The sequence below is a fragment of the Balaenoptera physalus genome (assembly GCF_965194825.1).
Source record: "Balaenoptera physalus genome assembly, chromosome: 7".
Classification (NCBI taxonomy): domain Eukaryota; kingdom Metazoa; phylum Chordata; class Mammalia; order Artiodactyla; family Balaenopteridae; genus Balaenoptera; species Balaenoptera physalus.
This window is the reverse complement of record NC_138886.1, coordinates 115,338,865-116,329,017: the sequence shown is the minus strand read 5'-3', so window position 1 is coordinate 116,329,017 and position 990,153 is coordinate 115,338,865. Positions and strand designations below refer to the sequence as shown.

General features: G+C 43.4%; 12 protein-coding genes, 5 long non-coding RNA genes and 4 pseudogenes across 38 annotated transcripts; 12 read left to right on the top strand and 9 right to left on the bottom strand.

Moving 5' to 3' along the window:
• The first annotated feature begins 95,584 nt into the window (after positions 1 to 95,584).
• ADAM29 (ADAM metallopeptidase domain 29) lies at positions 95,585 to 103,216 on the top strand. The gene has a single exon (XM_082468885.1). The coding sequence runs from the start codon at positions 100,070 to 100,072 to the stop codon at positions 102,284 to 102,286; it is 2,217 nt and encodes a 738-aa protein (XP_082325011.1). The 5' UTR covers positions 95,585 to 100,069; the 3' UTR covers positions 102,287 to 103,216.
• A 20,995-nt stretch (positions 103,217 to 124,211) lies between these two features.
• On the top strand, positions 124,212 to 133,264 carry LOC309664246 (disintegrin and metalloproteinase domain-containing protein 20 pseudogene; annotated as a pseudogene). The gene has a single exon. The product of its transcript is annotated as a disintegrin and metalloproteinase domain-containing protein 20 pseudogene (transcript).
• An 8,362-nt stretch (positions 133,265 to 141,626) lies between these two features.
• LOC309664083 (uncharacterized protein) lies at positions 141,627 to 266,624 on the top strand. 4 transcript variants are annotated; one of them, XR_014265570.1, is made up of 4 exons: positions 141,627 to 142,145; positions 153,065 to 153,177; positions 251,513 to 251,749; positions 261,429 to 266,624. XR_014265570.1 is itself a non-coding variant. In XM_082469086.1 (3 exons), exons 1-3 carry the CDS (start codon positions 141,998 to 142,000, stop codon positions 251,552 to 251,554), a joined length of 303 nt encoding a protein of 100 aa, XP_082325212.1. In that variant the 5' UTR covers positions 141,627 to 141,997; the 3' UTR covers positions 251,555 to 257,275. The 4 variants fall into 4 exon arrangements, 2 of the variants coding, with proteins under 2 accessions (XP_082325212.1, XP_082325213.1); XR_014265571.1 differs by lacking the exon at positions 261,429 to 266,624 and adding an exon at positions 251,894 to 257,275; XM_082469086.1 differs by lacking the exon at positions 261,429 to 266,624 and having other exon boundaries at positions 251,513 to 257,275.
• Positions 266,625 to 278,214: 11,590 nt separating this feature from the next.
• On the bottom strand, positions 278,215 to 299,631 carry DEFB135 (defensin beta 135). Its single transcript, XM_082469096.1, has 3 exons — positions 299,349 to 299,631; positions 284,827 to 286,110; positions 278,215 to 283,195 (listed from the first exon to the last, which is right to left on the bottom strand). The coding sequence occupies exons 2-3, from the start codon at positions 284,882 to 284,884 to the stop codon at positions 283,026 to 283,028; spliced, it is 228 nt and encodes a 75-aa protein (XP_082325222.1). The 5' UTR covers positions 284,885 to 286,110; positions 299,349 to 299,631; the 3' UTR covers positions 278,215 to 283,025.
• Positions 286,755 to 288,822, bottom strand: LOC309665241 (large ribosomal subunit protein uL22 pseudogene; annotated as a pseudogene). The gene has a single exon. The product of its transcript is annotated as a large ribosomal subunit protein uL22 pseudogene (transcript).
• Positions 299,632 to 300,086: 455 nt separating the features above from the next.
• Positions 300,087 to 319,149, top strand: LOC309664857. Its single transcript, XR_014266081.1, has 3 exons — positions 300,087 to 300,265; positions 313,782 to 313,938; positions 318,311 to 319,149. It is a non-coding gene; the product is annotated as an uncharacterized lncRNA (long non-coding RNA).
• Positions 301,888 to 303,607, top strand: LOC309664323 (polyadenylate-binding protein 4 pseudogene; annotated as a pseudogene). The gene is made up of 2 exons: positions 301,888 to 302,049; positions 302,165 to 303,607. The product of its transcript is annotated as a polyadenylate-binding protein 4 pseudogene (transcript).
• DEFB136 (defensin beta 136) lies at positions 303,718 to 309,157 on the top strand. Its single transcript, XM_082470762.1, has 2 exons — positions 303,718 to 307,366; positions 307,799 to 309,157. Exons 1-2 carry the CDS (start codon positions 307,312 to 307,314, stop codon positions 307,969 to 307,971), a joined length of 228 nt encoding a protein of 75 aa, XP_082326888.1. The 5' UTR covers positions 303,718 to 307,311; the 3' UTR covers positions 307,972 to 309,157.
• A 23,218-nt stretch (positions 319,150 to 342,367) lies between the features above and the next one.
• Positions 342,368 to 362,676, top strand: LOC309664108. Of its 2 annotated transcripts, XR_014265620.1 has the most exons (3): positions 342,370 to 342,652; positions 345,547 to 346,243; positions 360,402 to 362,676. It is a non-coding gene; the product is annotated as an uncharacterized lncRNA (long non-coding RNA). The 2 variants fall into 2 exon arrangements; XR_014265621.1 differs by lacking the exon at positions 360,402 to 362,676 and having other exon boundaries at positions 342,368 to 342,652; positions 345,547 to 352,263.
• A 6,827-nt stretch (positions 362,677 to 369,503) lies between these two features.
• CTSB (cathepsin B) lies at positions 369,504 to 389,322 on the top strand. 2 transcript variants are annotated; one of them, XR_014265552.1, is made up of 10 exons: positions 369,504 to 369,656; positions 380,815 to 380,965; positions 381,946 to 382,031; positions 382,961 to 383,075; positions 384,692 to 384,810; positions 385,557 to 385,642; positions 386,002 to 386,145; positions 386,522 to 386,638; positions 386,978 to 387,453; positions 387,760 to 387,890. XR_014265552.1 is itself a non-coding variant. In XM_082469016.1 (10 exons), exons 2-10 carry the CDS (start codon positions 380,840 to 380,842, stop codon positions 388,298 to 388,300), a joined length of 1,008 nt encoding a protein of 335 aa, XP_082325142.1. In that variant the 5' UTR covers positions 369,504 to 369,656; positions 380,815 to 380,839; the 3' UTR covers positions 388,301 to 389,322. The 2 variants fall into 2 exon arrangements, 1 of the variants encoding a protein (XP_082325142.1); XM_082469016.1 differs by lacking the exon at positions 386,978 to 387,453 and adding an exon at positions 388,215 to 389,322 and having other exon boundaries at positions 387,760 to 387,888.
• A 3,243-nt stretch (positions 389,323 to 392,565) lies between these two features.
• On the bottom strand, positions 392,566 to 428,461 carry FDFT1 (farnesyl-diphosphate farnesyltransferase 1). 4 transcript variants are annotated; one of them, XM_082468942.1, is made up of 8 exons: positions 428,270 to 428,461; positions 417,216 to 417,313; positions 416,225 to 416,408; positions 410,429 to 410,557; positions 406,495 to 406,686; positions 401,364 to 401,540; positions 400,094 to 400,246; positions 392,566 to 393,458 (listed from the first exon to the last, which is right to left on the bottom strand). In XM_082468942.1, exons 1-8 carry the CDS (start codon positions 428,366 to 428,368, stop codon positions 393,237 to 393,239), a joined length of 1,254 nt encoding a protein of 417 aa, XP_082325068.1. In that variant the 5' UTR covers positions 428,369 to 428,461; the 3' UTR covers positions 392,566 to 393,236. The 4 variants fall into 4 exon arrangements, with proteins under 4 accessions (XP_082325068.1, XP_082325067.1, XP_082325070.1 ...); XM_082468941.1 differs by lacking the exon at positions 428,270 to 428,461 and having other exon boundaries at positions 417,216 to 417,728; XM_082468944.1 differs by lacking the exons at positions 416,225 to 416,408; positions 417,216 to 417,313.
• A 108-nt stretch (positions 428,462 to 428,569) lies between these two features.
• On the top strand, positions 428,570 to 432,051 carry LOC309664135. The gene is made up of 2 exons (XR_014265646.1): positions 428,570 to 428,729; positions 431,693 to 432,051. It is a non-coding gene; the product is annotated as an uncharacterized lncRNA (long non-coding RNA).
• A 1,684-nt stretch (positions 432,052 to 433,735) lies between these two features.
• Positions 433,736 to 448,295, bottom strand: NEIL2 (nei like DNA glycosylase 2). The gene is given in 8 exon segments (XM_082469003.1): positions 433,736 to 433,840; positions 434,124 to 434,228; positions 434,487 to 434,785; positions 436,245 to 436,444; positions 440,463 to 440,509; positions 440,511 to 440,801; positions 446,118 to 446,257; positions 448,145 to 448,295. Coding segments are annotated over 7 exon segments (1,095 nt in total). The 5' UTR covers positions 446,256 to 446,257; positions 448,145 to 448,295; the 3' UTR covers positions 433,736 to 433,825.
• A 3,616-nt stretch (positions 448,296 to 451,911) lies between these two features.
• On the bottom strand, positions 451,912 to 795,538 carry GATA4 (GATA binding protein 4). 5 transcript variants are annotated; one of them, XM_082468982.1, is made up of 8 exons: positions 794,402 to 795,538; positions 535,989 to 537,806; positions 504,555 to 505,654; positions 468,928 to 469,097; positions 467,812 to 467,937; positions 461,255 to 461,342; positions 459,562 to 459,689; positions 451,912 to 458,485 (listed from the first exon to the last, which is right to left on the bottom strand). In XM_082468982.1, exons 3-8 carry the CDS (start codon positions 505,168 to 505,170, stop codon positions 458,303 to 458,305), a joined length of 1,311 nt encoding a protein of 436 aa, XP_082325108.1. In that variant the 5' UTR covers positions 505,171 to 505,654; positions 535,989 to 537,806; positions 794,402 to 795,538; the 3' UTR covers positions 451,912 to 458,302. The 5 variants fall into 5 exon arrangements, with proteins under 5 accessions (XP_082325108.1, XP_082325109.1, XP_082325110.1 ...); XM_082468983.1 differs by lacking the exons at positions 535,989 to 537,806; positions 794,402 to 795,538 and adding an exon at positions 520,858 to 520,899; XM_082468984.1 differs by lacking the exons at positions 535,989 to 537,806; positions 794,402 to 795,538 and adding an exon at positions 510,840 to 511,350.
• BLK (BLK proto-oncogene, Src family tyrosine kinase) lies at positions 644,357 to 721,141 on the bottom strand. Of its 3 annotated transcripts, none has more exons than XM_082469288.1 (13): positions 713,975 to 721,141; positions 663,624 to 663,732; positions 661,300 to 661,354; positions 659,731 to 659,824; positions 658,720 to 658,818; positions 657,588 to 657,691; positions 653,080 to 653,226; positions 652,486 to 652,638; positions 651,061 to 651,240; positions 649,853 to 649,929; positions 647,153 to 647,303; positions 645,880 to 646,011; positions 644,357 to 645,187 (listed from the first exon to the last, which is right to left on the bottom strand). In XM_082469288.1, exons 2-13 carry the CDS (start codon positions 663,729 to 663,731, stop codon positions 644,982 to 644,984), a joined length of 1,506 nt encoding a protein of 501 aa, XP_082325414.1. In that variant the 5' UTR covers position 663,732; positions 713,975 to 721,141; the 3' UTR covers positions 644,357 to 644,981. The 3 variants fall into 3 exon arrangements, with proteins under 3 accessions (XP_082325414.1, XP_082325416.1, XP_082325415.1); XM_082469289.1 differs by having other exon boundaries at positions 645,095 to 645,318; XM_082469290.1 differs by lacking the exon at positions 651,061 to 651,240.
• Positions 723,366 to 765,401, top strand: FAM167A (family with sequence similarity 167 member A). Of its 2 annotated transcripts, XR_014265680.1 has the most exons (5): positions 723,366 to 723,939; positions 729,691 to 729,790; positions 739,577 to 740,356; positions 755,602 to 763,645; positions 763,938 to 765,401. XR_014265680.1 is itself a non-coding variant. In XM_082469291.1 (4 exons), exons 3-4 carry the CDS (start codon positions 739,988 to 739,990, stop codon positions 755,863 to 755,865), a joined length of 633 nt encoding a protein of 210 aa, XP_082325417.1. In that variant the 5' UTR covers positions 723,366 to 723,939; positions 729,691 to 729,790; positions 739,577 to 739,987; the 3' UTR covers positions 755,866 to 765,401. The 2 variants fall into 2 exon arrangements, 1 of the variants encoding a protein (XP_082325417.1); XM_082469291.1 differs by having other exon boundaries at positions 755,602 to 765,401.
• LOC309664121 lies at positions 784,900 to 791,606 on the top strand. The gene is made up of 2 exons (XR_014265633.1): positions 784,900 to 791,290; positions 791,324 to 791,606. It is a non-coding gene; the product is annotated as an uncharacterized lncRNA (long non-coding RNA).
• LOC309664031 (L-threonine 3-dehydrogenase, mitochondrial) lies at positions 791,767 to 809,795 on the bottom strand. 2 transcript variants are annotated; one of them, XM_082468976.1, is made up of 10 exons: positions 809,549 to 809,636; positions 808,588 to 808,663; positions 800,632 to 800,829; positions 799,004 to 799,046; positions 798,289 to 798,359; positions 796,892 to 797,041; positions 796,624 to 796,796; positions 795,545 to 795,635; positions 792,849 to 793,118; positions 791,767 to 792,279 (listed from the first exon to the last, which is right to left on the bottom strand). In XM_082468976.1, exons 3-10 carry the CDS (start codon positions 800,813 to 800,815, stop codon positions 792,140 to 792,142), a joined length of 1,122 nt encoding a protein of 373 aa, XP_082325102.1. In that variant the 5' UTR covers positions 800,816 to 800,829; positions 808,588 to 808,663; positions 809,549 to 809,636; the 3' UTR covers positions 791,767 to 792,139. The 2 variants fall into 2 exon arrangements, with proteins under 2 accessions (XP_082325102.1, XP_082325101.1); XM_082468975.1 differs by lacking the exon at positions 808,588 to 808,663 and having other exon boundaries at positions 809,549 to 809,795.
• A 206-nt stretch (positions 809,796 to 810,001) lies between these two features.
• Positions 810,002 to 933,437, top strand: LOC309664095. Of its 2 annotated transcripts, none has more exons than XR_014265582.1 (4): positions 810,002 to 810,139; positions 811,751 to 811,886; positions 822,826 to 822,969; positions 930,988 to 933,437. It is a non-coding gene; the product is annotated as an uncharacterized lncRNA (long non-coding RNA). The 2 variants fall into 2 exon arrangements; XR_014265583.1 differs by lacking the exon at positions 930,988 to 933,437 and adding an exon at positions 919,035 to 920,446.
• MTMR9 (myotubularin related protein 9) lies at positions 905,362 to 980,919 on the bottom strand. The gene is made up of 10 exons (XM_082468928.1): positions 976,598 to 980,919; positions 963,556 to 963,664; positions 958,921 to 959,046; positions 940,275 to 940,448; positions 937,648 to 937,865; positions 936,594 to 936,755; positions 922,494 to 922,635; positions 920,454 to 920,674; positions 914,642 to 914,793; positions 905,362 to 907,259 (listed from the first exon to the last, which is right to left on the bottom strand). Exons 1-10 carry the CDS (start codon positions 976,777 to 976,779, stop codon positions 907,096 to 907,098), a joined length of 1,650 nt encoding a protein of 549 aa, XP_082325054.1. The 5' UTR covers positions 976,780 to 980,919; the 3' UTR covers positions 905,362 to 907,095.
• LOC309664080 (large ribosomal subunit protein P1 pseudogene) lies at positions 947,563 to 947,975 on the bottom strand (annotated as a pseudogene). The gene has a single exon. The product of its transcript is annotated as a large ribosomal subunit protein P1 pseudogene (transcript).
• Positions 980,920 to 990,153: the final 9,234 nt, after the last annotated feature.

The following is a 990,153-nucleotide window of genomic DNA, read 5'->3' as shown; positions in this document are numbered from 1 at the left end:
TGAGGGGACAACGCTACACACCCGTTTTTTCTTAGGCGTCTTCCATATCTTAACATTAAGTTCCAGGGAGAACGACAACTAGGTCATATAGTGCATCTTTTCCTCTGCCATCCAACTCTCTCCCTCCCCCACCCCTCCATAACCATTTATATAGGGACTTGCATTGGAAGACTGGAAAGGGAAAGTGAGTGTGCGCGTGTGTGAGAGAGAGATCGTGCACACGTTTCCATGCTTCTTCATGCACCTCAAAATAATGGAATTTTTAATCACTAAAACTTAGGCTATTAGATCTTTAAGTGGCTTTTATTTACTATCAACTAGGATCAAAATATTCACTCCTTGAATCATAAGCTTTTTCCCAAAACTCCCTCAGGTATTTATTCTGAAAGTCCTACTTTAATCTCTTACCTTTCTCAATGACTAAACTACATGTCAAGAATGTCTTTTCTTTCTCACAAACGTTTTTTTCTTAATTAAATCTAAGAGCAATTGACATTATCAATTATCCCATAATTCTCTGTTTAACTGGAAAAGTATGTCACTAATTTTTACCCTCCAAATGAGGGCACAGTGGAAAAAAAAAAATCTTTCTCTTTACTCTTTAGTAGACAAGCTTATTTATATTCAGTGTAAAAAAAGAAATTTTGGATTTATTTCCATACATTACTAAACCTGTCTCTTTTCACATTTGGTTTTCCGACTTAAATCACAAACTTCCAGAAGCCTCTTAAGGAATATCACTGATTCTGCCCATGAATGTTTCTATCTTGAGAAGTTTCATATAATTTTAATTAACGCTGTTTTTCAGTGAATCTTTTGAAAGCTTTCTAAGTGCAAATGCTTTTTAGTTGGTCATTCTTTGAATAGCAGTAATTGTTTTAAAAATCACACACAATCAAAAAACAAAACTTACTATATTTCAAGAAGACCTGGGTTCCTTGCCTTGCTTCATCACTATCTTTGTAAAAGTAATATATTTCTTAAAATACCTTTACTTAATATATCTTTAAAAAAATATATTTATTGAGGGAATTGAATGAAATGACCTCTGAGATTTATACTCTGGCCCAAAGGAGACAGCCAATGAATGTTTGTTTAAGTGAGCAAATCAGTGGATAATATTTAAAGCTCTGTGTTTACATTAATCTGGATAATTATGTTAGCTTAATTATATGTAATTAGCTTAAAAGGCAAGATAATTTTAGCTGTTTCATCTCATCATTAATACGAAAACATAGGAACGTTAGACTTTATCAAATTTATATAGTCAATCAGTTTATTGAATATAATGTCATATAAGAGGATGGCTGGAACCCCCATATTACTTGTTTTTCTTTTTCTTTTTTTTTTTTTTTTTGGCTGCGCCCTGTGGCATGAGGAATTTTAGTAGTTCCCCAACCGCAGAACAAACCTGTGCCCCTGCAGTGAAAGCACGGCGTCCTAACCACTGGACCGCCAGAGAATTCCCCCCATATTACTTGTTTTTCATAGCACCATGATTATTTCCTTCAAATTACTTATGGCAAGCTACCATTCCCCTCATTTGTTTGACTTTTCCACCAGAGTGAAATAATGGCTGTTATTTAGCATAGCACCTAGCATATAGTAGATACTCAATGTTTGTTGAATGCATCAGTGATCATACTAGAAATATGATTATTTTTAAATTAGTAAACGAATGAACTTGTTACAGTGCGTGGGGTACTAGATTAACTTTGATTAAATAATTAGAAATGAATCAAAGTGCGTTGTAGTGTCTTGTTTCTTTTAACATTTGATGATTAATTTCCCAGTGTTTCTTGTCTATGGATTTTTATATTGTTTATTCTTAATCTCTATAAAGTCAAAATAAATTTTATGCATCTACATATTGTGGTAGCCATTCTTGTAAATTTTACTCTTTGGAGAATAACTGTCCTGATTGTATGGGTAGGTGAATGAATGTGTTTTTGGAAAAAAAGACCATTTTATGGCTGATGAGCATCTGACTAGCATTCATGTAAAATTAAGCTGGATTCTGATATAGCCAAATCTCTGCTCTTCTTCTTCAGGCCTTTATTATTTCCTTCTTGTACTAACAGATTATTTTTCACATTGGACAAGACATGGCACTTCTGAGCTAAATGAGATATTAATCTTCCTCATATTTAATATTTTCCTTTTACAAGGAAGGAATTGTAGCCCAAAGTGGTTAAGTGATGGTTACTAACCTTCGTATTCAGCAAGTTGAAGATATCAAAACTGAATTTGGTGCTTCAGGTGCATTGTCCGGTATTTTGTACACTACCACAGAGCTATCTTTAATGGTGTATTTTCACTATTGTTTCAAGATATATGCATATTACCTAAGTTACAGAAAAGTAGATCAATTTCAATGTAAAGATAAAGTTTTTTTCATATGCTCAATTGTTACTACCAATGAGCTAAACATATATAATATTTTGTACATATTGCTAAAATGATTTGTTATTTAGTGAAAATTTTTACTTACTTTTTTGAAGTTAATGTAGTATCGGGTTAATAACTATTTACTGAGGGTCGATCAGATTCAGAAGCATTGGGTCATTCTAGCCATCTCATCAAAAGCTTGTGTATGAGTCAAAATGTCAGTTTTAAAACTTATAAAAAGCAATGTCACTTTTGGAATAATTAGAATAGTCACATCTTTGAATTAACACTCTGGGAAGACTGAAACAAAGCTTTAATTTAAAAATCAATCAGAAAGTCACGTGTTTAATACAAATTAGGTAGAGGAGAATTAATCCTATGGCAGTGATAGATATCATCACCAAGTATGTGTGCCTAGTGAATTTGTCTTTTGCATAGGGATCTACATACTGAACAGACTACAATAATAATGACATGTTAGCTGATCAGGTGACCCTCTTTTTTTGAAATAGTAGCAGAAATATCCAATGATTTATCTCCTTTTTTTTTTTTTTGTCCAGGCTACAAAATTTCTCACATGGATCTCAGCAACAGCCTCCTAATTTTTTCTCTTGCTTGCTCTCTTATTCCCTTTGATTAACCCTCCACTGTGAATATTAAGGGGTTTTTGTTTGTTCTTTGTTAGTTTTAGTATACCAAATGATGTCACTTCTATTCCTAAGACCCGTTCAATGCCTTTCCATTGCAACAAATTGAAATCCACATTCCTCTTCACAGCTGGCTCTAAATGATTTTCCACTGACAATCTCCTCAGCCTCATTTTTTCTAGTGTGCTTTTCCCCCATAATGCACCAGTCACATGAGCTGTTTCTTATCTCATGATTTCTCTACTTCAAACTTTCTTCCTCTGGGCTTCTTATGTCTAGTCTCTTTCAGCCATTAACTCACAGTATAAATCTCTCTCTTTCTCTCTCTTTCTTTCTTTCAACAAGATTTCCCCTAAACCTTTATATTAGGATTTATTTCCTTCAGAGATCAAACTAGAATTTGTTTGTCTTTGTTTGAATACTCCTGGAAGGCAGGGGAAATGTGCATCCTTATGCCTGGCACATGTCTGGCAGATGGTAAATGAGCAAGAAATATTTGTTGAATGAATGAACAAATGCAGAAACTTTCTCTGCTCTTTAGTTCTTTCTTTTCAAGATTCCATTCTTACTAATCTCTTTTAACCTATTCTTTCTTCATAAAATTGTTTAGATTATAGTGTTCTTTCCAGGCCAGATATATTCCTTAGCCATCTAAAAGTAATCTTTGAGTTTATATGTGGGTCTTCAGTTCACTCTGAGAGTGACTTATTTATAAATAAGATTAATATAATACACTCTATTATGGTATTTACTTTTTTAACTCTCAGACTATCTTTTCTCCGAATTGCAGTGATAATTTGCCATAATTCCCTAAATGACTTCGAATAGTGGGATATTTGAAGCGCTTAACTGACTGGATATTTTGTTGTTTCTCTGAATATTTGGTCTCAAGTAGGCACGACTTGTAAAAGTACTTCCAAATTATTTCCTTAAACAGTTTCTTCACCAACAAATATAAGCTTTATAATGTGCACCATCTTAGGAGCTTCCTGAGATACACATGTGAACGGGAAACAAATCTTGTCCTAGAGGAACTATAATACACATAGTGTGTAAGGTGTACGTGAATATTCATAGTATCACATAGAATGTAAGTATTGAAAGAAGCAAAGAGAAATGCGATGGCAATTCAAAAGCATTACTTCAAAATAGAAAGCATGAGTAGATTAGAAAATGTTGATAGAGTGCGGAATATTCAACAAAGCTTTGAAACCAGTTCATGGTTCATTTCTAGAATTTGAATGAGTGGAAACTATAGCAGAAAAACTTTGTAGGAGGGTAAAAAAAAATCTTCAAAAGCTTAGAAGCAGAAAAAAGTGGGGCGAATAGGATTTGAGTAATAATATTTGTGCAGTTAACTACTGTATTGGATATTTTACATCTTATCTTAATTTCTGCTCTCAAGATTCTAAGATATATATACTTCTGACCATGTTTTAATAATGAGGAAACTGAGTTCCCATGATTTTAAGAAGCTTTTCCAATATCACACTATTATTATTTTAAGGCAGAAATGACCTTCAAATTTTATCTAACTTCTGAACAATTTATACTGTTGGTATGAAAAAAGGGATGACTGAAGGAAAATAGTGGGAAATAAGTTTGAGGCATATCATGGAGGACTGTAAATACTGGGTCAAATAATGAACAAATTTAAAAATTGTTGCTAAGTTTTCTGGTTGGTTGACAACATGTAAATGTGGTTGTAATGTCAGGAGATACCTTCACCCACTTGTTAATACACCAACCAATAAAACCTCCATTTCATACTTGCACTCCTGAGGAGGTTTTCTCATCATGTAGATTTTTTTCATCACAGGCCTCTTATATAAATATAAGAAATATAAAAAGCTTTAAAACAAACAAAACCCAAAACACCACAACCTTAACTGATGTTCTTTTCATTTTTCACCTGAGATGAATTATGAGTATGATACTCGTTCTCAGTATCATATATGTGTCATGATATGCTAAATTGATTATGGCAGTCAACTACAGATTGGAGTATATTGCAATACGTTATTTTCAAAATGAGTAACAACACTACTTCCAAACAAATCCAATAGAATATTTTCTCCAAAACTCTGATTTAATTTGAAAGTGAAGAATATTCATATATATTGTTAAATATCCAGGTTAGAAAAAAACTGAAAATTTCAGCAATCCCTTAGCCTTATCATACTTTATACATTCATATTGATTATCACTAAAATAATATTATTTTCTTCATTCATAGGTCAGCCACAGGACATGTACTACTACTAAACTTTAATTACTTGTGATTTGAAGTCTAAATATTGCAATTCTATTATTGTTGGATAATACATAATAAGGCATATATCCATCTACACAGCTTTTGTCAGAAACAAAGTAAGAAGATAATTAGGGTGCATATACAATCATCAGAATATGTAATGATATGCTATAAAAATTAATAATTTACCTCTATAGAAACAATTATAATCCATGAATTGATACAACTAATAAATATTCTATGATTTTGACTATTAGTTTCTAATTTCTGAAAATGAACAAATTTATATGTATTTTACATGAAAATTATCACTCCCAACTTTCTCCAAAATTTCTTTTAAGATTTTCTTAATGATTTACTTTTAGTATTTTTGACAAACTAAAAAAAAAAGCCCATTCCCCAAATACCTAAAGTATGAAGAAAATACTTGTTTAAAAAACCTAAGTGGTAAGCTGAAATTGCATAGAAATCAGAGGCCCAAACTGATGAAAAATCAGGGAGCTAAAAAAGCAAGTGAGAACTAAAGCTGGAAAGATTCCAGTAGTAACCAGTTGATCCCTCTTGGACTGGAGTTTCAGTGTTTACCAGTTGCCCACTGAATTGGAGGCAAGGACTAGAACTCAAAGACCTAAAAGACTTGTTTTTTTTTAACCAGAAATCCCTGGAATTGATAACCACAAGAAGCAATTGAGAAAAACTATCCACATCCCAAAGGATTCTGAGAAGGAAACTTGTCTGTCCCAGGTTTAGCTTGGAATGGAGGAAAAAAATCTCATTGAAGAGTTATTTGCCAAAAACTAGCTCACACACAGTTTTGAGCCAGAATTAACACCACATGTGGCCACATAAATGCAAGTTACAAATGTGTATTTAATTGGTGCTGTCAATGTAATATCCTTAGAAAACTGGCAGAAACAACTATAGTTACTTCCTAGAGGAATATATCTTAGGACCAAGTCTGAAAGCATTTCCTTAGATAAAAGTTCAAAGAACATATGCTCAATATCAAAAAACAAAACACATGAATAGACAAGCACCATGAGTTATAGTCAACAAAGCAGTTAAAACAGAATTCCAAGTGCAAAGACTGTAGGCATTTGAATAAATGGCTACAGAATATAAAATAAGTGTGTTTAATATGTGAAAAGAACAAAAATATGACTAGGACTATAAAATTGGCCAGGTAGTTGTGAAAGATAGCCAAGAGAGTATCTAAAAGTAAAAATTATAATAGCTGAAGTTAAAAAAGCATTTGATAGCTGAAATAGTGGATTTAATATGGTGAAATGTAATTAGTGGGTTAGAAGATAGATCCAAAAATTTACACAGTATGAATCACGCTGAGTAAAAGATACTCAAAACAGGTTTAAAGACACAGTGAAGAGATTCATAATTTCTTACAAACATTAGATTTGTGTTCCCCCCAAAAGAAAGATGTGTAAATTAAATGGAGGGTAAGTAAAATATGAAGAAATAATAACTGGAAATTTTATCAGAATGATTAAACATGAATTCTCACACTATAGAAGTGCAAAGTGTCCCAGTAGGACAGGTGGAGAGAAAACTACAACTAAAGTCATCTTAATACTGTTAAAGAAAAAATATTCAATACCAATTGTTAAAGCACAGTAAGGAAGACTTTATTCAAGGGGGCGAGGGGACTATCACGATAGGTAGAGGACCGCTGAGATGGAATTCGGCAGTGGGGGAGAGAGATTAAACTCAGCTTCAAGTACAGCATGGGCAAGTGGCAATTTATAGCCAAGGAGCATGGTGGGGGTGGGTGGCTAGAATATTACTAAGAGGAAACAGGAGTAAGGGGAGATTCTGGCTAAACCAACCTAACAGGATTCTTGCTATGGGGCAGGCCAGCCCACCTTGGGGCTGGTGGAGGATGAGGAACTTGAGGAGATATCAATGGTCATCAGATATTGAAGCGGGGAGGGGATTCTGATTAAAATGACTTAGCAGAATTCTTGCTAAAATTGTACAATGCATAGATGAACACAGAAGCCAAAAGTCAGGCCAAGTTGGAAAAGAGTGCAGGGGAGGCTGAGAAAATTTTGGCAATACAACTATGTATTACTAAAGACAAATAGAAGGTCTCAAAATCCACTACAGAGAAAAGACAGATTATTTTTTAAAAATGAAAATAAAGACTAACAGCTATATATAGTTTATAAGAATCAGGAATAAGCTAAAGGCTATCTGGAAGGGTAAAACTAAAAGGAGGGGGGAAAGTACATCAGGTAACTCCTAACCAAAAAAAACCAAAGCTGGTGTAGCCCACTAATTTTAGACAAAATTAAAGGAAATTACTTATGTACAGAGAAAGAGGGTCTTTATATAATGAAAAAAGTTTCACCAAATAGATATGAAAACTGAATTTGTATGCACTTAATGAATAATACAGCTTCAAAACTGTAGAGCGAAAATAAAATAAAATAAAATCCACCACTATAAACTATAATGGGATAGTTTAATATACTATTCAGTAGCTGTTAGACCAACCTTACAAGAAAATCAGGATATGAATTTTGAAAAAATTCTTTTCAATGTTTTATATATAATATATATGTAATTAACAAATTCATTCTAATAAATAGTTATACGATATTACATCCCAACATTTTGTAATAAGCATTCTTTTTAGACATGCATTGAACATCTATAAAAATTGAACATAATAATGTGGGCTATAGATAAGTTTCAACTAATTTAAAGAAGTGGTATCATCTCAGAAAATGAACCCATGGCTGGAATTCAATAAAATTAAAAAGAATAAACATGCATTAAGAAACTTGTGGATACAAGCAATGATATAAATAATAATTAAAATTTAAAGATAATAAAAATACTACATATTAAAAGAAGATAAACCTGTGATTAATTAGAAATGTGTAGCCTTAAATGGTCATAAAATAAAGGCTGAAAATTAATAAGATACAACTTATGATGTTGGAATGAACAAATGAATGAATCTCATAAATGTAGAAGGAAAGAATAAGAAACGTAAGAACAAAAATAATTAAATGGAAAACAAATATGAAATAGATGAAAAGCAAGATGAAAGCAAAATGTTTTTGAATTTTATATTTTTCAAATTTAATAATAATATATTAGTCAAGTACTGGTAGGCAGAGTACTTCTTAAAAAATCAAGAAGAATAAAGACTGACAACCCAATAGAAAACAAATATGGAAAGATTTCAGGAATAGGAATTAAAAAAAAAAAATGAATTAGGTCATTTATAAAGTTAAAGATGTTGAACTTTATTTGTAGTTAAGGAATGCAAATTAAATGAGACACAATTTTAGAGCCAACAGATGGGCAAAGTTAAGTTTAATCATAATACCAATTGTCCCAAGATTGTGGATCAATGTAGAACTTATACAGTGTTAATGAAAATATACACGATATTATACCAATTAATCTAACGGTTGTGAGCACGTTGTGTATTTTGTTTGCAAAAGGAAATTGTCTATTCTCTCCTTTTAAATTAAAATTCTCTAAAAAATTAATTTGAGTGGCATATTTTGGAATATTTCTTTTTTAAAAATGTTTATTGGAGTACAGTTGATTTACAATGTTGTGTTAGTTTCTGCTGTACAGCAAAGTGAATCAAAGAATATTTCTTTTTTAAAGTCTATTTAGCTAAGAAGTTAGTAACTATCTTATTTAACAAAAAGTGACATTGTTTAAAATGATTCACTAATTCTTTTACTCTTGAGTCTTCAAACTAAAGCTTCTTTTCCTTTCTGTAATTTTCCCTGCCTTTCACTAAACTTAATTGAAATGTAGGCTATGAGTTGTTTTACTAGAGAGGGTCCCACTTGACACTGAAATAAAGTGATTAGACTTAAACAATGACAAGTTCTTAAGCCCATTAGTTACTTTTCTGCTTTAAAAAAAATGTATTGCAAAGGCAATATTTTATGCTTTATTGTTCACTCAAGTGAAAATGCAAATAAATTACGCAAAAGGTGGTTTACAGATAAGAGAGTTTGTAGTAGCAATAATGCCTTTGAGTGTTTTTATGAATGCTCATTTATTTTTCAGTTGGTAATATGTAGGATGAACATTTGAAATTTTAGTTTCTTATGATAATTGTTTCTTGGCTCTCATGATCCCCCCAGGTCTTTTGGACTAGAATCCTTTTATCATTCTATCTACCTGCAGAATTTTGTGTTGCAATATGCCTACCTTAACGGCATCTGAGGTCATCACCAATCTAGAGCTTAATTAATATATTCAGTAGAGTCTCAGGGATAGACAGTTGACTGAAATATGGCTGTTGTGGGTTGAACCATATCCCCTGAAAAGAGATATGTTTGAAGTCCTAACCCCCAGTACTTCAAAATGTGACCTTATTTGGAGATAGGGTCTTTATAGAGATGATCAAGTTAAAATGAATCATTCATTAGTTTGGGTTCTAATGCAATATGACTGGTGTCCTTATAGAAAGGAGAAATTTGGACACAGAGATAGACAGGCTTAGAGGGAAGATGATGTAAAGAGACACAGGGAGAAGATGACCATCTAACAATCCAAGAAGAGAGACCTGGAACCAATCTTTCTCTGTCAGCCTTCAGAAAAAACCAACTCCGCCAACACCTTGATTTTGGACTCTTACACTCCAGAACTGTAAGACTGTAAATTTCGGTTGTTTAAGCCACCCCATTTGTATTACACTTCTATGGTAGCCCTACCAAACTAATAATATGGCTCTCTACACCTTTTCTCCAAATTCCTGACTACCTGTCTTTTCCAAGTCAAATTGCTGTTGAAATTGATCTATATCTGGGAACAGGTGAAGGTTTAGGCTCGGAGGAGATCCTGATGGAGAGAACTGGTACAGACTCTTTCTTCCTTGGGATAGAGTAAAGTTAACCACAATCTTGGAAAAACCTGGCACAGAGATTCTTAGAGGAAATTTTGACGTTGATGGAAGTTTGTCCAATGAGTGTGACCTTAGGGACTATGGGGGAGCTGGACTAGGTCCTCTGCTCCTGAAGTTGAGAATAAGCTTGGAGACCTGGAAACAGGAAAACTTTAGCCTGCTACTCAGCGGGGGACCTGCAGCCCCTCTGCCCCACGCAGCTAGCTCAGTGTTGCAGAAACAAGCTCCACTTGTTTACTTCTACCGCCAGATCTAAGGGCTAATAAAGAAAATAACAAACCATCTAAGGGATTCCAACTGCCAGAGGGAGGAAGATCCAGTCAGTACAAACAGATTTCATGCCAGCAAAGTAGAGTTGCTGTGAGAGACAGAAAGCCACTTGAACAAACAAATAACACAAACACTTAAGGAAACTCAAGTGTATCCCAATCACTTGAGTTTGTTTTGAGGAACTATAACTGAATTAAACATTTTTAGGCTCGTTTTCTTGTCAGTTATTAACAGAGAGTTTTTCTCATTTTCTTCAAATTATGAAAAAAGTGTCGACATCAGCCAATCAAATTAGTTTTTGCCACATGTACAGTTTTGTCAGAATTTTGTTCCCTCATGTTTATTGGTGCTTGAAAATTTAATACTTACTATGTCACATAGAAAATTGCTGTTTGAAAATTTGTTACTGTGTCATATATATAATGTTTATGATATGAATTCTGTGGCTAAGAAACAATATGATATTTTATGGGTTTTATGGGTTACCATTAGAAATTTTGATTTTTTAATATTAACTTAGCCTCATTCTATGTAGTGTTTAGGAAAATGAAGAAGAGAGTTATAAGAGAATAAAACTTGTTAATTCCTGTGAGTTGTCCTTATTATTTTTGGAATTAATAAACAGCTATTATGTACTTAACTCTTTTGTCCTCAATATTTGAATTATTCTCAGAATATCATGCTTTTTGTCTTTATAATACCAATTTAAACATAAAAGTACTCTTATTTAAAGATGTTATAAAACATTTATCTTAATAAGATTATGTATATTATATATTTCCTTTTTGAAATAATTTTTCCTATTACTATATCATTTATGCTTTATTTTGGCATTCATAATTTTGCTTTTAGGCAAAGCATTTTATCATAATTTCATTACAAAAGATTTTCTCCAGATTATTATAGTTATTTTCCAGTTAATAATTTCTTGTTTTTTTCTATCTTAAAATAGAATTTTCCTATATGCTTAACTTCTTCAAACGTATTAACTAGTGTATTAGTTGAGAACTACTATAATATCAGAAGAATTATGAAAATTTGCTTTGCAAAACTTCAAATGAGTCCCAATCTCTTAAGTGTTCTGTTTTATACATAATATATGATCCGTTTAGGGGATAATGTGATTCATTACACTTATGCATAATTTTGTGCTCTTACTTATCTGAAACTATACTGATTTATTTTCCTATGAGCACAGTAGTTAGGTTGTAGCTGAGGGTTGCTTTTTTTTTCTTTTAAATTAGTCACCATGCTATACTTTATATCCCCAGGATTTATTTTATAATTGGAAGTTTGTATATTTTGACCCCCTTCACCCATTTCACCCACCCCCCAACCTCCACCTTTGGCAACCACCAACCTGTTCTCTGTATCTATGAGTTTTGTTTTGTTTTGTTTGTTTGTTTGTTTTTAGATTCCTAGAGAGATCATACAGTATTTGTCTTTCTTCTGTCCAACTTATTTCACTTAGCATAATGGCCTCAAGGTTCATCCATGTCATTTCAAATGGCAGAGTGTCCTTTTTATGGCTGAAAAACATTCTTTTGTATGTGTATGTATGTATTTTATATTATGTATGATATATTTGTATATATACATATATATATACATATATATAAAACATTTTCTTTACCGATTCATCCATCTATGTACAATTAGGTTGCTTCCATATCTTAGCTATTTGAAACCATGCTGCTATGAACATGTGGGTTGCAGATATCTCTTCAAAGTAGTGTTTTCATTTTCTTCAGATACTTACCCAGAAGTATAATTGCTGGATCATATGGTAGTTCTATTTTTAATTTCTTGAGGAACCTCCACACTGCTTTACATAGTGGCTGCACCAATTTATGTTCCCACCAACACTGCATGAGTTCCATTTTCCCACATCCTCACCACAACTTTTTATTTCTTGTCTTTTTGATGATAGCAATTCTAGCCTGTGTGAGGTGATACCTCATCGTGGTTCTGATTTGCAAATCTCTGGTGATTAGTGATGTTGAGCACCTTGTCATGTACTGGGGCTTGCTTTTTACTTCAAAACTGGAACAGTTGAAGCGTTAATAACTGTCACAAATTTATTTCGGAAAAGGAATTCTTCTTAATTGACAAACTTTAACACCCCCATCCATCTACCCACTTAATAGATTTAGGTATCCCTCCTCTATACTGTATGCTTATATCAATTATAGAATTTATCATATTTCAAATTTTTATTTACATGCTTGCTTCTTCAACTGAACTGGGAATTCCTTTAAGAATAATATTGTCTTTGGTCTACATCTCAGCCTTGAAACTTACTTACATACCTGACACAGAATATAGGCTAAACAAATGTTTAGAATGAATGAATGAGTAAAGTGTGTATTTTTATTAATAATTGATGTAGCATCTCTTTTGGTTAAGTTGGAATTTTTAGCCAGAGTGATCGATTTTCCCTCATTTAATAGTAACAGAACTAATAAATGGTCTACATATCAATTCAGCCTGTTTTCATACCAAAGGATATTTTTCATATTAAACAGATACTACTGAAACAGATGTTACTCAATTAGGTGCCCAAAACAAATGAAACAGAGCTCTGATGCCACATATACAAACAAAGGTTTCACAGTTGCAGTTTCAAATCTGTGGTCACGATGGTTAGTATTCTATTTGTGTGCAAAAAAATTTATTAGTCATTTTCTGGACATGTTTGAAATGCTAAGTATCTGAAATACTTAATATGCATTTTCCCTTTCTTATGCCCTGGAGGAAATTTGTGAGAAGTGTAAATATTTTAAAAGGATTAATTTTTAACACCTTGTAGATTTTTTATTATTTGCATTCTAGAAATATAATTTAATGTGAGAAAGATATTTATTTGCTGAGACACTGGAATTTTAAGGAAACTTCAAGACCAAAAAAGATTTTTAGCATTGGATATAACTGGCCTGAATTCAGGTCCCAGAATTGTCACTTAACCTCCTTGTTATTTTGGATGAAGTCCTTGTTCTAACTTAGCTTTAGTTACTTATTATAAAATTAAAGTTATAATATTTTATGTATTTTCCTTTCCTCTTCAGTTTCTCCAAATAAGTCTGACTTCTTTAGAATTTCTCTTGAAACTTCCATAATTATTAACTGAAAAGTTTGTAACTCTATATTCCTATTTGATTTTATCTACTTAAAAAACATTTTAATGTATAAAGATATTTCTATTTTATTAACTTTTAAAATAATAGCTTTGGGACTTCCCTGGCAGTCCAGTGGTTAAGACTTCACCTTCCAATGCAGCGGGTGCAGGTTCCATCACTGGTGGGGTGGCTAAGATGCCACATGCCTCGTGGCCAAAAAACCGAAACATAAAACAGGAGCAATACTGTAACAAACTCAATAAAGACTTTAAAAATGGTCCACATCAAAAAAATCTTTAAAAAAATAAAAAATAATAAAATAATAGCTTTATTGAAATATAATTTTCATTCACATTATACAAATTCACTCTTTAAAATTACACACCCTTTAAAATGCACATCCGTCCATGTGCATGTCAGTGGTTTTTAAGTTTATGCATATAACTATGCAACCATTCCCAGTATCCAATTTTAGAACATTTTAACCACTCAAAACAAAACAAAACAAAAACCCAAACCTATTAATAATCACTTCCCATTTTCCCGTCTTCTGGCCTTGGGAACCACGAATCTACTTTCTGTCTCCATAAACTGACCTATACTGGACATTTCATATAAATGGAATCATACAAGATGTGGGCTTTTGTGACTAATTACTTTCATTAGCATAATGTTTTTCAGATTTGTTGTAATACATTGACCCCGATATCCTAAATTAGTTTGATGTCTAGCAAACATAAGTACTTATGGTTCTGTTTTGTTTTTATCTAATAGACTATTTTTTTTAAACAGCTTTATGTTCACAGCAAACGTGAACAGAAGACACAGAGATTTTGCATTTTCCCCCTGCACCTATTCATGCATAGCCTCCCCATCATCAACATCCCCAGACTAGTACATTTGTTATAATTGATGAGCCCACATTTGAACATCATTATCACCCAAAGTCCATAGTTTACATTAAGGTTTACTCTTGGTGTACCACATTCTATGGGTTCGGACAAATGTATAAGGACATGTATCCACCATTATAGTATTATACAGAATAGCTTCACTGCCCTAAAAATCCTCTGGGCTCCACCTATTCATTCCTCCCTTCCTGCCTCCAAACCCCAGGCAATCACTGACCTCTAACTGTCTATAACTTTGCTTTTTCAAGAAGTTCATATGGATAGAATCATACAGTATGTACTTCTGACTGGCTTCTTTCACTTAGTAATATTCATTTAGGTTTCCTCCATGTCTTTTTTTTTTTAAGATTTTTTTTGATGTGGACCATTTTTTAAAGTCTTTATTGAATTTGTTACAATATTGCTTCTGTTTCATGTTTTGGTTTTTTGGCCATGAGGCATGTGGGATCTTAGCTCCCCAACCAGGGATCAAACCCACATCCCCCACATTGGAAGGCAAAGTCTTAGCCACTGAACTGACAGGGAAGTCCCCCTCCATGTCTTTTAATGGCTTGATAGCTTATTTCTTTTTAACACTGAATAATATTCCATTGCCTGGATATACCATAGTTTATCCATTCACCTACTGTTTCAATTCCATTTATTTCTTCTCCAATTTTTATTATTGCTTTTGTTTTGCTTACTGTGGATTTAATTTGCTCTTCTTTTTAGTTTGCTAAAGTGGAAGCTCAGAGTACTGATTTTAGATCTTTCTTCTTTTCTAATATATTCTTTCAGTGTTATAACTTTCCCTATAAACACCACTTTTGCTGCATCCCACAAATTCTGATAAACTGTGTTTTTATTTCCATTTAGTTCAAAATATTTTTAATTTCTCTTGAGATTTCTTTTTGACCTATGGGTCATTTAGAAGTATGTTGTTTATTCTTCATGTATCTTGGGATTTACCATTATCTTTCTGTTATTGATTTCTATTTTAATTCCATGGTGGTATGAGAAGAGATATGACTTCTATTATATGTTAAGGAGTGCTTTATGGCCCAAAATGTGGGCTATTTTGGGAATTGCTTGATGTGAACTTGAGAAAAATGTGTATTTTGCTGATGTTAGAGGAGACAGACTGTAGATGCCCATTATATGCAGTTGATTAATGGGGTTGTTAGTTCAGTTATGTCCTTACTGATTTTCTCCCTGCTGAATCTATTCATCTCTGATAGAGGTGTGTTGAAATCTCCAATTCTGATAGTGGATTCAGTTGCAGTAGTGGAACTGGTGTGAAAAGACTGTAGTAATGCCATGGTGAGGTGCGGGCGCGTTACACATTCCTATGCTTAGTTCTCAGTCTTTTAATAAGCTTATGCCCTCTGGGTGGTAAACTTAACCAATGCTTCTCAGTTGTTTCTTTTTTTCACCCCTTAGGCGGTACAAGATGGCTAGAATGGTCTGGAGTTGGGTATTCTCTTCCCTCAGGTCAGTTAGGCTCTGATAAAACCCAAGTAGTTTAAATTAGACTGTAGTTAAATGGTTTCTCCTGAGGACAAACCTTGTAAAGAAGAACAGAATGCTCTGGTGTCTTTAAAAAAGGCTTCTTTCCCATCTCCCTGCTGGAAGCATGAGAGGAATTTTCTCTGCTATTCACCCTGAGAACCTGGTAGAGCTCCAGGATGTAAAACTCACAGAAGTGTGTGACCCACTCCCATGATTTTGGGTCCTCTGGAGTTTTTTTTTTTTTTTTTTTTTTGCCTATAGGTGCTCAATTTTAGTAGATGGTCAACTTCAGTAGTAATTATGGAATTCCAATGAAAATAAAAAATGAAATATTATTGACCTCAAATATACTAGCAACAATTAACATCCTTAGCATTACTAAGCAGTGGCATTCATCACTTGTGAGAAAGAAAATTCAAATAATCATATAGAAGAACAATTTGGTAATATCTATCAAAACTAACTATGCATGTACAATTTGACCCCTGAATTAAGTCTACTAACTATACATCCTAGACAAACTCTAACACATGCAGGCAATGAGATGATATTCATTACAACACTATTTTAAGCCCCACAAAATAGAGAGAAAACTGGTGTCCATCAATAGGAAAATGAATTGTACTTTTTAAACAATAAAGTATTATACACAATGTTAAAAGTGTATGAACTGGAGCTCTATGTACGCTTGGAAATAATAAACAAACTTTTACACAAAGAAATAAGCTCTACCCCAGGATCTGGCCCTGCCAATCATCAGTTAGATAGATAGATAGATAGATAGATAGATAGATAGATAGATAGATAGATAGATAGAACATTCGGTCCAAAAGGTGCAGAATACACACTCCCTTCAAGTAACATGGAACATGCCCCAGGACAGACCACATACTAGACCACAAAACAAGTCTCATCAAATTTAAGAAAACTGAAATCATATCAAGCATGCCACCCAACCACAATACGAGACCAGAAATCAACTACTATGTTGTACACCTGAAACTAACATAATATTTTAAGTCAATTATATTTCAATAAAAAACAAGAATCAAGTAGCAGAAGAATATATGTAGTGTTACAAAATTTAAAGTCAAAAAAGAAAATAATCTGTTTAGTAATGCAGTTATATGAAATAAAAGTTTACATGGGAATGATAAATAAAAACTTGAGTACCATGATTACTTCTAGGTAGGGAAGGGATTAGATATTATAGGAGTGGAATACCAACCAAGGGGTCTTCAACTGTATTTTTTTTAACATCTTTATTGGAGTATAATTGCTTTACAATGGTGTCTTAGTTTCTGCTTTATAACAAAGTGAATCAGCTATACATATACATATATCCCCATATCTCCTCCCTCTTGCGTCTCCCTCCCACCCTCCCTATCCTATCCCTCTAGCTGGACACAAAGCACCGAGCTGATCTTCCTGTGCTATGCAGCTGCTTCCCACTAGCTATCTATTTTACATTTGGTAGACTATATGTGTCAATACAACGCTCTCACTTCATCCCAGCTTACCCTTCCCTCTCCCCGGGTCCTCAAGTTCATTCTCTACTTCTGCATCTTTATTCCTGTCCTGCCCCTAGGTTCTTCAGAACCATTGTGGGTTTTTTTAGATTCCATATATATGTGTTAGCATACAGTATTTGTTTTTCTCTTTCTGACATACTTCACTCTGTATGACAGTCTATAGGTCAATCCACCTCACTACAAATAATTCAATTTCATTTTTTTTATGGCTGAGTAATATTCCAATGTATATATGTGCTACATCTTCTTTATCCATTTATCTATCGATGGACACGTAGGTTGCTTCCATGTCCTGGCTATTGTAAATAGAACTGTGATGAACACTGTGGTACATGACTCTTTTTGAATTATGGTTTTCTCAGGGTATATGCCCAGTAGTGGGGTTGCTGGGTCATATGGTAGTTCTATTTTTACTTTTTTAAGGAACCTCCATACTGTTCTCCATAGTGGCTGTATCAATTTACATTCCCACCAACAGTGCAAGAGGGTTCCCTTTTCTCCACACCCTCTCCAGCATTTATTGTTTGTGGATTTTTTGATGATGGGCATTCTGACCAGTGTGAGGTGATACCTCACTGTAGTTTTAATTTGCATTCCTCTAATGATTAGTGATGTTGAGCATCCTTTCATGTGTTTGTTGGCAATCTGTATGTCTTCTTTGGAGAAATGTCTGTTTAGGTCTTCTGCTCATTTTTGGATTAGGTTTTTTGTTTTTTTGATATTGAGCTGCATGAGCTGCTTGTATATTTTGGAGATTAATCCTTTGTCAGTTGCTCCGTTTGCAAATATTTTCTCCCATTCTGACGGTTGTTTTTTCATCTTGCTTATGGTTTCCTTTACTGTGCAAAAGTTTTTAAGTTTCATTAGGTCCCATTTGTTTATTTTTGTTATTATTTCCATTTCTCTAGGAGGAGGGTCAAAAAGGATCTTGCTGTGATTTATGTCATAGAGTGTTCTGCCTATGTTTTCCTCTAAGAGTTTTATAGTGTCTGGCCTTACATTTAGGTCTTTAACCCATTTTAAGTTTATTTTTGTGTATGGTGTTAGGGAGTGTTCTAATTTCATTCTTTTACATGCAGCTTATCCAGTTTTCCCAGCACCATTTATTGAAGAGGCTGTCTTTTCACCGTTGTACATTCTTGCCTCCTTTATCAAAGATAAGGTGACCATATGTGCATGGGTTTATCTCTGGCTGGGTTTGGGGGCACTGGTTTGCCCTGTGACCTCACTTCTCTCTTATGAATTTAGGAAGAGTTGTTGATTTTTCACTTTGCTTACCTTTGTACTTGTTAGGATGAGTGGCAACTTCTGCTGGACCAGAAACCTGAAGTTTCTGATAGTTTTCAAGTATTTTAAAAGCCTGACCTGATCTTAATTTTTTGGGATTTTTCACAGCTTTGGGGAATTCTTGTCTTTTTTAATTACTGCATATTTTGGTCTGTAAAGAAGACTTTGCTTGAGACTAAATCATATTCATTTTAAGATGTAGGCATATTTAGGGCATTTCAAGAAGGCAGTAGGGTCTATGTACATGTATAAGTGAATACTAAGGGGGAAAACTTATTTTAAAGTAGAGTCAAGTCATGTAAATTCAATGATAAATTAGCCTCATTTCAGTTCCTCAGTATACTTAAATATACTTAACTCTCTCTTGCCTAAAGAATTTAAATTTGTTCTTGCCTCTAAATTGAATATTTACTCTCTGAATTATTAACTCTTCTTGTCCTTCATGGCTCAAGTTGAATAATCACCAAGGAAGACCTTCCTGACCAACCTATGTAAAGCAGGCACTATACCTATAACTTTCTATTACATCACCCATTTTATGTACCTCACAGGTGATGATTATTTATTTATTTATTTATTATTATTTTTTTAATTCTCTGTCTCTCCTTCCCGAAGGTAAGGTCCAAGAGGTAAATACCCTCCTTGACTTGAAATCTGCATTTCCTGTGTCCTAAGATGGAAGAAAGAGAGAATGAAAAAGAGAGACAGATAACAGAGAGAAGGGAAATAGGTGTTTTTCTATAATGTGGGATATGAAAATTTGAGAAGTCAGATCAGAGACAACATTTATGCTGATTGATGAAGACAAAGGTGAAAAATGGTAAATTTGGGAGTATTCCTGGCCTAGGCTGTGGGTCCTCAATATTATAAGTCATCAGTAGTTGGTGCAAACGTCAGCACCAAGGTCAGCTCCTCGGGCCAGACATTTGAATCTGTGCAGCAGCAGATGCAGTTGAGTCTCCAGTAGGTACTGGTAGCACAGTTGACATTTGGCGGATAGCAACAACTGAGATATGCAGTGAGCAAAAGAAGAAAGAGAAAGTGCTAAAATACATGCAGTAGTCATGGAGACAACTCACTTCTTGGAGCACTGGGTATGACACTTTCAGGAACCTCTCAAAATTATCTAAGAAGAAACTGGGGGAGGCTGGATTTCCTGAAGAATAAATAAGAACATGCAGTACCAGAGAAACTTTACTTTGAAGACTTGCTTTTAATCTTTTCGTATTGTCAAATGAGGTCTAAGAAATAAAGGTTTCCTTCTGCAAATAATTAATTTTATTTATTTGTCCCTTTGAGAAAGAAATCAGGACACCAAAAAAAAAAAAAATCACCACCTATCTCTAAGGATTTTCTGTACACAAGAGAATATAAAAATCTAAAACAAGTAATTGTTCTCTTTTTTTAGCCATATAAATTAGGGGAAAAATAGATATTAAGAATAATTAGTTTTTTTCGAGTGCCTTGAGTTCAAAGCCACGTTCTCTGCAACTTAATGTAGAAAAACATCATGACAAGTATTATTAACCCACTTTTCCAAATGTCTTCATATCCCAGTCATGCTATGTAAATTCCCTCTAGGGTAAAGCACATACAAACACTTTATTTGAGTGTCATCTTTTCTGTAGCACAAAGTGAAATTATAGCAACCCAGTATTGTCTATGAATGTGGGCATTTCTCTTGTCTCCACTCCTAAACAATAGACCACTGGTGGTTACTTAGGTTTTGTATGCCAGTTTTTCACAATTGTGAAAAAGGGTTTCAGCTTGGTCACAGAGTTTCACAAATAAATGTTGAGTAGATGCTACCTTGGTCATTGCTCTTAAATTTCTGTTCCTTACTTTGTGTAAATACCTGTGGTGAGTAAGGTTGTGAGTTTTCTTGTGCCTTACACTAATCTATATCATATAGAAGATATTCTTTCTTCCAATGACTTTAATATAGTTAATGTGATCTACCATTTCTCTACAGAGAATCACTTCAGCAATACTTGAAGATCATGCATTACCTTCAAGGCCTAGACTCACATGATGTTGAACCATAATTTTTCATCCAAGTCTTATACCTTGTACCTAGATAGCATTAAATTTTCATATTTTCTTAGAAGACCTAGGGGCTGACAAAACCTTAAAACAGTTTCAGGTAAAATTATGTTTTATGTTTATAGATGAAGCCTAAAATCAAATTTATTGTTAAATCTTGACATTTATCTAAGAGGAGATTCAATTTAGAAATAGCTAAAGGGTATTTCTGAAATTAGAGATGATATTTGAGGGTCAAAACAAAGAGGATACCTTTTATTTTTCAGTCATTTTCTTTTTCCCAATGTTGCTCTGGGTAAAACAGGTGCTTATTATAGTTATTGTTGGATTTTCTCCAATTTATGACATTATGTATTCTACATTCCTGTAAAACTGTCTGTGAGAATAGGGTTTTTATATCTAGAAAGTAAGAATGATATTTATAAATCTATAAGGCAGGACATATAAACTAGTATTTCTTGCTCAAAAAGATCTCATAAATTATATATAGCAGATACATAAATACTTATTTTCTTTCCTTTCAACTATGCTCACATTAAAACATGAATCTTTAGCCTTCTTTAATTTTTCCTCAAAATCTTTAGTATAAGATATTAATATATAAATGCTTTCAACTTTTAGAGCAAATATAGTAGCATAATATTATGCCTATGAGGATAAGACAGTATAAATATCAAAAGAAATAAATGAATTACTGTTTATGTGCATAGCCACATCTTTTAGGACAATAGACAGTCACTATAAATTTAAATAAGTGATCATGTCTCATATCAGAACTGTTTTAGCCTGAAGATTGTGATGTATTGTCATTTACAGTAACAACTGCTTCCTTAACAAACTGAAAGAAATGTTATATTTTTCCTCCTCAATCAACAGAAAGTCATGGATCCAAAAAGAAATATACACCACAAACTGGAAATCATGACCTGTATGCCATGTTCCTGGAGTTGGAAGTTTGGACAGATCATATTTTCACAGCAGGAGTGCTGTCTGTCTGAGAGTCCTTGGCTCAAGTGGAGGTTTCAACATACCCAATTCACAAACTACATGCATGGCAATTCTACAGCACTGCATGGCAGCAAGCCACGGTCTCCTTCCTCTTAATGGACCTTTACTGCTCAAAGTCTACCACTCCCAAGACCTGTGTTTGGGATAATTGTAGCTCCAAAATGTGTTCACACAAGCACTGGGCTTCAGTTATTGTACCTGAACTACACAGTAGGTGTCCTGACTGCTTGATGGACTTTTTGCCTGAACCTCTTTATCTTGGCTACCAGTGTCATGTCTTGTTAAAACAACAACTTGATCACAAACTTCAGACCAGTTGAATTTCTCAAACCACTTGAAATCCAGCCCTAATTCATGCACCCCTCTATAACAAATTTGACTAAATGCTTCCAGACTTTTACCCCACTCCCTGAGCCATGTCTTTTTCCAGAATTTTTTTTCATGTTTTCAGAGAACATTTATTAAATGTTCATGACACTTTGTTAAATAGAAAAATGTGAGTTACCAGACTGTGTGTTTGGACTAAATGTTTCTATTCCTCTCCCCACAACCAAAATTCATATGCTGAAGCTCTAGCTCCCCAGTGTGATGGTTTTGGAGGTGGGGCTTTGGGGAGGTAATTAGGTTTAGATGAAGTCGTGAGGATGGGGTCCCATGCTGGGATTAGCACCCTTATAAGAAGAGGAAGAAAGATCAGAACGCTCACATTGCACGACGTAAGGACACAGCAAGAAGGAAGCTATGTACTAGCCAGGAAGAGGGTCTTCGCCAGGAACTGAATTTGCCAACACCTTGATTTTGGACTTTTCAGCCTTCAGAACTGTGAGAAACAAATGTCTGTTGTTTAAACTACCTAGTCTGTGGTATTTTGTTACACTAACCCAAGCAGACTGACATAGTATGCCTACTGTGTTCCGATGTTCTTCCAGTATTTTTTTGCATGAATCTTCATCCAGGATGCCTACATTAGAACTCCCTTTGAATCCTAGTTGCTTAATCCACTGATGCCCTGTGTGACTGACTTTAAATTTTTTCTCTAGAAGGTTTTTAAAAATTAAGAAATCTCTACTTTTTAGGGTTTATTCCAAAGACACATGAACCTAGCTAATATAAAATTAGGACATTTGCATTATGGTGGGAAGCATCATAATCTTAACATATACTTGATAAGCTATTTTTAAAAAAGCAAACATTAATTGTGTGTGTACTATATTTCAGGCACTGAGTTAAAATTTCACATATCTTATCTCATGTAACTCTATCAAAAACCCATGAAGGAGTTGCCAGTATTATTTCCATAATATAGAAGAAGAAACCAAGACTTAGAGATGTTAAAAACAAGACAGCAGACCCAGAATGGAGTTGCTTATGCTAAACCTTATGTCACCAAGTTAAGACTTAACCTAATTACAGTTTCTGCTTCAATGGACTCTTAAAACCAGTCAATCAGAAATCACCTGATCAACACTAGTTAGTAGTTAGCCTGACAGACCCCTGCCAACCTCCAAAGGAAAGTACCCTTGCAATAACCAACCTGCTTTTTGCTTATTATAACTTCCTTGTTCCTGCTCCATTCTGCCCATAAAAGTCTTTCACTTTATACAGCTCCTTGGCCCCCCTTTCTATCAGCCAGATTAGATGCTGCCCCATTCAAGAATCACTGAATAAAGTCAATAAAATCTTTAAAATTTACTCAGCTGAATTTTTTTTAACAGAGAGATTATGTAACTTGTTTATGGCCAAACAGCGAGAGCAGATATGACTCATCCCTATGGCTGTATGACTCCAAAGGCTATGTTCTTACCTACATCTCACCAACATTAAGATTTAATGTTAATTAAATCTTACCCACCTCTGAATGGAAGGCTGAGGAAGATGATCTGATTTCTTGTTGCTTTAGACAGGGTATACTGCCTTACCTCTGAATATATTTTAGAGTCATGAAAGGTGTAATTGATTTTTCTGTTTTAAAATTATAGTCAATGTTTATAATAATCTATAGCTGGTTAGTCAGGCTATAAGAACTATGCTGCTAACAAATTTTCATTTCAAGTTGGTGTTTTGCTAGCCATTCACAGACACATTTAATTGGTTTCATGCAGCTCTGAGGATTAGTGTGAGTCCATCACCAAAAACAGAAAACAATAGCAAAAGCTGGTGTCCTAGAATATGATAGTAGTTCAAATGACTTCATGAATCAATTTTAATTTTATTTTAAATAATAAATAATTGAGTTTTAATAATATATAGCTAACCATTATGTTTACCGTGATAAAGTTTCAAGATAAATGATAGCACCTCAGTATAATCTACATATGATACATGGACATCATGAAATATTATCAATAAATTGAGAATATAAAGGTAAGAATATTTTCATGTTTTTGTAAATGATTTTTTGAACCTAAAAACCTTAAATCTAATTGGTTAGAAGTAGAATGCACCATTTCACCTACCAAGAGCCTTGAGAGAATTTCTTCACATTGGAAAGTCTGGGCCCACAAGAATCTAGCACCATCTCAGATGATTGTGTCCCCAGGATGTTTTCCTCTTCCTGGCACAGGAGAAGGAGACATGTTTACAAATTTAAATTTCCTTTATAAATGTAAATTTCCTTTACAAAAAGAAAAGTGTCTGGTCTGTTTTTAGAGCTTTTCCTGTGTCTGCTGTTCCTCTGTTGCCTTTAGCTCAAAATAATCCTTACGCCAAAGTGACATGTTTTAGGGTTCCATATTCTGGTCCCCTTCTCTGGTTAACCAGCAGGTAGTGTAAAACCTCAAACTGTTCACAGTTCTTGATGGTTTTGTCTATGGAGGGGGGCTGCTGAAAGAGGAAGGACAATGACCTCACACTCTGAGATCAGTGATATGATTACCTGGAATTCAGTAGGGAGTGTTGTCACCCACGTGTTGAATGGGGGGAGGACTAAGGGACAGCAGTGCCCTGCCTGTTAAAAAAAGTTTAGAGGCTGAGTGGTGAGAAATATGACTGAAAAAAACTGGTCAGATGGTGCCTTGATCATTTTCACTCTTATTTGGGTGAGCAGAGGAAGAGGTATTATCAGGAAGACGGGGTGGCCATCTCCACAGTCCCATATGAAAGGTAATGCCATTGTGGCTACTGGGCCAGGGAACTCCTAAGCTGAAATAATGTTGGCAATGAGGACCTTGCTCTACAGTATGGAAGTTTGCATGTACTGAAAGCATTAGAAGTTCATTCGGTTGAGTAGAAGGATGGAAGAGGTTGGAGAACTAAGATGGCGGAGTAGAAGGACGTGCTATCACTCCCTCTTGCGAGAACACCAGAATCACAACTAACTGCTGAACAATCATCGACAGGAAGACACTGGAACTCACCAAAAAAGATACCCCACATCCAAAGACAAAGGAGAAGCCACAATGAGACCGTAGGAGGGGTGCAATCACAATCAAATCAAATCCCATAACTGCTGGGTGGGTGACTCACAAACTGGAGAACATTTATACCACAGAAGTCCACCCACTGGAGTGAAGGTTCTGAGCCCCACGTCAGGCTTCCCAACCTGGGGATCCAGCAACAGGAGGAGGAATTCCTAGAGAGTCAGACTTTGAAGGCTACTGGGATTTGATTGCAGGACTCTAACAGGACTGGGGGAAACAGAAACTCCACTCTTGGAGGGCACACACAAAGTAGTGTGCGCATTGGGACCCAGGGGAAGGAGCAGTGACCCCAGGGGAGACGGAACCAGACCTACCTGCTAGTGTTGGAGGGTCTCCTACAGAGGTGGGGGATGGCTGTGGCTCACCCTGGGGACAAGGACACTGGCAGCAGAAGTTCTGAGAAGTACTCCTTGGGGAGAGCCCTCCCAGAATCTGCCATTAGCCCCACCAAAGAGCCCACGTAGGTTCTAGTGTTGGGTTGCCTCAGGCCAAACAACCAACAGGGAGGGAAAACAGCCCCACCCATCAGCAGACAAGCAGATTAAAGTTTTACTGAGCTCTACCCACCACAGCAACGCCCAGGTCTACCCACCACCAGTCACTCCCATCAGGAAACTTGTTCAAGCTTCTTAGATAGCCTCATCCACCAGAGGGCAGACAGCAGAAGCAAGAAGAACTACAATCCTGCAGCCTGTGGAACAAAAACCACATTCACAGAAAGATAGACAAGATGAAAAGGCAGAGGGCTATGTACCAGAAGAAGGAACAAGATAAAACCCCAGAAAAACAACTAAATGAAGTGGAGATAGGCAACCTTCCAGAAAAAGAATTCAGAATAATGATAGTGAAGATGATCCAGGACATTGGAAAAAGAATGGAGGCAAAGATCGAGAAGATGCAAGAAATCTTTAACAAAGACCTAGAAGAATTAAAGAACAAACAGAGATGAGCAATACAATAACTGAAATGAAAACTACACTAGAAGGTACCAATAGCAGAATAACTGAGGCAGAAGAACGGATAAGTGACCTGGAAGACAGAATGGTGGAATTCACTGCTGCAGAACAGAATAAAGAAAAAAGAATGAAAAGAAATGAAGCCAGCCTAAGAGACCTCTGGGACAACATTAAATGCAACAACATTCGCATTATAGGGGTCCCAGAAGGAGAAGAGAGAGAGAAAGGGCCCAAGAAAATATTTGAAGAGATTATAGTTGAAAACTTTCCTAACATGGGAAAGGAAATAGCCACCCAAGTCCAGGAGGCGCAGAGAGTCCCATACAGGATAAACCCAAGGAGAAACACACTGAGACAGATAGTAAACAAATTGACAAAAATTAAAGACAAAGAAAAATTATTGAAAGCAGCAAGGGAAAAACGACAAATAACATACAAGGGAACTCCCATAAGGTTAACAGCTGATTTCGCAGCAGAAACTCTACAAGCCAGAAGGGAGTGGAATGATATACTTAAAGTGATGAAAGGGAAGAACCTACAACCAAGATTACTCTACCCAGCAAGGATCTCATTCAGATTCGATGGAGAAATAAAAAGCTTTACAGACAAGCAAACGCTAAGAGAATTCAGCACCACCAAACCAGCTCTACAACAAATGCTAAAGGAACTTCTCTAAGTGAGAAACACAAGAGAAGAAAAGGACGTACAAAAACAAACCCAAAACAATTAAGAAAATGGTCATAGGAACATACATATAGATAATCACCTTAAACGTGAATGGATTAAATGCTCCAACCAAAAGACACAGGTTCGCTGAATGGATACAAAAACAAGACCCATATATATGCTATCTACAAGAGACCCACTTAAGACCTAGTGACACATACAGACTGAAAGTGAGGGGAAGGAAAAAGATATTCCATGCAAATGGAAATCAAAAGAAAGCTGGAGTAGCTATACTCATATAAGATAAAATAGACTTTAAAATAAAGAATGTTATAAGAGATAAGGAAGGACACTACATAATGATCAAGGGATCAATCCAAGAAAAGATATAACAATTATAAATATATATGCACCCAACATAGGAGCACCTCAATACATAAGGCAACTGCTAACAGCTATAAAAGAGGAAATCAACAGTAACATAATAATAGTGGGGGACTTTAACACCTCACTTTCACCAATGGACAGATCATCCAAACAGAAAATTAATAAGGAAACACAAGCTTTAAATGACACAATAGACCAGATAGATTTACAGGACATTCCATCCAAAAACAGCAGATTACACTTTCTTCTCAAGTGCGCACGGAACATTCTCCAGGATAGATCACATCTTGGGTCACAAATCAAGCCTCAGTAAATTTAAGAAAACTGAAATCATATCAAGCATCTTTTCTGACCACAACGCTATGAGACTAGAAATCAATTACAGGGAAAAAAACGTAAAAAACACAAACACATGGAGGCTAAACAATACGTTACTAAATAACCAAAAGATCACTGAAGAAATCAAAGAGGAAATCAAAAAATACCTAGAGACAAATGACAATGAAAACACGATGATCCAAAACCTATGGGATGCAGCAAAAGCAGTTCTAAGAGGGAAGTTTATAGCTATACAAGCCTACCTCAAGAAACAAGAAAAATTTCAAATAAACAATCTAACCTTACACCAAAAGGAACTAGAGAAAGAAGAACAAACAAAACCCAAAGTTAGCAGAAGGAAAGAAATCATAAAGATCAGAGCAGAAATAAATGAAATAGAAACAAAGAAAACAATAGCAAAGATCAATAAACCTAAAAGCTGGTTCTTTGAGAAGATAAACAAAATTGATAAGCCATTAGCCAGGCTCATCAAGAAAAAGAGGGAGAGGACTCAAATCAATAAAATTAGAAATGAAAAAGGAGAAGTTACAACAGACACCGCAGAAATACAAAGCATACTAAGAGACTACTACAAGCAACTCTATGCCAATAAAATGGACAACCTGGAAGAAACGGACAAATTCTTAGAAAGGTATAACCTTCCAAGACTGAACCAGGAAGAAATAGAAAATATGAACAGACCAATCACAAGTAATGAAATTGAAACTGTGATTAAAAATCTTCCAACAAACAGAAGTCCAGGACCAGATGGCTTCACAGGTGAATTCTATCAAACATTTAGAGAAGAGCTAACACCCATCCTTCTCAAACTCTTCCCAAAAACTGCAGAGGAAGGAACACTCCCAAACTCATTCTATGAGGCCACCATCACCCTGATACCAAAACCAGACAAAGATACTACAAAAAAAGAAAATTACAGACCAGTATCACTGATGAATATAGATGCAAAAATCCTCAACAAGATACTAGCAAACAGAATCCAACAATACATTAAAAGGATCATACACCATGATCAAGTGGGATTTATCCCAGGGATGCAAGGATTCTTCAATATACGCAAATCAATCAATGTGATACAACATATTAACAAACTGAAGAATAAAAACCATATGATCATTTCAATAGATGCAGGAAAAGCTTTTGACAAAATTCAACACCCATTTATGATAAAAACTCTCCAGAAAGTGGGCATAGAGGGAACCTACCTCAACATAATAAAGGCCATATACGACAAACCCACAGAAAACATCATTCTCAATGGTGAAAAACTGAAAGCATTTCCTCTAAGATCAGGAACGAGACAAGGATGTCCACTCTCACCACTATTATTCAACATAGTTCTGGAAGTCCTAGCCACGGCAATCAGAGAAGAAAAAGAAATAAAAGGAATACAAATTGGAAAAGAAGAAGTAAAACTGTCACTGTTTGCAGGTTACATGATACTATACATAGAGAATCCTGAAGATGCCACCAGAAAACTACTAGAGCTAATCAATGAATTTGGTAAAGTTGCAGGATACAAAATTAATGCACAGAAATCTCTTGCATTCCTATACACTAATGATGACAAATCTGAAAGAGAAATTAAGGAAACACTCCCATTTACCATTGCAACAAAAAGAATAAAATACCTAGGAATAAACCTACCTAGGGTGACAAAAGCCCTCCCTGTATGCAGAAAACTATAAGACACTGATGAAAGAAATTAAAGATGATACCAACAAATGGAGAGATATACCATGTTCTTGGATTGGAAGAATCAACATTGTGAAAATGAGTATACTCCCCAAAGCAATCTACAGATTCAATGCAATCCCTGTCAAATTACCAATGGCATTTTTTACGGAGCTAGAACAAATCATCTTAAAATTTGTATGGAGACACAAAAGACCCCGAATAGCCAAAGCAGTCTTGAGGGGAAAAAATGGAGCTGGAGGAATCAGACTCCCTGACTTCAGACTATACTACAAAGCTACAGTAATCAAGACAATATGGTACTGGCACAAAAACAGAAACATAGATCAATGGAACAAGATAGAAAGCCCAGAGATTAACCCATGCACCTATGGTCAACTAATCTATGACAAAGGAGGCAAAGATATACAATGGAGAAAAGACAGTCTCTTCAATAAGTGGTGCTGGGAAAACTGGACAGCTACCTGTAAAAGAATGAAATTAGAATACTCCCTAACACCATACACAAAAATAAACTCAAAATGGATTAGAGACCTAAATATAAGACTGGACACTATAAAACCCTTAGAGGAAAACATAGGCAGAACACTCTTTGACATAAATCACAGCAAGATCTTTTTTGATCCACCTCCTAGAGTAATGGAAATAAAAACAAAAATAAACAAATGGGACCTAATGAAACTTCAAAGCTTTTGCACAGCAAAGGAAACCATAAACAAGACGAAAAGACAACCCTCAGAATGGGAGAAAATATTTGCAAACGAATCAACGGACAAAGGATTAATCTCCAAAATATATAAACAGCTCATTCAGCTCAATATTAAAGAAACAAACACCCCAATCCAAAAATGGGCAGAAGACCTAAATAGACATTTCTCCAAAGAAGACATACAGACGGCCACGAAGCACATGAAAAGATGCTCAACATCACTAATTATTAGAGAAATGCAAATCAAAACTACAATGAGGTATCACCTCACTCCTGTTAGAATGGGCATCATCAGAAAATCTACAAACAACAAATGCTGGAGAGGGTGTGGAGAAAAGGGAACCCTCTTGCACTGTTGGTGGGAATGTAAATTGATACAGCCACTATGGAGAACAATATGGAGGTTCCTTAAAAAAGTAAAAATAGAATTACCATATGACCCAGCAATCCCACTACTGGGCATATACCCAGAGAAAACCGTAATTCAAAAAGACACATGCACCCGAATGTTCATTGCAGCACTATTTACAGCAGGCAGGTCATGGAAGCAACCTAAATGCCCATCAACAGACGAATGGATAAAGAAGTTGTGGTACATATATACAATGGAATATTACTCAGCCATAAAAAGGAACGAAATTGAGTCATTTGTTGAGAAGTGGATGGATCTAGAGACTGTCATACAGAGTGAAGTAAGTCAGAAAGAGAAAAACAAATATTGTATATTAACGCACGTATGTGGAACCTAGAAAAATGGTACAGATGAGCTCGTTTGCAGGGCAGAAGTTGAGACACAGATGTAGAGAACAGACATATGGACACCAAGGGGGGAAAACTGCGGTGGGGTGGGGATGGTGGTGTGCTGAATTGGACGATTGGGATTGACATGTGTACACTGATGTGTATAAAATTGATGCCTAATAAGAACCTGCAGTATAAAAAAACAAACAAACAGGGGCTTCCCTGGTGGCGCAGTGGTTAAGAATCTGCCCGCTAATGCAGGGGACATGGGTTCGAGCCCTGGTCTGGGAAGATCCCACATGCCGTGGAGCAACTGGGCCCGTGAGCCACAACTACTGAGCCTGCGCGTCTGGAGCCTGTGCTCCGCAGCAAGAGAGGCCGCGATAGTGAGAGGCCCGCGCACCGCGATGAAGAGTGGTCCCCGCTTGCCACAACTAGAGAAAGCCCTCGCACAGAAACGAAGACCCAACACAGCCATAAATAAATAAATAAATAAATAAAAAACAAACAAACAAACAAACAAAAAAAAAGTTCATTTGGTTGAGCCCTGAGTGATTGACAGCTGAAACTGAAAACAAATGTGCCATGCTTACCAATGTGAAGCTGTGTTCTCCTTCTTCCCCAACTGGACTCTCACCACCCTTCTATTCCAATTTCATCTGCTTTAAGGATAAGGAGGATTTGTGGTGGGGCCCAGGTCTCTGGTCCCAAGGAGGACCAAAGGCCATATACACTCTGAACTACGGGATGGAGAGGGTTTTAAAACTCTATTGGATCCGGCACCCAAAGTGCCAACCTTCTCGCTTCCATGGGGAGAGGAGGTGTCCAAATATAGCTAACGCAGTTAGGCTAGGGTTCATAGGGGTCACAGTAGGTGAGAGAAGTTTGGACCAACTCAATGTACTTTTTTTGGCTGCTTCTACATCTCATGTATAGTAGGAACTTGTATATTATATGCATGTACTTCCCATCCCAATAGTGTCAGGGGGTTCTCCTAGGAGTTGCTGTAGAAGAGTTGCTTCTACCTCTGGAGTACTGCAACCCTAGCTCTTTGAATTTCAGTGACTAATGATTTTGCGGATTGGAGCCTACTGTGGGTTGAATTGTATCCTCATAAAAAAATATGCTGATGTTCCAACTACCGATACTTGTGAATGTGATCTTATTTGGAAATAAGGTCTTTGCAGATATAATCACGTTAAGACGAGAGCACAGGGCATTCAGTTGGGCTTAATTAATACAATGTCTAGTGTCCTTGCAAGAAAAAATACATTTGGACAGACACATAGAAAGGGGACACCATGTGAAGGTATAAGACACACAGGGAAGAAGACCTTGTAATGATGGAGGCTGAGAGTGGAGTGAGTCAGCAGGAAGCCACGGAATGCCAAGTATTTCTGGAAGCTTCCAGAAGGTAGGAAGGGGCAAGGAAGCACCTTTCTCTAGAGACTTCAGGGGAAACATAGCCCTGCTGACACCTTGATTTTGGACTTCCAGCCTCCAGAGCTGTGAGGGAAGATATTCCTCTTGTTTTAAGCCACCTAGTTTGTGGTACTTTATGATAGTCCTAGGGAAGTAATACACAGGCTCTGGTTTCCACCTAGAGTGGCCAGTTTGGGCTTTGGATTCATCACCTGCCTGATGTGACTATCAGGAATAGATCCTTTGAAAAGCAGCTATGAGATTGGTACTGGGCTTTTGTCGAAGCTAAACTCCTAACTTACGGAGTCACTGTTGTTAGCGCCAAGTTCCTGTGCCGAATGCACAGCAAGGCCAACAAACCAAAACGTTGGAGTTTGGAGCAGAGAAAGGTTTATTGCAGTGCCAGGCAAGGAGACGGGTGGCTCAAAAATCAAACCCCCGAGCTCCCCAAAGGGTTTCAGAAAATCATTTTTAAAAGCCAGGTGAGGGAAGGGGGTCTCAGGGTACGTGGTCAGCTTGTGCACAAGTCTCTGATTGGCTGATGGTGAGGTAACAGAGTGGTATCACAGGGTTTAACATTATCAGTCCTTAGGCTCCTAGAGGCCTGGGGGCTATGTGCTCATGGTCATCAAGTAGTTAACACCTTCCATTTGGTGGGGGGTTTTCACATCTGTAAAACAACTCAGGAAATGTGCATCAAATACTATTATCTAGGTACTTCAGGGAGCAGCTAAAGCAGAGGATATGGGGAAGGGTTTGTCCTGGGAAGGCCCCATAGGGTCCTGCTTGGTTACACTGTGACTCTCCAGTCTGATATTCCCATTTTGGGGTGGTTCAACTCAGCCTTGATGATCAACAAGGTGGGAAGTAACTATCAAGCCTCACTTGTTAAGTAGAAGTGACACATTCAAGCATGCAGCCAGCCTTGCTCCAGTGGAATCTCTGCTTTATGTGAAAAGGTGGCAGCTGTCCCTTTGGGGTAAACATTATATCCCACTTTACAGCCTAAAGCAAAATTGCTAGCTCAGTGGGGCCTACCATTCACAAAAGTTTCCCTAAATGCCTGGTTCTGAATCACTATGGTATTGATAAATGGAATATTGCCTGCCGTATCAGTAAACAAAGGACGTCACAGTCATCAGCAATTGCAGCCCCAGCCTGAGGTGAGCTGGTGAGCCCTGAGGGAACTCAGGTAGGAAAGAATACCTGCCATCTAGCAGCCATCAGATTGCAGGCCCTCCCCACAGTGAGCCCTGAGGAAACTCAGGATGTGAAAACACAGGATACTGGCCTCAGAGAGCTGAGGTGCATATCAAAGGAATGATTTCAGTGAACCCAGACTCTTGCACCTTCCCATACACAGAAAAGCACTAAATTCCTTAACTTGACATATCTGGTTTTCTTAATTAACAATAATCTTTTGACGTTCACACTACCTGCCCTTTGTTGCAAAACTCCTACATATCCTGGCTCCCCCCACCCTCTCCTCCTTGGAGCAATTCTCTCAGGGTTACTTGAGATGCTGCCTCCTGAGCTTGAAGTCCTAAAAATTCCCACCAAATAAAACTTAACTCTCAACTTTTAGGTTGTGAATAATTTTTTAGTCGACAGTAGCCACTGGCATACTGGACTGTTCAACTTCAGCCCTAACTATGCAGAACCAAAAGCACTGGTGTCACTCCACTCAGCAGGCAGAAACAAAGGTTATTCTCATATCTCTGGCCAATACCCTCCTTAGTAAATTGTTCTCTATATTTTTTCTGGATTGTGAACTGTTGCAAGTGACCTAGCTGTTAGGCATGCCATTTTAAACATTGCAAGCTGGGAGATTAAAGACACCTTTCTTTGGGATTACAGGCTATAGAAACAAATTGCAGCTGCTGTTCAAACTCTCCAGTTTGCCCCTGTAAGTGTTCATGGTAAGGGCCTGTTTTCTAATACCAACTACAGTGAATAATGGGCTCATAGACAAGGTATCTGATGGACTTTTCACACTCCCTACTATCCACAAGCATCTGGTATTACTGAACTTCGGAATAAACTCTACAAAAATTGACTCAAAAAATTTTCTGAGTCTATATCCTTTCCTTCCTCTTGAAACACATGCTTTAGAAAACCACGTTAGTCAGTGACTTAGTCTCCAGAGATGCATCATTTCCTCTTGGGTGTTTCCTGGGCAATGATCAGGATGAAAGTGATGGGGGTTATATAGACCTGTTTTGAAAATTCAGGATTCTGCCCTGACCATTCCTGGGTATGCTGCTTCTATTCTCCCCCCTAGCAAGAACCTGGCCTTGTTTGTGTACCCTCTTGGTGGCAATCCAGTGAAAAGAGGACCTAGGTGATGCAAACTTAGTTCTGATTTAGCTACTTTGGTTATCTTATTGGATTAACATGGTCATAGAACATAATGAAATGATTACTTGCTTGAGTACACTGCTTGCCAAGTTCCTCTTTAGTGGCCAATGCGTGCACTTTTGGACGATACAGTGGGTTTCTTTAGGTTTCATAAAAATTCCCTTGTACCTCTTGTACCTGAGTTTTCCAGACAAAAGGTTTGGGTGTGAGTAGGGAATGGCTGGGTAAAAAAAAAAAAAAGATGCAGTTATAGGTACTGGAAAGGGATTTGTGTTGTAGCAGACAGCTACAGGGTGGCTCCCCAGGAACTCCGCCTCTTTATGTATGTGGTGACAGAAAGCTTAGCAAAGTTGTCTACCAATGTTAGCGGAAAGCAGAACTTGTAAGTGATGAACTTGTTTGTTTAGTGGAGGAGATTTCCAAGCAAAGTGGTAAATGTGCCACCTGGTTTCTTCCTTCTGTTTATAGTAAAACTACAAGTGAGAGAAATTGAGGGTAAACTGGTGAACAAAAAGGATCCAGGACTTGATGAATTTGGAAATCCTCACATGTTCAGATGGCAAAGGATGCTGCAGTTCAGGCATCACTTCTGAAATCTTGGCATAGGGAAAAAGCCAAGGATGTGACTACATAAACTTGCGCTAAAACTTCAGCAAAAAAGTATCTATTCTCACACAAAAAACCTTTGAAAAGATTAAGGGTGTGCCTCTTAGATCCTCTTAATCAAACCACAGGCCTTCAGGAGGCTTAAGGGCACTGATCCTTATCTGTCTCCACAGGAAGCTAAAACAGAGAAGGCATCAATTTGGAAAGATCTGTAGAGATGGATTTTGTCAAATGGAGTTAACTCCATTGAAGTCCAAGAAAGTCCTACAAAGTTTTTAAGAAGTTTATTTCAAAAAAAAAAAAAAAAAAAAAAAACCCACTGATCATTGGACTGAAAGGGGCAGAGAGAGTATAAGATGAAAGGAAGTTGTCAGATCTCCAAAATTCTGCTGGCAGGAAGCAGACTGATAAAATTATTCAGCTTGAGAAGTGTGCAACCTTCTATGCAAGAGGAGGAAATCAAAGAGTGGAGCTGAATGACAGGGAGGGTTAACCCCAGATTTTGAAAACTAATCAAGAAATGCAGAAACATTTGCCCAGCTGTATTTCAGAACTGCTGAACCACTGACCCCTTTGTACCTCCCAATGTCCCTCCTTTTTGACTGTTGATGCATAGCAGAATATGCCACCCCAAAACATGACTTTCTAGCGTAAGGATCATTTTGACCTGACTTTTTTGAAAAACTGCAGACACAGGAGAAACTCTGAAAACAGAGAGGTTACCCTTTACTAAAGGAAACCTACATTTATAAAAAAAATTCTACATTAGAAAGGGGTTCCCTACTAGGAATGAAACCGAGCAGGACCCTGTGGGGCTCCTGGGCATGGAAGCCTGTCCGTGTCCCCTGTTTCTTGTTTGTAGGGAACAGACTCCAGCCTCCATGACCTTCCCTGAGTTCCAAAGGGCAGATTCAAACAGTTGCTAATCAGGGAAGGGAGGGGATGCAGAGACAAGGGAGGAGAAGTCAAGAAAAAATAGTGCAGCCCTGGGGCAGGGTCCTGGTTCGCCTCAAGGGATACACATAACAATATCTTTGAGCTCATCTGCAGAACTAAAATCCCCACCAAATGGAAGATGTTAGCATTCTTCATTCCAGAGAAGACCACCTGAGGCCAGATTAAAGGAACAAGAGAAGCTCATCAGGAGACCACCTGAGGCCAGATTAAAGAAGTGCAGGCCCTGCACACACCCTAATCCTTATCAGCAACCCCACCCTTGAGCCATTGCTATAGAACTCCTCACCAAATCCCCCCTGGTTGGGACACACAATTTTTGAGGGCAGGAGCCCACTGTGTCCCCCTTTGCCTGACAGAGCAATAAAGTTATTCTTTTCTACTTCACCCAAAGCTTGGTCTCCAAGATTCAATTTGGTATCGGTGCACAGAGGCCGAGTTTTTGGCATCAGGAAGACAGCTATTATCAGAGGTAATTTTTTCACCTGAGAGACTTATCTGCAGGGCAGAGCAACCTTTGTTTATCAAACATTTTCTGCACTGGCCTTCCCTTGAACTTCCTCTCCCCTCCCCTTTTTCTTTCTTTTGTATTTAGCTGAAGATGATATTTAAGCTGGTGGCTTGGGCCAATTCAGGGGATTAGTTTTCCTGGGTATCTCCCATGTATACATGAAGTATATATGCTAGTAAAACTTCTATTTATTTTTTCTCTTGTTAATCTGTCTTTTATTATCGGGGAGGGATGTCTCAGAACTAAAAAGAGTAGAGAAAAAATTATTTTTTCTCTTTCACACAGTCTTTAGCTCTTATTCTATGTTATTCTCACCATTTTATATTGGTGTTCTGGATGTTGACAGCTTGTCTCTAGTTTTGCAGGTGCACGGATGGAGAAGAATTATGCCCTAGGAACAAAGAATTACCTCACATTACAACCAGGAGTCTCCTCTGCACCTGGACCTTATTTAGACGATGAGATTTTGCACTTTGGGTTTGGTGAATGAACAACAACCTTGAGGCATTGAATGTATGTTGCATGTAAGGAGGGACACAAATCACTGAGGGGCAGAAAACAGACTCTGGGAGCACAGACTACAGGATGACAGCTCATTCAATAATTCCTTCCTCTTGGTACATTCCCCTGTATAATGTTTTTCCATTGATCATGGGCATTGTGACAGCAAAGGTGATGTCATCCCATGATTATTTTACAACCTTATATGGCAAAGGTGATGAGATATCACTCCTGTGATTATACTGTGATATCCACATGTTGCTGGCCTTGAAGAAGAAGTGAGTTACTGTGTAGCAAGGAACAGTGGGTTTTTTTGTTTGTTTGTTTGGTTTTGGCCATGCCACAGCTCGTGGGATCTTAGTTCCCCAACCAGGGATTGAACCAGGGCCCCCTTCAGTGGAAGCATGGAATCTTAACCACTGGATCACCAGAAATTCCCAGGAACGGTGGTTTCAAGAGCTGTGGGTAACCTCTAGTTGCGGAGGTAGTCGCCAGTAAGAAACTAAAGTCCTAGTCCTACAGCCACAAAGAAATAAATTCTTCCAATTATTTGAGGGATCTTGGGTGCAGACTTTCCCTCAGTCAAGCCTCTGATAATACCACAGCCCTGACCAACACCTGAACTTCAGCTGATGAAACCCTGAGCAGAGGATCAGTTAAGCCATGCCCAGACTCCTGACCTACAGAAATTGTGAAATAATAAGTGGCAGTTGTTTTAAGCTGTTAAATTTGTAAAAATTTGTTATACAGCATAGAAACCTAATACAAGGGTGATGAAGGTAGGAAAGCCTCACCGTTTTGGGAAGGAACACCACAGACCCCAAGAGGGAGGGAGAAAAAAGGACATTATTTTTTTTTATCTTTCTGACAACCCAAGGAACTTTTCTTATGAAGAAAACTGCCCTGATATGCTCTGTGGTGGTTAATTGTATGTGTCAACCTGACTGGGTCAGGGGATGCTCAGACAGCTGGTAAGACATTACTCTTGGGTGTGTCTGTGAAAGTGTCTCTGGGAGAGATTACCATGTGAGCCAGTAGACTGAACAAAGGAGATGCCCTACACACGTGGGTGGGCACCATCCAATTGGATGAGCATCTGAGAAGAACAAAAGGGGGATGAAGAGCAAGTTCACTCTCCTTGCTTGTGCTGAGATACCCATCTTTTCCTCTCCTTGGACATCAGTACTCCTGGTTCTCAGGGGTTCAGGCCTTCAGACTTGGACAAAGGTGTCACCACTGGCTCCCCTGGTTCTCAGGCCTCCAGGCGTGGACTGGAACTAAACCCCTGGTTTTCCTGGGCTTCCAGCTTGGTGATGGCAGATTGTGGGACTTTGCAGCCTCCATAGTCATGTAAGCCAATTTCTCATAATAAATCTCTTCTTATGTATCTCTATATATCCAGTTGGTTCTGTTTCTTTAGAGAACCCTAACACTTGTTCTCACAGACTGTTGCTAGCATCTTAAATTTTATTGACTGCTGGGAATTCCCTGGCGGTCCGGTGGTTAGGACTCCAATCTTCCTCTGCAGGGGGCAGAGGTTCCATCCCTGGCCAGGGAACTAAGATCCTGCATGCAATGAAGCTCGAAAATTTTTATAGACTGCTAGGTCTACAAATCATCACCAGGTGACAAACACAATTTGATCATCAATCTCGTTGATAATTCTACTGAAACCGCAGAGGATGGCTCTAGACCCTTTACCTGCTCTGGGGTAAGTAATAGACTGTCCATCATTTCTGACTCAGGAATCTTGTGCCTTCTGTCTGTATCCATGAAGTTGTGGCAGTCTAACCTGTGAAGTTACAAGTAGGGAAAACTCTCAGACCTTTCATAGTTCTCAACAAGTTGATATATGTTACTTCTGGGCCAAGACAGAGGAGAAAATTGTATGCATGTTCTCTCCCCACCCCCCCCCCGCTTTTTTTTTTTACCTCTATTAGGCAGAAGAACGCAATGAAAGGAACTGTTTCTCTCAATCACTTCATGAAAGACAGCCCCCAGCATAAAAGGAAAAATTGGTTGTTCTGTTAGATAAGAGAGAAATGATTTTTTAGTATACTAACTCACTGAAATATTGGGATTTATTTGTGATAGTGGTGGGAGGTATGCATTAATTTGACGAAAAAATGACAGACTGACAAATGTGAGTGGCTGGACAGTACACACATGTGGACTCCTGAAAATACTTGTGGAAATCAGCACTGATGAGTGCTTAAGGCAGTCCATTTTAGTAGGCACCCGAAGGAGTGATTCTGTTTACTCATCTGCCAGGTTATATAAGCTGTAATGTCAAGGCCTAAAAGTTCCAAAGAGTAAAGGGTGTGGGGAGAGGAACCAAGAAAAGACAGGCTTGAGAACGATTTCTAAGAAAGAATTTTGGCATGGTTCCTGGTACTCTGAACTGGCTAGAAGCAAAAACCTTCCCAAGTCATAGGGAATTTTGTCGCCAAAGAAACCAAATCCCAGCATAGAAAGCCTTTGACATTTGTTCCTTAAACTGCCACCAGATCCCAAAACTTACCTAAGCAGAAAGCAGTCTGCCAAAGTTACCAGCATGGAGTATATAACTAACATTCACCCTACCTGTGACTCTACAGGAAAACGAAGAAGGAAAAACTGTGCAGAACACAGTCAAGGTTCATAGAGAACAAAGTTCTGGGTCATTAGTTTCCAAGAGCAGAATCGTGATCTAATCAAGTAAATTTTCCGCCTCTACCAGGGCAGGTCTTTGTGGTGCCTTCCCACAGGATTCCCTTCTCTGAATGTCCAGGTATTTTTTTCCATATAAGGGATCTCTTGTCCTTGCTCTGTAGCTGTACAGTGGATAGGTGAGGGGATAAGGGCATATGATTATACCTGACAGCAAGATGCTGGATTTTGAGCCCAGAGCAGACTGTCTGAGCCAAAATTTAGAAGCAGTCTCAGTACCTGAATCATCAAGTGGAAGAAAGAGCCACATGAATATATTTGTGAGAAATGCAGTTCTATTATGTTAAGCCACTGAAATTGGAGATTTATTTCTTACAGGACTAGTGCTACCCTAAGTTGGTGATTCTCAAACTTATTTTCATTTTCAGCCCATAGAAAGCTTTTTTTTAAGACTTTTTTTTCCTAATCACGGCCTCTGTATTAAATTTTAACACCATAGATATAATCTGTATCTGTTTACTTACTATATGTATATGTCACTGTGCTTTACAGAGTAAGATTCACCTCCTTCCCAACCCAGAACCAATTTTTGTCCCCTTGGGGGCACTGTTGCCCTGGTTGAGAACACATGCCATAAATGATAGTAAAATGTATGTGTCTCCTGTTCATCTCTCTCACCTCAAATTTCCCTCCTGTCCCTGCATACTGATCATTTATTTTAGCCTTTTTTCAATTCCTTGAACATACCAAGCTCTTCTGAACCTTAAGAACTTTTTTCCTTGCTTCTTTTTTTTCCCCTTGAAAACTCAATTTCAGGATGCACTGCTGCCTTCCTCTAATTTTTCATAATATTTCTTAGCATTTTCTTAAATGATACTTTTACAGAGAAACCTGCTTTAAAAGTGGTTCTCACATTTGTCTCTTAGTACTATTGTTTTCTTTAATACCACTTATGACAATTTATAATAATATATTTAACTGTTTTGATACTTAACATCTGTTTCACTCACTGAAAGACACTCCATATATACTCAGAACATAGTGTTGAAATAGATTTCTAAGCTCAAGATAGAGCTGCTCCTACCCGGGGTGCTGTGTCAGAAGACTGAAACGTAGGTAACTTTAGTGTCCCTGTAAATGCTCCCCTTGACTAGAAATGCAGTGCGTGTAACCAGGCAGCCGATCCCCAACTGCCAAAAATCTGTAATGATTTCCTGGTTTTAAATAAGGTCAGATATGCAACCCCAGCCAACCAACTTAAACCAAATACTCTCTTATTTCCTGATTGGCCTGCTAGCTTTTAAGGAAACCCCTGACCTCCTAGCCAATCAGGCCCTGTTTCTGCATACTACTTCCAACACTTTACAAAACTCACTCTTCCTAAATATCCAATGACAAATTTAAATTATGAAGGAGTGATCACAGTTCAGGCGTACAAAAATAGTCAGGCAGCCATTGAGGATCTGGTCTCAGACACACCTTTGCACCACTGAGAACTTGAACTTTCTCTGAACTGTACCACGTGCAAGGACACCACCAGCTGTATTCAGAACACCTGCCAGCTGCAACCTTGTGGTCTCAAGGTCTCCCCTTATAACTATGGAAGCTTTTCGGACCCCACCCAATTCTTTCTTATCCAGCATCCCCACTTCTTGCCAGATCCAATTATAATTCTTGGTAAACAACTCATGTAACTCTCTGTAACCTTGCAGTTTTTTGCCTTTATAAGCCTCTCCCATTTTGTAGTCCAAGGGAACACAATTCAAGTGCTTCTTGAATCTGTTTTTCCCATGCTGCAATCCTAACAACCCTCAAATAAACACCTTTTAATTTCAATCAGGTCTCCGTTTCTGAAATTTTGGTTAACATATCCCTTGGGACTGCTCCACTGCTTGTGAGGCACTGTACTCGCTCAATCCACGGGTTTTCCCTTGAATAAAGGACATCAAACTCATTATGAAACTGAGCAGGACCTTGTGGGGTCTTCCTGGGTACAAGCCCCTCTGTGACCTCCACTGCTTGTTTGGCTTTCCCTAAGTTCCAAAGGACAGACTCAAGCAATAAATGATTAGAGAAGTGGAAAAGGCAGAAATGAAGGAAAGCAGTCAAGTAAGAGAAGTAATAATAGCTTGAACAATAGTCACAGGATTCCTAGTTCCTCCTGAAGGGATATAAATAACAATCTGATGCATCTCTTTCAGTTGTTCTGTGAGACTAAGATCCTCACCCAGTGGAGGATGGTGACTACATGCAGACCACAAACATGTAGACCCCAGACTGGTTGGAACAAGAAAGTCAATGATTAATACTCTCTAAACATCACCCTGTTACCTCACCACCAACCAATCAGAAGAATGTCCATGAGCTGATCACACGTGCTGCAACCCTCACTCCAAATCCTTCCCTGAAAGCCATTTGGAAGTTCAGGTCTTTTGAGCATTAACTACCCATTCTCCTTGCTTGGTGCCCTGCAAATAAATGTTGTACTTTCCTTCACCACAACTGGTGTCAGTAGATTGGCTTTGCTGCCAAATCTGGACCCAGTTCTGTAACAATTTCTAAAAATTTTTTTTGTTATTTGACCATAGCTAATTAATATTGAAGAGTGGATATAAAAAAGTATAAGTGAAGAAACAAACGCAGGAAGGAAGGAGGGATAAGAGAAAGAAAAGAAATCGACAGCAGGTCAATTTCATTCTTATTTTTATAACCTTCTTCTTCCATTTTCTCTTTGTTCTCTGGAGTTCAAAGTTCATATCCTGAATAGGGGAGGAGAAATAATTTTCCCTCTGCCCTTCTGAGTTCTTGGCTGAGACCCCTTGTAATAAAAGACCGATTAACAGAGAAAAACAAACAGACGTTTATTAACATGTATAACTCATGAATACACAGGAGATACTCAGGGAAAGTGTATAAGTCCCTGAGATGGCCCAGGCCACCCACTTAAATACAGTCTTTAACTAAAGACAAAAGAAAGAAAGGTGTGTGTGTTTGGGGGCAGCTATGGGAGGTTACAAGGAAAAGCAAGGTAAACAAGGCTAACTGTTTGTTATGCAGTTAAGTCATTGCCTCTCCATTGATAAAGAGCTTCAGGTGTTATAGAGTTAATTCTTCTCCTGGTACAGAGAGGGAGACACCCTCAAAAATGGAGATTCCTTCATAAATATAAATTTCCCTTACAAAACGGCAACTTCTATTCTTGTTTTTAGAGCTTCTCTTGTGTCTGCAGTTTCTCAAACATGATAATCTAAAAATAATCCTTGTGCCCAAGAGGCATATTCTGGGGTGGAATATTCTGCTACCCTTCACAACTTATGGTGGTTTGTCGCTAATACTGCAAAAACATATGACGTTATGGGTCTAACAATAATCAATACATGCTGGACAGTTTCAACCACATAGTCATTTGATGTTTCACAATCAGACACTCAGCCTCCAACAAAGCCCCCAATCCAGAGGTTGTACACAAGTGGTACGCAGTTCCCTGCTAAATATGGGAAGGTCAGATTCCACAACCCTAGTGGTCTGTGCTGTGACTCTCTTATTAAATTATTCCAAAGATTCTATGCAATATTCTTTTCTATAGCAGGGGTCAGCATACTCTAGCCCATGGGCCAAATCTGACTCAGGGACTGTTTTTGTAATTAAAATTTTATTGGAACACAGCCATATCATTTATGTACTGTCTGTGGCTGCATCTGCACTACAACCATGGAGTAAAGTAGTTCTGGTACAATAACAGGGTTAAACAGCTGCACATCAGCAGAATTTAGTAGAGGCCACAGAGACTCAATGGCCCTCAAAGCCTAAAATATTTACCATCTGGCCATTTGCAGAAACAGTTTGTTGACTCCCACTCTATAACATCATCAAATCCGCTAGATCACATGACCCAAGTGGTAGAGCTCTTTGTACTGTAGCCCAGTGGTCCCCAACCTTTTTGGCACCAGGGACTGGTTTCATAGAAGACAATTTTTCCATGGACAGGGGTGGGGGTGGGGGGGGGATGGTTCAGGCAGTAATGCAAGTGATGGGGAGCGATGGGGAGTGGCAGATGAAGCTTTGCCTACTCGCCCGCTGCTCATCTCCTGCTGTGCGGCCTGGTTCCCCAACCCCTGGCACCAGTCCACAGCCTGGTGGTTGGGGACCCCTGCTGTTGCCTACATCTGATGCAGCACCTTCTGCTCTGGACCCCACTTGAAATTGGCAGCCTTCTAAGTCACCCTATAAATGAATTAGAGCAATATTCCTAAGTACGGTATACGCTCTTCCAAAAATCCAAAAATATCTACCAAGCACAGTGACTCTTTCTTAGTGGCAGAAAGTTCCAATGTCTTGGCATGTACCAGATCATCAGATCCTTCAAAAGTTTTACGAATGTGGCATAAAACTTCAAAAGTCTTATGAATGTGTCTCGCAAGCCCTCAACTTACCAAGTCATACAGAGTATTTACTACTTCTTGCTTACTAAGTGCTCAACAAAGAATCAGAGAGATGTCCCACAGAATGTTCAGATAATTGAGACCCCTTCAGACTACACTCTGACAGAATGCAGCAGAGTTAACACAGTCTAGAGCAGGATTGTTTTCTTTCCTGATGGGGAATGAAATGAAATGCAGATTATGTAGATGAATAGCTACTGTATTAATTTTCCATTGCTGCTATGACTAATTACCACAAACTTAGTGGCTTGAAACAACAGAAATTGTCATCTGTAGATCAGAAATCTGACACAGATGTCACTGAGCTGAGATTAAGATGTCAGGTGGAGGGCATTCCTTTCTGGAGGCATTACAGGAAATTCCTTTACCTTGTCTTTTCCAGTTTCTAGATTTTGCCCATTTTCCTTGGCACGTGGCTCCCCCCTTCCACATTTTAGATCCAGCAATGTTGGCCCAAGTTCTTCTCACTCTGCCATCTCTGTGATTCTGTCTTCATCTTTGCTCTTCTACTTTTAAGGACCCTTGCAATTACATTGGGTCACTCAGATAATCTCCCTATTTTAAGATCTGCTGCTTAGCAAACTTAACTCTCCTTTGCCAGGTAACCTAACATATTCACAGGTTCTGGGGACACAGACATCTTTGTGGGGTCCTTATTTTGTTTCCCACAGCTAAAAATCAAGGGCAGAAATAATACAATCCACATTTTATAGACGAGGAATGAGGTTAAGTAATTTTCCCCAGGTAAGACACTACAAGTAGTCCCCTACATACAAACGAGTTCCGTTCCTAGAACACATTCGTTAAGAACAATTTGTTAAGTCCAACAGTTAGCCTAGGTACCTAACTAACACAATCGGCTATATACTACTGTACTGTACTAGGTTTATAATACTTTTCACACAAATAACACATAAAAATCAAAGGCAAAAAATAAAACATTTTTAATCTTACAGTACAGTACCTTGAAAAGTACAGTAGTACAGTACAACAGCTGGCATACAGGGGCTGGCATCAAGTGAACAGGCAAGAAGAGTTACTGACTGGAGGAGGGAGGGGAGGTGGGAGATGGCAGAGTGAAGGATGGTCAGCAATAAAAGATGGAGGGCAGGCTGCAATTTCACTCACGCCTGACACTGAGGGCGCAGGTTCTGGTTCTTTGCTGGATTCAATGCTGTCTAACCTCTTGAAAAAAACAATCCAGTGATGTCTGGGTAGTAGCTCTTTTTTTCATGTTGAAGATGGAACGGTAGCACTGGATTGCATTCTGAACGGCTGCTGCAACCTTCGTGTACCATTCTTCTTTTTTTTTTTTTTTTTTTAGAAATTCACGTTCTTTTTTATTTATGACTGTGTTGAGTCTTCGTTTCTGTGCGAGGGCTTTCTCTAGTTGCGGCAAGTGGGGACCACTCTTCATCGCGGTGCGTGGGCCTCTCACCATCGCGGCCTCTCTTGTTGCGGAGCACAGGCTCCAGACGCGCAGGCTCAGCAATTGTGGCTCACAGGCCCAGTTGCTCCGTGGCATGTGGGATCTTCCCAGACCAGGGCTCGAACCCGTGTCCCCTGCATTGGCAGGCAGATTCTCAACCACTGCGCCACCAGGGAAGCCCTCGTGTACCATTCTATGTTCAGGTCCTGTGCCTCAAAAACTCACAGTGCCTCCTCAAATCAAGAAAATCCCTTGCCATTTCCTGCATCGTGAATCTCTTCGGTTCTTCAGTTACTTCTTCCTCCTCTTGTCTCTCTTCGTCCCTTCTCTGTGCACGTTTGCATCTTTGAAAATACACAACTTGAAAGTTCTTAAGTAGGGGACTTACTGTAATAGGTGCTTAATCTGGCATTAGGAACCAGGAAGATGGGCTCTAGAGATGGTACCCTCCCGCAGTTTGCTGGGCCTGATGTGAGAACCACACCCAACCTGCAAACCCCATTCCCACCATCCATGATGTACTTACCTTGTATACGTTTGAATCATCTGGTGAAAAACAAACAGCTGAGATAGGGACCTGGAATAAACAATGAGGGAAAATTATTATTTTTTGAAAAGATTTTTTTTAGTAACTTTTTAAAATCCCCCTCCTACTTTCCAGTTTGCACCTGCTTATCTGAGAATTAAAGAAATAGTCTACATTTTATTCATTGGAGGATACTTTAAATGGCTTAAATTCAAGCCCTTCATCAAATACATACTCCAGTATGTACTTTTACTTAAACAATTTCATCTCTTATTTCCCGATTTTTCCTCTTTTCTCACTGAAGTCAACAAAGCTGTTTATTTTCTCTGAACTTTACAAACCCATCTGTTCCTTCATGAATTATGTATTTCCTCTTGTGAATGTCTTCTCTCGCAATACCTCCTGTTCAATTCTACGCTGCCTGCCATTGCATCTATAAAAGCTCAGCTGTAGGAATTCTTATCTGAGACACAGCAAAACAAGTTATATATATATATGTTCTTCCTTATATCTATGTTTCTGCCTAGTTGTATTATAGAGAGGGAGGAATTTTTTTCCAAATTGTTTTGTTTTTAATATAACTTATTTGTTATATATACATATATACACTATATATAAACATATGTATGATAGATACACATGTTATATATACATAGCACAGATAAACATTGTATATAATATGCATATTATATATACATGTATATATTTATAATACACTCATATAATCACACACACAGATACACACAGTTTAACAACCTGTTCACAATATTTCTGAAAACGTAACAATCAGCTCTTGCAAGCCAAGATGAGCCTACCCAAGCACACCACTGATTCGACTACTCTGCTTCCAGTGAGTTGCTGCCACCTGGGGCCCAGATTCCCTGGGCACCTCCATTTGATAGAGATCAGAAATCCCTTTCCAAAAGCAAACCCTCTGTCCAGCATGCCCAGACTCTTAAGGATGGTGAGTAAAGTACTTTCTAAAGATAGTGATGCTTCATCCTACTTTGTTATCCTTGATGAAGTAAGAAAAATCTGCATAAAGTACATGTAGAGGATAATGAATTAGAAGCTATGAGAGAGACTCCATATATTTAATATTCAACATTTCTGAGCTTACAGGATACCTCAGGTATTTAATGTGATGTGGTCTGATTGAATTATTAGCTGGAAATTCAAAATTTTGCTTCTGTTTGTTTTATTTTGCAATGTCTTGCATCAGCATCTCACTTTCCAAAGGACAATTTATTTTATATAGCATGCTATTAGGGACAGATAAGTTAATTTTTCTCTGTCATATGTGTCATTTCTATTTTTAAAAAGCCACTGATATGGTCAAAAGTAGTGAACTATGTTTAAGACAACCTGGTTCTCCCACTGACTCGCTGTGTTACCTTAGCAAGTCACCTGAAGGAATATTACTCCAATTATCACCGGGCAGGAGATAAGACTTGAAATAACTCAGTATGAAAGTATGAAATTAGTTAAATAAATTTGTGAAATGTGTCATAGTTATTATATAGACAATAGTAAATGTACATTAAGAGAGATACTATAAAGAAAGGAAACATAATCATACCAAACCTGGTGGTACTAATCCAGTTTACCATTATTTTATACTCTCTCCTAAGTGCTATATATATACATAGATGGAGACGGTGACCTCAATCACATTAGCTGAACAATTTATAATCATTATATGCAAGTGACATAAAATATCAGCAAAAAATGAAATAAAAAAATGAGGATCTTACCTAGTTGTTTAATCTTCTTTATACCAAACATACAAATACTGTTAATATCTTTGCGTATGTCTATATTTTAAAGTTATCTCACATTTTGACAAAGTATAGAGACAAACATTGAGAGCTTTGCAAAATTACAGGCATTTGGGAGTTAAAATCATTTCTGAAAAGTGTTCCTATTATGTAACAATTGTTTGGCATCAACACTAAACCATACTCAATACAAAACAAAGATTTAATCATAGCTCAAGACTATAATCTTTATTAAAGTTCCACTAATGAGCAACTGCTAAGGCAATATTTCATTCCAAAAACAAGAAAGTTCTAGTTTCCAATTTAAATGCATTTAAATTAGCATGTAAATGTATCCTATAAACATGTATCAGGCTGAGATATTATTCAGTATGATCATTGTTGTGGTGATTATTATGTGCCATTTAGTGAACATTCACTGTGTACTTGGAGCCTTGCTAAATACAGTGCGTTTAATTCTGTGGATTTCTGATGACTTTTTTCCCATAGGAACACAGAATACATTATAACATCTCCCTTCAAGCATAACACATAGTGTTAAAAGGTTAAAGGAAACTGATGTATTTTTTATTTTTGTTTCTTAACAGTTTTGAATATTCAATGGAATTTAAGAACTCAGGAAAATTTAATATTTTAAAATTATAACTAATTGGCTGCCTGGCTTGCTATATTTCTTGTGAATTTTACGGATTTTATTCTGAGACTATATCTTTTTTAAAAACTGAAACATTTTAAATATTTTTTTTCTAGTTATTTGATTAGTATTCTCTGTATACAATGCAATTTCTGTTTTTATCTGATATATACTATTTATATTTTACTTTTTATATTGATATTTATTAAATATATATATATTATTTAATTTTAATTCAAATATATTTTTATTAATTTTGAAAAAAGCACACTACAATTATTATATAATGTTACTCTACAAAACACTACTGAATATCATAACTGGAACAGTATTTTGTGCATGCAAAATTGCTTTTTATTTTGATTAAATTACAGAATATTTTGGTTGGTGATCTTTCAGTGCTCTCCTTCAGTTACTTGGATATCAATGCATTTGTTTAGACAAAACCTCACTGAAGAGCTGAAACAACCACATTCAACCACTTCCCTTGTTCCTGTGAAAGTCTATTTAAAAAAAAATTGAGAAATAAACAGTCATCACAGAAATAATGTCACTGAATACCAAACACTGTTTAATATTAAATATTGTAGTTGGAAGTATATTAACTTGGACATTTCTTCAAAGTTAGGAACTTTGCTAATGTCAAATCATTTGACTGGAATCATTATCTTTCAAGGGTTTTGTTTAAAAAAGAAATCTTTCAGGGGCTTCCCTGGTGGCGCAGTGGTTGAGAGTCTGCCTGCCAATGCAGGGGACGTGGGCTCAAGCCCTGGTCTGGGAAGATCCCACATGCTGCGGAGCAACTGGGCCCGTGAGCCACAACTACTGAGCCTGCGCGTCTGGAGCCTGTGCTCCGCAACAAGAGAGGCCGCGATAGTGAGTGGCCCGCGCACCGTGATGAAGAGTGGCCCCCGCTTGCCACAACTAGAGAAAGCCCTTGCACAGAAACGAAGACCCAACACAGCTAAAAATAAATAAATTAATTAATAATAATAAAAAAAAAGGAATTCCTTTAAAAAAAAAAAATCTTTCAAAACCTAGCTGCTGTGAATCTTCTCAGTGAAACAGTGATCACATGGTTCATAAATAAAATATTTTGTGGTATGAGATGTTAGGCTAAAAATCCACAAATTCACCAAATAGCAACTCAGTAAGATACAGAATTGTGCTATACTTGATCATCTTGTAAGTAAAAATCATTTATCACTGCATTAGGGTGCATTTCTTTTTTTTATATATCAATGAAAATAAATAACACAAATGTATAGGAAAAGGCATTATATACTTTCATTAATAGCTGTTTTGCACTTTGATATATGAGTGATTTCCTATTATAAATTCATGGTGAATTCCACTCCAAGACAATTTACTGATAGTAAAATAAGAGTTTCCCAAAAGCTTTAGTGAAAATTTAAACATTAATAACGACAGAAGTGTTTATACTACAGTTTAAAAAGAAGGAATTTCTTTTATTAACACACAATTAGTTTTATAAACTTTGATAATAAATGTTTATTTTTAACAATTGCCATCTTCAATTAAGGGAACTGAAAAAATTAAGGTTAAAAATCTCTTCGAAACTTGCAAATAAGTAAAAAATAAACATATATAATTAAGTTTTAAATGATTCATGTGTAATTTGTAGCATTTATACTTTTGAAGATACTAAAGCTGAAAACAGCATAAGATTTTGGGAACCATCTTTACATTTCTATTATATATACATTTTCTGTAAATAGAACTTCTACCTGAAAGTGGATAAAACTCCACAAAATTGATATTATCAGGTGCTTCTTAAATATTATCTAGATAACTTCAATATGCATTTTTAGTTGAAATTTTTGAGATAATTGAAGATTCACATACAATTATAGAAAAATAAATGAGAAGATCCCATGTTACTTTACCAAGTCCTTCCCCCCACACCCTACCACCCCCTCCCCCTCCCCCAACCCCACGGTAACATTTTGCAGAACTGTGATGTAATATTACAACCAGGACGCTGACTTTGATACACATACCCATCTCATCCAGATTTTCACCAGTTTAGCTTTTACTCATTTGTGCAGGTGTGTGCACACGCGCACGCACTCGCATGCGTGTACTTAATTCCATGCAATTGTATCACATGTGTAAGTTATTGTATTCATACCACAGTCAAGATCCTTAACAGTTCCAGCATCACAAGCAACTTTTGTGTTGCCCGTTTATAATTAGACCCGATTCTCTTCCATTCCCAGTGGGCTACTCTTTCCCAACAGCATTTCAAAAATGTTATATAAATGGTGCCATACAGTATGTAAATTTTGTGGATTGGCTTCTTTCACTCAACATAATTTCCTGGAGAGTCATTTGAGTTGCTGTGTTGACACTATTTTTTGCTAAGTAGCATCCCCTGGAATGTGTGTATCAGATTTGTGCGAGGACTACTGAAGGGCATCTGGCTGACTCCAGTTTTTGGCTATTTATATATTACGCATTATAAAGCTGTGTTAAAAGATGAAATGAGGCATATTAAAAATATGAAGAGTTTATTTGAGCAAAAAATCAATTCAAATTGGGCAGTGCCAAACCAGAAGTGGTTAGGAGCATGCCACCAACAGGAGTTGGGAATGACTTAGAGGAAAATGTGGAAGCAAAGAAATTATTTAATTGGCTCTAGCTTAAAGCCTAGTTGGTTGTGATTGGTTGTCCTTAAGTTTTGATTCCGTAATCTTGAGGCATTTACAGGCTTAGATTTTGGTTTACTCACAAAAGCCACCAAGGCATTAGAGCCACCTCAGTTTAATGGCCTCCTTGTTTAATTAATTTAACAATTCTTCTTTTTTGGTCATTTTCTCATATATGAGAGATTGACCAAAAATTTGGTATTAGTGTCACTCTCAGTCACCATCAGGTTTAAGTTGTTCTATCGTGAACAAAACACATAATTAGTATTCCTGAAAAGAGTCTTATAAGGATAAAATCAAGATGTCAGCAGGGCTGTTTCCTTCTGGAGGCTCCAGGGCAGGACACTTGTCCTTGCCTCTTCCAGCTTCTAGAGGCTGCTGGTGCTTCCTTCCCCCATTGTCAAGCCAGCTGGGCAGCATTTTCTGTTCTCTCTGACCAACTGCTATTTTTTACAAGGACCCTTATGACTACATTGGACCCACCCAGATAATCCAGGCTGGTCTCCCAGTATCAAGATTCTTAAACACACCAGCAATCCTTTTTGCACTATAAAGTAACATTCACAGGTTTTCCATGGATTAGAATGTGGACATCTTCAGAGAGACATTATTCAGTCTATCCTAGTTATAATAGAGCTTCTTTCCTTCATTTATAGAATGTGAAGCAAAATGCCCTAGTAGTACATGAAAAAGCTGCAGACATTTGTTTTTTATTTAGCATCCTCTAACAAAGGGAAATGGTCTTTCTCCCTGCATATACTGACCTCCAAACAAAATTATTCAGTTTTTGAGAAGCAATTTACTTCAATTTTCACGTTGAACTCTGTTAGCTTCCCTTTTGTTCCTAATTTTTGATTAGTAGGTGGTAGCAATGAAAGCAGAATGGAGAAAGTGTGTGTGTGTCTGTGTGTGTGTGTTTGTGTGTGTGTAAAGGTCACACTCGTTTTTAGTCTTCTAGGATGTAAGCAGGAAATATACAGATATACCTTCAATGATAGATCACAGAAATAATGTTATTTGATATAATTCCTTGTAACTGTGTTCAGGTTCTAGATGACTGCTAGCACTATAGATTTATGAAGCTACAATTTTGTCATTTAGAAGTTGCTATAGACTGAATGTTTGTGTCTCTCCTAAATTCATGTATTTAAATCTTAACCCCCAGTGATATGGTGGTAGAGGCTTTGGGAGATGCCTAGGTCATGAGTGTGGAGCCTTCATGAATGGGATTAGGGCCCTTATAGAGAGATTCCAGAGAGCTCCCTTGCCCTTTCTGCCATGTGAGGGTGCAGAGAGAGGACAGCTGTCTGTGAACCAGGAATAGGGTCCTCACAGACACTAAATCTGCCAGCACCTTGATCTTGGAATTTCCAGCCTCCAGAACTGTGAGAAATAAATCTCCATTGTATTTAATAGTAGCCTCAGCTAAGACAGGAGGTGAAAATAATTGGGCAGACTATAGCGTGAGATAGCATTGACAATTTCATTACTATACTCTTTCACCTAATTTCTGCTCTGAACAATCTGACATGCATCTCTTGTTGACTCTTTTTATGTCCCCAAATATCAAGGTTAAATATCAAGTTTAAAGAAAGTGAAAGACTGCATAATCTATCATTCCTACTCCATGTAAAATATAACAATAGACTTGGTTCTTTTCACATGGCAATCAGATATATTTTATACATAGTCTTTATTAACATACCTGAAGAGATCAAAGAAATGTTTTCACATTAAAATTTGAAGAATAAAATTATGTTAACAGCTTTCTTTAGAAGTCCTTCTGATTTCAGACTACTTTTGCTCATCAGGTGCTCAGATATTCAATTCATGGGGTCTCCTTTATGTCAAATGAGGCACCCGTGTTTCTTGCCCCTCTCATGATTGTTCATTCTTCACACCCTCTCAGGATTGTTCATTCTTCACACTTGGGGTCATCATTGAAGCTGTTTTCTGGATCTACTCTAAGGATTCACTGTTGTTTTTTCCCCCCTATAATTTCCCCACAAAATGCTGTCTGATATTTTTTTTTTTCTTCCAATTTCTATAATCAATACTTTAGCCTGTTGAAACTGCTTCTTGACTGTGTTTCCTTCTTTCAGTATCAACTTCATTTACCAGTTTGATTACTCCTTCTGGACCTGTATAAGTTGTGAAGGCCTCTTCTAGCCTGTCATAAAGAGCTTTGATGTCAGTGTACGTAGATTTTCGTGCCTATTGTAGTAATCATACAGGTTTAGTTATAGTTCAATAGCAGTGGAATTTTTCAAAACCTCGACTAAATATCAAAGGATATAACAACTCACTACTAAGTTGTCTGTAGTCATCACATGTAAATATATAATAATAATGTAACGGGTGAAGTTACAACTTGATGTTTGGGGACTGACTGATGGATATGCTGCATTTCTGGTCAAGTGGGGCATTCACAGGGACATGAAAGTTATCTAAGTTTTGGTTTGCTGATGTGGTACCTCTGGCAGAGGTGGTTCCATCTTGGGCCTAGGAAGTTATTTCAGCAGATGCAAGCTAAATGCCACATTAATTACTGAAGGCTGCTTAAGGCAGAATTTTGTATTTGCAACTTAATTATAGTGCTGTGATTGATTTATTTTGACTAGTATAGTTGCAAAAATGTAGAGTTTATTTTGTAATGTTTTCTTATAAACTTGTATAGAGTGATTTTCTCATAAAAGTGGAGAAAATGTATTTCCTATGGATGGGAAATTTATTTAGAATTATGTAAGACTCAAAAACTTAACATAAAATAACGGCTTTAGGTAAATAATAACTGTACTTTCTTGTCATATGATAAAGCTCAGCTATTTCAAAGTATGTTTAAGAAATTATTCTTCATCAAAAATTCTTATAGATTAGAAAGCATAGCTGTAACACAGAACTCTTTTGAATTAGACCTTGTAAATAATTATTAATGGTGACAAAAATAAAATGATAAACTTGAAATGTTTTATATTTCTCTGCACATTTTGTAAGCTCATTTTACATTTTGAAAGTTTATTTATCTTTGCTTACACATGAAAATTATTATAAATGACATAAGTTATTACTCTGCAATACCTCATAAATTATTGAACAGCTACAATTAATAAATTAAAGGTAAGAATAAGAAAATTTTAAATAGATTATAATGTGTCAATAGATGCTACTCTTTCATATTATAAATTGATAATTATTTGATTTCAACACAGAAAACTGTAATTAACTTCTATTTATTTATTATTTTTTCATGGTGTAACTTATTTTATTAAAGTATAGGTGATGTACAGTATTATATGTTACAGATATACAATATAGTGATTCACAATTATTTATTTATGGCTGTGTTGGGTCTTAGTTTCTGTGCGAGGGCTTTCTCTAGTTGCGGCAAGTGGGGGCCACTCTTCATCGCGGTGCGAGGGCCTCTCACTATCGCAGCCTCTCGTTGTGGAGCACAGGCTCCAGACGCGCAGGCTCAGTAACTGTGGCTCACGGGCCTAGTTGCTCTGCAGCATGTGGGATCTTCCCAGACCAGGGCTTGAACCCATGTCCCCTGCATTAGCAGGTGGATTCTCAACCACTGCACCACCAGGGAAGCCCCGATTCACAATTTTTAAAAGTTATACTCTGTTTGTAGTTTTTATAAAATATTGGCTATACTCCCTGTGTTGTACAATATATCCTTATAGCTTATTTTATACATAATAGTTTGTACTTCTTATTCCCCTACCCCTGTATTTTTCTTCCCCCCTACCTCTCCCCACTGGTACCCACTAGTTCATTCTTTATATCTGTGAGTCTGTTTCTTTTCTGTTATATTCACTAGTTTGTTGCATCATTTAGATTCCACATATAAGTGATATCATAGAGTATTTGTCTTTCTCTGACTTGTTTCACTTAGCATAATACCCTCCAAGTCATCAATGTTGTTGCAAATGGCAAGATTTGATTCTTCTTTTATGGCTGAGTAATATTCCATTATATATATATATATATACACACACACACACACACACACACACACACACACACACCACATCTTCTTTATCCATTCATCTGTTGATGGACACTTAGGTTGCTTCCATATCTTGGCAACTGTAAACAATGCTATGAACAATGGGGTCCATGTACCTTTTTGAATTAGTGTTTTTGTATTCTTTCAATATATACCCAGGAGTGGAATTGGTGGGTTGTATGGTAGTTCTATTTTTAGTTTTCTGAGAAACCTCCATACTGTTTTCCACAGTGGCTTCACCAATTTACATTCCCACCAACAGTGCAAGAGGGTTCACTTTCCTCCACACCCTCTATAGCATTTATTGTTTGTAGATTTTTTGATAATGGCCATTCTGACCAGTGTGAGGTGAAACCTCATTGCAGTTTTGATTTCCATTTCTCTAATGATTAGTGATGTTGAGAATCCTTTCATGTGTTTGTTGGCAATCTGTATATCTTCTTTGGAGAAATGTCTGTTTAGGTCTTGTGCTCACTTTTGGACTGGATTGTTTGTTTGCTATTCAGCTGCATGAGCTGCTTGTAAATTTTGGAGATTAATCCTTTGTCAGTTGCTCCGTTTGCAAATATTTTCTCCCATTCTGAGGGTTGCGTTTTCATCTTGTTTGTGGTTTCCTTTGCTGTGCAAAAGCTTTTTAAGTTTCATTAGGTCCCCTATTGTTTATTTTTGTTTTTATTTCCATTTCTCTAGGAGGTGGGTCAAAAAGGATCTTGCTGTGATTTATGTCATAGTGTGTTCTACCTAAGTTTTCCTCTAAGAGTTTTATAGTGTCTGGCCTTACCTTTAGGTCTTTAATCCATTTTGAGTTTATTTTTGTGTATGGTGTTAGGAAGTATTCTAATTTCATTCTTTTACATGTCCAGTTTTCCCGGTACCACTTACTGAAGAGGCTGTCTTTTCTCCATTGTATACTCTTGCCTCCTTTATCAAAGATAAGGTGACCGGGCTTCCCTGGTGGCACAGTGGTTGAGAATCTGCCTGCCAATGCAGGGGACACGGGTTCGAGCCCTGGTCTTGGAAAATCCCACATGCCGTGGAGCAACTAGGCCCATGAGCCACAATTACTGAGCCTGCACATCTGGAGCCTGTGCTCCGCAACAAGAGAGTCCGCGATAATGAGAGGCCTGCGCACCGCGATGAAGAGTGGCCCCCGCTTGCCGCAACTGGAGAAAGCCCTCGCACAGAAACGAAGACCCAACACAGCCAAAAATAAATAAATAAATAAATAAAATTTAAAAAAAAAAAAAACATAAGGTGACCATATGTGAGTGGGTTTATCTCTGGGTTTTCCTTCCTGTTCCATTGATCTATATTTCTGTTTATGTGCCAGTACCATACTGTCTTGATTGCTGTACCTTTGTAGTATAGTCTGAGGTCAGGGAGCCTGATTTCACCTGTGCTGTTGTTTTTCTCAAGATTGTTTTGGCTCTTCGGGGTCTTTTGTGCTTCCAAACAAATTGTGGAATTTTTTGTTCCAGTTCTCTGAAAAATGCCATTGGTAGTTTGATAGGGTTTGCACTGAATCTGTAGATTGCTTTGGGTAGTACAGTCATTTTCACAATGTTGATTCTTCCAATCCAAGAACGTGGTGTATCTCTCCATCTGTTTGTATCATCTTTAATTTCTTTCATCAGTGTCTTAGTTTTCTTCATATAGGATTTTTGTCTCCTTTGGTAGGCTTATTCCTAGGTATTTTATTCTTTTTGTTGCAATGGTAAATGAGAGTGTTTCCTTAATTTTTCTTTCAGATTTTTCATCATTAGTGTACAGGAATGCAAGAGATTTCTGTGCATTAATTTTGTATCCTGCTACTTTACCAAATTCATTGATTAGCTTTAGTAGTTTTCTGGTGGCATCTTTAGGATTCTCTATGTATAGTATCATGTCATCTGCAAACAGTTTTCGTTCTTGTTTTCCAATTTGGATTCCTTTTATTTTTTTCTTCTCTGATTGCTGTGGCTAAAACTTCCAAAACTATGTTGAATAATAGTGGTGAGGGGCTTCCCTGGTGGCACAGTGGTTGAGAATCTGCCTGCCAATGCAGGGGACACGGGTTCGAGCCCTGGCCTGGGAGGATCCCACATGCCGCGGAGCAACTAAGCCCATGAGCCACAACTGCTAAGCCTGCGCGTCTGGAGCCTGTGCTCCACAACAAGAGAGGCTGTGATAGTGAGAGGCCCGCGCACTGCAATGAAGAGTGGCCCCCGCTCACCACAACTAGAGAGAGCCCTCGCACAGAAACAAAGACCCAACACAGCCAAAAATAAACAAATAAATAAATAAGTAAAATTTAAAAAAAAAAAAGGGATGAAAAGACTTTGCAAATATTTGGAGAAAAAAAAAGAAATAGTGGTGAGAGTGGGCAACCTTGTCTTGTTCCTGATCTTAGAGGAAATGGTTTCAGTTTTTCACCACTGAGAACGATGTTGTCTGTGGGTTTGTCATATATGGCCTTTATTATGTTGAGGTAGGTTCCCTCTATGCTTACTTTCTGGAGAGGTTTTATCATAAATGGGTGTTGAATATTGTCAAAAGCTTTTTCTGCATCTATTGAGATTATCATATGGTTTTTCTCCATCAATTGGTTAATATGGTGTATCACATTGAATGATTTGTGTATATTGAAGAATCCTTTCATTCCTGGGATAAACCCCACTTGATCATGGTGCATGATCCTTTTAATGTGCTGTTGGATTCTGTTTGCTAGTATTCTGTTGAGGATTTTTGCATCTATGTTCATCAGTGACATTGGGCTGTAGTTTTCTTTTCTGTGACATCTTTGTCTGGTTTTGGTATCAGGGTGATGGTGGCCTCGTAGAATGAGTTTGGGAGGGTTCCTCCCGCTGCTATATTTTGGAAGAGTTTGAGAAGGATAGGTGTTAGCTATTCTCTAAATGTTTGATAGAATTCGCCTGTGAAGCCATCTGGTCCTGGGCTTTGGTTTGTTGCAAGATTTTTAATCACAGTTTCAATTTCAGTGCTTGTGACTGGTCTGTTTATATCTTCTATTTCTTCCTGGTTCAGTCTAGGAAGGTTGTGCTTTTCTAAGAATTTGTCCATTTCTTCCAGGTTGCCCATTTTATTGCCATATAGTTGCTTGTAGTAATCTCTCATGATCCTTTTATTTCTGCAGTGTCAGTTGTTACTTCTTTTTCATTTCTAATTCTGTTGATTTGAGTCTTCTCCCTTTTTTTCTTGAGGACTCTGGCTAATGGTTTATCAATTTTGCTTATCTTCTCAAAGAACAAGCTTTTAGTTTTATTGATCTTGTTATTGTTTCCTTCATTTGTTTTTCATTTATTTCTGATCTGATCTTTATGATTTCTTTCCTTCTGCTAACTTTGGGGGTTTTTTATTCTTCTTTCTCTAATTGCTTTAGGTGTAAGGTTAGGTTGTTTATTTGAAATGTTTCTTGCTTCTTGAGGTAGGATTGTATTGCTATAAACTTCCCTCTTAGAACTGCTTTTGCTGTATCCCATAAGTTTTGTGTCATCGTGTTTTCATTGTCATTTGTTTCTAGGTATTTTTTGATTGATTTCTTCAGTGATCTCTGGGTTATTTAGTAGCGTATTGTTTAGCCTCCATGTGTTTGTATTTTTCACAGTTTTTTTTCCTGTAATTGATACCTAGTCTCATAGCGTTGTGGTCGGAAAAGATACCCAATACAATTTCAATTTTCTTAAATTTACCAAGGCTTGATTTGTGACCCAAGATATGGTCTACCTGGAGAATGTTCCATGAGCACTTGAGAAGAAAGTGTATTCTGTTGTTTTTGGATGGAATGTCTTACAAATTTCAATTAAGTCCATCTTGTTTAATGTGTCATTTAAAGTTTGTGTTTCCTTATTTATTTTCATTTTGGATGATCTCTCCATTGGTGAAAGTGGGGTGTTAAAGTCCCCTACTATGATTGTATTACTGTCGATTTCCCCTTTTATGGCTGTTAGCATTTGCCTTATGTACTGAGGTGCTCCTATGTTGAGTGCATAAATATTTAGCTGTTAAAACTTCTTCTTGGATTGATCCCTTTGATCATTATGTAGTGTTCTTTGTCTCTTCTAATAGTCTTTATTTTAAAGTCTGTTTTGTCTGATATGAGAATTGCTACTCCAGCTTTCTTTTGATTTCCATTTGCATGGAATATCTTTTTCCATCCCCTCACTTTCAGTCTGTATGTGTCCCTAGGTCTGAAGTGGGTCTCTTGTAGACTGCATATATATGGGTCTTGTTTTTGTATCCCTTCATCCAGTCTATGTCTTTTCGTTGGAGCATTTAATCCATTTACATTTAAGGTAATTATTGACATGTGTGTCCCTATTACCATTTTCTTAATTGTTTTGGGTTTGTTTTCATAGGTCTTTTCCTTTTCTTGTGTTCCCTGCCTAGAAAAGTTCCTTTAGCATTTGTTGTAAAGCTGGTTTCGTGGTGCTGAATTCTCTTAACTTTTGCTTGTCTGTAAAGGTTTTAATTTCTCTGTCGAATTTGAATGAGATCCTTGCTGGGCAGAGTAATCTTGGTTATAGGCTTTTCCCTTTCATCACTTTAAATATGTCCTGCCACTCCCTTCTGGGTTACAGAGTTTCTCCTGAAAGATCTGTTTACCTTATGGGGATTCCTTTGTATGTTATTTGTTGCTTTTCCCTTGCTGCTTTTAATATTTTTTCGTTGTATTTAATTTTTGATAATTTGATTAATATGTGCCTCGGCATGTTTCTTCTTGGATTTATTCTGTATGGGACTCTCTGCGCTTCCTGGACTTGATTGACTATTTCCTTTCCCATATTAGGGTAGTTTTCAACTATAATCTCTTCAAGTGTTTTCTCAGTCCCTTTGCTTTTCTCTTCTTCTGGGACCCCTATAATTTGAATGTTGGTGGGTTTAATGTTGTCCTAGAGGTCTCTGAGACTGCTCAACTCTTTTCATTCTTTTTTCTTTATTCTGCTCCCTGGCAGTTATTTCCGCCATTTTATTTTCTAGCTCACTTACCCATTCTTCTGCCTCAGCTATTGTGCTATTGATTCCTTCTAGAGTATTTTTAATTTCAGTTATTGTGTTGTTCATCACTGTTTGCTTTTTAGTTCTTCTAGATGTTTGTTAAATGTTTCTTGTATTTTCTCCATTCTGTTTCCAAGATTTGGGATCATCTTTACCATCATTACTCTGAACTCTTTTTCAGGTAGGTTGCCTATTTCGTGTTCATTTATTTGGTCTTGTAGGTTTTTACCTTACTCCTTTGTATGTAACATTTTTTTTTGTCATTTCATTTTTTTTATTGTTGTTGATGAATGGTGCTGTATTCCTGTCTTACTGGTTGTTTGGCCTGAGGTGTCCAGCATTGGAGTTTGCAGGCAGTTGGATAGAGCCAGGTCTTGGTGCTGAGATGAGGACCTCCAGGAGGCCTCACTCCGATTGATATTCCCTGGGGTCTGCGGTTCTTGGTTAGCCCAGCAGTTTGGACTCGGAGCCCCCACCACAGGAGCTCCGGCCCGACCCCCGGCCTGGGAACTAAGATCCCGCAAGCTGGTCGCTGGGGGTTCCACCAATCCCCTTAGGTGTCCATGGTCCCCCACCAGTGCCTGGTAGGTGTCCTAGTTGTGCGGAGACGCGAATTCTGCATCCTCCTAGTCCACCATCTTGACTCTGTGCCCTGTAAATAACTTTTATAATTTTATCTCTTATAACTACAAATGAAAAATCCTTTCTATAATGACTACTACAATCTTCATGGTAGCAAAATTTTGGCTAATTACTATGTTCATGAAATACTTATTGGGACCCTCTATTATAAGGACAAAAGTATTTTTATTACTTTAACATGTGTTCTTAACTGTAAATTTATAGTTTGATAATTATGAGTATTTTATACATATATATGTATAATAATTGCCAACATATTGACTTAATCACAAGTAATAGGTCAGTTTGGTACTGTCAAGTCATATTGGGGCTTATTCTTCTATACTCTCACTCATTCTTTGGGATCAAAGCCCTGTTCTCTGTTACCTAGGGGCTATGAGCTTTATTTCTCAGCTATCCATGTGGAGCTGTCAACATAGGAAAAAAGCGAAAGTTGTTGCATTAGATGATCTAAGGTCAATATCCAGAAAGTTGTTCTTAGAAAATCTACACTTGAAGATAAAAAAGATGAATAACCCATATAAGGCTGCCCTCCCTGGACACAACTGGGCACTCTTTGATTGATCGGGAAAGGTCTCAGGAACAGAGTCTTGGGCACTGTGTTCTGATTGATCTTCAACAGTAAACATACTCAGGACTTGCAGTTCCCTGACAGTAACCAGGTTTTTCTACTTCCGAGGCCTCTTAGGCCAGACCAGAGCCTTTTGTTACTGTTACATGCAACCCCGCTTCTCAGTTCTAATTCCATCCCCTCCTTCTCCACTTGAAGTCTTCTCTTTTGGATGCTCAAAAATGTTTTGAAAGTTAAAAAAAAAATCCAGATATTAATTGTTGCTGTAACAATCTTACTTCTCCATAAAGTTGACCTGTGAGAAATGATCTTGCTAAATACTAAACTTATGAATTAGCTGGTGAAAATCAGTCGAGAGGAAGAGACAGAGGTAGAGAATGTTAAATTGGGTCCTGGGAATTAATTGTTGGAGCTGCTACTAAGTAAGAGATGTACCCCTCAATGTAAGCCTCGCCATTCTGTTTGTGATGATCCTGGACGTTTATTTATTTATTTATTTATTTTGAGGGATTTCAATGTTTTGAATGTTTAGGATGACTTTCAGCTACAGGAAGGAGAGAAGAGGCATTTTTTTTGTATTTCAGGATAACAGTAACTGATCACTGATGCATTAATTGCATTGTGACAACAAAAATGTATTTTTATGGAGGCTTTTTACCATTCTTCCTGTAGGATAGACATTGGTGAATTTTTAACAAGAAAGAAATCCAGTATCTTTCATCTGGAATTTAAATGTGGATTTGTTAAAATTTAGTTGGATAACACATCATATGCAGGTAAATAAACCATACTGCTCATTATACTCAGTGTCACTCTGGGTCAAATATTATAGCAAGGAAGGGACTTTGTATAAACCCTATTTTTTAATATCATAGCCGTGTTAACTAAAATATTTGGCCTCTTAAACATTCCCCAGCTTCACAAACCAACACTGCACATGGTTTGTTGATTTAATAAAGGTGATCTCATGCACACACACACACAAACACACACACACACCCTTTCTGTTTCCCCTTGACTTTTTAGATAAGCCTGTGGGCTAGCTGAGTTTGAGAAATGAAATGACAGAACTTAGTTCCTCTGAGGACTTCTTACACTTCAAATTATTTAAGAAAAGGGAAATATAAACCTATTTGAATTACTGTGTTTAACCTGAGAATAACCCATAAAAAAGACCCAGATAGATATGTAGAAATTGACATATAGAGCTACAGATATTTATACATAGATAGGAATGTATATGTAAATAAAACCCACTGGTAGAATCAGTGGGAATATCTCTCAGTGTCTTGCCAACGACTTTAATCTGAAATGATGTTTTCCCCTCTGATATTATTAACATGAACTACTGAGGTTAGGATTTTAGTCAAACTCCGAGTTTTACAGTGTTATTAATTTTAAAAATTGACTTATTATATGGACTTGTAGTCTCATAAATAGAGCCATTGTTAACAAATTACCCACTACCAAATATGGAATGCAGAATTAAAGTATAAAATGATTATTTCTGGTTCCATCTAAACAAATTCATTGCTTTTGAAATTAGTGTTGAGTCATATAATTAATAAAAAAGCAAGTTCATTTTTTGATGTATAAGCAATCTTCATAAAAATTGATTACAATAATCATGCAAAAATGAAAATACGAGCTTAGAATTTAGCATTATTTTCTAATTTACTCTATGATTTATTATAATCTCCTAACTACTCTACACAGCTAGTGATCAGCTGACTTTCCAGAGAAAATGGCTTTGTTTAAGACACAGTACTGGAAAATACTTCAGATTCAACCAAAACGGTAGGAAAATTGCATAAAAACCAGCTGCTTCTGGGTTCTGATGTCTTCTCAGAGATGTGGAGAAATAGATAGTGTTTCCCCCTCCCTTATAGTAAGAAAAAACCTTGAAAAATGGAAATTAATAATTTTTTCAATTAGATAATAAAAATTTCAATGGAAAACATTTTAACTAAAATCAGGAATGTGAAAAGCACTCTCAGAGAGAAGCAGGATCCAGCAATTTGCTTAGTTGAGACATAAGATGCTGAGTGGCATATAAGCTTGTAAGAAGAATCAACCAGATTTTAACTAACTGCTCAAGTCTGAGGGTAGGTGAGCCTGAGAGAGACACAAGCAAATTAAGTTTGCACCCTTCTGCAAACTTCCCCTCCAGGAACCCCACAGGTACTCACAGGGAAGATTGGAAAAAACTCCTAAGAAAGTTTCCCTCCAGGTGCTGTCTGGGGAGTGAAACAGGATATACCAATATCCAAATACCAAATACCTAATGTCCACCCATCTCATCTTTCTTATCTGCCCTATGGAAACAAAGCATTAATATGCAAGGTCCTCAAAACCTGATGCCCGAGGACACAGATGGGAACCCACTATAGTTACAGAAAAACGAGGAGAAAATAAACCCTACCCCTTGTGAAAGGTGAACGCATACTAAGCCCAGCATTACCTCTGGAGAAGGGCCAGGATAACTCGTGAAGACCTCAGATCTGGGTCCCGCTGTTTATGGTACCTGCCTAGGACTGCAGCTTAAGGAGAACTTCAGAGAATGGACCTTCCTGCCCGCCCCCCTGCCCCAGCATCCAGCTACCATACTCACAAGATTTGAGTAAAAATAAAAGTGGAATATAGCTGAGAGAGAGGCAAGAGAGAGATCCTTTCTGGTGAGAAAAAGTGAAGAATAAAATGTGAAATTTCATATAGAAAAAGAGTAAAGCTAGAATTTGACAGTAAAACTGTATTAAATCCTGCTTAGCAAAGGCAGGAGACTGTCCTTGAAAAATCTTTCTTATAGACTCTTCCTTAACTCCTCAAATGTGTACACTTTGAACAGAAAGGGTACTGGAAAAATAGTTGCACCGTTTTTTTAGGTAAGACATAAAAGGAAAAAAAAAAAAAAGTGGGGCAATTAATGAAGTTTCTCCAAGGGGGAATTAAGTGACCAATTTCCTTTTATTTCAAGGGCCAATTTCTCTAAATACTAAAGAAAAATCTTGCAAATTTTTGACTGATAGGCCGTATGACATCTGTCATATTTCTTGAAACTCTTATCCAGCCTCTCACAGGGAATCAACAGCTATCATGTGCAAGGTACTTTCAATACCCTTCAAACACTTTGCCTGGCCCAGCTTGTCAACCTCAGACCTTCAAGAGAGAAAATTCTTTCCTCCTTTGTGACATCACACCCACTAACTAAATGGGGTGAGATGAAGGATTTACTTTAAAATAGATGCTCTCCTGATGGCCTATTCCTGGACATTCCTGAGGACTCCTTGATCATAATCAGGTCATAGATAATTTAAACATTGGTTTCCCTGTACTCTTAATAGAAATTAAATGTCTAAGGAATAATCATACTTCTGGGCATAAATTATGCTGATTTTCCAACATTATTTGAGCTGAACCTATCAGACTGAACTCTCCAAATATCTCCCCAGGTTTGGACCATACCCTCTAAAACCAGAACCAAAAGAAGTACTAAAATCAAAAAGATAAAAACCTAACAGAGAAATGAATCATTAAACCTTGTATCATTCTTTATAATACTTCTATTCTCTAAGTTAAAAAAGAAAAGGAAAAAATAATCCAAAGGACAGGGATATAGATCCGTTCAAAATCTCAGGAGTATAAATCTAATAATCATTTCCTACTTCCTTATAGTACCAAACCCAAATATTCTTTTATTTTGGTGCATATGTTATAGCTATAAATCTGTTTTCTGTTCTTTAACATCTTTTTTATTTAGTTATTTCTTTGCTCTCTCTTCGGAAAATCAATGAAGTCCTCAACCAAGACCTGAGTTACATTTCTTATATTTTTATCTCATATATTGATCATCTTTTTTGGACTCAAGTTCAGTTGAGCTCTAGAACTGACTCCATCTATCTATTTATTGTTTCTTCTCTAATAGGCTATACACTTCCTGAAGAGAAGTAAAAATTCTGTCAAAGTAAAGTGTATTCCTTGGGTCATAATTTATGTCGAGAAGGCAAATTTCTCAATTCTGAAAAATTGTAACAATTCAGAATTTTTCCTGGTTAGTAACCAACATACATTTATAATATCACAATGCCCATCGATTAGGAATCCAGGCACAGCTTAGATGGGCCCCCTGTCCAGGGTCTTACAAGCTGAAACCAAGGTATCGGCCACAATGCTGTTCTCATCTGGAGCTGGAAGGCCTCTTCCAAGCTCGTTAGGTTATTGATAGGATTTAGTTCCTTGTGGTTACAGCACTGATGTCCTCAGCTCTAGAGGTTGGCACCCTCCACTGGCAGCTTTCAACCTGGCTGTTTCTTTCTCTTTGAGGAGGAGCCTCTTGCTTTTATGGCTTTCACCTGATTAGGTCTGTCCCACCCAGAATAATGTCCCTTTTGAATCACTCAGTCAACTAATTAGGGATCTCAATTACACCTGTAAAATATTGTCCCCTTTGCCATATAACAAAATCTAGTCACACAAGTGCCATTTATCATGTTCACAGGCCCTACCTACATATAAGTGGAAAGGACTATACTAGGGTGTGAACATCAGGGAATCTGGGGGAGGGGCTATTTTAAGCATTCTGCCTACCACACCAATTTACAGGAATTGCTCCAATACTGCATGACTTAACCATGTCTTTGTTAACCAAATCTCTTACCTGGGAATTTAAACATGAATAGGCAGTTTGTGCTTTAAAAAATCAGCTCTTCAACAGCCTCTCACTATGGGCCTACCTTGTCATAAATTTTGCTTCCTATGTGTACATAAGAGATTTGGACAAGCCCTTGGTGTTCTGACTCAACTTTATGGAATCATCACAGATCAATACCAGGCAACTGTTTTTCTAGTATTAGACCAGTATCAAAGTCCTCCTCATTTAAAGCTGATTGCCAACATGGTGGAGACTTCTGCTAACATAATTTCTTTTAGGGTCTGTCTTAAAACTAATGGTTTAAGTTGCCAAACTTTGCCACCCACTGAAACAATGCAATATTTACCAGTAAGAAGGCTTATTTCCTATCAAATCATATTTCTTACTGCATTTCCATTCATCCTTGTAATACTTTAAATTCCACTTCTCTTCTTCCACAGAAGGGAAGTTCATGACTCCCTAATTGCTGTTTTTCAAATATCTAATAGATTTATCAAAACACTCCTAATAAGTTTATTAAAACATCCCTAGAAATCTAGATTTAATCTTGCTCTTCAGTCATCTCTTAATAACAGAGCCAGAAAATACCAGGCTGAATATATTATAACAGATCTCAACTCACCACTAGAATATGACTCCTTTCCAGAGGCAAAATCTGCCCAGACGACAGAACTTGTTGTGATCCCAATAGCTTCCTGGCTAAATAAAAAGAATAGGGTTTTATACATACACTAATAGTAGAAATACTTTGGGAAGAGTCTATTATTTCTGAAAGCTTTAGAGAAAAATAAAGGTGCTTAACCTAAGTAGGAACCCTAGTTTAGAATGGTCAGCATATTAGGGACATTTTAATAGCTATAATTTTTTTTAAGGAGTTGGCTATTTTCAAGATAGAAGCCCATTCAAAGAGAGATATCCAAGCAAAAGGAAATGACCTTGTCGATCATCGTGCCAAACAGGCAGTCATCACCAAGATCCCAAACCTCACAATACTAAAAGAGACCATGACTTTGGAGAAGTTCAAAGAGAATATTATTAAATACTATATGATGCCAGCCTTTGGTTCAGAATAAGAAAAAGCCATTTATTATGTGGAAATAACTCTTTCCACACTTAGAGTGGCTGCTTGTGGTCTCAGAGAAAATCTTGAAAAGTTTTACATGATATATATTACCCACATATCTAGGATAAATTGGCCACTGAACTCAATCAACGTTAGTGAGGAAACAAATTTCATTGCCTACTGTTAATGAGTGGTACCCAAAATTTAAAATACTTCTGGACAAACCCATGAGGGCGTTTTAATAAAAAATCGTTGGGTGTTCCCCAGCAACTGATATTGAGTTGGGAGTACAAAAGCCTACTGGCTATAATCCAAATTATTATCCAAAAAGTGAACAGGGATGTGTTACCTTGTTAAAGATGCCTGCCTTAAGGATAGTAGCTGAGGACATCACCCAGCATCCTTTTTAGCTCATCAATTTCCACTCTCAGAAAGACTTAGTTAAATGAATTCAAGAGTGAGATAATCTGGACCTGGATTTTAGGACCAAAATCCTAACCACCTAAGGGGAATTTTGGATTTTTCTTCTCTGCTCAAGCCTCATTTCATGCTTTACAAAACAACCAGAAATAGGATGAATCCTACATGCTATGGTTCAGAGGCTAGCCAAGGGCAACTAGACAAAGCCACCAACTCTTATCCAAAAATGTCACTCAACTGGACAGGTAGGTAGTAGTTGAGAATACAGCCACTTTAGATATAATAGTGGTTTTTGAGGGTGAATCTATGTGATTTGAGGAGAAAATGTTTGAATCCCTACAAATCTCTCTGGCATTTTTAATATTACTAAAATAATCTGAGAATGAATGAAATCCAGCAAGGAAGTACAGACGGTTCCCAATTTATGATGGTTTGACTTACGATTTTTTGACTTTACTATAGTGAGAAAGCCATATAAATTCAATGGAAACTGTATTTGAATTCTGAGGTTCGAACTTTTTTCAATAGTTGGTCTGATCCTCTCTTGTGATGCTGGGCAGTGGCAGCCACAGCTCCCCATCACCCACATGATCACGAGGGTAAACTAACCGAAACCTACTTACCACCATTCTCTACCCACACAACCATACTGTTTTTCACCCTCAGCGCAGAATTCAATAAATTACATGAGATATTCAGCAAATGGGCATTGTGTTAGATGGTTTTCCTCAATAGTCGGCTAATGTAAGTGTTCTGAGCATGTTTAAGGCAGGCTGGGCTAAGCTATGATGTTGGGTAGGTTAAGTCTGTTAAATGCATTTTTGACTTAAGATGTTTCCAATTCACAGTGGGTTTATCAGGACATAACCCCACTGTAAGCAAGGAAGATCTGTATTTCCTTTGAAGACAAGATTTATAGATGAGAATGCTCTGGAAAGAAACCTATTTTTTTAACAGTGGGGGTGATTACAAAGGTAAATATATAGCATTGCTCAAAATGAAATTGTGAAGAATGAGGTTACAATAAGACTACAAAAGGTGAAGAGCATATTTGATAATGTGATATCATTTTCAAACATAGGATATTTAACTCCCAGAAGCCACTTTAAAGAGAAACGGTTAATGGTCCTTAAAATTCACTTTTACATAGTGTTATATTGTTATAGTGTTATATTGTTATATATTGTTAACTGTAATACCTTTTTTTCATATTAATATATGTTATATGGTGCTTTTCCACAGAGTACTAAAAGATATCTACAGAGTGACATCAAAAGACAAAGTTACAAAAACTACTATTTATTATACGAACTACATACATGTTCCTGCAGGAGTAGTTGTTGCGGTGTTAGTAATTATTTATTAGAAACTAATGTAAGCCACAGAGCAACCAAGGCTCTCCCCAAGTGTTCCTTTGACTCATTCTCTAGCCTCAAATCTCCTAGACCCAGCACACACTTTGTACTGTCATACTCAAATACTTTCAATTTTCTATTCTTGATATTTTTTTTTATTAAGGCAAATTTTAGTTTATTTTATTTTTAAACGTTGTTATTTTTATTTTTCTAATCTACTTTAGTTTTGACTGCATTGGGTCTTCGTTGCTGCACATGGGCTTTCTCTAGTCGCAGCGAGTGGGGGCTACACTTCGTTGCGGTGCGCGGGCTTCTCATTGCGGTGGCTTCTCATTGTGGAGCATGAGCTCTAGGTGCGTGGGCTTCAGTAGTTGTGGCACACGGGCTCAGTAGTTGTGGCTCATGGGCTCTAGAGCACAGGCTCAGTAGTTGTGGCACACGGGCTTAGTTGCTCTGAGGCATGTGGGATCTTCCCGGACCAGGGCTCGAACCCGTGTCCCCTGCATTGACAGGTGGATTCTTAACCACTGCACCACCAGGGAAGCCCAAGGCAAATTTTATTATTTTTTAATTGAGGTATAGTCAATATAAAACATTAGTTTCAGGTATACAAAATAGTGATCTAACCCTGCAAAATGATCACTACAATAAAACTAGTTAACATTGGTCACCATACATAGCTGTAATTTTTTTTCTTGCGATAAGAACTTTTTTTTTTTTATCAATTTATTTATTTATTTATTTTTGGTTGTGTTGGGTCTCTGTTGCTCCGCGCGGGCTTTCACTAGTCGCGGCGAGCGGGGGCTACTCTTCGTTGTGGTGTGTGGGCTTCTCGTTGTGGTGGCTTCTCTTGTTGCGGAGCACGGGCTCTAGGTGCACGGGCTTCAGTAGTTGTGGTGCACGGGCTCAGTAGTTGTGGCTCGCAGGCTCTAGAGCACAGGCTCAGTAGTTGTGGCGCACGGGCTTAGTTGCTCTGTGGCATGTGGGATCCTCCTGGACCAGGGCTTGAACCCATGTCCCCTGCATTGGCAGGCGGATTCTTAACCACTGCGTCACCAGGGAAGTCCCGCAGTAAGAACTTTTAAGATCTATTCTCACCATCTTTCAAATATGCAATATGGTATTATTAACTATAGCAACAATGCTGTATATTACATCCCCATGATTTATTTATTTTGTAACTGGAAGTTTGAACCTTTTGACTCACTTCACCCATTTCATTCATCCCTCACCCCCTGCCTTTGGCAAACACCTATCGGTTGTCTTTATCTATGAGCTTTTTTTTTCTCTGTATTTTTGTTGTTATTTTACCTTCCACATGTAAGTAAAATCATATAGTGGTTATCTTTATCTGGCTGACAGTTCACTTAGCATACACACACACACACACACATCTTCTTTATTCGCATTTTCTTTATCCATTCATCCATCAATGAACAATTAGGTTATTTTCATTTCTTGGCTACTTTAAATAATGCTTCATGAACATGGGAGTGAATCTACTTTTTGAGTTAGTGTTTTCGTTTTCTTCAGAAGTGGAATTGCTGGATCATATGGTAGTTCTATTTTTTGTTTTTTGAGTAACCTCCAAACTATTTTCCAAAGCGGCTGGACCAATTTACATTCCCACCAACAATGCACAAGGGATCCCTTTTCTTCACATCCTCACCAACACTTGTTATTTCTTATCTTTTTGATAACAGCCACTGTAACAAGTGTGAGGTCATATCTCATTGCGGTTTTGATTTGCCTTTCCCCGATGATGAGTGATGTTGAGTACCTTTCCACGTGCCTGTTGGCCATTTGTTTGTCTTCTGTATGTATGTTTAGGAGCTACTCAGTCAGTTTTTAGGTTTTTTCCAGAGGATGTTGTTTCATATGTAGCTGTACATTCAGTGTGTCTGTCAGAGGAGGTGAGTTCAGCATCTTCTTGCATTGCTGTCTTGAACCCCATTGTGAAACTTTTTTATATGCTCTGTGCATGAAATTTTCTTCGAGCAGAAGCTTTTGATAAATTCAATTTCTTTGACAGATTAATAGCAATTGAGATTTTCTATGTAATCTTAAATTACTTCTGATAAATTATATGTTTTCAAGGAAATTATTCATTTCATGAAGTTATTCATAATATCCCTTTTATCCCTTTAATGTCTGTAGGGTCTGAAGTGATATCACCTGTTTCTTTCTTGAAATTGGTAATGTATGTTTTCTCTTTTATTTCTTGATTATTCTCACTAGGGGCGTATCATTTTTATTATTTTTTCCAAAGAAGAAAATTTGGCTTTGCTAATTTTCTGTTTCCTTGGTTTCTACTCTTTATTATTTCCTTCCTTCTGCCTGCTTTAGGTTTAATTTACTCTTTTTCTTCCCTGATTCTTTCTTATTAGAAATTTTCTAATAGCATTTTCTAGTGTTCTCTAATAGCATGTGTCTAATATTTCCTAATAATAGCATTGCTTTAGCTGCAAACTACATAATTTAGATGTTTTATTATTCATTACCATTCAGTTTGAAACAGCTTTTAAATTTCTCTTGAGATTTCTTTATTGACACATAGATTATATGGAAGTGTATTGCTCAGTTTGCAAATGTTAAAGGCTTTTCTAGATATCTTAGTATTAACTTCTAATTTGATTCTGTTATAGTAGATAACATACTTTGAACTATTTCAATATTTTGAAACTGATTGAGTCTCAGTTTATGGTCCTATGTATGGTATATCTTACTGAATGTTCCATGCACACCTGAAAAGAATGTGTGTTTTACACAGATAGGGCACAGTGTTCCATCAGTGTCAGATCAAGATGTTTGACAGGGTCATTCATATTTTCTGTCTTTACTGTTTCTGTGACTATCAACTTCTCATATAAAGTATGTTTTCAGACCACTACAGAGTTAAGCTAGAAATAGAAAATAAAATAGAAAATTAGCTGGGAAATTTCCAAATATCTGGAGATTTAAAAATTTGCCAATAGCTCAAAAAGATGAAAAAAAAAAAACTTAGGTTTAAGTGTAACAAAATATGTGCAGGATCTAAGTGTGAAAAACTACCAGACTCTGATTAAAAAAATCAAAGAACACCTATGTAAAAAGAGAAGTATTTCATGTTTATGGATTGAAAAAACTAAATATTATTAAAATGTCCATTCCTCCCAAATTGATCTGTACATTCAACACAATTACAGTTAAAAACCCAAGAAGTTATTTTGTAGATATTTATAAACAGATTCTAAAGTTTTAAAAAAAGGCCAAAGACTTAGAATAACCCACATAATTTTAAAGAACAACAAAGTTGGAGGACTATGCTATCTGGCTCACTATAAAGCTACAGTTAAAAAAAAAAAAAGCACATGGTATTGGTGAAAGAATGTGCACATTAATGAAACAAAATAGAGAGCCTAGAAACAAACCCACACAAATACAGTCTACTGATTTTTGTTGCGGTAATAAAGGCAAATCAATGGAGAAAGATCATCTTTTGACAAATGGTGTTGAGAACACTGAACATCCAAAGACACAAACCTTACAACTTCCATAAGTATTAACTCAAAATAGATCATAAACATACATATAAAACATGAAACTATAAAACTTCCAGAAGAAAACATAAGACAATGTCTGGATGCTTTGACAACAAATTTTTAGATATAACACCAATAGCATGATTCATAAAAGAATAAAAATGACATATTGGGTTTTATTACAATTAAAAATTCTGCTCTGTGGAAAACACAGTAAAGAGAATTTTAAAAGTTAGTCACAGATGGGAGAAATTATATACAAAACATATATCTGATAGAGGATTTGATCCAAATACAAATCACCCTAAAACCTCAAAAATAATAATGCAAACAACCAATTTAGAAATGGGAAAAGTATCTGAACAAACATTCTATCAGAGAAAATGTACAGATGGCAAATAAGCAGAGGAGGGGATTCTCAACATCATCTGTCATGAGGAAATTGTAAATTAAAACAATGAAATACTCCTACATACCTGTTAGAATGAGTAAAACCCAAAAAGCAGACAATGCAAATTGCTGGTAAGGACGCAGAACAAGAGGAACTCTCATTCATTACTGGTAGAAGCACAATGGTACAAACACTTTGGAAGACAGTTTGTAAGTTTCTTGCAAAATTAAACATAGTTTTACCATAAAATCCAACAATCATATTCCTCAGTATTTATGCAAGTAATTTGAAAACTTATGTTCGTACAAAAACCAGAACATGAATGTTTATAGCAGCTTTACTAACAATCACCAAAAACTGAAAGAAACCAAAATGACCTTCAATATGTGAATGAATAAACATACTGGTTTTATCAACACAAGAGACAGCATTCAGTAATAAAAAGAAATGAACTATGAAGCAACAAAAAGACATGGATGAACCTTGAGTACATACTACTACGTGAAAGAAAATCTGAAAAAGCTACCTAATATATGATTTCAGTTATATGACATTCTGGAAAAGGCAGTAAAAAGACAATAAAAGAACTAGTGGGTGTTAGGAATTTAGAGGAAGTGCATAATTCCCCATTCCTTAGATGTGGGCTGTGCAAAGTGACATCCTTCCAAAGAGTACAATATGAAAAAAGGGAAAAAAAGAGTAACTTTACAGTGTAGAAGGCGGACAAACACGAACAAGCTAGATGACCACCATCAACAGTGATATCAAGTTGATAGGAGGCACACTTGATACGATGTGATGAAATGGAACTTTACCTCTGTGGCCTTCCTTACAAAAACTTATAATCTCAATCTAATCATTTAAAAAAATCAGATAAGCCTCAATTGCGGGGTATTCTGCAAAACATCTGCCCAGTACTCCTCAAAACTGTCAAGGTCATCAAAAACAACAATGCCACAGCCAGAGGAACCTAAGAAGACATGATGTCTTATCATAACATGGTGTCCTAGATGGGGTCTTAGAACTAAAAACAGACATTAGGTAAAAATTAAGGAAATCTGAAATAAACATGGACCTTAATAATGTGTGAATATTGGTTCAACAGTGAAAAGTGTACCATTTAATGTAAAATGTTCCTTATGGGGAAAGAATCAGCATGAGCGTATATGGGAACTCTGTACTATATCTGCAGTTCTTCTGTAAATCTAAAACTGTTCTAAAAAGCCATTTATTTTTTAAAAATACTATTAAAATATCATGGCTGTCTTGCCCATTTCATATGTTCATGCCTCCAAGGCTAAGAAATATAGAATTAATTAAATGGATCTTTTGTTAAAGATGAGATGAAAGGAAATATTTCACAATGAGACACGGGAAATGACTTTAAACTATGCAGTTTTCCCTTTTAAAACTGTTCAACTCAAATGTTCTCAGAAAGATTTTGTTTTACATTATTAAATCTGAAAGAGTTTTCATACCTCTTGTACTTATGCCAAAATTAAGGAGCCAGGAAAAGTATCCATTTCAAAGGAAAAAGGAAGTGACTATCCAGTTTGTTATGCAAAATCCTGTGCTCCTGAAAAACTGAGAAGTGAACAAAACAGAAGATAAAATGTTAGAGGAAAATTGATGACAAAAATTACCTTAAAAGGCTTAGAAAAAGCTGGAAATTAATAGTGTGTATTTTCTGTTTTTCTTGCTTGCTGAAAAAGAAACAAAGTATTAAGGTGCAGATGTTTCTAAAGATACAGAATCACAGGATAGAAACGCTGCTTCAAACAGACACTCTTTAATGAAAATCAGCTTCCCTCCAAAATCCATTTGTTTAGAAAGTTATTTCCTGTTCAGTATAAAAGAAAGTATATTTCGTAGACAGAATTAACTAGAAACTTGTGAAATCATTTGTTGGTTTTATTTAAAAATAATAAAACTATTATTTATCAAACATTTAATATGGCAGACATTGTCCCTAATATTTAACCTGGGTTATCTCATTTAACCACCAAAACCATCCCAGAAGGTATACATTTCATTTCCATTTTACAAGAAAAGAAACCAACTCTATGAGAATTTAATCAACATATCTAGTAAGAATAAGTCCTGGTATTTGAACCTAGCAATAATGCTTCAGACTGATGCCCACTTTGTAACACTGTCTCCTAGTCATGGGTAAATAAGACTACTTAGCCTACAGAAGCTTTGCTTCAATCGAAAGAGGATATAAATTTGTAAATATTTATGCAAGCATATAAATCTATAAAGCAAATATTAACAGACCTAAAGGGAGAAAAGGACAGCAACACAAAAATAGTAGAGGACTTCAATACCCCACTTTTATCAATGGGTGGATTATCCAAACAGAAAATCAAAAAAGAAGCACTGGACTTATACGACACATTAGACCTATAGGCCAATATCCCTGATTAAGATAGATGTAAAAATCCTCAACAAAATATTTGCAAATTGAATTTGGCAATACATTAAATGGATCACACACCACGATCAAGTAGGATTTATTTCTGGGATGCAAGGATATTCAATATATACAAATTAATCAGTGTTTTACACCACATTAACAAAATGAAGGATAAAAATCATACGATCAACTTAATAGATGCAAAGAATCATTTGACAAAATTCAACATCTATGTATGATAAAAACTCTCAACAAATTGGGTATAGAAAGAACCCACTTCAACACAATAAAGGCCATATATGACAAGCCCACAGCTCTTATCACACTCAAGGGTAAAAAGCTGAAAACTAAAAGCATTTTCTCTAAGATCAGGAACAAGACAAGGATGTCCAGTCTTGCCACTTTCATTCAACATAGTACCTTCAAGTCTTAGTCGGAGCAATTAAGCAAGAAAAGAAATAAAAGGCATCTAAATAAGAAAGGAAAAAATAACACTATCATATTTGCAGATGATATATTATATGTAAAAAATCCTAAAGACTCCACCAAAAATTGTTAGAACTAATAAGTGAATTTGCAGGATACAGAATCAATACACAAAAATTTGTTGCATTTCTCTACACTAATAATTAACTATCAGAAAGAGAAATTAAGAAAATCTCATTTCCAATTACATCAAAAAGAATAAAATACCCAGGAATAAATTTAACAAAAGAGATGAAAGACCTGTACACTGAAAACTATAAAGATATTGATGAAAGAAACTGAAAAAGACAAAAAAGAAATAGGAAGGTATTTTATGCTTATGGATTGGAAAAATTAAATTGTTAAAATGTCCACACCACGCAAAGTGATCTATAGAGTTGATGCAATTCCAATAAAAATTCCAATGGCATTTTTCACAAAAATAGTACAAATCCTAAAATTTTTATGGAACCACAAAAGACACACAATAAGCAAAGCAATCTTGAGAAAAACAAAAAAGTTGGAGGCATCACACCTCCTGATTTAAACTATATTGCAAAGTCATAGTCATAGTTTTCAAGAACACAATGGGGAAAGAACAGTCTCTTTAATAATTGGTGTTGGAAAAACTGGACAGCCACATGCAAAAGAATGAAACTGGACCACTATCTTTTACCATACACAAAATCAACTCAAATTGGATTAAAGACTTGAATGTAAGACCTGAACCATCAAACTCCTTAAAGAAATCATAGAGGGTAAGCTCCTAGACATCAAGCTCGGCAATAACTTTTTGGATTTGACACCGAAAGGAAAGAAAATAAAAGCAAAAATAAATTAGCGGGACTGCATCAAACCAAAAAGTTTCTGTACATCAAAGGAAACCAACAAAATGAAAAGGCACCCTACCGAATGGGAGAATATATTTGCAAATCATATATCTGATAAGTGGTTAATATACAATATATATATAGAACTCATACAACTCAATTAAAAAAAACAACAAACAACCCAATTTAAAAATGAGCATGGGAACTGAATAGACATTTTTTCCAAAGAAGATATAAAAATGGCCAACACATACATGAAAATGTCCTCAACATCGGTAATCATTAGGCAGATACAAATCAAAACCACAATGAGATATCACCTCACATCTGTCAGAATGGCTATTATCAAAAACACAAGCAGTAACAAGTATTGGCAAAGATGTGGAGAAAAGGGGACCCTTGTATACTTTGGTAGGAATGTAAATTGGTATAGCCACTATGGAAAACAGCCTGAAGTTTCCTCAAAAAATTAAAAATAGAACTGCATAATCCAGTAATTCTACTATTGGGTATTTATTCAAAGAAAACAAAATCACTATATCAAAAAGATATCTTCACTCCCATGTTCACTACAGCATTATTTACAATAGCCAAGGCATGGAATAGTCTAAGTGTCCACTGATGGCTGAATGGATCAAGAAAATGGATGTGTGTGTGTGTGTGTGTGTGTGTATGTATCACACACACACATATATATATCACACAATGGAATATTTTTCAACCATAAAAAAGGAAGAAATCCTGCCACTTGTGACCACATGGATGAACCTTGAGGGCATTATGCTAAGTGAAGTAAGTTGAGAGAAAGGCAAATATTGTATGATCTCACCTATATGTGGAATCTAAACAAACAAATGGAACTCATAGATACTGAGACCGAACTGGTGGTTGCCAAAGTCAGGTGGTGGGGTGTGGGCAAACTAGATAAAGGCTGTCAAAAGTTACAAACCTCCAGTTATAAGATAAATAAGTCCTGGGGAGATAGTGTGCAGCATGGTAACCATGGTTAACAACACTGTATTGTATATTTGAAAGTTGCTAAGAGAATAGACCTTAAAACTTCTCAACACACGCACAGAACTTCTAAATATTTGTGGTGATGGATGTTAACTAGACTTGGAATCATTTCTCAGTATATATGTATATCGAATCATTATGTTGTATAACTGAAAGTAATGTAATATTAAATGTAAATTATATCTCAAATTTTAAAAACACTTTTACTAGTTATTAATAGGATTAAATTATGTCATTATTTATCTTGTTCAAGTTCTGAATATGAGGTATATATTTAGCTATGAAGTTTCGATCATGTAAAATATGAGTATATATAATTGTTTCCCATTAAAATATCAGTTTTTAAACTCAGAGAGTATTGATAATATGAGAATTCTAAATTATTTAATAATAATAGTGATAGCCATATTGATTGTAGTATTATAAAACTGTAAATGAGGATTTTTTTCATAGAGCAAATTGGGAAAACAGTATTAAGAACATAAGAGGGCTTCCCTGGTGGTGCAGTGGTTGAGAGTCTGCCTGCCAATGCAGGGGACACGGGTTCGAGCCCTGGTCTGGGAAGATCCCACGTGCCGCGGAGCAGCTAGGCCCGTGAGCCACAACTACTGAGCCTGCGCGTCTGGAGCCTGTGCTCTGCAACAAGAGAGGCCGCGATAGTGAGAGGCCTGCGCACCGCAATGAAGAGTGGCCCCCGCTTGCCGCAACTAGAGAAAGCCCTAGCACAGAAACGAAGACCCAACATAGCAATCAATCAATCAATCTTAAAAAAAAAAAAAGAACATAAGAGAAGAATGCACATCTACTCTTTACAGCATATAGTTCTACAGATTTTGCAAAATCCATAGTGCCATTCATCTGTGTAGACGAATGAACTACAGTAGTAGATTGAACTGTATATAGAACAGTTCAATCCCTCCAAAAATTCCTTCATGCTGTGACTTTCTGGTCAATTACTCCCCACACCCTCCAGCTCTTGACACCCACTGATATGTTTTCTATCCCTATATTTGTTGCCGTTTTTGGAATGTTACATAAAGAAAATCATATATTGTGTAGCTTTTGGGGTCTGGTTTCTCTCACCTAGAAAAATTCATTTAAGATTCATCCATGTTGTTGCATAAACATTCAGTGTTCATTTTCTCATTGCAAGCATGCTCCACAGTATATTTAACCTATTGAGGGCATCTGTACTGTTTCAGTTTTGGGTGACTAGATATAAAGCTAGTATAAACAAACATTCACATACAGATTTTTGCATGAACTTAAGTTTTCAATTCACTACAGCAAACACCCAAAAGTAGGGTGGCTGGGTTGATGGTAATTATATGTTTAGTTTCATAATGAACTGCCAAACTGTTTTCTAAAAGGGCTGTATTATTTTGTATCTCTACCAGCAGTGTATGAGTGTTCTACTTTTTCTGCATCCTTGCTAGCACTTGATATTTTTGATATTTTTTTAGTCATTCTAAGAAATGTGTTGCAGTGTCTCATTTTAACTTACTTTGCATTTAACTAATGAATAATGATACTGAGTATCTTCCATATGCATATTTACCATCTATATATCTTTTATGGTGGAATGTCTGCTGAAACATTTTGCCAATTTTATAATGGTTTTTGTTTTTTTACTGTTAAGTTTTAAGAGTTCTTGATATAAACCAGATACAAATCCTTTATCAAATACATTATTTGCAAATATTTTCTCACTCTGTGACGTGTCTTTTCATTCTCTTAACACAGATTTTTCCAGAGCAGATGTTTTTAATTTCATTTAGTTCCAATTTATTGTGTGTTTGGTTTTGTTTTACAATCATGCTTTTGTTGCTGTATCTAAAAACTGTTTTCTAACAACTCAATCAAAAATGGGCAGAAGACCTATAAATAGACATTTCTCCAAAGAGGACATACAGATGGTCAATAAGCACATGAAAAGATGCCCATCATCGCTAATCATTAGAGAAATGAAAATCAAAACTATAATGAGGTAATAACACCTCACACCGGTCAGAATGGCCATCATCAAAAAGTCTACAAATAAATGCTGGAGGGGGTGTGGAGAAAAGGGAACCCTTGTACACTGTTGGTAGGAATGTAAATTGATGCAGCCACTATGGAAAACAGTATGGAGGTTCCTCAAAAAACTAAAAATAGAGTTGCCATATGATCCAGTAATCCCACTCCTAGGCATATATCCAGACAAAACTATAATTTGAAAAGATCCATGCACCCCTATTTTCATAGCAGCGTTATTTATAATAGCCAAGACATGGATACAACCTAAACATCCATCGACAGATGAATGGATAAAGAAGATATGATACACACACACACACACACACACACACACACAGTGGAATATTACTCAGCCATAAAAAAAGAATGAAATAATGCCATTTGCAAGCAACATGGATGGACCTAGAGACTATCATACTAAGCGAAGTTAAGTCAGAAAGAGAAAGACAAAGACCATATGATATCATTTATATGTGGAATCTAAAATATGACACAAATGAACGTACCTATGAAACAGAAATAGACTCACAGAGAGAACAGACTTGTGGTTGCCAAGCGGGGTTGGGGGGGGAGTGAAGGACTGGGAGTTTGTAATTAGCATATGCAGACAATTATATACAGGATGGATAAACAACAAGCCCCTACTGTATAGCACAGGGAACTATATTCAATATCCTGTGATAACCATAATGGAAAAAATTATGAAAAAGAATATATATATATATATATATATATATATATATATATGTATGCATTATATAACTGAATCATTTACAGCAGAAATTAACATTGTAAATCAACTATACATCAATAAAATTTTTTAAATAAACTTTTCTAAATTCAAGGTCACACATATTTTCTTCTAGAAATTTAAAATTTTTACACTTTACATGTATGTCTGTTTATGTATATTACATTTTATTGGTTCTGTTTCTCTGGAGGACCCTGATTAATACAGTCGGCTTATCAACATTTACAAAATCTTGCTGGGATTCTGATTGAAATTGTGTTGAAATCTACACATCTAATTTGGGAGAAACTGAAACAACAATATTGAGAAATTATAAGCATGGTGTATCTATCTATTCATTACGTCTTCTTTGATTTCTTTCATCAGTGTTTTGTGCTTCCAGTTTGCAATTTTTTTTTTTCCTCATTTCAGGTAGAATACAAAACAAATTCTCCCTTCAGTCTCATGATTTGTGAACAAAAATTGATGAAAGCTCAGAGGATGACTCTCTCAGAAAGTAACTTTGCAATACTCCTGTGATTGTAAGAAGACAAATTTGACTAGACAAATCTAGTCCTCTCTGTGTGGGCTCAGACCTCTTCGGCAGTGGAAAGGAGCAGGTAAAGCAAACAAGCAGAGGGCAGCCAAAGTCATTAAAAACCACACCCACTAAGTGTGAGCTAACATTTGTTACTTGAGGGTTACTTCTAAATAGCATTATCAAGTAGGAGAAATAAAAATGTGAATCAACACATATTTGGCTTATTGACATGGGTCTAACCATACATATATAAGAAACAAAAGGCAAATATCAGTTTCAAGATATTGTTCAGAATTTTAATTCTCAGATTCAAACTTCTTTTTAATTCAAAATTCAAACTCCTCTATTGAATGTATCCTGTAGGCAAATTCTTCCCAAATTTAAACCTAGTTCCTTCCTTTCTCTTAGAGTCACATGAATATATACATATATATTTTTCTCACACCTAAGTCTCCAAATATCTTGTTGACTGATACATAAGTCTCCAAATATCTTGTTGACTGATAGATAACTTTTTATGGACAAAATATATGTTTATCCACATCTACTAATTCCTACATTGTATTTGCACCAACCAAAATTAACCAAGACCGCATACATATTTCGTTTTACACTGGGAATCCCTTAAAGTCTAAGGTTCCATATTTTGTCATTAATTGCAAGTTTGTCTCTATTTTAATTTAAAAATCTCTCATGGTTAGTACTCATCATCATTTATACATAATCTCTCTCTCTCTCTCAAAGTGAGTGAATATGCGTCTATGTGTGTTGGGGAGCGAGGAGAGGAGAGAGAGAGAAAATATTTTGGTGAATTAATGTGTTTTTCTCCATTTATATTGTATTTTATTTTTTCCACATTTCCTTTCACTGAGATGACAGCTATGTTGGCTTCAGCACCTAATGAGGAAAGAGTATAGTCAGAGAGTAAAGATGTAAAATTCTTAGCTTATAACTTCAAATGTTACAGTTCAGGGGTAAACTAAGTAAAGGTTTTTTTTTCCTAATGTTTTCATGACTCTCCTTTTCCTTTCTGAGGCTATTTAATATTTAATATGTTGATTTTAGCTCCTTGGCCTACCAATCTGCCTTGTCTGTTATAGGCTGTTCAATTTGTTTTATTTATTTATTTATTTTCTTGGCCGTGCCACGGGGCTTGTGGGATCTTAGTTCCCCACCCAGGGATGGAACCCGGGCCCTCGGTGGAGCCCTAACCACTGGACCGCCAGGGAATTCCATGGATTTTGAATGATATTAAGCAGAACTATTTTTCCCACCATTCTCTTCCCCTTTGTCTCAAGCTAAATGGAAATCTTCCAATGAGATGAAGGGAAAATTCTGAGGTGGAGACAAAAGGGTTAGATACTACTAAAACGTGAGAAAGGAGTTCCTCCATTACAAAATTAGCCAGAAAGCATGGAGCAATGGAAAAAAAAAACAAACAGGAATCAAGAATAGGTAAGACCTACGGTCCATTCATAACTGACAGTCCAGGGAAACTGAAAATCTCCCCAAATCCCCTAGGCTTAAGTGGATGGCCTTGGTGCAACCTCACAGTTAGATCCTATATGGTTTGAAGAAGAATCCAGAAAAGAAAGCACATCGGATCATAAAACTAGTGGCCAGACGGGGGTTGGTGGGTTACGTCAGGTGATATTAAGAGGGTCTCTGGCTGAGAATGAGGAGAATAGGAACCAGGAACCAGCAGTGCACAAAACACATTCACAGAACAAAGCCTTTGTTCCCTCCTCACTGTGCTTAGCCATCAGACAAGCCGCTTAGAATTGGGAGAAAGTTCCAGAGAAAAGGAAGGGGGCAAAATATTGAGTCCCCTGAGTGGAAATTTGAGATGAGAGAAAATAATGAAGTAGCTGAGTGTAATTTGAGTTGCCTACAATTATCTCTCTGACATGAGGGAGAAAAAGCCCTCGAGATATCAGTACAATTATAGAATATCAAGAAGTCGCATGCCTACCACACTATTCTTTAATGTCATAAATTAACTAATTTTAAAGTTCATCACCCTGTATTTCTCTTTATTATAATAGTGTTATGATGTAATTTACAAACATTAAGTTCAGCCTTTTAAAAAAGTGTAGGACACAGTGGTTTTGAATATATTCACAGAATTGTACAGCAGTCACCACTGTCCAACTACAGAATATATTTATGGCTCCCAAAGAAACCACATATCTATTACCAATCACTCACAATGGGAGTGTCCCTTCCTCTGGACACTGGCAACCACTTTCTGTCTATACACATATGCCTGTTATGGACATATAAATGGATTCATACAATATGTGGCCTTTTGTGTCTGGCTTCATTTACATATTTTAGCATGTTCATCCATATTTTAGCATGTTCCAGTATTTTATTTATTTTTATTACAAAAAAATATTCCTTTGTGTGGATATGCCACATTTTGTTTATCCATTTATCAGTCGATGGACATTTGGGTTGTTTCTACCATTTGGCTATTATGAATGATGCTATTAAAATTCATGTACAAGTTTTTATGTGGACATATACTTTCATTGTTCTTGAGTATATATATATCCAGGAGAAAATTGCTGGTTCATATGCTAATTCTATTGTTAATACTTTGAAGAACTCCCAAACTGTTTTCCTAAGTGACTGCACTGTTTGACATCCCACCAGCAATATATGAGTTCCATTTTCTCCTACCTTAACAATATTACTAACGTTCATCTCCTTTGTTATAGTCAACCTAGTGGATGTGAAGTGATATGTTACTGTGGTTTTGATTTTCATTCTTCTCATGGATAATTATATTCAGCATCTTTTCATATGCTTATTGAGCACTTTGTTGCTGTTGTTGAGAAACGTCTATTCAGATTCTTTGCATCTCTCTCTTTCAGTATGGTGATCCTCATTCCTTTGCCTTGACTGGCCTTGACCTGCTCAATGTGGAGTCTATTCCATTCTATTTCTCCTTATTGTGGGGCCTTTTCCTGGTAAGGAATTCTTTGTTCAATTTGAATTTATAAAGACCAGACTCCAGGGCCTTCGGACCCTACCATCAACAATTAGTATTTAGTTGCGAATTGGAGTGTGCAAGCTCTTCCCAGTTTCAAATTGGACCTGCTTCCATTTCCAATGAGAACCTGATGGCTTCTTTTAAGCTTCTCCTGGTCTCTGTACCATAAAATTCCCTTTTGTTTCCCTCTGCTGGCTTTTGCACAGATGTGAAGCAATACTACATAGGTCTTACAGTATTGATGATTTTTCCTACTCCGTTATATTGGGGAGGATGCATATGGGGCACTTTGTCACTTAGTTTTATTATATTCTTTATGGCTTTTAGATTTTGCTATCCTAGCTCCTCTGTTTTTACAGAGAGATTTGGAAGATTAAAAATTTATCCTCTGCCTCTACCATATTCCACGAATTTTCCATATTGAGCTGTATCCAAATGCCATATGAGAATAGTTGCAACTCCTCCATATTCTTATGTTTATAAGTGCACCTACACAATCCTTTGTGATTGTATGACCTGAAGATTTCATCCAGATTTTACTTTCATGGATTGAGATTTTGCTCATTTATAACGCCAGAGACTTTCAAATGATTTATGCCATATTTTTCTTAATCACTAATTATCTCTCTGGTAACCAGAGCACCTCTTTGAATAGTAATTTCAAAACTAACATGTAAGATAGTGTATTTCTGAAATGTTACATACTTCAGAAATCATCCTGTTAACTTGATTCATAAATGAATAAAATACTTGGTTCATAACATTTTCCTGTTAATATTCCCCACAGTTCTCAATTGACTTGGGAATATAAAATTCTAGAGAACACTAAAGTCAGTATTATTTTATTTCTTTTTATGTATTCCATCTTTTGCGGGGGACTGAAGGGACCTAGATTTTAAAGGAATATTTTAACCTTGGTAACTTAACATCTTTCTATACCAATACATCTTAAATGACTACAGATTATGGTGAAACCTACTTTTATGCATTTTCATGGGTCTTTTGTCAGCTCAGTGGAGTTTTATTTAATTATGTTTTTCATAGTTGCTCAGTTTCAGATGCATTCATTCTCAGAAATTTCTACTTAAAAATTTATTTTTAATCTCTATTTCTCCCATACTTACCATTTTCTTCTTTATATTTTTATTTTCATTTTTAAAATGTGCATTCCTATTGTCAAAACACTTACTTGGCTTTTTCCAGTGTAATTCCAACCGTTATTTCCACTGATGCAAAGACCCTTTCTTCCAAATAATGTCACATTCACAGGTTCCAGGGGTTAGGACATAGACACATCTTTGGGTGACACTACTCAAACCCACTACCAACAGTACTACTCTCTTCTTTGAACATAATACTCACAAATATACTTCTTTTCTGTCTTCTTTTTTAGAAGCATATCGTAAAATACTAAATCAATATCAGTACTAAAGTGGGTTAAGGAGAGACTTTATTTATCTACCCCAGAAGTCAGCTGTAACAAGGAACAGTCAAATGTTTTATCACTGTGGTTTGAATATTCTCAAAATAGGACAGGAAAGGAATCATCAAAAACTAGATTTTTTTTTCCTTTTGTATCTCAAGTATTGATTCTCTTCTAAGGCAGCACCTGTCAATGAGAATGTCTTTTTTATTTTTGTTTAAAAAATTTTAGAAAAAATATTTCCATATAAACTGTTGAGTGAAAATAAACAATAAAGGAAGCAGTATTTGGCAACTGTTTGTTAGATCTGAGAACTGTAAACACATAATCTTTCATATCAAGGTATGTTTGTCAGTGATGACTTCATGAAAAAAAGTAGTTTAAGGACTAAATATGGTTCAAATGAAATGTGTGATTTGACTCTTTTTAAAATAGATTTATTTAATTTATTTATTTATTTATTTTTTGGCTGCGTTGGGTCTTCATTGCTGTGCGCGGGCTTTCTCTAGTTGTGGCGAGTGAGGGCCACTCCTCGTTGTGGTGCACAGGCTTCTCATTGCAGTGGCTTCTCTTGTTGCAGAGCATGGGCTCTAGGAGCGCAAGCTCAGTAGTTGTGGCACGCAGGCTCAGTAGTTGTGGCTCAGAGGCTTAGTTGCTCCGCGGCATGTGGGATCTTCCCAGACCAGGGCTCGAACCCGTGTCTCCTGTGTTGGCAGGCGGATTCTTAACCACTGCGCCACCAGGGAAGCCCCTGATTTGACTCTTCATGGTGTATCATGGTACATGAAGCAAAATACTTCATGATACGTAAAAGAATGAAATTAGAACACTCCCTAACACCATACACAAAAATAAACTCAAAATGGGTTAAAGATCTAAATGTAAGGCCAGACACTATAAAACTCTTAGAGGAAAACATAGGCAGAACACTCTATGACATAAATCACAGTAAGATCCCTTTTGACCCACCTCTTAGACAAATGGAAATAAAAACAAAAATAAACAAATGGGACCTAATGAAACTTAAAAGCTTTTGCACAGCAAAGAAAACCATAAACAAGACGAAAAGACAACCCTCAGAATGGGAGAAAATATTTCCAAACGAAGCAACTGACGAAGGATTAATCAGCAAAATATACAAGCAGCTCATGCTGGTCAATATCAAAAACAAACAAACAAACAAACAAACAACCCAATCCAAAACTGGGCAGAAGACCTAAATAGACATTTCTCCAAAGAAGATAAACAGATTGCCAACCAACACATGAAAGGATGCTCAACATCACTAATCACTAGAGAAATGCAAATCAAAACTACAATGAGGTATCACCTCACACCAGTCAGAATGGCCATCATCAAAAAATCTACAAAGAATAAATGCTGGAGACGGTGTGGAGAAAAGGGAACCCTCTTGCACTGTTGGTGGGAATGTAAATTGATACAGCCACTACGGAGAACAGTATGGAAGTTCCTTAAAAAACTAAAAACAGAACTACCGTATGACCTAGCAATCCCACTACTGGGCATATACCCTGAAAAAACCATAATTCAAAAAGAGTCATGTACCGCAATGTTCACTACAGCACTATTTACAATAGCCAGGACATGGAAACAACCTAAGTGTCCATTGACAGATGAATGGATAAAGATGTGGCACATATATACAATGGAATATTACTCAGCCATAAGAAGAAACGAAACTGAGTTATTTGTAGTGAGGTGGATGGACCTAGAGACTGTCATACAGAGTGAAGTAAGGCAGAAAGAGAAAAACAAATACCGTACGCTAACACATATATATGGAATCTATAAAAAAGAAAAAGTTTCTGAAGAACCTAGGCGCACGGCAGGAGTAAAGACACATACATAGAGAACGGACTTGAGTACACGGGGAGGGGGAAGGGTAATCTGGGACGAAGTGAGAGAGTGACATGGACATATATATACACTACCAACTGTAAAACAGATAGCTCATGGGAAGCAGCTGCATAGCACAGGGAGATCAGCTGGGTGCTTTGTGACCACCTAGAGGGGTGGGATAGGGAGGGTGGGAGGGAGACGCAAGAGGGAGGGGATATGGGGATATATGTATATGTATAGCTGATTCACTTTGTTATACAGCAGCAACTAACACAACAATGTAAAGCAATTATACTCCAATAAAGATATTTTACAAAATGATGTTGGAAATGATGGTGCAGAGGAAACGATGCTGCAATGATTACGCAGACAGGGTTGATAGAGCTTCTAAAGGTGGGGGCAGGGTAATTTTTCTTTTTAAAACTTAACTACAAGGAGTTCTGTATCCCCCAAGCCATGAACCTTAGTATAGGGTGATATGAGAAGGAATAATAAGGGGAAGAAACTCAAGAGTTTCTTTTGTAGTTGTACAAAAGAATATGGTGAGGAAGAGCAGAATTATTTGTCTCAACTTTAAAGTTTATGCAATTTTTTTCAAATTTATATTAGCAGTTTATATGGCACCCACCTCTCTGAAGTAATAAATTATAAATACATAGAACTAGTGGTTCTATAAATAATTCTTCCTTGTATAGTGAAAATAAGGAAATTGGATATTATGGGAGGAAAGCGCTATTAACAAAGTCAGATTGGTGCAGAGAAGTTTAGGAACATTCCTGTTTGCTCGTTGTTGGATCACTGGCATCCACTGCAATGGATATGGCCAGAGTGGTCTCAGAGACTGGCTGACTCAGCATAAGCCAGGACTAGTTGAAAGAAGGACCCCATGGGAGACATCCCTAGGAGTGTAGAGGCAATGATCAGACAGATCCACAAGTCACTCAGTAGACCATCACATATTGATAGAGGAAGCCTCTTACATATTATTCATGAAGATTACAAGAAAGATTCTTATCAGGTTATACTGAGAAAATATTTAATTCCCTCAAAGATATACCTTTGTCACCTACATTCTTTCAGTATTTCCTTATTAAGATTTTGATAACGTGTGTCTTATAAATATGTGCTGTTCTCTAAAAGATCATGCCTCTCTCAAATACTTAGAAAAGATAAGGGCTAAAAGTTTCTATTTAGTGAGATTTCATATATGCCTCTTAAGTATTTTGACTATAAAATGAGGTGTGTTATCACTAGGGATATATATGTTTTGTACATGCATCAGGATTCTTTCTGAGTACTTAAAACTGCCTCCTCATTTGCTCACTTTTTTTAAGAGTTAAATGTGCTAACGCATCAGGAATGGTCCAATATATAAGGTTTAATTGGTGTGTACCAGCATTTTCAAAGTTCCTAGACTAGAATATGTGATACATAATTTCTCTTCAAATAAATAAAACAAAACTTAGAGGCCCAACAGACAAGTATAAACTCAAGAGCTAAAACAATACTAAATAATAGAATTCTTCTCAACTATGTGCTGGTCAGTAAAGACAAAATTCACACAATAATTAACACATTCTGTTGAACCTGGGTCAATACTGTATTTGGGAAAATTGACATTAAAAATCAATTAGGGGACTTCCCTGGTGGTCCAGTGGGTAAGATTCGGTGCTCCCAATGCAGGGGGCCTGGGTTCGATCCCTGGTCAGGGAACTAGATCCCACGTGCATGCTGCAACTAAGACCCGGCGCAGCCAAAAATAAATAAATAGTTTAGAAAAATAATAATAAAAAAATAAAAATCAATTAGGAAAAAGCAAATCTACTTAGCTTAATAGCACTGATTAAACTGATTTTTACACTCATTCTTCTAATTTGGCCTAGAACATAAAGAAATTTAATAGGTCTAATTTTTTTCTCATAATAGGCATAAATGTTCTCTTACTTTTTTACTCTGGTTTCCTGTCTAATATTCTGTTAATAAATTTACATAGCCATTTACTTAAGCCAGAGGAAGTGAAATGCTCAAGTTCAAATTTGCTCCATTAGGCACTGGTTTGACTGAGGTCAGGGGAAACTGAAAAATACCAATGAGGGAAATACTGCTACCTGGACTAATAAAATGGAAGGTCTAATGGAAAGACCCTAACCGATATCAAACCACTCATCCATTCTCAAAGCAACGCCCCTCTCTGCTCTACAGCTAGCCTCGCAAGGGTAGAGGAGCCATAAACAACTAATGTTGTTTTTGTGGATAACCTCAGGCAAGCTGCACAAGGCAGCCTGCTCAGGCCACTTGGATAACTGGCTGATAGTCAATATATCTATTATATTTACTCCCACATTTTTTCCATTACCATATTTCCTCTTCTAAATGATACTTTAATCTTTCTTTGCTGGCAACAGTCTCACAACTGTTCTCCCTCATAAAGGAAGCAAATTTGTGTGCAGATACGAAAGGACTCAGTTATTCTTTGACATGATAGAGTTACAGATGCTCGTTGATGGCCTGGATTTTTAGGAAAAAAGTTTTATAATAGAAGTGTACTTTTTTTCTGGCCCTTAAAGTATTTTAGTGTTCTACAATATGGCTGATGAGGAAATAGTCTGGAATCAGGAGAACCACATAAGCAGAAACAATGAAGTTAAAATGAGCCTAAGCACTTAGGGAGGGTATAGGATGAGGGTAAGGAAGCTTGTCTGACTTATTCGTGTTGAAGATAAATCAGAAATAAAGTTGTATAGAGATAGGGGAGTCAGCGTGGGAAAGAATTTGAAAGCCAGTTGTCATGGTCCATAGAAGTGAGAGATTCTTGTTGCTAAGCAGGTAAATCTAGAACTTAATAAAGTGAGAGAGAAAGGAAAGGGCATTTATGTTTTCCTTTGCCATATGAGGTATCATATACAGATACAGGCAGGACAAACCAAGTATGACTAACATCACAGGTAGAAAGTTTTGTGGAAACCATTAATTCTCTTGCTGGTAAGTCACTGAAGAAGTCTGACTATAAAGGAAAAGAAGTACTAAGTATTTATCATGCACACACACACACACACACAGAATTTTTTGTTGCCAAGTTTTCTGATCCTGATAAGAATACAGGCCTTTAATATTTTCTAGTCCATACTTTTATTTGATATTCATTAAATGGACTTTTTAATAGGCCTTTTTTCAAGTGAAATGAATTTTATTAATAAACAGATAATATATATATTTTATTGAAATGAAAAGTTCTTCAAATTTTTTAGTGCTTTACAATTTTCCAGTTTCACACACATGACTTCATATAATCCCATATTAACCCTTTTTCCCCCCTACCCTTACATTGCCCCTCCCCCTTCCCCTTCCCCACTGGTAACCACTAGTTTGTTCTCTATATCTGTGAGACTGGTGCTTTTTTGTTCACTAGTTTGTTTTATTTTTTTAGATTCCACATGTAAGTGAGATCATACAGTGTTTGTCTTTCTCTGTCTGACTTATTTCACTTAGCATAATACCCTGCAATTCTATCCATGTTGCTGCAAATGGCAAAATTTCATTCTTTTTTATGGCTGAGTAGTATTCCCTTGTGTGTGTGTGTATGGCTACACACACATATATCATATATGTCATATATATCATACATATGTCATATATATCATATATGTATGAGACACCTCTTCTTTGTCCATTCATCTGTTGATGGACACTTAGGTTGCTTCCATATCTTGGCAATTGTAAATAATGCTGCTATGAATATTGCTATGCATGTATCTCAGTTTGGGAAACTGAAATAGGCTATGAAAAAAATGAGAGAGGAAGTAGTAATTAGGGTGGATATCTATGTATTTGAAGGAGCTGTGGGAAGTTGGTACAAGATTTTTATCACCATGTATACGTGTAAGTCTCCATATTATTAGATAATATGGATTTTTATTGGCACCAGTTCACATTATTGATAAGAATTATTCCTTCAGATATTGTTATTTCTGGATCCTTAATATAATGCAATATAGACAAATTCTGCTAAAATACTTTTGGAGTCTGTTCTCTTACTATCTTTCCCCAGCCTGAGTTCTAAGAAATAAGTTCTAACAAATTTATCAAGACAAATATCAAATTCTTCATTAAACAAACGTAAAATGAAGAATTCTTGGTTTAGCAATGTAAACTAATTTGACTGAAAGGCAACATAATAAATAAAGGGAATGTAGATCTTCAGCCACAAGCCCTATGAGGAAGTGCAAAAAGTCAGATATTTGTAAGGACACTGTGCAAAAAAACAAAAACAAAAATGCATTGAAAGAAAAGGGGGATTTGTAATATCTATCATGAATTTATCTGTTAGTCTGGGGACTCATGACATAACACTACAATTCTGAGTCTGTTTCCCCTTTTTAAGCTTTGCCTAAACATAATGTTCTGTGTGTGTGTGTGTGTGTATGTGTGTTATTCCATCAGTGCTAGCCACTTTATTGCAGAAGAGGAGAAAGCAGGTGTCAGTTAAGACTGAGGATTTTAGCAAACAGTGGTTGAATTGGTGAAGTCTGGAGCTAGGCTACTTAGGGATGAAAGTAAAATCCAGTAGGTTAATGAGAAAAATAAGATTAAAAAAGATATTAAGATTTCTATGAATTTGCGAAATAAGTTCAGATGAAGAAACAAAGTCAAAAGCAATTAATCAGATGGTTCCTAGTTTTGTGGCTTGGAATTGTAGTTGACATTTGAAGCACTGGGGACCTAGCCTCTGGACTATATTGCATATGGGGATTCTGAAAATGGGAAGCTTTCACAACACAGAGCTTCACATTGTTGAGAGCCAAGTTTTAATAAAACCAGTAGGCACTGGGAGTTCTCCATGAAAAAGTGTGAACAGAAACACAATTGTTTATTTTAATGAAAAAAGGGTTCCAGAAATCATAGAAGAAATATTCCAGATGAATTTCTTATGTTAGCCATTCTAATAGGTGTATAGTGATAGCTCAGGTTGGTCTGAATTTGTTTCACTTCTGGCTAATTATATTGATGATATTTTCATGTTCTTATTGTCCATTGGTGTATTCTCTTTGGTAAAATGTTCATTCATGTCTTTTGACCATTTTTACATTGGATCGTTTATTTTTATTAATGTTGACTTTTGAGAGTTCTTTATATTTTACAAATAAAATTTCTTTATCAGGTATGTGATTTAAAAATATTTTCTCCTAGTGTGTAATCTCTCTTTTCATCCTCTTAACTGAATCTTTTGCCTAGGAAATTTTATTTTTTCTGGTTATCAACATTTATTTTTTATTTATCAACCTTTATGTTTTCTGGTTATCAATTATCAACCTTTCCTTTAATGGATTATGATTTTAGAGTCAAGTCTAGGAACTCTTTGCCTAGTCCTAACTCATGAAGATTTTGTCCTGTGTTTTGTTCTAAAAGTTTAAAAGTTTTATGTTTAATATTTAAATGTTTGATCCATTTTGAGATATTTTTGTTTAAGATGTGAGGTTTAGGATGTGGTTCATTTTATTTACCTGTGATGTTCAATTGTTCTGTTTTATAATTACTATTTCTCTGCTGAGACTTTCTAAACTTTCTATGTTTTCATTTGTTTCGAGAGATTGTAATTGCTTACTGAAGCATTTAAAAATTAATGGCTGCTTTAAAATTCTGGTCAGACAATTCCAACATATAATTCACGTCAATATTGGCATAAGTTAATCATAATTTCTCTCTCAAATCACGATTTACTATTTCTTGGTAAGACAAGAGATTTTAGATTATGTCAAGGTCATTTTGTTTGGCTAAGGATATTACTCAGAAAATGCCTAGGATAATCTTTTACATTTCATTTTATTTCATTTCATTTTTGTAAGGACATTTAATGTGATATCTACCCTTTTAACACATTTTAAAACGCACAATCCATTATGGTTAAGTACTGGTACAATACCATGCAGCAAATCTATAGAGCATATTGATCTTGCTTAACTGAAAGTGTATGTCCACTGATTAGTAAGTCTCCATTCTCCCCACCCCCAGCCCCTAACAATCACAGTTCCACTCTTTGTATTTTACGTACCTCATATAAGTGGAATCACACAGTATTTGTTTTTCTGTCACTGGCATATTTCACTTAGTATAATATCCTCAAGGTTCATCCATGTTGTTGCATATTTCAGAGTTTCCTTCATTTTTAAAGGCTGAATAGTATTCCATTGTATGTATATACCACATTTTCTTTATCCATTCATCTGTTGATAGACATTTTGGTTGTTTCCACATCTTGGCTATCGTGAATAATGCTACAATGAACATGGAGTGTTAGTATCTCTTCGAGATTCTGATTTCACTTCTTCGGAATAAATACCCCAAAGTGGGATTTATGGATAGTTTTATTTTTAATTTTTTGAGGAACCACCATACTGTCTTCCACAGTGACTCTATCATTTTGCATTCCCACCAAAGTGTGTGCAAAAACTCAATTTCTCCACTTCACTAACATTTATTGTCTTTTTTAAAATTATAGCCATTCTGACAGGTATGATGTGACATCTCTTTGTGGTTCTGATTTGCATTTACCCAGTTATTAGTGACATTGAACAACTTTTCATTATATGTTGGCCACTTGTATGTTTTCTTTGGAGAAATGTTTATTCAATCAGATTATTAGTGTTTTTGCTATTGAGTTGTAGGACTTACACATTTTGGAAATTAAACTCTTATATTTGGTTTGCAAATATTTTCTCCTGTTCTATAGATTGACTTCTCATCTTGTTGTTTCTTTTGCTGTGCAGAAACTTATTTGATGTAGTCCCATTTGTGTGTATTTGCTCCTGTTGCTGTGTTTTTGGTGTCATATCCATGAAATCATTACCAAGACCAATGTCAAAGATTTTCCTCTATGTTTTCTTCTAGAAGTTTTACAGTTTTAGATCTTACATTTAAGTGTTTAATCCATTTTGAGGTGATGTTTGTGTATGGTGTAAGATAATCCAATTTCATTCTTTTGCACATGGATAACCAGTTTTCACAACATCATTTGTTGAAGAGACTATCCTTTGTCCATTGTCTATTTCTGGTAACTTAGTCAAAGATCAGTTGACCATATATGTTTATATTTATTTCTGGGATCTCTATTCTGTTTCATTGATCTTCTGTCTGCCTTTATGCCAGTACCATACTGTTTTGATTACTATAGCTTTGTAATATATTTCAAAGTCAGAAAGTGTGATGCCTCTTGCTTTGTTCCTCATTCTCAAGATTGATTTGTCTATCCATGGTCTTTTGTGGTTCCATATTAATTTTAGAGTTGTTTTCTCAATTTCTGTAAAATTGCAATCGAGATTTTGATAGAGATTGCTTTGAATCTTTAGACTGTGAAAGGGAGTATGGACATTTTAACAATTTTTAGGTCTTCCAATTTATGGAATGATTTTCCATTTGATTATGTCATGTTTAATTTCATTCATATATGTTTTATAGTTTTCATTATGGGTCTTTCATCTCTTGAGTTAAATTTACTCTTAAGTATTTTTATTCTTTTTGTGCAATTACAAATGGGATTGCTTTCCTAATTTCCTTTCAGATAGTTTGTTTTTATTATATGGAAATGCAACTGATTTTCATATGTTGATTTTGTGTCTCAAGCCTTTACTGAATTCCTATATTATTTTTAACAGGTTTTTTTAAGTAGAATTTTTAGGGTTCTCTATGTATCAGATAATGTTGTTTACAAACAAAAGCCAATTTTTCTTCTTCCTTTCTGATTTGGAAGCCTTTTATTTCTTTTTCTTGCTTAATTGCTCTGGCTAAGACTTCTAGTACTATGTTAAATAGGGGTAGTGAGAATGGGCATTCTTGCTTTGCTGTTGATCTTAGAGGAAAAGCTTTCAGTCTTTTACAATTGAGTATAATATTAGCTTTGGGCTTTTCATATATAGCCTTTATTATGCTGAGATAATTTCCTTCTATTTCTAGTTTTTTGAGAATTTTTATCATGAAAGTGTGCTGAATTTGTCAAACATTTATTCTGCATCTTTTTATACGATCCTGTGATTTTTACCCTTAATTATGTCAATGTGGTGTATTAACTTAAGTAATATTCATGAGTTGAACCACCACTGTATCCCAGGGATAAATCCCATTTGGTCATGGTGTATGACCCTTTTCATGTGCTTTTGGATTTGATTTGCTACCACTTTGTAGTTGATTTTCGCATGTGTATTCATCAGGGAATCACCTATAGTTTTTTTGTCGTGTGGTGTCTTTCTTGGGTTGTGTTATCAGGTAATTCTGGCCTCATAAAATAAGTTTGGAAGTCTTCTCTCCTTAATTTTTTGGAAGGGTTTGAAAGGATTCATGTTTTTTAAATGTTTGGTAGAATTCTCTAGTGAAACTATCAATCTTGGACTTTTCTTTGTTGGAGGGTTTTTTTTTTTTTAAAGGTGGGGTGGCGGAGGGGGGAAGCCTTTTTTTAATTAATTTATTTTATTTTATTTTATTTTTGGCTGTGTTGGGTCTTCGTTTCTGTGTGTGGGCTTTCTCTAGCTGCGGCGAGCGGGGGCCACTCTTCATCGCGGCGCGCGGGCCTCTCTTGTTGCGGAGCACAGGCTCCAGATGCGCAGGCTCAGTAGTTGTGGCTCACAGGCCCAGTTGCTCCGCGGCATGTGGGATCTTCCCAGACCAGGGCTCGAACCTGTGTCCCCTGCATTGGCAGGCAGATTCTCAATCAGTGCACCAGCAGGGAAGCCCTGTTGGAGGGTTTTTGATTACTGCTTTGATATCCTCACTAGTTATAGGTAGATCAGACTTTGTATTTTTTCATGATTTAGTCTTAGAAGATTGTAGATTTCCAGGGATGTATCTACTTTTTCTAGTTAGTCCAGTTTGTTGGGGTATAGTTGTTCTTTAGTAGTTGCTTACAATCCTTTGCTTTTCTGATGTATCAGTTGTAACATCTTTTCTTTCATTTCTGATTTTATTTATTTGGGCTTTTTCTCTAAGTCTAGCTAAAGGTTTGTTAATTTTGTTTATCTTTTAAAAGAACCAGTGCTTTTATTGATCTCTTCTACTGTATTTTTAGTCTCTATTTCATTTATTTCCACTCTGATCTTTGTTATTTCTCTCTTTCTACTAGCTCTGGGCTTAGTTCGTTCTTCTCCAGTTCTTTTAGGTGGAATGTGAAGCTGTTTGAGATTTCTTCTTGTTTCATGAGGTAGGCATCTATCATGATAAACTTCCCTTCTAGTACTGCTTTTGCTGCATCCCATACGTTACAGTATGTGCATTTTCATTTTTGTCTCAAGGCATTTTTTAGTTTCTCTTTTGATTTCTTCTTTGATTCAATGTTGTTAATAGTATGATTTTAAATCTCAACCTATTTGTAAATTTTCCATTTTTCCCTTTGCCTTTGATTTCTAGTTTCATTTAATTGTAATCACAAAAGATACCTGGTAAGATTTCAATATCTTTAAGTTTGTTAAGATTTGTTTTGTAACTATGTGATCTATTTTGAAGAGACATCCATGTAATCTTGAAAAGAACTGTATTCTGCTGCTGTTGGGTGGGATATTATGTATACGTCTTTTAGATTGATTTGGTCTATAGTGCTATAAAATCCTTTATTTCCTTGTTGATATTCAGTCTAGATGTTCTATCCTTTGTTGAAAGTGGGGTATTGAAGTCTACTTTTATGGAATTGTTGTCTATTTCTCCCTTCAGTTCTGTCAATGTTTGCTTTATATATTTATATTGCTCTGATGTTGGGCGCATATATATATTTCTTATACTTTCCTGGTGGATTAATCCATTTATCATTATACAGTGTTATTCTTTATCTCTTTTGCCAGTTTTTGACCTAAAGTTTATTCTGTCTGATATAAGTCTAGTCATTTCTGCTCTTTTGGTTACCATTTATAGGGAATATCTTTTTCCAATCTTCACTTTTAGCCTATGTGTTTCCTTACATCTAAAGTGAGGATTTTTTCTAGACAACATATAATTGAGTCTTATTTTTTTACATCCATTCAGCCACTCTATGTCTTTTGACTGGAGAGTTTAATCCATTTATATTTAAAGTTATTACTGATAACGAATGATTTAATGTTGTCATTTTGTTCTTTGTTTTCTATTAATCTTTTTTGTTCTTTTGTATGTCTTTTTTCCTCTCTTGTTGCCTTCCATTGTGTTTTGTTGATTTTTTTTGTATTTTATATGCATTAATTCCTTTCTCTTCTTCTTTTGTGTAACTTCTATATTTTTTGTGGTTACCTTGGGGCTTACATAAAATATCAAAGTTAAGGTAGTCTATGTTAGGCTGATAACAACTTAAGTTCAATTGCATACAAAAACTCTACACTTTAACTTCTCCTTAGCTCACACTTTTTGTTGTTGTCACAACTTATATATCAATTTTTACTGTATATTCTTTAATATGTTTTTTAGTTTTAGTTATTTTTAATACTTTCATCATTGACTTTGACACTAAAATTAAAAGTAATTTACCCATCACAATTAAAGTTATAATGTATTCTGGTTTTGTCTATAGATGAGTTTACATTTATATGTTTATATAATATATATGTGTGTATATTTCATACTTTCTTACACTACCATGTTGCTATTTAGCATTCTTTCAACTTGAAAAAATCTCATTAGCACTTAGTGTCTTACAGTTTATCACAGTTTACAGTGATAAACTCCTTCAGCTTTTGTTTGTTTAGTGATGTCTTTATGTCTTCTTTAATTTTTGAAAGACTGTTTTGCCAGGTATAGCATTCTTAGTTGATAGTTTTTTTCTTTCAGCATTTTAACTACATCATCCCACTCTCTCCAGATTTGCAAGATTTCTGCTGAAAAATCTACTCAGTTTTATGGTGGTTCTTTTGTATGTGACATGTTGTTTTCTCTTGCCACTTTCAAAATTTCTTGTCTCTGACTTCACAGTTTTAATGAGTCTTTATCTGGGTTTCTTTGGATTCATCTCATTTGAGACATTTTGGGCTTTGTGCATGTGGATGCCCATTTCTTTCTTCAGATTTGGGAAATTTTCAGCCATTATATTTTTTTTGAATAAGCTATCTGGTCCTTTCTCTCTCTTGTTTTCTCTCTCTTTCTATGCCTTCCATCATGTGTATATTGGTCTTCTTGTCGGTGTCCTATAAGCCGCTTGCTTTCTTTATTCTTTTTTTCTTCTTTAACTGAATAATTATCAATGACCCATCTTTGAGTTGAGTGGTCCTTTCTTCTGCTTGATCTACTCTAACATTCTGGATTTAACTGGTGTCACTGGTCCATATTCAAATCTGGAGATGTGAGAAACAGAAGCCAATAGGCTGTGTCTCCTACGTCATTTGGTGAAGGAGTGGGATATATCAGGCTTTATGAATGATACTGCTATGTTTAATATAGGGTTCCATTCCCTGCCCTAGTGTTGAGTGGAGGTTGGGTCAAATTGTTGGGATTTTGTTGCTGCCTCTGAAGGCAGATCAGTTAGTTAGTTACCTAGATATTGAATCAGTGTTAGGCTGGCCTGCCAGGGCTTTTATATTGCCAATGTAGGTGGATTGAACAGTCCACCAGTGCACTGATTGTGGACTGTGTTTTGGGTTGGCCTACAAGTCTTTGAGGTTGCTGCTCTGGGTGAATCAATCCACATGTGTCTTGGCTCAAGAGCAGATGCTGGAGCACCTTACTGGTTCTCTGTTGAGCTTTTCCATTCTCTGTCATGTGGACAGAGAGAGAAAACTATTCTTGAGGCTTTTTGTTTGTTTGTTTTTGTCTATGCCTGCTGATGATTCTGTGTTAAAGACCTCTCCAGCACCCAATTTGGGATATATGAGAGCAATTAAATTAAAACCCAGGGAACTCACCTTGTTGCCATTCCTCAAGTCTAGAGGTCTCTAGCCAGTCTGTCTTTTGCTTTTTAGCTTTCAGAGGTTTTTTTTTTTTTTGTCTTCCACTTAATTATATCCAGAGTATTTAGTTGTATATAGATAAAATAAGCAGGGAAAACTGAGTCTATAACACTTTGTTCCAAAAACAAAATTGGCCACAGGTGTTGAATAATATTATACATTAAAATGTAGTCAAGTGTAAATACCTTTTGAGTAACACTCCAAGGCACAATAAAAGTCAAGTTGACCATTCTTTACTATATAAAGAATTAAGCTAGGCACTTTGGGGATACTAACACTTGTGAAAGACATAGATAACGCTCTTGAGTACTTCTAATATGACAAGTCTAGTGAGAAGAGTTATGTAAGAAAGATAAAACTAACATTTTGTTCTAGGGAGGTAATGATAAGTATTATAAAAGAGATTTTAAAATAACAGCAGAGTGTTATTGTTGTTGTTGCTTTTAGTATGTATCTTAGGTAATTGAGTAATTTATGACTTGTGGTTGAAAAAAACAGGTAGTATTACTTATACCAATTTAACGTGTGTAAATTAGGACAATCCCAGCAATCCAAGACATATGGTCACCTTACCCTTAAGATATTTTTTTAACTATTTATTGTGGAAATGTTTAACATATACATATATTTAGAGAATAGTATAATGAATCCTTAATTGCCCACCATCCAAGTTCAATAACTATGAATCTATGGCCGGTTTTCACTCTTCCATACTCCCCCAATGCCCCTCTGCCTTATCAATATTTAAAAGCAAATTCTGTGCAGTTTCTAGAGTCATCCCTTGATCAAAACACTAATCACTTTTGTTGTATGCCTTTCTCTTTCTCCCTATTAGGCCCTTTTCTAATCACCCCCAACCATATGTTATATTTTGTTTTACTTGTAGGGCTTATGCTTTAATGGTTCAACTCTGCCAGAAGACAAATACTTAATGATTAGCTCTGTACACTAAGCAGCTCAGAATAAGGAGCCAGACCATCTGTGACTCCCAACCCTGCCTGCCTTCTTCTCTGGACCAATACTGGTAGCTTCATAATGACTGTGATTAAAGCCCTGTTGTACATGAGGATCATACTCTTGCTACACCGGCTTGGGGTGTTTCTGTCTTTTTCAGGACACACCCGGGCTGAGCACCCCCAGTATCACAGTCCTCCAGAAGTGGTGATTCCCCTGAAGGTAACACACCCTGGCAGAAGCATGAAGCCTCCAGGCCAGCTCTCTTACAGCCTGCATTTTGGGGGCCAGAGACACGTTCTCCACATGAATATCAAGAAGCATTTGCTGTCCAGACACCTCCCAGTGTTCACCTACTCAGACCAGGGTGCTCTCCTGAAGGACCAGCCTTTTGTCCAGAATGACTGCTACTATCAGGGTTATGTGGAGGGGGACCCAGAATCCCTTGTTGCCCTCAGTACCTGTTCTGGTGGCTTTCGAGGATTATTACAGATAAATGATGTTGTTTATGAAATTAAGCCCATGATTTTCTCTACCAAATTTGAACACCTGGTATATAAAATGGACAGTGAGGAGACCCAATTCCCAAACATGAAATCTGGTTTTATGCAAGAAGAGGAAATTGTACACCAATTTGAGTTTCAAGAGGTTGGTAATTCTACTCTGAAACAAAGTCATTACGATGGCTGGTGGATCCATTCATTCTTTGTTGAAATTGCACTGGTGGTGGACAATACTCTATATAATCATTTTAAAAGGAATGTCTCAAAGTTGCAGGAGGATGTGTTTCTTATTGTAAATATAGTGGATTCCATTTATCAGGTAATGGGTATGAAGGTGTTATTGTTTGGTATGGAGATCTGGACTAAAAGAAACCAGGTTGAAGTGGATGCTGTAAGGAGGTCTCTGAGAGATTTTTGCCATTGGAAGGCTAATACCATTGATGCCCGCATGGCACATGATACTGTACATCTTTTTATAAATAAGACCTTGAGAGGATTAAGTGGTTTAGGCTATGTTGCAGGAATGTGTAGATCACACTTTAGTTGTGCAGTTGTTACTTTTGCAAACAAAACCTTGGCCATTATTGGAATTGCAGTAGCTCATCATATAGGTCATAATTTGGGTATGTTTCATGACACTGTATTGTGTGTGTGTTCTGCAGGTTATTATAGATGTATAATGCGTCATGACAACCCACCAATAGCCCAATTTAGCAATTGTAGTTATTCTTATTTTTGGGGATATTCTGTACAGCAGGCAAAATGTTTGCAGTACACTGTATACACAAAGGACATGTTTTCAAGGAAGCGCTGTGGAAATGGTGTTGTTGAAGAAGGAGAAGAGTGTGACTGTGGATCTTTTCAGCATTGTTCAAAAGATGCCTGTTGTCTGACAAACTGCAGTTTAAGCTTTGGGTCTACTTGTGCTTTTGGGCTTTGCTGCAAGGACTGCAAGTTCTTACCATCAGGAGAAATGTGTAGAAAGGAGGTCAATGAATGTGACCTTCCAGAGTGGTGCAATGGATCATCCCATATGTGCCCAGACGATGTATATGTAGAGCATGGAATACCCTGTAATGACAATGCCTACTGCTATGAAAAGAGATGTAATGACCGCAACGCACAGTGTAGGCAGATTTTCGGCCAAAAGGCAAAAAATGCAAACGACAGTTGCTACAAACAAGTAAACACTCAAGGTGACCGTTTTGGTAACTGTGGAGTCGAAGGCCCTACATATCTAAAATGCAGTATGTTGGACAGCTTGTGTGGGAGAATTCAGTGCGATAATGTGGCAGAAATTCCCCTTCTGACAGAGCATTCGACTGTGCATGGGACTCGCTTCAACAACGCCACCTGCTGGGGTACAGACTACCACATGGGGATGACCATACCTGATATTGGTGAAGTGAAAGATGGCACAGAGTGTGGCCCAGAACATGTCTGCATCGGAAGGAAGTGCGTCCATCTCTCTCGCTTGGATAGTAATTGTTCACCTAAGTTCTGTAACATGAGGGGGATCTGCAACAATAAACATCACTGTCATTGTAACTATAAGTGGGACCCTCCCAACTGCCTAAAACAAGGCAATGGAGGTAGTGTTGACAGTGGCCCACCCCCTAAGAGAAAGAGGATAAAGAAGATTTACCTGGCCCTACCATGTCTTATTTTGTTGTTAATTCTATTATGTTGTCTTCTTTTGCTCTGTATGAGGAAAAAACCTAAGGAAAAAAAGGAAGAAGTTCAGCCTCAACCTGAAAAACTCAAGCAAAAGACTCAGACTCAACATGGGAAATAAAAACAATTAGTACCCAAAAATGTATCTGAATAGATATGCATTAAAAAAGGTAACTCCTATAATGTTTCTACTTATTCTTTTTTATTTTAAACAATTAGAAGTTTTATTTTTCCTGAAATGTATTTCTTTATATTTTCTAGAAAAAGGCATGGTACCTGGGTGGTGTACCAGTTTTTAAGTTACTGCTTTTCAGTGCCAAAGCCCCTTCCCATTTTGTGCTCTGCATTATAGGAACAACACTGCTGCTGTATCAGCCCTCTTTCTACAGAGATCTGCAGTAGGGTGAATGCAAGGGGATTTGGAAATCTGGGAGATCTGCTTTCTGTATGTCAATCTTAATAACAAATTTTACACTGGCAATTACACTTAGTTTCAATATCCTTTTTAAAAAAAATTCAATCCAGACCAACCTCATTGTCAGTCTAAAAGATACCAGCATAGCTGTCTGGGTCTGAGCCCCAGGTCTTTGATCTCTCTACCAATGTCTCAGATCCTCTGCACCAGCTTAGCAGTACCTGCTGTAAGAGTTTTGAGTCTCATTTTTGAGATTCATGGGGCCGGCCCTACAGTTCTCCAGATTCAAGTAACCCTACTTCTTCCCTTTGCTCTTCAGCTCCATGAATGAAATCACCTTCTTGCAATTAGTATTTTATGGTTATTAACCAGTTACTAGCACAATGCCTCCCTTAACTTGCTGTGTTCTTTAGTAGCTGTTTACCCAATGCCTTATATTTAATTCCATCCCCCTAAAATCACTGATTTTTTTTTTCTGACTGAATTCTGTTACAGTACTCATCTTGCTATAATGAAGTACTTATTCATTAAGTACCATTCATTGGGAGTGAGGAAATATCAATTTTTTTTCTTTGTTTGATTGAGTTTTTCTTTACCACTGCCCTTAACCATCTTGGGAAAATTACTTAAATCTCCTGCGAGAGGCTCGGGAAGATGGCGGAAGAGTAAGACGCGGAGATCACCTTCCTTCCCACAGATACAGTAGAAATACATCTACACGTGGAACTGCTCCTACAGAACACCCACTGAACGCTGGCAGAAAACGTCCGACCTCCAAAAAGGCAAGAAACTCCCCCCGTACTTGGGTAGGGCAAAAGAAAAAAGAAATAACAGAGACAAAAGAATAGGGACGGCACCTGCACCAGTGGGAGGGAGCCGTGAAGGAGGAAAGATTTCCACGCACTAGGAAGCCCCTTCGCGGGCAGAGACTGCGGGTGGCAGAGGGGGGAAGCTTCGGAGCCACGGAGGAGAGCGCAGCCACAGGGGTGCGGAGGGCAAAGCGGAGAGGTTCCCGCACGGAGGAGCGGTGCCGACCAGCACTCTCCAGCCCGAGAGGCTTGTCTGCTCACCCGCCGGGGCGGGCGGGGCTGGGAGCTGAGGCTCGGGCTTCAGTCGGATCGCAGGGAGAGGACTGGGGTTGGCGGCGTGAAAACAGCCTGAAGGGGTTAGTGCACCACAGCTAGCCGAGAGGGAGTCCCGGAAAAAGTCTGCAGCTGCCGAAGAGGCAAGAGACTTTTTCTTCCCTCTTTGTTTCCTGGTGCGCGAGGAGAGGGGATTCAGAGCGCCGCCTAAACGAACTTCAGAGACGGGCGCGAGCCGCAGCTACCAGCGCGGATCCCACAGCAACAGGGGCGCAGAGGGAAAAACGGAGAGATTCCCGCACAGAGGATCAGCGCAGAGCAGCACTCAGCAACCCGAGAGGCTTGTCTGCTCCCCCGCCGGGGCGGGCGGGGCTGGGAGCTGAGGCTCGGCTTCGGTCGGATCGCAGGGAGAGGACTGAGGCTGGCGGCGTGAACACAGCCTGAAGGGATTAGCGCACAACAGCTAGCCGGGAGGGAGTCCGGGAAAAAGTCTGCAGCTGCCGAAGAGGCAAGAGACTTTTTCTTGCCTCTTTGTTTCGCGGCGCGCAAGGAGAGGGGATTCAGAGCGCCGCCTAAACGAACTCCAGAGAAGGGCACGAGCCGCGGCGATCAGCGCAGACCCCACAGCAACAGGGGCGCAGAGGAAAAAACGGAGAGACTCCCGCACAGAGGCTCGGCGCCGAGCAGCACTCACCAGCCCGAGAGGCTTGTCTGCTCGGCGGGCGGGGCTGGGAGCTGAGGCTCGGGCTTCGGTCGGATCGCAGGGAGAGGACTGGGGCTGGCGGCGTGAACACAGCCTGAAGGGGTTAGCGCACCACAGCTGGCTGGGAGGGAGACCGGGAAAAGGTCTGCAGCTGCCGAAGAGGCAAGAGACTTTTTCTTGCCTCTTTGTTTCGCTGAGCGCAAGGAGAGGGGATTCAGAGTGCCGCCTAAACGAACTCCAGAGAAAGGCGCGAGCCGCGGCGATCAGCACGGACCCCAGAGACGGGCGTGAGACGCTGGGGCTGCTGCTGCCGCCTCCAAAAAGCCTGTGTGTGAGCACAGGTCACTCTCCACATCGCCCCTCCCGGGAGCCTGTGCAGCCCGCCACTGCCAGGGTCCCGTGATCCGGGGACAAGTTCCCCGGGAGAACGCACTGCCCGCCTCAGGCTGGTGCAATGTCACACCGGCCTCGGCCGCCGCAGGCTCACCCCGCCTCCTCTGTACACCTCCCTCCCCGCGGCCTGAGTGAGCCAGAGCCCCCGAAGCAGCTGCTCCTTTAACCCTGTCCTGTCTGGGCGGGGAACAGACGCCCTCAGACGACCTACACGCAGAGGCGGGTCCAAATCCAAAGCTGAACCCCAGGAGCTGTGCGAACAGGGAAGATAAGGGGAAATCTCTCCCAGCAGCCTTAGAAGCAGCGGATTAAAACTCCACAAACAACTTGATGTGCCTGCATCTGTTGAATACCTGAATAGACAACGAATCATCCCAAATTCAGGAGGTGGACTTTGGGAGCAGGATATATTAATTTTTCCCCTTTTCCTTTTATTTGTGAGTGTATATGTATATGCTTCTGGGTGCGATTTTGTCTGTATAGCTTTGCTTTACAATAGCTTTATTTTACTTCACTATATTATAGCCTCTTTCCTTCTTTCTTTCTTTCTTTCTATTTTTTCTCCCTTTTACTCTGAGCTGTGTGGACGAAAGGCTCTTGGTGCTCCAGCCAGGCATCAGGGCCGTGCCTCTGAGGTGGGAGAGCCAACTTCAAGACACTGGTCCACAAAAGACCTCCCAGCTCCACGTAATACCAAATGGCAAAAATCTCTCAGAGATCTCCATCTCAACATCAAGACCCAGCTTCACTCAACGACCAGCAAGCTACAGTGCTGGACACCCTATGCCAAACAACTAGCAAGACAGGAACACAGCCCCATCCATTAGCAGAGAGGCTGCCTAAAATCATAATAAGGCCACAGACACCCCAAAATACACCACCAGACGTGGACGTGCCCACCAGAAAGACAAGATCCAACCTCATCCACCAGAGCTCAGGCACTAGTTCCCTCCACCAGGAAGCCTACACAACCCACTGAACCAACCTTAGCCACTGGGGACAGATACCAAAAACAACAGGAACTACGAACCTGCAGCCTGTGAAAAGAAGACCCCAAACACAGTAAGATAAGCAAAATGAGAAGACAGAAAAACACACAGCAGATGAAGGAGCAGGGTCAGAACATACCAGACTTAACAAATGAAGAGGAAATAGGTAGTCTACCTGAAAAAGAATTCAGAATAATGATAGTAAGGATGATCCAAAATCTTGGAAATAGAATAGACAAAATGCAAGAAACATTTAACAAGGACGTAGAAGAACTAAAGAGGAACCAAGCAATGATGAAAACCACAATAAATGAAATTAAAAATACTCTAGATGGGATCAATAGCAGAATAACTGAGGCAGAAGAAAGGATAAGTGACCTGGAAGATAAAATGGTGGAAATAACTACTGCAGAGCAGGATAAAGAAAAAAGAATGAAAAGAACTGAGGACAGTCTCAGAGACCTCTGGGACAACATTAAACGCACCAACATTCGAATTATAGGGGTCCCAGAAGAAGAAGAGAAAAAGAAAGGGACTGAGAAGATATTTGAAGAGATTATAGTTGAAAACTTCCCTAATATGGGAAAGGAAATAGTTAATCAAGTCCTGGAAGCACAGAGAGTCCCATACAGGATAAACCCAAGGAGAAACACACCAAGACACATATTAATCAAACTGTCAAAAATTAAATATAAGGAAAACATATTAAAGGCAGCAAGGGAAAAAAAACAAATAACACACAAGGGAATCCCCATAAGGTTAACATCTGATCTTTCAGCAGAAACTCTGCAAGCCAGAAGGGAGTGGCAGGATATACTTAAAGTGATGAAGGAGAAAAACCTACAACCAAGATTACACTACCCAGCAAGGATCTCATTCAGATTCGATGGAGAAATTAAAACCTTTACAGACAAGCAAAAGCTGAGAGAGTTCAGCACCACCAAACCAGCTTTACAACAAATGCTAAAGGAACTTCTCTAGGCAAGAAACACAAGAGAAGGAAAACACCTACAATAACAAACCCAAAACATTTAAGAAAATGGGAATAGGAACATACATATCGATAATTACCTTGAATGTAAATGGATTAAATGCTCCCACCAAAAGACACAGGCTGGCTGAATGGATACAAAAACAAGACCCATATATATGCTGTCAACAAGAGACCCACTTCAGACCTAGAGACACATATAGACTGAAAGTGAGGGGATGGAAAAAGATATTCCATGCAAATGGAAATCAAAAGAAAGCTGGAGTAGCAATTCTCATATTAGACAAAATAGACTTTAAAATAAAGACTATTACAAGAGACAAAGAAGGACACTATATAATGATCAAGGGATCGATCCAAGTGGAAGGTATAACAATTGTAAATATTTATGCACCCAACATAGGAGCACCTCAATACATAAGGCAAATACTAACAGCCATAAAAGGGGAAATCGACAGCAACACAATCATAGTAGGGGACTTTATTAATCTCCAAGATTTACAAGCAGCTCATGCAGCTCAATAACAAAAAAACGAACAACCCAATCCAAAAATGGGCCGAAGACCTAAATAGACATTTCTCCAAAGAAGATATACAGATGGCCTACAGACACATGAAAGAATGCTCAACATCATTAATCATTAGAGAAATGCAAATCAAAACTACAATGAGATATCATCTCACACCGGTCAGAATGGCCATCGTCAAAAAATCTAGAAACAATAAATGCTGGAGAGGGTGTGGAGGAAAGGGAACACTCTTGCACTGTTGGTGGGAATGTAAATTGATACAGCCACTATGGAGAACAGTATGGAGGTTCCTTAAAAAACTACAAATAGAACTACCATACGACCCAGCAATCCCACTACTGGGCATATACCCTGAGAAAACCATAGGTCAAAAAGAGTCATGTACCAAAATGTTCATTGCAGCTCTATTTACAATAGCCAGGACATGGAAGCAATCTAAATGTCCATCGACAGATGAATGGATAAAGAAGATGTGGCACATATATACAATGGAATATTACTCAACCATAAAAAGAAATGAAATGGAGGTATTTGTAATGAGGTGGATGGAGTTAGAGTCTGTCATACAGAGTGAAGTAAGTCAGAAAGAGAAAAACAAATACAGTATGCTAACACATATATACGGAATCTAAGGGAAAAAAAAAAAAAAAAAAGGCCATGAAGAACCTAGTGGCAAGACGGGAATAAAGACACAGACCTACTAGAGAATGGACTTGAGGATATGGGGAGGGGGTGGGGTGAGATGTGACAGGGTAAGAGAGTGTCATGGACATATATACACTACCAAATGTAAAATAGATAACTAGTGGGAAGCAGCCGCATAGCACAGGGAGATCAGCTGGGTGCTTTGTGACAACCTAGAGGGATGGGATGGGGAGGGTGGGAGAGAGGGAGATGCAAGAGGGAAGAGAAATGGGAACATATTGTATATGTATAACTGATTCACTTTGTTATAAAGCAGAAGCTAACACAACATTGTAAGGCAATTATACTTCAATAAAGATGTTAAAAAAAAAAAAAATCTCCTGCAAGTTTCCAACAAAATTTTAAAAAGTACAGAATGATAATAACAGTTGTCTCTAAATTTCTGGGTTTCTTTGGTTATAAAATAGGGTAAAAAAGATACTTTCAATTTTAGTTAGGTCTATGCACAGACAAGCAATTTTTCTGAAAACGTCAGCTATACAATGCCAAGAACATTTCTTAAAATTTTATTTTAGAAGTATCATAGAACTGTGGAGGAAATGAAGATTAGAAGACTTAAAAATTACAAGGAAGGGAAAACAATTTGAATTATCAGTACTTTTTCCCCTGGAACAAAAATCTTTGTCCCCTGTAACATGATGGTTTTGAATATAAATTAATGATCAAGCTTGGCCTACCCAGTTAGAATTCCTCTGTTGAAGAAAGAGAAACCTGAAAAACTCTTAGTGTGCAGAATAGACTAGATTGATAAATTAGGCACTTAAGGGCATCAAGTTCAAAATCAGTTTTTCCCACACAACTTTTGCTGAGTTTAGATCCATTTGCTGGGAAATAGGTTAAAGTCTTTAAAGACAAAGATATCTGCAATCTGTTGTAGTTAGGAAGCAAAGACCTAGTGGAAAGGAGTCTGCCTCAAGGACATGTAATGCCTTCTCTTTAAAACATCTGGCTGATTTTGGAGGCGCTTGGAATATAAGCTAGAGAACTTGGTTTTGAAGATTTGAGTATCAGAACATAGTCACCCATTACTTTCAGAGCTGAGAAAATAGAGGCTTATGGGCTCCCAATATAAAGTCCAGTAAGGTATATGTGTCTCACTAAAACTACACTATCTCTGACCAAACTCAATTCCTTATTGAATTAAAGTCATCAGTCACTCAGCCTAACTTCCAGACAGAGGGAAGATAGAAACTTCTCAAGTTGAAGGTAAGTCTACCTTGAACTCCTATGGTTCCTTATATAGAACATCTAGCATACAATAAAGCATTATCACATATATCAAAAGGAAGAAATTATGACCAATAATAAAGGGAAAACAACAACAACAAAGATAGTGAAAGAAAAGATAGAAGCCAGCTAAAAGATGATCCAAAGAGTGGAAAAGATGATAATGAACAAAAATTCCCTATGGCTAGTATTTTAGAGAAACTGGAAGAAAAATGAATAGACCATGTGAAAGAAGGTAGATTCATTTCACCAGAAAATTGGCATCTACGCGAACTTGTTAAATTCAGAAAATCAGTAAACAGTTTGAATTATAGACTGCATTGTATAATTAGCTAAATTAGTTAACTATAAGAAAAGTTAAAAAAAAAGTCAACGACTGACATAGAAAAAAAGCATTAAAATAGAGAAGTGATATGTGAAACACATCAATAAATCTGAAATCATTCAAATAGAGTATCATTTGAGGAAAAAGAGAATTGAATAGAAGTAATAAAAAACATATAATGGCTGAGAATTTCCCCAAAGTATGGAAACATATTATGCCACTGCTTTAAGAAAATCAATGAATTTCAAGCAGAATAAGCACATGGAAATACACACCTAACCATATCACAGTAAAACTGTTGAAAACCAGAGACACAGAAGTCTTAAGAGCAGCCAGAGATAAAATATCCATATCTTAAAAGAAATGACAATAAAAATAGATGGTTGATTTCAATAAAATAACTGAATGCAGAAGACACTGAAATAACACATTTACTCAATAAATTGTAATTGCCAAACTAGAATTCTTTAGCTTGTGAAGATAACATTCAGTAATGGAGAACAAAACTTTCCTTTGGCAAACAAATCATTGCCAGCAGGCCAGCACTCAAAGAAATATCATTTCTTTTTCAGTCAGGAGAAACATGATACCAGAAAGAAACATGAATGTGCAGGTGGGTGTGAAGTACACAAGAAACAGTAAATATGTGGGTAAACTAATTAAAATTAACTGTACAAGGATACTAGTAGTATCTTATGGATTGTAAATATATGCAGAACAAAATGCAAATATATTTGTCACAAAAGCTGGGAGGTATGTAAATAGAGATAAAAGGTCTACACTTCTAGCAATATTGGGAAGAGGTAAATTAATGATGTGGATTATACTATGTGATGTTGCAGATGCATGTTGCAAATCTAGGGTAATCATTAAAATAATAAGAGTATGTACATATAAGAAATTTATTGAAGGAACAAAAGGCATAATAAATGATATTTGTTTCTACAAGTATAGGCAATTGAGGAGAAACAAGCATAATGCAGACATGAAAATAAAAAAACCCTGGTAGATATAAAATCTATGTAAAATGGATTACATTAACTAAGTAGAAGGCTGACATATTTCAGAGTGAATAAAGTATAAAGTCTAGCATTATGCCATTGTTTATTAGAAACAATTTAAAAATAAAGACATGGAGAGTGTAAAAACTTAAAAGAATTTTCATGCACATATTAACCAAATTAAGTTAGTGTAATCTTTTTAATATCTGATGACAAAGACTTTAAGGCACAAAGCATTACTATAAATAAGGAGGAATATTTTGTAATGATAAAAGGCAAATCACTGGAAAATATGACAATCTTAAATGTATATGCATCCGCTAATATAACTTTAAATAGAGAGGGGAAAATATAGAAATAGACAAATCTACAATTACCAATAGGGATAATGTTAGCCCACTTCTCTCAGTAGTAACAGAGAGAATAGAAAATAAATCCTGCAGGATCAGGAGATTTTCAATACATAATTAACAAAGTTGATATAATAGGTATACAAAGCAAAGGGATAAAACCAAAAGTGGATAAATTCACTTTGGTTCATCTGCGTATGGACTACTACCAAAGTCTACCTTATGATGAGCCAAAGAGAAACCCCCAACAAATTTCACATGGTTTTAATTAAAAAGAGTATATTTTCTCTGGACCTTATATAATTAAGCTGGAAGTCAATAGCATTAAAGATAACTAGAAAAACTCCAACTGCCTGGTACAGTTCTGACTCTGATCCCACATCTGACACCAACTAAGATTCTGAACCCAATTTCAATGTGTGTTTGGGGGGGTTCCTTACACCACCAAGAAATTCTCCTACACCAGCTGGGTGTTCTACAATTCAACTCAATTCTAATACTACCTGGAGATAGTGTCAGATCTCAGAGGTTAAGGGCTCAGCCCAACATGACTGCTCTCCCCTCTTTCAGATAACAATCACAAGTCCAGGTTGTCACCTGTGCTTCTGACCAACAAGCTATAGGTTAGAGGTTCCAATGACCCCCTACTTAGGTTCAGTTAATTTGTCAGAACAGCCCACAGAACTCAGATAAACATTTTACTTACTAAATTACCAGCTTATTATAAAAGGATATAACTCAGGAACAGCCAGATGGAAGAAATGCACAGGGCAAGATATGTGGGAAGGGTGCAGAGCTTCCATGCCCTCTTCATGTGTACCTCTCTCCCTGCATCTCTACGTGTTCACCAACCCAGAAGCTCGTCAAACTTCACCCTTTTGGTGTTTTATGGAGGCTTCATTACTTAGACATGATTCATTAAATTATTAGCCATTGGTGATTGAACTCAATTTCCAGTCCCTCTTCCCTCCACGGAGGTAGGGGGCAAGAGAGGTTGAAAATTCCTACCCTCTAATCACATGGTTTGCTCCACTGGCAACCAGCATCCTTCCCTAGGTGGTTTCTAAAAGTCACCTCATTAATGGAACAAAGGACAACTTTACTGCTCTCATCACTTTAAAAATTCCAAGGGTTTTAGTAGCTCTGTGACAGAAACAAGGTTGAAGCTCAAATATATATGTCTTATTATAAACCACAATATCACAACTGGAAATAAAATATATATTTCTAAATAATCTATATGTCAAGGAGGAATCAAAACAGAAATTAAGAAATAATTTGAATTGAAACACAAATAACTATGATATATGTAAATTACATAATATTCAACTAAAGCAGTGTTTTAAGGAAAATGTATAGTCTCATATACCTATGTTTAAAAAAAAGAAAAGACTGAAGATGCATTGATTTAACTTTATATGTCATGAATTTAAGAAAATGAATAGCTCAAAACTCTATGAGACTTGGGGTAACTTAATTCTCAAACCCCACAAGGGCATTACACCCCCAAAATTTTCCTACTAATTTCTTTTATGAAAGTAGATATTGTAAAAAATAAATAAACAGTAACCTCAATTAAATAGAGTTGGGAGACCAGAAGGAAGAGTTCTCACACCCTGAATGATAGCAGAACTCAACAGGAAGAAGAAAGGTCCTTCTTCTTTCTTGGCAGCAACTCAGCTAATGAAACACCATGGGCTTTGTTTAGTATGGCCCACCCAACTTCCTTTTCCTATCTACAACAGAGTTCTCCTTCCCTGTTGTGTGGGAGCTTGCACATGGCTTGCCATGGTTGCAGACTCTGAGCTTCAATTCTTTGCTGATCCCAAATAAACCCAATTTAGCTACAGAAAAAACTGGCAGTATATTTGTTTCAGGTCAACAATATAATATTCTTAAAATGTTTGTAAAGAAAGTGAATTTCAGCATGTTTTGTAAACAATAATGCATCCTCATTATCAAATGGTTTATATTTTAAGTATTTCTAAATTATCAGAAGAGCAATCTCTGTAATTCACATTAACAGAGTACCTGAGAAAATCATATCTCAATAAACACAAAAATTATTTCACCAAAGTCTACATTTATTAATAAAATTGCTTGGTCTACCTGGAATAGAGGGGGATTTTCTTAATATAATCAAGTATATCTAGAAAAAAAAATGACCTAAAACGCCCTGCAAGAAACATCATACATAATGGTGAGCTGTATGAGACTTTCTAAGGATATTGATGAAGAGACAAAAATAGCACCCTGTTGCTACTTCTTATGAACATGTTACTAGATGTGTTAGACAGAATAAAATTAGAAATAAAAGAAATAACATGGTATAAGAATAAAGATGGAAGAAATAAAACTGCTGTTATTCACAAGTGACATTATACTATACCTAGAAAATATAAATTAATAGAATAACTAAGTTAATAGAGCAAGGTTGCTGATTACATGGTCAGTATTCCATGCTTATTATCTAACTACCAGTAACAAGCAGATAAAAATGAAATTGAAAATTCATTTCATTTGCATTAGTATCAAACATAACATTTTACAATATATAAATACATCAAATCATTATGTTATACACCTAAAACTAATGTATTATATATCAGTTATATCTCAATTAAAAAAAAAGAAAACCAGCTGAAACTTTGCCAACAGTATAAGCTGGTGGGAAAGACTTGGGTCTGCAAGGATTCCAATCATAAAAATAAATGACTTAGGCCTACATCCCACTCCTAAGATTGCTAAGAAAGCAGTAGTAGAGGAAATACTTCGGTAAGTAGAGAGAATGTAATTAGATCTTGATCTTTCTCATGGTGCTTGGATTCCTGGGCCCAATCAAAATGCCAATAGAATTTTTCACATAACTACAGTATCTAATTCTAAATTTTGTATGAAAACACAAAAGATCTCAAATAGCAAAAACCATCTTAAAAAAAAGAACAAAACTGGAGATATCACACCCCATGATTTTAAACTATACTACAAAACTACAGTAATCAAAACAGTATAGTACTGGCACAAAAACAGATACATAGATCAATGAAACAGAATACACAGCCCAGAAATGAATCCACGCTTATACAGGCAATTAATCTATGACAAAGGAGGCAAGAATATGCAATGGGGGAAAGACAGCCTCTTCAATAAATGGTGTTGGGAAGACCAGGAAGCTACATGCAGAAGAATCAAACTGGTAAAAGAATCACACCATATATAAAAATAAACTCAAAATGGATTAAAGACTTAAATGTAAGAACTGAAATCATAAAACTTCTAGAAGGAAACATAGGCAGTACACTCTTTGACACTGGTTTTAGAAATATTTTTTGGATCTGTCTCCTCAGGCAAGGGCAACTATTTCACTTAGTGTAATATCTTCAAGGTTTCACCATGTTGTAGCATGTGTCAGAATTTTATTCCTTTTAAAGTCTGAATAATTTTCTGTTTTATGTATACTCCACATTTTGTTTATCCATTCATCTTTTGATAGACATTTTTATTTTTCTACTTATTAGGGTTTTTTTTTAATCTAACAAATATTTAAAAGGAGATGTGAGGTAGTCAGCCAAAATGATCCCAGAGATTAAGTGAAAGATCAGGCATGAAAACATAAATATGAAAGTCCTGGCATAGGTCTTGATGACATCATATAGAAATAAAGTGTGGTCACAGGGACCAAGTTCAAGCCACCAGAAATACCTTCCCTGGTTCCTGATTTCACAGAAGAGAGACAAGATATTTGTGTGAATATTGACCAACAAAGACTGACCCAGTCCTTTAGGAGATTTTGCCTGTGTGGATACTTTGACTCTCAACCTAAGGAGTCAAATTTCTTGGGGATTGCTCTAGTCCTCATGCAGGGTTATTATTACACAAAAATGGTGTTTGCTGAGCCAAGAAATGGGAAGAACTGGTTGTATTTACTCTGTTTCTAAGAATAATTGTGGTTCCTGGGACATATCTGTCAGACCTGCTAGGAGCTAACATTAGGCAGCATCAACTCCTGGCCAAAAACAGAGTCCAATCCACCATGTATGGCCCAGCTGAATCCAGGTCCCCTCAGAAGCAAAGTAAATTTTAGAAATCAATAATATTAATGTCATTTTTGAGTACTTACTATGCACCAGGCACTCTATAACAGATCTAATTATCACAAGAGGCTTGTGAAATAGAGATACTGTCTGGCATATTGTAAGTACTCACTAAATACTACCTAGTAAGTAAAGAGAAAGAGGGAGAGGGAGAGGGAGAGAGAGGAAGAGAGGAACAGAGTGTGGTCAGCAGACAAGGGTGTCTTGTTAGGAATATTCAGGAACTTCAACATGAGATCAAGAAACAGCAATTATGTCCTGGCACTGGTGGGCACCATTTTGACATTCATCATCTACCCTGCTAGTACTGCTCACCCCACTCTGGTGTTCCCCTGCAGACTTGCCCACTCTGACCAGCATCTCTCCAAAGCAGCTGCCCCCCAGACACATCCAGTGGGCGGCCAAAGTGGCTCCTGCCCCACCACATCTGGTGGGTGGCCACAGATGGAACAGACACCGCCTCCAAAGAAATTCTTGCTTTGCACACACAACAGACAGCCTAGACCTGTCAAGTGTCTCTCCAAAGCAGCTCTTACCTTTCATACCTAGCAGGCAACCTTGCCAGAGACTGGGTCCCCTCCAAAGTGGCTCCCACCCCACCCAGGGCACCCAAATAAAAACCACCTTGAGACAAATGAAAATGGAAACCCAACCTTTCAAAATCTATGGGACACAGCAAAAGCATTTCTAAGAGGAAACTTTATAGCGATACAGACCTACCTCAAAAAATAAGAAAAACTGCAAGTAAACAATCTAACATTACACTTAAAGAAATTAGAAAAATAAAAACAAACGGAGCCCAAAGTTAGTAGAAGGAAGGAAATAATAAGGATCAGAGAAGAAGTAAAAGAATTAGATACTAAAAGAAAACAATAGAAAATATTAATGAAACTAAGAGCTGGTTGTTTATCTGAAAAGATTTTAAAAATTGACAAATCTCTAGCCAGACTCATAAAGAAAAAAAGAGAAAGGGCTCAAATAGTAAAATCAGAAATGAAGAGAAGTTATAACTGATACCACAGAAACACAAAGAATCATAAGGGACTGCTGCAAACAATTATACACCAACAAATTGGAAAACCTAAAAGAAATGGATAAATTTCTAGAAACATACAAGTTCCAAAACTGAATCAGGAAGAAATAGAAAATCTGAAGAGACCAATTACTAGTAATGAAAATGAATCAGTAATCAAAACAATCCCAACAAACAGAAGTCTAGGACCACATAACTTCACAGGTGAATTCTACCAAACATTTTAAGAAGTGTTAATACCTATACTTCTCAAATTATTCCAAAAAACTGAAGAGAAAGAAAATTTTTCAAACTCATTCTACAAGGCCAGCATCATCCTGATACCAAAACCAAAGATAATACGATATATATATATATATATCTCCAGTATTTTTGATGACATTGATGCAAAATTACTCATCCCAATATTAGCAAACAAAATTCAGCAATACACTAAAAGAATCGTACACCAAGATTAAAGTGGGATTTATTCCAGGGATGTAAGTATGGTTCAATACCTGCAAATCAATCATTGTGATATACCAGATTAACAAAACAAAGGTTAAAAATCATATGATCATCTCAATAGATTCCTGTGTGATACTATACACAGGAAACCCTAGAGACTCCACCAAAAAACTATTAGAACTAATAAACGAATTCAGTAAATTTGCAGAATACAAAATTAAGAGAGAGAAATCTGTTGCATTTCTATACACTGATAATGAACTAACAGAAAGAGGAATTAAGAAAACAAGCCCACTTACAATCGCATCAAAATGAATAAAATACAGAACCGATGTCAGTATCTTGGTGGCATGAGATGTTCCCATTGTCTCGCCCCTTCTATCCACAACGAGTAAAACATCTATAACTCAACAAAGGTACCTGTGCCCAACACACCAGGTCATGAGAAAATCCTGCACATCGTATATCTAAAGGTGGGTGAACTGGACCACCCAGAGGAGGTGGGACCATAGAACAATGGAGGTGGTGCTTGTAATCCCAGACCCCCAGCAACACTGGCTGAACTTGCAATCCCAGAGAGCTGGGCAGCTTCAGGGGAGGCAGCACACACCACACTGACCTCACAGCCAAAGTGGTAACTGCAGCCACGGGGAACTTGACAGCAGTGGCAGTGGAGCCTGCAACTTTGTCCCTCCAGTTGTGGAGGTGCCCATGACTCCACCCCCTCCTGCTTAGAGTGGCAAAGCCTGTGAACCTGACAACCCTGCTCATGGCTGAGACACCTGCAATACTGGCTCCCTCTCCTTCTCTTCCTCCCCTTGCAGTGTCAGAGTCTGTGACCCAGGAGACCCCAGACAAGGTGGAAAACACCCACCATCTTGGTGCCCCAGGCAGTGACACCTGTGACACCAGCAGCAGCGAGGCACCAATGACCTGGTATCACAAGCAGCAAGGAGGGCGCCAGGCAACACATCTGACAGAGGTGGTAGAGGGTAAAAGATGCCAATTCTAAAATATAACCAGAGGCAGCGCAGGTATGAGAAAATAAAAGCTTGTGCTATAGCACCACCTACCGGAAAACAAAAAAGGCATCCAATTACTAATCTGTTGAGTCAGTAGAATCAAGTTTAAAAAAACAGATACATTTAAGAAGAACATTGTTCACTACTTCAAATATGCTAGCACAAGAACAACTCATCAAGCACAATGAAGAACCCGTGGAACACAGTGTCACAAAAAGAAAATGACAGTTCTCCAGGAACCAAATTTAAACTCATAGAATATTGCGATCTGAGAGAGAATTCAAATAGCTGTCATGAAAAAAATCAAAGAGCTACAAGAAAACTCAGAAAGGCTGTTCAAGGAGAATATTAGTGAGCAGAAGTAATACTTTACTAAAGAGATTGAAACTCTAAAAGAGAACCAAACAGAAATTTGGGAGCTGAAGAATTCAATAAGTGAGATGAAGAATGCACTAGAAAACACTGGAAGTATTGCAGACCATATGGAAGAGAGAATTAGCGAGCTAAAAGATAGAAATCTAGAAATTATACAGGTAGTAGAGGAGAGAGAATTAAGATCCAAAAAAACATGAAGAAATTCTATGAGAACAATCCAACTCTATTAGAAAGGGCAACATTAGTATATGCAAGGAGAAGGGAGGGAGAAGGGGGCAGAGAGATTATTTAAAGAAGTAACAGGTGAGAACTTCCTAATCCTGGGGAAGAAACTAGATATACAAGTCCGTGAAGCTACAAAAACAACTAATTACCTCAATGCAAAAAGACCTTCTCCAAGACATATTAACAACAGTTAAAGTCAATGGCAAAGGCACATTATATGAAAAACTGTCAGTGACAAAGGAAAAAATTTAAAGACAGCCCAGAAAAAAAGGGTGGCAACCTACAAAGAAATCACCATTGGGCTATCAGCTGATTTCTCTGCAGAAACTCTATAGGCTGGGAGAGAGTGGGATGCCATGCTTAAAATATTGAAAGATAAAAGCTGTCAGCCAAGACTATCCAGCAAAGTTATTCAGATATGAAAGAGAAATAAAAGCTAAGGGAGTTTATCAACACTAGACCTGCCCTACAGAGAAAAATAATTGTTGAAAGGAGCTCTTCTACCTGAAAGGAAAAGGCAAAAGTACACAAAACTTTGAGTAAGGTGATAAATAGACAGAATTAGAAAATTGCAACTCTAACAAGTTATTAAACAATTATAGCACGAAGGCTAAAGGGTATAGACAGTAAAAATCACTACAGCTGCTTCAATTTGATAACAAACTCACAATATAAAAAGGAATAATTTGAGACAACAAAAACCCAAAAGGGGAGGTCAAAAAGGATGGAACTCATATAAGCAAATGAAGATAAAACACTATCATGACAGGAAGAGGACTATTTTATCTATGAGATATTTTACAGAAACCTCATGGTAACCACAAAATATAAATCTAGAGCAGAAGCACAAAATGTAAAAAAAAAAAAAAAAAAAGACAACACTGAGAAAAACATCATAGAAAACCACCAAACTAAAATGGCAGACAGAAACACGGGAAAAAATGGAGATACAGAGCAACCAGAAAAAAAACAAAAGATAAAATTGACAGTTCTAAACTGTCATTTATCAATAATCACCCTAAATGTAAGTGAACTGAATTCACCAATCAGAAGACAGAGTGGCTGAATGGATTAAAAAACAAGACCCAACTATATGCTGCCTGGAGGAGACTCATCTCAGTTCTATAGACAATCACAGGCTCAAAGTGAACAGGTGGAAGATTACTCCAAGCAAACAGCAACCAAAGGTAAATGGGTGTAGCCATGCTCATATCTGACAAAATAGGCTTTAAGCCAATAAAGGTAACAAGAGACAAAGATGGACATTATATAATGACAAAGGGGGAAATTCGTTAAGAAGGCATAACAGCTATTTTAATATATGTGCACTTAAGACAAGAGCAACAAAATATATAAAGCAATTATTAACAAACCTATAGGGAAAAATTGACAGCAACACAATAATAGTAGGGGACTTTAATACCCCACTTACATCAATGGATAGATCTTCCAGACAGAACGTCAACAAGGAAACAGCAGCCTTAAATGAAACATTAGATCAGATGGACATAATAAATTTGTATTGAACATTCCACCCCAATGCAGCAGAACGCACATTCTTCTCTCTCAAGGATAGACCATAAATTGGGACACAAAACAAGTCTCAATAAATTTAAGAAGATTGAAATCATATCAAGCATATTTTCCAATCACAATGGTATGAAACTAGAAATCAACTGCATGAAGAAAACTGGAAAAATAATAAATATGTGGAGACTGAAAAACGTGCTACTGAACAACTATTGGGTCAATGAAGAAATCAAAGGAGAAATTTTTTAAATACCTGAAAACAAATATAAAGGAAAATGTGATATAGCAAAATCCATGGGATGCAACAAAAGCAGTACTAAGAAGGAAGCTTAGAGCAATACAGAAAAACCGAGAAACAAGAAAAATCTCAAATAAATATTACAACCTTACACCTAAAGAAACTAGAAAAAGAACAAACAAAGCCCAAAGTCGGCAGAATAATAAAGTTCATAGTGGAAATAAATAAAATAGAAACTAAAAAGACAACAGAAAATATCAATGAAACTAAGAGCTGATTCTTTGAAAAGATAAACCAAGTTGACAAAACTTTAGCTAAACTCACTAAAAGGAGAGAAGGCACTGAGAAGTAAAATCAGAAACAAAAGAGAAGAAATAATAATGGATTCCACAGATATACAAAGGTTTATAAGAGAATATAATGAACAGCTGTAAGCCAACAGATTGGACATATGACTGGTGTCCTAACTAAATCATCATATGAAAACTGAATCATGCTGCCTCAAGGCAGGGAACTACCAGAAGCTAGGAGAGAAGCCTAGAATAGATCCTTCCCTAGTGGCTTCAGGAAGAATAAGACCCTGTGGACACTGACACTGGACTTCCAGTCTCCAGAACTGTCAGGCAATAAATTTCTGTTAAATCACTTTTTGCCTTCTTTGTTAGAACAGCCCTAGAAAACTAATAGAAAGATGAACAAAGTCATAGCCAAATTTGGTCGTTTAAAAAAGTAGCTGTGATGAAAGCCAGAGAGAAAGTGAAATTTTCCAGTATTGGAAATAGTACAGATATGGACGTCCTAAGGTGGAAAGGCAATAGAAAGACACCAGCAGACACCAGACTTACAGACGTTGCCAACCTTCTCTTTGTCCCATGCATAAACTCTCAAGGATAATAAATACCTAATCTTGCTTCCTTGGTTTACCCAGGCCAACTTGCTAATTACTGTTAACTTATGATATCAATTTTTAAATGCCAGCTAGTCAATTTACCTATTAAATTTATTCCCATGCTGTTCTTTACTCATTTCTTCCTCTAAATTTAGCTTGCCTTTTTTAATGACAAAGTTTCCACAAGAGATGAACTGTATGTGCACACATGCCTCTGAGTTATTCATTGACCTACAAAGAAATAACAGTATGATCAAAATTACTGAAACTAAAGTGCTTATACTGTATGTTGGGAGCTCAGGGGTTGCAGATAAGGAATACAGTCAGATTTATTCAGAGTGAAGAGTAATTAGAATTAAAGTTTGATGGAGATGGTGGAGCCACAGTGAGGAGAGACTTTAGCCAGTTGTCATGGTCTACAGAACTAGGAGAATCTTGTTGCTAAGCAGCTAGATCTAGAATTTAATCAAATTAGAGACAAAACAGAAAGGGGTTTAGATCTCTCTTTGTCATGTGAGCTCTGGAATAAAAACTTTGTTCACAGAAATAGGCAGTACAAACTCTATGAATATGGCTATAGCTAGAAAGGACCATGGGAATTACTAATTCATCTGGTAAGTCATTCAAAGAATTTAACTGTAAAGGACCCAAGCACTAGCATTTGTGTATGTCTGAAAACACACACACACACACACACACACACACCCCCCAAGAGTCTTTACCAAGTATTCAGATCTTGAGAGGGAACTATGACATTTATTATTTCATATTCTACTCTAATTTGCTTGGTTGAGAGCCACAAAGTTATGTTACTCATCTTCTGGATAACAGAAGAATTAAGCTATAAATGAAAGTGAGAAGCTATAAATGAAAGTGAGAAGGGACATGGTAATTAGGGTACAGAGATTGATGACTCTGATGAAACTGTAGGAAGATAAAAAGAATTTGTAAAAGATGATGTACAACAGTCTACTTGGCAGTCTCTGCACCATTGTACACTATAGCACGTTATTAATGATAACTTTATATTCTCTCAGGAGGTGTAGCCTCTGTAGTCATTGTAAAAATAACGTAATGGGGGTAAATGTAGTATTGCTTTAGTATTTTTTGGAGTTTGTTTTCCTATTACCTGCTTGCAAGCTGAGATCTTAGGAATAAATTCTGATGATATCATGCTGTTTCAGTTTACTCTCAACAGTACTCTATTATTCATAAATAATTCTTTTTTTTATCACAATAACAATTCATACTCCATAACAATTACCAAATATATATCAAGAGAGACATGGAGAGTAAATCCTTATATTAGGATTATACTAATAATCCTAAGAGGTATTGGCCTCAAAATGTTCATTTAGTGACCTTGCTGTCTTCTCCTGGGCTCTTAACATTTTGTGAAACAGTCCTCCCATTTAGTCCTAGAAAAGTACCCAAGTACCCTAGGAACTCAGGTCACTTTAATGGTGATGATAACGTTTGTCATGAAACAAGTCTCCCACCAAGTAACTGCAACAATAAAACAAACACAAAGTAACATACCAGATCCTGTGTTAAACATCACAAAACAGAGAATTATTGGAATTACAGTTGAAACTAACATTTTTGAAATTTAATAAAAACAACTTGAGAAAACAAAGATAATGTAGTTTTCAACTGAGGGCCCTATGCACTGATGAATAAATTTAGAATCAGAAAGTTAAGGAAAATGTGGACAACATAGCTCAAATTACTACAAGCATAGTATGTTGAAATAAAATATCTGTTCAGGACTTCATCCTTCATTCTAAAGTATCAGGCTGTCATCCCAATTGGTAGTTTCCTCCTTTTATGCATTCCCCTGCAAGTACTCAATTTATTTTCCCAGCAGTGTTGGCAGTTTGTTGTAGGAATGGAGAAAGCAAGCAAAAAGGGTTAATCTAGCTTGAGTTGAGGATTTTAGGTGACAGTGGTTGAAATGACGCAGTCTAGAACTAGCTGTGAAGGTTAAAAGTAAGATGAACAAAACCTAAAATGTGCGGGAAATTGCAGAAAGAATATTTAAGTCCTTTATTAACTTGAAGAGTAAATATATTAAGAATAATAGTTATGATTAAGTTTTACATGTAAGCATAAATGTAGTCATGGGTTCTAATAAGATAAAGTTTATGGTTAGAAGTGAATGGCTACACATTGTTGAAACTGAGTTCCAAAGGTAAAATAACCTGAGTGTTCTGTGGGTTGTCCACATACTTGCTTAAAACACGAAATGGCGAAAATTATCGCTGGAGAATAAATTAGTAAATCAGGTGCCCAGACTCTGAGGCTTCCACAGGATTGATTGGGAGTGGGTATAAGAGTGAAAAAGAAAGATAGTGGTGTAATGAGATGGCTACTTGTTTAGTGGACTGAAAAGTGGCTTAGGTAATCCAAGCAAATTGCAACCAGAGATCCAGTGTGTATGGCATATGGGAATTCTGAGAATGAAAATTTTCCTCTTTGCTGGGCTTCACATTGTTGACAGGTTTAAAAGAATTAAGTAGGAATAAGGATAGAAGTGTGAGGAGAGAGGAGGTTTTTGTTGCTTTCCATGAAAGTAAGATTCCAAAAGGGGAAGAAAAGTGATTCCAGAGAAAAGAGGTCAAGGTATATAGAACCAAGATTTTTTAAAAATTGAGCAGACATAGGTACATGGTCCAGGAGATGATAGGTCCTGAATCAGGCAATTATCACTTTTATATGACCTACTATGGAATCTGCATTTGGTCAGGGTGTTCTACATCCCTCAAAGGTGACTTCACTTTCTTCTGTTTTTTCAGTTTGTCCAGTTGTTCTTGATGTCATTGCCTTAAGCACTCTCTGTACTTCAGTGATTTGATGAAGACTGTGGATATTCATTAGATGAATAAAAATAGGCATTTTATATGTAAAATGTTGAATGCGATTTTACAAATACCTAATGTGTATCTTTGCCCCAACCACTATGTCCAAATTTGTACTCAGGACCATCAAATTATTTAAGCCTGTTTTACTCCTTTATGTTTCCTATGTGTGTAGAACAATGATTGCAGATTATGTGGTTTATTAATATGTTATTCAAGGAAGAATGTAACGCATCAGTGTTGGCAGACAGGCATTGTGCTAGCACCAATTTCTCATTTTCACAAATGTGTGATAATACGTTTGTATCATTCCCATAAAATTTTGTGTATATGTATTTTTCATATAGGATACGTTCTTTTTATGAAATAGGTACATGTGAAGGTTGAACTTGGGAGTTGGCTGCCTTACATCCTAAAAATGAGGGAACTTATATGTCTTCAACCTTGTAGGAAAATATAACCTTCCCCAACATTTTCCTCCCTTTTTTCTGTGATTGATTGATTTTCTCTGCCTTTATTTTGCCTTCAGTATATAGTCGCCCCTTGTTATCCATGGGGGACTGGTCCTAGGATCCCCCATGGATACCAAAATCCACAGATGCTCATGACCCTTATGTATAATGGTGTAGTATTTGCATATAAGCTACTACGCACATCCTCCCGTACACTCCAAATCATCTCCAGACTACTTATAACAACTACTACAAAGTAAATGCTATGTAGAGTTAGACATAGAATGTGAATGTTATCTAAATATTTGCCTGTGTGCAGCTAAAGTTTTGCTTTTCAGAGCTTTCTCTGAAAGCTCTGTGGATTTTTGATCCACAGTTAGTTTAATCTGGAGAAGTGGCACTTGTAGATACAGAGGGCCACTGTACTTCCATCTCTTAACTCTCACTTTCCCAGCTAGTTTGATTTCCTTCAATTTTATATTTCCAGATGATTTGAAAATGTTGTTCTTCTTAAGAGAATAATCAAATATAAACATATCTGAACAACACCTGTAACGATCCATGGTCTTCCCACCTCAAATATAAAATTGCCTATTGTTGAGTGAACATACTAATATATGTGTAAGACAATTGATACTTTGACCCTTGCAGTTGGACAGAATTAAATGAAAAAGGGAAACAGTAAGAAGCTAGGACAAGTAATAATTAGTTACATGAATGGGACAAAATTATGATATATGTGAGTATTTTTTAAATATCTCTCCTAAGTAATGTGTCTAAATAATTTACCACTGGAAATTGAAAAGAATCACTACAAAGTGGTAATTAATATGTATAAATGAAAACTCCCTCTCAAAACAGGATATATGTTCGCCTTTCCATTAAGAACCTTTTGTCTTACCTATTTCTATGGAAATGTCCACACATTTTCATATATTTAGAGAAAAGAACAATGTGTCCTTCATCTAGGTTCAACAAGTGTCACCCTAGGCCAATCACCATTCCTTTGGACACCCATGGTCTCTGTCTCACCAGTTCTTAAGAGCAAATGCAATGCAGTATACTCAGCCATGTCTTTAGCCAAACACTCATCCATTTTAACCCACGCCCTTCTCTTCCCCCTCTGTCTTGGTTTGCTCATGACTCCCAGCTCTGTCTCTGCTTTTTTTTGTTTTAGTGCTACGGCTCTGGCAGTGTGACTCTGACAGAAAACAGATTAAAGGTCAGTGCTGCATACAGTCAGCTTACAGGGATGAGACAGAACAGTGATGCGTCCTGCTCTACACACTTTTGCTCTCACCACTGGTTCCATATCGTGGCGCCATAATGGCCGTGGATAAGGCCTTGGTGCGTGTGAGGATCACTCTCCTGCTGCTCTGGTTTGGGGTGTTTCTGCTCCTTTCTGGATCATTCTATGTTGGGCACTCCCAACACCATGGTCCTCCAGAAGTGGTCATACCCTTGAGGATAACACACATTGGCAGAGGCATGAAGCCTCCTGGCTGGCTCTCTTACAGCCTGCGTTTTGGGGGCCAGAGACACGTTCTTCACATGAAGGTCAACAAGCTTTTGTTCTCTAAACACCTCCCAGTGTTCACCTACACAAACCAGTATGCTCTCCTGGAGGACAAGCCTTTTATCCAAAATGACTGCTACTATCAGGGTTACGTGGAGGGGGTCCCAGAATCCCTGGTTGCCCTCAGTACATGTTTGATGGGCTTACAAGGAATATTACAGATAAATAATGTTGTTTATGAAATCAAGCCCAAAAGTCTTTCTACCTCATTTGAACATCTGCTGTATCAGATGAAATATGGAGAGACAGAATTTCCACCCAGAAGATGTGGATTAACAGATGAAGAAATAGCACGACAACTGAAGTTTCAAGAAAGTGTTAATTACACTTTGAAGCAAAGTGGGTATGAAGGCTGGTGGACCCACAGGCGTTTCCTTGAACTGGCAGTGGTGGTAGACCACAATCGATATCTTCATCACCAAAGTAATACCTCAAATGTGCAGTATGAAGTATGCCTTGTTGTCAATGAAATAGGGAACTTTTTACAACTACTGGATGTTAATGTGGTTTTGACTGGAATCGAGATCTGGTCTAAAGAAAACCTCCTTCCAACAGAAAACATACGTAATCTCTTGCGAGAATTTTGTCAATGGAAGAAAAAGAGTTTTAATACTCGCTTGCCACATGATATTGCACATGTTTTTGTAAAGGAAAATTTTGGTACCCTACTTGGCTTAGCCTATGTTGGAACTGTATGTCAACAACGTTATAATTGTGGAGTTGATAGTTTTACAGATGATAAATTGTATGATTTTGCATATATTGTGTCACACGAGATTGGTCATAATCTGGGTATGCAACACGATGAAAACACATGTACGTGTGGGGCTAAAGCATGCATAATGTTTCCAAGTAAATCTCTGGCAACTCGATTCAGCAACTGCAGTTATGCTGCATATTGGAACACTGTTGCAAAAATAAAGTGTTTGCACATTTCACCAAATCCAGAGAATATCTTCACACAGACACGCTGTGGGAACAGTGTGGTTGATGAAGGAGAAGAGTGTGACTGTGGTTCCATGTATATGTGTGCAAAAGATCCCTGTTGTCAGCCAGACTGCACTCTGAGACTTGGGGCTACTTGTGCTTTTGGCCTTTGTTGCAAAAATTGTGACTTGATGCCAGCAGGTTACATGTGTAGAAAAGAAGAAAATGAATGTGATCTTCCAGAGTGGTGTAATGGGACATCCTATCAGTGTCCAGAAGATGTGTATATGCAGGATGGGACCCCTTGCACAGGTGGTTACTGCTATGAAAAGAGATGCAATAACCGCAATGAACAGTGTAGAAAAATTTTTGGCAAGGAGGCCAGGAGCACAAACGAGACTTGCTACAGGGAAGTGAATACCCGAGGTGACCGTTTTGGTAACTGTGGTCTCACAACCACTTCATATATACAATGCAGAATCCCAGATATCCTGTGTGGGAGGATTCAGTGTGAGAACGTGAGAGAAATTCCACTCCTGAGAGATCATTCTACTGTGCATTGGACTCACATCAATGGAGTCGACTGCTGGGGTACAGACTACCATCTTGGGATGACCATACCTGATATTGGTGAAGTGAAAGATGGTACAGAGTGTGGTACAGAACATATCTGCATCGGAAGGAAGTGTATTTTTAGGCCCAGTTTTGAAAGTGGTTGTTCACCTAAGATCTGCAATATGAACGGAGTCTGTAACAACAGACATCACTGCCACTGCAACTCCGAGTGGGACCCACCCAAATGCCTGGTAAAAGGTAGTGGAGGCAGTGTTGATAGTGGCCCACCCTCTGGCAAAAAGGAAGAAAACATGAAAGGCAAGAGTTACCTGCTGCTATTTTGCTTGAGTCCTTTTTTTGTTTTATTATTTTGTTTGTTGCTTTTGTTGTTTAAGAGACAAAAAAGATCAGCTAAGCAAAAAGGGAAAAGAGCTCAGACTTAACCTCAGTAAGAAGGGCAAAATGTTGAGATGTTACCTAAGGAAAATGTACAAAATGTTCTGATTTCACCTAAGGAAAAAGAGAAAAATGTTCCAACTCCATCTAAAAAGCCAAAATTTGTGATTTCAAAAAAAAATCCAAAACCTATGAAATTTCTCATGTTTTAAGTTTTAGTTTCCTGGTGGTAGACATGTTACAGCATGTGTCACAGATCACTGACAGAAAACCCCAGAGATATTATTCTGGATCATAAACATTACCAATTAAACAATCAGTAAAATATGTTAATTCCTAGAACACTTTTACTTTCCGTTATTTTAAGCAACTTAGTGGTTAATTTTTCTTGAAATTACTCTGTTTCCTGAGCAAAGGCACAGCTCATGAAGGTGTGTGTATGTGTGTGTGTGTGCACTTTTAATTTGCTATCTCTCAATTCTAAACATCCTCCCCCTTTGTACTTTGTCACACAGGGAATGGGAACCTACAAATCCCATTTCTTCTTTGCCAGTCCCCTTATTATTTGTTTCTGCTAACAGAAAGAACTAGAGGGAGACTAGATACATGGGAAATATTTTGTCGCTGTTCATGTCAGTGTTGCATCATTAACAGCTCTCACCATGACAAGAAAGTAAACCTCAGTCTGCATATTACTATATATACATACATACACTTTTGTCTTTACATACAATTGTATATTATATATACTCCCTAATGGACATTATTTTTCAGCCTCACAGATACTGGCACAGCTACCAAGCATCTTAACTTTCTTAGTTCTGAGTCCCAGGTCCTTGAGTGTTCTACCAAATCCCTGAGTCCGAGCCTGAGTCCTAGATCCATGGGACCTATTCAAAACCTGTAGGTTTATTAATGCCACCTCTTTCCTGCAAGCCCCAGCCCTAGGAGTAATAGCTACATCTTCATAACTCATGATTATCCTCATAGTGTGGGCTCCTCTCTTGTGACTGAACTCTGACTGATACAGTACTTAACTTGGCATAAAGGAGTCTGACATCAGAAGGTTTGAACTGTTCACACCACTGCCCTTACCATCTCGGGGATGTGATTTAAACTTAGAATTACTTTAAAATCAGAAAAGAGAGAACAATTATATGTGCCACTCAAATCCTTCATAATTTTTACTTATAATATGTATAAAGAATATACTTATAAGTCTCTTTAGGATATGCAAGTCATAGCAACCTTCTTTCCTCTGGAAAAAACCTAAACAATACTAATTATATTTTAAGAACCAAGTTTAGGGGCACCAGAGAATTAAGGTAACAATATACAGTAGAAGAACTAAAATTTCAGGCATCAAAATGAAATTCTGAAAACTGTGAACACCTGCCACCTATTTTTTCCCCTGAGTACTTACTGATGTTGCATTTGATTTAAGCATTAGGTTTGGCCCAGTGAAAGGACCTCTGCTGTTAGCTTTTGTTATTCTCTAAGTGGAAAAGAAGAATCTATAGGAAAGGGAAAATCCCACTAGGAAAGGCAAGTATTATATAAGGACTGAGGACCAACCACTTAAATATGCCAGTACATAGATTAAAAAACAAAATAATGTAAAAGCAACAATAACTAAAATAAACAGTCAAGGAATAAGCATGAAGATGTAAAATATGACATCAGAAACAAAATGTGGGAGAGGGGAGGAAAAAATATAGATCTTTAGAATGCATTTGAACTTAAATAACTACCAGCTTAAAACAAGTAGATATAATTATACACCAACATATATGAACCACATGGTAACCACAAATCAAAAACCTGTAACAGATATGCAAAAACTTTCTATTTACAGAAAGGAACACAAGCACAGTACTAAAGAAAATCATCAAACCACAAGGGAAGAAACAAAAAGAAGAAATGAACAGAGAAGAATTACAAAAACAAGTAATAAATGGAAACAAGTACATATCTCTCAATAATTATTTTACTTTACTTTTTATTGAAGTAGAGTTGATTGATTATATTAGTTTCAGTATACGGCATACAGATTCAGTGTTTTTGCAGATTATACTCCATTATAAGTTATTATAATGACTATAATGCCCTATGATATACAAAATATCCTTGTTGCTTATCTATTTTAGATATAGTAGTTTGTATCTCTTAATCCCCATACTCCTAATTTGTCCCTCCTCCTTTCCCTCTCCCCTTTGGTAACCACTAGTTTGTTTTGTATAACTGTGAGTCTGTTTCTCTTTTGCATATACATTCACTGGTATTATTTTTTAGATTCCATATATAAGTAATATCACACAGTATTTCTCTTTGTCTGACTTATTTCACTAAGCATAGCATTCTTGAGTCATTCAACATTGTTGCAAATGGCAGAACTTCATTCTTATTTATGGCTGAATAATATTCCATTATACATACATATACCACATCTTCTTTATCCATTTTTCTGTTGATGGGCACTTGGATTGTGTCCATGTCTTGTTTACTGTAAATAGTGTTGCTGTGAACATTGGGTGCATGTATCTTTTCAAATTAGTGTTTTCATTTCTTGCAGATATATACCCAGGTATGGAATTGCTGGATCATATGGTAGTTTTACTTCTAGATTTTGGAGGAACCTCCATACTGTTTTCCATAGGGGCTGCGCCAATTTATATCCCCACCAACACTGTCCAAGGGCTCCCTGTTTTCCACACCCTTGCCCACATTTTTTATCTCTGTTCTTTTTTTTTTTAAGTAATCTTATTTTATCTATCTATTTATTTATTGGCTGCGTTGGGTCTTCACTGCTGTGCGTGGGCTCTCTAGCTGTGGCAAGCAGGGGCTACTTTTCGTTGCAGTGCACAGGCCTCTCATTGCAGTGGCTTCTCTTGTTGCAGAGCACAGGCTCTAGGCATGCGGGCTTCAACAGTTGCAGCATGTGGGCTCAGCAGTTGTGGCTCTCGGGCTCTAGAGCGCAGGATCAGTAGTTGTGGTGCAGGGGCTTAGTTGCTCTGTGGCATGTGGGGTCTTCCCGGACCAGGGCTCGAACCCATGTCCCCTGTGTTGGCAGTCGGATTCTTAACCACTGCACCACCAGGGAAGTCCCAATCTGTGTTCTTATGATTATAGCCATTTTGACAGTTGTGAGGTGATATCTCATTGTGGTTTTGATTTGCATTTCTCTAATAATTAGTGACACTGGGCATCTTTTCATGTGCCTGTTAGCCATCTATATGTCTTCATTGGAAAAATGTCTATTCAGTCCTTTTGACCAGTTTTTAATCGAGTTCTTTGATTTGTTGACTTGTATGTGTTCTTTGTATACATTGGATATTAATCTCTTATCAGATGTATCATTAGAAACTATCTTCTCTCATTTAGTATGTAGCCTTTTCATTTTGTTGATAGGTTCCTTTTCGTGAAAAACTTTAAAGTTTGATGTAGTCCCTTTTTATTTTTTCCCCTCTCCTGAGGAGATATATGCAAGAAAATATTGCTAAGGTCCTCTGGTGCAGAGTGAGCTGGACCAGGGCTTTAGTTCAAATAAGGCAGGGAAGCACAGCAAGGCAATCAAGGGTACCCTTGCAAAAAAAAAACAAACAAACAAAGGGTAACCTGGCAGACACTAGGGAAGGAATCTCTCCACCCGGCCTGACAGTAACCCAGCACCCACATACTCCTCAGGAGTTGAGTCCAACTTTCTCAAGCCTGTCTGTCCCACTGGTTCTCCACATACCACAGAGCTTGTCTCCTATGTGTAAGACCCCAGTACTGGGAGGCCCAGTCTGTGGCTCAACCTGCTCACAACCTGGGGTGGGGGAAGCGGCGGGTAGTTCCCCCATGCAATCTCCCTTTTCCTCTCAGCCCACTGCTAGGCGCACAGATCCTATCCCTATTGCTTTTCCTCCCATCCTACACAATTACATGTATATCTTTTCTACAGCCTTATTTGTACAGTAGTCCTTCAGCCAATTTGCAGTAAGTTTCAGTGAGAATTGTTCCACATGTAGATGTCTTTTTGGTTTATTTGTGGCGGGAGTTGAGCTCCACATCCTTTTACTCCACCATCATTAATTGCTTTAAATGTCAATGGATCAGGTGGCAGAGTAGAAAGACCTCCTCTCATTGGCACACCAAAATTATAACTATTGGCAAAACAACTCTGGATGAAAGAAACCAGAACCTAACAAAAAAAAAAAAAACTTCTACAATTAAATATATAAAGAAGGAACCACAACAACATATATAAGAAGGGCAGAGTAGCCGGACAATCAAGTTCCATAGCCCCAGGTGGCCAACCCACAAACAGGAGAATAATTACAATTGCATAGGTTCTCCCCAAGGAGTGAGGGGTCTGAATCCCACATCAGGCTCCCTACCCCAGGCATCCTGTTCCAGGAAGAAAAGCCTCCACAACATTTGGCTTTGAAGGCCAGTAGGGCTCATCTCTGGGAGTGCCTGAGGACTGTGTGAAACAGAGACTCCATTCCTAAATGGTGCACACAGGTCCTCACACACTCTGGGACCCAGGGCAGAAGGAGTAATTTGAAAGGAGCCTGGGTCAAACCTACCTGCTGATCTTGGAGCGTCTCCCAAAGTGTCAGGACAACTGGAGCTCACCCTAGGCACACAGACATGAGTGGCATCCATTTTTGGATGGATGGAGCTCATTCTACAATGTGGACACCGGTACTGGTAAGTGCCATTCTGGAATGCCTCCTCTAGATTTATTAACCTCAGGACCCAGGCCCAGCAAAGCCCAAGAGCCTGTTGGCAACAGTGTTGGGATGCCTCAGGCAAAGCAACTAACTAGGTGGGGACACAACCCCACCCACCAGCAGACAGGCTGCCTAATACCCTCTATCCCACAGATGACCCTGATCAAGATCCTGTCCACTAAAGGGCCCAGGTGTCATCCCCACACACCAGTGTGCAGGCACTAGAACTGGGACACCAAGGGCACTGAAGCCAAACACCCAGGGACTCATCCCCAAACACAAGGGGCCAGGCACCAGCCCCAGAATCCCAGGCCCTGCCCAGCAGCAAGCCTTTCTTATCCTCAGAACCACCTTCACCCACAAGTGGGCAGACACCAACCCCAGGAAACCACAGCCTGGCAGCCTGTAGACCCAGCCTACCCACCAGCAAGCCAGCAACTGCTCTGGGACCTGCAAGGTGTGGGCCCTGCTCACCAGTGAGCCTGCCCTAACCTTGAGACCAGCCTTACCAACAAGCTGCCATACACCAGCCACAGGGCAAAGAAAACCAAAACACTAAATCAAGAAGATACGTACACCCCAATGTTCACAGCAGCCAAAGTAAATGTCCATCAACAGATGAATGCATAAAGAAGATACGGTATATATATACAATGGAATACCACTCTGCCATAAGAATGAAATTGTGCCATTTGGAACAACACGGTTGGACTTGGAGGATATTATGTTTAGTGAAATAAGTCAGACAGACAAAAACAAATGCTATGTTATCACTTATATTTAGAATCTAAAAAATACAACAAACCAGTGAATATAACAAAAAAGAAACAGACTGGAAGATACAGAGAACAAACTCATGGTTAAAAGTTGGAGAGAGAAGCAGGGAGGGGCAATATAGGAGTGGGTGATTAAGAAGTGCAAACTTTTATGTATAAAACGAATAATCTAGAAGGATATATTGTACAGCTCAGGGAACATAGCCAATATGTTGTAACAACTATAAATGGAGTATAATCTTTAAAAATTGTGAACCAGTATATTGTACACCTGAAACTTATGTAATACTGTAAATTAACAATAACTCAAAAAAAGTCAATGGACTAAATGCTCCAATCAACAGACACAGAGTAGCTGATTGGATTAAGAAAACCAAGACTTTCAATATGCTGCCTACAAGAGGCTCACTTCAGAGCTAAAGAAACACAGAGACTGAAAGTGAGGGCTTGGAAAAGATATTTTATCCAAACAGAAACAAGAAAGTGTGTGAAGCAATACTCACATCAGAAGAAATAGGCTTAAAAACAAAGCTTATAACAAAAGACAAAGAGAAATTATATAATCATAAAGGGATGAATACCAGAGGGATATTACACTGAATATATACACACCCAATACAGGAGTATCTAAAACAAATCCTAACTGAGATAAATGGAGAAGTCATAATAATACAATAACAGTAGGAGACTTTAACACTCCGCTAACATCAACGGACAGATCATCCAAACATAAAATCAGTAAGAAAACACTGGCCTTATATGACACAATAGATCAGTTGGACTTAATTGATATATACAGAACATTCCTTCTGCAAGCAACAGAAGTAAATGAAACAGAGACTTAAAAAAACAATATAAAGGGATCAGTGAAACTAAAAGCTGGTTCTTTGAAAAGATAAACAAAATTAATAAACCTCTGCCAGACTCATCAAGAAAAAAAGGGAGAGGGACAAATCAACAAAATCAGAAATGAAAAAGAATTTACAATCAACACCACAGAAATACGGAAGATTATAAGAGTCTACTATGAACAACTATACGCCCCCAAAACATACACAACCAGAAGAAAATTGACAAATTCCTAGAAAGGTATAACCTCCCAAGACTGAACCAGTAAGAAATAGAAAATATGAACAGACCAATTACCAATAATGAAACTGAATCAGTAATTTAAAAACTCCCAACAAACCAAAGTGCAGGACCAGTTGCCTTCACATGTGAATTCTACCAAACATTTACAGAACAGCTAACATTTATACTTCTAAAACTCTTCCAAAAAATTGCAGAGGAAGGAACACTTCCAAACTCATTCTATGAGGCCAGTATCACCCTGACACCAAAACCAAAGATATAACAAAAAAAAGAAAAATATAGGCCAACATCACTGATGATCATAGAAGCAAAAATCCTCAACAAAATATTAGCAAACCGGATCCAACAATACATTAAAAGGATCATACACTATGATCAAGTGGGATTTATCCCAGGGTTGCAAGAATTTTTCAATATCTACAAATTGACTAATATGAGCACCACATTAACAAAATGAAGAATAAAAACTATGTGATCATCACAATAGATGCAGAAAATGCTTCTGATAAAATTCAACATCCTCTTATGATTAAAAAAAACTTTCCAGAAACTGGACATAGAGGGAACATACCTCAAAATACTATAGGCCATATATGACAAAAACGCAGCTAACACATTCAACAGTGAAAAGCTGAAAGCATTTCTTCTAAGATCAGGAATAAGGCAAGGATGCTTGCTTGCTTGCTTGCTTATTGATTGACTGATTGATTGATTGATTGCTGTGTTGGGTCTTCATTGTTGTGCACGGGCTTTCTCTAGTTGTGGCGAGAGGGGGCTACTGTTCCTTGCAGTGTGCGGGCTTCTCACTGCAGTGGCTTCTATTGTTGCGGAGCACAGGCTCTAGGAACGTGGGCTTCAGCAGTCGTGGCTCGTGGACCCTAGGGCACAGGTTCAATAGCTGTGGTGCATGGGCTTAGCTGCTCCACAGCATGTGGGATCTTCCCAGACCAAAGATCAAACCCATGTCTCCTGCACTGACAGAGGGATTTTTAACCACTGCGCCACCAGGGAAGTCCCAAGATGCCCACTCTTGCCACTTTTTATTCAACATAGCTTTAGAAGTCCTAGCCACAGCAATCAGAGAAGAAAAAGAAATAAAAGAAATCCAAATTGGAAAGGAAGCAGTAACTGTCACAGTTTGCAGATTTCATGATATTGTACATAGAAAATTCTAAAGACACCACCAGAAAACTACTAGAGCTTGTCAATGAATCTGGTAAAGTTTCAGGATACAAAAATAATGTACAGAAATCTGCTGCATTATTACACACTAACAATAAACTGTAAGAAAGAGAAATCAAGGGAACAATCCCATTTACCATCACATCAAAAAGAAAAAAATACATAGGAATAAACATACTTGAGCTCCCATATGCTCCAGCAATCCCACTCCTGGACATATATCTGGAAAAGACTAAAACATTAATTTAAATAGATATATGCACCCCCAATGTTCATAGCAGCATTATTTACAACAGCCTAAAACCTGTACTTGGATAACTATAAGACACTGATGAAAGAAATGGAAGCCAATACAAACAGATGGAAAGATATATGGTGTCCCTGGACTGAAAGAATAGTACTGAATAGTATTGTTAAAATGACCATACATCCCAAGGCAATCTACAGATTCAACGCAATCCATATCAAAATACCAATGGTATTTTCACAGAACTTAGACAAATTTCAAAATTTGTAAGGAAACACAGAAGACCTCGATTAGCCTAACAATCTTTAGAAAGAAATTCAGAGCTGGAGGAATAACAACTCTAAGACTTCAGACTAGACTATGAAGCTACAGTAATCAAAACTGTATGGTACTGGCACAAAAAAAAACAGACACTGGAACAGAATAGAGGGTCCAGAAATAAATCCATGTACTTATGGACAATTAATCTATGACAAAGGATACAAGAATATACAATGGAGAAAAGACATTCTCTTTAATAAGTGGTGTGAGAAAAACTGAAGAGCTACATGTAAAAGAATGAAATGAGAATATTCTCTAACATCACATAAAAAATAAACTCAAAATGGATTAAAGACCTAAACATATGACTGGATACCATAAAACTCCTAGAGGAAAACAAGCAGAACACTCTTTTTGACATAAATCGTAGCAATATTTTTTTTTTGGATCTGTCTCCTAAAGCAAAGGAAATAAAAGCAAAAATAAACAAATGGGACTTAATTGAATTTAAAAGCTTTTGCAAAGCAAATGAATCCACTGACAAAATGAAAAGACAATCTACAGAATGGGAGAAAATATTTTCAAATGATATGACTGATAAGGGAGTAATATCCGAAATATAGAAACAATTCATACAACTGATCAGCAAAAAAAAAAAAAAACCAAACAACCCAATTAAAAAATGTGAAGAACTGAATAGATATCTTTTCCAACAGAACACTGTGACAGCCAACAGGCACATGAAAAGGTGTTCAACATCACTAATCATTAGGGAAATGCAAATCAAAACCACAATATGATATCACCACACACATGTCAGAATGACTATTATTAAAAAGAATACAAATAATAAATCATTGGTCAGGATGTGGAGAAAAGAGAACCCTCGTACACTGTTGGTGAGAATGTAAATTGGTGCAGCCACTGTGGAAAACAGTATGGAGACTTCTCAAAAAACTAACGAGGGCATTAAGAGGTACAAACTATCATGTATAAAACAAGCTACAAGTATACAATGTACAACACAGGGAATACAGCCATTATTTTATAATAACTAAAAATGGAGTATAACCTTTAAAAGTTGTGAATCACTATATTGTATACCTGTAACTTATATAATATTATATATCAACTATATCTCAAAAAATAAGTAAATAAAATTAAAAAGTAAATAAAATTAAAAAGTTTAAATGAATCTTCAAATATTTGTAAGAGTGGTAAAATATTTTTCTCCCAACTGGCTTGTTTTCATCACAAAAAAGATCACATTATGTGTTTCAAGCATGCAAATCTCAATCAATTTAGATAAGCAAGATAAACCAGAATTAAATGTCTCCATATAATTGTGAATTTATTCTGAGTGTAGTAGATTTCTATTACTGAATTTTTAAAGAAAAAGAAAAAAAGAGAACACACAACCCTCTGATAGTGTGAAAGAAATGACAAAACATTAAGAAAATTCTCATTATTAACATGCACATTAATTCTTGTTTGTCTTAAAAGTAAGGTGAATAACAAATGTACCCATACAGTGGGCTCTATGTGAAGCCCTTCATATAAATTTTTTCATTTAACTTTCACTATAGCCTCATGGGAAGGTAATTGTTTTCACCTTCTGCATGTAAGGAACCTAAGGTCTAAAGAGGTTTTACTCCTTCCTTAAAGTCATGCATTTACTAGGTGGGAGCTCTGATATAGCTGATTCCAAAGCCTAAGCATTTATTCATCACCTACTACTTTTCTAAATAAAGGACTGTAGCACTGGCCTCAAAATGCTAGGCTAAAAAAAAGTAAACCTAAGGGAAATTAGGGGGCAGGAAATAATAAAAAGAAACAAATATTAATGAAATGGAGGCTAAATAAACAGAATAGAAACGATCAACTGGATGGAAATATATTCATTTAAAAAAAAGCACAACAGGCCAACTTCCAGAAATATAGATGAAAAAGAAATAAAACCACCAGTAAAAATATGTCATGAAAAATTGTAATATTTTTATATATATAGTGTAGCATATATTTACAGCATTATAAATAAATGCTATGAACAAATTACTTAGATGGAATGTGTCACTTTAAGTAAAAATATAAATGAATAATATCAATTTGTAAAAGATAAAAATCTGACTGACAAAATGAAATTAATAATAGATGTATTATTTTCCCTATATTTTACCCAAAGAGTACATATACTCAGTTTACTTTTCTCCCCAATAGTAAACTGTTGAGCGTTGAACCTTAAGGAACAGATCATAATTATTAACATGCAGAAATTATTTTATAGGAAAAAACTAAAGGAAAAGGTATTCAACTAATATTATGGGTCTAGTAAAAATTTGGACAAGAACCAATACCAGAAAGAAAGACTGATTTGGCAGAGATTGATACAAAAATCATAAATAACAAGTATAACAAATACAGCAAAAATGAGGAAATAACATTTTAAGCAGGGGGAAATAACATTTTCATAAAGTATGGTTCATTTTTAAAAGGCGAGGGTAATTTAATACCAGAAAATATAATTTCTTACTGGATTAAAGGAAATAAAACATATGCTTATTCCAATACATGCAAAAAAATAATTAAATAACTTTTAAGCTCTATTGACAATGAAAAGAATTTCTTAGCCAAGTAGGAATAAAAGGAAACTTTCCTAACCTGATAATAAATATTGTTGAGAAACGTAAAACTGAACACTTTAAAATGAATTTTTCAGAGTTCACAGTGAAATTGGGAATAAAGCAATGTTGTTCTTTACCACCACTTAATATTAACTTTTTGTTTGAGGACCCAGACAAATTACATTGAGAAGTAAAAACTATGGAACTGGAAAACAAATATAAAAACTGCCATTAAATGTAGCTTACATGAATTTCTACATATACAATTCTAATATACAAATTCTAAAAGCTAAGAAGGAAATTTAGAAAATATAAAATATTATAAATAATAAAGGATTCTTACAAATCAATATAAATGACAACCTTAAATTGGTTTGTCATATATATTAAAAATCAATGAGTAGAGAAACAAGAACTCACGTTAGAGAGAAAGGTAAATGCTTATAACCACTTTGGAAAAGTATTTGGCAATATCTCAAAGCTGGACATATGCATATAAGCCATATATGCTAGTAATTCCAATCCTAGCTATATATCCATCCAAAATGTGTATTTATATTCTCCAAAAACATGCACGTGACTGTTCATGGCAACACTATCCATTACAGCCAAAAACAGTAAAAACTCAAATATGATCTATACAGATCTTCCTCAACTTACAATGGAGTTATGTCCTGATATACCTGTTGGAAGTTGAAAATATCATAAGCCCAAAGTGCATTTGATACACCTAACCAAATGAACATTATAGCTTAGCCTAGCCTACCTTAAAACGTGCTCAGAACACTCACATTAGCCTATAGTCAATCAAAATCATGTAACACAAAGCTTATTTTATAATAAAGTACTGACTATCTCATGTAATTTATTGAATGCAGTGCTGAAAGTGAAAAACAGAATGGCTGTCTGCGTACAGAATGGTGTAAGTGTATTGGTGCCTACCCTCATGATCACATACATGGCTGACTGGGAGCTGCAGCTCGTTGCCACAACATGAGAGAATATCTTACCATGTATCACTAGCCTGGGAAAAGATCAAAATTCAAAGTGCAGTTTCTACTGAATGTGTATTGCTCTCCCACCATTGTAAAGCTAAAAAACTGTTAGATTGAACCAATGGAAGTCCAGGACCATGCACCCCAACGTTCACAGCAACACTATTTACAACAGCCAGGACATGGAAGCAACCTAAATGTCCATCGACAGATGAATGGATAAAGAAGATGTGGTACATATATACACAATGGAAAACTACTCAGCTATAAAAAAGAATGAAATAATGCCATCTGCAGCCACGGGGATGGAACTAGAGATTACCATACTAAGTGAAGTCAGAAAGAGAACGACAAATACCGTATGATATCACTTACATGTGGAATCTAAAATATGGCACAAATGAACTTATTGCAGCTACAAACTACTATATATTAAATAGACAAGGTCCTACTGTATAGCTCAATATATATATCCAATATCCTGTAATAACCCATAATGAAAAAAAATTTTTTTAATGTATGTATAACTGATTCACTTTGCTGTACACCAGAAACTAACACAACATTGTAAATCAAATATACTTCAATTAAAAAAAAAAGTCAGGGACTGTATGTATAACAAATGATGTTAGAGTAGTTAATGTCCATACAGAAAAACAAAATATAAGAAAATTAGAATTCCATCTAAGCCATACATAAAATTAATTCCTGGTAGGTTAAAGACTTAAATTTGAGAGAGAAAAAAAGACTAAATCTTGGGGTTTTTTTTAAAAAAAAAAAGTGGGGGGGGGGCAGAATATCTGATGTCTTGGAGAATGGAAGCATTTCTTGAAAAAGATAAAGTAAAAAGTAAAGATGTATAAATTAGACTACATTAAATTAATGCATGTTCAACTAAAGACACTCTAAAATTAAAAGTTAGTCACGTGGGAAGCAGCCGCATAGCACAGGGACATCAGCTCGGTGCTTTGTGACCACCTAGAGGGGTGGGATACGTAGGGTGGGAGGGAGACCAAGAAGGAGGGGATATGGGGATATATGTATATGTATAGCTGATTCACTTTGTTATAAAGCAGCAACTAACACACCAGTGTAAAGCAATTATACTCCAATAAAGAAGTTTAAAAAAAAAAAAGCTTAGTCACAAAGTAGAACAAAATGTTTGCAAGAATTATGTTATTGAGACTATAAAAAGCATTCACATACATCAATAAAAAAGACACACAATCTAACAGAAAATCATCTCCAAGTTTTGGACAGAAATATGCAGAAAGAAAATTCTCACACACTGTTGCTGAAAGTTTGAACTGACACAACTATTTTGTAGAGTTATTTAGGAATAGCTACCAAAAGTAATAGTTTGCATTCACTTTGATCTGGCCATTTAAAGTATGTATAGTACATCAGATAAATTGTTGCACATGTGCATATAAAAAAAGAGTATTTATTATAGAATGTTTTAAAAAATTGGAAACGTTTTAATTGTCCATTACCTGGAAGGGAATATACACATTTTTGAATACTTATATAATGCAACTTTGGTAAATAAATTAGAGGTGCATGTAGCAGTAACGCTAAATGTCTGAAATTACAGCATTGTATGAAAACGCAAGTTGCCAATAATTTGTACAGTATTTTGTCATCTATACACAATTTGAAATACACAAGTCTATACTGTTTCTAAACACATACCAGTGTACCACGGAATAATATGACTCCAAGTCACTATCAAATTCTTAATATTAGTTACTTCTGAAAAGGCAGAACACAGTGTGATGCAGTGAAGTAAGGGAGTGTCAGGGTATAGTACTCTGGAAATTCAGCCATCTCTAACTTATGTTTGTGTTTAAAAACGTGAAGCAATGTGGTAAAATGTAGAAACTTCATGGAAATATAGGAGATGCATGTTTTATATACAATCTACATTTTCCGATAAATTAAAATGAATTCATCACTTTTTAAAGAAAGTATTCTACTGAGATTTCAAGTAATTATTTGACTCGGGTCAGAAGGAACATAAAATTGTGTTACTGAAAACAACTACAAAACAAGTAATTATACTTTGGGGTGATATCAGAACAATTTATTTGCATCAGTCCAGCTTCAGTTGTGAAATAGAAAAACTTCTCTACTACATTAAAAGGGAATATAGGAATACTAGGAATTGGTTGCTTACAAAATTCACAGGAAGGGCTAGAGAAAGAGAGTCTAATACTAGGAATTGGTTGCTTACAAAATACTAGGAATTGGTTGCTTACAAAATTCACAGGAAGGGCTAGAGAAAGAGAGTCTAAGCTTGAGTCTAAAGTGACTCACGGACCATAATCATGAAGCTGGGTGTAATAGGCAAGGCCCTCCTGAGAAACAGAACCAAGAGGAGATACAAATATGAGTGAACCAGAAAAGAAATAAACATACTCTAGAACTAGAGACAATAACAAATGGAATACCTAAACTTTTCGTTTTTTTGAGGTAGGCCTACCTTTGCAGTGGACGCGAAACAGCCGCTCTCCTCAGAACTCAGCCCGCGGTTTCCCACCGGAAGTTACACTTCCCGCTCTCAGGTTCTCGCGCTCTTTGACGGCAGAGCTCGCGGAATTGGTTACGTGAGTATGGAGAGCGAGAGGTCCCAAAATCTGCAGTCCGCAAACTGGAAAACCGAAGAACGAGCGGGAGAGCCCTTGGCTGGGGTAACTTCCGGTTGGGAATTCAGCCTGCTTGAGAACAGAGAAAAGCTGGTGTTTCAGTTCCACGACGAAGGTAGGACAGCCTCAAAAATAAAAATCAAATATCCGGGTCACTCATAATCTCACCTTGATAACCTGCGTTCTCAGTACCAGATTATAAAGTTCACCACCGCCAACTCGCCGTATCTCAAAGTAGGAGAGAAGAGAAAGGAGGAAAAAAGGAGAATGCTGCTTAATTTATAATATATACAAGGATACCTAACACGGGGAGATATGTATGTGTATTAGGCTGAAAGAAATTCCTTCCGTTTCCATTTCTTGTTCTGCGTTCTTCTTGCCCTCAGCCTACGTCTCTTGGCTGGGACCTCTACGTCATGGGGTGACTCGCTCAGAATTTTTTAAAAAGCCAGTTTTTGTCTGATGAAACAGTAGAATTTATGAATTTTACTGCATATTTATTCTTGAGTACACATCTTTTTATTATTTGGGGTGATAAAATGGGAAGATCATGTAAAGCATTTCTGCTGAACACTGAGGTATGATGGTTATCTTAAACAAACAAAGCACTCGTGTAATATTGAATTGCAAGCTGAACTAGCTACTCTTTACAGAATTCAGTTTTTACTCGGAAGAACAACAGACAAACAATGGTTTATTCAGTCCCAGTTATCTGGCGGGTATTTTCTTTTTAAAATGAACAAAGCCTATCACTTCAATGACAGCAACTGACAGTAATTTTTGCTAATGATAACGTTTGGGCTTTCAAATAAATATTAAAAGTTTGGAAAATTTGGAACCACCACATCTTCTAACACAATGGCTTCCCTGATGAGATTAGTTGTGAAATTAAAAAATGATTTTTTTCTCATTTTATTGAAATGTATCAAATGTGGAAGTTCGTTACTTAGTGGAATATTTTCCAAAGTGGTAAAATATCCATCCAAAATGCAAGATATGCCAATAAATTTTAATATAACAGGATAAAATGGTTATTGATATGCTTTCAGCTTCATTGACTGCAACTAACATTTAAGAAGCTACCAGTCGTTGAGTTTTGAAATAGTACTGGAGAAAAATATCTATAATTATCCAAAAATATTAAGATACTCCTCTCTTTTCCAAATGCATATTTCTGTGAGGCTAGATTTTGTTCATATACTTTAACCAATAAATCATATGGCAATAAATTAAATTCAACAGCAGATGCAAGAATCCATCCAGTGTCTCTTCTATTAAGCCAGACAATTAAAAATGTTACTTTTCTCATTTCATTTTTGCTTTGGAAAATATAATTGTTCTTCATGAAGTATATTAACATGTAATGGGTTTATTATTGTCATTTTAAATTAGCTAATACATATTTTTAATTCCTTAGTTTTAATTTTATTACAGTAAATATCAATATATATATGTAGCCCAGTGTTCTCAAATACATTAATTTTATATTATTTTTCAATATAACCTAAGAAATCTATCAGTAAGGATTAAATTCAGCTATTATAATTAATAGAGAGCTGAAAACAGTGGCTAAAACAAGATATAAGTTAAATTTCTCTTTCATGAAATATTGGGGATGTAAGCAATAGAGAGTTAGTATAAAGGACCCACAGTAGTTTTAAGACTGGCCGTACCAGGTCAAACTTATGGTATAGAACTTACTATCATTATGATCCGATATGGAGTTCCAGCTATTAATTTCTATTCCAAGCATCACCTTGAAAAAACGGGGAGAAAAACAGCGAACACTCATACCAGCTACCTTTTAAGAAAGTCAACCAAAAGCTATCACAGGTCACTTCCTCTTCAGTTTCATTGCCGGGATCTAGTTACATGGCCAGCCATAGGTGACTGCTTGGAGGCTGGAGAACTTAGAGTTCATTCTGGAAAGCCATATGTATACAACCTAGACATTCTGGGGATTAGTAATTTGAAAAGGATTCAAATTGCACGTTAAAACCCTTTTCTTTCCCTAATTTGCTACATGACCTTTTTCCTATTACTTAAACTTTCTGAAGCCCCTCCCCTCAGGTCCTCCTCTCAGGCCCTCCTCTCAGGCTCCCCTCTCAGGCTAATAATAGTACCTACCTACTGGTATTATCAGTATGATAATACTTGTAAACAGCTTGGAAAATTGTATAGCACGTTATATTCACTATTCAAGTATTGTTATACTTGAATATATGCAAGTTTTGTTATTACATACAAATAACATGTTTTAAGAATTTTAAATAGGATGGTGTTCTGGGAGTACTGCAGGATAACCGAGATGACTAAGATCCATGATATTCCTAACATATTTTCTTCTTATTGAAAAATCTGTTAAAACACATTCTAATGAATTTAGGAAAAAAAGAGAAAGAGAAAAATCTCCAGTTATGATTTGTAAGAGAAAGGACTTTGGGGAACAGACATATCCAATATAGAGTTTTTGCTGTGGACCGTAAGATGTAAAAAACCTCTGTTAATTTTTATGGATTATTTAATATAGTTGTGTTTGTCATTTAAAATAAAGCAAACACATTCAAAACCATTCTAGCCGATGGAATGAATAGGGCATCAGCATCCTGCATCTGGGAGTTCGACCTTCGTAAACTCTTAATCTGTAACCTATGTTTGAGCTAAGAGAGGAAACATGAGGGATTTAGAGATGCCAGAGTATTGCAGGTTGAGAGCATCTGCAGATCTATCATTAAGTTTTTGTACACAGATTAGCAGGCATATAGAGCTTAAATTTGTAAGGTTAAGCATAATGAAGTGAATAAGTTACTTTTGTTAAATTTCAGTCAGAAAACAACCTTTTGGAATGAGGTCACCAACATAAGCTTCATGGACACAATTTTTTTCCAGCTTTATTGAGGTATAATTGATAAATAGAAATTGTATATATTTAAGGTGTACAATGTGATGATTTGATATATATACATTGTGAAATGATTACCACAGTCAAGTTAATCAACACATCCATCACCTCACGTAGTTATCTTTATGTGTGTGTGTGTGTGTGTGTGTGTGTAGAGAACATTTAAGATCTACTCTCAGTGAATTTCAAGTATACAATACAGTATTATTAACTAAAGTCACCAAGTCACCATGCTGTACGTTAGATCGCCAGAGTTTGTTCATCTTATAACTGAAAGTTTATACCATTTGACCAATAACTCCCATTTCTCCTCACCCTCAAGCCCTGGATAACCACGATTCTGCTTCTGTGAGTTCAGTTTTTTTAGGAACCAGGCTGTGGTTCTTTCTGTGTCTAGCTTATTTCACTTATCATAATGTCCTCCAGTCCATCCATGTTATTGCAAACGACAGGATTTATTAATTCTGAATAATATTGCATTGTGTGTCTGTGTGTATAATCACATCATCTTTATCAATTCATCTGTCTGATTATAGTAGTACATTATGAGTAGGATTTAGATAAAAAGAGGAAAGAAATTCATCCCAGAAAATAAATATTATCAAAATCATAAGAGTAGACAATGTGTAGAATTTGTCCCCAAAGAAAATTTGAGTTGTGGAATAATTTGAAGTGATAAGGTATACAGTTGGGCTTTCAAATCTTGTATGACAAACTAGCGAGTTACGTGTGCCATTTACAGGCATCAGAATACTGTTAAAATTATTGAATATATGAGCAAGCAAGTTGCATGGTGTAAGCCATGTTTTCAGTGTATCATTCTAAAGCAATATGAAGCAGGAAATGGAGGATTTTTTCTAAAAAGGTTATAAGGACACAGAATAACAAAGTATGATGTGGACATGATCAGAAGTTAAGGGAATATTAGTTTCAGGGTAACTGCTACTGTCAGAAAATTTTGGAGACTATCCCTCAGGAGTAACAAAGTTTTCCCTGTTGTTTCAATGTTCTAACAGTGTAGTAGAGAGAATATATCACTAGTTTTAAAACCACTCATAGGGTAAAATTCTTTCTTTTTGTATTTATTTTTTAACACAGGTTGTCAGCCTATTCCCTTGGACCACTAAATCCAGAATGGAGATCAGAAATCTGTGTTAAATCCTCAGACAATGTTGGGGGTGGGGAGGGTTTGTTGTTGTTGTGTTGTTTTGTTTTGTTTTTAACCTTAGCCATGTATGAAATTGGCCTGATTAAATCATCCTTAAGTGTTCTTGCAACTCTTAATTTTAGTAAAAATATAAAGGCACTCTAAAAAATTATCAATTGAAAACTACAGTATTTTTCAATTTATTTCCAAGCGTGAATTTGCTATCTCCTAAAGCATAAATCACTAGTATCAAAATACCAAAACATAGATCTTTGTAACTGAGCTCATGGATGTATAAATCAGTGATTAATTATGAATTTGGTTGAAATATCATAACATAAAGTCAGTTTGTACACGTCCTAGGGGTACATCAAATCCTTTGCCAATCGGCTACGATTCATCCATAAGAAATTATGTAACTTGAAGGTTTTTCCCACACTATGTGTATTTAAATAACATATTTTGATTTGAGATTTAGCTTCTACTAAGAGAGCTAATATTATTTATTTCTTCACCTCAGAATCTGTCCTATTTATTGTTAAAAACCACCTGAAACATATTATCTATATGGTATCTTAATCTTGTCATGTTCCACACTTAAGTTATAATTAGTTTAAAAATGGACTTTAGTAAATCTGTAAAGTATTTTTATCTGACCAGCCTTGTTAATTTTGTCTATCCTTAGGTCATCTTGGAGTCTATTATAATTCATTTTTGTATAGGCTCAGTTCAACAAAGTAAATATACCGTTCATAGTTTCAAATAATTTAATATTCAACAATGTGCAAATAGGTTAAACTGCATATAAATGAGGGACAAGATCACTTTTTAAACTGAAACTTGAAAAAAATCTGAAATGAGAATATCACCATCAGTGCAATATGAATAAACATGTTTCATTCACTATTATGACTTTGTTCAATTAACATTTGTTTATTAGAGCCCAGGGTACCACATAGTGAGTTGTGGTTCAATAACAGACCACAAGAGAAATTAGAATAGAGAAGTTTATTACTCACAGGTCCTGAAGGAGGTTCAAGGCACTCCCCAAGAAGCCACCAGGTCAGGACAGAGAGCCAGACAGGACCTGGGAGATGTCCTAACGGGAGCCTAAGGGGAGCGCAAAGGGGTGAGGCTGTTGGGGAAGTCCTATTAAGAACTTATATTTGCTTGTGACTCTTCAGGCTGTTATCTGTGGTGTGGGCTTGCACGCACTTGTCAGTTTAAGGCCCCCTCAGACCACATGGCCAAACAAAATGGACGCTGAGGTGGCAATATTAAGGAGTAGCTTAGCTAAACTCTCGACATTCACTAACTACAGTTTTTAGACTTCAGTGTTGAGAGAGCTGAGCAGCAATTTCATGAGATCATTTTAATATCTTGTTCAGACAATATTATGAACATTGGCATTCAGTGAGATAGCCTGTCTTCTGACAGAACACCTCACAACAGGAATGCCTAATTTTGATGCTTGTATCAGCAGAATGAACATAATAATGATGTCACGTATCATTTGCAAATGACTTTACAAAGGACTTTTTAATGCATTACCTTTCATAATGAGCTAAAATGAAGAAACATTTTAAGGGCTTACTGAAATGTTATTTAATCATACTGGTTAATGAACAATATAAATTACAGAGCCAAGACAAGACATGGAAATCAGACTTTTAACATGTAACAGAATATAGGAAGGTAAGAAAATGTTAGATAAGTGGATTTGTTGGCTTTTTTTTGTTGAGGTCCTTTGTATACATGGCTACGAAGAGTGTACCAATGAGTTATCTTTGAACATAAAATCTGATATTGGTAGTAGCAGAGACTAAACACAAAGTTCTTTATGCAGATTGAAATATTATAACTGATAGAAAATATAAACTTCTAATTTTTTATTAAATATCAACCAAGTTAATTTAATTTCCTTAAGAGTCAGCAATGTCAAAGATTACAGACACTAAATACTTTACGTTCTGTAATAAAGTTTTAAATTTTCCCTTGATTCACTCCATCTACAAAGGTAGTTTTCCACGTTCTAACCTTAGTTTAAACAAAACAATCAGGCTATATAAATGATGCCAAGCGAAGGAAAAGTAGTCAAAACAAATCCCTAAGTGTTTAATTAGCATGCTGGCTTACTAACTCAAGAAAACACCAGATAACCTATTGGACTTCATTATACAAAGAACTCATTTAAGGAATCACTTCTGTAAGCTACCTGCTGAAGCTTATCCTAATTTTATGTCTGCACACATTGGTGATTGAAGAATAAGTCCTAAATAGCTTCAGATAGTAACTATTATAATATTATCAGTCCCTGTAAGGGGTGGGGAGGGGCGCTCATAATATTCAGATAACTGGGATCCTATTTCCCAGAGGTTTTTCCTCTAGAGTAATGAACAGTTTTCACACAGCTCACACAGCTTATGACACAAACTGCTTAGCTCAAACAACTTAGCAAGCCAATCTGAGCCGGTCTTAAGAAGACAGCTTGGTCCCAGAGGAGCCAGGTCAACGGCTTGTCTCGAGAGGGCAGCCCTGCCAAAGGGAAGGCCAAAGGCTGAAAACCTGGCAGTCTGATTTGAAGCAACCCCTTCCTGAAAAAATTGGGTCAAAGGCATTTTCAGCCAGCTTCAGTTGAAACAGTCTGATCTCAAGATCAGACCCAAGTGCCAAACGAGGACTTGCATACAGGTCTTGCATACAGGTTAACCAGACAAACCTGTAAATGGAATCCGAATACAGCCTGAGAGCTTTAAAAGCAAAGAAGGTGTGAGCTCTCAGATCCAGGAGAAAGATACACCTTCAAACTCCAGGATGGCAGGAAAAGCAGTGAGCAACAGTGGGTCAGTTTGGGGTACCGCACCTGTTTGTTCACTGTTGGGGGCCTTCTCTGGTTCCCATAAGGGCCACCAAAATGGTTACCTGAAACAAATAAGAGTGCCAGATATTTCCCCAGCAAACCTGGTTATACTGGGGATCAGCAGAGACTTGCAATTTGGGGTCTGCATCCATGGTGAACCACATGGAAGTCCCCACACAGCAAGGGAAGGAGAGCACTTTTATAGAGAGGAAAAGGAAGTTGGGAGAGCTATAGTTAACAAAGAGCCCACAGCTTTTCAGTCAGTCTTTGCCAGAAAAGGAGAGAAGTCTCTCTTCTTTCTTTTGGGCTTGGCTATACTGCAGGGCATGAGAGCTTCCGCTTCTGGTCTCTCAACTCTATTTAATTGAGGTTTCTGTTTATTAATTTTTTTATAGGTCTTTTATTCCAGAATTTTAAAAGTGCATATGCAGTAGGTTATTAGACATGTTGCTGGCCAGAAGTAAGAAGATCTTATTTATAAGCCCAGCTATACATAGTATCTCACAGTGCAGCACAGGACAAGCCTTCTACTGCTCTGATCTTTCATGCTCTCTACAATAAAATAGAGTTAATGATCTTTACGACACTGTCTTGTTCTTCTTCAGAATGATATAATATATAATGGTATATGCTAAGTAGGTGTGCCTATTTGTTGTAAAATGGCTGAAAAGGAACAAGTTAAGGAAAAACTAATCTTTAAAGTTTTTAACTATGGTCCCCAAATTGTACTGAATATACTATGAGGTTCTATCAAGATTCTTTCCTCATCAAGAGGCCACGCTTTGCCCCACATGGTCCTGCTATCTGGCCATGGGTAACTGGATCAAAATCCAAGGTAAACTCAAATAAAGTGAATCCTCTGAAAGTGAAACACATGGAGATTTTCGTAGACAATAAAGAAGCACAGAAGTAGACAGGCACGGAAATAGGATATAGTAAACAGAGCCGGTAACATTTCAACAAAGAGTCAGTAGTAAAATAAGGTGAATTCTATGATATCAGAGGCTAGACTGGGTTTCGATTCAAATTTTAGGATTCAAAAGGCAACTAAGTGAAATAAAATGGGTTCATTTCAAAAGAAACTTTTTGATTGGCACTGTTCAGAGTAGCAGAGAGTAATCCCTTTTCTATAACAGTGCTTTAGTGCTGGACTGAAAATTCACAAGTATACTCAAATCATGCATTTTCACCAAAACAAGTCAGTAGAAATAGTTTCAAATTAATTATTTAATTGTAATTATTTCTGCCCCCAGTGTTTCCCATTCCTGCAAACATGGGGAACCCATGCAATGGGAGACCTTATCAATTGACCTGGGACACTAAATGAAGACACATTTCTCAGAAATTCAGTTTTAATGACTTGTAAATCAATAAAACAGATTCCAAATTTCTCTTGACACCAGAAGAAATAATATAAGAATATAGGCCCGTGGTGTGCTTGTAATTTTAAACTAGTTTCTTTTCCAGAGCTACCTCTTAAGAAATAATTACATTCGGTAGCATTTTGTTTTCTTTTTTTGACAAAAACTGTTGTCAAGGACATTGGCAGCTACTGAAGATCTTTTTGTTTACAAACAGCTGGCGGTGCTTAAGTACCTCCTTTGCATAAATATGAAACTATCTTAACACGCTCGTACTGGAAGAGCACAGACATTTCTGAGCCTTTAAGTCCTCTCCTTCCCTACAATCTGTCTGAAAGAGCTGACTTTCAATGCAAGAATTCAGTCTAATCAAAATAATTGGGTTTCTGTTGCAGATGGGTAATTCTGCCTAGTAAAGAGTACACAAAGCAAAAGGCATTACTGAATGTAACACATCCCGAAGATCACAATAAGGAAGAAATAATTGTGATAATCATTTTTAAAGTACAATTAACCACATAAACTCAAACTTAGAAATGCTCTGGTTTGTGACAACAAAGAGAAGTCCCCAAATCAAATATTACTCCTGTATGTCCTTGTATATCAAGGATTTCTCATCATTATCAAACATCAAAATTTTCTGTTCTTATTTGCTATCCAGGAAGTGTAAGTACGTAGGTAACTTAGAAGCATTTATGAAATACAGAAATACGGAAAGTGTCTTACCACAGTGTATTTCTTTTGAATAAAGCATGACTTCTATAATAAAATAGTATTGTTTAATCCCTGATAACTTCCTACCTTTATATCATTCTCAATATTTACAAAAGCTGGAAAGATGAAGAACAGCTATAAAACACCTCTGCCCCGCTGGTGTAATAGATCCAAGGTGGAATTTCCCTCCCAATCAAATCAGAGCACAAATTTTTAATATAATCAACAGGTTTTCTTTTTGTTTCATATTTTTACTACAGATTTGCATTTTGTGAGTCCTTTCCCACTTTATGATTTTTGCCTGAATTTTTTAAATTTATGTATTTATTTTAAAGAAACTAATGCTCTGTTGAAGTAAAAGTTGTTTGGATCTTTTATTCATATAACTAATTGTTAAGCATATGAAGTTATACAATTCTTGTACGTCTCTCCTAGAACAGAAATAGTAAGCTACTAACTTCAAAAATCTCCATTTCTAATGAGATTCTCACTTTCATGCTGAATACCTTAGGCCTTTTGAGGTTTCACTGTAAACAAATTAAAATAACAAACAAATAGTCCACAATGGGACTTATATGTAATTTTGTGTTCATACATACGTTTACATCCTTATAGCGATGACTATTCAATGAATACATGAATGAACAAACTAGGTGAATACAAGTTTCCCACTGCGGTATGCTATGTGCCGTTCTAGACACAGTAAACAAAGTTTTCACCCAAAGGTTCTCTGAATTTGAATTTTGCTCTTTTCAGTTTTGGAGATAAGTTCTTTGCCATTCTTGTTTAAACATAGCTTTGACTTTCTAAAAGTATACAAAATATTTCAGAAATAAATTACATTTACTCGTAGCTGTTTCATGCTACAAGAATAGCTCTAATTATTTCTTCTCTGGTAGTTAAAAATCCTTTCAACAGCTGGCTGAGAAAAATCAAGTGCATCTTGATTTCAGTTTTTCACCTTGGTATCCATTTATGGATTACATTTCAAAAGAACGTGCTTAAATGAAGAAAAACCATGCCAGTGTCAAGATTTATTCTTTCAGCTGATAGTTAATTAAATAAAGTCAACATTCATGTATTTTCATCAGTGAGGAAGAAAAAACAATTAGAAAGCAGCCCCAGAGGAGAAGGCATGATCCTGTATACATCAGTGTCAGCTCTGCAATACTTAGTTGTTTAATGTCTGGTGAACATACACTTCTTCTGAACTTTAGTTCATCTGTAAAGAAAGTCAGGATGGACTGTATCTTCTGAAAAAACCCTCCTGGTTTAATACCGTGTATTTTAAGTCAGAAAATTGAAGAGCGTAAACCCAATTTGAACACTCTGAAAACATGTCATATAAAATGAGCCTGAACACCCAATCCACTGCAGATGATTCAATTTACATAATGTGGCAGGGAAACTTCTCGGTAACTCTGCAGGCATGGTCACGCATTGTTTGTTTACACATAGATCAAGGGTTTCCTGCTGCACTTTGAAGAAATGGAAGGAGGCAAGATTGCTGGTTATGAAATTCTGTAAGAACCTTCTATAAACCTTTCCTGATTCAACGTGCAGTGTTATACATAGCTAATGTAAAATCAATTTATGAAGTGTATGTTTAGCAATGTCCGGACAGGTAACTTAGGTGTCTGGGCTACAAGAATACATGCCTAACTTTAATGTCTTTCTGCTGACTTCTTGATCTCAGAGAAAAGATCTGACTTTCAATGTGTTTTTAAATTGTAGGTCTCTGAGACAGAGACCTCCTTCTCATACTCTGATCTTCCTCCAAGACTTTAGAATGTCAACCTGAAACAAATCATTCTGAGTTTTTAGAGGCAGTTAGCTGTCCACTAAAAATCCCCATGCTCCTTCTGCAGTGTAGAGCTATGTCTGCAAAATGACTGCTCAGCCCATCTGTATTTCCCAACTCCTCTTCCTGGGGAACTGTATTGTGGACACATAACTAATTCCGGCCAGTGCACTGTGAATGGAAGTTACACGTTACATCTCTAGGCTGACAGCATTTGCCTTGTCCATCCTCTCTTCTTCTATTTGCCAGCTGAGAGCAAAGGACTCCAGTGTCCCAGGAGGTGGCAGAATCACAAGAGAGAAAGCTGGCTTTCTGAATTACCAGATGGAAGGCAGATCTTACACATCCCAGAGGACTGTCACGTGAGTGAGAAATTAATTACTATTGTGTTAAGCCAAGGACAGGCAGGGTACTGGGTCTTTTTTTTTTTTTTTTTTAGCACTTAAGACTTCCTTGATTCAAACACTATAGGCAAAGACACTTGAGGATATACTTTTCATATTCATTAAAAAAAAAATTGATATTTATTTTCATTTGGTAAATAAGTTATCCTGTAGAGATCTTCCTTATATCTAACACTGAAGAATTTTAAAATACCAGCCCTGTGCCTCATATTGATATGTATTTACTCAATATTATACCTGTGGTTGTCTGCATTGCTTAATCTGTTATGTTCAGTGGTAAGCCATGACACTTTGGACAGAGATAACATGACACCTTGGACAGGAATAAAAGTAAATGAAAAATTCATGCTCCATTCCTGTTAAGGCTACCCTTTACTTTAGGCAGCCACTTTTCTCCCTCTTTTCAGCTCAATTACTTCCCTGATTCTGAGTGTGGTAGGAGGTATTCCTCGTGGAGTAGCTCTCGCTGAAGCAATCCTGCAGTATCTCTAGAAAATTTTCTGGTGAGGAGTGGGTGGGAAAAATCAGTGTTTATCAAAATGTGTACTCATTTTTTTATCTCATTCTCACATCTCAAAACAAGATACAAGTATTATATATGGCCAAGCACTGCAGAAAATGTTTGTCTAAATTTTGGTGTATATATATTTAAGAGACTTCCTCGGGGGCACTTTCCGGGTCATTACAACAGCAAAATCAACAACAACAAAAATCTCAGCTTTAAAATGATTTCCTTCAGTAACCTCTCCATTGTGATTCCAACCAGTTTAATGGTATGAAGTTATGCTTTTCACTCTTTTACAATGCTAGCATTGCACAGATGCTCCTTTCAGGTGGAAAGCACAGCTGTCTATTAACATTAACATTTCCTCCAAAAGTACAAAGATATACACTGCGGGAAAGCCTTTTACAAAATTATAAAAGAAGCTTCTTTTTTCCCCAAACTCTAGGATATATGAAGTTTCAACCTTAGCGACTATAAAACAGTAATTGCTTTATAATTGTTAGGATTTTCTTATAAACCAAGAAAGGATCAGATGAAATTTCAAGAATATGCATAAACCATTCCCTATAACAATACTTTAAGAATTGATTTGTATATGTGTTTAGTGACTTCAGTTTTCAAGACTCAGATGTCCAAGTAGAATACTAAATCCAAAAGCATAAATTTAGTTGCAATTCTTCTTGTGAGGATATTGCCAAAGGAAACAATTCTAAACTTAGATGCACTTGTACATACCATTAGATTGAATGGATCAACTTGTTTAACATTTTCTGAGTACTCCTGTGTGTAATTACTGTTTTGCGTGAAGAAGCAGAGACCCTTCCTGAAAATATGCAGCAACATTTAAGTATTGTATTAGAAGAAATACATACAGGAATAATGTTTGATGGGCCACTGGATATACTATATTTACTGAGTATCTATCCTGTAAATTCCATTCCCTCTGCACAAAATGTGTTTCCTTCATTTTCTCCTGCCTTATCAATGGTAGGTTTTGTACCAAAGCCTCTGATACTCATCTGTGAATTAATATTGAGACCCATCTGGTTCCTTCTGTGACAGTATTTCAGTTCCCACAATTTAGATCCACTTGCACACTCGACTCCACCTCATAATCTGGGGAAAACCTCATGGCTAGTCTGGGAAATGTAAAGGGAGGTACAGACTTTAAATTGGCTCAGTACTGTCAGCCCAGCGAGACTCATTCTTTATTGCTGTGTGTGAGCAAGCCATGACTCCTTCTACCAGATCTCACCGGACAATCTCGGCTTCTGCCCTTCTGTATGAGTCCTGTCTTCCATGGTTAGCGACGCGGTCTGACTGGGCTTAGGGTCCTACCCTATAAACTCTAGTTTCTACACATGGGACTTTGCCACATAATACCAAAATTTCTTAAATGCTTACCAACTACTGGGGTCTCAAACTTCATCTCCCTGGGAGTTAGGTGGCTGCAGCTCAGCAACCTATTTGAGAACACGAGAAAAGGTCAGGAGACTTGCAGAGAGCTGGCCCTGACACTCCTAGCCGGAGAACCAGCACCTGGACTGCCTATCCCCAAACATCTCGCACGTGAGGATTCACCCTGATGTGCGAATTGGCCATTCTACTGTGTCTGTTACTAACAGCCAGCTCTAGCCAGCTACTAGTAACACATACAGTCCAAGAACATCTTGCTTTCCTCTGAGAACTGACATTTTTCTCCCTTTTGATAATCAGAGCAAAGCACTTGACCTCTTGCTCTGGCTGCCAGAAATCTTAGTGCCAACTTTTGATAGTTAATCACAGCAACTGTGGTGCTCTTTATCATTGTTTCACATGTTCTCTTATGCACTCTTAACTGTTTTTCTCTTCCTATTTCTGTCTCTCTGAAAACTCTCTAAACTTATTTGAAAAGAGAAAAGACGTACGGATTTAATTTTTAATGGATTTATTTGCAGCTCTTCATAAGAATTATGTAAAATCCCCTAGATATGTAACCTGATCCTTTTTATGGTTGATCCTCTTACTGTTCTGGATGTCAGATGTCATTAATCATTAAACTAAGGAAACATTTTAAGCATGTATGCTTCACCAGGCCCCGGGCTAATGTCAGGGAGAGGGAAGTAAACGACAGTTATGGACCTACTGCTCATACAGTTTATAGGATCAAGTACACCTTACAAATAATTTGTTTTACTTTTATCAGTTAGAACAATTAAGTGAATATTTAAACCAAGATCTCACTCAAGTTTACTTTAAATTGATGCTGACTATTAAATACTTGAAAAATAAAAATGAAAGTTTTTTTTTTTCTGAAAACATCGGAAGGTAGAGCTCCCACTTGTATCATGATTTCTTCTTCTACCTTGATTTCAACTTTGGTCTCATGAATGCTAATGATTTGGGGTTAGCTTTCGTGAACTCGCATCTTTATTAATATTCAATGCCATATAACTCCAAAGATAAAAACTGGAAACTACTTACTGAAAGCATTTTAAGAGAACTGTCTGAGCTGGTGATCTACACAGAGACAGCATTCCCTGTGTACCTTGTTACTTGAAATGTACCCTGAAGTAGGAAGAATATACATGAAAGGGATGATTTGTTCTCCAGAGTAATGAAATGCTATTGTTTGAAAATGGGGCAGTAAATATAAACTAAATGAATGCACAAATAAAAATGCAGAGTGTTAAAAAAAAACTGCAGTTAATCCAGAACCCAAATAAACAGATAATGCAAAGAGCCAGAAGTTGGATCTTAACACTGTATAATGATAATGTTTTCAGTACACAGCAGAATACTCAGGTTTCTTTGGAGATACCAAACAAAGATTAAATTGGGCTCATTAGAGAGTTGTAATAAGCATTTCTTATAAAGTTTCAAAAGTCTATTTTTTGAAAGTTGGTAATTCATGTGATAAATACTTTTCAATAAACCAGAATATCAGTTCTGTAAGCTATCTCTATTTTTAAAGTTTACATTCACTGCAAGAACATTTACCTAAACATATCCTAGAAGATCCACTGTTTTCTTTTTAAGTGTAGCGAACACAGTCATTTCTAAATGGAGAAGGCAAATACCTTGCGTGAACACTTGTCCCCTTCAAGGGGGATCGGGCACATGTCCCACCACAGCTTCTTAGAAAGCCGCACGTCGTCTGGCCTTTTTGCCGCCTCTGCGTTTTGCTCAGTAGAAACAGGATCTGCTCAGTTGTTCCTAGATTGCTGAGGAATGTGCTTACACAAGTCTGGAGAAGAACAAAGCTTCTTGTGTGCCCTCTCAACTGGGGGTGAGCTAGCAGCCCTCAGTACTTTGATGCTTGAATAGGAAATTGCATATTAACTGATGGCAGGGGACATGTTCCATTCCTAGAAAAGAATAGAATATGCAAATCATCCTGTTTAGTGTAGTGTGGTGAAAAGAGCACAGGGCCGTGGAGATGACTGACCTTGTTTTTAGGGCCTGCTCTGTCGCAGAAAATTATGTGACCATCCATCAAATAGAAATGTCTCACCTACATTACAAAACTAGTGGAAAATGAGATGTGGTAAAGAGATGAGGACAGATCTTAAAGATGCAGATTCCTCTGTAAATACTAACTGACCACAGGGATCCCATGGAACCTCATCCTTCACACGACGACGATGGCTTAGAAAACCACACCTTCCAAATGAGTTTTCCCTCCTTCACCTACCTTCCCCTAGATAAATCCTCAAACTGATTTGCCTTGAAGGTTTAGACACATTCATTGTCTGACCCCTTTCTCTCAATGTTTCACAAACTCTCCCTTGTCTTTTCACCTGCCACTAATATATTCCAGATACTATAATGACCCAAGACATGCCCATTTAGTCAGAATATTGTAGATGCTGACTTCAATTCAGTTCCAGTTATTTCCCAATAATTTAATCATTATCTTTTGTCAGTATAAGAAAACTCTTTAGACTATAAGAACCTTCAGCTCCCAATTACTTACTGCCCCTTTATGCCTAAATAAGTGGTTGTCAACCAGGTTTCCTTTCTTAGTGATGGTTTAAGTTTTTTAAGATACATGGGCTCATAAGACTGAAAGGCTGGAAGACATCTATCTTTTACCTAAGTGTCAGTTCATCATTTTTAAGCAATATCATAATAGATATAATCAAAGATTTGACATGGAGACTTCCTGCCTGAGTTAATACTAATTAGTTTTCATATTTGAATACTGAGGAATGGGGTTCTCAGGGATTATATTTCGCCAAACACAGAAAAACAAACAATTGTTACTAACATCGATCCTTTAAACACTTCCACTCATTATCTCTTATTTTTCATTTAAACAAATTATATTGAATATATCTCAAAGTCTCAGAGCCTCAATAAGAAGGGTAGAAAAAATATTGTACAAAGATATCCAGAGAGTAATTGTCACATTGATGACCTCGGAAGAAGCCTACCTTGGGCTTTTCAGGGAACTTAGACCACTGCTTCCTGGGTCAAGGTGTCCTTTTAAAGGCAGACTGAGGCAGAGGAGTTCCTCTACTGCTTTAATTTCTTTCTGTCACTGCCTCTCCCATGGGGCAATCATGCTCCGCTCTCCTGACTGCTACAATTATATCTTTGAATGCTACCAGGTCTCACCTGAGGAATCAGTGTATCCTGGGAGCATTTCTCTACTAGGTACCCTGTTGGGACAGGAGGTAAGAAAAAGAAAAAGGAAAGGAGCTGGTTTACAAATGGTTCCCTTCACAGGAGATTAAGTTCAGATATAACCTGAAACGTGAAGATCTCAGTTTATTCAAACTGACAGACCTTCCACTGTAGCATTTTTGTATGCTAATAACTGGCCAAATTATCCTTATGAAAAACAAAGGAGCATTTCCACTTAGATAAGTCAAATCTGTTGTGTTTGTGAAATTTCCAGAGAGTTAATCATGCCTAGATTTAGCTATGCTCTTTTAAATAATGTATGCACAATAACATAAAATTAGCAGAAGGTGACAAATTCAGCCAGCAAATTGATGAACTCTACCCAGATGCTACATTTTGCATCAGATATTACTTTGAAGAAAACTAGGACAGAAATATTGAACCAGGAAATAATATTTTGCAGAAGATTATGTATGGAATAAAATCCATGTTGGATTACTTAAACCCAAACCACTTGTATTAGTACAATATTTATATTAGCACAATATTCAGTCAGGCAAAAGATTGTTGTGTCTAAACTGTCAGCTGTTTTGCAATGAAGTGTGGCCATATGTAAAAACATTGTTTGAGATTCCAAAACATTATTTCTCTCTTTTGCATCAAGTTCCAAATGCACCCTATCATCTGTGCATATGCTTGAGCATTCCTACCTCCCAATATGATCAATATCATCCCATCAAACCAAACTATGCCTTACATCTCATTTGTAGTACATTTGATAAAATATACTTTTATAATTCCAGTCTTCATATTATTTCATATTAACAAAAAAAAAAAGAACAGGAAAAAGAAATGATCTTTTCAAATGACTTACAGTCAAGAAAACATGCCCCTTTTACCAAGTGGAAAGTATAAACAAAGAAACCACACCCAATTTCATAACCTGTCAACAGCGCTGATACCTGCACCCATGCCTTTCTTCATACCTTGTGAACATTAATGGGTGAGGAATGTATAGAGTGAAGAATGTATAGAGTGTATAGAGTGAACATTAGCTCTCTGAGAACAAAATATATTTTAATAGCTATTGAAAGTAGAACAGGAAAAGTGAAGGAAATAGGTTATGCAGAAGAGATTAAATTTCATCAAATTTCTTGGTTATCACATGTAAATAACTAAATCCATTTTATGTAAATCAAAGTCCAATCTGAAATGTGCTTCTTTATCCATTCATCTGTCGATGGACACGTAGGATAAACAAGATGTGACACATATATACGATGGAATATTAGCCATAAAAAGAAATGAAATGGAGTTATTTGTAGTGAGGTGGATGAACAGAGTCTGTCATACAGAGTGAAGTCAGTCAGAAAGAGAAAAACAAATACTGTATGCTAACATATATGTGGAATTTTTTTAAAAAATGGTTCTGGGACTTCCCTGGTGGCACAGTGGTTAGGAATCTGCCTGCCAATGCAGGGGACGCAGGTTCGATCCCTAGTCTGGGATGATCCCACATGCCACGGAGCAACTAAGCCCGTGCGCCACAACTACTGAGCCTGCTCTCTAGAGCCCACGAGCCACAACTACTGAAGCCCACGCGCCTAGAGCCCGTGCTCCGCAACAAGAGGAGCCACCATAATGAGAAGCCTGCGCACCACAAGGAAGAGTAGCCCCCGCTCACCGCAACTAGAGAAAGCCCGCGTGCAGCAACAAAGACCTAATGCAGCCCAAAATAAATAAAATAAAATAAATAAATTTATTTTTAAAATGCTTCTGATAAACCTAGGGGCAGGACAGGAATAAAGACGCAGACATAGAGAACGGACTTGAGGACATGGGGTGGGGGGAAGGGTAAGTTGGGACGAAGTGAGAGAGTGGCATGGACATATATACACTACCAAATGTAAAACAGCTAGTGGGAAGCAGCCACGTAGCACAGGGAGATCAGCTCGGTGCTTTGTGATCACCTAGAGGGGTGGGATAGGGAGGGTGGGAGGGAGACGCAAGAGGGAGGGGATATGGGGATATATGTATACATATAGCTGATTCACTTTGTTATACAGCAGAAACTAATACAATATTGTAAAGCAATCATACTCGAATAAAGACGTTAAAAAAAAAAAATGAAACACGCTTCTCTCCCAGAGTCTACCATATATTGTCAAGTACATTCAAACACAGAGGAGATAACATGGTTTGATTCTTGGTGTACTCTATATCTGTAAAATCTAAGCAGCACATGAAATGTGGAAAATGTGCAGGGAAGATGTCATGATTGAATGCAGAGGCAATCACCTGGGCTTAGTACTCAAGTCCCTACTATGGAGAAAGTGGTTTTTTTTTTTTTTTTTTTTTTTTTGCACTTATTTAAAGGTTTAACGTGACTGGCAATTTTGAACTTTTTTAAGTCATGAGTAAATGCTTCTAGATTCCCTATCCCAGTGCATTTCATGGTAATATACTGGCATTCATTAATCCTGTGTTTTAAAATTTTCCTTTGTGCCTGTTTTTCTAAGGGTATAGGGATGCAGAGGGTAATTACAATTAAGGAAGTAGGCAAATTAATGTACTAAAATAATCAAAGGCCTCAATATTTTGTTATACATTTTCCATCTCAGAATCCCTTGAAAGCATTGTCCCTCCTTTCATTGTCAATAATAGTCATTTTATTTTCCACACTTTTCTATGAACTGCTGACAGATAAGTAAACCAAACAAGGTTTTTAAAATATTCTGAACTTCAGTTACTATTTCCCAATTCCAAGGTATGAAATGAAGTTCTTGCTTGAGGATCATGAATTTAATAACTTCAATGTACCCTAGAATGCCATCCAGGAAAAAAATTAAAGTGTGCATTGCATCCTGAAAGCCAAGGAGGGCCTCTCAATGCTCTAGATAAAGCCAAGTTCAATTTCCAAAATCCAAGTTAGTTAGGCTTGGTATAAGCATGCCAAACCTCTTAATCTTCACGATCTTTGGGGATTTTTTTTTGTTGATAAATAGAGAATTAGTGAGACAGTGTCTGAATTGCTACAAATCCTTTCTACAATTAAAAAAATAGCTAAAAGCAAATAGTATCAATGATAAAAGTGGGTCAGTGACGCTATTCTTGATCGTGAAGGACTATAAATAAATACTATTTTGAAAACATTTTCTCTCTATTGTGAAAGAAAATTGAATGTCTGTTTGCTGAAGTTAAAGCAATCTGAAATTCAATTTGTAGGCTATAGATCTGATTTAGTAGCATGTACACAAACACCTTTAGGCCAGGATAAAGATTTATTTCAGCGTGCGTCCAGCTAACTCGTTTTCTTTCCCTTGACAAATTGTAGTTTTGCACTGACTTTCTGAGAATAACTGGGATGCAAAAATTAGTGTTTATCTGGGTAGTGAATTGACTCTATCACTGAAAATAAATGGCCTACTTTTCTTGTTAAAGTCTTCACAGATCTATACAATAAAATATGTTTATAGGTCACTGAGTGGATGGTATCCCTGTGAAATCTCAGAGAGTTAAAAAAAAAAAGTGACTTTTCTCAAAATAAGTATTGAAGTTCAAAAGAGATACACATTTTTTTCTTTAATTGTTTTTAGAGTATATTTGATTTACAATGTTGTGTTAGTTTCTGCTGTACAGCAAAGTGAATCAGTTACACATATACATGTATCCACTCTTTTTTAGATTCTTTTCCAATATGGCATTACAGAGTACTGAGCAGAGGTCCCTGTGCTATGTAGCAGGTTCTTATTAGTTATCTATTTTATATAGAGTAGTGTGTATATGTCAATCCCAATTTCACAATTTATCCCTCCCTTTCCCTTTCCCTTTCCCTTTCTCCCCTGGTAACTATAAGTTTGTTTTCTACGTCTGTGACTCAACTTCTGTTTTATAAATAAGTTCATTCGTATTGTTTTTTAAGATTCCACATATGAGAGATATCATATAATGTTTGTCTTTCTCTGACTTACTTCATCCAGTATGACAATCTCTAGGTCCATCCATGTTGCTGCAAATGACATTATTTTCTTCTTTTTAACAGCTGAGTAATATTCCATTGTATGTATGTACCACATCTTCTTTATCCATTCATCTGTCATTGGACATTTAGGTTGCTTCCATGTTCTGGCTGTTGTAAATAGTGCTGCAGTGAACACTGGGGTGCACGGCTCTTTTTGAATTATGGTTTTATCTGGATATATGCCCAAGACTGGGATTGTAGGATCATATGGTAGCTCTATTTTTAGTTTTTTAAGGAACCTCCATACTGTTCTCCATAATGGTTGTACCAATTTACATTCCCAGCAACAGTGTAGGAGGGTTCCCTTTTTCCTACACCCTCTCCAGCACTTATTACTTGTAAACTTTTTGATGATGGCCATTCTGACTAATGTGAGGTAATACCTCATTGTAGTTTTGATTTGCATTTCTCTAATAATTAATGATGTTGAGAATCTTTTCATGTGCTTTTGGCCATCTGTATGTCTTCTTTGGAGAAACATCCAAAGACTTAGATCTTCCGCCCATTTTTTGATTGGGTTGTTTGTTTTTTTGACATTGAGCTGCATAAGCTGTTTATATATTTTGGAAATTAATCCCTTGTTGGTCGCTTCGTTTGCAGATACTTTCTCCCATTCTGTGGGTTGTCTTTTCATTTTATGGTTTCCTTTGCTGTGCAAAAGCTTTTAAGTTTAATTGGGTTCCATTTGTTTGTTTTTATTTTCATTACTCTAGGAGGTGGATCAAAAAAGATCTTGCTGCAATTTATGTCAGAGAGTGTTCTGCCTATGTTTTCCTCTAAGAGTTTTATAGTATCTGGCCTTACATTTAGGTTTTTAATCCATTTTCAGTTTATTTTTGTGTATGGTATTAGGGAGTGTTCTAATTTCATTCTTTTACATGTAGTTGCCCAGTTTTCCCAGCACCACTTATTGAAGACACTGTCTTTTCTCCATTGTATACTCTTGCCTCCTTTGTCATAGATTAGGTTGCCATAGGTACTTGGATATATCTCTGGACCTTCTATCCTGTTCCATTGATCTATATTTATTTCTGTGCCAATACTATGCTGTTTTGATTACTGTAGCTTTATAGTATAGTCCAAATTCAGGGAGCCTGATTCCTCCAGCTCTGTTTTTCTTTCTCAAGATTGCTTTGGCTGAGATACACATTTGAATGTCATTTTAAAACCAGAAATACATAGATATTATCAAAGGCCTCAATTTAGTTTTGTTTTCCATTAGAAATGGACAATCTTTTTTTTTTTATAACATCTTTATTGGAGTATAATTGCTTTATTCTTAAAAAATAAATTTATTTATTTTATTTTTGGCTGCATTGGGTCTTCGTTGCTGCGCACGGTAAGGACGGGCTACTCTTCGTTGCGGTGTGCGGGCTTCTCAGTGCAGTGGCGTCTCTTGTTGCGCAGCACAGGCTTTTAGGTGCACAGGCTTCAGTAGTTGTGGCTCGCGGGCTCTAGAGTGAAGGCTCAGTAGTTGTGGTGCACAGGCTTAATTGTTCCACGGCATGTGGGATCTTCCCAGACCAGGGCTTGAACCCGTGTCCCCTGCACTGGCAGGCGGATTCTTAAACCACTGCACCACCAGGGAAGCCCGACAATCTCTCTTTTAAACAAAAAATCAAACTGAGACACTGAAGCTTTATACAATGATAGACTTTAGTATTTTAATTTAGTGTGTGTTTGATTGTTTGCTTGTTTAATGTGGGAAATTGAAACCTGCTAGGAGAGGTCAGATGAGAAAGTCGATGTCACTGGGAGAGACTGAACAAAAGCTAAAGCAGTGATACCCCAGCACCAGAGGCTCACAGGAGAAACAAAGGAAGGTAAAGAGAGAGAGAAGGAAAGCAAAGCAAAGTCAATGAGGATGATTCAAATTAAACCTCTAGGTTTCTGCTCTATGAGAATTGTTCTAGCTGAAGTACACAGAAGGAAGCCAAATGCACTTACTGGTGACCCAGACACAAGGTTGAGTGTATTAAAAAACACATCAGGCAAAGTTGGGGTCTTTTTACTGTAACCTGATTTTTACCTACTGGCTGCAGCAGTTTTGGACAAGTTGCTCAAACTCTCTGAGCCTCAATGGCCTAATTTATAAAAAGGAGTGTATGTGGGTATAAAATTAGCCATCTGGAGGATGCCAACAGCATTGTTATTAGGCTTGTGTTAGAAAACGGAAAAAGAGCTAGCCAGTGTTACCTACTCTTATTAATGACATCAGCGGTTAAACTCCTCTCCTCTCTTTTCCTTCTTTGTTGGTGAGAAGCTTCTTCCGTTTCCTTTGGTTTCTGTTTGTCAGTTTACACCTCTCATAGGTGTGATGATCTCATGGTGACAGTATTCACTTTCTCTCCATTTTAGCCACCCATACTTAGAACGGACAGTCTTTCTAAAACTGTGGTCATGACTGTTGGCGTCAGAAATCACCCAGATGTGTGCTTTCAGTGGGTATTTATGTGGCCATCCCAAAACGACTGAATCTAAATCTCTGTGGGTGAGACTTAGAAATATGCTTTCATAACAAATCCTCGGATTATTTTAACTGCAGTTTGGAAACCACATTTCACTCTCTGACTTGTCCTTTGACCTATCTGACCTAATCCGACCTCATCACTTATCCTTTCTTCACTTTGAATGACTATTCATAATATATATCTTTTTCACCTTTTGCTGGCAATTTCAGCACATAGACTGCTCTTCACCCTTTTTCCAACCATCTCGTGAGAAATCTGACTCCTGGCCAGAGTAACTGTGTGTGATTTTTCAGGCCTGAACAGAGGCAATTACAGAGGCTTTCCTGACAGGCCTCACAGGGGAGAGCTGCCCTCCCCCACCAGGCTCCATGCATAGCCTGTGCACTGCAGGCTCTGGAGGGAGTGGCAGGCCTTCCTGGCTGGCCTTGCTCTTCTGCAGATCTGCATTCCTGGCCCAGTGCCTTCGTTTGAGGGCCGCTTTATTTGGGGCCTTCCACAGAGGCCGTACTTAGACACCTCTGTGAAAACCTCCTTACAGGGGAAAGTGGGGAAAACTTGAAGACACATCTCTGTATTCTAGCTCAGGGCTCAGGATTGCTAACTCTATCCCCTCTCTCTCCCCTAGGCCCCCAGGTTAAGAAAACCTCTGGAACCTTTTGTTTGAGGCTCCCTCAGCAATGAGGTGATCATTACTTTTGCGCTGACCCACCTGCCCTAAACCAGGGGCCCTCAAACATGGGAAAAAGGGAGCAGGGTGGGAGTTGGAGCTTTCTCCGGGTTAGCCTCTTGTGGACACTATCACAGTAAATGATTAAAGGCTTGACTGTTACTTTCATTTTTGGCTCATTTTTAATTGGCTGCTCTGACACCTGGCAGCTCATCTCTCTCTCCAGTTCAGCTGAGCTCCTGATACCACCATGCTCCAACTCTTTTGCAACTCTTCCCAAATCTGTTATTTAGTATTAGAGGACATCTGGGGAAAAACAAAACTTTAAAAAAGAATTAATCCTGGTGGAACCTAACTGTTTTTCTTCCCAGAGCCTACATGGGGCTGCTGACAGCTGCAGAAAAAGCACACCACTGTCCAGACCTTTGAAACTGCAACTTGATCAGCACCATCCTCAACCAGGCCATCAACATGGCCAGCAATCCTGCTACTTCCTCCTTAGTCCTGCTGTGTCAGCCGTCATCACCTGGTTTATATTTTCCACCATATCCAACTTCTAACTTCACTGTTGCCCCTGTGGGTCCCAGAAGATTCTGTGATTCACAGCTGATAAAGAAAATAGGAACCAAAGGATAAAAACTTCCTCAACTTCCTGCCTCCAATCTTAAAACCCATCTTTCCCACCTTCCCTTATTTACAGTGAAGTCTCCCTTCTATTTTCAACACGTAATACCTTTATCTGTGCTCTACTCATATTTCCCACCTTCTCAAGGACTTTATTATATTGATATTTCCCCCTCTTTCCTGCGTTGACAAACCTCTTGCACTCTGCAGGCTGCTTGACATTAACCTTTAAACATCCTCAGATTTCTTCCCACTTTAAAAATAAAAATAAAAAATAAGCAGCCCCATATCTCCCCCTAGCTAGAAGTAATTCCTTCAACTATTTGAAAATTCTAGCCTATAGATAGCTCTACTTTCTTGCTATTTAGTACTTGAAATGTAGCTGGTGCAACTGAGAAAGTAATTTTTTAAATATTATTTAATTTTGATTAATTTCTGCTTCAATTTAAACAGGCATAAGTGGCTAGTGGCTATCATATCAGACAGGCAGACCCAGATAAACACTGAAACTTACATTTCAAAGCTTATCATGACAGCATAACTAGTAATAACAGTAATATCTCAATATAAACAGAAGTTATCTTTTAAGACCTTAGTTATGATAGGAAACAGACATAAAATGAGAAATTGACAGTAACACAATAATAGTAGGGGACTTTAACACCCCACTTACATCAGTGGACAGATCATCCAGACAGAATATCAATAAGGAAACACTGGCCTTAAATAATACATTAGACCAAACAGACTTAATTGATTTTTATAGTGCATTCCACCCAAAAGCAGAAGAATACACGTTCTTTTCAAGTTCGCATGAACAGTCTCCAGGATAGATCACATGCTAGGCCACAAAACAAGCCTCAGTAAATTTAAGAAAATTTAAGTTATATCAAGCATCTTTTCCAACTACAATGCTATGAGAGTAGAAATCAACTAAAAGAAAAAAAAACTGCAAAAAACACAAACATGTGGAGGCTAAACCATATGCTACTAAACAACCAATGCATCACTGAAGAAATCAAAGAGGAAATCGAAAAATACCTAGAGACAAATGAAAACAAAAACACAATGATCCAAAACCTATGGGACACAGCAAAGGCAGTTCTAAGAGGGACGTGTATTGTGATATGAGCTTACCTTAGGAAACAAGAAAAATCTCAAGTAAACTATGTAACCTTACACCTAAAGCAACTAGAGAAAGAATAAACAAAACCCAAAGTCAGTAGAAGTAAAGATCAGAGCAGAGATAAATGAAATAGAGACTAAAAAAACGGTAGTAAAGATCAATGAAACTAAAACCTGGTTCCTTGAAGAAATAAACAAAATTGACAAACCTTTAGCCAGACTCATCAAGAAAAAAAGAGAGAGGGCCCAAATCAATAAAATCAGAAATGAAAAAGGAGAATTTACAATTGACACCACAGAAAAACAAAGGATCATAAGAGACTAATATGAGCAACTATATGCCAATAAGATGGACAACCTAGAAAAGATGGGCAAATTCTTAGAAAGATACTATCTCCCAAGACTGAACCAGGAGAAATAGAAAATATGAACAGACCACTTACCAGTACTGAAATTGAATCAGTAATTTAAAAACTCCCAACAAACAAAAGCTGGGACCAGATGGCTTCACAAGTGAATTCTACCAAGCATTTAGAGAAGAGGTAACACCTATCCTTCTGAAACTATTCCAGTTTAATTCATTTTTATGTCATTCTCTCCCACCTTCCAACTCTTGTCTCAACAATCTGTACAGAAAATAACTCCAGTATTTGCTCAATGACCCTAAGACTAGCAATGGCTATGTGATAATTAACAATAAGCATGAAATAATTTTAAAAAATCATAATCAGATATCTTACTAGGAAAATGGAATACGAATTGCATGAGCAAAGCTGATGCTGTGCTATTCATGAACTTGGGAAGAACAGTAATCCTGAGAAGAGCTGCCCTGAGATGCACTCAGCAGAGCAACTATTAACAAACTACACGTAAGCATTTTCCCACCATCAGACATGGAGGCCATTTTGTGAGCAGCACTAAGAAGCTCATTGAGAGTTCAGGGGTATTTTTCAGAACTGAGTTCACGCTATATCACAGCATATACTCTATATGAGGACCCTTGGGAAAAATTCCCTTCAGTGTAAGAACCAGACGTACTTCTGAAAAATTAGTTTGCTTTTCTTTTATGGACATTAAGTATTGTGTAAATGACCTTGTTTGCCCAGTTTTTTGTAAGAAATCCTGAAGCCAGTTTCTCAATTCACCATCAGCAGACATAGCTGCCCTGCATGTTTTATTTTTGTAATAAAAGCACATTATGGGGCTTCCCTGGTGGCGCAGTGGTTGAGAATCTGCCTGCCAATGCAGGGAACACGGGTTCGAGCCCTGGTCTGGGAAGATCCCACATGCCGCGAAGCAACTGGGCCCGTGAGCCACAATTACTGAACCTGCGCGTCTGGAACCTGTGCTCCGCAACAAGAGAGGCCGCGATAGTGAGAGGCCCGCGCACCGCGATGAAGAGTGGCCCCCGCTTGCCACAACTAGAGAAAGCCCTCACACAGAAACGAAGACCCAACACAGCCATAAATAAATTAAAATAAATAAATTTTAAAAAAGCAACACCACTTATAAAAAAAAAAAGCACATTATGGTTTTACCTTATTTTTTAACAAAAAAGAAAGATTGATTTTTTTCTTGATTTCCCCATTTCCTTGGTTAATTTTGGATGTCATAGTATCTCACTCTGCATAGTCTCTCAACACACAATCCAATTTAAACATACATATTTGTCTTCTCTTCTACTAGAGACCCATAGTTCATAATCCATTTACATTAATTAAATATTTCAGATAAATAAAATAAATCAATGATGCAGTTATTTTAACATTCTGTTGCACTAGAAAATATACAAACAGTAAAATAAATGAGTTCAACCCTGATAAAACTCTTATTGTGTTACTGCTAGTGCAAAAGCAAAACAGAAAATGCTACCCACCAGCATTTATGCATAAATATCATCTATTCATTAGGTAATTTATTTCTCCAAGTCCTTTGCCTAAATAAGTTAACTGAGCTCAGAAAACCGAATAGTTTGAGAAACAATTCAGGTGTATCTCTTAGGCATCAAATACCATACAAAACAAAACACGCTTAGGCTAAGCAAACCAAGAGCCAGAGGCAAGCTCTTGCGAATGAATTTCTCTCTGTGCCAAAGGAAGGAGAAGATTTTCTTTTAAGCACTGTGATGAGGGGAAAGGAGGGTAGTAAGACAAGCTTACACCTCCCCAAAGATTGTTCAACGTCAATGAGAATTATGCCATGCCTAGACAGTAATACTATCTCTATGCCTTCAATGCTTTCAAGTACTACAAAGCTGGAGAAAAATATTTACTAAAATAAAACATGAGAAATGAAAGATATTTGCTCAGTTGTGTGACGATTAAGTTACTCAACACATTGATGGTGACAATATGTATCTTGAATGTTGCACTTTTCCCACAATATATGGAAAAGTTTTAGGGAAGTCAATATTTATATAAATACTCTCTTCTGTGGAGTACCGCAGAGGAAAGGTAAGCAGGCATAGCTTTCCATGATCAAATTTTCCTTGTGTCTTCTCTTTTATTTCTAACAACTGCTGCTACCACCACCACCTTCCCACGAGGGCGATCTTTTTAACTAGATGTATGTAAATTCCATTTTTCCTTGGTTTAGCTAAGGAAGATTTAGCTAAGGAATTCTCTAAAAGATTCTTACTATTAAATTCAAGGAACATAATACAAGATGAAATAAAACAGAATTACAAAAATAATAAAACAAACAACAAACTTTAGAAGTCCAGAAACATAACTGTTGACAAAGAATCTATTTATTTTCATTCCATGATAAATAAAGTTCAAGCAAAATCAAAAAATGCTCTGGCATGCAGAAGTTTACAGGTTTATTTCCCTCCTGAAAATCTCTCCAGGGGTTTCACTCAGTACAGTCAAACTCCTTCATAGGTTTTTCATAAGCTGGCCCCAATACACCTTTCCAGCCTACCCCAACTGTGCCGTATTTGTGTGTCACTTTCCTTGCCTTACCAGCTGTTCCTTCCCTTGTGAGAAATCCCGACATCTACTCTCACCAGAAAAAATGTCAAGTCCATAGCACCTTATGTGAGATGCTTTCCTTGAAATTCCATGGCAGAGGTAACAGCTTTTTTATGTCACCACTTTTTGAATATAATTTCCATATTTATTTACCCCTCATTATAATGCATTTTCCTCAGTAGTTGCTTTGAAAATTGTCTGCCCTACCAAACTATAAGCTCATTATCCTACATATGAATTATCTTTCTATTCTCAGGAATTAATAACAAACTAGCTGATCCACTGTAACATGTCCTAAGTCTTTACTGAATTAGTAAAATTGAAATGTAGGATGCTTCAAATCCCAATACAATTTTTTTAAACTTACTAATATTTTCCTGCTCATCACAATCATGTACTATTGAGTTTTGTTCCTCTTCCACTTCTTTTTACCAATTTTATAAGGAAAATGTGTATTTCAATGATCATTAAAAGATAGGCACTGAATATAGCATATCATGCTATTTCAAAGTAATTCAGGTTAGGTATTTTTCACCTTGATGTTACTTTGATCTTAAAAAGCTAATAAAAGGCCATAATATCTGTAAATTGTATTTATTATAGAAAAGCAAAGGAGCAATATTATCTTATTTTTACTGGACACTACTTTTTTTTAAAAACCGAAAGGAATAATAATTAGCAAATGCTGATCTCAGCTTCATTTTATCTACACAGACTTCCATAAAAGTCATATAAAATTATAAAAATTTATATTTGATAATAGTTAAGATTGAAGACAATGTCATAGAAATAATTTTAAAATGTAATCATTGTATCTCTTCAGGGTTTGGGAAGTGAAGTTATAAAAAAGTATATAAAATATCATGTTAAAATGAAAATCATTTTAGATAACTACTACTCTTTTTTCAGATGAAATAATGAAATGAACTAAAAAATATACATTTTGTTCATCTAGAAATCAAGTTTCTCCCCACGTTCTATTTATTCCATTACTTTCTGAACAGCCTTATCTCAATTTCAGGAGTATAATTTATATTTTTAAAATGAAAATGCCATGAGAGAAAGCATTCATAAATTGTATACGAAACAATAAGAAAATATTTGTACAACATTTTCTACTTTGACAGATATGCAATATTTGAATATTGTCTCTATGCTATCTCTCTTTTTAACATAATCCAAGGATAACACTTTTTTTTTAAAATTTATTTTATTTATTTATTTATGGCTGTGTTGGGTCCTCGTTTCTGTGCCAGGGCTTTCTCTAGTTGTGGCAAGTGGGGGCCACTCTTCATCACGGTGCGTGGGCCTCTCACCACCGCAGCCTCACTTTGTTGCGGACCACAGGCTCCAGACACACAGGCTCAGTAACTGTGGCTCACAGGCCCAGCTGCTCTGCAGCATGTGGGATCTTCCCAGACCAGGACTCGAACCCGTGTCCCCTGCATTGGCAGGCAGACTCTCAACCACTGCGCCACCAGGGAAGCCAAGGATAACACTTTTAAGGTTAGAGCCATAATGCATCAGTTTTGATACTGAGAAAATAGCGAAGATCATATTGTAGTTTTATATTTTAAGTCGGTAGATCCCCCCAGTCCAATTCTCCTAAGCTGAGACTCAGCCAAATCCATGTTTAGATTATCCTTCCATTGCTTTAAGACGTAATAATGATAGCCTTGGACAATTTTTAGGCTGGCATTAAATCTTATAGTTGACCCTACTTACACCAATAAAAGTGGAGAGGAAGGTAAAACATAAAAAACTGAGCATCTTTAGCAGAGATGATTCTAGAGTTACTGATCAGTGTAAGTCTAATTACTTGCTGTGATACAAAACCACATGCAGTTTTCTGTCTACTTGGGACAACTGGATATCAATGACATCATCATTGATGGCTTTACCTTCCCACATAAATACTGTAAAATTTTAGGCATTCCAAAAATATTCAGTAGTTGCACCTTCCTCAATTCACACATTATTGACCTGGTAAACCTTTTTAGACAAGAGAAATTGTTTGTGTGCTCATTAACTATATATTCAGGCTGCACAGTTGAGTTAAGGGATACATTAACTATGAAGTAAACACTTTTGATCTTGCCCTTAAGGTGTCATAATAACTCTGCTGTACTAAATACCTAACCAGTTGTCTGCTCCCGCTTTATAATTTTGTCAATTGGCAGCACTGACCAGCATCGTTGCTGCAGTTGTTTTCTGATACGTTTTCAGCATAAAACTTTGTTCAGAATGAACATATTTCTACCAAGAAACCTGAAAATGTCTTGATCCACACTTCCTAAATGTCCAAAATGTGCATTGAAATTTTGATACACAAAGTTTCCCCCTCCATCCCCTAAAGCTTAAAAAATTAAATCACAAGAGAAAAACATGAGGGCTGATCCATTTTTTCACGTCAGGAGTCTCGTATTTATTCTATTTGCATGTTTGTTCATTTATTCAATAAATATTTATTGAGTTCCTGTTATGTACCAAACACTGGACTAGGTATCAGGGATATGGTGCTGAACTAAAAGCAAATGCCCTCCCCCTGTCCAGCTGAAGTTGCCATCTGATTAGACAGAGGTACTAAATCACTAATTCGTCAAACCAAATATACAATTTAAAATGATGGATATATTCTAAGAAGAAAAATAAATTAACAAAATAAAGAGGTATGGTTTAAATTTAGGGCTCAGGGAAAGTGTCACACATACAGGTAATTCCTACTCTTGTTGAGGGTCTCTATGTATACACACGCTGTGCACACACACATATGTGTGTGTGTTTTAAAATGTGTAGAGATCATATATATAAATATGTATATATATATAATATTTATGTACACACATAGATACTTTAACATAAGTAGGAGTTAGATGAGCAAAAGTGGAGAGAAGAGGGAGGAAGGAAGATACAATATGCAAGAGGCCTCGGGTCAGAAAGAATTGACAGAAGGCAGGTGTGGCTGCAGCACAGAAAGAGCCCACAGGAGGTAAGCCCAGGATGGAGTACAAGGCCAGATGATGCAGAGCCTTATTGGCTGTATTAGTGATTTTAAATTTTATACTAATGCGATGGGAAGGCTCTGAAGGGTCTTAAAATAGTAGAGCAGCAGGTTTCCTGTCACTGTAATGTATTAAATTATTAGGGTGGGCCTGGGAGGTAATTATGCAGGTGGGGAAACCAAGTATAAAATAGTAGAGACAAAACCTGCTGGTAGATGGCCAAGTTTTTTATACAGAAAGAGTGAATAGAAACGAGAACTTTTCGAGGTAAAGACAGGAAATTGTTATGGATTGGTGAGAGGTGAAAGAAAAGTTGCTGGCAAGAGCAAGTGGATGGGTGGATTTTTGAGGAAACACAATGGAGAAGGGAAAGATTTGTAGGGACACCGTGACGAGTTGAGTACATCCCTGTTTATTAATTTGAGATGCCTGTGAGCCGTCTCTTAGAGATGTCGAGGGGGAATTAAATGTCTAAGTCGAAAGTGCAAAAGAGAGGCTTGAGATTTACATGTGGGTTCTCCTGATGATGTTTAAAGTCAAGGAATAGATAAGATTGCCAAAGCTTAGAGTACTGATTGCAAGAGAAGACCCACTATCAACTATAAAGGAACCTAACATATAGAATAAGGGTTCTCATGCAAATCAAAACTACAATGAGATATCATCTCACACCGGTCAGAATGGCCATCGTCAAAAAATCTACAAACAATAAATGCTGGAGAGGGTGTGGAGAAAAGGGAACCCTCTTGCACTGTTGGTGGGAATGTAAATTGATGCAGCCACTATGGAGAACAGTATGGAGGTTCCTTAAAAAACTAAAAATAGAACTACTGTACGACCCAGCAATCCCACTACTGGGCATATACCCTGAGAAAACCATAATTCAAAAAGAGTCATGTACCAAAATGTTCACTGCAGCTCTATTTACAATAGCCAGCACATGGAAGCAACCTAAGTGTCCATCAACAGATGAATGGATAAAGAAGATGTGGTACATATATATAATGGAGTATTACTCAGCCATAAAAAGAAACAAAATTGAGTTATTTGTAGTGAGGTGGATGGACCTAGAGTCTGTCATACAGAGTGATGTAAGTCAGAAAGAGAAAAACAAATACCGTATGCTAACACATATATATGGAATCTAAAAAAAAAAAAAATGGTCATGAATAACCTAGTGGCAAGACGGGAATAAAGATGCAGACCTACTAGAGAATGGACTTGAGGATACGGGGAGGGGGAAGGGTAAGCTGTGACAAAGTGAGAGAGTGGCATGGACATACATACACTACCAAACGTAAAATAGATATCTAGTGGGAAGCAGCCGCATAGCACAGGGAGATCAGCTCCATGCTTTGTGACCACCTAGAACGGTGGGATAGGGAGGGAGACGCAAGAGGGAAGAGATATGGGGACATATGTATATGTATAACTGATTCACTTTGTTATAAAGCAGAAACTAACACACCATTGTAAAGCAATTATACTCCAATAAAGATGTTAAAAAAAAAAAAAAAGAATAAGGGCTCTCAGTTTTTTTGTGTAGAAAATTTCCCTGGGTATATGATAAAATACAGTCCACTCACAGAAAGTCTGGTCCAGTAGTTTTGGAATGGAACTCAGAAATATGCATTTTAAAAATATTCCTTATAATTCTGAGGTGGTTGTTTCATTTTAACAATTCTGAGGTAGTTGCTGCATTGTTTTCAGCTTGAAAAAAACAGGAGGTTAAAAAAAAAAAAAAAGGATCCTGCACAGTTCTATGTGGAATCTCTTATTTTCAGAAAATGAAAAACTAAAAGTCAGTATGCCTGAAGCATGGAGAAAAGTGACAAAAAAATAAGGTTGGAGAAACATGCAAGGACCAAATCGTGTTGGGTCTTGTAGGCTATAAAAAGAATTTGGGACTTTATCTTTAGGATCAGGGGTAAGCATAAAAGGCTTCAAACATAATTGATATGAGCAGATATATGTTTTAGAAAAAAATAACTGGTTGTAGAGATTGGTTTTCATGAAGAAGACTGAATGGAGGGTCCAGCTAATAGTTGCAGTTGTCTTGGTAATTAGAACTAGGATGGTGATGGTGTGAATGGAAAGAATATAGGTTTGAGGAAAATGTGGAAAGAAAAATGGCGAGCATTTACTGATGTATATGATATGAAAAGGGGTAAGAGTGAGGGAAATGTCAGGGTCAGTTCAACAAACCCAGTTTTGGCTTATCTACGTGTTTGGAAGATGGAACCCATCATGGTCACAGTAAATGCTGGAGGAGAAACTGGCTTTGGGGATGTCAGGTGGTGGAGGGAGGACCATGTGTGTTGTTTCTCACATGATGAGCTTGAATGAGACACCAAAAGAAGGATGTGAAATGGGCCCTACAGTGGAGATGCATAAATATATGAATGTGCAGATAGTAACTGAAGCTGTGGGTGTGTATATGACCATCTGTGAAGAAGAAACGGCAAAATAGGAACCACTCTCTGAAAAAGAAAGGATTCCTATGGTGTCACCATCAAGAAGAGCATTGCTTCCCTGATAAATACCTATTATAATTGACTTATTTGTTTAGGAAACAGGAAAGCATTAAAAAGGACAGCCATAGAAATCCTCAGTTATAACTAATGTATATGACAGCGATGTGAATTAATACTAGGAATTTTATCAGAATCATTCAAATCCAGCTACCTTTTTCTTAAGTAACATTAATTGACAAGGGAAAAGTTACAGTTTAAAAACTTTATTATTTTTCATCTATTTTAATGTCTATTTATCTGAAGTGCAAAACTTTATAAATCAGGTTTATATTGACCTCCCCCCAGATTACCATAAAACATTCTAAGTATATATTACATTTTATTACAGTTTGTCAACCCCTTAATGGTGGCTTGTGTGTCAGTTTATCTCCACAACTTGAATATAAATCTGTTGTACCAAGAGCCAGATTATTTGGTTCTTTGAATCTTTTTAAACACTTGGCTCAATTCCGATTATATAATATTCAGTAATTTTTATTAGTTTCTAAATAAAAACTATTAGAATTTTTAGTGCACTAAATGGAAAATGATGTGAGCTTCTCTTTTGACTTAATTTTATAAATTTAAGGAACCAACAGCCAAATTATCCCCTACTGTTAAAGAGAGATATCTCTACTGAAAAAGGGAGAAACATTTTATTGATATGAATACATTTAATTTTTATTAAATTTAATACATGACAGGCACCATGAATAATTACTAAGGAATTATACTCTTTAAGAAAAATGGAAAAGCCTTTCTTTACCTCTAGTTAGGAAAAAAAGAAAGTTAATCTCTCACAGCACACACACAAACGCAACCATACACACTATTTTAGGTTATGTGTTTCCTATTTGGGTTTTAAAACTATTGAGCAAATCACTGTATCTCTCAAGACACCAAGACAATAACCAAATTATGGGGTTTTTCAAGATCCTAGAACAGCTCACTCTTAATTCATTATTTGGAGCCTGTGAAGAATAAGGTAAAAATGCACAAATCAGAAATATAGAATTTTCTACCTCATAGGAATTCCAAGAACAAATGGCCATGGAAGAAGGGAAATAATTTTTTAAAAAAAGAAAGTTGGAAGAAAAAAGGGAAGGTAGATAGGAAAGAAGGATGGAATGAAGGAAGGATTGGAAGAGAAAGGGAAGGAGGGAGGGAGGGAAGAAGGGAGAAAGAGAAGGAAAGAAGGAAGGAAGCTGGACCCCTGTACCCCTCCCATAGTTCTCACCCTTCACAGAGAAGGTCACATCTACCACCTGCGCTGGTGCTTTGTAAACTCCAGCTGAGGAATGCAGTTCATATGTTGTTTCTTTTGGCTCGCTCCTTCCTGATAATTCACTATCCCTACTCCCTCAACCACTCTCTCCCATTTCAATGCTGGGTATTCAGAAGAGACAAGGAAAACAGAATTTCCAGGAAGCTATAGCTATGTCTGAGTCCCTTACTGCTGATGAAAGGGAGAGAACATAGTAACCAGGGGAGAGCTAACCTTTGTAAAGAAAACATGATAGAAAAATCCAGCCCCACAGTGTATGTGAAATGGTCCTTTTTATGTTTCCTCCACATTAGTTCTCTCCTAGAGCTGTAAAGTAGTATCTGGTGGCTCAGACTAGTTGAGAATTTCTAAGCACACCAGCTGCTTCTTAAGTTCTTCTAAGAAACCCCTAGGATAACATTAAGTTTAAAGCTCACAATTCCCTTGTGCACAGTAGCCAACAGTGCAGAGTTTCATCATCAGAGCCTGTTTGAACCTGTGGGAAAATCCATTAACGTGTGGAAAGAGCAATATATATTGACTACAAATTGACAGCGACCAAAGTTACAGCTTATAGAGATCAAGGGGAAAAAATCAGGTTTTTTTTAAGAAGGTTGGTGCCAGAAAAAAAAAAAAACCTAAAGAACATGTGTCTCCACATTCTCTTTTAAAGATAAGGAAAAGTATCAGGGAGATTAAGTGCCCGAGCTGAGTTGACAAGTTGAGACCACAACAGTGAAGAGCCTCCTGTGATTCTCAAGTTAATATGCTTTCCACTGTATCACACTTCTCCAAACCTAGTAATTTTTTACACATTATCATTGAGGAACTGCAGAAAAGACTATTGTCCTCTATCATCATCATCAATACTGTGTTAAATATGGGTTGAGAAAAAAATATTACAGAAAATATTTGTTAATTGCCTACTAGTTGCTAGATGCTGGGTTAGGCTTTTAGAGGTGGGATGGGTAGGAAGAGCATTAAAATCATCAGATAACAGCTTATTTGGGAGATGAGAATCTGATAGCTAGAGGATAAATAGTAATTCCAGAAGGTAAAGGGAAATCCCTAAGTGGACAGAAATCACTGCGTTTGGAATTGTCTTGAAGGACTTCATGGGCAGGTTGAGCTCTCTGTACTCTGGAAGGCTGGGGAAGATTTGGATAAGCAGTGGTATTTACATAAACATGGATTAATGAGTAAGAATGATACATGCAGAGACTTTTTTATTAAGCCTTCTAAGACCCTGACACTTGTGGATTTGTCCACATATATCAAATGACAATGTAGAGGTGAAACTTTTTAAATGTTATAGTTCTTATCTATATAAAAAACAAATAAAAACCAACAAAAGAGAGCAGAGGACATTTTTAGACTGGATAATATAAGAACTTGGTAGAATATTGCCTCAGAGAAAGAGAGAACCTTTTATGCAAAGGCATTGAGAAGCTTCTAGACAGTGTCACTGGGTATTCATATCAACCTGAGAAAGGATGTGTAGAGAAGAGGCCCTTCTATTCCCTCGATCTATTTAAGCAAACGACAGAGGAATTCTTTTGTACACTAGGAGAAAGGGCATTCTGGTGGCTTCAGAAATATGTGGGAAATAAGGGTTTTTTTCTCAAAATGACTGAAAACATTGCCTAAAGCAAAATAAAAATAAAAGTCAACTGGCTGCCCTGGTTTTACCCTTTGAAAGCAAATGAGCTCACAGTCTCTCTCTTGATCTCACTCCCTAGGTTCTGCTTTGTTCCTTCGCATTGCCCTTTCATTCTTTCTTCTTTTCTCATAAATTTATGTATTATGTAATAATGGAAATTGCATATTTAGAATGGTGCTACCATCAAGATAAATGCATCCAAATGCCAAAAAGAAAAAGAAACGAGAGAAGGAGAGAGTATAACACAATACAGCAGCGACAGCAGAGGCAGATAAATTTTTATATGCATATTTATATGCAGATAAATCTAAATGCATATTCCCATTCACCTACATTCGATTTGTGTGACTTGAGGCTAGTTAATTAATCTCATTGAGTTTTCTGCTCAACACAGGATGGTTACAAGAGGCCTCATGCAGTTCTGGGCTAGTACAGCAACAAAAAATTTTAATTCTTATTCTTGCCTCCTCACTAGAAATCAATAAATATTTCACATTTTTTCCTTTATGATAAAAAAGTAGATCCTTGTGAAATTTTGCTACATATTAGGTGCCAGTGAAAAGCTGTATTTTTAAACTAGTCCACTGACATCAAAAGAAGACATTTTCCCAGTGGATGAAACACGGTTAATTCTTTTCAATGTGTATAAGTTAGTTTTGAATCAATGACACTGTTTTCTGGGATCCTTATTTTTTTATTTTTAGAGAAGAATGAAAACATGCAGCTGTTTTAACATATGCACATAGGCACTTGAACTAAACTCACACATCTCACTGAATGTTAATGTGAATGTGAATATAAATGTGAATATTACAGAAAGCCGAGTTTAATTTTCCAAACATGCTTTGCCCAAGATACTCCTAAATTCAAAGCAATGTCTATGTCATATGACTTCACTCCGAGTAAAAATAAAACCCAGAGTAATAGTGTCAATATCACACAAAAATTTTTGAATAGTCTTGTGAACAATTTCAGTTTTGGAATAGTGAGTCCTCAGTATTATCTTTCATATGACAAATGTTCCGTTTTTGCGAGCTTTTAGAAAGTTTAGATATCATGGAATTTCACCACCAATAAAGAATATAAAGTGTCAATATCTCAGAGCTTTGTAGCTACTGGTATACTTTATATTCAGGATGATGGTCAAACCAGAAAGACCTGGGAAAAACAATTAAGTAGAAAGGAAAATCTGAAAAAGAAATGAGTCAAATATATATATATATATATATATATATATAGAAATATATATAGAGATATATAGATATATCACCATTCACTTTATCCAGGCAACCAAAAATAAATAAAACAGTAATAGTTTCTAATTGAACTATATTTTAGAGGAAACAAAGAAATTAACATTAAAATGGGAAACAACGATGCTGTAGGTTTGCTATTCTTTATCTGGATTCAGAGCTCCATGAATTGGATAAATGAAATTTTCTGATGAAATGAAATCAACCACATTTCTTGTTCGTCCTTAAACAAATTCTACCACAAAATTTTAAAATCTCATTGTGCTAACCCAAATGATACTTTGCTTTAAGCTCTAAGGTATTACATATCTTTCTAAAGTATTAACAACTGAATCTACAACTACATGAGAATAAAAACCAAATGACTCAATAAAATACAATATGTCAGAATAATAGTGTTTTTACAAAGTCCTTATTTCATTGTACTTGTATACACCCCAGAGGTAACATGCACAGAAGTGGCCTGTAATGTAAAAAGCAATGTAATGATATTAACCATCATTTAGCCTATGTGTTCTTTCTTTTTTATACTCCTTATTTTTCTTCTTCTCTTTCTTTTTTTCTTTCTCTCTCTCCCTTTCCTTATTCATTCGACACATATTGAATACCTACCTCCAGGCACAGAACAGGTGAGAAAGCTGTGCATTTTACCTTTAGAGATTTATTTCATCACTATACATATTTTCTACTACTGCAAGGCCTCTTTTGGACTTGTTTTCAAAGGTAGTTTATGAGCCTTACAAGGAAATGACAGTGGTAACTTGAGTTTGATCAAAATCTTATCCTCTAACATGATTCTATGTGTTTTTTGGATATTTCAAAAATTAAGATGCATCATTAAAGATCAGGCATTTTCCAACTTAGAAAATATGAAAGGTAATGTACAACAGATTCTGAATACAGTTCTATGTGAGTGATTCATGAAAACAGAAGTATAAATGTGTTGTTCAAATGACTGACGTTCTGCACTGAATAATTATACCTCAATGAATTATATCTTACGCCTTTGATGATCTATGCCTTTCTCAAAATGGAAGACAATATTAGCAGTAATTATGTAGCGATTTATTACCATGTTTCTTTTTTAATCAAGTATCTTCAAATTCACCCAAACTCCGCTCATTCAAGCTGGTGGCCACAGAAAGTCACCATTTTTCTTTGCTCTTCTTGATCTCGTCATCCTTCTTTTTACATATACTGTTCCTTGTTCCTAGACTGTATCTTTCCTGCCTTTCAATCAGAAGCAGTCCAGACTACGTGGGCCAGGGCAGGGGGAAGAGAAAAAGAGTAAAGCTTCAGAGCTGCTGCTTTTCTACTTTCTCACACCTGGTTCATTTCTCCAGGTATCTCAGCATATCCATCGCATAGACCTTTTCCTGTTATTCCATTTAGAATCCTCACCTCAGCCTCACAAACCACAACCTAGGCTGTGAAGACTCTTGAGTTGTGGTCCCCTCACTATGCTACAACTTTGCTATCTGCCTCATTCCCCCTCCTCCTAAAGCATTTATTGCTCTACTTGCCAACACCTTAAACCACGGACTTGAAGGGTTTCAGGACTACATTTTTGTTGTTATTTATCATTGTTGTTATTTTATCTTTAAAAAAATAGTTATTTTTCAGTTTTAACCTACAAACTGCTTTTAACAGTCACTCCTTCAAAAATGTCATTGAAATGACAAGGGTTTTTATAAAAATAAAATTAAGTCCAAACCAACATTGGAAGACCTGGAAAGCTGCAGTGCAGTTACAATACCACAAGGTTAGAAGCAGAGCTGAGAAAGAAGTGGGTCAAGGGGAGTCAAGTGGGCAAATAGACAGACTGTCATCAGCTACACTCCACATGCCCAAAGCCACACCCCCAGGGGATGACTGGCTCTGTCTTTCAGTTAGAATCGGAAGAAAAACTCTCTTGAGTGGGGTTTCTGCTGTAGAAGACTAGTAAGTTGGGCTTTGTGGAAAGATGGCCAAGTGACCATAAAACCTAGGATGACAATAAGAAATGGAAGATCCCTGCACGCCCTAAAGAAAGCCTTACCTCTTCTGCAACACCTGAAATCAGTAAGAAGATTTATGCTGTATAAAAGCAGAGAGGTAAAGGATATGAAAAAAGAACTCTACCAAAAAGTTGCCAATAAAAATAAGAGGGATACTTCAACAAGTAAACAAGAACATAATACTGCTATTACTATGACTACTCTTTAGTTTAAATTTACATATAGAATTTATTAGTGCCAGACATGGTACTAAGCATATTATAAGCATGAATTCATGTAATTATCACAACAATCACAGATATTGTCCCCATTTTATAGATAAGGAAAATGAGGTCTAGAAAATTCTAATAACTTCACCAATTTCTTATAACAAATACATGAAAGAGCCACAGTTTGAGCCACAGTTTTGCTGGCCTCTAGCGTATTTGTTTTTCATGAATAAGTCATTTCTACATTAATATCCGCAACTCAGCAGTTTCTAGACTCTAGAAGCTTATATAAGCAAACAACTCCCTTGCTAAATCTTGTTTTAAAAAACATTTCTGCTAGCTATCCAGAATTCTCATATGTGATCTAAGTCAGTGCCTGAGCCTGAACTTTATAAACTTCCTCCAATGACTCTCCTAATGGGGGCCCTGAAACCCGGCCTCAGGGACTGAACTCTCCCATCCTAAGGCAACCTACCATACTTGACAATATATGTGTATGCAACTTGATTTTTGAATAGGGTTTGATATTTTAATTTCCAGGTTGCCTTAGTCTGCTCAGGCTGTCATAACAAAATACCATAAACTGGGTAGCTTAAACAACAGAAATTAATTTTGTTGAAGTTCTGGAAGCTGGTAAGTTCAAGATCAAGATGTTGACCAATGCAGTTCCTGGTGAGAGCTCCTTTGCTACCTTGAGGACAGCCATCTCCCTAGTGTGCCCTCATATGGCAGTGGATTAGGGCACAGCCTATGACCTCATTTAAATTTATCACCTCCTCACAAGCCCTATCTCCAAACACAGTCACATTGGGCTTTAGAGCTTCAACATATGAATTTGGGGGGAACACATTCTGTCTATAACACAGACCCTATACAAATTAGAACAGACGAACAGAAATTCTCAAGAATAGCTATTAGTGTCAGCTCTAGCCTTGTTGACACTCTTGACTTTGGAGAAACACAACCGTAGGTGCAGTACCATGGCCATGACTGTGCTGCAGATTTGACTCTACTTCCCTGTCTCCCAATTCAAAATGGGAGGAAAGATCAAAAATATTTCAAGATAGAGTATACTCAAAATGTTCTTTTTTTTGAGATTCAGTGGAGTTCCTTGATTTTCTTTTTTTTACTTTCCCAAATAAATATAAATCCTTGGATCACAGGAAACCATTGTTTTTAGATATTTCTTAGAACTTTCTGACATTTTTCTTGCTCAATTAGTGATCCAATATGCATAATTATTTTTATACAAAAATGACTAAAACTTGCCCAAAAGTTTGAATTTAAGCAGTCGATATATAATTTTTTATCCATTTGTTAACTTGTTTACAAAATAATGTGTTTTACTAAATTCAACTAGTTTTGTTTTCTTTATTTTTTAATTCGCTTGCTTGTTTAACCACTGTGTGTGTGCAGACATAAAGACAGAAAAATCAAAAAGGGTAGAATAAAATCCATTTTAAATGCCCTAGAATTTTTCCAGAGCCTCTAAAGGATTTGAGTATAAGAGAGAAAAATTGTATTTGTATTGCTTGGAAGTAGCTGCAATGGCAAATTTAAGCAAAATAAGCCATTCTCTGTCTCTTCTCATTATGTGAAAGCAAAAGGAGTTGGGGAAAAAAAAGATGTATCTCATGGAGAAGAGTCTTCTCTTTTCTCCTCGTTATTTTAACAAGAATATCATTTTCTCATGGTGACTGTGAGAGCATGACCATGTGTTACCTACCACTTCTCATTATATATATATTTTTTTAAATTTATTTTTGGCCGTGTTGGGTCTTCGTTGCTGCGTGTGGGCTTTCTCTAGTTGCGGCGAGAGGGGGCTTAGTTGCTCTGTGGCATGTGGGATTTTCCTGGACCAGGGCTTGAACCCATGGTTCAAAAAAAACTATATAATGAAGCAGTATTTTATTTTTACATAAAGCATTTTTTCTTGCTCTCTACCTGCTCTTTTGCCAAAAAACATTTTCCCTCACTGAAAACTCACAGTATAGTGTTCATCCAGGAAAACAGCCTCAGCTATTTTTATACTTTATGACTGTGAATTCTCCAGGAAAACAGCCTCAGCTATTCTTATACTTTATGACTGTGAGTTCTATTTCACCAGGTTTGTTGTTGTTGTTGTTTTTTTGGCTGGATTGTGTCTTCGTTGCTACGCACGGGCTTTCTCTAGTTGTGGCGAGCGGGGGCTGCTCTTTGTTGTGGTGCTTGGGCTTCTCATTGTGGTGACTTCTCTTGTTGTGAAGCACTGGCTCTAGGCACGTGGGCTTCAGTAGCTGTGGCACGCAAGCTCAATAGTTGTGGCTGGTGGGCTCTAGAGCGCAGGCTCAGTAGTTGTGGTGCACGGGCTTAGTTGCTCCACGGCATGTGGGATCTTCCCAGACCAGGGCTCGAACCCGTGTCCCCTGCATTGGCAGGCGGATTCCTAACCACTGCACCACCAGGGAAGCCCTCACCAGGTTTGTTTTAATCTATTCAGACAATACATATTATTGTATAGGAATGGCAGGGAGGCCACCCAGAATAAAAACCATGTCATGTGGGAGCTTCAGCTCCCTCTGTAAACAACAAGCCATTTCACTGCCTTGGCTCTGGACTCACTGGTTTGTGGTCTGTACTCATGCTTGGTTTATTGCTTTGTTTCCCAGTTCATTCACTGCCCAGTCACTTGTTCTGTGCCTCAAAGTCTCAGTCCATTTATATGAGTGAATTGAAGGCCCACAGATCTGCTGTTGATTCCCTCTTGTGTATTTTCCATTTCAGTTATTGCATGCATCAGCTCTGATTGGTTCTTTTTAATATTTACTCTTTGTTGATGTTCTCACTGTGTTCCTCCATTGTTCTCCCAAGTTCAGTGAGCATCTTCATGACCATTGCTTTTAACTCTTTATCAGATAATTACTTATCTCCATTTTCTTAAGGTTTTTCCCTGGGGTTTTATTGTTCTTTCTTTGGCACAGATTCCTTTGTCTTCTCATTTTGTTTGACTTTCTGTGTCTGCTTCTATGAATTAGGCAATAGAGTTGCATCTCCCAGTCTTGAAGGCATGGCCTTGTGCAGGTGCACCCGTACGTAGACTGCATATGCCCAGTGGTTTGGGCAACAGGGCTGGAGCTGGAGCCTGACATAGGCCAGGACTTTTCTGGGGCCCGCCAGGGGCCACCACCTTGGCAGAAAGGCTGGAGCTAGAGCCAGCTGTGGGCCAGGGGGCATGCTAGGGTGGTCCTGGCAGGCTGGCTAGAATGCCAGGTTCTTTTCCATCTGCTGCCTCTGAGCTGGGACTCAGAGCAAGTGAGTTTGTGCATGAGGCCATACAAGTAAAGTCTCAATTTCCTATAGCTCTCTGGCTCTCTCCCTAAGCCCCACTTGTTTTCAAAGTCAATTATGGGGGCTCATCTTTCCAATGCTGGTCCCCATGGATGGGGGTACTCATTGTGGGGCTTGAACTCCTTGCTCCTTAGAAAAGACCTCCAAGTTTGTAATATCACCCCCTGCTTGTGAGTTACTTTGCCGTGGGTGTGGGTCCTGACTAGATCATGCCTCTGCCCCTCCTACACATCTAAATGTGGTTTTTTCTTTATATCCTTAATTGTAGAAGAGCTGTTATGCTAGTCTTCAGGTCATTCTCAGAGACAGCTGTTCTATATGTAGCTATAGTTTTGGTATGTCTGTGGGAGGAGGGGAGCTCAGAATCTTCCTACTCTGCCATCGTGATACCACCTTTCTTAGGATATACTTCTCATTAAGACCATCCAAGTTCAAAGATTTAAATTTCAAAAGAGAGAATGAAAAACATTGTCAAGGCATTGCTGCTTAGATTATAGAACTGTGCAGTCTAAACACTGGCGCCACTATGTTCTAGTCATAATGCACATCTACCCATGTGCCTTTTTACTGAACTTTAACATTTATAACAAGGAGCAGCTTCCAACATACACACACAAAAAAATCTATAGCAGGCAAACAAAGAGTTCAGTCCTACAAATCAATATTTGCATTCAGGCTCTACAGTATATGAAATTAAGTTCAACAAGACCAATTTCTTTCCAAAGTGATTCTTAAATGTTTAGTAATAATAACAGCTAATATTTGTTCAGCACTTCTAGGCAGACCTTAGAGATATTGCAGGTTCAGTTCCAGACCACCACAATAAAGTGAATGTCACAATAAAGCAGATCACACAAATTTTTTGGTTTCCCAGTACATATAAAAATTATGTTTACACTATACTGTAGTCTATTAAGTGTGCAATAGCATTATGTCTAAAAAATGCACATACCTTAATTTTAAAATGCTTTGTTGCTAAAAAGAAAAAACAAGTGCTAACCATCATCTGAGCCTTCAGTGAGTTGTAATTTTTTTTACAATAGTAATATCAAAGATTACTGATCACAGATCATCATAACAAATATAATAATAATGAAAAAGTTTGAAATACTGTGAGAATTACCAAAATGTGACAGAGACACAAAGTGAGCAAATGCTGTTGGAAAAATGACACCAATGGACTTGCTTGATGCAGGGTTGCCACAAACTTTCAATTTGTAAAAACTACAAAAAAAGAGTATCTGTGAAGCTCAATAAAACAAAGAACAATAAAATGAAGTATGGCTGTATTTTGTGCAGACATCATTCGAAGTACTTTAAATGTATTAAGATATTTAGTCCTTACAATAACTCTATGAGATAGGTACTTTCATCATCTATTTTTTATAGTTAGGAAAACGGAAAATGGAGAGAAGGAGAGGTAAGTAAATGTTCCCAGGACATGGGAGCCAATATTCAAATCCAGGCAATACGACACCAGAGTCTTGTGACTTCAAACACTAGACTGAGAGGCAAGAGAATGCCTTTCAAACCTCATTAGACTTCAGTAGAATGAAGTTCAAAACTGTCACAACAATTAAGAATCACCTGTTATTATGTAACCTTATTTACGCAAAAGGTAATAAAGCACAGAGTTGTCAGATGACACGGGACGTGTACTGTCATTTATAATAGTGCACATCAAGATCAGTGCATGCAAAACGCAGAGAGATTTGGCTTGCATTCGGTAGACAATTCATTTTTTTTAAAAATCAGTAATAACAATGCTACACTAAAGAGAAACATATGATGCTCCAGGTGACTCCCGTGCCATCCTTGTGAACACAAGGGACTCTCCTGAACCTGGACGAATGGCCCAGGGATTAAAGCCCAGGCCACATTTGCAGCAACATTGATGCAACTAGAGATGATCATACTAAGTGAAGTAAGTCAGAAACAGAAAGACAAATACCATATCACTTACATGTGGAATCTAAAATACGGCACAAATGAACCTACCTACAAGACAGAAACAGACTCGCAGACATAGAGAACAGACTTGTGGTTGTCAAGGTGGCGGGGGGAGGGAGAGGGATGGACTGGGAGTTTGGGGTTGGTAGATGCAAACTATTACATTTAGAATGGATAAACCACAAGGTCCTACTGTAGAGCACAGAGAACTATATTCAATGTGCTGTGATAAACCATAATGGAAAAGAATATTTTTTTAAAATGTATATATGTGTATAAGTGAGTCACTTTGCCGTGCAGCAGAGATAGGCACAACATTGTAAATCAACTATACTTCAATAAAAAAAAATTTTTTTAAAGCCCAGGCCATAAGCGGGAATCCATAGGATAGACAGAGGTTTTTAAGATTACCTGGGCAATAACTCTGTCCCCAAAGAAAAATAACCAGAACGACTACCCAGATACCTTCTCTTGGGGACCCTGAATGTGAGATACTTGAACAATTAAAAGTAGTTATTTGGTATGCAAGTGAAAGAAGAGTTATTTCAAGAAAGTTATTAGTTTCCTACCGCTGCTGTAACAAATTACCACAAACTTAGTGGTAAAACAACACATATCTATTATCTTACAGTTCTGGAGGGTCAGAAATCCAAAATGGGGTTCATTGGGCTAAAATCAAGGTGTTGACAGGACTGGTTCTTTCTGGAGGCTCTAGGGGGAGGATTTATAAATCCACGTGTATTAGGGTTCACTTACAGATACGTAATAATGGTTAGCCAGATGTTTAGGTGCTTCATGGCCCAGTCAAGTTGACACCCAAAATTAACCATCTTACCACATAAGCAGGAAAAAATGTTATCCCTAGCAAATTGTGGTGGAATTGTTAAGGGCAGAGGGTGATTCATGTTTCCCACCACTCTGGGAATAGCTACACGTGCACTCTGACTCATTTCATCAAAATACTTGTGAGAGGAAGAAGTTGTGGAAAGATCCAAGGACACAGAAAGCAGAAGCATCACTCCCTTTCACAAAGGTCTGCTGATGCAGCAAGTTCAGGTTAGGCACCGTATACGTCATTCTGTGTGCACTCATGCTCTATGTCACCATGTCCTTGATTACAGCAATAATGAACAATTGCCTGCTGCTCATCAGTGTTCTTTGCTAGGTGGCAGGAAATGCTGAGGACAGTTGCAATGTCTGTATTTTCATTATGGTTCCCCAGTGCCTGGTGTGTAATACTAGATGTTGAATAAGTTCAGTCAGAGGAAGGAAAATACAGTTAGGTTCGTTAAAATCAATTTAAACTGGTGAAAGAGCTAAACACAAGGAATTACCCCCACAAAAGTGTTTAGAAAAATAGAGTACCTTTGGTTAGAGACAGGCAAGTACCGGAATAGGTGATATTATAATAGATGGAATTATTATTTATATTAAGTTATATTTATATACAGTTTATTACTTATACAAACTTTATATTATTATAAACACAGGATGAAAGTACAAAACTAAAAAAGCTACGTGCTGAATTTTATCGGGTGCTTACAGATTGGTTTGAGCTGCCATCAAAACTAGTGGACCTATTGAGTTTTGTGAGCTCCTGTTGGGCTTTTGGTCTCCTAGTTTTCTCTTGATTACCATATCATTTTTAGACTAAGAAATACCTCCTGCTGAGGGGTTATTTTTATGATGCTGAGTACTAGAGTGGTCAGACTTGGGTCAGAAGAATTGGTAATTGCAAAACTCAAAGGCTGCTGAATTAGAAGGAATGATTATTAGAGTCAATCATTTTGTTTTATTTTTATATGCAGTTTCCGACCTTCAATTTGCCATTTTCACAAGGGTTCACCAGGAATGTTCCAGCCTTTGAGGGTTTGATTTGCTGGTTTGTGTTAACCTAAGGACTTAATCGACAGCCCTCCTAGAGGACAGCAGATTGTGGTGGGTGGATGAGCTTCATATCTGAGTATGTTCTGAAAAAATGTTTAGCTACTATGGAAAGTTCAAGTATGCAAATACAGAGGCTCCAACACATGTCCTGATTTGGAAGAGTTTAAGGAACTTTGAGGGACTTTAACCTGATCCACAATTGGGGTTCACCCTTGAATAGATGAGGTCTTAAAGAAAGTCATACTGTGGGATAGGAAAACCAGCTTGTGAGGAAAATATCCCGAAGGGTCATTATGAGTAATGACAAAGTAAGGAACCATGGAAACTAAGTTAGACTGACAAGCTTGGTCTGGTTCTTAGAGAGGAATAGGGGCGGGCTGTGCCTTGCTATCCCCCTAGCCAGACTCTGCCTCTCTCCCCAAATGTTGACGTTAATGGCAAGATGAGGTCTGTGGCATGGGTAAGGGCTTCCAAAACCTCTGCTATGAGAAGCTCCCTTGAAAGAAGAAGTTGTTCACCACTAGGTCAAGGAGAATCAGTAGAATAAAGTGAAGTCCTGGGGAGGGCCTGGAGTTTGGCTACAGTGCTGGCAGTGACTAAAATTAGCTCTATTTTCCAACATGTGTTGGTGATTGCAAAAGAACAAGAATGCAGATGCAAAGAAATGAAAATTGTTTACTTATACTTGCTATTCATTTTTCGTGTAGGCAAATCTAAATGTCAAAAATGGATATATGATCTTTATAGTGAAAGGGCCAGAAACCCTTACAAGATCAACCATAAGAAATAAATTAACACTGTAGTCATGGAAATACATGTAGCATTTTTGAAACTAAATATGTACATTTGACTCTAACAGTGAAACTAGGAGCTGTGTTGGGTTGTATCCACAAGAAGAACTTGTTAAAAAAATGTGATACAATTTTCTCTTCAGCATCAGCTGGGGACAGTCTTGGAGCATGAAGGTTATCAGAGAGGAAGAGCCCTCTCTAGCAATTATCCTCTGCCAAGCTGCTTCCACATTATTATTTTTTTTAACATCTTTATTGGAGTATAACTGCTTTACAATGTTGTGTTAGTTTCTGCTTTATAACAAAGTGAAAGTGAATCAGCTATACGTATACATATATCTCCATATACCCTCCCTCTTGTGTCTCCCTCTCACCCTCCCTATCCCACCCCTCTAGGTGGTCGCAAAGCACTGAGCTGATCTCCCTGGGCTACACTGCTGCTTCCCACTACCTATCTACTTTACATTTGGTAGTGTATATATGTCAATGTTACTCTCTCACTTTGTCCCAACTTACGCTACCCCCTCCCTGTGTCCTCAAGTCCATTCCCTACATCTGTGTCTTTATTCCTGTCCTGCCCCTAGGTTCATCAGAACCTTTTTTTTTTTTTTAGATTCCATATATATGTGTTAGCATACGGTATTTGTTTTTCTCTTTCTGACTTGCTTCACTCCTTATGACAGACTCTAGGTCCATCCACCTCACTACAAATAACTCTATTACATTTCTTTTTATGGCTGAGTAATATTCCATTGTATATATGTGCCACATCTTCTTTATCCATTCATCTGTCGATGGACACTTAGGTTGCTTACATGTCCTGGCTATTGTAAATAGAGCTGCAATGAACACTGTGGTACATGACTCTTTTTGAATTATGGTTTTCTCAGGGTATATGCCCAGGAGTGGGACTGCTGGGTCATATGGTAGTTCTATTTTTAGATTTTTAGGGAACCTCCATACTGTTCTTTATAGTGGCTGTATCAATTTACATTCCTACCAACAGTGCCAGAGGGTTCCCTTTTCTCCACACCCTCTCCAGCACTTATTGTTTGTAGATTTTTTGATGATGGCCATTCTGACCGGAGTGAGGTCATACCTCATTGTAGTTTTGATTTGTATTTCTCTAATAATTAGTGATGTTGAGCATCTTTTCATGTATTTGTTGGCAATCTGTATATCTTCTTTGGAGAAATGTCTATTTAGGTCTTCTGCCCATTCTTGGATTGGGTTGTTTGTTTTTTTGATATTGAGCTGCATGAGCTGCTTGTAAATTTTGGAGATTAATCCTTTGTCAGTTGCTTCATTTACAAATATTTTCTCCCATTCTGAGGGTTGTCTTATGGCCTTTTTTAAGGTTTCCTTTGCTGTGCAAAACCTTTTAAGTTTCATTAGGTCCCATTTGTTTATTTTTATTTCCATTTCTCTAGGAGGTGGGTCAAAAAGGATCTTGCTATGATTTATGTCATAGAGTGTTCTGCCTATGTTTTCCTCTAAGAGTTTTATAGTATCTGGCCTTACACTTAGGTCTTTAATCCATTTGGAGTTTACTTTTGGGTATGGTGTTAGGGAGTGTTCTAATTTCATTCTTTTACAAGTAGCTGTCCAGTTTTCCCAGCACCACTTATTGAATAGGCTGTCTTTACTCCATTGTATACTCTTGCCTACTTTATCAAAGATAAGGTGACCATAAGTGCATGGGTTTATCTCTGGGCTTTCTATCCCGTTCCATTGATCTATATTTCTGTTTTTGTGCCAGTACTATACTGTCTTGATTACTGTAGCCTTGTACTATAGTCTGAAGTCCGGGAGCCTGATTCTTCCAGCTCCGTTTTTCTTTCTCAAGATTGCTTTGGCTATTCAGGGTCTTTTGTGTTTCCATACAAATTGTGCAATTTTTTTGTTCTAGTTCTCTGAACAATGCCATTGGTAGTTTCATAGGGATTGCACTGAATCTGTAGATTGCTTTGGGTAGTATATTCATTTTCACAATGTTGAGTCTTCCAATCCAAGAACATGGTATATCTCTCCATCTGTTTGCATCATCTTTAATTTCTTTCATCAGTGTTTTATAGTTTTCTGAGTACAAGTCTTTTGCCTCCTTGGGCAGGTTTATACCTAGCTATTTTATTCTTTTTGTGGCAGTGGTAAATGGGAGTGTTTCCTTAATTTCTCTTTCAGATTTTTCATCATTAGTGTATAGGAATGCAAGAGACTTCTGAGCATTAATTTTGTATCCTGCTACTCTACCAAATTCACTGATGAGCTCTAATAGTTTTCTGGTAGCATCTTTAGGATTCTCTATGTATAGTATCATGTCATCTGCAGGAAGTGACAGTTTTAATTCTTCTTTTCCGATTTGGATTGCTTTTATTTCTTGTCCTTCTCTGACTGCTGTGGCTAAAACTTCCAAAACTTTGTTGAATAATAGCGGTGAGAGTGGGCAACCTTGCCTTGTTCCTGATCTTAGAGGAAATGGTTTCAGTTTTTCACCATTGAGAATGATGTTGGCTTGTCATATATGGCCTTTATTATGTTGAAGTAGGTTCCCTCTATGACTACTTTCTGAAGAGTGTTTATAATAAATCGGTGTTGAATTTTGTCAGAAGCTTTTTCTGCATCTATTGAGATGATCATATGGTTTTTATCCTTCAGTTTGTTAAAATGGTGTATCACATTGATTGATTTGTGTATATTGAAGAATCCTTGCATTCCTGGGATAAACCCCACTTGATCATGGTGTATGATCCTTTTAATGTGCTGTTGGATTCTGTTTGCTAGTATTTTGTTGAGAATTTTTGCATCTATGTTCATCAGAGATATTGGCCTGTAGTTTTCATTTTTCATGACATCTTTGTCTGGTTTTGGTATCAGGGTGATGGCGGCCTCGTAGAATGAGTTTGGGACTGTTGCTCCCTCTGCTATACTTTGGAAGAGTTTGAGAAGGATAGGTGTTAGCTCTTCTCTAAATGTTTGAAAGAATTTGCCTGTAAAGCCATCTGGTCCTGCGCTTTTGTTTGTTGGAAGATATTTAATCACAGTTTCAATTTCAGTGCTTGTGATTGGTCTGTTTATATTTTCTATTTCTTCCTGTTTCAGTCTCTGAAGGTGGTGCTTTTCTAAGAATTTGTCCATTTCTTCCAGGTTGTCCATTTTATTGGCATATAGTTGCTTGTAGTAATCTTTCATGATCCTTTGTATTTCTGCAGTATCAGTTGTTACTTCTCCTTTTTCATTTCTAATTCTGTTGATTTCAGTCTTCTCCCTTTTTTTCTTGATGAGTCTGGCTAATCATTTATCAATTTTGCTTATCTTCTCAAAGAACCAGCTTTTAGTTTTATCGATCTTTGCTATCGTTTCCTTCATTTCTTTTTATTTCTGAACTGATCTTTATGATTTCTTTTTTTCTGCTAACTTTGGGGTTCTTTTGTTCTTCTTTCTCTAATTGCTTTCTCTAATTCTCTAACCTTAATTGTAAGGTTAGGTTATTTGAGATGCTTCTTGTTTCTTGAGGTAAGATTGTATTGCTATAAACTTCCCTCTTAGAACTGCTTTTGCTGCATCCCATAGGTTTGAGGTCATCGTGTTTTCATTGTCATTTGCTTCTAGGTATTTTTTGATTTCCTCTTTGATTTCTTCAGTGATCTCTTGGTTATTAAGTAGTGTATTGTTTAGCCTCCATGTGTTCGTATTTTTTACAATTTTTTTCCCATAATTGCTATCTAGTCTCATAGTGCTGTGGTCAGAAAAGATACTTGATATGCTTTCAATTTTCTTAGATTTACCAAGGCTTGATTTGTGACCCAAGATATGATCTATCCTGGAGAATGTTCCATGAGCACTTGAGAAGAAAGTGTATTCTGTTTTCTTTGGATGGAATGTCCTATAAATAGCAATTAAGTCCATCTTGTTTAATGTGTCATTTAAAGCTTGTGTTTCCTTATTTATTTTCATTTTGGATGATCTGTCCATTGGTGAAAGTGGGGTGTTAAAGTCCCCTACTATTATTGTGTTACTGTTGATTTCCCCTCTCATGGCTGTTAGCATTTGCCTTATGTATTGAGGTGCTCCTATGTTGGGTGCATAAATATTTACAATTGTTATACCTTCTTGGATTGATCCCTTGATCATTATGTAGTGTCCTTCCTTGTCTCTTGTAATAATCTTTATTTTAAAGTCTATTTTGTCTGATATGAGAATTGCTACTCCAGCTTTCTTTTGATTTCCATTTGCATGGAATATCTTTTTCCATCCCCTCACTTTCAGTCTATATGTGTCCCTAGGTCTGAAGTGGGTCTCTTGTAGACAGCATATATACAGGTCTTGTTTTTGTATCCATTCAGCCAGTCTATGTCTTTTGGTGGGAGCATTTAATCCATTTACATTTAAGGTAATTATCGATATGTATGTTCCTATTACCATTTTCTTAATTGTTTTGGGTTTGTTTTTGTCGGTCTTTCCCTTCTCTTGTGTTTCCTGCCTAGAGAAGTTCCTTTAGCATTTGTTGTAAAGCTGGTTTGTTGGTGCTGAATTCTCTTGACTTTTGCTTATCTGTAAAGTTTTTAATTTCTCCATCGAATCTGAATGAGATCCTTGCTGGGCAGAGTAATCTTGGTTGTAGGTTTTTCCCTTTCATCACTTTAAATATGTCCTGACACTCCCCTCTGGCTTGCAGAGTTTCTGCTGAAAGATCAGCTGTTAACCTTATGGAGATTCCCTTGTATGTTATTTGCTGTTTTTCCCTTGCTGCTTTTAATATTTTTTCTTTGTATTTAATTTTTGATAGTTTGATTAATGTTTCTCAGCATGTTTCTCTTTGGGTTTATCCTGTATGGTACTCTCTGTGCTTCCTGGACTTGATTGACTATTTCCTTTCCCATGTTAGGGAAGTTTTCGACCATTATCGCTTCAAATATTTTCTCAGACCCTTTCTTTTTCTCTTCTTCTTCTGGGACCCCTATAATTGAAATGTTGGTGCGTTTAATGTTGTCCCAGAGCTCTCTGAGACTTTCCTCAGTTCTTTTCATGCTTTTTTGTTTATTCTGCTCCCTGTCAGTTATTTCCACCATTTTATTTTCTAGCTCACTTATCCATTCTTCTGCCTCAGTTATTCTGCTTTTGATTCCTTCTAGAGTATTTTTAATTTCAGTAGCTGTGTTGTTCATCACTGTTTGTTTGCACTTTAGTCTTCTAGAGCCTTGTTAAATGTTTCTTGTATTTACTCCATTCTGTTTCTGAGATCTGGATCATCTTTACTATCATTACTCTGAATTCTTTTTCAGGTAGGTTGCCTATTTCGTGTTCATTTATTTGGTCTTCTAGGTTTTTACCTTGCTCCTTCGTCTGTAAGATATTTTTTTCTTGTTTCATTCTTTTTTTTTTTTTTGATGGGTGGTGCTGTATTCCTGTCTTACTGGTTGTTTGGCTTGAGACATCCAGCACTGGAGTTTGCAGGCATTTGGATAGTGCCGGGTCTTGGTGCTGAGATGAGGACCTCTGGGAGGCCTCACTCCGATGAATATTCCCTGGGGTCTGAGGTTCTCTGTTAGTCCAGCGGTTTGGACTCAGAGCTCCCACCACTGAAGCTCAGGCCTGACCTCCAGTCTGGGAACCAAGATCCTGCAAGCTTTGTGGTGCTGTGAGAAAAAAAAATAAGAAAGATAGAAAAAAAAGGAGCAGTATGATATCAAAGAATAAAAAACAAAATAAAACTGGACAGATAAAAAATATATTGGGAAAAATAAAACTATAATTGAAACAGCCGGTCGCTGGGGTTTTCTCCCATCCCCTTAGGTGTTCGTGGTTCCCCACCGGTGCCTAGTAGGTGCCCTAGTTGTGCGGAGACACGAATTCCGTGTCCTCCTAGTACGCCATTTCCTGACTTTTACAAAACATGAAATAAAATAAAAGAACATTCCTTGAAGGAATCCAGACAATTACGTTTTACTATTTCCAATCTTCACAAGATAATTCCTAGACATGAAACGGTTTCTGGCAAACCAATGGAAAGTTTACAACTATATTACATTTCTTTTACAATGAGAAATCTTTGACAATGTTTTTCCTTACAGTGGACATTTTTTCTAAGAAAAAAATATACACGCATGATAAACCATCATTTTAACCACATTTCAATCCACTTACATCAAATTTAAGTAACTTTTGATTATTCCACTTTCCCCTACTAAATGGAAAATATCTATTCCTAGAGAGATTAGGAACATGCATATGTTAATTCTAACTTAATTCTCTATGCCTACACAATTCATTAATTCATGAATCCTGGATTTACTTGTGGCTTTAGTATGAAAAATAAAAAGTCATCTTATGAAGAAAAGACATAAGCAAGGTGCATTAATTTTTTTACTAACATCTTTACTTTTTAGTATAAATTCTGTTGAATTTTCGTTCTAGATATTCACTGAACCAGATTAAATATCTGCATACTGAATTGAGGCAGTAGTGAAAAAATAGTTGAGATATTTTTCTTTCTTTCTAAGAACTTTCAATATTTTTGTATACCAATATTTACTTTTCCACATATGCAAATGTAATTATTATTGCCAAAGTGTATTAATAACCACTATGTTTAAAACCGTATAAAACTGAAAATGAAAGGCAAAAAACAAGCATGCTTTTTTTTAATAGTACTTTTAGAGCTACTCTCTGGAATGCAAATATCAAATTTAGAATGCACCCTCACCTTGAAAAAAGAATAAATGAAAAGAAATGACGTGAATGAAATTCATGAAGTGAAAGTGAAAATGGACTTTGAGATTTTAGCAGTCAGATGTGTGTTTATAAAGATGATGTTCAGTGATCTGGAAGAGCCTGGCTAGAAGCTAATTCCCTGGGCTGCACTCACCTCTCCTCATCCTATCGAGAAGCAACTTAATAGGGTAAAGTTATTTGCCTTTTGAAGATGCAGAGAAAGAACTGTGTAAAGCAGCAAAGCAGTCTCACCAATGAATGAAATATTCAACTATATTAAAAAAATAAATTAAGTAGTACTTGTTAAAGTATACTTGGCAAGAATAGTCCCCTCAGGAGATGATGGACTGGATGGCACTGCTTAGAAAAGATGAATAATTGAGCTGAAAGAGACCTTTCTGACTTAACCATTCTAGAGGTGTAAACCTCTCCTCTGAAGAATATTTTGGAAGTCTCAAAGTTTAATATCAATTATTTGCAACAGACTGTTTGAGGTTTCAAAAAAGCAGGATTTTAGAATGGAAAGTTCTCTAGCACATAAATTTGGTGGAAAATCTATAAATTAATACCATAACTATAATTATAAATACATATAGCTATAAACATACATATAATTATTCCTATTTAATTATAGCAAAAAGTCAGGAAAATTATATGTGACTATGTTAATGACATCAGAAAAATACCAACTCTTGAAGAAAATTCAGTTGAAATGATGAAATGTAGATCTTTTTTACCATACATATTAAAAAGGCAAAACTCTTTAATAGCCAATTGTGGCAAAATAATGGTGAAAATATTCTTCTATATTTATTCTTTCACTTAGTATAAATAAATAGTATAAATAGACTTAACTGATTTTAGGTAGAGTCTCTTAAATTGCAAAATTCAACTGTACACAAAAATTGATGCGCATCATCAGCTTACAAAAAAAAAAAAAGCTATAATGCAAAGTGTCAGACAAGATCACTGTTCATACACCTGAGATACTCACTTATAAACCATAACAGAATACATACTTGCTTGATTTTTCTATCTTAATTAACCATATTGATTATATGTAATATTGCCCATGTACCAAGAGTTTAACTGAGTATTGGAGATTCAAAGAAAAATAAGACTCTCTTCTCACCCTTAAGAAACACAGTCAGACTGCTGGGTGGGAGACAAGATGGTGAGTAGAAGGAGCCGAGCTCACCTCCTCTCACAAAAACACCAAAATCACAACTAACTTCTAAACAACCATTGACAAAAAAGACTGGAACCTACCAAAAAAGACATTCTACATCCAAAGACAAAAAAGAAGCCACGGGCTTCCCTGGTGGCGCAGTGGTTGAGAATCTGCCTGCCAATGCAGGGGACACGGGTTCGAGCCCTGGTCTGGGAAGATCCCACATGCCGCGGAGCGACTAGGCCCGTGAGCCACAATTACTGAGCCTGCGCGTCTGGAGCCTGTGCTCCGCAACAAGAGAGGCCGCGACAGTGAGAGGCCCGCGCACCGCAATGAAGAGTGGCCCCCACTTGCCACAACTAGAGAAAGCCCTCGCACAGAAACGAAGACCCAACACAGCCAAAAATAAAATAAAATTAAATTTAAAAGCCATGGTTTAAAAAAAAAAAAAGAAGCCACAACGAGACGGAAGGAGGGGAATATTCATGATACAATCAAATCCCATACTTGCCAGGTGGGCAACCCACAAACTAGAAAATCATTATATCACAGAGTTTCTCCCACAAGAGAGTTCTAAGCACTACGTCAGGCTCCCCAGTCCTTGGGTCTGGCATTGCAAGGAGGAGCCCACAGAGCATTTGGTTTTAAAGGCCAGTGGACCTTGATCGCAGAACTCCACAAGACTGGGGAAACAAAAACTCTACTCTTGGAAGGTGCACACAAGGTCCTGGGCACACTAGGACCCAGGGAAAAAGCAGTGACTTCATAGGTGACTGGGCCAGACTTACCTGCTGGTCTTGGAGGGTCTCCTGGGGAGGTGGGAGGTGCCTGTGGCTCACTACAGAGACAACGACATTGGTGGCAGAGGTACTGGGGAGGACTCATTGCCGTGAGCTCTCCTGGAGGCTGTCATTTTGTCATCAAGACCTGGCCCCAACCAACAGCCTGTAGGCTCCAGTGCTGAGACTCCTCAGGCCAAAAAACCAACAGGGTAGGAACACAGCACCACCCATCAGCAGACAGGCTGCTTGAAGTCTTCCTGAGCCAACAGCCACTCTAAACACACCCCTTGACACAGCCCTGCCCTCCAGAGGGACAAGACCCAGCCTGACCCACCAGTAGGCAGGCACCAGTCCCTCCCATCAGGAAGCCTGCACAAGCCTCTTACACCAGTCTCACCCACGAGGGGAGCAGACACCAGAAAGCCTGGGGAATGGAGATCACAAAGACAAAAAGTTAGACAAAATGAGACGGCAGAAGAATATGTCCCAGATGCCAGAAAAAGATAATACCCCAGAAGAACAACTAAGTGAAGTACAGTTAGGCAATCTACCCAAAAAAGAATTCAGAGTAATGATAGTAAAGATGATCCAAGATCTCAGATAAAGAATGGAGGCACAGACTAAGAAGATACAAGAAATGTTTAACAAAGAGCTAGAAAATGTAAGGAACAAACAGAGCAGAACAATACAATAACTGAAATGAAAAATACACTAGAAGGAATCAATAGTAGAGTAACCAAGGCAGAAGAACAGATAAGTAAGCTGGAAGACAGAAAGGTGGAAATCACTACCATGGAACAGAACAAAGAAAAAAGAATGAAAAGAAATGAGGACAGTTTAAGACACCTCTGGGATAACATTAAATGCAGCAACATTCGCATAACAGGGGTCCCAGAATGAGAAGAGCAAAAGAAAGAGCCTGAGAAAATATTTGAAGATGTTATAGCTGAAAACTTCCCTAACATGAGAAAGGAAATAGTCACCCAAGTCCAGGAAGTGCAGAGAGTCCCATACAGGATAAACCCAAGGAGGAACACACCAAGATGCATATTAATCAAATTGACAAAAATTAATGAGAAAACATTAAAAGCAACAAGGGAAAAGCAGCAAATAACATAAAGAGGACTCCCCATAAGGTTATCAGCTGATTTTTCAGTGGAAACTCTGCAGGCCAGAGGAGAGTGGCATAATATATTTAAAGTGAGGAAAAGGAAAACCAAGAATACTCTACCCAGCAAGGCTCTCATTCAGATTTGATGGACTAATCAAAAGCTTTACAGACAAGCAAAAGCTAACAGAATTCAGCACCACAAACCAGCTTCACAACAAATACTAAAGGAACTTCTCTCGGCAGAAAAGAAAAGGCGAGAACTAGAAACAAGAAAATTACGAATGGGGAAGCTCATTAGTAAAGACAAACATACAGTAAAGGTAGAAAACTATCCACACACAAATATGATATCAAAACTAGCAATCATGAGAAGAGGAGAATACAAATTCAGGATATTGGAAGTGCATTTGAAGTTAAGAAACCAGCAATTTAAACCAATCTTGTATATATATAGACTGCAATATCAAAACCTCATGTTAACCACAAACCAAAATTCTACAATAGGTATACACACAAAAAAGAAAAAGGCATCCAAACACAACACTAAAGTTAGTCATCAAATCACAAGAGAAGAGAACAAAAGAGGAAGGGAAGAAAAAAAGACCTACAAAAACATATCAAAAACAATTAACAAAATGGCAATAAGAACATACATATTAATAATTACCTTAAATGTAAATGGATTAAATGCTCCAACCAAAAGACAGAGACTGGCTGAATGGTTACAAAAACAAGACCTGTATATATGCTGTCTACAAGAGACCCACTTCAGACCTAAGGACACTTAAAAACTGAAAGTGAGGGCATGGAAAAAGGTATTCCATGAAAATGGAAATCAAAAGAAACCTGGAGTAGCCATACTCATATCAGACAATAGAGACTTTAAAATAAAGTCTGTTACAAGAGACAAAGAAGGACACTACATAATGATCAAGGAATCAAACCAAGAGGAAGATATAACAATTGTAAATATATATGCAACAAACATAGGAGCACCTCAATATATAAGGGAAATGCAAACAGCCATAAAAGGAGAAAATGATAGTCACACAATAATAGTGCGGGACTTTAACACCCCACTTACATCAATGGAAAGATCATCCAGACAGAAAATCAGTAAGGGAACAGAGGCTTTAAATGACACATTAGAGCAGATGGACTTAATTGATATTTATAGAGCATTCCATCCAAAAGCAGCAGAATACACATTCTTTTAAAGTGCACGTGGAACATTCTCCAAGATAGGTCACATCCTAGGCCACAAAGCAAGCCCTGGTAAATTTAGCAACATTGAAATAGTATCAAGCATCTTTTCTGACCACAAGGCTTTGAGATTAGAAATCAAATACAAGAAAAAAAGACTGTAAAAAACACAAACACGTGGAGGCTAAACAATATGCTACTAAACAACCAATGGATCACTAAAGAAATCAAAAAGAAAATCAAAAAATACCTAGAGACAAATGAAAACGAAAACATGATGATCCAAAACCTATGGGATGCAGCAAAAGCAGTTCTAAGAGGGAAGTTTATAGCAATACAATCTTACCTCAGGAAACAAGAAAAATCTCAAATAAACAACCTAAACTTACACCCAAAGGAACTAGAGAAAGAAGAACAAACAAAACCCAAAGTTAGAAGAAGGAAAATAATATAAAGATCTGAGCAGAAATAACTGAAATAGAGACAAAGAAAACAATACAAAAAATCAATGAAGCTAAAAGCTGGTTCTTTGAAAATATAAACAAAATTGATAAGGGAGAGGGTTCACACCAATAAAATTGCAAATGAAAAGAAGAAGTTATAACTGACACCACAGATACACAAAGGATCATAAGAGACTATTACAAGCAACTATATGCCAATAAATTGGACAACCTTGAAAAAATGGACAAATTCTTAGAAAGGTACAATCTCCCAAGACTAAACCATGAATACATAGAAAATATGAACAGAACAATCACAAGTATTGAAATTGTGATTATAAAACTTCCAACAAACAAAAGTCCAGGAACAGATGGCTTCACAGAACAATTCTATCAAACATTTAAAGAAGAGTTAACAACTATCCTTCTGAAACTATTTCAAAATTGCAGAGGAAAGAACACTCCCAAACTCATTCTATGAGTCCACAAACACCCTAAGACCAAAACCAGACAAAGGTACCACAAAAAAAATTACAGGCCAATATCACTGATGAACACAGACGCAAAAATCCTCAACAAAATACTAGCAAATCAAATCCAACAATACAATAAAAGGATCATACACCATGGTCAAGTGGGATTTATCCCAGGGAGTTGAAGATTTTTCAATATCCTCAAATCAATCAGTGTGATGCACCACATTAACAAATTGGAGAATAAAAACCATATGATCATCTCAGTAGATGCAGAAAAAGCTTTTGACAAAATTCAACACCCATTTATGATAAAAACTCTCCAGAAATTGAGCACAGACGAAACATACCTCAACATATTAAAAACCATATATGACAAATGCACAGTTAACATCATACTCAATGGTGAAAAGCTGAAAGCATTTCCTCTAAGATCAGGAACAAGACAAGAATGTCCACTCTCACCACTTTTATTCAACATAGTTTTGGAAGTCCTAGCTGCAGCAATCAGAGTAGAAAAAGAAATAAAAGGAATCAAAATTAGAAAAGAAGTAAAACTGTCACTGTTTGCAGATGACATTATACTATACATAGAAAATCCTAAAGATGCTACCAGAAAACTACTAGAGCTCATCAATGATTTTGGGAAAGTTGCAGGATACAACTTTCTATACACTAGTTTCTATACACTTTCTGTACATTTCCATACACTAACAATGAAAGATCAGAAAGAGAAATTAAGCAAACAGTCCCATTTACCATCACATCAAAAAGAATAAAATTCCTTGGAATAAACCTACCAAAGTATGCAAAAGATCTGTACTCTGAAAACTATAAGACACTGATGAAAGAAATCGAAGATGACACAACCAGAAGTAAAGATATACCATGTTCTTGGATTGGAAGAACCAATATTGTCAAAATGACTATACTACCCAAGGTAATCTACAGATTCAGTGCAATCACTAACAAATTACCAATGGCATTTTTTGCAGATCTAGAACAAAAAAATCTTAAAATTTGTACGGAAACACATAAGACCCTGAATAGCCAAAGCAATCTTGAGAAAGAAAAACAGAGCTGGAGGAATCAGGCTACCTGATTTCAGACTATACTACAAAACTGCAGTAAACAAAACAGTATGGTACTGGCACAAAGACAGACTTATCAATCTGTGGAACAGGATATAAATCCCAGAAATAAACCCACACACCTATGGAAAATTAATCTATGATAAAGGAGACAAGAATACACAATAGAGAAAAGACACTATCTTCAATAGTGGTGCTGGGAAAACTGGACAGCCACATGTAAAAGAATGAAATTAGAACATTATGTATCATCATACACAAAAATAAACTCAAAATGGATTAAAGACATAAATGAAAGACCCAATTCTATTAAACTCCTAAAGGAAAACATAAGCAGGACAGTCTTTGACATAAATCGCAGCAATATCTTTTTGGATCCACATCCTAGAGTAATGAAAATAAAAACAAAAATAAATAAATGGTATCTAATTAAACTCAAATGCTTTTGCATAGCAAAGCAAACCATAAACAAAATGAAAAGACAACCCACAAATAATGGGAGACACTCTTTGCAAAGAATGTGACCAACAACGGATACAAACAACTCATGTAGCTCAAAAGCAAAAGAACAAACAACCCAATGAAAAAGTGGGCAGAAGATCTATTCATAAATAGACATTTCTCCAAAGAAGACATACAGATGGCCAAAAGGCACATGAAAAGATGCTCAACATCACTAATAATTAGAGAAATGCAAATCTAAACTACAATGAGGTATCACGTCACACGGGTCAGAATGGCCATCATCAAAATGTCTAGAAATAATAAATGGTGAAGACAGCGTGGAGAGAAGGAAACCCTCCTACACTGTTGGTGGGAATGTAAATTGGTACAACCACTATGGAGAACAGTACGGAAGTTACTTAAAATACTAAAAATAGAGCTACTATATGATCCAGCAATCCCACTCCTGGGCATATATCCAGAGAAAACCATAATTTGAAAAAATACATGCACCCCAGTGTTCATTGCAGCACTATTTACAACAGCCAAGACACAGAAGCAACCTCAGTGTCCAGTGACAGATGAATGGGTAAAGAAGATGTGGTACATATATAAAATGGAATATTACTCAGCCATAAAAAAGAATGAAATAATGCCATTTTCAGCAACATGGATGGATGGAGAGATTATCATACTAAGTGAAGTAAGTCAGACAGAGAAAGACAAACATCATATGATATCACTTATATGTGGAATCTAAAAAATGATACAAACTTCTGTAAACTTATTTACAAAACAGAAACAGACTCACAGAAAACAAACTTATGATTACCAAAGGGGAAAGGTAGGGGGAGGGATAAATTAGGAGGTTGGGATTAACATATACACACTACTATATATAAAATAGATAACCAGCAAGGACCTATTGTACAGCACAGGGAACTCTATTCAATACTCTGTAATAACCTATATGGGAAAAGAATGTGAAAAAGAATAGATATATGTATATGTATAACTGAATCACTTTGCTGTACACCTAAAATGAACACAACATTGTAAATCAACTATACTCCAATACAAAATAAAAATTAAATTAAAAAAACCCAAAAAACAGTCCAATAAGACAGGCCAAAAACAGACTTTGCTGTGCATTCTAATATCCATGATGATGATAACGGTGAGGGTGATGATAAAAACAATCACAAGCTGAAATGTAACAATACTCGAATCCTATTAGATTGGCAAAAATTAGAAAACAAAAGAATAGTACGTATTAAAGGGATATGGGGAAATGCAATCCAGTACATACTAAAATTAAGAAGTCGTAAACCCTATAATGCAGCAGTTCCACTCTCTATCCTCAAGATATTCTCACACAATCATGAGTTGCCAATACAAGACATTAATTAATTACAGCAGTGTTGTGAGAGTGGTAACTCTTGAGGTTCATCATAAAGAGAATGGATAAATAAAATATAGCAGACATGCCCTATGAAAAACTATGTAGCAGTTAGAATGATGGAATAGATGTACATGGATCTATCTTATAAGCACAGAGTTTAAAAAAGGCAAAACCAGAATGAAGTATGTAACACAATACTATTTATACAAAATAAAAAGACCCCAGAACATATGTTTTCCAAGAATACATAAATATTCAATATTTCACTTATTCACTCATTCTTTAATTTAATAAATATTTATTAAATTTCTATTCTGCATATTAGTTGCTGGGAATATACTGATGATCAAGAACAGACACAATGTACACCTTCCTGGATTTGAATCTAGTAGGGTGTTATGAGCTGAATTTTGTCCCCCCAATAGTTATATGCTGAAATCCTAACCCCAGTACCTCAGAATGTGACTGTATTTGGAGGTAGGGCTTTTAAAGATGTGAATACGTTAAAATGAAGCCATTATGGTGGGCCCTAACATAATCTGACTGGTGTCTTTATAAGAATAGGAAATTTGAACACAAAAGAGAAACACCAGGGGTGTGCATACCCACAAAAGGACAACAATGTGAAGAGGCAGCAAGAGATAAGACAAATGCAAGCTAAGGAGAGGGTCTAGGTAGTATCTCAGACATTTTAAAAATTTTTAGTAATTTTTTTATGTTTCCTGTATCATATGCAATATGGAGAACTAGACAATCCGGTTTACAAAAAAAAAGGGGGGGCAGAACTTGCATTAACAAACTCTCCCAGAAAAAAACAATTAAAAACTCCAGGATGCTGATATACTAAAAGAAAATTGCTTGAAAGTATCAGATAAAGAACAAAAGTGGGCAAAAACAGGAAATTTGACACTGGAGGGATCTGTACTGGATAAGATTAGTATTTACCCTTGGTCACTCCTCAGGGCATTCAAAGAGAATGATGCAGTCTTACTGGCTTAAGGAAACAGAGAATGAATAACCAGCTGGAAATTAAGGAATACTTAGAGCAGGAACAAACAATCTAATTTAAAAATGGGAAGGGGACCTGAATAAACATTTTTCCAGAGAAGACATGAAAAGATGCTCGATGTCATCAGAGAGAAATGCAAATCATCAGAGAAATGCAAATCAAAACCACAGTGAGATACCACCTCACACCTGTCAGAATGGTTATCACCAAAAAGACAAATAGCAAGTGATGGCAAAGATGTGAAGATAAGAGAACCCTTGTGCACTGTTGGTGGGATTGTAAATTGGTGCAGCCACTATGGAAAACAGTGTGGAGTTTCCCCCAAAAATTAAAAGTAGAACTACCATATGATCCAGAAATTTCACTTCTGGGTATTTACCCAAAGAAAACAAAAACACTAAAATGGAAAAGATATATGCACTCGAAAGTTCATTGCAGCATTATTTACAGTAGGCAAGATATGGAAGCTATCTAAAGGTCCATCAATAGATGAATGGATAAAGAAGATGTGGTATATATATTTATATAATGGAATATTACTCAGCCATAAAAAGGAATAAAATCTTGCCATTTGTGACAATATGGATGGATTTAGAGGGTTTTATGATAAGTGAAATAAGTCAGACAGAGAAAGACAAATACCATACAATCTCACTTTTATGTGCAATCTAAACAACAAAAGAAACAAACAAAACAAAACAAACACAGACCCATAGATACAAAGAACAAACAGGTGGTTAACAGAAGGGAAGAGGGTGGGGAAGGTGAAATACATAAATGGGGACTAAGAGCTAGAAATGTCCAGTTATAAAATAAATAAGCCACAGGGATGTATAATATACAGTATAATATACAGTATAAGGAATATGGTCAATAATATTGTAATAAGTTTGTATAGGGACAGATGGTTACCAGACTTATTGTGCTGATCAATTTGTAATATATGCAAATGTCAAATTACTATGTTGTACACCTGAAACTAACATGATATTGTACATCAACTATATTTCAATTTAAAAAGAAATACTTAGAGCAGGAATTGAATGCAGGTGGAAATATACTTAATGCAATAAATACAATTATAAATGCTCCATATTTTTATGAGAATCACATGAAATAGAATTTATTAGAATTCCTGTGTATGTAGGGAACAAATTTTAAACAGTAACGAAACAGCAGGTATTTCTGTGTGTGAATATTTATGTTTTATTCATGCCAAGGTATTGGATTGTATCTTAGCAGATCTGACACATGTGGTCCTGACAACCTCTGACACTGCTAGATGAAATGGCCTTAGCAAACAAATGTCCAAATGACAAAATGCACACATATTCATGAATAATGCAGTGTATTTGAATAAAAGTAATCTGATTACACAATTATACAGCTCAGTAAAACACAGCAGCAATTTTAAGATGAGCAATTTGTGCAAAAATAGGGCGCACCCAAAGGGCAGTAGCAGCTTCATCTGGTGAATACATACATTAACTTGATATGCACTGGGGTCTTTCATTATGGCTTGGTACAATGAACCATAATTCTATTCAGCTCTCTTACTGAAAGGCAGGTTGTTATTTTTCAAAATCACACTCCCAATAACTTTTATAGAAAATTACGTAGAACATACAATTGACATAATTAATGCTTCTCAAACTGATATATTTTTAATTCAATGATCAAAATGTTTTGAGATCCTACACAGGGTGGGGGAGGGGAAGGCTAAGCCTGGACGAAGTGAGAGAGTAGCACTGACATATATACACTACCAAATGTAAAATAGATAGCTAGTGGGAAGCAGCCGCATAGCACAGGGAGATCAGCTCGGTGCTTTGTGACCACCTAGAAGGGTGGGATAGGGAGGGTGGGAGGGAGACGCAAGAGGGAGGGGATATGGGGATATATGTATAGCTGATTCACTTTGTTATAAAGCAGAAACACAACATTGTAAAGCAATTATACTCCAATAAAGATGTTAAAAAAAAGAAATGTTTTGAGATCCTAGCTAGCCTATTCCAGGACTAAAGGCTATATAGCAGTTTTGTTCTAAACTTTCTTCTATAAGAGACATCTAAACCTGATGAGTTATCCGACCAAAATAATTTGAGACCCTGCAAAGGTCCAGAAGAGTCCAGAGAGCATGAGAAGTTTATGTTTACTTGGAATGCATGTAAATCAAAAAATGAACTAGGTCAACATCTTCTCAAATAGCAAGAAAGAATATTCAGTGTTGTTTTAAAACACTGTAATAAAAGTAAAAAAAAAGTAATAAATAAAAATAAAAAATGTAATAAATGTAAAAAAAGAATAGTTACATTTATTACAGTTTTAAGTTAAGAGATTTGCCTGTCAGAAGTTACCAAAAAATGGTGTTCTCAAATTACAGAAATTTTATAAAAATTATCCAGTCCATTCTAGTTTTGATCCATTTTATGGGTCAACAAATGTTTATATGAGTTACATCAAGGGGATTGCACAGAATTAGTCAATTCTTTCTTCAATTCTGTGTTTAGTGTCAAGTTGGTAGCTTGAAATCAAAACTGACATATGCTACAAACGGCCAACAGGTACATGAATAGTTTCTCAACATCACTAATATCAGGGAAATACAAATCAAAACCACAATGAGATATCACCTTATACCTGTTAGAATGGCTATTATCAAAAGGCCAAGAGATAACAAGTGTTGGCAATGTGGAGAAGAAGGAATCCTTGTGTACTGCTGGTGGGAATATAAACTGGTGGGGCTACTGTGGAAAACAGTATGGAGATTTCTCAAGAAATTAAAAATAAAACCACCATATGATACATCAATTCCACTTCTGTGTATATATCCAAAGGAAATGAAATAACTATCTTGACAAGATTTCTATACCTCCATGTTCATGGTATCATTATCTACAATAGTCAAGACGTGGAAACAATCTACATGTTCGACAGATGAATAGATAAAGAAAATATGGTATATATGTATACAATGGGATGTTTTTCAGTGATAAAAAGGAAGGATATCTTGCCATTTACAACAACATGAATGAAACTTGAGGGCATTATGCTAAGTGAAATAAGACAGATGGAAAAACACAAATACACAGATTTCACTTATATGTGGAATCTAAAAAACCCAAACTTATAGGAACAGAGAATGTATTGGTAGTTGCCAGAGGTGAGAGGTAGCGGGGAGGGGGAAATGGGTTGGTTTAAAGATGCAAACTTCCAGTTATAAGATGAATAAGTTCTGGGGATGTAATATACAACATGGTGACTATAGTTAACAATACCGCACTGTATATTTGAAATTTGCTAAGAGAATAGATCTCAAAAGTTCTCATCACACACACAAAAAAGGAACCATGTGAGGAGATGGATGTGTTATCTAAACTTATTGTGGAAATCAGTTCACAATATATACATGTATCAAATCATTATGTGTATACCTTAAACTTATACAATGTTATATATCAATTTTATCTCAATAAAGCTAGAAAGAGACAGAGTCAAAAATTATATAAACTTCAGGTCCCTAAAAACTGAGATTCACCCTTACAATGACAGTAGAACCTTTCATGTTAATCACACTCTTACTCATGTGCTTTTATTGTCGTGTATTTTGTGTACTTTAATTTAAAAATATTTTTTACAAAATCTCACAAAACATTAAAGTAAGATACAAAATGGTGACATAATTCATTTTTAGATTGGAAAACTCAGAACTGAAAAGTGGCCAATTCTTCCCAAGTTGATTCAATGCAATTCCAATAAAACAGATTCAGTTCAATTCCAATGAAACAATTTCAGTTTAATTCCAATAACAATTTAACTGACAAATTTAGGAGTTGGATGGGTTGTTTCAAGAAGGTAATAGTGTAGGGACTTCCCTGGTGGCACAGTGGTTAAGAATACACCTGCCAACGCAGGGGACATGAGTTCGATCCCTGGTCCGGGAAGATCTCACGTGCCACGGAGCAACTAAGCCCATGTGCCACAACTACTGAGCCTGCGCTCTAGAGCTTGTGAGCCACAACTACTGAGCCCATGTGCCACAACTACTGAAGCCCACGTGCCTAGAGCCCGTGCTCTGCAACAGGAGAAGCCACCGCAATGAGAAGCCCGCGCACCGCAACGGAGTAGCCCCTGCTCGCCACAACGAGAGAAAGCCCGCACGCAGCAACGAAGACCCAACGCAGGGAGGGAGGGAGGGAAGGGAGGGAAGGGAGGAGGGAGGGACAGAAGGAAGGAAGGGAGGAATACTGTAAAAATAAAAAATGGCCAACACATACTTAAAGCTGAAAAACACATTGGGGGTAACTGCTCTCTACTCAATATCAAGACTTATGAATCTGTGTTAAGACATAAATTAGTTGCTTCCTTAAGGATGGTACCTAGATCAATTAAATCAACTAAGAAGACCAAAATTATGCAGATTGTTAGATTGGATCAGTGGTAAAATGATGACTTCAATAACTGTTGCTTGAACACTGGGTTATCCATGTGGGAGAAATCATCCCTAATATCACCATTATTAAAAATCAAATCCAGTAATGTCCCTAATCTCATTATACACAAAAATAAATTTCAGGGGTATTAATTAAAAAATAAAGATGAATATAATTTTAGGAGACAACTAGGGGATTATGACATCAAGGCAGAGAAGGGAAGCTTAAAACACAGCACAAACTACAAAGCTAAACATTAATACATTCTAACACATTAAAATTCTGTTAATGAGGAGACAATATAAAGACAGTGAAGAGATAAGCTACATTTTGATAGAAGATATTTGCAAAACACCCAGTAAAATGGGCAAAATGGCATTTTTTTATTTTTTACAAATAACGAACCAAAATTTTTCATAACAAAACATTTAAAGCTGGAAAATATCAAGTCCCAATGAGATCTGGAACAATAGGAACTCCCTTTCTCAACTGGTGCAAGTGTACCTATGTTTAAGTTTTTTGGAGAACATATGGTATTACCTAATAATACTGAACATATATTTACCCCACAGCACTCCTGGTTCTAGTTATCCCTGCATAGAAGTCTCTCTTATCTGAATTCTGTCCTTAATTTTCCTCAATTCCACTCAGGCAACAGCTCAGACCGTTGTCCATGTCCTGGGTTCTAGTTGCGTTGACTTAAGGGAAACTAGGATTAGTGTTGCCATCTTAAGTGGATTTTTTTTTTAAGTTTACTTACTCTACTTTGGAGAACTTAAATGCTTCATACTTAGACTATTTCTGAGTTCACAATTTGGGAGATTTAAAGAAAGAAAAATCAGCTAATTAATAGTAGAAACACAAAAAGAGCACAGAATTTATAAGGAGGCCAGATGATGCATGTTCTAAAATCAGCGGTAAACAGAAAATTGTTTTACTGATGTGGGCCGATGTCAGTGAAATGTGTTACAGCTGTGAATTCACTGGAACAGGTGGATTATTTTTTGTATGGAATAATTTTTAGCTTCTTTAGATTTCATCGGCCATATACAACTTTTTTTTTAAAGTGTATCAGTGTAGGCTAAGGGGGGAAATCAAATAACTAAAAAGTTTATGTTTTCAAGTAAGTACTTTAACACTGTAAGAGTTAGCATTCCCTCAATACGAACATCTTTGTCTCAAAAATATTGATTCTTCTTATTCTTCTTACTGCAGATACTAGAATTCAGTATTTTAAAGAAACAGACAATGAGAAAAGAGAGAAAACATGGAATTTCTGACCACCTTAACATTTGATGGTTCCAAGTTCAGAATAAACTAATTTCTGTTTAAATTTCAGTGTTCAGTGTCCTCCAAAGTCCTTCTCTTCTCCCTTACTTTTTCCCTCTTTTGTTGTACTTCAGGAGTACAAAGTCAATATAAAAGGGGCTATAAGTCATTTCTTTCTTTCTCTCTCCCTTCACATCCAATTTCCCACAAGATACTAAATATCTCTCAAGGTTGTCTTTCTTTTTTTAAGTGTCATCATTCACAAGCCATTGCCTGAGCTACTGAAATAGCCTGTGAATTTGTCTGCCTGCATCTGATTTTGTTCCCATCAAATTCATGCAAAACAGTGCTGCTCAACTGATGTTTTCAAATGCAGAAACAATATAATTCACATGATTAAAATGTCTGTTTGGCTTTCATCAGCTACAGCACGAAGTGTGAGCTCTTTATCATCACATCCATCATCTGGTCTCTGCTTATACTTTCAGCCTCATCTCTAGCTATTCTCGGCCTCAAGATTTATACATCTGTAATTCCATAAACTTCATTCCCTTCTTCTCCTGATCCCCCTGCCTCACATTCTTCAAAAGGAGCTCAGATACCTCTCTACCAGGAAGATTTTCCTGCCCAGACCATCTCTCCAAACTGCCCCCAATGACATATAACATTAGAGGTTAACATTTTTTGGTTTCTTATATGTGATAATTATTTTTTCCCAAAGTAGCTTCGTTTCTTTTTCCTTATTTTGGCATTGACCTTATGGAGGTTTATTATTTTTATTTTTTGTCATAATGAAGATTAAATTTTCATAGGTCAAACTCAGGTACTTTATTTTTGGAATCCTTGGTTTCATAACATAATCAAAAAATGCTTTGTTAAAAATACTAATGTATATATTCTTCTCAGACTTATATGATTTGAATTTGTATATTATATGTTGAATGTGTTCTGGTGTAAGGAATTAGAGACCCAGCTTCCTTTTCTTTCCCATTATTTTAGTATCCTGATATATTTTACCAGCAGGCTGTGTTCACTGTTCTCAGTGTTAGTCCTTGTCTCCTCACCCTCTATGGCTAGTCACTTATTTTTATTCTTCAGATGAACTTTAGAATAGTTCTGTGAAGTTTCACTCCCGAGTCTGAAAAAGAATCTTGATCTTTTTATTGGGTTTACATCTTATCTGCAGACCCTTTTAAGGAAAATTCATCTATTTAAAATACGGAGTTTTCAAGAATGAGGTGGTTTCTTCAATGTATTCAAGTCTTCTTTTAAGAACCTCAGCTTATTTCAAAAGTTATATTTGCATAGGGGTTCTACGTACTTCTTACTACACTCATCACTGGGCATAATATTGTTCATATTCATAGTGTGAATATAATATTTACTTCCTTATATTTCCTTACTAGCTTCATTCTAGTAATGCTTTGATTCTGATATATTGTCGATGTAACTATGTTAATTATCTTCCTGTTTTTTTTCCATTTTTTAGTGAAGTCTCTTGGAATTCAAAGTGTTCTGTCATATAACCTGCTGATAATTTTATTTTTCCTGTGGGTTTCCATTATTTATATCACTCATTGTATTCTCTTTTCTAAGCGCATTCGTTGACTAATATTTCGAGGACAGAACTAAGTAAGTTTTGGAACAGAAGCAAAACTTAGAATTAGCTTCAGATACAACATTGTTTATCTGCAGCAGTAGAGAAGGACACTAAGCTGAGGTTTCTGCTCATTTTTCCTCTGGTCACCAGTACCTCTAACCGGTTCTTAATTTTCTTATTCCCTTTGTCTTTGCTTCCTCCATTCTCTGAAGTCTCAGTTTGGTAATCAGAAATAGGAACTTTGAAATTTACCAGGCCTCTCCCACTTTCTTCCTTCTCAGAGAAAAACAAACTTGCTAAACCCTGAACTTCCCTGACCCAGGTTAAGTGCTATTCACCTGTACTGGTGGTCTGTGGCTTACATTTTGCATTTGTCCCTGTTCTGCCAACTTACTGCCACCCCACAGCCCTGTGCTGGATTCTTCCTTCTAGACCTCTGTTTTCCTTAGGCGTTTTAAGAAATGTGTCCACTCCTTTTTCTCCCACTATCCTATTTCAGAAGGAATTGGAGAGGAATCAGCAATTCATGGAAAATTCTGTCTATGGATGACAATTTTCAAAGTTTATGGAAAGAACTTGCACCCTTTCTTTCATTTGTGTTCTACTGCTCCTACCTTTTTTTTTCCCAACTTACTGAATCTTAGGGAAGAAAGTTTGTTGATCTGTTTTATGCAACTATACTTCCCCAGAGGACGAGGGTTTGGTTTAGGAAAGATGGCTAACTCTAAGAGAAAAACTGTTGACCAGCTATGGCCATAAGCCAACTGAGACATGATGGAGCAGATGAAGAAGAAAGGCTGCATGAGGGCTCATCAAGACTGAATACATGCAAAACAAATGCATCTCTGGTTCAGATACCATCTGCTAAATACATGTCATGTGATGTACAAAATGCTATTATTGATTTTACATGAAAACCCTGTGAAGTAGTTAATAGTATGTATAATTCTAAGACGATGACCCTAATCCTCCAAAAATATAATTAATTCACACCCTCATAGCTTCATAAATATACAGTAATTTAAGCCCAGGCCTCCAAATAATGGACACTATATGATTTGAACCTTATATTGGTACAGCATTTTCTTCAATTAATTGTTTTGGTAATCATCATTTTTAAGCAATGAAAACTAAAAAAGCCTTTTATTGCATCAGATTTTCTTTTGTTCCTGTTAGTACTCTATGGACCTGAAACAAGGCTTGAGACAATCAGTAATTTTGAAACTATATAACCAAGATAGAGTTTCCTAGCAACTGACAATGCCTAAAAGCTTCCCTCTGTTTCAAACATGTTTACAGTCTACAAATATTTTCTCTCATATTTTAGCTTTTTTACGTTTATCTTTTCAAAAACGTTTTATTTTAAAAATTCAGTTATTATTCAGTGTTCAAAATATTTAAGACTGAAGGTCATTACATCTGTATATAGCTTCACAGGAGGTAATGTACAAAAAGGATTGAAAATTCACATTTAAAAACAAAATATTTCATGGTTGAGGTTGAAGTATGTGCAAATTTCCTGTGTAAAGAATCTCAAAGCACTCAGAGCTGCTATTAGAATGAGTAACATGGGCAAACTCTAGTGGGTGATTATTTTGGTCCTTAAAATGAAATAGAGATACAGTAGCAGGGACCCCTCAGCAGCAAGGCAGAGAGAAAATAATAAGAAGTGTACACTTGTGACTTCTAAGAAACAGAAATGAGGACTACGGGAATAGCTCACCAAACCAGAAATGGATGGCAGGAAACTACCAGAACACAAGGGGGCTAGGAGCAGAGATTTGAGAAATTTAGGTTCCAATCAAGGTTCTGCCAGTTAATAACATGTGTGTCTCTTTGAAAATTATTTGGTAGTTCTGGGCTTCAATTTTCTTACCTGTACAATGGTCACTAGTTGCTCTTTTAGACCACTTAGCATCTGAGTCTTCCAAGCTTGATGAAAATTCCCCACCATACGATCTTGATGGGAAACAGAGCCTCCTCTCAACGCGGGAACTTAAAATGCCAGATAGTGCCCTGCCTACTTCGATGCTAGCAACAGGCACCTGTTCTGGACTAAGGACCTCAGATGATTATCTCTGGGAGTGGAGGCAGTTACAACCAAGTCCTGTTCCTCGTTCCTCGGGGAGCAGTGGCAATGCTGCTAGGGCTCAGAGGGCAGCAGTGCCCAGAGCCCCGGCCATGCAATGTGCAGCAGCTCCTGTGTGCCACTGGTGCTGGCCATTTTATCACTGTACCAGTTACCTGGTATTATCGTAGGAATTAAGGCTACATAAAGCTTTATTCCTTCATATATATCCTCCAAGACTGGATTTCTAGGCACCTGGGGAATTCTGTCAGCTCTCCAACATCACTTTAATTCATTTATTTTTTTGCCTAAGTCAAACAAAGTCTACTGTCAGGTGCTATCACTGATGATTCAAAATCGTCTTTCATATAGCACCATTATGAAAACTGAGTAAGATAATGCAGGTTATATAATTAACACAGGAACTGGAAAGAAGCATGTGTTCAAAAAATATTAATGTTATTATCAATTAATATGCCATTATTCCTTGGCCATTTAAGTGCTATTTTCCAGGAGATAAAAATATCAGTCATATACTAAATAACTTCAGCCCCAATTCTTCCGAAGGTTTATAGCAAAAGAGAAAAGCCACAGTTAAAAAAAAAAAAAAGCATCAAGGTGAAGCAGCAAGAAAATGAACACTGGAGGCAGGTCGAGTTTAATTCAAATCTGCTTTTTTTACTTTCTCGTAGTTTGCCATCTGTTAACTGTGTATAAATAATTCCTAACTTTAAGGCTGTAGTAAGGGTGATAAAAATATACTCAAGACATTTAGCATGTTGCCAAATTTGGATAATGAGACTAATAAATGGTAAGCTATTATTGTTGCAAGAATTTTCTTTTCCTTCATTTAACGTATGCAATACTCTCACACACCCTGCATAACAAGTCAGGAGTTGTAAGGGTTTCTGCTGGATATTAGTCTCTTCATATAGTTTTCACTCAAATGTTTATATAAAACTGGAAAGCTTAGTATGTCATTAGATACAGCAGGATATCACAAAAATATAGTATATATATAGTGTATATATATATATATATATATATATATATATATATATATATTTTAAATTATGGTTGCAAGTCATATGGGGCATTTGTTTGACAGAGTAACCCAGGGGTTATTTAATTATATATACATGTCACCTATGTGTGTCTTTGTTGTAAATTATTTTAGAGCTCAGATACTGTTATCTTGTATTCTTCTGTTCAACCAAAAAGGTAATCCCAAAGATTACCATTTTATTGCCATGTAGGGCACTGACCAGTTTGTACATATTAGCTAATTCATTTCATCATGTCTTTGAATGACTATGTAAGTCTCCATTCTTGACTTCTCCTTAGAACATTTTACCATCTTGCTGATACTTCATCAATTAATGAGCGAAATAAAATCTTTGGCATGTGTTCTTTCTATATTTGCATGAGAGTCATGATTTTAACTTTTTGAAAAACATGCTTTAGTATACTTTAATGGATCTTAGAAAACATTATCTTTCAGCAAACATTGAATCTCATAATGTCTGACCATACTAAAAGCAGCAGCTATTTATGTTATCCAGGTGTTTCAGAACTTGTCAAATGAACACTGTGGTGATAATGTTTGTGGCTGATTCTTATTATAGCCAGACAATTTCATTAACAAATAGTAAAAATTCATTCATTTAAGTGGATTCCAAGATGAATCTCCTTAATCGCTAGTGTGCTGTGTGATTTGGGTAACCAACTTAACCATTGAGACTTCAGATTCTTCAAAATGAAGGGATTAGACTAGAAAAATCTAATCCCTCTTCCATCCAAAAATCATATTTTTAAATATAATTGCTATTAAGTAGCATTTTGGATTACTATCAAATTTTTGATGTATTTTCAATGAATGAAATGATAAATGAGTTAAAACAAATCAGAAAACATCTTAAGATTGTAAAATAGAGAGAAAAGTTGCAAAAATTCCTAAACTCTATCCACTTAGAAATTTTGCTTGAGTAGAAACTCAGGAAAATACGAAAGAAACTTATTCAATGCAAATGCATATGTTGAATCCTAGGATATGCTATTCCCAATGACTAGCAATCATAGACCCTGAACCCTCATAGCTTGGTTACCTGGCCTGACAAAGACAGTTCTGGTAAAGTTACAGGAAGAGTTCATCTCTTCTACCTCTCCACTTACCTCACGTGTTCCCTCTCAAACAGTGCACTTCCTCACAAGTCCCCTGAGTTCTTATTTAATCAGTCATTCAACAAAAATTTATGTAAAAGCATTACTATGGCATGATACCATAAGCTAAAATCAGACCAGGATAAGATGTGCTTTTGCCCTCAAAGAGCTAGAGTTTCCTGAGGAAAAAGAGACAAGTAACTGGTGTAAGTAAAATGCAATGCATTGTGATGGAAAGGATAAAAGTAGAGAAAGGGGATCTGACAAAAATCCAGAATGCTCTCTGAAAGAGGCAATACTTAAACTGAAATTTGAGAAAGAATTACCAGAATAAATGAGGTGAAAAGGGAAGAGCCTTCCAATCAGAAGAAATACCACGGATAATGATAGAGAGTGAAAAAGCATTATACATTTGGGGACCTGCTAGTATTTCATTATAGCTGTATCAAAAATAACTGTGGCAAAAGTTAAAAAAAATAATAATTGTGGCAGTAGCAGAAAGTCAGCCCAAGAAATAGGATGGAACAGATAATGAGGAGCTTAAGTGAGAAACTTGATTACTTTTAAATGCATCTGATATGAATGAACAGCATGAAGAGCTCTGAATAGGAAAGTGAAGCGATCTGTGTTTCCACTTATAAAGCTGCCTACAGAGAGGCAGGGCCAAGACGGACGGGTAGGAAGACCCTGAGCTCACCACCTCCTACAGGTACACCAAGACTACAACCGTTTACAAGTAACTGTGAGAACAACCTAAAGACTAGCAGGAATAATATTCCAAAACTAAAGATACAAAGAAGGGCCCACAAGGAGACAGACAGGAGGGGCAGAGAGGCGGCACAGTCAAGACCTACACCCCTGGGTCAGGAACCCACACATGGGAGAACAGCTGTAACTGCAGATGCTCTCCCCAAAGACTGAGGGGTTCAAGCCCCGGATCATAAAATATCAAAAGAGAAATACGTCACTTGTTTTTCATTGTGATTATTCATAAGGCAGAAGAATCATATATCGATAACAGTCCTCCATTTCTTGTAATTCTGCAATGAATATTATTCCAGATTACTCTCAAGCGCAAAGGAATATACGTTTAGTTCTTCCTGTGCGAGGACATGTATGTCTAAGAAACTCTTCTCGTTTCTCCTAGATTCCTTCCACAGAAACTACTCAGCAGTGTTGTAGACTCAAAAACAAACTGTTCCATTCTTGTTCATACATTTCAGTTGCTTCTGTTTCTCTTGTTCTTCCAGCTTGCCAAGAGCAGTTGCTGAGCATCTGTGACCTTAACAAGGGACTGTGAAAAAATAAATGCGCATACAAAAGTATGGATTTATGAATGTGTTAATGAAGTTGTAGTAAAATGGCCTGTCGCTCTACTTTCTCAGCCTCATTTTCATTTGGCACTCCGACACTATTAAGATCTTTCCTTAGATGTTGTTCATCTGTTGGCTGTCAGAGCAGGAGGCTGTATAACGCTATATTCCAGGGCAGCAGTGCTCAGACCACAGCATCCTGGGGGATTGGAAGGCAGAGGTCCTCTTTAGTGGCCTCAGGCTGCTGTGCGCTGGGCAGCCCCTGGGCCTAGTAACACAAGCCGTGGCACCACCCAAGTACTACAAATTGCAGAAATGAATCTACATTTGGAGAGAGCCTTGATTTATTTGCTTTGTCATCTAGATTTTCTTAAAATAAACTGACAGCAGAGGCATCATATTAAACTTCATTAGCCCACCCTGATCTTTTCTTTCTTCAACATATCCTGCTAAGGAATAAGCTTCTAAATTTTTTTTTTCTTATTGTTGCCTGCTTTACTTCAGTGTGTATTTTCCCTGTATGCAGCAAGGTCAGGATAGCAAAAGATGTAACACTGGACTTTATACTCAGCGTTGCCTTTTATTGTTTGCTCATTTTTATTTCCTTTCTATTTCATACTCACGTTTTTGCTTCCACTCATCACTATATTAACCAGTTGTCTTTAATCATGTTTTCTCAATGCCTCATATTCTCTTGTAAGGAAACTTAACTCATTACTTTAATTAAAAATCTGCCTGAAAAAATATCCACAACTCACTCATTCCATAAGACAGCTTTTCAGAGCTCATTTCCCTTGACTAGAAGCTGCTAGTGTAAAACCACAGAAATGTAATATTAATAGTGAGCTGTCCAGTACAGATGGGTTTGAGCTTATATCTGTAATTTTGTAACAGACTATTTTATATATTATAATTGATGGAATAAAATTCACATTTTATGGCAAGACGAGAAAAATTTAAACATAAAATTTTTCTTTGCCTGTTCAGGCCTCCTCCCTCCCCTTTAGTGTATATTGTGCATCTGTGCTAATCAAACCTCCTTAGGAGATAATATTCTTTCTTAATTTCATCAAGGGTCACAACTTCTTAGGAGGTAACCTTCCTTTTTAATCTCGTAAGGGGGCCACTATGCGCTTTGTACATGTAGATCTGGATTGTATAACCTGTCAATAATGTGTCATTTAACGTATAACCCTCTGTCTCAAAAACTTATATAACTTATATAATTGTGCTTTGACCTCTAATAATCCTCAGTCTGGCTCAAATAAAATTTTCCATTTCGTTTTTAGACTGGTTAATTTTTTTTGTTGACATAATGTACAAATAAGATTGTACTAATGTACTCATGTACTAATATGTACATGAAGAAAACATTTTTAAATACATAATTTACTAATAAGTACTTGAAGGGAACGTACTTTTAAATACATAAAGGCTATTCATTGGGTGTTGGCACAAAAAAATAAAAAGACAAAATGGTATGTCTGACCCAACGCTTCCATTCTGTCATCCCGGATGGAGAGGAGGACACTTTGATGAATCTAGTCTGAAAGGCTACATAAAGTTATAGCTCTGATGTTTTCGTGACTCCTATATCATGGCTAAGTAAGTGAGGTATGGTCAGACGTTCAAGGTAAGGTGAAGGTCTGCTGTGATTTGGCTTCACATGATTTTCTCTGCTGTTTCCCACCAGTTTTGTCAAGCTTCTAGATAATGCCTTACTCACATGGATGCTACTTCAGATTTGGGGTAGTCACTGGCTTATTTCTTCTGAAAACTCCGGCAGGGCATTTTGAGTCTAACTATTCTTAGATCAATTATCTTTTTTTCCCCTCAGGGAAGAAAATAAAAACTTTAATGAAACATAACATTATTTTGGCTATTGACCTTGTAGTAATCTAGAGAAAATATTTTCATCTTTCTGTTTTCTGAGGGAAGAACACTGGAACTTGGCTGAAAGAACAAGCCTTGAAATTTAAAGATAACTGAATAGCCATAGACAATGGGAGAGATTTAGAGTCTTATTTACCTTTCAAATGGGGAATGGAACTTTGATCTGCAGAATTGGTTATTTACATAACAAAGGATTGTAAAGGACTAGGGTACAAGGGTCTCTCTCCCTCCCTCAGGAGGGAAAGAGGGCAGCAAGTAGCCTGTGTGAACTAGCAGGTTTATAATTTCAGGGTTCCTCTTCCACAGTACAGAGCCTAGTACTTCTTGCTTTAAGTAATAATAAGTCCCATCTCCAGAAAACTTTATGTTTGCTTTCAGGATAATATAAATAAATATAGATGTTAAAAACTCATCAGACCTGTGAAAAGTTATCTTTTAATTTATAATTCATAGTGAGCCAAATATATTCAATATCTGTTGATTTTTAAGAGGAACAAATATGATAAAAAATAGTCAGATCAGGAAAATTCACGTGCAAAGATCAACAGCCTCTTAATGTTTTTGAAATTTGTCTCAAGGTTAAAAATAATCAAGAAAAATTTAAGAATTTCATCTTCCATTTTCCAGTCTTATAGAAAAGTAAAGAAAGAAAATCTTGAGTGATAATCATTACCAGGAGTTCACAGATTGAAAACATATTCTTTTACGCCTATTAGGATGGCCAGAATCCAAAACACTGACAGCACCAAGTGCTAGCAAGGACGTGGAGCAATAGGAATTCTTATCCACTTCCGGTGGGAATGCAAAATGGTACAGCCACTTCGGAAGACAGTTTGACAGTTTCTTACAAAACTAAACACACTCTTACCATTCAACCCAGCAACTGAACTCCTGGTATTTACCCAAAGGAATTGAAAACTTTTTTCTTTCCAAAAAAAAGTGAAAGAAGACAACCTGAAAAGGCTACACAGTGTATGTATGACTCCATCTAAACCACATTCTGGAAAAGAAAAAACTATAGAGACAATAAAAGGATAAGTGGGTGTCAGGAGTCAGGGGAGAGGGAGGGATGAATCAGTGGAGCACAGAGGATTTTTAGGGCAGTAAAATAATTCTTAGGATACTATAATGGTGGATACATTTGTCAAAACCCTAGAATGTACCACACCAAGAGTGAACCGTAATGTAAACTGTGGACTTTGGGTGATAATGATGTGCCTATGTAGGTTCATCAATTGTCACAAATGTACCATCTGGTACAAGATGTTGATTGTGGGAGAGGTAGTGCATGTGGTGGCAGAGATATAAAGGAAATCTCTGTACCTGCTGCTCAATTTTGCTCTGAACCTAAAAGTACCCTAAAAAATAAAGCCTACATTTAAAAAAAACCTGAAGACTGTCTAGTTTATTCATTTATTCAGCATGAAAGCCTTTAGAGAGTATGTACTATGTGCCAGGTACAATGACCCCTGCCTTGTAACTGATACTGTAGAGCAGGGGGAAAAAACAATAAACCAAATGAGATGAACTGTGGTAGTTATTATTACAGAAAAAAAATGATATATTTTACAGAAGACAGTCTCCAAAATCCATAACCATAAAGATCGAAAGTTATGTGGTTAAATCCAGAGATATCTTTTTTCTATTTCTTTTTTTTTTATTGAGATATAGTTAACTTACAATGTTGTGTTAGTTTCAGGTGTACAGCAAAGTAATTCAGTTATACACATATCTATATTCTTTTTCAGATTCTTTTCCATTATAGGTTATTACAAGACATTGAGTATAGTTCCCTGTGCTATACAGTAGGTCCTTGTTATTCATCTATTTTATATATAGTAGTGTGTGTATGTTAATCCCAGACTCTTAATTTATCCCTCCCCCCCCCAACCTTTCCCCTTTGGTAACCATAAGTTTGTGTTCTATGTCTGTGAGTCTATTTCTGTTTTGTAAATAAGTTCATTTGTATCATTTTTTTAGATTCCACGTATAAGTGATATCATATGATATTTGTCTTTGTCTGACTTACTTCACTTAGTATGATAATCTCTAGGTCCATCCATGTTGCTATTTTGGCTATTGTAAATAGTGCCACCGTGAACATTGGGGTGCATGTATCTTTTCAAATTATGGTTTGCTCCAGATATATGCCCAGGAGTGGGATTGCAGAATCATATGGCAACTCTATTTTTACTTTTTTAAGGAACCTCCATATTGTTCTCCATAGTGGCTGCACCAATTTACATTCCCAGCAACAGTGTAGGAGGGTTCCCTTTTCTCCACACCCTCTCTACCATTTATTATTTGTAAACTTTTCGATGGTGGACATTCTGGCTGGTATGAAGTGATACCTCACTGTAGTTTTGATTTGCATTTCTCTAATAATTAAGGGATGTTGAGCATCTTTTCATGTGCCTGTTGGCCATCTGTATGTCTTCTTTGGAGAAATGTCTACTTCGATCTTCTGTCCAGTTTTTGATTGGGTTGTGTGTTTTTTTCATATATTAAGCTGTATGAGCTGTTCATATATTTTGGAAATTAATCCCTTGTCAGTAGCATCCTTTGCAAATATTTTCTTCCGTTCTGTAGGTAGTCTTTTTGTTTTGTGTATGGTTTCCTTTGCTACACAGCAAAGGAAAACTTTGCTTTTAAGTTTAATTAGGCCCCATTTGTTTACTTTTGTTTTTATTTCCATTGTCTAGGAGACAGATCCAAAAACATCTTGCTGCGATTTATGTCAAAAAGTGTTCTGCCTATGTTTTTCTTCAGGAGTTTAACAGAATCCGGCCTTACATTTAAGTCTTTAGTCCATTTTGAGTTTATTTTTTGTATATGCTGTTAAAGAATGTTCTACATGTTACATGTAGCTGTCCAGTTTTCCCAGCACCACTTATTCAACACATTGTCTTTTCTCCATTGTATATTCTTGCCACTTCTGTCATAAATTAATTGACCATAAGTGCATGGGTTTATTTCTGGGCTCTCTATCTTGTTGCACTGATCCATATGTCTGTTTTTGTTCCAGTACCATACAGTTTTGATTATTGTATATTTGTAGTATAGTCTGAAGTCAGGGAGTCTTTTTTTCTATTTCTGCAGCAGTTCTTTGAAATTATCCCTCTCTGTGAAAGGAAAACTATCACAATATCACACATGATGGCTAAATCTAGAGTGGATTATGTAAATTGACAATAGAGTTTTATACTCAAACATGGTTTTTAGAATTTTCTCCCCATAAGAGAAGTGGCAATGGGATGTGGGAATATAAAATTAAATACATGTGTTCCAGATTAAAATACTAAAGTGTGATACCCTTGCAGAATGGAAATTTTAGTCACGTGAGTTATTTGCTTACAACCCAACTTGGAATTACACTGCTTATAACCTATGGACAACTAATTTTCCTTCCTTTAGTTTTTGGTTACAAAAATCTATAAATATATTTGCAAAATAAAGTTTTGTCAATACTGGAAAATGTAACATAAGTCAAAAATTTACTAGAATTTATCATAAATTTGTATTACCCAAATACTAAGGTAACCTTGAGATAAAATGATGGAGAAAATGGTAGCACATATCTGTCTGAGCAGGAATGCTTTCAAATTCAAGTAAAATGTCCAACTGTCAGTGGCTTTAAAATTTTACTTATTTTTTTAAATATAGATGTTGACAGTTGTAGTTCACTACTCAGCAATGTCATTAAGACCCAGAGCTGGGAGCTTTTTATATTTTTGCCTACGGTTTCCATTCATAACCACATTAGTCACCTCATAGTCATAAGAAGGCTGCTACACCACAGTATCAGGACTGAGTTCAGGCAGAAAAAAAGAGCAAAGAAAAGGGAGTGTCAGCTACATTTGTTTCTTTTATCAGTCAGGCAAAAGCCTTCCCAGAAACTCCCCGTCACACTTACCCTAAAATGTCATCGGATAAGCTGCAGACAGTCTGACAAAGGACAAGAGGATAGTTGTGACTGACTTAGGCAAATCATGATCTGTGGCCAGGGGCTGGATTCTACTAAGAGAGAGATGGGAAATGACTATTAGGTGGGCAATTAAAAGTATATTCCATGCTATACTACCCAACCCAGTGCACCAAGCCCATGCATTGTGGTAGCCAGTCCTTCCTCAGACCAGAGGAAAGAGAGCAATCACCCACCTGGGGGCTGATTTCCCAGGCAGCCAGGGCTCTTTCACTTCTTCATTTTCCTGTTTGATACCTCACATTTGTATATGCATTATAAGGCTACATTTCCAATAACTTCTGTATTGAAGACAGGAGCTGATGCTTTGTTATAGGAAAAAAGAAATGTAGGCGGTAGAAGAAGCAGTACCTGGGCAAATCACCATGGAAATTTTGTATTTTAATTACACCTTCTGGTGAAGGAAATGGTACAAACTGCTTCAAAGTCTCTGGGAATAAATTTTACAATTCATAGCAAGACAATTAATTATTAGGATCAAGAGATATATTTTCAGACCAATAGTTACTAAACGGCAACAAAATATCAAGAAGCTGGCTAGAGCCTGTCCATATCAGCCAGGCCTTGGGTTTAATGCCTTGGAAGATGATGTTAACAATGGAAGGTAGCAACTGAGAGAAACTGAGATGACTCCTCTCCCCTGCCTTCAATACAAAAGTAGTAATGGGGGCTTCCCTGGTGGCGCAGTGGTTGAGAATCTGCCTGCTAATGCAGGGGACACGGGTTCGAGCCCTGGTCTGGGAAGATCCCACATGCCGCGGAGCAACTAGGCCCGTGAGCCACAACTACTGAGCCTGCGCGTCTGGAGCCTGTGCTCTGCAATGAGAGAGGCCGTGATAGTGAGAGGCCCGCGCATCGCGATGAAGAGTGGCCCCCGCTTGCTGCAGCTAGAGAAAGCCCTCGCACAGAAACGAAGACCCAACACAGCCAAAAATAAATAATAAATAAATAATAAATTTTTTTAAAAAAAGTAGTAATGGACAGATCTCTGATTGGTCAGATGAATTCAAAGACTAATAGGTCTGTGAAAATATAGAGTAATTCTTTTTTTAAAAAAGAGCAAACAATTCAACTTTTAGAAGAAATGCACACATTTGAAAAATAAAAATATTTATTAAAATATAAATTTGTTGGGACTTTCCTGGTGGTCCAGTGGGTAAGACTATGCACTCCCAATGCAGGGTGCCCAGGTTCGATCCCTGGTCAGGGAACTAGATCCCACATGCCATAACTAAAGAGTTCACGTGCTGCACCTAAGAAGTGTGGGTGCGCAACTAAGACCCAGCGCAGCCAAAATAAAAAATAGAATAAATTTGTTACCATAAAATTCAAAGAATTTAGCCTTTGTGAAATGAGAAATGAAAAGTGAAATGGTAAGCAAACACTGTGGATGAAAATAAGTAATATGTGAAAAAGAAAAAAAAAGAAACTGGATACAGACTGGGAATGTGATATGTCAACTAAATTCTCACAGCAGAATTCAAATTAGCATTAAAAATTTACATATTTACAAATGCACATATTTAAGTTTGAGTGAATTTGAACTTAGAAGCTACAGACTGGCCAACAAAATTATAGGCTAAAGAAAAGTAAGAGGGACTTCCCAGGTGGTCCAGTGGTAAAGAATCCGCCTTGCAATGCAGGGGACGCGGGTTGCGTCCCTGGTCAGGGAACTAAGATCCCACACGCTGCGGGGCAACTAAGCCCATATGCCACAACTACTGAGCTCCCACGCCTCAACAAGAGAGCCTGCATGCTGCAAACTACAGAGCCCATGCGCTCTGGAACCCTGAGACCCACGTGCCACAACTACAGAGCCCACGCGCCCTGGAGCTTGCATGCCACAACTAGAGAAGAGAAAACCTGCCACCACAACTAGAGAGAAGCTTGCGCACCACAACGAAAGATGCCGCACGCCTCAACAAAGATCCCGCGTGCCTCAGCTAAGACCTGACGCAGCCAAAAAAAATAAAAACATTAAAAAAAAAAATAAGAATGTGATTACTATAAATAACATTTAACAAATATGGCCAAAGTTGCACTCAGAAATTCACATCCACAACAGTTCATGTAAAAAGGAACAATAAGAACTTGACCAATTTTCAATTTTAAAAATTGAAAAATAACTATATAAAGCTAAAGCAAAGAAATAATAGGAAGGAAATAAAGCTGTCAGGAACTAGGAGGTAGGGGGTGAAATTAGAATTCAGTGTAACAAGAAAAGTACAATATTTCTATGAATCCAGTAGAAATGTCCTACTGAAAGATACAAAAATAGACTTGAATAAGAAATTCTTAAATAACACTTACTATGTACCGGACAATAATCTATCTATAAATATTACTTTATTTAATTCTGACTACTGCCCAAGGAGGCAGATACAATTATTACTCTGGCTTTTATAGATGAAAAAAACTGAGGTGCAGAGAAGCTAAGTAACTTTCTCCAGATCACAAAGACAGGAAGTAGCAACACCAGGATTTGAACCTGAGCAGTCTGCCTCCTGCCTCCTGGCTCTGGGCTCTTAATATCATGCTATGAAACCATATTAGTGAAATGAATCAATAAACATAAAGCAATTTCAAATAATTATCCAACACATGTTTTTGAACTTGAAAAACTAATTTTATATATTTTAACAATATTCAAGAATGTTTTGATTTGGAAGAATAATAGAGATTGATTTTACCACCAGTTATTATGAAACACATAATTAGTAATGTTCTATAATTAGACTATATAAAAAATTGTAACATAATAGAAAGTGACAAAATTAACCTTATCAGAATGAAATATGTTCAATGATGAGATTTCAATCAGTGGTAAAAGGATTATTTAGTAAATGGACAAATATTTATTAGAAAATATTCTTATGTCTACAATGAATTACGAAAAGATTTAATAGTTAATTTTTTAATAAAAGAACTGAAAAATATATACATGGACATTTGCCTCGTCTTGAGTTGGTTATTTTCTATACATAAAAAATAAGAAATGGATGATTTTATAATTTAAATATAAAAAGTTATGAGTCAACATGGCAGAAATCACAAAAATCATGAAAAAGTAACTTGAAAACTCAATATTTGTTTAAAATAGACACAAAATGAAAATATTTATTAGAGTATTCTACCAAATCAGTTAAAGAAAAATTTTTATACGCAATTTTAAAACGTAAAAGGTAGTCTAACAAAGTTACCCCCAAAAAGGTACACAAATGACTATTGAATATGCACCAAAATAATGAAACATTATCAAAGAAACACAAACTAAAACAATAAAGTACTACTTACATGTTACCAAACTGTCAAAGTTTTTAAAACTTTTAAAAATAGTTCCATGAAGTAGGCACTCTTGGGCACTTCTGGTGACAATATAAATTGGTACAACCTGAATACAATTTGACAGAAAAAATAATGTACAAAAGCATTCACAAGCGCTTTTGAAGAATTCTACACTAAGAATTTTTTTTTTTTTACTTTGGAGTATGGTGTAATAGTGGTGGCATGATTTCTAAACTTGTATTCCTGGATTAGGTGGTTTCCTACTATCAATCTCTATCTATCTATCCAGCCACACACACACACACACACACCACACACACACAATACCTGAGATTGCATGCATGCAGAAAGGAAAGTGCATAAGGAAAGCTGCAGCCATGCGAAAGCTAACTTCAGAAGGAAACAGAGTGAAAGAGTTTCTGCCTGTAGCAAGCACAAGTACGTGGCGCATAATTCACCATACACCGCCTTCCAATTCTATATGACAGCTTGCACTGTTCAGGCACAAGTGTTGGCTACACTAATTTGATTGCTTTTTTATGGCAGAGAATTACAGTGCTGCAAAGTCCATTATTTATTATATCACATTTAATAAGCAATTCATTTCACGGTTTTTGAACCAGAGGAAATGAAAACTTGTATCTCTTACAGTTGGGTATTCCCAATGGCTTCTGTATTTGAAGGAAAATGAAGCCTGAATACCTTGCTTACTCAATTGATTTTAACAAGTGCTTTATATCGCTGGGCCATGCTTTCAGATGCTCGCCAGAAAATCTTACTAAAATCTAAATGCTTGGAGAAGTTGGGAAGAATATTACAAACTATGGAATGGTAATATAAGAAATACCAAATTAGGAAGTCCTTCCCTACGTCAGAACTTCTTTACATTACATTTACGTCAAGTTCACATCTTCTGCCAGAAAGGGACATGGTGAACCTGCTCAGGACGAAAACGAAAGAAGGACAGCAAAGGAAGGCTAGTGTAGGACTGCAGGTATTGCTATGTGATCCCACATGTTAACTCAGAAGAAAGTAACATCTGAAGGATACCTTGAGCTCCTGAGCTAATTCGTAGCAGAAATTTGTGATGTTTAAAGTCTTCAAGAAGGAGGAAGGATTTGTCTCAGGGGTGTGATCTGCTCCTGTTTATCACGACTGGGCCTTCCCTTTTTCTGCCTTGATGCATTTTAGCTGGTCAGTAAAAGGTAGAGTGGCTTTTTAAATTTCAGTCTGTTTTGGTTAATCTAATTAGACTTACAAAGGGTTTAAATGTATGATTCAAGAAATCATTAACCTGAGTAGATACTTATTGCTCTTCAAATATCTATATTTTGAACAATAGTTCTAGAATGCTAAATGTCTTTTAAATAACGTAATAGGAAAACAATCGTGTAGAAGTGAGTATTTTAGATTAGAATGAGCACGGGAAGAATCATTGGTCATTTCTTAACAAAGCAAGATGATGTCTTATAGAGGTATGTTTTTCTTATCTACAGAAATTTTTTTTCACAGATACGCAGCATATTTCACATGATGGATAGATTTTACTGTCCAATGTCTAAAAACTGAAAATATCTCTCCTAGCTTTACACAACAAAGCTATGTTTGTCTCAATCAATTCTCCTACAGTGAAACATGAACAGAAACACCAGTTTTATGAAAAGGTTTTTCTCCCTTTTGTCTGTGAATGGATTGATATTAAGGTTCAAAGTTACTTTTAAGTCCTTATATTCTGTAAATTCTATAAATCTTATTTTCTGGGCAATGTCACTTTGTCAACATCCTATAGGGTGGCCAAAATTAAAGTATAATATAAGATCAAGCAGTGGTTCCCAAGCTTGCCAAAACCAAGAGTAACCTACCTACAGGCTGGGCTGACATAACAAGGTATCACAAACTGGGTGGCTTAAAACAACAGAAGTTTATTCTCTCAGAGTTCTGGACCCTGTAAGACTGAATTCCAAGTCCCCGGGAGGGAAACCCTTCCTGCCTCTAGAGTCTGTGGTGGACCCAGGTGCACCTTGGCCAGCCTCTGCCTCCATCTTCACCTGGTTTCCTCCCTCTGTGCTGTGGCTGTGTTGAATTAACATTTATTAAGTGCTCCCAGGTCAGATGGTGAGCCACTGTTCAACAAAAGACTGCAAGTGAGAGTGAATTAGAGACGTTTATTATTCTCACGTCCTGGAGGAGGTGCACAGCATGACTTGAGGGACCATTTTGGGAGGTCAAGGCAGGGGCAGGCAGCGAGAGACAGGACCTGGGGCACATGCTTTTTTTTTTTTTTTCCCCAGTGCATTTCTGTTTAATGTCATTATGCCTCCCTGAAAAGCCCCCTATCCCCTTCATTCTCCAAAGCGTATTCATTTTTTTTGTTGTTGTTTATTTATTTATTTGTGGCTGTGTTGGGTCTTCATTTCTGTACGAGGGCTTTCTCTAGTTGCGGCAAGCGGGGGCCACTCTTCATCGCGGTGCGCAGGCCTCTCACTGTCGCGGCCTCTCTTGTTGCGGAGCACAGGCTCCAGACGCGCAGGCTCAGTAATTGTGGCTCACAGGCCCAGTTGCTCTGCGGCATGTGGGACCCTCCCAGACCAGGGCTCGAACCCGTGTCCCCTGCATTGGCAGGCAGACTCTCAACCACTGCATGGGGCACACGCTTTTATTAGGGTCTGTGGGTACAGTGCTTTGGGGTTCCCAGGCTAAGTCCAGATTGGTCAATTCAAACCAAAAAGAGCAGGGTTTTGGTAAGCTCAGCAGAGGGCTTATCTAAGGGATACAGACTGTAAGGCTCTGGGAGCTGGGGGAGACTGTTGCTTTGTTGCTTACAAGGCGGGCCAGGGAAGTCATATCAGGGACTTAACATTTGCTCTAGCTAAAATCTCCACACTCCGCCTTCACACAGTCTTTTTGTAAGGACACCAGCCATACTGCATTAAGGCCCACCCTAATGCCCTCATTTTAATTTGATAACATCTGCAAAGACCCCATTTCCAAATAAAGTTATATTCACAGGTACCAGGAGTTAGTAATTCAACATTTCTCCTTGGGGAAATAATATTCAACCCCTAGGACTATCCTAAATAAAAACCAAAGAATATTCACATGAACGATCTTGCCTATAATCTTCCCAATAACCCTGGGAGAAAAGCTCTGTGTTTCTGCGGTTCACAAAGGCTATATTGAAATTCAGAGTTTAAAAGCTCGTACCAGTCAAGTTTCTGATGTCAAATCTGGGAATACTTCCCCTGTAATTCTGAATCTTGTAAACAAAAATTAATATACTTTAATGTCAAATATGTCAACTATATTTAGTAGCCATATTTTCCTGATTTTTGTCTTGGGTTTCCTGGAAATATGTATTTGTCTGAGTTTTGGAAATGTTGTTTATAGTTATATGGGTAATATTCAGGTTTTATATCTACTAATTAGGAGCAGAAAAGATTTAGTAGAAGGATAAAAATTAAAAGATAAGCCAAATTCTGAAAATCAAACAGAAACTTTACAGTAGTTATATTGGGGAAATACATTACAGATGCGCATCTGTTACGTTTTTTAAAATGAGAATATAAATACTTAAACCCATATTGTTTGCAAGCGGCAAGTATTTTTTCCCTTTTGAAATATCATGACATCCTTACTAATGCCTTCAAGTATTATATAGATCAAAACTATGAAAGATTTGCTGTGATCCAACTTTTGCTGCTCCTCTATTACAAATGTAATATAAAATGTAAAATAATGTAAATGTAATATAACAAAATTCTCTTTGTAAATGTAAGATAAAATGACATAAATTATATAATCCTTACTTACCTACTTAAAATATACAGTAAGGCTTTTTATGGCAAATATTCAGATTTGTATTATTCAACAAGCTCATAGATATGCTATAAAAATCAAATCAATGGCAATTTCTACCATCTTTCAAAATTCTCACCAATCTTCACAGATCTGCCAATGTTAGAAAACTGAGTAAATCTCTCTGTACAAACAAACTGGTAGGACAGGAGAACAGGCTCACTGTGGCATCTGCCATCACGTGACTACCAAGTGTGATTTTAAGGTTGATAGGATGAGAAGGGACTTACCTTTCCAACACCTTCTCCTTGGAACTAAATCTTTGGTTAATGGAATTAAAGGACAACATTAACTGTGATATAATTCTTCTTATCAGTTGCTATTTATGTTATTTGCTTAGTTTTCCATTTAATTATTCTAGACACCTGACTTTAAAGAATGTTTAGTTGGAGAACACATACCCTTGCCTGCCTGAATTTGTTTATAATATTGCTGGAACAAAAAGCTTATGGTTTTTTATATTTAAATAATTTACAGAATCAAAACTTTTAAGGATACACCAAGGCTAGCACAAACCAAAGCAGTATATGTTTTTGTTGACACTCCAGCTGCCCTGAGGGCAGAGGGCATATTGAAGCAGGAACCTGGGGCTTGAGTTTTCATGCCCACATAGAGATAAGAGAGGAGGCAGGGGAACAACTATAGAAACCCTGGTGGGAGAATCAGTATCCAGATTTGATACAGTGCCTTATCTAACCATGTCTAGTCTCAAACAAGAAATGACAAGTCATGAAAAGAAACAGGAAAGTGTGACCCATACACAGGGAAAAAGGCAACAGAAGCTGCCTGCAAGGGGGCTCAGATGTCAGATTTAACTGATTTCAAAGCCATTAAAAGTGTGTTCAGAGAACTAAATGAGTGCTTGAAGAAGTAAAGGAAAATATGATGACAATGTCTTGTCGACTAGAGAATATCAATAAAGAGACAGAAATTATAAAAAAGATTCAGATAGAAATTCTAGAGTTGAAAAGTACAATAACTGAAAAGAAAAAATCATTAAAACGGCTCAACAGTAGATCTGAACTGGCGAAAGAATCAGTGAACTTGGAGATGGATTGATATGGATTATTGATATGTAATCTGAAAGTGAGAAATAAAAAAGATTAAAGAAAAATAAATAGTGCTGCAGAGTAAGGTGGGACACAAACAAGTGAATCAACATATGCACAAGAGGAATGCCAGAAGAGAGAGAAAGAGGGGAGAAAATATATTCAAACAAATAAAGACTAAAAACTTCCAAAATTTTATGAAAAATATTAACCTACACATCCGAGGAGCCCAACAAACTCTAAAAGGATAAAAGGGAAAAGACCACACCAAACATATAATAAAAATGCTGGAAGCCAACAACAAAGAGAATATCTTGAAAGCAGTAAGAGAAAAAAAATCAAGCGCTCAAGTAAATGGTGCTATAAATAAATTTATATGGCCTAGAGATATTCATGCACTGTAACAGTGATTGATATCACTATAGCCTATATTTCATATCCTTTAGATACTTTTAATTTTTCAAAGTGTTCCCAAAATTCTAGTATTCAAAGGTCAAATCTAAGAATAAAAAGAATAACAACCACTGGAATCCAAGGACAGATGGACTGAGTAAAATTCAGTATTGTTTTTAATCTGACCCTGATTAATCATTTCTCATAAGATTCTCATAAATCATTTAACCTGGCTTTCTTCATGAACTCATAATGTAAACTCCTTCATAAGTAATATGTAACTACCATTCCACTTGTGATACAATGCAAATCTAATTATTTAAATATGAAAAATAATGTTAAAAAATAGAAATCTTATTAAAAAAAATTTTAAGTAATCCAAGAAAATAATGTTTTATATTTTGTTTACATTACTTCTAACTTAGCATTTATTGGCAAAAGACAGTATCTATGGGAAAAGGCAGAATTTATCATTTGAACACCAGATTTTAAGTCCTCACTGACATTTACTAGCAATATATATTTGCTCAATTGAATCAAATTCTGTGAGGCTTGATGTTTTTATCTTCGAACGAAAAATATTTTCTTGAGACCCAAAGAAACAAGCCACAATAAAATATACTGCAAGACATGAAGCACTTGTAGACTTTAGTTTTCTTGCAAGTTGTGTTACAGCCATTCTACTTCCCTAAACCAAAAATTCTGTGAAATGGATGTTATCAACTATGTAAACACCTAATCTATGATACTTACAAAAACACACTTGACAGGAACTGATACAACTTCTGTTGAAAGTTGAAAGCAGTGAAATGTGTGTTTGAAATGCTATTCTTCTCAAAATTGTGCTCTCGAACTATAATTGAAGATAGATTTTACTATTTAACAGGTATGTCAATAAAATGAAATGTTTAAAGCCATCGGTGATGAATCATACAACACCAGTAGGCAAAATAAGCCACTCTTGGTTATTAAAAGTTAGTTATTCTGGTCAAAAAAATTATTTTATATATTTCTGTCTCAGATTATTGATTTTGCCAAACTCCACTTTCTTATCCATTTTTATCTCACACAGAAATACACATTCCTAATAAAGACAGTAATATCCTGGAATGTTATCTTTTATCTCATTTATGTAGAAAGATACATATGTACAATATATTAAAGTGACAACTTCTTCTGTAAGAGAGTATATTTTTTGTTATTTTCAATGGAATTATCTTTTATTGTAAAAATAAATGGAAACAAATTAACTAGAGAGCCTTTTACATTTCTCTGTCCCCTTTCTCCATTTCCTCTTTTATCTACCTACCCTAGCTTTCTCCAATACCACCACTCAGTTCTTAAGAGAAAAGGCAAATAATTAACATTGTGATGACAAGGGATTTTTTTTAAGAATTATTTTCAACAAGAGTTGAAGCAAAATTAATCCATCAAACTGGACAAATAATTAGCCAAATAGTTACCATCTTTATAAATATTCCCTTCAATTCTGTAAGCAATGACCTCTGTTGGATCAGAATTGAATCCTATCATTCACTAGCTATACAACCACCTGTTTTTAATTAATTTACTAGGTACTCTACTAAGTGCTTTGAACACGTTATCTCATTTTTTATACTATTACACTAAGAAAACTGCGACTCAGAGAAGAAGTCACTTGCCCAATATGTTACAGTGGGTAAGATGTATGAGAGTACAGGACATAAGACTGTCAGTTTTTAGTAGCACTAGTTAGGTACAGGAAGTGGAGCAATGTATTAAACATTTATTGCCCAATTTCATCCTCTGTACAATAAGGACAATCACAGTATCTATCTCATAAAATTTTCACGGTTATTAAGTGCGATGAGTCTATATAAACACACTTAGCATATCTGTCATGTAATAAGCAACTGAAGCTTAATACTTAGACACAGGACCTCCCCCAAATAGATGACTCATTCAATATAAATTCCTAAAGCTACAAATCATCTATAATAGAAACGTCCCTCTATTATTAATTTCCACGTACTTGTTTAGAAGCAAAAGTGAATTTAACATGGTTAGAGAGGTGAGTTCTATTCTAAATTATAGAATCTACTAATCCTTTTTCTATGTACTAATAATTTGACCTTCAAAACCATTGCTTATACAGTCTGGAAACAGAGAAGAATTCTAAGAAATTTTTATTTCATAAAACTAAGGTAGTATTTTAAGGTATTTGTCTTATTAAGCTTTTCTCAGTAAGAAATAAAGAAATCATGAAGCCTGGATGATAAAGACGATTATCTTGGACGATTCTTCCTGCCTCACTGCTTTCAGACAGACACCAGCTTTTTCCTGCCTTCAAACTCAGGCTGAAACATCAGCTCTCCCTGGGTCTCAAGTCGGCCAGCCCTGAGACAAGAACCACACCATTGGCTTTCCTGCTCCTCAGGCCTTTGGACTTGGACAGGAACTGAACTACCCGCTCTCCTGGGCCTCCAGCTTGCCAGCTCATGCTGCGGATCTTGGGACTTGTCCCCTGCCATAATTGTGTGAGCCAGTTTCTTATAATGAATTCTTTCTGTACATATGCACATCATATGGGTTCTGTTTCTCTAGGGAACGCTAAATCTTATAGTACGTACAAATTAAATCTTGTTGACTAGACGACAGTTACATCCTAATTTTTATAATTAGGTTGCGAAGTTCCTTTTTTACTCATTAGGACCAATTGTGTCTACTCTTGTTTTCCCAAGAAGCCTGACTTCCTTAGTTTCACATATACTCTGATAATAATATTACCCTTATAATAATTGGGGTAACCTTAGACAGTCTGTTATTAAAGGTAACTGACTTATCCTTAGCCCCTTTTTCATTGCATTTCTGTGCCATTATATGCTAAGTAGCATTTGGTAATTCATATAAACATTATCAGCTTCCATATATTTTTTAAATTTGGTGGTATTTTTTAAATAAAACGAAATATTTATAGAGAAACTATGATATAGCATTTAAAGGTAGACATGAAATGGAACTCACATTTAGGTCATTTCTTCCTTTTGAATACTACAAAAGAAGAAAAAACAAATTGTAAGATAGTGCTTACTGTGATTCCAAGAATTTCTGAAACACTGTACTGGTATCAACAATTAGCAAAGCCTTCCACTCCTATCCCCTAAAAAAAAACACATCATCATATAAACTTTGATCAAGAACTTCAAACCCAACAGTCAGCATTTTTTTCAAATATAAAATAGGACTTTGCTCTATCATTAAATGACTCTTTACCCTTCATAAATTAAGTGAATTTGATTTTTATAGAATAAGTGTATTTAGAATTATTGTGTTTTAAAAAGTTATACGATCACACAAGTGACTTACATATAGGAGCTTTTATGCCTACCAAGGAAATAAAAGGCTATCTTTCACTAGCATAAGGCTATTAGGCCAATCAATTCTAATGTAGATGCAGGAAAGGCAAATTTTGCCTCTGATGGGTTTAGTTGACATCATTACATGATTTTTTTTAATTTTTTATTTATTCTTTTCTAAATTGAAGTATAGTTGATTTACAATGTTGTGTTATTTTCTGCTGTACAACAAAGTGATTCTTTTATACATACATATTTTTTTCAGATTCTTTTTTCCCTTATAGGTCATTACAAAATACTGAATATAGTTCCCTGTGCTACACAGTAGGTCCGTGTTGGTCATCTATTTTATATATAGTAGTTTATATATGTTAATCCCAAACTCCTGATTTACCCATCCCCACCTCTTTCCTCTTTGGTAACCATAAGTTTGTTTTCTATGTCTCTGGATCTATTTCTGTTTTGTACATAAATTCATTTGTATCATTTTTTTTAGATCCCACAAATAAGCAGTGTTGTGTGATATTTGCCTTTGTCTGACTTCAGTCAGTATAATAATCTCCAGGTCCACCCATGTTGCTGCAAATGGCATTTATTTCGTTCTTTTTTATGGCTGGGTAATATTCCATTGTGTAAATATACCACAGATACATTTATCCATTTATCTGTCGATGGACGTTTAGGTTGCTTCCATGTCTTGGCTATTGTAAATAGTGCTGCTATGAACACTGGGGTGCATGTATCTTTTCTGGATATATGCCAGGAGAGGGACTGCAGGCTCATATGGCAATTCTGTTTTTAGTTTTGAGTTTTTTAAAAAACCTCCATACTGTTCTCCATAGTGGTTGTACCAATTTACATTCCCACCAACAGTGTAGGAGGGTTCCTTTTTCTCCACACCCTCTCCAGCATGTATTACTTGTAGACTTTTTGATGATGGCCATTCTGACCAGTGTGAAGTGATAACCTCATTGTAGTTTTGATTTGCATTTCTCTAATAATTAATGATGTTTAGCATCTTTTCTTGTGCCTTTTGGCCATCTGCATGCCTTCTTTGGAGAAATGTCTATTTAGATCTTCTGCCCATTTTTTGATTGGGCTGTTTGTTTTTTGATCTTGAGCTGTATGAGCTGTTTGTGTATTTTGGAGATTAATCCCTTGTTGGTTGCATCTTTTGCAAATATTTTCTCCCATGCCATAGGTTGTCTTTTCAGTCTGTTTATGGTTTCCTTTGCTGTGCACAAGCTTTTAAGTTTCATTAGTTCCCATTTGTTTACTTTTGTTTTTATTTCCATTACTCTAGGAGACAGATCCAAAAGATATTGCTGCAATTTATGTCAAAGAGTGTTCTGCCTATGTTTTCCTTTAGGAGTTTTATAGTATCCAGTCTTACATTTAGACCTTTAATCCATTTTGAGTTTATTTTTGTGTGTGGTGTCAGAGAATGTTCTAATTTAATTCTTTTACATGTAGCTGTCCAGTTTTCCCAGCACCACTTATTGAAGAGACTGTCTTTTCTCCACTATATATTCTTGCCTCTTTTGCTGTAAATTAATTGACCGTAGTGCATGGGTTTATTTTAGGGCTTTCTATCCTGTTCTGTTGATCTTTATTTCTGTTTTTCTGCCAGTACCATACTGTTTTGATTACTGTAGCTTTGTAGTATAGTCTGATGACAGGAAGCCTGATTCCTCCAGCTCCATTTTTCTTTCTCAAAATTGCTTTGAATATTTGGGGTCTTTTGTGTTTCCATACAAATTTTTAAAAAAATTTTGTTCTAGTTCTGTGAAAAATGCCATTTGTAATTTGACAGGGATTGCATTGAATCTGTAGATTGCTTTGGGTACTATAGTCATTTTAACAAAAATATCCAGAAAGTGGGCATAGAGGGAACATACCTCAATATCATAAAGGCCGTGCATGACAAACTCACAGCTAACATCATACTCAACAGTGTAAAGCTGAAAGCATTTCCTTTAAGATCAGGAAGAAGACAAGGATGTCCACTCTTGCCACTTTTATTCAACATAGTTTTGGAAGTCCTAGCCACAGCAATCAGAGAAGAAAAAGATATAAAAGGAACCCAAATTGGAAAAGAAGAAAAACTGTCACTGTTTGCAGATGTATGATACTATACATAGAAAATCCTAAAGACGCTACCAGAAAACCACTAGAGCTCATCAATGAATTTGGTAAAGTCACAGGATACAAAATTAATACACAGAAATCTTTTGCATTTCTATACACTAACAACAAAAGATCAGAAAGAGAAATCAAGGAAACAATCACATCAAAAGAATAAAATACCTAGGAGTAAACTTACATGATTTTTTTAAGATAATAATACATCAATATATTTTTAAAACATAAAAATTACTTTAAAATTCATTTACTTTATCACATTTTTATAATTCAAAGTTATGGGGATATTCTTTTTTTAACATCTTTATTGGAGTATAATTGCTTTACAATGGTGTGTTAATTTCTGCTTTATAACAAAGTGAATCAGCTATACATATACACATATGCCCATATCTCCTCCCTCTTGTGTCTCCCTCCCACCCTCCCAATCCCACCCCTCTAGGTGGTCACAAAGCACCAAGCTGATCTCCCTGTGCTATGTGGCTGCTTCCCACTAGCTAGCTATTTTACATTTGGTAGTATATATAAGTCCATGCCACTCTCTCACTTCTCTTGTTTTTGGATGGAATGTCCTATAAATATCAATTAAGTCCATATTGTTTAATGTATCATTTAAAGCTTGTATTTCCTTATTTATTTTCAATTTGGATGATCTGTCCGTTGGTGAAAGTGGGGTGTTAAAGTCCCCTACTATGACTGTGTTACTGTCGATTTCCCCTTTTATGGCTGTTAGCATTTGCCATATGTACTGAGGTGCTCCTATGTTGGGTGCAAAAATATTTACAATTGTTATATCTTCTTCTTGGATTGATCCCTTGATCATTATGTAGTGTCCTTGTCTCTTGTAATGGTCTTTATTTTAAAGTCTATTTTGTCTGATACGAGAATTGTTACTCCAGCATTCTTTTGATTTCCATTTGCATGGAATATCTTTTTCCATCCCCTCACTTTCAGTCTGTATGTGTCCCTAGGTCTGAAGTGGGTCTCTTGTAGATAGCATATATACAGGTCTTGTTTTTGTATCCATTCAGCCAGTCTATGTCTTTTGGTGGCAGCATTTAATCCATTTACAATTATCAATATGTATGTTCCTATTACCATCTTATTAACTGTTTTGGGCTTGATTTTGTAGGTCTTTTCCTTCTCTTGTATTTCCTGCGTAGAGAAGTTCCTTTAGCACTTGTTGTAAAGCTGGTTTGGTGGTGCTGAATTCTCTTAGCTTTTGCTTGTCTGTTAAGGTTTTAACTTCTCCGTCAAATCTGAATGAGATCCTTGCTGGGTAGAGTAATCTTGGTTGTAGGTTTTCCCCTTTCATCACTTTAAATATGTTTTGCCACTCCCTTCTGGCTTGCAGAGTTTCTGCTGAAAGATCAGCTGTTAACCTTATGGGGATTCCCTTGTATGTTATTTGTTGTTTTTCCCTTGCTGCTTTTAATAATTTGTCTTTGTATTTAATTTTTGATAGTTTGATTAATATGTGTCTTGGCGTGTTTCTCCTTGGATTTATCCTGTATGGGACTCTCTGCACTTCCTGGACTTGGCTGACTATTTCCTTTCCCATATTAGGGAAGTTTTCAACTATAATCTCTTCAAATATTTTCTCAGTCCCTTTCTTTTTCTCTTCTTCTTCAGGGACCCCTATAATTTGAATGTTGGTGCATTTAATGTTGTCCCAGAGGTCTCTGAGACTGTCCTCAATTCTTTTCATTCTTTTCTCTTTATTCTGCTCTGCAGTAGTTATTTCCACTATTTTATCTTCCAGGTCACTTATCCGTACTTCTGCCTCAGTTATTCTGCTATTCATTCCTTCTAGAGAATTTTTAATTTAATTTATTGTGTTGTTCATCATCGTTTGTTTGCTCTTTAGTTCTTCTAGGTCCTTGTTAAACGTTTCTTGTATTTTCTCCATTCTATTTCCAAGATTTTGCATCACCTTTACTATCATTACTCTGAATTCTTTTTCAGGTAGACTGCCTATTTCCTCTTCATTTGTTTGGTCTGGTCAGTTTTTACCTTGCTCCTTCATCCGCTGCGTGTTTCTCTGTCTTCTCATTTTGCTTAACTTACTGTGTTTGGGGTCTCCTTTTCACAGGCTGCACATTCATAATTCCCGTTGCTTTTGGTGTCTGCCCCCCGGGGCTAAGGTTGCTTCAGTGGGTTGTGTAGGCTTCCTAGACTAGTGCCTGTGTTCTGGTGGATGAGGCTGGATATTGTCCTTCTGGTGGGCAGGACTGCATCCGGTGGTGTGTTTTGGGGTGTCTGTGATCTTATTATGATTTTAGGCGGCCTCTCTGCTAATGGGTGGGGTTGTGTTCCTGTCTTGCTAGTTGTTTGGCATACGGTGTCCAGCACTGTAGCTTGCTGGTTGTTGAGTGGAGCTGGGTCTTAGCATTGAGATGGAGATCTCTGGGAGAGCTTTCACCGTTTGATATTATGTGGAGCTGGGAGGTCTCTGGTGAACCAATGTCCTGAACTCAGCTCTCCCACCTCAGAGGCACAGGCCTGACACCCGGATGGAGCACCAAGACCCTGTCAGCCACACGGCTCAGAAGAAAAGGGAGAAAAAAAGAAAGAAAGAAAGAAAGAAAAGAAAAGAAAAATAAATAAAGTTATTAAAATAAAAAAATTTTTTAATTATTAAAAATTAAGAAGTAATAAAAATAGAAAAAAGAAAGAAAGAGAGCAACCAAACCAAAAAACAAATCCACCAGTAATAACAAGCGCTAAAAACTATATTAAAAAAAAAAATGGACAGACAGAACCCTAGGACAAATGGTAAAAGCAAAGCTATACAGACAAAATCACACAAAGAAGCATATACATACACACTCACAAAAAGAGAAAAAAAAAATATATCTATATATTTAAAAAAAAGGAAGAGAGCAAGCAAATCAGTAAACAAATCTACCAATGATAATAAACTCTAAATACTAAACTAAGATAAACATAAAACCGAAAAGAAATCAGATGCAGAAAGCAAACCCCAAGTATACAGTGGCTCCCAAAGTCCACTGCCTCAATTTTGGGATGATTCGTTGTCTATTCAGGTATTCTACAGATGCAGGGTACATCAAGTTGATTGTGGGGATTTAATCCGCTGCTCCTGAGGCTGCTGGGAGAGATTTCCCTTTCTCTTCTTTGTTTGCACAGCTCCTGGGATTTAGCTTTGGATTTGGCCCTGCCTCTGCTTGTAGGTCGCCTGGGGGCATCTGTTCCCCGCCCAGACAGGACGTGGTTAAAGTAGCAGCTGATTCGGGGGCTCTGGCTCACTCAGGCCAGGGGGAGGGAGGGGTATGGTAGTTATAATTGGAATGTGGGGAGAGCCTGCGGTGGCAGAGGCTGGCAAGAAGTTGCACCAGCCTGAGGCACGCCGTGTGTTCTCCCGGGGAAGCTGTCCCTGGATCACAGGGCTCTGGCAGTGGCGGACTACAAAGGCTCCCAGGAGCGGAGGTGTGGATAGTGACCTGTGCTTGCACACAAGCTTCTTGGTGGCTGCAGCAGGAGCCTTAGCATCTCATGCCGGTCTCTGGGGTCCGCGCTGATAGCCATGGCTCACGCCCGTCTCTGGAGCTCATTTAGGCGGTGCTCTGAATCCCCTCTCCTCGCACACCCCGAAACAATGGTCTCTGCCTCTTAGGCAGCTCCAGACGTTTTCCTGGACTCCCTCCTGGCTAGCTGTGCTGCACTAGCCCCCTTCAGGCTGTGTTCATGCAGCCAACCCCAGTCCTCTCCCTGGGATCTGACCTCCAAAGCCCAAGCCTCAGCTCCCAGCCCCCGCCCGCCCCGGCGGGTGAGCAGACAAGCCTCTAGGGCTGGTGAGTGCTGCTCGGCACCCGTCCTCTGTGCAGGAACCTCTCCGCTTTGCCCTCCGCACCCCTGTTGCTGCGCTCTCCTCCGTGGCTCCAAAGCTCCCCGTTCGCCACCCGCAGCCTCTGCCCGCGAAGGGCTTCCTAGTGTGTGGAAACCTTTCCTCCTTCACAGCTCCCTACCACTGGTGCAGGTCCCATCCCTATTCTTTTGTCTCTGTTCTTTTTTCTTTTGCCCTACCCAGGTACGTGGGGAGTTTCTTGCCTTTTGGGAGGTCTGAGGTCTTCTGCCAGCGTTCAGTAGGTGTTCTGTAGGAGTTGTTCCACATGTAGATGTATTTCTGATGTATTTGTGGGGAGCAAGGTGATCTCCATGTCTTACTCTTCCGCCATCTTGAAGGTCTCCCTTATGGGAATATTCTTGATTTATTATTCTTACATCTTCTTTTACTCCTAGAGATACAAGTATCACAGTGAAATTTTTTGCTGACAGCTAAAATTCTTGCTTAATATTCTATTTCCTGTAAAAAGGGATTAGAGTATATAAATGTGACATGTGTCAAAAGGTAATTTCAAACATTAAAAGTATCATCTTAACTGGAGGCTACCACCTACCTGAGTTTAAAGAATAAAGTTTTTAATCATTTAATAATATTAAACATTTTCAATTTCAATCATTTTAAATTTTGTATCAAAAGCCATCTTTTCAATGTTTGATATAAGATACAAATGTGTGAATGCTGTTTTTCAGCACGTTACCAGACACCAAATCACATTTTGTCCTTTCTGGGTTTGGATGTTCGTAGCACATAGTTTTTATCAGAATTAGAACTCCAAGTCTGTGTCCCACATAGTACCAAATCTGCAGAATAAACCATTCCAACACATAAAATGCACTGATGACCTGTCTATCCTTGACAGCGATGATTTTGACAGAGCAGAAATGAAGATAGCTAGGGCTGTATGCCCTTTAAAAGCAGTCAAAATTGTTCAACATCAAGAGAAAGAAAAACCCAGAAACTGTCACAACGCACATGTTTATTTCAACTTAAACAGTCTACTATAACCAAATACACAAATAACTGACTTCGTTTTGTGTATATAGAAAGGTAGGCAGTCTTTAGAAAACACAAAGAATTGATAGTGTTAACTTACTGTAGAAAATCAGAATCGATGCGATAAAGGAAAATAAATAAATAATGTTAAACCAGTTTCCTTACCAACTAGCCAACTGACATTAAAAAGAAAAGGATTTTTTTTTTGTCTGCTCTGAACTATATGCTGCTCCATAAGTTACTTTTATAGACTCCATACACAGTAGTATCTGATTTAGGGTTTTTTCATTACCTCAATGTCCAAAAGTCATGGGATTTTATCAGCATGTAAAAATCATTTAAATACAAATGTCTCTGCATCCATTATTTAGAGTAAGTCTATAAGAAACATAAACAAAACCAGAGAATTTCACTGGATGGTCAACATTATACTGAAATACATGATTTATTTTTGTATTCTTTATTGTGTGGAATTGCATTAATATAAGAAAAGTCATGGAGAGAATGTCTGGAATTGTATTTGTATGAGAAAGGTGGTGGGCAGATAATTTTGCAATATTGATAAAAATAAAATATCTTAGTGACAAAGCAGCGAGCCAGAATCTGTTTGGAAGTGCAGAGCGAGAAGTTTCTCCATGCTACATGGAGACTAACAGTGGACATCCAGAAGGACATTCAACCCCCAAAGCAACAGACAGTGATATACATCTGTAGAACATATGGCATAGAAAATAAAATAAAATCCAGGGATGCAATCAGGTGCAGAGCATGTGGATACAGAATAATGTAAAAGAGAAGGACTAAAAGATCGGTGGTTTTTGATGCTGGATGAAACATGGAATTCAGAGGAACATCATTTGTATTTTGATTTGCTGTCAATGTTTCTTTGCTGTATGGCTTTTTTATTAGCATCCTTAACCTTAGAAATACAACTACCAACATGATTTCATTTTAAGAGCCATATTATATTTAAATATCAATTAATAGCTTATATAAGAAAATTACTTTTTGTTCAACTACATGATGTGTAATTTAATTTTATTATATAGGTAATCTAACACACAATGAAGGTTAAAAGTGAATTGCCAAACCACACTTTTGATCAAAACCTACAATCATCTGGGGCCCTTGTTAAAAATAAAGGTTTCTAGGGCCTCTAAAGGTCTGATCAAGTAAGTTCCTTGGAAACCACTGACATCAACTGTTTGTAAGCCCTCTAGCATCTTTCTGTGTAGAATATACCACTGCACTTACTGTCAGTGTGCAGACATAATTTCGAGTTACATTTTTCATTTGTTACTTCATGTAGGCCTTTGTATATCTGTATACAGTGCTTGACTTTTTTTTTTTTTTTTTTAAATCTTGGGAGATGAAAAAGAAAATGTAGGACCTCCCTGGCGGTCCAATGGTTAAGACTCCGTGCTTCCAACGCTGGGGGTGCGAGTTCGATCCCTGGCTGGGGAGCTAAGATCCCAAAAGCTGTGTGGCATGGCCAAAAATAAATAAACAAAAAAAATTTTTTAAAGCCAAAGATACAATAAAGCAACATTATAAAAAAAAAAAAGAAAGAAAGAAAGAAAAAGAAACTGTAATGGTGGCTTTCTGTGAGGCAAAATCAACCACAAGTGGATGAAGCTGACTGTTAAGGCAGGTGTAGTCTACCAGGTGTAATCTTTGACTCAGGTAAAAAATTTCTGCTTTCAGGATACAAAAATAATAGGGACTGGTTTACACTGAATTACTGGATAAATGTTTAAAATTTTGCCTTGATCCTAGGGATATGGAATTGATGGTCACACCTATACTCCATTTGTTTTGGGATTCCATCACTGTGGAAATCTCATGTTGGCCTCCTTAACATTCATTTTGAAGATTAGATACATTCTAACTTAAAAAATTATCTATGCCGATTTTTGAAAACACCTGTGTTTTCAAACACTAAGCTCTATAAATTTATTCCATACTATACAAAGTACTACCATGCTCCAAGAGCTCTAGTATAATGACATCACCATATATTGGGGATTATTATTTAAAACAGCCTTTGAAACCCTGTAAGATTACTGTCCCAAAGGTTTTGGGAAACACTTTTACACAATTACTTCTTTAGGTTGAATGGCAAGAGAAATTCCTGCAGAATCATACTTCATATTTCATCTTGTGAAATTGCTTGCATTTATTTTCTTATACTGTGATTTGGTTACTAGCCAGAATTCCTTAGTCTCATCATTGCTAGTCACCTTAGAGCCAAACTTGTACCCCTCTCATAGTAAGTACAGAGGTTATAACAGTGGGGGGGCGGGGGGGCCTCATTCTTAAATACTCTGTTGTACTCACCCTTATTCTACTGTCTCCCTTTGTCTCACCTCAAATAATGAATTGAGGCATTAATTGGTAACACTAGTTATAGTAATACAGAGTAATAAACATGCTGCAAAACCTCACCAACCTCACGCTGACATGAACAGTCTAGCAGAGATGTTTCTGGTAGTCTGAGTCTACCTCTATGTGGTCATTCCATAAGCCGGCTGACAGAGACTTTGCCGTCTTCAACACGTGGCTTCCAATGTCATCTTTATCCCACTATATAGAAGGAACAAAGAACATGGAGGAATATACACAGAAGCTTCTTATGGGCCAGCCCTGGAAGGGATACCCATCACTTCTGTTCTCATTCCCCGTCTGGAACTCAGTGGCATGGCCTTGCCGACCTGCATGGAAGGGGTGGGATGTATAGTCTAATTATGAGCCCCAAGCAAAATTCAATGGCAATTTTCTTTTAATAGCTAGCAAGGAGTATCTGCTACAGACATATACTGTCAAGTCCCAAACCCTTACTGGACAGGCAGAGGAGATTAAATAGAAGTACCCATATGGAAGAATGGTTTTAAAATATTTATGATGCAAGCATAATATGTTAGGTAAAAATGTGAGTTAAATACTGTAGGATATAAAAGTAGTTAAAATTTCAACATTCCTAAATTTCAAACTTTTGTTACATTTGCAGAAAATTAAACATTTAAGAAAATGAGTAACAAGTGTTATTTACATTAAGTAAATGGAAACTTTGTTTTTTATTTAGATTAAGTAAACTCGGGAAGAGAAAACATAACTAAAACTGAATTGAAGTTATTGTATAGGGCTTATATTTGTAGAACATATTTTTTTTCAGATTTAAGGTTGACTTTGTTGACTCATGTATACAGAAAATTTTACAAGAGATGAGCATGATATTTTGTTAGCAAAGCCATCTTGTTACACTGAATTATGTAACATTTTAAAGAACAAGTCAAATAAAGAACAAAATCTTTTTTACATAGTATCAACAGGGAGATAGATATATTTTATATACCTGTATTATAATATATTTTATATACCTATAGTGTATGAGTTACTTAGAATAGTCAAAATCATAAAGACAGAAAGTATAATGGTGATTGCCAGGACTGGAGGCAGGGGAGAATAAGGAGTTATTCTTTAATAGGTACAGAGTTTCACCTCCATTTCAAATCTACATGATGAAAAGAGTTATGGAGATGTCTTCACAACAATGTGAATGTACTTAATACCACTGAACTGTATACTTAAAAATGGTTAAGATGGTAAATTTTATGTTATGTGTATTTTAACCCAATTTTTAAAATTTTAAAAAGGAAAAGCACACAAAGGATATCCGAAAGGATAGCACACAAGGAAGAAAGAAATGATTAATTTGGCAATTAAAATAAGGGCAAAACTCCTAAATAAACATTAGCAAAGTGAGCCATGAACACTCTGTATTGAAAGCCTAGTGTGCTGTGACCAAGAGTTTGTCCTAGAAACACAAGACCGCAGTTTATTAAGACAACTATTAAGGAATGAATGTCAACAGATTAAAGGAGAGAAATCTCTGATCATCTCAATATACACTGAAATAGCAATTGATAGTACTCAGCATGCGTCTCTTTAACAAAATCCTTAATCAGATAGAGACAGAAGGAAACGTCTTTAAGTTGCTGAAAGCGTATCTGACATAAGCTCACGGGGGTGGCAGCCATGTACTTCCTGGCATTATCACTGTCAACACATTTGTCACCTCCAGACCCGTCCAGTGCTTGGGCTCAATCCCTGTGAGCTACCCTTAATCCTCACCGTTGGTTGAGCTTAGCCACTGGGATCAGTTTCTTAAAAAGAGGAAGCATTAGTTGATGCTTCAATTATGTAGTTCCTAGAATTAAACACAAAGCCACGTTCAATCTCTGATGGGAATCATATTTCAAGGTCACTGCTTTGTCTGCTTGTGACATTCCTTAGGCATTTATTACAACTAATTTTGAACTATCTAACTGGGAAAACCCTGTGCCTTAATTTTACCTTTCCCTTCGTCTAATAACTCTTTTATCTGTCGATTCCTTTGTTTAGAAGAGCATATGCATTTTTCTCTTCAGTGTACACTTTTACTCCCACACATTTGAAAATGCAAAATTCATGGACAGGGGTGTGCTGAGAAAATAGACCACGAGGTACACCACCACCTTCTGTAAAACCAAAGAGACGTTTCCAGCAGCTAGCCTGGTGAGTTGTAAAAGCCAGAGAAGACATAAAAACTTGAGAATTCTGCCAAAAGAGAAAAGCAAGAAGAGTGGGAAAAAAATGTGCCGATACAAAGACAGAGAAAACCTCAGTTAATAACAACACGAACAGAACACCCCGTCTGAAGGTAACTGGCAAGGACTTGAGGAGGTGTTTGCAGCTTCATGTCTGTGGGGAGGAAGGAGGGAGGGAAGGAAGCCTAAAAGAGTTTCAAAGGGCATTAAAGGGACACAGTCCCTGCTGGCTGCTTCAGGACTTGAGCAGGAAGTCTGCTGCACGCAAGCCTCTGGGAGTTCCCCACCCAAGCGTCTCCCCACCAGGATCGTGGGCACCCCAACACCCTGAGTGCTAAACCCACACCTCCCCCCACTCTGCAGCCAGACCCTTGAACTTGCTCCCGAGTGCTGCAGGGAGAGCAGGTCCAGTGATTAAAGTGCTCGCAGAAATGCAGATCAGCACAAACTGGAGCTTTAGCGCCACTTTCTGGAAAACAAAAACAAGTTTCCAGCAGCCAGCCTGGTGAGTTGTAAGAAAAGAGAAAACATAAAGGCTTTAGAATTCGGCCACCAGAGGGAGCAAGAAGCGTGAACAGGTCGGCCCATAAAAATCCTAGAGAAGCCCAGACACAGCTGCACCAATGAGCAGTTCCCAACCCAAGACAACCAGAGAATTTTTAAAATCATCAAGGAAATACGCCATCACCAAAAAAGAAAATAGTAATTCTCCAACAACCTAGCTCAAATCCATGAAATATTGTGATCTAGATGATAAAAAAAATCAAAATAGCTGTTCTGAGAAAACACTAACGCAAAAAAGACATCTGCACCCCCATGTTCACAGTTTAACCAAGCAGGACGCTAGGGGGTCTTCCTAGGACAGACTCTCCTATGTCCTATACCTGCCTCATTTGTAGAACAGCTTTAGTCTCCCAGGCCTCCCCTGTGTCACAAAAGGCTGGCTCAAGAGTTAATGATTGAGAGAATGTGAACATGTAGTAAAAAAGACGGCAGCTGGGCCAGGAGAACTGGTAACAATTTAAATGATAGATCAGCCATACAGCAGTCACAGAATATTTAGCTCCTCCCTGAAGGACACAGATAACAGTATCTAACACATATCCCTGAGTTGTTTTGCAGATACTAAAACCTCCACCAGATGGAAGACGCCATGTTGCTGCATGACACTGCAGCACCAGACCAACTTACCAAGAATACTCTAACGGGCGAAGTCATGCTTCAGCCATGAAGGAGAAATAAAGATTTAACAGAGAGACAAAACGCTAAGGGAGTTGATCACCACTAGCACTGCCTTGCAAGAAATGGTGAAATGAGCTCCTCACGCTGAAGTGAAAGGATGCTAATTAGTAACATGAAAACATACGAAAGTATACAACACAGGGCAAGCAACAGATCAACAGAAGCGCTCTTCATGGGTGAGGGACATCAAGAATAATGAAGAAAGATAATGAACATCAACCATGGCCTCAAGACCACCTGCAAGTAGCAAGGCCTGTAACTTTCCTAACCCTAGTGTTTCAGTATTTTTGAGTTACAACTAGCCACAATCTTAAAAAATCAGGGACAATAGGTTTAACATGGGGCAAGAGGGAATCTGAGTGGTGCAAGGGGTGGACATTAGCACACACTGTTGCTGTCCTGTTCTTATCCCTTGGCTTTCTTCTCTACACAGACGGGGGTGCTTACTGTGACTACCCAGAGCCTTTTTCCTTAGGGCTTTTGGAGAACCACAGCGTACCAGAAGCAGTTAGTCTCCTTGGAAGCAGTTAATCAATGATGTATAAGGAGTTGTGTAGATAAATACCCCTGCTTCCTCTTCCTTCACTGGCACAACTCTGTAGGATCATCTACACTTCATTCCAGAGTTCACCACAGGAATGATACACAGTAGCCCCAAATGGTAACTGTCTTCAAAGTCATCCTTTTTCAGTTTCTTCTCTTCCTTGTCTCATTTCCCCACTCTTCTACGGGTGTTTATTGGGATAACCTTCCTAAAAAACTACTAGCATTAAAATCCTTGTCTCAAGAGTTTGCATCTAAGAAAAAAACTAAGAATACCATTAACCATGTTTATCCTTAATTTGTGAGAACTCTCCTATTTTATTGTTATCACACAAGGTATCTTTTCTTAAGTAATCATATGTGTGTGTGAAGTGTTCCCCATTACTACAAATATATTCTATGAAGGCAAGAATTTTTATTGGAAAGAAATTTTTTTATTGAAGTATAGTTGATGTACAATATCATAAGTTACAGATATATAATACACCATTTATAGTTACCATAAAGTATTGGCTATATTCCCCATGTTGTACAATATACCCTTGTAGCTTATTTTATACATAATAGGTTGTACCTCTTAATCACCTACACCTATAGTGCCCCTGCCCCCTTCCCCCTCCCAACTGGTAGCCACTAGTTTGTCCTCTATATCAGTGAGTTTGCTTCTTTTTTATTATATTCATTAGTTTATTTTTCTTTTATTCCACACGTAAGTGATATCATATATCTGTTCTCTGACTTATTTCACTTAGCATAATACCCTTCAAGTCCATCCATGTTGCTGCAAATGGCAAAATTTCTCTCTTTTTATGGCTGGATAATGTTCCATTGTATGCATGTGCACCACATCTTCTTTATCCATTCATCTGTTGATGGACTCTTAGGTTGTTTCCATACCTTGGCAATTGTAAATCATGCTACTATGAACACTGGGGTACGTGTATCTTTTCTAATTAGTGTTTTTCTGTTTTTCTGATATATACCCAGAAGTGGAATTGCTGGGTCAAATGGTAGTTCTATTTTTAATTATTTGAGGAAACTCCATATTGTTTTCCACAGTGGCTGCACCAATTCCCACCAACAGTGCACGAAGGTTCCCTTTTCTCCACATCCTCTGAAGGCAAGAATTTTCTCTGCCTTGTTCACTACCGTATTCCCAGGACTTATGACAGTGCCTGGCACATATTAAGTGCTCAAAACATGGAATAACTTAGTGTATTAAATAAATTGATTTTCTAATGTTGGCTCATCCTTTCCTTCCCAGATGAACACTACTTGGTCATGATGTGTTATTCTTTCACTTTGAGATTAAATTCAATTTGATAATAGTTTCTGTAGCATTTGTATCTATGTTCATAGGTTAGATTGGCTATTTTTATCTTTTGCTGTCTGTGGTAAGTAGCTTCTAAGATAATCCTCAACTATTCCCGCCCCTAGGTCCACACCAATGTGCAAACCTGTCCCGCTAAGTGAGGCCTGGACTTACCAACTTAGATATGATGAATAGAGTATATGATATGAGATGGGATGCCATTTTCAAAATTAGATTATTACAAGGCTGACTTTCATTTGGCGTTTGCTCTCTCACTCCTTCTCAGATCACTTGCTCCTGGGCCAGCCAGCTGCCATGCCACGAGTAGTTCTATGGGGAGGCCCATGTGGTAAGGGACAGTTCTGCCAACAACCACGTGAGTGAATTTAGAAAGAACCTTCTCCCAGCCTTCAAAGGAGCATGCAACCTCAATGACAGCTTTGTCTGCAACCTTCTGGAAGACCTTGAGCCAACAGCACCCAGCTAAGCCACACCCAGATTCCTGACCCACAGAAACCGTGAGGTAGTAAATGTTTGTTGTTTTAAGCCACTACATCTTGGGGTATTTTGTCATGCAATAATATATAACTAATATGTTGCCTTGTGACATACCTATGTTGTGGCTATTCTGTTTCATAAAATGTGTTGCACTTCCCTGGTGGCGCAGTGGCTGAGAATCCGCCTGCCAATGCAGGGGACACGGGTTCGAGCCCTGGTCCAGGAAGATCCCACATGCCGCGGAGCAGCTGAGCCCGTGCGCCGCAACTACTGAGCCTGCGCTATAGAGCCCACAAGCCACAACTACTGAACCTGCGTGCCACAACTACTGAAGCCCACGCGCCTAGAGCCCGTGCTCCACAACAAAAGAAGCCACCGCAATGAGAAGTCCACGCACCACAAGGAAGAGTAGCCCCCGCTCGCCACAACTAGAGAAAACCTGTGTGTAGCAACAAAGACCCAACACAGCGAAAAATAAATACATAAATAAATAAATAAATTTATTTTTTTAAAATGTGTTGAGTAGCCATCCAGCTTATTCTATCATCTGAATTATTATCACAAAATAGAAATTATCTATTCCTTGAAGGTTGTGCATAAAATCTTGCTCATTCTAGCACCCTTTGAAAATGAAAAGATAGAACTTCAACTACTTGCAATTTTATTTTATTGGCCAACTTTACTGACATATAATTCCCCAAAAGTGTCCACTTCATTCAGATACTTGGTATAGGGAGTTCATAGTATTCTATAATATTTGAACTCTTCTCTATCTGTTATTTTAATGGAAAAGAAATAAACCAAAAGAGCAATGATCTTTTAAGTGGTAAAATAATGCATTATATTTATTATCATCTTAGTAATTTTATGGGTTTTTCCAATTTTAAAATTAAAATGTATTATTTACAAATGAGAATTCAAAAATAAAATACACATATAGTATATAGGTATCTATGTACATATTTATGTGTGTATGTATTATGTTTGTTTTTATACAGAGGGAAAGTTATTAGCGATTTAACAAAATTATACTCAGTAGAAAGATGAAAGATGTCAGAAACCTGTAGGGTAAGAAGTAAACAAAGAGACTTCCCTGGTGGTCTAGTGGGTAAGACTCCACACTCCCAATGCAGGGGGCCCAGGTTCAGTCCCTGGTTGGGGAACCGCATGCCACAAATAAGAGTCCGCATGCCGCAACTAAGACCCTGCGCGGCCAAAATAAATAAATAAATAAATATTGGGGGGGGGGAAGGAGTGAATGGTGAATGGAAAGAACTGGAAACACAGAACATACTACTATTTTCCTGAGACAAAAGGGGGAAAGTTAGGGTCTTATGTAAAAAGTAAACTAAAGAGAGGAATGTTATTTTTTTTGCTTTCAAAGCACAGGAACTTGAGGATGTTTACAGACTGAAGGTAAGGAAACAATAAATTTAGAAAGATTGCAGCAACAAGAAGAAAAAGAAACAACTGATGCTGCAATGACTCCAAAGCTTTCAATACTACTGAGTACAGGGAAGGAAGGTAAACAATGAACACTCGATTATAAATTATCTGAGTATCTATTGACTTTCTGGAGAGCTAAGTCCAATAGTAAAACCCAATAATTCCTAAGTCTAATTTATTATCTCATGGAAAATTAACTCCTTTCTCCTTCTGTTGTAACAATTTGTACTTTGGTAGCTTGATAGCTATCTGATTTTCTCCTCTGTGTTCTTTTAAGGAAAGGCCTTTGTCAAAGTGCTTTATCTTTCTCTACTGAGGCCCTGAGCAATCTGGTGATAAGCTACCTTTCAACACTCACCTGGTGCCCACCAACCCACCCCCTGAATGCAGTGAACCTTCCTCTCACCTTTCCTTTGATGTCTCTGTCTACCAGCCCATGAGTCACCCAGTGTTCTTGGGCTCCCTGGGCAGCCTTCCAAGCCCATCTCCTGGCTCCAAATCTGCCTGGACGAGAAACAACTTTATAGAAAATGTCAAAGCATCGATGAAAATTCAGCCCTTACTGTTCCATAAGGGAACTCAACGATGTGTGCTCATAAATGTGATTCCTTTGCAATGTAACCTATGCTTCCAAAGCTTTTCATGATCAGAGGTGCGAAAGGTCCCCAGCCAGTCATATTTAAGTAAACGAGTAGTCATCGGGAACCAGCACATTCCCCAATGACCCGAAGACCCCTCTGTGAGTTTTTAGGGTACTGGGAGAGGCTTGTTCCCAGATGCCACTGCCCCAGCAACCTCAGAGGAGAAAAAAATCTGAACCCAGGCTTAGGGAAAGTCATCCCCAGAGCTTCCAGCCCCCTCACTGGCCCTCCTTAGGCTAAGTCTTGTGAAGTTTGCCTCTTCCAGGACCTCAATCCCCCGTCCCTCCACCAATCCTCCATCCCTGATTTAGCTCAAGATGTCATTTGCAAACCCTCAATAGCCAGGGAGGACCTGCTCAAATAATGTAACTACATGTTCTATTAGGAGTGGAAGGGGTACCCAGAGGAAGCAATGGCAGAAAGGAGCTTCCTTCTTGGTCCTGACAAAAGTTACTCAACCCAGAGTAAGAGCGTCTAAGAAATTATGAAGACCAAATAAGATCATGAATGTGAATGCGCTTTGCAGTCTCTAAAATTGGCATTCTTACTCATGTCTTTTTTATTAAAACAAGCAAAAACTATTCACTGAGCAAGTAATCAACAAGTGCAACAACAAGTGCATATAAATATAGTAACACAGCGCGAAAGGAATGTGTAAGTCATCACCAAATGAAGCAAAGTGTTTTAGACTCAGAAGTTACTCGGTAAGTATTTGTTGAATTTAATTACATGGGTATCTTCCTGAATTGCTTTGATCCTGGTTTGGAAAGTTAGACCAATTTCTTTACAAATAGGATAGGGGAGCAACTCTTGGGGTGGTGAGTATGAGCCCAGAATAGCTGACTATTTTTCAGTGAGTCTGACTGAAAAATACTTAATGAATCGTAGGTCAAATGTGACACTAGTGAAAAGAAGGAAATCTTCTCTGAATTCTAGGATAGCTTCAAGGCTAAAAGACTTCTGAAATACAGAAAATGCTACTTTTACCAAAGAAGTCACCATGCTTATAGCAAAACCAGGGGCTATGCACACCAGCCAAAAAGTGCTTGCTTCATGCTGTAGGGACCCATTGTGCTTATTGAAATGGGCATTCCAAGCTCCATTTCACACATCCTGCATCATGTTGCAGCAATGAAATTTTGGGAATTGACTGTTCTACCACCCAGTATTGTGACTTGATAAGTCTGTTCATTCCTCTTGCCTGCATCTGGCTCGGATGTATACTGATTTAAACCATTTTCAACCCATAAAATGTATAGAGAATTTTGCCAATGGAGCCAGCTCACGTCTTCTTTAATCATTCCCTAGGCCGCCCAAACTTCTCTGGTGTTCCTCTGTGTTCATTTCCTTAGTGTCTACAAGGTACTTGTGCCACTTTGTCAGACACATGCTCAAGTTGCACTGCCATTGTCCTTTCTGTATTATTTGCTTTCCCAAGTGCATCTAAGGTCCACTCTTCCTTTCTGGTCTCCCTCACACTGCATATGACTGTGATGTGTAAACAGTGTGTGTTCACTAAGACTTTAGATATAAAAGTCAGTTGATCTCATTAGTTGGTTGGACAAAGAGGCAATCAAACAAAAGCTTTTCTATATCTCACTAGCCTGTGTATGGCTTCAAATACGGTTTCATTGCTGAAGTCTGCTAATGTACATTCCCCAAAATTAATAATATTAATAAATAGGCATGCTATTATATCTAGTGCTTCCCTTCCTATTATTGGGGAAATAAATTGAATGTTTTTACTCTATAAATGTTGCCTTAACCTCCAGGTACCATAAGACAATGATTTTTCAACAGAGTATGTCTCCTTCCTTCACCGTGGCTGCTCTTTCTCTGTAAGTGCTGTGCATCCTACTGTCTTTGCCTACACCCTGCCAGCACTTGACAAATGTACTCTGAATAACTGATGGTCATGTCCATTGCATGATATCTCCTGATAATGAAGGCTCATTGGAACACAGAAATGTTCTTACCACTGTAAGGTTCAATAACCATACGGCAACTCACTTCTTGAGAACTGAACACAGAAAGAAGTCCTCTTCATCCCAGTTACGGATTCTCTCTCACTTATTCGACCATGAGGGTCTTGCTTTCCATCCTTGGGGTCCTTGCCTTGTTGTCCATAGTTCCTCAAGGTAAGCAGGAAACCTTTCATTTCAAAGTTATGAAAATATAAATGAAAAAGAATACAAGGTCTTCCAAGAGTTTGAAAATAAATTAGACAAGGGCAGATTGTACCATACAACGAAGAATGTGAGAGGAGTGGAGAACTGATGGTTAGGGCAACATCCGTAAGGTGGTGCCCCCCAGGGATTTAACCTACTATAAACTCTTACTTGAAGACTGTGTTTGATCTAAAGAAGGTAGAAGGAGGTTTATAGAACACAGAAAATTTGGGGAACTGAAAAAATGGAAAGTGAGTGGTGATTAGAAGAAGGGCCAGGGTGGAAAGGAGGCTGCTCCACCATCATCTGTGGTTTACAGAGCGCTCTGATCACTGACCTATGCACGGGCTTATGTGGAAATTACTTCACGTATGGTGGGAGCTAAGATTCCATCCTCACACTTAACCAAGTAACCAATTATACAGGCATATTTATTGAATAATCAATCTAACCCTCCCAAATTAATTTTAAAATCCACCAATATTATGTAATAAATATATATTAATTGTTGGGCTTATCACTGGGACTTGTATTATTATCTATTGACATCTTTTCGATGCATGTACTACCTTAGATCACCTTGTAATACCTGGAAATTCAAGATTTCCCTCATTGTTCTTGGTTTTTTTATTGAGATAAAATTCACTCTTTTAAAGTGTACCATTTCAGTGGTTTTCTGTATATTCCTAAAGTTGTGCAACCATCACCACTATCCAATTCCAAAACATTCCATCACCCCAAAAAGAAACTCCATATTCATTAGCGGTCATTCCCCATTCTCCCCTCCCCTCAGACCCTGGCAACTATTAAATCTACTTTCTGTCTCTATCGATTTACCTATTCTGGACATTTAATATAATCAAACAACATGTGACCCTTTGTGTTTTCTTTCACTTAGCACAAGGTTTTTCAAAGTTTATCCATGTTGTAGCATGCATCAATACGTAATTCCTTTCAATTGATGAACAGTATTCTATTAAATGGATACACTACCTTTTAATCATCCAGTCATCAGCTGATGGACATTTGGATTGTTTCTGGTTTGGAGCTATTATCAATGATGTTGCTCTGGACACTTACATCCAAGTTTTTGTGTGGATATATTTTCAGTTCTCTTGGATATATACCTGGGTATATTGCTGTGTTTTATGGTTACACTATGTTTAAATTTCTGAGGAATTGCCAAACTATTTTCCACAGCTTCATCCTTTATTTTACAATCCCACCAGCAGTGCTTGAGGGTTCCAATTTCTCCACATACTCACATACTCACATACTCCGCTATGGTCCATATCTTTTATTATAGTCATCCTAGTTGGTGTAAAGTGATATCTCATTGTAGTTTTAATTTGTATTTTAATTTGCATCTAATTTGCAACATTAATGATGTTGAACATCTTTTCAGTGTTTTATTGGCCATTTGTATATTTTCTTTGTAGAAATGTCTACTCAAATCCTTTACTTACTTTTTAATTTAGTTGTTTTTCATTAGTGGGTTGTCAGTTCTTTGTATATTTTGGACACTAAACCTTTAAGAGATATAGGTTTGCAAATATTCTCTCCCATTCTTTGAGTTGTTTCTTTTTTAAAAAATATTTGACTGGCCATTGCTGTACCAGTGAACATGTTTCCAGGTTTGAGTGAGAAACAACTCAGACTTAGTTATCTCCGTGGGCAGAGGACATGATTTTATATGTGGAAACCCTAAGATGCCAGCAAAACACTTAGACCTAGTAAAAAAAAATTCAGTACATTATAATACATTTATAATAGCATCAAAAGAACAAAGTACTGAGGAATACAACTTAACCAAGGAGGTGAAAGATTTGTACACTGAAAACTACAAAATATTGATGAAAGAAATTAAAGGAGATGCAAATAAATAGAAGGCAATCCCCGTTCATCGATTGAAAGAATACTTCTAAAATGTTCATAATTCCCAAAGCAAATTATAGATTCAGTAAAATCCCTGTGGAAATCCCAATGTTATTTTTTACAGAAATAGAAAAAACAATCCTAGAACAGTTTTTAAAAATTTTTAAACAGATAAAAAAATTTTTAAAGAAAGGAAAGAGGGAAGGAAGAGAGAGTCCTAAAATTCTTATGGAGCCACGAAAGTCCCTGAACAGCAAAGCAATTCTGAGCAAGAAAAACAAAGCTGGTGGCATCACAATTCATGACTTCAAAATATATTACAAAGCTACAATAATTTTAAAACTATGGTACTGGCATAAAAACAGACATGTAGAACAGTGGAAGAGAATAGAGAGCCCAGAGATAAGCCCACAGAGAGAGAACTGATATTCAACAAGGGTACTAAGACTACATAATGGAGAAAGGATAGTCTCTTTAACAAACAGTGTTCGGAAAACTGGATAGTCACATGCAAAAGAGTACATTTATAGAAAAAATCAATTCAAAATAGATTAAAGGTTTAAACATGAGACCTGAAACTGTAAAATTTCTAGAAGAAAACATGGAGGAAGAGCTCATGACATTGGTCTTTGTAATGATTTCTTGGATATGCACAAGCACAAGCAACAAAGGCAAAATTAGACAAGTAGGGCTACATAAAACTAAAAAGCCTCTGCACAGCAAAGGAACAGTCAACAGAGTGAAAAGACAACCTATGGAATGGGAGAAAATATTTGCAAACCCTGTACTCAGTAAGGGTTTGTAAGTTCCTTGCAAAACACATGAGGAGCTCACACAATAGCCCAAAATAATAACAAAGCAATTAAAAATGGGCAAAGGACCTGAATAGATATTTTTCCGAAGAAGATATACAAATAGGCAAAAGGAATACAAAAAAGGTGTTCAATGTCACTTATCATCAGGGAAATGCAAATCAAGCCCACAATGAGATATCACCTCATACCTGTTACAATGACTATTACCAAAATAATAACAAATATTGGTAGATATATGGAGTAAAGGGAACCCTTGTACACTTTTAGTAGAAATGTAAATTGAAAGAGCAATTATGAAAAAGATTATCAATGTTCCTTTAAAAATTAAGAGCTAGAACCACCATAAGATCCAGCAATTCCACATCTGAGTATATATCCAAAGGAAATGATGTTTAATCAGGATGTTGAAGAGATATCTGTACTCCTATGTTCATTGCAGCATTATTCATACTAGCCATGATATGGAAACAACCAAAGTGTCTGTCAATGGATAAATGGGTAAAGAAATTGTGATATATATATACACATACATATATGTGTATATATATGTGTGTGTATGTATATTCACACAACAGAATATTATTCAGCCTTATAAAGAAGGAAACTATACCATTTGCAATGACATGGACAAATGTCCTGAAGGACATTATGCTAAGTCAAGTAAATGAGACACAGAAAGACCAATACTGTATGATCTCATTCATATGTGGAACGTAAAAATGTAAAACTCAAAGAAGTAGATAGTATAATGGTGGTTGCCAAGGTATGGGGGGTGGGGGAATGGCGAGATGTTAGTCAAAGGGAACAAACTTCCAGTTATAAAATGAACAAGTTCTAGAGACTTAATGTACAGCATGGTGACTATAGTTAATAAAAAGATAATAATACTGTATTACATACTTGAAATCCGCTAGGAGAGTAGATCTCAAATGATCTTACCACACAATAAAAGAAGATAACCATGTGAAGTGTTGGATATGTTAATTATCTCATGGTGGTAATCAAGTCAATGTATATTATATCAAAACATCGCATTGTATACCTTCAATGTATACAGTTTTTATCAGTCAGTCACTCCTCAATAAAGGTGAAAAACACAAACACACAGGAAGAAAATGTGATATATATCAATATACAAAATAAATTCAGCCTTAAAAAAGAAGGAAATCCTGCTGTTTGTGACCCATGGATGGACCTGGAGGACATACGCTAAGTGAAATAAATCAGACAGCGAAAGACAAATACTGTGTGATCTCACTTATATGTGGAATCCAAAAATGTCAGACTCATAGTAACAGGGCCTGACGGGTGGAGGAAGCGGGCAGACGTTGGTCAAAGGGTACAAAGTTTCGCTTATGCAAAATAAGTTCTTAAGTTCTGCTACACACAGTACCTACAGCTAACAATACAGAGTTATGTATTTAAAATTTTCTGAGGCTAGATCCTATGCTAAGTATTCTTACCACAAGTAATAATAACAACAACAACAACAATAATAAAGGAGGTGAGAGGAAACTTCCGTATGTGATGAATATGTCTATGGTCTTGATGGTGGTGATGGTTTCACAGGTATGAACTAGTCACCGAACTTACTGAGTTGTATACATTACAATTAAACACTGAAAAAGACACATAATTACAGTATCACCAACATACAACCCCCACTGTATTAATGAATCTAGTCATTGGGCATCAGTAGCTGCTATTATCTCTGAAAGATAGACAAGCAGACATTATGGGCCTCCTGATACAACACACACACACACACACACACACACCACCAACTACAGTACAGACAGCTAAAGGACTCAAACATGAGTCAGGTCAAGCCTCTGAATCCAGCTGCAAATTTGTGAAAAATACGGAGGACACGTGCTAATTTCTCCAGAAGTAGGGAAACACTCCAGGTTAAACACCCCAAGTTCTTCAACATAAAAACTGTAATAAAAGGTTTTGGGAAGGACCTGTAGATTTAAAGGGAATATCAAAAACTGTAATGAGAAAAAAAACTATAGTGTCTAGGGATGAAGTTCAGGTAATAAAACTATTTTTTTAAGTAAGGAAGTGGAAATGATTACTATTAAACTTAGGATAGGTTTCCTTGGGGAAAAGGGATAGAAGGAAACACCTATTAGAACTGGAAACCAAGGTGAGCAATTATGGCATATGGGATCCTGTGCAGATCTCAAAAACTTCCTCAGTAAAGGAGATACGGCTTTGAGCCTAAATACACTGGAAAGTTAGAGCCAAGATCCAACTTGCCCATCCCATTCTCAATTGATTTTTTTTTCCACCAAGACAGGAAAAGCAACAAGTGACAACATCCCCATTTTCCCACTACCATAAACCTTTACCTAATTTTATCTTAGTCTGCCTTCTCTTCATACTGATTTAAGGCTAACCCCTCCACTTGTATTATATACTAGATTTCATCCCCGCTCATTTAGGGACTTCACTTCTGAAATTAAACATTCTTTCCTGAATCATGAATCCCCACCCCTAAATGGATCATTAATTTTAGTCAGAAATATGCTGTGATAGTTCTTATCAGAAACGCGGTCCCTTTTCAACCACTGCCTCACCTATTACGCTACAGAAGAAACCCTCATTTTTCTTTATTCAGTACCTCCACTTTTCTCTCCTGCATTCCTTTTTGTCATTTTTTTCTGGGAAGGTTCTCTATCGTTGTTGTTTTATTATGAAACACTTCAGATATTAACATATACCAACAAGTAATATAATGTTTTCTCTCTTCAAAGCCAGAAGCTTCTTTTTTCCTGAAGGATGTCCTGCGGGATACTCTAATTGCAGAATGAAGTGCAATACTAATGAATATGCAGTTAGATACTGTGCTGACTGGAGCATCTGCTGCAGAAGGAAGAAAAATGTGTTTAAGGAAAAAAAGAAGTGGTGAAAAGTCTAACTCCATCTTCTTCAGGCTCCCAGAAAGGAAAGTAAAAATGTTTAAAACTCCCTTGTCTAAGTAAGAATAACTAATATGATGGCTAAAGGAAACTCAATGATAATTATATGTGTAGGTGGTCAGGTTAAAGTACATATTTTATAGAAGCTTACACTCTGTTTTCATGTGTCTACTTTTACATTAATTTCCCCAACTTACATCCCCACATTGTTACTTCATCTGTAGTACTATATCCCAGCCCCACCATTTACTAACTGTTTGCCCTTGGGCAAGTTCTTTAGTCTCTCTCTACCCTCAGTTTCTTTAGCTATATAATGGGATGACCATGTACCTACATCACGGTGGGTGTTGTGAGGATTACACGAGTTAGTCATATGTAAAGTTCTTAAGCAGCACCTGACCCCAAGTAAGCTCTAAACATATTTACCAGAGAATGTGATCTTCTCTGTAGCTTTTGTGAATGTACTGAATCATTCTTTGCTGTCTCAGATAAAATTGATATTTGTTAAAATGTCATGTGGTTTTGAAAATAAGGTATACTTTCTGTTTATGAGAGGTATAATCTTATATAAAAAGAGTATATTTATGCAACATTATCATATTCCAGTCATCTAGGACTGGAACACTGGTGTGAGGACTAAGAAGAAAGAAGAGACTCAAGATGGATTTCAGAAGTAGGACAGACAGAATGCAGTGGGCCTGTGATACAATGAGAAAAAGGAATGAAAGATGATACTGGTGTTTCAAAGCTGCAAAAGAGATGGTTAGCAGTGCGGGTCACTAAAACAGGCCAAAAAGAGAAAGTAGGCTGCGAGTTCAGGGAGTCGACCAAGAAATGTTTGGTGTAAAGGAGTTTGAGTCACGGACAGGAATATGATTATTAGTCCACTAGGCACATTTGCAGAAGTGTAACTTTATTTTTTATAAATGAACTTAATTCCTATTACAAACCTCATTCTACCTGGTCACAGAAATGTAAACTCAGTCGATTCAGAGTTGCTTCTTTCTTCTCCAAGTTACTTGCAAGTTTCAGCGGAGTTAGGAGTGGTGAGGCATCTGGGAGAGCACTGATTATGTTAACATTACTAGGACATTCTCTTTCTTAGTCTCTAGTCACTAGTCAAGGTACAACTGCTGAGTTTCCTCTTATTCTTAATAAAATTCTTAGAACTCTTTGGGGGAGGCTTGTTCTTTAGTGTATGGGATAATTCTGCTACTCATTTATCATTCCAGGTTGGCAGAAAGTCAGGTGGGAATAGCTGTGTCTTCACTACTTCCATGCTGTTCTCAGCCGTACAGGGATACTACTACTGCTCCCCTCCCACCCTGGGGCAACCTGTGCGAGGGAAGCGGACAGAACAGATTCTCCCCCACGATCTCAGAAGGAAACAGCCCTGCCAAAACCTTGATCTCAGATCTCCAGCCTCCAGGACTCTGAGACGGTACATTTCTCTTGTTTAAGCCATCCCGTTTGTGTTACTTTATTACGGCAGCTTTAGGAAACTAATACACCATGTTTCTTGAAATTAAGAAATATATACCTAAATAATTCTTCAGTCAAAGAAGAAATACTTGAAAACTGGACACATTTTGCATTGACTAAAAAACAAAAATAGTGCATTTCAAAAACTGGGGGGTACAACTAACATACTATTCAAATAACAATTATAGCCTTAAATTAGAAGACTGAAATCAGAAAATAGGTTTGCTCCCTTTACCTCTCAAATAAATAGAAATCTGAAAGAAAGAAATGATGAAAAACATATTAATAAAATGGAAATCTAAAAATTTTAGATTAAAATGACAAATCTATAGAAAAAACAACTTAACCAAACTAGCACAAGAGAAAACAGAAAAACTAAATAGCCCTAAAACTTTTTAAAATTGAATCCTTTAATTAAAAACAGTCCCACAAGTAAATTCCAAGCCTAGATTAACTTCTAGGTGAGATATATAAAGAAAAATACTAATTGCATACATTTCTGCAAGATACAGAGAAAAGAGGGAAAATGTACCTTCTTGTTCCTAAAGCTAGAATAAACTTGAGGCCAAACCTGAAGGACACTATGAGAAAGGAAATTTCAGGCCATTACACTCATAAATACACAAGCACAAATTTCAAACAAAACAGCAAATTAATCCAGTAATATATTAAAGTATCCAGATGGGCTTATTCCAGGATTTTAAGATTCAGTTTTTGGTGACCAAAAAGGTAACGTGGAGGACCCAGCCTCTGTCCCCCAACAATGATGAATAATTAGATAGCTATCCATGAACAAAAACAGCTCTGGGAGAGTACTGGAGTCCGTGTAAGAAATTTTAGCAACACGGTGAAACAAAAAAACCTGAGAATAACCACACAAGAAAAGATATGTTGAAGCTTAATCCCTGATGTGATAGTATCTGGAGGTGAGGCCTTGGGGAAGTGATTAGGACATGAAGGCGTAGCTTTAATGAATGGGATTAGTATCTTTATAAAAGAGCCCCCAGAGCGCTCCCTTATCCCCCTCCGCCATGTGAGGACACAAGGGAGAAGCTGTAAATGAACCAGGGAGGAGGCTCCCACCAGACACTGAATCTGCTCATGCCTTGATCTTGGACTTCCCAGTCATCAGGACAGTAAGAGATAAATAATGTCTTGTTTATAAGCCGCCCGTCCTATGGTATTTTTGTTATAGCAGCCTGAACAGAATAAAGCAGAAATCGGCACCGAGAAGTCGGGGTGCTGCTCTAACAAACCCTTAAGAATGTAGAAGCAGTACTGAATTTAAGTAATGGATAGAGGGTGGCGGAGCTTTGTAGTGCATGCGAGAAACACCCTACGTCGCTAAGAACCAAACTTTAAAGGAGATTGTACTGAGAGCTCAGAAAGGAAAGAGGAGATTGATAGAGAAAGCCTCAATCTTCACAGAGAATACCTAAGTAATGAATAGAATGTCGGTATAAATATGGATGGAAAAGGCCATTCAGATGATATCTCAGCCAGAAATAAGGGATGTGTTATTGGAAACCGGAGGAAAGGTGGTCTTTGTGATAAGTAGCATAGGATGGGGCGGAACTGTGTTCACGTCCTGGTGTATTGTGCAAGGCAGAACTCGAAAGTGATGACATTGGAATTTCAGCTGAAGCAAAACTGAAGCAAAACGCTGAAGATAAGCTTGGTTCCTCCTGACTGCTTATCGTAAAATGCTAGAAGAGAGAAATGACATGACAGAATTGATAACAGAAAGGAAAGAGAACGTAAAGATTTTGAAAATTATCAGCCTATCCATATTATAAAAAATGAGAAAGTAGTCAGAAGAGAACACTAAGGGTGTGGCCTACTTAGCCAGAAAACTATAAAGGAAAGCAAGGAAATAATTATCATGGTACTGCTTTCCTGATGGCAAGGGAAAATGAAATTGTGACTGGGAAGGTGTTACTACAATACTTTTTTTAAATAATAAAAAAAAAATAGGTGGAAATCTGTATTTCATACAATAGAGGGGATAGGATGGTGTTTCTATGTAATTTTAAATGGTGCTGTAGAAAAAAACTTAAGGACAAGGAAATATGTTCAAAATATACCACTAAGTGAATGTAACAGAATGTGGGGCTTCCCTGGTGGCACAGTGGTTAAGAATCCACCTGCCAATGCAGGGGACACGGGTTCGAGCCCTGGTCCAGGAAGATCCCACATGCTGCGGATCAACGAAGCCCGTGCACCACAACTACTGAGCCTGCGCTCTAGAGCCCGCGAGCCACAACTACTGAAGCCCACGCGCCTAGAGCCTGCGCTCCGCAACAAGAGAAGCCACCGCAATGAGAAGCCTGTGAACCGCAACGAAGAGCAGCCCCTGCTCGAACCAACTAGAGAAAGCCAGTGCATGGCAACAGAGACCCAATGCAGCCAAAAATAAAATAAATAAAATAAATTTTTTTTAAATGTGTCCTTTGGGATAATTCCGGTCTTTAAAAGATAGCTCTTTCAATTTTCCATAACCTTATCAATGGTTCGACCTAATTAGATACTCTTTGAAACATTGAAAAAGGAGTTAGGACAATTTTGTCACCAAAAATAGAAGGGTGAAAATGGCATATTAATGATTCATATCAACTTCAGGATGATAGTAATCTCCAAAGAAGGAAGAAAAAGGCATGAAAAAGTGAAGCTTTAGCTATATCTGCAATGATTTGTTTCTGTTTTTTAAAAAAAAGCCATGTCTTAACTTTTTACTTTTCTATATATTTTTAAAATTTTATAGAACTTAGAAGTACACAAACATAAAAGAAAAGGAGAATATTATATAATTCAGATTTCAAATTGAAGTGGGACATCTTAAATTAGAAAGAAAACCCAGATGTCTTAAAGGGTATTGTTGACAGACATGACTATATTAAAAGTTAAAACTCTATTTGATGAAAGTCACAAAAAATTAAGAATAGAAAGGCATTCCAGTAGAAAAATGCATAAAAGATATGAAGAACCAATTCAGCAATAAAAGACATACAAATAGCCAATAAACATTACCAAAAAAAAATCTGTAATGTCTCTAGGCAATCACAGAAACACCAATTCTATCACAGATGACTTTTTAAAGTTCTGAATTTGGCAAGATTTTTCTTAAAGGATATTACCCAGTGCAGGTGGACCTATGGAGAAATAGGTACTCTCAAACCTCATTAGTGAGATTATAAATTGATAAAATCTCTTTAGAAATAATCCAACCATGACTAATAAAATCTAAAATGCACCTGTCTTATTGTAGAGCAATTCCACTTAAGAATCTGTCTCATGGGAATAAGAACACAGTACACTAAAATATCATGCGCAAGAAAGCTTATTGCAGTGTTGTTTGTAATGGAAAAAACCTAGAAACTGTGTAATCAGAAAGGATTAGCACATTTATACCATGAAAATTATTCATCTATTTAAAAGAATAAGTTAGATATATTTTAATCATCCTGAAAAGACATTCATGATAAATTATTAAATTAAAAATAGCACATTACAGAGTATGATTTTATTACTGGAAAAAATAAAGTATATATATATATAAAAGAAAATGGAAAAGTAACAAAAGGATACTCATCAAATTGTTGGCAAACACATCAAAAAAGTTGGTACCTCACAGGGAATGGATCACAGGTGAAGAGGCAATTATTAATATTTTCTTTGTATGTCTCTGTTGTTTCTGCATGTTATAATAACTGGAAATTATATGTATAACAAAAATTAAACATAAAAATTTAAGTGACTATGATTATTATAACTTTGTAGGAAAAAATTAGAAATTTTAAGATAAAGATCATTCAAGATGTACGAATATTGTCACAGAATGAGCATAAATTTCTCACATAAGTTTAAATAAATCTCTCTGCCTCTTGGCCAGGAAGATCATGTGAAGAAAGATGAGTCTTTCAAAGAATTTAAAAAAAAAAACCCGGTTGTTCTGTATTTTTCTGTTCTCTCTTCCCCCTTGAGTATAATCTGGAAAAAAGCTGCCAAACTGGCAGATTTTATGTGCCCAGTTGAATGCCTCTCTTAGACTCAAAGAAATCTCTCACTGCTCCCACTTGGGCTGCTCAGCAGACTACGCAGCACGTGCTCTTAGGGGTGGTCTAGTGGAGCCCGCAACCACCCGCGCTACTTCTCTCCAACGTATGTTACCGAGAGAAGAGACTCCTTCCCGTTACATGACCCTCGAGGGAGTTAGCTGTGGGTATTTTGGCACAGAAAACGGCAATGGTGCACCTTTTGCCTCCAAAGCTAACTTTTTTTTAGGGAGAATTTGAAGAACACTTCTATGTCATCTGAGCATATCCAGGAGGACTTTCCTATAAACAGTCCAGCAGTTTCTTACTCCAATTTAATCTTATTTACCATTCAATAACACCTCTTCATGATTCTCTCTGCAGAAACTTTGCCATTCGAAGGGAAGGCATCCACGGTACCTCCTAATCCATCCTAATACCTCTGCCCTGTTCTTTAGTGGGTATTTGACTCTTCCATTCCCTCTATTCTGAGATCACCAGTGAAGCATTTCTCATGTCCTGCTGCCCTACTTCTCAAAAAATCAAATCCTTGTAAAATTAAATATTTCCAACATGTTTTATTAAATCTATGTCTTCCCTATAGGGGACACAGTACAAATCGTTAGTACCACAGTGGGGTTAAGGATACCCTAAGGGTACCCTAAATAAGACACAGCTCCTGCTCCAAGAAGTATAGGACGTAGAAGGGGAGGCAGAGAAGCAGCGAGAAAACTGCGTCCTCAGTCATACAGCGCTCCTGGCGTACCGGCCACCTCTAGATGACGGGCTCCTGCCTGCCACCATGGACTCACCAGTGATCTGCATCTCTTTACCAATTATGTCTCCTATCTAAAGCACAACTGAAAATTTTATGGTTCAATATAAATATTCATTCAACTGGCAATGTGCTGCTTAACATTTGGGGGGACAAAGACCACTTTGAGAATATTTATGAAATATTTACTTATGAAAAAATAAGGAATTTATGAAAACTCTACCAAGAGAAGACCCTACATAAGTAAAACAGTTTCCATTGTTTTGTGACTTCCTAAGGACTTATGAACTCAGAGTAAACATCCACATTCGGGATCACACGAAGACTTGATCCTGGTACCAAGTCAAATCACATAAAAGCAGTATAATAAAATTACGTTACTTTAGAATCCCCAGGGGAAAGTCCCTACAGGTTATGACTGAGCATCATGCCCTTGACTTGAATTTGGAGCTATTAACAAAAATATCTAGGGACTTCCCTGGCAGTCCAGTGGTTAAGACTCCAGATTTCCAATGCAGGGTGCACAGGTTCGATCCCTGGTCAGGGAACTAAGATCCCACATACCGCATGGCCAAACAAATAAAAAAGAGAGAGAGAGAGAGAAAAGAAAAAAGCATATCTAGATTTAGATATTTAGTCCAACTAAAACTGGACTTCAAAAATTATGATCAAAGACATCCAATATTTTCATCAAGATCTCTTATAAAAATGTGCAACATAACTTCCTCTCCAAATCCAAAGATTTCAATGAGGTTTAAAATTAAGGGTATTGATAACCACTGAGTGGAAGAGCTGGAAGGAAGAAAATTGTGGCCACAGAGTCGGGACGGCTGAATACAAGACTCCAAAGGTGACGCAATTCTAAGTGTTGTCAAAGCGCACTGTGAAGTGAAGATGAGCATCGCAGGAGGTGAGAGAGTCAATAAAGGAAGAGGGTAGGGTGCCTGATGGTGTTTTTGTGGATGCTGAAGTCACTGAAGATGTTGGGAAAACAAGAGGTGGACAGAGCAATCCAAGCGTTAATAGAGAGACAGGAAAATGGAAGGATTTTTCACTTCGGATGATATGAATGAGACGTGGGTACAGAACTTTGTAGTGGCTACAACCCAACAGACTCCTAGCAGACGGGGACACCTAGACATCTGAGGAGCTCACTGCAGCCTGAACTGCTGGTACTTCTCAGAAAGCCTAGCCTCTGCTGGACTGGGAAATGCTGGTCTCTCTTAAGGAGCACAGGCTGATTGGTTGAGTTAAGCTTTCAGAGAGGCTCATTTCCAAGGATGCTTATACTCAGCTCCCAAAAAGGCTTACTGGCCTGTTCTCAGCAGTGAAACTAGCAAAGAGGGGCTTAGGGGATAAGAAGTCTGAACTCCGTCCAGCCAGGCAGTGGGATGCCAAGGAATGTGTAATAGAGCCAAGAAGTGGGTTGGTGAATGCACGTGTGTAGGGATGAAGGAGGGATGGAGTCTCTGCTCCCAGAGCGTTCCTGAAAAGATTTAGCAGCGCTGACTCTGCCCTGGGAAGCTTGCAGCAATCTCACTGAAGGAAGCGATCTAACCTGATGGCTAACTTTGTTTTCTCAATGTGGGGTAGAATCTGTCCTCTTTGGGTTCTGAAACACTATCCCTACAAAGAAAATGAGTTGAGACTTGCTCCTGGTTAGGTACCAAATGACTTCCAGTACCCACATTCAAGTTCAGATGCCCCCAGTATCACTAGAAGTGATTGCTTATTACAATTATTAAAACCTTGATTAGTGCCTAGATTCAAGTTTGGGTGAACATGTCACTGAACTAATGCCCAGACGCCTGAGGAAGCAAGGGGGATAATCAAGGGAGAACAAAACTCACCTAAGAGAATTCCAAAGACTGATCTAGGGGTGAGGAGGGACAGCTGCTTAGAACTCTGACCACTGTCCTCCCCACTCGACCACAGCCAGACTGCACAGGAGAGCTCTGCCACGTGAGCACAGAGGTACACGATTCATTACTCAAGGAACACTGTGGCCAACCTGTTCTCTTTGGTGTGTGCACGGAGCACTCCTGAGGCTGTAAGGACGGTATTGCTCCGGCCCTTGGGCATATAATAGCCAGCTGACAGCTGAGATGGTACTGTCCGAAGAGAAAGGTCCCTCCTCAGGTCACCAGCATCAACAGTCATCACCAGATTCTACTAACAGAGCCTCACTGCTGTTTGCTCAGCAAGCCTTCTCTAAGAGTCTCTTACTAAACGCAAATCTTCACACAGGGGACTCAAGTTTCACAAAACTTTGAAAACTGAAACCCACACCAGGAACATAACTCTCTATATTATTTTGCCCCATAGTAGCTGAGGTCAGCACAAATTCAGAACAAGACAGAATCTGCCACTTTTACCCATGTAGGTTCTCATCAGCACAAGCCCTGCCTGGTTGCAGCTGACCCCTTATCAGGTTAAAAGTTCTAGTTTCTGCTTTTCTATATATCGATCACCATAGTGACCTTGACAGACCTATGAAGGAAAAGATTCAATAAGCTCACCCTGCCATTCCTATGTAATTCTTCCCCTCACTGGCCATTTATTTGTTGGCGTTTTGGTCCTTCTTTCATTTTCTGTGAAGTCTTCTTCTCTCCCTCTCTCTTCTCCCTTAATAATGTCTTCTTATCACAGAAAAGGACAAACTTTAATCTTATACTGATTAGAATGCTGAGTGCCATTTTAATCTGTTCAGGCTGCTATAACAAAATACCATAAGATAGGTAGCTTATAAACGAAAGACACTTGTTTCTCACAGTTCTAGAGGTTGGGAACTCCAAGATCATGGCACCAACAGATTCAGCAAGGAAACTAAGGGTGGTTTACTTCAAAAGATAAAATTGACAAACATTTAGCTAGACTAAGAAAAAAAGAGAATAGTCAAATAAAATCAGAAATGAAAGCGAAGACATTACAACTGATACCACGGAAACACAAAAGGTCATAAGAAATTACTGTAAACAATTATATGTCAGCATACTGGATATCCTGGAAGAAATGGATAAATTTCCAGGAACAAACAACTTATTGAGAGTGAAGCATGAAAAACTAGAAAATCTGAACAGACCAAAAACAGGTAAGGAGATTAAATCAGTATTCAAAACCTCCCAACAAAGAAAAGCCCAGGACCAGAAGGTATCACTAGTGAATTCCACCAAACCTTTAAAAATAATTTAATGCCAACTCTTTTCAAACTCTCCCAGAAAACTGAAGAGGAGAGAACCCTCCCAAGCTCATCTTATGAGACAAACGTTACCCTGTTACCAAAGCCACATAAAAACACTACAAGAAAATAAAACTACAAAACAATATCCCTGATCACAAAGACACAAAAGTTCTCAATAAAATGTTAGCAAACAAAAGTGAACAGCACAATAAAAGATCATACATCGTGATCAAGTAAAATTTATCCCTGGGATGCAGGGATGGTTCAACATATCAAATCAATAAATGTGATACACCACATTAACAGAACAAATGGTAAAAATCATATGATCGTCTCAATAGGTGCAGAAAAGGCATTTGACAAAATACAACATCTTTTCATGATTAAAAAAAAAAACTCTCAACAAATTGGTATACAAGGCGTGTACTTCAACATAATAAAGGCAGTATAGGACAAGCCCACAGCTAACGTCATACTCAATGATGAAAGATTGAAAGTTTTTCCTCTAAGATAGAAACAAGACAAGTGTGCCCCATATCACCACTCCTACTCCACACAGTACTGAAAGTCCTATCCAAATCAATTAGGCGAGAAAAATAAAGTCATCCAAATCAGAAGAGAAGAAGTAAAACTGTATCTGTTTGCCGATGACATGAGCTTATCTATAGAAAAGTCTAAAGACTCCACCAAAAATGGTTAGAACTAATAAAAAAAATTCAGTAAAGTTGCAGATACAAAATCAACATACAGAAAAGCAGTTGTTTCTATACACTAACAATAAAATACCTAAAAAAATAAACAATTCAATTTACAATACCATCACAATAAAAGATATAAGAATAAATTTAACCAAGGACATAAAAGATCTGAACATTGAAAACTATAAGACTTTGAGGAAAGAAACTGAATAAGACACAAATAAATGGAAAGATAGCCCATGTTCTTAGTTAGGAAGAATTGTTAAAACGTCCATACTACCCAAAGTCACCTGTACCTTCAGTTTAATCCCTAGCACAATTCCAGTGGCATTTTTCACATAAACAGAAAAAATGATTCTAAGATTTGTTTGGAATCACAAAAAACCCCAGAGACCCAAAGCAATCTGGAGAAAGAAGAACAAAACTGGAGGCATCACACCTCCTGTTTTCAAACTATACTAAACAGCTATAGTAATGAAAACAGTATCATACTTACATAAAAACAGACACATAAAGTAACTGAACAGAGTCGAGAGCCCAGAAATAAATCCTCACATTTATGGTCAATTAATATTTGACAAGGGAACCAATAATACTCAATAGGGAAAATGGTCTCTTCAGTAAATTGTGCTGGGAAAACTGGTTAATTACAAACAAAATAATGAAACTGGATCCCTACCTTACACCAGTCACAAAAAATTAACTCAAAATAGATTACAAATGTAAACGTAGGAAATAAAACTCCTAAAAGAAAACATAGAGGGAAAGTTCCTTGACACTGGTCTTGGCAATGACTTTTTTGATATGACATCAAAAACACCTGCAACATGAGCAAAAAATAAACAAATGAAACTACATAAAACTAAAAGCTCTTGCACAGCAAAGCAAACCACCAACAATATGAAAAGGCAATCTACTGAATGGGAGAAAATATTTGCAAATCATGTATCTGATAAGTGGTTAATATCCAAAACATATAAGGAACTCATAGACCTCAACAGCAAAAATTAATAATAAGAATAATAATCTTATTTTTAAATGGGCAGAGGCCCTAAATAAACATTTTTCCAAAGAAGATGTACAAATAGCCAACAGGTACATGAGAAGATGCTCAACATCACTAATCACTAGAGAAATGTAAATCAAAATTACAATGATATATCACCTCATACCTGTTACAATGGCTATCATAAAAAAGACAGGATATAAGTGTTGGCAAGAATGTGGAGAAAATAAAATCCTTGTGCACTGCTGATGGGAAGGAAAATTTGTACAGCCACTATGGAAAACAGTATGGAGGTTCTTCCAAAAATTAAAAATATTACTACCATATGATCCAGTAATCCCATACCAAAAAGAACTGAAATCAGAATCTCAATGTGATATCTGTACCCCAACTGTTTATTGCAGCATTGTTCACGACATTCAAGATATGGAAACAACCTAAGTGTCTGTCTACAGACGAGTGGGTAAAGAAGATGTGGCCTATATACACAATGGAAAATTATTCAACCATGAGAAAGAGGAAAATCCTGCCATTTGCAACAGCATGGATGGACACCAAGGGCATTATTCTAAGTGAAATCTGTCTGACAAACAAAGGCAAGTATTGTACTTTATGATATCACTTACATATATGTGGAATATATAAAAGCCAAACTCATTGAAACAGAGAGTAGAGTGGTGGTGGCCAGGGGCTGAGGAATAGGGTGATGGGGAGTTGTCAAAGCATACAAACTTCCAGTTATAATATGAATAAGCTCTGGGGACCTAAGGTACTCCATGGTGACTACAGTTAACAATACTGTTTTACACACTTGAAAGTTGCTAAGAGAGCAGACCTTAAATGTTCTCACCACACACACAAAAAAAATGGTAATTATGTGAGTGATACATGTTAACTAATCCTACTGTGTAATTATTTTGCCATATATATATATATATATATATATATATGTATCATTGCTTTGTACACCTTAAATTTATACAATGTTATATGTCAGCAATACCTCAATAGAGCAGGAGGAAAAACCCTCAACAATAAGAAAATGAACAACCCAAATACGAAACAGGCCCAAAACCTTAACAGACACCTCTCCACAGAAGTAGAAATAGCAAATAGGCATATGAAAAGATGCTTCATATCACATGTCATCAGATAATTAAAAATTAAAACATCACCTATTAGAATGGCCCAAATCCAGAATACTGACAACAGCAAATGCTGACAAGGATGTGGAGTAACAGGAATTGGACGAACAGGAAGAGAAAAGATGTGCAAGATCTCTTCACTAAAAGCTACAAAGCATTGCTGCAAAAATAAAAGAAGACCTAAATGACTGGATATGCTATATTCATCATGAACTGAAAGACTCAATACTGTTAAGGTTCAATTCTTTCTAAAATGACCCCGTAGATTCACTGCAATCCCAGTCATAAGCCCAGCAGAATTTTTGTAGAAACTGACAAACTGACTCTAAAACTGATATAGAAATGCAAGGGACTTAGAATTTTTAAATGATACTGGACTAGAAAAAAAAAAAGCTGCATAACTAACACTGTATGAATTTAAGACTTACTATAAAACTATATTAAGAAAGGCAGCATGATACTGTTTAAAGACTGACTAACAGACTAATGGAACCAAATAAAGAACCCAGAAGTTGATCAACATTTACCATCATTTGACTTTGTACAAAGTTGCCAAGGATATCCAAAGGGGAAAAGAAATCTCTTCAACACATGCTGCTGGAACTGCTTAATATTCATACAGAATATGGATATCTATTTACTTTGTTCATATGAATATAATATTCATATCCCCTACCTCACACCATACTCAAAAGTTAACTCTAGCTATATCATAATAGAACGTAAAGACTAAGGTCACAGAAGAACAGAGGAGAATATTTTTGTGACTTGGGGGTAGGCAAAAGTTTCTTAGGACACAAAAAGTAACAACTACTAAAGGGAAAACATGTATAAATTTGACTTCAACAAAATTTAAAACTACTGATCACCAAAAAATACCGTTAAAAAAAAAAAGAAGAAAAACAAGAATTAGGAATTCAATAATAAAAAGGAAAAAAAAAGATAAAAAGGGCAAAAAATTGAATAAACACTTGACAAAAGAAATATAGAAATTGCCAAGAATCACATTAAAAAGTGACTGTCATCAGGAAAATGCCAACTACAATGATGTGAGATACCACTACACATACCCACTCCAATGGCTAAAAATTAAATATGCTGACAATACCAAACGCTGGCAAGGATGTGGAGAAACCGGAACTCTCATGCATTATTGGTAAAAGTGTAAACTGTACAACCACTTTGGAAAAAGTTCTGAAGTTTTCCTATAAAATTAAATATACATCCATACAATAGACTATCAGGCAACTTAAAAATGAAATACTAATACATGCTACAATACGGATGAACCTTGAAAAACTTATACTAAGTGAAAGACACCAGTCCAAAAAAGCATATATTGTATGATTCCATATATATATGAAATGTGCAGAACAGGGAAATCGTCAAAAAGTAGATTAGTGGTTGCCTAAGGCTGAGCGCGGATGGAAAGATATGGAGAGTCTTATGGGCTAAATTCATGTCCCCAAAATTTCATATAATGAACTCCTAACTCCTAGTACCTCGAAATGTGACTTTATTTGGAATTAGATCAATTGCAGATATAATTAGTTAAGATGAAGTCATTAGGATGGACCCTAATCCAATATGACTGATGTCCTTATAAAAAGGGGAAATTTGGACAGACATACACACAAGAAGAATGCCATATGAAGCTGATGGCAGAGGCCTACAAGCCAAGGAACACCAAAATTTCCTACAAACCCCAGAAGACAGGAGAGAGAGAAAAGGAACAGATTCTCAAAGCCCTCACAACCAGCCAACCCTGCCAACATCCTGATGTTAGACTTGCAGCCTTCAGAACAATGAAACAATAAATTTCTGTTGTTTAAACCACCCAGCCTGTGGTACTTTGTCATTGTAGCCTTAGCACACTAATACAGGTTTTGCTATTGGAAAATGGGGTGTTGCTATAACAAATACCTACAAATGTGGAAATGGCTTTGTAACTGGGTAATGAGTAGAGACTGGAAGAATTTTGAGGTGCATGACAGAGTCTAGATTGCCTTGAGAAGAATCTTGGTAGAAATACGAACATTAAAGGATATTCTAGGGAGAGCTCAGAAAGAAAAGGGGAGATCTGTAGAGAAGGCTTCAGTCATCTTAGAGAATACATATGTCATCACAAATAGAAGGTTAGAAATGATGGATGCAGTTCTGGTGAGGTCTCAGACAGAAATGAAAAACACATTACAAGAATCTGGAGGAAAGGAGATCCTTGTTACAAAGTGGCAGAGAACCTGGCTGAATTGTGTTGTTAAATGAAAATTAGAACTTGCAAATAATGAACTCAGGTGTTTAGCAGAGATGATTTCTAAGCAAAATGTTGAAGGCATGGCCTGGTTTCTCCTTACTGTTTATATTAAAATGCAAACAGAAAGAAATAAATTAAAGAGAGAATTGTTTAGGAAAAAAAAAGAACCAGAACTTGAAGATTTGGAGAATTCTCTGCCTACCCATATTGAGAAAAAAAAAAAAAAATGAGAAGGCACGCTATGGAGAGAACTCTAAGGGTGTAACTGGACAATAAGTGCTAAAGAGATCAGGTGTGCTTCCATTAGCCGAGGAATGCCAGCAAATGAGAAGCTAGGTGAGAGACACAAAACAGATTCTCTCTCACAGCCTTCATAAGGAACCAATCCTGCTAACATCTTGATCTTACGATACAATAAATATCTGTTGTTTATGTTCCCTGGCTTGCTGTACTTTGCTGTGGCAGCTCTAGCACACTAATACAGGGAGTGACTGCTACAAGAGTTTTTTTGGGGAGTGATAAAAAAGAATGCTAAACTTGATTGTGGTGATGGTTGCACAACTCTGTGAATCTATTAAAAAACCACTGAATTGTACACTGAATATGTTAAAAACTACTAAACTGTACACTTTAAAACCACTGAATTGTACACTTTAAAGGGGTGAATTTTATGGCATTTTGGAACGTGAATTATAAAGTTGTTTACAAAGAAAACTAAACCTAAGACTAACCTATGACTGAGAAATTCCACTCGTAAGAATTTACCCAAGAGAAATAAAAGCTTATCTTTACAAAAAGATTTGCACAAGGATGTTCACTGTAGCTTAATCACAATAGCCAAAAACTGGAAACAGTCCAGATGTGCATTAGGAAGACAATGGATTAAAAAACTGCAGTGAAGTCACACAACAGAATACCACTCAGCAACAAAAAGGAATGGACTACAGATACAAGCCAACATCATGGAAGGATCTAAAAATATTACCTCAGGGAGGGAAAATCCTCACACAGCACAGTACACACTCTAATTAGACACGATACGTATGAAGTTCTAGAACAAGCAAACCTAACCTGTGGTTAATATAAAACATAACAACAGCTGCTGCTCAGAAAACAGAAACTTGGTGGCAGATATCAACTGGAAAAGGACATCAAGGAACGTTCTGGAGTGATGTAAATATCATCTTGGTAAGGTTCAGACTACAGGTGTATGCATTTGTCAAAGCTCTTTGAATGGCACACAAGACATGTGCATTGCATGATATATAAAATTTTTAATGTAAAAAGAAACTATTAAACTCTAACAATATCATTCTGAATTCTTAAGGACAAGTGTACTGATGCTTGTAACTTACTTGAAATGCATCAAAAAGTTAGATGGATTGGTGGATATATTTTTTACATTGATAGAAATAAGTACTTTGTGCAGAGTTGGAGGGATGATATTGGCCTTAATCTATTGGCAAAAGTTCAGTTGTATGTGGGGAAAGGGACAAAAAGGAAAAAAATTTTTGCAAAGATTCCTGGAAGGAGAGAGGAATGCAGACTCAATAGAATGGTATCTCTTTTCCTTCCAGGCCACATTAATATCTGCTTGAGTCCTGTGTGGAAAGAGGTTTCAGGAAATAGCAGTAAATGATGTTTTCAAAAGGGAATCATATGATCATCTCAGTACCTGCAGAAAAAGCATCTGACAAAACTCAACATCCATCTATGATAAAAACTCTCAGTAGGGCTTCCCTGGTGGCGCGGTGGTTGAGGGTCTGCCTGCTAATGCAGGGGACATGGGTTCGAGCCCTGGCCTGGGAAGATCCCACATGCCACGGAGCAACTGGGCCCATGAACCACAACTACTGAGCCTGCGCGTCTGGAGCCTGTGCTCTGCAACAAGAGAGACCGCGATAGTGAGAGGCCTGCGCACCGCGATGAAGAGTGGCCCCCGCTCGCCACAACTAGAGAAAGCCCTCGCACAGAAACGAAGACCCAACACAGCCAAAAATAAATAAATAAATAAATAAATAAATAAATTAAAAAAAAAAAAAAAAAAACTCTCAGTAAAATGGGTATAGAGGGAACGTAACTCAACAAAATAAAGGCCATTATGACAAGTCCACAACTAACATCAGAGACAACGGTAAAAAGCTGAAAGCTTTTCCTCGAAGATCAGAAACAAGACAAAGACGACCAACCTTGTCACTTTTATTCAACATAATACTGCAAGTACTGGCCAGAGTCATTATGCAAGAAAAAGAAACGAAAGGCATCCATATTGGAAAGGAAGAAGTAAAACTGCCACTATTTGCAGACAACGTAATATAAATATCACATATAGAAAACTCCAGAGAGTCCATCAAAGGAGTTTGGGATTGACATCTACACACTGCTATATTTAAAATGGATAACCAACAAGAACCTAATGTTTAGCACAGGGAACTCTGCTGAATATTATGTAACAATCTAAACGGGAAAAGAATTTGAAGAAGAATAGATACATGTATATGTATAACTGAATCACTTTGCTATACATCTGAAACTAGCACAACATTGTTAATCAACTATACTCCAATATAAAATAAAAATTTTTTTAAATAAAATTAAAATCAAAAATTACAAAAAAACTGCTAAAACTAATAAAGAAATTCAGTAAATCTGCAAGGTATAAAAAAATCAATATACACAAATTGGTTGCATTTCTTTATGCTGATAATGAACTATACGGAAGAGAAATTTAAAAAACAATCCCATTTACAACTGCATCAAAAAATAAAATAAAATACCTAGGAATAAATTTCACCAAGGAGTTGAAAGACCTATATAATGAAAACTACAAGACACTGATGAAAGGAACTTAAGAATACACAAAAAACTGGAAAGACATTCTGTGTTCATAGATTACAAGAATTAATATTGCTAAAATGCCCATACTAGGGGACTTCCCTGGTGGGCCACTGGTAAAGAATCCACCTTCCAATGCAGGGGATGCAGGTTCAATACCCAGTTGGGGAACTAAGATCCCACATGCCAGGGGGCAACTAAGCCCACATGCCACAACTATTGAGCTCCGGCACCTCAACAAGAGAGCCCACGTGCCGCAAACTACAGAGCCCCCGCGCTCTGGAGCCCATGCACCACAACTAGACAGAAGCCCGAGCACCGCAACGTACATCCTGCGTGCGGCAACTAAAACCCAACACAACCAAAATAAATTTATTTATTGATTGATTTAATATGTTTTAAAATGTCCATACTACCCAATGCAATCAACATCAAAATTCAAATGGCATTTTTCAGTGAAATAGAATAAGCAATCCTAAAATGTGTATGGAACCACAAACGACCCTAAGTAACAAACGTGAGAAAAAAAGAACAAAGCTGGAGGCATCAAGTTCCTTGATTTTAAACTATATTACAAAGCTACAGTAACTAAAAGATTGTTATTTCATTGGCATATAAACAGATACACAGATCAATGGAACAGAATAGAGAGCCCAAAAATAAACTCATGCATATAAGGTCAATTAACTTACAACAACAGAGCCAAGAATATACAATGGGGAAAGGACGATCTCTTCAATAAATGGTGTTGGGTAAAATGGACAGCCACATGCAAAAGAAGGAAACTGGACCACTGTCTTACCCCATACAAAAAAATTAACTCAAAATGGATTAAAGACTTTAATGTAAGAATTGAAACCATGAAACTCTTAGAAGTGAACACAGGGGATAAGCTCTTTGACATTGGTCTTGGCCATGAGTTTCTTAATCTGACACCAAAAGCAAAAGCAAAAATAAACAAGTGGGACTACATCAAACTAAAAACCTTTTACACAGCAAAGGAAACCATCAACAAAATGAAAAGGTAACATACTGAATAGGAGAAAATAATTGCAAATCACATCTGATAGGGGCCAACATCCAAAATATATAAAGAACTCTTACAACTCAAAAGCAAAAAGCAAACCATCCAATTTCAAAATGAGCAGAATATCTGAATAGACATTTCTCCAAAGAAGACATACAGAAGGCCTACAGGTACGTGAAAAGATCCTCAACATCACTAATCATCAGGGAAATGCAAATCAAAACCACAATGAGTTCTCACCTCACACCTGTTAGAATGACTGTCATCAAAAAAACAAGAAATAACAAGTGTTGGCAAGGCTGGGGAGAAAAGGGAGCCTTCTGCAGTGTTGGTGGGAATGGAACTTGACACAACAACTATGGAGAACAGTACACAGATTCCTCAAAAAATTAAAGATAGAACTACCATGTGATCTAGCAATTCCACTTTTGAGCACTTACCAGAAGAAAACAAAAACACTCATGCAAAAATATATATGAACCTCCAGGTTTCCTGAAGCATTAATTACAAAGCCCAAGCTATGTAAACAACCTAAGTATCCACTGATGGATGAATGGATAAAGAAAATGTATTATGTACCTATGGTGAAATATTAGTCAGGCATAAAAAAGAACATTGTCATTTGTGACAAAATGGATGGACCTCAAGGGCATTATGCTAAGTGAAATAACTCAAAGACAGACAAATATCGTATAATCTCTCTTATATGTGCAATCTTAAAAAAAAAAAAAAAAAAAACAAGTTCATGGATACAGAGAACAGACTGGTGGTTGCAACAGGTTGGGGGTAGGGAGGGTGGGAAAAATGAGTGAGTTGGGGATTTTTTAGTAAAAATAAATTTATTTTTTTTTAAATAATGCTATAAACAGGGCTCTCTATGAGACCTGAGACCATGAGCAGCATTGATTTGATACTCAGGTGATTAAAAAAAACAGAACAGGAATATTTTCCCTATCTCAATATGGATCATAGCACAAGGCGGGCTCAGTGAAGCCTACAGGGAATGTCTCCCAAAATACTGAGAGACATCAGTATGAATAGGACAGCAACAATCGCAGTGGCAGCTACAAAGGGAAGATGCCACCTTCCGGTCAGATTTCCAGTAGCAGACACCCCAACAAGAAAAGCAGGGAAGAATTTTTGGGGCGGTCACGTAAGACACACCCGAGGTTTCTCAGCGGTAAGGAGTGACGGGAGGCGGACATGATGTGGAAGCACGATCTTAGCTCCGTCGCTGTTCAGAGGCCTGAGGAAATGCATGTGTCACAGACGCTATTCAGTCAGAAAAATGAAGGCTAGCCTATTCCACAAACACATATGGACGACGTGAGCAAACAACAGTAAACACTGCAAGAAGAAAGAGAAGGCAAGGGGAAGGGGAGGAGGAGGAGGAAGAGACAGAGAAGAAGAAGAAAGGGCCCTGTTTATTGGTGGTGGCAGATAAGGAAGGAACCACCCGTACTACTTATTCTCCCCATCGGAGCAGGACTCTCTCAAGAGGAATGTAGCTGACAGTAGGAATGATGTTAACGACACTGAAAGATGATTTGGCTGTGCATATAATCACCTTTGTCCTTTTCTCAGAAGAGCCAAAGGAGTCTAGTCCTAGCTCAGTCTTACGACGCAATCTGCTCAGGATGGGTACTTCACCCATCACAGCAGGGTTTGTTTACAGCTCCAAACTTTGACAGTGTTCCCTCCAGGAGTCCGTCAATCAGGAGCAGATCTATTCTTCCTCTCCCCATCATACTGGAAGCACTGCCTCTCTCTCATCGACCTAATTCCTCCTAAAACCTACTCAAAAAAGAAGGGGGTTGAAGTGTCATTAACTCAAGTGATTTATCTTGCTTAGGTTAATGAAATTTAAAAATGCTTAAGAACTGAAACATTTTGATGGCCTGGTCATACTAAACAGTACAAAATTTCTGTAACTGTGCCTTGTGAACTATAACATACTCCATATTTAAACATCAATATTTTCAATACGAATTTCACTTTATTATTGCCAATGTCAAATAATGAGTGTTCCTTAGGAGGTTCCCAAGTAGAAAAAGTTAGACAATCCAGTAGAAAAATACATGAAAGTCTTGAACAGTACATCACCGAAAAAGGATTATCTAAATGGCCAATAAACAAGTGAAAAGGGGTTCAGCTTCATTAGCCATCAGTGAAATGCCTATGCCGTTACTATATACCTCCTCGATGGAAAAAGGGGAAGATAATAATAGTTGTGGAAAAGGATGTAAAGCAACAAGAACTCTCAGACACTGTGGGTGGGAGTTGTAAATTGGTACAACCAATTTGGAAAACAATTTGGCCATATCTACTAAAACTGAATACATGTACAGCCTATGACAGGAAATTCCATTCCTGGGTATATAGCCACAGAAATGCTTGCATATAAGCCTTAAAAAACATCCACAAGAATGTTCATCACAGTGCTATTTAAAAGAGCCAAAACCTGAAAACTACACAAATGACCATCTATATTACAATTTTCAAATACACTGTGGCCTATTCTCCAATGTAGTATTATACAACATGGAGAATGAATAAATTACAGTTACATCAAACAATAAGAATAAATGTCATTGAAATAATGTAGACCAGAAGACGCCAGATACAAAGGAGTACCTACTGTATGATTCCATTTACATAAAGTTCAAAAACAGGTGGCAGAACTCATGCTATTGTAAGTCAGGCTACGGACTGTCTTTTGTGGAATAGTGACTCGTAGTGACTGGAATATTATTACATTCTTTTTTTCATCTGGGTTCAGGTTACATGGACATGCTAAATTTGTGAAATTCATTACGAGGTTCACTTATGATTTTTACACTATTCTGATTATATGATTATTTCCATGGGAGAGACAATGAATGCCTCTAAATAAAGAGAAACACAGCCAACACAAAAACATCAGCTAAAGCCATCATTTTAATAGGATGGTACATCTGAGACGGTCCCCATAGGAAGTCAGCAGGGGCCTCATATACAACTATTTCCCAACCATTACAGGCAAATACTTTTTGTCAATGCAGCACAGAATTGCCACTTCACAGAAAATATGAAATATTTCACCCCTTCCACATGATCTCTTGCAAACACCTTTTGTTCGCCAGCATGTATGAAACAATCTTCTTATGTATGCATTCGGTCCACTTCTAACTGCCAACAAAAACAAAAATAAATGCACAGTGCTTGCAGGGTCATAAAGCTATGGATAAATTAGATTGAAGGCTACACTTTAAAACTTCTTAACGGTAAACTGGACAGGATCCAAAGACCCCAGTCATGTTATGGCTGAGTGCCCCTTTTTCAGTTGCTCTTCAGTTATTTTCCACAGACCCTATTATGAATCCTTAGTTCCCATGGTCCCGACTCACATGAATCATTAAACAACTATGTACAGGTAAACAGGGCCCAGCAGATTCGCTTGGGAGTATTTGCTATGGAAGAAACATTTACACCTCAAAGTAGACCAAGGAGTCTGTCGAGGCCCCATACCAGGAGACGTGCAGGGTCCAGGATAGTAGCAAGGTAGTCTGAGATTACCAAGTGTCGGCTTGAAGAAGGAAAGTACACTAACACAGAATCACAGAAGCCCATGGTTCTAGGCCTGCCTTCCCAATAACATTCTATTGGACTTTTTGCTCCGTGCCTGACTACCTGTCTAGGCTTAGTCACTGGGTAGCTGAAAGCATCCTGTGGGCTAACGAGTGTGAAATGGTTTGAAATACCTGAAACATGTATCTAAATCAATTGCTAGTATTTTTCCTAACCTTAAGACCGGGGTGCCTCTGGAAGCTGAGGGGTCGGGGAGGAGTGGTAAGGCAGGCGGTTTAAGAGGGTGAAGGTGGCTCTGAGTCCCCCTACTGAATGACCCACTCTTCTGTTCTAAGCCTTATCAGTCTCTCCACCCAGCTGGCCCATGGGTGTGAGAGTAATCAGTGTGGTATGACCAAAGGCCACCGGCAAGCAAATTTGCCTTTCACATGCCCATTAGCCCTGGGGCACCTCTCGGAGGACAAAGGAGCCCAGTGGAGACGCCATGTGTCCAGAGGTCCTGCCATCCAGGACAGTGGCGGAAATCTCAACACAATCCTCACCTGTCCTTTGAATACTTCACCTCTGGCCCTCAAGTGATACCTTTAGAATATGAAGCTTCGGGGCAAAGGGTAAAAGCTTTCTGCAGACTTTAGCAAACCACAAGCAAAGTCTGAGAACCTCCACTGCAGTGACTTAAGGGGACCCTCTTCAGTCGTGTCAAGCTGCTGGTGTCTGTCCAGAGGGCACAAACTCTGACCCCTCAAACTGACGTTCCATAGGATCCGTCATGCTTTAAGGTGACACACTGGAACAACTTGCTCTGTTGATTCTGCTCAGCATCAAGTCTGCCTTGGTTTCTAAACGTGTGTGAAAGAATAATTCAGGTAACTGACTTGGGAGTGCAAGTTCTAAGAGTCCTAAAGGAACAGCTCCCTTCCCACTCCCAAAGCCTACCTGTCCTCTAAAGGTCTCACGCTTCTGCGCTGCCAGTACCATCAGTCCAACTTTCCCTGCAAACTTCACAGATTCCCCAGACCAAAATCCAGAACCGATTTCTTCTTGGAAACTACTATGTGTCCTTAGCGTTTCTCTCCGTCCCCTGGAACAGCCTGGAGCATCCAACTCTGCTCACATCCCTCCCTGTTGCAACTGCCTTCATCCAAGTCCAGCTTCCTCCTCACGCTTATAGGACCTCATTCCCACTTTCCCTTAACTGTTCATAATTCCACAGGGAGGGGATTCCGTTTTACCTGGTGGAACACAGGAGAGCAAGACTAGGACCACAAGGACCAAGAGTAAGCTCCTCATGGCTGAACCAATCAGCAAAGAGACAGCTGAGAGCAGGGGAGAGTCACTCTATATGCAGCTCTCGTGACACAGGAGCTGCATGACTGGTGAACCTTTCAGGAACAAGAACATCTGCTTGCTCCACTGAGCAGTTCAATAAACTACAAGTCTGACTTTGAACATGATGTCTCACCATTAAAATACGTTTCCTGAGCGCCACTTGCAAACTGCATTCTCACCGTGGGAACAGCCCTAATGGCCTGGAAGGAAGCTGTGTAAGCTTCCTTGTATCTTCACTGTACATCCATTTAACAAACGCCTATAGTGTGCAGAGAGCTGTAAGGCTACTTTATTTAGCTGACAAAGTGTTTTCAACAGTTGTTTTCAATCTCTCGCCCTGAGAAAAAAGAAACCCCAGGTAGATATTACTCTCCCATTTTAAAAGCAAAGAACATGAAACTCAGGTGGAAAAAATGACTTGCTCAAGTTTATACAGATCATAAATGACAGCAACACAACTTAACGTGACTCCTGCATACAGAAGAATTAAAGTATGCTCCAGCCCCGTTCTAGTGTGGCTACAATCTATTTAGGGAAATCAGAGCTTCCCAAAGAGCAGGGCAAAGCCCTATAATACCATCAACATGAGCCTTCCATGCTGGGCAACGTGGGATCTACGGAGAATTCGTGTTAGAACTCTTGCTTTGAGGGACTGAAGGTCAAGAGTGCTTGACAGTTTATTTGACAGTTTTCAACGTGTTTTAAGCTTAACGAAACCTCTATCTGACCTTTATAAAGAACATGGAACCCAGAATCAGGCAATCCGAGTTCAGATCTGGACTCAGCTTGATAAGCTTTCAATATGGCACTGCTTTGCCTCTCCAGACATCACTTCTCTCGCCCGTAAGACAGGCCATGCACCACCCGTGCTTCTACCGCAAAGGCCCGTGGTGGGACCAAACGAGGCAGTGCTTGCGAAGCACCCTCTATAAAACGTGCACTTACGGGGCTGTCAGGCCCACAGAACACAAGAAGACGTGTGAGGCTGGAGACGCTAGAGACACAGCCCCTCCAGCTAGAGCAGAGGAGCCGGGCAGCAACGCACTCTTCCATCCCTCTGCCCCACGCGCTTTTCACCTCATGAAGACTCACCTGCACGTGTACCGCTATGGTGGCCTCGTGCTTTCCAGCTTCAGGAAGCCTGTGATGTGACTGCCCTTACAGAGCTGTGCAAGACCCTGAAAGGACTGCAGAGCAAAACAATCATTCAGTACAGAAAAGGTGGAAGACATGAGTTTGGGGAAATGATCAAGAGAGCATGCGTGCACTCAGGGACATGAGAACCGCTTTCCAGACCGAAGCAACAGGTACAGCCAGAAAGGCATTCTTTCACCTCATCTGGCTCTCATCTCCTCTTCTCCAGCCATCCTCCTTGGCCTCCAACTCCACTCTTACCACGGTGGCCTCCAGAACCCCAATTCCTTCCACTTTATACCTTCTCCCCAGCACACCCTTCCACCTCTACGTTCCAGTGAAACGCTGGGTTCTCCTCTGGAGGAGGCTGCGTCCCAGCAGCCTTTGGTGACCGGAGGCCATCCATCTGTTGAGGCCCCACACACCATGGAACAGGCAAGAGCATTTGCTAACAGCCCCATGCAGTTTCCAGAACAATCCCCGACATGATCTGACACCTCCTCTCCCTCACCCCACCCACACCGCACCGCTCAACAAACCTCACCCATCAGCTCACCCCCACCCACCCCTCCCTCTGCACGACCACCACGCAGCTCGAGGTATCACCATCTGTCGTTCGACTGAGTAAATGGCCTCTTAACCGGTCTCCTGTGTCATTTTTACGTATTTATCATTCCTCCTTCACGTAGTCATCAAAATGACCTTTATAAAACTGAAACTGGATCACGCATTTGCCACGCGTAAAGCCTTTCACCGTCTTCCTAATGGGCTGAAGTACCAGCTGCTTACGTGGACGCCAAGCCCCCCGACTGGCCCCCGACTACCTCCCCAGCCCTACTCCTCTCATTTGCCCACCCCCTCCCGTTGGTCCAACCCCTGGACTTCACTGTTCTCAAACACACCCCCTCACAGCTTCTACCCAAGCTATTCGCACGTCCTGGAAATCCGCATCGCCGTCCCCCAACCTTCACCTAACATTTACTCATTTAAAGAGATATTCTCGGTCTTCTCCTCAGAATAAATTCTCCTGAATGCTCCACACCTAAATCATATTCTCCCTCGTTAATTTTTATCACAGGATCCTTTTCCATTGTTAGCATACTTACGTTTTTCTTGATTTAATATTTGCTCCCTCCACTTGACTACAAGCTCAATGAGAGCATGCACCACGCACGTCACATGTATATGACATCACATCAACCAAACCCAAATTTTTTTCTATGGCACTGCATTAATTCCCTAGGGCCGCCATAATAAAGCACTACAACCTGGGGGGCTTAAACAACAGAAATGTATTGTCTCACAGTTCTGGGCGCTAGAAGTCTGAGATCAAGCTGTCTTCAGGGTTGTTTCCTTCTGAGGCTTGTGAAGGCAGGATCTGTTCCAGGTCTCTCTCTTAGCTTCCAGTAGCCCCTGGCATTCCACGGCTTGGAGATGGTGTTCTCCCCGTGTCTTCACATTGTCTTCCCTCCGTATGTGTCTGTGCCTGTGTCCAATTCTGCCCACTTATGAGGACACGGTCGTATTGGATCAGGACCCACCTTAACTCGATCATCTGCAGGGACCCTATTTCCAAATAAGGTCACATTCACAGGCACTAGAGGTTAGGACTCCAGCATCTTTGCACAATTTAACCCATGACAAACATTAATCTTTCATCTTCCTGGGTAATATCTATGACCCAAATGACATCACATCAAACAATTTTTTTCTAGGACACTAACTGTTATTTTTTTTCTTCTATCACACTACACAGAAGAAAAGTCAGCCACAGAGCTGCTTCTACTCCTGGGCTTCTGAAAGCCACTGGAGAATATCACACAATCCTGCAAGCAAGCTGAGGGTAGAAATTAGGTCATTCCTTTCACTTCAGATGCTATTTGACCTCACCGCCTACCAGAGCCTGTCCTACTCTCAGCAGGTGATCTGGTTTCTGCTCCAGAAAAAAATAAACATCAGAGGGTCTTAAATCATTTACCTTTGCACCCTATTCCCACCCATCTCACTCAATAAGCAACCATATACCTATAAATATATATGTATTTTTCCTCTTTTCCTTCTTCTTCAGAGGAATAAGTGTCAATTCTCCTGCCAAGTCTTATCCTTCCAGCCACGCTCCTAGCACATTCCCACCCATCTCTTAAGTTATGCTGCTTTGTCATTAATCCCCTCTTTTAAAAAAATAAAACTTTTTTTTTTTACTTTTATTTGCATTTATTTTTTGCAGCATTTCTTCAGTTTCTTCTGGGATATCTTTTTTTCTGTGCAAGCTGCTCTTCTGCTTTAGGAACAATCTGTTCTTTTTCAGTAAGGATCATCTCAGTGGGGCTGGGAGAGCTCATGTATGGGATGATCCGACCATGAGCTCTGTAAGTCCTGCACCACATCTTGGCAGCTTTGTTCACCTGGATGTTCTCAACGACAACAGAATCTACATCTAAGCCCTTAACTTCAGCATTACTCTTTGCATTACTGAGCATGTGCAGTAAAAATTCAACACTCTTTCTGGGCCACCGACCCTGCGTCCAGCCCCACTGTTTGGCCTGGACACACCTACCAACTCCACCATTGTAATGACGGAATGGCACACACTGCTTCTTTAAAGTGACATCCTTCAGATACTTGGTGGCTTTTCGGATATGCATACCCTTAATGGCCTGGGCAGTTTCACAAGTGTTCTTAAAGTGAACACAAAGATTTGAACCTCTTGACTTGCATGATTTTGTGGGGTTTTCTGGGTCAAGTGAATAGCGAACCACTTTTAGAGGTCACCTCAGGCCGCTTACCGGAAAAGGAATCAAAAAACTAAAACTTTTGGTTGTAAAATACATAAATAACACATATACAAAAAACCCACAAGACAAATGTAGGGCTTCACAAATTATTATAAGCTTAACCCTATAGTAAACACCACCCAGATGATAAAACACAACTTTGCAGCCACCTAAGAAATACCTCCCTATATACCCCCATCCCAATCATAACCCTCACAAGTTACCACAACCCTTGACTTTTATTGTAATCATGTCCCTGAATTTCTTTCTATTTATGCCAACCAATTGAGCAAACTACAATTTACGAATCTTACAAAACTAAAATTTCATTTTGCTCATTTTTCATTTGACATATCTTTTGGTCTCTCTTTATCTGTGTGTTCTTCCTCCTGCTCTCTTACAATTTACTTGTTGAATAGCCTAGGACACCTGACCTGCAGATTTACCCACAACCTGGATTTTCTTGACTGTGTACTCACTCATGGTGAGGTTGAACTTGTACCTCTGTCCTCATATTTCCTGGAGATTGGCAGCTGGATCCAGAGGCTTGGTCAGACTCAGGTTCAATCCCTTTACCAGAACTACAAGTTTTCTTGTGTCTTTTCATCAAAATCTCATAATAGGCCTTCCCTGGTGGCGCAGTGGTTAAGAATCCGCCTGCCAATGCAAGGGACGCGAGTTCGAACCCTGGTACGGGAAGATCCCACATAACACTGAGCAACTAAGCCTGTGAGCCACAACTACTGAGCCTGCGCTCTAGAGGCTATGAGCCACAACTACTGAGCCCACGTGCCACAACTACTGAAGCACACACTCCTAGAGCCTGTGCTCCGCAACAAGAGAAGCCACCGCAATGAAAAGTCCACACACTGCAATGAAGAGTAGCCCCTGCTCACCACAACTAGAGGAAAGCCCTCGCGCAGCAATGAAGACCCAACACAGCCAAAAATAAATAAATGAATAAATAAAATTTTTTTTAAAAATCTCATAATATCTGGTTGTGCCTCTTTTTGTGCTTTCAGTAATCATTGATACTTAACTCCCAGATCCATTAATTCATCAAGGGTTGAAAAGGGGTGATATTCTAATTGCCAATGGCAGTTTTTACAGAATAAAAGTAACAATTCTAAAATTCATATGGAACCACAAAAGATCCCAAATAGCCAAAATAATGCTGAGAAAGAACAAGAAAGCTGGAGGCATCATGCTTCCTAATTACAAACTATATTATAAACCTATAGTAATCAAAACAGTATGGTACTGGCATAAAAACAGGCACATACACCAATGGAACAGAAATAAGAGCCCAGAAATAAGAGCCCATGCATATATGAGCAATATTTTACAAGAGAGCCAAGAATACTCAATGGAGAAAAGATAGGGAGATGCAAATAAAACACACAGTAAGATATCACTTCACACCTTCAGGATGGCTATCATCAAAAAGACAAGCGATAACAAATGCACATGAGAATGTGGAGAAACGGGAAGCCTGATACCCAACTGATGGAATGTAAATTGGTGCAGCCACTATGAAAAACAGTATGGAGGTTCCTCAAAGATTAAAAATGGAACTAACAACCCTAATATTCACAGCAGCATTATTTACAATACCCAACATATGGAAGCAAACTAAGTGTCCATCAACAGATGAATGGATAAAGAAGATGGGATGGATACACACACACACACACACACACACACACACACACACACATACACATATATAATCAATGGAATACTACTCAGTAATAAAAAAGAAATGAGATTTTGCCATTTGCAACAACATGGATGGACCTGGAGGGTATTATGCTAAGCGAAATAAGTCAGACAGAGAAAAACAAGTATCGTTATATCACTTATATGTGGAATCTAAAAAATAAAACAAACAAATGACTATAACAAAAAAGAAACAAGACTCACAGATATGGAGAACAAACTAGTAGTTACCAGTATGAGAAGGAAGTGGGGAGGGGCAAGTCAGGGGGAGGGGATTAAGAGGTACAAAGTACTATGTGGAAAATAAATAAGCTACAAGGATATATTGTACAGCACAGGAATTATAGCCAATATTTTATAATAACTATAAATGGAGTATAACCTTTAAAAAATTGTGAATCACTATGTTGTACACCTGAAACTCATATAATGTGGTACATCAACTATATTGTAACTAATAAAAATCATCACTAAACCTATTACTAAAAGATGCACTTCATAAAGCAGTAAATTAAGCCCAGAGACAAGAAATAAGATGAAAAAAGCATTAATAAGGAAATTATTTACATCAGAGAATACTTATGAGCAACAACTATTAAAATAATAAAATATATAAATAAGTAATTTAGAGGTATAAAAATAAGGTTAAATTAAAATATTAAACACAACACGAAAGGTGAGCAGAAAACTACCACAGTAAAACATTCCAAAGTCTATTGGAAGAAGATGAAGATAATGATTAACTTTAGACATTTTTTAATCAAGTTTACTGGTTAAAAATAAATCATCTCTATAAGAATAAAAATAGAATGTGTAACTTCAAAACCAAAGGAAGCACAATCAATACAAGCAAAAATCAATCAATAATCACTTAATCAATAAAACGGTAAATAAAAAGCACAAAAAAGAAATAAATTGTCACTTATCAAAGCAAATATAAACGGACGGTAGTTATCAGTTAAAAGACTGAGGTTTTAAGATTGAATTTTTTTTAATCTGGCAATAACCTATTTATAATAAGAGTGAAAACAACACCAAAAGACAAAGAAAGGTGGGCTATAATAGTTGGGGAAAAAAACGTCAATTCTAGCAAAAACTGCTGATTTTACATCCCAGTATACTTTCTCCTATTTTTCTTTAGTAATCAGCCAGAGCACAGGGCCACTGGGGACTTTCATTCTTTAGTTGCAGCTGAGCAGTCCATTCACTAAAGAGCTTTATGATCTCATACCTCTTAGCAGCCATAAATAACGAGGCCCGCAAATTAGATGCACATTGCTGGGCAGAAACACCTAAGACCCTCCTGGTTTACAAAGATCAGGGCACTGATATGTGCTTGGCTGTGTCCTTTAGCTTTGTTTTGTAATGCCATAAAAGTGGGTACCCCGACAGTACGTTTAGAATTATTATATCTTCCTGTTTCTTATCATTATGTAGTGACATTCTTTGCCTTTTTGCCCATAAACATTGTTATAGTTTTCTGCTTCAGATCCTCTTTTTGCTAGTGTTCATGTTGCTTTACCAGGTTTCTAGTAAATATAATTTTCCTGTGGTGACACTTCGGATCTGGTATAATGTAAATAATGGGAAACCCCAAAATAAAAGCGACTTAAATAAGATAGAATTCTCTCTCATATAAAGGAGACCTAGAAGGAAGTTGAAATGGCTACCAAACTGAGTAGCTGAAAAATACTAAATGCCCTCATATCTCTGATGCCACCGACAAATCACGTTCAGCTTAGCCCAGGAGGAGACTATCTGCATCCCACAGCACCAAGGCGCTGAACACAGTGAGGAGCCCTTCTGTCTTTAAAAGATGATAAGATATAAGGTACGGACATGTACTCCATCTACCACATAAGCCTCAAAGTTAATATTATTTCAACTTTAGGAAGCATGTATTAGGACACAAACCAAGGAAAACCAATGTAAGACGTGCAGACTTCAAACCCGTATCAATAAAACGCATTATTCTCTGGCCACCCCTCATCGGTGTAATCGTGATCATAAAATACTCCAACCGTGTCCATCCTCCAGCAGTGCATGAGGGGCTCAAAGTACTCTTGCTGCAACCCAGCTGACATGGAATATTTCAACCCTGTGATGACTGTTTCTCATCATAAATCAATATATTATGATACATGTTTTGTAAATAAATCTGATGAGCCTGGTTTATGTGAATCTAGACCCTGGGGGATGGATATGCTTTGGGAGAGTGGAAAACCAAGACACAGACCCTGGATTATGGCAAATACACAAGTGTAATGAGTACCCCCGAGTCAGACCACTCTTCTTCACATACTGACATTACCTCTCCCCTCAACATCTGCATAGGCTTCACCTGTACAATATCACTTTCTTATTAATAGTTCTATAGTGGACACTACCAGCTTGAGCAATGTTTCAGAGTAAGGGATAAGCCAACAGAGGCGTTGCCTAATGAGCTGACTGAACACTTGAAACAACCTTCTAACTTCCTTAACTCTAATCCTGCCCCGACATCCATCCCACACAGAACGGCTCAATGGGTCCATCCAAAAGACAAGTCAGACCTTCCCACTTCCTCACACTCCCTTCAGGAGTGCCTCTATAATACACTCAGTCTACAGTTGTTAACATTTCACTCATGGAGGGAGGGATAAACTGGGAATTTGGGATTCACATATACACACTACTATACAAAAAATAGATAAACAACAAGGACCTACTGTATAGCACAAGGAACTATATTCAATATCTTCTAATACCATAAAATGGAAAAGAATCTGAAAAGAACAGATATATATATAAAAACCTTCCAGAAAGTAGGCAAAGAAGGAACTTACCTCAACAAAATACAGGCCATATATGACAAACCCACAGCCAACATCGTCCTCAATGGTGAAAAACTGAAACTATTTCTACTAGGATCAGGAACAAGTCAAGGTTGCCCACTCTCACCACTATTATTCAACATAGTTTTGGAAGTTTTAGCCACAGCAATCAGAGAAGAAAAAGAAACAAAAGGAATCCAAATCGGAAAAGAAGAAATAAAACCGTTACTGTTTGCAGATGACATGATACTTTACATAGAGAATCCTGAAGATGCTACCAGAAAACTACTAGAGCTAATCAATGAATTTGGTAGAGTAGCAGGATACAAAATTAATGCACAGAAATCTCTTGCATTCCTATACACTAATGATGAAACATCTGAAAGAGAAATTAAGGAAACACTCCCATTTACCACTGCAACAAAAAGAATAAAATACCTAGGAATAAACTTACCTAAGGAGACAAAAGACCTGTACACAGAAAACCACAAGACACTGATGAAAGAAATTAAAGATGATACAAACAGATGGAGAGATATACCATGTTCTTGGATTGGAAAAATCAACACTGTGAAAATGACTACACTACCCAAAGCAATCTACAGATCAGTGCAATCCTTATCATACTACCAATGCCATTTTTCACAGAACCAGAACAAAAAATTTCACAATTTGTATGGAAACACAAAAGACCCCGAATACCCAAAGCAATCTTGAGAAAGAAAAACGGAGCTGGAGGAATCAGGCTCCTGGACTTCAGACTCTACTACAAAGCTACAGTAATCAAGGCAGTATGGTACTGGCACAAAAACAGAAATATAGATCAATGGAAAAGGATAGAAAGCCCAGAGATAAACCTACACACATGTGGTCACCTTATCTTTGACAAAGGAGGCAAGAATATACAACGGAGAAAAGACAGCCTCTTCAATAAGTGGTGCTGGGAAAACTGGACAGCTACATGTAAAAGAATGAAATTAGAACACTCCCTAACACCATACACAAAAATAAACTCAAAATGGATTAAATACCTAAATGTAAGGCCAGACACTATAAAACTCTTAGAGGAAAACTTAGGCAGAACACTCTATGACATAAATCACAGCAAGATCCTTTTTGACCCACCTCCTAGAGAAATGGAAATAAAAACAAAAATAAACAAATGGGACCTAATGAAACTTAAAAGCTTTTGCACAGCAAAGGAAGCCATAAACAAGACAAAAAGACAACCCTCAGAATGGGAGAAAATATTTGCAAATGAAGCAACTGACAAAGGATTAATCTCCAAAATATACAAGCAGCTCATGCAGCTCAATATCAAAAAACAAACAACCCAATCCAAAAATGGGCAGAAGAGCTAAATAGACATTTCTCCAAAGAAGATATAGATTGCCAACAAACACATGAAAGGATGCTCAACATCACTAATCATTAGAGAAATGCAAATCAAAACTCACACCAGTCAGAATGGCCATCATCAAAAAAATCTACAAACAATAAATGCTGGAGAGGGTGTGGAGAAAAGGGAACCCTCTTGCACTGTTGGTGGGAATGTAAATTGATACAGCCACTATGGAGACCAGTATGGAAGTTCCTTAAAAAACTAAAAATAGGGGCTTCCCTGGTGGCGCAGTGGTTGAGAGTCTGCCTGCCAATGCAGGGGACACGGGTTCGAGCCCTGGTCTGGGAAGATCCCACATGCCGCGGAGCAACTGGGCCCGTGAGCCACAATTGCTGAGCCTGTGCGTCTGGAGCCTGTGCTCCGCAACAAGAGAGGCTGCAATGGTGAGAGGCCCGCGCACCGCGATGAAGAGTGGTCCCCACTTGCCGCAACTAGAGAAAGCCCTCGCACAGAAACGAAGACTCAACACAGTCATAAATAAATAAATAAATAAATAAAAGAATGTGAATTTCTTAAAAAAAAAAAAAAAAAACTAAAAATAGAACTACCATACAACACAGCAATCCCACTACTGGGCATATACTCTGAGAAAACCATAATTCAAAAAGAGTCATGTACCACAATGCTCATTGCCGCTCTATTTACAATAGCCTGGACACGAAAGCAACCTAAGTGTCCATCGACAGATGAACGGATAAAGAAGATGTGGCACATATATACAATGGAATATTACTCAGCCATGAAAAGAAACGAAATTGAGTTATTTGTAGTGAGGCGGACGGACCTAGAGTCTGTCATACAGAGTGAAGTAAGTCAGAAAGAGAAAAACAAATACCGTATGCTAACACATATATATGGAATCTAAAAAAAAAAAAAAATGGTTCTGAAGAACCTAGTGGCAGGACAGGAGTAAAGACGCAGACAAAGAGAATGGACTTGAGGACACAGGGAGGGGGAAGGGGAAGCTGGGACGAAGTGAGAGAGTAGCATGGACATATATACACTAGCAAATGTAAAATAGATAGCTAGTGGGAAGCAGCCACATAGCACAGGGAGATCAGCTCGATGCTTTGTGACCACCTAGAGGGGTGGGATAGGGCGGGTGGGAGGGAGACGCAAGAGGGAGGGGATATGGGGATATATGTGTATGTATAGCTGATTCACTTTGTTATAAAGCAGAAACTAACACACCATTGTAAAGCAATTATACTGCAATAAAGATGTTAAAAAAAATAGACATATAGATACATTTATGTATTACTTAAATACTTCCCTGTATACCTGAAACACTGTAAATCGACTATACTTCAGTAAGTTTTAAAAAAAAGAATCTGAAAAAGAATACATATTTGCATAACTGAATCACTCTGTTGTATACGTGAAATATTGTAAATCAACAGCACTTCATTAAAAAATAAAATTAAATAAATAAATAAATTTTCACTCATGGTCCTTTGTAACCTGGCTCTACCTCCTTCTCCAGCCTTATCTGTAACCACCCCCCACGTTCAGTGATACATAAATGTGTGTTCATACCGGCACACACCAAACTTTTCTATACCTCTCTCCCCTGATCCTATGGATCTACTGATTGTTCCTAGAGCCCTCTTTCTTGTACTTTCTGGATAATCCCTACTTACCCTTAAAGATTCTACTCCAGAGTATCATCTCCTCCAGGAGTCCTTTCCTGCTTCCCTCAAAGCTCAGTTTCATGCCCCAAGTTTCCATAGCACCCTGTACATAAATCCTGTATCACAGCTTTTACCTCATCATATTAAAGTTATAACCTATGGCCCATGCAACTGTGAGTGCAGAGTCTTCTCTCTTCTTTACGTCCCTGGAACCCAGCACAGTGCCCGGCATAAAGTGCCACTAATGCTTGCCACACTGAACGGAACTGAACTGAATCTCCCCCTTTTCCTGCTCTCTACAGTGCTCTACTTCCACGCCCCATGCTACATTTCTCCTCCACACCCATAGTGATCCTGGCCCTTCCGTATTTTCCCACATTGGGTCTGTGCCTCACTTCTTACAGATATGAGTCTGAGTAAGGGAAGGGTGGGCTGGTGATCTGCCCAAACTTATGAGTAAGGCTGAATATTTGTCACGTTACAGGCGCATGACCAGTGTTGCAGAACTGCCTTTCTCCACAGCCCCTCATAGAAATCCATGGAGACAAGGACAGCCCGGTTAGCTACAAGTGTGCTAAGAAATTTGAGGATGGGGCAGAGACTTCAATGCCCAAAGGAAAAAATCATGTTCTCTAGGCAATCTGGCAGAAGCTAAGGAAGAAGGCAAACTAGCCCTGGGTACTTCTGGGCATCAGTCCCAGTGGCATAAGGCCATCTGATCTTGAAAGAAGGTACTGAGAACATTCTTCCCTGCGTGTGGCCAGGGACCAGTTCCCAGCCAATATCTCCTCACAGAATGTCCTAAGACTCCAAACATAATCAAATCTTGCTAAAGGCAATAAATTGATTCACCTGATCACACAGCCCCTTCCAGGCAGATGTGTCTCTTTGATCACTTGGGACAACCAGACCTCACTTTCCTCTCTGAACTTCTCCAGGTCCAGAGAGTGATTTCTTCATTATCCTCATGTCGGAGGAGCTGTTATATGTAACCAGCTGGAATTTCCTACTTGGGTTTGGACTTGGGTTTTGGTCTGAAGCTGTCTCTCAGAGCTTGCAGGGTGTTAGAGACACTGAAACTATGATCTTAATTCTCACTCTAAGTCCTGCCCCAGCAAACAGAGGAACATGGTAAGAGTGGAAGGTTCTGGACCATGCCCTAGAAGAACCTAGATTTAGGTCAAGTTTTGCCAGTAATCAGAGGAGCTGCTGTGCTCAGACCCTTTGTTCCTGTTCCTCTGCCCCCCGTCGCTGCAGCTTCCGCTGCTTTGGGGCCTACCAGCCTGAAGAAAAAGTCTGAAGTCCCCCAGTTGCTAAGGAGAGGGCAGCAATGCACTCCTACCCTCTGACTTCCATGGAGTCTCCTATCAGCTCTATATGGCAGAATGGGTCGTACTGAAGCCCCAACCGTCCAGCCCAGCTTGAAACAAGGGTCTCCCCATCTTCCACTGGGAAGTTCTAGGGTCTGAACCATGTCCCTTCATCAGATATGGGAGGCCACCTCCTTGCATTGACCCAGATCTTCCTCTTGACACGTGTGCTTCCAGATAAGGGGATGGGTGTAAGTTAAGCTGGGACACGGGAATAGGTCTCAGGCCTTCCCCGGGACTGACATCTCCACGGATTCTCTAGGGATGAGCTGGATGTGGGGCAAAGATCCTGCAAGAGGAGGCTGGTCTAGGGAAATGCATCTTTAAACCTTGCGATCCAGTGCTCTGTTGTGAAACCTTGGGCTCCTGGTCAAAACCTCAGGCACCATCCCTCCCTACTCCCGCGTTCCTAAGCCCCAGAGATTAACCACAGAAGTCAAAAGGAAAGGAGCTCTGTGTGCCCACTGGTATCTTCTGGGATTAGTGAGATGGGGGGACTTTTTTTTAATCCCAAGGATTTTCACTATAGGAAACAGAATCTCTTCCAACTTGATTCTGGGTAAAGTATTCATTATAACATGAATATACTGAGCATTATGCAGTCCACGAAGGCAGGTGTACAGCAGATTGTACATCACAAAAGAGAACCATCAAACAAGCAAGGTTGTAGCAACATAAGGGTTCTGTTGTTGAAATAGGGACGGAATCCCTTGGGGAGCCCTGGCAAAGCAGTACCCTCAGAAACACACCTGGGAAAGATATTTTCTGAGGGCCATCCATCCCTGACCCTCACCTAAACTTTTTCCAATGAAAAAGCTGTGTGCCTGCTAGAACAACCAGACTTTCAGCTATTCCATCAGGGTCAGGCAAGTGGAGGCCAAAGAGGCGTTGCAGAAGGGATGAAACTGACAGAGAAACCCAGTTCTACAAGACTTACGAAGGGCCACACTGCAGTAGGGAAGGGCCAGCCTGCCAAAGTCGCTCCTGTTCTTTTCCCATCCCCCTTCTCTTGCAATTCTTTTGACTTTTATACATATAAGGCCAAGCCACTTTCCACTCTTTTTTTCCCTTTTCCTGATAAAAAAAAGGAAAAAAAGAACAATCAACAAGAACCCACAGTCCCTGTATTTTATATTTGTCATCTCCATTTACCTCTACAATAACCTTATGAAGAAGTACATTTATTTTCATTTTACAGATGAAGAACCCGAAATTCAGCCATATTAGGTAACTTAGCCAGTATCACATAACTCGTAAGTAGCAGAGCCCAGAGGCCAACCCATTCTAGCAGAAGCCAGGGTCTGTGTTCTTTCCACTATACATGGCCTGCCTTTGCATCGGTACAAAAGTTTGGGTAGGAATCGTAAAAGAAACCGTTCTCTCTCATTTATTCCCATTTGGAGTGCCCAATTTAAGTATGGGACCCCGCATACAGAGTGAGTTTTCTTTGAGCTTCCCCATCCAACGAGACTCGATTTCCACGTCTTTCATGGGCCTCAAGCTCTGCCGTGCCACAAACCTCATGCAACTTTATGGCTTCTTTAGTTTATGTGCCTTATTTTTTTTTTTTTTAACCGCTTACCTGTATTGAAAAACCTTCTCTTGTTCCTGGGTAGGGTGACTACCCTATGATACTTATTTCTAACAGGTCACCCTCCGTAGCAGACAACAATAGCAAATAACTGATAAGAACGTATACTTTGCACTCTCCGCCCCCGGTCGCGGCAGCCTCCCCTGCTCTCAAGCCTAGCACCCTGAAGAAAAAAAAAGAAGAAAAGGTTTTTTTAAAAACCCTAAAACGCTTTAAAATCTAAAAAAAGACGGGGGCGGGAGAGCGAATCCTCCTCGGAGAACCCGCGGGGAAGTCACTTTTGCACGCTTCCAGCACCTGGGCGACCGCTGGCCCCCGACCACAAGGCTAGCTGTGAGCCGCCCGCGTGCCCGCCCCCACGCGCCTCCGCCCGCCGCCCTCGCCCGCGCACACCCCGTGTCCGCGCCCCAGGCGTCCGCCCACCACGCGTCTGCGCACCAGATGTCCGCCCACCACGTGTCCGCCCATCACGCGTCTGCGCATCAGATGTCCGCCCACCACGTGTCCGCGCACCACGCGTCCGCCCACCACGTTTCCGCGCACTACGTGTCCGCTCACCACGCGTCTGCGCACCAGACGTCCGCCCACCACGCGTCCGCGCACCAGACGTCCGCCCACCACGCGTCCGCGCACCAGACGTCCACCCACCACGCGTCCGCGCACCAGATGTCCGCCCACCACGTTTCCGCGCACTACGTGTCCGCTCACCACGTGTCCGCGCACCACGTCTCCGGGCACCAGGCGTCCACGCACCACGTTTCCGCGCACTACGTGTCCCCCCCACCACGCGTCTGCGCACCAGGCGTCCGCCCACCACGTGTTCGCCCACCACCTGTCCGCGCACCACGCCTCAGCGCTGCCTTGCTTCTACGTGGGAGGCGGCTTGCCCTCGCCGAGTCGGCATTTACGTATGTTTGGTTTCCGTTTTCCCCGGGCTGCTGTAATTTTAAACCCTGGGAGCCCGAGGCCTGTGTTTATACAGAAATGCGTTTCTCGAGGCCACCGTGCGTACCCTTCGGTTGCCTCTTGAAGTATTTGTGTCGTTTGCAGGGGAGTCCCCGTTTTAATTTTGTGTGTGTGTGTGTGTGTGTGTGTGTGTGAGTCAACGCATAATGACATGTATTAAAATTTTTAAGTACAGACAGGAAAACAATGCTACATCTTTTTTTAGAAGCCACCCTCATACTCAAAGACATACCAGACACATTAGAATGGAAGGGAGGGAACGAGAACGGAGACAAGGGACGAGAGGAGAGAGTCCTCGTTCTGATCAGTGATTACAAGGTGCTGTGAAGTCATTGGGAAAGAGTAGCTCCATTCTGGGATCTTGAGAACAACAATATAAACGGACAGTCAAATGGATTAATAATGTAAGTTGATCAGGAAGGAGCTCCCTGAAGAAATGGTATTTCACTTGAGACTTGAAGAATAATGGTTACTGATCTCAGGTGGTACATTTTCTTTCATTTCTTTTTTTTTTTTTTTTGGAGTAAAATTGTTTTACAATGTTGTGATAGTTTCTGCTATACAATGAAGTGAATCTGCTATATGTATATCCCCTCCCTCTTGGACCTCCCTCCCACCCCCCCATCCCACCCATCTAGGTGGTCACAGAGCACAGAGCTGTGCTCTACAGCAGGTTCCCACTAGCTATCTGTTTTACACATGGTAGTGTATGTCAAACCTAATCTCCCAATCCGTCCCACCCTCCCCTTCTCCCCCATGTCCACATGTCCGTTCTCTACATCTACATCTCTATTCCTGACCTACAAATAGGTTCATCTGTACCATTTTTCTAGATTCCACATATATGCGTTAATATACGATACTTGTTTTTCTCTTTCTGACTTAATTCACTCTGTATGACAGACTCTGGGTCCATCCACATCTCTACAGATGACCCAATGTCATTCCTTTTTATGGCTGAGTAATATTCCATTGTATATATGTGCCACATCTTCTTTATCCATTCATCTGTCATTGGACATTTAGGTTGTTTCCATGTCCCGGCTATTATAAATAGTGCTGCAGTGAACACTGGGGTACATGTGTCCTTTTAAATTATGGTTTTCTCAGGGTACATGCCCAATAGTGGGATTGCTGGGTCTTATGGTAGTTCTGTTTTTATTAAGGAATCTCCATACTGTTCTCCATAGTGGCTGCACCAATTTACATTCCCACCAGCAGTGCAAGAGGGTTCCCTTTTCTCCACACCCTCTCCAGCATTTGTTGTTTGTAGATTTTCTGATGATGCCCATTCTGACCGGTGTGAGGTGGTACCTCATTGTAGTTTTGATTTGCATTTCTCTAATGATTAGTGATGTTGAGCGTCTTTTCATGTGCCTCTTGGCCATCTGTATGTCTTATCTGGTGAAATGTCTGTTTAGGTCTTCCACCCATTTTTTAATTGGGTGGTTTGGTTTTTTGATATTGAGCTCCATGAGCTGTTTGTATATTTTGGAGATTAATCCTTTGTCCGTTGCTTCAGGCCAGGACAGCTGAATATTAACAGACTCCCGGGGAGGGCCATATGAGCTTTGAGAGCCTGCGGTTTGGCAGTCTCTTGGGAGCCAGCCCCGAACTGCTCTCTCTGGTCCTCGGAGCCCCCTCCAGCTTCTCTGAACTTCAGGCCACGGCTCCGAGCAGAGCCCCTGTTGTCCTGTGTGGTCCCGCTAAGAAGTCCTCCTGGCAGGTCTGGGAGCGGTCGGGGCTGGGGAGATGAGCGCTGCTGCCAGCGGCTACCCCACGGCCCCCCGTGTGTGGGTAACCTGCACTCTCACATCACTGAGGCCTCGCTGTGAGCAAAGTTCAGCCCTGCGGGGCCTGTGCTGTCCGTCCACGTGGGCCACTCCCTGGGTTCTGCCTGCGTCCACTTCCAGCAGCCGGCTGAGCGGGCCTTGGAGACCACGAACTTTGATGTGAGTAAGGGAAAGCTGACCCGTATCACGTGGCCTCAGAGGATCCCTCTTTGAGAAAACCTGGCGTGGGAAACGTCTTCATCAAGAACCTGGACAAATCTATACGTATCAAGGCACTTCGTGATTCTTTTTCTGCTTTTGGAAACATTCTGTCCTGCAAGGTCCTGCAAGGTAGGGTGTGATGAGACCGGCCCTAAGGGTTATTCCTTTGACCCAAGAGGCTGCCGACAAAGCCATCGAGAAGATGAAGGGCATGACCCTCAGTGACCACAAAGTGTCTGTGGGCAGATTCAAGTCTCGAAAAGAGCGGGAAGCCAAGCTTGGAGCCAAAGCCAAGGAATTCACCAACGTTTACATCAAAAACTTTGGGGAAGAGGTGGATGATGAGAGACTGAAAGAGCTATTCAGCCAGTTTGGTAAGACCCTAAGCGTCAAGGTAAGTGAGAGATCCCAGTGGGAAATCCAAAGGCTTCGGCTTTGTGAGTCACAAAAAACACCAGGATGCCAATAAGGCCTTGGAAGAGACAAATGGAAAAGCAATCAGTGGGAAAGTCGTTTTCCTCAGCCGTGCACAGAAGAAAGTGGATCGGCAGGCCCCGTTAAAGCGGAAGTTTGAACAGCTGCAACAGGAGAGAATTAGTCGCTATCAGGGGTGAATCTCTACATTAAGAACTTGGATGACACCAGTGATGATGAGAAGTTCAGGAAGAGTTTTCTCCTTTTGGATCAATCGCCAGTGCTAAGGGGACGCGGGAGGATGGGAGAAGCAAGGGTTTGGCTTTGTCTGCCTCACATGCCCCCAAGAGGCAAGCGGAGCAGTCACTGAGCAGATGCATCGTGGGCTCCAAGCCACTGTGTGTCACCCTGGCCCAGAGAAGGGAACAGAGAAAGGCTCACCTGACCAACCAGTATAAGCAGCAGGTGGCCGGGATGAGAGTGCCCCCCACCAATGCCATCTTAAATCAGTGCCAGCCTGCCACTGTGGGCTACTTTGTGCCAGCAGTTCCACAGGCTCAGGGAAGCCCTCCGTGTTACACACCTAACCATCTAGCACAGATGAGACCTCATCCACGCTGGCAGCAAGGCTTCCAAGGAATGCCAAGTGCTATAGGCCAGTCTGGGCCTCGTCCAGCTCTTCGCCATCTGGCTCCATCTGGGTCTGAGTGCCCCTACTGCTTGGCTATGGACTTTGGTGGCTAGCGCTGCCTAGCAAGGTGTGACTGACAGCTGCCCATCTGGAGGCGTTCCCCCGGCTCTGCAGAACTTACCACCTCGTGCTGCTGCATCTTACAAGTCCACCTCAAGCGTATCCCTCACCCTGCCGTACAGTCTCTGCAGGCACGCCAGCCTGCAGTCCACGCGCAGGGGCAGGAGCCGCTGAGCGCATCCACACGGGCCGCCGCAGCACCTGCGCCCCTCCACCCCGCCAGGAACCGAAGCAGGTGCTGCGCGGGTGGACGTTTGCTCCAGCTCATCCAGAGCATGCACTCAGAAAACCCCTTATGAGGGAGGGAGTGGGCAGGTCACTCAGTGGTGCACTAGGACCGTCGGTGGTGCTGGAGAACATCTGTTTCCTTGATCTGAGTGGTGGTTACGCAGTGTTTGCTGTATGTTCAGTCACGAAGCTACGTCTATGATTTGTTTATTTTTCTTTATGTGTATTAAATTTCATCTTTTATCAATAGTTTATGTTAAAAGTTTAAAAATAAGAACCACGGCAGAGCACAGAGGATTTTTAGGATAGGGTAACGATTCTGTATGATACTACAGTGGTGGATAGATGTTATACATTTGTGAAAACTCACAGAATATACACCACAGGTGAAACTTTAGTGTAAACTATAGATTTTGAGGGATACTGCGTGTCAGTGTAGGTTCGTCGTTTGTAACAAACGTACCACTCTGGTGCAGGGTGTCGATAATGGAGGTGGTTGTACACGTGTGGGAACAGGAGGGAGCTGTCTGCACTTTCTACTCAATTTTCCTGTGAACCTAAAACTGCTCTAAAAAATGGACTTTATAGATTCACAGGCATAGAGAACAGACTTGTGATTGCCAAGGGTGGAGTGGGGGAGAGATGGATTGGGAGTTTGGGGTTAGCAGATGCAAACTATTACATATAGAATGGATAAACAACAAGGTCCTACTGTATAGCACAGGGAACTATATTCAATATCCTGTAATAAACCATAATGGGAAAGAAAAACATAATTTTAAAATGGAGTTTAAGTCATTTCACTCAGGAAGGGTCTGACTAGTGAATGAGGCAACTGAAAAGGAAGCGTGCTCCTTAAACAGGGTAATTCATTTAGGGTTACATAGGATGTGCAGTGGATGTTTTTTTCTCAAAGGTAAAGATGATAATAAGGAGGGCATGAGAATTCTAGCAAATTAAGATAAAGGAAGAAAGCACCAACAGAGCAACACTGAATCCATTTGTGTTTCCCTGGCAGCTTAGCCCAACAAGACCTTGGACAGAAGGTGGGAACACTTGGCTCACTTAGGAGAAACTCCTGCCCAACGGTCGGGACGGTAGTTTAATCAGGACATCTGTGGGTGGAAAGGAAAGAGTCTGTCCTGAACACATACTGACCCCCAGACACATATTAGATCTGCTTTTCCAGAACTGTGTGTAGGAGGGACTCAGAAATATTTAGAAAATGTTAGGTTCATAGTTCCCATATTCCCTAATGCACAATTGAACAATTTAAAATATATGGAGGACAGAGTTCCAAACCGAGTGTTAAGACAGCTGAACATTTGATGCCAGCACAGCCCACAGCTTGCTTCTTTCCTTTGTGCAAGCCCATTCACCAATCTGAGCCTTGTTTCCTCCACCTCTAAAAGAATAAGGTGTCACTACTAGCCTATGCTATGTCTGTGGCAGCAGATGGTCAGGATATGGCCTGGGCTCCGTAGGCGGGAATCATATGCCCAGTGCACGGTCTCCTGGGAGCCTTTCCTGGGGACTGCAAGGGAATGCTCAGCCCTGATCTAGCACCGACCTCCATATTTCTTCTCCACTAGCCCACCATCTCTCTCCCACTCCCATTCGAACCTACAGCCGTGCTCTCAACCATACGCATTGTTGGAACCCAGAATAAAACTTTCCCAGCAACATTTTGCATTCACTAAGAAGTCTCTTGGAGAGGGTCTGCAGAAGAGAAAGAAACACAGCTATAGTGGTGGTGGGATTTAATACAGAATAAGTACGAAGAGTAGCAGAAAGAGGAGGAGGAGGAGAGGAGAAGAAGGAAATCTATACCAGAATGAGCGTGATGCATTTTTCAAGCTCTATCTCATTCCATCATCAAAAAAACCCCTTACAATGCACTTTTAGAGAAAAGGAAGCTTATCTGGGAAAAAAAAACCAGAAACACTAATTTGAAAAGATACATGCACACCAGAGTTCATATTCATGGTAGCACTATTTACAGTAGCCAAGAAACAACCTAAGTGTCCATCAACAGATGAATGGATAAAGATGTGGTGTATATATACATACAATGGAATACTACTCAGCCATAAAAAAGGAAGAAATTTTGCCATTTGCAGCAACATGGACACGGAGGGTATTATGCTAAGTGAAATAAGTCAGACAGAGAAGGCAAATACTGTATGACATCATTTATATGTGGAATCTAAAAAAAAGTACAACAAACTAGTGAATCTAACAAAAAAAGAAGCAAATTCACAGATTTTCAGAACAAACTAGTGGTTACCAATGGGAAGAAGGAAGAGGGGAGGGGCAGTATAGGGGTAGGGAATTAAGAGATACAAACTATCAGGTATAAAATAAGCTACAAGGATATTGTACAACACAGGGAATCTAGCCAATATTTTATAATAACTATAAATGGAGTATAACCTTTAAAATTTGTGAATCACTATATTGTACACCTGTAACTTCCATAATATTGTACAGCAACCATACTTCAATTTTAAAAATAGTAAAAAAAAAAAAAAAGAAAGAAAGAGGAAGCTGACGCTCAGAGATGCTAAATAATTTATCCAACAGCCTGTTACTGCAAAACGGCGTGTAATCAATAAAACTATGCTCTGTTGCCACTTTACAGACTCAGAATCCTACAGTCGTGGGTCAGGCGGGTACAAGCCTGCCTCAGGGGCAAGAATAAACCCTAAGTTCGTGTCTTCTCAACTCTCGGTCCCCCACCATCCCTCCCAGGAGGCAGACCTAATGACCCTTCCCCAGATCCACGTCCCTGTAGCCCCGGGGAAGCGTTGTTCTACTCCACTCCTGACAGAGGGCAGCCAACCCTGAACGTAGCACTGAACTGGCTCTTCCTGTAGCACTGAACTCCCCTTCCTTCAGGGGCCAGGAGAGGGTTCTAACCCACCCACTCCAGAAAGAGAATCTTTCTCAGAACCCTCAAGGTTGCCAAATTCCAGCCAGCATTTTATATCAGCCGTTTGGAAAACGAAGCCCCTCAGCGACCTTTTCTGGGGGAAAGATTCCCTGCAGCATGGGCCTCCAACAGCAGAATAAATCTGCATCCGAAGAGAAGGCTTTCCCTGCTCCGCTGTGTCTGAACACCTACCTAACTCTTGGTCAGGCCAAGACACCTTGAGATCCTTTGCTTCTTGGAACACTGTAAATTCTTGCCGACTTCTTTTCTGGCCTGAAATGAAGCCTGTATTTTATCACATCACCTCTCTGGGCTCCTGTGTTCTCAGTTGGACCGGAAAAACAAGCAGACATTTTCCTGCCATTTTTCCATCCGTGTACCCTTGAAGTTACAGGGAAAGTGCCCAGGCCTGGCACGAGGATGCCTAGTCTCTGCTCCTGTTCTGCCTTGACTGAGTCGCTTCTTCTCCCATGATTTGTAGAAGAGGAAGTAGCACAGAATGGCCTAGGGACTCTTTTTCCTCTAACCCTGAAGAAGCCTGTCTCCCCTGGGTGTCCTTCCAGATAGAATGAGGCCGGCGTCCAGCCCCACCCAGCCTTGCCCGGCGCTATAAAGGAGCCTCCCAGACAGCCTCCCCCAGGAAGTTGCAGCTCTGTGCCCTCCTAAACGATGAGGCTCTGTCTCTCTGGGTTACTCTTCCTCTTGGTGATCTCATCGTCTTCAGGTAAGATGATGGGTACAGGTCTGATCATGCACATGAGGATCTTCCAAGGACTGAGGCACTTGAAAAGCCCTATTGGTGTAAGCCCAGCAGGGAGACACCAATATCAGATAAACCAGCAGACTAGGGGCAAGAGGTGGGTTAGTGGTGTTCGGCCCCCGCCCTGCTCATCTGTCGCTACATCCTGAAAATCTGCCAAAGCTTAAGAGAGGGGAGCCCATTTCACCACATGCAGAGATCACTTTCCAGCTATCCAAATTCCTGTTTCCCTCAACTTCTTCTGATTAGCGCTGGACTCAGCGGCCCTTGCCAAAATGTAACAGCAGGTGAGAGGGTAGAGTCCTTCACCAGGAAAGAGAGGACAGCCCTAAGATCTCCCCCAGCCTCTTGAAGACTGATTTTTCTTTCTTGTGTGTGTGTTCTTTTCCCCTTCAGGGAATGGCTTGTTTGGAAATGATGGAGTGGAAGTTCGTACTTGCACTGCGCTTGGGGGCAGATGTTTCTTCGGCTGTAGAGTAGGTTGGAAATGGGTTGCCTACTGTCACAATGTATTGTCTTGCTGCCTAAAACTGAAGAGACATACTCCCCCTCAGGCCTATGAAACATGAGCCTACCTCATGGGTCCGCATTAAAAGGATACACAAATGGCTAAAAGGACAAGACCTCCAATCTGTGCGTAAGGATGGCTAACGAGCTATGGGTAGCAAATGGGCGCCAGATTCTAACCAATTTACTGGCGAAATTCCAGATGTGTTTTTCTAAAGGGCATTGTGGCAAAAGGCATTCCTATTCTACTTTCTGCCCTCCAATCTCCAATCAATAATTCCTATATCCCATTCAGAATCAACTGATCAATACGTGACCACAGGCCCAAGGATATGACATCCACTGAGCCTAATAACGATAACTTACCACATGCCAGTCCCACTTTTAAGTGGTTTACATGTATTCAATCACTTAATCCTCACCCAAAACTCTATTATTTCTCCCATTTTGCAGATGAAGAAACTTTTCCAGGGTCACACAACTAGTAAGAGTTAGTTAGCACTGGATTTGAACCCAGACAGTCTTGATCCAGTGTCTACACTATTAAGGTGTACCACCTTTCAATTACTAAGTAGAGGAATCTAACAGGATGTATTTTTTTTTTACTGAAGTATAGTTGATTTAGAATGTTGTGTTAGTTTCAGGTGTACGGCAATGTGATTCAGTTGTGTGTGTGTGTGTGTGTGTGTGTGTGTATATACATATATATATATATGTATATACACACACATATATATACAAATTTTTCAGATTATTTTCCATTATAGATTACAAAATATTGAATATAGTTCCCTGTGCTATACAGTAGGTCCTTGCTGTTTATCTATTTTATATATAGTAGCGTGTATCTGTTAATCCCAGACTCCTAATTTATCACCCCGAGGCTTCCCATCTTCTCTTTCACTACCCAGTTCCCAATTTTGTATCTCAGGGGCTCCAAAAACCACACTGGGAGAAATTGTCCTTGGTGGGGTGGGCAAGTGGGGTGCGAGGCTGGAAAGGTGGGGAGCAGTTTTGCATCAAGGGGCGCCTCTGTGGCATCCTTCTCGTGTTCTCTCTCTGGCCAGCAGTCGGGTCCAGGAGTCAGAACTCCGCGCAACAGAACCGGGTCATAGCGTCCCCCTGAGGTGTTTATTACATCCACCACCACTGGCATTGTGCCAGACTGAAAAAGGAAGCATCCTGTGAGCAAGACCATGTGCTCCCTACCCTTGGGTGCTCAGAGTTCCAGCCGAAGAGCAGAAGCCCCAGACCAACCTTCGGCAGGAATCACATGTCTTCTGTCTGCACAAGGACGGCCAGTCATGCTGGGCACACGCCCAGAGACCCTAGCAGACAGGACTGCGTGCAGCATGGCAGGGTGTCACGGGGCCGGGCCATTCCGGGGCTGTGTTCCCCACCCTCTTCCCCCTCCGGAGTGACAGCAGAGCAGCAGTGAGCTCCACCTGCCAGGTCCAGGTGGGCTATCCTGCCCACAAGGTCCAGAGATGGCCTCTGCTTCTTAGCTCTTCTCCACAAGCCACCAGCAGAGAGGTTCTGACTCCCTAACACATGAAGTACCTTGGAATCAACCTGTTGGGACAATAGTGCCTCCTGCATATGCTGGTGGTTTGGTTTGGATATGAAACTGTGCAACTCAGATTGGGACTTGAACCCACGTGCCAGAACTCAAACCCAGACAAAATCCAAACTGGGACATGAATCCACGGTCTTTTAGTTGAGATCACACACCTGGTCTCAGGACTTAGTGAAGCTCAGGTTCTTGATGTCTCGTTGCAGAAAGAATTCAGTGAGAAACAAAGTGATAGGTAAGAAGTGGATTGATTTAGAGAGAAACACATTCCACAGACAGAGTGTGGGCCATCTCAGAAGGTGAGAGGCCCCAAAATATGGCATAGTTAGCTTTTATGAGCTGAGTAATTTCTTAGGCTAATGAGCGGGAGGATTATTCCAACTATTTCGAGGGAAAAGGCAGGGATTTCCAGGAACTGGGTCATCGCCCACTTTTTGGCCTTTCATGGCTAGTCTCGGAACTGTCATGACACCGGTAGCGGTGGCGTTTAGCATATGCTGATGTATTACAGTGAGCGTAGAATGAGGCTCAAGGTCCGCTGGGAGTCGAATCTTCCGCCATCTTGGATCTAGTTAGTTCTAACCAGTTTTTGTCATGTCCTATGGCTATGTCATTCTTTTAAAGGTTGTGCCCTGCCCTCTTCCCTCCTGTTTCAGGCATGTGAGCAGTTCTGTTCTCAAACTGCAGCTCATCCTACAGAGCCGAGGCGTGGTTCTGAGGAGAACAGCAATGCACCATCCCGGAGCTGGCAGGGGTGGCAGTTCCTTAAGCTCCCCCCGCAGCCCCCAGATACTCAAAAGCTGCATTACAGCATATTTCACAAGCAGCACCAGGCCCGGCGTGTGAATTTGCAAAAGGCCGGTTGAAGTGACAATGACGGCTATTTCAGACCTCAGGTCGCCTCTGGGTCTGAAACCTCTGAACTCAGACTGGACTCAGTACCAGCGGGAAACACAGAAAGTGATTGCTTACGAGCTCCAGTTGTTCACACGAGTCCCAGGCCCTGATTTCTAAGGTTGTGTGCAAAGAAGTCTTGAAGTTCAGTTCTCGAACCTGGAGCAGGTTACTCAACGAATAGCCGGTCAAGCGAGTGACCAGATATTCTAAAATCCTTCACAGCCTAAGGAGCAGATGTAGAAACGGACGTGCAGAGCAGTTGAGAAATGTTCCCGAGACCACACAGCAGCAGACCGCAAAGCTGGAGCCCCGGGCACAGGTGCACCCTCTCCCTTCCCGCGTCCTGCTCCGTGAAATAAAGCCCCCGGGCTCTCTGAGAGTCCTGCTGGCCCAGAAGAGGGGAGGACTAACCCTAAAATTTCCAGAGACAGTGAGAAAAGGTTAGACCAGCACAAACCAGGACCTCAGGGGAAACCAACCCCTCGAATAGGACCGTAAGCCAGGAACGCTTAGGCTCATACACCTCCTTGGAGACGACTCTACGGTTTGAACCGCTTCCAAGAAATTCCCTTCCCAATACCCAGGGCAGGCGACTTCCAGCTTCTGGCTGGCTGGCTCTCGCCACAGGCTGGTCCCACACTTCAGCTCAGGCCGGGAGCTAAACGAGGATGGAATGGAGCACAGGAGAAGAAAGTGGCCTTTCCACTGGCCACGCATGTCACTCCCAGAAGGACAAAGACCTTGACCTGAGGTGTCTTGGCTGCATCTGGCGGGCTGCCTCTCCCCGGAGCTGGAGGCCTGGTCTGCTCCACCCAGAGCCCTGACAGGCGCAACCGGTATCTTGATGGCCTTCAGTGAGCCTGGAGGAAGGCAAGCAAGAGGAAGAAACACGGCTTCCTGCGTGCGGAGAGGCGTGCATTTGAGCTGACAGAACGTCCCTGGAGAAGGTCCTGACACTCCTCACACTCTCCACCTGTAGTCACGAGGCCTGTCACCCGCGGTTGGTCTCCTGACACCAAGCAGGTCTCCCAGGAGGGGTACGACCTCCACACACACCGCAAATACGTCAACTGGCTTTCTGACGTTACCAGCAGTTGTCTTGGGGGGTTGGTTACAGCAACCTAATTGCTTCTGGAAAAGCTGGCCAAGTCGACTTCCTGAGCTTCTGTTTGCTCGGTTAATTTCACCCCAAATTCTCAGGACCCGGAAGAGACGAGCCTGAGAGGATCTGCACAGCCTCGCGGCTTCCTGCGCCGCTGCTCACTTCTGGACTGGCCCCGGGGGTCTCAAGGTCCCCTCAGGGCTGTGACGCCCTGCTGCAGGGTCAGCGCCTTCAGTTATTCTGGAAAGCAGCAAGGGCTTAGTTTTCGCCCAAAGTTAGTTTTTTCTGCTTTCAATGTCCTTCACAGGAAGACGGAAAATAACTGAATCCGTCAAACCTGAATTGAAGGAGAAGGTGATGTTTCCCCTTCACACCTGTAAGTGAAGGTCTGCTGGGGTGGGTGCCTGACCTAAAACCTTCTTGCTCCAGGCATGAAGATTCTCCCCTCTGTCTCTCTGTCTCTCCCTGTCTTTTTCTCCTTCTACTCTTGGCCCACTCTCTCCTAGGTGAAGCAGAATCTTGGGAGGAGACAAAGAAGGTAATTATTAATAAATCCTGGGTTCTGCTGACCTGGGGTCACCTAAGGCCAGGTCTGGCCCGAGCTCTTCTGGAAGATCATGGTCACGCCCTGACTTTCTGCTCCTGCCGTTGGTAAACTACCACACGAGGACTGCTTCTCCCCACCTTCGATCAGGGCCTACAGGACACCTGGGGTGGGACCCGAGAACAGTCTGATGACAGAATGGATGAGAGGCAGTGAGACAAGTTCAAGCATAAGGACTCATGATGTTCCTGGGGGCCACCGGCCGCCTGGCTTGGACCAGGGGCCCTGATGCCATCAGGACTCATTAATGGGAGCAGGGTCGTGTACTCATGCAGAATGGGCCTCAGTATCAGACAACCTGGATTTCAATCTGGGTCCTTCCGGAACCACGTCTTAGCTTGGTGACCTTGACCAAGTCATTTAACTTCTGTTAGCCTCCATTTTCTCTTCCCTGGGAAAGGAGAAGTAAGGGAAAAGAATAAGAAGGAGGAGGAGGGGGAGGGGGAGGAGAAAGGGGAGGGGGAGGAGAAAGGGGAAGGGGAGGAGGAGGGGGGGGGAGAAGAGATTGGAATAATAAGAGAAGTTACTCCATAGGATGGTTGGGGACTTGAGTAAGCTAAAAAGTTCTTAACACGGAGCCTGGCACACAGTAACACCGAATAATTATTAACCCCTAGGTAAGCACTCAATAGGGACTAATTTTTTTTCGGATTAGTTATTGTTGCTGCTGCTGTTAGTGTTGGAGCTGGCCCATTGCCCCCTGATTTCTGTCAAGTTCTCTTCTCACGGCAATGGGGCAACAGATCAGGGTAGCAGCCCCAAGAAGCCTCTACAACTCACTAACAGAATGATTTATTCCTAGAGGTACCCACTGCTGGAGAGGACAGCCTTGTGGTCCAGCTGCTGGGGAGATACTCCCACAGCCAGCACGTCTCCCCCAGCCATGGCCACACCCCACCCTCACCACCTGCCTACTAGGAAACCACACGATTTGCACACAAAGTCCTGGCCGGGGAGCCCGGAAGCTGGGATTTTCCCTGCTCAAACACTAACCATCTCTATGACCCTGGACACATCACTTCAACTCTTTGCACTAGGAAGGGTGGGCTGGATGTACCATGGTTCTTCCTATGGAGGAGGGCGCCAGTCTAGAACGCAGCCTGGAGACAGTAGCAGACGCTACTGTTCATGACTAGCTTGGTGGCATCACAGACACACAGAGTGTCCCTTGGGCAGCGTCCTACCAAGGGCAGAGAGGCAGTGGGCACATCCCCTCAGCAGGCATTAGGGGGAGGGTGCACTGTCTGAAGAGGATTTAAAACGATCATAGGGACTTCCCCGGTGGTCCAGTGGTTAAGACTTCGCCTTCCAATGCAGGGGATGCAGGTTCGATGCCTGGTCAGGGAGCTAAGATCCCACATGCCTTGCGGCCAAAAATCCAAAACATAAAACAGAAGCAATAGTGTAACAAATCAATAAAGACTTTAAAAATGGTCCACATCAAAAAACATAAAAATAAATAAATAAAAACAATTATAAAGCCAACTAACAGCCAGCCTACTCTTTATTATCACCACATGCCAGCAATTCTAAACAATGCCAATGATAAAACACTTCTGGGGACAGGGAGGGGGTACCACTCCTATTTCCCTAGATCCACAGCTCCCGTCTCCTAGTGTGTATATTTCCTTAAATGCTCCCTGTCAGCACCCACCCCTCTTTGTCCAGAATAATGTTCTTTTTCTCTGTGCCCCAGCTGCTGACGTCCCCCCGCCACTGCAACCCCTGAGATCAGCCAGATTTGAGAGCCTCAACCTTGAAAGCCCCAAGTTGCCCTCACCTTTGCTGTGCTCCCTCCCGGCTCTGTACCTGGCATGGAATCCTGACCAGCAAAAGAGAACATAAGCTTGAATGTAAGTTTTATCACTCTGCCACCTTGGGCAACTCAGGTAGCCTCTCTGAAACCTCAGTTTCCTCAGCTGTAAAATGGGGATAATACATAGCACACACACTCGTGAGTATTGACCAAGATACAGCACATGCAAGCCTTTGAAAGATTTACATAAGTCTGAGTTGCTTTTGTCTTGTTTTGTTTATCCATCACCATTTTTATTATTTTGCTCAGCTCACTTCCTCTGAGCCACAGGACGTGGGTCAGAGCCCTGTGAACCTCTGCTCTGCTCTAAAGCTCGGTGTCCCAGGCACAGTTTTTCAGGCCTGCTCTGGCCAGCATAGAGACACCAGCAGCCTCCCCTCCCTGATTCTAGATTCCAAAATCCCACGAATGCAGCCTGAAACCAAATTCCCTTTGCAAGAATCGGTGACCACCAGTTTGAATGCTCCATCTACAGGACGCACTTTTTCTTTTTCTCTGATGCTGTAATTAATCTTCATCCTCCCAAAACGGATACTTGTGTCACTGATTTTCTTTTTTTTTTTAATTTGGCTGCGTTGGGTCTTCGTTGCTGTGCGCAGGCTTTCTCTAGTTGCGGCGAGTGGGGGCTACTCTTCGTTGTGGTGCATGGGCTTCTCATTGCGGTGGCTTCTCTTGTTGCAGAGCACAGGTTCTAGGCGCGTGGGCTCTAGAGCGCAGGCTCAGTAGATGTGGCTCACAGGCTCTGAAGCGCAGGCTCAGTAGTTGTGGCACACGGGCCTAGTTACTCCGCAGCATGTGGGATCTTCCAGGACCAGAGTTCAAACCCGTGTCCCCTGCATTGGCAGGTGGATTCCCTGAGCCACCAGGGAAGCCCTGATTTTTTTTTTTAATCTAAGGGCACAAACTTACATTTATTCCAGTTTGCCTTTGTTTTGTTAGATTTGGCCTCTCAACGCCAGTCTGTTGAGATCTTTCCGGATCCAGACTCTGCCACCCTGGCAGAACGCAAGAAGCTCTTGGGGGGAGCGGAGGGGCGCGGGTCAAGCCTGAAACCTCCCCCAGGAAGACAGGGGGCCACAGGCCAGGCCCAGGGAACATCTGCGCCCCAGACTCCACTCCTGGGATCCTTGCCTTCTGTTATGAGAGTACGTTCAGGGCAGTAATGAACAAATTATGAGGCGGAGGATGTTGATATTTGAAACCTTCCATCTTTCTCTTTGCTGTCACCTTCCTTCTCCTTTGCTAGACCACTTATTGCCTCACTTTCAGCAAAGCTCATCCCAGAGTGTCCAAGGCAATTGACTCCATAAAGGGAACCTCAACTTCAAGAGTCAACACACTTTTTCTGGAAGGATCAGAGAATATACGTATTAAGCTTTACGTCCGGGCTTCCCTGGTGGCACAGTGGTTAAGAATCCGCCTGCCAATGCAGGGGACACGGGTTTGAGCCCTGGTCCGGGAAGATCCCACATGCCGCGGAGCAACTAAGCCCGTGCGCCACAACTACTGAGCCTGCACTCTGTAGAGCCCACGAGCCACAACTACCGAAGCCCGCGCACCTAGAGCCCATGCTCCGCAATAAGAGAAGCCACTGCAGTGAGAAGCCCGCACGCCACAACAAAGACCCAATGCAGCCAAAAATAAAAAATAAATAAATGTATAAGCTTTAGGTCCATGTGATCCCTGGCACAACTACTCAGCTCTGCCTTTGCAGTGTGAAAGCAGCATGTTTCAATATAACTTTATTTATAAAAACAAGCAGTGGGTGGGATTCCACCCACAGGGCTTGGTTGGCCAAGCTCTGCTCCAGGGGATGTTTCAGCCCCTTGGCCGGCTGTGGAAGCCACGGGAAGTGCCGAGGGCCAGAGAGCCTGGGCCAGGGTGTCTGCCCTCAAGGGGCTTATAATCTACATGTATTCATGACAGATGAATAAGTACACGAATGGAAACATTTCATGGTATCTATCAGTATCACCGTTGCTTTTTCATTCGCTCCTCGAATATCTGTTGTTCCCCTGCTACGCGCCAGGCACTGCGCTAGCCTGTGGGGACGTGGAGGTGGAGCCGCGCACTGCCCCACTACCGGCTGAGTGAGCAAGGCTCCTGGACTTCTACCCCAGGGCCATGTCAGGGGTCACATGGTCGAGAGGGTAGAGGACAGCAGCAGGAATAAGCGGGGTCCCCAGGTCGCCCCACGTCCCTTCCTTCTTCTTCCGTCAGTGTGACTTTGCACCAGCCACTGAACTCCAAACCGCAGCTTCTCCTCCTAGCTAAGAAAAAACAATGATGAGGGTGCAATGGAGTCAGAACTATTCAGCAAAGAAAAAGTTCAGGTGCCACGACTGGAATACTAAAGCACGGACAAATGCTTCATGTGTACTGAAAATGTCAATTTGGGATTAAAAACATTTAAGTGTCAAAAAAATAATAATATTTATCTCAGGGGATTTTATTCAGCTTAAATGAGACATTTGCAAGGCACAGGGCCTGACACACAATAGATGTTTAATAGATGATAGTTACATTGATTCAAAAAACCTTCCCTATAAACACTATTCCTGACCATTCTATGCTATTCTGAGTCATGTTTACTCCTTCCAGGGCAAGAAAGAAGCATCCCAAAATACAAAAACTCATTCGTGTCTTCATTCATTTTTTGTATTCATTTATTCATCTAACAAAAATAAAATTCTTGGCTACTATGTGAATAGGCACACACACACACACAAAAAGGGTTGTGATCGCCATCCTCTTTGAACTTATAGCATACTAGAAGTGATAAACCAAAAGTAAATAAATAAAAAAGCAAGTAAGTCAATAATCACAAAAATGATTACATCATATCTTTCTAAATGTTTATTGGGTTATCATTTTAAAATGTTGCCTTCATCATTAGATTCTGTAGGAAAATCATAGTAAAACTGTCTTTATAAAAATCTATTCCCCCAAACATTTTAATGGAGCTTATATGACTTCATCAATTCTCACGAAATTGAAGTGAAAATTACTACTGCCTTGTACTAAAAAAATATATTTTGGTGAAATTACTCAGTTACAAAAAAAAATCACAAAAATGGTAATTGCTTTGAAGGAAGGGTGTAGGGACACATTAATATATATGTATGTGTACATACATACATGTGTGTATGTACATATATACATAAGTGTGCATACGTAGTACACAACCTATATAACCACACCCAGATCAAGATATAGGGTATTTCCACCACCCCCAGAAGATTCTCTCTTGCCCCTTCTCAGTCAATAACCCCTTCCTTTACCATCAATTAGTTTTGCCTATGGCTGAACTTCATGTAAATGGACTTATACTGTGTGCAGTCTTATGTGCCTGACTTTCATTCAACACAATGTTTATAAAATTCATCCATTACGCTACATGTAACAGTAGCCCATGCTTTTTTATTACTGTGCAGGTACCACAGTGTATTTATATACCGATTTCTTCGTGAATACTGACAGTTTCCAAATTGGCTGTGCCAGTTTAACTCCCATCAGCAATGTGTGAGAGTTCAGGTTGCCCTGCATCTTCGCAAACACTTAGCATTGTCAATCTTCACGTTCTCACCATTCTGGTGGATGTGTCTACTGTCTCTTTGTTATTTTAATTTGCACTTCTTTAATAAGCATAATGCTGAGCATCTTTCACATGCTTATTGGCCACCTGGAGAGCCTCAGTTATGAAGCGCCTGTTCATACCTTTGGCCAATCTTTTATCGGGCTGTTTGTCATTTTTTTATTGATTTGTAGGACTTCTAAAACATTTGAGTTGACAAATATGTCGACAGTAATGAAATGATCTTTATCTGCTTTAAAATCGAGCTCGACAGCCCTGGTACCATAGCTAAGCCATGAGCGCATCACTAAGTTAATGACGGAGCCCAGACAAGAGCTTGGGTCTCCTAACTTCCACTGTGTCGCCTATTCCTCGGAGTATTGTAATGTTCACGCACGCAAACCTGATACCGGGAAGATGAGAGGGGATGTGGGGGGAAAATGAGCGCCACAAAATGCTATTAAATTATTCCTTTTTAAAACAATGAACAGCTGAGTTGTCACCCTGGACCAGGTCCCGGAGGGTGTACCTTACTTGCTTATCACCTCTCGTTATGATTAAATAAATAATCGTGACCTGTCCTACAGACCAAGTCTAAATATCGATAGATCACGGGACTGAAGGAAATCAATCCGTACCAAGGCAGAAACAACTTCATTTATGGAACAGTTCCTCCTGCTCTCTGTCCCAGACGCGTGGCCAGCCAGCTCTTCCCTTTCTGCGCCGCTTGTTCGGGGGGGGGGGGGGGGGGGTAGCTGCACACAGCACCCCTTATGGAGCAGTACTCTCTCCTGCCACCAGGTGGCAGACTCTGTCTGTTTTGCTCCCTCTGCAGCCTTACGACTCAAAAGAGTCCCCCGGGAGCACCCGCTCGCTGACCACCGCCGGACGTCTTCTCCAACGTCCAGCTTAACAACCAGCTCCTTCGTGTCCTTTGAGGTCCTCATGGTCAGCGCGATACTGGGCATAGAGTCAGCATTCGATCAAAAGCACAATCGATGAATAGAAGCAGAGCCCCCTCTGCGCTGTGATTTCTCCGCAATACTGTCCACTGTCCAGAGGGCTCTGTTTACGGGACGTGACAGTTTACAGAAACGAGGGCACAGACAGGTTAAAGCTGCGGTCCCAGCCACACAGCAAGTGAGAGTCAGACCCCACATGAAAATTTAAGCCAGGGACCACAGCCACTAGTGTCCTAACGGTGGGTTGGGGGCGGCAGCAGAGCGGGGTGAGGCTCTTGCCCTGCTGGGTCTGACCCAAGCACAGGCCGGTGAGGCAGCCCCCTCTTGTCTGAAAGACGCACCGACGCCTGGGTCTGGAAAGGCCCTTAGAAATCATCACCACAGGTGAGAAAACAGAGGCCCAGAAGGGGAAGGGAAGCCACTAGTGAGGCCAGAACCCAGGAAAGGCCCCAGGTCTTCTGAGAGGCAGTCCCGTGCTCCCTGCTCCACACCACGTGCATTCAGGGAAGGAGCTGGTCAAAATGATGGGCCACCATTTACATTTTTTTAATCTTTTTAACCGTGCCTGTTTGGGAAAATTGATACGTGCCAACTTGTATAGGTAGAAAGAAATTGGACCGAAATTAAATGCAATCCGATGGTCCAAAAGGGACTCGAGTCGCTGAAAAGCCCCTAAGAGCTGCTCTGCGCAGGTGAGAGTGATCGTGGGCGGGAAGACCCCGCCCACCCCCACCCCACCCCTACCCCTCTCCGGGCGAGCAGTTAGAGCCTGTTCTCACCACCAGGGGGCGCGGCCTACCTGCTTTTCCCGCCCGGGCGGGCGGCGGAGGTGTCCGCGCTTCCGCCATCCTCGTGGGGGGCGGTCTTTGCAGAGCCCAGACGACCACTCTCGCCACTTTTCCACCTGTAGGAGGCAACTTTCAACAACTTTTGAAAGAGTGGGACAGAAAACTGGAAGAGTGTGAACTTGGATATAACCTCACATCACACAGTAAGAACCAGAGAAATGAAATTGTACGTTGTTTGGTTTTGGGGTTTTGGGGGGGTTTTTTGGGGGGGAGGGGAAGGGGGATTGGAAGGGGAGAGTGTTCCAGTTTTGTAACGAAAGTCAATTTCTGACTGTTTAAGACATGGAAATCGTTAGCAAATATAAATTGATAAGATGTATCAATTGGCGGTGAATTTTTTTAATTGTACGTTAAAATGTATATGAAAGGAAAGAAACTAATTTGGGGGAAAAAGGGGAAGGCAGAGCAAATGTAATGGAGAGTCAGTGACGAGAACAGCACTGAAGTGTTATAGACTCAGATGCAGCCTCCCTGCGTTCAGGCCCAAGTGTCACCTACTAGCTGAGTGATATTAGGAAAAGCATTGAACCTCAGTTACTCATATGTAAATGGAAAATAATAATCACTCAAGAGGCCATACATAAGTTCATGTGGTTGGCACCGTGTCATGGTATGAGTCAATAGATGTGGTATCTATTTGTTGATAATAAGAATCAATGGCACAGGTCAGTTCTGTACCCAGATTCTGTTTCACAAGAGGTGAGAAGAGGCATTTTCCAAGGTACATAAGTGTTTTCTTATATAATAGTTCTAATTTTAATATGACCTTTGAAGTTCTCTGAATATGTATTTTTCATATCCATTTTTATACTTCAGTATACTTCTTCCTTTTATTTCACAATATAATGTTCAACTAGTTTATAACAATGAGAATGGATTTTTGAATCCATAGGAAACATTCCAAGAGAATGATACTCTGACTTTTGAAGGTGTGTTTCAAAATAATGATGGAGCTCTAATTTGAGAATAGTCACTGTCAGCTGGCTGGGTATCGCTTAAAGAGCACGTCAGCTGCAACTAGTCAAGAGCAGCTGAAAAAGGTAAAGACAGCTTCAGGGCCACACCTTAGAGCACCGCCCTGCCCCGAGCCTCACCTAAAGCCTTGCCCTTCCACTGCTTACCAGCCACACCTTAGCAGGATGCCTGGCACTTGGGCACCAGTGGCACCACCTCCTCCAGCGGCCCCAGGGGCACCTGGTCTGTAACTGTCTCTGCAGCAGGTTCAGGCGGGTGTCAGGGATGGGCTCCCTCTCCTGCTGTGCTCTACATACTAACACAGAGCAGCCAGCTCTGGATGTGGGCGGTCCACAGGGAGCTCAGAACCAGCTCCTGGGGCCCCACCCTGCCCGGTGTCCTGATGAGGCTGTGCTGTCCCAGGCCCAGCCCAGGGCTAAGGGCGTCAGCTTGACATCTTAGCCTGTACCGGCTGCTCTAACAAGATACCGCAGGCTGGGTGGCTTACAAACAACAGAAATTCACTGCTCACAGTTCTAGAGGCTGGAAGTTCAAGATCAAGGCGCCAGCAGGTTGCGTGTCTGGTGAGAGCCCGCTTCCTAACTCACAGCCTTCTTGCTGTGTCCTCACACGGTAGAGGGGCTAAGGAGCTCTCTGCGGTCCCTTGTAAGGGCACTAGCCCCCCTCCTGGGGGCTCCACCCTCATGACTAAGCACCTCCCAAAGGCCACTCCTTCTAACACCATCACCTGTGGGGGTTGGGATTTCAACGTGTGAATCTGGGGAGGACACAGAATTCAGACCACATCAGAGGGTGTGAGGCTCTGGGTTCCAGGCTTTCAGCTTCCCTCTGTTTCTGACCCCTTCCCTGAGTACATGCGCATCATATCCCACGCCTGAGGAAGAGCACAACGTTTTTCTCTGTCTGCACAAGCATCCCAAGATGGGCCTTCAGTCCAGTCCAAGAGACCCGCCCAGCGCTGGACTCAGTTTCCCTCATGCTCCACTAATCAGGAATAATGGCTGACACGGTGAGTCTTCCTCTGCGGCTCTTTGCTTCCGCTTCCAAGGCTCCGCCTGCTCTTGTCCACCTCCCTCCCGTCCAGAGCTTGTCTCCAGCCTCTCTGTCCCCTAAGAGACACATCCTTCACCGTGCCTGGGCCCTGGACCCTGGGGCACAGATGGTCCTTCTCCTGGTCTTGATTTCTTGATGCTTGGTTGGTTGGGCCTTACGCCCATGGGTGCCCTTGCCCTGAGTGGGCTCACACGTCTGTCATCCTTGTTACCTTGCCCTGCAACATTCTCTGTTGCTTCATTTGGGCGCGAGGAGGTAACTTCCAGCACCATCTCTCCAGGACGCCCCTCCCCCTCTCAGAGAACTGGATTGGTCCACCCCTTCCCCGCGACCTCGGCACTTTGGAATGTCCTTTAGCTTCTTTCCTTCTTCTGTAGAGTGGCACATGGTCAAAGGAGTGCTTACATCAGATCACGATTGAATCATTCCCGGTATCAGCTAGACAAATTTTGCAGAGACCTACAAATGCCCCGATCCCTGACATTTCCACCAAACTCTCATTTTCTCTTCCAGATTTGCTGACAATACACAGGCCTTCCCACCCAGCCCCCTGCCCTCCTAGGGCCCCCATTCCCACCCACCATCACCTCCCCGCAGCGGGCACTGCCTAGATAAGACTCAGGCTTTCCAACCCGTGGCGCCAGCCTGGGGAAGGCAGACAGAGTGGGGGCCCTGTGGCCCCTCCGCCTGCTCCCCCAGCCCTTCCCTTCCCTGGCACCAAAACAGATGACTTCATGGCAGAACCCAGCTCCTATCAGCTCGGCCTCCCTGGGACCGGAGAGGGGAGGGAGCCTGGAGGCAAAGGACAGCCCGAGCTCTGGTTACTTTGGCACAGGCTGGGCCTCTGCGGACTGTCAGCCGCAGCCTTCAAATCCGCGTGGCCCCGGCCTTTTTCTGGGGGTTCCTGCTGCCCCGGCCATCAGGGCACGTGGCCACCTCTCCCAGCTCAGCTTCCACCCCCCTCCAAGCTGCACTTGGGAACAAGGCCAGCTGCAAACAGAGCCACCACTTAGCCAGGCACGGAAGGGCAGAGGGCGTCTCCCCTTGTCCCCTGAAATAAAAGTCCATGCTTGCTCCCAGGTCCCCACGACCCAGGCCACTTATTTCCATCCCTGTTGGCCGTCTCGGTCCAGCCCAGCGCGGCATTCATCCAGCTCAGGAATTAAAGTCTCCGGCACGGTTCAGGCTCAGCACCCACCGTCCTCCTCCGGTGTCGCGTGAGGCTACGGAGAGAGCTGTGGGGAGCTGGAGCCCAGGGAAACGGCCGTGTCCTGCCGGCCGTGTCACTGCTCTGCTGGCTTCACAGCTGGGGTCAGTTTCCAGTCTGGTCCAGCACTGCAAGGGCTGGTTTCTACCCCAGCCAGGTGGGGCTCGCCTTGTCACCCCCGGAGGACGGGCCTGGAGCTGGGCTTCCCACGGCCATGTGCTCTGAAGTAGAGGCAGTTCCCTGCAACCCCAGTTGCCACATCTGTAAAATGGGAGTGTAACTGTTACTCCTCAGAGCGTGTTGCAAGGACCAAATAGACTAATACATTAGTACTTCATGCCCGGCGGGCAGCAAACACTCAGGAAACATGTTCTTTTCGTCCCATCTCTGTGAGATGGCGGTCCGCCCCCGCTGGGCTCCCTCAGCCCCCAAAAGTCTGCCTGCACCCCCTTCAAGTGTACAAATGAGGGTTCCATGACTCCCCCCAGGGGCCCCTGGGCCCCTGGGCCCCCGTCTTGCTGAATCACAGGCCTCCAACCTCTCCCCCCAGACCAGGACACACAGTGATTCCTGGTGCCCGGGCACTTCAGCCAGCTCCTGACTTCAGGAATCGCTAGATGGAGAAGGGGACATTTGTCACACATGAGGGGAGAACTGCACCGTGCCTTCCCCTACCCGACACGGGTGAGGTGCCAGTGATGGAGAGTGTGCCATCCGTACACATCCCAGGGCCTCTCTCTCCCTTTTGCTCACTTCCTATGCCCTTCCGGAAGCACCAGGCCAGTTGACTCTCACGAACGTTTGTGCAGACTCTGAGTGTCCCTTCTTGGCCAGGAGTCATCTCCCAGGTAAACCCTGCACCTCCCTCCTAGAGGTTGGATGCAGGGCAGATGGTCAGGGAGCAGAAGGAGCCTAGAACAGTATTTCTCATCGCACGTGCCACCCAGATCTCACACTGTTGCCCATTTCCCTCTTAATACCTCCGATAGCTTGCTGCATTTTTGTGAGACTTTTATCTTTCCATACCTGAGCTGAATGTACCTCATCTCCCCGACAACAGCTCCACGTATTGGAAACGTGGTTTTTCTGTCTCTATCTTGTGCTCAAGAACATTGAGAAAGGAGAGAGCCAGTGACTTGCCCAAGGTCACACAGCTGGTTCCAGAATAGGATCTGGACCTTCTGGTTCTGGTTCTAGAGAGCAGGCCTGTATCTGTCCGGCTGCCCCCAGGGAAGAGGCTCGCTCCCTCCTTTAGGGATGGCGGGGCCAGGACACCTAAGGCTTGGCCTCCAGACTCCCCTCCCAGGCCTTCAAACCCTTCCCCCAATCCGGGTGATAACCGTGAATTGCTAATGCTTACTGAGGGTCTTCCGCGTGCTGGGCACTTAAATTCCGCCAGACAGTAAGACCCTCCAGGACCACAGTCTCATGAGATCCCGTTTTTTAGTTGTAATATCAAGTACAGCAAGTCCCCTACATATGAACCTTCAAGTTGCGAGCTTTCAAAGGTGCGAACGTGCACTCGCATGTCATCACGTAAGTTAGCTCACGTGTCTGATGTACATTGTCACGTGGCGTGCATCCTCTACAAGTGGTTGTGCTTTTGTGTACTTTACTGTACATGACTGTATAGAGTACAGTAGTACAGTATCTTTATTTCAAACCCAGGCTGTCTGGAAGCAAGCATAAAAGCAGCAGTGATGTAGCTGGTACTACTGTACTTTTCAAGGTACTGTATTGTAAGCTAAACAATTAAAACTTTTTTTTAAAATTAATTTATTTATTTATTTTTGGCTGTGTTGGGTCTTCGTTTCTGCGCGAGGGCTTTCTCTAGTTGTGGCAAGCGGGGGCCACTCTTCATCGCAGTGCGCGGGCCTCTCACTATCGTGGCCTCTCTTGTTGCGGAGCACAGGCTTCAGGCGCGCAGTCTCAGTAGTTGTGGCTCACGGGCCTAGTTGCCCCACGGCATGTGGGATCTTCCCAGACCAGGGCTTGAACCCGTGTCCCCTGCATTAGCAGGCAGATTCTCAACCATTGCGCCACCAGGGAAGCCCCCCAAAACATTTTTAAACATTAAAAATGTTTATTTTTTGTGTTTGTGTTTTTATGTATTTTCTGTGTGAAAAGTACTATAAACCTATTACGGTACAGTACTATATAACCGATTGTGTTAGTTAGGTACCTAGGCTAACTTTGTGGGACTTACAAACAAATTGGACTTACGAACGCACTCTTGGAAGGGAACTCGTTCGTATGTAGGGGAATGACCGTATGGGCAAGAGTGCTGGTCAACAGGAGCTGTCACCCCTTGCTGGGAGCAGTGAAAATTGAAACAAACTTTTTTGGGGGGAGATCGGGCTCCACGGCTCAAAACACGTTAAAACCATGACCCCCAAATACTCCAGTTCTTCTCCCTGACCCTCCCTTCTGCTTCCAAACCTCTTCTTGACCCAGCTCCAAATCCCAGCTCCACATTAAAGCTTTACTCTTGCTTCTGGCCCATTTTGGCATTTGGCTTTCCCACTGTTTGATATTTAACCCTAGATTCTTTTATAGAATTCCTCCTTGGACCCCAGCGTTTGACTCTTCCCAGTCCAGACAGGCTGTGCTTGGACTTGCGCAAGTTGTGGCCCTCACATCCAAGCTCAGAGCCCCGTCACACGGCTGTCACTGTGGCCAGGACACCGATGGTCGGTAAATCAGCAAGTAAAAAAGCCTGAGGGTTTGGGGTCTCAATCTAACTGGAGAACAAAACGCTCAGACTATTTCTAAGGAAAAAACCAGCAGCTTCATCAACTAGTGCTGGGAATATTAGGCTTATACACACACACCCAGCTCATAAACCCCTCAAGCCCACCCTTAATGTTTAATTTCCCCTTCTTAACCAAGTTATACCTGGAGGCTCACGTTGGGGGCTGAGCAGGGCATAAACGTGACTTGCTCTGTCTCCCATCTCCCTAAGGATGTACACAGGGGCCTGGGCCCCAGGAGAACACAAGGGATGCCCCCGCCTCCTCCACCGAGAGGGCGCTGGCCAAGCTCCCGTGGATGTGACCCGTCGCTGGGCCCACATTCCTCAAGTCCAGAGACCTGGGTTCTTCCCTTCCCAGCTGTGCCGCCTGGGGCGAGTCATTTCACCTTTGCAGGCTTCAGCTTCTCGTCTGTAGCAGATGTGAGGAGCCCTGCCCCTCCCTCCCAAGTGGGGGGACCGCAGACATCATCAGGACGGGCCCCCTTCACGCTCGGCACAGCCTGACAACATCTCCAGGCTTCCAAGCAGAGTCTCTCGGGCTCCAGCCTCTCCTTCCGAGCCCTGGATGTGGGGACGTGGAGCAGTGTGTTTATTCCTCTGGCCTCAGGTTGGTTCGTCGCTGCTGGTCTCCCATGTGCCCGTCTCCAGGCTTTTACTTCACAAATAGCAGTAAGGACTCAAAACGGGCCTCGTGAGCAGCTAGGTCGGTGGCATCGAGACCGTGAACGTTGGACACAGCAGCAAGGAACACGGGGCAGGGAGACATGGTCTAGGATTATAAAATAATTATAATGCCAGAGGGACCCGAGACACGTCTCCAGACCATGAGGTACTTGAGGGCAGAAGTGAGCACTTACTGTGTTTCGTTTCCTTTAAGACAAGCAGAGTCCCTGGCACTCGCTAACCTATTGCAGAAGCCGCAGCGTGAAGGCCGACAGGGCTGGGAAAGGAGGGAACGTCGGCAGCAGGGCCGTCCCACCCAGAGTGCCTGGTAGGCAGAGCGGAGGAAGGTTTACACGCCTGTTGGACGCACCCCTCAAGCTTGGCCACTTTGCATCCTCGCTTCCAGGCCACGGTGATGATGTGGGCCCCTGGGATTACTCTCATTACTCTGATTGGCTGCCACCCTTCCCGGGTGATCTGGGCACCCGGGCATCCCCAGCCACGCCGCAATCGTGGCTGTGACCCCTGCTCCTAGGTCCTCATGGCTGCCCACCCATCCGATCTGCTCAGAGCTGCTGGCCCAACCCAGCCGCAGGCACAGCCGTGACGACGGTGACTTCTCAGGGCGGGCGGGCTGAGGGCTGCAGAGAAGCTGTCAGCTGGGGTATTATTGTCCAGATGTGGGAGGCCACTTATCTGGGACGCCCACACGGGGAAATGAGATAGTTTGCAGCACTTTTCCCACCAATAGTCTTATCTTGACTGGAAAGAAGATTGCATTTGTGTGTGAAGACGTGTGTGTGTGATTTTACAAATTCCCGTGAATGCCTGTTTGAGTGATTTTCACTCCATGACTTCTGACCATATGGATTATGTTTGTGTGATTTTATGACTTGAATACAAAGTATGAGTCTCTGAAGTGTGTCTGTGTTTGGTGTGTCGGAAGAGAAGTCGATGGCACAAAGGGATGGAGAAGTGGGAGAGTAGTATGAAACAGCGTCAGGGAAAACATTTAAAAGAGGAAAACAACCGGTTTTGGTGAAAGGATGAAGAAATAGGTATTGTTATCATTTTTTTAAATTGATATATAGTTGATGTGCAGTATTATGTTGGCTTTTGGTGTACTACATAATGACTTGACATTTGCATATATTATGAAATGATCACCGCAATGAGTCTGGTAATCCTCTGTCCTCATACAAAGTTATTACTATGTGTGTGTATATATATATATATAATTATTATTATTATTTTTTTGCTGCGTTGGGTCTTCATTGCTGCACGCGGACTTTCTCTAGTTGCGGTGAGCAGGGGCTACACTTCGTTGCAGTGTATGGGCTTCTTATTGCAGTGGCTTCTCTTGTTCCAGAGCATGGGCTCTAGGCGTACGAGCTCAGTAGTTGTGGCGCACGAGCTCAGTTGCTCCGCGGCATGTGGGACCTTCCCAGACCAGGGCTCAAACCCGTGTCTCCTGCATTGGCAGGCAGATTCTTAACCACTGTGCCACCAGGGAAGTCATGGTATTACAGTATTAATGGCCATATTCCTTATGCTGTATATTAACATCCCTATGACTTATTTATTATGTAACTCGAGGTTTGTACCTCTTATTCCCCTACACCTATTTCACACACACACCCCACTACCCTCCCTTTTGACAACCACCTGTTTATTTTCTGTATCTATGAGTCTTTTTGTTTTGTTTCTTTGTTTCGTTTTTTAGATTCCACATTTAGTGAGATAATGTGGTATTTGCCCTGTCTGACTTATTTCACTCAGCATAATATCCTCTGAATCCATTAATGTTGTTGCAAATGGCCAGGTTCCATTTTTTATGGCTGAGTAATACTCCATCGTGCATATATATGTGTGTGTGTGTGTGTGTGTGTGTGTGTGTGTGTGTGTCTACCACATCTTCTTTATTCATTCATCTCTCAATAGACACTGAGGTTGCTTCCATATCTTGGTTATTGTAAATAATGCTGCAATAAACATTGGAGTACATATATCTTTTCAAATTAATGTTTTTGTTTTCGGTGGGTAAATACCTAGAAGTGGGATTACTAGATCATACAGTAGTCATATTTTTAACTTTTTGAGGAAACTCCATACTGTTTTCCATAGTGACTATACCAATTTACAATCCCACCAACAGTGCACAAATGTTCCCTTTTTCTCCACATCCTTGTCAACACTTGTTATTTGTTTTCTTTTTGATGATAGCCATTCTGACAGGTGTGAAGTGGTATCTCATTGTTTTGATCTGCATTTCCCTGATGATAAGTGATGTTGAGCATCTTTCCATGTGTCTGTTGGCCATCTGTATGTCTTCTTTGGAAAAATGTCTATTCAGGTACTCTGCTCATTTTTTAGTTGGGTTGTTTGGGGTTTTTTTCTATAGAGTTGTATGACTTCTTTGTATATTTTGAATATCAACCCCTTATGAGATATATGATTTGCAAATATCTTCTCCCATTCAGTAGGCTACCTTTTCAACTGTTGATAGTTTGCTTCACCGTGCAAAAGTTTTTTGTCTTTTTTTTGGCTGCGTTGGGTCTTCGCTGCTGCGCATGGGCTTTCTCTAGTTGCAGCGAGCAGGGGCTACACTTTGTTGCGGTGCGTGGGCTTCTCATTGCGGTGGCTTCTCTTGTTGCGGAGCACGGGCTCTAGGCACGCAGGCTTCAGTAGTTGTGGCACATGGGCTCAGTAGTTGTGGCTCGCAGGCTCTAGAGCACAGGCTCAGTAGTTGTGGTGCACAGGCTTAGTTGCTCCACGGCATGTGGGATCTTCCCGGACCAGGGCTCAAACCTGTGTCCCCAGCATTGGCAGGCGGATTCTTAACCACTGCGCCACCAGGGAAGCCCTAAATTTATTTTTAAATCCTGTTTAGGACTGTGTTTATTGAATCTAAGGCTACTTGTCTTTCATTAATTCTGGAAAATTCTTAGATACTACCCCTTCCAATATTGCCTCTTCAAATAATGCATTTTTTTAAAATTAAGGAACATTTCCCTTGACTTTTTTAAAATTTTATTTATTTATTTATTTATTTATTTATGGCTGTGTTGGGTCTTCGTTTCTGTGCAAGGGCTTTCTCTAGTTGCGGCAAGTGGGGGCCACTCTTCATCGCGGTGCGCGGGCCTCTCACTATCGCGGCCTCTCTTGTTGTGGAGCACAGGCTCAGCAATTGTGGCTCACGGGCCTAGTCGCTCCGTGGCATGTGGGATCTTCCCAGACCAGGGCTCGAACCCGTGTCCCCTGCATTGGCAGGCAGATTCTCCACCACTGCGCCACCAGGGAAGCCCAAATAATGCATTTTTTGCATTCCCACCTTGTACTTTAGTTTAACCTGAGAGAAGGATTTAGGTGCAAGTAGTTTATTCAGGAAGTGATCTCAGTGACCAGAAATAGTGAGGTATGGAGAGTGAAGCAGGAAATTCAAAAAAGTCTGCATTATTAAACTAGTTACCACTGTGACCAACTGGGACTCAATCCTGCAGCAGATTCTTTGGAGAACTTTATAGCATACACCCCCAATTGTTTCAACAAAGGACAATTTAATTGAGACATTTATTTACTTACTCCCATCCTCCACTGACTGAGGGCTGCTACTGGAAGTGTTAGCACCTTCAAACTTCCAGCCTGTGCTTACGTGTAAACTGAGTGGGCTTTTGCGGTGTTGGTGAAAGCCCAGGGTCAGAACAGAGACAGTGGCACATGGTTGAGAAAGGATGTTGGCACTGTGCTTGGAATTACCCACCACCGCTGCTCTAAGTCAGGTGGGTCCAGGGACTAGCACAGGGCACCACCAACATCATCTTCAGATTTATAGTGAAACTTCTCATTCCATCTTTCATGCCTCTTAAACTCACTTTTATATTTTCCATCTCTTTTTTGTTCTGGGCCTCATTTGTCAAAGTTTCCTCAGACCTGTTTTCTCATTTGCTAATTTTCTCTTTACCCATATCTAAACTGCTATTCTTTTGTATATAGTATGTTTTAATGGTTTCTAGTTCTTCTTTCATCTCTAAGATGTTTATTTTCTTTTAGATTGTCCCATTATCTCACTCTCTTGGGTGGTAATCCTGCTGTTTCTCTATCATGGTCAGTGATTTTCCTGTGTTTTGTAATTTATTACTATGAAACTATTTTCAGTGAGGATTCACCCTACCCCATCCCCTGTCTCTCCACTCTACTGTGGGAACCAATGCACTCTGAGAAGAGGATTGTTCCTCCAAGTAGAATTTTATTTGATTCTGCCAAACGCTCCAGGGGTACCATAAACTTGGGACAAATTTTTTTCATTGTGGTAAAATATACATAATATAAAATTTACCATTTTAATCATTTTTAAGTGTACAGTTGAATGGCATTAAGTACATTCACATTGTTGTGCAACCATCACCACCATCCATCTCCCAGAACTTTTTCATCATCCCAAACTGAAGCTCTGTCCCCATTAAACACTAACTCCGTACTCTCCCCTCCCCTCTGCTGCTGGTAAACACCATTCTATTAGTTTGACTCTATGTCTCTATGAATTTGACTACTCTAGGCACCTCACAGAAGTGGGATCGCACAATATCTGTCTCTTTTGTGACTGGCTTATTTCACTCAGTGTAATGTCTTCAAGGTTCATCCACATTGTATCACGTGTCAGAATTTCATTCCTTGTACAGCTAAGACTAATACAATGTTATACATTGATTATATCTCAATTTTAAAAATAAATAAAGAGAATATTGTTCCTTTTTAAGGCTGAATAATATTCCACTCTATGTATATGCCACATTTTGTTTATCCATTCACCCATGGATGGATAGTTGAGTTGCTGGGGATTGAATTTTAAGTGAATTTCTCAGCTGGAGTTTGGATTACCCTGGGAGATGTTTTCCCACCTAGAGCCCCAGGCACACAAAGTCTCCCTCACCAGTGGGTAGGCGATTTCTAGTCCCCCCTTTCACTGAGCAGGGGTCTCAAGTCCAGCTCCCCTTGTTCACAGGCCTGGGGCCTCATCACCTGTCCCCGTGAGAATGTTGAAACCCAAGCCTTTAGCCAGTCAGACCCATTTCCTGGTCAGAATCCACCCACCCAGACTCCAGGGCCCACAGCACCAGCTTTCACACCAGCACTCTGGCTTTCAATTCCCTCTTCACCCCCAGAAACTTGGCAGTTCCCTTTCTTGCTTTGAAGAAGTGGTTTTCAACCTTGGCTTATATGAGAATCAACTGGGGACATTTTAAAACTCCCAGGACACAACCAGACCCATCACATTCAAATCTCTGGTAGTGAAAAGTGAGTTTATTTCAATAAAAATATACTGTGTAAATAAACTACAAGAGGTACCCAAACATGTAAAAAATTATGAAGGTGAACCCGAATTGTCAAAATATGGTGATCCCTGCTGTAGCCCTGCTGACTTTGTTAGGCAACTTCTGGGTTATAGTCGCAACTGTGGGAAGCTGGGGTCTGTGATCCTCCCTAGGCTGCAACGTCAATCTGGAGATAGTACTGACTGTCAATTGTAACTACTTCCTTCAGCCTCCTACATGAGACCTTACGTACAAATCCCAGATTCGGTGCCAGTAACATTCTGACGTTTCACACCACATCTCCTTATGGAGACTGGACCATTCTTCAGCAACAACGAAGAAATGAGTCTGTTCAGTATCAAACCAGCAAATGCGTGTATCATCTTCATCTCGTCACCTCTACTGAACAGCGCCATTCATCTTTAGCCCATACATGAGTCTTTGGTTGCTATTCAATTATTTGCATCAACTGCGGTAAACCTGTTAATTATAATAGCAGCCAGCGAGTATTAATAACTTTTGCTATTTAAGCTGCTCTGCTGCCATCAGGGCCAAAAACCTGGACCCCAAATTTTACATTCTTATTTTTTATTGTCCTTACATACATGTAATTATACAATACACAGTGAATATATAACTTTCCTATATAATATAGTACAATAAACATATACTATATAATAATCATTACTATTATTATAACCTATCTTAAACGAAGAGATAAGTGCAGAAAAACACTCCATTATTACCTCATCCAGGATTTAATAGATGTTGGCACTTTGTCATATCAGCTTCAGATTTCTTTAAAGGAAAAAAATAATTATTACATATAGAGCTGAAACCCTTACCACACTCTCCATCTCTACCCTCCCCAGAGGTAACTTCTATCTTGAAGTTATGCTTGTCATTTGAAGGCATATTTCATACTTTTTCTGCATGTGCTTATATTCATGAATAACGTATGAATTGCATGCTTTTAAACTTCTTTACACACTAAATTGTGTTGGAATCAAGGGATGACTCGTTGCCCGGCGCACATGCAGTGCCTACACATTCCGGTAGATGTCGCTAGCGCTCCAGTCATGGGGATCCGGTTTCTCCGCTCTCAGCGCCGGGCTTGGGATTTCCTTCTGCGCAAGTTTTAACTCTCGTTTGCAGTTGGAAGCTGTCTACAGGCAAGATACCAAAGCAGCAGCACCGTAAGCAGTGAGACCTCCGATGATTTCTTTCAGTTCTTTCCCTAGAGGGAAGGCCTGTGAGCTCTGGGGTGCGCAGAATGCTTTCAGCAGCGCCAACATAGGCAGGCACGTTTGGTCCCTGGGCCTCGGTGCCAAACCCCTCTCACCACCCCCTCATCCCACCCCGAGAATCAGGGGTAGCAAATCGCCGCATCTCCCTGAGGCACTCCGGTCCTTTGATAGAGGCTCCCTGGGGGCTGCTCTGGGCAGAGGAAGGAAAGATTCCCTAACGCACGAGGACAGAGGGGAACTGGCCGCCTGCAGCCCGGTGTTCGCCATCCCAGAGGTGATGAGCTCTGGGGGGTCCTCCCGGCTCTAATCCATCTCCCACCCTCCCCAGGTGCTGTGTAGCAGCCCCCGGCGACTCGCAGGCCTGGGCCGTGACCATCTCCCATCGTGGTTACACGGGTTTCTATTTATCATTTTCTTTTTGAAGTGTCTGTGGCTTGAGTCCCAGGAAGGCTTAGCTGAGATGAAACCTCCTCGGTGGCGGATTCAGGGTCAGAGCACAGAGGTTGAGAAAATGTTTGGAGCATGATCAGGTCTTGGCTTTTCCTGAAACCACCGCCCAGATTAACCCCGGGTACCCTCCCACCCCATCCACAGCAGGGCCCTGAACACGGAAGAGCCAAATCGGATTACATGCTGGATCTGGTTCTTTTACTTTAACCTTTGCTTTCCGCTGCTTTTGTTCACTGAAAAGATACTGTGTATACATAATGGCCTGCCTCGGGGAACCCTGCCCCTCTGCCTGAATGTAGAACCAAAGTGCCTTTGTTCAGGGAAGCATCCGGACCCTGTCCACCTGTGGCAGGCTGCAAGAAAGAAGAAATTAACACATCCCCTCCCCGAGGCTGGCGATTCCAGGGGATATTTGCAAAACTTATGGCCTTTTTACTTTAACTTCCTCATCTCCTCCCCCTCTCTGTGCTATAAAAGAAACTGACATCCAAACCCCGGTAAGATGGTTATTTGGAGACTTTAGTCTGGCATCTTCTCGGTCCGCCGGCTTTCCCAATAAAGTCGTCTTCCTTGCCTCGACACCTCGTCTCCGATTTATTGGCCTGTCGAGCGGCAAGCAGAGCGAGCTTGGACTCGGTAACAAATGCCCGAGTCTACTCCCCCACATACTAAAATCTGCCAACAGATACAGCACATCGCGATGAAAAAGGAAAAAGTCCAGGGAAGGAAGTGCTGCCAGTTTGACATCTTCCCAGGAGTTACTGTGGCCAGTGGTCTTCCCAGCACACATCCGTGCGTCCTAACAACGGTTTGGCCTAGAGGCAGGGGCTCGGACCAACAGTAAGGCCCTGAGCCCAGGAGGCCCGGGCCCCTGTGGGATCCCCTGAGGGCCCCCTCCCGCTGGCCCCTCCCTGACCTGCCCCCTCTCTGGCCTCAGGGCCCTGGGGGAAGCCTGCCCAGGCCGTGGGAGTTTGGCTACCATTATCCGGCCCTTATCTGGGCCCACTTAGTTCAATGACCAGGAGCCGACCTGAGGGTCACGCCTGTCTCCAGGGAGCCAGTGCTATCTCGGTGACCTGCAGAAACCCTGGCGTGAGCTCATGTTTTCTGACGACAGAGAGGACCCCGCCGTATCGCTGCCCTGCATCCCCACCCCCAGCGTCTGGCGGGAGCCCGGCGGAGGCTCCACGGCTCCTCACTGAAATAGCAACGTTGATAACTGCGGCAGACAGAAACACATTGATGAATTTCCATTGAGAAAAGTGCCCCCTCCCCGCTGTGTTCACGAGGTCCCACTCCGGGGGACATTCGGGGCTCACAGGCGGGACCCTTTTCACAAGTGTCCTCAAAATTGTCCCCACCCCTGCCACCACCACCATGAAGTTGTGCTGCGACCCCAAACCCCTAGAAAAAGGATGTATCCAAGAATTCGTGCTGAAACGTACTTGTTCCTCGTTTAGGATAAGTAAGGATAGAAACTTTGTTTTCACCCGTCTGTATGGTCCAAACTCTGACACCAGCCAGCACACAGTGGGCTGCTCAGTACTGAGAGACTGGGTTTGATTGGACTGGGTAGGGCTGGAAGAACACAGGACTAGGAAGCAGGGTACTGCCTCCTTCCCCCCGGACTCCCTGGGGACTTGGGTAAGTTAGTTTCCTCTCTCTGGTCCACACAGAGTTACTTTACACCGTCTTAAAACCTTTGTTAACAGGAGCATTTAGTGCATTTACATCTAATGGGATTACTAACATATTTGAGTTTACATCTACCACTTCTTTTGTGATTTTCTTTTGTCTTGGCTGCTCTAAGTTTGTTTTTCTTTCTCTTCTGGGCATCATCACTTGACTCGATTAATTTTATCATTCCTTTTTTTTTTTTTCCACTCTACCACCTTGGAAGTTATAAGCCCTAATTTTATCATGATTACCCTGGAAATCACAGCATGCAGAGTTAACTACTTATCAAAGTGTAAAGTTGAACAATATGTTTATATCACTCCCAGACAATATAACATCCTATAACACTTTAATTCCACTTACCCCTCCAGCTGGCTTGCTATTGCTATATATGTCCGTTTTCCCAGTTCTTCTTTCAAATTAGTATTGTTGTTTGATACAGTGTATGTTCATTTACATTTACCCATATTTTCACTCACTTGCTTGGATCTCTATTATTGCAGCTCAGTCCTTCCATCTGGGATTGTTTTACTGTCAGCCTGTAGAATTCCCTTACATGGGTCTAATATTGAAAAATTCCTCTGGTCTTATTTATCTGAAAATGTCTTAATTTTGCTCTTATTCCTAAAAAAAAATTGTACTGTATAGAATTCTAGATTGGCAGTTATTTTCTTTCAGCACATTGAAAATATTGGATTACCTCCTAGATTCCATTATTACTGGTGTAATCATCTCTGTTTTTACTCCCTCTGGTGACTTTTAAGATTTTTTTTTCTTTGTCTCTGGTTTTCTGCAGTTTTAGTAAGATGTGTCTAGTGTGGATATATGTTTTCTTTATCCACCTAGGGATTTATTCTATTACACTTGAACCTGTGGATTGGGATCTCTTACCAATTCTGGGAATTCCTTAACTATTATTCCTTCAAAGATTGTCTCTCTTCTATTCTCTCTTGTCTCCTCCTGAGACTCCAGCTATACATATGTTAGACCCTCTTATTCTATCTTCTATATCGCTCACCCTTTCTTCTCCATTTTCCATTGTTTCGTCTCCCTGTGTTGCATTCCAGATGATTTCTTCTGGCTAATTTCCTATTCTTATACTTAGTTGTGTCTAATGGACTGTTATTTCCAGCCACTGAACTTTTAATTTTTGGTTATTGTACGTTTCATTCATAAACGTTCTGTTTGGTTCCTTTTAAGATCTGTTATGTCACTTTGGAAAATTTCCTGCAGATATTTTCAAGCTTCTCTTTTATTTCTTTAAGCATATTTAGTATACTTTTTGTGGGGATATACTTGGAATATTCAGACAGAGAGGAGAGCGACGTATTTGTGTGTCTGTTTCTATTATCTGTTCTTTATGCTGGTTCTCTTCATGGTACCTTGTTTTCTTTTGGTGCCAGTTTATCTTCTATTGTAAGCTGCTCATTATACTTGAAAAAATATTTAAAGCAATAATTTAAGATCTGGGGTCAAACTGCCATTCTCCAAAGAGGATTTTGCTTGCTTCTGCCAGGTATGTAGGGGCTATGCACCTCCAAAGCTGCCTTAAACTAAGTTCAAAGCTTAAGGTTCCTTGGACCACCCAGACAATGGGAATGCAATTTCTAACCCCCAGTAGGAAGGCTGTACATCAAGTTCACCCTTACTCTAGGGATGTAGCCCTTTGTGATGCCAGCATATTGTGGGAGAAATTTTCTATTAGACTTTCCAGTTTACATGGGCTTGGACTTTTATTTCTGTCCTCTATTATCCAACCCATGAGGCTGTCAGAGGAAAGTCCAGATTTGCCAGGATCAGCAAATGCCCTCAAGGCAAAAGTGGTTTCCAGATTCTGCTTACATCTCTAGGTACTTGTTTATACTTCAGTTTTGACCTGATAATTTGTTGCTGTTATATCCATACTCAAATGCTTTTAAGACTTTTTTTTTTTTCATTCCAGAATTTGTTGTTTTCTGGGGGGGGGGGGGATGGTATTTGGCCCAAATAACTTATCATTAACTTGCCATGGCCTGATGTCTTGAACTTATTTAACATTCATTTAATGAACGGTGGTTTCCGTCAACCAAAGAACATTCTGTCTGTCTCAGAGGACTATTTAAAGACAGTTAACTACCTACATCTTTGAAAGGACAGTTTTTGTGACTTCGTTCAAGATGTTTAAAACTAAAAGTAGTGTATCTTAATCTTTAACTTAACTGGATAATATGATTCCCAAAGTTTCTCATGTTATTTGATGTACATCAGTGTTTGCTACCTATTGCCACATAACAAATGATCACAATCTTAGCGACTTAAAAAGAACCATGTATTTATTATCTCACAGTGTCTGTACATTGAAGTCCAGGAACGGCTGACCTGAGTCCTCTGCTTCAGCTTCTCTCAGAAGGCTGCAATCAAGAGGTCAGTCGGGGTGTGAGGGCTGACGCTGCCTTTAGATACAAGGGTACCTGGAGCAAGTCAGGTCACCTGTCTGCGCCTCTGTTTCTCCATCTGTGCTGAGATCCTTGTCCCACCCACCTCCCGGGGAGGACCTCCTGCTAGATGGTAAATTTGAGCTCCTTGTAGCTAAAGCATTTTATCACGCAGGTTATGTTCCCCTCCTGTTCCCCAGCTCCTCCCTGCCAACCCAGGCAGCCGGCACGACCCTCCGGGGACCTCCAGAGACTGCATGGAGGATGCTGGCCAAATCCGAGTCACATCCCCATTTTCAACGCGATAAGTGTCCCCTCTCGTGGCACCCGCTCCACCCTTAGACTTACTGAACTGCCCCGGGAGCCAGTTTCAGGGTTCACGTCCTACCCGGTCATTCACTGAACTGACACTCTGGATGTTCACTGGGTGTCTGGCTCCGTGTTAGGCCTCTGCCACCAAGGGAAGACACAGCTCACAGGGCCACGGTGGTCAGGGCAACCAAGCGAAGAAGTGCAGGGTCTCTAGGGCACAGGGGAGGGTGTCCCACCACCTCGCCAGCCAGAAGAGGAGGACAGGCGGCGCTGCCCGGGCCCAGGAGGGTGGCAAGGGCCCGTGAGGGGACTGGTCTGGGCCGTAGGAGCCGGGGGAGGGCCCGGGGGTGGAGCTGGCCCACTCTCTGAAAGGGGGCCACCCCCCGCCCCCTCCCAGGGACCACGGCCCTCTCCAGTGACAAGGATGTAGGATGCTCAGAGCAGTGACAGCAGCGCTGAGACGCCACCAGCTGAAAATCTGAGACCCAGGCTCCCTGCCAGGTGAAACGCTCAGGATTGGTCCCCCCAGATAGCCTTTTTTTTTTCCTTTTCCTCTTATCTGTGTCAGTACCCACACACGTTCCCCCGTCCCCCTTGGCTGAGACCAGGTCCAGCGACCTCTGAGGCTTTCCTTCCTCGGCACGGCCTCCCCCCTGCACCCCCCACCTCAGCCCTGTGTCTGCAGCCACATCCGACACCCGGGTGTCCCTGAGGACAGTCAGACGTGTGCGGAGACCTTGGGGAGATCAAGGGTGCGGGTGGGAGAGGAAAACAGGAAGGTGGAGGTGATAAGGAGAGAGTCTCGAGGGAACTGGAAAAACAAACTTGAAAACAGCAGGTTTGGGGAAATCCTGGCCTGAAGAGTAGCAGTCCCTGGTCATCAGAATGACAGCAGAGCTGGCCCAGGAGCACTCTTTGGCGCAGGACAGGGAAGGAAGAGCCTGACCCCTTCATTTACTCGATATAACATTTATGGGGACTTCCCTGGTGGTCCAGTGGTTAAGGCACCACATTTCCACTACAGGGTTCGATCCCTGGTTGGGGAGCTAAGATCCTACATGCTGCACAGCACAGCCAAAATATATATATATATATATATATATGTGACATTTATGGACAGCCTGTTATGTTTTGCACAAACACAAATGTGGCAGGTCCCCGTGGGCTGAGGTGTCTTTTCCTGAACATGCCAGGTACACTCCCACCACAGGGCCTTTGCACGTGCTTTTTCCTCTGCCTGGAACGCTCTTCCACAGATATTCACATCACTCCTTCCCTCATCTTCCTCAGGTCTTCAGGAAAATATCACCTTCTCTGTGATGCCTTCCTGACATCTGATCTAAAATTGCAGCCATGCTCCCCCCCCCCAAAAAAAGGTCCCTCTCCTTATCTTCCTGGGCCTGCCCCTAACATCTGTGGAGCCTGCAGCAAGAGTAAAATGGTGGTCCCCAAAATGCAGCCCCTCCTTCCTCCTCCCACCCCCATTTCCACCTGGCCCCTCAAGGTCCTCACCCACACATGTGAGCATCCCAGCTGTGTCCCCAGCAAGCAGCCACCTCCTGATCACAGCGCAGGCTTAGGGGTACACACACCTGTGTTCCGTTCTAGCCGCTAAGATCAGACCTCAGGGAGATCCGTACAAGCCCTCGACGTGGACCCTGCGCCATTTGGGCAGGAACTTCTGAGACTCTGGGTAACCAGGGTGTGGCCTAAAAAGGGGGTTCAGGCTCCCAGGGGTGCACCTCCTTGGCTTGGCAAGCTCCTCCCCCTGGAGGAGGCCGGGCAGGCCTCTAAAGTGTGGGGCTTAGGGCAGGGGTCCTTCTAGCCCAGTCTAGGGATGGGACTGTCCCTTCCCTGCTTTGTTTTTCTCCATTTGATACAGTATATATTTTACTTGTTTATTTGGCTTATTGTCTGGTTGCCTCCAGTAAAATGTAAGCCCCAAAGAAGGCAAGGATCTGTTTTGTTTGTTTGTTAATTTTTTTATTTTTATTTTTTGGCTGCATTGGGTCTTTGTTGCTGCGTGCAGTCTTTCTCTAGCTGTGGTGAGCGGGGGCTACTCTTCGTTGCGGTGCGCGGGCTTCTCAGTGCAGTGACTTCTCTTGTTGCTGAGCATGGGCTCCAGGCCCACGGGCTTAAGTAGTCGTGGCACGTGGGCTCAGTAGTTGTGGCTCGTGGGCTTAGTTGCTCCACAGCATGTGGGATCTTCCCGGACCAGGGATCGAACCCATGTGCCCTGCATTGGCAGGAAGATTTTTAACCACTGCGCCACCAGGGAAGTCTGGCAGGGATCTGTTTTGATCACTGTTATATTCTCTGTACTTACAATAGTATCTGTCACGTAATGAGCGTTCAATAAATGTTTCTTGAATAAATAATGGATTTGGGGGGTATGAGATACCAGGATAGAAGCCAGGCTGGGGCTCCCCTGTCTTCACAAAGCTCCTGTGTCCTACAGAGGGCTTCTGGCATCAAGGGTGATGTGACGCATGTTGCCAAACTCCTTCTTTTCAAGTTTACAAACTCTGGAGAGGAAATTATGAGTTTTGCTCTTAGAGGGTAGTTTAAAAATTCAGTGGCTTATTTTTAATTATGTGCATGATATTTACTTCAGTACATACATACTCAGTGGATATGTTTTGTGACAAAGACTCTCTCCTTGACCAAATATTACAGTCAGGCCCTCTGAGCCCTCCTCTCAACTGGGTCTCGACCTTGGCCCCCATCCTGTCCCCCGGCCACTTGACTCAGTTTAGCAAGAATGCCCCCACCCTTGATAACAGATCACTCTGATATCTGATCACCCTGGGTATCTGATCAAGTTCCTCATGCCCCACCCTTGCTATCTAAGTCCTTGTCCTGTCTTTAGCAAGAATCCTGTTAGATCAGTTTAGCAAGACTCTCCCCTACCCTTGAGATTTTCTCTTAGTAATTTTCCATCCATTACCCCCACTCTGCTCCTTGACTAGAAATCCCCACTTGTCGTTTTTTTGTTTTTTTGTTTTGGCCAGGCTGCATGGCTTGCAGGATCTTAGTTCCCGACCAGGGATAGAACCCGTGCCCCTTGTAGTGGAAGTGTGGATTCTCCCCAACTTGTCCTTGTTGTAGTAGGAGTTGAACCCCATCTCTCACTCCTACTGCCAGAGTCATAACCCCCTTTGCAGTGGTCTTGAATAAAGTCTTTTTTACCATTTTTTTCATTTTCATTTTTTTAAATTGCAGTATAGTTGATTTACAATGTTGTGTTAGTTTTTCTTACCATTTTCACAAGTATCAGAATAATCTCTCTTTATAGGTAGGAATACAAAAATCTATCAGACAGGGTCCCAGCCTCAAAGAGTTCCAGCCAAGTGGGGAAATCAGTTGCCTAAACCAATAGCCAAATGCAAGATAATAAGTATGGAAGTAAAAGTATGGTCAAGCTGTCGTCAACACCCAGATGAGAAAGCAGTTAACACTGCCTGTGTGAATCAGAGAGTCCTTCAGACAGGAGTGACATGGGCTGGGCTTTGAAGGGTGAGTAGGAGTTCATGCTTTCTGGAAGCTCAGTAACTAGCTTCAGAAGCATAATTATTTTTTTCAGAAGCATAACTTTTGCACATTAAAAGATGGTTAAGGGACTTCCCTGGTGGCTCAGTGGATAAGAGTCCATGCTCCCAATGCAGGGGGCCCAGGTTTGATCCCTGGTCAGGGAACTAGATCCCACATGCATGCCACAACTAAGAGTTCGCACGCCGCAACGAAGGAGCTGGCAAGCCACAATTAAGGAGCCTGCCTGCCGCAACTAAGACCTGATGCAACCAAATAAATTAAAAAAAAAAAAAGATGGTTCATAGATATGATCTTATGTTTGTAAAATACATGTACTTTCACAGAAAAAATTATAAGTCTAGAGGAATGTACTAATTAAAAATTAAAAATTAATAGTAGTTATATCAGTGTAGTAGTTTACTGGGTGATTCTTACTTTTTCTTTAAATGTTTTGTACAGAACAGCACACATATCACCCTTCTAATTAGAAAAACATTAAGATAATTAACAAACCGTGTCCACACGTCCAATATGAGCTTTTGGTCCTGGAGCTCGGGTGGCAGAGACTCTTGTCAGATGTCTGTGAAGGCTCAGGGAGCAAGCAGAGCCTGTGTGGATGTGCAGATTTCAGGCCAAGGGAGCTGAGCTGCCTTCCAGGAGGAGACACTAGTGGGAAATTATGGGAATGTTCTGGGGGAACAGCGAGGCCACCTGCCTGGGAGGTGAGGCTGGAGGAGTAGGCTGAGCCAGAAGATGGGGTCTGGGATTCCGGGGGCCGGGGGCGGGGCTTTTGTCCCCCGACCTACAGGCTCAGGGGGCTCCACAGCAGAGCTTGGAGGGTGCGAGCCAATCAAGGAAGCTCTGTTTTCGACCGTGAGCCTCTCCTGCCTCACGTGCCCTAGGACAAGATGCTCACACGGGGCACAGCTGTCTCTGGATCCCAAGTCCCTTGACTGCACGCCTTGGGTCATTCAGCGGCAGACACCTGCGTGTCCAGAAAACGGAGGCGTTTAATGAAAAAGAGGAAGGAGGGGGAGGAACAGGAGGGGACAGGAATTCCCAGGAGGCCTGCGGGGAAGGCGAAGACAGAAACCCGCGCGCCGCGTGCCTCTGTGAAAATGCTGCAGGTGCGGACGGGAGCGCCCCCCGACAGACCCAGCACAGGGCTCCCCCCAAGTCGCAGCCCTGGGCACACACAGAGCCCACTCCGGGGACGGGAAAAGGGGAAAACCTTAAGTCACGACAGCAGAAGCAACGGAGGTGGCTCTAGCTGGCTTGTGTGTCGCCGTCCGTCCTCCACGGGGAGAAGGCCACCCCACCCCCGGCCTGGGGTGGTTTCCATCCGACCCAGCGGATCGGGACCAAAGCGGGGCTCCCCCACCGCTCCGCGCCCGGAACCCCCCTCCCTTTCTCCGGGCGGTGGCGACTGTTCCCAGGTGAGCCGCTGGGTGGCGCTGTCGGCAGTAACGGAGGATATGCGGCGGCCTCGCAGCGGCTGGAAAGGCGGCCTGCGGCTGGACGTGGATCCTGGAGCCTCGCCGGGAAGACCGAGGCTCGTGGGGTTACAGGGACCCACCCGCAGGCTGAATTCGAAACGAATACAAACCCAGGGCGCCAGCTCTTGGCTGGCTTCAGCGTGAGGCTCCAGAAGGGGGTCTCTCCAATCTACATACGACGAAAGAGCACGAATGGTGGCGGCCCGTTTGCGAGCCTCGGGGAAACTGGTCCCTTGAGATTATAGGATTTACTCGGGTTTCTCTGGCTCCGGAGTCCAGTAAGTACACTTGTTTCTCATTTCGTTATTGGTTCGGTGAACAGTGTATGTTTGTTCAATAAATAAAAATGGGAAGGCGGGATCCACAGGGAAAAGAGGGAAGATAAGGTACCCCTGAAGCAGGTAAACTCTGTGGGCGGTCACAGCCATGCGATGCTGAGGCTGCCCCGGCAAGGACTCCACAGGCCTCTCTGGGCTGGAGAAGGAGTCCTGCCGCCATCACTCCCAGCCTGTCAGACCCTCAGTCAGTTTCCCTGTAAAATGGGCACACTGACCAATGCCCTGCCCGTCTCAAAGGGAAAAAGGACACTAGGCAAGGACAGACTTTCTATTTTATTTTACTTTATTTTTTTAAAATTTTTTTATTTTTGGCTGTGTTGGGTCTTCGTTTCTGTGCGAGGGCTTTCTCTAGTTGCGGCGAGTGGGGGCCACTCTTCATCGCGGTGCGCGGGCCTCTCACTATCGCGGCCTCTCTTGTTGCGGAGCACAGGCTCCAGATGCGCAGGCTCAGTAGTTGTGGCTCAAGGGCCCAGCTGCTCCGCGGCATGTGGGATCTTCCCAGACCAGGGCTCGAACCCGTGAAGGACAGACTTTTTAAATTGTTGTGTGCTCAGTAAGTGTAAAGGATTACTAATATCCTCACCCCAGTCATCATTACTGGCAAATCATTGCCCTGTGATCCACAAAACCTCCCTGAGGCAGCAGAGCAAAGACCACCAAACCCACATCCTGGCTGCTTCGACTTTACACAGACATCAGTTTGGAGATAAGATTAAGCTCTGGTGTTTGCACTTTGCAGCCACATTTCCTGATAATTTGTATGTCCGTAGTTTGAGGGGATTTCAACCTGGAGCCATATAGGGGCTGAGATCAAAAAAGTGGGAAGGGGTGCCCAGACGCAGTGACCTTTCCAGATACATGGACCCTCTTTCAGAGGTTATGATGCCATAAGATGCCCGCCAACCTCACCCCACCCCCGTCCTCTGCATGTGACCCCGTTGGCTGCATTTGCCCAGGTCCTTATAGTTCCCCTCTACCACCACCACCACTAGGTGTAGGCAGCAAGCTATAAAAGTCAGAAGGAAAACTAGGCAGGGCACACTGTCCCTGTGCAAATAATTTACATGTTCGTAGCACTCTCTATACTTTGCATTTCACTCACTCAGAAGAAGACAAATGGCCCAATTTCAAAAATGGGCAAAAGGCTTGGATAAACATTTCACAAAAGAAGGTATATGAATGGCCAATAAGAACATGAAAAAGTGTTTAACATCACTAGTCATCAGCAAATTAAAACCATGACAAGATACAACTGCCTGCCCACTGGACTGTTACACTAAAGGATGACCACGCCAGGTGCTGGTGAGGATGTGGAGAAGCTGGAACTCACACACTGCTGGTGGGAGTGTAAAAAGGTATAACCACTTAGAAAAACAGTTTGACAGTTGCTTGAAAAATTCAGCATACACCTACAGGTGATCTAGCCATTCCGCTTTTAGGTATTTGCTCAGCAGGAATTAAAATACTGATTCACACAAAGACTTGCGCTCAAGTGTTCATTGCAGCTTTCTTTATAATAGCCAAGAAATGGAAACAACCCAAACTTCCATCCATGGTGAGTGAATAAAACAAACTGTGGTCTATTCAATGGAATACTACTCAGTAATAAAAAAAAAAAAGTGAGCATGTACCTACAGAGACGAATCTACATATAAGAAGCCAGACAAGGGACTTCCCTGGTGGTGCAGTGGTTAAGAATCTGCCTGCCAGTGCAGGGGACACGGGTTCGAGCCCTGGTCCGGGAAGATCCCACATGCCCCAGAACAACTAAGTCCGCAAGCCACAACTACTGAGCCTGTGCTCTGGAGCCCGTGCTTCACAACAAGAGAAGCCACCACAATGAGAAGCCTGCACACCGCAACTAGAGAAAGCCCGCGCGCAGCAATGAAGACCCAGTGCAGCCAAAAATAAATAAATAAATAAATAAATATATTTTTTAAAAAAGGAAGCCAGACAAAAAGGAGCCCATACTATATGATTCCACGTATATAAAATTCTAGAAAATGTAGTTGAATCCATAGTTAGAGCCAAATCAGTGGTTGCCTGGGGCCGGGGGGCGGGGGACAGAGAAAAACAGCAGTGCCCCCAGGGGCACAAGAAAACTTTGGGGAGTGATGGATGTTTTCATTATTTTCATTAATGTGATGGTTTCATTGTGCATATTCATGGGTCAAAATTTATCAAAGTGTATACGTTAAATACATGCAGTTTATTGTATGCCAGTTGTACCTCAATAAAGCTGTTAATATTGTTTAATTTTTAAAAAGGAACAAACTCACAGGGAACTCCACTGTACAGTAGAAACTAACACAACATTAAACAACTATACCTCAATAAAACAACTATATCTCAATAAAAAAAAATATTTTTTAAAAAGGAACAAACTATCGATACACATAATAACATGGATGATTTTCAAAATCATTATGTTGAATGCAAGGAGCCAGACATAAAAGAGAATGCCCTGTGTGGTTCCAGTAATATAAAATTCTCGAAAATGAAAATACTCAGTAACAAACAGCTTATCAGTGGTTGCCTGGGGACAAGGGTGAAAGCAGGGATGAATTACAAAGGGGCACAAGGAAACTTTGGGGGGATGGAAGTCTGTTCCCCGACCAGGGGTGGAACCTGTGCCCCCTGCATTGGAAGTGTGGAGTCTTAAGCACTGGACCGCCAGGGAAGTCCCAATGTAGGCATGTGTTGAAACTCATCAGCCTTATTGGTGATATGGAAAGCGTTCAGTGGTCTGGATAGAAGATGAAACCAGCCACAACATTCCCTTAACCCAAAGCCTAATCCAGAGTGAGGCCCTAACTCTCTTCATTTCTTTGAAGGCTGAGAGATGAGGAAGCTGCCGAAGAAAAGTGAAGCTAGCAGAGACGGGTTCACGAGGTTGAAGGAAAGAAGCCGTCTCCACCACGTAAAAGTGCAGAGTGAAGCAGCAAGTGCTGATGTAGAAGCTGCAGCAAGTTACCCAGGAGATCTAGCTCAGATAATTCACGAAGGTGGCTATGTAATAAGGAAGACCCTTTGTATTCTATTACAGGTTAATCACTGAAAGGATGTTTCCCAGAAGCTTAAATGATACATAATGGCCCATCCCTGGGAACGCTGCCCCCCAGGTAGTGAGCATTAAGCTAAAATACCTGTGTTTAGCTCCCAGGAAACATCCTGACCAGGCCCACCTGTGAATGGCTGCAGGAAGGAAGAAATTAACCTATCCTCTCTGGAGGCTGACTGAACCAGGACTTTACTCCCACCCCCTTCAGTATAAAAGAAGTCTGAATTCTAACTAGGGGAAGATGGCTCCTTGGGACACGAGTCTACCATCTTCTGAAGCCAGCCAGGAGCCTTGCTGCTTGTGGCCTGCAGGCCCCAGATCGGGGAATTTTCTGGTAAGGCCCGGGCAGCTGCTGGGAACACTTGTCCTGAGACTCTTTCCTTCAAAATTCCCTGAAGCAGCGCTGGCTGCCACTTGGCAAGTGGAGCAGGGAATTGACATCTGGGAGCTGACAGGCTCAATACCGTAGGGTAAGTCACTCTGGTGTACGGCCAGAAATTTTATTTCCTCTGTTTTGGGCTTTTTTTCTCCAGAATAAGCCAATTTGCTTTGTATTTGAGTGGGGTACCCTGTTGGAGAGAGGAATGAGTTGCTAGACTTGTACCTGATCTGTGAACCAGTTTGTTTGTTTCTTTGGATGCTAGCATTTGTGTGTGCCATTTGTGTTTTGTTTGTCTGGTATTTCTGTCTTTAAAAATTGGGGAACTGGGCTTCCCTGGTGGCGCAGTGGTTGAGAATCCGCCTGCCAATGCAGGGGACACGGGTTCAAGCCCTGGTCTGGGAGGATCCCACATGCCGCGGAGCAACTGGGCCCGTGAGCCACAACTACTGAGCCTGCGCGTCTGGAGCCTGTGCTCCGCAACAAGAGAGGCCGCGATAGTGAGAGGCCCGCGCACCGCGATGAAGAGTGGCCCCCGCTTGCCGCAACTAGAGAAAGCCCTCGCACAGAAACGAAGACCCAACACAGCCATAAATAAATAAATAAATAAATAAAATTAAAAAAAAAAAATTGGGGAACGTTTCAACTATCCCTAAAGAAAGTCCTCTGGGGTGCATTTTGGACAAGTGGTCTGATTACAGCTATGAACCCATGACTGACAGGAAGATGATATTTTATTGTAACAATGTGTGACTACAGTGCCTGTTAGGATCTCCAGGAGTAGCTTAGGCAGGGTTATCTTGGGACCCTGTGCATCATGTACCGTCACCCTTGCTCTGTTAATTACATTGTTTGTGGTCTCCTGTATCGTTGGCTTGGCCAAGGAGTCACATTGCATGGGGGTTGGGTTGACGGTTCTTGTGATATGTAAAACCCCGAGACAAAACTTGAGGGTTTATTTAGGGTTTTCTGTTTGTTCTTTGGGTTTCTTATTTCATTTTGTTTTGGTGCCATTTCTCCATTTACAGACTGATGTCAAATTGAGGAAAAGAACCAACATACCTGTCTGCTCTTTTCCAAAAGTGGGACATTCCCAGGGAAAAGAGAAAGTTTCCACTTGGTTCCTAAAATCACCAAAAGCCGCATCCCAGAATTCAGCCCAGTTGGTTGATGCCAAGGCAAAAAGGCGTCCTTTTAATGGTTAGAGATGATCAATTGCTATTTATGGTTTCATGGTGGCCTTGAGTGGCTCTATAGCTATTCTGTGAAGACGTGAGGAAGAATGACGAAATCCTCTATGTGAAAGCATTTGTGCTCTTATATCGGGGTGGGAAAAAGTCAGATAATTGTCACCTTATGGTAAAAGAAACCCAAGGGAAAATCTGTCATACAGGAAGAAAAGAAAGGGAACAAGGTTTAGGATATGGTGCTCCAACCTCTGGCCAAGCTGGCTGTCCCAGCTGCTCTAGCTGTTATGCCAATATACCCACCCCTCCCACTGCCTCTCTCCCATCCAGCCCCAGTTCCCGACACTGGGGCTCAGGAAGCTGTGGTACTGGCTCCCCCTCCTTGTAGGGATCAATTAGAAAATCCTGTGTTAGTTCCTGGGACACAGGGACCTGGTCTGGTATCGTGATCTAAGACCCAATAGGGCACCCAGTTTGGGCCAGGATCCACTCCCAGGGCAGGGCAGTTTCCCTTCCATCATTGTCCTATAGGGGCCTAAATGCAGTGCGAGCTTGGAATCCATAACAGCTACACTAAAGAACAGATTTTCAGTGTAGGCGAAATGCCTTATATTGGAAGAAGATGCCACCTAGGACTTTCATAGCTAGAGAGGAGAAGTCAATGCCTGGCTTCAAAGATTCTAAGGACAGACAGACTCTCTCGTTAGACTAATGCAGCTGGTGACTTTAAGTTGAAACCAGTGCTCACTTACCATTCCCAAACTCCTAGGACCCTTAAGAATTATGCTAAATCTACTCTGCCTGTGCTCTGTAAATGGAACGACAGGGCCTGGATGATATGACATGTTTACAGCATGGTTTACTGACTATTTTACGCTCATGTTGAGACCTACTGTTCAGAATAAAAGATTCCTTTCAAAACATTACTGCTCATTGACAATGCACCTGGTCACCCATCATCTGATGGAGACATACAGTAACATTAATGTTGTCTTTATGCCTGTTAACACAATGCCTGCAGACTATGGATCAAGGAGTCCTTTCGACTTTCAAGTCTTACTACTTAAGAAATACATTTCATAAGGCTATAGCTGCCATAGATAGAGATTCCTCTGATGGAACTGGGCAAAGTCCATTGAAAACCTTCCGGAAAGGATTCACCATTCTGGATGCCATTAAGAACATCCGTGATTCATGGGAAGAGGTCCAAATATCAACATGAACAGGAGTGTGGAAGAAGCTGAGTCCAGCCTTCATGGATGACTTGGAGGGGTTCAAGGCTTCAGTGGAGGAAGTCACTGCAGATGTGGTGGAAACAGTAGGAGAACTAGAATTAGAAGTGCAGCCTAAGGATGTGACTAAATTGCTACAATCTCATGATAAACCGTGAATGGGTGAGGATTTGCTTTTTTTTTTTCTAATTTATTTATTTTATTTATTTATTTTTGGCTGAGTTGGGTCTTTGTTGCTGTGCGCATGGGCTTTCTCCAGTTGCAGCGAGCAGGGGCTACTCTTCGTTGTGGTGCGCGGGCTTCTCATTGCGGTGGCTTCTCTTGTTGCGGAGCACAGGCTCTAGGTGCACGGGCTTCAGTAGTTGCAGCACGCGGGCTCCGTAGTTGTGGCACACGGGCTTAGTTGCTCCGCGGCATGTGGGATCTTTCTGGACCAGGGATCAAACCCGTGTCCCCTGCATTGGCAGGCGGATTCTCAACCACTGCGCCACCAGGGAAGCCCCGAGGATTTGCTTCTTATGGATGAGCAAAGAAAGTGGTTTCTTGAGATGGAATCTGTGAAGACTGTTGAAACAACAACAAAGGATTTAGGATATGACATCAACTTAGTTGATAAAGCAGTGGCAGGGTTTGAGAGGATTTGACTCCAGTTTTGAACGAAGTCCTACTTTGGGTAAAATGCTATCAAACAGCATTGCCTGCTACAGAGAAATCATTCATGAAAGGAAGAGGCAACGGATGAGGCACACTTCACTGTGGTCTTACTTTAAGCAATTGTCACGGCCACCCAGCCTCCAGCACCCACCTCCCTGATCAGCCAGCAGCATCAACATCGAGACGGGACCCTCCACCAGCAAAAAGAGTGTGATTTGCTGAAGGCTCAGATGAGGGTTAGCATTTTTTAGCAAGAGAGTATTTTTTAGTTAGGGTATGTACACTGTTTTATTTTATTATTATTATTTTCTCTTCTGGCTGAGCCGCACGGCTTGTGCGATCTTAGTTCCTCAACCAGGGATCGAACCCAGGGCCCCGGCAGTGAGAGCACAGAGTCCTAACCACTGTACCGCCAGGGAACTCCCTGTACATTGTTTTAGACTTAATGCTGTTGCACACATAACGGACTGCAGTATAGCATAAACATGACTTTTATATGCACCGCGAAACAAATTCACGTGACTCGCTTTATTGCAGTATTCACTCTATTGTGGTGGCCTGGAACTAAACCCACAGTACCCTGAAGCAGGCCTGTACTAAGTTTTGGTGTAATCGGTTGCTCATAATGTAGTTAGCAATGGGCAAAAGCACTCAACCTGAGACCCAGGGCTGAGTTTCAGTTCCTGCTCTTCCCCTGGTTTCTGTGTCGCTCTACACTGTGAGCCTGGTCATCGTCCTAAACAATTCAGAATCAATAACAAGGGTACCATAGACTGGGTAGCTAAGCCAACATTTACTTCTGGAGGCTGGAAACCCAAGACCAAGGCGCCAGCACATCCAGTGTCTGGGTGAGAGCTGCCTTGTCGCTGTGTCCTAACGTGCTGGAGAGAGAGCTCTGATCTTTCTCCTCTGAGGACACTCATCCCATCATGGGGGCCTCAATCTCCTAATTTTATATAAACTTAATTATCTCCCAAAGACCCCACCACCTAATACCATCCACTGGGGGTAAGGACTTCAACATGTGAATTTAGGAGGTGTCTTTTTAACAGTTGTCTTTTTTAAAAAATAGCATGAAAATACTACTTGCCTCACAAGTTTGTTTAAAGGGTCAAGCGTGTACAGAGCACGCAGTGCCGGACAAGGCCCAGAGAAGAGTCTTAATAAATAAATGCCAGCATCTTCTCTGACCACACTTTTCCCACCCCATTGTCCCACTTGGCAATGGACCATCCCCTCCGTCAAATGGACTTGGAGTGCCTGCCTGCCCGCAGGGTTGCTGCAGGAATCATATGGGAGTGTGTCTGGGGAGGCTTTGTAAACAAAAGCAGCCCGTGAGGGCTGTCATTAGCGGGTCAGGGCCTGTCCGAGGATAGTGTGCGCTGTGGGTTCCTATAGGGAGGCTCAAATCGGGGCGCCCCAGGAGTCACTGCGCTCACACGGACGGATAGAGAGTGACGGAGAGACTTGTCCACACTGCTGACATCAGGCCCACACGTTACCTATTGCCAAAGAGCTGGGGCTTTATAAAGCTCAGACTCCAAGGTAGAGAAAGGCATGTGACTCCACAGTCAGGAGACGCTGAGGTCACTTCATGGGCCAAAGCTGCAGAGAGGAAGCAAAAATGCCAAAAATAAAAGACCCTTCCTAACCACTTCCGAAGAAAGCAGCGGAGTTTCACTGCGCCGTGAGGTCTGCGCCCTGCCCTGAGCCGTCCAGGGGCTCTGCCCTCGGGTCTTCCTGAAATGGGAGCCGGGCAGGGCAGGCTCAGGTCCGGTAAGCACGCAACCCTCTGAAATCATGTCCTGGCAGCAGGCGAGGAAATACGCAAACCGGGAGGGAAAGAGGAAAGAAAACAACCATGACTTGGTCAAATCATGCCACAGGTCCCTGTGTGCAGAGTTTGGCTCTCTGAAAATTTTGTCTCAAAATCTGATTTTCCTTTTTCCCCACCTGTATTCCTTTATTCTCAAATACCTGGACAAAGCCATAAACGAATACATTTGAAAAGCAGGCTATGCAGCAACGAAACTGAGTGAAGAACAGCTATATAAATCAATATGGATCAATGTTAGGCGTATAACATTGAACCAAAAAAGCATGTCACAAAACTAGGATGTACACCATTCTAATAAACCTCAAAATAAATAGGACTGAACAATTACCATTTACAGATTCATAATTCACAGCAATACTATTTTTAAAAAGGTAAAATAGTGATAGAAGTTCAACTTTGAATATTTATTACCTCTGGGAGGGAGGGGGTAGATAGGGAAAAAGTATACAGGTGATGTACTTTCATGGCTAACACTGTTACTCCAGAGGTGGGTAGTGGGGTCACAGACTCATGTCATTATTATGTTCCATCACCTACGTGTTTCACATACTCTTAAAATCTGGATTCCTTTTATGCAATTTTCCTATAATATTTTCCACAGAAGTGAATATAAACATATTAAAGAATTTTGAAAAATTAAAAGGGAGAAAATCTTCCACAGTCCTACTATTTCAGCTTTCTCTCTGCAGTGGGTCTCCTTTTTACCCAGTCATAATCACACTGTACATAATTCTGCTTTCTGTCCTTAATTTGGAAAATGTTTATAATAGTACCTAAAAATCTTCAAAATCATCCTTCTTCATGGCTACATAGTGGAATATCTATACTTCATGAAAATTCCAAGAATATCAATGACTTCTGTATAGTATACATAAATTTAAAAGAAAATAAATAGGGCTTCCCTGGTGGTGCAGTGGTTGAGAATCCGCCTGCCAATGCAGGGGCCACGGATTCGAGCCCTGGTCTGGGAAGATCCCACATGCCACGGAGCAACTAGGCCCGTGAGCCACGACTACTGAGCCTGCGCGTCTGGAGCCTGTGCTTCACAACAAGAGAGGCCGCGATAGTGAGAGGCCCGCGCACCGCGATGAAGAGTGGCCCCCGCTCGCCGCAACTAGAGAAAGCCCTCGCACAGAAACGAAGACCCAACACAGCCAAAAATAAATAAATTTAAAAAAAAAAAAAGAAAGAAAATAAATATACTGTTGTATGAGTCTCCTAGGGCTGCCATATCAAATTACCACAAACTGGACTGAAAACAGTAGAAATTTATTCATTCACAGTTCTAGAGATCAGAAGTCCAAAAATCAAGGTGTCAGCGGGACCATGCTCCCGTCAAAGGGTCTAGGAAAGAATCCTTCCTTGTTTCTCTCATAGCTTCTGCTGACTCCTGGCAGTCTTTGGATTCCTTAGCTTGTAGCTGATCACTCTCATCTCTGCCTCTGTCTTCGTATCCCCTTCTTCTCGGTGTGTCTCTGTGTGTCCTCCTCTTCTTTTTTTTTTCCCTGGCTGTGTGGTGTGGCTTGTGGGATCTTAGTTCCCCGACCAGGGATCGAACCCAGGCCCTCAGCAGTGAAAGCACCAAGCCTTAACCAGTGGACCACCAGGGAATTCCCTTCCTCTTCTTATAAAGACACCAGTCATTGGATTTGGGGGAGCCAACCCTAATCCAGTAGGATCTCAACCTAATTACATTTGCAAAGACCCTCCTTCCAAATAAGGTCACACTCTCAGGTTCTGGAAGGACATGAATTTTGGGAGATACTATTTGACCCACTCCGGCTGCCTTCTGCAAAACTCTGAAATGCCAAACACTGGCTTTTAAGCAAGGCGTCAGTGGGCTGCCACAAGCCAGCCAACCCAAGTGTTCTGGCTGTCGCCTCTTAATCATATTGTAGAAAGTTGGCACCAGAAGAGACCTTGGAAATCTGTCCAAACTTCTCATTTCATCAATGAGGAATTTGAGAGTCAGTGGAGAGGTGATTCATCCCAGGAGACTCCAGTTTCCAGGTACAGTCGAGGAGTCTACCTCAGGCCAGTGTTAACTGGGCCCAGAATAAACTCCAGCCTCCATCTCAAAGAGCTATTTCAGGATTGTGTTATTTACCTACTGCCAAGTAACATTAGCACACCATTCCTTAAAACACATCTACTGTCACACAGCTGCTGTGCGTCGGGAACCTGGACACAGCTTTGCTGTCCTCTGCTCAGGCTCTCTCACAAGGCTGTAGTTGGCCAAGGCTGAGGTCTCGTCTGAAGGCTCAGCTCAGGGAGGAACCACTTCCAAACTCACTTCTGTGGTTGTCAGCAGGATTCAGTTCCTTTGGGGCTGTTGGACTGATGAGGGCCTTAGTTCCTAGCTGGCTTTTGGCTGGAAGCCACCCTCAGTTTCTTGACTTAAACAATAGAAATTAATTTTTTCACAGTTCTGGAGCCTGGAACTCTGAGATCAAGGTGTCAGAAATGTTGGTTTCTTCTGAGGCCTCTCTCCTTGGCTTACGGATGGTCACTAAATTAGGTTCCTGAACCCAATTCTAATTGGGGGGGGGCGGTGGTATCCCATACCAACAAACAATCCTCAGACACCACCAGGGTATCCTACAATTCAACTCAATTCTAACATGTCTACCCAGAGATAGCATCCGATCCCACAGGTTAAGGATTCAGTCCTACAAGACTGCCCCTCTCCCCCACTTCAGACACGGTTAATTTGCTAGAGCAGCTCACAGAACTCAGAAAAACATTTTACTTACTAGATGACTGGCTTATTACAAAAGAATGTAGCTCAAGAACAGCCAGGTGGAAGAGATGCACAGGGCAAGGTATATGCGAAGGGATGGGGCCCTTCCATGCCCTCTCCAGGCACACAGCTCTCTCTGAATTTCCTCGTGTTCATCAACCCAGAAGCTTTCCAAACTCCATCCCTTTGGGTTTTTTGGATACTTCATTATATAGGCATGGTTGATTAAATCATTGGTGATGGCAACTGATCCAACCTCCAGCCCCACCCACCTCCCCAGGGGTTGCAGGTAAGACTGAAAGTTCCAACCCTCTAGTCACTTGGTTGGTCTCCCTGGCAAACGGCCCCCATCCTTAGGTGGGATCCAAAAGTCACCTCATTAACATCTATCACTCTCAAGCCTTAGGAAGTTCCAAGGGTTTGGGGAGCTGTGAGTCAGGAACTGTGGACAGAGACCAAATATATATGAGGAATATATTTTGGTCATCTGGGTGACCAAATATATATTTTTTATATATCACAGTATCACAGTCTCCTTCTCACCATGTGCTCATGTGGTCTTTTCCCCTCTGTGTCCTCTGCCTGGTCTCTACATTTTTTCTTCTTATAAGGACAGCAGTGAGATTGGATGAGGGCCCACCCTAAAGGCCTCATTCTAACTCAGTCACCCCTTTGAAGACCTTATCTCCAGATACGGTCACACTCTGAGATACGGGGGCTTCAACAGATGAATTTGGGAAGGGGCACAATTCAGCCCATAGCGGGGACCTGGCCTCATTTCGCAGCCCTTACCACCCCTGGCTCTCACCAGAGCCCCGGCCCCAGCGTCTGCCTGACAGGATGGCTGGACCAGCAGCCCCGGAGCTCAGGGGAGACCCTTCCCCTGGGGGAGAGTCCAGCGTACTCTGGAGATCAGCCCCAGCATCCGGGGCCCGCAGGGGACACCTCTGGACAGCTGTTTATCCTCCTCCACAAATTCCCACTCACTCCTCAGGGCTGCTCCCCTCACACCCTGGCCCTCCCTGAACTGCTCCTGAACGCAGCCCCCAGCTCCACGCCACTCACTGGCCCACCAGGGACCCTCACCCGGCAGGTCTGTGCAGCGAGCGACTGTGTAGAGCTGCTTGGAATGCATTCTTCATGGGATTCCCCGAGGACACACCCTCCTGGTCCTTCTCCTCTTTACCACCAAGAACTAGCTCACTGCTTGAGGGCTAGTAAGGGCACCACTGCATCCAGGCTGACTCATCCCTTTTTTTTTTTTTCATTCTTTTTTTTTGACTGCACTGCATGGCATGTGGGATCTTAGCTCCCCAACCAGGGATCGAACCCACGCCCCCTGCATTGGAAGCGCAGAGTCTTAACCACTGGACCACCAGGGAAGTCCCCAGATGGACTCATCCCTGAGATCAAATGTCCCAACCTTGCTGTGAGGACAAAAATGTGTTCATCAAGAAATTATGATATATATATGTGTAACTGAATCACTTTGCTGTACACCTGAAACTACGACGTTGCAAGTTAAGTACATGTCAACTTTAAAAAATGGTTAAAATTTTTTAAAAATTAAAAAATAAAAAGAAATTATGAACGACAAGGTCCTACTGTAGAGCACAGGGAACTATATTCAATAACCTGTGATAAACCATAATGGAAAAGAATCTGAAAAATAATGTATATACATGTATAACTGAATCACTTTGCTGTACAGCAGAAATTAACACAACATTGTAAATCAACTATACTTTAATAAAATAAATTTAAGGGAAAAAAAAAGGAAGTTATGGAACCAAAGCAGGGAGGATGGTGCCATCATAAGAGGAAAATCCTGCAGGTCCCATAGGTGCTGGCCAGACAGCCTTCAGAACTGCAGTCTGCTGCCCGAAAGAATGTCTCCATCACTCTGATGACAGTTTTCTTTCTCTGTGTGGGCGATGAGAACTACTCACTTCTATGGCCAGAATCTTCCAGAACTGAGTAGAAGTTATCCCTTTCTTTAAGGCTTACATGCTGTATTTCTCCCAGCTCCTCACCACCCTCTTAGTTTCTCCCCAACACTGAGGCCAAGTATTAGTTACCACTTCGTCATAATCCCTGAATTGTTTTTTCTTCTAATAGAGAAATAGTTCTCTGAGCCAGACTCTTCTCAAAAACGAGAAAAGGACCTCAGAGCCGCCAACTCAGGGAAGCCTCTGATGGACTCTGACGTGACAAAGACAGGGCATGCGATGCAGAAGGGGGCCCACGAGGTGGTTGTGTACCTTTGTGCATTCACCCCCTCACGTCTGTGAATGGCTCCCCCCAGGGTTGTGCAGTGAACAATCTGCACAGCTGTTCAGTGTTTCCTGGAGAAAGATAAGATACAGCAAGAAGGATACAGATGTGGCCAGCGGACGATGGCCCCCAGATGGGGCTGGGAAAGTGCACTAAGGCTGACAAAGGAGCCCTTTCAGCTTTACTAGGATAGAGAAGAGGAATGAGGAGGGCTTGGGATGGCAAAGCACAGAAGGAAATGAAGGCCTTTCACGCCTTTCTCCTTTCATCTTCACCAAAGCGCGCAAAGCTCAGAGGGGAGGGGCAAAGCAAGCACCAGGAGGCCTCTGGTGTGCCAGGTCAGCGATGGGCGCCCCGCCTGCCCTTGTCCACGCAGGGGCTGGGGCCGCGGAGGACTCCGGGCTCGGGAGTGAGCCCGGCACAACCGGCCTCCCTGGGTGAGGCCTCACCTCCACACTTTCTGTCACAGTGAGAAGCAAGTTTCTGGACAGTAAGAGACAGAGACCAAATGGCTTTGTGTTCCCTTTATTTCCTGACCTCCGGACTCTCCCTGGGCCACAGGGTGAACCTTGATGGGTGCCCAGGACCTGCAGCCAAACTCTGGGGCAGCACACCAGAGACTGGCTTGGAGCCCCTCTGTCCTTCCCCTGGGGCAGGCAGGGGGCCCACAGAGATGCGCTGTCGTAATTCTGCTGCGCCTGTAATAATGAAGGGCAAGTGTCCTGGGTTTGAGCTGTCCAACAGAAACATTAAAATGCCAGCGAACTTTGTAGACCCAGAGGGGCTCCTGCAAGAGATCCTGCCGGCAGGAGGCAAGGCGTCCTCCTTCGCTGCCTGGCACGTTTGCTGGGAAAGGGGAACACAAACCGTGTGAGGGTCCAGACTAGACAGGGGTCCAGCTTAGCTCCGTCTGCCCCCAGAGGAGAGAAGCTTATTGCACAGTGAGTGCCGCGGCCTGGGGCCGGGGGGGTGAGCGGCCAGGGGGCTCCCGCGGCAAGTCCGCGGACTTATTCCGAGGAGGGGCTGGGATAAGCACCACGTGCAGGGACAGAAACGGGGTCCTGGAAAGGGAAGAGGTGAGCAGGGCACCGTCCCTGCCTCCCAGGGCTCCCAGTGTACTTACCCCGAATGACCACAAAGCATCAGCTCCAGTAGCTCAGGAAGGTGAGGTCCTTCCCGCCGCGGGATCAATAAACGCTTCAGGGAAGAAGTGCGTTTATTCTTAGCTTGGAACTCAGGTGGAAATAAAGAGGGGGAGACCACTGGAAGCAGAGGGCACTGCGAAGACAAATTCCGAGTTCCAAAGGCGCGACAGGGAAAGAGCGAATGTAGAAATTCGTCGAAACAGAAGCCGTGCTGGGTCTACCGTCACCCCAGTCTTCCCCTGCTTAGCCCCCTCCCCCAGGCCCCTGGCCACACCCAGCCCTCCTCAGATTGTGCCTGCCTGCCTTTTCCCTGGGCCCAAAGCTTTGTTCCTGCTGTTCCCTGCCTGGAGGGATCTGCGGCCTCTGCTGCCCAAGTCCCTTCCTCCTGTTCAGACTCTACTGTCTTTCAAAATCTAACTCAGCGGTCACTTTGGTAAAGCTGTCCCAGATTCTCTCAGTCAGAACCCCAGTCCTGCTCTCTTTCTCCCCCTCCTTTGTCGGACACGGACGTGTGTGTGTGTGTGTGTGTGTGTGTGTGAGTGTAGTGTACGTGTGGTATGTGTGTGGTGTGTGACGTGTGTGCTTGCGGTGTGTGTGTACACGTGTGTATTTGTGTGTGTAGAAGTACAGTTCATCTGGCTCCCCAGTAAAATGCCACCAGCCGGTTGGGCTGCGCTCTGGGGCCCCCCTGCTTTCTGCCCGCCACCTTCCCCCGGCACCTGGCTCTAGGAGGGCCCTTGGTGGCGTTGGTTACTGGTCCCGGCTTTAGTGCTGACTGGCGCTGGGTCCTTGGACAGGTTACCTCACTGTTCTGCCTCAGTTTCCTAATATGTTAAAAGATCTTACAGGGTCGATGTAAAGACTGAATGACATTGTGCACTGAAAGTGCATGTAGATTATTATTATCTTTTTTTTGGCCATGCCTCGCTGCTTGCAGGATCTTAGTTCTCTGATCAGGGATTGAACCCAGGCCCTTGGCAGTAAAAGTGTGGAGTCCTAACCACTGGATTGCCAGGGAATTCCCTACTATTATCATTTATATTTACTTGTTATGTATGTATAACATATATTTTAAAATCTGTCTTTGCGAATTCCAAAGTCCTTTTCCCCTGGAACCCAGAGATAAGAATTTGCTTCAATGACTGCTGTTGAGCAAAAGAGGCTGGCCTGTCCTTGGGCTCACAGCGACCTTGGACTGTTCTGGAAAGACAAAGGCATACCTGTCATCCTCTTTGCAGCTCAAACCACAGGTCAGGCTTTTAGAAATCCATAAAATATTTAAGGCAAGGCCTTTGTTACACCATAGCTGGTCAACATTACTATAAGTAAATGAACATTATCATTCATAACAATAAAGGGGATGAGAGACAGGTGACTTGATTATGTAGCCCTAACCCAACCCTAAGCCTAATGCGGAGAAGGGAGAAGTCAAGTGATTTAATGAAGAGTCTGAACATTAGGAATTTGAGAAAAAAAGACTCTTGCCTTTAGAGAAACCATCCATGACTGCACTGCTTGTGGAGAAAATGGCCCTTGGGTCTTGGTGGGGAGGGCTGTCCCCCATCCCACCCCAGGCACTGCACTGCTCTGGGTTGGGTCCATTCTGGAGGCCATGCTTTCAGGGAGATAGTGGTAAATGGTAAGAAACCCGACCAGGATGAGGTCAGGTCTGGGAACCAAATCCCAAGGGCATGAGCTGATGGAATCGAGGCCATTTGGCCCAAATCAAAGGATGTGGCAGCCTCACCTGGGCAGAAAGTGATTCTTGAATCTGGGGTGGGGGGGCAAGTAGGACAGAGATCTAACTCCGTATTCAGACATCAGGGAGGCCTGGTGAGGTAGCAAGCATCCTGGCACCCTCACTGGTCAGGCACAAGGCCGGTGACCACCAGCCAGGGTTCAAGTTACCTATAGAAAGTACTACTGCCTTGTAACCTTTGGCAGTGGATGTATGGGCTATTGTAAACAGTTGACCTCCGGGAGAGCAGAGAGCCTGTCAAGACCCTCTCTGTATTCCCAACATCCAGGACAGTACCTGGCACGTACAAGCCCTCAATAACGTTGAGGTGCCTTTCAATTTTAAGATTACTTAGACTTTTTCAAGGACAATAAAAATAAATAATAATGCTACTGGACTTCCCTAGTGGTCCAATGGTTAGGACTGCACGCTTCCACTGCAGGGGGCATGGGTTCGATCCCTGGTTGGGGATCCCGCATGCCATGCAATGTGGCAAAAAAAGAAAAAAAATGCTACTAAGAGAGACCTCACCAAAAAGGCTTCACTAATGTGGATGTAGAAATATCCTCTAAACACCCTTTCTTCATTTATGCAGCAAACAGCCCATCACAAAAGGCACAAGAGGTGGGTTGTAACCACAGCATGTTTTTGACCTGGAGTAACACATTTTCCACATATTCAGAACCAGCAGACAATTTCTCTACTAGTAAGACTAGCCCAAGGGAAGTCCCTGAGGGTAGACCATAAAGCAATGCTGAGCAGGCTTTTCACATTTCCTCTGTTCTTGCCATTAATTAGTTTTTACTATTAAGCTCTGTGAAAAATACTACTATCACCCCCTGCATAATTATCAAAAGCACAAAAACATTCCAGATTTAGGAGCAGGAAGAAAGAGGCTGGGGAAAGAAATGGCAGGGTCTCATAATAATGAGGACCTGTGGAGGCCACTACTTGGCTAGAAGCTTTCCCTGGTGTTACGGGCTGAATCGTGTGTTCCCTCCACCGCCCAATATTCATATGTTGAAGCCCTAATCCCCAGTACTTCTGAATGTGACTGTCTTTGGAGATAGAACCCTTAAAGATGTGATTAACTTAAAATGAAGCCAGGCCTTGAGGGTGGGCCCTAATCCAACCTGACCTGTGTACTTATGAGAAAGTGAAATTGGAACACAGAGAGACACCAGTGGTGCTCAAGCACAGAGGAGGGACCACCACAGGGCTGAGAGAGATGGCGGCCATGTGCAAGTCCAGGATAGAGGCCTCAGAAGAAACCAACCCTGCTGACGCCTTGATCTCAGACCTCCAGCCTCCAGAACTGTGAGAACGCAAATTTCTGTTGTTGAAGCCCCCGAGTCTGCGGTTCTCTGTTGCAGTAGGCTGAGCAGACGAATGTACCTGGGATACTCCCTTTCACCCTTATAACCACTCTGATTATTTTGCAGAAGAAATCGAGGTTCACAGACGTCAGTTTACCTGTCCCAGTTCGCACAGTGAGTGAGTGGCAGAGCCTGGATCTGGCATCAGGTTTGTGGGTTGCAAAACTCACATTCTGGGCTTCCCTGGTGGCGCAGTGGTTAAGAATCCGCCTGCCAATGCAGGGGACACGGGTTCGAGCCCTGGTCCGGGAAGATCCCACGTGCCGCAGAGCAACTAAGCCCGTGCGCCACAACTACTGAGCCTGCGCCCTAGAGCCCGCGAGCCACAGCTACTGAGCCCACGTGCCACAACTACTGAAGCCCGTGCGCCTAGAGCCCGTGCTCTGCAACAAGAGAAGCCACCACAGTAAGAAGCCCGCGCACCGCAACGAAGAGTAGCCCCCGCTCGCCACAACTAGAGAAAGCCCGCGCGCAGCAATGAAGACCCAATGCAGCCACAGAAAAAAAAAAAAAAAGAAAAGTGAACCCTAATGTAAACTGTGGACTCTGGGCAATAATGATGTTCAAATGTAGATTCACCACTTGTAGCAAATGTACCATCTGGTGGGGGATGGCGGTAGCGGGGGAAGCTGTATGCTTGCCGGGGGCAGGGACTATACGGGAAATCTCTGTACCTTCCCATCAATTTTGCTGTGAACCTCAACAGGCTCTAAAAAATTGTCTATTAAAAAAACAACTGAGGAGTTCCCTGGCGGTCCAGTGGTTAGGACTTGGCGCTCTCACTGCCGTGGCCCCGGGTTCAATCCCTGGTCGGGGAACTAAGATCCCGCAAGCCCTGTGGCACAGCCAAAAATAAAAAATAAAAAATAAATTAAAAAAACCTGAAGAAGTCTTCAGGGCAACCTTGGTAGGTGTGTCTGGAACATGTGCCCTTGCCTGGGAGGGCTTCTGCAGCATGAGCGCCGCCTCACTCGTGCCAACTACGAAGGAGCTGCACCTCCACCCGCCTCCCGCCGCTGGGCTCCCCTGGGGCACCTGGAACCCGGGAGGCCAGGACAGCGTGGAGTCTCCACGCGCGCTCAACCCCACAGCAGTCCTGCCCTGACCCGCTTCGTGCAGCTGAGCAAGGTTGGGATTTCCAAAAGGAACTTTCCTGGAGAAACGAAATTAAAAAGAGAGAGCACAGCTGAAGCCAGAACTCCAACCGATACAGGGAGGATCTTGAGCTAGGCCAGGTTGGGACAGAGGAGACCCTGTGGGGTGGATGAATGTCCGCAAGGACCCGACCTCAGAGAAGGGGGCAGGCAGCTGTCCGTGAGGCAGGGAAGGAGAGAGGAGAGGTCGGGGCGACATGAAATCCAGCACGGCGGGGTCCGCAAAGAACATCTTCTGGAAGGAGATGCCTCGTGTTCTGGATGCCTTTCTGCAAGGTACAGCCCTCCTCCACCTCATGGCCTCCAGCTGCCCAGCCTCACGGTCTATTCCTAAATCTCCAGGAGGGTTTACTAAACTCACCAGGTTCAGTGTGAGCTTCAGAAATGGAACAAGCGTGGTGGATCTTCTCCGGCGGTCCAGTGGTTAAGACCTCGTGCTTCCACTGCAGGGGGTGAGGGTTTGATCCCTGGTCAGGGCACTAAGATCCCCCATGCCTCACAGTGTGGCCAAAATAAATACAGAAATACATAAATAAAGTAATAAAGAAGTTGAACAAGGGTGGAGTTTTACGTCTTCAGAAAGCAAGCACGCCCTCCTCCCCCAGTATCCTCCTTCACCTGGAGATTTGCAACATCTAGGGACACCTTTAACATCCAAAGACCGTCAAAATGGAAGTTTTCCATCCATTTTACCTGAATCTAAAGGGAGGGGAGGTCCCAGGTGAAAACCTAAAGTGCAAGAAAATAGCAAAGCGTAAAAGGGAGCAAGGATATTTTTGCTAACAGAGCACAGATATTTTTGCCTTGATTAACTCAGACTTGTCTCAGACACACAGACCCTGGTTCCCCTCCTGCCCCTGGGCTTGAGCTGATGTGCTGGTTCACGGCAACGGCTGGCTGCAGGCTTGAGCTCAGCCTGTCCTCCTGCCCTCGGCTTCCTGATGGACCTCTGGCCCAGCGCTACCAGCAGATTGCTGACAGCTAGAAGCCGGCCTCCTACAAGTCACATTCCCTCTGCTGGCAGGAGGCACCATTCTATTTTTTTTTTTTTTTTAACTTTATTTTTGGCTGCGTTGGGTCTTTGTTGCTGAGCGCGGGCTTTTCTCTAGTGTGGTGAGCGGGGGCTACTCTTCGTTATGGTGCGCGGGCTTCTTATTGCGGTGTCTTCTCTTGTTGCAGAGCACAGGCTCTAGGCATGTGGCCTCAGTAGTTGTGGCTCGCGGGCTTAGTTGCTCCGCGGCATGTGGGATCTTTCCGGACCAGGGCTCGAACCCGTGTCCGCTGCATTGGCAGGTGGATTCTTAACCACTGTGCCACCAGGGAAGCCCAGGAGGCACCATTCTTTTATGGGTTCACGAGCCTGTTACCCCAGCCATGAGCATGTGTGAAGCTCCGGCTCCAGGACTGAAGGCCACTTCTGGCTGAACTGAAGGCAGAAAACTGAGCTGGGATTCAGGCTGTACCCTGCCCCCAACGAATGCTCAAGCCCTTCTCAGCTCTTGTTGCAAATTCACCAACTTCCCCCACCTACTCCCTGATGACTAATCCACTACTTCCCTTCACACACTCAAATTAGATGATTAACAATCAGAAGATACTTTATTCATCCAGTCACAGATCAATGCCAGTTAGAGGAGGTTTTCTCACCTCCACAGAACCCAAGACAAACAGACGAGGATGGGGAGCTCACACAGGTAGACATCTGGAGGAAACAAAGGATTTCATAGCTCACCATGGATTTCTTTTCTTTTCTTTCTTTTCTTTCTTTTCTTTTTTTTTTTGAATTCTTTTGGCTGTGCTGTGCAGCATGTGGGATCTTAGCTCCCTGACCAGGGGTCGAACCTGTGCCCCCTGCAGTGGGAGCATGGAGTCTTAACCACTGGACCTCCAGGGAAGTCCCCTCACCATGGATTTCTAAAATCTAAAGACATCCTCAAGCAAAAGAAGAATTCATGAGAAATAAAAGCTCTTCTCTGAAGATTAGTTGATTTTTGAAAAGTACTTATTGGCCATCTACAGCAAACAAGCCTTCTGAAATCGATAGAGAAATTAGACCATCCGTCTGTGGTGACCTCACTGGTCTCTAAAATGAGCCAGAGCAATGACTATGCATTTAAATGGGAACAGTTTACTCTTTACCTTCCCTTAGCAAAAAGAATCTCATACTCAGAAACGATTTCTGCTGGTGTACAGTAATAAAACTTTTCTCCCATTTGAGCCCCAAATGATGGAGAACCCTGAACTGGGGTACTTCCCTATTGTCACTCTTCCTGATGACTTTGCTGATTGTATGTTCTGTATTCACTGCTGATGGCATGGAGCTGCTTTTTCACAGAGAGCTAAGTCAACAGATCTGTCTCTAGGGGAAACTTAGTACCTAGGACAGAAACAGTCTGACAACATTCCAGGAGACCCCCAAGTATGGGACACAAAGCAGACTTGTCAATTCTCTGTAACTCAGACCCCTTTGCGAGCTCCTAGGCAGCCTTGGAGTGGGCCCAAGGGGACACATTTTGCTAAAGGTGGTGCCGGTGACCTGAGAAGAAGAGACAGGAAACGCATGGGCTGAGTCAGGAGACTTAGCTGCTTAAGTGCACGTGACTTTGGCAAATGGCCCAGCCTCTCCTGGGTTTTCTCATCTGGAAGAAGCCTACCTCACAGAGTGGCTAAGAGGCTCCAAGTGGGAAAGATTATGAGGGTGAGACTGCTTTGCAAAGTGTAAGGAGCTATATGAGTACAAACATACTCACGTGTGTTGTCAGCACTCTTGATCTGGAGCGTGTTTCCTGTGCTGGGAGCTCGGTGCCTTACACGTATTAACTCCCTGCCGCAGACTGAATCGTGTCCCCCCAGATGTCACATGTTGAAGCCCTAACCCCCAGTGAGATGGTATTTGGAGATGGGGTCTTTGGGAATTAGCTAGGTTTAGATGAGGTCCTGAGTGTGCCCTTATCAGAAGAGACGCCAGAGAGCTTGCTTCCTCTCTCGCTCCACTTTTAATTAAAAAAAGAAAAGAACCCCCATTGCTTCACATCCTTGCCAACATTTGGTATTGTCCATGTTTTAAGACCAGGACTTTCTATATATCTTGCTCTGGCCATTAGAAAGTGGGAGGAGCTTTGTAAACTTGAAGAGTGTATTTGTGGGTGTTACCAAACCAAACTTGTTTCCGCTCACCCAGATGTGCAGCAAAGCCAATATATTGACACTGGGTTGTGGTGAAGGAAAGTACAGCATTTATTGCAGGGCCAAGCAAGGGGAACGGACAGCTCACGCTCAAAAGACCTGGACTCCCCAGTGGCTTTTAGGGAAGGGTTTTTAAAGACAAAGTGAGAGGGAGGGTCTGGGGTGCGTGATCAACTCATGGACATCCTTCTAATTAGTTGGTGAGGCGGTAACAAGGTGATCTCAATTATCAGTTTTCTGGCTCCAGACGGTCTGGGGTCTAAGTGCTGCTGGTCGTCCGCATGTAGTTAACTTCTTCCACCTGATGGGGGGTTTTTGTCTCTGCAAAACAACTCAAGGATATGGTTCAGGATATTATCTATAGTCCTTGAGGAGGAACTAACGGTCCTTGACTTTGTCTTATGGCTAAACTATTATTATTTTGTCTTGTTTCACTGTTTTCCTTTGTTTCTGCATTTTTAAATTTCTCTGATTAAATCTGCTCTTTGGAACTTGGGGAAGATCTAGGAAGTTAAAGGTTTTTTTACAAACAAGAGGTGGGGAACATGGGAGCAGTTTGTCCCCAGGAAGGCCCCATAGTGTCCTGCTCGGTTTCATGGGCACTGTGGTTGGTGCACTATACAGAATCTAACTTAAATTATCCCCTCATAACAACATGTTTAGAGGCTGGGAAAAGTGAAGAAACTGTGGAACTAGAAATCAAACCCAGGTTATTCTGCCTCTGTTTTTTTTTTTTTTTTTTTTTTCCACCCTGGCTAGGACCAGTGGGAAAAAAAGAGTTTTGAGAAGGGAGATTGTAAGCAGATAGGGTAGGGGGTCCTGGAGAAAGGGAACCGGGAATGGCTTTCTTGATACAAGAGAACCCATTTTGGCCTAAGCCCTTTTGGGATCTAAGCCTGGCCACAATGCTTGCCCTTGAGTAGTCTCAGTAATTAATGATTCTAAGGGAACAAAGGAACGCAGGAACAGAGAAGAGGCAGTCAAACAATAGTGCAGTGATAAAGCAGAGTCCTAGTTTCTCCTCAAGGGGTATACATAATAATACATCCTTTTTTAAAATTTATTTCTTTTGGCTGAATGGCATGTGGGATCTTAGTTCCCCGACCAGGGAAGTCCCCCCAATATATCTTTGAGTTCTGCGGGAACAAGGTCCCCACCCAGGTGGAGGACAGAATGATGACGTTGACCCTCTCGACTTCAGTCAGCTAAGACTTGGACTCTGTCGACCTTAGCCCCAATTCCGTGCTAATAGTCTTCTGCTCAAGCCCCTTCATTAATATGTATGTACCCTTAGCTTAAACCTTCCCCAGTTTTGCTGTTTGGGGAGACACTGCTTTGGGAAAGATCCCCAGTGTTCTCCTTCCTTGCTGCAAGTAATAATACATCCTTCTCCTGATCTGTGACTTGCTTGTGTCTATTGGCTCAACATCCACCAAGCGGTGAACCCAGCTTTCAGGGAACAAGATCTCTGTGCAGGAGACTATTATCAACTCTTCCCATTGGTCAGAGCCCTCCAGGAAGCTCAGAAGATTCTGGTTCATGGTAGAATCCAGTGCTTCTGGCCCTGTAGGCTTGAGTGAACTGGGGGCAGGGCATAATGGGGGAAAGAAATCCTCCTTCAAATACTTCCTTCCTTCCACCTGCTAGAGGTCTCAGGAGATCACGCTCTCAGGCTCATAAAAGGCCTAAAGTAAGAATTAGGGGCCCAAGGAGACCTTCAAAAGGTCTTATCTGTAGGACTTCTCTGGTTGTCCAGTGGCTAAGACTCTGCGCTCCCAATGCAGGGGGCCTGGGTTCTATCCCTGGTCAGGGAACTAGATCCCACATGCATGCTGCAACTAAGGAGCTGGTGAGCCACAACTAAGGAGCCGGCCTGCCGCAACTAAGATCCCACACAACCAAATAAATAAATAAATATTAAAAAAAAAAAGAAGGTAGAGAGAGGATTCACTCTTATCAGGTGTCACTCTGTTGGGTCAACACCTGGGAGGAAGAACTAGCCGACGCCCAAACCATCAGACTCCACTGTCAGCTACTAAAGAGCCCAGTAAATATCGACAGACCGTCCATTAAAAATCTCTCCACCACCAGCCTAACTCCCCTGGATTTAGAAGCTGGCAGAAAGAGGTCAGAGGAAAATGAATTTACAAGTGTTTACAAAAGAGGGAAAAACAGATCAGGTATTTCTTCAGAAAAGGGACTTTTTAAAGGACAGCCAGAAAAAGGGGGGGAGGATTGTTTCTACTTTAGCCTTTTCCAGTACTTCCTTAATCAACCCTGTTTTTAAATTTTTTTGTAATAGTTTTATTGAGATATAACTGACATACCAAACTATTTACTCATTTAAAAGTGTACAATTCAATGTTTTTTTTTTTTTTACTATGCTCATAGGGTACATATATATCCATCACCACAATCAATTTTAGAGCACTTTTATTACTCAAGAAATCCCATACCTTTTAGCTATCACCTCCCAAATCTCCCATCTCCCTGTCTGCCCCCTCAGCCTGAGACAATCACTAATCTACTTTCTATCTCTATAGATTTGCCTCTTCTGGACATTTCATATAAATGGGATCATATAATACGTAGTCTTTGTGACTGGCTTCTTTCACTTAGCATAAATGTTTTCAAGGCTTATCCATGCCGTAGTATGTACAGGTATTTCATTCCTTTCGTAAATGAGTACCATTCCATTGTATGGGCATATGGCGTATTGTGTATCAATTCATCAGTGGATGGGCACTGGGTTGTTCTACCCTTTTTATTGTGAATAATGCTGCGATGAACATCTGAATCGAAGTTTTTGTGAGGATATGTTTTTATCTCTTTTGGTTGTATACCTAGGCCTCTTTTCCAGAAGCTCAACAGGCAAACATCTTCTGCACATACAGGCCAAAGCCCTTCTGTACATTCTGAGAGCTATTCCCTGGTCCCAAACCTAGCAAGTTAAGCCAAAATTCTACTAAACCTTCAAAGTCCATTTCATTCATTTATGAATTCACTCAATGAACAAGTGTTCGTTCTCTACTAGGTGCCAAGCACGCTACTATGTGCTGGGGATGCAGAGGGAACAACACAGGCAAAATCCTGGTCCTCCTGGAGCTTAAGAACCAGTGAGACCAAAGAGGGAAGTAACATAGATCCTGTGGCATGTTGCTTCCTCCATGAAGCACTCCTGGATCTCCCAGGAATGGTTCAATTCTACTCTAGTAGTACCTGTTTATTTTTCTTTTGCTCTATTTCAAAAGGGATTTCTATCTCTATAATGGCATCCGTCCAAAATTCCGTAAAATTGAGAGAGTGCATGGAAAGCACTTGGCACTCCTCTTGTCATGCTGTAAAGAAGAGAGAGGAAGAGAGAGAGATTTATCATGATCATGCGTGTGTCCTCCTACTTGTGCCTCTTATGAGCACTATTATGGAATTCAAGAATGACTGATGTCATATGAAGGTGACTTGGCAAAACACTGACTTGCAGTCTGGAGTCCACGGCTGGAGTCTCTTGATCCCCAATGCTGTTGTAAGTTCCTTGGATATTCCATGCACTTGAGGATGCAGCAACCACGTGTGGACTGAGTCTTTTTTCCTTCCACTCTTACCCCTAATTGGGACCAAACAGGTGCGAGCACATGTGTCCGGAGAGCTCTCTGAAGGGCCCTGGCATGCACAGGGACTGTGTCACAGCTCATGGCCAGGCATCTGCAGGACACAGCAGACAGCCAGGGCCTCCTGGAGTTGGCCAGACCTACAGCTTTCTTACTACAGGAGCACCAGGATAAAATACCAGACTTTTCTGAGCCCGTTGAATAAAACTGGGATCATACCAACCTCGCAAGATTGTCATGTGTATTAGAAACATCCAGGGGACTTCCCTGGTGGCGCAGTGGTTAAGAATCCGCCTCCCAATGTAGTGGACACAGGTTCTAGCCCTGGTCCGGGAAGATCCCACATGCCACGGAGCAACTAAGCCCGTGCGCCACAACTACTGAGCCCGCGCGCCTACAGCCCGTGCTCCGCAACATGAGAAGCCACCACAGTGAGAAGCCCGCGCACTGCAATGAAGAGCAGCCCCCGCTCGCAGCAACCAGAGAAAGCCCGCGCGCAGCAACGAAGACCCAACACAGGCAAAAATAAATAAATAAATAAATAGATTTATTAAAAAAAAAAAACATCCGGGGAATCATGGAACCAAGTGGGACTTGAGCCCCTCCATCAGCCTCCATAGGGACGCCCACCCACAAGTAAACTTCAAGTACCACAGTGTGCTTGCTGTGTACGTCCTCTTCAGGACCGGCCTCCTGGCACCCCTCTTCCAAACAGATTTCTGCCTCTCAGGTCATTCTCTATAGAAATCCTGATGCAGCTCCTGAAATTAGTACTCAGTGGTAATTAACTACTACCTTTTTTTTTTCTTACATAGCTGGACTATCTGATAGGTACCCTTTCTCAGAACAGTAAAGCCAACAGGCTTTTAAGGCTCTTCTGGGAAGCCCGCTGTCTCGATATCCCCATCTTTGGCAGTTGTTTCTGGATCAACGAAATAAGGATCTGTATCAACGAAATCCCCTCCCCCAAGTAGGGATCCGGGCTTTGGCTTTGATGCGCTGCGTCTCGGCCGGGTGGGCCCCGGGGAATCTCTCCAGGCGGGGCGCTCCGCACGGCACCCAGCGCGCAGGGTGAAGGCCGGCGGAGCTCAGAGCCCCTCTTCCCAGGCGGCCGGGAGCCGGGCGGGCGCGGGGGCGGGGCGAGGCGGGGCGCCGGCGGTCACGTGGTGAGTCAGCCGGGCGCGGGGCGGGGCGGGGCGCCGGCGGTCACGTGGGGAGTCCGTCGGGCGCGGGGCGGGGCCGGGCGCGGTACTTAGCGCGGGGGCGACCCTGGGGAGCTACAGCGGCTGCTCAGGCACCAGCGGCATCCCCAGCGGCGGCCAGGGCAGTCTCAGGCTGCAGGCCCAGGCCTTCTGCGGCGGCGGCAGAGCGCGGTGAGTGAGTGCGTGCGGGCGGGTCGGGGGAATGGGGAGACCGGCGTCCCGGGCCGGAGGAAGGGGGGACCCTCGGGCAGTCGCAGCCGGGCGAGCCGGGGCGGCACGGCGCCCTCCCGGACGTCGTTGTGGTGAGAAAAGCAGAAATCAACCCCCGCGCGGGTAGCGCGGGCTCCTCCCCCATTCCCACTCCGGCTGGGAGACTCGTGTTCTCCCTCCCGCCGCGTCCCCGGGCCGTGTTCTGACCCCAGGCCGGGTCATCCAGACCCCACGGTCCGCCGTCTTCAGGGCCGGGGAGGGGCGGGCGGTGGGATCCGAGGGAGGAGCCTGCGAGGAAGAGCTTGGCCCGGGCCCTGCCGACTTTTCGGCGGCAGCCCGGCTCCCCAGCCCCTTTTGAGCTTCTGGGCCTCAGTTTCCTCGGCAGATTGCTGAGATGATAGTATTTACCTGCATCAGTTTTAGGTGTATTCTTTTTCTAAAAGGTTTGCCTGGGCAGTTTCTTGCACACAATCACACCCAAGTTCGGGGACCCCCAGAAGACAGAAATTGGAAAATAGGAACTTGGAACTGGGGGGAGGGGGGTGGGACCCACAGGAAGAGTTAAATCCACAGATGGGAGGAGAAACTAAGCAGAGCGGGGGACAGGAGACTGTAGGACCCGGGGTGCCAGCTCCCCGCCCCCCCGGGAGTGTGGGGAGATGGAGATGCCGGGCCCACCCCTGGATTGCTAAGGAAGGGAGCCGGCCTGGGCCCAGGGTGCTGCGGGAGAGGCGAAGGCAGGGCAGAGCCCCGGGGGCCTCGCCCATCGCTCAGCTGATGACCCTGGAGGCCTCGGAGAGGGAGCGTTGTGGGGTGACCGAGTTTGGGGGTCCGCCGGCTGTCCAGGTAGATGTGAATTGGATTTGTCTTCTTCGTGGGCCTCAGTCAACCCCTTCCCCAGGCACTGAGGAAGCCAGTAGGCTGGCGCGGGGAGAAGGACAGTAGCCCAGGCTCCACATTCCCTCCACCTGACCCAGGAGAGACTCGTACCCAGTGCGGGGAGGAGGGGTTCAAAGGGAGGCCTAGAACCTTTGGTTACCTCTGGAAAAACTGACCCTCAGGGGCCTCACTAGAGGCGAATGCAGCTGAGGTGCGTTCATCTAGTTGAATCTATAGATGCAGGATGATACGAGGAAGAGCCTTAGCAGGGCGTCTGGTTTGGTAAAGGCTACTTTCCTTTTCTTTCATAACATCCTTAATTTCCTGGAGGATTGTTTCCTGTTGGCACTGGTGACGGTGACCTAGCGCCCTTGAGCTTCGTAGAGAAAGAAAGGGGCTGGGCCGCCCCCAACCTGTGTGGCTTTCCCAAAGAGTTGAAGGCACCCTGGAGAATGGATTCGCTCAAACCTTTGGGGGCATTTTTGTCCCAGAGCTGGGGTGCAGCCAAGTGGAAGGGTGCAGATCCCTTATCTGGGGGCTTCCCAGGCCCAGGGGAAGGCGACTTGGGCCAGACACAGCCCAGGCTCCCCTTGAGCTCCCCTGCTGCTGGGTCAGGAGAGCCTGTTTCTGAACTGGCCAGGCAGTGAGTGTGGAAGCCCTTTAGCTCCAGGAAGCCCCTGCCTGTGTGCTGCCGATTCAGCAGCTCGAGCTGCGGCCCTCCTTGTAGATGGGCTCTTTCTTTCCCCAGCTGCCGGCCCTGGGAGTTGGAGTAGAAAGTGGCATACATTTTAGGGCTAAGATACCTTGTGTTACCATTGGCAGCTGGATAGGGAAGTGAAGGAAGAGTGCTTTCAGCTGAGCCTTGGCATGTCTGTTGGGTGGTTTTCTTAAATGTGGTGATGAGTTGGGGTTGTGTTGAATATCCCCATCCTGGGGAGAGAAGAACTGAAACGTTCCAGGGTGAGGGCCCACAGTGTCTGCCGCCTGTTTTGGGCAGTTTAGCAGAAGGAAAGCGTTGGAAATACGTGAGGCTGAACTGTATGAAATGGTGATTTTTGTAGGTCAAGCAGGATCGCAGTCAGGCACTTGGATGTGGTTCAGCCTCACGTGTAGAGGTGGTCAGGATTGACAGTGAGTGGGACGAATCTAGTTGAAGCACACGCAGGTGTGTGTTGGACTCACTGGGTTTTCGGAGGCCGTCGGCATTCCACCCCTCGTGTCATGTCTTCATCTTTCTTGGTTCACGCTCAGTGCACGCTCCAGAGCTGCCTAAGCAAGGGTGCCTGGGAGATGACTCCGAAGTCTCTCCATGCCTGGTATGTTCACATCCCACCCTAGTTTGGGTAGGAGGGGATCTAGGGATCAAACACCATTAAATATTTAGACTTCAGTCCCGTTTTAAAGCGCAGGCCTCATCCCCACCTGCTTTCTGCAGCACCCACAGCTTCTTATCTCGGGTGTGTGTGTGTGTGTGTGGGTGGGTGTGTGTGTGTGTGTGTGTGTGTGTGTGTGTGTGTGTGTGTGGTCACGGGGGTGGTGGGTGGGGTCTTAGAGTCAGTGCCTTCCCTGCTGGTCATGGCCCCCGGCGGCAGGCAGCAGCTTCCAGCTTCTTCACTCTGCAAATCTGTTACTGGTGCCTGAGGGACCTTGTAACTCCTGTCTGCTCTTCTCTTTGTGATTCCCCTGCCTGGTTGGGTTTTTTTCTCCTTGTTCTTTTAATACTTTATTAATTTGCGAATCATGTTATTGAAATTAACATACTTTAATTATACTGCACATGTCCTTTTTCCACTTGTGTCTGTGAGATTGATTTATGTTAATACATAACAGATCCAGTTCATTCATCTTAAATGCACGGTGTATTTATTTCCTGAGGGACAGTTTTGCTTTTTCACTGTTCTCACAGCGCTGCAGTATTCTTGTGTCTGTCAGACACTTGCAAGAGTTTCTCTAGGGCAGAAGCAGGAGAAGTCAGTAAGTTGCTGGGTCCTAAGGTGTGTGCACCTTCCATTTTTCTAGATACTGACAGTGCTGTCCAATGAGGTTTTACCAACGTATATTCCCAGTGGCCTTGAGGGTTCTTGTCTCTCATATTTACCAACACCAGATATTATCGGACTTTAATTTCTGCCAGTCTGGTGCGTTTGAAATGCTGTCCTTGTTTTAATTTGCATGACTGGGAAGTCAAATTTAATTCTTTGCTCTAGGAAATCATTGATGAGGTGTTTCTATTTTTGTTGTTGATCAGTGATAGTTTGTGGGTTTTCATGTGTTTGTCCACAGCTAGAACTTAAGAAGGTTTCTTTTGATCCTAACCTGGGTATCTGGACTTGTCTGCAATTAGATAATATTTTCTGATTTTTTAACTTTGAGGATGCGTGTGGGTTTTGGGTACTGGAAGTCTGACTCTTCCACTTCACAGGTGAGAAAACTGAGGCACCTGCACGTTTGTGACATGACAGGTGTCACCCAGATAATTGTGGAGGAATCTCTACAATTCGATCTCTTGGCAGTTCTGTCCCTACCCAGGTACACCATCCAGAGCTTGCCTTGGGTCTTTTCTCAAGCTTCAGTTACCCTCACCAGGCAAACAAAAGCCTTAATCAAGACCAGAGGCCCTTTTCCTTCACTACCATCTTATGAATGCTGGGTGCTGGGAAGGACGGTGCCTGCAGTCTTGACTGTATTGCCTGTCTCTACCAGGCAAATCACTCACTTAGTCTGGTCATCAAGATAACCTAGAGTTACCAGCACGGATGCGGCAAGGAGGATGGGACAGATACCATCTAGATAATGAACTGATCCAGTATAGAGCAGTGTGAAACTAGCTACTCTGCCGAGGGACCCAGCGGGGCTGAGCTTCTCTGTGACCCCCGGACCTGCTGACCTGGACTGGGGCAGGATGTGCTCACTGGAACAAACCAGTCACATGGCCTCTGGGCTTGCGCAAGACCAGGGAAGGCGATGCCACCCAAGGGGTTCAGCCGCTCCAGGGTAGAGGCCTTGTCACACATCAGCTGGGAGCCATCAGCCCCGCCTTCTCCATCTACTTAACCCTGCAGGTATTTGGGGGGTGCTTTGTTCTGGTGGTCAAGATAGCAGGATAAACCACCATCTGAGTAGGGGGATCATGATTTTTCTTCCACGCTGGGATACAGCTGAGAATAGAAAGAATTACCCTGGGATGGCAGGAGTTAACCGGCCTGTGCACAGCGAGCGGCATGTTGGCGCTGCTGGTGCTGGTGCGTGGGGGATGGTTTTCTGGGGGCAGTAGGGCTGTCCACACCGAGCCAGGCTGCGGGGAAGACGTCTCCTTCCATCTCCCAGCAGGCTGGCGAGGGGAGTGTATCTTCCCAGGGCCCCAGGGGAGGAAACCCGAACCAAGCCGGAGAGGCGAGGCCTTTCTGTTGCTTGCTCTCGTGTCTGCCAGTCCCCCCCCACCAGTGCCCAGCCAGCAGGGAGACGCACTCCAGCCTGGGATTGAATTAGGGAGCTGCTGTGTTCCCGCAGGCTGCAGAGGCAGGGAGCGCTAATCTCATTTGAGCCTCCAGGGACTTCTGAAAGCTTTTACGAAGCAGCCCCAAGGTCCTCCAGAATCCCGGCAGCACGCCTGTTTTAGAAGCTGAGGCACGGGGATGAAGTACCCCTTCAGCATCTCACTAAGTCAGGGCCGGAGTCGGGGAGCAATCTAGCAAGCAAAAGCCTCCAGAACTTTCCAGAACTTTGCCCAAATGGTCATGTTTCTCAAAAATACAAAATGTTTTGACTGCTGAGGGCCTTCTTGAGGGGGTCAGTTGTTTTAGGCCTAGGGGAGTAATTTTCTTGTGTGTGCAGGTTTTGAGCTGCTGTGACTGATCTTAAGCAGTGTTCCATTTGTGGGCACTGTAGCCGCACGGTTTCCAGGCACCACGGGAGAGCAGCTCGAGGAGGCCTCCCTGCCGAGCCTGGTGGGAATCAGTCACTTATTTCAGACAGACTGGCAGATGGGGAGCAGGGGAGGCCCTGTGCGTGTCCTAAAGGGTTCAGGTGGCCGAGGCAGGTGGGGCCTTCTCACAGCTCCTGGAGCCTGCGGTGACCCTCTTCTGGGTCACACAGCACTTGCTTGGGCACGTTCAGCTGCGGGGGGCCCGGCTCTAGGGGCTGGATAGCCAACTGGTGCCCGGCCGTCTGTCTCCTTAAAGCTGTGAGGATGAAGACTGGCAGCTGTCTTTGTTTGGTTTTGGTTTTGATTTAAAGATGATAAGCCGGAAAGCAGCTTCACATGTTTCCATTAGGAACCAAGACGTAAAACAGAAAGACCACATCAAGGCTGTGCTTCAGACTCGAGGAGAGGTCCCGGGTGCCCTTCGGGTCGATCAGAGCACATTTGAGGTCAAGGCGCTTGTGCCACTCCAACATCGAGGTGTCAGTGGGTGGCTGACACGGAGGGGAAGCACAGGCCTGCCTGCTTCTGTGTGGGTGCGCTGGAACGGCCCAAGCTTCGGGAGCAAGTAACGCGGTGACGGCGAGGGGCAAGCGTAGTCTTTGTGGAAGAGAAAGAAGCACAAGCTGTAGCAAAAAGGTCCCACTGAACCTTCACAACCCTCCAGCCCTTCCACCTTCCCCCCGCCTAGAGCCACTCTGCTGACATGTAAGAAACAACCATAATTTGTGGCTGTTGGCAAAATGTAGGTACTCAGGTCTTTTGAGCCAGCAGTGAAAGGGGTCAGCAGTATTTAAGCGGCAGCCGGGGGTAAGGGAGAGCACGGGACCTGGTGAGACTGTGGCTGGACATGCATCCATCTTTTTCTGGGTTAGCCGGAAGACTGCAGCTGGCCGGTTTGGAAATTTCAGGTACATATGTCCCGTCTCCTTAGATCAGATTTAGAATCCAGTCTACAGAGGGCTCTTAACCACATAAGAAAGCTGTTTTAAAAATCAAGCTTGGCTGTGTGTCCCTGGGATGTCAGGACACCTGTGTTCATCCCCCTCCTTCCAGAGCCCCGAGGCCCATGGTGGGCCCAGGACTGGCTTCAGGGTGATGTGGGGAGCAGCTCTGCTCTTGGGGGAGGCTCACAGAGTCACCTGGACGCAGGCCCTACTTTGCCCAGGACAACATTCTGCGGAGCTCGAGCGGAATGTGCTTTCATATAAACAGTCAAGTGCTCTAGGGGGTTTGGAGCGGAAAGAAATGAGAGCGCCTATTTTTTACAGCCAGAGAGTAGCTTGGAAGAGGGCCAGAGGGTGTAGTGGAGCCCAGGGTCTTCCCAGGAAGTCAGCTGACTGAGGGCTGCAAGTCACATCTGCCCACAGCTGTCCTTTTTCCCGACCACACCCTGATGGGGATCTGGTGACTTGCAGGTGTCCTAATCCTGTTTGGGGCCCTCTTCCCTCACAGTAAGCACTTTCTGTCCTTTCTCTCTGGTTTTTAAGGGGGAAAAACCCCCACAGAATTGAGAAAAGGGAAATGTTTGTTCAAAAGAGGGGAAGTGAAAGCTGATGGTGTTTTCGTGCTGAGGCCACGAGTGGGACCGTGACTGGCTTGGTAACAGCAGAGTTCGTGCCTTAAACCATTTGTGCTTAGTTTGTCCTGTTTCAGGATGCATGTGGATGTGGACAGAAAGGAAGAGGTGGTGTCCACTGGAATGCAGGGGCATCTCTCTGTCCCCATAGGAGGAGAAATTTGATTCCGTATTCTCTGGGATCTCAACAGCCCCCGGACCCTTGGAAGGGAGAGGTCCATTGGAAGATTGATTGGGGTTAAAATCTCAGTTTTAATTGGGGCTTTTTGTGACGTGGAGGTATTTTGGGCGGGTTTGAGTGAACTGGACTTGTTTGGCACGGACCGAAAGTGGGGAAAGGAGAGGAGAGAGGGAGGAGGAGAAGGGTGGGGCCTTTGCTGCCTTCTGACTGGCAGGCACCCTCCTTTCACTCTGGACTTCCACCCGGGGACACGAGTGGTCACTAGCCCCATTTTACAGGTGGTGAGACTGAGGCTCAGTGAAGGCGGGTACACAGTTGGGAAGTAAGTGGAATCCAGGTCTCCTGACTCCAAGCCCCACTCTCATCCTCTCCAGCGGCTCCCGCGGCTGTTGACCACTTGAACTCCAGCCCGGATGCTCTCCTGTGACGCTGCGGCCCCGGCGGGCGGGCTGCGGCTGCAGGGAAGGCCCCATGACCAGACTGGAGTGGTGGTTCGTACTGCGCCCTGACCGCAGGCTCATGGGCCCGGTTCTCACTGAGGCCAGGGATGAGCAGGGAGACCGGTTGACAGGAGCCATGGAGCAGGAAAGGAGGGCGGGGCGTGGGGCAGTTGTCAGCACGGCAACTGAGAACCACCTGGGAGCTGCCCGCGTTCCCCGACCCCGCGAAACCAGAGAATCCTTCCCCCTTTTTATTGGCTGCGCCATGCATCTTGCGGGATACCAGTTCCCGGACCAGGGGTGACCAGGGATCGAACCCAGGCCCTCGGCAGTGAAAGTGCCGAGAGCTAACCGCCGGACCGCCCGGGAATTCCCGACCCCAGAGAGATCTGTGCAGTCCGCTTGCGGGGAAGAGCCCCATGCTCCGCGTGAGCGGCCGGCTGAGCCCGCAGGGGCCCTGGGGACGCTCCTGTTTGACACACAGGGAGCGTTCTGCGCGGATGGCCTCTGGTTTCCTGAGGACCCTGCCACGTTCCTGACACCGGGACAGGTAGTGGTGAGAGCCGAGGGTGGCGGCCCTTCCAGGTGCGATTCTGACGGGCCCATCGGCCAGGCCTCCACCTGCCAGGGGGGTCCGGACGCCCACGTGTGGGGAACACACCTCCCATCTTGGAGCGGTGTTAAGACGCCAGGGGTAAGTCAGGGTGTCAATACAAAGGAACCCTCTGCTTTGCGTCTCTGCCCAGAAGACTTTTAAAAGAGGCCCCAGAGAGCTCTGGCGCCCCTCCTGCCACACGCGGACACGGCAAGACGTTTCCTAACAGTCTGGAGGCTCCTGACACGGGGTCACTGAGCACCAGCTTCCCCATGAGTCACTGAAAATGGGAAGGTTAAGCATTCTGAGCAGAAAGTCACCGGGGAGAAGGCGTCTGATTGGAAGCGGCATTTGGGGGCTCGTCAGGACAAGTGCTCTTTCAGTTGGGTGGCTCTGGGTCTTTGGTAGCACCAGCTATTATTCTTCCCCACAGATATAACATGCTCATTTAAAATATAAATATATATATATAACATGCTCATTTAAAATATAAATATATATATATATATAACATGCTCATTTAAAATATAAATATATATATATATAACATGCTCATTTAAAATATAAATATATATATATATATAACATGCTCATTTAAAATATAAATATATATATATAACATGCTCATTTAAAAAAAAAGGCGGCTATATAATGAAAATCCGTTTCTTGGGACTTGTGTATGTTTTTCTCAACGTTTTCCACGAGTGACAGGGATAAACATGTACGTGGCTTGATGGGCTCACACTTGCCATGACTCACCTGCTGCTTTGCTCTCCTTCACTTACTGTCTATTTTGGTCTTTTTTATCAGTACAGTGTGATTCACTTCAACTAGTTCATTTCTTAATGGCTGCTTATGTATTCTATTATTTAAGCGTTTACCACAGCTGTTACAGTTAATGTTATTAGATGCTTTCTTTCCGGTCTTTTGCGAACACCGAGAATGTTTAGTGAACGCCCGTGTACCGGTATCTTTCGTCTTGAGGCTTGTGGGATAAATTTCTAAATGTCAAACTGCTGAGTCGAAGGGCATGCAGTGAGGAGAACTGATAGAGCTTGGGTCACACCTGCCACTGGGTGTTCCTCAGCGTCCGCATCTGTTTCCCTGCACATCTAACCCCAGCTGAAAACTCTCCAACCCTGCAGCCTTCGCCAGTCTGGAAGATACATACCTCTTTGCTGAGCATCTTTAAGTATCTGTTGGCCTTCTGTAGTTTTTTCTGTACATTTACTGTGTATATCTTCTGGCCATTTTTCTATTATGCTTTTTCTGTTCTGATTTTTTGAGTCCTTTGCGTATTAGGGAAACGGAGCCCTAAGTATTTGTAAGGACTGTTTTTTGTCCATTTGTCACTTTGTATTTTGTTTTTTCTAGAAGAGAGGCTTTATTTTCATGTAATCATTTTCCTCTTTAAGATTCTGTTTTATGTCAATCTTAGGCATTCCTCACGCCAATGTTACATTTTTAAAAGTGCCCTTATTTTCTTCATACAACTTCTGTTTTTATTCAAGATCTTTGTTCCATGTAGCACTTTTTGTATAGTAAGGACTTGAGGGTAAAGATTGAGTCTTTTTTTTCTTTTTTCCAAAATGCACAGCCAGTTGTGCAGGCACCATCCACCAAGATGTGCTATTTCCTCCCTCGTAGGATGTGCTTCCGAATGGCCTGTTTAGTTGATGCAGCTCTTCCTGGGCTGGCGTCACCCAGGGTTTATCATACGTTTCCCACCCCAGACCTTCAGGCCTCCATCACTGTTCTTTTCCAGAACCGTCTGGCTGTCTTCACACGTGGATTCCTCCAAGTGAATTGTTGCTTAAGCAACAATTAAGTTAGGTTTTCCCTTGAATATAATTCACTGTGTGGAAGGCAGCATGTTCGGTGCTGTCACCTACGTCATCTTTGTGTACCCCTCACAAAAACCTGTGACCTGAGGAGGTGACCCAGTGACCCTGCTGTGCCAGCCCCTGAGGTCAGGGACAGGAGGGCCCAGCACGCACACGCGCGCGCGCGCACACACACACACACACACACACACGCTCACTGAGTGGGCATCTCACAAGGCCCCCCGCAGTGCTGTGGCGCCCAGGTCACATTTCTTGCTCTCATCAGAGCTTCTTGCCTAAGAGCGTGCCTCAGAGGCTGAGCTGGAAGTTGGCAGTCTCCTGACCTGCAGGTCAATCCAAGAGCTAAGGCCTTGGTGGTGATGGGATGGCTTCCCTTCTCGGGAGCCCCGTCTCTGAAACTGGAAGCAGAGCCCTTGGCTGACTGGAAAAGCCACGGACAGTCCCGGGAGACCTGTACCACCGGCCAAACCAGCTCTGCTTCCCGGCTCTCGAGACAGCACATGCAGGGCTGGAGGTGGGCTTGTGTTTGCTTGTTTGGTGTCCAGAATGTGGCTCATGAGATTTATCTTTTCTTGCGTTTTTCTTATCCCACTGGTCTTCCACTTGAGACATGATCACAGGAAAAGGCTGTTTATTCCTTGGGAGCACAAACTTGGGAGAAGTCACAAACTTTGTTCCAGGAACCCATGGAGAGGCAGGTTGGCCATAGTGGGGAGGGCACTGGATTCGATTTTGCCTGAAGATCCGGGTTTGTCCATTTGTTTGGGAGGGACTTGTTGGAACTGCTTGTCACCTGGGCCCTGGGGTGGGTTCTGACGGATAGCAGAGCGGCCTCGGCCCCGACCTCACAGCTCACAAGATAGTTGATCCACAAACCATGCAGTGACCAGCATCATTTCAGACTGTGAGCCCTGCCCTGGCCCTGCAGCAGCTCTAGAGACCGGGTGACACGGTGTCCTGCCGGCATCCGAGGGGGCCTCACACACACAGCACAGCCCTTTCTTGGCTTTCTCTCTCGTGCATGCTCCCAGCCAGCTGGAGGGGGAGCACACAGTCTGTCTTAGCCATTCAGGCCGCTACAACAGAATGCTACAGACGGTGGCTTCCAAGCAAACTTACTGCTCACGGTTCTGGAGACTGGGAGCCCCAGATCAGGGGCCAGCATCGTCCAGTGAGGACCCCCTGCGTGGTCACACTTCCCTGTGTCCTCACATGGAGGAAGGGGCCAGGGAGCTCTGTAGGGTCTCTTTTATAATAAGGGCACTAATGCCATTCATGAGGGCTCCACCCTCGTGACCGCATCATTCCCCAAAGGCCCCGCGTCCTAACACCATCACCTTGGGGTGTAGGATCTCAACTTGAACTTGGGGGTGTGGGACACAAACATGGGTCCGTCTCACAGTCCTGCACGCTGTGGGCGTGGGCTGGGGCTTCGAGACAAGGCCTGAGAGCACGTGGGCACCAAGGCTGGAAGGCGCTCTGCTGACACCTCATCTCCAGAATAGGAAACTGAGGAGCACAAGGGGTCAGATGGTGGAGCCAGGACGGAATGGGATCCCTCTGACCACTGGCTTGTTTGTGGCCCCAGAACAGGGCTACCTGAGGTGACGTCTTGTGTGTGTCAAGCACCTGAACTGAGGGAAGAAGCATCCTGATGTCTTGTGTCCTTTCCTTTCCAGGTTAATCTAGGATCCAGTTTCCAAAATGTGGCGGCTCTTGGCCACACTCAGCTGCCTGGTGGTGCTGACCAGTGCCCGGAGCAATGTGCATTTCCCGCCTCTGTCAGATGAGCTGGTCAACTTCATTAACAAGCAAAACACTACGTGGAAGGTGGGCTGGGGGCCCCTTCTGTATACTCTGACTCCCGAGGGAGGGGCTGCAGCTGTGGCCCATGGGACAGTGTGTCCTAGACAGTTGATCTGATTAATAGACCTGGCCACTGGCGCACTGCCCTGTCGCCTTCCCTCGTGTGTGTGTTGTCTGTGTGTGAGAGTGTGTGAAGGCACATGGGGGTGAACCAGCCCTGGAAGAGTTCACCACCAGGTAGACACTGTAACCCCACCGTGGTAGGTGTCACAGCCCATCAGTACCACCAGCTCCGTGATTCTGCCCAGCCCTGAGGCCCGAGGCAACAGGAACAGGGGGATGAGGAGTAAGCCATGTTCAGGGCAGTGGAGGGTCTCTCGTGACGTCAGCAAATGGTACAGCTTGGAGGAGATACCCACTGGTCTGAGAGCTGCTCACTGCCCGTGCGGTCACTCTGGGCTGCTCCCCGCCTGCTCTGCAGATGCCTGTCTTAATCCGTTCAGACCGCTGTAACAAAAGTGTGTGGATCAATGCTTGTGAACGGGAATGTATTGCTTGCAGTTCTGGAGGCTGGAGGTCCAAGATCAGGGTGTTGGCATGGTCAGGTTCTGGTGGGGGCCCTCTTCCAGGTTGCAGGTGGCTGACTTCTTGTTGTGCCCTCACTTGGCCTGAGGGGTAAGCTAGCTCTCTGGAGTCTCCTTATAAAAGGGCACTGATCCCATTCATGGGGGCTCCACCCTCATGACCTAAGCACCTCCAAAGGCCCCACTTCTTAACACCATCACATTGAGGTTAGGTTGCAACATGCACTCTGCGGGGGGGACACAGACATTTGTTCTGTAGCAGTGCCCCGGCCCCCTTGCTCTGCGGAGGTGGAGGGGACCCCTGGCCTTGCCAGGGCTTGTGTGGGTGGTATGCATGCTCCACCCCGTCTCTGGAAACATCCCCACCCCCCCGCCGCCCCGTGTTGGTGGGTGACCGCTATGGGTGCGGCTGTCTTCCAGGCTGGACACAACTTCTACAACGTGGACCTGAGCTACGTGAAGAAGCTGTGTGGCACCTTCCTGGGCGGGCCCAAGCTGCCCCAGAGGTGAGTGCCCACTACTGGGGAGGACGCACGGCTACACCAGTACCACTGCCATGGGAGCAGAGATGCTTGGCACAGAGGGAAGGGGGAGGCAAGAAGGCTTCCCTGGCAGCCGTAGGCCTCACTGCCCCCAGAGCTGCAGGGACTCTGCCTGAGGTACAGGGCCTAGCCACCGATGCCAGAGTTTCCTACGGTGCTTCTCCAGGCGTCCCCGCCGCAGTGGGAAAGGCCCCAGGTCTGGGTCTCCAAGATCTGAATGGACCCAATCTTGAATAATTTAAGGAAAATCTAAGAAAAACCATATGATCTGCCATTAATGTTTATTTTTTCTAGAAAAGTCTGCAGTTTCTATTTTCATGTAGATATTACTTTTGAAGGAAGCGTTAGAAAAATCTAACGGTGAGGATGGGATAGTTACGTTATGGGGACCGTTACACAGTTGGGAAGGTATTTAAAAAATGATGAACCTGGGCAGATGTTTGATTCGGGGTCGGGTTGGGGAAGCAAGAGATACAATTATCTGGACCCTGTGGCGAAAACTCCTCAAAAATATCCATAAAATGGGTGTAGAAAGAAACGTACAGGATGGTAAGTTACGTGGAGCAGTAGAACCTATTTTGTTTTATAAAATTCCAAGGGGGGAATTCCCTGGTGGTCCGGTGGTTAGGACTCCACGCTCTCACTGCTGAGGGCCCGGGTTCGATCCCTGGTCGGGGAAGTAAGATCCTGCAAGCCGCACGGCACAGCCAAAAAAAAAAAAAAAAGTGTTTAAATAAATAAATAACATTCCAAGGGGACACCCTTGCATACACCCTCCTTTGCATATCCTTGTGCCTCTTCCCTTCTAGGTGATGGCAGTCAGCTGGCTTTTGCGGGGATGGGAGCGTGGGTTCTAAGGTGACAGCTTGTGACGGAGACCTTCCTTTTTCCAGAGCTGCATTTGCTGAGGGCATGATTCTGCCTGAAAGCTTCGATGCCCGGGAACAGTGGCCAAACTGCCCGACCATCAGAGAGATCAGAGACCAGGGTTCCTGCGGCTCCTGCTGGGTGAGGCCCCTGCTGGCCGGGAGGGCTGGGGCCAGGGGACAGGTGGGGTGGGAGAGACCAGGGGAGTTGAGGTTAGACCAGCTGTGACTAGGCAAGTCACAGAAGGTTCCCGAGTCTCAGTCTCCACCAGTATAAAAACAAGAAGGATCCCTAAGGTCGTGAATCATTGCAGGACCAGGCGGAAGAATCAGTACGTGCAGAATGCCCTGTACAGGGCGTGTCCCACGTATGGGTTGTGAAGCAGTTTTTATTTCTGTTTGACACACTGTCCCAGGCCATCAGCAAACACCATTAACTTTGAAGAAGCATCTCCTCTGTATCAATGAGCTCTCTTAATTGTGTTTGTTTGGGTAAAATACACATGACATGTGGCGTTGGGTCCATTCAGGTTGCTGTGCAGGTATCACCACCTCCGTCCACAGAGCTCTTCATCGTGCAGAACTGAGACTCTGTCCCCACGAAACACTAACTCCCATTCCCGTCTCCCTGACCCTCAGCAACCACTCTTCTGCTTTCTGTCTCTTGTGGTTTTTCTTTTTTTAAATCAGTGAATCAGTGTATTCCAGGGTAACTCGCAGGGTGGGATCGGGATGAGGGGTGTGAGTGGGGACGGCAGTCCGGAAGCATGTGCAGTCGCCTTCTGCACTGCTGAGGAGCCCCTGGGACAGTTCCATAGCTCACCCAGGGTATGGGGGGTAGGTAGGTGCTTGGAAAGGGAAAGTGCATTCTTAAGATTCATGAATAGGTAACTAGCCTGTTTCACGGGTACCAGGAATATGTCAGCGAAGGTTTTCATCATTGTTTGGGGACTAACAGAACATAGAGGCTACCAGGTCCTAGTGATTATTAAAATCTAGTAAATACTAAAGCCTTTGATGACACAGAAGTGATTGACTGCGCCGTGCAGCCCTGGGTAGGGTCAGCAGAAGGACCGGAGGAGCTGCAGGGGCCACGGTGGAATCGGTTACACTAACAGCTGTGTGCTCCACCCCTGACGTTTTTTTTTTGTTTGTTTGTTTGTTTATTTTTGGCTGTGTTGGGTCTTCGTTTCTGTGCGAGGGCTTTCTCTAGTTGCGGCAAGCAGGGGCCACTCTTCATCGCGGTGCGCGGGCCTCTCACTATCACGGCCTCTCTTGTTGCGGAGCACAGGCTCCAGACGTGCAGGCTCAGTAGTTGTGGCTCACGGGCCCAGCTGCTCCGCGGCACGTGGGATCCTCCCAGACCAGGGCTCGAACCCGTGTCCCCTGCATTGGCAGGCGGATTCTCAACCACTGCGCCACCAGGGAAGCCCTTTTTTTTTGGTTTTTGTCTCACGATTTTAACTAGTCTGGGTACCTCATACGTAAGTAGAATCGTACAGTATTCGTCCTTCGTACAAGCTATATTTTTATGTCAGAAACCAAAGACCGCATGTTTCAGCAGCGAACTGAATGCCCAGGTAGAGGTTTGGGGTGGATTGCTCTCTTGCTTTAATGCCCAGCTCGAGCACCAGGCCCCTCCGCTGCCGTGGAGAGGGGCCAGCCGCCAGGAGGGCGCGGGGTGCCCGACGTCGCCCCCCGGGTGGAGGCTGGAGGGCCCGCAGTGCAGGATGGGGCTCAGTGCGCCGGTTCTTGCAGGCGTTCGGGGCTGTGGAAGCCATCTCTGACCGGCTCTGCATCCGCAGCAACGGGCGTGTCAGCGTGGAGGTGTCCGCTGAGGACATGCTGACCTGCTGTGGCGACGAGTGTGGGGATGGGTGAGTCGGAGCCCCTCAGCAGACCCGCGGGTGGGCGCTGGCCGGGGAGCTCCCTCAGGCAGGACGCCGCCTCTGCTGAGACACGATGGGGACCCGGGGCGTCGGAAACCAGGCCGGCCGCGCAGAGCTGGGTGTGGGCCGTGGGTTCAGGCCAGACACACGTTCTCGGCACAGGCGGCGTAGCTTCTGGGTTTTGTCGTGCTGGTTCCCCTTTCCTGCTTGAGGAAATGTAGTGGTCTGGGGCCTGTCTCCTTCTCTGTAATTAAGGGTGATGGGCTCCCAGGTAAGCCACATGAGTAACCAGATCCCTGTCTTCTGCCAACTCTGCCCTTGGTTCTGCAACAGCAGTTCTCAGATGCGGCTGCAGATTGGCAATACCTGGGAGTTTAAAAAAAAAAAAGTGCCCAGGTCTCACCCCACGGCAGTGAAGTGGGAGTCCCTGGCATTGGTGTTTTGTAAGAGCCCCAGGGGATTCTAAGGTACTGCCCTTCGAGAACGCTGCCTAGACAGAAGACGGAGACTGGTGCGGATGTGATTATGAAAGTACTTCTGTCTCCTGGGGGATCTTTGTGGGCAGGCCTGGGGGAGTCCCTGCAAGAAGTGACTGTCAGGAGGATGAATGGGGTGTCTGGGGATCTGGGAGAACCGTTGGGCCAGTTGCTGAAGGCGGTGGTGGTGCACCGGGCTGTGGTCTGGGAGCAGCGAGAACCACTCGCCATGAGTTTAACCAGTGGTTCTTTTCTCAGCTGTAATGGCGGCTTCCCCTCTGGAGCCTGGAACTTCTGGACGAAACATGGCCTGGTGTCTGGGGGCCTCTATAACTCACATGTGGGTGAGTGTCTGCCCTCAGCCCCCATCTGGCCAGATGGATTTTATATGCAGGAATAATAGTGGTCTCACTTTCCCATATAAAGTAGATGTTAAGGGTTGAGGGCAGGAATAATAGTGGTCTCACTTTCCCATATAAAGTAGAGGTTAAGGGTTGAGGGCAGGAATGCTGGGCTGAAACTTCAGGTAGAAAGACAAGGCAGCCTTGTGTGTGGCGGAGTTAGCAACAGGAGGACGAAGGTGTCAGTGCCGCAGGCTTGAGGGTGACTTCTGTTCCCGCGAGCCATCGCCCCGCTCTTCTCCCGGGCCTCAGGGCCCTTGCGGGGCTCTCTCCTGACACCTGCCTTTGTCCTTGGCCCTCAGGCTGCAGGCCCTACTCCATCCCCCCCTGCGAGCACCACGTGAACGGCTCCCGGCCCCCGTGCACGGGGGAGGGCGACACCCCCAAGTGCAGCAAGATCTGTGAGCCCGGCTACGCCCCGTCCTACAAAGAAGACAAGCACTTTGGTAAGCGGGGCGGGCGACCCAGCGCACCGGCCGGGGGAAGCCAAGGAGGGAGGACCAGGGCTGTGAGGTCTTAGGTCAGGAACACAGAATGGAGCCTGTCTTACGGGAGGGAGCAGCGCACTGCACTCTCTGCCCGTCTCCACCCTGAAGTCTTCGGGAATGGTGTCTTAGACCTTCAGCCTTGGAAGGAAGAGACCAAAGCCCTCATTTCATGGGGGAGTAGTCTGCCCTAGAATCCTTCTGGGGGCCGCCTGCCCTACTTCCAGGGCCTCAGGCTCACTGCGCACACGCGCCGGGGCAAGCCCCGTGCATCAGTGAGTGACTGACCGACCCTCTGTGGGAGGCGCCCTGCCCCACTTGGCCGGTTCCTTTGCAGGATGCAGTTCCTACAGCGTCTCCGGTAGCGAGAAGGAGATCATGGCGGAGATCTACAAAAACGGCCCAGTCGAGGGGGCCTTCTCCGTGTATTCGGACTTCCTGCTGTACAAGTCTGGTGTGTCTCGACCCCTGGTGGCAGCTGGCGGAGGAGGGAGATCTGGGTTCCCGGCTGGCCGGACCTCCTGGGTGGGAGGCGGGCCTCCAGGGGGAGGCGGTGCCACACGCCCCTGGCAGCTCCTTGGCTGGTGGTAGAGCTTTCGGCAGCTTCCTGCCTGCCCTGTCCTCTGGCTCCCCCTGGCATCTCCAGAGGTTTCCTGTATGGCCAATTCCTACTCCTCCCGGAAAGGCCAGCTCAAATATCTCCCTGGGGAGCCTTTCCATCCCCGCCTCCATTGCTTCCTCATCGCATTCACGTTGTAACTGTAGGTTTCCTCCTTCATCTTTGTCTTGGCAGAGTCTAAGCATCATGCCCAGCACCCAGTGGATGAGGAAAGAGGGAGCACCTTGCTGTGGGGATTCAGGATGGTCCCCGCCTGAGAGCTCTCTTAGAAATCCCCCTTTCCAGACGAACAGTCTGTGCTGAGGGCTTCTGTCTCATTTTATATGCTGCTAGATCGAAAACTCCCAAGCTCTCCAGTCTTATAGAAAAAAAAAACCAAGGTGCCTGGCAAGAAAAAAATGATAAAGTTGGGCAGTTCTTAACACAGTCTCCCCCAATATTATATGAGAGGACGCATTTTCAGTTTGACGAAGTGATTCACCAGTGAGGCGGCAGCCTGGGGGCCCTCAGAGCACCTTAGCCAGCATCTTTCTGGCAGCTGCCAGCCCAGCCCCTCTCTCACAGCACCTCTGCAGGGTGTGCCCCAGAGCAGCAGTTTAAAACTAAGCCACGGAACCCTTTCGACAAATCATTACATGGAGTCCCTGTAGGTAACACAGTCAACTGTTGGTATTTTTATTCGAATTTACAACTTTAGTTTTAAAGGCAACCAACAAGCACATTTGATTGGCCTCCATCTTAATATTTACCCTCCTATATTCGAGTGTGTTAGGCTTTCAAAAGTAAGTAATTCCCAAATGTTGTGGGAAGCCCTGGAGCCTTCTCGTGGAACGCCAGGGCCCATCCTTTCCTCCGGCCCTGTCTGTCCTGCCTGGGGTGACCAGCCGAGCTGGAGGGGTGCTGTGGCAGATGGGGCGGCTGCCCGGTCTCGGTCTGACCGCTTTCTCCTTTCCCAGGGGTGTACCAGCATGTCACAGGAGAGATGATGGGAGGCCACGCCATCCGCATCCTGGGCTGGGGAGTGGAGAACGGCACCCCCTACTGGCTGGTCGGCAACTCCTGGAACACCGACTGGGGTGACAATGGTGAGCGCAGCCCCTTGCTGCTAAGAGCAGGGCCCCCTGAGCCAGGGCACAGCGGGCGTCTTGTCCTGGCCTCCACGAGGGCAGCCTCTGACCCCGAGAGGGTGTGTGCTCGGCCCGGGTCTCCAGGGCACCAGGTGCAGGGGCCGGACGCGGGGCTGGGCTGCGGGGTGAACGGAAGCCAGCCGAGCACCTTGTGGGCCGGCTGGTGACAGCTTTGGGGCTGGTCTGTGACTTCCGCTTCCCCATCTTTCAGGGGTGGGTCTGGATATGTCGGCAAAGGTCGAAAGCCAAACACAGTTTAAGGGCGTCTTACTTCTGCTCTCTAGGCTTCTTTAAAATCCTCAGAGGACAGGATCACTGTGGAATCGAATCGGAAATTGTGGCTGGAATCCCATGCATTCGTCAGTACTAGAAGATGATGTAACCTCCTGTGGGCCTGTCCGCCGGCCCTGGGCCAGTTTTTCCCTAAATACCGCCATTCAGACTGGGGATGAGATGGGGGGGTAGGAATGTCTGTCTTTTATTCTTTGAGTTAGGATGAGATACAAGGGTTTTTAGCCAGGGCCTGAAGGACTGGGTCAGGCCAAGCCTCATGTCTGCCATCCGCACTGTCTTCCAAGGAGACGCAGCCAAGGCCAGCCCAGCGGACGGACTGCCGTCATGACACAAGCACTTAGGCACATATCATCTCCGCCGCAGCAGAGCAAGCCTCTCCCGTAGACCAGCTGTGTAGCGCCTGCTGCCCCCGCCTTTGCACCACCAGGGAGCAAGACAGACCTGAAGGGTTTGTAGTTTCCCAAAGGAGTGGAAAGCAGAGCTCTCCTAGCTCGATGGAGTCCCACCCAAGCAGGCGGCTTTCTAGATCCGGAGTAGGTTGAGGAGAGATAGATAGATACTGGGGGCAGCCCTTTGGAGAAAGCCACGCTCTCCCAGGGCCCCTGCATCTGTCGAGGTCTGCGGCGCTGCTAACCCTCTCTGGTCTTGTCCTTGGCATGATTCTTAGGTTTTCTGTTTTGTGCTCCTCGGCTGATCATGTGACTGAGAGTCTACTAGTTGTTGGAAGAGCTGTACAGCTGTACAGATTGTCTCCTTCAAACTCGGTGGTTGAGGTTTCTCTGACCTGCTGCCCTCTGATACCACAGCGAAACTAGTTTGGGGAGAAGCCGGCTTTTACTGTTTTAAAATCACTGCTTCACCCTGTTAATATAACAAAGAAAGGAATGACTGCCAATAAAATGCCTCTCCTCCAATGTGAAGTCTGCGTCCTGGTGCCATCTCGAAGATTGTCACTGTCTGTAGACTTTCAGCTGCTGTCTCTCCTTCTCCCCCAGAAGGAATCGTGTTCCCATGGATCTGGGTGCCCTTGAACCTCTAACCAGGGATATCTTGCCTGGGTTGAGTGGAACAAAATAAATACCTAATTTTTTAACTTCACTGCTGCAGCCATACTTTCAAACCACAGCACCTCCTCTCCTTGCTTTTCCGTCATTCTCTTCTATAAATCGACCACCCCACACTGCCTCAAGCCTCGATGAGCTCTGTTCCTGCTTAATTAAAGAGGCAAGAACGCTTACCTCTTTTTATTTTACCACCCGCACAGCAGCAGTGACCTGCGGGTTCCTGCAGGCGTGGGGCGCTGGCGGTGTAGCCAGTCCTGCTGGAAGACCAGCTCCCCGGGTCGGGGCAGAGCCCGTGCGCGGTGTCAGGAGCGCCTGTCTCTCGGGATGCTGGTTAAGAGTTGCTGCTTCGCATCACCCTAATTACCCACACGCAACGGGAGGACCCCAGTTCTCGAGGGAACAGGAGACTGTCAGAATCTCCACCTCTGCCCGCGCCCCGGCCTGTCAATACCCCGTCATTTCCCTTCCACAGCTGGGGGTGGGGCCAGCTCTTCCCAGAAGCACAGGAGGTGTAACTTCCAATGTGCCCCAGAAATTAGGATCACAACTACCTCAAATACGCTCTTAAACACGTGGTGAACATTGCAGGAGAAACGTGAAACTCATAGTACTTACAGAATGTTTAACAAGGGTTAAAGCTACAAATTCATCATTGCGTTATCTGTACAATTTCAACTAGGATACATTCATAAGCTCAGTGAAGTTCTAACATGTTCTAACCACTCCCAAACTGAGTTGAATAATTCTGTTTACTACTTTCTCCCATCCTCACCCGGAAGCCAGCAGAGATGCACTAAGTGAACCGAACTGGACCTCGGGGCATCTTCATGCTTGGCCTAAGGAGTCTTTGTGAGAAAACAGAAAGCAATGTTTATGATTGGGACTGATGTCACTTTAGTAAACAAATTACCCTACCACCACCACCACATCGCCTCAGCTCAATTCAGTAGGCGGTAAGTTTTCCTTGGGTGCCTCCAAACAAGATGACAGTTGGAAGTGACAGCGCCTTTTCGTTCTTTACATGGAGAAGGGCGTATTTTTGTTCAGATGTAGAGGGGTGAGCAGAGGTAGTCCAGCCCTTCCCATTCCTTTAATAGGCATCAGAAAGCTGTACGTCGGAGCCTCAGGAGGGGTCCTTGGACCAGCAGCACTGCCATCTCCGAGGTTCTTGCAAGAAATGCACAATTTGGGGCCAGACCTGAATCTGCATCTGTAGTTAACAAAGACTCCAGGTGACTCACGTTCATGGTGGTTTGAGGAACGCCTTATAGCAGTGGTTCCCAAGCTGGTCTCCTGACCAGCAGCATTTGTGTCACCAGGGAACTTGTTAAAAATGCAGGTTTAGGGGCACCTCCCCAGATCCACTGAGAAAGCATGGTCCTAGCGATCTGGAGCCTTCAAGCAGTTCACTAAAGTTTAAGAACCAGCCTTAGAGCTCTGTTTCCAAAACTAAGAATAACCTAGGGCTTCCCTGGTGGTTAAGAATCCGCCTGCCAATGCAGGGGACACGGGTTTGAGCCCTGGTCCGGGAAGATCCCACATCCGGTGGAGCAACTAAGCCCGTGCGTCACAAGTACTGAAGCCCATGCTCCCTAGAGCCCGTGCTCCACGACAAGAGAAGCCAACGCAATGAGAAGCCCACACGTAGCAACGAAGACCCAATGCAGCCAAAAATAAATTTTAAAAAAAGAATAACCTAGAATGCCTGTTAATTAGCAAATGTCTAGCCACCTCTCCTCCTCCCCCTACACCCCCAGCCGCAGAGAAGGGGCTCAGTAGATAGAAGAGTGGGGCTTCCAGGTAGTTGTTTCCCAGGGCAGGGTGTGGGTGTGTGTGCAGGTCTCAGCTAGGGCTCCAGAAAGTTCCCCAAATGGGGTTAGGCTCTGTTAAGTTTCTTGATTTAAAGCCCTGGATTCAGATGGGTCAGATATTCCTCTGAGGAAGACTTAAAATCTCCCACTGTGAGTAGGAGTCACGTACACTATGCCAGGGATGCTGTGCATTTAATTACTTACCTTAAAAGTGTGGAGTAGACGGTGGGATTGCCAGATTCAGCAAATAAAAATACAGGATGCCAAATCAGATCTGAATTTCAGAAGTCATTTTTTAGTATAAATATGTCCTGTGCAGTATTTGGGACATAATTATACTAAAAAACCAGTTTATCCGAAATTCAAGTTTAACTGGGTATCCTGTATTATCTGGCAATTGCATTATAGAAAACATTTAGAAGGCAAATGTTCTTCCAAAGGAGTGGGCATGCGAGCTAAGACCTTTATAGCTTTACAGCTGGGAGGGACCTAAAAGATCATACAAACCACCAGAAGCTCAGAAAGCCCCACAGCCCACGGCTGAGCCAGAAGAGAAGCTTCCAACGCATCCACCTCAGACCAAGGCTCCTTCCGCCCGGTTGTCCCGTGTCCTACGTGAACTTCAGCAGAATAGATTTCAACACACAAATCTTAACACCTACCTTGGAATCGCAAACCAAGTTCTGATGCTTAAATTACTCACTGCCGAGTCTGGCTTAGAGCTGTGCTCTAAGTGGTAAGTGACTTTGGCTTCAATGTCACTGGTGACTGGTTCGTCCAGGACTGAGTCTCGAACCAAAACAGTCCATGGTCAGACGGCAGCAGCGGCCCACACGAGAAGAATCCGTGTAGGTACGTGTGTCACAGTGCAAACCCAACGTTACTGCTGGAACATAGCTCCTTCAGTGACTAAGTCACAACACAGAGAGCTGCAGCAAAAGAGGACTGCCTATACACTACACACCAAGAGCACAGCTTCGGGAAAGTACTTAACGCCCTGCGACGGATTCTCAGCCTGAGGGGCTTTTTCAAACACCCCCTCTGAGCTGAGACTCTCAGGGAGTCAGTGGGTGGGCACAGCCCAAACCTCGGGGATGCTGGAGGGAAGAGGAAGGTGGACCACCGTGCTGGGGGAACTGGGCTGAGTGCCACTTGGCTTTCAAGCCAATCACCTGAAAGCATCTTCCGCCTTTCTTGAGAAACAAACAGAAAAAAACCCCAAAGCTGAAAATACCCTCCGAATGCAATAAAATTTCTGAATGCAGCTAAGAGAATTAGCTAGAAGTAGAGCAGGCTGGCGGAGGTGATGGCCTTGCTCCCTTCCCGGCAGGCACAGCGCGGGGTGGGGATGCCAGGTCCCTGCTTCCCGGTGGCAGCAGTGGCCACCGTCCCTCAACCAGTAACTCCAGCCTGGAGTTCCACACCTGCCACGCTCATCAGGCTTCAAGTGAACTGCCCTTGACAAATGCCGAGTAATTCAGTTCTTTATTATAAAAATCTCAGAAACGTCAGCCTTAACTGGAAACCAACCTGCTACGATGGGGCCAAAGGCAATCCTGAAACCTAAACTCCCTTTAAATGAGGAAATAATGCTAACCCCACCCAGAACTTACTTCCTAGCCTTCACGTGCAGAAGACAGTCTGCATCCTTAGGAAACACGGGACTATTCCTAGAACTCTAAACATCTGCATCTACTACATTCAAGTCCACTGAAGAAAACAAAAGGATGAGAAAAACAGGAATAGAACAGAAAGAAAATGCACTTCACTTTCTACTAGGATAGGTAGTCAAAGGTTGCTTCAAATTAAATACATTCAATTGTAATGCTAGCCCGTATTCACACTAAGTATGATCTCTCTGCAGGCCCGGATGCAGCCCTGACTGTGACCCACAGCAGTGGACGCTCAGCCCTCAGTCGCCCCGCCCAGGTGGGCACAGGTGGGCACAGGCGGCCGAGGCTGAAGTGTCCTTTCCCTTTAAGCTTATCTTCGCCGCATGTCACAGTTTCTAAAGGTCCAGGCCCACAGAGTTCTTTGAGGGATTAAAGCAGGAGGGAAAAGGGGGGAAGCCCACATCCGTCCCTGAAGAGAAGGTCAGCCCACCTCCCAGGGTGTCCAGTCTCCCGCCCAAGCCCAGTCAGTGCTCTCCGGTCTGAACACAGCCCTCTGTGACCTGGGACAGGGCGCTCAGATACTGCCAGCTCAGGGCCACCAGGAGCATGACAAACGACAGGGAAATGGGTGAGTAGTGGCTCCGAGAGATGAGCTGACAGTTGGGAAGATTCTGTGTCCTGATCGTGGAGATGATCTGCCTTGTTTTAGCAGAACATGGGTCGGAGTTGGGGATTCTGTGATAAATCTGTGGAAGGAAGAGAAGAAAACAGTAAGTCCTGGGAACTTTATAAACATCTGTGTTCACTTCTTACTACAACCTGAAACAGCTAGGCATTTTATGCCCATTTTACCAATGAGAAAAACTGAGGCTCAGAGAACACAAAAGTAATAACCCAAAGTCACTCCACTGGTAAGGCAGGATGTCAGCGGGGCCTGTGTGATCCCACGGGCCATCCCGGAGCAGCAGGGTGGCCCCCGAGAGCCCCACCCTCGGAACCTCGCAGAGCCACTGACGTCCATGTTGCTTGCTGAGGCTACAGCAGAGCCACACGGAGGAGGGAAACACACTGCACAGACCGGGCATGGGCACTCGGGAGAACGAGATGGGCTCGGAGGTGTGCGTGGCAGGCGAGAACAAAGCAGGGCCCCCGAGAGTCGCCCCGGAGGCCTCCCCGTCCCCGCACACCCTCCCCTCCCAAAGCTCCAGAATCCCTGCTGAACCCAGGCCTCCTCCCCACACCTGCAAACGCTGCTCCTGCTTAGGTTAGGCCCTCGCATCGGAGCTTTACCAGCCTCCAAATCGAGCTCCTGCCTCTGTGCTTGAACCCTAAAATCCACGCATCTGCCCCACCACGCGTCACCAAAGAGACCTACAAGCCCCTCTGCGTGGCAGCCTCGCGGGCTCCCTACCCCCGGCCGGGCGAGGCCTGAGCTCCCGGGCGTGCCCCCGGCCCTGCCCAGGCCCCCGCGCACGCCACTAACAGCTGCCTGTGACCGTCTTCCATGTGCGACGCTGCCGCTTCCGTTCCCTCCCCGCTCACACCGTTCCCGCTGCCCCCGGGAACGCTCCTCCCACGTGCCGTCGCCGGGCGGAGTCCCACCTCCACCCAAGTCTCGGCCTAGGCAGCTGTCTTCTACGGCACCGGGCCCGCATGCCCAGGTCGGGCCGAGGGCCCCCTCGGGTATATACTACCCCCGTCGCCCACGCCGGGCCACCATCTGCACGTCTCCCTAAATAGACCAAAGGCCTGAAGGCACCGCGGCTTCCTTGCCTTTCCATCTCCAGCCCAGCCCTGCGCCCAGCACACAGCAGGCCCTCGATCAACGTTTCCTGCCTCAAACCAACCGACCCAGAGGTCACTAACGAGGGAAGCGACAGGGACCTGAGCCCAGATGGAGGCAAAGCGGATGAAGAGGACGGAGCAGGCATTTATAAAATTATTATCTTCAATTTTCCATTACACAATGGGTATGTTTTTCCCACAAACGTTGTCTTATATTCTTGCCCCCCTCACCCTAAAAAGCACAGCTACAATTTAATGTAGCGAGGAAATAAAAGAACACGCTGACAGGAATACGCCAATGACATCTAACATCTAACACGATGAAGCACAGCTACAGAGAGAAGACCACATGGGGATGAAACTATAATTTCTTCTCAAAAATTTTAGATGATGGAATTATGCTTATAAAAATAGGCAAAACAAAAATAAAGAAATCAGGGCTTCCCTGGTGGCAAAGTGGTTGAGAATCTGCCTGCCAATGCAGGGGACACGGGTTCGAGCCCTGGTCTGGGAAGATCCCACATGCCGCAGAGCAACTGGGCCCGTGAGCCACAATTACTGAGCCTGCGCGTCTGGGAGCCTGTGCTCCGCAACAAGAGAGGCCGCGATAGTGAGAGGCCCGCGCACCGCGATTAAGAGTGGCCCCCGCTCGCTGCAACTAGAGAAAGCCCTCGCACAGAAACGAAGACCCAACACAGCCAAAAAATAAAAAAAAAAATAAAAAAAATAAAAAGTAAAAATTCCCTTACATTATTCCCCCTCACTTTATCCTTATAAGCCTATACATATAAACGTACAAACCGTCACATATTAATACATATATTAATGTAATAATGATATACTGGTGTAGTTCCTTTTATACCTCTTGCTACGCCCATATAAGCCTCTATACAAACACAAAATGTCATAAAGATGTATTATATATATGTACTATATATGATTATATATAATGTACCACTATATATGATTCTATATTATCCATATCAAATTATACACACAATTTTATTTAAAAATTAGGTTACAAACATATTGTTCTATAATTTGACTTCCTTCGCTCACACAATTTTTTATGGACATTTTTTAATGCTAGAACCCACAAAATAATGTCATTCTTTTTTTAAACACAAGCTGCATAGTATGAATGTACTACAATTTAATCAATTCACTCCCAACGAGGCATGAGGACAAAATGCTCCAATAAGCATTGCTGCACATTTTCTGGTTATGTTTTGTAGGTAAAGTTCCAGAAGTGCTCGGTCAGAGGGTAATGCACACAAAATTGTGACAAGTATGAAAGCATAACGAGAACAGCCCGGACGTGGCGATCCTGGAGGTGGGTTAGGGAGAACAGCCTCCAGATTTACCTGGATTCCACGATTAGGTGAAAGGTAATGTCATCAGACAACAAAAAGAAGTTAATGACCAAGGCCTGAGCTGGAGCCATCAGGTCAGGCGTGAGGAGCACGTGGTGGGGGAAGAAGGAAGCCACGGCAGCAGATGAGGCAGCCGGAGAGCCCTTACGTGGTGAGAAAACACGAAAATCAAGAACGAACCCCAGCAAACACCAGCACCAGGAGCCAGAGGACAAAGGAGCGGGCAGAGGGGTTAAGAGATTGAACTGGGGTCAAGTGTCACAGAAGCCAAAAAAGGAAAGGGCTTCAAGGAGAGAGACCCACAGTGTCAAATGATACAGTGGGATCTGTGAAGAGTAAAGAAAGTGCTCGTGAGATTTGTGCGCTAGGAGGGGTCATCAAATCACTTCGGTAAGAAAAGTTCTAATGACAAAGGTAGGAAACAAAAGTTACAATGAAGTAGGCTGAGAAAAAAAAAAAGGGAATCAATACCATTAAGAACACCTGCCCTGGGATTTCCCTGGTGGTGCAGTGGTTAAGACTCAGCGCTCACAATGCAGGGGGCCCAGGTTCAGTACCTGGTCCAGGAACTAGATCCCACGTGCATGCCACAACTAAGAGTTCGCATGCCACAACTAAGGGGCCCTTGAGCCCAATTAAGGAGCCCACCTGCCGCAACTAAGACCCAACGCAACCAATTAAATAAATAAATAAATATTAAAAAAAAGAAGAACACCTGCCCTTTCAAGAAACTTAGCTGTGAAGGAAAGGAGAGGGAGCGGGGAGGCAGAGAGAGCTGAAGCCCAGGAGGAGTTAGGATGTGCCTGCTGTCTGCAGGGACTGACCTGAGCACAGATATACACCGAGAGGCAGGGGCGGGGGAGAAAGGCGGAGGAGCTCAGGCAAGAGGGCAGGAGGGAAAGAGTGCTTAGATGGGGGTCAGGACACAGACAAAAGTGCAGCGAGTCCAGACATCCAATCCCAAGTTCACAGCATCCAATCCTGAGTTCACAGCATCCAATTCCGCACTTGCTCACAGGGTTAAATGCACAGTTGGCTGAGAACGAGGTGGGGAGCTAGAGCTGTGCTCTTCAAACTGTGTTCACAGGCGCCACCTGGGCATCCTGCTATGGGCACATTCTGACTCAAGGACTGAAACGCTCACACGCCGGCAGGGGACACAGAAGCCGGGCGGAGGACCACACTCTGAGTCACAAGGACCCACAGGGACTGAGAGTACGGCGCCGTTCTAGACCGACCACAGCCAAAAGGGAAGCTCCACCCGCTTGAAAAAGTTGGCTCTTGCCAAGGAATCATCTTCGGCAGAGAAGGAAATCAAAGTTTCTGGCTGTTTGCCTGAGCATTTGTTTCTGTCCCAGAATAGCTGGTTGAGCTTCTCACCAGCTGCCAGGTAGCCAGACTGGTTTCCAGCTGAGGCTGCGCCAGAGGATGAGGGCCTGAGGAGCAGCTCCCCCTGCTCAGAGGATCCGGCCTTTGCTCCACCTCGTCCTTTACACCTTAGAGTTGCAAGAGGAGAACTCTGAAGTCCCCTGCAGGTGCGTTACTGCTACAACCAGGGACCTGAGGGGTAAATGTCTTCCCGTCTCACTGCAAAGGACAGACATGCTCAGTGAGGAGACACAGGAGTAGAGTTAACCTCTGGCCACCAGCAAAATGCCTGACAACCTGGGGACTTCATACAAAAAGCCTTCATTTGAAATTGTATTGACAAAATGTCCTTGGGCTCCCCTGGTGGCGCAGTGGTTAACAATCCGCCTGCCAATGCAAGGGACACGGGTTCGAGCCCTGGTCCGGGAAGATCCCACATGCCACGGAGCAACTAAGCCTGTGCGCCACAACTACTGAGCCTGCGCTCTAGAGCCCGAGAGCCACAACTACTGAAGCCTGTGCTCCACAACAAGAGAAGCTACCACGAGAAGCCCGCGCACTGCAACGAAGAGTAGCCCCCGCTCACCGCAACTAGAGAAAGCCCACGCGCAGCAACGAAGACCCAATGCAGCCAAAAAAAAAAAAAAAAGTCTTTAAGGCTGATATTAAAACCATTATCACTTTCTATTACTTGAGACTTAGAAATTTTCAGTTTTTTGAGTCAAATCAACTTATTAGTATTTCCTCCAAAATACCCTGAGTTCCACTAGAGTAGCTTTATATACTTTAAAAAAAATATATTCATTTATTTATTTGGCTGCGCCGGGTCTTAGTTGCGGCGTGTGGGATCTTCGTTGCCACGTGTGGGATCTTCGCTGCGGCATGCAGGATCTTTTGGTTGCGGCATGCGTGTGGGATCTAGTTCCCTGACCAGGGATCGAACCCGGGCCCCCTGGATTGGGACCGTGGAGTCTTAACCACTGGACCACCAGGGAAGTCCCTAGAGTAATTTTAAACAAAATAATTCATGCCCTAGATCAGAGGTCAGCAAACTTTTCCTTAAAGGTCCAAGAAAGTATTTTCAGCTTTGTGGGCCCCCTCTGTTACAGCCACTCAGCTCTGCTGCTGTAGAGCCCTGAGAAGCCACGGACAATATGGAAACAAATGGGCATGGCTATGTCCTAATAAAAAGGCATTTACAAAATCAGGGGGTCAGCCAGCCCTGCCCTAAATCAAACTGTGAATCACAACTGTAGTCTGCCCAGCCCTGCCCTAAATCAAACTGTGAATCACAACTAGGATTTAATTCCAGTAGTGAAGGAAAATACCTAATAAAGTCTGAAGTTTAATATAGTAATGGAACTGCCTACCACAGTTTTTAAAACATTGTTTTCTAAAATCAGTGATCAGAATAAAACTGCAAAACTAAAATTGCTCTGAACTACAAACCATATAGAATGTTTCTAATTTACATAAAATGGAGAAACAGTGCCTAAAAAAAAGGCACTATTCTGTTTAGAAAGGGTAATTCAAGCCCTTAGAATCGTGGTGAACAGTGTAGGCTCTGAAGTCAGCCAGACCTGGGTCCAAACTCTGGCCCCAGCCATGGGGTTAGGGCCTCAAACTTCCCTGACATTAATAGTATCCACCTATTTGGCTGCTATGCCAAGCACAGAGTATGCCCCAAATAAGTGCTGGCTAAACAGTGAACCCCAATTTCCCGAGTCTTGTCAGTAGCAGTTTTTTGGTCAATGGCTGAACATATTCATCTAGTCAGTAAAAGAAGTTTAGGATTTTTAAAAAAATCTGATTTTTCTCTTACACCTTCTATAGGTGCCTCAGGCAGAAATGCTGAGGTGCAAAACTTGGCAGGTGCAAGACAGGGAGGAAACACAAGGAGAAGGTGCAATATGCGATGGAAATCAGAGGAAAGAGTTGTTCTGTAGAATTCTGTTCAGGTGAAACTGCTGTTACAAATCTCGTCCCTGTCAAAGCATAACCCGGGGTCTGGAGGCATCAGAAAACCAGGGGCAGCAGTGACCCGTGGGAGGGGGAGCCTGTGTTTTCATCTACTTCTGCAGGATTTCAATCTTCAGTAAGAACCAACCTAAGGCTCTCGGGTGTCTACGCACCAGACGGCAGGAGCCACTCACACCCCAGCGTGACAACCAAAAATGTCTCCACACATTGCCAAGTGCCCCCCAGGGGAGGGGGAAGCCAAGTCACCTCCATCTGAGAAGCCCTGCTCCAGGGCCTGGCGAGTAGAGTTCTAGCCTCTAAGAAAAAGTTCTTTTGAACCGAGTCATGTATTACACCCTCCAGAGTTGGAGATTGGACTAGAACAAGTACGTTCTGTTTTACAGGATGGTTTGGGCATCTGAAATGAGATCTGCATTAGAAAATTTAGAAATAGTCGCAGCTTGATGGTTTTCCTTTGCTAAATTCCCTATGATGGTTTCTCAATTGAGGTCCCTGCCACAGTGGAAAGTACTGGACCGGGTGTCGGGAGTGCGGCCTGGGGTCCCGGATCCACTCAGTCAGACGCTGCGTCAGCAGCCAGAGCCTCGGCTTCACACGCCTCAGCCGTGAGACAAGAAGCCTGGCTGGCCTCTAACTTCATCTTCCAGCTCAGAAAATGTGATTCTCCTGGGAGCGCCATCCTAAGGCCTGGCTTCCTCTATCCCCTCTGACCAGGGTACCGGGCAGCGCCCAACAGTCGGCTCTCTGTGCCTATTCTTCCAAATAAAGGACACCAACCCGTCCAACACCAAGGCCGTAACACTGTGAGCTGTTAAGATCATCTAATATCCAAATATGAAACGTTTAAAGAGTGATATTATTAAATGAAAGCCCACCTCTTCCATGTACTGGTGTATTATAGCTTTTACAGCTGGCATGTTGGTGGCATCCATCATCAGGGTGACTGCTTGCCCTTTTCGTATCTTCACCACCCCTTTGAATACCTGCTGATTATTGTAACAGGCAGCCAAAGTGGCAATGGCCATGACCTACAGATAATGAGAGAGAGAGAAAACACTAATTCATCTCATTTCATGAAACGAAGTGAGAAATTGCACTGTAAGCGATCATCATGAGAAGGGAAGAGAACCTTCGGGAGAAAGTGCCAAAGGGCTAAGATGCAACTAACCAAGAGAAAATACCCATAAACAAAGCATGTCAAGACTTCTCCCTTTCCCACGTTTCCCTTTCTCAGCAAAACACAGAATCAAGTGCCCTTTGCAGTCTTGAATAATTCTATAGTTTAGTCACGATATTTCCTTTTTATTTGGAAAAAACAAACACAAGCCAATGTAACATTTTCCATGCTGGGGCAATGGGTTATTAGATCTGAAAAATAGATAATCCAAAAAAATATCTGGAAAGTTTTTTCTATTTTTTTTCTCCCTATTTTTCCTACAATGAACATAATCATTATACATTAAAAAAAAAAAGTAGCACGGGGGTGGCAGGGGACAAAAGAAAAGGGGGCCGTGTAGTTTCCGATGCTCAAAGGTAAATTATTTCTAGGACAGATGGAAACATAAGTCTGGCATAAAGAGTTTAGTTCCATCAACTGGACAGATTGGTCATTGGAACAAGACGAAACCAAGTTTCCAAATCAGTTAAATCTTATAACTTTCTTCATTTTATTTGAGTTAAAACAGAAATAACTGGTAAAGGCATTTAAAAAGTGTAAGCTCCTAGGTCCACAGGATCAGGTTCTGTTATCCCAAGATCTGGGAAAAGGACAGCCAAAATTAGGTGCTTAAATAAGACTTTTTAGTAACAGCTTCACCTGTGTTTCACCCAGCACTCCTCATAAATCTGACTCAAAGCCCTAGATTTAACTGTGAGGATAAGCATCAAACTAACTCGTTTAGGAAAAAAAGGGTTCTAGAAGGTTCTGGAAAGAAGCAGGCGTAACCTCAAGGTTGACCTGAGTGTGATGGCCATAGGGCAGAGGGGAGGTGTTGTGAACGTGCCTGCCCCTGGCAGAAGAAAATACACTAGAGTCATTTTCTTAAGGAACCACATTCCTGAATACACAGACCAAAACAGCACACACATTCTAGGCATGCCACCCCCAGCACAGCACCCCGACCCCTCGGCCTCCCCGATCCACACCTGTGGAATAGCACAGAAGTTGAATATGCTCTGGTTTCTAAGTCGTGAAAGGTAAGTGATGACGTCAGGGATGTGGTGCAGCGTGCTGGCTATGAGCTCATTCAGGCACTGCACGGCCAAGTCCACGTTCTCTGGCTTGGCAAAGTCACCCAGCTTGTTCACATACTTGCTCCAAGCCTAGGCAGATAAAAAGATGGAAAGACAAGTCAGCACATGCGCAGGGGAACAGTGTACAAGTCACATGAAAGGATCTTTGTGTGTAAGAACTATGATATACAAAGCCTTTCTTAGCTGCTGCCTCATCTTTCACCAAGACCAAGTCCGTTTTAACCTCTATGCAATGTCTATTATGACTACAATCAAGATCTAATCATAATCAAGAGTAAGTTAAGTATTTGGGCAAGTGTCCCTTTGGGACAATTAGTGCAGCATGTACTGAGCAATACTTTGATGACCTCAGGCCAAAGAGCCCTCCTGTTATTTGCAAGGCATTGGTCTATTCCTGAAAAAATAACCAGCTATAACAAAATCAGCTACAACGGCACTGCAAGCTAAACATTAAACATTCTCAAGACGGCCAAGGCCTCAAAATAATTAATGATTAACATTACATTCCCAGTTCTGATAAGAACACTGCTGAACAAGCGTATCTGGGGAAATGAGCTGAGTCTCTACTGTAAGAACATTCCCTCCTTGACCTTAGCGACCTGAAAATGAAATAACAGCCTCAACTCCAACAACAGAATTGGTCTGATGATCTTTAATAGTATTTAGAGGATTCTCTGAAGCTAGCAAATAATTTACTTTTATCCTTGGGTATTCTTTATACACTCCCCAAAATAAATGACTAGGCCTAAAAGGACTAAGAGATTCTATGGAAAGTCACATTTGTTATCCATTCTTAATTTGCACCTAAACCCACTCAGACTGCTGGTACTAGATCGTCCTGCAGAACCTGGAGAAAAACGTTAATGAGCGCCTACGTATCCATCCACCAGCTTCAACAGTTACTGACACTTGGCCAATCTTGTTCCAGCTATACGGCCCCAGCCCCAAAATTATTTTAAATTAAAGCCCTAATATATCATTTTATCCACAAATACTTCACTATTAATATCTAAAAGACTAGGAACCTTTCTTGTACATATATCTTATCACAACTAAAAGTTAATGATAAATATTTAATACAAATTATCCAATTAGCAGTCGTATTAGCCCACTGTCTAATTTTTTTTTCCACTTGGTTTCTTCCAGTAAGTACCTAAACAAGATTCAAATGTTGCATCTGGTTGATGTCACACAGGTCTCGCTGCTCAGTTTTTATTTCACCCCTCAATGTGGGCCCAATCCTGGAAGAGAATCCTGACTGGTCTGTGTCCACGTCCAGTTCAAGGGGGCCAATGCACTCCAGCTCCTCCAGGCTTTCCCATGGCCCCCGTGGACTCGCCCACAGCCAGAGAAGGAACACCCATTCCTGTTTCACCTGCCCTTCTCAAAGGGGTCCATCCCACAGTCTACTCCTGCTCTCAGGTCTGAGACACCCTGTAGCCACCTTGGCTTCGTCCTGCACAGGTTTTGCAGGTTTTGTTTTCGGAGCTGGTGTTTTGTCTGCACCCATTTGTGTTTTGGAGTTCCTGGGGATGCTTTGTCACTTGTGCTTCTGGACATGCTATCCATTGTTTTGGGTACATCTGTTTCAGTTTTTTGGTTGAGTTTTTTTCTTTTTTTTGGTGAGAATCTGGGAAAATCCAAATACTATGATGCTGCCACCATCACAGTTTTGCAAAATCCAAAATTCCAGCTAATAAATGCAGGAAGGATGACAGAATTAAGATAGCACTATTTAGCACCTCCACTGATAATGGATCTAGGCAGTGACCACCAAGGAGGAGAAAAAGAACCCGTAACGTATACGGAAAAGAAAAGTAAGTTATCATTAGATTTTCAGCAGCCAGTCTTAAAGCAGGAGAACATGGAGTAACACATTTAAGAAACTCGAAAATGTGAGCTAAAAACTTTAAATCCAGAAAAAGTGACCTTGAAGCATAAAGGACAAACTATTACCAACACGTATGAACATAGGGAAGTATTGTTCTTTTTCTTCTTCAAAATTCATAAATATTAATGGACCACCCTGGTGGTGCAGTGGTTAAGAATCCACCTGCCAATGCAGGCAACATGGGTTCAAGCCCTAGTCCGAGAAGATCCCACATGCCACGGAGCAACTAAGCCCGTGCGCCACAACTACTGAGCCTGCGCTCTAGAGCCCGCGAGCCACAGCTTTCTCTAGTTGCAGTGAGTGGAGGCTACTCTTCGTTGCGGTGTGTGGGCTTCTCGTTGCGGTGGCTTCTCTTGTTGTGGAGCACAGGCTCTAGGCGTGCAGGCTTCAGTAGTTGTGGCATGTGGGCTCAGTAGTTGTGCTCGGTAAATATTTTAGATTTAAAACTAAATACATACGACGACCACTCCAAGAGCAATGACCGCCCCGAGTGCCCAAGTGTGCTCTGGAGGCACCACTTCCCATTAACAGAAAGCTCAGGCTTCTTCAAGGGCTGGGTGAGCCCAAATCCCAGTCAAAAAATGTACAAAATGAGCTTGGAACATCTTGACATACCAAATGGCAAGGCAGCTATCAAAGACTATTAGGGTCCCATCAAGGGGACTCAGGAGCCACTTGAACCTCCTTCTACAACTCTTAGTAGATGGAGCTAGAATTTTCTAAGAGAAACGGTATCATGAGTTCATACTGATATTTCCAATCCAGTTTAGGATCTCTGTCGTTTTTGCTTAACTTCAGTGTTTTCTATCTTTTCAACTTTTATTTTAGACTGAAAATCTTGCTTCCTAATGATATGAACAAAATTATCTATTTTCTTTATGCTGTAAAGTTTCTATAATAGTTTCAATATTATTATTCACAACATAATCACTGAAAACTTTCCTTTCTGGTTCACCCTTCCATTTGAACTACACATACTGCTACGCACCTTGCTTTTTTCACTTAGTAATATAACCTGGAGCTCACTCCACAGTCCGATCGCTCCTTTGGTGCTCCACCGCGTGGACAGACCACGGTTCATTCACTCCGTCCTGTACGGACGGACATGGGAGTCGTTTATAAACCGTAACTACTACAACAATGGCTGCGGTCAGTAGCCTCCCACAGCTGTCACTGGCCAAGCTTACGCTCACCGCCCACATGGGAGGACCCACTTCCCCAGCGTGGCTCACGGCTTAGCAAACTTCCAACATTTTGCCAATCTGATGCAGGAAATGGTACCTCAGGATCGTTTTTTGTTGCTGTTAAGCTGCTTGAACTGACATCTACTAAGCACTCTGTGCTAGAAGTTTTTCTCATTTTACTCACACCACTGCCTGGTGGTATAAACTATTCTATCGTATAGAAGAGTGGGGAGTGAAGCACGGGCAGGGATGCAGAGCCTCGTCTGAAAGGCGGTGTGGTTTCCTGGACAGGCACCGGGCTGCGACCCAGGAGACAGACGCCTCCCTTCTGGGAGTCCTGAGACGAGCCCCTTCCCTTCTCTGAGCCTTGGTGTCAAAGGCGGGGTTGTCAAGAGCTGTTTCTCGACCTCGACCTCGCTGCACACCACAGTCACCTGGGAGGCTTGAAAGCCCGTGGTGTCTGAGGTCAGGGGAGGGTTAATGTGAATCTCACCTGTCAGGAGCAAGGCTGATCACCTTCCCAGATGCTTAAGCGTCATTTGCATCTTTCTTTTTGTGAACTACCTGTTCTTATCCCTTTACCCATTTTCTCTGTGCAGTTGGTCTTTTACTTAACTTTTGGCAGTTCTTTTAATATTAGGAATATTAACTCTTTATCTGCAGTATAAATTCCAAATATTTTTTTCCACCTTCTCACCTGCCTTTTTTCACCTTAAAAGCACTTGGTTCTAGGAAACCATTTTTTTTTTAAATAAATAAATAAATTTATTTATTTATTTTTGGCTGCATTGGGTCTTCATTGTTGTGCGCGGGCTTTCTCTAGTTGCGGCCAGCGGGGGCTACTCTTGGTTGCGGTGCGTGGGCTTCTCATTGCGGTGGCTTCTCTTGTTGCGGAGCACGGGCTCTAAAGCGCAGGCTCAGTAGTTGTGGCGCACGGGCTTAGTTGCTCCGCGGCATGTGGGGTCTTCCCAGACCAGGGCTCGAACCCGTGTCCCCTGCACTGGCAGGCGGATTCTTAACCACTGCGTCACCAGGGAAGTCCCTAGGATATCATTTTATGGATTAAAACAAAAGGTAAATGCTGGAGTAAAATCAGGAGATAGTCATAAGATTTCCTAGCTTTCCTTCTGAATAAAATCAATGTCAGGGGCTTCCCTGGGGGCGCAGTGGTTGAGAATCTGCCTGCCAATGCAGGGGACGTGGGCTTGAGCCCTGGTCTGGGAAGATCCCACATGCCGCGGAGCAGCTGGGCCCGTGAGCCACAACTACTGAGCCTGCGCGTCTGGAGCCTGTGCTCCGCAACAAGAGAGGCCACGATAGTGAGAGACCTGCGCACCGCGATGAAGAGTGGCCCCCGCTTGCCGCAACTAGAGAAAGCCCTCGCACAGAGACGAAGACCCAACACAGCCAAAAATAAATAAATAAATTAATTAATTTAAAAAAAAATCAATGTCAAAGCCCTTCCTTTCCCTGTCCATTTTAAATTAAGTCAAAGATCCACTCTTGTCTCTGATAATGAACATCTGTAGTGGGTGACCATCTGGTGCCCCTTCTTGCCACCGAGTCCTTCTTTCTTGGGGGAAATCCATTCTACATGTGTGGGCAGACATACTCCAGGTCTAGACTGAGTGCTCAACGCTCTGGCTACTAACTGATTAAGGGATGGGCATAGGAACCAAGCCTATGAGTGAGTCATGGGACGTTATACCCACCAGTGGACAAAGCCTGTCCAAGAGGAAAGGGGACAGAGCCTTATTACATAGTCTGAATCCCTGGATGCAGCCCGTCCCCCTGAAGCAATCTAAATCCTAACCTAGTCTACACCGTCTCCTATGCTGTCTAAGGGAGCCTGATTTGTGTTTCTGTCACTTGCAACCAAAAGGGTTTAATGTTTTGTTGTCAGAGAGCATTCAAAATTATTTCTCCCCAAATCCCCTGAACCTATTACCTCTTGAGGCCAAAACTCTCTTCCTTCTCGCTGGTCTTCCAGATAATCACGGATGATGTTTGTTTTCTGCAGAAACAGGCCCATAGAGTTGGCAAGCTCTGTGTCTTCACCAATTAAGGGATCTTCTAACTCTGAGGCCGAGAACAGACGAGAAAGGCCAATTCCCACCAGCCCAGCAACATAGTGACAGTACTGTAAAAGATGATTTTTAAAGTACTTTAATAATGAAACTTTTACTAAAACAGAAATGCCAGAGATCATTAGCTACAAAAAACCAGGTTCCAAAAAGAATGTAAAAGATCTCATTTTGCTTAAAAAAACCACATTATACACCATGTACATGTAAGGAGTAAAAAAACATTCCAAGAAGGATATGCACAAAAGACTTAACAAAAGTGATCTCTGGCTCATGTGATGTTTCTTTTTATTTTATTTTTTTTTTACTGTATTTTCTATATCTGTACAATGCACATGCACTGCTTCTAGAATAAAAGGTTATTGAAAAAATAAACTAGTACAGTAAACTTTTTGATATCCCAGATTGGGAGTGAACGCCATGAGGGAATAAGGAATATTATAACAGAAACTAGAATACTAAGCAGAATTTAATCTTGAAGACATTTTAAGATCTTGCAGTGTCTCAAAATCCTCATTATGTAAAAGAACATAGTGGTAGTACCTTGTTTTTTTACATAACAAGGATGTGTTTTATTTATTTATTTTTTAAATATACTTTCCTAAGTTATTCACTCTTTTTTTTTTTAATTTTTAATTAATTAATTTATTTAGGCTGCACTGGGTCTTAGTTGCGACACTCGGGATCTTCAGTTGCGGCATGCAGGATCTTTGGTTGCGGCATGCAGACTTCTTAGTTGCGGCATGCATGTGGGATCTAGCTCCCTGACCAGAGTTCGAACCCGGGTCCCCTGCAGTGGGAGCGTGGAGTCTTACCCACTGGACCACCAGGGAAGTACCCAAGGATGTGTTTTAAGCATGCTGCATATTCGGTCCTCACAAACATCTTCTGGGGCACATTCAATAATTATCACCATTGTGCAGATGCAGAAACTGAGGCACAGAGACGTCACTTAACTTGCACAAGATCACTCATCTGGTAAGTCAGAGGCCACGGATTCTCAGCCAAGCCGTATGGCTTCAGAGGCAGGGTTTAACAACTTTGCTAAAACTCTGCCTTTCTCTCAAATGAAATCTGAGTAAATGTAAATCTTAATTGTCAAAGAAGTTTTTTTCTATACAAGTGGTTTGTCAAAGCTGTCCTCCCCGGAGAAGAGTATTCCAAGACAACTCAATGGAATACTCTTTGTTTTTAAATTGAAATACAGTTGATTTACGATACTGTATTACTTAAAGCAATACGTTTATAAAATGAATGTCCATTAGACAACTTAAGAAGTGAAGAGGAGTTAAAGAAGGTACCCTCTGCAGCAGAGTTAGGCAAAGACCAGAGTAGAGAGTGTCTCTGGTTGAAAGTAATACAGGGCTTCCCTGGTGGCGCAGTGGTTAAGAATCCGCCTTCCAATGCAGGGGACAAGGGTTTGAGCCCTGGTCTGGAAAGATCCCACATGCTGCGGGGCAACTAAGCCCATGCGCCACAACTACTGAGCCTGCGTGCTACGGCTACTGAAGCTGCACACCTAGAGCCCGAGCTGTGCAACGAGAAGCCACCCCAATGAGAAGCCCGCGCACAACGAAGAGTAGCCCCCGCTCGCCACAACTAGAGAAAGCCCGCGTGCAGCAATGAAGACCCAACGCAGCCAAAAATAAATTAATTAATTATTTTAAAAAAGGAAAGTAATACAAAGTCACAGACTAATCAAGAGGTACGATGAAATGATAGAAAAAGCACTTGAAATATGTTCTAGGAGAGGAAGGATCTGGAAAGAGTAAAGATATGCTGAAATCAGAGAGAAAGCAGCTGTGGACAACAAATTTTTAAAAGACTCACTAGAAATTAATAAAAGCATTACATATTACATTGCAACACCCACATTGCTGTCCAAGGAAAAGTATATTTTATGTTAAGATAACAGTTCTTTGGGTAGAAATACTCCTAGAATGGAGGTATTCATTTTCCTCTAAAGTTGAAGGAAAAGAAAAATCTTTACAAGTATTCAGTTTTATCTGATCAGAACTTCTATTCAACAGCCTATAGTTAAGTTTCCTGAATAGATCTGCACAGCAGAAAAGGAAGTTACTGTGCTGATAACGAGCGCTGGTTCGTGGCCAGGAGTTTCAGCTTTAACTTTAAATTCATAAACCGATATTCTAGCAGCAGCCACACTCACGCCAACTTGTGGAGCATAAACCACCAGTTCCAAAGACGCTGTCATCAAGTTTTGAGTCGTGAACAATGAAGGGGCCAGACCTTGGAGCTACACTCACTCCATGAATATGCTGTAGCATCTCTTTCGGGATCCTAACCTAAACACTATTAGAGACACAAAATATGTACATAATTTAGACGTTTAAAATGTCTCTGCTTCCATTGAGGTGATGAGTAAGTCTCACAGAGGCCATTCCTATGGAAAATGGGCAAGACTCCCCCCCTCCTATCTTGTATTTTGAGTCAAGTTTAGTCCCTGTAGTCAATTACGTCACTTTGTCCAGAGAAGCACGCTCTCCCCAAACCCTGGCCAACGTCCTTCACAGCTGCTGGTCAGGGATAACCTCTGGTCAAATGAAAGCCAGTGTAATTTTATCTGCCACATCATCTGCTCTCACAGCCCTTTCCAGCTGCTCTGTCCCTAGAGGAAAACAAGCCCCCCAGGGGCTCCTGCAGTGTACCTCCACGTATGTGCATCTACAAGCACCGTAAAAAGAGGTAGGCGGATGTCAAGAAACCTGGAACCTCTCGCATCGTCTTATTTCTATGAAAAGATGACGGGGAAGGAGGAGTGGGTATTAGAAAGGCACTCACTCCTCAGCGTAATGCAACTATGATCCAAGTTAGTGCCTTGGGATCCTCGTGAACCGTTTTGTTTCCGAGGAAACAGACACAGAATATAATTTAACAGTCTGATACCTACTCCTAAGTAAATGGGGCCAAGGTGGCACTGAATTTAAAAGTAAGCTCGTGGGGACTCACTGGTGGTCCAGTGGCTAAGACTCTGCGCTCCCAATGCAGGGGGCTTGAGCTCGATCGCTGGTTGGGGAACTAGATCCCGCATGCCACAACTAAAGACCCAGCATGCCGCAAGTAAGACCCAGCACAGCCTAAATAAAGAAATGTTAAAAACAAAAAGAAACCCAAATTTCATTTAAAAAAAAGTAAGCTTGTGTTTCATAACTGGAAATGACTCAGAAACACACACGCGTGCTCAGTAAAGAAAAATAGAAGACACATTTTAAGATGTGAAAACTACTGATGTCTCTATATTACATGCAATAATTTGGTCATTAACCTCAAATTTCACAGCAAGTCAGAGACACTTTCATCAGCTTGATGTTTGCACCTCTGGGACGAGTTGTATCTGCTTTGGCCTAACTCAGTGGTCCCCAACCTTTCTGGCACCAGGGACCGGTTTCGTGGAAGACAGTTTTTCCACGGACAGAGTTGGGGGGGTGTGGGGGATGGCTCAGGCGGTAATGCGAGCGATGGAGAGCAGAAGATGAGGTTTCGCTCGCTCGCCCGCCGCTCACCTCCTGCTGTGCGGCCCGGTTCCTAACAGGCTGCGGACCGATACCGGTCCACGGCCCAGGGGTTGGGGACACCCCTGGCTTAACTTGACGATAAGCTCCCCAGAGCAAGGATTATTCCAGGTATGACTACACGTAAGCCCCTATTAAGTGTTTATGTGGAGACACTACAGCTGGGCTGTGAAACCCCCCCTTGTCCCTCGGCCCGAATGTCATGGTGAGCACTGCCAGTTCATCAGTGCCACTCACACCGACAACGCTCCACAGGGACACTAACCTTGTCCCACTCCCGTTCAGACGTCACACGCTTATCCAAAAACTCTGCCATCCCAAATCCCATCTTCCGGCAAATGTCAACAATCACTGTTTGGTACTTCTCAGCCAGATTTCGAAACTCCAGGGAGATCTGAAACGGAGGTCATAAAAAACAGAAAACATGAAATACGTTATTAAAACTGGGAACCAACAGGGTACCTACAGATCATAAAGCAAAGCAACAGCAGAACTCATTGGGGAAGACTCCCAAACGATCCAGCTGTACGTCTAACATCTAGGTTATGCTAGCTTTCCACATGTTGAGTAATAAGTTCGGCAAACTTCATAAACATTAAAATAGAAGGGTACAGAAATGGTAAAGTTTCTAGACTCAAAAGAAGATTCCGGGAATTCCCTGGCGGTCCAGGGGTTAGGACTCCGAGCTCTCACTGCTGAGGGCCCAGGTTCGATGCCTGGTCAGGGAACTAAGATCCCACAAGCCTCGGGGCACGGCCCAAAAAAAAAAAAACCGAAAAAAGAAGAAGATTCATAGTCTTATCATACGCTCATCTTCCCACCTAATGAGAAATGAGATACTTCAACATAAAACTGGACGTAAGTGTAATAAGCATTTCAGGAAGAATGGCTCATTTTCAGACAAGCCTCATGATAATGAAGATTCATTTGTGCAAACATGTCTTGGGCGCTTCCTATGCAACAAGCAGTGTTGTGGGCACTGGGACGCACAGCCGGGAGATGACCAGAAACTCCGCCCCCAGAGCCTATGTTCTAGCAAGGAGACCAAGGAGACCAGCCATCCACTGTCTATCCCCAGTTCCCGAATTCATGCCATGAAGCTACAGTGTCTCCCTACTATAAGGCTACACTTTTTAATTCCTTAAACAACTCAGTTCAGTTCAATCTGCGGCAGGCTATCCAACATTGTTTTTCATAGTCCAAGCTTTAATGTCGAAAAGTACTATTGATGTTTTTAAAAGTCACTGCTACTGTACAAGTATCTTGCTTAAGTTCCAAGAGGTTATCAAAATAAAATATACTGGGCTGGCCAAAAAGTTCGTTCGGGGTTTTCATCCCATCTTATGGAAAAACCAGAACGAACTTTTGGGCCAACCCAATAAAACACCATGAAACTTCTCAAATAATATGCCATCAACACACAATACTGAAAACAGTGAATAGACTTTGCTAAGCTTCCGAAGTATGAGAAGTACCTGGTCTATGTTTACAAAAAGGTTAGAAAAACTCCCTCAGGAAACACCTAAATTTAAGGACCTGAGGGAAACCCAGAGAGCTGCAAGGCACTGAAGGGGTTCAGAAGCCTAAGATCCTTTAGGATTATTCTGATGAACAACATCAACTGTTAAACCCTCAAATTCCATAAAACCAATCTGATCTCTCCAGAACTGTTCTCTACAGAACAGCTGTTCCAAGACAAAGCCAAAAGGTAATTCCCACGTGGACTGAAGCAAACGAACACCTCTACCAAAGGTCATTTGAATCCCTGAATCTCCGGAGGACCTGGTCTTTCAACAGATCCCAGGCTGCGTCAGTTCTATTTATAAGAGGGGAAAGGCCAGCCAGCTGGGGGAGGAGCAGCTTAGGCTTGAAAACAAAGGCTCCAAAATAAACACTTCACTGCTGGATGTGAACCAACTTCAACTCTTCGGTACTTACTACATCATTATATAATTCAAAACATGAAAACAAAAATATCTAGGGAGGAGTGACCATGAAGAGCTCTCCGTTCTCCCAGAAACCTGAGGGAGGGTGGGGAGGGAGGGGTCCGACTCCCCCAGGCAGCTCTGCCCGCGAGGTCAGCCAGGAGGGGCTTTTCCTTGTCCCTCCACAGAATTCTGTTTCCCAGCTACAGTACACTTCTAGGTCCCGGGGTCACTCTCTAGTGATTCCAAGTACGAGAAGGAAGGACACCACGGGGAGTCCACTGGTACAATGGAGAAAGGCCAGCCCCAAAGCAGGGGCAAGGGGAGCACGTACACAGAAATCTCCCTGATTATAAACCTTGGGATGTTATGATCAAAACACTGGGTGGGGCTTCCCTGGTGGCTCAATGGATAAGAACCCACCTGCCAATGCAGGGGACACGGGTTAGAGCCCTGGTCCGGGAAGATCTCACAGGCTGTAGAGCCACTAAGCCCGTGCGCCACAACTACTGAGCCCACGAGCCACAACTACTGAGCCTGCGTGCCTAGAGCCTGTGCTCCGCAACAAGAGAAGCCACCGCAATGAGAAGCCCGCAAACCACAACGAAGAGTAGCCCCCGTGTGCCACAGCTAGAGAAAGCCCGCGCGCAGCAATGAAGACCCAACACAGCCAAAAAAAAAAAAAAAAAAAACAACCACCAAAACACTGGGTGATGCTACCTTCACCTATATGCAAAATTTTATTTTTAACCATTTTTTAAAGGGCCAGTAGAGTGTGCCAGGGATTAAGCACAAGGGTTCTGGATGTAGGCCTTCTGTGTTTGAATCCTGGTTCTGGCCACTTAACTTCACAGGTGATTTCAGGCAAGGGTTATAAATCTCTCTGTCTCAATTTCCTTATCTATACACACGTGATTAACAGTGTATCACATCCATTACATGTTAAAACTATATTACTACTAAATAAAGTACATGATAAACCAATAATGAAATACATTTCGTAACTCATAGCTCAATAAATGTACGCTATTATTGCCATTATCATTTAAAAGTAACCCCTTCTTATTTCTCAAGCTGTGTTTGGAGGTAGAGTTCTAAGACTACCAGTCTCCACTAGTACCAGGTGAAAAAGATGTACTCTAATTTAACCCATAATATACAGTGAGTGTTCTAGAAAGCTTAGTATCAACTAATGAGCACTGAAGCCTTATTACAGCCCCAGGTCCCATGTCAACGCTGACCGGAGGCAGGCTTCAGCCGCTTCACTCGGTTAGAAGGCCCCGTGGAGGCTCAGCCCCACCTTCCACCGGGCCTGGGGCAAGAGCACAACGGTGGCCACACACCATGTGGCTCAAAATCTTAAACCATCAAGCGAGCTAGTAACTTACCAAGTGCAGTATGTTCTCTTCTCCCGCCCTGACAAACATACCTTCCCAACCACCTGGAAGACTCGGGTGTGAATTTAAAATTCTTGGTCCCTCAGGCTTCTGTTCCAAAATTAAATAGTGCAGAGACTGCCAGGAGGAATCTCACACTCGTGTGTAAGGACACCCCAGACAGCAGGGTCAAGCTTCACCCACGACCCTCCTGAAGAGCCGCCCTCGGGCCACGGGGCACGGTCACTGGTGCACAGCCCACCCTGGAGGAGACGGGCCCCAGGAAACGGACTGCAAGCTGGTGTGTGGGGGGTGTCTCAGGGAACTGGGGGCACGCAATCCCAGACCCCCAGAAGATGGTCTACAAGGGGAGCTGCACAAGCTCGGGGCAGGCACGCTCCCACGGCCCCCCTTGAGGGTGAGGTGGCCCAGAGGGGGCCCCTCTAAAGTGAGGGGCAGGAAGGGACTTCCCTGGCGGTCCAGTGGTTACGACTCTGGGCTCCCAATGCAGGGGGCACAGGTTGGAACCCTGGTTGGGGAACTAAGATCCCGCATGCCGCACTGAGCAGCCAAAAAGAAAAAAAAGATGGACTTAAAACAATAAATAAGTAAAGTGAGGGGAGGGGGAAGGGCCCTTCTTGCCCCCATCTGAGAGCAGTGCTGTGTGAGGGAGGCCCTCGCCCCAAAACCCACAGTACACCTAACCCTCGGCAACCGGTTCACCCTTCAAACTGGAGCTGCTGGGACAGGCCAGCACACACACAAAGCGCTCCTGAAGGTGAGGCAGGAGGCGTCTCCACACACTCCGCTCTCAAGCTGAACCACAGACGGACAGGACCGCCAATGCAAGTGTCTTAAAATTACACTTTCACAAAACACACAGCTTCGCGTATTTCATAATCACAAGGATGTAAAAGGTTAACAACAGCAAAGCAGTGATGCCTGCACTTTCTGTCCCCTTCACTCCACAGGACCAAGTCTCTGCTTCTGAAAGCGTAGCGCCTGTGCGCTGACCCTACGATCCAGTACAGCAAAAGAAGAATTTAGTCTTCACCTTGAACCCTTCCAGAACAAAGTGTCATTTTTATAAAGAAATACACTCAGGTTTCATACGCACATTAGAATACTGTCTGAAAATTTACTAGCTATACCTCCGAAATTATTTTGGCATTTATTTTCATATTCTTTCATTTTTGTTGAGTGGATAGGGCCGCCTTGATTTTTAAAATACATGTGACATTTATCCCATGACCAGAAATTGTTTGTTATGAAGACTCAAGTAGTTTGGGAGACTGCTTTTGTTTTCGGAGGCTCCAGCTAGAACAATGTATGATTTTTTTTTTAAGTGAGAACACACTTCAATTACAAGTGGGATGTTACCCTGTTTGCGGCACTTTCTCTGCATTGGCAGAGTTTCAAAAGCTCACCGGTAAATGGCCACAGATTCCCAGGCAGACGCCACCTGCTCTGGTCTTGTGAGAGGGTGTCCCGTGAGAACCAATCACCAGCACCTTCCCTATGTGAGAGCTCTACTTCCTTCCCTAACTCTTCTCCAGATTTTTCTCTTTTCTTCTTTTGTATTGTACTATAAGAACTCCACCTAATTTTTCTTCACAGCCCTTTTCTCTTGGTTTGTATGGTACTGTATTTTGTTTTTGGCTTTGACACTGAAGGTGTGATCTCAGTAATTTGAAACAGCCCTTGCTCCGAAGGAGTCCTTCTCAAACATTCTTCTGTAATGGTTGGATTCCTCCCCTCCCCGCTGAAGAATATAGATTTGTTTCAATAGTAAGGGAGCCACTTAAGGACTATTCTTCCCCTCAAATTCTGGCAACTGTGTACAAAAAGAAGGGCTCCTTTGGGCTCTTAGGGAACATGAGACTTTGCTAAATCAAACCTTTATTTATAAGATACGGAAGAACCACTTATTTATGTGATAAGACATGCAAATCCCAGAAGAGTAGGACCTAGTCACATGCACAAGAGAAATTTGTGGGATCTTCTAAAGCTCAAGATTTTAATTAGAACCCACTTTACTCCGAGTGGACTAAATACCTAATATTTATAGAACACTATCCTAAGTACTCTACATGTATAAACTCATTCAGGCCTCGCAGCTCTAACTTTACAAATGAGGAAACTGAGGCACAAGAAAGTTAAGGGGTGTGTCCAGGCTCACACAGCTGCGGGTGGCGGAGATCATCCTGCTTCAGTCCTCAGCTCAGCTGCAAAGAGCCCGCGCCCTACCCCACAGCTGCCACCCATCATGAGCTGCACAGCACGCCACCAGGTTCAGGGTGCCCCAGAGGCCAGCAGCGCGACACACCTAGGCTGCGTTCTCGGGTGCATTGGCTGGAGAACTCATCTTTCACGACACTGGCACTGGAGTGCTCTCTCCACAGGAAGGAAGGCTGGACTTCCCAACAACATCCTGGTAATGACAGTAGCAGCTAACACCTAAGAGCTCCACCTACGTTAACTCTTTCCATCCTCACAACCACACTAGGAGGCAGGGACCATTATTCTCTCTGTCTTACCGATGAAGAAACAGAGGCACAGGCAGGCTATGTAACGCAGCACCAGTTAATGAGTGGGAGCATGGGGCCGCCAACCCAGGCAGTCTGGCTTGAGACGCACCATTGCCACATTATGCTACACTGCCCTGAGACTGCTGGTTTTGCAGTTCCCTCCAGGCACACGGGCCAGCTGACGGCCACCCCACCAATCATGCACACGACTGCGTCCCGTTAGTCCCGCTACCGTTGGAAAGTCCTCCAGGACTTGTCGGTCCTTCTCCTTGCTCTCCGTGAACCGCCAGTCGGGCTCATAAAGGTACGAGTGGAAGTTGTGTAACAGCGGGACCTTTCTTTCTATACTGATGGTCATGTCATCTTCCAGAGTGTCCAGGGCTCGGAGAACCAGATAAAATATGCATACTGCATGGCTGTAAGAAAGGAATAACTATCAATACACTGGAACAAACATTCAAAGATATTTGTTTTAAAATCACATCTCATTTTTGCTGGGCCATTTTCTAAACCCTCCTACACCCTTAACTCTACAGAACTATGAAAGGATATCCAAAACTTTTCGTACTTAATGCAACTTCTTGGCTTCTCTTTCTGAGATAGGAGCAATGGACTTCTGTAGTTTATTTATAAAAATAAATAAATAAATTAAAAAACCTGCCAGCTGGACGTCACTACTACTCCCACAATGAGTTACATTTAACTAATGCAGCACAACTGTAGAAAGACCAGCAGACCATTTAGACGGAACTATTATTTTGCAGATAAAATAAAGTCAAAAGACACAATAACTTCTCACTATCAATACTATCGTACCTAACGGCTAAGTCACGTATATAATCTGCACAGAGGCAACTTCAGAAGAATTAACCCAATATACTAGAAATGCAAAGTAGCATAAGTGAAGCCAAGGAAAATGCATCAGCCGCTCAGAGACAGGTCCAGCTGCCAGCACTAAAAAGTTAATAAACACCCCCTCCCCCTCCCTGAAAGAGCTGGGCCTGCACGGACGCTATGAGATGGCTAGGTGCCTGGAAGGGCATTCTAAAGTAAACACAGGCGTGTTTCAACCGCGAACATTTCCTTCACCCACAGGGGCCTGTTCAGGCTACGCCACAAGCACGGAGACAGCAATGCGAGGGGCTGTGTCAAAAAGTGGCTTCCAACGAGCCGTGGCAAAGTTTTCTTCCCCCAGGTCACAAAGAGCTGCCTGCGCCACTCACCGCATTTCCCCATCCAGCGCCTGGATAACAGCTGCGAAACTGCGACTGGTCTGATTCAAGTACTTGTAACAAGTTTTCAAGCTGCTGCTGAGCGAGTCCTGCGGGCAGAGGAGACACACGGCGGTGGGAGATGCGGAGGGGCTGGAGTGGGGCTGGGGCGGGCGGCCGGCTGCCGCGGGGCTCCGCAGCCGGCCGCACACGCCCTCTCCCCGCGGCCGGTCCTTGGAGGGCCAGGCGGCAGGGGGCAAGGGGCAGCCGCGCGGGGGAGTGCCCGCGCCCCTGGGCGCCGCGCCGGGGCTCAGCACCAAGGTCCGCTTGAAAAGGGACATGGCCTTGGTGCCGCAGGCGACTGCGGCCATGGGAATCGCGGGGCCAGCGCAGTTTTTCCTCCATAGACCCGAGAGGAGCGGAGGGGCGCCCACCGAGGGGCGGGACCAGCTCTTGCTCCAACGCAATAGGCTTGGGGCGGCGGAGCAGGGAGCTGGCGTCCACCGCCCCGCCCGCCCAGATGCGAGCCGAGCACCGCCCCGCCGCCAGCCCCACGCACCCCGCACGCGGGCCCGCCGCCCGCCCGGACGCGAGCCCCGCCCCGCGTCCAGCCCCGCCCACCCAGCCCAGATGCGAGCCCCGCCCCCGGCCTCCGGCTCACCACCCTTGCCTTCCTCACCTTGTTCCCCTTCTCCCCAGAACCCGCAGGCTGTTAACGGAACCCGAATCTCTCCTTCGCCAAACTTTAGTCAGGCTCCTAAATCCTACACCTTTGTACTTCTGTGTTTATCTTTGCGTCGCTCAGCTTTAGCAAGAACCCTGCTAATAAACTGGTTTAGCCAGAATCCCCCATCCGCCATGTATGATCACCCGCACCATCTGGCCCGTTCCTCTTCCACCACCATCCCAGCGCCCTCACCTGCCTCCAGCAAGAATCCCGGTAGGTCGTTGAAGCAGAATGCCCCTTACCCCAGATGTTTCCTCTTAGTACTTTTCCATCCACCCACACCTACACTCTGCTCCTTGTTGTATTCGGAACCGAGCCCAGTTCTATACTGAGGTCTCTTTCCTCTATTGCAATTGCTTTTCTGAATGAAATGTTTTTACCCCTTTAACTACTGTCCAGTTCTGGTTTTACCTGAACACCTGTTAAACCTCTATTATCCTCTGGAAAGCTAGCTATTCCTTTTAAGATTTCTAATCATCTTTCCCTTTCAAATCAGTGAGCTGTAACGATCTTTACGAACCTTATTTACTCTTCCCTAAGGAAGACAAAAACTGTTTTTCCAGAAAAAAAAAAAAAAGCCATGTTCTGATATACAGGCATATCAGAAAGAATTGCTGGCTGTTTTGTATATTTTTTTATGGAGACTTTATATTTTAGAGCAGTTTTAGGTTCAGGGAAAATTGAGTGGAAAATAGAGTTCCCATATACCACCCCCCCCCAGTCTACCCCACTCTCTTTTTAAGAGGAAACGGGAAACATTTGCAATATCTAACAACAGGGGGGATGGTTTAAAATAAATAAATAAATATATGTACACACATATACATATATATATGTATGTATGTGGAAATCCCATAGTCACTTTGGAATGTTAACAGTGAACCTTGGGACCCTGCTGGGGTCCACGTGAACTATCTTCTTTTCATATGTGTTTATTTCTTACCACGGATACATGTTCTTCTGTCAAGAGGGTAAAGCTTTTCTTTTTAAATCACATAATCATGAGAAATTATTGCCAAGTTCAATAAAAAAAATTAGTAAAAATTAACATTTACTAAGCAGCATATATTAGTAAAATCATTTCGTACATACAGTCTGGCATATAAAAATACTCAGTGAAGGTCTGATGCGTAAATGAATAAGTTCAAAGAGTATTTAAAAACAATTCACCAACTCCTTTCCTATCAAAATGTGGAGAGGCAAGACTTCACAATAAAATAGAAAGAACAGAATAACAGCTCTTTTCTGAGCTCTAAGCCACCCTTCACATACAACTGTTATCAGGCCACAATGATTCCTTTCACTGCACTGCCAAATGTTTTAATCCCGGCTACAACTAAGGGTTTGGGGGCTGATGTCAAAGGTGCATCATACATTGGGACTTCCCTGGTGGCGCAGTAGTTAAGAATCCACCTGCTAATGCAGGGGACACAGGTTCGAGCTCTGGTCCAGGAAGATCCCACATGCCACGGAGCAACTAAGCCCATGCGCCACAACTACTGAGCCTGCGCTCTAGAGCCTGCAAGCCACAACTACTGAGTCCACACGCCGCAACTACTGAAGCCCCTGCGCCTAGAGCCCGTGCTCCGCAACAAGAGAAGCCACTGCAGTGAGAAGCCCGCGTACCGCAACAAAGAGTAGCCCCTGCTCGCTGCAACTGGAGAAAGCCCGCGCGCAGCAAAAAAGACCCAACACAGCCAAAAGTAAATATAAATAAATAAATAAATTTATATGTTAAAAAAAAGGTTCATCGCACTGGTTCTGAAGAGCAACAATCTTGAAGGACACGCCCCCTCCTTTCCCACACACCTTCTCCACTTTTTTTTTTTTAAAGCAGTCATCCTTGTCTTTTTTTTAAAAATATAAATTTATATATTTTATTTTTGGCTGCGTTGGGTCTTCATTCCTGCGTGCAGGCTTTCTCTAGTTGTGGCGAGCGGGGGCTACTCTTCGTTGCGGTGCACGGGCTCCTCATTGCGGCGGCTTCTCTTGTTGTGGAGCATGGGCTCTAGGTGCGCAGGCTTCAGTAGTTGTGGCACGTGGACTCAGTAGTTGTGGCTCACAGGGTCCAGAGCACAGCCTCAGCAGCTGTGGCTCACGGGCTTAGTTGCTCTGCGGCATGTGGGATCTTCCCGGACCAGGGCTCAAACCCATGTCCCCTGCATTGGCAGGGGGGTTCTTAACCACTGGAGCGAGGTCACGAAATCACTTTGCATCTCCTTACCCCGTCATTCTTTTTTCCTGGCACCTATTTGTGTCAATACCTCATCCTGTAACAATAATTTCCTCAAATTGCCAAGAAGATACAGGGAGATATAACTATGAAACACACTATGGAAAACACCACTGTTAAATTTCCACTGCTTGCTTCCCATGAGCTAAGGGGAAAAAAAGTAAAAAAAAAAAAAAAAAAAGCTAAAGCTACTGTGGCCCATCCCTAGAGCCTCCTGATGTTCTTCTCTGCTGTCTGAGATGGGCGTGCTCACAAGAACTCTCCAGTGAGAGAGAACAGGGATGAAAGGCATTGAGAGGAAGAGTGTGCAGGGGTGAGAAGTGCAGGACTGTCCTCCCACGACTGGGGCTCCACCTGAAAGACAGTTCCACAAGTGGACGGCGACCAACCCTCCCCACGGCCTTCCATTCAGATTAAGTAACACAGGCTCCCTCAGAAGGGAGGGAAAACCCCACAAACTTGAGAAATGAAGTTACATAACAGCAAGAGTAATAACTACCACTTACTGGGCCGCTACTACATGCCAAGCACAATACAAACATTATGCAACCTTTTAAAGATGACACGATACAGACGTGCAATCCACCCAAGGTCTCCGTGGCCAGATGTGTAGCAGAATTCAGAATCTGTAGTGTTTTAGAAGACAGGCAATGAAATGCACATACAGCCTGTCACTGTGGAACGGCTCCCTGTAACTGATTATCGCCACTTCTTCAGCAAAACATTTGAATAGTTATACTAAGTGGGATCACTTTATTATATATCAGAGCACATTGTACTGCCAAGTGACCTTGAGCCAGACTTATTAAAAACCTCTTTGTTTTCAGACCATTTTGGAGTTGGGAAATTGTGATTGACAGATTGTGATCCACTGTCTCTATTTTACGGAGGAAGAACCTGTTGCTGGAGGTTAAGTCACCAAAAGGAATAGAGTCAGGATTAAACTTCATAGACATTAGTCTAAGTAATAGGATTTAGACTTGATAGAAGCCAGAACTGCATGATTACAAAACACCGAGTTTTTCCATTATGTGCTCTCTTAGTGATGTCACACAACTTGCAGGTGGCAGTATGATGCCAGATTTACTGATATACTCCTAAAAATATAGGATAAGTCAATTTAGGGAACCCTGAACTCCTACAGCCAAATCCTTCTGTGACTGAAATAATCTCAGCCCTCCATGTCTGCTAAGTGTAAATTTATTCCCCCAGCTTCTTTGTTTCTAAGAGAGAAACTAAGATAATGTTAAGTGAAGGAAAATGGTTTTTCCTATGTTTCCTCTAACTAGAGGCATACTCAGCTATTTTTAAAAAATGGTTCATGGGGGTTAAAAACGGCTCAGGAGGGCTTCCCTGGTGGCGCAGTGGTTGAGAATCTGCCTGCTAATGCAGGGAACACGGGTTCGAGCCCTGGTCTGGGAAGATCCCACATGCCGCGGAGCGGCTGGGCCCGTGAGCCATAATTACTGAGCCTGCGCGTCTGGAGCCTGTGCTCCGCAACAAGAGAGGCCGCGATAGTGAGAGGCCCGCGCACAGCGATGAAGAGTGACCCCCACTTGCCACAACTAGTGAAAGCCCTCGCACAGAAACGAAGACCCAACATAGCCATAAATTAAAAATAAATAAATAAATAAAAATTTAAAAAAAAAAAAAAAAAAAAAAAAAAAACGGCTCAGGAAAACTACAACTAACAAAATAATACTGTACTGCATTGCTCATCAAATCTTAGAGCTAGGAGAGGGAATAGCCCAGGTCTCACTTCTTAAAAAATTAAAAAGATTATACTGTGAAAAGTCTTACCCCTACCCCTTACTGTGTGGCCACCCATTCGCCTCTCTAGAGGTATCCAAAGCTACCATTTTTTCCAAGTCTCATTTCATAGAGAAGAAAATGTGACACAGAGAAGTCTCTGGACCCAAATCACAACCCTGTAAATTGTGTCCCCTGACTTCAGACACTCAGCTCCCTTGCCCTACTATCATTTTTCTTTGTAGTACTTCTCCCCACCTGAAATACTGTATATTTGCTTTTTTTTCCTTCTCTCTCTCTTCTATTAGAATGTACGATTAGCAAAAGCAAGGTCTTCACCTATTTGGTTCACTGTTTTATCCCAGCACCTAGAACAATATCAAGCACGCAACCAGTGGCCAGATGTTTGTTAAACGAATATAGGAAGGATAGGAAGGAGGGAGGGAGGGAGGGAGGGAGGAAGTGCACAACAGAATTGGGAAGGACAGACAGAAGCCAGAAATTGCTGTGTGCCTGTGATGTGTCTGGTGCACACGTGACAGCACTGGAATGTGATGTGATCGCTCTCTGGGGCCAGTCAAAGCCTGTGCTCTTTATTCTGGGTGGCCTCCAGAGTGGAAGCATGAAGGTCTTCAGACAGGCCAGGGATGGCATCATGGAACCACCACTTGAGAGCTTCCAAATTCAACTCCTTTATGCTACAGTTTCCTAATCTGTAAAATGGCAGTAATAATAGCACTTATCTCTTTAGCGTTGTTGTCAAGATCGACTAAGTATGGTAGGTTACAAAATGGCCATAAAGTTTGTGGCTCTTCCCATCAGGAGGTGGAGTCTATCTCCACCTCTTCGCATCTGGGCTCCCCCTGTGACTTTTTTTGGCCAACAAGACAGTAGCAACTGTGAGTCAAGCAGAAAGCGGACGAGTGCGTGCACAGTGGGGTTTGCAGAATTCCAGTCCAGAGCGGAGAGTCCCCAGGCTAGCCTGCTGGATGAGACACACAGGGCCCAACCTCCCCTCAACGCTCCAGCCTATAGCCTGCTAATCAGATGGTCCAGCCACATGCCAACCAGCCAGCTGAGCAAACCCAGTAGAAATCACTCAAGTTGGCCCAGACCAGAACTCCCCAGCTCTCCAAGAGAACTGTGAACTACATAACAGTTGTTATTTTAAGTCACTGAGTTTGGTTTTTTAACTGTGGTAAAATATACATAACATGAAATTGACCATCTTGACCATTTGTGAGCGTGCACTTCAGGAGTGTTAAGTCACACTGTTGTGCATCCAGTCTCCAGAATTAAGCCACTCCGTTTTGGGGTGGTTACCCAACGAAAGCTAACTGATAACACTGAGATAACAGACTTCAAGAGCTTCGCCAGTGCCTGGAACACAGAACTCAATAAATGCTGTCTATTAATATTACTATTATCGTTATTAATTTGATTATTCTCCCAGTTTAATCCCCTAATTCCATTCACCTGCCAAACTACTGTTCCAAATATACTGCTTTCACAGTGCCACAGGTGCATTTGACCACTGCCTGCTTCGCGGAATACAGCTCAGCGCGTGGACCCCCACGTGCTCCCACTGCACTCTGCACTCAATTCCAGCCACACACACTGTGCCTAGTCCTACCTACATGACTTGGCTCATACTGGCGTTCCCCACAGAGGATCTTCCCCCACTAATCTAAATCTAATACCTCTGTTCAAGGCCCTACACTCTGCAAAGCACTTCTGTGTTTTCTAAAAACTTTTCACTGTAAAACAGTTCTACTTCACTAAAATTTCCTGAAATCTCAATGTACTTAAGATGACTTGGCACTTCCTAGGTATCTTTTGTACACCTGCTCTCCATCAGGCTGGGAACCGACTGAGGATACACAGTTTCCAGTCTGTGTCCATCATACAAAGCGTGTTCAGCTTTTAGCTGAATCTGGACGACCCTCTGCTTAATGTGACTCTCTGGCCCATCACCTTAATGACCAGCAGCATGATGGGGTCAAGAGAGTGAGCTCTGGACTCAGACTGCCAGGGTCAAAGGTGGTCTCCACCAGTGAACAGCTGTGGGACCTCAGGCAATAACTAACCTCTCTGTGCCTGTTTCTTCATCTATAAAAACAGGGAAAATAATAATAGCTTCCTCACAGGGTTACTGGAAGGTTTAAATTATACACATTACGAGGCACTGGGCACACAGTAAAAGCGCAATAAATGTTAGCCATTATTATGACATCCTTTACCTAAAAGGTAAAGATCTACGTTTAAAACGTCTTTCAGGAGGGCATCAAGATGGAAGAACAGACCTTAAAGGGATCTGGGCTGACCACGATTCTAAGTCCACAGCATGGTGAGACTGACTAAAAAAGTCAATGAACCAAACAGACTGAATTGATATTTATATAATTAAAGTGGCAGGATACACTTTCCTCTCAAGTACTCACAGAACATTCTCCAGGATAGATCACATCTTGGGTCACAAATCAAGCCTCGGTAAATTTAAGAAAACTGGAATCATATCAAGTATCTTTTCAAACCACAACACCATGAGATTAGAAATCAATTACAGGAAAAAAATTGTAAAAAATACAAACACATGGAGCCTAAACAATATGCTACTAAATAACCAAGAGATCACTGAAGAAATTAAAGAGGAAATAAAAAAATACCTAGAAACAAATGACAATGAAAACACGACAACCCGAAACCTATGGGATGCAGGAAAAGCAGTTCTAAGAGGGAAGTTTATAGCAATACAATCCTACCTCAAGAAACAAGAAAAATCTCAAATAAACAACCTAACCTTACACCTAAAGCAGCTAGAGAAAGAACAAACAAAACCCAAAGTTAGTAGAAGGAAAGAAATCATAAAGATCAGAGCAGAAAAAAATGAAATAGAAACAAAGAAAACAATAGCAAAGGTCAATAAAACTAAAAGCTGGTTCTTTGAGAAGATAAACAAAATTGATAAACCTTTAGCCAGACTCATCAAGAAAAAGAGGGAGAGGACTCAAATCAATAAAACTAGAAATGAAAAAGGAGAAGTTACAACAGACACCGCAGAAATACAAAGCATTCTAAGAGACTACTACAAGCAACTCTATGCCAATAAAATGGACAACCTGGATGAAATGGACAAATTCTTAGACAAGTACAACCTTTCAAGACTGAACCAAGAAGAAATAGAAAATATGAACAGACCAATCACAAGTAATGAAATTGAAACTGTGATTAAAAATCTTCCAGCAAATAGAAGTCCAGAACCAGATGGCTTCACAGGTGAATTCTATCAAACATTTAGAGAAGAGCTAACACCTATCCTTCTCAAACTCTTCCAAAAAATTGCAGAGGGTGGAACCCTCCCAAACTCATTCTATGAGGCTACCATCACCCTGATACCAAAACCAGACAATGGTATCACAAAAAAAGAAAATTACAGGTCAATATCACTGATGAAAATAGATGTAAAAATCCTCAACAAAATACTAGCAAACAGAATCCAACAACAGATTAAAAGGATCATACACCATGATCAAGTGGGACTTATTCCAGGGATGCAAGGATTCTTCAATATATGCAAATCAATCAATGTGATACACCATATTAACAAATTGAAGAATAAAAACCATTTGATCATCTCAATAGATGCAGAAAAAGCTTTTAACAAAATTCAACACCCATTTATGATAAAAACCTTCCAGAAAGTAGGAACAGACGGAACTTACCTCAACATAATAAAGGCCATATACGACAAACTCACAGAAAACATCATTCTCAACGGTGAAAAACTGAAACCATTTCCTCTAAGATCAGGAACAAGACAAGGATGTCCACTCTCGCCACTATTATTCAACATAGTTTTGGAAGTCCTAGCCACGGCAATCAGACAAGAAAAAGAAATAAAAGGAATACAAATTGGAAAAGAAGTAAAACTGTCACTGTTTGCAGATGACATGATACTATCCAGAGAAAATCCTAAAGATACCACCAGAAAACTACTAGAGCTAATCTATGAATCTGGTAAAGTTGCAGAATACAAAATTAATACACAGAAACCTCTTCCATTCCTATACACTAACAACGAAAGGGCAGAAAGAGAAATTAAGGGAACAATCCCATTTACCACTGCAACAAAAAGAATAAAATACCTAGGAACAAACCTACCTAAGGAGGCAAAAGATCTGTCCTCAGAAAACTGTAGAACACTGATTAAAGAAATCAAAGATGACATAAACAGATGAAGAGATATACCATGTTCTTGGACTGGAAGACTCAATATTGTGAAAATGACTATACTACACAAAGCAATCGACAGATTCAATGCAATCCCTATCAAATACCAATGGCATTTTTCACAGAACTAGAACAAAAAATTTTACAATTTGTATGGAAACACAAAAGACCCTGAATAGCCAAAGCAATCTTGAGAAAGAAAAATGGAGCTGGAGGAATCAGGCTCCCTCCCTCATTGTAAGATAACACCTCTTAAAAACCAGAACTGTCTGGAGATGGGCCGTCTCCAGAGGTAGTGAATTACCTGTCACAGGAGGTGTTCAGGGAACTGTGTATCCTGGATTGTAAAGCAGTGACTATTTTTCTGTTTCGGGTCACAGATCCCTGGAAGCATCTGATAATAGTGAACAGAATTCTTTTCCCCCCAAAACACACAAATATACAGTAATATAAATATCTGCAAATAATTTCAGGAAAGGGCCAAGTAAGAACTCTTAGCCAGAATCTCCTAATTAAACAAATATCTATTGATCAAGGCACAGGAGAAATTTAAGGCTGTATTTCCTTTAGGCATCTCTCAAAAGATTAATCCCCTATCCCAGCCAGAGGTGGTTTTTCCCTTCTGTGAATTTCCTTATGGCATTTACTATATTCTGCCACAGATACTTAAGTTTCTCTTGTTTAAAAACCTAGAGGTATCTTGAGGGCATGGCATCCACCTTTTGTTCATTAATTCACTAAAGGTACATCAAACAAGACTCCCATTTTCAAATAGCTTAAAGTCCAGAATCAAACATAGAATTTTAAATCTGAAAGGGACTTTGGGAACATAAAACCCATAGACAAATAACCACAATACAAGACTATGGCACTGATATAAGGTAAAACAGTGCTAGAGAAAATGGTCGAGGGAGGGTCACAGGTTAACATTAAAAGGCATCTCGTTATGTGACTTCCTAAGCTTTCTATGAACAATTTTATAACATTTTATCGACCTGACAAGACAATGAGCTCTTTGGGTGTCTTATTTGTCTATACATGTTATCCTGCCCTTCTGCACCCATTATAAAGCCTAAAGTGGAACAGATGTTTAATAAATATCTGCTGAATGGTCAACAGAGGTGGCATTCACAGAAGCCAGACCTTGAAGGATGAGAAGGATTCTGAGTTATAAGACAAAGGGAAAACTTTTCTTTCTGATGGGAAATTAAAGTGTTTTAATAAAGGACAACAACTAGGAGTATATTTAAACACAGGACGGTATTTGTGTTACTTCCATTGGGGAAAAGAATTTAGAAAGTTTGATATAACCCCACTAATTCAGTTGAATGTGTCCATTCATTCAATAATCACTTAATGATTTTCTTGTTGGAATAAATACCTTTGTAAGCATTCATTTAACAAAGGGTACAGGAGTGAGGAAGATGAAATATAAATAAAACCAAGTCCGGCCTTCAAGCAGCCAACAGGGTAGCTAATCGACAGACATAGGGAAAATTAATAAGAACTTGCAAGAGTAGACAAGTGTTCTAAAAACCTCAGGGAGCACTGAGGAAGAAGGGACTGATCAGACTGCAGGAAAGGGGGAGAAGCTTATGGAGGTGATGTAACTGAAAACTGGAAGGATGAATAAGGTTTCATTCCGGAAAAGGTATTCGTGACAACATTTGCATAGTTCATTATGTTCACAAAATTCTTTCACACGTCCTCTCCCACTTAATCTACCCATGCAGTCTCAGTTTTGTAACCCACATATTAGAACCCAGAAAAACATCAATCTCAGGGACAGAACGCAATATGAAGCAAAACTACTTAAAAACCAAGGTTGTGAACGAACAGAAACATTTTAGGCAGCAAGACAACTTGGGGATGGGGGCGGATGCCTAGGAGACCAAGGGCAGCCGGGCCCGACATCTGATTAAGGAGAGGGGAACCAGGCTGGGAGGGTGGGGCCGCCTGACAGGGGTCAGGGGTCTGCTCCCCCGAGAGAAGGAGGGAGACCGAGGCGTCTGGCACCCGCTGGCCGCAACCCTGTCCCGCGATTCTGGGCCCTGCCGGCCAGGCCCAGAAGCCGGCGCTCGCGCGCAGCCTCCCCGCTCCGACGGGATGCAGGGATGCTCGGCCCACCTGGTCCATCTTGGGTATCACCTTCTGCCGGCCCCCCATCTGGAAGCGCAGCAGGTTGTAGAACTCCTCGGGGTGCCCCAAGCACTTCACGAACTCCATGCTGGCGGCGGCGGCGAACCGTCGGACCTCGGAGCTCACCTCGCGGATACCTTGGGCTGGCCCCTACCCGCAACCAAAGAAAGATTAGGCGGAGGGCGGGGCGGGGTGGAGGCGGGCCCAGTGCGGCGGAGGCGGGCCCAGCGCGGCGGAGGCGAGCCCAGCGCTGCGGCGCCACGCCCACTTCCCCACCAACTTCAACGGGCCTCAGTCTCTCGCGCCGCTGCCCGCGGGCTCGCGGGGTGGACTGACGGGCGCTGATTGGCCAGGGCCGCTCGCACCAGCAAGATGCCGGCCAATCGGCGGTGGGATGTGTCTGGCGTGAGGACCACATCCTAGAAGCTAATTGGAGGAAGAGAAAGAGGCAGGCGAGCGGGATTGGTGCTCCTAATGGAGGCGGGCCTTCGTTTTCCTCTGCTTTCCCAGTGCGGGGCTGAAGGAGCGAACCCAGACTTTAAGAAGGCCCCCCCAGGCGGAGTTCAGTGCGTGGGAGGCTCGTTCCGGCCCGGCTTTCGCTGAGAGCCCAGCGGGCCAGAGCCCGCTAAGCCCTTCACGTGTTTGTCTTGCCAGGCAGATTAGCTCTTCCGGGACGCGCTCGGCTCACAGTCGCGCCTCGAGTGGGTGCAATCAGCCTGAGGCTTCCGAGCACGTAAATTTAGTCCCAAAAAAGGATCTGAAGCGTTTCTACGGCCTATCAAAGGGTGATGTGTTAATTTTTATCTCGATCCTAGAGCTCTCACAAGCCCTGGAAAGATACGTGCTACCCCAACCCCCAAATCTACTTTAACACCGCAATCAGTGATCCTTTTAAAAATAAAGGCAGCTCAGATCACTGCCTAAAAACCCTGCAATATCTGTCCATTTCACTCGGTAAAAGCCAAAGTCCCCACGAGGGTCTAAAAGCTCTGCATGAGTAGCCCTCCATCCCCATTACCTCTCTCACCTGCATTTTCAATCCCTCCCTCCTTGGCCCCAGGACTTGTTGTCTACACTTCATTCTTCCTGCAATATTTTTGCCCCCGGATATGCAGTTGGCTAACTCGTTCACCTCCTTCAAGTCTTTGCTGAACTCTCACCTTCTCATTTAGGCCCACCCCATCACACTGTTTTATACTACAGCTTGCCCCGCCCTCACCACTGCTGACGCCCCAGCCTGCTCTAGTTCTTCCCGTCCTATTGTTACTAAGGTCTTTGGACTCTTTAGTCAGTAGAAATTGATGAAGCCAGATCAGGAATTCAGGCAAGGCGTTACTGGGAGTGAAGACAAGTAACAGGTTCCCTTGCTCACTCTCTGAAGGGGGGCGAGCTTGTCCCTTAAATGGGGGGAAAGTAGAGGCAGATCAGTGGGTGGTGGGTGGGGCCGGAGGGGTGGCTTAGGTGGTCTGCCTACCCCTTTGGTGGTACTGTGTGCAGGGATCATGTAGTACCTGCTTTTGTTCCTGGCACCTCAGAAGTGCCAGTTGGGTTTTGGTCTTTTTGTATCTTATTGTTGATAATTTGCCCCAACTGCCCACGCAGGCAGTTATTTTTAGTCCCTTATAGTTTCTTTGTATTCTGTTGCTCATTTGTCCAGGTGCAAAACTACAGTAAAGGGTCTCAGGTCGCAGCCTATCTCAGTACTGATCACGTTCTGATATGAAATAGTTTACTTACGATGTTTAGTGTCTGTTTCTCCTTGCTAGAATGTAAGTTCAATGACGACAGACCTTTTGTTTTGTTTGCTCACATACCCCCAAGCCTCCAGAACAGTGCAACTCTTTGATGTCCCTTCAGCATTGCAAACTGAACATTGCCCTAACTGGAATCTCTCTCCCATTGAGACTGCTTCTCCTGCGAATGGCAGTTAACCGCCTCCCAGTTGCCTAATTATAAGATCCAAATGTCATCCCTAACTCCTCCTTGCTCTCCCTACACCTGCCCTTTGTGAGTCATTCATCAATTCTCTGGAATCCAAGAAACAAACATCCCTCCTCTTAATCTCTCCTCTCTGCTCCATCGAGGTTCAAGCCCCACCTTCTCTCTCAAACTGTTAAAAGTCAGTTTCCCATCTCTCTCTCTCCATCCATTCCAATGTAACAGTTTGAGTAATCTCAAGTAATCTCAGTCTTTCAATTTTATTTTATAAGGTATTATGATTTTAATTAGCTTAAGGTGAGGCCCTGTGGGCTTCTAGACTTTGGTTCCATGAGTCCAGTCTGGCAACACAGAAAAACAGACTGAAGGGAGCTTCACTGAGAACTGACTCATTTACCTACAATTTCTTTTCATTGTATCTGATGTTTGGTCCTTTTTAAAACTATGTCAAGTTATAACTTTATATCTCTACTTGCATACTGCTTTTGGCCAGAAGACATAAAGCTAAGAGTTTTAGCACTCCCCTGCCTGTTAAAAGGACCCCGTAAAAAAAATTCCCTTCTTTCAATTTTAAATTGCACGAAGGAAATGCCTTTCAAGATAAAATCCTTCCCACTCCCTGCCTGCCTCTGAGTTTCTGCCACATGCAAGTGATGGGGGCTGATGCCCTTACTATAGCAAGCTCTGAATAAAGGGCCTCGCTTGCTTATTCTTATTTTGGTGGTATTTCCACAAACCTCAGTACTTCAATGATGTTCAGTGGTCACTCTCATCCTGAATTTTCTGTACGCTAATCATCCCTTGTCTGACTCTTCACCTCACCTTGAACCCCTCAAGGTCAGGGACCGTGTCTAAACAGGGCACCTGGCACAGTACTTGCCACTTAAGAAGTCTCCATTACTTCTTCTTAAATATCAGGGCTTGAAATAGGGACTGTACTGGAACTTTTAGAACACAGACAGGCAGTCACTTATCCAACCTCCCCGCCCACCCCCCCCAAAAAAGCACTTTACAATAACCTACTAAAATGCTTCTAACACTCTGTTGTAACAAGCCGGCCTCCTCCTACTAGTACAGAAGTTTTCTTGTCTCGTTTATCATTGTATTCCCAGAACTAGCATTTAGGAGGCATTAAAAAATATTTATTAGATGGCTAAGGCCACTCAAACCTCACACAAAATTGCAAGTTTTTTATAACGTCAGTTATCATGAAACTCCAGCTCATAAGTAACTCTTTACCCTGGAATCTGCTGAGTCCAAATGCCTCACCTCTCTCTCTTCTAAGTGAAACCGGGACTCGCTGACTCTGTACCCCATCCCTCAACTGCAGCCTTTCCTTACGTCCAACAGGGACGCAGGCCACAGGAGTCATTCCCACTGTTCACCTCGCCAGCCCTGTAGGTTCTGTACCACCATCCTCTTCTCTTAACCCTCATTCAGTCCCTCTGCTATCCCTGCCTTTCCCCTTTGCAGAACTAACTTGAGACTTTCTGCCAAGAGCCTCCTGCCAGGATGAACGATAACCTCGCAGAGGGCTGCAGTAGCTGTGCTTTCCGCTGGCAATCCACGTTTCCGCGTCCCCGCTGCTTCCATGCGGAACCCAGTCTATGCAGTTCCGATGCAGAACTCATGGTGCGGCCGTCAGCCTTTACAACTCAACTGCTAGGTGCTGCTGTTTTCCCCAACACAGACTGAAGTCAGAGAAATGATAAGTCAGCTCCCAAGAAGACAGAGGAGACTGAGGATTATTCTTCCATGTCTTGCTCTATAATCTTTTGTATGGCTTGAATCTTTTGACGTATTTTTAAAAATAATTTTAAACAACTTAATAAGGATTCCCCTTTGCCCACTTGGCCTTCTACTGTTCATACCCTGACGACCTTCAACTGTGGGTTCATCCAGCAACCCTCTTTGTTTTTGACCCTAAGCTACTGGAGACTGCTGGACAAAGTTGGGAAATGGAGCGACTACTCTGGTCTCTAGTGTGGCTCTATAACCTTCCCTTGAGCCCTAAGCGGCTCTAACTTCCCCTCGTAGCTGTTACAAACCTCCCCACTCCTACTCTGTGCCAGCTGGTTTTCTCTGGGTCTACTTTTCTTTCCCCACCGGAGCCCAGGCATCTCTAAGTGCTGGCGCTGGTGTCTCTCTCCCTCCTGGTTTTCCCCTCACCTGATCACAAACGAATCCTCACATCACATCCATCCTTTCATCACTCTCCCTCCCTGACCCCCTTTCTCATTTCTTTCAAGGACAACCTTTTTTTAAAAAAATATTTATTTATTTGGCTGCGCCAGGTCTTAGTTGCGGCACGCTGGATCTTTTTTTTTTTTTAAGTTGTGGCATGTGGACTCTTAGCTGCAGCATGCATGTGGGATCTAATTCCTTGACCAGGGATTGAACCTGGGCCCCCTGCATTGGGAGCTCGTAGTTTTAACCACTGGACCACCAGCGAAGTCCCTCAAGGACAACCTTCTTGAAGAGCAGAGCACACTCACTGCCCCCTGGGCTCCCACCCAGTCCTCAGGCCCTGCAGACCGGCTGCCACTCCGCACAAATGGCTCTTTAAGGTCATGACCTCAAATTCGACCAAATTGAGGTCATGACCTCAAATTTGACCAACCGTCAAACTCGAAGGCCTCTTCTCCGACGTGTGCACCACTGGCTGCCCCCCGAAGTTCCTTCCTCCTGTTTTATCTGATTTTCCATTGGCTTGTCTTCTCTTGCCCCTTGAACAAAAGACCTAAAGGTTCCCCTGTGATCTCCATCCTTCTCATGCCGCATGATCGCCTTGTTAACCTTCTCGAACTGACCCTCAGCTCTGAGGAAAAGCTCCCAAATCCATACCTGCAAGCCTGCACTTGCGGGGAGCCAGGCCCATTTCCTGGCTGTGTTGTCCCCCCACTTAGGTGCAGGTGCCTCAAGCTCAGCACTCAGGGTCTGTCTCCTCACAGAACCTGCTCAGCTCCCGTGACTCTCTGTCTCAATGGCGAGGTGGGGGCAGCTTCCTCCAGCTCTCAGCCCCCTCCCTCCCTCGTTCCCACATCCAGTCAGATGATGCGTATGAGCCCATCACCATGGTGACCCTCCCATCTCTTCTTCTTTCCACACCCACGGCTGTCTCTAGTCCTGTCGCTGCTTTTCTCAGCAACTGCAACAGCATTTCCCCGTTCCTACCGATCGCAGTGGGTGTCCACCCGCACGCAGGCTGTGACGCCTGTCCAGCCCTCCCCCTCTTGTACTCCAGACCCCGGCAGATGCTGACTTACGGGAAATGGCCTGTCTGGGGACCATCTTGGCCCTGAGCTGATGCCTGCCATAAGGTGGCTTTCCCCGCTGTGGACAACTCCCGGTGACTTCAGACAGACAGGTGTAAGGGCGCATGTGCACCCTTCCCCCTGACCTGCTCCTTTTAAATGGATCCATCCAACCAACCCAACAAGTCCTCAAAGGCACCTTCACAAAGAGCTCCGTTACGTACGGTGAAAGAACCTTTACTGCCAAATAAAGATGACAACATAAAGTAACAAAGAGCTTTATTTTCATGTCCTGGTTTCTTCTAGGTTTTGCTAACAACCTGGATTCCTGCACTGTTGAGCACGTCAACAGTCACAAACACATCACCTTGGGGAGGAAACAAGTCGCTTTTTTCTAAAGCCCATGGACACACCGGGAAGGTGGCCAGCTCCCTGGTCCCCCCGTTTCCCCTCCTTCTCCTGGCGTCTCCGTCCCGTGGGAAGGGTCCAGGCAGGAGGCTGAATCCGAGGACTGCTCTCCTGTTACTCCCTCCTCATCCCTGGATCCCTCTTGGGGAACCAAGAAGGATAATTCCCTTTTCCTGGTTCTCAAATGGAGGGTCTTAACACCAGCCAATGTTTCAAAACCAAAACCAAACCAAACCAAACACCTGCAAAGCAATGCTGGCACAGCTCTCTTCCACTGGCTCTCGTTTTCGTTGCCCCACTGTCATTCCGGGAGGTTTCCCCTTAACTGCCATCACGAGTTGCCTCATCTGTCAACAGTGGTGGAGTTAGATAGGAACAATTAACCAAAACTAGAAAAGAACAAAATCGGACCCTGTGGAAACTGCCTCAGCCTGAACTCCGGTGAGATGAACACCAACAGTACTGGCACCCCGACCCCACCCCCCCAATTCCTGTCCCCAGTCCCAAACCCTGCCCACAACCCCTTTGGCGACACTCAGGCATCACGGTCCCTCAAGGGCAAGGCTCTGTGTAGAAGGGGCCCGAGCGCCCTAGGAGGGCTCCACCTGCTCTGGCTCATCCGGTGACAACCTGGGCTGGCACTGCGGGCACCACCACGTGAGCCTCTGCAAGCCCCCCGGAGGCCCCAGTGCCTCCTTCACGACCTGGTGCCCAGCAGGGCACCGCTCCTTCTGGTAGATCTGCGTGTGCTGCTGTCTGCCCTGGAACTTGCCCCGCAGCCAGCCTGCACTGAAGGCCACCACATGGTCCACCAGGGCCTCGAGGCGAGGAAGACCCAGGAGTGAGCCGGGAGAAAGCGGGTGGATCCCAGCTCTGAACAGGGTCTCGTTCTTAATGATGTTCCCTGGAAGAAGGCAGGGAGGGGACAAGGGAAGGAAAAAGGACACATCCATAAGGAAAGCTGGCCACAAAATTAACAAAACAGAGCACAGCTGATACGACGGCAGCGGGGGGCATCTCAGGAAGATCCAGCGCGGCTGAGAAGCTCTCGGGCAAGTCACGTACTGAATCAGCCGGCCCGTCTGCGAAGTATTTGCTAACACTTACCCTTTAGGTTGTTGCGAAGACGAAATGACATAAAACTCACGCGTGGCCCATGTTACAGCAAAGAGATTAACAAGAGGGGCTCTGGACCCGAGTGCCTGGCTGTGAATCCCGGCTACCTGACCCTGGTGAATTCCCTGCCTTCTTGAGGCTTCCGTTTCCTGGTCTGTAAAGCGCGGGGGAGGTTCCCTGGTTTTCGTGGGCAGTAAATGAGAATTCTCACACACACATACAAAAGCTGAGCACCGTGCTGGTATGTAGAGGGGAATCAATAAATACTAGCTGTTATGATTAATTAAAATGTCAAGCATGACGCCTGAAATATAGAAAGTGTTTAGCAGGTATTATTATATTACTTTCCTACTCCTCCCTCATTTGCTGTGAAGTCAACCTCGACCTCTCCGTCCAGAATCAGTTAGTTTCTTCAAAATGTCCCAACAGTGCACTTTCTTTAACCTCTACCAGGCATTTATCACAGTCTATCTTAAGCTCCAGGGGGCTGAGTCCATGCTTGCTGGGTCACTAACAACACTCTCCTTCAGGAGAGAAGGGGCTCGGTGGAGGCCAGGCGTTCGGCACGTGTGGAGCAGATGGACGGACGGGTGAAAAGGCTGCTCTTTCCAAGAGCTTCACAGTCACACAAAATTTCTCTCTACAATTCGCCAGCCGACTACCTGCTTCATATCTCAGCTGTGCCCTTAGAGCAATGTGTCTTGCTTTTGTTTCTTCATCTGAATGAAGGGAAAACTAGTAAGTGGCCATCCTGGGGAAGAGCAGTAAGGATGAACCCACGTACCTGGCACAGTGGAGTCACCTGAAAAATGTCGGCTGTTCTGATTATCGTTTGTAACAACAGCCGGTTACACGGCATTTCTCTTGCTAATTTACCCCAAAGGCCGCTCCTGGAAGCCTGTGCTCCTCTGGGTGCAGGGTCTGCCTTTGTCCTACTATACTTAAATTAAAAAATAAATTAAAAAAAAAAAAAAGGATGGAGGGGACGTGACCCCTGCACTCTAGAAGGTCATGCTCCAGTGCGGCTATCAGGCCGACTACGACTGATAATGTAATTAGCGTAGGAGAGAAGTTAGACATGGCCTGATCTACTCCCTCATTTTAAAAACGAGGGAAGTGGAGCTGAGGAGCCCAGGTGATCGTCCAGCATCACTGACACCTGCGGTGGGTGCCAGTTTCCCGCCTCCTGGACGAGGGACTTTTTCATTAAGTCGGTCAGTGGGACCACCCTCTGCCATCAGCCATACCTAAGCCTGAGAAGTATCTCTGGTCCAACAGCGTATAGCAGACGGGCTGCTCCCGGCCCAGAGCTTCCAGGGCCTGTCCTCGATGGAACTTTTCTGACAAGATGTCAGAGGTGGGTCTGACCACCGGGGAAGAGGAGCTCCACACCATCTGACAGTTATAGAAGGCCAAGAAGCCGCCCCCGCCGAAGTGCAGGACCAGCCTGGGAAGAGAGGAGAGGTCACAGTGCACAGGGCTATGACAGTAGCATCAGGTCACACGTGCACACACAGCTCCCACTCCGCTCAGGATAATCTGGGGAAGCTAAGGTCCCACAGGAGAAAAGGGATGGCTCTGCCAGAATTGTTAAACTCTCACGGCCAAATGGAGTAATTAAAAGAAAATGTATACTCTCTCCTTTTTTCTGATCATAACAATACGTGTTGGCAGAAGGCAACTTGGGAAGTACAGAGAAGTCTCAAGTTCAGGAGGTGTGGCTATGGCACAAAGCAGGGCTTGTGAAGGACGGAGGACAGAGAAACCGACGCTAAGGAGGCAGCTCTCCCAGTCCCAGGCAAGACCTACCAAGAAAGACACATACACACACCGCCCCTCCCCGGGCTTCCTGAATTCCAGGGACACAGGAGAAACCTCATGAACCCTGAGAAGCAATAACGGGTTACTCTGTAAGGGGAGAGACTCGGGCTGCAGCTGGACTCCAAGACTCACGTATCTGACCTGGGTGGTATCTTATGTGAAAGTAAAGGGACAGCTTGAGAGGAACAGGACTCAGAAAAACACCTACGCATAGTACCTGAGGTAATTACTCAAGGAAAAGTACATCCCAACGGAAATTAAATCAGCAAGGATCTCAAGATGAGGGGAGATGGAAAGGATGGATGGAAAGATTAGCACTGGACTCTGTCACGTCTATTGTGAGATCCGAGTGGCCCGCAATCATAACAGTGCATCTGTAATCCAAGTGTGAGGAAAAGATTCTCCCAACAAAAAGACACCTACATTAGTGTGTTTTTAATATTAATTAATTTAATTATACATAACTAACAATGTAGTTAATTAACAATCTGGAACTAAAATTCTAAACTATCTCAGCAGACACAAGAGATGGGGTAGAAATGACAGGAAAGTACAGAAGAAGAAATATTTTAAAGGTCTCATCTCAGAGGGAGGGGGGAAGGAGAGTGAGCAAAATATCAGTGTTAATAATAAGGGAGAAGATTATTAATTTAATGCTATTAAAAATTTGATAGTTATTAACTCAGGGAAAAAAACAGATATCATTTAAAGATAATATTATTACCAAAGGAATAAAGATGAATAGCAGTACTTCCAAATTAACAGAGGTTTAAAAAAAAAAAGGAAGAAAAGAGACTTCCCTGGTTGCAGAGTGGTTAAGAATCTGCCTGCCAATGCAGGGGACACAGGTTCGAGCCCTGGTCCGGGAAGATGCCACATGCTGCGGGGCAACTAAGCCCATGTGCCACAACTACTGAGCCTGCGCTCTAGAGCCCGCGAGCCACAACAAGAGAAGCCACCACAATGAGAAGCCCGCGCACCGCAACAAAGAGTAGCCCTCGCTTGCCGCAACTAGAGAAAGCCCGCGCGCAGCAACGAAGACCCAACGCAGCCAAAAATAAAATTAATTTAAAAAAAAAAAAGGAAGAAAAGAAATGTGAAAGATCCAACAGAAAAGAAGAAAACAAGGGACAATAAAACTACAAATGAAAGAAAATCCAAATAGCACAGTTACCCCATTTCAAAACAAGGAGTTTGCGTCTGACTTTAAAGAGATACAAAAGCCTGCTATTTACTGTTTATAACAAGCATACCTAAAATAAGTGAAAAAACAGACCTACAACTAAGTGGAAAAAAGACCAGGGGGTGAGCCACCAAACACGGAGCGGCACTGTTAACATCAAGAGAAGCAGAATTAGGGCTGAAGGCAGAGAGAGGGTCCAGGACTGCTTAATAATGAAGCTGCAAAGAACCTTTGAGAGTCAGGGACCCTGATGCCTGGGAGCAAGGGCAGCAAAACACAGAAACAAACACGAAAGACAAGGAGAAACTACAAAACCACAACTAGCCTGGGGGACTTCAAAGCTCCTCTTCCCAAGTTTTGCATATTAAACGAAAAAAAATAAGCAAAAACAGAGAAAATCTGAGCTATCAAAACAATAACCTGTTCCTAACATTTACAGAATCTTTTTCTTTTTTTGTTTGGTTGGTTTTTGTCAGAATGTTTTACTTTTAATGAACATTCTATCTTCATTTATGTACACAAAATGTAAGCAAAGATCAATTATGTGTTTGGCTGCAAATCTTGATGCCAAAAGTAGAAAATTTACAGGCTGCCACCCTGATCGTAATCCAATAAAAAAATTAAAACAACAAAAAAAACCCCAAAAAGATGACCCCAAATACTCAAAGACTTGAAAAATTAGGAAATACTCTTCCATATGGATAGTATACACAACTATTATTATTTATTTGAAGGACCTACAAAGTAGATAAAACTCAGGCAAGCCTAATAAAGAAAAAAAGGGGGCGCGGCAGCCAAAGCAAAATATGCAACATGGAAGGAGTTATAACTTGACAGGAAGAGATTCAAATATAAGTGAATGACATGAGTTCACCGTGTGGCAATACATTTGAAGGCCTGCGGGACCAGCCTTGTTAGTGGAAGAGCGTTCCAATCGCCCCGGCTGGTGACCGAGTCCGGAATCAGCCCACGGGCCCAGCTTCGGGCCATGAGAGGTTTCCTGGGGGTTTCGGGGAAAGCTCTCCTTGCTCATCTGAACTTTAGAAATGACCCTCTCTCTCTTCTCTTCCTCTTTTCTTGTGTGGATATAAGGCCTGGAACTGCAGGAGTCTCCTGCTGCTGGTCTAAGGACAAAGCCAACAATGTGGCAAAGTGCAAAGTCAGGAGAATCACAAGAATGTGAAGCCAAAGGCTTGGACCTGCGTCAACACCAAAGCCCACACTCCCTCTGAACTTCTAATTATGGTTGACCCCTGAACAACTTGGGGGTTGGGAAGCTGACCCTCTGAATAGTTGAAAATCCGCGCACATAACTTACAGCCGGCCTCTGTATCCACGGTTCCGTATCCACGGATTCAACCAACCTCAGAGTGAGTCATGTAGCAATGTAATATTACTATAGAAAAAATCCCCGTGTAAGTGGCCCCGTGCGGTTCAAACCTGTGTTATTCAAGGGTCAACTGTCTGTGAGTCAAAAAAAATCTCACCATTCAAGCCAGTCTGAGTTGTTTTTTTTTTTTTTCTCTCTCTTTTTTTTTGGCCTCACCACGCGGCTTGCGGGATCTTAGTTCCCCGACCCGGGATGAAACCCAGGCCCTCGGCAGTGGAAGCGCTGAGTCCTAACCACTGGACTGCCAGGGAACTCCCTCTCTGAGTTATTTTTATAGTCCCAAGCATCTTACTGGCCTTACATCATACCATAAACAAAGACTGTAGTTCTGGACATGAAAAAATATGTAATTATGAAACTAGAGAAGTATTTTGATTTGGAGGTAGAAGGAGCCTTCTTTAGCAAGAGGATAAAACTTAAGAGCTATCAAGGAAAATACCGACCACTCACTACATACAAACTAAAAATCCTGAATGCCTAAAGGCACAAACACCATCAAAGGACACAGACAGGCTGGAAACACTAGCACCACACATCACAGAGGGTAACACACAGGATCCGAAAGCCCCTACAAATTGATAAGAAGTACACAAAAAACTCAGTGCTACCATAAGAACGTTCATTCTCTTTGACCAGCAATGATTCCTCTGGGAATCTACACTAAGGAAAGAATCCTGAACATGGATAGAGGTTTCTGCACTGATATTCTCCTCAACATTAACAGACTGAAAACTGGGGCAATTCTGTCCCTAAATTCAGAGAGCAGTAGTCAAGCCATAAAATGTTGTTCAGAGGCCTCCCAGCCTCAAGGGCTGTGTTTGTTGGGAAAGTACTCCCCGCTCTCTAAGCTGCCAGGTGGTCCCCATCCCTCTCTGGGTGCAGACCACAGTCGACCTGCCATCTCAGTGGGCAGAGAAGCGGGTTCTCTCTCCTAGGCGGCGGGCTGCTGGAGACCACCCAGCGTGCCCGCAGAGCCCGGCCCAGGCCCGCACAGTGGAGCCCTGGCGAACCCCACAGACCCCGCACAGCCGCCGACACTCACAGCCCACGGCCTGCTCGACCACGCCTTACCTTGGAGAGGGGTCTCTCCAGTCACCCCTCTTGTTTGCCTTCTTCGTTCGCTCTGGAGAACTCGTTCACCCAAATGCTGCCAAACAAACCAAAGCTGACCTGCAGCCACCTCTCGGCACCTCCTGCAGGGCTGTCTCCCCACAAACACTGCAGGCCATCATCTCCACTGGGGTCAGCATCGCCTCCTCCTGGGGACCCGGAGGACCGGTCAGAGACTTCCTGGTGGTGCCCGGCCTCTTCCTTCCACTCTTTGTGTAGAGGCGCTGACCGTGGGTTGTTGCCGGGGCACACGATTTCTTCATCTGGATCAAATCTAAGGAATAATTTCTTTCCATGGACCTAGAAAAAGATGAACATGATCTAAGGCTCTGCTATAGACTTATTTGCGTCCTCCCAAAATTCATGCGTTGAAACCAACCCCCAGTGTGACGGTGTCTGGAGGTGGGTCCCCCAGGAGGTGATTAGCTCACGAAGGCGGAGCCCTCCTGAATGGGATTAGCGCCCTTACAAAGGAGACTTCAGAGGGCTCCCTCAACCCTTCTTCCACATGAGGACACGGCAAAAAGATGGTTGTCTACAAACCAGGAAGTGGGTCCTCACCAGACACTGAATCTGCTGGCACCTTGACCTTGGACTTTCCATGCTCCAGACTGTGAGAAATAAATTTCTGTTGTTTGTAAGCCACCTGGTGTGAGGTATTCTGTTACTGCAGTCAAAACAGACTGAGTCTTACCCAGAAAGGGGAAGACTGGAAGAGGTGTATACAGACATTTATCCTAATGCAAATGTCTCCCCTCTTGCCTCTTCCATGAAACTTTCCCAGCTTGAGTATTTGGGACTTGCCTTTTGCTTTTTGCTCCAGTCGTGTGGGCACTTAGTACATGGTTTTCAAAGTGATTAGAAGCAAGTGGAAGTATCAGATCAGCAATGAAATAGATGCACGCTAGATGCAGGGCCACCCTAGAATACCTGAGGGGAAATACTCCCAATTTTTTCATGAATTAGCTAATAAGTAAATACTAATTGTCATTCCTGTATTCAATTCATAATACTTTTTCTTTGTTAGAAATAATCAACATACATACACATACACACCACAAATTGACAGCAGCTAAAGACAACCCACTGTAAAATTCTGTAGCCCTCACCACCCCCCTGAAATTGGATTTGATAGAAGGAATGGCCACGAGAGACCTCACGATAAAAAATGACGATCAGTACGATTTCAGTAGAAGAAAATGAAAACAGAAAATGTGTGTAAAAGAATGTTCCAGCTACTGAGTATTCTATTTTCATACTGCTAGTCCTGGAAGGTAATGTGTATATGGCCCGATTCCAGGATAAGCCTGTTCTGCAAGACCCGAAATTCAGGCAGTCTTTCCAAGAATTAAAACCGAAACATCTGGCATTAATAATGGAAATGCCTGTGATACTTTGACCACCAAAGGTACATACTTAGAGATCACAGTTCTGATGAGATCTCCAATTTGTCAATTAGTATAAAAATTAACAACTGGAGCAGTCTTTTGAAGCCCTCTCCCCAAAAGAGGGCATTATCTTTCTAAATAATTCCAGAATAACTTAACTGCAAATGTGAGCACAGTTGTTTGCTGCCACACATCAGAAATGGTTTAACTGAGCTTACATAAAAACCTGAGCAAGGAATAAAGTAGGCATAAGAGAGTTTGCTCCAGACAACACTTTCTCGATGCAACTTCACCCATGTTGGTATAAGGCTGATGAAAATATTTGTCAGATGACCCTCAAGGTCAAAACATTTACCAGGTCAAAAGGCCTAGGTCGGGAGACCCTTGCACCCTTCCCAACAACGGCAATTTCCGCCATCCCTCTTTTAAATTCCTCTGACACTATGGTTAGTTCAGTTCTAATTGTTAACTGGGTTTATACAACCTGCCAGGCAGTGTGCTAGGTGCTGAGGGCCACACAGATGAGTGAGTCTCTGCTCCTTCCCTCAGGGAATTCAGGATTTAAAAGGAATGAAGTTCTGAACCAGGTTACAACAGGGATGAACCTACGAAACATTATGCTCAGTGAAAGAAGCCAGTCACACACGGCATGATTCCAAGTATGTGAAATGCCTCCACAAAAGGCAAATCTGTAGCACAGAAAATAGAGTAAAATGGTCGCTTAGGGCTGGGGGTGGAGAGTTGGGGTGAAAGGGAAAGGACTAATGGGCACAAGGCTTCTTTCGGGGGTGATGAAATGTTCTGAAGTTGATTATGGTGATGGTTGCACAACTCTGTGTCAAGAAACTGAATTGTACACTTGAAATGGGTGAACTGGATGCGATGTGAATTACACCTCAGTAAAGCTGTAAATATTTTTTAATTGGAGGACTGGTATAAAGTCTAAGTACGCAGTGGGATTTGATCTCCAGATGTCCCACCCACCCAGACTAGGATGGGACAGAAACATTAACAGGCGGAAAGGACTCAATATTTACCTCCCACCCATAATGCTTTCTTAGGCAGCTCTGGAGTGTGTGCTCTGCAAAATGAGAGGCTAAAACAAAAGAGAAGATGATATGGGACCAAGTGTGGAGAGACTGCTGGCTGCCTCCCACTATCCCTCTCTCCCCTCTTCCCTACCAACAAATCTACTGATTTCAGGAACGTCAACATGCTCAGCTAAAAACCTACGTCTCCCAGCCTCCCTTACAGATGGGGAAGCCAGTGAGATTGTGCAGGAATGGTCAAATGTGGTTTCCAGGAAAGCTCTTTAAAATGGATGAACCAGTTTCCAGCTCTCTCCTGCCTTTTCTTCCTGCCTGGAACGTGGATGTAATGGCTGGAATCCCAGCTGCCATGTTATCATCATCATCATGAGGATGAGGGCTACACCCCAGGGAGAGAAGAGCAGGAGCTTGGGCCCCAGTGATATCGTGTCACTCCTACACCACCCTGGACCGCCTCCTCTGGACTTCCTATTATGGGAAGGCGGAAAAAAACCCTCCTGACTTGTATAAGCCACTCTTCTGAATCTGTTATGAGCAATTACACATAATTCCTGACACAGAAACTGGAGAGCTTATAAGGAAGGACAGTGAAGGGCCATGCCAGATAAACAGCTGGCACAGAGTGGAGCCAATTTTCCTCTGCCTCACGAGCCCACCCTGCTCATTCCACCTCCATTTTTTTTTTTTTTTTTTTTTTAAATTTATAACCGTGTTGGGTCTTCGTTTCTGTGCGAGGGCTTTCTCTAGTTGCGGCGAGCGGGGGTCACTCTTCATCGCGGTGCGCGGGCCTCTCACTATCGCGGCCTCTCTTGTTGTGGAGCACAGGCTCCAGACGCGCAGGCTCAGTAGTGTGGCTCACGGGCCCAGCCGCTCCGCGGCATGTGGGATCTTCCCAGACCAGGGCTCGAACCCGTGTCCCCTGCGCTGGCAGGCAGATTCTCAACCACTGCGCCACCAGGGAAGCCCTCCCACCTCCATTTTTGAATCTGTAACTGATTTTCAAACCTGAAATGCCCTTTCTTCTCCTTCTGACCCACTTAAGTCCTCCATCCTTCAAGGTCCAGCTCAAGTCCCATCTCCGTCATGAAGGCTTTTTCTCCAGGCCACAGGACCTCTTCTATGTCGAGGCCCTCAGCTGGGCCTTAATCACACGCTCCCTTCCTCCATTCATTGTTACCTAACAGCTTCCCATTTAGGGACACAGGTCTAAACTTCGAAATTCAACTCTCAGATCCTGAGAATAGGACCCACGGACAGAGGCACCGAAGGGGAGCCCACTGATGGGGACCCACTTGCCAGGCAGCTCCCCAAGGCCACCTCCCTTAGGCTTCTGGGCTCCCAACACTGACCCCTGCCTTGGTTTACTGGGAAACCAGTGCCCAGATCCATCTCAAGGCTCCCTTGCCTCACATTCTTCTTTCCACTCAGCTACTGAGTAAATATTTTCTGCAAGCCAGCTCTGTGAAGGCAGGTGCTAAGATCCCGGCCACTGGGACCCAGAGACAAAGGGACATCAATCCTGTTCTGCAGGCCAGTCTGGACAAAGAGTCCAGGTGCTCTCACGGGAACAGCACAGACCTGGAGGTCAGGGGGCCTGTGCTCCAGTCTCTGTCCCTTGCTAGCTACGTCGGCTTGGGCTAACCACTCCCCCTCCCTGAGCCCCACCTCCAAATGCAGGAAACACACATGAAGGTGTAGCAGACCTCTCACAGACCTCTTCCAGTTCAAGAATGGTTTTATAGCCGTGTGTGTGTGTGTGTGTGTGTGTGTGTGTGTGTGTGTGTGTGTGTGTGAGAGAGAGAGAGAGAGAGAGAGAGAGAGAGAGAGAGAGAGAGAGAGAGAGAGAGAGAGAGAGAGAGAAGGGCAAGGTGGAAGACAGAAAACTAGTATTTACTGAGCACCTATTATGTGCCAGGCATAAAGTCTGCTTAATTCAACAATTTTAACTGGTAGGTGTTTATGACCATTTTACAACTCTAGCAGACACTAGAGCTAAGAGGTGATGTAACTTGCTCAGGAGCACGCAGCTAAGAAGCAGCAGAAATCCTTGGTTTTTCTAGCGGCAATTACCAAATGCCTCCTAAGTGCCGGGCACTCAGTTAAGTGCCAGGAATACAATATTGCTGAGGTCACAGCCCCTGCCCTGTTTACTCGTCTCCTCCACTCAACAGGAAGGACAAATTCAGCAGTGAGCGTCCAAAAGGAGGTATAGGGTGCCCGGGAAGCACAGCAGAGTCTCTTCTCCAACCCAGAGAAGGCAGGGCAGGCTTCTCAGAGGATGTGATGGCAAGGCTAAATCCAGAAGGAGACCAGGAATTACCATGGTAACATGAAGGGACAGGAATGGGGGTGGAGCTGGGAGAAAAAGGAAGACCTGCCCACGCAGGACAGCAGCAGCACGTCAACCATGAAGGACTGTGAGAGGAGCTCTAGATAGTTCAAAATGATTGGAGAGAGATCTGGGGCAGGGTGAACTGCAGGCCAGAGAGGGAGGCATGAGTCAGACCACAAAGAGCTCTGCGAGCCCCTCAGGGCAGGGGTCCCCAACCCCCGGTCCCTGGCCGGGCCTCGGCCTGTTAGGAACAGGGCCACACAGCAGGAGGTGCGCGGCAGGCGGAAGAGCGAGCGAAGCTTCATCTGCCGCTCCCCATGGCTCGCATTACCGCCTGAACCATCCCCCCCCCCACGCCCCTGCCATCCGTGGAAAAATTGTCTTCCACGAAACCACAGGTTCCTGGTGCCAAAAAGGTTGGGGACCGCTGCCTTAGGGAATTCTGACTCACGCTCAGAGCAAAGATGAGTCAGGCTGAAATCCAGATCAGAAGGCTATGCTCTTTCCTCACCTCCCTGCTGGCCCCATAGAATGAAACACGGTTTCCAAACAAAGGTGCACATCAGAGTCTGCTGGAGTCATCACAACCGCTCCAGACGCTGAATGTGAATACCCAGCTCGTGCACATGTATTTTTTATAGTTCCGCAGGCCACTGTGCTGCTCACCTGAGGCTGAGAAATGTCAGAAGGGGAGCTGCGTGGAGTCCCAGCGTGCTCGCCTCAGGCTCGAGGAAGTGACAGCATGGAAAGTTTTGAGATAAATTTAGGGGCGGTACAGGGTGTGCTGACGGAGTCGGCCCGCTGGGGTGAGCTGTGGAACGAGCCCGTCAGAAGACGATGCACTCACCTGGGTGTCCTGCAGCCACAGGGATTGGAAGCCGGCAGGGTTCAGCTTCTTACTGCTGCCCCCTGTCTTGACCACCTGCTGCCCCACGAAGGGGGAGACCAGATGGTGAAACTTCCTCACAGACGGCCCCTCCGGCATCCCTGCAGGCAGAAACGTGGAAAAGAGGCCGCTGACTTAGCTGGTTTCTCTAGAATTTCTGATGGGTGCCAAGCTCCAAGCAGCCGTTTTTGGGGTTTTTTTTTTTGCCATCAACTTTAAGAGCACATACGGCAAAAAAGGGAACGTGGCTGGGAAGGTGGCGTCGGATCAAAGAGAAAGCCCCGGTGCGGGAGGCTGTGAGCCAGCTTCCCGAGGACGGCTGCCCCATCCCATCCTCTCTCGCCTTTCTTCAGGCAGCACCAACAGTGTGCCAGGCATCACACCACAAGCGCCCTCCGCTTTGATCCTGTGGCAGCCTGAACGGGAGCCCACCCTTGTTACTCGTTTCCTGGACTGTGGTCCCTAACTCATCTCCAGGCTTTCTCTGTCCTCCTTCTGCCTCCCCAAAGCAATCATTCCAGCCCACTGCTGCTGCTTTATCTCCTCTCTTTCAGTGGAGAGATGGTCGAGGTAGAGAAGGCTGTAAGGGACACAGACACAGATGCAGATCCAGCCCTGCCAGGACCACCCTGCTAGTAGCAGCACGGCATATGTGACAACAATGCAGAGCTCAGAATCATGACAGGTGCAGACACAGGGTCATGTCAGGTCAGATCAGGGAGAGGCCACATCCGGCTTACCTAGGGAAGATTATCCCTGGTAACTGAGAAACAGCTGGGGTTCCATTTTAACCGTGATGTAGGGTGACCTGTGACCCCCATCTCCTCCTGCCCAAATCATCCAAGTTCACTGCGAGCTTGTGCGGGAGGCATTCATGTGTTTGAGCCTGAGTGCTCGGCACCCCAGCTTCTAAGACACAGAAGGCATTCCCCCCACCCTTACCCTACTTATCCACCTGTTTCCTCACCTGCACAAGACTGCAAGTTATGATGAAAACCCAAAGAACTAAGCAGTTTCCTGGCACAGTGGTAGCTACTGCATTTCAGTAATTCTAAGTAATATTTTAAAATCTCTGAAATGGCGGTGCCTCTTACAGTCCGTGCTTTCTCAGAGTTTCATTAGCAGCACGTTCCATAATATGTATTTTTAATTTGATGGTGCTTTAGAGTCACTAAAATGTAGTACAACTGCCCCTCATCCGACCTTCAAGTCACTCGAGAGGCTCTCCTGACAAAACAGCGGGGCTGCAGGAAGACCGGCCACCGTGCAGCCGACCTGAACCTCAACCAGCTCTGTGCCCTGTCTCTCCAACCGTGGAAGCTTCTGGAAAAGCTCCCCTCTGAAATGCCTCTGATGCTTAAAATCTTTCGACACAAGGGCATGTTTCTTTCTCGGGTTTATTTATGGAGATGGAAAGCTGGGCAGCGAGCGGCCTCTACCACAGCCTTAAAAGATCAGAAGCCGCAGGGACACAGGTCCCGAGGGGACACCCCGCGCACGCTCGTTAACCGCGCGAGGCTGGTAAGGGGCTGCCTAGCGGACCACGCTGACGGAGGAGGGGGCGTCGCCGGCGTCCTCTCTTCTCAGCACGTCACCGCCGCCCCCGCCCCGGGGAGAGTCTAAAATGGCTGCTTTGCCCAGCGCCTTCTCGGGGTGATGGGGGGAGAAGCGGACGCAGAGACGGGACTGACGGTCACTGCAGGAGCCTCGGTCGGGGGCGGGGGGGGGGGGAATGTTAAAAAGTGGTAAACAGCCAAAAAAAAAGAAAAATTCATCCCGGGCTGCGGGTTTCCATGAGGGACGCTTCTAAAACGTTCGGTAACTGAGTTTTCACGCCGGTAACAAGGTGACGAGGGTAAAGCTGGGGAAAGCCCTGCATTTCCGACGGGGGGCGGGGGGACCCGCTACCGCCGAGGACGCGCTGCTCCGCCCCCTCCCCACCCGCGCAGGTCCCGCGACGCCGCAGGGGGACTCGCGGCGGGACTTACCGGCTCCCCGCCCGCAGACCCCGGGACCCCAGCGCCTGCGAGGCCCGCAGACCGCCTCCGCGCGGGCCGTGGAAGACCCGGCGCCCGGCGTGCGCGCGGGTTGCCCCTGGGATGCGCGCGGCACTCTGTCGTGGGCGGGGGAGGCGTGAGGGGAGCGCGGCTCTGACTGGAGGCGGGGAGTGGGTAGAGCGAGACTCCTCCCCCGGGGGGGGGGTTGCTCGGGGCTCCGCCCCCCGTGAGCGTAGGAGGCGGGGCTCGCCCTGCGCGGGTGGGGTTCGGGATTCCGTTGTCCAAACAGGTGCGGGGCTCTGTCCTGGGAGGCGGGAGTGGGGTTTCGCCCTTGGGAGAGGCGGTGAGGGTGCGGAGCTCCTCCCCTAAGGAGGTCGCTGGAGGCTGGGCCAATGCCGAGTGTCGCGGGTAAAGGGTGGAGAGAGAGTGAGTCAGAGCAGACGGTGGGGAAGACGCAAACCGCCTTTGGAAAGTTTATTGTTTTACGAAGATAGAGAAAATTAAGTTGCTGAATAGGAGAACTTTAGGTGGTCAGGCAAAGGCAAGCCTTTGGTTTTGCTGAGCCTCCGAGCCCAGCGAGGTAATTGTGAAAAGGAAACAGGTTGTCAAGAAATCTCGTGAAGTTTTTGAAGGGTGTGATTTTTTTTTTTTTTACTTTATATGATTTGAATATTATTATTTGAATTTTTACCGTAAGCAAATTTTGCTTTAAAGGTAATATTAAAATTTTCCAGACAATAAAAAAGATAAAATAGTAGACTATTTTAAAATAAGAATGTTCCATTGTTGTTAATTCTCCAAAGAGGATGGGGAGCCAGCACTTTCCAAGAAGTCAGCAGGGAAGTTTGGGGAAACTGTTCCGGATGGCAGGCACCAGGGACCGTAGCTGAGAGGGCCCTGGGGAGGTCTTGGCCAGCACAGGGAGACGGGCCCAGTCCCTCCCCAGGTTGTGTCCTGCTGATCCAGCCGGAGCAGTACGGGTGGCCCTTCTACTGAACCGGCTAGGGCAGGAAGGGAGGAGAGGAAGGCTGGGAGGTCTGGGCTACTGAGAGTGCTCAGCACAGAGGAGCCCTGGAGGGCGGTGAGGTTTGAGGGGATGGTGTTGCCATCCCCCCCGAGCCTTCTGGTCTCCCTCTTTCTATACCTGGCCTCTTCTGGGAACAACATACCCACCACGGGATGCCACCTGCTGTAGGATCAAGCACACCCTAACAGTAGCTTCTGGAGCCCCTAACTCCCCATTCTGTAGACTGTGGCTGAGCTGGGAAGGAAGCCAGAGCCACAATCCTTGCCTCGCCTCTTGGACTGAATGCCTGGTGCCTAAGAGGGCTCTTCTGAGGCCGAAGGGTTGTAGAGTTGAGCAACCACGTGGTTCACAGCGTACCTCTGTCATTTACAGTATAGCTGCTGTTTGCTGAGCACATGCACTGTTCTAAGCTCCTTACATATATTGCCTCAGTAGTAGTTATGGGGAGACAAAGCAAGTCACAGTATCTCTGAATCTATTCAGCATGAAGTGGGATAGCTATTTCATGGTGTTATTATGGAAATATCACAAAGCAAGGCTTCTCAAACTTTATATGAATCACTTGGGAATGTTGTTTAAATGCAGATTCTGACTCAGGTTTGGAGCAGGGCCCAAGATTTTGCCTCTCCCACAAGCTCCCAGATGCTGCTGCTGGTGGTCCAGGGACATAAGGTGGAGCAGTGAGGACTTAGGAGCACAGCGGTTGGCAGTTGGTGGCACTTAATATTCTTTGAATGAATGGCTAAATTAGATCTTAGATACGAAACTCATAAACTGTAAAGTGCGGTGCAAATGTATGCAGTCACCATTCTAAGACAAGAAAGCTGGGGAATCTGCCTGGCAAAGGGCAAGCTTCCAGAAGCGCAACTCTGCAGAAGAGCAGCGAAGAACACTGTTGCTGCATCAGACTACCTGGGTCCAAATCCCACCGCTCTGTGGGCAGAGCTTGGGCAAGTAATTTAACCTTTCCATACCTTAGTTTCTTCGTCTGTAAAATGCAGTGAAATGCCTACCTCACTGGGTTATGGTGGGATTTACTGAGATGATTCACTTAAATCTCTTAGCGCTGGGCCTGACATATAGCGATAGATCAATATGTTTCTAGTTATTGTTAGTTGCGTCCTGGACGGGGAGGGGGCGGGCAACCTCAAAGCCCACAGGAGCCTGGGCCTCAGCACTACGGGGGTCAGCACCCAGTTTTCTAAGGGCCATGGAGCCGATTTCTCCCTCTCCTTTTGTGCCCGTGACATCTTAAACAGGGTTAAAGTTACAATGCCCATGAAAATCGATTAAAGCAAGAAAGGATGTGATGGAGAAAAGCAGTAGCATGTGGTGGGGAATCAGATTGCCAGTGAATGAGCTTGGGGTCCTGAACCACATGGAGGAGGTTTCATGTGTCTCTAGGAACCCCTGGGGAGCCTGGAGGGCTGAGAGTGAGGCCCCTGGGTCCATTCCAGTTGCCCCTCTTTTTTGGACGTGTGACTGTGGACGGTAAGCCCTATTTTCCAGTGGTTCTAGGACCTTCTTTCATCATGTCTAAACTGGAGAATTCGGAACCAAGGATTCTCCCCAACTTCTAGAGAGACGTTGAAAGACTTCATCTTGGAGTGGGACCCCAGGTTGTGCGGGGTTTTCAGCTTTTAGGTCTCCACTCTTTGGGAGAGGCAGGGGGGCGGTGTAAAAGCTCAGATTCTGCAGTCAGGTTTGAATCCTGGTTCTGCATGTACTAGTTCTGTGGCCGAAGGGAGCTACTTAGCATCCATGGGCTGTATCTTCTTCGTGTGCCAAACGTGGCTGCGAGGACACAGGAAAGTTTTAATGGATGTATAAAGCTACCAGCGCAGCTGGTTTGCAGGAGTGCTCCGTAAGTGGCAGCTGCTTTTTTTAGCACAATTTCCGGGGTGGTCTCGGATGGAATGTTTGAAAATCAGGCTGTTGCATTCTGGAGGCCACAAGGAAGAGAACGCCGGCGCCCCCAAATGGTGAGCGCATTAACTGCAAGGGAGGTATCTTCATGCCGGTCTCGGCCTCCTTAGTGAGGGTAGGTGCTCAGTAAGTGCCCCTCTTCCTCATGCCAGCTCTGTGGCCTTGGGCAAGTTCCCTCGACGATGGTGGGACAAGAGGGCTTGGACCCGATCATCTCTGAGACCCCTCATGACCTGTAAACGAGTCAGGCATGGCCTCCCAATCCAGGCATCCTTTTTCCTAGTGGGGTTATTTCCCTTCAATTCGACTTGCCCTGGTCAGCTGAGGAAGGAAACCTCAGCAATACTACCCCCAGTTCTTAGCAGCTCGTGTCCTGTAACCCCCCCTGTACTCCCACAGACCCCAGGCCCAAACCCTCCTGTAAGGAAGGGGCTACCAGGAATTCCTCAGCCCTGTCCTTGTGCAAACTGCTAGATTTTAGACTGCAGGACCTCCGGGGGGGGGCCTAGAGCAGCTCCAGGGGCCTTGACAACTGCCCTGGGACTGTCCCACTGCTTTACTTCATAGCTAAATGGCAAGGTTTGCTGTGGGTCCCAAGTACCAGGACACCCTGGTCAGATGGAGCTGACCTGGTCAGTTTGACCAACACAGCCTTGCAGCCCTGGACTAAACTGGAGCCTGAGTATAGGCATTCTTAACCTGGGGAATATGGAGAAGTTTCCAGAGTTCATAGAACTCCTGAAATTGTGAGTGGTGTATGGGTACCACTCATATATGTGTACCTTTCTAGGAAAGTGGTCATGGATTTTGTTACATTTTCAGAGAGGTCTGGGACTCCAAAAATTTAAAAAAACAAAAAACAAAAAACACTGCCCCAAATTGCAGAAATGACTTTCTTCAAGCATTCTCCAAGCAGGACCCTGTTCCGGTCCCATAACCTGCAGTGCCTCTCAAACCTCATCAACGCAGCTGGGTAGTGAGGGAAGACACCAAGGTCATTTGATGGACGTAAGAAAACACACCACAACTACAGCATGGCATCATGCTGTCCCCATCAGTGTGACAGCGGTAAAAGACCTGAAAATGTTTCCCATCGATCTGCTTCCTCCACTGAAATCAGCTTTCAGAGCCTACAGTCCTTTCTTCAATAGTTCTTCATGATGGGAAATTTCTATTCTTTGAAGGGGCGTTTAGAATCAGGACAGGTGACAAAAATTGGTCAAGTGATGTAATTCTATTTGGGACCCCCAAATTCTGTTTGTGGCTGAGAAGCAATAAGCTTGTTTCTCTTAGGCTGATCTGAGCAGGTCTGGAGAGCCTCTAAAGGGAGTTCCAACCTATGTTTTCACCATGGCTGAAACAGTGGAATAAGTAGTTTCCAAGGCAGCTACTTTGAGAGGCAATGCTCATTTGGATGAATAGCTTCTGAAACATTTTTAAACCTCATTACTTGGGTCACAATAAAGGTACTATTTTCCCCTTGGAGAACATCCATCCGGAGTCTCCAGAGGGAGTATTTTCAAATCTTGGGGCCCTGAGGTTTCATCCGGACCAACAAGAGTATGTAAGACTGAGAGAGATGAGCCACTTTGCTCAACTTGTGGTTTCAGAGCTGCTGGTCCAAAGTCCTGGATGCTGGATGGAATTCAGTGTGACCCCGGGGATGAATTTCTTCATGTCTTTTCCTGACCGTCCGCACAGCATGACAGCCCCAGCCAGGCATGGGACTTGTGCTCCCTGCGTGATACCAGATATGGCAAGGATAATTTCGGATTATTTCTGCTCTCACAACTGCTTAGAGCTTAAAGGGAACTCAAAGATCTCCTCCTCCAAAACATTTGCAGATGAAGCTGCTGAGGTGAAGAGCAGTTTGGTGAAATGCCCAGAGTCCCACAGCTAGACACTGGCCGAACCTGGACTAGAATTCTGAAACCTCAGAATCCCGTGTCTGGCTCTTTCTGGTGGGCTCCTCCCTTACTTTTCTTTTCTTTCTTTCTTTTTTTTTTTTTTTTTTTTTGGCCATGCCACACAGCTTGTGGGATCTTAGTTCCCCGACCAGGGATTGAACCTGCGTCCTCGGCAGTGAAAGCGTGGAGTCCTAACCACTGGACCGCCAGGGAAGTCCCTCCCTTACTTTTCAAGGAAGCAGAAGCACGGGTGGAAATGGGTACAGACTCTGTTCCAGGAAGTGATTGTATGGTAGTGGTCCCCTCCGAGAGCCCCAGGGACCCAGAGATTCACCCAATAGGACCCCATGAGCCATTTTCAAATAGTCAGAAAAGCCCCAAGGTAACCATTTATCCAATAGCCATACCAAGACTGCAGAGCAACCTAAATCGAGCATCTCTGCCTAAGACAGGAATTCAATCAGCTTAGTGTTACGGACTATCTGGTAGTACTTGTTAGCAGAGATGAGAAGTTATGCTTTCTGTTCTTTTAAAAACTGAAGTGTAATTTATTTGCAGTTTGGGTTTTGATCTATAAAAAGTGAGGAGAGCCCAAATAATTATGTAGACAAAATAATTTCTAAACATGGACACTATGGTAGGGTTGGGGTGGGGTAAAGGGGGAACTTTGGCTGTGGTAAGGCTGGAAGCCACATTAAGGAAATCTGCAAGGATGTTAAGGGGTGGGGGGACAGGAAGACTTCCTGAAAGTGTTTCCAGCCCATACCACTACAGAGAAGTCTGGGGGATTCTCTGAATAAGTACAAAGCAACGGCTTTACATTGTAAAGCACGTTAGCTGGCATCACTCATTGCTTTGTTCAGCACAGTCCTGGTCAAAGATCTGTTTAGGATTCTGTTATTTCACTCTTACCTCTTTTGTTTCCCAGCCCAGCCCAAAAGTCTTAAGATAATCAAGAACCCTAGAAATAACGGATATTTTCAATTTTTTATTTTCATGAGTTCTAAAGGAAAAGGACAGAGGAGGAATGATAGAGCTAAATGTTTCACATGTCTAATTACAACCCAATTCATCTGAGTAAATCTATCTTAAAGAAGCAGCAGCACAAGAGACTACAATATCTTCGTTGTAACAGGGGTCTACTGGTAGTGTTCACTAGTATCGTTTACTAGTATTGAACTTCATCTGAACTGAGTCCTGCAATCAGAGATTCACTGATTTGGAACTTCCAAACTGCCCAGTGATTTGAACTTCAAGTACATCTGGTTAAAAACCTATGCAGTCACATGTTTATTTCTCAGGTGAAGCGAGGCCACCACAGCTGCAGGACAGAAGGCAATCACCGCAGAGCAGGGAGGGGATGGAGTGCGTGCGTGACGGAGTGTGGGGATCTCATTTATCACCCTTCACTCAAGAAGAGAAGCTCCCTCTTTGGGTCTGAAAACCCCCTAGCACAGGGCCTGCCACCGCTGCTAAGCTGGGGCCCAAGAGTACCACCCGGTACCTTGCAGGCTTTTCCTGGTTCCACTGTTCCCGTTAGCCCAGAGCACAGCTGTGTATGATCGCCTCTTTCTGTAAAACCAAACCCACAATCTCCCAGGCTTCAACCAGTGATCTAGTCATGCACAGACCCAAAGAAAACTGGACTTTGAGAAACTAGGTCTGTTTTAATGCCATTTTTGCTTGGATTATTTAGTTCTCCTTGTTACTGAAGTCTTTTTGCAAACGTTACAGCTGCAGCTACTGGAGGGGAGATAAAAATTGCACAGGAGCCAGGGTGAAATAGAGCAGCAGTGCTCCCAGGAGGCTAAGGAGCTGAACGGAAAGCAACAGTGTCCCGGGCAGGGAGCCCTCAGGAGCATGGATTCCACTTCCCAGGCTAAACCTGGAAGCTTTGAGGCTGGTCCTTGGTTCGGGGAAGATACATATCTGTGTTGTTAAGGATGGTGGCGTGTTTGTGTTCCAGCTTCAAGCAAGGCAAGGATGCAAGCTGAAGAGTAGTTTCCAATGTCAGAAAATGATTAAAAAAACTGAAAGCCAGTCACCTCCACTCCAAAAGCAGCTTTCCAAATGGCTGTTTCTCATGCGCTAGTATCCAAGTCAGTAAGTTCTGGGGGCTCAGAAGGGGGGGCGCATCAAATAAACTCCAGCCCAGCTCCATCTGATGCATGTTCAGTGAATATAAACTTATTTTCACTACTGTCAACCCAAGCCAAACATAATCATGGCTAAATCTGCTACTACTCACGCCCCAAAGGCATCCAAAAGTCAAATATTAAGGATTAATGCTCTTGACTGTTAAAATGATTTGACCTGTGCTTCAAAATTTTTGTCATAGTGAGAGGTGAGCCCGAAAGGGAATGTGAGGGATGTCTGAGCCCGAACACACGCCACTGGCTGCTGCACTCACCGTATTAGGCCAGACATTTCTCGTTGCTGGCCTCCCTCCCCCTCCCCAGCCACTTCCCAACCATCTGGGAATTGCATCCTTTTGAGTATCCTGATTGGTAGCAACTTGACTTACTCTGAGGATGCATTTGATTTGGGAAAGCAACCAAGTCTGGTGAGCAAGGAGGCTGAATCAAGCTGGATTTTACCATCTGGGGTGAAGCATAAGTTATGACTATATAAGGAATGAGGTCAATCTTCTGGTACTGTGTGTGTGTGTGTGTGTGTGTGTGTGTGTGTGTGTGTGTGTGTGTGTGTATATATATATATATATATATATATATATATCCTTCTGAAAACTATTCCTAACGGGAAGTGGCAAAAATGTTCTCAGCAAAGACTTCATCATCAGAAAACACGTCCTCCCCAAGGCCAACATAAATCCTGGTAGATTTTATTTTTGGTTTTGAATCTCTTTTTTTATTCTTTGCTAGAGTTATCGGTTACTCATCCCTTTGGATGGTAGCTGTGTTGAGTAGCTTTGGCTATTTCTTAAAAGGCTTTTCCGATTTTACATAGAAGAATGGTTGTTATAGTTTTTTTTTCCCTTACCTGCTCAAAAATAACAAGGGTGTTGTGAAAGGTCAAAGGCCGCCAGTTGCCCACTGGGTTTGGCATAAGCCAGCTGAGAGGCAGGAAACTACTGCCAACAGTTCTCAGTGGGGGTGGATTTGCCTGTCTGGGTTCCGTTCCACAGGCCTTAGGGCCACTCCCCTCAACCCCACCTCACTTTTAAGATGAAGCAATTAAGCAATTCTGTAGACTAAGAAAGTGAAGACAAAATGGACAAAGGAGAAATTTTCACCTTCTGTGCCACTGGTGTGGAGCACCACTGAGCCCCTCCAGGGGCCTGTTTGGATCAAACCAGAAAGGAGAAGATGGCAGAGCACGTCTTGCGCACGTCTCAAACCAGGAGGGCTGGAGAGACCACTGCCCTGCAGCTCTGCCTCACGCTCCAGCCACTGGTGTACCCGAGGGGAGGTCTAAAACTGCCCCCTTCGTTGGGAGGCAACTTCTGGGCCACAGGAAATTTAGTTAAGGGCTGGTCCAACCCTCTCCTAGGAAACCAAGCCTAGAGGTTACCTGTCAAGGTCAGAAGCTAGTCCTTGTCACTAGCTCCCGTCACACACAGAGGAAGCCTCGGCCAACTGCCGAAAGGAATGAAGGGAGAAACGATTCAGACGCAGCCTGTGAGCGCATCAGCAAAGGGGCCTCAGCGGCTCAGGGCTGCCTTGCAAAGGGCAGCAGCGAACCTCCCAGGAAAGACCTCAGAGGGAGGAGGAGAAGGGAAAGAGGAATACAGATAAATTTATTAGTTAAATACTGATTTTACAGCCATTTCACCTTAAGACAACGTTAGCAGGTTTGTGGGTTAAGGAAGGTATATGAAGGCGGCTTTCTTAGAAGAAAGCGATGTAAATGATGATTAAAACAGAACCTGGGTTTAAAGATACTCTCTGCTACCGCCAGGAGGATTTGGGCTGGGGGCTGGGTGTTTGGAGTAGCACAGAGGAAGGCCAGTCAGCCACATTCTGTTGGCAGCCAGGACACGGAAGGAAGCGTCTTCGTGAGCCCAGGGCCACGGGCAGAGACAGCAACGTGGAGAAGAGGCCGATTCCCAGCCCGCGAGAGTGGGAAGGCCCCCTCCGCGGCCGCCCGCCCGGTGTCTTCTCTCATCATTCGTCGTCTTTCTTCCATGAGTTGTGTAGTGTTGGTTTGAATTTATGTTGAGAAATCCCTAGCATCTGGCCTCCTGGACAAAAGATTGCTGCTGGAGAAAGGACGTGGGTGCAGGCGCTGCGCCCCTCGGATGCACTCGGCCCGCAGTCCCGGCAACAGACGCGTCTCCGCGGTACCATGGCGCATGCGCAAATTCCAGGCTGACAAGCCCGCCCCGCGCAGCGCGGCCCCAGGCCCGGCGATGGTGTCCACTAGACATCCTCTCCAGAAGGATCTCAGGTCTTGGATGAATGCTAGTCAAACTTGCTTCAGCACCAGAACCGTTTTTGTTCTTACTCAGGACCCCCCTGAGCGTGATGGGGTGGAAGGATTTGGGGACGTGTTCAAGCTGCGGGCAGAGCTGAATCACCGAGAGCAGTGGAGGGGCGCTTATTTTAAGAGGCCTCGGGGATGAAGAGAAGGAGCGATTTTAGCCGCGGAAGGAACTTGCGGGGAGGCGAGGTTGCCAGATTGTGAGTTTGCCGAAGCCACTCTGCGGAGGGAGAAGCGGCCCCTCCTCCATCTCCCCACGGAGCATCCGGTAACACTGGCCCTACCCCGTGTTTCTGGAGTCAAGATTCAGTATGAGGGATGCAGGTGTGCCGAGCCGGAAGGGGAGTGTTGGGTGAGGGCAGGACCCGCCGAGGGGCCAAGACGTCCAAGCACATGTCCATCAGATACCCTGATTCAGGCTGGAGCAGGGGCCCCGGCACCCTGCCCTCGGATCCCCCGTGCCGGGAACACCGTGGAAAAACCACCATTTCGGGCCACAGCGGTGGAAAGACAAGGGAGAAGGACATCTCGTCTCTTGTCAGGGGTGGTGAGGCAGAAAATGAGAAGGAGTCTGCAACTCCGCGGAAGGGGCTTAAGTATGCTCCTAGTGAAGGGGGGCTCTTCCAGATCAGAGTCTGCGCTCTCTCCAGTCCCCCACCTTGAAAAGCTATCCAATAAAATCCAGCGCCCGCTCCCCTAACCAAATCATTGACTTCAAGTTTCTTCCCAGTTGCTGTCTGGAGTCATTCCCAGACAGAGCAGGCCGGCCCCTGGGAGCCCAGCGCCTCATCTCTGCTGCCCTCCGAGTCCCAAGTCCATGCAGGAATCCAAGGAGGGAAGGAGGTGACATTATGCAGTGATTATGTCCCCGTGACTGTCAGCCAAGGCCAGGCTGTTCCAAGGGTCCTGCTTGGAGCTGGCCTGCGGTGACTGGCTGACAGAAGACGCGTAACCTTGCGGAGAGAGCTTCAGGGCCGAGAGGACCGGGTGGATGGAGGACCCGTGGCCAGACATCGCGCTGACCGAGAACGTCTGAAAGCGAAAAGTATGAGATGCGGTCAGTGGAATCCCTCCTGGGGCTCAGGAGGGGGTCTGGGCTGGAGAGGGGAGCCCCATTCCACAGCTGTGCCCAGGCTGGCTCCCACCCCAGGAAGGGGACGAGAGGACAGGGCCAAAGGACAAGGGCAGGAGAGGCATCAGGCAGCACTCTGTCCCCCTGACCCCTGTGCTATGGGATGCAGGGGGTCTGTGTGACTCATCAGCTGCTTCTGAGCACTGACCCAGTAGCTTTGTGACTATTCTGGTTTCTCAGAAGCCTCTGACGGTTACACGAGGCATTTTCTACAGTCTTTTCACCATCAATCTCCATTTTCAGAAGGAAGCCATCCCCCCCCTTGCCCAGAAGGGGCTCCTGGCTCTCCTGGCCCCAGGGCACCAGCTTCTCTTCACCCTGACTGCAGAAGGCTCAGGCTCGTTAGGACTCGCCCGCCTCAAGGACAGGCGGAGAAGAGATCAGAGTTAATGGGAGACCGTGACCAAGCCTGGGGGCATCCTGATCCCGGATGGGGGAACCACACAGGGAAGGGGCTGCAGGAGCAGGACTGCCATCATATCTGACAGAGGGAAATGAGGGTCCTGCTGGCCCGTCTTCTGGACACACATGTGAAGCTGGACCCGCAGCCAGCCCTCATGACAACGGCATCCTGCCTGTGACCTCCTCACCCACCCCAGCCCGCCCGCCCTGCCCTCTGCAGCTTCTACACCTTTGCCCACGCCAGGAGGGAACTCCTCCTCCCCTTCCTCCTGTTAAAATCTACCCACCCTCAAGGCCAAGGTCAAGCCACCCTTACTTAGGAGACAGACTGGCCTAGAAAGCCCCGCTCCGCCTCCCACACAGCGGCCGCACTCTGATTCCGGTTGTAGCAATGCTGTGTGCCAGCACACGGGTCCTGGCACAGCGGGACTGCTAAACGCGTGCATCACGGTCGTGTGTCCAAATCGCTGTAGCTTGATCAGAAGTGCTGAAACATATCCTCGTGCAGACAGACAGCCCCTCGCCTCGGGCGGGGGGCCTGGCCGCCTGGAGGCTACCCCCCAACGAGCAGTACCTGCGACAGGGAGCTGCCGTGCCCATAGTGGGATGACAGCCCAGGCTCTGTCTTGATGGGACGCATCTCTTCCGCGCTGCTGCTGGAAGCGCTGGTGGTGGGAGGGAGGCTCTCACTGCCCGAGGGACCTGGAACAAGGCAGAGTCAGGACACCCAGCCCAGGGGCAGGGACAAACGGATGGCGGCCCTTGGAGACAGCCAGGGCAGATCCGTGCTAACGGCTTGTCTACATTTGCTGGGGAGAGAAGCAGGGTCCTTCCATCAGTGCAGGGCAACGGTTCTCACAGTGAAGCAGAAGTAGCAGAATTTCAAGGGAACTTTTTCAGATGACGGGCTCACCACCCCTTAACCCAGATGCTTGGGGCCACATGTGTCTCAGGATTCAAACTTTTGGATTTTAAAAAGGGCAAAGACTGAATATTACAGAATACCTGCAGCGGGGTCTGGGACAACACCCCGTAATTAAATACATTAATAGTTCTACAGCAAAACATGGGAATATTCGCACATGGGATAAATAAAGACTGTAACTAGCCTGTGTCAGTTCCGATTACATTTTCCTGCCAAATCTAGCTCCCTGGATTTGGAATTTCGGATAGGGGATTGTACACCCCAACCGACGCCTGCTCCCACTGGGACCCCACCATGCAAAGAGATGAAGTTCCCCAGGGGAAGGTGCTGTTCGTATAAACAATGTGGAAGCAGGGAGAAAGGCCGAGGACCTGGTGTGAGCCACTGAACTATCTGCTAAGACGTGACTGCCAGGAGGAGCGAGCCACTGTCGAATCTGGAAGAGGAGAACTTTGGTCATGTTCTCAGCAGTGGAACAGGGAAATTTATCTGACTTTGTCAGGCCTTAGATTAGAAGATAAACTTTCCATCATATCAGCAGACTTAATTTCTCCACAACTGCCACATTTCCCAGTGAAATCTTTAATTTGACAGCGGTACTGAGGAGGGAGTGCTCTTGGTAGGGGACCCGAGTAGTCCTCATTCTGAAATCTAGAAATTGAGAAGGCAGAGTATATATTGAACAGAATATGGACCCTGAAGTGAAAACACTTGGCTTTAAATTCCAGCTCTACCCATTCACAGCTGTGTGACCCTTGTGATGTCATTGCCCTCTCTGAGCCTCAGCTTGCTCATTAGTAAAATGGAGATCATAAATGGGCTCTCATGGGGGTCTGTAAAGATGAATGAGATAATATTTGTGAAGGAGCTTTGCAAAGTACAGAGTACTACATGATGTTAATTACACACTGGCTTACAAATTAATGTTACAAACCAATCTGAACATGACTCATAGAACCCTGTCTTCCTACACCCCATTTAGCCCAAAGCGAATTGAAAGAACTTGAGTTCCTGAGTGGCTGGAGCACCAAAGATGGAGGGATCGACTCATGTTCCTTTTTCCTCCAGGCCCTCAACCGGTCCAGCTGGACCTCTGCAGTCTTTGCAACTGGCAAAAACCAGGCCACAACATGAGTTGAGCCTGCTTTAAAAGCTCCCAAATATGTTCCATGGTGATGTTACTTTTGCACTGGGTTATTCATTCTGTCCTGAACAGCTGGGGACGGACGATGCTATCATTACACCCTGGTAGCCTGGGCTGCCCACCTGAGCATACACGATGCTCACACACTCTGAGAGCTACTGAGTTATTCATATAATTACACATCGATCTTTTTCTCACCTGCTGGCGTCTTCGATTTGTTAAGGTTCTTGGGCTTCCGTTTTCTGGTTTGAATCCCCTCTTTCCGCATCGCAAGAGGCCTGGGGACCTAGGGGGTCACAAGTCGATATACGTGGTTTTCCATTTGTACCTGATCTGTGACATTATTTACACACACACACAAATACACAATGAGAAGGCCAGATCTATGCAATTCCTCTACAAACCTTGGGGCTGAGACTGAGTGAATCAGGCCTGGAACTCCTGCTGAGCAGGAAATCAATTCTACCAAAAAAAAATGTGTTGAGCATGTCTATTCCATGCTGGATATTATACTAAACTCTGGAGAAACAAAGACCTAAAGGCACAGTCCCTTCTCTCCAGAGGTTCACAGTTGGGAAAGACAGACAAATAGAAGATAACCAGATTCGTAGGTGATGAGGGAAAATAGAAAAGAAACACTGAACTGTGTCCTGGGCTGGGGGAGGGAAAGTGGCACATGGGCACATCAAGGCAGGCCTCCCTGAGGAGGTGATGCCAGGGTTGTAGGAGACTGTCAAGTAGATGAGGGGCAGACATTTCAAGCAGCAAGAACAGTATGTGCCAAAGCCGCTAACTGATCAGCCAGACTGGGTCACTGTGCGAGTGAAAAGGGGGTGCTATTAATAGTTATGCCGAGATCATGGGCACAACCTGAGGCGGCCTGGAGGGTGGAGATGTAAAGTCACTCTACACGGAGCAGCTCCGCACCGTGCTGAGCCTGGCTGGGGCAAGTGGTGGTTTCCATGGGTGTCGGGAGCAGCAGGGACGATGGTGGAGAGACTGCCCTGTGGCCAGTGCCTGAGTGCTTTCTGACAGCACGTTAGGGCATCTGAGTTCTCCTAAACAAGCAGTGACTGTCGGGCATCACACTCCTGAGCCATTCAAGATGCCTCAACAAGGGTCGGGGGCAGGCCTGCAGGGTCATCTTTCTACTATTTTAAAATAGTGTACCTGCCCCACATCTGGCTTCTTTCAGGCCTGGCCAACCAAATTGTTTAGCCCCTGGTCTGTGCTAGTCTCCCATATGGGACTAATAGAGGCCACACCTGCAAATACAGAAGGACAAGTGATGATCACTTCGGAGGTGTGAACATGGAACTGTTAAGAAAGAAGTGCAGGGAATTCCCTGGCGGTCCAGTGGTTAGAACTCCGCACTCTCACTGCTGAGGGCCCGGGTTCAATCCCTGGTCAGGGAACTAAGATCCCACAAGCCGCGCACGGTGCGGCCAGAAAAAAAGAGAAGTGCAGTAGCATACGTGAACTTGAACTGCCTTCTAGTCAACTGAGAGTCAGATGAGACAGCACTCCCACTCGTGGAGGAAAGTATCCTCCCCTCCCCGCCCTGCCGCCCTCTAGCCCCGCGCCCCGCGCCCTCCTCTTGAAGACCATCCTGACTTCAGAAGAATCCTGTCCTCATGTTTATCCCCACCCACCTCAGTACTTCAAAAAAAAAATTGTCATAAAATGCACATCACATAAAATTTACCATCTTAAGCATTATCAAGTGTGCAGTTCAGTAGTGTCAAGTATACTTGCATTAATGGATAAAGTCACCTGTGACAGTATAGTGTAAAGAAAGGGAATGCTTTCTAAAAAGACTTTGCAGATTTTCATTTTGAATTTTAAGTGGCAATTTTGAATTTCAGCTGCCAGTGCCAAACTTAAACCTGTAATTCTTAATATAGACATTAAGATTGTACTCGTAATTATGATCAGATAAATGTTAATTGATTTCCCTAACTTGGTGTCAGTTTCTAAGGATAAGTCTCTTCTTAGGTGCCATAATTAAATGTGTTTAGAGCTGATGATAAATTTCTTAATCTTAATTATTCTGGGAGTATTGCCCTAGAGACATTATGTTCTTAATGAAAATTCCAAATACCAAAAATGCCACAGGGTATTTTGACATAGCATAGTGATGGTGGGGAGAAGAAATGCATGTGACTGAGAGAGCCACTACTAATTCAGTGTTTCTTAAAACGTTTTTTCATCAACCCCACCCCCAAAGCCTTTTAAACTTTTTTTTTTAAAATAGTGCCCCAATGAATTTTTTTTGGCCATGCCACACAGCTTGTGGGATCTTAGTTCCCCAACTAGGGATTGAACCTGAGCCCTTGGCAGTGAAAGCATGGAGTCCTAACCACTGGACCGCCAGGGAATTCCCCCAGTGAATTTTAATATCATAGGTATGCTGTATATGTATTATATCTGCTTTATACATGAAAAGAGTAGGGGTTTTTTTGGTCCTACTTGGGGGTGACACCACCCCCATTTGAGAATGCATGTTCTAATATACCTTTTTTAAAAGGAGAGGGGACCTAGTGATAGACATTTGCATTGGCAGATGTATCTTTATGTGTGTCCAAATCTTGAAGCAGTATTTTTTTCTGCCAGGGTCACTAGAAGATAGAAGAACTTTGTTTTCTGCCAGTCACCATCTTTTAACAGCTGTGCTTTATACCCTTCCCACCACAGGCATCAGACAAATCATTTCCCACTGGCTTTGGAGGTCTTGCCAGATTCTTACTTGATTTATAAATGTATCATAAATAGAATCATTCAGGTTCCTTCTCATCTATAAAAATCAATTAAAATCCTAGGTGAATGAATTTATTTTAATTAAAGTTGTTCATCATAAAACGTTGATAAATGGCATTGAAATTTTACTGATGAGTCGACTGTCACATTCAAGTAGGCTGCCTGAAGGAACTGATAGAACTATTGGTTGATTTAAAATGTAACACAGATGCCAAAGGTTTAGTGTATATTATTACCTAGACTACTGAATTATCTTTGTAAAAATTTCCTCAGATGCTATTTACAGGTGCCACGTAAAATAGGCTAATGTGCATTTCTATGAGAATTCTGGTAAACTGCCTTGCTATGATCTTTCATGTAAAGTATTAGTCCTCTACTATCGATATAGAGTATGTCTATTCACCAGCCTACTGAAACCTAGTGGTTTAAAATATGATTATTAAGAAATAAGTTTTTAAGAAGACTTTATTTAAGTGGGATCTAGAAGATAAGTACTTTTGACTTCAAAATAATGAATTTATAAATGGCCTCTGTCTAAAAACTTGAATTGCGGTGGATTTGTACCTAAACACAATCTCATGCGTAATTGTATGAAATTTGGTGTGGATCAGAAAGGCTTTCCCTCCCCACTTGTTTTCCTTCTATTTAACTGTGGGCTGTTAGCAGCCATATCAAATCCAATCATTTTAATTTTCCAATGCACCTGTCATCGCTTTATCCTTATTCTAAGATCATCATTTCTTAATGAATTGAAAAAATGGTAAGGATACTTTACAAATTCACTCTATCACTGTCAATTTAGTAACTCTTAATAACCTTAGTTAAAATAAAAGCTCAACTGCTTGTGCCTACTATAGAGCCGTTGAGGAGACGTGGCAACAGATCTGCTCAGTCCTTTGCTTTGTAGACTTTATCTAGAGGGACCAATCAATATCTTATTAAACTATGATATGATTAGAATGGTTATGGTTGTATTACTGCAGGTCTGGGAACTATGCATTAAATGTGTCTAATGAATTTGGGGTGCTACAAAGTTATCAAATATAACTGAGCTGTTTCATTTCAGGGAATTTCCAGTCAGTGTAACCATTTTAAAATATTTTAGGATGAAAATAGTTTAAACCTTTTTTTAAAGCTTGAAATCCTGAAGGCTGTGCTTCAAGTTGACTTAGAGGTAAACCTATTGGGGAAATAAGTGACCCACTTACAGACCGAAGCCTCTATTACTTCAGAAAGATGTTCTACATTTTCTGGCATCCTAAGAATAAAATATTATCTCTGTAAGTACAACTCATTTCCATTCTAGTTAGGACTAATGGATCCTCGTGTGGCAAAGAGCTGAAGAATGGAGAAAACTGGATAGCCGATAATCCAGATAGTTCTTAGCACTCTGAACAACCTCAAGTACAGCCATCCAAGCCGGTAATTACATTGCTGCATTATTTCTTTGTGAAATTTGCTTCCTGTCTATATCCTTGAAATTGAATAAAATTTCATGAGACTCCTTAAAAAAAAAAAAAGTATACTCGCATTGCTATGAACCATCACCACCATCCATCTCCAGAACACTTTTCATTTTGCAGAACTGAACTCTGTGCTCATTAAATGGTCACTCCTCACTTCTCCCTCCCCTCAGCCCTTGGCAACCACTATTCTACTCTCTGTCTTTAGGAATTTGACTCCTCTGGGACCTCATATAAGTGGAATCACACTGTGTTTGTCCTTTTGTGACTGGCTTCTTTCATTTAGCACCATGTCCTCAAGGTCTATGCATGTTGTAGCCTGTGTCAGAACTTCCTTCCTTTTGAAGGCTGAATAATATCCCATTGTATGTGTAGACCACATTTTGCTTATCCATCCGTCCATCAATGGACACATGGGTTGCTTCCACCTTTTGGCTATTGTGAATAATGCTGCTGTGAACATGAGCATACAAATATTTGTTTGAGATTCTGCTTTCAATTCTTTTTGGATCTATACCAGAAATAGATTGCTGTATCATATAATAATTCTATTTCTAATTTTTTACAGACACAATCCTTTTAATACCTACATAATATTCCTCTATCAGTTCCTTTTATCGTTCCCCTATTGAAGAACAATAGTTTCTTTAACCATTTTCCTCCCAAAGGTTTTTTTCTCCATTTTCATTATTACAATGATTCAACAAGTATCCTTGTATACACTTCTTGCAAAAGTTGACCCTTGAACAACATGGGTTTGAACTGCATGGGTCCACTTAAATGTGGATTCTTTTTCAATAGTAAATACTACAGCACTACATGATCCGTGGTTGGTTGACTCTGCACATGTGGAACCACAGGTAAGGAGAAATCACGTACATGTAAGGCAGACTATAGGTTAGACATGGATTTTCGACTGCAGAAGGTCGGCACCCCTAACCCCTGCATTGTTCAAGGGTCAATATGTTTTCTTATGAGTATTCTTAACTATATTTTTAGACTTTTTTTTTTTTTTGGCTGTGTTGGCTCTTTGTTGCTGTGCGTGGGCTTTCTCTATTTTTAGACATTTTTAAGCTCATTATAACAAGAAAACATGAAAAGATGCATGAGATTAAGTTAATAACAACCCCTCCCATCTTACTACTATCAATCCTCTGCCCATGAGGCAATTGGAATAACAGCCTGTTTCTTACATTTTAAGAAGTTCTCAAACGTGTGTGCACATGTACATATCTATATACATATGTACGTGTATTCGTCTGTCCAAAAGTGTTCAATGTATATATAAGCAACTACATATAAATTATGTTCTCCCTCTTTCTTTATAAAACTGGAACCATGCTATGTACAGTGTTCTGCACGGACTTCATTTTTAAGCACTATGTAATGGAGATTGTTCCAAATTAGAACATAAACAGCTTTGGTGATTCCCTGGCGGTCCAGTGGTTAAGACTCTGCACTTTCACTGCCAAGGGCCTGAGTTCGATCCCTGGTTGGGGAACTAAGATCCCACAAGCCGTGTGGCCAGAAAAAAAAGAGGCTTGTAGAAGCTCTCTGTATTCTGGAAATATTAATCCTTTTTCTCATGTATGTGTGTATTGGTTTTACTTTCTTGGGGTATCTTTTTCCATACACTAATATGAAATGTTATACAATCAAATATATCTAAGTTTTCTTTTATGGCTTAAGAGTTTTGAAAACTTGCTGAAGAAAACTTCTCCTCCCATCCTCAAGGTTATGTAAGTACTCCCCGTCTACATTTTCTTCTACTATTTTTATTGTCTCTATTTAAAGATGTTTTACGTTTCATATCTTTAAGACATGCAAGTTTATTTTTGCTTTTGGTAGGAGGTAGAGGTCAAGTTTTGTTTTTGTTTTCCAGATTATGTCAATACAATCATTCTTAAAAAGCTATCCCTTATCCATTGAATTGTTACCTTTGTTATATATCATACTACCACACATATAGACTATTTTTTAGTCTCTTCAACTGTGAAATGGGAATTAGACTTACGTAATGTTAAAGATGGAAATGATGTTCCACAGCAATGTCTGTGTTACGGTCTGAATGTTTGTGTTCCTCTCAAATTCATATGTGCACAAACATAACATGCAAGGTGATGGTATGAGGAAGTGGGGCCTTTGGGAGGTGATGAGGTCATGAGGGTGGAGCCTTCATGAATGGGATTAGTGCCCTTATAATAGAGACCCCACAGTGCTCCTTTGCCCCTTCCACCAAGTGAGGACACAGTGAGAGAAGTTTGCCACTGGACAGGGGGTCCTCCCTTGACCCTGCTGGCCTCTGATCTCGGAGCTCCAGCCTCTAGAACCATGGAGGTTAATTGCTATTGTTTAAGCCGCCCAGTCTATGGTATTGCTATAGCAACCCTAACGCACTACGACAGTCTCTAAGGTCCCTTCCAGATCTACATTTCTTTGTTAAGAAAGAGAAAATGAATTATGATCTGCAGGGAGGAAGAGGGGTGAGACCCGAGCGGTGGAGGAAAGCGCAGGACACGGTCGGGGGACCCTTACGCCGTGGAGCTTCATGTAGAGGCCGCAGGCGTTGCACACGGGCTCGCCCTCGGCGTTGCGGCGCCACAGAGTGGTGGTGGTAGTCTGGCAGTTGGCGCAGGAGAGGCCCACTCGGCGGGAGGCGGACTGCAACACAGGAGACAGACCCTTCAGGTCCAAGGACAAGGACACAGCAGGCGCCGCAGCATCTTGCTTCACCGGCAGCGAGCGTGGGGCATGGCTGTGTGAGAGTCTCAGACCAGCCACCGCACCGGATGCTCGGATGCCGCGTCCCTAAGCCTCTCCTGGGGGCGCGGGAGCAAAAGGGCTGTGCTGCAGGGGATGGCAAATCCTGGTCATAACTGCGGCGTCAGCAACATTATCAGTCACTCGCGTCAGGGAAAAGCCCAGCAAGCCCTGCATACTGTAGGCAGAAAAGCTTCTCCCCAAAGTAGAATGAATCCGGGCCTCAGGTGCCGGGAGTAAGTGGGGGTGAGGAATTACTGTGTCTGAGTGTCTTCAAAGACTGACCTCAAGAAACGGAAGCACCAGGGTTTATCCCCTCTGTTCTTCTTTCCCTAATATCTGTGAAAGCTAGTTCGAATTGGTCAAAATCAAATTTTAGTAGAAAAGACCAGGAAACTAGGAGACAAAAACTTGGTTCCAACTCTTCCCCAGCCACAGGGCCCAGCACGCCCCCCCAAAATCTCCCTGGTCTTTGGGTTTATCAAGGGATCAACTGAAAACAGGGTAACTTCCTCGTGGAGTTGATGTGAACACAGGAGATACACCAGACAACGCTGGGTCGGGGAGCAGGAAGTCTGGACTCTGGTCCCCAAGGGGAGACTCAGTATCTAAGTGACCATGGGCAAGGCCATTAGCTTTTCTGAGCCTCACTCTTCACTTCTGCATAATTAAGGGGTTGAACTAAATGGTCTGGACCATCCTCGTAGCTCAAGCCAACTCTGAAGGTGTAAGAAATTACTATTTGCCACTCACCCAGCCCTTCACCTTCTCTGAAACGTGACTTGAAGCCCCAAATTCAAAACCAGGAATTTCCCACCAAGGCTGAGCCCTGAAGCCAGGAGCTGACAGAAGGAGAGAAGCCTGGCTGCTGGGCGCCCGGCACTGGCTTACCAGGCGGCGCTGGGGCTTGATGAGGGGCCGGTTGATGCCGTTCATCTTGTGGTAGAGGCCGCAGGCGTTGCACAGGTAGTGTCCCGTCCCATCCCGCCGCCACAGCGGGGTGGACATGGCCCCGCAGTTGACACACTCTCTGCCTTCCGAGAAGTCGTCAAACATATCTACTGGGTGGGAAACAACACAGAGGATTAGTTCTCTGTTTACGCCAGAAATCTCACAGCGGAGACTCTAGACACCAAGGAAATAATGCCCTCTCCTTGCAAGGAGTGGAAGACGGATCGCTTTGGGCTGCCTGGCTTTTCCTCGCTCGGCCCTAACCCTTGGGAACCGGCTCAGAGGGCTGTCCTGGCAAGCGGACCTCACCCCCCGCATCCCAGACACAGCAGGCTCTCCCTGGTCATGAGAAAGGGAAGGGAGTGTGGCAGAGACCACCAGCGCCTGGATTTCTCTCTCCTTCAGAGCCTGGGGCGGGGGGGGGCGGGGGGGTTTCACCTAACACTGAGTTCCACTCAAGACCTTCTTTCTCTCTTTTTTCCCTTTCAAAATTGAGATTCCATTTCCTTTTCATTAAAAATATAATAAATATTTACTTCGGGACAATTAAATGCTGGAATGTGTAAAAAAAATATAGAAATCATACATAATCCTGTAACTCAAAGATCACCATGTTATTAACATTTTGTTCTGTTAGATCCTTTGCAATGTTTTATATATTGACATATTTTTGTCTACTTGAGGTCAAGCTGTATCATTTTGAGCCCGTTTTTTCACTTCATACCAAAGCATTTTCCCACGTTAGAAATTCTTTATAAATGTATTTTAGTGTATATTATCCCATGCTAGTACTGCACCATCCTTTAACTATTCTCATTGAACTTCTGCTTAGCCAGTTTCTGACTTTTGTTTCGTAGACACCGCTCATTTTGAAAACTAATCTTAGCATTTCTGGTTATTCCTTAGGATACTCCCCTAGACGTAGAATTACTGAGCCAAAGGGACTATCTTTTTCTGAAAGTTCTTGAAATTTTCAAACTTTCTTGCAGAAAAAGACTGTAATTCATTTTTATCATTTCAATGTATCTGTATGATATGCTGTGTCATAGTTTGACATTTTCCCTGCTTATTGGAACATAAAATAAAGGTGCATATTATGAGCAATGGTGCTTTAGAGTGGAACCCGTCCACAGGAACGTGGCCATCCCTGCCATTGCCCTGCACTCACTCACAGGCCCCTCCCTCCCCATCACCTTTGTCTTCCATGTCTATAGAATTTAACAATTGACTCATCTCACTCATGGCCATTTCAGTCATCCTGCTGAGACAGGCTGGGCCAGTTTCCTTATTCCTTGTCATCTACATAAAGCCTGGCTCAGAACTTCCAGAAGTCTCTCTGACTCCATGTATACTCCATGTATACAAAATGCTTCCTATTTTGAAAATTTTTATATCGTTTCTAAATTTTCTGTCCCTAAATACAGCCACCCTGGTGTTCAGATTGTTCTTATCCTACTACCAGAGGCACAAGTGGATTTTTCTCTAGTTCACGAGGGAGACTTGGGGAGGAGGGTAAGCGCTCTCCCTCCACCAGCCTAGCCCCTTACCCTGGGGTTTAAGGCCGCACATTCTGCTAGTTCTGTGGCCTCGCTACCTGCTCTGAGGGAACTCGGGCTGGAGAAGAGGATGGTGGAGGCCCTCTCCTCAGCTCTGGGTACACAAACAGTCATTTGCACCTGCAAACAAGTAACTATGAGTAAACAGTGTGCAGGTGTGAGGGGCTGTTTGCTCAGGCCGGGGAGCTGAGCACACACCGGTCACAAGAGAGGCTATTTTTGCACCTGGGTCACACTGAGAACCCTCCAGCAAGGTCACCTGCCTTGAGAGCCGCACATGACACGATGACTCCTGTTCTCGGCTTGCTTCCCCAAACCCGGGGGGAGGCGTGGAGTGAACAACCTGCACCGTCACCCTCCACCTGCCCTGGCCCGGTGGCCCTGCTCCCTCGGCCCAGCCTTCCGGTGAGGGGACTGGAAAGGCCAGGGGGGCTCACAAAAGGCCCTCAGACCAAGGAGGGGCGCTGGCAATGTCCTCATTTTGCAGCGTGTTTGCAATCAACACTAGATGGCGCTACAGCCTCTAAATTAATCCTCTGCATTCCTGTCTAAATCACGATGGTGGGATTTTTACATCACCTTTCCAGTCCAAACAGAGCACAACCCAATTAGTCTATTTTTCTTTTAACAATGAAAAAAATGTAAACATATTAAAAAGTGGCCCAAATAGGAAAATGAGCTCTTATTTAAGCACCATCCAGCTTCCAACAATTTGTGGCCAATCTTGTCTCATGTATACCTCCACCCACTTTCCCCCATCCTGATTTCTTTTGAAGAAAATCCCAGACATTCTGTCATTTCACTCATAAATATTTCAGAACGTGCCTCTCACCGATGAAGATTCACACTCTTTTCCTTTTGAAGATAAGCAAACCAACCTCTTTCCTACGTTCCAGTTCATCTAAAGAAGGCTGCACAGGGAGAGGGTCTTTCTCCATCCATTCCTCTTCTCTGGAGGGGAGATTCCCTTTTCTCTTCATATTTATTGTTTTACATCCAGGACAGGATCTCAGCCCAGGAGCCTCCCTAGCAGTCCTGGTCTCTCTACTGGTTACTGGCCTGACTACTTTGAGAACCCAGCACCGAGGCTTGCCTTGGAAATGCCTTCTTGCCACACGGAATGGGTTACACAGTCAAGCAACCATTTTACAGGCTGGGGAAAGGCACTGGAGGTTGGCAAGTGTGTATCTGTCACCGACAAATACTTCCTGAGCATCTGCTATTTCAGCACTCCGATAGGTGTCACAGGAACTCAGAATGCTAGTGATACCAGAGTATCAATAATGAGTAAATATTATGGAATTCATTTGGGCCACATATCTTAAACAAGTTGGGCATTACGGTGGCAGAGACTTCTTGCCTAGGGTAGGAAGTGCAGAAGTCCCAGATTGAAGAGTCAGGCGTTACAACAGCAGCCAAAGGAAGGATGGGGAGGTGAAGGCCGTGCTTCCTAAAAGCATCCGTCAGACGCACCACATCTCCTTACAACCCACCACACCTCCAAATGGGCAAAGTTTCCATATCTTCTACCAGAAAATCTTGCCATCTGACCCACTCAATGGAACGTTACATAATTGTAAATGATGATGACAAAGACAACCTAACAATAAAGAAAAATGCCTACCTCCCATGTTAAATGAAAAATGCATCACGCAAAACACCGAATACACGGTGATGGCAGCTGAGACCACCAGGAAGGGGCTTCTATTAGGCTAATCAAATTGTATAGACTTTTCATTTTTATTTTTTATTTTTTAAATTTACTTAATTATTTTTGTCTGTGCTGGGTCTTCGTTGCGGTGCGCGGGCTTCTCATTGCGGTGGCTTCTCTGGTTGCGGAGCACGGGCTCTAGGCGCGTGGGCTTCAGTAGTTGTGGCACATGGGCTCAGTAGTTGTGACGCATGGGCTTAGTTGCTCCGCGGCATGTGGGATCTTCCCAGACCAGGGCTCGAACCCGTGTCCCCTGCTTTGGCAGGTGGATTCTTAACCACTGTACCACCAGGGAAGTCCCCGGACTTTTCATTTTTAAAAACACCGTTCTGTACTGTTATAATTGCTTAGTTTTTAAAATATGAAAAAAAAATAAGAACGAAACAAAAAAATTTTTTTGATCACCTCAATCAACTCCCAGTACACTCTGGGGGAAGGGACTGTTTTACTCTCTTACATCTGACACATACATATATTTCCCCCCTTGAACTGAAGAAGGGAGAGAAAGAGGTTCAAACCCTGCTGTTTAGCACCCACTCTGGGGGAGGTGGGAGGTGACAGGCTGGGAGCCCCAAACCAGCACCATCATCTGACGGTGTGAAGCCTGCTAACAACCACTGCATCACACGTGCACTCGGTGGAACTTCCCGAGGGCAAGTGGGCAGCAGCCCGATCGCAAATAAGGAAGGGCACAGCCATGGCCTTGAGTTACGAAAGCCCCACCCACCCAGTGCTGGGCATCACGCGAACTGGACCAACCACTTAGAAGGCAGTGGAAATCCAGCTCTCTCGGAAGTGGGTCAGCTTTACCCCACATTCAGAGAAAAGACTTGTAATAATAGTTGTAAAGTACTTTGTAAATAAGAGGAAAAACAACAATGGCTGTAAAGTGCTTTGCAAACACCACATGAGATAACAATGATGGGTTATTGTCAGGGTTGGAGGGTTTGGGAGGGAGTGGGAACAACCAGGGAGAATCTTGGTGCCTGGATATTGCGGGGGGTGGGGGGGCGGGGGGCACAGATAAAAGAGCCAGGAGATTTGGGAATCTGACCTTTTCTCAGAATTGTAAATTGTATATCATTCTCAGACTTGGCCCAGTTTGAGACCTGTGGGCAGGGAATGAACTTGCAGGCAGGTTGACAGGTCTCGGGGCTCTGTTCATGGGAAATATTAATTCATGATCATTTTAGGAACCAAAAGCAGAAAATGAATTGTGCCCTCACCCCAAGAATGGGGGTCTAACTCCTCACTTCCATCCATGCCCCACTTAAAAAAATTCTTTTTAAAGAGGGGAACAAACCCAGCCTAATTTCTTCGGCATCTAATTTAGTACCGATAGTCCTAGGAATTAAGGCAGACTACTCCCACCCAAGTGCCTGAAAGAAAAATGGGGGCCAGGAGGTTGAAGGATCCCACCCTGACTTCCCCACGGAGAGCTGACGCAATCACGGGTAAGGACCTGACCTCTCATGCCCGGCTCCATCCATCTTGGGGAACCCACCCACAGGCCAATGGGCAAGTCAGGGCTGGGAGGAGGAAAGGCAGGAGAGGAAGAGAGGGGAGGTGGAGGGGAGGAGGGAGAGGACTCAGAGGCCGGGATCGCGGTTGGCAACACCAGAGCTGGTTTGTCTCCTGACTGCTGGAGAGAGAGCTCAGGCTGAGGGACGGGGCCATGTGTGTGCCAGCCGCTGGGTCAGAGCCACAGAGCCTGGCTCTGCGCTGAGCTCCACCACAGGGGTGTCCGTCACACCTGCCCTCTTCGGAGGGGCTTCCACTTGCTAGAGGAGCTGGGTCTTGAGCCCGGGCCCGGTGGGAGAGACCCTCCTGTCCCTCAGCCCTCAGGTGCTGAGTCCATCTGGTTTCTGGCGGGGAGCCCAAACATTTGCCGTGTGTGTCTGCTCTACTTGCCTTTGTAGCAAGTGCTGGACGTAGAGATATACTAGGTAAAGTTGGGGCAAAAATCTCTGCCCAAAATTGTTTCCGTCTAGCTGGGGATGCACAACTCAAAGCAAATAATTACATTAAATGTGACAAACTGCAATGACGCCTGGACTGCATCACTACCCGGCCCCCGCCCTCCCCCCAGCAGCACATCCTCAGCCATCCTAGATCTCTCTGCGATCTATCTGGGGAGGGAAGACACACAAATACAACAGAAATTACCCATGCCCAGGGTAGCGACTCAGTGCTGCAAATCAAGGCCAGAGGGGATTCCAGGCCGGCAAAGAGAGGGGAGGGGCCGCCCAGAGACCTCCCGGAGCCAAAGGGGCTTCAGGAACAAAGTCCCCAGCCCCACCCAGACGTCCCAGGCTGAACCCCAGCCCCGAGTCCCATCCAAAGTTCAGCAGAGATTGTGCCTGGATTTCCTGACAGGCCCGGCTCTGTCCCAGGGGCTGGCGCCTGGTGAGCAGCAAACAAACCTCGAGGTTTTGGGGCAGCTCCTCAGGCTTCGGTCTTCTGGGCTTTGTCAGGCCCAGCCTGTGACAGGCTGCTGCCGCGGGGAGGGCAGACACAGCTCAGGCAACGTCCGGCTGGCGGGATTAGAGCACCTATTTTGGAAGCTCCTGCTGAACAGAAGCGGTTCCCGCTGGGCTGGGCTGGAGCTGCCCTGGGGAGCCGAGCCGGGCCCCCTGCCTCTGAGCGCCCAGAGCAAAACGCTGGGGTTCACAGAGAGCATCCACTACATCCCGACCCCGATCCACGAGGGGCAGACAGCTTTAGAAATTTACAAACAAGGAAGCTGAGTATAATCTATATGAAACATTTAGCGCACTGCATTTCTGGATAGCCACGGAATAATATGAGAGACCTTTAAACTTTTCTCCAGGTGAATATTGTAATTGTACTGGAAATAGATTTCCACCACAACCCCCAACACACACACACACACACACACACACACACACACACACACACACACACACACACACCCCTCCAGCATTTTACCTAGGACCCTGGCTTCAGGCTTGAGGTGAGAGTTAAAGAATGAGTCAGGTTAAAAAAAAAAAAATCACAAAGAAGCAAGGACATTGTGAAAGGAAGGAACAAAAGCACCAAAAACAGGGAGGGATGGAGAGAGAAAGAAAGAAAGAGAGAGAAAGAGATAGGGAGGGAGGGAGAGAGAGGAAGGAAGGAAGGAAAGAAGGAAGGAAGGAAGGAAGGAGGAAAGAAAGAAAAAAGAAAGAAAGAAAGAAAGGGAGAGAGAGGAAGGCAGGGAGGAAGGAAGGGAGAAAGAAAGAAAGAGAAAGAAAAAAGGGGAGGGAGGGAAAGAAAGAAGAGGTTGAAGAACAACTCTTGCTATGACAGACTGGAGGAAAATATTTACAGCATATTCCCAAGAGTTAATACCTCCTAATAAGCTAAGAGAAATTACACATCACACAGAGAAACATGAGGCGAAGACTTCGCTGGGCAACCAATGCCTGTGACTGAAGGAGCTGTGGGAAGAGCCAAGCCTCTGTCTTTCCATTCCGTGGACCCCCTGCTCCTCCCTTGAAGACCTACAGGCTCCCAAGTATCTACCTCCACTCCTACCTGGTCTGTGTGCACAGCAAGGGCAGAGTGGGAGGGAGGCCCGGAAAGAGGAATGTCACTGGGGTTCAGAGAAGTTAGGTCTTGCCCAGGAAATAGAGGAGCTGGGATTTCAACCCAGACTGACTGGGCAGCCTCTTAACCGTGGGCCCAGAGTCCCACCAGCTCCTGCCGGCAGATAGATGGTTTGACCATCCTGTCGGGGACTCACTTCTCTTCCCAGCAGCAGACAGCGTCAACACGAACAGTTCGAAAATCAGTACATGAAAGATAGTCTAGGGTCGCAACGTGACATGTTAGTGGCGAGTACCACAAGAAGTCCAGGACTCAGGTATGCCCTGTTTACCCAGCTCATCTGATCACAGAAGCGTCTCAGGGCACGTGTGTTTCAGTGCTCTCCAGCACACCAGCTTGGGAAATGCCTCCTAGCCTGCATCTTTGTGGCCTTCAAGAATCCCCACAGGTAGGGATATAATTACAGCGTAAAAATTTCCCCATGACAGATGGGTCAGTCACTGGCCCAGGAGAAATTTCTCGGTGCTGTAGAATTCACAGTTGACCCTCAGTGACCATGACGTCCTAAGCCTCCCGCATTGTGCAAGGTTAAGTCCATGATGGATACAGACTGCCACATGGCCATGTAGAGTTCTACGGTGTTCGGTTCTGAGAATGTGACTTCGTTTGCCGGATCTGGAAGTTAAACACACATAGACTCCCAGGAGAGGGTCACTGTGGCCCTTCCCACCTGTGATCCACGGGCTGGGAGACCGTCTTCAAAGTAGGCAAATGAACTAAGCAGGAAACACTCAAAGATTGTGTTGTGTTATAATTTCTACTGTAAAACTCCTGCTAATGTCGATAGTTTGTCCTCCTAACAGTAAGTGTTTCTGTGAACACTGTTTTGCCCAGTGGTCTCCTCGTCCTCTGCGGGCTCCCTCCTACCCATTTCCACCCAGTGGATGGGCTGCCTGGAGTCTTCCCCGCGGGGCCTGGGGAAGAAGCCTGCGGACGCTGAGTGAAGACTAGCCAGGGTCTCCATAGGCTGCTGCGTTCAGCAGACACCCCGTCCTGTAGCCTCCACCCTCTTAAACCCGGAACCACCGGCTCTCCTCTTGTCTAACACCCCTCGGGCTGGCTTGGATGCCACACACCTCATCATCCAGAATGGCACGCTTCTGAGGGAAAGGTGCTTATTACCACTTATTCTGGGACAACAGGCTTAAAATCAGACGTATGGCCCCTCACGGCCGAACTCCAGGTAGGAGACCTACAACCCTGCCACACTTACTCCCCTGTGGTCCCCTGCACACTCGTTTCTCCCCAGTGTCACCACCTCCCAGGCAGGGTGCACGCAGAATGCAAGGATAGAGGTGACTAAAACTGCTCTAAATGCTGGGTTCTCTAGTTGGCCACTGACAACCTCCCAGCTCCCTGGGTTCAGGCTGGGTTCGGCCTCTGGCTCGGCTACAGCCACGGGATCCCTGGGTGGCCATCAGCCACTGAAAATGTTTGCTACTTCCTGGACGCCGGGTACTGAGCCCAAACCCTACCCTTCCTTTACTGGGCCTGGAAAGTTCTGAACGGCCCCTCATCCTGGTCGCCCTGTGCTGGCTCTAAGGCTTCTGGAGGGCAAGCACACAGCCTCGAAAACTAGAAGAGGTGTTTGGGTGACTCCGTGGATGGGCAGTGGAAGAAACCAAGGTCCAGGGATGGTGAGTCACTCACTTAAGCTTCTAGAACATTTCGTGACCTGATCTTCGCCCTCCAAGCACCACGCTGCTCTCAGGCTGGGTCACTCCATCTGCAGTGCTCAGCACACAACAGAAACTCAGTGCATTTTGACCCATCAGATTTCAACAAATCAGCATCCTAAAGCGTCTAATGAGGCAGCAGTAGGATGGTGTAAATCTGAAGGCTCTGCCCCTGGCCTGCCTGCCTGGCCACCAAGATGCATGTTCCTGGACAAACATCATAATTCGGCTGACAGAATATGTGTATATATAATTATATATACAGATGGATGGATGTGGAAAAGTGCTCCATGATGCATTAAAAACCAGCCCACTCTTGCTAGTGATAAAACTGCTCTAATAATTCATGAGAATACATCAAAAGGACCCCACCACCACCACAGAGAGAGACAGAGGAAGAGAGAAATATTTATTTTTAAGATGTTCATGGCAAAACACTGGAAACAACCCAAATCTCCACTGATAGGGGAATGAGTAAGAAAACTAAGCTGCAGTAAAAAAAATATGAACATTCGAGTTGATTTTTTAAAATGACAATTACATGGACTATGTTAAGATTTTCTCTTCCTGTAACACAGCTCAAATTCATTAAATCAGCAGCTAATTAAATAAGCATCTCTGTATTTGGGGAATAGGGCTAGAGGCAGAGGGAACAGCAATGCAAAAGCCCTGAGCTCGGGGGAAATGGATGGTTAAAAATAATATCAGGGGGCTTCCCTGGTGGCGCAGTGGTTGAGAATCTGCCTGCCAGTGCAGGGGACACGGGTTCAAGCCCTGGTCTGGGAAGATCCCACATGCAGCGGAGCAACTAGGCCCGTGAGCCACAATTACTGAGCCTGCGCGTCTGGAGCCTGTGCTCCGCAACAAGAGAGGCCGAGACAGTGAAAGGCCCGCGCACCGCGATGAAGAGTGGCCCCCGCTCGCCGCCAACTAGAGAAAGCCCTCACACAGAAACGAAGACCCAACACAGCCAAAAATAAATAAATAAATAAATAAATAATGAAAATAAAGGAATTCCTTTAAAAAAAAAAGTATACATCATGTACCATGAAAGAAGCTGGTCACAAAAGACCACTGAGTGAGCGGTTCCATTCATTCGAAATGCCCAGAATGGGCAAATACACAGGGACAGAAAGTTGGTTAGCGGTTGCCAGGGGCTGGGGGAGAGGGAATGGGAGTGACTGTTAATAGGTTCAGGGTTCTTCTTGGAGCGATGAAAATGTTCTCAGGTTGATTGTGAGACGGATGCACAACTCTGTGAATATACTAAAATCCACTGAATTGCACACTTTAAATGAGTGAACTTTACAGAATGTAAATTACATATTACTTGCATAATGCATATTAATAAGGCTGTTACAAAATAACTAATACCATTTTTTTTCACATATACTAGTGTGTATCTGTTAATCCCAAACACTAATACAGTTTTTAATTTAATTTTCAAAAGCATCTCTGCCTAGGAGTCGAGGGATTAGAGATGTCTGCTTCATTTCTTCAGTTTCCCATGATCCTCTCATTCCAATGACAAAGTGTCTTCTCCACCGCGGGCCCAGGTGCCTCCCCTCCCACAAAGGTGGCCCTCTCTGGGCTCAGGTATCCACTATGGCACAGACTGTTCTTTCCATCCCACAGAGGGAAAGACGAAGGTCCTTTCCACAGGGGGCAGGACCAGAAAGTGTGGGGATGTATGACAAGCTAATCAAAAGCTGCCTGCCAATCTTTTTTTTTTTTTAATAGTAAGGGTGAATATATTTTAATATATTTATTGGTCATTGGTACTTCTTTTTTTTTTTAATATTTATTTATTTATTATTTTTTTGGGCTGTGTTGGGTCTTTGTTTCTGTGCGAGGGTTTTCTCTAGTTGCGGCGAGCGGGGGCCACTCTTCATCATGGTGTGCGGGCCTCTCACTGTCTCGGCCTCTCTTGTTGTGGAGCACAGGCTCCAGACGCGCTGGCTCAGTAGTTGTGGCTCATGGGCTTAGTTGCTCCGCTGCATGTGGGATCTTCCCAGACCAGGGCTCGAACCCGTGTCCCCTGCATTGGCAGGCGGATTCTCAACCACTGCGCCACCAGGGAAGCCCAAAAGCTGCCTGCCAGTCTTGCTGTGGACAAAGTCCGGCGCTGGTTCTGGCTCCTTGGAGTCCAGGCCTCCTGCCAGCCTGCCTCAGTTACCTAATTGTGCCCTGGGAGGGGGGTGTGGGGAAACAAGCAGATACTGATGGAGAGCAGGACATGGTACTGCCTGGGGCTAGGGAGGTGGGCGACATGACAATATCTCAGGAAGAGTATAAACACTTGCACACTTGATCTAGAAATTCCACTTCCAGGAATTTATCCTGCAGATGCGCTGGCACTTGCGTAAAATGGCTCACGTACGAGGATACTCAATGTGGCATTTTTTTCTGCAATGGCAGAGGATTGGGAAAACAACTTATATGTTCATCAATATGGAACTACTGTTAAGTAAATTAGGGTGTACTGTGTAGCCATGAAGAATGAAAATCTTTTATACACTGATATGGAATTCTTTCCAAAATATGCTGTGAAATATTAGAAGGTACAGAACAGGGCATATGACACTCTCTTAAAGAAAGAAGAGGTAGGCATCTATACACAGATTTGTTTGTATGCACAGTAAAAATACCTCTAGGAGGATAGACAAGAAACTGGTAATAATGACCTGCTTCCAGGGAGACTGTAACCTGGTAGCTCAGGGATACTGTTCACTGTATGTTCTTGTGAACATTCTGAATACTGAACTATGCTAATTTATTTCCTAATTGCAATAAATAATTCATTTATAGGTTAAATAAATAAAGTAAATGAATATGCCCTGACTAGCATCGTTACTGTTTCATGTAGTAACATGTTTCATTTAGAGCAGGCAAGTTTCCCTTTTTTGATTTCCCACAAGAGCATCTTATCTCCCACCATTTTCCAAGCGGGTTCTCAGTCTAACCGACCCGCTGTCATCTCTCAGAGCACCCCGGTTCCTGTCCCAAGGGCCCCCCAGCCTTGCCTCCTCGGCAGGCTTAGGCCCCAGACCCCGGCGGATCTGGCTTGGTTTCTAATGCTCAGTTACACCCATGCACACCGCCTGTTTAGACCTTGTTCCTTTTATTAATTAGGAAGACTGAGAGGGAGCTATCGCCAGGCCCTTTATCAGGGTCATAGGCAGAGACTTATACCAAGGCAGTCTGGGCCCGTTTGACTCTGCAACCCCTCTTTAAGCTTGTGACAAGCTGGCGGGAGGGAAAGGAAATACTGAACAAATTACCAGACCAGCTCCCTCAGGGATCAAGACAATGGGTCTGGAGGGAAAAGGCTTTTCCTTCCAGCCCAGTGGCCGTCAAAAGGAAACAACTTTCCTTTCACCTCCTGGAATGGCAGCAGCCAGCCAGCCAGCTGGGGGAGATTTATGGAGATATAATGTGACCTCTTTATTGCTCTGAATGCTAGGGAGGCATTTCAGGGGAGATTTACGCCTTTCAGAAGGGGAGCGGCGCTACGGTGTAGAACTGTGTACACGGGACTATTTCCCCCTCTGGGGCTTTCGTGGGGATTATTTAATCAAACTAAGGTTAAACTCAATCACCAGCACTTTATATCTTCTTCTCCTGCTAATCCACCTAGTTACCCTGCAAGCTTTTTGCATGAAATGTGATTCTAAGGAGAGTCAGGAGGGCTCTGTTTAGCTTTGAATTCACTTGACATAAAACAAAACAAAAAATAAGGATGAAGATCACTTACAGCAGGGCCAGGAGACGGTGTCCCTCCCTAGCAGTGGACCCAGGCAGCACTCATTGTACCCGCCTATGACCAGGATCTTCTTTGTAAAATAGGGGTGTCAGACCACATATCGAGGGCCTTCCTAGTTTGAAAATTATCCAGATTAGTATCAGATAAAATGTATAAATGACTCTGCACCAGTGATTTTGATGTCACTTGTTTTTTTTAAGCTGCAGATCCATTTCTTCAAAGAGAATCTTATTTAGGAAGCTTGACATAAAAAGACAGAGAAGTGCAGCTGATTGGGTGAAAGGATGAACCAGACTCTTCCCAAATCCCCCTGGACGTATCTATATCTACACACAGCGGCCTTGAGGAAAGTCCTCCAACCACTAGAGGGCACAGAAGTATAGCTGCAGGAGTGTTTCTCAGGACTCTCTGCCTATGATGTGAATGGGGTCCAGCCTTTGCTTCAATATCACAAACTACATTTACCAGATTTAAAGGCTGGGAGTAATGAGAACCAATTCCAGAAGCAACTGGAGGCCAAAATGTTCAGCAACAGTAATGTTACCTCTCTTGCTCTGGTCTCTGCAACTCAAAAATGAAATATTTGGAAAAGATGATTTCTAGCTCCCTACTTTTTGAATCATCTAACTTGGCACTACATTGTAACTCTTCTCATATATTTATTTATTTATTTATTTCCCCCTAATTTATGTTTAAATTGTGAACATCATAACTGCTATAAGAATTCAAACAATACTCCAATAAAGATGTTGAAAAAAAAAAACAAAGAATTCAAACAGTACAGAAAGATGTCACATGAAAAATAAAAGTCTCCACCATTACCATTATCCCCCTCCTCAGAGGCAATGGTGGCTAACAAATTTTCTATTTCCAGACATTTTCTGTTATTAATTATAATTTTCATTTTTAGAAATTTAGAATTACAGAAAAGTACCAAAAATAATATAACAATCCCTTTTATTCCCTATCACCATCTCTTAACCAACCACTATTTTGAATTTAGTGTATATTCTTCCAATTCATTTTTATACTCTTACACACATATATACGTACCTCTGAACATTGTAAGTATGGCTTTGTATAAATTTAAATTTTAATTTACATGAATGCCCTCACATTGTACATCATGTTTACAAATTTCCTTTTTAAAAAACATGGAATATTTCAGTAATTGAGAAGAAAAGAATATTAAAACACTCCTGAAGCCAGCACCTAGCTTTGTTAAATCTTAACATTTTACCATATTTTCTTCTGATTTTTAAAAGAAATAAAGCACTGCAAATAGCTGATTCCTGTGTATCCATCCCATGATCCCTGTCTCCTCCTTCCCTCAGTAGAAAAAAACCTCTATCTTGAACAGGTTTATCATTCACGTGAATGTTTTTACTCTGGTAATATATATGCATACTTTTTAAAAAGCAATATGTAATTTTTTTGCATGTTTTAAACTTCATAGAAATAACATGATTTGTATCCTTAAGTTTTATTTTTGCTTATTAATATGCTTCTGCGTTTTAATTATGTTGATACATGTGGAGCTAGTTGCTTTATAGTTTTCCATTATATTCACATATCATATTTAGTTTGTCAATTTCATTATTGATGTATATTCAGGTAGTTTTCAATTTTTGCTGTAATAAATGCTGCAACAGGCATCCTTGTACATATCTCTAGGATATATTAGGCACGTTATAGACATGTTCAAAACCTTCCATCCCCTGTAGTTACTGACTGCATGTGCCAGGCTTCTAGAAATTAGTATGTTAAACTGAACCAACTTGAAGGGAGTAACTATCCACCGGACTTGCTTTCCAAAGAAAAGTATTGTTTAGAGTAGCAAAATTATAAGCTTACCTAAACGTGTTGTAAAGTCCTTGAAAAGTAACTCAGAGCCAAGCCTTGTGAATTGGAATGCAGTGCTCAAGTCACATTCTGCTTTAAATCTTGTAACAGATATAGATGAATTAAAGAGAAAAAATATATATATTCAGAAAACACTTGTGTTTGGTTTTGGTGCTGTTTAACAATGTATCAGACAGCTTTTGCTAGGTTATGCTGTACCAAACAATCCCAGAATCTCAGTGGCTTACTATATTAAAGATTTATTTTCCGCTGTCCACATTACATGTCAGTTGCAAGTTGGCTGCAGTTCTGTTATACATGTGTGCTTCACTCCAAGACCCAGGCTGAAGGTGCAACCTCCGTCTGGGTCATACAAGCCTCATGGCGGGGGCAAAAAGTGATGTCAGAACTACATAATGACTCTTAAAGCTGTGCTTGGAATCTGCACAAGTGACTTCTAGTCACATGTCATTGATCAAAGCAAGTCTCATAGGCAAGCCTGTGTTATCAGGGTGGGGGGATATAATTCTGCCCCGGGAAGGGACACCTGGAAGAACAGTGCCATCTGCCCTGAACGCAAACGGGATCATACCACACAGACTCTTCTGCAGTTTAGTTTCTTCATGGAAACGCATGTATTTGGATACTTTCCCATATCAGTACAGATCTATCTCACTCTTTTAAGAGGATTTATTAGTTTTACACTGTAAAGGTACAAAACATTGATGTTCTAATCCATAATTCCCACAGTTGTTTAGCTGTACTTTGATATCTGAAAGGATACATCATTGAATGCCAGTCTTTTTGTACCATAGCTTCCCCTTTCCTAATGCCTTGGCTGTATTTCAGCAAGTAATTTTTCACTACTACATACAGCAGGGCTGTAATGAACGTCATTGCCTTAATTTCTGTGCCAGTACCTGTTTATTTTCACTTGTTTTGATTTCTGATAGGACAAGTTCTCCCTTCTTACGTTTTCTTTATAAAAACTATCTTGGCTATTCTTGCACAATAACTCTTCTACATAAATTTTATAATCAGCTTGACAAGTTGTATTTAAGAAAGACTGTTGGGATGTTTGCTGGGACTGCATTAAATTTATAGATTTTGTTTGGGGGGGAATTTGGAAGAAAGAATACTGCTAAGTTTTCCAATCCAAGAACATAGTATCTTTTCCCATTTATCCATGTCTTTTTTTAAATATATCTTTTAAGTTTTATAGCTTTCTCCATAGTGATCTTACATATTTGTTTACCAAAGTTGACTATTTCATCTGCAAATAATGAAAACATTGGCTCTTCCTTTCCCATCTCATCTATTTTCTTACCAGGTAAATTTACATGGGCTGGAAATCTGAGAGGTATCTCTCCAAGTCTTTCCCTCGATGTGGTTTGAATTTCCATTATATTTGAGAGTATTTCTGTCGTTGAGGGAATTTTCCTAGTTTCATTGGAGATGAAATTTTTACTGTATTCTGAGGGTTCTTTTCATCTGATTCATCAGTATTCAGGGAGGAAGGGCAGAAGGCATACTTTACTCTGCTGTCTTCCACAGAAAGTCTCTACCCGCTTCTTCACTGTACAAGCATCCTTCTCACATCCTGTCACCTGCTCTTCCTCTTCCTGTCACTAGCCTTCCTAGACTAACCCGATGCGTCCATGGGTTTATTTGGCAATTAATCACATTGATCTTCAATTGCCTGTTTGTATCCTTGTCTTGAAGTGTCACTTACATCTCTTGGTATTATTTCATTCTTTTCTTCCAAACTATATTTTGTTCCTAAACCAAGTTATAAACACATGGAGATCAGGGTATATTTTATACCTTGTTTATTGGGTTAGTTTTACTTTCTTTCTCCTTTTTTCACTCTAGTCTCAGAACTCTGAGGCCAAGCAGACATTTACAAATTACATATAAAGAAGCGGAGTTTCTCCACACTGGGGGCCACACAGCGCCCAGCTCTCAGCTCTTCTTTCCCCCACCTGAAGCGCAGCAGCTGAATCCCAGCGCCCCTGGACCGTTTTTGATGACAAAGGTCTAGTAGTTCAACCCGTCCTTTTACAACTTTCACAAACTTGGCAGACATCTCAGGAAAAGTGTGAAGCTGCTACAGAAAAGCAATCTCATAGAGCAAGTTCAGGAGAGATAGTACCACCAACTCTTAGATTAATACTGCTTATACCTTTGGGGAGGCAAATAGTATGCAGTGTTGGGGACTTGCTAAGCTTTTACACTGTCTCTCTTTCTGTTTTTTATTTTTAATAGAGGTAAAATACACAAAACATAAAATTACCATTTAACCGTTTTAAGTGTACAATTCAGTAGTGTTAAGTATATTCATATTGTTGTACAACCCATCTCCAGAACTCTTTTCATCTTGCTAAACTTAAACTCTGTACCCGTTAAATAACTACTCCCCTCTCCCCTCAGCCCCTGGCAACCACCATCCTGTCTCTATGAATCTGACTACTCTAGGTCCCTCATGTAAGTGGAATCATGCACTGTTTTTTGGCTTATTTCACTCTGCATAATGTTCTCAAGATTCATCCGTGCTGGAGCCTGTGTCAGAATCTGCACATTGTACATATACACACCATGTTCTGTGTATCCACTCATCTGTCTATGGACACTTGGGTTGCTTCCTCCTTTTGGCCACTGTGTCTCTCTCTTTTAAATCAATTATTTATTCATCTTTACCAAAAAAAAAAACACACAAAAGCTAAAAATCAGGAACAAATGCAGAGCCGTGCACTGAACAGCCAAATAAATCAGTGAGATCTTGACCACTATGGGTCTTGTTTGCTGGCCCAGCTGGGAAGATTCCTCATGGCAGGGTCTCCCTACGGCTCTGTCTTCCAGAAAGAAACTCAGAGGTAGCAGCAACTTCAGAAAAGCCAAGACAAAAGGAAAATCCTGTGGCGGCAAGATCCCGAGGGAAGGAAGACTGCCCAAGTAGCCCAGCCTCAAGAGCTGTTCAGGCACATGTGCGGTGGCCTCAGCACACACAATTCCCTGAATTCCCGTGATGATGTTAACCAAGTGATGCTGGACTTGGACCCCAGGGAAGACCCCACTGAAGCAGCTCAAGGCGGAAGGGGTTCTCATTTACTGTCAGATTCCCAGCGACAGACCCCAGCCGGGCCTCCTCAGGACACATACCCTCCACAGCCGCACCACACAACCCTTCTTCCTTTCTAAGGGGAACCCAAGCGGTTTCTTCGTTTTGTCCCTTTTGTTCAGCTCTCGCTGGAGGCAGACAACTGGCTCCACCTTCCTCGGAAGGATTTAAAAGACATTCCAAAGCTATGACAAAAGTCACTCTTCAGGTGTCTACAAGCCCCATGTGCCCCTGCTTATGGACATGTGCCCCTGTATGTAGAAGAAATTACAGACATTAAGTTGGATATGGGGTCTACGTCCCTAAATGTAGACTAATACTGAGAAAGAAGGCAACTTCGAACGAATACAAAACCCTCATTTAATTCCACCTGGCAACCTAGCCTTTCATTAGTGGAACCAAAAAATCCTATTTGAAATAATATGTTTAATGATAACAATGAACATTTACTAACAGGTGACTAGTGACTAACATTAAGGATGCTTACCGCATGTCAGGTACTATGCATTATAAACATCATTCCTATTACTCACCATGACCCTATGAAGTGGCTTCTATTCAATTTTACGGACGTGAAAAGTGGGGAACATTGCAATGGGTAGTAAAGCCAGAATTTTAAATCAGGTGTCTGACTCCTGACTTGCTCCCTCCACCACAAGCCTCTTCTGTCTCCCCGTTATCAGCTGCCAAACAGTAAAAGGATGGACGTCCCAACAAGAAATATAAGCAAGAGTTGTGACTATGACGAAAAACAGCCCGGCTAACGGGCTCTGCCTTCACCGAGAACAGCTGGTCAGACGGTGCGCTCGGCCAGCCCTCCCTGGCCCGGCAGATCCGTCCTCCTGGTCCTTCTCCACCCCCCCGCTGCCCCTTCTGCTTTGTCTTGGGAAAAGGGTCCCCTTTATTAATGCCATTCCTGGAGATGTGTTTACACAGGGCAGGAAACTTAATATCAACATTCCCTGAAGGAGAGTGTCTTGTCACTTCTGTGAAGCACTTCAGGCAGGCAGAGACCAGCCTCCCAAATCAACAGGCACTTATGCCCTTTAAACAGAGTCTGACGGGAGAGTTTGTTTCTACAGAGAATCTTTGAGTTCCTGAGCCCATTTGTTATGATGAGGTTGAGAGGCGGTTACCCGTATACACAAAACTCTCCCTGGTGCCTTAAGAGGCTCTCTAAGAAGGACCTCAAGGAATCTATTCACAGTGAGGAGGAGGGAAAAGAGTGGATTCAGGCACTCAACGGGTTGGAAAGGACAAACTTGATGAGCGAAATTCTGCAAGTCTCCCTACACTGGCAGGGGGAGATGGGCTCCAGGGCCGGAATTCTGATAGGATGTGAAGGCTCTGGGGGGCCTTAGGGGGCACCATCAGGGCTCAGCAGAGCATCGCAGGATCAAAGAATGAGTTCAGGTGGGTTTTGCAAGGTGAAAATGGAGGGCACGTAACTGTCGATTTTTTCAGCTTCCTTTCTTAGCTCCTCTTGCCAGGTATCTCTTACCTGTTACCCCTTCCACCTCTGCTAGAGGCCAGCACTGCCCCCCCAGCCCCCTGTCACTCTCCCCATGACCCTGGGGGCTCTCTCCTGTTCTCATGGCTTCAAACAGAGTGATGATCCCAGACTCCAGCCCGGGCCACCTGCCTCCTGGACATCCCACCTGCCTGTCCCTCCCCCATGTCTCTGGCCCACCATGTCCAGTACGTTGTCCTACCCCTAGATGCCCTGTTTCCTTGTTGTTACCTTTGAGAACACATCACTAGAGTTTTCTCTGCTCTCCTCTCTCCCCCCACCTCCTAGGTTTGGGCTGCCTGAGCATGATTCTTACAGCTCCTCAGTACCCTCCCCTCCCCACCCCCCAAGTCCCACCAGATCCCTCTCCCTGTAAAACTGATTATGATGGGGCCATGCTCGTCCCTGGACCCCTCCCCCTCAGGTTCCTTTTACAAGGATGGTTCCCTCCTCCCAGCCAGTCTCAGTGGGCCGGACTGCAGGTATGAGTATGTGAGCCGGAGGGGCCATATACTTTGTGATGAATTCCTGATTTTATCTTTTCAGATAATGAACGTTTACTTAGTATTTACCATGTAATCGTATCATGGACCCCAAACTGAGTGAGGTATAATTCTTGCCCTGGAAACACTTTCAGTCTAGAAGAACTATAATCCAAATAAAAGGATAGCACCATGGAAACGGTGAGAACGCTGGCTGTGTACGATTCTCGGGGATTCTGCCTGTAGGTGAGTCAAAGGCTGCCTGGAGAGACGAGCCCACCCCAGCTCTCTTGCATTCACGACAAGATCCACCTCTGCTCCCTCTTGGCTGCCAAGAGGCAGTGTGAACCTCATTTCTTTGATTCTTCCTTGTTTGCTTCCGGTTCTTCCACAGGCAGGTGAGTGAGAAGAAGAGACCAAAGTTGTTTGCATGAAAAAGCCATTGTGGAATTACTAGGGTAGAAGGAAAAATGAGACCATAAGATACCAGGTGGCTTGCCAAGGCGCTTCTTCCCCACGGCAGACATCAGGCAGTCTGGCCTCTGGAGTTCAGAGCTGAGCTCAGAAGCTCCCACCATCTTGGCCTTGCCATCAAAGGCCAAGACTCTCCAAGCCTAAGCAGTAAAACCCAGGGATTCTCTGGAATACAGTACAATTTGCCCTTCTCTCCACAGGAAAGCAGTCAAATAAGAGCCTCCCAGCTCTCCCCGGTGCCCTCTCTTAGAAGGGCCATGTATTCCCCGGGCTGTCCCAGCAGTCGGAGGCTACCAGGCAGAGGGGGAAGTGACGCCTCCGATTCCCTAGGCCTTAAATGGGAATGTGCGGGTGAGAAATTCTACTTAACAGTTTACTCAACTCCCTAGTCACAAGTTCCTCCAGACTTTTTCAATACAGCAAATCAAGGCACTGGGGGTAAGGGGTGTGTGTTCCTGACGGGGAAGTGGAATCCCAGACAAGGGAAGAAGTGACATTGGCCTGGTCCACACGACAGGTCAGGGATGTGAGGCCTCAAATCCAGGATTCCTACCTCGATCCAGTGTCCTCTCTTTCTCACCCCCACTCCCACCGGGAGATTATCAGCTAAGTGGAAGGGCGGCATGGTGGAAGAACAGCTCAGATTCCCAGAGCAGGGAAGCAAACTCAGATGCCACCTCTGGGCCAGCGACTGGGGGATGACCACCCCCAGCCCATGTAAACTGGGGAACGAGGGGCGCATGGAAGCTGTCTGACACATACCACTGTCTTCACCCATGTCTTTCCTGGAACAGTCTGGCCTGGTGACATCTCAGGCCTTTCCTTCCATGTCCTCTGCCATCACTCACTCGTTATCCAGGCTAGAGAAAGCCTCTGACAGCCTCTAACTGAACCAGAGACCTTCTGTCTCCATGCCAGCCCCTCTCTCTCTCTCTCTCTCTCTCACACACACACACACACACACACACACCTCTGTGTGTATGTATTCCCAATTTACTGCTTCAATTATGTTTGCCTCTATTCATAAAGTCCTAAACTCCTCTACCTGACTTTCAAGGGCCTCCACATCTGTCCCCACTGTGTCAACCCTGCCACTCCCTAAAGGACAACCAGGCCGCTGGAGCACCGGGAAAAGGTCTAAGATGTGGCGGATGATATTCAAGATGCCCAAGGTGGTCCTCTGCGGTGGAGCACTGCATCGAGAAGCAGGAGGTCGGGCGAGTTGCCGTAGCAACCAGCTTGTGTAGTGGCAGAGGAGCCCAAAGCCAAGAGCTGGAAACACTGGAGGTAAATCTGAAGCCAAAAGGCAAGGAACGACCAAAACAGACAGAGCAGGTTTCAGTAACCGAGTGTCAAGGTTAGCGTTGGTACTGGTTTCCTCAGGCGCTACGGATGTTATGGCATAAAGCAAACGAGGAATTATGTTGGGGTTTTTGAGGATGAGATTCTTGGTGTGGCTGAAAAGATTTAAAGACGGAAAGATGTAAAATGGTGCAGTTGCCATGGTAAACGGTATGGTGGTACCTCAAAACCACACACAATTACCATATGATCCAGCAATTCCACTTCTGGGTATATTCCCAAAAGAAATGAAAGAAGGGACTTGAATAGATATTGGTACACAGGTGTACAAACAGCATGATTCACAATAGCCAAAAGGTAGAAGCCACCCAAGTGTCCGTGAACAGATGACTGGATAAACAAAATGTGTTCTATCCGTACAATGGAATAGTATTCAGTCTTTAAAAGGAAGGAAATTCTGACACAGGCCACAACATGGATGAAACCTGCGGACAGACGCTAAGTGAAATAATCCAGACACAAAAGGACAAACACTGTATGATTCCACTTACATGAGGTAACTAGAATAGTCAAATTCCTAGAGACAGAAAAGAGAATGGTGGCTGCCAGAGGCTGAGAGGAGGAAATGGATACAGAGTTTCACTGGGGGGGAGATGAAAAAGTTCTGGAGACAGATGGTGGTGATGGATGCACAAAAATGTACATGCACTTAATGCCAACTGAAATGATACTGAAAAATTGTTAAAATGGTCAATTTTATGTTGTGTATATTTTACAACAGTTAAAAAAAAGGATGCATAAAGGGAAGTGAAAGCCTTTCAGTCCTAAATTTGAATTGGAAGTATTAGCATCCACACATGATGTATTTTATCTTATCTTCAGGTGGACGGGGGAAGTATTTCCTAACTCTCTATACTGAATGACTAACCCAACAGCAAAAAGCACAACTAGCAGAGCCAACTCTAAGAGTGGTGTCCAAATACCATTTCTCACTAAAAGGAGTCCGGGTTTCTTGGAGAGATAGCCAAACCCAGGTCTGGGAGGAGAAAACGCATAAGCGCTTGGAACATTTTGTAGTATGGAAAGCAGGAAAGGATCAAACCAAGATTTTGTCAAAAGAACTCAGGAGCCAATTTGGACAAGTTTCCACTGGCAAAAGATGGGACAATGTGAACATCAATCAGGGTAATAAGGACATGGAATAAAACACATCATATCTGTTTAAATCCATGAGTTCTTAATGATACTAAAAAGTTTTTATTTCACTGGTAATCTTGGAAGGATGCTAGGGGACTAATTCATTATTTTGAACGCTGAGAAGTAAAGTGAAAGAAGCAAGCATTTATCCTGCCTTTCCTATACAAACTGTATCTCAGGGTAACCAAATATTTGATAAACTAAAAGAAAAATTTTTTTACTGTTATAGACGTATTTCAGCTAATAAATGAAGAAGGAATGAGAGCATTAGAATGCGACCGTTTGCAACCCCTGATGAAATAACAGATCTAGGCAATGACCGTCAATGGCCGCTGAACATTACCTAGCCTATTTTTCCAATCACAGATTTACACGAAAAACAGGGGACAGAGAAACATGTTAAATGAGGGGAATGCAGTCAACAAAATCCAGGCTGTGGGAAACCTACAGGAAAAGCCTAGTTTCTTTAGCAAACATATTCCAGGAAAAAGAAGAGAGAGTGGGCTTCCCTGGTGGCGCAGTGGTTGAGAATCTGCCTGCTAATGCAGGGGACACGGGTTCGAGCCCTGGTCTGGGAAGATCCCACATGCCAAGGAGCAACTGGGCCCGTGAGCCACAACTACTGAGCCTGCGCATCTGGAGCTTGTGCTCCGCAACAAGAGAGGCCGCGATAGTGAGAGGCCCGCGCACCGCGATGAAGAGTGGCACCCGCTTGCCGCAACTAGAGAAAGCCCTCGCACAGAAACGAAGACCCAACACAGCCAAAAATAAATAAATAAATAATAAAAAAAATAAAGGAATTCCTTTAAAAAAAAAAAAAAAAAGAAGAGAGAGTAAAAGGGGAACTATAGGTTAAAAGAAACTTAAGAGACATCAACAGAGCCAACGTATGGACCTTATTTAGATCCCGATTTGAACAAATTGTTAAAGAAAATTAGACAAATGGGAAATTTGAACACCGATTGGATATTTAATGATATTAAGGAGTGGTGGTTAACTGTATCAGAGTGATACTGGTCTTGGGGCTATATTTTTTTTAAAAGTGTCCTTATATCTTTTAGAGATACAGACAGAAGTATTTAGAGATAAAATGATAAGTTGTCTGGAACTTCCTTCAAAATAACCTAGTGTAGGGGAATGCGGTGGGGGGGGGGTGGACACAGATGAAATACAGCTGGCCGAGAGTTGACATTTGTTGAAGCTGGGGGATGAGTAGACACTCTCTACTTTTGCATATGTTTGAAATTTAACATATTCTTTTTTTTTTAAATTGTGGCACACGGGCTTAGTTGCTCCGTGGCATGTGGGATCTTCCCGGACCAGGGCTCAAACCCATGTCCCCTGCATTGGCAGGCGGATTCTCAACCACTGCACCACCAGGGAAGCCCGAAATTTAACATATTCTTAAAAACTTGTTTAAAAGGCAGGAATTGAACTTAAAGTCTTCATCTTCACCTCTAACCCTCCTGGGAGGTAGGTGCTGTGGCATCTGGCTTTGCACACCTGCATAAACAGTATCTTCCCCTGTAATTATCCGTATTCCTATTCAGGCCACTCCTGGCCCTTTACACCTCACCTTTACGGGCAGAATCACTGAGAAGAAGAGGGTGGGACCCCACCTCTGAGGTCAGATCAGCCACGTCCCCATCCTTCCCAGGGCAGGGATCTGGTCTGGGAACTAGAATCAGCCTGGATTTCTGCCCCTTCTCCTACCTCAGCCTGGACACAAGCCGCCCAGCCTCACCGTGCCCTACTGCTAAAGCACGCACAGACACACAGCTCCTGCACGGCGTCTTCACAGCGTGTCTCTTCCTTTCCATCAGACATCTTTCTCTAAGTGGGAACAGGTGCAGAAATGCAGCGGGAAGGCGGTCATCACCTTGCAAGAGTGAGGCAAAAGCAAAACAAACAAGAGCCACTATTTTTAGCCTTTCTATACTATAATCAAAATGATATATCCAAAATGCTACTTGAATCCTGCCCCTCCACTGTCTAAGTCTTCTCTTCCCGAGGCCAAGTCCGAACTCTCCAGATACCTCTGCTTGCTGCATGGCCCCCTCACCCTGCCCCCCGACACTGCAGAATAGCCAACTCAAGAGATGTCCTCAGCTTACCATGTCCTTCCTCCCATGCAGCGAACTCCTAACCATCGTTTCAGACTCCCTATAGGAGTTCACTCCTCCAGGAAGGCTGGTCTCTGTCGGTGTGGCATCCTAGACTCACGTGGAACCCAGATTTACCCCGCTATAGCCCTCCATACACTCAGACTCTCACTTTTTTTTTAACCTCCCCTGCCAGACTGTAAGCTCCTGGGATGCAGAGACCACCTTGTTCGTTTTCGATCTCCAAAGCCTAACAAGTGCTCAGCTCACAGGAAGCAGGAAAAAATTATGTGTTGGCTGGTCGGCTGATGAGGCAAATGATGTGTCTGGTACCGGTGTTTGTAACAGAGCTCTACCCTCTGTGGATCTCCACGGCCTGCGGGGACCTTAGACACTGAATGGGTTTAGTTAATAACAGAAAAACAAAACCAAAGGAACCACAAACTGAGACCAACTCTGAGGTCACTTAACCCATGGTTTCCCACCATTGTTTTTACATTTTAGTAGTTAATTAAGTATTTTATAAGAAAAAATAAAATTAGCCCATCAAACTTGAAATTTCACAGATACTATTGCTTAAAATGAGGCAGGTAGCCATGGAAACCTGCTCTACACAGACTGCATGAAGTCAAGTGGATGCCAGGCAAGCTCAGGAAGGTGACATGTTACTATGGTAGCTTTGCTATAACAGCCAGCATGAACTATTGTCATGGGCACTGCCATCAGACCCTGGATTTTATTTATTTATTTATTTATTTATTTATTTATTTCCACTGTGGGCCTTGAGGGATCTTAGTTCCCCGACCAGGGATTGAACCTGGGCCCACGGCAGTGAAAGCGCGGAGTCCTAAACACTGGACCGCCAGGGAATTCCCAGACCCTGGATTTTAAATACCCCTTCTCACTATTTCTGTGCCTGGCCTGATTTCTTAACCTTACCAGGGCAGATACTCAAGCTCAGAGGGGCTTCGTAAGTTGTCCAAAGTCACACAGCAGGAAGATTAGAGCAGGGGACAGGATCCCAGGGACCCTCGGTGCTGGACTGATACTGATTCACCTCATTGACCTCCCTTTCTAAAAAGTGGGTTGAAAGCTACTTGCTCACATTTCCCAACAAATCAGAGCCTCACAAGTCAACACATTCTGCAGCTGGTCACCTCACTTCAAGGGGGCAACCACTTAAAACTTATAAGTATGCTCTAGCCTTAAAATGGCTAAACATAACATACTATAAGATTGAAAAACTATGCTTTTACACACAACGCTCCCATTTGATTGGCTATTTATTATTGGCAGTTCTTTCGGTCAATTTCCCAGTTTTGCTCTATTTAAGAGACCAGTCTTCAGGAGCCAGTCTGGGTCACCAATCTTATAAAAAACTTTCTTCAGTGCTGAAATAACTAAACAGTAACTTTTATGACTGTTTAAATATATAGATATACACATGCCTGTATATATATGGTAACTAAGAAGCCAAGGATTAATGCCTAACAGTGGTTATCTCTGGATGGTAAGGTTACAAATTCTGTGCATTGGTTTATATGAGTTTTTCATTTCTCCATAGTAAATATACATTGAGTTTAATAAAAGAAAAATAATTAAGTTTTACTGATACTATTTGAAAAAAAAAACTGTTTGTTTTTCTGAAGCCATCTTTGACCTGGAAAACATTCTCTTTTTTCAAATAAGCAGTATTTTCCTATTAAGTGTACACTGTGAGAACCACATTCTTTATTTCGGGTCAAGTTAAGTTCTCTCTATATGCTAGCGAAAGGTTTTATTTGTTGTTTGTTTTCCCCCGCCTACTCAATTTTGATGGGTAACCTGTATTATTGCCTCTCTTTGCCTGGTTTGATTTATGATCTTGGAAGTCAGGTCATTCTCTGCTAGGTCGAAGAAAGAAAGAAAAAAAAAAAAAAAAAAAGAGGTTTCCCCACCTAATACCTGATAAAATATCTGAAAAGGTCATTGCAGACCTTGACAGAAACACATACAATTTCAACCCAATCTGATAAAACAGCAACTAGAAAACTTTTATCAGAAGAAAATGTAACTTGCCATTTCCCAGCTCAGTTGACTGAACTTTTTTTTATCTGAAATGACAGACATCATAAGATAGGAAAAGCTGCAGATAAGAAGCCAAATTGAGTTGTCTTGAATCAGATCCGATTGTCTGCCTGGGTTCAAACTCCCACACCTGCTCTGAATGTGTCAATGAGAGTCTCTTGGCATGGTCCCGGAGGGGTTTGGAAACATTGCAAAAGTGGTGAACTTTGAGACTTCAGCGTTTATTCTGCGATTATAATTAACCTGCTCACCAGTTGCTATCGATCAATACTGAATGGAGCTGATAAAGTTTGACTGGATTTCTAGAAGTAGAAATGGAGATATAAACTAGGAAGAAAAAAAGGAAGATTAAAAAAAATACTTTAAGGATTTAATTCAATTTTAAGAAGCAAAACTGGATCTGTGACTGACGAATCCCAAAGCCTGTGGCTTAATAATCCTCAAAACTTCCCACCGTATTCTGGTGGTAACTCCTTGATTTCTCATCCTCCAAAAGAAAGTCCATCTATGATGATTCAACACAGAGTGAAAGACATCCTCACGTTCATTCCATTTGCAGAGGGTGAACCACATGCCATGGCTTACCTGTCTGGATTATATTTCTCCTTTGGCAAAAAAAAAAAAAAAAAAAGAAAAAGATATTTAAAGACATGAAGGCAATTTGGGGGCTCCTGCAAAGTACTGAAGGCCAGAAAACCAAATTCCCTTCATTCAGATAAGAGGCTTAAATATCCTGGCTCAGTTCTGATTACAGAGTAGCAATAGATAAAACCCTAGGCCCCCTGCCAGAAACGAGAAAGCTTCCACTCATGGCTTCTGTGATCAGCTCAGACCAATTCCATGGGCTCTTCCAGCCTGGGGTTTTATCCACTGTCTTGATCCATGCCCCTATTCTCATCTTCATTAAAAAATATAATCGCTGTGATTCCTCTCCTCCTTTCTCAGCGCCGACCTTCAGAGAAAAGGGAATACGGAGAAGATGGTTCTAGTTTCCTTAAGAAAAGGGACTTCTGAGAGAGCCACACGGCTTTGCTCTTCTCCTGCAGCCAACAGTCCCCCCAGAGGAAGAAGAATCTTCTAGTTTGGAGGGTCTGAATTCTGGGCAATCTCTCTTTAATTCTCCGCACACCCACGTCAGGATGCTGAAAGGAAGCTTGTGTGAGGCAGGGATTCCTGGCATTGCAAGTTCTGCAGTATCAGAATGAGATGGAGAGACATTGGTGGGAAACAGGACAACACAGAAGAGAAACCACACTGGGGAGAGGGAGCAGGTAGTGAGCAAAGTAATAGAAACTCCTGAAGTTTACTTGAGTCCTTCAAACACCACGTACCTCCTGGATCTGAAGAGTGGAGGGCCCTTAAGCTTGGCAAATGCAAAGTGTGGCAAACAGGGAAAAAGCATGGTCCTGGAAGTGGGACTTACCTGGGTTCTAAGCCAGAGCTGTTGTTTACTACCAGCAGGAATTGGGGCAGATTAATCATTCTGAGCATCAGTTTCCTCTTCTGCAAAATGGAGATCACAATATCTAATTCTCAAGAAGGACTTAAAAGTTCCTGTTACCTGACAACTTCCTCATTGACCCTTGAGAAAGGATCCAACTTACTTGCACGTATGCACAGTACACAATACATATATAAATACATATATATATGTATATATATATATGCATATATGGTACAAGATATAGGTTCCTATCCCTAAAAAGTTGAAAGTTGTTAGTTGGTTTCCAAACATTAATGTACCCAAACTTGTAAACTTATTTTGTATAAATTAAAACAGGTCAGAGGTTATTCCTAGTATAACCCCACTCATATTATCTTCCCTTACCTTCTTTAGAAGGAGACAAAAGAGTAGCTCTATAGTAGCCAATAAAACGTTAAAATAATCCTCCCTGGAGTGTGTTACATGAGACCATGTCATGGGCCACAGAAGGTCAATATAACAGAGTGATACTCATTCCCAAGCCGTGAGAGAGCCTTATCAACTGCACCTCATGCAGGATTGTAGGTCAGAGAAGTCACCAGCAGACAGATACTTTCAGATGTCAAAAAGGCCCCTTCAAGATCTTAAAACAGCAGCAGCCCTGGACCTGCAAGAACTGCCCACTTCTAGAGCAAGGCAATGGAAAAACCAGTGGTCCTTCCTCTTTCTTATGCAAACAGAAGCAGCAACGTGTGCAACCTGCTTCAGCTCTAAATTCAGTACAACTCAAAGGTCTTAAAAGGACAGGTTGAAAAGAATTGGTTAAAAGACTTACCTTGCCTCGGGAGAAGGTAATTTGGTTTTCTAACACAATCCCATCACTGTCCTAGGTTAGTGGTTTTCCATTCTGGCCCCAATATAACCTGAGGGAGAAGTGCCCACACCAGGAAAGGTCACCAGTGTATGTGCCCACGAGGGGATCTTAGGAAGTCATGTCAGTGGGGTTGGGTTCGGGGAGTGGGGGGGGACATCTGACAACTGTGGACGGAGATCTGCTCCCAGAAGGCATTACTGAGAGTAGGATAAGGGTTTTTTGACCCCTCGGTAAAGAAATCTCCTGTTGGATAAGCAAAAATCAAAAGCCGAATTCAGTAAATAACAATTTATGTTTTAAAGTACTTTTCCTGTACATCCATAAACTCTAAATATAGAACTCTTTTTTTTTTTAAAAGGCGGGAGACTTTCAGGAAGTTAATTCATGAATACTTATGTCTTTTTAAAAATTTAATTGGTTTAATGTTTTTTTAATTGGTAATATAGTCACATGGCTCAAAATTAAAAAGGTTCCATTTGTACACCCATGTCCACAGCAGCACTATTCACAAGTCAAGAGGAGGAAACAACTCAAATGTCCATGACGGATGAATAAACAAAATGTTGTACACACATACAATGGAACATTATTCAGCATTAAAAAGGAAGAAGTCATATCACAGGCTACAACATGGATGAACCTGGAGGACATTGTGCTAAGTGAAATTAGGCAGTCACAAAGAGATGAGTACGGCATGATTTCCACTTATATGAGGGATCTAAAGTAGTCACATTCATAGAGACAGATCTGAAGTACTCATATTGGGCTTCACTGGTGGCGCAGTGGTTAAGAATCTGCCTGCCACCTGCCAGTGGAGGAGACACGAGTTTGAGCCCTGGTCTGGGAAGATCCCACATGCCACGGAGCAACTAAGCCCGCGAGCCACAACTACTGAGCCTGCGCTCTAGAGCCCGCAAACCACAACTACTGAAGCCCGCTCGCCTAGAGCCCGTGCTCCGCAACAAGAGAAGCCACCGCAATGAGAAGCCCCGCGCACCGCAACGAAGAGTGGTCCCCGCTCGCCACAACTAGAGAAAAGCCCGTGCGCAGCAACAAAGACCAAATGCAGCCAAAAATAAATGAATAAATAAACTTATTTAAAAAAATAATAAAGTAGTCAGATTCATAGAGACAAAACGGCGGTTGCCAAGGGCTGGGGGAGGGTGAAGTTTGGAGTGTTGTTTAATGGGTATAGACTTTCAGTTTTGCAAGACAAAAAAATTCTGAAAATCTGTTTCACAAGAATGTAAACAACAACTTAACACTACTGAACTGTACACTTAAAAATTAAGGCAGTAAAAACAAAACAAAGTAAATCTTAACTTTAACCTCCCTGTATTTTAAATGTATTTTCTTGTTATCTAATGGATTAATAAAGAAGCACAGAAAGGACAATGAAAAATGGTTAAGGTGGTTCAAAATTCAAAAAGTTCCAAGGCACAGATGGTGAAAGTCCTTTTCTCACCCTTTCCCCTCACTTCTCCAGTTATTCCCGACAGGCAATCAATGCTACAAATTCCTTGTGAATATTTCCAGAGAGAAATTAAATATTTCCAAATGCATATAATCTTTTCTTCTCTTTTTTTACACAAATACAGTGCTACACACACATCCTGCACTTATAAATGTCTTGAAGAGGATACCATACCATTACATAATGAACTTCCTAATTTTTTATGCTGGCAAGATATCATATTGTTTGTATGTACCATGTGAACACAGACAGTCCCCTAATGCGCATATAGATTATTTCCAATTTTGGTCGGAATAATTATTTCCAACGACACAACAGTGCTGCAACTAACATGTGCCCATAGAATATATTCTATATTTGTAGAATAAATTCCTTGAAGTTAAATTTCTAGGTCAAGGGTATCAACTCTGTAATTTGTCAGATATCACAAAGGGCTCTCCATAAAGGTTGTACCAATTTACACTCCCATCCACAGGTATCAGAGTTCCTGTTTCCCCACACCTCTGAGTATGTTTGTTTTCTTAGCTCGTTTAAGTAAAAAAAAAAAAAAAAAAATAGGGAGGGATACTGAAGAAAGTGTTATCTAAAGCTGTCTCCTGTGCATCATTTCACCTGAGCGCTTAGAAAGTACCTAACAAATGTGGCTTGACCTTTCAATGGGACACCCCTGGGCAGGTGACAGATCTCACTAGAAGCAGTGACATATCCCTGGCTACGCCCCCCTCCCCAGCCACACACACACACCTTCCCCATTTAAATGGTTCTCAGGGCAACACCACAGACCAGCCCCAGCTCTGACTGACCTGCTCAGGGTGGTAACGGAAAGGTAAACAACTTTGGTTTCTCAAAGACTGACGAATCATTCTCTAGCCAAACAAGCTACCTACAATGAGTTGATCTCACAAAGTTCCCTACATAAATGCACTGGCTCTGAAAGCAAGTGGCTTAATTGATAAGCAGTCCCCAAAAGATCCAGAGAACACTTCAGAGTTTTCCACCAACCTACACCTTAAACAAACTCTTAGAACACCGTGAATGAGACAAAGCTTTCAAAGAAACCATTTGGCTAACACTGAGTGATATACATGCATTTCGTTGTGTTGTTATTTTTTTTTAATCAACCCTTAAAATGATTCAAAATTGTTGCACTCCTTTGAAAATATAACTGCTTGTTCTTCTATTACACAAAAGAATTGTTATTCCATCATAAACTATATTTTCATAGCTTTTCCAGTAACATCTACCACAATGTTATTTTCTTTAAGGCATATTCTCATATAATTTCCAGTTTCCTTTTCAGCCTTAAGTATTTACAAGCATTAATTGGTACAAAAATCAACTTTATTGTGGTGTAATGTACACACAATAAAACACTCCTATTTTAATAGTATACGTCCATGAGTTCTGACAAATGGATATGCCTACGTTAACAACTGTGATTGTGATCTCTAAAAGGAGACAGCTATATCATCCCACCACAGCTAACTCACAGGCACACCAACGCAGACCCGAGCCCTTGAAATGCAAGAGTCCCCAGCACAGCTCCACTGGCAGATGGCCACGCGGTGTCTCCTTAAGCACTTTCAGTGCCCAGGGGTTCATGAATAAGACAAGCCATAGCCCACATTCCATTTCAACAACTACAATCCCGTGTGCAAAAGTGTTCTTCTCAAACCTAATATCTGCTCACCTAGAGCAACACAAAGTGAAAAGGACATAGACTTTTGCCTTTTAGATATTTATACACAGACACTCTCTCCCTCTCTTACCCACCCTGGGACTTCTCCAACGGAAACTGCTCCAGTGGTTTCCCAAGGCTTCAGGAACCCTCTCCCATCTGGCTCACTCCTCCCCAGAGCCCTCCGGTGGGTCTCTTTGTGGGTCTCTTCAGCAGCCGTGGTGTGTGGTTTGACCTGGGCAGAGGACTGCAGCAACTCCCTCCTGGATCTCCACTGAAATATTTGCTCAGTGCCCAGCATGTGCCAGGCACTTACACATGAGTGAGACTCTGTACCTGGTCTCGGTAAGGTCACATAATTCCATCAGTGCAGCCTAATGCATGAATTCAATGGTTGTGTCAGGGCTCATATTGAACTTGGAATGAATTAAAGTTTATATACATGGCAGTCAAGGCAGAGTCATTCCTTCCACCCTAAGTCCAGAGCTCTACAGACGCCCCTGTTTGCTTTTATTGCTTTGCTTTTTGCCTTATTCCAATAACCAACAAAAGAACTCTGGCAAGATATGAACTACTATTAATACTAACGCTTAATACTTCATAGAGAAATAAAGGTGGTCTCTTCTTTCTCCTCTTTGAAATTAAAGACAGTTTCTGAGTGAAGAATGAGTTAGTCTGTGTGGTTTCAACTGTGGTGATAAATACATCATTTAAACAAAGCCAAGCTGGGTTCTATTATTTCATGGTACCAGACAGTGTGACAGTAAATGAGGGCATGCATTTTCTTTCATTCTTTTTTTTTTTTTTCTTTCCAAATTGCAGGTACTTTTCCTGACAAACTTCTATTTACCCTTCAACACCAAGTGCAGATGGCACCACTTAGGTGAAGACTTCCAGATTCCTAGACAGAGGGAGGTACACCTCTGTCCTCTCTCCTCTGCTCTCAGCTCATGGCCATAGCCCATTGCTGGGTCACTCACCTGCCTTCAAGTCTGTTTAGGGTGACCAATTATCCCCGTTTGTTGGGGGCCTGTCCTAGGTTTAGCACTAAAAATCCCCAATCCTAAAAAGCTCCTCAGTCTTGAGAAAATCAGAAAAATTGGTCACTCTGCATGATAGTGACTATTTACTCAAATAGCCATCATTTATGTGCCAAAGCCAAGAACTTCACAAACGTTACCTTATTTTTCTAATTTAAAACAACACTAAAAGTAGTTACAACCATCCCATTTTACAGGAAAAGAGAGGAGACTGAGAGAGGTAAGTACCTTGCCCGAGATCACAGGGGCACCCGAAATTGAATCTAGGTTTGCCTTGGTCATACCTCCACCCTGTACTGCCATCTTAGGACCCGGTGGCAACTCCGCACAGCAAGCTCTCAATAAACACCACGGACTCAGTAATCACTCGCCATCATCCTTCCGTCACTCAGCATCAGTTAACATGTCAGTGATGGTCCTCCATAAAGCTACCAGGCATTAACAGGAGGATCCACGTGATAGGAGGAACATAGAAAAAGCACATGTACATATGCGGCTTTTAACTGGCTGTTATGCAAGTGCCACCTGCAGAACATGCTGGAGATGTGAATGCCAACAAATTCAACATGCCTCCTGTCCCCTCACATAGGTAATGTGGAACCATTCATCACCTGACCACTTAAAACACTTGGCTGTGTACAGAAGAGAAAATCCAACTGCTTGGCCGGACCCCAGGGCTGTCTTCAGGTGGGACTTCCTGAAGTAGTGGGGACAGAGAGCACAGTGCACCCGGAAGACAGGCCACACTTGTCAGCAAGGGGGCCCTCCTTAAAGGTCGGCTTGCCATCTGTTGACACTGGAGTGTGGGAAACATTACTTACTTCAACACCCTCCGGCCTGGTATGGGTTACATTTGAGAATCTAAATACTCACTGTGTGCACTCCTCACACAGTATCTTTTTTTTTTTTTTTTTTAACATTGTTGTGGCTGTAACTCTCATGACCACAAAGAATCCTCCCCCCATCTTTGGATTTCAGACTTCTCTTTTTGCCCTAACCAAGCACCAAATTCTCAGTCCAGGATCACAAGGGTTAGGAAGCAACCTCCCCACCCCACCCCACCCCCCCCCAAGTTCGAAGAAGTGAAACTGCATGGACCATTCCTCGCTATTTTAAAATAGGAGTTCTAGAGGGAGTTCTAGAGAGAACTCAGGAGAGTTCTGAGAACGCGCGGCCCGAGGGGCCCGCGCCCAGCACGCCCACCTCGAGCTGCCATTGTATGGAGATGTTGCCCAGCTATCTCTCAAGGTCCTCCCGAGAGTCTCCGGAGCCTGGGGAGGGGCGGGCCCTCCTCTCTGGGGGTGCCGTCTGGCTCCCCCGTGACGGGGAGGGGGAAACTGGGAGCCACAGCTCCAAGCCCCGGCGCCACATCCACGGTTAATCAGTTTACCTGAGATGTGTATTTGGGCGGACACCCCTGGGGATCTTCCCCAGGCCACCCAGGGTCTGAGGATAAATTAAAAGCTCTTCAAAGCCTGAACCCTTCTCGGAGCCAGCCCAAGACTGGAAACCTGGGGGAGGAACAGGCTTTACTCTTCAAAGTGAGAACAAATGCGAAAGGATTTAGCACTTAGTAGGTAGTCAGTAAATGTTAACTTTGTTGCTCAAGTCTGGGCTTCCCCTCCCCTACAGGAGTCGTCTCCATCCAAGCCGGATCCGGTCCCTTCCTGAAATTCCACAGGACCAGAGGTCATTTGCATTTTGAACTAGCGTTGCCACTTCCTTTCTCTCTCAGCCTGAAGCGCCGAAGCCCTGCCTCGGACTTCATTTTGTTCATCTGTAAATGGGAGCAAGGGGCACACGTTTGACGTCCTTGCCAAGTCTGACATTCAAAGAAGCTATAAAACTGTGCCCATTACGATTGTAATTTCTAACCCCAGCCCTCGGGACCGGACGAGGCTGAACACTTGGACCTGCGGCAAAGTCTCCACTTCCGTCGGGCATTATAAAGATGCACCTCTGGGCTCCCCGCGTTCCCGGACACCGACCTGGGGTGCGCTTCCAACGCAGCCCTGGGCACCTATGCCCCGCCGACCAGCACACGGTCACGACACGCTCTGGCCCCGAGGCACCCACCTGGCACTGATCCCAGGTCAACCCATCTCCATTGCTAGGGTCCCTCATTTGTTCCCGGTGTGAACTCCCCGACAGGAAAATCTTCTGCGACCCCCGAGGGATCCTCCAACTGGCCCGCCAAATGGCCCAGAAGATCTTGGGCGCAAGCCATGTACTCAGTTCCCTGCAGAGGATTCTGAGCAACGGCCGAGAGGAGGTGGGAGCAGAAACCCGGTGTTCCCAGCGCTGTGCAGCCGGGTCGCCCGGCGGCCTCCGCAGTCACCTACACACGGGCGCCGCCCGGGCGCACGTAGACCCAGACACACCCGACGCCCGGGGCCACCCTGCAGACGTCTCTCCCTTTCAGAAAAGGATCTAGAGGGCAGGCCCGCCCTCACTAAACAGAATCTGGGTTCCGTGGGGCTGTGACCTTCACCGCCACTACCGCCCGCCAGGTTCTGTCTCCCAGTTTGCTTTCCTTGGAAACTCACGTAGCCGCTCTATCCCCTGCCCCCGCCCCCGCATGCCTGTGTAAAATTAAATGTCCCAAACAAGGCCTAGGACTACCTCTGTCCCGGCCCCGGACCGCCCGGGGACGCGCGCTCAGCACTCACCGAGATTGGGGTGTCGGGCCGCAGGGTTGGCCCGGCCGGGCAGGCTGTGCAGAACCGGGCTGTCGAAGGGACCGGCGGAGGCGGCGGCGGCCGCGGCCCAGGACGCGCCCACGTCGGCCATGTAGGCGGGGTAGGGGCTGGAGTAGGAGCCCGCGAAGCCGGCTCGCCCGTACTGCTCGCGGCCCGCCAGGCCGGCGCCCGCCGCCCCGCCGCCACTGCTGTAGGCCGCGGCTTCCCGGGCCGCAGCGGCGGCGGCGGCAGCGGCCAGGGACCCGGTGGTGCCCGGGAAGGAGAAGCGCGGCGACACGGGCGGCGGGGTGTAGGCGGCTCCCTCGGCTCCCGCCTGGCTCCAGCCCGGGCTGCCCTGCTGGGTCCCGGGCCCTGCGCCCGACGGCGCGGCCCCTGAGCTGCCGCCCGAGGCGGCCCCGGACACGGTGCCCCCGCCTCCGCCCTGGAGGTAGGACAGGCCGAGCACGGAGGAGGGCACCCGCGGCGTGGGCACGTAGACCGGCGAGGACGCGGCGCCCGCGCCGTGCATGAAGGCGCCCGGGCCGCCCGCCTCGTAGGGCCCCGGAGGGGGACCGTGGTTGGCGGCCATGGCCAGGCTCTGGTACATCGCCACGCGCGCTCGCAGCGTCCGAGTCCTCAGAACAAGGAGCAGTGCGGGGAGAGAAAATAATAATACAAAAATAAAAAGACGACTAATGTACAAGTGAGGGGCTGTCACAAAAATGAAGATCAAAAATCAAAGGTTTAAAAAAAAAAAACACGAATCCTTCAAAAATATATACGTATTAAATCCAGCATTGAGCCAAAGACTCTAGGCTCTGGTTTACTCAGGAAAATCCCAAATTGAATTTGCGGTTGTTCCCGGAGGTGGTGGAGGAGGGGCCGAATCCACTGCAGGGGCTGGAGGTCGCGAAGACGCGGGGTAGCGCCCGGGCGCGGGCACGGGGCTCCAGCCGGGGTCACGCGGGCCTGGCCTGTCGCTGCGCGGCACCGCCGTCTTCAGGACACCCCGGCCTGCGGTGCAGGGTGCGGGAGGCTGGCTCCAAGGCCGAGGGCCGGGCGGGCTCCTTTCCTCCGAGATGCAGCCGAGTCTAAAGAGGGAATGACAAAGAGGGAAATAAGTTCATCCAGAGCTTTCAGAGCCCATTTCCCCTAAGCTTGGTTGCTTCTCCCGCCCAGCAAACAAAATCGCCACTCTCGGGGGCCCGGCTTCGGAGGCCACCCGACTCCGCGGGAAGCTGTTCTGCAGAGGCCGTGGGGTCCGGCTGCCGGAGGGAAGCCTCGGGGAGGGGCGATTTAGAGACCCGGGGCTTCCTAGTTATTGGACATGAAATTACTGGTTATGCTCACGCTCAATTTTTTGTTTTTTGTACTGCTTGTCAGGAAGGACTTTAATTTTACCTTATTTCTAGCATATTCTTGTCACAATATTTTAAAAGTCCAAGGGTTTCCGGTTTCCGCGCAGAACCTAGACCTAAGAAATCTCGTCCCATCTCCTCTGTCCCCCCACCTATCCCCAAATGATCTTGGCCATGAAAGAACTTTAGATTGCCCATGGAAGACAAGGACAAACTTTATAAAAACCAGCAGCCTAAGAAGTTTTTGTTTGCAATCTTTTTTTGCTTTTTTAACTAGAGGCAGAGTCTAAATATTTATAAGTGAGCACAGTGTCTGCTAAATCTCGGTGAAAAAGTTTGTGGAATCTCTTATCCATACGCTGTATCACGTGGACATCAAATCAGACAAGATACACGTTTCTCGCAAATAGTTTTATTTTGGAGATTTTGCAGACTGATATTAAGAAAAGTAAGAGGAATGTACAAAGTCACTTTACAGAACTACAGTACTCACTGAACCATTCCAATTCATCGAATGGGTTTTTCATATGGAATCACTGATCCACCCACATATGGAATCAGAACACCAATGAGACTGCTTGGGGGAAAGAACAGTTTGTAGGACTTGATTATATCCTTGTATCCTGTGTTTTGATTTCACCAGGCAATTTTTCTGATAAAACTAAGCGCTCCACGTTCTGAAGCACCTGCTTAGTTCCAGGTCATTTTCTCCACAATTCCGCTAAGTAAAAGTGTCTCTCCTCATTTTACAAAAGAGGGGACTGAAGCATCGAAAAGTTTTGAAACTCCTTTAAGATCAAAGTACAATTAAAGGGGGTAGGGGACAGGATCTGTAGGACTCCAGGGGTTCACGGCTGTCCAGTCCATGCCCACTTTTCTCCTTAGGAGAGGCAGCTACCCTTAACATTTTTTTCTTTAATTGCAGTAGTAGACTTACAGACATACTAACAGAACTATGTACTAAATCCAGGCTCTGCCACTTACTGAATGAATGACTGTAGACACATTACTTAACCTTTCTGTGTCTCAGTTTCCTCATTTGCAAAAATTCAAATATTAAAGGTAACTATCTGGTATGGTCATTCTGAGGATTATAAATTAATATATGGAAAGCACTTATAACAGGGTCTGATAAAACTTTTATAACAGGCACAAAGAAAATTCTATACAATTGACTATTATTTTTACTACAGTGTACCATGAGAAAATGCTTCAGACGTATTATGTACTATAATAAATGGTCATCTTTATTCTTGTAAAAATATTCTGGAAAAGGAATGTCTAATACACACTATATAATGCTTTTAATCACTTTTGCAACATCACTAATAATAATAATATTATAGCACTGTATTATACAGTCATATGTTAACTCTTAAGTGGTTTATTATTTGCTTTCAAAACTATACAATAAGTTATTGGTTTGGGGAACATTTCCTTCCAATAAGAAGTTTAGTTAGAGGATGGATATTAAAAAATTTGACCGAGATCACCAACTTTCCCCTTTGAAAATGAAGGCAAAAAATTAATACCTATAGGAATGTCTGGGCTTCAGTAAGTAAATACATAGGTTTACCTTAATAAAATATTTGGTATTTGATTTTAAAATCAAATAGTTGACCTACTTCATTGCATTTTCTGGAATACTCCTGCAGTTCTAAACAAATGTCATAAGTTTCTTTTCTCAGAAAGCTGCAGGAAAGGAAGATTTATAATTTTGTAATCCAACTTCCAGTATACATACAGATGCTAACTTAAGCTTTAAAATGGAAACGCTGAAAATGCCATAAATCTAACATTTGTCTTTATTACATTCTCTGCCTTTTTAAATAGCTGATACATTACCTCAGAGTTGGATTACTGAACAATAGGAGGGGGAGAAAATACCGCTCTATACCTTTCTGTTAAGACAAGAAATGAACTACTCCCTTTAAAAGACTCTTGCTTGTTTCTGTAATTGAGCCTCCTCGAAGGCCATCCCGGGAGGGAGCGGAACGAGCTCCTGAGAACGGCAGAAGAGGTCTGGCCTTGCTGTGGGGATCCGGGCTTGTGCCCCAGCTTTCCCTCTCCCGCTGATCACCCATCCCAGTTCACCCCAAATTCACAGGCCAGACAGGAAAGCTTTCTTCCTTGCTGAGTGAGCTCAGAGCCCTTTTCTGATCTACTTCTGAGCGCCGAGAAGATCGAGAGCGTCCTAACGTTCCCGTGCATTTACAGGTCACTCCTGCTCCTTCGGTTCAGCTGACGCCTTCGCCCTCGGCCTGCTGCGCAGAAAACTGTCACACCCGAACGCACACCCGAGTCGGCGATAACGGACCTGGTCGCTGCGGGGGACGTGGAGATCCAGAAGTGGAGGGGTGGGGTATCACCCCGTCACCCCAATAAAACCTTTCTCTCTTTAAAAGCCTGAAACCTGCTCTTGGCTGCAGTTCCTTTTCTGAGAAACACAGGAAATCCTTCCCCGAGGCGCTTTCCCAACCTTCCCGGCGGCGCTGGCCCCGACTCCCACCGGCCCTGGGCCCCTCACCACCCTGTTCCCCCAACCGCAAGGCCCCTCATTCTTTTGACCTGGTGGCAGTGTACCACCTGGGTATCCTCCTCTCCCCTGGGTGACTCCCCCCCCCCCCCAGCCCAAAGCCAAGAGACATAATTTCGTGGACCGGGGTAGCTAGCCGTGGCCAGCTGAGGGACCTCACTGCTCTCCGCCGGGTTCCCGCCCTCAGCTAATCCCACCCAGAAGCAGTGTGGGTTTAATCCCCTGGACCCCAGATAGGAAGACTGGGAGGCATGAAAAGTGCGGGCGCTCAGCAGCCATTCCCGACTTCGGAGCGCCTCCCCGGGGCCCGAGGCCCAGTTGCGCCGCCTCCCACCGCCTCTCTGTCACCCACGGGCGACACTCCTCCGTCTGACTCCCTCCGTGTTCGAGCCGCCGTGTGGCCTGTCTAGGGTAGTCGGTCAGGGGGATTTCTCGCGGCCACCATCGCCACCCAGGCCCAGGCCTGCGAGATGCAAACAAGGGCTGGGAAATCTGCACGCGGGGGCGGGGATTAAAAACGTTCAAGTTCACACAAAAAGAATCCAGAAGCACTTCGAGTATCCCTGTCCGCTTTCCCCTCAAATCTTACTCTTTTTTTAAAGAAGCTGCTAAGCCAAAGCAGAGCCGGCTTTGGGAAAGGTTAGGGAGAGGGGGATGACCAACGTCTCCCTTCCATCCGCTGGTTACCTCTCTACTCCCAAGCAAACAAGCGCGGAGGAGACGGGAAAGAGCAAGGAGAAGCGCGGGAGAAGCCGTACCTGCCGCGGCTTGAGCTTCCTGGAGGCCGGCGCGCGCTCCCCTGGGCGCCGCGGGAGCTTCGGCGGCGGCGGAGCTCTCGCAGCCTCCCTGCCGGCCGCCTCAGAGTCCCCCAGCTCGCGGCGCGGATCCCCTCTTCCCTGCGCTCCCGCTCACCGGCGCTGACTGGCCCGCGGGAGTCACGTGCAAGGACAGGGGGCGGGGGTGCGCCGCGGCGGGCTGCACCTCCGCCGGGCGCCTGGCTGCGGGGCCGTTCAAAAAACTCCCCTAGCAGGCAAAGTCCAGGCGCAGGGATCTCCTCGGAAGACGCCAAAGTGCGACTGGCGGGGCGCGCGGGCTTCATCCACCGCCCTGCCTGAGGTCGATTCGGTTTGCGGTTTTGCCCAGGGTCAGCTTTATTAATGAGTCGTCTCTCTCCCACCTCCTCCCCTGCCTTCCACCTCCTCCCTCCTCCTCACGCTTCCTGGTGGTCAGGTTCCAGCCGCGGCCCCAGACGCGGGGGGCGAGGGGCGGGGCTGATAGAGGGGAAGGTGACCTCTTGGGCGCGACCCCGGCTCGGGTGTGGGGCCCTGGGTCACCGGGGGTGCCCGACTGGTTGCGGAGCTCCGGGTGATAGTGGGTACTGGGATTCTCCTAGCCCCAGATTCTGGGGAGGAGGAAGAGACGCCAAACTTGAGATTGCCCCCCTCAATCAGAGCGCGGACACCTAAGCCTCCCTTTCACCTTCGCAGTAGCCCGGGGAGTCCGCCAGGCTCCTGCGCACAGTTTTATGTTCATGCAGATAAAAGTGCACGCTTTCATGGCGAAGCTTCCCAGCCCCTGCGGCCTCCTCCCTTCAGATCTTTGCGTTTTTCTCTGCCGCCTGCGGCGCCGCCGCTCCAATCCAAGAGACTTAGCAGGGACTTGGAGAGCTCGGCAGTCCAGCGGAGTTTCTCGGCCGAGAGGACTCTTCCAGCGGCCTCAGCCCCCCTCCCTAGAGCGGGGGCGGGGAGGGTGGCAGGCCTGAGTTTGGAGTCGGCGTCAGTGCCTAGAGGCCCCAGCACAGCGGGGCTTCGAGCCGGAGAGTCCCTCAGACAGGTCTAAAGGTTAATAGAGCAATCACAGGGCCCTATTACCGCGTAAAAATAACCCATCGATTACCGCAGCCTTCAGCTCCAGATAACAGCCGGCCGGTGGCTCTCAAGCTTTCGGTTAAACTTCCCCCCCCACCCCCCATAAGGTCGCGTTTCTCTCCCTTGCGCAGGTTTCTCATACCAGATTGGAGGGGTCTGGAGGGGGCCGGGATACCACCCTGAAAGAAACCTGTGCGCCTCCGAAGTAAGGGTACGGGCGAGACCCGCTTCCGCAGTCTGTAATCGGTCGTGGATTCCCGGCCTGCGCGAGGGCAATCCGGGCACTGAGGCCGAGGCTAGGACGCGGGGCTGATTGGAAGGAAACCCCCCAAAGGGATCGTGGCCAACTCGTGGGGATTCTCAGGAAAATCCCGGAGGAAAGACTGAGAGCGGCTGCGCGGGGAATTCTCTTCCCTGAGCTGAAGGTGCGGAGGTCCAGAGGGGCTCAGGCCGAAGAGAGAAAACTGATGCGCCCGGCAGAGCGGCGGAAGGGCTGAGCGCCCGCTGGACTCACCGACGCCGCTCCCTGGGCCGCTGCCCGCCTGGGCCCCTTCGCGCCCGGGAAGCTGAGGGTGTCGTGCTAGGGGTCCCTTCTCCAGCTTCCTCCAGCTCCTCGCCAGCGCCTTGCAGAATTTGGGGCTGCAGATCCCGGGCCTGGGAACTTAAGAGGGAGGGGGTCCTGGGGATCCCGGAGGCTGGACCTGGGGAAAGGCGGTTTCGCGGGGACACGCCGACCGGCGCACTTTCAGATGCAGCCGAGAAGGGCACGCGACCCCTGTGCTCTTTGAAACGGGTCCTCCTTCCCCCTCGGCTGAGCGAGAGAGCCACGAAGCCAAAGGCCTGCGCCAGGGGCCTATGAGGGCTTTCTGAGGAGTTGCAAGGCTGAGCTCGGCGGAGCAGGAAGCTGCCCCGGCATCTCTCTTCTCCCTGGGAATTTGTGGCCCCAGCGATGCCCCATGTCTCAGAGCTGCCTCCCGCGCGCGACCCCCAGAGGGCGAAAGGGGCTGAACCTGGAGACTGGGCCTTGGGACTTAGCATCTGGCGGAGCGGCCATCTGAGCGTCCTCCCCAAAGCCAAGGACGCGGGCCGCTCCCACGCGGGCTGCTACCTTCGCAGTGCCGCGTCGGCCGCGGCGCCAGAGCGCGTGTGCTGAAGGTCGCAGTAGCTGGGTGACCAGCGGCCAGCCTCGCCCCACTCCCACCCCCAGCCTCCCGTACAGTGGTGGGGGCAATAGCAGGCCCTGCTCTATGTGGCTGTTGTGAGACCCCTGATGGAAGAGACTGTTCTTTCTAAGCGCTTCCTTTCGAGGAACCCCGGATTCACCAGGGGGCCGCTCCTGGCCAGGCCTGCGACTGACCTCCTTTACCACTACCACCGACCCCCCAGCCCCCCCAGCCCCGTCCGCGCTCTCCTGGTGGGCTGAAGCCTGGGAGTCCGTCAAAGATTCCTTGCTTCTAGGAAGGCGCCTGGAACCGAGAATTTTGTGTCTGTGTTCTGCGTTTTCCCCTCCCTTTGGGCCCAGCGCCCCAACTTTCTCCCCTGAGGGCTCAGCTCAAGGACGGTCCAGAGGGTGGTTGGCCAGCGGCCCGCTCTTTTAGGGTGTTTCGTTTTCCTTCGCTCCCTCCCTCCTTCCTTCGCTCACCCCCTCCCTCCCTTGGGCGAGGCGGGAGCCGCCGCGGCCGCCGCGCCGTTGCCAGGAGCAGAGAGCATTTCAAGGCCTCGCTGGCCCGCCGGCTGGAGGAGGTTTATCGGCTGCCGCTAAGTTCCCAGGCTTCTCCCTCACTCAGGAGGCCGCTGGGAATGGAGTTGGGGGGTGTGTGTGTGTGGTGTGCTTTGAGGTTCGGACTCCTGGCTATTTTTAAGGAGATGTCTCTGGGCTGGCCTGGGATATGGCCCAACCCCATTCATGCCCTCTTTCCACTTTTCTTTCCCATAATCTACAAGGAAAATGTAATACTGTGAAAGTCTTTGACCTCTTTTTACTAAGGGCCTGGGTCTAATGAAGAGTCAAGTCGTGAAATTTAGACAAATAAGAATTACTAAAATGTGCTATACGATTAAACAAAAAAAATCTCTCCAGGACACAAGAATAAGTTGCCGGATTTTTTTTGCTCCATTAAGGCCTCTGGGACTTCAGCCGGTCCATACCTTAGAGACGTATTTGTAGGCAGGACATGGAGTACAGAGGAATCGGAACTCTAGTTCCCTGAAAAAAAAAAAGTTAATAAACAGTGGACGATAGGATTCACAGCGACAACAGCGACGGTCTCCCCGGGCGGGGTTCTCCGGAGTTCCTGGCGGGACCCGAGCGGGCTTGCTTTAAGCCGAGCGCAACGCCGGGACCACAGCCTCAGTTCTGGCTGGTGCGGCCGCCGGGCACCCTGCGGAAATCAGCCTCGGCGGCCGCCAGCCCTAGAAACCAACGACGCCTGAAAGAACAGCAGGCCCCCAAAGTCTTCTAATCGGGAGCAAGAAACCCGCAGAGAGACAGGACCGGGGAGGGCACTGGAAAAGTCACCCCTCGTCCTGTGTAACGAATTCCTCCGAGACGTAGACGCGCCTCTGCGAGCTTGTACCTAAGGGCTCCGGGCCAGACAGGCAAAGGGACCCGCGCTGAACGTTTGCCGGCTCCTGTCCCCACGCGGCCCTCCAATTCCTCCGCCGGGCCTGGCGCCGCCGGCACGATTCCCTCTCCCTCTGCGACAGCCGGTCCTCACTCGCGGGGCCCACACTGCGCCCAGCGTCACCCCCACACCCCACCCCGCGGGTGGAGCACGGAGGGTCCGGGTGCGGAGCAGGGCCGTCGCCCGCGGACGGAAACACGGAGAACGAATTAAGCTGTGAGGCTAGTAGACCTTCTTTCCCTCCCGAGCCCCTGTGCCTTGGCAGCGGGATTTCTTGGGGAGGGGGGCTAGAGACCCCCGCCCCGGGAACCGAGCTCTGCCCCCCAGGAAGCGCTCATCAGCCTCCTGCCGGTGGACGTGAGGAGAGAAGTCGGCCACGCTTCTTAATTCTGTCTTGCTTGTAAAAATACTACTCAGTGCTGCAAGGCGAAGCCATGCTCTGTCTCAGAGACAGCAAACGCTTCCTGCTGCTTCCGGCCCTGAGGACTAGAGTTTCTGGCACACCCTACCATATTTCCAGATTACAGAACACTTTCAAATTCCATTTTTTTTTCGAGGAAACAACAACATCGCCGCGCTAGAGGGAGGGAGAGAAGATGTTCCCATCCTCATACAAACGGGAACTAGGAGACCCAGAGAGGTTAAGACACTTGTTGGAGGTGGCAAAGTCGGGGCGCTCTGCAATAGGTCTCGAATCTAGATTTCTGAGTCTTAGTTCTTTCAACCATTCTACTTATTATCGAGTTTCTATAACGAAACGCTTTTTAAAGCCCTCGTTTTGCTTTTCAAATATTTCTAAATTTCATTTAATCAGGACGTCTGACATTTAAAAATTAAAATCAAGTTTAAATAAAACAGTTCGTGTCTCATAATCTAAGAGCCCGTGGGAAGGGAAAGAAAAGTGAAAAGGATTCTCCACGTTTTCACCAAGTTCGGGAAGGATGCCAAAAGCTTTTTGAATGGGGAGGGCGCTCCTCAGGTCCCGGGGCAGCGGAGGCGAGAACTGAAACCCAGTCCAGGCGCCCGCAAGTCCGGGCTCTGCCGCCAGTGGGTCGCCGAGCACCGGGCGCCCTGCGGCCAGGCTGACGCCCTAGCGTTCGCCCCTCTACCCTCTCCCAGCCTGGCTCCCTCTCCTCCTCCAAATCCGAGGACTTCGGATGGGGGTGGGGGAACAGCAGCAAGCGGGAGCTTCCGGCACCCACTGCCCAGGCTGCACCGAGACCCGCTCTGGGCCTGCAGAATCTTTGAGCTGTCCGGAGGGGCCCTACTCTTGGGGACCGAAGCTGTCACCTCCAGGATCTCTCTTGGTGACGTGGGCCCCATTCTTTCCCTTGTGGGTTCTCCCTCCCTCCTACCCTGTTAGGGACTTTTGAAGCTGCAGCACTGGCTGCGCCCAGTACAGAGAAAGAGCACAATAAATGTTCTTGGAATACATAAAATGTGACTTTGCTTAATTCCTAGGCCTTCTGTTCCACGGAGTTACAAATTCGTTTATCTGTGGTTGCTTATACACACCCCTTCCTTCCCACACACACCCCAGAATGTAGGCTCTATGAGGGCAGCAGCCAGGGCTGGCACATAGTAGGTGCCCAATAAATGTTTGTTGAATGATTACAATTACAAAAGGAGTTGCTAATAGCATCTCTCAGGGTTGCTGGGAGTTGGAGAAACACACTCCCTTCAAAGGGGAATGCATCCCCTGGCACACAGTAGGTGCTTAGTCACCACCACTTCTCAAAGTAGGACCCTGAGGCCCAGACCAGACATGGAGAGAGAGGCCCAGTCTGAGTCGTTGCAGGGTGTTTATCTGCACCGCCACCTACAAATCTCTCGCCCAAATCTAGGCTGCCTCTAAGGAAACCGGGAGTCCCAGGACTCTGGGGTCTGCAGGAAGAAGGGATTTCCAGGCGCACAATCAGGATTTTGGAGGTCGAGTTCAGCTAGGGACCTGGTTAGGCGCTTAGGCTGCGACGATTGGACAGGGAGGCTGCCCGGTTCCCTAGGACAAAGGCCGACAAGAGACGCCAGGTGTACCATCTCCCGGTGCGGACGGCCCAAACCCATACCTTTTGGAAAGCTGGAGGGATGCTGTCCGACAGCAGGACCGAGAAAAAAAGTGAGGGAGGGATGGAGAGAGACAGAAACAAGAGAAAGCAGAGAAAAGGGGGAGAGACAGAAGAAGGCAGGCAGAAAGGACAGAGAAAAGACTGGCTTGAGAACCCAGAGGGACAGGATTTGTTCATTCATCAATTAACTCATTCATCCAGTCATTCATCCTATTTTTACTGAGCACCTACTCAGTGCCAGGGACTGTCCAAGGCGCTGGGATTCAGCATAGAACAAAACAGAGAAAAATTCTGCCTGTGGAGCTTACATTCTATAAGAGGAAGACGGAGAATGAATAAGTCAGTATAGACTTTTAGGTGGTGTGAAGTGTTATGGAAAAAACAGAGCAGGGAAAGGACAGGCAGAGAGCAGAGAGGAACAGAGACCAGGGAAAAGGGGCGGGGGGGGGGGTCGGAGAGGGAAACACAGACCCAGAGAAAGAAGAAGAGATAGGAGTCAAGAGACCAGGTGACAGAAATAGAGATCGAGACCCCCAGGGAGAGGGGAGGCCAGCGAGAGAACTGGGAAGGAAAGGCCTGGGCCGGATGGAGGCGAGGGAACCAGACGGGGCGAGGTCAGTCCCGAATCGCGCCCCGCTCCCGGGAGGGCTGCGGTGTTGACGGGGACCCAGCGGCTGGAGCGCTGCCAGTCCAAGACCCCGACGCTCATGTCGGGACTTGTGGAGCCACCGGAGACGCGGTGTTCCTAGCGCCAGCTTGGGCCGGTTTCCGCACAGGCCGCCCCCGGCACCCTTCCCCGCGCCACCGAGCCCGAGGTGACCCGGAGTTGGAGAAGACGCCCAGGCAGGCGCCGCGACCTGGCGGCGGAGCGAGAGACAGGAAAGTGTCAAGGAAGCGCGAAGCCCAAGTGCGAAAACAGCATCTCCTGCCTCGCCTCCACCCCCCAGCCCTGGAAGCAGAGCTCGCCCGGGGCATCTCCCAAAGCCGCGGCGGCGGGGCTGAGGGCTCTAGGCCCTGCGGTCCTGCACGTGGGGGAGGACCCTCTCCCCACAGGCCTGGGCGTCCCTGTATTGGACAGTAGGGTCGCTTACAGGCCACCACCAATCAGTGGCAGCAGGTGCCCAAAGAGAGTGGGCTGCCTTCTCTCACACACCCCTGGGCGCTTGGAGGTATTTATTCCTTTTTTGGAAATGATTGGTTTCTTGCAACAGCAGAAGAAAATGGGAGGCATGGAGCTTCCAACAGCTTGACCTACCTATTTCTGTCAAAAGGCTATTTGCTGTATTTTGACCTGAGTAAAGAAAAAGACTGCAAGATCCCTGACATTCCATTTCTCTTCGCTAGTTTCAACTTTCCCATACATGCTCCTGTGTCTGCGTGTTTGACTGAAAGACAAGGGTGTTCTGCCTTTAAAGTCTGCTTTCTTCCACAGCCCCAGGCCCTCTTTAGCAGAGGTGCTAATCCGCGGAGGGGCAGAGCTGACCCCAGGAGCCTCAGCTCGCTGCGCCCGCCCGTTCTCCCTCTCCCATCTCATACCACCTCTCACTGGGGCTGGAACCTTTCCCCTGTGAGGGGAAGAATCCTTCCGCCCCCAGCCCAGGAAGTCTCTGGAGATGTCCTGTTCCCAGAGCCCACACTCTGCTTGGGGGTGGGGTAGGGGTGGGGTGGAGGGCTCGGAGCAGACAGAACAAGACACAGCCTTATCTGTCAAGAGTGATCAATTTCTTAATCACTATGTGAGAAATTGGTGTTTATTCCACTCCAAAAGCCCTGGCTTCTCATTCTCTCTCCCCACCTCTTCCTCCCCGCCCCCCCCAACCCCTACATATGATTGTCAGCGACTGTGACGTCCCCATCCCAAACTCTCTGAACATGGCTGCTCAGCATATGAATTATTTGCGATTTGCCTCAGGATAAGAAAAGCTAAATGTAAGTTGTGTTTTAATCTATATAAGAGGATTGCTGGTATCTTCACACTTACAGTTTTTACTCCTAATAGCCCCAAACTGGAAGCCACACAAATGATCCTCAACTGGGAAATGGATAAATAAATGGAGGGAAGTCCATGCAAGGGAATACTACTCAGGAACAAAAAAGAATGAACTACAAATACACGCAGCGACATGAGTGAATGTCAAGTGCACTAGGGCTGCGTGAAAGAGGTTGGACTCAAAAGACTAAATGAACCCATTTATATGACATTTTCACAAAGGCGAAACCATAGGGATAGAAAACAGAGGTTGCCAGGGGCAGGGGTTTGGGGGAGAGGTGACTGCAGAGGGGGAGGAGGAAATTTGGTGGGGTGTGTTGGAGCTAGCCTATATCTTTTTTCTTTTTTTGCAAATGTTCATAGCAGCTGTATCTGTAAAATCCCAAACTGAAAACCCAAATACCCTTCACCAAATGAATAGACAAGCAAACTGTGGCACATGCATGCCATGGAATACCATTCAGCAATACATACAACGTCTTGGATGAATCTCCAGGGCATTACGCTTAGTGAAAAAAGCCAGTTCCCAAAGGTTATATGTTGTATTATTATTCCACATACATAACATTTTTGAAATGCAATACATTGTAATTACTTGTCTTTTTCAGTTTGATTCTCCTTCTCAGGCTCTTTGACAAAACCATCTTTATAAATCAATAGTTCAAATGATTTTGGCAGTTTCCATTATAAGGAGTGTGTCATATTTGGTTATCAAATCCATCTTGCTGTGATCTACACCCAATACAATTATATCATAGATTTTCAAGGGGCAGAGAGAATTCTAACCACCAACCATAACTATCTCCAACATACAGATGAAAAAACTGAGGTTCAGAGAGGGTAAATGTTCTGCCCAAGATTACACAGCAAGCTCCTAGTATCCGGACCACAGAGATATCCTCACTCTCGGCAAGAACTTTCCGCTGCTTCACTCCAACACTTCTACTTGGGTGCAGTGCCACTGTTTTCACGGTTTTCCTCCTATTGCCAGAGGCACTTCCTTACCTTGTGAAGAAGCCTCTGCTGCTGTCAATCAGGAGCCTTGCTGGAGACGTCAAGTGAAAAAATATGGAACTAGTCTATATCTTGATTGTGGTGGTGGTTATACCATTTGTGTGTTTGTGAAAACACACAGAACTGTACCCTAAAAAGGGTGAATTTACTGTATGTAAATTTCACCTCAATAAATCAGACTTTTAAAAAAGCAGGGGGTTAAGAGTATTTCTGGGACAGGAGAAAATTCTTCAGCCCCTATTCTCTCTCTCTCTCTCTCTCTCTCTCTCCACATACACACTCCCGTCTCCAGTCTTTAGTGAGACTTCACATCCCTGGTACATGATTCACTCCCCCCTAAAATACTTCAGAAAAGTGATTTCTATATAAAAGAAAGCCTTGCATCTCTTATAAAAGGATCCAGTGTCCGAGGTTGGTCCTCCCTATTGCAGAGAGGGTGACTTCCCAGGGAAGGTGACTGTTGTCTCATCCTGAGAGTCCTGGAACCAGGTAGCAGAAGCTCAGAAATTGCTAAGTCACTTTCAACCACACTGCTGCTCCCCCAGGCAACTGGCTGGCAGCAGACGGACAGCGGGGAGACCCAGCTGGCCAGAAGCTAGTCAGTCAGAGGAGACTGGGTTTTGTCCAGCTGGTCCCATGAGGCAAGAATAAGCCAAGGCCTGGCCTTGAGAGAATGAGCTTGCCCCTGAGAGTAGAACTATACTTCCTTTAGTCCATTTGGTGAAACGTGGCCTTTCCTGCGCATGATCATATTCAACCCCGCAACAGTTCTGCAGGATAAGTTGTTTTGACTCTGATTCTTACATCAATTTTCATTACACTCAGCTGCAGTTCGTGACCTGCACGCGGAAGGGCTACCATGCAGATAGATGGTAACCAGAAAAAAAGTGTGTTTTATGCCAGATAAAACTACACTTTGTACCTGTATTTACAGAAGTCATGGTCTAGTAGACAGCGCAAGCGAGCCCAAAGCCACTGACTACCAGGGCCATAGGATGGCTCTGCTACCTTTCCTGCTCAATAAAAGTGGTGTCTGTGTGTGTGTGTGTGTGTGTGTGTGTGTTCATTTCTACCCCTTCCAAGAGTTGGTGATAATATCATTGTTTTTAACTCTCATCAAACCACTGTGGTCATGGAGGAAAAATGAATGTTAATGTTAACAGACACCCATTGGTTTTTGGCTTTAATCTCATCCTGTTCACTTGAATGAAAAAACCAACAGCACTAACAAACACAAAACACCACCATCAACGAAAACAGAACAAAACCCCACAAAATACTGTTTCCTGTTAGAAATAAAGCAAACAGATTGGCTTTGTCTATTTCCCTCTTACTCTCCTCCCCATCCTTCCAAAGCTTGCTAATGAAGCAGTGGAAGAACCAAAAGGTGGGAAGGGAAGGGAAGAAGTAAAAAGCATGCAGGAAGCCACAATGAGGAGAGCTTGTGGCAGGTAGCGTTCTGGGGAAAAAAAGAGGGAACTCTGGGGGCCAGAGGTAAATCAAGGGCCAGTCTCTCACGAAATGAGACTAAACACCATGATCTGAGAGTTCTTTCAGCCTCGATGTCCTCTGAACCTTAATTATTTGGATTCCCTTACAAGTATTGCAATTCACCGCAGCAAACACGTATTGAATGCTCGCTGTGTGCCAGGCACCATGCAAACTTTGGAGATCTAGGGATGAACATAAGTCGCTACCTCCAAACTGGTTCAGACCAGTGAGAAAAAGAGCCCTGCAACGGGAGAAAGTGCTGCAACAGATAAGTTAGAAGAGAAACCATGTTAATTCCTTGGGGTGGGGGGAGGGGAAGAGGAAGTAAATGAACTCAAGGAACTATATTATTTTTATATGTAGGTGTCCCCCCCCATACTTTTGCCTCATTTACTGTTCCCTTTCTAGACCTCAGCATGCGCGCGCACGCGCGTGTACACACACGCAGGCGGCGACTTGGTTTGACTATTAGGCACACCGAGAACCTACAACACGCACGACTTCGTCCATTTCACACATCTGATGCCAAACACGCATATGCGTCGTGGGTCCTACCCAGTGCCCATGTGGCCGGCGCGTGGGCTGGGAATCGGGGGGTCAGGAGACCTGGCCTCTCGTTTGCATCGCCACCAGGTTGCGTGACCTCAGGCATGCCCAGTCCCCACTCTGTCTCAGTTTCCTCATCTGTGAAATGTGCTAGATCATTTCTAAGCTCCCTTGCGGCTCTTTAAAAACAAATGAACACGTTCTTAAAAGACACTGGGATTAAGAGGTGGAATAAAGTCAAATATTTGTTGATGGATAGAAAACGCTGCCTCCGAGTCGCGCGGGTCTGTTTTCGGGCTCACGTGGAGTCCGCCCGGCTCCCTGGTGACCGCTGGCCTCTCCTGGGTCCCGCTCACCCGAGGGGCCGCCGGCTCCCGTGGCCCGTGCCCCGCGAGGGGTGCTCTGCGCCTCTGGCCGCGCGGGCCGGGTGATGGATGGCAGCGGAGCCGGCGGCCTGTCAGGCCTTATTGATGAGGTGCGCGCCGACGGCCGCCGCGTAACCCGAGGCGGCGGGCGGCGAGCGCCGGGCGGCGGGCGGACGCAGACTCGGCGGCGCTCGGGGTCAGCCCCCGGCCGGCCGCCCCCGCCCCCCGGCGCGCCCCGACCCGGCTCCGCGGAGGGGGCGGCGGGCGCGGAAGGGCCTCCTCGGCCCGGCGCCCGGTGCGCGGCCCCACTCCCTCCCCGCCGCCGCCTGGCTTCCCGCCCCCGCTCGCCCGCGCCGGATCCCCGGGGGCCGCGGCCGCAGCCTCCCCGGCGGAGCCCCCGCGCTCGCTCGGCCCGCGCCCGGACCTCCGCTCTTACCCGGCGGCCGCGGTCCGTGCCGACGTCCGAGCTCGGCGCCCGCCCTCCGGCCGCGCGCCCGGGAGAGGAGCGCCTGCTCCGGCCGAGGGGCCGCGCCCCGCGAGGCGGGACTCCGCCGCCGCCAGGAGTGTCTCGTGCAACACAGCTTAGGAGGGGAGTCGTCAGTTTCCCGGGCATCACTCACGCCCGCGTGAGGGGAGCAAAATCAGGACCCCGGCGAACATTCCATTTGGGTTCGTTCGAATTTTTATATCGTGATAGAAAACAAGACAGGTAGATGAATAAAAGTCAATGCACCTACATGTAAAGACGGTAAGGTTCCAGCGTGGAATCCCCCCTCTCCATTTTTGTACGTTTCTGAGGTTCCAACTTCGCTTTTATAATAGCGAAAACACTTCACTTGCTCGGCTTGAAAAGATACGATCCAGCTTAGTTCATGCTCAACCTCCCGCTCACTTTCTCCCAGTTCCACGCTCCTCCATCTTGTCTTTGCCCCGTTTTAGAAGAGCAGCTATCTGAGCGCCTGACGGACTGCAGAACTAGGGCAGGTGGCCTTACCCCTTTGCCTTTCTAATGAAAGCCCCCAGGGCCACCTTCTCTGTGGGTGACACTCATGTGGGGATCGTGAACACAGTACCTGCAAAGCACTTTCGCTTAGTGAGAATTAAAGAAGTAAGTCAGCCCTGCAGACAACTTAACACGAAGTGCTAAAGGACTCAGATTTTTCTTTTCTCCATTCTCCCGACCCCCGCCCACCCAGTCTGAGTCAAGGGCTAGCTCTGACAGGTAAAGGGCCCTCATTCTTAGATGTGACCTAAGAACTGGGAAACAGGTAGTCTTTTCTCTGGGGCACAGGACGGAGAGCCGAGGGAGGGATCCCAGGTAGGTGTGGCCCAAGAGACTCCCTGCAGAAAGCAGCTCAGGCCAGGCGGTTGGGATCTAGGGAGCAGGTGACTGGTGGAAGCTCATTGATCTGGAGTCGGGAGTCTTGGGTTCTAATCCTGAACCCGCCACCAGGTGAGTGGCAGGACCACAGGTAAATTGCTTAACATCTGTCTGCGCTTTAGTTTCCTGTCTGTAAGTGGCAGAGGCTGGGTGCTTTCCTACACCAACATTTTGTGACATTAAATCTCCCCAAGTGGATGTCTCCAAACCGTGCCATTCTGTTCCTCAAAAGGTTCTATAACAAGGGGCTCACTGCTGGTCCCACACAGTGGAAGGGTGGGAACACCAGACCTCTAAGTCTGAACTCAGTCTTAGCCACAGATAATGAGCGTGTTCAGTGAGAAACACAATATGTGAGGCCCATCTGCATGTCTATGATAAAAGGCTTGGACTGCAGATAAAACTTGTCCATTCACTAGGCAAACGTTTACTGAGTAACAGCTACCACTGGGCACTTACAATATGCAGGCACAGTGCCAAGTACATTGCATGGATTGACTATCTCATTTATCTACACAATCACTCTATTCCCCCATTTTACAGATGAAGAAACTGAGGCACAGCACTATCAAGTAACTTGCTGAGCTTAATATGTGGCAGAGCCAAGATTTACAGGCAAGTAGTTTGATTCCAGAACCCAAATACTGCCACTATGAGCAAAGCATTGGTACTATGAGGGATAGAGAAGGGAAAAAGCAAGGGCTTTCTTCTCACATGTCCTCCTTTCAATTAAAACACATTTTAAAAAAAGACTTCAATTCCTGGAATCAATCCCTTCCTCTCCCCACCATCTTTTCCACAGGCTTTAACACATTGTATTTCATTTTAATCGCTACACACGTCCGCCTGTCTCCATAACCCTCTCTTCCAAATTTCAGTCTTCTCAAGGGCAGAAATCTTATTTGATAGCTTTGTATTTTCCATAGTTTCTAACATGTAGTAGATGTTTCTAAAAGTTTGTTGAACTGAGTTCAGAAAATTGGACTTTCCAGCTTGTCCTTACACAGTGTAAATCTCTGTCCTTTATGACTGAAGATGTAGTACCAGGGATGTGGCGGAAACACGTGTGCCATCGTCCCTTCCACTGTGCAGACATAGAGAAGCTCATGTGCAGAAGATGCCACGTGATGCCTCACCAGCACCTCAGCCCGAGTGCCCCTGTTTGGGGGGGTGACTATGGGTCCAGGTACCTTCGGCCTCTTTTTGACACTGACACTGATATGGAGAGCTGGAGTTGCAAGGGGGCTTGGGGATTCTGGTCCAAGCCACTCATTTAATAGATGAGGTGATTAGGACCCAGAAAGGGCTACAGGCTTATCCAGAGTCACACAGCTATTTAATGGCAGAGCCAGTAGTAGGTGCCTTGAGACCTGGCCATACCCCGTTTTTCCATTTCAATATGCTGCCTTAGGAACTGATAGCTCCCCTCTATAAATCTGAATCCCAAGGCCAAGCTTTCCTCACCCTGGTGCAATCACCAGGGTGAGAGGATTAGCGATAAGGCACACTGAGCTCTGGGGTAGCCAGAGTACGTGGTGAGCGCTGCCACCTCCATCTTTGCAGGAAGGTGGAAACGGTGATCAGGGCTCAGCCCCGATGGGGGTGAGTGGGGGAAAGAGGCTGCAGTAAAGGGTCTCAGTGAGTCATAGACATTTAAAACTAGTCATTCCATGCCCCTCCTAGACGGAGGACAAACCAAGCCAAAAGGGGCATTTGGCACATAATACATTTCAGGACAATAGCTTTCAACTATCCTCATAAATATTCCAGTCTTCAAAATAAAAAAAATAAGGCAGCAAAGTTGTGGACGGGGTGGGGGTGGGGGGCGGGCATACTGGACAGGGTTCTGGACTTGGTCCTTGTCATGACCCTCATTGTTTCATGGGGTGATCCTACGTCCCGGTTTATGCCCAACGTCCTGCGTAATTATTCGTAGTACACAATTCACTCATAATTTCACATACATTTAATGGTCACCCTTCATCAATTGGACTCTCTAAGCTTTGGTTTCCCCATCTACAAATGAAAGGGTTTTGAGTTAATATCTTGGAAAATGCTTTCATTTTATGAAGGTGGGGCTCCAAGAGGAGCCTCACGGCGTCTTTTGTCTGGGCAGCTGAGAGCAAAGTCACTTTGGATTTGTGACTGCCCTGTTATTGACATTGACCTTTGGGCCTCAGGGGTACCACTGGGGAACAGGGATTGATTTTTTAAAAATAATAAAATAAACCAGTACTTCTGGGTAATAACATGAGCATTCATGAGTGTTCACCTCCCAAATAAGCAAATCAACTATTAATTTTATTCATTTTCAACATATGTTACAAATATTCTAACTGCTGTTCCCACCCTAGCAGACCGCCTCCATCTCTTCACCAGTTTGTTTGTATTTAACATGTAGCTGAGTGGAGGAAACGAGGTTTTTGGATTGGGTTCTTAATTGGGGCAGTCAATTCACTGTCTTTTTTTTTTTTTTTTTTCTGCCGTGACGGTTCCCAGCCCTATTCTCATGATAAAGAAATGTTGCTGGGGGACAAGGTCGTGGCAAGGACACCCTCTCCGTGTGCTCCTTGTTGTGGCTACCCCAGCCGTCAGGCAGTCTCCCTTTCCTACCCGCTGACTCCGAGGTTCAAGTGTGTGTGTGTGTGTGTGTGTGTGTGTGTGTGTGTGTGTGCGCGCGCGCGTGCTTTATTTTGTCACTTCATTAAGCTTAAACGGTCCTTGATGGCTGGAGTAGTCTTTAATCATTCTCCATACCTCCCACAGTGCCCTGCATACAGTAGGTGCTCAATACACACTCAAAAGAATGAATTAATGATTGAATGCCTCTGGAGGCCAAATATGGAGTTCTGTATAATAAAAGTGCCTATTTGTGAAATACAAAATTTCTTTCTTTTTTCTTTCTTTCTTTCTTTCTTTCTTTCTTTCTTTCTTTCTTTCTTTCTTTCTCTCTCTCTCTCTCTTTCTTTCTTTCCTTTCTTTCTTTCTTTCCTTTCTTTCTTTCTTTCTTTCCTTCTTTCTTCCTTCCTTCCTTCCTTTCTTTCTTCCTTCCTTCCTTTCTTTCTTTCTTCCTTCCTTCCTCTCTCTCTTTCTTTCTTTCTTTCACATTTCAGGAGACCTGGGGCCCAGCCGCATTGTAAATGTATGGCTTTGCAAACCACTTTATTTTCACTGTTTTGATCTCACATGTGTGGAGGCTCTCAAACTGCTATTTGCTTCACTTTATAACTCGCACCTTGGAGAGGCTGGATGATAAATGAGAGATGAATAATTCCTTATTGCTACTTATCCGCTGAATCTATAAACTAGTGTCAGCATTTACTCAGTTGGGTTTAAAGCTGTGCCTGGTATACTTATTAACCTGCTTAAAATAAGCCATAAAAATGGGCTTGGTATACAATTGTTTTACCTAATTTTTAAAAATGACATTGGTCATATCCCACTAACTCGTGGGGTGACCTTTGGCAAATCACTTAACCTCCCCGGGCCTCACCTGTAAAATGAAAGTTGTGTGTGTGTGTGTGTGTGTGTGTGTGTGTGTGTGTGTTAAATCAGCTTTAAGAGCCTTGCAGCTCTGTCATTCCTTGATTTCAAGATTTGCAGATGAGTGAATTAAGGGATCCTGATAATACCTATTAGAGCAATTACAAATCAGTTCATATAGACCACCTCAGGAATCCTCAGCATATTCCTGGAGGGTGGGGAAGGCAGCGCTTATTAGGTAGAGTAGGGCATTTTGAGTTTTATTCTGTTACTTATTAGTTGTGTGACCTTTGGCAAAGCAACATCTCTGAGTCTCAGTTTCCTCATCTATAAAACGGGCATAATACTCTAATAATATCCACACTGATTACCCCAAAGAACAATCAAATGTGAGGATCAAATGTGATATGTATGTGAAAGGACTCTGATAGATGCTATTCCTTGTCCGCAACTTACAGATGAGGCCATCAATCAAGGTACTGTTTGTTTAATCAGTTCGTAGTAGGGTCAAGGGAAGGATAGTTTGACCTCTCTTTCTATTTTGATTACACGTGGAAATTATGTTAAAATTATATAAAGGTTGAGCACTTAGGATACTTCCTTGGGGTCAGTGTGTGTTCAAGAAAACCCCGTGCCTGATGAGACATTTCTGAGAATGCTAAATGGCACAGTGATAAGAAAATCAGCCAAAAATCTACTGGCCCACAGACCTAGGAATTCCTAGGTAGTAGAAAACAAAGCATTCTGTGAAGGCTTTGGAAATATGCACCCTTCCCAGCTCTGGTTGCCCTAACTTCTCATACCCCTTACTTCAGGATGTATCCTGGCCAGATGCAGGGTACATATGGTTGGCTCAAGGCTTTGGGTTTGTTCCCTTCAGAGACAAGTACAGAGAAATCAGTTGTTGCTGGGGATTTTTGTTGTAGAGAATTCAGTCAGCAAAGATGTCTAGAATGTGCTCCTGTGAGATTATTCTTCAAAACATTACCTACCACCATGCCTGTGCGGTGCAGGGGGCTGGCAAATGTGGCGTGAAGATAAATATGGTGCCTGACTGGTCCCTGCTTGCCTCATAGATGGAGAAGGGCAGAGAGAAACTCACTCCAGTCTACAAAAAACTAAAATTTTGTGGTTCTACCAAAATTCTATTCATATTCCTTTATTACCAACCAACCAACCAACCAACCATCCAAAGGCTGACCTCAGAGTTTAAAAAAAGTATAGATCTTAGAGAGAGAGGATAGGAGTTGTATTTTAAGTCGATATCCCCTACTGTACTCAGACTACAATTTTTTTTATTTGCTCAATGTTTATATGATAATTAACATCAATGAAATTGACCTTCAACTCAATGCTACTTTTATCTTCTGTTGCCCAAATGTGTTACCTTAAATTAAAAATCTCAGTACAAGATTTTTTGAAGGCTCCCTAAGTTTATGGTGGATTTTGTTTCTATTTCTATGTGTTACCACCTTCCCCTCAACCCCATCGCACACTCCACATATGAAGTGGGAGGAAGGCAGCCTTCATCTTTATAAACTGCTGCTTATTCCTCTACAAATAAAAACTATTTCAGTTTTGAAAATGGCACCTGACATTCACTAATACTTGTAATTTATGTGGTCCTCAGTCGCGTTCTCAGTGGTTAACTTTCTTGCTTTCACAAAGGTCTTCCGTTCTGAACACCCTCACCAGCTTTTTGGCCACCACTAAAGGTCTGCTTCCCCTGCCCAAGTTCCCCTCTTCTTCTCCTGGGGTCTGAATAATCAGCTTTTATTTGCAGCTGGACGAGAGCACCTGGCCTTACATTCCACCACATCCTTCTGCCAGCAAAGGGAGTTTTTAGAAAAGGAAAAATTTACAAGAACTTAGACTATTGTTTTCAATTTCAGCAACACTCAAGGTTGCAAGTGAAATTCTGAGGCAATCTGCATGACTGTGAAAACATTTTCTAAAGGGGGAGGGAGAACCCCATTGTGGAAAAAATCACTCCCACCAAATGTAAATGTCTCTAGAGTCCAGGACTGTTTTTGGAGTTTGAGTCCATTGAGTTTTGGGGACTTTAAAGCTAAATTCTCTAAAATGAATGTTTGTCATAAGCACCATAGTCATGAAATCTTAAGAAGCAAGACATGTCTTGGATCTGGTCAATCATCCCCACCCCTCTCAAAAATTTTTTTCCTAATTTCAAAGAAACAGGAGCTCATTGTAGTTCATTTGGAAAATACAGGTGAGTATAACAAGGAAAACACAATCTGTCCTTAACCACATCACCCAGAAAGAACCATGGAGAACATTAGTGTTTTCTGTCTGTCTGTCTCTCTCTCTTCCTCCCCACCCCACCCAGCCAGTTTCACACAGTATTTCATAATCTACTTTTTATTAAAAAAATATATTATGAGATATTCCCATGTCATTAAATATTTTAAGGAAAACAGTTTGATGGCTACATTATGGATTTTGCAGTTTATGTAAGTAAACTCTTATGTTCAGAGTTTATGTTATTTTCTATTTTTCCTTAAAATAAATAAATGTTTGAAGTGCCCTTGTCAAATCCACATATATTTTGGTAAGTAAAGCATCTTGTAAACCCTTGATTATTTCCTTGGGGTAAATTGCTATTACTGGAAAAAGTGGGTCAAAAAAATATGAACACTTGTAGTGTTTGGGATACATATTGCTAAATTGCCTTCCAGAAAGGTTGCATCCAAAATTCCCACCAGCAACACTCAATTTTGGGTGAGATAATTTTAAAACATATTTATGAATTTTGGGGTAAATTTATACCTCTTGTTAGACAAATTTAACTACTGCGGTGTTTTGAAGTTACAGGTTAAGAACAAAACAAACAAAGCCAAACAAACCCATGAGGGACACTGATGCCCGGCTAATGAGTTACACTCTGGAGATTATTTTAGGGACTAGGAGAGGTCTTGTCTGCCCTCTAAGGTTTGTGAAGATTTCAAAATACAAGAAACCAAAGCACAAAAATGTTAAGTAATTTGCCCAAGATAACATAGCCAGTAAGTAGTGGACATGGGATTCAAATCACATTATTCTAACACTACAGTCTAAACTCTCACATTCACCCAGGGACAATGTGCCCTTAGTATCTCATCAGAACTAAAGTTTCCAGAACGTTCTTTGTGATGAGGTCATTATCCAGAAGTTGCCTTTTGTAGCTTTTAAGTTTTTAAACAGCAAATGAGAATAATCTCAGATTATAGAGGGGGAATTTTATCTTTGAATAAGGTGACATCCTTCACTATTGAGAAGCACATTCACACATCTTATTTCGAGAATATGCCAGAAATAGAAGTGGAATAACTTGGTCACCACTGGCATAACTGGGTCCAGGTCACCCAGCTCGTAGGTGGTTGTGTTGAGACAAGAATCCAGGCTCTGGAGGTTCTTTGGCTACTGCCTATACTCTGACTGGCAGCGCATAATCCCTATGGACAGGTGAGGCAGGCCAGCTTGACTAAGGCCAATGGCACTCTAACATTTCTTTGGGGGTTAGTATCCTGCACCTGGAGACTACATTCCCAGGGGAAGTCTGAAGGGAAGGTGGCCCCGCAGGGTTAGCGGGACACCTGGGGGGTCACAGCGGCACGAGGGGCTTAGCAACCTGAGTTTAGGTGTGGGCAGGCGGAGACCGACTTCTTCTAGGGAAAGACTTTCCAATCCACGGAGCTTCGTTCAAGCCCACGCGGGCCTCGTTGCGGCCTTCTGGGGCGGGGATTCCTGCATTGAATTGAAGGCTGGACCAGATAACCTCTGAGGCCCTTCTAACTCCCAACGTCTCTGATTTGTATGTCTTGGGGGAAAGAAGTGAGCAGTCACGGGGCTGGAATAGTTGATTTAGGGTTCCGCCCACGTCGCCAGCGTAGTCCTCATCTTGGGCAAATAATTTAACATGTCAGTACAAGGCACAATGCCTGGCGGAGGAAACCTTTGTAAATGTTTGCCGAATGAATGAACGAAAGAATGGGTGGATGGATTTAAGTCTCCCAAGTCCCAGGGAATACTGGTGAAAATTGGAATCTTACAGCGCCCCTTGATTGGCGTGGAGTTTGAACTAGACATTGTAAAGTATCTACTGAAATTCTTAAAAGAAAATGTGATATTCCAAACCCAAAGGGATCCTAATTCGTCCTTACACTGACAATAGGTAGAATTACAGTTTACCAGCAACGTAAGCATACCACGTAGGGGCGCCTTGTGAGTCCACACGAATTCAGTTTCATTAATTCCCCCGCCCCTCCCCCTCCCCCCCCCCCCCCCCCCGCCGCCTCCAATGGGCCAGCTCAGCGCCTCCTAGGCCCGGGTGGGGCGCGCCAGCCCCCGTCCCTCCCTCCTCCCCCGCCCCTCGCCCCTCGCCCCACCCCCCCACCCCCGCCCCGCCGCCTCCAATGGGCCTGCTCAGCGCCTCCTAGGCCCGGGTGGGGCGCGCCAGCCCCCGTCCCTCCCTCCTCCCCCGCCCCTCGCCCCTCGCCCCCCCCCCCCCCCGCCGCCTCCAATGGGCCAGCTCAGCGCCTCCTAGGCCCGGGTGGGGCGCGCCAGCCCCCGCCCCTCCCCCCCCCCCCCGCCCCGGATAAATGCCGAGGTCTAATGGATTGTTCATGCTGCTGTCTAGATTAGATAGCGAGCCCCTCCGTTATCGCGGCTGGAGCAAACCCGAGCGGCCACCAAGCTGAGAGTTTTCGAAGGCAGCCCCGCGCCAAGCCTGGGGAAAGTACAGGGCCCGGGAGAGCTGACAAATTCTGGGGCCCTCAGGCGGTTTCCTCCCAGAGCCTCTTCGCAGGACTTGCCCTGAACCCTAAATCCTGCCCCTATTCCCATAGTATTTAAGGAAGCAGGTATCCGAGGTGGTCGGTAGCTACTATCTGCTGAATTCTAGGGAGTAGTTCTACGACTCGTAGATTCTGCTTGTCAACTTTCCAGAAGCTAGGAACACTTTGAACAACCCTCCTCCCCCCACACCATTAATACCAGAGAGATGCTTTTGCACAAACAGGGACTATTACATGTGACCAGTACGGTACTGCCTTTCCTAATTTTTGTTGTTCTTGAATCATCGCAGAGGAAGCATAGCTAACTTTCTGACCTCCGTTCTGAATTTCCCATGGTCAAGTTTTTATCTGTTAATGATCTTGTTTCTTTAGAGTTTCTTTTTTAAAGTTTCTTAAAGAAATAAACCTTGAGGGACTTCCCTGGCGGTCCAGTGCTTAAGACTCTGCCTTCCCATGCAAGAGGCATGGGTTCGATTCCTGGTCAGGGAACTAAGATCCCACATGCTGTGGGGTGTGGCCAAAAACTTAAAAAACAAACAAACAAACAAAAAAACACCTTGACACTTCTCCCCCCGCCATGAGCTACTTTTTTTGGGTCTCCAGTTATTTTCTGAAAAAGAAAAGGATATACTGTCTATCAGCACTATTATAGGAAACAAAATTTTCACATAGGCTCTAACAACAAATTCCACAGAAAACAAATAATAGATGCTCAAAATTATGACTTATCTACAAGGAGAGACTAATCGTTCTATCATTATTACGCTAGAACTACTCTGATATAACAAAAAGCAAACAAAATCTTAGCTGATGAACAACTGAAAGTTATCTATTTATACCATATCAATTTCCTGCTAAATCTTTGGAGTTAGCGGAAAGCCATAATAAATGGTGTGGCAGGACAAATCATCTGGCTCAGTATTAAATGTTTCCACAGCATTAAACAACAACAACACTGCATCACGATTTTGAGAGAATCAATCTTGTTAGACATCCACCTAGAAGCTGGAAAATAATTTTGTAGGGCGCTACTTCTTTAGAGGTGGAGATTTAAGAAATTCCTTAAGGGCAAGCAAAACCGCTACTGTGTAGTTTAACATTCAGAAGTTAAAATACCTCGCCAACAGGAAGGCTTCTGATTCATCCCATAAGACATCATCAGGTAACTTCTGCGTGCAAACTGGACACCCGAATTAGTAAAAACGAATTTATTATAAGGGGGTAAGGGTCTTGGGTTGGGATGAGAAAATATCAAGCCAGACGCAGAGGAAAATTTAAAGGCAGAGCGTGTCTAAGTTAAGAAGACAATACTAAACGAATAAAGAAAATCCCTAAGAACGACGAGTGCGGTGGATGACGGAGAAACTCCATCTCTCAGTATCTAAAGAAAGTCAGCAGTCATCCCAACCCCCGCCCAACGCTGACCCTCGTTAACGCTGCACCGGCGCCTGGTCCCCGGCCCCCCGGTGCGGGCATCTGCGGGGGGCATTGCCGGCACTGTCCCCGGGTTTAGCGACGTGACGTATTGGAAGGATCTGCAGGGAGTTTTTCCAAGACCAGGAGGAGGCTTGCTGGGGAATTGTCGAGTTTGGGGCGCGGGCCGAGAAGTGAATAAAAGAGTGCCCCAGAACCTCAGCGTGCCCAGGCCCGGGAACCCGTTGATCCCCCCATAAGCCCCAAGTCCAGAAGCTGCGCAAAATCTCTATCTCCAGCCCCCGCGCGGGGCCGTGCCTGAAAGGCTCTTTGAGCCGAGGTCAGGGAAACTCCCTGAACCCGGTGTCCGTGGCCACTAAACCTGCGAGCCCCGGGGGCCTGCCATTCATGCCCCACCCCCTGCAAACCCGGTCCAAGAAATGACTGATCCAGTGCCTTTCGGTTCGGAGTCTGCGGAGGTTCGCTGCGACCCTCGACTCTGGGGATGGGGGGGTGTCTCCGCACGGGGATGTTGAGATGCAGAACAGCCTAACTGGGGGATGGAGTGTGTTTGTGTGTGTGTGTGTGTGTGTGTGTGTGTAAGAATAACCGTTTTGATGAAACTCCTACTGTGATCTGTGATTCTTGGCCAGTGTAGGGACTTCACAGGGGCGGTCGCGACCGGAAGGACACCGGGGGACGGGGTTTCGCTACAAGCCTCGCTGCCCCGACCGTGGAGGCAGAGGCCTCGGGGCGAGCGGGTCCAGGGGCCGCTAGTGCCCTGCACACGGAGAGGGGCCCGCAGGCGGCGGGCAAAGCCAGCCCCCCTTCTCCTGCCCGCCCCCCAACCCGCCCCCTGCCATCAGTGCGTCCTGCGTCCAGCGTCCCACCGCCTCTGAGCTCCGCAAATGGGTCTCCCGTGCAGAGGGCAACCCGGGCAGCGTTCTGATCAGCGCCAGGCCCAGGCCCGAGGTCACACCCGGGCCCGGAGCGCGTCCGGACCCCACCGCCTGCGGTCTGGGCTTTCTCGCCCACCAACCCTGCTCTCGGGACATTCGCTTGCGCGGGGATTCCGGGGCCTGAGACCCGACCCTGGAGACCGCGGGCGCGACACCCGTCCGAGGTGGCCTGGCCTACATGGCGCCACAATAGTTGAAATGCGTTCAGACCAAACCAGCGTCGGCCCCGCCAGGAACAGGACTAAGAGGGAGCTCCGCGGCCTTGTGGGCCGAGCGCAGGAGAGTGGAAAGAGCTCAAGGGCGCTGGTGTATACTTGCAGAGGCCCGGCGGTTCTAGGGCGCGGTGTCAGCGGGGACCCTGCGAGCCTCCAGGGGAGTCCCCTCCACAACCACCACCTCGTCCCCTACCCGCACTCGGGCTTTGCCCTAGACGGCTCGGCCGGAGGGGCCCGATCCGGGAGGGTAGCAGCCCCGAAGCGCTTTTCCAGGCTTCCATCCACCAGGTTTCCGCAGAGCTGCGTACTTCTCATCCGGGCTGTCTCCTGGGAAGCTCTTCTCGGATGAGGACGAGTCATTTAGCAACCGGTTCGAGCCCCTTTGCGGGGGACCCTGGCGATGTGCTGTAACTTTGGGCACAATATCTTCTTGCAGTCTCTTTTCTCGCCATGCGAACAGTGGGAGAAACAAGAACTCTAGGTAAAAGGCATTTGTAAACTTTTAAGCGCCATACAAAAGGGATGCAAATTGATGACTAGTGATTAATACTGTCATCCTTTCCCTAAGTTTTCTTATTTGGGGACAATTCTCTGGCTCTTTGAGGGTTCCCAGTAGTTTTTTTTGAGTGTCCTCATTATTTGGGAGTCTCCATCTCACCCCTCCTCCGTTCCTTAATTTTTTCCCCCCAAACTTTTCGTTCCCTTCTTCACACTCTCGGCGGAGTTAGGTCTGTTTGCCCAGGACCCGGGACACTTTCAGGGTCGCCGTCAACGCCGCGGGGACCCCACCCAGTCCGCCCTCCCTACTCCCTCCCGCGGGCTGCGCGCCCAGCACGGCGGCCCAGGCTCGGCCCCGAGCGCCCCACGCCGGCGCCCGGACTGGGACCTCCTCGGTCCTCGGCTCCTTTTCATTCCGCCGACAGCCTCGAGATTGCTCTCTTCCCCTCCCGCCCCTGTCCTTTCCGACCCTCCGCCGGAGCCTGACGCCGCCTGGTTTATTGACCTTAGATCGGCTTCGGGACTTTATCAGACCCAGCGGGGGCGTCCCGCGGCGCAGGCCCCCCTCTCCCAGTGGCGCGGCGGGAGCCCCTTTTAAGCTTTTCCAGAAACCTCTCCTTCCTTTCCCATGCCCAACTCTAATCGGAGAACCTAGAGAAAAATCTCCCGAATTCGCGTGATCGTGGAGAGAGCCGAGGCAGAGCCCTCAGGGCCACGCACATTTTCCCGTGTCGCCCCTTTATCTAGATAGTTCAGGTGAAAGTGCCTCCCCCCCCCCCAATTATTCGGATAATTGTCTCGAATCTCCACTTGGTGCTGTGTTTAGACAGTTGGAGATTGATCGCTTGAATTGCTTCAGTCTCTGTGCTGCCCCAGCTCTAAACCATCTCTGGACTTACACATGCCGAGCTAGAATCTTCCTCCCATAAATCACTTGGCAAATATAACAAGGCATTAGAAAGTCATTTGAAATGGATATTTTATTGGGTTTGAGAAATAGAACAGGGATAAAGAGCAACTTAACATTTCCTCAGTACCAAGCACACAAAACTAAGATTTCCCCCCTCCCTGCCAATCGAATTCACAAATGCAGTCACTTTCAGAGACAAATTCTTTAGAGGAAACAGGAAATGTCTATTTTGCTAAACATGAACTCTAATGAATTCTGTAAAAAAAAAAAAAAGGTTCATAAAGTGGGACTTTTAAATATCTTTTTACGCTAGGCTGATTTAATCAAATAAGACTAACAGAAAGAAACAAACAAAATCCAGCACATTACTACTATTAATAAAAAAGCCAAATCAATTTTGTGATGGGATTCTAGTAGCCTTTCACAGTAAGGTTTTCCCTCAATTCAGAGGGGCGCTTCCCTGATCTTGCCCTGCTGTAAACCTCTCAAATTCCCTTAATTTTGGAGAACACACAGAAGAATGAGAATATCAGCCCTGGGGGGAAATGGGGAGGGTTAAGGGAACCAGAGTTGGGCAGGGGAAAGATAAGTAAGGCAGATCAGGGTGAGTTTTGAGACAGCTTTTGAATCACCCCGCTGGAAGCCGGTTTGAGGGAAACATAGCAGAAGGAACAAGTTTCCATTCTCTGCTTTGCAGAGTTAATATTTGTAGTAACTATTCAGACACCAAGGGACTTTGCGCTAAATCCTTCCCAATTCCAGATGAGCGCTTGTTTAGTCCTCCTGAGGCTACAGAGTTAAAATACCCCATTGTGTGTCTTCAACCTTTGGGCAAGTGGACGAAGCTCAGATAACCCGCGTGGTTTCAAACTCTCCCAGAGCCTTCGTTTTTAAGCAATGGTTGGCCATTCTCTACCCGTGTGCTTTCAAAGCTGCCCCTCTGTCTTTACCACTGTATCTCCTTTTCTTTCCGACTCAGCCCTTTTCTCAGCTACAAATAAGATGCAAAGCTCATTTGCCCAAACAATGGGTTTATAGGTAGCAGAGGTAATTTCGATTTGTTTGCAAAAAGCATATGCAACCAAGCTCTTGAAAGCGCAAAGTGGGCTTGGGGAAGAGAAATACAATCATTGAGGTACACCTGTTAAGACCCACCTTCACCCCCTCCTTCCCGTCACATGTCTGGCTCCAGAATTAAGGAAAAATTAAACCCGACACCAAGCCTGACTGACCCTTGACCTGTGAATAGGTGAAGAAAATTATCAGATCCTGAAGGCCACGAGGCCTATTTACTAACTCACCAGTGAAACCAACAAAAAACGCCAGTGAGATTTTCTGCCCTGAAAGCATCCCAGGCAGGTCTGACCTGGGTCAGGAAGGGTTCTCCTAAACTTTCTAACCGGTTCTCAAGACAGAGCATCCACAGCAGGGACCCCAGGGGAAAGCCATGTGATCTGGGACGGTTGGAGGAAGCAAAGGCAAGAGGACCCAGGGGCACCTGGTCAGATCGTTTGATTTTTCGTGTGGCGTGTATTTATTTGTTGTTTCTTGAGAGACTGCCCATCCCCATCAATTTCTGATTGTTCAAGTGGGAAGCCGAAACAGAAAATGGCGAAACTAAAATGACACCCAATTGTAAGAAAGAGAAACCAAGAAAATAAACCAGAGAGCGAGAGTGGGAAAGCAAGCCTTGGCTCTGTGGCTTGGCCTGCAAAGAATCTCATCTTTCCTGTCCCCAAGGCCTGAGAGCCTCTGCACACCCTCAGTCCACACTGGCTGGTCCTCTCTCTGCCCTCCTTCCCCGACCGACCTTCTATCCTCCAGCCCCCCTGCTCCTGGCCCTCCCGGCTCCCTCGGTGCATCTCCCTCTCTGCCCTGATGAAGGGGTCACCACGGGGGCCAGGAGGGGACTCACCCACGGTGGGAGCGGTGTCCCTGCGGCTCCTCACAGCGTCCCTCAGTCCCGGGGACTCCAGGCTGTTCTCAGCGTGTGGGAGGGAGGCGTTGTGAGCTGTCTCCCAGCTCCCTCGGAGCTCCCAGCTTTCCCCTCGGAATTAGATAACAGGAAAAATAGATAAGGGAAGTGGTTCATTAATTCAGCAAGCCTTTTTTTCTTTTTTGGTATGTGTACAAGTAGAAGGAAACCCTGCTAGGGATTGAAGCCCTGGTTGGACATTAAAAAAAAAAGTCAATGTTCACAAGGTTCCAGAGATGCTTCTGAAAGGTCACTCGGAAGGACCGGAGATCAACAGGAAAGAAACTGAAGGAATCACTGTTCTTGGGGAGAAATGCTGATTCAGAGTGTGGCTTCTCCAGCCCAAGTCCCTCTCAGGCTCTAGTCCTTCCCTTCTGAGCAGGGAGGGCTGCTTTGTGGTCTTTGCTTGGGTCATGCAGTCATCCTCTGAGGGCAGGAATAATAATAACAGCAGTACTATTCTTCCTAGCATGGCAATAAAAAATAACAGATTTTCAAAGCCCTTGCTCCGGTAGCATTTCCTGGGCTCCTCAGGACAGGAGCAGTTGGGCAGGTTACATAATAAGAGATAATTGAGACAACTGAGCTCAGAGAGGTTAGGAACATGGCTGTGGTCCAGTCACACAGCAAGGAAGGGCATGGAGCCCACACTGGATTCAGATCAATTGATTCCTAATCCAGTAATAAAGAAATCAATGGATTCTAAGCATTGGAAGAGAACACAGAATTTCAACCTCCTGCCCAAAGCAGGAATTCCCTGCGATGTGATTATCTGCACTCTATTTGAATACTCCTGGTGACGGGGAGTTCATCCTTTTACACTGCAGGGATGTACAGCGCTACTGGCTACCACGTTTCCCTGCCCACAAATGACCCAGGATTGCAGGGCTGTGCTAGGCACACAGAAAGAAACAGGAAGCAGCAGCTGTGGTGTGATTTGAGGGACCAGGCGAAGCAGATCTCTCTTGACAGGCCTGCTGTGTAATTCTCTTGGGTCGCGTCTGGCATAATTTAGGGTAAGTCTCACCTGAGGAGTCAGTATCTCCCAAAGGCAGTTCTTAATAATAGTAAGAATAAACACAATGGCTTTATATTTTTACATATTTCCCTCTTCCCAGTCTCCAGGATTCTTACAACAATCTCTGCAAGGAAAGGAGAGAACATAAAAGTTATTACTGATTTCCAAATGTAGACTAGGAACCTGAAACAGAAAAGGTAAATGAATTGCCAGAAGTCAAAGAACAAATGTTTGGTGGAAAAGGAACTAGAGAGATGAAGGCCTGGGAAAAAAGGGAAAGCATAAGGGAAAATAAATATTTTTCCCTTCCAAGAATTTTTAGTTATGAATATTTTTGGAAGTGATAAATAAGGTGTCTATTATTGTTATCTGTCTTTACACTCTTCTCCTGCCAAATAACTTGTAGAAACTATGCCACAGGAAGATTTTAGTGTACAACTCCCTGTGGTGTCAGATCATTAAAATTCCTAAAGTGTGGGCTGAGAAGGACAAGACGAGCTGCAGAAGCAGAGCCATGCCTGCTTTCTTCAGGGGGGTCTCTTATATTTACCAGAGGACTGTTCCCATGTAGTCTCCCTTCATGTAGTTTAAAAAATTATTATGGTAATTCAAAAAGACACATGCACCCCAATGTTCTTTGCAGCACTATTTACAATAGCCAGGACATGGAAGCAACCTAAGTGTCCATCGACAGATGAATGGATAAAGAAGATGTGGCACATATATACAATGGAATATTACTCAGCCATAAAAAGGAACGAAATTGAGTTATTTGTAGTGAGGTGGATGGACATAGAGTCTGTCACACAGAGTGAAGTAAGTCAGAAAGAGAAAAACAAATACCGTATGCTAACGCATATATATGGAATCCAAAAAAAAAAAAAATGTGGTTCTGATGAACCTAGGGGCAGGACAGGAATAAAGACGCAGATGTAGAGAATGGACTTGAGGACAGGGGGAGGGGGAAGGGTAAACTGGGACGAAGTGAGAGAGTGGCATGGACATATATACACTGCCAAATGTAAAATCGATAGCTAGTGGGAAGCAGCTGCATAGCACAGGGAGATCAGCTCAGCTCCGTGCTTTGCGACCACCTAGACGGGTGGGATAGGGAGGGTGGGAGGAAGAAGCAAGAGAGAGGGGATATGGGGATATATGTATACGTATAGATGATTCACTTTGTTATACAGCAGAAACTAACACAACATTGTAAAGCAATTATACTGCAATAAAGATGTTAAAAAATATTATGGTAATAAATATATATATATATATAACATAAAATTTACCATCTTAACCATTTTTAAGTTCAGTTCAGTGACACTAAGTGTATTCAGGTTGCTGTACAACCGTCACCACCATCCACCTCCAGAACTTTTTCATCTTCCCAACCTAAACTCTGTCCCCATTAGATAACAGCTCCCCATCCCCTCCTCCCCGCAGCCCCTGGCACCCGTCATTCTACTTCCTGTCTCTATGAATTTGACTGCTCTGGGTACCGCATGTAAGTGGAATCAGACAGTATTTGTCCTTTTATGACTGGCTTATTTCACTCAGCACAATGTCTTCATGGTCTATCCATGTTGTGGCCTGTGTCAGAATTTCCTTCCTTTTGAAGGCTGAATAATATTCCATTGTATGCATCTAGCACTTCTGTTTACCCCTTATCCGTGGATGGTCATTCTGGCTTTTGCAAAGAATGCTGCTATGAATAGGGGTGTGCAAGCATCTGTTCTAGGTGTGCTTTCAGTTCCTTTGGGGTATATCCCCAGAAGTGGAATTGCTGGATCATATGGACCAGTGTAGGTTAAATTTTTTGAGAAGCCACCATACTGTTTTTTTCTACCCCTTGTGGAGTTCTGATCTAAAATGGGGAGAGGAGGTCTCCCTCCCCCTAAGAAGTGAAGAGCTGGGACAGCAACACCCACTTACCTCAGGTGGGGCTCTATCCGGGCAGGTCTCCCTGCCTGCTCAGAAGTTCCCAACTTCAGCTCTGCCGTCTTTTGCCTCTGTCTTCTACATGTGACCACAAGTCGGGGGCCTCACAGCATCCCTGCCCAGCCAGCGATGTCAAGGAAAGAAACGCAAGTCGTAGACAGCACATTTTCGTGTTCAGAAATTTAAAAAGTAAAAATAATCATGGGAGCATTAATGAAACCTCACGTATTTTTGTTTCTCCTTACATTACTGAACTTTTTTTGTGAGGTGGAGGGAAGCCCATTTTTGTCCCCTGTGGTTTCGAACTTTCCAGAGGTTTTGTATATTTTGGGGAATCTGAAACTCTATCATCCTGAGGCCTAGCTTGGGGCTCTAGTTATCCAGCCCAGGCCACTACCAGCCTTTCCTGGAAGGGATGGGAGCCCTCGGGCCCTCACTGCACGGGGGGTGGGGTGGTGAGACGTGCCCAGGAACCCAGGTTAGGGAAGGGATAAGGAAGCCCCCTGCCAGCTGCTCTTTACTGTGCTGGTCTGGCTTACTGTCATATACACTCCCCTGCTTGTCCTGTTCTGTCAGAGGGTAAACCCCAGGGACGATGAAGATGCTGTAACTACTGACAAAACCAGCCAGAACTCTCTAAAAACCACTCAAAACCCACCCCAGGGAGAGGTCCAGAGAGAGACTTTCTGAGGATCACCTGTTTTAGGTCCACTGTCCCTGGTCTTCAAACACATACACACACACACACACACACACACACACACTTTTTATTAGTTTTTATTGTTGAACTGTTACATATTCACTGCTAAAATTAAAAGTACAGTACAAGGTAGAAAGGGACAGTCTTTGTCACCACCAGCCCCTCCCCCTTCACCAGATCACTCTAAAATTCTGACTTTTCTTCTGAAGACTGTCCTTTTTCTGGGCTGTTTGATATTGAACATGTAATTAAAAGACAGTCTCCAGAAATCACATTTCTTACTCTTGTGTGAGCAAACTAATGAACATCTTTAGGCCTCAATTTTCAAATCTGTTAAATGGGTATGATAATAATTTTTCTCTCAGAGGGTTCCTGTGAAGGTTAAATGAGATGGGAATCACTTAGTGTGATGCCTGGCACATAAATGAATAAACAAACAAACAAACAAATAAATATTATTAATGTTATTAGCTGTGGGCAGAAGAGGAGGCTTGCATTCAGCCCAGTGATCCTGTTCTGGCTACCTATGCTGACCTGCATCCAGGCAGGAGATCTGTGGACAGCCGTCTGACAAGTTCCGGCTGTCTGTCCGGGAACCCTCCTGCAGGCCCAGGAGCTCATGGCTATGTTGTGCTTGGTGGTGGCTCCCCCCATTGTGGTGACATTACTGCTGGTAAGAATGTCCCCTGGGGACCAGGAGGTCGCAAGGTGACTAAATGCTGGTCAGGGTGGGCACTCTATTTGGGCCTGGGTCTCCAGAAGACCTCATTGCCTGAAGAATTACCTGAAGTCCCTGCGACGTGGGCAGAGGTAGTGACAGTTTGAAGACAAGTGGCCTCAGGGCCAGGCTCTGACTTGACTCTGCATGTCCGCTCTGTTCTGACCTTTGCTCTCTGCTCCAGCCTGTCAGGCTTTGGTTTTTTTAAAAAATTGAGATATGTTTCACATATCATAAAATTCCTTATTTTAAAATGTAGAGTTTGGTGGTTTTTACTGTATTCACAGGGCTGTGCCACCATCACCACTATCTAAATCCAGAGCGTTCCCTTCACCCGGGCTGTAATTTGGTTGGATCTAATCAATGTTTACTGAGAGTTTCTTAGAGAAAATCCCAGGCTCTCTAGTTGGAGTGGCCCTCGGGGTTTTGTTGGTCTAACCCCATTCTGGCTTCATCTTCTGGGTCGGCCTCCTATGTCTGACCTCACCCGCTCCCTCCTCTCCCCCACGTTGACTTGTTGAACCAGGACCATGGCTGTGAACCGTGGCAGTACTCCGGGTTCTCACCGTGCACCACGCACCACCCTGAGCTCTTCATGTGCACGTTCTCTTATCCTTCTATTTTACCTCGTTTCACAGAAGGCCCTTGAACCCTGACATGTTTCTCACTGTGCCCGCCGACTCTGAACCCCTCACTGTGCCCTCCTCAGGTTGGCGATGTCCTCCTCACGCTCTCTGCTAAATCACACCAACAACAAATTGGGTTGCAGGTGACAGTGACCAAGCGATCACATGTGTTTTCTCATTGGACCCTCCCATTAATCTTGTGTGCTCAAGAGGCAAAACGCTTCCCCTCCTTTGAAACTGCTCCTGGACGTCTCCCCGCTTGAGAGCCATCTGAATCCAGCCCCTCCAGGCACTTCAGAGACCAGTTCAGCATTTCCTTATTCACACTTCACTGGCATCCTCTCAGATCAATGTCTCCATAAAGCTGATGTTCTATGTGTGCATATTTGCCGTCTCCTACCTCTCGTGTTTATATGCACATTGTGCATTTGGGTTCATCTTGTTTCTTCTTTGGGACACCAGGCCTGCAGGGGTGGGGACCACCTGATAATTTCCTTTTCAAGGGCAGAGAGGACTCCTTTGGAGGGCTGGTCCCAGGTCTTGGCCTCTCTCTCATACCTTCTTCAAGTGGCAGAATCCTCTTTTCTATGGGACACTTAGGCTTAGTTGGAGCAAATGTCCAAAGTTGGCCAATTTGAAGATGTACTCGGAATTTTCCCGAGACTTTCTAGCTGGAAGCAATGGTGAGAAAGCTATCTGTCTATCCCAGCTGGGTTCCAAAGCTGGCGGGATGTGCATCTTCGGGCTCCACTCGTGGAAGAGAGCCTGCTGGGTCATGAGGGCCCTTATGACATATTTTAATCCCCTAGATTCAACTCTGCCTTTATTAAACTAATCTGAATTGTTTTAGGCACTTGGAGCTGAAAAAGTCCTAACACAGGACTGCACACACAGAATACAATGATCTTATTGACTGACGGGTCCTTACAAACGAGGAGACTGTGGAATCGAATGAACGAAATCTCCTTTCTTCTTATGGTGTGACAAGCAACTTATATCACATTCTAGCCTTCCTTTGACATTCCATGTTTTAAAAGGAAGAAGGTGCCGTCATTGTTCTCATCCCAGACCAGCACCCATGTTTAATTAAAAGAGATAACGTGCTACTAAAGTGTGAGGAGAAGACTCATTACCAATGCTCTTCCCTTTACGGGCTTTTCTCATAGGAAAGTCCCTTGACTGCTGGCTGATACACCACTGATTTGCATACATATATAAAATCACAGAGTACATGTGCTCTTTACCCAGTTTCCCTCAGTGATTACATCTGACATAGTTAGAGTACAATATCAAAACCAGGAAATTGACATGGTGCAGTGTGTATAGTTCTGTGTCATTTTCTCACATGTAGATTCATGTAACCACTGCTGCAATCAAGATACAGAACCCTTCCATCGCCACAAAGACTTCCCTCGTGCTACTCCTTCATAGTCACACTCATTCCCCTCCCTCCCAACATCCTAAATCCCTGGCAACCACCAATTTTCTCCATCTCTGTAACTTAGTTATTTTGAGCATGTTATATAAATGAAGTCATACAGTATGTGATCTTGTGAGATTGGCTTTTTTAATCAGCATAATGTCCTTGAGATCCAACCAAGTTTTTGCCTGTACCATTAATTCATTCCTTCTCATTGCCGAGTGGAACCCCATGCTATGGATGCACCACTGTTTATTTAACCATTAACCTACTGAGGGACATTTTGGTTGTTTCCAGCTCTTAGCTATGGTAAATGAAACAGCTAAAAGTAATTGCAAATAGATTTTGATGTGGACATGGTTCTCATTGCTCTGGGACAAATGCCCAGGAGTGTGATTGCTGGGTCATATGGTAAAGTGTACATTTAGTTTTGTAAGAAACCACCAAATTGTCTTCCAGAGTGGGCGTACCATTTTACATTCCACCAGCAACGTATGAGACAACCAGTTTTTCTGCATCCCTGACAGCATTTGGTATCATCATTATTTTTAATTTTAGCTCTTCTGATAGGTGTGTAGTGATATTTATCGTGGTCTTAATTTGCATTTTCCCACTGGCCAGTGATGTTGAAAATCTTTCCATATGTTTATTTGCCATTTGTATATCCTCTTCAGTGAAATGTCTCTTCATGTCTTTTGCCCATTTTCTAATTGGGTTGTTTAGTTTTTCACTGTTGAGCTTTGAGAGTTCTTTATGTAGTCTAGATATGAATCCTTTGCTAGATATGTGCTTTGCAAATATCTTCTCCCTGTCTCTAATTTGTCCTTATTCTTAAGAGGGTCTTTCACTGAGAAAAGTTTTTAATTTTTATGAAGTCCAATTTACTGATTTTTCTTTTATAGATTGTAGTTTTGGTGTCAGGTCTAAGAAACCTTCACCAAGCCCTGTGTTCTGAAGATTTTCTCTGATGTTTTCTTCTAAAAGTTTTCTACCAATACATTTTACATTTAAATCCATGACCCATTTTAAGTTAGTTTTGTATAAGGTGTATGTTTAGCTCAAGATTTATTTATTTGTTTTACCTGTGGCGATCCAGTTGGTCCAGTGCCATTTGTTGAAAAGACTATCCTTCTTCCATTGAGTTGTTTTTGCTCCTTTGTCAAAAATCAGCTGGCTGTACTTGTATGAGTCTGTTTCTGCATTCTCCATTCTGTTCCATTGATCACTGAATCTATTTCTCTACCAGTGTTATACAGTCTTGGTTACGATAGCTATATAGTAAGTCTTGAAATCAGGTAGAATGATTCCTCCCACTTTATTCTACTTTTTCAAAATTATTTTAGCCATTCTAATTCTTTTGTATTTCGACATAAATTTTTCTTTCTATTTATTACATAAATAATCTTGTTTGTAGCTACAAAAAGTCTTACTGATATTTTCACAAGAATTGCATTAAAACTATATATGAATTTTGGGAGAATTGACATCTTTACTCTGTTGAGTCTTCCAATCCACAAACATGGTATGTCTCTCCATTTATTTAGATCTTCTTTGATTTCTTCTACCAGTGTTTTATAATTTTTCATATACAGTTCTATATAACAAAACAACATGTTTCTTTAGACTTACTCTTAATTATTTAATTTTTTCAGCAATTGTAAACAGTATTGTACTTTTAATTTCAACTTCCACATGTTCATTGCTAGTATGTGGAAATGTAATGAATTGTTGATCTTGTATCCTGCAACCTTACTGAACGTATTTATTCGTTCTAGAGATGTGTTTTTGGTAGATTCTTTAGGGTTTTCTCTTTAGATGATCATGTTATCTGCAAATAGGAATGCTTTTATTTCTTCCTTTCTGATCTGTATTCCTTTTATTTCCTTTACTTGCCTTATTGTTTTGGCTAGAACTTCTAGTACTATGTTGAACAGAAGTGGTGAGAGTGGAAACCCTTGTCTTAGTCTCAGTCTTAGGGAGTAAACATTCAGTCTTTCACTGTTAAGTATAATGTTAGCAGTAGATCTTTTGTAAAAGCTCTCTATCAAGTCGAGAAAATTTTCCTCTATTTCTGCTTTTCAGAGAGTTTTTGTCATGAATGGGTGTCAAATTTTATCAAAAGCTTTTTTCTGTACCAATCGATATGATCCCATGACTTACCTTCTTTAGCCTATTAATGCGGTGGCTTACACTGATTAATTTTCAAATATTGAACCAACTTTGCATACCTGGAATAAATCTCACTAGTGGTGGTATATAATTCTTTTTATATATTGCTGCATTCTATTTGCTAACATTATGTTAAGTTTTTTGCGTCTATATAAATGAGAGATATTGGTCTGTTGTGTTCTTTTTTGTGTATTCCTTAGTCTTGTTTTGGTAACACTAGCCTCATAAAATGCATTGGGAAATGTTTCTTCCATTTATATTTTCTGGAGGTGATATTGTGTAGAACTGGTGATATTTCTTCATATTCATAACATTTGGTAGAACTCTCCAGTAAAATCATCTGGGTCTGGATATTTCTTTTGGGGGGAATTAAATTATAAATTCAATTTTCTTAAGAGTTATAGGGCTATTCAAATGGTCTATTTCATATTAAGTAAGTTGTGGTAGTTTGTAGTTTTTGAGGAATTGGTTCATCTTATCTAAGTTATCAGCCGTATGTGTGTAGAATTAGTCACATTATTCCCGTATTATTCTTTGATGTCTGCAGGGTCTGAAATGATGTCCCTCATTTCATTCCTGATCTTGGTAGCTTGCATCTTCTCTCTCTTTTTAAAATTTTCAGTGTTTCTAGAGTTTTGCCAATTTTACCGATCTTTTCAAAGAGCCAGATTTTCGTTTCATTGATTTTTCTCTATTTTTTTCCTGTTTTCAATTTCATTGATATTTAACCTTGCCTTTATTATTTTCTTCCTCCTACTTGCTTTGGATTTGTTTTGCTCTTATTTTTCTAGCTTCTAGAGGTGGGAGCTTAGATGACTGATTTGAGACTTTTCCTCTTTTTCTAATATAAGCATTTAGTGTTATAAATTTCCTTCTCAGCACTGCTTTAGCTGTGTCTCTCAAATTTTTTAATGTTGTGTTTTCATTTTCATTCAGTTCAACGTGTTTTGTGATTTTCTTTGAGATGCCCTCTTTGAACGATGGATTATTTAGAAGTGTCTTGTTTAGTTTCTAAATGTATAGAGATTTCCCATTATTTTTCTGCTACCGATTTCTTGTTTGATTTCATTGTGGGAGAGAACACACACTGTATGATTTCAATTCTTTTATTTTCTTTTTAAATTTTTATTCATTTATTTATTCTGGCTGTGCCCAGTCTTCATTGCGGCACGTGGGATCTTTCAGTTGCGGCATGTGGACTTCTTAGTTGTGGCATGCATGCGGGATCTAGTTCCCCGACCAGGGATCGAATCCAGGCCCCCTGCATTGGGAGCGTGGAGTTTATCCACTGGACCACCAGGGAAGTCCCTCAATTCTTTTAAATTTGTTGTAGTTTGTCTTATGACCCAGGATATGGTCTATATTGGTTCCATGGACATTTGAAAAAAATATGTATTTGCTGTTGTTGGGTGGAATGTGGCATAAATGTTGATTATATCCTGTTGGTTGATGGTGTTCCTATGGTGTTTTTGAATATATTTCTTCATACAGCACTTTTAGTGGGTGCATAGGTATTACATTATACGTATGGAACTTATCACTGTCTACCGGTATCAGGATTTTACCAGCTTGAGTGAAGTGTAGAAAACTGACTTCCCTTTATGTTCCTTTACTCTCTTGCATTTATAATTGTCTACATACAGTGAGAACCACATCAGTGTTATAATTGTTGCTTCAACTGCCAAATATAATTTTAAAAAACCAAGAAGAGAAGGAAAATCTATTGTGTTTAGTCATATTTTTCTATTTATGTTGTTCTTTCTTTCTTCCAAGTTTCCTTCTTTTATCATTCCTTTCCTGTTTAGACAACTTCCTTTAGCCATCCTTTTAATACATGTCTTTGGAAACAAATCCTCTTAGTTTTCCTTCATCTGAGAATGCCTTGATTTACCCTCATTCTTGATGGATATTTTTGCCAAATATAGAATTCTGGGTTGACAATTCTTTTCTTTTTGCACTTAGAAAATATTATGCCACTTCTTCTGGCCTCTATGGTTTCCACTGAGAAGTCTGCTGTCATTCCAGTAGTTTTCCCCCATACATAGGATATCATTTTCCTCTCACTGCTTTCAAGACTTTGTCTTTATTTTTTCAAAGTTTGACTGTGATGAGTTTTGGCATGGATTTCTTTAGATTTATCCTGTTTGAGGTTCACTCAACTTTTTGAATCTCTAAGTTTATATCTTTTGCCAAATTTGGAAATTTTCAGTCTTTTTTGAATTCTTTTTCTGCTTTGCCCCTTTCTTCTCTCTTCTGGGACACCAATGAATTGAATGTTAATTTTTTTTTTGTTATCATCCCATTGTCTATGAATTTGTTCGTTTTTTAAAAATTAATTAATTAATTAATTTGATTTTTTTGGCTGCGTTGGGTTTTCATTGTTGCACATGGGCTTTCTCTAGTTGTGGCGAGCGGGGGCTACTCTTTGTTGCGGTGTGCAGGCTTCTCATTGTGGTGGCTTATCTTGTTGTGGAGCACGAGCTCTAGGCGCGTGGGCTTCAGTAGTTGTGGCACATGGGGTCAGTAGTTGTGGCTCGCGGGCTCTAGAGCACAGGCTCAGTAGTTGTGGCGCACGGGCTTAGTTGCTCCGAGGCATGTGGGATCTTCCCGGACCAGGGCTCGAACCTGTGTCCCCTGCATTGGCAGGCAGATTCTTAACCGCTGCGCCACCAGGGAAGTCCCTTCTGTTCATTTTTAAGTCTATTTTCTCTCTATTGTTCAGATTGGGTGATAATTTCTATTGCTCTGTTCTCAAGTTCTCTGATTCTTACCTCAGTCCCCTCCATCCTGCTAGTGAGTCCATCTACCGACATTTTTCTTTTGGTTAATGTGTTTTTCAGTTCTAAAATTTCCATTTGATTCTTCTTTATCTTCTCTTTCCTTACTAAGAGTTTTTGCTTTTTCATTCATTTCAAGTGTCTTCGTAATCACTTGTTGAAGCATTTCTATTCTGGCTGCTATAAAATCTTTGTCAGATAATTCTAACATCTGTGTCATCTTGGTTGATTGGCTCTCCTTATCAAGTTGAATTTTTTCCGTTTCTTGGTATAATGAATGATTGTCAGTTGAAACTTGGACATTTTTCCTATTACATTACAAAACTGGATTTTATTTAGATCTTCTGTTACAGTAGGTCTTTGACACTATGGGGAGTTCAGGCTCCCCAGTAAGCCTCTATTGATGCCATTCTGTCTGAGGTCATCAGAGGTGTCGTGTTACTTTCATCCATGTGCCCTCTACTCACACCACAAGAAGAAGGGTAGCCTCCTTATCCGTGTGTGGTGGTGAAAGTCCATTATGCTTCTTCTGACACCATCACAGTAGAGAGTGTGGTTGCCTCACTACTACTAGGTGGGGCTGTGAGGCTTCCTATGTGGTCTTCACTGACAACGCAGAGATGGGAGCATCATAAAAAATTTAAAACTCTATTGAGGGAGGGAAAAATAGGTGGCATAAATGGAGAAATATACTGTTCTCTTAGATGGGAAGACTCAATGTTGAAAGATACACTAATATCTTTTGGAACTTTACAAATTTACCCTAAAGTTTATTTGAAAAGATAAAAGGATGAGAATAACCATGAAAGAAGAGTAATCACAGAGGACTTGACCACCAAATATTAAAAAGCATTATAAAGCTGTAATCAAAGCAGTGTGGCATTGACTTAATAATATGTAGACAGATCAATGGAACAGGAATAGGTAGTTCAGAAATATACATAGGGGTTTACTACATAAGTGTGGCATTTCAGAAAAAAACAGATAATTCAATAAATGGCATTTGAACAACTGGGTAACCATTTGTAAACAAAGTATAATGACAAATGTTATCTCATACTGTATACATAAATAAATTTCAGTTGGATCAAATATATAATTAAAAAAATAAAACCACAAAAATTGTAGAAAAAAATATACCAAACATTTTTATAATCTCAGAGTAGGAAACACAATTCTATGCATGACATCAAAGATAGAAACTATAAAGGAAAATATTTATAGGTTTAAATAGATAAAAATTTAAAACTCTGTATGGCAAAATATTACTATAAGACATGGGAAGATAAAGCAACTATACTCCAATAAAGATGTTAAAAAAAAAAAAAAGACATGGGAAGAAGTTGTTTTCAACTTACCTGTCAGACAAGGGTCAACATTTTTAATATATAAAAAGCTCTTACAAATCAATAAGAACAAGACAAGGCTTCAATAGAAAATTAGATGAAGGACATGAATAGACATTTCACACAAAAAAGAAATGAAAATTTCTGAGTAACCTGTGAAAAAAGTTAAGCTTCACTAATAATTTATATAAATGCAAATTAAAACATAAGTGAGATAGCATTTTTGTGAATTGGATTAACAAGGATGAAAGATGATCAGTGTGGCTGGAGAGCAGAGTAAGGTGGGAGAGGATTGAATCAAGATGAGCCTGGAGAGATAGACTTGGGCCAGTTCATGGCCATGTAAACCATGGTAAGGATTCTGGGTTTTATCTCTAGAAAAAAGGGACGTCTTTGAAGAGTTTTAATCAAGAGAATTACATGATCAGGTAGATATTTTGAAAAGCTCACTTTAGTAAGGTGTGGTGAATATAGAGTATGCGGAGAGACCAGTTACGTATCTGTCTATATCTATATCTATATATCTACATACTTAGATGATCTGTTTGTGTTGGAAAATGTCTGGAAGGAGATACAGTTAATTCTAACATTTTAACAGTGGTTGTTTTGGGTGATGACACATCTAGTGATTTACATTTTTTCTTTTTCCATATTTTCCAATTTTTCTGCAAAGATTATGCACCACTAACCTTTTTATTTTTACATCAGGGATGTGTGGAGATGAAAAAGAATAGAATTTAGAATCGGAAGACCCTGGCTTAAGACCTAGTTTTCTCATTTACCCTTTGTGTTGCTGTTGAACAAGATACCTAGTTCCTCTGAACCCCCCCTCTTTGGCAAAATGTCCCTGTGAGTAAAAGTAAAAATAAAAATAAAAATAAAATAAGGTTTTCCCACTTGAAAATGGTGATGATAGTAAATACTTACCTTACAGGGTTTTCATAAGGATTGTATTCAATTGCACAACATAATTAGAAAGTATTGTATAAACTATAAACTATATAAATGTTAGCTGAGATGATGAAGATTAGTTTTGTCCACAGTTATATAACACATGGTTGAGATATCTAAACAGAGATATATGTTAAGATATCTGTGTAATTTATTTCAAGGACTAAATGAGGTACCACTGCACCTTTCTGACTAAATGTACAAAGGAATTATTTTGAGTGTGTACATTTTGACCAGGATTTATTGGATGCTTGGGGAGAAGTAGGTAATGTCAAGATTATAACAAATTTTTGGAGGTTTCAAACACGATTATTTGTCATTGTAGCAAATATTCCTAAGGAAGCTTCCATTTCTGAGAGGGCACTACTCGGTCTTTAGACTACGCTTTTTGAACAAATAAAATTATCAGATAAAATTATTAAGTAGTCTGGACAGTGGAGAATATAGAATTTGGATAGAGTCGCCAGATAAAATTCAGGATGCCCAGTTAAATTTTAATTTCAGATAAACAACAAATCCTGTTTTAGTCTAAGTATATTCCAGATATTGTATGGGACGTACTTACACTAAAACAGGATTAGTTGTTCATCTGAAATTAAAATTTAACTGGGTGTCTTGTGCTTTTATTGGCTAAATGTGGCAACTCTAACTATGGAGAACCTGCAACAATTGTTTTGGGGTCAATGGATGGGGGGGTGTGTGTTGATGGGGATGGCGCATGAATGAGGGGGTCCTTATACTTGGGGGTGCTGGGGCACCGCATCCTGAAAGTCCCCTATTCCAACATTTGGATGAGTAATTATGAGCATCCAGAGTCGAGAATAAATGAATATTTTATGAAGATGGTGTTTGAATTGGGTCCTTGAGGATGCTGGATTTCCCAGGAATATTATCCACACGCAGAACATACTATGTCGCACATAGTGCCCTCCCACTCCACCTGCTGTCCCCACAGTTCTTGTTGAATGGTTTTTCTCAAGTCACTCATGCACACTGACTCACTGCTGCCTCAGAGCCTCCCTCCTTCAAGCTGGCGTCTGACTCAGCAGTGGGGGCTGAGTCCACAGGCCAACACACTTGGGTGCTTCCGGGCTGAAGGGGAAGGAGCTGGGCCGGGAGGAGCCCGGCTGAGTCAGTGTTTTCTGGGAGTAAAGTCTCCCCTTAGAAAGGTGAATGAACTGTCCTCACCCTGGTGCACAGTCACATTTTCCTGGTCTCTGGGTGGAGAGTGCATCCTGCACAACACCCCCCTCCGCTGTTGTCCCAGGACGGGTTGTTCCTGGTTGTTGAGTAGCAAGACCAAGACCAGAGAGGCTCACCCGCTTTTCAATGAAAAAACACATCGATGCAAATATTTAGAGCTAGGTTTGTATCTAAGAAATGTCTAGAAAGACACTGCCAACTTAAAGCTAGTTACCCCAGGGGAGAACAGGATTGGGGAGTCAGAGCGGGGGCACTTTTGTACTTTTTACACTTCTGTATAAAAACACTTTGGCAGGGGCTTCCCTGCTGGCGCAGTGGTTAAGAATCTGCCTGCCAATGCAGGGGACACGGGTTCGAGCCCTGGTCCGGGAAGATCTCACATGCTGCGGAGAAATTAAGCTCGTGTGCCACAACTACTGAGCCTGCGCTCTAGAGCCCATGTGTAGCAACTACTGAGCCCACATGCCACAACTACTGAAGCCCGCGTGCCTAGAGCCCGTGCTCTGCAACAAGAGAAGCCACTGCAATGAGAAGCCTGTGCACCACAATGAAGAGCAGCCCCTGCTCGCTGCAACTAGAGAAAGCCCGTGTGCAGCAACAAAGACCCAATGCAGCCAAAAATAAAACAAACAAACACTTTGGCAAAGAGAGTGTCCCAACTTGTTAAGAGACCAGTACCAAAGCAGTAACATTGGAGACGAAATTTTAAACTAAAACCCACTCTCAAACACAACTATTTTCTTTCATTGTGAAATACTGCTTCTCCCAGGCACACACACACAGCACAGTTGCAGCAACCGGATGTGTACTGGTTTGTATTCTGCTATGTTGCTTAACGTTGTGTCATAGCTGTTTCTCTGCCTTGCTAAAAATTCTAAGTATCACTCTTCAGGGTAGCAGGATGGACTTTGAGCTACCAGTGACTTGCAGCTTGAACTTATCTTCCCTGGGTACTGACCTGACCAGCAGAGGAAAAGCGGGGGTGGAGGTGGTGTGCTTTTTTTTTTTCATCTGGAAAATGAGACACTGGAAGTAGGTTCTCTCTGGGGTCCCCTCCAGGCATCATTTATCAGCGTCATGAAGCACATCATACATAATGATCATTTAGACATAATTCTTTGTAAATCTTTATTTAATCCACCAGCCTTCCTGTTTTAAGATCACTTGGTGTAACGCAGCTCATTTATCCTCATGATAGCTACATGGTGGTAGATACAATTTTCCCTTTCATAGATGGAGAAACTGAGTCCAGAGGTGTGGGGTGATTTACCACAGCCTTGGCCTCTTATCAGGGCAGCCCTGGGGTTGGCTTCCCCGTGTTACGGGTGATGGATTGCAGATATCTCCATGGAGCAGGCAATATGGGAAGGCTTAGGTATGATTATTAAATAGATCCATCATCTTCCTGCCACCTCCCTTTTTATTCCTCATTGGATTCCAAGTCACTAATTCTCTGTGGCATTTCTTTGGGACATATTCATGAATGGGCCCTTGGAACACACACACACACATACACACACACACACACACACACACACACACACACACGATAATTTGGTCGCACCTACAAGGCAGATAAAGCTGAAGGGAGCCTGCAGCAAAAGAATCTGTAGATAAAAAGTCTGGTATCTGGGCAGGTAACACCCAATTACAACAGAGCTGTGTTGACTTACACTTTTCCTTATCAGGGGAATCAGGGATTCGTGTAAATCAGAAAAGGATTTGATGGATGCTACTTCATTGGGGTTTCCAGCCAAAGGACAGGTCTGGTTAAACAAAATATATATTCTCCTTATCTACAGTGGCAACTCTCATGCAACTCCCGGCCTCCCTTCCACTCCTCCAAGCCTTATAAAGACCAGGTCCTTATCTAGAGTTTGTAAGAGCCTAATGTCTAGCAGGGTCTGTACTAAAATCACTCTGACAATGCCGCAACTCTGGCCCAGCCCAAGCCATTTGGACAGACAGACGATCTTTCCTTATCTCCAATTGTCTAGGCAATAAATGTCTTTTTCTTGAGATGTGTGTTTAGACTACCCCAGGGGAGAGGACAGGTACCATCTCGCTTGATGGGAGAAGTCTTGTAGATTTGAGGGACTTAAAAACTGGTCCCAGATAGATAGCTAGTGGGAAGCAGCCGCATAGCACAGGGAGATCAGCTCGGTGCTCTGTGACCACCTAGAGGGGTGGGATAGGGAGGATGGGCGGGAGAGGCAAGAGGGAGGATAGATGGGGATATATGTATACGTATAGCTGATTCACTTTGTTATACAGCAGAAACTAACCCACCACTGTAAAGCAATTATACTCCAATAAAGATGTTAAAAAAAAAAAAAAAGCAAAAAACTGGTCCCCTTGCTGCGTGAGGTTCAAGGGCCCTGGTGGGAAAGAACAAACTGGAAGGGGGAAGCGGCTGGGTCATGTGGGCAGTAAACTTGTGCAGAAAAGAGAACACCCGTAAGAGCCACGGAAGATGGGGCCTCGGGTGAGCAGGGAGTCTGATTCTGGTAATAAAGAGGGGCCTCGGGTGAGCAGGGAGTCTGATTCTGGTAATAAAGAAATAGGAATGGGGACTGAGGCAGAGAGGCGAAGAGGACCGGAGGAGGGAGAGTGGCTGCAATTAGACATGAAGAGGTGGCTGAGATTTTGGTGGCCTCTCAAGACGGTTGGTGTCAGGCAGGTGGCAGCTGGCGGTGCTGAGTGGACGGCGGGAGGTGGGGTCAGAGACCTGGGCGGGGCTCCGCCTCTTACCTGCTGCGAGGTCCCTCCCCGGCTTCACAGCTGGTCCTTGGCGAGCGTGCCCAGGGGGTGCAGGAGGGCAGCAACAGCGCATGCTCTGCCGGCGTTCGAGTTCATGGCCCCGGAACTCACACGGGGTGAGCAGAGAGTCTAATCTCATGCTTCAAACACTCCAATGAAAGAGACGCCTCACTCTTCCGGGATAGAGCGTTTCAGAATTGCACAGGCCTGCCCGCATCTTCCCTCCAGCTATTTAACCTAAATTTATTTTCCTTTCTTAGTTCTGATCTGCATTTCCCTAATGATGAGTGATGTGAAGCTACTTTCATACACTTATTGGCCCTTTGTGTGTCTTCTTTGGAGAAATGTGTACTCAAGTCCTTTGCTCATTTTTAATGGGGTTGTTTGGTTTTGTTGTTGTTGTCGAGTTGTAGGAGTTCTTGATAGAGTCTGGGTGTTAACCCCTAATCAGAAATAGAATTTGCAAATATTTCCTGCCATTCTGTAACATGCCCTTTTCACTCTGTTGATTGTGTCTTTTTTTCTTTTTGGCTGCGCTGTGTGGCTTGCGGGATCTCAGTTCCCGGAACAGGGATTGACCCCGCCACACGGGAGTGAAAGCCTGGAATCTCAGTCTTTAGATGCACCTAGGTTTGCTGTCATCCAACTGATTTTTTTTTGCTGCCTGTGCTTTAGTGTCACCCTGTCTTAGTTTTAACCCATTCTTGTTGGTCTGTAAGGCAACCAGGGCTTGGAACATTAGCCCAGCTTGGAAAGAGGCCTTCTGTCATGTATCTTCGTGACGTTTACTGCCGTGTACACTCAGGGTCCAGATGGCGACAACCTCAAAGGCCCAGGACCGTCCTCTCCCAGCAGTCATGGGCAAAATTTGAGGCTCATTCTTGGTGTTTGTTTCTTCCAGAAGCTCAGCCAACCCAGCCTTATTTCAATGGTGTGCTGTCATCTTTCTTCCCCAGGTTGCAATTTTCTACCTTGTGTGCCCTCCTGCCTTCCTGAGAGGTACACGTGCAGAGACCACACGTGTGGACAGCTTCAGGGTCCTCATGGCGTCAACTGGACAGACTGTGAGACTTGGGCTGGTCTTGGAGAGGCAGGGACATGGGATTTCCATGAATGCGGGGCTCCAAACAGAGGGACGAGCCCAGCATTTTAGCCCTGTCCTCTTCCCGGCCCCACATCTCCTGGTGTGTATGCGTGTACGTGCGTGTGCGTGCGTGTGCGTGCGTGTGCGTACGTGTGCGTGCATGTGTGTGGAGAGAGAGAGATTGAGATTGATTATGACTACTTAGCCTCTTCCCCCACAGAGGAAGCAGACCCCACTCTGTTCATATTTGGGTTAGAATCTGCCTTTTCCCTTCAAGGCTGACTCTGGTTTAAGATTCTCCTAACTTGCTCTCTAAGGTGACCATTTTGTTCTACTTCAGATACCAACTTGTAATTAATTTTATTTTTATTGTGAAAAATTCTATTTTAACCATGAAATTAATTCACAATCACTGGATAAATTTTGGAAAATATAAACATATGCAAAGACGGAAACAGGAGCCCCACCCCCATAAAACAGATGTAGCCTCACATTACCTTCTGATGTATTTCTCTCCAGGCTTGGTAGGGGGAGAGGGGGCTGGTATGTAGATAGATAGTTAAGTAGACAGAGAAACAGAGCTACACATGTGTAGATGTATGTTTTCATAGTTGATCTCATCCTGTATTTCGTTCCTTCTCTCTCCCTAGACCTCCAACACCCCTACCCACCCACTCTGTCTCAGCTTCTTACGTCACTGAGAAAACAGAAGCCCCCATGTGCTCCCAGCCCTGCATCTGTCCCTTCCTTCCTGCCTGGGCATGGCCATGCTGTCCTTGCTCTTATATGAGGCCACTCCCTCCTCGCCTTGTGGACTGGACCCCATTCCTTCCTGATGCTCAAGGACGTGGCTTTAGCAAACCTCCCCTCTCTCTTTAGACTCACCAGTTCTTTCTCTCCTGGATCATTCCCACCACCATCAGACACTATATGATAGCTTCCTTCTTTAAATTCTCCCTTGCTTAAGTGCACATTTCCCTGAAAGAAGGGAAGACCATACCCATTCTTGGAAGGATGAGTAGGTACTCTCGGTTGTAGGGTGAGATACTTATACTGAGGTCATGGAGGCAGTTCTGGAGAGGGCAGCTGGGGTCAGAGTGCTCAGGGCTCCAAGTACTTCATTCTGTGTGAGACAGGGAATCATTTAGGGTTTCTGGCTCCCGGCGTTGCCTGGCTGACGTTACTCTGGCAGCACTGAGGAGGCGTGGGGCGAGCTGCCGGGGGGGTCAGCGTCCCAGCCCACGTGGGAGGGGACGACAGCAGTGCGTCTGAGTGTCTATGAAAAGGGGGTTCCCTCACTTTTTACAAATGAGCCGGAGAGTAAGATGAAAAGGCAGGTGGCTTCTACAATGCAGAGGTGGGAAGTTGCTCTGGAAGTGAGGCTTCTGCCGCAGAGAGAGGTGATGAGGTTTGTCACCTGGGTCTTCCAGAGGGTCGACCAGGATAACGGATGGGGGCACGAGAGGTCCAAGGCTCCCTGGGAGCCAGGGCAGGCTGGCCCTGCCTGTCCCCCTGCACCCCCCTGGGGCGGGTGGTCCACACTGCCCCTATGCTTGGGACAAGATAAGGAGGATACTTAGGGGGAAGATCCCTTGGTTTTGTTCTCCATCAGTTACTAACAAGATGAGAGACGCCCCGTAGAGCAGATTTCTTGGGAAGGCAGGAAAAGGGGAGGACTTCATCAGTCTGGGATCCGGGAAGGAAAATGGGGTGGTGGTGAAGGCTACGGTGGGGGGGAGAAAAGGGAGCAGCTCTGGACAGTTACGAGTAACAAGGCAGTGGGGAGTCGGAAGGTGGGAGATGGGATGAGACGAGAGTTGTAGAGGGGTCCTGCGGGCGACTTCGCTTGGGGCAGAAGACCTTTTGGAGGGAGACGGGTCCGGGCTCGGAGGGAAGCCTGGCGAGCTACGCAAGGCCTCCTAGACTCCTCTCCTTATTGAGGTGAAAGATGACATTTTTACTTTTGAACTTGGAAAGGAGGGCCCTCCCAACCTTTTGCCTGTAAAGGGAGCGCCAACGGCCAATTGGTTATTTATTTCTCTCTAATCCTGTCGTTTTATGGGGCCGTAAACGAGGGCAGCAGGGAATTAATGAAAAAGGTGTAGCCAAGACAAATAACAGAGTCCTTGCCCATGTGGCACCGGCGGTCTAAAGGTGTGGGTGATGCAACCCTGGGTCTGTGCTCCCGGGAGTGTGGGGCAGAGCTGCCTGGGTAGTCTGGGCAGCCGGGGTGGGGCGGTAGGTGGGAGGGATGAGTGACCTTGACCCCCAAGGAATGACTGATGGAGAATCTGTCCCCGGAGCAGTGAGGTGGGCACAGGCAGGCAGCCGGCTGGTGGGGCAGCTGGAGTGAGGCAGGGTGGGGAGGGTCTCAGGGGTCGTCTTCATTTTGTAGAATTCTAGGAAGTTGGTAGTTGGTTGGTAGTTGAGTGGATGGCGCAAGTGGGCAGAAGATAAGGTAGGCATGTGTCCGGCCCTACAGGAAGCGACCAAGAGCCTCCAGCTCCAGGAGGCGGTCGCTGATTCAGGGTGCCTGCCCCAGGGAACCACCCCCTCCCCCGTGTGGTTGGGAATGCATTTAATCTTGATGAGATTAAGGGGCCTGTGCAGCTCTCACCGGGAAGAATCCTCTAAAACCAGTTAGTGAGAAGTAATCCGGACACCTGGGGGCTTTTGCAAGGTCTGGAAGTGTGCAGAAGTGAAGAGGGGAGCTGCTCTCGTGCCACGGCTCTGCTGAAGGTGTGGTCCGCGGGGAGAGGCCGGCGTGGGTTGCTGGGTGTTTATCCAGTGCAGGCTGAAGGGCGTGGAATCCCTCAGCAGAGCCGGTGATTCACCAGGCCACAGCACTTTGTGCAAAGGATTCTTAAAATTCCTAAATTCCACCTTGAGGTCGTTATGGTAAGTGAAATAAGCCAGCCACAAAGGGACGAACGCTGCATGATTCCACTTCTATGAGGTCCTAGGTAGTCAGAGTCACACCGACAGAAAGTAGAAGGGTGGGTGCCAGGGGCTGGGGGAGGGGTAGGGGGAGGGGGAGTTAGTGTTTAATGGGGTCGGAGTTTCAGTTTGAAAAAATGACAAAGTCCTGGAGATGGATGGTGGTGATGGTAGCACACCAGTGTGTGTGTACTTAATGCCACTGAGCTGTACACTTGAAAATAGTTAAGATGGTACATCTTATGTGTGTTTTACCACAACAAAAAATGCATTAAAAATCCTGATTTCACTTTGCATGGACTCTGCGTATCAGTCTGGCTCTGACCTTGATTTGACTTCCTGAGCCAGGAGATGGTCGCGGATTGGGAGCCAGGCATCCTGTCACCATCTGGTCATAATAAGTGGATAAACACTACCCTGTTTTCAAGTCAGTCTTCTCTGAGTGGAGGCCAGACCTCCGGCGACTGCTCACTTGGGGGGAAAAGTGAATGTCCAGCCCTGAGCCTGAGGAGCAGAGGTCCAGGGGCTGAAGCCTCAGCACCAACGCCCACCTCCCCTCTTCCCATCACAGCAGAGAGTGGGGGAAACAGAAGTAGCTTGTATTGGTTGGCAGCAGGTGGCTGTTTGGAAGAAGCATAATTTTGGGGGGCGGATACCTCTGGGCTTGCATCACCATCCTTAATGAGCAAGCTGCTAACTCCTTGTAAGCCTTGGCTTCCTAATCTGTAAAATGGGCGAATACTACATATCCCTCAGGAGTGTGAGAGTTCTATGATGTAGAATATATAAAACACTGAGCATGGTGTTTGCACAGAGTAGCTATTCAACAGCTGCTGTTACCTTCCCTAGCCTCCCACTATCTCTGCTTTTTTCTTTTTCCCCAGTGTTATGTGTCTTAGTGCATTCAGGCTGCTATAACAGAGTATCATAGGCTGGGGGGCAGGGCGGGTGGTGCTTAAACAACAGACATTTATTTCTCACAGTTCTGGAGGCTGGCATGTCCAAGATCAAGGTGCCAGCAGACTCGGTGTCTGCTGAGAGCCAGCTTCCTCATAGATGGCTGTGTCCTCATATGACTGAAGGCTTAGGAAGTTCTGTGGTGTCTCCTTTATAAGGGCACTAATCCCATTCATGAGGGCTCTATCCTCATGACCTAATCACCTCCCAAAGGCCCCAACTCCAAATACTATCACTTTGGGGGTTAGGATTTTTAACATACGAATTTGGTGGGGACACAAACTTTCAGACCATAGCAGTATAATTTAAGAAATACACAGAAAGCTCTTTTCTCTCCTTTGAGATTTGTAAGAAGAGGGCAGACATTCTTCTGCCATGGAGTTTCTGAGAGAGGGCAAGGACATAAAATCTTCTGAAGGTCCTTTAATCTTAAAATGCTGGTTCTCACCAGGGTGGCCCTTTTATGTGTGGCAGTCTCTTTGGGACTGTCTTTTTCTGATTAAGCTTAGGAATATCTCTGTAAAAACTCCACATTCCACCAATGAACGGAGAGGTTTTTTTACCCAATCAGCGACAGAGGTGAAGACCTCTTAATAGACCTCAGCTCACAGCCAGCCCTTTGCAGAGTTGAGGACCAGGGTCAGTGGCCATCGGGACGCCCGCATACAGGTCAAAGTAACCTCCTTCCAGATCCGGACCAGAGCCAAGCAAGAGGAGGCAGGAAGTATTAAGTCATCTGGATTTTATTTTATATTAAGTAAAACATTGAACACGAGGAACTGTACAGAAATTGGGAGTTCTGGAGGAAAAATACATTGGAAGAGTGAATATTTCCACTTTTCACTGGCAGTAAGTAGAGAGAGGTCGAGAGCTGTAGTGAGGTAAAAAGAGCTGAGGAAACAGAAAGTAACAAGTGTGGGGAGGATGTGGAGAAACTGGAACCCTTGTGCACTGCTGGTGGGAATGTAAGATGGGGCAGCCTCTGTGGCGAACAGTATGGCAGTTCTTCAAAAAATTAAACATAGAATTGCCAGATAATCCAGCCATTCCACTTTTGAGTATAAACCCAAAATAATTGAAAACAAGATTTTGAAAAAATATTTTGACATCCATGTGCATGGCAGCGTTATTCACAGAAGCCAAAAGGTGGAGAAAACTCAAGTGTCCATCAGTGGATGAATGGATAAACCAAATGTGGTCCATCCATACAATGGAATACGCTTCAGCCTTCAAAAGGAAGGAAATACTGACACAGGCTACAACATGGATGAGCCTTGAGGACATTATGGTAAGTGAGGAATCCAGTCACAAAGGACAAATACTGTAGATTCCACTTACATGAGGTACCCAGAGAGGTCAAACTCATAGAGACAGAAAGTAGAATGGAGGTTGCCAGGGGCTGAGAGGAGGGGAGATGGAGAGTTAGTGTTTAATGGATACAGAGTTTCAGTTTCAGTTACTGTAGTTACTTTTTAAAAAGAGCTGAGGGCACGGGGTATAGGCAGAATTGACTCGGGGGTTGGGAATGACTGACGGAAGGGTCTTCTCTCAGACCCACTGGATGACGTTCTTCTTCCTTCATGTCCCAAAGCACCAAAGATGTACCACTTTTGGGGGAGGTTGACCTTTGCTCAAGGCTTGGATAACAGGGAGGGGACATTCACCTCTCGGGACAACACAGCAGACACGTTTGAATGCGACATGGGGCATATTGTCCGGGGTTCTGTGGCCACTGCGCAGGAGGATTTTGCGGTGGCAGCTCCCACGTGCAGGGCACCAGCTTCCATGCTGTCCCCTCTCCCCGGACCCTCCTCCTGGTCTCACCTTCCTCCTCCCAGACTCTCCGTTTCCTCCTTGTCTGGTTGCCCAGAAACTCAAAATTCCTTTCAGTTTATTACGCACGACAAGGCAGCTCTGTGTCTAGCTGCTTGGGGAGGTGGGAAGCCAACTTCTCTTCTGAGAAGACCCAGTAAAGGCTTCTCCTGTAAACAAATGGAGAGAGTGTCGTGCAGCCTGGAGAGCGCAGACGAGGGCTCAGCCGCCGTCACAACCCCCAACATTTACCCTGACCTGCGGGTCGGCTCCGGGGACGAGGGGCTCCAGTGGGCTGTGGCCGTCTGGCCTCGGCTCTGCAACAGCACAGGACACAGCTCTGTCCCAAAGCCTTGGGGATGGTGTGCCCAGGCTGGAGGCTGACCCCAGATGGAGAGCTCCACGGTCAGGTATGCAGACTGATTTTGCATTTGTTACACATGGGTCTGGGATTCCGGGGGAGGGGAGCTCTCAGGGAGGCCCACGAATCCTGGTTCTGACCCACCTCAGCTGTGTGACTGGGCAAGTTGGCCCTCTATGCCTTCTATGAGGAGTAGCGAGAATAACGGCCCATCTGATGGGGTTTCTGCAAGGAGTCAGTGAGATACTGTGTGCAGGAGAATTTGGTACATAGCAAGAGCTCAGCAGACCTCAGCTGCTGGCGTGGTGGTTATCGCGGTGCTTCTGTCAAAGTCCCTGGGTGGAGGAATGCGCAGTCTGGTAGGGAGGCCATATGTGCGTGGTCCCCAGGGAAGTCAGCCCATGTGCACTGCACCACAGCTGTCCTGACCCTGAGAGTGCAGGACGCAGGTCTGACTTCTCTGCAGTCCTGCTTGCCTCCCTTCCTCCCCTTGGCCCTCTCCCTACAGGTGGCTGGAGGGGCTACAGGCCTGGTTCCAGTGACCCTACGCTCAGGAGCTGGCAGGGGCGGTGGGAGCAGGGCCAGCCAGGGAGACTCCGACAGGTGATTTTGGGAGGGTGGGCAGGGCCAAGTGTCAGGCTGGAGTAGCCAAGGACATAACTGAGGAGGCTGTTAGGCACTGCCATGGGCATTTGTGAACCTTCCGTGGAAGGTCTCCAGAAAAGGAGAGGGATGTCTGTCTTTTGGGGCAGGTTTAGAAATCACAGTTCCTGATGTTGGGAGGTGGCCGGGATGATGTCCCAAGTCCTCCGATCCTGTTTAATGCTCAGCAGAAGATGCTCCCTGCCATTGGACACCATCCCTGAGAAAAGGCCACTGGGAGGACATAGACCAAGTGACCCTTCTCAGAAGGAGAAGTGGATTCTGAAGGATGAATAAGAGTTTGAAAGTTGGATGATGCCAGAGGAGGGCATTCCAGACACAGAGACCGGTGCCTGCCAATGCACTTGGTGACCTATCCCATCTCTCTGCTCCTCGTGGCGCCTCGCTGTTTGCTTCAGCCCACGCTCCCCTGGGCTGCTTCCTGCTTAGTTTGTTCCCAGTGGCTGAGACTTGGTCTGCAATTCCAGGTAGTCACCAGGGTTGTTTTGACAGCAGTGCTCATTGGCAAAGGGTACAGACACCTTTTTTTCCTAAAAACCTACCAATTCTGATGCTGGAGGTCTTGGGGAGAGGTGGAGAGTACATGGGCGGAAGGGAGCGGCCAGAGGAAACTACAAATGGTGCCTACACAAAGAGACACGACAGACTTTTTTGGGATATGAATATGTTCACTATTGTGAATACGGAAGCGGGTTCATGGGTATATACATGTGTCAAAATGTATCAAATTGTACACTTACATAAGTGCAGTTATTGTGTATGGGTTATACTTCCATAAAGCTACTAAAAAGAGTATACGTGCCTCAGGATTTCTAGTTGCTTTTAAACAATGTTTACTTTTCAGTATAAAACTAATACAGGATCACCAGAGAAATTCAGAAATTCACAAGTGCAGGGAAAAGAAAGTAAATCACACCTTCTTCTTCTTGCTCTTCTTGTTCTTGTTCTTGTTCTTGTTCTGTTCTTCTTCTTGTTCTTGTTCTTCTTCTTTTTTTTTCTTTTTGGTGAGGAATCATTGTTACCCAAACCAAAAAGCTATGCATGGGGCTCCTGCCTCAGCACCAGTGGGCCAGGTTGCTCAGTCCTACTGAGTGGAGAATCCCCGGGGGGCTTGCATCCAGCAAGTGTTCACCTGCTCCCCTCCTGCCCCAGTCAGTCTGAGAGGGAGACCCAGAATCTGAATTTAAAGCCAGCATCACCGGTTATTCTGATCCAGGCGGGCAACGGTCTACTTGCTGAGAAATGCTAAAATAGAGAGTCAATCGCAAAGCCCTGGTGGTCCTTGATCTTTTCTCCTTCAGCCCCAACCATGATAATAATAATCCCCCAGACACAGGGATGGGGTCACAGCTGTGTGGTGAGACAGATCCGGCTGATTCCCGTCTTGGAAGCCTTGTGGTAGCAGCAGCAACAGTAGTCATAGTGATAGCAGTGGTAATGTTAATGGTAGTAAGAGTAGTGGTAATGTTAGTGGTAGTAGTACTGTTAATAGTAGTAACAGTAATGAGAGCAATAGTAAAGGTAATATTAATGGTAGTAATGGTAGTAGTACCGTTAATAGTAGCAGCACTGTTAATGGCAGTAATAGCTGAGCACTTAATCCGCCTAAGCCACTGTTTCAAGAGCTCCACATGTGTTATTTCAATGGTTAAAAGCAAGTTCTTGCACTTAGATGTTTGGGTGTGAACTTCACCCTTCCAATGCTGATGAAGATGTGGAGAAATTGGAACCCTTATGCACTGTTGGTGGGAATAATGCAGCTGCTGTGGAAAACAGTACAGGCAGACCTAATTTTATTGCGCTTCACAGATACTGAGTTTTTTTTTTGAAGGTTTGTGGCAACCCTGCATTGTCAGATGATGGTTAGAATTCTTTAGCAATAAAGTATTTCTTAATGAAGATATAACTTTTTTTTTAAAGAGATAATGCTATTGCACACTTAATGGACTCATCAATAAAATCAATAAAATCAGAAATGAAAAAAGAGAAGTTACAGCCAACACCACAGAAACACAAAGGATCATAAGAGACTACTAGGAACAAGTATATGCCAATAAAATGGACAACCTAGAAGAAATGGACAAATTCTTAGAAGGGTACAATCTCCCAAGACTGAACCAGGAAGAAATAGAAAACGAACAGACCTATTACCAGTAATGAAATTGAATCAGTAATTTAAAAACTCCCAACAAACAAAAGTCCAGGACCAGACAGCTTCACAGGTGAATTCTACCAAACATTTAGAGAGGAACAAACACCTATCTTTCTGAAACTATTCCAAAAAATTACAGAGGAAGGAACACTTCCAAATTCATTCTATAAGGCCAGCATTACCCTGATACCCAAAACACACAAAGATATCACAAAAAAGAAAATTATAGGCCAATATCACTGATGAACACAGTGTAAACATAACTTTTATATGCATTTGGAAACAAAAATATTCATGTGAATCATTTTATTGTGAAATTCACTTTACTGTGGTGGTCTGGAACCGAACCTGCCATATCTCTGAGGTCTGCCTGTATGGCGGTTCCTCTAAAAATTTAAACATAAAATTACCATTTGATTCAGCAATTCCACTCTGGGTATATACACAAAAGAACTGAAAGCAGAGACTTGAACAGATGCTTGTACACCCGTGTCATAGCAGCATTATTCACAATAGTCAAAACGTGGAAACAACCCAAATGCCCACCAATGAAAAAATGGATAAACAAATTGTATATCCATACAATGCAATATTATTCAACTTTAGAAAGGAAGGAGGGCTTCCCTGATGGCGCAGTGGTTAAGAATCCGCCTACCAATGCAGGGGACACAGGTTCGAACCCTGGTCCGGGAAGATCCCACATGCCGCGGAGCAACTAAGCCCGTGCGCCACAACTACTGAGCCTGTGCTCTAGAGCCCGTGTGCCACAACTACTGAAGCCCACACACCTGGAGCCTGTGCTCCTCAACAAGAGAAGCCACCACAATGAGAAGCCCGTGCACCGCAAAGAAGAGTAGCCCCTGCTCACCGCAACTAGAGAAAGCCCGCGTGCAGCAACGAAGACCCAACATAAAAGGAAGGAAATTTGGACATGCTACAACATAGATGGACCTTGAGAAAGTTATGCTAAGTGAGATAATCCAGTCACAAAAGGACAAATCCTGTTTGGTTCCACTTATATGAGGTAACTAGAGTAGACAAACTCATAGAGACAGAAAGTAGAATGGTGGCTGCCAGGGGCTGGGGGGAGGGGGAGGGGGAGCTAGTGTTTAATGCCAGTTTGGGAAGAAGAAGTTCTGGAGATGGATGGTGGTGATAGTTGTACAACAGTGTAAATGTACTTAATGCCACTGAGCTGTAGACTTAAAAATAGTTAACATGGTAAATTTTATGTTACGTGTATCAATTGAAAAAAAAGAGAGAGGGGAAAAAAGTCCTCAGTTTCAGTTTCCCCATTTCTAAAATGGGGAAGACGGCCTCCCCTACTTCTGAGGTTGTGAGGGCTGGATATGTGAACAGAGCCATCCCCAGAGAGAAGCGGTTGGTCCAGAGTGGCGGCGGCCAGTGATGCTGACGGCTGCGATGGCCGTCAGTGTCATTCTGCCCGCCCTTTCCTGTGTGGCCCCAGGCACATCGCTGCGCCTCTCTGGGCCACAGAAAAGAGGGGCCGGCACCATTGCCAAGTCCCCTCTCACTCCCCAACTCTGGTGCTCCGTGCTGGCTACCTGTCGGAATATCCCTTCCTGGAATGGGCATCTCGGGGGCCGGGCCTGGCACCTTTATTCTGCCGGCACGGAGGGCTGAGCCCGCCGGCTAGGATCGTCCGTGCTGGGGTGCTGGAGGGTGAACTAGGGTGAGTGACTCGTGCTCTGTCACCCGGAGAAGCCTAACTCTGTCGTTTGACAGACTGGTCTCCTGCGGGCTTAGGAGGGACGGTCCCGGCGTGTGCGTGCGTGTACCTGACTGTGCGTGTACACCCACGAGTGACTGTGCCCGTCTATATGGGGGCGGCTGGAGCTGGGAATGTGCAGGGGAGGGGGCACTGTGCTGAGTGTCACACCCCTTGGGGGCAGGGACAGTAAGGAGTGTTACTGCATCTTTTCGGCCTTGGCTGCGCACCGGGGAGCCTTATAAGAATACTGGAGCCTGAGGCCTGGGTCCCACCCCCGAGGCTCTGATTTCACTGGTCTAGGGTGGTCTGGGCACCAGGATTTTCCAAAGCTCCCCTGGGGGCTTTCCTGCACAGCAGGGCCGGAGCCGCTGCTCCCCTAGGTCCGAGGAGAGGAGCCCCGGCCCAGACTCACAAGGGCTGGGCCCAGTCCAGGGCTGAGGAAGCTTGCGTGGTGTGTGTGAAGGAAGCTACCTGTAAGCTGTTTATTGCTTGCTTGAATTACTGGGTAAATATTGACCGGAGGCTCCGATGGCCCAGGAGCTACCTGTTGTTTCCACGGGCACATCTCTGGCGAAGTAGGGGCACCTTTGTCTGGCCTGGGCTCTGCCAGCCAAGAGATGGGTGACACAGAGGCAAAGGGTCCCCCTAAGGGATACGGTGCGAAGTCCTGAGTGGAGTCTGGGCCTGGCGGGCAGCTGGGCAGATGTGCAGGCTAACTCGCTCGCGTGAGCCGTGGGAACCCGGGCAAGTGTTTTGAGCTCTCTGGACCTCGGTCTCCTAGTCTCTAGGACAAGGATGACAGCAGCTGCCTGCATCTGCCTCTGAGGATGGAACGTACCCACGGAATGTACCCATCACACGGCAGTTGCTCGATAAATGGGCATTTCTTGTTTTCTGGACCAGAGAAACTGTTGGCCGCCTGGTCCCTGGGACGTCGCTTGAGTCTCCCTGCTGTTGAGTCAGTGTCTGTTAACAGTGGGACGTTGATGGCTCCCGGGGAATGGTTGGAGGAGACAGAGCTCGGTCCTTTCCTGTTAGGGGCTGACGTGGTCCCTGCCCCCACGTTCCGATGTTGAAGTCCTACCTCTCAGGACCTCAGAAACATGACTGTATTTGAAGATTGGGTCTTTAGAGAGGCAATTACATGAAAATGAGGTCATATGGGTGGGCCCTGATCCAGTATGACTGGGGTCCTTATAAGAAGAGATGAGGACACAGACACACACAGGGACGACCATGTGAGGACACAGGGAGAAGACGGCCATCGACAAGCCAGGGAGAGAGGCCTCAGGAGAAACCGACCCTGCTGACACCTTCATCTCAGACCTCCAGCCTCGAGAACCGTGAGAGGATAAACTTCTGTTGTTGAAGCGCCCAGGCTGCGGAACTTTGTTACGGCAGCCCGAGCAAACTAATACAAGTCCCCATAGTAAACCCGCTCCAGACACCACTCCACATCAACCACATTGCCGTGCTCCCTCCTCCTGCAACTTCTAAATCCTTGACCTCCTCGTCACCCCCCGCCCCTGTAGAATCAGTCCCTAAGACCTAAAATGTCCCAGCTTTTCCCATCACTGTCAGCCCCTCAGCCAGCTTCACCCTCTGCTTTATTGCCACTGCATCCTCTCTCACTGTCTGCCTGCTCCAGACCATCCTCCACACACAGGTCATTCTTCAAGTTCCGATGTGATCCCATGACTGGGCTCCTCCGCACCTGCCGGGCCCCTCCTACCTCCTTCATGGCAGCTATGCTCTAGCTGCACAGACCCTCCATGGTTTCTGGAACACACCGTGTTACTCTTATACCCCCAGGCTTCTGAACCTCTGGCCCACTGCCTGAGTACTCTTCCTCCCTTCCCTGCCGTCAAACTCCTATTCATTCGTCACAGCCCTCTTCTAATGTTCCTTTCTTGGAAGCCCTCCTGGACCTTCGGAGATCAGGATCCCCCCTTCCTCTTCTCTCTGCCCCCGTGGATCTGTGCACAACCTCCTACACACAGTTTTGAGATGCTCTGACTTCTTTCCCACCCAGAGTGTGAGTGAATGTGATCAAGGACCAGGTCTGATTTAGCTCACATTCCAAGCATCTGGTCCCACATCTGGCCTGATTGGTGTCCAGTAGCTGCTTCTCAAATGCAGGGGTTAGTTGAGCAGTTTAGGCCAGGGTTTGGGGCCACAGAGTTCCTTCTTGTGGGGAGTCTTGGACGTTGTAGGACTTCTAGCAGCATCCCTGGCCTCTGCCCGCTGGAGAGAGTAGCCCCACTGCTCTCAAGTTGTAGCAACTCATACATCTCCAGTCACGGTCGAATCTCCCAGGACACAGAGTCGCCCCAGTGGAGAACCACTGTGAGGCCTGCTGTGATCTCTGAACCTCTTGAGAGGAACACTGTCGGCATATCCAAGGTTGGAATGACACTGAAGCTGATTTTGTTAGAGGATGAATCAGAGAAAAATAGCAATGTTGGAGACTATGTGCTGCAGTGGGCCCTGTGAGAAAGTGGCAGCCAGGCAAGGGGTCCTTTCCTAGGGATAAAGTTGACGAAACTCTTTTTTTCTGAGATTTTGGCTGGAGTTTCCTATTGAATTGGGTACACACCCAGTGGGAGAGGACAGAGTTTTACCAAGCAGAGGCTCTGACGGCAGTCGGGATTATGATTTTCAGAAATTGGATTGGCACCCGTTTCACCTCCAAATTCAATCTTCTCTTTTCCTTTACAGATTTTCCCCAAAATCACTTTGGCCCTGAGGCTCCATCAATCCCCCCAGTAAGTATCAGTGCCCTCTGAGCACTTTGTGGAGACCTCATTTTATTAGATTCGTCCGCTAAGCATCTGGGCATCCCTCTGCATCCCTCAGCATCCCTCAGCATCCCTCAGCATCCCTCTGCATCCCTCAGCATCCCTCAGCATCCCTCTGCATCCCTCTGCATTACTGTCCACCTCTGTCCCTCACAGGTCCAGCCTGGGGGCTCAAGGAAGAACAGGTTCCCTCCCAAGCTAACCCCGACTGGCTCTGGGGGACTATTTCTTGGGGTTGAACTGGGTCTGTTTTCTGATCTTCCTGCCCTCAGTTTCCTCTTTTGTGAAAATGGGGTCAGAATATCTACCTCACTGTGAATGTCAAGTGCCAGGCGCTCAGGAATGTCAGCTCTTATCCGTCCTAGGGGCCAAGGCGCAGAACTTGGTTATTCAGCCACAAGGCAGACGACAGGGGACAAGCTGCTGTTTCTGAATCAAAGCAAGTTCTTGGGCAAGAAAGGCCTCTTACCTGGCAAACCAACACAGGCCAACAGAGACCCCCTTCTAGCTGCCTTACTGTCTACTCTTGTCCTCTTAAAAATCAAATACCCTTGAAAAGGTAGCATATTGGGCTTTACCAAGTAGAGTTGCAAGATAAAATACAAGATGCCCAATTAAATTTGAATTTCAGATCAACAACAAATAATTCAGCATAAGTGTACTCTCAATACTGCACAGAACAGACTTATACTAAAACTTATTCGTTGTTCATCTGAAATCCAAAATCTAACCGGACGTTCTGTATGTTTACGTGCTCCATCTGGCCACCCAACTTAACAGCCATTTGACATCTGAAGTAAATACTGATATGTTTGTTAGGCTCTTTTCAGGGAGCTGCTTGGATAGGAGGAGAATGTAGAGCTCATGGAACGACCTCTTGGTGGAAACCAGTGACAAAGACTCTTTGCTTGACCAAACTTTAGTCAGGCTCCTGAACCTTCTCCCAGGCCTATCTGTGCGCTTCCTTGTAAAATCTAGTTTTATCCAGAACCCTGCTAAGTCAGTTTAACCAAATCCCCCCAACTTCACTATCTGCTCACCCTTGACATCTGATCAGGTTCCTCATCCCCCACCATCCCCCAGGTGATGTCTGATTGCCCTGTCTCGCATTCATCAAGAATCCTGTTACGTCAATTTAAATCTTTCTTTCTTTCTTTTGGCTGCACTGCCTCCTTAGTTGTGGCACGCAGGCCCCTTAGTTGCGGCATGCGGACTCTTAGTGGTGGCACGCATGTGGGATCTAGTTCCCCGACCAGGGATCGAACCTGGGCTCCCTGCGTTGGAAGCACAGAGTCTTATCCACTGGACCACCAGGGAGGTCCCCTGTTACATCAATTTATCAAGAACCTCCCTCAGCCCTGATGTTTCCTCCCAGTAATTTTCCAGCCACTGACCCCCACCAGGCTCCTTGGCTATAAATTCCCACTTGCTGGTGCTGTGCTCAGAGTTGGCCCCATCTCTCTAGCCCACTGTGAAATCCCATTGCATTGGTCCTTACACCTGTTGTGATGGTCTTGAATAAAGTCGGCATGCCCATCTTTAACAAGGGTCATTGATTATTTTTTTTCTTTCATAGCAGTACGGTAACCCTGATGGGTCATTTCGTATGGATTGGTTCACCAGCTGAGTTTTATCTGTCACAAAACAGCTTAAAAAAATAAGGAAGCCTAGTTCCCACTGATCTTGTGGCTTTTACATGAAACATGCGTGTAAGGCTTCTGTGCTGGCCCCTTGTCTCAAAATTTTTGGCAAAGATGACCAAAAAATAGCTTCTGCAGAAATTATTTATTTAGTATTAATAGGGCAAAGTTAGATCTTGGCTAGACATTTCAAGTAAACAGGATCACTGCACATGGAGTTGTTTGAAACCAGAGATTTCCTGTGACCCCCAGAGTTTTAACAAGAGCCAGAGAAGTTATATTTATAGAAACCCTGTTAATTTTACCACCCCCCCCAGCCTCACATTTAATCCCAAATACAACAAATCCCGGAATGTCTGCGGACAGTGGCCTGTTTGATGGATGAGGCCAGGAGGTGATCCCTTGATGCAGTTGTGTTGATAAATGGAGGGCTGGGTGGAGGCTATTACAGTGGGACTGGGGGCGGATGCCAGTGGGTAGACAATATTTTCAAGAAGCTGCAAACACAACCAATTAATAAAAACATTAACCCCCAGCACACGGTGTCTTTCGGTCAGGTTTCTTGGAGGGCTTTGCAAATCCCTTCTGACCTCAGCAGCTTAAAAGAGCTCCCAGGCAGAGCTCCCATATTTCCTGTTGAGCGATCCACCATGTCTATAAATCCTCAGCATGTGCTCATGTGCTTGGTGGAAGCCCCTGCTGGGGGGCTATCAGTTGGATAGACTGATGCAAGATGATTAAAGAAATTTCTCCTACTCAAGGACCTCCCCGAGCCTGAGAACCAGGAGCGATTTCTAAAGGTAGAGAGAGGATTCCCCCAGTGTTAACAGAGAATCATCAAAATATTGGGGGAGGGTCGTGTTGGAAAGAGCATCGGAAGACCCAGGTCTCAGCCCTGGCCGCAGGTGACCTTGGGCAAGTCTCCTAGACAGTCAGATTTTTACTTTTCTCGTCAGTTAAACAAGGGAATAACATCACCTATTCTGCTGGGCTGTTCTGAGGGATTTCTAGTGAGAGAATGTATGTGAGTTAAGTATAAATTGTTGCTGTTGTAGTCGAAGGCTGTATGGGCGTCTGAGTTGAGGCATGTCCCTTGGACCTAAGGCAGTGGGATGACCCATGGAGGCTATGGGGACCTCTTGGGGTCATAATTCCAGCTTCCTGATGATGACCTCCAGCCGCACCTGACCGCAGCCTCATTGGTTACCTGCCGTCTCTTCGGGGGCCTCTCAGGTCACCACGGTCCTCCCATTAGCCAGTGTTTGACTACAAGTAGCATTTCTTTTCATGATAGAGAAAAGAAGAGACAGGAAGAGGAAATACTAGAGTGCATGGCAAATAGGGTGAGTATCAGTTTGTGTGACTTTTGTTTCAGATATGTTATACACTTCAGCATGTGTAGGTGTATTGGACTGCAATGAAAAAGATGTTTCTTACCGTGAGTTGTGCTTTAAAAAAAAAAATCAAAAGTACTGCTTTAGGTAAAGGCAAACGTGATTTCATCACTCGGGCAGCTTTGAGTCCAGCCAAGGAAGTGAGTGCTGACCGAGTCGCCAAGGCGAGGAGCCCAGAAATGCCTTCTTGAGTCACATGACGGGTGTCATGACATCAACACTGTACCATCAGACAGGTTCAAATCCCAGCTCTCGACTTAGTATCTCTGAGCCTCACTTTCTAACGCCCAACGCAGGGGGCTGGCTCCCCTGGGGTCCAAGGCCTCTCCCAGTGCTGACATTCTGGGGTTCATTACCTCTTTGGCTTTTCTTAGGGAACCGTTTGGGCTTCCTGGGTGTGGGAGGAGCTGGGCCCAAGGCCACGCTGTCTTCTGGCACTTCTGGCACTTTGGGGACCACTGCTCTGGGGATGACTCCACCCACATTGCCACTCGCCACTCCCTCCTCCTGGGTTCCCACGAGTGACTTCAGCGTCCTTGGAGTGTGCGGAGATGGAGGTGTTTTCCAGACGTTTCCCTTTGCTTCTCCGGGAAATAAGTTTCTCCCTGTATGCTGACAGCTTTCACCCACTCAGGTCATGTGGGGAACATCATGGACAGTTTGGCTGGCACTGCGGTCAGCAGCCAGATTGGCAATGCCAGACGTCCCGCGGCTTTGTCTTCTGGAGGGGCTGTGCAGCTGCAACGTCAACGGCCCTTCCAGCACCCAGATGCAAGGCACCCACGTTCACCCACGCCCGGGCGCTGGGCAGGAGCTCTTCCTCCATTCCCTCCTCTCTGTCTTCGTCTCTCACTTTCCTTCCCACTCTTCCCTTTACTTTCCATTTAAACATGCTGTTTCTGAAGCAGCTTCCTGCTTCATAAATAGACTTAGCAGGTGGTATGTTTTTATTTTGGAGACAATGTTTGCAGAGAGGTAAGTAAAGACAAACTAAAAAACTGTATCGCTTTGACAGTTGTGTGTTGCGAATGTTTTGTAATTGTTGAAACAGAGGTTACATCAGCCTGATGTTCTTACCCTGTGTTTTCGAACCCCTTATGATTCCTAAATCTGAGGCTTGTTCATCTGTAACAGTTTCTCACTTCTCTTGAAGAGAGAGGTGGGGATGATGCTTTTCCTTAGAAATCGCCTTCAGTAATTGTTTAACAAAACATTTGAAGACATAACCACTAGTAGCACAAAAGTGATAACCACCTCAAACGGTAGTCATCAGAAATCAATAGCTTGATGGGTTTTTTCTAGAGTGAATACTTTACCATCCCTTCTTATAATCCCAGTAAAGATTCTATCCTTGAAATTTTGTACTTTATTAACAAAAATACCTTCCTGCCCAAAGTCTGTTGCTCCCTGGCCCCTCCCCTCCTTCTGTATTGGGTGGGGTTGGTGTCTCAGAGGTGGCATCTGGGGAAAGGCATTCATGAAACAGAGTGGGGCATGCCAAAGCCTCCTGGGTTGGCCCTGATCCTCCAAGAAGCAGATACCAAAAGGGAATTTTTGCCTGGGGGGGAGAAAATGCAGAGAGGTTTGGGAAAGCTGGGAGAGTTGTCAGTCTGCAAAGCAAGTCTAGACGGAGTGGAGGAGAGGGAGGGAAACTGGGTGGGAGTTTCTAGACTCGCAGGCCGTCGAAGGCAAGTTTAGAGGGGCAGTAGTGGGGTCTTCGAGCTCAGCTGGCCATCAGAGGCGTCTGGGCGTCCGAGGGACCTTGCCTAGTGCACCACATCATTCAACCACTGGCTGGTCTGCAAGGCGCATTCTCACGGCCACACTGCCACTCTGGCCATTTTTGTACCTACCTGAACAGAATCTCCTGCTCTCTTTACGCCCTCTTTTTTTAAAGATGCTTTTACAGGGGCAGGACTTTCTGTTTTGTTGCTAGTTACTAGCTGCGGAATCCAGAGATCAATTGTGCTGCTTATAGCACAGCAAATGGACCTCCTCCAGAGTTTGGTTCCCAGGTTCTGAGGGCTGGAGAAAGCAAACAGCACCGGGAGTGGCTGTGAGCGACTCGGGCATTATCCAGTCTGATGGGGTGATTCGCCGGTGCCCCGCTTATCGTCCTGAATCCATTGTGGCATCTTAAGGGAGATCTGGGTTACCACTTGCAAGGATGTATGCACATTTTGTGTTCCATGGTGCCTGAGAGGGTAACCCAGCACTTGGGATCTCTCTGCCCCTTGGCAATTTAAGTGCATTTGGCTCCCATCCTGTTTCCCAGCCTGGGTAAACCCTGAGGCCTCCTGAGATTTCTGTGAATGGCCAGCCTCACTTCCTTATGGCCCTCGTCTCTGCCCCTGCATCCTGGTGTGCCAGCTCCATTCACCCTCCTGCCAGCTGGCACCACTTTGGGCCCTTCACTTACATGAGAAATCTAATCACGCTTGTATTTCGTAAGGTTAGTAAATTGCCTGAGGCTTTAGGTTCTATGGGGAGGGCTCACCACATGGACATCCTTTCACTGTCTTCCTTCCCCTCCCCCCCTCACTTCCCATCCATTCCCCAAACCTGTGTTCCCTGCAGCATCTGGGTCGCTCAGCTCAAACTCAGGCCCTCTGTGGAGGGTAGCGTCCTGAGCTCTAAGTATTCCTCTCCCAGATGCCCCCCTACCCTAAGGCTGTCGTCTCCCAGATGCCCCCCTACCCTAAGGCTGTCCTCTCCCAGCCCCCCTACCCTAAGGCTGTCCTCTCCCAGATGCCCCCCTACCCTAAGGCTGTCCTCTCCCAGATGCCCCCCTACCCTAAGGCTGTCCTCTCCCAGATGCCCCCCTACCCTAAAGCTGTCCTCTCCCAGATGCCCCCCTACCCTAAGGCTGTCGTCTCCCAGCCCCCCTACCCTAAGGCTGTCCTCTCCCAGATGCCCCCTACCCTAAGGCTGTCCTCTCCCAGCCCCCCTACCCTAAGGCTGTCCTCTCCCAGATGCCCCCTACCCTAAGGCTGCCCTCTCCCAGATGCCCCCTACCCTAAGGCTGTCCTCTCCCAGATGCCCCCCTACCCTAAGGCTGTCCTCTCCCAGCCCCCCTACCCTAAGGCTGTCCTCTCCCAGATGCCCCCCTACCCTAAGGCTGTCCTCTCCCAGATGCCCCCTACCCTAAGGCTGTCCTCTCCCAGATGCCCCCTACCCTAAGGCTGTCCTCTCCCAGATGCCCCCTACCCTAAGGCTGTCCTCTCCCAGATGCCCCCTACCCTAAGGCTGTCCTCTGCCAGATGCCCCCCTACCCTAAGGCTGTCCTCTCCCAGCCCCCCTACCCTAAGGCTGTCCTCTCCCAGATGCCCCCCTACCCTAAGGCTGTCCTCTCCCAGATGCCCCCCTACCCTAAGGCTGTCCTCTCCCAGCCCCCCTACCCTAAGGCTGTCCTCTCCCAGCCCCCCTACCCTAAGGCTGTCCTCTCCCAGATGCCCCCTACCCTAAGGCTGTCCTCTCCCAGCCCCCCTACCCTAAGGCTGTCCACTCCCAGATGCCCCCTACCCTAAGGCTGTCCTCTCCCAGATGCCCCCTACCCTAAGGCTGTCCTCTCCCAGCCCCCCTACCCTAAGGCTGTCCTCTCCCAGATGCCCCCTACCCTAAGGCTGTCCTCTCCCAGATGCCCCCCTACCCTAAGGCTGTCCTCTCCCAGATGCCCCCTACCCTAAGGCTGTCCTCTCCCAGATGCCCCCTACCCTAAGGCTGTCCTCTCCCAGATGCCCCCCTACCCTAAGGCTGTCCTCTCCCAGATGCCCCCTACCCTAAGGCTGTCCTCTCCCAGCCCCCCTACCCTAAGGCTGTCCTCTCCCAGCCCCCCTACCCTAAGGCTGTCCTCTCCCAGATGCCCCCTACCCTAAGGCTGTCCTCTCCCAGATGCCCCCTACCCTAAGGCTGTCCTCTCCCAGATGCCCCCTACCCTAAGGCTGTCCTCTCCCAGATGCCCCCCTACCCTAAGGCTGTCCTCTCCCAGATGCCCCCTACCCTAAGGCTGTCCTCTCCCAGATGCCCCCCTACCCTAAGGCTGTCCTCTCCCAGATGCCCCCCTACCCTAAGGCTGTCCTCTCCCAGATGCCCCCTACCCTAAGGCTGTCCTCTCCCAGATGCCCCCCTACCCTAAGGCTGTCCTCTCCCAGCCCCCCTACCCTAAGGCTGTCCTCTCCCAGCCCCCCTACCCTAAGGCTGTCCTCTCCCAGATGCCCCCTACCCTAAGGCTGTCCTCTCCCAGATGCCCCCCTACCCTAAGGCTGTCCTCTCCCAGATGCCCCCCTACCCTAAGGCTGTCCTCTCCCAGATGCCCCCTACCCTAAGGCTGTCCTCTCCCAGATGCCCCCTACCCTAAGGCTGTCCTCTCCCAGATGCCCCCCTACCCTAAGGCTGTCCTCTCCCAGATGCCCCCCTACCCTAAGGCTGTCCTCTCCCAGATGCCCCCCTACCCTAAGGCTGTCCTCTCCCAGATGCCCCCTACCCTAAGGCTGTCCTCTCCCAGATGCCCCCTACCCTAAGGCTGTCCTCTCCCAGATGCCCCCCTACCCTAAGGCTGTCCTCTCCCAGCCCCCCTACCCTAAGGCTGTCCTCTCCCAGATGCCCCCCACCCTAAGGCTGTCCTCTCCCAGAAGCCCCCTACCCTAAGGCTGTCCTCTCCCAGATGCCCCCTACCCTAAGGCTGTCCTCTCCCAGATGCCCCCCTACCCTAAGGCTGTCCTCTCCCAGATGCCCCCTACCCTAAGGCTGTCCTCTCCCAGATGCCCCCTACCCTAAGGCTGTCCTCTCCCAGCCCCCCTACCCTAAGGCTGTCCTCTCCCAGCCCCCCTACCCTAAGGCTGTCCTCTCCCAGATGCCCCCCTACCCTAAGGCTGTCCTCTCCCAGATGCCCCCTACCCTAAGGCTGTCCTCTCCCAGATGCCCCCCTACCCTAAGGCTGTCCTCTCCCAGATGCCCCCTACCCTAAGGCTGTCCTCTCCCAGATGCCCCCCTACCCTAAGGCTGTCCTCTCCCAGCCCCCCTACCCTAAGGCTGTCCTCTCCCAGATGCCCCCTACCCTAAGGCTGTCCTCTCCCAGATGCCCCCCTACCCTAAGGCTGTCCTCTCCCAGCCCCCTACCCTAAGGCTGTCCTCTCCCAGATGCCCCCCTACCCTAAGGCTGTCCTCTCCCAGATGCCCCCTACCCTAAGGCTGTCCTCTCCCAGATGCCCCCCTACCCTAAGGCTGTCCTCTCCCAGATGCCCCCCTACCCTAAGGCTGTCCTCTCCCAGATGCCCCCTACCCTAAGGCTGTCCTCTCCCAGATGCCCCCCTACCCTAAGGCTGTCCTCTCCCAGATGCCCCCCTACCCTAAGGCTGTCCTCTCCCAGCCCCTGGATTCCGGAGAGGAGGATTCTCCATCTCCTTGAAATCATTTCCTGTAGAACTTTTTTTTCTCCTCAAAATAATCTTAAACTTACAGAAGAGTTGCCAAAATAGTACAAAGAACTCCCACATACCGAGATTCCCCAAATGTTAACATCTTACAGAACCACAGTACAATGATCAAAATCAAGAAATGGACATGGATGAACTTTCTTATCTAATCTGCAGGTCTTATTCAAATTTTCCAACTATTCCACTAATGGACATTTTTCTGGTCCAAGATCCAATTCAAGACAGGCTCACGAGCTATATTTAGTGGCCTTGTGGCCTTAGTGTCTTTTAATCCAGATTCAAGGTCAGGGGTCGGCAAACTTTTTCTGTAAAGGACCAGAGAGTAGATATTTTAGTCTTTGCAGGCCGTGTGCCCTCCCTTACAATTATTTGTATTTTTTCTAAGTGAATGGCTGTCAAATCTAGGCCAATGGATTCTGTAGATGGAAATAAATAGTCCCCCCAGTACATTTCCCCATTCATAGTGCCTGCCAATCATCTGCATTTATTCAGTGTCTTTTAAGCAAACTGTTCCAGTGAATGATATGTCCATGGGAGATGCCTGCGTGCTCTCCATCCTTGTTTTGGGCCAGGAGGAGCTGGCAGCCTAGGCAGGGGGGCAGGTGCTGAGTCTGGGCTGTCTGCTCTCCGTCATCATTTAGGTACAGGCTCTGTCCCCAGATGCTCCGCTCCCCCCTTCCCGCCCCTCAGTCAGAATGCCTGGGCAACGAGCTGTTCTTCACATTTCCTCTTCCTCACGGTGAGACCTTTGGAATCCCAGACAGGCCCAGTCAGCTGAGGATGGAGGGAGAGGGACGAGGGGCAACCCTGCGTCTCCTTAGCAATCAAAGCCGGCATTGTTCTCAAAGAGTTAACCCGCATACCAGGCTTGCAATTAGCAAGGAATAATGGGGTGTGATGGGTGTCGAACAACGGCTGGAACTGATTTTCAGCCCTATGGTGAGAAACCGCCCTGCTGATTCCCCTTCCTTACTTCCTGGTAAGTTGCAGGCGGCAGGCTCAGTAGAGCAGAAATTCTCAGGGTGGAGGGTGGGGGAGGGCAGGGGAGCAATCTGTCTTTGAATAATTTAAACAATGCAGCCCAGCCAAGCTAAATGGAGCTTATCAAATGTTACACCTCTTAAAGCTGCAATCAGAGGTGGCAGGATATTAACTGTAAAGCCCTTTTTCTGCTTGGAGGGAAACCGAGGAACAGACCTGCTACTCACTGGAAAGAAAGGGGAGTTAAGGGGTGGCAGGAGAGAGAACTGGGTCCATTTTGAAAGTCAGATCAATAGCTCAAAGCAGATATCCAAGGACAGGACAGGAACAGCATTTACTGGGCACCTACTATATACAGGGGTGACAGGCCCTTTTATACAGGATATTTTCTTATCCTTTGTCTCGGTTCTAAAAGGCATGTGTGGTTATTCATATGTACTTTTAAACAGAGAAGCAAATCACTTAAGACTCATTCACTTCAAATGCTAGAAAACCCTGACCCCAACTGGCCTGAGCAAAGGGATTTTTTTTTTCTCATGCAGCAAAGATGTCTAACAGAGCAGCTTGATTCAAGGCTCAGATGATGTCACTGGGATCCTGTTTCTCTCCATCTCTTGGCTCTACCTTCCACTGTGTTGGCTTTGGGCTCAGGCTCCTTGGAAAGGTAAAATGGCAGCAGCAGGACCAATCCCTGGTGCTCTGAGGTTCAAGCTCAGCGAGGAGGAATAACTTTCTAAGAGTTGAAGAAGCTTCCATTTCTAATCAAGATGGAGTGACAGGGACCAGATTCAACTCCACCTTAAACAACTAAAAACAGGACACACTGTATGAAACAATGGCCTTTAGACAATGAATAACAGGCAGTGCAAAACAGGGATTCCTGAGAGAAGAGAAACAGGAGAGAGTTTCTAGGCTGAAGCACCGCAGGGGAGACCCAGGTAGAGCCTGGCAGTGTCCAAGGGGAGGCCATGCAGCTAGAGTTCACAGGACAGACTAATGGAGAGGAGAGAGCTGGCCAGAGAGAGGGCTTTGGAGACCTGCAGAGGGTCCCCCTCAAATATCCAGCAGAGCAGTGGATAGATGCATTCACGTAAGGGAACTACTGGAGTTGGGGGAAGAACCTCTTAAAGGAATAGACATAACCATCCCCAGAACTCACACAGATCAGGGATAGTTCATGTCCCCACAAGGCAGAGTGAAAAATCTAATAATACCTGTGGCATTGGGTCGAGTACTTAGAAGGTTATAGCCTCTATAGTGGCAATAAGTCTGAATAGCCCTAGACTTAAGACTGCTCTGGTCCTAACTAACAAATCTTACACATATGCCTTGAAAGGAACAAATTGTTCCCAAGCAACTTAACTGAATCTCAGGACAAAACTCAAGAACACTGAAAGGAATTCAAAAATATCCAACACTTGAGAAGGCAAAATTCACAATGTCTTTTAGCCAATTAAAAATCACCAAACATGCAAAGAAGCAGGAAAATATGACCCACAATGAAGAGAAATATCAATCAATAGAAACAGACCCAGAAATGATATGGGTGATAGAATTAGGAGACAATGACATTAAATAGTCATTATAAGTATATTCTATAGTTGAAGAAGATAGAGAAAAGCATGACCATGGCATGGAAGACATAAAAAATATTCAAACATAACTTCTAGAGATGGAAAAAAACCAATGTCTGAGATAAAATCTAGACTGGATAAGATTAACAGCAGATTAAACATTACAGAAGAAAATATTAGTAAACTTGAAGAAATAGCAATAGAAACTATTGGATATGAAACACAGAGAAAAAGACTAGAAAATCTTCCAGAATATCAATGAACTGTGGGACAATGTCAAGTGGTCTAACATACATCTAACTGGAGTCCCTGAAGGAGAGCAGGTGGACGGGAACTTGTGCCTGGAAGATGCTCAGTTGTTGAATAAGTGATGACCCTGTTGCTTTGCGGCCTTGAATCTCTTCTATTCTATGAAGTTGGGTTTCATAATGACAGTTGTAATAAGGATGATGGTGATGATAATGGTTCATTCATTGATCACATACGGTGTGAGAATACGTATAATCTTTCATTTTACCCTTGCAACAACTCTGTGAAATCTGTCATTATCCTCATGTTACAGATGAGGAAGCAGGCATGTGAAGCCTGTTTGTCTCATGAAGGTGTAGCTGGGACAAATATCGTGGGGGACCCAATTTGATTGTATAAATTCGCATAGTTTTGTGAGAAGCTGAGACCTCAGACCCCGGACATGATGTGATCCAGAAGAGTGAGAATCAGGGGACAGCCTTTGTTTTATCTCTCAATTAACCTGTGTACATGGCAAATCTTTTCTTATCTCTGGCTGTCATGTTTCCTTCCTGTAATACGAGAATGTTGGAACAAATTATTCTCCAGGAGACCTCCCAGTGTGAACATTTGAACCACTTGTATTGGTTCCTATCACTTGTGTGTACCTTTACTCCCAAGGCTCATATCACCTGGGTGAGAGGTGTCTCTTAGGTGGTGTGGAAACCCACAGACCAGCTCCCTAGCTAGGGCCACGTGAGAATAGTCATTATGTTGGAGATTTTGTCAAGTATCTACAAATACCTACATTGTCAATCATCGAGGCACTAGTTCTTTTGGATAATTGTTGGGATGGGGAGGGGGCACACAGCCAGATCAGGCGACAGATGACTGGAGAATTGTTGGCTGAATTCAAAGGTGGCATGACCTTGAACTTGGGGCATTTGAAGGGCTGCTATGAAGAAGGAGGGCTAGACTTTGCAGGGGACACCTTTAGTTTTGTGAGATCGGGTGTCTGTTTTTCTGTATATCTGGAACTGTGACTGTGGCAGCCATCTTTCCTATCTCATCCTTCTTTGAGACATTATAGCCCAGAAAGGTGCTTTGCTGAGAAAGAAGAGTGAACTGGACTCATCCAGTAAAGCTCAGTGGTGAGATGGAGAGAGGCCCGGGCCTTTCTTAAGCTCAGCTGTGTTTTCTCTGCATTTCTGTCCTGAGATCATGGGAGAGACTCTGCACTCTTATCATAAATTCTCCTTATGGCTTAAGCTAACTTCAGCTGATTTCTGTAACGTGCAACCTAAAGTCCTAACTTTCTCAGAGGTCAAGCTAGGATTACAGGTGGATGTCCAGGGAGATGCATCACACCATAACCTAGAGAAGAAGTATTAAAGATGGCACTGCAAATCCAGAAAGGACTGCTTTCAGATGCATCAGGTGTTTGGAGATGGCAGGATGGACACAAAAGCTCATTCAATAAAATGAGATAGATGGCATCCTATCTTCCCCCACTCCTTATTCTAAGAATAACACATATAGTACACACATATGTTCTTTGCAAGAAAAATATATTTCAGTCCATACACAGAAGTCATTTTTCAAATGTGTCTCTTAGTGGCTCTTTTGGATGCCAACTAAATACCCCTCTAAGGACTTAAGTAGTCATTAATAATTTTTGACAATGATCAAAAACATTTCTTCACGCTTTCCCTGGTTTTCTTTGGACCCAAGAATTGCCGAGTTTTTGAAATGGAGAAAAATAAACAAAATATATATTTTAACAGCTTTGATTTACCCTGGGAATAAACTCATTCAGTCTATTCTATTATAGACTTTGTACATTTGTTTGTACATGGAATCTTTGTAGCATTAATATACTAATCAGTGACACTCCTGGAAAACATAACTTTAAAAAAGTTAATAATGTTTGATGACCCTAAAACTGGCACATAGTTCCTTGGTTCCCTGAATAAAGGGTACTATATAACTTTCTCTTGATGATAAAGAGTCCTCCTAAGTATCGTGTCTTGTACTTTGTAGTAAATAACACAGTGATGTCCTCCAAGACCATTGAGAGGTACAGCTATATGCCCTTAAGTTAAATTACCATATGGGTCTGCTTTTCATGGGTTAAGTTTTACTGAACTCACTTTTAGATGGTCAGCTCTCTGTTTCCACTAATATTGGTGTGTTGTCTCTCCAAGGACCCCATCCACTTTGCTGACACCAAGACAAACGCACATGCGTGTGCATGCGCACTCACACCCACATGTGCTGCCTCCAGCACGACCACCCTTAGGTTGTAGAGCTGGCTTTATGCCTGTGACCCTAATCGGATGGTGTCATGGAGGCCACATGGAAGGGAGCACCACAGTGTACACCGAGCAGCGTTTCTGTCTGGTGTCTATCCCCAAGCCCACCCTCTTTGCTTCCCCACAGGCTGCTCAAACTTCCCTTGGTTCTGGCTCCTGAATTTCCAGCATGGCCCAAACCCTGGTTCTGCTTCTTGAGTTGCTCTTCAGGGAAGTGGGCTTTGGATCTGCATGATCTTGGCCTTTGCCAAGCACTGTTTTCATTCACTCTCACAGTCACTTCTCAGGCATTTGATCCCCTACTCCCCTCCCTCGCTCCCACCCTGCTAACTCTCAGATTCCCCTTTACTACTTACGCATGGTCCCAAGCATCCAAGGATCTCCTTTTGTCATTAAAATAATTTTTTTGGTTGACATGGTTTATTATATTTTTTAATTTTTAAAATAAAAAATTATTTTTATTCTATTTTTAAATTTTTAAATTTTAAAGTTTAAAATTTTAAATTTATTTTTATTTTATTAAATTTTCAAATTTTTATTTTTATTTTATTTTTTTATTTGTTTATTTTTTATTGAAGTATAGCTGATTTACAATGTGTTCATTTCTGCTGTACAGCAAAGAGATTCAGTTTTATATATATATGTACATTCTTCTTTATATTCCTTTCCATTGTGCTTTATCATAGGATATTGAATATAGTTCCCTGTGCTATACAGTAGGACCTTGTTGCTTATCCATTCTATATATAATAGTTTGCATCTACTAACCCCAAACTCTCAATCCAATTTTTTTTTTTTTTAATTTTTTTTTTTTTATTAATTAATTAATTTATTTTTATTTTTGGCTGTGTTGGGTCTTCTTTTCGTGCGAGGGCTTTCTCCAGTTGTGGCAAGTGGGGGCCACTCTTCATCGCGGTGCGTGGGCCTCTCACCATCGTGGACTCTCTTGTTGCGGAGCACAGGCTCCAGACGCGCAGGCTCAGTAGATGTGGCTCACGGGCCCAGTTGCTCCGTGGCATGTGGGATCTTCCCAGACCAGGGCTCGAACCCGTGCCCCCTGCATTAGCAAGCAGATTCTCAACCACTGCGCCACCAGGGAAGCCCCCCAATTTTTTACATATTAAATAATGCCTTAAAATAGAAACTAGCCAAAACCTAACAGTCAAAAATATCGTTACAGGTAGCATTTATTTTCAATTGTGATTCAAGATAAATTATATTATTTATATTTTAAAACCAGTGTCTTTAATTCCTGCCTTTTTCTAATTCAAGGATTTACTTTCCTTTTAATAAGTGAATGCCAGGTGTTATGTTTTGCTTTTTTAATCATGTGACTGTTTTCATATTGCTTAAAAGTGAAGACATGAAAAATGATGGGGCTATTATAAGTTTTTTGTGTTTTTACAGATATCCAAGTACAATTTACTTTTTATTTTTTGTTTATTTTATTTATTTTTTTTATTGAAGTATAGTTTATTTACACTGTTGTGTTAATTTCTGCTGTACAGCAAAGTGACTCAGTTATATACATATATACACTCTTTTTCGTATATTTTTCCATTATGGTTTACCCCAGGATATTGAATATAGTTCCCTGTGCTATACAGTGGGACTTTGTTGTTTATGTTATTTTATTGTTTAAATTTAATTATTTAAAATAATTTTGACTGGCTACACTGACTTCACTCACACTCTCTCAGCTCAGGCTGCTATAACAAGAATACCACAGACTGGGTGTTGTAAACAACAATTACATCTGACAGTTCTGGAGTCTGGGAAGTCCAAGATCACGGTGCCAACATGGTCAGGTGCTGGTGAGAGCCTTATTTCTCATTTTCACATGGTTCAGAGAGAGGATCTTGTGTTTCTTCCTCTTCTTGTAAGGTCACTAATCCCATCATGAGGGCCCCACCCTAATGACCTAATCTATCCCCAATTACCTCCCAAAGGCCCCACATCCAAATACCCTCACACTGGGGATTTGAGTTCAACATATGATTTTTTTGTACTATCAGCACAAACTCAACAGTTGTAATTACTTTCATAAGATAATTGCTATTAACTCATAGTGTCTCTAACTTTCAGTTTCTCATGATATCATTTTTCCCCTCTAAACGTATTATATTTTATGCCGAAGTATTTTAAAGTAAATCACAAATATCATAGCATATCACCCCTAAGTGTTTCAGAATGTGTCTCTAAAAAATAAGACCATTTTCTTTACATAGTCAAAATAAACATTAAAATACAAAAAAGTTAATAATAGTCACTTAGTATCCTTTAATACCCATTCTGTATTCAAATTTTTCTAGATGTCCTAACTAGAATCTAATCTGTGATCATGTGTTGCACCTGGTTGTTAAATACCTTTGGTCTCTTTTAATCCAGTAACACTGACTTGCTGAAGACACTAGAGCCAGAGCAACAAGTGCCCTACATACAAATGAGTTCTGTTCTGAGAGTGCATTCGTAAGTCCAATTTGTTGGTAAGTCTAACAAAGTTAGCCTAGGTACCCAACTAACACAATCGGCTATACTGTACTGTACTGTAATAGGTTTATAATACTTTTCACACAAATAATACATTAAAAAAACACAAAAAATAAAGAAAGCATTTTTAATCTTACAGTACAGTACCTTGAAAAGTACAGTAGTCCAGCACAACAGCTGGCATACAAGGGCACGTTCGCATCTTTGAAAGTTCACAACTCGAAAGTTTGTATGACTTACTGTATTGTGCACAATGTCCCACCTTCTGGGTCTGTCTCATTGCTTCCCTCGTGACGCCTTTTAGCTTGTAGCTCTGTCCCCTGTTTATCCTGTAAGTAGGACTCCCTGTGGCCCAAGGGCTCCAGATGCCTCCCCCTGCACTGACCTTGTGTTCTGACCTAAGGCTCCTTGAAGGGCAAGAGGACCCAGGTGAGAAGTAGTCCCAGGGAGCAGAGGGAAGTCTATCTGACTCTCAACCTGCCTTATCATCTACCTCAGGGATCCCTCCTGATTTCAGAAGATTTTCTCAGAGAAAGAAGGCAAGTGTTGGGAGACTTCCCTGGTGGCACAGTGGTTAAGAATCTGCCTGCCAATGCAGGGGACACGGGTTCATTCCCTGGTCTGGGAAGATCCCACATGCCACTGAGCAACTAAGCCTGTGAGCCACAACTACTGAGCCTGCATGCCACAACTACTGAGCCTGTGCACCACAACTACTGAAACCCGCGCGCTTAGAGCCCGTGCTCCGCAACAAGAGAAGCCACTGCAATGAGAAGTCTGCACACCGCGACGAAGAGTAGCTCCTGCTCGACGCAACTAGAGAAAGCCCGCGCTCAGCAACGAAGACCCAATGCAGCCAAAAATAAATAAATAAATAAATTTATTGTTGTCAAAATATTCTGAGTCAAACAGTGGGGTCAAACAGGTGAGATCAATGTCACCTCTGTTCTAGCCCAACCATGTGTTCATCCTGGACTGAAATCCAAGCTCCTTATCCAAGCTTTGACAGTCCCAGGAATTCCAGATAACTTCCCTCTACTTCCCCGCCAGCCTCCCTTCTAGCAGGTGAGCCCTGGACACGACACAGACAGGCTCTCCCTCCTCTGCACTTCTGCTTATGCCTTTCCCCATCCTGGAACTCCCGCCCCGACTGCTCCGTCCCTCTAGATCCTGCCTACCCTTCAAGGGTCAGGCCCTGTCCAGCTTCCTTTGGGAAGACCCCGCTGCCCCCTCCAGAAAAAGCCATCTCATTGTCCCTGATAGGGGGCGGGCAGGGGTACAGTCTGTTCCTCCCAGTAATGGAAGATCACGTCTACTTTTTTCTATTGGTCCATTTTCTCTCCCACATATCTAAGATGTCTCCCCAACCCCACCAAACTCTTTCGGGCTACATACTGGATCTTCTACCTTTTTTTTCACACCCCCCCAAACTAGTTAGCTCCAGGCAGGACCTGGCACCCAGTGGGTGTTCATTAGTCACAGAGGAAAATCTCCAAGTAAGACAATGAGGACATTGGGCTGGTTTCCAGGGGGCCTTGAATCCAGCTCCACTTCTGTAACACACCACCTCCCCACTCTCTTCCCAAACTCGGACAGCGGGAGATGCGGGCGGGGCCAGGTCCCACGCCAGCCACAGGAGACCCAGCTGCACAGAGCTGGAGGCTTGGCCTTCAGGATTTATTGCCAGCCTGCGAGCAGGGCACGGGCTTCAAGAAGGAGCCTGGCTCTCTTCTGAGGGCCGGATGCCACGGGCTTTTCTGGCAGGAGCAGACTATGCTTGGCGCTGTCATCTCACCTCGTTTAACACAGTCACGATTCCTCCCAGTTTTTAACACCTGCTGGTGGGGGCGATGTCTCGGGACTTGGCGGGCTCTTAGTTGCCGACCACAGAATCAGTGTTAGCTGGTAGTTAAGGCAGGAGAGACTTTATTAGAGGCTGTGGGTGAGCTCCAGGTGCTAGGTCGACCTTCTAGGAATGACTCCCAGGGCTACGCAGAGCTGGGCAGGGACGGGAGCGCCACTTAGCATCCTCTGCTGCCCCTCATCCTTCCGGCACACGTCCCGCCGGCCTGCTTCCCTGTCAACAACTCGAAGCCTCACGCAGGTGCATCTCTGGTGACATCTCAGCGTCCCCACAGTAGGGGAGGCTGGGAGATAGCTTTGTTGTTTTTGTTCTGCTTTTTGATTCTACGTTGGGAAAGTGGATTTACAATGCGGGGAACTACAGAAACGTGGAGAGAGGAGCACATGTGTGATAGTACATTCAGGTGCTTTCGGATTTGACGGCTGAGAGGCGAACTCACCTGAGTCACACAGCCGGTGATGGGACGGCGGGGATTCAGGACTGTCCACGTTACCTTCCTCTCTCTCCCTGTGGCTTTGAGGATTAGAACCTCAACGCCGGAAAGTGCTGGCACCTCTGACAGCAACAGGGGAGCAGAATTTTCTGTGGAGGATGAAGACGGTTCACAGTTAAAGATTTCAAAAGGGCTGAGGGCATTGCCCGTGGCCACATCCACCAAGCAGCTAGAGGCTGAGAATTGGAACCACTTTACCCTGGCTTCCCAGCCCGGGAGAGGGTTCTGGACAAAATGTTTCTATAAATCCAGCTTTGCAATCAGAGAAAATAGCTTCTCTGCACCCTCGTGAACACATAGGCACGTGCACGTGTAATAATACATGCACAAGACACACAATGGCATGTGCGCACACACATGCACACACGTTGGCACAGATGCACGTACACTGACCCCCACACACACATCGACATACACACCAGTGCACTCGTGCAGGTAACATCCACAGCCTGTGGCTGCAGCGGTCCTTCCTGGCGCCTTTCTTTCTTGTCCTTGCCTGGAGCTTGCAGCACTTGGAAAATGTCAAGTGTGGGAGGCCTTTTAGTCTTGGGTTAGGTTAAAACTCCCTCTGCATATTTGGAGGGCGTCCAGGCCCTGCGAGCGTGCTCACGGAGTAGATAACAGTGACCTTGCTGGTGAGGGAGGACAGCCCAGCTGAGGCCAAGGAGCCGCGCTGGCTGAGCGGAGGTCACTTCCCCTCCCCCGCTGCACCTGGGTTTGCTCTGATGGTAAAGACCCCGCGGCAGCCCTGGGCGGGAAGACATCTTCTTGCTCTCAAGGAGGGATGAGCGCTAAGCGCTGGCCCTGCAGGTTTGGGGGAGGAAAGTCCATCTCTCCCCTGGGGGTCCGCAGGCTGATGGTCAAAGGTCAACCTGCTGGCCCTCCCAAAGGTACCAAACACACCTCTCCAGCATGGTGACAGCGGGGCTGCATCCCGCTCCTCAGCAGCTCCGAGGCACAGCCCGGCTGGGCCCGACGGGGGCAGCTCGGGTCTCAGCATGAGCGGTGTGTAGCGGGAGGCCGTGGAGGTCATCTCATCTAAACGGAATCCCCTCTATGGCCACCGCTTCAAGTGGCCAGCCTGTCGCATTCGGTGACCACAGGTGACAGGGACTTCACTGCCTCTGAGAGCAGCCTGTGGCAGAGGGGACGCCCACCAGGTTCCTGTCCCTCTGTCACTTCCACTCACTCGTCCTGACTGTGCCACTCGGGTTAGGACTAACCCTTCTTTGGCACAGCAGCCTTTCAATATTTGAAAACAGCTGGAGCTCATGCAATTGGCAAATACTGATAGGGTTCCTGCTGGGTGCCGGGCCCAGGGCTGGGAGCCGAGGACAGACATGTGCTTGGTGGTCTGGTGGAGGGGCAGACAGGAGAGGAGAAGTGGCCCCGTAGGGTGAAGGCCTGCAGGCTGGGGGAGCCTGGGGGGGCTGCACTGCCCGGAGGAGAGGGCAGCAAGCCACGTGCTGGAGGGCACATGAGGGTTACTCAGTTGGGGTGCCAGGACTATATGTGCTCCAGACAGAGGAGCTGGGACAAGGGAGGCGGGGGGTGCAGCATGGCGCCTGCACTGCAGGTGACTCAGAATGTGCGGGTCACAGACAGCTTAACCCAGGCAGGGCATCAGCCGGACCTCATCCTGAGGCCCTGGCAGGGGTGAGGGTGGGTGCAGACCACGGAGTTTTAAGTGGGCACGGCAGGATCAGGTGTGGATTTCAGCGAGGCTGAGCCAGCTGCCAGGTGGAGAAGGCATTTCCGGGGTGTCCTCTGGCTGGAGCAGAGAGAGTCCAGGAGGGGCCCCTGGAGGAAGCTTGGCTGGAGGCGTGGGTTGCTTGGGCTAAGGCGGCAGCCGTGGGTGGAGGGCAGTGGGCAGAGTTGAGAGATGGTAGCATGTGGGTCCAAGGCAGGGCTGGCAACCTCCCCTGCACGTGCATCTCCAGAGTCTGCACGAACTCACTGGACATAATTTTGAAGTGCTCAGCCCCTCGCGTTTGGCCCCCATTTACAATTTAGGTAAACTTCAAGCGTGGTACCCAGGGCAGAACACAGGATTCCAGCTGCCGTCTGGGCAGTGTGGAATATCTCAGCCCTTTATCTCCCTCCTGGTAGTCTCTGTCCTTTCTGCCACCAAGGTTGACCTCCGAGGTCTGGTAGCTGGAGCGCACGGTTGCTCATCGAAACTCACACTGTCTTCTCACGGCCGTTAACCTTCGCTCTGGATAGCTCCAAGCTACGTTCCCCCATTTGGAACTTGGGCAGCTAGTTTCTAGAACCTATTAACAGGAACACACATTTATTGCTTTTATTTATATTTATTCCCAAGAAATTCAATTTTCTTAGATTCAGTGCTTCCACCTCCACCCCTTTGCCCCCAAGAGGCAGAAGCCCTGGGTTAGAAGCTGCAAAGCTTGGCCTCTGGGTTGATATATGACTTTCCTCCACTGCGTAAGAAGAAGTTTATGGTTTTTAAAAAAGTTTGCTCTAAAAAGCTTACTACTTAAAACTTTTAAAAACTTAAAAAACTTTACAAAGTCACTACTCAGGATATTTTTCTTTCCATCTTGAGGGAATAACGCGTTGCCACCTGAATGGTGCCAAGAGGCAGCGGGGTGGTGGGCTGTCTTCTTCTCCTTCGTGGAGCTCACCTGCCTCTGCTCGGTCTCCCAGGCAAACTAGGGGAAAGACACAACTTGCGGGCCAGCCTGACACACCTCCAGTGGGGCCCGGCCCATATGAAAGTGCAGTGGCAGAGTGTGTGTGTGTGTATGTGTGTGTGTGTGTGTGTGTGTGTGTGTGTGGAGTGGGGCCCAGGTTATTGGGGTAGAGGGAAGGGAACTGTTTGATTAATGGGTGTCCTGTGAACCTGCACATTTGCCCAAGGCTGCATTCCTGGGCTTTCAAACCCAGGGCAGTTTGATAAGCTGAGACCAAAGTCCTCTTTCCTCCCAGCAATGAGAGCAAACAGGGCCACTCACTAATCCTAGCCCTGGCCTCTGGGGCCGTCTCTCGGCAACCAGCCCACCAAGTGGCCTTTCACAGGCCAATCAATGGGGCAGCCCCCGGGCCTGGGAGGCCCAACAGCCAGCCTGGCTGGGCGAGGTGGGAGGGAGGCCGTGGCTCACTGGCCTCCAGCACCCAGTCTGAAGGCCCATGCTTGGCCAACGAGGCCCACCCCAGTTACAGCTCCTGCCGAGCTGGCCTTCTCCTCCTCTCCTTCCTCGGCCTTTATTCCCACCTGGGCAGCTTCATCCATAGGGCTCTCTCCATTCCTCTAGTGCCTGCCTAGAAGGTTCTTCCCAACCCCCCGAGTCTTCAAACACCTGCCCTGGTTCTTCCTCCTCCAGGAAGTTTTCCCTGATCACTGCAGCCGACATGGGACTCTCCTTTCTCTGGACCCCTGGAGCCCTCAGAGTCACGGCTCATGGCTTAGTATCCGATGCTTCTCCAATCAGTTTGCGTGTGTTGCCTTGCTGTCATCAGCTAGACTGTCAGCACCCTGAGGGTAGGACTCACATTCTGGGACCACTCCCCGCCCCCCAGTGGAGGGCACACTGGAAGCTTTGGGAGGATCATACCAGTGGGGAGGGCTTGAGGGGATAGGGGATGGATCAGGGTAGAGGCGAGGAGCTCTGAGGCTGAAAGAGTCATTGCCAGGAAGATGTGGAGGGCAGGCTCTTGGAGGTGAAAGACAGCATGGGGTTAGGGCTGGGGAGGATGCTTATTTCTGGGGAGCCACAGTAAATACCTGGGGGTGGTGTATCTGCCCAGCCCATCACCAGCCTCCACTGAGAACTGTTTCTTTTTCTTTTTTTAAAAAAATATTCATACATCAACATTCTTTTTTTTTTTTTAATAATTATTTATTTATTTATTTATTTTTGGCTGTGTTGGGTCTTCGCCTCTGTGCGAGGGCTTTTTCTCCAGTTGCGGCAAGCAGGGGCCACTCTTCATCGCGGTGTGCGGGCCTCTCACTATCGCGGCCTCTCTTGTTGCAGAGCACAGGCTCCAGACGCGCAGGCTCAGTAGTTGTGGCTCACGGGCCTAGTTGCTCCGGGGCATGTGGGATCTTCCCAGATCCGGGCTCGAACCCGTGTCCCCTGCATTGGCAGGCGGATTCCTAACCACTGCGCCACCAGGGAAGCCAGAGAACTGTTCCTTTTCTTGGTGGAAGCTGAGGCGATGGAGCTGCACCCGCATTTGCATGACTGGATCCCTCACTGGAGGGGGTTAAGTTTGCGATGGAGCCTGAAGGCCCCTCCGGAGTCTCTTCTCTGGAGACCTGGGCTCAAAACTGAGAGACATGCGCCTCTTCTCTGCAGTGTTGCCTCTGAGGAGGTGTAAAGCAGCTAAGAGCTGGCTGTCTGCAGGGGGGAGCCGGGAAGCAAGGTAGCGAGAGAAGGAAGGGAGAGGCCAGGACTGGGAGCGCGTGTGCGCTGCCGGCACTGCACCGCGTAAGTCAGCGCTCAAGCGCTCCTGAGAGCCCGTTACTGATGGGGCGAGTCAGGCCTGGAGAGCCAGCGACTCTTCCAGCCGCACTCAGCCAGTAAGGAGCAGACTTGAACCCTGTCCTGCCAGGTTACCGAATCCAAGCGTAACCCTCTAGCTATCTTTGCTCGAAACAGCTTCGTAGATCCAGGCCCTGTCTTTTGTGAGACCCTGCTCTACATCCCACACTTCAGTTCCGGGAGATACCATAACTGGGATCAAAACGGTAACAAGGTGTTGCTCTATCATCTATCTATCTATCTATCCATCATTTATCTATCCATCTATCATCTATCTATCCATCCATAATCTATCCATTCATTCCTTATCTATCCATCCATCATCTATCTATTCATCCATTGTCTGTCTCTCTCTCTCTCTCTCTCTCTCACAGTTTATTGAGCTCTGCCACGTGCAGGGCACTAGGACAGGCACTGCAGTGTTTCAGGCCTGCTAGTTTGGCGCAGATGATGAGGGATGGCAGATGATGAGATGTCACACTGTGTGTGTCTCTTAAGATTCTCCTGTAAGGATCATTACAAATGCGGATTCCCTGGCCCTGGCTCAGGAATGCTATTATAATTCAGAATGGGGGAGGGGCTCAGGAATCTGCTTTTCTAAGTTCCCCAGGAAAGTCTGATGTAGGTGACTCTCAGATTGCACCCTGGAAACCAGCTGTTTGGAGAGTATTGTTCAGAAGAGGGGAGTGTCAGTGAGGCCTGAGATGGTGAGGGAAGGACATCTGGGGTCAAGGCCGGGCACTCCGACATCCCCTGAGAGGGCCTGGGGAACCTTAGGAGATGGGGTGGGATGGGGGAGAACAGCCCAGGGTGGGGGGCAGCCCGGGTGAGGGCCCAGCACTTTCCCGTGATAGTGAGGGCCATGCCCACGGTGGGGCAGAGGGCGTTTGCAGGAAGCAAGGTGGTAGGAAAACACCATGGTTAGCTTTCACCCAATAATGGTAATGTCACAATGGCAACAACAAGAAAAGTGTCACCTCCTTTGCTTCAGTGGAAGGGGATAACCCCGGGGGTTCATTCCCAGGGGTAAAGTGGACATTATGAAGGCGAGGGAGGTGGTATCTGCCACCTGATCCAGGACAGAGAAACAAAGAAAACGCAAGTGCAATTAGAACCCTGGAGACTCAGGTTGGTTGGGGACTGAGAAAGGATCCCCACCATCACTAACACTATCTGCTGTTCACATGCTGTCCTCGAAACGAGCCCTATTCAATCCTCAAGCAGCCCCATTTTACAGAGAGGCCGGCGACTCGACGAGCCACCCAGTAACCGTGAGGGAAAGCGGCAGTGGAGCGCACGCATGCGCTCAGGCTGCCCCGGGTCTTGGCTTCTCCCTGCCAGAGGCGCAGCCTCGAAACACCCCAGGGCGTGCACGCGTATCTTTCTCCCCGGCCTCGCTCACAACACTCGCCGCTGCGACCACCGCGAGCAGCAGGTCCTGAGCTCTCTGTCTTGGATGGGACTTCAGTCCCTATCACTGTGCCGCCAGCTTTTCCTGCCAAGCAGCCTCCAACCAGACAATGTCTCTGCAGAGCTCCCCCCGCCGCAAGGTTTCCCAGTTGCCCAGTCAGCTCATCCGCGTCCCCCGCCTCGGTCTGCTCCGTCTTCTGCAAGACCCAGCGCCCTGCCTCTGCCTGCCCAGCCTGCCCTTGGGGGCCCGGTTTCTCCCACTCCTTCCTTATTAGTGAGTAAAAAGAAAAGGAATTCCTTTAGCCATTTATCCTTGGAACAGTCTCCAAAGGGAGTTGAAGGACACGCTGTGAAGTGTGAAAAAAACAAGGCCCGCGCTTGCCAAGCGGGCCAAGTGGTTATTTTAATCATGTGGAACAGCCCCCTTTTCATGGAAAATTTTCTACTCCAACACCTGTGGCCATTAGAGGAACCACACTCTTTTCTACCCTGGGGTCCCAGGGGGTCCCTCCAGCTGGCGGCTGCCAGTGCAAGCAATTATTCCTGCCGTCCTTCCTCTCTGCCCTCCTCATCCCTGCCCCACCCCCAGGCCGCAGTGGATGCACCTTCTGGGAAGAGTAAACTGGCCCTGAATCAGGCCACTCTCTCCTCCTCTCGCCCCCTCTGCCCCCTTCTTGCGTCGTCCTTGGGCAGACTCAGGCCCCACTAGACCCTGGAGGTAGTTCAGGACCCTCCATTCCCTAAAGGGCTCCGTGCCCCTCTTAAGGAAAACGGGGACCCTAGAAAAGTGACACTACCCAACTCTCTTTCGATTCATTGTCCTCGCACGTGCCCTGTTTTCTTTTTCAGGTTATATATGCTGACTTTGGTGCAGGAGATTATGCATGTGCTTGGAGATACAGTATCACTCCCTCCGGCTTCCTTCAGGAATGAGATCCAGAGAGGTAAGGAGATTTTCCTAAAGTCACACAGCACTCAGTGGGGATGGGGAAGGGCTGGAATAGACTGTTTGGAAACCAAGCTTCCCAAAGGAGCTGCCTCTACTTTCTCCGCTTCCTCACTTGCTCCATGGTCCACTTCAACCACGCCACCCCCATGAGGCCACCGGAACAGCTCTAGGGTCACGAGTGATCTCAGTGTCACTAAATCCGATGAACGTTTTCTCTATTCATCTTGACCTTTCAGCAGCATTTGACTTTGTCGACGATTCCCTCCTCCACCTTGAAGCCCTCGGTTCCTTTGATTCTGGTGCTTCTGCAGCTCCTTGTCTCCTCTGACTACTCTGGTCACTTCTTAGTGTCCATTGCAGGAAACCGTCCCTCCAGCCTATAAAGTTGGTGCCCCTCAGGGTCTAGGTTTCCTCCCCACTCTGCAGTCGCATCCAGACCCCCTGTTTCTCCCACCACCCGCTCGTCTCCAGCCCTGACCTCTTCTTTGTGCTCCGTCTGTCTCCTCACTGATGTCATTTGGGTGCCTCAGAGCTACCTCAAACTTGTCTAAAACTGAACCCGTGATCTTCCCAAGACTTCTGTGTTGTTCAACCCTGCTGGGCACCATTGAGCAAAGCGGTGTCCTGTTCATCTCTCCAGACTTAGTCCTCTTTGTGCTCCTGAACGCAGTGAATAGGGCCAGCCAGACAGTGTTGCAAGCCAGAATCTAGGAGTCATTCTTGATACCTGTTTCTCTCTCTCCCCCGCCGTGTGTGGTCCACCACCTTGTACAAGCCACTGTCACCTCTGTAGTAGCCTCCTGATGATTCGTCCACACTCCAACATTAGAACATGAGATAGGGGGCAGTTGATGCAGAAATGGGGACGAGAGGCAAAAGCAAACTGACTATTGAGATGGTGGCATTCTAGCACACATTCTGTAATTTGGACTATATCTCTGCAAGAAAATAATTCAGTGAAATTAGATCAAGTTAAGAAAGCCAGCTGTGGTAGAAAGTGCACCCTGATTTCAGCATGTAACCCCAACTGTACTAAACTGCTTGGTATGGAAAGTGGCTTCAGGTGTGTTGTAGTTGACCTTTTATGCCTGGGGCTTTGATTTCCTGTAAGGTCATTAATACGTGCAGTAGCAATTTAAAAAATTGAAAGCAATACCCAAATCAATGAAAAAATTAGGGACTTTCAAAACAATTAAAATTCCCCTTGATATTATTCAAATGTGAAACCAGAGGGTGGGACTCATAGCTAATTTATCCTTGTATAGCCCATAGTACCCAACTTGCCTCGTACATAATAGTTCCCTATAAATGTTTTTGAATCAGTGAATGAGTGTGTGCCATCTAAAATATATGAGACTTCACTCTTTATTCATCAGTCAAGTTCTAGAGAATATCAAGCATAATTCAGTGACAGTTAGAGGAAGAACTAAAGGTGACCCAAAATCTGACTTTCTCCTTGGCCCAGACTTCTCACCCCTCTGCTAGTTTAGTGCTTGCTAGAATAACACCTTTACCGATGACCCAGGAAGGAGCAGGCAGAAGCCAGGTAGCTATTGTTGTGGGGTTTGTGGGAGGGGAGCTGGCTGACATTCACTTCTCTGGTACCTGGCTCCTCAATTTGAGAATTCCAAGCATTTTTCAGGATGAGCTTATTAAAAAGCTTCAGGTCCCACTCCAAGGAGAAAATGTAAGTTTGAGACCCCTTGTCTCCATTTTGCAAAGGAGTAAAAACCTAAAGAGGAGGTGTGGTTTACAAAGGACACCTAGAGAGTTGGTGGCAAAGTCAGAACCAGAACTCAGGTCTCCAAGGATCCCTCTACTATAACAAGTTGCCTCCTGGGATGACTTGGGTGAGTTTCACCAATCACAGGAGACCTTCATGTAATTAAAATCGCTTTTAATTCACCAAAGCAATATCAAAATAGAAGAGCAGAATTGGAGAGCTCACACTTCCCAATTTTAAAACTTACTCCAAACCTACAGTAATCAAAACAGTGTGGTATTGGTATAAGCATAAACATATAGACCAATGGAATAGAATTTAACTAAAATAACCCAGAAATAAATTCATACATCCATGGCCAATTGATTTTCAACAACGGGGTCAAGAACATTCAATGGGGAAAGAATAGTCTCTTCAACAATAGGGGCAACTGGATATCTACATGCCAAAAAATGAAGTTGGACCCCTTCCTCACACCATATACAATAATAAGTCAAAAGGGATCTACAACCTATATATAAGAGCTAAAACTATAAAACTCAGAAGAAAAGATAGGGATAAATCATAATGAACTTGGATTTAGCAATGTTTTCTTAGCGATTACACCAAAAGCATGAGTGGCAAAAAAATAGATAAGTTGGACTTATTAAAAACTTTCATGCATTAAGCAAGTGAAAAGAGAACTTGCAGAATGGTAGAAAGTATTTGTAAATCATATATCTGATAGACATCTAATATCCAGAATATATAAAAAAAACTCTTACAACTCAACAACAAAATGACAGAAATCTCAATTTAAAAATGGGCAAATGTCTAAAAGACATTTCTCCAAAGAAGATATACAAATGGCTAAAAAGCACATGAAAATACTCTCTACATCATTAGTGCTTAGGGAAATGCAAATAAAAACCACAATGAGCTACCACTTTACACCCACTAGGATGGCTATTAAGAAAAAACAAAAACTCTGAAAATAACAAGTGTTGGAGAAGATGTGGAGAAATTGGATCCATTATAAATCACTGGTGGGAATGTAAAATAGTTCAGCTGCTGTGGAAGATAGTATGGTGGTTTCTCAAAAAATTAAACATAGAATTGCCATATGATCCAGAAATTCCACTTCTAGGTCTGTGCCCAAAATAATAGAAAACAGGTACACAAAACAAACACTTATACATGAACATCCACAGCAGCATATTCACAATAGATAAAAGGTGGGAACAGCCCAAATATCCATCAACAGATGAATGGATAAACAAATGTGGTTATACAGACAACTGAAATTTATTCAATTATAAAAAAAGGAATGACGTGTTGACACACGCTACAATGTGGATGAACCTTGAAAACATTATGCTGGGTGAAACAAGCCAGGCACAAAAAAATCATATACTGTATGGTTCCATTTATATGAAATATCCAGAACAGGTAAATCTATGAAGACAAAAGCAGGTTGGTGGTTGCCAGGAGTTTAGGCAAGGGGGGAATGGGAAGTGACTGCTTAATGGATATGGGGTTTTCTTTTAGGGTGATGAACATGTTTTGGAACTTGATAGTAGTGATAGCTGTGGTTGCAGCACATTGTGAACGTACTAAATGGTACCAAATATACACCTTAAAATGATTAATTTTATGTTATGTGAACTTTACCTCAATTTTTTTAAAAAAGGAGTTAATTCACTCAGAGAGTCATTAAGAAAGGAAAATATTTAACTCACCGTGTGCTTCTCATGCAGCAAATAACTATTGACTGACAACTTTTCACATTCTAGCCAGTGTGGGGAAAAAAACCACATGTATTTTCTGGAGCATGTAAAATTGTGAAACCCATGTACTGAGTAAACTGAAATTATGAACTGATGGGACCCCAGAGGCCAATCTAGCTGGCTGGCTGAGATTTCCCTTCTAACCAGACGTGTCCCTACCTCCAAGCAGCATTGCCTCCTTTCCATCTAGCCGCTTCCACTTTCCCTCTTTTATGAAAATTCAACCTTCCAATGGGATCCTGGGTTGGGGGGTATGATGGGATGAAAGGGGGGATATTCTAAAAGACTGAGCTTCCCCATGTAGCAAGTTGGCTGTGATTGGAGAGAGAGTTCTTGTCAACTGACTGAGGATCACTTAGAAGTCCAGGGGTTAGAGGCTGAAGCATTTGGTTAAAGAGACCCTTAGAACAAAGTCTGGGGCCAAATCTGACCTAAAGCCATCACCAGCCAGGTTCCTTGATGGAGCTCAGGAATCAGAAGTAGAAATGCTGGCAGGATGCAGGTAAACACCGGATGGACCAGCCCGGTAGATGAGAAAGGGAGGAATCAGGGTCCTGACGTGAGCTGAGACAGAGAGCAGAAGAATGGGAGGTTGGACCTGAAAGAGAAAACAGCACCTTGGATGCCTGGAAGGACGTCAAGAAGTTGTGCCCAGGCATCCAGCCAGCTCTGGGTAAACAGGATTGATGTTCCCTCACCTTGGTGCTTCCATCCAATGAACCACCAAGGTTATAGGATTATTCTTCCGCCCTGGTTCCCACGGGTGACCCCTCAGATATCTCCCTTCTGTGGCTTCTAAGAGCACTCTGTTTGTGCCTTTAGGGCCCAACTGCATTCTCTTGTAGATGTTTATGGACATAACTAAATCTCTTACTGGCTCTAAGCCCCTTTTGGCCAGATGAGTCTGACTAATCTTTGTTTTCTCCCACAAAGCCGAATACAGTGCTTTATTCTGAGAGGGCACTGATGAGATGTCTATCGTGTGGAGGATTTTAAGGGACGGAAGCTTTCACTGGGGGAGCATGACATGAACCTCACATGGGTCTGACGGGGTATCAAACACAGAGGCCCCATGGGTGGCCTATGACCTGGCCTGGTCCAATTCTAATCGTTTACTCCCTTCCCCATAGTGATTGGTTCAGATGCGTGACCTGAGCAGAACCAATCAGAATCCTCTCACGAGATCTGACACATGGTCTCCGGCAGAGATCTAAAAAAGACTGTAAACTCTCCAATGAAACCTTGTTCTCTAGCTCTGCCATATTCCTTCACAACTAAACACCAGCCAGGTTCATTCAACACGCTTCAGCCCAAAGCCAAAGATTGGCCGCTCTGGCAGCTTCTTGTCTCATCCAAATTAAGTTCCTGAGACCTAACCCCTCTTATCGCTAGTATCACATTTTGTTTTTGTTTTCCATTTAGTTGGATAATTGACAGATTTATTTATATAAAATTTTAAAATTTCTATTTCTTCACTTAAAAATTATGCATAGAATATCCAAGGCTCTCTCTTTTTTAAAATAATTAATTAATTAATTAATTAATTTTTGGCTGTGTTGGGTCTTCGTTTCTGTGCGAGGGCTTTCTCTAGTTGTGGCAAGCGGGGGCCACTCTTCATCGCGGTGTGCGGGCCTCTCTTGTTGCGGAGCACAGGCTCCAGACGCGCAGGCTCAGTAGCTGTGGCTCACGGGCCTAGTTGCTCCGCGGCATGAGGGATCTTCCCAGACCAGGGCTCGAACCCGTGTCCCCTGCATTAGCAGGCAGATTCTCAACCACTGCGCCACCAGGGAAGCCCCCCAAGGCTCTCTTTTGTGCAATTCATACTAAATGTCTTTACCCTATCATGATCTGTCATCGGAGGGGCAAAGAAAAACAAAGGGAGGGAGAGGAAGGGATACACAGAGAGGTGAGCGGGGAGGGAGACCTGGCCACCTGTCAGCTGTGTCCTCTGTGGTGGTGGAGGTCGAGGTCGAGGTCATGGGCTGGGCTTGCCTGGTCCAGCACTGCTCTCATCTCCCATAGGATGTAGGGCAAGTCGTTTCTCACTGAGTTCACCATTCTTCTCTGCCAAAGGAAGGGGTTCCATGAGCTCTCCAGCATAATCCTAGGGCTTGGCAGGTGGTAGGTGCTAAGTAAACTGTCTTCGGATGGAACCTGAACTGGGGAGGCTCCTGACCCAGGAGCATCTGGCAGAGTGGAGAGTGGGGCTGAGGCATGACCCTGACCATGAGGATAAGGAACAGTTGGTAAATGGAACCATCAGACCTACACCAGCACCTTCCCCTGCCTTGATTGCAGAATGCAGAGGACCTTGTGCTTGTCCCCGAGATAGGAACTCTAGAAACGAACCAGTCCAAGTAAATGACCAAGTTCTCTCCCCCTCCCCATCACCACAGTGAAGCCCCACTGGGCACAAGCCCCTCGTGCACACAGAACTTCCAGTGGGCCCTTTAGTGACACAGCCAAAAGGTCACCACGCATTTGAGGAAAATATATCAAAGAGAGAAATCAAGACAAACAGATAAAAGGAACCTGAAGGTAACACACAATGCAAGGAGCAGAAGAAAACTTAAAAATAATTAATTGTAATTAAAATATTTTGGACGATAAGATTTTGCCTTAATGGAATAAGACAAGAAGTTATGAAAAAGCAACAATCAAAAAGCAAGAAAGATCTCTTGAAAATCAAAATATAATAGAAAAAAAAGGATTTTATAAGAGGGTGTGAAGATAAAGTTGAAGACATCTTCCCAGAAGTAGAACAAAAAGATAAAGAAATAGAAGATGTGAGATAAGAGATGAGACATTTAGACTATCAATTTAGGATATCTAATGCCCAATTAATAGAAGTTCTAGAAGAAGGGAATAGAGAAAATGGGAAAGGGTGGAAATTAGCCAAGAAATAATACACAATTTTCCCCCAGAATTAAAGGAGGTGAGTTTCCAGATCGATAGCCTATTGATTGATTGTCCAAAACAATAAGACAAGGTCCCATACAAAGACTCAGGAATCAGAATGATGTCTTGAGAAGTCTGACAGCTTCTAGAAGACAAAGGAGCAATCCTTTTAAAATACTTTTTCAATTGTTTTAAAATCCTTAAAAAAACACACAAAAAACCTTCCAATTTAGAATTCATTAACTTAGCAAATGAAAAACGTCCCATTTCTTGGGAAGGTACTGAAGGAGGTGTTCCAGTAAGACAAAGGAATAAATCAAGAAAGTAGAGAACACAGGATCTATGAAACAGGGTTACAGCAATATTTTTATTGTCAGAAATAATCAACTATTATTATTTTACTCAAGTATTATAATTATATTGGAAGGATGAGAGAGAAAAAGTAAAAAGGGGAGTAGTGTAAAGTTACTAAGTTCTCACGTGCCATATGAAGAAGCCATTAGATGATGTCTAAAACTGATAAACAAAGACATGGCAACATAAATACATTATGCGGAAACAGAGAAGCAACTACCAGAAGCAGCACCAGAGGTTGACAGTGGTTTGGTCGCCCCTGGGGAGCAGAACAGGGCAGGGGACAGGATGGGAAGGGCGATGGGGAGGCGGAGGGCAGGAAACCAGTTCTGTTGTTAAACCCTCTTTTATTACTAATTGATTTAAAATATAAAAACTGTGCACATATTACTTTAATAAAAATTTTCAAAAATTCGGAGACTCAAAGCATCAAGTTCACGTGTGAGCAAGGAACACGGTCCAGCAGCACAGTCCCAGGGGCGTGGAGAGAAGTGCGGTTCTTCCGTTTCTGCCCAGCCCTCGGGTTTCTCCGGGCTGCCGCGGGCCCCCGAGCTTGGGAACAGCTGTCTCCACGTCACTGTCGCAGGCTTCTAGGAGGCCGGGCGAGGGAGACACTTTCCCCAACAGACTAGGCGGGGACAGAGCGGGGCGTCCTCTAGTTGCCACGCCCAGAGCACCGTCCGCCTCCCGTCCTGGAGCCTCTGTGCACCCTCTCCCCCCGCCCCCGCCCCTCCCCCCGCCCGCTCCCCCTCCCCCCTCCCCGAGGCGCCCTCCCCCAGCCCCACCGGCCGCCGCCCCTCCCCCGGCTGCTGCCTGCGGCCGCTGGAATCCCTGTCGCCCCGGGACTCAGCTGACAGCGGACAGACAATGGTATTTCCCATCAGCCTGGGTATCAGGAGCCGGCCTTATCCAGCGGTGTTTTTCTATTAGTCTAACACCCCATTGTCCACCGCTTATCGCTCAAATGTTGATGTCATGCCTGGCTTGGAAGTGGTTTCTGCATCTCCGCTCGGACGGCTTCGCTTTAATTGGGGGAGGGGGAGGGGTGGAGGAGCCCATTTATCAGAATTCTCACGAGAATGCACCCCTTTCCTCCCCTCAGCGGGGCCGCCGAGGGCGCCGCAGTGGGGTGGTTCCCCGCCACCATTCCTGGCCTTTCTCTCTGTCCCTGGCTCTCAACGCTGCTGGCCTGCCTCGGAGCTGAAATGCTGGGGAGGGTGGAGGATACTGGGGGGGGCGGTTTGCCCCCCTGGGCTCTGGGCTTTTGGAGACCTGTCGTCCCTCTGGTGAGCTCTGGCTGGGGAGGGCACGGGCTCTTCCTTCTCTGACTCTCTTGCAGCCCCGGAAGGCCTCGCCAGAGCCTGTTCTTGGTAAGAGCTCAGTAAGAATATAAGGGATGAAACCCAAGGGCAGCCAGCTGGGAAGGTCCAGCCCGAGAGCAGGTAGAAGACTCGAAGACCCACCTTCATTTCTGTTACACCGCACCCCTGAACGCCCCGCACCCAAACTGTGCCAGCCCCCAAGGAAAGTCTTAAAAATATGGTCTGTGCTCTCCCTATGGTGCTCAGTCCTTCACGTGCTCAGTCCTTCACGGATCCTGTTTCCTCATAGTGGAGGTCTGAGTACAGGAGAGTGTGTGTGTGTGTGTGTGTGTGTGTGTGTGTGTGTGTGTGTGTGTGTGTTGTGCAGCTGCTGTTGTTATAAAGCCCCTCAGAGAATGTGCTTAAGAAAGCAAGTGGTGCGTTGCCCCCCTGCCATTTGCTTGGATGAATTACTTAACCCTTCCAAGACTCAGCTTCCTCATGCATTAAACAGGTCCAATAAGGGAGCTTCTCAAGGGACTGTCCTGAGGCCAGAATTGAAACAATTAAGGTGGCCGGCTGGATGCGTGGCCTGTAGTCCCACGCAGTAAGGCATGCCTGCTGTGGGTATAGCTGTTCGTGGCTTGGCACAGAGCCTGGTCTGGGCCCCTGGTGAGCAGGGCAGAGGAGAGGTGCCAGTGGGGCTTAGAGCTCGTCCTCCGGGCCCCGTCCTCGGAGAGCTGGGGCAGAGGGGAGGAGGTGGGCCACGGTGGGCTAGGCCAGCCTGTGTTGGCTGCCAGAGGGAAAATGAGACCATCAGGCCTCAAGTTTTTGCCTCAACTTTAAAAAGAAAATAAATGCATACGGTGAGCATTTGGAGACTTCTCTATGGAGTCAAACTTAATATCTCATGGGTCTGTTTTGTAGTGCTCCCGGGGAAATTTAATTTCAAACTCCATGTGAAGGCAGTTTTTACCGTGCAAAGTGGCCTCGTGAACCTAACTTAACACACACACAAACCCCGCAGGCGGGTCTTGCTCCTTCAAGAGGGTGAGGGGCTCGAGGCCTGCGGATGACACCGAGAACGGCGGAGACCCTTGCCATCCATCTGTCCCCCTCCCTGGGGGTCCAGACCTCCAGGCTGATAATAAGCACAGCCCCTAAAGGCCGGGGTCCACACGGGAACCCCATCCCAATAGGTTCTCACCAGACCCAGTGAGGCACGCTGGCGAGTTTCCACACCCATGTTAGTCTCCATACCATGAGGACTCCAGGATCACAGAGAGCCGGAAGTCAAACCTGGGTCTTCCGAGTCCAAATCCAGGCCTTTTCCAGGACATCCAGTGGCAGTAGATAAAGCCCTTGGCTTTGCCTCTCAAACACACATTCCTGGGACGAAAAGAAGCTTAGAGAACAGGGGCAGGGACTGTCTGCTTTGTCATGGTGTTTACTGGGTGATCTTCTTTCATCTTGCCACATTCTCTGCCATCCCTGGGGATCTTGGCCCAGAGGCCAGGGCTAAGGGGACCAAGGGGACCAGAAGTCCAGGACAGGGTTGTACTTCCTTGGGCCCAATTCCAGGCCACATGGGATCCACTTCTTTTGGATTTCTATGCATAATTTTTAAGTGAAGAAACAGGACTTTCTTTTGGAAGTTCCAAAAGTTGAATACTAGAATGAGACGGAGGCAGAAATAAAGTGCCACGTGGATAGGAGAAGGTGTTTTCAAGGGCAGCTTTAGGCAAAGTAAATTCTCTTCCTGTGAGGGCTTTGTAGGATTCCTACAGGTCTCAAATCTCTCCTCCATGGACTGGGTAAAATCGCACCAATGATCCTTCCATCTGTCCCATTTTAAGGTGCAAGTAAGTCATGAACACCTTAGTGTGAATGAGTAACTCACATGCTGTCTTCTGAGAGTGCTGGGTGCCCGCGGAAAACACTGAGGGGAGAAGGGCCAGTGCAGGAGGAAAGGGGCATGGAAAGAGAAGACAAGCATCTGCTGCACAGTTTATCCAAACTTGGCTTTTATTATTATTGATATTATTGTGTGGAGTAGGATATCTTTTCCCTTCCAGTTTCACGTTTGGAACACATGTTCCTTTGGTTCAAGGCAGCATTTCCTGGGTGTCCCTTTGCTCAACCAAGCACTTATGCTCCTTAAGCTTTGATGATCTCAGAGTGTAATTTTCTAGAAGTTAGGAGGCCTGGCTGGGTTTCCTGGAAGATTCTTACAGACATCGAAGTGCCTCCTCCCTGCCCAGATAAATAATCGAGTTTAGGGAGTTATCAGAGCTCTATAAATACCGTGTTAGCACACAATGCCCGGCTCATCTCTGTAAGCTAGTCCCTTTCTCTTTTCTGCCGTCTGCCTCTGTCCTTCGCCTTTCACCTTTCTGTCCTTTCTCCCGTGAGATCTGCAACTTTGCCATTGAAATACCTACTCACACAAGAAGTCCGTGGCCTGGATGAGGAAGTGATGTATTATTCTTCCTTGATACATACCTCTTCCCCAACCTTTATCTCTCACAGAACCCTTAACAGCACTCCCTGTGCTTGGCAATGATGAGTCGTTCATTTCTCGTCATCACCTCTCAACCGAGAGCCCCATGGGGGTGGGAGCAGGTCGCTCTTGTCCCAGCTGTGTCCCCAAGTCTCAGCCCGGGGCTGGCACACAGAAGGTGTTCAGGAAATACGGGCCGAGTCAGTGAACGAGCTGAGGAAGGGGTGCTGTGCAGAGAGCAGGATTCTGTGGGGGGGGGAAGGGGGGATGGGCTGTGTCCTGAGCTTCCGAGGCAGGACGGCCACGTGGGTGAGTGACGGCAAGGCCATCCCAGACCTCAGCCTCCTAGAGCAGGAGCCAGGAGCGACGCTGGAGGCTGAGGACAGAGCAGGAAGCGGAGGTTCAGAGGGAAGATGACCGTCCAGGGTCAGCCGTGGGGACATGGGCAGCCGCCTCCGGGCTCTTCCTGACGCCAGCTCCGCGCCGTCTCTGGGGTCCGTGCCTCGCCTGGCCCTGTGAGGAAGCAGTGGCGGGAGTGTCACGCCGCAGGGTGACCAGGTCAGACGGCCCAGGCGTCTGCACGATGACTGCGCCCTGCGTGGATGGCAGCGCCAGGCTCCTCGTCGGCAGGGAGAGCAGAGGGGGGAGCCGTGTGAGCAGCGCTGTGGACACACACACACACACACACACACACACAAGCGCTGCTCACGCAGGCTCCCCACGTGCCCTCTGATGCCCGAAGCCAGAAGAGGCCCTGGAACCAAGCGCGTACCACCCAAGCCTTCTCGGCAGAGTGGCCGCTGCCCTAGTCACCAGAGACCCCCTGCGGCCGCCCCAGAGGCCGGGGGTCACAGGGAGGAACCGAAGCCTCCATGGACCGGGCAGATGAGGAATCAGCCTTTTAGCTGAGTTGCCGCTTGTAACAGCCATCCAACCTGCGGCAAACACCCCTGGAGGGAGCTGGGTTTCCATGTGGCCACCCTCTGCAGCCCCAGCACTCAGGACGGGTAGGAATCCTGGAGAAGGTGGGATTTGCCCCGGGCCTGAGCGAGAGCGCAGCGTCTCCTCCCCAGACAGAGGCCCCGGCCCGTGGGGCAGCTTCTGCCGGGTCCTTTTTGGTGAGGCCGTCCTCCCAGCTTCCTCACCCTCTTTCTCTCCCCTCCTGCGCCTCCCCGGCTCTGGCTCCGAGGGTCTGCTGCCTGTGTGCCGCCCCTTTATCTTGTCTTCCCCGGTTTCCACCGCTATCAGCGGCTATCTAGCACAATCCCACCCGGCGGGCAGGGCAGGAAGCCGGCCGTGACTGTCCTCTCTACTTTCCATCCTCTTCCTCCTCCAGAGACAAAAGCAAAAACAGCCTGTTAACAGATCTGCCATTTCCCTCGGCTCCTTGACTTCATTTCCCACTCATTTTTTCACAGCCTCGACTTTCTACCGCAGCCCCAGGGCTGTCACTCCCTCCCGCCTGTCTGCCGGGAGGCGCACGGCCGGCCCAGGGCTGTCCCCTCCCAGAGCCCCCGCTCCCCTGATCCTTTCTGAGATCAGTCGAAGTGGCCGACTGGCCGTCTGCGAGGATGGGGCGGGACGGTGCTCTGGCCTGCCTCATGGACCGCGTGACTGTGGCTCTGATTGTAGCCACAGGAGGATTTTTTTTTTGGACAAAGAGCATCATGAATCTGCTTATTATGTCACCATTCACTCAGACATTCACTGCCCACTTCCTAGGCTGCTGTTGGACACCCAGAGAGGCGCAAGATGAGACCTCTGCCCTCAAATAGGGTGGAGAGCAGGGAGGTTGCTGGACTGAGTTAAAGTGCTCCATCCAATGCCTGGTAGAAGTTGCCAAGTGCAGCCGAGCACTCGGGAAGCTCAGAGGGGGAGAGATGGACGCTAACAAGGAGAGTAGACGCTTGCCGCGCCTCTCCGGCACCAGGCGCTGCGCTGAGCTCTTGCGTTGTTGACTGGTTGCATCCTCGTCCTCGTGACAAACCCCTGGGGCAGGTGTGATGATCATCCGCAATCTGCAGACGAGAGACTGAGGCTTAGCTGGCTAAACCATGGCTAATGAGTACAACAGCCGGGTTCACAGCTAGAGCCCCGTCTTCCTTGAAGACAGAGCTTTGTACCATCTTCATCCCGCCTCTCATGCCCCTTGGTCTACAGCACATGCTGGTGGGAGAGTGAGTGCTGGAGAAATCTCTGGTCAAGATATTTAATAGCGTCAAGGCTCAGTTTTCCTCATCTGCAAAAAGGGGTGATGACAGTACCCACCTGTTAGGTTAGCTGTGGGTTTTGGAGGAACAGTGTGTATAGTGTGCTTATCACAGGCACTGGCACACTGATCTGTGTTTGGTAATTCTTATTGCTAATACAGAAAAGGTACCAGGAGAGGCAGGAGACTGACTTAGAAAGTGGATTGTCAGGGTTGAGATAAATTTTGCATCTGTTTTCCAAGGGCAGATGCCCTGGGCATCATTATCTCAGACTGAGAGGATCTGGACTGGACAGAGCCCCAGAGTTTGTCCAGAGTTTCCCATTTTCTCTCAAGTTTACCCTAAATCTCCCTGATGCTCAAACAACCTGTTAATTTCAAAATCATCCGGGTCCTTCAAAAGCCTGAGCCCCTTCTGTTGTGTTTACTGAGCTTCATTTTTTCTTTTTTTTATTATGGTAAAATATACATAACAAAAAATTTACCGTTTTAACCATTTTTAAGTGTACAGCTCAGTGGCATTTTATACATTCACATTGCTGTGCAACCGTCACCACCATCCATCTCTAGAACTTTTTCATCGTCACATACTGAAAGTCTGTCTCCATTAAATATTATCTCCTCCTCCCTCCAGCCCCCTGGCCCCTGGCGCTCTCCTTTCTGTCTCTATGAATTTGGAAACTCAAAGTGCCTCATATAAGTGGAATCATAAAGTATTTGTCCTTTTATGTCTGGCTTGTTTCACTCAGCATAATGTCCTCAAGGTCCATCCATGTTGTCACATATGTCAGAATTCCCTTCCTTCTTGAGACTGAATACTATTCCACTGTATGCACAGACCGCATTTTGTTTATCCATTCATCTGCTGATGGACAATTGGGCTGTTTCCACCTTTTGGCTCCTGTGAATAATGCTGCTATAAACATGGTATACAAATATCTGTTGCTGGGTCAAATGGTAATTTTAGGTTTAATTTCTTGAGGAACCGCCATACTGGTTTCCACCATTTCACACTCTACCAGCAACGCACAAGGGTCCCGATTTCTCCACATCCTCAGCAAACACCTCAGGAAACAGCATATTCTTTATGGGTGTGGGTGAAAATCTGATTGGTGGGAAGTTCTTTTTATCCCGAGTTCAAACCCTCTAGTACCCTTTACACCTGTCCTGGGCTGGCCCTGGGACCCAGCCTGTCTAAGTCTGTCCCTTCTTCCCCTGGGGGTCCCTCCGGCAGCCTGGGGCAGCCCCTGCCCAGCGGTCAGTACACTGACCCGCTCCCGTGCCTGTTGGCGCCCACCTTGCCCTGCCAGATGCTGACATGGGGTTTCCTTGCTGACTGCTCCTGGGGCCCCTCCTGCCCCTGAGTGGGCAGAGACGCCGACAGGAGGGGGGACGCCACTCCCTTTCTCAAGGAGGGTGAGTTATTGGAGGAATCGCTGGCTCCCTGAGGAGTTAAATCATCCCTTGACTCAGACAACAGCCCTTTGCCCCACGGAAGAGCATCACTCATCCCGGCACCCGCGGGACCAGGCTCTGTGTCAGAGGAAAGTGCGGCTCCCATTCCGCTCGCCCAGAAACGCATTAATCATCCCTATTAGAATTTCGGCTCCTCAGATTAGACATGGAACAGCTGGCCGAGCCGGGTCTCCCGAGGGCTCCAGCAGTTTGTTCTGGGAAGCAGGAGGGGATGCCCCAGAGGACAGGGGACCCAGATGCCAGGACTCTGCCCAGACTTCCCTCCAGGGCCAGCAACTCCCCCACTGCTGGTCCCTGTGAGACAGCAGGACTCCAGGCCCCGCGTCCCTGAGGACTTGGGTGGCTGTGGAGGGGGACCTGGGGAGCCCAAGAGTGGGCTGTGGCCGCCATGGCCTGTTTGTGGCGGCTGCCCTGCCCTTAGGCCAGCACTTGGCCATGCCCAGGCTCAAGATTTCTGGGATAAATGTTGTAAAACTCTGCCCTGAAGTAACACGGGTCTCTCTATTCCCCAACTTCCTCATCTGTAAAGTGGAAGAAAGCCTGGGCCATCTCTAGCTCTAACATTCTGTGACACTAACATACAATGCTCCACGTGGATTGGATGCACGGCGAAATCAGCTGGTGCTAAGGTTTGTTTGGCTGTTTCAGTTGGAGTGGTGGATTGGATTGACCCTTCTGGAATGTCTATAAACTGTGCAGATAGCACCAGATGCATGAACAATTGCTTTAAAGAAGCAACCTGAGGGACTTCCCTGGTGGTCCAGTGGTTAAGACACTGCTTCCACTGCAGGGGGCACAGGTTCCATCCCTGGTCGGGGAACTAAGATCCCGCATGGCGAGGCCAAAAAAAAAAAAAAAAAAAAAAGAAGAAGAAACCTGATATATTTTCTTAGAGCAGTACAGATTCGCAGCAGTTAAGAAACCTTTTTCTGACAGTGGGAGTGTATGTTAGAGGCCCCTGAATTCCTGACAGGCGATGTAGCCTAGTGTTGACACCTCTGCTAACTAGGAGACTGAAAACAGTACCGCCCTAGCCGGTCACGGGCGAGTGTTCCCAGATCCTTACAGTCTTGACCGTGGCTGCAGCCTGATCTCATCACAAACTCTGGTTGACTGGTGCCCAGATGTGAGCTGTGGGCCCTCACATTTCCTAAGGGATTGAAATAGCACAAATCCATTCCCACCACTGGGTAAATAAGGTCTACCACTGGGTCTAGGAATGTGAGCTGATAGAGGGGAAGAAACACTGGATCAGGAATCAGAAAACTTGAGTACTCACCCCGGCAGTGCCACTAATCAGCTGGATGACTCGGCAGACAGAGTGGATAGAAGGCTGTTCTCTGCCCAGCCTCCCCCCATAAGGTCTTGTATCACCCACCCCATCACATGCTTAGCCAATCGTTGACCTCTACCCTCTGATACAGTGGTTGGCACATGATGCAAATAGGACCATTTGTGTCCTTCCCTGGGATGTATATAGGCTATTGGGAGACTGAAGTTCTTATTGAGGTTGCTGAACTGACATTACAAGTCTAGAGCTGTTATCAATCCCCTTTCCCCTCTGTATGGGGAAAGTTTGCCAGCTGTAGAGACAATGAGGGCAAGCCTCAAGCAGAATGAGAACTAAGACATGGGAAAGGAGAGAGAGAAGCTTTGGTAACGTCCTTTGAGTCTCAGGATCCAGCAGTGTCTGATGTCCCAAACATTTCACTGATTCTTAACCTGGTCTGAGTTGGATTTTGCTCACTTGCAACGAAAGGAATTGCAATACAGAAGGCCACTTCACTTCTAGGGCCTCACTGACTCATTTTATTCATTAAAATGAAGATATTGGAATAGGTGATTGCTAAAGCTCTCCCAGCTCTGTGAGTCTACTTCTGCCTATGAGAAGCAAGGAAACGTGGTCCAGCTCACTTAGAAAACTTACAACAATTTAAAAAAATTTTAATTCAAAAATTAAAGAAAAAAAGGAAATCTTACAACAAAACCTAAAAGCTAGACTTTTTTCCCCTCAAGATCTTGATATTCACTCCTATGGGAGGAAGGGTAGGGAGTTAATGGTTGTTGGGTGTTTACTGTCTGTCAGGAATTGTAGACGTGTTTCCTCATTTATTTTTCATGAGCTCTTTGAGGGAGGTGTTAGCCCCCCACTTCACAGATGAGGAAACCAAGGCTCGTGAGGATATGTAACTTGCCCAAGGCCAAAGAGTTAGTGAGAGCTAGACAGAGGGTTTGAATCCAGATCTGTATGATCCAGCCCTGGCTTCTCTTCCTTGCCATAAATAATTCCACAAGCATTTTTATGTTGGTCAGAAGTAGGCGCCCACTGTACTGGCCTGATTCTGTGGGCAGAAAGTCTGACCAGGCCAAAAATGTTATGTTTTATTAGTATGTGAAGCAATTCTTAAGCTGCTGAGTTCTTCTTCCACTGGCTTTTGAAAATCCTTCTCCAGTCTCCTGGCTGTCTGTTTCTACCGTGTCTTAAGATCCTGCCTCGACACAAGCTTCAAACTTGGGGGGGATGTGGCAGGGGATTAAACATTCTGGGAGAAGGACAATGCCACCTCTGAGGGGTGTGCACTAGACCCCCAGCGTGACCCTAAGGAGGACGGGGAGTGGTCTCAATCCTAACAGCAGTCACTCATGGAACCTGTGCTGTGTGCCAGGTGCTTTGCGTAGCTTGACTAGTCTTTACAATCATTCTGAAAGGTATCCTTTGTCCCCACTTTACAGGTGACAAAATGGAGGCTCAAAGAAGTGCAATAACTTGCTGTGCTGCTAAATGTGTCCAAACTGCATGCTCGTTCTGACACATCACAGATGCACTGGCATGGCCTGGAGATGCCTGGGGATTCCTGCATAGGTGACGATTACCCCTTGCCCAAGGCATAGCCAGGGTCCGCTATCTGGAGCAGGCAAGCCAGGCCAGGGATGGGGTCTGCACTGGGGGGTGGGAGATCTGGAACACAGCTAAGGCTCCTCCTTTGAACACCGATCTCTCCTGCTTCACTGTGGCTTTGGCAACCATCGGTCACATCAACACAACACCTTAAAAATGCTGAAGGAGCCACTACTTTCGGGAAATGTGCTCAGAGTGTAGAAGCCCTTTTGTTCCTCACAGCCAGAGGGTGAGAGCCACTGTGACTGTAGGAGGTCTTTAAGTCTCAGAGTTTCGTCTGAGAGGTGGATCCAATTGTTCACCCTTGGGACTTGGAGCTGGAAAGACCCTCAGTCCCCTCAGCAGAGCCTCCTGTGGAGCTATCCAAGGTCCTGCAAGTGCTTTGCCCTGTGTTCCCTGTAATCAACTGACCCCCCCATCTTTCTACCTGGGGCCTTGGCCTCTGGCCTTCCCTGGCTCTGGACCCCACCAGACTTTGCCTGTCTGATTTACAGTACCATGTCCTTTCACTCACTTTCTAGGTCCTGCTGACCTGAGCTCACTGGACCCAGTCCACGATGGCCTTGAGGGTCAGCCTCGAAGTCAGTCCAGGGCTCCCCCTTAACTACCATTGTCCCTGCTGACCCAACTGTCCAGCACTGCATGTCACTCTGTCCCTTACCTCTTCCCATAGCCACTTGGTTTCTTGGGTGGTTGTTCCTTGGAATCTGGTCTACTTCCAAGAGATACTCAATTTATTGATGTTGCCCATTCTGCTTTCCTGGCCCCATAACCAGCCAGTTATGAAATGTTTCCTGGCGTTAAAGCAGTGGGGATATTCTCATTCAATAAGGCCCATGACTTGAGGAGACCTGTGGCTCTGTCTTACGATGTGGTTACATCTACTCTATGTATCTCAATACAGCAAATGGATTCTTTAGAGAGAATTGACTAGAGAATGAGCTTCCATTGAAATGTGCCACTTTGCTTTCTCATGAGAACCAGAGCTCTGGTGTTCTCAGCACTGCCCTTGACCAGCTGTATGACCTTGGGCAAATCATTTAAGCCATGCATCCCTTCATATCTGCTGTCATTCATTTGCTTTCTCGTCAAGTATTTACTTACCGTGCATCATGCATCATGCCTTAGGCTAGGTGCTGGGGAGGTTCCAAGGAGAAAGATACAGTTTCTGTCTTCAAGGAACTTACAGTCTAATCCAGGAGACCAATATGCACATGGTTAAAATAAAAGTAGTGCAGTAAATTATTACAACAATAGGAGCAAAGTGCCGAGGGTACACAGAGGCCGGATCTGCCCTTGCCGTTCCCTCTGCTTGGAAGGCTTTTCCCCCAGACACTCCTATGACTCACATCCTCAGTTCTGTAGTTCTTTGGTCCATGTCATGTTATCAGGGAGGCCTTCCCTGACCACCCTATTTGAAATAGGAAGCCCGCCCCTGGCCTGGCACCTCCCAGTGTCTCTCTTCTGCTTTGTTTTTTTTTCCATAGTACTTATCATTCCCTGGCTGGGAAGAATACGCCCATCTGTGAAGTGGAGGATTGCACTAATTATCCCAGTAGTGAGTTGAATGGTGGTCCCAAAACATATGTTCATATCCTCGCCCCAGAACCTGCGAACGTGACCTTATTTGGAGAAAGGGTCTTTGCAGACGTACTTAAGGATCTTGAGAGGAGGTTATCCTGGATTACCTGGGAGGACTCTAAATTTAATGACAAGTGTCCTTATAAGAGACAGAAGAGGAGACACAGACACACAGAGGAGAAGGCCACTTGAAGACAGGGGCAGAGACCGGAGTGATGCAGACACCAGCCAAGGAAGCTGGAAGAGGCTGGGAAGGACGGTCTCCTAGAGACTTCGGAGGGAGCAGGGCCCTGCCAACACCTTGATTTCAGAATTCTGGCCTCTACAATCCTGAGAGAATAAGTTTCTGTTGTTTTAAGCCACCACGTTTGTGATCATTTGTTATGGCAGCCACAGCACACGATGCAATCTCTATATTGTTCCTCTGGTCATCTTCAGGCCAAACAGTCTGAAACCTAAAGAAGAGTTAGGGCTGAGAATATCATTCAACAATGCTAACATTTTCAAAGATTCATCAGCTGTATTTGTGGAAATAGACATAACTTGGGAAGGACATTGGGTGCTGTAGATCACTCCTTATACACCGTGCAGGGCAAATGTGCAGAGCAAGGGGGTGGTCTCTTCCCAGGATGAAGAGGAAGACGTGTGACCATCTGGTCCCAGTGGGATATGGACGCCTACCAGCTTTGCCTGCAAAATAAAAAAGGGGACGCATTTTAATTACAGCATGGTTTGCAACAGAAAAGAATGAGAAGGGGTCCAAATTTCTGTAAGTAAATTGTTATATAAACCACTACCTCCTTACTTGTAGAAGCCCTATGTAAATCCTCTAGTGTATGAGGATAGTATGTGAGCCCATCTAGTGGATTAGTGCAGTATATTAGAACCTACTCATTTCTAGATGTACCCATAGAAGCACGGAAATCCGCTGAAAAGACCTCTCAGGACACAAGCTCAGCTGCTGGCCTTGGTTACCCTTGGGGAGGACACGCGATTGAGCGGTGTTCTGGCGGATTTTCACTCCATCTGCTTGTTGCACTCTTTTTACAGTGACTTGAGTCATTTAAAAAGTTCTTTTCTTTAAGTAAAGAAAGATGAGAGGGAACGAGCTCAGCTGTGAGGGTGACTTTGGGGTCACGGGGCCTTGCAGCCCGCGGGCGGGGGGTGGGGTCTGCGCTTCTCTGCCGCTCCGGGTGCGTAAACGCTGCTTCGACTGCGAGTGTTTCTTTTTGGTTCCTCGTCATCCTGACGGGGCCTTGATGTGAAATCTGTGAACAGACACAGCCTTCCAACCTAGGGTTCCAGACAGAGAGCGCTGGGCTGGCAGAGCAGTGGCACGTGTGCCTTTATCGCCACTCCCGCAGCCCAGAGGCAGGGCCTGCGGTGCCTTCCTCCAGCCTGTCCCAGCCAGTGACAGCCCCACGCGGCCCAGCCCACCTCCCAGGCCATGCGGGTGCCGCGCGGAAGCCTCCCGTCCGACCGTGCGCTGGTGGACGTGGACGCCAGGGCCGCTGCAGACGTCCTCGGAGGGAACGGACGCCCCTGGGCATGCGCCGTCCTTGTCCCTCCCCCAGCCCCAGCCCCAGGGCCTGAAAAGGAGGCAGCCTTTCACCTCTCTGAGAGACAGGACCTTGGGGACTCAGGTGGTTCCAAGAGCCCAGGACACCTGGGACTAGAAGAGGCCTACTGGGAAGGGAAAAAGGGCCCGGGCTGTTTAAAGATGTTAAAAAAACAAAACAAAGCACAGACTCTTTAGGGCTCCTCAGGGAACAGGTAAAAAATCACATTCCTCACCACCCTTCCTACTTCTGTGCATTAGTACTTTTCCCAGTAAATGCTACATCTTCAGAATAAAAAAAAAAAAAAAAAAAAAAAAAATCAGTCCAGAACTGTCCCAGCCAAGAGGAGCCTAAGGAAACTTGATGACTAAATGTAATGTGGTATCTTGGATGGGATCCTGGAACAGAAAAAGGACATTAGGTGAAAACTAAGGAAATCTGAATAAACTGTGGACTTCAGTGAATAATAATGCACCAGTATTGGTTCTTTAATTGTACCAAGTGTGTCATATTAATGTAAGATGTTAACAATAGGGGAAACTGGGAGGGGGTATGTGGGAACTCTCTGTACTATCTTAGCAACCTTTCTGCAAATCTGAATCTATTCTAAAATTTTAATTTAATTTTTTGTTAAAAAAAAATCAGAGGGACTTCACTGGTGGCCCAGTGGTTAAGAATCTGCCTGTCAGTGCAGGGAACACGGGTTCGAGCCCTGATCCGGGAAGATCCCACATGCTGCAGAGCAACTAAGCCCGTGTGCCACAACTACTGAGCCCACGTGCCTCAACTACTGAAGCCCGCACACCTAGAGCCCGTGCTCCGCAACAAGAGAAGCCAACGCAACGAGAAGCCCGCGCACCGCGATGAAGAGTAGCCCTGCTTGCTGCAACTAGAGAAAGCCCATGCACAGCAACAAAGACCCACTGCAGCCAAAAAATAAATTAATTAATTAAAAAAAAATCAGGCCTGGCCTGGTTTAACCGGTGCCCATGCCAAATGAAGGTTACAAGTGGTAGTGGGCGGTGGCGGGGGGGGTGAGTAGAATTCAAAGTTTAGGGGGTTTATGATGAGTTTATTTGAAGTAAGGTTTATGAGTGCTTTGCCATAAACATTCTTCCCCACTGTAAGAGTTGACCTTTATGTCAACTGCGTGAGATATTATTATTCCCATTTTACAGATGGAGAAACCAAGCTCAGAGAGGTTACATGGCTTCCCGAGGTTACATGACTTCCCACTACCCGCCCAAGTTGGTGCTTTATTTGCTCCTGTAATCTGGTAATTTCCCAAACTTGCCTTGTCTCTTTGTACGTCAGTGTCTTTGCCAAGCACTCACTCCCTCTTCTTTTCTGCCTGATAAATTGTCCAGCCTTTTCCATCCTTTGAGAATGTCCTCAGATTTCACCTCCTCTGAGAAGTCTTCCTGGACGTTCTCATGTAATTAATCACCCCATACTCAGTGCTCTTTCTGAACCTCCCAGAATGAATTCTCTCCTTGACTTATCTGACCTCACATTGGACCGTGAGCAACTTGAGGGCTGGGTTGGTGTCTTTTTCCTCTTTGAATCTGTAGTCTGGCCCGGTGCCTGGCCAGCCCTGGCTGGGCAATCTCTTGAATTGAACTGAAGCTAATATGAAATAGTGTTAATCTGCTCGGGCTGACAAAGTACCACAGACTGGAGGCTTAAACAACCGAAATTTATCCTCGCACCATTCTGGAGGCTGGGAGACTGAGATCAAGGTGTGGGCAGGGTTGGTTTCTCCTGAGGCCTCTCTCCTTGGCTTGTAGATGGCCGTCTTCTCCCTGTGTCCTCACATGGTCGTCCCTCTGTGTGTGTCTGTGTCCTAATCTCCTCTCCTTATAAGCACACCAGTCATATCGGATTAAGGCCCAGCCTAATGACCTCATGTAACTTAATTTCCTCATTAAAGACCCTGTCTCCACACACAGTCACATTCTGGGATCCTGGAATGAGGACTTCACCACTGGGATTTGGAGGGGACACAACTCTGTCCATAAGGAAGCCCGGGCAGGCTGCGGGGTTGGAGGGTGGCGGGGAAGCCGCCGCAAGGGTCCGCCATTTAAAAGACGCAGGTGACATGTGGGCAAAGGCCTGAACATTTCTAGGCTGGGGTCACGAGGGCATTGCTGCTGTTCCAGGACAAAGGATGTGGGAGGGACTTGTATTTGGAAAATGATCTGAGGTCGTGAGATGAAGGAGCTACGAAGATGCTCGTTTTTATGCATCACCACTAACAACTGCTTCAGCCGAAAGAGGATCCAAAGCCTTTGGTCTGCGCTGTGCTTTCCGGCCTTGACCCCGCTATCGCTGTGCTCACGGTCTCCCTCTCGCTCCTCTTTCTCTCGCGCTGTTCCTTTCGCCCGGTCCGACCACACAGCACGCAACATCTTCAAGGCCTTGCGCTCCGGGCCGGGGGAGGCCCGGAATGGAATCTCAGACTAAACTTGCGCTGGTGAGCTACCTTCTCAAGGGCACGTGATGTCTCAGGCAGCAGCTGCAGCTGCCCAGGGAGAGCCAGGAAGCGCCAGTGGCTTCTCGTGCATTGAAGGGGGTCGTCCTGACGGACAGCCCGCTCTGGGGAGGGTCCTGCGAGCCCCGTCCCTGAGGTCCCAGTCATCTAAGACCTTGGGAATGCACAAGGACAGGGGCAGCTGGCAACGTTTCGTAACTGCTGGTTCTGTGCCATCAACGTTGCTACTTGGGGAGTAAGGGTTTGTTTTGTCAGGCGGTGGCTATTTTTTGAGTATGTGGCAAATACCATCTGCACGGTGCTTACCCGTCGACCGAGTGGCCTCACAGACAGCTCTCCGTTTGATCTGCACAGGTCTGACTGTCCCCATTCCCATCGTGCAGGACAGGAAACTTAGGGCTCAGCAAAGCGGCGTGACGCGCTCAGGGTTGCCCAGCTGGGAGGGGCTGGCGTTCGTCTCTGGGAACAAGCCCCCCCCCCCGGCTCCTGGGACTGGCCCTCTGCCTGTGTGAGCTCATTTGACTCCCTCGACAATCCCGACGGGAAGGGCTGGGGCTCCTCATTTCCCTGGTGGAGAAGATGCTTGGGGGTTACGTGAGTGCCCAAGGTCATGGAGCCAGAGCCGACACTGATGACTTCTGACCTTGGGTGCTTTCTTCTCCACCACAGCACCATACCTGGACAGGTGGGGCCCAGTAGGTTGGGAGACCGAGCCCTGCCCTCCATGTGCTCTGGCTGCTTGAGACGAGTGGCGGCTGGAAGGACGGGGGTGCAGGTGGGAGCGTACCCACTGGCTGCGGGACGGGGTCGTGCATCCTTTGCGTCGGGTGTCGCATCTCCTCGGTGAGCCAGGGACCGTGCTGGCATCAGTTCCCGGCCCACAAACATAGAGCATCTTGCCTTCCACCAACACCTCTGGGGGGAGGCACGGTGTCATGGAAAAAGAGAGCTTGGGTCGGGAGTCGGACAACCTGAGTTCAAATGCAGACTTTGCCGTGGATGAGCGGCACGACCTTGCACGCACTGGTTAATTCCCCTGAGCCTCAGCCTTCCCACCTGTGTGATGAAGGCGGTGATGCCTACCTTGTAGGACTGCTTTCGAGATGAAAGTGAGACGACGCATGTCGATCGTCCGGCACTGTCCCTGAGGCGGGGGAGACGCTTAGTAAGTGGCGGCTAACGTGACGATGACCAGCATGTGAGGTCAGGCAGCCCCATGGACAGTCCTGAGGCTCAGAACGAGCTCTTGGGGTGACGTGTGTGTCTCTGCACATCTATCCTCCCTGCCTGCGGACCTTGGACCCAGGGCTGCGCAAGCGTGAGGGTCACTAGCTGTGAAATCTTGGACCGATTACTTCAGCTAAGTCTCCTTTACTCATTGGCCAAATGGGAATAATAATAAAAGTGCCTTCCTCACAGGCTTATAAGAGTCAAATGAGGCCATGCATGTGGAGACTCGACACAGAACAGGCTTCCTATATATCATAGAATTATCACTATCATCTTTATTGTTCCGTGTGCCAGCTCAGCCATCTGTGCCTGGAGGTCCATGTTGAAAGGACTGGGGGGCTTTGTCTCACTTAACAGAGAGAGTGCCATAACTGGTCAGTGATGTGTGCTAAAAGTGGATGAGGAGCATAAAATCCACAAGTTTCCCTTCCTGAAGCAGATGATTGCCACGATCCTGTTAATCTAAAGCATGACTCTTTCCTACTTTGGGTCTTAGTTGTCTTCTCCATCAGTGAGGGACTTGGGCTGGCTGATCTCTGAATTCCTTTTTGGCGCCATTATTCTAGGACCCCAGTGACTCCCTGCCTTGGCTGAGCCAAACATTATCCAAAATGCTCCTCTCCGGAGAGTTGGCTGCAGCGGGGAACAGGAAGGAATTCAGCCTCTGCTGGTCCCTGCCTCTTGGGGGCTTCTCAGAAGCGGCTCCACGACTCAGCAGACGGTGCCTGGTCGTCAGCCGGGCTGCCCCCAGCCTGCACACGCAGCCCTCCTGGGCCCAGCCTGGTGGTGACAGGCAGGTCCAGCCTCTCTGCCACGCACTCTGTCTCGCAGCAGCGAGTCTGAGGGAACTTTGTCCATATCAGGCGGGCTGTTAAGTCTGCTGGTGTGGCCGTGAAATGGGGGTGCTTATAGCTGCTCAGACCTAAGGAACAATGGACCTTGACCGCCAAAAGGGCCTGTGAACAGGCCTTAGTCATCTTCCCAGAGGAGAGAAACATCGAAAATGAAGCTGGAGAAGAGAATGGACATTTGCCGAGCTTCCCACTCTGTCGGCACTGTGCAGTTTCTCAGGATACAAAGGGGAAGAAGACAAAGAGTCCACTGTCTAGGAGACAGACAAGTTGCTTATTTTTTAGAATTAAAAAAAAAAAATGTCTGTTTCTTCTAACTTGAATATAAGCTGCAGGACAGCGGGGATTTCCTTCATCCTGTTCACCAAGGTGTCCCTGGAACTGGCAAGTGTGCCTCACGTGTGGCAGACACTCAGTAAATACTCATTAACTTAGTGGAACAATTGCAATATTGCAGAGTAAAGATGGAAGTGTAATCAAGGTGCTGGGAGAATGGTGGAGAAGGTTAATGCCAGAGAGGTGACAATTGGACTGGGTTTTGAAGGATGAATAGGAGGAGTTCATCAGGGAGAGACAGTATCAAAGATTTTTTTTTTCTTCAGTTAGATTTCAAGATAAACTTTCTGTTGATGATACTTATGAGACCCTTAAATAAGCTATGATAGGAGGTGAAGGTATGAGTCACAGAGGAAGAATAAATGTCTTGAGGTTTCCACAGCAGGGAAGAGAATTGATGGATATTGATGGCATGCCCTGTGTGTGCCCGATGCTGTGCCAGGCACTTAATGCATGATATCTTATTCCTTCTAACCCTCCTATCAGAGAGGCATTTGACAAATGGGCGTGCGGGCTTAGAGGCTTCAGTAAGTTGCTCTGGGTCTCAGAGCTTGCTGGGGTTGGAGACTGGAATAGACCTAGGGCTTTCCACCTCCAAAGCTACTGTTATTTCCTGGGCAGGCTGGCCCTCCTTCAAGGCAGGGGACCCGGTCATCTTAACCATAAAACAAATGAATTAAATGCCCCTCCAGAAATAGAGCCTTCTGTTAAAGCTCCAGGCTCCAAGGCAAGAGCTTGAAAATAAACTCTAAGCCTTTCTCATTTAAAAAAAAAAAAAAAAGTCATCTGAGCCTGTGGCCTTTCTGCTTTACTTTCTCCTAGTTCACTCCTATGCCTCCACTGTCCGTCCTCCAGCCCGAGGGCTTGGGGACACTCAGAAGGTCCAGGAGCAGCCCAGAGCTGATCCATCCCTCAAGACCTTGAAAGGCCCAGGGCAGGTTTGGGGGGCAGCAGAGAGGGATGGGGGAGCCTTGTTGTTACAGAAGGGAAGCACAGCCCGGAGGTCCCTAGCCCCATTCCCTGGAGGGGAGGGGGCCATGGGGGTGGAAAGGGGTGGAGGGGCAGAGAAGAAGGAAAGATAAGCCAGTGGTCGTTTGTCTTTTTAATTGGCTCAAATGCTCGGAGGAGAGTGGAGTTTTTATCCTGGCTCCGGGGCTGGACCGGGTCCAAGCTCCAGCCCGAGGAGCTGGAGCTGTGCAGTGTGGGGCTGCAGGGGGAGACTGTGCTCTGCCCTTCACCCGGGAGGGGCCCCTGGGGAGGACGGCTCGGGAGACAGGCTGGGAGGCAGCAACACGTGGTCAGAGGCAGCTTTTGCTTCTCCGGCATTTCAGAAATTTGAAACAGTAATTCAGCCACTGAAATAGACATCTTTTAAAGAATCCGTGGCATCTGAAGGCCCCTCCTAACTCATTCCTGTGCCTGTGGATGGAGCCTGTCAACCAGCTAGGCCTAGAGGTGTCTACGGGGAGGAAGAATTGTGAGGTGTTTGTCTGGAACTTGAAATTTCCTTTACTAAGGACAGTATAGACACTGCTCAAGCACTCAGGACCGTAACGTATCCCCTCATATTTGCCAGTCCACTTATAATCAGCAATGCCCTGTTGCATTTATTATCCCCTTTGGGTCTCTGAAACAATCTGGTGAAAAAGGCAAGACAGGTACACCTTCCCACGTCACAGGTCACATACGAGGAAACCCCAGCTCCAAGAAGTTGGTGACATTCTAAGAACACCCAGCTTTGCAGCTGGGACTCAAATCCAGGTCTTCTAGTTCTGAATCCGGGGGCTGGCCTCCAAAGCAGTCCACCCCACAGAGGAGCCGCACAGGCGGATGCCTGGGGTGGCCTGGTGGTCCCCAACGATGGACGTAGGTGCAGCTTCCAGGGGACAGACGGCTCAGTTCAAGTTCCCACTCGGAGCACATCTCAGCCTGGCGAGCCAGAGCCATCGTGGTGGGGGAAGGACGCTCCCAGTGCAGGGAGGGAAGGGGTTCCTGGGAGCGTGATTGGTCCCGAGAGGGAATGATGAGGGCAGAGCGGGGAGGGGGCAGATGGTATGGTCCCAGTTAGTACCGGGGTATCCAGGCAACCAAGAAAGCAGATTCAGCCAGGTCTGAGTGAGTGTTTGTGGGTAAGGGTCCTCGAGATGCTGAAGGATGCCTGTAGTACCTGGGTCTCCAGATCTTTCTTCAAGGAGATTCTACCCCATCTTTGACTAAAGTGGAGATCCATTGCCTCAATACGTTTAGGCCTGAAGTGCCCAGTTAAAAATCTCGATGCTCCTGTGGTTTATAAAGGATTTGACAGAGGCTGTTCCTCATCCATCCTTTATGAGAGAGACTGGGCTGGGGTTAGTACTGTCACACTTCCTTCGAGGAGGAGACAGGCTCAGAGATGGAGGGTGACTTTTTCCAGATAAATGACTGTGCTGAGGAGTTCAAACTCTACTTCCGATCCTGAATAGAGCCCCTCCACGCCACTACTCCAGCTGCCCCACCTCCTGCAATGCTGTCCCTGCCAGCCTCCAAATATACCTATCCTTTTGGTTTTTAATTGTGGTAAAATATGCATAACAGAACAGTTCCCATTTTAACTGTTTTGGGGCATACAATTCAATGGCATTCAGTACAGTCACAATGTTGTGCAACCATCACCGCCATCCATCTCCAGAACTTGCCCATCATTCCAAACTGGAACTCCGTGTCCACTAAACACGAACTCCCCTTTTCCCCTCCCCCCATCCCCTGGCTACCCCCATCCTACTTTCTGTCTGTATGAGTGTGATTACTCAGGTAAGTGGGATTATACAATATTTGTCCTTCTGTGACTAGCTTCTTTCACTTAGCAGAATGTCCTCAAGGTTCATTCATTGTAGCCTGTGTCAGAGTTCCCTTCCTTTTTAAGGCTGAACAATATCCCATTGTACAGCTAGACCACATTTTGTTTACCCATGATCCATTGGTGGACTCTTGGGTTGTTTCCACCTTTCCAAATCTCCCTCCTGTTATGACTCAGCTCAGGTGTTACCTCCTGCACAAACCCACACTGCACACAGTTGCCAAACATGTCCAGGAACAGAGGGCGAGAGTTGTCTGGGGACTTGTACGTGGGGAGGTAGACCCTTCCCCACGCCAGCATTCCCAGGTGCCTTGAGCAGGAGAGAGAGCAAAGTCTGCTTGTTGCCCAAACCTGTGCCTATCTGAGGTCTGGCATTGTGTTCCTGGCACTGAGAGTCGCTTGCTGGAAATGACTGAATACATCAGACTCATACGGTGGCCTTTTCTCCCAAGAAGGAAATGTTTGTGTCAAGTCCAAGTGACACACTCTACTGGTTGGAAGCTACTGGAGGGCAGGGCGGGACCTCTTGCCCCCAGACGGGCCCCAGCTCAGCCCTCAGACCCGGAGGGAGTCAGGATGACTGAGCTTGAACTCTGAGAGCTCCCAGGGCTCAGGGTGGGAGGCGTATAAAACCGATTTATTCTTTAGTGGGCATCATAATTTATAACCGCAGACCCCCTCCATCCACTCCTGAACCAGTCAGCAAGGACTGGGGTCCTGGGGATGAGGCAGCAACGCAGGAAAGAAAATGAAAGAAAGCGTCAAGGAAAGGAAGAGAGTCGGGAACAGAGGCTTAAAGCATCTGGGAGCGTGAGACGCTTTCTGAAAGTTTGGAGAAGGATTGCTCTAGATGCTTAAGAATGTTTTGCTTGGTCTTTAAAAAAATAATTTTAAAAAACCACTTTGGGTTTAGATTGCACATCACTGACCCCTTCCAGTGTAGGGACTCCTCAACTTTCCTTCTCACATTCGAAGGAAAAGGGAACCTCAATGTTGGGAGGACCAAGTCCCCAGGAAGTGGTGCATTGTGACGATTTGCCAGCAGGTGGCGATAATGTGCCTTGGGGAAAGACACGTTCGTCTAATTCACAAAGGCCCTGGATGGGTTAGTGGGTGGCCAGGGGTTGGGTGAGGGGCATGACTTAGACATTACTTAATTTTCCTTGCCGTTTGTCAGATGTGGAGTATGACCTGCCAGTGGGTTAGAGACTACTCCACACAAGATCTGTGGAGGCAAGTTACACTCATGCTACTCTGCCCCAGAGACAAGGAGTAAGACCAAGGGGTAGATACTATGGGAAAGCAAATTTTGTTCTGACCCAGGGTGAGCTTTACAATAATCAAAGGTGTCAAAGATTTATGGTAGTGAGGTCTTCGTCACCGGAAGTATTCAAGCTTGGGCAGATGATTCTTTCTTAGTGATACTGTAGAAGATCCTCAAACATTAGGTGAGGTTGGGTTAGGCGGCCTTTTCAACCCCGGGAGCCTTTCCTGTTATTTTACTAAAGGAAAATGACGATAAGGTCTTGAGCTCCTTGAAGGAAGCAGTGTACCTTATTTGCCAGTGACTCACCTGTCCCTAGAACATATAGGCGCATGTGATAAATATGTCAGTAGATACGGCAGCCTTATTAAACAAATGGGGGCCAGAGAATCGGGATCAGAGCTGCTGTTAGCTCACCTGAGCAACTTATGAGGCCCCCTCACCTGGCTGATGGTTAACGAGGACCCTTGCCACCTCCCTGATGGTATCTTACCCCCCTCCCCAATCTCTCTGCTGGTTGCCATGTCCGTGCTGCCATCTGGAAACTCTGGGTGAGCATTCAAAGAACCCCACCTCCAAACACCAGCCCTCAGCATCCACCAGGCGTCAGGTGGTGCGGGCAATAAGCACTTTCATTTTCCCTCTCTCCCTCTCTCAGGAGGCGGGGCCAGGCGGGAGTGACACTGCCGCTTTGCACCGTCTGGGCAGCTGGCCTAAATCCAGCTGAGAACTCAAAGTGTCCTAAAAATACCAGTCCCCACCCGAGTGTCCAGTCCCAGCCCGCACGTCCAGAAATCCCTGACAGTAACCATATGCCACCGCCGAGTCAGTCCAGGCAGCCTTGGCAAATGTCAGCCACAGTTGCTCGTAATCTTCCGGGAGGGAGGGCGGTGCCAGAACTGACCGGTTTCTTTATCCGCATCACCCAGATATAAACAATATCGGGGAGCTGTGACAGGGAGCGCCTCCTAGGCCAGCCCCCCTGAACCACTTCTCCCTGAGCAGAGTTACCCTCAAGCTCGGGGCCCTAATGGCTCCCGGGATTTCGGCTTATGACTCTTATCTGCTGGAGGCAAAAGCACCCCAGTGAAAGACATTTTTGGTGCCCTGTTCTGGATGGCTCGGTAATCCTCTCATTTATGTACGCAGACAAGGAGATCAAAGCCCCCAGGGATGCATAAAACATGTCAGGGCTGGGAGTTGTACATCCATTAAAGCTGACAAATGCTTTGTCCAGCTGATGGGCGGTCAGATAGCCACCCTGGGGAACAGGAGAGCTGCGAGGGTTGAAGCAGAGGAGGGCGGCCCCGAGCAGGGACGGGGGGCGGGAGAGGCAGGGCTGAACGCAGAGCCAGAGCGGGGCACGCAGGGTGGGCGTGGTACCCAGGCCCCAGCCTCCGGCAGCACCCCAGTCTTCCATGTGGACAGTTGACGATTTCTCAGTCTTATGACAAGTGCTGTGCAGAAAATGAAGTTCAAGATGCCCTTCCAAGAATCCCCAGGGCCTTCTGTGTGGACATGGCGGGATCAACAGACATGGGAAAGGACTGGAAATCCTGAGAGCCAGGAGGGCAGAGAAGAGGCAAGAAAGAAAAAGGCAAGGAAGGAATGTCCTCCGTTCTCTTCTTAAAAAGCACGAGACTGACGTGCTCATGTGGAGCCCCGCCTGTCACCTCTGCGGTTGCCATCGTGTCCCCCAATTCTCTGGCTCAGGCAGGATTGTGCTCTCTGGGGTCCATGGAGGAGGGAGACCTTCCTGGAGTTCCTGCTCAAGGGAAACCGTCAGTTTCCCTCGGCTTTCAGGGGGGTCACTCTGCAAACGGTGGAGCAAAGCGTCCCTGAGGGTGGCTGGTGCTCTCCTGGTCTGTGGGAGAACACAGGCCGCTGTTCGTGCCCAGATAAGGAGAGGTCTAGGTCAGAACGTGCTTGGATCTGTGTGTGTGTGTGAGAGACAGAGAGAGACAGGGACAGAGGGGCCGAGACCTGCGCCAGGAGCCCTGGCTGCTGCTGCGCCCCCAGGACCGTGGCACAGAGGGCATTCTTCATAGGTGCAGGAACCCGTGGTTCGAGCTGCTGAGCTGTACCGATGCCTGCAAAAGATCATTCTGGTTTTTTCCTAACTTGTGGGCCTTCCAGGGGAGCCTCGTGGTAACTGCACAGCCTGTGCTGGCTTCACAAGGGAAGTCTCCCTCCCTGCACAAGGGAGCAGGTGGGAGCCACCCTAGGAACTGCCAGGGAGGCTTTGTCTTTAGTTCTGAGAGATGCTCTGTACGGTTGCTAGGAGAGAAACTGGTTCTCACAGTTGCTCTGGCTTTGCTCCTCTGCGCCTGGGTCCCTTTGTCCAGTGCCGGCCTCCTGATAGTAGTTCTAGAAGGAGTGCAGTCAGTGAGGCTTCTCTTTCCTCACGTAGGGATCTGCTGTCCCCATCACACCTGCATTCGTCCCCGTAGACCTTGTCTCAACCTGGACGCTAAGGAAGTGATGCTTCAGGCAGCCCTTACTTATGGATGGGTTTGTTTGAAAATAGTAACACACTTCCTTGTGGAAACAATGTAATAGTTCCAATCCCCTACCCCACCTCCCAATCTATTCAAACCCATTGTCTAAAATGACATGTATTTGCAACAAAAAGTAAATGCTCTTGCAAGCTCATAATTTACATGAACAAAATAACAGATTCAATAAAGCAATCATTTCCCTTTCCTAAATGCAAGTTCTCGAGGAGACATAGATTTTTAATCAGAAGCAGGTGGAGAAATAGATGGAGATTTTTGCATGTACCCGAGGGGGGCTCCTGAGTACCACCTATGAGTACTGTGCTGTAGAGATTGATAACATTGTTCTGCTTTTTAAAAATTGTGCTTAGTTTCAAACCTAATATATTTTCCTTCCATTCATACAGATCCTTTGCTGTCTTTTATTAATGGTGACTGGGGTCATTTAACGAAATCTCCCCTGTCCCAAAACAAAATTCAGGAAAGAATAAAAGAAAGCAAGATAGGAAGGGGGAGAGGTTTCCCCTGAGAACACTGGGCGTGAGCTAAGGCAGAGATGCAGGAGTTAAGAGGGAACATGTGTATATGTGAGCAAGTGTCTGATCTGGAGTGAACTAAGTTTTGGACAGAGAACCACAGAACGTTGTAAAGAGGTGAGGGCAGAGTGTATGTAATTCCTTCAAAGAGAAAGGGGAGATGCCTACCTAGAGATCTGTCTTTCGCTTTTTATCTCTAGCCACCAGAGGGCAGCACTAGCTCAGAACAGTTTGGTTGCTTTGGGCAGTGAGTCTGGTGGGTGAGACCTGCAGGGGCAGCTCTCCGGCCGGGACCTGCCTATTTCTCAGCTCCCCTGCCTCACAGCAAAGACCACTTAATTCCCACCTTCACTCCAAGCTCTGATACAAATCTTGATGAATCTGGTTTTCATGTTTACTCCTGTGTCACCAAAGCTTTGATTTTTGTCCTTGGCACCAAGTTCTCACTTGTACCCCAATTCCCACCACTCCCTTTCACCTCCTGACCACTGCTTCCTCTTTAAAAAAAAAAAAGCTCCCCTAGATCTTTATATCTCAATCTCCTCTCTCCCCTGTGCCCCCAGGATTAGAGGCCTGTCCCCCTGCCTCACAGAATTTCCTGACTATGCAGAGACTGGCATCCACTGCAAGGTTTCCCACGGCTGACGTTTCTGATAAAACTGCTTGCCTGGATGTTGCCTTTGCCCACGATGGTAGGTCCCGGCTAGAGTCTCTCCCATCCCCTGTGCTGGGGTTGTCTCTTCAGCTCCTGCCCCTCCTGACCTGCCCCCAGGCTACTGCGGTTAAATTTCTCAACCCAGCGGTATCAGGAGGGGAGACAGCCACACGCTTAGACCCTCCATGGTGCCACATGGTTTAGGACGAAGCCGACACTCCTCAAGACAGTAGATTCCAGGATCTTTCCCCATCTTCTTCTCCAGCCTCTCCTCTCTCATCCCCTTATGCACACCTTTTGCTCTAGTCATCCCCTGCGTAAGCTCTTTTCCTTGGTGTTTCGAAGTCCCTCGTAAGCTTTTCCTTCTTTCTAAAACAATCTTCTCCAATACGAGCCTGGCTAACTCCTCAACTTAAAGCTCAGCTCAAGCAGCTTGTGCCATGGCAAGCCCTCCCCGATGCCTGACCTGGGGTAGGTGCCCTCTCCCGGGCGTCTCCAGACCCTACGCTGCCCACTATTCCAACTCCTATTCAGTGTTTTGTGGAATTACACAGCCCCTGCGAAGCCAGTTGACAGTGGTGTCCCCCATACAGTGTACGTCTGGTGAACAGGGACTGCATCATGTACTCTGCGTTTCCAGTGCCTGGACCACACGTGTCTTTGTGAGTGAACATTGACTGTTCAATGACTCATGGGATGAGTCAAGGGTATCTGAATGATATACTGAAGCATTTTGCTAAGTATGTTCCTAGAAATTCTATTTCCACAGAACGATATTAGTGGAGAAAGGTTTTTGTAGAAAATTAATTTGGAGAAATGCTAGATTAAGCAAAGTAAAACAAACTTCTTTTTTGAAGTATTTTTCACACTTTAAAGTATGCAATATGTATTACTATCTCAAGGAGAGATTACATAGAGCTGTCGGGCACATCTTTGGGAAACTCTGTTGTAATCCTGTATCAGTTCTCATACGAAGCACAGGGAGAGACAGCAGTGTGACCTCTCTTGTGGGAATAAGTCATCATGGCCATAGAAACACATATCCTGCTTCCATGTTTAATTAACCATTTAGCCGCTACACTTACTATCTTCTTATACTAGTAATACTAGTTTTCCATAACCTTATAAGATCTGTGGAAAACTGATTGAACATCAACATTCCATCCCAGGAATGTTGGGAGGTAAGGCCACTTCATCATTTCTTTATATTTCCAAGCCAGACGTTCCTTTAGTCAGGGAACCTCTTCCTTCTCCTTACCGGATGGAATTCATTTGCCTAATTTGGGAGTGTTGACATTATTTGTGCCCTTTTGCTGCACAATTACTTCCCTGGGTTTCAGTGGGACCCGGCAATCACGAACTGGCCACCGTTGGCCTCTTGGAGACAGCCTCGTCAGAGAGAGGCTCCAAAATGATGGCCCACTCAGCCTGGGCCCCTTAGAGCTGCCTCCACTTGGCCTCGCAGAGGCTGAGAATTCCAAGACTTGGTCGAGGGACTTCCTGAGGGTGTATCATCCAGCTCCAGCTCCAGGAGAGGCCTCATTAATCCTCGTAACGTGTTGTCTGGGCTGATAGGATTTCAGAGGGGGTTGAGTCCTGTTTCTAACCCACCCGCCGCCCCCCCCGCTTAGTCCTGCGAGGCCTCCCCCACCTGTCTTCAGAGCCTCCTCACATTTCTCAGGGGAGAAGAATTGGGTGGGTGGGTGTGGGAGGTTTAAATTAGAGCAGAAAAGACAGAAGAATGTCCCATGGATCACAGAGCATCAAATACATGACACAGGGGGTTAGAGGGACCCCTTCTTTAGCGGCCTTTAAGAACTTAGACATCGGGCTTCCCTGGTGGCGCAGTGGTTGAGAATCTGCCTGCTAATGCAGGCAACACGGGTTCGAGCCCTGGTCTAGGAAGAGCCCACATGCCGCGGAGCAACTAGGCCCGTGAGCCACAACTACTGAGCCTGCGCGTCTGGAGCCTGTGCTCCGCAACAAGAGAGGCCGCGATAGTGAGAGGCCCGCACACCGCAATGAAGAGTGGCCCCTGCTCGCCGCAACTAGAGAAAGCCCTCGCACAGAAACGAAGACCCAACACAGCCAAAAATAAATATAAAAATAAATAAGTAAATTTAAAAACAAAAAAAAACCACAACATCCATCACAGAAAAAAAAAAAAAGAAAACTTAGACATCGATTGCCTGAAGGAAAAAGCATGAACAAAGTGACTCCCAAAGGTCCCTACCACTGCGGGCATCGGAACCGAGACGGTTGACCACTGCTCTCTGACGAGGATGGAGAAGGGAAGACGGTGGGTGGAGTGGGAGGTGAGAATGAGGGCAAGAAGGATTTCCACTGTGGTCTTCTCAACTCATGCCTTCATCAGCTACTTGCTGAGGGCCCGCCATGTGCCAGGCACTGCTTAAGGCCCAGAGGACACGGCAGTGAGCAACGGGGCTGATGCTCTCCAAGTACATGCAGGGGAGTCCCAGATTCTAAAACAAAGATAACTTGTTCAACAAACAGTTTTTGGGTCTACTCTTTGCCAAATTAGGTGCCAACTGTGTGTTTTTTTTCGTTTTTCTATTGCGGCAAAATATGCTAACAGAAAATCTGCCATCTTAACCAGTGTTAAGTGTGCAGTGCAGTGGCATTAAGTTCATTCACATTGTTGTGAACCCATCACCCCCATCCATCTCAAGAACTTGTCGTCTTCCCAAACGAAGACTCTGTACCCATTAAACACTAGTTCTGCATTCCCCCTCCCCCCAGCCCCTGGAAACCATCATTCTACCTTCTGCCTCTATGAATTTAACTATTCTAGTGGAATCATGCAGTATCTGTCCTTTTGTGACTGGATTATTTCACTTAGTGGAATGTCCTCAAGGTTCATCCATGTAGCATGTGTCAGAATTCCCTTCCTTTTTAAGGCTGAAGCATATCCCCATTGTATGGATAGACCACATTTTGTTTATCCAGTCACCTGTTGATGGACATTTGGGTTATTTCCACCTTTTGGCTGTTGTGAATAATGCTGCTATGAAGTTGGATGGACAGCCAACTTTCATTTTACTTTAATGGTGTAGGCAAGCTTCATTTCCGGGAGGAGAAGGGGGAGAAGGTGACATCCCTGAATCGCACCAGGCAAGTCAGGATGTCATGCATCTAAGGTGCCTGGCTACGTAAGTGTTTTGTGGCTGTAACCTTATTCCAACAGATCTAAGAGGCAGGAAATAGAAGGTAAGAGACTCCAAGGCAGATCCTGAACTCATCTGAGGTGGATCTTGCAAGTTCAGGGGAAGAATTGACCTAAGGAAGGAAACGTGAAGCAGAGCATGAAATGACCCTGGGGCTCTCCACCTCCTCTCAAGGTGGGTGAGGCCAGATTGGCAGGATAAAGAACGTGAGCTGTCAGGCAGGTGCCAGACTTCCCTTAGAGACCGTGCTGTAAGTGGAAACGTGGTGTCTCCCTGGCCCCAGAATTCTTACACCCTGCGGTCTGCACACCCACTAGCCTGGCCAGGGTGGGTACTAGAAACTCAGTCCTGATTGTTAGCTGGAGATTTTCCGGACCCCTCGTTTTCCCCTCCTGGCATATCCTGCCACCTCTTCTTTGCTGCTTACTTTTTTTTTTTAAACCAGTAAAAGTGAGTTGATTTGAGAATTGCAAAGGAATTGCAATTCAGGAGGCATGAACTATGGAGGCCCATAGGCAAATCCAGAGAACAAGGAAGGGAAGCTTAATTTTATAGGGAAAAGGGGGGGAAGTTGGGAAGGGTTGCAGGAACCACAGAATCTATTGGAGGAAGTTGAGTCCAAAGTATTTTGCTGCTTACTTTAAGGCATGTGTAGAGGAAAAGAATGAAGAGGAAATGTAAGTCTTTACACAGATTCTTACGAACGGTCCTGATCAGGGAGAGGAGATCACAATCAAAGTGTTTTCAGTATCTGAAGATGTCAGTGTATTGATCACTCACTAAGCAATTATTTCCTGGCTCTTCAGTCCTCTGAAGCAGGTGGAGGCTGAGGCAGTGGGCCGGGGATCCTGGGTCTGGTGTGGCAGAAGTTCAAGGTTGGGGGAGGCAAGGTCATGTGAAGGACGCTGGGAAGCCAGATGGGGTGACGGGGAGAGGGGAGGAACCAGAGTGACCCAGAACAAACATGGCTGGAGGAAGACAGAAAGGATGACAATTATTTAAGATGCTGAGCATTTACTGTAGGCCGCGCTTCATCCACAGGACTAACGGGGAGAATATCTAGAAAGAACTGTAGGAAGAAGGGCAAGCATTTTGGTGTCAGAAGGACCCAAGTTGCAATCCAGTCTCAGCTGATTGTTTGCCTAATCAGTTCTCAGTTTTCTCATCCATAAAATGAGAATAAGACTAGAACCCACTTCATAAGGGCAGAATTACATAATAGGATCAAACTCTGAGGGTGTAGTAAGCGCTTGGACATGGGAAGTGCTTAGTAGATGGTAGCCTCCATTATTTTTGTGGTTTTGACTATAATTTAGTCATATTCCCCTTTCAGGCAGGGTCCGTGCCTGACTGTGTATCCCTCGAGTTCAGCGCCATCCCCGGCACATGCCACCCACGGGAAGACTGGAAAGGGAAGTCAGGGCATCTGTACCTCGGGGATGATGGGGAACAATGAACAAGCCAAGTGTGTGGTGGGCCTGACCCACAGCGAGCGGTCCCCGTACAGCAGCTACTGGTATTGAATTAGGACTCGCGGTGCTGCAGCCTGGCTTCAGCCCCGGGCTGCTCGGCCCAGACCCCGGACTGGCCGCCTCTGTGGACCAGGGAAGGGAGGAGGCTTAAGGGTCAGGCCTGGTGAGACTGACTCCCAGCTAATTTGGGGAAACACTTAGCTACCTGAGCCTCTGAAAACAGTGCAAATAACTAGTGAGACATTTTCTCATACCTCCCCTCATCAGCAGAGCGGACATAATTATTACCCCCACGTTAGGACGCAGATGCTGAGGTTCAGGAGGTTGAGAGCCTGCTTGAAGCCCGCACACCTGGTGAGTGGAGGGCCCACCTGAGCCAGCTGACCACAAGCCCTGTCGCCTTCACAAAGGAGAGAAGTGTGACTGGGTTTGCCCAGCTCTGCAGGGGCCTTTCCGCTTCAAAGTTCTGTGATTCTATCTCCGTGTTCCTTCACTGACGGATGTCACAGACCACGCTGCCTCTTTGGCCCATCCCAGGGACCTTAGCATCTTAGGAAGGGACTTTTGGGGAGGGCAGAGCTCATAGCGGGAAGGTGCTGACTGGTACTGAGTGAGTCTCTGTGTCCGGACACTGCAATGGGTGCCGCACAATCCGATGCTCACAAATATTACAGGCCAAGCAAGAGGAGGCACTATCCTCCATTTGCAGAAGAAGAGACTGAGGTTCACAGTGGTCCCATGGAATCCAAAGGAGTATAAGGGGGAATGCCAGGAGTAAAAATGCCAGAGGGGCGGTGTTTCAGGAAAGGGGGCCTCAGAGAAGGCCCATCCCTTACCCCACCATCTGCACAAGGTACCTTGGGCACACCTGTGAGTACTGGGTCTTTGGGACAGGTCCTCCTAGGCTGGGATGCTGCTTTCTTGGCCAGGACCCCCTCCCCCCAGGCCTGTGTCTTCCGGCAGAGGGAGAGATGCTTCCTGGCTCATCCAGATTTGCTGCGGATGCTGTCGTGTTCATCTCGGTGTTTACACCAACGTCTCTGAGAGCCTCGAGCCTCCAACACAGCCCCCCATCAGCAGGGAGCGTGGAGAGATCCGATGCCTGAGCAGCTGCTGGCCCCAGGCTGACCCCCGTGACCCCAGAGTTATCGCAGGGATTCAGTGCTGCGGTGGGCCCGAGACCACCAACGACGCAGCCAGGGCAAGGGCGGGGGTGGAGCAAAGAGGGAAACTAGGGGAGGCTCCCTCAGGCCCCTGGACCAGCCCCGGCTCCACACAGGTGCTTAATAAATGCACGCGGCTTGCAGGGACAATAAAGCAAACATTGGCTAGCATCTCCTGGGCGCGTTACAGACACTACCTCACTCACCCTCACCACAGCCCTGGAAGTAGGTACGGGTACTATCCAGATTCCGTGGCTGAGGAAGCCGAGGTATGTAGCAGAGATGGGGTAAACGCCTTTCCTGGGGGCACTCCCCACCTGGGAAATGACAGCACTGGGATGGTAATCCAGGTGTGTCAGCTCCAGAACCCCTGCCTCACTCTACAGCCCTGGCCTGAAGACCACTCGAATTCCCCCCAAGCCTTTACATCACCATCTGGGATCCGGAATCCTTGTGGGACATAAGGAACTGGGAGAGATGGAGGAGGAGACGGTTGGGGGTTTCAGTGTCAGTGGGTAGATGGCCTGTCTTACCCTAGCCCCATTCCCAGGGGATGCGGCACGTTAGCCTTAGGGCTCACCAGCCATGGGAGAAGGGGCTTGTTCAAGACCATGTATCTGTCAGCTCCCCTGGGTGGGTGGTGGTAGTAGTGGATATAGAATCTACTGGGTCCCAGCCATTGCCCCAGTAGGGCTGATCACACTTGCAATTAAACTCAAGGGACAAATCATAGAATCCTGAGCCAGAGAGAGGTCATTTCCTCTAGCCCTCGGTCTCCAGACACTTTTTCGTAAGATTGTTCCATACTATTAGGTTGAACCTATGAAATTGGTAATATTCAATTATTTTTGACCAACAAAAATGGCAGGTTTGTATGGTCTAACCTAATATTGAGAGGGTCGCACTGACCCAAGAGAATTTGCTGGAAAGACCCAGATTGGAACTCTGATATCCTGCTTTACTCCAAGTCCTTCCTCATCCAGCAGCCTGTTCCCGGCACAATTCATCCAGAGCCCATTGTGCTGCAAGCAGCCAGGTCCCCATCCTGCAAACGTCCCCAGCTGAGGAGTATGGACAGGGGACTGGGCTGGAAGTCTAAAGCCGTGCGAGTTTGGGCAGTTCACCCACCTTCTCTGGGCCTCAGTTTCCTCATCTGTGCGAGTTTGGGCAATTCACCCACCTTCTCTGGGCCTCAGTTTCCTCATCTGTGCGAGTTTGGGCAGTTCACCCACCTTCTCTGGGCCTCAGTTTCCTCACCTGTGCCTTCCCGTGGGGTTTTTACCGTGAGACAGGATGATACACACGAAGTACCTAGTTCCAGGCACCCGGTCAGCGCTCATGCCGTATGTGCTGGGTGAATCCGAGTCCCCAAGATCCATGCTCGGCTCAGAAAGAGTCCCCACGAAGACGCAGCCGCCACTTGGGCCTTGGCCGCCCCCAGCCCAACTCCACTGTGGAGGACGCCCTGCAGATGCCTCCAGCCACAGGTGGTTGCCACCGGTGCCCCGCCAGCCTCTCTGCGTCCACCTCCCCTGCCAGCTCCGTCTATTCTACCAGCCCGCCTGGGTGCTGTTTTCCCAGAAGGTTCACAAACGTGTTCCGACCTGCTGCTGGGGGCTCGGGGTTCAGGAGACTCTGCCCTCTGCTCTAGCTGCGTCCAAGACCAACCACACAATCCTCCCAGCCTCCCTAAAGCCCACCCGTTATAACATCCCCACACCGTGGCCCCCGCCCCCTCCATAGCCCACCCGCCCCCATGACACCCCGCTGCTCTTTGATCTTCTTCCCCCTGGACCCTTGGGGAGGGGTCCCCAGCACTTTCAGTCAAACTGGGAAATGATCCTGGCAGAAAGGAGCGGAGTCACCACGTGCCTCAGAGAGAACCAAGAAGTTGATGTCATTTCCCCACATCAGCTCCCCTGAGTCTTGAGGGGAAGTCCTAGAACCCCAGGACACAGGACGAACTACAACTTTCCCAAGAGAAAACGGAGGCACAGAGAATTTAGGGGACTTGCTGGAGAGCACACAAAGGTTGCACCCAGGCAGGGGAGATCAGGGGAGCTCTGAGTCTCTCCAGGTCTGATGGTCTGAGGGTCCTTTCTAGGCTGAGGCCTGGAACAGCTTCGTCCACTAAAAAATAGCATCAGGACCCACAGGGAGCTGTGGCTGCGTAACCAAATAGGGGTGGAGCTGGGAGCAGGTGGTACGCCTCCGAAAATCCAGGTGGCTTCTTCAAAGACCAGAGATTCCTGCTCTCTCAACTCATGAAGGGATTTTACCCAGATTTTTCCAAAGCTCCCCAAATCCCCGGCTCCCGCACACTTCCCTGAGATGCCATAGCACCTGGTTCTGCCACATATTTGCTGGAGACCTTGGTCACTTAATATCTCTGAGTGTTTCCTCATCACTCCATACCTCCCCGTTAGGTATAAAGATTAAGAAGCAAAAAAGCAGGCCCCCAACTAGCACAGTGGTAGACCCATGGTAGGCGTGCAATCCCTTCTAAGTGCCACGACTGTTATTGTAGGAAACGAGGTCAGCCTGAGGTCTGAAGACTGTCACAGGGATGTCCGAGTCATGGAGGGAGGAGTCGCTGGTGGTGGGAAGTTAGGCTCCCACCCCCTACTCCATTAGGATGAGGGGAGGGGCTTGGTCGCCATCAACCAGCCCTGTCTGGTCCCTGGACCTCCCGCCCGGCCTCCCTCAGTGCAGGATGATAAGCTTGGTGACTGCACGTTAAAGGTGTGGTGCCGAGCTGGCTTCCCTGTGAGGAGGCCGCTGATAACCTGGTGGGGGGCACTATCTGGAGAGGAAGTGGGCTGGAATCGGGGAGGGGGGGTGTTAAATGAGGCCCAGCGTCAGGAGGCCGCTTGGAGCCCCAGGGCCGGACCCAACCCCGGGGTCACGTCACCCCATCTCTGCCACCAGGCGCAATTGCATCACACAATCCATCACTGACGCTGCCTGGCTTTTTTTCTCCAAGTGCATTACTGCATTCTCATCCTAAAAGATTCGAGCCGGTGGAGGACGGAGTAAACTGTGAGCCCCTCCCTCATCTGCCTTTGTCCCATGAGCCCTCACCTCCACCCCAGGTCATGCTGGGCTCTCTCTGGTCCCTTTGCTGCACTTGTACATATGTGTAAGGGTCTGTGTGATAAATACAAAGTTGTGTGTGTGTGTGTAAAATCATGCCATGTGTATTTTTCTGCACCTTCCCCATCCCGACTACTCAACATATCTTGGGCATGTTTCCATAGCATATGGAAGTGCCCCATTCATTTTAATGACAGAATACGAGTCCAGAAAATACATGTGCCTAAATTTACTTACATCTTCCCCATGGTTGTACCTCCAAGTTGTTTTCAATGTTTGCTTTTGCTAAGACAGAATGTGGCCGCGAAGGGTATCATACACATGTCTTTGAGAACCAGGGCATGTTTTAGTGTAGGGTAGTTTTCTAGAAGTGCAATTACTCCACCACTGTATGTATGCATCTCAAATTTTGAGTGGTACTGCCAAAAATGCTCCCCAAAACGTTTTTATCAAATTACGCTCCCATTGACACCAATGAGGGTAACCATTTTCCCACATCATCACCAATATTATTGGATATTAGCAGTATTGCCATTTTGCCATTCTGATGGCAAAAACATTGCATTACTATTTAATTTGCACTTTTCCATTTACTGCTGTGACTGGACACCTCTCCCTATGCTATTAGCTGTTTGTAGTTGTCTTTCTGTGCAACGCCCATGTCAATCATTTGTCCATTTGTCTTTAGGTTGTTTAGAAACGGGAAGGACTCCTTACATTTTCTTTGCAGTAATCCTTATACAGCTACTGCAAATATTTTCTCCCCATCTGACACTTTTAACTTCTTCACGTCCTTCCTGAGGCTCTTATGTCCTTTGCAGGATTAGCAGTGATCCCATCCTTTGCTTCTGGATGTTTAGCCCTCATTTCTGTTGCAAAAATCTGGTACTAATAGTAACAGTTACCCTTTTATTGAACGCCTGTCATGTGCCAGGCTTTCTGCAGAGGGCTGGAGAGGCACGGCCTGCGTCATGCACGCAAGGTAAGGCCCCGCGGAGTGGGTGCACTTGACAAGGGAGGACTTGGGCTTGAGGAGTCAGCTGACTTGCCAAAGGCCACCTGGCTGAACAGGACTCCAGCCCCCAGAGCCACGACCACTGGCTCTTGTCTTCCCAGCCTCAGCCCCCTTATTGATGTGGCTCAAACCATCCTTGCCTGAGCCCTGATTGGGCGTATTGTTTTGACTTTAATATGTTACTATCTATCGGATGTGGGCAAAGAGCAAAATAGCAACTTGTCCCCATTCATTCATGTATTTGACAAATATCCACTGAGCACTTTCTATGTTCCGGGCTCTGTACCAGGGGCTGGGGACACAGTGGGAAAAAGAAACAGCCCAGCTCAACAGAAGGGACAGCCTGGCCAAACCTTTCCTCATTTCACTTTATCATTTACTCACTCACTTAATAAATATCTGTGGGTCATCTGGGATTCAGGAGGCCCTGCATATTTTTCTTAATCTCAGGTGGGGTGCACGGGGGTGCAGTGGGCCTGCTGTTCTAATCTAGGGGCTAGAAATGAGTAAGAAATCAAGAAATAATGCCAATGGCAGAAAGTTTGCACAACTCTGGGATTAAGTCTCTTTCCCAGGTGCCCTGGCGTGGTGAGTTACGCGTGCAGGCAGGCCCGCCGGTGCGTGCGCTCGTACACCCTCGCGTGCACACGCCCCACCCCTCTCGTCCAGCCTCTGGAGCAGAGGCCACATATTCTACTTCCCTCTGGAGGGCGGAGGGCTCACAGGCCAGTTGGTCTGTGCAAGCCCAGGTCCTGGGGCTCATGGGAAAGGCCGTTCAGTCCAGAGTGATGCGCAAGAGGCTAATTTTAACCAAGAGCCTCAGAGTGACCTTGGCCCAGAGGGAAAGGCTCCAGCAGAGGTGCCTCCAGATGGCACCCTTGTCCTTCCAGAAGGCCTCAGGCCGAGATTAGGGACCCCCTGCCCTCCCGCCTTCCCCTCCTCGCAGGCGATGCTGTCAGCTCACGGGCAGCTATCCCCTTCACCTCATCAGTCCTCCGTAATCTGCCTTCAGATCCCTTGGGACTGGCTCCCATCAGCCCCGACAGCCTCTGCTGCCCACGGGGACCTGGTGGCCCAGGGGCCAAGCTGATTGGAAAGGGGAGGCAGACGGGCCCTGGGGTGGGCAGGCTGGGCTCCCACACTGACTCCCAGGTGACCCCAGGGAGCTGCTGTCCAGCCTGGGCCCCGACGGGGGAGGGGCGTGCACGTACTGACCTTCTACTGCACGCGTGACCCACACCCGAAGCCTTATGCACATTATCGCAGCTCGTCCTCGGCTTCCCTGTGAGCCGGTACGTTTGTGTCCAATTTAAACATGATGAAACTGAGGCCGAGAGGGGTTAAATAATTTGCCAGGGATTCCACAGCCAGTAAGAGGCAGAGCCAAGAGGTGAAGCGAACACGGCCTAGTTCCTCCAAAGCCCGTCCTTCCGCAGCAGGCGCGGCAAGCGGCCAGGGAGCGAGGCCACAGGGGTCTGGGCCCCGCCCGCGGATGGGTCTGGGGCAGCGCCAGCTGTGTCTCCAGCAAAGCCGTGCCCCCCTCACTCTCCCAGGAACTCCCGCAGGAGGAGGCCCTGCACAGAGGCTTGCGTCCCGGATGCCCAAGCTTGCAGGTGACCTCACCTCTCACAGCCATGGTCTTCTCATCTATCGATACAAAGGGCATTCATAACAGAATCAGTCCTGCGGGTTGTCACGTGGGCTGAACACGGTCTTGTACATGAAGCAGGAGCTGGGCGCTGGGCAGGTAACAAGGGTGGGCGACACTGCCTCCGCGCCCATGCTTGTGAGCACAGCGATGGATGTGCGACAAACGCTCCCATGAACGAGGCATATTTAAGAGCTCTTTGGGAACAGTTTCTTGTCTTCCTTGTCTCTGGACCCCTCCAGGGCCAAGGAGGACCTGCGACGTCCACAAAGTCCCTGCCGGTGCCAGTCAGACCTTTCCATGCACCCACCATTCTGCTCCCCAAGTATCTCCTGGACGTTCCCTGATGGCTATTTTTAGCTACTCGGCTGCTGTCAGGCGGAGTTGTTACCCCGTGAATCATCAACAGAGTCCCGACCTCACGCGCAGGGGCTCTGGCCACCTCACCTCTCTGGGGACCACAGTTACTGTCTCCAAGATGAGGTTCCATCCAGCCTGGCGGCCCCGGCAGCACCAGAGGTTTCCCTTCCTTGCTTCTTTTCCACCAGGCACTCACGGAACCTTCCTGTCTTCCTCGGGGAACGGCTTGCTTAACCTTATTAAAAGGATGGCCCCGCATGGCCACTCAGCGGCCCCATGTGGGCTGCGTCCACCTCGCTCCTCACTTTTCATCCCGGTGCCATTTGCTGGGTCCCTTAAGTGCTGGACGCGGAGCCAGGAGCGCGGGTCGGCGTTCCGAGCCCCCCACCCCAGCAAGGCGACGGTGAGCGGCACCCTCAGGCTCGCTGCCTTCCGCATCCGCATCCGGGACGAGCAGAGAGCAAGGCAGCCACGCATCTAAGAGGCTCTGCGAGGAGCGCCCGAGGCCACGCCCAGCCGGGGGACGCCGCCCTTTGTAGACTGTCAGGTGCAGCACCCTTGGGGCCCCACTCACGTGAGTAACGTCTTAAAGGCGCTAGACTCTGTTCCATCAAACGAATAGCTCTTCTGTCACGGTTCAGAAATGAGGTTTTGGGACGTCCCTGACGGTCCAGTGGTTAAGACTCCGCACTTCCGATGCAGGGGGCACGGGTTCGAGCCCTGGTCGGGGAAATGAGATCCCACATGCCGCAGCCACATGCCGGTGTGGCCAAAAACAAACAAACAAAAAAGAGACTGAGGTTTTCCAGGGAACCAACTAATCCGATTTGGAGAGTTCTCAAGTATTACAAGGATGTCTATTTTCAAAAAAAAAAAAAACCTGCAGTAAACTAACATCTGCCCACCAGGAAAGCAGGTGAGTTGGGGTGGGCAGAGGAAGGACCGGACCTGGAGGGCTGGGCCCTGCTGTGTGGACCCTGTGTGGCTATGCATCCTTATCTAGGCCTCAGTCTCCCACTTGTGAGAGGGTGAGGGTGGAGGGAGGGTTGGACTAGATGACTGATTTTCAAAACAATTTAAAAGCCACACTCTCTTCAAATGACCCTTGTGAGGCAGCTGAGCATGTGAATCAGAAGCAAGAAGGGCTGCCGTGCTTGAAATGGGGGGGCCTTCTCCCATCCGCCCTCCCCCCAACTGTTAGCCCCCTACTCCTGAGAGCCCAGCATGGATGCCCAGGGCTCTGAGGTTTGAAACATCTAGACCAGATTCTTCCTAGAAGAATGGTTAAGAGTGGTGAGTCCTCACTCCACCATTTACCAGCTGTGTGGCCTTGGGCCAGTTACTTACCCTCTCTGTGCCCCAGTCTCCTCATCTCTAAAATGAGGATCATAGGATCTACCTCTCTCTTTATACCCAATAAATGTTGACTGGTCATGAAGGTCTGTTCAGCTCAGATTGTACACATGGTGTCAAGGTTGGCTCTTTCTTTAATCCAGAAGACTTTATGAGCTCAGCTTGGCTGTGGGATGCACCGAACAAGCCTATGTCAGTTGTCTGTTTTCCCTGATCTGCCTGCGAATCATGGTGGCCGCTGCCCTCAATTCTCTCCTTGTTGCCTCTGCGGCTGGGTGCCCAGAACAGGATGTGTTTCTTCCCTGTGAACATGTTGGGGTGGAGGTCTGAACACGTGCCCACGGATGCAGACCCACCTGGGGATGGCTGGTGAGAGCCTTGGGCAAGTTAACCCCGAGGCAGCGCTGGGCAGACTCACTCAGGGGGAAAACAGAAATAGAGTCCTTTCCCCAGAATAGAGTCCTGCCCGCCCCCCCACCACTGAGACCTCCATCCAGCAGGGACCTCTCAGCTAGGCCCACGAAGCCCCCAACCCCCGGCCGCAAACAGCAGAACTTCAGAGGCACCGGCCTGAAGAGGCTTGTCACCAGCAAATACAGGGAAAAAAAACTTGGGAAACTCAGACATCAAAGAGGACTGAGGTCCTATGGGGTCCAAAGTCACAGAAACGTGGGTTAATACTATTAAAATGACACTATCTGCCCCAAACCCATTAGGATGGCTACTATCAAAAAAAAGAAGATATCAAGTGTTGGTGAGAATGTGGAGAAATCAGAACCCTGTGGGCTGCTGGTGGGAATGTAAAATAGTGCAGTTGCTGTGGAAAACGGTATGGTGGTTCCTGAAAACATTGAAAATAGAACTACTAGATGATCCAGGCTTGGGTCTCAAGAGATATTTGTACCCCCGTGTTTATTGCAGCATTATTCACAAAAGCCAAACAGTGGAAACAACTCGTGTCCATTGACAGGTGTCCATCGACAGATGGATAAACAAAATGCAATATATACAATATACAATGGAATATTATTCTGTCTTAAAAAGGAAGGAAATTCTGACACATGCCACAACTTGGATGAACCTTGAGGCCATTATGCTAAGTGAAATAAGCCAGTCACAAAAAGACAAATATTGTATGATTCCACTTATATGAGGTTCAGAGAATAGTCAAATTCAGAGACAGAAAGTAGCATGGGGGTAGCCAGAGGCTGGAATGGGTAGTTAGTGTTTAATGGGAACAGACTTTCAGTTTGGGAAGATGAAAAAGTTCTGAAGATGGATGGTGGTGATGGTGGTTCAACAATGTGACTGTATTTGACACTTACTGAACTTAAAAAGTGCCGAAGTTGGTCAGTTTTATTCTGTGTGTATTTTACCACACTTAAAAAAACCCCCAGACAACATGAAGCCTGGGGAAACTTGAGCCTTACTTTTTTTTAATTTATTTTTTAAAATTAATTAATTTATTTATTTTTGGCTGTGTTGGGTCTTCGTTTCTGTGCGAGGGCTTTCTCTAGTTGCAGCGAGCGGGGGCCACTCTTCATCGCGGTGCGCGGGCCTCTCACCATCGCGGCCTCTCACTGCGGAGCACAAGCTCCAGAGGCGCAGGCTCAGTAGTTGTGGCTCACGGGCCCAGTTGCTCCGCGGCATGTGGGATCCTCCCAGACCAGGGCTCGAACCCGTGTCCCCTGCACCGGCAGGCGGACTCTCAACCACTGCGCCACCAGGGAAGCCCCGAGCCTTACTTTTAAAATACCTAAAGGAATATGCGGTGGACCCCTTTGTAAGCTAAATCACTGGAGACAGTTGTATCCTTTGCGTAAATCTGGATTATTTTGTGTGTGAGTTTGCTGAGAGCTGGTCCACTGGTTTTTCAGCTTAGCTTTGGTTCTTCCTTATTCGTAGATGGGAAGTTTATTCACACTAAACATTCTTGTTTTTAAAACTGGTCAGTTACAAGGATACATTGACACCTACTGTATGTCTTGCACTGGGAAGGTAGAGTGGAAGATGCAAAAGAAGAAATAATTATTATATTATGTCTATGTGTCACTATTTGCTATGGGCTGAATTTTGCTTCCCCTAAATTCCTATGTTGAAGTTCTAACTCCCAGGACCTCAGGATGTGGCTGTATTTGGAGACGGACCTTTTAAAGAGGTGATTAAATTAAATGAGGTTATTGGACTGGACCTTAATCCAACACGACTGCTGTCTCTGTAAGAAGAGGAGATAAGGACCAGACACACACAGAGGGAAGACCACATGAGGACGAGGACACAGGGAGAAGACGGCCATCTGTAAGCCAAGGAGAGAGGCCTCAAAAGAAACAACTCTCCTGACACCTTGATCTTGGACTTCCAGCCTCCAGAGCCGTGAGAAAATAAATGTCTGTTGTTGAAGCCCCCCAGGCTGTGGGGTTTGTTACTGCAGCCAAATGCACCAACTCAAAGTCTCTTTAAATCCTGAAAACAACCCTGCAAGGGAGTCACTGCTCTTCCCTGCTTGTAGAAGGGGAAATTGAGGCTCAGAGGACTTGAGTTACTAACTCAAGGTCACACAGCTGGAAAGTGCTGGGTAAACCCAGGTCCCTGACTTCAACCCCCGGGGCTGCTCTTCTCGCAGTTCTGCCCCGAGGGTGGGAGCAGTGTGAGAGCAGACAAAGAAAATTCCTAGCAACCAATAGAGAACAAAACGCTGAGGGGCACAGTTGGAATCCCACCCTGGGAGACAAAGAGGACAGGGGACACCCAGTTAAGGCCGTTGGAGATTGTGGATCAGGGTCTTTGAAGGCCTTTCTTTGGGGGCTGTCAAAATAATAAGAGCTCGGGCTTCCCTGGTGGCGCAGTGGTTAGGAATCCGCCTGCCAATGCAGGGGACACGGGTTCGAGCCCTGGTCTGGGAAGATCCCACATGCCGCGGAGCAACTGAGCCCGTGAGCCACAACTCCTGAGCCCATGTGCCATAACTCCTGAAGCCCGGGCGCCTAGAGACCCGGCTCTGCAACAAGAGTAGCCACTGCAATGAGAAGCCCTTGCAGCACAACGAAGAGTAGCCCCCGCTCACCGCAACTAGAGAAAGCCCGCGTGCAGCAACAAAGACCCAACGCAGCCAGAAAAAAGAAAGAAAAAAAAAAAGAGCTAAAGTTTCTGAGCATTTACCATAAGACAGGCACTGGGATAAACATCCCATGTGTTCTAGTTTGTCTAAACCTCAAAACAAGCCTATAACATAGGAGTTATTAGTGTGCCCATTTTCCAGATGAAGAAATCGAGACTCAGGGAAGTCAAGCAAAGTGTCTGAGTTCACACACCCGGGAGAGGAAGCGCTTGAATTTGAACCCAGGTGTATCCGATCCCAAAGGTCTTGCTGTTACTCACTTTACAAGAGCACTGCAAATGCCCTGGCTCTGGGGAGGGAGGGAGAAGGGGAAGCACAAAATCCACGAGGGGTCCGAGGCTGGGGCGAACTCCTTACCAGAGCTCTGGGTGGGGGGCAGCGGTCATAGGCTCCACTCTCTCAGGCCTGGGCCCCTTTCCAATACCCTCACACGGACAGCTTGTGGCTGGGAGAATACTACCTCCACAGCCATGAATAGGGGCTGGGAGCAAAGAGCGGGTTCAGATCCAGGGTCCAGCACTGGCCAGCTAAGAGCCTCTGGACAGGCCTGGTGTGTGGAGTCTCTGCCGGTTTCCTCATTTGGGAAAAGAGTTTGGGCATAATAATGGTGACCCCCTGCCCGCCTCTCCATCCCTCCTGGGGCTGTTTCGGAACGCACTCTGGAAACAGCAATACTATGCAGATGTCTGTCCTCCTTTGCTTGCTCGGCAGCCCCTCCGTGAGGCTCTCCCGGCCCAGCATCCCCCATTCTCTGCTGCCACGGTCCAGCTGCTCTGCTTGGGGCCACAACCCTATCCTGCTACTAATGAGCTGTGTGACCATGGAAACACCGCGTGCGCTCTCTGTTGCTGGCTTCTTTCTCTGTATTCCCACCTCCTTGACTGTCACATGATCAGAGGAGTCGCAACATGGCAAGTTGTTGGCCAGAGGTTCAGGGGGAGGGAGAGAGGAAAGAATAGGTGGAGCGCAGAGGATGGCGATGAAAATATTCCGTATGGTAGTGTGACGACATGGGATTATACATCCGTCCAAACCCACAGAATACAAGGCAAAGAGTGGATCCCAGCGTAAACCACGGACTGCAGTTAATAATAATGTGTCTGTGTTAGCTCATCAGCTGTAACAAATGTACTGCCACTACTGCAAGGTGTTAATAACAGGGGAAATTGGGGGTGGGGGCGGGGTGAGGGGTAAATGGGGATTCTCTACACTTTTCATTTATTTTTCTGTAAACCTAACAGCTCAAAAGAGGAAAATCTGTTATAAACAAAACAAAAACATGACACATGGGGAGCCACCATGAACAGTGAGGAACCTGGAACCCTCCTTGGTGTTACCATCCCCGCCTCATCAGTTTAGGCGGCTGGTCCGGGCACCACCGGAGTCCAGGGCTGCTTCGCCTCCCCGGTGCGCGCACTGTCAGCTGGGGCGCTTTGCAGAGCAACGGCCCTCCCACCCGCCACCCCGACTCAGACCTGGAGGCCGAGGATTTCTGAGGTGAGAGCGCCACCTGCTGGTCCTACTCAAGCTGCCCTAAAAGGCAGTGACTGTCGGGTCTGCGCCCTTGTCCTGGGGGGCTGGGGGCTTGATTTTCACCCAGGGCCGTCCGCGAGTCCCTAGCGGCACCACTCATGCAACCACGAAGGTCATGTATGCGATGTCCAGGCTTGTCACCAGGAACGACACGGGAAAGGTCAGATCTCGTGACTTTATTACAGAAAAGTCCCAAAGTGCTGGAGCGCAGTATGGGTCCGGTGGGAGCCCGCGGGACTCAGGTCACCTGCAGTAGACGCCTGGCTTTTGGTGCCAGCACAGGAAGCCTTATATGACATGATGACAAACACGAGTGTGCCAGGCATTATTCTGAACACCTTAGCGGGTCATCCTCGTGAAGAACATACGAGGTAGATACAACTGTGGTTCTTTCCCGTTGTGCCAATGAGAAGGCGGAGGCACAGAGAGGCTAAGTAACTCGCCCAGGGGCACACAGCCGGAGAAGGTTCGTGCTGAGATTGGATCCGGAGTCCAAGCCGTGACCCACCTGCCAGGCCGCTCTACCTCTAGTTTGCTCATCTGAGAAATGGGCGTGCCGACCCCTCCCTGCCTTTCCAGCCCATCTGGGGCTGAGGAAGCCGCCGGGTGAAGAGTCCTCGTCAGTTGCACACGGGCCTAGGGCTGCAGCTCGTACTGGCCCTCGGTGGCCGTGTGGAAGTCCTCGAGCACCGACTGCAGGAACTCGAAGGTGGGCCGCTCCTCGGGCCGGCTGCGCCAGCACTCGGCAATGACGCTGCTGTACAGCTCGGGCGGGCACGAATCTGGGCGCGGCATGCGGTAGCCGCGCTCCAGGTTGCGGATGACCTCGGGGTTGCTCATCCCTGGAGGCGGAGGGGACGCGGCTGAAGGGCGGAGGGGCCCGCCAGGCACCGACCGCCAGCTCCGCCCTCGCAGCCCGGCTGGTGCCACCTTTACGCATCCCATTATTTACTTTCCATTGCTTGGAGAACAGCTGGAAACGAGGCTGTAGATTATCTCAGTGCGGGACAGTTCCTCCTGGATGGGACCCCACCTCGCTTACCTGTGACTGCGTGGCACAGGCGAGCATCACTCACCGCGCAGGTACTTGGTGAACAGGCCCCAGCCCCTCCCAGAGGCTGCTAAGAGGCCCCAGCCCTTCGGGCCTGAGGCTGGGGGGCTGGGGGTTGACCCTCAAGATGGGGCTTTGTACCCAAGGTGCAAGACCAAGGGAGGGGCCACCTGCCCTCAGTTGAGGGCAAACTAGTTGGAGGAAACCTGAGTTCAGACCCCGACCTTAACTGAATTCCAGGTTTGGGGGCTCACTGACCTCTGCTGGATGAAGGGGACACAGCTCTGTTGCCAAGAGCAACGTTGAGGAAGGGGGTGGAAGCCCCGCCCCCAGAGCGGCACACTTGGGTTTCTGTTTCAACCATTGGGCTCCATTCTGACATGCAGGTGGGCAACCCCAGGCACTGAGGATGGGACATCTGCCATCACAGTCATCTCAGGACAGCCCTGAGCAGCAAGGTCGCTGCAGGATGCAGCCGCCTACCTGGGTAGGGCACACGCCCGTAAGTGATGATTTCCATCAGGAGGATTCCAAACGACCACACGTCTGCTTTGATGGTGAACACCCCGAAGTGGATGGCCTCTGGGGCGGTCCACTTGATGGGGAACTTGGCCCCTGTGAGAAAGCCAAGAGCAGCTTTGTGAGGCCGTGACTGACTGCCCCTGCACGCCCCCCAACTCCCTGCCCCTCCTCCCCTCCACCCTGCCCTGCCTGGCTGAGTTAGCGCAGCTGTGCCAGGCAGAGATGCATTCAGGGGGTCACTCAGACCCCTAGGACATGTGACCAGGAGTGTGCAGACCCTGGGGGTCCGCAGCATGAAAGGACAAATACCACCCCTGTCACCCGCTTTGGGTCTTTGCCCAGTGGGCTTCATTGGGCAACGAGCACGTGTTTCCATCTGGGATGGGAGAGTCCTTTTCCACCTCCCGTGAGTCTTGTTTACTAACAGGAACCCACGGCTTGGGAAAGTCATCTAACTTGTCTTTGCCTTAATCCTTTCCTGCAAAATGGAAATGGTGACACATGGCTCATATACCTCCTAGGGTCACAGTGAGGAAGGAATTCAAATCCTGCTGCCCGTGAAGCCCAGCGGATGGCTGTAGCCCTGGCTGGCGTCCAGAACAGACCGCATGGCCCTGCCCTTGATCACCTGCACCTTGCCTGGCTTTATCCCTTGAAGTTCCCTCAGGGAACAAGGCATGTCAATCCTTCTCCTGCATCAACTGACTAATATGCTGAGCTAATTATGCTCACTAACTTGCTTGATGAAATGTATTTTGATCCTTTCAAATCCTCTTGTGAAGAAGATTTTTGCCAAAGTTTTACAAAGTAAAGTAGAGTGCCTGTGGAGACCCCAATTCAGGTATTAGGTTTTGCTGCTCATACTTTAGAGCAGTGTTTTCCAAAGTGTGTTCTGTGAACCCCTGGTTCTGTGGGAGGTTCACAGAAGTTACATGGAAAAAGTATTTGGGATTCCAGTTAGCTTGGGAGACCCGAGGTGAGGCACAAGTACACTGTTCCCTAGCTGCAGGACTTCTCAGTGCCTTTAATATGCTGCTGTGGGCTGGGAGTCTCCAAGGGAGGGCTGGATGGACTGGGCAGTGTCTCCAAACTTACTCCCTCACAGAGCCACTCCTCCTGAGGCACCTGTGCTCTACAGAACACTTTAGGGAAACGCTGGACTAGCTGGGGGCAAGGCCAGAACTGCATGACAAGAAGTCCAAAGGGACTTGGGGAGTTGGGAGGCTCGGCTCACCCTCTTGGGCAGTGTATTCATTGTCGATGATGCGGGCCAAGCCAAAGTCACCGATTTTGCAGCACAAGGTCTCAGACACCAGGATGTTGGCCGCCCTCAGGTCCCGGTGGATTGAATTCATCTGCTCAATATACGCCATTCCTTCTGCAATCTGAGGGAATGGGCCCCACGGTGAAGGCCAGCCCCCCCTTGGGGAGAAGGACTCCGGCCATCCTCTGAATCAGAGCCAGGGGCCCCGCACCGCTCACCCACCTCTCCTTTCCTTCCAAGGGTCTGCAGGGGAGGAAGGTGGCAGAAGGCAGGCAGGAGAAAAGGAAGGTCTCTTGAGAGGGAAGGAGAAGAAAAGGAAGGGACGTGAGAGGAGGGGAAGGCAGGAGGCTGGGGAGAGGGTTTCATTTCCTCAGCAAGTTGCAAGCACTGTTCCTGGAGCAGGGAGCCCTGGATTGGAATCATTGCTTAAGCTCCTTGGGGGAGGGGGTGTCAGTGCCCTGGCATGGAACGTGAGGGGATGGGTCTCCAGGGCCCCAGGGTTGGGGTGAGCGTTAGGTGAGACCCGGCGGAGGACCTAACCCAGCAGGATCCTGACGGAACAGAGGCAGTGAAAGAAGGAGTTGTTTCTGCCCCAGATCACCAGCATTGGGCCAGGAGGAGCTGTTTAGCCAAAGAAACTAACTCAGGGTTTATTCACTGCACTCCCAGTGGATGGATGAAGAAACTGAGGCAGAGAATAGAAAGCCAGTTTACCTCCTCAAAGCCAGCACTGGAATTGGTCCCACTCCTCCTTAGGCTTCCAGTGCACTGGTTTATTCATCTATTCATTCATTTATATATTATATTATATTTTCATATTTATTCCTTCGCTAAATCATTCCATCACACACACGTGTTGGTATGGTACTGTGAGGGTTATAAAGCTGAATACCAAATATCTTATATCTGGACAGCATTTAGCCGTATTCATCCCATTAACAAATATGTACTATATTGTATTCATGTATATATATATATATGTACTATATGAGCGGTATTAGAAATTTAAAAAAAAAAAAAAAGGTCTAGCAGGACCCAGATCTGCTTTCAAGAAGCATCCACCAGGCACGAGGCTAGGGGAACACATGACCAAGGTGCTCTCTGCACTTTCTTGTCCAGAAAAACTGAATAGACGTGACCTTGACCTGGGTCGTGAACGTTGATTAGGATTCTGCCAGCTGAGAAGACAGTCAAAGGCATCCTGGGCAGAGGGGACATTCTGGGCAAAGGCTCCCAGATGTGACAGGACAGGGGGGGAGCTGCCGTGTGGCTGCAAAGTGGGGCACATGGGCTTGTGGTTGGAGGGGAGCTTGGCATTTCATGCCTCAGAGCAGGAAAAGGAGCGCCCAGAAGGCGGTGAGTGCGGGCGTGTGTGCGTGTGTGCGTGTGTGTGCGTGTGTGTGTGTGTGCACGCAGTGAGGTGTTAGCATGATCAGAATGTGGTTTAGAAGCTGCTCACCTGGAAGGTTCTGATTTTCTGGTTTCCTAACCTTCAGATTCTTGACCACACCTACTTATAAACTCAGGTGGCTTTTCACATCTTTTGCCTCTGGGTGACCCAAGATTTCCCAAAGGATTGACTAAGAGACCGCGGAGAGAGAGAGAGAGAAGGAAAAGAATTGGGGGAAAAAAGAGTGGGCAGGTTGCTCACTGCGCTGTGGTTTGAAACCGGTTACCAGCGTTAATTTTCCGAGACCACCTCAGCAGCCTGTTGGACCCGGCCTGCGCTCACCTCAGTGGAAAAAAGGGGTGGTGACCTCAGTTCCTGCCCTGATATTAACAGCAGATAACGGTAGAGGAGGAGGGGAGGGGCTGGTGTGGGATGCGGAAGGGTGCCTTTCTGCAGCAGGATGTGTGTGTGTGTGTTTATGTGTCTCACGGGCTGACCACAGACCGGAGCTTTTCTGCTGAGTTCCAGTTTTAACAGATGCACACTTGGAGCCACCAGATGTGTTTTGCTGCCGGGTAGAACCCTCAGCTAAAATCCCCGGGGAGGAAAGATCCCTCCTCTTCCTTTTGCTCTTTACCTCACGCCGTCTGAGTCTACAGAAGGCGTTTGTGGGCACCATCTGAGGGCAGGCGAGGTCACCACAGAACACGGGCCTACCGTGCGACATGGAATTCGTGGGAACTCTCTGGGTCTCCCACACCACCCTTTCCTCCCTCTCGTCCTTAGCAATAGAACCCACCTCCCTCCTTCATGGCTGCCCAGGATAAAGACTACATTTCCCAAGCTCCCTTGCAGTAGGTGTTGGCTGGTGACCGGTGGCCAGGGGGCTGGGAGAGCAAGGGTAGTGGGTGACTTTGGGGACGCGTCTGTAAAGGGAAGGAGGTGGGCTTCCCCGCCCCTCACCCCTCACTTCTTCTTGCTGGCTGAGGACAAGATGCTAAAGTGCGAGCAGCCTCCCTGGGTGGGAAGATGACCTGCTAAGACCTGGAGGGTGGAAGAAACCTGGGTCCCTGTGACTCCGAGGAGTGGCCCCGCTGCCCACCCCAGACTGCCCACCTCTGGTGTTTACACGTTTAAGCCATGATGACTTTGGGCTCTCTGCCCTTCACAGCCCAGCCTAAGTCTAACGGACACAACCTCTAAGTAGTTGATCTTGTTAAGCCTTGGGGACGGAGGAGAGGGTCTGGGGGCCCGGCCCGCTGCACTCGGTTCTCACAAACCTGGGCCGACATGTCGATCAGCCTTGGGAGGGACAATCGGTTACCTTCATCCGTCTTCAGGAAATCCAGCAAGCAGCCTGAGGAAAAGAGAAGTTGCAGCTGCACTTGTGCAGAGTGACCCAACCAACCCTGGCTGGGCCGGCCTCTCAGGGTATGGGCTGCCCCCACCTGCGGCAGGAAGTGGGTGGCACTCTGTCGGATCTCTTGTGCCCAGAGAACAAACCCACCCACAGCTGCAGGTGCCTCTGCTCTACAGAAACTCCCATCTCAGCCCTCACAGCACCCGGGAGGTGCTGATCTGCTACCCGCTGCTCGGAGGATGCTAGGTCTCAGCCAAGTTCAGGGTCGTGCAGCCAGGGGACCGGAGCAGAACATGCTCATTCCCCGCACAACATTCCAAAGCATCTTCTTGCCCCCTTCACCGTCTGTTGGCAGAGATTCTTCCTCCGAGGGCCAAGGGCACAAGAAAGCACCAGAATGGAGAGACCCGTCTCCTGGGTTGGTGCAGGGAACAAACGCAGCTGCTCTCTGGCATCTAAGAGTCGGGGGATTCTCACCAGAGGGGTGGCTGAGAGGTGAGCAGGAGAGCCAGGTGGGCCCCCTTCATGACGACCTTTAAGGAACTGTATTAGCACAGCACGTTAGGATCTGACCAGAATCAGCGTGTGGTCAGGGCCACAGGAGGGGTGAGAAGGAGCCCCCTGCCCCGGGAGAGCGTGGCCACACCATGGACCTCAGAGGCCATCTCGCCCATCCTCTCTTTTCATCCATGTTGTAAAATGCTCATAAGGTTGTAAAACGTTCCCTGAACTAGAACCGTCTCTGGACAACCAGCCTACTGTTCTCTGGACTTTGCCTTGCTCTGTCCTCCCCAGGGGGCATCAAGCAGTGCCAGGCACAGAAGGCGCACTTTAAAAATGCTGGTTCAAGGGCTCCTGCACCGAGGACACCGCTCTGTAAGGACCACTTATCCGTCTTGTTCTCACCATCCTTCCCTCCGCCCCCCACGCACATGGAACACCCTAGATCTGAAAGATGTTGGCTAACTGATCCAGCCCCTGGCTCAGTGATCTCCTGCGGAGGTCTCCTGGCCAGGCAAACCCACGGCAGCAGATCAGCCTCAGCCTTCTCGGCCCCCCAAACCTGGACTCCCACCCTCAAGCCTCCCTGCCTCTGTCTGAAGGATGCAGTCCCGGGCAGGGCACCACCTCTGGCCATGTACTCGGTCACGATGTAGATGGGCTCCTTGGTGACCACGGCGTAGAGACGGACCAGCCTCTCATGCCGGAGAGTTTTCATCAGGTTGGCCTCACCCAGGAAGGCCTCCGGAGACATGGTTCCCTCCTTCAAGGTCTTGATGGCCACCTTGATGTTGTTTTTGTAATAACCTGAGCCCCAGGGACGGAGAATGAAGAGGACATTCAGAAGACCCAGAGGCTATGGGAGGTGATCCCTTAACCAAAATCGACCTAAGCTTCCAGGAGCCATCCCTGCTCTATAGATGGGGCACTGAGGCCACAGCCGCCCCCGCCCCGCCCCCGGAAGTGGTCCTGGGCTGGAATGACAGCTCCTGAGAGAGATGGATGTGCCTGCTTACCTTGCGGGATGCCAGCTTGTCCCAGCCTCCCCCGCCAGACGGGAGCCCCAGGCAGTGGAGGAACTTACCCGGCCTGGGAGGGGGGCCATTTCACCTCCTTGCCCCTACGCCTGGGTCTGGGGTGCATCTCTTGTCCTTCAAGTAGCCTGCCTCCTACCCCTACGTAATGAGTCTCTTCTACCACCTGATAGCTTCCGCGTGGCAGGGAGCATTACAGCCCATGATAAAAGCATAGAGAACGCAGAGGGGGCCTGGGGACTCCTTCCCCCTTTCTGCGTCCTGTGATGTTTCCCTTACAGCGCCGGCACCTGCACACACCCACCCCCACCATGAGGTCCCCATCCACACTGAAGGGAGAAGGCAAGTCATGACTCAGACTTGCAACAATCCAGGTGGAGCTCCTGCCAGGGGCGCCTCAGGCATCAGTCCTGGGTGCCAGAGGATTCGGGGGGGGGGCAGCAGGATCCCACCGTGAAATTATGCCCAGAGACACGGACCTTTCCAGGGATAAAATAAAGCACCTTGTGTTCTGAGAGTGCCCATGCTGAGCAGAGGAGAGACCATCAACTGTAATTGAAGGTGAGGCCACAGGGGTCCAGAAGTTAAGGGACTGGCTAGTCTCACAGCTGCAAGTGGTGGCTTTGGTCTGTTACCAGAGTCTTGGGGCCCCTGGTTCACCGCTCACCACGGTTAACATGCTGTTGCCACTCTATGAGTTAGCAAGGCGTTCCAGGTCACACACAAATCAATGGCAAAGGCAGCTCTGGGCAGCAAAGAACGAAGGAGGGACTGGGCTGAGGGGGTGGGAGAGTTGGATTCTACTCCTGCTTCACCATCATGTGCAGAACAGCTGAGGGCAAGTCACTTTAGTGTTCTATGCCTCCATTACCTCATCTGTAAAATGGGTATATAGCCCCAGTCCCTTCCCCCTCATAAGCCTTTATGGGAAGCATGATGCCCTGTGCAAATCCCGAGACTTCTGTGCTTCAGGACGCAGGACAGGGAGAGAGCGGCTCCCGGCGTGACACATACTCACCCATCCAGACTTCGCCAAACTGCCCAGACCCAAGTTTCCTGAGCAGCTTGAGAGACTGCCGGGGGATTTCCCATTCATCCTGGGCCCAGGGGTTCTGGAGAGCCAGGCTCACACAGGGTTGGGTCAGCCTCTGGCACAAACCATCCCCTTTCTCTGCATTAGGAAAGAAGAGGTGGGGCTTTAGCCAGATTGGTCTCATTCTCATGGGAGCCATATCACTCCCAGCTGTGTCCCTGCCCCCTATTGCCCGCCCTACCCCACCCCTACCTCTCGTGCACACACCACACACACACAGCTCTCTGCGTTCGTTTCGCATTAAGCAAGGAATGCTATCATTGTCTTGCTGTCTCTAAGACTGAAAATACTTGCTACTCTCCAAGTGGTCACAGCCAGTAGAGGGGATTAGGGACACAGAATGTGAATCATTATGTTGACAGTTGTCAACTCCTTAGGTCCAGCCTTGGGATAATCCTCCACCCCTCCACCAAGATGGCACCAATAATTCACACCATCCTGAGATCTTAGTGATAGAGAGATACAAGGGCTCCTCTGGTACAAGCCCCCCATGCCCCCTCATCAGATGCCCCTTCTTACTAGAATAGTGCTGCACCAAAGCCTGCAGGGTGGGGAAGGTGTTTCGGGGGGAGATGTAATAGCCGCCTTCATCCAGGGAGCGGATCTTATAGTGTTTGATCACCTCCCCCTGGGTGGTCACATCCTTCACAGACAGAGAAAAGGCACCTGGAGGGTTAATAAAGACACATACATGAGAAGTAAGGCATAAAGAAGGAAAACCAGGACTGGGATTTGGGCTTCATTTCAATACCCTGGAAAAAAGTTCCCCGAATTCTGCTCTCCATTTTGACCACTTCCATCAAAAGTTACCTTTTCCTTCATCTCACCCTCCACCCTCCTGGAAGCCTTTCCTCGCAGCTCCATCTGACTCTGTCCTTGACGTTCCTCCCCAAATCTCCAAAAACTCAGCCAGGGAATCCCAGAACTCTGGAGCAGGCAGGATGTTATCTTAGCAATCAGGCTGTCCCCCAACTTGGGCCCTGGGGCTTGGGGACCCTTTGCCATGGGATATTGAGAAATACAGAGTTGTTGGAGGGACTAAGAGACTGACTCATTCATTTGTTCATTCATTCATTCCAGCTGAAAGGCTGGCCCTACCCCACATGCAATAGCAAATTACAACCCCAAGCACTCCTGTCCGTGGGGGAGAACATAATAAGACACTCCCCAGGGGTTCTGTTCAAATCCATACACACATCTAGGTATTCTGTCTTCTAGGTTAATGTAGCAGATGCCAAAGGTTAAGAGCAATTTAGGTGGCAAGAGTTTTCAGCTGAAAAACATTCCATGAACTTGATGTTTTTTATAAAGCGTCTCTGTCCAGCTCTCTGGGCACCACACTCCTCCACGTTTTTTTGGAAGATGAGGAAGCTGAGGCCCAGGAGGGGTATGTCACTTTGCCCCAGGGCCCTCCGCTGGCCAGCGGCAGGCTTGGGGGCTCCCGTGCCCTTCCTAAGGGCGCGCCTACCGCGAGCAGTACCACCCTTTCCCGCCAGGTGTCAGGCTTGGACACCTCTTGTCCTGGGTGTGGGCGCTTGATTTTGCTCTGCGGTGTTTGTCTTCAGGCGTCTTTCCTCCCCCATCAGCCCATCAGCCCATCTCAAATCCCTTCTCCCCTAACCCTTGGCCATTGCGCCTCTCCTATTGCCCACCTGCAAAAGGATGCGGAGAAGCCTTGCGCCTCGCGGCGCGCCCTTCCTCCGCCACAGCCCGCCCCACGCGCCCGACCCCAGCCCAGCCCGCACACGGCAAACTGTGGCCCCGACTTCGCCCCGGGTGGATGCAACGCGCCCCGGTATCTCAGGAACCAGAGAGTGGCTCTAGTGAGTCCATTCATCCGCGCATCACCCTAGAGAGGAAAGGAGCTGTTCTCCCCATTCCCTCCGCTGCACCCTGCTTGCGAATCCTTGAGATCAGCCAAGGAGACCGGGCTCTCCTCCAGCAGTGCCGCGGAAGCTCTGATTTAGGGCCTCTCTCGTGTGGGCTCCTCCCAGGGCCTGTCCCGAATATCTTTTTACAATCTGGCATTCCTTCCTCTTAAAGGGGACTTCAATCCTTGCAGTTCACAAAATCTGGATCCCCTTGTCCTGTCTCCACGCTGCGTGTGGGCTGCGCTGGGCATAGGCAAGGCTGGGCTCCCAGAGATTGAGATTTCTTAACACTGTAAGGACCACCTGCCCTGGAACTGGGAAATGAGTCAGTCCTCACACAGATACCAATTAAATGAAGCTTGAGAAGCTAAGGGATGTCCTGGAGGCCTCTCCGGGCCAGAACTCGCTCCCTGGCTTCTGGGGGCAGTGTTCCTTCGCCATCTCCCATCCTCTGTCTGTGGCCTCCAGGGGCTTTGGAGTTCGGTGGAGTGTGGGCATGTGTATGCGGGGATGTGTATATGTGCGTGGGGTCCCGAAGCCTCAGCTCCATCTGGCCAATCCCAGCCTGGACTAGCTGGGGAGGGGGGCAAGGGCAGGAGGAGACACCCGCCGCCCTTAGAGACCCCTTCCTCCTTCACACTGAGGCTGGGGACGCCCTTTCCCTCCAGGGGGCCCCTTAGCAATAGGCAACAATTAAAACATCATTTCCGGGTGAAATGACGTGATGTCTGGGATTTGCTTCAAAGTAAGAGTGGTGGGTGGCGATACACACAAAACGAGATTAGCTGGGTTGATTATTGTTGAAGCTGGGTGTTGGGTACAGGGGCTCCATTATACTGTTCGCTTTACTTCCGTATGCGTTTGAAATATTCTACAGCCAACAAAACACTTATGTCATCTCTAATGATTCCCATATTGTTTCTTGGACATAGGTGCACTGCTATTCACATGGAGTAGTGGCAATATCCTAGTATGTATGTGTATATAATTTAACGCATCCATGGGTGCATCTCAGGAAATCCTGCACAGAGCACTCCAACACACCACTGCATCCCTCCACCTCCCCAACCTGGCTCTGACCCTTTGAGGGGCAATGAGCTGCGGGAGCTCCCCTGAGCCTCCAGTGGGTTGTAAGCAGCTCTCTTTGTCCAGCTTTTGCTGCTTTAGTGTTTCCACTCACTGCAGTTCTCAAGCCATGGGTGGAGCTGAGGGGTAAGCCAGAGGGCAGGGGAGGGGGTGGTGCTCCCACCAGGAAAGCCCTGTCCATTCTCTTTGCCCCAACACAGGGGGCCAGGCTTACAGTCTAGCCACCCTCTCTCCCCTTCACCTCCGATGTCGCTGCCGCCACCTCCTCTCCTGTAACAGGTCCCTCTGTGCAGTGTCCTGATAACAAAGGCTTTCTTCACCCTGCTTGGGAAACTCCCCTCCATCCACCCAGGTTAGGCCAGTTTGACACGTTTTAGAGCTTCTGAAGATTTTTGGTGCCCCTCAGATGATCTGGGCCCTGACGCTTGTTCACTGTTGGTCTTGAATGAGTCACTTCTTCCCTCAGGGAGTCAGTTTTCTCATCTTTCAAATGGGGGTATTGGCCCAGTATCTCAAAGATGGAAGACTAGTGGCAAACGTGTACCAGGAAGCATATGTAACAAGGTTCACAGCAGCACGTTCATAACAGCCCCAAACTGGAAACAACCCCAAGTCCACCAACGTTAGCGTGGAGAAATAGCAATAACTTATGGAATCTTCATATACTAGATTCCGTATAGCAGTCAAAGTGAACAGACTGTTGCTATCCTCAACAACACGAGTGAGTCTGTCGTGGGCTGAATTGTGCCCCCCCTCTCCCCACAAATTCCTGTGTTGAAGTCCTAACCCCCAGTACATCAGAATGTGGCTGTCTTTGGAAATAGGGTCTTTAAAGAGGTGATTACATTAAAATGAGGTCATTGGGGTGGGCCCTGATCCAATATGACTGGTGTCCTTATAAGAAGAGGGCACGAGGACACAGACACACACAGAGGGACAACCATGTGAGGACACAGGGAGAAGACGGTCATCTACAAGCCAGGGAGAGAGACCTCAGGAGAAACCGACCCTGCTGACACCTTGATCTCAGATTTCTAGCCTCCAGAACTGTGGGAAAACACATTTCTGTTGTTTAAGTCCCCCAGTTCCTGGTACTTTGCTTCAGAAGGCCTGGCAAACGAATACAGAATCTTACAGTGTTGAGTGAAAGGAATAGGACGCACACAAAAACTAAAATAGTAGGATTCCATTTGTATAAAGGTGAAAAACAGACAAAACATGGGTGGTAAAACTATAAAGAAAGATAAGGAAGGATTTCCATCCACGTCAGGACAGTGGTGGCTTCTCTGGCGGGTGGGGAGGTGAATCAGAAAGGGGCACCGGTGGGGCAGGGAGAGGGACTCTGGGTGTCTGGAATGTTCTCGCTCTTGTGGTTACAGAGGTGTTTACTTAGCATGACTCTATGTTTATAATTATGCACTCATTTATAATTTATGCAATTTTTAGATGTGTTTTATACTTTATAGCAGAAAGAACTTTGAGGAGGAAAGACAGAGAGAAAACTAAAGACAGAGAAAGAGAAAACCCAGTGGCTTGAGGGTGGTGGCAGAAACGTTCTGCTCGGTCAGTGGGTTTGAATCTATGAGTCCCCCAGATCTCAACGATCACCGCCCCCTCCTTGTATATCACAAACTTATACCTCACAGGCTCCTGGAAGTGTCTGAGTCACAGCCTCTAGCTGAGATTATCTCTAAGGATTCTTTCAGCTCCCAAATCCTTTGATTCCAGACGTGGCCCTGGGTCACACCCCCTCCTCCGCCCCCGCCAGCCTCAGCACCCCTGCTGACCAAGGCGGTGTGAGACCAGCCCGAGATGGGAGCTGCTCTCGCGCTGGGCACGTTTCCAGCGGGGCCCTGGGAGAACTGTCCATGTGTACAGCCCCACGCTCAGTTACCGGATACCCATGGGCTGTCCTGGCTGGCCTGATGTGGGAGGGGCCCCCCAGGGCGGACGCTGCCAGGTTCTCCTGCCTAGCACCCCCACACACTGGCCCCATCCCAACTCCCAGAAGCAAGGCCGCAGGTGGGGTTCCCGGGCTGCACAGGGAGGGCAGCGGAGGCCCAGGCTTACCTTTGCTGGTTTCGCTCTCTCTAATAAGAAAGGAGCCGGCCTTATTGATTGGAGCCAGAAGCTGCCTCTCGGCATCTCTCCGGCAAATTGATCTAAAGAACCACCTGGAAAAGAAAAGCACAAAGGCAGACAGACCTCAGAGAGTGGCCACACTCCCGGATATATTGTCACCCAAGTCCCTTCCCTCCAGAGATAAAATGTGTTCCTGTTGCCAACTTAACCCTGAGCTGAGCCCCTCACATTTTGCTACATGAAATGCCCCTCGGTCCCTTTCCCTGCTGTCAGCGATGGACTTGGTGTTTTCTTGAAATGAAAGGAGAGCAGTATTTGGTGCCCTTTGCTAATTTTGCTCTGGAAGAATGCACCTGACACCTTCCCTCACAGCCCACCCTCCTTGGGGTCGGGTCTCTAGTGCCCCTTGAGCAGAGGCTGGTCAGGGTGGACGTGCCCCGGCCTCACGCTGGTCCAGGGACGGGCACAGGGCCGGGCGTGCTGGGCAAGGAGCCCTCCTGAGGACGAGCATCTCTGGATGGGAACACTAGGCGAGGCGGCAGACCCGTGCCAGCTCGTGAGTTTGACAGACTCTGAGCTCCTTCAGGGCAGGGGTCACGTCATAATGGGTTTTGCATCCTCCCCGGTCCTGGGCAGAGCTGGGGCTCTGGCTCTGTTTGCTCAGGGCACTAATGCTCGAGGCCCTGGCTGGTGCCGTGTGCAGGTGGGTTATGAGGATGCCGGGGCGGACCTGTCCCCTAAGGCCCCCATCCTGTGAGTCCCCCGAGGTGCAAGCCCTGAGTCCTGCCCTGGAGGCAGGGGAGGAGCGTGGCTGATCAAGGCGGTGGGACATGGGGTCGTCTCTATCAGGTTAGCCAGGAAATGGGCAGCTCCCATTTTACAGATGGGAAGGGTGAGATGGGCTCCCCGAGTGACACCCTCAGTGTCACACAGAGATTTAAACGTTGCTGGGACATTAGACAAGCCTTTCCCAGCGGCACCAAGTCCCCACCCCTCTCCTGCCCTCTCCGTGCCAGGTTCACACCCTGCTCTGCTCTTTAGCTACTTTCTGGCTCCGCCCTGCACAGACTAGAAGCAGCCAGCACACGCTTCCGCTCTGAGGGGCCGTCTGTCCACCTACTTTTCCACTTCCAGGGTCTCTATTCGGGTCACAAAGTTGCTGGGCACGTAGCCTTCTCTTCCTGTGATGAGAGACTTGGCCAACCACCAGTCTCCAGCTCTAGGCGGGAAAGAAAAACAAAACAGGTGGCGGCTCCCACGGGCCTCTCTGGGCAGCTCACCGCCCACAGCATCTCACTCCTGGGAGGCAGAGGATTCGAGAGGCAGGTGGTCGGGCAGAGGGAGGGAACTGGGGCCGGTGGCTCAGTGATGCGGGATGTCCAGGTCATTCCAACTCGCCAGCATCCGATGGGCCCAAGATGCTCCTGGTCCAGGGGAGGAAAGGGAACAACGCAGCCTCCAGGGGAGGTTTGTCTCCATAGCCTGATCCACCAAGAGGGCCCCAGTCCTCTGGTGAGACGCCTTCCTCTCGATTAATGGGACACGTTTAGGGTTTGGGGAGTGAGTTTGGACTGGACGGGAAAGACAGAAACAAGGAGGCCTGAGGAGGAGAGGACCAACCGGAGCCCACAGATGGTCAAAAGGTCAGGGCCTTCACACTTTATCGCAGAACATCAAGAAATAAAGGAGCCCTCAGGCTCCACAGGACAAGCCCGACATGCGAAAGAGTAGCTTTAGAGCAGTTTCTGAGAAGAAACCCTGGATAAACTAAAGCTGAATTCACGGGTAGGGTCTCACGCGAGATCTTGTCTCGCAAGGGAGACAAATCTGGACCCAACAGACTCCAGCCCAGAGCTGTGATGGAGCAGCCAGGCAAGCGTTGTGGGCATCAGGAGGGCTTCATGGAGGAGGTGACGTTAAAGGTGGGTTTTGAAGGAAGAGTAGGATTTTGACAGCAGAGCAGGAAGTAGTGAATACGAACCCCTACTACCGAGTGACTGGGCTGGGCTGAGGGGCAGGGCACTGGAGAAGATATTCTGGAGGCAGCCATGCAGGGCGGCGTGTTGGGGAAAAGGTAGGTGGGCGGGGGGTGGGGTCCTGCAGTCACAGGGACGGTGTCCGGGACACTTACTCCTTCAGGATCTGCAGCTTCTCCCCCTTCAGCATCTGCAGGTCCCGGTCGTTCATGGCTTTGTAGTCATACAGGGCCACCACGAAGTGTTCCTCTAGGATGAACAGGGAAGAGATGGTCACTGACTTGGGCTGCTAGTGCGATGGTAGGGGCTGGAAAAATCCCGAAGATCTAGGGAGATCGGCTGTGTGGACATGAGGGCCACAGACCCATGTCTGGGAACCATCCCTTATCACTTCGGAGGCCATGACCCTCCCCTCTCTTCCCCTTCTCCCCCTGCCCTCCCTGCCTCTGTTCCAAGGGGAGTAGTGGTCTCGGAACGTAGCAGCTGTAACTTGGACCTGTAACGGTACCCAGGGCCCTGTCACAGTGCCCAGATGAGCTGCTGGTCCCTGGAACGGAGCGGGCTCCGGAGCTTGGCTTAGCGTCTTTCCAATGACCACTGCTTTTCTGCACAGCTCGGAGGGGCCAAGATCTCCCACCCTGGAAAAGGTCACCTGGAGACCACTTAGCGTCCCCAGAAGTAGATGACTCAGCTTTGTCCCCAAAGTGTGGCTGTTCACCTCCCCTTGGCGGGAAGGGGGGCTGGAATAGATGACACAGGCCTCCTCCGGTTCTGAGATTCAAGTTCTCGTGCTAAAGGCAGTTGGTTTTACTTCCTTCTCCTGGGCTTCCTTCCTGGAGATGCGAAGCCCCCGGCAGGAAGTAAGGATCCCCCCTAACGGTAATTAACCGTGATCCTCAGCAGGATAAGAAACACCAGGCACCAGGCGAGGCCACTAACTGGATTCCAGCTCTTGACTGACAGACTCTGAGCTCCTTCGCGGAGGGGCCCCATCGTAATTAGTTTTGCATCCTCCGCAGTCCTGGGGCAGAGCCGGGCTCTGGCTTGTTTGTTCAGTGCAGCCGTGCGAGTGCTCTAATGCCCGAGGCCTCCCGGTGCTGGATGCAGGTGTGTTATGAGGATGCTGGCGCAGAGCTCTCCCGGAAGCCCCATTCTGTGAGCCCCCTGCCCAGGCCTCAACCCCCGACCCCAGAGGGCCGAGGTCATTCATTATGTCACCTCCACAGTCCGGCCCATCAGAGTGGAAGTGGAGACCGGGGTGGTTAGAAGGCCGGCAGGGGGCCTTTGAAAGCGGGCTGGGAAACTAGATATGGGAAACTCCATATGCAACAGAGCAAGGGCTGGGACGCAGAGCCATCGACCTTCGCCCTGGGAGGTTGGGAGCTAGAATTTTTGAAAGCCTGGGTTTGACGATGCTGTTTGTATTTGCTGTAACTCTTTTGGTGCTCATTCGTAGTTTGTAAAGTCTTTAAAAAAAAAAGCCCACCCAGGCTCAGGTACACTAAATGAGCTGGTGCTTGGCTCCTGGAGAGACACCCACCAAGGGCAGGTGAAGCCTAGGGCACCTCCCTCAGCCTCCCCCCAGGCCTTCTCCTCTCCGACCCTCGAGGGCCCGTCTTCCCCAGGAAGCCGCTCCCACCACGGCCCCTGTTCCAACTGCACGAAGCCGGGGCCCGGAGGATGTGGCCAGGGGAGCCTCAGCTGCCGAAGCAGCCCCTTCCTACCTTGGTCCGGGTGCGTGGTGCCAGGAGCGGGGGGAGCCAGGTGGTTAAACACGACCTACAGTGGAAATGCACACGCTCTGTGTTAGGTCACGGCCCCGAGGCCTGGGCAGGGCAGGAGGGGTGAGACTGCTGGGTGCCAGCTGGAGGGTCTGGGGGAGCCTCTCTGCTGGCCCAGGAGGCTGCACAGGTAAATTCTACACATGCTGCCTCAAGCCCCAGGTGCCAGTGCCACCTCCCACAAGCCGGGACCACCTGCCCAACCACACACGCGGCTGGAAGAGGGGTACGTGGGGATGCCCCAACTTCGTGAGAGGCAGCTGTGGAACTGTGAGGGGAAGCCGTATCACCGGGGTTAAAATCCTGGTTCTTCTTTAAAAGACGAAATTGCAAAAGAGTATTTGCTCTCAAGGGAAATTATTTTAAAAGCATATTTCCCTCAAACTCAACAGATGTGTTCCCAGGTAGAGAAACCTTTGTACCGGAAGGCTCCCAGAAAAAAAATTAAAAAAATAAAAATCGTTGAAGTGTGGTCACCCTTTGACCAAAGATAGACGAATAGACAAACTGGAGCGAGTTATGCAACGAAACCCGGGGCGAGTTCGTGGCCACAGCCCCAGGCATCCACGTGGATAAAACCCACAAACGTAACGGAGATCCAAAACCCACGCCTCGGACGAATACATGCTGTCTGATTCAAATGATTTAAAGTTCACAACGGGTAAAATCAAACTGAAGAGTGTTTAGAAACACATACATATGTGATCACACCGAAAAAGTGAAGCTAAGGAATGATAAACACCCTCAGGATAGTGGGGCCTGGGGTGACGAGGATAGGCTGGGGGCAGCAGACAGTCTCAACCGGTCACCTTCTACTTCTGAAGATGACGAGGCTCTTCATTTTGCTCTTTTTTCAACTTGACACATGTGTTACAAATTTTTTTTTTTTTGGCCACGCAGCATGTGGGATTCCCCCACCAGGGATCGAACCCGTGGCCCCTGCATTGGGAGCACGGAGTCTTAACCACTGGGACCGCCAGGGAAGTCCCCAAATATTCTTTTTGTATTCCATATTTATTGAACACAATTTTGAAGTAGCATTTTGCAAAATGGCATGTATAGCGTGGTTCCATTGACAATATAAACATGTAATATAAATAACCCAGAGAAAAGGGGTCTGGAGGCAGGAGCTCTGAAGTGCTAACTCCAGGTATCATTGGGCAGTAGAATAATGAGTATTTATAATTTTTTTCCATAATTAATAGATATGATGTGACTTTTAAAAAAGTTTAAAACCTTCCAGGCTCTACTACTTATTAGCATATAACGAACACAGTCGAAGTCGGCGTTTTCCCAGTCAATCATTCATTCATTCAACAAACATTTCATTGCTACCTGCCAAGCCCTGCACTAAATTGGGACACGGATAGATAAGATTTCTCTAAGAAACAGGATTGGCAATCCCCCCTCCCCTCCCCATCAGGTCACTGTCAGAATAAAGCAATGGCCAGTCAAATGCACTGGTGAGGGTTGGGGGACCCAGGCATGACTCCCAACTGCCCCAAACCAAAAGGGGGTAGGTGGCCGGGCGGGGGAGACACGAACATCATTATCTAAAAGTGCCTCTTTGGGAATGCTACCGTCAAAGGCTGCCAACCGCTTTGTGAACAGACCAGAACTGCGTGACAGGCTCCATGAGAACTTGAGGGCCTGCTGCAGGGGAGAGGGCCCCTCCAGTCCTAGGCTGCCTTATCCCAGGACGGCAAGCTGCTTGGAATGCCAGCAGCAGTGCCACGAAGGGGACAAGGACCATCAGGAGCTTCTGGGCAGGGGGTGGGGGCAGCAGATGTTGCTAAATGCCCCAGACACCCCCTCACCCCACCCTTTCTCCAAGTTGACATTTTTGATATCCTTTCCTCTTCAAGGCTGCCCGTGTGCATTGAAAACTGGCTAAGAATTACCGGAAGCCACCTAGGCCCGGTCCTGTGCCTTGCACACCTGCCTACGGTCACGTCCCCAACAGAAAGGCATTCTTACTGTACCCATTTTACAGATGCGGACACTGAGGCACAGAGGAGTTAAGTAACCTACCTGGAAGCACACCGCTCATAGATTTAAGCTCGGCAATCTGGCTGCTAAGCTTGGTACTATGCCACCGCTGCGACGTGGGCCGGGGTGGCAGTGGGAGGGGCCCACTTGTTGGAGCCCTGCGTTGTCTAGAGATGGCGCTGGTGCTGGCTGGAGACGAGCAGCAGCCCCCGAGCCGCGCGGGGGGTCTCCGTGCGCGCCTCTCCCACCCGCTCCAGCTGCGCACAACAGTCACTCACCAGGGGCGGCAGTGGTGGGGCCTCTTTGCCCTGGGTGCCGGCCTTCACGGGGCTCCATCTGCCCTTCCCCTTCTCCTTGACCTGCCTTTTGCTGCTCACCACTCCCATCCTGTCGGAGAGCACACAGCAGATTGGCGATGTGAGTAGGTTTTCAGAGCCTCTGTGCACAAGAGCGTCCCCAAACCCCTTCCGGTTGCCGATTAGAAAGGTGGGGAAGCAGGGGGGCAGTGAAGGTCAAAGTCAGAACATGGGGTCAGAAGTGGGTTGGGTGGGCTAAGCTTGCCTCCATCTTTTTTCCCAGAGCAGGAAGAAGTGGCCTAGAGAGGAGAGACTCCTGGGTTTAGGACACAGAGATGGTCTGGCCTGAGGAAACTGCCAGAAACCGCCAGGGTGGATCCCAGGCCCCTGGGGGTAGGAGCCTTGCCGTCTAGAAAGAGGCTGACCAACGTGTCTGGTGGTCTGGGTTTCAGTCTTCCCTTGGGAAAGTCACATTCCCTCTCTTGGCCCATGTTAGAACATTCTGAGGTTCTTTCCAGCTCAGGTTTTCAGGTGAGATGCTGTAATTTAGGTCACAAAGACAGTACAGGCATCTAATGCCAACTTTTCAATAATAGCGGGGAATCTTCTTTAGGGGTGAGTGAAATATGATCAAGATTTTTCTTGGGTAAAGAATCTTCAAATGACAGATGTGAGAAAGACCCCGGGGACCATGGCCAAGAGCACCACCACTTCACCACCAGCCCCATTCCAGGGGCGGCTGTTCCAGGAGAGCTTACTCTTGACCAAGAACTTCACCTATCTTGTATCATCCTTTCAAGTCTCTAAAATAAGGGCAAGTAGGAGGTCTGAGATGTTAAGTAGCTGGTTCCCGGTCAAACAGTTAACCAATGCAGAGCCAACTCTGGAGCCCTGGCTGACACTAGACCACCACACTTACCCACATTTTGCATAATGGATTATGGGGTTGTACCAGGAAGGGCTGCTGAATTTTATCAGGTGACTATTTAATATCTAGTTATATGATAATTTTTCTTCTTTAATTTGTTGATGTAATGAATTATGTTGATCAATTTTCTGCTACTGAAGCATTCTTGCATTCTGGAATAAAAGCTATTTCGTTACAGTGCCTTAGTCTTTTTGATACACGGATGGATCCTATTTGCTAATATTTTATTTTGAATGAAAATCTATATTCCCGAGTGTGATTCGTCTATAAGGAATTAACATTAAGATGATTCTGGCTTCATAACATACCGGGGATCTCTTCGTCTTTCTTCCTATGATCTTGAATCGTTTAACAACATTGGGGCTATCTGTTCCTTAAAGACTACGTGGAACTCAGCTGGTAAGTCATCTGTTCCTGGGACCCTTTTAAATAGTAGATCTCTAAATAAATTTCCAGTTTCTTCCACAGGAATTTGCTGCCACTTTTCCTCCTTCTTGCACCACTTTGATAATTTATAAGATTTATAGGACATCGTGATTTCCTCTCCATTTCTAATTTACCATGAAGTTGTTTTTTTTTTTTTTAATTTATTTATTTTTGGCTGTGTTGGGTCTTCGTTTCTGTGCGAGGGCTTTCTATAGTTGCGGCAAGCAGGGGCCACTCTTCATCACGGTGCGCGGGCGTCTCACTATCGCGGCCTCTCTTGTTGCGGAGCACAGGCTCCAGACGCACAGGCTCAGTAGTTGTGGCTCACGGGCCTAGTTGCTCCGCGGCATGTGGGATCTTCCCAGACCAGGGCTCGAACCTGTGTCCCCTGCATTGGCAGGCAGATTCTCAACCGCTGCACCACCAGGGAAGCCCAACCATGAAGTTTTACATCGTATTGTTTTGTAATTATTTTCATCTCTTCTCTTTCTTGATTATGACTTATTTGTTGTTCCCAATATAAATTAAATGTACTTTCAATAATTACAACTTTTAATTGGATAACATTATCTGAAGGTTTCTATGACCAAATAAAGTCTCACCCTAGCTTTAAAATTATGAAAAAGGAGAGTAAAATCAAACCAGCATGAAAGTGGAATAGGAATAGACATATCATCAGTGACGCATAATAATGAGAATGCAAACAGATTCCAGTACATATGGAAACTGCATATATGAAAACAATGGCATTTTAATTCAGTGGAGAACTGAGGGTTTATTTTAATAAAAGGTATTGGGGAAATCACTATCTACCTAGAACAAAATACAATTGGATGCCAATCTCACACCATATTAAAAAAATAAATTCCAGGTGTATTGAAACAATATATTAAAAATTTTTAAATTTTAATTGGAAGAAAATTTAGGAGACTATACATATGACCCAGAGCTTGGAGATAACAATTATCAAAGATGGAATAGCTAGAAGCTGAGAGAGGACAAAAAGACATATTCATAACAAAAGGACAGATTCATAAATGTTAAAGGTACTACACAGTAAAAGAAACCATCATGAAGATAAGCAATAGATTGGGGAAAAGATTTGCAAAGCATACGGCAAACAAATGTCCACATATAATATACACAGAGCTCATGAAATTTGGCAAGACGTATGGGTTTATCATATAATCTACTCGATAGAAAAATGAGTAAAAATTATAAATAGACACTCCATCCAACACAAATCCAAATCACTAAATAGGCATGTGAAAAATGTTGAAATTACTTACCAATTGGAAAATGCAAATCAAAGTAACAAGAAAACACTACGTTGCATCAGTAAGATAGGGAAATATATAAAAGGAATGGTAATACCAATTGTTGATGGTAAAGAAAGGGAAAATTGTGTTTTCTTGTTTTCTACATTTATGGTACAAAAGTATTTATTATTGTTATTTCATCTGTTCTTTCCCACTCCATTTCTAAGATGAAACCTCTGTGAGGTCTGGGATCTTTGCATTATACATTGTTAATCCAAATTGCTAAAACAGTGCCTGGCACAGAGTAAGTGCTTAATAAATATTGAATAAATAAAATATGAAATATTGCCAAACTTTTAGAAAGCAATCTCTCAAGTTCTATTAAAATGAAAAACTACACATATCTTTCGATTTACAATCCCACTTCCAAGAATCTCACTGTGTACTAAGACATCTTTATATAGGAATATATGAGATACAAACACATTTATTGCCGCAATAGTTGTAGCAACAAAAAACAAAACAAAAGAAACTTTGTAACTGCTCACCAACTGGGGAATTGTTGAGTAAATCTGCACTTTAAAAGTCTCTAAAATATTATGCATCTATCAAAAAGAACATGTTAGATCTTTACCAGCGAGGCTAAGAGGAATTGCTACAACATATAGTTAGGTGAGAAAAGCCGGATGTGAAGAAGTGGGTGAGGCTGTCCCATATTCGGAAAAACCAAAGAATGAGACAAGAAACCCCTATGTAGGCATATGCACGTGTTTTTATGTTACATGGAAATAGGTTTGGGAGGATAAACACGAAGGTTTAGGTTTGGTGATTGGTGGAGGAGGTAGAGACAGAAGGGGAGACAGAGACAGAAAGGGAGGAAGCACGCCCACACCCAACAGAAAAAAAAGCAAATTTAAAAAAGTGCGTGTGTGGGCGTTAATGCAAAGCAGGACTCCAAAAAGATATTTCCTAAAATGTTAATATTGTTTATCTCAAGTAATGAGACCTCGTTGGACTTTTACCTTCTTTCTTATGATTTTATATATTCCTTGAATCCTTTAACAGGAAGCATAATCTTATTGGTACAAGCAGAAAATGAAAAGAGACGTGAATGACTTGCCGGGGACCAGAGCGGGCGTAAGCTCTGGACCTGGGTCAGCCCCAGCTCTGGAGAACGGCTGCCTGGGCCTCAGGCCTTTCCTCCCTCTCCCAGCCTCCTGGCTCAATGAAGCATCAGAGGGCAGCAGCTTCTAGAGTTTTCCCGACTTGGACACCTGCTTCTGCACCTGCCCGAATGACCAACCCTATCTGGTCAACCATACTGCCACCAATTTTAAACTTCCTGGGCAGACCTTTATGTCCACTTAGATAGCAGAACTGAGCATCTACATAACTTGACAGGAAGTAAAATTCCTCAGATTAAATCACCACTACTTACACTTCCTTGTCCTTCGACTCCTTAGCAGTGTGTATGCAGATGCTTTTCCATGGGTTTTATAAACACATCGGTTCTCTAGGGTCCCTCCACCCCAGAGGCTCTGACCGGAGCCTGAGTTACCCAGGAAGCCATGTGACAAGCAGAGCTGTGTCCCCGAGCTCGGGCTGCCACCCCGCTGTGATATTTTAGCAGTTTCAGGCTGGGTGGAGCCAGGAAACAAACGCAGACTCCACGCAGAAGCCCAAGGCAACACGTGCGGCTCCCTGGGGGTTCAGGGGGCTTTGCTGCACTTAGAGGGCAGCGGCCTCCTCCCAGCGGTGAAGGATGGATGGGAGAAGGATGTGAGTTGTGTGTGTGTGAGAGAGAGAGAGAGTGCACACACGTGCACCTGCGTGTGTCTGTGAGTGCATGACAGAGCAAGAATGTGAATGCACCCGTGTGTCTGCTTTTGTGTGTGTGTGTGTGTAGTGCAGGGGATAGGGGTTAGAAAGAGGAGGGGATTGTGGGGGAGGGGACATCTGCTTGCTTATTTGAAATGAATTAGACGCCCCTGCCGACCTTGACCAGAGCAGGGAGATCAATGTAGGCCCCAGGGGAGATGCTTAAAACGTGAAACACAGCCTCAGCCTGGCAGGGGATGTGGCACAGGCAGTAACTAAAAATAGAGAAACTGGAAACCCTTTATTTACAGTGGCCAGCATTTCACAGGTTGAAAGCACTTGACATATATGATTCATTCAATATTCATGTAGCATCCATAGGGTGGTTACAATTACAGTAAGTCCCCTACACACGAACGAGTTCCTTTCCAAGAGCGCTGTCATAAGTCCAAAACAGCCTAGGTACCCAACTAACACAGTCGGCTATATAGTACTGTACTGTAATAGGTACATAATACTTTTCACACAAATAATACATAAAAAACAAACACAAAAAATAAACATTTAAAATCTTACAGTACAGCACCTTGAAAAGTACAGTAGTACAGTACAACAGCTGGCATACAGGGGCACGTTCGCATCTTTGAAAGTTCGCAGCTTGACCGTTCGTATGTGGGGGACTTACTGTATTCTCATTTCACAGCTGAGGATGGAGTGGCGAGGTGGCTTGTTCAGGTCACACTGAAGGTGGCAGAGCCAGGTGCTGGAGGGGGTTCTCAGCCCCCACGCTGCCCCCGACCTCCCTGCCCAAAGCAGGTACATGGGTGCCCTGCCTGGGGCTCCATCCCCTGGGCCCACAGCTCAGGTTCAGACGCACAGTCCTCTCCTCTGTGCAGGCTGCACCTGCCTCCAAAGCCCTCCTGCCCGGAGGAAAAACCTCCCGGAGCTGCTGGACGGGGGAGGTCTGGAATTCCAGGCAGAGCCTCGTACAGCCGTCTCCCTCCTCCCTGGCTCTGGGGGGAGTGGGTGGTCCAAGCAAGCTGGGCTCAAAAGCAAGCCACGAATTGACTGTGTGAACCTGGGCAAATCACCTCATCACCTAGGCTCAGTCTCCGGACCTATAAAATTGGGAAGTATGAAACTACTCCTCGTTTTCATACATAAAGACTTCCTGAGAAAACATACTCAAAGGTGAATGCCGAAAAAAGCCAAACAATGGACTTTCCTGTCTGGGGGTGAAGGGGCAGTTCTGTTTCTGTGGAATTAAACTGGGTTTCAGTGCACTTTTCTGCTTGCGATGCCCTATCGGTGCGTTTCCTTCATCCTGATCCTGGCTTTATGGAATGCCATATTTTTAGCATGTTTTTAAACAAAAACTAAGAACGTGTCAATTATGTCTTGCCTATTTGGCAAATCTTTGTCTATTTTTAGCCTTTCACAGATGCCTTTTAATCATGCACTTACCCATGATTACAGGCGTAATTCCAATGACTACTTGTGTAAAATTAGGGGGCAAATGCACCAAAACATTAAAACAGTTGTGCAAACGCTATTACCCAGATGAAAATGGTTGTCCTGCCAAGACTGAGCTGTTGGCAGGCGGGTGGCAGTTCATTCACCAGCTGATGTGCTCAAGTCCGAATTCAACACGAGGAAAATGTTTGGGGATGTTGACATAATGCACAACTACATAGGTTTTATAGAGTTCAAGGACCAACAGCCTGTACATAAATCACATGGTTGTCATGCGGCCCAAACAAGATGAAGGTCAGAAAGGAACGAGAGCAGAGAGGGTGCTAAATAAATTCTAACTAGAGGATGAACTGGGTGACAGAGGAGAGCTTCATGGTGCCCTAAGCTGCCACTGGGGTCCTTCGGGATTTCCTAACCTTTCCTTTGGGGGTGAGAGCCTGGGTGGTGGTGGAGATGGTAGGTGGGGGACAGAGGCCACCGTGGATGGCGGGCTGTCGTGTGGCCCCGGGAAGTGTTGATGGCTCTGAGTCCCTCCACCTGAACTGGCTGCTCCAGAAACAGGTTATTTGAGAGGCAGGAGGATGATTTGGTGGGAAAAATCTTCTGCATGAAATCAACCCTGGAATGCACATGGTTGCATGACAGAAAAATCAGTTTGACTCTGGTTTACTTTTTTTAATTTAATTTTTTTAATTGAGGTATAGGTAATTTACAATGTTGCGACTCTGGTTTATTCTTTTAAATAGCAGGTACTGTCATGTGTCAAGCGGTCCCCCTGTGCCAGATACTGAGCCAGATGCCCCATGAACACTGTCCTGTTTGAGAGAGACCACGGAGCACCGTTGACAAGAATGCTGAGGTCTGAATCCTGGTTTCGCTACTTTTGACCTGTGTGTCCTCGGGTAAGTTGCTTAACATTTCTGTCTCTTAGTCTCCAGATAGTAACAGTTCCTGCTCCCAGAGTGTGGTAAGGATTAGGTTTGTTATTACATGCTACTGGCACATCTTAGAACAGTGCCTGGCCCATAGTGTTTAATAAATATTTTACTATCATTCTACATATACAAATAACCAACCATAATATTTCCTTTAGTAACTGTGAGACAGGCAGTGCTACTTTCTTTCTACAGACGAGATGGACTTGAGACTTGAAGCCAAGTCAAGCTAGTAAGCTGTGGAGCCAGCCTTACACCCACCTCTGACTGGTTCCTAAGTCTGGGATCTGGAAACATTGCCATGTTATTAGCCGAAAGCTCTACCCTCTGACTTAACCTGCCAGACATGGGTGGGCAGCTTCAAGTTGGAACAGGTAAGCCTATGTGCAGACCCAGGGCCCATCCTGGGCGTTGGGCGTCGTGATGAGATGCCAGCCTCTCATTGGCAAGTTCCTTCTGCCCTCGTGGAACATTTGCCTACTTCCAAGCATTCCAAGGCCTGCCCCCCACGAATCCACTAGTGCAATGGCCATTTCCTAGATGAGAAGAGTACAGTGATGGGCCTATGACTCTGAACTAAAGAAGAGGCCAAAGAACTTGAATTGAAACTTATTTTTCGAGTCTCAAGTTCAGGATAACTCAACTTGAATGAGGCTACATCACCTTTGCCCATATCGCTCCCTCCAACATGTGATCATGAAACAGCTGCAGTGTTGGCTCTTAGAAACTATATTCTTGTGTTCATTCAGTCACTGTCAACCGTGTACTGTGTCAGACACAGTGAAGAGATGAAACAAGGAAGGCGTCCGTTCTCGGGGGACGATAATAGGTGAGACATACACTCAAGTCACAACAAGCAGGGTAGGCAGATGACATACAGAAGAGAGGTCTTGTGAGCTCAGCAAGAAGAACTCACTTCCACCTGGAAGAAAACACTAGCTAGTCCTTAACGGATGGCTCAGATATCACTTTTTTAGATTAAAACTATTTTTAATGAAAACTTTCTAAATATAAAAATAAAGAGTATAATGAACACCTCCATACTCATCCCCCTAGATTCACCAATTATCTTTAGAAATTGTTTTCTTGATTGAAGTACTTTAGGTGTTTTAAGACAAATCATTTTATAAATAAAGGATTGAAACTTTGAAATGAAATGAAACTCATGGCTTGAAACATGCCGCGTCACCTGCACATACTCTGCACGTGTCTTTAAAACAATGAGACATTTTCTCACATAACCTCGATGTCATTATCACACCTAATGAAATGAGCAATAATTCTGCGGTTTCATGTAACATCCAATCCATAATCAATTTCCCCAGTTGCCTCAAAAATGGCTTCTTGCTATTGGTTTGTCCTATCCAGGATTCAAACAAGCTTCACGTATTATATGGGATGGTTGAGTCTCTCTCCAGTCATCTTTACCGGAACTGCCCCCCAGCCCCTGCTTAGGTTTGCTTCATGCCACTGAGTTATCAAATCCAGAGTGGTGGTCCCGTGGAATGTTCTACGTGCTGGAGTTTGCATCCTCGAGATGGCTCACAACTGCTCCTCTATCTCCCTCTTTCTCATACATAGAACTAACTCTGCAGGGTCCACTGCATTCAGGTTCATCTTTTCCTGGTAGGGATGCCTTATGGGGGTGACATGTGCTCTGTGTCACAACCTATCTGGAGGCCCAACTGTCCAGCGGCATCGCTTCAGTGATGCTAAGATAGATCTGGGTTCAGGTGATGCTGGTTTGATCCTTCCATTGATCAGCTCCTCATCAACATTTCAACGAATGGTTCCATGAGGGGTCACTAAATACTGACGTGCTAATTCCAGCATTCCTTCCACACTTGTTAGTTGGGAGTTGAGAGAATCAAGGATGAGAACGAGAGAACACCAGAAAAAAATGCCGTGCATAATTCCACCAGGGTTGGGTAGTATCTGCATATAGAGAAATGGTGCTTTCCCAAAGACATCGACGCAAGAACCTAGTTCAGAAAACAGAGTTTTTCCACTGGCTGGATTCTAATGCTAGAATTAGTTCAAGAAACCACAGTTAACACCTTGTGTGATATTTTCAATACTAGTAGAATATTTGCCCAGTGCTGGCATAGGACCCACTGCAGAGTTGTAACTCCTGCCTGAGTATGTCAGGGCCACCGGGTGAGCTAGCAGTGGACTTGGACTTGTGTGTTCCCTTGGTCAAAGTGGTCGCCAACTTAGGCCCAGTGAAGAGGAGACACACATATGGCTATTTCAATTTTGTAAACTGAAAATATTTCTGCAGTGGAAATTCACTCCCCGCAATGGTAAAGTTGATCAAAATGATTTTCAGGTGGTAAAACGTTTGAGGGTGCTGAGCGAAACTTCAGGAAGGAAGACAACCTTCTTGTGACAATGTGTTAAGTAAAATATAGACACATGCTTACCGTGTCACCAACATTTGATTCTGCTGACATAGGCAAGCTTGAAATTTGTTAGGCAATTAGGCAGAAAATGGCACCATGATGATATTTAAATTCTTCTGATAATTACTAGCTTGTGAATAAAATTCTTTTATTGGGAGACACCACGTACATTTATACTAAAAAAAAAAAAACCACGGGCTTCCCTGGTGGCACAGTGGTTAAGAATCCGCCTGCCAATGCAGAGGACACGGGTTCAAGTCCTGGTCAGGGAAGATCCCACATGTCGCAGAGTAACTAAGCCCATGCGCCACAACTACTGAGCCCATGTGCCGCAATTACTGAAGCCCGCACGCCTAGAGCCCGTGTGTTGCAACAAGAGAAGCCACCGCAATGAGAAGCCAGTGCACTGCAACAAAGACCAGCCCCTGCTCACCACAGCTAAAGAAAGCCCGTGCTCAGCAACAAAGACCCAATGCAGCCAAAAATAAATAAAAATAAAATAAATTAAAAAAACAAAAGACAAACAAAAAACACACAGTAGTGATAAGTAAAACATGCTACCGATATGTCCAAACAAACAAACAAAAAAACTGCTGGTGTATTTGGTACTGATGGGACCGTGGACCTTAATCTACTTTTAAGTTTCTATTTTTTTGCACTGATTTTATTAAAAAATTAAATCATGAGTTTACTTCCTAATGGAGTCAGTTATGATTCGTTAGCACAGCAGTTCCTAAGCTTGAATTATCAGAGCTGGGAGTTTGCAGCCAATTTGAGGCCCAGTCCCAGCAGTTCTGACACGTAGGTCCAGCCTGGAGCCCCAGGATCTGCATTTTTAATTACTGCCCTGACCACGCTGATGCAGACAGGTTCATCAACCCCACTTCACGAAGACCCTTTCTTTCATTTAGCTGCATTTCTGGAGTATTACTTGCAAAAAGGATTAAAAGATAGTCCTGAAGACCTTGGGTATTTCTTCATATGAGTCCCTCGTAAATAATGCTTGTAGTTTTCCTGCCTGTGATCCTCTTGTCTTTAAAAGGAATGATTCTTTTTGTCCTCCATACACGCGTCCCTTACATATTAATATATTTCTACATAGTTTTTTTGACATGGGGAAAATCACTTCCCTTTCTATGACAGCAACCAGCATTGCTCTGATAACTTGGCAGTTTGCAAAGCATTTTCACACATGTATCTCAGGAGCCTCAAAACGACCCTGTGAGCTGAAGAGAAACCTCATCCTCGTCCTCAGGAGGCTGAACATGGAAGTGAAGAAACAGAAGAAACTGAACAGGGATTTGTGGCACGTCTCTGACGTGAAGCCTTGTTCTCTCAAGCTGAGGCTCAAAGGTGTCCTCCCAGATGCGCGTCTGTTCACGACCTGAATTGCTTTCAAAGGCACTATCCATCATCAGTGCTTTTGAGCCGCCTCTCCAATGTTTATTATGCACAACTCAGAGGTGGAATTTGTAAACAGAAGGGAGGCTTGTGCAGAGAAGCACCTCTACCAGGCTTGAGGGGGCGGGGAGACATTCGGACTGAAAAAGCTGGCTCTATTTTACGCTTGCAAACAGGAAATTGGAAAAGGTTAAAGACAGAAAGAAAAGAAAAGAAAAAGGTCTTAGGTCCCTGACATTTTTTGGGTTAACTGTAATTATTGTGAGGGTCTACAGACATGGATGTCCGGCTAGAGGCACAGAGATCTAAAATTAACTTATAAAACTCTTTGTTGTAGGATTTGCCTATCACACGGGAGCATGAATACTAATGATTGCTAGCACTGGGCCTAGTATTCCTTCCTACTCAAGGCTGGACACTCTGCCATGTGCTTTACATATAGTATATCTAGACCTGACAGTAGACATACTCCTTCCCGTTTTATAGATGAAGAAACTGAGACTCAGTGAGGTCTAAAGACTTGATCAAGACCGTACACTGAGTCGGAGACTAATATTTAAAAACCAATTCTCTGGCTTCGAAATCTGGCTGCATCTACTGTGTTCCAAAGTATGTGAAGTAATGAAAATGAAACACCTGTGATGACATCTGTGAAAAACATGAAAATGATTAGAAGATTATGTATAAGTAATAAGTGATAAACAAGTAAAAGTAGATTATAGTAGGATTTTAGAACAGGATGCAGGTCTTAGAGATTGTAGACATAGCAGCAATAGAAAAAGAAACTAAAGTGAAGTGCTTTCAATAAATAAAGAGAAATAAAAACTAGAAAAAGAACAGGGCACAGCGACCTGTGAGACAACTGACCACATTAAGTGGTCAAAAGACGCGTCATTGGATTATCAGAAAAGGGATGGAAGAGAAAAAAATTTGAAAAAATGAAAGATGGAAATTCCAAATTTGATGAAAACTATAAACCCAAGGATTCAAGAAAGTCACTCAACCTCATGTATGAAGAAAACCACATCAAGTTACATCATGATCAAATTGCTGAAAACTAGTGATAAAGAAAAAATCCTAAAAGCTGCTAAAAAAGATACATTATAGTTCTAGAAAAAAATCATAGGGGAAAATCTTTGTGATCTTGGCTTAGGCAAAAAAAAAATCTCTTAGAACATAAAAGCATGTACTATGAAAGAAAAAATGGATAAATTATACTTTTCCAAAGTTAAAAATTTCTGCACTTTAAAAGACACTATTAAAGAAATGAATACACATGAAACCACACACAGGGGAAAATGTTTGAAAAACATGTATCTGATATGAGAATATAGGAATAACTTTTTCAATGCAATAAAAGAAGGCAAACATTCAACTTAACAAATACTTGAATAAAGAAGATACTATATGATTGGCAAACAAGCACATGAAAAGGCGCTCAACATTATCAATCATTAGAGAAATGGCAATTAAAATCACCATGAGATACCCCTATACACCCGCCAGAATGGCTACGATTAAAAGACCGATCATAGCAGATGTTGGCAAGGATTGGGGGACACTGCAACTCTCATACAATGTTGACGGCAAAGTGAAATGGAACAGAAACTTGGGGAAACAGTTTGGGATATTCTGGTTATTCTATGATCCAGAGATTTCATTTCTAGTTATTTATCAAAGAGCAGTGAAAACATCTGACACAAAGACTTGTGCACATACATTCATAGCAGCTTTACTCATTAGCTCCCAACTGGAAACAACCAAAAGGTCCATTAACTGATGAATGGATTTCAAAAATGCAAAGAATATATACTGTCTGATTCCATACACAGTCCTATTTCATATCCACGGGGGGATTGATTCCAAGAGCCCCCATGTTTACCAAAATCCCCCCGTTCTCAAGTCCCATAGTCCGCCCTTTGTATTTACAGGTTTTGTATCTGCGGATTCAACCAACCGCAGATGAAAATTTCGATAGAGGAGAGAGGGTACAGGTGGAAGGCAGGTAAGGAAGGGCTTCTGCATCTTTCATAGTGGGAATCAATATAATTAGCCCAGAGATATATTTAAAATCAGGCACTGGTATTCTTTAAAGTTGTAAAGATAACAAAAAGGAGATTTAAAAACAAAAACTGTTATCATCGCTTATTTCTGGGTTGGGGGCAGTAAGGGCAAACTTTTTTCAGTTTAGACCCTTTGGAGCTTTCCACATTTTCAAAACAATATTCATGAATAACTTATACAGTGATAAAATCCAATTCAGTAAATGAATGGGTAGACATATTAGTAAAAGAATAAAAGATCTAACTGACCAAAAGTGCCTGGAATACATTATTGTTAAGTGAAGGAGTTTATTGCAGAATACTTTGTATAAAATAATTGTGGAAAAGAAAAAAAAGGGAGTGTATAAATATATTTGCAAATGAAAAGAAAATGTCTGAAAGCCCTTGGTATAAATGAAACTGCTAACAGAGCAGCTTCTGGAGAGTGAAATTTGCAAGCAAAAAGATGTTACATTTTTGCTTTACATACCTCTGTGTGGTTTGGATTAAACACAGAACGATATGCTTAAATACATAATACCCTTAAATATTGTTTTTTAAATGTGAAGTTAAAAAAAAAGAAAATAGGCAATTACCTAAAAAAATATGGGCTTGTGCCCCTGAGCAACATTCTAAACGATGAAAGAAGTGACAGAATTCTATCCCTAATGTGTTCAGGCCATGCTTGGAGGACCCAGCCTCCTCTGATGAATCATATTAAATATAGTTTCCTCTTCACACATGTAATTTGCTGGTAGTTATAGGAAATTCAGAAAGTAGAGAGGAAGATAGGAATTACAACACCATCATCCAGAGATAATCACTGTTAGTTAACATTCTGGTATGTAATGTTCCACTGGCATTTTTAAAAAACGCAAAATCGGGATCATTATCTCCATCTTGTTCTGTGACCTGTTTTTAAGGGTGTTTCATGGCCACCTTTTCCTGTCGTTACCCTTTTTGCCTGTAGCATCACATGCGCGGCTGTGGGGCATCTTATCGGAAGGTTGTACAATGCTTATTTTACCCATTCCTCTGGTTACACACCAAGCTGTTTCCATTTTTTTAGTATAGAAATAATGCTGCAAAGATGTCCTTTGTTCATGTACTTTATCCTTGTTCATGTTCCCCATTAACATTTGTTGAGGTTAAAAATCCTAGAAGTGGGATTGCTGGGCTCGAGAGTGTAACACGTTTTAAGTCTTCTGATATATTTTGCCAATTATCATTCAGGCATTTCACACAAGTGTATGTGAGTATGTATTTCCCAGCACTTTCTCTAAGAAAAGTTATTATTCTTTTTATACTTACTAAATTACTTTATTTTAAAAAGCCATCTTTTATTTTTTAATCTAATTTTTTATTAAACAAGTAATATACACACGTTGAAAAATCAGAAAATTCAGATCTATATAAAGAAAAAAATTAAGGTGGCCTGAAATCCTACCACGTATGGAGAACCACTACGAACACTTTGGAGATGAATTTCCAGAGTTTTTACGTATGCATATACACTTAAGAAAATGGAGCCGGACTGTTTATGCAGTATTATAACGTTATTTCAGTAAACACTATGGTGTAAACTATATATACATAAGTACAGTTTGGGAACCAATATTATTAATGACATGTCATCTACAGACTTAACATTAATTTATTTAATCACTACTGCTCAAATAAGTTATTTTCAACCTTTGACTATTATAAATAAACCTGTAGTAAACATCCTTATAGAATATATGTTTAGTTGTTGGGCCAATATTTTTAAAGCTGTATTTCTAAAAGTGGAATTACTAAGTCAAAGAAGATGCACATTTTTAAGGATCTTGAGCTCTGATGCTAAATTAATTTCTGCAAAGGTAATACTGATTTACATTCTCACAGCAATGAAGAAAGCTCATTTCCCTCGTTCTTTGTCAGTAGCTTTTATCAAGTTTCAAAGAAACCTTTGCCAATCTACTAAGTGAAAAATGATAAACAACATGGCTTTAATTTTCTATTAATATTTATCATGTATTTATCAACCACTTGTGTTTCTCATGTGATGAATTGGTTGTCATTTTTACATTGAGGTGTTTATCATTTTTCTTAATTATATATAGGACCTCTTTATACCATAAATATATTTAATTTATAAATTAATTTGTCATATATATTATAAATATTTTTCTCATTTTATCTTTTGCTTTTTAATTTTGTTTGCAGTATTTATTGTGGACAAAAGGTTATCATCTTTATCTAGTCAGTTTACTAATCTTTCTTACCGATCTTTGCCTTTGGTGTTCCTGCTTAGAAATACCTTCCCCACCCCAAGATTATAGATATATACACCTAGGTTAAGGTGTATATATCTATTAATTTTCACTATTAGTTTTTTCACAGTATTTTATATGCATAAAAAGCTCAGAAACAAATGTAACAACACTAACACCAAACAGATATTAATATTTTGTCACACTTACTTCAGTTCTTTTTCTTCCTCCCGCTCTCTCTTTTTATGTCACCGATACAACTAAAGCTTGATCATTATTTTCTCCTTTCTTTGTCTCCAAAGTCATCATTATCTTGAAGTGAATGGGTGTTGTTACCACGTATGCTTTTGTACATTTATAACATACAAATAAACAGCCACAAGCAATATATACTTTTGTATATTTTGCAAAAAAATGGCTTCCTAATGCACGTAACCTTTTGGAAACCAGCTTTTTTTTTTTTTTTTACCCAAACTTGTTCTTGAGATTTGTTTATTTTGCAATACAGGTCCCTAGTTCTTCGATTTTTAAAAATCTTATTCCATTAAGTGAATAAACCTCCATCTATTTATTTTTTACTAAGGAGCAGTTGAGTTGTCTCCACTTTTTCACGATGACAAACCGCACCGTGAGGAGCCCATGTCCCTCGTGCACACGTGTGAGCATTTCTCTGAACAACGTGGCTCTAGTGTGCTGTGAGGACCCACAGGGCCGTCGGGCGAGATCCTTCAGCTTTGTTGCGGATTCCCAAAAAGGGTCTCCAAAGTACCAACTTGTCCTCCCCCCAGCAATATCTAAGAGTTCTCATTTCCTCATATTCTTGCCAAAACTGGCGTTATGAGACATTACTTTTCATTAATCCGATGGATGACAATGGAATATTTTTGTTTTAGTTTGTTTTTTTCTCAATTATTTTTGAGATGCTTATTGATTTATATGGGCTTTTCCCTCTGTGTATGGCCTATTTATATCCTTTGACCATTTTGAAAAATGCAGTTTTCTTTTTTAAAAAGAACTCATTTCTTTTTAGTTGTTATTGATCTTTTTCTACTATGGAAGCTATTTAGAAATTGATGAAATTTTGCTATGGTCTGTAACCAAGATATGTACAAAAGGATTCCCTATCACATTTGAAGCCATGCACGTGAAGGCAATGGCCGAATTCCTTGAACTGGATAAAAGAAATGTAAGAGGCAAGAGAAGTTTGTGTAACAGATTCAAGTACTGATCAACACCATCATTCAAGCACCTTGTCATGGTTTAATTCTCAGTGTTGTTTTTTCCCTCAGTGCTATATAAATAAAAGAAAGACATGTCCTAACCAAAAAACAAAAAGAAAACAAACTCATTTCTAAGAGGTATAAACTTCCAGTTATAAAATAAATAAGTCATGGTGATGCAATGTACAGCTCATTACTATAGTGAATATATTGGATTGCCTACTTTTGAGATTTCCCCCTTTTGTTCAGGCTCTCAGAAGGAAAGTCACTTTGCACCAACACTAAGGAACAGTTTCAGGACTCCTGGTCCAAACTGTCAGACTGCTTTCCTGGGACAACGTAGGCTGCCAGCATGCGTGGGAGAGGGCCCATCTGGGACAGTGTGGCCCTGTGGCACCGGGCAGTGCCACGGGGAGGAGGGACTCCCTCATTCCCTGTGAGGATCCCGTTCTCCCAGATGGAGGCCTGTGAGCACAGGTCCTGGGCACGCGGTGGGGAGAGGACACCAGAGATGGGCTCTGGAGCTCGTGTGCTGGCTGGCACAGCGGGCAGCCAGCGGGAGGCCGGACAGCGAGCGAATAGCAGAGGAAATGGCCAAGCATTTCCGAGAGAGGCGAGTCTGTGCAGAGAGCAGCGATGGTGTGACGGACTTCCACAGAGGCCCAGGGCCATTCCTCGAAGGAAAGACCTCCCCAGGAGCGAGTGACTGGAGGCAGCTCCCCGAGGTTGGAAGGGCAGGGGGATGGCAGGAGGGGAGGCCCCCAGGGGGCTCGGCCTGGAGCAGAGCTGGCAGGGAGGCCGGAGGCGGTGAGGGCGGAGAGGAGGGCAGGCGAGGGAGCCGGGCTTCCTTTCAAGAAGCCACATGAACCCCTGGAGGGCTTCCAGCGGACCCACTTACCTGTTAGAAGGATCACGGCAGCTGCTGGGTGGAGATGGTGGGGCGACACCCGGAGGCAGGGTCGCCAAGTGGGAGACAGTGCAGGGGGTGCGGTGAGGGGTAATGGACGAGGGTGTGGAGATGGGGGCCGTGGAGGGAGATGGGGAGATGCCAACACAAGGTGACGACGACCTTCAGATGTGGGAGGGGCTGTCCGTGGAGGGGAAAGGGACGCCCCTCCCTCCCCCCACGCCCCGCCTCCCAGATGTCTGCGCTCAGAATTGCAACCCAGTACCCAGCAGGGACTTGACAGGTTAGTTTTTAAAAGTTGAACGTGCTGAATGAGCGCCCATGAAACTGGGTGTTTGATGTCAGAAGCCAAGGTCTGCCAGGAGCACCCGCCCTCTAGAGCCTTCGCCGGAGCCTGAATTGGAAAGCGCTCTGTGCCTCGTTTAGCATAAAGTGACCCCCCCCAACGCCTGTGTGAAGCCAAGGGGCTGCTCAGTGGCGGGCGGGGGCTGCCACATCCTGGGCAACTGGGAGAAATGGGAGAACTGGGATCTAGACATGATTCAACCGTCAACCCGCTGTGGACACTGCATCTTCCCCCACCCTCTCCCAGCCTTGGTTTCCCTGTCTGCAAAGTGACCTCTGAGCGGCCGGTATCCATCACTCCCACAGTCAGCCAGCATCTGCGTACGCCCGGCTTCCTCCTCCTGGGCTCAGGGCTGGGCTGCTCTCGAAGCTGCTACAGGGGAAAGGTACCTCGCTGGCTTTCCGGAAGTCACTCTCAGCTGAGAGGCGCCCCTTGACTCAGGATCCGGTTGTTGGGACCTTGGGGAAGAGGACCCCACCATGTAACGGGGCCAAAGCTCTGAGCGCAGAGCGGGGGCTGTACTAGCAGCGGGCAGGGTCCCACAGGAGCGGGCTCGGCGCAGAAGGGGCGTGGCCTTCAAGAGCTGGACGGCTGCCTCCTGCCCCCAGAAGGTGCGGCTCACGCCCGGGGAAAGCGCTCTCTCAAATATGACTCGGGAAGCAGGCGGGGCACCGAGGGCCGAGGCCTAGGCTGCAACAGCGGGAGGCTCTCGGAAGCCTCGGAGGCATCTGGAGGGTCCATGATGCTCACAGGGGAAAAGAGCCGGAGGAAGGGTCGGCAGAGCTCAGAGAACGAGCTGACTGCGTCACCACGTGTATTGCCACTTGGATTTCTTAGTAAACAGCTCAGACTTGAAATGGCCAGAACGAGCCCCTAGTTTTCCCCCCAAACCTGCTGGTCTCAAAGCTTTCCCATCTCTCTAAACGGCGACTTCATCTTCAAGTTGTTCACACTCTTTCTCCTACATCCCACAAACAAACCATCACTAAGTTCTGTGGGCTCAACACACAGCCAGGATTGGACCACTTCTGCTTCCACTGTTGCCGTCCCAGTCTAAGCCGGGACCTTGCAGTGGTCTCCTAACCGGTCTCCTGCTCCTCTCCCTGCCCTCCCACCAGCCCGATGCTGGGAAATGTAGGTCAGACCATGTCACTTCTCCCCCTAGAACCCTCCAACGGCCACCCCTCATTCAGTGTAAACTCCAGTGTCCTGTATAGCAGTTCCTCAAAAAATTAAACATAGAATTGGCATATGATTCAGCAATTCCACTTCTGGATATATACCCCAAAGAACTGAAGGCACAGACCTGAACATTTGCTGTACACCAACATTCATAGCAGCATTATTCAATATGCAAAAGATGGAAACAACCTGTGTCCATTGATGGATAGATGGATAAACAAGGTGTGTATATACACACAGTGGAATAGTGTTCAGCCTTACAAAGGAGGGAAATTCTGACACAGGCTACAACATGGGTGACCCTTGAAGGCATTACGCTAAGTGAAAGAAGTCAGACACAAAAGGACAAACACTGCATGATTCCACTTATATGAGGTCCTAGAGTAGTCAAATTCATAGAGACAGAAAGTAGAATGGTGGTTTCCAGGGGCTGGGAGGAGGGGGAATGGTGTTTAATGGTGTGTTCATTTGCTAGGGCTGCCACTCATAAAATGAGTGGTTTAAACAACAAAAATTAATTTTTCACAGTTCTGGCGGCTAGAAGTCCAAGATCAAGGTGTCGGAAGGCTTGGTTTCTTCTGAGGCCTCCCTCTTTGGCTTGTGGGCAGCCATCTTCCTCTGCTGTCCTCACATGGTCTTCCTTCTGTGTGTGTCTGTGCCTTGATCTCTTCTTATAAGAATGCAGTCAGATTGGATTATAAAATAATAACCTTATTGAATTTAATTACCTCTTGAAAGACTCTGTCTCCAAATACTGTCAATTCTGAGGTACTAGGGGTTAGGACTTCATCATATGAATTTTGGGGAGGAGGGGGAAGGTGGGGTCTAATTCGGGCTGTATCAAACGGGTGCAGAGTTTCAGCTGGGGAAGATTAAAAACTCCTGGAGGACGATGGTGGTGATGGTTGCACGACTATGTGAATGCACTTAATGCCGCTGAACTGTGCAGTTAAAATGGTAAATTGTATGTTATGTGTGTCCTATCACAATAAAAAAAAGTCCAGAGCCCTTACAATGGCCTTCAAGACCCCGGATCTCCACCCCTCTCTCCCCTCCTTGTTTCCTTCCGCTTGCCCCCTCTGCTCCCAGCGCCCCGACTTCCTTCCTGGGCCATATACTCGCAAACCCACTCTCACCACATGGCCTTTGCACTTGACCTTCCTCTGCCTGGAACATCCTTCCCCAGATGTTGCTCGAGTGTCACCTCATTAGCAGAGGGACCCTCCTTGACCTTTGAAAATAAAGGTGAACCCCACCCGCCCCATCAGGCACTTCACTCCACGTCACTCCATAGTCCCGTTCACCACCTGACACCACATAGACTTCCTAATGTGTTTAGCGTCTGTCTTCCCCTATGAGGAGAGGGCTTTCTTTTGTCCACCGATGTGGCTCCGAGTCTCAGGAAGAGCGCACAGGTATTCCTAGTGAGAGAACGGCCAGCTCCTCTTCTGACATGGCCTCCTCCCTGCGATAAAAAGACACAGTTGAAGTGTCGTCAAATTCGGACCCTGCAGCAGCCCTTGAGGCTTCAGGGTTATTAAATGGTGTGCCAGGATGAAAATCTCCCCCTCATTTTGGTCCACTGTCTGTTCACGTCACCTCATGGCCCAGGACTACTGTCACCACCTTTCCTGAGGTAGAAGGAAGACGAGGGACTTTAAATCACAGCGGATGCATTTCCGTCACAGCCCTGCCTCTTGTTAGCTGAACGCCCCTGTCCCCCTCTGGGGCTGCTGCGCATAGCTCGCTGGCAGCACCTCACGTGCGCAGCACTTTACTGACGCTACCAGCCAGGTGTTAATGGCAGCCGCTCCTCTCTTCCACTTTCTACAGGCTCCCCTCCGAAACTGTCAGAGAGAAAGAAGGTCTCCCTCTGGGCGAACCTGTGGGGCAGCTCATAGCCACCCCTCCTCCCCCAGGGACCCCAGTGTCCTTCCTGAAGGCCCAGCAGGATGGAGTGCTTTTCCCGGTCACGTTCCTGGAACTGGCCTGAGATTCCCAGACCCCCGTCCAAGTCCTGGAAAGGCTTCCAATGAGCCTCTGAACCTCCTGAGGTTACAGAGGGTTTAGCTATACTCTGCCAGCCTGAGAAATCAAGACCACATCCATCTTTATTCTTCCTTCCTTCCCTTCTTCCTCCCTTCCTTCCTTCCTTCCTTCCCTCCCTCCCCCCGCTCCCTTCTTCCCTCCCTCCACAGTTATGGAGTAAATTAAATACATGCCATTTCCTTTCTCTCCCACATCCATGGAGTTTTCTGAGTTTAGTTCCTAGGAAAATGGGAGAAGATGGAGAAGTACAAGACCTCCTAGAGTATCTGTCTCTCAGCAGACATTACTAAGTGTCTCCTGAGTGGACCAGGAAGATGCCTTGGGAGGTAAGGTTGATAGGGCAGCAGCTGCCTTCTGCTGCAGACCCCGGGCGAGGGAGGGCTGGACCACACAGGTTACGAGAAGCCTCAGTGGGCTGTGTGGTCTGAAGTCATCCACTGTGGCGTTTGCCAATGTTTTTTTCTTTTTCACTGTGACCCTCGGTAAGAACACCTGCTAGATGGAACGTACCAAGGTGCACATGCATGCCCCACACCTTGAAACAAAGGCTCATGTGATATTATTTGCCCTTACTTCAAGCAATGCACTTGAGTATTTTCTATTCTATTGTATTTCCCTAAAAAATTTTTTTAATTGGATAAAATACACATAACATAAAATTTACCATCTTCATTTTTAAGTGTACAGTTCAGTAACAGGAAAAATATTCACATTACTGGGCAACCAACCTCCAGAACTTTTTCATCTTGCAAAATTGAAACGTTATACCCATTAAAGAAAAACTCCCCATTTCCCCTCCGCCAGGCCCTGACAACCACCGTTCTACTTTCGGTCTCTAAGAATTTGACTGCTCTAGGGACCTCATAGAAGTGGCACCATAACGTGTTTGTCCTTCTGTGACTGGCTTATTTCATTTAGAATAACGTCCTCAAGGTTCATCCATGTAGTGGCATGTGTTTGAATTTCCTTCTTTTTTTAAGGCTGAATAATATTCCACGACATGTATATGCAACCATTTATTTATCCACTCAACCATGCGGCTATTGTGAATAATGCCCCTGTGGAAATAGATATGCAAATATCTCTGAGACCCTGCTTTCTCTTCCCCTCTCAACGCCTCTCTGACTTTATCACGGCCCACGAATCACCTGTCTTCACTTCTGCTCCCTCAGTCTTGTTCTGCTGTCTTTGCAATCCCCACCTCCCAACCTGTTGACACTTCCTTTAAGATTCGGGGATCCCAGTTCTGGAGCCAACCACACAGTGTCAGCAGCAGCCCTAGCAGGGCCCAGCATGTGGACGTGCCCTGGGACCCAGGCACACTCTGCTGGGGTTCAACACTAGAGCAAATCCAGGTGGTGGGCGTGGAGGCAGGGATCCGGTAAATTGTGTTAGAGTATGAAAATATTCTATCTGGGACTTCCCTGGTGGGCCAGTGGTTAAGACTCCGCACTTCCACTGCAGGGGGCAAGCCTTCCATCCCTGGTTGGGGCACTAAGATCCCTCATGCCCTGTGGCATGGCCAAAAAAAAAAAAAGAAAGAAAGAAAAAGAAAATATCCTATCAAGGGCAAAAAAAAAAAAACCAAAAAACGGGGAAACCTGCTTCAGTCTTTCTTGAATAATTAATTACTTTTTTGGAAAGGCAATCATGCTTTTTGCACAGAAAACCTTGAAAGTGAATAATCTGGACTCATCTATAAGATGAGCAAAGGCAAAAAAGCCAAAAATACTTTTATGAAAGCAAGTTCCTGAATGATTTTATATTAAATAAGTTGAACTATATAACTTACTTACAATAGTGCCTTAACACATAGTAAGCACTCAATAAATGTCAGTTATTATTATACCATGGCTTGATAATATATTATTCTACAGACCCCCAAACCATCAAGAGATACTTATACTTGTTTATTTAGAAGCTTGTGTGATTTGGGGCAAGATTTTTAAATCACGCTGAGCCTCAGTTGCTTTATCTATAAAACAGGGCTAGGGATATGTTTCCTTCTTGCCTTAAAGGATCAAATGAAAATCATTTAAATAATCTGTAAACTTTAAAGTACCATACATAATAAAAATCTCTGTTAAGACCAAATAATAAAACCTAAAAATTTAGAACTGTCCATCTCCTAGACTATCCACATCCCTACTGGATAACTAACATGTCATAAGGTGGATTTCAGTGCAGTGTTTATTTTTATTTTATTTTTTTTCAGTGTAGTGTTTAGAGTGAAGTTCTTTTTTTAAAAACATCTTTATTGGAGTAAAATTGCTTTACAATGTTGTGTTAGTTTCTGCTGTATAACAAAGTGAATCAGCTATACGTATACATATATCCCCATATCCCCTTCTTCTTGAGTCTCCCTCCCACCCTCCCTATCCCACCCCTCTAGGTGGTCACAAAGCACAGAGCCCTTCTCCCCATGCGATGCAGCTGCTTCCCACTAGCTATCTATTTGACAGTTGGTAGTGTATATATGTCAATGCTACTCTCTCACTTCGTCCCAGCTTACCCTTCCCTCTCCCCGTGTCCTCAATTCCATTCTCTACGTCTGCATCTTTATTCCTGTCCTGCCCCTAGGTTCTTCAGAACACTTTTTTTTTTTTTTTTAGATTCCATATATATCCGTTAGCATACGGTATTTGTTTTTCTCTTTCTGACTTACTGAGTGAAGATTTGTACATGCTAACGATGATATTGATTAGACCACATTAAGGAATGATAATAAGTTCTGGAAAAGAGCTAAGGAAACACCCACCATGATTTTCTTGGGTGTTGGTCCCTGGGTCTGATTGAAGAACCAGTCGTCATTCATGGCATAGCCCATCCATCATCCTGGCACCCTGTTTCCATTACGTCACACCCTCCCCTGGCCCACAGCACTTCTTACAGCACCAATCACAGTCCTTTGGGCTTCTGTTTAATGCCTGCCTTCTAAATTAGACTTTGTGAATGCCTCAAGGGAAGGGGCTTTTTTTTTTTCATCTTTGTATCTTCAGGACCCATCTCAGCACTTGGAACGTATTCTAATATGCAGTAGAGCTTCCTCTTCTTTTGAATGAATGAATCAATCAGAGAGAACCCAAATATAAGAAAATGCCTACTTATCCACTTCCCCCTAATATCTCGCTGCCATAAAGAGTAATCAGTTTAATTTACCAGGACTATAGTAGAAAGATGCCATTTATACCAAAAGCCAGTGTTATTCTATGTACTGATTATCGATCCCTATCCAATACTATGGGGTCAACAAGGCACATTGATCTAATGTTTAATATTGTATTACATCTAAGATGCCCAAAATGAAATAATTTACTCTTTTTTATTTCCCATATTTCAGGAAGTCTTTCCCCTTTAAGGGCTGCCAATTTTCAGCAATAATAAGTGGTTAACTTAGCAGAGATTCTCAGAGGAAGCAAGGAGACCTGAGATTGAATTTTGCCCCATCTTCTTGCCTCCAGGTACGCACGCTTGTGTTTAAGGAGATTCAGGACAGGATTACTAAGAGAGAAAGGAAATCAAACACATTGAGGAAGCCAAAGTCACTTAAGGGTGCCAAATAGTTTGTTGTTACTAAAAACATCTGTTTGAAGAGAAGAGGCCCCTTGGTATTCAGGAAATCATGGGTTGAAGTCTCCCACCCGTTGGGTTGAACTGTTGGGTTTGGTCTCTTGGATTTCAAAGTTTCTTTGGCTCCTTAAGCCTTGAGTGATAAAATTTCCGTGTGATAAACTCAGCTCATCTCCTATGGTTAATTAACCAACCACAAATATTTCTGTGTCAGTCCAACTCCCTGGAGAGAAATGCAAGGCCAAAACATTTCCTCTTGTTGAGAACCAAGGATGGCCATAATCATGGCAGAGCCTCTTATTTGAACACATTCGCAATTGGCTTTGGTTAAAGAAGTAAAAAGAGAAGCAACTCTCCTAACCATAAGGCACTTTAGCACAATGGGTACGCACACGCAGAGCTGGCAGTGAGATAGGCTTGGGTTCGAATCCAAGGCTCCCCAGATGGGGATCATATGGTCACCATTCCACGCCTGGACTTCCGGTATGGAGACACAGATCTTTTGGATTCTTTTATTTCAACCCCAGACTCCCAAAAGGGGGTGGGAGGGGAGGAGAGAGAGAGAAAGAGAGGTCTGTTGTTTTTAAAAACATTTTGGGGGCCACAGCCTCCTTTGAGAATCTGACGAAACTACAGACACCTCCCCCCGCAAACACACTTATGTTCATACATGTCCAATTGTGTGCTCATTCTCAGGACCCTTCTTCCCCAAAACCCTCACAACGATTCATGGACCTCTGATTAAGAATCTTGGTTTAGACTATGGGACAAATGAGGCCAAAGCCTTGGGTTTTGTTTCCTTATGAGTCATTTCATTTCACAGAGAGGAAAGTCTGTTTTCCGGCCAAAGACCACATCAGTAACCCTGGTCAGCGAATATAGTTGCTGACAACGAGGGAGCTAGATGAGAGGATGAAAACTCAGGCCACTATCACCACGGCTTCAAATGCAAGTCCAAGTCCACCCCACTCCACCCCCAAATAAGCATTCCGTCTCCCTATATAACTGTCGTTCCTTGGACGGACTAGGAAAGAATACTCTTTGGCTGACTGATGTAGTTCAGAATGACTTTGCAAGCTACATGTTATTTTGTTTTTAATCATAGCCCTCTAGGATGTTAAAAAAAAAGGAAACTAAATGTCCAGTTTGAAATAGAGTTAACACAATGAGATATTATGCAGCTTCAAAAATGATCACTGTGAAGACATGTAGCCATGGGAAAGATGTTTATGTTAAGATGAAAAAAAGAAAGCAAGGAAAAAACCTCCAGAATCCAAAGGTCTCTGTCCCTTATGATTCCAGAAATGAGAAGCTGCATCGTATGAACCAAGACAAGCAAGTCTTGGGTAGAAATCAGAGGTTAGTGGAATTATTGATGGCTCATATCTATTTCCAAAAATTTTTTGGTATTATATGATTCTTATAGTTTTAAAGAAAGGAGGGAAATGATAAATCTGTACAAAATCAGCCTATTCTTCCAAATGGCTGTGGCGGATCTCCTGCTTCTAAGTGGCCCGGCCCTTTCTGTGGCTTCCCTGTGAGCAGGTGGAGAAGGAAGGCCCCCGGCGGACCTGGTCAGAGCTCCGCAGACCTCACGGAGCACAAAACCCCAGGCTGCAACTGAAAGAGCAGAGAGAGCACATCCTCATCCCTAGGCCTGGGTTCTTGTCATCTGAGTCTGGGCTGACAGGGAGACTGGTTCCCGCAAACAGCAGGAGGAATTTCACGTCTAAATGGACGTGACCTTCTGCGTTTTAGATTCCCCCCACCCACAAGCAGAGTCGGAAGTAAAGGACACACCCAGGTGACAGACCACTCCCCTGCCAAGCTGGAAATAGACACAGGGTCCCGCAGGGTCCGAATGGGTCCTGGGAGTTTAGCTACTCTCACAACAGCCACCAAGAGAAAATCGCCAAGGATCTTCCTGCAGTGCAACCAGCTGGGGGGCGGGGCGGGGTGGCAGCAGCTTCATCAATAAGGACTTGACCTTCTTAAGGTCACGGTCAGCACACTAGTCATTAGCATGGAGGCGCCGCAGCCCAGCTCTTACCTCAGGCCTGGCTCACGTCCCTCAGGCGAGCTCCTAACCGCCTCCCTCTCATCTCTGCAGCCCTGCAGCTGGGGGTGTCGTGAACAGCGAGAGCCGCCATCACTGCATCCTGCACATGTGGCTTTTCCTTCCCAAAGCGCTCAGCACATGCAGGGCTGCCCTCCTTCTGCAGCTCCTCCACCGAGGCTCTGCTGGCCCCTGGAGAGATGAGTGGCTACCTCGTCTGATGGCCCCGAAGCCCGTGGCAGGACCTGGGTGACAGCCCCGTCACAGACAGATCAGATAGGGGTGGGCACAGTGGGTGCACATCTGACCTCACAGAGACTCTCGTTGCTGCGCCCTCGGGGCCTCGCATGAGTCTGGCTTAGCGCACGTGGGTGTGGATGCCAGGACGTGGCACCCTGACAGCCCTGACCAGGGGCAGAGGCTGGAATAAGACATCCCAGCAGCGGCCTGCGTGGATTGACGAGGAGGATCAGATAGACCGCCTCAAAGGCCTGATTCCCTTGAGCTCCCCACCCCCAAACTTGGACCCAACCCTGGAGAAAGGGGGAGGGTGCTGAGCTCACTGGGGGTTTTCCACTACCCAGCAGAAACAAAGATGCTCAGACTAGATGTTCTGTTTTTGCACACTGAGTGCGGCTGAGATTCATACCCTCCCACATGGGTCCACACTCTGTCCTGACCCCCCCTGAGCCCACCAGATGTCCTTCCAGAGGCAGCAATACCTTCATCATAAACTTGCTCAACCCGTGCTGCTACCTTCTGTGGAGCTGGTGTCCTTGTCAACAATTTCAAAGGTTCCCCTTAGCATCATTGTTCTCACAAGCAGGACATTCTTCTTCTTCTTTATTTGGGGGGGTGATGATAAATGAGCCAAATACTTATTCCTGAGTGTTCCCAGGCTGTGTGGCCTTGGGAAGGTAAAAGAGAATAAAGCAAGGAGACAAGCTTAGCACTGCGCTGCCCTCCCCTTAGCTTGGCAAGCGCAGCATGGGAAAGCTTCAAGGCAGTCTTAAGGCCAGACAGACAGAAGTGAAGAGTGACGAGGTCCAGCCCGAGGGCCAGGACAGTCACCGATGATCTGTGTGACCTCATGAAAGGTACTCTGCTCTCTGGGTGTGTGGCTGGGAGTTGGCGATACAACTGGGGTGTGTAAATGGGACCTGGGATGGAGACCGTGCCACCCAGCTTGAAGCCCAAAGCGCTTTCTCTTAAGCTCCCTGCTGGGCTCCATGGAGGGAGCCACTAGCCAGGCCCGGGCGGAGGGGAACGGCCATAAGAAGCTCACGAGATTTTAGAGCTGGACCTTCAAGGATCCACAGGGGCTCTCCCTGGGGAGATGGGCATTTCAGGCAGAGAAGAGGATTTAGCAAAAGCTCTGAGTTGTGATGGGCACAGGGAGCCCTCAGGGACAGGACCCCTGGGCCCAGTGAGCCTGGAGGTGGACGCCAGGAGGGGAGCTGGGGAAGGAGACCCAGACTGTCTCGTCTCTGTTCTCAGGCATCGAGGAGCCAACAGAGATTTTACCCTGAGTGGTGACAGGGCCACATCTGACCTTTAGAAAGGCCTCACCGGCCACATGCAGGAGGGACTGGCGTGGAAGGGACTGGAAGCAGACAGATGAGCTCCCAGGGTGTGCAGTCATCCAGGCTGGAGTGGGGGGACCTGCGCTAAAGCGATGGAGACCTGGGGGCGCACTTGAGAAGGAGAAGTCAGTGTGATCCCAGCGCTGCCCTCACACAGGGAAGCCTGCGGGAGCTCCGGCCGTCCTCGGCCTTGGCTACGACTCCTGCTTCCCCTGCACTTCAGGGCTCCTTTGTAGGAGCAGAGTCTCCTCCCGGAGATGCCAGGGGAGCTGGCCACCTTAGCGGGAGATGGGAGGAAGGAATGGCAGGGCACCCGGGGATTTCAGACCCGGCCTCTCCTGCGGAGTGTGGAGTCAGGCCGAGGAGCACCAGCCCCCGAGGACGGGCGGGCCTGGCACCCCCATCCTCCCCTCTGACCTGCCCACAGCCCAGTCCCAGCCCCGTGCTCCCACAAACACGCCGGGCCCGGCTCTGGGTGCGGGAGTGGTGGTGGATGCTCTTGGCCCTCCCAAGACCCACTCGGAGCAGAAGAAGACATGTCTTGCCATCTGATGACAGAAAACACTGTGCGGTAGAAAGTAGGAAGCAGGAGAAGGACTTTGGGGAAGAGGTGCTCCAGCGACTAGATTTCTCCAGAATAGATGAGGCCTGGAGATCTCTTTATGGGGCAGAATGGATTCATTCACTTCTGTTGCAAATGCAATTTGTTGTGCTGGGTGGTTTCTTGGTGCTGTTGACAAGTGTGTGTGTGTGTGTGTGTGTGTGTCCATGTGTACGTATGAGCCGGTGTGTCTCTGTGTGTGCTTGTGTGTCTGTGTGTGCGTCTATGTGTGCGTGTGTGTATGTCAGCACACTTACATCAACAAGGCCCTTGCCTGCAACAGATTTTCTTTTTCGTCTTTCTAGTATAAAATTCTTAAAACGGGGTCCAAAAAGGACTACCCCCCCCGCAAACACTGCCTGCCGGCAAGGTCCAGCCTCCTGAGGCTAAAACCTCAAGGGGTCCTGTCTCAGGGGTGGGAGATGGGGGCACGCTCCCCAGTCACAGGGCCCCAGGGAGCAGCCATCACCACACGGGAAACATCTTTTGAGCACCTGCTCAGGGGAGATTGGCTAGTGGTCCCTCCCACCTGCAATGAGCTGAAAGTATTTAACCAAGAGAATTCATCAAAGATCTTAAAGATAAAACTTCTGACAACATCATACGCCTGGACAAAACCAGCTCCTGAGGCCCGTGTCTCTCTCCAGCCCTTCTCACACCTTTCCCTTCCCTTCATTGTCAAGGGCCTTTCCGATCAACAGGACGAGAAGGACCGCACGTGGTGACGGTGACCCTTTCACAGGCAGGCAGCCTCCGCGGCAGTTCTGATGGCGCACAAACAGACGGGAGGAGGGCAGCGTGCACGTCACGAGAGAGTGGCTTTCTGTGCAGGCTGCAAGCAGAGGTTCCACGCGCCAGGATGAATGTGGCGGAGCCATTTGCACGGATGCAGCAAATGCCGAGTTGCACCCACCTCGGTCCACCTGCGCGTCCCGCAAGGGGCCTCGAGGAGAAAGGTGTTAAACCCTCCCGACGCCACCAAAGTGTGACCTTCCTATGAGCAAATTCTTGTGCAAGCAAATGAGATCCTCCTGAAGACCAGAAGGAGGGAGACAGTCACAGGGCCTGTCCCCTCGGCTCTGGGCCAGGAACCTCTCTGGGGGTGTTATTTTCGCTTCCCGTTTGCGAGTTCTCGGAGGGCACTTGTCTTGGTGACAATGTGGCGTGGAGGACCCTGGGAACTCCATCTGACCAGGAGGGGAGGGTGGGAGCGGGCGCCTCTCACTGGCTGCCCAGGTGGGAGCAGCCTCAGCGGGGATCAGGCCGCGGCAGAAATATGGGCTCGATGAGCCCCATCCCTCCTCCGCACCTGTGACAGGGCCACCGGGCCCGGTTGTCAGGAGCGACATCTGCAATCTCAGCCTTGACACCTGGGAGCCACAGCACTGTGTCCTGCACTGAGCCCCGGGCCCCTCTAGGAAGCGTCTCTGCCCACACTTCTAGGTGACACGAGTGGCAAAGGCCTCCCCTGCGGGGGCCACCTTGCCTCATTCTTGGAGCAGGTCCCAGGAGCACACGGAAAAGCTGCCTTCTCCCCTTGGAAGTCAAACAGAAGCCAATCCTTCCCGTGCCAGCAGCCCCAAACCTTCCTGATTTGATGAAATCTGATGAAAGCTATAAACGATCTTTGCTCAAGACCTGTCCATTCCACAAAAGCTTGCATGCAAGTTCAGGGAGGTCACAGGCTCCATGAAACTCAGCAGGGGTCCATGATTTCCAAGACTTAGGTCGCCAGATGCAGCAACAGGTGCAGAGACACGCCTGATGTGGGGAGAGGGTCTCCATCCAGGGCCCTGCACCCCTCCTTTTTCCCTGCCACCAAGCACACAGCAGGACCACTGGATCCCTGGGCTTCTTCTGCCAGGCTTGGGACTCAGGAGAGCCCAGGAGGCAGGTTGGTCTCTACTTGGCCCTGCTCAGCAAAGCCCAGATACAGACAAGGCGCAGATCTGTACTTTGACACTGAGATATTATGCCTCTCAGGCAGCCATGTGCTGGAGCCAGCTCACGCTGGTTTGTAAGATCCAATTGTTAAATTTGGGGGGGTATTTGTGAGCGGCTTGTTAAGTACATTGTTATTCAAAATTAAAATGTACAAAATTAAAATTACATAAAATATAATTAAATGACGTTAAAAACGGAGGTAATACACACTCAAGCCTCATCACTTCCTAGATATTTTACTCTTGTCTCTGCTCCAGAAGTTATTTATATCAGTTGTACCTGTAGGGTGGACACAGTACAACAGTGTGCTACCTCGCCTCTTTCCAGCCTCCCAGCTTCGTGTTCAGCCAAGTCACGTTGGCGCCTTGAAATCAGCTATGGCGAGAGTGTTTACACCACAGGAATAGGCAAGGGCTACACATCTGGGGTTGATCTGTTGCACTGATTTTCCCAACTTAAGACAGTGATGGAGAAAATGTTGATAATGTTGATTTCATTTAAAAATATTTGTAGCTGTGAATAGCACCCCCCAAAATGGGGAAAAATTTTAAAGTAATAAAAAACTATTTTCCAATTTAGTAAAGAAGTGGGTCACCACGCAGACTAACAAGTGCAGTTCCGACACGTCTTCGTGGTTTCAGTGTGATCTTACTTCTTGGCATAAATGAAAATATCAGTGAAGTTCATGTGCATCTATTGGCAACCATAGCTTGACTTTGGATACAAGGGTTTGGCAAAAGTCCACAAAAGCATTCTATGGAGAATCAATGGGCTATATGGTATTTATAAGAAAGGGTATTGTATATATTAATGTTTGTAAATTATGCATCATACATCCTTCATACCAGTAAAACTGATGATTAACTTATATGTGTGACTGTGTATATTTGCTTCCCGGAAAGCTGGTGGTTAAGCATGTGCCAGCACGTCCCTGCTCTCAGCCCTGAAGATGCCTATCTTAACCTGACACATCCCTGACAGCACTGACAGGTGCCAGGGAGTCTGCCAGACCGACCGACAGACAGACAGACGGACACCACAAAATAGAACTGGTTCTTTCTCATTAGGAAAAGGAGACTTCAGCCTTTCCCATATAGCCACCCAAATAAAATCATAAAATGGCTTATCACTTTTGGTCCTATCTTCAAATGCAATACTTTTTAATTTTAATTTTTTAATATTTATTTATTTTATTTTGCTGTGCCGGGTCTTAGTTGCGGCACGTGGGATCTTTGTTGCTGTGTTCAGGATCTTCGTTGCAGCATGTGGGATCTTTGGTTGCGGCATGTAGACTCTTAATTGCGGCATGCATGTGGGATCTAGTTCCCCGACCAGGGATTAAACCCGGGCCCCCTGCGTTGGGAGCACAGAGTCTTAACCACTGGACCGCCAGGGAAGTCCCCAAGTGCAATACTTTTTTTAAAAAAAGAATTTATTTTTTAAAAGTCCCATTTACTTTAGAAATGGTAGGAATAAAAAGAATCTTACCATGAAATAATTTTATATAATCTCTGTAACAATAGAGGCTAGAATAACTGTAAAAACAGACAGTTGAAACAGGCTATTTGTCTAACTATAATAGACTCACAGCTGGATATCTCACAGTAGGTTGGCCCTCTTGTTAAAAAAATAAAGAAATGGTCTATGCTTTGTACACAGAAAGGGAGCTAATTCTTATTGAGTACCCTCACCATGCATCAGGCTCTTTCCAAAACACTGTCCTGTTTTTGTTTACTTATTTATTCATTTCCTGATGTTTCCAAAAAGATTTGGGGCCACTTATAAAAATAAATATGAAATAATAGGAGAGAAAAATAGGCAAAGAAATCAGACCAAAGGGTAAGTTAGGGCAGGAAAGCAAATTTGACAGGAAGGCAGGTACACAGAAATACAGACCCTGAGATGGGGCTCCCCAACTGCTAATATGGTTAGATGGAAATTTGGCTCTAAGTGTCCTGGAGTCTGAAGCAGCGGGTGGGAAATGACCCGTTGGAAGAGTTGGCGTCTGCTGCTCGGGCGAAGAGCGGGTCTCCCGGGTCTGGAGTCTGAGAGTAATTCTCCCGAGGCTGCTTTTAGGGTGGTGCTGAGTGCAGTGGTGGGCGGCGGTCTCAACAGCATTGCAGCAACGATGGCACAGTGAAGGGCCTGCCTTGTTTCTTACAGGAGCCTTGTGTCCTTGCCAAGCTGGGTGCCCGGGCCTGACTCAGGAATGTGGTTGCCTGCACAGCCCAGGCACTGAGATCCAGACACAAGCTCTCAGCCCAATAAGCTCGACACAGGGGAGCACACAAAGTACCTAGATTTCATGTTTCTCAATCTTATTAAACCCATTTCCTCTTTTGAGAAACCAAATCACACTCTCCCTTTTCAAGATTTCAAGATAAACGTTGTGCATACAAATAACTCTAAGAAGTTACAAATGTGAAATGTGCCTTTTCAAATTACAACGACTCCTTTTACACGGAGAATTGATTCTTCCATGAAGCATTGACTAGAATCTAGATGGAAATATTGTGTCCTCCTCAGCTTCAATTCACCAAAGAATTAGGGCTTTGGAGTTTAATTCTTATAACATTGTGATGTGCTATTATCAACAAATAAAGAAATGAGACTTAAGGGTATAAGTCCCCTACTGAGATAGGTGAGGCTGGCAGTATAGTGTGAGGTCAAACAGTTGTTATTTCAGGAAGACATTTGGTGACATGCCTGAGGTCCAACAGCCAGGAAGCGGCAGGACTGAACCTTGAACTTGGGCCCTCCGTTCCACAAGCCCAGGCATCCAACCTCTCAGCTATAGGACCTCTCAGCCACGGCTGCTTTGTCTCTCTCCTATGCCCAAGTCCCTTCCCCTGCCTTGTACATACAGCACACTGAGATAAAATTAAATAATCCTTCCTAACCATCGGACTTGGTGAGTCCAAATATTTCAGGGTGGACAGAGCCTTTTGCGAATCTGATGAAAGCCATAAATACTCTTTGCAGAAGAATGCATGCGTCCACGAAGTTCAGGGAGCTCACGGATCCCGTGAAACCTAAGAGGGGTCTGTGGTCTCAAGGTCAGAACTCCTGACTTAATCCATTAAACACAGAGCTACTCATACCCGTGCAGACACACGTGAACATACTCGACCATCCCCTGCACCTGAGCGATCCTGAGAGGGTGAGCCTCTTTAAATTCTGTACCCTCGGAGCCCCACTTGCCTCACCCTGGTCCTGGCGCAGCAGCCCAGGTAACAAGGTGTGCAAAGAGGCCAGCAGAGAGTGGCCTTGACAAGGCACCCGAGATAACCTCTTTCTACCCCCAGGGTTTTAGGAAACATCAGGCCTTTGGTGAGGGGGCACCCACAAGCCACACAGTGGCCCATGGGGAGCCGAGGGGCCATGGCAGAGCCTCCGTGTGCCAATCATCTTGTTCAATTTAGTTCTCACTTCTGTACCTGGAGCTGGGTGCAACTGTTCCCCCTTTACAGAGAGCTAGGTCATTTGCTCGACCCTCCCAGATCCCCCGTAAGTGGCAGAGCCTGGTCCCAGTGCAGGATTGGCTGGCCCCAAGGCCCAGCACCTTCCTCTGGCCCACTCTGCCTTGCAGCAGCAGAACACGCTGAAGACCTAGTGACACCCCATCTCCTTCTGCAAGGGCCCCCGTTAAAGCCCCGCTGTGGCCATGGTCCCGGAGTCCACTGTGACTAAGGGTGATCGTGAAATCTCACATGCTTTTCCTCCTTCCAGCTTTCTTCCTCATGTCTTAAGCTTTATTTGCATTCAAGAATGTGTCCTTGTTTCTCTCCCTCAAGAACCACTCCACAGGGAATTCACCCTGCGCTGGGCACTGTTCTGGGTGCTGGGACCCAGAGGGAAGGGAGGAAGGGCCTGGTCCCTGCCCTGGAGGAGCCCAGGTCCAGAGGCGCAGCAGACCAGCAAGCAAATAGCCCTACGCCTGTGCTGGAGGCCATGGGGACACAGGGATGGGTTTGGGCACTGGTGGCAGAAGAGAAGACGTTGGTGCTGATCCTGAGAATCCGGACAAGCGGGACTTGCCTGGATGAGGAAGGAGGGAGGGGCCCCAGTCAGAGGGCCCAGCAGGAGCGCGGCCCCGTGGAGGAGGTCCAGAAGCAGTGAGGGAGCCGGAGATATGACAGGGAGGGGACTGTAGGCCCAGTGGTAATCTCCGCTCTCTAATTTTGATCTTCATCTAAGTGATGTGATTTTCATCTAAACGCTATCTCCCCACAGCTTCATAATTCTTTCTTCTTTCTCATCTGCTTCCGCAGCGTTTCTCTAATCTGGCTGAGATATCACCTTCGAACAAGGGCACACCTGCTCTGCCGGGCCTGTGGGGTGTGCGTGTATGTGTGTGTGTGTGTGTGTGTGTGTGTGTATGTTTGTGTGTGTGTGTTGGGGAGGTCAGGCTTCTCTGTCTCCCTGGTACCTTTCCAAACACCTGACCCTTACAAGCAAGGATGTCGCCCCTGGTGGTCTCATCTGAATGCTGCAGATTCTAGGGCAGTGCAGGAGCTGGCTCTTCAGGAGCCCCAGTCCGGCTCTGCATCCCTCTGGAGATGCTCCGCTCACGGGAGAGCGCTGGCCAGCACAGCTCACTGCTGCTTGGCTGACCACAGATTCTGTGGGGATGGCTGAGCTCAGGATGGCAGAGTTCATCGGGTATTCCATGCCGGGTCTGGGCCCTCCCTGGCCTCCACGCTCGGCCTCCTACTTCCTCACCGGTGAGGGGCCAGTTGTGGGTAGCTAGGCATGTGCTGGGGGCCCAGGAGCCTGAACCAGCGCAGTGAGCTCTGCTAGGAGACAGAGGTGGGGTATCGGCCCTAAGTCCCCTGACACAGAGTGAGGGCTCAAAAAATGTGTGTTGCATGAAAAAATAAATGAATCATGAGAAATACCACGCGGAGAGGGAAATAAGGAGCTTTCTGGGAATAAGGTGGGGAGCCGGGAGAGAGGATGGCAAAAAATGCAAGAGGCTTGCTGGGTTCCAGAATGCTCAAAGAGAGGGTGGGACCCCCGGGCCATGGAAGCCAGTTTTCCTAAGCATGCTCAGGTTTTGACCATTTCTGCTCCAAGGCGGGATAAGCATAGTTTTGTTTTTTTAGCTTTTTACTTTGGAATAACTTTAGGTTTACAGAAAAATTACAAAGATAGGATAGAGACTTCCCATACATCCTTCACCCAGCTTCCCCTAATGTTGGCTTCTTTCCTAACCATGGTACATTTGCCAGAACTAAGAAAGGCACATCAGTACAATGATAGTCATTAAACTCCAGACTTTATTTAGACTTCACCTATTTTTCACTAGTGACTTTGAGGTGGTTGTTGTTCCAGAATCCAATCCAGCCCGGATGTGAATTCTGGATTTAGTTGTCATGTCTCCTTCCTCTCCTCTGATGTGTGACGGTTTCCCCATATTTACTCATTTGTCATGACCTTGACAATCTAGAAGGTCAAATAGTCTGTAGACTGTCCCTCAGTTTGGGTTTGTCTGATGTTTTCTTATGGCTAGACTGGGATTATGGGTTTGGGGGAAGAATAGCACACAGGTGAAGTACTTTTCTCCTTGCAGACAAAGTTACGCAATAAATACAATATGTCTTATCCCTGGAGATGTTAACCTTGACTTTGTGGCCAGGATTCTCCACTATAGTGTTACCGTTTTTCCCTTTCCATACATTCTACTAAGTCCAGTTCTCACTTAAGCTGAGGGGAATCAAGCTCCCTTCTGGGAGGGAGGAGTATCAACATATGTTATATGGAATTCTCTATAACTACGGAAGCGCGGTGATAACTCTTTAGTTCATTGGCAATGTGGGCAGTTGAGGCTAAACACAGTGATAAACACAGTTAGGAAATGACTAGAAAAGTTGTCAAAATCCTAGAATTTTTAAAATCCTTTCAAAATATGTTGTCAACTGTTCTTTCCTTTTCACAGTTGGCCAGATAGATCTCTTAGCCCAAAAGGCCATCGTTAAACCTATTCCATCACCCTACCCCCAAATGTCTGAAAAATGGAAAACCTTATTTAAAAAAAAAAAAAACCCAAAATGAAACAAAAGCAACAGCCAATCATTGACCTTGAGCCAGACACCCCCGTGCATCACCGCTGGCCTCCATCAGCTCTGCACCGTGGTACCTTTACTCTCGCTTATAGGGAGGCTCTTGCCTGGAGCCCACAGCTGCCGTGAGCGCCCACGCATCTCACCACCACCCGCCCCAGCCTCCTCCTGTCTTTCCGCCGTGGCACATTCACCACCTTTTCCAGCTTAGAAAGCCTGAGAAGCAGAATCTACCCTGGATGGATGAACTTTTATAAATCAAAAAACTCTCTAAAACAGAAATGAACAAACAACAGGGCAATCTGTTCATAGCTGTGGCTCGGATCCTAAGAATGTCTTCTCTCTCCGCCCATAACCCCCATAGTGATGTTCCTGCCCGGTCTCCCACCCACAGGCCTCCGGGCACTGTTGGCACCGTTTGAGGAAATGAGATGTTCAGGGAGGCGGAGACTGCATCTTACCTTGGCAGTGTTCAGCGGCCGCTCACCATAGCTCTGCAGGTCCCCGCGCCTTGTGGGGCAGTGTCCTTCCAGCTACAGCCAGCAGCTCGGAAGCAATCCCAAAACAGGAGCCCATCCCAGGTGTCTCAATCAGTTCAGTAGCTCGTAGCTTCCTGCTGACGATGGCAATCACCCGGCCGAGGTGGCAGGCTCCCCGGTCTGTGGTCACAGCTGCCCCCAAGGAGCCCCGCCCCTCCAGCCAAGCCCTTCAAAAGCTTCCGTGGGCTCACTGGGTCCAGGAAAAAGCCTGTGAGGCAGGACCACAAGCAGCTGGTCTTTGTCTGGGCCTGGGCCACATCGGTAACAATGCCCCTCTGCCACTGGGAAATTTTCTCATGGGGTTTTGATTTAACAACACAGATGTTGTTTTTCCTGCAGCAAGCCTGGCAGAGTCAGTAACCTCCAAGCTAACTCTGCAAGGTATTGCGCTCTGCTTTGCAGCGTTTGTCTTCAAGGCAAGAAGGAGCTTGGGCTCTGCTGCCTTGTGCCATCTGGGTGAGCAGGGTGGCCTTTCTCCCAGGCTTGCTGATTATTTCTTGTCTTCCAGATAGTCCTGATGATACCTAGCCCATGGGATACTAAGAACACAAATGATAGAATGAGTGAGAGGCGGCACAGAATTAGCTAATTCCCTTGTTTCTAGCACCCTAGCCACTCCTTGATTTTGATCTCAGAGCCTCTTCAGTTGTGCTATTTCACTCAGCTATGAAAACTCAGAGGAGCAGAGAGTGAAGCAGGTGATGGGGAAGGACCCTGACACCTAGAGTGGTGAGGTGCTGTCCTGTACCACACCGGCGGAGGGACCAATGGGACCAAGAGGGTTGCTGAGATGACCTCTGGAGACTTGCTGGTCCAGCCAGACGTGGTGAGCCACTGGTCACCTGCTTTCTGATGCACAGACAGAAGGGAGCCAACGGGTGGCCTCCTCTCCTGCCTGTATGTCTGGGAACCTCAGTGAGGGTGCGGCAGGGATAGAATTCAGACAGGTCTGCTTCTACTCCTGCCCTGGGACCACAGTCCAGAATTTCAGCTTCCTTATGGAGTTTCTCTCCTTGGATTTTAGGACTAAGACAATAATTCTCTGTGAGCTCCTGGTAGGAAAGAGCTTTTGGACAGATGTTCATGGCATCAGCAGCGGCAACATGGAGTTCGTGGGTTCTAAGGCTCCTTGGAAACAGTCTGCTTCATTTCTCCCGAAAGGTTTTTTGTGAGAATAAATGGATTAAGGTATAAAAAGTTTCTATTACAGTACTTAGCACGTAGTGAACTCCAAATAACTGGTAGCTGATGCGAATATGCCTAATCTAAGTCCCAAATCTGATCTTTTAAAAAAACTGCTTTGTCTTCTTCCATCCTTGAGAGCAAAGGGCCCAGAACAGGGCCCAGAACCAGCTGTGCTCAGTGAATCATAGGTGTTATTATTTTTGTATTCACTTCCTGACACTTGAGAGTTGGACCTGAACATTTAAACACAAGTTCAAGGACTCCCAAGCTTATGATTTAAAAGTTACTATTTGAGATGAGATGATTCAGTCTTGTTGTTTCAATTCAGTTCAGTCTTGTTGTTTCAATTCAGTTAACACAACAAACTTTGGTGACTGTTCGCTCTAAGCACACACCAGAGGCCGGGGATATGGATATAATAGGCACGGCTCTCCTCTGAGGGACTCAGTCTAAGGAGCCTGGGAAGGGGTCTGGTAGACAGACAAGTATCATGGGATGTGGTAAGTGCAGCCATAGACGCCTCAACAAGGCACAGTATTAGAGCAGAGGCAGGAACAATAACTCCGTCAGTGATTATTGGGGGGTGTTACCAAGGAGACGGCTTTGAACATGGTTTATCACTAAGGATCCTGCAAATTCTCAGAGGCAGACACCTGGGTTGAGTCTTTTACTAACCAAGGGTCCAGTGATGCTGTCTGAATTACATCTAATTTTTTTTTTTAATCTGTGGGATTTGAATCTGTGAGTTTTGAAGAACTTTAAATACTTGGACCCAAGGATACAGAGAATACAGCGGGGAGCAGGAAATCCACCTTTCTAAAGAGAAAATCCATTTCCTCAAACTCCAACTGATCTATTCAAGGTTAGGGTGAGAGGGGATGTGAGAAGTTTGCAGGGAAGGGAGTTCAGGTAAGCTGGTTTTTACATGATCTGGGAAAAAAAAAAACTTCACCTTTCTGTCCACCCCCAACAGACAGGGGTCGGAAAAAAAACCAAAAATGTATTCCAGCAGCCACTCAGAAAAGAACAAGGAAATGACCTTGCTCTTGAGTTTCAGTTGTCTAAGCAGAAGTGAAAGTTACTTTCTGCCACTTTCACCCTGACAGAGTCATAGAATCCATGAAAAAGGCAGGGGGAGGTAGGGGGCGAGGCAGGGCAGAAGATGGGCAGCAGCAAGATGTGTTAGGTGAGGCTAGGGGTGTCCTTAGAAGAAACTTTTGTTAGAGAACCCTGGAGAGGGCTCCCAGGGCTGCGCTGAGATTAAACCCCAGCTCTGAAACCTCCAGCTCGGTGTTCAGCCTCGCTGGCTCCCCCATTTATTTTTGCACATTTAAAGTGATTTATGCAAAATTCGGAGCTATCCTTCTATGTGTTTGCACCAGCCTTCTGACATCAGTACATTTCTGAAAAAATCAAAAGCTGTGGGGCAATAGAATATTTGAAAGGAAGAAACATTGAAATAATCCAGTCCAAGATTCACTTAGGAATGGTTGTATGAGAAGCTGGTCAATTTCCCCCTGAAAAAAACAAGTAGAAAAACCAGATAAAGTTGTTAAAACCCACCATTTAAAGGCACTGGAACATGACCAAAGGCAGAACAACAAATTGAGAAGTGTTTAATCTTGAAAAACTGCTCTTGCATCAGAATGGCCATGAGTCTGTGGTCTTCTTGCTTGGAGTTTCTATCCCTCGCTCCCACACGTTAGCTTGGGTGATGAGAACCACAGCTTTACTTGTGGGAATGATGGACTTGTTTGAGGGCTGTTAGTGAAAACCAACAGCCAGGGGGAGGTGACAGATCTGATCTGGAATGGGGAGGTGAAAACCTGCCATTTATGGGTTAAAAGGTCATGGAATCAGTTCAAGACCAAAGTGAAAAATTGCAGCTTTTCTGGCTTGAGAATATAACTTCTGTTCAGAGTGGCCTGCAGATCACCCAGGAATGTAATGGGGGTAAATCCTGGAAGTAAGTTAAGTCAGCCCCCAAAGGGCTGAAATAATAAACTCCCCACATGTCCCTCACTGACTCCTAAAATACACACGAGTCACAGAGACCAGCAAAAAATGAAAACCAAAGGAAACCTAAGGACTTACTGTAGATTTGAATTTGTTCCTCCAACCATACACAGCTTGGGCAGCGGAAGGTAGAAGGCTCACATGTTCAATGCTGCTGAGCATAACCTCTCTCCAAATTAAATAGTGCACAAATAGGGCATACCCTTAGGGAACCAGACTAAAAAACAGAGTAAATTACTAAAAGTAAAAACTACACAGTGATATCAATGGCTGCACACCATGGAGGAGACCAACTTTGCAATTCAAGTGCAGAAAAGTTAATAAAAGCAAAACACATCTTTCAGGCAAATGAAACAGAATTCAGATATAAAACAGAATTCACTGCAATGTCCAATTTTCAGCTAGAAATTACTAGACACACAAAGAAACACGAAATTCTGACCAGAAAAAAATCAACATTATGATGCCACATGGATCCAGATGCTGGATTTAGCAGACAAAAGCTTCAAAGCAGCTCCTAGAGTTATGTTCGAGAAATTAAAAGAAAATATACTCAAAGAATTAAAGGAATTTATGTTAAGAATGCGTCAACAATAAGGGAATCTCAACAGAAAAATGGGAGTTGTAAAGAAGAATCAAGTGGAATTTCTAGAGTTGAAAACTACAAAAACTGAGTATTTGTTTTTCTCTTTCTGACTTACTTCACTCTGTATGACAGACTCTAGGTCCATCTACCTCACTACAAATAACTCAATTTCATTTCTTTTTATGGCTGAGTAATATTCCGTTGTATATATGTGCCACATCTTCTTTATCCATTCATCTGTCGATGGACACTTAGGTTGCTTCCACGTCCTGGCTATTGTAAATAGAGCTGCAATGAACATTGTGGTACATGACTCTTTTTGAATTATGGTTTTCTCAGGGTATATGCCCAGTAGTGGGATTGCTGTCATATGGTAGTTCTATTTTTAGTTTTGGAAGGAACGTCCATACTGTTCTCCATAGTGGCTGTATCAATTTACATTCGCACCAACAGTGCAGGAGGGTTCCCTTTTCTCCACACCCTCTCCAGCATTTACTGTTTGTAGATTTGTTGATGATGGCCATTCTGACTGGTGTGAGGTGATACCTCATTGTAGTTTTGATTTGCATTTCTCTAATGATTAATGATGTTGAGCATTCTTCCATGTGTTTGTTGGCAATCTGTATATCTTCTTTGGAGAAATGTCTATTAAGGTCTTCTGCCCATTTTTGGATTGGGTTGTTTGTTTTTTTGATATTGAGCTGCATGAGCTGCTTGTAAATTTTGGAGATTAATCCTCTGTCAGTTGCTTCGTTTGCAAATATTTTCTCCCATTCTGAGGGTTGCCTTTTTGTCTTGTTTATGTTCCTCTGCTGTGCAAAGGCTTTTAAGTTTCATTAGGTTCCATTTGTTTATTTTTGTTTTTATTTCCATGAAATGACATATTTAAAGTGCTAAAAGAACTGTCACCTAAGAATTTGCTATCCAATAAAACTATCCTTTAAAACATGGAGGTGAAAGAAATACTTTTCCAGATAAATAAAACGGAGAATTTGTTTCTATCTGACTAATACTATGGAAAAAACTAAAGGAAGTCGTTCTAACTGAAAGAAAATTATACCAGATGGTAACCAGTTGACAAAAGGAAATGAAAAGCACTGGCAATGGCAAGCATGTAAGTAAATTTAAGAATATATAATAATAAAAAAAGAATACATAATGATATATTATCTTCTCTTAACTTAACAAAAACATATGATTGCTCAAAGCAGAAATTATAACATCATACTGTGGGTTTGTAGCACATATAAATATATACGCCAATAATAGCACAAAAGAGGGGGTAGTGAGAAATGGAGCTACATTGTGCAGAGTTTCTTTTTTTTTAAATTTTATTTATTTATTTATTTTTGGCTGAGTTGGGTCTTCGTTGCTGCTCGCGGGCTTTTCTCTAGTTGAGGCAAACGGGAACTACTCTTCGTTGTGGTGCAAGGGCTTCTCATTGCGGTGGCTTCTCTTGTTGCAGAGCATGCGTTCTACGTGCACGGGCTTCAGTAGTTGTGGCTCGTGGGCTCAGTAGTTGTGGCTCAAGGGCTCTAGAGCACAGGCTCAGTAGTTGTGGCGCATGGGCTTCGTTGTTCCACAGCATGTGGGATCTTCCCAGATCGGGGATCGAACCCATGTCCCCTGCATTGGCAAGTGGGTTCTTAACCACTGCACCACCAGGGAAGTCCCCAGAGTTTCTTTTTGTCACCAAAAAATCAGTATTAATTTAAAGTAGATTGTGATAAATTGAAGAGGCATACTGTAATCACTAGAGCAAACATTAAGGAAAGAAACTGAAGAAAGTTAAAAAAGTAAAGAGGAGAAGTGATCTCAGCAAGTTAGCACACTAGGAAGTCCCAATGCTTGTCCTTCACACACACACACACACACACACACACACACACACACACTAATAAAGAACTACAAACAGATGAAATAGCATAGCACTGGCAGAGCTCTGAATGAAAGAAAGAACTTGCAGCAACTCAGTGGGGCACAAAACCCAAGGATGACTGCATAGAAAAGCGTAGGAGGCATCTTCCTGGGATCACCGCATCCCCCAGTCTGGCACAGCTCAGTGGCAAGAGGGATGCCCTCAGCAGGACCTTCCCACATGGGGGAAGGGAGATCAGGAGGACCACAGCAGCCCTTGTCACCACTGAGACACCAAAAGCTTTCACCACTGAGGACTTCCACAGGGTTTGCTGACACTGACGCCAGCAAACAGAGATGCTTGGAATCCGTACTACTGTGTCTCCCTGGAGAAGCCACTGCTGTGCTCCCTGCCTTGAAAGGAGCTGCCATTGCATCCCCCCCGGGGCCAGAGCTGCCATGTCCCCACTCCATCCTCCCCTCTCCAAAACAGTTGTCCCCACGGCCAAGACCCTAGCTCAGAAGCCACTCTGTATACACTTGACATTGGCACCACCAGCACCACAGCAAGTTCACTGTGCCCTGAACCTCAGAGCCATAGTCACTCCATGTGTGCCTGCATCTTGGACACCAGTATCATTGTCACAGCAAGCATGCCTGCACCCTGGATCTGGAGGCCACAGCCGCCCTGCACATGCCAGACCTGGTCCTATGACCACGGCACACACGACTGCACCTCAGACTCCAGTGCCACCATGGTAGTGAACATGCCTTCATGCCAAACCCAGCACCGAGAGGGATCTTCTTGACCACAACATCCTCCTGTGGGGAATAAAGAGAACCAGAGCATCCCAGCAGCCTTCTCCAAAGAGGACCCCAGCCAACTCTCACCACCACCAAAAACACCCACTGAGTGTTCAGCATGATGGATAAAATAAGTATACTACTGCATCACAGAATTTCAGAACAATGAAGTAAAGAGAATACCCATCCACAGGCCTCCAGAGAGAAAAACAGGGGACAGAAGACCAATGACCAAAATACAATAGCTTTGGACTCCTCAAAGTAATCATGGAAGCCAGAAAATAATGGAACAATGTCTCCAAAATTCTAAGGAAAAGTTATCTTCAACTTAGAATTCTGTCTTAAGCCAAACTATTAATTAGGAGTGAGAGTAGAATAAAGACATTTTGGGGCATTCAAGGTCTCAAAACATTGGTTCCACGTTGCCTTTCTCAGGAAGGGACTCGGTGATGTGCACCATTAAAACGAAAAAAGAAATCAAGGAAGAAAAAGACTTGAGATCCAAGAAAGAGAACAGCCAAGATGAGAGAGGTGAAAAAGATTCCCAAGAAAATAATGAAGAGAAATCTCAAGAAAATAACTGTGATGCAGGCTTAGGAACAACCCATGCATTTTGGAGTAGGTCAGAGGGCTCTGGGGGATTTCTTCAAGAAGGTGATATTATCATGTTGCCCAATATATTCGAATGTATTAAGAAGAGACCTACACAACTAGGGACAACTAGCTTGGAGGGTTGAATTAATGATAAACATACAGATAATGAAGCAAATGAAAAAGTAAGTCAATTATATCCAGGGAAAGTTTATTATTGTGTTTGAAAAAAAAAGTATAGCATACTACATGGCTCAGCTCTGAGTAGAATTTACGTAATCATAATACAGACACTGAACACTTATAAAAATTACATGGCTCTCCTGGAGAGATGGTGAGATAAGAAGGGTGTGCTGGAGAGATTGAAAAGAGCTAAATTTGCTTCATAATAAGAAATCAAAAGGTCATGTCTGAAACTGAAAAAAATCAAGAAGTAGCAATCTAAACATGCTACTGATATTTGGCGAAATGGGGGTAAATGTCACAAGCATCTGCTGAAATTTCTGAAAGTACGGGCTCTGGGGAGCAGAAAAGAGCAGGCAGCCGGCAGAGGCAAAGGAGACCTTTTTTCATGGCAAGCCTCTCTGAGTCTTCAGACTACATACATGTATGACCCTGAGAGACACTAAAACTAGATTTTAAAAAAAAGGAGAAAGAGAGAGAGAGAGAGAGAGAACAGGATGACACAGGTTATGGGGCGGGGGGTAGGGGGTGGGGGAGAGCTTCTGTACTCACAGGTGGTCTATTGCCCAGAAGCAAAGGGAGATTCTGGGACAGCAGCCCTGAAAAAAAATCTTGAGGCAGCAAGGAAATGTGATTTTTAGCAGTCATCCAGAAGTTCACCAAATTGCAGTCTTATCCCTAATCCTTGGGAACTCTAATAGGAAAAGGACTTGTTTTTTCAGAAATAGCTCTGTTCAAAACTGGAGAGGGTACAGGGCCCATCATTAAGGTTTTGAAAGTCATAACCCCTGGGCCCTAGAGGAGGTGCCTGCAGACAAAAGGCCTGGGAAACACACAGCAATGGCTTCCAAACTTTTTTTATTGTGACCTGCAATTTACATTACAACCCAGTACACACATGTAAATAACTTAAATCCAAAGTTTCACCCCAAATTACCTATTCTTACCTTTCATTTATTCTACTGTGTTCTATTCCTATCCCTTCCCCTTTCTTCTGTGTGCTTTGTTTTATTTCATTTTTTAAATGCTGGTTTTGACCTACTAAATTACTACCACTCAGACATCAAGCTTACAAAGCCCAAAACACTGGTGGGAAACATCTCGAAGGGACTTCTGTGAGTCTGGGAAGCACTGGTCCCAGAAGGGAGAGCACAGGGGCAGCTAAGAGTTAAAATCTCAGTGTTGTAAACTTGTTGGCTGTGAGATTCTAGCTGCATCACCTAACCTCCCGGGCCTCAACTTCTTGTCTCTAAAACTAAGATAACAAAACCCAGCTCTTCAGGTTCTGGAGACGACAGGTCTGCAGAGTGCCTGGCCCTCAAAAGGCCCTCAAAGATGTTCTTTTCTTATAAGTCAAAGGCATGATGCCCCAGTAACATAGACCCTTATGAGCGAGTCCTCACGTGTCCTTGAAATAGCTTAGTGGTCGAGACCTTGGCGTCTGGAGCAAGACAGTCTGGTCAAACCCTGCAACAGACATTTAAGGCACAGACAACTGGGGCAAGTTGCCCGACCTAGCTGGGGAGGACAATAATACCTGTCTCTTAGGGTTTTGTGAGGATTCAATGAGCTGACACAGACAAAGCATTTTGAATGGTTCCTGACCCGTGAACGTCGTGTAGGCGTTTACCAGTGTCACTGTGATCGTGTTGGCTGGACACATGAAACAAGTGACAGCGAGGCAGGCCCCACGGCTCCCGGGAGGGCATGAGACTGGACGTGTGGCGTGTCCCCACGGGCACAGCTGCACTGTGGTTTGCAGTCAGAGACTACGCTGACAGCGTTAAACCTTTGCACTTCATTTTCTTAGGATGGCCTGTTTTATCCACTGCCTCCCAGATAAAAATTGGATGTCACAGGAATGCTCTCCAGGCACTTGTGAGCATGCGTTCTCCCAGCCAGGAACCTCACTGCAAGTTGGTGTTTAACGGTTCCATTCCTGGCTAAGGCCTTCCCCAAAGCCCCTGGCCTCACCCTGGAGGTGAGGAGAGCGTGGCTATGTCAGAAAAACTTAGCGCCGGTTCCACCGCTGACGAGCAGTGGCCTTGGTCAAGTGACTTCAGTCCTCTGATTTCTAATTTTCTCCTTTTCAAAATGGGGTAGCGATCTCTAGTCTGAAGTAGGGCTGTTATTAAGAATAAATGTGAACGTTTGTATAAAGCCCGGCACACAGTCAGAAAGCCCGTTCCCTCTCCTTATTCTGAGTAAAGGAAGAGATTCAAAAACCAAGAGCCTCTATTACCATGACCTTCTCCTGCCTGTCTAAATATTGGGGCATCCCTGGGTGCGGGCTTTGCTGTTTACAAAGCATGTTTATGATCGTGATCGTACTTTGAGTTCTCAACAGACAGCCCAGCGAGAGAGAACTCCTCACCTACTTCTTACAGATACAGACATTGACTGCCCAATCCACGCGGCTTAGCAGGGCAGCCCCAGGACTCTGGCCCCTGTCCTGCATTGACTTCTTCTGTGCCTCTGGACAAATGGCTGCAGGACCCTGAGCTTCACCTACAAATTCCAGGGAATGGACTTGGTGATTTCTGAAGTCCTCCTAAAATCTGTGTATTCCGTACATCTCAGGGTTCCATGGGTGGAATTAGTTTTTGGCTGAACTGTGTCCCTCAAAAATTCGTATGTTGAAACCCTAACATCCAGGACCTCAGAATGTGACTGTATTTGCAGATAGGGCCTTTACAGAGGTGATTAAATTAGGATAAGGTCATTAGGGTCGGCCCCAGTCTAATCTGACTGGCATCCTCATAAGAAGTGGAAATGTAGACACACAAAAAGAGACACAGGCCGTGCACATGCACAGAGGAAAGGCCACGAGGACACAGGGAGAAGGAGGCCGTCTGCAAGCCAGGGAGAGAGGCCTCAGAAGGAACCAACCCTGCTAACCTCTTAATCTTGGACTTCCAGCCTCCAGAACTAAGAGAAAATAAACGTCTGTTGTTGAAGCCACTAGTCTGTTTTACTTTGTTATGGCAGCTGAGCAGACCAATGTCACTACTGTGACATTCAACTATGGACGGCCCCAGGCTAAGTGCTGTTGAGGTTAAGTTGACCACCACCGTCTGAGTCACTAGACTAAACAGTTTGGGGCGATCTGTGGAAGATCGTGGAAGTTGTTGTCTTTAGCTTTGCTTTGGTGTTTGTTTCGCTGGTTTCTATGTGCCTCCCCAGATTTCCCTTCCCTCTTCTTCTGGTAAGAGGTGTGCTGCCCAGTCACAGGGAAGGGCGATGGCTCCTGGCCATAATACCCACCTTTCTGACAACAAAGATTGGCCTGCGGAGAGGTCTGGGGCCCCAGCACGGCCAACAAGAACACCCCTGGGGTGGCCGTGCAGATGATGGTAATGACAGCTGACTTTGATGGCACGTTGCTGTGGTCACCTACTGTTTTTAGCCCTGTACAGCTAGTATCTCCTTGAGTTCTCAGACAATTCTATGAGGTGGTTTATTTTCTATTCCTTGAGAGGCTAAGTGACTTGCCTAAGTCACAAGGTGGTAAAAAGGCTGAGCCGGGATGGATACGCAGAGAGTCTGGCTCCAGCGCCCGTGCTCTCTGCTGAGGACACTAAGCTGGGACCACTGGTGGGTGTTTTCTCACTGCACAGAGGAGGCCTGTTTGGAGTCAGAGAGGCTGAGTCATTCGGGGTGATTGTGCCCAAAGAACAAGGCAGCAGACACGCCATATTTGAAAACCGAATGGAAGGCAATGGGATAATATTGGCCTCCTCTCTTCTCCACGGGCTTCCTCTGCCAGCACTGAGAGGGGACTGGCCCCTGGGTCCCCTCGAAGCCCCTCAGCGTGAGCTGTTCCCTGCGGGACCCTTGGGCAGGTCGTAGCTCACCTGCCCCCCGGCAAGGGTAAAGATCCCAACTCAGCTGACAGCCCCAGGCCCCTCCTTAACTGGCCTTCCTGCCCCTCGGTTGCAAAGGGAGATACTGTTACCCACCAGACAGAGTGCCCATGGGCTTTAACCACGAGCCCACGGTCTCCTATCGGGGAAGGAGCAGGTGCTCATTAGGGACCCCCATCGTTTTAGTGCAGCTGAGACAATGGCGCGCCTTCCTTGAATTGCTAAGATGTTTCTCTATCCCAGAGTTCACCGATCCTGCCTGTATCACCAGAACCCAAACCTACACTTTTCACACCTGGGCCAAGGGTGAGAGCCGCCTTGCAGAGTCTCTGGGATACCCTTTCCCAGGGGCCAGCACCCTCTCTGTCTTCTAAAGCTCCCTCGGGAAAAGGGCTTTCCCCTGCCCTGGGAATCTCCGCACACCAGGATCCGAGGCCTCGGAGGGTCTGAACTGCTCAAAGCCAGGCCCCCAATCAAAACACCCAGCACCTCCATCTATGAGGCCTTTGGGCTGGGGCGGTGTCCGCTTGCCTCTACACAGCCACTGCCCCCTACGAAAGAGGGAAAAATGCCCGAGCAGAGAATAAGATGTCCAGAGTCACTGACACCTCAGTGGACAGTCGTCTGCGGCTGCGTCCCTACTGGTCAGCTGACTGGGCGCCAGGCTGCGGATCCAGGAGGTAACGGATGTGGATTTTGTGCTGAGAAGTGGGAACGGCCCCAGAGCCACCTGCAGAGGAAGTTTGGGGTCAGGACTGGGGTGCTTGCGGCACTTGGGCGGGGATGGGGGTGTGCGAGGGCATTTGAAAGGGGATGGGTGGGTGGGAGGTGTGTAAAGAGCTCTGGAAACCTGCGTCCACACCTCAGGAGACCTTCACCGTGTGTGAGCTCCTCTTATCTGCTCTGCAGCTCGCGCCACGCTCCGAAACGGGGCGCCTGACTATCCTCACCTCATCCCCACTGGGAGTCAACTCAGGGTCTCTGACCTCACATGTCCAAGACGAGTATCTCAATTTTCCCTCCCAGACCCACTCGTCCCCCAAATCAATGAATCAACACCACCACTGACTCTGTAGCTCCATCCAAAATGCCCAGAAGTCACCCTCTCCATCTCTTTTCCCCAGTCACAGTGGGTCCTATGTGCTCCGTTTCCACGAGATCTGGCATCTGCCCGCTCACGGCCACCCCAGCGCTCTCACCCCACACAAGGCATCACTGGCCTGGACGGTGGCGTTCTCTGGACACTCCCCCGACCCCGGTTCTCTCCCTGAGTCACCCTGTTTTGTTTTCTGGATGGTACTTATCCGTAAGTAAAGTTACCGTGTTGATCGGTTTATCTGATGGTTACTGCCCGTCCCCTTCGCTGACTAGAATACAGGTCAGCCCCACAAGAAAGGGCCTTACCGTTCTTGTCTGTCACTGCGTCCCCAGGGTCTCCAGCAGCCCTTGGCACACCGAAGGTGCTCGGTCGTAGCTGCTGAATGACTGGAGAATTCTCATCTGGGTCCTCCCGTCCCCATTTTCCAGGGTTCAGAGAAGGAAAGAGATCCGCTCGGGCTGCCAGCTGGTGAACAGGAACGCCAGGACTGGATCCCGGGGCCCCTGACCCACAGGCCAGTCCGCTTTCCTCTCCAGTGCGCCGCCTCCTAGAAAACTCTTCCCAGACCTCCAACCCACAAGCCCACTAATGACCGGCTTGAGCTGAGAGCAGCTGTTCCGGGAGCTTCAAACCCTGAAGGCTGAGCTGCCGCAAATCAGACTCTCTCTGTAGTTTAAAGAGAGATCAGCAACGTCTGCAGCTTGGCAACTCGGGGCCCTCCCTGGACCCCTGAGGGGCCACCCCGGCCTGCTGTGGCCACCCCTGATGGGACACGGCTGAGTCAGTGGAAGGGCTTGTGGGGCTGAGTGCCCAGGACGGTCCTGGGCCCCATGCAGGACAGTAGCAGAAGCTGAGACCAAGCCTGGTGACTCAGTGGAACCCAGAGCAGGAGCTCGAAGGCCCAGGGGGAGCAGGGAGAAGGCACAGGCTGCCTGGGTCTTTGGGGCCCCAGCCCTCCTCCCAGGCTTCCAAGAGGGGGATCGCCCCTGCTCTGCCCTCAGTACCCTCCACTTAACTCATTTCTTTCCCCGGACTCTGGTCCTGCCTCAGCCCTGCCCCACATTCCAGCTTAAAACAGTCTCCCAAACAGGACACACAGGAGTTTCTAGCCTACTCGGGGGCCTACAACCAGAGCGGCCTAAGTTCTCGCTCACCTGCTTCAGCATTGGGAGGGACCACCTCCACACACAGGACTGAATTCCAGGCCCGGAAAGGTACGGGGTAGGGGACCTCTTGCATGGGTCTGCCCCTGCTCGGCTCACACACATTCCAGATACCCAGGTGCAAACACCTCAGCCCCCTGGGCCTTGAGGAAAGGTGGGGCAGGTTGTGGAATTTTCCCAAGTCATAAATGGAAAACATTTTAATGTCCCGAGCTCAGCAGCCAGGTTCCCATGCAGGCTGCGGGGCACTTAAGGAAGTGCCCACTCTCTCCTCGGCCTCTCCATCTGCAGAAAGGACAGAGCAAAGTTGACCCTTCGCTGATTTCCTGCAAAAGGAGATGGTATAATCTACTACCCTCTTTTAGCTCCTGAGAAAAGAAGATTGATCACACAGGCCCTTTAATGACAGGGGAGAGAGAGCCCCTGCTGTCTTTCTGTAAGTCAGTGTCAGGGAGGCTAGTGGTGGCCAGACCACGTCCCAGGTGAACTAAGGGAGCCACGTCGACTCGTGCCTAGGACGGGAGAGGACAGACGACCCAGCTCTCACACTACCCACCCCATCACCAGCGGCCCATCCGGGACACTCTGGCATCCCTGGCTTAGTTTGTTGCCTTCCATTTCTTCTTTGGCAGAGGAAACTAGACACAAGGGTTTATAAGAATGTGTGCTCATTCATTCATTCATTTGTTCACTTATGCAAGCATCATTGATTAGTCACCCTCTGTGTCCCAGTCCTGTGCTGGCATTGGGAACATTTCCAGGGATGGAAATGAATAAGACACCACCCCTGACCTCGCAGGCTTGGAATCTATTAGGAGAGACAGACAACAGGTTGGTGACCTCAGGGTGAAGTGTCAAGAGTAGCATTTTGTCTCGGGTGACAGGGAAGCGTAGATGAGCGGTACTGATTCAGGTTAAAGGGGTGGTTACTGGGGAGAGGAAAGAGGGTAATAGAATCCACAATACACGTCGGGAAAGATTAGAGAATCGATGTATTCTAGGGCCTGCAAATAGGTACATCAGACCAGATTTATTAACATCTTCTCTACTCCCTTCCAACACTTAAGTAGATCATACAAGTGTAATTATCTAGCCCAGAGCCTAGTGTTTTGCAGGTACTGGATATGTTTGCATGGGCATGTTGGTATGTGAGCGGGTTTTAGAAAGCTAATGGTTCTTCTGAAGGCAAGATGTCTTTTGTAAAGACATAATGCAGAATAAGATGTTTGGGTTTTTAAACAATATTTATTTATTTATTTATTTATTTTGGCTGCACTGGGTCTTAGTTACAGTATGCAGGATCTGTAGCTGCGGCATGTGGGATTTTTTTTTTTTTTTTTTTTTTTTTTAGTTGTAGCATGTGGACTTCTTAGTTGCGGTATCAGGGACCCAGTTCCCCGACCAGGGATCGAACCCAGGGCCCCTGCATTGGGATTAAAAGTTTGGATCACAGCTGTATTTTAAACTTGGCTTCTGCCTGATTTCTTTTGGGCTCCATCTGATTTCTCTTAGACTCTGAGTCCCATAAGACTGCATTGTTTGCTTAGCTGGACTTCAGGGTAAGAGGGGCCAGTTGGGCGGGCTTGGGTGGGGGGAGGATTTTATAGTTCCTCTAAGATGCTGTTCTCTCCCAACTGCCAATGCATTATTTTTCCCCCTTGGAAAACTTCAAAGATAATCCACCCCCTTCAGCGTACGAGTCCTGACTTGCAAGGATGCAGAAATGTCCACAGGGGAAACTGGCTTGGAAAACTGAGGTCAGGTCCAAGGAGAACAGGGTGGGCCCTACAGAGAGAGAGCATAGTGAGTCTGCCTCACTCGGGGTGCGCCAAGGCGGGAGGCACTCGCTGCAGAATTCCCAGCCCCAGGCTGACCTGACCCTTCTTGTGACAGCTAAACCACCTGGCCTGCATGGACCACGGCCTTCCTGAGGGGCCGGGGGAAGAGTCAGGCTGTTAGGTGGTCCTGGCAGTGTCCTGGTCACTCACATAGCTCATGACTCCGGGATGCCAGGCCACTGAGGAAGAATATATCCCACCGTCTCAGTCCATTCAAGCTGTTCTAAGAAAATAGCACAGATTGCGTGGCTTATAAACAATAGAACTTTATTTCTCACAGTTCTGGAGGCTGGAAGTCCAAGATCAAAGCACAAGCAGATTCGGTGTCTGGTGAGGGCCTGCATCCTGGTTCATAGCTGGTGTCTTCTTGCTCCGTCTTCATGGAGCAGAAGCAGCGAGGGAGCACTGTACGGTCTCTTTATAAAGGCACTAATCCCATTCATGAGGGCTCCACCCTCATGACCTAGTCACTTCCCAAAGGCCCCAGCTCCTAACACCATCACAGTGGGGATTAGGATTTCAACATATGAGTTTTAGGGGGGGGTACGTTCAGACCATAGAACCATTCTGAATATTTTCCTTCTCTTCTCTTTTCCTCCTTTCTTCTCCTCCCCTTCCTCCCCCTCCTCCTCTTCCACCTTCTCCTCTTTCTTTTCCTCTCTCTCTCTCTCCCCCTTCCCCCTTCTCATAAGCCTATGGCATCATCACAACAACCATTTTCAAGGAGGGCTGATTCTGTTTCTTAACATTTTGATCCTATAATGAAGCATTTACCTGAAAGTGACTCACAGGGGGTTCTGCAGAAGTAATTTCTCTGTGTGTTCACCATCTGTCACCCGTCCCTTGGTTTCCCACATCCTTGAGAGCATTAGTAGGCCCATCTCAGGGTGCCTCTCCCTGTCTGCTGCCGGTTCTGTCCTTGGACCAGAAACAGTCCTATCATGAGATGGTAGTCAGGGTAGTGGCAGGCTGCGTCCCCGCCAGGAAGTGCCCTGAGTCTGTGCCTGAGGACTGTGGCTGAACCACAGGGTATGTTGTTCTGCTCCGTGCCCTGTCTTATTTTCCTCGTGTCAGGTTCCAAACAGAGCTACTTCATGTTCAAGGAAGACAAACAAGGCAGCTAAGACATTCAGGAATCCTGCCAGCTTGATTGTTTCTTATTTGCTCATGCTGTGGTTTAGTCTAGAATGAGCAACACGCACGACCCTTCTCAGACGGGGCACAATCAGAGAATCAGTTGGCGCACAGATATGGTAAAAAAAAAAACATCATTTATTGGGTTCCTACTCTGTGCCAAACTTCTGTCAGGCATTTTATAGGCATTGCTTCTAATCCTCACAACGACCCATAGTGGGAGGCATTGTTACCCTTGATGTGTAGGTGAGGAAACTGAGGCTCAAAAGGGTTAGATATTTGCCCAAAGCAGCCCAACAGCAAGTGGCAGAGCCAGGATCAGACCCAAGGTTCCCAAAGCCCGAACTGGGCACTCAGTAGACTTCGTCCCCTCCTGGCTGGTCAGGATGGGGTGGGAGAGAAAGTGTGTATCCCATTTGCTTCAACTTCTATGGGGACAGTCAGTTTGAGTTGATTTGGGGAGAGCAGTGACGTATAAGGGAGATTAGGGAGGTCTGTCCTTGCAGTACAATTCTTGGAAAGGGGGTGAACATGAAGACCCACAGACTGGTTTCCCCCAGAATCCCTCCCCAGTGATGGATAACAAGCATGCCGTTATCTTTTTTGACTTGGCCCTGTTTCTGCCTCTAAAGCCCATGCTTATGGTCTAGGTCTTCTTAGTGATAGAAAGATCAACTTTATCCCTGTATGTGACAACTTCTCCTGACACCCAACCTTGGCCTCTGTATCATTAGAGATTGGCTGGTGGAAATGAAAAGAATAAAGTCATCAGCCGCTAGGAGCACTGCCGAGTTCGTGAAGCAACTGGGAATCGGCCGTGCTTCCATCAGGGGCAGACTTCTGCGGCAGGCCCTAGACTTCCTCATCCTGCCTTCTGGTCGGGAGCACCTCACCCCACCCCACCCGCCAGACTAAAACAAGGCAGAGAACAAGCAGGCGCTACCCAAGATACGGGGGTACAGCCTTGCCCGTGAGTGTCTCACCTGCTGGCTCTCACCCCAGCCTCATTGCAAACCCACAGGACTCTTTCTCTCTGTCTAGCTGGCCTTGACCTCTTGCTGACCCAAACTTGAAGTATCTGCCAGGCCCTGCCACTTTGCAGCTTCTGGTCCTGCCTTCTGCCCAGCATGATACATTCTATTCGGTGGGTGGGGAGGATCATGGAATCCTGGGTCAGGAAGTGCCTGAGCTTGAACCTCTCGTTCCAGTGATTTGACAAAGGTCTAATCAGTAACAGAGCCAGGACCGGAGCCGGGATCTCCCAGTTCCTATCCAAGGCTCTTTCCATCATTCAAAGGAGGTGAGATGATGCTTAGAAGAATCTAGAAGGCTCTCCTCTGACCATCAGGGCTGCTTCACCTCCATCATTAGTGGCATTGTTTCTGCTTTCCTTCCAGAGCTGGGAGTGCCAGGGAGGCCTCATTCCAGCTGTCACTCAAATGTGCTGGTGCTGGGCCTGGAAATACTCTGCAGCATCTTCTAGATGGTGAGTCGTACAAATGTCCATAAGATAAAAGTGCAAATTCCGCAGGACAAGCCACGGTGGAGAGGAGAGTGACCGGGTGACAAGAGTTCACACTTGCGTGCAGTGTCCTGGGCTTCTTAAACAAACCAGCAAGCCGGGCCTGTAATCAGGCCCACCCTCAATGTTCGAGAGGTCTAAAGCCAACACATAAATGGAGGCCCACGTGCCATGTGTCCAAATATTTGAGAGTTGTAAACGAAGCTAACAAACTCTTAGACAATGTTTGTTCTTTCCTCTTGCCTGGACAAACATATCTTTATAACAACCTCAAAGGCAGGTTTCAATTCCAAATCCTTGGACTCCTGGAACGCCAGGGGCAGGGAGGTGAGATCTCAGCCCCACCCGTGGCCTTCCCCCTTTCCTTTCTGACCTGAGGGCCCTTGCGCTTATGCAGGAGAAGCCCCATCCTGAGAGTCCAACCTTCACCCACACTCCAGAGACCAGGAAAGAGGCCTGCACAGGCCCAGATGCTGGCCACTTGGGCAGGAAATTCCTGGATCCTGGATGCTTAGAGCACAGAATAGGGAAGGAATGGATTTGGAGTGGGCACGTTCTCTGGCCTCATGGCCCCCTTACCTGGAGGAGGCCCAGAGCAGGGCTCTCTAAAGCGTGGGGTCCAAGGCAGGCCCTCTTGCCCATGTATAAGGCTAGTACTACTAAAATGATTTCCATTTTACAGATGAAGTAACTATAACTAAAACTTGAGGGACGCCATACAGGCACACGCCAGTCGCAGAAGAGCTAGGGCTTCAACCTGAGCCTGCCGGCCTTCAGATCCCCTGCTGTGCCCCTTCCCCCAACACCGCTCTCCCCGCGGTCCAGCATCCCCTGGGAAACGCAGTGAGCCACTCCCTGCCAGGCTCTCAACACTTCTTGCTGCTAGCAAGATGGAAACAATCTCTTTATTGGCCTCCTTTCCTCCCGTCTTGTCCCCTCATCCATCCAGGTTTTCTAAGACACAATAGCCATGACCCTCATCCTTCTTAACCCCCTGTCTTCAGGGTCATGTTCAAAGACCTCACCTTGGCCCATCATGCCCTCTTGCACTCTTCCTCTCAGCCATGGTCAAGCCCCTTCTGGCCTGAACACACTCTTGCAAATGCTGTTCCTCTCCTGCCACGCTCCTTGTCAGGCCTCCCTGCTGCCTCTCCTAGCCAGCTCCCTCGTCCTCCTCAGCTGGGCTTAGACGGCATCTGTCACCTGCCCAACTCCAGTTCTAAGGTGGATGCTCTTTGTTAATTACTTCCTACACCAATAAACGGCAGGCACCGCACCCGATACTTAGCACCGGCTGGTACAGAGCGAGCCGCCCATAAATGCTCATTGACCCCCCTGGGCTCCCTACAGGATGGCAAGCTGGTCCCCACGTCCCTTCAGTGCTTCTGCCTGAGTCAACCCCTTCTGAGAGATAAGGGCAGCAAAGAGCCATTATCCTTGCCAACATCAATGCCTCCAAATGACAAACACTTCCTGGATCCTCTTAAAATGCTGGGTCCATGATGGAAAAGTCCCTCCCAAAGGCAGATGGTAGAAACTAGAGGACTCTGGCCGGGGACTTCGAGCTCTAATCGCTCCCTGGAGCAGGGGAGGGTGTCATCACCCTACGTGTCTTCCGGAAATAGAGCCAAACAGAAATTTCTTCTTTCCTTCCTTCTCTCATTCAATGAATGGGGACCAAATTTTCATCACCAGGAGGGATACACAGGAGCCTCAGACAAAGGAGTTTGTCCCTGAGTAGCTTAAAAAGGCTGGTGGGAACAGGTAAGACTAATTTAGAGAGTGCTTTGTGCTGTGGGAGCTGAAGACAGCAGAGACCCATCGCAGGTGTGCATTCTTTGCATTCCCTGGGGGAAAGGCGAGTCCTTACAAGGGTCTGCCAGGTCCATGGGATCTGCCAGCACCCCTGCCCTGTCACCTCCCTGGCATCATCTCCCACAACTCTCGTCACCCACCCCTCACCCCCACACCGCACTCCTGCACGAGGCACCCCTGCGCAGGCACGTGTGCCCACAAGGTGCCTTCGCATTGGCTGTTCCCTCTGCCTGGAACACCCTTCCTCCCCTCACCTCCTGACCAATCCCCTCATCTCCTTCAAATCTCTGCTCACAAGTCACCTTATTCACGAGGTCATCCCTGGCCATCGCACATGGATCGAGCGCATTGTGGTTACCGAGGCTGCCTTGCCCATTGCTTGGAGGGACCACGGGGTCAGCGCAGTGCAGAACAAAGTGCCCTAGATTCGGGGTCAGACCAGCTGGCTGACTCTGAGTAAGCCCCCTAACCTCTCCAAGTTCGGTGTCCTCACAGGTAAGGTAGGGAGAATAGATCTTGAGTGCCCTATTTCACAGGACTTCTGCAGGATCAAAAGAGACAATGCCTCACTCATCTTGCCTCTTGAAGATTAAATTGGATCCATAGGACTGATCCAAAAGGCAACTTTAGAATCGGTGTGTTGTCACCAAGTCCAGACTCACTCTCCCAGGCTCGGCCCAATGTTCCCTGATCCGAAGGGCCACTGGAGGGGAAGAGCTCCCAGGTGGCCCAGCTGCTCTGGGCTCCAGCCCAGCCTCACAGCACCTCATATAAAAGACAGCTCCATTCAGAGCAGGAGACATCAGGTATGTACTCCAAGCACGGGGCCATCTTCTCTTTGTCATAGTGTTTCTTGACATTGCTAATTACAAAAACTATTCGCTGTAGAAAATGTAAAAAATTAATGCAAGTCTGTAGAAGAAATGTAAATCCTCTGTTATTACGCCATCCAGAGAAAAACCACAGCTAATATTTGCATATACCCTCCCAATCGTTTTTCTACACATATAAAAGAATTAGATATTGTTAGAATTAAAGCTTTCATCATGTCTTATTTACTTTGACATTGGATGTTCCAGTCTTATTTATTTAGCATGAGGTCATTAGCATTTTCCTATGTCATCAAATTTTTGTTGAGAATGTTATTTGGATGGCTACATGCTATCCTGTGCTAGAGCGCGAGCTATAACTCAGTTGACCCCGTCACATGGTTAGGCAGTAGACTCGAGACTGTTCCAGCAGAGATCGGGCTCTTCTTCCTCGTCTTGCTCATCTCTGCCTTGCCGACTCTCCTGGTCCTCATCCAGGCCTGTATGTACCAGGCAGAATGGGAAGCAGTGGGCAGAGACCCTGCCTGACCTGGACAGGCTGCCTGTCTGTGTGAAGACAGAAGACAATGTACTCGCAAGAAGCAGGAGCTCCATGCCAAATGAGGGGCTGGGAGGGTGAAGACGGGAGAGAGCATTTCCAGATGGGGTGGGACGGCTCCACTAAGGAGACACTGGAGCATCTGCCACATGCTGGGGCCGGAATACACTAGTGAGCAGCGGGGCAAATGCTGAGTATTCAGCCAGGGTCGTGTGGCCAAGGACAGCCAGCCCAGGAGGATGCCGAGTTCCTGAGTGGGACCACGTCTTCTACCTGCAGACATGATTCCTGCCCCTCAAAGCCTACAGCCTCGGAGGCAGACAGATACTAATCAAATAGCCTCACAAATAAAGATAAAGTGACAACTGGCCCAGGAAGGAGATGATCACCTAGGTTCCTTCAGGAGGCAGAAGTGCAGCCCACCCCGGGCCGGAGGAGCAGGTGTAGAAGGACCTGGAAGAGCATCGGTCTGGAGAGCAGAGCGTCAAGCTAGGCCAGGCCCAAGAGGTAGGCAGAGCCAGACCACACGGGCCCGGTGGCCATGCTGGGTTTTGGTCCTGGAAGGGATGGGAGCTGTTGGGGGGCTGTAAGCAGAGAGAAGCCAGGATGGGCTTTCCATGCTGCAGCGTTTGCTCTGGCTATGGAGGAAGGGCTGGCTCAGGGGAAGAGGTGGGGAGCCAAGAGCGGGTGCAGGGCAGTGAGCAAGGGGCTGGTGCTGGAGCTGGGGTGAGCCCACGTGATCCAGGGCAGTGCACAGGGGATGGGAAGAAGTGGAAGAATTGGATCCATATTTAGCAGCTAGAGTCCAGAGGTTGGGTCAATGCTGTGACTCTCCAGAAAACCCCTGTTCGAGTACACTTGCTGGTTTAGCACCACCAGCCCGTTCGCATGAAGAGGTGCTCCCATTAGTGGGATGCCTCCTTAGACAAAGCCCTTAGCGGACGTCCTAGAGAAGAGGGAAGGAAGGAAGTGGGACAGGGCCCAGATGGGGAGTTGCAGTGAAGGACACGGGCACCAGGGGGCAGCACAAGGGTCTCAGGCACAGTGGGGGCTGAGTCCCACAGAAAACAAGGCCAGCCACCTTGGGTCACGTCACTTTGCAGTGTGTACACCTACCCTGGAAATAACGACGCCTGCCCTGCACCCCCAGTGCTGTTGTGAGCATGGCAGATGAGATAACTTTGAAGGACCCTGCAAACCCCAAGAGTCTGGGAAAAGAACTTGGCCATGTCTAGGCTGCCACAAGAGTAAGGCAAACTTCCAGTAGTCAGCCCTGGGGGACAGAGGTCCCAGGAGGAAGCAGAACACCCCTCACCCCCTCCCTCCCCTACCCCCATCTGAACTGGAGTCCCCTGTCTGCCGTCAGAACTGATCCTAAGGCCAAGCTGTGGTTAGTGGGGGAAACACACGGTCTGGGGCAGGCCCCCCTGGGATACTCCCATCTGGTCTGGGAGACAGATCTGGAAGAACGTCTGTTTCTACTTCTCCTCTCTGAGCCTCAGTTTCCTCATCTGTAAGCTGGGGGTGCCCACATCTGCCCCACCGAGTGGCTGTGACGGTGTTGTGGCACGTGCTAGGCACTCAGTATGGGCCTTGCTGCTGGCAGCTGGAACTCAAGCCGCTGGTGGGTGGAGTGTAGGCTCTCAGCCTGCCGATACCGCTGCAAGGGGGTTCTCCTGCCCCCTCCACGCAGGCAAACTGCTGACAGCGGCGAAGCCACGTGGCCACGTTTGGAGGAAAACTGCCTTGGTTTCGGTTTTCTGTGTTTTCGTTTTGTTTTGTTTTTTGTTTTTTTAAAGTCTATTTGGGTTTGGTTTCGTCTAGGGTTTGGCCATCGCGTGTGCTTTGTTTCTACTTGCGGCAGGGCGGCTGCGCTGGTTCGGGTCCTGGCCGGGAACGAGCCGCTGGAAGGGCTTTAGGACCCGGAGCGCGTCTTCTGGCCTGGCGCGTCCCCGTCCCCGGAGCCGCGGGCGGAGAGACTTGAATGAGAGAGGCTGGAGGGGATCGCGACTGAAAGGCTCGCGGTGGAATAGCTCCGCCGTCGCCAGGCAACCGCCCTGACGCAACGCAAAAAAAAAAAAAAAAAAAAAAAAAAAAAAATCCCTTAAAAAAAAGAATAGTGCTGAGAATTCCCAGGAGCAAGAGAGAAAGGGAGGCAGAAGCCGGCTCAGCCTCGAAGCGGGGGCCTTGGGCTGCGGACGAGCGGGGAGCCCGCGTCGAAAGGAGGAGGCGGGGACCTCGGTGACACCCCTGGATTGGGCCTCGGAGCGCCCGGGAAGGTGGGTTTGCGGCAGGGCGGGGACGATCCCAGGTCTGGGGGCCGGACCGGGGGTGATGTGTCTGTGGCCGGTGGCACTGCCAGGGGAGGGGGCTCGGGGCGCCGCAGGTCCCCAGAGCTGGCAGTGGCGGGGAGCAGCCCAGTCCGGGGCTGGGGGAGCACGGACCCCAATGCGCCCTGGAGCGGACACCGCCCCCCCCACCAGCCCGCAGGAGATGAGGTCCTGCCTCACCCGCTCCTGGGGGCTCGCTCCCCTCAGGGGGAGCGGAACAGCTCGGCTGGACTCCATCTCCCATATCCTGGCTGGCCCCTTCCAGGGATAAGATCTGGGTGGAGATGTGAGGTTTGAGGTCTGAAAGGGAGGAGCCCCACTCAGTCTCTCCGGGTCTACTCCCAGACCGCTGGTCACCTCCAAGCCCACCTGGTCCCCTCTGCCTACTTCAGGCTCAACGATGTGGTTATCCCTGCCCCAAGGATGCAATCCCTAACTCAGGAGAAGTGACCCAGGGCACTTGGGCCCGAGGGTGCTCTGAAAGGCTGAGGCCAGTGTGATCAGAGGGAACTGTACAGCCAGAAGGGCCCCGGGGAATGAGAGGGTCAGCCCTGCGGCTGGGCACCCAGGTCACTGGGAGAAGGCGGGAAGGTCTGTGGCCTGAGGCCAGGGGGCAGGTGTCTCTGTGCACCAAGTCGGATTGGCTGTTCTGCTTTTTAAAAAATCCCTTATTGCTTGTATCTTTTTTTCATTCCCTGTCCCTCCGGAGAAGATCTGGAAGGTGGGTAGGTTCCAGGTCGGTGGATCACGGCCACTGTCTTAAACCCATAGGCGCGTTCTCCCAGATTAAGTTTCCACCAGCTCCCAGCGGTTCCTGGTGAATCCCAGGTGGAATGAGCCCAGATCCCACCAACAGGGCAATCCCCAAAGTGCCCGAGGGAGGCGTGGCTCTAAAGCAGCTTCCTTTCCGATGCCCCAGAGACAGTCCTGCCGCCCACCAGGCGGGATGGAGAGTGGAGAGCTGGGCAAAGTCCAGGGAGAGCAGAGGTGGCCTGACCGCGTCTGCAGGGTGGGAGCTTCTGCTAGCGGAGTTTTAAGGGGCCTGGCAAAGCAGCCGCAAGCTGTTCTCAGAGAGCATGACGATGAGGGCTCTTCTTTCCTGAGTGCACTTGCCAGTCAGGCACTGCTTGAGAACCCTTCACACCCTGCGGTCATTTGATTCCCACAATCACCCTTTGAGGGAACATTATACCCCCGTTTTGCCAATGGGTCTCCGAGAGATTCAGTAACTTGGTGCAGCTCACGGGGCTGGTGAAAAGAGCAGAGAGATTCAGCCAACGTGCTGACTCCTAAGGCAGTGCTCTCAAAGGAAGGCTGCTTTTGGACATCTGAGCAGAGAGGCCAGAGAGGGGGAAGAAACCAGTCAGACCCAGACCAAAAGACAGCTGGGGGGCGGGGCTTGTCCTGTGACCTGGGGACATCCCTGGCACCTCGAGGGCCCTGCGGAGCCAGGAGAGCAGCCAGGCTCTGCCTTCGACCTGGCTGGCTTCAGCCCTGCTCCCCGGAAGCCGAGAGAGAGAAGGGTCCTCCCTCACCCCCCTTTTCCTCCTTGAAGACCCCCAACTTCTCATGCACTCGCTCCTGTCTTGTCCTCCCAATTACATGCATGGATTTCCACTAAATTAGCAGTCCCACCTCCGTGTCTGCCCGCTTGGTCTCCTTCCAATACGGACTCTGGCAGGGAAGTAAATTAAGGCAGCGCCTAACTATTGCTGAGAGACACCCACCGAGCCCCAGGCCAGCGAGGACGAAACTGCTTGTCGAGCTCCTCAGCCACACACGCAGGCGGCTTTCTTCAGGTGAATTTTGCCCATGGACAACTCCCTCAGCCCCACAGGAGCGTCTGGAATTCCCAGAACCCTCTGGGAGCTGCGCTCTCCCCGGCAATCGCTCTTTGCCTGCCTGGGGCATAGAGCTATTTGCAAAGGTGGAAGATGAATGATAATCGGAGCAGCTTGCTCCCTGGCTTGTAGACTAGGGGGACAGAGTTCTCACTCACGAATTGGAGACCCTCTAGGATTAACCAGGATGGCTCTTAATAGGTGCACGTACCCTGGGATTTGGACTGGGGCGAGGAGAAAGGAAGGAAAGGCAAATTCTGAAGAAGACCTCGAAGAGGCGAGCATGGGCTAAATGGAGGGCAGTGGGCATGCGGACCCGGAAGGATCTGGAGGTGGGCAAGGGGTGTAGAAGGAGCTTTGCCATCAGCCTGTAGAGTTTGAGCTGCCACAGGGGGTCAAGTTGCCGACAAGAGTTAGGAAGACTGCAAATGTCAGCTTCTACGTGGCTAGGACAGCTGCCCTGGTGCATGAAAGCCCGGTGCTTCCCCACTCTGCCCCCCAGCCCCTCCACGCTTGTCTCTGGAGAGGTGTGGGAGCGGAAGGAGAGAAATGGAGAGGAGAAGTTACAAGTGTGCGCTGCCCCACTCCCGGCTCCTTTCCTCCTGAATGCTACCCGACGGTCCCCCCCCAGCTATGCTCGCCCATGAAAAGCTCCTTAAGGAAGGGAACGCAGAGCACAGCAGCTGGCCTCCCTGCGGGCACACCCCTCCAGGAAGGTGGGGGGGCAGTGAGCTCCCCAGCGTCAGGGGCCGCTTCACTCCTGGCCCCTGCCCAGCAGCCTTGGCAGAGCCCTGGGGAGGGGTGGGGTTCAGCTTCTCCCAGGGCACAGACTGAGCTCCCGCTTCTTCAAGGCCGTCTCTCCAGTATGGCCAGAAATTCCCCTCGGGTATCCTGATCCACATGTGGGAGCTGGTCGTGGGTTCCCAGAGACTTTGTCATAGGGCTCGTCCCTTGGGACCTGGAAGGCCCAGCCCAGAGCCGATTTCCAGGTACATAATGGGCCCAGATGGTGACCTCCACAGAGGCCACAGCTCAGGGCCCACTGAAGGCTGAGCTGTGTTTCCTCATTCCAGGAAGCCAGCAGGGCCTGAGTGTGAGCCGGGCACTTCAGCCGCAGAAGGCCAGCTGGGGTGGTCCAGGGTGATGAGTGTGCAGGAAGGTTCTAGATCAGGATCCTTGAGCGGGAGGCCACTTCAGGCCCTGGTCGCCCCTGTCCATCATCAAGTTAAAGTGACACTATCTCCCTCGTCCTGTGAGCATTTCCATGTGCCTCACCCAGGGGACACCGCCTTACTGTACACTGTCCTACTAGTTTGGTCCAAACTCTTAGGTTCTGTTGTGTTGTTGTTTGTTTACTTGTTTGATGGCAGCCACTGACAACTTTGAGGAAGGTGAGAGCAAACCTCCCTATCAGGCCGGATGGAAATAAGCCTCAGACTGAATTCTGCCACACACCTAGACATTTTTTGAACACTGTTTATTTGCCAATGGGTCCAGCAGAGTTCACACGGCGTGTTCTGCGGGCTCAGTGAAGTCATAGCCATCTGTCTCTCTAGGAGCCCCGACCATATCTCCCCCCGAGGTCTCACCAGATGCTTTCACTCTGCTCCTTCAGGAGTCAAGAGTGTCTCAAAATTCGTTTGGCCCGCATATCTTGAATACCTCTGTTTTCACCTAGGAGAATGCGCTTCTAACGTTTACTCTGCCCGTTCTCAAATGTCTAGTGCTGAGCGGTAAGAAAGACAGCCAAGCGCTTCCCAGAGCCCCCTCTGCAGAGGGGACCCTACACCAGGCTGCCAGTGCCAGCCGGGGTTGGGGTGTCCCTCGTTGAATGCGGCTGGCTGCAGCTGGCCCGCTGATACCACACAGAACATCTCATGTCTGTGAAGGGTTTTAAGATCAATCATTGACATCCCACCAAGGAAGCAAGACAATGGCCCTGTCCTCAAGGAGTGCAGTGTTTGATCAGAGCTGCCGACGAGAAAAGACCACTCGTGCAGCCCAGAGTCCTGGACAGACAACAGAGTGATGTCCTGCGCATTCTGGAGTGCACAGAAACATGTGGGCTAACTTTAGTGGTTCTGCAGCCAAGGAGCGGTCCAGCCAAGTGCTGTCATGGGCAGGAGGTGACCGTCCTGTTAGAGGCCTAACTAAGAATTCACATACACTCTATCTCTTCGGATCCTTCCAAGGCTTTGCAGTTGATTCCACTATGATCCCAAGGTCATAGAATTTAGTAAGTCGCCGGGCTGGGCTATCAACCCACGTCCACCAACACCCATCCCTGCCCCATCCTTAACCTGCTCCATCTCTTTCTCCGGCTCCCGATTCCTACCCTCTGTGAAGTGTGAACCCAGGCAGCTCAGCAGCCCAGCTACGTTCAGCGCAACTGACCTGAGAAGGGAGCAGGGGCACACACCCTACTTTCTGTTCTCCTTGGGCCCCAGAGGGGGTGCAGGGCTGCACTTTGGATGAGCTGCAGACAGAGTTGGAATGGCCCCTCTCTCCCACATCCTTACGACGGGCCCTGCCCAAACACAGGGCAACTCTGAGGGCCCTCCAACCCCCTGAGAGGTCAGCACGCCCAAACAGACTATGCAGGTGAGGTGACCTACATAAGTGAGTGAAACTTCTTAGGAAGTCCTTGCCAAACCATTGGGCTCTGGAACTTTCGATGCAGAGTAAAACAGAAAGCCAATCGTCCCAACAGTCTCCCATTTGAGCCGGAGCTGGTTGCTTCTGCATATTCGAAGTTGGAGCCCGTTATTCTGCGGACTCGGACAGTCCTAACTCTGCCTTGGATGGGGGCCGAGACAAATGCCAATTAGGAGGCACTTGGGTGGGGCGGACGTACCCCACGGGGGAGGATGTATGGCCCCAGCATCTTTAGCTGTGAAATGGTGCCTGAGTTTCGCTCAGCTGTGAAACGTTCCCTGTTCTTAGAGCCAGAGCACCCGCCCGAACTGCCTTCTGCTTTGATCTCTGCAAATTGCTTTAAAGGCCACTCTGTGTCTGCTTTCTCCGCCCTAATCCCCGTTGCCATGGCCTTTGGCCAGAAGAGTCCTGCGGTCACATGCAGCAGTTGGCCGGCGGCGACAGGCTGCCTCTCCCATCCTGAGCATCTGCCTTGTCAGGGTTCTCACGGAGGAGAATCTCTGCCTCGGACTCTGCATTTCCCATGACTCATCCCCCCACTCCCCCCGCGGGACCCTCCGATTCTCAGGCACCTTTCTCCCGGCCTGTCGGGGTGGAGCAGCCCTTTCCCAGGGCCTCGCGGCCTTGGGAGGGACACGGCGGCGACGCCGGGTGACCCGGCAGGCCCCCCGCTCCTTTCAGCGAGGCAGTAAATTAGATCTGTGGCTCCTGGGAGCCAGGGCCTCTTCCCGACCCACAGGGACGCACAACTCTTTCTTGGCGGTTTTCTCAGCCACCTCTTTCACTGGGCGAAAACGATAGGGAAGTTCTCCCCATCCCCAGCCTCGCGGCAGGAGGCCCGCGCGCAGTTCTCTGCGGCAGGGAGCAGGGCCCATCAATTATTCAACGTGGACCGAGCACTTTGTGCAGAGGCCTTAACAAGTATTTTTATAGACTCTTGTCTCACGAGGTCCCAGAGAGACAGAGCAAGGTTTCTAGACAATGCAAGCTGCACTTGGAGTGCGAAGACGCTGGTCTAAGCCCAGCCAGCTCCCCGAACAGAGCTGTGTGACCCCAGGCAAGCCTTGCAACGTCTCTGGTTTGTGATTTCTCTGAGGTCTAACTCTCAGGAAAGCCGCTCCAGCCCAGGCCATCGAAAGTGGGGAAAACGTTTGTAAACTGCAGTGTGATTTCCTAATGTTTGTGATTGCTCCTGTGATTCCAGGTGTGGACGCGGGAGCTCTGAGTGATAAGCTGAGCCATGGCCATTAGCACAGGACGTTGCAAACCGAACTTCACCGAGAGGAACGCCTGAGAGAACGCTGGTGAGTGGGTTCCTGTGCCCCCTGTCCCCTGTGGGTGCGATTCCATGACGAGGTGACAACCCCAACGGGTGCTGTGGTCTAGGCTCTGTGCTTATTGGGGAGGAAGGAAGTGTCAAGGCTGTTCCACCCAAACCATGCATTTCACAGGGGAGAAAAAGAGCCCTGAGGGGAAGTGAGTGGCCGCAGTCACTGGGCTGGGGGTGGGCATGGGGTCCCTGGAGCTGACGCCCCGGTCAGGGACTCCTGTTTCCCACCCGGGTTGGGCCTGTCCAAAACGGTGGCCCCATTCCCCTTCCCTAGCAGCAGTGCTGGGACTCCTGGAGCAGGCAGTGGGGGAGTGAGAATCGCAGCCCCCCGGGCCTCTCACCCCCGGTATAGAGGGCTGTAGAATGAGGTGGTGTTTGAACTAGGCTCAGAGACTCATCAAATGCAAACCTGAGGCTACGGGGAAAGGCTAAAACATCAAGTTGAGACCAGTCTCCCAAACCACCCCGGCCCCCCACTCAGACTCGCTAGAAACATTCTGACCTTGAAGCTGCAGGAGGTCTTCTACTGGGCAGGAAACCATCTGGAGGTGTGAATTTGTTCACTAACTCACAGCACCGCCATCCTCAGCATTTATTGAACGTCTGCTGTTTGCAGAGCCCTGTGCTCAGGACACAAAAGAGAAAGGAATGCGCTTCCCATCGAGGAGCTAGACAGTGGTCAGGGAGCCAGACACTCCCACGGTTCAAGGTCATACAGACCAGGGTGCCGTGTGCGTGACAGAGGCCAATGCTGGAAGCAGTCAGAGAATGGCCTGGAAGGTGGGGTATCCTGGAGGGGTTTGGCCAGCCCTCAGATGAGCTTCAAAGCAGAGCTGTAGACCCAGTGAGAAGGGAGTTCCCCGAAGGGCCTGTGATGGACAAAGGGATAAAACCGACTGCCCAGAAAGTCCTCCTTCTTTCATTCATCCAATCACTCATTCATTCATCCAACAAGTTTACTGAGCACCTACTATGTGCCAGGCACTGTTCTGAGTGCTAGGATCACAGCAGTGAACAAGGGAAAGTCACTGCCCTCAGGGGACTTACATTCAACGTGTAACATCCTAGTTCTGTGAGTGAGGAGAGCTATGAAGAAAAAGGAAGCAGGGACATCTCAGTGGGCTGGTCAGAGCTGGTCTCTGTGGAGGTGACGTGTGAACGGCTGCGTGAGATCAGGGAGAAGCCAGTTGATGGAGCAAGGCATGAGGGCGGGAGCACAGCCTCAGGCTCTTAGAGGAAATGGCTGGAGTCTCACAATGGTTTGTGGCAGGAGGAATGATCCAGGCAGCAAACGGGTGGCTTCCAGGAAGTGGAAAGCGGAGGGCTCTCCTGGTGGCAGCTCGCAGCCCCTGCGGGCGTGCCTTCCCCTGAGGGGTACATCACCGGTGCATGGGAGGAACCCAGGTACCACTCCACTTCCCTCACTAGCATCCCAGAGCACACACGCAACAATAAAGCCCCCCCGCCCCACACACACACACCCCACACGCACACCCCCCATCCCAGCTCAGTTTGCCCCCGCTGTGCACGCACAGTTTGTACCCAGGGTCCTGTCTCTGCACCATGCCTTCCCCCCCCACCCCCATCTCTGGCACTCCCAACACCAGCTCTGACCAAGACCTGGAATAAAGATGAGCTGGGAAAGATGATCTGTGAAGGGCCAGACCAGCGGGTGTCCCCTCCTGCTTCGGTCACCATGGCAACCTCAGAGGAGGCGAGAAAACACGTTCTCTGGCAGCTCCTGGAAGCGCCCTGGTGACCGTGGGCCGCAGGGCTTTGTCCCCCAGCCTCTCAACCCCGGTCGTTAGGGCTCCCGTGTGTCTACAGAACACAGATGGGATTTCACAGCCTCCATCGGCCACCGGAGGTCAGTCCTGAGGCCCAGCCCTGCGCGCTCAGTTTAAGATAAACATCGGGGTTTTATGATTAAACCTAAAAAAGCCTGCCTCGTCCCAGCTCCACCTCCTTGTCCCAGACCTACTGACCTGTCACCCACCTGGAACGAAGAGGGACTCACTGCTTTAGAAAAGGAAAGCAAAAGGTTCAGGTGTGAGCCGTGGCCTGAGCCACCCTGAAAGCTTGTAAGACGCAGTGCAGACGCTGGAGCCCTTTCCCCCCTCTCTGTCCTCAGCCCGGCGGTGGCTGCAGGGTGGACGCTGCAACACCTCATTTCGAAAGAGGGGCCGGCTGAGACCCAGACAGGCGAGGCAAGGTGACTCCCCAAGTCTCAGGGCTCCCGCCGGAGAGGGGCTCCGGTCCCAGAGGACAGACCCGCAGCCCGGGAAGCAGGGGTCCCCTTTGTCCTCAGCCCTGGCAGCCCCTGAGCCACTCTCAGGTCACGGCCTGTGGGTAGAAGGTGGGGATGCGTGGCCCTGCCGAGAGCTGGCAGGCGGGCCTGGCCCGGCTGAGGCCACCGTGGGTGCCGTCCCTCCCTTCCTGCAGCCCCTGCTCTCAAGACGCTGGGCGGCCCCCGAGCCCTGGGCCCGAGTCCCTCCAGTGAGCGTTTGAGGCCTGGTGACACATGTAACACACCCACAGAGCGGCTCTCTTTGGGGGACTGATGGGTCGGGCTCATCAGCCAGGGGCCTGAGGCCCACAGAGGTAGAAAGCAGATGAGCTGGGGCAGCAGCAAGCGCGGCAGTGGACACAGAGCCAGCGGCCCTGCCCTCACACCCCCTGCCCCGGGGAGTGGGCCCCGCTGCTGGCTCTGTGTCCTGCGGGGACATTTCTGCAGTGAAGAGTCGGCTACGCTGTGGCTGAGGCCCTCCCGGGATCTGAATTTCCTCAGCAAGGCAGGCCTGGCAGGGGTGGGGGGGTGTCTTAAGGGTCCGTTCCTGCCTTTACCAACCCCGCCCGCGCCCCCTGTGTGTTACCCGCTGCTCTGCTGCTGCGGGCCAGGGCCGGGCTGCACAGCGAGCCGGGCCTCACACGCGTGTGCAAAGCAGTCTGCGCTGCGTGTATCACCAAGCCTAAACCCAGAGCGTGTCAGCTTATGCATGAGGACCCACGGGTGGCACTTCTGCTGGAAGGAGCGGCATACGTGTCAATTTATCCCTGTGGAAAACTGTTACTACATCCTCATCAAACGTTGCCTGTAGTAGACCGTAATTTAAGAAACATATCAGGGACTTCCCCGGTGGTCCAGTGGTAAAGAATCCGCCTTCCAATGCAGGGGACGCGGGTTCCATCCCTGGTCGGGGAACTAAGATCCCACCTGCCGTGGGGCAACTAAGCCCACGCGCCACAACTGCTGAGCCCATGTGCCACAACTAGAGAGAGAAAACCCCCATGCCACAACTAGAGAGAAGCCCACGCGCCGCAACGAAGATCACGCGTGCTGCAATCAAGACCTGACGCAGCCAAAAATAAATAAATAAATATTTTTTTTAAAAAAAAGACAAGAAACATATCAACTATGAATGCAGATGGACTCTTAGTAAAAGCTTCTTTGAGTCCACAATGGGCATCCACTCTCTGGTTCTCAATTGGAGGTGGCACCCTCTAAGGGACACGTGGAGATGGGGGGACGAGCCTCTTTTGGTATTCAGGTTGTTTTATGACACTGCTTAGCTCTCACGTCATATGCTTTGCCTTCCCAAACGAACTGTATGTTCCCCCTCATTTCAGTCAGCGCTCTTGGTTATAAGCAACAGAAAGCAGTGTTATCGTAAGGTGTACACAGAATTGGCAGGAGGTAGAGACCCAAGAGAGAAAACAGGCAGAATTGGGGCAGCTCAGAAAACCGAGAGGCGAGAGGGCCCGTAGTGATCTGTCTGAGACCCACTCATCGGGGCACTAGGTTTTTATTCACACAAACACCCCCGCCCGGAACACTTCTGACACCAGATGTGTGAGTTTCCCACCCCAAACGATCCTCCAGTTCTCTGCAGACACCAACTGGGTGTTCTACGATTTAACTCAATTTTGATGCTATCCACGTAAAGGTAGTGTCAGATCCCACAAGTTAAGGGCTCAGTCCCACAAGACTGTCCGCCACTTCACACACCAATTGCAAGTCCCATGTTGTCACCTGAACTTCTGACCAACTGGCTGTAAACCAGGAATTGCCCACAACCCCTTCCTCAGATTCAGTCATCTGTTAAATTGCTCACAAAACTCAGGGAAGCATTGAGTACTTGTATTTACCATCCACATGAAGAGGTCCACAGGGGGAGGGGTGCAGAGCTCCCGTGCCCCCTCCAGGCGTGCCATCCCCCCAGCACCTCCACGTGCTCACCAACCTCATTGGTGGTTGGCGATTAGGTCAACCTCCAGCCCCTCTCTCCTCCCCAGAGGTCAGGGATGGGGCTGGCAGTTACAACCCTCTCATCACGGGTTGTCTCCCCTGGCAACCAGCCCCCATCCTGAGTGGTTTCCAACAGTCACCTCATTAACATAAACTCAGGTGTAGTAGAAGGGGGCCTCTTATTAATAACAGACGACCCTCTCTCCACCTGAATGCCCTGGAGCTGTTTCAAGAAGTGGGAAGAAAACCGAGATACTCTAACAAAAACTACCCTTATTGCTTTCATCATGTAGAAAATTACAAGAGTTTTAGGAGCTCTGTGTCAGGAACCAGGGATGGAGACCAAATACATATTTCTTATTATATTACAATATTACCCTCCCACAGTCCTTCAGTAAGGATGGTTTGCCTAAGATGATGCCAGGTCCCCTGCACTTGACATCTTCCTCCAAGGCTCAACGTCCCTCCATCCTGGCCTCACATGCCCCAGACTCAGAATCCTGGGCCTGAGCATCTGATTGGCCAAGCTCAAGTCTCATGCTCAACTGTCAACAAGTATCCACTGTGTCATTTTATGTTCTTTGTCCAGCACACGCTTATGTTGGTTCCAAATGTCAGGAACCCGGTTCAAAGTAGGAGGATATATAAAGGCTCTATAATCAAGGTCAGGTGGAACTGCTTCCCACAGGGCCCAGCTGAGGGCCTCAAGCTATCTCATCTGCGTGGCTTCGTTTGCTAGGCAGACCCTCTCCCTGCGGTGAGCAGCGGGGCCACGGCCGGCTCCTGGGTGGTTCTGACACAGCCACCCAGGGGGGGCTCTGATGGGCCAGTTTGAGTCATGTGGCCACCCTGAGGCGAGAGCTGTGACTTCCTCACAGGAGACAGAGATGCTCCTTCCAGGGGAGGCAGGGGACACTGGGCATAAGTCACCTCACCTCACGACGCTGGACCTGGAGGAGGCGGCCGAGCTGTCCCTCTCCGTGTGCCAGCTCCCAGTCCTGCCACCTGATGCAGGGTCTCCTCGGGCCTCACAGCCTGTGTCCAGGCGCCCGAGGTCAGGGCAGGTCTCGTGCGGACAGGCGGGGAAGCCCGGATCCCCTCTGCCTCGCTGAGCCCATCCAGATGCGGGGGCAGAGGCATCTGTGCCCTTTGCTTGTTCACTCACGAACATTTAAAGAGAGCAGCTTGGCCCCTAAGGGGTGCAGAGCCTGGTCCTCGCCCTCTTGAAGCTCAGAGCCCGACAGAGGAGACCATGGAGAAAGTTCCTGGTAGAAATGCTGTGGCCTGAGAGGGCCGCTGAGCCCAGCGTTACGAGCCAGCCCGGAGCCGGACTGCAGGGTTTCGAATCCCACCTTCGCACTTAGTTCTGTGACCCCGGGCAAGCTACTCAGCCTCTCTGTGCCTCAAGTCTCCTCATCTGGGTCACGGAGACAAGAATCATATTGCCTCGTGGGGGCATTGTGAGGATTAAATGTGTTCGTGCACATTAGCTCTTAGAACAATGCCTGGAATGACCCGCTCTGAGTAAGCGTCAGCTAATATTGTTGGGATGACATAATTGTTTCCCCGATGTGGTCTCGTTGCATCCCGGGGGCACACACAGCCTGGGCAAGTCAAGGAAAACTTGAAGGGGAAAATTCCTGAGAACTGAGGCAGAGAAGGGAGGGAAGGGCATTCTAGGCTGAGGGAACAGCTTGTGCAAAGTCACGGGGGCCGTGACAGGGCCTGGTACTCAGTGTTGGAAGGATTGCGTATCATGGAGAAGAAACGAGAACCCCGTACTGGAAGGAGCAGGCCCGAGCCTGGGGATCCAGACAGGGAGACTTCGAGTTTCTTAGGAAAACGTAGGGCAAGAGGGAGGGAGGGAGTGTCCCTTGAGAGAGGGAGGGAGAGACAGAGAGAGTGAGACAGAGAATGGGCCAGCGCATCCTTCCCTGCCCTCGGAGCCCATCTAGGAAGTGGGTTTGGAAGTTGTCCAAGTGGACGGATTAGGTCATGATGAGATAGGGTGTTGGCCGAATGACGGGGCTGCGCCCACCTGGCTCCCCCAGCAGCTGGGGGAATTAGCTCATGGCTGGCACGGCAATCTGCGTGGCAGCAACGGTGCGCCCAGAGCGACCCAGGAGCATGTTTGAACAGCAGTCCTTGTGTGCTGCGTGGGTCCCGAGTGCTGGCACGTTGCTGCTGCAGGAAGGCTGACGTGCCCCCGGGGGTTGTCTTCTGCTTCAGGAATTTGGTGTTCCCCTGCAGCCCGGTGGCCTGCCTGGCGGGGCATGCCTGGGCCTGGTCGGATTACCATCTGGCCTTGTTTTTCCGGATGCCTCAGGCCCCAGGTCTGGCAGCATCCTGTGGCTTCCCTCCTCGGGCTCTCTGCCTTTGCCATGTCCCCAGTGAGTGTCACTTTGTCTAGGGCTTACTGTAGACCAGGCACTGTGAAGGACTCGATATTTGTCACTTTATGTAATATTCAAAATGACCTGTGAGGTTGATGTTATTACCCTGGGGCTGTGGCTTTGTGAGCCAGGGACCTGGGCAGCCCACAGGCCGCTTGAAAATCTTTTTTTTTTTTTTAATTTATTTATTTTATTTATTTATTTTGGCCGCATTGGGTCTTCGTTGCTGCGCGTGGGCTTTCTCTAGTTGCGGCGAGCAGGGGCTGCTCTTCGTTGCAGTGCGCGGGCTTCTCATTGAGGTGGCTTCTCTTGTTGCAGAGCACGGGCTCTAGGCGCGCAAGCTTCAGTAGTTGTGGCTCGCGGGCTCAGTAGTTGTGGCACACGGCTCAGTAGTTGTGGCGCACGGGCTTAGTTGCTCCGCGGCATGTGGGATCTTCCCGGACCAGGGCTCGAACCCGCGTCCCCTGCACTGGCAGGCGGATTCTTAACTACTGCGCCACCAGGGAAACCTGAAAATCTTTTTAGTTAGTACTTTTTAACGAGGCACCCTGATTGCATTTTGCACCAGCTCAGCAAATTGCATAGCTGGTCCTGGTTCTCCCCACTTGTCAGGAGAAGACACAGAAGCACAGAGTGGTCATGCCCAAGATCACAGAACTGGGACCCTGGGGGGCTGACCCCAAGGCCTATGCCCGGTAGTAGAAAGAGGCTGACCCGAGTCCCTCAACCTTCCCAGCCTCGATTTTGCCATTCTCGAAATGGGGTGACCCCTCCTGCTTCTCGGGGCAGCTCTGAGGCTGGACAGAGAGGACATGCACACTCGCTAAAGCTCAGCCGATCAAGGATCAGCGCCGCTGATTCTCAGCGCACTGGCGTTCCCGCCAGTGTTTCCAAGCCATCCTGACGCCTTCTGTGCAGGTCTTCTCTGAACTGATTTAGAAACCACTAATTAAAATAAGCTCCCCCCGCCCCCCGCCCCCTGCCCAGGAGGCAGCTACAAGAAAGCAGTCGTAGCTGTCCCCTCCACGCTGCCCCCTACCCCGCGGCGCTGAAGGAAGGCCCTTCCTAACAGGTCCTCCCTCCCTCTGCAGGCAGGGTGCAGGTGGCGGAAAGGGGGAGGGAGACAGACATCCCAGAAGCTTCTTCTGCTCACAAATCTCAGGGCTCATCTGCGACTAGATCCTCTCCAAAAAGCTTCGCTGGAAATAACCAGCGCTCCTGGTCAGTGGAGGACGCCCTGTAGGTTAAAACCACCCCGGCACACTCCAAACAGACTCTCGCACCTCAGCAAAGAGGCAGACAGAGCCTGGGAGGGGCCCCAGACTGCGGCTAATAGGTCTTTAGATTTGGAGAGATTCTTAAGAAGCCTGTGTGACGGTGAGGCCGCACAGAAGACCCCCATGAGAATACCCCAGATTTGCAGGGCATGCTAAGCCTGCAGAGGGTACATACAAACCTTAGTTCTGCCACTCTCCCAAACCTAGGAGGTTGGTATTATCACCCCCATTTTACAGGCGAGAAAACTGAGGCTCAGCAAGCCTGGCAGCACCTACGGCTGGACCATCTGATCCCAAGTCTAGTGTTTCTGTCTCAAGGTCACTTGGGGAGCTTTAAAATATGCTGATGCCTAAGTCCGGCCACAGACTTCCTGAATCAGGACCCCTGGGATGGCCATGGGACTTGTGTTTGTGGAGGTTCCTCATGGGATTCTCATGCGTGTGGCTGGAGGCAAGAGCTAGGTTTCTGTGCTGTCGGTTGGGGTGGAAGATTTCTTCTCATTCCCGGGGCCAGGCGCAGAGCATCCCTCTGGTCAGATGCCACTGCAGGAAGGGGTTGCAGGAACCATCCAGAAAGACAGCAAGCTCAGCTCTTCTTGAGTAGCTCCAAGCCTCAGTGAGAGAGGAGCCCACAGTCTCCCTTGTGGCCCAGCCTGCCCACCATCGCCCCACACCTGGTCCCCATCACCCCAGACAAGCAATCACAACTCTTAGTTTCAGCTTTTCTCCTCAGGCACACACAAGTCAATAAAAATCTCTTCCTTCCCCGCCTTTTCCACACCAAGGGCGGCATCCTCTCCAGGCTGCGAATATATATTTTGTTTCATGTACGCTTTATCTTGGACATTGTTCCAGACTGATTCAGTCTTTTTCACGGCTGCACGCCCTCAGCACAGATTTTTAAAGCTCACCCTGAAAGCCAAGGGCTCCTCTCCTTGGCCCAAGTCAAATGTCTCCTACTCTGATGGCCCATCTCCACCTGCCGGACACCGTGGGATATGGAGGCTGGGAGCCCGGGGCCTAATTCTGGCTCAGAGCTACTCCTCTGCCTTGTGACTCCTAATTATGGGGCAAGGGCCTGGCTCACACCTCCTCCCGGGGGGTGGGAAGGCCAAAGCGGATCAGAAGACTGCAGCCCCGGCCGGAGAGGCGCTGCTGTGTGGGCATTTTAGGTGAATGTGAGAACCATCTTTCTAGAAGGTGAGTCACCGCCTCGCTCCGTTTAACAATCCGCCCAAGTGCAGTCGGCTCTCCCTCAGCTGCTGCAGGTTTACTTGCTTCCTGCTCTGACGAGGTGAGAGATAAGGTGCTGTTCTTGGGGAAGGAAGCTGGGCGTGTGCAGGAGGACTTGCCCCGAAGGGCTGGAGCCTAGGACGGGGCTGTGGTGGGCGGGGCGGGGTCGGGGGGGGGTTCCCTGGACCCAAGGCTCACCTGCGTCTGCATGGGGACCCCCCCTCCGCCCCTCCAGACAGCCTGCGCTCAGAGAGGCCTGAGACCGGCTCTGTCCTTGCTAATCACTGGGAACTCTTGGGTGAGTCATTTAACCTCTGGAGACTCAGGCTCCTCGTGTGTAAAATGGGGACAAAAAGAAGTAATTACAGACTTGCAGTGAGGAGTAAATGAGATAATAGAGGTGGAAACATTTCATAAATGGTGAGACAGTGTACAAAGTCAATACTTATATGATTAACTTTTTTGCATGGACTTAGGGCGTTGAAGTAGCCTCTCTTCCAGTCCTGAACTAGCAGCCAGCAGCCCCGTGTCTCCCTGAGCCTCAGTGTCGCCTTCTGAGGCCACATCGAGGGGAGGGATCCGCGCTGACATGGTTCCAATCCTTCCTGCAGGTCTCTCACCAGCCAGCAGCTTCTCGCCGCCTGCCCTTCCCTGTGCGGAGGGGGCTCTGTCCCGCACCCCCTCCAGTCTTCCATCTGCCTTCACCTCCAGCACTGACAGATCTTCTTGGCAAAGTTGCCTCCCAAGATTCCTGCTAACGCTTGTCTGTTCCTGCCTCTTGCAAAGCATGGCGCCCACAGCATCTTAAACCCAGATTGCCTGCAGCTGCTCCGGTGGACACTGCAGCTCACCCTTCCTCCCTCTGGACTCCGGGAGCTGCGCCCGTCCTAGCGATGCCCTCGGGAGCCTCGGCCCCAGCTGGATGAGACCCTTCCGGAGCAGGACCCGACCTGGCCACCCACCAAGACTCCCACGGTGCCCTCCACCACCTCCCATGTCTGGCTGCCCAGGCAGGTTCTAGCATGTCTGTGCCCCAGATCCGAGTAGAAGACGCAACCAGTGGGGAGGAAGGGCCGGCAGGAGCAGCGCCGCCTCCCGACGACCACCTCCGGAGCCTGAAGGCCCTCACGGAGAAACTGAGGCTGGAGACCCGCAGGCCCTCCTACCTGGAATGGCAGGCCAGGCTGGAGGAGCAGACGTGGCCCTTCCCGAGGCCGGTGGCCGGGCAGCGGGGCCGCGTGGAGGAGGAGCCCTCGCTCCCCCCGGGAGCAACCAGGCGGCACCGTCCACCTAACGGGATGGGCAGCCAGGACGACGGGGCCCCGTCCGCTGGCAAGCTGGAGGGCTTCGAGAGCCTCGACGAGGCGATAGCCTGGCTCCGGAAGGAACTGGTAAGTGAGTGGCTGTCCCCCAGGGAGCCCCAGAAAAGATGCTTTTCTCTCTCTGTCTCCGTCTCTGTCTCCACCCCTCTGTCTCTCTCTCTGTCTCCACCCCTCTGTCTCTCTGTCTCTCTCTGTCTCTGTCTCCACCCCTCCCCCATCTCTCCCCCTCCCAACTGCACATTTTCCTGTTTAGTCAAGGGTGGGCCTCATGACTGTGTGGGTATATGTGGTCCGTGTGCCCATCAGCCCCCAACCACAGGTCCTTGTGGAGAGCCTGAGCCCGTGTTTCTTATTTTTATTTTTTTGGCCACGCCTTGCAGCATGTGGGATCTTAGTTCCCCGACCAGGGATGGAGCCCTCAGCCCCTGCATTGCAAGTGCGGAGTCTTAACCACTGGCCCGCCGGGGAAGTCCCCCGAGCCTGTGTTTGGACGGTGTCCCCAGCCGTCCCCAGTGCCACTCCTGGCGTCAGAGTCCCACGCAGCCCTTCCTGGATTGTGACTGCCCCCTTCCTCTCTGAACGCCTGTCGCCCTGCCACCTGCCCAAGCTGCCGGCCGCTCCTGTGGCCCTTCATGCAGCAGCCAGCCCCGCCCCACGGCGCTGCTCTGGGCAGCGGCGCTGCGTGGGGCGAGCACAGGGCAGCGCGGGCGCTGCTGCAAGTAGCTCGGGCTCAGCCCAGCAGCGCTCTGCCCACGCTGACGGGTGTACAGGGAGCTGCCCAGGGGCAGCGTGGCTGATCAGGCCCGGCGGGGGGGAAGGCTTTGGGCTGAGGCTCGGAGGCTGAGTAGGAAACTGCCCAGAAGTCAGAGCTGGGAGGGCATCCAGGTGGAATAAGTGTGAGCCCTGGGCGTGCGTTGGGAGCTGGGGCCAGCAGCTCGACCTTTTTTCTGCCCGCGGGCACGGCAGGCTCCCATCAGGGGCGTCGCTCAGCACATGAGAAGGGGGTTGGCGTGCAGAGCTGTGCGCCCGTCGCCCAGGGGAGAATCACTGGTCCTGGGCATGGTGGTGTCTCAGCAGAGCCAGCTGTGATGCTAATCATGTGCTTTCAACTCCTGCCCCACCCAGCCCATCACCTGCGGCCCAGGTCACAGCTGCCCAGTCGGGCCACTCTGGCCACAGGTGAGCCAGCAACCGAGGGCCAACCGCCTTCCAGAGCCTCCAGTAATTCCTGGTCCCACAGGGTAGGCAGAGGCCTGCCTGGTTTGCTGGGCAGAATCCTGAAAAATAAATCGCCTTTGGGGCCTGGAATTCCTTGTGAGTTAAGATAAAGAACTGGGGCCAGGAGGGCTCAGGGACTCAAGTATCTGATTAATCAGACATCTTTTCTGGTTTTAATCTTTGATGTTGAGGCTGTTTCTCAAAACACATGTCTCCACTATGTCTGTCCTGGTAACTGGAGTGTTAGTTGCTTGCAGAGAAGACGCGGCCCCTGGGGGTTCGCACCGCGTCTCCAGACTCCCCATCGCCACTGGGTGCTCTCGGGGCCTGTAAGAGGTGAGGGCGGATGGACACGAAGCTGCTCTTTAAATCCTTGAGGCTGCACTGCTTTGATTTGTTTTCATAAAGAGGAACAAAAAAATAGTCCCATCAATCAAGGATTCAGTTTGTTGGCTTTGGGTTCATTTGAGGTTTGATTGCTTCTGGGAGTGGAGGCTTTTACTTTCTAAGTAAGTTAGCATCCCGCGTGGGTCCCCGTTGGGGGTGGAAATCAGAGAAGGAGTTTCCTGGGTGTGAACCAGTAGGGCATTCTCTCAAGTTGTCGCCCACGTCCTCCGGATGAGAGCCGCCTCTCAACCCTGGCTGTATGTTACACTTACCTGGGAAGCCTTGAAACCCCCAAATCCCAGACTACACCCCAGACCAGTCAAGCCAACATCTGGGGGTGGGACCCGGTGTCAGTAGTTTTTCAAGCTATTCTCAAAGTACAGCCTGGGTTGAGAACCACTGCCATAGACCTACAGGCCGTGCTCATTTTTCTTGCCAAGCCCATTGCAAGCCAAGCAGCACAAACTGCCCCGGCCGGAGTGCACTGGCTGAGGGGAGGAAGGTGGACCAGGCCAAGGGCACCCAGGGGTGACGTTTGGAGTCATACTCCACAGGCAGGGAGAGGAGTGTTAATCGTCGGGACTAACGTGGCTGCCTAAGGCTGTTGTAAATAAGTACAGGGAACGTCGGCATCATTGATAATGCTTTATATTTGCATATTTTCCCCCTTTCCATGCCACTTCTCTGTGCTACCAAAGGTGGGTAATAAGCATAATAATAATAATATCAAGATTTGTTACCAATTGAGTGATTACTGTGTGCCAGGTGTTTCACATGCATGACTTACCTCTTCTGAGTGTCACATCACCTTCCTGTTGCCCCGTTTTACAGAAGAGGAAACTGAGGCTCAGAGGGGAATGTAGGAATAAGTGAGAGGGTAGAAGTTTGACCAGTGGCCTGTCTGGTTGCCTCGCCCAGGCTCTTCTTAGCCACTGTACTACATAGTGTCTTCCAAAGGCCGTTGATTTTGTTCCGTGACTTCACAAAGATGTCGGCAGTCAATAGGTGGGGCAGAGGGAGAAACAAAACTGAGAGTCCAGCCCTCATGCTGTGGTCTCTTTTGTTCCTACAGCAGACCTGTGCGATTGCTGTTATAGCTCCATTATACAGATGAGTAAACTGAGGTTCGTAGAGTCAGACGACCTGCCTAGAATAATATGACTAGTAAGTGGTGAACTCAGCCTTCACCTGTGAGAGCAGAGCTTTGGGGAGAAAGGCAGGGGGTGAGAGGTGTCCCTCCCACAGCGCCCCATCGGGCAGGCCTCCTCCAGCTGCAGGTAGAGAAACTCTCAGAGCAAAGACTCTCCAACTCTAATGGGAAGATTCTGATCTTGTTAAAATGAAGATTCTGATCCTACAGGTCTGGGATGGGGTCCATGATTCCGAATTTCCAACAAGCGCCAAGGTAATGCTTGCTATACTGCTGGTATACTTTGAGAATCAAGGACTGAAAGGCAGGCAAGACTGGGGTCAGAGAACCAAGAAGGGACCTCAGAGGGAACCCCCAAGGGTCCCCAAGCCTGTGCCCTAAACCCCGTCCCTGCTGTAACTGTCCTTTGGGCTTGGGCTCAGCCAGTGGGCTCCGGGGATGAAGCCACATCATCCCACACCGAATGGTCCAAGAGCTGAATTAGTCCAGAAGACTTTAAGTCTGAGGTCAGAGCGGCCCAAATGCAGACCAGCAGGCAGGCCAACTGAAACATGCAGTTCTGCCCGCTTCTGAGATTAAAGAGTAACAAAGGCAACCTATAAAATCCTTTGACTGACTTGAAAACAGAGTTGAACATTTGATCAACACGCCCATGCTCCTGTTTTAAGTCTCAGTCAAAACATTAAACTTCACATCATTGTTTTCCCTAATTCGTCATCTGTTAACTCATTGAAGGTGTCATTAAAAATTAACCTGTTTTTTAAAAATAGTGATTTCAAAAGTGGTTTCAAATAACCTTTGTTTTATTTTAAGCCCAGAGTCAAGTTTTCTCTATAACCAGGCAGGCTCTCTCTACCGATTTATCAGACCCGTGTGCAAATTTGTCTTTTCTCTTGATGTGGCCAAGGAAACATGAAAAATCTGTAATTCAGTCAGCTGTGTAGCTGTTTGCCCCACATGATGCCAAACTCAGTTGGCTGGTAGTTCGGGCTCAGTCGTGGGTTTGTACCCTGAATGGGTCTCTGACCATCAGGAGCTTATACCGGAGCAGTTGATGAAACCAGCGAGGTTCACGTTGTCAACGCTGACCCTCCTAGAGGCAGGCGATGTCGGGTCTGGAGGCTGGGTGGTCCACCCCTATCTCCTAGGAGGTTAGCTCAAAGGCAGAGAGTGACTGCCTGAATCTTGGCTTATTTCCAAGGCCAGAGAGGGTCCTAGCAGCTCCCTCAGGGTCCACCCTTCCTCTCAGCTTTCACTGCAGGGAAAGCGCAGTCACTCCTGACACCCCCAGGGACCTGCAAGTAGAGGGTTTTCCTTCAGAGTCACACGTTGAGGGTACAAGGAAGGTGGGAATCCTTAAGCCCTGTTGGCACTGCTCCTCCAGCCAGGAAGGCTTGACCTTCATCTCCCTGTGTATTCAGGAAAGGTGTCACCATCCGGCCATGGCAGGCAGGGCTGCCGCCTCTGTGCCCGGCAGCTTCGGGCCACCTGACACCCCAGGCTGAGACCCGGCATCGTTTTCTGGGGAGACCGACTCAGAGCCTAGTGAAGTGGCCCTCTGCAACTCTGCTTGATCCAGGCTGCTCCCGCTGCCAGAGGCCAGAGCCTCCAGCTTTCCACCTTCAGGGTGGCCTCACTAGGTCCAAGTGGCCTGGAGTGGGGCTGGGGCAATGCTTCAGGAAGGGGTGAGCTAGAAAGGACGTGGCCCTGAAGCTGTGGGTCTCAGCCCTCTAGCTGAGCCTGAAATTCAGAACATGTCACAAACCTCTGATTGCGTTTGGCCCCAGAGCTTGCAGCCCGAGAGAAAAGGGACACTCCCTTCTGCCTCTCTCTTTAGTCCTGCTAAAACGCTCCCCTTGCCAACCTGAAGGATAAAGAAAAGGGAGAAATCGTCTACTTGGCCTGTGCGGTGCCAAAACTAAAACCAAAACAAAACATTCCAGCTTCCTAAGGCGTTGTCTTTGTGGCGAGAATCCGTGGGCGTCAACAGATATTTTTCTTTTAGCCTCATGCAGGTGTTTGATCCCCACGGACATAGCCCCCCCGCCAAAAAGGTGTTTATGGTTGTTAGAAAAAGGGAAAGGAAACCTGACAAGTTTTAATTTTTCTAAGGCCTGCCGTGGCAGGAGGCCCGTAGCCCTGGACCCAGCTGGCCTCTCCGGGTTAACCCTTTCTTGCCTCTGCTGCCCGCTTGACAAGCACGTGACTGGTGTGTCCAGGCACAGCCCTCTGAGGCCAGTGTTATCCACTGCTACTGAATGATAGCGGCCAAATGACAGTTCAAGCTCACTGAGCATCTTCTGATGGGGATGGAGGTGAGAGGCGTGAAGGTGATAGCCACGTTAACCCAGCCCATCTGGGGGAGCATTTTATGGTCCTCAAGGCACGTTTACATACAGTATCTGAGTGAGGCGGCTTGGAGGTATTTGCTATTCCCGTTTTACAGATCGGAAGACTGAGGCTCAGAAAGATGATGAGCCTGAGAGTCAGAGAGGTTAAGTGACTTGCCCAAGGTCATATGTAAGGGTGTGGCTAAGCCAAGACACAGACCTGCATCTCCTGGCTCTGGACCCAGATCTCTTTCCTTTGTACTGGGTACAGGTGCTCACATCAAATGTTCAAGTCAGTGGGCCCACGAGTTGTCAAAAAGCCTGCATTTAAAACTCTGCTGATTTCAGAACGGGGGGGACTTCCCTGGTAGTCCAGTGCTTAAGACTCCAACCCTCCAATGCACGGGGCGCAAGTTCAATCCCTGGTCGGGGATCTAAGATTGTGGTGCGGCCGAAAAAAAAACCAAAATCAGGCCTTGATTTTAGAACGGGACACGTGTAAGGGGTCACAGAGAGTTATTAGCAACGCCTCATAACAACCCTATGGCAGGGATGGGGGCAGCCATGCCCGGTCCATAATGAGGATAATAACTTGCTCAGAGCTACCCAGGGGGCTGCTGGCTGAGCTGGGGTTTGATGCACAAGAGTTTCTAGCCCAGGTGTCACTTTGCCCGAGGCTAGGTCTCCTCCGCATAGCTGGGGCTTTCCACCCATCCACTCCTGCAGGAGGAAGACCATCTCGTTAATCTGGCCAGATACCGCCCTTTAGCGGTTACTAAAGAATTGCTAAACAAAGGGGCCCACAAAGGAAATACTCCAAAACATCAATGATCTTTATTTCTGGGAGCTGATATTATCCTTTGGACTTTTCCGTAGTTTCTGAAATTTCCAAAATAGAAATATATATGATTAGGGAGAAAAAAAGATTATAAAAGTAAAAGACAAAAGACGGGAAAGAACTAAGCTCCTCTTCTTGCCAGTGTAATTGGCACACATGCCTCCCCTCATAGCTTCCAGATTAAATAAGGCATCGGATCTCCTAGAAAAAGATAAAAAATGAGATCTGCCATCGCCAGATATCCCCCACTCGGCATTAGGTGGGAACTGTTGACCAGTGGGATGAAGGTGGTTCCAAATCAGGAGATCCTGCCTGTTTCCATCTCTTGGCCACCTTGCAATGCAGAGAAGAGGATGGGAGAGGGAAGGAGAAGACACCTGATGGCCGCACTTAACCAGAAGAGCGGCGCGAGGTGGTCCTGGGGCTGTAAGAGGCAGGCGGGCGTCCTTCGATCCAATTTGTTCGTTCAGTACGAGCAGTGTTGACAGAATGCCTGGGCTTAGGTGCTGGTGCCGGTGGGGACAGGGCCCTTGTCTTTATGGGGCCCCCCACTTTGTGGATGAGACAAACATGTAAACAGTGACACCGTGAGACAAGAGCTATGCTAGAGGAACAGTAAATGTAGTCCCCAAATGCTTTGGGGTGTGAGGCCCATGTTGAGCCATCACCGAGTGCCAGGCACGGTGGACTTTGAAATTAACCAAAGGGAAGTACACATCCCTGACTTCCTTAGCAACCACATCCGCGTCTCCAAGGCTTGACATTAGCCTTCCCCTTATTCCCATTCCCATTGTCCTGTAATAATTAAAACCCGGCTCCTTGGAGGGGCACCCTCCCAGCTGTGGTAACTCCCCTCCAGGCTAGTGTGTCGTGACTGCTGGATCAGGCACCCAGTGCATTGGGTAAAACCACGGATCCCTCCCAGCCCTCTGTGGAAATTCAGATGCCGTAAGGCTGGGACTTCACATGTGCCTGCAGGTGATTCTAATGTGACAGTAACCGGTCACAGGTGGAGTCAGCAAAGCGTGCAGTTTGTAACTAGATTAGACGGTCCCGTCAAGTTCTACCTCATCCTGGCTGTGTGAGTTTAGGAAACCCCGTTAGCCTGGCCCTAGGTTTTGTCATTGTAAAGCGGAGATTATACATCCTACCCGGCAGGGGGTTGTGACGGGACAGTGAGGAGGGCACAGAGGGCAGAGGGCACCTGCTGGGCTCCTGAGGTGGGCAGGCACTATGCACACACGTCCATGTGCCTCTTCTATGGTGGCACTATTACTACCCCCATTTTATGGGTGAGGAAACTGAGGTAAAGTGACTCGCCTGTGATCAACCAGCAGAGCAGGGATTGGAGCCCAGATCTGCCGGCCTCAGAACCCCTGCTGCCCAGCCAGGGGCTCCCGAGGTCAGAAGAGGTGAAGGCGCTTCGTGGTTCACGAGGTTTTGGGCCGTCAAAACCTCAAACGTAGTTCGTGAGTTGAGCAGTCAACACGCTGTCTCACCTCCTGGAACTTTGGGCTGTCGTTCTCCAGTGTTTCCCGATTCTGCACTCTTTCAGGCACTCTCCTGCCTCTGAGAAGGACGCTCGTTATCCTGACACAGAGGGTGGCACACAGGGCCTCGGGACTGTTCACGTCCGAGGTGCCCCTGGCCTGGACTGTCCGTTTCTGAGGGGTGCGTTATTTTACAGGCTCTGGACCCACCCTTGCCCTGGGGCTCCTCCAGGGGCTGAAAAGCCGGCACTGCCCCGAGGTGTCGGCTGTGTCCCCAGGCTCAGGCGTGAGCCAGACTCAGCCTCGAGCTGACAAAAGCCAGGGAAAGGCCACCGAGGCTCCAGCCAGGTGGCTAAGCCCTTGGCAGCAGGGAGATGGTTTCCAGAGCTGCACCGAGGGTCTGGCACTTGGGGGGCACCGCTCCCGGCCGCTGGCAGGGCCAGGCCAGGCCCCGAGGTGCCCAGGAGCCGGGGAGGGGCCCGGGTGGCAGGCGGCCCTGGCTTCTCTACCTCCCACGTGGCTCCCGCCCGGGGTGGGTGCCCCCCCGCCCCCCCGCCGGCACAGGGACTGAGGAGGACAAAGCCTCCTCCTGCCAGAGCAACTGCTTCTCGCAGTGCTGGTTACAACTGTGGACGGAGCCATCGGTGCTCGAGCAGGAAGGAACCCAAGGGGTGGTGAGCCTTCACTTTCCAGCCAGAGAGGGAGATGGGTGGAGAGGTGCTGCGAGTGTCCGCTAGCAGCTGCTGCTCGTGGGCCCCCCCGCCCGCTCTGGCCTCTCCCACGCTCCGGCCGGCCGCCCCACGTCGGTGCTGGCCACACCGCATGGCGCTCAGCAGTCCCCGGGGTTTCCTGAGCACCCAGGGTGTGCTCAGACTCACCCCCTAGCTCTGGCACGCGAAGCGGAGCCAGGTCACGGACGCCCCACGGGCACAGCAGACACCCTCCTGGGATGGGCTCTGAGTCCAGCCCAGCCCTGAGGCTGCTGTGAGGCCCCTCCCGGGACGAAGCCCAAACCATCATTCCCCCTAAGGAGGCAGGTTCCAGGGTAACGGAGTGTGAAATGACTTGGGAGAGCTAATGGCCTTGCTCACACTTGCAGAGAACAGATTTGCTTCACTTCCTTTCGAAGGCACAGGTGGGAATCTATATATAGAAACCGCAGGTGCAGGGGCGCCTTAATCACTCATAGGAGACCTAGTTCCACAGGGCTCGCTTCCTGACTCTTGGGCAGCGAGGGTTCCTGGCTGGTTCCTGGGCTCACTCGGTGTCAGACGTGAAACTCCCAGCCCATCCGTTTCCAAGCCGGGGAGCCCAGAACCCAAGAAAAGTCTAGAAGTCCCAACACAGGTGCTCCAGGGGTCTTCTGGGGGCTCCCTAAGGATGCCAGGCACCTCAGCCCTGTTCGATCACATTTGACAACGGCCCTGGCTAGAGCTGGTCTCCACGCGATCCCTTAATGAAGCGCTACTCCTGCCTGCGCTGGTGGGCGCTCCCTGCAGGTGGAAGTCCAGGACGCAACCCCGGGAGCTCACGGCAGAGCAGGAAGTGCCGGGGGGTCTCGTCTCTGTCTACTCTCTCGCCTAGAGACACCCCAGCAGGAGAGGCGGGGGCCAGCCCTCCCTGCAGTCTTGCTTGGGGCTCAGGGGGAATAGCTGTGCTGTGGGCCCCACTCCAGCATCCTGGCACAGGGGGCACCATCCCGGGGCTAGCTGTTGCCCAGCAAGGCCCCCACTTGCTGTCCAGGGCAGCGGCAGGGAAGTTGGGGAAGTCCCCGGCCCACCCTGCGGGCCTGAACCCATCGTGTCCAAGCTGAGGACACCCCCGCCTGGGAGATGCCTCCACGGCAAATGCTGAGGTGCTTCGGCGTTACTGGCTCTGTTACTCTGGACAGACCACTTGGTGACGAGATGCCAGCACTGCCCTACCAGCCCAGCTGGCCACACTTGGTATTGATAACAATGTGAAGGGCGACACAGGTGTCAGGTGTGAGCAATCACCCCCAAAGTGTGTGGGAAGCATGGGTTGGTGACTAGTTCCACTCCAGGCAGTTGGGGAACAAAGGAGAATCACACTGTCCTCCAGAACTCCTAAACCTAGTAGGAGAGATAAGAATGTCGTATGGGAAATAAGAAAAAATAACTGACGGCTTAGCTCTGACTATGAAGAATGGATAAAGTGGAACTAATATTTGTGGAACCCCATGTCCCGGACCAAGTGTCTTATATATGTTTTATTTATTTAATTCTCAGAACAGACATTATTATTGCGCCCATTTCACAGATGAGGAAATTGAGGCTCAGGCAGCTTGAGCAACTTGCCCAGAGGGGCACCTCCAGTGAGTGGTGGTGAAGGACTTTGGACCCACAAGCCAATGCTCTGTTCATTCTACTCGAGGCCTCTCCCCAGGCCCGGAGGGTAGCCTGGGTGGGAAAGTCAGGGATGGTGTCCTAGGATTGTCCCACCTGTGGAAAATCAAGACCTGGCTCTAGGAGGATTGAATTTATTCATTCATTCATTCGACCAATGCCTTTTTTTTTTTAACTTAAAAAATACATTACTTTATTCCAGCTTGTGTTTCCACCTCAACCAATGCCTTTTGAGCACCAGGCCTGATCTCTCCTGTGTGTTTTACTGTCTGGTGAGGAGACAGGCAATGCTGTGTGCAGGTGTTGCTGTAAGAGGTATCTATGGTTGGGGTGTCACCCAGCCTGCAGGGATGGGGGGCAAGGGCAGAGCTGGGCATGTGGATGATGGCGTGGGAAGGAGTGGTTCTGGGGGAGGGGACACAGACCCAGCGTGGCTGCCACAAGGCGCCAGGGGCTCAGAATGGGAGTTCAAGGCTGGAGAGAGCAAGGGAGCCAGGAGGGCCGCTTGTACCTTTGAAAGGTTTGAAGAAGGGGAGAAACCTGGCCGCTGGCCTCTTGACTGCAGGGCTGAGTGCAGAGAGTGGGAGGGGGCCAGGGAGGCGTGAAAGGATGCCGAGGTGCGGGCTGACAGGTGAAGGTGGGTGTGCTCACCTGGGCCTGTCTTTCCCGTCTCTCCCCTCTCACAGAATTCCATTCTTGGGTGTACGGCTTCTAGGGCTGCCTCACGTCCAGGATGCAACCTTATGGGGTGGGGGGAGGTGACGAGCATCCTCTTTCCACAGAGGGGTCACATCTCCTGCCCCGGGCCACTCGTCTCCTTATAGGCTGAACTGGAACTGTCTTCAACCATTCAGGCCGCTGCAGCAAACCACCTCCGACTGGGCGGCTGATAAACCACAGACATTCAATTATCACAGTTCTGGAGGCTAGAGGTCTGGGATCAGGGTCCCAGCATGGTCAGGGGAGGGTCCTCTTCCGAGTTAAAGACTTCTCACTGCATCCTCACATGATGGAAAGGGACGAGGGGACTCTCTGGGGTCTCTTTTATAAGAATAGTAATCCTATCATGAGGGCTCTACCCGCGTGACCGCATCACCCCCCAAAGGCCCACCTCCTAATACCAACACACTGGGCTTTAGGGTTTCAACATATGAATTTGAGGGGGACACAAAGATTCAGACCAAAGCAGACTAGAACCCAGAGCCTCTGGGGACAGACCTGGGGGCCTTCAGAATGCACCACCCTGTCTTTCCCAAAGGTCAGCCTCACTTGTGCAGGTGGCAGTTTGGCCTAGGACCTTCCAAGTTTGAAAACCGAAGACTTTATCATATAGTATGTAGAGCTTGACTCTTGCCATTGGGGACAGAGAGTCCCTGCTGGGGCCTGAAGCACCCCCTGCTCTCTGTCCTGGCTCTGGGGCTCTGCTCCGACTTTCCCTCCCGGCAGACAATGGCTCCAGGGGCATCAGGAGAACCCAGATTCAGCCTGTACCTGCCCCAGCGCCAAGATTGGGGCTGCAGAGCAAGCGGAGGCCGAAAAACATGTTCCAGCCTCTGCCTGAGTCAACAGCATCCCCTGGAAATCAACTCACAAACGCAGTTTGGTTTCTAGGGGGTATTTGGAAAAAAAATTTAATTTTTCCCAGCATCTGAGGTTGTCATCCAGCAGCACACCTCAGTGACAACCCTCACTTTCTTTCCTCACAGCATGACTCTGGCTGTTTCTCAGAGGCCAAACCCAAGATCAAATAATGAATCATGTTTTATCCAGGCTTCTATTTCTACACAATGCTGATTAAAACAATAACTGGACGCTTAGTTGAGCTAAGTCATGAGACAGGTTATGAAAACTCTTCCCATGGTTCAAGATTAAGTCTCATAGAGAAGGGAGCATGTTCTGAGAAATGGCCTGGATTTTATACCCAGTCTCTCTTCAGCATCAATCAGAGACTAACTGTAGCTGTCGGGCTGGGATAGCTTAGATTCCAGCCTCAGAAATCGGGATTGAACAAAATGCCCTTGATCACCTTGGGATTTTTGTTTTCCTGTCTGCCTGGATACTGTCCATTCCAAGAGCTGTAAGAAGCAAATAGATCATAAGTAATGTACCATATAAACTGAACAACACTGGCCAAAGAAAAGTAAGAATTTCACCACGTAGGTCCTTTCTCTCCAGGCCTAGGTGCAGAATGTTGAAATTGGGCAGGGCCTCCCAGTTTTGAGCCTTTATTAAAAAGACTTAGACGCTGGCCCTAAAACCTGGCCCTGGTGACTCAACTATCAACATGAGTTTAATGCTCTCCCTGGCAAAGGCTCAGCTGTGGGATATGCCGATTTCAATCCCCCCCTCCCAGGGTGGCCTGTTGCCTCTGCAGGATAAAGTGACTTGTAGGATTCTCAGAGGCGCGGCCTGTCACTCCAGCAATCCTCCAGTTGCGGTATAGTATTTGGTGAAAGGGTGTGTTCCCACGGGGTGAGAAAGCACAGGCACCACGGGGGTGGCGGCTGACCCGTGGCCCTGTTGCAATAGCTGTGCTGTGGTCAGTGCTTGGCTGTAGCCAACACACGTTTGATTCTCTGAGTCAGATAAGAACGGCTCTTAGGAGAGGCTGGTTGTTTCTAAGGTGGAAGGTGAAACCCCAAGGGAGGGAAGAAGTGACTAAAGGCGGTAATCAAGCTGCTCTGCAAGAGGAAGAGGGAGATTTCTTGGGTTTTGCTTGAAGGGATAAGGGGACGTGAGGGGCGGAGAGGCTCTGAGAGTGGGGAGGGGCTAGAAAGGGAGCGTCAGGGAGGGCGGCGGTCGGGAAACTCAGGACAGAAGAATCTAAGCGTGTAAGTGGTTTGCTGTGATGTCTCTTTATCCGAGTCCCGTGGATCACTAGTGATTTCCTGGAGAATTAAAAGAGGGGCTGACTCCTGCCTCTGGACTGACTGGAATAAAAACATTTGCTGGCTGCAGTAAAATGGTGCAGAGAACGGTATGGTGGTTCCTCAAAAAATTCCGCATAGTATTAGCATAGGATCCAGCAATTCCACTTCTGGGTATACTTCCAAAAGAAGTGAAAGCAGGGACTTGAACACATACTGTGCACCTGTGTTCACAGCAGCGTTATTCACAAGAGCCAAGAGGTGGAAGCAGCCCAGACATCCATCCACGGATGAAAGGATAAGCCAAATGCGATGTATACGTTCAGTGGGATATAATTCAGCCTTAGAAAGGAAATTCTAACAAGTGCTACAACGTGGATGAACCTTGAGGCCATTATGCTGAGTGAAATATGGTAGTCACAAAACGGTAAATACTGTACTGATTCCACTTACACGAGGTAATTGGATAGTCAAATTCACAGAGACAGAAAGTAGCATAGTGGTTGCCAGGGGCTGGGGGGAGGGAAAATGGGGAGTTATTATTTAATGGAGACAGAGTTCCAATTTTGCAAGATGAAAAGAGTTCTGAAGATGGTTGGTGGTGGCAGTTGCACAACAATGTAAAAGTACTTAATGCCACTGAACTGTACACTTCAAAATGGCTAAGATGGTAAAATTTTATGTTCTGTGTATTTTAACACAATTGAAAAAATCCTGGGGGAAAAAAGCCTCTTAGCCCTGCACATTTTGCTCAGGTTTCTTCGGGGGCTGAGAAAACTCATTTCTGTATGGATTTGGCTTGATTACAGTGGAGTTACCGCTTAAGCGGGGACTCAGTTTAGGGTTTAAGGTGTGGAGTCCCCCTTGGAAAATTCCTGTGTGGCCCACAGAGTATAATTCCCTGTAGCCCTGGAACGAACACTGTGTCTTTGAGCATCAGGTGCAATGTGGATTTACATTCATGAGTCATAAGAAAATACGTCTGGCAAGCCAGTCCTAGGGTGGGCTGCTCACGCTGTGATGGGCCCTCAGGACCAAGCTTACTGAGGAAACAGAATGATCAGCCTCTTCTGGTGATGGGCTCCAACAAGTGGAGGGACATGCATTACCTTCCCCACTGGAAGCCGTTTCCTTCCCCTTATGCAGAGGTGAACGCCTCCAAGCTCAATGGGTGTGTGAGGTGGCTCCACCGAGGTGGCCTTTGTCCAGCCCTAGGAACCTGGACAGATGCCTTACTATCAAACCCACCCCCCCTTTCAGCTGACTCTGATGGGTTTTCAACACTAAATTGTTCTCTGACCTTGGACCAGACCTATTGGCCATAGAAAAATGGCCCCTTCCCCCCACCAGGCTTCCCTGCTGACCACATCTCACAGGTACTTCCAGACACCTGCTCAAAACTGAAATTCTCCAACTTAAAAGGATCTTTTCAGATTGAAGATGCAATTCCTGAGGCCAATTCCTTGGTTCACATCTGAGCCATAGGGTTCCTAGCTTTCAAAGAGATCTATCTTCAAATTACAGGATACCCCAAAGAGAAGTGGTTCAAGCCAAACTCACAGAAGACCATATTAAATAAAGCAGTGGTGTGAGCTGGCACTGACTTTCAGACAAATTGGACCCCCATCTCCTTCAGAAGGGCTTAGGCAGCACCTAGCCCAGTTCTAGGCATGGCTGGAGGCTCCAAATAAGTGAATGAATGACCAGCTGCCCTCTGGTGAGCCCGCCAGCATTGATTTGGCACTATTCTAGATCAATACAATTTCTGATTGGCAATACATTTGGGTTGTGATGCCCAAGGATTGAGAAGTAAACTAATGAACAGGACGCTATGAATTTTAACCCCGTTTTGCCATTAAATACTTTGCTGATCCCCAGGCAAGACTTTCTATCTTGGTTTTTCTCACCTATAAACTCTGAATAAAAGAGATCTGTAGAAGTATATCAAAACATGGAATAGAGAAAACAGAGCAATGAAATGCTTACTGGTGAAGTCGCTAATTTTTCTACCCCGAAATGCACTTGGTTCCAAGCCCGAATTCTTAAATGTTTAAAATGCATTTAAGACAGACATTCTTAAGAATGCAGACATTCTTAAATGTTCAAAAAATAATGTGACTGCATACCCACCACCCAACATAAGATACAAAACATCATTAATAGAGTTGAAGCCCCTGAATACCTTCCCCAATTTCAGTCCCTCCTTCCTGCCCAAAAGCAGCCGTGCTCCTGAATCTGGACAAACGTGATAGCCACTACGCTACAGAAACGACGCCTGAATTTGGTTATTTATCATTCCCATGCAATTCTTTATACCCTTACTCCATTTATATATATCTGTAAACAATGAGACACCCGGAAATACCTTTAAGCCAGGACTGACACGCATGTCTTCCAGAAGGATTTTGACACAGTATCTAGCTTAGCACAAAGCATTGTTTGGCAAGCACATCCTTATTTGTCACCCCACTCTCTGTGTCTTTTCACCTCCCTGAGCTGGGAATGGGCTACTCTCTCTAGGTGGACCCCAAATGGTGATGCAAGCCCTTCATTAGGTCTCGTGTTAACGGGCCTGGGCGGGTCCGGGACTATGGAGCTGAAGCACCGACCCCCCACCCCTCTCCCCGGCCCAGCTCGGCGCTGACGCCTCCCCCATCTTCCCTCGCAGACGGAGATGCGGCTTCAGGACCAGCAGCTGGCCCGGCAGCTCATGCGCCTGCGCAGTGACATCCACAAGCTGAAGATCGAGCAGACCTGCGACCTCCACCGGCGGATGCTCAACGACGCCACCTACGAGCTGGAGGAGCGGGACGAGCTGTCCGACCTCTTCTGCGACGCCCCGCTCGCCTCCTCCTTCAGCCTCTCCGCGCCACTCAAGCTCATTGGGGTCACCAAGATGAACATCAACTCCCGCAGGTTTTCTCTGTGCTGAGAAGCCCTAGACGGGGCAGTGGAGCCGGAACGAGGGTTTGGGGGGTGTACGGGGGCGGGGGAGGGCGTGGGAAGGAAGCTGAGGCCCAGCTACCCGAGTGGGTCTCCCCGGAGGCAGGGCGTCCCCAGGACTTGTGACACGTGCTCTCAGGGCCCAGCTGTGGAGCTCCGTGTCCCCATGCCTGGCCCTGGTTTAATACCCAAAGAGTCCTGCAGAAGGGCTGCTGCATCCGTTGTTCAGTGAGACCTGGGTCCCCAGGGCACACGTCTCATCCTCCCGTTAGTGACCCACATTCCTGTTTCCGGAATCACTGGTGCTATGACCTGGGAACCCAAAGGGGGACCAAAGCTGTGATTCTTGCACAAGGCTTCCCCAGGGGCACCGACCCCCAGGGGGAGGTGATTAGATGTCAGCCACGCCCATGTCACTGTTGCTGTCCTCTAAGTACTGGCTCAAATTCACCCTAAGTGGGTGACTCAGCAGCCTCGACAGGGACCCACCAGCAAAGGAAGACCAAAAGGAATAACACGTGGAGCTTGGGGAAGCAGGCCCCAGAGCCGCAGCCAGTGCCCGGGATGAGGTCTTCGACCTCGGCCCTACAAGCGCGGGGTACACTGTTGCCTGTGTGTGGTCCCACCAGCGTAGCTGGGGGGCAGCAGGCACAACCGCCCTCTGCCGCCCGCTCTGGCCACATACACCAGTCCCAACCTCCAAAGAGCCCCTTTGCTGCCACGCCACAATCCTGGGGAGTGCCTGGGAGTGTATTCCCCCGGGGAGGGGGGGGCGGCCAGCAGAGGCCTCCTGGTGGATTCCGACGGTGTCACCTCCGTCACCTTCGTGCCCTCCCCAGAAGCTCGTCCTGAGCCTCCACTGAGATTCTGTGCCTGACTTAAACAACTAATTTTAATTGAATCAGACTGTTACTAACCTGTGGTTAACTTGTCAATAACTGTTTGATTTTTGTCCGAATGGCGAAGCCAGTGGGTAGGTCAAGTACAGAGGTTCAGGGTTTGATTTTAGAAGATTCTCCCTCAAGACAAGTGGGAGGACCGGCAAGGTAAGGACTGAGACCTCAGCAAGTTAGGAAGTTAACCCAGTAGAAGGCCCCGTGCCGGGGGGCTGGCCTGTGACTGAGCCCTCTGCTTCATAAGGGAGTGAGGCCAGGGGAGGGGAGTGGTCTCCCTCAGGCTCCACGGCTCTTTAGCGGCTGTAGAATATTGATGTGTTAAGAATAATCATTATTAATTACGCTACACAGATCACGTATCCATGAACTTGAACTCCAAAGATGGTACTAATGCTTTGCCAAACCCACGAACTGCCAGCTGCCACTGTCCACTCACGCAGCCCCGTCACGTCCCGAGTTACGATTCCCACTGCCGTCACGGTTCTGTTGTCCACGTGAGGCGTCCTGTTGCTCTGTCTTTCATGCTTTGTCTTCCTGTAGAATTTCACTGGGGCCCAGGCACACACACGCACACGCACCGTGACCCACACTGGGGAACGGCTGCTTTTCTCTTGTGGGCCAGGAGTGGGAGTTTGTGGATGATCGGTCCCTAGTTAGACGAGAATTTGGTGTTTCCTTGTGACTTCCAAGAGCCGGAGGGTTTATGCTTCCTTCAAAGACGGTATTACCACGCAGCCAAGATCTGTTTTTGCTTCGACTCTGAGCGGTGGCAGAAGTCTGAGACGCAGAGCATTTGTCCGTGAAGAAGCCCTCAGTGGAAGGCTAGGCCCCCTCGGGCCGGCCCCGCCTCAGGCAGGAAGGAGGGAGGTTTTCTCTAGCTAGTGCAGCCTCTCCTCAGGGGCTCTGCATGAGCACTGCCAGGTCCTCCAGAGGCGTGCCTGCCAGGCGTCCTCCAGAAGAGCCCTTGAGGTCTTGGGGTGGCAGGCCAGCCTGCACGCACGCTCACTCTTCGGAGACGCGCACATACACACACTTGAACCCACACGGGCAAGCCCATTCCACAACTGAAAAAAAAGGCCAAACTGATTACTTTTCTTTCTAGGAACCAGTCATTACAGTAACTAAAAAAAGCTGGGTCCAGCCACCGCTGAGTGATTTCCCTGAGTTTCGTCAACCCAGTTGAGTTGGAGTCAACTGGGCAATTTAGTTGCTCAGTTGACCTAATGATTCTTTGAGATCAAGAACACTTGATGGTTTTGCAATAGGCGCACTTTTTGGAATAGGTTAGATGTCTCAGCTATTGTGCTTAGTTCACGCCAAGGGAATTTTATTTTGGGATAAGGGGGGAGGAGGAGTCGGGAAGAGACGTGCAGGGAAAAGACAGGTGTGTTTTCTTACTCACTCTCCAGTGTCTGTTAGCATCCTTATTTCCACGGTGAGCACAGACAACTAACCAAGTCAGTTCAGCTTTGTGAAGTCCCTGCCTCCTGTGGGTCAAGAGATGCCTGAGTCAGTCGCAGCCTAACCTGCGTGCCCAGCTCCCTAGGGCAGCCTTCCGGCTTTACCATGCGTATATACGATACTGTTGCAGTTTTACTCATTATCTACCCGTCTCCTTGCCATCCCTCAAGGACCCCTGGGTGTAAAACTCGAAGTCTCCATGACACTGCCTAGCAGGGTGATGTCTGATGCCTTCGTGGGCTCAGCAGTGATCACAGGCCTGGGGAGCCCGGGCAAGCTTGAGATGACCTGACCCAGCCTCAGGCCTCCTCCCTGTAGCAATACCAAGTGCTATTACGTAATCGATGGACAATTTATAATTTTATTTTTTATGATTGTTTGTTTCTATATTGCTGTTAGAAAAAGTGAAATTAAAATATTTCAAAAGAATATATTTATAAAGAGGAGAAATGTGCTTCCTTTTACCTTGTTCCTGTTACAGCACACACAGGGCCAAGCACTAAATTGAAAGAGAAAGAAGCGGAAGGAGGGAGGGAGGGAGGGAGGCGTGGAGCGAGGAAAAGTCACCTGAATCACTCTCCTTCCTTTATGGCACCTTCCCCCAAGGAGGGCTGCTTGGTGGTGTTGCCATCAGGAGCTTCCCGGCGTGGGCTATGTGAGCTCAAGATGTGAAATTAAGACATGCAGGCATTCATTATTCCTGAATTTGACCAAGGCCAGAGCCAAAGCAAATCCACTCTCTCTTACATTAGCCACTTCCAAAGGTGACTCTGATTGGATTCAGAATATATGGGTCAAACTCAGAGCACTGTTGGATAGCGGACCCACAGGACATGTATTTCAAATCACAATTCTATCATCCAAGTACGGGGCTTAGCGTTACTGTCCTGTGCGGAGAACTCGTGTCAAACTTTTTCAACATCTTAGGTGGCAGTGCTCAAAATGAAGCCTGCGTGAGGATCACCTGGGGCACCTGCTGCAAATGCACATTCCCAGGAAATTCCTGGGCTCCACTCAGAGGTTCTGGTGTGCAGCTCTGGCACGGGGCCTAGGAATCTGTTTTTTACAAACACTCTAGGAGACTGACAGGGGTGGTCTGCAGACACTTGGAGAAACCTTTAAAGGGACAAAGCAGGCAGGGAAGGCATGTCGTGAATGACTCCTGTCTTTCGTTCCCGGGAGAAGTCCATGTCTGCAGGTCAGAGCAGGTGTTAGGAATCCCATTCTGTAGAAAGAACAGCTGGAGAGAAGCGCTCTAGCCATTCCTTGAGATCGTATCACCTGCTTACACCAAGCGGATGAGTGACTGAGATCTGTTTCCTGCAAAGAGCTCCCAGTATGAATTGGCTGCATGGAGCACAGGTCATGAGCTGAGGGACGGATGGGCACCTGGAGATCTGCCATCACCATCGGCCATGTAGTTCAAAGGGCACTCGAGAAGCCACTGGGCCTTTCCACCCCTGCAGATGGGACCGCACACTTTTTCAGTCCAAAGGGAAATGACTCTAATTTGGCCTCCAAACAAGTCAAATACTTTTAAGTGCCACAGAGAAGGTAAAAGGTGACAGCAGTGCCCTCCCTTGTGTGGGAGAGGGCTGCTTTTACCACGTGGTCAGGGAAGGCTTCTCTGAAAAGGTGCTCTTTCAGCTGAAACTGCAGCCATGCAAAGATCAGGAAAAAGAGTGTTCTGGAGAGAAAAACAAGGACCCAGATTCTGAGGCAGGAGGGAGTGTGGTGGGCAGTGCGGCTCGAGTGGGGTCAGCCTCGTAGGTCAGAGTAAGGAGTCTGGGTTTTACTGGGATTGTGCCAGAAGTGTTTTGAGGTCTTTGAACAGGGGAGTGATGTATGATCTGATTTAAGTGTTAGCAAGTTCTATGTAGAAAGTATGGGGGAAGTGGGGCAGACGTGGCATCCACCGGAGGTCAATTACTGTGGACGCGAGTGACTTGGACGCCCATGGCAGCTATGAACAGGGTGACACACGGTCTGATTTGGGATTTACTTTGGGACCTAGTGCGGGATGTATTTTGGATAATTTGGAGGTAAAGCCAACAGGGTCCACTGGTAGCTTGGACGTGGCGTGTGCAGGAAATAGAGACTAAGGATAGCCCTCTGGCCAGCAGCTGGATTGGGGGGCGGGGGGGTTTACTGAGATGAGAAATTTTGAGGGGAGCCTGAGTCGGGGAGACAGGTAGCATTAACAGTTCTGTCTCAGCTGTGTTATATTTAAATGTCTATCAAACATTCAAGCAGGAAGTGAGTAGGTGGTTGGCTATAAGGACCCGGACTTCAGGAAAAGGCCAATGTCAGAGGCATAAATTTAGGAGTGTGGATTTGGGTGTTTGGATGATATTAAAAAGCACCATACCTGGATAAACTCCTCTAGGAAGAAAGCGTAGGCATAGAAGAGGGGGCTAAGTACAGCATCGTGGGGACTCCAGCACCTAGGGGTGTGAGAGAGAAATAAGAACAGTCACAGGAGACTTAGAAAGACCAGCTGGTAAAGTACAAGGAAAACCAGATGAAGGGGGCATCCGGGAGCCTTAAAGAAGAAAATGTTTCAAGGAGAAAGTCGTCAACATCAAATGCTGCTGAGAAATCGAGGAAGAGGTGGACAGAGAGATAAACAGTGTTTTCAAGCAAGATGGAGATCATCTGTCTTTTATTCCAACGGTAATAGCCCTTTCAGTCCCGGGGTAGGGACAGAAGTCCAGTTGTGTGGGTTGAGGAGAAAATGGAAAGTGAAGAAATTGACTCTTTCAAGTCAGTTTGCTATAAAGAGAGCAGAGAAATAGGAGCTGGACAAAGTCATAAAGTCAGGGAAACAATTTTTGGCTTCCTCGAAACAGTGTATGACAAAATAAATACATAATAGAGTGGCACTGTATATTAACAATGTATCAAATCATAATACAAATGTATAATAAAGGTGCCAGCATCTAAGACATGCAAATGGCAATAACCTGTTAGGAAGGGAGAAACTGATGGTGCATGAGAGAGAAGAAAGTAATTGTAGCAGTGAAGTTCTTAAGGAGGAGAGAGGGGGCTGGGAGGGGAGTAAAGACACCCCTTCCACTGTAGGGAGAAGGAAGGCTGAAGATGAGTGGGTTAGGGAATCTCTGGTGGGAAGAGGAGGAGGGTCCCATTGGATCCTTCCTATTTTCTCTGTGAAATAGAGTAACTTGGAGGTGGTGGAATGTTGGAGGTTTGGGAAGAAAGAAGTTTTGAAATAATTATCTCAGCGAATGGGCATGTTCATTTATTAGGAAGGATAGTCAAGTCACCCAGCAGTGCCGGCTGCCCATTTGAGGCTTGTGGGCGTTCAGTGTGATGCAAATCCAGTGAATGTGGTTGCGTGTTTGTTTTCTTTTTCCCTCCAGCAATGGTTGGATGCCGCAGTGCGCACACAGAGCAGGCAGACAGTGGCAAGGGGATGTGTCAGGCAGATACACGGGAGGACAAGGAAGCGAAAGTTAAAAGTGTTTTGCAAAGGAGCAACTGTAGTGTTGAACCAAGGAATCCAAACCCAGTGAGGAGGGAAGAGGGGACATGGGGACACGGGGGCGGGGGTGACAGCAGTGCTAGAGCGGTGGGGTCCATGGTTGGCGGTCTCGGTGCCATCTGGGACTCGCTGAGTGACACGGCTGGTGGAGAAAAGCTGAACAGAAGGTGATGATCAGAGTATGGGGACAGCAGAAGTGACATTTCGGGGATGGTGCAGCTTCTTCCTTCAGAGACCCAGCCTGATGCTACATTAGCTGCCTGGTGGCCCCAGTAAGTGTGTACCTCATGCACTGGTGACATCAGTCAAGACTGAGACCGCCCCGCCCCCTGCAGATCTCACCCGTCTTACTTAGAAAGGGGTTTTTACGCTCTGTCGACAGCATTCTCTTTGGCTTCCTGGCAAGAGCAGAGCATCTCCGCCTTCCGAATGCTCTCTGTCGGAGCCCCGAGTCTGCAGTTGCGATGGCTGGAGGAGGAGGACTGGAGGAGGACAGCAGTGTGGGCCTGCCGGGACACACAGGCCAAGGACAACCGTGGGCCTATCTGATGGGAACCGCTCAGGCACACTGAAGCTTTCAGATAAGGCTAAATACCCTGTGCGCAGGCTCAAAGCAAACAGCGGTGGAGACAGCTAGGCAGTCTCCGGGGGAAACTGACTCAGGAAGAGAGACCGCAAACGTTGGGGGGCTCTGGACAGCAGTCACCGACTCTCAGTGCGAGGAGATAAGTCCGCCGGGGACGCTTCCTGACTGGCAGGGACAGGTGCCGGGAGTGGCTGGAAATTCCCGGGGAGACGATCCGGTAAGGCGTGGTTCAGCTCTGCAGGACTGGAGTCTATTTATTCCCTAAACCATTCTGTCAAACAGGGAATCCCTCAATCCAATCGCTCTTCTTCCTGCCCCCTCCTCCACGTGGGGGCAACTGGAGCCTGAGAAAGGACCACTTGTCGGAGGACATCCAGGGTCCCAAGGGACTCTGCCTCCTTCCAGAAAACTCTCCTCCCCAGGGGGGCCGGCCTGGGCACCACCCACTGCCCCGAGAGCCTCCCCGGGATCGGCCGCCCCTTCGGGGTGGCACAGGGCTGGGGGTCAGCACAAGGGCTCTCTGCGCTGTCCCATTGCACCAGTCGGGGTGGGCGGGAAGTGGAATTGTTCCAGCATCCCAAGCAGGGGAGGACCTGACCCAGGGCATCCAGGCTTACGAACCACTGGAAGAGTCAGGCAACGTGATTCTCGGAGCTGTGCTGGATTCCAGCAAGCTCGGCAGGCGTCGTTTTGGGCTTCTGGCAGTTACCTGAGCAGGTATTCCCAAGAGGTCTTCTGTCGCCTGTCTGCCTTCCGCCACCACTGGGTTTTTACTCACACAAACACCCCCGCCCGGAACACTTCTGACACCAGATGTGTGAGTTTCCCACCCCAAAAATCCTCCAGTTCTCTGCAGACACTAGCTGGGTGTTCTACAATTTAACTCAGTTTGACACGATCCACACACAAAATGTCGTCTCCTGTATCCCCCATCCCTGCCCACAGTGGCCTCTGAGCTCGGCTCCCTGTACCTCTCTCTAGGAAAGACAAGACTGAATGAGCCATCATAAAGATGCAGCACGGTGCCCAGGAGGTAAAAAGCGATGCTGTGAAAGCAAGGTTCTGTTAAAAGTTTCCAGCCACTTCTATTTCTAGCAGAGGAGACAGTGAGTCTCCCCGAGAAAAACCGCAGGAGCGGTTCCTTTCAGGGAAGTGGGTGAGAGGGGGTCAGCCTCCATGCCCCTGGGGGAGGGGAGCCAGAGGGGCGGGCAAGCTGCATCCCTGCCAGAAGGCTTCCGAAGAAAACGACCATGACTCCTTTACAGATTCAAAAGCACCTCTAAGGCCCAATGCCTTGCTCCTTCAGGGGATCACAGACGTGCAGGTGAGACGCGCATCCCAGGGGCTGGGACACAGGGAGGAGGTGATAGCACCCACTTTAAGGGACAAAGCAGAGCTTAAGGAGCAGCCTCTGGGAGTGATGAGTCTCAGGGAAGAAGGGAGAGGAGAGTGACTTACCCTGCTGAAATGGGGCTGGAATTAAATCACATAAAATAACAAAGGAACATGGCTTTTTATGGACCCCAAGCTGCAGGTGGGACACACCGTATGCTGTCAGAGTCGGGTGGCTTTATCACTCAGAGTACGATTTTTTTTTCCTGTTGCAAACAAAGCAGCAGGTCCAGGAGCTGGAGTGGCTGACCAAGGTCACCTTCCGGTTGGTGAAGAGCTGGGACCGCACGGCGGTCTCCTAACTCCTCATCCTGGCTCTTCCCAACGCCCTCTCTTCCCTGGAGCCCTTCCACCTCCGTCCCTTCCAACTACACAGAGAAGGAGGTCTGAGAAAACTAATCTGAGAAGTTCTTCCCCCTGTAGACAAAAGGTTTTTTTCAGACTTTATAATGCAGACCTATTGAGTTAAGGAAATCCTAAAGTGCCCCCTGCTGGAAAAACAGAGGAATCTACTCACACGTGGATTGCCTTCCAGATACTGCAGCAGAGCCAATAACTTACACCTGGATATTTGCTTGTTTTCTTGGCATTTGTGATTGTCATCACTTTCCATGTTTGCTGGAAAATTCAAAGTTCAAATGCTATTTCCACCACTCAGAAACTGAGATCTCCAGCAGGAGTACCCTGTCACAATTTAATTAAATTCTACAAATACTTTTTAATATTTACTATGTGCCAAGCACTGTGCCAATTCTAGAAAAGCAAGGTGACTAGAAGCTGAAGTTCTATACAGCACTTTGGTTTCATTCATGCCATCTCAACTGAAATTCATGTTTTATGTCAGTTGTGGCACGCAATCCTTTATAAAGAAAATAAAATGGCCATTAACTTGAAAATAGTGTGATATTTTAAAATCTATTGTTTAATGTGGTGTTTTCATTCTCATTTTTAAAAGCTACAGCTCCTAATTAATGAAGCCATTTTCCCCATTACAACTGAAAACTGAGAAACCCTTACATCTTTCTATCACCAGCTCGCTCCTATCAAAACACCTGGACTGGTCCAGATTTCCCCCTTGTTGGCCTTGCTGCATTTCAAAGCTCTAGCAGTCTTTCTCCGCTTGCAGCTAAAATCTGGCTTTCTCTTCAAGAGGGAAACACTTTCTCAGATAGTAACTCAAGTAATTCAGTTTGCCTCTTCAACCCCACCCGCTGCTGTTCATCTCTCTCTGTCTTTCCTCCCATGAGTCAGAAACAATATGACTGCATTCACGAAATGTTCTCTGTTCCTTATAGTATAACTTTCCGCATGACTAATTGTCCTCAGTTGGTGTGTCTCAATTCATTTTATTTTTACAGTCTTGCTTGCTTATTTTTTTCTGCCTCTCTGGGTTGCTCCCCTCTCTAAATGGCCACCTTCCTTTCTAACAACCAGTTCATCTTCACCTTAATTATCCCTGGCAGCATACCCAGATATAAATTTATAACCACAGCAGGTGGTTACAAAGTGCAGTCCACGGCCTGACTCACTGGCGCCCTCTGCTGGTGCTCCTTCCAATCGGCTGTGAATAAGGCAAGTCACCTGCAAATCAAGACTTGGCCCTTCCAGGCGTGGCCGACCTCAAAGTGTTCTTGGTGTGAAGACATCACACCTGGATCTCAGTAAAAAAAAAAACAAAAAAAAAAAAACCGCTTATAAAACATTAGAGATAGCAGATGACAAGAGAAGACCTGAGCACACCAAGTCCAAGAGAGGAGCTGGAAGGTACGGGAGGTAAACCAAGTGAGACTGTGCACGTCTTTCCCTTCTCTAGACTTGTCTATTTGAAAAAATCCCTGAATAATTAGAAATTAAGCAACATACTATTAAATAACCCACAAGTCAAAAAAGAAATCATAATGGAAATTAGAAAATATTTTAAGCCAATTGAAATGGATACATAATAGATCAAAATTTATGATATTCTGGCTAATACAATAATTAGAGGGAAATTTGCTTTAAATACTTATATTAGAAGGAAAGAAAAATATAAAATAAATATTCTAATCACTTACCTTAATAACTTAGAAGAAAGAGCAAATTAAGCTGGAAGTAAGCAGAGGGAAGAAAAGAAAAAATACCAGCCCCCAAATCAATTAAATAGAAACAGAAAAACAATGAAGAAAATCAATGATACTGAAAGTAAATTAACTGAAAGGAAATTGAATTCTTAATTAAAAGCCTTCCCATAAAGAAAACTCCAGACCCACCTGGTCTCACCAGTGAATTCTATCAAATATTTAGAGGGAAAAATAATATGAATTCTCTGCAAACTCTCAGAAAATAAAGGAAGACACACCTTCCCATTCATTTCATAAAATCTTCATTACTCTGATACCAAAACCAGACAAAGACATTATTAAAAAGAAAGAAAATATTATCTCTCATTGAAAAAAAAAATACTAGCAAATTCAATTTAGCAATATACAGAAAGCAAGATTTATCCCAGCTATTCGAGGTTGGTTAAGATTCAAAAATCAATTAATGTAGTTCACCATAACAGGATAATTGAAGAAAAAAAAGATCATCTCCACAGACGTAGAAAAAACATTTGAAAAGCTTCTATTCCCATTGATGTTACAAACTATTAGCAAACTAAGAATAGAGCACTTCTTCAAACTGATAAAGAAATATTTGAAAAATCTAGAGCTAACATCATACTTCATGGCAAAAACAGAATGCTTTCATCCCCAGTTTGGGGACAAAGCAAGGATGCTGACTCCCATGGCCTCTTTTCCTCAGTGAACTGGGTATCCTGGCCTATGCAATGAGGCAAAAAACATAAATAAAAGGCAGAAAGATTGGAAGGTAAAAAGTGAAACTGTCTTTACTGCAAACTGCATGATCACATATATGGAAAACCCTAAGGAACCTACAAAAAAAGCTATTAGAACTAATAAGTGAGATAAATAATGTCTCAGGTTACAAAGTCACTATTAAAAAATCAATTGTATTTCCATATACTAGCAATTAGAAGTTGAAATTTTTTAAAATTAGCTTCCAAAAACATGAATAATTAAGTATAAATTTTAAAAATTTGGGGTAAGACCTATTCCCTGAGAAATATAAATATAAAACATTATTGAGAGAAACCAAAGAGACCCCAAATAAATGGAGACATAGATACCATTTTAATGGGTTGGAAGACTCAGTCTCCTTACCCAATCCATAGATATAACACAACTCCAGTCAAATTCCCAACAGGCTTTCCTGTAGAAATCAACAAGTTGATTCTAAAATTTGCATGGAAATACGAAGGACCTGGAAGAGCCAAAATAAACTTGGAAAGAAATACGAAGTTAGAGGACCTCACTTTCTGACTTCAAGACATTACGCAGGGACAGGAATCCAGACAGTAGAGTACTGGCATAAGGATAGACTTAGAGATCAATGGACAGAACAGACGGGACAGAAATAGACCCCCACACATATGGTTAGTTGATTTTCAACAACTTGCCAAGATAATTCAGTGGGGGAAAATACAGCCTTTTCAATAAACTGTTGAACTGGATGCTCATATTATTCATAAAGAGGAAAAGTGAACCCTAGCTTCACTCCACAACATACACAAAAATTAACCTGAAATGAATCACAGACCTAATATAAAAACTAAAATCATAAAACTTCTAAAAGAAAACATAGGTGGAAATCTTTATGACCTTGGGATAAGCAAAGATTTTTTTAGATAAAAAACACAAAAAGCCCAAACCAAAAAAAAATTGATAAATTGGACTTCATCAAAACGTAAAACTTCTGTTCTTTGAGAGATATTGCTAATGGAACGGTAAACCCTGGACCAGGAGAAAATATTCTCAATACATATGACTGATAAAGAACTTTGTAGGACTTCCTCGGTGGTGCAGTGGTTAAGAATCCGCCTGCCAATGCAGGGAACACGGGTTCGAGCCCTGGTCCCGGAAGATCCCACATGCCATGGAGCAACTAAGCCCGTGCGCCACAACTACTGAGCCTGTGCGCTAGAGCCCGTGAGCCACAACTACTGAGCCCACGTGCCACAACTACTGAAGCCCGTGTGCCCAGAGCCCGTGCTCCGCAACAAGAGAAGCGACCACAATGAGAAGCCCCCGCACCGCAACGAAGAGTAGCCCTTGCTCACCGCAACTAGAGAAAGCCCACGCACAGCAACAAAGACCCAAAACAGCCAAAAGTAAAAATTAATTAATTAATTAAAAAAAAAAAAAGAACTTTGTATTCAGAACATAAAAAGGCTTCTTACAACTCAATAATAAAAAGACAACCTACTTTTTTTAATGGGCAAAAAATTTGAACACACCCTTCACAGAAAAAAAAAATACAAAGGGCCAATAAGCACATGAAAAGATGCTCAACATCATCAGTAAGCAGGGAAGTGAAAACTAAAACCACAGAGGTACACCACTTCACACCCATGAGAATGACTAAAATTAAAACGACTAGTAACACCATGTATTGGTGATGTGGAGCAAACTCATGTATTGCTGATGGAATTGTAAATGGTACAGTCACTTTGCAAAACATTTTGGGGATTTCTTATATGGTTGAACATATACTTACCATAGGACCTAGCAATTCTAAGGTATTTATCCAAGAGAAATGGAAACAGATGTACACACACACAGACTCATCTATGAATGTTTACAGCAGCTTTATTCATAATAGTCAAAAACTGGGGAAAAACCTAAAATGTCCTTTAGTAGGTGAATGGATAAAAAAAATTGTGGTATATTTATACAATAGCATAAATATTCCTACTCAGCATAAAAAGGAATGAACTACTGATACGTACAGTAACATAGATGGATCTTGAAAATACTGAGCAAAATAAGTGAAATACAAAAGAATAGGTGTACAATTCCATTTACATAAAGCTAGCCAAAAGTCTTATTTAATTCATGGTGACAGAAAGCAGATCAGTTGTTACCTGGGGCAGGAGTGGGGATTGACTGGGGGTGAGGCCTAGGGAACTTTGGGGGGTAATAAGGAATATTCTGTGTCATGAATGTGGTTGTATGAATATATAAATTTGTCAAAGCTCATCAGAATGGGTTTTGGATGCTAATAAATTATACCTGAGGAAATTACACCTCAATAAAGTTGATTAAAAAAACACCTAAGCAATCTGGGAAAAAATAAGGCTTAGAAAACACTAACATAACAGATGAAAAGGAAAATCACGACTTTATGGAGTCCTAGAGATGGGGACCAGAAGACACAAGAGGTAAAGCAAGTGGGATCCTGTGAAACACCTTTCCCTCCCCTGGCCTCAGTTACACCCATGGTACAGCGGACAGGCTCCTCTGTGCTGTCCCCTGTAAGTTCAGTTGGTTATTTCTCTGAATCAACTGCCGGCCGGGCCTACACACAGTTATAACCATCATTACAGAGAGCCTGTCATATCCGCACTGGATTTTATGGTCTGTGGCCAGACCTCTTCACAATCCTCACAGCCACTCTTGACTTAGATACTATTGTGGTCTCCATTACTACAGAAAAGGAGACTGAGGCTCAGGAAAACCAGGGATTTTTTTAAGATCACACGGAAAATGATAGACCTGTGATTCAAGTCCAAGTGCCGAGGAACTCTTTCCAATTTTCCAAACTCTCTCACCTCCCTATCCTCTTGTCCCCCAGGAAAAGTAACTCAGTTATTATGTAATTAATTGAAAGCACCATGGGCAATAACGTATCAGTAACAACAGTACCAGATCTAGGAAGTAGAACTAGGGTGTAACATTCATTTTCTGGCTCAGACCGGTCCACGTGTGTTTCTCAAAAGACGGAATGACTATAACGGCTGATTGTTGTGTTTAATGATGCTTTGCTTATTAGTATCTCAATTCAACAAATACTCTGTGGGGAAGGCATTGTTAGGAGCGGGGCATTCAGAAAGGATTAAAGCGTAGTCCTGGCCTTCCCAGAACTTAAAAGCCAGTGTTACACCCTGATCAGCTCAGGACTGTTTTCTCCCGTGTGTGATCCTAACACCAACTGTTACCTCCTACCGAAATCCCATCAGCTCCCACGTGACTCACAGAATGGGCGCCAGATGGGGGCACCATGTCCGGATTGTCTGTTTTCCAAGAAGTATTAACGGCATTTTCCAAAGTCAAATGGAGGGATCTGACAAGGGCACTGGGGCCCACAGTAGGAAAGAGCAATTTAAATCAGACCTAGCTTGCGGGATCTATAACACAGCACTGTTCTGAATAGGGCCGTAAGCCTCCAGCCTGACAGCCCCAAGCTACTTGAGAACTGGTAAAGTTACCTTAGAGTTTTCAGATGCTTTTTAACATAACTGTCAAATATGATAAGTCAAGCAAACATAGGTTGTTTTTGTTTTTTTTTGTCTTTCCTTGCATATTTTAAAACAGCTCTTTTACGTATTATAGCAAATACCTCAAATTATAAACATTTCTCTGGGAAAGAGGTGGTATAGGATGGGGCACTTCCGTGATAAGCACCATTCCCTTTATTTATGTCCTGCCTTTTGAGGGCAGTGGAAGGAAAGCAGAGACTGTTATTCCTGTTTTCCATGATGAGAAACTCCACTGTGAAGCACCCCTTGGTTTTGTGCATCTCAATCCTTTTTAAAGTTTTGACATATGCATGCTTCCTTCTCTGATGCCCCATCACACACATTCATTTGAAAAATTAAAGTGAACTACACCTACCTTTTTTCATGTCGTAACATGTAAAATTAACTTTCGCTGCACTTTCTGTATGTGGAACACATAAGGAGCAGAAAGGGTGACACAAACCTGATTTTTGGCTTCCTCAGGCACCTGTTGGCCCCCTATGGGACGCATCCTTGTTCATGGCACACAGAATAACCCTAGCCTGCGTCTCACGGTCAAGTGCAGCAAACATCAACCCGTAAAATACTTTCTCCAGTTGTGTCAACCTGGTCAGGATTGGTGTGTCCCATGGTGGTAGGGATTTGTATAAGTTTTATTTTATTTTGGCCACACTGCGCAGGATGTGGGATCTTAGTTCCCCAACCAGGGATCAAACCACTTCTTACTACCCATGAAGTGGAAGCATGGAGTCTTAACCTTCCCTGGACCACCAGGGAAGTCCCTGTATAACTTTTAAACACAAAATTGTTCAATTTTTAAAAACTTTTTTTGAAGTGGAGTTGATTTACAATGTTGTGCTAATTTCTGCTGCACAGCAAAGTGACTCAGTTATACACATATATATTCTTTTCCATATTCTTTAAAAAAAAATCCCTCTGTATGTGAATGTTGTCGTCAATGATGTAAGATCCATGAAAGGCAGGGTCTTTATCTTTTTAGCTCCCTGCTTTATTCCTAGCGGTTAAGACAGTGCCTGGCACACAGGTGTCCTATAAATATTTGTTGCATGAATGACGAGTAAGCGTTCCCTATCCACACGTGACTGTCCAATGAGCCCCTGTATCAGTTCTTTCACGTGTCCCTGCTCATGTTTATGGGCTGAAGCCCCCTCCCAACTTATCAACTGAAACTCAGCTGCAGCCTCTCCTCCATGAAATGAGCTCCACGTGCAGCTGTGATCCGAAAATAGTGAACAGCAGGAAGGATCATGTAAATCAAATCAGCAAAAATATAGTCTATTTCATATTGAAATACACTAAATTACAGAGCTACTACCATGACTTATCAAGGGATATAAATGATTGAGAAAATAAATCAATAAACCATTCTAGCAGTTTCCAAATCACGTATTGATCTTTTAAAGTTTTTGCCATGGTTTTTTATTTTTTTGGCTGACTAGCTATCACCTGCTAGATGAAACCATAATTGCCTGAACCATAATTTGACTTACAGAATCACATCAGGCTCTCAACAACATTCCACATTCGGTTGATATTTGGTAGGTGACTTTTGTCTTAAGTAAATGTCTCTTAGCATCAATGCTTTAGTTTTTGGTGCTGAATCTTCTACTGAACTAAGGAATTTCACTAAAGAATTTCTTAGCCCTTATAGTCCTGTTTGATATTTCTATTTATTTAATATTTCTGTTACCAACTAAGTCATACAAATGTTCATTGAAATGTCCTATTAAAGAATTGGTTTAATTTTATCAACTTATGTTCACCTGCAACCCACGAAGCTTTGTGAACATCAATCAGCCATATGGAAGGAACTTAAAATCTGTTATGGTTTTTACTTTTCTCATCAAACATGCATCTATATATAATTTATTTAAAAATTAATAATTTGTCTCTTGTACTTGATATTTTATTTTAAATTCTTTATTTTTTCTCATATATTTATATATGATATATATCTTCATTATTTCCTCATTCTCAATATCTTCTGCTTCTTTCTTGTTTTCTGTATTTAGATTTATAAGTGTAATGACTATCATTCATCAAAATAATCTATCAGCTTTAATAACTGAAATATTTCTTTCTTGTAAAACAAAACAAAGTTTTGAGGTCTGTTAGAATATTACTTACTTAAACCAAGTCTCTAATTTAAAAAATTTTTTCTGGGACTTCCCTGGTGGTCCAGTGGTTAAGACTCCACGCTCCCAATGCAAGGGGCCCAGGTTCGATCCCTTGTCAGGGAACTAGATCCCGCATGCCACAACTAAAGACCCCCGCATGCCACAGCTAAAGATCTCGCATGCCTGAGCTAAAAGATCCCACATGCTGCAACTACAGATTCCTTATGCTGCAACTAAAAAAGATCCTGCCTGCCGCAACGAAGATGCCGCAGCAGCAACTAAGACCCAGTTCAGCCAAATAAATAAATAAATATTAAAAAAATTAAAAGACTCCACCCATCCAATGCAGGGGGCACGGTTCGATCCCTGGTCGGGGAAGTAAGATCCCGCATGCCACGCAGTGCAGCCAAAAAAAAATATATTTTTTTCCAAACATTCATCTACTCCCATTTCAGTTTCCTGCTCTATAGGCATTGGGTAATTTTCACATTTAGATCTAAAGTCCTCAACTATTTAAGCCCCAAACTCCTTTCCCTCTGTAGATAGTCTAATCACCAAGCAATACTCAGAATCACAGAGCCAGGCCATCTGTACCCATGGCCCTTGCTACGGGCACTGTGATAATGGACCAGTGCTAGGTGCCCAGCACCTGGATGTGCCAGCCCTGGGCCTGGTTGCCCTCGGATCCGTTCCTCATCCTTTCCCTGCTCTGCTGTATGTTGAAGGGGCAGCCTGCCGCCTGCAAGCCCCCTTCTCAGTGAGGTCTCCAATGGGAGGCACCGGTGGGGACGGAAAGGCAGGAGGAGAAGAGAAGCCGGGGTATTCCTCTCATCCCTCTCATCCCTCTCTCCCTCCGCCAGCATCTCCCACAGCATCTCCACTTGTCTGCAGTTCCAGCACTGCCGTACAGGCCCTCTGTGGGGGTCTGTCTCCCAGGGGTCTCCCAGGGGACCCCAGCCCCTGGCTCTGGTACTCACCATCGCCTCCTTCTCTCTCTCAGCCCAGGAATGGAGGGCCTTCTCACCGCTCCTGGACTTGCATTGTCCCTGGTTGATTCCTGAGCCTCTCCATCCCCTGGGGAACCAATTTCCTGCATTAAATCTCCTTTGCTACCTAGATATGTTTTCCTGGTTAACCTTTGGCTGATGTGTTGCAGTTTCAACGTCTGGTAATAACGTCCCATGGGGAGGCTCTGCCCCTTCCCTTAGTGGCCTTGCGTTCTCCTTTCAACACCTCCCACGGCTCGGGTCTGCCTGCTGCCAGCTCTTCCCCGCTCTGCTTTCAGCAACATCTTGTTTGTGGCTTGAAATCGCGTATGGAGGGAGCATTTAGTCATGGAAATCTGCAAACACCACAAGTCCTGCTCACCCTGCCCATCCCCACTCCACCAAGGGCCAGCTGTTGAACATTCACCAGCACGCCACTGGTGGAGATCTGGGTGAGATCTGCAGTGGACACTTGTCCATTAACTGCTGGCAGAGCAGGGGGCTTCTCTGCAGAGGTGGGTTTCCGGCTCACCCCACCTCGCCTAAGAGGAGAACTGGCCCCTGCGTGAAGACAGCTGTACGTCCCCAGAGAGCCTGGCTAACTGCTGTCTCTGGAGCAGGGCTGGCACTAGGGTGATGGGGGGAGGAACTCACCTCGGGTACAAAATTTTAGGGGGCATCGGGGAAACTCAGTAATCAAGACAACTAGTATTTTCAATGCAATATTATTAAAGATCAAAATTAATGCCCCCCACCAAGCTCCATGATGAACAAAATATCAAAATTTTAAGGAAAGACAGGGTTGGACAAGGCTGAGATCACGGAGAGATGAGGAAGGTAAGTCATGCAAGATTCATCTTGGTTAGATTTTGATAGTTTGTTCATATGGATTTCTTTTGCATTAATTTTGATTTTTTAAAAGGTTCATGACTTCGCGTTTGGCAATGATTTCTTGGCTATGACACCAAAAACACAGACAACAAAAGAAAAATAGATAAATTAGAGGTCATCAAAACTGAAAATTTTGTGTGTCCAAGGACACTATCAACAGATTAAAAAGGCAAGCAGAATGGGAGAAAATATTTGCAAATTACATATTTGATAAGGGATTAATATCCAGAATATTTAAAGAGCTCCTAAAACTCAACAACAAAAAACCCAACAACCCAATTTAAAAGTGAGCAAGTGAGCAAATGAGCAAATGAGTAACTATACTCCAATAAAAATTAATCAAAAATAATAAAAAATAAAAATGAGCAAAGGACTTGAATGGATTTTTCTGCAAGAAGATATACAAATGGCCAATAAGCACACACAAAGATGCTCAACATCACTAATCATTAGAAAAATGTAAATGAAAACTGCAGTGAGCTACCACCTCACACCCATGAGGATGACTATTATTAAAAAAAAAAAAAAGAGAGAAATAACAAGTGTTGGAGAGGATGTGGAGAAATTGGGACTCATGCATTGCTAGTGAGAACGTAACATAGTGCAGCTTCTGTAGAAAACAGTATGGCGGTTCCTCAAAAATTTTAAAATAGAACTACCATATGATCCAGCAACTGCTCTTCTGCGTATATAACGAAAAGAATTTAAAGCAGGGACTCAAAAAGATATTTGTATACTCAGCATTATTTACAAGAGCTACAATGAGAAGTAACCCAGGTGTCCATTGATAGATGAACAGATAAACAAAATGTGGTTTATCCATACAATGAATATTATTCAGCCTTAAAAAAGGAAAGAAATTTTAGCACAGGCTACAACATGGATGAACCTTGAAGAAAGTATACTAGGTGAAATAAGCCAGACACAAAAGTACAAATACTGTGTGATTCCACTTTTATGAGGTACCTAGAAGAGTCAAATTCATAGATACAGAAAGTAGAATGGGGGTTGCCAGGGGCTGGGAGGAGGGAAGAATAGGGGATTATAGTTTATAGTTTATAGGAGAGAGTTTCAGTTTTGCAAGATGAAAAAACCTAGAAATGGATGGTGGTGACAGTTGCACAACAATGTGAATGTACCTAGTGCCAATGAACTGTACGCTTAAAAATGGTTAAGATGGCAAATTTCATGTTATGTGTATTCTACCAAAATTTTTTTTTAATTAGGGGAAAAAAGCAAGGTGCAAACCAGTATGCAATCAGTTACTTTTATGGTAAAAAGGGGGGGAGGGGTTAGACTCTAGTACTTTATTTGCTTGGATATGCATTTTTAAAGCTCTGGAAAGATGCATAAGAAACTAAAAATAAACTTTACCTTGGAAGGGTAGGGTGGGAACTGGGCAGATAGAGGGCAAGGGTCGGTGTGACATTTGTCATGTATCTTTTCTAAGAATTTCTAATTTTATACAAACAGGTCTCAGAAATTCCCAGCTGCTTATGGGAAAGCAGACATCAGATTCGAGTGTTGCCTAATGGCCACACGGCCGCCTCTGAATGATAACTCTTTCTGGCGGGGTTTACCTTGACCTGCCATTGATCGGTGCCTTGTTATCGGTCTTATCTCACCTGAAACCCAGCATGGACCCTCAGACCAACCAGCAGAGCATTTTCCTCTGGAAACAGTCCAGCTCCCTTGAGAGCAGTGGACCCTGAGGGCACTGGGACCCTTCCCTCTGGGGGCAGGTCCATCTTTCTGCTGGGCTTTCTGTCACGTCCATGGATATTCTTTCGTTGGTGATCCTGCACTGGCCAGATCTGCTTGCCAAGCTCTCTGTCTAGCAGGAAGACTCAAGGGCGCCCCCTGCTAGCTTTACTGAAGGGTGACCACTCTGGGCACAGTCGGGGGACCTGAGGACAGACACCTGTGGGGTGGGCTCCCGCTTCGCCCTTCACCCTTCACCTCTCCTCTATCCTCCCCTGCTCAGGGAGCCCTGGCCCCGAATCTATTCCCCTCGCCGCTGACCACCTCCCCTGGGCCTGCCCCTCCAGTCCTGCCCTCCCCCCACCCCATGCAGGAGCCCTGCCCCTTAGCCCCATCCTGCAGTCAGACACACATAGGTTTGAATTCTGGCTCTGCTGCTTACGAGCTGTGTGACCCTGGGGAAGGTAGTTAACCTACCTGAGCCTCGGTATCCTCCTGGGTAAAATAGGGACACGAAGAAAGACATAGGGACACGTGCGGTCTCCTGCTGGGAGGCCGTGGTCCACACCGGCTTCTGGTGCCGGCGTGGTTCTGCCTCTTGAGCTGGTTGGTGGCCACACAGGACTTTGCTTTATAATTATTTATTAAACTGTACATTTTTATTTTATGCACTTTCCTATATATATGTTCTATCATACAGTTTCCAAAAAAAAAAAAAAGCTTTTTAAAAAAGTAAACCTATAGAATAAAATATCAGGGGCTAAATAAAGGCTAGTTTAGTTACCCCCCCAGTCCCCATTGCCAATACCATTTCAGTTCTCTCCTTTCTCAAAAATCCTTTTGATTCTCAATTATCACAAACCCCTTTCCCTTCCCAGCCAAGCTCCTAAAATGACTGCTCTGAACCTGTCCCTCCACTTCTCTCTCCCCGTGTCCTTCCCATGAGCCACCGTGGGTGTCGGGCTGTGCCCTGACAGATCTGATCGCCCACCACGCTTCTGAAGGGCTGGACCATTGCTAGCTGCCAGGGCCATGGGCGGGGTCTCCTTCCCCACTGCAGGGAACCTCACCTCCCAACACGAGTCAGCCTCGTCCTGGCGCACAAGGGCACGCCCCAGGTACAATCCCAGGTGTGAGGTTCTGCAAATGGTCCAAAGCAGTGTCACCTGCCCTTGCACCGGAATTATCTGGGAGTAATTCACCCACTTGAGGAAAGACACCCCTTCCTCAGCCCCACCCCTGAAGAATCTGCCAGGAAGAAAGCTCCAGAAAGAGAATTCTTATCCACCGAGCATCTACTACACGCCAGGCACTTCTCATACACCAGCCTATGTAATTCGTCTCCCAGTCCTATGAAGCTAGTGCTGTGATGGTCTTCGTTTTGCAGGTGAGGAAACTGAGGCGCAGAGGAAGTGAGTAACTTGCAGTGGGTCACGTGGGTGGGACGGTGGAGACAGGATTTGAAACCACAACTGTGGGGCTCCCTTGGCCATGCCCTTCCTGAGACCACTCTTTTCCATACATTGTTAACTTAGTTTCTGGTAGTTTCTCCAAAACGTTCATGTGCACGCAAATTACCTGGGCTCTTGTTAATTCTGACTCGTAGGTCTGGGGTGGGGCCTGAGACTCTGCATTTCTAACAAGCTCCCAGGGATGGTGTTGCGGTCCATGGACCTCACTTTGAGTAGCAAGACAGGAGAAGTGAGCATAAATGTGACCCAGGGAGTCACTGGGGTCTCCCTACTTTAAGAGTGAGTCAGCTAAGGTGGATGGAGTGAATGTTTGGGTCTCCCCAAAATTCGTATGTTGAATCCTAACCTGAGATGTGATGGGATGAGGAGGTGGGGCCTCTGGGAGGTGATTAGGTTAAGAGGATGGAGCCCTCATGAGGGGGATTAGTGCCCTTATAAAAGAGACCCCAGAGGGATCCCTTGTCTCCACCCTGTGAGGACACAGCGAGAAGATGGCCGTCTCTGAACCAGGAAGCAGGGCCTCACCAGACACCAAATCTGCCAGCACCTTGATCTCGAACTTCCAGCCTCTAGAACTGTGAGAAATAAACACCTATCGTTTAAGACACCCAGCCTATCACATTCTGTTATAGCAGCTTCAACGGACTAACACAGGACAGGGAAACGGATGATCCGCCCTCAGTAGTAGGTCCTCAGCCTGGAGGTCCCCTCACCATACTGCCCAATCAGACACAAAGCCCAGACTCTGCCTCCTTATCACAAGGACTTGGGACCTTATCATTATATTTGTGATGGTGACCTGTGATCAGTGATCTTTGATGATATTACTACTATGACTCATTGAAGGCTCAGGTGATGGTTAGCATTTTTTAGCAATAAACTTTCTTTTAATCAAGGTATGTAAATTGATTTTTAGATATGATGCTATTGCACACTTAATGGACTACAATATAGTATAAACATAACTTTTATATGTACTGGGAAACCAAAAAATTCGTGTGACTAGCTTTACTGCGATAATCGCTCTATTGTGGTGGTCTGGACCAGAAGCCACAACATCTCTGAGGTCACCTGTATCAGTGTCTCCCCACCTTTTCACCTGTGGCATACAGAGAAGGTGATAGAACTCGTGCCCCGTGCTGGAGCACAGGAGACGGTGCTGCCACTGGGGCAAAGCCCTCGCCCGAGGGTCCCCACGGGCCAAGGGCATCAGGGTCTCTGCATACTTGTGTTGTATCCACAGCACCCAGAGAGAAGCCCTGGGGGGAGATTCTTAGACTCCCCTTCTGGACGCTCATTTCCCACACATTCTATTGATGCTCTGCTCATGTGTTCTGTTCACAGTCACATCTGCAGATTAGTTCAGGGTTCAGGTTGTTCTCTGACCAGAGGTGGGTACCCGGTGACCCCTGCTCCCTGGGACTTGGCCTGTTCGATCTGATCCCAAGTTGCTGGGTCGCATCCATGGCACCTGCCCCCATCCCGTCAAAACTGGTGCTACCCTTTCTGACCTAGTTATTTGGTCTCATTTCCCAACAACAACCAGCGTGGCCTCCTTCCCTCCCTCTTGTGAAATTAGTTGCACAAAGAATGAGAAGTTGGGCCCTTTCATGTCTCTAAGTTCCTTAGGTATGATTTCTGCCACAAATCACTCCTGCAAACTGGCCCAGCCAGCCTGACGAGCTTTCCAGAATGCACAGTCCACACTTCTCGGCAGATGCCTTTCGAGTCTTAACCACGTGCAGAACTTGCTTCTTTCTTCCGGGGCTGCACGGCAGGAACGCTGGTGTGGCATCCTTGCAAATCTCCATAGTATGACACGGAGCTGGCACAGAGCTGGAGGCCTCGGCCGCTTTGACGGCGCATAGAATTCCCGAGCCTGCACACGCTCAGCTGAGCGCTCTGCTCCACCTGTGCAGCCTGTCCCGTCACAAGCCAGGGACATTTGCCAAGCGCAGGTTCAGAGCTTCCTGCCCAGGGATATGATGCTGTACCCCTGCACATGGCTCTGGTTTCTGGAAGCACAGGCCCTGCCAGGGTTCCCGCCAGTGAGAATGAAACGTCCACAGGGCCGAGATTTGAAGAACGGTGGATCTTACTTGACAACAGACCCCAGAGGACCCTAGACAGGGAAGAGTTGCTGCCCTTGGATCCACTGACCCAAATAAGTACTGCGGGGCCTCGGGAGGAGGGAGGATGAGGAGAGACGTCAAAGGGGCCTGTTGAGATGAGGCCGAACGCACCTGGCACCTCAGCGACAAGGTGGCATCCACCCCCCTTTCCAGGAGCACCACCGACTTCACAGGCCCCGGCAGTGTTGACCCTGGCAGGACGGGCGGATGCTATCAGCTCACAAGGTCTGAGCCAAAGGGGCCTGTCAAGATGAGGGCCAAACACACCTGCTGCCTCAGCGACAATGTGGCATCCAACCCCCTCTCCAGGAGCACTGCCAGCTTCACGTGCCCCGGCAGTGTTGACCCTGGCAGGACGGGCAGATGCTATCAGCTCGCAAGGTCTGAGCTTCAAGGCAAGGGCAGAGCGGCTGATAAGCAAAGTAGGGCCTGAGAACTGCGCCAGGCACAGGCACACGACCTACCGTGCTATTTTCTGGCCGACCACACCTGGGGCTTTGGAGGATTGCCCAGCTCAGGCCTGGTACCGCCGGCGGGGCTGGAGGGTGGGGCAAAGACGGCCAGCCCAGCCCCCAAATGTGCCCCCAAACGTGAACTGTCTGCATTTTCCTCCAAACGTACACGTGAGGATCCCCTCACACCATGGTTCTTTACTCTTTGGGGTAGGGGGGGACCCTTTGAGAATCTGATAAAAGCCAGCACCTTTTGCCCTGAAAAATGTAGCATCTAATGTAAGGCTGAGAGATTGGTTTTCCATCCCTCTGAAACCTGGTTGATAGATAGATGGGAGGATGGGAAAGCTACTTGGAGTGTGGGGAGAGAAGCTGCCTCTGAGGCCCCAGAGGAAGGGAGGGGAACAGGGAGAAGTGTTAGCTAAGGTTAAACCCTGAGGTGAAAGAAAAGACGGGCAGCACCGTCTCTCAGAGATGGCTGATGGAGTAAAGGATGCCAGATCCCAAATGGGTGGAGTCAGATTAGCAGAGCATCTTCAGTGGTCCCGACCTGATCACCTGGCCAGGGAGAAATCCAGCAGGAGCCCAAGAACGTAATTCATGGGAGGCTTTGGGAGTAAACTGCAAGTCTCTCCTCACCCTCATGATATAACACATCATGATGAATTCAGGGCGCTGGACAACCGTCAGACTTGGTCACTGTGGGAGACTCCCAGTCCCTGCCCCCCGGTGGTCACTTTTCTGGGGAACCCCTCCCCTTGGGTGTAAGCAAGACCTTGCCTCTAACCAATAGAATATGGTGAAGACGATGGAATGTCCCTTCCTTGGTTGGGTTATGTTATGTAAGACTCTGTCCTGCTAGCAGATTCACTCTAGAAACTCTCCTTGCTGGCCGGATGAATTAAGTGACCATGATGGGAAAGCCCACGTGGCAAGAAACTTCCAGAAGCTTCTAGGAGCTAGGACTGACTTCTAGGAGCTGAGGGCAACTGCCAGCCAACAGCCACAAAACACCAGGACCCTCAGTGATATAAGCACCAGGAAACGAATCCTGCCAGCCACCTGAGTGAGCTTAGAAGCAGTTCTTCCCCATGAAAGCGTCCAGATGAGAACCCAGCCCTGGACCACACCTTGATTCAGCCACATCCTAAACAGAATCCTGCTTAGGATCGCCTAGGATCATACCTGATCCACAGAAACTATGAGATGCTTAATGTGTGTTGTTTTAAGCCACGCTGTTTGCTACGCAGCAATAGATAACACAGCCATGGAGCGAGAAAGTAGCTCAACGGCTTTCTCAACCTGTGCTGTGGTCAGGAGGGTCCGTATTGGTAGACAAAAGCACAGAGGTTCCAGGACAGGGATAAGTGGTTTCTCCATTTCATCTCAGGAATCACTGTGTTTGTTTTAAGTTTAGCTTTTATAAAGTCCTGCACATTATGCTGGAAGAGGTATTCCTTTTATTCTGTGAATTCATTCTATAGCTAAACCTTATCCCTGGAAACTGTTACTGTGAGCCATCACCTAGACTTCAGAAGACTCATATTTGCTTAATTATTTTTTTAATTGGAGTATAGTTGCTTTACAATGTTGTGTTAGTTTCAGCTGTACAGCAGAGTGAATCAGCTCTATGTATACATATACCCCCTCTTTTTTGGATTTCCTTCTCATTTAGGTCACCACAGAGCACCGAGTAGAGCTCCCTGTGCTATAAAACAGGTTCTCATTAGTTACCTATTTTATACATAGTAGTGTATATATGTCAATCCCAATCTCCCAATTCATCCCACACACACCCCCTCCCCGCTTCCCCGTTGGTATCTGTACATCGTTCTCTATGTCTGTGTCTCTATTTCTGTTTTGCAAATAAGATCATCTATACTATTTGTCTAGATTCCACATATATGAGTTAATGTACAATATTTGTTTTTCTCTTTCTGACTTACTTCACTCTGTATGGCAGTCTCTAAGTCCATCCACGTGTCTGCAAATGACACAATTTCGTTCCTTTTTATTGCTGAGTAATATTCCATTGTATATATATGCCACATCTTCTTTATCCATTCCTCTATTGATGGACATTTAGGTGGCGTCCACATCCTGGCTATTGTAAATAGTGCTGCAATGAACATTGGGGTGCATGTATCTTTTTGAATTATGGTTTTCTCTGGGTATATGCCCAGGAGTGAGATTGCCGGGTCATATGGTAATTCTATTTTTAGTTTTTTAAGGAACCTCCATACTGTTTTCCATAGCGGCTGTATCAATTTACATTCCCACCAACAGTGCGAGAGGCTTCCCTTTTCTCCACACCCTCTCCAGCATTTATTGTTTGTAGATTTTTTGATGATGGCCATTCTGTGTGAGGTGATACCTCATTGTAGTTTTGATTTGCATTTCTCTTACAATTAGTGATGTTGAACATCTTTTCATTTGTTTGTTGGCCATCTGTATATCTTCTTTGGAGAAGTGCCTATTTAGGTCTTCTGCCCATTTTTGAATTGGTTTGTTTTTTTGATATTGAGCTGCATGAGCTGTTCGTATATTTTGGAGATTAATCCTTTGTCAGTTGCTTCATTTGCAAAGATTTTCGCCCATTCTTTTTGGGTTGTCTTTTTGTCTTGTATATGGTTTCCTTTGCTGTGCAAAAGCTATTAAGTTTCATTAGGTCCCACATGTTTATTTTTGTTTTCATTTCCATTACTCTAGGAGGTGGGTCAAAAAGGATCTTGCCACAATATGTCAGAGTGTTCTACCTATGTTTTCCTCCAAGAGTTTTATAGTGTCTGGCCTTACATTTAGGTCTTTAATCCATTTTGAGTTTCTTTTTGTGTATGGTGTTAAGGAGTGTTCTAATTTCATTCCTTTACATGTAGCTGTCCAGTTTTCCCAGCACCACTTATTGAAGAGACTGTCTTTTCTCCACTGTATAGTCTTGCCTCCTTTGTCATAGATTAGATGACCATAGGTGCGTGGGTTTATCTCTTGGCTTTCTATCCTGTTCCATTGATCTATATTTCTGTTTTTGTGCCAGTAGCATACTGTCTTGATTACTGTAGCTTGTAGTATAGTCTGAAGTCAGGGAGCCTGATTCCTCCAGCTTATTTTTTAAGTTATGAAGTCAGTCTGGGTTCCCTGATATTTGTTGTAAAAAATGATAGCAAAACGGCACTCACTAAAGTGAGTATTAAAATATAAAATAAAGGACATTATTTATTAATGCAAAGGAATCTTCCCAGGGAGTCATAAATTGTCTTTAAACAGAAGTGTTGAAAACAGTTTCCATACAATTATACAAACTACTGGATGACCAAAATTCAATATGAACAGGGACAGTTTTTTAATCTTTTACTAAAACAGAAAGATTCTAAAAAATCATTTCTCCCCTTCAAACAGAATCCCATCTGTTTCAAGACTGAATAAATATGTCAGCACAGCAGTTCATTTCCAGAGTTTAGTAAACATTGCAAACTTAGTATCAGAGCATATGGGAGATACTTAGCAAAAATTTTCCCCCCAAAACTCAATGACTTAAGGAGAAAATGAGAAATTTTCATACTGTTGCCATATATATATTCTACCTATTTCACTGACTGGAAATCCACACTTCAGCTTTATATATTCTTCAGCAAGACAACCAAATAATTTTGCTTTAATATGAATGTGCTGAATAATTTTAAGGAAACTATTTTTTAATTTAGGTATTTTGATAATGGTTTATTTAAAGGAGAAAAAGGAACAGAAATATTGATTCATCTTCCATTAGAACCTTAATGTCTCACCAGTGAAGTGAGGAAACAGACTGCCACGACCAGCTCTAATGAGCAAAACTGCACAAGAGAAGGAAAATGTGGCGGGTGGGTGGGAAGGGGGCCCGTGGGAATGGGCAGTTCCTGAGCACAGCTGTGGGTTTGTGGCAGTTGGTTTTTTCTTTCTTTTTCTTTTTTTTTTATAATTTTTATTGGAGTCTAGCTGATTTACAATGTTGTGTTAGTTTCTGCTGTACAGCAAAGTGAATCAGTTATACATATACATCTATCCACTCTTTTTTAGATTCTTTTCCCTATAGACCATTACAGAGTATTGAGTAGAGTTCCCTGTGCTATACAGGAGGTCCTTATTACTTATCTATTTTATATATAGTAGTGTGTGTATGTCAATCCCAATCTCCCAATTTATCCCTCCCCCAGTTTGCCCCCCAGCTGGTTTTCTTATACTTCATAATTTACATGTTTACAGATATTCTTTCAAACATCCCCAATGTTACTTTTTCAGAAAACATTTAACTATGGGCATGTGTCTAGTCCTTCGACTAAAACCACAGCTTTGGAAGGCGGGGAAGCAGCAGCCCTGCAGGGCCAGGTTCACACCAATTCTCACGGGTGAGGAAGTGGAGACCCAAGACAGGAAGTGACTTGGTCCAGATCCACAACTGGGGGGCAAAGCGACAGCCAGAATTCATTTCTCCTCCAGGTGCAAAGCTTTTTCCCCAAATCAAACCTCCCTCTAAAACCAGATTTTCTGGGACTTCCTGGCGGTCCAGGAGTTAAGACTGTGCCCTTCCGATACAGGAGGCGCAGGTTCGATCCTTGCTTGGGGAACTAAGATCCCACATGCTGCGTGGCCAAAAAATAAAAATTAAATAAAATCAGATTTTCACACTTTTGAACTTGTTTGGAAGACATGTAATTTCCAGCATGCCAGACAGGCTCATGTTCAAATACAAAATTGTCATCAAGGAAAGAATGGGGATGACATTTAAAGCGTCATTGGGTATTTGCTAGGCGATTGGTCTCCTTTGGGTCGTTGGATCGTGATTCCTGGCAGATCTAGTGCTGTCTGCAGGCGTCAGTGCAGGGGGAGGGAGGGGCATGGACACCTCCCACCACAGACAAGTGAGTGTCTGTGAACAGCACCTGCCCTTGCAGAGTGATGCTGGGAACACAGGCCTCCCTCCTTCCATCCTCCACTTGCATTTAAGTGTCTATTCATTATCAATTCAACATGATACTTGATGACTTTGTGAAGAAATTGGTAGAGTGGATCTGCATATCCTGATAATGCTGGATGATTCTTTTCAGATAATGAACGTTTCAAAATGAAAAAATTCAAGAGGATTATCTTGTCATTATTAATTTGAAATAGAATATAAATCATGAACATCAACAATTAAAACCTAGTAATAATGAAGTAAGGACCCAGAAAATGATGGTCGGTCCACTTCTAAAGCAGCTGCTCTGTCTTAGTAATAGCCTCCCAATTGTAAACCCAATTGAAGAAACATGAGACATTTATTCTATGTAGCTCTTTTCGTAAAAACATTTGGGTAAATACAATGCACTATGTTCTGAGTTTGTGGTATGATTCAATACATTTTTATTATGGTAGGAAAAAAGTGATATTAAGGAACTTAGTTATTTGTATATAAATAAATTACAAATTTATTTTGTAATTCCCAAAAAGTGTCCTTCAAATTCCCAAAAAGTGACTTTGGCTCTTTCAGACAATAAAAGTTTACCATACTTGCAGTGATGTTCTTTGCAGCACTGCTTGTAATAGTAAAAGACTGAAGAGTGTAAATGTCCATCATCAGAGAATCAGTTAAGTATATGTCTGTACATACATACAATGAAAAGTAATGCAGCTTTTAAAATAAATGAGGAAAATTCAAATGAACCCCCAGTTTAGTCTCATAGGTTGTTAATGAGAAAGGCATGACATACACACACGCTATATATATATATTTTTATTTTATATATATTTTATATATTTTATTTTATTTTTATATATATTTACTTTATATATATATTTATATATATATATATATATAAATCTGAATATGCAACTATGTAACCAGTCACGATCACCTCTAGAGAGGTCCACCGGGAGACATTACTTTTCACTATGTTTACCCATTCATGCTGCTTGAATATTGTGAAATGATCACCATAGTAAGTCTAGTTAACCTCTGAAGATTATTTAAAACTAACTAAAAACAAAAAACAAACAAAAAAAAAAAAGGTAGATACCTAAAATGGAACCTCAACTTCTGTGGTTATCAGCTAATACTGAAAAAAACTACACAGTATATATGTTTTCTCTTTTTTGGAAAATTTCTGGTTTCATATTGATATATAACCTGCTATAAAATAATTAGTGGATGACCAATTGTGCGTAAATTATTCTAAAAACAATGAAAGCTCCTTGTCTTCTTATTCCAGCCTCTTCCTTTCTAAATTTGGAAGGTGCTGGTGTCATCAAGGCCAGGCCTCCCACTGGCTGTCTCCCATTCTACCCACACCCTTGGTGGCCATTCCCAGCCCTTTGCAGTAGCCTCACTCTCCAAAATACCCAAATAGTTGCAACTTCATTAATGGGAAATTGAAATTTTACCTAACATTTTATGGAACAAAAGGGATGGGTCACCTCAGGGACCATAAGCCTAATGTGACTTAACCCCCTGTTGGGCTGCCCCCCGCAGGCCTACAAGGCCTGCACTTGCCCAGCTTCAAGATCAAAGAAAAAGCCCAGAGTCAGTAAGAGAGACATGAGTGGTTTAATGGATGGGGGGGCTTACACGTCTGAAGCAAGGTCCTGGAGCGACACCCCACTGTCTGCATCGGATGGGCAGGCAGGACATGGCGGCAGTCTTCACTCCTGGGGCAGGGCAGGGGTGGGGGCTGGGAGATTGCCAGTTATAGGGGGATTGATGCCAGGTGGGCTCATTAGTTACCAGGGAAACTAGCAGAGGGGCACACCCTTCACATCCCCTTAGGTAAGAACAATCACTAGCTGGGGTCTGGGGCAAGGACATAGGAAGGTCGGTCATGTGCATAGGGTGTAGGTGAAGCAGGCACCAGTTGGGCAGGGGATGTACAGAGAGCAGTATGACCACACAGCCCCCATTAGACAACCTGCTCTTTCCCTGAAGTTCTCTCCCGGCAGTTCACATCTCCTCTCCTCCTCCCCCGGTGTACACATCCTATCACCCTCAGCAACTCATCTAGCGCCCACTGGATCTGTTAACCCACCAGCAATGCAAAAGGCAGGTGGTGAGCCCAACAGTGGCCCAGCTGCAGGGCTCCCCCTGGCCCCGCCACGTACAAATGCAGCCCCATCTCGATACGTGCGCTCACACTCACATGTTCTTCACACTCAAATTATCTTTGAAATCAGGCTCCATTGCTCAACTGCTATCGACCAGGGGGCAATTGGAATAGCGTCAGTATCATCCACCTGAGCACCATCAAAAACAGCATCAAACCTGCAGGGTGGGCGTCAGCTTTTCAACCCCTAGGAACCAGAGTTGTAGTTTTGGGGTGAGTCCGGTACATTTAGCCACATTCCTGAAGCAGGTGTTAAAAGTAGACTAACTTGATATCCTTGTAAAGCTGGTTTATAGCACCAATGATTTTTAGTTTTTATAAATTCTTTTCAGAAATGCTCTCATCCACACACTTATTGGCACAGAGAATAACACTAAGCAACTAAGCCCGTGTGTCACAACTACCGAGCCTGCGCTCTAGAGCCCACGAACCACAACTACTGAGCCTGCATGCCACAACTGCTGAAGCCGTGCACCTAGAGCCCGTACTCCGCAACAAGAGAAGCCACCGCAATGAGAAGCCCGCGCGCCGCAACGAAGAGTAGCTCCCGCTCGTCGCAACTAGAGAAAGCCCCCATGCGGTGACAGAGACCCAACGCAGCCAAAAATAAATTAATTAATTAAAAAAAAAAACAGATTTGCTAATGCTCCCTGAGATCATAAAGCTACAATTTCAAGTGTTGGGTGTCACCACTTAAAAGGGTAGGTAGGTGATACGTAGCAATCACAGGATGGATTTTGAATGCCCTGGTGTTATGCGCAGGGGTCCTTGTGGTCTGGGATAAAATTTCCATTAACAGCATCACACAATGGATGAAAAGAATGCTGTATCTCAAACAAATTGGAAGAAAAGATCGTTTGCTCTTGATTTGTTAGGTGACTACAAAAGGCAACGTTCAACAGTGAATTTGAAGTGTGTGTAACACTCATGAAACATGAAGGTAATGGGGGAAAAGCTCATTTCTTGGTTTATAGATGAACAAATTCGAAACACATAGCTAAAGTTAAAAGTAGATATTTTACCATCTCATCTGCAACCCTAAAAGTTAAATGTTTAAGTTGGGCAGAAAGAAAGCTTTTGGGAGGATCTTCCTTCACTTTGGAAGAAGAGGCATTGTCTGTTCAATTTAGTCTCAGTATAGTCAAGCATACATGATATTAAAACCATAAAAATTGATGAGATCATTCTATTTTCAAAACAGCAAGTACCCTAATTTATCTTGATGAAATGTGATTAAAAAACAGAATTACTATCTCATGGGTGGCTTACAGAACCAATACACTGAAGTTAGAGGCAGTTACCGTTAGATTAGTCTGAGATTTAGTACCTTTCTTAGATTAATTCTAATCATTTCAACTAGAATCTTAAGGTTATCCAGCAAAAAATAAAGTTTATATTCCCAAACTTTTTAAAAAAATCAAACTTTTAAATACATGTAAACTATATCTTACTAAGTAAATATGTACCAAGGGCTGCTGATAGTAGAGCAGAATTTCATCATCAATTAATTCAACACTCTCAATAGGAATTTGACTATGTAAAATTAAGAGGCAAGGAAAGTGTTTATACCTTTTGACTTAGTAGGCATACTTCTGGGTTTCTAAGTAAAGCAATTAAATAGTGGAATGATTGCATAATTATGATATTCCACTCAATGAATTATTACACAGCTATTTTTAAATTGTAAATATCAACACTATATTTAAGTTACTTGTAACACGTATGAGAAGACTGAATGGGAATATTAAAAAAATAGTTAGTATGTCAGGCAGCAAAAATTGCAAGTGACTCTTCCAAAACTTTCAGCAGTGTTGTCTTAGCACTACTTTTATAGTTAAAAAAAAAAAATTTGACTATCTAATACCATGTTATATAAGCATACGGGGAAAAACATAGGCACACACTATACTGTTTAACATCAGTTATTGACTGGGTTTAGAGGAGAAGACAACTTTTTTCATTATGTATCTTTTAATTTTTAAATTCTTAATAGAAACATTTTTAAATAAAAAAAATTTTTAATGCCTCTTGAAAACACTCATGCCCTTACCATAAAATACAATAACAAATTGGCATCTGGCCTATATGAGTTAAAAAAAAATAGTATTAGCACCCATCCCCTTTTACAGTAAGTATCCTAAACGGTGCAATAGTATTCATTGCCCAGAGCCTGCTTCTTGATTTTAAACAGTACACCTTGATGGCAGCCATGGGCTGTGCTGTTTGTGGAGTGACACAAAGGCGCTTCATGGCAATGTCACATAGAAAACACACCAGCAGATCTAGTAACCACACTGGTAGCCTGTAGAAATCTTCAAGATGAAAAACATCAGAGTAAGGTCAACCTTTGTATTCTTTATTTAAAAATCAAAAAACTATTTTTGTGATGCAACCCACACTTTCCCCTTCCAAGTAGCTTTTCAGATCACTTTCAAATTAACAATAAAAAACCGTTTCTCCCAACAGAAAGGAAAGCTTTTATAGTAAAGTGTTGAGTCATCTCCTGGGATCCCAAGATATGCGCCCGATATTGAGTATCTGGATAGAAAGGGCAACTCTAATTTTAGTCTTAAAGTGCAAAGCTGTCGGTGACTAAGAATCACCTATGTAATTTGAAGGATTCATTTGTTCTTTTATGCTTCTTTGAGGTTCTCCCGGAGGTGCATTTATAGATTTAGAAGGATTAAAGGAAGCCATTCTAGAACAAATCCCTCCAGAGGGCCCCAATTACAAGGTCATCCAAGGAACCTGGTGGAAATTCTGGAAGACTAGGGTCTAAGGGACAAAGGGTCATTCAATCCAGTTGCTTCTTCCCTTCACATGGAAGGAATTAATTTCTGTTCCTTTAAGATAACTGAGAATAAATTAAGAGAACTTAAGAACTGTTTTTCAAACTGAACAATTAGAAATATTGTTTCTAATGAGCTTCAAAACCAAATTATCTACTCAAGTATTCATAACAGCATTTATTCCTAAAAACTAAAAAAAGTGTAAATAACCTAAACATCCCTCACCTGATGAACTGACAAACAATGTCGTACATTCACACAATGGAACACTGTTTAGCGATGAAATAAAGCATTGACACATTCTACGACATGGATGAACCTTGAAAACATTATGCTAAATTAAAGAAGCCAGTCACAAAAGACCACATATTGTATGATTCCACTTATGTGAAATATCCAGAACAGGCAAATCCATCGACACAGAAAGTAAATTAGTAGTGGCGTAGGCTGGGGAAGGTTTTTTTGTGAGATGCTGAAATGGCCTAAGATTAGATTATAGTGACAGTTGCACGATTCTGAATATACTGCAAAATCACCAAACTGCAATCTTTAAATGAGTGAATTTTACGGTATGTGAAACATATCTCAATAAAGTTGTAAAAAAAAAAAAAAAAAAAGACCTTAACACTAGCTGTTTGGTTTTAGCAAATAAAACGTACAAATGTAAGCTTAATTATACTAAGTAGGGAAGGTAACTGTATCAACATAACTATTAAATAATTATCTAGAAGTTCAAATCTAATTATGTCTCAAAAGAAAAAAATTCACGCTTCTACCCAGCAGTTACAAGTTCCAAATACATAACACTGTCATCAAACAGATAGTAGAAATGCCTTTTAATCCTTGACAGCTGTGTCCGTGAGATCCATGATTAGTTAACTGGAGTTTCACTTTCCAGTGATTTCAGGGGCAGCACATCCTGAGGTAGCTGGAGAAAGTAAGTCTATATATTTAGACAGTAACTGCTTCAGAGGGTTAGCGTAGCTTTTCTGAAGGGTCATCTAAGAGTGTATAGAAAGGCTGTAGTAAGGAAGCTCTCTTTAGAAAATCGCGTTTGGAATTGGTCTAAATTAGGGGGCCGAAGCTGGAAGAGAATAACCAGTGGTGCTTCGAGATTGCCATCTCTATCAGTTGAGTCCACCTGAAGGGGTGGAGCCCAGGAACCTGTATATTGAGACAAGCTCCTCCGGAGGCTGACATGGCAGGTAAGGGACCACAGTCCCGGTCACCACCCCTCAGCTCACCAACAGGAAGGCAATCAAAGTAAGAGGTGCTCCCCTTTACTAGTTAGATCATCTCTTTTCTTTCTTTTCTTTTTTTAAAATTTTATTTATTTATTTTTGGCCAAGCTGTGCGGCATATGGGATCTTAGTTCCCTGACCAGGGATCGAACCTGTGTCCCCTGCATTGGGAGCATGGAGTCCTAACCACTGGACCGCCAGGGAAGTCCCCTAGATCATCTCTTGATATTCTTAGTTTCCTACCAGTATATCTTCTTACAGACAAATAAATTAGAAGTGATCATTTTTGACACATTAAAAATCTCTCGAACAGGGGCTTGCCTGTTGGCACAGTGGTTAAGAATCCGCCTGCCAATGCAGGGGACAAGGGTTTGAGCCATGGTCCAGGAAGATCCCACATGCCACAGAGCAACTAAGCCCGTGCGCCACTACTACTTAGCCTGCGCTCTAGAGCCTGCGAGCCACAACTACTGAGCCCGCATGCCACAACTACTGAAGCCCGTGCACCTAGAGCCTGTGCTCCGCAACAAGAGAAGCCACCGCAAGGAGAAGCCTGTGCACCGCAACGAAGAGTAGCCCCTGCTCGCCACAACTAGAGAAAGCCCACACGCAGCAACGAAGACCCAACACAGCCAAAAATCAATCAATCAATCAATCAACAATCAATCAACCTCTTGAACGTTGTGAATATGGGATTAATACATCAGGCATTTTTTATGTTCTGATGGGATAGTAAAGAATTCTTTTAAATTGGGAGATTATCTTTGATAGTAATGTAATCTTCAGTCTTAGTCAAGAGAATAATGGAGTCTTAGGAGCAATATTTAAGTTTAATTTAGTACAAACATCACATACTTCTACCTTCTCGGAAATGGTTGCTTCATCTTAACTAAGGAAATGGAAAACTATCATGACTTAAGTCTTCATTCTGTGATTTGTGTGTTTGGACAAGTTTAGGCAGACAGCAAAAGCTCCAGAGGTCCTGCCACCAAACCTACAGCACTGGGAAAATGCTAAAGCCAAGTCAATTCTCCATCTGGCAGTTCCATATGAGCTGCGAAAACTCAGTCCAGTTAGTCCTTCAACCCCACATCATCTAGATTCCTCAGGGTCCGGAACCTCGGGGTTGTTCTGACTTGCCCTGGACAGCAGCCCAGGACTCACGAGCGCTTCCTCCAGCCCCTTCAGTTAGCCTGGGCAACTCTGCTCTCGGAACCGTGGAAGTTCAACATCGTCGTCACCAGCTCCGGGAGGTCAAAATCGTGCTTCCACCCCCAGTCCTTGCGGGCGTTGCTATCATCAAAGTTCATTGGCCAACTATCGGCTAGGACAAGATATGGAAGAGGAGCTTAAGTTATTCAGGCTCTAGATTTGCAAAAAGGTCTAGAACATTTTAAACAAAGGATTACCATCCACGAAAGAAACGTCCTATTTGAAATCCCCCCCTGAGCAGAGCAGAGCAGCTATTACGGGCACACACACAGTCACCTTCTTAGATTAGAAGTCTGTCACCTCGGAGGAAAGTCTCGTGCAGACTTGTAAGGTGGGACTGCATGCTCAGATGGCACTCACACAGGGGCACAGTCACAGCCCTTGAGAGCCCAGGGCTGCTCTCATACTACACCTGCTTGTTTCACGTTTAAACTGGCAAATGGTGAAGTGCCGACAAGCTGTTTATTTGGATGGTTCCCGTCTACCCACTTTAGGCATCATTTCCCAAAACCGCAGCATCTGCCGGCTCTGGTGCGACAGCAGCTCCTTCTCCAGAAGGTGTCGGGCCCCTTGGGAAGGTGCTGAGCTCTCCTTATCCTCCACCGTTTACGTTCTCAAGGACTCGTGGGGCGGACTGAAGCTTAATTTTGGCTTTGAGGGGCTCTGCAATGGTGTACCAACCTATGGCCTGTCGGACAGGATCCACGTTGTAGGTGATCTGGAATTCTGGAACGTGCTTGAGAACCTCCTGGGCCAGCTCCGCGGGGGTGAAGCTCATGGCATTGACATTGTAAGTCCTCATGGAGAGGGACTCTGCCGGGGCCTCCATGACCTCCAGGGTGGCCCGGAGGCAGTCATCGATGTACATCATCGGGAGCCTCGTGCTGGGTTTCAGGTTGCACTCAAATCTGCCATGCTTGACGGCGTCATGGAAAATCTGGACCGCGTAGTCTGAAAGAGAATCTGGCCTGTGGGTCTTCTCGTAACAGAATGGTGAGTGAGCCTCCTGCATTAAGGCAGTGGTTCTCACATGTCTTAGTCTCAGGACCTCTTTATGCACTTAAAAATCACTGAGGATCCCCAAAGAGGTTTTATTAAGGTGAGCTGTAGCAACATCTACTATATCAGAAATCAACTGAGAATTAAAAAAAATATTTCTGCATTTTAAAATGACAATAATAAACCCACACATTCACATGTATAATATTTTATGTGAAAAAGAACATGTTTTCTAAACAAGAGAAAATTTAGTGAGAAGAACAGCGTGTTTTACATCCTGAAAACCTCTCTACTGTCTTAATGGGCGACGGCGGGAATCTCTGCTTCTGTGTTCGGTCCACTGTGCTACACACATCATGTAGCCTCTGGAAAACTCCACGGTGTACTTGTAAAGGAGAGTGAAAAGGGCAAATAACATCTTAGTACTGATATGAAAATTGTTTTGACCTCCGGGACCCCCTGAAAGGGTCTCAAGGATTCCCAGGGGTTCCTAGTGCAGACTTGGAGATGCACCACATTAAGGCAAAATTTTTTAAAGTAACCAAAACCAAAGGCTCTTTTAAAATCCCTCAAATTTTAATTGAAGATATTCAAAGAAATGGGAAGATATCCCATGCTCTTGGACTGGAAGAATTAGTATTGTTAAAACGGACATAGTACCCAAAGCACTCTACAGATTGAATGCGATCCCTATCAATTTACCCACGACACTTTTCACAGAACTAGAAGAAATAAACCTAAAAGTTATATGGAGCCACAAGAGACTCAGAATTGCCAAAGCGATCCCGAGGAAAAAGAACGAAGCTGGAGGCACAACCCTCTCGGACTTCAGACAATACTACAAATCTACAGTAAAAAATCCCTTGGATTTTGTCAAGTATCTTTTACACTGTATCTCAGAAGCCCTCATATGGGAGGGATCTCTAATGTGGGAGTTACTGAATATAATGCATGCTCAAGTCCAAACTGGTAACAACGACAGTGTGGAAACAGTAGGGAGGGTCCTCAAAAAACTAAAAATAGAACTACCATATGACCTGGGTACATATTCGAAGAAAACGAAAACACCAATTCGAAAAGATACACGCAGCCCAACGTCCCTTGCAGCGCCATTTACAATAGCCAAGACGTGGAAGCAACCTAAGTGTCCATCGACAGATGAATGGCTAAAGATGTGGCACATATATATATATATATATATATATATATGTGTGTGTACACACACACACACACACACACACACACACACACACACACATACACACAATGGAATACTACTCACTCATAAAAAAGAATGAAATTTTGCCATATGCAACAACATGGATGAAGTTGGAAGGTATTTTGCTTAGTGAAATAAGTCAGAGAAAAACAAATATATGATATCACTTATATATGGGATCTAAAAAATAAACAAACTAGTGAATATGACAAAAAAGAAACAGACTCCCAGACATAGAGAACAACTAGTGGTTACCAGCAGGGAGAGGGAAGTGGGGAGGGGTAAGATAGGGGTAGGGAATTAAGAGGTACAAACTACTATGCATAAACCAAATAAGCTACCAGGGTATATTGTACAGACAAGGGAATATAGCCAATATTTTATAACTATAAATGGAATACAACCTTTAAAAACTGTGAATCACTATGTTGTACACCTGAAACTTACATAATATTGTAAATTAACTATTCCTCAGTGGAAAAAAAAAGAAAAAAATGAAGTTAACCAGGCCTGGTGGTCCACTCACCAATGAATAATACAGGCTCCTAAACAGGCAAGTAACCAACTGCACTAGAGATGAGCAGTAACCCACTCTCATTTTGGGGCAAGCTTTTCTGAAATAAAAACTAAGACAATTTGGATAAATAGTAAAAAGCACAATAACAAGAGCAGGAGGAGCGATGCTTATGTTCTTTCTAAACATGCAGAGTCCATTTTAATAGAACTCTCTGTATTAAGAAACAAAGGTATATTCAAAGAAAGAGGCTTTTCTTTTCTGGCGGCTTGTGGGATCTTAGTTCCCCGACCAGGGATTGAACCCAGCCAGGCCCACAGCAGTGAAAGCGCAGAGCCCTAACCACTGGACCACCGGGGAATTCCCAAGAGGTGATTTCTCATTTGGTGTCTTCCTACATTGTGGGTAACAATCTCGAATGTCAGTTTGACTCCAGCACTGTGGGTGGCCAATCCCACTGGACTTACAGCATCGGCATGAGTTTAAGACAGTAGGGTTCAATGAGCTTCTCAGATGCACTTCCCAGAAAGGATGCAAAAACTCCGGTCAGCATATGACTAAAAAGACAACAGTTCCATCTCCACTTCGCCTGGCCATTAGAAAGCTTATCTTACGTAAAAAAAAGAAATCGAAAATAACACTTACCAGTCGTTCCTCCTCCAGGTTGGGAGTCAGCAGAAATGATTCCAGGATATCTCAGGCATCGGAAATCTAACCCATACCGGTAATAATAATACTACAAAAAAGAGAAAACTTAACTTTAAAAAGAATCTTTTAAATCAGGTAGAGCAATGCAAAGAAATAACAGCCTTTTCCTGAAACTTCATCCCATACAGTCATATTAAAATCCTCCTAGAACTTCCCTGGTGGTCCAGTGGCTAAGACTCTGTGCTCCCAATGCAGGGGGCACAGGTTCAATCCCTGGTCAGGGAACTAGATCCCACATGCTGCAACTAAAAAAAAAAAAAAAAATGATCCTGCATGTTGCAACGAAGATCCCGCACAGCCAAATAAATATTTTTTAAGTGAAAAAAATAAATAAATAAAAATAAATCCTCCTCAAGGAAATGAAGACTCTAGAATTGCTAAGAGTCACTCATTTTTCTTTAACAAATAACCCTGAAGTTTTTATCTTCAAAGAATCGTCATTCTGGTGATAACATCACTAGATAACACTGTAAATAACAGATCAGCCGACAGCAAGGATTTCCAGCCTTTCTTTGGAAGGGAGACCCTGCTCCTAGTCCTGAACAACTCTCCACAAGCCTGTCCTGCAGTGCAGCGCTGGGAAGAGTACAGGGAAAGATGGTGACCGTGATACATCAGATGAAGGCTCAGAAACCAGCTAAAATGTGCTATAGAGTTATAAAGACAAAGCGTATTAAAACATAAAACCAAAAAGATGTCTGAGGTTATTTTAAAATTATCTCTGATAACTACCAATATCGGGAACCTGAAAGAACAGTGCCGTACAAATAAGACGGGCAGCAAACGAAAGACGGGGTGCCATTCGAGGGGCGTGTACGAAGTGTTGTGTTAGCACAGGACTGAGGATTCCTCTGGAGCTGTCGGTACTGACCACTTGGCAAACACACTCAGTCCCTGAGCATTTCTGGGGGCAGAGATTAAGGGAGGGAGAGAGTCCCCTCCAAGGATGAACCAGCAGGTGTCTGAGGCAGAAATAGAAAAGGAAACACTGAGTCATCTTGCCAAGTGATGCTTACCTCGCCCATGAGCTCCGCGTGGACCTTGGACACCCCGTAGATAGTCCTGGGTCTCTGGATACAGAGGTCGGGGGTTGGGTTCCGCGGAGAAGTAGGTCCAAATGCCCCGATGGTGCTTGGCACAAACAATCGCAGACCGTGCTCCTCGGCAACGTCCAGGACATTGTGCAGTCCTGAAACAAGCAGATGTCGTAACCTGGGAAACCTCTTCCCAAAGAACTGGGAAATCTGGCAGACGGGTCACCTGGGGCAAGATCCAGAGACTCACCAGTGATGTTCACAGCTCTGGCCAGGGACACGTTTGCCTCTCCCACTGCACTGAGCAGGGCGCTGTAATGAAATAGCCAGGTGACACGGTTGTTCACCACGATCTCCCGCAGATTCTTGTAATCCAGGATGTCGGAGTAAATAAACGGGCCTGCAAGGAGCAGTGAAACCAGGAAGTAAAAGAGTTCCGGGCTTGGAAAGCTCAACAGATCTTTTCCCCTCCCCCGCTGACTTTGAATTCCATTGGTACCGACCTGGTAGCAACAACTTGGATACTGCCCAGCATTTTCCTTATGGAGAATAACGAATCCCAGCCACCCCACGGCTAACAGCAGCTAATGCTTATACAGGACATACACCTGCCGGGTGCTGTTCTAAGGGCTTTCTGTATATTTAAACTCTCACAGCCTTCGAGGTGGATATTTTGTTGATGAGGAAACTGAGGCATAGAGAGGTTAAGTAGCTTGCCAGTATAAAACAGAATAAAATTAAGAACTGGAGTAATGACCAGGCAACTGGCTTGAGTTGCCAAACCTACAAGCACACAGAGATTTCACACTGCTTAAAAGTTGCACAGTTTAGGACTTCCCTGGCGGTCCAGTGGTTAAGACTCTGCGCTTCCAGTGCAGGGGACACGGGTTCAATCCCTGGCTGGGGAAGATCCGCGTGCCGCGCGGTGCAGCCAAAAAAAAAAAAAAAAAAGTTGCATATTTTAAAGGAATAGAGAAATGGGTTTACAAAAACAAAACACCCACCATGGTATAAAAGAACTATAAATTAAGAGTTCGCCACATCTGGTTAGGCTAGAGGTAGAGCCGATTTTGTGCCAATTTCCCCCACTTTCAGCGAATTACCGCTCTTCCCCATGGTAAACAGCAAAAGGCTGACACAGAACCAGGAAGGACTAGGAGAATTATAAAAACATCTTTGAGGTGTAGACAACCTGACTAGAGGAGTCTGGGGTCTGTGTGTGTGCACAGTAGTTTAAGAACAAGTCCACGTTGAAATATGAGGATTAATTTCTCCAAAATTTAAAGTTCCTTTTCCTCATTTCAGAACTTGATTTTTGTTTGCTTTCTCTCTGAGCTAAGTTCACTAAAAACTCTGAAAGATAGGAATCCGTTTTATTCCACAGATACTGCTCCAAATAATATCCAAAGATACTATTCCACAACTTCATGTCAAGGTCTGAAGAACTCTCCTGTCCTTGGATCCCTTGAACAAGCAGTAGCTGTACCGTAGGCGTTTTACAGAACTAATGAGGACAAAACCATGAAACATTTTTAGGTGGCACAAGTGTGCCTCAAATACTCCTCCTTCTTTAATTCACAAGCCTGGTTATGAGCGGTGACACCGATTCTGGGAGCTGCCTCTCTACCCGCTCTGTGGGCCTCTTACCACTAAGGAAGACGTGCTCAGGGGGCTTCCGAATGTCAGACAGAATCACGTTGTCCTTTCCAAATCGTTTCCTAAAGGGAAAATCAAACACGCGAGTTGGTACACTGAGGACATAACAGGTCCTATGAAAACAGTCTTTCCAACAGGAACTGTCATGTCCCGTCAGCCTCCAAATCCCTCCCCTCCACACCTTTCTTCCCTCTTCGTCCTCAACTCACAGCCCTGCAGTTGCAGCCACACTCAGGGCTGCACCTCCTGCTTCTACCTCAGCCCATTATTATCTCGGTATCTGTCACCAATTTCTTCCCAGTGCCCCTAGGTTTCTCCCTTTCCCTCCCCGTTCTTCTCTCCTCTTATCCTTTTATCCCACTCTCCAAATCCCACACTGTTCCTTTTCAGTTTCTACACATACAATATTTCCCTCTGCCCCCAAACATCTGAAAACCAAGTGATTTACTGGGAGGCAGGTCTTACTTTGCCTAACCTAGGAAAGGCAGAGGGCGAAGGACCAGCTTGGGGGATGCTGAGTTGCGGACCTGAAACAATGTCTGTGATATGAAGAGGCACAAGGAAATGCATTCCAAACGGTCATTTACATATGATATCTTAAAGTGGTCAGAAGCAAGAAGGGAGAGAAAAGATTCAATGGTTAAATGGGGCCAAGGACAAGCCCCGAAAAACTCAGAATTTAAATTTAAACTTTGCGAGCTCTTACCTCAAAAAGCTAGCAAGCCCCACTCCAAGCTGGCCAAGACCCCCTGGATAAAGAAGAAAAAAGTGAATCTTTAATCTAAATCTAACCAATTCAATTATTCCCAGTATGTAATAATAGAATAAAACTCTACTGGCACTCTTAGCTAACTAGGTAAAGCCCCAGGTTGGCCTGATAGAACTGAATTACCTTCTCGGAGCTAGGACAGAGATCGCTACAGGTAAGATCCGTTTCAGAGACAAAAGTGCTCTCCAGCACAGAGTGGCTGAGGGGAAGCCAGGGAACAGGTAAGAGAACAATCACAGAAGAGCAGGACCACCTCCTGGTCAGGAAGTCACTACCAGCTTTGCCTTTGTTATTTGATGGGCTGTGAAAATTATCTGCTACGGGTACCAGAACACTCAAAGCTAGATATAATAGTTTGATATCAACCTCTGCTGGGATTATCCAAAGCACCCTCCTTCCATTAGACCTGGAGAGGAACAGGAAGGGAGAAAGAAAGAAGGGACAGACCAAGAAGTCACCTGAAAAAAGGGGCGGGTATCTGGACGGGCAACGAGCTGCTAAGAACATTAAAGATGAGTATTACAGCATCTTAATTTGGACGCTTACAGATGCCATTGATGGAAATGGGAGAGCTAGGCGTCTGGGAGCACATTTAGGGGAATACAACCCTAAATTCCATTTGGGAGAAAGTAAGAGGCAGGAAGATATGGACAGCGGGATTTCCTGTAAACATGTGTTAAGATGGGACTGAAAACAGCCCACTGACAGTAACACTGGGCCCTGGAAGATGCTTTGTTGGTGCAGGGAGGAGGGAATCGAACAACACAGAGACAAGAAGCTGGGAGAGTCAGGGGGAAAGTGCAGAGGGAACCGGCCTCACTTGAAACCCATTTACAGCAGGAGAGGAGGAGGAGGTGCCAGTGAAAGAAACACACAAACACTGAGGAATGTAAGAAGGATAAGGACGTGAAGCCAAGGGATGAAACTCTGGCAAACGGAGGACAATAAAACATGTCAGTCAAATCAGAGGTGGGCTTGAGTCAGGTGGAAGGACTTGCGGACAGACGGCCAAGTTTGCAGTGAGCAGATACAGAACCAGGTGCTGGGTGGATACGAGGGGAGAGGGCTCAGCAAGCCATTCTGTGGACGATGAGATGCAAGTGTCACGAGGTGATGGTGAGGAGTTCCTCGGGCCCTGGGCAGGCCTTGGCTATCTCTTCCATACAAATGTGCAGGAACTGCCTGGCCTGAGGAGCTTGGCCAAGGAAAGATGCGCCTGATTCCAGAGGCCACATTCTATCCACACACCTCGGCTCCCAGGCCATTCCTAGCAGGAAAGGGGAACTGAGTCCCACAGCCGCTTTTTGGTCCTCTTCAGGTGCCCAGGTCCTCCCCCTTCAGACAATAAAAGATTTGGGCAGGGAAACCAAGCCCTGGCAACAGCGACAAAATAAGGACAGGGGGACTTGTGCTATTTCGGAGGGAGCCAGGAGTGGAAAAGGGAGTTTCTGATTAATAAGTGTTACCTGGCGGCATGTTACCTGGTGACATTCCAAAAACAAATACACTGCCACACAAAGAAAATAACACAGCCACAAATGTGGAAAAAAGAAAAAAAACCCAACCTGTAATTAAGACGCGCGGTTGGTCTGCTTCAGAGAACGAAGTAGAGTGGAAGCTGGCATCCGCTGGAATCTGCTGAGGGGAGGTGCCCAGAAACCGGCTGGGCAGGACAGGAGCCTGGCAGCCACAGGCCGGTCTCTGCAGCATCCGGCTGGCAACCCGCCGCAGCATCCAAACGACCGGCATGATCTCTGCAGACACTGTAACACAAAAGGAGCAGAGCTGAGAAAAGATACATGCACCCCAATGTTCACTGCAGCAGTATTTATACTAGCCAAGACATGGAACCTAAGAGTCCAGCAACAGATGAATATGGATAAAGACGATGCGGTGTGTGTACACACACACACACCCCGGAATATTACTCAACCCTCAAAAAGAATGAATAATGCCATTTGCAGCAACATGGATGGACCTAGAGGTTATCATACTAAGCGAAGTAAGCTAGACAAAGACAAATACCACATATCATTTATATGTGGAATCTAAAATACGATACTAATCAACATATCTATGAAACAAAATAGACTCACAGGTATAGAGAACAGACTTGTATCAACAGTTGCCAAGGGGGGTGGGGGGTAGGGGAGGGAAGGATTGGGAGTTTGGGATTAGCAGAGGCAAACTATTATACATAGGATGGATAAACAACAAGGTCCTACTGTAGAGCACGGGGAACTATATTCAATATCCTGTGACAAATCACAATGGAAAAGAATATGAAAAAGAATATATATATCTGTATAACTGAGTCACTTTGCTGTAGAGCAGAAATTAACACAACACTGTAAATCAACTATATGTCAATAAGATTTAAAAAAACAAACGAAAGAAGCAGAGTTCAGTATGTAACTGCTTACCCTCCCGACCCCTCAAAACACAAACCCTTTAACCACAACTAACACTAAGATCGCCAGCTCACGAGCAAAGCCATGTTCTGGATTCATGAATCGAACTAAAGAGACTGCTGATTGCGCAGACAGGGAGCCAGTCAAGAGCCGGCCGTGAGCCCAGCCCTGTGAAAAGGGGATAAACGTCACTGGTGCAAAGTGCAGGCAAACAAAGACTGGCTGCGATTTAGAACTGGAGCCGCACAGCGCTGACATCAACTGGGATCTAAAGTCACCGCGGAGGTTACCGCGCACAGAGCCGTCCACGCCAGGAACATCATGGATCCCGGCAAAGGCCTCAGATCTTCACCACTGTAATCATCTGTGCACGTACCATCGAGGTGCGAACAGGTCCCTGATTAAATAACATAGAGCCCTGTGACTCTCGTGCTAACTCAGATGTTATCTTTAGGATGAACCAGACTAGAAAAGCAGATAGTTAAGGTAAAAAGGCCCCCGGCAATACTGAGTTAAGCTGTGACTAATTTCTGTTTCACTGCCAACTCTTTAGAAAGGATCATTTAGAAAAGCCATTTTCTCCTCTGTGCCCAGATCATGTATATTTTATTGCAGTCCAGCTCCCCTTCCTCGTCAGCTTTACCCAGACAAGCATGTCACAAGAGCAGATCAGAGCTGCTCAGTTCTAACAGCGACCTTCCTGCCCCCAAAGGTCAGGGCTTTGCACTCTGCACACCGTCCCGTGGCCTCCACATCCGGCAGCTGTCAGATTTGCAACAGCCCTGGCTGATGAGCCTTCAGAGCGACCCCAGTGCCCAACCCCCTCACAAAGAAGTGGCCAGATCTCAACCATCTTATATTTTGCATCGTAAAACAAGAAAAAGTAAACCACACTTGGAGACATTTCCCATTTAGGATCTGAACTTAGCCTGGCATCACACTCAACACACTGCCTTAAGTAGGTAACAGTAATTCTAAGTTAAAACCGCCAGAGGTATCAGAAGCTTTCCTGCAATCCCTAAAATCCAGATTATAGAAAACAAAAGGGCAATACAATCTGCTGAAACCCTATGCTTGAACACCCTTTTGTGAGCCACAGAGGTCTTGTTCTTTAGGACACCAAAATAAGGCGGGCAGAGCCCCGATGGCTTCTGTCGGGTCAGGGGCTTGGCCCATCAGGTCCCCAGCCTGAGACGCAGCCCCGCCAAGGTCCTGAGGCCCTGCATCCCAGCTAAGTTTCCCAAACAGGCAGAAGACAGCCTTCTGATGGCGCATCTCAGGATTGGAAGGGAGGTCACTATAGGAGAGACCCAAGCTTTTCTTCCATCATCCCTTCAAACCATCTTTGCAGCCACTGCTGACACCCGAGACCAGGTAAGAACTTTGATTCTTAACGTCACTGATTTCAGCAAGTTCAAGAGGACGGCAAGGAAGCCAAGAAGCAGCCAGGTTTACCAGAACACCTGAAAGTCAAAGACAATTCTCAGTTCCCAAAAGCAAAGGAGTGACGGCCACAGGTGAAGACGTTTGGGGTTCTTCTTTTCTTTTAAAGGTTGAAGACACTGGAGTCTGGGAAAAGGTAAACCCTGAAGACGTGAAACAGGGATGTGAAACACGTACAACTCAGTTCATCTTCTCTTTCCCCAGAAGGGGAAAGCATGAAGGAGGCACAAATTCTTCATTGAATATAAAGTATTTTAGTTTAACAATGTGGAATTCATGCTTGAGTTGGTTCTTATGCCACAACTATTACGAGCTAACACCTTATGCTCACGACAGAGGCCTGTGAGTGCCTTTCTGAATTATGGCATTTCACCATGGCAAGCACCATCCCTCTCAGGGAATCCAGTTCTTAACCGTCGAGCGGCTCTACTGTCCCTATAATGGGATTGCTTTGATTAACAACGCATGTACATTAAAAACGAAACCAAAAAACCCTCCAACCATCTACCGCATGTAGCTTTCTCAAGTCAAGATTATTATCTTGCCACTGCCAAACTCAATTTAATACTTTTAAGGCAGCAGCTCTCAAATTTTCTGGTCTCTGGACTCTTTTACACTCTTAAAAATTGGGGACTACAGAGAGCTTTTGTTTAAGTGGGGTCTATCTAACACTGTTTGCTGTAGTAGAGAGCAAAACTGAGAAACATTTAACCTATGAATGAGTTCACGTTCACCAATAAACGTGTTAAAATAAACATATTTTATGAAAATAACTGTATTTTCCAAAACGAAAAATTTACTGAGTGGCACTGTTTTACATTTACTTGTCTCTTTGATGTGTTCCTTCATAGAAAACAGCTGGATTCTCACATCTGCTTCTAACTCAATCTGTCTGCTGCTTTGATGGAAGTAAATGAAGAAAACCCAGACTCAAAGCAAAGCAGTGGGGAAAGGAAGCTGTATTTTAAAAGCCTTTTCAGATAATTCTGGATACTCACCTTGGATATCCAAAACTCAACACATGGTAGTTTCTTCAAGGTTAGTTGCAATGTAGAATTTGAAGCCATTATCAGTGAACTTTTGTACCTGCTACATTAAAACCCACTGGTATATCTAATGCTTTGAACACATTTTTTTTTTTTAAGATTTTTTTGATGTGGACCATTTTTAAAGTCTTTATTGAATTTGTTACAATATTGCTTCTGTTTTATGTTTTGGTTTTTTGGCTGCAAGGCATGCAGGAATCTTAGCTCCCGGACCAGGGATTGAACCTGCAACCCCTGCACTGGAAGGCAAAGTCGTAACCACTGGTCCGCCAGGGAAGTCCCTTGAACACATCTTTTACTCCTGCATGGTTTTGTAATTTCATACATTGTTTTTTGGAAAATATTGGTTCAGTGAGTTATGCAGAGCTTCCAACTGTTAACACACTTCACTGTACAATACCCAAAAGTCATACTGGTTGATATCACTGATCTCATCAGAAAATGCCTAAGTATTGGGAAGCTGTCAAATTCACGGTAGTGGATACAACTTAACTTGCAACAAATACCTTGGCAGGCTCGTTTGGTTCATTTTTTTAGAAAATGTATGCCGATTATCCAGGTATGAATAACCATCGTTTGTCAGTCATTCTTTCAAGCAAAAATGGTTCTCTATGAAAAACAGGGACCAGTTCAGCTCACAATTCAATCACACAAAATGCTTTATCTCAAGACAACCATCATATTTCAATATGGAACAAGTACATCCACTTACCACATGACACGTTAAAAAGATGTCTCTAGGGTCAAGATTTAATAAAATCAGTCATTTTTACTGCTTCATAAAGGGCATTCTTACGTAAAGCTTTCCATTTTTTATTTTACTTTTCACTGAAAGCACATGGCAGTGAAGAATACCATGACTTCTAGTACCACGTGGTGCCACTGCCTTGATTCCTGCAAAGGCACCAGTACTTTTAGCAGGTGTGACTTGTGCACCGTCAGTGCAAATTCAACACAGTTGTTCCAGAATAAACCATGAAATTCAAAAAAGTTATTCCACGCTGAATACTTTGGCACTATTTTTGTTTGCTGTCAAACGTTCACCAAAAAGATATTCTTTGATAATTGGTTTGGCACTGATACCAGATAAATACAAACAAAAAGGCAAGTCCAGCCAAGACTACAAATTCTTCTATTTCTAAGGTAAAAATACACTTCTCTGTCAAGATACCAAACTAGTCTTCATGTTTGCAGCTAAATCTTTAATTTGACAAGTTACTGTATTATTAGAAAGTGGCAGTGCTATTATTTCTTTCAATGCTTTTTCATCCAAACAAGGCTTTATTGTGTGTTTCTCCAGCCACTGCAATTTGATAACCTATCTTATTAGCTTTTTCTTTTCTAGTTTGGAAAGCTGTAACAAATAATTTTTGGCTTTTAAAGAGCTCATCATACCTACATTTAATTCATTCGTTTTGTTTTTCTTTAGATAATGAATGGTTGGTCTAAGAATAATGCTATTGCGACCAAAATACTATTCAAAAAGTTCTGTGGCATCAGACACATAAGGTAAATTTCTGACCTCTGTAAAACTTGACGAAAGCCTTCATATTTTCATGTATTATTTAGTTCTGCACATTTATTTGGAGTAAATTCCTCTTTCCATGAGTCAGAGAACTCTGTTATGTCGTCGTTTCATTTTTTCTTCAGCATTTATACATAGGGTACAGCTTTGAGTTGAAAAAAATCAAGTCCTCTAATATCCCCCCTTTTAAACCATTGATCTATCCTAAATATAAAAAATATATAAATTAATATCCTTTTATGTTAGAATAAAATATTAAGTTCAAAAGAATTTTTATACCATTTAAAATTTTAGAAAAGTTTTAAAATCAAGAGTATAAACTTTTTGTTCTTTTTCCATATACCCACAAGACTCAATTTAGGGATTTCAAAGTTATGACTTATTAAAAGAAAACAGGCCCCAGAGATGATAGCAGATATAACTGTAGGTAGCTAGTAAGAATGCAAATAAGTACTAAGAACAAACAGAGTTCATCTCTGAAAATGCACATACTTATATTCTAAGCCTACTATCCTTAGAAGATTCTAGAAACACGAGAGTACACAAGCACACATCTCATTAGCCATCAGAGGAAAAGCTCATCACAAGCCATTTGGCCTCTAGAAAACTCCACCATACACCTGAGAGAGGAAGAATGAAAAAGGCAGACAGTCTCTTAGTATTTTTTAAAAAATAGCCTTGACCGCATGGACCCTACAGAGGTCTCAGGGAACCCCAGGGCTCCCCAGATCACACTTGAGAACAGCCGTTCTAAAGTAAAACTTGCTTTGCCAAGCTAGTTATTAAACTTATACAGGGGAACCGTCAAAGATGACTGAAGATCAGATGAGAGTCCATAGACCTTCTCCCCTAAGCACCTTGCTTACTTTAACTCCAAGGGATGAAAAAGAAACAGGCCAACAGACATTCCTCCTTAAATAATGGAGCGTCTCCCCAGCCCAAGCCTCTCTTACATGACTCTTCCCATCTCTCGGCATTTACCCTTTCTGCACTGACCACAACAGAACTCTAAGAAAGCAGTGGCATCAGGAAGACAGCGGGGTGATAGAGATACAGACTCAGAGCCCAGCTGGCCTTGATTGCTCGGATGTGGGGCAACTTGTGAAGGAATGGAGGAGAATAACACAGGCTTCCAAGCTGTGCTGCTGCAAGCATGGGCTTTCTGGAGGAGCAGGTCAGGTAAGAAGACAAACGAGCTTGTTTTTGGACATGTTGGCTTTAGATGCCAGGAGCCAGTATGGCTGCCTTTCCCAAGGAGCTGTGAGTCCCACTAAGCAGTTTCTAGCAGTGCCTGATGCATGTCAGAACTCAAACACCATGGCAAACAGGTAGGCAGGAAGAAGAAACCAAGAAATATCAGGGGTTTGTCTACACCACAATAAACAGAATGTCGCCTGTTGTCAGAAAACATTACTTCTGTTTCTTGAGGGAAAAAAAACCTTAATTCAATTGTGATTGCTCTGAAGGCAGATAATTCTATTTCAGAAATATTAAAAGAAACTCCAATTTGAAATATTGAAAACCAACGAAATAGGCCTTTTCCCTGAGAATGCACCATCAATTTCCCTTAATATTCTTGCTGTCCTGTGTTTTCCCCGAATGTCTAGCTCTAATCATCCTTAGCCACGGAGACAGTAAATAAAGATGTATTAAGTAATGTCTCCAGCACATTAAGCATGAAGCTAAAAGCATCCAGCCTCCAACAGATGAATGGATAAAGAAAATGTGGTATATACATACACTGGAATATTATTCAGACTTGAAATAGGGGAACCCGTCACATGCAACAACATGGATGAACCTGGAGGACATTATGCTGAGTGAAATGAACTGGTCACAAAAGGCCAAATGCGGGCTTCCCTGGTGGCACCGTGATGAAGAATCCACCTGCCAGTGCGGGGGACGCGGGTTCGACCCCTGGTCCGGGAAGATCCCACATGCCGCGGAGCAACTAAGCCAGTGCGCCACAACTACTGAGCCTGCGCTCTAGAGCCCGCGAGCCACAACTACTGAAGCCCGCGCACCTAGAGCCCGTGCTCTGCAGCAAGAGAAGCCACCGCAGTGAGAAGCCCGCGCACCGCAACGAAGAGTAGCCCCCGCTTACCGAAAGCCGCACGCAGCAACAAAGACCCAGTGCATCCAAAAATAAATAATAAATAAATAATTTATATTTAAAAAAAGGCCAAATACAGTATGATTCCATTCATATGAGTTATACCAGTTATCTAAAGTAATCAAAAAATCATAGAAACAGGAAGTAGAAAGGTAGTTACCAAGGGGTAACTTGGTAACCCCAAGTTAAAGGGAGAGGGGATACGAGTATTTAATTAACAGGCATAGCTTCAGTTTTGCAGGATAAAAAAATTCTAGAGATCCACTGTGAATATACCTGACAGTACTGAACTGTACTCTTAAAAATGGTTAACATGGTAAATTTTATGTTATGTAATTGAAGCCACAACTTAAATTTTTAAAAAAATCCAGCCCCAAGAAATGGTCAGTGCATACATATACTACTGAGGAGCTAGAAAATTCGCCCAGTGGAGACCAGCGCCACCCCAGAGACCCACCAAACCCCCGTCCCATCCAAACTCCCCAGCCCTTGTCTCACCGAACCCCCTAAATGGTTCTTTTCCCTCTGCTTATAGACCTGCTGAAACCTATTATTCTCCTCCAGGCTTTACCTTTCCTTCCCATCTCAAGGATCTCCAGAGAGTTCTCTGCCCCTCCAAGTGGGGCCTCTTGCTCTGCACCCAGTGGAACTGCTTTCACCAAAGGTCAGCCACTGCCCAGTTGACAACTTCCTGGCCCCGGGGGCTAATAACACTTGTAAGACACATTTGCAAGGCAGTCTCCGCTTTACATCCTCCAGTTCATTAAATCATAAAAGCAAACGTGTCCTCTTCATAGTAATGACCCAAGGAAAAATCAGGCACCTCAACTACTGAGCGCTGACGAAGCACCTGCTTTCCTGAACTCTTACTTAAGCCTCAGAGTAACTCTGAAGCTGGAATCTTTTCTCCATTTTGCTGAATGAATTTTAACCCGCCCAAGGTCAGGCAGATACTAATTACCAAAAGGAGGGGGGTTGCAAACCAAGTCCGTTGAGTCTCAAACCCTCCTTCCATCACCCCCACTCTTCTCCCTCAAGAGAAGAGATAACATCAGGTACCTAAGAGAGAGGACAAAGAGGAAACATCCTCGTGGTGGCGCAGGGGGCACCTTCCCCGCCGCCCCTCCTCCCCTGCAGCTCGGCTCCTCCTCCTCGCCGCTCCCCAGGAGGAGCGCACCCACGAGCCGAGGGCGTTCAAGGCCAGGCACGGCCCTCCCTCGCCGTGCGAGCCTGCGCACACTACCTTGCCAAACCTCAAGTTTCCCCATCCTTAGAAAGGGGAAAATGATCGGACCACCACGTTAGACTGCTGGGAGGATTTAATAAAAGCAATTTAGAAAAGCACTTAGCAAACTGCTCAGTCAGTGTAAAGACTCCATCAACCAGCTGGTAAAGTCTAGACTTAATGTGGGGTTGATCCGAAAGCCAGAAAGGGTCGGGGGAAAAAATCCCGGAGCTCTCAGCGTGAGCTACAGAGGGCTTTAGAGGGAGATCTGGCTTCGCGGAGCGGGCGCCCCCATACTCCCTCCTACGCGCGCCGGCCCGGAAGAGGGAACCCAAGAAGACGCGGGGACTTGGGCCGAACGCGGGTCTCCGGCCTCCGCCGCCCAGCATGGCTGGATAAACCGGTTTTATGAGAACAGCCGCTCCCGCCCCTATTCCCTGGCAGGGTGTGCCCTTCCGAAAAGTACGAAGGGCCGGGAGCCGCGCCTGGCGACCCCAGCAGTGCCCCGGCCCTCCCCCGGCCTCCCAGCTCCGCTGCGACTGCTGGGGACCCCCACTCGCGCCCGGGAGCGCTGAGTCTCCAGCCCCACGCCGCGTCACACCGATCGGGCCAGCGGGGACCGGGTGGTCAAGGGGACCTGCACCGTCAGCCTCGGTTCTGAAGAGGCTCAGCTCCCGGGGTCAGCCGCCGGGGAAGCATCCGGCCGCCTCCGCACTGACCTTCCGACGCAGCCGCCCAGAGATGCTGCGCTGCTGCGGCGCCGGAGCTGGAGAGGCAGCTGCACGTGGCACGAAGTCCGGAAGCGCGGAACAGCAACCAGAGCTCGGCGCGCGCGGCGCCTTTATCCTCTCTGCGCGCAAACCCGCCCCCCGGCGCACCAATCCCCTTCTTCGGTCCGGGCCGCCCTGGCGTGGACGTCGGATCACCACGTGGGAGGGCGCCGGTTGCCATGGTAACCCTCCCCTAGGGTCTCCGTAGTGTTCCTGGCGGCGCGCGCCCCTCACGCGGGCTCCGCCCCCGACCCATCTTCCGGAGAGCTCGCGGAAGGAGAAGGAGGCGTTCGAGTCCAGCGTGCGGCGTCCTCGGCAGCGGCAGAGCCATCCCGCAGGTCTTCGCGTGGGACTCTCCAGGTGGGGACAGCTCAAGGGCCTCCCAACATAAGGGGCCCGCCCCCCCCGGAGCCCCAGAGCACCGGTCCGTGCCGGCGTTTAGCGGCTCAGCAGTGGACTTGAGGAGGAATGGGGGACGCCGAAGGGAAAGCTGGAAGGATTGGCAGGGGAAATAGCTCCGGACCGGCGTCAGGAGATACGGTACAAAGAGACCTTGAGAGGGTCATTTCATCTTGGTTTCCCACATGGGAAACATCGCTGTGAGATTAGATGGCCTCCAAGGCCACCGGACCAGCAGTCAGCATCACCTAGGAGCTTGTTGGAAATGCAGATTTGAGGCTGCACCCCAGACCTGCTGAGTCAGAATCTCTGCGTTGGGGCCCTGTGAGCTGTGTTTTAACAAGCCCTCCAGGTGATGATGATCTGTGCTAAAGTTGAGAAGCGCTGATCTAGGGGAGTGGTTTCTCAGACTTGGCTGCAGATTAGAATCACCGGGGAGTTCTGGAACCTCCCAAATAAATCAGAATCTTGTCGGCGGGGGAAGGAGGGGCGGCAGGAAGCCCAGGCATAAGTTGTTTTTTAAGCTTCTCTAGTGATCCCCATGTGCTATCGAGGTGAGAAACAAGTGATCCCCATGTGCTGTCATGGTGAGAAACACGGATATACCCTAGAGGCTTGGTCCTCCAAGTGTGGTCCCTGGAGAAAGCAGCCCCCTCCCAGACCTACTAAATCACAGTCTGCATTTCAAGGGGCTCTCCAGGTGGTTCGTGTGCACGTTAGGGTTTTGGAAAAACAGCTCTAAGGCCTCCTCCAACATTAAGAATCCATGATTTTATGAAATATGTCTTTCTGTTTTACAGACTCTTAGAAGGCCCCATTTCTTCAACTTTTTCTCATATGACATGATCTTCATTATGGGTCTCTCTCTAGTGCACTTGAATTTTCAAATTTTAATTAGACTTTTAGCCTTTCAAGAGACCTAGGAGATTATCAAGGCCACTGTGCCCACTTGACAGAGGAAGAGGTGGAGCCCCACCTAGACAGGTGAAGAGATTTCCCCAGAGGCCAGGGGGACCAGAATGCTGCCCCAGGCACTGGGTCACTGCCCTTTCTAACACACCACATCATATCATTAGGAGTTATTTTTGGTTTTCCTCAAACATTGTGGTGAGGTCAGAGATGACACTGAACTTGCTTTGAGTGGGTTGCAGACAGGGATGTTTCAGGGTGGAGCAACCCACTGAGGATGCTGCTTGTTTGGGGGTGGGGGAAGGGGAGGAAGCGTGGCTTCAACCTTTGCTCCTGAGGACAGGGCAAGAAAAAGGCGTGATTACCAAGGGACTGAAAGGTGAGTTGGTTTCTGATGTGGATGAAAAATGTTGCCTGCCGTATCAGTAAACAAAGGATGTTGCAGACATCAAGCCAGCAGCCACTGCTGCCGCCCCCGACTGTGCACCCTGAAGGCATATGGGATGGAGAAAATCAGGATACTGGGCTTAGATAGTTAACGTGCCTTTCAAAGGAATGATTTCAATGAGCCCAGACCCTTGCATCTTCCCATACCTAGAAAAGTTCTAAATTCATTAACCTGAGGTGTCTGGTTTTCTTTAACATAATCTTTTGATGTTCCCACTACCTGGTTTTTGTTGCAAAAACCCCTGTATATCCTGGTTCCTCCCTGACCTCTTGGGAGCAATCCCTCAGAGCAGTCTGAGAGGCTATCTTCTGGGCTTAAGTCCTCAGAAAATCTGCTGAATAAAACATAATTCTCAACTTTTAGGTTGTGCTTTTTTTTTTTTTTTTTTTTTTCAGTTGACGGTTTTGGTGACCACGAAGGGCCCAGAGCAGACTTGTCTTCTTCACTTGAACTCTACGAGGATCTGGAGCTTGGTACCAGCAGAGGCCTCTTTGGTCCATGCACCTCGTCAGAGAGTCCAGACGAATTTGGGTGAGTCTTTCCGGGTTCTTGGATCTCCCATTATTGGCTGATGATCCTAGGTTTTATTCAGTGGTGTTTAAACTCTCTGGAGGAGTAGGTTATCCTTGAAACTTAGTTTCAAGAAGAGGTACCTGCGTTATCCTCAGTGAAAGACACTGGGAAGATTTTGCTCAGTTTAGACACAGAGTGGTTTATCCTCAGTTGAAAGACTGGGAAGACTTTGCTCATTTGAAAGACACTGAGTAAGGCTGGCCTGGGTAATTAAGTAGAAGACTGGCCTATCATTTTTCCTTCAATTGGCTACTTTAATAGAGTTTGTTGAAGTAAAAGTGATCTCAACAAACCAACCTTGGAATGGGAAACAAAGCTTCCAAAACAAAAGAAAAAGGAACAACAGATTGCCAGCTTCCAACTAATACCCCAGCCAGGTTTATGTACGTATAAAGCTTACAGGTACCAGGACTTCCCTGGTGGTCCAGTGGTTAAGACTTCGCCTTCCAATGCAAGGGGTGCAGGTTTGATCCCTGGTCGGGGAGCTAAGATCCCGCATGCCGCACAGCCAAAGAGCCAAAACATAAACAAAAAAACCCAGAAGTAATATTGTAACAAATTAAATAAAGACTTTAAAAATAGTTCACTTCAAAAAATACTTTTAAAAAATTAAATAAAGCTTACGAGTACTTATTGGGTTGGCCAAAATGTTCATTCAGTTTTTTCCGTAAGGTGGCTCCAGTAGCGCTTAATTGTCTTTAATGTCATTTGAAACAATTTTGTTAGATTGTATTGTGACAGCTGTCCTATCAGCATGCATTTTTAAAAAAAGCTTATCAAAATTGGTGAATTTTTGTGTAGCCATTTTAATATTGAAGATTGAAGAAAAAAACATTTTTGGCATGTTATGCTTTATTATTTCAAGAAAGGTAAAAAACACAACTGAAATGCAAAAAAAGATTTGTGCAGTGTATGGAGAAGGTGCTGTGACTGATCGAACATGTCATAAGTGGTCTGCGAAGTTTCATGCTGGAGTTTTCTCACTGGACGATGCTCCAGGACGGTCAGACCAGTTAAAGTTGATAGCGATCAAATCGAGACATTAATTGAGAACAATCAACGTTATACCACCTGGGAGATAGCTGACATACTCATAATATCCAAATCAAGCATTGAAAATCATTTGCACCAGCTTGGTTATGTTAATCGCTTTGATGTTTGGGTTCCACATAAGTTAAGCGAAAAAAACCTTGACCGTATTTCCGCATGCGATTCTCTACTTAAACATAACGAAAACGTCCCGTTTTTAAAACAAATTGTGACGGGCGATGAAAGTGGATACTGTACAATAATGTGGAACGGAAGAGATCGTAGGGCAAGCGAAATGAACCACCACCAACCACACCAAAGGCTGGTCTTCATCCAAAGAAGGTTATGTTGTGTATATGGTGGAGAGGAGAAGGGAGTCCTCTATTATGAGCTCCTTCCAGAAAACCAAACAATTAATTCCAGCAAGTACTGCTCCCAGTTAGACCAACTGAAAGCAGCACTCAACGAAGAGTGTCCGAAATTAGTCGACAGAAAACTCATACTCTTCCATCAGGATAACGCAAGGCCACATGTTTCTTTGATGACCAGGCAAAAACTGTACTGGCGGCCAAAAGTACACCATATGTATACCTTTTGGATGGCAGAGACCGAGTGCTCAAAACATATACACACACGCAAAATGTTAACAGCTTGGCTGGGAAGTTCTGATTCATCCACCGTATTCACCAGACGTTGCACCTTCGGATTTCCATTTATTTCAGTCTTTACAAAATTCTCTTAATGGAAAAAATTTCAATTCCCTGGAAGACTGTAAAAGGCACTTGGAACAGTTCTTTGCTCAAAAAGATAGAAGGTTTTGGGAAGATGGAATTGTGAAGTTGCCTGAAAAATGGCAGAAGGTAGTGGAACAAAACGGTGAAAAAGTTCTTGGTGAAAGTGGAAAATGAAATGTGTCTTTTATTTTTACTTAAAAACCAAAGGAACTTTTTGGCTAACCCAGTACTTAATTGGGAATTAAAGAAAATCTCACCCTGAAAATGCTAAGATGGGGCTCTTTTATTGCGTATGCAGTTAACATTTTGCGTGTGTGTATATGTTTTGAGAACTCAGTCTCTGCCACCCAGAAGGTATACATGTGGTGTACTTTTGGCCACCAGTAGATTAGACTGGGATTCTGAGCGGTCTTTTTTGTCTAACTGTGCGAACTCTCAGGGGCTTTTTACCATTTTAACTTTCTTGCATCAGGAAGTACAATGAAGGCCTTTACTTTCTTAGACTGTTTTTGGGAATAAACTTTCTAGATCTTGTTTAGGTGGCATCCTTCACACTCTCGTGTGGGGAAGCCTCTTGTGTCTTACTGGTTTGAGTCACTGTTAAGATATATCTCATTAATGGCAGATGATGGATCCTTTAAATTGGAAAAACTCTAAATTGGTAAATTTTTAGAGACCTCTCATCATAAACAGCTGTTTTATTGGTGCCTATTAAAAAAAAAGTGGAAAAAATATATATCTAATGGTTAACCTAAGAACTCCTTTAGTTTAAAACAAACAAGAAAAACCATTTTGGGAATCCTATTTATGGTCTCCTCTTTCCCTCAATGGGTCTTACAGGTGCTAATGAAAACATTAGAATAATTAATGTTAATTAGATTGATTAACAGACTAAGAAAAAAAACTGAAGGGAGTCTAGAGGCTTTTTCCCAACCAGGTGGAAATTTTAAAGGGGCTTGTCCCAAATGGATAAAGAAATCTTTAGGTGGTTATTTTAAGATGAGAGAAATAAAATGGACATTAATGGGATTGAATCAAAGGTTTGATACTACCTAAGGTTGGATGGGCCAGAGGGACCCCCTATTGGTCCTCAACATTAAATGGCCCCAAACAAGTCTGCTCTATTTACCCCAGTTTAAAAAACATATATGGCTGCTGGAAGAAAATTATATTGAGATACCTGACCAACAATTACTTGGGACAACAGGCCAATTAATCAAGTTAAAAGATTGACAAAAGGGCCTGAGTCTCTGGGCTTAACCCCTCACTGGGGACCCCAGAACCTTTTATACAAAATAGATAAAATAAGTAAGGAAAGCTCTAGGACTCGTTGTAAAACCAAGGCTTGTTGATTGAGTCCCAATGGAAACTAAAATATATAGAATTGAGATTAAAGTTTGTAAAAATTGGTATGTTTAAATGGGCTTTATATAAGATGGTTATGTTGCAGGAAGGGGGACCCCTTCCAGGGCCCGAGAGTGGGCTCTTGTCTAACACTCGGAAATGAATTGTCCGGGGACACACACATGCTGACAACACAGGAGCCCTTATTGGGAAGGGGCGGCCGGCAGAGAGCAGGAGGGTAAGGGAACCCAGGAGGACTGCCCTGCCATGTGGCTCGCAGTCTCGGGTTTTATGGTAATGGGATTAGTTTCCGGGTTGTCTCTGGCCTATCATTCTGACTCAGGGTCCTTCCAGACACTCAGCCAGGATGGATTCCAGCGAGGAGGATTCTGGGAGGTTGGTAGGACATATGAACTGGTGTGTCCTTTTGACCTTTCCCGAATTCTTCCAGTTGGTGGTGCCTTGTTAGTTCTGTGTTCCTTACCAGGACATCCTGTTTAAGATAACACATGCAAATGATTACTGTGGTGCCTGGTGAGGGTGGGCGGTTTCAGTCAGTGTTTCCCCTCACAGTTACATCTTCTTTGCTTAATTACGTTGCGGGATAGACATGTTTCACTGGGGAATACTTCCCCAAGTAGATTTGCCCCTCAATAAATATTAATGAAACATACTAAAGGAAACTAATAGGGTTACCTGAGCTCTTTACAAAAAAAAAAAAAAAAAAGTACTGGGAACCAATGTTCAGGGGCAAATTAATAGTAGAGATTTTGCTCTGAGTTTAACCTGTGCACTCAGAAAGAGGGCCTTTGTTGACTGCCTTATGAAAGCTTTAGAAGGCATGATGAATTAAACCCTAAAGTTCTAGAACATAGAACTCTTTTTTATTTTTATTTATTTATTTATTTTTTAACACCTTTATTGGAGTGCAGTTGCTTTACAACGGTGTGTTAGTTTCTGCTTTATAACAAAGTGAATCAGCTATACATATACATATATCCCCATATCTCTTCCCTCTTGCATCTCCCTCCCTCCCACCCTCCCTATCCCACTCCTCTAGGTGGTCACAAAGCACCGAGCTGATCTCCCTGTGCTATGCGGCTGCTTCCCACTAACTATAGGTTTTACATTTGGTAGTGTATATATGTCTATGCCACTCTCTCACTTTGTCCTAGCTTACCCTTCCCCCTCCCCATGTTCTCAGTTGCACTCTCTAGTAGGTCTACGTCTTTATTCCCATCCTGCCCCTAGGTTCTTCATGACCTTTTTTTTTTTTTTTTGATTCCATTAGAACTCTTTTTTAAATTTTATATATTTTTTGGCTGCATTGGGTCTTCATTGCTGCACGTGGGCTTTCTCTGGTTGAGGCAAGCAGGGGCTACTCTTCGTTGCGGTGCACGGGCTTCTCATTGTGGTGGCTTCTCTTGCTGCAGAGCACAGGCTCTGGGTGCGTGGCCTCCAGTAGTTGCAGCACTCAGGCTCAGTAGTTGCGGCGTGCGGGCTCTAGGACATGCGAGCTTCAGTAGTTGTGGCACATGGACTCAGTAGTTGTGGCTTGCAGGCTCTAGAGTGCAGGCTCAGCAGTTGTGGCACATGGGCTTAGTTGCTCCGTGGCATGTGGGATCTTTCCAGACCAGGGATCGAACCCGTGTCTCCTGCATTGGCAGGTGGATTCTTAACCACTCTGCCACCAGGGAAGTCCCTAGAACATAGAACTCTTAAATTGTGGTTTAGTTGGAAGTCTTCTCACTAATATAGAAAATCAAATTAATGAAAATATAGATGTGCAAATCAATCTTTTAATATCATTTAGGTGACAGACCGGTTCTTTGGGGAATTAAAAGCAACTGTTTTTGTCTTGCAAATCTCTACAAGACAGAAGTGTAAGTAGAGCCCAGGAGAACCTGAGACTGAGCCTAATTAGCTCATCAGGTAGAACTTGAAACCAAGGGGGCAAAAAGGGAAAAAGTGGCCTTTTTAAACTCATACCACTGGAGGGCTTCCCTGGTGGCACAGTGGTTAAGAATCCGCCTGCTAATGCAGGGAACACGGGTTCGAGCCCTGGCCTGGGAAGATCCCACATGCCATGGAGCAAAAAAAACTCAAACCACTGGAAAGGCTCCTTCAGCCAAAATCTAATTCATAGCCCCTTTAAAAGTTTATTAAGAACAAATACAAATCTTAGTGATAAACCAGAATGAAAAAGAATGTTTATATATGTGAAACACACACACACACACACACACACAAATAGCAAAAGCAATCTTGAGAAAGAAGAATGGAGCTGGAGGAATCAGACTCCCTAACTTCAAACTACACTACAAAGTGACAGTAATCAAGACAGTATGGTACTGGCACAAAAACAGAAATATAGATCAATGGTACAGGATAGAAAGCCCAGAGATAAACCCATGCACATATGGTCGCCTAATTTACAACAAAGGAGGCAAGAATATACAATGGAGAAAAGACAGCCTCTTCAATAAGTGGTGCTGGGAAAACTGGACAGCTACATGTAAAAGAATGAAATTAGAACACTCCCTGACACCATACACAAAAATAAACTCAAGATGGATTAAAGACCTAAATGTAAGACTGGACACTATAAAACTCTTAGAGGAAAACATAGGAAGAACACCCTTTGACATAAACCACAGCAAGATCTTTTTTGACCCACCTCCTAGAGTAATAAAAATAAAAACAAAAATAAACAAATGGGACCTAATTAAACTTAAAAGGTTTTGCACAGCAAAGGAAACCATAAACAAGACACAAAGACAACCCTCAGAATGGGAGAAAATATTTGCAAATGAAGAAACCAACAAGGGATTAATCTCCAAAATATACAAACAACTCATGGAGCTCAATATCAAAAAAACAAACAACCCAATTAAAAAATGGGCAGAAGACCTAAATAGACATTTCACCAAAAAAGACATACAGATGACCAAGAGGCACATGAAAAGCTGCTCAACATTACTAATTATTAGAGAAATGCAAATCAAAACTACAATGAGGTATCACCTCGCACTGGTCAGAATGGCCATTATCAAAAAAATCAAGAAACGATAAATGCTGGAGAGGGTGTGGTGAAAAGGGAACCCTCCTGCACTCTTTGTGAGAATGTAAATTGATACACTTACATTATGTAAATGTGTAATAGCCACTATGGAAAACAGTATGGAGGTTCCTTAAAAAACTAAAAATAGAACTGCCATATAACCCAGCAATCCCACTACTGGGCATATACCCTGAGAAAACCATAATTCAAAAAGAGTCATGTACCACAATGTTCATTTCAGCTCTGTTTACAATAGCCAGGACATGGAAGCAACCTAAGTGTCCATCGACAGATGAATGGATAAAGAAGCTATGGCACATATATATACAATGGAATATTACTCAGCCATAGAAAGAAACAAAATTGAGTTATTTGTAGTGAAGTGGATGGACCTAGAGTCTGTCATATGGAGTGAAGTAAGTCAGAAAGAGAAAAACAAATACCGTATGCTAACGGATATATATGGAATCTAAAGAATAATGGTACTGATGAACCTAGGGGCAGGACCGGAATAAAGATGCACACGTAGAGAATGGACTTGAGGACACGGGGATGGGGAAGGGTAAGCTGGGATGAAGTGAGAGAGAGTGGTATTGACATATATATGCTACCAAATGTAAAATAGATAGCTAGTGGGAAGCAGCTGCATTGCACGGGGAGATCAGCTCAGTGCTTTGTGACCACCTAGAGGGGTGGGATAGGGAGGGTGGGAGGGAGATGCAAGAGGGAGAGCATATGGGGATATATGTATACATATAGCTGATTCACTTTGTTATACAGCAGAAACTAACACAACATTGTAAAGCAATTATACTCCAGTAAAGATGTATTAAAAAAAAAAACAAATACAAATCTTAAAAATCTTTCCCACAAATAGTAAAGCCTTAGTCACTTGAGCAAATAAATTTTTACTTATTCCAACTGTTATAAATAACTAGTAAGATTATATTGTAATACTTGATTCATAACTGTTAAAATGAAGCTATGAGATCTCTAGTTTTGTCTGTTTATGTCTTTGTGTACATTATATGAGATGTCTCTACCTCTGGAAAATATTATCAAAATTAGATTTATAAAAGAGCTTTATTTAATTTACTTAAGAGTAAACACTTACAAGCTGAATATATCTAAATGACAGAGAAACTGGCCAGAATGAATTTCAGGTTCACGTGATCTAGGAAATATTCGGTATTAAATTAACATTTGGTGATAAAGCTAGCTTAAGCTTACTGGTGTAATCAATATAGACATGTTTTACTTTTGTTGTACCTAGGTTTACTGAAGGTCAGTACGTTCATGTTTTTTCTGTTACAGAGTTTGTCAACACCAACAACAAAAAATTAACTTGGTATGGTAGTGTTTTCATAAGTTGTAAAATAAAAGTAAATGAGAGAAGAGTTTTAGTTTAATTTTATTTATTTATTTTTATAAATTTATTTATTTTACTTTTGACTGCGTTGGGTCTTCATTGCTGCGCATGGGGTTTCTCTAGTTGCAGCGAGCGGGGGCTACTCTTTGTTGCGATGCGTGGGCTTCTCATTGCGGTGGCTTCTCTTGTCGTGGGGCATGGGCTCTAGGCGTGTGGGCTTCAGTAGTTGTGGCATGTGGACTCAGTAGTTGTGGCTCACAGGCTCTAGAGTGCAGGCTCAGTAGTTGTGGCACACAGGCTCAGTAGTTGTGGCGCATGGGCTAAGTTGCTCCACGGCATGTGGGATCTTTCCAGACCCACATTAAGGTTAAGATTTTAACCCTTAAAAACCATAAGATTAAGGTTTTTAAGGGTTAAAATTGTAATATGTAATTAAAGCTATAAAGATAATAAGGGAAACATTTCAGTATGCAAGGAAAGTAGGATATGCGTTTTCAGAAAAAGAAGGTATGAGGAATGGAAAAACATTTTGTTAAGGGGAAAGAATGATTGTGTCCTAGAGCTGGTTGGTTGGTTGTTTTTGGATGGGAAAATAAGGGACAAACTAATATGGAAACAGAAAGTTGTAGAAGGTTTGTAGAAAGGGAGCCCTGAAAAGGAGTTTTGTACATGGTCGGTCTGGGATTAGATTAAATTTAGTTAGATAAATGGATTTTGTTACAAAAGTAGGCTGATGCAAGACTAGATTTTGTTCCTCTCTCTGTTAAGAGAACAAAGTTTTCTTGGAATACTGCTTTTGGTAACAGATTGTGTGAGTTTCTTTGCCTTTAAGTGATCTGTATTTGTTTTTTGAAATCTTTTTGTCACTTTGGTTAAGTGAATAAGTATTGTTTCACAGTGAGCTATGATTCTATTGGACCAAGTGTTTTGAAACCTTTTATATATATATATATATATATATAAATTTTTATTTAATTTATTTATTTATTTATGGCTGTGTTGGGTCTTCGTTTCTGTGCTAGGGCTTTCTCTAGTTGCGCCAAGTGGGGGCCACTCTTCATCGTGGTGCGCGGGCCTCTCACTATCGCGGCCTCTCTTGTTGCGGAGCACAGGCTCCAGATGCGCAGGCTCAGCAATTGTGGCTCACGGGCCTAGTCGCTCCGCCGCATGTGGGATCTTCCCAGACCAGGGCTCGAACCCGTGTGCCCTGCATTGGCAGGCAGACTCTCAACCACTGCACCACCAGGGAAGCCCCCCTTTTTTATATTTTTGACAAGCTTCCCAAATATCAAATTCTAACTAAAGTTTTTTTGACCTCCAGCTAATTCTGGGATGCTTCAAAGGAACCTTGAGACATCTCAGAGAGGAAAATTAAAGTAATTGGGCTTATTTGGTATGTTAAATTACTTGAGAAGCATTGTCAAGTGATTGGCGATAAGCCTTATATTGTATGGATAAATGTCATTAATATATCAATAGATATTCTAAAATTTATATGGAATTCCTAAAAATGTGATATGTCCTGGTATAATGTTTTCAGTCATGATTCTAGTTATTATCTTAAAATGTTGTGTGTCACAGAAATATCCAAGTTTCTTGTCAATTGCATTGTAATCAGATCTTTAACCATGCTATTTTAAGTCTTTTGTGGTTTATAGACAATCATTGTTTTACTCTGATGCTTTTATAAAATGAAGATGTTCAAGAAAATTCATCAAACTTTTTGATAAATATAAGTTTCTGATAGCTTTTAGATCATACCACTAAACTGCATAAGAAATTACAAAACTCTGATGGAAAACCTGACGATTTCATCCAGATCAACAGGGATTAATTACATGGGACTGAAAGAACTGATAAATATGATTTATAATTATATGACTTTATGAAATATACCGGCTTTTAATCTTTGTTTTCTAGAAAAATGTTTCCTCTTATGCTATGACCTACAATGAGTTGATAAAGTATACCTTGGTAAACAAAGATGAAACATATATTTTTTTTCTCTACCTGATCCTTCCCGAATTTGGCTTCTCCAGCTGACTCCCCTGTGGACTTGATGGTTTATTGCAACCAGGTTACAACTAGTTATACTAATCATTGTTTTAATTTGTTCTCTTTATTTTCAATTTGTTTATGGTTTATGTCTCTCTCTGCTGCATTATGACTCTATTAATGTTACTATCTGTATTACTTATATCCTGTCTGTTTTATAAGATTGTTGTCTCTTGCATTTCCCAATGTGTATCCAGGCCTCCCACAAAATTAATGATGTCTTGAGAGAGTTAATCATATATATAACTCTACATAGAATAATTGTAATTATGCAACTCTAGGTATGGGAAGAAGCAACAAGGGAAAACATTTCCCAGATCATAATAGGCTACTAAGACAGGCAATCCAGAGAATTATAGATTATCAATAGGGCCTGATCCAGAAAAGATCAGCACATTGAATGGCCTGTCAACAGAATCTTCACCTGATAGAGGAGTGAGAACTCCTAGTGCCATGGGACAAAATTGTTCATGAAATGCCTCCCAAACATTGGTTGAATTTATGACCAAGGGGAGGCACTGTGGATGAAGATTGTCCCCTGCCATATCAGTAAACAAGGGATGTTGCAGCCATCGAGCCAGCAGCCACTGCAGCTGCCCTGCCTGTTCTCCCTGAGGGGATTCAGGATGGAGAAAAGCAGGATACTTGCCTTAGATAGTTAAGGTGCGTATCAAAGGAATGATTTAAATGAGCCCAGACTCTTGGATCTTCCCATACCTAGAAAAGCGCTAAATTCATTAACTTGAGATGTCTGGTTTTCTTTAACAGTAATCTTTTGATGTTCTGACTACCTGGTTTTTGTTGCAAAGCTCCTATATATTTTGTATAACTTAAAAAAATTTATTTTATTTATTTATTTTATTTATTTATTTTTGGCTGCATTGGGTCTTTGTTGCTGTGCACGGGCTTTCTCTAGTTGCAGCGAGCGGGGGCTACTCTTTGTTGCGATGTGTGGGCTTCTCATTGCAGTGGCTTCTCTTGTTGTGGAGCACGGGCTCTAGGCACGTGGGCTTCAGTAGTTGTGGCATGAGGGCTCAGTAGTTGTGGCTCTTGGGTTCTAGAGCGCAGGCTCAGTAGTTGTGGCGTGTGGGCTGAGTTGCTCCATGGCATGTGGGATCTTCCTGGACCAGGGCTCGAACTTGTGTCCACTGCATTGGCGGGCGGAGTCTTAACCTCTGCGCCACCAAGAAGCCCTGCTATATATTTGGCTCCTCCCTTACCTCTTCGGAGCAGTCCCTCAGAGCAATCTGAGAAGCTGTCTTCTGGGCTTAAGGTCTTAACATCTATTTCTTCTCTTCCCCACAGACACAGCCTGGTATGAATGTCACCAGCCCTCTGCCTCCCCCAGTCAAGGGACAGACACTCCCTCAGGATTTGAGTCCTGATTGGACTGACTGAGAGTCTGAAGACAGCAGATGCAGTCCCCACCAGCAGAGGCCCTCTGAGAAGGTCAGTCATGCCCGGGGCCATTGCCTGTGGGCTTCCTGCCCCTTTCCAGGCTGTGTCTTCTTCATATCTTTTGGCTTAAGTCAGGGAAGTAGGTTTCTCTTACCCTAACTTGGATACTGAGATAATGATAATTTTCAGACTTTCCTTCCATTTTCAGGGTTGAGATTTTGGCTCTCAGGTCACAAACCCAAACAATAAGAAGTGAAATAAATATCCCCTAGTTCATATTGATATAATGCGTGAATGAATGAATGAATGAAGGAGAAGGGACAGCTCTTTCTTATAGAAGAATTTCAGCTAATAAGCATGGAGGAAATGAGGGAAATAGACATTCCCCATAGAGCACCACAGCAGTAATTGCTGCAGGCAAGTTCACAGATAGATGCTAAAATTAGTGGGTGAAGGCTTAAGGAGAAGCAGGATATTTGCATAGTCTCAAGGTTATCTCTCCCCAAATAGATATTTATTAATAACAAGGGGAAAGACAGTAACTTTACAGTAAAGAAGACTGGCAGTCACCACCTTAACCAAGCGACTAAGGTTAACATCGTCAGAAATAAGACATGTTGACATCATGTACCCCATGATGTGATGCCCTGGGAACAGCTTATCACCCTGTGGTGTCCTTCCCAATAGTGCATAATCTCAATCTAATCATGAGAATACATCAGACAGCACACATAGAGAAACAGTCTACAAAGTAACTGACCACTCCTTTCAAAAGTCTCAGAGCCGGGGGACTTCCCTGGTGGCACAGTGGTTAAGATTCTGCCTGCAGGGGACACAGGTTTGAGCCCTGGTCTGGGAAGATCCCACATGCCACGGAGCAACTAAGCCCGTGTGCCACAACTACTGAGCCTGCGCTCTAGAGCCCACGAGCCACAACTACTGAAGCCTGCGTGCCTAGAGGCCATGCTTCGCAACAAGAGAAGCCACCACAATGAGAAGCCTGCACATCGCAAGGAAGAGTAGCTCCCACTTGCTGCAACTAGAGAAAGCCCGCACACAGCAATGAAGACCCAACGCAACCAAAGATAAATAAATTAATAAATTAATTTTTAAAAAGTCTCAAAGCTAGGAAAGATGGGAATGGTCACAGATTAAGGGAGAATAAAGAGACGCAATGACTAAGTGTAGGGTGGGTCCTGGAACGGATCCTGGAAGTGAGAAACAACAGTGGAAAAACTGGCAGAACCTGAATAAAGTTGGTGGTTTAGGTCATAGTATTGTCCCGATGTTACTTCCTTAGTTTTGAGAATTGTCCTATGGTTATGTAAGATGTTAATATGAGGGGAGGTTGGGTGAAGGGTATAAAGGAACTCTGTACTATTTTTGCTCTCTGTAAGTCTAAAATGATAGCAAACATTTTAAAAGTATTCTTTAAAGTAAAAAGAATGAATGCAGTATAACCTGTCACTTAATAAAAATGACTAAAAATCTTTTAACAAAATGTAAATATGTAAAATTTCACTTGGGAAAAATAGACTTTGTGGAAATAATGACCAGGAAAGGAGATTCACAATAGGAGAAGTTGTATTTGTTTAAATATAAAATGAGCAAAGAAAACGGGAGACGAATCAAATCTTTGTTGTAAAATTTAATGGAAAGTAATTAATTCCAAATAATTCAGTAAAGGAAGATTGAAAAGGAGAGAAAAACAAATAATTTATAGAAAACTGATCACAGGCTTATAGTGACTTATTAAAAACATTTTTCTTTCTATGCAATTAGACAATATGTAAACGTTTATGACCATAAATTCCTAAACAGGGCCTGTCCAAAGGTAATGTTTTTGTTTGTTTAAGATATCTCCGTGTATAGTTAAGGAAGAATGAACAGCACATGTAAATTCCATGCTTTCCTTTTAGGATTCCATAGTGCTTTAATCTAAAATATGAATGGAGGGGCTTGTTTCTGTGTAAAGTCTAATAGATTGCCTCAATAGGGACTTGGGCCCAGAAGGAATAATAATAAGCCACACGGAACAAGTGAGTAAATTACATCACTGGGCCACAACTTCTGCGCCCAGTTATTGAAAATAGCACCAGGGTTCCCCTTTCAGTTGTAGGAGTAGATGGTCTAGTTGGGGGACCACACTGTCCCATAGCCACCCACACCCCACATATGGTGCTGAGCACTTGCAAGGTGATCAATTGGAATTGAGATGTACTGTAAATTTAAAGTACACACCATTCTGTAAGTTGTCTTTTTGTTTTGTTTATGGTTTCCTTTGGTCTGCAAAAGCTTACATAGGTCCCATTAGGTCCCATTTGTCTATTTTGCTTTTATTTATTTTGCCTTGGGAGACTGACTTAAAATATTGCTACAATTTATGTCAGAAAATGTTTTGCCTATGTTATCCTCTAGTTTTATGGTGTCATGTCTTATATTTAAGTTTTATGCCATTTTGAGTTTATTTTTATGTGTAGTATGAAAAAGTGTTCTAACTTCATTGATTTACATGTGACTGTCCAGCTTTCCCAACACCCCTTGCTGAAGAGACTGTCTTTTATCCATTGTATATTTTTACCCCTTTGTCATAGATTAATTGACCGTGGGTGTATGGGTGTATTTCTGGGATCTCTATTCTGTTCCATTGATCCATATATTTGTTTTTGTGCCAATACCATGCTGTTTTGACTAATGTAACTTTGCAGTGTAGTTTGAAGTCTGGAAGGGTTATGCCTCTGTCTTTGTTCTAATTTTTCCTCAGGATTGCTTTGGCAATTCTGGGCTTTCTGTAGGCCCATACATAATTTAGGATTTATTTTCTAGTTCTGTGAAAAATGTCATGGGGAATTTGATAGGGATCACATTAAATCTATGTATTGCTTTGGGTAGTATGGCCATTTTAACTATATTAATTTTTCCAATTCAGGAACATGGAATATCTTTCCATTTCATTGAAGCATCTTCAGTTTCCTTTATCAATGTTTTATAGTTCGCTGAGTGTAAGTCTTTAACCTCCTTAGGTTTATTCCTAAATATTTGGGGTTCTTTGATGTGATTTTAAAAGGTATTGTTTTTTTACATTCCCTTCCTGACATTTCATTGTTAGTGTAAAGAAATGCAGTTGATTACTGTATATTCATCTTGTATCCTGCTACCTTGCTGAATTCATTTATTAGTTCAAATAGTTTGTGTGGAGTGTTTAGGATTTTCTGTATAGAGTGTCATGTCATCTGCATATAATGACAATTTTACCTCTTCCCTTCCAACTGGATACCCTTTATGTCTTTTTCTTGTCTGATTGCTGTGACTCGTATTTCCAATCCTATGTTGAATAGAAGTGATGAAAGTGGCCATCCTTGTCTTGTTCCTGAATTTAGTGGGAAGTCTTTCAGCTTTTCACCATTGAGTATTATGTTGGCTGTGGGCTTGTCATAAATAACTTTTATTATGTTGAGATATGTTCCCTCTATACCAAATTTGGGAAGAACTTTTATCATGAATGGATATTGAATTTTATCAAATGCTTTTTCTGCATGTATGGAGATGATCATGTGGGTTTTGTCTTTTGTTGGTGTGGTGTATCACATTGATTGATTTGCGTATGTTGGACCATCCTTGCGGCCCTGGAATGAATCCAACTTGATTATGGTGTGGGATCCTTTTTATGTGTTGTTGGATTCAGTTTGCTAATATTTTCTTGAGGATTTTTGCATCTATATTCATCAAAGATATTGGCCTATAATTTTAGTTTTTGCTAGTCTTTGGCTTTTGTATCAGAGTGATGGTGCCTTCATAGAATGAATTTGGGAGTGTTCCCTCCTCTTCAGTCTTCTGGAAGAGTTTAAGAAGGATAGGTATAATTTCTTCTCTGTATGTTTCGTAGAATTCGCCTGTGAAGCCATCTAGTCCTGGACTTTTGTTTGTAGGGAGTTTTGTTTTTTTTTTTAATTACAGATTCTATTTCACTTCTAGTGATTGGTCTGTTCAAATTGTCTGTTTCTTCATGATTAAATTTTGGCAGGCTGTATGTTTCTAGAAACTTTTCCATTTCTTCTAAGTTGTCCATTTTGTTGGCATATAACTGTTCATAATATTTTCTTATGGTATTTTGTTTTTCTGTGGTATCGATTGTTATTCTCCCCTTTCGTTTCTTATTATGTATATTCGGGTCCTCTCTCTTTTCTCCTTGGTGAGCATGGCCAGGAGTATGTTGATTTTCTTTACCCTTTCAAAAAAACAACTCTTGGTTTTATTGATTTTTTCTATTGTTTTTATCTCTATTTTGTTTATTTCCTCTGATCTTTATTATTTCCTTCCTTCTGCTGACTTTAGGTTTTGTTTCTTCTTTTCTGATTCTTTTAGGTGGTACATTAGATTACTGGGGATTTTTCTTATTTTTTGAGAATGGCTTGTATCACTATGAACTTCCCTTTTAGAATTGCTTTTGCTTTATCTCATAGATTTTGTAAGGTTGTGCTTTCATTATTGTTTGTCTCGAGGTATTTTTTTTATTTCCTTTTGAATTCATTGTTGACCCATTGGTTTTTTTTTTTTTTTAAATAACTGAAGGTAGATCTTTTTTTTAAAAATTTATTTATTTATTTATTTATTTATTTATTTATTTATTTTTGGCTATGTTGGGTCTTCGTTTCTGTGCGAGGGCTTTCTCTAGTTGTGGCAAGCGGGGGCCACTCTTCATCACAGTGCGTGGGCCTCTCACTATTGTGGCCTCTCTTGTTGCGGAGCATGGGCTCCAGACGCGCAGGCTCAGTAGCTGTGGCTCATGGGCCTAGTTGCTCTGCGGCATGTGGGATCTTCCCAGACCAGGGCTCGAACCCACGTCCCCTGCATTAGCAGGCAGATTCTCAACCACTGCGCCACCAGGGAAGCCCCCCATTGGTTTTTATAATAGCATATTGTTTAGTCGCCATGTAATCACTTTTTTTCTCATTTCTTTTTCCAGTGGTTGATTTCCAGATTCATACTGTTGTGTTCAGAAAAGATGCTTGAAATAATTTCTATCTTCTTAAATTTGTTGAGGCTCGCTTTGAGACCTAGATGTGGTCTGTCCTAGAGAATGATCCTTGTGCACTTGAAAACAATGTGTTCTGTTTTGGTTTTTGGTTTTTGGTTTTTGTTTTTTTTGGTATGTAATGTCCTCTAGATAACAATGAAGTCTAACTGTTTTATTGTGTCATTCAGGGCTCTCTGGTGCCTTATTGATTTTCCGTCTAGAAGATCTGTCTATTGATGTCAGTGGGGTGCTAAAGTCTCCTACTATTACTGCATTACCATCCATTTCTCCCTTTATTTCTGTTAGTATTTGTTTTTTTAAATTGAAGTATAGTTGATTTACAATGTTGTGTTAATTTCTGCTATACAGCAAAGTAACTCAGTTATACATATATATACATTTTTTAATATTCTTTTCCATTATGGTTTATCACAGGATATTGAATATTCTTCCCTGTGCTATATAGTAGAATCTTGTTGTTTATCCTTTCTATATATAATAGTTTGCATCTGCTAACCCTAAACTCCCACTGCATCCCTCCCCACCCTCTTCTTCCCCTTAGTAAGCACAAGTCTGTTTTCTATGTATGTGAGTCTGTTTCTGTTTCACAGATAAATTCATTTGTGTCATATTTTAGATTCTACATATAAGTGATATCATATGGTATTTGTCTTTCTCTTTCTGTCTGACCTCATTTAGTATGATAATCTCTAGTTCCATCTATATTTCTGCAAATGGCATTATTTCAATCTTTTTATGGCTGAGTAGTATACCATTGTATATATGTACCACATCTTCTTTATTCATTCATCTGTTGATAGACATTTAGGTTATTTCCATGTCTTGGCTATTGTCAGTAGTGCTGGTATGAACATTGGGGTGCATGTATCTTTCTGAATTATAGTTTTGTACAGATATATGCCCAGTTGTGGGATTGCAGGATCACATGGTAGCTATACGTTTAGTTTTCTAAGGAAGCTCCATAATGTTCTCCATAGTGGCTGCACCAAACTACATTCCCACCAACAGTGTAGGAGGGTTCCCTTTCCTCCACACCTTCTCCAACATTTGTTATTTGTAGACTTTTTAAAGATGGCCATTCTGACTGGTGTGAGTTGGTACCTCATTGTAGTTTTGATTTGCATTTCTCTAAGAATTAGTGATGTTGAGCATCTTTTCATGTGCCTGTTGGACATCTGTATGTCTTCTTTGGAGAAATGTCTGTTTAGGTCTTCTGCCCATTGGGTTGTTTGTTTTGTTGTTGTTGTTGTATGAGCTGCTTGTATATTTTGGGAATTAGGCCCTTGTTGTTCGCATCATTTGCAAATATTTCTCTCATTTCATAGGTTGTCATTTCATTTTGTTTATGGTTTCCTTTGCTGTGCAAAAGCTTGTAAGTTTGGTTAGGTCTCATTTGTTTATTTACAAAAAAATTTTTTTATAGTAGGTCCTTGTTGGTTATCTACTTTAAATATACCAGTGTGTACCTGTCAATCCCAGACTCCCAATTTTTGCTTTTATTTCTATTGCCTTGGGAGACAGACCTAAGAAAACACTGGTACTATTTATGTCAGAATATTTTGCCTACATTCTCCTATAGGAGTTTTATGACGTCCTGTATTATATCTAAGTCTTTAAGCAATTTTGAGTTTATATTCATGTATGGTGTGAGTGTGTATTCTAACTTCACTGATTTACATGCAGCTGTCCAGCTTTTCTAACACCACTAGCTGAAGAGACTGTCTTTTTCCCATTGTATATTCTTGCCTCCTTTGTCAAAGATTAATTGACCATAGGTGTGTGGGTTTATTTCTGGGCTCTCTATTCTTTTCCGTCGATCCATATGTCTGTTTTTCTGCCAGTAGCACGTGGTTATTTTTTTTTTAATTATTGATTTATTTATTTATTTTTGGCTGTGTTGGGTCTTTGTTTCTGTGCGTGGGCTTTCTCTAGTTGTGGCAAGTGGGGGCCACTCTTCATCGCGGTGCATGGGCCTCTCACCATTGCGGCCTCTCTTGTTGTGGAGCACAGGCTCCAGACGTGCAGGCTCAGTAGTTGTGGCGCATGGGCCCAGTTGCTCCGCGGCATGTGGGATCTTCCCAGACCAGGGCTCGAACCCATGTCCCCTGCATTGGCAGGCAGATTCTCAACCACTGTGCCACCAGGGAAGCCCAGCATGTGGTTTTGATTACTGTAGCTTTGTAGTATTGTCTAAAGTTTGAGAGGGTTATGCGTCCTGCTTTGTTCTTTTTTCTCAAGATTGCTTTGGCAATTCTGGGTCTTTTATGGTTCCATGTAAGTTTTAGGATTTATGTTCTAGTTCTGTGAAAAATGTCATGGGGAATTTGATAGGGATCGCATTAAATCTGTAGATTGCTTTGGGTAGTATGACAGTTTTAACAATATTAATTCTTCCAATCCAAGAGCATGGGGTATCATTCCATTTCTTTGAATCATCTTCAGTTTCCTTTATCAATGTTTTATAATTCTCAGCATATAAGTCTTTCACCTCCTTTGTCAGGTTTATTCCTAAGTATTTTATTTTTTTGGTGCTATTTAAAAAGGGATTTTTAAAAATGGTTCTGAAGAACCTAGGGACAGGACAGGAATAAAGATGCAGATGTAGAGAATGGACTTGAGGACATGGGGAGGGGGAAGGGTAAGCTGGGACGAAGTGAGAGAGTGGCATGAACATATATACACTACCAAATGTAAAATAGATACCTAGTGGGAAGCAGCCTCATAGCACAGGGAGATCAGCTCAGTGCCTTGTGACCACCTAGAGGGGTGGGATAGGGAGGGTGGGAGGGAGATACAAGAGGGAGGGGATATGGGGATATATCAGGATATATACATATAGCTGATTCACTTTGTTATACAGCAGAACTAACACACCATTGTAAAACAATTATACTCCAATAAAGATGTTAAAAAAAATAATAAAGACAAAAGTAACCAATACATAAATTAATTAATTAAAAGGGTTTTTTTTTTTACGTTCCCTTTCTGATGTTTCATTGTTAGTGTAAAGAAATGCAACCAATTTCTCTATGCTAATCTTGTATCTTGCTACATTGCTGAATTCGTTTATCAATTCTAGTGTTTTTTGTGTGGAGTCTTTTGGGTTTTCTATGTAGAGTATCATGTCATCTGCATATAATTATAATTTTACCTCTTCCCTTCTTATTTGTACACTGTTTATTTCTTTTTCTGATTCTGTGGCTAGGACTTTCAATACTATGTTGAATAGAAGTGGTGAGAGTGGGCATCCTTGTCTTGTTGCAGATTTTAAGGGAAGGCTTTCAGCTTTTCTCATTGAGTATTATATTGGCTCTGGGTTTGTCATAAATAGCTATTATTATGTTGAGATATGTTCCCTCTACACCCACTTCGGTAAGAATTTTTATAATGAATGGATGTTGAATTTTATCAAATGCTTTTTCTGCATCTGTTGAGATGATCATGTGGTTTTGTCTTTTCTTTTGTTGATATGGTGTATCACATGGATAGATTTGTATATGTTGAACCATCCTTGTGAACTTGGGATGAATCCAACTTGGTTGTGGTGTGTGATCTTTTTATGTATTGTTGGATTCAGTTTGCTAATATTTTGCTCAGGATTTTTGCATCTATATTCATCAGAGATACTGACCTGTAATTTTCTTTTTTGTTGGTATCTTTGTCTGGTTTTGGTATCAGGGTGATGGTGGCTTCATAGAATGTCTTAGGGAGTTTTCCCTCCTCTTCAATCTTTTGGAAGAGTTTGAGAGGTCTCGGTGTAAGTCCTTTGTTTGTATGGTATAATCCAACTGAGAAGCCATGTGGTCCTGGACTTTTGTTTGTAGAGAGTTTATAAATTACAGATTCTATTTCACTTCTAGGACTAGGTCCATTCAAATTATCTATTTCATTTTGATTCAGTTTTGGTGGGCTGTGTGTTGCTAGAAATTGTCCATTTCTTCTAGGACAAATTTGTAGGCATATAATTATTCATAATATTCTTTTATGGTTTTTTGTATTTCTGCCACATTGGTTATTATTTCTCTCCTGTCATTTCTTATTTTGTTTATTTGGGTTCTCTCTTTTCTTCTTGGTGAGCCTGGCCAGAGGTTTGTTGATTTTTTTGTTTGTTTGTCTCAAAGAAGCAGCTCTTGGTTTTATTGGTTGTTTTTCTATTGTTTTTTAAGCTCTCTTTTGTTTATTTCCTCTAATCTTTACTTCCTTCCTTCTGCTGACTTTAGGTTTTGTTTGCTCTTCTTTTTCTAATTCTTTTACGTGGTTGTTCATTTGATACTTTTCTTGTTTTTTGAGGAAGGCCTGTATCACTATGAAGGCCTTTATCCCTGTAATACCTGCTTTTGCTGCATCCCATAGATTTTGTATGGTTGTATTTTCATTGTCATTTGTCTTAAGGTATTTTAAATTTTCCTCTTTGATTTCATTGTTGACCCATTGGGTTTTTATTAGCATGTTGTTTAGCCTCCATGAAATCGTCTTTTTCCTCATTTCTTTTTCTGTAGTTGATTTCTAGTTTCATGCTGTTGTGGTCAGAAAAGATGCTTGAAATAATTCCTATGCTCTTAAATTTGTTGAGGCCTGTTTTGTGCCCTAGTATGTGGTCAGTCCTAGAGAATGTTCCATGTGCACTTGAAAAGAATGTGTATTCTATTCTTTTTGGATGTAACGTCCTGAAAATATCAGTTAAGTCTAACTGTTCTACTGTATCCTTTAGGATCTCTGTTGCCTTCTTGATTTTTTTGTCTAGAATATCTGTCCATTGATGTGAGTGTGATGTTAAAGTCCCCTACTATTATTATTGTATTCCCATCAGTTTCTCCCTTTATTTCTGTTAGTATTTATTCTATGTATTTGGATTCTCCTATATTGGGTGCGTATATGTTGATGAGTGTAGTATCCTCTTTTTGTATTGATTCTTTTATCAATATATAGTGTCCTTCTTTAGTTTTCTTTATGGCCTTTGTTTTAAAGTCTGTGTTGTCTGATTAAAGTATGGTGACCCCCGGTTTCTTGTCATTTCCATTTGCATTAAATATCTTTTTCTATCCCCTTCACTTTCAGTCTATGTGTGTCCTTTGCCCTAAAGTGGGTCTCTAGTAAGCAGCATGTTGTAGGCTCTTTGTTTTTTAATCCAATCTGCCATTCTTTGTCTTTTGATTGAAGCATTTAGTTAATTGACATTTAAGGTAATTATTGATAGACAAGTATTTATTGCCATTTTATACCTTGTTTACTAGTGGATTCCATGTTTCTTCTTTGTTCCTTTTTGTTTTTCCTTTTGTGGTTTGATGATTTCCTTTTATTTTATGATTGTGTTCTCTTCTTTTTGGTTTTTGGGAATCTGTTGTATGTTTTTGATTTGTGGTTACCCTGTTTTTCAAGTATGTTAACCCCTTACTATATCTAATCGCTTTAGACTGACAGTTATATAGGCTCGAGCACATTCTAAAAACAAAAAAGAATCTACATTTTCTTACTCTCCCACGTTTTATGATTTTGATGTTCTCTTTTACATGATCGTGTTTATACTTTTGCTGTTCATTATGTTTAACATCACTTTCCTATAGCTTCTTGCTTCTTTTCTATTTAGAGAACAACTTTCAATATTTCTTTTAACGTTAAGATTAGTATTGCTGCATTCTTTTAGTTTTTGCTTGTCTGAGAAATTCTATATCTCTCCTTCTATGCTAAATGATCATCTTGACGGGTATAGTACTCTAGGTTGCAGATTTTGTACTTTCAGGACTTTGAATATATTTTGCCACTCCCTGCTGGCCTGCAACATTTCTGTAGAGAAATCAGCTGATAGCCTTATGGGAGTTCCCTTGTACTGACTCTTTGTTTTTCTCTTGTTGCCTTTAGAATCCTCTTTTTATCTTTAACTTTTGCCATTTTAACAATAGTATCTCTTGGTATAGGTCTGTTTGGGTTCATCTTGTTTGGGACCCTCTGTGCTTCCTCTACCTGGATATCTGTTTCCTTCTATAGGTTTGGGAAGTTTTCAGCCATAATTTCTTCAAATACATTTTTGATCCCCTTTTCTCTTTCTTCTCCTTCTGGAATCCCTATTATGCATAGATTGGCATGCTTTATATTATCCCATAGGTCTCTTGTACTGCTTTCATTTTTTTTCACTAGGCTTTCTTTTTTAAAATTTTTATTGGAGTATAGTTGATTTACAATGTTGTGTTAGTATCAGGTGTACAGCAAAGTGAAGCAGTTATACATATACATATATTTACTCTTTTTTAGATTTTTTTTTCCCATATAGGCCATTACAGAGTATTGAGTAGAGTTCCCTGTGCTATACAGTAGGTCCTTATTAGTTATCTATTTTATATATTGTAGTGTGTATATGTCATTCCCAATCTCCCAATTTATCCCTCCCCCCTTGCCCCCCTGGTAGCCATAAGTTTGTTTTCTACATCTATAACTCTATTTCTGTTTTGTAGATAAGTTTATTTGTAACCTTTTTATAGATTCCACATATAAGCGATATCATATGATATTTATCTTTCTCTGACTTAACTTCACTCAGTATGACAATGTCTAGGTCCATCCATGTTGCTGCAAATGGCATTATTTCTTTTTTTTAATGGCTGAGTAATATTCCATTGTATATACATCCCACGTCTTCTTTATCCATTCCTCTGTTGATGGACATTTAGGTTGCTTCCATGTCCTGGCTATTGGTAAATAGTGCTGTAATGAGCATTATGGAGCGTGTTTCTTTTCGAATTATGGTTTTCTCTGAGTATATAACCAGGAGTGCGATTGCTGGATCATATGGTAGCTCTATTTTTAGTTTTTTAAGGAACCTCCATGTTGTTCTTCATAGTCGTTTTACCAATTTACATTCCCACCAACAGTGTAGGAGGGTTCCCTTTTCTCCACACCCTCTCCAGCATTTATTGTTTGTAGATTTTTTTGATGATGGCCGTTCTGACCTGTGTGAGATGATACCTCATTGTAGTTTTCATTTGCATTTCTCTAATAATTAGCGATGTTGAGCATCTTTTCATGTGCTTTTTAGCCATCTGTATGTCTTCTTTAGAGAAATGTCTATTTAAATCTTCCTCCCATTTTTTGATTGGGTTGTTTGTTTTTTTGATATTGAGCTGCATGAGCTGTTTGTATATTTTGGAGATTAATCCTTTGTCAGTTGCTTCATTTGCAAATATTTTCTCCCATTCTGAGGGTTGTCTTTTGGTCTTCTTTATGGTTTCCTTTGCTGAGCAAAAGCTTTTAAGTTTCATTAGGTCCCATTTGTTTATTTGTGTTTTTATTTCCTTTTCTCTAGGAGCTGGGTCAAAAAGGATCTTGCTGTGATTTATGTCATAAAGTGTTCTGCCTATGTTTTCCTCTAAGTTTGATAGTGTCTGGCCTTACATTTAGGTCTTTAATCCATTTTGAGTTTATTTTTGTGTATGGTGTCAGGGAGTGTTCTAATTTCAAACTTTTACATGTACCTGTCCAGTTTTCCCAGCACCACTTATTGAAGAGGCTGTCTTTTCTCCACTGTATATGCTTGCCTCCTTTATCAAAGATAAGGTGACCGTATGTGCGTGGGTTTACCTCTAGGCTTTCTATCTTGTTCCATTGATCTATATTTCTGTTTTTGTGCCAGTACCATACTGTCTTGATTACTGTAGCTTTGTAGTATAGTCTGAAGTCAGGGAGCCTGATTCCTCCAGCTCCATTTTTCGTTCTCAAGATTGCTTTGGCTATTCGGGGTCTTTTGTGTTTCCATACAAATTGTGAAATTTTTTGTCCTAGTTCTGTGAAAAATGCCAGTGGTAGTTTGATAGGGATTGCATTGAATCTGTAGATTGCTTTGGGTAGTAGCGTCATTTTCACAATGTTGATTCTTCCAATCCAAGAACATGGTATATCTCTCCATCTATTTGTATCATCTTTAATTTCTTTCATCAGTGTCTTAGAGTTTTCTGCATACAGGTCTTTTGTCTCCTTAGGTAGGTTTAGTCCTAGAAATTTTATTCTTTTTGTTGCAGTGGTACATAGGAGTGTCTTCTTAATTTCACTTTCAGATTTTTCATCATTAGTATTTAGGAATGCAAGAGATTTCTGTGCATTCATTTTGTATCCTGCTACTTTAACAAATTCATTGATTAGCTCTAGTAGTTTTCTGATAGCATCTTTAGGATTCTCTGTGTATAGTTTCACGTAATCTGCAAACAATGACAGCTGTAATTCTTCTTTTCCGATTTGGATTCCTTTTATTTCTTTTTCTTCTCTGATTGCTGTGGCTAAAACTTCCAAAACTATGTTGAATAATAGTGGTGAGAGTGGGTAACCTTGTCTTGTTCCTAATCTTAGTGGAAATGGTTTCAGTTTTTCACCATTGAGGACGATGTGGCTGTGGGTTTCTCATATATGGCCTTTATTATGTTGAGGAAAGTTCCCTCTATGCCCACTTTCTGCAGGGCTTTTATCATGAATGGGTATTGAATTTTGTCAAAAGCTTTCTCTGCATCTACCGAGATGATCATACGGTTTTTCTCCTTCAATTTCTTAATATGGTGTATCACATTGATTTGCGTATATTGAAGAATCCTTGCATTCCTCGGATAAACCCCACTTGATCATGGTGTATGATCCTTTTAATGTGCTGTGGGATTCTGCTTGCTAGTATTTTGTTGAGGATTTTTGCATCTATGTTCATCAGTGATATTGGCCAGTAGTTTTCTTTCTTTGTGACATCTTTGTCTGGTTTTGGTATCAGGGTGATGGTGGCCTTGTAGAATGAGTTGGGGAGTGTTCCTCCCTCTGCAATATTTTGGAAGAGTTTGAGAAGGATAGGTGTTAGCTCTTCTCTAAATGTTTGATAGAATTTGCCTGTGAAGCCATCTGGTCCTGGGCTTTTGTTTGTTGGAAGATTTTTAATGACAGTTTCAACTTCAGTGCTTGTGATTGGTCTGTTCATATTTTCTATTTCTTCCTGGTTCAGTCTCGGCAGGTTGTGCATTTCTAAGAATTTGTCCATTTCTTCCAGGTTGTCCATTTTATTGGCATAGAGTTGCTTTTAATAATCTCTCATGATCGTTTGTATTTCTGCACTGTCAGTTGTTACTTCTCCTTTTTCATTTCTAATTCTATTGATTTGAGTCTTCTCCCTTTTTTTCTTAATGAGTCTGGCTAATGGTTTATCAATTTTGTTTATCTTCTCAAAGAACCAGCTTTTAGTTTTATTGATGTTTGCTATAGTTGCCTTCATTTCTTTTTCATTTATTTCTGATCTGATCGTTATGATTTCTTTCCTGCTGCTAACTTTGGGGTTTTTTTGTTCTTCTTTCTCTAATTGCTTTAGGTGCAAGGTTAGGTTGTTTATTTGAGATGTTTCTTGTTTCTTAAGGTAGAATTGTATTGCTATGAACTTCCCTCCCAGAACTGCTTTTGCTGCATCCCATAGGTTTGGCTCGTCGTGTCTCCATTGTCATTTGTTTCTAGGTATTTTTTGATTTCCCCTTTGATTTCTTCAGTGATCACTTGGTTATTAAGTAGTGTATTGTTTAGCCTCCATGTGTTTGTATTTTTTATAGATCTTTTCCTGTAATTGATATCTAGTCTCATAGTGTTGTGTTCGGAAAAGAGACTTGATACGATTTCAATTTTCTTAAATTTACCAAGGCTTGATTTGTGACCCAAGATACAATCTGTCCTGGAGAATGTTCCATGAGCACTTGAGAAAAATGTGTATTCTGTTGTTTTTGGGTGGAATGTCCTATAAATATCAATTCAGTCCATCTTGTTTAATGTATCATTTAAAGCTTGTGTTTCCTTATTTATTTTCATTTTGGATGATCTGTCCATTGGTGAAAGTGAGGTGTTAAAGTCCCCTACTATGATTGTGTTACTGTCGATTTCCCCTTTTATGGCTGTTATTATTTGCCGTATGTATTGAGGTGCTCCTATGTTGGGTGCATAAATATTTACAATCGTTAATCTTCTTCTTGGATTGATCCCTTGATCATTATGTAGTGTCCTTCTTTGTCTCTTGTAATAGTCTTTATTTTAAAGTCTATTTTGTCTGATATGAGATTTGCTACTCCAGCTTTCTTTTGATTTCCATTTGTATGGAATATCTTTTTCCATCCCCTCACTTTCAGTCTGTATGTGTCCCTAGGTCTGAAGTGGGTCTCTTGTAGACAGAATATATGCGGGTCTTGTTTTTGTATCCATTCAGCCAGTCTGCGTCTTTTGGTGGGAGCATTTAATCCATTTACATTTAAGGTAATTATTGATATGTATGTTCCTATTCCCATTTTCTTAAATGTTTTGGGTTTGTTATTGTAGGTGTTTTCCTCCTCTTGTGTTTCTTGCCTAGAGAAGTTCCTTTAGCATTTGTAGTAAAGCTGGTTTGGTGGTGCTGAACTCTCTCAGCTTTTGCTTGTCTGTAAAGGTTTTAATTTCTCCATCAAATCTGAATGAGATCCTTGCTGGGTAGAGTAATCTTGGTTGTAGGTTTTTCTCCTTCATCACTTTAAATATGTCCTACCACTCCCTTCTGGCTTGCAGAGTTTCTGCTGAAAGATCAGCTGTTAACCTTATGGGGATTCCCTTGTGTGTTATTTGTTGTTTTTCCCTTGCTGCTTTTAATATGTTTTCTTTATATTTAATTTTTGATAGTTTGATTAATATGTGTCTTGGCGTGTTTCTCCTTGGATTTATCCTCTTTGGGACTCTGTGCTTCCAGGACTTGATTAACTCTTTCCTTTCCCATATTAGGGAAGTTTTCAACTATAATCTCTTCAAATATTTTCTCAGTCCCTTTCTTTTTCTCTTCTTCTTCTGGGACCCCTATAATTCAAATGTTGGTGCGTTTAATGTTGTCCCAGAGGTCTCTGAGACTGTCCTCAGTTCTTTTCATTCTTTTTTCTTTATTCTGATCTGCAGTAGTTATTTCCAGTATTTTATCTTCTATTTTTATCTTCCACTTATCCGTTCTTCTGCCTCAGTTCTACTATTGATCCCTTCTAGCGTATTTTTTTTAACTTTTTTTTTTTAATTTTATTTATTTATTTATTTATGGCTGTGTTGGGTCTTCGTTTCTGTGCAAGGGCTTTGTCCAGTTGCGGCAAGCGGGGGCCACTCTTCATCGCGGTGCGCGGGCCTCTCACTATCACGGCCTCTCTTGTTGCGGAGCACAGGCTCCGGACGCGCAGGCTCAGTAATTGTGGCTCACGGGCCTAGTTGCTCCGCGGCATGTGGGATCTTCCCAGACCAGGGCTCGAACCCGTGTCCCCTGCATTGGCAGGCAGATTCTCAACCACTGCGCCACCAGGGAAGCCCCCTCTAGCGTATTTTTAATTTCATTTATTGGGTTGTTCATCATTGCTTGTTTCCTCTTTAGTTCTTCTAGGTCCTTGTTAAATGTTTCTTGCATTTTGTCTGTTCTATTTCCAAGATTTTGGATCATCTTTACTATCATTATTCTGAATTCTTTTTCAGGTAGACTGCCTATTTCCTCTTCATTTGTTATGTCTGGTGTGTTTTTACCTTTCTCCTTCATCTGCTGTGTGTTTTTCTGTCTTCCCATTTTGCTTAACTTACTGTGTTTGTGGTCTCCTTTTTGCAGGCTGCAGGTTTGTAGTTCAAGTTGTTTTTGGTGTCTGCCCCCATTGGCTAAGGTTGGTTCAGTGGGTTGTGTAGGCTTCCTGATGGAGGGGACTGGTGCCTGTGTTCTGGTGGATGAGGCTGGATCTTGTCTTTCTGGTGGGCAGGTCCACGTCTGGTGGTGTGTTTTGGGGTGTCTGTGGCCTTATTGTGATTTTAGGCAGCCTCTCTGCTAATGGATGGGGCTGTGTTTCTGTCTTGCTAGTTTGGCATAAGGTGTCCAGCACTGTAGCTTGCTGGTCGTTGAGTGAAGCTGGGTCTTGGTGTTGAGGTGGAGATCTCTGGGAGACTTTCACCGTTTGATATTACATGGAGCTGGGAGGTCTCTTGTGGACCAGTGTCCTGAAGTTGGCTCTCCCACCTCAGAGGCACAGCCCTGATGCCTGGGTGGAGCACCAAGAGCCTTTCATCCACACGGCTCAGAATAAAAGGGAGAAAAAATAGAAAGAAAGAAAGAAAGAAAGAAAGAGAGAGAGAGAGAGAGGGAGGGAGGGAGGGAGGGAGAGAGAGAAAGGAAAGAAAGAAAGAAAGAAAGAAAGAAAATAAAGTAAGATAAAATAAAGTTATTAAAATAAAAAACAATTATTAAGAAAAAAATTTAAAAAAAACAAAAAAAACAGACGGACAGAACCCTAGGACAAATGGTGAAAGCAAAGCTATACAGACAAAGTCTCACACAGAAGCATACAATACACACTCAAAAAAGAGGAAAAGGGGAAAAAATGATACATCTTGCTCCCAAAGTCCACCTCCTCAATTTGGGATGATTCGTTGTCTATTCAGGTATTCCACAGATGCAGGCACATCAAGTTGATTGTGGAGCTTTAATCCGCTGCTTCTGAGGCTGCTGGGAGAAATTTCCCTTTCTCTTCTTTTTTTACACAGCTCCCGGGTTTCAGCTTTGGATTTGGACCCGCCTCGGCGTGTAGGTCGCCGAGGGCGTTTGTTCTTTGCTCAGACAGGACGGTGTTAAAGGAGCAGCTGATTCAGGGGCTCTGGGTCACTCAGGCCGGAGGGAGGGAGGGGTATGGAGTGCGGGGAAAGCTTGGGGCGGCAGAGCCGGGCGTGAAGTTGCACCAGCCTGAGGCGTGCCATGCGTTCTCCCGGGGAAGTTGTCCCTGGATCCCGGGACCCTGGCAGTGGCGGGCTGCACAGGCTTCCGGGAGGGGAGGTGTGGATAGTGACCTGTGCTCGCACACAGGCTTTTTGTTGGCTGCAGCAGCAGCCTTAGCGTCTCATGCCCGTCTCTGGGGTCCGTGCTGATAGCCATGGCTCGCACCCGTCTCTGGAGCTCCTTTAAGCAGCACTCTTAATCCCCTCTCCTCGCGCACCAGGAAACAAAGAGGGAAGAAAAAGTCTCTTGCCTCTTCGGCAGCTCCAGACCTTTTCCCGGACTCCCTCCCACCTAGCTGTGGTGCACTAACCCCCTTCAGGCTGTGTTCACGCCGCCAACCCCAGTCCTCTCCCTGCGATCTGACCGAAGCTGGAGCCTCAGCTCCCAGCCCACGCCCTTCTCGTGTGAGCAGACAAGCCTCTCAGGCTGGTGAGTGCCGGTCGGCACCGATCCTCTGTGCTGGAATCTCTCTGCTTTGCCCTCCGCACCCCTGTGGCTGCGCTCTCCTCTGTGGCTCCGAAGCTTTCCCCCTCTGCCACCCGCAGTCTCCGCCCGCGAAGGGGCTTCCTACTGTGTGGAAACCTTTCCTCCTTCACAGCTCCCTCCCACTGGTGCAGGTTCCATCCCTATTCTTTTGTCTCTGTTTTTTCTTTTTTTTTTTTTTTGCCCTACCCAGGTACGTGGGGAGTTTCTTGCCTTTTGGGAGGTCTGAGGTCTTCTGCCAGCGTTCAGTGGATGTTCTATAGGAGCAGTTCCACGTGTAGATGTATTTCTGATGTATCTGTGGGGAGGAAGGTGATCTCCGCGTCTTACTCTTCCACCATCTTCTCCTCTCTACCTTTTTCTTTCTTTATGCCCTTTGTTTTAAAAGTTTACTTTGTCTGATGTATTTCTCATTTCCATGTGCATGAAATATCTTTTTCCATCCCCTCACTTTCAATCTATATGTGTCTTTTGCCCTATAGTGGGTCTCTTGTAGGCAGCATATTGTAGATTCTTGTTTTATTATCCAGTCTGCCACTCTGTGTCTTTTGATTGGAGCACTTAATCCACTGACATTTAAATTAATTGTTGCTAAGTATGTATTCCCACTTTAAATCTTGTTTTCCAGTTGCTTTTGCATTTCTTCTTTGTTTCTTCTTTTTGTTTTTCCTTTTGTGGTTTGATGGTTTTCTTTTGTTTTATGCTTGAGTTCCTTTCTTTTTGGTTTTTGCGAATCTACTGTGTGCTTTTGATTTGTGGTTGCGCTGGTTTTCAGGTATGTTAACCCCGTAGCCATATACATTTGCTTTAGACTGATAGTCATATAAGTTCAAACACATTCTAAAAAAATCTGTGCCTTCTTACTCTCCTTTCCCACATTTTGTGATTTTGATGTGCTATTTTACATCTTCATGTTGATCCTTTTTCTGTTCATTGTCGTTAAAATCACTTTCACAGAGTTTTTTTGATTTTTTTTTAATCTATATACTGGCTTATTTAAGTGATCTTCAATCCTTTTATGTATTTACCTTTCCTATTGTGACTTTACCTTTCCTATAGGTTCTTCTTTTCTATTTAGAAAACACCTTTCAATATTTCTTTGAACATAGGTTTAGTATTGCTGTATTTTTTTAGTGTTTCTTTGTCTGAGAAATCCTTTTTTCTTTTTTTTAACATCTTTATTGGAGTATAATTGCTTTACAATTGTGTGTTACTTTCTGCTTTATAACAAAGTGAATCAGTTATGCATATACATATGTTCCCATATCTCTTCCCCCTTGCATCTCCCTCCCTCCCACCCTCCCTATCCCACCCCTCTAAGTGGTCACAAAGCACCGAGCTGATCTCCCTGAGCTATGCAGCTGCTTCCCACTACCTATCTGTTTTACATTAGGTAGTGTATATATGTCCATTCCACTCTCTCACTTTGTCCCAGCTTACCCATCCCCCTCCCCGTGTCCTCAAGTCAATTCTCTAATAGGTCTGCGTCTTTATTACCGTCTTGCCCCTAGGTTCTTCATGACCTTTTTTTTTTTTTTTGGATTCCATATATATGTGTTAGCATACTGTATTTGTTTTTCTCTTTCTGACTTCTTCACTCTGTATGACAGACTCTAACTGCATCCACCTCACTACAGATAACTCAATTTCATTTCTTTTTATGGCTGAGTATTATTCCATTGTATATATGGGCCACATCTTCCTTATCCATTCATCTGTCAGTGGACACTTTGGTTGCTTCCATGTCCTGGCTATTGTAAATAGAGCTGCAATGAACATTGTGGTACATGACTCTTTTTGAATTATGGTTTTCTCAGGGTATATGCCCAGTAGTGGGATTGCTGGGTCGTATGGTAGTTCTATTTTTAGTTTTTTAAGGAACCTCCATACTGTTCTCCATAGTGGCTGTATCCATTTACATTCCCACCAACAGTGCAAGAGGGTTCCCTTTTCTCCACACCCTCTCCAGCATTTATTGTTTGTAGATTTTTTGATGATGGCCATTCTGACCAGTGTGAGATGATATCTCACTGTAGTTTTGATTTGCATTTCTGTAATGATTAATGATGTTGAGCATTCTGTCATGTGTTTGTTGGCAATCTGTATATCTTCTTTGGAGAAATGTCTATTTAGGTCTTCTGCCCATTTTTGGATTGGGTTGTTTGTTTTTTTGATATTGAGCTGCGTGAGCTGCTTGTAAATTTTGGAGATTAATCCTTTGTCAATTGTTTCATTTGCAAACATTTTCTCCCCTTCTGAGGGTTGTCTTTTGGTCTTGTTTATGGTTTCCTTTGCTGTGCAAAAGCTTTGAAGTTTCATTAGGTCCCATTTGTTTATTTTTGTTTTTATTTCCATTTCTCTAGGAGCTGGGTCAAAAAGGATCTTGCTGTGATTTACGTCAAAGAGTGTTCTGCCTATGTTTTCCTCTAAGAGTTTGATAGTGTCTGGCCTTACATTTAGGTCTTTAATCCATTTTGAGTTTATTTTTGTGTATGGTGTTAGGGAGTGTTCTAATTTCATTCTTTTACATGTAGCTGTCCAGTTTTCCCACCACTTATTGAAGCAGCTGTCTTTTCTCCATTGTATATTCTTGCCTCCTTTATCAAAGATAAGGTGACCGTATGTGTGTGGGTTTATCTCTGGGCTTTCTATCCTGTTCCATTGATCTATATTTCTGTTTTTGTGCCAGTACCATACTGTCTTGATTACTGTAGCTTTGTAGTATAGTCTGAAGTCAGGGAGCCTGATTCCTCCAGCTCCATTTTTCGTTCTCAAGATTGCTTTGGCTATTCGGGGTCTTTTGTGTTTCCATACAAATTGTGAAATTTTTTGTTCTAGTTCTGTGAAAAATGCCAGTGGTAGTTTGATAGGGATTGCATTGAATCTGTAGATTGCTTTGGGTAGTAGAGTCATTTTCACAATGTTGATTCTTCCAATCCAAGAACATGGTATATCTCTCCATCTGTCTGTATCATCTTTAATTTCTTTCATCAGTGTCTTAGAGTTTTCTGCATACAGGTCTTTTGTCTCCTTACGTAGGTTTATTCCTAGGTATTTTATTCTTTTTGTTGCAATGGTAAATGGGAGTGTTTCCTTAATTTCTCTTTCAGATTTTTCATCATTAGTGTATAGGAATGCAAGAGATTTTTGTGCATTAATTTTGTATCCTGCTACTTTACCAAATTCATTAATTAGCTCTAGTATTTTTCTGGTAGCATCTTTAGGATTCTCTATGTATAGTATCATGTCATCTGCAAACAGTGACAGCTTTGCTACTTCTTTTCTGATTTGGATTCCTCTTATTTTTCTTCCCTGGTTGCTGTGGCTAAAACCTCCAAAACTATGTTGAATAATAGTGGTGAGAGTGGGCAACCTTGTCTTGTTCCTGATCTTAGTGGAAATCGTTTCAGTTTTTCACCATTGAGGACGATGTTGGCCGTGGGTTTCTCATATATGGCCTTTATTATGTTGATGTAAGTTCCCTCTGTGCCTACTTTCTGGAGGATTTTTATCATAAATGGGTGTTGAATTTTGTCGAAAGCTTTCTCTGCCTCTGTTGAGATGATCATATGGTTTTTCTCCTTCAATTTGTTAATATGGTGTATCACATTGATTGATTTGCTTATATTGAAGAATCCTTGCATTTCTCGGATAAACCCCACTTGATCATGGTGTATGATCCTTTTAATGTGCTCTTGGATTCTGTTTGCTAGTATTTTGTTGAGGATTTTTGCATTTATGTTCATCAGTGATATTGGCCTGTGGTTTTCTTTCTTTGTGACATCTTTGTCTGGTTTTGGTATCAGGGTGATGGTGGCCTCGTGGAATCAGTTTGGGAGTGTTCCTCCCTCTGCTATATTTTGGAAGAGTTTGAGAAGAATAAGTGTTAGCTCTTCTCTAAATGTTTGATAGAATTCACCTGTGGAGCCATCTGGTCCTGGGCTTTTGTTTGTTGGAAGATTTTTAATGACAGTTTCAACTTCAGTGCTTGTGATTGGTCTGTTCATATTTTCTATTTCTTCCTGGTTCAGTCTTGGCAGGTTGTGCATTTCTAACAATTTGTCCATTTTTTCCAGGTTGTCCATTTTATTGGCATATATTTGCTTGTAGTACTCTCTCATGATCCTTTGTATTTCTGCACTGTCAGTTGTTACTTCTCCTTTTTCATTCCTATTCTATTGATTTGAGTCTTCTCCTTTTTTTTCCTTGATGAGTCTGGCTAATGGTTTATCAATTTTGTTTATCTTCTCAAAGAACCAGCTTTTAGTTTTATTGATCTTTGCTATCGTTTTCTTCATTTCTATTTCATTTACTTCTGATCTGATCTGTATGATTTCTTTCCTTCTGCTAACTTTGGGTTTTTTTGTTCTTCTTTCTCTAATTGCTTTAGGTGTAAGGTTAGGTTGTTTATTTGAGATGTTTCTTGTTTCTTAAGGTAGGATTGTATTGCTATAAACTTCCCTCTTCGAACTGCTTTTGCTGCATCCCATAGGTTTTCAGTCATCATGTTTTCATTGTCATTTGTTTCTAGGTATTTTTTGATTTCTTCAGTGATCACTTGGTTATTAAGTAGTGTATTGTTTAGCCTCCATGTGTTTGTATGTTTTATAGATCTTTTCCTGTCATTGATATCTAGTCTCATAGTGTTGTGTTCGGAAAAGATACTTGATACGATTTCAATTTTCTTAAATTTATCAAGGCTTGATTAGTGACCCATGATATGATCTATCCTGGAGAATGTTCCATGAGCACTTGAGAAGAAAGTGCATTCTGTTGTTTTTGGATGGAATGTCCTATAAATATCAATTAAGTCCATCGTGTTTAATGTATCATTTAAAGCTTGTGTTTCCTTATGTAGTTTCATTTTGGATGATCTGTCCATTGGTGAAAGTGGGGTGTTAAAGTCCCCTACTATGATTGTGTTACTGTCGATTTCCCCTTTTATGGCTGTTATTATTTGCCTTATGTATTGAGGTGCTCCTATGTTGGGTGCATAAATATTTACAATTGTTATACCTTCTTCTTGGATTGATCCCTTGATCATTATGTAGTGTCTTTCTTTGTCTCTTGTAATAGTCTTTGTTATAACGTCTATTTTGTCTGATATGACAGTTGCTACTACAGCTTTCTTTTGATTTCCATTTGCATGGAATATTTTTTTCCATCCCCTCACTTTCAGTCTGTATGTGTCCCTAGGTCTAAAGTGGGTCTCTTATAGACAGCATATATACGGGACTTGTTTTTGTATCCATTCAGCCAGCCTGTGTCTTTTGGTTGGAGCATTTAGTCCATTTTCATATAAGGTAATTATCGATATGTATGTTCCTATTACCATTTTCTTAGTTGTTTTGTGTTTGTTATTGTAGGTCTTTTCCTTCTCTTGTGTTTCCTGCCTAGAGAAGTTCCTTTAGCATTTGTTGTAAAGCTGGTTTGGTGGTGCTGAATTCTCTTAGCTTTTACTTGTCTAAAGGTTTCAATTTCTCCATCTAATCTCAATGAGATCCTTCTGGGTAGAGTAGTCTTGCTTGTAGGTTTTTCCCTTTCATCACTTTAAAGATGTCCTGCCACTCCCTTCTGGCTTGCAGAGTTTCTGCTGAAAGATCAGCTGTTAACCTTATGGGGATTCCATTAGTATGTTATTTGTTGTTCTTCCCTTGCTGCTTTTAATATTTTTTCTTTGTATTTAATATTTGATAGTTTGATTAATATGTGTCTTGGCGTGTTTCTCCTTGGATTTATCCTGTATGGGACTCTCTGCTTCCAGGACTTGATTAACTATCTCCTTTCCCATATTAGGGAAGTTTTCAACTATAATCTCTTCAAATATTTTCTCAGTACCTTTCTTTTTCTCTTCTTCTTCTGGAACCCCTATAATTCGAATGTTGGTGTTTTTAATGTTGTCCCAGAGGTGTCTGAGACTGTCCTCAATTCTTTTCATTCTTTTTTCTTTATTCTGCTCTGCAGAAGTTATTTCCAGTATTTTATCTTCCAGGTCACTTACCTGTTCTTCTGCCTCAGTTATTCTGCTATTGTTCCCTTCTAAAGAATTTTTATTTTAATTTATTGTGTCGTTCATCACTGTTTGTTTGCTCTTTAGTTCTTCTAGGTCCTTGTTAAACGTTTCTTGTATTTTCTCCATTCTATTTCCAAGATTTTGGATCATGTTTACTATCATTATTCTGTATTCTTTTTCAGGTAGACTGCCTGTTTCCTCTTCATTTGTTAGATCTGGTGTGTTTTTACCTTGCTCCTTCATCTGCTGTGTGTTTTTCTGTCTTCCCATTTTGCTTAACTTACTGTGTTTGTGGTCTCCTTTTTGCAGGCTGCAGGTTTGTAGTTCAAGTTGTTTTTGGTGTCTGCCCCCATTGGCTAAGGTTGGTTCAGTGGGTTGTGTAGGCTTCCTGATGGAGGGGACTGGTGCCTGTGTTCTGGTGGATGAGGCTGGATCTTGTCTTTCTGGTGGGCAGGTCCACGTCTGGTGGTGTGTTTTGGGGTGTCTGTGACCTTATTATGATTTTAGGCAGCCTCTCTGCTAATGGATGGGGTTGTGTTCCTGTCTTGCTAGTTGTTTGGCATGGGGTGTCCAGCACTGTAGCTTGCTGGTCGTTGAGTGGAGCTGGGTCTTGGAATTGAGATGTAGATCCCTGGGAGATTTTCGCCATTTGATATTACGTGGAGCTGGGAGGTCTCTTGTGGACCAGTGTCCTGAACTTGGCTCTCCCACCTCAGAGGCATAGCCCTGATGCCTGGGTGGAGCACCAAGAGCCTTTCATCCACACGGCTCAGAATAAAAGAAAAAAAAGCAAGAGAGAAGAAGATAAAATAAAATGAAATGAAATAAAATTATTAAAATAAAAAAAGAAATTATTTTAAAAAATTTTAAGTAATAAAAAAAAAGAAAGAGAAAGAAGAGAGCAACCAAACCAAAAAATAAATCCACCAATGATAATAAGCGCTAAAATGTATATTAAAAAAAAAGAAAAAAGAAAAGGGCAGACTGAACCTTAGAACAAGTGGTAAAAGCAAAGCTATACGGACAAAATCACACCCAGAAGCATACACATACACACTCACAAAAAGAGGAAAAGGGAAAAAAATATACGTATTATTGCTCTCAAAGTCCACCTCCTCAATTTGGGATGGTTAGTTGTCTGTTCAGTTATTCCACAGATGCAGGTACATCAAGTTGTTAGTGGAGATTGAATCTGCTGCTCCTGAAGCTGCTGGGAGAGATTTCCCTTTCTCTTCTTTGTTCGCACAGCTCCTGGGGTTCAGCTTTGGATTTGGCCCCGCCTCTCCCTGTAAGTCGCTTGAGGGCGCCTGTTCTTCGCTCAGACAGGACAGGGTTAAAGGAGCAGCTGATTAGGGGGCTGTGGCTCACTCAGGCCGGGGGGAGGGAGGGGTATGGATGTTGGGCAAGCGTGCGGCGACAGAGGCCAGCATGACGTTGCTCCAGCCTATGGCGCCGTGTGTTCTCCTCGGGACGTTGTCCCTGGATCACGGGACCCTGGCAGTGGCGGGCTGCACAGGCTCCCGGGAGGGGTGGTGTGGAGAGTGACCTGTGCTTGCACACAGGCTTCTTGGTGGCTGCAGCAGCAGCAGCCTTAGCGTCTCATGCCCGTCTCTGGGGTCCACGCTGATATCCGCGGCTCACGCCCGTCTCTGGACCTCCTTTAAGCGTTGCTCTTAATCCCCTCTCTTCGCGCACCAGGAAACAAACAGGCAAGAAAAAGTCTCTTGCCTCTTCAGCAGCTCCACACTTTTTCCCGGACTCCCTCCCGGCTAGCTGTGGCACACTAGCCCCTTCAGGCTTTGTTCACGCCGCCAACCCCAGTCCTCTCCCTGCGATCCGACCGAAGCCCGAGCCTCAGCTCCCAGCCCCCGCCCGCCCCGGCGGGTGAGCAGACAAGCCTCTCGGGCTGGTGAGTGCTGCTCAGCGCCGAGCCTCTGTGCGGGAATCTCTCCGCTTTGCCCTCCGCACCCCTGTGGCTGCGCTCTCCTCCATGGCTCCGAAGCTTCCCCCCTCCACCACCCGCAGTCTCCGCCCGCGAAGGGGTTCCTAGTGTGTGGACACCTTTCCTCCTTCACAGCTCCCTCCCACTGGTGCAGGTCCCGTCCCTATTCTTTTGTCTCTGTTTTTTCTTTTTTCTTTTGCCCTACCCAGGTACGTGGGGAGTTTCTTGCCTTTTGGGAGGTCTGAGGTTTTCTGCCAGCGTTCAGTAGGTGTTCTGTAGGAGTTGTTCCACATGTAGATGTATTTCTGATGTATTTGTGGGGAGGAAGGTGATCTACACATCTTACCCTTCCACCATCTTGAAGCTCCTCCCGTCTGAGAAATTGTTTATCTTTCCTTCTATTCTAAATGATAGTCTTGTTGTGTAGAGTATCCTAGGTTGCTGGTTTTTTCCTTTCAGTGCTTTGAATATATCTTGTAACTCTCTTCTGGCCTGCAAAGTTTCTGTAGGGAAATCAGCTGATAGCCTTATGGGGGTTCCCTTGTAACTGACTCTGTGTTTTTCTCTTGATACCTTTAGAATCCTCTCTTTATCTTTAACTTTTGCCATTTTAATTATGATATGTCTTGGTGTGGTTTGGATTCATCTTGTTTGGGACCCTTTGTGCTTCCTCTACCTGGATATCTGTTTCCTTTAGGTTTGGGAAGTTTCAGCCATAATTTCTCCAAATATGTTTTTGATCCTCTTTTCTCTTTCTTCTCCTTCTTGTATTCCTATTATGCGCACATTGGCATGGTTTATATTATCCCATAGATCTCATTTGTTGCTTTCATTTTTTTCATTTGTCTTTCTCTCTACTGTTCTGATTGGGTGATTTCCATTATTCTGTCTTCCAGACCATGTATTCATTTTTCTGTATTATTTAGTTTGCTCTTTATTGCCTTTAGCTCAGTTTTCATCTTGGCAGTTGGGGTGTCTAATTTTGATTGGCTCCTCTTTATAGTTTCTAGCTCTTTGTTACAGTAAGCCACATTTCTACTGATAGTCATTCTTAATTCCTTCAGCATTTTTATTACCTCCTTTTTGAACTCAGGGCCTGGTTGACTGGAGAGGTCTGTTTCATCGTTTGTTCCTTCAGGGCATTTGTCTTGTTCTTTTAATTGGAAGTAGTTCCTCTGCTTTTTAATTTTACTTATATTTCTCTGACTCTATGAATTTATGAGAAATAGTTATTGGCTGTGGTCTCGAGGGGCTGTTTTTTATGTGGGAGCAACCCTCTGTAGACTGTGAGTCTATTATTTTGTTGCGAGGGCTGTTTTGGGTATGGACGCGGGACACCTCTTTCCTCAGGGCGTGCTGGCCCTTGTCCCTTGCTAGGGGGGTGTGTTTGGTGTTGTGGTGACCAGAGCCTGCCCTGGATGTTGGCCGGGACCTTCTCTTTGCTCTGTGGGTGTCACAACCCCATAAGAGGCAGGTTCTGCTTCCCAGGTGTCAGAGTAGACGCCACCAGCTTCTGTGCTCAGCTGTGGTATGAGGTAGGCGGGTTGCAGTGCTCCATCTCAGAAAGGAGCCTCTGTGTGTTCTTCCCCAGGAGCTGTCTGCCGGGACGTGTGACTCTGTGATGCCACCTCCCACCCAGTACGTGTGCCCACAGAGACCACTGTTGCTGGCCCTGCCCTTGGGGCCACCTCTGCTGTGAGACCACTGGCAGTTGGCTCAGATTTCAGCCGGGCCTCCACATACGTGTGCCCGCAGAGTTCATCGAACCTGCGGCCGCTGGAGCCACAGACCCGCCGTCAGCGTGCTGATAGTGAGGCTGCTTGCCTGGCGCACGCCCCTCCTTTCCCATGTCGAGAATGGAGTGCCTGTGGCGGACCTGCGCTCCATCCTGCGTGCGTTGCCAGTTGCGGCCCGGGCCACGCTCCAGGCGCTTCAGGCTGTCTCCGCGTGGCCAAGCCGAGTCCTCTCCTGGGGTCTGTCCTCGGAAGCCCAGTTCCAGCACCCAGTTGCTGTGCACACAAGCAGGGGCGTGTCTTGCCCTGGGAAGTGCGGGTGGTGTTTCAAGGACCATCTGTGCTGGTCTCTGTCTACCCTGTGGGGCCTCAGACCAGCTCATGCACTCTCCTCCCAAGCCTCTGAATCTCTTTATCTGTCCCGGCAGACCTCCCAGCTGGTAAAGGAGGTTTCCAGGGTGAGGGAGCCTTTCTTCTTTCACAGCTCTCTCCCAGGGGCACAGGTCCTGTCTCGATTCCTCTTCTCCCTTTTCCCTTTGTCCTTCTCAGTTACGTGGGGATCTTTCTTGCAGCTTGGGTTGTATGAGGTCTTCTGCAGGCATTCAGTAGGTGTTCTGTGAGAAGTGTTCCACGTGTAGATGGATGTTTGATGTATTTGTGGGAGGAGGTGAGCTCTACATTCCTCTGTTCTGCCATCTTGATCTCCTCCCCAACAAAAATTCTTCACTGTAAGTTGGTTTGGGCATAGTATTTAATAAGACATAAGCCAGTCTCTATCTCTTTCTCCTGAAATTTCTGACTCCCTGTCATTGCGATGGTTAATTATCAGTGTCAACTTGACTGGGCCACTGGGTGTCCAGATATTTGGTCAAATATTATTCTGGTTGTGTTTCTGAAGGTGTTTCTGGATGAACGTAACATTTGAGTCAGTAGACTAAGTGAAGCAGATTGCCTTCTCCAATGTGGGTGGACCTCATCCAATATGGTGGAGGCCTGAATAGAACAAAAGGCTGAGTCAGGGAGGATTCGATCTTTCTCTTAGACAGTCTTCAAGCTGGGACATCAGTCTTCGCTGGCCTTTGGACTCAGGCTTATACTGGAACTCACATCATTGGCTCCCCTGTGGGGCTCCAGCTTGCAGCTCTTGGGACTTCTCAGCCTCCCTAACTGCTGATTTGATTCCTTATAATAAATCTCCAGATAGATAGATAGATGATAGATAGATCCGATTGGTCCTGTGTCTCTGGAGAACGCTGACTAATACACTCAGTGAACCTGGCAATTCTGGCAGATAGGGAAGTCACCCAGATCTGGGGCAAATCCCAAAACAGAGTTAGTACCAGAAAATACTTTCTTAATTAAAAAAAAACTTAATATTTGCATCATTTTTATTGAAATATTTGTATTTATGAACAGAGTCAAATCTCTATCAGGTCAAAATGATGGAACAAAGAGTCCTGTACCACAGAATAGGAAGTCCCCTTTTTTATTTAGGGAAAGGATCTCTGTTGAGTGTGTGTGTCAGAACAGAGTCTGCAAAAGGAATGTATCTTTTGCACAGTTTATTTATATGGTAATTGTGAATACCATGCACCTTTATGGAAAGATATTTATGAATAATTCAGAAAGAATCAAAACAAAATTGTCACTTGGGTAACTGCATTTTAAAAAGGTAAACATATGAATAAAGACTAGATAGGAACAACAGAATCATTGTTGGGAACAATAAATGTTTATAAAAGTTTCCTCTGACTTTGTTTTGAACAATACAGGGCAATTTTTAAAAATAAAGAGAGCCTTTGGGGTAAATGCAGAGTACTGAAAACAAAGGTTTGACCTCTGCTCCCTACCCAAATTCTCTAATGGCCATAAAGGAATTACAAAAGTATAAATATATCTCAGTAAATAGAAGAGGAGCAGAAATGTTGGCAGGGAAGAAAAGTCAACATTTTGGAAACTGAAAACTAGATTGCAGATGACTTCTTTGTCAGACCTAAGAAAACCAAAATTAGTCTAAGCTTTTAGGCGGGGAAAGATGAGAAGTAAGCAGAGTTCACAGGACCCCTAGGAAGTTGCAGGCCTTGGAGGTACCTGGCACCTCAGAAGGCAAATGGGGTAAAAATATAGAGGACTGGTTAAATGTTTTTAAAACAAAAAGTCGGGCCTTGGAGATCCCCTTTCCCGCTCCACCGAGCCAAACAGAAGGCCTGGCCCTCACGGGCACAGCGAACACTGTGACATCGATGCCTGTGTCACATGGCCCCAGGCAGCAGCTTCTGTACGTTAGCCAGGATTTGCTGCAAAGCCTTCCCTTGGCCTTTGAGGTCCCCTCAAAACTGGCAGCCTTTCAAGGCACCTGGGAAATGGATCAAACAGTATTCCCATGAGTGAATGTGCCGTCTGTGAAATCAGAAGAGGCCTAACAAGAGCTGTGTCTCTTTCTTCATGCGGGAGATGCAAGCTTGAATAAGTTTAGGCCTTTGCCTTGGGGTGCCTCCGCATGCATGCCCCTGACCACTGGACCTCCAGAAACCTCGGCAGTGTGGCCGGCCCCAGAATCTTCGCAGTTTATTTCCCCTCCCCTGGAGTGCGTTAGTCTTATCAAGGCACCTGGAGTACTTACCACTAGTCTTATCAAGGCACCTGGAGTACTTACCACCTTTGCTCCCTGAGTCTGAAAAAATGATTCATCAACATAGTGAACCACCCTCATGTTCTATAGCAGAGGTCTGCAAACTTTTTTAGTAAGGGGCCAGGTTGTAAATACTTGCCGTTTTGCTGTCACAACTACTCAATTCTTCATTGTAGAGTGAAAGCAGCCATAGACAATACATAAACAAAGGAGTGTAGTTGTGTTCCAATAAAACTTCAGTTACAGAAACAGGCAGTGGGCCAGATTTGACCTGTGGGCATTAAGTTGCTGCTTTCTCTTCTAAATCATCAAGTCCCTTCAGACTACATTGTGCCAGAGAGTGAAAAATTACCGTAGACCTGGGGTAAGATCCTGAATGAATGCTGCTGACGCACCAAGAAGTCAGACTGCTTCCTGTTCTCTTTCCTGAGAGGGACTGAAAAGAATAGATTTGCTGGATAACTATTAGTACACCAGTTTTCAGAGGCTGTGATGTTCTGTTCTAGTAAAGAACCAACATCTGGACCACCCGGCTGTAATTGGGACTCCTGCTCAGTTACAGTATTTCACCATCATCTACTGTAACCCATCTGGATTGCTTTAAAGTCTGTTTTGTCTGATGAGTATTGCTACCCCGACGTTCCTGTCATTTCCATTTTCATGAAATAACCTTTTCCATTCCCCACTTGCAGTCTGTGTGTGTATTTTGACCTGAAGTGAGTCTCTTATAGGCAGCCTATTTTAGGTTCTTGGTTTTGTTATCCAACCTGCCACTCTGTGTCTTTTGCTTGGAGCATTTAATCCCTTGACATTTAAAGTAATTATTGATACGTAGGTACTTATTGCCATTTGAAATCTTGTTTTCCAGTTGTTTTTGTAGGTTTTTTTTCTCTAGAAGAAAATCCTTTTATTTTTTTTGAAGTATAGTTAGTTTACAATATTGTGTTAGTTTCAAGTGTACAGTAAAGTGATTCGGAGATAGACATATATAAATATGTATATAATTTTCAGATTCTTTTCCATTATAGGTTTACTATTACAAGATATTGAGTAGAGTTCCCTGTAGGTCCACAGTAGGTCCTTGTTTACCTATTTTATATATAGTAGTCTGTATGTTAATCCCAAACTCCGAATTTATCTCTTGCCCCCTCCTGCTGTCCCCTTTGGTCATCATAAATTTTTTTTTCTATATCTATGGGTCTATTGATGTTTTGTAAATAAGTTCAGTTGTATCATTTTTTTAGATTCCACATATAAGTGATATCACATGCTATTTGTCTTTGTCTGACTTACTTCACTTCACATGGTAATCTCTATGTCCATCCATGTTGCTCTAAAAGGCATTATTTCATTCTTTTGTATGGCTGAATAGTATTCCATTGTGTATATGTACCACATTTTCTTTATCCATTCATCTGTTGATGGACATTAGGTTGCTTCCATGTCTTGGCTGTTGTAAATAGTGCTGCTATGAACATTGGGGTGCATGTATCTTTTCAAATTAGAGTTTTCTTCAGATATATGCCCGGGAGTTGGAAATGCAGGATCATATCATAGCTCTATGTTTAGTTTTTGAAGGAACCTACATACTGTTCTTCATAATGGCTGCATCAATTTGCATTCCCACCAACAGTGTAGGAAAGTTCTTTTTTCTCCACACCTTCTCCAGCATTTATTATTTGGAGACTTTTTGATGATGGTCATTCTAACTGGTGTAAAGTGATAACCTCATTGTAGTTTTGATTTGCTTTTCTCTAATAATTAGTGATATTAAGCAGTTTTCATGTGCCTGTTGGCCATATGCATTTCCTCTTTGGAAAAGTATCTAGGTTTCTGCCCATATTTTGATACTAAGCTGTATGGGCTCTTTGTATATTTTGGAAATGAATCCCTTATCATAGCATCATTTGCAAATGTTTTCTTCCAGTCCATAGGTTGTCTTTTCATTTTGTATATGGTTTCCTTTGCTGTCAAAAAGCTTTTAAGTTTAATTATATCCCATTTGTTTATATTTGGGTTTTTTCCCATTATTCTAGGAGATGGATCCAAAAAGATATTGCTGGGATTTATGTCAAAGTGTGTTCTGCCTATGTTTTCCTCTAGGAGTTTTAGAGTATCCACTCTTACATTTAGGTCTTTAATTCATTTTGAGTTTATTTTTGTATACGGTGTTTGAGAATGTTCTAATTTCATTCTTTTACATGTAGGTGTCCAGTTTTCCCAGCACCACTTATTGAAGAGACTGTCTTTTCTCCATTGCATATTCCTGTCTCCTTTGTCATGAATTAATTGGCCATAAGTATGTAGGTTTACTTCTGGGCTTTCTGTCCTGTTCCTTTGTCTGTTTTTGTGCCAGTACCATTCTGTTTAGATGACTTTAGCTTTGTTATATAGTCTGAAGTCAGGGAGCCTGATTCCTCCAGCTCCATTCTTCTTTCTCAAGATTGCTTTGGCTATTTGGGATCTTTTATGTTTCCATACGATTTAAAATTTTTTATTCTTGTTCTGTGAAAAATGCCATTGGTAATATGATAGGGATTGCCTTAGGTAGTATGGTCATTTTAACAAAACTGATTCTCCCAGTCCAAGAATACAATATATCTTTCCATCTATTTGTGTCATCTTCAATTTCTTTCATCAGCATCTTAGTTTTCAGTGTAATTTTAAGGTCTTTTGCTCCCTTAAGTAGGTATATTCCTAGGTATTTAAAATAAAATTTAAAAAAAAAGAAAGAAAAAACGATTAAGTCTTATTAAATGTGGATATTTTATCCTAGGAATACACTTCTGCTTTTTATAACACCATTCTGCCTACCAGAATAAAAAGAACAATGGCAAACAATCTTAAACATAAATTGTACAGAAGTCAAAAAAAAAAACTTTTTCCATTTTAATTTTGATTTGTTTTTCTGTGGGTCTGTTTGGTTTCATCTTGTATGGGACCCTCTGTGCTTTCTGTGCTGGATATCTGTTTCCTTCTTTATGTTTGGGAAGTTTTCATCCATAATTTCTTCAAATACATTTTCAGTCCCCTTCTCTCTCTCTCTTTTCCTTCTGGAACCCCTATTATGTGTAGGTTGGCGTGCTTTGTATTATCCCATAAATCTCATATGTTGCTTTCATTTTTTTTCAATTCTCTTTCTCTATACTGTTCTCATTGGGTGATTTCCATTATTCGGTCTTCCAGAGTACTTATTTGTTTTGTGTCATTTATTCTCTTTATTGCTTCTAGATTGATTTTTATCTTGGTATTTGAATTGTCTAATTTTTATTGGTTCATCTTTATAGTTCCTTGTTACAGTGATCTGCATTTCTATCATAATCTTTCTTAAATCTTTTAGCATTTTTATGACCTCCATTTTAAACTCAGCATCTAGGAGACTGATGAGGTCTGTTTCATTGTTCTTTCAGGGGATTTCTCTTGTTCTTTTAATGGGGAGTAGTTCCTCTGCTTTTTCATTTTACTTAAATTTCCCTTTTTCTATGAATTTAGGAGAAACAGTTATCTACCATGGACTTGAAGCAGTGTTTTTATGTCAGAGCATCCATGTGTAGAATTTGAAATTCCACTTGTTCATTGCTGGTATGTAGGAAAATGAGTGACTTTTGAACATCAGTCTTGTATCCTGCAACCTTGCTGTAAAAATTGCTTGTAAGTTCCAGGTTTTTTGTTTCAGTCTTTTTGTTGTTGTCAATTCTTTCTCAATTTTTGCATAGGTTATCATGTCAGCTGCAAACTAAGACAATTTTATTTCTTCCTTCTCAATCTGTATACCTCCTATTTTATTTTCTTATCTTATTGCGTTAACTAGGACATCCAATATGATGTTGAAAAGTAGTGGTCTGAGGGACATTCTTGCTTGTTCCTGATCTTAGTGGGAAAGCTTCTAGTGTTTCACCAATAAGTATAATGTTAGCTATAAGATTTTGTAGATGTTCTTTATCAAATTGAGAAAGTTCTTCTCTAAGTTTGTTGAGAGTTTTTATCATGAATAGGGGTTGGTCTTGTCAAATACTTTTTCTGAATCTGATATTTTCATGTGACTTTTTCTTCTTCAGGCTGTTGGTGTTATAAATTACATTAATTTTCAAGTGTTCAGCCAACCTTGCATACCCAGTATATAAGGGGTTTTTTTAATATTTTTCTTTAAAATTTTAGGATTAAAAACGTTCTTTGTTCTGCTGTTACCTGCCATTTACTGGAAAATTTAATCTATTTATATTTAAAGTAATTACTGATAAGACAGGACTTCTGCCATTTTGCAGTTTGTTTTCTGTATGTCTTACAGCTTTTCTTGTCCTCATTTCCTCCATTACTACTTTCTCTGTGTTTAGCTCATTATTTGGAGTGACAACTTCTGATTTCCTTCTCATTTACTCATTTCCATTTCTATAGCTATTTTCTTTGTGGTTACTATGGCCATTACATATAGCAACCCAAGGTTATAACATTATAATTTGAATTGATATTAACTGAAATAGTGTACAAAAACTCTATTCCTATGCAGCTGTCTCCCCTACCCTTTATATTATTTTTTTAACATCTTCATTGGAGTATAATTGCTTTACAATGGTGTGTTAGTTTCTGCTTTATAACAAAGTGAATCAGTTATACATATACATATGTTCCCATATCTCTTCCCTCTTGCGTCTCCCTCCCTCCCACCCTCCCTATCCCACCCATCTAGGTGGTCACAAAGCACCGAGCTGATCTCCCTGTGCTATGCGGCTGCTTCCCACTAGCTATCTATTTTACGTTTGGTAGTGTATATATGTCCATGCCACTCTCTCACTTTGTCACAGCTTACCCTTCTCCCTCCCCACATCCTCAAGTCCATTCTCTACTAGGTCTGTGTCTTTATTCCCGTCTTGCCCCTAGGTTCCTCATGACCTTTTTTTATAAATTAGATTCCATATATATGTGTTAGCATATGGTATTTGTTTTTCTCTTTCTGACTTACTTCACTCTATATGACAGACTCTAAGTCCATCCACCTCACTACAAATAACTCAGTTTCGTTTCTTTTTATGGCTGAGTAATATTCCATTGTATATATGTGCCACATCTTCTTTATCCATTCATCTGTCAGTGGACACTTAGGTTGCTTCCATGTCCTGGCTATTGTAAATAGAGCTGCAATGAACATTTTGGTACATGACTCTTTTTGAATTACGGTTTTCTCTGGGTATATGCCCAATAGTGGGATTGCTGGGTCGTATGGTAGTTCTATTTTTAGTTTTTTAAGGAACCTCCATACTGTTCTCCATAGTGGCTGTATCCATTTACATTCCCACCAACAGTGCAAGAGGGTTCCCTTTTCTCCACACCCTCTCCAGCATTTACTGTTTCTAGATTTTTTGATGATGGCCATTCTGACCAGTGTGAGATGATATCTCATTGTAGTTTTGATTTGCATTTCTCTAATGATTAATGATGTTGAGCATTCTTTCATGTGTCTGTTGGCAATCTGCATATCTTCTTTGGAGAAATGTCTATTTAGGTCTTCTGCCCATTTTTGGATTGGGTTGTTTGCTTTTTTGATATTGAGCTGCATGAGCTGCTTGTAAATTTTGGAGATTAATCCTTTGTCCGTTGATTCATTTGCAAATATTTTCTCCCATTCTGAGGGTTGTCTTTTCGTCTTGTTTATGGTTTCCTTTGCTGAGCAAAAGCTTTTAAGTTTCATTAGGTCCCATTTGTTTATTTGTGTTTTTATCCATTTCTCTAGGAATTGGGTCAAAAAGGATCTTGCTGTGATTTATGTCATAGAGTGTTCCGCCTATGTTCTCCTCTAAGAGTTTGATAGTGTCTGGCTTTACATTTAGGTCTTTAATCCATTTTGAGTTTATTTTTGTGTATGGTGTTAGGGAGTGTCCTAATTTCATACTTTTACATGTACCTGTCCAGTTTTCCCAGCACCACTTATTGAAGAGGCTGTCTTTTCTCCACTGTATATGCTTGCCTCCTTTATCAAAGATAAGGTGACCATATGTGCATGGGTTTATCTCTGGGCTTTCTATCCTGTTCCATTGATCTATATTTCTGTTTTTGTGCCAGTACCAAACTGTCTTGATTACTCTTGCTTTGTAGTATAGTCTGAAGTCAGGGAGCCTGATTGCTCCAGCTCCATTTTTCTTTCTCAAGATTGCTTTGGCTATTTGGGGTCTTTTGCGTTTCCATACAAATTGTGAAATTTTTTGTTCTAGTTCTGTGAAAAATGCCAGTGGTAGTTTGATAGGGATTGCATTGAATCTGTAGATTGCTTTGGGTAGTAGAGTCATTTTCACAATATTGATTCTTCCAATCCAAGAACATGGTATATCTCTCCATCTATTTGTATAATCTTTAATTTCTTTCATCAGTGTCTTATAGTTTTCTGCATACAGGTCTTTTGTCTCCTTAGGTAGGTTTATTCCTAGATATTTTATTCTTTCTGTTGCAGTGGTAAATGGGAGTGTTTTCTTAATTTCACTTTCAGATTTTTCATCATTAGTGTATAGGAATGCAAGAGATTTCTGTGCATTAATTTTGTATCCTGCTACTTTACGAAATTCACTGATTTGTTCTAGTCGTTTTCTGGTAGCATCTTTAGGATTCTCTATGTATAGTATCATGTCATCTGCAAACAGTGACAACTTTACTTCTTCTTTTCCGTTTTGGATTCCTTTTATTTCTTTTTCTTCTCTGACTGCTGTGGCTAACACTTCCAAAACTATGTTGAATAATAGTGGTGAGAGTGGGCAACCTTGTCTTGTTCCTAATCTTAGTGGAAATGGTTTCAGTTTTTCACCATTGAGGACAATGTTGGCTGTGGGTTTGTCGTATATGGCCTTTATTATGTTGAGGAACGTTCCCTCTATGCCTACTTTCTGCAGGGCTTTTATCATAAATGGGTGTTGAATTTTGTCGAAAGCTTTCTCTGCATCTATTTAGATGATCATATGGTTTTCTCCTTCAGTTTGTTAATATGATGTATCACGTTGATTGATTTGTGTATATTGAAGAATCCTTGCATTCCTGGAATAAACCCCACTTGATCATGGTGTATGATCCTTTTAATGTGCTGTTGGATTCTGTTTGCTAGTATTTTGTTGAGGATTTTTGCATCTATGTTCATCAGGGATATTGGCCTGTGGTTTTCTTTCCTTGCGACATCTTTGTCTGGTTTTGGTATCAGGGTGATGGTGGCCTCGTAGAATGAGTTGGGGAGTGTTCCTCCCTCTGCAATATTTTGGAAGAGTTTGAGAAGGATAGGTGTTAGCTCTTCTCTAAATGTTTGATAGAATTCGCCTGTGGAGCCATCTGGTCCTGGGCTTTTGTTTGTTGGAAGATATTTTTTTTTTTTTAAGATTTTTAGAACTTTCATGTTATGTCTGAAACATTTATATTAACATATTTCCATACAAATAACCCAATGAAATTTTAGTATTAGTTGTTTTGTTTGTTTGTTTATACTGCAGGTTCTTATTAGTCATCATTAGTCATTTTATACACATCAGTGTATACATGTCAATCCCAATCGCCCAATTCAGCACACTACCATCCCCACCCCACCGCAGTTTTCCCCCCTTGGTATCCATATGACTGTTCTCTACCTCTGTGTCTCAACTTCTGCCCTGCAAACTGGCTCATCTGTACCAGTTTTTTAGGTTCCACATACATGCGTTAATATACGATATTTGTTTTTCTCTTTCTGACTTCACTCTGTATGACAGTCTCTAGATCCATCCACGTCTCAACAAATGACTCGATTTTGTTCCTTTTTATGGCTGAGTAATATTCCATTGTATATATGTACCACATCTTCTTTATCCATTCGTCTGTTGATGGGCATTTAGGTTGCTTCCATGACCTGGCTATTGTAAATAGTGCTGCAATGAACATTCGGGTGCATGTGTCTTTTTGAATTACGGTTTTCTCTGGGTATATGCCCAATAGTGGGATTGCTGGGTCATATGGTAAGTCTATTTTTAGTTTTTTAAGGAACCTCCATATTGTTCTCCATAGTGGCTGTATCAATTTACATTCCCACCAACAGTGCAAGAGGGTTCCCTTTTCTCCACACCCTCTCCAGCATTTGTTGTTTGTAGATTTTCTGATGATGCCCATTCTAACTGGTGTGAGGTGATACCTCATTGTAGTTTTGATTTGCATTTCTCTAATAATTAGTGATGTTGAGCATCTTTTCATGTGCTTCGTGGCCGTCTGTATGTCTTCTTTGGAGAAATGTCTATTTAGGTCTTCTGCCCATTTTTGGATTGGGGTGTTTGTTTCTTTAATATTGAGCTGAATGAGCTGTTTATATATTTTGGAGATTAATCCTTTGTCCGTTGATTCGTTTGCAAATATTTTCTCCCATTCTGAGGGTTGTCTTTTCGTCTTGTTTATGGTTTCCTTTGCTGTGCAAAAGCTTTGAAGTTTCATTAGGTCCCATTTGTTTATTTTTGTTTTTATTTCCATTACTCTAGGAGGTGGATCAAAAAAGATCTTGCTGTGATTTATGTCAAAGAGTGTTCTTCCTATGTTTTCCTCTAAGAGTTTTATAGTGTCCAGTCTTACATTTAGGTCTCTAATCCATTTTGAGTTTATTTTTGTGTATGGTGTTAGGGAGTATTCTAATTTCATTCTTTTACATGTAGCTGTCCAGTTTTCCCAGCACCATTTATTGAAGAGACTGTCTTTTCTCCATTGTATATCTTTGCCTCCTTTGTCATAGGTTAGTTGACCATAGGTGCGTGGGTTTATCTCTGGGCTTTCTATCTTATTCCATTGATCTAGGTTTCTGTTTTTGTGCCAGTACCATATTGTCTTGATTACTGTAGCTTTGTAATGTAGTCTGAAGTCAGGGAGTCTGATTCCTCCAGCTCCGTTTTTTTCCCTCAAGACTGCTTTGGCTATTCGGGGTCTTTTGTGTCTCCATACAAATTTTAAGATGATTTGTTCTAGCTCCGTAAAAAATGCCGTTGGTAATTTGATAAGGATTGCATTGAATCTGTAGATTGCTTTGGGTAGTATACTCATTTTCACAATGTTGATTCTTCCAATCCAAGAACATGGTATATCTCTGCATCTGTTGGTATCATCTTTAATTTCTTTCATCAGTGTCTTATAGTTTTCGGCATACAGGTCTTTTGTCTCCCTAGGTAGGTTTATTCCTGGGTATTTTATTCTGTTTGTTGCAATGGTAAATGGGAGTGTTTCCATAATTTCTCTTTCAGATTTTTCATCATTAGTGTATAGGAATGCAAGAGATTTCTGTGCATTAATTTTGTATCCTGCAACTTTACCATATTCATTAATTAGCTCTAGCAGTTTTCTGGTGGCAGTTTTAGGATTCTCTATGTATAGTATCATGTTATCTGCAAACAGTGACAGTTTCACTTCTTCTTTTCCAGTTTGTATTCCTTTTATTTCTTTTTCTTCTCTGATTGCTGTGGCTAGGACTTCCAAAACTAAGTTGAGTAATAGTGGTGAGAGTGGACATCCTTGCCTTGTTCCTGATCTTAGAGGAAATGGTTTCAGTTTTTCACCATTGAGAATGATGTTTGCTGTGGGTTTGTCATATATGGCCTTTATTATGTTGAGGTAGGTTCCCTCTATGCCCACCTTCTGGAGAGTTTTTATCATAAATGGGTGTGGAATTTTGTCAAAAGCTTTTTCTGCATCTATTGAGATGATCATATGGTTTTTATTCTTCAATTTGTTAATATGATGTATCACATTGATTGATTTGCATATATTGAAGAATCCTTGCATCCCTGGGATAAATCCCGCTTGATCGTGGTGTATGATCCTTTTAATGTGTTGTTGGATTCTGTTTGTTAGTATTTTGTTGAGGATTTTTGCATCTATGGTCATCAGTGATATTGGTCTGTAATTTTCTTTTTTTGTAGTGTCTTTGTCTGGTTTTGGTATCAGGGTGATGGTGGCCTCATAGAATGAGTTTGGGAGTGTTCCTTCCTCTGCAATTTTTTGGAAGAGTTTGAGAAGGATAGGTGTTAGCTCTTCTCTAAATGTTTGATAGAATTCATCTGTGAAGCCATCTGGTCCTGGACTTTTGTTTGTTGGAAGATTTTTAATCACGGTTTCAATTTCATTACTTGTGATTGGTCTTTTCATATTTTCTGCTTCTTCCTGGTTCAGTCTTGGAAGGTTATACCTTTGTAAGAATTTGTCCATTTCTTCCAGGTTGTCCATTTTATTGGCATAGAGTTGCTTGTAGTAGTCTCTTAGGATGCTTTGTATTTCTGCTGTGTCTGTTGTAACTTCTCCTTTTTCATTTCTGATTTTATTGATTTGAGTCCTCTCCCTCTTTTTCTTGATGAGTCTGGCTAATGGCTTATCAATTTTGTTTATCTTCTCAAAGAACCAGCTTTCAGTTTTATTGATCTTTGTTATTGTTTTCTTTGTTTCTATTTCATTTATTTCTGCTCTGATCTTTATGATTTCTTTCCTTCTGCTAACTTTGGGTTTTGTTTGTTCTTCTTTCTCTAGTTCCTTTAGGTGTAAGGTTAGATTGTTTACTTGAGATTTTTCTTGTTTCTTTAGGTAGGCTTGTATAGCTATAAACTTCCCTCTGAGAACTGCTTTCGCTGCATCCCATAGGTTTTGGGTCGTCGTGTTTTCATTATCATTTGTCTCTAGGTATTTTTTGATTTCCTCTTTGATTTCTTCAGTGATCTCTTGGTTATTTAGTAACGTATTGTTTAGCCTCCCTGTGTTTGTGTTTTTTACGTTTTTTTCCCTGTAATTCATTTATAATCTCATAACGTTGTGGTCAGAAAAGATGCTTGATATGATTTCAGTTTTCTTAAATTTACTGAGGCTTGATTTGTGACCCAAGATGTGATCTATCCTGGAGAATGTTCCGTGCGCACTTGAGAAGAACGTGTGATCTGCTGTTTTGGGATGGAAAGTCCTATAAATATCAATTAAATCTATCTGGTCTATTGTGTCATTTAAAGCTTCTGTTTCCTTATTTATTTTCATTTTGGATGATCTGTCCATTGGTGTAAGTGAGGTGTTAAAGTCCCCCACTATTATTGTGTTACTGTCAATTTCCTCTTTTGTAGCTGTTAGCAGTTGCCTTATGTATTGAGGTGCTCCTATGTTGGGTGCATATAGATTTATATTGTTATATCTTCTTCTTGGATTGATCCTTTGATCATTATGTAGTGTCCTTCTTTGTCTCTTGTAACATTCTTTATTTTAAAGTCTATTTTCTCTGATACGAGTATAGCTATTCCAGCTTTCTTTTGATTTCCATTTGCATGGAATATCTTTTTCCATCCCCTCACTTTCAGTGTGTATGTGTCCCTAGGTCTGAAGTGGGTCTCTTGTAGACAGCATATTTATGGGTCTTGTTTTTGTATCCATTCAGCAAGCCTGTGTCTTTTGGCTGGAGCATTTAATCCATTCACATTTAAGGTAATTATCGATATGTATGTTCCTATGACCATTTTCTTAATTGTTTTGGGTTTGTTTTTGTAGGTCCTTTTCTTCTCTTGTGTTTCCCAGTTAGTGAAGTTCCTTTAACATTTGTTGTAGAGCTGGTTTGGTGGTGCTGAATTCTCTTAGCTTTTGCTTGTCTGTAAAGCTTTTGATTTCTCCATCGAATCTAAATGAGATCCTTGCTGGTAGAGTAATCTTGGTTGTAGGTTCTTCCCTTTCATCACTTTAAGTATATCATGCCACTCCCTTCTGACTTGTAGAGTTTCTGCTGAGAAATCAGCTGTTAACCTTATGGGAGTTCCCTTGTATGTTATTTGTCGTTTTTCCCTTGCTGCTTTCAATAATTTTTCTTTGTCTTTAATTTTTGCCACTTTGATTACTATGTGTCTTGGCGTGCTTCTCCTTGCGTTTATCCTGTATGGGACTCTCTGCACTTCCTGGACTTGGGTGGCTATTTCCTTTCCCATGTTAGGGAAGTTTTCGACTATAATCTCTTCACATATTTTCTCTGGTCCTTTCTCTCTCTCTTCTCCTTCTGGGACCCCTATAATGCGAATGTTGTTGTGTTTAATGTTGTCCCAGAGGTCTCTTAGGCTGTCTTCATTTCTTTTCATTCTTTTTTCTTTATTCTGTTCCGCAGCAGTGAATTCCACCATTCTGTCTTCCAGGTCACTTATCCGTTCTTCTGCCTCAGTTATTCTGCTGTTGATTCCTTCTAGTGTAGTTTTCATTTCAGTTATTGTATTGTTCATCTCTGTTTGCTCTTTAATTCTTCTAGGTCTTTGTTAAACCTTTCTTGCATCTTCTCGATCTTTGCCTCCATTCTTATTCCGAGGTCCTGGATCATCTTCACTATCATTATTCTGAATTCTTTTTCTGGAAGGTTGCCTATCTCCACTTCATTTAGTTGTTTTTCTCGGGTTTTTTCTTGTTCCTTCCTCTGGTATATAGCCCTCTGCCTTTTCATCTTGTCTATCTTTCTGTAAATGTGGTTTCTGTTCCACAGGCTGCAGGACTGTAGTTTTTCTTGCTTCTGCTGTCTGCCCTCTGGTGGTTGAGGCTATCTAAGAGGCTTGATGGGAGGCTCTGGAGGTGGGTAGAGCTGACTGTTGCTGTGGCGGTCAGAGCTCCATAAAACTTTAATCCACTTGACTATTGATGGGTGGGGTTGGGTTCCCTCCCTGTTGTTTTGCCTGAGGCAGCCCAACACTGGAGCCTACCCGGGCTCTTTGGTGGGGCTAATGGCAGACTCTGGGAGGGCTCACGCCAAGGAGTACTTCCCAGAACCTCCGCTGCCAGTGTCCTTGTCCCCACGGTGAAACAGAGCCAGCCCCCGCCTCTGCAGGAGAACCCCCAACACCAGCAGGTATGTCTGGTTCAGTCTCCCCCAGGGTCACTGCTCCTTCCCCTGGGTCCCAATGTACACACTATTTTGTGTGCGCCCTCCAAGAGTGGGGTCTCTGTTTCCCCCAGTCCTGTCGAAGTCATGCAATCAATTCCCACTAGGCTTCAAAGTCTGATTCTCTATGAATTCCTCCTCCCGTTGCCGGACCCCCAGGTTGGGAAGCCTGACGTGAGGCTCAGAACGTTCACTCCAGTGGGTGGACTTCTGTGGTATAAGTGCTCGCCATTGTGTGAGTCACCCACCCAGCAGTTACGGGATTTGATTTTGCTCTGATTGCGCCCCTCCTACCGTCTCACTGTGGCTTCTCTGTCCTTGGACGTGGGGTATCCTCCTTGGTGAAGTCCAGTGTCTTTCTGTCGATGATTGTCCAGCAGCCAGTTGTGATTCTGGTGCTCTCGCAAGAGGGAGTGTTGGAAGATTTTTAATCACAGTTTCATTTTCAGTGCTTCTGATTGGTCTCTTCATATTTTCTGTTTCTTCCTGGTTCAATCACGGCAGGTTGTGCATTTCTAAGAATTTGTCCGTTTCTTCCAGGTTGTCTATTTTATTGGCATAGAGTTGCTTGTAGTAATCTCTAATGATCGTTTGTATTTCTGCAGTGTCAGTTGTTACTTCTTTTTCGTTTCTAATTCTATTGATTTGAGTCTTCTCCCTTTTTTTCTTGATGAGTCTGGCTAATGGTCTATCAATTTTGTTTATCTTCTCAAAGAACCAGCTCTTAGTTTTATTGATCTTTGCTATTGTCTCCTTCATTTCTTTTTCATTTATTTCTGCTCTGATGTTTATGATTTCTTTCCTTCTGCTAGCTTTGGGGGTTTTTTGTTCTTCTTTCTCTAATTGCTTTAGGTGCAAGGTTAGGTTGTTCATTTGAGATGTTTCCTGTTTCATGATGTAGGCTTGTATTGCTATAAACTTCCCTCTTTGAACTGCTTTTGCTGCATCCCGTAAATTTTGGGTCGTCATGTCTCCATTGTCATTTGTTTCTAGGTATTTTTTGATTTCCCCTTTGATTTCTTCAGTGATCACTTCGTTATTAAGTAGTGTATTGTGTAGCCTCCATGTGTTTGTATTTTTTACAGATCTTTTCCTGTAATTGATATCTAGTCTCATAGTGTTGTGTTCGGAAAAGATACTTGATACGATTTCAATTTTCTTAAATTTACCAAGGCTTGATTTGTGACCCAAGATATGATCTATCCTGGAAAATGTTCCATGAGCACTTGAGAAAAATGTGTATTCTGTTGTTTTTGGGTGGAATGTCCTATAAATATCAATTCAGTTCATCTTGTTTAATGTATCATTTAAAACTTGTGTTTCCTTATTTATTTTCATTTTGGATGATCTGTCCATTGGTGAAAGTGGGGTGTTAAAGTCCCCTACTATGATTGTGTTACTGTCGATTTTCTCTTTTATGGCTGTTATTATTTGCCTTATGTATTGAGGTGCTCCTATGTTGGGTGCATAAATATTTACAATTGTTATACCTTCTTCTTGGATCGATCCCTTGATCATTGTATAGTGTCCTTCTTTGTCTCTTGTAATAGTCTTTATTTTAAAGTCTATTTTGTCTGATATGAGAATTGCTACTCCAGCTTTCTTTTGATTTCCATTTGCATGGAATATCTTTTTCCATTCCCTCACTTTCAGTCTGTATGTGTCCCTAGGTCTGAAGTGGATCTCTTGTAGACAGCGTATATACGGGTCTTGTTTTTGTATCCATTCAGCCAATCTGCGTCTTTTGGTGGGAGCATTTAATCCATTTACATTTAAGGTAATTATTGATATGTATGTTCCTATTCCCATTTTCTTAAATGTTTTGGGTTTGTTATTGTAGGTGTTTTCCTCCTCTTGTGTTCCTTGCCTAGAGAAGTTCCTTTAGCATTTGTTGTTAAGGTGGTTTGGTGGTGCTGAACTCTCTCAGCTTTTGCTTGTCTGTAAAGGTTTTAATTTCTCCATCAAATCTGAATGAGATCCTTGCTGGGTAGAGTAATCTTGGTTGTAGGTTTTTCTCCTTCATCACTTTAAGTATATCCTGCCACTCCCTTCTGGCTTGCAGAGTTTCTGCTGAAAGATCAGCTGTTAACCTTATGGGGATTCCCTTGTGTGTTATTTTTTGTTTTTCCCTTGCTGCTTTTAATATGTTTTCTTTATATTTTTGATAGTTTGATTAATATGTGTCTTGGCGTGTTTCTCCTTGGATTTATCCTGTATGGGACTCTCTGTGCTTCCAGGACTTGATTAACTACTTCCTTTCCCATATTAGGGAAATTTTCAACTATAATCTCTTCAAATATTTTCTCAGTCCCTTTCTTTTTCTCTTCTTCTTCTGGGACCCCTATAATTCGAATGTTGGTGCGTTTAATGTTGTCCCAGAGGTCTCTGAGACTGTCCTCAGTTCTTTTCATTCTTTTTTCTTTATTCTGCTCTGCAGTAGTTATTTCCAGTATTTTATCTTCCAGGTCACTTACCCATTCTTCTGCCTCAGTTATTCTGCTATTGATCCCATCTAGAGTATTTTTAATTTCATTTATTGTGTGTTTCATCGTTGCTTGGTTCCTCTTTAGTTCTTCTAAGTCCTTGTTAAATGTTTCTTGCATTTTGTCTATTCTATTTCCAAGATTTTGGATCATCCTTACTATCATTATTCTGAATTCTTTTTCAGGTAGACTACCTATTTCCTCTTCATTTGTTAGGTCTGGTGTGTTTTGACCCTGCTCCTTCATCTGCTGTGTGTTTTTCTGTCGTCTCATTTTGCTTATCTTACTGTGTCTGGGGTCTCCTTTTCACAGGCTGCAGGTTCGTAGTTCCCGTTGTTTTTGGTATCTGTCCCCAGTGGCTAAGGTTGGTTCAGTGGGTTGTGTAGGCTTCCCGGTGGAGGGAACTAGTGCCTGAGTTCTGGTGGATGAGGCTGGATCTTGTCTTTCTGGTGGGCACGTCCACGTCTGGTGGTGTATTTTGGGGTGTCTGTGGCCTTATTATGATTTTAGGCAGCCTCTCTGCTAATGGATGGGGCTGTGTTCCTGTCTTGCTAGTTGTTTGGCATAGGGTGTCCAGCACTGTAGCTTGCTGGTCATTGAGTGAAGCTGGATCTTGATGTTGAGATGGAGATCTCTGAGAGATTTTCGCCGTTTGGTATTACGTGGAGCTGGGAGGTCTCTTGTGGACCAGTGTCCTGAAGTTGGCTCTCCCACCTCAGAGGCACAGCCCTGATGCCTGGCTGGAGCACCAAGAGCCTTTCATCCACACGGCTCGGAATAAAAGGGAGAAAAAATAGAAAGAGAGAAAGAAAGAAAATAAAATAAAATAAAGATATTATAATAAAAAATAAGAAAAAAGTTATTAAGAAAGAAATTTTTTAATCTTTTAAAATAAAAAATAAGGAAAAAATTATTAAGAAAAAACTTATTAAGAAAAAAAATTTCTTAAGTATAAAAAAAAAAAAAAAAAAGAGCGGTCTGAACCCTAGGACAAATGGTGAAAGCAAAGCTATACAGACATTATCTCACCCAGAAGCATACACATTTACACTCACAAAAAAAGGAAAAGGGGAAAAATTAAAATATCGTGCTCCCATAGTCCACCTCCTGAATTTGGGATGATTCATTGTCTATTCAGGTATTCAACAGATGCAGGTACCTCAAGTTGTTTGTGAAGCTTTAATCCGCTGCTTCTGAGGCTGCTGGGAGAAATTTCCCTTTCTCTTTGTTCGTACAGCTCCCGGGTTTCAGCTTTGGATTTGGACCCGCCTCTGCGTGTAGGTCGCCTGAGGGCATCTCTTCTTCGCTCACACAGGATGGGGTTAAAGGAGCAGCTGCTTCGGGGGCTCTGGCTCACTCAGGCGGGGGGAGGGAGGGGTATGGATGCGGGGCGAGCCTGTGGCGGCAGAGGCCAGCGTGACGTTGCAGCAGCCCGAGGTGCGCCGTGTGTTCTCCCGGGGAAGTTGTCCCTGGATCACGGGAACCTGGCAGTGGCGGGCTGCACAGGCTCCCGGGAGGGGCGGTGTGGAGAGTGACCTGTGCTCGCACACAGACTTTTTGGTGGCGGCAGCAGCAGCCTTAGCGTCTCATGCCCGTCTCTGGGGTCTGCGCTGATAGCTGCGGCTCACGCCCGTCTCTGGAGCTCGTTTAGGCGGTGCTCTGAATCCCCTCTCCTTGCGCACAGCGAAACAAAGAGGCAAGAAAAAGTCTCTTGCCTCTTTGGCAGCTGCAGACTTTTTCCCGGACTCCCTCCCGGCTAGCTGTGGTGCGCTAACCCCTTCAGGCTGTGTTCACTCTGCCAACCCCAGTCCTCTCCCTGCATCCGACCTCCGAAGCCAGAGCCTCAGCTCCCAGCCCCCGGCTGCCCCGGCAGGTGAGCAGACAAGCCTCTCGGGCTGGTGAGTGCTGGTCTCACTGATCCTCTGTGCGGGAATCTCTCCGCTTTGCCCTCCGCACCCCTGTGGCTGCGCTCTCCTCCGTGACTCCGAAGCTTCCCCCCTCTGCCACCTGTAGTCTCTGCCCACGAAGGGGCTTCCTAGTGTGTGGAAACCTTTCCTCCTTCACAGCTCCCTCCCACTGGTGCAGGTCCTGTCCCTATTCTTTTGTCTCTGTTATTTCTTTTTTCTTTTGCCCTACCCAAGTACGTGGGGAGTTTCTTGCCTTTTGGGAGGTCTGACATCTTCTGCCAGCATTCAGTGGGTGTTCTGTAGGAGCAGTTCCACGTGTAGATGTATTTCTAATGTATCTGTGGGAAGGAAGGTGATCTCCACGTCTTACTCTTCCGCCATCTTTCCCAGACCCCCCCCCTTTGTATTATTGATGTCACAAATTATCTTTATACACTGTATGCCCAATAATATAGATTTATAATTATTTTTATGCCTTTGTTTTTTAAACCCTGTAGAAAATAAAAAGTTGGAGATACAAACCAAACTTACAATAATATTGATTTTTGTATCTACTCATTTTTTACACTTAACAAAGACATTTATTTCTGCTTATGAGTTTAAGTTATTTTCCAGTGTTGTTTCATTTCACCCTAAATGAATTCCTTCACTGTTTCTTGTAGAACAGGTCTAATGGTAACAAGCTCCCTGAGTTTTGTTTTGTTTTTTTTTAATCTGGTTATATCTTAATTTCTCCCTGATTCTTGGAGGACAGTTTTTCCGGATATAGAAGTCTTAGTTGATGACTTTTTTGTTTCAACATTACAAATGTATCATCCCACTGCCTTCTGGCCTCCCTGGATTCTGATGAGAGATCAGTTGATAATCTCATTGAGGATGATCCCTTGTATGTGTTAGTTCTTTCACTGCTTTTAAGATTCCCTCATTGTGACTTTCAGTAGTTTGATTATGGTGTGTTTCAGTGTAGATCTCTGACTTTCAAGTACTTGGATGTTTTCGAGGTTTTGGGATTTGAAGATTCATGTCTTTCTTCAAATTTGGGAAGTTTTCAGCCCTTAGTTCTTCCAATAATCTTCCTGCTCCTTTCTCTCTCTTCTCTTTTTGTTTGACTCCTGTAATCCATATGTTGGTTCACTTGATGGTGTCTTATAGGTCTCTTAGGCCTATTCCTTTTCTTCATTCTTTTTTTTTTTTTTTTTTCTGTTCCCCATACTGGATTTTGAGGGCATTGTATATCACATTTGACTATACTGCTTAGACCCATTTACTGTATGGTATCCCATCAGTCTGCTAGTTCTGAGTGGATACAAGAGTAAGAGAAGGATCTGCAACAAGTCCAGGATGCAGTGCAGGCTGCATTGCCATTTACAGATATAGTGATATTTGAGGTGCATATAGCAAATAGGAATGCTATATGGAGCCTCTGTCAAGTTCCAATAGGAGAGCACAATCCAGAACCCTAGTATTTTGGAGCAAAGCAAGGCTCTCTTCTGCAGACTACCATTCTCCCTTTGAGAAATAGCTTCGGGCTTGCTATTAAACCCTGGTCAAGATGGACCATAGATATCAAGAATTCATGCAAGCCAAGGCACCCGTATTGAACTGGGAGTTATCTGACTTACCAAGCTGTCAGGTTGGGCATGTCCAGCACAATTCATCTTCAAGTGGAATGGTGTTGGGATGGGGCTTGAGCACTAGAAAGGTTCATAAGGCTCTAGAAAGATGCATGAGCAGGTGTTTCAGATCCCTTTGACACCCATTTCTGCTGCATTGCCTTAGCTCTCCTTTAGCCTACTGAGGAATTCCTTATGACAGGTTAACAGAGGAGGACAAATATTGGCCTATGAGGAGAAATATTCCCAAGTATCAAGAGATACTTGCCCACTTTTCTGGTATAGAGGTGGCCAGAAGTACAGATCTACATGTATTCATGGTCAGTGTCTAATGGTTTGGCTGGTTCACCAGGGGGATTGTAAAGAACAAGATTGAAAAATCAGTGTCAAGGAAATCTGGGGAACAAGTATTTAACTAGACCTCTGAGAATAGGCACAGAACAGGAGGATATTATTGTCCCATGTGAATGTTCACCAAAGGGCATCCACTGCAGAGGATGTTTCAATAATCAGGTGGGCAAATTGACACATTCTATGGATCATAGAACTTATGGATTGGTTGGCCTTTTTCTTCAGGCATCCTTGTTCTTACTTAATGGAAATAGATATAAAGCAGCCATGGTGTCGGAGGGAGGCTTCGCATAGACTCAGCAACATGGACTTCCTCTGATCAGTTGGGCACCACCACTCTGACTTCCTAACATATCAAGAACAAAATCTTATGCAGACCTCTTGGTATGACACCCTTCTCTGGGCAGCCCAGCCTGCCACCTGGTAACAGGTTGATTACATTGTGTACCTCTTTTATAAGGAAGGGGAAGCAATTTGTCATCACTCAAATAGACATATATTCTGTATATAGATTTGCCTTCCTTGCCTGTAAATGTTTCTGGCTATCTCTGGATATAATGTGTTATTTACTCTCATGGTGTTGTTTATGTGTTGAACTGTGTTCCCCTCAAAATTCTCTTGAAGTCCTAACCCCCAAAATGTGATCTTATTTGGTAATAGGGTTATTGCAGATGTAATTAGGTAAGCTAAGATGAGGTCATTAGGGTGGGACCTGACCCAGTATGACTGGTGTCCTTATAAAAGGGGAAATTTGGACTCAGGCGTGCATACACATGCTTCTCATCCCCAAAACTTTGAGATCTGCTCGTTAGAGATCTTATTTACCAAAGGAGGAGTATGCCCCCAAAGGACATAGCAATAGTTTCACTGATTTGGAAATTAAGGCTTCCACCTGCCCATCCTGGGCTTCTCATGCCACTAAACAGGCAAAGTGTTTTGCTCTTTGGTTGAAATGACTGGTCTTGATTACCAAGGTAAAATTGGATTGTTATTATACAGTGAGAGCAGAAAGGATTATGCCTGCAGACCAGGGAATTCTCTGGGCTATCTCTTATTCTGACCACATTCACTATTAAAACTTATTGAAAATTAGGGACTTCCCTGGCACCCTAGTGGTTAAGACTCTGTGCTTCCAATGCAGGGGGCTCAGGTTCTATCCCTGGTCAGGGAAGTGAGATCCCACATGCTGCACACGGCCAAAAAAAAAAAAAAATTAAAAATTAACAACAACAACAAAAAGGCAACAGATCTGATGATCAGATCTTCAGCTAAAGAACCCAATAGGTTGATGTTTGGATTGAAGGCTAAGGTAACATGAAATTGGTTGTGGAAGAAGGAATTATAAATACCAACTGCAAACTCATGATCAGTTACAAAAGTAACAACTATAGCAAATATGCATATTTTCTTCATTGATGTCTGTGTGTTCTCTCTCTTTCTGTCTTCACCTTTCACCTTATTAGTCTAAACTGTTTATAGTAGATAAAGTTTCAATTTCAGGTTTCAGGTCAGACTGTACTTAATTTTAAGGATAATTAATATTTCCTAGTAATGAATATCATGAGTGTTGCCCAGAGAGGGATACAGTGAATATACAATGATTTTCTGTCTCACCATTTTAGGTAGAAGCTAACAGCATCTTTGCTTGTTTGAAGAATAGCTATATATTGTTAGATGAAAGCATAAAGTTGTTATTGCTGAATGGAAGGTCGACTACGTCTAGAAGGATGGACACAGATGCAGAATAGCCAAGGGTGGGCTGTGCTAGTTTATAAGATACTTCAGCTTCTAACCCCCTTGTGTCAGTCAGGTTTATCTGGAGAAACAAAAACAATATTTGTAAAGCGATTTATCATAAGAACTTGGTTCACATGATTATAGAAGCTGAGAAGTCCTATGCTCTGTTGTCTGTAGGCTGGAGGCCCAAGAAGGCTGGGGGGTAGTTCCAGTCTCAGTCTGAAGGCCTGAGAATGAAGAGAGCTGATGGTGTAAGTCTCAGCCTGAGGCCAGGAGAAGACACATGTCTAAGCTCAAGAGGTCAGGCAGAGAGAGTGAATTCTCCCTTTCTTCACCTTTTTGTTCCAGTTAGGCCCTCAACAGATTGGATGATGTCCACCCATATTAGGGAGGGCCATCTGCTTTACTCAGTCTGTCGACTCAAATACAGTCTCATCTGGAAACACCCTCACAGGCACACCCAGAAATAATGTTTAACCAAGCATCTGAGTACCCCGTGGCCTTGTCAAGGTGACTTTTGAAAGTAACTATCAGTCACGCACACCCTTATATATTCTGCTTTGTGATGTTGGAGATGAAACTCTTCAAGCCATGTTTCTGTTGATGGACAGTTGAGTTGTTTCCATCTTTTGGCTATTGTGAATAATACTGCAGTGAACATTGGTGTGGAAGTATCTCAGTCCCGGCTTTCAGTTCTCTTGGATATATACCTAGGAGTTATCAACCAGGCCATGTGATACCCTTTATTAAACTTTTGAGCAACCCCCAAACCATTTTCCACAGCACCATCTTACGTTCCAACTACAAGTGCACTGGGGTTTCAGTTTCTTCACACCTGTGCTAACACTTATCTTCCTTTTCTGTTTGTTTCTGTTTTTTACGATAGCCATCCTAACTGGATGTGAAGTGGTATTTCATTGTGGTCATAATTTGCATTTCTCTAATAACTAATGATTTTGAAAGTCTTTTCATGTACTTATTGACAATCTGTATATCTTCTTTGCAAAATTGTCTATTCAAGCCCTTTGTCCATATTTGAATTGGGTTGTTTGTTTTCTGTTGTTGAGTTGTAGGAGTTCTTTATATATTCTGAATATTGAACACTTATCAGATATATGATTTCAAACATTTTTCCCATTCTGTGGATTGTCTTTTCATTCTCTTGATAGTGTCTTTTTTTTTTTTTTTTGGCTGTGTTGGGTCTTCATTTCTGTGCGAGGACTTTCTCCAGTTGCGGCGAGCGGGAGCCACTCTTCATCGCGATGCGCGGGCCTCTCACTGTCGTGGCCTCTACCGTTGCAGAGAACAGGCTCCAGATGCACAGGCTCAGTAGTTGTGGCTCATGGGCCTAGCTGCTTCGTGGCATGTGGGATCTTCCCAGACCAGGGCTCGAACCCATGTCCCCTGCATTGGCAGGTAGATTCTTAACCACTGTGCCACCACAGAAGCCCTGATAGTGTCTTTTGATACACAAAGGTTTTTAATTTTGATGAAGTCAAATTTATCGAGTTTTTCTTTTGTTGCCTGTTCTTTTGGTGTGATATCCAAGAAATTATTGCCAAGTTGAATGTTATTAAGATTTTGCAGAGTTATCTTTTATGAGTTTTAAAGTTTTAGCTCTTAAGTCTGGATTTGATTTATCAAAGATTGAACTTTTGGGCTTCCCTGGTGGTGCAGTGGTTGAGAGTCTGCCTGCTAATGCAGGGGACACGGGTTCGAGCCCTGGTCCATGAAAGATCCCACATGCCACGGAGCAAGTAAGCCCGTGTGCCACAACTACTGAGCCTGCGCGTCTGGAGCCTGTGCTCCGCAACAAGAGAGGCCGCGATAGTGAGAGGCCCGCGCATCGCGATGAAGAGTGGCCCCTGCTTGCCGCAACTGGAGAAAGCCCTCGCACAGAAACGAAGACCCAACACAGCCAAAAATAAATAAATAAATAAATTTATAAACAAAAAAAAAAGATTGAACTTTTGTGTGTTGTGTAAGAGAATGGTCAGATTTATTCTTTTGCATGTGGATATTCAGGTTTTGTTCCACCATTTTTTGAAAAGAATATCCTTTCCTCCCACTGAATGGTCTTGGTATCATTGTAAAAAATCATTTGCCCATACATACAAGAATTTATTTCTGGGCTCTGTATTTGATTCAGTTTGTCTGTATTTTTGTCTTTAAGCCACAAAAATACTCTGGCGATTACTATAGCTTTGGGATAATTTTTAAAATGTGGAAGTGTGCGTCCTCCAACTTTGTTCTTCTTTTTCAAGATTGTTTTGACTATTTCAGGTCCCTTGACATTCCGTATGATTTTTAGGATGGAGTTTTCTATTTCTGCAAAAAGTTGCCATTTGGATTTTGATAGGATTATCTTGAATCTGTTGATAGATTTTCATCTTAACAGTATTAAGTCTTCCAGCAAATGGGATATCTTTCTATTTATTTATATCTTCTTTAATTTCTTTCATCAGTGTTGTATAGTTACCAGTGTAAAAATGTTTAGCCTCCTTGGTTAAATTTATTTCTAAGTATTTTTTCATTTTTATGCCATTGTAAATGGAATTGTTTTATTAAATTCCTTTCCAATTGTTCATTGCCAATGTATAGAAATGCAACTAATTTTTGTGTGTTGAATTTGTATCCTGTAACTTTGCTGAATTCTTTTATTAGCTCTAACAGTCTTTTTGTTTAATCTTTAGAATTTCTACATATAAGATCATGTCATCTGCAAACAGAGATCATTTTACTTCTTCCCTTCCAATCTGGATGCCTCTTATTTATTTGCTTACCTAATTGCAATGCTAGAATTTCCAGTAAAATGTTGAATAGCAGTGGTTAAAGTGAGCATCCTTGTCTTGTTCCTGATATTAGAGAGAAATCTTTCAGTCTTTCAATCTTAAGTATGAAATTAGGTATGGATTTTTCATTAAGAGGGCATTGAGGAACTGCTGTCTATTCCTAATTTGTTGAATGTTTTTATCATGAAATTGTGTTGGATTTTGTCAGATGTCTTTGCTGTGTCAATTGAGATGATCGTGTGGTGTTTTCCCTTTTTTCTCTTGATGTGATGTACTACACTGATTTTTTTATGCTGAGCCACCCTTGCATTCCTGGGATAAATCCCACTTAGTCATGATGTATAATCCTTTTACTATGCCATTGGATTCAGTTTTTTAGTATTTTTGCATCTATATACATAGGGAATCTGTAATTTTACTTTCTCATTATAACTTTGTCTGGCTTGGTTTTCAGGGTAATGCTGACCTCATAAAATGTGTTAGCAAGTGGCCCTTTCTCTTCTATTTTTTGGAAGAGTTTGGAAGGGATTGGTATTAATTCTTTAAATGTTTGGAAGAATCCAACAGTGAAGCCATCTGCTTTAATGTGCAGATCCCTATTGACATATGATTTTGTGCATCTTTTCATATTCTTATTTTGCATCCGTATATTGTCTTTAGTGTAGTGTCTGTACAGATGTTTTCCTCATTTTTATTTGAGTTATTTTCTCATTTCTGAGTTTTAAGAGTTCTTTGTATATTTTGGATAAATTCCTTTATCAGATATATCTTTTAAAAAATTTTTATTGGAGTATAGTTGATTTACAATGTTGTGTTAGTTTCAGGTGTACAGCAAAGTGAATCAGTTATACGTATATCCACCTTTTTTCCGATTCTTTTCCTATATAGGCCATAGCAGACTACTGAGTAGAGTTCCCTGTGCTATACAGCAGGTTCTTATTAGTTATCTATTTTATATATAGTAGTGTGTATATGTCAATCCCAGTATCCCAATATTATCCCTCTCTTCCTTTATCCCCTGGTAACCATAAGTTTGTTTTCTACATCTGTGACTCTGCCTCTATTTTGTAAATAAGTTCATTTGTACTATCAGATATATCTTTTGAAAATAATTCCTCCCCATCTGTGGCTTGTATTCTCATTTTCCTGACAATATATTTTGCACAGCAGAAGTTTTTGATTTTAATGAATTCCAGCTTATCAATCGTTTCTCTCATAGATCATGCCTTTGGTGTTGTAACTAAATTGTCACCCCCATATTCAAGTTTATCTAGGGTTTCTCCAGTGTATAGGTCTTTTACATCCTTGGTTAAGTTTATTCCTAGTATTTTAGTTCTTTTTTTTTAATGTGATTTTATTTTATTAAAAAATTTTTTTAAATACATCTTTACTGGAGTATAATTGCTTCACAATACTGTGTTAGTTTCTGTTGTACAACAAAGCAAATCAGCCATATGCATACATATGTCCCCATGTCCCCTCCCTCTTGTGGGATTCGTTGTTACTTTCTGTTTCTGATATGTTATTGTTAGTGTAAGAAAATGCAACAGATTACTGTATATTAATCTTGTATCTTGCTACATTTCTGGATTCATTTACTAGTTCTAATAGTTTTTGTGAGGAGATGTTAGGGTTCTCCATATAGAATATCATGTCATCTGCAGATAGTTACAGTTTTACCTCTTCCCTTCCAATTTGGATACATTTTATTTCTTTTTCTTGACTGATTTCTGTGATTAGGACTTCCAATACTATGTTGAATAAACATGGTGAGAGTGGGCATCCTTGTCCTGTTCCTGATTTAGTGGGATTTTCAGATTTTCACCACTGAGTATTCATTTGGCTGGAGGTTTGCAGTAAATAACTTGTATTATGTTGAGATATTTCCCCCCTATACCCACGTTGGTGAGAGTTTTTGTCATGAATGGATGTTAAATTTTGTCAAATGCTTTTTGTGCATCTGTTGAGAGGATCATGTGTTTTTATGTCTTTCCTTTTGTTAATGTGGTGTATCACATTGATTGATTTGCATATGTTGAATCATCCTTGTGCCCCTGGAATGAATCCACCTTGATCATGGTGTATGATCCTTTTTATGTTAGATTAAGTTTGCTAATAGTTTGTTGAGGATTTTGCATCTATATTCATCAAAGATATTGGCCTGTAATTTTCTTTTTTGGTAGTGTCTTTGTCTGATTTTGGTATCAGGCTGATGGTGGCTTCACAGAATGAATTTGGGAGTGTTCCCTCCTCTTCAATTTTTGTAATAATTTGAGAAGGATAGGTTTAAGTTCTGCTTTGTATCTTTGGTAGAATTCCCTAGTGAAACCTTCCAGTCCTGGACTTCTGTTTGGAGGGAGTTTTTTAAAATTACAGATTGTATTTCACTTCCAGTGATCAGTCTATTCATATTATATGTTTCATCTTGACTCAGTTTTGGCAGGCTGTATATTTCTAGAAACTTCTCCATTTCTTCCAAGTTGTCCAATTTGTTGGCATATAACTGTTCATAGTATTCTCTTTTGATTTTATGTATTTCTGTGGTATTCATTGTTGTTTCTCCTCTTTCATTTCTTATTTTATTTGAGTCCTCCCTCTTTTCTTCTGGGTGAGCCTGGCTAGAGGTTTGTCAATTTTGTTTACCTTTTCAAAAAGCCAGCTCTTTGTTTTACTGATCTTTTCTATTGTTTTTCTGGAACTGTATTTAATTTAATTCCTCTCTGATCTTTATTATTTCCTCCCTTCTGCTGACTTTGGGTTTTGTTTTTCTTTTTCTATTCTTTCAGGTGGTAAATTAGGTTGCTTATTTCGGGTTTTTCTTGTTCAGTGAGGAAGGCCGGTATTGCTGTGAACTTCCCTCATTGAACTTCTTTTGCTGCATCCCATAGATTTTGTAAGGTTATATTTCCATTTTTTTTGTCTTGAGGTATTTTCTGATTTATTCTTTGATTTCATCATTGACCCATAGGTTTTTTAGTAGCATGTTTTTTGCTCTCCATGTTCCTTCTTTTCTCATTTTTCTTTCTGTGATCGATTTCTAGTTTCATACTGTTGTAGTCAAAAAAGATAATAATCTTGAAATAATCTTGAAATAATTTCTATCCTCTTAAATTTGTTGAGGTTTGTTTTGTGGCCTAGTATGTGGTCTATGCTAAAGAACATTCCATGCAGACTTGAAAAACATGCATATTCTGTTTTTTCTTTGTGGTTTTTTTTTTAAATTGGATGTAGTGTCCTGTAGATATCAATTAAGTCCAACTGTATTGTATCATTTAGGACCTCTGTTGCCTTTTTGATTTTCTATCTAGATGATCTATACATTGATGTCAGTGGGGTGCTAATTGGTCTCCTAATATTACTATATTCCTGACAATATCTCCCTTTCTCTGATAATATTTGTTTTATATATTTAAGTCCTCCCATGTTGGGTGCATGTATGTTAGCAAGTATAATATCCTCTTCTTGTATTGATCCCATATCATTACATAATATTCTTCTTTTTTATTTTTTTGTTTTGTTTTTTTAATTGATTTTTATTGGAATATAGTTCTTTTTTTCTTTATGACCTTTTCTTAAAGTCTGTCTTGTCTGATATGAGTATTGCTACCACTGCTTTCTTGTTGTTTCCATTTGCATGAAATAAGTTTTTCCATTCCTCACTTTCCATCTGTGTGTGTCTTTTGCCCTGAAGTTAGTCTCTTGTAGGCAGCCTATTGTAGGCTCTTGTTTTGTTATCCAACCTGCCACTTTAAGTCTTTTGATCAGAGCATTTAGCCTTTTGACATTTAAAGTAATTATTGGTAGGTATGTATTTATTGCCATTTTAATCTTTGTTTTCCAGTTGTTTTTGTAGTTCTTTTTTGTTCATTCCTTCCTCTTTTTGTTTTTCCTTTTGTGGTTTAATGATTTTCTTTTGTACTATGCTTGAGTTCTTTTCTTTTTGGTTTTTATGAATCTTTTGTATCTTTTTGATTTGAGGTTATGATGGAGTTCAAGTATGTTGACCCATAATTATATCTACTTGCTTTAAACTGATAGTCATATATGTTCAAACACATTCTAAAAGATCTACATTATTATACTTCCCTCCCCCATATTTTGTGATTTTGATGTCCTATTTTATATCTTCACACTTATCCTTTTGCTGTTAATTGTGGTTATAATCACATTTACAAAATATTTTTGATCTTCATTCCTTTTATATATTTACCTTTCCTGTTGTGTTTTTCCCTTTCCTATAGATTCTTCTTTTCAATTTAGAGAAAACCCTTCAATATTTCTTTTAGGGTAGATATAGTATTGCTGAATTATTTTATTTTTTGCTTGTCTGAGAAATTCTTTATCTCTCCTTCTATTCTAAATGATAAATCTTTCTGGGTAGAGTATCCTAGGCTTCAGATTTTTTCCCTTTCAGGACTTTGAATATATCATGCCACTCCCTTCTGGCCTGCAGACTTTCTGCAGAGAAACAGCTGATGGCCATATGAAGGTTCCCTTGTAATTGACTCTTTATCTCTTGCTGACTTTAGAATTCTCTCTTTATCTTAAACTTTTGCCATTTTAATTATGACATGTCTTGATGTGGGTGTGTTTAGGTTCATCTTTTGGGACCCTCTCTGCTTCCTGTATTTGGACATGTTTCCTTCTTTTGGTTTGGGAAGTTTTAAGCCATAATTTCTTCAAATATATTTTCAATCCCCTTCTCTCTGTCCTACTTCTGGAACTCCTATTATGCTTTGTATTATTCCATAGATCTTATATGTTGCTTTTTTTTTTTATTGGTCTTTCTGTCTGCTCTTCTGATTGGGTGTTTTCCATTATTCTATCTTCCAAATTACTTATTTGTTCTGTGTCATTTAGTTTGCTTTTTATTGCTTCTAGGTTGGTTTTTATCTCGGAAATTGAACTAATTTTGCTTGGTTCATCTTTGTAGTTTTTAGTTTCTTGTCACTGTGATCCACATTTCTATCAATAATCTTTCTTAAATCCTTTAGCATTTTTATTACCTCCTTTTCAATTTGGGATCTAGTAGACTGATGAGGTCTTTTTCATTATTCTTTCGGGGATTTCTCTTGTTCTTTCAATTGCAAGTAGTTCCTCTGCTTTTTCATTTAACTTAAATTTCCCTTTCTCTATGAATTTAGGAGAAATAGTTATGTCCTGTGGACTCAAAGGGGTGTTTTTATGTTGGAGCATTCACGTGTAGAATGTATGTGTCCAGTATTATTGGTGCGAGGGCTGGTTTTGATTTGGATGCCAGCTGCATCTTTCCTCAGAGTGTGCTAGCCATTATACCTTTGATGGGGGTGTGATTGCTGTTGTGGTGTGTAGAGCCTGTGTTGGATGTGATACAGGGCTTCCTCTTTGCTCTTTCATTGTCACTGCTCTGCCCTGGTTCTGCCTGGATCACACCTCAGGTGCCCCAGTCTGTCTCTGCATAGCTAGATCAAATCTTTGCACTGATCTCGTTTGAAGCTGTGGTGTGGATTGAATGGAGATGGGGTGTTCACCCCTTCAGATTGGGAATTGTGGTGAGGCAGCAGCTGCCAATGCAGGGCTCTCTCTGCCCTGATTGTTAGCAAACTAGTGTGCGTGCACTCCTTGTGAGTAGAGCCTAGGCTTCTCCAGCCCTTCTATCTGTCTTAGCAGATTTCCCAGAAGGCTAGGGGGCTTTTCTCTTCTGTGCAGGACTCTAGGTCTGGGATGCCCAGGTTGTGAGGCCAACTGCTCCCTCCCCATGGCAAGTGTCCACTGTGTGGACCTTCTCTTCCTTACAGATTTCTCCCAGGGGCACCAGTCCCAAACTGATGCCCGTTTTTTTTCCCTTCCAACTAGGTTATGTGGAGATCTTTCTTGCAGCTTTAGTTGTATAGGAGATCTTCTGCCAGTTACCAGTTACTTTTTTGTGAAAATTGTTCCACATGTAGATGTTTTTTTGATGTGTTTGTGGGGGGAGGTGAGCTTCATGTTCTCTTTCTCTGCCATTGTGATCCCCCTCTTAATGGTATTATGATTTTTTTTTCTTATAGGAAATGTATTTAGTAGAGGTTTTTTTTCTGTATAATATAAAAGGATTTTGATTAACTTAGTGCTTTAATTATATTAGAATGCATTTTGAAATTTTTATCTCTGAAAGGCCATAACAGATACAACTTTATGGAATTCATGTATAATTTTTAATATTCATGATAACACTATATATTCTGGTTGCAACTAGTACCACTATTCCTTTTTTTTTCACACACACACACACTGTATTTTATTTTTACAAGAGATAAATAAACTGACACCAAGCATTGTAAATGGATGACCACAACAACAGCAACAATGATTGCAATTACCAAGCACGAAACACACTCATACTATGTCATAATATTGACATTCAGTCCAGTAATCCTCCACTGTAACAGCTCCCTTTACTTTGCAGTGAAAATTGATTTGTATATTTTTTGCCTCTGAGTCCTTCTGGGATTTTTTTTTTATTCAAACAGAAAGTTACAAAAATTATAATCATATTCATCAGTTCACTCAGTCCCATGTAATTAATTTTTTTTTCATCTTGATCTTTTGTTAGCACTTTTATGAATTCATTATTCATTCATACATGCACGTTCTTATTAGTCATCAATTTTATACACATCAGCGTATACATGTCAATCCCAATCGCCCAATTCAGCACACCACCATCCCCACCCCACCGCGGTTTTCCCCCCTTGCTGTCTATACGTTTTTTCTCTACATCTGTGTCTCAACTTCTGCCCTGCAAACCAGCTCATCTGTACCATTTTTCTAGGTACCACATACATGCGTTAATATACGATATTTGTTTTTCTCTTTCTGACTTACTTCATTCTGTATGACAGTCTCTAGATCCATCCACGTCTCAACAAATGACTCAATTTCGTTCCTTTTTATGGCTGAGTAATATTCCATTGTATATATGTACCACAACTTCTTTATCCATTCATCTGTTGATGGGCATTTAGGTTGCTTCCATGACCTGGCTATTGTAAATAGTGCTGCAGTGAACATTCGGGTGCATGTGTCTTTTTGAATTATGGTTTTCTCTGCATATATGCCCAGTAGTGGGATTGCTGGATCATATGGTAATTCTATTTTTAGTTTTTTAAGGAACCTCCATACTGTTCTCCATAGTGGCTGTATCAGTTTACATTCCCACCACCACTGCAAGAGGGTTCCCTTTTCTCCACACCCTCTCCAGCATTTGTTGTTTGCAGATTTTCTGATGATGCCCATTCTAACTGGTGTGAGGTGATACCTCATTGTAGTTTTGATTTGCATTTCTCTAATAGTGAGGTTGAGCAGCTTTTCATGTGCTTCTTGGCCATCTGTATGTCTTCTTTGGAGAAATGTCTATTTAGGTCTTCTGCCCACTTTTGGATTGGGTTGTTTGTTTCTTTAATATTGAGCTGCATGAGCTGTTTATATATTTGGGAGATTAATCCTTTGTCCGTTGATTCGTTTGCAAATATTTTCTCCCATTCTGAGGGTTGTCTTTTCGTCTTGTTTATGGTTTCCTTTGCTGTGCAAAAGCTTTGAAGTTTCATTAGGTCCCATTTGTTTATTTTTGTTTTTATTTCCATTACTGTAGGAGGTGGATCAAAAAAGATCTTGCTGTGATTTATGTCAAAGAGTGTTCTTCCTGTGTTTTCCTCTAAGAGTTTTATAGTGTCCGGTCTTACATTTAGTTCTCGAATCCATTTTGAGTTTATTTTTGTGTATGGTGTTAGGGAGTGCTCTAATTTCATTCTTTTACATGTAGCTGTCCAGTTTTCCCAGCACCACTCATTGAAGAGACTGTCTTTTCTCCATTGTATATCTTTGCCTCCTTTGTTATAGGTTAGTTGACCATAGGTGCGTGGGTTTATCTCTGGGCTTTGTATCTTGTTCCATTGATCTAGGTTTCTGTTTTTGTGCCAGTACCATATTGTCTTGATTACTGTAGCTTTGTAGTATAGTCTGAAGTCAGGGAGTCTGATTCCTCCAGCTCCGTTTTTTTCCCTCAAGACTGCTTTGGCTATTCGGGGTCTTTTGTGTCTCCATACAAATTTTAAGATGATTTGTTCTAGCTCCGTAAAAAATGCCATTGGTAATTTGATAGGGATTGCATTGAATCTGTAGATTGCTTTGGGGAGTATACTCATTTTCACAATATCAATTCCTCCAATCCAAGAACATGGTATATTTCTCCATTTGTTGGTATCATCTTTAATTTCTTTCATCAGTGTCTTATAGTTTTCTGCATACAGATCTTTTGTTTCCCTAGGTCTAGGTTTATTCCTAGGTATTTTATTCTTTTTGTTGCAGTGGTAAATGGGAGTGTTTCCTTAATTTCTCTTTCAGATTTGTCATCATTAGCGTATAGGAATGCAAGAGATTTCTGTGCATTAATTTTGTATCCTGCAATTTTACCAAATTCATTGATTAGGTCTAGTAGTTTTCTGGTGGCATTTTTAAGATTCTCTATGTATAGTATCATGTCATCTGCAAACAGTGACAGTTTTACTTCCTCTTTTCCAATTTGTATTCCTTTTATTTCTTTTTCTTCTCTGATTGCCGTGGCTCAGACTTCCAAAACTATGTTGAATTATAGTGGTGACAGTGGACATCCTTGTCTCGTTCCTGATCTTAGAGGAAATGCTTTCAGTTTTTCACCCTTGAGAATGATGTTTGGTCTGGGTTTGTTGTATATGGCCTTTATTATGTTGAGGTAGGTTCCCTCTATGCCTACTTTCTGGAGAGTTTTTATCATAAATGGGTGTTGAATTTTGTCAAAAGCTTTTTCTGCATCTATTGAGATGATCATACGGTTTTTCTCCTTCAATTTGTTAAAATGGTGTATCACATTGATTGATTTGCATATGTTGAAGAATCTTTGCATTCCTGGAATAAACCCCACTTGATCGTGGTATTATGATCCTTTTAATGTGTTGTTGGGTTCTGTTTGCTAGTATTTTGTTGAGGTTTTTTGCATCAATATTCATCAGTGATATTGGTCTGTAATTTTCCTTTTTTGTAGTATCTTTGTCTGGTTTTGGTATCAGGGTGATGGTGGCCTCATAGAAAGAATTTGGGAGTTTCCTTCTTCTGCAACTTTTTGGAAGAGTTTGAGAAGGATGGGTGTTATCTCGTCTCTAAATGTTTGATAGAATTCACCTGTGAAGCCATCTGGTCCTGGACTTTTGTTTGTTGGAAGATTTTTAATCACAGTTTCAATTTCATTACTTGTGATTGGTCTGTTCATATTTTCTATTTCTTCCTGGTTCAGTCTTGGAAGGTTATACCTTTCTAAGAATTTGTCCATTTCTTCCAGGTTGTCCATTTTATTGGCATAGAGTTGCTTGTAGTAGTAGTCTCTTAGGATGCTTTGTATTTCTGCTGTGTATGTTGTAACTTCTCCTTTTTCATTTCTCATTTTATTGATTTGAGTCCTCTCCCTCCTTTTCTTGATGAGTCTGGTTAATGGTTTATCAATTTTGTTTATCTTGTAAAAGAACCAGCTTTTAGTTTTATTGATCTTTGCTATTGTTTTCTTTGTTTCTATTTCATTTATTTCTGCTCTGATCTTTATGATTTCTTTCCTTCTGCTAACTTTGGGTTTTGTTTGTTCTTCTTTCTCTAGTTCCTAGTTCTCTAGTTCTCTAGTAAGGTTAGATTGTTTACTTGAGATTTTTCTTGTTTCTTGAGGTAGGCTTGTATAGCTATAAACGTCCCTCTTAGAACTGCTTTTGCTGCATCCCATAGGTTTTGGATCATCGTGTTTTCATTGTCTTTTGTCTCTAGGTAATTTTTGATTTCCTCTTTGATTTCTCCAGTGATCTCTTGGTTATTTAGTAACGTATTGTTTAGCCTCCCTGTGTTTGTGTTTTTTACGTTTTTTTCCCTGTAATTCATTTCTAATCTCATAACGTTGTGGTCAGAAAAGATGCTTGATATGATTTCAGTTTTCTTAAATTTACTGAGGCTTGATTTGTGACCCAAGATGTGATCTGTCCTGGAGAATGTTCTGTGCGCACTTGAGAAGAAAGTGTGATCTGCTGTTTTTGGGTGGAATGTCCTATAAATATCAATTAAATCTATCTGGTCCATTGTGTCATTTAAAGCTTCTGTTTCCTTATTTATTTTCATTTTGGATGATCTGTCCATTGGTGTAAGTGAGGTGTTAAAGTCCCCCACTATTATTGTGTTACTGTCAATTTCCTCTTTTATAGCTGTTAGCAGTTGCCTTATGTATTGACGTGCTCCTATGTTGGGTGCATATATATTTATAATTGTTATATCTTCTTCTTGGATTGATCCTTTGATCATTATGTAGTGTCCTTCTTTGTCTCTTGTAACATTCTTTATTTTACAGTCTATTTTTTCTGTTATGAGTATAGCTATTCCAGCTTTCTTTTGATTTCCATTTTCATGGAATATCTTTTTCCATCCCCGCACTTTCAGTGTGTATGTGTCCCTAGGTCTGAAGTGGGTCTCTTGTAGACAGCATATTTATGGGTCTTGTTTTTATATCCATTCAGCAAGCCTGTGTCTTTTGGTTGGAGCATTTAATCCATTCATGTTTAAGGTAATTATCGATATGTATGTTCCTATGACCATTTTCTTAATTGTTTTGGGTTCGTTTTTGTAGATCCTTTTCTTCTCTTGTGTTTCCCACTTAGAGAAGTTCCTTTAGCATTTGTTGTAGAGCTGGTTTGGTGGTGCTGAATTCTCTTAGCTTTTGCTTGTCTGTAAAGCTTTTGATTTCTCCATCGAATCTGAATGAGATCCTTGCTGAGTAGAGTAATCTTGGTTGTAGCTTCTTCCCTTTCATCTCTTTAAGTGTATCATGCCACTCCCTTCTGGCTTGTAGAGTTTCTGCTGAGAAATCAGCTGTTAACCTTATGGGAGTTCCCTTGTACGTTATTTTTCGTTTTTCCCTTGCTGCTTTCAATAATTTTTCTTTGTCTTTAATTTTTGCCAATTTGGTTACTATGTGTCTCGGCGTGTTTCTCCTTGGGTTTATCCTGCATGGGACTTGCTGCGCTTCCTGGACTTGGGTGGCTATTTCCTTTCCCATGTTAGGGAAGTTATCAACTATAATCTCTTCAAATATTTTCTCTGGTCCTTTCTCTCTCTCTTCTCCTTCTGGGACCCCTATAATACGAATGTTGTTGTGTTTAATGTTGTCCCAGAGGTCTCTTAGGCTGTCTTCATTTCTTTTCATTCTTTTTTCTTTATTCTGTTCTGCAGCAGTGAATTCCACCATTCTGTCTTCCAGGTCACTTATCAGTTCTTCTGCCTCAGTTATTCTGCTATTGATTCCTTCTAGTGTAGTTTTCAGTTACTGTACTGTTCATTTCTGTTTGTTCTTTAATTCTTCTAGGTCTTTGTTAAACATTTCTTACATCTTCTCGATCTTTGCCTCCATTGTTTTTCCGAGGTCCTGGATCATCTACACTATCATTATTCTGAATTCTTTTTCTGGAAGGTTGCCTATCTCCACTTCATTGAGTTGTTTTTCTGGGGTTTTATCTTGTTCCTTCATCTGGTACATAGCCCTCTGCCTTTTCATCTTGTCTGTCTTTCTGTGAATGTGGTTTTTGTTCCACATGCTGCAGGATTGTAGTTCTTCTTGCTTCTGCTCTCTGCCCTCTGGAGCACTATTCCTTCTTTAACAATGTTTCTTAAACTATGTTGACATATATATTTATTTATATGTGTGTGTGCACACATATTTCAAAGGCTGTGAAATATCATAATTGAGCTCTCCAGGACGAGCAGAGCTGTGTTGAGCAAGTCCAAAATGGCATGAGAGAACCGGTATTATGATTTTTAATTTCAAATTCCACTTGTACATTGGTGGTATGTAGGAAAATGATTGACTTTTGTATATCAACCTTGTCTCTTGCAACCTTGCTATAATAATCATAAGTTCCAGATTTTTTGTTGCTGTCAGTTCTTATGTTCTGCATGGATTATCATGTCAGCTGCAAACTAAGACAGGTTTATTTCTTTCTTCTTAGTCTGTATGCCTCTTATTTCATTTTCTTACCTTACTGCATTAGCTAGGACTCCTAATATGATGTTGAAAAGTAGTGGTTTGTGGGGACATCCCTGTCTTGTTCCTGATCTTTGTGGGAAACCTTCCAGTGTTTCACCAACAAGTGTGATGTTAGCTGTAGGCTTTTAGTAGATGTTTGTTCTTCTCTAAGTTTGTTGAGAGTTTTTATCATGAATCAGAGTTCATTTTTGTCAAATACTTTTTCTGAATCTACTAATATAATTATGTGATTTTTCTTCTTCAGCCTGTTGATGTGATGAATTACATTAACTTTCAAATGTTGAACCAATCTTATGTACCCAAGGCATCATGGGTTTTAAAATTTCTTTTCTTTGAAATTTTAGAATTAAAAATATGTTTCTTTTTTCTGCCATTACCTGCCTTTCATTGGAAATTTTAATCTCTTTGTATATAAAGTAATTGCTGATAGGACTTCTGCCATTTTCCAATTTGTTTTCTGTATGTCTTGTAGGTTTTTGTCCCTCATTTCCTCCATTACTGCTTTCTATTGTGTTTAGTTCATAATTTGGAGTGACAACTTTTGATTTCCTTTGCATATCCTCATTTCCTTTTCTACAGATATTTTCTTTGTGGTTACTATGTGCATTACATAGAGCAACCCAAAGTTATAACATTCTAATTTGAATTGATATTAACTTAAATAGCATACAAAAACTCTACTTCTATGCAGTTCTATCCCCCATCCTTTACTGATGTCACAAATTATATCTTTATACACTGTATTCCCAATAATACAGCTTTATAATTAGTTTTATACCTTTGTTTTTTAAATCCTGTAGAAAATAAAAAGTGGAGATACAAACCAAAATTACAATAATACTGATTTTTGTATTTGCCCATTTTTTACACTTAACAAAGATATTTATTTCTTCATATGGATTTAAGTTATTGTCTAACGTTCTTTCATTTCACCATGAATGTCTTCCTTCACTATTTCTTGTAGACCAGGTCTAGTGGTAACAAGCTTCCTGAGTTTTTTTTTTTAATCTGGGTATATCATAATTTTTGGATCACAGTTTTTCTGAATATACAAATCTCAGTTGACAAGTTTTTTTCTTTCAGCATTACAAATGTATCATCCCACTGCCTTCTGGCCTCCCTGGATTCTGATGAGAGATCAGTTGATAATCTCATTGAGGGTTCCTTGCATGTGTTGATTTTCTCACTGCTTTTAAGATTCCCTCATTGTGACTTTCAGTAGTTTGATTATAGTGTCTTTCAGTGAAGATCTCTCTGAATTTCAAGTACTTGGATGTTTTTGAGTTTTTTGGATTTGTAGATACATTGTCTTTCTTCAAATTTGGGAAGTTTTCAGCCCTTAATTTTTCCTATAATCTTTCTTCTCCTTTCTGTTTGACTCCCATAATCTATATGTTGGTCCACTTGATGGTGTCTCAGGTCTCTTGGGCCTATTCACTTTTCTTCATTCTTTTTCTTTCTGTTCCTCAGACTGGATAATTTAAATTTTCTTGTCTTCATCTTTGCGGATTCTTTCCTCTGCCTGATCAGATAATTTGTTGAACCCTTCTAGTTAATTTTTCGTTTCAGTTGTTGTGCTTTTCAGCTCCAAAATTTCTGTTTGGTTCCTTTTTATAATTTCTTTTTGTTGGTATTTGCATTTTGATCATACATTTTCCTGATTTACATTATTTGTTTGTCCATGTTTTTCTTCAGCTCTTTAAGCCTATTAAAAACAGTTATTTTAGTCTTTTTCTAGTATATCCAATGTCTGGAATTTCTCAGGGATAGTTACTTTCAATTAATGTTGTTCCTTTCAATGGGTCATACTTCCTGTTTCTTTGTATGCCCTGTGATTTTTTTGTTGTTGTTATCAAAAACTTGATACTTGAATATTATAGTGTGGTATCACTGGAGATTAGATTCTTGCCTTTCTCCAGGGTTTGCTAGGGGCTTTATGTTTGTTTTATTATAATTATGGAAGGCTGTAGTAGTCCATTTGTTTAGTTACTTTTCCAATCTGTTTTTAGAAGATGTATTCCTTGCCATGTGTTGTCACTGAGGTCTGTGTTCCTTTAGCTCACGTTCACCTAATGTTTTGACAGAGATTTCTTTGAATGCCAGAAGCTTAAAAAAATAACTAAAAACAAGCAAACCAAAAAGAAAAAAAACCTCTTCCAATCTTTGCAGATCCAGTTCTATGTTGGGGCCCTCCTTCAATAGCATGCTTGCCCTGAACCTAGGGATAACTGTGAAGTGAAAATTTGGGGTCTCCTCAGCACTTTTCTAAATATGTGTCTTAATCTAGGCATGCACATAGCCTAGATTACCTAAATTACCCCGTATACATGTTTTTGTTTTTGTTTTTGTTTTGGCTGCTTTGGGTCTTTGTGGCTGTGCGCGGGCTTTCTTTAGTTGCAGCGAGCGGGGGCTACTCTTCGTTTGCGGTGTGCGTGCTTCTCATTGTGGTTGCTTCTCTTGTTGTGGAGCGCGGGCTCTAGGCACATGGGCTTCAGTAGTTGTGGCTTGTGGGCTCTAGAGCGCAGGCTCAGTAGTTGTGGTGCACGGGCTTAGTTGCTCCATGGCATGTGGGACCTTCCCGGAACAGGGCTCAAACCCGTGTCCCCTGCATTGGCAGGCAGATACTTAACCACTGCACCACCAGGGAAGGCCTACATGAGTTTTTTGGATGTCTTAATCTCCCAAAGAATGTCCCCTAGCTTTTCCTCCCATGCTTTAGGTATCCTGACTGTTATATATTTTGACTGTAACATTTTCCCCCAGGTGTTTGTGGGTTGTTAGTTCTCCTTGCAGTATTTTCAGTCAAAGCCAACTACTTTTCCAGCCTGAGTTCTGAGTTAGGTAAAACAGAGATGAACGCCTTCTGTAAGTCCTTCAGGTATCCCTTAGACAGGTTACAACAGACATAAGCAATACTTTGTGACTAGAGTCTGCTCTCCTCCCTCAGAACCAGACAGGAGGTGCCCATAACACAGGCTAGCACTGTTTCAAGACTGCCCTATGCTGGAAAGGGGGTGGGACAACAGCAAGTAAAAATGCCACAAATATTTCCTAAAGTTTTCAACTTGCCTTTTTTTTTTTTTTTTTTTAATTCAGCATGTTCTTGGTTGCTGTAAATCTTTGACTGTTTTCCAGAGTTCTGACAAACTTGGTTTTGCAGTTTGTTTCTTGATGTTTCTGTGTGGGCATAAGAGGTTGGATCTGCCTACTCTGTCAATTTGCTGATGTCACCCTATATGCTTTTTCAATGGTTTACTTTTTCCTGAACATTACAGTAGTTTAAAAATATTTAAAAATCATAAATTGGTTTATTAAATTCACAGTATTACTTTATTATAAAAATTTATTATCTTAATCATTTTTAACTGTACTGTTCAGTATTGTTAAGTATATTCACAACAATATATTTCCCCCTCCCCCAGCCTCTGGCAACCACCATTCTACTTTCTATTGCTACAAATTTGACTACTTTAGATAACTTATGTAAGTGAAATCATACAGTATTTGTCTTTTTGTGACTGGTTTATTTCATTTAGCCTAATGTCAAAGTTCATTCATGTTGTAGCAAGTGACAGGATTTCCTTCTTTTTAAAGACTAAATAATATTCCATTTTATGGATAGAGCACATTTTCTTTATTCATTCATCTACTGCTGGATATTCGTGTTGTTTCCACCTCTTGGTTATTACGAATATTGCTGCAATGAACATGGGTGTGCAAATATGTCTTAGAGATCTTGTTTTCAATTTGTGTATATACCCAGAAGTAGGATTGCTCAATCATAAGGTAATTTTATTTGTAATTTTTTTTTAATTTTTATTTATTATTTATTTTTGGCTGTGTTGGGTCTTCGTTTCTGTGCGAGGGCTTTCTCCAGTTGTGGCAAGCGGGGGCCACTCTTCATCGCAATGCACGGGCCTCTCACTATCGCGGCCTCTCTTGTGGCGCACAGGCTCCAGATGCACAGGCTCAGTAGTTGTGGCTCACGGACTTAGTTGCTCCACGGCATGTGGGATCTTCCCAGACCAGGGCCCGAACCCGTGTCCCCCTGCATTGGCAGGCAGATTCTCAACCACTGCGCCACCAGGGAAGCCCTATTTGTAATTTTTTTTTTTAATTTTAAATTCTTGAGGAACTGTCATACTGTTTTCCATAGTAGCCCCACCATTTTACTTCCCCAGCAGTTGGACATAAGGGTTCCAGTTTCTCCACATCCTCAATACTTGTTATTTTTTGTATTTCCTACAATGGCCATCATAATGGGTATGAGATGATATCTCATTGTGGTTTTGATTTGTATTTCTCTAATGACTAATGATGTTGAGTATCATTTCAGCCTTGTTAGCAGCCAAAACAAAAACAAATGTTGAGTATCGTAACAGCCTTGTTAGCCATTTGTACATCTTCTTTGGAGAAATATCTATTCAGGTCCCTTGCCCATATTTTAATCTCATGATTGGTTTTTTTGTTCGTTTTTGAATTGTAGGAGTTCTTTATATATTCTGGCTATTAATCCCTTTTTAAATATATGATTTGCAAATATTTTCTCCCATGTATATTGTCAATTAACTCTTTTGATTATTTCCTTTGATGTGTAGAAGTTTCTAATCCAATTTGTGTATTTTTGCTTTTGTTGCCTGTGCTTTTGGTGTCATATTCAAGAAATCATTGCCAAATCTAACGTCATCAAGCTTTTCCCATGTTTTCTTCTAGGAGTTTTATTGTTTTAGGTCTTATGTTAAAATCTTTAATCCTTTCTGAATTGATTTTTTTGTATATGATATAAGGTAATTGTCCAACTTCATTCTTTGTCATGTGGGTATCTAGTTTCCTAGGACGACTTTTTGAAGAGACTGTCCTTTCCCCGTTATGTGTTCTTGGCACCCTTCTTGAAGATCATTTGAAAACATACACAAGGGTTTATTTTTGGACTCTCTCTTCTGTTCCATTGTTCTCTCTCTTCTGTTCTCTCTCTTCTGTTTCATCTGTTCTTTATGTCTGTGTTTATGCAAGCACTACACTGTTTTGATTACTGTGGCTTTGTAATATATTGAATCCTGACTGGTACACCATTCCTGTTTCTTAACATTTCTGAGTCACTTTGTTTTAAATCTGTCTGTTGTATGCAGCCAAGTTGGGTTTTGCTTTATAAGTCAACTTGAATATCTTTTCTTTAAATATTAATAGGTGAATCAAGCCCACTCATTTATTGATATGTCTAATGTTTGATTTTAATTGTCATATTGTTTTCTTATATTTACTGTGTGCATTGTTATATTTACTGTATTTATTTATCTTGTTCCTTTGGAGTTCGTATTTCCTTGGGTATGAAAAGACTGGAATTTTTTCCGAGAGATAGCACCATAATACTGTTTATACAGGTGGCCATAGATACCTTTATCCTAACTTTTTACAATTTGATTTGTTAGGTTTAAATATCTTTGACTACTATTATTTAAATGACAATCAGTGAGCTTATTCTTTCTCCGTTTTTTTTCTCTTATTTAAAAAAATTGCAGTTTCTACATTGTCAAAGTACATAAATTCTACATATTCTGCCATCACTGTCTCTACCTTTGTCATAGTCTTGGATCTACAGTTACAATATATTTACAGCTGTAGTCTATAGTTTTCCGTCATCTCTTACTTGGATAAAACTCATTCTTCCATGGATTTCTCAGGAAGCACTCTTAACTGCCATATTCCCTGAGTTCTCGCATGCTTAAAAACTTTTTCAATAGCTTTGCTTCTAAAAGTACAGGTTAGCTGAATATAAAATCCTTGGGGTTATGCTTTTTCTTTCCATTTCTTGAAAATGCTGTTCTCCTTGTCTTACTTTGTATGTTGTTGTTGAGAATTCTAATGGCAACCCGATGGTTTTTTTTTTAACATCTTTATTTGAGTATAATTGCTTTACAATATTGTGTTAGTTTCTGCTGTATAACAAAGTGAATCAGCTATGTGTATACATATATCCCTATATGCCCTCCCTCTTGTGTCTCCTTCCCACCCTCCCTATCCCACCCCTCTAGGTGGTCACAAATCACTGAGCTGATCTCCCCATGTGATGCAGCTGCTTCCCACTAGCTCTTTTACATTTGGTAGTGTATGTATGTCAGTTCTACTCTCACTTCATCCTAGCTTACCCTTCCCCTTCCCCATGTCCACAAGTCCATTCTGTATGTCTGCATCTTTATTCCTGTCCTGCCCCTAGGTTCATCAGAACCTTTTTTTTTTTTAGATTCCATATATATGCATTAGCATATGGTGTTTTTCTCTTTCTGACTTACTTCACTCTGTATGACAGACTCTGTGTCCATCCACCTCACTACAAATAACTCCATTTCGTTTCTTTTTATGGCAAAGTAATATTCCACTGTATATATGTGCCACATCTTCTTTATCCATTCACCTGTCAATGGACACTTAGGTTGCTTCCATGTCCTAGCTATTTAAAGAGTGCTGCAGTGAACATTGTGGTACATGACTCTATTTGAATTATGGTTTTCTTAGGGTATATGCCCAGTAGTGGGATTGCTGGGTCATATGATAGTTCTATTTTTAGTTTTTTTTGTTTTTTGTTTTTTAAATTATTTATTTATTTATTTATGGCTGTGTTGGGTCTTCGTTTCTGTGTGAGGGCTTTCTCTAGTTGTGGCAAGCGGGGGCCACTCTTCATCACGGTGTGCGGGCCTCTCACTATCGCAGCCTCTCTTGTTGCGGAGCACAGGCTGCAGACACGCAGGCTCAGTAATTGTGGCTCATGGGCCTAGCTGCTCTGCGGCATGTGGGATCTTCCCAGACCAGGGCTCGCACCCATTTCCCCTGCATTAGCAGGCAGATTCTCAACCACTGCGCCACCAGGGAAGCCCTATTTTTAGTTTTTTAAGGAACCTCCATAGTGACTATATCAATTTACATTCCCACCAACAGTGCAAGAGGGTTCCCTTTTCTCCAAACCCTCTCCAGCATTTATTGTTTGTAGAGTTTTTGATGATGGCCATTCTGACCAGTGTAAGGTGAAACCTCGTTGTAGTTTTGATTTGCGTTTCTCTAATGATGAGTGATGTTTAGCATCCTTTCATGTGTTTGTTGGCAATCTGTATATCTCCTTTGGAGAAATGTCTATTTAGATCTTCTGCCCATTTTTGGATTGGGTTGTTTGTTTATTGATATTGAGCTGCACGAGCTGCTTGTATATTTTGGAGATTAATCCTTTGTCAGTTGCTTCGTTTGCAAATATTTTCTCCCATCCTGAGGGTTGTCTTTTTATCTTGTTTATGGTTTCCTTTGCTGAGCAAAAGCTTTTAAGTTTCATTAGGTTCCATTTGTTTATTTTTGTTTTTATTTCCCTTTCTCTAGGAGGTGGGTCAGAAAGGATCTTGCTGTCGTTTATGTCAAAGAGTGTTCTTCCTATGTTTCCACTAAGAGTTTTATAGTGTCTGGGCTTACATTTAGGTCTTTAATCCAATTTGAGTTTATTTTTGTGTATGGTGTTAGTTAGTGTTCTAATTTCATTCTTTTACATGTAGCTGTCTAGTTTTCCCAGCACCACTTACTGAAGAGGCTGTCTTTTCTCCGCTGTATATTTTTGCCTCCTTTATCAAAGATAAGGTGACCATATGTACGTGAGTTTACCTCTGGGCTTTCTATCCTGTTCCATTGATCTATATTTCTGTTTTTGTGCCAGTACTATACTGTCTTGATTACTGTAGCTTTGTAGTATAGTCTGAAGTCAGGGAGTTTGATTCTTCCAGCTCTGTTTTTCTTTCTCAGGATTGCTTTGGCTATTTGGGGTTTTTTGTGTGTCCATACAAATTGTGAAATTTTTTGCTCTAGTCTGTGAAAAATGCCATTGGTAGTTTCATAGGGATTGCATTGAATATGTAGATTTCTTTGGGTAGTATAGTCCTTTTCACAATGTTGATTCTTCCAATCCAAGAACATGGTATATCTTTCCATCTGTTGGTATCATCTTTAATTTCTTTCATCAGTGTCTTATAGTTTTCTGCATACAGGTCTTTTGTCTCCCTTGGTAGGTTTATTCCTAGGTATTTTACTCTTTGTGTTGCAATGGTAAATGGGAGTGTTTCCTTAATTTCTCTTTCAGATTTTTCATCATTAGTGTATAGGAATGCAAGAGATTTCTGTACATTAATTTTGTATCCCGCTACTTTACCAGATTCATTGATTAGCTCTAGTAGTTTTCTGGTAGCTTCTTTAGGATTCTCTATGTATAGTATCATGTCATCTGCAAACAGTGACAGCTTTACTTCTTCTTTTCCAATTTGGATTCCTTTTATTTCTTTTTCTTCTCTGATTTCTGTGGCTTAAAACTTCCAAAACTGTGTTGAATAATTGTGGTGAGAGTAGGCATCCTTGTCTTGTTCCTGATTTTAGAGGAAATGGTTTCAGTTTTTCACCACTGAGAACAATGTTGGCTGTGGGTTTGTCATATATGGCCTTTATTATGTTGAGGTAGGTTCCCTCTATGCTTACTTTCTGGAGAGTTTTTATCGTACATGGGTGTTGAATTTTATCAAAAGCTTTATCTGCATCTATTGAGATTATCATGTGTTTTTTTCCCTTCACTTTGTTAATATGGCGTATCTCATTGATTGATTTGCATATATTGAGGAATCCTTGCAATCCTGGGATAAAGCCTACTTGATCATGTTGTATGATCCTTTTAATGTGCTGTTGGATTCTGTTTGCTAATATTTTGTTGAGGATTTTTGCATCTATGTTCATCAGTGATATTGGCCTGTAGGTTTTTTGTGTGACATCTTTGTCTGGTTTTGGTATCAGGGTGATGGTGGCCTTGTAGAATGAATTTGGGAGTGTTCCTCTGCTATATTTTGGAAAAGTTTGAGAAGGATAGGTGTTAGCTATTCTCTAAATGTTTGATAGAATTTGCCTGTGAAGCCATCCGGTCCTGGGCTTTTGTTTGTTGAAAGATTTTTAATCAGTTTCCATTTCAGTGCTTGTGATTGGTCAGTTAATATTTTCTATTTCTTCCTGTTTCAGTCTCGGAAGGTTGTGCTTTTCTAAGAATTTGTCCATTTCTTCCAGGTTGTCCATTTTATAGGCATATAGTTGCTCGTAGTAATCCCTCATGATTCTTTGTATTTCTCCATTGTCAGTTGTTACTTCTCCTTTTTCATTGCTAATTCTGTTGATTTGAGTCGTCTCCCTTTTTTTCTTGATGAGTCTGGCTAGTGGTTTATCAATTTTGTTTATCTTCTAAAAGAACCAGCTTTTAGTTTTATTGATCTTTGCTATTGTTTCCTTCTTTCTCATTTATTTCTGCTCTGATCTTTATGATTTCTTTCCTTCTGCTAACTTTGGGGTTTTATTGTTTTTCTTTCTCTAATTGCTTTAGGTGTAAGGTTAGGTTGTTTGAGATTTTTCTTGTTCCTTGAGGTAGGATTGTATTGCTATAAACTTCCCTCTTAGAACTGCTTTTGCTGCATCCCATAGGTTTTGGGTCATCGTGTTTTCCTTGTCATTTGTTTCTAGGTATTTTTGATTTCCCTTTGATTTCTTCAGTGATCTCTTGGTTATTTAGTAGTGTATTGTTTAGCCTCCATGTGTTTGTATTTTTTACACTTTTTTCCCTGTAATTGATATTTAGTCTCAGAGCGTTGTGGTCAGAAAAGATACATGATACGATTTCAATTTTCTTAAATTTACCAAGGCTTGATTTGTAACCCAAGATACAATCTGTCCTGGAGAATGTTCCATGAGCACTTGAGAAGAAAGTGCTTTCTGTTGTTTTTGAATGGAATGTCCTATAAATATCAATTAAGTCCATCTTGTTTAATGTGTCATTTAAAGCTTGGGTTTCCTTATTTATTTTCAGTTTCGATGATCTGTCCATTGGTGAAAGTGGGGTGTTAAAGTCCCCTACTATGATTGTATTACTGTCGATTTCCCCTTTTATGGCTGTTACTATTTGCCTTATGTATTGAGGTGCTCCTATGTTGGGTGCATAAATATTTATAATTGTTATATCTTCTTCTTGGATTGACCCCTTGATCATTATGTAGTGTCCTTCTTTGTCTCTTGTAATAGTCTTTATTTTAAAGTCTATTTTGTCTGATATGAGAATTGCTACTCCAGCTTTCTTTTGATTTCCATTGCATGGAATCTTTTTCCATCCCCTCACTTTCAGTCTGTATGTGTCCCTAGGTCTGTAGTGGGTCTCTTGTAGACAGCATATATACAGGTCTTATTTTTGTATTCATTCAGGCAGTCTATGTCTTTTGATTGGAGCATTTAACCCATTTACGTTTAAGGTAATTATTGATATGTATGTTCCTATTACCGTTTTCTTAATTGTTTTGGGTTTTTGTAGGTCTTTTCCTTCTCTTGTGTTTTCCTGCCTAGAGAAGTTCCTTTAGCGTTTGTTGTAAAGCTAGCTTGGTGTTGCTGAATTCTCTTAACTTTTGCTTGTCTGTAAAGGTTTTTATTTCTCTGTCAAGTCTGAATGAGATCCTTGCTGGGCAGAGTAATCTTGGTTGTAGGTTTTTCCCTTTCATCACTTTAAATTATGTCCTGCCATTCCCTTCTGGCTTGCAGAGTTTCTGCTGCAAGATCAGCTGTTAAGCTTATGGGGATTCCCTTGTATGTTATTTGTTGCTTTTCTCTTGCTGCTTTTAATATTCTTTCTTTATATTTAATTTTTGATAGTTTGATTAATATGTGTCTTGTTTTGTTTCTCCTTGGATATATCCTCTATGGGACTCTCTATGCTTCCTGGATTTGATTGACTGTTTCCTTTCCCATGTTAGGGAAGTTTTCAACTATAATCTCTTCAAATATTTTCTCAAACCCTTTCTTTTTCTTTTCTTCTTCTGGGATCCCTATAATTGGAATGATGGTGCGTTTCATGTTGTCCCAGAGGCCTCTGAGACTGTCCTCAATTCTTTTCATTCTTTTTTCTTTATCCTGCTCTGTGGTAGTTATTTCCACTATTTTATCTTCCAGGTCACTTATCCATTCTTCTGCCTCAGTTATTCTGCTATTGATTCCTTCTAGAGAATTTTTAATTTCATTTATTGTGTTGTCATCATTGTTTGTTTGCTCGTTAGTTCTTCTAGGTCCTTGTTAAACATTTCTTGTATTTTCTCCATTCTATTTCCAAGATTTTGGATCATCTTTACTGTCATTACTCTGAATTCTTTTTCACGTTGACTGCCTATTTCCTCTTCATTTGTTTGGTCTGGTGGGTTTTTACCTTGCTCCTTCATCTGCTGCAACCCGATTTTAAATGATTCTCTTTGCCTAGAGGCCCTGGGGATCTTTACCCCCTCTTCATATTTAAAGTCTAATGGTTTTGCTAGGATATGTCTTGAAACTGACCAATCTGGATCCAAGTCTACTCAGACTTTATTTCTGGAAGCAGTTCTTGGATTATAGGTTTAAATATTTGTCCTGTTCCATTATTTTGTTTTTCTTCTTCAGGGACTACAATTATTCATATATTGGCTCTTCTCTGAGTGTCCTCTTATGTCCATCGCTTTCTCTCTCATCCTTTTTGCTTACTATTTTTATTTTCACTCTTGGCCTTTCATGCTTTTCTTCAACGTTTTTAAATAAATCTTCAGTTGAACCTATTCTCCCTTGAGTAATTTCACCTTCAAGATGACTTTGTCTTTATTCCTCAGATTCTTTCCTGAGTTCATTTAACTCTTGTTTTCTACCTTCCTGTTTCATTTTTGGTTATTTCTGTTGTGAGTTTTCTGATTTCTCATTTGAGGTTTTTTTCCTTATCATATACAGAAATTTTGTTTAAAGGTATTTATTCCTTTTGGAATATGTGTTAGTTTTATTTTGCTTAATGTTTCATTTATTGGGGGATAATTTTCGTCAGCTGAAATATTTTTATCATTTTAATTTTATAGCTTTGCATAAATACTGTCTATTTTCTGTTCACTTTGTGCTTTTAAATTTTTTTAAAATAATTTTAAACTTACAAATACGTTTTCAGTCTTTCCTTTTCCTCTATAAGCTCCATAATTTACAAGAATACAGACTTATTTGGTAGAATGTCCCTTAATTTAAAGGCTGCCTGATTCTTCCTCATAATTAGATTCAGGTTGTGCTTTTTGTTTTTTGCAAAAAATGCCGTAAAAGTGATGCTGTGTTTTCAGTGGATCCTATCAGAAGGAACATGATGTTGATTTATTCCATTACTAGTGACGTTAATTATGTTTCGATTAGGTGGTACCTACCAGGTTCCTTCACTGTAAAGTTACTGTTTTCCTCTTTGTAACTGTTATTTTATGGAAAGATACTTTGAGACTATATGCTTTTGCTCACAAACTTTCACCTGCTAGTTTTAGCATCCACTGACAGTGATTCCCTAGATCAGTTATTACTAGTGACTAAACAGTGATTTTCTAATGTCATCATTCTTTCTACATTTCATAGTTGGCATTCTACCCTAAGGAAGAGCTTTGCCTGTTCCCTCATTGATTTATTCATATCAATACATACTGAATAAATAGTATGTGTAATATATACTCCTAATTCTTGGGAGATTTAGGTGTAAAGGTCATGATGTCTACAGCTTACCCTCAAATGTTTCAGCAAAATAATAGCAATCATACACACACTCAAGGGTGTTAAAGCAAATGTGAAAAAATGTTATACTGTTCACCTAGATTGAATATTTAAGGAATATCACTGTACTATTTTGCAACTTTTTTGCAGATCTGAATTTTTTTCAAAATATAAGGTCCAAATATATATATAGCAATTTTAATCAAGACACTGCCAAAGCCTTCACAAATATTTGAAAAAGTCAGCCTGTAGATTTAATTTACTGCATTTGAATGTATTCAAAGTTTATTACCATTGTCTATAGATATTTAACACTAGCATCTGTGCAGCAGTCCTCTGAGGCCGAGGGAGAACATGACACATAAGTCTGATACACTAAGAGAACAGTACCATGTTCGACACGTTTGTTTCTTGATTCAGTAAACCAAGCTTGACAGAGCAGCCAACTCAAGATAAATGATTCCAGTCTTAGGACATAAGTGAACTTACCACTTGAGGGAACATTACAAATAATATTAAAATGTTATGCAGACTTAACAGAAGTTCAGGATTTCCCCTATATGCTGACAGGTTCATCATATAGAAACCTGTACATTACAGCACTCTGAGGTTTTAGCAAAGCATACATTACAGACACATTTGCTATACAGTGCAGTTTTATTGTGTAAGACATGAATAATAGTGCACTTAAATCCAAGAGTCACATTCAAATATATCAAGAGTCACAATTCAAATACATGGCTACTGAAGAAATACATACTTTTTTTTTAATTTATTTTTTAAAATAACTAAGTTGTGCAAGTACAACACTTTCAGTGTAGATGATAATAGATCTATAAGGATTCTAAAAAGCAAAACTCAGGGTGTATTTGTGTAGAATAATCCACCTCTCCAAAAATACATGCATTTGAAAAAGTGAAGCAAATGTCTTGGGCAGACAGACACAGGCAGTGTTGCACAACTTGTTTTTATTACAAATCACAAATATATTTAATCTGTATACTCACAGATAAACAGAATGGCCCTAGAAGACAGTAAGCTCTCATCGTGAAGTATCTTCCACAACAATGCAGTGTCTGCAGTGAGCCCCGTTATTTTTCATTAATTAAGCAGAAACTACAGTTCTGCACTGTAGTTCAAAAATAGGACATTAGTTTATTTTAATTAAAGGGAATTTAGATTAGAAGTTCAGACTTTCTAAAACCTAGCCCTAAAGTTTCAGAAGGTCTCTTCTGGGCTTTTGGTTTAAAGGAAGAAAATGCTGTGGACATTAGATTATAAGGACTGAGTGAAGGCAGAAGTCGTTTTATTTAAGAAAACAAAAATTAGCATTTCATACCATCTGAGAATAAATATTAATGTAGAAACCAGTCTTTTACTGTTTTTTGTTAAGATGGTGAATTACACAAAAATACTACCTATAATAACTTATTGTACCAGCTCTGGAGAGGGAAGATCTGAGCCATGTTAAAGAATAAGAAATAATTAATCTGTGTTGTCCTGAGGTATAGGATAAACCTGTATCAGAGGTACTGAATGAATGACTTCATTCTCTCGTAAATTTCAAAGCTTCCAGAACCAGGGGACTAACTGTTCTAAATACTGCCCATTTTTTGTCCAGGAAATACCTCTCTGATAAAGAGTGCTCCTAATAGGCTCATGTCGTTTTAATTCATTAAATCTGGATATGGGTAAATACCAAAACTGTGTCTCAGGTTAAGGTCTGATAGTAAGTGAACCTGATGACTTAGTTAAGACTGACAATTAAAACAGCTAATCTTGAAACCAGATAACTTTAAGAGTTACATCTTTAAGAAGATTATTTTTAAATGCAGCAAAATGTTCCTATTTTTCACTTCAAGAGACAATTACTGGTCATATCTTTTCCATGATATTGACTTTTTTATTTAACATAAATACTGACTGAATCAAAGAATAAAATCTCACTAAATTTTCATCCTTTAAAATGAAAAGCAGTGACATATCACCTCTACAAAATCAGGCTTTAGAATTCAAAGAAAAGTTTTAAAATTCTCCATACGGATCTTAAATGACTATCTGTCGTCTTCCAGAGTTTTTCCAAAAATCACTTTAAAAACTTGCTTCAAAGGCCTAATTTTTCTTAGAAATAAAACAAATTTATAGGTGTCTTAAACCTATAAGGTTTTATAATTTCTGCTTGTTTTCTTCCCATTTAATAAAATCAAAATGGAAAATTTCAGCTACTGAAAAGTCTTAGACCACCCAAAAAGTTTCAGCATTTTTATATAACCAACAAACTATGTTCTTCTGATTTTTAAAAAATTATTAATTTAAATATAAGGATCCCTGTACTGTAGCAATATTTTTAAAATATTCTTTGTGGAACTTACTTTTTTTAAATCATTAATTAATTAATTATTTATTTATTTTATTTATGGCTGTGTTGGGTCTTTGTTTCTGTGCGAGGGCTTTTCTCTAGTTGCGGCAAGCGGGGGCCACTCTTCATCGCGGTGCGCGGACCTCTCACTATCGCAGCCTCTCTTGTTGTGGAGCACAGGCTCCAGACGCGCAGGCTCAGCAATTGTGGCTCACGGGCCTAGTCGCTCTGCGGCATGTGGAATCTTCCCAGGCCAGGGCTCGAACCCGTGTCCCCTGCATTGGCAGGCAGATTCTCAACCACTGCGCCACCAGGGAAGCCCCGGGGCTTACTTTTTTCATTCCAAAAATGTAAACCAGCCTTCACAATAATGTACACGAGCTTGATTATATCTCACTTTATTTTTGGCTTGTAATGGCGCAATCTGCATGCTCACTAATTCGGCCATCATTCTCTTCATCAGTTTTTAAAGCCATATTTATCAAAGACAATTCTCCAAACTTAACCTTTAATAAGTAGCTTCTCATGAGTATATCCACTGTAATTCTTTTTATCCAAGGGATGAGTAACTTTAATAGTATTACTAAAAACCCTCTGCAAATTATATTGAGAAAGCACTTGTCTTTGACAGAGTTCTCAGGTTTGGGGAAACCTTAGTATTTGCCTTATTAGATGACCCCTTTGAAAGTGCATTGATACCAAAGTTTGTTTTTACACCCTGTAAACAGAACTGAGGTTTGGACAATCCCTAATTATAAATTAACACTAAAACACAAACTTGTCCAAACAGCTTATGAATGCTGTCTCAATAAGAGAAAGAACAATTGAAACACTATGCTATTATTGTACTCTGGCTCACATGTAAAATGTTCATCAGGAAGACAGGTGTAAGTTGATGGCATACAATTTCTCCATGACCAAGCCTAATAAAAAATCCCTCCAAAGTTTCCACCCACAGAAGCCTTATGGCCATTAATATTACCAGTGAGAGTCACTTCTAAAGAATGACTAAAAAGAAAATCCCTACATGGTTTTCCTTACGGGTCCATTAACTGAGGAGGAAAAGGCTCCTTCTCCAATTCTGAGGACCCATGGAATGCTAGGGTGTCTCCTCTTTTAAGGACTAGTGGACATTTCACACAGCACACAGACCTACAGCAAGAAAGTGCTTCTTCTTTGCTCCTAGCCTTATTAGCCTTTACGGGAGGCCTTTAATGCCCCAAGATGCCTAACTATAGCCAAGAAAACAGGTCACGAGTAAAACTGGGCTTGGCTTAGAGGAGAAAGCAGACAAATTTACCAAAAGAGAGCTCCAGCTGTGGATTGCTGTCTAGCCTTTTGTTACAAGTCTGAGGAAACAGAAAAAAAAAAAAGCTTGGGCAACTGGAGATAGAAAGTATTTGCCACTTTCTAAGGCTTCTGAACGTGGTCATTAGATTTTGCTACAGTCGATTTTGAAGAATTAAAATTTTAACTCAATACATAGCCCTAAAGCAGGGTTCAGTTTTGTTGTGTTTTACAATGAAATGATTATATATAGATGGGATGGAAACGGTATTGATTGCCCTTCAACTATCCTTTTAAAGGAAAACTAGAATTGACAGTATCTGTTAAAACGACCTGTGCCACAAAACAAAAATGTACAAGGAAAGCACCAAACCACAAACTTTTAGAATTGCAGGCATAAACCAGCATAGCATATAAATATAGTCATCACTGTTTCTGTAACATTGAAACATTTCAAATTGGCTTCTGAAGTTTAAAACATAGCTGTATCATGTTCATAAACTTTCACCTCCACTTAAATTATTATTTGCCTAACATATAATGGACAAATCAGCAGAGTCAAGATAAATTTTCAAAAGGTTCAAGACAATAAGAAAATTTTAACCTTAGTATTAGTAAACTCTTAGAATATTTAAAAATAAAACAAAACACAATAAAACACATATCCGTACATAAACCAGTGCAATAAGAACTTCAGACAAGGGCAGTGCATCTCTGGTTTAAGGAAACCGTATTTGTAGCTTAATCATAACAAATTAACATCTATTCTAAATGACAGTTTAAGGTTACATCCAGCATTTGACACACATTTAACATGTGTGTCAAAACCCTGAAAAACCAATTCAACACTAATGATACCTTATCAGTAACAAATTCCTACTTTATTTCTATATTGTACATACTTTAGTGTCTACTGTTACAATAAATTTACTTCTTAATGTAAATATCAGGACTATAGCTGTTGCCCTTCTAAAAATAATTGACCTTGAATAAATATTCATCTTTTGCTTTCTTGACAAATCAGAATGAGGATGAATTCAGCTCTGTCAGTCCAAAACTATTTTAAAGAGAATGGCTTCTTTATGTGGCAAAGATATTGGAAACAGCATGTTAAACACAAAATTCTTGGTTTACCAACCATTTCAGGTTTGAAAAATATTTCTATATTTGGAGTGCTTCAAAGTCTAAGCCTTTTTTTAAACTAACAGATATTCCCTAAGAGATTAATCATATCCTTGACTGGTCTGGAGCACTGTTTGGAAAGTGGATGCAGAGAAAAGCTTAGGGTGAAATGGCGTATAACACAAATGGCATTAAATAGGTCACTTGTTTCATGTAAAATAAAATGACTAGCACCTCCTTCCTGCTCCCAAAGTGAAGAGGCCTAACAGGCCACATGAAACGTGAATAATTATAGTAAGTTCCATTCATAAAGTTTTGAAGAGTCCATTATATTAGAAGGTTCTCACACCTAAAGCCTTAAGTTTAAGGTTACTGTGTGAAAGTGAACTGAAGGGCAAGGGAGAGAGAGATGGGATACCAGTCTGGACGGTCCTCCAAGGGCTGCAGGGGATCTGGAATTCAGGGGCTCTCCTGCATCCCATCCTCAGTCTCCAGTTCTGCCAACTGCCGCCTAAGGATATTTACTTTTGCTTGTAATTCCTTGTTATATTCAATGATGTTAACCATTTCTTCATATGCTTCATCCAAATACTTGGAGGATCTGTTCCAACGTAGAAAAATACCTATTGAATGCATGAAAGAAAAACAGAAGGGTAAAGATACACACAATAGATTAGCATTATAATCCCATGCATTATAATCCTTCTCATTTTTTCACAATTCACATCTGTGTTTTATTATACTCTAAAATATACAGCAATCTTGAGGTATTGAAAGAGTACAATTGAATACAGTATTCAAGAAGTCACTATGAGGGAACCCCCATAAGGTTAACAGCTAATTTCTCAGCAGAAACTCTACAAGCCAGAAGGGAGTGGCATGATATATTGAAAGTGATGAAAGGGAAGAACCTACAACCAAGATTACTCTATCCAGCAAGGATCTCATTCAGATTCAATGGAGAAATCAAAAGCTTCACAGACAAAAGCTAAGAGAATTCAGCACCAAACCACCTCTACAACAAATGCTAAAGGAACTTCTCTAAGAGGGAAACACAGGAGAAGAAAAGGACCTACAAAAACAAACCCATAACAATTAAGAAAATGGTAATAGGAACATACATATTGATAATTATCGATAATTACCCTAAACATGAATGGATTAAATGCTCCAACCAAAAGACACGGGCTTGCTGAATGGATACAAGAACAAGACCCATATATATGCTGTCTACAAGAGACCCACTTCAGACCTAGGACACACAAAGACTGAAAGTGAGGGGATGGAAAAAGATATTCCATGCAAATGGAAATCAAAAGAAAGCTGGAGTAGCAATACTCATATCAGACAAAACAGACTTTAAAATAAAGAATGTTACAAGAAACAAGGAAGGACACTACATAACAATCAAGGAATCTATCCAAGAGGAAGATATAACAACTATAAATCTATATGCACCCAACACAGGAGCACCTCAATACATAAGGCAACTGCTAACAGCTATAAAAGAGGAAATCGACAGTGACAATTAGTCACTACTTCAGTAGTGGGGGACTTTAACACCTCACTTACACCAATGGACAGATCATCCAAACAGAAAATTAATAAGGAAACACAAGCTTTAAATGACACAATAGACCAGATAGATTTAATGGATATTTATAGGACATTCCATCCAAAAAGAGCAGATTACACTTTCTTCTCAAGTGCACATGGAACATTCTCCAGGACAGATCACATCTTGGGTCACAAATCAAGCCTAAGTAAATTTAAGAAAACTGAAATCATATCAAGCATCTTTTCTGACCACAATGCTATGAGATTAGAAATCAATTACAGGGAAAAAAACAAAAAACACGAACACATGGAGGCTAAACAATACGTTACTAAATAGCCAAGAGATCACTGAAGAAATCAAAACATACCTAGAGACAAATTACAACGAAAAAACGACAATCCAAAACCTCTGTGAGGCAGCAAAAGCAGTTCTAAGAGGGAAGTTTATAGCAATACAAGCCTACCTCAAGAAACAAGAAAAATCTCAAATAAACAATCTAACCTTACACCTAAAGAAACCAGAGAAAGAAGAACAAACAAAACCCAAAGTTAGCAGAAGGAAAGGAATCATAAAGATCAGAGCAGAAATAAATGAAATAGAAACAAAGAAAACAATAGCAAAGATCAATAAAACTAAAAGCTAGTTCTTTGAGAAGATACACAAAATTGATAAACCATTAGCCAGACTCATCAAGAAAAAGAGGGAGAGGAGAAATCAATAAAATTAGAAATGAAAAAGAAGTTACAACAGACACAGCAGAAATACAAAGCATCCAAAGAGACTACTACAAGCAACTCTATGCCAATAAAATGGACAACCTGGAAGAAATGGACAAATTCTTACAAAGGTATAACCTTCCAAGACTGAACCAGGAAGAAACAGAAAATATGAACAGACCAATCACAAGTAATGAAATTGAAACTGTGATTAAAAATCTTCCAACAAACAAAAGTCCAGGACCAGATGGCTTCACAGGTGAATTCTATCAAACATTTAGAGACGAGCTAACACCCATCCTTCTCAAACTCTTCCAAAAAATTGCAGAGGAAGGAACACTCCCAAACTCATTTTCTATGAGGCCACCATCACCCTGATACCAAAACCAGACAAAGATGCTACAAAAAAAGAAAATTACAGACCAACATCACTGATGAATATAGATGCGAAAATCCTCAACAAAATACTAGCAAACAGAATCCAGCAACACATTAAAAGGATCATACACCCTGATCAAGTGGGATTTATCCCAGGGACGCAAGGATTCTTCAATATATGCAAATCAATCAATGTGATACACCATATTAACAAATTGAAGAATAAACACCATATGATCATCTCAATAGATGCAGGAAAAGCTTTTGACAAAATTCAACACCCATTTATGATAAAAACTCTCCAGAAAGTGGGCATAGAGGGAACCTACCTCAACATAATAAAGGCCATATATGACAAACCCACAGCAAACATCATTCTCAATGGTGAAAAACTGAAACCATTTCCTCTAAGATCAGGAACAAGGCAAGGATGTCCACTCTCACCACTATTACTCAACTTAGTTTTGGAAGTCCTAGCCACAGCAATCAGAGAAGAAAAAGAAATAAAAGGAATACAAACTGGAAAAGAAGAAGTGAAACTGTCACTGTTTGCAGATGACATGATACAATACATAGAGAATCCTAAAGATGCTACCAGAAAACAACTAGAGCTAATCAATGAATTTGGTAAAGTTACAGGATACAAAATTAATGCACAGAAATCTCTTGCATTCCTATACACTAATGATGAAAAATCTGAAAGAGAAATTAAGGAAACACTCCCAAGGAAACACTCCCATTTACCACTGCAACAAAAAGAATAAAATACCTAGGAATAAACCTACCAAGGGAGACAAAAGACCTGTATGCTGAAAACTATAAGACACTGATGAAAGAAATTAAAGATGATACCAACAGATGCAGAGATATACCATGTTCTTGGATTGGAAGAATCAATATTGTGAACATGACTCTACTACCCAAAGCACTCTACAGATTCAATGCAATCCCTATCAAATTACCAACGGCATTTTTTACAGAACTAAAACAAAAAATCTTAAAATCTGTATGGAGACACAAAAGACCCCGAATAACCAAAGCAGTCTTGAGGGAAAAAAAATGGAGCTGGAGGAATCAGACTCCCTGACTTCAGACTATACTCCAAAGCTACAGTAATCTAGACAATATGGTACTGGCACAAAAACAGAAATATAGATCAATGGAACAGGATAGAAAGCCCAGAGATAAACCCACGCACCTATGGTCAACTAATCTATGACAGAGGAGGCAAGGATATACAATGGAGAAAAGACAGTCTCTTCAATACGTGGTGCTGGGAAAACTGGACACCTACATGTAAAAGAATGAAGTTAGAACACTCCCTAACACCATACACAAAAATAAACTCAAAATGGATTAGAGACCTAAATGTAAGACTGGACACTATAAAACTCTTAGAGGAAAACACCAGGAAGAACACTCTCTGACATAAATCACAGCAAGACCTTTTTTGATCCACCTCCTAGAGTAATGGAAATAAAAAAACAAATGGGACTAATGAAACTTCAAAACTTTTGCACAGCAAAGGAAACTACAAACAAGACGAAAAGACAACCCTCTGAATGGGAGAAAATATTTGCAAACAAATCAGTGGACATAGGATTTATCTCCAAAATATACAAACAGCTCATGCAGCTCAATATTAAAAAAACAAACAACCCACTCAAAAAATGGGCAGAAGACCTAAATAGACATTTCTCTAAAGAAGATGTACAGATAGCCAAGAAGCCCATGAAAAGCTGCTCAACATCACTAATTATTAGAGAAATGCAAATCAAAACTACAGTGAGACATCACCTCACACCAGTCAGAATGGGTACCATCAGAAAATCTACAAACAACAAATGCTGGAGAGGGTGTGGAGAAAAGGGAACCCTCTTGCACTGTTGGTGGGAATGTAAATTGATACAGCCACTATGGAGAACAGTATGGAGGTTCCTTATAAAACTAAAAATAGAATTACCATATGACCCAGTAATCCCACTACTGGGCATATACCCTGAGAAAACCATAATTCAAAAAGATACATGCACCCCAATGTTCATTGCAACACTATTTACAATAGCCAGGACATGGAAGCAACCTAAATGCCCATCAACAGATGAACGGATAAAGAAGATGTGGCACATATATACAATGGAATGTTACTCAGCCATAAAAAGGAACGAAACTGGGTCATTTGTAACAACGTGGATGGATCTAGAGACTGTCAGACAGAGTGAAGTAAGTCAGAAAGAGAAAAAACAAATATCATATATTAACGCATATATGTGGAACCTAGAAAAATGGTACAGATGAACCAGTTTGCAGAGCAGAAATAGAGACACAGATGTAGAGAACAAACGTATGGACACCAAGGGGGGAAAGCGGCCTGGGGGTGGGGGTGGGGGTGGGATGAATTGGGAGATTGGGATTGACATGTATACACTAAAATGGATAACTAATAAGAACCTGCTGTATAAAAAAATAAAATTCAAAAATTCAAGAAAAAAGTCACTATGTACATGCTCATTAATTCTTCAAAAACCCCTCAAAATTATGAAATAGATCAAAATCCCGTTCTCTGATATATTCAGGAATACAAACTGATCATTTACAATGCGATAAACTTTATAGTTTCACAATACAAATCTTTCTTTCTTTCTTTAAACAATTACAGAACTTTATCCAGACCTGTAAGACCTACATGTGTGAAATCACTTTCACTGGAAAAGTGGCAGTTACAGCAAAAGCAGAACTACACAAACTGTTATTTAAAAGCCTAAACTTCAGCACTCTGTCTCCCTCTGTGTTACTTATGAGACAGTCTTCCAATTCTGTAGGCAACTGCTTCTTTCCCCAAATAACAATAATTATCCTTTTATTATGGAGTAAAAGACATTTTCTCCTGTACACAGATGTACGTTAACATATCAGCCCAAAGTAACGGCTTAAAGATACTCAAGTCAGGAGGCACAAACACCTTCCAGGCTGCAACAAGTCAGCAGCTGGCAAGTTCACAAAGGTTTTATGATTACAATACTTTGTATTAGAATACTTTCCATAAACCAAACTGCCATGCACCCTAGAGAGTCCTTCTGTAATGTGTCCAAATGTTAGATAGAAGAAGAAGATAGAAACAAAGACTAAAGACTGACCTGTGTTGATTTTTCTATTAAATGAGCTTATTTTTAAAATCCTGTTCTTCAATACAGGAATCACTTAATGGTTGACTACGATGACTGCAATGTAATTATAAACAGCAGAGAGACATTTTAAGGCCAGAGTAGTGTCATTATACAATCCATATACTTACCAGGAGAATATTATACCTAACATAGGATTTCTTCCAGTTCTAAGTTGAGGAGGTACTAAACATACAGAGAAACCCCTTTCTTAATGGAGTAGCAGGAACTCATTCATATAACAACAAAATTTTCTTCTATCAGTCACATAATCCCTAAACTGTCAATGAGGTTTGGTAAAAACAAGTTAAATTGTCCTTTAGGCCATCGGACTCCCAATTTTGGCTTTCCTCCCAACTAACTAGATTCTCGTTTCAGTTATTAAACATGACAGTAGCTTTTAGGTAAATTGTCCCAGAAGTCTTAAACAAGTAGTACAGCTGTAATCTCTCATTTAAGAGATCACCTGTCCTGCATATGTGACTATCTAAACACTCAATAAGCAAGGAGAAGTTCTGAGCAGCCCCAGATCCCCAAAGCACTAAAGCTCAGACTCAGAGACCCTGGAGACTGAGGCCACTTTCCCACAATTCTAACTAGGGGACACCTCAACTGATAAGATTAGAAGCATAAACTGAGGGGGAGGAAGCAGCTAATGACAGATATGCCAAGTGGAACAAGCTGTGAGAACTGACAGCCGGAGAAGTGACAGAAACAGGCTCGGGCTCAAAACAAGGAAGCAAAGCAACCTGAGACCCTTTTACACACACAATGGGCAGTTTCCACAAAAGAATTGCCCTTGAGAGCATAACGTATTAGAACACAGTATACTAACTGACATTTATAGTACTTCAGTTTACCAAACAGCTATCATTCCTGTGTGTATGCCTTATATTGTTTAATATAAAGATGAATAAAAATGTACTTACTACCTTCAAATTGTTTAAAAAGAAATTAAATGGTATTTTATAGTCTTTTGTTTAATGAACGGATAATATGTTTTAGATAGGTTTTGGTTATTTTTTAAAAAACAAGCTTTAGTATTTAAGGAGATAAGCTTCAGGAATCTGAAAAATTAATGCAGGTAAAACACGTTCTGGAGAATAGACGTGAAAATTAAGCCTGGATTACTGTTCCACACAAACAGGACATCTGTCTTACTGCATTGATGGACGGCATTTATGTACGTTTCATGGAATCTGACTAGAATGACTAGCTCGTTACCCCTTCAACAGCCTTCAACAGAAGAATCTACCTAAGGACTACTTAATAAAGCAAACAGAAACCATCTCCTAGGAGCTTCCAGTTTATTCCTGTCCCAACCACCTATCACTTTTCTACACAAAAAGTAATATACTTTTCCTCACACCCATTAGGATGGCCTATCAAAGGGAGGAAAAAGCAGAAAATAACAAGCATTGATGAAGATGTGGAGAAACTGGAACCCTTGTTCGTTGCTGGTGGAGTTGTAAAATGATGCAGTCGTTACGGAAAACAGAATTTCTGTTCCTCAAAATACTGAACGTAGAATTACCACATGATCCAGCAATTCCACTTCTGGGTACATACCCCAAAGAATGGAAAGCAGGGCCTCACAGAGATGTTTGCACGCCTATGTGCCAAAACGTGGAGGCAACTCAAGTGCCCACTGACGGATGGATAAATAAAACGTCACGCGCACACACACAATGGAAAATTACTCAGCCTTAAAGAGGAAGGAGATCCTGTCCCATGGTACCACATGGATGAGCCTTGAGCACATTAATTATGCTAAGTGAAATAAGCCAGTCACAAAAGGACAAATACTGTATGGTTCCACTTATATGAGGTACCTGGAGTAGTCAGATCCAGAGACAGAAAGAAGAATGGTGGTTGCCTGGGGCTGGAGAGGGGCCCTGAGAAGTTGTTTATGGGTGCAGAGTTTTAGATTTACAAGATGAAGAGTTCTGGAGACCTGTTTCACAGCAACATGATACACTTAACCATACTGAATTGCACACTCAAAGATGGTTAAGTTGGTAAATTTTGTGTTTTTGTCACAATAAAAAAAAAAAAAAGTAATGTACCTTCTTATCTTGAGAAAATATCCAATATAAACAGCAGTATCCATGTACTCATGTACCCACAGGCAGTCAAGAGAACATCCTAGACTATATTAATGAAAGGTTTGCAAAGGATGCATGGCTTACCCTCCCACAGCTGAAGACTCTGTGGAGCAACCGAAGGCCAGATGACAAGACTGTTGGCTTCAAAGAGAGGGTTGGCGAACTTACTCAGTTCACTGGGCCGGTTCACCCAGGACCATAGAGACATCGTTTTCTGCTGTAGCTTCAACTTACATCTGATCAAGAAAGAAAATTGCCATTAAAGCAATTAATTTATGACAACCACTATTAAATGCTCCTTCTAATAGGACAATTTCTTTTCTCTGTATGTTAGAAAGCAGAACACAAGACTTGTAGCAGAGGAACAAAATGTTGTAAAATTAAAATATTTGTCAGCATTTTTACCTGTCAACAACATCAAAACAAAGACTGTTTTGCAGGCTTCCAAAGCTGGCAACAAAGAGTTAATCCACCAAGAAAATATAATAATTATAAATATATATGTATGTTGCACCCGAGCCACAAAACATATGAAGCAAAAACTGACGTAATGGAACAGAGAAACAGACAATTCTCTAATATAGTTGAGGATTTCACTATCCCAACAACTAGACAGAAGATAAATAAGGAAATGTAGGACTTGAACAACATGTAAGACAAATATAGAAAACTCTACCCAACAGCAGAACACACATTCTTCTCAAGTGGACATGAAGCATTCTCCAGGCCAGACCACGTGGCAGGCCACAAAACAAAGCTCAGTAAATTTTAAAAGACTGAGATCATACAAAGCATCTTCTTCAACCACAAGGGAATGAAGTTAGAAACTGATAACAGAAGAAAAACTGGAAAATTCATAAATATGTGGAATTATATAACACAATTTCAAACAACCAATGGTTTAAAGAAGACATCACAAGAGAAGTTAGAAAATACTTACAGATGAATGAGAACAAAAACACAACATGCTAACACAACTCCAGTGAAAGTAATGCTCAGAGGGAAATTTATAGCAAGAACCTATGTTAAAAAAGAAAGATCTCAAATCAGTACTCTAACTTTACACCTTAAGGAACTAGACAAAGGAGAGCAAACTAAGCCAATGCTTGCAGAAGGAAGGAAAAAATAAGATTACAGAGGAGACAGGCAAAAAAACTTTTTTAAAGAATAACATCAATGAGGCCAAAAGTTGGTTCTCTGAAAAGATCAACAAAATTGTTCCTCTGGATAGAATGACAAAGAAAAAGGAAGATGCAAATAACTAAAATCAAAAATGAAAATGGGACATTACTACTGACCTTACAGAAATAAAAAAGATTTTAAGAAAATACTATTAACAACTGCAAGCCAACAAATTAGATAATCTGGATGAAATGGACAAATTCCTATAAACACAAAAATTACCTAAACTGACTGAAGAAATAAAAAATCTCAACAGACCTATAACAAATAAGGAAATTGACTCAGTAACAAATACTCTCTCCACAAAGAAAAGTCTAGGACCAGATGGTTTCACTGGTAAATTCTATCAAATATAAAAGAAAAATGAACACCAATCCTTCTCAAACTCCCCAACAAATAGAAAAGGAAAGAATATTTCCTAACTCATTTTATGAAGCTGTTATCACCCTGATGCCAAAGCCAGACAATGATACAAGAAAACTGTAATAGGCCAATGTCCCTTACTAATATAGATGCAAAAATTCTCAGCAAACTACTAACAAACCAAATACAACAGCATATTAAAAGGATTATATACCATGACCAAGCAAGATTTATCCTAAGTATATGAGAATGGTTCAACATAAGAAAATCAATGTAATACACCACATTAATAGAACAAAGGGAAAAAAACCACATGATCATTGCAATTAATGCAGAAAAAGCAGATGACAAAACCGAACATCTTTTCATGATAAAAACACTCAATAAATTAAGAATAGAAGGGAACTTCCTCAACATGGTAAAGGGTACTTACGAAAAAAAACACAGCTAACATCATACTCAACATCACACTCATGTGAAAGACTGAAAGCTTTCTCTCTAAGATCAGGAATAAAACAAGAGTGCCTGCTTTCACCACTGCCATTCAACACTGTACTGGAAATTCATTAGACATGAAAAAGAAAGAAAACACATCCAAAGTAGAAAGGAAGAAGTACAATGATCTCTACTTGCAAATAACATGATCCTATGCATAGAAAATCCCAAAGAATCCACACACACACACGAACTACTAGAGCTAATACATAAATTTGGCAAAACTGCAGGGTACAAGATAGACACACAAAAACAGTCACGTTTCTATATGCCAGCAGTGAATACTCCAAAAAAAAAAAAAATTCCATTTACAACAGCATTCAAAATATTAACATACCAAGAATAAATTTAACTGAAGAGGTAAAATATTTGTATACTGAAAACTATAAAATATTGCTGAAAGGAATTAAAGACCTAAATAAATGGAAAGACATCCCATGTTCATAGACTGGAAGACAACATTGTTAAGGCAGTAATAACTACCCAAAGTGATCCACAGATTCCAGTGCAATCTCTATCAAAATTTTCTTACAACTTAACAATAAAAAGACAAATAACCCAATGAAAAAATTGGCAAAAAATATCCGAATAGGTATTTTTCCAAAGAAGTGATACACAAATGCCCAACAAACACATGCAAGTTGATCAACACCACTGGTCCATTAAGGAAATGCAAATCACTATAATGAGATTTACACCACTTTACACCCACTAGGATGACTAAATCAAAAGGACAGACAGTAAAAAATGGTGGAGATGTGGAGAAACCGGAGCCCTCATGCATTGCTGGTGGGAATGTAAAATGGTGCTGCCACGTTCTTTCACAGCTCCTCAAAATGTCAGTTACCGTATGACCCACAATTCCACTCCTAGGTTTATATCTAAGATAAATGGATATGTGTCCACACAAAAACTTGTATACAAATGTTTAATGCAGCATTATTTATGGTAGCCAAATGATGGAAACAACCCATTCTACAACATGGATGAACCTTGGAAATATACTTAGTGAAAGAAGCCAATCATAAAAGACCACATACTGTATGATTCCATTTATATGAAATATTCAAACAGGCAAATTTATAGACTAAGAGCAGATTTGTGGTTACCAGGGGCTAGGGGGTGGAGGGAGGGAAAATGGATAATGACTGGCAATGGATATGGGGTTTGTTTTGGGGGCAATGAAAATGTTCTAAAATTAGGTGCAGTGCTGGCTGCACAACTCTGAATATACCATTAAAAAAAATCACAATAGGGTTTCCCTGGTGGCGCAGTGGTTGAGAATCTGCCTGCCAATGCAGGGGACATGGGCTCGAGCCCTGGTCTGGGAAGATCCCACATGCCGCGGAGCAACTAGGCCCGTGAGCCACAATTGCTGAGCCTGCGCGTCTGGAGCCTGTGCTCCACAACAAGAGAGGCCGCGACAGTGAGAGGCCCACGCACCGCGATGAAGAGTGGCCCCCACTTGCCGCAACTAGAGAAAGCCCTCGCACAGAAACGAAGACTCAACACGGCCATAAATAAATAAATAAATAAATATCACAATAAATACACTTTAAATGGCTGAATATTATGGTAAATGCATTATATCTCAATAAAGCTGTTTTTAAAAAATGTTACATCTTCCCTTTTAACTGAAGTCATCTTTTACCAAGAAGTTTCAGTGGTTTTTAAAGATTTTAAAAAAATCTTATTAGGCTAGTTAATACTCCAATCTCCCAAAGTCACAGGGTTCAAGTAATTTCAGACTTTGTATTCATAACAAATCTTAAAAGTTCTCATTCTTTAGTATGTAATATTTAAAAGGGAAAAAAAAGGATGGTCATTGCTTTCTCTTAGGTCATCTCTTCTAATTAAACTCTATTCTGACGAGCAGAATTCTAGAACAGAGATGAATAGAACCCTTAAGTCAGGAAGCATTAAACTTTTCATCTATTGTTAATAAGGAAAAAAATAGGAAAAAATTAATAATTTATGTTCTATTTGGATTAACTACAGTGTTACAGAATAGTTTCTGGGGTGGGAAGGGAAATATTAATGGCATCTCCATCACAAATCAATCCTAATCCTACTTTTTGGAAGTAGGCCTGTTCTTTTGGCATAAGTAATGAATTCAAGTATAATAATATAAGTATAATCATTTCTAGAAAGTCAACTTAAAATGATACTAAAATACCCAAAGTAAATTTCATTAATTGAAAAAACTGAGGTATGATGTTGAAAGATTCATTTTGCAATGCCAACATAATGTAATAGGGAAGAACAAATCTGGCTCCATACTGGATCTGTTTCTTTTACTTTAACCTTTGTATTCTACTGCTTTTGCTACAAGTTAATCACTAAAGGAATGTTGCTTATAGCTTAAAGAATACATAATGGCCCATCTGGGGAACCCTGTCTCCCATCCTGAGCACTAAGCTAAAACACCTTTGTTTAGCTCCCAGGAAACATCCTGACCAGGCCCACCTGTGAAGGACTGCAGGGAGGAAGAAATGAACGCATCCCCTCCAGAGTCTGGCAGGAACCAGGAAGCATTTGCAACAACTTATCACCTTGTTTCTTTTCTTTTTCTTTTTTAATTTTACCTCCTTACCTCCCCCTCTTTGTTTTATAAAAGAAACTAGCACCCAAACCCAGGCAAGATGGTTCTTTGAGACACTAGTCCACCATCTTCCCCGTCTGCTGGCTTTCTGAATAAAGTTGCTATTCCTTGCCCCAACATCTCGTTTCTTGATTTACTGGCTTGTCGTGCAGCAAGCAGTACAAGCTTGAACTTGGTACCAATAAGACATTTTATCTTGAGCAAGTTAGTCCTGTCCCAACTCCATATATTATCAGAGAAAACACTTAGAGCAAATACCCTTGGGATACAGAAGAAACAGTGCAAATTATAAACACACCCATTAAATCAGTCAAACTGATCATATGAATCACGTGTGGCTGCAGTAACTATAGCCAAAGCACAGTGAGAAAACTGGTGACACAGAACTTTCTAGAGCAAATAGTTCTAAATTTTTCCCTACTTCTGAAGACAAGAATCTGTAAGAAACTCTAAAGTTGAAATACTTGCCAATTCAGCTTTAAGTAAAAAAACATGTATTGCTCTATGTGCTTGAATTTCAAACAGGTAAAGATGCAATAATTCTATTCTTTTATGAAAACTGTTAATTGTTTAAGTTTATTATTCAACTAGATGATGCCAGGTACCATCCAAGGGACAAACCCTGCCTCCCACCCAGAGGAAGCCTTTAGATTGTACCCAAATGAGAAGATTACCAGTTAAGCATCTTTAATGATCATTCTGATATGAATCTTCTAATTAAACCTATAAACGTGATGGTGTCTGGGTTATGAAGTAAGATTGTCACTCTGGGCCTGAGGACAGTTTCTCGGTATAAGAGAGAAAAATCTAGAGCAAGAGTAGGAAGACCTATACTACAGCCATACTTTTGGTGACCAACAGGCTGTGTGTCCCTGGACAAGTCATTCACTTCTCTGGATATTACCTTCCTAATCTATAAAATTGGATGGAGGGTAGAATTGAATTATATGTTAAAGCTTCTTCCAGATGTAAGATACTATGCTCCTATATAAGGAAAGTAACATTTTAATGGCTGCTCAATTATTCAAAGCTTTTTAATCAGTGTATGGACTAATTTTAATCAAATAGAACAAAATCCAGGATATGCTCTCACCTAGCATGTGATAGGCTCACAATAAATTACGTAATTTAATTTATACTAACTGTAACCTCTACCATCTTATAACATTAATGTAGAACCAAATCCTGGTCTCTTTTAGGAAATGACCAAAACAGCTAAAAATAAAATGGCCCCCACGTGAGCAGTGTACCCACCTTTCACTTTCATTGTTGCCCAGAAATGTTCCAAACTGTGAGGCATATGCATGCTCAAAGAGCATGATGAGGAGATTCTCATTAAATTCAAACGAACAAGGGAACTGACGAAGTATCTGCCACACACAGTCCAAGAAGAGAAGAAATACAGGCGACTCCCACTTCTGCTTACTATTACAATAGGCCGACTGTGCACAGCGCTGTTGGAATGGGTGACCAGCCTAAGAGAAAAGATGGAAATGCAGCAATCATATCCTAGTGAGATCACACTGTAGCGCATTATTAACAAATTTCACACAGTTGCAACAAAACTATTAAATGGAACATCATATAATTTGGGTGGCTGCTCTTTAATGATTTCTTGGTTTAAGACAATCTTCAGCAACTAAGGAAAAAGACAAGATTTCCAAATACTTAACAAGGGTATATATACAGTTAGCCATAACGTCTGCAGTTGGTCTTGGAATACCAAATAGAAGAATAATGAACTTCAGTAATAATAAGCATAAAATAAATCTTTCTAGGTTTGTAAAATCTGGAGCAAAGTCAAAGAACATAAGCTCTTCAGGTATAAAACAAAGGACAGCTATCCCCTTCTATCCATCCAAAGCACTGTAGACTACTGTAAGCTACAGAAGCCTCACCACTAAATGCAGATAGATATGGGCTTCTCATAGACAAATTTTATCAGGTTACTCCTGATAGTAAGTCTTTAATAACATATGAAAAAAAGTTACTGTCTTGAAGACATCTGTATGAATACTTTTCTATTAGAGACAAAGCTGTCTTTAGTCTCCCCCTCCCCCAAAAAGAACTAGAAGAGTCTGTCATCTACTGACCAAAGGAAATTTAAGAATCATCTGGCTCTCTGGCCCACCCAGAACCTGAGTACTGACCTTATCCCCCAAAATCACACCCTTCTAGGTATTTCATAGACATGCTTTATCTTTGGGTCCTTGTGCTACTTTATCTGACAAAGATAATGCCAGGAACATGAATGGGATTTTGATGCCCATGAAAATGGTAATATATAAATAAATCAGTCATACTCATTTGTTTGTTTGCTATGCATCACAAGGAATGTCATTGAATAAGATCTGCACCAAATATTTAGGATAGTCTGACTTAAACAGAGATAAAGGTCAGCTGTCAGGGTGGGTAGACATGGTCAACATAACAGCGTTAACACCTAAATAAATCTGAATTGTAACTAGAAGGGCCAGACGTGATTTTTCTCCGGAGATACTTCCTTTCAAGATATATCTAAACATTTGTTTTCAATCACAATTATCTACTAAGTTACACAGTGTATATATATTTAAATTAACCTCTGGCCTGAAGGATTTCCATCTATTTTATGAGACCTTTATTTTAGCTGTCCTTCAGCATTATATAGGACAGCACTGTGTTGTGTCCTAGGGATGAACAGCTAGCTGAATTGGGCAAGGTTCCCTGAACTCAAAGAAGTCACTGTATCTGAGTCTAGTTCAGGAAACAAGGTGTGAGGAAAATGGATCAATTTTATCTGTGAAGGAAGTTAAGGTCCCAGAGTCTTCATGAAAGTAGAGATGTTTAGCTGGATCTTACAGGATGAGAAGGATTTCACCTGGCTGGGGAAGACGACAGGACAGAGCCAGAGGAGCAGAAGGTAGAAAGCACTAAAGCACATGCCTTGTACTTACAAGTCCCCACTCCTCCTGCCCCCCTCGTTTATGTCTTTTATCTCTAGCAAGACTAAGTTCTGTGAGACAAGACCACGTTTTACACATTCTCTGTGTCTCCCCTATAGGTAACAAGGTACAACTAATAACGTTTGTTAGGGGAATGAAGTGCCAATGAGCAATATAAGCAAAGAGGGAGACAGAAATCGAGAGGCAGTGAAGATTACAGGCATTTATTAAGAGGAAGAGAGATTAACTGTCCCCCAGAAAATTAAACATCTGAATCAATCAAAATTTCATGTATTATATCCATTCCCACAAACCAGGATCAAACATCAATTAGGAGCAGTTCCTCTGTGGACAAAATAGCTTTTCTCACCTGAAGCCACTCTCTCTCTATCAAGGCCTCAAAGCCCTGGATGGTCCTGCTTCTTGGTTCCAAGATGATCTGGGCCAGGGAGGTGACCTGGAGTGTGGAATCAGTTCCTTCTGTTCCATGAATCAGTATGGATGCTCCTTCCCTGGTAGGAAAATTCAGAGGACAAATGGGACACTCCTGACATGGGCAACCAACTCTGTTAACAATAAACATTTCTTGAGTGTAACAGTTGAAAGTCTTTTGCATTCTGCACTGTCCAGTAGGTTTAGAGTCTAAATGAGGTACATGAAGACAGCTTCCCTTGGGGAAAATATAAAACTGTAAGTCCCAGATTTCATAGGGCAAGAACCCATTTACATTATAACAAATTTCATAAAACCGTTTCCTGAATGTTTTCTTCCTTTACAAAACTAGAAAGCAGACCTCATCACATTGACTAGATGCTGACCTTTTCTGCTTTAATAGTTAACTAAAGCCTTTTCTCATCAAGCCTAGAAACACACACTTAAAGTTATTTTTCTGTATCTCTCTAACTTTGATTCTACCTTTCCACCATCAGTTTACTGTAAGGATGCCTTCATAAACCATAATGAATCTGGGAAACAAGTCCTAAACCACACTTTGAGAAACATGAAAACAGAAAGAAAATTTTTTTAAAAATATATATATAAAAGTGTCAATCTAGGCACTGCCCTGGTGACACAGTGGTTAAGACTCCATGCTCCCAATGCAGGGGACCCAGGTTCGATCCCTGGTCAGGGAACTAGATCCCACATGCATGCCACAACTAACAGTTTGCATGCCACAACTAAGAGTTCACATGCCACAACTAAGGAGCCCACGTGCCACAACTAAGGAGCCAGCAACCCGCAACTAAGGAGCCCATGAGCCGCAATTAAGGAGCCCACGTGCTGCAACTAAATAGCCGGCAAGCCATAACTAAGGAGCCCACAAGCCACAACTAAGGAGTCCGCCTGCCACAAATAAGACCTGACGCAACCAAACAGACCCAGTGCAACCAAATAAAATAAATAAATTCCTTAGGGGGAAAAAAGTGTCAATCTAGAAAGTCAGTGGCAATGATACCACTATACACTCTGTAGGTGGTGCCTAGGACCCCATTATTCTAAAGAGTGGGAGGAAACACCAGAAACTAAACTACATTTTCTCCCCTCCCATTCTTCTACCTCTTTTTATTGAAATGACACTGAAGGAAATTGTGGAAAAAAGGAAAATGAGCTCACCACTTTCCCCTAAAAGTTTTATGTTTGGCTACTGTTAATTCTTTCCTCATGTACAGATATACTTTACATAGCTGTAGCAAAAGGTAACTTATTATTTCTACTTTTATTATAAACATTTTCCCATGTTTCTATGTCATCTGTAGAAGTATTATATTAATGGTTACACAATATTCTATTAAGTGATGAACTACAATTTACTTAATCCTATAGTTGGACATTCAGGTCACTGCCAATTTTTGTTACACTTTAGATGGTGTACTTAGCTTTTTGTCTTCTGCTGAATTATTCTAGAGTTCTTAATTTGAAAATAAGACTCCCTGATGTTCACCTATGATTAGGTTAACAACCCCATTCTCAGGGTGAAATCTAATGACTAGACTGAAGGGTATGAGCAAATGTTTTCAGGCTTTTGATATATATTAGATATATATCCTAGTTATCTGTGGTATACTCTAAATTTAATTCAATTAACTTAAGGTCTATTTTTACATTTTGAGTGTTGTAAGGGCAGATTTTTATGGAGGTATAACTAATGAGCTAATATACATCAAAAAAGGGAACTCAAACATGGCAAAATAAACCAAAACCTTCAATTCTCCTAGGAGTGTGGAAGTTCCTGTTTGTTTAAGGTAGCCCAAACTAAACAAAGGTGGAGATAGCAAACACTGTTCTGCCCCTAGGATTACTTTCACCGGCATCACCTCTTATTATGGCTGAAAACTTAGACAACATGGTTGTAAGGGTTTATGATAATTCATGTTTCATAAGCAAACAAAGCCTCTGTACTCATCATGTAAGGGGAAATATTTTTAACTTAGGTTAAAAAAACCCAAACCCTTAATATATACATCTCATCATTCTGTATTATTTATTTCTCTGCCACAGAACCTTGGTCTTTAACTCCCATATTTTATAAGATAAATGGGCTTCCCTTTTTTTTTTTTTCTTTACTTTTTTTGGCTGCATCAGGTCTTGGTTGCGGCATGCAGGATCTTTTCGTTGTGCTGCGGGCTTCTCTCTAGTTGTGGCATGTTGGTTTTCTCTCTCTAGTTGTGGCGCGCGGGCTCCAGACTGCGTGGGCTCTGTAGTTCACGGCACATGGGCTCTCTCATTGAGGCGCACGAGTTCAGTAGTTGTGGCTTGTGGGCTTAGTTGCCCCGCAGCAAGTGGGATCTTAGTTCCTCGACCAGGGATCAAAACCGTGTCCCCTGCGTAGGAAGGTGGATTCTTTACCACTGGACCACCAGGAAAGTCCCTACACCAGGAATCCCGGGGAATCCTGATTCATGGCACTTGGTGACCCTGTGGTAAGTTGCTAACTCACCACATGATCTTAAGCAACCTGTTCTATTATCAATTTCTCATTAATTTTGAAAATTACATATATAGTTCCCTAATTTGGAAGCATCAATAAAACAAATTAAAGTCTCAAAGAAAAGTGCCATCCAACTATGTGGTGAGAACACTTCTACCTACCTACTGTTTCAGGGGGAATCCCCTTCTTAAAAAGGGTATTCTAACAGAGGGCAGACAGCAGAAGCAAGAAGAACTACAATCCTGCAGCCTGTGGAACAAAAACCACATTCACAGATAGACTAGATGAAAAGGCAGAGGGCTATGTACCAGATGAAGGAACAAGATAAAACCCCAGAAAAATAACTAAATGAAGTGGAGATAGGCAACCTTCCAGAGAAAGAATTCAGAATAATGATAGTGAAGATGATCCAGGACCTCAGAATAAGAATGGAGGCAAAGATCGAGAAGATGCAAGAAATGATTAACAAAGACCTAGAAGAATTAAAGAACAAACAAACAGAGATGAACAATACAATAACTGAAATGAAAACTACACTAGAAGGAATCAATAGCAGAATAACTGAGGCAGAAGAACGGATAAGTGACCTGGAAGACAGAAGGGTGGAATTCACGGCTGCAGAACAGAATAAAGAAAAAGGAATGAAAAGAAATGAAGACAGCCTAAGAGACCTCTGGGACAACATTAAACACAACAACATTCGCATTATAGGGGTCCCAGAAGGAGAAGAGAGAGAGAAAGGACCTGAGAAAATATTTGAAGATATTATGGTCGAAAACTTCCCTAACATGGGAAAGGAAATAGCCACCCAAGTCCAGGAAGCGCAGCGAGTCCCATACAGGATAAAGCCAAGGAGAAACATGCCGAGACACATAGTAATCAAATTGGCAAAAATTAAAGACAAAGAAAAATTATTAAAAGCAGCAAGGGAAAAACGACAAATAACATACAAGGGAACTCCCATAAGGTTAACAGCTGATTTCTCAGCAGAAACTCTACAAGCCAGAAGGGAGTGGCATGATACACTTAAAGTGATGAAAGGGAAGAACTTACAACCAAGATTACTCTACCCGGAAAGGATCTCATTCAGATTCGATGGAGAAATCAAAAGCTTTACAGACAAGCAAAAGCTAAGAGAATTCAGCACCACCAAACCAGCTCTACAACAAATGCTAAGGAACTTCTCTAAGTGGGAAACACAAGAGAAGAAAAGGACCTACAAAAACAAACCCATAACAATGAAGAAAATGGTCACAGGAACATAAATATCGATAATTACCTTAAATGTGAATGGATTAAATGCTCTAACCAAAAGACACAGGCTTGCTGAATGGATACAAAAACAAGACCCATATATATGCTGTCTACAAGAGACCCACTTCAGACCTAGGGACACATACACACTGAAAGTGAGGGGATGGAAAAAGATATTCCATGCAAATGGAAATCAAAACAAAGCTGGAATAGTTATACTCATATCAGATAAAATAGACTTTAAAATAAAGAATGTTACAAGAGACAAGGAAGGACACTACATAATGATCAAGGGGTCAATCCAAGAAGATATAACAATTATAAATCTATATGCAACCAACATAGGAGCACCTCAATACATAAGGCAACTGCTAACAGCTATAAAAGAGGAAATCGACAGTAACACAATAATAGTGGGGGACTTTAACACCTCACTTACACCAATGGACAGATCATCCAAAATGAAAATAAATAAGGAAACAGAAGCTTTAAATGACACAATGGACCAGATAGATTTAATTGATATTTATAGGACATTCCATCCAAAAACAGCAGATTACACTTTCTTCTGAAAGTGCGCACAAAACATTCTCCAGGATAGATCACATCTTGGGTCACAAATCAAGCCTAAGTAAATTTAAGAAAACTGCAATCATATCAAGCATCTTTTCTGACCACAACGCTATGAGATTAGAAATTACAGGGAAAAAAACGTAAAAAACACAAACACATGGAGGCTAAACAATACGTTACTAAATAACCAAGAGAACACTGAAGAAATCAAAGAGGAAATCAAAAAAAATACCTAGAGACAAATGACAATGAAAACACAACCATCCAAAACCTACGAGATGCAATAAAAGCAGTTCTAAGAGGGACGTTTATAGCTATATGAGCCTACCTCAAGAAACAAGAAAAATCTCAAATAAACAATCTAACCTTACACCTAAAGAAACTAGAGAAAGAAGAACAAACAAAACCCAAAGTTAGCAGAAGGAAAGAAATCATAAAGATCAGAGCAGAAATAAATGAAATAGAAACAAAGAAAACAATAGGAAACGATCAATAAAACTAAAAGCTGGTTCTGTGAGAAGATAAACAAAACTGATAAGCCATTAGCCAGACTCATCAAGAAAAGGAGGGAGAGGACTCAAATCAATAAAATGAGAAATGAAAAAGGAGAAGTTACAACAGACACAGCAGAAATACAAAGCATCCTAAGAGACCTACTACAAGCAACTCTATGCCAATAAAATGGACAACCTGGAAGAAATGGACAAATTCTTACAAAGGTATAACCTTCCAAGACTGAATCAGGAAGAAATAGAAAATATGAACAGACCAATCACAAGTAATGAAATTGAAACTGTGATTAAAAATCTTCCAACAAACAAAAGTCCAGGACCAGATGGCTTCACAGGTGAATTCTGTCAAACATTTAGAGACGAGATAACACCCATCCTTCTCAAACTCTTCCAAAAAATTGCAGAGGAAGGAACACTCCCAAACTCATTCTATGAGGCCACCATCACCCTGATATCAAAACCAGACAAAGATACTACAAAAAAAGAAAATTACAGACCAATATCACTGATGAATATAGACGCAAAAATCCTCAACAAAATACTAGCAAACAGAATCCAACAAAACAGTGAAAGGATCATGCACCGTGATCAAGTGGGATTTATCCCAGGGATGCAAGGATTCTTCAATATACGCAAATCAATGTGATACACCATATTAACAAATTGAAGGAGAAAAACCATATGATCATCTCAATAGATGCAGGAAAAGCTTTTGACAAAATTCAACACCCATTTATGATAAAAACTCTCCAGAAAGTGGGCACAGAGGGAACCTACCTCAACATAATAAAGGCCATATACGACAAACGCAGAGCAAACATCATTCTCAATGGTGAAAAACAAACCATTTCCTCTAAAATCAGGAACAAGGCAAGGATGTCCACTCTCGCCACTCTTATTCAACATAGTTTTGGAAGTCCTAGCCATGGCAATCAGAGAAGAAAAAGAAATAAAAGGAATACAAACTGGAAAAGAAGAAGTGAAACTGTCACTGTTTGCAGATGACATGATACAATACATAGAGAATCCTAAAGATGCTACCAGAAAACTACTAGAGCTAATCAATGAATTTGGTAAAGTTACAGGATACAAAATTAATGCACAGAAATCTGTTGCATTCCTATACACTAATGATGAAAAATCTGAAAGAGAAATTAAGGAAACACTCCCAAGGAAACACTCCCATTTACCACTGCAACAAACAGAATAAAATACCTAGGAATAAACCTACCAAGGGAGACAAAAGACCTGTATGCTGAAAACTATAAGACACTGATAAAAGAAATTAAAGATGATACCAACAGATGGAGAGATATACCATGTTCTTGGATTGGAAGAATCAATATTGTGAACATGACTCTACTACCCAAAGCAATCTACAGATTCAATGCAATCCCTATCAAATTACCAATGGCATTTTTTACAGAACAAGAACAAATAATTTTAAAATTTGTATGGAGACACAAAAGGCCCCAAATAGCCAAAGCAGTCTTGAGGGAAGAAAACGGAGCTGAAGGAATCAGACTCCCTGACTTCAGACTGTACTACAAAGCTACAGTAATCAAGACAATATGGTACTGGCACAAAAACAGAAACATAGATCAATGGAACAAGATAGAAAGCCCAGAGATAAACCCACGCACCTATGGTCAACTAATCTATGACAAAGGAGGCAAAGATATACAGTGGAGAAAAGACAGTCTCTTCAATGAGTGGTGCTGGGAAAACTGGACAGCTACATGTAAAATAATGAAATTAGAGCACTCCCTAACACCATACACAAAAATAAACTCAAAATGGATTTGAGACCTAAATGTAAGACTGGACACTATAAAACTCTTAGAGGAAAACATAGGCAGAACACTCTTTGACATAAAATACAGCAAGATCTTTTTTGATCCACCTCCTAGAGTAATGGAAATAAAAACAAAAAAAACAAATGGGACCTAATGAAACTTCAAAGCTTTTGCACAGCAAAGGAAACCATAAACAAGACGAAAAGCCAACCCTCAGAATAGGAGAAAATATTTGCAAACGAATCAACGGACAAAGGATTATTAATCTCCAAAATACATAAACAGCTCATTCAGCTCAATATTAAAGAAACAAACACCCCAATCCAAAAATGGGCAGAAGACCTAAATAGACATTTCTCCAAAGAAGACATACAGACGGCCACGAAGCACATGAAAAGATGCTCAACATCACTAATTATTAGAGAAATGCAAATCAAAACTACAATGAGGTATCACCTCACACCAGTTAGAATGGGCATCATCAGAAAATCTACAAACAACAAATGCTGGAGAGGGTGTGGAGAAAAGGGAACCCTCTTGCACTGTTGGTGGGAATGTAAATTGATACAGCCACTATGGAGAACAATATGGAGGTTCCTTAAAAAACTAAAAATAGAATTACCATATGATCCAGCAATCCCACTACTGAGCATATATACCCAGAGAAAACCGTAATTCAAAAAGACACATGCACCCGAATGTTCATTGCAGCACTATTTACAATAGCCAGGTCATGGAAGCAACCTAAATGCCCATCAACAGACGAATGGATAAAGAAGTTGTGGTACATATATACAATGGAATATTACTCAGCCATAAAAAGGAATGACATTGAGTCATTTGTTGAGAAGTGGATGGATCTAGAGACTGTCATACAGAGTGAAGTAAGTCAGAAAGAGAAAAACAAATATCGTATATTAATGCATGTATGTGGAACCTAGAAAAATGGTACAGATGAGCCGGTTTGCAGGGCAGAAGTTGAGACACAGATGTAGAGAATGGACTTATGGACACCAAGGGGGGAAAACCGCGGTGGGGTGGGGATGGTGGTGTGCTGAATTGGGCGATTGGGATTGACAGGTATACACTGATGTGTATAAAATTGATGCCTAATAAGAACCTGCAGTATAAAAAAACAAACAAACAAAACAACTAATACTAAACTTTCATTGGGTTATTTGTATAGAAATATGTTAATATAAATGCTTCAGACATTACATGAAATTTCTAAAAATCTTATATTTGTATTTGTATGGAAATATGTATGGAAATATGTTAATATAAATGTTTCAGACATTAAAAAAAAAAACAAAAAACAAATATCGTATATTAACGCATGTATGTGGAACCTAGAAAAATGGTACAGATGAGCCGGTTTGCAGGGCAGAAGTTGAGACACCGATGTAGAGAACAAACGTATGGACACCAAGGGGGGGAAACCACGGGGGGTTGGGGATGGTGGTGTGCTGAATAGGGCGATTGGGATTGACATGTATACACTAATGTGTATAAAACTGATGACTAATAAGAATGTGCTGTATAAAAAAAAACAAAACAAAACAAAATACTAAACTTCCTCTGGGTTATTTGTATGGAAATATGTTAATATAAATGCTTCAGACATTACATGAAATTCCTAAAAATCTTATATATTCTGGTATAATGTTATAAGTCATAATTCTAGTTATTACTTTAAAATGTATATCTCAGAAATAACTAAATTTCCTTGTCAACTGCATTATTATGAACTTTCATCAAATCTTTAACCGTGGTCATTTTTATGTCTTTTGTCATTTACAGGCAGTTCTGGGTGTACTCTGATGCTTTTGCAAATATGTTCCTATAAAAGGGTTTCATCTTCAAGGAATTCATGGAAAAGACTCTGACAAGTACAGGTTTCTGGTAACTGACTATACTGCTGAACTGAATGAATAAGCATTTTCAGAACTCTAATGGAAAACTGATGAATCCACAAAAGTGCTAACAAAAGATCAAGATGAAAAAAAAATTAATTACATGGGACTGAGTGAACTGATGAGGATGATTATAATTTTTGTGACTTTGTTTGAATAAAAAATTGTTAATAAAAAAACAGGTAAATGATCTGTAATGTGCTTGGAAGCATCAAAAAGTAAGACGAATTAATGGACAGATCGGATGAATAAATGGAAAGAGACGTCATAAAAAAAAAAACAAAGAACAATGCATGTATGAAAACGGAATCCTAACATCATTGATTAAATTGTTCCATCATATCTAAGAATGCATGCTACTGTCTATGTAAATTTTTTGTAGTCAATATCCTTTTTTCAAAGCTGAGAGCAACTGAATCTTCTTGATGACTTAGGAAAAAACAAAAGTAGGCATTTTCTTTTCAGGTTTGATAATTTAGCCAATTCTCTCGCCAGTATCTGTGTATGTGTGGTTGACACATTAACAATTGCTGTCCTGATTATACTGTCTGATTATACTGTGTAATTAATGTTGAATCTAAAATTTTTACTTAATCACAGAGCTTCATATAGTACTAAAACGTCTACCTCAAGCCCAAGTCACAGCTTCTGGCTTGTCACTTATGACCTGTCTTTGTGGAAATATTAGAATTAACCCCTCAGTGTGCTGGGAAAACTGGACAGCTACATGTAAAAGAATGAAATTAGAACATTCTCTAACACCACACACAAAAATAAATTCAAAGTGGATTAAAGAACTAAATGTAAGACCAGATACTATAAAACTCTTGGAGGAAAACATAGGCAGAACACTCTTTGACATAAATCACAGCAATATCTTTTTCAATCCACCTCCTAGAGTAATGAAGATAAAAACAAACTGACACAGCAGTGTAAAGCAACTATATTCCAATAAAAAAAAAAAGGAAAACAAAAATAAACAAATGGGACCAAATAAACTTAAAAGTGGGACTTCCCTGGTGGCACAGTTGTTAGGGATCTGCCTGCCAATGCAGGGGACACGGGTTCGATCCCTGGTCCGGGAAGAGCCCACATGCCGCGGAGCAACTAAGCCCATGTGCAACAACTACTGAGCCTGCACTCTAGAGCCTGTGAGCCACAACTACTGAAGCCCGTGCACCTAGAGCCTGTGCTCCACAACAAGAGAAGCCACCGCAATGAGAAGCCTGCACACTGCAATGAAGAGTAGCCCGTGCTCGCCACAACTAGAGAAAGCCTGTGTGCAGCAACAAAGACCCAACGCAGCCAGAAAAAAAAAAACTTAAAAACTTTTGCACAGCAAAGGAAACCATAAACAAAATGAAAAGAAAACCCACAGAATGGAGAAAATATTGACAAACGAAGCAACTGACAAGGGATTAATCTCCAAAATATACAAACAGATGATGCAGAAAACAAATAACCCAATCAAAAAATGGGCAGAAGATATAAACAGACATTTCTCCAAAGAAGACATACAGATGGCCAAAAAGCACATGAAAAGATGCTCAACATCGCTAATTATTAGAGAAATGCAAATCAAAACTACTGAGGTATCCCCTCACACCGGTCAGAATGGCCATCATCAAAAAGTCTACAAACAATAAATGCTGGAGAGGGTGTGGAGAAAAGGGAACCTTCCTACACTATTGGTGGGAATGTAAATTGATATAGCCACTATGGAAAACAGTACGGAGGTTCCTCAAAAAACTAAAAATAGAGCTACCATATGATCCAGCAATCCCACTCCTGGGCATACATCTGGAGAAAACCATACTTCGAAAAGATACATGCACCTCAGTGTTCATTGCAGCACTATTTACAATAGCCAAGACATGGAAGCAACCTAAAGGTCCATCGATAGATGAATGGATAAAGAAGATGTGGCACATATGCACAATGGAATACTACTTGGCCGTGAAAAGGAACGAAATTGGGTCATTTGTAGAGACGTGGCTGGATCTAGAGACTGTCATACAGAGTGAAGTAAGGCAGAAAGAGAAAAACAAATATAGTATATTAACGCATATATGTGGATCCTAGAAAAATGGTACAGATGAACTGGTTTGCAGGGTAGAAATTGAGACACAGATGTAGAGAACAAACATATGGACGCCAAGGGGGGAAAGTGGCGGGGGTGGGGGTGTGATGAGAGTTGGGAAATTGGGATTGACATGTATACACTGATGTGTATAAAATGAATGAAAAAAGAATGAAATAATGCCTTTTGCAGCAACATGGATGGACCTAGAGATGATCATACTAAGTGAAGTCAGACAGAGAAAGACAAATATCAAATCATATCACTTATATGTGGAATCTAAAAAAATGATACAAATGAACTTATTTACAAAACAGAAACTGACTCACAGACTTAGAAAACAGACTTATGGTTACCAAAGGGAAAGGAGGGGAAGGGATAAATTAGGAGGTTGGGATTAACATATACACACTACTATATATAAAATAGATAATCAGCAAGCACCTACTGTGGAGCACAGGGAACTCTACTCAATACTCTGTAATAATCTATATGGGAAAAGAATCTGAAAAAGAATAGATATATGTATATGTATAACTAAATCACTTTGCTGTACACCTGAAACTAATACAACACTGTAAATCAAATATACTTCAATTAATTAAAAAAAGGAATTAACCACTTAGGAGTATAAAATAATTTTATGACTCTAGGAAGTTTTATTTTGTAATTATTTTCATATTTCTTTTTTAAGTTGTTTAGAAATGAATAAAAAAATATGTTTTCCCCCTCCAAAGGTCTAGCTTTAATATGATATCAATATGTTTTTTCTGGCAGACAAATAGATTATTTTAAATAACTCAGTTGATAGGAAGATATCTTTGGAAGCTTTCCTTGTGTACATATACTAGCCCCTGGGAATTAAATACTGGTGTCAGGGCTAGGTTTAGAATTTGACCCAAAATAAGCATGCAAGATGCTTGTACAAAAAGAAAAATCCCTCTGATAAACTGAAAAACATTATAAAATCAGTAACTACCAGTGAAATTATCTGTTGTTCTTCTTGGTTATAAGTATGTCTCATTTTATTCAGAGATGTATGTTTTTGTTGATGAAATTGCTGGTGTGCAAACATTTAAAAATTAACCCCCCAAAAGGCAACTGGGGTCACATCTGCCCTATTTTAAAACAGCAGCCTAGATTTTTCTTTTAATATAGAAGGATAATGTATCAAAATATTTCGTGTTCCATCTTGCACAAGAGTGGGGCAAGTTTTCACGCTTTCCTATAGAAAAAGTTGTTAGCGTATATTAATGTGCTCCCAGACTCTTCCTTCAGCTTTCTGAAGCAAACGAGGAGTCCCTTCTGAAACAACCAAGGACTGGGCATTTTTCCCTCACATCCTTACTGGGTACTCTGAAATAGATTTGCTCTCCCAGCTAGAAGTTTGTATGTTAACCATCCCTGATGTTACTTAAACCAAAAAGAACAACAACCACAAACAAACAAAATAGCATAGAAAATACCAGAGCAGAACAACAGCCATTTAAAGATCCAGGAAAAGATCCAGAGACATACACTCAGGGGTCTATCTGTGTTATTCCTTAATTATTTCTTACAAAAAGGTTGGAATCTCAGCACTGCCACTTGGGCTGTAATCAGTACAACTCAGGCACCTTCCTCTGATTTTATTTTTCCTTATCTATAGAGGTAGGGTAATAATACATAACAAGGTTGTTTGGAAGCTTAAATGAAATTATATATGTATAGGAATTTGAGACATGACTGAGGCAAATCAACAAAGAATAATGCAGGTAGACTTAGAAGTTCAATCCAGGAAAGAAAGAAAAAAGGTGACTGAGGTGGACATGTGGTTTATGAAAAGCAACGTGCCTGTTGACGTTTGAACTGTTCTTTGAAGACAAGGCTTTTGTTCTACTTGAGATACAGAAGGACAAAATCAAGGAGAAACAGCTCAGTGCTCCTTGGACTGCTCTGGCCATTACTCCTGGCAGGACTTCAATACCAATTGAATGTGACGGTAACAGTCATTTAGAAAACAGGAAGGAATAAAAGAGACAATGGAAAGAAGATGGGAAAGAAATTAAATTTAAGGCATTCTTTTAAAAATCTGGTTTGCAGAAAACCTCCTTTCAGTCTTTGTCCTGTCTGCTTTCAAGTGGAGTAACTGATGCCTTATCGAGGAGACATCTATTCTCTGTGGAAGCTAATGAAGACATTAGAGTAGAGATGGACCAAGACAAGGACTTAGCCAGCTCTTCTAGGGCCTGTTGCAGCATCCTGTGTGAATGCAGATCGGGGTTCTAATTGAAATTCATGTTTATGTGGGTTCATTTTTAAGCAAAGTGTTCTCTGTCTTTGAATTGGCTGCTAGGAAGCTCAGCACCCTCCTCCACCCCATCTTTGCAAGTGTATAAGATTTTAAAACGACTTCCCCAGGTGGTGCAGTCGTTAAGAATCTGCCTGCCAATGCAGGGGACACGGGTTTGAGCCCTGGTCCTGGAAGATCCCACATGCTGCGGAGCAACTAAGCCCGTGCGCCACAACTACTGAGCCTGCGTGCCACAACTACCGAAGCCCACACACCTAGAGCCTGTACTCTGCAACAAGAGAAGCCACCACAATGAGAAGCCCGCACACAGCAATGAAGAGAAGCCCCTGCTTGCGGCAATTAGAGAAAGCCCGCATGCAGCAACGAAGACCCAATGCGGCCCTAAATAAATAAATACATTTATTTAAAAAAAAAAAAAACAGGTTTAAAATGAAAAATAAAATAAAAGGGCATTCTAAGCTTCTGCAACAACTTATACCAATCCTTCTGCCCCTGTTCAAGTCTTCTGCTTCAAGTCTCAAGGATTAGCAACTTTCAACTGAGTGAATAAACTAAAATCACTTCATATACTTCACATCACTACCATCCGGTTTTCTCAACTTGAGGTCCAGATATAACTGCACATATCAAGTAGTTTGTAACAAGATAGCTGAGACATTAGAAAGGATCATTTACTGTGTAACAAAATTACATGTTTCCTTCCATTGCTATTTCAAAAGTTCCTTGAAGGCCAAGTTTGGCCCTCTGAGGAGAAATAAGAAAATTTCTTTTCATTATTTTTCAGTCTAAGAAAAGGAAAATTGGTAGATTCACATTTTAAGGATTTTTATAGAAAAAAAATAGGTCCTTTAGTACTTAAAAAATTTTTGTCATGGAAGACATGTATATGTACATGGTTCACATTCATTCAACAAACATTTTCAATTAAATGCCAGACTCTACACACACACTTCACTGACACTGAATGGCACTGACTATCTTCTATAGTTATTTATAAAATGATGTGAACATAAGATACAGACAGGCATGAACAGTAACATAATACACACCACAGGTCTGGATGGAAGCGAAGTCTAGTTGGTGTGAGTGCCCCGCTCCAGAACCCTGAGATGCACTTTACCTGTCGAGACACTGAGCTGCCAGACAGGCAGTTGTCAGAATCTCTTTGATGTGAGTCAGCCAGTTGGAGGCCTCCAATCTACTGAGCCATCGGTCCATGTTATGTGTTTGGTCATTACAAGCTTCCACGAGTTTGATTAAGCTCTCCTGAAGAATGTGATACCTTTCAAAAACAAGAAAAAGTTAAAAAGAAGAAAGAAAGAAAACAGAACATAGAACAATGAAGGAAGAAACCAAATCAAAAACTCAGCCTCCAATATATATCCAAGGGCAAAAGCAGCTCAAAATACTATAAAAATATTTACCTTGCTATATAATAACTTATAGGGTTAAAGACTGAAAAACTAATATTTAAACATGATTGTGAAATGCTTAAAATGCCTGCGATGGTAAACTCTTCCTCATCTGAACAGATTAAACCCAGTTTGCATAACTGAATTATCTGACTGAGGAGAGGGCCACAGCACTGCTTTTGTGACAGGTCACAAGACAGCACCACTAACATCTGCATCCCGTTCCCACAGACTCAACTCTGGACACCTGTACTGCCAGCAGGGATGCCCAAGGCCAGCTCAGATCCCATTGTTTTATTAGCTCCAACTCCCACCCACTCACCCACCCAGAAGCAATTATAAACCACTAATTGCAAGCATAAAGGAGATGATATAGGTAGAGGAAACAAGGTGTGAAAATAAGTGGGTATCAGGGAAATTAAATGTCTAAGTCTTTTTGACTTAGGAAAATATAATTATGCGTAGCATATCTTTTCAGTAAGTTTGGTCACCGCTGATCTACAAGTAGAGGAGCAGACCTCATGGTGATGAAATTACAGAACTAACAGAGAAAAAATGCTATCTGATCAAAACTCACTTCTGAGCATCCACCATAAGTTTTCTGCTTATCTTATAAAACACAAGGACAGGATATCCAGCCAATTTTTGACTCAAGTTAATATGAAGGTTCATTTGAAAATCTGTGATTTTTGAACAGCTAAGGGCCCACCCACTCTAAATATCTGCAAATAAGAGTCCAGTACTGTCTCCCGAATCTTTTACCTCTCAATGGACTTATGAATCCGCCTCCACTGGGGATAATGAGCTTCTTGCTCAAAGCCACCTCCTTTGGCTCTAGCTTGCTGAGCTACGTTTAGAGGTCGGGTGTCAATGATGTAGCCACGCTTTCCTGCCCTGAGGGTAGCATTTATCAGCTTCTCATCTTCTTTGCACCGTCTCCCATTTGTGCCAGTGAGTGGCTGACCACTTCGCATAATAACCTACAAGGACAATAGAGTCTAAAATTTAACAGTAGCTGCTTTTTAAAGTTTCTGAAAACAGAAATGAATTAGCTAGATTAAGAGTATCTCAAAAAACAATTCTGTGAAGAGTCATGTACCACAATGTTCATTGCAGCTCTATTTACAATAGCCAGGACATGGAAGCAACCTAAATGTCCATCGACAGATGAATGGATAAAGAAGATGTGGCACATATATACAATGGAATATTACTCAGCCATAAAAAGAAACGAAATTGAGTTATTTGTAGTGAGGTGGATGGACCTAGAGTCTGTCATACAAAGTGAAGTAAGTCAGAAAGAGAAAAACAAATACCGTATACTAACACATATATATATGGAATCTAAAGAAAATGGTCATGAAGAACCTAGGGGCACGACGGGAATAAAGACACAGACCTACTAGAGAATGGACTTGAGGATGCAGGGAGGGGGAAGGGTAGGCTGGGACGAAGTGAGAGAGTGGCATGGACATATATACACTACCAAATGTAAAACCAATAGCTAGTGGGAAGCAGCCGCATAGCACAGGGAGATCAGCTTGGTGCTTTGTGACCACCTAGAGGGGTGGGATAGGGAGGGGTGGGAGGGAGATGCAAGAGGGAGGAGATATGGGGATATATGTATATGTATAGCTGATTCACTTTGTTCTATAGCAGAAACTAACACACCATTGTGAAGCAATTATACTCCAATAAAGATATTTTTTTTAAAAATTGTGTGTCACTTCGGAGATGAATTTGATCCTAAAACAAAGAAATGTTTCTATGTATTGACAATAGTTAATCATTGTAAAACAAAAACAAGACTTGCACTTTTACATGATTTTTCTTCCTACTATCTCAAAATACTTTCACATAATAAATTAGAGTTCCTCTTTAAGATCAAATATTACAATTCATTTAGTCAGTGAATTAATTATCCAGCAGATCTGGGCCTGTAATTAAGATAATGATAACAGCCTACACACCAGGAAACTTTGGCTTCAACTACATAAACTTAGGGTTGGCAGGTTTTATCAAGAATTATAAAGAGAAAAGGCACCAATGGTAAAATAAAAAAAATTTATGCACTATTATTCTTGTTTTGGGAATCACTTTCAATATCTTGAAAGCTACTTATTTATTCTTTATTCTCCAGTGGCCTTCTTCCAGTATTCCAGGACTTAACCACTTGTCTCCAAAGACCAAAAACTACATACTTCGAAGTCTGCTTTTGAAACTTTTCTCAAGAAATCAGTATCTGTTATACTGATCTATTCCCTGGTGAATGGTTTAGAATTATTTCAAGCTCATCCCATAATACAGGGGTCCCCAACTCCCAGACCGCACACCGGTACCAGCCCACAGCCTGTTAGGAACTGGGCCGCAGAGCAGGAGGTGAGCAGGGGATGAGCGAGCGAAGCTTCATCTGCCACTACCCATCGCCCGCATTACTGCCTGAACCATCCCCCAACCCTTTCCGTGGAAAAACTGTCTTCCATGAAGAGTCCCTGGTGCCAAAAAGGTTGGGGACCAGTGCCATAATACATGCTGTTATTTTAACTACCTTGAAATTTAACATAAGGAAGGTCATCCAGAGGATGACAATGGCTAACTCTCAGACTGCACTTACCATGTAACTGGACACAATAATATATTTTATGAGTTGTTAAAATGCTTTATGGTGAACCCTAGTGAAGAGAAATACTGCTGAGCAGGCAAGATAGGTGACCTGATTTCTAGAAATCCCTTTATCCTAAATATCTACATTTGACTTACTACCAGGGGAAGAAGGAAAATGGAAGATAGCTGTAACTTACCCACTCATTTACTATTGGATTCAAAATGAGAAGCAGAGTTTACTGACAAAGAGAAAATAAGAGGAGAGAAATAAACTTCGAAAATATTTAGGAAACGAACACACAGTGAGCACTTGCCTGTTCAATTCCTGACTCCTGTGTTTACTTAAGTTGTGCCTAATGACATGTGTCACTCTTTTCCCTTTTGAAAATAAAAACATCTGTTCAATTTACCTTTCACAGGAAAATCTGGTGAGAATAATTAAAATAAAGTATCATACCATTATTCTGGTCAGAGAAATTTATTTTTCTACCTAAGAGTGTTAATTTTAAGTATCAACTAAACATTAGCTCCCTTTGTACTGAGTCCTAAAGATAAACTTCTCTTGGCTTTTCTAAGGTTAAGCAGCATCATGGAAAGAATTCAAAGTCATATCCTGATCACAGAAAACACTCTACTCCTGATTCCCTAAAGCTTAAATAACAGGAAGTCCCAGCAGGAGAGACTAATCACTTCAATGAACACGTACACAGAAAAGGGGAACATTTCTAAGCACCTCAAACCAAGTCTTCCAGTCGATTAAGCAGCAGTGTTTATTGTTCACTTACCATTCCATTTTTCTTATGATAATAGCTGAGCACTGGGAAGCGTCCTCCATGCCGAAACGTAGCTACCTTCCGAAGAGCTTCATCATCAATGGCGTTGGGCACTATGACGATTGGTGGGTAAGAGGGGCAAACAGCAAATTCCTTATTGACATAGCTTAACCTCCATTCACTGGTCTGAAAAACACAAAATACTTCAAAGCTAAGCAAGTATCTCAATGTCACAAAATAATCTGAAAACTTTTAAAGGAGCTTAGAGATCAATTTTCATACAGTGAAGAAGCCATCTCACAGGAATGTACTAGAAGGATACCTAGCCCATACTCAAATACTTCCACAGAAAAGGAGCTCCTCTCTTCAGAGCCAGCTTCCTACAGTGCTAGGTATCCCTAGTTCCTAGAAAGTTCTTCCTCCTATTGAGCAAAACTTATTGCTCTGTAACTTCCTCTATTGTTTTTTACTGTGATTTCAGTACAAGTTCCCCATTTCACATGACATCTTATGGAATATATGAAAGACAGTTGTTTCTCCCTTAGTCTTCTATTCGCCAAGTTAAATATATTAAGTATATTCATGAATATCAGGGCCAACATCATCTCATTCATTCTTGTCTTGGTACCATTTACTTTGTTAACGGTACTCTTAAAGTACAGCAACAGGAAGACTAAAACTCCAGATGACACTTAACCAGAACAGAAGAGAACACTGCTACTACCTACATCAAACCCCTTGCTCATTTCTGTTATTTAAAAAAGGAGAAAAATGAGGAAGGACAGTTAACATCTTTCTTAAAGCAATAACAACTTAATACTAAGAAAGATTATACTTATAAGTCAATGAAATAATTTCAAACTCAGTATGCTAAGAACCAAAAGTACACAATATAAAACTATCAAATGACAACTTATTTCTAACATCAAAAATGAAAATCACTTAAAGACTGTAAAAAGCTTTGCACAGCAAAAAACAAACAAAATTATGTGTATGTAAATTTCAATATGTTCCTATAAATCAGAGTTGCCCTAACATGCTGGCCATGGCTTGTAGTATCAGGAGGATAAACCAAAGCATGTTTGATAAGTGTATTTAAAAAACAAAAAGTCCTTTTACAAGATACAATATCATTTTTTTTTGAATTTTTCTAATTTTTTCCTTTTTTTATTTTTTAAAAATTATTAATTAATTAATTTATTTATTTTTGGCTGTGTTGGGTCTTCGTTTCTGTGCGAGGGCCTTCTCTAGTTGCGGCGAGTGGGGGCCACTCCTCATCGCGGTGGGCAGGCCTCTCACCGTCGCGGCCTCTCTTGTTGCGGAGTACAGGCTCCAGACGCACAGGTTCAGCCGTTGTGGCTCACGGGCCCAGTTGGTCCGCAGCATGTGGGATCCTCCCAGACCAGGGCTCAAACCCGTGTCCCCCGCATTGGCAGGCAGACTCTCAACCACTGCGCCACCAGGGCAGCCCCCACATTTTTTAATTAAATTTTTTCACTGTTCAAAGTTATTCACATTACTAATTTAAAAGACAGTTTCTAAAAAATTATTTTTAAAAAAGGAAGTTACCTATTTCCTGCTCACCCATCATCTAATTCCCTTTCCCCAGAAGCAACCATTTTCAACTCTTTCAGCTTTTTTTTGTTTTTTTTTAATTTTTGGCTGTTTTTCACAATTAGGTATTACTTACTGATTTCCTACTCCAGAGAATGCTATGATTCTTCATTGACCTGCAATGCCACTTCTGTCAAATATTAACTTTCCACACATGTTGGCCTCTCTATTCTGTCTCACTTGTCTAGCTGCAGCAAGTCCATGGCTTTTAGAATAAGCTTTGTATTTAGTAGGCTAAGTCTCCTAGAATCCTCTTCCCTCCTTCTTGTTCTTCAGAAGAACCTTGGTTCCCCTTGATCCTTTGCTCTTTCATGTAACTTTTATAAACTTCCACTTGAAAACCCACTGGTGTTTTAATAAGATGACACTGACTTTATAGATTGATTTGGAGACATCTTTATAATATTTAATATCCTTATCTATGAGCACAGTGTCCCTCCACTTTTCAAAGCTTTCTTAATTTTTCAATAAAGTTTTAAAATTCTCTCAATAAACATCTTTCATATCTTTTCTTAGATATACTCCTAGGAACCTTATATTTTTATGGCATTTTAGTTGTATGTCTTCAAAATTGTGTTTGGTGTAGAGAAATGCCTACAATTTCAAGATTCTTTCAGTTTCCTATGTAGAGAAGCATATAATCAACAACTAAGAGCAGGGACTTCCCTGGTGGTCCAATGGTTAAGACTTTGCGCTCCCAATGCAGGGGGGCAGGTTCAACCCCTGATCGGGGAACTAAGATCCCACGTACTGCATGGCAAAAAAACCCAACTAATAGCAATTTTGCTTCTTTCATTTCAATCCTAATACCTTTTATTTTTCCTTCTTGTCTTCCTGAGCCAGCTAGGAGTAGTGATGGCGGGCGTCTTTGTCTCACTCTTGAACTTAAAGGGAATAATGAAAGATTTGCTTTTTGTATATTTTTGTTTTGTAGGTACCCTGTATCAGATTAAATAAACTCCTTTCAAATCCAACTCTGCTAAGAGCTTCTATCATAAATAGATGTTTAATTTTATCAAATTGTCTTTTTTTTCTCTTCTAATTTTGTTTCACCATGTATGGAATTTGTCTTTTCTCTTTGGTTAATTTTGTGATATTCTCTTTGCCTTACTGTTCGATAGCTGAACTCAATACATCTAAGCAAAAACTTCCTTTTGATTATCCTACGTGGTGTTTGCTGGGATACCCTTGTGCATCTTTGCAGTCCATACCTTCCCCTCCACACCCAATACTAGGAAATCACTAATCTGCTTTCGGTCACTTTTAGTGTCTTATCTAAGAAATCTTTGCCTAATCAATGGTCATAAAGATTTTCTCCTGTGTTTTCTTCAAGAAATTGTATACCTTTAGCTCTTATGTTTTGGTCTATAATATGAGTTAATTTTTGTGGATGGAAGTAAAGGTCTAGATCTATCTTTTATCAGTCCAATTGTTCCAATGCCATTAGTTGAAAAAAAACTCTCCTTTACCTACAGAATTGTCTAGGCACCTTTGGCAAAAATTGACCACAAATGGGAGAGTTTATTTCTAGACCCTCTATCCTGTTCCATGGATTTATATATCTATCCTTAAGCCAATATACCACATTCTCTTGATTACTGTAACCTGATAGTAAATTTTGAAATCAAGTAATGTAAATAATTTAGCTATTTTTTTTTCAAAGTTGTTTTGGCTATCCTAGTAACTCTGCAGTTCCATATAAATTTCAGGATAATCTTGGCAATTTCTACAAAGACATCTATTGGAATTTTGATAGGAGTTGCATTGAATCAATAAATCAATTTGGAGAGAATTAGCATCTTAATGAGAGGTCAGCAAACTATATTCCACAAGCCAAATCCAGTCCCCTGCTTGTTTCTGTAAATGCAGGCAGACCTCAGAGACATTGCAGGTTTGGTTCCAGACCACTGCAATGAAGTGAATAATGCAACAAAGCGAGTCACAAATTTTTTGCTTTCCCAATGCATGCATAAGTTATGTTTACACTATACTGTAGTCTATTAAGTGTGCAACATCAATATGTCTTAAAAAAATAAAATGTACATACCTTAATTTTAAAATATTTTGTTGCTAAAAAATGCTAACCATCATCTGAGCCTTTAGTAAGTCATAATCTTTCTGCTGGTGGAGGATTTGAAATATTTTCAGAATTACCAAAATGCAACAGAGACATGAAGTAAGCAAACGCTGTTAGAAAAATGGCACTGAAAGACTTGCTTGACATAGGATTGCCAAAAACCTTCAATTTGTAAAAAACGCAATATCTGAAAAGCACAATAAGATGAAAACGCAATAAAATGAGGTATGCCTGTAAGATATTATTGGAACACAGCACCACCCATTCATTGATATATTATCTGTTGCTGTTTTCATGCTGTAACAGCAGAGTGGAGCAGCTGCAACAAAGATTTCATGACCCACAAAGCCTAAAATATTTACTGTTGGGTCCTTTACATAACTCAGCCCATTACTGATCTTAACAATATTGTCTTCCAATCCATGAATATGGTGTTTCTCCTTTTATTTAGATGTCCTTTAACTTCTCTCAGCAATGTTTTGTGTTCTTCAGTGTATAGATCCTGCCCTTTTGTTAAATTTATTACTAAGTATTTTATTCATTTTAAGATTGCTCATTGCCAGTTAGTTTTTGTACACTTGTATCGAGCAACCTTGCTAAACTTATTAGTTCTAGTTATTTTATTCATTTCTGCTCTTATTTTTATCATTTCATTCTTTCAAGTTACTTTGCTCATTTTTTTTTCCCAGTTTCTTAAGTTGGAGCTTAAGTTGGTGATTTTAGACCTTTCTTCTTGATTTATATTAGCACTTTAACATTATAAGTTTCTCTCTAAACACTGCTTTAGCTATATTCTACAAATTTTGATATTATCATTCAGTTCAAAATATTTCCTAATTTCCTTTCTGATTTCATCTTTGAGTTACAGATTACTTACAAGCATTTTGTTTAATTTAGAAATACTCTGGGTATTCCTCGATACCTTAGTGTTAACTGATTTCTAATATAATTACTTTGTGATCAGGGATTATATTCTGTATGGTTTCAATCCTTTTATATTTATTGATATTTATTTAATAGCCCAGCGTATGTTCTCTCTTAGAAAACATACCATGTGCTCTTGCATGTTGTTTATTCTGCAGAAGTTGGGAAGTAGAATTCAATGAATATGAAAGAGTGTTGTTCAGATTCTCTGTCTCTACTTGTTTTGTTGTTGTTTTGTTTTAGTTTAGTTGTTCTATTACTTGCTGAGAGGGCAGTTTAAACAATCTACAATCATCACAGAGTGGCTTATTTCTTCACTTCCATCAATTTTGGCTATCAGGCATAAATATTTATTTTTATATATAAATCATTATGTTGTCCTGATGAATTTTATTATTATGGAATGACCCTCTTTATCTGATAATATTCTGTGTCTTGAAGTGTTTTTTTTTAAATCTGGAATTAATAAAGCTACTTCTTTTTTATACTTATTATTTTCATGGCACATTTTCCCCACGCATTTATTTTCAATCTGTCTCTTTATATTCAAAATGCATCTCTTGTACACAGCAGTATTTGGATCTTGCTTTTTTTTTCTTCTTCTTCTTTTTTTGGCCACACCACACAGCTTGAGGGATCTCAGTTCCCCGACCAGGGACTGAACCCGAGCCCTCAGCAGTGAAAGCCTTGGAATCCTAACTGCTTGGCCACCAGGGAACTCCCTTGCTTTTTTTCTTTAATTTATTCTGACAATCTCTGCCTTTTAATTGGAGCATTTAGCTCATCAATATTAGATATCGATACAGCTGGATTTTAGTCTAGCATTTATTTTCTGTTTGCCCCTTCAGTTTTTATTGCTGTTTCTTCTTTCCCACTTTCTTTTGAATTATTTAAATACTTTTTAGAATTGTACTTTAATGTATTAATCTTTTAATTATACCTCTTAACATTTTTAAGAAGTGACTGCTGAGGACAATGGTTCTCAGCTAGGGGTGATTTTGCCTCAAGAGAACATCTGTCAATGACTGAAGACTACTGGGGTTGGAGGAGAAGAATGCTACTGGCATCTAGTGGCAGGCCAGGGATACTGCCAAACATCCTACAATGCACAGGACAGCTTCTCACAACAAAGAATTATCTAGCCCAAATGTCAACAGTGCCAAGTTTGAGAAACTCTGCTCTAGGGATTATAATATATGTTGTTAATTTAAATATTAGCCCACATTACATAATATGTAAAAACCTTTAAGCTGTACTGGTCTATATCCATTCAGCCACACCATACCCAGTCATTTTTAATGACATAGTTTCCATATGTAATGTGTCTACATACACTATAAACACCACAAAGGCAATGCCATAGTTTTTGTTTTTTTAATAAATTTATTTATTTATTTATTTTTGGCTATTTATTTATTATTTATATTGGGTCTTCGTTGCTGTGTGTGGGCTCCTCATTGTGGTGGCTTCTCTTGTTGTGGAGCACAGGCTTCCGTAGTTGTGGCACGCGGGCTCAGTAGTTGTGGCTCACAGGCTCTAGAGCGCAGGTTCAGTAGTTGTGGCACACGGGCTTAGTTGCTCCGCGGCATGTGGGATCTTCCCGGACCAGGGCTCGAAACTGTGTCCCCTGCTTTGGCAGGCAGATTCTTAACCACTGTGCCACCAGGGAAGCCCCCATTGCCATAGTTTTTGCTTTAAGAAGTCATACATATTTTAAAGACACTAAAAAGAAAAAAAATAGCTTGTTATATTTACCTAGAATTTACCATTTCCAATATTCTTCAATCATTTTGAATATTCAGGTTTCCCTCTGGTATTATTTCCCTTCAGTCTGAAGAACTTCCTTTAACATTTCTTATAGAGAAGGTCTCTTGGTGACAAATTCTTAGTTTCTTTTTATCTGAAAATGTTGTCTCACCTTCCTCCTTGAAAGATACTTTCACCAAATACAGAATTCAGGGTTGGTAGGTTTTACTCCTTTCAACACTTTAAAAGTTTTGTCTTCTAGTCACCATGATTTCTGATGAATAGTCCACGGTCATTTGAATTGTCTCTGTGTATGTAATGTGTTGTTTTTATCTGGCAGCTTTCAAGATCTTCATGTTATCATGGTTCATTGACAGTTTGACTATGATGTGCCTAGCATGATTTTCTTCATACTTATCCTGTTTGGGGCTTGCTGAGTTTTTTGAATTCAGAAAATTCACCAAATTTTTAGTTTCTGAACATTATTTCTTTAAATATTTTTTCTACCTATTCTGTCTATTCTCTCCTGGATCTGTAATTACACATATACCAGACATTTTGATATTGTTCCATATGTTCCTGAGGCTCTGTTTATTTTTCCATAATTTCTCTTCTCTATTTCTCCAAATAATTTCTATTGCTCTAATTTCAATTTTACTGTTTCTGTCCTCTGTCATTTAGCCTAGTGAATATTTTATTTCAGATACAAATTTTTCAAAAAATGCTGAGTTCCATTTGACTCTTCTTAATGTTTTCTATTTCTCTGCTGAGGTTTCTTTCCTCTCATTTTAAGCATAGTTTCCTTTATGGAAAATTGGGCAGTTTAAACAGCTGCTCGAAAGACCTTGTATGATCATTTGAACATCTGAGTCATCTTGGGGTTGGCAATTGCTGATTGTCTTTTTTTTTTTTTTGCAAAGAGCCCAGCTTTTTGTGTTACTAAAGAGGTTTAGTTTAGTCAAAAAAACCAAAGCCCATGTCATCATCAGACTCTTCAGATTCTTCTTTCTTTGCTTCCACTTTCTTCTCCTCACCTGGGACAGCACTGGTGGAGGGGGCAGGACCTCCTGCTGGGGCAGCACCAGCTGCTGGGGCAGGTCTACCTGCCCCCACGTTGCAGATGAGGCTCCCGATGTTGACACTGGCCAAAGCCTTTGCAAACAAGCCTGGCCACAAAGGTTCAACATTTACACCGGCTGCTTTAATGAGGGCATTGATCTTATCCTCCGTGACCGTCACCTCATCATCATGCAGGATGAGGGCCGAGTAGATACAGGCGAGCTCCGAGACAGAGGCCATGGTGCGGGTGAGTGCTAGGCAGGTGCTGCCAGGAACAATGCTAGTCACCGGATGAAGTGAGGGCCACACCCCAACACAGCCTTAGCTTCCTCGGAAGGACCAAGCACCTTAGCGGCAGCTGAGGAAAGGAAGCTGATTGTCTTTTTTCTTGAGAACGGGTCATAATATCCTGGCTCATCTGTGGACTGTATCCTGGACATTGTGAATGTTATGTTGTGGAAACTGCATTCTATTACACACCTTTGAAGAGTGTTATGGTTCTGTTTTACAAGGAACTAACTTGTTCAGACTTAAACTGCAAACTCTGTAACATCTGAGGTGCACGGCAGCTCAGACCTTAGTTCTGACTGCTCCCAGTCTGTCCCATGCAATCATGGTTCAAGCCAGAGAGTGCAAGGTTTTTAGCATAAGCCACCTGTTCTCCTTGCTTGGCCCTGCAATAAACCTTTCTCTGCTCCAAATTCCAACGTTTCAGTTTGTTTGGCCTCACTGTGTGGTGGTCACACAAACCTGCATTTGGTAACAGTTTTGGTGAGTCAGTCCAGGAGTTCATGCCTATGGCAAGTCGACCCTGGCCAGGAGGAGCCCTTTCCCCGAATCCCCAGGAGCTGCCAGAGCTCATTTTGCTCTGGGGAACTCAGAGGGACTCTCCGTGGCAGGCGCTGGCCGCCTCAGCCCAAGTCTGTTTGGAGCCAAGGGACAAGCTAAGCTACAGTTCACTTTCGGTGTCGCTTGGGGTTTAATTCAAATGACCCAGGTATTGAACTGAAGAGGGTAGAGAGAAGGGTTTTTTAACTTCCCCTGCACCCCAAGACAGCCTTTTGCAGAGTGTGCAGTGAGACCTCCTGGTGGCCCAAGAGCCGGGTGGATGAAAGGCTCTTGGTGCTCCACCCAGGCGTCAGGGCTGTGCCTCTGAGGTGGGAGAGCCAACTTCAGGACACTGGTCCACAAAAGACCACCCAGCTCCACGTAATATCAAATGGTGAAAATCTCCCAGAGATCTCCATCTCAACGCCAAGACCCAGCTTCACTCAACGACCAGCAAGCTACAGTGCTGGACACCCTATGCCAAACAACTAGCAAGACAGGAACACAACACCACCCATTAGCAGAGAGGCTGCCTAAAATCATAATAAGGCCACAGACACCCCAAAACACACCACCAGACGCGGACCTGCCCACCAGAAAGACAAGATCCAGCCTCATCCACCAGAACACAGGCACTAGTCCCCTCCACCAGGAAGCCTACACAACCCACTAAACCAAACTTAGCCACTGGGGGCAGACACCAAAAACAATGGGAACTACAAACCTGCAGCCTGCGAAAAGGAGACCCCAAACACAGTAAGTTAAGCAAAATGAGAAGACAAAAAAACACACAGCAGATGAAGGAGCAAGGTAAAAACCCACCAGACCTAACAAATGAAGAGGAAATAGGCAGTCTACCTGAAAAAGAATTCAGAATAATGATAGTAAAGATGATCCAAAATCTTGGAAATAGAATAGAGAAAATACAAGAAACGTTTAACAAGGACCTAGAAGAACTAAAGAGCAAACAAACAATGATGAACAACACAATAAATGAAATTAAAAATTCTCTAGAAGGGATCAATAGCAGAATAACTGAGGCAGAAAAATGGATAAGTGACCTGGAAGATAAAATAGTGGAAATAACTACTGCAGAGCAGAATAAAGAAAAAAGAATGAAAAGAATTGAGGACAGTCTCAGAGACCTCTGGGACAACATTAAACACACCAACATTCGAATTATAGGGATCCCAGAAGAAGAAGAGAAAAAGAAAGGGACTGAGAAAATATTTGAAGAGATTATAGTTGAAAACTTCCCTAATATGGGAAAGGAAAGAGTTAATCAAGTCCTGGAAGCACAGAGAGTCCCATAGAGGATAAATCCAAGGAGAAACACGCCAAGACACATATTAATCAAACTATCAAAAATTAAATACAAAGAAAAAATATTAAAAGCAGCAAGGGAAAAACAAAAAATAACACACAAGGGAATCCCCATAAGGTTAAGAGCTGACCTTTCAGCAGAAACTGTGCAAGCCAGAAGGGAGTGGCAGGACATATTTAAAGTGATGAAGGAGAAAAACCTACAATGAAGATTACTCTACCCAGCAAGGATCTCATTCAGATTTGATGGAGAAATTAAAACCTTTACAGACAAGCAAAAGCTAAGAGAATTCAGCACCACCAAACCAGCTTTACAACAAATGCTAAAGGAACTTCTCTAGGCAGGAAACACAAGAGAAGGAAAAGACCTACAATAACAAACCCAAAACAATTAAGAAAATGGGAATAGGAACATACATATCGATAATTACCTTAAACGTGAATGGATTAAATGCTCCAAACAAAGACATAGACTGGCTGAATGGATACAAAAACAAGACCTGTATATATGCTGTCAACAAGAGACCCACTACAGACCTAGGGACACATACAGACTGAAAGTGAGGGGATGGAAAAAGATATTCCATGCAAATGGAAATCAAAAGAAAGCTGGAGTAGCAGTTCTCATACCAGACAAAATAGACTTTAAAATAAAGACTATTACAAGAGACAAGGAAGGACACTACATAATGATCGAGAGATCGATCCAAGAGGAAGATATAACAATTGTAAATACTTATGCATCCAACATAGGAGCACCTCAATACATAAGGCAAATAGTAACAGCCATAAAAGGGGAAATCGACAGTAACACAATCAAAGTAGGGGACTTTAACACCCCACTTTCACCAATGGACAGATCATCCAAAATGAAAATAAATAAGGAAACACAAGCTTTAAATGATACATTAAACAAGATGGACTTAATTGATATTTATAGGACATTCCATCCAAAAACAACAGAATGCACTTTCTTCTCAAGTGCTCATGGAACATTCTCCAGGATAGATCATATCTTGGGTCACAAATCAAGCCTTGGTAAATTTAAGAAAATTGATATCCTATCAAGTATCTTTTCCGACCACAATGCTATGAGACTAGATATCAATTACAGGAAAAAATCTGTAAAAAAATACAAGCACATGGAGGCTAAACAATACACTACTTAATAAACAAGAGATCACTGAAGAAATCAAAGAGGAAATCAAAAAATACCTAGACACAAATGACAATGAAAACACAACGACCCAAAACCTATGGGATGCAGCAAAAGCAGTTCTAAGAGGGAAGTTTATAGCAATACAATCCTACCTTAAGAAACAAGAAACATCTCCAATAAACAATCTAACCTTACACCTAAAGCAATTAGAGAAAGAAGAAGAAAAAAACCCCAAAGTTAGCAGAAGGAAAGAAATCAAAAAGATCAGATCAGAAATAAATGAAAAAGAAATGAAGGAAACAATAGCAAAGATCAATAAAAATAAAAGCTGGTTCTTTGAGAAGATAAACAAAATTGATAAACCATTAGCCAGACTCATCAAGAAAAAAAGGGAGAAGACTCAAATCAGTAGATTTAGAAATGAAAAAGGAGAAGTAACCACTGACACTGCAGAAATACAAACGATCATGAGAGATTACTACAAGCAACTCTATGCCAATAAAATGGACAACCTGGAAGAAATGGACAGATTCTTAGAAATGCACAAACTGCCGAGACTGAACCAGGAAGAAATAGAAAATATGAACAGACCAATCACAAGCACTAAAATTGAAACTGTGATTAAAAATCTTCCAACAAACAAAAGCCCAGGACCAGATGGCTTCACAGGCGAATTCTATCAAACATTTAGAGAAGAGCTAACACCTATCCTTCTCAAACGCTTCCAAAATATAGCAGAGGGAGGAACACTCCCAAACTGATTCCATGAGGCCACCATCACCCTGATACCAAAACCAGACAAAGATGTCACAAAGAAAGAAAACTACAGGCCAATATCACTGATGAACATAGATGCAAAAATCCTCAACAAAATACTAGCAAACAGAATCCAACAGCACATTAAAAGGATCATACACCATGATCAAGTGGGGTTTATCCCAGGAATGCAAGGATTCTTCAATATACACAAATCAATCAATGTGATACACCATATTAACAAATTGAAGGAGAAAAACCACATGATCATCTCAATCAATGCAGAGAAAGCTTTCAACAAAATTCAACACCCATTTATGATAAAAGCCCTGCAGAAAGTAGGCACAGAGGGAACTTTCCTCAACATAATAGAGGCCATATATGACAAACCCACAGCCAACATCGTCTTCAATGGTGAAAAACTGAAACCATTTCCACTAAGATCAGGAACAAGACAAGGTTGCCCACTCTCACCACTATTATTCAACATAGTTTTGGAAGTTTTAGCCACGGCAATCAGAGAAGAAAAAGAAATAAAAGGAATCCAAATTGGAAAAGAAGACGTAAAGCTGTCACTGTTTGCAGATGACATGATACTATACATAGAGAATCCTAAAGATGCTACCAGAAAACTACTAGAGCTAATCAATGAATTTGGTAAAGTAGCAGGATACAAAATTAATGCACAGAAATCTCTAGCATTCCTATACACTAATGATGAAAAATCTGAAAGTGAAATGAAGAAAACACTCCCATTTACCACTGCAACAAAAAGAATAAAATTTCTAGGAATAAACCTACCTAAGGAGACAAAAGACCTATATGCAGAAAATTTTAAGACACTGATGAAAGAAATTAAAGATGATACAAATAGATGGAGAGATATACCATGTTCTTGGATTGGAAGAATCAACATTGTGAAAATGACTCTACTACCCAAAGCAATCTACAGATTCAATGCAATCCCTATCAAACTACCACTGGCATTTTTCACAGAACTAGAACAAAAAATTTCACAATTTGTATGGAAACACAAAAGACCCCAAATAGCCAAAGCAATCTTGAGAAAGAAAAACGGAGCTGGAGCAATCAGGCTCCCTGACTTCAGACTATACTACAAAGCTACAGTAATCAAGACAGTATAGTACTGGCACAAAAACAGAAATATAGATCAATGGAACAGGATGGAAAGCCCAGAGATAAACCCACACACATATGGTCACCTTATCTTTGATAAAGGAGGCAAGAATATACAGTGGAGAAAAGACAGCCTCTTCAATAAGTGGTGCTGGGAAAACTGGACAGGTACATGTAAAAGTATGAAATTAGAACACTCCCTAACACCACACACAAAAATAAATGCAAAATGGATTAAAGACCTAAATGTAAGGCCAAACACTAACAAACTCTTAGAGGAAAACATAGGCAGAACACTCTATGACATAAATCACACCAAGATCCTTTTTGACCCACCTCCTAGAGAAATGGAAATAAAAACAAAAATAAACAAATGGGACCTAATGAAACTTAAAAGCTTTTGCTCAGCAAAGGAAACCATAAACAAGACAAAAAGACAACCCTCAGAATGGGAGAAAATATTTGCAAATGAAGCAACTGACAAAGGATTACTCTCCAAAATTTACAAGCAGCTCATGCAGCTCAATATCAAAAAAACAAACAACCCAATCCAAAAATGGACAGAAGACCTAAACAGACATTTCTCCAAAGAAGATATACAGATTGCCAACAAACACATGAAAGGATGCTCAACATCATTAATCATTAGAGAAATGCAAATCAGAACTACAATGAGATATCATCTCACACCGGTCAGAATGGCCATCATCAAAAATCTACAAATAATAAATGCTGGAGAGGGTGTGGAGAAAAGGGAACCCTCTTGCACTGCTGGTGGGAATGTAAATTGATACAGCGACTATGGAGAACAGTATGGAGGTTCCTTAAAAAACTAAAAATAGAACTACCATATGACCCAGCAATCCTACTACTGGGCATATACCCTGAGAAAACCATAATTCAAAAAGAGTCATGTACCACAATGTGCATTGCAGCTCTATTTACAATAGCCAGCACATGGAAGCAACCTAAGTGTCCATCATAGGATGAATGGATAAAGAAGATGTGGCACATATATACAATGGAATATGACTCAGCCATAAAAAGAAATGAAATTGAGTTATTTGTAGTGAGGTGGATGGACCTAGAGTCTGTCATACAGAGTGAAGCAAGTCAGAAAGAGAAAAACAAATACCATATGCTAACACATGTATATGGAATCTAATAAAAAAAAAAAAGGTCATGAGGAACCTAGGGGCAAGACGAGAATAAAGACACTGACCTAGTAGAGAATGGACTTGAGGACACAGGGAGGGGGAAGGGTAAGCTGTGACAAAGTGAGAGAGTGGCATGGACATATATACACTACCAAAGGTAAACTAGATAGCTAGTGGGAAGCAGCCGCATAGCACAGGGAGATCAGCTCGGTGCTTTGTGACCACCTAGATGGGTGGGATAGGGAGGGTGGGAGGGAGGGAGATGCAAGAGGGAAGAGATATGGGAACATATGTATATGTATAACCAATTCACTTTGTTATAAAGCAGAAACTAACACACCATTGTAAAGCAATTATACTCCAATAAAGATGTTAAAAAAATAAAATAAAGTGTCAGCCAGAGATTCAGGGTTATTTACAGAATCAAGGTTCCCCTCCTCTGGCTCTCTGGTTCCCCAAGCCCTTCCCCTGGTTCCTCCCACCAGAGAGAAAGTGGGCTTTTCACCAGAGTGTTAGCTGTCCTATACCATCAATGCCATAACTTCACTGACCTCAGGACAAGGCCTGCAAAATAGGAAATGCACTCTGTCATTCACTTCCTCTAATTCTGACTCCCCTCTAAAATATGCTGATTTCTGTTCACTTACCAGAGCCTCCAAGTAATAGTTTTCTGTATTTTATTTATAGTTTGTCATTGTATATCTGCAGGAGGTCTTGTCAGATAGAAGCTACTCAACCATTACCTTATCATCATCTTTGTTGTATACAATTTCTGAAGTAGTAACATTGAGGGAGTACAGATATATTATATACATGTATTTCAGCAAAGTATCTGAAATAATATTTCATGATATCCTAGAATAAAAGCTTGTTAAAAGGGGAGGAACTCTTAAAAATCATTTGTCCAATACTTTCACCATGTAGACTTGGAAACTGAGTCCCAGAAAGTCAATCAGCCAACATATCTGGTATGCAACATAAGATATCTTGATAGCTAGTTTTAGTTCTCTGTGTTCTCAATACCATACATCTCTTTTGGATATAATAGAGAAGAAGGGACTGGTTAATACTATTTAGTAAGTTTTTTAGATGGTCAAAGAACCTTACTCAATGAATACTGATTAAGTGATATATGTCTACCTGGCAGAGGATTCCAATGATATATAGAAGGCCTTATTGTCCTTTTGTCCTATCCTGCATAAATGCACACATTCCTATATTCATTCACTCATCAAATATCTACTGCTTGCCAATCATGTGCTAAGAATACAGTAGATACCCTGAGAAAACCATAATTCAAAAAGAGTCATGTACCACAATGTTCATTGCAGCTCTATTTACAATAGCCAGGACATGGAAGCAACCTAAGTGTCCATCAACAGATGAATGGATAAAGAAGATGTGGCACATATATACAATGGAATATTACTCAGCCATAAAAAGAAACGAAATTGAGTTATTTGTAGTGAGGTGGATGGACTTAGAGTCTGTCATACAGAGTGAAGTAAGTCAGAAAGAGAAAAACAAATACTGTGTGCTAACACATATATATGGAATCTAAAAAAAAAATGGTTCTGAGGAACCTAGGGGCAGGACAGGAATAAAGACTCAGATGTAGAGAATGGACTTGAGGACACAGGGAGGGGGAAGGGTAAGCTGGGACGAAGTGAGAGAGTGGCATGGACTTATATATACTACCAAATGTAAACTAGATAGCTAGTGGGAAGCAGCCGCATAGCACAGGGAGATCAGCTCAGTGCTTTGTGACCACCTAGAGGGGTGGGATAGGGAGGGTGAGAGGGAGACACAAGAGGGAGGAGATATGGAGATACACGTATATGTACAGTTGATTCACTTTGTTATAAAGCAGAAACTAACACACCATTGTAAAGCAATTATACTCCAATAAAGATGTTAAAAAAAAAGAATACAGTAGAGAATAAGAATGACATGTATGTTTCCCACCATCCTAAAGTTTATATTCTAGCAGCTTGTATCCTAGACCAGAAGAAAGAGAATAAATAAACAATGAATAAGAAGCTTTCACATTAGTGACCCCCTCCTACTTGAAGCTCGCTCTTCCCTTGGCTTTTTCCTCCACTCATCCCTTACATGGTTCATCCTTGGCCCCCTACTTACTTTAGATGCTTTCCCTCAGTAATATCAACTTCTCCCCATGGTTCCCACAATGTATACATTGATTACGCTCAATATTTCATTTTTAACACAGATCTCTCATATAAGCTCTAAACTATCTCTTGTACATATTCAATGACATGTGCCACACAGGCCCTTTGAATTTGCCATCCCCAAAACTGAACTCAGCTCATTCCCTCTCAAACACATTTCTCTTTCTGTCTTTCCCATGTCAATGGTAAAACCTAGATGCCATTGCCTGTTTTACCTCTCACATCCAGGGAGTGGGTCACCAACTCCTTTTAATTCCACTTGCTGACTCCTTCTGCACTATAACCTCTCTGCTACTGGTCCAACCATCTTCTTTACATGATTACAGCATCCTCTTAAGCAGTTTCTCAGCATTTTGCAACAGAAATGACTTTCTATAACACAGATCTAATAATTTCATTTCCCCTGGGCCTTGTGGAAATTTTGTCAGCACTTATTTTATTGTATTCAATTACTTAATTATTAGACTTTGAACAATTAGATGGAAGGGACCATGCTTTGCTTATCTAAAATTTCCATAATCTAGCAATAGTAAGTAAATACCTCAAATCAAGGCATTAAAGATGTTCTCATTAAATTTGTGGATTACAAAATTTGCAGGAATATAAAACAGAAATTCAAATATACAAATTGCTTAAATAATTAGCTACCCCCAAAAGGAAATGCCTACGAGGAAAACGGTGTTGCATATAAGAAAGAATGAACGGACAAACAAACAAAAAGGCAAGGAGGGTCCCTTAATAACACATGTATAAGGATGAAGGAACTGTAGTTTATTTCGTTAGAAATTTAATTCTGAAAAAGGCCAATGCAACTTTGGGCTACAGTAAAGTATCAGTAATAGTTCCAATCTACGCTAAATGTTATGGGTACCATATTTTAAGAGAATCAATGACAAACTGAAGGCCTTGCTGAGGAAAGCAGCCAAGACAGGGTGGGGCCCTGAGTTCAGTATTATGGGAAAAGGCTGAAATAAATACTGATATTTAATCTGTAGAAGAGAAAACTTAATGGGGACATAAAAGTTATTAATTTGAAGAACAATTCATAGTAGAGGAATAAGACAACCTGAAAAACACAAGGCAACATCAGAAACATGGGGTCTAAGTACAGGGGAACTTCAGCTTGGTATTAGGACTGTTCCCATCTGGGACGTTACTGTGTGATTTTGCAAATTCTCTTGCACTAGAGATTTCAAGCAGAAGCTGAACAACCACATCATGGATGTGGTAGCACAGAGGATTTCTGCACAGAATAGGAGACTGATCTGAATGTTGGCTTGTTGAATGTAGACTTAGACTGGTTCACTTATGGCACCTAACTACAAGATAAATCCTGAGCAAGTCATTTATACAGACGTTTTTGGATAACCAAAGAAAATCATCCAGACATCTCCCTTCCAGATCAAATTCTGAGTGCCATTTTCCACCTAGGAAGTAACTAAGGATTCCTCTAAGGTAGCTGTTAGCTAGTAGTTAATTGATACGAAAGAAAAGCATCATGCATTTGAGAATGTTTACTATGCAGTTTTTAATGCTATAAAGACCCTGAATATAAATGTAAATACAGGTAGTTATCCACAAACTATATAAAAATGCTCCATACACAAGAATGTAAAATTCCCCTTCCTTTCTCACTTTGCTGCTATGGACATCTTTGTTCTTTAAATTACATGGCACCCTGGTCCCTACTTCTTGATCCTCCTAGGACCCATTTACAGAGGTATGTTGGAAAAAGAAAATTAGTAAAAAAAAAAAAAAAAAAAAAAAAAATTTTTTTTTTTGAAGACCAACAGCATCTATTTATTGGACAATTGCAGCTTCTTTCCTAATGAGATACAGCCCATTCCTTTTTTCGGGTATTTGTACATTTCAGCCAGTTAGGGGAGAAGGGAAAGGAACACTCAATGACAGACACAGATGTTTCTTTTTTGGTGAAAGCAAAAAACCTTTATAAACAACATCCCACTCATAAGTAAAAGTGGGATAGAAAAAACTTGATTGTTTTTAATCTGGCATTTATGTATATCTTCTCATTTCATATGTACAGTTTATTTGGGTACTATTACCGTCCACTGGCAGAATACTTAACAGTAAAAGCAAGTATCAGGATGGAAAAAGTATTAACAAAAGCTAAGAAAAAAATGGCTTCAGGAGGGTGGGCAGCAGTAGAAGCAGAAAGTGTGCAGGAAGGTCCTGCCAATCTTCCAATCTTCCAGAAAGAACACGTGGATCTAGTACACTGGTCTTAGTAACTCAAATTATAAAATCACAAAAATCATCCCACAAAAACAAATCGATACATGGTTCTCTAGTGCTCTCCTAGATACACAGTGGGTTCAACAGACTTTTGGGAGATGGCTCAGAACCTAATTACTGTATATAAAGCTGTTTCTAGGAAGACACTTTTAAAACACCCCCAAATTAAAACATGTCAGGACTATCTTTATGAAGACCTTAATGTTTTATCAGTAAATCCACTAGAAGAAAAATTACTTAAGCTGCAGCACTGGGAACAAATTACACAAATCTCTGAATGGCAAAGGCTGCAGCACTAATAGCTAATAGATACTTCTTTTAGGCATGGATAAGTCAACTGTACCTTATTACTCGTCAAAAGGAAGTGATCATTTTCACAAGTAAAGTGCTGGGTTATTTCTCATTACCCATAGCTCTCTCAAAAGTTACTCACAGCTGAAGAGTAGAGTTCAAACTCTTGCTCAGGAAGGAAAGAATGCCAGCCATCTTCTATCACTTCAAACATGGGCCGGTAAAAGAAAGGGTACATCAGAGTGATGGAGTCCAGGGTAGATAATGCCTAGAGGAAAAAAGAAATAAAGAAAGAAAATTGGAACATATCACAATTTTAAACACTTCCTAATTGCCAAATTGGTATTAAATACGGCCTAATAATGATGGACACCCAATATATTTCTCTAACATGGTATTTATCACTAGACACAATTATACCTTACTGAGGCTAATTACCATGCTTTCAGCCTCTAACAAAGTTTCTGGCACATAACATACACTCAATTAGCATTTGCTGAATGAACAAAAGAACAAAACAATGTGCACACCTACTCAGGAGAAAAATGAAAAAACTCCTTCTTGAGACCATTTAATAAGCCCTAATAAAAAGGTCCAAATATTTCTGGGGACCAGAGAACAGGTTTTGGTTAGTCAGTAAGGCCTTGGCTCAAAATCCAGTTATGAACTATATATAAACATATGTAAATTATTTAAAATCAGTGTGTGTTAGCAATTGTAAAAAAGCTTAGTAGCCAAAGAGTCCAAAGGGAGTCAGACTGCTGGACTCAAATTCCAGATGCCAATGCAAGAGTGTTTAAGTAATGTAACCACTCTACACCTCACTTTCCTTAGCTGTAAAATAGAAGAAATAACCTCATAGGTCTACCTCACAGTACCTACCTCTTAGGGCTGATGGGAGCATTAAGAGAGAAAATGTATGTAACAGGGCTAGAACAGTGCCTGGCACATAATAAACTCTAAAATAATTTTACCTGTTACATGCTCCACACAGCTTCCATCGATGTGAACTTTCCTCCCTTCCTAGAGTGATATGGTCAGGTATCCTCATACCTTTATGCTACACCGACCCAAAACCGGGGCAATAACTCTGTGGTCCCAAAATGAGCCTACTGCCATCTGAAGCACTTGAGTTCTGGTGACAACACCAGGAAAACCTGACTAGATGGAGGAACTGAGAAACGGATCACCTGGCAGTTTCATCCTTCTGACAGGGGAGTTTTAGAAGCATTTCTATGAGTGGAAAAAAAGGCACCAAAATCAATTAGCATAATTCAAACTGCAGTAATTTTGGAGACACTCAGCTGGAGGGGGGAAGAGGGCCCAACATCATGCTAACATCCCCTAGCTCTCAGAATAAAGCTACCTCCTTTTAGGTCACAGAAAGATCAGGTCAGTAGAACCTTTATTTTATTTTATTTATTTAATTTTTAAATTTTATTATTTAAAAGATATTCTTTGCAATATTAAAAAAAATTTTTTTCCAGCTTTACCGCGGTATAAATTGGCAGTTTTATTAAACTGTAAGATATTTCAAATGTACAAAGTGATGATGTGATACACATGCACATCGCGAAAGGGTTTTCCCCCATCGAGTTAATTAACACATCCATCACCTCACATATTTACCTTCTGTTGTTGTTTATGAAAACATCTAAGTTCTACTCTCTTAGCAAACTTCACTTACATAATACAGTGTTATCAACTATAGTCCATGTTATGCATTAGATTCTCAAACCTTATCTCATAAATAAACATCTGTAACTTTTACCAACCTCTCCCTATTTCACCTACCTCCAGCCCCTGGAAACCACTTTTCTACTCCCTGTTTCTATGTTTGCTTTTTTTTATTTTTTAGATTCCACATATAAGTGATACCATGCAGTATTTGTCTTCCTCTGTCTGGCTTATTTCACTTAACACAACGCCCTCCAGTTTCATCCATGTTGTTGCAAATGGCAGGACTGCTTTCTTTTTTAAGGCTGAATAATATTCCATTGTGTGTGTGTGTGTGTGTGTGTGTGTGTGTGTGTGTGTGTGTGTGTGTGATTTTCCTTATTCATTCATCTATCAACAGACACTTGGGTTGTTTCTATACCTTGGCTATTATGAATAATGCTGCAGTGAACATGGGAGTACGGATATCTCTTTAAGACAATGATTTTATTTCCTTTGGATATATACCGAGAAGTGGGATTGCTGGATCATATGGTAGTTCTATTTTTAATTTCTTGAGGAACCTCCATACTGTATTCCATAGTGATTGGTACAACCATTATTTTAAATGCACGTCAGCAACCATTCTGGCAGGCAATAAGCACTCAGGCTCAGACTTGTCGTGATTACATTTCATGTCACTAGAGACAGAACTTTTCCTTTAAACACATTAATGCTCAAAGAACTGAAGTCATTTCAACCCTAAAAGGCCACTGAAACTATACAGAAAATAAGATTCATCTGACTTCCTGCTATAATTTAGAAAACCAAGCACTTGCCAGTTATTCTTCCAATGGGATTCTATTTATGGCAACAGAATATATTTGGGTATATGGATTTTGATAACAAAGAATAGTTCAACTGTGCTTTATAAGAAATGCACTTATTACTACCAAATTATGTCAAGAAGTATAGAATAAGGGAGCGAAATTGGATGCCAGGAAAAGGCTAGAGGCCAAGTACACTATGTGTATTTACTATGCTGTTAAAACAATCAACAGAGCATTCATTTTCTAAGGTCAAATTACTTACCGCTTCTTTTCAGCCTTAAGGGCTTCTACATAATCAGTCAGTTTCTACATAATCAGTCAGTTTCTACAGAGCTTTAGGTAATATGTGTAGCTAAATAAACAACTGATTAGTGTCAGATGCCAAGAAGTTAAGTAAATGCAATCAGCAAGTGGGGTAATAGGCTTTTTGCCCTGTTTCTTCACCGCAGGCAACTTCACTAACACCCACCAGCTATCTTACAAGTTATAAAAGGGATAAGAAAAAAAAATGTGGACGGGACAGTGAAAATCCAACCCCACAACTGAAAAAAAAACACATGCTCAACTGAAGTGGGTGAGTGGCATTCCCCAGCCCAAATAGCAGGACAGCATTTCCCCTTAACAGCCTAGAAGCCACAGTGCGTTTCTCACTCATGTCAGCAAATTCAGCCAAATCAACATTACTGTGTTATTTCCAAATGATGAAAATGTAAGACAAACAGTTCAGCTCATCTTCTCATTTCCTTAAGTAAAATTTAGCAAAAGCAGAAAGAAAAATGCTACATGCCATTTTCTCAGTACAACGGTGGTTCCTCTATTTCTCTATTTTTGTTTAAAAGCCAAATGAGATCCTACAGATTTAAGCCTTTCTGCTCCCTTTAACAGTTAAGCCAATAGCATTTATTTTGCATACAAAGCCCAGATCAGTCACTCAAAGACAGAAGGAAAAAAAAATCAGTGTGTCTCTATAATTACCTAGAAAATACTGTAAACATAAAGTTAATTGCTATAATTTAGTGGCAATGATTTAAAATAAAGCAACTTAAAATCTGAGGGTATACCAAAATAGTTGGTTAAAATGGGAAAGAAAACACTGTGAGCTCTTCAATTTAAAGATTAAATTATTTGGGCTTCCCTGGTGGCGCAGTGGTTGAGAGTCTGCCTGCCAATGCAGGAGACACGGGTTCGAGCCCTGGTCTGGGAAGATCCCACATGCCGCGGAGCAACTAGGCCTGTGAGCCACAACTACTGAGCCTGCGCGTCTGGAGCCTGTGCTCCGCAAAAAGAGAGGCCGCGATAGTGAGAGGCCCGCGCACCGCGATGAAGAGCGGCCCCCACTTGCCACAACTAGAGAAAGCCCTCGCACAGAAACGAAGACCCAACACAGCCATAAATAAATAAATAAATAAATAAATAAAAATTTTTTAAAAAAAGATTAAATTATCCAAGTAAAATTTCTATTATTTGTAATCTGAACAGATATTCAATATCATTTCTGTAAATATAAAACAAATACATCCTGTCTTAAGCAAACATAATACATGGAAATTCAGATTTACTAAAAACAAACAAAAGACTACAATCACTGTTGATAATTACTTGCTTTACAAAAGAAATAACGTTTTTAAGAAGTCTCAGCATTTATATACACACAATGGAATATTATTCAGCCTTAAAAGGGAAGGAATTCCTGTCACATGCTACAACATCGATAAACCCAGAAGAATAAGCAGCATTAAAAACTGCTGTTAAGTCAATGAAATCTTTTTACATTCCTATAACAATGACTCAGGGTGAGGCTCTTCCATTCAGTCTTCAATATTTGAGTCACACAACATGACTAAGTATCTAAAAGAAACATATAGGGGCAGGACAGGAATAAAGACTCAGACGTAGAGAATGGACTTGAGGACACGGGAAGGGGGAAGAGTAAGCTGGGATGAAGTGAGAGAGTGGCATGGACTTATATATACCACCAAATGTAAAATAGATAGCTAGTGGGAAGCAGCCGCATAGCACAGGGAGATCAGCTCCATGCTATGTGACCGACCACCTGAGGGGTGGGATAGGGAGGGTGGGAGGGAGACGCAAGAGGGAGGAGATATGGGGATATATGTATATGTATAGCTGATTCACTTTGTTATAAAGCAGAAACTAAGACACCATTGTAAAGCAATTATACTGCAATAAAGATGTTAAAAAAAAAAACATAAGAGCTACAGTGAAGCAGAAAATAAGGTTCCTTTTAATGATTATTTATTTTCATCACATTTTGCTTCCAAAACACTTACCTCAATGGAACTGGCTATATTCAAACATTCCTCCATTCCAGGAATATCCAACTGAATAATTCGAAAATCCTTACATTTTATGATGATGGTACCCAGTGGTCCCACAAACCTATAAAAAAATTATAAATTATGCTTAGGGACCTATATACTCCCAACTCAAAGTATATGATTATTTCTTTAAAAACAGGAGGTTAGTTATAATCACCATCTATACATGCAGACCTTCTTTTATTGCACTTCACTTTATTGAGCATCGCAGATATTGCGTTTTTTAAAGATTGAATGTTTGTGGCAACCCTGTGTCCAGCAAGTCTATCGGCGCCATTTTTCCAACAGCATTTGCTCACTTCATCTCTCTGCATCACATTTTGGTAATTCTTACAATATTTCAAACTTTATTATTATTATTGTTGTTATTGTTATTATATTTGTTATGGTGATCTGTGATCAATGATCTTTGATGTTACTATTTTAATTGTTTTGGGGCACCAGTAACCATGCCCATATACTACAGTGAACTTAATTGATAAATGTGTGTCCTCTGCCCCACCAACTGCCGTTTCCCCATCTCTCTCCCTCTCCTCAGGCCTCCCTATTCCCTTAGACACAAAAATATTTAAATTAAGCCAATTAATAACTCTATAATGCCCTCTAAGAGCTCAAGTAAAAGGAAGAGTCACACATCTTACTTTAACATCAAAAGCTAGAGAGGATTAAGCTTAGTGAGGAAGGCATGTCAGAAGTCGAGACAGGCCAAAAGTTATACCTCTTATGACAAATAGGTAGCAAGGTGTGAATGCAAAGGAAAAGTCCTTGAAGGAAATTAAAAGTGCTACTCCAGTGAACACATGAATGATAAGAAAGCAAAACTGCCTAATTGCTGATATGAAGAAAGTTTTAGTGGGCTGGATAGAAGATCAACCAGCCACAACATTCCCGTAAATCAAAGCCTAATCCAGAGCAAGGCCCTAACTCTAATTCTCTGAAGGCAGAGAGAGGCAAGGAAGCTATAAAAGAAAAGTCTGAAGCTAGCAGAAGTTGGTTCATGAGATTTAAGGAAAGAAGCCATCTCCGTAACATAAAAGTAAAAGCAAAGCAGCAAGTGCTGATGTAGAAGAAGCAGCAAGTTATCCAGGAGATCTAGCTAAGATAATTCATGAAGGTAGCTGCACTAAACAACAGATTTTCAAGGTAGACAAAGCCTTATACTGGAAGGAGAGGCCATCTGAGGACTTCCGTAGCTAGAGAGGAGAAGTCAGTGCCTGGCTTCAAAGATTCTAAGGACAGACGGACCCTCTTGTTAGGGGATAGTGTGGCTGGTGACTTTAGGGTGAAACCAGTGCTCATATACCATTCCCAAACTCCTAGGGCCCTTAAGAATTATGTTAAATATACTCTGCCTGTGCTCTATAAATGGAACAACAAAGCCTGGACGACAGCACATCTGTTTACAACGTGGTTTACTAAGTATTTTAAGCTCACTGTTGAGACCTATCGTTCAGAAAGATTCCTTTCAAAATATTACTGCTCATTGACAATGCACCTGATCACCCATTATCTGATGGAGACGTACAATGACATTAATATTTGTTTTCATGCCTGTTAACACAATGCCCATTCTGCAGACCATGGATCAAGGAGTAATTTTGACTTTCAAATCTTATTATTTAATAAATATATTTCAGGGACTTCCCTGGTGGCACGGTGGTTAAGAATCCGCCTGCCAATGCAGGGGACATGGGTTCAAGCCCTGGTCTGGGAAGATCCCACATGCTGCGGAGCAACTAAGCTCATGCGCCACAACTACTGAGCCTGCGCTCTAGAGCCCACGAGCCACAACTACTGAAGCCCACATGCCTAGAGCCCGTGCTCCGCAACGAGAAGCCACTGAAATGAGAAGCCCACGCACCACAACAAAGAGTAGCCCCCACTAGCCACAACTAGAGAAAGTCCGCGAGCAGCAACAAAGACCCAACGCAGCCAAAAATTAATTAATTAATTAATTTTTTTAAAAAAGAAATAGATTTCATAAGGCTATACCTGCAATACATAGTGATTCTTCTGATAGAATGGGGCAAAGTAAACTGAAAACTTTCTGCAAAGGATTCACCATTCTAGATGCCATTAAGAATATCTCTGATTCATGGAAAGAGGTCAAAATATTAACATTAACAGGAGTTTGGAAGAAGTTGATTCCAACCCTCAAGGATAATGTTGAGGGGTTCAAGACTTCAGTGGAGGAAGTCACTGCAGATGTGGTGGAAATAGCAAGAGACCTAGAATTAGAAGTGGAGCCTGAAGGTGTGAATGAACTGCTGTAGTCTCATGATAAAACTTTAATGGATAAGGAGTTGAACAAAGTGTTTTCTTGAAATGGAATCTACACCTGATGAAGACTGTTGAAATGACATCAAAGGATTTAGAATATTACATAAACTTAGTTGATAAAGCAGCAAGAGGGTTTGAAAGGATTCACTCTGATTTTGAAAAAAGTCCTACTGTGGGAAAAATGCTATCAACAGCATTGCATGCTACAGAGAAATTGTTCTTGAAAGGAAAGAATCAATGTGGCAAACTTCACTGCTGTCTTATTTTAAGAAATTTTCACAGCCACCTCAACCTTCAGCACCCATCACCCTGATCAGTCAGCATTCATCAGCACTGAGGCAAGACCCTCCACCAGCAAAAAGATTACAACTCACTGAAGGCTCAGATGATGATTAGCATTTTTTAGCAATAAAGTATTTCTAAATTAAGGTATGTACACTGCTTTTTTAGATATAATGCTACTGCACATTTAATAAACTACAGTATAGTGTATAATAACTTTTACATGCATTGGGAAACCAAAAAATTCATGTGACTTGCTTTATTGTCATATCGGCTTTACTGAGGCGGTCTGGAACTAAACCTGCAATACCTCCGCCGTGTGCCTGTATTCAACTTTCTTCTCCCCTAGTAATCTAATTAAGGAAGAATCAAGCCTGCATCATTAAAATGTGAGCCACAGATAATTTTAAATATATGTATTTAAAATTTTTTTCAAATATATAAAGTAATTCATGCAGGCCAATTCATTTAATGGAGATTATTAGGGGCCTTACTTCAAATAATAGGAAAAACAGATCTGTAATTAATGTATTAAGTGTTTGTGTAGAGATATTTCCAAAGCATAGAAAAACAGTTCATTTCAGATTTTACTTACTTCCAAACTTACAGCAGTTGATTTGAAAAATAAGTATCTTTTTTTCAGTCTTTAAAACCTATTAACTTGCAATATCTATTCTAAGTCAAGGAAAACTTCAGAGTAAATGCCACGTGTAATCATAAATTTTGTATCAGTAAGTTTTGAACAAATTTAATTTTACCTTAGTTGGGATTTTTGTCTTCCTTTTCTTGTTTTTTTTTTTGTCTGCACTTGTTGATAGTTCTGATTTTTCTTTTGCTTTGCCACTGACTGCCCCAATTCTTTCCCATTAATACTTCTGAGTATTCCCTAAATTAAGAATTCTTATATTGATCTAAAGCGGATAATTTTATTTATACTGTGCCTAGCTTAGGAAAACAACTCCTACAGCTACTCTTCCCAAATTCTACTTCAACTGTAAATACCCCCATGCCCAACATCACTGCACTGTGAATTTGGATAAGCAAAAATTATCAACATGGGTCAAATCCTAGCAAAGAAAATTCCACCAGATATCCACTACTAAACAACACAGTGGAATGCCTCTTATGAAATGTATTTTGAAAACTCACACTCTTGGCACTTCCACTTCTGGCAAAGGTGGAATAACAGGGACCAGATTTACCCTCCCACCCGAAACAACCAAAATAACTGGGCGGGCTTCCCTGGTGGCGCAGTGGTTAAGAATCTGCCTGCCAATGCAGGGGACACGGATTCGAGCCCTGGTCTGGGAAGATCCCACATGCCGCGGAGCAACCAAGCCCGCGAGCCACAACTACTGAGCTTGCGCGTCTGGAGCTTGTGCTCCGCAACGGGAGAGGCCACGACAGTGAGAGGCCCGCGCACCGCGATGAAGAGAGGCCCCCGCTCGCCGCAACTGGAGAAAGCCCTCGCACAGAAACGAAGACCCAACACAGCCAAATATAAATAAATAAATAAATGAATAAATAAATTTATTAAAAATAATAATAATAACTGGGCAAAATATAAGGAAAGACTGTTTTCAAGACACTGAACATCAGACAACAAAGAACAGAGCTCTCTGGGAGATGGGTGAGTCCAGTGACTGCCCCAATTTACTGTTTTGAGATTTTCCAAGTTATAGTGAAGGGAGAGGAAAACTGGGTGGGGTTGATAGTCTGAGGAGACCACCTATATTAGGAAAGAAGGAAATTAATGAAGAAAATTTGGGTCTCAAACTAGTGACCTCAGATTCCACTATACTAGAAATAGAACAGCAAGTTAAATCCAAAGCAGAGAAAATTAAATAATAAAGATAAAAAGAAAAAAAAATAATGAAATAAGAGAAGATTCTAGGGAAAAATGAAAGCAAAAATGATTGTTTCAAAAGATCAATAAAAGTGATAAAATTCTAGCCAGACTGATCAGGAACAAAGAAAGTCACAATTTACCAATGTCAGAAATGAGAGAGGTTACAATCACTACAGACTCCACAGACATTAAAAAATAATAAGGGAATATTAGAAACAATTTTATCCCAATAAATTCAACAAGGTAAATGATATGGACAAATTCCTCAGAAGACACAAACTAGTAAAGATCATTCAAGAATAAATAACCTGGTTAGATCTATATTTACTAAATAAACTGAAATTTTCAATAAAATCTTCCCCACAAAGAAAACTCCAGTCCTGGGTGGCTTCACTGATGAATTCTATAAAACATTTAAGGAAAAAATACTATCAAGTCAAGACACACTCTTCCAAAAAACTGAGAAGAGGCAATTACTTCTCAATTCACACCTAAAGTCCAGCATTTCCCAAATACAAAACCCAAAAAATATCACAAGAAAACTACAGACGAATATCCCTCATAGACACAGATGTAAAATTTCTAAACAAAACGTTAGCATATTAAATCCAACAATATATAAAAAGGATAATGTACCACGAGCAAATGGGGTTTATCCCAAAAACGCAAGGGTGGTTTAACAAAGTAATTTACCATATTAACAAGCTGAAAAAGAAAAACAATATGCTCATCTCAATAGATATAGAAAAAGCATTTGACAAAATCCAACAGCTATTCATGATTTTAAAATGAAACAAAACAACCCAACTCTCAGCAAACTAGGAACAGAAGTGAACTTCTTCCACCTGATAAGAGCATTTACAAAAACAAAAAACCCAAAAAACTCTACCACTAATAGCATACTTAATGAGAAAGACTGAATGCTTTCTCACTAAGATCAGGAATAATACAAGGATGTTCCCTCTCACCACTTCTGTTCAACATTGTACTGGACTTCCCTGGTGGCGCAGTGGTTAAGAATCTGCCTGCCAATGCAGGGGAAATGGGTTCGAGCCCTGGTCCAGGAAGATCCCACATGCTGCAGAGCAACTAAGCCCATGCGCCACAACTACTGAGCCTGCGCTCTAGAGCCCGTGAGCCACAACTACTAAGCCCGTGCACCACAATTACCAAAGCCCACGTGCCTAGAACCCATGCTCCGCAACGAGAGAAGCCACCACAATGAGAAGCCCACGCACCGCAACGAAGAGTAGCCCCCACTTGCCGCAACTAGAGAAAACCCATGCACAGCAACGAAGACAGAATGTGGCCAAAAATAAAATAAATAAAATTTTTTTTTAAATGATTAATACAAACAGGTAATTGGAAACTGAAATTTGAAAAATATCACTTGAAATAGCATAAAAAAATATGAAATACATAGAGGAAATTCTGACAAAAGATCTGAAAGACCTGTGAGTGAAAACTATAACACACTGCTGAAAGAAATTTGAGACCTAAATAAGATAAATGGAGAGAGAGATTTGTTCGTAAGTCAGAAGACTCAATATTATGATATCCTACGTTAATTCTCATCAAGTTCATTTATCAACAGGTTCACCACAATTCTCACAACAGGCCTTTCTTAAAAAGAAATTGACAAGCTGATTCTAAAATTCATATGGAGGAATTCCCTGGCGGTCCAGTAGTTAGGATGCTGTACTTCAACGGACGAGGGTGCGGGTTCAATCCCTGGTCGGGGAAGATCTTGCAAGCTGCATGGTATGGCCAAAAATGAATTTTTAAAATTCATATGGAAATGCAAATGACCTCAAATAATCAAAACAACTTGGAATAATAACAAAATCAGACAGCTAACACTATATAATTTAAAGACAATATAAAAATAAAGACTGTGGCAGCAATGGCATCAAATAGATCAATGGAATAGAGAAGAAAGTCTAGAAATACATTCACTTACATATGGACAAAGGTGTGCAAAGACAATTCATTGAAGAAAGGGCAGACTTTTCAAGAAATGGTGCTACAACGATCAGATATCTATATGAAAAAAAGAATTTGGATCTATACATGAACCATATACAAAACCAACTAAAAATGGATCATATATCTAAACCTAAAACTATAAAACTTCTAGAAGAAAACATGGGAGAAAATCTTTGTGACCTTTGGTTAGGCAAAGATTTCTTAGATATCACAACCCCAGTCTATAAAAGGGCTAATAAACTGTATGTCTTCAGAATTTTAAATGTTTGCTCTCTGAAAGACACAGTTAAAGAGAATAAAAAGACAAGCCACAGACTGAGAGAAAACATTCGCAAATCTTATATTTGATAAAAGACTTGTATCATAATATACTTAGAAAAAAAAAAAAACCTCAAAACTCAATAAGGGAAAGGATTCTGGAAGATAGTGGAATCAGAAGCATTAGGAACCTGTCTTCCCACCTAGATAACAATTGCACTGGCAGAATCTCTTTGCTGTACCTATTTTGGAACTCTGATGTCTATTAAAGGCTTGCAACTTCTAGGGAAACACTTGGATAATAAATTGCAGTTAATTTTGGATAAATTCAGCTCTTAGCAAAACAGCAGCTACCCATTCCCCACCCCCACCCAAGTGGCAGGCAGCTGTGTATATGTTCTTAGAGCAGCTTGCACACAGCTTATAGGAGCCAGGGTGGGCAGAAGGGACCCTGTCCTCCAAATATCAGGGATCTGTGCTGTGATTGTTGATTGCTGATTCTGATCACAGAGGTGCAAAGAGGCAGGCAGCCATTGCTGCAATTCCTCCCACTGTTGCAAGATGCCCCCAGCCCCCAATCAGTGACTTTCAGTGGATTTAGAGGGTCAGCTCTCTTCCCACTCCTCTTCATTTTTCACTTTTCCCCTTTCAGGAACCAGACATTAAAGATCAGGACATCTGAAAACAACTGTATATATAGGAAAATTAGGAAGTGACTGTGACTGCACATACCGAGGCTCAGAAAAGACCTGAGAAAGCCTTAAGTTTACACCTCAGGCTGATCCTTGGCATAGACATCCTACAGCAGTCAAAAAAACAAAAATAATAAACAAAAGAAACACCCCAAAACAGCAAACCCTGGGGAGGAGGGAGAATCTGTTTTCCAGAGTTACCACATTATTAGATCTAAACATCCAGTGTTGAGCAAAGGAAAAAAAACAAAATCACAAGGCAGAGAAATTATCAGGAAAGCATGGCCCATTCAAAAGGTAAAAAATAAATAAACAGAAACTGTCCCTGAAAAAGATTTAATGGAAGATGATATCTTAGACAAAGTCTTTAACAGTCTTAAAGATGCTCAAAGAACTAAAGGAAGATATGGAGAAAGCCAAGAATATAATGTGTGAACAAAACAGAAATATCAATAAAGAGATAGAAAACCTAAAAAAAAAAAAAAAAAAGAAAGAAATTCTGGAGCTGAAAAGTGTAAGAACTGGAATCAAAAATTCACAAGAGGGATTCAAAAGCAGATTCTCAGCAAGCAGAAGAAAGAATCAGCAAACTTGAAGACAGGACAATGGAAATTATCAAGTCTGAGAAACAGAAAGAAAAAAAGATTAAAGAAAAGTGATCTGTGAGGCACCAACAAGCAGACCAACACACACACAGTGGGAGTCCCAGAAACAGAAGAGAGAAAGAAAAGGGCAGAGAGGATATTTGAGAAAATAATGGCTGAAAATTTCCCAAATTTGATGAAAGACGTGACTATAAACATCCAAAAACCTCAATGAACTCCGAGTAAGATTAACTCAAAGAGACCCACGCCAGGAACTCAAAAACTTTGGAGCTAGAAGACAGTGTGGGCTGATACATTCAAAGTGCTAAAAGGAAAAACTGTCAACTAAAAATCTGATATCAAGGGCTTCCCTGGTGGCGCAGTGGTTAAGAGTCTGCCTGCCAGTGCGGGGGACATGGGTTCGAGCCCTGGTCTGGGAAGATCCCACATGCCACGGAGCAACTAGGCCCGTGTGCCACAACTACTGAGCCTGCATTCTAGAGCCTGCGAGCCACAACTACTGAGCCCGTGTGCCACAACTACTGAAGCCCGCACACCTAGAGCCCATGCTCTGCAACAAAGAGAAACCACCGCAATGAAAAGCCCACACAACGCAATGAAGAGTAGCGCCCACTCGCCACAACTAGAAAAAGCCCACATGCAGCAACGAAGACCCAACACAGCCAAAAATAAATAAATAAATAGTTTTTTTAAAAAGCTAGTATTATTGTAACAATGGTTTGTAAACGCACATTTTATTTTCTACATGATTTAAGAGACTAACACATTTAAAAGAATTATTAGATTATGTTTTCAGGCCCAAATACATAAAAATGTAATTTTATGACATCAATGGAAAGCAGTGGGGACAGAGCTATAAAGGAGTAGAGTTTTTGTATGTTTTTGAAGTTAAGCTGGTATAAATTCAAATTAGAGTATTATAACTTTAGGATGTTAAATTTAATCCCCATGGTAACCACAAAGAAAACAGCTACAGAATATACACAACAGTAAATGAGAAAAAATTTTAAACATTTCATTATAATAAAATCAACTATGTGCAAAAGAAGACAATAATGAAGGAAATGAGGGACAGAAAAGCTTTAAGGCATATAGAGAACAAACAGCACAATGACAGAAGTAAGTCCCTCCTTACCAATAATTACTTTAAATGTAAACGGATTAAACTGTCAAAGGATAGACATTGGCAGAATGGATAAAAACATATGATCCAACTATAGTCTGTCTCACAAGAGACTCACTTGAGATCCAAAGACACAAACAAGTTGAAATTGAAGGGATGGAGGAAAAAGATATTCCAAGCAAACAGTAACCAAAAGACAGCAAGGAAGTCTTTACTAGTATTAGACAAAATAGTCTATAAATAAAAAATGGTTATGAGAGACAAAGGACATTATCTATTAATAAAAGGTTCAACACAGCAAGAAGGTGTAACAATTATAAACATTTACACATCTAATGACAATCAAAATATTTGAAGCAAAATCTGACAGAAGTGAAAGGAGAAATAGACAGTTCTACAATAATAGTCGGAGACTTTAATACCCCACCAGATAGATATACATATGGAAACAGAGGACTTAATACAATAAACTAACTAGACCTAACAGACATAAACACGCTACCCAACAACAATAGGATACACATTCTTCTCAAGTGCACATGGAACAATTTTCAGGATAGACCGTATGTTAGGCCACAAATCAAGTCTCAACAGATTTTAAAAGACAGATATAGACACCTCCCTGGCCGTCCAGTGGTTAAGACTCTGAGCTTCCACTGCAGGGGGTATGGGTTCGATCCCTGGTGTGGGAACTAAGATCCCGCATACCACTAGGTGCAGCCAAAAAAAAAAAAAGATACCATACAAAGTATCTTCTCTGACCACATGGGATGAAGTTAGAAATCAGTAACAAAAGTAAAATTGAGAAATTCACCAAATTATGGAAATTAATACACTTTTAAACAACCAATGGATCAAAGAAGAAATCACAAGGGAAATTATAAAACACAGACAAAAAAATGAAAACAAAAACTTGACATTACAAAACTTATAGGGCACAGCAAAAGCTGTATATATTATATATACATGTATATAAAATCACCTGATATATGATAAGTCAGTCAAGGATGGGTTGTTAGATGATGGTTTTAGGAAAACTGGCTTGCTACATGAAGAAAAACAAGGTTGGATTCTTATCACACTTGAAACAAAGGTAGAATCCAAATAAATTAAAGACCTAAAAACGAAGGGTAAAACTATAAAGCTGGGGCTTCCCTGGTGGCGCAGTGGTTGAGAATCTGCCTGCCAATGCAGGGGACACGGGTTCGAGCCCTGGTCTGGGAAGATCCCACATGCCGCGGAGCAACTGGGCCCGTGAGCCACAATTACTGAGCCTGCGCATCTGGAGCCTGTGCTCCGCAACAAGAGAGGCCACGATAGTGAGAGGCCTGCGCACCGCGATGAAGAATGGCCCCCGCTTGCTGCAACTAGAGAAAGTCCTCGCACAGAAACGAAGACCCAACACAGCCATAAATAAAATTAATAAATAAAATTAAAAAAAAAAAAAAAAAAAAAAAAAAACTATAAAGCTAATATGGAAGAAAATGCAGGAGAATATCCTAGTAATTTTGGGATAAGGAAGGACTTCTTAAGACTTAAAAAGCACAAACCATAAAGTATCGATGAATTTTGTACTAAAATTAGGACTTCTGTTCCACAAAGGGCACCACACAAGAGTTAACAAATGGGTGAGAGATATGGAGAAGATATCTGCAATGTCTAAGCAAAGAATTAATACCTAGAGTATATAAGGAACTGGTGCCAAAAAAAAAAAAAAAAAAAACAGAAAAAGAAACACCAAGGAAATTCACAGGCAAGCCACAGAAAGGGAAAAAAATTTTAATGATTTGCTAACAAATCATTGCCCTTCTACAATCCATTTTCTGCCAGCCACCAGAATCATCTTCTAGAAGTCTACCGATTGCTACTTCCACGCTTTCAACTCTCCAAGGCTTCCCATGAAAACCATCCCCATGGCGTAACAGTCTACACCATCTGACCCCTGCTTATCCCCCACGTTTCTGCCGTCTCCTTAGTCCTCCTAGCTTCTACCCCGTGCTCACTGCCCTCCTGCCACACCTGCCTCTTTGTTCTTCCTCCTACATGCCAGGCATGGTCTTGTCTCAAGTCTCTGCCTTTGCATTCCCTTTGGCTGGAACGCTCCTTCCTCCAATAGTCACACTGCAGGCTTCCTCCCTTCATTAATTCAAATGTCACTTGTCTTCTCGAACATTCTTTCTAAATACACTGACTCCAGGCATTCTCTATCCTAACATCTTCCTTTATTTTCCTTTCTGGCATTTATTACCTGATGTTGTTATATATTTATTTGTTGATTTATGTGAATGTCCATCTCCTCCCCTAGTACATAAGCTCCTCATCTGTCTTAGTCACCATTGCATCTGCACAGCCCAGACAGAGCTCAGCATATAGAAGACACATGAAAGTAACTCTTTTTTGAAAGCAACAATTCAACAAACTCTGATCTGACTACCGAGCTCTTTCCATTACATCATGCTGCTTCCCAGGAAAAAGATAAATGTGTACAGTTTGTCATTTCTCCCCTAACAGATTAAAAAGTCCTTATCTTAAATACTTGGTTTAGCCCAACCAGGCCCAGCGTGTAGTAACTGCTAGGTAAATACGATGAAATGAGAGAGTGAAAAGCAACCACAGAAAGAGGTAAGGAAGAAAGAAAAGAGTTGGTGGCATGGAGAAACTCTAATTTGTATTCTATGGCACCACTGACCATTCAGCGGTTAATCCTTTTATTTCCTATGTGCCTATCTGCCCATGCCACAGTTTTGAAGGAGACAAAAATTAACCAAATTCGCGTCCTGGCTTCAAGGAGCTAACATATATGTAACTATCAAAATACAGATTGTAAAATATACTTATGAAAGAGGTATAATTAAAGAGCTATAGGATTTCAAGGTGAGGGGAATTATTTCTCCTTGTGGGATTAACAGAAGAACCTGTGAAACGGGTGGCAGATTGAAATGGTTAAACTGTATATTGATAGATGAGTAACAGCTGAAAACTTTTACACAGGAGAAGGTGATCTCAGGAATCTAACAAGAGCCCTCTGCTTGAAAAAATAAATTTATCACCACTTCACCCGTATTAACTTCTACTATTAAAAAGTATTTTCTTTTAAAGCATAACCTCTCTAGGAATCTTCTTAATACTGTATCCAAATTCTCCTGAGAGGTAATAGAAAAAGCTGTTGTCATTCATTTATACTTTAGTGTTCACTGGATAACCAATTTACCTTCTTCTGGCTAGAGTAAGTACAAAGCCATTGGGGAAATGATAATTTTGACTGCAAAGGAAGTGTAACTTTTCAACTCTGAGGCACTACCCTGGAAAGAAAGAGTCTGGGGTGCAAAATAAGAGGTTAATTAATTAATACCTTTGTTTAAGAGCCTACTCTGTTCTTTCCAAAAGCCAGAGTAAAAATAAATAAAAGACATTATAATCTCCCATAGTGGGAAATCTTAAATTGATGACCCAGAAGGTAAGAAATAAGATAAACTGAACATTTTTGAGAGGAGGGGAAAAGGTTTTGTGGAATTTAGACACTACAATACTGAAGTCTACATACTCGAAAGTGGCAAGTAAAGACTTTACCTAAATCACATTCAGTCACAACTTCATGAACTATGATGGACAGTTAACATTCAAGGAATATGACGGTGCAAGGAAAAGAAATTTTAAAAGAAAACGCTGCATATCCCCCCACATGGTGTTATGTACCAAAAATGATAATCACGATAACAACCACGTGATAACCCAGCCAGATTGAATGGAAACCTGGTATCTCATTTGGATGGTTTTCTGCTTTCTAAAACTCAAATCCTCAATCTAGGCCAGAGGGGGCTCGATCTGCTGGCTGGTTGGGCGATGGGACGCGTTTCCGCAGACCTGCACCTGAGGACCCCAGGTTCCCCGCGGAACAGGGGGTGGGATGGGCACTCACCGCTTGTCGATGGCGTCGATGTTTGAATGGAGGAGCCACAGCTCCTCCGTGTTGTCCTGCCGGGAAGACAGGATCAGGTGGTGGCCAGTAAGACACAAGGTCCCCTCGACGGCCGGGTAGAAAGGCCGGTGCAGCACCACATTGTCCACCCGTGGCGTCTTAATCAGCTCCGCAAACTCCATGTTCCCCAGCGGCCAGAGCCAGGGAACTGCCGAGTCCCGGAGGGGCGAGACGGTTACGCCGCCGCTGGGCTGACGGGAATGACCAGGCGCTGGGCAGGCAGGAGGGGCGGGGACCCGGGCGGGGAGGTCGCGCCCCGCCCCAGGCTGGGATGGGCGCGGCGAGGCCTGTGGCCACCGTCACAGGCCCCGGGAAAGCCGGGGCTGGACCGGGGCTGGGCCAGGCCGGGCGCCGCTCCCTCACCGCTCGGTTCCCCTAGGCCCAGGACTCGGGCAAAGAGAACGCTCCGCGACAGGCCCAGCCGCCGCCGCCGGCACCTGGGGACCCGGCCTCGGGTGGGCAAGCTGAGGGGACAAGAAGGAGGCCGCCCCAGTGCCACTTTCCACATCCGAGACGCTACAGACTCCTGGCGAAAGTAGCTACTCGCAGCGGAGCCTAAAGCAACTCCGGGCGGAAGCGGCGGGCTCGAAACTCGGAAGTCTTGGAAGTCCTATCCGGAAGTCAGTCCCCGCCTAGGTCCGATGAGAATGCTTCCGGAAACACAGCGGGAAGCGAAGATTTGTGTTCCTAGCAGGAAAAAGCTCTGCCTGCAAGCCAACCGTCGCACCCGCCATCCCTACAAACATTCCGTTTGAGAAAAGGCTGGTGAAAAAGGGACGACGAGAAGAGGTCCCTGACCTGCCTCCCTCCACTTGAGCAGTAATCCCTCTTCAGAGCATGGGGCTGCCGTAAATTTTGGCGATTTTCATCCATTGGCCGTGAAGAGATGACACGTGGGATTGAGTAGGTTATTGTGACCCCACAGAAGCGCCAGGTGTAAGGGAGGGACACGGCCGGACACCGCCGACGCCCAGAGGGCGAGCGCCAAGGTGCTGTGACCTTGAACAAGAAAGAGGAAAAGCATACAATCACCTATGAGAGGGACCTAGGTAGAAATACGTACAGTACACTGAAGAGGAAGTGACCAATCCTATACTTTGCGGAAACTCAAGTGACGCGCTAAAACACAGTTAATCTGTAGCAGAACTGGCTTCAGTCTAGGTCTATGAAATTCAAGGAATTGGGCCTTGGTCACCACCGCACGGCCTCCCCATTAAATACAATCCAACTGAACTACTTCCAGACACCTAAACTATGCCAGAAATTTACCTGGTGTCTCCCTCCCCTTTTAAACTAACATTTTCATACTAAAATAGGGCATTAGAGGGGAAATATGCAAGGGTTTAAGTCCCGGTCTACTGTCACTTCATTAACCTTTGAAATCTTCACCATCTAGTACCTAAGAACAGCGAGTTGCCTTAAGTCTCAGAGCAAAGACAAAATAAATTGCCTGAATTCTCATCAGATCACCCAACACGTGTCTCTGCTTCTGTCCTTGTCCTTCCTAAAACGTTCTCTTTCTTAAAACAAAGCCCTTTATGAGATTGTTACAGCTGAGAGTCCAGTTTTATGTTGATTGTCTACAACAGAAAAACAAGAACCATCAGAAAGAATGAGAGGAAACGATTTATAAAGTTTTGTTTTTAATTTTGGAATTTTTGTTGTCCTTCCACCATGTGGTTCATTATAACAATTACCAATTGTGGAGGGGAGAATTGACTCCTAGAATGAAGAATTAGAGAAGGTTTTATGGAGAAGTTATCATTTGAGAGGAGGACCTTGAAGGATGAGTTAAGATTTACACCCTGAATGAAGTGTAGCCTAGATAGCTGTCCAGTTTAATGATGTCTTCTAAAGGTAGAGAAAAATTCTTCAGAAATGTCATGACCTTTTTCTTTTAATTTTCCTGGAAAAAAAAAAAAAAGCCTATGAAAAGACCATTGTGTCATTACATTTTTAAATGGTTAATATTCCATAAAGGCATAAACTCTTTTTTGCCAATGAGAGAAAAATTGTCAATATCATGTTGGGTTGTTGTAATGAAATGCCAGAAACTATTAGAAAATTGCATCTTCTCTGGATTGAAACTCCAAGCATAGAAAGCCCTTAAGATCTGAAGAAAACATACATTCAATAGTAAAGAAGAAAGGAGGTGGGAAGCACAATAGCTTAACTTACCACACGAACAGTAGATGGCAGTAGAGTTCAACAGTAATGGGATAGGCTTTCATTCTATTAAAATAATTAAGTGAAGCTGTAGTCAAACAAGTTATTACCCAAGCTGCCCGGATATAAGGGTCTCAGAGGATTCTGATAAACTAAATAAGATGATGTCATTTATAATGTATATAAAATTCTCAACACCTGACAGATATTGTCATCATTTCATGCGTAATAAATGGCACTGACATGTAAACATCTAGATGTTATTCTATCAACTAGTCAACTAGCATGTATTAACTGCCTACCTGGTCATCGCCACTGTGGGGAATGGGAACAATAGATCTGACACGGCCCTTGCCCGCAAAGAGTAATAGCTAATCTGGGGAGGCCAACACACCCCACATAACGAATGAACAAAATAAGAGAGTAAGTGCTAAATTATGAAGTACAGATTTACTTTCCTGGTTTTGTGTCTCTCCATTAGGCCTTGAGGAGTTAGTAGAAATGAAGGTATTTTGAAAACAGTAGGTCAACAATTGCCAAAAGTAGCAGGAGCATCTCAGGTGGAGAAGATAGTGCCTCTGTGTGCCATTGACGAGCAGCTATTCTCCATGTGCTTTGTAATTATGTGTTGACCGTCGGCAGCTGAGACGAACTGATAACCTTGTGCTGTGCCTTTCTTGTGTTCTCCATCCCCTTCATCCGCCACGCAAATCAATCACTAAATTGTTGATCATATCTTCTAACAGCTCTTGAATTCCTCCACTTCTCTCCATCCCCAGGGCCACTGCCATACCTTGTACCATCATTTCTCACCTACTGTTACTTGACAGGAGAAGCCTCTCAGTTGGTCACCTTTCTTCTGGAGAGGTTCTCCTCCAACCCACTTTCCACTTGGCAGTTAAAGCCCTCTTTGCTGTTCCAAATTGCTTTTTTCTCCTCGTAACTTGTAAGTCCCTTTGTGATCAGCATCCTAGACCTCATCTCTCCTACTTCTCTCTACTCAACACAACAGTCCCCAACCCCCATTTTCATGCCAGCCATCCTTAAATAGCTCGCTGTATCCTTTTGAGATTTTGCACCCGTTTAGAACCTTGCTACCAAGTGGAAGTGTAGAACAGGGATTCATCATCAGCATTCCCTGGGAACTTCACTGGAAATGTTCTGTTCCAGAGCTACTGAATCAGAATCTGCACTTCAACAAGACTCCTAGATGATTTTTGTGCACATGAGAGTTTGAGAAAGCACTCAAATCTGACTGTTCTTTCTGCCTGGTATATACTCATCTCACTCCCAGTACCTTGTCCCCTGACCTGCTAATGCCTATCATCCTTCAGATTTCATCTCAGATGTCACTACTTCTGGGAAGCCTTCTCTGACTTCCCCTCCAAAACTATGGGCTCCATGTTATAAAGGTTCCACAGCACTAGGTAATAATAATAGTAATAACAGTTCACATTTTTGAGTGTTTACTCTGTGTTCCAGACATTGTGATAAATGCTTTACAAGCATTGGCTCATGTAGTCCTTCCACAATTCTTTGAGGTTGGTTAGTATTCTCCTTTTACTGATGAGGAAACTGGGGCCCAGAGATCTTAATAATGTTTCCAAGGTCAGACAGCAATAAGTGGTGGAAGCGGGATTTGGAACCAAGTAGTCAAGTGCAGACTCTGTGCTCTTCATCACCATGCTACATGGCCACCCAGGAGATCTGAGCCCACCTTGGTTACTCTCTCTGATTTCACCTCTTCAACTGTCTTGAAATAGACTCCTTATGTGTCCATAACAGCATTCCACTAGACAGTAAGCTCCTTGAGAGGAAGGACCATTTCTTTTTTTTTTTTAATAAACTTAATTATTTTATTTATTTTTATTTTTGGCTGTATTGGGTCTTCGTTGCTGCGTGCAGGCTTTCTCTAGTTGCGGCGAGCCGGGGCTACTCTTCGTTGCGGTGCGCAGGCTTCTCATTGCGGTGGCTTCTCTTGTTGTGCAGCACGGGCTCTGGGCGCGCAGGCTTCAGTAGTTGTGGCACGTGGGCTCAGTAGTTGTGGCTCGCGAGCTCTAGAGCACAGGCTCAGTAGTTGTGGCGCACGGGCTTAGTTGCTCCGTGGCATGTGGGATCTTCCTGGACCGGGACTCAAACCCATGTCTCCTGCGTTGGCAGGCGGATTCTTAACCACTGCGCCACCAGGGAAGTCCCAGGACCATTTCTTGATTGCAATATGCCCAGCATCTAGCTTAGTGCCAATACATAGTAGCCACTCAATGTATATTTGTTGAATACATACTCTGTATTTTACTTAACATATTCCACCCTGACCTCTCCTCCACCCCCCAATCTGAGTGATTTTAGATATTATTGTGGATGCTTAAAGCAGTATTTTGATGAGAGCAGGAGGAAGGTGGTGTTATATTGTTCCCACCTTGCAGATGAGGAAATTAAAGCAGATGAATAACTTCCCAGTGATGATGATATCTATCATCTCTTACGTTTAGTCACTGTTTTACAATTTACATGTTTTCTAATATTCTGTCACATATAGCTCTCAGTACCCTGGCGAAGCAGATAGGAGAGGTATTGGTCCCAGCTCAGAGAAGAATGGAGGCTCAAAGGATGCCAATGTCCTTTCAATGACAAACTAAGCGGAGAAGCAGAAACCCAAAGGCAACAATTCTGAGTCCCAAACCCAGGCCTTTGCTAAATTAAATTAGACTCACTTGGCATTGCTTTTATCTGTTAAGATTCTGAAATGTGGGTGTTGGGAGAAGACAGCCATTCTTAAGTAAGAAAAGGAGGGCTGAGGTTTCGCTGCACACAGCAACAAAAGGAAGCCTCTGGTGACAGTGATATGGTCCATAGGTCTGTGTTCAGATACTACATTCTAATAGCCACATTCCTGTGTCTCAGTCACTGAGCTGCTTCATTTTTTTAGACCAGTCAGAAGCACAGGAACCCAGCGCTTTAGAAAAAAGTGGCAAACTGGAGGGAAGAGGAGCTGATTTATTTTATTGCACATAAAATAAATCAGCGCAAACAGAATTGCTTGAAACAACATCCAGTAGTTGATAGCTAGAGCTGGAGTAGTGGGAAGGGGAATGGGAAGGGGAGTGAGAGCTCCCAGTCATCTGTTTCTATGGTCTCAGGTTCTCTTCCCTGTGGTCTCCCTGGGAGTTAATTCTGTATTCCTGCTAGTACAGTTATAATAGGGAAGAATAAATCTGACTCCATATTAGCTCTGTTTCTTTTACTTTAATCTTTGTATTCTGTTGCTTTTGCCACAAGTTAAGAATGTTGCCTATACCCTGAAATATACAGGATAGCCCGTTCTCAAGGCTCTGATCTTTAAAGGTGTACACTTTTCTATTCGTATAGAGATAAAACGTTGTAGAACAGAGAGTAACGGTTGTCTTGTCGAGGTTCACAGGAACGTGGTGATCAGACCTACAGGGACAGCTCCAAGAACAGAGGATTCCCACACCAAGAAGTTTGCAGCAGTCAACCACACCCCCTCCCCTTTGAGTATAAGAGAAGCCCGAACTTTAACTGGGGAAAGATGGTTCTTTGGGACACTAGTCCACCATCATCTTGGTCTGCTGGCTTTTCTAATAAAGTTGATATTCCTTGCCCCAACACCTCGTCTCTCGATTTATTGGCCTGTCATGAGGCCATCAATATGAGCTTGGACTCGGTGACACAGCGGCCTTAGCACAGGCGGGCTGCATAAATGGCAGCTGAAGGTCAAGAGTGAATATTCCCAAGAGCAAATCAGAGCTGCATCAACTTTTATGACCCAGACTCGGATGTCACATAATGTCATTTCCACTGCACTCTGTGGATCTTAAACAGTCACAAAACCCACTCAGTTTCAAAGGGAGAGGACACGGATCCCATCCCTCAATAGGAGCGGTGTCAGAAAACGTCTGCCACAGGGGTGCAGTTGATAGTGGGAAACATATATGTATGAACTCAACTTCCCCTGTGCACACGGGCAGCTGGAAGGAGGAATAAAGAGAATATTTGGAAAGAGAGAACACTCCAGTAAAGTGCTTTTCTGCTCATAGCCATAATGAAGTGAACTAAGAATCTGCAATTACATATAATTGGATATAATTAGAAGAAAGAGACACGTCTAAAATAAAGGCATAATTAAGAAGTAAAAAAATTTACTAGGTGGGAATGTCAACAATGCAAATTCAGTGAATACTGTTGGGGTTTATTTTATTGTCACTGAACCTAAATCAGGATCAATGTCCAATAAAGAAGGGAAGCAAGTCTGCTCTCAGCTCTTTAAGTCACACTTCCCTAGCCTCCCATTCCTTCTTTCCCCACACGATTTAGGGGAAGCTTTGTATACAAGTTTAAGTGCGACATATAGTTTTGTTTTCAACCCTTTAATTTGTTTAATAGACTATGATACCTGTTCCAATATCCCGTCCTGTCGTCCCTAACTTTCCTTCCTTTGCCTTTACTCCACTGTCCTTTCCTTTCTCATCTTATTCTGCTTTTCTCTCCCCAATCTTTCTTCTCAGAGATGACCACCTTAAGAAGACCTGCAAGTATCACTCCAAAGATGACTCAGTAATTACAAAAAGAACAGCATGTCTTTATTATACTGGAGAGATCTGGTGATCATCACCATGACCAAGCGTCAACAGTGCGACACCCAGACATTCAGTGCCTCCTGATGAGAGGCAAGGTCAGGTTCACAGCATCACCTGGGACATGTTCTTGCCAGACACACTTAACTCAAATCTAAAGGAAAACATCAGACACATCCCCAGGGTGGAATATTCTACAAGACAATTGCCCTGGATTCTCCTAAAAATTCAGTGCCACGGAAAACAAAAGCAAAAGGCAAGAGAACCATTCCAGATTCAGAGGTGAAAGGGATATAACAACCAAATGCAAGGCAGGAAACTTGATTAAATTCCCGATCCAAAGAAAAAATTACTGCAAAAGGCATTTTGGGGGGAGTGTGAATATGGAATTTATACTAGATGATATTATTGAGTTAATGTTAGTTTTCTTAGGTGGGATAATTATCATGTGGTTGTGCAGGAAAATGTCCTTTTTCTCAAGAAACGCGTGCTGAAATATTTAAAGATGAAGTGTATGTATACATACATGTATATAGATACATATGTACATACACATGAAGTATGTACACACAGAGGATGAAAACGTCCCTTTTCTCAAGAAACGCATGTTGAAATATTTAAAGACGAAGTGTACTTACACATACATGTATATATATACATATAGATACATATATACATACACATGAAGTATGTACACACACACAGGATGAAAATGTCCTTTTTCTCAAGAAACGCATGCTGAAATATTTAAAGACGAAGTGTACATATACATACATGTATATAGATACATATGTACATATACATGAAGTATGTACACACACACACAGAGGATGAAAATGTCCCTTTTCTCAAGAAACGCATGCTGAAATATTTAAAGATGAAGTGTACATATACATACATGTATATATATACATATAGATACATATATACATACACATGAAGTATGTACACACACACAGTATGAAAATGTGGCATTTATTTATTATTGATAATTGGTTAATGTGGGTGAAGGGTTTAAGGATGTGTAGTATACCGTTTTTCCAACTTTTCTATACCTGGAAATTTTTTCAAAGTTAAAATTGAAAAAAAAATCAAAATCAAAAAAAAAAAACCCCACCAATTATGACACGCTGAAATAGAATGGGCAGTAAGGCAAGTTCTGGCATTTGACAGCTAAACACAAGAACGCACTTGGAACTGTGGTTTAGCATCGTGTGTAGTCTGGAGTGGCCTGGATTGGTGATTCAATTTTAATGTGCCCTGACCCACGGAAGCATAATTGCTGATCTTTCTGAGGAGGTCTAGATTCGTAAAGCTCACCAAAGACCAAAAGACTTGGCAATAGTTAACTACTGCTGTGAACTTTATTGTTTCATTGTAAGGGGTTACTTGTAGGAATTCAAATATGAGTTGTTAAATCATACATTCATAATTTAAAGCCCACATAATGTAATCTCTTCATCAGTCAGAACTTCTCTGCATCTGACAATTTCAAATCCCCAAATCCAACTTCTGACCACAGTTTCCTTTACATGACTTTCACTCACACTAAATCTGCCCTGCTCAGGTTGACTTCAAGTCTCTACTAACCTTACTTAGTGTCACTTCCTTCCCTGCCCAGGCCCCACCCACTGGTCAATAATTTCCACCACACTCTCCAGCAGCCTTAGCTCCACCTGCGTGAAGGAAAGGATTGCGTTTCCTTTATCCTTGTAGCTCCAGCAATGGGCATGCAATAAATATTTGACAAATACATCTGAATGAAATTGAATTTTCTAATCGAACCCTCTCATTTCACAGATGAGGAAATTAGGCTCAGAGATTTGAAATCACTGATCTAAGATCACATGGCTAGTTAGTGGCAGATTGGGGACTAAAATCCATTTTCATTTTTCCTTCCAGTTTTATTGAGATGTAATTGATTTACAGCACTATAGAAGTTTAGTTGTGCAGCATAATGATTTGACTTATATACATCATGAAATAAGTACCACAGTAAGTTTAGTGAACATCCATCATGTCATACAGATACAAAATAAAAGAAATAAAGAAATATTTTCCCTTGTGATGAGAACTCTTAGGATTTATTCTCTTAACAACTTTCATATGTCACATACAGCAGTGTTAATTATATTTATCATGTTATACATTATATTCCTAGTACTTACTTATCTTATAACTGGGAGTTTGTACCTTCTGACCATCTTCATCCAATTCCTCCTCCCCCCAGCCCCACCTCTGATAACCACAAATCGGATTTCTTTTTCTGTGAGTTTGTTTGTTTCTTTTGTTTTGAAGTATAATTGGTCTACAGCACTGCATTAGTTCCAGTTACACAACATAGTGATTCGATATTTCTATACATTTCAAGATGATCACCATGACAAGTCCTGTTACTCTATGTCACCATACAAAGATATTGCATAGTTATTGACTATATTCCCCACCCTGTATGTTTCATATCCATGACTCATCTATTTTGCAACTGGAAGTTTGTACTTCCTAATCTCCCTCACTTATTTCTTTCCTCGCCTACTCCCCTCCCCTCTGGCAGCCACCTGTTTGTTCTCTGTATGTATAATTCTGTTTCTGTTTTGTTATGTTTGTTCATTTGCTTTGTTTTTTAGATTCCACATATAAGTGAAATCATACAGTATTTGTCTTTCTCTGTCTGACTTATTTCACTTAGCATAATACACTTTAGGTCCATCCATGTTATTGCAAATGGCAGAATTTCATTCTTTTTTACAGCTGAGTAATATTCCATTGTATAGATATACTGCATCTTCTTTATCCATTCATCTGTTGATGGACACTTAGGTTGCCTCTGTGTCTTGGCAATTGTAAATAATGCTGCAAAATCCATTTTCTTTTAACTTTCTGGTCAATGTTCTTTCTATTGCCAATGTTTTCTTTGCCATCACTTATTTAGTCTAGTTTAGTTGCTATTTTTTGAGATGAGATAAATGAGGAACAGGGAAAGAATGAAGAACCAATTTGTCTAAAAATACCAAATAATGGCCCAGGATATGTCTCCCACAGTCTGGCCTCTGGGTCTGTGTTTCCTCCAATTCCTCATCCCCAGGGGAGTAGAGGTATATGTGACTACACACAGGAAAGAAGTTCTCTCCTCTTCTGGTTTTCTGCTGCATTTTTAATCAGTTCCTCCCTGACAAAAAGACTCTTGCCCCTTGATTCACTTTGACTTTTTCTCCTTGGTTTCAGTGTGTGTGTGTGTGTGTGTGTGTCCCTCAGGTTTTCGCTTTTAAGGAGCAATGAACATCTATTTTTCTCAACTCTCAGTTTAAGAACATCTCCTGTCCTAAGACTTAAGAGGACATTCTGGGGCTTCCCTGGTAGCACAGTGGTTGAGAATCTGCCTGCCAATGCAGGGGACACAGGTTCGAGCCCTGGTCTGGGAAGATCCCACATGCCGCGGAGCAACTAAGCCTGTGAGCCACAACTACTGAGCCTGCGTGTCTGGAGCCTGTGCTCCACAACAAGAGAGGCACGATAGTGGGAGGCCCACACACCACGATGAAGAGTGGCCCCCGCTTGACGCAACTAGAGAAAGCCCTCGCACAGAAACGAAGACCCAACACGGCCAAAAATAAAATTAATTAATTAATTAATTTTTTTTAAAAAAGAGGACATTCTGTCATCATCAGTATCAAAGATAAACAAAACCAGATACTGGTTAAAGTGGTAAGGGCAGATTTTAATCAGGAATATAGTATTGCAATAGGGAAGAGGGTCCAGAGTGAATTAAACTTCGATTTGTTCAAAGGTGACTGGGTGTTTTAAAGGGAAAATGAGATTATTTCTTTAATTTCTCTTTCTAATATTTCATTGTTAGTGTACAGAAATGCAACAGATTTCTGTATACTAATTTTGTATTCTGCAACTTTACCAAATTCATTGATGAGCTCTAGTAGTTTTCTGGTAGCATCTTTAGGATTTTCTATGTGTAGTATCATGTCATCTGCAAACAATGACAGTGTTACTTCTTCCTTTCCAATTCTAATCAGGCCCTCTGAGCTGCGTTCTTCACTAGGCCTCAGCCTTGGCCTCTAAAAACTGCAAACCTTTAGCATAAGTGACTTCATCCACTCGCCTCTCCTTACCCCCCACACATTAAAAGCCTTGAATAACACTAACATGATCTCTAACAGCTCAAGGCCACAGCCCTAGGGTGAACCTAGCCACCTTGAAGCACTTGCCTGAAAAACCTCAAACCTACCAAAAGAATTTAGTATTTGTTCCACCCAACACCTGACGATAGGCCCTGACCTGACTTTACAGAACATTTACTAAAAAGGGCCTACAACTGTGAACCCTTCCTCTGTCCCTTTGAGATATATATGTATCTCCTACAACTCAGGAGTGTCTTTGTCAAGGACCTGAAAGCCATTCCTTTGAAATGCAATCCTCAGGAAGGATAGGGCCCCTGTCTGCCAGTCTGTGGGAGGGTACAATCCTAACTTGATAGTAATTGCCATCTAACAGACACAGTGGCCTGATGGCTGAACTGTATCCCCCAAAATTCATATTTTGAAGTTCTAACCCCCAGGACCTCAGAATGTGACTGTCTGTAGAGACAGGGTCTTTTAAGAGATGATTAAAGTTAAATGAGGTCCTTAGGGTGGCCCTAATCCAATATGTCTAAAGCCTTTATAAGAAGAGAATATTAGGGACTTCCCTGGCCATCCAGTGGTTCAGACTCCACGCTTCCAATGCAAGGGGTACGGGTTCGATCCCCGGTCGGGGAGGTAAGATCCCACATGCTGTGCAGCACGGCTGAAAAATTTTTTAAATAAAGAGAGAGAGAATATTAGGACACAGACACACAGAGGGGAGGCCATGTGAAGACATGGGGAGAAGACAGCCGTCTACAAGCCCCAGAGAGAGGTCTCAGGAGAAACCAACCCTCTGACACCTTGATCTTGGACTTCCAGCCTCCAGAGTTGTGAGAAAATAAGTTTCTGTTGTTTAAGTCTCTCTGTCTGTGGTACCTTGTTATGGCAGCCCTAGCAAATTAATGTAGATGGTCTTCTATTTATTTTTTTAAAAAACCTGTATGAAACCAAAGATTAAGAAATAATTGACACGGGGGCTTCCCTGGTGGCACAGTGGTTGAGAATCCGCCTGCCAATGCAGGGGACACGGGTTCGAGCCCTGGTCCGGGAAGATCCCACATGCCACGGAGCAACTAAGCCTGTGCACCACAACTACTGAGCCTGCACTCTAGAGCCCGCGAGCCACAACTACTGAGCCTACGCGCCTAGAGCCCGTGCTCCGCAACAAGAGAAGCCACCACAATGAGAAACCCACGCACTGCAGCAAAGAGTAGCCTCGCTTGCCGCAACTACAGAAAAGCCTGCGCTCAGCAACAAAGACCCAACGCAGCCATAAATAAATAAATAAATAAATAAATTTATTTTTAAAAAAAGAAGAAAGAAATAATTGACACGGTCAACCCAGACAACTCTGGTCTCCCTCACTCCTCCATCGTGGTTCTTTAGGTGAAGCTATAGCAGAAACTAGTTGAGGCACCCCCATTATGTTAATCCTCATTCAGCCCTTATTCTTTCTGCTCATTCAACCGGTCTCCTACAGATGTTTTTAACCCCCCTCTCTTTCTTGCTTAATTGCACTCTGAAAATGATTGCCCTGTAGCTAAAGTTGTATTATGCACCTGATGTTTGCTTCTCTAAGACAACACTCCCTAACACTCCTTTCCTTCGTGAGCATCCTTCATTCCAGAAAGAAGGTCACGGAACGATAACCTCGAGGACCACCAGAACCTGTTCTGGAACCACCTGACACCAGCCCTAATGATCTCAATGTCTCCAGGAGGAAAGAAGAATGCAAGACTACATCAGCACCAATCCTTATTTACAGCCTTATTTTTCACCCTGAAACTATAAGACCCCTTCCTATTTCCCAGGAAGGGGGGCACAGTCTTGAGGGTGCTGGCCTGCTGTGGCCCCCTTTGCCTGGCAAAGTAATAAAGCTACTCTTTTCTACTCCTTGAACAGTGAAGGTGGGGCGAAGGTAGTCACTGAACATTTACTATGTGCCCAGCCCTTGTATACTGTATATGTTTCCTATGGCTGCTGTAACGCATTACCACACACTTAGTGGCTTAAAACAACACACATTTAAGGCAGCACAGTGGTGCAGTGGAAGCATGCTGGGCCCGTAACCCAGAGGCTGATGGATTAAAACCATCCTCTGCTATGAGGTTTTACACTTGCTTCCTTCTTTCTAAACCTTTGTCCAACTAGGGTATGAGCACAAAAACCAAATCAATTTTTAGATCTTCCAATGCAGTATATATATACAATGGAATATTACTCAGCCTTAAAAAAGAATGAAATAATGCCATTTGCAGCAACATGGATGGACCTAGAGATTACCATACAAAGTGAAGTAAATCAGACATAGAAAGACAAATATACAATATCACTTACATGTGGAATCTAAAAAAAATGACACAAATGAACTTATTTACAAAACAGAGACAGACTCACAGACATAGAAAACAAATTTATGGTTACCAAAGGGGAGGGGGGGAGGAATAAATTAGGAGTTTGGGATTAACATATACACACTACTATATATAAAATAGATAATCAACAAGGACCTACTGTATAGCACAGGGAACTCTATTCAATATTCTGTAGTATCCTAAATGGGAAAAGAATCTGGAAAACAATAGGTGTATGTATATGT

Coding starts and splice junctions, on each gene's coding strand:
- FDFT1 (XM_082468941.1), bottom strand. CDS start 417,574: ATGGCCGCAGTCGCCTGCGGCACCAAGGCCATGTCCCTTTTCAAGCGG. Junction 410,558..416,224: donor TCCTGGAGGACTTTCCAACG/GTAGCGGGACTA, acceptor CCTCCGTTTCAG/ATCTCCCTGGAGTTTCGAAA. Junction 401,541..406,494: donor GAGAGTTTTGGCCTCAAGAG/GTAATAGGTTCA, acceptor TTATCTGCCTAG/GCTTGGAGCAAGTATGTGAA.
- LOC309664031 (XM_082468975.1), bottom strand. CDS start 809,780: ATGGCAACCGGCGCCCTCCCACGTGGTGATCCGACGTCCACGCCAGGG. Junction 798,360..799,003: donor GGGCTTGCTAGCTTTTTGAG/GTAAGAGCTCGC, acceptor TTTTCCCTTTAG/GAAACGATTTGGAAAGGACA. Junction 797,042..798,288: donor TGAGCACGTCTTCCTTAGTG/GTAAGAGGCCCA, acceptor TGCTCCTTGCAG/GCCCGTTTATTTACTCCGAC.
- MTMR9 (XM_082468928.1), bottom strand. CDS start 976,779: ATGGAGTTTGCGGAGCTGATTAAGACGCCACGGGTGGACAATGTGGTG. Junction 963,665..976,597: donor ATCGACGCCATCGACAAGCG/GTGAGTGCCCAT, acceptor ATTTTTTTATAG/GTTTGTGGGACCACTGGGTA. Junction 936,756..937,647: donor ATTCATAAGTCCATTGAGAG/GTAAAAGATTCG, acceptor TGTTTTTGAAAG/GTATCACATTCTTCAGGAGA.
- GATA4 (XM_082468982.1), bottom strand. CDS start 505,170: ATGTACCAGAGCCTGGCCATGGCCGCCAACCACGGTCCCCCTCCGGGG. Junction 461,343..467,811: donor TCTACATGAAGCTCCACGGC/GTAAGGGTCCCC, acceptor GTGACCCCCTAG/GTCCCCAGGCCTCTTGCGAT. Junction 459,690..461,254: donor CAAATCGAAGACGCCAGCAG/GTGAGAAAAAGA, acceptor GCCTTGTTCCAG/GTCCCTCGGGCAGTGAGAGC.
- DEFB135 (XM_082469096.1), bottom strand. CDS start 284,884: ATGAGGAGCTTACTCTTGGTCCTTGTGGTCCTAGTCTTGCTCTCCTGT. Junction 283,196..284,826: donor GCTCTCCTGTGTTCCACCAG/GTAAAACGGAAT, acceptor TTTTGTTGGCAG/TTAGAAGTGGACCGAATGCA.
- ADAM29 (XM_082468885.1), top strand. CDS start 100,070: ATGACTGTGATTAAAGCCCTGTTGTACATGAGGATCATACTCTTGCTA.
- FAM167A (XM_082469291.1), top strand. CDS start 739,988: ATGTCTGTGCCCCAGATCCGAGTAGAAGACGCAACCAGTGGGGAGGAA. Junction 740,357..755,601: donor CCTGGCTCCGGAAGGAACTG/GTAAGTGAGTGG, acceptor CTTCCCTCGCAG/ACGGAGATGCGGCTTCAGGA.
- DEFB136 (XM_082470762.1), top strand. CDS start 307,312: ATGAGGCTCTGTCTCTCTGGGTTACTCTTCCTCTTGGTGATCTCATCG. Junction 307,367..307,798: donor GGTGATCTCATCGTCTTCAG/GTAAGATGATGG, acceptor TTTCCCCTTCAG/GGAATGGCTTGTTTGGAAAT.
- CTSB (XM_082469016.1), top strand. CDS start 380,840: ATGTGGCGGCTCTTGGCCACACTCAGCTGCCTGGTGGTGCTGACCAGT. Junction 380,966..381,945: donor AGCAAAACACTACGTGGAAG/GTGGGCTGGGGG, acceptor GCTGTCTTCCAG/GCTGGACACAACTTCTACAA. Junction 383,076..384,691: donor GTTCCTGCGGCTCCTGCTGG/GTGAGGCCCCTG, acceptor CGGTTCTTGCAG/GCGTTCGGGGCTGTGGAAGC.
- BLK (XM_082469288.1), bottom strand. CDS start 663,731: ATGGGAGTGGTGAGCAGCAAAAGGCAGGTCAAGGAGAAGGGGAAGGGC. Junction 661,355..663,623: donor CCCCACCACTGCCGCCCCTG/GTGAGTGACTGT, acceptor TTTCCACTGTAG/GTCGTGTTTAACCACCTGGC. Junction 657,692..658,719: donor GAGACCCTGGAAGTGGAAAA/GTAGGTGGACAG, acceptor TTTCTTTTCCAG/GTGGTTCTTTAGATCAATTT.
- LOC309664083 (XM_082469086.1), top strand. CDS start 141,998: ATGGAGAGCGAGAGGTCCCAAAATCTGCAGTCCGCAAACTGGAAAACC. Junction 142,146..153,064: donor GTTTCAGTTCCACGACGAAG/GTAGGACAGCCT, acceptor TCTATTTGCCAG/CTGAGAGCAAAGGACTCCAG. Junction 153,178..251,512: donor ACATCCCAGAGGACTGTCAC/GTGAGTGAGAAA, acceptor ACTCCTTCTCAG/ATCACTTGCTCCTGGGCCAG.